Genomic DNA, 1,153,433 nt, shown 5'->3' with positions numbered 1-1,153,433 from the left:
CATCCTCCACCAAGAATAGTAAAAACATCCTTTGGGCTTTCCAGCCTTGTGATACTGGAAAGATTTTCACCCACGTAACTCACTACTCTCATTTCTTTTTTAAAAAGTTACTTTTCTGGTTTAAGTTGTCTGACTTGACACTATTCCACTATTAATCACACTGGCAAACAGTGGCAAGAGCAGCACGCCTCTAGTTTAAGCACAGCAATTTTTGAACAGTGAAAAGTCAGGAAGAACAATTATGGTCAAAACAACCATGATCTTTGTGAGCACCTAATAAATCTCATAAAGACCCATCCTAGCACATTTGTTTTAAAAGTCGCTTTCTCTCTCTGTGCAGTGCTACTCTGGTACCATGCTACTTTATGCTCTAAACAAAAAATGGCTCACCATGACCAAAGCAGGTCACACTGAACACCTGGGAACAGCCACAGAAATGTTATTTTCAAACTAGAAAAGCAGCTGTTCTTCAGATGGGACATTCAAATCACTATTTAGCACTTCCATAAGTATTTTTACTGTTCTTATTACCTGTTAATACACTGCGTCCTTTCTATAACATTTGAAAGGAGATACCTCATTCAGAAAGGTTGGAGTTACTCTACCTAAGTATCAGAGAAATAATACCATCATAGGTGGATTTTCCCATTTACTTCACAAAGCTATAAACAACTTCTACATGGAGATCTTCAGACATAAAAAAAAAGTCTTTAGACAGCTTACAGACCAAAAAGCAGCTGATTTTCTGAAAGAAAATTAAAAAAAATATATAAGATAAAAATCCATTTCCCCCCAGGAAGTCATAACTCAGAACTGACAATGCAAAAACTTGATGTATTAAAGGTTCGTTTGGTCTTCTCAGACCTGTTTCTACTGAATTCAAACATCTTTCATCATTAGTACAGTTGAGATCCTTTCTTTCCATCTAATGACCTGTATCAGCAACTGCCACCAGCATCATATGAGTACCAAAAAAAAAAAGACATGCTAATTTGCGTGCCATTAAACAGCATGTGTATATCCATAGAGGAAGTTTGCAAACTATCTTATGAGCAGAAACTGTTGAAGTTTCTGAAGGTTTGAATAAATTGGTGGGCATTTTGTGGCCACAGAGGGTTTTAATCAATGGCCTTTATAATAGCTTAAAAATGGAAACTGATTTATTAGTTTCAATAGAAAGAAAGTGGGCAAAACACAGTTAGGTGCTGTTTTTTCTGAAAATCCAACATGCACCCAGGGGGGTGCTTACTTTGGAAAATCATTTCTCAGCACAGAGCAGAACTTGGGCCAGGATTCTGGATGAAGTCATTCTCTCTCTGCCTTTTGCATCAGGAAGCTCTGCTCCCAGCACAGTGCTGCTCTGCTAGAGGAGCCATGCACTGCACACAGTATGAAATGCTGCATGGAATGCTGGCTTGGGTTTGCTTCTAAATTTCACAGCAAGACAGTGGAAAGAGCAGAGAATATTCTTGATATGATTATTGTAGCCTGAGCTGCTAAAGAGATTCAGTGAAGTACTCTAAATTAGCTGAAGCTTGTGAATCCTAAAGAAATGTAAGAGGGTCTCAGAGAAGGAAGGAAGTAGGCAGATGGTTTTCTCAATGGAAAACAACGAGTGGTTTTTGTTAGAGGCTTTTGGAAGTATGAAGGATCATTTCTACTGGCAGCCAAGATACCAAGAGATATGAAGGTTATAAACTAGTAATTCAACACTTACTTATTCAGTCATTCTGACTACGGTTTATACGTGATTTTAATTAATAAGTTTAATATTTTGAGCTGGATAGATTTCTGTTTTCTTCTGTGCTCTGTCTCTTCTTTGTTTTTCCAAGCAATAAAGTAAAATATAATGGCACTCACCAGACCATAATTGAATGGGCTAAAAAGCAAGAATCATAAAAATACGTGTTTACAATACAAAGCTTGGATTAATATTAGCAAATGTTTGAAAGCACTGGAATAACATTTGCAGTCTACTCCTTTCTAGTCAAGTAAATCCTTGCCTTATGCAGAAAATAGTATTCAATAAAGAATACAATCTAAATTTTGAATTATATAAAAATCACAACGCATCTTTTTTTGCTCCTCTAAGATTCAATAAATAGTTCAATAGATCTTCTTTATTCCTTTCACCCTTCTGGGGAAAAGAATGATTCCTAGGCAAAGAGCTTGCAGGCCAAATTTCAGTCTGAAAATAATCTTTATAGCTGAGTTATAAAACAATGAGAATAAGGGTTTACGATGTGAAAGTTGATGTAGACTTTACTGCTTTGGCATGATTGGTGAAGCAGTATTAAAAATAAATAAATGTAAAACAAACTGAAAATAATCAACACACAAAGAAGGCATTCTATATGTTTTGACTGAATAACAGAAGCTGTACGCTATCACGCTCAAATAAATCTAGCGTCTTAAACCACTCCACCCTTATTATCTCTACCAAAAGAAAAATGTTTATAATAATACATATATTGACTTTTGCTTTCTGTTCAATAACAAGATTTACTGCCCCACTCTTCAGTCAATTGTAACCTCTTTGGGTCAACAAATCTCGATACCGATCTCAATAGAAGTCAATACACGCTTATTACTTACCTCCACATTTAGACGCCTATCACAAATTCTTACGATATTCCCTTGACAAGAAGAAATGAATACTTTCTGTTTAGTTTGTATGCAAAACAGGCTTAAGCACTTTTCATGGAGAAAGTCAACGCAAAGCTATGAGATAATGCTGCATTTAAGAAAAAAAGCATTAAATATTAATTTTCTGTAACTTGTAATTGAAATTGCTTAGCTTCTGTGTGTTATTTCCTTAACAAGTCAGACTGACCTTCTTGTAACTCCTATTTTCTTCCCACATAAAATGCAATTGAGTTATCTAATATTTTGTTCTCACTAACAATGAAAGGCAAATAATAATAAAAATTAAAAAGCTACTTGTAAATAATTATTCAAAAACAAATATGCCAGTTCAAAAGAGAAATGTAACAATTGCCTTCTCAGCTACATTTGTACAAGGCTAGCATAAAAAATTAGCCTTTAAAGCCACTATCACACCTGAGTTTGTATATGAATTGATTTTATACTTTCATAGAAGGAATCTGCCTTGAGATTTGCTATTCAGCCTCTGAAGTGTCAAATGCTTGCTGTGCGAAGACATTCAAAACAGGATTTCATGTCTTATATATAAATAGATTAAATGGAAATTTATCTATCATACAATCCAAAGGCTCATATAGGAATCTTAACATTGAGCCAGCTAATAAGGAATGTCTTTTAAAGTACTATCTCATCAGATTAGGTTTTGAAAACTGGATTACTTTTTTTTTTTCCCGCCTGTGTTCAGAATGGAAACTAAGAAGAAGCTGGTACAGTCTGGAACATATGGCAAGGGAACATCAAAGGTAGCAGAAGTTACACAGAAAAGTGCCTCTACAAGTGTGTCAGGCTATAGGAAACATCACTGCACTGGTCTTCCGGTCCTTTCCAGTTCCACATGCAATATAATATTAGTTGTGTAAAACACAGAAAAACAAGACAACAGATGGAACAATGATCTTAACCTTGAATATTAATATTCTGTCACCTTGTCTTAAAATTCTATTTTTTGAACAACACACATTGCAGAATATTTGGGGGAAGGGAGAGGTTGCAGTGGAGACCGGAAGTGGATACTCAATATTTAAAAAGTTTTTTATGTTTACTTTTATCCTAATCGCATCAATTCATGTAACGTTTTTTTCTGACTTGCTTAACGTTAGACATTCCCATCACTACCCCATAACAATCTCTATTATCTTTGGTAAAATGCAAATATACAACTTGTTATAGATTGTTTTCTTGCATTTGTCAGTTAAATCCTACCCTGAAAAACTGGATAAAAATTTGGAGAAAAATTCAAATGCCACTTAAGCACGGTAGGTCCCCATTCTCCACTTATATCATTTCTGTGTATAAGCAGAGGAAAAAAGAGCTATGATGCAACAGAATCATGCTTGCACTTACCTGAGAATTGAATTTGACTAACAAAAAAGCCAACTCAGAATTAAATCGTTTTTCAGGGCAAGCAAAATCAACATTATTTATAGGATCTGACAATAGGCCTAGAAAAACATTTACAGCTTTTTTAAAATAGAGAAAGCTGTATTGATTAGCAAAATGTAAGGCATTAGACTGCATGGATAAACACAATTGTCACATAAAAGATCTGGGTCAAGAAACACCAATAAAACTCTTATTCATCTAATTAGTGAAAGAGCACATTGAAAGGGCAAGCAAGGTTAAAGTGCTCTGCCTAGTGCTTGATATTGCTACAGGATGACAAGATATTCCTCACATCCAGCTTTAATGATGACTCTGACCATCAAGTGAAGGCTACATGCTCCCTAGGCATAGTGCTGCAGTAAGCAGGCTCTGAGAGATTCCCACCACCCATCATGGTGCGGTTCCATAGAGCCCCAAAGGATAGCCCCATCAACAAAACAGCACCACCATTTACACCCTCACACTAAGAGATCTGGATCACAGAGGCATTTGATGCAAAGCACATGCAGATACATAACCAGAAGAAAAAGTAAGCCCAGCTCCTCTGCTGCAGACCTCCATGAGAAGGAGCACAAGCATGTCGCTGAAAATCAGACATGGTGGGATGTAACCAGGATTGTAAACAAAAATGTATATGGCCCAGAGGAGCTGTGTGGAAGCTCTCCGTGCATACCAGAAATACTGCAAAGAACCATCTAACAGATTTTTAAGAAAATGTTGATGTTGCACAACAGTAGCTCATGTAAAAAAACAAAACAAAACAAAACAAAACAAAAACACACCTAGGATTTGGTTCCTACTCTAGAAAGCAGTGAGGTTTACATTTATTGAACCTGATTTGTGATTTCCTTCACAAGAACTGGTATTTGGCAAAACATCTCCAAACTAAAATATGAATGCATTTTTATGTGATAGTGATTGAAGTGGGTGGATTTCAGAACACTGCGATATGAAGAATGACAGTAATCAATGTGGATGAAGCGCTGGTAAGAACACAACAGAAATTCAACACAGATCAAGTGTCAGTGGAAGAAGGTGAAGGAAAGAGGAAGAGACTAGAGGACATTTCTTGAGGGCAAAAATAAGGTTAAAGAATGATTATTAATATGCTACTGACACTCCACAGTTCTAATGAGAACTGTGCAAATGAATATATAATAAAGAATAACAATCCTAGTTGGGTAGCACAGCTAGATGGGAAGAGGCAGAGGGCAATGGGAAGATCAGTCTAATAACAGAGACATTCTGCCCTGACTGTGGCAAAGGCCTTGGAAGATGCTCAGGGGGAAGAAATCTCCATGGAGATTCATGAAAGCTGTTCCTTATTATTATTTTGCAGAGATCTCTGCCCCTAAACAAGCCCTAAGGCCCTTTCAGAATCTCTGAAAGGTCCTAGACTATGAAACCTGCCTTTGAAATGTGAAGAGCTCAAGCATGAGTGTATCTTACCACACTGAAGGAGGGGAGTTATCTTCACGTCTGCCTGCTGAGGGGCTACACAGCCCTGCTACCACACCCAACAATCTCATCTGCATTTTAAATACCACTTACCTTTAAACCCATCGCATTTCAGGTTTTGGTTTCAAAGTATCTTTATTTTATATCATTAGCCAAACAGAGGATTATGGATCAGTGTCCTTATAAAACAGAGAGGAATGCAGAAACAAGGGGAGGGGAAAATACTGAAATGGATGTTTGGATGTTGAAACTGAAACGTTGATACTGAGAAGTTTACTCCATTTCAATGCGCACACCTCTTATTTTCTGAAGCAGAGTTCAGTTAGGACACAAATTTTTGGTACTACTTGCAAAGCCTGCACTCCCTCATTTACTAATTTCTATAGTTGCAGAATTAATGAGATTGATCGCAGCTAGCATTTGACTTGATTACATTTTAATAGAAAATCTTCAGATGTATTAAAGATTTTCTACTATAAGCCTTTCAGAAGAGGTGATGAGGCTGATGGAGATACCTGTGAGGATTATTGCTACAGGAACCTCTCAACTTCCAGCAGAAAGCTAAACATACTGTTGTGTTATGTATTCTGTTCAAGTTTCTCACTTCGAAATAGTTGTGATTGTCATCCTTGACCAGGTTCAAACAGGCATTTTTATCACAACGTTCCTGGCATGGTACTGCAAGCTACTTGTTTGTGAGTAGTTATCAGCTGGCAAATATTTAAAAGGAAGTTGGCTGATTGAAATTATACACCCAGAGCTACACACACACACACACACACACACACACACACACACACACACAAAAAAAACAAAAAAAAAACAGCTAAAGGCAGAAAAGATTCTCTTAAAATATATATTTTCTAAAAAAGGAAACCTATACAAGCAGAAGAGCTATAAATCTCACATCTTTGTTTAATATTTGATCATTGTAGTAGGCAACTGCAACAGATCATCAAAAACTAATAATTAAAACCAGGAAGGTTAGGCTGGTCAAGTTTTACAGCTGAGTGCTCTCCCTGAGCATGCTCAAATCAACACTTACGAGATTAATTTATAAGCTCTTCAAATTCTGAATCTCCAAGGTTTGTGCTGTCTGTGCATTGTTTGCATAATGCAGTTTTACGCTGCTACTGCACTGCCTATAAAGGGATTATTTTCATATTCAGCACATTAAGGATATAGCACAATTCATAGATATCGTACTGTGTTTATGCCTGAGATAGCAGGTAAAGTGTCTCTCGTTATGATTATCCGTGAAGCAAACATAGGAACATGAATGTTTTGGGAGAGAGCGTACCCTTAGTGAAATTAATTCCCCAATGATTTTATTAAAGTCTGCAAATTGCATTATTTTCCCATCATATTTGAAATATTGCACTTCCTTAATGCTTGCTCGAACCCATGGCATGCCATCTTCCCCGGGGTGTCTAGACGTGGTGTCTTAGATTTATGTGTATGATCTCAGTGTGTTACAACATCACTCCTGACTAATGCATTATTACAATACTTACATATATTCCCAAGTGTCACTGTATTGATTAGAAAATCGCCAATCTGCATATGCACACCATCTGTGCTTCAGAGAAGCAAAACATGCAAGATAACATTTGTGTTACTCGAAGGGAAATTCACGTACTACTAAAAGAACAAATGGGTACACATTTTTTTCTGCTTTGTTTTGTAAAATAACAAAGAAAATGCATACTATTTTCACAAAATAACAGTCCATGCCTGACAGTCAAAAACAGAAGCATTTTTCTCACTACATAGCAAGATCTACCTTTTGGAATGACGCACAAACAATCTACCATTTTAGAGATAGCAAATAATGCAGAAGCAAAGCATACCGCTGCAATGAATTTTGAAAATCTCAGCTCAGATGCAACAAGGGGACTTTTCAGCAGAACTGGCTGTAGTCAGCAGCGAGTCTTTCTCTGCTGAAAGCTCCAAGAGTGGTTGTAAAAGATGAATGAGGCCCTTGCTTACTGGGGTGAAATGCTTTTAAAGGACAAGAATCTGCTTATCTTTGATTGATTGCTCAGTCTGATACTTTCCTTTATAAAGTTTATTGACTACAAGCCCATAAATCAAAGAAAAACAAATCACAGGTTCAATTTTGGGGGCATTGACATCCTGCCATCTTGCAGCAATAGCTTAGAAGTTGAGGGCAGGGAAGAGGAGGAACATAGGGTCCCTTTCAGATAAACCATTACTTGAACTGTTTGTAAATGATTATTCATTTTTGCCTAATAACTTTTTTAAATCCAGAAAAAGACGCAACCAAGGAACCCCAATCATTTTTTTGAAAGTCCTTAAAAACTGAATTTGCAATGGACAGACATACTTTTCAGTGTGTTGCTGTCACTCTCCAGTTCTGCTAGTTGACTATTGCGTTCCCATACATTCCTTACCTTCTCTAAGGTTTCTACGCTTACAATTTAAAATATCAAAGCAAGAATCAGGGTTCTTTCATGGAGAAATGAAGGTTTGATGAGCTCGAGATCTCTATACTGAAAGCCTCCCCACTCATGTAGCAAAATATTTGCACAGAAGGAAAGCACTACCCATAGATCTTACTCATATATGGCACACGGTACAGTACGACGTCACAGTAATATAGATTAATTTGTACTGTTGACCTTGATGCACTGTTCTATTGTGCCTTCTTTTAAAGTCAACACTCAGGTCATTAGAACATCTGGTGTTTAACAAAAAATCCCATTCTGAAGTGCTAAATGTGTTGAAACAAATGGTACTGTACTATCATTATGCAGTGCAACCTCTCTGTTAGGGGTCTAATTTCAAGGCTACCCTGACTGAACTACATTATTATTAGTGGTTTTATAATTCACATCTTGCTACAGTACATAAAATACCTCATTATCAAAAGCAGCCTTTTAAAAGCTGGATTGGGTTCCATGTAAGCAGGACTGACTGTCGCTTTCCTTTCGTTTTATCTTTAGAGACATCTGGAAGGGCTCAGCCTGCGCACTGCTGGGCATGCTGGCCCCAGCCCAGCAGAGCACTTTAGCACACATATGTATTTATACACACAAATAACTCCCATTGTTTTAGCAGAACTTGCTATTAGGTTACATGTGTGCTGAATTACCTTGCTGAATGTAAGAAGTGGGTCCACCACACCAGCTAGAAATCACACAGTGCTCAGCATTGCCTTCTTCTAATTTTACACTCTTATTTTCGGACAGTGCTCAAATCTACACTGCACAGGAAATGGCTGGTGCAGGCTTTTAATGGAAAACTGAAGATCAGGGAGACAGTCAGTGGCACAGAGTGAGCAGCTTTGCTTCATAGGAACACCTCCAAGATGTTAAATACGCAAAAAGGGAAAACAAAAGGTAGCTATTCTGCTCCACAGTGTCTGCCAGTCTGTTGCCACCCCTAATACTGCTGCTGTCTCTACACCTCTCCCCCATCACTCAGCCTGCTCTTTGCTCCCCAGCAGAGCTTCTCTGTGCAAAGAAACATTATCTGTACAGCATCCTAGGGAACATCACCACACTTCTTTAGAAAGGACTAATGCGTTTCAGTGGACTGCTTGTTTTCACCTTACCTGGAACAGATCACAAGCTCTATCATCAGCATCTCAGCTTACCCAGTTAGCAAGGAGGTACCTCAGCCCAGACCCAGTTTCTCCAGCTGCACTGCATTTACGTTATGAGTCAGGGTGAGCTGACTGTGCTCCACCTGACAAATCTTACCATCATTTGCATCCCAGCAACACAAGCATAAAGAGGTACTGCTCTACTTGTTCATCTGATTTATATTTAGTGTGCAAGTACAAGCAGAAAGGAACTGACCCTGAGAACTATACCAGTAGCTGAGTACCATGTATCTGACACAATCTATTTTTTATCAGGTAGAAAAGATCCTCATAATGAGGAGCATGTAAAAGTACTACTAGCTTCTATGAACTAAAACATATGAATCACGTTGCCTGAGGAGGAACCGGTATCCCCAGCTTTTGAGGGGGACATTGTGAAGGAGAACGTGTGTGTGTGTTTATGAAGAGCTGTGACTGCTGATCCAAGTAAAGAAGGGGTGGTGGGAAGCTGCTCGAGGTTGCTGAGCACAGAAAAGTAACAGCCCAGAAAATGCCTTTGACTCACAGCAGGGCTGGAGGAGAAGTGTTATACTGTGACCTGGGCCAAAGTGAAATCATTTCCAGTTGTTTTAAATGAGATTTGTGCTAAAAGATCTCAGATGATCTCCATGAGAAGTTTAAATATGGTTACAAATGTGAAGAAAAAAAGACTGACGTTACTGAATGAGAAGACAGTACTGAGCAATCAATCGCTGAAGAGCTAATCTCATTAAGTCTTTCTAAGATGTCAGCTGTCAGTCTCTAGTTGGCAGCTGCAGAAAACTGAGTACTATGAATTAGACATCTTTTAAATTTTTTTTTTTTTTTTCCAGGCCATCTACCTGATCTTTCATACTTGTTTGTTCTGCAGTTTCTTAGAAGTTATAACTGCTGAAGGAAGTGGAGAAAATCCAGAAAAAAAACCCCACTCCGCTCTCCCATGCAGCTTCACACCGCTGGGTCAGTGATTAACAAAGACAAGGTCCTACTGCAGGGAAGCTAAATGGAGTTCATTATGGACATGAAAGTTAGCAGGGCCAAAGAGGTGAGGCTTTAGGAAAGAGGATGAAATAAGAGCCTAACAAGTGTGGATTTTACTTCCTCAGTACAATAAGGACAGCTTTTAACTACCAACTATTCTTAAAAAAATCTAGGTAATAGCGATTTTAGAAAGATACCATACACTGTTCCTGCAGATGGTCAGGAAAATTAGTATTATAATGTATTACTAAATACATTATATAGTAGAGAAAATTCTATCGTGCTGTTATCATCTTTACACTAGGTGTCTTGCAGACTGAATGTTTGTTGTTGTAGTTTTATGGAAAAAGCAGGAAAATGGAAAGATAGTGGAAGATTATTTCCATAGAGTGGTATCATTTGAACCTGGACAGAGACAGCTACATCAAAATTACCTTAAAATTATGAGCTTTTCTCACCAGCTCTCACTGCTGGAGTATCCAGGGAATGTCAGTGTTTCCTGGGGGTGCATACCCTCAGCAGACTTCCAGAAGGACACCATAGACAGCTCAATCCTTTATCAACGGACAGAGCCTGGAGCTACAGCTAGCAGAAACTGAGATATTCTAGGATTTTCTAGGCTCTGAGATTTGTGAACCACAGCCTATGTCTCACTTGCAGATAATTTCTGGCCAGATGCTGCAGTTTTGGGTACCTGGGCAACATAATGGGAACCAACGTGTACTTCAACTTGTATTTATCCCAAATATTGACCATGAGTAATTGCTCACTACTGGTCTAAAATGGACTTCAGATCTTTTTGTAGACAACATTTAGGAGATAACCTGTTGTCTAAGTAATCCTTAGTATAGACAGGAAGAATCAGATGCTATAGCAAGTTGATGTGGCATCAACTTGTCTCCAACGGGTTGTCAATGGAAGGGAAGTCAAGAAGCAGCATGTCCTGGAAGAGGGAAACTGTCCCCATTTGCACTACTGTGCAAAAAGATCCATCAGCTGATGGATGTTACAGTGGGTGCACAGTGAACAACCCTGAAGAACTTCAAACTTGTTACAAAAGACATGGGATAAAACAATGCAAGTCTGAGTACAGTTGGTAAGAAAAATGAAAATGCAAGCTTTTTGTCATTACATGACATTACAGACATTTTGTTCTTCAGAAAGTGAAAAGTAGTTTGAAATACAGTTCCGTTATTTAAATTTCTTAAGTATTTAGATGAAAAATTTGCTTGTAATAGGAAAAAAAAAAAAAAAACCCACAAAAAAAACCTACCTGACTGCCACATGGTGATAATCATTATAAGAACAATTGCTAAGCCATGTGAGATCTTCAAAATATCATACTTTAACGTTGCTCCCACTGTTGCGTGTTCTCAGACTTGAAGAGAAAATGAAGAACTGAGTTTGTTATTTTGCTCAGATAATAACAGCTATAAAAATAGATTAACTGTCAGTATCATGAATTAATATCACAGTAGTACAGAGGCTCCAATAACAGACTTGGGCCATAAGTAAAGAAGCAAGAACACAAAGCTTGTCCTTTGACGTGGGAATGGATCACCAGGTCGCTACCGCAGATAAACGTTTACATAAAATGAAATTCATGTTTAATAATTCTGAGTGCTTTTAAAATCTGCATTTTGTTTGGTTTTGTTCTACATATAGAGATAGCTTTTGATGTTAAAGCATAGCACGCCAGCTACAAATGCTACTGCTCAAGTTAAAAATCTACAGCTTTTAGTTCATGGTACAGCTTTCCTTTTTTTCTTTTTTTCTTTTTTTTTTTTTAAAAGAATCTCTGAACATCTAAATGATAACATGTTTCAAGTAGCTGCTCCTTCCCTGGAGTTGAACAAAATTGAAAAGATCAAAGTTATTGCAATCTTGTTCAAAGGTGAAGAGGTGAAATCTTATGTGTGCTGGAGGATCAGAGCAAACAGAAATGTACAATGCTTAGTGTGCAACACCTGAAGCCCACTTTCAACAAGGTACCTCATTTTCATTTGAATTCAGAATGTTTCTCATTTTATGGTAAAATAAGGAACAGAAGGAGCCCTTCCCCAGCACTGAAAAATAAACAGCAGTAAAAGGTGAAAATGGTCAATTTTTTTTTTTTTAGAATGACTAAATTCACACATAAAATTCTATATTCCTTCTTTAAGTAGCATTTATATAATTGAGTAAGATGAAGCCATTACACCCATGATATTTCAAGTATCATAATGTTGTTGATAGTTGAAGAGTTTCTTGAAAAAGAACTGTGTTTTGAAGGGGGCTGCAGAGAGGGGTATCTAAGAAGGATATGTTTTTTTCCCCATAAAATCTTCATGTGACTGATGTGCCCTGACATAATGTATCGTGATGAAATACAGCTGCCAAAAAAAGAACTTCAAATGATGCCCCTTTTCTGGAGGGAAAAAAAAAAAAAAAGTGATAAGAAAATAGGCACCTTTTCAGCAAAAGCTTTTAAAGCTTTAAAAGCATGGCAACCAGTAAAAAGGTTCTTAGGTAAAGGCTTCTTTACTCAATTTTGTCTAAGTACCTAGGAGCTAAATGGGGGGAAAAGGGTATGAAAAAAATGCTCCTGCCTCTGTGAGAACTATGGGCACCCAAGACAGAGGAAGACATGAAGATTTTTATGTTCTTGTCCTACAACCACATTTTCAAATACACTGAAAGGTCAGTTTCCAAATCATTGGAAATTGTGCTTCTTTTCCCTAACAGTGCTGATCTGAGAATTTTTTAGCATAAACCTGAATGTGAATCAAAGAGGTCACACACATGCAAACATTCAGAACCCAAAAATTTGTGTTTCAATTTCTGAATATGCAGAATTTCATTCACATGCTTTTCTGTCCTAGTCCTGCTGTTCTACACTACTTTTAAATTCCAACCTGTACTCCACTGCCTTAAAGCTGTAAGTATGATTGTATATATTGTTTATATTGTCTATTATGGGTCAAACCTTGACCTGAAAAACAGGTCTGCTCAAAGGTACTATAAAAATCTTTTATATACAGCTCTCCTAGGAGCAATTCCACACAGCTATCCACCAAAGCACATTTCTCAAGGATTCACCAAGCTCGTCCACCCCCAAATTCCTGCTTTGTTTTCTTTCAAACCTCAACTCTGCTAGAAAAGCCTACTAGAAAAAAATGTTTGGTCTCTCAGTGATAGTTCTAGAAAAGGAACCCCTGAAAATGGATGATGTGGAAGCAGTAGGGTCTATCTGCAGGCTGGGCATGATCTATGACCAAGGGGCACAAAGATGGCAGCAACGCCCAAACATTAAGACTATATGTGCAGAGAGCTGCTACCCTCAGTATAATATGTGTGAATGATTATATTGGATAGAATTGGTTCTTTTGATAAATAATTCCTTAACACTAGATCAGAAAATATGTAGTTCAAACTCAGATAACTTTAGGAATGTCAACTGGCACACACATTTCTACCAGTTTTCTTCTTGGATACACACATAAAAATGTATCTCCAACTATCATGAAATATCATTTAAAATACATACAAGCCTCTCCCAAAGGGGCGACTTTGAGGACACACAGTTTGCCATTTTCTACGTTTGTATGAGTCTTAGATGGTTTGTACTTTACAGTACAAGACTCTTAGAGTGGAATTACCAAGCCCTCATCATTTCCTGTTTATATGAGTTTTAAATCATCATTTTTTTATTTTACCACTGAGGTAAAAAAAGAACTGATCTAACTCCTGTGTCTATAACCAGCCTCCCAAGATTAATCGGAACAGATAACTGTGAAAGCTATAGATAAACTAAATCTTATGACTACAGGGACCCTGTTTACATTTTAGAAAAAAAATGATAGATTGACATAAAATATGTAAAGATCAGACAAGTCATGCAGAACAGGGTGGCTGACTTGCAAACAAAGGTTGTGCCAATTGTGAATTTTTATGCTTGAGTTTGCTCCTGCATTTTGGTGGCAGGTAGTCAGTCACATTTACTGTTTTAAAGGGGATGATCTGCTGCAATTTCAGGTTTCTTCTGAAGTACTCCGCAGAACAATCTTCAGTTATTTCTTAAACCAAACATTTCTGCAACATTCAGATGCTTCCAGCAAAGTTCCCAAGCTTCCCTACAAGCCACTATTTTACATAAATCACAAACAATGTGCTGTAAGCATAAGGGTGGTTTTTAGTCACTGAAGACTATGCCAAGAGCACTGTGTTTGGAGGCACAGTTTCTATTTCCTACACAACTCTCCCATCTGTCTGTACAACAGAAAGCCCTTAGAAAGCATTCAGCCAGTCGCTATTTTGGTACTCACGACACAGACAGAGTCTGGTAAGGTGGGATAATAGGTCAGATGTATCAAACTGTTATTGTTCCTTTCTGTATTTGTATTTGTTATGGACTATAAACCCTGATGATCCAATAAAGGGCTGTGACCATGAATCCCAATTGGCTGCACAGAGCTATTTCATGGTGGGGCGAGTCCAGTGGTAACAAATTCAGTCAACATAATGATTTCAGTTTCACTGTGTTGCTCTGCTTCCTGGGAACCTGCAGAAGATAAGCGAGTGTGTCACAATCATAAATTCACACATACAACGTTAAAATATCTTATGGAGCCTTAAGTCTCCGTGAAATGTCAGACTAATAAATATGGTGATCATACTTGCTATTTGGCAAAAATATTAATTAACTAGGAAAAGTTAATAAAAATATATTCCCCAAAATTATGCAACAGACAAAATATTTTTTTTCTTATTCATGGTTATATGAATGCAAAATGCCATGGATTCCTCATCTTTAATACCTAGGGGATTTATAAGCATATTGCATCCATAAAACTTGGTTCATCAGTACAGTACACAGCCCAGATATGCATATTTAATTACTCTGAAAGTAATTTACTTGTACAGATGGTGGCATTAGAAGGTCTTACTTCAATTTAAATTACTTCTATTTGAAAAACAATGTTATTTTGCTATGAATCTTGAGTGAAGAATTCACTCTTATTACAGATGAATAATACCTGACAATTGTAATTAATCTGTGACTTATCTAATGCTTCCTCAATAAACATTTTGTTTCAGATTTCACACAGCGGAGCAGCTTCTTTGAAGGAGGCAGATCCACAGAGTTTCCGATTAAAACCTGCTCATGATTATGGGTCTGCTCTAAGGGTAACTGAAGGTTAGATTTTGTTCAGCACCTCTGGGACCTCTTAAGGGAAAGAGGCGCTGCGGAACATTTTGCTCTTCCTGCGGGTCAAGCGGGGATCAGAGCTCAGGGTAAACCCATGGGGTGGCTGCTCTGGGTGTCAGGGTGGTGCGCCGCAGTGCATACTATGATGCCTGGCAGTGTGCTGCATTGCCTCTCACACCATGCTGGGGGAACTCAGATGCTTGTCCAAGACAGACCATTGTCTTCTGCAGGCCTGCCTATGCTTGTGAGGCTTCCTGTAGGACTCTGCCTGTGTCAGGCACCGGTGGCCTCAGAGGTAGCCTATGTACCATGTGCCACCAGGGTTGCCATGGCAAGCATTCGTGTTTTATTGATAGCTAAATGGCCACAAGCTACATAAAGGGCTCCTAATTGACCCTTAAAATGTGATTTCCCACCTCTGACCACAGCAGGATAAGATGAATTTTCAAGATATGACATGATTTGAGGGACTCAGCCAGAAGAAGGAGCTTTGTTCTTTTTATTCACACAATTTCATCCTGATGAGCTGGATTTAACACTACAGAACACCCATTGTGGACTTAATGCTGGAAAACATCTGCATTTCCCAAAGAGCCCTGTGGAAGTCAGAAGCACCCACAGCAGCTTTGAACTTGGCAGGACTGCCAACCCTAGACACCTTCGTTAAATCAAAATCGGGGAATCCCACTGACCCCTTTCCCTCAGGGCCAGGCTGACACAGCAGACTCAAATACAATGCTCCCACTGCACTGTGTGGGACTTCAACCCTTCACAGACCCATGACAGCCACACAAAAGGCAGTAAGATTAAAAATGTTCTATGGCGTAGCTGGTTGCGTGCAATACATACGTTCACCAGAATAAAAGACTTAGGTAGAATGGACAAGATGTAGCACTGGTGGCATGTTGCTGCAAGCATCACCACTTATGGGCTCACTTTGAATGACAGCAGGTCCAAGGTTAGCCTCATGGCATAGTCTTGGGCAGCAGCAAGCTCTGCAGGGTGCTGAGCTACAGGTTGGGGACCACAGCATACATCCATGTTGGGAGGGGAAGGCTGCCATGAACTGCACTGCAGAAGGAAGCATGGAAATGAGAGAAGTGAGTCAGGAACCTGTAGGGGAGTAAATAGATGCGAGGTGTAGGATGTTTGTAGCTGAACTGCTCTTAACTACAACACTTGTCTTTGAAGCACGTTGGTTTAAAGCGCAGAACTTCAAGGCTAGAGTTTCTGTGTTATTATGCAGAGTCAAAATCCCAAAAAAGAGAAAGCATCTTAACAGTTGTGTTCCTTATTTTCATACAGATTTACAAGCAAGCTCATTCACATAAAAAGTCAGCCCCAAAACAAAAAAGCCATATTAAGTTTTTCAGCAAAAGGATCCTTTAGACGCTGATAAATCAAGCAGTGATGACACGGTGATATCATGGCATCACTAAGAATGTCACCATAGTTAACAAGCCTTGTTTCTCCAAAAAATATTGGTGAATAATCAACTGTCAGTTAGCACTTAGAAAAAAAACAACAACAAAACATGCCTAGTTTCTTGCCTAAAAATAATGGGAGTGGAAACATTGCTTTCTTGCCAGGTTATTTTCATTTCAGGAAGAGAAATAACCAAAGGGAACATGGAGAGAAGAATAAATAACCAGAAGCAGTGTGAGGGGAAAAATTCCTTCATTATTATGCTGTCACCTCTGCCTTTCTCACTATCAGATTCCTCTCCTGTCCCACACTGTGCCGAGCCACTCACAGGCAGGGCATCCTCCAGATGAATCAGCACAGTGGCACGTGCACTCTCTAATGTACATCAGAGGCACAGAAGAGGTGTTTGATATTATATTTATGAACAAATCAGAGAAAAGATCTTGGCAGGTTTTTTTTTTTTTTTTTGGAGGAGGAGGAGGAGAACTAAGGGAAGCAAGACTGCATGTCAGTTTTGGAGAAAAACACCTCATCATCTTTTTAAAATGCGTATTAACTTTAGACTCTTTTCAGCCTCATCCTCTCTGATAAATTAAAATAGCATATGCATAATCTGTAGAATTTTTTTTGATCTATCTCTCAGAAAACACAATATGAAAGACTGCCCATACTAATCAGGACTCTCATGCCCGTCACAGTGGGCAGAGCTAGCAGCAGGGCAGAGCTGCCTGGCAAACCCCACTGGATGCTGCATCCTCAGCCCAGTACATGGTTCTCTTAATGCAGGAGGGGGTCTGTGCTAGCAGCAGAACCATAATGATCAGGTCACTTTGCTAAAGCAGCACCAACAGGTGATGCCCACAGGCCAATATGCCACCACTTCCTCGCAGACAGAGCCTCATATTCGGTTTTCACCTGTCTGCAAAATCTTACCTGTAAACCTTTTTACTTTTTTCTTTTCCAAAATAGGAAAACTAGATATGGTGACCATTGATCAAACAAGTACTAAATCTTAAGTTCAGCTAGGAGAAAAGACAGAATCTGAAGGAGGACAAGACGCTCTCACGCAACTGGTGAACAAAAGATACTACACCTGCAACTGAACTGTAGATCATAAAAGATCATCAGAAAGTATGAAAGTTGTTATCTGTCAGGTATTTCATTGGTAGAACAATTCAGTGTGTATATTATTAGGAACATAAAATATATGCATATATGCATGTGCACATTGAATATCTTGGTCACAGGATTTTTTTGCTAAGTTTGGTGTGTGGAATGCAGGGTGCTCCAGATGAAGAATGAGAATCTCCAGCCTACCTCCAGAAGCTCTTTGTTCCCTAGCCTGCACCCTTGCACCAGCTGAGAGCTGAAAACAGAACTGGAACCTCCTGATACAGTAAAAAGTATCTGAAAGGCAAGCACTTTGCTGTTCCAGAATCTGAAGAACACAATATACAGTGCATCCTCACAGGGGAAAATCTACCACTCCCTCATATGGCAATTTTCCCAAGGAAAGGCTGGTCAAATACTTCAGAGTTTGGCTGTATAGTTTCTGAGGGACTAAGGCCTGGAGGGATGATTACAATTGGTCTGACCAGCAAAACATGGGCAATGAAACAGAGCCCACTAGTTTCCAACCTCAAGCCACTGGTTAACAGATTTAGAATTAGACCAGTTCGGTTGGAAGAGACCTGCAAAGATGATCAAATCCAACTACCTGATCACCTCAGGACTAACCAAATGTTGACGTTATCGAGGACATTATCCAAATGTCTCTTGAACACTGACAAGATTTAGGGCATCAACCACTTATCTAGAAAGCCTGTTCCAGAGTCTGACCACTTTTCCAAATATGCAGTCTGATTCCAGGGACAGTATTGAGCCATTCCTGTGCATCCTGGCCTTGGTGATCAGCGAGAAGACAAGAAGTTTTGATAGGTAATTCACCAGTCCCAGTACAAGTCCTCTCCACTGCCGAATTATCTCCACTCTCAAAGATGTGTGATTTCAGTTTTAATTTTCCTGGTGCAATCATTAGATCTTTCTATACATACTTCATACTTTTCACATCCTTGGCTACATTCCAAGTCTTCAGGTAGCAGGCATCTTCACAGTACATAGATACTTACATAGTTGAGTTAATAGACTGACCTGGCCCTCAGAGAAAAACATTTCCCAGACCTCACACCATTTATTCCATTCTTTTGAACCTACTTGAATTTGTGACCATCTTTTGCCTGGGCAGAATACTTCAGCAGACAGCTCAGCAAGAAAATACACGGAGGTCATTCCAATTCCTTGCTGGTGGTTTGTCACACTTTTTAGTAGTTGAACATCCAAGTATGATCTGTCTAGCCTCTTCAAAGAAACAAAATGTTCTGAGTTTTTCATTTGTTTGGTTTTTAATTAGGGTTCTGCACTCAAATTCCAACACTGTTGGTGATACCAAAATGCATCATTAAATAAAAGATTATTTTTTCCCTCATGTTGCTTGAGGGAGTAAAAATGCTAACAGCAAGAAAGGGATGCAAACTTCAGGGGAGAGAATGAATGCAGACTCAGAGAGTGAGCATGTGTGGGTATGCCTGCACATAGGGGTGCATCTGGACGTGTATTTTCCTGTCTGTGTGTACATGGACTTTTTGAATATCAGACTACTATAGTCATACTATGCAAGTCTTTGAGCAATTCCTCTAAACAAATTGAAAATGTATTTAAACTGTACTAATGTGTGTGTTTGCTGTTTTGTTTTTGTGGGTTTTTTTGTTGTTGTTGTTTTGTGTTTTTTTTTTTTTTTTTTTAAGGAAAAAAATGCAATCAGTAATGGTAATTGAGATTGATTTGGATTTGGCTCTGTACCCAAACTGATTTTTTATCAAAAACAATCAGCTGTTGCATTATTAGATTGCTTATCACATCTGTATTTGTATTACAGGTGCCAGGATGAGTAATTAGATATTACTTTCAGACATTATAAAAATATAATTTAAATAAGGTGTTCTACATAGCTCTGTACACAACATGTCATGCTTACTATTTTTCTCCAATAAAATGTCTGTAAAATGCCTAGCCCAACGCTGCATTACTGGGCTAGAAATTAATCCACTGCAGAAAACCAAAACTTCTACTAAGTGTATGAAATTAAAAACAGAACACTATGACCCTTAGTACTTTTATTATACAGATTTAAAAAAATAATAATAATTAACAGTGTAAAATTTAAAATATGCCAGATGCATGGTGTCATTACTGCTAGAAGTTACTGTAAGGGAAAGGCATTGCTTTCAGATTTGGAAATGCCTACTACTGACTAACCTCCACGTCAACATGTTTGCAGCTTTGCAACATCCATTTCTAAATGAATTACTTTATGGAGGAAACCAAAAGGCAGAAAACTAAAGAAATAGGGGTCAAATTCCTCCTGTGAGATCTCCCTTGTAAAATTATCCAGAATGTAATAATACCATGTTATTGACTTAAGCACAGTTCCCTGTGACATGCTGCAGCTGACCTGTAATTTTTATCCTACATGTTGCCAGCACTATTAAAATGACACTTGTGAATGTAAATTAAGCTCACAAAGGGGACAGATTGTATGATTCTGGTTTCTCTCAGATGCCTGTAGGCTATCACAGGTTCCATATGTGAAGTAATTATGTTCACTGAAGGAAAGAATAAATGCTGTCAAATTGTGTACTGAGAGAGAAAGCAGCTATTATATTGCAGTAGTCACTGGAGCATTGCCTCAGAAAGTGGAAAGATGTATAAGAAAATAATAATAAAATAGAAAAACTGGTGCAGCACTATATTAAATATAACCTTTAAATGAGTGTCTGGTTTTGAATATATATTACAGAAAGTTAGTATTTCACAAATAAAAGCATTTCAACTCTTTATTCTCATTTTCTTCCTCGCATCTAGAGGGCAGGGGGTAGATCACTTACCTGGAAGAAGCAGCAGTGAGGTCCTGCAGCTCCCAGTGTGCACCATGCCACCCATCCACTGCCTGCTCTCACCAGTGCCCAAGCCCACACCTGGCACAGAGCCTGCCATGCTCCCAGCCCATACGAACAGGCCAATGAGCAGGGCTGGGTGCTGGCCATGTCCATGGGTCCAGTTCTGAGGCAGTACTCTCTCTCCTGGTGAGATGCAAGCATTTTGCTCCACTCCTTAACAGTACCTATCCAAAGGCAACAAACAACAAACTCATTTTCTCCAAGTACAACACAACACAAAGAATGAAGTTTTTAGGCAGTGCTGTTATGCTGGAACTGCCTCCCCCTCCAAGAGCCCACCTCAAAGAGCACTGCCCACCAAACCTTGGCTTCTAGAAGTAGGAAGAGGTGACAAAAAGCACTGGTATGCCCCACCAAAGCCACAGCTCACAGAAAACTATTTTGCCTGCACTGCTTTATATTTCTGGTTTGATGTAAAGAGAAACTATAACTTCTTTTTAAGGTGATGTAGGAAAAAAATCTGCCAGCCAGCAGTCTGCCCTTGGAAGCTATCTCACCAAGCACACATTGCATTTCCCATCAGAGAATGCAGGGCACCAACTACTTGGCACCACTGCTTGGCTCAGGACCGGCTCATAACAAGAGGACTGAGTTTAGCACAGAGTAGCATCCAGGCACACACTTCAGCAACAGATCAAATCTTCTGTCCAAGCACTCAACTGTCCATCCTCCATATTCAACAGTTTCTGTAAAGAGGTGGCTAAGGAGAAGGGACCAGACTACCTGGACAGAGCACAACTTGAGCAAAAAGGGAAAGTAACAGAGCTAGGGGCAGAGGAGACCTACAGCAGTGTCCTACAGACCCCTCCTTAGGCAGTACCATGGCACTGGGACACCCTGCCAGCAGTACCTTGGCAGGCTAGTGCTGGGGTGCTTGTGTGTCCACAAATTGTTGCATTTTTCAGGCTATTAACACCAACTGGCCATGGATGGATGGGCAGACAGATGGGCAGACAACCTACCTGTTTTCAGTTAAATGCAGTAGCAGTTGTACAATACACTGCAATTTCTTCTTTAAATAAAAAATTGAAATCAACTACCATTTCCTAAGAAGCTTCAAACTATTAAACAGTTGTTTCCAATGTGGCTCATGCCATATGTGGGAGGCTGAAACGTAAGGTAGAAATGAGAGATTTTTTCTAGTTCAAAGCATTGACAGCAATGATAGTGTATGACTCCTTTGCATGCACCAAGGCAGAAGTGGGGTGAGGATCATCCTGCACTATTCACTAGCGAAAATGTTACATATAGAAAATAAAAAGTCAAACCAAAGATCTTGCAGTCATGGCAGGAAGGAGGGAGGGAGGAAAAGATGTGGTTTGCTCTCAACATTTTAATAAGGATTTGTGGGATAATGTTGTGTAAAGGTAATACAGCTGTATCTTTAATAACAATAACTAGAATCAACTCTCCACATTAACTGACCTTTAAATATTATTGTCCCTTTCAGTTTACCAAAAAGACATTTACTTCATGAAAGATGTTACTCAACTCTGTTTAAAGATCCAATGGGCTAAAATACGCTAAACTGACATTTAGAATTATCTCATATCACTCTTTATGATAACTCATATTAGTTCCATGGGATTTGAATGAGAGATTTGGAAAAATAAAAACATTTTGAAACCATTTCAAATAATAGCCAGATATTGCCTGGACATTCAGGTTATCTGTAATAATATTAGGACCTTTTCCAATAGCTGAGTAATTACTTCCTTATTACACACAAGGCAAGTTGGTATCACATACCCTGACTGAGATTTAAACCTGCATCAAACAGGCAAGGGAAGCATCCAGACTGACATTTTACATACCTAACTGCATTTTTTATAATGAGGAGAGCATCTGTGCTATATTGCCTTGATAATCTGTGAAATGAAGACAACTGGGAGCACCGGGAAAAAAAAAAACCAATCCATTCCATTAAGAAGAGGAGGGCAGAGGGATTTAAATACACATATACGTACTGTTTCTCTCATGTCTCTATTGCAGCCATCTACCAGGGCAGCAATGCTCAGCATGCCTCACCAGACCAGAACAGAAGAATGAGAAAGGAGGAAAGAAGTTCACAATCTGATGCCCTTCAGATGGGCAGGAAGCTGGAGGGGTCAGCCATGACAGAAGACGTACAAGCAATCCTCCATTGCACAAGAAAATCAGCTACCTCAGTTGAAACCAGGACAATGCTAATTTTCTTACCTGATGATGATCTGCCTGCCCTTTGGCAGTACACACCATAGCCCAGCCACCTCATGAGCAGGTGAGTCTCTTTCTTCAGGCATCCTACAGCCACAGAGGGAGGGAAATGGGAGTCCCAGAAAACAGATGTAGCCCCAGGGGAACAGGGATGCTCTGCACTAGCTGCAGCTCATCACACGTGTAAACCAGTGCAGATTGCTCACGTATCAAAAATATAGATAAATGAAGACATGGTAAGGACAAGCTCAATAGTAAACACCACCCAGGAACCCATTCACATGGCCTTATCTTATAACAAAATAGAATGACATGGTCATTTATGCAACAAAATACAGTTAAATGGTTAACAGTAGAACAGTTCTTTGCACTGACAGCAAAGAACTGAGGCAAAAGCCACCAAAACAGCTCCTCTTGTGGAACTGCTAGTGTGCTACAGTTACAGCTAGAGCTAAAGAAGCAAAGATAGAAAGGACAGATTAAGTAATAAGAAGAAAAGACTAATTTCATAAATAAAGTCCGTAACATTTTCTATAAATACATTCTAGTTACAACATGCTCATAGAACGTGTTTTAGGTTCAGGTCAATTCTACTTTCATCTGCAATATTTTTAACATTAGTAATCTAAGGAAGACAAACTCAATTTTTAATTGGATATTACAGTTCATTTCAATTCAGCTGGCGGCAAAGAATATGCAAAATCAGAACAGAAGACTTCAATAAAAAGCATGAGATAATCACAGCATATCTAACACTGGCTGTAGCACTACAGTAGAAACACATTATTTATCAGTGCTGCATCTTTCAATGGATTAAAAAAGTGTATTATCTTTTTTCTGATTCCAACATTTGTTTAGCAAGTTCTAGTAAACTCTAGGTCATATATTGTTCATCAGACAACATAAACAACTAATTACGTTAGAAATCCACAGCGATAAGAAAACCACACAATAAATACATTATATCCAGGCAACAGCAAAAGCTAAGTTTTTATTTCATTTGCTGCAGATTGCATAAGTTGGTAAATGCTTTCTGGCAAGTGTCCTTCAAATTCCAAAAACAATGCATCTGTTTTATAGCATTAACTCATTTTCTATCATATTTGTTTATATCTCTGCAGTGAAACCATATTGTTATTAAGGGTATCGTTATAATAGAAAATTGCATTAGCTTTTAAAACCCTGTTCTATTTTATGTGTATATAAATAGGAACATTAGGATCATGCAAGATTCCCATTTGTCCTTGCTATACTCTTGACACTGGTAAATATAAGCAGAGCACCAAGATTTACCAGCACTTAATATATTGCCCCTTTGATTAGCTGTGCAGAAATCTTTTTTTTTTTCAAGTTGTAAAATATCACCCTGCTGGTTATGTGCCTAAGAACATGCCAACATAAAGTTTCTCTTTACCTCTGGTCACCACGATGAGTCCATGTAAGTCTTTATTGGCACAGTACCATGATAGAAAGGTACACCAACGTCTGCCAGAGGACTGAGTTTTGAAGACATTTGGATGGCTGATGACAATGAGGTGGTTGCACCCAGACAACACAAGTTATGCTGTCAGTCCACGGCAGGTCCAAACCTGGTGCAGCACCCAGGTTTCAATTAGGATGGACTTTGGGCAATCATCCCTGAACTGCAATGCAGAAACCCACTCCCAACACCAAAGGGGCATTTTTTTTTTTTCCCTGGATAAGGTGGAATTAAATTTCAGTGCCTGGAACTGTTTTACAAAGTGCTGTTGTGTTCCTTTCTCGCTGTCATAACATTCAGTAGTTCAGGGAATGCAACTGTGTGTGATTACAGAGCAGCTCCCCGTCAGATACATCGTGTAATTAGGGCTGATATGTAGTACTATGCTCTGAGAAAACCCAGAAGAGTTGGGTCTAAAAAGTTCTGCGAATCAAGATAATTACAATATTAATCGCAATCCATTGAACTAAAGTGGAATTGAATACAAATTTTCTGATTATATAGCATGCACTGAATGACAGTAAGTTAGAAACAGCCATTTTGGTCTGGTTTCATTGCCTCACATCTGGAGAACATTATTACAGAGTCATCAGCCACTTGGCCTGCGCCCAACACGGAAGCAGTTCTCAACTCTTCTCCCTGAACATTGGTGAAACATGCACATTTCTCTTTTCTTGAAACACTCTCTTAAGGAGTTTCAATATTGCACAATTGGGATGGGATAAACCACTTGTTTCTGTTTAGAAAGCAAACGAAATTTGATCAAAATGAGTCCAATTTTAAACATTTGCTCTTAGAAAAAATAGTGCTATTTATGAGGGTCCATGGTAAAGGTGGTCATTCCAGCTATTTAAACAATATAATTAGATAGCATTTCACAGTATATGAGACAAATTGCACAGAAGTCTAAAACCAGAGTGCCCTTGTTCCTCTATAAATATGTACACATTGCTGGTTACTACCAATTTTATATGAAGTGTCTTTGGTCTTTATTACAGTTTCTGTGCTTGAAAAGAACCTCTTTACTTATGAAGAATCTTCTCTTTTTTTTTTTCTTATAGTAATGTAAAAACACAGTTGTCAGCATAATATCCTGACATTCTGGATACCAGCCTGTGTCTACTGGAGTCAGATGTGAAAATAAATAGATATTAAACTGTCAGTCAATGAAATTACAAAGTCAAGCACAGCTCTAGCTGAGATCCTGTGTGTTCTGTTTGATGGACACAGGTGTTTAAGTGTTATGAAATCCTGCAGAGTCTCAGAGTGAATAATGCACCTTCCAGTGGTCCTGCATTAGCCAAAATAACTGCAAGTAGCTTTCCTGTCACCCTGAGCTCCCAAATAATCGATGTGGGCTCAGAAAGGGGCCAGAGAGGCCTTCCAGACTTATCAGAGCTAAAATCTGAGAAGTCATACGGTTTGTGCCATGGCATATGTTCAGGAATCGAAGCAACACTTCTCTAAAACCGCTAACCGAAGGTTAGTTCCACTGGCTTTGCATACAAATCTGAGGCAGATGCCCCAAATCCACATAATTTATTTATTATTTGTAAGGCACTTAAAGTCAATCATCTGTCACTAATAAACATTAACACTATTAAAAATTAATGATCATCCTACGGCATCCTGAGACAGATTCTTCTTTCTGTTTGATGAGTATTGGAGCAAAGCACATTGCGTTCACTTACTGACTCTTAAAGTGTTTATGTATTGTATAATCTCGTGATTTGGGCTCCTCCTCCTTGCCCCAGTGGCCCCCTTCTCCTGGGATGCCAAGAAATGATCAATCTTGTGAGAGAGGTTTGAAAGGATAGGCTTAGATACAAATATGTATCTGCAGAAAAGAAAATAAATCACAGATTCAAAGTCATCACAGAGCATACAGCATAAGCCTTTGTGATTACTGGACTCTTTGTCTTGCTTTCCACTCAGCACTAAGTAATGGGGTGCCTGCGACAGGGGACATGCACACCTGTGTTTGCTGCTGTACAGAGGGTCCCAGCTCAGGTACCATGCCAGAGGTGGACAATGAAGCTGAAATAACAGTTCAGTGAGACTTCCCGAGAGCCTCACAAGCTGCAAAAAGAAAAGGCTTCCTGAAGAGCAACTGAAAGAGGCAACTTCACCAAAGGTCTGCGCAGTGTCGCAGGGCACTTTCTTCTCTTAGTGGGTGGGAGGCAAAGCCCACTGCTAGAGATGAAGAAACAGCTTGCACCTTAACCCTCAAAAAGGACATTCCCTCTAGAAGTAAAAATGATTCCAGGCCCTTCATCTTTTGTGTTCAAATTTCAAATATAAATCTCGGGGAATACATTTTCCTATTGCCTTTATCACTCTTCTGTCTTGCACTGACAGACCTCATAAGAGCACTGTTTCCTATCACACACGGCGTTTTGTCCTACTCTTAATTTTAGTGATTACTTTTCTGTGAGAGCGCAGTAACTATGTTATAAATGATCGCTCGATATATGGCTGATTTCGTCAAAATGCAGATAAATAAATGTAATAAACCCACATTAATTACCAGTCTATGAGCACACTCATGAAATCAACTAAACTCATATTTCTTTGAGTTACATGAAGTCTCTGAAAACAAGCTAAACGTAAGATCTCAACGCTAATGATATAATAAGAAAACTCACCAAGACAATAGACATATTAATCTTCCCATTGCAATATGCAATACAATATTTCACTGCCAGATCATTTTTCATAGCGAAACAGTGATTTAAGAAAGATGTGTAGGCAGGACTGTGATCTCTTTGCTTCCTTTCTTTGCCTATATTTCATAACTAATAAGGATTTGCAAAAAGCAGCTACCAGAACTAGAAAAGTATGGACAGGTCAGAAAAGCATGGTGTCGCAGAACCACAATCACCAAGCCAAGAACAGGAAGGGACTGCATTCCATACATGCTGCCTTCACGTCAGCTGCTGCTGTTACAACTGAAACTCGGTGCCGTTAGCAGAACACTGCTATACAAAACTAGTTCTGCCTTTCAGGGAACAGCAAGTCAAGAAGTAATGAGGCTTTCCTGCAATTTCCTCAGCAGCTCTGTTTTTTCAGCTCCTCCAGAGCAACAGAGACAGATCCAGTGCACCCTTTTTACATGTGCACATCTCCTGTATTTCCACAGAGCCACACAGCCCAGGGCAACTCCATGAGCTGTGGCTGTGAAGCCAGAGCTCATCTACACAATCAGTTGTGAGCCTTACACACACCAATAAAACCCAAGGAAGCTGTGATTTAATGCTTCTGAACAAAATTAAGCCACAAAACCTTCTAAATCTCAGCCTGAAGACCTTGCTGCTTTGAACAATACTTTTAAGTAATACCAATTTGTCCTGCTGCTGTTCTCCACTGCCAACAGACTTCTTCTTAATTTGTCTCTTTTTTAGTTCAGAATTCACCCACCGTGAAGCTAAGTTGTTCTTTTAAGGATAGTGGAAATTACAGTCAATAAAAGATATATTAAAGCATCATTATTCAAACACAAAAATGCAATGAAATTGTTAACCAGCTTTCCCTAAGGTGAAGGTGTTTATTGCTAAGTTTTTGCAGTACAATTACATTCAAACAGACAAACGCTAGGCTAAAATAAAGCAGGTATTTTCTGAATCTACCGAGGAGAAATGGAAAAACATCTTGCAAGTAAGCTGCCTCATAGCAAATGCTCGCCCTAAAAGATTTTCTATTAAAAACAGTAGATTTTTACGAATAATTTTGAGAAAATGAGGCAGCTAAAATACAGCACCTTATTTTCCCTTCTTAAGTATGAATAACTTGCACTGAATTTCTGCAGTGAGTAGGTTTGGAATTTATATGCACTTCTAAAACAAAATTTGATGCTTTTTAACATTATGCTGTGCAAGCTCCATTTCCATAGATTTGCTGCAGGTGAAATAACACAGACACACTGCAGTCACTACATGTCATGTGTACTTCAAGCTGTCCATACTCCCCACCACTGCTTCCAGGGTCTCACAGGCGTTTCACACAACGCTGAAATGTGTTTTGGCTGGGGGAATGGTAGGCATAACACTCAATACATCAACAGAGGTGCAGGACACAGTCAGGTGTCTGGCAAGCTGGGGACTCCACCAGCCCTTCCCTATAGCCCCCTGCATACTTGGGCCGAAGCAGCACCAACCCACACAAGCAAGGCAATGCTGCTACCAACACACTGGGGACATTCAGAGAAGACGCAGTCAGGGACTTCATATGGGCTTCTGGCACAAATGAGTCAGAGGAGAACAGAGGTGGTAGCAACAGGACATGATGCAGCCCACAAGAGCCATGAGAAACAGCAATGCTGCAGTGCCAGTATTTATAAACATAACCGAGGGCTGCTGTCTGTCTCTTTCATACAATTGCTGGACCACAGACTACGGGCCATCTGCCCACAAATGATTATCACAATCTGTGAACAATTATAGACAGGATATTTCTTCTTAGGAAATGGTAAAGTTTACAAAAATGGGGCCAAAAAAAAGCCAGAAAACAGTCCAAAAAAACCCAAAACACGCAGGAAATCTATGGTTAATCACTGCATGGAGTCCTTGACCCCAGTGCTGTTTTATTCCTTGACTGCCTCCATCCACAGCCACAGTGCACAGAAAATTTCTGCCGCTGCTGCTGAGGCCATGGTGGGTACAGCTTCAGTCCAGCTCCGGAAGACAGAAACACCTGGAATAACTCTCCAAGTCTAGAGATGTGAGCCTGTTGCCAGATGAAAATAGACTCTTCTGTCATGGGACAGCCACTACAGAGCAGGGACCTGTGCACCCTGTCTGGGAGGCAAGTCGTCCCTGGAAAGCTCCGACATTGTTATAGTGAGCTTTCTCCAGGTCTTCAGGTAGGAGCCTCCAAGAATGCACCAGCTGTCACTCCATGATAAGAGGGCAGGTGGGAATGGCACCGCTGGGCTAAGGCATCAGCCCACTCGATCCTGCATATAACGTATAAAGAGGAATAATGAAGGAAACCACGCACGTGCAAAAAACCCCTCATCAGCCGCCAGAGCAATTAGTGGTTTGTTACAACAGTGCAATAGCACTGAAAGTAAAAATCCAACAGGCTTAAAACAACAGATACTCTCAATTCATTTCTAATTTATGCATTCTTGTCATATGAAAGCCACTTGCTTAAGCTGCTTTTCTATCTATTTGCAGTCTGTTCAGACACACAATACTCAGTAGGGGTCTGTCTCCATGATTCATTGGCTCAGATTTCCTATGGAGTTTACATGATGTCTACTAAGCCCCATACAGCTTTGTATCCATTATAACCAGGGACAAGCAAGCAGGGCTTGGGAGCCTGAGCATCCATCTAAGAATAGCTTCCTGTCTTCCAGCTTTCTTCACAACAAATGAACAATGGTTACATTTTACAGGCTAGCACTGCATGGTGAGGGGAAATTATAGGAACTTGTCTGAGTTAAATAAGGGAAGAAGCATTTAGAGTGAAGCTCCTTAAATGAGCAGGTCAATAACTAGTTTACTGAGACCAAGGCACATAGCTAATGAGAGAATAAAGAATTATTCTTGTCAAGAGAGAAAAAGATGCTGCCCTGGTTTTGTGCTAAATAATTACATTCATTATGTTTAGGACAGCCCTGCAAGTGGTCTTTTGCACTAGTAAATTCATTAGCAAAGCTAATAGGCAAACTACTATTGGGGCAAATTTAAACGATTGCGATAGGATGGATGGTAAAGATGGGGAAAGGTAGTATGAGAGCTAAGAGACAAAGTCAGCTTTAAGTATAATTGAATTTATCTTCTCATCAACTTTAAGGCGTCCTTCTGGGCTTGAAACAAGGAGAGGAAAAGCCATTGAAACTGAAAGATATTCACTTGATTGGATTTGTTGCTGGCTTTTCCAGCTTAACCAAGCCATTTAAACCGACCCCTTGACACATGAGAACAATTATAAATCCAAGAAAAATTAAAATGTTAACCAAATTGGCTCAGTGTTTCCAATTGATACAGGAACTCTAATGTGTCATGAAGCCATCCCCCAACAGAAACTAGGCTTTGCAATTTACCCAAAAGTTGGTGAAACTCAGCTGGGCAAAAGGAAGGTAGGATGTGGCTTCTCTAGAGAAAAGCCTCAGTCACACAAGAGGTTCAGACGAATAGTGGAGAACCAGGAGAACAGCAGTGCATGTCTCCACCTTAGCATGCTCCTCCCTGGCAGTACTGACCCCATGCCAGCTGCTAGCAGAAGAACCCAGAGGACACATGGAGGTTGTGGTCCGCCCTCCAGGTGGCTGGGGGGCCATGCAGGTGTCCACTACCTCCTTATCCTGGTGGACACCCCTGCTCAAGCAGCTGAGGCTGTGTGAGCGGGGATGCTCATGCCCTAATTTGGAGAGGGGGACACATTTTTGAGGCACAGCAGGGAACAGTTGTCCCCACTGCAGTGCACACTGAAGAGCAGTCTTGGAGCACACAAATGGGATTTCAGGTGAAACTAACCTGGAAGATACAGCCCAAGAATGCCCTCATGGGCTCCAGCTGCTCATGTGTGTTCTGTCCAAGGAGCACGCTGAGGTGATCAGAAGGAAGTAAAAAACACACAGCAATATATAAGCTCTTCACTATACTTATGTGCTCCTCTCATGCTGCGTATCTTCCCGGGGCAGGCACAGCTTAGGTTCACTACAGACTGTAGGGGCTGCCAAGTTGGCTGCACACATATGCGGATACCACCATGACTCCTCCACAGATATATTTTCCGATAAAGAAGTTATAGTCTAATAAAATCATTAAAGGAATTGTGGGCCTAAGTACCTCTTTCTTTTATCATGCCCTGCCTAGACTGTAATCACAGAAGCTCCATAGACAGAAATTCATCTCAACGATGGGAAGTGTCAGAAATAAATTTAGAGGGGCCAAGAAGAAAAGCAGCAGCACATGTGGGACTGTGCAGGCCCTAATGGCACTCTCAGCAGTGCCTACACTAGCAACCATCACCAGATGGTTCTCTCCTCCCAGGCCCATGGCATGGTCACTGTCAGAACAGACCACTGCTGTTCTGGAGCTAAAAGAGCAGGAGGAATGTTAAAACCTTTTTAAGCACTTTATAAGTGAGATACAGAGGTTTTTTTTTCCAAAATACAACTTTTTAAAATGAAAATGCATCATGATGACAGAAGGATACTTACTAAAACAAGAGGGGAAAAAAAAATAAAAAAATACTTAATTCTTTTTCTTTGGAAGTAGAATAAAACGGTTTTTTTGTTTGTTTGTTTGTTTTGTTTTGTTTTTGCCTTACTTCTAAAAAAATCTATTTTAACTGTCTCATTCAGGTTGATCTGGGTCAGGTTCATCACTGAGCCAAAAAGCTGCTATATATCAAATCTTTGTACATCTGTTTGAAATGGACAGAGTATTAGCTAAAGGCATCCAGAAAGTAGCTTTTCAGTAATTGAATTTGGGAGAGACAGAAAAGAAGTAACTGCAATGAAGCCCATATCTGGGGGAAAAAAATCTTTGCCAAGTGGAAATGGGAATAAATGTTCTTGGCTACTGCTTCAGCCTGAAAAGCCAGAAGGAGCCTGAGGCTCCCCAGTAAACCTAGTTTAAAAACCTCCTCAGCTGATCTCTTATTTCTTCTGGCTAGTTGCCTTATCCAGACAAGTTAGAAATTCAGGATTTAACTCTCTGTGGGAAATTGGACAGATATTGTACCTCTGAAGAAAGAGAGTTTAATTCTCTAATTAAGTGTTGAAAGACTTGCCACCTTCATCATTTCTTTTGAAAATGTCTAAATTACCCTGGAAACGGTTCCCAGCTGCCTACTGAACAGCAGTAGGACTTTTCACAAACATGGGCATGCCACAGGTGCTGAATTTGACCTGCCTCTCTGAATGCACCCCAAATGGGTCTGACAGATACAAACCAACAGCTTCTCAGTGACGGGCCTTGGTGCCATGAGCTACTTCCCACCACCCCCTGAAATGCATGAGCTGGTTCCTTATGTCCAGCCACCATGGTCCACCTACTCTGCCAGCAGGTCTGACTGCATGGCGTGCTATGTGAAAAGCTGCTGGAAAATGTGGAGAATTGTAATAAGAAAACTGATGATCAGCAGTCTCCTTCCTCCACTGCCTTTCATGCATCTACAGCCATCAAAACCAGACTAGAAAGATGAAAAAATACCTGAGGTCTCCAGGTAGATTTTTGTTAGTAAATTTTTAACTAATCATTTCCACGGGAAAGATTAAGGCTGGAAGATAACTGTTAAGAATGAGGTAGAGTGTCAAGAAGCGTTTCTTTGAGGACAAGTCTGACAAGCACCAAGTGGGGAGAATCTCACAACTTGTTCTCCCAAAGGTCAAGAGCAGACCTAGCCTTACTTATGAGATTTTTTTGCCTGCTATTAAACAATACAAACACTTGCACTCTTTATATTTAGAGGGTCTAGAAGCTTAATTATATAGCTTCTCAAGGAATAGAATCGTAGAATCACCAAGGCTGCAAAAGAGCTCTAAGATCATCTAGTCCAATCATTCGCCTACCACCAATCTGTTCCAGAGTACCACATCTAAATATTTCTTGAATACCTCCAGGGATAGTGACTCAATCATCACCCTGGGCAGCTCATTCCAGTAACTGACCACTCATTTGGAGAGTAAGTTTTTCCTAATATCCAACCTGAACCTCCTGGAACTTGAGGCCATTCCTTCTCATCCTATCTCTAGTTACCTGGGAGAAGAGACCAACCCCCACCTCACCTCCTGAAAGTTGTTGAGGACAATGATGTCTCTGGAGCCTCCTGTTCTCCAAACTAAACAATCCCAGTTCTCTCAGCCACACCCCATAAACCTTGCTCCAGACCCCTCACCAGCTTCGTTGCCCTTCTCTGAACACACTCCAGTGCCTCCATGTCTTTCTTGTAGTGAGGGTTCCAAAACTGGACACAGTACTCAAGGAGTGGCCTCACAAGGAGCTGAGTACAGACAGACAATCACCTCCCCTGCTTTTGCTGACAACACTATTTCTGACACAAGCCAGGATGTCATCGGCCTTCTTGGCCACCTAGGCACACTGCTGGCTCATGTTCAGACAAAGTCAACCAACACCCCCAGGACCATTTCCTACACACAGTTTTCCAGTCACTCTGTCCCAACTCTGTAGCATTGCCTTGGGCTGCTGTGGTTGAAGTGCAGGACCCAGCACTTGGCCCTGTTGAACTTTAACCCAATGGTCTCAGCCCAGTGATCAAGCCTGTCTAGATCCTGCTATATGGCCTTCTTACCTTCAGGTAGATTACTTCCTCCCAACTTTGTGCCATTTGCAGAATTGCTAAGGGTGCACTCAACCCCTCATCCAGACCACCAATAAATAAAGGTATTAAACAGAATGAGCCCCAATACTGACCCCTGGGGATTACCACTCATGACAGTATGCCACAGCTGGATTATTCCATTTCACCACCACTCTCTGGGCACAGCCCTTCAGCAAGTTCTTTGTCCAGCAAAGAGTGTACCTGTCCCAGCCATGGGCTGCCAGCTTCCTCAGGGGAATACTGTGGCAGACAGCGTCAGTGTTATAATCAGAAAAATGACCCTTGTTCCTGTGGTTACATGCTTACTAAAGTGTCTACTAACTTGTCACTATATGTCCATATTGTTTAGTAACATTAATATGATTGAAGTATGTCAATTAGAGAATATTGGCTCCTTAAGCCATACCTACTACTTTGTCTGCTAGCAAGGCAAAGTTTGATCTCAAATAAGCAAGGGAAAGGCAGCACAGGTGTGCAACAGTAATATGCACTATATTTTGCCTCATGCTGTGTCACCTCCAGTGAACCTTTATTCTCATTTATTCTCATTCCAGAACTTGTACACTTGTTGAAGGTTAGTGATGAAGAGCAACACAGGTCATAAACAACTGAGCTTCATTTTCCACAACTAGACAGAGCATCAGGCACTTAGGAAAAAAAATATATATATATATAGTAGCTTGTAAATGGAACAATTTAATATGGAAGCAGTTGATGGCAAATAAACATTCCATGCCAAAGCAACTTCACTGTCATTAACTGTACTCTATTCCTTTCAAAGCTAGTGAAACAGAATTTATTCAATTTTATGAAAGAAATCAGTTTATGTGAAATATACATTAAGAAGGGAGAACACTGTTCTTTCCCCAAACAAAAACTTTTTTCTACGGGCAGCGCACTGGTAAGATCTCAATATACAATGCTCTGGGTAAGATTTTCTAGCTACATAGCTGGAAACAGTATTCCCTTTCTTTGACACAGTTGCTTTGTGTTGTAAAACCTCTTCAAAAGTTCTGGGCCTAAATTACATGAACTCTCTCCTTGCCCAGTTCTTCCAGCTATTTCCAAGTGTGTGGCTTGTTCCTCCAAATACATGACACTTTCACATATGTTTTTTAAACTGCGCTACCATACTTCTTACCTACTGCAAGAAGTGCTTGAGTCCAGTCTCTTCTAGCAGCTAAGACTTCTCTAACTTCCAGCAGCAAGAAAGATTCATTGCTTACGGACTCCCATTGACAGATAAACATAGTCTCCACACTGCATCAGCCGAAGGTTTCAATCCTTTATCAATATGTTTGTCCATCGAAATCTCTGTGTAGCTTTAAGAAGACTGGCTTCAAACGAAGTCACTCTAGAGCCAAAGAAACTGGTGAAAAGAAACATTTATACTTCAAAAATGTGATCTCTATGCAGAAGATCAGCAGGGGAGCAGGGTATCTGAGAGCTTGTGTTGTCTCCATCCTTGGAGGTTCACAGGACAAGATGAGAACAAACTGAGCAATCTGGCCTGGCCTCGCTGCCAGCCTGTTTTGAACAGGATGTCAACCTGAGCCCTCCTGCAGTCCCTTCCCACCAACTTACCATGTAATTGTGTAACATGAAATTGCACTCAAATATTACACCACCATCTCCAGTCAGAGAAGCAATTCTTACACCTGTCCTTACCTGAGCACATGGGATTTTGGAACACTCATAGATATGCTGTATCAGACTAAATCCCACACCTTTCCATTTTATTTTTGTTAAACCTAGGAGAGTGTAGGCATTTTCAGCCCCACAAATCTTTAGGCCTTAAAAAGCCACTTTTAAGTCCTTTCTTAATGGTTTCTCAGAACAGTAAGTTTTCTGAAGAGAAGAACAAGAAACATCTCTTATCTTTGTTTCCATCAATTCAGATTAGTATTCCATGTTCACTATTACTTATTCTCTCTGACTTCTTGATGTCTGCAGCTTGATATCTGCAGGGTAATCTTGTCCAAAATCCTCTCCATGGTTTACAAGTGTGGATTTAGTTCTTATGTTCACTGACTGCTAATGAGGCATCTTCCTGCCTCAATCCTGAATAAATTTAAGCACCTACTGTAAAATGCTCCTCCCTACCGCTTTCCATTGATTACAGGGAGTTAGGATCTGGCAGCCATTGATAACAGACATGATGAGATGCTCACTGCTCTCTTGATTTTATAAAGTGAACTTACAGCAAGTGGCCAAAACATGGCTCAGTATGAGGAAGAAATACCTCCCAGTCAAATAGTATCAGTAAGGATCCTTGAGTATCTGCATGGAGCTGGACTTCAGTTTCCGACAGCTCTGAGCAGAGTGCCCAGGCACACCACAACACTGACACTCTTTCATCACCCCTCACTCACTGTTTCCAGCTCCTGAAAGCACCTGAAAGGGCAGGAAACAATAGGAACTTGTGCTGGTTTATGACATACCTGTGACTAAGCCTCCAGCTTAAGCTGTGTCTTGCAGTCCATTCAAAATAAATTCAGAAACAATCCTGAATATGTCTCTGTTCACATTGTTCATCATCTTAGATAGGTAGAACTACAGCACTCACCCATTTCCTATGCGTAGAGCCAGGCTATAGGCTTAGAGGAGGTACCAAACGCAGAGAAGGAGCTCTTGCTCCATCTTACTCTGCCACGTAGATAAAAAGACCAAACTACATTGCAGTATTTTGTGTGTAAAAGGAAAAAAAAGACATCTAAATATATTTGCCAAAATAGATCTAACTTGATGATGTAAAAGCTGGTTAGCACATCCTAGGCTGAATTTTGTTATTTTGTTTAATGCAACAAATTATACTACAATTTTATATGAATTCTATCTTCTTGACCTTTAAAAGCAAAGATAATCTATAGCCTCTAAAATTTCAGTTTCTCTCTAAACAATTAATGGCTGTCCACAACAGACACAGCTTTATCAGAGGGGATAATATTGAAAATTTATTGAGAAGAACGTCTTCATCTAACTAACAAGCATACCTGTAACTGAGAAATTAATGTTCTTCCCAAGAGATAAAAAAAACAACTGAGGTTAATTAGGTGATCACTACATGTAATAGTGATAGAATAACACATGTAATGTTTCTACAGTGAAACATGATTTTATAAGGAAATGTATGCACATTGCACCCTACCACAGTCTGATAAAATAATGAAGGAGAGTATGGAACACACCGCCAAATGGAGGACGACTTCATATAACTTGTTCTGAAAGAAAGCAGCCTGTTGTTTACTGCATTTATCGACAATCTGTGAAAGTAGACCAGAAATCAGTCTAATTACCAGAGTGCCAGTTGTGCTTGTTAACACCAGCTTTGTGACCAAATGTTATTCCACAGTTGTCACATCACAAGAAGGTTTCATTACTAACATAATAGTGAACAAGATCACATGCCTGGCTATTGATTGATCTGCCACACAAAGGAAGGACGTTGTTGTCTCTATTATAACCAGTTACATCTTTGTCTGCCTGTGTAATATGCACAGGAATGTATCATGAGCAGTTGCTGCACTGTTTCCAAATTTCTGCCTGTTAGCCCATTAACAGCCCATTATCATTTGTAGGCTTTACCACCAGAGAAGAAATGACCTTGCCATAACTTCACTCTTCTACAATCTTCAAAAAGCTGTTTTCATCACACTTACTGTATTGGAAGGATTGGAAGGATAAGGACTGAAACTTTTTCAACGTTTGCTTCCTAAGTATATAATTCCTGCCAAATAGAAATTTTAATTCTTTTCAGGTGCAATTAGGTTATACTGGAGAAATAATAGAAATATGCATCATTACTGCTGTTGAATGGTCCTGCAAAAACTATATCTTAGACCAGAGCAATATTCTACTAACAAGCACCTACCTCAAGCAAAATGAACTAACACTGACCCTCAGACCATCAAGATACTGCTTTCCATTCACTGACCAGCCATAAACACAAAAAACAGCTTTCAGGCTTGTTGTTAATATTAAAAAACAGTCTTGTTTATTTTGCTACAAACTCAATAAATATTATAATTTCAAAGTAGATTTGTTTATCATTGTGAGCCTACAGAAAAACAAGCATGCCTCATCATCTTATCTGATAATGAATGATTTATCAGGCAGAACGTGAATCTGCTCCTAACTGAGTCTATTTTCCTGCTTACGCTTGTTGAACAGATACAATTTAATGAAGAATATAAAGTACTTAAAAATCTGTCTACCATTAATAGTTTAATTAAACTGACATGTACTTCAAAAACAGAGAGAAAGAAAACATTAATTTTGGCTATAAAGGGCATGGCATTATTAAAGAGCAATTAAAAACAACATTCACTTACAATTAATAGCTAAAACAATTTAATTATTCAACATTTGATTGTCAGTTCTGGCTAACTTAGCCACCCCAAGGTAGATACGTTCTTTGGTCCTCTTTAAAGTACATTAGACAGCTGCCATTACACTGCAGTGACCCAAGCACAGGCTACCAAATGACTCCTGAGCAGTACTGCAGCGTAAATCTTGATCGAAATTGGCCAATTAGCTCCACAGTTATTTGAGAGAAGGTGCTGGAAGAGTGGAGCAAAGAAAATCAGCTCATCCACACAGGTCTCTCTCTCTTTTTTTTTTTTTTTTTTTTTGGGGGGGGGGGGGGGGGGAGAGGGGGAGAGAGGGGTAAAAAAACACTACTACCAAACTCATGAAGAAGCAAAGTGAGAGTTTACCAAATAAAATTTCCACATAGAACAATTTTTTCTCAGCAAATAGCAATGAAAATTCTCTTGAAATTCAGCCTCTGTTTATTGTTGTTGTTTGCTGTTTTAAGAACACTGCAAAAGAGACATTTAGAAAGTTCATCAGATTTTAGGGTCAGACAAAAATCCAGACCCAAGACTTGAAATACAGGACTAGTCTGAAAACAGAGATGTTTCTCCATAAGAGAGACATTAGTACTTGTTTCAGAGTGGTATTCAGAAGAAAATTCATTCTTTTCCAATTTTAAATCAAAAGCAGGAGAGAGCAGCATTAATACTGCAAAGCCATCCATTTGCAATTGAAAGAACCATGCCTGACTTCATCACTCACCAATACACGGGCCACTGGGCAGCTGACCATTCTGGTACATGGGCTTGAGGAAGTCAAGCTTCAATTCTGTTCTCCAGAGAAACTATTTCATATAATAGGTTACGTAGGAGAAAGAAAAGACTTTCTGCTCACACTGCCAGCAGCTGAGCCAAGCTGATCCTCCAGGATTAGAGAGAAGGGTGCACTGAGCCTGGCACTGCCTTGCAAGGATGGTTCCACATGGGACATGAACTACAACCAGCTCCAGACTCCTCCACTGTGCTACAAGTCAGATGATGACGCAGCAGAAGACCTCACGTGGAGTTCTGTGGCAGAAGAATTTGTTGGAAAACTGCAAAAGGAGAAAATAGTCTTATCTTTGCTTTCTGTAGATAGCATTTCAGTGACAAAAAGATTTGTTATAATGCATCTGTAAAAAAATGTATGTAAAATGAGAGCAAAAGTAATCAGTACAAAGCAATGAATTCCCACACTTAAGTTTCTCCATGGAGAAAATTTGTATTTATCTTCAATTTATCTATGGAAAAAAAAACGAAGAGAGAAATGGTAAAATGGGAGTTAGTAGTGTTCACCAGAATCTATTTCTTCAGTGTCTTCCTCTATCATTTTTTTCCCCAGATGCCCTTTCCAAAAAGCTAAGAGCTTGTTCTACTCTGTGCCAAGCAGGGAGGGATTATTCTTCAGGGTCTGGGCTCTGCAAGGTCTAACCACATTAAAACCTTGCTTAAGTTCTTTCTAAAACATGTTACTCGTAAGTGACTGCAGTCTAGAACAGACCAGTGGAGCAGGGAGAATAGAGAGTAAAGCCTGCAAGCAGATTTGAAAAATGAAAAACCAACAAAAAACAAGAGACAGAGGGAGCCTATACACTGTATATACCTACAAGCTACAACTAAAACCCCTTGTGCCTGAACCAAGCTTCTTTGCTTGCATGTGACTTTGCATCAAATTGCTAGCCCCATCAGTAATCAGATGTTTTCATGTATGGAACAAAACACCAGGCAATTACTGAGTTTTATTTACTTCATGGTTTATTCACTGTTTTGTGACCAATGCAGCCTGGCAATTCAAATATTTTATGAACTACTGTATTAATTGACCTCAAATCTCAACATTCTCTTTAATGTCAGAATATTGCAAATTATTTAATATTTTGTGTTTGTGTGTATGTATATATGTTGTATATATATATATATATATATATATATAAAACCACAGGCATTGAAAATATTTTTGATTTTTTTCAAAAAAATACTTTCTCTTACAAGTTTACAGATATTTAGCTATATATTTAAAACTCTCATTTATGAAGATGTATTTCGATTTCTATTTCTTTCTTTAATAGCACAAAATTACATTAAAGTATTATGGACTTCTATTTAAAGATTTGCTGAAAAGAAGACTTACACAAAGCATATCTGAAGCACACCCTGACATAGGACAGTATACATTGGACTAAATTACTTTGCAATTGAAATCAAGGCATTAGATGTAGACTTTGCTATTATTGTGTTTAAATTAAGCTTGAAATGCCATACAACTGAAATAAAATCGGAAGCCGAGCAGGGTATTGTTTGGTTTCTGAATATTAAATGCAATCAAAATGTAATAGTACTTATAGATTTTTCATATACAAACAGATTTATGGAACTGATGAAAACCATTTGCCCATTGAGTTCCAACAATCTGGATGTTTTCTTCTATGAATAATCAAATAAGTTTACTCAGGCAGCTTCTGTAGTTCAATGCTAGAAACGCGCAGGATTCATACTTCAAGAGATACAATTTGGTTAAAAGATTTGCTTTTAAAAATCAAGTAGCTTTACCATAAATTTCATTTAAGAAAATGAAACAACATCTTGTGCAAAAAACAAACAAGGTTCACAGTGTTCATAGCTGATAAAAATAGCAAGTCAGCAAGTTTCATTGCTGTTGATAATGAATTTTACTTTCTGGTTTGCATACACGAGAAAAAGTTGCAACACTTGAAGGTAATCACATTTACTTCAACAGATCAGTTTCTTTATATACTTCATTTTCTGAAATTTTGTGAAAACGCTGCTGTTAATTTGAAGTTCCCAGAGAGCTTTTTCACTTCAGAAAATCTCTGAGCTGTTTTTCAGCCTCCCTGATTCCTCTAAGCCAGCTGCTCTCTCAGTGTGAGAAGGCAGATTATTGACCCAGAATTTTCTCACAACAGCTTTTCAAAAATTAGGATTTATGAGATGTGCATTAAGAAAATATGCAAAAATGTACTGCAAATTTTAGGGGCCTTCGTGCCTTCTGAAGACGCATGGTGTCTCTGCCTTTCTTTAGTATCATAAGAATGCTAAATAAGGATAAAGAAATCCCTTCTTCCAAGGGAGGAGAAAATAATCACTCACACCCTTAAAATGCCAGATCATTATAGAACTGTGGGAAGGTTTCATATACTGCTGGTTGTGGCTTTATATCCATGTTCCACTTGCCAACATTTCGGGTGTATTCTGAAGCTGATTTTTGATCCTTAAGGACCACCTATCCTCTGGGCTCAGGATTGTCTCAGCATTGGTAATGCCAGGACAGCAGCTGGTTTGAAAGCAATCTTGATGAAATTTCACAAGAGCAGCTTTTCCTGGAATATTTTAAACTAAATAAAATAAAAAAAAAACACACAGAAATCAGGCAGTGAAGCACAAACACTAGAGGAAGATTAAAAAAAAATTGTGGTGAAAGGAGGAAGGGAATGGACAAAGAGTAGAGTCAGAGGAAACATCAGTAGGGAAAGAGATTCAGTGAAGAAGGTAAATTAAAAACAGAGATCCAAAATCAAGGCAGAAATGTTTACAGAGCTAAAGCTCTCCCTATAGAGCTCCACCGAGTCCACAGGAAATTAGCTGTGGGGAAAGCCTGGGTATCACAAGGAGCAAGGCACATACACCCTTTACCTTCTGAACCTGCGCTCATGTTAGCAGAGCTGTGCTATTTAGCAACCCAAAAATAAGCATCCAGCCTATTGGAACAAGTAAGAAGGATATCGTGTAGCTACGGCCTTCTCTCAAGCAATGTAATCTCCTTCTTTTATGTCCTGCCTTTCAGAACAGGAGGAACAACAAGGCAAAATGTAATTTACAGTCTTGGTTTATCTGTAGCCACAGCCCATCTGCTTACTCGAACCGCAGCAGAATGCGTATGTGTGCATTCAGAGAGATGGCTGTCATTAGACCAATGAAGTTAACCAACAGATAAAAGCCAGGATTAGATCAGTAATAAAGTTTACACTTCATTATAGATGTCAAAATCCTTGCTGATTTTTTTTTTTCATGAGTATTTAGCTTATTGAATTTCACAGGCAAAATTGTCTCCAGTGAGCATTCAGCAATCAGTAACTTGGAAGCTCTAGCATTCAGCACTGAAACCTGAAAACAGATATTTCCTTAATAAATTTACAGAATTAGAAAAACTGGACATATTAAAATACACTCCTGCATTCGTGGCTCTACAATGATTGGATTCGTGTCTCATCAAATTTACATTGTGGAATCTGAATGTAGTATGATTAGGCATTATTTTAACACCTACATTACAATACAATTTAAAATAAAATGGCCCTTCATATTGCACTAATATCAGTGTTTTAAATAACAAAGGGGATTTTTTTTTAAATAAAGGAAAGGATTAGCATTTAGTTTCAATCAGTATAAGCAATGCTGTACCAGTTGGTGTCTCAAAGATTCAGAATTTTATTAATATTCCAGAGATGCATTTGTGTTGCCTCTGGGTACACTGAAAAGCCACTTAAACTGCACTTAAAGCAGCACTACAGGATCAAATTGATGTGCATCAACCATTTACAATAAAACTTGATTATTATAAAGGCATACATATTTGCATAATTACATGTTTGATTTTTTGATAATGCAGCATACACTACAAAATGTTACTTCATGTAGAAAGGCATCGTCAAAAAGCACCATCTGCTGTAGTGTTTAATGCACTGCAATGTTTGAAGGATTCTGAAGGTAGATTTGTGTGAATCAAAGGGGAAAGCAAAAGAGTTTTCGTGGAACAAGAGGCTGAGGGCTGGAGGATGGGACACCATGCAATCTGGACTTTCTGTTTGGCTGTCGTCTGTTCCTCTCAGCTTATTTGTAATATAATTGTCAGGGGGAGAAAGGGAAAAAGCAACAGAGCAGAACATCCTACAGTCTTCAGAACAGAACGTAGGAGTCAGAATTTGAGAGCATTCAGCATAAATATATCTGAGGTTTGTACTCAAAGCAAAAAATTACAGTATCTAATATATGTAATGAAGTAATCACATGACACCAGACAGCACAGACAGTGGATTCTGACACTTACCACCCTGACAGTAATTACTCTTTTTAAAAGAATCTCAAGTAACATCACAAGAGCTTAAAAGACACAGAACTTGAAAGCAAAAATATATCCATATTTGCTCAATTCAAAAGGAGAAACAATTCACTTTTCTGCAATATCTGACAACAAACCCTAACAAAAGCAAAATGCCTTCATGTCCAGGAAATCCAGTGCTGAGATTATAGAAGTAAAACATACAATGGAGTAACAGAAGCAGTAGGCATTTTGAAAGGCACATTTTGTCCAGGGTTCCTATACCTTAAAAATATGTATAATTTTGATTAGGACACACCTATCATTTCAATACCTGAGGCTGGATTTTGAGAAAGACATTAATCAATATTGTGCCCTCCCAGCGAGCTTGCATTTACGTGCATGTCCAGAAGACATGGAAAAAATGAGTCTGCTGTGGCTTTTTCCTAGGTTGTTGCCACCTGTGAGTTAGGCTGTGAACATTTTTGGACACTGTGCTGAGTGGTAAAGCACACTACAAAGCCAAGATAGGGAAGATTTGGCAGAGAAGTCAATAGGCATGTACTAGCCTGTTGCTTCCCAGTAGGAGCTCATTCCTTCACAAATTGGCCTTCGGTAAGCAGTGTGTTTCAGTGCTCAGGGACTGGATTACAAGCTGGAAACCAACAGCCAGAACTTTGGCAATTCATTTCATTTCTCCATGCTTTCCATTATCCTTCCTCCTGACTTTCTCACATCATATCAGTTGAAAATACATAACGCTTTGGGTCAAGGATTTTTTCATAATACAAGTTTCCAGCATGTTGGGCATTAACCAAGCTTTTACCTCCATTTGTACCACTAGGTATATCAGGATATAAAGAATTTTATTGTGTGTCATTATATGGAACAAATATGAATTAATTAAAAAGCATCTTCAACAACACAATCTGATTATAACATCCAGTAGTAAAGGATAGCATCTGTCTTTGTCCAGTGACTCAGAAGATCTTCAGAAATTAACAAAATTGGGCCCAGAAACCTGAAGGAACAGTCTAACAGAGTATGAGTGAATGTAAATATATTAAACCTGATGTGCCCAAACCTCATCTTGTATATATAGACTCACTGAAACCAAATGGCCATAGAGTTTCAAACTCTAAAGCTGTATTACTGGCCTCTTAGTTTATGCTGTATCTGAAGTAAATTTACATTCCTACCAAAAAAATACCTGCTGTATAGTTATGAGACAGATTTTGCTTCTCACAGTGAGGCAGAATCTGCTTGAGCCCTCTGCTGTACACAAGATTTTTAAATCATCCATGTCCCTTACAATGGCTTATCATGTACAATTATAGCTTGGCACTCAGAGATGCTGAACGTTCACATTCTCATTGACTTGGTGCTTTGAAATCTAGTCCTTCTGAAAAATCAAATCTTGTGTATTATGTAGAAGAGTATAAAAACATTTCTTTAAATTACTGTTGTGCGCACATAGTTCACAAAATCTGAGAAATATTTATCTTTTGGTATTTTCCCACACACATCATTTTCCAAGTTGAACTGCATTAAAACAGAAAGCTGTGCTGCTGCTTCTGCCTGCATTTGAAACAGAACCTGCACAGTTTTCTGCTCTTCAGGTACCCATACTGAAAAGATAATGGTGTATTTGTATCATAATATTGAAAATATCTCCAAACTATGACAAAACATCAAAAACTGCGTTTCTTTCCCACTCTGACTGCATTTGGTCACAGCGCTGAAAGAGAAAACAAAACCACACAGGCAAACACAAAATCTCTGGAAACAATGAGGTTCCCTTTTGTGCTTTAATATTCTTCTCTTGGTGAGCTTTCCTAACAAAGTCTGTACTAATCATTGCTGGAATCAGCACAGCAGTGACTGCCAAGCACAGGCTTTTTCTCCACCCCTCTGCACTAGGCAGACAGGGTTTTTCATTACATATATCATTTTCAACTTGCTGCAGTGATTCCACAAAGACAGGAGGATTTAGAAAGCTAATGAATGGGGGTGGGGAGAGAGCTAGGATTGGAGCTCCTGTGTTAATGTCTAAGGCTACATACCCTGAGTGGCTTCACACACAGGGCATTGCCACTGATTTTATTTTCATTGCTCGGCACTGACAGACTTTGACAGCCAAATCATTTATCTCAAGTTAATAAATCAAAATAAAGGGTGGGGGCTGGGGGCATTTTTTGCTTGAGCATTTAGTGCTACAGGATTTAAGGCAAGCCTCACTGGGCATTGCCTTGCCCAGATTGCTATTGTGTTGCAATGACAGCAAAATTGTTCATCTTTCTGTTGCTAATTAAGAACAGAACTGAAGAAGAACATGTTTGGTCTGAATATACTATAGCATCAAGGGACCTTTTGCCACACCATAATGAGATGCCATAGATGCTGCAACTCAGTACTGTCTACAAGTCTCTTGTTTTATTATTAGAAAAAATTTCATCTTCCAGTTAGTTGACATAAAGTTAATCATTTTTAAATAAGATTAACCTGAAGGAGGAACACACGCACAAAGACAACAAAAAGAACACATCCCTTCCCAAGGTCCCTACTACCACAGAATGCTCCATTTCACTGATATCAATACTGTTGCTACAATACAGCAGTTTTGTACCATCTAACCCCCCTTTTGCAGACATGTCATCAATATCGCCTGCCACTTGGGAGAACAGGCTATACTGATTACAAAATACTAGCTCTATAAATCTGTTAATTTTAATGATAAACCAGGATATTTTAGACATTCTTGTCCCTGAAGATCCAAGAACAATTGCAGATTGATTGTGAACCAATTAAGGACCAAAGAGCTTTAAGTTGTGAATATCATTTCTTTTCTTAGAAAAAAAGAATTGCCTTGTTCTTGCTTCTCTATATAATAACTTAGGATGTGGGTGAAACTGATAATTCAGCTCTGAGTGGCAAACCAGGATTTCAGCTTTCTCAAACCATAGCCATCAGTAGATCCTACTCAGCTGACTCTTTTGTGACTGCTGTCATTGGTACATCAGGTAGGCAGAGAAGTAAGCACCACATTGGTGAGCACCAGTGTACAGATAAGCACAAGTGGCTTTGATCTTGATGGGTAGTCGCTGCAATATCTCAGCACAAGTTAATGAATGGCAGTTATTGTTAGGGGCTTCACTTGAGTCCTAACTGCAATAATTCCCCCCTCTAACAAACTGGTACAGTGGAGGTTCCCCAAGATCTGACTTGAGACTTTGAGATAACATTTTCCAGACTAAGTCCAACAGTCTGCTCCCACTGTGTCAGGGGGACACTGCCTCAGGAGCTGAATGGAAACTTGGGTTAGTTGATGACTTTTACTTTATGTTTAAGAATAGGCTATTCCCTGCAACTGTATTCTGCTTCCAATGTGCAGTTTACAGGCTCCTGTAGTGAATAACATCATGTGCTCCGTCAATTAATAACTAGACAAGCGTTTTCACATCAGAACACTGCCTTGTAATGTGATGAGCCTGTATCATATTAGTGCATCAAAGCTCAGACTGGGAACATTAGTAGTTTACTAAGTGAACTTTGAACAGAATTTATTCCCCAAACAGTCTGCTGAGTACTGCAAATATACTGCAAAAATTTTTGAAAATAGAAAATGTTTCTTTATTGGCAATATTTTTACAGTATGTTTTGTGTTTTAGGTGGTTGATTTACTGCTACATTGCATTTATTCTAACACATCATTGATCCTCTGTCTCATGCATCAGATTTAGTTACTTCTTTATTGTATAATTTCTAGGTGACAGTGGCTATCCAGGACAGAAACAGCTGATGGATCTAATTTGATTTTGCCCTTATACAAGCAGAAGTTCACTTACTAGTTCACTTACTCAGAATTCATTGATCACTCGAAGGTCTTCTGGGATTGTGAAATCTCATTCTCGGTGTCTTTTCCAATTGTCAAAGCACAGACTCGATACCGCATCTGACATCCTTGCAGCCTGCCTCGTTCTGCATAACACAGCAGTCAACCATGGGGTTACAGTCAATGATGGGGCTCTCATAAAGGATGACAAGGCTAACTCCTACTGACTTCAGACATGGCAAAAAGGTAGATCTTTCTGAAAGGTGGGCTTACAGATGATAAGCAAGGGGCAGCTCACTGACAGGCATATATTTAAACAAGGGAAAGAAAGAAGAGGAAAAGGAAGACGGGAGACAAAAAAAGGCAGTAGCAAAGGAAAAAGAAATCACAGAAGTAGTTTTACATGAAGATCCATGGGTCTAAAAATCAAATAAATTGTACTATTTAGCATAGCAAGATGATTGAATTCCTTTATCTCCGTCTTACTGTTCCTAGCTAAAACACAAGATAATGTCTTGTGCTCAGCCCATTCAGTTCAACAGCAAGACAGCAAGCCTCGCAGAGATTACTGTCAGAACAATAATCACTTTTAAAGTGGTTGTAAAGATCTCCTAGTCACTAAGCGCACACAAAGAGGCAAGAGGAGGTTAATGAAACTTCAAGAACTGTTTGTGTTCAGTAAGGTTACTTCATCCTGAGTTTTTGAGAGCAGATAAGCCGGAAAAGAAAAATACTGGGAAGGCGGATGACATTTAAAAGTAGCAGTATTAAAATTCTCCATTACAAAAATAAAGACAACTGTTTTGTCAACAACAAATACATTCATCTTCATCTGGAGAAACAACCGATAGCTCCTGTGATACACGACAATTCTAAACCATGAGCTAATACAATTTTTCAAACATGCATTGGCATTTAGGTCACCAGTTTTGGAACAAATGCATTCATTACCAGATACAAGTGAGTTTCTCTCACAGAAATAAACATTAGAATCTGCACACACCTGCTTTAATCACAAATCATTTTCTGAAAACATTCAACAGTCTAATTTCAAACTGTTTGAGCACCTGAGCTTTCATTTCCACTCTGAAACAAGCCAAATACTGCCAACTCTGTTGGGCTTTTCTTTGATATGCACCGTCCATCTTTTTTTTAGCTCATCTTTTGGAAGACATGAGGATATTTTGCTCTCTACATGTTTGAAACCCATCCACAATCATCAGCTGCCACTTTGTCTATTCATAATCTTGTTTACGTACAAATAGGAGCTAATGCACCATCAAAAGACTTGGTCAATCGTTTGAAAATGGTAAAACCATCAGGAAAAAAACAATGAGAAATTGCACAACAAGTAGAATTGTATTTAAAACTTCCCTCTTGGCTTTCAGACTATGATACTTGTTTTCACAACTGCTGCTTTATTTCAAATGGAATTTTATTTAATCAAAAAGAAAGCAAAGCTTCTGAGAAAGAGCTGAAGCCATCAAACAAAAGATGAATGATCCAACACTTAACATCACTACTCAGAGCTATGATCATTCACTATTCTGCTACAACATCCTGAGCAGCCTTAGTCAAGTTGCTTAGGGTTTTTTTGTGGCTTAATCCCCCATCTTTGAGATAAGTATGACTTAGCTGCCCTATCTCACAGGCACACAGTGAGGATAAATACATTAAAGAAGAATAAATGTATCACAATATAGCGATAGGAGTTCAATACTCTCAGTACAGAGTCATTTATCTTTTTGTCTCCCAGATCAAGTAGAGTTTCTAGGTAAAAGCCTAATCTATTAATATATAAAGAAAGCAAACAATCTGTAGCCATACTTTCCTATATATGAAACAATGAACGAAAACAAACCTGTAAGCATAGAGTGGAAATAATGGAGTAAGAGATAGTAAAATTTGTTCCATCATTACAATGGGCTTAAAGCAAGAATAATAGCTGCAAACTAGACATAGATAAATAAATGTATTAATTCCAACAGAGTAAAATAGAAAATACAATAGAACAACTGTATATCAAATTCATATATAGATTATACAGATGTATGTGTTGAGAGACATATTTAAAAAAAAACTTCACATTATCTTGTGTAAGAAATTTACTAGCATATGAATTACACACTGATCACAGGATGAATCCCCCATATTTCTTGCTCAGCCCACCCTTTCTATAAAATACTAGCTTTATTAGAATATAACGATGTTAGAAAAAAAGCAGAAGTAATATCTATAGCTCCTATTAAAAAGTCAATCATATGTTTCAAAGTGATTATAGAGTAATATACTGTAAAAATGAGTTTTCACCAAATATTCAAAATTATAGATTTATTCAGACTCCTAGAGAAAAATCAAACTTGTAAATTGTGTAGATTATATATCCAATAAAATATTTATTGTTGCACAACATATATTGTTAACTGTGTTGACTACTTTTCACCAAGGTGCCAGAGAAATGAAAAATTAACCAACGTAGGATATATGACAGCTTTTTTTCAAGTCCTAGAGCTAGTTCATGAGCATACAAAGGAGATTGTATTCAGAGCTGTAATACAGAAATTCCTCTACTGGAGCTGAATACCTGACAGCAGAACAAAACAGAGAACAGCATTAAAGCGATGTAGCTGAGGTGCTGCATGCAAATTCAAAAATACCTGAATTAGTAATGTTGAAAGTCTAGCTAAACTAGACAGTGACTATGTAAATGAATGTTTTAATGATATCTTACTAGTTTATGGACTTATAAGTGCATACATGCAGCCTAATGGAATCCTGGAAGTTCAGCTAATACACAGATTAAAATATCTCTGGGTTTATGCAACAAATAAGTATTTGAATGTGCACCTCTGCAATTTCATAATCCGGCTTATAAAACCCGCATACAAGGTTTGAGGTGCACATTCTTGTTTCCACTGGTAACAGTAACCACAGACAAACAACTCCCCATTGCCTATAATTTATTCTTTTTCAAAATTTAGATTAATATTCATTTAAACTGTGGCTACGGGGCATCAAGCACTGGTTATGCTATAAAAACGATAAGTTGAATGGAAATAAAAATGATAATACACGGATTGCATCTCAGGCTATTAGTTATTCAGCATCTTAATACTGGGACTTCAAACACACCTCTGTTCACATACTTCTTGTTCTCCTCATGTTGAGAAGACCTTGGAAATTTCCCAGCATCGAACACCAAGCAGGTTGGTGACTGAGCGGTGGCGGAGCTGAGGCTGTCACATCTGACCTGTCTTTCCCATCTACAGATTCTGATAGCTAAAAGAAAAAAGTAAAATAAGTATAAAATAATCTGGACACAGGGATTTGTCCCTGCACTTACTCTGTTTTCATTTTTCAGGTTTGTACAATCACAGACACGAGGCGAGTGCATGTTGTCCTAACAAAACACTGAAAAAGCAGCATTTGAGCTCAGTATTCCTCTGTACCTGCAACCTAGCTGGAAACACACTCCTGGCTCTTCTCTTCCAGGGGAGTCCAGGTCACTCCAGCTGGTGTTCACTCCTTCACATAGACAGTGCACAGCCCTGGGCTGCTGAGGGACCATGGCCCAGGCTGCAGCACAGCAGTGCTGAAGACAGAAGGATGAGCAGCAACCTCGTGAGGTTTTGGGTTGCATTGGGTAAAAAATGGTCAAATGATTTTATTTCAGTTTTGTTCCGACAGCAAGCGCAAGGCTTACTGCAGTGCTGCTTTCTTACCACCAGCCCAGGAAAAGCTTCCACGGCTTCCATGGAACACCTAGATTTGATCTACATGAGAAAGACTCACTTCTGCACCACAGCAATGCCAAATTACATGGCTGTGTTGAACAACACATTCAGATTAGATGCTCTCTCGGAAACTTGCAGTTGTCACATTTTTAAATGCTTCTTCTGTCAGCATTTGAAACCTGTGCATTTTCAGCATCTTTTTTTTTATTTACACTGAAACAGCTGGACTATACCATCAGACAGCAGGAACCTGATACAAAACACTGGTATTGTCTGCTTGTTCCCAGTGTGTGCATGAGGAGACAGGGAGCACACATGCACCTGAATGAGAAAAAGCCCTATTCAATCATCTTTCTGCTCAGACAGACTGCAGCTCACTGTCCTGCTGTGTACCTGTAGGAGTGCAGGTCCAGATCCAAAAGTTGGTTGTCTGAAAGTAGGTCTTTACATCAGTGCTTGAGACGACAAATAAATAACCATTTTCTTAAGAAATTTAGGCTGTTGGACAGCTTTTTTGAGGCCAGTCAAAAATGCTGTGCATTCAGTATTCTGAATGCATCTAATTTTAGGATCTCATTTTTAGAAATCTTGGACTAGAAACAAACCCATCTTGATATTTAAATGCACTGCAGAACAAGAGCAGAAGTGAACAACCCTGGATTGCTGCACAAACAAGCAGGCTGCAACCCGACGGAGCAGTGATTCCACCCTTCCATCCTACTGGCGTGGATGGAGCTTCACTGCTGAGGGTAAAGACAGGCACAGCAAAGGAAATATGCAGCATTTTATATACTAAGTGAAAAGATTACAAATATTATACAAAAGATTTACAATGGATGAGGTCATGTATCTCCAAGGAACAAAAGTTTTATAAAAGAATAAATGAAATATATCTATATATATTGTTTTTTCCTGAAACTGCAAAGACCCCCAGAGACTTCAGAGGATTATTAGTCAGACCAAAGGCTGCCAGATGCTGCCGGAGCCCTGGCTGCTTGCCAGGAGCTCACTCCTTTGCAAGAGGGCAAGGAAGGGCAGGTGGAAACTGAAGGGTACAGAGCTCCCCAGAGAGACTCTTTGTTGCCATCGGTTTTGTGTGTATGCCTTCTTCATAAGACTTTGGTTTGAGACTCTCTCATGTTTTCCGCCTAGAGATTTCATTATGGGGAAATTAGAGAGATTTTTCTTTCTTTTGACTATTTCCCTGACTTGAAGAGTTTTGCAAATATGTGGTGCTCTGGCACTCATTTAACAATGGCTAGCCCTATGTTAACAGACACAGCACTCTACAATTGTCTTTAGCAAACTAACAAACTAATTCAGACCGGAAGAACTTTCACAATCCCTTCCTTCTTGAATCCTTTCATTTGCCCCACTAATTTCCAAAAGGAACAGCTCAATTATTCTTTTTTCACCTACCTCCGAACATTTTCTAGCTTGCATTTTACAATCCGATTCCCGGTCTCCATATGAAAGCACAGTGAGGTGGAGCTTTTATAGATGCCCATCTACAAGAAGTATTTTTACCATCAAGAAATGTATTTATGAAGACATTTCCATCCTCGCTCCCAGGATAGCTTCCATCCCAGTCCCACTCAGGACTTACACATACTTTGCATTCTCTTCTCATCCACGTGATACCGCCGCAGCCAAATGAGATGCAGCAAGAAGCAACATAGGCACATTAAACGATTTTACTTGCCTGTGTTTTTCAGTCTATCATCAAGTGGTAACACAGAAAAATTCCTCAAATAATGAATAAAAATAATAAAAACAAAATTTGCGGTTGCATTTTTGCACTCACATAAGACTGCTTGTTTGAAGCTATGGGAATGGTTGCATGGACGAGCATGGACTGGTCATGTTCAGGACAGTCAATTCTTCAGGGATGCTAGCAGCAGATGACACAAGTCTGTGGAAACAAGAATCACATTATTCTGAAGTAAAGGGAAGACAAAAAAAAAGAAAGAAAAAAGCTCATAAAGAAAGAAGGTGTAAGGAAATGCAAACCCAGAAGGCAAGTCTGACTTTCACTAAGTAAACATCCCTTCTCCCCATGAGCAAGCGCCCCTGAGGATTAAGTTTTGTGGATTTTTCCCCTACTCTGGAATTAACTACTGCCAAGACAGTCAGATCTAGCTGCAGTAGTAGAAAAAACAGTTGCTTAATCTGCAGTTTAATCAATTTGGCAAAATGTATTACTTTTCCAATGACACAGTTTGCTTTTTAAAATGATAGAAACCTGCACGGATTAACTCAAAAATTAGTTAAAATAAAGGTTTGTCTTTGAGAAAGCAATAGTTCAGCCTCCTGAAGGGTGAGTGAGGCTGAAAACACCCCCATCAGACTGGCACACAGCACTCCATAAGGACCTAAATAAATAACTACAAGAATGTACTTCATATCGCTATTAAGGCAGAGCTGCTTGTATTGTATATGAACCAGAGTAATTCTTACCCTTCTAATTTTAACTGATGAGAAAAAGACATGTAATATTGTTTTAAGAATGTAAACTGTTGGCTTTTCAAGCTCCAGCTCTCCAGTTAAATCCAGAGACGTGGTTCAGAATATTCATAGATTAACCTTCATTTAATCCCAGATTCCTATACCATTGCATTAGTATCATCATTCAAGCAGGTGATGCTAATCTACAGAATAAATTACCATAAGGAGATATTATCCTATGATTTAAGGAAGCTCTGTTGCTGCTAGCTAAATTTTCCATGAAATAGGCAGGCATATGCGTATGCTCTGTCTGAAAGGAGCAGCTTCCCCACCTCCACACCAGTGGCACAAGGCCCCGCTCACCGTGACACTCCTCGCATCCCCTCCCTGGGGCACCCACCACCATTCTGCCACCCGTGCAGGCAAACATTCAGTACATGGCCTGGGCTTGGCCTCCCAGCACCAGCACGTGGAACCCACCCTGCAGTTGCCTACAGCAAGGTCCAGACTGGGCAACTGCTATCTGCAGTGGCTTGTTAATATTCCAATAATAATTTGCAGCTTGTGAATAAATAACACCAGGTTATCAGTCCTCTGTGCAGACCCCAGTTATGCAGGTGGATACTTTATATTACAAATTATAAAGGAATGAGCATTTACCTGAAATTCTAACACTAAGTCCTGACTTACCAAGTACAGCTCAATACCACAGCGCTGAGACATGAGACAGATGGGATAGATAGATCTGAAGTGCTACAAATAAAATCTAAAACTGAACTTTTAAATATTCATTCTGAACTATAAAGAGAGCTGTGGCTTTTGTGTGCTACAGATGGCTTGGAAATTCAGTGCAAACAAAGGACCAATTTTTGAATACTCATAGCTGCTCTACTATAATAGCTGGAGGCCCAAAACTCCAGGGGTTTGAGATGATTCAACTCGATTCTCTTACCTGCCAAATTTCATCAAAGCAACATTGCTTTTACCATCTTATAGGGATGAAAGAAGTATGAATAGTGTGGGGTTTTTTTTAATGAAATGTGGACTGCTTAAGCTTGAACAAAAAATTACAATATGAATGGAAATTGCAAGGTAAAGGGAAAATTTTCTTTTTATCATAGATTCTGAAGCATAAGATGAAATCTGTACTTCGCATAGATTGAAAGATTAAACAGAAACATTTGGTAGATTTAGATAAATCTAAAGGAAATAAAACAAAAAAAAAATAAACATAATAAAAATCTCTGCCAGTCATAATCAATGAGAAACTGCTGATTGTCAAGTGCAGCCTTAGGTTTAAATCTAGGAGAAATACGTGTTTCTTTGTAAGGTAGCAGGGCACGACCTCATCAATCAGAGATTATCCTCTGCATAATAGTTTATAGAAAGAAACCACTAACGCCAGCTTTTCATCTGCCTTCTAGACAACAGCAAGCTGATACAGATACAGCTGGAAAGGCAATAAACTCATATAACTCTGTTGCTAATGCCGTACACTGCAGCACTTACACAGCAGTGCAAGAAGGGCAGCCTCTGTGGTGAAAACCATACAAATAGTTCTTTTTCAATCTATTTTCTGTTGTCATTAGCCACTTCCCAAAGCCTCTGGCTTTAGAGAGATGCTTTCTCTCCTTTTGCATACAATTGAGCTTTGGCAAGAACCAAACAGAAAAGTGAGACACAGAAGCGGAGAGGCAGCGCTCCTGCAGGGGAGCAGGGACTGCCACTGGGGCACAGAGTACCCCTGAACCGCAAATGCTCTTCCAAGTGTACAAGCCATGGAGACAAACGTGCAGTGCTGAATCACAGCTAGCAGTCAGGTTTATGGATATTTATGAGGCAACGCTGCCAACCACAATGAGGGAAAGGGAAAGAATCAGAGGGGAAGGCGTGAGGTCCTTGATGGGAAAATCTAAGAGTTGTGTAATGACAGCAGATGCCAAGAGACAGTTGTAGGCTGATACCGACTGGTTGGTGAAAAGTAGAATGGGCTAACATCAGGCTATGCTATCAGCAATATCAAGGGATGTAGCAATGAAAGGGAGCATCCACAGAGGCATCTGTGGCTGGCATGAGATGCTAGGGAGAGGGTGGCTGCTGCAGCAGTCTGGATGGATGGCACTGCTGTGATTATAAAGATTAGAGAACAGGATGTTGTGAAAAATCAAGATAAGATGGTAGGAGTTAGGACAAAAGTGGCAGCATCAGGCAGGGAACCAGTCTGTCGATCTCTGAGTCGGCACAAAGTCAGAGGGCTGTGACCTTGAAGAGAGAGGCAGGTTCCTACAAGTGCCTGCAGACAACAAGGAGGATGTGGCAAGGCCTGAGGAGGCAAGCAGGAAGAATAGGGTCTCCCTTTTGTCTAGGCTGGGTTCTCAGGTCCATCAGAGCAAGGACTTCAGCCTCTGCAGGTGGCAGCCTGAAACTGTAGCTTTATCTCCACAACAAAGGCAAAGAGTGGGAGAGGAGCAGAGGGGAAAGGGAAGATGCTACAAATCGGGCAGCTTTTCCAATGACCTCTCTGTCCTTTTGAGAGTAACGGCTTTCCAGGACAGAGTGTCCCAGCAGGACGCTTAAACGCCTTCAGCAAAGTACAATATTTGAAGATAAAAACCATACAACTTTTCATGAAATCTGCCTCCAATAAAAACATCTTTATTGCCCTGGGCTAATGTGTAAGTTAGTGAGATATTATGGTTCAACTTCTATAGCCATTTTATGTAATATGAAAAAAATCCATAGGGACTTTGTCAGTTAGTCTTCTAAAATATAAAATACAGTTTTAAGCTACACTACCCACCATGATATAAGCTATCAGCTATTTTTCTAAACACTCATGCTAACCACTGTCAGTCTAAGAAGAGTCAGACATCCTGACTTAATCACCTCCTTGTGACTCACTGCACCGTGCCCCTTCCTTTTGAACATATATAAATCCTAATTATTTTTTAATCCTTTGCTAGAACACTGGCAAAGTGACTGCTATGCTTGTGGCATACAAATGTGGATGTGCACAGGAAACACAGCTAGGATTTCAGAGGCCCTCCTGTCCAGTGAGCTGTGTGTCCCCAGCAGCACTCAGCACAAACCCCCACCTCGCAGCAGCAGTTCTCTTCTAACCTCTCCTGCTCGTCCTCTGGGGGGGGGGAGTAGCAAGCCTTACAGTGAGGCTACAGCCTCATCATGCAGGAGGACAGCGGTCAGCGTTACAAATGGCTTAAACCAAGCCCTTACCTAAGTTTGGTCGTCTGTACAATCAATTTGCCAATGTCCTGAGGGTAACCTTTAAAACCTGGGATTATTCCAGTGATCACAAATAACATCTTTTTTGTGTGTCTGGTTTAGGCTACAGCTTAGGTTCTGTTCTTCTCTGCTGAAAAGGCTTGAAACCTTGCTATTTATAATCAACAAAATGTTCAGTGAGAACCAGGGCAAAGACGCATTATGTTTGTCGGTATGTTGCCTCCTCTAAAATCACTAACATGATGATTCACGCATTCAAATCCCAAGAGGCAGCAAGACTCCTCCCAGTTTGCCATCTAATGCCCTTCAAACTGCCTCAGCTATACAAACAAAGCCAAAGACTGAGGGGACAGGGGTTCACTAAAATAACCAGCATGACCTACAACCACATTTGTTCTTTTTGCTCCCCCTTCCATCTTCTGAATTGCCAAAGAAGCCTCTTATCTTTCCATGATAAACCAGAAACCATCACATACTGTCAGAAGTGGTGTATACGTACATTTATTTTTTAATAAAAATATTTACATTTTATTATTTTAATTATTTTACAATTTTATAAAAATATTTACATTTTACACACACACATTCACATACACACGGAGGATGGATTCGTACCACATCTGTAGAGCACTCTGGAATCCCAAAGGAAATTACAGAACATCTGGAGTTGAAGGGGACCCAAAAGGATCATTAAGTCCAACTCATGCCTCCACACAGGGCAATCTAAAAGTTAAACCACATATCTAACAGCATCGCCCACAAGCTTCTAAAAAGGACAGGTCCAGTCCTTAGAGCTGTCCTTACAAGGATGACAAAGCTGAACCTGTACTTATCGTGAGCATTGAGGTCCTACTGAACACAAATCACTGTTCAAATGCTAGCTTCTGTGTTATTATCCATCCTCAATTCCAGCCAGCTGCTTGAACTACAAGCATCTCTCAGCTCTTCCTTCCCAGCTCTGCTCTACATGCAGTTTCCTTTCCTGTCATGAAAATAAACAAGCCAGAGGCAGCTTGTGCTGCCTACTTTAACGTTCCAATTCCCTGGTCTACGGAAGACTATCTGCATCGCAGCATATTTCTGTCCAAGCCTTTAGCAGTTAATTCTCCCCCAGGAACCGAACATTACTGCAAAAGCAGACTCCTCGCTGTGGTTGTTCATACACCAGATCACTGATTCTGGGAGACCAATGTGATAAACATGGCCTTAGCAGATTTCTATGTTATCATAGTATGCTTAAAAAAGCACTCTTACAAAACATTCTTTAATCAGAAGAACTTTTTAATTTGCAATTGTAAATGTGAGCATGTTATAACTCGTAACTGAACATTTCTATAAAGATAATTACATATGGCAAGACAGAAAAACTTTTTAAAACATTTTCTCTGGAATGTGTGCCTGAATTCATTTACAACTGTTGCTGCTTTAAACACTTCAGGCAGAATAAGTGGATGGCACTAAACAGCTTAGCTGCAATTATTATGGAATGTCTGAGGTATAATTTCCCCTGCGGTTTTGTTAGGCGTACAAAATTCATAATTCTGATTTGTGGCAGGTACTTATTACCCATCGCAGGTGGAGATATGCAAATATTATTCTAGTAGGGGTGAACAGCCTTTATTTCAGTATTCAGCTATTAACGAGATTTGTGAGTCTGGTACTCCGGGGCCATTTAATTAATTAGATGGTACAGATAAAATATAAATTGTTTTGTAGGCTACACAATTCCAGTTCTAGAAGATGTAAAATATGGCTGAACGAACTTGGTACGGACCGATTTGTTGTTTCATGTATGGCACAGGATACAAGAAAATCCTGCTTGTTATTTTTATCTATAATAATCCTGGGCAGAATCCTTCTATTGCCAAGTACTGCAGTATAGAGATGTCATTTATTTATCAATACCATTAAGAACATCTATCAGTTAAGCTTTTTATAAAAAACCTGCTTGCTTACATAAAGCAAAAAGGAAAACAGGCAGAGTCTTTTATGCAATGCCAATATATGCATGTTTCAGAGTGAGCGCACATTTTGAAGACATGCAGGTTTGGCAGGATATTATTGTCTCAAGGTCAGACATTTCTATTTTAAATAAATCACTCCCATGGAGCAGGGAAGCCAAACTTTCTAGGGGAAAACGGAGAGGGAATCTACTACTTTATTTTAGCATCTAGATTTTTAAATAATTCTATTAGCTGATTAATTCATGTAAATCCTTTTCCCAAGTATGATCTCTCAACAACTCCAGAAGATTTCTGGAAAATCTGGATCATGAGCAGTGGGGGAAGAGTGGGGAACAACACAAGACAACAAAATAAACACCTTCAATCCCTAAAGCGATGTCTATAATGGTCGCAGTAAAAGAGTCAACATTTACCAAGAGTTACGTATGGTAAACTACATGGTGAGAAATTTACCCTGCCATTATATAGAGGAAATAAAATGCGAGAGGCATAAGCCTGGAAACTGTTAGCAAACTGCCAGCATTTAAAGGCAAGCATTGACCGTTATATTAGATTTAAATTGCGGGTAAAATACTACACTGCACAATTACAGTACTCTAAACATTGAATGAAAACCAGTTACTTTTACTGAAGTAGAAGTATAATCAGCAGTCAGTCTTATTGGTTTATTGAACATATTTTGGGGTCCATTCCAGCTGTCTTTATTAGCTCTAATGCAAATGATTTTTACACTGCTATTTTGCCAAGCCCTGGTAGCTGTAGTACTACAAACACACCCCACTGTTTCTGTCTGCTGGAGATTTACTGACAAATATGATAAAGAGTACATAAAATGAATAACAAAATAAAACTTGCACCATACTGGAAAATGAAAACTAACAGGAAGAAATTATACTGCAATCATTAACAGCTATTGCATGTTTTTCTTCAATATAACTCAAAATCACATGAGTTCAAAATTAGATATCAGGAATTGCTCTGGTTGTTTCACTGTAGAGTGAAAACCATGCCTGCCAGGGAGCCACATCGCAAGCTGTTTCAGTGGGGCCAAAGCTCAGATCTGCTCCTTACTTGCATCCCTGGTGAGCAGAGCCTGTTTCTCTCCTCGCCTCTGTAAAGATGCCCCATGCATGGCAACAGTGGGAAGAGTCTGGTAGAGACAGAAACAGGCTGGTACAGACCTACTCAGCAGGTGCCTGAGTGAGGTCTAAAACGTGAAAGAAAAGGACAGAATTTCATTCAAAGAAAATGTTTCTGACTTTAGAAGCATCCTGCACTGGAGAGGTGCAAGCCTGAGAGCAAAATATGACCCGAGTCTGGATGCATACATTTTAGAACTTTAACTATAAGACAAAGTAGAACCAAGTCGAATGGAGGAGGAATTTACTGGGATCTGAGGAAAAGGGCCAGTCATACCTTGTGGGTGAAAAGAATCGATCAGGTAAGATATTTGCTGTTGCTCAGTTTACAATCAGAAAAGTTAATTGTGATTGCAATGAGATTCACTGAATCTGAGGAGACTGCAAACCCATGAAGATGTATGGAGAAATGAGCTGTAGGTAAACAAATCTGCCGAAGGAGCTTCCAAGGCAGGGGTCCTAAGCTGTGGGTTCTTTGGACACAGACAGGTAACTTCACAGCTTGATTGAATTGCCAGCTGTGACTTACACACTGAGAAATGTGGGAATCTTGATGCTGGTGCAATGACAGTGCAAGAGACGTGTTTTCACGCTGTACTTGTGTCAACACCTGAGAACACGGCAATATTAAATACAAAAGCAAACCCCACAAACACACAATAGAGGTTGAATGAACAGCTTGCAAAGAGAACTATTTTGAAAGAGGTGGAGAAAATTTCCAAGGAGAGAAATGTATTTTGTTAAACACAGAATAAGATAAATGACAGCTTTATGTTTGGAAGAACCACAGTAGAACCATAAGAAATACCTAAAATGTTCATACGTGGGGAGCCCCAAGTTACCTGCAGGCTTCTGACAAAGTGCCAAAGAGTTAAAATCGCTCCAATCCCATCTCTCATGGCTGTGCAGATTAGTGGGATATGGCCTGCATCTGCTTGGATGCAACAGCAAAATGCTTGGGGGAGGGAGGGGAAGAAAAAAACATACATTTCCAAAGAATAAATACAGCAGAATAACATTTTGTGTTTAAATGCCTTAAATTGGATAAACAGTACCCCATGGGTAGAACCTGTAAAGGGCCATTCCTAAAGAAGATGAAATCTAGAAGGTATTTTAATTAAATCTTTCCAAGGACTTCATAAAAACCAAAGCCCAGCAGCAGTGTTCCATGTAGTACCGCGATGACAGCCCTGAGCTACAGAGTCCAAAATGGAGGACGCATTCTAGCAGAGAACATTTTTTTTTCTCCAGGTATGCACACATAAACACATCATTAGTTCAAAATCAATGCACAAATGAGAGATGTGATCAGAGCATTACATTTATTCACAGTAGCACAGAGAGCACTGCAATGAACCTAAGGCAGTTCCTGAGAGGTGGAGAAGAGCAGCGCAGCGGCGGGCAATTGATTCCTCTGAACACAGAGGAAAAGGCTGCCTGCTGCTAGGTGATTATTACCAGCATTTTTTCAGAATAATGTAAGTAAGCAACATTTTAGGTAGCACTGTAATATCCACCAGGCATAGTGTTTGCAAAGAGATAACAGAGCAAAACACACATCTGAGGAACCTCTGTGGTGCCCGAGGAGCGCACAGGCGGGGAGCCGGGTGCAGGTGGTGTTCCCTCAGCCACGTGCCCACCAGAGAGCGTAGCACATGTAGATACAGGGTAGATAGCTGCCCTGTGTGAAAAGCAAGAGTTTTTGAACAAAAGCTATGATTTGAGACACCTCCACTGCAGCTTGTGCCTGCAACCAGGCTCAGCATGCCTGCAGGGCAATGGCTAGATATTAAATTGGTGAATAAATTCCTTTCTGTGTCTTGAGTGGGGGTAAAGGAGGGATAGAAGGGCAATTTTAACATGGTAAGAACATCAACATATTGCAACTGGACAGTAGAAATTCCTTTGTGACCGCAGTGCTTTGGTACATCAAACAAAGAAAAAAACATATAGGCCCAGTAAACTAACCCCAAAGAGACAGGCAACCAGCTGGGAGGAGTCGCAAGCACTTGAGACTATGCCCCTGAGGCAGACAGCAGGGCAAGAGGGGGCCAGGACCAGTGGAGGGGGGCAGGGCAGAGCCATGTAGTGCCACAGCCACTGCTGCCAGGATGAGCAGCTGCACCCACTCCATGTTCTGCTAAATATTTACCTCACCAGCACATGAGCACAGCATTTCTGCAGCCTTGCTGTTTACAGGGAGCGCTGGCCATTGTATGGGCCAACTGTCTTTCTGGAGAGCACTAGAAATCACTCTAAAACTTTGTGCTGCATGTATAGATGATGAGCTGAACCAAGAGCAAAGGGAGTATTGCGGAAGATGCAACATTGCCTTGGGTGATCAATCTAATCCAATGAGCAGCCTAAAGCAAACCAGCACCCAGCCCCATCAAACTATAAGTCTGTCAATGTTTCGCCCTCTTCCCTGCCTCCTGCTTACCCATATGCAGTGCTTTACAAGCTGCACATACTTCTAGCACAGCTCCCCTGCCACTGATGTCTGGCTAGGCTGCAAACAGGACCTCAGCAAGGTGAGATCAGTTTACACACACACTATGCAAGCATTCAAAAATTAATGCAACTAATCTTCTGCTTTCACCTGACAAGAAGTAAATAATTTATTTTTGCAATATGAAAGCACCCAAAAGAACAAACTCAGAACTGTACACTGTCACATGCCCCCTCAGCTCCTCTTGTCAAACTCAAAACAGTCTTACCCAAAGGCTGCAGGGAGATTTGAGAAACACATGTTCTCCCTGTACGATTTAATCATGATATGAGGAAAAGATGGATTCTCCAAGAAGCCGATGGCTGTGTTGAACATGAAACGGCATCACCAAACCCCTGGCACAAGCCAATGCTTGTGGGAATACACGCAGGGAGACTGGCAGCTCAGGCTGTCGAAGCCTTTCCTTAATCTTTAACACGCAACCAAGGATGTACAGCCCTACAGACAAATCTTGCATGCCTGAAAGCCTGGTGCAGCTACTGATGCTCCTCACCCAAGAGGCAAGCTTGCTTTATAAACCAAACATTATTTTCCTGATTTTCCCCCCTTCTCCTGAGCTCTCTACACTGCTATGTAAACATGAGCTCCTATAAAGCTGCTACAAGAGCCCCACAAGATAAAAGCTAGGTTGCTCGAGGACTTTTTCTCTGTATGGGCACTGTCCCACATGCCTGCCTGCCCCCTTCCATATGCAGCAACAACAGTGTGCCAGGACTTCCATCCTTAGTATTGAATAGGGGTTATAGGAGAGAGGAACAGAAAATAAACCTACCATTACAACAATTTTTTCCTAACTTCTTTGCAGTTGTCTTTATGGGGGTTGAGGGGGGAGGAAGAGCAATTTCTCCAGGACAGAACTTTGTTCAATGACCCTGAACACAGAGCATTACATCAGGTTACAGACAGTGACACGATACAAGTCAGAATCTGCTGATTATGGCTAAAAATCTGTTGTGCTTTTTTTTTTTAATTCTTAGAAATCTGTTCCACTTCGTACACCATGCACACCATCACTAATTTCTTGTATGGATGAAATAGCTTGAACAGTCTCAGCTCAGAAAAGCATTTCTGTGAAGAAGCTGAAATTAACGGGTTTGAAGATAATGTAGTATTACATTTCCCTTTCTACTCAATCTGCTCATCTGTTTTTTAAGTCTGTAAATTCCAGGTGATAGTTAACCTTATTGTTTCATGCAGTACTGTCTTTACAGTAGGGACAAGGTGCGCCATACCTTCACAAACTTCATCATCACAGGAGGGAAGTTCCCAAAACCCCGCATAAAACCACAGTGTTTCAAACCAGAACTATGTACATAACACATCATTCTCAACTACACCTCCCAGGAAAGGTTCTGCTCTTCACCGGAAAGGGTCAGCTTTCCCTTTTATCCTATAAGGGTCTTACCCTCGGACTCGGACTCCAAGCAGTATTTGAGCAAAGGATGACGGAGAACCTTTGTGCAGCTGTGACACTATATTTTAAATGCATTTAAGACTAAATTTTGCATTTTACCACACACACGACTGCACTTCACAGAGCACAAGCAATAGCTTCGGGAGAAACCACGCTTTTGAGAACTTTTCTTAATATTTATCCCCAACTTCTCCTTCATTTGCCTCGGGTCCTTGTTCCTGTCTCCAGCTCAGACAATGAATTATTCCTTTGTCTTTTTGCACTGTTCATACCTTGAAGGTACTACTGATTAGGAACAAGCCCTTCAGGTCTTTCCACATTCTATACATTTCTTGATATCATTTCCACTAAGTTACCATTTCTGTTGATTTCTGTAGAACCTGCTTTCTCCTCCTGCCCTTCCACCTTCTTTCCAAAAGCTGGGAACAGGGGAGATGGAACTGTTAATGCTCCTTTGCTTACACCAGTATTTCTCTTAGCCTCAGCCTTAATATTGGCAGCAGTTCACATCTATCTGCAACTTTGGGCTTGCTGAGTCTGTCTTCTCAGGCTCATGGTAACCTGCAACGATTGCTCTAAAAGAAAAATTATTCTCAAAACTTCCTTAGAAATGGCACACTAGTACAATCCCTCCTACAAACAAAACAAATTCCTCTTTGTTTTAAGAGAATTTATAGTAACACTCTTCATCACCATTCTGCCAGTTCATCCCTTAGCAACAGTCTTGCTGCAGCCCCGTTGGACAGATGAATACACTTTATTTATATTACTATTTTACATATACATTTCTGGAAGAAATACCGCAGACAAACAATCAGTTATTCTTCTCTTGTTTTGTGACATACAGAGTTCTCCCCATCTGAGCTTTATTTAAAGTATTCTTCCTTCTTTAATCTTGATTATTATCTTTCTTGGTCATACCCTGTATTCTCAGTATAATCACAATCTTTCCTATCTCAGTCCCCCCTTTACCCTCTGCCTTTTGCTCTCATTGAGCATTCACTCCTGTGAACGAAAGAGATTGAGTCAGATGAAAGATAGGGTTGTATTTTCTTCTGTTTTTCTTATTATTTTATCAAAAGCTTATCATTTTCTCCAAGAATTGAAGTGGCACTGAGAATTGTCAAAGGCTAAGAGTAGTTTATCACATTTTCACCTCAACATATTACAATTCACTTGCATGTCATCTACTTTTAGCACATTTTAAATAATATATTCTATGCCTGGAACAACATGCTGGAATGACATCAGCATCTCCAGCAGACATATCTACTTCAGTGCCTGTGCAGCTCTCTGTCTGTAATATCCTGTGCAACCCTTTGCAGCCTCAGCGTTTCTCCTGGAGCATCTCCTGCAGACTGCACTTGGATTGCAGCATGTCATAGAACAGATTCTTTCCTTTTGGACAACCTCACACCCATTTCCCTGCAGTCACAGGCTGCATCACCCCGAGCGTGAATATTCTTGGCCACAGGGCACTTTGTCACAGAACTCATGTTTTGCCTCTCCTGGGAATGAGAAAAAGTGTCATTTTGCCTTCAGTGCTATGTAGGATTTGCCAACAAGTTACCCAGAGGGAAACTAAAAGCAAACAAATCCCAAGGCTATTTGGAAGCCTCAGTTTCCTCCTCAGGTTCTGACTGGTATCTTCTTTGCACAGCTCCACAAACACACTTGAGATTTTGGCATGTCTGTACTCATATGTAAAACAAGGAATGCCTGTGCTCCTGCCATTTTAACAGCAAAGACAGCTAGAAAAATTTTGGTTTCTATAAAGGAGAGGTTCCACACAGCGAGTCGTAGTTTTGTGGGGGTTCTTTTTACTTATTTTTAGCATCCTAAATTGCTACAAAAATATTAACATGCACCATAAAGTGGCTTTCTTTAACAATAGTAATATAAAACACTACTGTCCCTTTGCATGAATGTTTTAATCGGCTTGTCCTGGCAAGAGCCAGTTATCACATTATACCTAGAATATGCTGCTGGAAGTGTTAATAACCACATTCCTGTTTGACCATTGGATCTCCAGAAATAAAATAGTGGAATAATATGGTCAAAAGCTTGTTTTAAAGGGGGAAAAAGCACATTTGTTGGAGAATTCAAGTATTTGTCTACAGAGATACAGAGATTTGTTTTAACTCAGTATTTGTTTAATACTGAGTGCTGAGAACATCAGTCTCCATGAATATTAAAGATGCATCTGAATTAAAACTCAGAAATTTGGAGACGCGGGGAATCAGATGTGCCATCCAGCATCCCCAGAGCACTCTCTGAGTTCAAATGTGCTATGTCTTGGATGACCACTATACCTGAGAGAAGTTTCTGTTTGTAATCTTGAGGAACAAGACGACCCTGGCTATCAGTTACACACATGCTGTCCCAGCAGAAGGCACTATTATATGCATTTTGCTTAGGTTTCTTGCCTACTTTATACCAAAACATTACATGAATGGTGAACAAAGTGGTTATTTGAAGAAAATATTTTTTCATGATCAGACTCTCAAATCAAACTGCAGTAGGAAGTTGTGTAAAAGTAAGGGAGAACTGAGAGCTGCTGAGAGCAGCCCCATGTCCCACAGTGTTATGGCCCCTGGGATTGCCCATCTTCACGCAGCACCACTCTGCCACTAACATGACCTCATTATTACCCTCAAATTAATTATTTACTCTTTTCTCATCTTAAATCTAAACTGACAATCTCATAGCAGTATCCTTCAGCCGACAAATTACTGGAGGTCACTAAGAGATGCTGGAAGAGCTGTACAGTCTGCATTACCCTGCTACAGCCTGCAAGCGTGTGCTTTGGTGCGTCCATCCCAGCTCACTGCCCGTGCACACAGCAAGGCTGGCAAGCAGGCAGCTCCCTTCTCCCTGTCCTCCAAACAGGAGGCTGCTGTGCTCCAGTTGCTGATGCAGTGCATGTGGCTTTGGTGCACCAGATATAGTGGAAGAACAAAGGGAAAATCCACCAGCACAGGCTGGTTCCGTTGATATTTTTAGCAGAAAGCAGCGATTATTCCATCACCCTGCCACAAAATAACACGGTTGCATCATAGACCAACTTACCCAGAGGCAAAGGGCTCTTGTTAAAGTCTTCTGAAAGGGAAATGGCTCAGCACATGGCGTAGTCCTGGTGCCTCCTGCACTGCCTCCAGACTACTCTCAGGTTAGCTGAAGTGTCATCTGCTGTTGGCGAGGTCTGCTAATGAGCCTGTGCAAAACTGAGCAATGAGATACTATGATCCTTGTCCACTGCCATAGGTTTTTTGAAGCTTTGATTCTTGCCATTGATATTAAAAACCACAGTAGCATTAAAATCACTTTGTTTGCACTGTAGCGTTTGCAGCACACATACATATGCAAGTTAGACATCTGTAAATAGTGCATCTATCTAATGTTTGGTAGCTTGACACGTTTCTAACTAGTCTTGAGCAAACTAGCTTTAAAAAGTTAGCCACTTACTTTCTAGGAGTTTGAAGAAAAATGAAACTCAAAAATCAAACACATATCTGTAAAATAATTCAGGACTGAATGGAGGACTTCACAGTTTACGCAAGAGATACCAACAGCTACAGCAAAGGATAAGCCTATCCCTGGAGAGGCTCTCCTTGTGTTTCCATTAGAGATTTCAAATTCATTCTGATGTCACTGGTGAAGTATTTGGCTTTAGAGATCTTATATCTGGAAAACTATGTTCTCCTAGTTGCACCACTTAAAAGAAGCAGAAAAATAATAAACTAAATGCATCTGTTTACACATGAGAGTTATACGTGAAAGACTGCATGTCCTGCCCATGGGCAGCACTTCAGGGTTCACACTGACAAAAACCTGAGCAAGGTGTTTAAAGCCTTCATACAGCAAGGCAAGTAGATGATAGGTATAGACATTCTACACAGCACTCAGGGGGTTGCACCACTGCATGTAAAGATCGCTTCAATCTGATGGTATGAGCATCCGTACAAAAGCAGGTCAAGCAGTAGTAAGAGCACAGCTTAATTAGTTACAGAAGAATTTGTCTTTTTAAAATTATTTTTTACTTCTAAAGCAGATTTTTTGGTGTGCCAACTGCAAGCCAAATATTATCTATAAGACAAAAGGAGTATTTTGGCTAACAATCTCTTACTCTTTTTTGAATGTCAGCACATGTCCCCCTGGCAGATTCCAGTAATCCAGGGGCTACCAGATGGCTGCGTAACAGCAATGCCCAAAACATGCTCTGAAAGTTAAAGAATCACAACAGAAGACAATGAGTGGGCATTTCCAACACATACTTGTAGTCACTGTTGGTTTTTTTTTTGGCTGGATATCCAAGAACATCATCTGGATCTGAGCATAGCCCAGCCTGGTGCAACATAGCTCTTCACAGAGCTTGCTGCAGATACTACTCAAGATGTATATAAAACAGTGCCATATTTTAGAAGAGCTGATTTTAAAATCAATGTAATAGAAATGAATAGAAAATGCCAAGAATAATTTTCTTGCAGCGTTTTCCTTTGGGAATATTTTATCTCCACACACAATACTCATTTGGGTTTTGAAACTTCAGCACAGGGGTTTTCTTTATTCTTAATTAGGCATTTTACATATCCCCTCTTCTAAACCTATACTCAACTTATTTTATAGCTAAAATTTTTTATATGTTGATTTTTTCTTTGCCTTATTCAGTATCTTTCCCACTCAAAAGCAGCATTACAAGAAGTATTCCCAGTTACAGGTGCACAGTTCAGCCATCAGGGATATGTAGATAAGAAATTATTCACGGTTTCAAATTTTTCCTCATCTAGACTGTAGGAGCTGTACCAAACCTTGCCTGACAATGGCATTTTTATAAAAGCTTAGCTCCTGCCTGCAGAACCTCACTGATTCAGGAGATGTGCTATAAGTGATTATTTATATTCGGACTCTGTAAGAAAAGAAAATGTTATCTAAGAAAATGGTATAAGATAACATGAAATATTTTCTGGGAGATGGCAACAGTACAAGGGTTATAGCCAGAAGACACAGTTTCTGTATAAAAATAAGGAGTTTCCTTTACGAGGCAGGGGGCTGCTGAGAGAGGCAGAATCTGTGTGCTGGGCACAGGACAGCGGCAGTACCACAGCCACTCTAGGACCTGCACAGGAGCACGCATGGGGGTGCAGGCACAATGACAGTGGGGCACTCCTCGTCACAGTACTCAGGGTCATGGCTTTGGGGCTGCCCAAACATGTAGATGTAGCTGTCCTTCCACCAGGGCTGCCAGTTTTCTCATGGCATTGCCTGTCAGCATAGGGGCCCGGCACAATTGTACAAGTCAGCACAGCACTTGAAACATAGAAATGTCAAATTGCAGTTTAATTTTTCTCTACTTTTTCATTACGAACATACTAACAGTGTCATTCCAACCATTCCAAGCAGGAGACCACGCCATGCCTGACATCATGCCCCACATGCTGAGCGTGCGTTTGCATGTCCTGCAGACAGCAGGACCCAGTGCAGCTGCACCTCCCCCTACTTGTCCATCAGTTCAATGCCGTATTGCTCCCTAACGTTCCTGGGTGACACCTTCTTACTAACTGGGACTGCACTAGACCGAGCAAGGCAAACAGAATTATCCAAGATAATTAACATTTCTATAGGGCACCAACAATTACACGCAGATTTGAGACCCAGCGTACAAAAGAGCAGCACCAATTACCATTCTAGGAGGATTCTCATTTATTACTATGTTTACTCATAAACATAAAATTAGTGATGTTGGGATTAAGATTAGAAACAACACGAGTTGCTGTCACAGATAAAATCCTTCCAAGTATATTTCAAGCACAATGCATTCAATATCTCTTAAAATACAAATAATAATAAAGTAGCATCACAGATAATCTAATGGAGAGCATGTTTTCTTAATACTGGAAATGCACCTACATAGAATAGAGAAAAGATGTGGTCTATTTAGATTGCTTGCTAGCAATATACTTAAAAAAAAAAAAGAGGAAAGACAATCTTTCCTCTAGAAAGAGGAGAACAAGGTGCAATATTTAGATGACAAATAAAACCTGTGTCGCTTCTCTTATTAGTTGCAAAGTTCAATTACATAATTCAATCTTTTTTAACTCCTCAAAAATGACCAACATAAGGTTAGCAAGCAGAGCCTGCTGTTTCACAAAACTGTATTTGAATAGTAAAATTTAGTTTAATTGTTATAAGTCGATTAAAAGATAATTTTGCTGTATGCCAGAAGCTACAGGAGGAACACAGCATATAAAGACATCAAAGTTGTATTTCAGCCCTGCAAAGACAGTACTTCCTCCCAGACTTTCAGACTTATGGTGGTAACCCAACCGTTAGCATTAAAAAAATAAAAAAACATAAAACCATTCATCATCAAAATCCTGAATGTGATTCTAAGAGAAAAAAAATCCTGTCAGCATGTGAAAGCAACAAAGAGGGGTCCAGCAAATTGGAGACTTGTTCAAGGTGCATGTGCTGTGCTTCCCTCCAACAAAATCCCCACAAGCAGAGGACATTAACTGCAGGCAGCCACAAGCCCACCGCACTCAGATTGGACGCATCGCAGGGACTAATTAATATGTGATTAGAAATATTTTTTAAAACAAGGTTTTAATTGAAATCTATTCACTTGTTGGGAAAACAAGATATATTCTTCTTCAAGCCCAGCTCCAAGACCAAAGCCATGCCAACTCATCACCAGATCCCAGGAAGGAGGACCCATTCAAGCAGTATGAGAACACCAGTAAGTTCCCAACTACAACAGGCTCCTGCCCTACCCAGCTCAGCCTGACCCATGCCCAGCCTGACAGCAGGTTCACTGATTTCAACCTTCCTCTAAGGCAATGTGAACTCATTCAGAGTCTTCGCACTGATAATGGTGATCAGTAGTATACCTTTGAGGACCAGGACTGTGGTGGCCATCAGTTTTCAGTATTGTAGATAAATAATAATAAAAAGCACTGTTTTCTTTTTCCTAGCATTTGCTAGGGCCTCAGATTTTCTTCTTGCTGCTATGTCGCTAGTAATTCCTGCCACGCTGTGTCACACTATGCTCAGCGCAGCATGACAGAGCCAGCAAAGGCAACAAGCACCAGAAAAGCAGAAAAGGGCCTGTGATCCGACAGCACTGGTCTGGGGGTCTGCTTCCTAGAACCCTATTTTAATCAGTTACTACCTGTGCTGTAGTGCAACTACGGAGGAGCCATAAGTCAAACTCCTTTCTGAAGGGGAAGTGTGTGTGTGCTGGGGAGCTGTGGAGGGGAACAATAATATTTTTATTCCAGACCTAAATTTAGACCGCAAGTTTTAAGTGAATTCTTAAAGTAGTGAGCTGAGTTCTTTCTCACCTCCTCTTGTTTACAGTCTCTTAGACTGGGATCCCACACTACCAGTGTCACCCAGGATGTCATTTTTTTCTCTTGGCAAGTAAGCACATGCGAAAGAAAAGGCATTACATTTATAATGACAGCAACAGAACTTGCTAACGTAGTTTTTTTACCAGTATTCAAAGGGACAACTTCAGCTTTCCAACATGAAACATGATGTCTCTGAGCTTCACATGTGTTCTTCCACCCTGCCGAGCTCATTTTAAAATGCAGAATCACCATAATTTAATATTAGACTATTTCACAGTACCATTCAAGCTCAGAACAGAAAAGAAACAGCATTAATAGCGGTGAAATAAATCAAATGAATCATCTGAAAATAAAATTAGGGCATAAATAAAACAAAAGCAAGGCCAGGAACAGACAGACCGTCTCCTCACTCCCTCTTGGGACAGATTTCCTTCAGCACAGTTTCAGTCTCTCACTGTGACATTTCCCGGGCTCCCAGGGCCTGGCACCACTGGGAGCCATGTGGGGAAGCTGGAGGTATGAGGACAGCCATGCTCCTAGGTGCCTGTATGTGGTAGGAAGGTTGTTTTAATCATTGCTTTAAAGTATGATTAAAATTTTCAAACATTTTTTTGTTTCTTTCTGAACCTCAGAATGCCCCTCCCTCAGTACTTCATACATTGGCTCTCACTCCTCACTCAGATTCCCACCTTCCAGCACCCATGGGTTGGGCAAGTTCCTACTAGCACAAAGGGAAGCTCTTTGGGCTCCTCTTCCTTGTTACGGCACACACTTGGGTTTGGGAGAGTATGTACACCTGTTCTGGTGTACATTAGCAAAATGCAATACTAAAATGATAATTTTTGGAGGAGGGGAAGAAAAAGAAAAAGAGCTGTGCCAAAGACAGTCCTGAAAGGAACAAACTTCTCTTCCTGGTAAAGGAAACCAAAGGTTGTTGCTCCCACATGACAAGAATAGCATTTCTAACATAGCATTTCTAACATCCCTTTCTTGATAATAGCACCTAAATTCTCTCAGGATTCAATGTTTACGCTCACAAAAATCAATTTTTCGCTTTTATTAAAAAATTATGTACAGTAAATTGCTGCTACAACACAATCTACGCTGTTTAACATACCCTGCTTTGATTTACTGTTCCATCCATAATCTGCTGATGATTAAGCTTCTCAAAAACAATCCGCTAGCCTTTCTAAGTGATATCAAGTTGTTTGTTTTTAATCTGCTGAAAATCATCCTGTAGACAGATGCATTATTGAAGAATTACATTTTAATTTATTTTCATGCAGTGCCTGTGATGGGCATTTGGATTAACAGAGTATGATAATGGTTCTTTGTGCCCGTATCTATTCAAATCAGAAATTACCTGCACACACTGTCTCTGATGGTGGTCAAAAATTGTACAAAGAACTGAGAATAGTGCTTCTTAATATCACACAGCTCCACCGCTCATCAATGAGTCTTTTTCTGTTCTAATGCTTTTGTCATGTATATGAAAGTCATTATGTAGTTTAGAAAACAGGAGATGAAGTGAAAGAGGAAGATCAGGGACCTGGGATGCATTAATATTCTACCAGCGTCAAAGATATTTCCCTCGAGGGGCTCCTACAGGCCACACTGTTATTACAGTGCCTATCCATTATCTTGTGCTGTACTTGGTATTAAGACAATAATGGAGAGAATAGGATTATGTGCAGATTATAGGAAATGCGAAGGCAATTCAGCAAGATAGGAAATGAATGGAGACATGATTCTTTCATCGAAGCTCGGGATGGTATAGCATACGGTAAGGAAAAAGATAAATGAAGCAAAATGAAATCTTTACAGGTTAGCTAGGGTAAAATGAGTGTTTACATAGAATCCCACGAGTTTAACCTTTCTGATACAGAATATTGCAGCTTCTTTCTTTAATGCACCGGTGTACATTCCTTCCGAGGTCTGCTTTGATCTGAAAACTTACTCTACACGCAAGGGGAAAGGACCTATGTTAATTCCGTAGTGGTGGCTTGATGCAGCAGATAATTCTTTCATTCATGGCAAGAAAGGGCTTCAATATTTCATCTCCTTTCTCCTGCTACACAAATAAACAGAATAAAGTCCAAACCACAGCAAGGAATGAGCGAGCAAACCTGAGCTGAGGATCCCCTTGCTAAATTCTCAGACTGTTTCACTACTGGACACCTTTTAATTCCTTCAGCCAAGCCTGTGCTGACATCAAGTAACACAGGCTCATCATTTTAGAATGCCAGCAATGCATTTTACAGTGGTGATAAACAAAGACGGGACCAGACCGTGCCATTTACAGACATTTCTCTGGCTTAAGTCTGTCATACTTTTTAAATTAGGACAAATCACACGCACGCACTTGTTATAACAGCACAATGCCAAAAGAGATCATTACCGTTCCCTAAAAATCACAATACCACGTCATTCCTTTCAGAGGGTGCTCAGAAGCCTCCCTGCAGCGCTCAGAGCCCACAGTGCCAGCGGCAGCAGGGCACGCTGCGCAGGGCTCGGCCGGCACAGCCGCGTGCGCCCTGCAGTCACACCCAGCGCTGCCGGCCGAGGAAGCCGCCCTCGCACCGAGCCCAGCACCGCGCACACAAGCCGTCACGCCGTCACCCGCTGCACGATTATCTTTCAGGCCCGGCCTCGCGGCGTGGGCGGCCGCCAGCGCGGCTCCATGCTGCTCCCTGCTGTCTCAGCTCGCCAGCTTTCCTGCTTCTCCCTTTGTTTTGGCCTGCGGTTCGGCCGTCGTGGCTTGGGTGTCGGCGTGCCTTGGCACTGCTGCTATCTGTGGTCCTGATTGCCGATTCTGCCCCGAAATACACCCATGAAAGTTGCCGAAACAGAGAAATACAGGAAGGTGATAAACAGCTGCAGTGGGGCTGCTGTGGAGTGCCTCTTTGCGCTCCTGTTGCTGCCCCCGAGGGCTCACACTGGGTGACACCACTAGCCCCAAAATACTGCTAAAAAACTGCAAAGAAAACTGCCCACTAAGAAGTCACAGAACAAACTTCATTGTAGAGCTGGCTGCTGACTTGAAGGAGAGTGTTTTGTTACGCTTATGTTTTAACATTGCTTAACATAGTGGATTCTTATTTACAGAAATGTCTCATTATCATAGAGTCATAGAATCTTCTGAGGTGGAAGGGACACTTTAAGGCCATTCAGCTCAACTTCCCTGCAACAAACAGAACAACCAAAGCTGAATCAGGTTGCTCAGAGCCCCATCCGGCCTGACTTCAACGTCTCCAGGGATGGGGCACCCGCCACCTCTCTGGGAAGCCTGTGCCAATGCCACACCACCCTCACTGCAAAAAACTTTTTCCTTATATCCAGTCTAAATCTCTCCTCTTCCATTAAATAAGACCATTGTCTTATTTAAGAAACACCTTAGTGATTTTTCAAGGAGAAAACCCTGGGAGGGTTTTCCAAGAGCCATGCAACTGAGACCACAGCCACCTTCCGGCTGGCATCCACTACCTGGCCCTGATACTCCTGTGAGCAAGAAGCTGCCCAAAGCCCTGCAGCTCCCACCTGCAATGCAGGCCCTATTCTGGGGACATGGCAAAGGAAACAGTTTGGTCTCACAGTGAATTTCCAGGCTTGAGACTATTTCCTTGCCCACTTCTCCCAAGGAACATGTATGTAGGGTAGAAAGCTGAGGTTTATGGGGAGAGGCAATATCTTTTATGAGACCAGCTATTAGAGTTGGGGGAAAAATAGACAAGCAAATAAGCCATTGTCAGGTCTGAAACAGAGGTTGCAAACTGCAGTAAAAGCATCTTGGTAAGATGTGCTCTGGGATGAAATTACTATGCTATCAATTAGATGATATGAGAGGAAAGGACAACTAGCACCTTGGAGCAGCAGGCAGCTCGAGCACAGGGAGCCACACGCAGGTCACTCACTCCAGTGGGACAGAAAAGTGAGAGACAGAGAAACCAGACAGCAGTTGAATGTAATTGAAAAGTTAGCAGGAAAGGAGTGGAAATGACAGTATGTCATCAGCTCCTCTATTGGGTCCTGCTATAAAGTATCTTCACTTGCAAGTTTTCTTTTTGGTTGTTTTGAGCACCAGAATGCCAGAGCAGGCAGATTATTTTCTGAAAATGTTTATCCTGTGGTAATGGAGTTTCTGTATCTTAGTGAAAAATAATTTACCTATGAGCTGCTGATCAACTGTTTGATCTTTTCTGCTTTGCCTAATATATTCAAAATAATTACAGACACTGTTATAAAGTCAATTCCAATACACCTATGGAAAAGATTGCAACTTCTAAAAAAATAATTTCTTCTGTAAAAATTAAGAGAGAAAGTTTCATATAAATTTAATACTGTTGGTCACAGAAATGAATGCCCTCTTTTACACTTTCCTCTGTTACAAAGAAGAAATGTATTATGTATGCTCCTTGCCATGAGAATGATTCCATTTCCAAACAAAGAGCTCAGAAGACGTTTGTGAATATGAAATAATTACTAAACACAAAATACCCACTAATTCATCTGTGCCTACCAACTTGCTGCATTTGAAGTCTGGAGGAAGGATAAAAATGCTTGGAAACACAAGAGAGGGCAGGAAAATAACCCTTTGGATTACAGAAACTTGACCAAGCCTAGTCTGTGACAGGGATCCAGCCCTGTTTTATTTGATCCAGCAGACATTAAATGTCACCTTTCTCCTGACCCCAGCAACGTCCAGCTCTGACCCATCACCTCATTAACACAATTCCAGCATTTCCAAGCATCCAGCCACTGTGGGCAGAGCTGTCCATAACAAACGGCCAATATCTGTAACCAATTCCCTTAGCTATAAAATACATTAAAAGCAAATTACAAACTGCATTTATTAAAACAGCTAACAAGGCCAACAAAAAAAGCAGAACTTCAAGATGCTTTGTCACGCATGTTTCACTCCTGTTCACATGCATCTGGTTCACAGAGAGCACACTATTAGCCTGGTACACATGATCTGACACTCTCACGTGTACTAATTTCTCCCCTAACCATGAGGAGTGCTGACTGCAGCACACACCATCTAGCAGCACCCTGAATGCCCCTGCCAGTATCTGCAGTCTGCTTTCAGAGCCAGCACTGACCTGGCAGCTCTCAGATTTACCCCAGATGAGGGCTGCTGATGGTTGGGGGCAGTGGTACCTCAGTTCTGAACCCTACTGCTTAAGGCCCACTCACTTCTGCCCATCAAAAGAATTTAAGGTTTTTTTTGTTTGTTTTTTTGTGTTTGTTTTTTTTTTCAGATCTCTTTTTGCAGACCTAAAATCAAGCTGTATTTTGGTAGACATCGTTTACTCCCTTCTGAAAGACAACATTTTCCTTGGCAGGTGACAAGCACCACCTCCACATTCTACTGTAGATGGTGCTAATTAAACCACAGTGAAATTCAGATAATTAGCAACCTTTTCTAACACGGCAGGTTACTTATTCTAAACCTTTTTTCCAGATGAAATGGCATTCAAGACATTTTAAAAATCTACTAATTTCCAGGCTCTTAAATGTATTTTCCATTCTAACAGGAAGAAAAAAAAAAAAAAAGAAAAATACAGAACAAATCATGTAGGATACTGAAAGCAGAGGAAGCATTTATCACCAGTGTTTGTTCGCATTTTGCTATGTCTGACCACATGAGAACAAGAATATGTTCGTTCTCTTACCAGAGATGGTCTCTTATCATAATTATACAGTCTTTTTATTACATTTTAAAAATAAAAGTAAATTTTAAAACCAGTTTAATGCCTGTATCTTCAGCAGAGATTCTTCTAAACTTTCAGCAATGTATTACATTACTGAAGTATGGCATGCTGAAGGTGCTTTAATACTTAAATGCACATCGCTGATGCCTCTAAGGAAGTAGAATTGTTTAGATTGAGGATTAATGTAAAGGTGGCATAATTACTTGAATGGATGCAGCCAGCCAAATGTAAGAATATTTTGGAGTTAAAAAAGAAGTTGTAAATGAGGAGCTTTGTTTCCAGGTCTTGCATAAAGGGACTGCCCACATCTGCCTTCTCACTCTAGAATATCAACGGCTGTTGGTCACAACAGTGACCATCACAGAGAATACAAGAACTCTTTCCTCCTTTTCTCCTGAATTGCAAAAACTGTCGTTCCCTTCCAGCTACTCCCTACAGCATTCAGCAAAGGATGCACATTAGGGCAGGGCTGCCTGGGCTGCTGGACCACAGCTGACCCTCATTCAGTGTGCTGCACTTCATCGGGGCACTGGGCAACACAGCTGCAACTTTTGCCTTCTGCTGCCTACAGCCTTTGAACACCCTTAACTACAGTGAGTCAGCTGTTCTGCTTCTACCTCCCATACACACCTCTAATCACACTACTTCTTCATCAAGCTGGGAGCTCTGCAGGGGTTAACCCTGAAAAACTTTACAGTAAAGGCAGCATTTATTGTGGTGGCAATTACAGAAAGAGAAAAAGCAATTCCATCTTTTATATGGCTCACAGTTTCATTAATGCCATATACTTTTAGCCAGCTTGAGTTGCTGTGCATTAACTCAAAAAGACATGGTACGCAAACAGTGCTGAAATAAGAAATAAAGAAATAATGCAGGGCAAACTTTAACTTCCCAAACACAGGCTCACTTCTTCAAATACCAGTAATGCTTTCATTTGACAGCTTTATTAGTGTCCTAAGCTTCAGGCCAAACTTGCTATAAAGTAAACTGTTCAAATGAAGCTGAGAAACAAGAAAAAACTAAACAGACCTGAGAAGAATTTGTTGCTCCTCCTGTTGTAGCAGGGAACTCTGCTCCTAGTGCTTCCTTAACCTCATGTGTGATGACAAAAGGAACTCAGAGGAAAGGCAGCACACCATGGCAGCAGTGGCTGTGCAGCGACGTAGATCTTACGACATTCAGAGATGCTTCTGGGATTCTCTGGTATTGTCACCATGCTAGGCAAAGTTTCTCTACAGTGATAGGTATCATTTCATATCTTTAGCCTTCAATAAAAAACACACTATATGTTACACAAAGACTAATCACAAAAATTATTTTTGTTGACTCCAACATCTCCAAAATCTCAGAGTTCAGAATTCTGGATAAAGAAAAGTACCTGATGTTGCCCAACATGTGAACAAATGCCAAACACTTGTTCTGAGGCTTTCCAAATATTTCTGGCCAACGTAGTCACAAATAATGAATTACCTTTGCTGCACCATGGGCTTAGGATGAAGGCGGGCAGCTTATGATCCACTTTTCATCTATCACTTTCACATGGTAACATGAAAATCCACATCTAGTTAAGGGCACGATTACAGTTTAAATAAAGCTAGTACCATACATCTATGTCTAGCGGTTTTTCTACAAGGAGTAATTCAGGAAAGTTTAGATAAATCAACTAAACCCACAATAATAATACGTGTAAGTTAAAATGCATTAAATTCCTATGTGGATATTCTCACTGAGAAGTGGTCTGACTTTACTGTAAAAGAGGATTAAGCTACCATGAACTGAGGCCATTCTCCTTCAAAATTAGATCATCCACACAGCAGCTTAAAGCCCTCTAGCTTTGGTGTACTTACCTCACACTTTTCATTCAACTGGATTTTCTTACAGTTGGAACAATCCTTGGTTAAATAAAAATCTCCCCTCTTGTATATTTCTGGTTGAAATTACAATGCATTACCTGATTACTTGGATCAAAAATGTCTTGTGAAAAATAAAAAAATAAACCAGCTAAAGCTGTTTTGCAACTAGCAGAAACAGAGACATCCTTTTGTGGAAGAAAATGACAGCAGCGTACCCCAAGCCTTGGGCACTTGACAGATCATCAACTGCAGTGCTGGACTAAGCTTTCTCTAAGATTAGGGAAGATTTTCAAGATTGAAAAGCAAACAAACAAAGAAACACAACCGTAAATCAATCTTACATCCCATCTGAGAGGATCTCTTTAGATAGAAAAAGACAGGCAAACAAGGCAGCCTTGGACAAGGTTGCAATGGGAAGCATCTGACAACTTTGTCCTCTAAAAGTAAGAGTGGGGCAGGCACAACACTGGGTGCCCCTTGTCACTGAGCAGAGGATACATTTTCAGAGGTTAAATAAGATGCACTCTGGAATTTACCCATCCCAGGCTCACAGATGAAATGCTAACTAATGAACGAGGAAAAGCAAACACTTTCATAGCCTGTTACCAATTCAGGTGTTAGTTCATCTGAATGATAAATTTTATATAACTGAAAGAAAATGGATGCAATTCATGTTCCTAACTAATGCCAAGTGACTGAGATATAGCAAATAAATACAAAGAAAATAAAGTAAAAAAATATTAACCAAATATTCCCTTTGATTCTACATAGCAGTTTGGCTTCAAACATCTCAGCGAACAGAGAGCACTAATAATGATTCAAAAAAAAAATATTGTTTTAAACACTGACTTTATATAGTTTGCTCCATAGCAAACATATATCTGCAATATATATTTTGAACCCACATATCCATTGTCGCTTCTTACAGATCTGAACTACAAACAGTGATAGTGGGAAAGTTTAGGAGAAATCTAACAAAGACAGAGCTCCTGTACTTCATTTTTTCTTATTTCTTTGCTTGCCTTCATTATTCCTTGGCTTTCTCAAAACCAAAGAGTAAGGATGTGACTACCCACAGAGGCCTGCAGGTGCCAGTCTCACTGCTGACCCCACACCTGCAACCCAGATACCAAGTACAGACACAGCTCTTAGGTCTGCTGCCAGCAGTCCCACGTGAGTATGTAGAATCTGCTGTTACTTCAGATCTAGTCAGGTTGCTATTATCTCCATGCATCTCCACACAAATCTAGGTTCCTGCAGACCAGAGCCTTACAACACTTCACCAAGGAAAACCTGTTGCAAGAAAACAGGCAGTTCTGATGCATTTTCTGTCAGGGCTCTCCTTCACTAATGCACAAGCTAAGCCAGAAAAAGCATCCCTCAAACCCTGAAAATGTAAGTCCTTTCATACTAGCTTTTGTAACATAGATTCCTCCTTGTTTGTGAATTTCGCAACAAATGGATCCAATATGCTGGGATTGCAGTTTGAACTGCATTGCCTTAATTCATTTCTTTAAAAAAAAAAAGGATAGTTTTGACCTGTAGAGCTGAAAAATTCTGCACGCAATGACTCTCTGGAGATCAGATTCCGTTAGTCTGAAATTCACAACTCTGTCGCCCTGTGCCTTTATCTGACACCTTCCATGTCTACAGAGCCCCTTGGCATCCCTCCCAACATCCTGCAATCAGGTATCCCAAGGAACAGTGAAAGAGCTCTCTGTGGAAGGGGACAACTCCTTCTCCCAGAAGGAGACCCTTTGAGCCACAAAGGTTCGAGATCCATCCCTCTCACCCTCTGCTGGGTTATGCTGTCAATGGGTCTTTAAACAGGACCAAGCTGAGATGTTCAGCCTAAACTGCTGAACGTATGCATGCCAAGTTCTTGTCTGGCACAGCCTGAATCTTCTGCATCACAAAGAAATATTACTTGAGGGCATGTATGTCTGCAGCCATTCAATCCATACTTCTCCTGCAAAATTTTCTTCAACATCTGCACCACTCTATGATTATCTGAACACCATTCAATCTACCTCTAACTTGAGTTGCATAAGTATATTTGCATGTAGATTGTAAGCATTATACTAAATGAGATGGGACTGCCTGCGTAATCATGCCATGACTTCCCCTTAGGGAAGCCTGGTAAAATTATGTTCCATTACATTTGTAAAATACTACCCATTAAAAGCAGGAATAAAACTTTTATGTTCATGTGAAACAAAGCAGAAAAATTCTCCACCCTTTAACTTATATCAATTTTGATATGAAAGAAGCATTTTCCAGGCAAGCAGGGATGCTGATTTTGAACTCACTGTGATGTGATTTCAGCTTTGATTGTTTGACTGTTAAGCCTGTTTCCAAAATTCTCTTTCTTTTTTAATATTATAAAACAACAGAGAACAAAAATAGTTATCTGCCTTGAAGAGTATAGGCAGTAGTTTTGGAAAAATCTTTCTTGGTGAACTTTCTTTATTTATAATGGTCCACGTCATGAAAGAGAAAAATGACACTATTAAATGTCCTTTACTCTTGCTGCCGGTGAATTCATTGTTTTAATTCCTTGATGCTCTGGCAAACTTTCAAGTATGTCATGGGAGAATTTTAAAAATGAAGCATTCATTTAGAAGTCGCACAGTGGTGATATATACACACAGCTTCAATTTAAACCATTATTGCATACCATCCTTTTCCTTTTATAATAATCCATTAAATGCTTTCAAGTATGGAGAAGAAATAGCAACCTGTAGATCTGAATGGAGCCCAGATGACCTATAAAATACATCCTGCCTCACTGCCTGACTTGTTCCAGCTCTCATCTCTAATGGTTGCTATTGTTATTCTACCATCCAGACAACTACACACATCAATTATACATTCTTCTGGGTCACAAATACATTTTCTTAGGCAACCTTTTTTTGTCTTAATGCATGACGCTCTCTCTTCAACCTGTGAACAAAGTTGAAGGTCTTAATATTAAAAAAATATTACTTTTTCTTAAACTGTGTTGATAATTGGAAAATCTCTACACTAAAATCAGCAGATAGAGTTTTTTGAACTATTTAAAAGTCCTTGTTTAGACCATATATTTTCTCCTATTACACCAAATGCATTAAACAGCTCTCTGTGTATAACAGAACATTTTTTCTTTTGTTATACTAGTGCCTGGCAGCATGGCTATAATTAAATGTCCTTTGCTTTCTTTATTTTATGACACTAACAATTCGATCATCTTAATTGGACTTTCCTTGGCGTATATGTAGCTGGCTCAAAAGCAAAACCTTTCTTCTGTGAATCAAACTCAAGATGTAGATTATGGACAATTTCTTTAGAATCTTTGACTTTTGTCTTTTTTTAATGATCCTAATTTCAAAAGTTCCAGTTTATCCACTATCATGCAAGTGTAAGACAGCTCTCAATTTTCTATTTTTATTTGCAGATAATAGCCTCGAAAAAAATCCTGGCTACATTTCCAAAGCAGTAGAGGCATTTAACTTTGCAAGTTGATCAAGTTTGGGAAACAAAACATGTCACTTCCAAAGAACTCTTACACATCACATATACGATGTTTCTGTAATTGAAAATATATAGTAGTTGTTTTAAAACACAATCAAATATAAAAAAATATATAAAAATCTTTCCAACAGTTCAGAAATCCCACCTTCTGTATTTTTTAGTGTCAGTAAGATAGCACAGAGAATAAGCAAAGAAGAGCCTCATGCTATCTGCAAAGCGTGAAGGAAATGGGCTATTTGGTAAATATTCACAGAGGTGCTCTTGAAGCCCATCTCAGCAGGACACAATGCCCAGGCACCAGTTTTGCCCATCTCCAGGAGATGGTGTCAGTTCAGCAGCCAGCGCTTCCAGCAGGGTTTCACCTCTGCTCCTGGGGTTGGTGGATCACACCTAACCCAGTGTCACTCACTAACTCATGCCATGGAGACCATGTTAATTTGCAGCCTCCCAAACTTTGTACCCTATCTTAAGTGCTTTCACTTACCACATTTTTGATAGCTCTGATTTTATCCGTGTGAGGACAGAGTCTTAGAGCAAAGCTGCAGTGAAGGCTGTAGCTCTGCAATCTTGCATTTCACCTGCTCAGTAGTTTCATGCCTTTAAAGCAGTTGATAGGACCCATTTAGCAGAATCCTATTCAGATCTACAGAAACCAAAGGATAAATATTATTTTAACAGGGGTTTCTGGTTGGCTGGTCAGTTTGTTTGTCTGTGCAGGCAAGGGGGTGTGTTAGGTTTAACTTTATTATAACTAAGCCTATATAAATGCAAATACTGTTTCTGTAGATATAATTTCATAAAGCAAAACTCCCCACAATCTTTAGCAGTGAAATTCAAGTGGCAACTGTGACAAGCAAAGAAAAATGAATGCAGTTAACTTCAGCCATCCCTGCTCATCTGAAAACTTGTGTCAGTTCCTAAATAAGCTTTTCATTTTTCTATTCAGTCTGCTGATCTTTGTTGATTTACAGCATGAATGAGCATGGCACATTGCAACTTGTATAGTATATTTTTCCTAAATAATAAAGCATTTATTGCAGAACCATCAAGCCTGCTACTAGCTTTGAATTATTATAGCAATGAAGTGCCATGTTAACAACTCATTTACATTGTTGCAGAAGACTGCATTAGCACTATATGTAATTTAATCTCGATCAGGAGAAGGAACACCCCAAAACACATCTAGAACTGATGATAAGTTACAACTCAATGACATTTTTCTAACCAACCTTCTCCCAAAATGGGGCTCCGTCAAGTCCATCTCACTCTTGACTATGCACAGCGTACAAATTGCTGCTGAACAAATCACTCCCACATGGCCCTCAAAGCTTCAGCAGACCCCAGGCTCTTCCTCTGCTGGAAGAAGGAGAAAGTACACTTAGAGGAGATTTGCAAAGATCTTATTGCTTTCGATAGCACCACTCAGCCCTGCAGCAGGTTCCCAGAAGATGACAATACCTTAGGAAGAAGCTCCTGCTGCTAGGCTAACGTTTTGTGTGACTACAATATTAAAAAAAAAAAAAAAAAATGCAGAAAAATATCTCCCATGGTATCTAATATTATCCAGCTGTTAACTCGAAAAGATCCTGTTCTTGCACGTTCCAAAAATAGACTGGGTATTACTACAAAGCCTGATTTAGGCAACCATAAATAAAAACAGACCAGACAAATTTTCCTTTCCTGTAAAATAAGATGGAATGCATGGATTTCAACATTATACATAATGTTTGAGGAGTTATCCAAAGTACCGGTGATTTAATGGTGAGGATAGACTTGATTTGTTGAATAGGGGAGCCTGATTGGAACAAGATGACTTTATTTTTATTGGATAAAACAGAATTACATGGAAGTTGAAAGCATAATCTATAGATGTACCATAAGACAATGGCCTTGTCCCTATTCACTTCTGCCTACAGAGTTTGGTGGCAGAGAAAGACCAATAAGATGAAGAAAATAATATTTCAACAGTATTGTTTCAAGACCTTGACATTTAGTTCAGTTATCTATGAGAAATACTATATTTTTTTAATACCATTTAATTTGTGCCCAAATTCTTCCATTGCCATCTAATAAGTTGTAAGAGGCAACATGTTGCTAACTTCTTTAGCTCTCTCATGACCAAGATTTGCCTAAGAAGTGCATTGTATCACATCATCAACCACCTGCTTTGGCTGTGATTATTCAAGAATAATTTGATTTCCTCAGTCTTTTTTTTTTCCTTTTTGTTTTTCTCATAAGACATTTCAAGGTGTGTGAACCTATTAGCATGCTGAAGTGTTACTGTCACTTTCTATTTCATTGAAATTGCTCATAATAGAGGGCAGAATGTTACTTCTTATCTATTAGCTTTATTATTGGTGGGGTTTTTTCCCTCTATAGTGTCCCAGGATCAGCTCTGATGTTACTCACTTGAAAAAGCCTCCTATTTGAGTTCCATTTCCACCTCCTTCCAGGTGCCAACTACAAATGATCAGTTTACCTTATCACCTTGAGCTAAACAAGCCAGCAGCACACCCCTATCACTACTTGCCTCTTTCAGCCTAGCAAAGGCAGGCAGCTCATCGTAGGCACACAAATTCCAACACTCACACAGGTGCTTTCCTAACCAGCAGCAGTGAGGGGTAACAGAGGCCATAAAAAGCAGTAGCCATACAGCAAGAACTGCTAAATCTGCCCTGCATGTGAGATTATCTGTTGCTACTGTGAAAATCTTACGACTGAAAGCCTTAAAAACTCTATCTTACCAATCAATGGCATTAAATGTTAATCTAACAACTTCAATGCCCTCTCCACCAGAATATACTTATTCTGCTTTATTTCACATAAGTCACCCAGCCAAAAAATTGCTTGAACTAGGAGGTAGAAATAAGCAAGCGTTATTGTTTACTGGTTGACCAGATAAGGAGTTAAACGTCTGGAGGTGAAGTGGAGGACAATTAATGTACTAGCCTGCTCAATTATCATACAATGCCCACTTCTCGGGGAATTAAAGCTATTATGATCTACTCCTATGAATAAATGAAAATTTCTGCTCTCAGAGGGCAATGTAATAGTTTTGGAAAAAATCTTTTCATGAGACTGTGGCTTTATCAGTTATATTTTACAGTCAGTATAAACACTTGTGTATCACAGGATAGGAGCTACAGACAAGCTTGTAATTTTAATTTTTGCTCTCATTATTTCTGTTCATTTCTCCTGTGCTCTTATTCTGGAAGTCAAAACAAAATTAACTTTGGTCTTTCAGGTCTTCTCCTTTTGTAAAATGTTACCAGAAATCTAATATCAAAATAAAGATATAAATAATGGTTTGAATAATACAAATTCTGCACAAGTTGTTTTCCAGTGCAAACAAACACCTACTCAAAAATGTCTTAATAACATCCAACTGTATTGTAACACTTGAAAGGTACTCAAACACACCTTCAAAAATAAAGGAAAAAAATATGAATTTCTATTCAATTTTCACATGATCCAGTAAAAGAATTGTTTGCATTAAATTTTATATTAAAAATATTCTTTCTTGGTCATTTTGACCCAAATATTTTGCACCTTTAGCAACAGAATAACTGATTTTCTCCACAGCTGACAAGGTACAGAGTTCCATGGTCTTTTTCCCAGCAGACAGAATAAACCTAAATATATGATAGTTTTAAGATAGCCTGACCACAAAAGAAAGCTTTAGGAGACCCAAATAGTGGACCATATGTGATATCAAATGGGCAAGCCATTAACATCAGCTGTGAACATATTGTACCAACTGGGAATGAAAATAAAACATTCAACTACCAACTGTTATAATCTGTAAATAGTCAAACCAAATCCTCTGGGTTCCAAAAATACATGAATTGGGTGACTCGTCGAGGTCCCATTGCCCTGTTCTTAGGTAAAGCAGTATATTTGCTCCCAGGGAAATATAATGCAGTCATTGAGAGCTGATATCAGAGACACTCCCTGCCAGTTAAGGACTCCTGGATTTTTGAAACTATAGCTGAAGGTTACACACTAAGGATTATGAAATAAAGAATTCTCTTGAAGCAACTTTTCTGTGTACAATGCACTGTAGCAATTAAAAAAATCCCATTGTAAATTATGTTGAAAAACTGGTAGTGTACTAGAAAATTTATAGAGGGCACTAAACTGGTGAGAATTCATTGTACAGCTGGCAAGTGCACTCCTACCTACTAGTTGCTTCATATTTAATAATGCATGTTATGAACAGATGGATAGAATGTCAATAAGGCTCTCTGTATCATCAGTGGTAATGAAATACCGGACTTTGAATGCTTAATAGCACAGAAAACAAAAAGCCTGGAGGAAATTTGTCAATGTCATGCATGCAATACTTTAGCAGTGCTTTAACACTGTTAGTGTGAGGCCATATGTTTCTTCTAACAGCATCTACTATAGCTGGGCGCCAAAAAAAAAGTTTGACACTTTTTTTTTTTTTTAAACTCTTGCAACATGTTAAGAGCAAATACCTTGTGAATCAGTCAAGTGGAGTAGTCAGCAGACATGCAACATCATTATTCTTTTTATTCCATTTCTCAATGGAAAGAAGCTAAGGGAACTTGCTAGTAAACACTGTCTTTTATACCAGTTTTATAAATACACTTGAAAGTAATCTCTTAAAAATTAAATATAGAAATAAAGGCACTGAATTCTCTGTATTAAGCAGTAAATCTCGTAGTCAAGAGTCAAGGAAGATGTAGAACTGGAAAATGTTGCAAGCCTGAGGAAAGAAGAAACATACACAGCAGGTTCCAGAAATTAGGCACTCAAGGAGGAATAAAATAAAAATTATCTTGGGTAAGCATCAGCTAAAACATCTAGGGAAAACACTCCAAAACAGTTGAAGAGGAGAGAAGGAAGATGCCAATCTGAATGAGAAAGAGATGCAGGTATGGCAATAAACACACTAGGCACAGGCTTTCACTGTGACATGAATGGAGAAGCAGGAGCCCAGCAGCACCTACCAACACTTCGGTGGCACCTGCAGTAGTGCTCCTATGCCATGCACTTCTCAGGGAACCCCATACTCAGAGCTATGTAAGGTGTGATTCACTGTTGCAACTAGTCCTCTGCAAGACACGGAGATAAACCTCAACTTCAGAAATATAACTGGAATAACAAGTATATGGTGTCAGCAGAAATCCACTGAGAGTTTAACTATTGATTTTGGGTAAAGAACTATTGGATCAGTGTCAGGTGTTCAAGGGGCTAAAAAATCTTGGGGAAAGATTCAAATTCCTTGAGTAGCAACAGTGCTTCCTGCCCTGTGACACCCACAAGTGTCTGTGTTCTCCTCCATGTCTACATTCCCCTTGCTGCCCTCAGCCAACGGCTCTGAGCTGTGTTGTGCTTTGATTCACTGCCACCAGCCCAGACCCCAAACAAATTCAGCTACTTCCCAGACTGCATGGGACTGCCACAAGTGCTGGTGTCTTTGGGACTTCTGCCACCACCAGGCTCAGCTGTGCAAATTACCATTGTGTTCAAAAATTATTAAAGAAGGCTGACAGCGTTTCCTTGGAAGTTAGAAATCATATCATCAACAACAGTTACACCTCCAAACATATGGAATGCATTTCAATTCAGCACAGAGCAGATGATTTTCCCTTCTGCAGCAGAGGGGGATGCAGAGAAGCCACCTGAGAATACATCAGAGTATTGCCCTCTTCCTCTCACTTCTGTTTTCCCTGGAAATATCCTGAGCCCTAACCATAGCAGTTACATTTACAAGAATGAAGCAAATTTTTGGAAGTTCCAGAAGCACAAATACTAATAGGGATGCAAGCTTTCTGGGCAGCAGGGCATCAAGACGTGAGAAGAACTGAATAGCAGCAGGGGATCCTCATCCACCACGGCCAGAAGAGATGCGCATCAAGAAGCAGAAGTAAAGCAAAGGAACAATTCTCAAAGAACTGATAAAAATATTCTACCTATTAGATTTCTCTTAGCTGGAATCTCATGCGTATGTTGGACCCTGAGAAAAAAAAGACCTGAAGAAAATGCTGTGGTACGCATTTACTGATAGTAAATGTCATTCCCAGCCTAGAAGGTCTTAGGTAGGTTTTTCAAAACCAAAAGGATATTGATAACTGAAGAAAGTTTCAAGAACAACTTCTTAAGGGAAAAATGTAATAATCTATAAATATTTGAAGTGTGTAAAGCCATCAAGGGAAAGGGATATAACTAGAAATAGTGGAAAGAAAAAGCTTAATCTCAATAGAGTATCAGGAAAATCTTCCTGACAGTGAGATGTATTACCTTGTGAAATAGTCTCCCAAGGAGAAATATGGAAGCTTTCACTCGGGATTTTGAAAACTAAAGTTGACAGAAGACTAAAAAATGTTCTCTATGAAATAATCCTACGTTGGCAGAAAAACTGACTGAATAAGCCATCCTGTCTTTTCTCTTTCTATACTGCTTCAGCCTTTGATGATTTGCTAACCTGTTGTAAACAGTCAAAGGTTATCAGAAAGGAGCTCATTCAATTAATATGATGGATAACAAGATTACAAAGGTGGTCATTGTGAAAGACTATTACAAAGTATTTCTTTAAATGCTGAAAAGCAGGTGCTTTTCAGACAACAGGGCTTTTCCCCAAGACTTGACAAATATGACCTCAATCCTGTTTTCAAGTACATGCTTAATTTTAAGTGTGCTTTCTTTCTCCCATTAATCCAAAGACAGTCCAAACCTATGGTCTGAAACATGCCTGTAAGAAAAGAACTTTCCAAGAGTCCTTGGAAGTTTCCCATCCTCAACACAGCATTGGCAGGTGCTGTGTGTAATCAAACTTAAACAAGCAAATAATGCCTTTTGCACCTTTAATAGCACCTTTCAAACCCACCACTGACAAGGACAGGCTAAGTTAGTTCAGAACTGGTCAAAATTGCACACCTTTCTGCAGTGATTCCTATTTAATCTAACCAACCTGACGCTGTGAACAGTGTTAATGAATATTACAGTCTGTTACATTGACTTGTACATCATAAACAAAGATGGTGAAAGTACTTTGGGAAAGAGTCTGTGAATGGTGTTCTACAGCTTCATTCCTGAAATCACCCTATCACACATTTCTGTCACTATTAGTATCAATATTTAGCACACAGCGTATTTCATTTACTGCATTTCATTCATTGAGTGCTGGTGGAGGGCACAGACCTTGTGCCCTGTAGATGCACTGCAGTGGTGCCTGGCTGTAACCACACTGGCACCTGAACAGATACGATTCCTGAGCAGGCATTACTAGCAGCTGCCACAAAACCAGAAGCAAGCAGAAAGCCAGGGTTTCGCTTCCCCTGTGAAAATACCTAGGGAACCAGACAAGAACAAATCAAAAGGGATGAACAGACTTTACTCTGAGCACCTGGAGTCTGTAATAGAAAATGCTAGCCCATCTAGAGTTTTAAGGAATTTTATTAGTTCTGCAGCACAAATACAACTTCTCATTAAAAACTTTTCTGCCAATAAGTTGTAAATGATTTCCTCTACCAGCGTTACTGAGAGCTGCTTTGGAAGGAGCTCTCCATTTATGTGCTTTAAATGCCAATGGGCTATTTGTGTATTTTTTAAGAAATTCAGCCTGCACGTGCATGAACCATACAGGATATATCTGTAAGAATGAAATTACAAAGTTCTTGCTGTCCAGCAGTGCCGTTTGCAAAGATTAAGTGACCCTACAGTGCAGGTACCTCTTGGTCCCTAAATCACACTTTTTAACCCAGAATAACTCCCCAGTATGGGAGAAACCCAAAACCCCCAAGGCCCCAGAGATGCCACTCTGCCCCAGCAATCCCAGGGCTGCCAGCACACAGGACAGTTGGAGGAGGAGAAATGTGCTCAGGGGCTGCTTCCTGCCCATTTCATCAGCAGCCAGCATCCCATTGCTTGCATGGACCACTCTCCCTTTCCTCCCTTTCCCTTCTCTTCTCCTCAGTCCCACAAGCTTTATCTTTCCCGCTCATTACATGACTTTTGATAGGGTTGTTTTATTGTTATTACTTTTGCCTGCGTTTTACAGATGGCATATCATCCCCTGCTGCACTAAATCAACACTTCTGAAAGCAGCAGCCTTCGAGTGACTGGCTGGAGCCACTGCTTGCAGAAGTGTCAATTTGGTACAGCAGGGGATGGGGGTCACAGCTGCAGAAGCAAAGGAGAGGCCCTATTTTATGCTTTAAAATGGTAAAAATGTCAGAGGGGAGGGAAATCTATATAAAGGGGGGGAAAAAAAAAGGGTGCAGAACAAAGGAAATGAAGAGGAAGAAGAGAAAAAGGGGTTAGCATAAAGAAGAGGAAAAAAATGACACTGCACAATAGAACAAAATCAATAGTGAATAAGATGTAGGATTCTTGTAAATGGGTATTTTCAAGGTAAAAACAGGTCATGCGCATATCACAGAAACACAGACCTGCTGATAGTCCCCCTCTGCTTTGTGGAGAAAATTTGGCTCTCTAAACTTAAATTATTCTATTAATCAACTATGCTCATTATAGGTTGTGATGTACTTCCTAGCACAATTACTGGGAATAAAAATACATATATTTCATAGAGAGATTGATTCTATGAATAAATTTCATAATGGAAGACCAAGAATCCTACATTTGCAAATGTGAATCACCAAAAGTGAACAGAAATTCCTTCTGAAGTCAACTGGGACACCCCTAGACTGAACAGTCTTTAGAGGCCCCATTGGAAAAGTAGGTATCTATTACCATGACAGCTAAAAGGAAAATAAACCAAAAACATAGATCCAAGAGGATAAATTACAGGAAAAAAAAAAAACAACCTTTCATTTTTCACATTATGTAAATATGTAAATTTATCTAATGCATATTTCAAATACTATTAGCATTAATGTTTGACTTTAAGTGATGCCCTTTATTTCTTCCAGTCTTTGTCTGGGAGCTGCTGCTTTCCTTGCTCTCTATTAACTTTCCAAAGCACACTTGAAATGAGGGACTACAAATGAACGAACTGTTATAGCTCTAAGAGATGTTCAAACAGACAGTGTACTGTTCAAAAATTCAAATAAATGCAGGAGTTATTTATTTCTACAAGTGAAATCACCTCTCCTGACCCACAGTTACACTTCAGTGGCAGCAGCGCATGGATCCCATGATGCCTCCAAAGTTTTGACTCCCAGGGTCACCTCTGTGTGCCAAAGCAATCTCACTTTTTGACTTCCCAGCTTTTCTTTACCAGTGTCACCAATTCAGACTATAGGCTAAAGAACAAAAAACAAAAACAAACAGTAATCAAATGGGTAGAACTAAAGATCAGAAAGAATGATATTCAGACTAGATGATCCCTAATAGGAAAATTCAGGACTGCATCACTTGAAGTGACAACACAAGCCAGCTTCACGTGTTTTACAGAAATGTTTCAACAATTTATCTTTAAAATGCTTATGGAGGACTCTGTATTTAGCCCCCTGTAAACCAAGTCCCAAGTCAGACTATCATTGTCCAAAGTACAGTTTCTACACACCCTGAGCACCTCCCGTCTTTGCACACTGTCTCAGCACAACACAGCTTTGTTGTCCTGCTGCTCGCTAACTGCTCCCTCTGAGTGTGTGCCCAACCACAACCACCTCTTTCCATCTGTCAAGTTACTGCTCTCCACACCACCAGAAAACAGCAGATTTTTGTCCAGCCCAAGTCCAGGAAGGCCCAGTCATGGGTGAAGGAGCATATTTTCAGAAGAGATGTTAAACGTGATTTCAAAACTAAGACATTTTACCATAAGAACGTATTACACTCTTTACATCCACTTCATTTTCCAAAGTAAATTATACTTACCCTTGAGTTCCAATCATTATTCTGTTGCCTATCAAGCAGATTTCACTTTCTTGATGCTCCTATTCAACTCCATGCTTCACATTCATACAGTACTGAGATAACAAAATATTCATCTCCTACATTGTAAAATTTATACACTAACATGAAAAAAATTACACAGTAAAAAAAAAACAAACCATCAACCTCCAACTGCATCAATATTTAAAGTCGATGCTCAACAGCATGTAGTAGCTTAGGTATGTGGCCTTGTCTCTCTGGTGGCTTAGACTGCAATACAAATAGCAGGGTATATTTTACATAAAGAACTTCTTGACAGAGCCATTGAGTGCTAAAGAAGCCATATGTAAGTTCTAGCAAGATTAAATACTGTGTTATCTCAGTATATTGTATCAACATATTGATGTACCAGTCTGATTGGATAGCTTTCCTTAGGCTTGTTCTAACCGTATACAAGACCCCCTAGATCAAATACAGATCTCAAATTTGTTACAGGGTCAGCCTATGTAAAACACGTGGTGTGCTTAAATAGGAGCAAAAGATGGCCCCCATTCATTAACAGAAATAAATCTTCTCTTATCCTAATTCATGCAGCAATCTTCAAAGTAATTAAAAATTTCTATGAAAAGTTTTAAAAGCATCAAGCTGACATAAAGTGAATTAGTAACTATTGAATTCATCTGTGTCCTTATCATTCTCCTTCCATAGATCACCAATGTTCACTTAATGCTGGGTACATCAGATTACAAGAATGTCTCAGACCATCTTCAAAAAGCTTCTGTGCAGTGTGGACGTCATGACTTTCGAATAAGAGGTCCTACTCCCACACAAATTCCTGTCTTTTGCAAGATCTACAATATCTCAATGAAAAGTCCTGCAGTAAGAACAGACACTCAAAGACATTAAAAGTGCTTACAACGTTTAGTAAAAAGTATTTTCCTTTCCTCTTTACATAAATCACCTATTCAGTGTAAGCATGTAGACTGAAGATCCACTTCTTTTAAATAAGTCTTATTTTCTACTATCACCAATTCTCGCTCCAATTTACAAGTTTTACATTTTTCTTCCTTTAAACCAGTTTTGATTTACTACTGTCTGTCTAGCAGCAAGAGTCAGCTCAGCTATTCCTGTCTCTCGGGGCTGAAGTCTTTTTCTAGAGCTGCGTTTACTCTGCATCTCTGTAGATGAGTGGTTGATAGATAAGAGACATTCCATAACACTGAGGAATGAGCCGCTGTTAAACAACGACTCAACCACTTCAGTAATGCCTGCTTTGAATGGGATGAATTAACTGCCATGGCACTCAGCTCTATCAAAAGGTCCCACGTTGGTGGCTGCATTTTATTTGGTCCCTTTCTTACATCAGTTTCACCTGTTGTGACAACAACATATGCAAGTTATGGTATTTCTGGCATATTATGGCACCATGCAGGTGGGCACAACATAAACATTCCAAACAGAGCAGAAAAACACTTTTGGCTTTGTGTAATTATAGCGCATCTTATTAGCAGAGAAGGTAATGGTTCAAGGTAAGGGAATACATATCAGTTAAGCACACTCTACATGACAGTGCTGCAACAACTGCTATTACTGAGCTTCTGGACTCCTTTTACAGGTCATTGTTCAGCCAGGCTTATGCTTCAGAGAGGAAGCTAGACTCCAAAAATTACCTCAACCAGAGAACTTTCCTCCTTTAAGAATCTAAATCACTGTCTCTGACAAGATTCGTAACCTGAATGATTGTACCACTGGTTAAACTCCAGAAATTTGAAGAACTTGATGTCTTAAAAAATAAGAATTCGCAGTTTTAAGCATTCAAATTAGAAAGTACAAAAAGTATTAGAAAAAAAGCCATCTTTTGTACATTAGTATGACTATCTATTCCACAGTACCCTAAAATTATAAAAATACAGCTCAGCATACAGTCACTGTGACAGGACAACCCCAGTACCTTCCCCAGTCTTGGGAGATAACTTAAGATGACTGACATGAGTAACCAAGTGATTTGGGGTGACAGAAAGAGCTTGAAAGATGTCCTCAGCCTGCACCCACAGCAGAGCACAGCTGGCCACAGTGTTCTCACCGCCACATAAACATTTCTGTGTTATTTCTATAATGCTTTCCAACACAAAGACAGAAGAAGGCATTAATATCAATTAATTGTCAGCAAAATGACAATTTTGAAAGTAGAGAAAATACTTATTTTCCAACAAGTGTGTTGTTATGGAAACAGCTGCGAGCTGCCATTTGTCACAAAGCGCTGTGCACGTGCAGCCCCAGCATGAGTTTGGGGCAGCTCTGCACTCAGCAAGCATTGTGCCCGGCAGCAGGTCTGGTTAGTGGGGAAAGGAGCAAGGAGGAATAGTGCCCCAAGAACTGGTGCAAGACACCTTGGTAAGCAGCCAGGTATCTGTTTATCAGCCCAAAAAAGCAGATCGCAGTGTATGAAAAAGATGGGAAACAAAATCCGTCATCTGTACTGCGGGGAGAAGCCTCCAAAACTAGACAATTTGGTGTTTCTCCTTGCAGCTATATTTTCTTTTTTAGGCAATAGACAGCTTACCAGCAGATATTTGGTTACATGGGCACATGATGCCACCTGAAGGCAGTGTCCATCTGCCAGTACTTGCCTGGAGGGCCTTGTCCCACACGCTTGTACTGCACGGCCCCACAGCCTCCACTCGCCGCCGGGCAGAACAGCAACAAACATGAAGCCTGAAAGCCTGAAAGTTTCAGCAGCACGATCTTATTAGTCCTCCTAAATTTTAAACAGACCTGGCAAAAACAAAGTAGTAAACCCATCAAGATCTAACCTTACAACTGTCTCATTTTGCTCATAACAAGTCATTCCTCTACATTCCTTTGCACAGTAAAAATTTATTTTATCTAGGTAATTACAATTTTTGTTTTCAGGTTTAAATCCCTACTGTATTCACATGTCACATTAAATACACAATCCATACATATGTGAGCATGTTCAGCTAATATTCAGATGGAGGAGACAGAGAATTCCTTTCCAAAAAAAAAAAAAGAAATCAATATTTCATTCCAATTATAAAAGAAACCAAATCTTCGAATGTTGGAGTACAATGCAGCTACCCTGGAGAATAGATATTTGGTTTTCCTACCAGCACTACCCCTCCATAATTGAACAGCTGCAGAAAAGAAAGAGGAAACAAACACACCTAGAAATTAGTTTTCAAACCTACGTTCATGGGAAATTTTCTACTCTATTGTGCTTTTGGTCACAACACATGAAAACCAAGTTCCTTACTTACTGCTACAAAACAGATTAGAAAGGGACAAGGCCATTTAATTTATTATACTGTATGAACCCTCACTCACTGGGGCAAATTAAGCACGAAATCCACATACCTGAGGCGCTGAAGCCTATGCTTAGCTCCTAGGAGCACTAGAGCCTATGGATTAATTTGTTTATTGAACAGATACTATTATTTCTCAGGGAAAAAAAAAGATTCTATTATGTTCTGGTTAAAAAACAGCACTGCTGTTTGTAAATTTTTAAGTGCCTGAGTCATTCCTGATGTTCTAAGCAAGAAATCAATCAAAAGGACAAAACAAAATTTTAAATATATCTATTTTAGAAGTCCTGTTTGTGTATTTTCAGGGAGAAGAGAGAAATACATGATAAAATATGAATTTAATTTTTTTACGAGTATGTGCATATATATATGTGTATGTGTGTGTATAGTCTTCTACATTGAAATCATAAATGTTTAAATGCATCGTCTGCTTTTGCTTATTTCACATTTTCAGGGAAGGAAGGAAAAGAAGGTTCTTTACCGCAGTACAAAGAAAGATGTTCTAATAGCAAAAGATCCAATTAAAATAATAGGACCATTTATTTCTGTAGGATTTCACACATACAAGAGAAATGCTAACCCTTGGGAGAATGTTCTCAGTTCATTTAACAATATATGTTTCCACCAATATGAAAACTTTAGCTTTTGCGTTACAACATCATTGCTAACAAGGCACACGTATCTATCTCGTAAGTAGATGGAAACGTGGATGTGGGAAGAATGATAATGGTTCTTTATTCATAATGCACTCATCTCAGGATATATGTGCATCTGTTTTGTACTCACACTGAGTAGATGTTTCCTCTCCCTACATTTAATAAACACACTCAAGAAAGGCTCTGCACTCTGAAAGACAATAAAAAGATTAGTAAAGAACTGAGAGAGATCAGCAAGGAAAAGAGCTGTGAAATGAAACAGAAAAAAAAAAGAGGAATTTATATTCTAAGTCCACAACTGCCAGAACATTTAAAGGGCAGCTGGCACAGAGCTGAGCTCCAGGGCACCCAGCTCACACAATGCCACCAGCACAAAGCATAGCAGGTGGGTGCCAAGCCTCCAGCACCCCTTGTGCTGCTCACACCCTGCTGAGGACAGGCAGTCCCGTCACTGTCGTTGTCACCAGCTCAGAGGACAGCATCACACCTGCACCCTGCAGCTCAGGAGATTCTGCCTTCATTCTGGTATCAGGGCCCAGGGCTGGGTGGGTGTACAAAATAGAATGGCTTGAAATTACAGGTGCTTCAAATTCTATTTCACATGCTTGGGGACCCAGAAGGAAACTTAATCAAAGATGGACGTTTTAGGCTATGGTTCTTTCTATTGTTAAGATAAGAATGTTCAGGACTGGAACCAGATGTACCAACTCTGGGGTTTTTAAACCCAGTTAACTCATACTGCAAATCTCACTGCTTATTCTTCTCTATTACACAAAGTTGCAGATTGACCAGATGAGCTATTAATGAGTAAAGATTCTTTCCTGTAGATCAGTTTCCACTGACTGTCAGCACACAAATATTTTTCTACCTAACCACAAGAACAAATGCAATGCTAAGATTTGAAAGACCAAATCCCTAACTGAATTAAGTCAATAATCTCAAATTACGGATACAGTCCTACAGTCAAAATGCCAAAATGATGTCCATCTAATTTGGGACGGAAACACGAATGATGAATAAGTGTCTCACAGAGTGCACACACAGGACAGATCTCTAGGAAAATGTAAGTCTTTGAGTTCTTTTCCCTGCATATGCTACGTGTAAGCCCAGAACAACACATTTGTGCATGTCTTGTATATTTGATTGGTTCTATAAGGTATTCATCTAAATTCAAAATATAACTGTGTTTAGATATATTTGAAAATTTTATTGCATTTAGTTATGAGATATGAATTTTTACCGAGATTCTGGGGCACATAACATTGCCTGATCATTTCAAACAAGTTAATTCTGAAATGGGCTTGAATCAATAACACAAAAGAGGCAGTAAAACCAATTCTTACGGTAGACACGGTTGCATAAAATAATATCAAGACAGGCAGATTGAAAGCTCTGTGAATCACAAATATAATTTGCAACCAACTCTAAGCACAAAGATGAAATAGATAGGTGGAAGATATAGATTAAAACAAATGATAGATACATTGGATCAAAAAAAAAAAACAAACCAACTGTTATGAAGAAAGAATGCAGAGTAATTGCTATCTAATAAGGTGTGGGGAAAAAAAAAAAAAAAAGATGCCATGCAAGTAATTCAAGATAAATAGAATGCTTTAAAACTTATGTAAAGGCTCTCTTTTCACTCTGTAAGGCATAGACAGACAGAGGGTGAATGTATAAATAAGTATGTCATAGCAATACTTTGCTTTTAATGAAAATGGATTTTTAATGATCCAAAAGGCTGCATTTGTTTCTGACTCACTCCATTTCCAAGCTATCAGCTGGAAATAGGTACAGCAAATCCACTTGTATTCCACACCCTTAACAAAATCCCAGTACTACCAGGCATCCATGTGCAGCAAAAAACAGGCATCGTTATGCAGAACAGATAAAGTTTCCTGCTTTACGCAGTTTCTCTTGAACTGTGTAGGTTATCTTGGGCTCTATCTGCATAAGCTGAGGCGGATGCACAGCAACACACCTTTCTACCTTTTCTACCTCAAGGACACTTGTTAGAAGCAGAACCTCCTGCTCCCACTACACACACTGTGCTGAAGTACTCTGCATGAAGTACTGAGCACACAAATACCTGAGGATTTGGTCTGCAGATGAAGAAGAGTCACCAGGGAAAGGAGTCTGATTCAATCCTTATCCATCTTGTCTGGAACGAGTTCTTCTTTCCAATGTCAAAGATCTATTATGGTCTGTCATAACCATCATGCTGAAAAACTTTACTAATGTACTAGGTATTATAACTACCTATTTTCTTGTTTGTTCAGACAGGCAACAGTATTTGTAGGTTTTCAGCATCATCAGAGATCAAAGTGACACTCTCCTAGCCACTCTTTCCATCTGTGAAATCCCACCTGCAAGTAGTTGCTCTAAGGTAGACCCACTCATTGGGAAACTTTGCAATACAGTTGTCAAAAAGCCATGGCAGCACTTAGACTCAACAATTCCCAGATATCGTTTGTACACCATGTGTTATCTGAGGGGAAAAAAATATCTGTTTATTTCCTGTGTTGATGCTTTTATTTCTTTCAAATATTAGAAAGCATGGGAAGCAATTAAGAATGAGAGCAATACTGATGGTGCAGAGCAAGTCTGTGAGGTGCTACACAGCTAGTTAAAAAATGTGGCAGCACACTTAATGAGCCGAAGGGTATGGCCTTCGTGAACGGCTCCACAGAAGCAGAATCAAATGTTAATTGCATCCTCTTTTCCTTTTCTTAAAATAAATAAATAATAAATGATCCCATTTGTCAGGTATGGAACCAAACTCACATGCTTTCCGTTTTGTCTGCTGTCCTTGCTCAGAATGCCTGCCAATTAATATTTACCAAATGTCTCTCCCTTCTTCATCTAAATCAGTTCAGAAACTGCACCTGTTCCATGAGACCTATGTGAGCTTCTGACAGCTGGTGTTTGAGAAAAAACAAGTTAAGCTACAATTTTTTTTAGGAACCTAACTGCGTTAGACTGGAGTCAAGAAAAGCAGAGCTAAGATTAGCTGTGCTAGTACGAGGCACCAGCAAAGCACGCAGGGGCACACAGCTCCTTCAAAGTTCTGCCCCATACCATCAAATGGGGTTGAAACACAGCAAGGCATTCAGCAGTTATTTAGGAGATACAGACTGGGTAAACGGCATGGCTGCATCTGCCTCATTTTCCTAGAAAGCCCATCAAAAATAAAAATAAATTTAAATCTGTACAAGAGACAGTTTTTTGAAAGATCAAGCTTCAGAAAGCTGCAGTATTCAAAGCCAGAGATCATTTTAAGCAGTAAAATGTAACAGGCCAGTGAAGAAAAGAGCTTCAAAATCTTGCAAAAGCTACTGTGGATGACAGCCAGAGGATGCGGCAGAAGCCAAGGCACAGACAGCAGAGCCACTTGCCAAAGTACAAACTCAGTCCAAACTTCACTTAAAGTTATTAACAGTGCTTCTGTGTGGCAGAGGAAAGCAATCAGATTTGCCCTACAAGTGTGGACCAGGCTTGAGCAGGGAGCCAGAGGGAACTGAGGTTGTAAAGAATGGAGAATCATACATTGAAAAGGGATGTCATGATTTGCAAGGCCCTAATATTTAGGAGGAAAAAAAGGTCAAAATGATCAAATATCAAAATCAAAAGATTTTGATCAAAATATCAACAATTTTCTGAAAAAGTGCACTTGAATTGCCAATTCTGCCAGGGGCAGATTATCATCAGGGTGAAAACAAAGAGGAAAATATAGAGAAACAGTGTCTGTTGTGCTATTGGATACTGTTCACACGCAGTTTCTGATAGCAGACATAGGGTGCTGTGACTATCTGTTCTTCTCTGCCTAAAACTACACTTTCTCTTCAGTATTTCTTCAGCACCCTCCCTGCAGCCTTGGCAAAGCGCACATCAGTGCGGAGTGTGTCGTTAAACAGACTCCAAGTAGTCTGCATAAGTCAGAATCATCAGCGTCAGGAACCCTGTGCTCTTCTGACATTCAGAACGTGGTGTTACTGGAGCAGACGATCCCCATCCCACTGGGTTTTCCCTGTGCAGCCAAGTCAGGTCCAAGCCCATAGGTGGGCTCAGCCGGCTGCTGGTCCCAGCCCCAAACACAGGCTGTGATGTGACCCTGCATAACAGAGGCTCACACTCATTTCTGCATTACATCAGAGAAACCCCCACACCAGACCAACCTTTTCACAGGGTCAGTTCACTCATGCACTATGGCTCACAAAAACTGGCTTCTAATATACCACTGGAGAGCTGGACAGATAATTGAGACAATTTATAATATTAAAGACATTTTAACGTGTTATTTTCAAGTACCACATTTAAATGGTATCATTTCTCTAAAGCAATACCTCCTACCCTCGAGTCATATTTGCTAATTCTGCATTTCAATGCATGCCTTTCTCACTAAGTGTTATAATAGTTATGCCCACACATTATTGAAAGCCCTGTTGAAATTATGGTTTTGATTAATATTTATCATCAGTGAAGGTGTGAGGTTAATCACAGATGCAGGCAGCTGACATGCAAGTCAAACCATGTTTATTCAATGTAGGTTTATTTGCACTGACAAGCTACTTTTGAATGCGAGGGACAAGTCAACCAAACTAAGAACCAATCCAGCACAGGCAGTCCTGTCTAACTATGCCTAACAGCCACAGGAAGTCAGAATTTTCACTATCTTTCTTACCTTCCATTCTCAGAAATTAATGCTTTCTTAATTTTTCAGTGAATATCTTAAACGAGCATGTCAGCTGACCATGATTATTTTTTGCTTTATTTTTCAGTATATGGATTGTCAGAAAATTATCTTCAAATACCTGCAAGTTCTCAGTCCCCAACCATTAGCTCAGTGGTGAATAGTTCAGACATTTTGAATTCTCTTCTCTGGTTATATTAAGCATATGAAGAAATGCTGCTGACACCCACATGCACAGGAGGAATGCCAACGATTTGTGTTGAAACTAGTTTTGGTTTTTGCTACTTAGATGTTATTACCAGTGTTAATGCAGCTCCTGATCCTGTTTTTAATTTTATTACTTTTACAGTCTGACTACTTTTTATCTTAAAATGCTTCTTATTCCCCCATTGCTGTGAACATCTGTGCATACAAACACTCCTATTAAATACTTCGCAAAATAAAGTAGGAAAAGTACTTAATCCCACCTTTCACTTGCACTTGTCTTAGAAATCTATGAATGTATTTGGTGCACATTTGAATAAGAGAATATTTAGACAACAATATAACTGAAAATTATCGAGGTCCTTTCAATCTCTACTCTCATAAATACATGTGACAAAACCCTGTGTAGTTCCTGAGAACACTCCTCAGTACAACCTACTTGTAAGACCTTCTGGAAAGTACAGATGACGTTCTGAATTCCCAGCTGCAGCTGCAAGAAGCCAAAAGACCATATAAGCATAACCCAAAGGATTCTTATTAAGATTTTTTTTCTTTTAGTTCTTAAGTGGTTGACAAAGTGGTAGTTCTATTCATAAATAAGGTATTTCTACTACAATCTAAGAAAATCAAGACTGTAACAGTGATTAATTTTTTTTAATAATCTCTGTGCTTAAAGACTTCCGGTCTTAATAGGGCAATCGTGCATCTCCGTTGTGTTCCAGCAGAACTATTAGTCTCTGTTCTGTGTTACTCTAATTGCAGTCTAATGGTTTACACTACCATAATAGCACTAAATATTTTACTAAATGGAGTACAGTATCTAAAAAGTGATTTAAATTGTTCCAGGACTGAATATTCAAAGATGGAAAAAAACTTCTCTTTTTCTCTGAACTGGGAGTAAAAAAGCTCTCAAAATTTCATTCTTGATTGTCTTACTAACGAAGTGGATAGAAAGTATTACTAGAAGTAGAGATTAAAAAATACACCATAGAAGAATTTAGTAAAATAAGAAAAACTTCTTGTGATGCTTTGACACTGATTCAGCAGGCTCATGTCAGGCTATCAAAGAACGTTGATTTATTATTAATTCATTGTTTTTAATTAATATTTTTTTTAAATTAAAAATAATGTACTATTTTTCAGAATTCCTGACTGTTTAATAAAACAAAATGTTGCATATCCTGAGAAATATCTAAAATAGCTCCAGAGCAGCAAGGCCAGTGGGGCAGCAAGCAGCCCATCTTTCCCAAGAAGCCACCGCCCAGCCCACACCACCTTTGTAATGGCCACAGCAGCAAGCTTATGTGCACTGACTAGTTGTGCACCAAGCACCTAAGATCCTTTACATATTCTGAATGCTCTCTCACAAAAATAACTCAATGAAATAAGTCAGACTACACAATTGAGGAAGGACTACTAATCCAAGTAAGAATTTGCTAAATCTTGATATTATCATGCAGTGGTAACCCTAACTGCACCCCATAACATACTGCCTTGTCACTTTGGACACAAAGCCAGACTCCTCTAACTCCAGAAACAGCCCTGAAGTTACCACTAGGATTGTTCAGATATCCTAATTATGCCACAGAGCTCCAGAAAGTTAATTTAAGAAATTATTCTATATATTCCTTTATTACTTACAGAATATTTGGAACAGCTCATAATTCCTTGATCTAGGGACTGCCAAGATCTATGGCCACTTCTTGCCTGGACAAAGAAACATATTCTATTAGAACAGGTTTGTCATTTAATTCTCACAAGAATAATTTGAACAAAAATAATTGAAGGCAAAATACCTTAAATAATGAATTAACAATTTGTGTACTAGATAGTTTTTGAGCATGTATAAAGGTGCCAGGAAGAAGAATGGTTCATTGCTCACACAGCAAGGGAGAAGCCTCAAAGATGGTGCTTCCTCCAGCTGACACTGAACAGGGCTAAACATGAGCCCTGCCCAGGCACAGGAGCATCTCTCCAGCAGCAAACATCCCAACAGAGGACAATATCCCTGCTAGGATAAAAATAATAATAAAAAAATAATATAGAAGGGTTTGATAAGGGAAAACTTTACTTAAACAAAATTGCATCCATGAAATATCATTTTTTGTTCAAGAATCATGAAGTTTTAATCTGGTCTTTTGTTCCCATTAGGAAATACTTTTAAAAACCTGGAGATCTCTGAAAGGATTTATTTTTGCAATATACAGACCTAACCTATTACTCTTAAATAATTACCTTGTGTAAAATTCTAATTTCATGGAGAAATTTAATTTTAATTTACAGCTTAATTGTCCTACTTTAGGAAAGCTCGTCACCTGTGTCACTTTGTGACTAATAATTGTAATCCTCATTTAATTATTTACTTCAAGGGAGCATTTAAATTATGGATATTACTGTATCTAAAGTAACTTACACTTGAGGTTAGTGAAAATTTACATAGTAGACTGCTCACCTATACTTCCAATAGCTATAGCTCTCCTTGAACATGTTCTGCTGCAGAAACTACTCTTGAGACTGAAGAGCAATGGTATTTTGTTCCTCTCTGACAGCTTTCTCACTGTACATGTTCTTCTGTCCCATTTTCAAAGCAGACTTTCAAATCCACATCCCAAGAAAGCAGGTCAGGTGAAGTTTTTCCACCATAGAACAGAAATTAAAATACACAGATGTTTTGTGTGCTCCCAGCAACTCATATACCTCCCACCCTCTCTCTCCACAACTTTGTTTGCAGGTAGACAAAAGAGAGGTCTTGCAGGGCTTCCCAGCCCTTCCCAAAGCTCTGACAGCATTCACATAGCCAAGGTGCTCCTCCTTGCACCCACAGCCCAGCCCATCACCTTGGCTGGAGAAGTCACAGCCAGGATGCCAGAGATCAACATTAGTGGTAAGTGCAATGTACCCAGCTGAAATATACATGACAAGATAATAAATTCTCAGCTCTAAGGTAGACCCTGCAAATAATCTTTGGATTTAGGGTCAGCCATACAGCAGTTGCTCCACAGGGAGGACAACAGAGCAACCGGTCTCTGTAGTGGTCAGTAACAGAGGCCAAGGAGCCAGGAGAGATGCATAGCAGACACTTTCTTCTGGTTTATTTCACCAAATTTGAACAACCAGTGATTTATAAGTCTTCTGAGCTGAGGGCTGTATGTCAGCTGTAATAGCCATCAGTTAACCAACCTTTCACAAATTTATCTCTTTGCAATCCCTTATAGTGATCTCCACCTTCTAATCTACTGCATTAAAAATATATATATAGTTTTTGCTTTGCGTTTGCTTTAAATCTGCCAAACTGGTGAGTTGGTCTGCTATCACAAGGTCATCTTTCCAGTAGTTTTAACTTCCAAAGCAGTCATTTCATCATCACATGTGCTGGACTTTGCAGCTTTCCTGCAGTGCACCATGCAATATTTCTTCTTTCCCCTACTTAAAAGAATGGCCACAGCTGCCTTTAACCTACAATTCTTGTCTACTGCTTCACAGAGCATCCCAGGCTTGGCCATGCTCCCCCTAACAAGTGAGAGTGCTCAACACCTTTCAGCACTGAGGATATCAAGTTTCCCATCTGAAATCGCTTACTTCATCACTCTCTAAGGGCACAGTTTGGAAGTCATTAAAAATAACGAGAATGCTGGCACTTCTCCCAGTAATAATGGCATTGAATTTGGTGTTACTTTTCTACTTTAAGACATTTGTATACATCCACAGATCATTTAACTCTTATCTTTGTACTAGCATTAGTGAAACTAATAGCTGCTGAAACAATGAGATCTCTATTCTAATTTTTATTTAAATAAGTGTCTGCCCACTCCATTACGTGACATAAAAACTTACACAGCATATTGCACCACAATATTGCCCCAAAGTGTTTACCAAGATCACCATATCCATCACTAAAATGCAAGCACTTCTCAGTCAATAAACACTTCAACTGACAATAAAGTCACAGGAGAGTTTACAGAAGGAAAACTGAAAAGCAACAAATCCAATTTGTCCAAAACAAATTTAGAACCAGTACTGCTGGTAGATTCTCAAAGGGTCTTGTATTTTCCTTTCTATTTGTATCTATTGTAGATTTTTTCCTCCTAGCCCCATGCAAGGGGACTGACTCCTTATCAACTTCCTGTGTGCCTCATCATCACTCCTGTAGGGTCCATATATTACAGGCTTTGACAAAATAATGAACCCTCAATAATGTGCTGCAGGCCATCACAGAAAGCAGCTGTAAAGCATTTCAATAATCCCCTCAAAAGAGAAAACACCAGTTGTTGCAAAACACACATTATAACTTTACAAGTCTCGCCCATATTTTCAGCATTTAGTTTAGGAACTAACATAAACTTTCTCACTGCTACATTTTTCCTTATAAGAACAAGTCTAAATTGCATACTTTGAAATAAGCAACAGTACTATCAACCTGAAAAAACACCATCTTCCTTCAGTACATACCTTTTATTACTCTAAGCATGTACTTAAACTGCACATGAAAAAGCGGTAGTCAGATTCAGAAGTCACAGATCCACTGCTGCTAAGCTGTGAAACTGAGAGATTTCAGCTCCCAAGAACTGATCCCAGCGTATGCAGTAACACAGGCATTTCAGCATCATCTGCTCACAGATAAGGTACCTCTGAGATGCACAGGGTGTGAGCACCAGGAATTCTGGAAGTCCATCACACCATCAGAAGTCCAGGAGCCATGGGCTGCTGCTGAAAGCCACATCCTCCTGTCAAAATCAGCAGGCTCGATATGGCTTAACTCACTAGTATATCTAGATGGGAGCAGAAAGCCAGCAGGCAGATATGGGTCAAATAATAATTCAACCAACAACAAAACAACAAGTATTAGATTTATCAGAAAGCTTGCTGAATGCTTTGTAAAGTTAACTTTTATAGTTTTGATGTTGAGATCAGCATATGTGAATATCTGAAGAGGAATATTACCATTACATACAACAGAATAATTAAAATCTTGCAAAAATTGATCTAAAAGCCTTCTTGATTAAGGAAATGAGCCCCTCAGTTATTTAAATAACCATTTTTAAGGCTGTTAAATGTTTAATACCTTTGCAAGGAATTTTCTTTGCATTTATTTTTAAGCAGTGGACAAAGTCTGTTTGGAAAGCACACTGGTAATATTCCCATTGGTCTGTGCAGCATCTTTTGTCAAAGAACATTTGGGAGTCTGTTACAAACGGCTTACAAAGCCAGAAAAAATAATAATAATAATAATTAAAAAAATCATTCCTAAAATGGCAAATGACAATGTACTAGAGTAATGATTAACTTTAAAAATACCTACTAATGATAAACATCCACAGTCCTGCTGGAGCCAGCCACGCCGTTAATGCAACATGTGGAAATTTTCAGTCATCCTGAGTGGTCAAATAATCATCTAACAGTTGATTTGAGGACAATTAAGGACAGCAAGAATGAATTAAATCATTACAATTTGAATTGATTAAAATAGGCATATACCATCCGAGTATTTGGGGAAGTTGTATTATATTTTCACTCACAGTAAACGATGAAAAAAGGAAAATAGTTGCGAGATGCCTAAAGCTTGTCTGTGGCTCATTATCCAATTAACTGGTATCAGTAAGTTGGTTAAATCGAGCTAAATGACAGCTAGTTGCTCCACAAACATTAGAAGTATAGCAGAGTAGGAGACTTTCAGATAATTAAATCTGCACAGAGATCATTCCTTTTGAACTTTAGAAGCACATTAAAAGAGATTTGTATTTGTGTCTTCCAAATAAAAGATGACAAAAAAAAAAAAAAAAGGATGATAAGTAATTCATAGTTAGAATCTCATTCACAAGCTTACGGGTGTCGTAGCAGCAGTGGAGTATTTCACAGTAAGAGCAAACTAGCATTGTGTAGAGACCCTCTTCTGTGAAGTGAATGAAACTGGAGCTTCCTATTATCTCATATTTGTCCCCACTCCTATCACGTTGTTTTGGTTTGGGATTGTTTGATTGCTTTTTTTGTTTTTGGCTTTTTGTTGTTGTATTTTTTGTGGGTTTTTTGTTTGGTTTTGTTTATTTTTGCTTTGTGAGTTGTTTGCTTTTTGATTTGGTTTTTATTAGAAATTCAACACTAAGTAACGTAGCAAAAAAATTCTCCCTTTTGTTTTGATATAAGCTTTGATGTTGACTGAACTGCAGTTTTAAAGTTTGCTCTTAGGAAAAAAGATAATGTAAATGCTCTAACTACATGCCTAAGCGTGAGCCCTGCTGTAACAGAGAAAACTTGTGCATAAGTTGTACAGAAACTTCCTTTACATGAATAGGGCACAGCTCTTCCTACAGCTGAGGTCACACCCTTTTTCTTCTTAGTGGTGGTTTATTTTCAGTCTGCCAACACAGCCAAAGCAGCCCAGGTAGACAGTACAAACAGATGAGACCTTGCTATCCATCCCTCCATCCCTCCTTTTGGTCTGCTTTTCATTGCTTTACAGCTGAATCAACATGAGAACCGTGCCCAAGACAGAGTTCTGTGTCAAACAATCTCTGGCACTTTGTAGACCTGCTGATGGCTTTCATCAAGCTGATCCCGAACTGTGGCAGCCCAGAAGACACAGCTAACAATGAGTATTGTCACAAGGACAAGGTGCATGGAGAATAACAGCATCTCTCCAAAATTCAATGATGCCAAGGCTGTCCTGGGAACAGAGAAAAGAGTGAAAATGGCCTTAAAAACGTAAGAAGTATAATTATGATCAAATTCATATTCCCACACACATTAGGAAAAGAACGTAAAGGAGTATTTAATCTCAAGACAGGTCCTTCCTCTCTTCTGTCAAATCCTTTCAAACACTTCATGTACAGTTCTTATAAATACAGATATTCAACTGTAGTAACAACTGTGTTCTTTCTGTTTCCAAAGCCACTCATTCACATGCCAAAATATTCTATACCTGTAGAAAAAAGCAAGCCTTTGACTTCATATCCAACTGTTTGCTAGGAAAGTACTCAGCCCTGAAGATATTTTCTGACAATTAGTTCAGAGGCTTTGCACAATTTAATCTGAAGTTCTAACTCTGATTTTGCAATTAAACACAGTATACTCCTGCAGTTGTAATTTATCACTCTGCTTCCACGTCAAGTAATCTGACCAACAAAACTGTCTGGTACCTAGGAATGGAGAAATGAAAAGGACAATGTTCTGCAGGAAAGCAGGTCTATCTAACATTTTATGATGCTAAAAATACCCCTGGGACTTGTTCTGATATCTTGTAATTACGCACACATATCCTGATTTATGGTGCATGTCTCCCAGCTCAAGGAAGTATGCACTCTGCCTCACATCTTGCCCTATTTACAAGTAAAATACTTGATTCTGTAATGTCGTAAAAGAGAGGACAGGCTCATTGCACATGTTACTATCGACTTCATATGAACATAGGGCATAATCTAATGATGCTTTTCATCTGAGGATAAATATGCACAATTTAGCCTTAAACAGAGTCAGCATCTGATCATTGCAACTGCTGCCTTTGTGAAACATGGCTGCAACGCTGAAGACCTCTTCCCTCGTAAAGCTAGTGGAGAGTGTGAGAGAGGAGATGGAGGCAGCCAGTAAAAAGACAGAAATGGTTATCACCTGTGTATCAAGAAAAACACTTCTTCAGGCAAAGTCTGAGAATTCGTCTCACTACTCCAACCCCCACCCTCCCCCCCAGCTCCACATCACCTGCTCTCCTGCTAGGCAGCAATGAACAAAGCAAACAGTCTATATTGTCTGAATGAAGACTGACAAAGTGGTTGATAGCAAAATATTTCAGTTGTATTACCAAAAAAATCTTAACCAACAGTTATACACTGTTTCAAAAGAGAGATGGGTGGCCTGGCTTAGGCTCAGAGGTCCAATCTGCATTCCCCAGCTTGATCTGCAGGCCTCTCATGGCTAAAATCTTCTCTATGCAAGGAGATAGAAAGCAGAATAGGTTCATAAAGAGTGCTTTTATAGTTGAGGCATTAATTTTTGTTTGGTTGGTTTTTTGTGGGGTAGGTTTGGGGGGATTTTATTGTTGGTTTTTTTTTGGGGGGGGGGGGACAGGGAACAATCTAATTTAATTTGTATACTTTTCACATTTTAAGCATTTTTAAGAGAATGAGAATTGGAGTCCTAGCATCCACATCTTTCTTCAAATACAATCCAACATCTTAATGACAATCAATACCTTCCTCCCTCTATAAGTGAGCTCCCTGATTATTCCTAATCTTGATGAATGGCAAACTGAACACCAGGTTGGGTGAAGGACATTGCCTCTGCTGCCAGTGTTTTGCTGAACTGGATGCAGAAAAGCAGGAGTGGGGATTCTTGTTTCTAATTATCTCACTTTTACTAGACCATAAAGTTTCCATCACCAGTTTGTTGACACAAATTTATAACTCAGGAAGAGAATAAATTAAAAATAATAATGAGAGGAAGGGGGGAGGGAAGGGGAAAGTGTCAATATTCATAAAAGCAGATAAAACAAATTCTTTGGTTTCACTGCAATTTTCTTACAAGATTACTATCAGGAGAAATTAAGAAAAAATCTTGAACTATGTGTTTGCATGAAGGCAAGGAGATGCTGCAGCTACCTACCAAGTTTTTTAATACTCAGTACTCACTATTCATAATGGTCATTATTTGGCATAAAGGATCACAGTTACTTGCTTTTCTCTCCTTCACACACTGCACACCTTTCAGCCCCTCACAGAAAGTAGTGCCAGGAGGGTACAACAAGGACCAGAATATTCAGGGATGCAGTTGATATACCCTCTCTGAGCAAATGCCATAAGCCTTGGGGATGGAGGACTGCTGCTTTTCTAGCTTTCATGCAATTTTTCTTTGGGGGCGTGCAGTAAGCATGTTTCTGGCCATTGTACAGGAGCTAGTGTTTAAAAACTTGTTTCATTGTAGGTTTTCTGGAAGCATTTTGTGTGATGAGAAGCACCATACATTGGTATATGCATGATATTAAACTAAAAAAAAAACAGTTTTCAACAGTAAGGCAAAGTCTTCTTGAGCTAACTCAGGCATCCCTACATGACATGGCACTGGGCCACACAGTCAAGCCAATCTTGGAATCCTTCTAAGAAACAAGCAAGAGTACCAGCAGGGCAGCTCACCTTTCCTAAGCAGCAGAAGCATGTGCTTAGTCTGACATCCTGTAGCTTCACAGTGCCCATGCTGTGCCATAACCATGCGTGCTCATGTGCCATCTGCCCCGAGGAAAGACAGTAGAGAGAAAAGTGCCTTTGAGTTCGGCTCTTAACAGTCTTAACCAATGCAGCTCTTACCTTAAAAGCAAAATCCCACCAGTGCAGCTTTTATCTTAAAAGCACTATCCCATCAGGAGACCATCCCAACAGTTCTCCCAAAACTAGAGCAAACCTTCCTCCTGTCCAAACCTGTTCTCCAGAACCTGCAGGCGAACAGCTGCTGCCAAGAGGAAATATAAGGCTGAAGTTCAACGATAGCTTCCACACCTTTATAAGTCCTGTGAATCAAGGGAACCTTTTTGATCTTTGCCTCTGGGAGAGTGCACCTATGCAACACCATAGGGATCCTCTGAATTTTCATTTGTAGACAAGAGCTCTATGTTTTTTAACATACCTTTTACACAGAATCACAGAATGGCCAGGGTTGGAAGGGACCTCAAGGATCATGAATCTCCAACCCCCCTGCCATATGCAGGGCCACCAACCTCCACATTTAATGCTAAACCAGGCTGCCCAGGGACCCATCCAACCTGGCCTTGAACACCTCCAAGGACGGGGCATCCACAACCTCTCTGTGCAGCCTGTTCCAGTACCTCACCACTCTCTGGATAAAGAATTTCCCACCTAAATCTCCCCTCCCTCAACTTGAAACCATTTCCCCTCGGCCTACACATATCAACCCTTTCAAAGACTTGATTCCCCTGCCCTCTGTAGGCTCCCTTTAGGTATGGAAAGGCTGCAATGAGGTCACCCTGCAGCCTTCTTTTCTCCAGGCTGAACAAGCCCAGCTCCCTCAGCCTTTCCTCATAGGGGAGGTGCTCCAGTCCCCTGATCATCCTAGTGGCCCTCCTCTGGAACCTCTCCAACAGCTCCCTATCTTTTTTGTACTGCGGGCTCCACACCTGGACACAGTACTCCAGATGGGGCCTCACAAGAGCAGAGTAGAGGGGTACAATCACCTCCCTGTCCCTGCTGGCCACTCCTCTTTTGATGGACCCCAGGATACCATTTGCCCTCTGAGAGTTTAGATTAGATGAGGTTTGATATTGCTTCTAGTAGAAGCATTTCTGTTTAATTATTTTTGTTTATTCTTTCTTTAAATTGAAAGCATTCAGTCTCACTGATGAATGCTGCCTGTCACAGAAACGATTGTTCATGTAGATGATTTAGGATCTGCTATTTGCATACCTGAAAACCTACCTACGGAAAAAGAAAAGTGGAAGTGATATTAAGCAACGTGAAGGTCTTGTAGAGTTAGTAAGTTAAGAATAAGTGAAGAAGGCTTCTATAGCAAATTGAAGAGAAAAAATTAGCCATCACTGTGTTAAAAGCTATCATTTCTCCAGGGATATTTTACAGGTAGTCAAAATAACAGAAGCCTGATTCAGAAAACCAGGAATGGTATGGCATTACTGCTTTCTGGCCTATTGGAGCTACAGGGATACTGAACATCACAAAGAACCGGGGCCTAATATGGAAACCATGGACAAAAGAGAGAAGGACAGACATAAGAGAGCCATTTATAGTCTCAACAACCCAAAACTGTCAGGAGTCTGCCATTTTTAGCTTGCAAGATATAGCACATATTTAGCATCTCAAAAGTCTGAATTTTGCAATAAGCACCAGACTCAAAACTTAATGTGCAGAGCATATAGTCTCTTTGTAACATGCTCAATGACATAGCACTTGATTGAATAAGAGGAGCCATTTAGACTTTACATATTGAGCAATGGCTCATCTACAAAATGTCAGAGTATAGAAAACCAAAAGAACACATTACAAAAGAATATCCAGTCCTTCAGATAAGGCTTAAAAGTACTACATAATATATCCAGGATTAATAACATATTAATAGCTGTGCAAACTCATACCATTCCCATTTCAATAGTTCGAGCCAAATAGGGAATGCATCTGACTTTATCTTTTTGTAATTCTACATTTTAACAGTTACATTGAATCAGGTCAAGCAGAACCCAAGACACTTTATTTCAACCTTATTTCAATGGTGAGAGCTGCAATTTGAATAGGAAGCGAGTAGTACTGTTCTCCATATTTTAAACTATTTTAATAGTTTAAGTAAATGAAAGTTATTGAAACCAGTTTCAAGAAATGAACTTGAATCATGCAGAAATGGGCTGTTTCAATAAGGAATAAGATCAGCAGCACAGCAGTGTATTACAATAAAGAGTAAGAATATGCCAAATCAGAGCAAGATTCAAAACTCCAGTACATTTCAGGTAGTTCTCCAGTAATGTATGTTTCCACTCAGAATATACCTGTTGCACACAAAAGAGAAAATGAAATGCTAATCTGCACAATAATTCAGCTTCAGGGGAGCAGAGAACTAACAAGAGTTTCAGTCCAGTACTTCACAGCAAGCACTGGGCCAAAACTAGACGAAGCAGGACACAAATGGACTAGGCAGGTGTCAGCACAGGTGAGGGCTCTTACCTCCCCTCTCTACCATAGGGTCAGTGCTCCATGAAGCATCACCACTGCAGGAAAAACATCTTTGAGAAATTCCAGCACCAGAGGTTACATGCTGGTGCTTCAAAGCATGTTTCTAAGAGCACCCTCTCATTATGTTTCTTTTTATAGACATAGACTCATGAAGGAAAGACCTTGCTGACTGCAGCAGTTTTCTCTGCTGATATGTGCTATTGGCATAGAGCTGACAAATTTATATTAAATAAAAGAATGCTTAAGCTATCTTCACTTAAACACAAAACCATACATATACTCTACTCTCAGTGAAGAGAATAAGAAAATAAAACCATATATAACATCATCTTTTTTTAGCTGCAACAAAAGCAATGTAGTCATAGTTGTTGCCTAGATCTCCCAGTCCAACAAGCTAGTTCATTCTTACAGGGGAGAAATGGAAACAGTTGAGTAAACCAAGTTCTGTTCAGCCAAGCTAATGTGCCCCCTGCTAAGAGCCAGTGCAAGGACATCCAGCATCCCAGACCAGTGCCCACAACCAGCATCACGCCCATAGAACGCAACAGCTACACATCCAACCGATTTAGGTTCTAGATACCCATATTTCATATTTTAAACTGTAACCTTAAACCTCAGAACACTCATCAACCACCTCTGGAGATGCTAAAATTTTCCTCATGAAAGTTGGGTAGACCCCAAAATTTTCACATGCAGCCCAATGCCAAGAAATATTTCATCTCCAGAGGTCTGAGAAACTCACATTTTTGCAAGGCCTAAGCGTCATTAGGATTTTCTCCCACCTACATCTTGCTTAAAAAGGTTGGCCTCACAGGTGTGCTCAAAATATATTTTTACCTAGACAGGTTTCACATAAAAAGGCAGCAATAAAAATTCTCTTCAGAATTGATTGTTATCATCACTGTGGCAAGGGCAGTAGATCTTGTACTACAAGCAGCTCTTCTCAGCCACTATGTGCAGAAACCAGGTGTCTTTTTCAGCAATATGGAATGAATCTATCAGGTGAGCCAAGAACACAAAGACCAGACTTGGCAATTGTTCACATTTTGGCTGCAAAGTCCCCTTACAAATCTGTGTGCAACTTGACTGGCAGCTCATTTAGTGTCTGGAGTAAAGAAAAAGGGAACAATTACGCTATCTCAAATCATCATTATTGTTTCAATGATTGCATTAGCATTCTCCAAGCATAAACGCTCCACAAAACATTTGAGGCAGACATCTAATGATGGATTTTCCCAACAGAGAAAGCAATTCCTCTAAGCAATAAAACAGTCTGTGAGAAATCCTGCAGTCATAAATCTAGTATTTCTCATTACAAAATTTACATCAGCCACAAAGTGATTACTTCTAAAATTACAAACCCTTGTGGGCAACAATATTAGTGGGTTACCAATTGCCATCTCATGACTCATGAGAAAAAGTCAAAGTCATAATAGTCTTGTAAAAAACAAAATATCAAAAGAATTAATTGTCTTACTATAGACAAAATTTAGGGCACCCTCAGAACAGACACCTAGCTCTTGAAGCACCAAGACCAGCAGTAATTCCCCACAGAAACTCATAGAAATTACAGAGGAAGGTCTGAGCAGCACAGCCATCACAGCTTCCCACACACACCCCACACGCATCCAGCATTTCCCACCCAGAAGCAAGGAGTCTGTAACATGGAAAGATGGAGACAAGAATAAGGGACATATTCTCCCACAGTCCCCTCTCCTACAGAAAGTGAGCCGTAGTTCATTGCCCAGAGAAGGGCAGCAGCTAACCCAGTTGGCCACCATTTACTAAATGTAATGAGAAATTAAACTGTTTAACTCATCTAGATTTACTCTTCACATGCCTTAGGAAGCTTCGTTAGCTTAACTGCAGAGAAAGCAGAGAAGAAGAGCAAGTGGATACCAGCATTTCTGTGATTAGAAAATGATCCGCCAGTTACCAAACCCATAAACACAACCCTGCCAGCACAGGAAACAGGAACAGACTTTGGCTCTCTTGTGGACTTAAAATTTAAGTAATAGAGAAGGTAACCTTGAAGAAGTAATGGCCGCTTTAAGGGCTTAAATAGGAAAGGAGAGAAAAGTTTCTTTGCTCCCCGGATGTGAACTTTCAGGAAATAGAAAGGAAGGAGGGACTGAATGCAGGCACTGCCCCACAGAGATGCATTATGACTGTTCTTTCTCTCACCTGAGGCACGCACAACATCTGGCTTTTCTGCTCAAGAAGAGCCCTTTTTGTTGCCGTTTTAAAAAGGTAATAATACATCTGTAGATCAAAAGCATTATCCTGGTTAGTTCTGGTTTCTCTACAAAAGCAGTTGCACCCTGAGGTGGCCAGGCCTACACACACGCACCTCACTTTCATTGCTGGGGGACTCTCCAAAAACCTGGTATCAGAACAAGGGACAAGCACATAGCCAGAAGATTAATTTTGTCTAAATACAGTGGTGGGCAAGACATCACTGCAGAGCTCTGGCACCTTTCTCACTACTGTATGCAGCCGTTTGGCAGCCAGAGGCAGCCCAGGAATGAGCAGAGGCTGCACTGATCCTGAGCAGTGGCACAGTTGTGGAGCAGCAAGGCTAAACTTGGGCCTGAGCAAGGAACGTGTTCAGCACAGGACATCAGATCAAGGGACCACTAGCTCCCAGCACAGCACAAACCACTTAGATCCAAACCAAGTAACAGTCAGTTCTTCAGCATCCCAAGAAACCAGACTATGGAACAGGCTCATCCCCATGCCTGCACTGCTTGGATCTTTTCTGGGCTCGATCAAAGGCCAAGCAGGGATGAGCAACCCTCTGTCCACCACAGTCTTATAAAGTTATGAGTACTTTCTTTTTACTGCAATTCTGATCACTGGCTGTTTTATTGCTTGATCTGCACAGCATGGTGCAAAATGTATTACAAGCAAGGTGATAGAAAAAAAGAAAAAACACTGTAAATACATGTTTGCAAAAGAAATAAAGTTTTATTGCATACAAAAATATACTAAAAACGCGTTCTCAATTTATTTACCATATATTTTGCCATACCTGCTGCACTTCATTTTAACTATTCTGGGAGTATCCTGGTCACATATTCCATGTTTATGAGAAAACTATTTTCCAACTATGTCTGTTCTTTACCATGGAATGAAAAATATTCAATCTGTTTATGCTTTCTGCCCTAATAATACATTTGAAATTTATAGGGCTGTAAAATGATATTCCAAGCATGGCATTAGCTATTTCGATCTTTGATCTATTGGTGCCATTTGAGTGGGTGATTATCGTTTACCAGCTCAGAATACCAGCCTAGTAAAAACCACCTCACTGCTCCCATAATAAATATTTACCCTCTATCTGGAAAATGTATTTTCTATGAGAACATTTTCTATTTTAATAGACATTCACATGCTATGTCGCTCTTGTATATCCAGATCTACATTTTCTACAATATACAATCTCATCATTTCACAATTTAGTACAAAAAAATGGCATTTAGAGGAAAAGAGCTCAAAGGACCTTTACTTAGAGACAGATAAAAATTGGTGTGCATACTGTAGTCAGACCTACATCTCAAGATTGAGAACCATCAGCAGGCATTCAGTCTAAGGGGGGGCTGAGCTCTGCTAATGAGCACAGAGTGAGGCACAAGTCCCCCCACCCCTCCTGCTGAGAGGGATGTGACCTTTGTGATCTGTAATTTCCAGGATGGCTTATTCTGATACTAACTCTGTATTATTTTTCCCTGTCAACCCCTTGCTATTGCCACTGTAGAAAAATACTTCATTACAAGCCAAAATCAGAAGCCATATTTCTTCACGTAGCACATGTATCCTTGCCAATAGCTGAGCTCCTTCCCCTGCACGAGTAATCCACCAGGACATCAGACCCAGGATTAAGATCAACCACCTCTGCACTAAAGACTGGTTTTTGTTGCTTAAAAAAAGCTGTTTCAAGTTGAAAAATGAGCTTCGACATGAAAGTTAGAACATTTCATCTTGAAACTGCCAAGATGAAAACTTTAATTTCCTGGATTTTTTTTTCTTTTTTATTAAAATCTCAAAACTTTTCAGTATTTTTCAAAGTCTCCCCAACATTACCTTCGTAAACAGGGAAAGGACAAATGAGAAAAAACCTGTTTCAGCTCTTGAACACTCCCAGTCTTCCCCCACTGTGACAAAACTACAGTTTTCTCCCCAGCATATTTGCTTGTTAGGAAAGAATGTCTTCCCTCTTTACTTGTCAGTCTTCCACTCATCACTCCAAACTTTTCAAAATTCCTCTTTGAACATTTTCACTACAATTTCTAGCAAAGAATTGGAATTGATATTAAACAATTTGAATTAATTAGGGTGATAAATTGCACTAATTAGAATTTTCCTATCCTATTTTTCCAGAGAACAAAGATCTAGCTTCAGACAGCGAATTCCTAGAAACAGAGGCTGAACTCCTGCCAACAGCATCTGCTCCAATGTGTGACTGGTCACTTTGCAGACTGTTGGTCTCATGAGATCAAGTTGTAAAATTAACCTCTAACATCTGATTAAACCACATCCTTTAGCTAGGAGACTTCCTGCCATATTGCCGGAGTACAAATCCTGTTACTACCACGTCTTCCAGCAGCAGGTACTTATCCTTTCTGCAGGGCTATGTCCTTACCTTGCAGAACATAATTTACACCTGACACACAGCACAATTCAAACACATACGTTTCCCACATTCTGCTAATTTTGCAAACAATTTTATGTAATGCAGGTATTGTACTACACATGAGGTAGAAGTGACAAAACAGATATTGCTGCAATTTTTTCCCAACGATGAAGCATGATAATTTACAGGGAGATCTCCAGTAGGGCTTTAGGAATGTGTGCTCAGAAGTGTGAAACACAACTTCCGTAGCCTGGAAAAAGTAAGTATGGAAGTGAATATGATCGTTTGTAGTGTTCCTTTTCTTACAACCCCAAGTAGCTTAGCAACAAAACACTCCAAAATAAACTTATGATACAAAGTGATTTGGTGCTAGATGGAACAGCAGTTTAAATTCAAAAGAAGACAAATGTGAAGTGATGCTCACAGGGCAATAGGGAGTGGGAGCACAGAAATAACTTCCCATAGAAAATGGTTATGTGTAAGCCAACCATCACCAATCAAGATGGAGACTTTGGGATTATGTACAACACTCTCAATATTTCAGGGCTGTTCCAAAATTTCAGAAGCATTCAAAAAGCAAGAATTGAAGTTATTAGCAAAGGACTTAGAGAACAGAATGCTGTATGATGTGCCATTATGAAAATATAATGCTGACACTCACATACTTCTGCACAAGTTTGCCCTGCACTTCAGCAAGAAGGGGTAAGAAGGCAGGAAAAAAAAAAAAAAAAAAAAAGCTGTGAAACAAATTCTTTCTGAAGATGATGAGATAGATCACAGTGCCTCAGCCTCAGGGAAAGTGATGGAAGTAGCAATGGACACATTCACAATGACAAGTGACAGAAACATTGATGGAGAAATCACTACTCACTATTCTCTTCCAACACAAACATTAGGGTCGAAAGGGAAACTGGTAATAGCAAAAGTGATGTTGCTTCATCCATTGAAAAATTAAACTGAGGACCAGACTGCTACAAAACTAAGTGATAAAGATTTATGTAGGCTGAGAAGAGTCAGAGTAAGAAAATTTATCAAAAACTATTACCTGTAAAAACGCTCTTTCAGGCTGAGGCAGCCCTAACCTACAAATCTTGAGGTGTAAGAGATAGCACACACCAGGGAAGTACTGCTATAACCCTAACCTGCTCCTTGCTGTTTCTTACATATCATCTGTTTCCAGAAAGTCAATACAAGACCAAATAGATTTTAGTATTACAGTATTTGGGGCATTATAATGTGTACAGTTTTAAGTCATTAGAAAAAAATGTTTGAAAAAACCTCCATCCTCAACACATCCTATTTACAAAAATAAAGTGCAGATCATTGGAAAACTCACTGCTGCTAAGCTAATGCTATGGCTTGAAGAAGTTGATCTTTCTTAGGAGAAAGGTAAGGCAAAAGGCATCACAGAGGGCAGAAAGGACTAAGTCAGGAACGGAGCTGGAATTTTGCAGAGTTGCTCTCACATTGCTCAGCACTCATAAGCTTGGATGAGGTTGTCTCAGATCATAACAGCATGGTGCAGCACCACACTTGGTGTCTGCACAGAAGTATGATGTTCAGAAGTTGTTCTTCACAGGTGCCTTTCAAGCAAGGCTTTGCACAGCTAATTTTGACAGTAACATCCACAAGTGGAGCTCTTTTTTTGTTTTGTTTTGTTTGTTTTTTTTTTCCTGAAAGGGAAAGAGAGAATACAAAAATGGCTAGTTTGTGAATTGTGTTTATAATACCTACAGCATCACTGGAAAGTGTTGGTTTTTATCTAGGATTGTTTATTTACTTAATTTGTGGTGCTCTATTTTTGGGTCTGGAGTTTTTATTGTTTGAGGACTTCACCTTAATTATTTTAATTCTCTTTGAGACTCTTGAATATTAAAAATGAGATAAAAAAATGGACTTATGTTGTCTGACAATGAAAGTTCCAGGATATATAGACTAAAGAGCGTGACAAAGAGCTACATTAGTTAGAAACAACTTTTATTCTTCAAAAATAAGACTTTTCTTATAAAGTTTTCATAGTTAGAAATTTTGAACTGCCATGGAGTAGTTGGTTGGATTTCACTGCTAGTAAGATACATGTTGTTGCGTCATGTCCTAAACAGGAAACTGCAGCATCCTTTTTAAATTCTCAGCACTGCTGGCAATTCCAAGAAGTACTTTAGTATTGGTTTTGGTCTTATCTGTTTCTAACAGGCAGTCTCATGCCATGAAAATTTGACCTGAAAGAAAAATTCAGCCCCTAGTATCTACCATCAATTGTGCAGAAAATAGAAGATGACAGCAAAGTCACTTCTGCATGCCGAATTAGATCTCTTTCCAACATCTTCTAATGTCATTATTAGCACTCAAATACACTGTGTCAAAACGTGTCTATATAAGAAGATGGACCAGGCAACATCAAATTTATCTCTTAGTGAATACGACAAACCAGTTTTGATTCAGACTTTTGAAAAAGGAGGGACTCTTAAGAAAAAAAATCTGTTCCAAATAGTGGTGCAATGTGAAGAGTTTCAACAGCAAGATCACCTGAAGGCAGTCTTCTCTTTGCTTTGGAGCTAGTGCAAATAATAAAAACTAATTTTAGATCCTCAGTTATGCGGTTGTATTAAGTGCATCATATCGGTTTAGAACGACATTCTAAAATGGCAAAAGAAGAGAACTGTATCTTAAAAGAATACACTTGAGTATTTGTTTATAGTTTAATTTCTGACAAAATGTATCCAAATAAGTGAATAACCAGATGTAAAGGTATTTCACTATTGTCAGAAAGTAGTTCTCAGAAAGTCAGCAGTATCTGCTCCTGTAATGCTAAGGAAGAGTATTTCATCTAAACACTGTTTGTGCCTAAATATATAGCAAAAACTACATTAGTCATTACAGCTCTACTACCTGTATCTGTGTGGCAAAGTTCAGAAGATTAATAGAAGAAATAAGCTACAATGGAAAAGATATGAATTCTCATACACATAGGTCTATTAACTAATCTAAAGAAAGAAAAAGGCTATTTAACTTTGCTAATAAATGGATATCAATAAACTCCTAAGCAGTTAGACTCTATCATTTTATGCCCTCTTTATATCTATTCAATTCAAGTAAAGGCACAGAAATTATTATCGGTTAAAAACAGTTTCATCCCATCTCATTAAAACTAGATGTGTACCAAAAAAACATTCATTTATGAATGATTAAGTATTTCAGATTTTGTTCTTACTGAGTGCACAAAGCCGTTTACATCAATCATCCACAATGGATGGGTCATGCTCTGCCTTCTGTCCTGGGCTCAGATGTTGGTAACTAATGCACTCTGTCCTGAAAATGATCAGGAAAAAAGAGTAACTCAACTCTTCCTCCTGTTCATAGGATTATCTTGTGAGAGAAAGGGACCCTCAATTTTAATTTCTTATAACACAGGAAGTTAACTATAATTAGACACACTTTCTCATATGGTAGAAGTAGTCCTTTGCAGAGAAGTACACTATTTCCTTTTTTTGTGCATTGACGCTATACGTACAACATACACCAAGTTCTGTCTGCCGCAGTTAACTGAACCCTTTTCTCCTCTGCTCATTTCCAAATTAACACCTAATGAAAGACTAAAGGGCCACTGATAAACAGGAGAAGAGATGTACAGAGATATCATCTCATATTCTTTCCCTCTATTTCTTTTCTTAATTGCCTGCTTATAAACAATATGCACTTGAATGTTTTCTTCCAATGTATAAAGTTCTGTCTGCTTACGCACTTCCATGAAAAAAGCTAATCCTTTGATTTACAGAAAGATATGTGGAAAGGGAAACAAAGTTCAGGTCATCTGCACCCTCATTCTTCTAGAATTGGCAGCACTTATAATCTCATCAGATGAGAACAGACACAGCCAAGGCTGCCAAACCTACCAAAAATTATCATCTTGAGCATAATTCAGACTAGGAAGAACATACACAAAGACACAAGCAGAAGGACAAACACAGGCTACATCTACTATTGCTCAGCAGAAGGCTTTTCAAGATAATCAACTAACCCTGTGTTGAGCTGAAAAGAATAGGTAAAAATAAAAAACATCAAGCTGGAAGTTGTTTTGATCTGCATCTACATAATAAAAAAACCTACACTAATAAAGAAGCATCCTAAATAATCTGCATTCACATACCTTTCTTTACCCTATGTATTCCTCAATGAAATACAACTAGGAAAAACTAAGTTTGAACTACAGGATTTAAAACTTATTATTTCCTAAAGTGACATATAGTTGTCAGAGGTATAAAATTAACCCATGAAATTAACAGTATATGCACTTTGATTCTCATAATGAATTCTTAAGTGATGGATTAGTTTAAACAGCCACTGTTGTTTACCTCCCAGTAAATTGCACTAACAGTAGGAACACTAAGGGAAGCCTGAAATCAAAAGATCATGAAACTAAGATTGATGAAAAAAAAAAAAGAAAAAAAAAGGAATTGTCAGTTCATATTTACAAGAGGATTATGTCAGAACCAAATGGGCCTAAAGTGAAGTGAAAGAAAAGAGCAGAAGGTGAATCAGTAAGGGCAGATTGGGCACAGTGATAGGCCCATTATTTCCCAAACATGGCTCCACGAAATTTAGGTTTGACTAACAAATAGTACTTGTAGCTTTAGTCATGGTTATTCCACAAGCATTGCTACAATTTTGTGCTCAACACAACAAACAAAATTAACAGTGATATGTGGAGGAGTTATGAACTGGGTACATTCAGCAGGGTTCGTGCTTTTGCCACTCTCTGAACCCACTGACACAACTAACAAGCATGAGAAAAGGCCACCTCACTGTCCCACTTATCTCCACCCAAACCCACTTTGTGATCAGATAATCTAACCACATGGGAAAAGGAAGAAAGAGAAATGGGTGAAAAGGAGTACAAAGTAGGTGAAGTACCTAATATCACTAAAGGAGAGGTAAAGCCAAGTAAAACTTTCTTCTAATGGTCTTCACACTACAGAAAAGCTGGATGTAGTCACCAAAGGAAATTAAAGACTGTAAACTCAGGAATACAGTCATTAACTAATTCGTTCTCTTTTTCAAAGTATCTAACAATAGGCATCTAATGGCATTGCAACCATTCTAGGCATCACTCAATTAGTCCTGTATTACACATACTTTTAGTTTCTCACCAACCATGACCAAAACACAATTTTAGTTACATTTCCCATAAATCATCTGGAATATTGGAGATAATAAATAAAGGTTCTATAAGCATTCAGAATGTACATAGTCTCGTTTACCAGTTCTTACACATGCCTTTAACAAAAGCACAATTAACACAATTTTGAGGAAAAGATAATCTCATAATAAACATTACAAAGAACGCTGCTTTTTTTTATTATTCAAACTTGAATTTCATTTTAGGAAAGCCAAGATGTTGACTTCTACCTCATGATAGGAAGACCTCATATAAGAGAAAATGTTGCATTATGACCACAACCATGAAAGAACTGGCTCAACGGATATCCTCAACATTTCAGAATCAGCTGAATGTGCCAGACCCAGGCTGAAAGAACTGAAGCCCATTTGAGCAGTCAAGAAAGATTACAGACTTACTATTGGTGATTTGCCTGAGGGTTTTAGAGATACTCGCATCAGTTAAAAAGAAAAAAATTCTCTGTATTAAACTTATAATTAGTGAATATAAATTTTCCTTTACCACCATATGGTTTTGGGACCCACACACGGTGTTAAAAACAAAACTGCATCACTGCCTAAGGGAGAAAGGGGTAGAAAATTACTTCAACAAAACAAATTAATGAAAAACACTCTTTTGGTAATAAACTTATATACTTGTGGTCAATATTTAATGCTATTTTCATAGCAATATTTCTGCAATTAAGTTTATGCACCCTGTGCCCTATAATCCCAATGAAGCAACACAAATAGCTACTTTCATTTGCAACAGTTTGATTTCTGAAACAAACAAAATTAACTACAGCTGTTTTTTTGTTATTTTTATATTTTAAGACATACTGGTTCTTGAGAGATCTTTCAAGTGAAAGCACACAGAGCACTTCTCTTAAGCAGGCACAGTAGTACAAATTTTAGTTAATTTTCCTGTTTTTTAGCTGATTAACATACATATTTGTTATGTTTTCTCTAGAGAGAACAGAAGCAGTTTCTGACCCCATCCTCAACTTCAAAAAACCTCAATAGAAGATGATAATGGCATGTGTTTGCAATTAAAATCCTCTGCAGACCTCCTTGGTAGAGACAGGTTCTGCCACTCAAGGCAAGGCAACACCCACCTTCAGCAGCAAAGTTCAACACAGAAAATTCAACGAGCTTCTCTACCCCAAAGTTTTCCACAAGCGCCCCAGTGTAACTGTTATGGATTTCCTGGGTTTGAAATATGATATACTTCAGAACATTTTCCTAACAGCTTGAGCATTCCTTGCAAGGCATCTTCCTAACTCCTTATGTGAATTTTTCAGTTACTCTTTTCAGTTACCTACTGCGTTTTCAAGACTTTCCTCTTCTACTTATAAGTTCAGGCCAGCTTCCCCTTTCTCTGGCTGCCAGCCATTTTGCTACAATATCTTCCCCATTCTGAGTAGTGGAGGCTTCCAGGAATTATTTCACTTTTCTTTGTTATATTTGGAAGATTCTAAAAACCCTAAAACAGCAATGATAATCTTGGGGCAATATTTTATGGGTTATTTTGACTAACTCCCACACTGTTCTGTAGACCACATACTTGAACCTGAAAGATCACATTCAGGACAGCGCTTTCCCATCTCTGAAGTTTGAGCATCAGGTGCACTGGAAAGCAGCCACTTTGCACATCTGGATGCAACATCTCTGCCTCCCATCCTAAGAAGGCGCTAGCCCAGCCTCTATTGAAGCCTCCCACTGCTGCTGCCTGTCCTGAATTTGTAGGTTTTCTCTACTTCCATTTCACATTTCCTGAGCACTATTATGGCTCTGAGCAGGAGGCTGATAACGCAGCCCAACAGGGTTTCTGCTTAAAGGATTTCACAGTCCTCTTTTTCCATAATACTTCTATGCTGTTATTCTTATAAAATACTTCCTGTATGGCACCACTCGCCTGAATGTATGCCTTCCTCAGCTCCCCTATAAAGCTGATTCAGCAACCCAGTACACTGATTATCCTCCTTCCATTAATTCTGTTCCTTTGAAGTTATAATTTCACACCAAAAAAACTCTCATCTGGTATTTCAGGCCTTAAGTTTTGCCTATCTCTTCATACTTTATATTTAAATGCAATGCAGTTGCTTCTGATAGGACACTCCTAATTCTTACATTGCCTTCTTCCACCTTGCAGCCATTTTCAGAAGTACATCAAACATTCCCACTGCATCTCCTGGCTTTGCTGTCCCTGAGGTTGCTCCTACTGTAAATGCACCTCACTGCAAGATGACACTATGACACAAAGACAGCTGCACCAGAGAGGCCAGTTTGTTCTTCTCCAACAGCTGCTTCCTTCCCCAAGACTTACATCTTCAGCTGCATATCATCTGCCAGAGAGGAATTGGGACCCCTCTGCAATATCTGTGCAGTCTTATCAGGCTCCACCTTGAAAAGATTCATGTTGCCTTCTTCACAGCAAATTGGAAGACACTCACACAGAAAAGCTCAACAGAGCTATCTCACTTACAGGGGAAGTTAAATGAAATTAAGTAGCCCAGAAGAGCAAAGAAAGCAAAACATGGAATTTTCAAGGTCAGGCTATCTGAAACCAGACTTGATCACAATATTCGGATTCATCACTTCTTAAATGCAACCTTATCTGTATTCTATCTCCTTACCAAACATCTACCAACCATTAAATTAGGCACTTCTTGCTGAGACCAGAATATTATGGCTGCAAGAGAGCATTTAGCCCATCATGGGTACATCTGCAAAGTAATGAATGATACTTAAGCAAAAAAAAAAAAAAAAGTGTGTGATTACTTTTTAATTTCATTTGACTGGGTTGATGGCCTACACCTCTTAATACTATGTTATTATTGCTGCCATAGGAAGACATTTAGCTTCTAATTGTGCTTGAGACATCTGTGAGTGACTCACTATTACTTTCATTTCTTACAAAAGATTGGCTTTTGGCTCAGATGCAGAACAAAAACACACCGAAACACCTAGGCACCAGAACCATGCTGGTTTGCCTGCTGATACAACTGTAGAACAAGCTGGCTGCCTTCTAGTTACAGGGAAGTTCAGAGAGAAAATCTTCATGCTTTCCTATAGATACACATCTTTCACCCAGAGACAGAGAATAATTTGTATGTTGTCTGAACATTCAGTCTGTTTTTAATCTATCATTAAAGGTATTATCATTCTGGGTATCAACTAGCTTATAAGAGATATCACAGGTGCAAGCCAGGTGCTGCAACATATCAGAAGAGTGGAAAAACAAAGGTTTTAGAAGGTAGCAATTTTGTTTCAGTGGTAGAGATTTGCTCATCAGTTTGGTTTATCTCATTACTAATTGAACTTTGCTTGTAAGAAAGACACCTGAACAACTTCAAAACATTTGTAAGTTTTCTGTATGGCAGTTGATAATCATCATTTTTCTAAGACAGACAAATTGCCTTTTTCTCAGCTGTCTTTACAATAATTACAATCTGAAAAATCAAATCCTTTCTAAATAACTTTCTCTTGTCAGAAAATAAAAATATAGAACAAAATCAGATATTATATGCAGCTTCTAATATTTCTATTTTTCCCCCTGTAAGTAAAGGTCTTGTCATGCCAATAGCTGTTTTGCTATTGCTGTTACTGAAATGACCAGGAATTATTCTAAAGTCTCTCTGCATGTGCATGCAAATGTTTCCACACTACATCATTACAGTTAAAAAAGAAACAAAATAAATAAAACTTCTACTGCAGTCAACAGTTCATTTCTTCTTTTCATAATGGAGCAAATATATTTCACATTGGCAATATCTCATCCCCTCCAACTGCCACCAACTAACATCAAAATATTTTTCAATAAGAAGAAATAATAGGAAGTATTTCCTCTGGTTTGAGAAAGATTCTTCAAACGGTTTAAAGCCCCCTGTTTTGGTGCATTAACAGCTTATCATGTTAAACATTAGAAAGAACTCATCATTTCTGGATTTTGAAGAAAAATACGTCATGACTTGGGAACATTCTCTCTGAGATACTGGCCTGAAGGACTAAACTCAGGAGTTCAGTTTACTGAGTTAATGGGGAAATTCCAATTCCACACATAACATGTGCAGAAAAATTGGAGAGAAAGGAAAAGACATCATTCATTGTTCATAGCCATAACTATTAGAAAATCAGCACAAGTCAACCATACACCTGATTCAAGTTAAATTCAGCACTCTGCAATGATGTGAAGAGATAACAGGAAGAGGGAAAGGATTGTTATTATGAGCCCCAACTGCTAATCTGCTGTCTAGGTCTTGCTGACCTCTCCCCTAACATTTAATCTAAAATGCTTTCAAACTCTTAAATTCACTTTCCAAAGCCAGTACAAGGTTAAAGAAGGACCCAATGGAAGGTTACATTTATTTAATATTCAACCCCTTCTCAGATGAAATATTGCAGTCTATCCTCACAGATATTTGTCAAACCATTAGAGTAATGGTTTATAGCTATTACATGAAATTGTAGTTCTATTTGTAACTAACATTGATAAGCAAAGTGCATTCATTTTCTTTGAAAAATACCCCAAACCTTTGCCACTGAAGGAATGTGTCCTGTTAACTAGTTTAGAGCTGTAAGCTTAGACAATGCTAGTAAATATTGTTTAGGAAACTCTAACTTGCATCTCTGTACTTGTCTCATACAGCACCACCGTTTGTATATGATAGCTCCATGGTTTAATACAGATCCACACTGAGAGCCCTCTGACATAAAAACGGTTTGGATACATTCATATACTAACAAAAAATGTTAAATATTATAACTAGATAAATCAGTTACTTTTATAACATTTAGCACATAGTGTTGCACCTGCATTTTTCTAGAATCCTTTAAAATAAAGATTGGAAAGAAGCAATGATATCACAGTGAAATGCACAGAACCATCAAATTAAACTTATCACTGAAATCTCACTATGCAGACTACTTAAACTGTACGTATGCAGGTTGCATTAACTTTGTGGATCTCAATTTCAAATTTTCTCTTAGACACAAAGTTTTATTTTTTACAGGTTTCGTTTTATTTTACTTCCAGTAGTTTCTAAAACCTATTAAGAGTTTTGAAAATGATGTATGAAACCTTCTATTATTCGCCTCCAAAGACCAAAAACAAATTAAACATTGTATTTGCACAGGTTCAATTCCACTAACTGAACAACCCAAAATAAGATAAGCTTGAATTTAGAGTGTTGTGTAAAGTGGCTGCACAAAGAAGTATGTGATCGCCATATTTACCGCTTTAACTAAACAGTAATCATCCAATGGAAATAAATATATTTTCTTCAGATTAAAACAGGGATCAAACTCTTGCAGAATCAAAGTGACAAAGCAGAAAACTTCTAAACAAAAGTCAATGTTACAGCAAAAGAGTTTAAAATTTGACATTCACAGCACCCCTTGGCTATCACCATGAGCATAACCAGGCTCCAACCACAGCCTTTGCCTTCCACTCAGCTTAAGACATCTTTATTGGAGACTGTCTCTCAAAACACCCAGAACTACCACATCACGTGTAAAGGACAGATAGAAAATTCTCAAGTTCTTAAGCAAAATGTACCTTCCTCTGTTCTAGACCACTGTCTGGGTGAAACTATGTTGCTGACAATTTTCCCTCTCAGATTGGTCCCTCTTGAACTGCCTCTCCGGTTATTCCGGACCTCTACAAAGGTCTGCACATCCGGCTCCTACTGTCATCACCCACAGCTAAGTTACACCACTGCACAGAAACCCAGATCGGCAAACAACTTCAGTCTCAACCACCACTTCCACGTAACTTTAACTCTTTTCTCAAGTCTCCTAAAACTGCACAGTCTAAGGTGCTAAAGTACTGCAGGCATATGCAGCATCTGTGCCAAATCCAGCCACATTCGCATTCCTGGGCTCCAATATGACCACGGGCAGCTCTGATGCTCTGTGAGCACAGCCAGAGCCGCCACATCAGGCAGGGGTCAGCCCTCACAGGGCAGTGGGAGGATCCCTGGCACAGGGAGGAAGTGGGACCAAAACCAGAGCTCTTGTGAGGCATGGGGCAAACCAGCAGCTGAAGAGTTATAAATGTGAGCATTCAATTGTTAGTTTGCTTCTTACCCTTTGATAACCAGAAACCAAATTGCTTTTCTGTTGCATAAAGTATCTTTCAAATTCAATTGCCTCTCTTCTTTTATTCAAGAAAGTGAGCTCAGATTTACAGCAATGAGAGCCCATGATACAAATATACCATATTAAACATACAACTGACATCTGAAAAATAACTAGAGTGCAGTCTATTGATTTTAAACTTCAATATTAAAATTTCACTCAAGGGCTCTCAACAGACCAAGGCTATAAGAATTTCCAACATTTGAATTTCTGTACGTGCGATAAGTCTCTAGTTATCAACATCTGATGTAAGACATACCGATCATTATGAAAGATGTCATAATGCTTCTGCTGCAAAGCACACAGCCAGCTGCCCAGGAGGCAATCCGCCTGGCAGGATTTGGGCTTCTCCTCAGGAAGGCAGCAGTGAGGAGGCTCCAGCCATCCCCCTGCCCACCAGCTGCACTCTGCTCTGAGCTCACTGTCTGCACACATTACTTGATTACAGTGCACAGGGATGTAGTTATAGTCCTCAGGAACATTGCAACTACCCAGTGAAAGTTTACTTCAATGCATGAGCATATTCTATTTTATATGACTACAAAAAATGTAGACAGGAGATCTGTTTCTTATCTTTCAACCTCCACAGTTCAGACTTTAAGAGATCACAATAAGCAACAGGGAACAGCAAGGTGGATGCACAGGGTCATGGGAGGCTTGGCCTAAGCACCTGCCTTTTCCACCTGCACAGGATAGGAGAACAGCAGGACATGGATGCAGAGCTTCTACTCCCGACAGACTCCCACCTGCCAAAAGGGACTGGAGAGAGCAGGACATTTGTCTGCACAAATGTTAGAGTCCACACAGAAATGAGTGTCAACATCTGTGTAAATCCTGACAGAGCTTCCAGGTCATTCAACCTAGGCTTAGGCTGGAGCTGTTGGTAAAATCTACTTAGGGCAGTCAACCTAGGCTCCATAAAACCAGAAAGAAAATTTAGCACAGCTTCATGGTTAAGGGCATTATCGTCAACTTCCATGGCTCAGTGGGGGCAGGAGCATCTCCCCATGAAAAAGGCTGAGGGAGCTGGGCTTGTTTAGCTGTAGGGAGTGACTGTTTTCACAGTGTAATAGTGATACAACAAGGGCTTTCTACTAAAAGAGGGGAAATTTAGGTTAAATAGTACGAAAAAAGTTCTTTACTCAGAGAGTGGCGAGACCCTGGCATAGTCTGCCCAGAAAAGCTGTGTATATCCCATCCCTGGAGGTGTTCAAGGCCAGGTTGGATGGTGCCCTGGGCAGCCTGATCTGGTGGGTGGAGCTCAGTAGTCTTCAGTGTCTGCTCCAACCTGAGCTATTCTATGATTTGTGCATCACGCTGTTGCAATCTTACAGCAGAGTGTGCAGCAATGGATGCATTCAGCAATTTAAAAATAGAAATTTTACCTTACTCTTTCCGTGTTTTCCAGCACTCCCACAAACATCAGTCCAGAGTTGTTTGGACATAATGTGGAAGGAAATAAACTGTTCATAGAAATGACACTATCAATTGTATTTTAAGAAGTTAATCTGGAAGTGTAAATCTCACTGAGAGTTTTAATGAAGCCACTGCTAAGGGGCTCTGTTCCTGATGAAAGTAGAATGATCACATCTGAAAGCAAAATGAAAGCCTCTAATTTGTATACAACTCTCAGTCTACTACTGACTAATAAAGTGAACTTTGAAGGTAACACGTTGATGCTCAAAATAAGCCCCTGACATTTCATAACCTTACTACAACGTTCCTAGTCTCACCAGCAATCAGAACTGCTTTTAGCTACATTCCTTCTTTCATGTGACGAACCCTCAAGACTCTCTCTTCAAACATTTCCGTGTAATATTTTTTTCATATGAACTCAAATTACTTTACTAATTACAACTGCTGTGGCCAAATAAACATCGCGAAGGTTTCTGGAAAGAACTATCCTACCTTTACAAGCTCAGAGGACAAAGTCTCCTTCCTTCTGCAAAGAAAATGATTTGTTCTGATTTCCTTTCAGGGAATCTTTCAGGGTAATTTTTGAAAACAAGGTCTCTTATTTCCCACATTGAAGTTAACAATGAAAGAAATCTTTATTATATAGTAATTTTTCAAATAATAGAAGGAGATTCACATGCTAACTTCCACCCAAAGAGGGTTTAGAAAACAATGATCTTAATGTACCGGTAAATACAGCAGTTTGAAGAATATACCTCTAACAATAGCAGAAAGAATCACAATTTATTGCATTCCCATGACACTGCCAAGCAGTGGCAGCAATAATCCTTCATCACACTGAATAAAGAAAAAACACAACTTTTAAAAAAAGACTATTTACTGTAGTTTTCCTTTATAGTGCTATAAAATGGGACCACATTCACATGACAGCATGTGTGTGTATACGTGTCCCTTAATAAAGCTTCTTGGAAGGGCAATACAGCATGTACCATGGAAACAGAGGTTGCCATGGAAAGAATGCTTTTTCGCAAACAGCAAAAGAAACAAGGGCTTGATTCTTCTCTCACAGTTATCTATTTAAAAAAAAAAAAAAAACTAACTATTGAAATTATTGACATCAGAGTTATTCCTGAGAAGCATCACTATGAACAGTCAGACCCAGCACATGCACAGCGGAGCATTTTGGCAATGGCACTGCAGCAATCTGCGTTGCTCTGTAATTCCAGGGCAGCTCACTATCCATTCCCACACCCAACTCTGCAGTCAGCCCCCTTCAAGAGTGCTTGTGATGTATGTCCATTGACACACGTCAGGGCTGGTGCCACATGAGAGCAGGTTCACAAAGTCATCACTCAATGCTCACGCAGAAAGTGACAGTCTTCTACCTGCCAGGTCTTGCCTTTGCTTAAGTATGAAACGTTCTCTGTTAAAATGCACATGGTGTTACAAACGAATGAAAAGCGTGAATCAAATTAACTTAAAGCATATTGGTTTCCAGGCATGCCTAAAATGAAGTCCAAATTGATGTGTTTCATCTACCTTATTCATTAAAATGGCATTCTTGATGTCTTCATGTTATCGTAATCTCCAAAGCACTGGACAAACAAGTACATTTGTTTATCTTTATCACTCTCTCTTTACTAAAGAACAGGGTTTTATTAAAGAGATCAATCACCTGTGTACAGTTTAATAGCTTGAGCTGTGCGTGTGAGACAAAACTTGCTTCAATAGCCCACAACTCCCCAAGTATAGAAAGGCATGTAAAACCATTTGTTGCTTTAATAAAACAAAATTTTTCTCAGAGCTAGCCAAGCACCCTATTAGAATTAGTAATTTGAGGCAGAAAAGCAATGCTTAAGAGAAACCAATTCTAATAAAAGGAGCAGAATCAATTCTGTTTTCTTACCTCCATGAGAGCCCTATGCTTCTAACCAGAGAAGAAAAAAACGCTTATATGCTTAATGCACTGCCTTTCTCTTATTGAATCACATTTATTGTGGAAACAATCTTTTGAGGCTTCTAGCTGTGTTGTAGTAATTGGAGGATTGCTGCTTCTAATGAATGGCCGCCTTGTAATGGAGGCCAAAGTGTTAAAAACTTAATGTCAGAGGCAAAATATACAAAAGACAGCCTTTTGGAAACACTGATGAACAATCTGAAATGTGCTGTTTCACTGCAAGATATTATTCCTTACTGGACTACTGCTATAGAAGTTGTATAAACAATGGAAATAAACTTACTCATTAATGCTGTTAGATGTTGCTACAAGCTGCAGCAGTATATCCCCTTTGTAATGATAGGCCAAAATAAACCAACATTAAGATCACAGCTTTGAAGGTTCTACTTTTACAGTCAAAAGCATTGATTAAGAGTTCAGCCTGAAAATTACCCTTCTATGTTACAATGAGAAGAGCAGAAGCTTCCTAATTAGATAAGAAACTATATTTCATTGGCAGTCAAGTTTGAGAGTTCTTATTAATTTAACTGTTTAGCTTTATAACAAAATATCTGCTTAATTCATAATAAATATGTTTAAATTAACTGCCTCCTTTGATTACCTAGTGGTGTTAGTAAGTGGACATAGTATGCAAAGCCACTGCTGGCAGTTGTAACTGAAAGACAGAAGTATAAAAATTCATTGAAACAATATTTGTAGAGATGATAAATCCGCTGCAACTGCAGCAACTAAAAAGCCACCAAGGTGATCAAAAGGTTCACAGATTTTGAACGTAAAGCAGAAAAAGGAGAAGAACTAATCCTTCACCTCCTATCAGCTGCTCCTGTTGCCAGTGATTATGGCAATATTTCACAGAGAACATATGGCAATGTTTATAGCCATCAGGCAGTATTTCACAGAAGCTGCGACACCATGTGTCCACCAACTAGCCTTTCTGATTGCAATTAATTAGAGAAGAAGCAGGAGGCACTTCTTAAATAACATTAAGTCTCAGAGATTCCTGAAGAACCGTGGCCCATGTACAAGATTAAGTGACAGGAAACTCCATTAAATTTGTAACAAGCCTCGTACTGTGACTCTGTGCTTAAGGAACAAGACCTAATAAAAAAAATATACACTCTTTAAAGAAAGTAAGAAAGAGCAGAAGTATAGTAAACAATTCAGGGTGGTGCCTTGGAAGCCTGTAACAATAAGGAAATATTTGAAGACCTTTAACACGCCAATTTATGGAACAGATTTTGAAGGAAAGCTGCTACAGTGAAAGCTATAGCTGTTGTTTTACAGTTGCCAAACACAAGAGGGTGTGTATCAAAATTACATGGGGATCCATTAAGGAGCCAAAACTTATGGGATGTACTGTGGAAGCCATTCCATTGTTTTGTTTTGTTTTTAAAAAAAGCAAGAGAGAAAAATTAAGAATAGCATAGCACACTACCTGACAGGTTTCCACACATCAGTGGAAAGCTGAACTTTCCTTACCAGCTTCTGTGACTGAATTCAGCTCCTTGGAGACACAGCACTGGAGGCAGTGGCAGAGACGGGCAGCGCAGCCCTAGAGCTTCCAGCACTGCTACACAGAGCACCATGACTTACAGTGCAAGGAATCCCACAGAAAAATTTCCCATCACAGGGAAATTTTCTCAGTGCTGCCCAATCTGACCCAATGGAGATAAGGAACAGAAACAAAGCATTGTTCCAAAATTGACGCATCACCGATATTTAAAGTCTAACATGGTGTTTCTGAATTTGGGATTGGCTTATAGCGTCCTCTCCCCTTACCAGACATCTTTTCCCCAAATGAAAGCATTTTCCATGCTACCTCATTTCTCTACTTCTCCTTCTATTGGGTTGGGATATTCCCTAGAGATGATGAATAACAGAGCAAGGTCAGGGAAAATTTCTCCAGCTCTGGTCTTGGCAGTTCTCTCTGCCAGCCCTCTGAGGTCTAATAATTATCCAAGCTCACCCTGCAGCTCTTCCCACAGCAGGGGTACAAATGCATCTCTCTCTTCCCTCCAGACTCTTATTCTTACAAAACTTGTAGAAACTCAGCACCTTTGAGATCTCTCTCCATCCATCAAATTTGGCTAAATTGGCTAGACACTTAAGAAGTTAAGACACTAACAGGACCATCATCTCAGCCTATTTCCTTAAGAATGAAAGCTTTTTAACTTCTCTACCATTATAACATTGTTATTTTAGTATTTCCTTCATTTCCCCAAACCTCTAACCTTCAATTTTTATTACAGAAATCTCATCTTGAGGCTTGAGACACAGAAAATGCAAATGCTGTCAGTAATAAGGGAAGCATTTTCTTTAAATAGTCTTAAGAGCAAAAATTCCACATCACTCTCATGGAAGATCTTAAAAAGGTAATTTAATGGATATAGTACACCTGCCTAATTGTGATACAATAAACTAGGATTTGTTCTCACAGATGTGACATGACAGAAAATACAAGCCTTGTTTAAAAGGATGTCAGGTTGTTGTGATGGGTAAAATCTTTCCGTCAGCACCAGGACTGCTTTAAAACTCCAGATGCAGCCCTGACACCAATCAGTAGCTAAAATGAGCCACCATTCCACCCACCACTACAGTTGCGTGATGACAACAGGGTAACTTAAAAAATAAATAAATAAATGCACACTAAGATAAAATGACAGCTGGCAACTTCATTGGCCTCGTCTACACTTTCCTAGGAGCAGAGTTAATATTTTGAGCTGTGCACACAGAATGCTTTCAAGGTTTGTTCACCATCAAAAAAGTTCCTGAACTGTGAGGCTGACAGCTGCCACTGACTCTAACAGCTATACTAAAGTTCCCAGCACAACTTATAGTGGCTTCTCTAGACTTTAAGAGGATCTTCAACGCTGAAAGCAAATTGCAATATATTCCTTAATAAAGCACATTTCAATGAAAAGATGAACAATGGTGCTCAGAGAGAAACTCCTGTCCAATATGCTACCCACCAGCTGATGTGCCACTGCTACTGCACCATCCTATTACTCGTTATTTTTAGGACAGGAACACAATGGACGCTGATAATCAAGAGCTGTAGCAGGGATCACCCTCCTCAATTAAATCCCTGCTCTCTCCCCTTTCAAAAGGCTCCAGTGCGCATGCTGCTTCCACAGCTGGGGTCAGAAGCTGGCTGCAGTGGGGCCTGACCCATATATAGAGAAAACAAGAAAGGTGTTTCCAACTGGTTCAGAATTTTTTTATTCCAGTCCATCACCTGCTATGCTGTCAGCACACTGAGTGATCAGATAGCTTGATGAGAATGAAATGAAAGAACTGACACATTTCTGGTAATCCTACTTCACCCCTCCTGACAGTCAACACCACCCCAAGGAGCTCAAGGAGCTACTGGAGCACTTTCATGCGCACATTGAACTGGCACCTCTGGCTTACATCATATCAATGAAAATAATTAAGAGTTGTGAAGGAGCATTTTAAAGAATAATTGAATTTTGCCATTAATAGAGAAGTATAGAATGCTGGCACACTGCAAAGTATTTGCTGTGCACTCCAAAATTTATTTGTGCTCATGGTACCAAGACAATCTTCATACAAGCTAACACAGTGACTGGAGTTAAAACTAGGTTGAAATAAAGTTTTTCCTGATTTCACAGTGAAGCCATGAAAACTCAGTTAGATGCACCCTCCCTGCTTGCTCCAGAAGAGTTGAGCTGAGAAAGGAAAAGTTTTAAAGTTCACATTTATTAGGAATAACTTGCCTAGTTAATGTCATTACTTTTATAAAGCTCTTCCACTAGTTACTTACCTAAGCAGGTTACTAAAACATACTTACGCTCAACATACTATAACCTGGATCACCTTTAACAAGAATGGATGGTTAATATGAAATATATCTTGACAGATATGCCCTTTTCATGCTTCTGGAATATGACAATATTCTAATTTTTTTTGCATGTACTATATTGAACGGAGTGCTATTATTGGATGTCACAGACATCTCTGCCACCTTTACACATACAGGATAGAAGAAGAACTAAAGTCAATAAAAACTTAATTGAAAACATCCTAAACACAGAAGTCCTGCTATTCCTTTTGGCCAAAATACCAATATTACAAAAACAAAAATAAAATTAAATAATAAAAATCCAAATTAGAACCAGACAGTATTTCCTATAAAAACAGATTGAAATATTCTGAATTCTTGTTTCATTATTTGGATGCTTTTTAATGGTGGATTAGTCCTACCAACCATGTAGCATGCTATTACTAAGGGCAATAGTATCTGCCAGGTCCAAACCCCAGCTGATTGTTTTACCCCGGGAAAGTTTATGGTTTACGTGACATCACTGGGTTAAAACAAATCCACTCTATACAATGGATATGAATATAATTGTCTCTAATAGTTGAATACATACGAGAGAAATGGTAGCGCCTTTCAGATGAGATCTGTGGCTCACTTTTAGAAAGGGATGATTAGGCTATTAAAAAAGTAAGCGAAGGTAGGAAGGCCCAAGTGTTTTCCCTTTCTACTACATCATAGGTTTATTTTTTCCTCAGTAATCTCTAAAAATGACAGTAACATTGATGCTTCCTTCAGCTTGGCATGTTTTCAAACTCCACCGACCTACCACTCACATTTTCAGAGTATGTTCTGAGATGGTTCTTCTTCTCATTTTTGCTTATTGATTTATTGCATTAAACAGCCTGTAACTATTATACTTTTTTAGTTGAAAAAGAAAGTGCAGTAAGTATTAAGTATTCCATCATTTTCCATACACTAGTAGCTATCTCCTCACTCCAGGAGCTGATCCCAGCTCACCAATGCCAGCTGGCTTTGGGAGAGGGCAGCTTCTCCAGAAATATCCAGAATTTCTTTATTTTCATGGCTCTATCCAAAACTAAACAGGCTTTATTTGAATGTGGATCAGAGCCTCAAAAAAATTCACTGACCCCAAGTCATGTGGAGTGACTTAGCCAGATGGAAAAAGCACACAAGTCCCCAGACAGCAGCTGGCAAAAGCTCTCCTCTGGCCAGACTCTGATTGGAGTCCCCTCTGACCTCTCCACCACTTCCTGCCTCAGCAGTAGGTCAGCACGTGAAGCTGGGCAGGTCAGAATAAGCCAACAGGTTCTAAAAGCAAATGAATAAGGGCAAACGTATAGAGGATAGCCACTTCTACACTGAATAACAAATACAACGGTGATGTGGAAAATCAACTCAAGTGCAGTTAAATTTGAGGACAAAACACAATATAAAAGCATGCATTCTAACAGTTATTTATTCCTTAGTCCTGTCATTGAAAACAGGCTCTTTTCCTTTTTGGCTTCACAGTGTAATAGCAGATTGTCTTTTCTTCTCACCCATTTTTCTCTTTGCATGTATTTGATAGTTTTGTTTTTAATAAAAGTGAAGGTGTTCTTGGCATTTCTACTGCAACAGCGGGGCTTGAACTTTAGGTCAAATGAAAGGAACAGTGTGTTCAGTCACCATGGCAACCCCAGCCGTCTCATATCAGGTACCAAGATACCGAGAATGAAGTGATAAAATCACTGCATTAGTTTAATAAACAAGTTCCATTGTCATCATTTTACTATATATATGGTTCTTTGAAAAATATCAAATCTCAGAACTTGCTCTGTTTGGCCTAGTATTCATTATAAAAAAAAAAAAATAGTCTGCTTTCTCAAGAGCTTCAGAAGCACGGGTATATTGAGAACTCATTAAGGCTGCTATACATTTTAAAGCTATATTCTATGTGCATCAAATTCTGCAGACCCTAAAGCCTAAAACCTTTGTTTGACATTTAATTTCAATTCCCATTTTACATTTTCTTCCTCTGCCTCAACCTTTTAATATACATAATTAAATTTTAAATATAAATTTTAATGTGTCAAACTACGAACCCAAGAGCACACCTTACAAACATTTCATACCACAAGGATGAGCTCAAGCTGAAGCCCTTCTCGATGTGCATCCAAAAGCCAGCACAGAGCCAGCTCCTTGGGCACACCTCCCATGCCACTGCCAGCCAGGTCCAGGGCCAGATCCCAAGCCAAGGCTGGGAGCAAGCAGCCCACTCTCAGCAGCAGCAAGATTAAATTCCTGCAGAGTTGGAGGTGGCGAAGGGGACGGAACCTGCCAGGCCTAGACACAAAGCAATGCATGCCATATGGCTCAAGATGGGCGCCCAAAGCCCCTGAAGCCCAGGCAGGTGCCTGCCAGTGAGAGAACGCTGTTGAGCCCAGTGTAGGGTGAGAACATCCCCACCTGCTCAGCCTGCAAACTGAGGTCGGAGCACAGCCCAATGAAGGTGCCAGAGGAACATCTCACTGGAACACACCATAGCAGCATTGATTATAAGGCACAGATTTAAGCTCCTGATTTGGCTAGAGGTGACAACAGTGGCTAGAGAAACAATTAACACTTATTTCCACACTACAGGTAATTCTGCAAATGAAAATGGATGGGGCCAAATGGTTCTGAGAATTCACAATAAATCCAGAAAACCAGAAATCCAACAGTCTGAGCATTTAGTAGTGAAATAATTTGAAATCACTTCACAAGTAGTAGAATTCTGGAGCTGTATTGTTAACCAGGCAGAACAGCCACACTGAGAGCTGCAGTGGAGGAAAATAAAACTTTCTGCCACAACTGAGCACTGAGATGTTTTTAGCCATCTTGAACCAGGTAAATAGTAAAACCTCACCCCACCTTGCCCACCACAAATCATCAGCACTTCACTCAAAAGACAGTGGTAATTCACCAGACACAACCAAAGGGGTTTCTGCTCATGCTCATTAGCCACCAGTTCACAGCAGTGGAACCAGCCAAAATGCCTGCAGAACATGCTTGATCTCCTTGTGTACATCTCATGCATGTTTGTAACTAGATATATCATCACATCAAAACTTGATCTTTCCAATATATAATGATATTTAGAAAAAATGATAATAATTATCTTCTGATGAGCATATATAATTAACGTTTACTTTCCAAATAAGAAAGACTAAAAATTAATTGCTGCATTACAGCAACATGCTTTTAAGCCAATATCAAAACACTCCTGAAAACATTCCAACTCATGCATTTATCTGCTTCTCAGAACACACCGCTCTGTATTGATTTTATGCAATTGTGTCAACCTGACATCGAGGAACTAAACAGTCTACAGGAGCAGCCTATGGTCTTCCAATCGCATATCTATACACAACTTCGAGTACTGTAAGGATTATAGCTGTAGCTGCCAGTTTCTGTTAAAAAAAAAAAAAATAAAAAAATCTCTGAGCAGAAGGACAAGCTGACCTAATCGGTGGGTTGTTTGAATAGGTTCTGCAGTGGGGGCACAGCTAATCCTTGGCTGACAGTCCAGCCGAGAGATTTTTTTTTTTAATCCATGATTAATGGACTTGACATCCATGTTCCCACAGCTTCCACTAAACATGCAGTTCAGACCTTATTGTTAAATACCACTGAGATCACAGAAAAATAAACTCTTATGACAGTGGAAGGACTGTGCCAGAGGGCAGACTTTTCTGAAACGAGTATTGGATTACACCAGAAATACAGCACAGAATAATAGGACACTACAAAAAGGTTGATCTCAGGTCCCTGAAAACCTCGCATCCTTATAATGAGACTGAGCTTTCTGACTGGAAAATAGGTCGTGTGAGCTCATATATATAAAAAGATAGCACATTATCCAAAATTATAATTGGAGACTGCACACCCATACAATGCATTTATCCTATTTAAGTCACAGGCATGTGCAATCAACTTGACCTTTTGTTTTGTATTTACTCGCTAATCCAAACCTTAAAGCAGTTCGACTGAAGCACTGATGGAGATCTTTCTCCTCCAGAACTCACAGGTTTGGATCTGAGCCGACAGACAGGATTTGGAAATAAATTTAAAATCCTTGAAGTCTTCAGATGTTTGGATCCAATTAACATCCATAGAACATCTTCACAGACAGAAAAGAACAAAACCTCCAGACAGATAACCTTTTTCCTTACTACTCTGAGATATAAAATTTAATTTCCTACCTTTTCCACTATCTAGACATAGAATGATCTGACTACTCCATGTGATTGTTTGCTAGCCTCTCAGCTTCAATTAAAAATAATAAGTTTCAGTAATTATTTTCTAATTTCCGTTCTTCCTTTACATTTTGCAAAAAAAACTTATAGGGAAAAAAGTGGTAAAGCATGTCAGTCTGAAGTGAAAGAGTTATGTCAGTTCATAAGGGATGTTTGAATGTCCCTTTGCTTCATCTCAGCTATCCTTGTTTTAGTCTGGGAAGTATTTCAAAGCTTAATTACTGCAGTCCGCAAGACAGTGACAGATCTATCTTTTTCTTATGGGCAGCTTGCCAAGATGAAGCATGAATTCCTCTTTTAGGATGACCGTGCTTAATTAATGCCTGAGCTAACTTTATGTTCCTTGCATGATTCAGTGTACTACTTCTGTTCCAGGACAGTACATCTGCCTGCCAGTCTGCTTCTAGAGTCAAAGCTATTTTGAATGCATTTGCCCAATTTCTCATTATTTTATATGTATCCCCAAGGATTTTGATTCCTAAATGTGAAGAAAAGGAAACTGAAGTTTCCAATTTTGCTTTAAGAAAAAGATCTACTTGGAGTTTTCCTTACTACATCAAGATTCATTACTCAATTGCTTCTTTGGTGTATTATTATAGCATTCTGACTAGCACTTAAAGCAACAGCTACATATGGGTTAAAAATAGAGGTGGAAGAGCTGAATTCCATAAGAACGAACACACCTACAGGTGACCCACTACACCAGCAATCAGCTGATATTTCACCTGGCCTGCCACATACTGTTTCTGCTGAGAGTAACCATAAATTCTGCATTTCATGGCTGCCATTCCACCATTAACACAGATATCATCCTGCTCTCCAAATACGGAGAGCCCATTTTTTCCTTTTACTTGTTCCAAGCCAGCTCTCTAGCAACAACCTCTCGTATCTTTTTGCTGAACACCAGATGTGAGCAGCTCTAGATGGCTCCAGGGCACCCATAAGGCTGTCCTATGGCCTTCCACTCTGGTACTGAGCACAGACAAATCCAAGATGCTCTGAGCTTTGTTTTGTCTGGACAGTTTCTCATCTTCCATCCAACCAAGTTTTTTCCTACCAAACACCAAATCCGTCTGCCTCTTTCCTCACTCACATCTCTGTGACATCAGTAGCTCTTGAGGAATGCCCCTTCTTTCAGTAAAAAGTGTGGGATGCTGCCATCTATTTTACTTCATTATAACAAGCAATTCAGAACTACTGCAAGATTCCCAGGTTCATAGGAAGAACCCAGTGAGATATCCAGCTCTTACAATGGACTGGGAGTCTTCAAGCTCTGCCTGGACATCTTCTTGCCCAGGAGACAGCTCCAAGTGCCAGAAAAGCACAGTCAGCCCAAGAACAATGCTCCACTAAGGCACAGGAGGAGGCAAGTGCCCCCTTGGAGAGTACAGTCCCACATTAACATTCTCATCATTTCCTAGAGCAAGATGGGCCAGGCAGGTACCTGGTGCCAGGGGCAGTAGGGCACCACAGCCAGACATCCCTCATGTCCCCACTGCATTCAGCCAGTGCCGGCAACAGGAGATGAGTGATGGAAGTGACAGGCAGGGTTTCAATAGGGACAGGAGCTCGTTCTAGCACAGACCTGTCTACTTCAGTAAATCTGTGGTTTTATCAGCTCCATGCAACTGGCTCATTTAGAGCCAGCCGGTGGCAGTCCATCTCCTCGCAGCCCCTTGTCAGCGACAGCCCGCAGGAGCCAAAGCGTGCCAGCTCTGATTCTAGTCAAATCCTGCTGCAAACAGAGATTAACCTGCAAAACCATGCGGGGCCCTTTTTAAGCACATCCTAGCCAGGCACATGGGAATGACAGACTCTATCAGACTTGGTAAACTTTCTGTAGCTTCCCTGTGTCCTGCATCTCATCTGCATTCAGCAGAGGCTGAATTAAAATACGCAGCGACCACTCAGGAGCCATGTGAGCAAAGAGACTTCAAAATAGCCTTTGTATAACAGAGCAGTTTGTCAGAAAACACTGGATCAGTTTTCAAAAGCCTGCATGGCCATGTAGAAAATGAAATATTAATAGTTTTAATATTAACATACTTGATTAAATTAATATTAATTCACCATTAAATTTTAAAGAGTTTCATATTTCATAAGGAAATGTAGTGAAACTACCAATAGGGATTTAATGTGGGAAACAAATTATAAAAGATCATTAAGCTATGCCTTGAAAAGAAATCTGAAAAGTTTTCAGTGATAAAGATGAATTAAGCAAATTTTGTTTACAAATAGCACTGCTTGTGCAAGTTCTCACTGGGAAGGAGATTTGCCCTCCTTCAAAACATTACATAGATTTTAATAAAACATCAGTATGTTAATCTACTTCAGTTCCTTAATATACACATAGTCCTATCTCTTTTGTCTCTTTATATATACTCTATATATATACTTCATGGTATCAAAACTTTTCATTAATCTTGGGTTAGTTTTCTCCTCCCAAAAAATAAAATAAAGTCATGTCAACACAGAAGAGTATAAACCCTGAATCCTATCTGTGATTATTGCTTGAAGCCCACCTAGAGAAGCTGACTCACCAACAGCTGAAGACAAAAATCATCGATTGCATTCAATTATCTTCTGACACAAAGCAATGGTAAGAATGGAACTTTTTTTCAAGTGGGTCTATTCAATTTTTGTTACTAGTTTCTTCTAAACCAGAACGTTTACTACTTCTGAAGGATCAAGTTTTGCTTACCATAAGCACGCTTGTATTTCTCCTGTCGGTGTTATTTTTAAGAGTTCATTTTGATGACATAAGATCCATTTAAAGCATAAGCAATGAATTTGTTCAGTTATTCCATCTCCCTCATATTTTCCTATAAAGACAATTCTCTTTTTGTCCTTTTCCAGGAATTCACAGTTCCTAGCAAACCTTGGTCAGAACATTACATTCAGTTCTCTTCAGATGCAAGTTACAAGTCTATTAAGTTGCAGGGCAGAACTGCCTGGTGTACCCAGACTTAAATTATTTTTTTAATAACATGAAAATCTTGTTTGTATATCCAGCAACAGAGGACTAAAATGATGCATGGGGCTTCATAATTAGATAAATCCATTGTTTAGAGTCAGACAATGCCTGTTTACAGTTCAATAAACAGCTTGTCACAGTTGCTTGGTCAGAGCAGACCTGGATGTCAATGGAAGCAGTTAGCACTGAGGTAGCAAAATAAATTGGTCTCTTGAGTAAATAAATTGAGCAGCAACGTGAATATGCCTCATCAGTAAAAACTGTAATTTATAAAGTCTTTGTAAATATTGTTTTATATCTAGTGCCATTGAAGGGAATGGCTCACCTTCTCTCTTGTTTATAAAAATATAAAGCTTAACAATGGTCTTTTGGTCCAGCAGTTTTACACTTATTAGTGTAGGCAATGCAAATAACAGGAGCACATGAAGACAGTTTTGAATATTTTTCTCAATAAATATAGACAAGTAATTATATCAGATTATGGCACGCTTACGTGTCCTGTGCTGGATTTACCATTTAGAAGTACTCAAGAGAATCAAGCAAAAGCAAACTGAATACTAACATGCTTTTACCTAAGATGCAGTATAATTTCTCAGCTTCACTAGAGCCATCAATATACACCCATCAAAAAAAATACTGTATGTCCACAGATCATTACAAAACAGGAGAATGAATTTTAACATTTTAATAATACTAGTTTATCATTGACTATTCAGGTATTTAAGTTTATTTAGAGTTTCAGTTGTGAATAATCTCAAGAAAGCCAGTAGTCTCATAAAGATCATATACACTTATACAGTCAGTACTTACTTGCTGAGTGGAACTAGTTATATGGTTAAATCTACAAATGACATTGAGAAGCTTGCAGACTGAAAGTTGCCCACAGATATGCTTAGGTTTGATGAACATCTACTGTCTTAAAAGGAAAACTGAAATGATAACAAAAAGTTCTAAATGCTAGGACATTTATATGTATGCATACATAGATATACACACATATAAACAGCAGCTGTTTACAGTCCTGAAAATCCTAGTACAAAGGTTCCTATTTACACAGCATTCCTTTGCAAATACCATCATTATTTCTGGTCTGTGTCTAAACTGATAGATTATGATTTTCTAGATAGAATTGTGATTTTTCTGATAGAAAAGCTGATTGTGTTTTCTAGAACATTCCTCAAACAAAAAGACATCAACGATATTTTTATTTCCATGGAAATAGCTTGCTTAGCCCTAAATTACATTTCCATTTTAGCACACTAATCCATGTACATCTACAAAAAGAGGGGGCGGGCGAGTGGAGAACAATAACATTAGTAAAACTGTACATAATTCTGGAAAGAATTAGAGGAACACAGTCTGTCTTGTTATTTCCTTTAATGTTCATAATACGGCCCCCTTCGACATTTCTAAAAAAGAAGGAGAAAATATCTATTAGGTTTCAAGTTCAAAGTAGTTAATCATGTGAAAACTATTGAACTATTTTACGTTCCGTCCTCAAAATGCATAACGTTTGCATCTAAAACACCATTATTTTGTTTCAAAGCTACTTATAAGCAACTTATTGAACCAAAATGACTTTTACTTTTAAACCATGCTATATTATAATGCTTCCAAGCTCAGTACACATCACTAACCCACCAACATACTTTTTCTATGCTAATAGAAACAAACTACAGTTTCATACAACTTGCAGTCTTTCTATTCATCAGCACAGAAAAACACCAAGTTATTTTCTCCTGTTTTTTTAAAGTTAAATGAAACATCCTATATTTTTTTCTAAAAAAAAGAAATCTCAGAATACTATTTTTATTCTAGTTCAGCCTCTCTGCAGTTGTATCAGATTCATTTTTCTTGATAACAGCTAGTTCTGTTATGCTTGCCAAAGAAAAATCTCAAAAACCAACTTGAGTTCAACTAATTACAAGCAGGTTTATTAGAAGAGAATAGATATAGGTAATTCCAATAGAAATCTCTGCAGGAAGGGAAGAACTGCACGTTACCGTGGAATACAAGCGACAAGATCATTACAAGCTCACTGTGCCTCCCTTAACACCTCAGTACTGCTCTCCCTCAATTTCTGTGTGCTTTTTAAATTCAAAGACAAGTGTCACAGTTTCAGTTCCTTTCTCACTTTCTGTCTCTACTACCTTAGAAAGTTAATTCATTACTGTATCTGAAGGATGCCTTTAATGACCCTGACACTTACTGCCCAGGATGGCTTTGACTGGCTCATCTGTATTTTTTTCCACAGCCTTCAGTTCAACACAATCACTTGAGGGCAACTTGACTTTACCAGTTTCAGAGGCATATTTCTTGGATTTGTTGCTTCCAATAAATAGCCAATTAATTACCTCTACAAAAAATTTGTTAGGTCATTCCTGCAGCTACCACCTCACCTTGCTCTACTGAAACACAAGTAGAAATTCCTTACACAGAAATCACACACAGCTTGAAAATTCAGAAGAAAATTGCAAGTTACTTTTGCAGAAACCACCATTTCTCTTTTTAAAAATAAGTATGCACAGAGATATACACAATTCTCAGCCTTCATGTTCTCTGTATTCAATACAAAAGAAATCATCTCCAGGAAAGGTAAACCCCACTACAGTTCAATTAATAGAGGCAGAAGAATCAGCACAAACTCCTTAGTTGTAGTTTGTGAGCGTTCACTTTCCTCTAAAAACATGGTCTTCTATTTAAGTGCATTATCAAGATTTTGATACCCAGCCATGGATACACTTTTAGAATGATTGTTTTCAGTGAGTTGATTGAAAAAGAAAAATAAACAAATTACTTTGTTTCCACAACTACAAAACTGTAATTCAACCCTACAGAACTCAGATATCCTCAGCCTAGGATCACCAGATACGGTTGTCAAATGAACACCTGAAGACATGCTGGAAGACCTCAGATAAAGGTCAGCCTTTTTGTTTCTTTCTTTTCCAGTTGAACAATAATACCAAAGAGCTGATGAAATTCTCCTCCAATTTTTAGTCACTTTACAATGCTTTTCAGCTGTTATGAAGTGATCTCATTCCCATTTTTGGTTCTTACATTTCAGAAATTAAATAAAGGAAAACTTTTTTCCAAATGAATACATCCTTGGTATCTTCCTTCAATCATTCCATCCTCTCCAACTTAGTAGATACAAAAATCAGGCTTCTGTCTTCAGTTTCCCCTGAGAGATCTAACTTTTCTTACACTTGAGCATTTCAAACTGAAATAGCATTACCAGCATTATTAGGTTGTGTACCTGAAGTAGTAAGTAAATTTTAACAAAAGGTAGTATCAGGAGCATGAAGCTCCTAAATCATTATTACATTAATCCTGGAATTTTCTCCTCCTCTAAAGAGTCCCTCAGGAACCTTCACATTTCCTTAACATAGCTATATTTTAACATAACAAATAAAGGAAAACTCTCTCTTCTTGATTCAAGCTGTTTTTCTTTCAGGTAAATGAACACCGAAGTGGGAAGAAATTGTCAATGTCAGACACTGCCTGAATGAAGTCACTATGCCTCTTATCACAGAACAGAACCAAGAAATACATCAATAAATAAAGATGTATTATTCCAGACTGTCATTTTGGTTATTAGGCTAATGTATTCCAGAAGTGAGGGAGGAAGAAGAGAGTGCTCTTACTGTAAGTATGTGGTTCTGCTGGTATTAACTGAACAGAAATACTGTAGCAGAGTTCCAATTTGCAGAAGCCTGCAGCAAGGTTGCATTCACAATAAGGTCAGTAAAAAATGGCAAGCACATTAGCAAGTAAGCTACTCCCATAAGTGTATAACACCTTTTCCATCAATATTTTGTGGAAATTTAAACCACAGTGATTTTATTATTTTATAAATCTCAGTTAGCATGTGTATAATGACATGTCAGTTCATGCGCAGTGTCAATATAAAATGCCAGTTTTGAATTCAACCAGGCATGTTATTAAAATGAGAAGTTCTGACTGACATTTCCAAGGAACATTATTTCTTCCAGAAGTAACTCAGACCTCAGAGAAATCCATACATAAAGTGAATTATATCCATGTCAGTGTCCAGAGGTCCTCCTACACAGAGCATGGAGCAGCAAGTCATTTCCCCATAGACCAAGGTTTTAGACTAATACCACGCCTGCCTTTTCAACACAAGCAAAAACACTAAAGAGGTACTGAACACCACCAGTGAAGAGGTCCATCAGCACTTACAGCTGTGAAGCTCAGGACGGCCAATCACAGCTCTAACGTAACAGCTTTACCAAGATGGCCTAAGTCACATAAAGTTTTAGCACCATGCTGGAGAGTAGCCTGTAACTGATCTAATCATTTTACAGCTGTTTATCTGATTTGTAAGCTATGGGTTGAACCTTGGTCTTACTGAATTCAAACATTTTCATCAGTGACTTCAATGGATTGATTATGTTCCACTGCAGAGACCTTTCTTAAAACAACATTCAATAGAAATATTTTCAGGTCCAGAAAAAGTGTATTATAACATCCACTAGCCACGGTATACGTTACAGCTTACTCAATCTCCTGTAATTAAGAATAGTTCATTGAATAGTTGAATTGTTTAATACAGTGGGGCAGTGGTCCCTTTCACACTGCATAGATACTGCCAGGCTAAAAGAATTGAAAACAAACCATTATCTGCTGCAACTGCACCAATAGCAAAGTTGAGAATGAGACACTGAGGCAAGAAGTAGTGATTAGAAGGCTTTTGAGGAATGGCTGGACTCCACTCAGTTTCTACAAATAAGTAAACTATCTCATTAAATAATTTTGGCTTCCTCTTGTCTGAAGCCATCACCATTCGGATGTCTGCAATTCCTTTCCTGGTCATTTATAAACACAGAAACATGAAGATCTTTTCATAATCAGGCGTATGCTTTTCTCCCATGCATGTGTCTTTCCCATATCAAGTAAACAAACTTGAAATCCAGCATCACCTGAGTATTTTCTGCAGAGCTGAAGAGACATTTACGCAACAAAGTATTGACATGAGCACTCGAACCAGTCCACCAAGAATTGTCAAAACAAGCCAGTGGTGAAGTAATGCTAACTTCTACTCAGGTCTACTAATATTATGAGCATTAGTGAGCTCCATCACTTTCAGCTTTCAGGTAGAACTTAGGGCAACACTAAGTAGAAGACAGTGCAAAAAATAAAAGTTTAAAGTTTACAAGAAATAGGACCATTATGAGCTAATGCCATGAAAAGTAGCATTTTTGGTGGGGGATCCCTGGTTTTACGCTCAAAACAAGTTGGCAACAGAACTGGGAGGTTGTACAGATCAAAGTGCAGATGTCCTTAATCAAGAAGGAAGGCAGTCAGCTGCTCACTCCTCAACATCCTTCGTTCCATTGACACTTCCAAATTTTCCAGAGAGAGATTTTTTTTTTCTGCCAGCTCATATTTCAGCCAATCACATCAGTTGTGTCTGCGTTTACCACTTTTCTTCCACTGACGGTGCAATTGCCCATTTGAGGGAACAGAGTTTTCTTCTCTGTAACTGATCTGGTACAGTTATTAACACAACTTCAGAAATCCTAATTATATTTTCAATTTCCTATGGCGATTATTTCCCCTGCTCAACCTCACTCTCAATTTATCCTGCCCTCAGCCCTGTGCCAATCTGGGTCTGCATCAGGAAGGATGTGACTGGAGCTATGTTAAGGATCACTTCTATCAAAGTTATTTGATACTTTCTCCATTCATTACACTTGTAAGAATTTCTGAAGCTTTACAATGAGCACAGGACAGCATAAATGCCTTCAACACCTTTGTAACGTGCAGCAATGACAGCAGAGCAGCAAGGCCCTGTACTGTGGCAAGTGAGGATTTGCAGAACCCAACAGTCGTGAGCACAGAAACAAAGCAAAAAAGCTGCTTACCTTTAGAAGGCCTCAAGTACCCCAGTACCATCAGGATCCCCTCACCTTCACAGCTAACCTTGAAATAAAATGAAGTCTGGGAAAGGGTGGATTAAGGCTCCACCCCTTCCAGTCACTCAGAGGCATTACATGCACTTGAGCTCCCCTGGGTTGGCCCTGCCTTCCCACCAGGTGCTCAATCACTGGTTCAAGCCATGACATAGCATTTCCACTGCAGCCTTCACAGCCTAACTTAAGAGACTGCAAAGGTAGACTAATTTTTCCAAGGTTGTAAACACATATTGTAAATAAATACACTAATATATTATTAAAGATATTATTTGTTTGGGGATTTATAGATTTTTTTTAAGGTTTTTTTGTGTGTGTGTGTGCGTGGAAACAAACTGTTATCTCTTTAAGAACTAAAATACAGATGTAAAAACTTTCAGTCACTCTCACTGCAGTTAGAAATTACTGATCAGTAACGTTGATTACCGCTGCAGTTTTTCACAAAGCTCTAAGATTAAGAGATGTTCACTTCTCTTCTTCTATCAGGTGCCTCAAAAGGAAACCATGAGAAGAGGCACACAATGAAAAACAGCAGGTAATACCGTATGAGACTCCTTATTAAAAACATAAAATGCCTTTCACTCTTAAGTCTACTTTTCAAGCCAAATGAAAGTTAGGTGAGACTATTATAATACAAGTCACGTCTAACTATTTCATTATCCACATCCTGCAGCATGATAGCCCACAGAATACCTTTTGAAAGCTCCAGAGTGACGGCAGCAGGTTGGATATAATGAACAGTGTTACAAATGGGGACACAAGACGACAGGTCTGGTGAAGAAGGAGTCTCCTGGAAACTGTACAGCTATAATTACTGAGTGCTGGTGCTGTCTCAGTTGGCTTCGAACAAAGGTAACCACCTTCAGTGAGCTACATTTTCTCAGCCAGCTAAAATGCAACCAGTCAGAGACAAATATTTATGATACACAATACATAACTATAGCCATTGTCTGCTTTTATTACCTTATTTTTGCTGTGGTTTTGAAGTCTCCCAGATCAACAGCACAAGAGAATTAAACAGAAAAGCACTGAATTATTTTTAAATTAGACTTCCAAAACTATAAATGTTGAAGTCATATTTATAGGAAGATAAAATGCTCTTATTTGGGGCACACCACAATTGTTTCTCAATAATTCATTTGATTTGCCGTTCAAAAATCCATCAGGCAGTGCCAGTGGGAGATGAGACCTGAGGAAATCACTGGGCTGCCCTTAACAGACAGCAGAAGTAGTTTTGGAGATGCAGAGAGTTTTGAGTAAAGAAGGAGAGCTGTAGGAGATAGCAAGACTGTCAACAAGGCTCAAGCTAATCCATATTTTCTTTGTCCCATCTCCTAAATCTCAGAAGTGGGTTCACTTAGAATTCATACAGGTCAAGGAATGAGTTATAAACACAAAGAAATTACACATACAGAAGCTAAGCATGGTCACAAGTTGTTCTTCACTTGTATGACCATCTGTGACATAAAACACCACATAGCCTAAGCATTAGACTTCATGGTCCCCAGCTACATGTGAGTAGAGAAATATTAGCTACTATGATATTAGTAAATTTCATAGATAAATTTGTCTATTTCATAGATAAATATCATGATATTAATAATATCACAGATGGGAAACAAAAGACAAGTGTGTCAGTACTACCTAAAAAAATAGCAAGGTGAGAAAGAATATTGCCTCTGTCAAAATTATTCCTCTGTTATTACCTTTTTCCTTTTCTCTGACCTGTTTCTGGTGGAGAAAACATGAATAGTGAAGATACTATCCTATCACCAGTGACAGCCATTAAGTTGTATAAGAGGAAAAATAAGACTAAAGCTCTCATTATTCCTCATCTTGATACCATATTCCTTCATGGTCAATTATTTCAGAGGAAAAAAAATACATTAAGCAGAAATACAATAGGTTCAGAGAGGTTCAACAAGAAGCACTACCAGTTTGGGGAAAAAAAATCTTTGCAATGAACAATTAAAAAATAGGGGGAAAGTTAGCTTAGTTAAGAGATGAACAAAAGATGATATTATGACAAACTAATAAACAGAATGAGATATGTCAGCCAGGTGCATCTATGCAGCTATCTTTTCAAAGATGTCGTATTACACAGTGTTCTCACTGATACGAGAAAGCAATGCATTTAAAAGCGAAAAGAGTGACATATGAGTTTGCAGAGGTTACTGCAATGGTATGTGTGTTGCATCTGTGGCCAATTCATAATTTACTTTTATGTACTGATTACCAGTACCGGTGGCTACTACTCACACTGGAAGAGCAGAGTCACCCACTGCACAGTTCTTGGTCAGCTCATGCAGTTATGGTTCTGCTGGCTGCCACTGCACAAACACAGCAGCATATGGTACATGAAGATTGCCCTACAGGGCAGCAAAGAGCAGAAAATGTACAAGTTTGTGAAGATGCGATCAAAAGTGTGGTGTTTTTATCACCTTGTGAGTTCCTCAAGTCTGAAAGTCAAGGGACTTTCTTATTTGAATTATGCCAATGAGACAATCATTTGAAGAAGAGTTTTTCTGTGCTTTATCAGTCTGTTCTTTCAGAAGAGGTGTAAACAAAGCTGTAAGGCAAGTATGCTTGTCAGATCTCACAGCAAACTAGAAATAAGTCTAGGACTATTTTGAGGATGAAATGATAGAATTGCTGGATCCTTTGTGAAAAGAGCAGCAGTTGCTGCTAAGTGTTTCCTGGAGACCCCATATGAAGTGACTACTGAAGCCCAAGTGTACAATACACAAGATATGGGAATGGGAGCCGATCTGAATAGCTAAATATTTCAAAAGGAGAGTAGGGCCAGAACTGGCAGGTGCTGATTTGGTCATGTCAGAAGCCAAACACTTAGGTGAGGGATAAGTTCGTAGGAAGAGGAATACCAAGAATGAACCACTGCTCTAACACAGACTACATAAGACACAGGTGGGTGGACTGCATTCTGTGTCCCCGCTGAATCATAAGCTGCCCTTGTATGCAACTCTGTGTACAAAAAGCCTCTTGTGCAACTAACACACCCTTTTCCACAAAGCACCTCCATCTACCACTCATCCAAAGCACTGCAGGATTTTTAAAAAAGCCTTAAAATAAAGCAAAGAAAACAGTGATTGTTAGTAAAACTTCAGACAAATACATAAAAGCTGAGAGAAGCAAATCTAACTGTCAGTACCTATTCTCTGCTTCTTCCCCAGAGTCTCACATCTTACCACTACTGTAACTACTGTGCCCTAAAGGCCTGTGCACTGCAACCACAATTCTGCCTTTTTTAACAGATTTTTGCCCTCCATCACGATAATTACCACATTACATCCTCCCACTGCTACTTTAAACACTCTCTATTCATAGCACTGAGAACGGGCCATTTCACAAGGAGGGCAAAAGCAAGGTGGTCATGTTCGGTCTGGAACACATAAATTAACTGCAAACAGCTGCTCATGCTGTTAGTACCAGCAGTGTGACACATTCCACCAAGGAATTCAGGACTGCCAGGGGCCCAAAATGCCATGTTGAGCCCGATGGAGATCTGAAATTCCAGTTTCCTTCCCTCCTGTACAAGCTGCCAGCATCCTGCAGATTCCAAAAGTAAAATTCACCTGAGATATCAAGGAGGAGCTGGGAAGGTAGATTAAAACAAAGTAAGGTATGGCCAACTATGAAATCGAAGCCATTGGATCTGCAGAATCTAAGAAACATTTTGGTTCTATGCTACTGCCAGAACATCAGAATTTGCTACTGGAAAGAAAAAAAAAAAGGAATGTGTCTGCAGAGGCTGTTTGGCTCAAGCACAGATAAGATGCAAGGTGCAGTACAGCTTCATTCTGAACACAAACACCAGCTGATTTCAATCACTGACTTCCAGATAAAATATTCAAATAAGTGAAGTGACAAAGAAGATTGAAAATCTTTTGCATTCTGATAACGGCATGCGTCACACTTGGTTACTGTGGGCATTATTAACACACAACTCATACACCCAGTGATGAAGATTTGAGGTATTGCTATATGTGATATGTAAGTTCATAGCTTTTCATATAGAAGACTCATTAAAGGCATTTGCTATGGATTTCTGCTGACTGTAATATTTTATATGACTCCTTATGCAGTGTAAAGGGTTTTTGCCAAATTGGTTCCTAATTGAACCTCATCAAACACGACAAATCCATCTCTCAGAGAAGTGATGTCTGTTACTATGTGATTTCCATTGCACAAACAATTTCATGTCAATCTTAGAGAAATTCTAAGTGAAAGCAGAAATTCAGGTTCCTGGTTTGGGGCTTCTGGATTTATCTGACATGCAAAGAGGCACAGATAGAACTATGAAAACAGGAAAATCTCAGCCTGCAAAGTTCTCAGAACACTGAAAGCCTTCTCATTTACGTTACTCAAAGAACATCAGCATTTAGATCCACTGCCTAGACAAGTTAAACAGATTCCTGCACTGGGCTGCCAGTGGTAAATATTCACTGGCTACCATTTAAGAGTCACAGGTGACAAAAAGATATTGTTCTTAAAATAACATCTCCGATAGAAGTTTATATCTCTGTATTTCTGATCAAGAACTTAAGATGCAATTGGGCATACACAGCACAGTAGATTTGTCCTACAAAAACTTATACCAGGAAAGCAATTGCAACCATATTTTGAGCAGAAATTATGAAGGAGGAAAAACAAAGAGTAAAATATAGACAATAATTGCTAATGTCAGTCCATTCAGACAGTATTATCTTTTATCTGCAGTCTGCCTGTAATGTTCACAGTAATGACTTGGTAGGCAAGGCAACAAGAAATATCCTTTCCTACTTGGTTCTTAAAGAGTAGTCTTTCCTACATACTGCATCACTTACATTGTTCATACTCCTGTTGATATCAGGCATGCTACACTGCCAAGCACACTAAAGAATTCAGCATCTGTTACGTATCTTTTCACTACGTAGGGTAAACAGTACGTATTTATCAAGAACCCCGTCTCTGCTGATTAATAACCCTGCTTCGTTCTCCCTTCTCTATTTGCAATTCTCCTCCATAAAATTCCTGTCTGGGCTGTCTCTTCCTGCACACACACCATATGGCACAACGATACAAATGAGATGAGACTAAGTTAATTGGTCATATTAGACCCTGTGAAACAGATTCAGTCTGATTACGAACATTTTTGCACCTATGCAGAACACAGAGGCACTGCCCAAACAGTAGAGGAACGGAACACGTAAGCTGTTTGCCCACAGAAGAGGGGATCTTTCTTTTCTTGATAAGCTCACTCATTCAGCCTGGCAGTTCCTTTTCAACCGGAGATGAAGAACTGCAGAATTCACTTCTGTGTTTGCTCTATGAAAATGTATTTGTACCACTGTTGTGTGCATAGCTGTGATCACACGCAGCAGTTTCTGGAGCTCAGAAAGTGAAAATTGTTCCCGAACAAAGAAATGTAAATCTTGAGTCCAGCAAGCACATTGCATTAATTTTACTTGCAGAGATATTAGAACCAGGCTGAGAGATGCTGTGAACAAGCGCTTCTCTCTGCTTCTCTCACTATTGTTTTCAAACCATTTGAGTACTTTGGGATATAGGGATACACACAGGCCCCCTGAGCAGCACTCATGTAACTTTGCTGTCTGTTAAATCTAGTCCCCTATCCAAATTGAGTTGAGCACTTCCAGTAATGAAATCTGAGGAAAGAGAAATCCATCACTTTGATATAGCTTCCAAGTCATTGCAGTGCTAACAAGATATTTTAGTTGAGAAGATTTTATACCTATTCAAAAAGCAAACATGAAGTCCTTTTCTAGACAAAGAAAAAAAACGTAAGAATCCTAGTGATACAATAATTAATAAGAGAAGTATAATGTTCTTCTTGAGTGTGGACATAAATCAGATGCTGGTGTGCTCCCTGCTGCTTATATGTGGTGTTGCTCATCATTACCATAATTTGTACTGAAAAAAAAACCTACTTCAATTTCAGCACAAACTCAAAGTTGAATAATACCATCACTAACAAAACATTTTCCATTAAGGTAACTGAGCAACCTGGAATTTTGAGAGAACAAAGCCAAATTCACATTACGAGAAACCAAACTTCATTATTTGCTATCTCAACTATTTCTAAATCTTCTTGTATTAAAACTCGTAAAGCAATTTCTCCTTTGTATGTTTACCTTTCTCCAACCACTACCCCACTGGAAAAAGGAACATGGGAGAGGGGGGCTGCAGCCCCTCAAAGCACAAGCCAGCCCACATTACTAGCTGACCCCAACCCCTTGATCTGACACCCCTACAGCATGGGACACAAGCACACACACACACAACTTTGTGCCACTGTGTTGGGCAAATACATATTAAAGATCTTGAGATGACAGAGAATACAGCCCATCACTTTGCAGAACAGTGAGACTTCGTGGAAGGTTTGCCCCTTCCAGCACCACCAGATGCACTTTCCACAGATACCCACAAAGAACACGCAGTCCTTAGCAGGTCTCTGTGCTGCAATCACCTGGGAACAGTCCTTCCCAGATCAGTGCCCCTCTCCAAAAAGCAACCAAGCCTTTTGCTATGGCTCTTCCTGCATGAAATGAATCATTATAAAGCAAAAGAATTCCATCTTAGGAGAAATGCAGTCTGCTGTCAGCTAAGCTGTTTTCTCAGCCACAAGGGTTAAGCCTTTCCAAGCCAGAATGCAACAACAAACAATATGAGGTGGATGGGCACTCCTGCTCTAAATGTAGAAATCAAAACAAAAGGAGAATAAAAAAAAATAGTGCACCATTTCAAGTCATTACCAAAAGAAGGAGCTGGGGGTAAAGTGCTGCCAAGCTCAGTAAGGCAAGACACTGCCTTCATTCTGGGTGCAGGAACAGAGACTGCATATCCACCTCATGCAAACAGAGCACCACATCAAAGGTGCACCTGACTCTGCCATCCATTTTTCCACCTAATGGGAATAACCTGGAGGACCCCAAACACTGCCTAACAGCTTGGATCAAAGGGGATGAAAATGTTCCCTGTACTCCAGCTGAATTGGAGTTTGCTCTACAGGAACATAAAAGAATATTTGTTTTTCCTCATTATGTGAAGCTTTTTCAACAAAATAATTAACTGTAACATAACAGAAACCTCCACTGGATAAGAATTTTTGAAGCATATATTGAAATGTAACTATTCCACTGATTGTGAACTTGAAAGGCTGTGTAGGAATATGAAAGAGATGAGGCTTCAGAACTTTATTTTTTTAATATTTTCAACCCTCTTAAAAGAATAACCATCAAAGCAAATAAAAGTTTAATAAGTTAAAAAAAAAAACATTTTAAATGAAAAACCGTGATTAACTTATTAGGACCCATTAAGTGTATAATTACAAGGATTTTATTACATTAAGATACCAATTTCTTTAAAGCCAGAAATAATACCTGCTGAAACTTTAATTATTTAAATGAGAAGAGAAAGAGCCATGTTATCTTCCCCGACAAAGATTAAAATCAATTTAATTGCTTCTCTGCTGCATTGACATGATTCTTGCTGTGAGTCAAGCAACCAAAAAGGGAAATTAATACTGCAGCTGTTAATCAAGTGATATTTGTGTGCTCCATCTTATTATAGCAGGAGAAAGAATAACTGCTACTTTGGAGAGTTTGTCCACACTATATTTCACAGAAATGTTTTGTGCTTCAAAGAGCACCTTTACTTAATTTGAGTTGGAGGCATCTCCAGGTGATGTGCAGCCTGAGAAAATTGTATGTTGCATTGTTTGATCCCCTCACAAAAAAAAAAAATATATCATTCTGCCAAGAGTAAGGTTTGTTTCAAATTAAATTCACCCTTGGGTATCTGCCTCGCTACTATGAAATTACTAAGTCACACCAAAAAGGGATAAAAATACAGCTGGAGGAGGGGAGTGCCTATGAATCATAATATATTTTCAAGGAAGAAAGCAGGTCAAAAAAATCAACAATTTCAGTAAAATTAAAACATGCCTTGGAAAACATGTAACAGCTGAGCACACAGCACAACCCGTGGCTTCTATCTTCTGATTTAAAAATGTTTATCCTTGCAGTGCCTTTGTTAAACCTCTGCACCAAGTGAATATTCAGCAACATCTACAGTCGACAAATTAATGTATCTGATTGTAAGAAAAATGGTATTGTGAAATATTTATGAGTTCTGAAATACAAACCCGTGTGGTGCCTCATCATCTCTTATCAGCCCTTGTTAACTTTACAGATGATGAGAAGCACCAGAATAACTGAGGTTGTCAAAACTAATAGATCTCAGAGGCTCAGCATCGGCACGGCTCAGTTCCATCTACAGTCCATTTCTGAGAAGTTTTAACTCCTTCACTTCTCTTCATTGAACACAAATCAATGCCATTACCTGGGCTGTTATTTATTGTCACTAGCAGCAGGTGCCCCAAGCACTGTCACAGACATTTTGTGAAGTGGCACTATGCAAAAAAAAGCTGTTAACAAAGTGACAGACAAATGCCAACTAGTTTGATTTAAATAGGATCCAGAAATCTGTCTGGATCTCATTGGATACAAGAAAAGCAAGATATGGGGAAAATTCTCAGAATAGAGGCTTTCTTTGCACAGTATGTATTTGTTAACAAGGCTAGAATTGCTTCTAGTTGTATTCATGCACTTTGTGCACTAGCAAGTGTTACATAACTAGTTACTGGGCTGAATGAGCTTTTTTAAACTGAAAAACTGATTTGAGTTAGGTTTATTTCAAAGAATCCACAAACATGAAGAGTGAAAATCCTCTTTCCATCTAAGTGATTGAGGATTTCAAATTCTGCCTGGTGCTTTAAACCAGGGCACCTGGTCACTTCCCAGCCCCGCTCTGCAGCTATCTGGGTGCTATCAAGAACACCAGAGCTTTTGCAGCTCCGTCAAAAGCAGCCATGGAGGCCAGAACAGGAGCAAAAGCCATAATGACCACACAGAAGGAAATTCTGCCATGGAGATGCCATAGCAGTAACAGCTAGGTTTTTATCCATATACACACACCTGCAGGCTGGGAATGAGGTACTGTGTCCACTCATAACATAGCACGAGCAGGTCTTGGAACAAACTGCAGCATTATCAGAGTAAAGCTGCTCACTCGACTGACATGGCAAACAAATACATCCAATAACAATCACATCCTCTGGGGTGTGCAGAAGAAAAACCAAAGAAGGTTAGAGAAGGAGATTGATAGAATGAGTCCAATTTTATTTCCTGCAAAGCGTGACACAGCAAGCTTCACTTGCTTTGATACCTGTCAGAGAGTCTTTGTCACAAAGAGACAGTCCGTCCATTTTCTAGGGGATAGAGGGGCTGACATTAGTGATTGCTTCTCATAAGAGCCCTAAATGCAATCCTACGTATCTCTAGGAATAAACAGAAGTGATCCATCTTGTTCAACAAGGATAACATTATGTTCTTTTCTTCACATCTTGTCTACTCTATCTCTAGCTGCCTTCAGTGTCAGCAGGGCTACAGAGAAGTAAGAGAGTTCTTGGTGCGTTCCATGACAGTCACATGTGTTTGGCAGCAACTTTTTTCCTATCTGCATGGTTACTTTTTGGTCAGCCTGGTCAGGCTATTACCATTTATAGGAATCAGCATGAAAGGAATTTGTGGCCAACCATTTTGCTAAACTAAAAAATACAAATTGACTAATGAACAAAAAAGAGACAACGTACATATACCAACCAGAAACATGGGAGCTCTGCTCTGAAGGAACAGAGGATGGGAGAAGAGCAGAAGATCATTATGGGGCAGGGAAATTTTGTTGGAAGGGGCAGGACAGGGTAAAAACTTCCCACCTCAAGGGTAACCGTTATAAATGTCACATAACAGTGTTCAAGCATATTGCCTCTTCACCAGCTTGCATAAAACAGACTTGAAACTGTGACAGGCTTGAAACTTTCACAGCACTGCCTTACCAAAAAGCTGCCCATGTGAATCCTAGAGAGCAATGCATTTAGAGTACCCAACTTCCTTCACAAGCTGTAGCACTCACAGCCAAGAGGCAACCAAAACAGAACTGAATGATGCTTCACATGCAAGTCATAGACTTTCTTGCAAAAGGTTAAGCCTCAATGCTTCACATTGCTTAGGTCCAATGCAGACCCAAATGTATTTAAAAAATCTGGAGGAGAGAGGAGAAAAGTGTTTTTGCAGTTTCAAAGGATAGCAAAGCTACAGAAAGAAGTATTCTTTCACAGGAGCCTTCCAAGTGAAAGAGGTTATCGATTTCAAATAACAAGAACAAAGTTGATGCAGACCAATCTATTGAACATAAAAATGTTTTCAACATGTACTTTGATACACTATTGTGGGAGCTTTTCCAATAGTTATCCTTTTTCCCTGAGTACTTCACTTGCTTTTTCAAATGGCAGACATACATAACTTGCTATTATCAACTATAAGACTTACAAACCCTTCCACTCCTCTAAGTAATACAAATTCCCATCGGATTTCTGCATTTTCATCCGTCTCTTTGTAAAGGTGGAGAGAAATGTTATCCAACTGCTCAGAACAGTGCTCAGCTGAACCTTTAATGCTCACAATACTCTATACCCAGGATTGTGCTTCAACCATGAGCTGTGATGTTTGTGGTAGGGAGCAGTGGGGGGAACATAAAGAGAAATAAAACTGATTTGATCTTTATTGTGAGCATAATTTTATGGAAGGAAAACAAGTCAGAAACCAAGGAGAACTATATCTATTTTACTTGAGCCAAGGCTGATTTGGGTAAGGCTTTTTTGTGTTCTTCCCTGCAATGTATTTCTTCTGATATACAAAGTGCTATTAAAGAATACAGTAATGTACTGGTAAGAGAGGGTCTACTCTGTGATGACATGTGCTACAGCTTGCCATTCTGGTGTGCTAGAATGGAGTTGGTATCTCTATAATTCTGCCCTAAAACACTGAGGAGCATGTCAGATAGTTACTTTTTCTCTTAACATTGCAGTCAGAATAAAAAGAGTGATGAGGCATATTTTATAACTAATATTTTGGCCTCAGCAGTCTTTTCTTTTCTGTTCAAAACAGGTTCCTGGTCCTGTACAGCCTGCTAGGAAGCAAAGAGACATAAGAAGTTCATCTGCTGTTCAGTATCCAAAGTTTTCTTCAGTCATTCATTCTCCCTTCTTTCCATACTGACAACTTGCATCTAGGCTGGCAGAAGAAAGAAGGAGAGAGGAAGGGAAAGTTGTTCCCATATCTTCCATCATCAGTAGTTTTTATATTCAGACAATTTGGAAACACAAATAGCAGCGTAACATGCATCACTCAATGAACAGTTATCATCGGGAACAGAAAAAGAAAACAGAAAAAATATGAAGATTAGTGGCACACCTTAGAGATCTGGGAAATCCCATACCTTAGATGTCCAACAGGATTCTTCACTAATGGTTCTACAAGGATGCTTGCAATGATTAATTCATGCTTATTTCTGTATCACTGACATTTACAGCAAATTAACCTCTCTGCCTCAATTTTAAATTCTGCATATAACAGATTGTAGCTACCTATAAACGATGGGCTAGGAAATAGTTAATATTCTTAAATGGACCTAAGGCTTGAAAATACAGTGATATCAGCTAAAAGGAAGGAAAAAAAATTAAGAGTGCCCATGCACGTATGAAAAGAATGCATCCTGGTTTGTATGTGATGCAGTTTGCACAAGAAAAAGAAAAAAGAGACCTTTAAGGATAGATAGCAATTGTGGAAAAAGTATACAGCATGTTCAGAAACCTACAAATGCTATGGATTTATGAAAAGAATGACTATAAATACTATTATTCTAAGTTCTGACAACACTTAGATATAGCTTTGCAAACAGGTTCCACCTGGAAGGTTAAAAGTGGATTTACAGCACATTTACTGCTTTGTAGTATCTACCCACATGCATGCTTTTATTGTGCAGTAAATACAAAGCAGCTTATATCACACTTACTGTCCAGATCATGTAAATTGAACTATATCTGAATCTTAGAATATTACCATTAAAAGCACACACATCTGAGGTAATAACAATAGCAAGTCCCATACTATAGCAGCAAACAGACCTAAAATGAAATTCAATACGACATAATGTAAGCCAATGAAAGATGATGTACAAAGGGTCTTACTACAGGTCTACACATTGAACAGTCATTTAAATCCTATTATTTCTGGTTACACTGCACTATTTGGGCACATTTCTAGATAGCTATAAAGAAACATTATGCCTAGTAATGCTTATTCTCCATGCATAGCAGATGGTTTCACCATAGTGAAAATGTGTGTTTCAAAGTCAGACCCAATGCAGGTAATGATGAAAACAGCATCATCCAGTTCCAAAGAAATACAGCCCAGAGAAGGGAAATGGAAAGAGGAAGGGAAAGAGATGCAGTACAAGTAGAAAATATAGTACTGCTTTTCTGGAACTTTTGCAACAAGCAGTGGAGCCAGAAAAGAGTTGTTGAGGCTTGCTTTACCTGTGTGACATAGGAGCAAGAAGATGCACAAAATATGGCCAAGATATGGGGGTCCAAACAGCTATCAGCTACTCTAAAAACCTGTGATATCACACAGGGGAACTGCCAGTCCTAAAAGAAAGCTCAACAAAAACATGGAAAGAAATTCCACACCATAATTCAGTGAAGAAAAAAACCCTCTCTGAACACCTAGGGTAGCCCAACAAGTTCGGGCTTCTCCAGGTGGCACCACAGAAACATTTTTTTCTCAGAGTACACGGGGTAAAATTGTTTCTAAAAGATTTCTCCACAGGAAAACAATCTGCCAGCTTTTCATGTTAGAAAATAGAAGGTAAATGCATATGCCTGAGAAAAATTAGCCCACCCTTGTTTTAGTCCACCTTCCTGCAAACAAGATGTTTACACACCCCTTTATCGTAAAAGTCTTTAGGTAGAGAAACGGCCTTGCCAAGCCTCCTGTGTGTTTAGGTTCTTTAAGACAAGCTCAGGTCAGGACAAACAGGCATGCCATTTTATTTTTTATAACCAGTGTTCAAAAGGAATTAAAAGTGTGTGAGAGTTTTTTTTAACAGGCCCAGATGATGGGTCAACCAGGGCATCCCTGCACAGCCACTGATTGCAAAGGTTCAGCACTGCTGGCTATATCACAGAGCTGACAAGAGATCAGTAGAGGTTTTGGCGCTAGCAAAAGTGCCAAATTTTCATAAAATTTGGTTGATTACACTCACACAAGTTCTGTTGGAGACATTTAAGGTTTCCACATTCCCTGTTGGGATGTATCTGAGCCAAATATTCAAGATTCCCCAGGATCAAGTCTGTGCTCTGCCAAATGGGACAGGTCCCACAGCTTGTTTCCATCACTACAGCTATAAGAGCTACTCCAAAAGTAATGCCTCCCATTTTATTAAGTTGGCCCACGACATCAGAGGTGGATGTTGGTGATACAGCAGTAGAGGTTGAAGCTTCCCACCAATATTCCATTACATTTTGCTGCTGTGTGACAGATGGCAGCTGAGGGGCAGTCTGACAAAATAGCATCTGGCATGGAAGTGTGAATGAAGCAAAGTGTCATTGAATTACTCCATGCAGGAAAAAAATGACACCCACTGACATTCATTGCTACTTGCTGAATGTTTACAGAGACAACACAGTGGATGTGAGTGCACAGAGGCAGCAAGTGATGCATTTCAGCACTGGTGATAGTGGGCCATTTCCACTGGTGCAGATTTTTACAAGTGCAGCATGCAGGCTCTTGTTAATTACTGAGGGATATGCATAGCCAGTTGTAGTGACTATGTTGAAAAATGGTCTTATGTAGCTGAGAATTTGCTCTATCAAGTACTGTTATCATTTCCAAGAAAACAAACTGGAAGCATTAATTTTGGAGCAATCCACGTACATAACAGCTCATGCAAACTGAAATGCAAGGGGACAATATTTTGAGATAGTACAATACTATCTACTTTTGTCCCTTTGGTGGCATCCTATGGACATCACCTGTACTAAAGACAAAACAGCACTGCTTTTCATAGGCCTTTGACATGTAAGATGCAAGTATCAACTCCACCTCCTTTATTTTGAGCCAAGGCAATGAGTCCTGGATTAAAAGCACTTCCTCTTAGAGTTACCACAGTGCAGCAGTAAATGAGCCCAAAAATTTTGGGTAGCAACTTATGGCAGGAAGGGCAAAAGGTGGTGAACCGTCTGATCTCTAATCTGCACTCTGTGCCCAAAAGCATCATGATCCACAGAACCAGTGGCTTTCCCTCAAGCATGGCTGTTGCTGAAGCCAGCCACCACAACGCAGCGCAAGTATGTACATGGGTACTTCACTGCAGGCTCACCTCAGCCAAGCAGAACATGGACATTTTTACTCTGGTAACTAAACACACTGTATCCACTCACAAGAATACAGCTGCCAGACTTCCCTTTACAGCCACACAAAAATGAAATGAAGAAGAAATAAAAAATAACAATAGAAACTCACAAACAACAAAGTATCTTTTCAAGTCTGATCTAGTTCCCAGTAAAATAGAAGTCACTACACTAAAAAAAAAAAAAAAAACAAAAAAAAAAAAAACACAAAAACCACACACAACTTTGGATGAATAATAGCAGAATAAAAACCTTGGAACTGCAGACATTCTGGTCACATTTGCACAAACCCAAAAATCTCACTGGTATCCTCCAAGGCAGAATTCGTTCTTTCTCCATCAAATGCTTAGTTAAAATTCAGAAGCTATCAATAAGGCTTCCAGAGAAGATATAATTTTCTGTATATGTCAGGAGTTTCCTCAATCATTTGTGTACTACACTGGAGTTTTCTCCACCCACTACCCAGAGACCAAGCTCTCGTTACACTGAAGAGAAGCAAAGCTGAAAGTGTCCAGAACATGGAGTAGGCTGTTTCTATTATATTAGTGACTTTCACTCATTTAGCATTTATAAAGCTGTCTATGAACAAACATGCATGCAATATATATAGCCAGAATAGATTCACACATAGGGTAGTCAAATAAAGTGAATTTGATATTCCTGATTAGTGGCTACTGAAATTCTTTGATAACACTACAGAAAGGTTTGGAAATGGCCATGGAAAATATTTGTTCCTATACAAAAAAAAAAAAAAAAAAAAAAAAAAGAAAAACACACAACCTTAATGTTGCACAAGAAAATCTCATTGAAGTCTTATCACACTTTGCCCTTGCTGAATAATCTTGGCTTCAGCAGCTGCTACATGAAATGCAACTGTCACTACAGTGAATAAATAAGTAAGTAGTGCTATAATACAGCTGCCCCCAATAACAGCATTAGTATAAAGCCTTTAGTGGCAACCACCAGCCAAACCAGAAATGCATTCTGACTTTATAAAGATGTGCTTTCATGTCATGAAACATCTCAGTTCACATATTGTATGTACCAGAGCTTATCACTGGTTTTTCTCCTTCTTCAGAGAACACAGAAAAGAGCAAGTACCTTGCCCGCTGCTGATTCTGCTTTCCACCCCACAAGACACTTCTAACACAAAACATGAACCATTCAGATGCACTGCACCCCAGCAGATTTCTCCAGCACAGTAGAAAGTGTTCCTCTCACATCACCCCCTAGCCAGCACCACCACAAATCTTCTTTCACCTTTACATGTGCTGTAGCACAAACATGGGCACTGGGACAACACAGGTGAGTAAAGAGACAAGGCATAAAAATAAACAGTATTGTAACACACTTTTGGGCAGCAGGAATGAAAACAGTTGCAGGCAAACCGTTTTTATTATGGTTTTAAGTTGACTAGTTTGTACTTATTCTAGTTTAAGTATTTCTTTATTTCTTCTGCGGAGTGTCATTTAAATACAATTATAATTTTTCAAGCCAAGTTGTCTCTTTGGTAGACAAGCTCTTTTCATAGAAATGAAAAATGAGTCTTTTTGTAAGGTGACCCTCAGTGAGCTTGCCCAGATAGAGATTAAAACATTAAAAAGGATCTGCACTGCATTCTAGAGAAAAATAACATACATATAAAACAACGATGATCAGACAAGCAAGAACCAGGTGGGAGGTCTTGCTATCTACCCATTCAGCACTTCTGAACACAAATCAATTTAGTCACCTGCAACCTTGGCCATAAGCTCCCTGCAGGAATTACAGCCCATGCATACACAAGCCCCAAAGAGTTTTGTTCACAAAGCTTAATCATATGACACAAAATATCATCAGTTTCATTATATATGCTAGCTCAAGTTATGAGATAATATCATATTTCTGGAAAGGTAAAGGAACTGGGTAGCATTTTGAATTCACTGGCAAGGTGACAAATAATTTTAAATGTTTAATTCAGCAGTTATTCTTGCTGTTATTCAAGATAGTCTCATAAAGAATGAAAACCTAAGGCAGTTACAATGGAAAGTTTACAGAAGTTGAGTATTAAAGAAACTAGTAGGACAATAGTATCAAATATGAAATTCAGATGAACCCAAAAGGGCTTCTTCCTGTCTCTACTGTAAGGATGTTGACAATAAATTCTTATTTATTTATTTTTGTCCTGACTTGCAGGTCAGCACATTCAGGTTTTGGAAGACCAGTGGGAATAACAAGCAGCAGAGAGAAGTGCCAGAATGGCAGAAAGCCCTGCTGCCAGCCTGAATGGCTCTTGAAGTAGTTGCCTACTAGTAGTTGTCAAGTTAAACATACCAAATGACTTTCTTTGTGAAGATATAACTCTTCAATATTCTTAGTAGTTCGAAGTCATCACTATATCTAGAATATGGAAATAACTGTGTTGTCTGAAAATAGCACTGTTCCTCTTTCTTTTTTCCACCCCTCTTTCCTTTGCAGCTCTTGTAGGTTTCTTAAAGAAAAAGAAATCTCATCTTAGAGTGGTATATGTCAACATACAACTTTCACAAGTGAACATCTACACCGTCTGTCACAAGCACAGAGAGTAACACTGGGCCCAAACTCACCATTCCCTTGAAGGTAATTATAGATATGAAAAAAGAAAATCAAAGAGCTCTGCAATTCCTCTGTGGCACACTGAGCTTGTAAAACTAAACCTATTTTATTTCATCCTATTCAAATCCCTATAGTTCCAGTGAAATTTAATTACACCTTCACTTTGCATAATTAAACAGCCATTGCATAGCATTCTAAAGCATATAAAATGACTGACGAGCATAGCTGAAAAACTTCTAGAAGTAGTAGGTGGATGAGGAGGCTACAGGTATGTCTAGACAAAGCTAACTTGCACAAAAGAAGAACCATTCCTGTTTGCCCAGCAAGATTAAGTAGATATCCACATACACCATGTTTTATGCAGTTCATCTATTACTGATATTTTACCTACCCAATTCATGGAAGCTTAACTAATTGCATCACGTAGAATAGATATGTCTGAAGTCCTGCCAGTTATCACGTGGGACTTGCTATCTCAGTCACAAAGAATCTCCTGAAAGGTTTGCCATTTAGTGAAGTGGTAGCAGTGGTACCATCAGCTAAATCCTTAGCGTCACCTCATTCCAGCACATGGACTGAGAACCAACATTTTTCCACACACACAATGAACATGGTCAGATTATACGAAGCTCTCTATTTCATTTTCTATGCCATGAAGGATAATACAAATCAAATACACCATGTTTTGGTAGGTTTCGTCTTCCTTGCTTTTTCTATGTCACGTCCATCGTAGTGGTATCCAAGTCAGCCTTCATTAATGCATTCCTCTGAGGAGAGGTGCTAATGAGCTGTGATATCTCTGAGAGTAATCCATGAAAAGCTTTGTCCGAATTTTTTCCTTACTAAAAATCTAATATATTGTAAGCAGCTAGAACACCATTCCAATAGATTGTTTGAAGGAGTATCTCTCTTTGTTTTCTCTCTCATTCCCTTTTCAGAGAGATTTCCTTTGCTGATATAACTATTTCTGAAACTAAAGAATACATCTTCCAAAATCCTTTCTTTAAGCAGCAAAGTAGGTGATAGGGACCTTTTCAGTCACTGCATTGAACACTGAATGTAATTAACAATGGCCTGCTTTGAGGATGTATTTTATGTTTCATGTACTTGGTGAAGAGTAACATGTTTTTTTACCTTTTTTCTCAATTATTCTACAGGAACTTTTGTGCACAAGGAACACTGCCATTTTATATGTAAAGTTACTCAGATAAAATGACCAAGGGTAACATAAGTCAATTTAATTATAGCAAACCATTATGTTTTTGGTTTTTTTTAATTCACTCTATTTTTTTTTAATCAAATCACAGCAGGTCATAACTGAAGAAAGTATTCCTATGCACAATATGTAACTGTGAATGTTCTAGCAAGAAATAAGGGAAAATATTAGCTATGACTTCCGAAAAATAACTCATGCTGAAACATGTGGTGAAACAGGTATTTTACATTATTTCACATTTGTGTACTAAACTGCACTTCACATACAGAAAGACTAAAAGGAAAAAAATACAGATAAGGTGATACATGCAAAATTCTGTACAAAAATATAAAGCATAAAGAACACAGATATATGGTATATATGAAACCTCTCAGGTAATCAAACAAAAATCAGAGCAGCTTTCTCCAGTCATAAGATTGACAGCTTTTCCATATCTTTTAGAAAGGTTGGAGTATTCCTTTTTCTTGACAGACTACTACCACACACCCTATGAAATATTTTTTCCTTAACTTCTTTGGTTGCTTTCCTAAAACACTCCTTAGCAAAGCTTAGTCACTGGAGGCTGCACAAAGCACACAGACCTGATCACAGCATTTTAGTGATTTAACATCTGTAGATACACACATGCTGCTGACAGATGCACATAAGGAAACTAAAGATTACAGTGTATATGTGAGTGGAATAGCTACGCAGGAACAAAATTGACTGAGGAGGTGCAACCTTAGAAGCCCATCAGATTGCAGGATCTAAAAAGTAAGGTAGCTTTTGTTCTTGAGCGACTTAAGGCAAATGGGAAAGGAAAAGGTTTTGGGCATGATAGGATGGAACCTAAAACCACATTAAAAAAAAAAAAAAAAAAAAACCCACAAAACCATAAATCAGACCATCAGATTTAAACCACACCATAGTATTGAGGGTCACTTGTACACTTACCCTAAGCCAGGCCTCATTTTGGAAGATACCACATGCCAGCATAGAACAAAGCAGAAATTCCTAGAAAGCCACCATCCAACAGACAACTGAAATACAGAAACATAAACCTGAATTAGAAAAAAAACATTGTGACTTCCTTCTTATCAGAAGACCCAGTGCAAACTCACAGCACTACAGACATCTCAAGCCTTCCCAGACCCACTCAGTAGAGCCATTCCTAAATAGTTCCCAGCACCTATACCAGCAGGTGGGCTGTGACCCATGCCCTGAGGACACAGCTGCACCAGTTTAGCAGGTCTTTACCTCAACCTGCCTCTTACCAGGCCTGGTGGGAGGCTGCAGATTCCAGCAGAGTTCATAAGTTAGTGCAAATCTATCTTTCACGTCTATTTCATCTCCACCAGTTCTCACTAGATGAGCTGAGGCACGAGCATATTCTTCTTCTATGTATACACAAGCAACCAGAGATGGTAATGTCTTAAGCTGCTGCTGGAAAACTTGCTGCCGCCATGGAGTCAAAAGTGCCATATACATGGAAACATAGCATATGTTGAAGCAGCTTGGCCCCAGGTTTTCCCACATTCATGTTTTACATTATGTCCTCTGCTAGTGTGATACACCACCAGGCACAGAGATGCGGAGGCCAGTCATGTTTGGCAAATGATGTACTGCTGGGCATTCTCTGCTTTGCCTGTACTATAGGCAATACTGTCATCTACAGAGGTACTGGTCATGTGCATTCCTTTTACTGGAGCACAAAGCCCACTTGTGCAGATGAAAAAAGAAAATGGGAGGAAAAGCAGTTACCTGACCTAACATTTTCAGACTAACTCTCGGAAACAAAGAATTCAACGTAAAATGTCATAACTAGAAGAGCAGCAATAAGCACAAAGGATTTTAAAAACAGTCCTCTCTTACAAAACCACATTGATTTTCAATATAGCCATTTGCACATTTGTTTCTGTGGACTCCAGGCTGACTTTCATCACTGATTTACAGACAAGATAACTCTATATAATACTATTAGTGTTATTATTTTGTAAATGTTAAAAAAAAAATTAGGCTTTTTTTTCCTGCTTCTAGCAGTGAAAAAATAATATGAAAGCAGAAAAAGAAGAGAAGAATGACATTTGATTTGCTTTTCTTTCTAAGTAGAATTGCTTGGGAAGCTGAAAGAAAACATAACCTTACCAGATAAGGAGGCATTTGTTTAGAAACAGCAACACAGATCATATTGGCTTTTCACCAGAAATGCTTCAAACAGACACAGCACAGGAAATTAAGAACGGTCAGTTCTGGGAAAGTTTTTTATTATCTGCATTCTAGGTGAGTGGGTACTTTTTCTTCTCTTTCTCAGCACCTTTGCCCTACAAAAACATCTACCTACTGGAAGGCTGCTATGCAAGAGCAAGAGGTCATGTGAAGAAATTAAATACAGCCAGCTGATGTAGGTCACCGTGATGACAAGATTTTCTGATTCTGTAGAGCCTTAATTTGGCTAACAAGCAGGATACCACAGAAGGAGCAATCAATAAAAACATACTAATAAATACAGGGCAGGACAATTAAGAACACCTACTTGGTCATGCTGGACACTTCAGACTCGCACCTGAAAATAAAAAAAGGAGAAAACCTTACAAAAAACACTATGGCTATTTTTCATCCACACAAAGTACCTATGGGATCTGATTTCACTTTCCAAATAGATGTAACTACAGCTGCTTCACTCATGAACTGTCTCCTAACACCACTGATGAATAGCCCTACATTTATCACGCAGGGACGCTGATCAGAAAGGAATCTGTCTTCTGCTCCAAATTTCAGTAGAAATGCCTGAAACCATGAAACACCAAAGACAACCGTGGATTCAGCTGGGAATCATGACACTGTCATTATGACTCCTAAGGAGTTTTCAGACCCTGTCGAAACAAAAAGCGGGAGCGTGTGCAGAATGATTAACAGCAAGCACCAAAGGAGCTGAGTCCTCTTACGTGGCCCTGACTCTGGCACAGGCCCATGCACGTACTTGGCTCGTTTCTGCGTGGTCAGCTCTAGGGCCAGGAACCTGGTACGTTCCTAAAGCTTACATTTCATCCAGTAGTATCACTATTTAATATAAAATATTTAGTGTCAATGTTTAACAGGGATAAATGAGATGACCCACATAATTACAGACTTCTCAGTCTGACATCAATCCAGGGAAAAATAATGAAGCTGCTAGTACAGGATGAGGCTTAAAAAAAGTGATGAAAAGTGGTTAATGTCAAGCAACACAGTTTCATGGAAAAGAAAAAAAGATCTTTTCAGGCAGTTGTTACCTTTCTTAAGGAAAAACAAGTTTCACTGAGAAAGGCAATATCCTTAGCCTTACACAGGGTACTTGATAGTTCTAGTAAAGGAGTTTGAATGATACAGAGTCAACATTGGCAGTTTTAAATAAAAACAGAAACAAACTTTCCACACAGTGCACAAGGCTCCAGCTAGCTAATTTAAGGAGAGGGACGGAAGAGAAATCCTACAGGAGATGCACAGAGAATGAAGGGGAGTGTCACAGGTTCTAGAAGTGCCCCACTGATGATCTTGCTGTTCCCAGTTCCCAGGCTGTTCCCACATTTTGTCTCACCATTTTCGACAAGTAACCTTAAGTGTCCCTTTTCAGGACAGTATTGCAGCATATGCTTATTAAGTATATTCTGCCCTTAATTTGTAACTAAATATATGGTATCTCACACTGATTTCTGGGTTTGGGGATGACAGAATCAAGCATGTGCTTAAATCAAAGTCAGAGTCCTTCAATTCTTGGCTGAGCAAAAACTGTCAAGAAAGGGAAGGGGAGCATATTTTTGTTATATGACCATATGCCCAAAGAGAGTAGGACTGAACCCAAAAATCATCAAATATGGTCCCGTATGCTGCCTGAGGGTAGCTTTCAAGTGGTGTCATCTTAGCCCAGATTCGAAGCAGTAGCTCTGAGCAGACAGGAACACGTAACCTTAACTTCTCCAAGAGCAGTCGCTCTGTGTCCTTCTGTCACAGAGGAAAGCGGGTTAGCTCCGGTTCAGACAGCCTGGCAATGTCCCATCCCTGACTGTGCAAAGTGAGCAATTCTTCAAGGCTTGTTTTGAAGACGTTTTTTTTAATGGTTAAATAACTACTTGTTTTTACATTGTTATCCACCATCATGGTGAACAGCCAGTGATAACTGAAAAAATTGGATGTGTTCAGTAGGGAGGTGAACCTGGAGAGTGATTTATAAACACTCCACAGAAAAAGCATCCTCCAGAAAGCCAGCTTTAATACCTTCCAAATACATAGTTTAGGTGCACTGGTACTTCCTGAAGAACTATTGTGACTGTCTTAATTAAGGAAAAACTTAAGCTACTGCATCCAAGTAAACAATGTTCAGTTCTGCTGAACAAAAATGGTAAAAGAATTATTCTCAGAAATTTGGAGATAGGGCAGTTTTACAAACTATTTACTTTCTCTCATGATTAATCGTGATTCTTGTGTGAGACCACAGTTTTGGTCTCTTCTGTACCAAAAATCACTGAGCTAGAAGATGTAAGGCTGGAATTATCCAGTCATCAATCCATGCTGGAGCTTCAGCTTAGGAGACACCTGATGAAAATTTTATTGTTTTTAGATGCTGAAGCCTGGTATCACCATGTTCTCCTCTCTCCCTTCCCCTTCAAGGCACACCAGTAGGTCTCCTCTGTTTCAGAAGAAACTTTTTATCACAACAGCTGAAACGTTAGCAAAAATATCTAATTATGGAGGAGGAAACTACAGATTGCTCTAGGTTTTAGTGTTTGTAAGCAGAGAGCAATGCCTTGTGTTCTAATAAAAACAATGAAAGAATAATACCCTGCATTTTGCATAAGGCAATTTTAAACAAATGAGCTGAAAATGTTTATAAACAGAAAAGGTAAAATCCACAAGAGCATGAGCGGAATTGTCCAGTAAGGCAAACACACCATTGAAAAAACACCTCTGATAGGCATGGACAATGTGTCTTGGAGTCCCCCACCATGATAACTGCTTCATTCAGTGGGGAACAGGCCTGGGGACCCTCATAATGAAATCCAGCTTCACAAAAAACAAAACCAACACAATCAGTATTAGCAATACAAAGACTACACGGGAACACCAGGCAAAAACAAAGCTAAGGGTTTGGATATTATATAAAAGTATAACCATTAATTTTTAGTATAATTGAAATAGTTTCTAGAAGGATTTATATATGCCTTCATGGAATCTTCCCAGTCCCAGCAGGTTGTTGAAAGACAAGGATTACACCAGCCTAATTTCACTAAGTCACTTTTATCTGTAGCAGAGGCAGTGCAGGCTAATTCCAAGACCAGGAGGAGATACACACGCACACCATCTGAGTAGATTTGAATATTGAAGAAGCTAGCGCAGAGCTCCACCAACCTGCAGCAGTGTGGCTATGTGAGCACAGATCACCTGCTCTCAGGAGCACTCTGACAAGTATACATGAACTGCAATTGCCCCTTTGAACTCTAGTGCAGTGTAAGAAGTTATCCGAGGTGGTTTGCCCAGCCAGCACACTCTGGTGCTGCTGGTGACCTTGCTGGGAACTGCGTCCTGCGCACACAGGGCCCTGGGGAGAGACCTTTGTCCCCTCACCTTCTGACCTGAACATCTCATGTCCCACCTCCTGGGGCACAGCAGAGAAACCTGGCCAGATGTTTCAATTTCCTCGTGTTCACAATTCTGATTGCATTAGACGAGACAGGATTTCTCCACTGGCACTACCCAGGGGTAATGTGAAATGAGTTATGAACATTATCCACTCTGCAGTGTACATATCTGATGCTGAGAAAGCCTTAATAAGGTCAAGTGGAATTTCATGCTTGAAGAATCTCATATGCTTGGACATGACCCAGCTTTGGAAAATGAGTTGGTTGTATTTCTGTACAAATGCTTTGGAGATGCTGTTTCTGGTAAAATACGGCTGCCTGCTGAGGCAGCCTGGCATCGCCTGTCCAGACAGGAACTCGGTCATTTCAGCTGGAGGCTGTTTGCTGCATTAAAGGGCTCCTATTCTTTTTAAAAGAGTGACTTTAGCAGTGTTTATTTCTGTTTATTGAAATAGATAACCTGAATTACATAGGAAAGAAAAAAGCCTAGCTTCTGTGTTACTGGTAACCATGACTCAGCTTTTCACACGATCTCAGCATTTCAGATACTCAACAGAGAACACAGGACATACATCCATTTCTAAAACAAACACTGAAGGTTTTGCTAAAATCCTGTAAATCGTCCAATGAGTAACAGAATCACAGATACCTTGCTCCCATGCACACCTGCTCCCACAGTGAGTGCCTGCCACAGCTCTGGCACCTGGTATGGTTTAGCACAGGGCTGCCCTCACTCACGTACAGAGACATACAAGGACTCGATGACTCTGAAACCTCCAACCTCAGCCAAAACAGACTGACACTGACTGAACCCAAGAGGTCCAGGACTTTCAAGGATGGGGCAGAGGGAGCACAGGTGGACAGAGAGTCCTCACACAATGTCTAATTTCATTGAGAAATCAGGCTAAAAATCATTAGGTAATTAAGATGATCATTTTTGCAGTCAAAACACAATATGTTTGTATTGACTACATGATCAATAATAATATTCAGCATAGCTGTGGTGCTTTTCACATGCAGCATGCACTGGTTTATTTAATCACTGACCAAGAAGTGCTGAGAGTAAAATTCTGATGCCTGCAGGGTTTTTGCATAACTACAAAGGAGACTTGCCTCACAAAAACAGTTGGGAGGAGTTGACAGTGCGCAATTATCACTAAATAATAGGTAATTGACTTAAGATAAATTATTTTCATTTCCTTTTAACCATAATAGCTCACCCAGTATACACTCCCTAGCTGTGTGCTAAAGATTTGATCCAAGCCAGCTCAACTAGCTAAACTTATTATTAACTTTGCTTTGTGTAAATTTGTGGGTTTAATAACAGAGGAGTTTGGGGGACAGACTGTCCAGCAAGCCCTGTACTGCTGACAGGCCAGCTGCCACAGGCTGCAAAGCAAGTACAAGAAACCCTTTGTAAGCTTATATGGAATAGTAGTTTCAGAGAGAAAGCCCTAATTAGTTAGAAGATGGCTTGTACCCTGAAGCACAGGAGACATTCTAAGACATTCTAAGGTAATTAAATATAAAGAAAATTAGCATGTAGTTCATGAACCACACAAGCAGGACGAAACAGTGCCTGGTAGCACTGAAGCAAACTGTTCTGGTCACACAAAAATTAATACTTCTCTTATTAGTGTGATCTTTTTCTCAACCACAGTTTAAGGCTGCAAGAATAGAAGTAAGGACGAGAATTCAAGAGCGCTCACCCTAGACACCAAGATTCACCAGCAACAAATGTGGCCTGGGGTGGGAGCAGACACAACTGCTACTCAGCCCTGAGCAGGTGTCTGCGGGTGGATATGGGGCTGGTCACTGCTCCTGCCTCTGCCAAAACCCCTGGCAAACACTCCTGTGTGCCAGATGGTCTCCACTTTGCAGAAGGTAAAAAGGACTCCAGACAGCAGCTAAAGTTACTCAGGAATAAAAAAAAGAACACATTATGAATAACAGCACCATCTAGGAAACATGCTGAGCAGTTTGGATGGGTGCAGGAAGGGGCAAGGAAAGCTGTAGTGAAACAGTTGAAATGTGAATTTCCAGTAGTGTCCTGCACATAAGTTCGGATAAAGAGACTTAGAATGAAATAAATACATGCAGAAGCTTGACAAGCAAGTTAAAAGGCAGTGCTGAAAGGATGAGAGAGAAGTAAAATGATCTCAACAGTACAACACAAGAGTTAACGTATGTGATACAGATCACGAGAAAAACAGTGGCATCACAATTGCAAATTCATATTACTCCCCCCAAACTATGCATGAGAGAAATCAGTGCACATTAAAAGGAAATACAGAATAAATTCAAAACTGTATTAAAGATCAGCAATGAACATCAGGATGTTGGGTTTTCCCGAACTATATTACATTATGCGAGAATGGGAGGTTTATTTGTAAGTTTTTCTAGATTTCCTTTATCCTCTCTGGGATGAAGCCATCTTTCCATATGGGCTAAAATGTCTCAGCAGAAAAGCTCCTGGACAAATCCTCCTTTCTTTTCCCTACCAGGAATTGCGAGTACTTGCACTTCATGCTATGACATCCATCCTAGTTTTATACTTCAGTGTGCACAGCAATCTATCTCTGCCCATAAAACATTCTAATCCTCATCTCTGTTGAGAATGCTTCCTAATTTCTATCATTGCATCTGTCCAATAACATTGATTATTTTCAGCCCTGCTATTACTTTCAAACTGTAAATCAGTTCACTGTTGAGACTCTACATGAGGTACAGTCTCCTACAGTCACCTCTCCTGTTTCTCACTGCAATTAATTTTTTATGTTAGAATTCCTTAGCATTGGTCACAGCCCTCGTATTTAGTTTCAGACTCTTCTTTCACATGAGCATCTCTCTCGCACTTCGACTCCATAAGGAATGGTCTCAGTGTCTCTGATGAGCCTCACAGCCTGGAGAGAATGAGCTTCGCTGGGTGACTATTCTATATCTCAGAGACTGAATTCCTATTTCCTACCCAGCTATAATTTATAAACAGAGTGACAAAACCAGGGGAGCACTGTGGAGGCAGATCTACGTGATTACCTCCCAAGGTCTGGCAGACAGGCTGTTCTCCTGCTCCTGTTATCTGATACAGAAAAAGAGCACACTCAGTTAATCCCTGCTGGCAGCTACCATTTCAGTTTCTGGGTCTGATGGCAACACAAGGCATCTAATGCCCCTCTAAATGCCGAGGAGGTTTGTGTGAAAAGAACTATGGGCATCTAACTGGAAAAAAAAAGTAATACAGAACTATAAATCCAAAGTTAAATTAGGAAAGACCTTCTCAGGCAAAAAAGAAGTGAATGTGTGTATAAATGGTGACAAGTTGCATGTTTACAGCCACTCATCTTTGAGTAGTCTACCTTTTCTTCAATAAATATGCACAGCATTTTATATACGTCAATGAAGTCAATACAAGGCGATCGATAACACTGTTTAAACAGTAGATAGCAAACCTGAATGAGTAATTTTTTCTGGAGTTTATCAAACCAGGAACACAAAAGCGACAGTGTTGTCTTAAAAGATATACATAGCTTTGTGTAAATTAGGAATGACGTTGCAAAGGCACATGTAAGCTAGAACCCACCTTGGGCAATTAAAGAAGACCTTTATTCAGATGACCTGTGCTGCTGGCAACAGGACCCCAGGTCTGGCACCCCAGGGTGCAGCTTCTCAGCCCCTCTCTGTGGGTCACAGCCCAGGCTGGGCACCATCACCAAGGTCTTTCTGGGCAGGGCAGAGCACCGCTTCTACTTCCCTCCTAACCCAAAAAACAGTTTATAGCAGTTTACATTTCCAAGGCTATCATAGCAAGGAAAAGTGCCAGAAAGTTAGTGTTTTTTAAATGAAAGCCTACTTTGCATGTTTAGCTTCTCCAAATAAACGCAGCCTATATTGTGTTTTGAGAGGCCTAAAGTCTAGCTCCGTGCAAGTGAGAAAAAAACTCCGGGCCTAAATCTTCTTGAAATACATGCTGAATGTCTGTGATTAGCGGTGGAAATGTGCCATAACATGCGTCAATCTAATTTTGGAACCAAAATGTCCAACTGAATGGCATATTGCTAATTTTTTCTCCTTCTCTGTGATTCTATGCAAATCCTGTCATTTCCCCCATCCTGGAGTTGTCTGCAGCCATCAGAAATGCTGACTTCTGTGTATTTAGTATTCGTGTGAGCTTGACAAGAGCCAGCACTTCTGATCAGTGCCACTGCTGCTGAGGGAGAACTTGGCAAAAACTATAGGCTACAGGAATTTGCACCTCTCTTTTCTTCCCCTTTTCCTTTTCACTGTCCCTGTAAAATGTCCCAGGCCAGTGTTTGCTCTTTCTGCCATATTCCATTAGCCACAGGAAACAAAGAAATCAAGACAGTTCTTAATACACCAGGTTTTCAGATAGGCTTGCTGCAGTTCTATCTGTGTGCAACAAGATGCTGTAAGAGAAAAAAAATCACTTTAGATAAATTAATCTCTGAGAGTCAGAAACAAGAAACAATGTTAAAGTGTGATTTTAAAAATCCTTATTAGTGTTTGCATCAACTTTTTTTTTTTTTTTTGAGGAAAAAAAAAAGCATTTTCAATGTTAAGCATTCAAGATTTAAAATTTTAGCATGCTGCTTGTACATACTGACATAACAGAGATACCAAAATATTAACACCTTGGATTCTGTTGTAGTTGTTTGGTTTTTGTTTGTTTCTAAGGTGCTGGCCATCGCTCTTTTAGCACGTGTTTGTCTGGTTCATCAAGTTTAACAATCGCGGTGTGTCTCCGGACTGTAGGGCTAATATAATTAAATCCTATTAACACATCAGGAATAAAATCCTTTAATAGGCACATGAGGCTTTGAGAGGCAGCTCATTCCTGAGCAGATTTAATATCCTTAAATTAAGCAAGTGTGAATGGGAGGATGAATCTTATTAAAAACTTAAATCTGATTATATTTGAAAATTATTGGTTTCTTAATGTAATAAATTATCCAATACAGACTAGAACAAATAATATATCCTAGCTTCACATAACTCCAGTCTATAACAAGTGACAAACGAAATTAAGAATGACTGTGGGGCAAAAAGGAAGGTCTTTTTATAAAAGTCATTTTGCATAATGAAATACTTAAATCATTTTAACAAACACTGGGGGAGGGGATAGAAGATATATGTGCAGATGAGGGAATTAGAACAGGACTCATTTTTCCTCTTCAAAAACTGAATACAAAGATAGTAGGATTGTTGGTTTTTTTCCTCTAAAAATGCCATTCTGACGAATTTGTTGTAAATTTTGAAAAGAAAAGCTGAAGCTTATGTTGGTGGAAGCTGATTCCTTTTCCAGAAGGCTAATGCAAATGTAAACCATCTGCCACACATTCTGCTGATAAAGCTGTACTTCCGAACAATGGACCAACAGCACTGGAATACTAAAACATTAGCTCGACATTAGGAAAAAGTTTTGAGAGAGATTATAACTTACAGAAAATGTAGGAAAATGTAGGTATTTTTACTGTTCTTTCACCCAAAGAGGAATTAGATAGTTGTGTGCATAGACATATATATCATATATATCTGAAAATAATGCCCCCTATTTATTTTCACGGAAACTACAACAGATAGAAAGACCACGATAACACTATTAGAGAAAGCAAATTCTCAGATATGAAACATTATTTCTCAACATAATTACCACCATTAGCTGTGCATTTTCTTCAGTAATAAACAAGAGGCTGCATGAAGCACTCATAAAAATCTACACCAGTGGACATGACTCACTGTCACTGTCACCACTGCTAAAATGCACTATCCACAGCCTCACTGTGCTCACATCCACTGATTGTTTTCCAGAAACATTCAGAAAGAGGTGATGAACGTCAGTGAGTGTCATTTTTTCTGCATGAATTCAATTCTGAATTGAATTCAGCAACATACCTTTGCTTCATACACACTTCCATGTCAGACACCATTTTGTCAGACTGCCCCTCTGCTGCCATCTGTCACATAGCAACAAAATGTAATGGAATACTGGTGGGAAGGTTCAGCCTCTACTGCCATAGCACCAACACCTGCCTCTGACATCATGGGCCAACATCATAAAATAGGAGGCATTACTTTCAGAACAGCCCTCATTTGTATATTCGCACGGACACTTTCTTATGTAGCATGTACAGAGCATAAATCATGAACACTGAGGAAGAGGTAAGGGTGACAACAGGATCCTCTGGAAATGTGTACAGTACAAGTAAACAAAGAGTTCAAAGCTCATAAATACCATGGCTACTTTGAATGAAGACTGGAGTCCTTGAAGGGTGAATCTCTTCCCTCTAACATTGGGTCATTGCAAAGTGTTGACAAGCATTAGCCGAACAAGCATTAGTGTGACTAGCAGTAGTTCAGAAGCAATACTATTTATTAGGACAGTGGATAACATCCAAACACTAAAGAATCTAAAGGAAAGTCCCAGCGGATTTCTAATCCAGACCTATGTGACATATTTGTGAGAGCAAGAACTGGGAACCAGAAAGCTTTACTTCTAAATCAGGCTAACAAAATTGTTTTCTATAAGTGTGTGCAAGCAAAAATAGTTAACCTGAGCAGAACACCACAAAGATGTCTTTATGAATACATTTAAATGTACGCAACTGATTAAATATCATGCAAAGAATGGTCTGTGTTTTGATGACGGTAAACATCAGGATACAAACCTCCAGTGAAAAAGCTTATGGTGTAGCTAACGTGTAGTGCAGCAGCTTAAAACTGCTCCACAATTTCACTGCTGAGCAATATTCTTGAGTGCAATCTAGGCATGTATACATTACTAAGTATGTATGCATCGTAACAACAGTTCTGGAGATAATGTAATGTGATCTTAAAATGCTAATGATCTAACCAGAAAACTTCCATAGCCACGAGTTCCCTAGCTGTATTAATTATTCGGACATAAAGGTGGGGATGAGAAGATAAATGATGTTATCACAAGTTAAAATTTCTCTAAAATCCCATTAATGCAAGAAAAAAATATACATTATTATTATTATTTTCCTTACCTGCCTACTAGAGTTGATGTTGTGTCAAGCTGTAAGCAGGGACCAGTAAAAGGAATCCTCAATATCCCCAGTCTCAGAGATATTTTCGTAATTCTACAAGTCCACCTCCACATACACTTCTATAATTTGAATGTCTCTGTAGGAAAAAAAAAAAAAAAAAAAAAAGTCATCTAATTGCAGAAAAACATGCATAATTATGACTTCTTTAACAGTAGTTGTCTTGCGTTTACTAAAATGTCAGCTTAAAAATCACTATTAGTCTTTCTGCAATTACTGCCTCAAGTTGTGTGTTTGTTTTACATTGCCAGTAATTTTCTCCCTCTTTCTTTTTTTTTTAAGTAAAATAACTTATACATGTGTGTTTAGTACACAAAATTCATTACTCTAGAATAAGCAAATTAATTCTTCCCCCACCTTTAGTTGCTAGTACTGATTTATCTTTAAATCTGGAGGGGGACTGGGGGAAGAAAAAAAAAGCAAGAGTTCTGGTTGTTTCTTAGATGGATGACAGATTTTGTTCTAATTAATCTAGAGCACTGTGTATAGAAAAGACTGCAAAAGCAAACACGTCTATTAACAAAAAGCAGTGATTACTGCTTGGCACTTAGCCAGTAACTCTACATAAGCAATGAATTGATGCCTGCAACTGTCTCAGTGCCATATGGGTTCTGCTGTAGCAATGAATTGGATCCAACGCAAGGTTAAGATGTGTCAAATTTAACTGGGGTTTAATTGATACTGGTAAAGAGGCTCTAAATAAAGAAACAGTGTGTGTGCTATTAGAAACAGGATGCATGTCAGCCTACATCCCCCAGCTTGCTGGCAACAAAACTGTGTTGAGATGTCCAAATGAGTTTCCAAACTCTTTTTTTCTCAAATGAAAGAAAAGAAAGAGACAGAGACAACAAAAACTCTAGGTTAACAAGCTTACTAGCGCTTAATTGGAAAGAAAGACAGCTGATCAGGTGTATAGTGCTATAGTCTTCACGCATTTCTCGTTTTCACATCCTAAGTCTCTTTCCTAACATCCTAAGTAGTGATGTTGGTCATTTTGCCCAACAGAAAATCCAAGCTAGTGTCTCCATTCACTTATGAAAATATCCCTAAATTACAGCAGGGACAGAAGTTTGCATGGCTCAGTATTCAAGAGCCATGAAAGGTAACTTGCCTTCAAGAAATATTATCTTTTCTTAAACAGCAACAACACAATCTATAATCCCTGAAAAGCCTCAGAAGTTTTTCATTCTGTGAGACTGTTATTTCTGTTCTACTGACAGCTCTGTTGCAATAAGCATTTTACGCAAAGTGACATGTGCTTGGAGTGTGAAGCCCTAAATTGTCCATTGGGGTTGGATAAGAGCCTGGCCTGAGAACCTGGGGCTACAGGGAATTATTCTGATCCTTTTTGGAGTATTTGGAGTAAAACAGTGATGAATAGCAGGTCAAAAGTATTCACCTCTGCACCCAGAGACTCTCCTCTCCTGCTCAAATGCAAACCATTTCAGGTTGGAACTTCTGGAAGTGCTACAATGTCTGATGCTGATGTTCAAAATGCCAGCCTCCATCTGGGGGTCTTAGGTGAGGAAATCGAGACAATAAAGGGTAAAGCAACTAAGAAAGAGGATTGTTTTGCAGCTTGCCATTGAACTACCTTCCTCTCATTTCCCTTCCTTGGCAAGGAAGAATATGGCAATTGGAATAGAACTCCCAAATTTTCCCACAGAGATATTCAGCACCCCACTGGTCCAGAGCAATGTGCTGCAGCTGGCCCAGTGTCGATAAGGGGCTGGGCTGGAGAGTCTCTGGCTGTCCCTTCCAGTTTCAGAGGGTCTGTGATTTGATGATTCTGTAAAGCAGCATCCTTTAAACACCGGGTCTGATCTTAACTTTCATGATACAAAAAAAAAAAAAAAAAAAAAAAAAAAAAAAAAAAAAAAACCTGATTAAAAAAAACTGGTAAGTTAAAATATGAAATTGAGGTATTTTTAAGACTCCCCATCTTCCACATGTTACATTTCTGAAGATATACTGCTTTCATTCTAACTGTTCCTCATGCTCAAGTGGCAGCAGCCCATAAATATCTCTAGCTACCTTTCCTTAAAACTGGTTTGATTTACTTCTTTCAAAAAGAAAAAAGAAAGAAACCACCCATGCTGAGCCCATGCTGAACCTCTGCTGGCTCAACTACATCCATCTTTAAAATATTTTTTGTGCTTTGTTTTTTTGTTGTTGTTGTTTGTTTTGGTTTTTGTTTGTTTGTTTGTTTGTTTTGAATGAGGCCACCTTTCACTTCATATTTGAGCAATCTCTGGCATAGTGAGGTCCAAGTTGAAAGCCAGAACTTCTAGGCGTTTCCCTACCCATACTACAATGCTATGATACTTCATTCTAACAACAGCCTTGAATTTCTTCAACACTACATTCCATCTGTCTCCTAGACCAGTATATTCTGAATTAGTGTTTAAGACCAGTTTCACATCTATACATCAAATGGTATCTAGCCTTTATTTGATGCCGTATAGACTTTTTTCCTCAACATTAAATTTGTGCAATATTCTATAGCTATTCAGACTGGTTTTTATTATAATGTTTTATTGCACGACTAACATTTTTTATAATCATTTTGCTGCAATTTTGGTACATTTCACCAGCAGTGGAAAATGTTTTCTAGTAATTGCAATGATTTCTTTTCACTTGGCTTTGCTGGCAGTGTTCTAATCCCATAGGTAGCTTTTTGCATTGTTTTTAACCCTGCAGGGAGTAATGACTGTGTGACATATTCTGCAAAGAAACCATTTACAGTAAAAGGACATTGCTGCATTACTTATGTTAAGGAACAAAGACAAAAAACAAGACAGGGAAATAGAGTAAAAACCAACTGTATCTATATAGCTAATGTTTGATATTTGTCAGAAAGACATAACAGAGTTGTTGTTCTCTCCATGCAGACGGTGGAATCAATACAGTTCTGCAAATAAACATACGACAAAGAAGAAAAAGTTGTTCGTGGCTTATTAATGTTCAGTAATACTATGTGCTCTAGATATTTCAAGCAAAATCTAAACCCTAGTCTTTCTTTGCAAGAAACACAACGAAAAAAATATTTACTAGTGTATCTTTAATGCCCCACTTACTATCTTGTCTGAAAAGTAGGAGCTTGATTTTCTTCCTCTGTCCTTTCAGACGATGTGTGTGTCTGAGAGACAAGATTGCCATGTTACTGCCAATTCTCTAATACACAGACTTGTACGTGGGAAATCAGTATGGAACACTGCACTCGCATCTCCAGTAACTTTTTACAGCCTTTAAATTGCCCGTCTTCTGACTACATTTCTTCAAACAATATTGCCATCTGACTGATATCAATCAAATGTATTGCCCTTTGATGTCAGAACTCACAGAGTCATCCCACTTGACTGAATTTTGATTACCTCTACATTCAGAAAAGTAATGTGTTGTTCTTCAAAAAAAAAAAAGCATAGCCACTGTGCGTATTTAATAAAAGGAATATTGACTCCTGTATTAAGAAAAAAATGCCAAAAACGTGAACTTTGAGAATATCAACTTTCAAATTGCATTTTGCTTCCTGAGTGGAAGAAAATTTTTTATAGCGTAGTAGGGAATGGATAATAAACGTTTAGAGATTTAACCTCTAATAACAGGTGGTCATCTGTTGTGGCCCAGATTTCGCACATCCTTCCAGCCCTGCTGTGCCATTATAGAAGGGGATATATGCACCCTTTTGTGGTGTTCCATTATACTTCATATGCATCATAGCAGGAGAGATGCTAGCATCCTTTTTTTTCTTTTAATCGGTTGTATGTTGAAGCAAGAATAAAGATAGAAGCCTCTGCTCAACAGGGAATAATTCAGAGATCAAATTTCCTATTGTTTAAGTCAGTTGCAAAATCCTACAGCATCAGAGTCATAAAGGAAGGGAGCCCAACTACAGGCATCAGAAACAATGATTATAACTGCTGCATTCAGTCAGCCCATGTGGAAATGAAAGGACTGGATAACATACAGTGACTCATTGTTAAGAAATGGTCTATGAAACTGCTGAAAACTAATCATAACCTGAAGCTTCTTAGATGCTAGGAGTTTGGGTTTTTTCCATTTATGCTTTTCTTATCCTCTACTTTAACCCCTGCAGTATTTTCTTCCTGTGTTCTCTTTGCTTCAATGAATGCATACTCTTCCCTCAAAAAAAAAAGAAAAAAAACAATTGCAAAAATCAAATTCTTTGCTACCACCTCCATTCTGCATCCCGCACTTTGTGCAGACCCTGCAGGTGCTCTGACTTCACTTCTCACCTTGGCAGCTTCAATAGGAATCCATTATTTGAGAAAAAAATGCTTCTCTCCCATTGACGTGCTTTGCCTGTCATTCAAGGAATAGATCTACCACCCTCACAAGAACCCCTCACCTCTTCAGATACCACATGCAAGTATCAGCAGCAATCTCCAAAAGAGCAATCTCCACAGATGAGATCTTGTCCATTCCTCAGATACGGACAACATGAGGCTAGAAAACTTCACTGCATCCTTAAATGATTGAAGTGCTGAGGAGATGGAAGAGATTTCAGCCATAAAGAGGAAGCAACCCAAGTCTCCATCATGTGGAAACAGTTCCCAAACCTGCAGATAACAGAACTTAAAAGTTCCATTTTGAAAGACCCTATCTAAATCATAAACCTGAAATTCAAATCTTTCTAGAGGACAATGATAGACTGATTATAGCAAGAACCTCTGTTTTTGAAAACCATTCCTGTTAAACATTTGTGAAGCCGGGAGGCAAGGTGAGATGCGTACAGAAGGCCTCTCCTCACGATTTGTGACGACAGGTTTCTGGGAGATCAGAAGCTGTGTGTGGTGTCAATACTCTCCTGCTGAACTGTGCAGTGCCTCCAGTCTCAACTGCTCAGGCTGGCTGCTTAAAAAAAATGCTACAGACAAGAAAGCTGATAGCCAGCAAGTGGCTCACACGTTAACACCACACAGAGTTGCACTGTCCCTCTGATTCCCATATTTTTTCCACAAGTACACCACTCATCACACAGCAGTTCATCCAGTGTTCCTGTATGCAGTATTTCTTTTTTTCTTTATTTCTTCCCACCTCTACTCTCTCAAATGTAGATAGGGTAGGATTCTCAATGAGAGACAACTAGAAATCAAATTGAAGTTAATAATTAATTGCAATAGGAACAAAGTGACACAATTCCTAAGGACTTTTGAAGATGTCACCGTTACAATATAATCAAAGTTTTTGAAAGCAAACAACTGGTTGGAAAAAGAAAAAGAAAACACAGAAGAAGCAGCTTCTCTAGCTTTCTCTTGGCCTCTTAAGTAATTGAGTGGGTACTAACTATCCTCAATTTGGCTATAGGTACACCTATGTTATTATACCTGCTATAACTCTTAGGCTCCTTAAATTTCCACTCTGTGTTGTATGTATTTCTGCTGAAAGTGTTGACTGTCTTTTGCACATGTCCCTCATGAAAATTCTAGTCTTTTGCAATGCTTAGCTTTTGCTGCACTCTCACTCCATCATTGTTGCCAATACATAAAGTTCCTTGGCACATCAGGGCAGACAAACTGTTTCTCTGGATGGCTCATTTTTCCAGAAATGACATGTGTCACAAAGCACCTCAAACTCCTTAAACCCCGCATCCATCCAAGCCATTCAATATATTCTGGTGCCCTTGTATACAACCTTCAGGCTTTGAGAAAAAGAATTAACTTTCATCGAATCAGTCCTCAGTATTCCTAGCATAACTGACTGTACTGTCACACCTAAAGACTCTACTTCTTCAAACAGCCTCCTCACTCTTTGTGCAGGGGTGGGAGGGAAGGATGCCACCTCCTTTCTTAATTCTCACCCTCAGAATAAGCATGAGCATTTATGGAGGTAGCAAAAACCCTATGCTGTCAGAATTATGTTCTCTTTCTGCTGGAAGCAGGCACTCCAAATGCTTGCAACATCATTTTCCATTTCTATGCCAAGCTTACTGCCCCAGCCAGCATTCTCTGAGCCTGAGCAAGGAGCGAGACTGGCTCCAGGCTACACATAATTCTCAGAGTTGTACTTTAAAGAATGATTTTAACAGAAAAGGGTGGTTTTTGTTTGTTTGTTTTTCAATTGAGTCTGAATAGCTTATGGTGACACATATTTCTATGGGCTAGCTACACAAAAAGATTAGCTCTCAGATGTTACAGTACCTGGTAATGCCAGACAGAAAAACTAGATTTACAGCTGAGTGGATATTTTCTATCTCTGTTTGTCTTCTGTGCCTGTTTGCCTTTTCTAAGGCCATTACAATTGTGAGCCATACTTATAACACAAAGTTTAATATGTTAAGGCAAGCTGCATCAGTATGAATTTTGTTTGCTTCCTCAAAAGTGTTGCACTCAGACATAGATTCCAATCCCCCAAACAAGGCATGCCATGCATTCCCAGACACTCCATTGGCACCCCCCCCAGCTGAGCAGAGAAGCCAGAAAGCAGCACAGTAGGGAGACAAGCATAGCAGAGCACTTCTCAGTGCCAGTGCCAGTGCCAACCATCATGGCCCACACCTGGGAACAGCTCTGGAGCATAGCAAGGACACACGCCTGCTCCACACCAGGAGCACCGCAGTGCTCAATGCTTGCATTAGGAAAAGGACTTCCACCTGGAAGCAAGAAAGGCTTCAGTGTAACAAGGCTGTTACACTTCCTATTTCCCCTGCTTGTCACTGGCCCAGCCTCTATTCTCATCTCTCTTTTTTAATCAAGGAACGTATTTGTTTCTAACGGTAAATAAAGAAAAATAGAGAAAGCCTAAGCATCAAAAGCCTGCAAGCAGTAACCACACGTGTGAAGTGTTTAACAGCTAGCATAAAGGAGCTCACAAATGGCAGTAAGAAAAGCACAAAAGCGACAGAAATGGTGTCTACAGAATCAAGACTCCGATTTTGGCACTTCTTAAAAACTTGGACACAAAGAAATTGTGCCAGCAGTAATGAGTACAGGCAGCATCCCTCCTCCAAGTCATAGGTTATAGAATAGTTACTGATGGATGACTGGTTGATTTTGCATCATTCATTAAATCAACAAACAAATAAATACAATTTTAGGGGCTGAGCATTGTATAAAATAACATTGAGTGGTTATTACATTCTGAACATCTGTTAGAAGGTTGTGAAGACAACGCCACCTTCTTAGAAGAAAGACCAACTTGAATGGGCCTGATATCTCCTAGGTGTAAGTGATTTTTTAAGGCATGCTCAGACACTTTTTCAGATATATTTCTACTTTGCCCTTCTGGCACCCTAACCAATAAATCTCTTGTTGCAAATCTGTTGGGTAGTTTTCCATCCTTTGTACATGCCACTTACAGATGAGAATGCATTTTTACCATAAGGTCAGAATCACATCTGGCTTTTCAACATTCCTAAAAATCGGTGTCCTACTTTCTGCTTCATCCCAGTGCCAACCACTTAATTTCCATAGTATGTGCAAATAAAGATGTTGTTACTTAAAAGAGGGCAGGGAAATTCAACACAGTACGTCATTTAAGGACAATGTCAGATGTTTATGACAATTAGGATATGCAGAGATAAATGGTTTATGGATTGGTTAAAGATAAAATCCATGAATTCTCCCAGAAGGTGTTCTAGCAGGTGCAGGAATAAGGTATAAACTCAAAAAATCAAAATCCTATCTAAAGGCTACCCATCCATACACACAGAAGCATTAGTGTGGGGGGTTGACTGTAACAAACAGTTATTTGGAAAACAAGTCTGCTGATAACAGAGAGGCAAGGATATAATAATGAAAGTTTCTTTTTGAATTCTTTAGGGTATTAATGGAAAAACTAGGGACTGATTAACATTATTTTGTTTGTATGGAATGGCCATTTCACCCATTCAGAGTACAGAATCTTAAGTTAAGAAGCTACTTGCAGGCGTTTCAAAAGTCAAGCACAAAAGAGGTTAGCACCGGAGGATACAGTACAATATTAGTTTAGCTTACGATCCAATGTGGTCCTATTTTCTTTAAAAGCTTACACAATGTTATATTTTGTGCTGCTGGCAAAAAGTTCTAATAATACGTTTTTAGATTGGCAGTTCTTGCTCTTGGTGTTCATTTACAACTTGCTCATGTTTCAGAATTGGCATTTTCAAGATGACAAAGAAACAATGAACACTTTTGTATCATGGCTCATCGTGTTTTGCTGTTCTGGACCATTTCTTTCTTTCTCAGTTTGATTTTTCTTGGCTACTCAATCTTCAAACAGCTTATCTTTTAATTGTTACATTACAGCTGCTCAAGAATACTACTTTGTGGATTGGCTTTGAGTATTATTTTCTTGAAATCCCCCTGTCAGAGGGATTGACCTCCCATACTTCTGCCTTCAGTCAATGGCATGTCACTGAGGTCTATGTTGAGCCTTTCCTCTTTATATGCTTTTCCATCCTGCATTTTATCTCCAAAGGCTGCCAAAAAGCAACAGTTCATCACCTCTTACTGACAGCGCTACAGGTCTGTATGTCCAGATACATGCAATATAATTGTACTCTTATGCAAAAATGAGGTGTTTTATCCCAGTGCGGGGTGTTACAAAACTATGCTGTTACTCATACTTCTTTTCAGTTCACAGTCAATGACAATAACTCACAAGAAAAATAAGTATGAAGGCTCAATTTTACCCTTCATTAGTTCAAAACCAATTGTTTTATGAACTCCATTAGGAAATATTGTTTTTTAAAGTCATGTTCCTTTGGACCAGAATTTTTGTATTTCTGTTATTAGTTAGGATTTCTCTCCCACTCCAGCTCACTGTGCCCACCTCTGTAAAAATAACAACACAGGCCAAGGACTGTTATATACTCACTGCAACAGCAGCACAGTATTTTGAGTTTATTATTCCCCTTCTACAAGGTCGTGTCAAAAATTAGCTTTTATAACAGTGATATATTCAGGCAGCCTTACTCCTGAAAAGATACCTGTTGATTGCTTTAACCATGAAACTTAGAAAAGTTTTAGCCACAAAGCATTTTAAATTAGAAAAATATGAAGAACAAGTTACAGCAAGATTTGTTCTCCTCTGCCTTTGACAATTCCAGTAAAGCATCTTTCTTTAGGAAAATAATTATGGACAAGATCTAAGTAAGCACTTGCTTAAATGCTGAACTTAAGCAATCATAAGGCAGTTTTCATAAATCAACAGCCTTATGAAGGTTGGGACAATCTCCATCCTTGCTCTTCTGATATTGAATGCAGAATACAAATCTGGTGAATCTGTCTATTTTATTCATTATTACACCAGTGTTATTCATTATTACACCAGTGTAAAGACTCTCTAGAATTTTTTACCAGGAAAACACATTTTCAAACTCAACCTACTTCATGCCATCCCTTTGCCACATGGACCACCACAGCAGCTCCTGGAAATCTTCATCCCTTGCAGCAGGCTCAGCCTACTCCAATATTCCTGAACAGGTACATAAAAGCTTGCAAGAAAAGGGTAATATATGGCTCTGAGTATTGACATGGAGATATTTGAACACTTGCATATATGTGCAGTCATGTGCTGAAAGAGCCAACAGTTCTATTTAAAATTTTACTCCCTTCTCATATCACCTCCAAGGAGGCAGGATAATAGAGATATCTGCAAAGGGGGAGCAGGAGATCTTTACAGATCCTCTTGCCCAACAGTAATTTACTGCCTTTACATCCCATCCCGATGGCTGGTTGCTTCCTTCATCACCACTGCGCTTTTTCCCTTATGACAGAAAATGATGTAGCAAGAGGAAAAGACCTGCAATCACAAAGCAGCCCAGCAATAGCCCAGCTAATAACATAAAATAAAACGCATTGTGCTTCCCTGCTCCTGTGAGAGAAAATGATGAAGCACAAACCCAGCTCTCATCATTTGGTAGTTTGGCTTAAGAGAGGGGAAAAAAAGATACCACATGACTGGTAAAAATTTGGACTATGTCATAGCTATTGTTCTATTTTCAGTATTACATAACTGACCATTTTTTGAGTCTGTCTTTGTAGTCTGTGAAGTCATTGGATCTGTGAAAAGGAAAGGGAAACTACAATATCTGACAATACTTGAAATTGTCAGTGAGCAGAAATACCATCATGTTTCAGAAAGCACGTAGTAGTTCCATTTTGCATGTGGATTATTCCCTCTCATAATTCATAACCAAACTTCTGCCTGTTGACTTTTCTACGTTCCAGGAAATACAAGGACTACTGCAATGTGGGAAGGATGGTGGCTTTCTTCTGTTTACCAGTTCACTACAAGGCTGCTTTAAGCAGCGGCAGGTTTAACGTGTTTAGACTTTTTCCAAATGCTAAACTGTTAGAAATATGTTTCATTTAAATAATATCTTTGTGGTCTACTTCCCGATCATTCAGTACGAATATTCCTTTGTCAAGTTGATGTTTATCTTTCCCCAGAAAGACAAAGAAATAAAAAGGAGGAGGACAAAAGGAAAGGCTTGAAAAGTTCTGACTTCTCTAACTTTCAACAATTTATTGCCCCTTGTCATCTTTACTGATAACGGCTGGGTTTTGTAATTCAAACATTTATTTATTCCTTAAGCAGTCTGACTGCTTGGGGAAATATATGAGAGCACCAAAACCAGCCTAAAAAGCCAGACAGTCTGCCACAGCTCCTCTAGACAGAGTGCTAGCCAACGTGAGGTGCAGCGCTGCCGAGTGATGGGCACCAGAGCAAGATGAGGGCACGCAGCACCGTCAGGGTCAGTGACCCACGAAGCTCCATGCATGCAGATGTGCAGAGCATTCTGCAACAGCAGGCAGCATGTGACAGGAGACTTTTAGTCACACATGATTTGTGTACTGATTTAAACAATAATTGCTCAGCTATTCTCCACCCAGCCAGCACCATGGGGTTTTCTGGGCTTCTGAAGTAACTGAGAAGTTTTCTCTCTCTGTTACTCCCTCTCCAAGTGCTCTATCTGTATGAAAAGTGAGTACCTTCAGAACTGCAGTCTAAGACATCTACAGCTATTATACTAAAGACAATATCAGACTTCCCTCCTTTTCATTCCTATCATTTTATAATTAAGTAAATAGCATGTGTTAAGAATGTTACAAAGTACAGAGTACAAGCAGAGCAGACAAATTATCCGAATACATTTTTTTCAAATTATTTTCTTCTCTCTTAAATATAGAATATTTCAGCAATTTTGCTTTTTGGGTTATCTCTACCTTCCTCTGCAAACAGAGACTACATGTTCTTTGCTATTTTATAGAAGAGCTTTTGGAAAATAAGCAAAGGAATAAGTCAGTTTGTGAGACACAGAAGCATGCAAGCCCCTGAAATTGTAGCTTCTCACATTACTGCAGGTCCACATTTCTTAGCAGCATTTTCATTTTTATCAGTATTTCATCAGCATACAATGACAAATGGATGTTGCATACCCCCAGGCTCGCAAGCAGTTGAGGAAAGATCTGCCATTACCAGAATATACAAACGCTAGGTCTTAATAAACACAGTGTCATGCAGCTATAGACCTAATATACAGACATGTATAGCAGATTAATATTGGAGACACATGCATATTATATAACTACATTCTAATAATACCTTTACACCGTGATTTATTCAAGCTCCATGTGATGAGCTTAATTATAAATCCAGACAAATTAATAAGTGCAAAATAATCTTCAGCTCAGAGCTGCATACTGTGAGTGCCCTGTACAAGAGGCCAACACCTACTTCAGTGTCTTTCTGCACAGGGATGAATTATCTTTATAAAATCACATAATTTGGAAGAAAATAACCATCCCTGTCATGTTTATGTCTATCCAGCAAACAGAAGTTGATGATTAATGTGTAATGTATTTTCCACAATGAAAGAATCCAGTTATTCCACACACTTTGATTTACTGTCCCTTATTATTGTGCTGTAGTTTGATAAAGGACATTGTATCTGCCTATCAGGCCTGGTCTTAATCTTTGTACCTAACCCAGCTCCTGAAATACTTGGGCTTCACACAAGCCATTAGTATTTGTATACAGCCACATTACAAGTTGCTGCAGAAACAGAGCCGCTTCCTGCAGCCAGGCTGCCCTTTTAAAAAATCTCACTATTTTCTCTTGTAGGGAGAAATATAATCAAGGTAAGGCACCAGAATCCATCTTGCAAAGTGATATTCGTCTCATAACTTTACGGCAGCAGCTTTATTTCCTGTCAGTTCCCAACAGAGCAGATCACAAGGTGCTTGCTCTCAAAATCAGTCCAGCTGATTTTCCTCATAAGGTTTTCCAGTGCAACCCAGAACGAGGACACTCCTCTGCTCAGAATTGCCTAGCTGGCCTTTGGCTGAAAACACAAATTCTAGTCACCGTCTCTGGGGTAACATGCAGTGAGCTCTCCCAGTCCCTCCTCTGTACCTACTCCATTGCTAATTGTAATTAACCAGGCACTGGACTGGTACAGCCCAAGGGTCAGTGGGGTAATGCACAGGGCGCCAGCAAGTCCCCAGTCAAGGACTCATTGGATAGAAGGACTCAGGGGGAAAACCAACTCCTATATCATGCCTGCAGATCAGGAAGGGATCTTCCCTGTACACCTCACATTGCTCCTGACACATTCATCTTTTTCTGAAAACAGCTGGGATGCAGAGCATTTCCTACCCACTCTTAGCAGGGCATGTCCGTGTTCTGGGCACTCACCATGAAAAGCAAAACCTTCATTATCCCCTCCATCTTCTTCCTATCCTCCATACCTTCTCAGTTATTTCTGTTTTGAGCTCTCTCATCAAACTGCCTTCCTTCTCTCCCTTCTCACCATCCACACTCAGCTGAAGGGGAAAAGCAGCACAAGCAGCAACTGCAGGAAGGCTCCTGCCTTTCAAGGCAGAGAGACATGTGCAGTCCAAGGCTCACAAGCCAAATTAAATGTGAATATTGCCATCAGCTTAGTTATGACGTGATTAAATAACAACAACAAAAAAAAACTATTTTAACACTAATGCAACTTTTAAAAATTTGTTGAATAGGGACAGCTTTTCAGTAGTCGCTACACAGTCCTTCTATCAGAACAGCAGCATTTATTCCCTGCAATTTATTACTTGAAATGGGATAAATGATATAAAATCTCTTGAGTCACAACATTTAAGAGCCTCACTACAAAGCAATGTTTGTTTTGAAAATAAGATTACAACATATACAGTGATTCATAAATATTTGCATTTTATAATTGATTCTACAAGTGAATTGGCAAGTTAAACCACACAGGAATGCAATTCTCCCCCTACAAGAGTGTGAGGTGCAGAATTTTAACTAGTTTCATTCTAATTATCTAGAAGCTATGGTCACTTTTTCTCTCTCAGAACTCCTTCCTGTGTGACATGCAAGGGAAAAAATTACTCATTTTTCACCTGCCTGTTTTCTTAGTTGGAGCTGTGTGCATTAGCTGGGAAAAGCAGACACTCCCAAAAATCAACGAATCTGGCAAAAATAAGGCAATGGTCCATTTTAAAATAGAGACAATGTTTCAGATTCCTGCAGTTTCTCCCTTGTACCTTGTAAATGTTTATACTTAAGGCTATGCTGCCACAAAGAGGCAATGTGCTCTGGCTCTCCCGGCACGCAGGAATTCAGCCACTGAATTCCAGGCAGGAGAACAAGCAGGCTTACAAATATAATTTACTGGGATTTTAAAGAACTCCCTAAAATACTGGGGTAAACAGAAGATACTTAATTAACCTGTGACACCAGGATAACACATACTGCCACGGATGGCTTTCCTGAACTCCTGAACCCAGGAGTGCCATCCCAGATGTTCTTCTCATCCTTCCTGACCTAAAGTCACTGAAGACTGGAAATCCCTTCCTGACTGCTTGAATGGCAAATCAAGAGTACATGGAGAGAAACTGCTGAGTCACTTCTCTCTCCTTCTTCATGGATCATGGAAAAACAGTGGGGGAGACTTCAAAATGCAAGAAAAAAGGAAAAAAGAAAAAAGCTCAGTCAAAAGACAACAGCTACACAGCAGCCCAAAAGGGAGCTGATCAAAATGGCAGTGCACAAAGCACTGGTATCATTGCATGGAAAACAAAAGCATCTAGGACTGGAGCTTGCATCCAGAATCTCACAAGATAGTCCCCTGCTGTGTCTTGTGGGTGCTTACCCAACAGCAAGAATGTTTGCACAGGCCTGCAGCAGAAGGGTGACCTCTCCTAGGAAATGAAGAAAATGGCACACACACAGAATTTTCTTTCAGAGAAATCAATGCCAAACCCTACTCTTCTCTACTCCTTATCACATACTGTTTCACCCAGGCAGACGCAAAGTCAGGCTTTGAGGTTTTGCTCTTCATTTGCACTGAGTTGCAGTCAGAAAGGGGAGTTCAGGCAAGGAAACAGACAGTGCTGCAAATTTGTCACCCTGCAGCTCCTTCCACACCAGCTCTGTGGTCAGGGAAGCTCTGTAGTCAGGACAGGTGTGTTCATCAAGCAAACTACAGTGAAGTGAGAGAAGAGAAGCTCATCTAAAATTGATGGGAAATAAGCACATTTACAAACATTACAAAACTAATGAAACTATCAACACTTGCCTGCCACAAAACCATTCTTCCATTACTGAAAGGAAGCTCAAATGTGCTTAACACACATACCTACAACAGAATTTCTAACAAAGTTGGATCAAGTACACTTATTTAAACTGACCACAGCAGAGTTTTACTTCTCCATCTTCTCCATTTTGGACATTTGCTTCTTTCTTAGCCTGTGTACCTGGCAAGCTCCCTGAGATGTCTCCCAAATTCCAGCAAGTATACCAATTTCAGATCATTTGAATGAGGCTGTTGCTAAGCAACACCTTTTCTCTCTCTCTCTCTCTTTTTTTTTTTTTCCCGTGGTTCAATTACATTTAAAAAAATCCAGGATGTGAGCAGAGAAAGGTGCTGCTTAAAGTTTTACTAACAGTATCACACAGTCTCTAATAAAAAATTAGAGTTCACCATTTTTTAGTTTTTATCAAAATGTTGACTAATAAAAGCTCAGATCTACAGGAGACTAATCTGCATAATTTATTTCCTATATTTTCCTTAGTCTTCAAATAACAAACAAGTTTGGTATTAATAGGATGCTACTAATTCATACCTACAGTCCATCCTATACCTTGGGTCTCCAGTGTGCATCAATTTTCCTGTGTCCATCCCTTCCTTCCCATGTGGACTTCTGCTCACGAGAGTGAAGGTTTAAGGGCCCTATTTCCTTACTGAGTTATTGTAAATATGTGAAATCAAAAACCCATGCAAGAGGTGACCCAAAGTATGTAATACAAACATATTTTTTCCTTTAATTTCAACAGATTTTGGATCAGACCCTAGGAAAAGAGTCAAGCAATTTATAGATGTCCTTGCAGACACTGTTCGTAAGATTATGAAGCGGTTTCTGTAAAGCGGCTCATTAATTTAAAAGGGTAGTTGATCCCCAAAGGGAAGACCCACTTCAACAGGAAAGGTCTGATGTCATGACGGGATTTCATTAGTGTACCAGCTAGAAAAGATGCTAAAATAAAATGTAAATAACTAACTAATTATGCATGTGCCACAAAATGGAGCTCCTCCAAAGTAATTAGAAATGTCCATAGATGGCAAGCAGAATTGTATGCTCAGCACAGAGAGCTGGTGCTCACCAGCTATGACAACCAAGCGATCACTGAGTCTGGGCTGCAACAGGGCAAAAAGAGACAGCATTTCATGAGAGTGTTGCCTGTGACTAAATTTAAATTAATAAAATTAAGAGAAATTGAACCAACACCAAGCCAAGATATTCTAACTCGTTCTTGGCTGTCACAGACCTACCTTAAGCAAGGCTGAAATCATATGTTAGAAATGATAAAACTGGATTGGTTTTAGCTAAACTAAACCCCAGTAAAGACAAATATAGTTCTGCACACTGTCAGCAAAAATGGCGGGAGCTACGAGAGAGGATGAATGTAGTGACAAGTCGAGAACCAACGTGTTTCATCTTCCCTCCACCAATTAAAATTTTCTCTTATTTTCATGCCATTATTCTACCTGTAAAACTAAAGAATTCAATGTAAACGCTTCATTATTTTTTAGAACTCCTTGTTAGACCTTTTTAATCCTTGGCATAAAGGGTGTCATTTGGAAATTATTTTCCTTCTAAGGAAAGTACCATCCTTGCTGAAAGATGTAGGAAACTTTCTTTGTAGGGAATACAATTATGCAGAATGGCACAAATTTTGCTGTCATTTGTAATCCTAAAACTCCTGTGGAGCTATTGAATTTACATGGGCATTTCAGAGAAAAATCTATTTTAACTCTTATACGCTCTCCACTTCCTTTACAGCAAGATCTGTCACTTCCCACTCAATTCTCTGCTAAGATATCACTTCTCTGCTGTAATTTAGAGAGCCCAGTTCTGTCACGGTGGTGCAATGCTCAGCACCTGTGCCAGAGGGTTTGTAGCTGAGGCCGGGTCACACCTGCAGAACTGTCAGCAGCTGGCACAAGCAGGACCAGGCTCCTCAGTTTGTCCCTTTCCCTTCCTAACCCCCCCTTCAATTCTGTTTAACAGTCAGTATGCTGGGCAGCAGACTCCCATCTCACTGTCTCTTGGTTGGTGCTGCAGCTGCTCCCACACACTTAACGTTTTTGTTGTTACATCCCAGTCAAACAAGAAACAACCCTCAGTGTTGAGGTTCTCTGTGGCTCCACAGGATTGGCACCTGAGCCATGCTGTTTCCTTCTATCAATCACTTCACCAAATTCCCTCCTCCTTTCTTATTTCCCAAGTTGTTTGAAGCTCCACATATCACAAGAGGCATTCCAGTTCAGCTAGTAACAATGTTAAGCAGCCCTATGTGTGTATAACTCCTTGCCAGTCAGAGGTTCCTTGCCTAAACCATACCGTTTCCCCACCTGTGGTGTGTAACACTTTCAGCAGCATGGCAGGCAGGCACAGATGCTGAGCACAGCATGTGGCACAGCACGGGGCACAGGGGCCTGCATGCAACGCCCAAGCCTCGCCCATAAAGTATGGACCATAGCATCTGCAGTTGCCATGGCAACAGCCTTTCCTTCCCAGGCACAGTACACTGACAAGTAGGCCCGCCAACTTGCTCGCTGCCAATTACTCATGAAGGCTCCTTCCCAGAAGTCACTGAAGGTGTTGCCAAGCAAGATTTTTCAGGGTGCTATGTCAGCCAAGGAGGGCCAGGAAAGCAGCATCAGCATAGGGAAAGGGCAGGAGGCAGGATGGGCCAGGGAAGGCATGGCACTGCTGCCTCCAGCCCTGCATCGTGCCCACAGACATGAAAACCAGCTCAGAAGGGATGCCCCTTAGAGAAAAACATATTGTGGGAATGCAATTGCAGCTTAAACAAACTGTGAACGTACAACTGATGGATCAGGTTGTACTGAAGCTGTTACTGTAGGCGCTTAAAATCCATGTTTTGTTAATAACATGTAATTTTTAGAAACACCTGCATGTTCAAAAATGTCCGTAGTTTGAAGCTGAGAATGGGGCATGAAGAAGGTGATAATGATAATTAAATAAGAACAAATGCTTCTGTCAAAGGTTTAGCAATGAAAAATAGTTTAATAATGCATGTTTAAGCTATGCACCCTTTCAGAATAATAATAATAATGAGCTACAAATCACGTGTATAGAATTCAGTTACTAAAAAAATGAATTGGTGTGTTTACAGTCAATTACTTATTTGTCTTACTAAACCCTCAAGAAATCAACATTGCATTATTACACTGGAAACCTGTTCTGTCGAACTCCAGGGATGCACACTGGATTCTGAAAGATCTGTAGGTTCAGAGGACAAAACAGAGTGAAATTTATCTGGAAAGTGTTTGCTGTGCTTTTTAATTACATTTCTGTGTATGAAATCAACAACATTTTCTCTTCTTATTTGTTTTTATTTGCTTTTTTTTTTTTTTTTTTTCTTTCCAGAAAATACAGTAAAGGGTGTGCTGACTTTGCCTTACAAGCTACAAGATGGGATTTGAAACATGCCATATTTTGTGTGGTCTAGCAAGATACTACTGGTTCAGGGAGCATCCTATTTGCAACTGTTTTCCTGGATAATAACAACATGCGAAAGTCTTTTATACCCAAGTCATATAGAAGGTTTGGAATCCAAATGTATAAATACTCAAATAACTGTGCTAAAGCAGGTAAGAAAGGCTAGAGGGAAAACAAATAACAAGAAATGATGTTTGGAGAAAGAAAAGAAAGAAAAAAGGAAAGGAAGGAAATGAAAGAAAGGAGGGAGGGAGGGAGAAAGGGAAGAAGGGAGGAAGGGGGGAAGGGAGGAAGGGAAGAGAGGAAGGAAGGGGAGGGGGAAGAAGGAAAAGGAAAAGGAAAAGGAAAAGGAAAAGGAAAAGGAAAAGGAAAAGGAAAAGGAAAAGGAAAAGGAAAAGGAAAAGGAAAAGGAAAAGGAAAAGGAAAAGGAAAAGGAAAAGGAAAAGGAAAAGGAAAAGGAAAAGGAAAAGGAAAAGGAAAGGAAAAGAAAAGAAAAAAAGAAAAGAAAAGAAAAGAAAAGAAAAGAAAAGAAAAGAAAAGAAAAGAAAAGAAAAGAAAAGAAAAGAAAAGAAAAGAAAAGAAAAGAAAAGAAAAGAAAAGAAAAGAAAAGAAAAGAAAAGAAAAGAAAAGAAAAGAAAAGAAAAGAAAAGAAAAGAAAAGAAAAGAAAAGAAAAGAAAAGAAAAGAAAAGAAAAGAAAAGAAAAGAAAAGAAAAGAAAAAAAGAAGAAAAAGGAAGAAAAGGGAAGAAAAAAGAAGAAAAAAGAGAAAAAGTGGGGGATGTACCTGCCACTGTTTTTCTAATGCAGTGATGTGGTTTGTGAGTTTTACAGTCCTGGAAGGTAATGTTAAATTATAACCATACCTTATTGATTCATATCACCAAAGAGATGATTTAAGTTATCTCCTACTGAGGGCTTGATATGGGAGAAGGAATACACAGGAAAGAAGGTGCTTCACTGCTCTCTATATTCTGAAAGTATTACTTAAATTACCTTCAAGTCATCTGATAATTATGAAGTTTCTTTTCCTTTATATTTATATGGAGTATTTATTGAATTGCACACTGTGCTTTTACAATAAAGTGCTTTTTACGTTGGTTTCTTTGTTCCTCCAAAATAAAACTGACAGTTATCCTTTTATAAGCTATTCTGAGAACATTTTTCTCTCCTTTGAAACTGATTGATGCACTACTTTAAATGTTCCTGCAAATATCGTTTCAATTCAAGTTTCTGCATAATGTAATAAGAAGATAAAAGAATTCTATACTTCAACAAGAGACATTACAAAGCAACTAGAGACATTATCAAGGGCATTAACAAGCTCCTAATAGCAATAAAACCTTTTAACTGTCTGATGTAGAACATGCTCCCACCAAACCACCACATATTATGGTAATTGGCTGCAATTTCTGAATCTTTCATTGTAAAGTTACAAAGAGTTAGGTAGAACTAAAATGTGAAGCTGGAATCCACAGTTCAGTTGCTTATCCTTTATTATTATTGTTGTTGTTGTTGTTGTTGTTTTCTTTATAATATACAGAATCAGCATGAGGCCTGGCAGCAGCAGCCTTTTATATTCTGTTCTAAGGCTGTTGATTCTCATTGTTCTTGTTTCTCAATATTTAAAATATAGCTTTTTAGCCCTTCTACCAGCTATCATCTAAACAGAGGAGTATGATGTGCAAATTAACCACATTCCAGTCACTTCATATGTTCATTCACTGTAACACTGGAAGTTCAGAAAATGGAAGGAAACTTGACTTCAGGACTTTAGTTTTCTTTATGAAGTAAAATAAGTACATTGCTTGTTTTCTCTTCTATCCCTTCTTAAGAATTTTCAACTCTAATCTCATCCAGCATCCCAAAAGAAATACAAAATTCAGTAAAAGCAGAAAAATGGAGAACTGACATGAGGCTCCCTAGTGATTAACCTGCAGTTTAAAGCCATATGTCCAGCTGACATGACTGTCGTACCACGCGATCCTTCACAGGCTGGCAACCTGTTTACTTGAGAAGGGCAATCCTATTGGTATCTAGCATCGTGCTCTGAAAAAGAAGCTGTCATTTCATGTCTCTGAAACAGCCCTGACTTAATGTACAAGGCACCAAGAAACAAAGCACAGGAGAAAAAAAAAAAATCTGAGGGAGGAAGGAAAGAAAAAAAGAAACTACTGCAAATCTACAATATTTCCAGACCAAAACTTGGTGTTCAGACAACACAAAACCTCTCAGGCTCTATCTGCAGTGGAATGGTTGGATTTGTGCATATCAGCAAGGTTTACAGAAGAAATATATGCTAGAAACACAAACTGGATAACTGGACCATCCCCATTTCTTCATAAGAGAGAGGAACTGCTCCATTTCTGAAGTTCTTGCTGTTTGTATGGAAGTTGATTGCTTGGACTTTGCTCAGATCATAAAATCTCAGCATGCAATTTCTATCTGCTTCCTGTAATAGTTAGTCGGACAATCCTTTCATTACAGTGTAAATTAGAGTAATCCTTTATTATTGCTATTGTCAAAGGCTGCTCTAATTAGACCCACATTAGGGTTTGCTAAGGCCTTTTGACAGCAGAGTGCACAATTATTACACAGTTACCAACATGTTTCCAGCCCTGTTACTAACACAGCTCCTTAAGTACTCAGAAGTGAAACAAAACCCAGGCAAGAAACTAACTGCTTTGTCCCCAGAAAACCTTAGATAGTGCTCTACCCATTGCAACCTTTGTAAAAATTTGTGAAAAAAGACCGCAGGAGCAATAGAAACAGAAGACACCTACAATGACACTAAATGCTTAAGTGCAGTGTTTTATCAAAACATTGTAACTACTGAGAGTTCACTTCCATGTAACATGAAATGGCATTTTGGTTTGACACCAGATCTCCTTTGTAGAATTCCACTGAACTCTGCATAGCCTTGCCTTTTTCGTACCTCTGCCTTTCCGGCGTTAACTCATTAACCATCAGCAGTGGGAGATTGGTGCAGTGAAAACAGAAATGGCATCACTCAGTACCATGTTATCTCACAAATGCCGGCAGTGAATCAAAGCTGCTGTCACAGTCGTGCATCAACATTCTGAACAGTCACATAGCTAGAGGTATTTTTAGGGCATTTCACAGGAATTTCATTGTTAAAGCAATAACTTTTTCAAATCGATGTTCTGCAGGAAATAAGCAGAAAGAAGCCAACGATCTTAGAACACGAGAAGGGAAATAATCAGGCATCACAACACTTCCCTTAGTGTACACTCAGGATGAAAACCTCCCCAGTGCTGCCTTAAGAAAGGCAGACACCTTATTTATCCCCTATAAATAAGCTGGCGGTAGATTATCGCTAAGGCTGAGTGACACTCGAGCCTTTCCAACGCACAATCGGGTTTGAACTGAACGTTTAAACCATCATGTTAAGGTTTTTGAGAAAAATACCACGCTGGGGGCAGGGGGCCGATTAAAATCCGCACGGCTCGTGATGGCGGGGATCGGGGCCCGCGGAGACGGCCCGGCCCAGGGCTCGGGGCTGCGCGGCGGGGAGCGGCGGCCGGGGCCCGGCACGGTCCTCGAGCGCCCCCTAGCGGAGCCCGGGGAGGGTTTGCCCGAGCCCGGCTGCTGGTACTGGCCGGCCTGAGCGGAAAGGCGTCCTGAAAGCGCGGTGGGGACTCGTTTTTTCCACTTGGGGCACTCGCAAAAGAAATAACAAGTCGGTCGCGCTCAAACATGTCAAATTGCCTACAACCTAGGCCTTGGCCAGGGCCTGGATGCACAGGAATGAAGGACGTGACATACTTTCTGGTTACAAAAGTCAGTTTGACATGATACGAGAGAGAATGAAATAGAAGGAGGATGTAAAGCTCCTCGGGAAGTTTCTCCTGTGTGTTGCTTTATTTGAACAGTAAAGGGAGGAATGAACATACAGAAAGCAAACAGTGCCAACAAAGTCAGCCCTAACTGATGACTAATAATTGCTGCTTTGCTCAAAGGTCCCACACGGCACAGGGACGGAGCCTTCACAAGCATGAGGGCTGCTGCTAAGCCCCTGAGCTCTGTCTCCACATGCTCTCTCCTACATCCACGTAGTTCCCAAAACATGGAGGTCTAGGCCCTGTCTTGCTCAGAAACTGGGGCCACCTCAGAGAACCAACACAGCACTCGTTATCTGCTCCACTGAATTACTTCCTCTCTACAGACAGGGCCAGACACAGCTGATAGTAAGGCACCTCCCTGGGCCAGGACATCTCAAGTAATGCGCCTCTGCTGCTGGGCCACTGTAACCAGCTGCAGGCTGCTTTACCAGCTGGAAATGCAAGGCAAAGCACATTTACCCCAGCACAATGCATGATTCATGCCCACATCTTGGGAAAGACCAGCTTTTGTTCATTCCAGGGGCTCAAATAGTACCTGTGGCTCAATTCTACAGCTGTTTTCCTAATTTTCCTTGTTTCCTTCCAAACAGAAAAATGTAGCCTAAGTCACTGCAGCCCGGTCACTGACCACAAGGGACATACTGTCATCCCTGGATAAAGAAGCAAGGAAACCACAAAAACATCCTACGTTTGATAGTGGAGATGAGCCTGTTTATGCAGTTTGCAGCACTACCTCATCCCATAAATGTCTCAGCAATTTAAGGCATTATTACACAATCTAGTTGATGTTTAAAAATGTTACAGATCTCAGTAGCAAGTGAAAGCCATACCAGGTTACTATCACTTGCTTTAGCACAGAGAGGGATAGATGATCCCATATCCACACACATGAATTTTTCTCTCACAGCATTAATTTCTTCTTTTCTTGGGGAGCAGCACAGCTTTGTTCAGAGCAGCCCCGTGCAAAATCCCTGTCAGCCCTTTGGTGCAGAACTGCCACTTGAAAGTGCAGCACAGAATTGAGAGTCCTGCTGTTGGCTGTACTTGCTCTCCCCAGCACAGGAACAGCCCTCCCCCACATTGCCCTTTTACTTCTCCGATATTTCTATCCCCATCTCTCCATATTTCCATTTCCCCTCTCCTCTCCCTTTCCAGTTCTAATAGACACCAGCAGCCAAACCCAGACCAGAACAGGTTTTTTTCCATGCTCATACAGATCCAGGTGAGTCAGGCCCGACTCTCGTCTGTTTCCTGCTGGGGCTGTGCTGCAGGTTGCCTCCAGCACTTCATGAGGAACATTTTCCATTACATTTTTCATTTCCAACTCTCAACCTTTCTATCATATGATTTCAGGTTAAAACAGCAGGAATTTTGTACAGCTTATCTACTTCAATATGATCTTTCTGTCAGCTGCTAGAAAAAGATTAGTAGACATTAAAGCCAAAAGCCAAAATCCAGCTGTGATTCATCTCCAGCTTCACCCTAGAAACTTAACCTCATTCAAAATACCTGAGTTTTTCTATCTGAAACCAAGGATTTGTACACACGAACCATCACTTGTAACCTTAACATTTACCACAACACTCTTTCAATGGATGTAACCAGATTTCCTCGGCTGTGCACGTTTTTTCATGATTAACACAGTCCAACAGCTTAAATAGAAAATGGCATGTAGTTTCAGCTACTGAATGTGCCTTCAGCGGCTGCTCACCACCCTGCATGACCACCAGCACTGCCCGTGCCACAGGCAGGTAAAAGAAGGGTCACACAGTTTTAGGCCACCAGCACTGCCAGACAAGGGCTGAAACCATGGCCAAAAGGGAAAAGAAGAAAAAAATATATACATTTACAGGATGTTCTCTCTGGCCATCTCTGGCCTTAACACCTTTATACATTATAAGAAAATATGCAGAATAGAAAAATAACACTGAAGCTTCCCATTGCATTCTTAACAGAAAAGGAAAAGCATCATTGTTAAAGATATGATATGGAGATATGTCTTTCTCCAAACCTACAGTGTTTGGTACTCCTGCCAGCACAGCTCTTCCACAGGATCCAGGGCAAACTTCTGCCATAAGCCTAACAAGTTACATCTCTATTATAATACATGGTTTATATGTATTATACAGGGTTAACAACGAGACAATTGTTATTTCCACCATTTTAAATCTATTTCCACATTTCAGAATGCTTATATATCATTTCATGGAATTATGTGTACTCTTTCATGAGCTATTAATTCTGTGTCCTGTATTCATTTCTTTTGTGTTTTGCACCTCCCTTGTTTTAGAGCAGTGGTTCCTAAGCTGTAGCCTACCCACAGAATTAAAGCAACAGATCTACAGGAAGGATCCACAGGTCTGCATTGCCTTCACAATATTCAACAGTTTCAAAAAGGAGGACACTATTCCTCCCTCTTCAAACTACGCCTTGCCAGATACCAGGACTCCACAGTTGCCTAAAGAAAGGCAAAGAAGCTGAGGAATCACTGTCCCTTTTCTATTCTAAAGAATAATGGCTTTATAATGGAATTTTCCAGCAAGTAAATCTGGTCATACAACCAATTAGGATAATTAAGAAATTCACAAAAGTATTTATCTGTCACAAAGAGTACCGATTCCAGAATTTTGCAAATCCCAGGCAGACTTGATCCTCTAATTTATACTGACATCACATTACAATGACCTGTCTACATCTGACATTAAGCATAATTTAATGCTTGTTAATCAACAATGAGACAAAGTGTAAGCCCTGCTTTCCTTATCTAATGCTTTTTTTCTCCTCTGCAGAGAGAGTTAGAGGATTTGTCTCGTTCTGTCTATCATCTTCTTTGGTAAACACCAATCACTGGAGTAAATCTGATAACTAGGCTGACTTCTGACCTCCTCGTTCATATTTGTGTCATATATAAATATGTTGCTGGCAATATTTTCTGGTAGTAAACTACTTGGTTTTTTATCCTGTTAAACAGAAACGTATTATAGAACAGAGCATAAGGGAATTTCAAAGCATTATAAATATAGGATTAGGAAACTTGCCAGCAATATCTATTGCTGACAGCTGACTTTATTAAAGTTCATCAGCATTAATTGCCTCATTGTTGAATGACTTTTGCATGTAATTATCACCAGACTAAACACAGATTGCCTCAGGTACAGTATCTAATGTGATCATGTGTTCTGAATCCTATTAAAATAGCTGAGATGAAGCAGAGATTATTCTCTCCCTATCAGCAGGGAAGTGTAAGAACCAAGAGAAACAGGGATAAATGATTTGGTTTAGTCTAAACAGTGTCAGTTTCTCTGTATCATTCCAAGATTTCCAGCAATGCTTTGGAGCCATAGATGCTGAAAGGAACACCTAGAGATGCCAAATCCTTACCAGTGTCATTTATCTCAAGGACAAGTGAAAATTCCTGTGCCCCACTAGAAAAGAAAATGCCTGAGGCATGATTGCTAAAATGGGCTTTAAATGTCATGCTATATTTTAATAGACAGAAAGATGGATACATCAATGTCTAAAATAATAATTGTTAAATTATATTTATCAGAACAAGGAAGAGCTGGAATTATAATTTCAAGTTGCCTAAGCTCCAGTATTGTGAGCTAATACCCACAGAGAGAGGACAAAAAAACCCTTCTTTGAACTTCTATGCTGTTTTAAGATGTTTTCAAGATCTAAAGGCTCAGCATCAAAGACAAAATTTCATACATTTTACACCAGCCTAAAACCGTCATACCATATTGCCATCCCATTCCCAAACTCTACTGTCTCAATAAAAGTAAATAAATCAATTACAGTTTCCTTTCCCATTTTGAGACTCAGCAAAATACACTCTACTTTTTTGAAACCTTACAATAGACACATTAAGGCTTTGAAACGTGTATACATACACATATATACATAATTCTGCTCATAGATTTATTTTAAGTCTTGAAAAAGATCATCTCAAAAGCCTCAGCATTGTCTTAGGAATGAGTTGCTTGCTAGTTCCAAATGCCCACCATTCTCATGTACATACATACCTCTGTGCATAACTACCTAGCATCTACCAGGCTTCTGCTGTGACTTTTCAGTAAAATTTATATTCACAGTAGTGTTTCAGCCATAGATTTAACAGCAAATGACTTCAAAACTGTTACACAGTATTTAAAAATCCAGCATGAAAAACTATTGAACTACTTTAAGTAGTCAATAAAGATTTGACTGCGGAGCGCAAACAGCTCCCGGAATTCTGTAATATTTTTGAGCAGTACTAAGCAGTTCTTGATTTGATTTTGTGTGTTGTAAAAGTCTTTTGCCGCCCTCTTGTAAGAAAAGTAGCTGCATACAAATGCTTGAATAAAGACAAGACTTGTCGCATATTGCCTTCCCTTACCCCTCCTCACATCGCTTTTTCTCTCAAATTTATTAGCATTAATAACTAGAAGCACTGATGTAGCCTTTTAGGGTATTAGACCGAACCTGTAAATTAATGCATTGGTTCATCACAATTCATTAATCAAGCCTGTGTTGGATTTAACAGACAGCAGATTATTAAAGACACCAAATTACACAGACGAAAAAACCCAGCTCCCAGAGGGTCAGATGTAATGTGAATGGTTTTGCATAAAACCATAAACCTGCTATTAAATTAAAAATGGGCAAAAATTATGTCCACTGCTTATCTAAAGTAATTTTTTTAAAGGGGTGTTACGTTAATTTACTTCTTAACTGGTCCTGGTTACACAGCAAAGGACTAAAGGTTAACTGCAATGGCTCCTCTGATGCTTGGTTAAGCAACTTACACTAACATATCCTGACTGAGGTGAAGAAATTAATGAAATTACTACTGTAATTCATTACTAATGGAGAATTGTCAATGCTTTCAGCCAGCAGTTCACACAAATTTTCTGCAGACGTGAAGACCTAGTACAGTGACTCATGCTCTTAGACTTGCTACTCTTATTTCAAGTCCCAGCACCACTCATCAGCCGAACTCGATGCCATACTATCTAGCAAAGTTTAGCAACCTTTGATCTCAATATCTGAGGTCTTTCTATGTCTGTGACACAGGTTTATGAACAAAGAAAAAATAACATGTAATTTTCAGCATCAATCTAAGGAACACTAAAATAAACAGTTCTCAGAGGCAGAATTGCTGCTACCAGCAACCACAGCATAACGTAGGAAAGACTGTAATTTGATAACTAAGGATGCCAAATGCAAAGAGTACAAATGAGTATAAATTTCGTAAATCAATTACCATTTTAAAGGACATTTATGATAAAGTACTGAGGTAGTAAAGAGCCCATTGTGCTACATAGTCTTCCTCTCCTCGATTTCCCTAAAGTACAGCTAGAAAATCAAAGATAATACAGCAAAGTCATTCACTTCAGAAAAGAGACTCATCTGTAACTGCTGTAATCATCATCTACATACAGCAAGAATGTTATGTTCAATCACATTGACATAAATAAAGTATCAAATATTACTTGGCTACATATAACATATGAAACTCCTAATAGAAGCATTCTTTTATGTTAATTTATAGGACACTTGTTTTATGATTGCGGGGTTATTCTGGGAGGAAGATAATAAAGATAATGTTTATGATCTTCCCATTGATTCACTTTTTGTTTGTAAGCAAAGAAGATAGTGTTTGTGATGGTCATAAATACCCCAGAACCGTGCACAGCATGGTTCCCAGTACAGCAGCAGGGTTAAATTACAAAAACAAAAAAGAAATTTTAAATATCAGTACAGATTTTCCCAAGAAGAGCAGAATTAAAAGTAGGGAAATCCTTGCCCACACAGGAGCTCAGCAAAGCACACCCACTGCTGCCTTGGGTCTCTTCTGTGCTTCCCCCAGTGTGAAATGGAAAGAAGAGCTAGCATAGCAAGAGCAACATAAGAACAGCAAACACTTTTAATGGAGGAAGACAGCAGATTTGCTGTGACACCCTTCCCTCCCAGCGGGGTACTGCTGATGGTAAATAGCAAGCCTGACTAAAGAGTCCCCATACATCACCCAAATGTCAAATGGCATCCTTGGGAGAAACCAGTGAAAGCAAACAGCACAAGGAGGTTAACCAGAGAAGAGCCCCCTGCAGATGATGCCCATTCCTTCTACTCAGTCCAGAACCATCTTGCTGGCTGCTCTCAGGGGGCAAGGGCTAAGGCAGGCTGGATTCCAGCGGTCTCTGGATGGCCATTTCTTTTGCCAGGTTAAGAAATGAGAATTTCACTTAACTCAGTGAAAGGTATTACAAGAACTCTTACTAAACTCCAGCGAGACCCAATGTCTCAGAGCAAAGGAGCCACAGCACACAGTGAGAGCACAGCAACGAGCAAAGTGTCTGTCATCTTCACAGTTGTCTCTCCTGGGGGCTCAAAAATTAGGTAATGCAACCTAGAAACCAAAGGAAAGATAAGATCGTTAGGGACAAAGCATGCTTGGAATTTATTTAATTCAAACACCTCTAGTTATGTTATTTAACACTTGCAAATGACTTACACTTCTAAGATAATTCTCACTAAAATCGTGTGGACACCACTCTCATGCACACATCTGCACCACCAGGCTGTTCCATACTTTTGCGCCGTCCTTTTGCCAGTATCACAGGCCCAGTCTCCACTTCAAACACAGGAGTTGTAATAGTGATGCAATTAACTTTTCCTTCAAACTTTTAGGACTCTAGAACTCAGTGGGAGTCTGCTCAGTCCCATTTCTCTGCAGACCCAAGCAACTTGCACAGCAACTCTCCCTGTCAGTCTGCTGCCAAAATATTCTGAACCACCTGAGGAGGTTGAGGAGAAACTTAATCCACAGATGTAAGACTGTTGTTATAGCTGAGCTTTTCTGTATTACAAGCAATTTTTTTTTTTGTATGATATTGTAAGATATTTATCATACATATCATACAGACACGCATATCATAGGATACTACAAGGACTAACTGAACAACAAATCACACCTTCCTAGCACTACAAAAATTTTTTAAAATATAGTTGAATATATTCCTTAATTGTACCAACTCTGCAAAAAATAACATGATTTAAATGCATTATGCAAACACTTTTAATTTATGACAGATTGCTACTTCAAATACAAGTATTAAATCTCTATCAGATTCATTGAGATAATGCACTAATATGCATCACTAAGGTCTTAAATTCCTAAGTAGCAGTACTGTTTGTTAGATGCAAGTAAGGATTACTTTAATTAAAATACTATCCTCAGCATCTCAGATGATTTAATCCAAATCTTTATATAGGCCACATTCATTATCCATCTTCAGTTAATAAAAATACGACCTACTTTGGTTACATTTTAGAATTCAATGTTGATTACCATTTTGTTAATAGAAATAAGATTCTAAAGACTTTAAAGACAAGCCGAAAGCAATTTTGCCAGCCTAATTAAAATACTATTTAATGGCCTCAGAAGGAGCTTTACATTTATTAGTAACTGTGGATGTAGAATTTTTAGAAATGCTTTTAAGATATTGAATTAGACATCAGAATCCTAAAAGCATACCTAAAGATAACAACTGTGATTTATAACCAATGAGCTTAAAACACAGCCTGAAGAGTGCTGGTGAAGAACTGTTAAGCCCCACAGGGACGCATTTGAACAAAGAGAGCTGTCCTGATAAACTCAACAAGACTACTCACTTCTTAGGAGGCGGCCCATACCATGTGTCTTGGCAGAAGCAAGGCTTAAATTAATCATAACACTCCAAACGGAGCGTCAAGTTTCTGCTAAGTAGTAGTTTCCAAGGAGACATGATGCTTATCAAAATACTCTGAGGCACTGCAGCCTGCCAGATCTAAGACAGTATCTGAATGGGATAGTCACTTCTTACCAAAATGTAGCTTATTCTGGATTAAATCAAGGTCACTGCAAGTTCGGTGAGAAGGCAATGTTTGAGGGGAGTAGTGGGAACAAACCTCTTACCACAAAGCTTTCTCGTGTGACTACTACTGCAGGATTGCAGGGGGTGAACAGGGTAAACAGCAGCCTGCCTCTTCCTATCCTCTACTCCAAGCAAAAAGTGGGAGAGCAACGTGCATCCCACTGCAATCCTACAGTGTCAGGATTTGTTCTTCAGACTGCCACATTTCTATATCCTAAAACAGTGTACTCACTTTTGAAGCTAAGAAGTAAGGTGATGACTGAATGAGAAGCTTTGCCCATTCATCACCCAGCAAAAACACGAGTGCAAAGTGCTTATCTTATTAGATTGAATTCAGATTGGTCACCTCTAGTTATTACTGGATTCAGTTTATTATAAGGTTTCAAGAGACAAAACGTCTTGCTGCTTTCAAGAGACACAATGTTTATGGCCTTCTATTTAAACTTATTATCAGATCCTACACTGTGAACTCAATAGAACTGTGGCTGGGTCCAATACTGCCAACAGGTACCCCTCCCTTCCCAGCCCCCAGACATATTTGCAGAAAAACACGTAATGGCACACGTCTCCCTTTATTTCTTTTGCCACTCTCAGTCCAAGAGCAGCAGTCACAGCCAGCAGCAATATCCCACCTTGCACACACTTGTGGACCTATCCTCCTCAACCCCGGACAACCGATCGCTGCATGCAAGGAGTTAATTTTATTAGACAAGGGATTTTTAAGCCTAAGAAAACTGATGACATTAGAAAGCTCCTTGTAAATTTTACATAAAGTGGTCTTGTCTCTTTATCGTGTACATAAATGTCACCCACTGAAAGACTGTTGTCACAAATGTCTCCCATGAGTGCTGGATCTGTCAGTAATGCAACACAGAAGATGCCTGTTCTTCTCTTAACCTGCACTTTTCAGTAATTATTAATTCCTTAAACATTTAAAATAGATCGTTCCACTGGTGCTTTCACCTCTCTGGGTCACTGCAGGAATGTGAGCCCACATGGCTCATAGTCCCCTTTCAGCACTCATTTTCAAAGACACACAAAGCACAAACCAAGAGCCAAAAGCAGGCTCCTGAGGCTAAGATCTGTTTTTCCTCCAAACTCTTCTTTATGCTAATATAATTCCCTTTTGCTGGGTTTCATGCATGAGACAACGGATTCTAAAATACTCTTTATCTCACAGAAAGCACAATGGTCCAAATTTTTCCCCTTTCAACTCCCAGCTACTCCTCTCCACATAAGCATAGGCTGAAAAGATGATAAGGGCAGTATTCTAGCAGATCTGTCCCTCTCCCTTCTTCCATTATTAAGAAAGCGGGAAAAAAAAGAGTGAAAAAAAAACATTACCTTGGAAATGGAGGCAGGCTTTGGTGAGATAAGCCACTCCTCCATGTCGTATATTCCACCAAAGGGATTCATATTGGGCTCGGTATCTTCTAATGGTTTCATCAGTTAACATTAAATTGCTTTCAGATAGAAATAGAAGAATTTTCCTTGCACCGCATTAAATAATTCACCTTTATATAGACTGCATAAACTGCTTTTCTGAAGAGGAGCAAACAATTATTGTCCCATTTATATAAGTGACAGTGTATGGCTTCTCACAGATTGGCAGCCTGTATCCCACACTGTGTTTGGCTGTGCAGTTCTCTCTCTGTGTCTGGTCATTTTCTTACACTTGGCAAAAGGAAAGTTACTTCACAGTAAGAATGCAGGATTGTGAGGCATAGCAAGATCTTTGGAGTGAGGTCTTCCTGCCCTCAGATGATCTTTAGTGTCAGTGCTGGAAATGCTCTCACACTGAAACAACCCCTGTAATAACCAGGACATTTAACAGGATAATGTCCATGTAGCATATGTAACATTTCTGGGGTTCAACAGAATGTGCAAGAACTCTATTTCTCCTGTTTCTGAGGAGCCATGGGTTTCTGTTTGGCAGTGAAAACTTACCTTTTTCACTTTGTATCCAAAGGTAAAGTTCCACATTTTGGAACAATTCACATCATGTTTGTCCTGGAGCAAAAACCTGAGCTGTGCTGCAGATTCTGTAGTTCACATACTAGTTATTGTTCAAAGGTTTTGCGTGTTCCAGCATCCCCTCCAGCCTTAGTAAGCAAAAAGTAATAAAAAAAAACCCTTGCCCTTACAGTAGCCTTTCAAGTACAGCCATGCATGACCTAAGAGTTGTAACTCCGATTGCCACAAGCTATGTTTTGCCATGGAAGTAATCCTTCCCAGGCCTCCGGTTCCTCTTCTGCTTGCCAGCAGCCAGCATAAAGCTAAGCCTGTTTCACAACAACAAAATCTTTCATTCAGGTCTTAAGAAGTCTTTAAAAAGACTTCTTAAAATGCTTTAAAAAGAAAAAAAAAAAATTACAAGTGTGATCTACAAATCTGTTAAAAATTTTGTTACGCCTTGAAGATGTGCTTCCAAAAGTACATCCCAAACTTTTTTTCCTTTGCACTATTGGAAAATGATGAGGTGGCAACTACATGGCATAAATATAATCTCTTGCTGCTGGCTCAGGAATAAAAATCCTCATTTCTACCCAGAAAAAACTTAGACCTCCTTGTTACAATTCCTAAAAAGGCCCTGAAATTTTGTAACATTCGCTTCAGCACTTTTAATGATGTGCTGTTAGCAAGAAATATTCTGAGAGCTGTAGCACATTCCTACTTCAGATTCACAAGAAACGTAACAGTTCCTTCCCTCTTAGGACTTTCAATCACACTTTCTGCCTAAGGCAGGAAAACTTTTTTGCCACTAAACAATTATCCGCAAGTCATTTGTTTCAACTCAGCAAAGAATTTACAGGAAAAATATATGAACTACGTAAGTAAGAGATTAACTTTCCCTTTGTAAAAAGCTATTACTTCCCCTCTCATCTTGTTCTTACTAGATATGTCATGCCTAAATCATACTGAGAGGGTGGATCTTACCCCTTACCCATACAAAATTTTTGACCTATAACAGGTTTGCAGCAGTTAAACCCTGTAACATCACCGACCACTCTGTTATCATTTGAGACTGCCTTTGCAATCTATGTGGAACCGAAGCACAAAAGCCTCCCGAAACACTGCATAATTGAGAAGAACAACACAACATCTCCAGTCCAGGTTTCTACAGTATCTATGCAGAAAGTCTCATAAAAATTAAACACTTACCTGTATTGTATCCCACACACAAGCAGGCATTTCTTTTGCCAACTCTCCTGGTCCTTACTTTGCAGAATGCCTGTGCTCTGCAGGCAACCAGCCCTGAAAGCTGCCTCTCACCTCTCCAATCTTTCCAGCCACCTGGAACGCCTGCTTCCCCCACATTGTAAGACTTTTTCAGGTTATTGCCTCAACAAAGCCTCTATCATCCCTTGATCATTTGAGGAAAATTTCTAAGAATTGCTTCAATTCCTTTGCACAACATACAGCTCTTGAGCTATGTTAGTCATCTCTATATCCATGAAACCTTCCATTATTTGTTCTCCGTTGTGCAGGCTGTTTCTGCTAAAAAAGAGAAAATTACAATAAAGCTACACATTTATTTCAAGCACTTCCATTTGAAGCTTAGATACAGTAGCAACATCTTTGCTTATATCCCCCAAACTCTTTCCTGGGAGTAATCCATAAAAAAAATAAAAAAAAATTTAAAAAAATCCTTCTCTTGGCTTCTCTGAGAACCACATCACCAGTTCTTGTTGCTGCTGTCTGTTCCTTTCTAACACCTCCACTTCTACCAAATAGAAACCATTCTCTGGCACAGCTCTATCCATACAGCTCCACTTCTCTTCAACTTCTCACAAGGGCAGCACTCTCACGATTATCTCCATTTGCTTTAAAAAGAACTGCTTTCTCTATCATTTTTGCTGAAAGGTATTCATAGCATACACTTCCACAAAAATGTTCCCCGCTTCTGTAAAATACTCCAAATTCAGTGCTCAAGCAGAGACCAACAAAAATATTTTGCATTTGCTTTTCTCTAAGTGCACCCCAAGAACATCACGTGTACACAAATTATTTTAGCACCTTCGGTCTTAAAATCATGGCCTCGATTTAGCACTGCAGTGTTCCTTGTGAGTAGCAGGAGTGTCACCTGTACCAGGAGTGGCCCCACCCGGGCCTAGAGAGCATCCTGCCTTCAGCCAGCAGCTATGCAGACCTACAGCAGTAACAGGGAATCACCTGCTAAGGTCTGTTCAAGAAAACAGTGATCATTTCACTATTTCCCATATAAATCGGTCATTTCTTATCCTCAGAAACATCAGAGCGGACAATAAGAAAACGTTGTTCTGATGCAGAAATCTTTTGTCTCAAGCTTAATCCTAAAGTGGCTCTTCCCATCCAAGCTATTATATCATGGGAAATACTGATAAAATGTTTACCACAATTCCAGTTAGCCATTTTCTAATGGAGGATACAAACCAATCACTTGCATTATGTTGTTTAAAGAATGCAAAGAAAATCAAAAGTGTAATGATTGCTACTTTATTAGCATAAAATTAAAGCATCTGAATACCTAATCGACTGAAAAAGCAAGGTATTCATTTTTAGAGTACAAAGAATTTCTTAAATGAATGTGAAAACATCTCTTTTAGGCAATTTCTTCAGTCTCACTGAAAAGTTGTCTTTGCTTCAGGTTTACGTTATGGGGTTAGAAAACATGAACTAATGTTGATGTAAAAGCCTATCTGTGACAATAGCTCAGAACACTAACTGCAAAATGCTATCAGTGTATTTACATTTCAAGCTCCATTTATGCTGATATTTAAGCACATAAACGTTCATGATATTATAGAACAAAAAATTAAGTATACCTACAAAATACAAAAAACCAGAACAGAGTGCAGCCAGCACTTCATGTGTTACGGACAAGAAACTAGGATAATAATGGTTAGTAATATTGTGAGATATATGAAAGCTGATTGCTGCAACTATGTTCATAATACAAGACATTTCTGTGTTAAACTCTGAGAGAAATACACTGTGTGCAACATTTCATCATCTTACTTCAAATGAACTCTAACACCATTATGTTTCTATTTTCACAGATAAGCTGAACAAACCAGGGACATTGGGTTTTAAATCATCCATACATGCATTTTATTAAACTGTTTCTAAAAGAAACCATGTAAACAAAACATTTTTCCACCATGACTTGGTTTCGTTTGTTGTTTTGTTTGTTTGTTTGTTTTTAATTTGAGGCTCATTACAGCTCTTCTGTGCATAATTCATTCTAATGTTGTGTGTCATTCATACAGAAATAAGATACAGCCTTGTTATGGGAAAACGACATAAAACTATAGAAATACAAAAATTAGCTTTATTCACACACACACAAAAAAAACAACAAATCCACTTTCAATTAATTTTTTAATCAATGATTTTCATCTTACAGTGTCTCATCTCCCTTGGAATAACAAAAACAAATAGGGAGCAGGGAGGGAGGAACCTATAATCTTGAATGAGACTGAATAGGTGGAGAGGGGAAAGAGACTTACAAACTCCCAAAAATCCCAGGATGACGCCCCTCAGAAAAAGTACTTCCCTCATCTGGAACCCTGCATTACTTCCACTGAAGCCATGAAACTATCCTGGTTGGCTGCTCATACAGATTCCTTTTCAAGATCTATCAATTACAACCCTTATCTACAGTCCATACATATTACAAATAATGTTTTCAAAGATGATAAAGAAAGAAGGGAGTTGTATTCCATTGCCTCCCTCTAAACATGCCTTATAGTAACAAAACTGCCTGAGACATCTAGATACATCTCTGGAAACAACAGGCGCCCACCCAAGGCTGGGGGAAGCACATCCTTCTGTGGAGCAGAGCACACCTCATTAAGATTAGAACAGATGCTCTGGATGCAATGCATTCACATAAGAACAACTGTGCAAGTAGGGCTGATGTTCAGTTTGAGTTTTTACCCCAGTGTCAGTGTACCTTTCATACTCCATCTTTTGTTTTCTTCACACTTAATAAAACAAGGGATTCATAGAGGCCAATTAAACCACAGTTTTATCCTAAAAAAACTTGTTTATCATCAGTCCTACTGCTACAGCTTTCAATACAGCCTGACTTCCACAGCAAGGTATGATTATATGGCTGTGCTGCCCATAACGAAGCATGCATATTTTTACTACTTTTTCTTTAAGTTTTAAATTCTACTCATTCCAAGTAAAATGAGGTTAACGATTGAAGGAAGTTCTAACAGGTTTGATGAACACAGGTAGCACACTGAGAAGAAAAATATTACTGATCCTTTAATGATTTATGCAGATCATAGCCAGTATCAGACACAGGGAAATCCCCCTGGGAAAGCAGTCATGAGTGCCTTGCCTACAGGAAAGGTTTCATGCATACAATTTAGACACAAGCCAGTCCATAGGAAATAAGACTTCACTAAACAAACTGTTCAAAGATTGTTTATATTGTAATATTCACAAGAAAGTTAGCTTTTTATTTGTTAAAACATTTTTCTGTGCAGTTTTTTCTTTTCTTTTTTTTTTTTTTTCCTTTTTTTGCAAGTAAAATGTGGTACTCCAGTAAGTATATATATTTCACTTACTTTTCAGACACTGAGACATGCCCTCTTAACAATTCTCGGGAGCTTTGGCTTCGTTTCCTCGCGTTTTGTATTTCTATGTCTCCTTCACTTCCTTTGGAGGGAGGAACATGCACCACAGCATGCATTTCGATGACTTCTGTGCCCCAGGGGCTCACAGGCTTACCCATCTCTTTTACCAATAAATGCAAACATACCATCTGTTAACAGACAGCTGCAACATTCTTCCAAAAGAACAACCTTTAAAAATATTGTTTACTTGTCTGAACACAAGATATCTCTCCTATCCTTCAAAATAAGTGACTGATTGACGGGTAGGCAAAAACGTTTGCTTTGACAGAATCAGACTGACATCAGTTTTCATGTTCTTCTTTGCTGTCTGAATAGTATCAAGCTGATCAGATTTGTAATTCTTCTGAAGCACATCAAATCAAGCATAAATACCACAGTACTTTCTGCACTAGACTTGTTTATTTGACCAGTGTAAGTTAGTAAGTAAAAAAGTCACCTGTGATAATGGCACCGTGATTGTTTTCTATATTTCTTTCTATGGCTCCTGGAATACAAAAATCACATAGCTTCTTTGAAAAGCCCTGTCCAAACAGTTGAACAAGAAGGCATCAGGTAAAAGTAACATTCCAGAAAATGTTGTAAACACGAGTTTACAACCAAGTGTGACTGGAGCCGCTTACCCCACAAATGGCTTTTGTAAAGCAGCTAAATGTCATAGCTTTTACAGTAGTGAGGAAGAAGTTTGAGAAGAGTCTGCACCTACATTTGCAAGAAAGATAGACATAACTGTATGCCTCAGTTACTTCTGCAGTCATACACAACTTGAGATCATGTGACAAGGAAAATCATGCCATTCAATTCCCAAAATTAACAGAAAGAATATTCAGCTGATTTATATGCAAGCTGGGTAAGGCCCCAGCTAGACTTAAATAGCCAAGATGTTGATATGGGTTGGAACAAAGTTCCTTACTGTTCTATTTCCAGAACACCAGAGGATTTTAAAGATCTGGCTGAGGACATACAACCACCAAAGAAAACTCTACAACTGGCTTTCATCTCAGCCGATACACAGTTTTTAAATCAATTTAAATTCTCCACTTCAGCGGTTTCATACATTTTACAATAAAAACTAAAATTAAGAGAAACATTTCTAGGATTTTTATATCCGAAGTCACATGAGCTCTTTCTTTAAATCAACATTCAAGTATTTATAGATTCAAGTAAATAGAGAAAGAAATGTTAGCAGACAAACACCTAAAGCTTGTTAAGTATATGCTGTCCTCTCATGCTAAGATCTGTTTGCTATGCTTTTTAGAAAAATACCTTTACATAGGCTTCCAAAATGAAATTAGTCACAATTTCTAGCAAGCCATTATGGAAGACCACCATCACAAGAGATGAAAAACAAAGCATTGAAAATCAGGACTGTAAAACAGCTCTACTGAAAGATTATTATTCTAACATTGTTTTCTCCTAATATTTCATATTTATCATGCAAATATCATAATTAATTCCACATTCTTCTGAAAAAGTTATAGTATGCACAGAAGTCAAAAAATCAATTCTTAACGTATATGTTGCTTTCTCATTATTGCAACTCCTGGTTGTTTTTTTCTTTTTCTTTTTTTGTAGATAAGTTTGCTTGTCAAAATAGTCTTTATTTCCCAGAAGAATCTGCAGTCAAATACTACTTTTCTCATGGAGTCCAGTGCTTTATTTTTATTTTAAGAGAGGAGGCACAAACTCAGAGAAGAGATTTGCAAGTCCTGCAGTTTCAAATTCCTTTTGTAGCTCATCCAGCGTTGAATATTCTTTGACTTCAAACATCTGAAATCTACATTGTACAAGAGAAACTCATGAATATGCCTCGGTTTGTCAGAATGTAATTATCGATTCAGTTACTTTTCTATCCACAACAGTATTAAATTATACCTTTTATGCTGTGACTGTACTTTTGTCTCACACAGTACACTAATCATTTTCTCTTTGCATTTCTTTCCGCTCGAGTCCACATCTACCTTAGAAGTTTTCTGAAGAATCAAGTACTCCTAAGTGTCAAAAAGAACAAAATATTAAATGTCAGCCAGCATCTTTGAAGTTTAGTGAAACTCAGAAATCCATATGAAACAAAGATCTTTTTAGAACACAGTAATCACATATTGAAAGTTCATCCCAAAAAATGCATGCCTGTTTCAACACATCACCTTGAAGCTGAGCACAGTCTTAAATAATCTAGAAAACATTGAGTTTGAAAGATTAAAACTTTCTCCTCCAGTATCACCTTATAAGGCCTGCCTAATGCAGCAGGACTACATAAACACAAGTTCAAAAGTACAGTAGGAGCACCACTGTACTTGGTGACAAGGAAGAAGACAGCTAGGAATTAACTACTAGTATCTGTTATTACTTTCTGATCACAAATTTCCTGGCTTCGGGTTATTTCGTGGGGTGTTTCAGAAACAAGGAGACTGAATCTAGCATATTACAGTCAGGAAACACAGGGGAATGCAAGAGCAGAATCCAACAGGATATGAGCCACAGGCTTCACTGGTTTCTTTCTTACAGAATAACTTATTTTTCTTAAACATGGAATCAAGTTGTTGGGCCTTCCTATTCTCCTATTGATCAATCTGCTTCCAAAATTGCTAATCTTGGAAAAACACACAGAAAATATTCAGACACAGGTTTCAGTAGTAAATCAATAGAACTAGTCAACATTCATTGTTCCTGCACCTTAATGTTGCTCTTGTCACCCTGAAGAAGAATCAATATTATCTTGCCCATGAACATCAGTCTTCCAGTCAGTTTTAGATCTGAAGCCCATTTTTCCACAGTTCTGACGTATTTTGCCTTCGCTCTCATGTGATCTAAATGCAAAAGGAGCATCCAGACAGCATCCTCTGTACTTGCCCCTTTTGACAAAGCGGTTTTTTCATTGCAAACTGTTGCTGGTTGCTTAATGATATACTTAAGATGCTGCTGTATCCAAAGAACCAGTTCATGCACCATGGGTTCAGAAAGATGCTTCTTTGCTTGTTCAAGTAATTTATCTTTTATGTCCATACACTGGGCCCTTGTAAGCTGGTCTGAGCTAACAGAAATTTCTGGTAGAGTTGATGGATAATTGACTGGTAAACGAAACAGCAGCTTTAAAAGTATATCTGCATCCAGTAGCTCTTTCACGCTGATTTGAATCCTAAATGTGACTCCATCTGTTTCTGGAAAGTACAAAAAATAAACATTAATAGTTTGCTTAAAGTTGAAAATTATTAAGTTTTGCTATCGTCTTTTATCAATTCAACTCAATGTCATTCTGTACTAAAAACGTAGTGTTTTTCTTGGAGGGATGAGGAGGTGCAACCAATAACTGTAGCTTCACTTGCAGGGAATCCTAAAATGAAACACTTCCATATCATACTGGAAGGAAAATTATTTAACACATTCCAAAAAGCATTCACACTTCTTGGCTCCTTTAAAGTCTACTCAAGCCAGTAACAAAGAATTGTCCTAAAAACTTAAGTCGGGTTCTACAGCTCAGTAGCAGCAACAAGGACAAGTGGAAAGAGGGAAAGAGCACTGCTGTAACTGTGCTCCTAGAAAAAACAGTAGGGCTTTTACCATCAATGCCAGCACAATCTTGTGTATTTTTGAAGATTTAACCATTCAAAGGAAGTTTAACACAGAAAAGAGACAAGGAAAGAAAAAAAGTTACAAATTCTTCATCCCTTGCAACTTTCTGAGAAATTACATTTAGTTATTTTGTCAACTTCTCCACATTCTCAACAGTGGGACTGAGACAATCAAAATATCTGTTGTACATTTGATCCAAAATACTACACACATCCATACATATATCCATATATATATCCATTGTTCATGTTTATACACCTGCATAGGTACTCAAAACATGTTCTCAGTGTACTCCAGAACAGAATGATATTCAACATGAAAAGTATACAGCGTAAGCATACAGGAGAAAAGACCACATTCTCCTGATATATCACATAATTTAAATCAGTGAATATGAAAGGACAGTAATTCCTGCAATAAACCCCTTCTTGTTTCACAGGAAAAAAAAAAAAAACACAAAACTTGATAATGTGAAAAGAGGGGACAAAGACCTAACCTCCTCTGCAATCAAAACAGAAGATATCAGATAAAAGGTGAACTTCCTCACATGTTCTCTGCTTCACCCCTTTGATGCATTCCAAACACTTCACCCCAATTCTCACAAAAATTGCTACCGTGTCAGGCTGATTCACTCTAGGAGGGCAGGAGAAGCCAGATTTGAAAGGGAGACGAGAGCTGAGATGAGTTTCTGAGGAGCTCTTTTGAAGTGACGTGCTGCCTTCCCCCCCTACCTTACCTTCCTTCACATGACAGTTTGCTGAATTATGTCTGATTAGCATTGCTGACACCGCTAACCAACCTCAGCGCTCTCTGTGACTTTATATTTAAACACTGTGAAGTGAAAGACACTAAAAGTGACTTGGACAGACAGATGTACTTGAGAGAGCTTAGCCAAAGGTCTGCTTCCAAACTTCCTTCCTGATTCACACAAAGAATACTCAAAGGCAGAGCAGTCACAAAATAAAACGAGCAAACCCTCCAAACTCAATAACTGAAGTACAGCATTACGATAGCATGGGCTGCCAGGCCCCCAGCCTCTGGCTGAACATCAGTATCACCTGATGCCTGCCCAACAGCCGCTTCATTTTACACCATGTTGCCTATATACTTTGAAACACAAAGCCTACAAGTGAACTGAAGAAGCAGCCGGGCCAACCTTGCTTCTTCAGCAAGGACCTGCCACTGCCATACATGCACCCATTTGCCTGCCACATCCTCACACCTTTCCCTGCACGATGGTCTCAGAGCAGCCGTGCAGCCTCATGTCCCAAAGCAGATTCCTCTGAGCCTGGCCACGTCCATTTACATCTGCTTCAGACTTACTTTTAAAAAGGAGAACTTGTTCAAAACATGTGGTGTGCAAAGTTTATTTAAGCACAGTGGTGCCCACATTCTGCACCAGCCTGCACTGCAGACTGCCGGCAGAACAAAGAGTGACACTTGTCATCCTTTGTAACAAGGCTCTGAAGAAATGTATCCTTTGTTTGCACACAGTGCAAGGTCTGAGCTGCCTTCCCAGCAAAATGGTGATTATTTCTGAAATAAAGGTTTGGGTATGACCCCTATTGGCATTTAATGTGCTAATACGACTAAACTCAATACATTTTAACCTATTTTCACCCACAGCAGCACGCTTATCAGTATATTTAGCTCTAGCATACTTCAGATTTTTTCTTATGTTCCATGACAGCCAGACAGATATCCCCCTCCTCTCCTGCCCAAAGGCATTTTGTGCAACAAACGCAGACTATTTTTATATTCAGAAAATGGCATCTATTAAAGTACGAGCTTGGAATATATAAATATATTTTATAGCAAACTGGATAAGTAAACCAGAAAATAACAGATTAAAAGTAAATTATGGATTTCTATCTCTAATGCTAATCTTTCTAAATAGACATGGAAGATAAGAACGATATGCCATAATTAATTTACTTAAATTCATCAACACGTTGGTTTGGTTAAAAACATATTTTATATTCTGAATATTTCATTGTCAAATGCTGGGCAGCTGAGGTAAAGCATTTTCTTCTATTCCTCAAAACCATAAACCCTCAATAGTCTCCTTTTTGATTCAACAGATCTACACCCAAATTACTCTTAACATATGAGAGAGCAGAATCAGCCTCACTGAAGTTACCCCCATGCACTGTTTTGTCAATGACAATTTCTATGGTTTGAAAAGATTAAGCAAATATAAGTTTGTAAATACAGCAAAACCCTACTTTAGACTAACTTACGGCTTTCGTAACTCCAAAACAAAAATTCACAACATAAAAAAACTTCCAACAATCCTATAAGGAAGCTTTTCAATTCCAGCTGAAAACAATGGAAATCAATCAGATATTCATGGTCCTAACATATCATGGGAACAACCTCACAAAGTCACACAACACTAATACAGATGTACCAGCCTGTCTGTATTAAGCATCCATGACACTTCACGATGTCCCTGGAAGGCTTCTAAGCCTTTTACATCCTGGTAGTTTACTAACTCGAAAACATTCTGCTGTATGTGAAGCACAGAGATGGAGAAACAGCCGTGCATACACAATGTTCAGATACGCTGACATTTGTTACAAGTATCTGTTAAGCCTAGATACTGTATTTTCAATTAGCGCCTGAAATAACGCATCTGAACTCAATGTCTTTTAGAAAACAAAACGCAGTTGAGGCATTTCATCAATTACATTTGAAAAATACACCTCTAAATGCCCACTGAAAAAAAAAAGAAAAAAAAAAAAGACAACCAGGGCAAGAGGTGTGCTGCAGATGTAGACACAAACCTGCCCCACTTGTAGGCTACCCCGGCTGATTGCTCTCCATGCACGCACTGATGTCTGCGTCCATCGGAGGCTGTCTACCCGCCTTCCTTTCAAATAACGGCCTACTGTTCTCCGGGGATCTATTTCGACGGCTATTTTCAAATAAAAAAATGGTGCTTATTCAATGAATTTCTTAGTAACCGTTAACAACGAGTCACCGCAGGGCAGCCCCATGCCACTGCACACCAAAGCAGCAAGGGCTGTTCACACAGCAGCGGGGACCGACGTCAGGTCGGTCGCCCGAAGCCCAGCTCAGGCTGCCCAGGGCCACGGCCCGGGATCCGGGGAGGGGGACCCCGAGACAACCCGTGCCACTGAGCTCCTGGCCTGCAGCATCCCGGAGCGCTACAGATCTGCTCACTTTCCACCCTATGGCAAACGCGCAGCACCAGCCAGCCGCACGCCGCCGTAAACCCAGCGAGCACAGCCGCCCGAGCAGCCCGCGCCGCAGCCCGGCCCCGCGCGAGGAGCGGCCCCGCAGCGCCTCCTGTCGTTGCGGGCGGCCAGCAGCGCACCAAGGCGGACGGCGGCGCTCGGAACCCCCGTGGAAGCGGCCGCTGGGCCTGGGGCAGCGGGACGGCGCCGGGTCGAGTGGGAAGCGCTCGGGAACCGGGCCGCGCGGAACAGTAGCCTCCTTCACCTGAGGTCGCCAGCACCTCGCAGGCGCCCGGCTCGCAATAGATGGCGGCGAGGGCCGAGAGTTCCTCCAGCGCCTGCTCCGACATGGCCGCGCCCGCCCGCAGCCGGCCCCGCCTGCAGCTGCGCCTAGGGGCGGTGGCACGGCGCGGCCTTCCGCCTCCCCTCGGCTTAGGCGGACGCGGAGGGCCGTGAGAAGGGCAGAGACGTGCGAGGGTGCGGGACCTGGGCCAGCCCCGAGCCAGCTGCCGGCCGCAGGCTGCACCGGGGCGGAAGCAGAGCCTCAGCTGCCGCGTGGCGCCGCCGCCATTTTGTCCGGCAGCCCCCGGGCTGTGCGGGCTGCGGCCGCGGCCCTGCACTGGGTGCAGTGGTCCCCCCGCTCCGGCACCGCCAGGCAGTTTTTAAAAAAAGGTTCCTAGGTATAAAAGTTAACATGACAATTTCTGGTATGCTCTATGCAGAGCCGTACCGCACAACAGCGCTCGCGATAAGTAGTGTCATGACCACCCATGTGCCAGAAGCCGGTCCTCCCCTCCCGCCGAGGCGCACGCAGGAACACGGAGCTGCCCTACGCAGCCACAGCTCGGCTTGGAAACGCAGCATGCAGTGGGCATACCAGAAACGCCATCAGAGCTGTGCTTCAGCTCCACATGGCTGAGCAAACCGCACAGAGAGATGTATGTGCACACCTGTGCACGTCAGCATAGACATTGGTACAGCAGCAGTGATGGCAAGGAGTTCCAGGTCAGCCCCAGCTGTTGGCATCAGTACACAACACAGAGAGCCTCTGTGGAACTGGACTTTGCTCTTTCAGTCAGTGATGGTGCGTGGATGGTTCTCCTGGATGGTTCTCATCTGGCTGAGGCCTGCTACAGGAATGACACCACATACAGCTATCTCAGGGGTATTATTCGGCGCTTTCCCCCAGCTGGAAACGCAACAGGAGGCTGAAAGGTTAGAGAGCAGCGGGCGTGCGTCACTGAAGTTTGTTACAAATCACTTAGAAGCAAGGGATGGGTGGCTTATTTATTCAGCAAAGCATATTATACTATTTTTAATACCTTAAGTTCTGTTGAAATACCAAGAAATGCTGAGCGGGGAACGAGTGAATAACATGCACAGACGTAAGCCTGGAGCCGTCAGAAGCACTGCAAAGCAGCAGTCCATGCAGCTGTTCAGAAGGCTTTGTGGAAATTAGCCTTAGAAGTGCTTCATTCTATTACTGAGAACTTTCTTGCCCCTGGTCTTTCCCCCTTCTCATCCACTTTGCATATTCCATTTTACATGTTTAAATAAAAAAAGTCGATGTAAATGTCTTCTAAATTGACACTATCACAAGACATTGAGGTCCCTATGAATAAGTTACTGCACTCTGACATTTGGAAGTCATCAAATGAGACAGTATAATGTCAGCTTGATATTTTTCACACTATGAAAATATCAGCTTCATGTCAAAGATCTAAATTCCATCTTAATGTAATAAATTTTCTTGTATTCACAGACTAGTGAAAACGCTAAATATTTAAATTTGAAATGAACTTCTACAGTTACGATCTGGCCTTCATATTCCATTATTATTAAACTGGAACTCAAGATCTATTTTCCCTTTTTTTTTTATTTTAATTTCTTCAAACATTGCAGTGTTTGATAGAAAAACATTAGCTATATTCATTTCTCTAAATGGCTGCTTTCCCATCAACACATGGCAAATAAAGTCCAAAAACCCCACTTTTTGGAGTTACTCTGTATTAAAACATCTCCAGCACCCTGTCATAAATTGATATACCACTGACTGTATCAGTATTTTCCACTTTGCCTGACAAGGCAAACAGAACACAACCTTTCATATACCAGAAAGATTAATCTCCCCAGTGTTATTTGCAGAAGTAGCATCCTTTCCTTTCCACTCACTGTAATTACGACTCCCAGTCAATCAGGGGTTACGTTGACAATCACTAGCGGTTACATATAAAAGCATGCATTTAGACCCGCTCTCCCCTTAAACCAAGTTGTGAATGACAGAGAAGACAGACATTCGAAAAAAACACATTGATCTGGACCATCCATCTACATATTTTTGCTATCATTTTCATGCCATTCAACCTCCTGTGCCAGCTGTCACAAATTATAAGCAGTCCTAAAGTATGTACTCTAGAACACATTAAAGAACCACTAAGAGCCTGAAAATCACTTGAGATGCCCATTCATGAATCAAACAATAATGAAAAACCCATAACCACAGCACAGGTGTGATGGCTCAGCTGCTGCTGGAAAAGAGAGAGCTGAAGGACAGTATCTCTACAGATCTCATTAAGAATTCATCTGATCAGGTCCAATTCACCTGTTTATGCCTAAGTCTTGTGCCAGTTCTTTACCTGGAATAGAGGCTGGTCCTAAGACACAGATACTTAAATAGAAAGTTATGCACCCCCAGGAATTGATGGTAGATCCAGGAACTTGCAAAGATTTTACCCAAATATGCTTACACAGGTAAGAAAATCATCCACACAAGCTCAGGAAGCTATATGCCTAGATACACATTTATAGGCATCTTCTAAACTAGAAACATGGCTAATTTGAAGGGCCACTTCCATTATATAACAGCATTCTAGAACCCTATCAAATACAACTTCATGAATTCAAGACTAATAAGAATACCCAAGTGATTCACATCATCTTTGAATTACTCCACAATGTTTTACCTCGGTTATCAGGACAGAGTAAAATATATACTAAACATATGCTATATTTATACCTTTGGATAAAAAACAAATTACCTTAACTCATCCAGCCTTCTGTGATATCATCTATAACGTACACCCAGAAATTATCAGCTTGGAAGATTCTGTTTCATTTCTTCAGAGTAAGCATCATAACAAGCACTGGAACAACGTTACCTCAACAAAAACGGTTATTAGGGAACATACTGAAAATACTGTTCGGACTCGAACACCGCTTGACTTAGTATCTCTCTCAGTGAAATTGGTTGATGTGAACATTTCAGTTAGAGCCCAAAGCGGGAGGCTGTGGCTCCTTTTAGTTGGAATAAAGTAATTTTAACTCTGTAAATAAAACTGATAAAAGACGTATTTTTTCCTAAGGTAAAATTCAGCCTTTTCATAGCATTTCACTCCTTACTTTCTGAAAGTTAACAAATTCTCATATATATAAGACCTATGTAATTTGAGAGAAAAAAACATTTTCTATTGCTTTTTCTTGTATTTTAGAAGCAAGTTTTTCAAGGATTTGTGGACTAGCAGTGCTTTTTAAAGGCCCTCATATTTACTCTCCGTGTATGAAACTGCTCCAAATCAATTCCCTAAGACACTTAATCTTTCGAGAGATGGAAACTCATTTTGAACATCTAGTGACCAATTAAAGCATTAGCTATCCCTACAGACAGGAGACCTATGGGGTTGTGGTCTTCAGAAAGAAGAGCGGCAGCATGTCAGAAAAACTGCTAAAATGTTATGAATTTACCACAAAATTGGCAAAATACTGGAAAGCAAAAATCATTACCAAGTCTGTGATGCTTTCTTGCTGTTTTTTTCCTTGATATTTTGAAAACAAATGTGATGGTTTCTAGTATGTAAGAGAAGTTATTACCCAAACTGGAATGTCAATACAGGAAACAGTATCTATTCCTTTAGATTTTTTACATGGGGCCTAAAAGTAATCCCAACACTTCCAATATATTTATATTACCCTTTGAAAATCTAATCCATTCGGAGTCCATTTATAAACATATGCACACATGCTGCAAACATGTCTTGTGAGCAGCTCCTGCTGAAACCAACACAACCTTTTGGAGCAGTAAATAACTCATCTCTGCGTGTGTGCTCAAGAGTTTGGAGTCAGGACTAGTATTCTGCATACAACTTTTTGTACAGTTTGATGTGCAAGGATTAAGACTAAATAGATGCAACTGTTACATTCATTAAATAAATTAAGATTATTTGGGATGACAGACTATGATCATTTTCAGAGCAGTGAAAGATCCTTGGCTGCTCTCAAGACTTTTGGAGATATAACAATATTCATAGACTAAAATTTGTCCTTCAGTAGTTGTTTACAGAGCACACTGATGTCCAGAGAGTGAATACATTATGTAATTGTCATTACTGTCTCCCTTTACACTAAACTAACGTGTCTCTTTCACATGACAACTTAAAAATGGTAATCCAGAACACTTAACTTTGGCAGTAATATATATACATATATATATATGTGTGTGTGTGTATATATATATATCAGTAATCAACAACAGACACAAATATCTTTTTATCAGTGATATAATCCCTTTCTTCTACAGCTAAATAGGGCAGAAATTCTAGGGCTTGGATGAAAAAAAGGAGTTATGACTGTCAGCGTAATACTGAAAAGGAGAAACAGTTATTTCTAGAGGAGGGGGGAGAAAAGAAAGGTGATAAGAGATACATCCCCTCTTCCAAACTGCCTAATACAACACAGTGGCAAAATATCACCATGACTCCATGCATCAAGGAACTACAGGTATCCCACCACAAGGCTGTGAATTAATGCTAGTTACCAGGTATTCATGTTGGCCACACGCTAAGAGTACACAATGTAGAAAAGCAGACAACTAGGCCATCTCTTAGCAGGGAAAGCATAGTCAGCCCAGCAGGCACATTTGGTGTTCCTCCGGATTGGCAGCACAGTGCTGGGCACTGTTAACTGCAGGGCAGCCACCTGAAGCAATGCAATGGCAAGAGACCAGAGGAGTTGAATGCAGAACAGTCTCATACTGCAGGAAGATCAGCATTACTCTTGGCTACATGCACATTACCCAAGACCTGATTACAGTCGGACTGCTATGCCAGAGTCCTTTTCCACTGATCTTGAAAGAGCCACAGAGATTGCAGTTTCTGAGCACAGTATCTTTGAAGAACACATTTTCAACTGCAGACCTGCTGTGTTAAATCCAAGAACCAAATACAAGAGGTGAAGGAGAGCTTGGACATGGTAAAGCAGAACACAGGTGAACTGCAGACAACCTAAAGCAGAAAATGGCAGATTTCCTTACGCCTCACTGCTTGTAAAATATAAACTTAATTTCAAATGATTACTTTAAAAAACTAAAACCTTCTATTCTGCAGAAGTTATCTGGACTGAGGATGAAAATATTTGTTGTCATATGTTCTTGTTCTGAAACCTGCAGGTTTGGCTGGCTAACGCTTAAGTTAGTCATTACTTTTCGATTCTCTCTTCACCTAAATATGAGTAGTGCCTATTCAAAGATCTGTTTCATTGGCCAAAAGAAGTTATCTCATTTGGCCCATGCAAGAGCTCATATTAACAGTTCTTAGAACTACAAATATGCTCACAAATACCGAAGTTAAGAAAAGTATATTTATTTGAGTCTCCTTTTTGTTTGAATGACAAAACAGCACAGAAAAGAACAATTCTGAATCTAGGAAAGATGAAACAGAAGACAGTAAACTCATGGAGCAGCATGAAACATCTTCTCCCAGATTTAGTAGCAATGACAGTTTTCATAACACACTTAATGTCAAGTTTCCAAAACCAACAGTGCAGACTGGTCATTTTGAAGCTTCCAAAGCACTCTCCATTGTGCGTAGATCAAGTTACCAAGCACGTACGTACAACTCAAAAAGCCCACCTCAAAAAGCAGCAATCTTCTGCCTTTTCTGTTAGAACTGAAAGAAGCAGCTCTTTGACTGTCAGACACAATACTTCATAGATCACACACTTCTTATATCTTGCATATATACTGCCTACTCAGACTGAGGCTTGTGTTTTCTTGCTCAAAACTGTTCTTATTAATATACAGACACACGTATGAATTGCTGAAAAAAAGGGAAAAGTAATAGGGAAATTGAAAACAGGTAAAAGTAGGAGTTATTTCTTAGGATTCTGGACTTCTGGGTAAGTTTTATTCTGACCCTTCAGATAGTTGCCTATGAAGTGGTAGTGATTAGTCTCCATTAGTACCATGAATTACGGAAGATTTCCTACCTATTTTCTTAATTGAGAAGAGTTACTTTAGTGAAGTACTAAGGTGTTCTCCCCTTGAAAGAAAACAAAAAGAAGCTTCTGTTATCAGTGAAAAATAACCACTTCCAGAGAATTAAGGTACAACTGGTTGCCAGTTAAAGTTACAAGAAGAAACTCTGACTTGAGAAACTACAATGTGGTATTTGGTTATTCTTTCTGTTCTCAAGTCTTTTGCACAGAGGAGTTATCCTCAACAGTACTGTATGCTGAAAGGGAGAAGTAATGTAATTTCAGGTATGCAGCAACTGAAATTTACCAAGCCATGCAAATTTAAAGCTATTACAGTACAAGACTTTAAAAAAAGGGAAAAAAAAAATTATTTTCCTTATTAAACACAAACATCCACAAAGAAATAACAAGCATCACTCAAAAAATGCTCAACTCAACCTTGCTTACTTGCAAAGTATTACTTGCACTTTGGATACCCTTTTAGTCAAGTTATACACGCATCTGTACCACACCTCACTATCACTGCTATGAAGGAACGTGCTATGACTCCGTAGTCATACACCTCTGTGCAACTGTTACATATTTTAAGAAGAATTAAGAAATACTACACTACAGGTGATGAAACTACGATGCAAAATCCAGATGCAGTGCCAGACACATTCTTTAAATAAAGTTTCTGTCCTGAATACATGAGAAGACACAATAAAGACAGAAAAACACACAAGTGCAGCAAAAAGAATACAATTTTCTTACATCAGAAAACAAACTTTTTAAATGATTAAATAAATACTCATTAGAGACCAACCTTATCTCTTTTGAGAAGTGTTGCTTTAAGAGAAGCCAACACACTCTTTTCCTGCCTGTAACAATCAGCTGTTCTTCTGTTCAAAGATAAACTGCAAATTAAGGCTTAAATATACTCTCCACATTTTCAACTGAACACACGTTTAGAAATACTCACACTGCAATGCTCTATTTCTTTAACAGAATAGATTTGACCAAAATTTTCTGAGGAAACACATTTAAACAGGTAAAGTGCCCACGTAGAAACAAGCATGTAGCTTCAATGCTTAGTAAAACATGCAGTTTGTAACAGCCCACAACTTTTCTGCTTTATCATCTCAGTATGCTGATACTGTAACTAAGGGCAACCATTCACGAAACTTCCAGTTTTCACAATTTTTTTAGTGCTCAAAACCACAGTCAGAACCAGAAGCCTAATGTATTTGGTACAGCACCAAAGGCATGAAATGAAAGAAGGAAATCTTATGCAAGATTTGTAACAATAAAAGATTTCCCAGGTCTTAAGAAAATTAAGATACATGTTTTTGCTTCTGTACTTTTATTATATAATTTACAGTATCATAAAGCATTGGTATACTTAACAATGCATTTCTTCACCCTGGTCATGCCCCCCCCAAAGAACAGTGGTGATGAAAATAATCACAGTTTTACTCAACTTCTATTTCATGTCCTACTGTCCACACACCCTCAAACCACAGAGGCAAGTGGTTTACTTTTTGAACACACATAACAGGAGTAGTTAGGAAGTCCAACGCCACCAGGCTACCTTCATCCTGTCCCACACAGCCGACAGAGAATCAAACGCAGGACGAACATCCAGGATAGTGAACTGGTAGTTCTTATCCACTGCACCACCGTCATAGTAATCGATAACATACCGCACTTCTTTCCCACATCGGTCAACAATCCAATCGTGTCTGTCAAAGGGAAGTTCATATCTGGAAAGATAGATAATAGTGCAGAAAAATGTAATGGATAGGTATTATGAACCTGGGAGAGGGAGTGGAAGCAAGACTTATTTATTCACATTCTGGCATAAGATTCCTTACCACTACATGCACCATCTGGTGATTATAACTTGCAATTCACTTTTGTATCATCTCTAAATTACTTCTACACTGCATCTCCAGACATGCCTCTCTCCAGACATGCCTCTCTACCTTTCGTCTTGACCAGAAGTCCTATTTTCATGCCAACGTACCCCATCCATGAACGTATTCTGGCTCTTGGTGAATACTCCTTCGCTTTGCCTCCAAACCGCATCAGGGACGGCCCACACGGACATTCCCTACAGACACAATTAGAACAGAGAAACAAAGTCTAATTTTAACTGTTTACACCATGGTCTGCTCACTATGAAGGAAAATCGCTTCTGATAGGTTCTTGGCAACACCACGCAAAGTATGTGCAGGTAGACCAGCAGTCACATAAAGAAAGAAGAGCTGACCTCACCCAACAGGTGAAGAAGCTCTCTGGCTATGCTGTGCTCCTTCTCAGGAAGCAACCTAAGGCCAAGAGATGCTCTCCCTTCAGCAGCTGGCCCCTTTGTGAGCCCAGAGCAAGTCCACCCTTTCTAGTCACACAGCTGCAAACAATTTGCCTGTGCTGTCTAGAACAGCCACAGCCCTTCACCAGATGTTCAATCATTAGTTCAAGCCCTGACCTAGCAGTTCCCCTACACACCACTAAAATAATTTGTTACGGGTTACAGAAGTGAAAACAATTAAATAACAGAAAATCATAAAAGAAACCACTCTGCAACAAAGGTCATGGAATTTCAGAGGACGATTTCTAGATACATCATGTTTACCTGGTCTGTGTCTTGTAGGAACAAGGACTATACCGAAAGTGACACAAGTTCCTCTTAAAGAAAATTTGTCCCTCTCCTTTTTCACAACAAAGATGGAAATAAGGTGATCTTCAAATAAATACACTAAGATGTTTTTTTCCTCCAAGTCCACATAATATACCACACCGCTAGATGGCTGATCCGTTTTGTCGGTGTAATTATTCAGTTCCAGTCATCCCTCCTGTGTAATCTTCCCCCCAATTGTATCAAAATGGGAGATCATAAAAGACCGTAACTTCTGAAACGTATCAATACCAGAATATTTTTATGAAAACTACAAAGTCTACTTTGAAACAACTACAAAAGCAAATGCTGAACCAAGTGATTTGCTTCCCATTTCACGTGTACATACATAGCATGAAGAGCTTCCCACTTCAAAATCTCCTTCCAAGCTTGTTCATTATTTTGATTGTGAATCTTAATGATGTTAGTCATATCTTCACTTGTTATGTCATCATCTTTCCACCTCCACCTAAAAAATAAGACAAGTATTATCCTCCATATTCCTTAATTTATTGGATGGACATTGAATCAACAGATTTAAGTGTTTATGCAAAGACACAAAGCAAGAATGGAAACTTCTGGCTCATCTGCTTAAGCATCCTGAGTACCACTTCATTTTCTGTGTAAACAGATAGTTATCAAAGTTATCATCACAGAGATCCACAACTTCAGGTTAGCTAAATTAACAGCTTAACTGGATCAGAAAGTTATCGGGATGTGCAAACAATGGCACATCCACAGCATTTGTAAAAATGCTCAGGAAAAATCCCACTTGCGTTCTTAATGCACAAAAGTCCTTTACTCAACACATTTTGCATACACTTTGAAACACCTTCCATCTCTCTGATCCTGCACTGTGACTGTTGCTTCCTTTCCAATAGGCATAAAATTGAATACATGAAAGCATTTACAGGATAAAAATTTGTGTTCAGTACAAACTGTTCACGATGTTGTCTCTAGAATCAAAAATAATATCGAAGAATTGCTACTGTTTTAATAGTAACTGCATTTAAAGTTGATGTTTCAGAACGACAAACAAATAAATACAAAGAACTGCAGAAACAGCAGCAGAGATTTTTTATTTAGGCCAATAAATCATCTATCATTTAGTTCGATCTTGCCTACACTGAAGTTTTGTTTAGACAGAAAACATCTACAAGTCAAACAACTTTAATTTTCAAATTTTTAACAGCATCACAGAGTCAAATGAATGCTCCTGGATTCACAGAATTTTTACTGTCAGTTTATAGGATTAGACTGAAGTCTCTTGCATTCGAAGGTAGGTAGTCAAAGTCTTTTTGCACCTATGCAGTGATTTCTAAGAAAATTTTCTGAGTTAGTAGCAGCTGCCTTGACATTCTCAGCCACCTTGCTGATGATGGGGAAGGAAAGTCTTTGAGATCGGCTCATATGCAATGTTAAAGCTTTTTTTTTTTTTAAAGCAGTACTTTTTAAAGTTAATTGCTTCCTGCTTGAAACTCTTAAATAGCATCTATGAATTAATAACTAATGATGCTATTTCAAAAATCCCAGGCTCATGGAGACTTCAGCTGAAAATCCAGTGTACTTACCCTTTTCTTAGCATAGCATTCCAAAACATCTGCTCTGAAGGATAGACCCATTTCTTGTCAGAGTGTGCCCTAGGAATGGAAGATTCTTCTCTAACAGTTGACAATGGAAATGGTTGATCTGGAGATGGCAACTGATTAGGAGGAGGCATCTAGAAAACACAGAGAATCACTTGAACAACAAAAGCAAAAATAAACTAGAAATTATTAAATATTTGAGAAAAAATAAAGCAATAATTAAGCATCCAAGACGAAGAAATTCAGCCTTCACATTAAATCCAACGAGGTCACATTTCTTTTTTGCAACAAAATGCTTTGTGTAAGTTTGTCATCTAAAACCAAAGGACACCTTTTGTGTAAACTTCAACTATCAAATCTGCAGTCTTCTTGTAATCAGAGGAAATGTCAAAAGACCTGAATGAGAACTTACCATACCACTATTGCACAGAACCTAGAAACCGCTGATGTAACTTAAGAACCATGCTTGTACGTAACTAACAGAAATACATGGCATCAAATATTTACAAACTACAAAACTACTTTTTATCAAAAATGATTCAACTTCGAAGAAGAGAGCTTTCAACCCTATATTGGTTTAAAATAAATTAAAAAATTAAATATCCACAAATATTTGGATAAACAATCAGAAAAAGCAGTTTTAAAATTGAAAAAAGAACGTTATTTGCCAGAGTTCCCATTTTACACAGCATCAGTATTTACATTTTTGGCATTTCAGAAGAAATGAGACTGAAGAAAACATCTGAAGCAAGTGAAAGTTACCATATTGCTAGGATCTATGTCATTGTTTGCTTGAGATGTCCCAGACTTCACAGGACACGCTACATATTCATATGCTCTTTCCTGATGTGCAGGAACATCATCTGTGTTCTCAGCCCTACGGTCAGAAGTCTTCATGTGCATTGGACAACCTAAAATATAGGGGAAAGCATTATATGTTTTGTTACAAAATGAAGTCTCTAAAACATGACAGGAGACGGAAAACACTTCATGGAATACTAATGTAAATACAAGAATGCTGTTTCACTTCTTATTTTGAGTTTTAGAACACTTTCCAACTTTCGTAAATATTTTTGTCTTGCCTGTTTTAGCACCCAACACTATGCTCAAACCTAAGCTTCTCACAGAGGCCCTGAATGCTTACACACTGCTCTATGACTGGCTGCTACACCAAGCTGTTTGTCACCAAAATTTCCAAAGCAACGTGAATCCAACTTGTGTTCGTTCTGCCGACAAAGAGCGGACATTGTCCTTCCCCAGACATGACCTCATTGTACCCTTCTGCTGCCCCTTCCCTGATGCACAACCATCTGCTCCCAGAGACCACCCCCAAAGGGACATGGGCACCAGTCTGGCCCCACATGGACGTGCCCTGCAGGGCCCCTCTGGGGAAAGCCAAGGAGGAGCAGCCCACAGGTTCTGCAGCAGGCAACTCCTCTGGGGCACAGCTGAGTTTGTGTCATCAGCTGCTACGGTAAATCACTCTGGGTGGGGGACAGGCTCAAGTTCTTAATGCAGTTGTTTTTCTTTCCTGACAAATACTTTTGAGCTTTCAGTGTAAGGAGCTAACTTCACTAGCTTTCAAGCACAGTTACCTCTCATTTTCTCCTGATGCATGGGGCATTCTGAAGGTGGAGAGGCTGCCTGGTGCTGTTTGGATGGCTCGGCTGCTGACTGAGCTGTGGCTGCTGGGGCAGATGCAGACAGACCCATGGCTGCTGAAATCAGGCTTTTCAGTTCAAGTTTCTAAAGAAAAGAAAAAAGCAAACACCTGTAAAGAAACTTATGTTCACTACTCACTATAGCGAATGCACATACAGATATACCACAGCATCACACATTGCTTAAAAACACATCCATAATAAATAACAAAAAACCACTGCGAGCCATAAACGCACTGCCTGAATAAAAACCCACGGCCGCGGCCTCCACAGCGCGTACAGCGGAGAACAGGAGGGACGCTCCGCTTAGGCCCCTTCCCCAGCTCTCAGCGCGGCGCTGCCCGCAGCCCCCGGGCGATGCCGCACGCACGCAGCGGGCTCCTGCCGCGCCAGCGCCTCCTGGGAACGGCGGCCTCGGGCCTCGCCTCGCTGCAGGAAGCGCTCCGTGACCCGTAACACACACCGTGACCGGATTCACCCGCAGGCAAGGTCAGGCCCACCCCTCTTCGCCAACAGGGGCCGGACCCGGCCCGGTGCCGCGACCCGCGCCCCACCGCTGTTCCCGCCGCTTCCCGCGTCGAGTCGTGTCGCTTCGCTTCCCCTCGCCCTCGCTCACCTCTGCCCGGCCCGCGCCCCCCCGCGACCCCGTAGAAGCGCGCCTCGCGAGAGCGCCGGCCCGCCCCGCGCCTGCGCAACAGCCGCTCCCGCCCACCGCGGGGGCGCCGTCGTGCCCGGGCCGCTATCGCAGGCGGTGCGGCGGGCCGGGCCCTGCGGCGGGCTGCTGCTGGTAGAAGGCGGCCTGCCCGGTACGGCGCCACGCTGCGGGCGGAGTGGGAAGGCGGGCTGAGCTCCCCTGAGCCGCCAGGAAGCCCGTAGCGCGCGAAAGGAGGCAGCCTGCGCAGGTCAGAGCTGCTGGCATTCAGCTGTAGCACGCAAGTCTGTAAGAGTACAGTCGTTTTAAGCACCCGAATTAAAAAATCTTTCAGTGCTTTTATGAACACCTCTCAAGACAGGGACATCTTCCCACGTCCGTCACGGAGTTTCTACAGCAAATACTTTTACCTCAGAGTAAAGCCTTGCAAAGAACAGGGTGACAGCCACAAGGAAGTACACACTGCCCTTAAGTATCCTCCTCTGTGGACTCCAGAAAAGCCGAGCAAAACCACAGTATGCTCACAATATGCATCCTTTAGAAAATGACAGATGCCCTGTTAGTGTGAAGACATAAAACAAGCAAAGCAAAGCTCCTAATTTGGAATTATTGCACCAATACAAGTAGCAAAAACAAAGGAAAATTTCAGAAAGAATGCAAAATTTAAAAAAAAAAAAAAAACACACACAAAAAAACCATACGTAAATGGGGGAGCTATGCACCAGAAAATGACATAGGAAGCATTTTGTATATCCACCTCTATATCTATCTATCTCTATCTATATCTCTATATCATGGGGGCTCTCATGCTTTCAACAAGATTTGTTGAATTTGTGCAGTTGAGAACAGCTCACAGAACAGCATCCCTTGTTCTCAGCCACCTTTGGATCTTTCTTTCCTCCATTCAGTGCTGAAAGCCATACGGTGCTGAACAACAGCGTCCCACCAAGCCTCACTGTCCTTCCGCAAGCAGATGGAAAATGACCTATATAGCATCTGACCCTAAGGAAGGCTTCCAGACATTCCCAGCCTGAGTCACTGCAGACAGATTGACCGGTTAAGGACAAGTTTTCTACAGAAAGTATAAAATGAGTAACCTAAGAATATCATTTACAAATAGCACAAAATTCCCCTTAAGACATGAGAGGAAATAAAAGTAGTAAAAATCACTGTATTTTCTTCTAGAAATTTAATCAGTGCATAACTCAAAAGCTTAGAGAAATACAAGAAATTGCCAAACATACACAACAGCAGCAACTTCCTCTGAGCATGCTCAGAGAAATCACCAGGCTTCTCCATGCAGTTTGTGGTTCCCAGGCGTACATTCTCTGCCCATAGAGAAACTGAGAATTAAGGAACTTAATTGCATATCTCAGTATTCAGGAAAGGACTGTGTAATGCATTGCATCTATAACACACAGATGACAGCAGCTCTTTATACCCACAGCCTGCAGAGAAGTGTTTGACTTATGTCCTGAAATGTATTATAACACATTATAGTTAATACTATCTGATATAAACATAAGCTTTTCCCCAGTACACAGTTTACAGTTGCAGTTACATTCCTGGCCACAGTGAGGTCCTACACAGCATTTCACCCTAAGTCCACCCACCCACCCTACACACCTGGCTTAGACCCCCTTCCTCCCCCTGCACATAAAGCAAGGTGCAGCAACTTCAAGGTACTGTACAAGCCAACTGTTTCTCAGCTTAACCCAAAGCAAGTCATTCTTTCATGACACATTTATTATTATAGATACATAAGCTATTACCACAATAAGAAAGAAAAATTCACAAAATAAGCAACTCTGTTCTTTTTATTATGAAGTAACAATACCTTGCATACATCATGCAATTTATTGCTCATTGACATTATTGCATATACCAAAGAAAAAAAATCACCCAATATAATGCAAGCTCCTAGACTGTTCAAACCAAATACAAAAATGCTCTACAGTATACTGAAATGCAAACACAATTCAGAATTTTATAGCAAAAGGAAAATCTAAATGCATTGTATTTAACCATTCACCTTACTTCACCTGTTCACTGTTGTATCCAATCTTCAGAATTGTTATATTGCATTCTTAAGTCCTTGTGCAGTGATAAGGATTGCTACTACAATCAGGCCGCATTACTATTTGAATTTAATAATATGATCCTAACACTCCGTGACAGTATCAATCTTTTCTCTGCAGACCAGATTGTCATGGTTTTCCAGAAATCAGCCTGGAAGAACATCCAGTTTTCACCCTTGCTCTGTATCAGAGCAGAGGTATACCATATTTGTTGAGTCTCTCTTGAAGATTACATGAACATTTTTAAATTACTGACTATTACTTATGCCTAAATCATAACTCACATGTTCCCAACAGATTGTAATTTGCTTTTGCAGCAGTCTAACTGTGCTTACATGTTAAATCATTCTCCCCATATAGGTATCTGTAGACATTAAACACTGGTTTATGCATGCTAGAAACAAATCCAGGATATTTGCATGTAAGTGTATTAAGTGTGCAAATTATACCAGAGCTCAGGATTAGCCCTTTTCCCCCCTCTCCCTATAATATAATGGATTTCTCTTGTCAAACTTGAATAGTGTTACAATGAACAAAACCAACATCTCCTGTACTGCATTCAAAGTGTTACGCTCTGTATTGGAGCTTACTGTTGATATTTAAATGTTGCATTTAAACAATCAGAATTTTTTCAATAACAAAATATTTAAACTTAGAAGACAATTTCCATGCAACATGTTCCACTCGGGTGCATTTTCTCATATACTTAAATATTTATAGGCTCATAAAGGCATGTGCCATCCACAAGACAAGTACAGTTTTTGACATCCCACACACAGATTAAAAATAAAGATACACTACAGAATATTTTGTTTTTATGTTTTCAATTTCAATGACTAAGAAGTTATAAATAGCACACTGCATCATTATATGGTTGATACCGAGGCATGCTGAACTCCTCATAAACCACTCTCTTAAAGACATTTCCTTTATATTACAAGTAGATTAAAAATTTATGTACATTGCTATCAGATGCCCTCTTAGGACACCCCACCGTGAAGCTGATCTCAGAAGGAATTTTGACAAAATATTTCTTATACCAAACAATACAAGTTATTCTTCATAGCTACCTTCCATTCTTTACTGAGCTATAAAGTGCTTGGTTATTATAAATAGAGCAAGAATGCCGAAGGAGGTAGCTAGTAGAGATTTTAAATGGATAAGAAATCATAAGTGTTATCACCTAAAAGTATTGATCTGATGCTTAATCCCAGAGTTCTAAACATCCCAAGCAGCACATCTTTCTTTCTTTCCTCCATAAAAAGACTTTTCAAGTTGCTTTCAGAAAATCATATGACCTTCACCTGTCCAGCAAAGAGATTTCACCCAGGGTTTGGATGAATGTTAAAGTTAGTAAATATTAATAATTTTTTTTCCATTTGACTGGTGCCAGGACCTCAGCAGCAAAGTACTGTTCTTTCTCCAGCTGTCAAATGCATTCCATGGGTAGAGACACTTTACCAGGAACAAGTCCTGCCTTGTGAAGTTCCTCGCAACTGGTTAATGAAGTTCTATGGAAGGCTATTATTAAATGGGAAAGAGGGCTACACATACTTCTCACAGCCTTCTACATTTGTATTGCTCATCTGAAAATTCTAGTTCCTCTCTACATGGCTTTCCCCATTGCTGAACACTGTAATAGACCTTCAGCTGGAGTAATTTTGAGTCAGCCCTTTATTTTCCCCTGAATGGCTCAGCAGAAGCTTTACAAAACAATTTCACAAACTTTTCTACTAAAAGACCTTTCACAGAAAGCTTGTATGTACATATACTTGAACACACACAAGTCGTCTTCATACAGAAATCAACAACTTAGAAGCCTTTTTACACAGCTTGAAAAGAAATTTTAGTTTCACTTTGTACCATTACAGAGATACAGGAATACATAACCTTTCTGCTGCTTGTCATTCTACCATTGTCCCAGCCACAGCAGCAGTTGTACTCAGCATCTCCTCCACCTCCCTCCTTTAAATATGCTTGAACGTATCTGCTCACTTGTGTAAGTAAGCTTTTACTCAGAGATTAACATTAATTTTTCAGTATGAATAATGCTTCAGCATAATTTTCAATGTAAAGATGAAAGCGATTACCTTCCAAACATTGTAATTAATTTATTTTTAATAAACTTTGACATAAAATTTGGAATTGATAAGAATTTATATACATCAATCAGCTCCTCTCATTTATCCTGCTCATAGAATAACTTTCATTATTCAGTAGATTCTATTTTTAAGCAATTAAGAAAGTGCTGAGCTCACTCAAAAGAGCATTTACTTATAGAGGTAGAGTAGGTTTCAGAGATAAAGTTTGTATCACTATGTGTACAGATACCCATTAAACATCTCTGTAGCAATAAGGCTCTTGACTTCACTGAAATCCGCTGGAACGCTCACCAAGAAAACGAGGATTTGAAGTACTTTTCCCCTCTGCAAGTACTGCTTCCACAAATCAATTATAAAAGCAAAACTTGACCTGCCATTCCCCTATAGTAGCTCTGAGAGCGGTATTTATTCATCCCTGATGACAAAGTAAAACCATAGAGAAACTGGCATACTTAAATACAGCACATACAGACACTCTCATGATCACCACACTAATTTTATGTAATGGAGTACTGAAGAATATAAAAAATAAAATGTGATTTTTGAGCATTTTTACTGAGCTAATTCCATCCATTCAATACGTCCACAGCAAAGTCACCTGGCGATATACCAACTGTCTGCTTTACAATGCAAGTGTCAAAATAGAAGTTTTAAGTCACTATTAAAGTAATATTACATTCTGGAGATGACATTTATGAAAATCCTACTAATCATGCACTTCTTGCATAAAAAAAAGCAAAGAGACAAGCTTGAAACGTAAAATGATGTCAATATTTCAACATCATTTTTAAATTAAGAAGGCGTAATTGAAAAAATAGGTGCCAAGGCCATCTAATTTGCTATGTTATAAACTTGTAGTGGTAGGCAAGAGTGCTCTATCCTAATGTATTCAATACAATATAATTTTGCAAACTGCTGACTACAGTTCTCGCTAAATAGACAAGTGTTAATAATGCTTTTTCCTTAGACAGTTGCCTTCTCACACATAGTAGATGCATCAGAACTGAACAGTAATACACTGAAATATCACAATACAAAAATGAAATTGAATACATTGTAAAATGCTGTTTTAATTACGTTAATTTCATGCAGCAATCCAAAACATTGCGTCTTCTAAAGAATTACCTCAATGCCCTTCTATTTTGAGTTGTTGCCCAGTATGTACTCTGCAGGCTTGTTTTTCCATTTCCAATCTACTTATAAAACAACCTTATTACAGCTTGACTTCCCCCCTATGATGCACAAATCTATCTAGAGGTAAAGCAAACCGACTGTTTTAGTGAATGCTCTACACTGAAAATAAAGCAAAACAAAATGATACAGAGATGTCAAAGATTAATGTGAAGTTGAGATGAACTTTGAGAAGCTTTCATCTTAAAAGCTGCTTCAACTCATCTTCCTTACCAGTTTTTCATCCTACTTCCTGAATAAAATACAAGGATACTTCTACTTTCAAGCATATTCTCCAAAACGTTTGAATTCACTTCATTTGAAGGTGATTGTAGAACTGAACAAGCAGTCTTAGACATCTCCCTCAAGAGGGCAGGATTGGAAACAGTACTGGAAAACGTCTGCCCAGTGAAACCAAGCGGATAAAAGCCAGTATTGTGCATATCAAACAATACTCTCTGACATCCCTGGAACTGGGAACTCAACACAGCTGCCTTGGCTATAAGTCCATGGGGTTCTCTCTGGGGCTCACTGACATCTGATTCCTGGGAAACAAACCCTGTTTCTCGCTCAAAAGCATCGTAGCGTTGGTGCACTGACACTGCGGACTGCAGAGGTGAGGGCTGATTCCACACAGCTTTGTTAAGGGGAACAGGAAAAAAGGAAAACAAAATAGCCCATAAATATTCCTCTCTTTGTTTAAAAATAAATTTCTTACACACAGTCTGCTACAATACTTGGTATGTGTACTGAAGTACCAAGTGAAAATGTGTACATTTAGCACACTTTGTTAGAAGGTATAACTAACAACACAATGTTCAAAAATAATAATTAAAAAAAAAAAAAAACAAGAAACAGAAGTTAATCAACCTCAATTCAGATACGATTAAAAGTAAGCAAAACAGAACCAAAACTATACACAAATACTGCTCTCAAAATCATAAAAAAAAATAAAATTCCTTAAATTATAATACAATTTGGATTGAGAGCATTCCTCCTAGACACTAAGATTTCTCTCCAATGTCCTCCAAGTTTTAAGTCTGCAGAAGGAGGAACAGAGTGCCTATTGACAAATATGTGGTTCTGAAAATAAAATGTTGTGCCTACAGATGTGAGCTGTCACTGTATGTCACAGGTTGAAAGAAGTTTGGCACTGTTAATTCAAGAGTGTTCTTTAGTCAACAGCTCAGATGTGATTAACAAGGAAAACATGACAATAAAAATCAGCAATCATATCTAATGGGTCACTTGTGTGATTAAAAAAAAAAAAAAAAAGGCTCATTGTAAGTTCCATGGCACATATACAGAATAATTTTATCTTTTTCTAAGTAAGCTTCATATCCCAAAAGTCAATGGTTAACTCTGAGCAGAGTTGCAATACTTCTCAAAGGCAGTAGCAGCAAAGGAAAAAAGCACTACAGTAAGAATTATGCTGTTCCCAAACATAATTTACCATACTAACTTATGAACTCATTTCCACGGCTGATTTAGTAGATGTGCTCTTGCATGCAATCTAAAAAAGCAGAAATGAATCCTCCCTATAAAAATCAGAGAATTTTAACCATTCTTAAGATATCTCGTATGGTCTTATAATACAGCATTTTAGATAAAATTATTTCATAAATTTCCCCAAATGCTTTGCATTCCTACAAGGCAGAACAAAAAGCAGTAAAAGACTTCACAGAATCAGAGCTAGACTTTTAGCATCTCTTGCAAAAATTAAAAAGTCCTCAAGAATGAAATCTTGATTGTTATTCCTAGAAGAAAATATAGAAACTTGCCAGGAAAATTGCACCATATCATGAGTTTGGGGAGCTTTGTTTATGTTTTTATAAAAGAGAGATATCAATATTCACTAGATTTATAAAACACATTAATCTGAGAAACCTGAGTGAAACACTTCAGACACACTGGTGGACAACAGCCAAGTAACCAGTCTGCTCCTTCCTCATGTCAGTAGTTTGTTAAGTGCTCAGAACATGTAGCATTCATTTCTGTGAACGTTTGCTTCTATTCCTCATTGGAGAAGATCCTTAAAGCGTGGCCCTGGGTGCGCAGGCAGTGTGGCTAGGGAAAGAGTAAGGTCAGTACAGAGGTAATACCTTGTTTCCTTAAGAGGAGCATTCCATGGCAGAAATGTGCACTGGTTCAGTGAACCCAAATAATTTTCATAGCAGAAATTTCTGTTTATGCGTATGATCTCTAGTCAGATTTTCCATTTTTATGAGTTTTGGCTTCCTCCTGTCCAACAAGACAAATAACTTTGTAGCAACCTTTTGTAATTTTGACCATCCACATCAAGTTCATAACATCCAAGACAACACTTGAGATAATCCAGGCACTCTGGGCTGCAAATCCTAATCTCTGGAAACCCTCAGTTCCAAACGAAGAAAGTACACGGCTGTAATACATAGGCATGACGGCAATCCTCACCACGAAGAACACAACTGTCATCAGCACACCATTGATCATGTTAGCCTTTGAAGATTTGGGATATCCCAGTACTTCAAAAAACCACCTGCAAAAGAAGTATTCACAGAAGGCAAGCACACTTGAGTCCACTTAATTGAAGAAGATTTTATTTCTCTTAATTAAGCATGTATTTTTTTAATTGTTTCTACCTTGTATTTCTAAATTATTGCTTCTATTTCTAAGTCATTGCATAGTTTCTTGGCTTACCTTGCAAATTCTTCTGCTTGGTTTCTTCCCCCCGCCCCCGTGCAGTAAGCACTGCATGATATCAAGAACATTATATGTAGAATAACACGTAGAAAATCCCAGTTCATATTGTAAGTCAGTTCAAGACTAGTATGTATGCCAACGACCATTACACTATAATTTAAAGTAACTTTTAAGGTGGCAAATTCAAATTTATTGCTTTTTATTATAATTTGCATTAATAGACAATTTAAAAATATTTCTGCCCTGAAAGCACTCCTAACATTGTGTTTGGATATGGTAATAAAATAGAGGCGTAATATTTCATAGATCTCAGGGGGGCAAATGGTGGGTGTCACCGTGCCACAGTACTTCTACTTATGAGTGTAAAGATAAGCAGAAGTGGGACAAGCAGTCTTTTTCAGGAGTGCAGCTTGAAGAAGATGGCCACTGCAAAAGGCAATAATGCTTGTGCACGGCAACAGAGGCACCACTTCGTGTTGGCTTATCTGTTGGGCCAAGTGTGTCATGCTAACAGAGAGAAAAAATACTAAAAAGAGAAACTGAAAAGCGGGGGATGAAAGGTTCCCACTAAACTAAGGACTCTGGAGAACTCCCAAAGAAAAGAAACCTTTGGAGGAGAGAAACTCCCAAAGAGAAGGAACCTTTGGCAGAGGAATTCCCTAAGAGGAAAAAAAACCTCTTCAGAAAGAATCCCCTCGTGGGCTGTGTTTGCTGCTACAGTGCAAAGCTTTCCGCCTTTCTCTCATGTCCTATGGTGACCAGATGAGTTTCTGGGATCAACAGATGCACTACAAACCATGCTGGACCTTTGGTGGCGATTATCTCTGTTGCTTTCTAAAAAAATTGCTTGCTTTTTCGCCCGTCTTCCTTTCCCCATCTCCGTAAACAACTAGGATTTGTAATAAGCTGGTCAGGCTAACATTTGACCCCTGGTGTCTTAATCTCACTGTTGAGTTCACACATATATTAAAGAACATTCTCTCTCTCCTATAATTGGAGTGAGACACGTCCACACATAATAAATAAATGCAAGGAAAAATTGAGCAACACCGCCAGGTTAAAGACAGGAAAATAGCATGAATCAACATATTCATGACAATGATTGGGAAGAAGGAAGTGGAATAATCAATTTGTTTTCAAAAAGCCATGGGGTTAAAGCTATTAAACAAAATAACAAGTTAAAAACTTGTAAAAAATAAAGTCAATTTTAATTATCTGCAGATTGCAACCTACATAATTACTGATATACTAAAAAGACTTGCCAGACATCCAGCTCTAACGGAAACACACCAGGAATCAGTTAAGAATGCAGCAGACAGAAACTCCAGGCTCTCCAGGTGATAGCCTGATCAGGAAGCTGGACATCTTCCCACCAAAACGCTGGGCTGATACAGACCTGGCATGTTTAGTGAGACAGAGCCTGTATTTTCCTCAATATATTTAATACAGATTCCAGAAGTAACATCAAAGAAAGCTTTTGAAGTCCACAGCAATGTGCCAGGATAAGTAACTGCTGGAGAAAAGGGTGACTGGACATCTGCTCAGAGACTTCCCTCTCCCAGCAAATTCAAAAAATATGAATAAGTAAATCTCAGTGATTGTTAACATTTTACCCAACACAGTTTATAATTAACTGCATAAATGTTGACATGAACATAAAAAGATCTAAATGCTTGGCATGGGAACAACCCTGAATTAAATACCTCTAACAGCACCAAAACAAAGAAAATACTTCAGTTCTGAGATTAGAATATAATTTTATATTTTAATACTGCTCTTTTTTGGTAATACTAAGAATGCAAAGCAGAAGTTTAATGTAAATCATTATCTACCACTTGCTGCCTTAAGCGTCTGGTTCTTTTCAAATGTAATGGGAAAAAAAACCATGCACTAATGAGATGACATTTCTCAGTGTGAAGGACCTTATCATCTCCACAGAGACTTCTGTTTTTCTCAGAAAGCAGTAGATGTGGGTTTTCAAGGACACAGTCTCACCATAGGCATTTAAAAGTATAATATATACTACTTTTAATAGATTTGAAAAGCAAGCATCCATTTCCAGTATGAAATCCTATCTTGATAAAACTCAGTTATGAGAACAATGACTGGAACATGAGCACTAAGAGAGAAATCTAGAATATAATACCACCTTCAGAATACACTACATCTTGCTTTCTTACTCTCCTATAAAACAAGCTTGAAGAAGTGTTTATTCATTCCTTGGTTTCTCTGTGCAAGCAGAGCACAGCTTGAATTAGACCACAACAGCCTTCTCTTGGACAAATGGAAATAGCCCAGCAGAGCTCCTTTACCTGCCCTCCTCTAAGTTGAATTTGCTAACATTCAGAAGAGTCCTCAGCACAATTCTTCCTTTTTGTTCTTTACATTCTTAGAAACGTGAGGAATGCTACAGTCTCAAAAACTCTTTTGGAGCTGACAATCACAATCTAGTAATAGATAATACTTAGACATCTTGTCTGAAGGCTTACAGACCCTTATTCTTTTCACCCTCACCCTTTCTGTATCTGACACCTGGAAAGGAAAACAGATACTACACAAGAAGGATCAGTAAAGTAGAAACACCCAAAAAAAGATGGGAATGGGTATGCGGTGCACTGTGAGATCTGATCCTACACTACAAGCAAAAGAAAAACATGGAGGAGGAGGGGGAGGAAGAGGAGGAGGAGATGACAGCAGCTCCATCCTATACCAAAGTCCTGCTCTCGAGGTGAAGTCCTGGGACAGGTTGGTGTCTCCAGTTGGGTCACAGCAGCTGCAGAGCAAGTGGGCACCCAGCCCAGAGCTCTGGGAAATTCCAGGGACTGCCCTCCTTGGCATCATCATGCCTTCCCTGATTCTCACAGCAGCAGTTTGAGTGTGATGCTACAACCAGAAACCACAGCAGTATTCCACTGTCACTGAAGTCTGCTAAAGAGACTCCTGCCACTTTCTTCTCTGATCACAAGTGTAAAGCTTAACTACCACAGCTGCATTTAGATGCTTTACTACTCTTCTAATTTAAGAGCTCAGAATCCAGAACTATTTTTATAACTGAAATATGAAAATCTGGCATTTTATATGAAGGTTGCTTTAAAAAAGAACTCAGGAGTGAGCACACCAGCTGTGCAGCAACAGCAGCTAAATGTTTTCATAGTAAAATAGATTTCCAGATAGTAAACTCTAAATAAATGAAAATTCACTTTTAGCAGCTATTCAATGACAAAATCCATCCTGTATAATATAGATAAAAGTGTAAAGAACTGTGTAAAAACTCCACAGCTACTTACCGCTGATTGACAAAAGGAGTGGAGAATTCTGCAAGCAGACGGAAGTTCCCAAAATAAGCCAGCAGACCTTTGCTCTAGTTGGACAAAGACAAAGCAGACACAGAGATCAACGGTCTAGCAGATGAACCTTGATTGAAGTCTTCAAGCATACACAGAATGATACAATGACCCAAATGCCTGATTAAGATGGTCAGTATGCCAGTTTCTTAGCTGTGGCAATCTTCCATAAAGTTTCAAAATGAAGTTTTCTACAGAAGATGCTGTTGTCCTTTAAATACCATGAATCAGTAGCTTTTTTTTTTTTTTTTTTTCTTTAAATAAATCTTTAAAAGACGTAGAAATAAGAGGAAATGGGAAGCCAGCTAGGAGACTGGCACAAGAATTGGTAGGATATAACTATGATGGTACTGCTACTGCCTAAGGGGATTATAAATATTCTGGATTTCTCACATTTAAACAAACTCAAACAAAATCAGTAAGGTGAAGAATGTCCCTGAATTGTTTTAAGAATGCAACTTAGCTACATCAGGATAAATTATCGGCTTTTATTTGGCAGCAGAAAGGACACACAAAGCCCTTGAAATTCTCTCCTGCCTTCTGAAAGGAAAATCCTGTCCACCAGTTGTGTTGCAGTCCCTGCCACATCCCCTAAGCTGGAAGACTTTGTCTTCCCTATGTTGGTATCCAGATAACAGCATGGAACTTTTCCACCAAAACACATTGTAACTGAACACCTCCCTCTAAGTGACAAAGTACACAGGCTTCTCTGTCTTATCTTTTGGTTGTGTTATGAGCTGGAAATAGTATCCCACTCCACCAGGACTGGGCAAGCAGCAGTTGGCAGGTGTAGAGATAAAGAAAATTCAGCCTTATTCCTGAACAACCCATGGCACAGACATAGACATCCAGTGGGTGAGTTGGATCCAAATAATAAATTGAGATTAAAGTTCACGCTATATTATTACTCCTAGTAGAAACAACTACTGATTTTTCTGCATGAGGGATTAGTCTCAGGAATGATATTTTCATTTCTCTAATATCCAGTTCTAATTCAGTTTCATCCATGACAATATGAGTAGATCTAATTACCTTCAACCTGAAACAGAGTATTTACTTGTCAGCGCACTTCATTACCTTTAGATGGTTTAAAATCTGGCAGTAATCTGACATCTCAACACATTTTTAAATATTTTAAGCCTGGGATTCATGAACTAGCTAGCGAAAGAGATGTGGTAAGTGAAGTAAATTGTGTTTTATAGGATTTCTTTATTTACTGAATGAGCTTTTCAGAAGAGCTTTAGCAGCATTACTCTGGAGGTCAGCAGGTTTTCTACCAAATCACAAAGGCATCTTAGCAATTCCAGCAGTAAATCAGCAGCAAAGAGTAATTGAGTTAGTCTTTGCCCTAGAAGAATAACCTTTTCTTCCTCTTTTATCATCAGTGCATGTACATATGTCACAGATATTGAAAGATATATACAGTGAATCATCAACTGCTTCCCCACCACAGCAATCTTAGAAAAAGTCTCAGAGGGTCAGCATCAACCTTCATAAAAACAAAACAAACAAACAAACAACATACACGTACTGAGAAATCTCAGTTATAACAAAGCTTAACGTTAGTCTAAGCTAAACAGCGGATATAGTTACTTTGTTTATCATCTGCAATTGGGAACTTCATGTGATTGTTCATTTTTCAGATTAGTATATTTATATTACATATTAACACGTGCTGTATGCCAGCTGCTTAATATCCAGAAGAGAAATACATTTCACAGTCCTACCTACCATAATAATAAAGTGTTCATGTCTGGGTGACATAAGTGTGTACAAAAACAAAGTTTTTCCTGTTTTTTTTTTAATTTGTTTTTGTTGCTGCAATTAAATAAAAAGAATAATCTCCAGAAGAACCACATCCAGCTGCTCAGAGTGAGACATCACTGACCAATGGTCTTAAAAATACAGTAACAAGCAAAACATTTGAAACCATCTTCTCCTGGTTTTCCATTTAAGTGTTCACACTTGTGATTTTGTGACCTCTTTAAGATATAAATATGCCTATCATGAAGTTAACACACCAACCAGCAAATAACTTTTTTAAACATGAAGGAAATGAGATTCATAAAAGCACTGTCTCCATTCTCATCTGCTTGTTACATTACTAAAGAATACAGCACTCACCAGTACAAAATAATAAGCATACAGAGCTGCCAAGTGATGTATTACAAAAAATTTGTCACCAATTGCCTTCCAGTAGCAAATAATAAGCAACAAATCTACAAGAGAAAATAAATAATGTTAAAAAGCAAGTTAGTATGCTACCATTTACTTGAGAATAGTGTTTCTCTTAGTTTTTAGAGGTATGAATGCCAGTGCACACTACCAGTAGAAACATACTTTATCCTAAAGATTTGTTTCCAGTAAAAGTTCTGACAAAATATTAAGCACACGTTATTCCAACAGCTGCCATAAATTATCTTCCATATCAACAGGAATATGGGGACAATACCTTTAGCTGAAGTATTCTGGTAGGAAATGGTGGATCCAGAATCTGATATGAAGACCTCACACTTACAGATCCACAAATTTGAAACAACTGACCAAAAAAAAAGAGGAGTGGGAAGGGAAGGGACATATATAACCAATGTACAAATGCCTACAATAAAATCAAGGATCTACTATGGAGAATTAGTGAGTTCAGAACTTTATACTTGCAAACAGGGAACCATTAATCCTGTGCAAGAAACACGTGGAATGAGAAGCATGCTCACTTTATTTAATCAGACCTTCCCAGTTACTGTAAAAGCAATACAGTGTACTTGAGTTACTGCTGTAAAGAAAGCTTTGACAGAGAATTTCTTCTTGCCCTGTGATGGTCTGAGATTTCAGAAAATTTTCTGTTCTATACTGGAATAAGCAATTTATGCCTCGTCTTTCTCCAAATAAATGAATACTCGGCACTTTGAATGGAATACTAGTGACCAAGGTTCAGAATTAAAGACCTTACCATTATGCTTTTCCTATCTGCAGTGAGTGCCTTGATCTCTTTACATGAGCTGTCCTCAGGCAGGACTCCATATTATCTGATACAGCTGCTCCACCACATATAAATAATTAAACATTAACTACATAAGGAAGAGAATGAGTGGCCGTTCAGGTCTCTGTTCAAAGGCATTCATTAATTCATAATGAAAGCCTAATGCGTAACTATTTAGAAATAGATACCAATGAATTTAAACATGGAAGATGAAGTTCCCCTTACAGACAAACCAGAGACTTGAACCGCGTGTGCTGATCACCAAACCCATCAGTGAGAAATCAACTGCAAGAGACAACTTAGTATACAGCGTAGTCTCTGGTGAAAGACTCCATTCAAACAAGGGAAGTTTTCCCAGAAAACAGTCAGAGTTTTCATTTTGGCAAGTCAGCAATTCCCCACACAAAATAAAAGTTCCAAATAGTGTTTTTGCAAAATTCCCGTGCCAATTTTAGTTAGTCAATAATTCAGAACATCAACATATTTAAATGTAAATGCTGCATTAAAAAAATAATTCTAAATTTTCAAGTTTTATATGTGACTTAATTTTGGTTTGAAGTGAGATTAGAAGGTGGGCAAGTGAGATCCAATGGCATCATTTGCCTCAACTTGCATTGAAGGTTGTATATTTAGTTTCTGGTGCTCTGAAGCAAGCCACTTCCACATCTTCTGAAGTGGCTGAAGTACAATCTGAACTGGAATTGGTGGTTGGGTACCAAACCATCACAAAGCCACGCCATGGCATTCCCTTACTGCCTGGGGAGACACGATTCCCATCTTTCACATCCTGCAATTTCACCACAACCCCACAACTCCATTACAATACAACTTCTGCTGCGGCTTTTAAAATTCTTACACCCATCACATCTCCAGAACAGAGTCTCAAGACAAATGTAAATAGATAGGACTCAATATAAATAAACATGTTGAGTATGTTATAAAGATGACGTTGTATAATTACCAGAAATGAGGTAGCCTGTGGTAATAGCAATATTCAGTTTCACAATTGAAGGGTCACCCCTGTAAACACACCAAAAATGCACGGTTAAGCCTTGGAAACAAGGTAATTTGCAGAGGATGCGCACGTATCAAACATCATCGTGTCCATGAGGTTACCTAATGTTTGTCCCAACAGTAAGACATCATGAGACTTGGCCACAGATCAAAGTTACATAAATGGACTCCTTTCCAGGCAGATGTAAGACATCTGCCAGCTGTCCCTGGCCTGCCCATGGCTACACACCAGAACTGAAACCCAGCAATCACCCTGGGCTGGCTTCTCTGACAACAGCAAATAGAAGCAAGCAGCCCAGGCAGCGTCACAGCACTCTGATTGACAGTCTTCATCTCCATTTTCTTCTTCTGCCAGTATTAAAACTTTGTGACAGATGACAAAAATATCTCTCTCAGCTAGTGCTTTTCATATTTGTGAGAGGACAAATGCTTATATGAATAAACAGAATAGAAGGAGACACTAAAAGAGTTATTTGCCTGTTCTTTGAAGCCAAAGAACCTTTCAGCAAAAATGTTTTTTAGAGCAGTTTCACATCTTCTGTGCCTTCCCTTTTGGTGCCAAAGATTCATTTAATAGCAAATTAAAAAATGAAGTCCCCCCAGTATGTTCAAAACCACAAGACCTGTGAACACTGCTCAAGAAGAAGCATTCATATTACAGCAAGTAACTACTATTTGTTCTTTCTTCCACTGTCCTCTGTGTATTGTTACCTTGAGGAGTTAAGTAAGCAATTCTCCTTTCCTATGCCCAAAGATCTTTTTTTTTTTTAATTAATTTTAAGATTTTTAAAATTAAAAAAAAAAAAAGCTTACGTTGTGCATCTAATCTAGATTTGTTTGTGTAAAAATACACTGAGCCTCAAGTGATGTGTCAACAGATTTTTAAGATGTGGGCTGCCCAAAATCTCCCATTAGCATTAATGAGAGAATTATAACCTTGCAACAAGTCCTCTCCAGACTTTCTGGACCAACATTTTGACAGCACGCACGGCTGTGCTACCATTTGTCATCTGTCAGTACCTTCAAGAAAAGTCCATTACAATCCCAAATTAATCTCAGTTAACAGAAAATATAGAATTCAGTCTAAAATGTTCTGGATTTCCCAATCTATCAGCTCAAAGGGGAAATGCTGTCAAGTTTATGAGCCCTGGTGTTTGCAGCACAGTTTTGATGCAGGCGAGTGCCAGGAATGACAAACAGGGAGTGACCTGAACAAGCAGAAGTTCCTTTACAACTGCTTGGGAGGTATGTGCAGCAAATGAACTCCAGGAACACACACACGGAGATAAAACACAAGGATGCCCAGCCAACTTTCTTCAAGCTTTTTTTGCAGATATTTTTCAGGTACAGTCTACTAGATAAAAACACTTTAACTTAAAGAAGGTTGATGACTGCAAAGTGGAGAGTGATACGAAGAAACCTGCTCTCTTGTGAATACACGAATTAAGTCGTAGCTTCACACCATCTCCCTCTCCTTATCTAATCTCTACCACCTACACATTTTCTACCATGTTATTCTCATCATCTCAAAAACAATTTCTACATTACTTACGCTAGTTAGCTATTCTCTTAACATATAGAAAATATGGCAAGTGTTAGGGGAAGTCCTAGACCATCAAAAAAGGTGTAAGAACACCAGGCTGATGAACCTCTGTGGCATACGCATGGTCCAGTCTTTATCATCTTTTGTTAGGATCTACTGCATCTAGTTTCAGGCACTACCTGGCAGCAACACCACATCCTCTCTCCATTGCACCCAATGCCTTAGTAGGAGTCCTGATACCCTTCAAGAGCTACATGTATTGTCATCACCATGCATTTAAGCCTCGCATGAGCCCAGAAGTCAGGCTGATATACGTTGAAGATTGGAACCTATGGCTTTCCATTACTGATATAAAAGACACAAAACCTGCGGAGAATAAATGGACATGATCATACAATCAATGGCTATACAAAGATTTTGGCAATAAACAGAGGGCAAGAGTGACAGTGGTCTAAAATTGGAGCACCAGTGTAATGCTTTCAGACTACATGAGTAAAAGTAGCATTAAGGCTTTCTGGACACACACAGACTGTTGAAACTAGACTCAAATGCTTCTTCACTGCTTATAAGACACTCCTAATGAAAGGCTCATGCATCTTTCATATCTGCAGAAGATATGAGCTCCACAGCTTATGACTGCATTTCAAAAGGGCATTTGATTTCCATGATGGAAGAACCTTACAGCAGTTCCTTAGAATTTGCATCTTCCTCTTCAGCCATATCCAGTTAAATTCAAAACTATGTGAATTCAACTATGAATCAATGGAAAAGTGACAGATTAAAATTTAAAGTACATCCAGGTCATAAAGCAGACTGAAAATTGATTAAAGCTCTGTATGGTCAGTGAGGGCTTCAGTCACCACAGAGAGGGAATCAGCACAACATATGGAGAAATGCAGAGACAAATGCTAGCTATCTCCTTTTCAAGAGTAACATGAAAGTCAGCCTTAGAAGAAAATATACACCTGCAATTTCTGAGGAAACTGACCTGTGATTCTGGCTTCACTGGTAGTTTCCGACAGAAGAAGCACAACACAGAGTTTTAATTCATTATAATCATCATCATAAGTGTATCCAAACAAAAAAAATACTTAGAGGGAAAAGTAGAAATACATAATAATTTCTTTCCCCCCAAAATTGATTTTGTCCTATGGTATCTTTTACATAATATAGGATGCTAAGGCTCCATAAAGGAGGTTAAGTTTTCAAAGCAGTACACAAAAGTATCTCACAGCCTTTCTTAAACTTATTAAGAATTAAAGATAATTTTTGAAAACTTAGTTTTCTATTTAATTCGATTTTTTATACACCAGGATAATTTAGTAAGCGTGCAGACAATTTATCACCAGCAAGTCATACTTCTATCACTCATTACTTATTTTGTACTGTTTAGAAGAAGGTCTACTCAAGCAAACCAGGATAAAAGCTTGTATAAGATAAAGCTTACCACAATCCATACAGAGATCAAGTTATAATAACCTACTGCTTTTAAACAAGGTTAACGATCTCATAAGATACTGGAGATTGTATACAGTCACTCCAGAGATACCAGAATACAATGAAAAAAAGTCAAAGAAACAAATTAATCATGTATCACTACAAAAGAAAGAGGCCAGCATTGTTCACATTTGCTTTCTGAATCAGTGTTAGGTTTAAGAAAGCCACATAAGAAATCAGTGGCAGAGATACCATCAGAATTCACAGCTTCAAGCACCCAATCTTGTCTAGTCCATACCGTACCGTCATTAGTTTACAGTACTAAAGAGCAAAGTAAGAATCACGTGTTAAATTTACCTGAGTTTAAACTGAATCATACTGTAGACCTACAACAAAAATAGCACCCTATGGCAGAAATATGAAATGAAACTTGTTACTCCTGAAGAGTGATTAACTACTATATGGCCTCTTCCAGAGGGAGAGTTCCAGAAGGTAATGAATGAAATGTCAAAATACCAATTACACAAAGCAAGAAACATATCCTGCCCCAAAAAAGTAAGCATGAAACAAAACAATATAACTCAATAGAACTAAACATTAAAAAAAAAAGGAAGCTTAAGATGGAATATTTGATGAATAGAGAAAACATTCGAAATCTATTGATTAAAAAATTCTATTCCCTATAAAGATAGAATCCCTTAGAACTCCTTCATACTTCTTGGTAGAAGCCTTTTGGGAGGCTATAGTATAACATCCTAACTTCTCACCTTTTACATATGTATTTTATATAGATAGTAGGCTCCACTTCCCCCACCCCTGCAATGGTTTGAAAGAGCATTTCAATTTAATTTAAAAATAATTGTACTAAGTAGCATAGTTTCAGTCTTGCCAACTGAGTTGGACTCTCAATCCCATAGATTAGTAATATGCAATTACAAATCAATTGACTGCATGGTATCTATCCCACTTCACAGAGACAATACACTAAGGGCATTAGCACTGACAAAATAATCTGGAATTGTAAAGTAGTATGGACAAAAGTAAATACATCAAACCGTGTATTTTACAGGGAAATAAAACATTTACTACACTAATTAATACATTGCAGGATACTTTTTCCATGCTCTATTATGTTACTTGACCGTGTAAACACAACATGTAAATAACAACATCTTACCAGAGATGGTCAGCATTAACAGCTTCATCGTACAACAAAATATACAGACAAAATCCACCAACCACCAAGGCATGGAATGTGGACACTGTCCTGAAAAACAGATCACAGTCACAAGGAGATACTGCCAGTCACTGTCTGTACTGTACTGCAGGTAAGATACACCCAAAGCCATGCCCCACTGCATCTCTGCTTTACCACTTACACAGTGACACGTGAGAAAGGAAGTCATAAAGAAGTATCTTCTGATGGGGGCGTGGGGGACGAGCACTGAAGAGAAAGAGTGGTTTTAAAGTAAAGTAACTGAGATCTACAGGTGCTTTTTTGTTTTTCAAATTAACATACTGTTAATGAATACTTAAAGACAAAGCCACATCCAGTTCTCAAATACTACATTGCTTCGTTTGATGGAAAACCCACAGGAAAGCGCCTTGATTTTATACTCAGACTGGCCTGTGAGTACCTCCTTTCAGGCACCAAGATGACCCAAAAATAATTCTCCTGAGCCTGGGTTTTTGCAAAGAGGGGCATTAAGTGAAAATCCTATTGGTGAAAATTTCAGAAAGAATTTCTGGAGCGCTTGAAGTAGATTCTGGCCCTCAAAGAGTAAACTTTTGTAACCAAGAGCTGTGGCTGCATATCCAAGGTGTAACAGCAGCAGCTTCCTACCAGCTTGCAGACTCACTTGCACTATTTCATACTCCTCCTGTCTTACACGTAGTCACAGGAATCAGCCAGGCCCACAAGTGCTGGCAGAGCAGCACACCCTGCGCTGGAGGCAGGCAAACCCCAAGCATGGCCAGGTCCTGTCTGTTTTCCTCTAGAAGGTTTGCTGAATGAAGAGGGATTTAGTCTGTTTCCAAGGGATGTGTTATCTTCTATTGGTATGAGAAAATTCTATCACTTCTCATCAAAGATGTCCCTATTTACCATTTGCTTAAGGAGTGTCATCATGCTACTTTCAACAGCTTTTTCAATCATACACCAGAAAACGGAGAGAGATAAGAACAGTCTGAATATCCAAATGCAACAGGCTAAGTATGAATATTTAATATCTATTATAGCATTTTAGGTTTTATATATATATTAAAAAAAAAAAAAAAAAAAAAACTTTAAACAAAGTAAAATTCTGTTATCAGAATTTTAATGATAATTAGTGGTTTGATTAAAACATTGACTCTCACAACACAGAACTATATAAGACCAGAAACTTTGCATCCTTTTAAAAACAAAGCATGGCATGCAAGGTTAGTGCTTGAGAAATACTTTGGGATTTTTTAACTTTAGGAGAGCACAGCGCTGAAAGAAGTAAAATTTGTCCTAGCTTATACTTCATTAGCTTGCAGTTGCAGTTTGTCTTAGGAGTGGCTGTTTATTCAAACCTTAGTTCAGGTAAGCTTACAAGCTATATACAAACACAGCACTTGAAGAAGAAAAAAGAAAAAAAAAAAGAAGGGAAAATAAAACAAAAAAAAAGGAAAAAAGAAAAAAGCAGATTTCTTCCTTATTTCTGGACTTTGAAGTTTCCCCACAGAATAAGAGAAATACTCCATTTTAATATGGAAACTAGGTCAAGCTATCAAGCTCAGTACATTTCTTTAAAAATAATGTCAAAGCCTGCATCCTTTAACTCCTCATTAAACTGCAAAGAAAAAAAATAACAGGTGCACTGGTAAACTGTATACTTATTCTTTTCCTACCAAATCTATGCATTTTCACAACTGTATAATAGTAGTACAAATATATGTTGTAGAAGAGGTGACAGGAACTTCTGCATGACAAATTAGTTACAGTACATCTGTGTTGAAGTGCAACTTTTAATTCAATTTGAGAATGTGCATATTGAAAGATCTCAGAATCATTTTCTTTACTGGTTCTTAACTCTTGGAAGGTCAGAATAAACAAACTGACAATATGGAAAACGTGATCCAGAGCTGCAGCTCAAATGCTCGACTCACAAAACCCTCAAAACTAACAACATATTTTCAATGCTACAGCTCATTTCAGGCAGATGCCGTCTTCCAGACCCAGCTGAGCTGATAAAAATGCATGACCATCCTCTGTGCCAGTTTCCTTCAGGACTGCCAACAGAACCATTTGTCTGAGCCCTCCCTAGAGCAGCTGAATGTAAGACAGAAGAGCAAACATCTACTTTTCAAACATTTAAGCTAATCAAACTCATTTTAACAGGAGATAGTAACTTCCTCCACACGCAGGGCCATATGCACGGTAGACACGTGTCTCTCTATTCTATGAACACATAAGATACTCCTTGGGGCGTTTCTTCACTTCAGTGAGACACTGAAGTGAGGAAGCAGCGTGGTGAAGTGCTGTGCTTGGCTAGCAAAGTTAACAGCCAACTTCTTGCAGAATCACCAGCACCATCAGCCCTTCTTTCACTCCGTGCCCTCCTCAGATACAAAACCAACAAACTGCTGATGAGCTGTGCCTCACGTTTCATGCCTCTTAATTCCAGAACTGAACCACAATTTATCTAAAATCTAGCACTAACATCAACATCCTGCTCTAAGAAAAATCGTGGAAAGAAGTTAAAAAGAAGGGAACAGCTTGAGGTGCTCTTTCAACTTGAGTAATTAAACACCTTACTGCAAAGTAGCCCGGAGATTACAGAGCAGCTTATTTCCAGCACACTTGTGATCTGTGAAACAACTTGTGTGTTGTTATGCAAAGCTTTGCAACTTACCATAATGCTACCAAGCATGAGGTATGTCCTCAAAAACCTTATTATGCAATTTAGGGGTCACTTGATGTGGCTTTGAGACAAAAGTTCAGCTCCAATATGATAAAAGTTTAGTTTCCCTGTTGGACTTTATTGTCGATTTCTAACACAGAGATAAAACTCAGTTTGCACTGATATCGTGAGCTGGCAATCTAGAAAGATGTTTTGGTAGGTACACAATTATTCAAAGATTGGACTGAAATTAAGATGGTGCCTTTAAAAGCACTGCAGGCAGACATTTGCCAAATGGAGGACGAAACTATTTGAGTTACTAATATTGCACAGACAAGGAAATAACTTTAAAAGCATCCACTTGATAATGCCTTTAAAGAGGACAGGGGAGGGAGAGCGATAATGATAATGCTTTTTGAGTGCAGTAACAGCCGTACAGTACATACTTCTCAACACAGAATTTCAGAAACACCTGAAAAATATTTTAAAAGTTTAATAGGCCACTTGAGCATGAAGTTATACTGTAACAATTCATTCTGGTTGGAGAAACTTCTGTACTAGATATAATCTTTCAAAGTTTATTTGAAATAAAACCTCAGTGATTATCCTGCTTGCAGTTACTACTCTATACTTCCTTTATAGCTTAAAATAGAGGACAGCACCCACCCAGGGAAAGGTTTACAGGGCTGCACAAGCTGCTGCCTATGCCCTGCCCAAGGGGCAGGAGTAGCACAGGTACACACATCCTAGTGGCAGGTCTGTAGAGACACAAAGGGAGCAAGGCTGGTTTTTAGACCAATTTTCCACAACTCCTTTCTGAACACTTACCCTACATCTCAACATCCTCCTGCCCTTCCTCATCAAAACACAGATGTAGCTGTAGTATAACTCTGCCTCACCACAGTTCCACAATGACAATTTATCAAATACTTGGAAAACCTATCTAAAGCAGGATGCAGTGTACTAGTAGTGAGAGACAAGAGTAACTTGCTTTGCACACAAAGGCACGACCCAGAGAAATACTATCAGTAAGATCACAGAATAAATTGAAATAGGTATGATTTTCATGCATGTCTGGGTGAAAGGAATTTCGTACCCATTCTCTAAATAGAAGAATCATAGAGAAGTCATCTAAAATTAATCCACATTAACTTAGTACCTCTCACCAATCACTATTTTCTTTTACTTCCTTTTTCACTTGAGCATCATGATCTAAAAAAGCATTTAATACACAGGTGTTTGTAACTCCATGTCCAAGAAGGAGATTCTTCTTCGACATGCAGACTTTGTTAAGCACACAGATCTGTCCTGCTAATCCTCGTGCATGTTTAACCAATACCCTTATCTGTAGTTTTCAATACATGCGCCCACAAGAGGTAGTTCATTAGCCACCATTTGTTTTGAACACTTTACCTTGAATTCCATTCAATCTTCCTTTTTTGGCTGAGATTGCTAAAACCAGGTGTTATCCGCGCGGATACCCAAGAGCTTAAAACATGGAACAGGAGCTGGAATATGGTAAAACTGGCAAGAGCGATACCAATAGTCAGGTTGCTGAAGGAAGCCATTGTTCTTCAGCCTGTGAAGAGAAGAAGTTGTTAATTTCAGTTCATCAACCATTCAACTTAAAGCAGCAGAGTGCCTTTGACAACTAACTTCTCAATGGAAGCACTATTCACTAAAAGTATAAAAGTGTTCCCAGACTTTTTTTTTAATGTGAAAGTTGTAACTTTTTTTTTTTTTTTTTTTTAATGTAGCGTTTTTGCTTGTTTTTAAAGTGCTACCGACAGCACTTCAAAAAGTGACAGTGAAGTCACATAAGCCAGCTGAGAAGGTTTCAGTAAGCAACAGCCTCGCTGCAGCTGTACATTTCTCCACTTCACAGAGACAGGGTTTCTCAATTTGCACTTCTGTGCCTAACTGAGGGCTCCTCCTTGCAATATCATGCAGGCAATGCATTCGGGCTTTCTTCTTCTTCTTCTTCACACAAAAGCCTAATCTTTGGACATAGCAAGGAGCTTCCTGTCATCAGAACCAATGACTTCAGGTGCTGGATGGCCTACCTACTTCATGAGGCCTAAATCAATAGCTAAACAATACCAAACCCAAATGCCAGTCACTAAATGCTTCAGTCATTTCTCACACATCTCCAGCACATCACAAGGCAGACTGGTATTTCCCAGACGTCACAAACATCTGTCACACATCTCCAGTTTGATGTGTGTGAAGTGCTTTATATTCCAAGACTCGCAAAGGCCACAAACTCTTACAAAAGTGAATTTGTATTAAGTTGAACACAAACTGGAAAACACTCACAATCCAAATGGCTTGTTTTAAACTATTTAGATGGCTATTTAGACCATTATTTAGCTGACTGCTGTCACATCTAAAAACAAAATGAAAGCTTACAGGTTAGCATAATTTGATATTACTACAACAACCCAGTGGTTAAAAAAAAAAAAAAAAATTAAGAAAAAAACTGATAGAATGATATAATACACTGCTGTCCACATTCACTTCACGTGCATTGTGGAATGAGGGAACATGCATTTGATTTTTGGACTTATATCTGCATTGCAGATGAAAAGAAATGAGCACCAGGGAGAACAAATGAAAGAAAGGAATAAAAGTCCTTTATTTAAAATAGCAACTTGTAAAAAAAGTAGGTACAGTCATTTAAGTATGTAGGGTAGATGGTGAGTGAATGTATGGAAACATGTTTTACATTAACACTGAGAAGTCAGCCTACATGATTCAGGTCTGCAGTGCAACCCAACCCAAACTGCAGTTAAGTGAGCACAATGAGAAGGTTCAGTTCACAAAGAGCACTTTTACTCCAAATTAAAATTTGAAAGCATACATGTTGCAATGCACCCTGGTTATCTGATGACCAGTTCTAGCTCAGCAGTGGATTACTCTAGAACATATTGTACTGGAACTTTGGTTTCAAACACTAGCCCATACATGCCATGTTCCCTCAAGCACTTCCATACCATTCTCCCTACATTTCTCCATTGTCAAAGAGTACACAAAAAAACAAATCAAATTTTATGCAATTTTTAATACTGGAGAGTCTGGGTGCTAAGTCTGATTTTCTAATACTCAGTTTGAAGGAATAGATCAATCACCTCAATTTTATAGCCTCTGATGTAAACCCACTGAGGAGCACTGAGCGGCGCCCATTCCAGGCTGCGTTCCTGGGGCTGGAACTTTGTTATCACATTGTTTAATTTGTAGGAAGTCCTCTCCTACATCCTTTTAACTAGAAGATAACAATTCTCATGCTACTAATTGTATTCACCTGCAATGGCTACGCCAATACCTCTGATTTTCAAAAGCACTGACATAAACATGGCTTTCTTTTGTCCAAGAGTTTTCTCCTGCAGCACCAGCACTCCTCGGCACCTGAAGAGTTCATTAGGTAAGTGATATTTCAGTGCATGGCGGGTGTTCATTTTAGTACAGGAGATGATGGAATTAAACAGAAGACTCCCAGCCATCCACTGCAAGAAATGACTTTCAAGGAGTTAACCTTTCTTCTAATCTTTCTTCTATGGACATCGTATGGGGAATTTAGGACAAAGCAGTCATTGGAAAGTGCGTGCTCGGACTTTAAAGTATGATGTACATACACCTCCCAGCACTTACGGCAGCAGTACAGAAATGGGATGCTGGCAAGGGAGGAAGGTACCATGGCAGCAGAGGAGAAACCAGTCACCTGGTGCCTGGTTGCTCCGACAGATACTCTGAAGAGTTTTGCAATACTGATTTCAGAAGGTGATTTCATACGTGCCTTATCAAAACACTGCTCAAGTGCCAAAGTCCAGGAATAATTCCATATTTTACTTCAGAAAATTAAAGAATGCTGTGTTTTAATTCACTTCAAGGACCACCTGCAAACACCGTGTTTATATGAGACAGAAGAACAGTTCAGCTATAGACTTTTTCTCATATGTCTAAGCTGTTTCCAACTGTGTCCTACTCACCATGAAAATTAAGTGTTGCTTACCATGTTCTGTTTTAAGTAAGAAAAGTCATTCACCTCGCTGAACTAAACTTTATAACTTAAAAAACAAAACAAAACAAAACAAAAACAACCATAATACACTTCTGATTACATATAGTTTCTTTGCCTCAAGGAGAAGAGCCAAAGTTAGGAAATCAAAAGCAGCTTTCAAATATGCTGTGGCTCTCTGCCCCAGTATTTTCTCATGGTGTTCCAGCAGAGTCCAACCTGGACACAGAATGGCATGGATTATATATGAGCGGACACTTTATCCCCCAAACTGCACAGTCATTGATTACCATTCAGCCAGCTGATAGTGGGGAGAGTTGGTGTAACTACTTCGCAACACAGGAAAAGAGTAATGTAACAGTGTTGGATCCTCACCATTAGTTATTGAACAGCAGTCTTCTCCTGGCTTACCCAGATTATTGTCTTAACCACTGAGCTAGACAGTAATTACAACTTCACTCCTGCATCTTTCAAAGTAGACTTTAGATAAATAAATATTATCAAACACTGGAAGCTGACAACAGTGAGAAAGGTGTTAGTCAGGCACCACTCTAGCAGCACAGTATCAAACTGTTCTACTGACCCCACTAATTTTGAAAGAGCTAATAACATCACTTTTCAGTCGTACTCAGAAAGAGCTGAAAATACAATCCTTTCATCTGGTATTAATACCACGTGCTATTCCTCACATTCTGTTTCTACTTGAAAATCAGGGGGGGAAAAAAAAAAAAAAACAGAAAAGAAAACCATTAAGTAGATATATATAAACTCAGAATTCATTCACCTCCAGTATGAAACAATTAGCAACTTCTGATAGCAAGAAGCCAGCACTTACTGAGAGCATAAAGGAGGAGTAGAGTTATCCAGCACCTGTACCATCAATGGCACCCAGCATTTATGTCCTGTTCAGATTGCTGTTCCTCTGCTCACATCAGCCTTTCCCATCAGAACAGTAAGACACGCTGCCCTGTATGTACACACAACCCAGTGTGTACGCACAGCATGAGACACAAGGCCCACAGCCCTCACCTCTGCCAGGCTGGACTGCAAGACACACAGGATCACTTTCCAAACAAGATAACGTGGTAAAACTGCGAGCAATACCAGGGCATCCCGCTCAGCGCCGTGCTCTCCTGGTCTGGTTAAAACTCACAGCTCAACCCAACCCTTGTAAACCTTACTATGGTAATTTGCAAAGAACTCTGTGCTACTGCTGACTGTTGGCACACATTATATTAAACCTAATAATAAACCAGCTGCAATGCTCGAGTGTTGTTGGGTCTGAACCGCAGTTTATACTGCCCTGATTAGCATGGAACTACATTTGTTAGCTCAGTAGGAAATGCAGGAAATATCCCTACCACATCGCAGCAGAAGAACGGAGACACGAAGAAAAGCAATAACAATCGGAGGTTAAGACATTCCCTGTTCTATGTAAGGACATTTACAGCCAAGCTCCACTTACGGCTATGCTCCGGAGCGCCGTGGCAGCGACCCGACGCGACGCAGTTTGGTACCGAAGCGAGCTACGTGTTGCTATGTCATTTATCCGAAACATCCATCTCCTCACACACTGCAAGAAGTTCTCAGCGGGGAAGAAATGGGGAAAAGAGAGAAGGAAGGAAAGAGAGAACTTCTCGGACATACGGCGAGCGCAGCCCGAGCGGTCCCGAGGCGCGGCACCGAAGCCCCGCAGGAACGCGCGAGCAGCGGCCCGGGGCCGCGTTACCTCGGAGTGCGCTCAGCCAGGAGCGGCGGGACTCCGCGGGCGGGGGTAAGGGCAGGGGCAGGGCCGGCCCGAGCGGAGGGCAACCTTGCTGTCGGCCGCGGGAGAAAGACGTCCGCTGCGCTCCGCGCTACCACGGCCCCCAGCGCCGCCGGCTGCGGCCCGCGGGCTGGGGGCGGCCCCGTGCGGGGCGGTCGCCGAGAGAGAGAGAGGGAAGGAGGGAGTAACGGAGGGAGGGAGCCGCCGCGCAGCCCGGCAGGGGTGGGGACGAAGGGGCTGAGCTGCGCCGCCCCTGCGCCTTTACCTCCGCTTCGTAGCCTCCGTCCACTCGTCCTCGTCGGCTAACGGAGCCGGGAGGGGAGACAGAAGAGGAGTGAGCGCCCACTTTTCCACCCCGCCGCACCTGAAAGCGGGGCTACCGGGGCCGAGCTGCAGCCGTGCCTCTGGGCGGCGGCGAGACCAGCCCTTCCCGCACGGGATGCTCGGGTTACGGCAGGCGCAGCCTTAAAGCGGCCGAGCCGCCACCTGCCTCAGGGGTCCGCCAGGGGAGGGCGGCTTCCCCGACCCCGGAGCCCCCGGCGGACCGCGCCCGCGGGAGGCGGCGCCGTCGGGCACCGCGGATCGGGGCGCGGCGGCGGCTGCGGGTAGCGGCAGGGTGCGGGCACACCGCAGCGCCCGGAGCGGGGCCAGCAAGCACCGCCCCGCCGCGGTAGCGTTGCCGCGCCGAGCCAAAACCCGACGCGAACCGGAACGGCCGCACCGCTCGCCGTCAGCAGCGGGGGACGGCCGCGCCGCTGCCTCCCTCCCTGGGGCTTCCCGACAGCACCGCGCCCGCCCCGCCGAGCGCACTCACCGCCTCTCCGCAGGCTGCGCCGCGCCGCGCTGGACTCTGGACCCCAAATTCTGCTAAATGCGCGGGGCTGAGAAAGGCTTACGTGTCGAGGGAGGAAAAAGGGCTGCTACGCAGAGCGTTTCGCCCTTCGATAGAATTCCAGCCACCGCGCCTTTCTCTAGCCCCGCCGCCGAATATATTTCATGGGAAAAATGCTCCTCGACCACGCCGTACGTATGAAGGTTGCAGTACCCGTGATCCTGGGTTGTGCAGAGTGCAAGTACTGCTGATACTTGCCGGTTTTGAAATCAAATGCTCCGATTTTGTTTAAATTATTATTCACTTTGCATCTTTGAGCCGTTACATTGTATTTATTAAAAAATAGAAAATCAAAGCAAAATTGCATTAACAAAATTAAACACTGAAGATTGATGGACTTGGTTAACTTCTCCCAGGAAATGGTAAATCTTACCAAGCAGGAAACAAAATGCTCAAAATTGTTTCCTTTTGAAACCTTCATCAAATGCATCCTAAACCACTCCAACTTCCATTTTCCAGCAAGGATGCCTGATCTTTAAGATAAAAAATGTATAAGTTCTCTCAACGAACATAACTTTAAAGGTATTCAGATGTAATTGCAACAGGATCAGCTGCCGTTGCCCAAGAAACCATCTATCCCAGCTGTGCTTGTTAATTTCTCTTGCAAGATGTCTCTCATAGCAGGAATGCAAAGGCTCAAAGACAGAACCGAAACTGACATTGCCTACTGGAAACCCGTAGGAGGTGGGCAGGGCACATCCCCAGCACCTGTACTTGTTTAAAGCTTAATCCATTGCTGAACAAATAAATCAACCGCCAGGTAAGAATTTGTGTAAAGATCCGGACTGCTGAGGCTTGACTTCAGCTGGACTTGTGTCCTACGGCTGACTGACTCTGGCAGCATTTTGGTAACAAAATTCCACTTGACATACTCAGCTGAACAAAGCAGGAGATCTTAATCCTGCTTCCAACCTTTTTCCAGCATCAAACAGATGGACAAACAAAGACAGCAATAGCACATTCACACAATTTCTTAATGAAATTAGTATTAAAAAAGCTCTCATATTTTACTCTGTTGCATCAATTTATTCTTCATATAGTGAAATATTTCAACCTGCCCTCTATTACGTATATCTGGGGTTTCTGATGAAACAGAATAAACAATAAAACCTAAGAACAGCATGGTGGGATCTTAAACCACTTTCATAATGGCAAACTAGAAAAGCCCGAGGAGAATTTTCTTCAGAAATTCACTTTCCAATGAGCAGGCCTCAATTTTTGCTTAGCCCTGTATCACCAAATTTAAAATTTATTTGTACATACCCTATATGTGCTTCTCTGTACGTATTTTGTACGTACTTTGTACATACCTTCCCCTTCCTAAGCAAAATGACTGCAATAACCATATTCCATTCAAATGAGCAGCAGGACTCTGGGGTGACCAAAAATCTGTGGCACCAGCAAAGGCAGCAGTGGCTGTTCTCAAGCCCACAGGGACACAGGGAGAGGCAGGTCTGGCAAAGACTCTCTGCTTACAGCTCACGTCCAGAAGCTCTGACCAACAAGATCTGGTATATTTTTCAGCCTTGTCTTAAGGTGTTCTTTCTCCCAGCTGCCTGAGGTCACGATTGCTTTAGCAGAGCACAACAATTAAAGGAGGTAATTGTTTAATATGCCAGCTTGTGACCTGGAGGCTCTTCCATCAAAGTGTGGTAGTACTAGCAGCAGGGTAAAGCAGGCAGATGAGCATGGTAGTGTCTTAATCTGAACAGATAACTCTGCCAGACCACCTATCAGAGTTTTAAACCTCAAAATAACTCATCACCTACAGAGTTAGGAAGCATCTACAAGACAAGCCAGACACTCCCCAGATCTCTACATCAGGCCTGTGTAGTACACATCTTACCAAATAATTCCTCTGGCCCAGCACAGTGTGTGGGTGAAACTTGTCTGACCTGCCTTGCTGCTTGCACCTTGGCCCACAATGAGCACTGTCAAACACCAGAACCAATGCTGTCTCTCAACAGCCACATGTGCTTTGTTGAACAAAGCTGACTGGAAAGCTGACAGATGATGATGCACTGAGAATTCCTGGCTGGCAACTGCTTTCCCTGTGGGATCTCTCTCATCCTTCTGACAAAAAGGATTTACAGATAAAAGAGAACTGCCTAAGGAGTACAAAAGCATTGCAGCAGAAGGAAAAGCTGTAGACATGTTTAAATATGGCTACTGTGTGCTCAGGCTAACTTAGTTTGGTTATTTGTTCTTTTTATCAGTTAGAAATATCCTGCAGGAATATTCTGAGCATTGCCTATACATTTGGAATTGGATGTTACTGCATACCTTCAGCAGCTTCAACTTGGATGTCCTACGTCCAAGCAAACCCCAAGAAATATTCTGTGCAAACATGCTATGCCAGTATTGCATGGGCAAGGAAACTCCAACAAAATCAAGAGAGTAACTTTACACTCTCATAAAGTGTTGCATGAATCACAGAATATCCTGAGTTGGAAGGATCAGAGTCCAATTCCTGCCTCCAGACAGGACCTAAACCCTATGTCTGAGAGTGCTGGCCAAAAGCTTCCTGAACTCATGCAGGTTTGGAGACATGCCCACTGTCCTCAGGTGCAGACCCTGTTCCTAACACCCACCTGCCCCTCCATAGCACAGCTCCATGTCATTCCCTTGGGCCCTGTCACAGACAGCAGAACTCAGCACTGCCCTTCTGCTCCCTGTGTGCAGCCACCACAAAGCCTCCCTCAGCCACTGCTCTGGGCTGAGCAAACGCAGGGATCTCAGCTGCTCCACATATGCCTTGACCTCCAGACCCTTCATCATCTTTGTAGTCCTTCTCTGGATGCTCTCTAATAGCATTCCATCCTTCTTACATTCTGGCATCAAAACCTGCACACAGTGCTTACAGAGGTGAGGTTGCACAGCACAGAGCAAAACAAGACAGTCCTCCTCCCCCCCCCCCCCCCACACCTTGCTCAGTGGCAGTGTTGGTCCTGATGTACACCAGGGCACAACTGTCCCTGTTGGCTGCCAGCACATATTGCTGACTGATATTCAATGTGCCATCAGCCAGAAACCCCAGACCTCTTTCTATGGAGCTGCTCTCCAGCCTGTCATCCCCCAGTCTGTACACATATCCAGGACTGCTCTATCCCAGGCACAGAATCTGGTACTTGCTCTTGTTAAACTTCATGCAGCTCCCTAATTTGCCAAGATCTGTCTGCAAGGCCTCTCTATCCTTGAGGGATTCAACAGCTCCTCCCAATCTAGTGTTATCCACAAATTTACTTCGTACACCTTCCTGTCCAGCATCCGAGTCACTACTGATGAACTCGCAGCACAACCACAACACGCAGCACTTGCGCCAGGAGGCCTGCAGCTGCATCTAGTGCACCTGTTATTTGCATTGGAAATACACTACCCAAAGGGTGGGATAAACAGTAACCATAGTAGTGCCATAGCCAACTGGTTGCTATACATCTTATGCACATTTTTATCACTCCCTTTCCGGTTGCCCCAATAATGGTAACTGTCAAGAGGTTTCCCAATAACAAATTTAACTTCTGGAGCCAAGCTTCAGCTAGGAAAGGAAGTAAGGGCAACAGAGCTGCTAAACAGAGGTGTAGCATAGAGATAAAGGAACAGGGGGCAAGAAAAAGAAATCATTTTCCATCTTCATGAAAGAGCAAATATGCTGAAAGAGCATTGGAAAAGCAGGGAAGACATGGAGGTACTACAGTAACATTTGTAGGTAACAGCATTCTGTTAGTTTCAGTTGAATCCTCTTATTTACGCTACCTAAGAGAAAAAAAAAATGGACTCTTCCTTTCATCCATGCAACAAAACCTCTTGGTTACACTGATGATCTTAAGCTTCATGCCAACTAGCTAAAAAATTCAACAAATGAGGAACAAATCTGGCTGAAGTGGAGTGGATCTGCTAAGACGGGGTGTCAAAGGAAAGTAGCAGCTCATCTTCAGCCAAGTTTTACACACCTGTTCCTTATCCTTCTCCTTCTGTAACTGACAAACAGAGTGACACTCCAGGTATGGCAGAAATGTGTTGTCAGATGATGGCTTGTACCTCCTACTAAAATCTGAGAGGTGACAATGAAAAGAAAACCCCATGGCACCTTTCTAAGTATGCCTGTTATTTCAAACTGTGTTGTCTCAGAGCTGAGCTTGCCTCTGCAGAGTATGAAATTTTTATCACAGCCAACATACTGAAAAGTGAGGCATATGTGAGAAAGCACAATACTTCCAGAGCAGCTGAAAACTATTTTGGTTCTGGCTTTGAACTTAGGACATAACTAACCTTTCCATCTGAATTAAGAGTAGAATCTTAATGTTTAAAGCACAACCTGATCAGTTTATGAAATAAATTATATAATGTGGTGCTGTAGCAGCAATGGGTTGAACTCAGTAATCTAAGAAGAGCTTAAATTTATTTTCATCTTAGGAAATCTACCTGTCAGCAGCAGGAGATATTCCCAGAGAATCAATTATACATGTAAGCAAAAACATTGTGGAGATGAAGGAATGTATGAAAGAGCAAGCACAGTTCTCCTTTCACAATGCTGTGAATCAAGAGCAACTGCACTGTAGCCAACAGTTAGACTGGTGTGAGTGAGAAAAGAGCCAGCTCCATTGTACGAAAATTGTTCAGGCCACCCCTGGAGCGTAATCACAGTAACTGTAGGCAGCTGATGTTACAGCATTTAATATAGACAACCCATGGCTGAAAAGACACTGAAAAGAAAGGACCTAAATTTGGTGTTAGCTAAAATAGCTGAAAAATGGCAGGGAAATGGTGATTGCAAATCAGAAAACAAGATGCCATTTAAAAAACAACACAACTCCTCCTACCCCACACCCCAAAAACAAAAAATGCATAGAGAAAACACACTGTTTCTGTATACTTCCCCCACATATGCTCTGCATGCTCCCAGTTAATAGTTACCGAGCTGCATTGCCTGAAAAAAAGTACAATATCTACTCTTTCCAAACAGCACATGTTTTGTACATCGGTGCATGCTGTGTTATACACGCTCAGATCTGAGTACCATGGAATGTAAATCTTACCTTTCCAGCACAGGTCACTATATCATTTCTCGACACATATTTGAGTAACAGTATATTAAACAATATCTTAGTTTTCCCCTGCACTAGTTTACTTCCTCTAAACACACTCTCCCTTTTCCATCTCAGATCAGTTAATTCAGCTCTCCTAGCTCCAGTCACCTCTCCATTTGAAACAGCATTTCTGACAGCAGTACTTACTCTCAGTGCTCAAACAAAGGCTTGTTCTGGAAAGCTGTCTGGTCGCTAACCTCTTCCTGCATCTCAGCCACCCTTCTTCAGTTTTTCTTCCAGTTTTTCTGTCTTCTCCATTTATCTCTCAACACACACTGCCTCCTTCATTTAGTTAACCTCACCTGCAGCATTACCCTCTCTACTGGCATTATTGTCCCAAGTATAACCATCCAGAAGCTACTGAGGACCTGTAAAATGGCGTATGGTGAGTTTATCATCCTGCAGTACAAACCGCTACGCTGACACATCATGTCAGCATTATGAAAAAACATCAAACTGCATTACACCAACTCTTTTTTTTTTCCTCTTTTCTTTCCTGCTTTATCCTCTGTTTTCTCTCCCCTTTTCCTTTTCTGTCACAGTATTTTCTTCTATCGCTATTGGCCTCACACTCCTCCATGCGTTTTCTTCCCCCGATGTGCCCAAAAGACACATCTGAGCAATGAAGTAATAAAGGCAGCACTGCAGCTTTGTCACTTATGCCCTTTAATAAACAATGCTGCACCTGGATGCATCCTTAGGATCAGCAAACTAAGGGTGCAGAAAGCATTCAATTCCCAAAGGCTTAACCTAGAGAGCTCTGAAATTAATGCTACTTCTTGGTTCCCTAATCCACGAGATGAAGCACACTGAAAGCAGCAGGAGGAAGCCTGAGATCATTCAAGGCTATTTTCTTTGCATGCATATATTTCCTTCTGCATTGTGATAGCTGAGGCTCTTAGCAACAAGAGCACTGTGGAATGGGGTAGTGACTGGAATTTGGTGATGTCAGAACAGCAGAAAATGGGAGATGTATTTTGTAATGGCATGCGATTGAAAAGCATGAAATTGGAGCCAAGCAGCACTACAACCAAGCAAATTATTTCCCAGCCATTCAACATGCAAAGGGTCAGAAAGCAATGCCTCTTTAATAGGCAGGCTGTTAATTAAAATTAGCATAATTTAAGTAGAGAATAAAACCACGTTTTCACCTTAGGTATTCTACTGTACATGACAGCATCAGATGTTCAGAAGCAGCACATCAGGTAATGAGGGAGAATGCACACTTGGGAGAGTATCACTCATCTGCATGCTAAAGGCAGCTTCTAAGCCTCTCGTAGATCAGCCTCAGCTTTGGCACATGCCATAGCAGCTGCCCTGCATCCAATGAGGCCTTTTTCAGAATGTACCATGGTACAAAAAGATTGGTTTATAATGTATCTGACATTAAAATATCTTTAATCTGAAAATGCTATGTAGCTTCTTCAGACAATACAGCTCCTCCCAAATATTTCAGTCAATTTTTAAGATTTTACAAAAGCATATCTACCATCTTCCCTGAGTTTTCCACCCTTTGCTAATCTGTGAGTCCTGAGGAAATGAAGGAAAATTTCTCAGCAGCACAAAGAAATAACAAAACCTCCTGCACACATATTACTTATGTCTAAATGCTATTGAAATCCATTTTTAAAATCCTGAATAAATTAAAACAAAAACAACAACAAAAAAAAATACCAAACAAAACAAAATTTTCTACATGGTTTGCTAATACAATACTGAAAAATATTTACAATTACTGTAAACTTTTCAGAAAACAACATGATATTTAAATTGATCTCTTACATATTAAAACTTTTAAATTTCTTTTTGGGTAGTAAATATTAACGGGGATAATACATTGTTTCTAAAGGAAGTATACTTTCTGACCTAACAGTACCTGTTTCAAAGCTCCAGAATGTACTATTCTTTATTTTTTGCTGATAATATTTTTTTGCAAAAATCCTGCTTGTGGAATTGTTAATGCTGTAATTTTATAGAATCATAGAATCACAGAATGGCCTGGGTTGAAAAGGACCACAATGATCATTTATTTAAAACAAATTTGTATTGGCACTCTTACCAATTATGAGCTTCTTACCTAGAGTTTAATTCTTAGTTTCCATTGCTACCAGCAGGTTTATAGATTTTCCTTCTGTCTACAGCCTGGATCTGCACATTATTTGAAACAAGTCCCTGTGCAGTTCTGGTCACGTGAAGGAGCTCGTGCTCTGTAACTCACAAATCTCTCATCTAAACAGCAGCCCTGGTAAGAAAGATATAAAAAGAGAAGAAGCATTGGATTTACATCATTTCATGCTGAAACACAGAACTAAAGCTTTCCTTTCAGACCCAGAGGGGAAAGTTTTTAGGCCTCCGTTTCCACTGACGCTATTCAAACACCATAAACATCTTTACAGATAAGCAGCACTCACTCTGGTCGACTTACTCAGATATCTACAAATATTAGGAAAGAAATTGAATATAAAATACACAGATAATAAATAATGAGTTAAGAAAACAGGAAAAATAATCTAATTGTCTATGTAATATGTGTAAGTAAAGCTAAGGTGGAAGTGTCGACATAAAACATACTATGTATACATTGTGAGTTCAAAAAGTCTCTGTGAATTGCAACAAATACACCATGTAATTGTATACAATGCCATTTTTGTGGAAATTTAATATTCACCAATTACAACAACACTCTTTCTGTCCAGCATTGTACATTTATTCTTGTTTTACTGCTCACGTACACACTTTGCTACAATGGTACCACTGGATTTCATAAACTTCGGCTAAATTTCGGCACTTGTTCACTTGATTTGTGGAGTTACAGGTGTTACACATCTGGAGTTCCTCTGGCAATGTCTTCTTTCTTCTTTCCACATAAAAACTATGCGGAAACTATGCCCAGCAGAAACAAGAGCATCCCACTGACAGAAAGAGCCTTCACATCCCAGCTATCCTGGGCAGCAGGACCTCGATGTTCCAGCCCCAAGGCCCACATGCACATTGTGCCACACACAGGTCAGGGACGTTGTGATGGCCCTGCACTCCGCGTGCACACAGCAAGTGCTCCACTCACTGCACACAGCACTACGTGTGCACCACGTTCAGAACTCAGAACATCTGATCATCACAAATGTAGGCCATCCGGGCACTAAACAAAACACTTATTTGTCAAATTATCCTGAAGAAAATACAAGCAGCCAGGCAATACACTGCTCTTCGCATAATTAATCTTTGTTTTAAAAAAAACACAAAAATTACATCTCCTTAAAACAGGGACATCTTACATTTGTACAGCACCTGCCCCAGAAATTCCTGCATACTGCTACAATAAAAAATAATCTGGAAGAGAACACATCCCCCATCCATGCTGTGGAAGTTGCAAGGATCACAGCTTCTGCTGATACTGATCTTGACTACCAAAACAAACACATGGGGAAGGGAATTCCAGAGCCAGGAATTTCTCCATGTCATTTTGAACAAATTGTTCTTCCCATGGACGGGACTTCTGAAAGGCAATTGCCATTTACCTGATGGTTTCTCAATTAGATGCAAAACAAACAAAAATATTTCAGTGCATGAACACACTCTTTGCATGGCTAACTCCTGTGTAAAAACTGCTGGCATCTCCAATCATACCAGTCCTCAGACACAAAGGTCCAGAAGAAAAGAAAACATAATTTGTCTTCAAAGTGTTTTTAAAATAATATGAAATCACATGCAAGATCTCTATTTTGAAATTCTACTTTTTTAACTTGTCTTTAATCCAGCCTTAATAACTCAGGAGCTACCATGACATCTCCTGAGTGCTTTCACAAGCATAAGTTTTACTTCTTTTCAGTCATACACTAATAGTCAGTCAGCAAAATACTTAACATAACTCCTTAGCTCTAAGCAATTGTCTCATTAACATTGTTTAATTCACAACAACAGGAATGGACCAACCCTCATGGCACATGCATTAAATTCACAATAGTTGATGCAAATTGTGTACAATTTCCCAATTCATTTATTCGTTGAGAGAACAACATTATGCATCTGAAGTTGATGGGAAAAAAAAAGCCTGTTTTTAAATTGTGTATTGATTACATAATTGAAGACTTAAAATGCAGTGCAGAAGGCAAGTTATCTTGCTTTATTTGGATTGTTAACTGTGAGAGCTTTTCATTAATAGTTTGTCTGGACTTCACATCTTACATGTTTGTAACAAAACAGAAAATAGCAAAAAAAGGAATGGCAGATTCCAAATTTTTAATATATTGTCTTACAACATCAATACACAGGCTTGTACAAACTAAAATACTGAGGTAACCTGACCAGTCTTTATAAACCTACAAAGAATTCAATTTCCATGGAGAGCTCATGAAGTCATTACACTAAATGGCCTTTAACAGGGTCTGGACCAATCCCCAGACCTCCAGCCAAACCTGGCAGCATCCCCAAACAACAGTCAATAAATGACATTTTAAAATATAACTGTAAAGACACAAGAAAAAGGGGAGGGAGAGAAATGAGAACCAAATACAGCGTAGAACAAAACCAGAGCACATTGTCTCTTCCCTCTTTATATGACCTTCCTTTTTTTTTTTTTTTTAAGCTCCAGTATTTTTACCAATTCAATGCCAGATCTTCAGAAATTTTAACAGCTCAGAAATGTTCCCTCTTTCATCTCAGGAACTCATCTTTACTGTGGAGAACATCACATTTCATATCTGCATAAGCAGGGGAAGAAGAGAGCATAAAAGGGTGAGAAACATTTTTCTAAAGCCTGAACATGCTGAGGGCAGAGTACTGGAACCTACAAACAGACCTGAGATGCCAGCAGTGTCACCCAAGTACCAATTTCCAAGTACCTCTGAGAGGAGGAAGAATATGCTGATGCAAGCTGATGGATGAGGTCATGGATAAGGCTGTCTCCCTCTACCAACAGCATTAGCAATGGCCAAATTTCTCCTGGCAGCAAGGATCCAAAGAAAGCAAAGCAAATGTGTGCCCCCACATTCTGCTCACAGATCCATCACTGGAACTCACCAGTTTTAGTGAAGCAGGAAACGTGCAGAGAATCCTACAACCTCACTACTGAGTATGCTGCAAATTCCTTTTTACATTATGAGCAGACTTGAAAATTTATTTTCAGGAAGGTAGTATCAGACTCCATACTTATTTTTAGGAATATAAATATACACAAAGAAGCAAGGAGGAGTGGGGGGGGACTTATTTGTCCAGGCTGAGCAGCCAGAGGCACCCAGTGAACTCCAGGCTGCTCAGTACTTCTGAGCTGTGAAACAATAGCCTCTTTCTCCCAACACTTTGAATAGATCAAAGAACACGAGTTTACATTATGTTGCAGGACCGCTCCCTAAGTGTACTACCCAGTAATCAGGGCAAGCTGCACTACGCACTTTTGGTTCTCTGTACCATTAATGCTCATGCTTCCTAAAACCACACTCAGAACACGTTCACGCTGCTACCAAATGTGGGGTCATTGGAGCAATGCTGGCTCGCTGGTGTGCTGTCAGACCGGGCTGATGGGACATCTGGTAGCAGTGCACCTCGTGCCTAGCACAGAAAAACATTTTCCCTACAAATTGCTACTTTGATTGCAAACTCATAGGTGGTACTTTGGCCCAAAGAGACTGCCATAAGCTGCCTCCTCCCTCCTCGCCCATTCCCATATCCCACATACAGAAACTTGTCACAGCCAGAAAGGGAAATCTGGGTATTTCTCAAGAAATGTAAAATCTGCAGGCAGCTGCAGGGAAGGATACTTTCCTTATTTAGCTGTAAGCTAACAACCACTTTGTTGTCTGACACCGATGGCAGCATCAGACACCAGAGCACGCTACTGGAAATCAAAATGGAAAGAATGGCAAATGTGAATGGGAGAAAGAAGCCAATTTAATTCAGAGAATTAATCTCATTATTTGAGAGATTTTGTTCCAGCTTTTCAGCCAGTGGTATCAAGCACTGTTCAACTGTTTGCAAATGTTTTTTCTTTGTGTTTAAATAAATGGGAACCATCTTAAATATACATGAGAAACATTGTCATGCCAGGAAGCACAGTACTAACTGTAAAGTGAACATACAGATGTTATTGATCCCAAATACTAATCAGGACTTCTAAGATTGCGTTACTATAATTGCAATGATAGCAGCTTTTTAAGTTTCTGACTCACAAAAAAGTAAAAGTAAACTCAGTCCAAACAAAGTAACTGAAAGTAACTGCAGCTAAAAGGGATGCATTTTGCCAGACTGACAGATACACCCTGATGCTGCCATTACATGAGCACATCTCTCACTTGGACACTGACCAGCTGCCTGCTCCACCTTACCCCCAGCTCCTGCACAGCACTCTAGTCTACAACCTTAACAATCCCTGCTCTTCCCAACAGCAGAATTTGTCACAACATCCATGATGCCAGTATTGATCTAAAGTCTTCCAGACACAGCTCTACAGTTCTAGCATGAGAAAAGATTGATTAGGAACCCACTCAGAAGTTCTTTCTCTAATCAGAGAACATAGTATCACTTCTCTTTAAGTTTCTAAGTAACATTGGAAGCACGTGTAAAAAAAAAAAAAAAAAAAAAAAAAAAAAAAAAAAAAAAAGAAAAAAAAAAGAAAGAAAGAAAAAAGAAAGTTTTCTGCAGAAATTGTACACTTATATAACATTTTGTTTTCCAAGTCCCTTCACATACACAATTATCCTGCAGAAACTGAGAATATTTAGATACATAACATGACTGAGGTTTAACATGATAAAGCGTTCCATACGGCGATCTTTCCAGTGGCAAAGCCTGGCTGACAGGTTCCTGCCCTTTTCCTCACCCAACCTCGAACTGTTTTGGTAGTTTACCTCCAGTTGTGCTGCTGGAGATGTTTGTAGAGCTGCATTCTCGCTCAAAACACAGCAAAATGACTGCACTTAAGAAAACAAGTGCAGGAAGTATGTGTGGGGCACGTTCCCTGGGGCTGGCAGGAATCTCCTGAGCAAGCCTTCTAGTCTGAACATTTTTGTTGTAATGTAATATCATTAAACTCCAGGAATGCTGTATGAAGATTCTGTCCAGAGTCACATCATCTACTTACCCTACCTGTAAGTTACTTTGGAGTAAAAAATCACAGACTGAACAACCTGAAAAATCCTCATCAAATGGACAAGGAATTTAGAAGATACTTATCTAGGAAGGCACGAAAAGCAAAATACCATCTGAACAACACAAGTACATCATTTTCCTATTTAATTAATTTTATATTCATAATACTTCTTATGCCTACCTCTAGAACTTATTATTAGAAGGAGAAATGAAGCAAAGTGCCAGTTAAGAAAGCATGAACACAAGGTGTACTTTAGTTGCTGGAAAAGAGTTTCTTGGAGACATGGACCAAATGTACCAGTAAGAATATTCCACAGAGAATATTCACACACAAAAAGGACAGCAGCATGTTTTTCTTTATACAGTAGTAAATAGATAAAAAAATGCAATACCATTTTTTTTAAATCTATTTTTTCCTACCTGTGAGTTTCAAAGTTTTCTTTTGGATAACAGCAATCAGTTACATAGAATGAAAGTGGATAATTTCTCCTTCAGTAACTAAGTTCAAAGGTACTTTCTGCATATGCGGCAGAAGTACTGGAAAGAGCCTTTGCAATTACTGCACTGACATCACTTTCTGACACATTATTTCAGGGCGACTGTACTGCTTCTCTCACACAAATAGGTTCTGCATTCAGTGGCAGCATTTTTCATTTTACAATCTTGAAAAAAACTGTTGTCTGTCACTAACTGTGGTCTTCCTTGTAAAAGTCCCATACCTCACCTGCTTCACATCATTTAGTCAATGTGACCACAATGTGCTAAACTTCAGGAGAGTTGCTGCTTTCTGTTATTAACTTTCACATGCATATTTGATGCTGAGACAAAGCATTCTCAAGGCACTTGGACAAGGAACTGATGACTGCGTGTGCAACACAGCCAAATGGAGAGCAACCTGCCCGCCCCATCTATTGAGCTACTTAACTCCTACAGGACTAAGCCTGCTATTTCCCTGCTCCAGGACACTGACTGTAAGCAGGGAGTTGCTGCCATATGAAAGAATGCAAACACACTGGGGGGGAAAAAAAAAAAAAAAAAAAAAAAAAGTCCTACTGAAAAACAAAAGACATAATTAGCAGTGTTACACTGCAGATGATACCTTTACAGGCTCACTCTACTCAGTTTTCCAAAAGAATAAAAGAAAACATCTGAAAGCTTTAGGTTTGCAGCTTGCAGATTGCCTATTCAGTCTTTAAACAGTTATTTTAACTGGCCTCACCAAACTCTGATTCTTCCCTCAAGCTTTGCAATCAGTTGCTTCTTGAAAGCTATATCTGGTATTCAAGCAGAATTCCCAACGACTAAAACTTCCAGCACTTGTCCTAGGAGTCTATTGTTGCCTTTCTAGACTCCCTGAAACCTCAGCATCTTTGCTTTGTATCCAAGCAATCATCAGATTCTCAGTTTCCTAGTCCAAGGAACAGGTATGTATCACTCTTACCTTTTCCTCTTGTTTCTAAACAACTTGCTCGACCAACCAACCAACCAAATAAATAAATCTTCCAATTTTACCAGGCTTAGAACAGTTTTTAATGAATTTCACCAAAACATCCTCACAGAGATATTCAGCATAGAAAGGAGAAGTATACATATATAGCGGAAATAACAGCTCCTTAAAACTTCTTACAGTATGAAGGAAAAAAAAAAAACAAACCCCAGAGCAAAGAGAAGCTGTAAGAAAAGCCCTGAAAAAAAGAAATTATTAAGTAAAAACAGTTGCTATCTACACTCCCTGTAGTAATCTGGGATACATTTTACATTAAGGACATTCTTTTCACTGAAAAAGCGTAAGAGGAGAAAGATACCAAAACAGACAAAAATAGGATTAAATTGCCTATACAACTTGTTAACTCGTTTTAACATCGTAGTTACTTTCCAAAAGAGGACCCCATTGCTTTCCTCCTTCTGTAATTTAAGGCCACACATCTCTATTGTTCCTAATTATTAGTTTTATGAAGCTAATTAAGTGGAAAGCAAAAATAATTTTTGAGATTTATACATCCTCAACAGAACTATTAATTAAAGCCTTGTTGTTCCCAAATGTCAGTGATGATTAAGTAGCAATTGCTTTTGTGAGGCTGTCTACAGGACAGTTACTCATCTGAGTGGAAGACCGTGCTATGGCAATACTTTTAATAGTCTGCTTCAGACAACTGCCTAATTACACGTTGCAGCGACGTAAGAAAGGACAGCACACAACGCGAAGAAATGCTGGCCATGAATCAGGAGGATTCACTCAGCTCCTAAGCCGGCGGATGGTAGCTGGGAAGCACGCACCTTATTCGTAAATGACGCAGCAGTTACTCGAGCCCATGGCTGGCACACGTTTTTGTGACAAGTGACAGAGAACCGTCCAGCTTCCAAGGCTAAAACTGCAGCGTTGGAGCTCCCGTGCCCGTGCACACGAGGCAGGCGCGCACAGCGCTTACCGGCACGTGGCTGACACGCCATCCACAAAACCGCGGCGTCGGACCGCTCCAAGAAGTTCTTTAGCGCGCCGATCCTACCTGCTAGGCTGAAGGTGGCTCTGACGGAGGTCCCTCTCCCCTAATCACCAAACGCAACCCTCGCTTTGTCAGCACCCCTCGCCCGAGGTCAGTCCTGCGCTCAGCCGTCCGCACGAAGCTGGACGCTGCAGCGATGGAAAGAACGCGGATCTGGTGCCGCAGGCTTCGTACAGAAATACGGGGCTGAAGCATTAGAACGAATCAAACCGAGAACCGTGAGCGGCAGTAAAGCCTTGCTATTCCTACTTCACACATCGTTAGGCGCTCTGCACACACATACCTGGGCGAAGCTCGCTCCTGCGTGCCGGCCTGCGTTCCGTGCAGCGCCAGAGGCCGGGCAGCGGTGCGCGCCTCCCGATGCACGCAGGCGAGAGCGCGGCGCACGCCGAGGACGGGCGCGGGGCCGCGCGCATCGCTGTCCGTCCCGCCGTCCGGCAGCGCCGGGTCAGCCCCCGCCGCCCGCACGCACCGCCCCCACCGGCACCCGGCCCGGCCCCGCTCCGCCTCGGCGCCCCGCCGCCCCCCGGCTCTCGTGCAGGCGCGGGGAGGTTTGGGCCGCGCCGGCCGCCGTCTGCCGGGAGGCGCTTCCGCGCGGGGCGGCGGGCGCTCGGGCCGCGCCATGCAGCCTTCGTTCCCGCCGCCGGGCGGCACCGCGGCCTCCCTCCTCCTGCTGCTGCCCTTGCTGCTCGTCCCCTGGGCGCTCCTGGTGAGGAGACGCCGCGGACGGCGGACGGCCCCGCTCAGGCTGCTAGTGGTGGCCGGCTCCGGTGAGTGAGGCGCTGCTCAAGGAGCTCGCGGCGGGCACGGGAACTACGGCTCCCGGCACGCAGCGCGGCGCGAGACCGAACGCGGGGCTGGCGTTATGCCGCGGTGCATGCCGGGAGCTGTAGTCGCGGTGCGCCGCCGTGAGGAGCGGCAGACAGACCCCAGCCCGGCCCGCCTCCTCGGCCCGTGAGCTCTGCGGGTGCACCTCGATGACCTTCCCCGGGCTGCTGAACGGTCCGTTCCCTCCAATAAGTTAGACTTCCTTGAAAACTGGCAGCGGACGTGGCCAGAGCAGCCCTGGGCTCATCACCTCTGCGTGAGTTTCACACGCTGACGGTGAGGAACTAACCCTGCCGTCGTGCTGCTGCCAGAATACTGACCAACATTATGTCATCTTCAATTGTTCGAGACTTTTTGAATTCAGAATCTCCTGCTCTTGGAAATACTTGGATGATTGCACTGAAATTACTGAAGGCTTCAATAAGCCGTTGCTCAAGAGAAAAGCCCTCCAGTGTTTGTAAAACACTGCATAGATCATGCAGGAAGGTGCCAAATTCCTGTGCCAGCCCAGCAGCGTGGCTCTGTGCTGGTCAGATGTTTGCCAGCTCAGAACACCTGTCTCTGACAGCAAAGGCCTCTTAGGAGGCTGATGAAACACAACCTGAGATAGCAGGAATACATTCAGTTCATGATTTTGGTCTGCAGCGTCCAGCAGAATTAGAGGTAATAGACCCAGTAAATGGCCATGCACATATTTCAGGGCTTGGTATTTTGATCCAGCCAAACTGATCCCCAGGTGACCCCCTCCCCACTTCATTGTTACAATTATTCACATGGCTTCAGTTCTGGAAACCAAACTGACAAAAAGATCAGCCCTACGCCATAGCGAGAGTACGGTCTCCCCTTCTCTTTGGTTTACTGCCAGCTCAGCTCCCTGAACAAAGTGACCTTGCAGTTAGAAGGTTGTCAACACCCATTCAAGGGCAGTAGGTGAAGCCTTTGGCTGGGGCCAGACTGTTTGTGTCCCGGCACTCAGCTTTTACCCTGGCTTAGCTTCAGAAATCATTGCCAGTATGTTTTCAACATTACGAGTTGGGATAGCACAGTCCCTGAATTCTGCCTGCACTCAATGTGCTCACTGAGAGTCTCTGCTCCACAGCGCAGCCACGAGTGGGCTCTCATGTAGTTTTATTTGGACAGTCGCACTAGGGTGTGGTTTTTAATATGGACTACAGTGCAACTGCCAAATTAATTTTGCATCATGTACAGGACATTAAACGTCTCATTTCTTTGTGATCTCATTTAACTGAAACACTTCCATCAGTTTAGCTGCACTGGGAGCTAAATTGCCTTTGTGTTACTCAATCATCCTTTAATTGAATCTTCTCACTTTAGAAGAGTGTTACCAATGTTATTAGTACTAATAAGCTTTAAAAGTAAAAGTGACTAATTCAACTGAAAAAATTGAAAATTACAAAATATTTCATATACTAACAGCAACATATTTCGGTTTTGCAGGAGGTCACACAACAGAAATCCTGAGGTTGCTCAGTTGTTTGTCAGAGTCATACTCTCCTAGATGCTATGTTCTTGCAGACTCTGATAAGATGAGTGAAGCTAAAATACGTTCTTTCGAACAAAAAAGGGCTGAAAGGTTCTCCAATTCCCAGGTAAATTGTTAAGTATATTCTTGTAAGATAATTTGATCTTAATGCGACATTCTAATTCAAGGCAATTTGGAAGCAGTTCTTTAAGAGGTTATTTTTAAGATCAGCATGTGCTTTTGATTTTCTAGTGATTGATAATCACTGCCACTGAAGCTCAGCTGAAGTGCCACTCTGTATATACTGTTTCTTGTGTTGCTAAAAGTGAGCCAAATAAACACAGTTGATTAATGCTGAACTAGATAGACCCTGAAAATGCAAAATACCTGAAAATAAATGTCATTTACTGCCATCTTACTTAGTTTTGAAATTATCTTTACCTCTGGTGAACGTTATAATTGATAAAAAACAATGGGAAAGTGTAATTGTAATGAAAGTAATTATAGAAAGAAAGGAATCTGTTGCTTAAGAAAAGCACACTAAGAATAAGTTTCTTTTGGTTTTGTAAATGACTTAGACGTGTTGCTTGTAGCTATAAAAGTATGGAGACAGAAATATGGTGGTTTGCTATTTTTTGTGTTTTTCAGTTTGGCCTTTTCCCTTGGTGAAATTATTTTTGAGATAAGTGTTTTAAATGTTTTATCTAAAAATGTTTTATCTAAAATGTTTTATCTAAAAAAAACTTACTTGGAATTGTATCCCTCTTGTGTGTTTCTGAACAGTGATTTGATATGTTTTTAAAACTGAGCATTAGTTAGAGAGGTGTTTAAAAAGGAGGTAATACATCTTACTGCCAGTAGCCTTCTGACTGATCACCTGAGTGAATGCTGAACTCCCAGTTCACTTACCTGAAAAATGTCCAAACCTAGGTCATTACATTTCTTAAAAATATTTTGAGTTTTAAAAGGTTAGGCATTTTTTCCATTTGTATACTTAGTTTTGCTAAGCAACTTCACGTTCTGACTCCCTCCAACTGCTAACACATCATGTAGTTATATTTTCCTTGAGCACTGAAAGCCAGAGGAACATAGTTGGCCGCATCTGAGTTTGCTGTCTGCACAGCAGATGCTCTTTATTTTGGCCATTCTTTTTCCACTGAGGAAAAACATTCAGAGCAAAAATAGAAGATGAATTTGTAAAGCAAAGGTCACGTGCCTATCACATATATTTGTTAACTTTCAGATTATGCTCTCAGCCAAGACATGTTTTGGCATTGAGTGCTGGAATATGTACGCATCATATGCATTTAAAGCTAATGTGTTAGTGGCTTCTTGTAGTTTTGAGTCAACAAAGGGGAAAACTGACAGCTTCAATCTATAGTCATTCTCTTCCTCTTCTCGTCAAGGAAGTATATTTTCCAGAACTAAGAACTGAGCAGAAGACAGGTTATAATGGTGATTGAAGAGAAAATCAGTGTATTCATTTAGCAAATTACAGTGTGAAAGACCCACAAATATGACAAATTTCTCTTTTTGATGTATGGCTCATCCCAATTCTAAAAGCTACAGAATTCAGGGAGAGGGAAAGGAAGCCAGAAGCAACATCTTCCTTACAAGAAAGAAAATGCTGCATCTCTACCCACTAAATCTTTTGGAAAAGAAAATCAGAAAAGCCTCTTTATGACATCTCTGGTCCCACTGTCACTTACCTTTCGCTTCTCTCTAGCCCATAATCACAGCTGTTGTGCTTGGTTGCCCCCTCAGCTGATACCCAGGTTACCTCCTGCACTCAGCATAGAGAACATACTTGAGCTCTCAATGACCTAGTCTAGCAGTAGAAAGACAACTTAGATATATTGACTGAAGAACGCACATTCTTCACAGGATCTTATATTCCCATTCATCATGTCTGAGAAGAGGAGCCTGATTCACTAGCCTTCGTGTAATTTGATCACATATGCTACTCTGTGTTCCCATGTTTCATGAAAGCAATCATGATAGGAAATCTTGTTCCTCAGCATGAAAAAGGACTGCATAAAGCCAGGTTATTTGGAAGGTCTGTGGAATGTTCAGTTGAGGATACTGCAATAATTTTAGCAGGGGTGATTTTTCATCAACTTTTGTCTGCATGCTTGCAAAACAGTACTATTAATTAGGTAAAGACTACATTACTGGTTTTAAAATTACAGTACTCCATCAACTATTATTGAATTGCCAGTCTGGAACGTTTGTCCTCAAACAGCAAGGTCTCTGACTCCATTACAGAAGTGCTGAAAAAGAAATGCAATAGTATGAGACCACAGAAGATAGGAGCACAGCTTGTCTATGTCTGATACTGCATACACACTGCAGTTTTCCAACAAAAGATGCAGGAGTGCTCTTTGTTCAGAATATTAACAGTGTTTCCATTAGATGAGAAACACCTGGCAGTACCTTTTAAACAAAATTCTAATTTTTTTCCCCAGCTTAATACTCAATAATTGACTGACACATGGGCTGAAGTTCCAACATGTAATATAGACGACAGAATGAAAAGTTTCAGAAGCGTGTTTTGAAGAATACAGATGAAATCAGTTTGATGTTTACTTGAATGCTACATGTAAATTGCTACTTTGATACTATTTGGGGTCCCTTCCAAGTTTTGCTGAAATCAGTTGCTTATCAAGAAGAAAATTATGTACAGGTCTTTGGCAAATATTATTTAACACCATTCTTACTGTGAAGGGGAGCATCTGAATAGTTCCACTCAGGCTTGATCTGTCTAAAACTACCTTGTCATACGTATTTATTGCAGGATGTAATACCACACAAAAGTCTAAACTCCACTTACAAACATTTCTTTTTATCATCTGATCTGTTCCAAACCTTTGAAAAAGAGAGAGAATCCCGTTGAATGGAGAACGAGGGCCTTGTTTGCTTTTCTGTTTTGTCATCAGACTAATGCAGTCAGTTTCAACACCTGCAAATAGAGCAAAACAACCAGTTTGTAACATCTGTTAATGCTTTCCATTATTACAATTAAAAAACTCTATTGCAATGAAACAAGATTTCAGTCAAGAAAGTTAATTTAATATTCTGCCTTTGTAAGGTTTTGTGTTTAATTCTTTCCACTGTGTGTGATAAAGCCCTCAGCTACTGCTATTCAAGACTGATATGTAGTTTGCATTTCATGCACAGCTATTGCTAACGCTCTTGGTCACAAATCACCAGGACTAAGCTCTGTTACTTAGAAATGTTGCATTTGCAGTAAATGGAGAGTTTTTAGTGCTTAAAATATTATTTTAATATTAAATATTAAAATATTAATAATATTTAGAGTCTCTCACTCTCTGTATGAGTTCTGCCAGAGCAGTAGTGATCTGGTGTCCCATGTGAAGGGAGTTAGTGGCCACGTCCAGACCTAAACAATATCAGTATCACTGGAGAGTGCACTGTACTTAATGTATTTATTTTTCATCTAAACAATGAAAAAATTAATTGGCATCAGGACTGACCTCTGCTGCAGCAATAATTTTTAAGTGGGATTTGTGTGTCACTTGAGAAGAGCACAGGAAGCCTGACTAGCCTGATTACAGTTAGCTTGTGCACAGCGTTCTCAGACGAACAGAAAACATCTGTATTTTGTTAATTTGATACCCGTTACACACAGTGAAAGATCTTTACCTTTTTCTAGGAAAAGAACAAAGAAAAAATATTTCTTAAACTTATTTTTTCTATGAGATGTTATTTTTGTTTCTTTAGGCAAATGTTTTGCATTTTGAGTATGCATCTTCATATTCTTCTGAATACTTACTGAGCACTCATTTAAAGGACACAGATATCTGCTGTTAGATTTTAACAGTATGCACCAGACAGTAATTGAGAAATGTTGTTATATTTTCTACGATGTAAATCCACATAGAATCAAAGCAAGTAATAGAAGAGAGCCACCTAGTTCGGGCCCTGGCTTCTGAAACCTGTGAGCGTGTCTCGGTGGCCACTAGGAGGGGCACAAAGTTAACGTACAGCAGACGAATTGCTCCAGAATTGTTTTTAAAGTTAGGAATGTTTTAAAGTAACATTAGAAACGATTCAAAAAATTGATATATAGTTCTAGTATTTCGTTTAACCTCATCACCAGGGGTGCTAAGCACAATACTGAATAAGGCATCTACCCAAGCATTTCCATACTCGACTTAAAAATGAAAAAAATGTTGGCACAGGTAGGTTTAATAACTCTATAGAAGGAGCAACAGTCTTAGAAAAATAACAATTCAGCTTTATCGTGCTCTCTTCCAGTTCACCCTTGATCGCATTCCCAGAAGCCGTGAGGTTAGACAATCTTGGACCTCCTCCGTGGTAACAACCGCATACTCCATTCTTTATTCCCTTCCTTTGACGTACAGACTGAAACCAGATTTGGTAGGTACATTTTAATTTACTAAGAACTTAATAATCTAATCACAGAAGCATTTGGAATACCAAGACATTGCAGATCTCATACATCTGCTTAGATGTGCATTTTACAGGACATAAGTTTTTTAATTTTACAAGCTGAAAGAATAGTTGCAATATACCAAGAAACAGAATGGGTTGCAGCGTTCGTGAATTAGATTAGCAAATACCAGTCTCCCTTCTCAGAGTTTTCAGGTAACACCAGGGAGCTTGTCACCCCCTTGTTAATGCTGGCAAAGCTAGCACAGACAAGGTTGCAGGTTCTTGATCATATCTCTTCAGGATTGCAACAGCACAAACTCTGCCTGAAAACCTGGTTATACTGTCAGCTGGTTTCACTCCTGAAATGGTATGATCAGTCTGGAACAGACAGGTTCAGAGCAGTAGGAATATGTACAGATTTAATTCTTCTGTTTGCATAGACTTTTCAACTACATGCATATTTACTTAGTCTTTGGCTGTCTGACAATTAATTATCTCATCTGATGACAAAAACATCATTGCCACAGTGGCAACCAGATTCCTCTCACTTTTGGTAATCTTTTCAAGCTGCTCACAAAGCTGCAGTCCCCCCAGAGCTGCTAATTACAAAATATATATTTAAATATTCCACACACTTAATCAAATCAGAATTCAGGTTTGTCAGATTACAGAAATAAAGTATTATGACATATCTGATCAATAAAGTTTCGTATTAATGCAGCTCTCAAAAGGTCGCACGTTGGACTCCCAGGTTTAAGTCTTACAATTCTTTAAGTAAAAATTCAGTGAAAGCTGACTTTCTGCTGAGTTTGTCATATTAAGGACTCAGATATCCAAACTCATTGTTAAAAAGGCATTTTAACAGAATTTCAAATGAATGTTTTAATGTGTTTTCAAATATAATAGTTCAGTGAAACCTGTATGAACTTGTGCAGTTACAAGTTATTTTGCATAATTTAGTAGCAACATACATACACACACACACACATACACAAAGGATGTTTGTACACCGAATTTTTTAGCTCCAACTGTGAACTATATGGTGATTTACAAAGAGGCTCAAATGTATTTGAGCTGTTTTGAAAATTTAGAGAAGCTGCTGTGAATAATTTGATCTCATTAGTTTTAGTAATATTGGTCAGCTCCTATGAGATCAAAAACTCCTTGCTTCCTGGATTTTAGAGCAGTTTAATGTGCAGAACAACAGAAGTGTCTTCTTTCCAGTTCTTGTTTTCCAAGGCTGTTTTGGAAATTGGAGATAAAGTTGGGAGGGAGGAGGGAATGGGTTACTTTTCCTTTTACAGTGATTTTCATTTTCAGGGGGAAATAGTAGGGGAATGTTTACATGAAGCAGTTTATAATTAAAAGGCATAAAATGTTTAGGAATTGCTTTGCTATGCCACTGGTTTCATTTAATATATATATGTTTCTAAAACTAAATAACGCAAAAGAAACTGACTGGAAAATCCCACTCTAGCTTTATTGTATTATTAAAAGTGTCAACAGGATACATTGTAGGAGAAGAGCAGGAAGTTACAAATGTAATTCTGTGGTTCTTTTGTTTATGGGAGGAATTTAAAGTGAAAGCCAAATGCTTCCATAGAACACTTCAATAAAACACTTGTCTTCATAGAATTAAGAATATATTTTATCAAGGCCTGTAAGACCTAAGACCTCTGCAGTCTTTAAGAAAACCACTAGTTCAAACTTCTGTCCTAAGATTCTGCTGTATCCACGATTAAAAGTGGGCTAAAGGGGAGGATTTTTTTTGCCAGGTACCATCATTGCCCATTGACAGCAGCTGGTACTGCCACAATCAGAAACATCTTTAGCTTTATGCCAAATCTTATTCCACTTCAGAGTAGCTTGTGTACTACGTGTATACTCTACTACAAGATGCTTGCGTATGTATCTCATAGTTCAGGAATTCTTTAAAACATATTAAGTCAGAAAGCTATAAAGATTTAAAACACTTATCAAAGTAAAGTGATACAGGAATTGAAATGCTTCACCATTGCCAGTGAAAAGATTCTGTATAATATGTACAACAATTGCCTTTAGAGGAAAATGTTCTCCCCCCACTCATGGCAGAATGTAAATGATTAGTAAAGACCTAGAAAGGGTGGAGTTTACAGGATCCATCAAAAACTTTAGGCCTGGAAATCAATGCTGAGTTAAGAAACAAGCACGTGATTACATCATGCTGAGAGCTTCATCATTTTAAACAGCAGAACTTACAGGTACTGTATATTTTCAGTCAAGGAGACTTTTTTCTTGAACTGCAGGAGGAAATGATGCATTTGAATTGCTTCTAATTCATTTGTATGTATATGTGGTCCCCAAATCCTTACACTTGTTTTTAGGCTTGTCAGGAACATTTGCAAGTTTGAAGAATACAGGCTCAATCCTTTGAATGAAGTCTTCTCCAGACACCCAAAATCTAGAGAAAAGAATAAGCGTTGCAGTTTCAGTGTAAGGAATGCACGATAAGAGAAGTACTGCAAAAGGAGCTGAAACCTTTTAAGTGCACAAAGGCAAGATTTGGAGCAGATAGGTTAATTATGCCAACCCAAGCTTATCTATCAAGCCAAAAGAGCTGTACAGGGGGAAACAGCAGACCTAGCTGCACAGGAGTTACTTCATATGTACTTATTCACTTGAGCATTACGTCCCCTTTGTATCTCTCAAAATCTTCTGGCAAAGCTTCTTAGTTAACTTTGCACGAGAAAGCAGTTTCACCTAACTCTCCTTCAAGACAGTGAGTTCAGAAAGAATTAAACAACTTCCAGGAGACCTTTACTGTCTTGCAGGACTTGACCCACACTTAAAATGGGCCTTCAGAGAGTTTAAGAAACGTAAAAGTTAGTTTAGTTGTGCAGTTTGAGATCATCTTCAAGAGGCCCATTTCTGAGTTACGAGCATCTGCACTCTGCAAAGTTAAATCCCTTAAGAGGTATTAAACCAAGTAACAAAATTAAGACGTCAGAAGTGATGATTGTCTTATATTCTTAAAGCCAAATACAGAACTCCAGAAATATAGGTGTCAAAATGTTTTGCAGGCATATCTCTGCTGGGCAGTTTTTACAACATGTCAACCTTACGTAGACTTCCTGTGCAGAGACCTGAAATTCCAGGAAAGCAAGGCTTGTGCCAGCACACTCTGTCTACACCTTCATTCCCCCACAAACAACTCGTAACACCGTCATCCACAGCCAGATTTAACGTGCAGTCATAGCCTCAAAGACTGCAAACTCCTACCATGAAAACAGGCAGCTGGTCAGAGAAGAGCAATTTTTATTGCCTTCACTGAGAGAAAGGATGAGAAGAAACTTAAAACCAAAGTAAAGGGTTGGAAGATCTGCTATCAAGGGAGAGATGCAAATCCTTCTCAAGCAGTTACAGGAAAGTAGACAAGCCACACTGAGATTTCCCTAAAGACAGAGAAAATTATTGGATCTTGTGTAGATTATTTGATTGTCCAAAAGGGGATAGTGCTACAGCCTTACTATGATATGCTTACAGTCAGTAGTTCAGAAGGTCCTAGTCTTCAGTTTTCTTGTTGCTCACAGAACCATTGTCCTTGTTGTGTCTGAGATTTGCCAGCCCTGAAAACAAACCTTCATGTGATCTAGCCCTTTGGCTGGCTCACAGTCATTCCAGTTATTCTGGCATACTTGAAATTTAAGCTGAAAACAAAGGCTACAAGTGCACCACATGATAGAACACTGTCCAGTGATTGCATCCAGTCCTCATTTTCAGCCACAGGTGGGGTGTCTACTTATTGGGTCAGACCTTGGCTCCTTCAGTGTAATGAAATTGTGTAGAAGTGCTATGTGAAGCTCCATAGGTCCATTCCTTACTGTACTGCAGATCCTACATTTGCTGCTTTAGTACTCTGCAGAGCCTGAGATAAGCAGATGTTTTCAGCCCACCGCTATTTGGAAAAGCTGGGGTTAATCCAGGCAAAGAAGGCGGTCCTTCCACTTTAGAGCCTCCTTCCCGTGGGAAGTCTCTAGTAAGAAGTTTACATTTGCACAGCAAGTACTGCAAGCTGTGCTGTCTCCCTCCCACCAGCTGTCAGCTGAATGGGACTCTCCCTTTTAAACTTTTATAGAAGCCTGAAATCTGCACAGCTGATTATGCTTCCAGCAGCCTACCAATTCTTGTATGACTCATGTGAGGCCTGCACATCCCATTACACACGCCTGGTCCCCAGACCAGTTAAATTCACTGCAGCGAGTTTCTCAAGTTGTTACAGAAGTGTTCACAGTATGCTATGTGAAAGGAGATCATTATTTCATTTAGCTAAGATTTTCCGTTCTTTGTGCTCTGCCCAGAATGTCTTAAGTTCATAGCACTTCAACAAATTACTATGGCGAATAATAAGTTATTGTCCCATGTATCACGGTTCTTATTAGAACTTGGTGGAAAACTACAAAATCTGGGTGGTGGCATTTTTTTCTCTATTCACTTCATAACAAGTGAACTTTGTATAATGCAGTATTAAGACTATCTGGTACATTCTTTTGTATACTGAATCCTTTTCTCTTCAGATTTTACACTGTCTGATCTACTATTGTTCTTCTAAGATCAAAACAATCAAAGCAGGCAAGAGCAAGAATATCAGATTAACACTGTCAGTGATATAAGCTGTATATTATAAAAAGAAAACAAAGTTGAGCAATCCAAATCTGTTTAACTTCTCGGTGTTAATGAATATGAATTTAGTTTTCCCCTCCACCTCGTACCGTGTACGCTGTGTACAGCTACCCTGCAGCCACAATATAAATTACCCTCTGCTGAACACCCAGAGACATCTAAAGCCGTTCAAGTTACCAACTTTAAGCCAGCTTGTAGCTCTGTCTCCTGTGACTGCCTATTGGACATGCTTATACACACTACATTTCAGAGGGGTGATGCAATAGCAGTAAAAATTGAGATTTCAGGCAGGTATTTCATGTGCATTTTTGCTATAACAAGTGCAGTTAGTATTGCAGTAGCTTCAAAGATACTAATGTGCATAGAAAATAGTTTTAGCTAACCTAAAACACATACTTCAAGTTCTAATTAAATGAATACTTGGCTAATGAAAGACACACTGATATTTACAATTAAAGGCTTATGTTAGGTCAGTTAGCAATACATATGGTTGAATCTAATCTCTGGACTGTTTCCAAGTAGAAGCAATCTACTATAATAAGCAGTATTTTTTTTATATGAGGAGATGAGCTGTGCCCTTATTTTAAATAGATTCTAAAGGTTAGAAATATCTCTCATGGCCCTCTGACCGAGCGCTTTGTCAAGCGCTGACACTCAGGCGATGCTTAGAGCACTAACGGTGGCTTGCTGAAAGACGGTACTCACTGCTTGTAGCTGAAGGTGTGTGTGGCTTGGTAACTGCTATTTCACTTACTTGGCAAAAACCCTTTGCTGAGTTGCATTATGAACAACGTCTACGCAAAGTCAAAATTTTACTTCCCATTAATTTAGCAGTAGTGGCAATAAACCACAGGCCCACTCCATGGTAATGTAGGTAGGGAGATCACTCTGTGGTCTGCATCTGCTGTTGTGATCTTGTTCTTTTTTAAGCAACCTTCTATCCTTCTCTCTGTTTCTTTTGGAAGTCACTCCTGCCACTGTTTCTTCACACAAACTGCTGACAGAGGTAGTGATGTTGTCTGGTCTCATTGACAGTCTTGCTGTTGAATTAAGGTTGTAATAACCAGCACAAACATCCCAACAGATGGGTATTAGTACAGTTTTCTTACCTGTCCTTCATTATTGTTTTCAATTGATTGTTTCTGTTATTCTTATTTTATACATGACAACTATGCTGAGTAATACGCTGAGCTCACATGTCCCGTTCTGCTTCCATGTATCTACAAAAGCATCATATATGGATGGAAATTACTTCTCCAGAAACCTTTTTTTTCCCCACTTGTGGACCTGCCACTTTTGGTCTGAAATACAGGATAGTTAAACTTAAGGTTAGCTTCATTTAAAAAAAAAGTCAAACTTGCACATCTCTACATGTACCTAAGTCTTGATTCTAACTCCTTCTTCCCCAAGGCTGTTGTGCCTAACTCCAGAGGCTTTTCTTGACCCAGGTTATCTTTCTTTCCAACAGTTAAGCCCTTAGGCACACCCAGAAACAGACTTGAGTTGTTTACATCTTGACAGTGTCAAGTAGCCACATTCCTGAGCTCTGCTAAGATCCAGAAACTGGGAGCTTCTTTTACTGTTTTATGCACCAACATCGACATGAAACGCATCATCTGGCTCCCTGCTTCTGAGTACAATGAATGAGAACTTGGAGCCAGGCAACTGAACGCCTAGAAGGCAGAAATGATGATACCAAGTGCTGTCATAATTAAATCCTGTTGTGGATTTGTCCATAGTATTTCATGAAACTACTGCTTTTCTCCCCTAGAGAAAATCCCAGCTAGGATTTCTGTCTCGCTTTCTCCAAACTTTTTTAGTCTTCGATGAAAATAATACTCCCATCAAAGCAGAGAAAAGGTACTGCACATTAGGAAACCAACTGCACATTCTAATTTAAGTAATTACTCTTCCACATCTCTCTCCCATTCTGGTATTCACTGGTATGATTTGCCCTAGTTGGGTAATCTGCTTGCAGAATGACACAAGTCTCTGCTTGTTCTGAAGAGCACCTCACCTACTGTGTATATTATGTGATAATAACAATGAAACTTAGCAATAAAATGCCCAGAAGTGGACAATAAATATTTTCCTAGCAGTTCTACAGGCTGTAACCACTGATTAGCTCAAACACAAGCTCTTGCTATAGAGAACTATAACTATCTTTTGTGCACATGATTAGTCACGTGATTGAGAGAGTAGAAGACAAAAGTGTATCCAGGTATAATTCATTCTACTTTAATTACCTGTTTTACACCAGACTACACATGTAGATTTTTTGTCCTAGTCTGTGTTCTGTAAGCACAGTTAAACAGGAAATAGTGTGAAATCTTAGCTGTTTTTTTACACTTTGCAGGGGAAGGTGAACAGGGTAGTATTTTCATTCTTCAGAAGGAATAAACTAGTAGGTTTTTCATTGACCTTGATATTATTCAAATGGAAAGTGACTTTCTTCCTCCCCCCATCAATAACAGTAATAGCAAGGAGTTATTGGAAAAGGATCCTGCTTTCTTTTTTTTTTTTAAAGATTTAAAATACTAAGGTAGTATTCCTTGAGGTTCAAATCTTCAATTTTCAGACACGTTAAACAGCTAAAATAGGAGAAGACTGAACAAGGATGCTCCTTCTCCCATACTTACATTAAGCTTAGTAGAAATCCCTTTCTCTCATAAATTCTAACATTTCTTTCTTTTTTTTCCCCTTTCTGATTACTGAACAGACATACATTTTCTAGAATATCTGATTGCTGTCATAACTGCAATACCTCCACATGCACCAACAATTTATTTTTGAAACCTTTTAGAGTTACTTGCTATGAAAAAGTCACAGTTTTTTCTGTGTTAGCTATCCATACAAATGCATGCTCAAAAAAGCAATTCTTACCATACCTGGAGAACTTTGGTGAAAGGGATATACAGGAATCTTGATGCATCCTCTCTAAGAAATAAATGATTGTTTTCCTGGTGTTAAGATAGAAAATACCAATGTAAGAGAAAGCATCATATACTAAATCTCATGCTGAATCCACAGCAGAGCCACGAGCACAACCCAAGTTTCTTGGCTTATCAGGCTTGCAGCTCAATCATAAGCTCATAAAGTAAATATATTTACTATTAAAAGCTGAAATGTTTGTTCACCAATACTTTTCATTAACTTTTTCATTAGAGGAGTCTCAAATATTGAGAGAGCTGCAGCACAGCTACTGCACTCAGCTGTGTTTCTCACAGGCTCCAGGTGAGTTGAATCAGATCCCTGGGGATCTTCAGGCAGGACAAGGTAACACAGCTGAAACCAAGCAGCTGCATTACACCTACCTATGTAGCTGCTTGGTACTTCTGTAGGTGAAGTAAGAAATTGTTCAGCTGAGTACTTTACAGTACATAAATGTGGATTTTTCAATACAGTAAGATGATACTAAAAACAAGCAAGTGGTGGTAAGCTTGTAAGATTCTATAATTTGCATGGCAGAGTACAAATGAGTTTGTTGTAGATTCTACTTCATGTGCCACAGAAAACATTAACTCGCTCCTCCCCTCTTGCCCCCCGTCCCTCCCCCAAGCAAAACACCCACAAAGACATTTATTACGCTCTGAATTCATAACAGGGAATAAACTCCTTAAATATCCAACACTGGCCCATCCATAAAAATAAGTTTGTTATTATGGTTTTTCTTGTAGTTTTCCCTTCAGAGACCAAGGATCTTTGCATAGCTTTCACTTAGTCTGACTGCTTGGTTCCTCTGTCATTGTAACCATTCTTTCTGCTCCATTTCCTTTGTTTCTGAGAGATCCTTCAAGTTATTCTATGGTCAGATTTGCAGTTTCCTGAAGGAGATTTCTTTGTATCGAGACAGTGCATTCTGCCCCTGTTAGAGTTCTGTATTTGCGTCTCATTGAATTGTGTTTATTGTTATTTCTACTGAGTTTGTGAAAGGCTTGCTTTTTTGTCTGTCCTTGTCTCAAGAGTTTTCTAAAGCTGATTTTCTCAAGGTTTTATACATTATAACTTGCTAACGCGCTTCATTATTTATTTTTGTTATGCAAGACAGACTATCAACAACACAACATTTCGGTGTCTGTCATCAGCTAAGAACATGCAGTTAAAATGAAAATGCACAGATGACTTGACTTGCCTTTCAGCAGCTTTCTCTAGTCGTTACATCTTGCTGATGTTTGAAATCCCATTCCAAAGCCAGAATTTGCGTTCCAAGGTGAAGTGGGAAACGTAAAAATCAGTGTCTGAATCAAGGGTCTGCTGGCAATACCCTTGGCCAAAGAGCTCTGTCACATCTGTAGATGGTTCAAGCTGTTTCTCAGAGCTGAGCAAGAATGATTTATGCTCTTTCCTCTTGAAAGAGAAATTTAATTATTTTTTTGTTTTTAAATAAAGTCTTATTTGCAAATAGGAAAGCTTATTTCACAAATCTGTTCTGTGAGTACATTGCAGTATGGTCATATTTGAAAACTCCTTTGTCTTCTGTGCCGACTGCTTTTCAATTGTTGTTCAAACCAGTTTCCCACTTCCTCTCTTTCTCCCCTGTTTTCCTTTTCTTTTTTTTTTTTTTTTAAATCCCTTTCCTTTTCCCTTTCCTTCCTTAAAATGTCAGGAACGGCTGTTTAGGTTTCCTTGACCTTTCTGACAAACCTCAGAGATACCTTCTGGCCTTTCACAGCCTGAACCATTACTTTCTGTTCCCAAATGCTAATAAGCTGTTTAAATGAAGTGTTTATAACAAAAGGTGAGTTTTAGCAGTCTAGCAAAAATATGAAGAAAACAGAATTTATAAGTAACCATTTTTAGTCCCACATTTCTTTCTAGGGAGCATAAAATGCCTGATTTTTCTTATGTTGTAATTTTTTTTTCTTACTTTGTTAAAAAAGTAGGTCTCTTCTATTGCATAGATAAACAAAGATCATACAATAACCCAGTTTGGGTCAATCCTGTATCATTCTCCTCTCCTTTGCCTCTTTGAGTAGCTCTCTGTCTTTACCAACCACATCCTTTTCTCAGGCTTCTTAGTACAGTTAGGAAAGGGCATTACCAGGGCAGCAGGGAGGTCTAATTGATTATTTTAATTTGGGAATACAAGCAGTACTCAAATGCTTGTCCATTAAGGATATACAGCAAATGTATGTTTACATCTTTACAGGAAAAACTGCAAGTTTTCTGCTTTTCTTGGTTTTGTTTTTAACCAGTGGCCTGACATTTCATCCCAGTGAAGCTGTGTTACAGTGTTTTAGCTGGTAAATGTCACTCTGCTACAGTGCTGCATTCACCAGCTCTAAAGAAGTTTTTATCTGCACTGGTGCCGTGTGCCAGAGTTCCCCACGTGCCAGCCTGCCGGCTTAGCTTCTTTTCTTTCAGCAGCTGTAGAAAATATCTGAAATACAAAGGCAAGAACGATTCCATTTTCATGTGAAAGTGATGAATATGAAGTCAGTTGTATCGAGTCAATAAGTATAAATGTTATATACTGACCCTTTACTGTCAAGCCGCCATTAATAAACAGATTGATTTGTTTACCATTCAGAAGACTGCTTATGTTGAACTGCATGAGGATTGTGGTATGTAGACATTAGCTTACGGGCTCTGCTGTGACACCAGGCAGCCTATTTAAGAGTTATCTGGAAAGTTCTTTATATTAAAGGTGAATGCAAAAGGTGTAAAGAGACCTGCCTTGCTGGTATCTGCAGTGATTCCATGCAGCTTGCTGGCTGCAAGGTGAGTGACCAAGGAGGTCCTTGGGCTCTTGCAGCTCAAGGTCACAAAAGCCACACAAAAATAGTCTGACCCTTTTCTCTTCTTTTTCTGCGCCTCTTAAAGGGAGGCTGAACCAAGTAAATGAGATGTCTTTAGAGACGTCTCATGCAATGCAAATATTCTACATGCAGCCTTGTAGCTAAAGTAAATAGATATTGGGAAACACTTGCCCTGACTAGCCAGATCGACCTTAGAGAGGCCCTTCTTTCTTGCCCAATAGATGCCTGCTTCTGCTCCAGAGAGCACTAATATTTCCTACCAGATTCCCCAGCAGATTCTACTGGGCAGGGAAAACAGAAGCCCTGATTTTTTCAAGATGGAAGGCATCAATCATTCTCCAAAATTTACTTCTGAACGGTGTTTCGAAATGCACTATCAGGACAGCTCATCTTCTGTTATGAGCTTTGGGAAGGCTGTATATGATCCAGTTCCTTTCACCTTTGCAAGTTTGTACATTGGAATGAGCTGAACAGCAGCATTTCTAGTTTACAGATCTGCAGTGGTTCTTCTTTATTAGAACATACATGCTATTTTCTCAGAAGTTCCCCCTGTATCTACTGATGAGCATCTGATGCTGAATTCCAAGCAGTGGGAACGCTGTTGGCTCTTCCTGGTGGCTGTGAGAGGGCGTAAGCAGAACTGGCCAGACAAGATTTTTGGAAGGGAATTGCCACTCCTATGTGTTTGCAACTCTGATTGTTCCAGTATGACACGTCTCTAGACGTGCACTTAGGGTTGACTGAAGGTTAATTTTTAATGATAAGAAAGGTTGATTCATAGTTCTGACTTAAAGATCACGACCCTTAAGTCAGATAGGGATCTATTTGTCCATAGACTTCAGCAGGTTTATACCAGTCCCTTTCAGGGGAGGATTCCTAAAACAGAATTTTAGAATGTGAACATCGTAGCCGGGGCACCTTATGGACATTGTGCATGCAGAGATCCTGTCACAAGAGCTCCGTCTTGTTTGAAGGGGTATGTGTGGAAGGGGAAGGAGCAGAGAACTAAAGAGCTGTGGTCAGATAATGTTTTATTACAGATTATTTTAGAAACTCCATAATTTTCCTGATCCTTTTCCTTGTGAAAATAGTTTTCTGTGAATCAAAGGGCATCTGAGAAGCAGATTATAACTTCTTAACAGCTAGTAGGAGATGTAAATTGTCATATCAAAAAACATATGCAGTAAAGAGGTTGCATTGTGATTTTCATTTTGATCTTTTCTTTTCTGGCTCTTACCTCAGCAAAGCAAAAACACCATCTCAGTGTGGTCTACAGATCTACATAGATCTTAGCAGACAGACCTATTTAAATATTACTTTGTTACACTGTTTTTTGTAAGCATGCTTAGTTTGAATTCATTCCAATATTTAGTTTTGTGTGTGTTTACCCTGAGACAAGAATACTAAATGTCAAAAAGCCTAGAGAAGAGTGAAGTGTACGGCACAGAATGTTGATAAAGACCATTACTATATTAATTTGGCTTTTATAAAACCTGCTTTACCCACCCTCAGCTTCTGAGACAAGGAGAATGTTAGAATTTCTACCAGACCTGAATCCTAATGTTACTTTTTGTGTCAGACAGTGGAAAGTAAGGGAGCAATGGGAAACTATTGTTGCTTTAGACAACCAGGCTGAGCCAGTGCAAGCCCAGGAGATAGTCTGCCTGAGAGCAGGGCTGCAGAGGGAGAAGAGCATGGAAAGCAAAAAGATGAGCGAAGAAAGAATGGGTGGAGGCATCTCCGTGGGCTGAGCAGAGTGCGGAGTTGCTGAAATGGCAGGCAGTGAGGGAAGGGCAAGGGAGGGGATGGGAGCGTAATGCAGCAGGGAAAGGTGTGGGGCAGCAGCAAGAACAAGCCAGTGATGGTACTGCACGTAGCTCTACTCAAGGAAAGGATAAGGGATTTTCTGTTTAGCAGTGGTATGCATTTTTATCTGTCTATTTAAAGTAGAATCTTGAATGTGAAAACAAAAGTCAGACAGAATATTTAACTTACAAGAAAAAGCAGTAAACACTTAAACACTTTTTTTTTTTTTTTTAACTGTTTCTGTGTTTCTCATATATTTGCCTGAAACAGCATGGCTCTGCAGCAAAAACCCTGATGTTTTTTCTTGCTCTGTGAACTCCCAAAAACACTCCAGGTTGATTCATGTGCCTATGTCTACAGTAATAAATACTATTACTAAAGAATGCAATTATTAACAAATGCTATTACCCAAACATGCTTAAATTTAGATATCAGTAGCTGTATACCAGTAACAGGATCAACATCAGAGCAAATTAATCAAACTTGTCAAGAAATAGGGCAAAATGCATGGTTTAGTTCACAGGTATGGAACAGTTTCTTTGAAATGCTAAAAGGCAGAGTGTGGTTGGTTCATGTCCTTATTTGCCATGCCAAATATATAAGACCCAGATTTTCATTCTCAGCAGATGGTAGAGTATGCTTTTAAACTCCAGCACGAATTTACTTGAAAGCACGTTCAGCAGGGGAGGTTTGAAACCAGTTTATTATTCTCATTTCAGAAATGTTGTATGCAAATTGGATGTGTTCAGCTTATTCACTTCTTAGCTATATAATTGTTGACATAAAAGTTACACTGTTGGAATTTTCTTATGCAAGTATTTGTGATTTTCTTATACAAGTATTTCAAGATTAAAATAGTAGACAGTGTGTTGTTTCAAAGGGACTGCTGGGCAACTCAGCAAGTCTTGGGTGAATAAGTAGTTCAATTAAGAGCAACAATAAAATCAGAATAACTTCACATACAATATTCAGTTTTGTTGATTCGGATAAGAAAACATTACATCATGGTCATCACATCCCCAGGCTAAATTTCTGGGGCCATCTCCCAGGCAAAGGACAGTATTTGCTGTCAGGTCTGGAACTCGGCAGTATCAGAAGTGCCTGCATTTCACTGAGGCAAGGTGCTGTCAGCCAGCCTGTCACTGGGATCTTGCCACAGAGCAGGAAAGGAAGCGTTCTGAAATATTCGCTACAGCCCTGATACAGAAATTCTGATGTTTTTCTTTTCCCTCCCTACTAATATAATATTTTTCACAAGCTGGTGAACTTGGAACAAAAATGTAAGTTCATAGGATATAGGGCCATGATTTTTAAAAGAGCTCTTTATTTCCACATAACCCCCAGCTGTGCAGAAAAGTGTTGATTACATGGTAGCTGTTAAATTTAGTAAGAAATTCCTTGCCTGAAATCAATTTTGGTTTTCAAGTAGTGCACGTAATGCATACCCTGGTTTAAAGCTTTTTGTTTTAAGCAAGATTTTTGTCAATTTACTAACGTCTAAGTTTGAAAAAACACTTTTTTTTGTTGTTAATATTTATAAGTGAATTTGAGATCCTCTGCTACAAATATGCAACATATACCTAGAAATAGGTATACATAAGAAAGGCCAATAGGTGAATACTAACATAAATAAAATAAAATAAAATAAAAAAATAAATAATCTGGTTGTGCCTATGAGCTAGCAGGTTTTGATGAAGATCCTAATTTATTAGCACATTTTTTTCTGAACACTTTTAAGTGTTTTGCTGACTTAAGCCAAAGTTCAAGACGTTCATAGCTGAATGCAAGGTTTAATAATATTACTCAAATTTGGTTGGCCTTATTACGCCTTAATCTGGAACAAATCTTGTGAGTGATACAGCACAAAGCTGTAAGTATATATCCAAGTCCAGCAGCTCTTTTTGCTTCCTTCCTAGAAATAGGCTGTACCATTTCAGAACTCTTCTCCTCTTCCTTGACATGTAGTGAAAGAAGATCTTTTTTGGCAGCTACTTAGAAATAATGCCTTTGGATTGCACTTCCCCCCAGATCCCCCCCCCCCCCCCCTTTTTTTTTTAATGTATTCAATTGCCTCTTCTGTTTATTTTAAATATCTTTGGGATTTATTCATTTATTTATTTATTTTACAGGGGATGGGGGTGTAAACGTAGTATTACAAGAATGCGTACAGTTTCAATTCTTAACTGTATGAACAAAATAATGTTTCACTTTTGTAAAATGTTTCATCTCTTTTAGATATTGTGCAACGGACCAGGAACATGTGTTCCTGTCTGTATATCTGCTCTTCTTCTTGGGCTTCTAGGAATGAAAAGAGCAATCATTGTGTACGTAGAAAGCATCTGCCGCGTGGAAACTTTATCCCTGTCTGGAAAAATTCTTTACTATTTTTCGGATTACTTCATTGTTCAATGGCCTGCTCTGAAGGAAAAATATCCTAAGTCAGTTTATCTTGGTCGAATAGTATAACAGGACAGGCTTTACCTAAAATAAACTCTTAAAGTTCCTCACTGAAAAAATTCATTAGTGTAACATAATTTGTTTTCAAGGATTCCTGTTAAAAATTAGGCCAGTACTGGAAAAACAGACGGTAATAAAGATATCTCTATGTTATAGTACACTTTTGTGTAGTTGTATTTATTGCCATCATGAAGGTCTGTGCACCAATACCCGTAATGGCAGTAAGTCTATGCTGTTTCTGCTTTCATCTAGTTTTCCTGCTATGTGAATAGCAATTTTTGTCTACAAATAAATATGGGAATTTGTATGAATTGTAACATTTCCTGTAAGGAAACTTTGTGTAGTTTTCTAAATTGTAAGAAACAAAGTCTTGTTCTAGCACAACAGACTTGATTTCCTGTATGCTAGCAGTGAAGTCCCTTGTGAATCCTTAGAGTATAAAGGAAACAGTTATATTAAGTTGGCTTCTTGACAGTTTGTGCTCTACAGTCTTCCAAGCTCTCCCCCCCCAAAGCATTCAACCAGTATCATTTTTCCTCTGGGCCTGTCAAAACTGTCCTTTATAATCTGTAGCACACCTTCTGAAAATTTTTTGCCCGGCCCTTAAATAAAAAGGTGACAAGTGTCATGCTACAGGCACAGCACTTATGGATGTAAGAAGCGCTTTCTTCAAAGCCTACACAACAAAGTCCCTATCAGGCTTATATCACAGAGAACAGACCGTCACTTGGGAGAATTGAACTGGTTTGGGCTCTAATATATAGAGGAAAAACGTATTACTGTCTGTTGCAGGGAGAGGAACAGAGATTCTCTTCCCTTTACCTCACACAGTGAATTTGTCTTTCAGAATATTCTGTTTTCATGTTTTAAGCACCTTACTTTCATCAGTATGAAATGCTCCTAACATTTTGTTACGGAAAATGGTACTATACATAGGAACTATTTTTAAAACACGTTTTGTTGGAGCTAAGTGTGTGAAAACCTACTTCAGTATTTCACATTAGTCCAACAAAATGTAGCTCTACACACTGTTCTACCTCTGAAGCAATATAAACACATCTGTCATCTGTGCACACACAGAGCTATGTGTCTGGCTACAGAAACATACACAAAGCAAAAATCTCAGGGAAAAACAAGGCTGCCTCACAGAGCCATTGTAGCAAGGCCCTCACACCACCACAGATGGAAGGAACCCCATCTCAGTTGCATGTCAGAAAAGCTGCAGCCATTACTTGGGCAGGGAATGGCATTTAGCTGAAGAGAAAATGTATGTCCGATGTCAGGAAACAGGAGTTATAGGAATGTTTTGCTTTTTGGAAGACATTATGCTGAAAATTGCTATTGCGAGGCCCTGCGGGGAAACCAGCCCTTACAACCTGTCCAACAAGCTCCTTAGCAGTGGGAGAGGCACGATGAGAGTCCATTGATGTGGGCACATGTGAGCTCAGAACAGACACTTTATGTGGGTTTTACCCCAGATTGTGTCTGACATTAAGGAGCAGTTAATAGCTTAAGAACATGTGTGAAGGAATCTATGTGCAGTACGTACTCGGGTCCTTGAAAATGACCCGACTAAAGTGATTTTGACCTGCTTAATGTCTTTTTTTCCTCTCCCAAACTGGAAGCCTTATCAGGACTTTCTGCCTAGTTGCAGATAGTTCAGTAAATTTGAGATATGCTGGAATTTATTATGACTAATGGTACTTTATTTTTGATTAGCGCTCTCTGGGCTGAACCTTGCTTTTAGTTTTGCAAGGGAACTGGAGTAGAGGGGAAGGAGGATAGAGGCAGCCCCCTCCTCTATCCCTGGTTGGGGCAGCGGTGCAGCATCACGCCCCAAGGCTTAGAGAAGCATGAGAAGAGAAAGGCAATGAATGCTCCCATTCATGTTCTACATCCGCCCCAAGCCGCCCGCTGGCCTGGCAGCAAGGCAGGCTCCCGGGCCAAGCACACAAACACAGGCCCAGCTCAGGCAGCTCCGCATTCACAGGCTGCTTCTGTTAGAGTAGGGCAGAACAGATCCCATCCTTCACTCTGCTGTGGATTTAGCTCTGGGTGGGAGCATCTCCAGCTGCTCTACTGCCCCTTACAGCAGCCCTGCTTGGTGCAGGATTTGGGGATTTGGTGTGCTTTCAAACCATGGGTTTATAAACTTCATGGCGTTGAACACCAGAGAGTTCCAAAGATTTTCTTTCACCTGTCACCTGTACAGCAACTACTTTGAGGATTACTTGCCTGCTTGGACTTGTTACCTCCCTTGTAAAAGCTCAGAAAGTAGGAGTTGATCTCTTCACAAGAGTGCCTTCTGAAAAACTGAACTGCTCCGTGCCTTGTGATGTGGAGCTGTCTCATCTTCAGCCTTGGGAAGACATTGTTCCCCTAACTTCACTGACAGCCTTTAGGAGAGCAAAGCCAGAAGGATCTCTGCCTGTGTTCGCCCAAAATCATGTTATTTGCTCAGTTCGGTCAATCTGGAAATTCTAGTCAAAATAGAGAATTTAAACCAGTTTTTAACCTGAATAATCAGCTCACATATGAGGGTATGAGAGAGGGGGATAGTACTTCCTTGTATTTGTCACTATTTTCCTTATAGAATCAGTTGCCAACTTGAGTTAAGGAAACTTCTGCAAGTTATAATCAGTCAGAGTAAGAACTTGTGTTAGGAATGGTGCAGCACTTTGTAAAGTTAAGGCAGCTAGAACTACTTACGACAGCTCAGAACTGAATGCATCACAGCCTAACTTTGATGAAAGCCTGCAACAAGAGACTGCATTTCTAACTATAGGGGACAGAATGTAGAAAAGAGTTCCTGGCTTTAATTCTAGTAAGGAAAAGTCTGTTATCAACCAGATTAACTTCTCCTTGAAAAGATCATCTCATGTAACCTCTAGTTCTCTGCAAAAGCACAGCAGAGAGCAAGCAAGCCATGGTTTTGTTATTGAATAGCTCTTATCTTTTGTTTGTAGTAGGTGGGTACAGTTAAACTGTCATTGTTCTGAAGGAAAACTGCATTCTTCCTGCTCCTAGCAGTGAAACACACACAAAAAAAAGCACATCTGATGGCCTGCTCCAAAAAGTTAGAAGTTCCTGACTGAATTCCTAATGCTTAACTTCTGAGGTTTTGCTGTGTATCATTTTTTCCCTTAAATACTAATTTCGAGGCAAATATGTTCATGTTACATATGTGACAGAGTTTGAAGTAAAATCTATTATCTCTTCTTTCCCTATTTCTGAAAGAGGAAAGCAGTATCTAGTGGATCTAAAGCAAAATAGGGAACAAATACATTCTTCAAAGAAAACAAATATGACTTTATGGAAATATCATCATCAAAACTGGCAAAAATTCAGAAGAGAACAGAAGGCATCCAAAAATTCCTTCTCTGAGTCCTAGCCTAGAAGCCAAATTTAAAATGAGTTTCAGTTATCAGATAGTTTTATCTAGATATGCATTAGTTGATAAGCATTAAATACTCAGAGTTGTTTCACTTTTTACCTGGTTGTCTTCTAAGGGAGAACATATATTGTATATGCATTAAAAACAGGTTAATTTTATTTTAGAAAGAAAGGGGGGAAAATAAAAGAGGAGAACCTGTTGGACTGCAATAAAATAATTATATGGGAGAAGAGTTGATTCTAGATTAGAAAAGAAGCTTAAAAGATTATGTCTTTGCTTTACAACTTATTTTGCAGATTTGAAATGTAAAATAGCCAATGTTAGATAAAAACCTAATGCGGTATATCAGGGATAAACAGTGCAATTCTTTTCATGTGCATTTCCTACAGTTGGTTGTAGAACTGCTCTCTGAGTTGTGAAGATCAGAGCAGAATGAGTTAATGCCATCCCTGTATTGTATTTGCTGTTATTCTGGACACAGGCAGTCTTCCCTTTCAGTCAAACAAGGGACATCACCAGCCACAAAGCAAGAGTTTTGATCACTGAGGTATGTATTAGAGACTTCTCAGCTCTAGAAATAACTGTACAACACTTAATCTACACCTGATTTCCTGAAATGAATCTGAAAGTAATTATGAACTGGCTGTTGAATGTAGAGTTTAAGATAGCCGTTCCCTAGGACATTCGTTTTTAGTTATCATTCCAGCTTTCATTCATTTAATAATGCTGTGTGAACAAAGGATGGCTTACATGTGATGAACACAAAGACAACTTGAATGAAGCTTATTTGTCAGCAGAGTGTGGCACTGGGGAGTGTCTATATTTTGGGACAGGAAAAAAAACCTGAAATTTTACAACAGAAAGCAAGGCCTTTCACATTTAAACAAAACTAAGCTATATCCTTACTCTAATCTGGCGGTCACAATTTAGAAGACTGCTAGTACTTGGCCACGGTCAGCCAGAGCACAAGAAAGCACCATGTAAAGTGTTTGAAGAAACACTGGCTCATTCTGCACTTTGCTACTCCTCTCTTGTTGCTGGCCCATGCTGAGGCTGGACACGACGCCAATAAATGATTGTTCCAGAAGACAGGTGGAGATCCAGGAAAGAAAGCAGCAAAACATTCTGGTTATCTGCAAGGCAATTTGAACCTAGGCCTTTCTGGAACTTGGATGCAACTTCCTTTTTATCACCAGACTTCCCTATAGCATAATGATAGTCTCACGACCAGTACTGAAGTCAATAGAAGGTAAGTCATCTTGCAGAAAACAGCTTAATAAGGGACAGGCACACCAGTAGCTTTCACTGGAATGGCTTTGGACAGCATTTTTCATCTGCATTTCCACCTTGCACTGCAGGGTAATGGAGAACAAAGAGAAGGTGTCATGTGATACAGAAAAATGGGCCTTTGCTGACATGGTTATTTAGATTCTATGTTTCACAGTGCAAAATTTCACAATTAATGTCTTGCCTTCTTTTCCCTACCTCTCCATACTCAATAAAAGAATGTTTAGCACATTCTGCAGTCCAGTTAGTGGACCAGACCAAAATACGCATGTAACAAAAATAAGCAATTCCACATTTAGTCAAGTAATAGGCTTTAACTTTGCACGTATCTAAGAAGATTTATTTGTTGACTGATAGCATTGGTTTTGTACATGCTTTTGCTATCTTTGCCCACACCCAAGGAGCAAAGCTAAAGGAGATGTTTGGCATTTATTATCCAAACAGAAAGAGACTTGAAGCAAGAATAATACTAAACAGACAAAAATGGGGAAAGTGAGGGGATCTCTGCAAGTTACATTTCCTGTTTCAAACAAGTTGCACCACTTCTTCATCAGTTCAAACAATATACATATTCAACAAGTCTATTGCAAGTGAGTGCTTTAATAACAGTAGCATGAACACTAATCACAGAATCATTAAGGCCCACTAAACTTCACATCTGCCCTTTTCTGTGACTGCATCACCTCCCTAGGCAGCCTGCTCCAATATCTCACCAGTCTTCCCAATAATAAGTTTCTCCTAATATCCAACGTGAACCTCCCCTGGCACAACTTAAGGCCATCATCTCTCATCTTGTCTCTGTTACTTGGGAGAAAAGGCCAGTCCCCACCTTGCTACAGCCTCCTTTCAGGAGCTGGAAAGAGTGATAAGGTCTCCCCTGAGCCTCCTCTTCTCAAGACTGAACCATTCCAGTTCTCTCCATCCAGAACGGCCATATTCTTGTCACTGTTCCACCCAGAGTATTTCATTTGAATTTCTCTCAAACCACAGAGATCAGATAATGATGACTGCAACACAGTGGTCCTCTGGAACAGGGTTCAAGTACTTAGTTTAGATTTAATTGTACTGTAGCAGATTTTGTATGGACTTAAAGAGAGAAAGAGGTGATAGTCATAGATGAATTTGTTCTTGCACTATCCATCAGATCATTGCATTACTCCTTTATTGTTACTGTTTTTTAATCAAGATAAAGATTTTGGAAGTATTTTAATCCAAGCCATGAAGTTGCAGGTATCAGAGTAGTCATAAATAATTTCAGAATTAGAGAGTAGATAGCTAGAACTGGTTGTACTGTTGTGCAGTATTCTGCCTCTTCCATGCTTTGGTGCACAGTATTCTTAAAAACAAAACCCCTCTCTTTCATTTCAGAAAGCATGGCTATTTGCAGTGTTACATCAGTGTGATCTGCTCAGTTAGCATTACTGTAAATTCTAGTTTGTGTTGCCAGTAGTTTGGCAATTACTGTTTCCTGCTTTATTGTTATACAGCCCAATTGAACTCCACTGCTTTTCATTTATGATCCAGCTTGGATGTTAGCTGACACAGAAATGAATGTCCTAACCTCAAATCCAGTGGCTTAAAAGATACCTCCCTAATATTCATTGCCAAGATGGAGTCCAGAGATTACTGTTCAGTGGAAGCAAACAGGGTCTGTTTTTGCAGGCAACCATAAAAAAAAAAAAAAAGACAAAGCTGGGAATCATTAATTTTTTTTTTTTATAATTACGTTGAAAAGCAAGATGCTAGAAATAATGCTGCAATATTATAATGCAGCTCTTTAAGTGGTATCTTAACAGCTCTACATTAACATTTGTAAGAATTCATTAAGCAATGTCTGTGAAAGGATACAAGTCAGATTTCTCAGTGTAGTTAGGTATATAACAGATTCTGTGATAAACTACTCTGCTTTTCTGTCACAGATTTAGAAGTTTTCCATTACTTTGCTAAGATAATTATCTAAGAACAAGATCACAATGCTGAGCATATTTTTAATTTATCTCCAGACTAGAAGAGAATTCCTGACAAACTCCATCTAGCTTTTACCTTGGTTTAATAAGAATAGGGGTGGAATATCAATCTGGAGGAAATACAGAGAGCAGTTTCTAGGTAAAGAACTACTTAAGGGGAGATTTAACAGATAATTCTGGAGAGAAATAAATTATTACTGCCACCTTGCCACCTTCCTCCCCCTCTTCTTTTAGTTTTGTTTTTCAAAAATTCAGGATGTGTAACACAAAGCAATTATGATTTTCATACCTTGCAGGCTGAATTTATGACCAGTCTGTAACACTGAGCTGTGCTGGCTATGATGTCATACTTCTAGAATACCATGCTTGTTTTCCAAGCTTTTTTATCTAAAGGAAGTATATTACCAGAATGAAGATACAAAATAAAGCTATTTACTTAACATTTTTAATCTTCGTAACTAGAAGCTTCCTTTGTATTTGCACATAAACACTACCCATATTTTCTGCTTGCATTCAGCTCTTCCCTCCCACCCCCTTTTGGAGGCAGGTCAACAGGCAAAACACACAGGAGAACTGCATGTACAGAACAGAAGTGGCTCCAGTTCTGCATTTCCTACTGAGCGAGCACACCTAGCACAAAGTACATGGTATTAATATCACCTATTGTTTAAAACTCAGTACCTCTTTCATTAAAAGTTCACTACTGTTGGTTGGATAACTACTTCATACTCATATACTAAGCTTCTCTTAACAGCCTGGGAAGGAAAAGAGTTCTCCTCACCACACATACACAGACACACACACACACACAAATCCCAAAACCACCCACAATCAACATCTCCTGGAAATTCTGAAGTTTTGTGGGATGCAATACAAGCATAAAATGGACAAGATTGATGATCTGGGATGAAGCAGCTAAAAACCTCATGATCCTGTATTCCGGTACAGTCTCAGTTATCTGAACATCAGCTATTGCAAATTCCCTTTTTTCCCCCCAAAGTCTGAATCACATCCTCTGACATCTACTGAAGTACATTAACAGTGACATCGATTATTTGAAAGCTCTCCTATCCAAACAGATTTGGGATCCTTACCATTGTGCTAACTGAGTCTCCTCTCTGTAGCAGTAAGCCCCTGGCTAAATGCCACTCTGTCTCAGCCATTCACTCATCATGTGCAGCACTCGTCAGCCTTTTCTCCTTTGCACCATGTCAGTCTGTGTAAGGACTCTGAATGTTATTTGTGTGCTGTTTATACTAACTTCTGCTAAGTAAAGCCTTCCCACGGAAGTTTGAAGAAGCATTATGAACTAAGGTTAAAAGAAAGCAGATTTCCTCAAGTTTTTAGGTGCACTGTGCCAGGGGTGGGAAGTTCTTCTCATTTGAAATTAGTCTCACCTAGAAAATACAGCCTAGATAAAATTGAAAGAAGTCACAGAACTAGACAACAAGGAAAAGGTTTTCCATTTCTGTTTTCTGCATTCAGATTTCGACAAGGAAAACAACAGCACTGCTGTGTAGTTTAACGTCTCCTTAAAATATCAACACTGCTCAGGTGTAGCCTTGTTTTCAGTGAGCGAATGTGAAGATTTCAACTATTAAAATACCACCCTATTCATAGGTCAGTATAGTTTAATTAAATTAAGAGCTGGTTGACCACTTCGTCCAGACCCTAATAAGAGCTGTACACAAACAAAAGTAAGGATAATATGCTCAAGAAGCAGGGAAACCAAGTATTGGGTTTGGAAGAGGGAGATCAAGTGTTCGGATCAAGCTCAGGTCATGTTGAGCAGGCAGGAGCCAAGTAGTAAATGTGAAACGTCTGTCCACATCCTGAAGAGCCAGCAATTGCCTCTTGTTACATGTATGGAAAGTTTAAGTGGTAGCTAAGTGCCAAAAACTATGGAGGCACAAAATATCCCCTAACTCCCTAGAAGGATGATCCCCGCGGAAACTGGACTGAAAACTCACTCATGAAAATCAATAGTCAGGAAATAGTCAGGAGTTTGTTAATAGAAAAAATAAGGAAAGTTCCAGGCTACAGCAAGTTAAGACACACACGTTCACTGTACACTTCACATGCATCACAGCCACAGGAGCACTTTTCAAAGGGATTCTGTACTAGCATTATATCAATTAATTTATCTCAAAGCTACCTGATGTTTCCCTCTGCTGGGTATGCACAAGTTCTCTGCTCCCTGTCGTAGGGAGGAAGGGTCCTTGTGTGTGCTGCTCAGCAGGCGCAGAGCTCAGCCTTCTGATGGCTGCCAGGAGCTGCCTGCTGAGTTTCGGGAGCAAGAGGGCAACTGAGAGTACATTCCACATGGAAAGTTGTCAGAAGAGCCATCAGAAACAAAATAATTAAGAGAAAATGGGCACTGTTTCTTAATGGGTCTAGTGTGCTCTATAACAAGAGCCTGAAGACAGCGCCAAGACTTTGCCTACCAAAGCCCGCTTTATGGAGACATGTCGAAGTGCACTCCTCTCCTTCACAAGCATAAAGGAAAAAGGAAGATACGTTTGTCATCTCTGTTACAAAGTCACAAAGGTAAATAATGGTAACATATTATCCACTCATGCATGCATTTCCTTTGCATGCTTTGCTACCGTGTTCTTGTAGGTAAATATCCCTGAAATAAAGCAGATGTTTGTTATCCTTCAGTTTGTTGACAAATGGAATAAAACAGTCGAGTACACATATGCTGATGTCACAGGTTGTCTGGGAGTGCTTTAGGTCTTGCTGATCAAGAAACGAAGGCTGCCAAATAGGTCAGATACTCACTTATCCCTCCCATCTGCTGTAAGCTAGCAAACCTACTTGCTGTTATGATCCATAGAGAAGGAAACTGAGATTTCAGTGATTTTGGTTAGCAAGCAGTCTGAAGTCCTCCTTTACCTTCTAATTGTGTATTAGTTTTATTGAATGAAAAAACAACACAAGAAGCAAACCTGTCATTCACATGTAGGAGTGGAGTGGAGGAAATCCGTAACACCAAATGGGTTGCAGATAAGCTTTGGTTTTGTTGTTGTTTTTATATATTTTTCTTAATATTAACTCTATCCAGGAATGTAATATGGCATTACACTAATGTCAAGCTATCCTCCCACTGATAAGAATGCAACTGTTACATTTTAAGAGAAGGTTGTGAATCTCAAAAATAAAAGCACAAACATCCACCTTAAGCTTATTGGTCAACAGCTCTCCACACTTGATGCAAAGCAAAATAAAACAGTATTTTCATAAGAGGACAGGAAAGGATTTCAGCATTAGTCTCATTAAAAAAGAAACAGCAAAGAATTAAGAACCAAACATTTAGATGTTAAAACTGAATACCTTAAAGAAAGCCGATTCTCTACAGGTACAAATGTGTGTAAGTCTTTCACTTCAGAAAGTTACTTTCTCATGAACATGGATAACATTTACGTTGTAAAAAGTTACATACAGAGGAGAATCTTTCCCAATGAGAAGATTTAGGGTTCCAGTCTTTCTTACAACTTCCAAAAGCCATGGTTAAAATCCCTTCCCAAAACAGGGATTTTCACCACCACTCCCTCTCAAGGGAGTCTTGGTTTCTTTTTTCTACTGTGGTATTTTAGGTTTGGTCCTTTACAATTCTCAGAACATTTTGGCATTGCATGCATCACTGAAGACATCTCCATATAAGGGAATTTACAAAAACAATATAGGCAAAACACAGAACATAGATGTCAGATGAGAACTCTGTCAAGGCTAGATCTGACCCCATGTTTCAGTTTGTAGTATGTGCAAGAAGGGAGCAAATTTAATTTTCTTGCTGTTGATTTTGGAACACTTGTAAATGCCAGCCTCTTAGGTAAAGACTACCAAGAAAATGTTGTCTTCCACAGTTGCTCTAGAGGAAAGAGGAGTGGGCTACAAACACCTCATAGCATCTGTAATTGTTGTACAAGGCAAATGAGTCCCAGGTGGGATGAGAACAGTGTGTTAAAACAGACAAACAGGCATACATACAGTGTGCCGTGCTTCATTACAGCACAGAGGTCAGGACTTCATGCCCCTTGAGAGCCTCCAGAATAGTTACAATTAGCTGTATGAATACAGCACTGTTTTAAATAGATCTTTGAGGTCAGCAGATGTTATATAACTTACCACTGATTGTTTTCAAAAGGAATCCTAGTAAATGAAAGGTGAAGGACAGTTCTGGTTATTGATAGAGTTCACCACTACTTGTTCTGTAGAGTTCTTATTAGGCAGTTTTTAACATTTGCTACTGCATGCTGTTGTGAACAGGAACCAACCAGCAGGGAGATGTGAGCCTTGCTGCAGCCACCAGCTGTATCTATCTGCAGCACTTTTTATAGCTTCAATCCCCCACCCCAGTTAATCAGGCTAAAATTTCAGCAAGCAGCTGCATCTCCAGCACCATGGGACAGGACAGGCCATTTGACAATACCAGCACTGAGAGGGGACAGGGCAGCACAGGAGAGTCACCACCAAGTTCGGGCGACTGCACTTGGTCTTAGCACCTTTCCTTTCAGTTAAGCACATCAGAGGGAAGCAGGAGCACAGCCTTGTCCTTTGCCTCACCAGCTCAAAATTCAGTATTTTTTTGCCTCCAATGCTCAAAGATGAACAGTTGTGACTCAGAAAACTTAAAGAGTTTATTCCCTTTCTTAAAGCAGTGAGTTACTGGAAAACACGTTCTTTCACCAGCTCGCAGTCTGTTACCTGCAGACCAGCAAGCTCCATCAGTCATACAGCAGCACAGCTCTCCATTGCCTTCACCAAGGGGCACAGATCCTGCTGCAGCACTCCCAAGCCATGCAGCTCCCAAGCAGGGTTGCTCCCACACAGGAAGAACCCAGTTTTCCAGGTAGAACTGCGCACGCTCCCCAAGGACCTTCTCTCCCAGCCCTGTGGCTAGCAGCACCCTCTCCCATCAAAGGGCTCTGCTCTCCCCAGGATGAAACCCACCAGAAGAGCCATACTGCCAGATGAACTTCTTACATGCTGTGTGGCTCTACCCAGCAACCTTCAGAGAAACCATCCAGCTCCTTCCCAGCTGAGCCTGATAATTAAACCCAGGCACTTCATCAGGATCAGATGGGTAGGAAAGAGAAGATCCCTCCCAGGCCAGGCCCGGTTGCAGAGTCGCCCCATTACACGGCCTCTGCCACTGATTCGAGTGCAAATAGAAATGTGTATTTGATAGTTTTCCATTGAGCCACATTAATTCCATAGATTGTGGTGGAATTACACAAGGGATAATTTAGGCTTGGGAAGTTTAATAGGACTACACATATGTTTACAATAATTCATGTGCAAGAATGTTTGCAAGATTATAGTCCATGTTTCCAAGAAAACAGATTGTGTCTCCTTGTGGCTCGTTTCTGCCGGTTTCCAGCTGAAGTCATCAGCACACATTTATGATATTACATGTGGTTGCTGAAGAAGTTATTACAATGTCACAAAGAGGATTACCATTTCAGGTGGGGAATAATTCTTGTACAAATCCTCTTTCCATACAAACAGCCCCGGTAATAAAGAATGTGGAAAAATAGGGCAAAGATAAGAGATTTCCACATAATGAGCCGGATTGCCCCGCACGCCCCAGCTGCTTTGTCCGAGCGCCGACGTTGGCTTTGTGCGGTCAGAGGGAAGCCACGCAGAATGCGCTTCTAATCGCGCTCAAAGGTTTCCCTTTTCGATCCTCCCGCGGGGTTTGAGCTCACTGCTGGTACGGCAGCGGCCGCCCAAAGGCTGGGAGCTCTTCTGGCGGCCCGTGGCTGTCAGAAGAACCGCACCAAACGGCAGTCGTGCCGCGATCAGATGAGGTAAAAGTAAAAACTGAACGTGATTCACATGCGCGTAATTTAAACCCGATCGTCCAACGAGAAAATACTACCCCGCGCTAATCGGGAACGTTTTATTTCGGAACGGATGAGACGTGTAATTTCTGGGGAGCGGCACGCCGTCGGCGAATGCCTGGGAGCTCGCGAGCCGCAGCCCGGCTCCAGCTGCAGCCCGCGGCGCGGTGCCCGCCGGCCGCAGGCTCGGGGCTCTCGCTCACGCGCCGCTCGGGGCCGCGAGGACGGCGCCGTCCCGGCAGCGCCGAAGGGCCGATCGGCTTTCACGGCGCGTCCGCGAGCCCCCCTTTTCCTCAGCCCGTCCTCTTCCTTTCCCCACGGGGAGCTCCGCTTCCCCTGACCGGGAGCGGCCCCGCTTCGGCAGCCCGGCCGCACCGCGGCCCCCGACCCACACGTGGTAGGCATTACCGGCCGCGCCGCTGCCCTCGGCGGCGGCGGCGGCGGCGGCGGATTCCTTCCCGTTGACGTCTCCCGACCCCTCCGCTCGCGGCCCACTCCCCCCGAACGGCGCCCGCCCGCGGCGTGTCGGTGGCGGGGCGGGCCCGGCGCCCCCTCCCCGGCCGTCCCGGGAGGGGCTCCTTCACCTCGCGCCGCGATTGGCGCGCGGGCGGCCCCAACGGCCGCGGGGCCGGGCCGCGAGGGAGGGACTAGAACTTTCCGCGGCCGCGGGCGGACTCTCGCCTCAGCCCGCCGCAGCGAGCGCCCGCCGCCAGCGCCCCCAGGCAGCGGGGAGACCGCGGACATGACCCACTTCAACAAGGGGCCCTCTTACGGGCTCTCCGCCGAGGTCAAGAACAAGGTACGGGCGGCGCCGGCGGCGCGGGGCGAGCCCGCCTTTGTCCGCGGCGGGACGGGGCGCGACGCGCGGCTGCGCGCGGGGAGATCGCGGGCAGCGGGACGGGCCCGGCATCCCGCGGCGCGGCACGAGGGCCGCTCCCGCCGCCACCGGATCGGCGCCGCCCTCGGCGCGTCGCTCGGAGCGCGGCGGGGCGTCGTCGGGGCCGGGCCGCCACAGAGAACGGGGCAACCGCCCCGGCTCCCAGAGCCCTGACGCGGAGCGCCGCGCCCCGGCCCTCGGAAGAAACCCGGGCCGAAGGCGGCGGACGGTGGGCGCAGCCGTGCCGTGCCGCCCCCCGCGCCGCGCATTCCACCCGCATGACATCATGGGCACGGGCGGCGCGGGCCAATCGGCGGGGCGCCGCACAGATCGCGCATTGTCTGCCCGCGCCGCCCCGCCCCGCCCGCGGGGCACAAAGGCGCGGGGGTGGCGGCGGCGGCGGCGATGGGTCCGTGCCGTGTGAGGGTCCGCCGGGCCGGGCGCCGGCGCGTCGTGGGCAGCGCTGTGGTTTAAAAAACGTAACAGAAAGCCCGCCTTGCCCTGCTCCCTTTGGCCGCGGTTCTGCGCGTAGATGTGCGCACCTTTGTGCGTTGCTGCACGGAGTCGCTTTGATTTGTTTCTGTCACGTCCTACGGATCAGAAGGTGCTGATGTCGGTACCCGGCTGTGCAGACCGCTGCCTTGCGCTGAACAGCCGCCCGTTGGGAAGCAGTAAGAAAAACACCGGTGGCCATCCCGGGATGAGCTGTGCTGTGTGTCTGCTCCAGGCAGCAGCCCTCAGCGTGATGCTCAGTAACCACTTATCTCCCACACGGCTGGCTCAGGCCTCAGCGGCTCCCTGACCCTGCTCTCCTGGTGGCTGAGTAGAAGCGGGAGGACAGCAGAAAATACCACCTGCAGCATCAAAATGTGTGCAGAGTGCCCAGGTGGCTGTGCTGAGGCCATTCCCAACGCACCGCAGGGCTGTGCCTGCACAGCGAGTTGCTGCTGTGTGGGGAATGTCTGCCAGAGGGCCCTGTGGTGCTGCCCCACCACACTTGTGTGGCACAAAGAGACAGCAAGGTGTGCACTTCTGCCCCTGAGTTGGGAAGAATGGAAATGTTGTTCTGCTTTGAAAACACACTGACAGAATCACATTGGCCTAACAGCGATGCCTGTAGGAAGACAGGGTGGGAAGTTCTTTGTCTTTCCTTACAATTTCTTATTGTCAGTAGCTTCCGTAGGGCCTCCCAAGAGGGGCTCCCAGAGCGTGATGCTGATGGAGGACTCAAAGCCGCCTTGCCACTGGTGGAAGAGCCTCCTGCTTCACCCTGCAGGGTGTCAGCTGCAGGCTTTCATCACTCCCCTCAGTGCAGGTGTAGGGAGGTAGGCTCCGTGGGCAGCTCCCGTTTCTGTGTAGGCTTCTTCAGTCCTGGAAATATCAGTGCAGAACAGCCTCAAAAGTTGTTCATGCACTCCAAAGACATGAATTCATCCCTTAGAAAACAATCTAGAAAAAAATAGATTGGAACTTTGAGAATGTTGTTCTTACCATAACAAATCACATTTCAAAGCATTATGATATGAACAGATACACTGCATCCCTCCTAGCTGGAGTTGCATAGCTGTGTGCCTGACTCTGTTGTTTCCCCCAATCCAGAGGACCAGACAAGAATAGCTCTGTGAAGACCAGAAGTTCCATTTTTCACCTCCTGCAGTGTCATAAATCAAACACTGGAAGAAGGACATCCATTTTCCAGCTCCTAGTGGACCCTTTTTGGCACTGGTCTTACTGGGATTTCTGAAACATTGACCTTGGTGGAGACCACCGTGCTGCTATCGGTGGTGTTGGTGCAGTGCACAGAGCTGCAGTGCTCCCTGCTGAACGCTGCCCGTATCAGATGCCCATGTCAGAAGCATTTGGTGCCAGCCCTGGCAGTTTCCCCTGCAGAAGGCAGACATGCTTGATAGCTGGGCTGAGCAGAAAGCTGTCTTGGTTTTAGTTTCTGTTTTTCATTTTCCCATTTGGCATTGTGTTGGTGTTGAGAGCGACCTTTGTTTGGTGTGGTATTTGAATAGATGAATATAACACGTCCTGATGCTGTGTAAGACATTTTTTAAATTTATACCCCAGATTCCATCTTCTAGCTTCAAACCCTCGCTCAGTTTGGCATTCAGGTCTTTTTTGCATTTTCTTTTTCCCTCTGGAGGCTCCACCCCTTTGTTGTTTTGCTCCTTACCTGGGCTCCTTACTTCCAGTTGCCTGCTCCGCTTTCCTTCCCCTCCACTCATGCAGATGGGATCTGCACTGGGAGCCCGCCAGGAGGAAGCTGTCTGCAGGAGCGGGCAGAGCAGGGCGAGCCCTTTGAAGTTGACTCCCTATTTACGTGAGATCAGAGGATACTTGATCCCAAACAAATAATCAGCAAGGAGCCTTTTAAGCTGATTTAAATGGATAGTAGTAGCAATAAATAGTTTTCTTACCAAGAAACAGGGCAGTGTCTGCAGTACTCCACGGTTAGCATAGCTTGAGATGATAACAGCATGAAGTAGAGCTGTAGGCTGGTGTTAGCTGCTTATGGCTAACAGAGGAAATGGGGAAGGGGTGGTGGAAGGTTTCATGGCACTGTCTTGCTGGGCAAGGCTGGGAGCAAACAGCAACGGGGGCAGGTGCGGAGTTGCTCAGCTGCTTCCTCCCGCTCTGCCCTTCCTGTGAGCACACAGCAGGGCACTGCTTATCTGCGCCCTCCTGTCACCTCTGGTACTCTGCCAGCTCCATCACTGTTCGTGTGTGAGGGAGGATGGGCACAGTAAGGTGTGTGCAGAGTTAAACTTGTCCTGGCAACTGGCTGTCTCTGGTCTCCATCATTCCTTCTGCACTGTTGCAGTCAGGAAACCAGCCCAGGTCAGGACCGCTTCCAGCGTGTTTGATGACCAGAGTAGCTGGAGGGAGTCACTGCAGCAGTGACCTGCTGGCAGTGCAGGAGAGGAAGGGAGCAGCCTTGTAACTGGAGGCCAGCAGGCAGGGGAACCCTGGGAACAAAATGCCATCCTGCTCTCCTTTTCAGGGCAAACAGGAGCTGCCTGGTATAGAGCAATGTCTGTGCTCCATGAGACCAGCCAGGCCTAGGTGCATGACTGTGTTCTTCCTGAAACTGCTGAGGAGAAAATTATTTTATGGTGTTTTGCTTGCTGTGGGACAAAATCACATTTAATTTCTTAGTCCAGGAGTTACATTTTAACAGACATTTGACTGGGAACCAGGTTCAGGTGACTATGCCTTTCAGGTTCTTTACCTCAGTGATTCATAGAATCACTGTCATAGAATGTCGTCAAATGGCCTGTGTTGAAAAGGACCTACAAGATCATATAGTTTTAACCCCCCTGCCATGGCCAGGGTCACCAACCTCTAGAGCAGGCTGCTCAGAGCCACATCCAGCGTGGCCTTGAATGCCTCCAGGGATGGGGCATCCACAACCTCCTTGGGATTCAGTGATAGCTAGGTGAAGTGCTGAGTGTAGTTGGTCTGCAAGGTCCTCTCCTTCCTCTTCACTGTCTTCCTTCCTTTCAACATAGAAATAATACCACTTTCCTTCTTAAAAAGTAACCATTAGAATAAACTGATTCAACTGCACACTTAGTTTTCCCCTTCCATGCTTTGTATTTGGTGTTTTCCTTTAGGAAACCTCTAGTTTTGCTCACTGAGTTTCTTTTAGAAACCTTCTGTAAGCATATTTGCTTCTGCTGAAGTGTTTTTCTACTCACATTATCTAGAATGACATAATAAAAATGAAGGATAAGGCAGTAATGAGTATCAGGGCAATGAGCACTTAGCTGTCAGAGCACAGGTGGTGATAACAGCATAAGGTTTCTGCATTCCCATCCTCTTGTATGGGACAGTCTGACTTTTATTCTATTCTTAAATCTTTTTTAAATAATAGCTTTAATGTGCAAGCTCTGAATTAAATATAGGTGTTTAGTTTAAAATAAAATCAGACTCTATCACCTTTATATATATTTTCACAATTTGTTGCCTGGAGAGTAAATGAAAAGTCCAGTATTTTGATGATCTCAGAAATACTTCAGTAGAAATAGATATGCTGAGAATGAGGAAGCAGCAAAAGGGCTTTAAGGGATCAAGCACCAATCTCCATTTTTTTCCAATTAATTCATGCTTTCTGATAGTTGCTTCTAGATCTTGAGGTGAATACTTACTGGCTAGCTATCAGGCTCACCATGCGTAGGACTGCAGAGTTTCTCTTTGTGCCCGATCTCTGCTTGCTTTTCCAAAGAACTGTGAAATTTTTCCAGCTGCCTTCAAGCTTTAGTAACAGATCTCCCATTCAAATTCTCTACTCATAACTTTCTTTTTTATTGGTTTTCTTCCAGAAATCTCAGAGTGCTAATCTCCAAACATCTCTGGTTTTGTTGTTTTTTTTTTAATATCTGTTCCCAAGCTTCCTTTACAATTATGATGTACAAAGATAAAAGGAACACTGAACATTTCCACGATAGATTTAGAGAAGAAATCTGTAAACCAGATACATTGAAAGTACTCAAAGTGAGAAGAAAATGGCACTTAATGGTATGGTTTTGATAACAAAGTCAACACAAAACTGCTTACAAGCCATAGCTGTTCTGTGGCTGTGGGTAGCCAAACTTGCCTTCAGTCCACGTTTGGCACAACAGCTCTATGTACCACAAAATACATGATGGCATTCTTCCCTTTGCTTCCAAGTCACACGTTTGCCCCTTTCTGGACAGAAACCCTCACGTATCTGAGCATCCTGACTGTGCACAGTTCTCACACCAGTTATGGCGGCATCAGTGCCCATCAATAGGTACGTGCTTGGTTTAGATGTTTCAAAGTAGGAAGGCCTTCTGGCAGTTGGGAGTCTTCACTGCGCTCTCAGTATTTATTTGCACCCTTTGCTGTCTGTCCGTGGCTCTGTCTCTGTGTGTCTGACCCACTGACTGTTCCCTTGCTCAGTGCTGCTCTCCTGAGCACGTATCAAGTGAAGGTTTCTCACAGCAGCTTTAATACTGACACAGCAATAAGCAAGCCTGCTAACAGGCACAAACTGATAGCAGTGACACCTGTGTAGCTGATGGTCAGTCCGTACTTACATCTCTTTCTGATAGCAGAAGCACATGCTTTGGCACTGAAGCATTTTCCTTGCCCACTGACCAGGATGTGAGCACCTGCCACCCAGCATCTGGTCTCTGCCCCCAAGCCGCCCTGCGTGTGGCATTGCTGCCGGCTGTGCAGACAGGCCAGCAGGCGGCTGCCTGGTGACGGCCAGTAGTGATTGCTGTAAATGATGACATGAGGGTCATTTTCTTCTTAGTGGTGTAAGTCCCCAGTGATCCTTGGCATGTCGTCGTCACGTTGACAGTTGGAGCCCTGGCACGTTTTACAGCTTGCCTGGAATGGTCTCAAGCAGGAGCTCTTGAGCCACAAGGCTGGTATTGCTGTCGGGTGTAAAGCCCCACGCCATGGCTGTGATTTTGCAAGTAAAGCCCAAGCCACGGCTGTGATTTCACAAGCACGTCTTGGCTTACCGCATCATTTCAGGGAGGAAGGCAATGACTGGCAGCACACAGCTGGGGTTCAACTCCTGAGCAGCAGGGCTGAGGTGGAGCCAGGCAGGCTGCAGGAAGCAGCAGCGGGGATTCTCACTGGGAGATCGCGTCCTGCTGAAGCTGAGGCAGCACTTTGGCTGTGCCTTCAGTGTCAAAGCTCTGTACATTAACAGAATGAATTACAGCAACCTTATTTCTGCTGGATTCATCAACTTCTTAGTATAACTTTCATTAGCGGTAGAAAAATACATCACTTGCTGTGGTTAATGTTTAAATTCTGCATCCTTCTACAGCCAGAAAACCTCTGAGGACAGCAAATCAAATCTGCCTGAAGTCATGATGATTAAATACGATTAGCAGTCTCAGAAAATAGAAAATTTAAGTTGCATTTCAATGACACATCCTTGTTTAAATCGTACAAATGATTTTGGTTTCTTTTTGTGTGGTTTCAGGGCTAGTTTGAAATTTGGAGAAAGTGACCCTGTTACATTCCCCATGCTCAGTCAGTACCGGTAGGAGGCAGATGGATGCGTGCGTGCGTTGTTTCAGGACAATGGCACATCAGTGGGTTTTTCACCTCGCCTCCTTCTGTAAGAATATTAATTCAGAGGGAATGTAGAGGGCTGTGATTTGCCTTGGAGAGTAAAGGATAGAAACTTCTCTGTATTCAGAGCTGCTGGCTTCTGTAGCTCCGTAACACCATATACACTGTGCATCTGACACATCCTTTTAAGGAAAACTTTTTAGAGATTCCCATCCCCTACGGAATGGTACAGGAAAAGCCTTCAGTAAAAGTGGGCCCGAGGCCAGGACACGTAGGGCAATTTGAAACAGATTTTTTCTAAGTGAGATCATGTGAAAATCCTTCTTTTCTCTGTAAGAGGGACTCTTTTGCTTAAAAATGCCTTTCGTAACTCTTTGATTCTAAACAACTGTTAACTTGTATGGCCATATCCAGCAGCAGCGTTCTCTTCTGGTAAATATTTTTGGTTTTGCAGCATTGCCTCAGTAATGTATGTTGTCTCCATTTAGCTTGAATCACTCAGTGTTCTTCCTCGGTGGTTGTGACTTCCTTCAGGTAGGCAGTTCTGGGTTCTTGTTTTCTTAAAATGAACAAACAGATAAATGCCAAACTCTGCCAACCTCTTGTTTTTTCTTAGAGCGGTGCTGAGTTGAGTAGCTATGAGCAGACCTAACGACAGCTCCCTGCTGCCTTTATAAAGCCTTCTCTCCCCCGAGGCAGACACTGTTCTGGCATCTCCTTGCCTTAGTTTTCTTGCTGTTCTGAAAGGCTTTTATGAGGGTGGGATCTGAGCTGCTGTGCTGAGGGCTGGAGGAGCACAGTGTGATTCCAGACAAACCTCCCCAGCTAACCCAGCTTGGACACCGCTCCTACGAACGCTTCACACAGCTTCCCTGATAAGAAAGATCTCTCTCTGTTTTCCTGTCAATATTTCCACTGCTAAAGCCTCCTATTTGCAGGCACATAGTTTGAATTTATTCCTGGTTATGCCTGAATGAGACTAACTTCCTTGAAAAGTACTTTCCTGTTGTCTCCAATCAGTTGACTGAACACGAGTCTTGCAAGCAAGAAACAAGGCGCAGAAGGCAAACAGATGCAGGCAGCATTTGCTTGCTCCCAGGTGCTCAGACAGAGGCAGCTCTGCCCTGGCAGTGAGCGGGGAGCCGCACAGAGCCCTCCCTGCAGCACACAGGGCAGGCGGCTGCACACTGCAGTTCCTGCTGCCTGGAGAGCCGGGAGCTGCCACAGCTCCTGTAATGCCACACTGCTGCTGCCTGAAGTTGGGTCATAACACACGTGTTGAACCAATGAAGTATGTGTATTTCAGACCTATGTCACCAAACGCTTGCTTGTTTTTGCAAGAATCTGTCTCTTCACCTTGCAGAATTACCATAGAGATCACTTCCAAACAAAAGTAAAGAGTACGCTTAACTTTCTCAGAAAATAGAAGACTGTTGTCCCTTTTCTATGGCCTGTCCTGAGAGCAGCCTTTTATTGTTAATAAACGATGGCATGGAAATGGTTTCAATAATGTTGAAAAAACACAGCAGGTTTCAGTAATAATAAAAAAACAGAAAGATTAAAAATCAGAGACAAAGAGCTGTTTTTCTGATGGATAGGAAAGAATTAGCACCAAACACGACCAACAAAGGGAGAGGTCAGTCATGGCACCTGAGTGTTTTGTTCTACAGAAGAAGGATGGAACTTCAGATATTTTAGGGTTGGGACCTCTCTTACACATCATTTTAATACGGCATTGCCCTGCACTTACTGCTTCTTGTGTTCCTGAATTCACTGCAGTGAAACCGCAGCTTATGTAGTGGTAACCCAGAGTTCTGGATGCTGTGCACACCCCCAGCAGCACTAACTGCTGATATCCAGTGGCAGTAACGAGATTGTATGATCTGTGCCAGTCACTCTGGGCAAAAGGACTTAGCAGGAAGCTGACAGTAACTGTAAAATGCAATCTGTTACGTGGCAGGGAAGGACCAGTAACTGGTTTTGGTGCAAAATCTCTCTGCTCACAGCAGATTTACATCAGTTGGCCAGGAAGAAACTGCAGAAATAAGTCAAGGGATGTGTTTTGCTTATACAAACAAATCTGTAGGTATTTTCGTAAGGACTTCAGCTGCTGTAAAAGTGCAGTCTTGAACTTTATAACGCTTCTTTGTACGGTAGTCATGCATTTTGTGTGATTAATTAAGCATGTGTCTAGCTTAATCTTCTTTTAGATTCTTAGCCGATTCCAACCTTTTTATGCTGTGTTCTGTATGTATGATGTGAGTAGAGATGGATTTAGATAGAGATGCAAATTCAGTTAGATGCCTAAGGTATAACAGGTGACAGGCTGTCACCTGCTGGGATCTTTGTCCCAGACTGTAGAGAAACACATATTTTCCTGATGAATATTTGTTGTGGGTGCCTCAGTGAGCCCACTCAGAAGCACGCTGGGACCGCCTGGACCTAAATTTCAGCAGCCTAACAGCAACCACACAGTTGTTGTTCCTGTTACTGATAGCATGCTGTGCTCTGATCTGTGTTGTATCAGTTCAGTAATACTGGGCATGGCTCAAAAGCAAGGAGAACCTTTTCTCAAGAAGTAACAGGCTTTATGCATCGTGTGGAATCAGTGCTGCCCTGGTGGAGAAGAAACTTTATATTCTTAGGCTTTTTGTGTAATGATTGTGCAGTGATTTCATAAAATCATAGCATCACCAAAGGTGGACAGACCTCCAAAATCATCCACTCCAACCCTCCACTTCCCACCACCATTTCCTCACTACACCATATCCCTTAGTAGAACATCTGAACATTTCTTCAACACTTGAAATTTTTCCTAACATCCATCCTGAATCTACCCATTATTTCAAATTGTTTCAAATAATGGGTAGTGAATATTACTCAGAGTTTCTTTGCAAAACACAGTTTAAGTATTCAGCGATATACAGAGCAAATAATGCAACGCAGAGGGCCTCAGTATCAAGAAGAATGTGTGATGACAGGAGCAGGCGTTGCTGCAGTTGGAAGCAGAGCTGATGGCTAAGGAGGCACAGAGGCCTGTGGCTGTGACAAGAAAAGATAATGTGAATGTGAGGAAAAACTGAAAACAAATGGGAATGCGAGAGAGCTGCAGTAATCCAACAGCACAGCACAACTGGCACCCAGTTCAGTCTGAGGGCAGGCACAAATCTGAGTTGTTAGAGCAATAGAGGGAAGACGTGGGAACACCTTGACTGGTTTGTGAGCAGTCCCAAAGTCCTCCTGCACAGCCATGGAGCAGAACACCGCGTTCTTCCCACCTGCTGCTCTGGCAACAGAAGCCCTGCGTGCCCTCAGGTGCCTTGGGCAGGAGAGGAATGGAAACTGTGTGGCATGGCTTGCTTCTACTTTGCAGAGCTTAAGCTGGTGCACGTGGAAGTAATGCCAGGGAATTTGGATTAATTCTCATCCATCTCTCTTTTAAAGATTGTTCTGATTTACAGAGGAAATGTTGCTGAGTTATCAACTATGCTACAAATAATAAGATTACCATGAAGCAAAATGGATCTAGTTGTAAAAAAAAATTGTACTAGGTAGGGTAGTGGTGGGATACAGTGGCATTAGTGTTAACAGGGTGGATGTCTTGCTTTTCTGTAAACAATCCATAATGACAGAGAAATGCTCAACTAGCCGGGCATACTTAACGGCAGCTTTCATTTTTTCAAGTTTCTCTTCAGTTTTTATCTGGATTCCTGCATTTCTTTTCACCTTTGGGTTTCTTATGCACAATCCTGCGATATCTATTTTCACATGTAGTTCTGATCAATGTACATGCAATTAATAGGGAATTTTAATTTGTGCTTATGGTGAATGTTCACTGAGTTGCTGGAAGCTCAGGTGGCAAAAAGCTGCACTCGATGGTGAGTTCCTTTCACTGCCTCTTCTGCCCCACTTTCCATAAAATCATAACTCTATTTTCCCAGTGCCGTTAGTTCTATGTCTCAGTTTAAAGATCATGCTCTTTTGTATTCTATGACTAAAGCTCTGTTGGCAAACTTACTGGCTCCAACAAGAAGTATTACACTCCTTTACCTTTGAATCTGAAGTCTAAGCATATAGGGTGACCTATTTACATTTCAGAATTTCAACTGCAACTCAGGTGTATAATTTAAAAAAAAAAAAAAAGTAAATTTAGACAATCTTTAAAAAAAGATTTGGCAACGCGTTATGGAACAATAAACAAAGAACAGAACAGGGAGCTCAGATGCAAAGAGCTGGAATGCTGGAGAATCATCTGGGATCAGCGCTGTAGCGTGCCTCACTCCCCCTTGGGCAGGCACCCATTTCTTTTGTTCCAACTTTAACAAAAATCAGTTTCTTCAGGTGCTGCCTGGTCCTGGAACGCAGTGTGCCTCATGCCATGTGTGCCATATGTGCCATATGTGCCACATGCTGGCCGTGTGAGCCCTGCAGCGCGGGCACGCAGCCTGCGGCATAAGGGAAAGCTTCAGGAGCACTACCAGTTGCCGGCTGTTGTAAGGCAATGGGTGACTTTATCCTTTATAAGTGCTTTCTAATTACTGAGTTGTGTGTTTGTTAGCCTCAGTGACTTGTAAAAGCTGCGGAGCGTGTTTAAACTTAATCTTGAAAAAGTGTTACAGTGTTTTTCCAGAGTAGCAGCAAGATAGCTGAACTCTTAAACTGGAGATTTGGCACAGGTGTAGCTTTTAATGTACAGCGTGTACTGTGTAATTTGGAAAAGATTAGTATGAAAGGACAACTGAAAGTCCATATGAGATCATTTATGGTGCGAAATACTGGCTAACATCTCTCCAACTCAGCACGCTACGGCACACTGAGCAATTCTAATGATCTGCCTGTGGCCCTTGAACTTTGAAACAAAGGCAAAGTTACCTTCACAAGGAATCCATACGCTTGACAAATAAGGTGATGATTACTAGTCTTGTATTAAACTTGGGGGGAGGGTTTGTATGCTTTAAGATCAGTCCTACCTGCACAGCACAAGACAGGAAGATCAGAGTTCCAAGAATCCCGAATTCTCCATTTGCCAAAATAAACATATTACAAGAAGGCATGGATAGTATCAAATGCTGCAAGAAGAGTCAGTGTAAACTATCACCGGGAAATATTTCATCCCACATCTAAGGGAATTGTGAAGGCTGTAGAGGAATCAGGTTCTACTCGAGGACTCAAGCCTAATGTGGATATTGGCATAAATGTATGTGTATCAGATTGCTTAGTGTTATCTGTGTGTGACATTCCAAGATGAAACTTGGCATTGGAAACAGGAATTGCCTAGTAAAAGGCAGGAAGGACCGACTTACTGGTGTCCTAAGTTCTAAAGCCAGTTCTGCCCCTCCCCTCCTTCCACTCCACAAAGGAAAAAACAAATCTAGGAAACAAAAGCCAAAAGACTTCCACCTGTAAGACTGAAGCACATCACTTTGTTAGTAAAGTGCTTTCTTTAATTGATCTGTAAGAAAAGATGGCAGGAGAGATTTTAGTTTAATTTCATACTGCATTAATAAACCTGGGTTTTGCTTGTTCCTCTGCATCATTGATGAGGCACTCTTCTATCCTGGCTCTACAGGACAGACACTACAGCAGCAGAAGCACATAAGCATCTGAAACAGCTTCTGGTGAATTAAAATTTATATTCTTAATACAACTTTAATGTATTATTAAACGTATGTGAAGCTCAGGAAAAAGTCAGAGGTAGTGTCTGTGATCTCATCTGGTGCAAAAGAGTCAAGCTCAGAATGTTCTTGTAAAGCACGCAGAAATTTTCCAAATTTCAACCTCCCTTCCCAACAATTCAGACACAGTGGGTGTGTTTTGCAGAGATGTAACTGAAGCATTTTGTACAGCTTGAGTTAAAAATGAGTGGGTAATTTTAATTTATTTTGTATATTAAGTGAACACAGTCCAAAAGGACAGCATTGAGCCTAATTTTTCTGCAGTCTCTTCTTGTGACTTCCAGTAGCAAGGTAATATATAATGTCAGTCTTCTGAAGGCTACCTATTATGAAGCTATCCCATTTCTATTTAAAATTAATGAGAAAAAACCCTTGTATTTTGTTAATTTCCAAATTTTACATAGCTTTTTCTGTACTGAAACAGAAGCCAACTCTTCACACTACAAACTGGCCTAGCAGTCAGGAGCTTGTTAACAGGCAAGTGACACCTGCTTGCTTCTTCCCACAACCACAGAGCATTTCTGGCTTTGACCACTTGCACAGACTTCCGTCTCAGAGAGATTTCTAACAACTACATCTGTACCTCAGAAGTGTCTACAAAAGCGGCAGCATTTATAGCTTTATGAATCCTTCAAGATTTATCAGAACAAACCAAAGAAATTTACAGTTGGCATCCTGTTATCTGGTTTTAAATCACATTTTAGTGTTTATATCCATTGCTTCAATTTCATCTTTTCTACAGGGTTCTGAAACAGCAGCTTTTTCTAATGGCACTGATGATGAATTCTTTGAAATGAGCTGCTTAGCTACCACTTTCATTTTACTAGAAGGTGTCTTCTTCTGTGGACATACAAGATTTAAGTATTGGCCATGAAAGTTCAGCATTAAAAAGGATCAAATGATGGCATGTAGAATTGTAGTAATGGAAAAAGCCATAATATTTCATTTATAACAAAGCTTCCAACTTTCCCCTCACAGATAGCAATCAAAGAAAGGCTGGAACAACTGATAGATACATGGAAAATATGAAGTATTCCCTTGTTTAGTGTTATGTAACTTCTAACTGTGACACCAGGAGTAAAACAGAGCTCAACCCAAAGCAAGCAGAACACCTCCCCTCCAGTAGCACTGACCCAGCGCCCGCCCAGCTTCACTTACCCCTCTTGCTTAGCCTGAATTCTGAATTTCCACATCTTTTATCTTTTCAGATAGATCAAGTATAATTCACAAAACCTGCCACCGCCACCTGACATTCACTAACCTAGTTGCCTGCCTGTTAAAGACATCAAACCCTTTGCCATGTTTAAGTCAAACAAGTTTCAGTACCTTACTGAAGACAATTCAGAAAATGAGCAGACTTAATAGTAATGCTTTGGCTGCCAAAAATGCAAGTTTCCTCATGTGATTTTTTTCCCCATCTGTAGATAAGCGCAGTAGCGATACCCCAACATACTTTAAAACCTCTTGAGAGACTGAGGACTTAAACGATGTAAAGTATTCCAACAAAGTAAATATCTTTCAAGAGACAGGATGAAATTCCATCCCATCCCTTTCAAGTACCTTAAGCAATGGGGGTAGTTATTTTGTGTTCATCTCATTTGTGATCTCAAATATGGAATGGATATTAAATGAGAAAATTTTTGCCATTGTTTCCCTTTATATACTTGCAAAGACAGCCACAGACACACAAGTGCTGGTGGGACTCACTCTAGTCTGACTGCCATTTTCATTGGCTGTAAACTGGGGGAAGGAGGAGACGAGTGATCTTTAAAACATGTCCCTTGGTGGAATCACCACTTTTCTGCAACATCAGTTTGTGCCCTGGTTATTTCCTTACTTATAAAGAGGAAGAGACAATAAGTTCGGCTGCAGGATGGCTAAACTATCACTTAGCATTGTCTTTAAACCAATGTGAAACAAATCACCTGAATGTTCAACTAGCATAACATTGTATTTCTATTACTGAAGAACAGAGGAAGAGACTTGCTCTGGCCCCTCTCTGAATGGTGTGCATGTTAGAACTGTGATCTTAATGTGGCACAAACTGTCTGCATCCACACAGCCAGTCCCAACTGCCTGCACTCTGCTCAGTGGAATATCAGAGCATACCATGCTCTGACCTTCATACAGGTTCTTTCTTTTTCTAAACTTGCCTGTGTTTGTGCCTGTAACTTCAGATTTTGTCTGGGCACTTTAATAAGGTCTCTGTGTATTCTTCAGTGTGGAATAATGATATGATGCTATGTTTTAGACTTTGGGGATCTTTTTCCATTGCCCAAAATACTTCAAAAAACAAAGAAACAAAATCTCAGTTACGTCCTCAGTTACGTCCATGACTGCAGCTCTTCTGTGAGTTTGGCAGAACTTGAGTAGCTTGTTCTGATGTTACCAGGAAGACAGATTCAGGGTGTGATCACACGCGCCGTGTTTCCATAGGAAACAAAAATAACCATGGAACTAGTTTGTGAGCTGACTGCCAGGTTAGGAAGGAGAAGGACAATAACCAGCTTCCTCATCACCATTTTCGAGGCAATGAATCTTTCTGGCTGGGGCCCCTTGTAAAAGGGGCTGCCTGCTCTGTACTGTTACTACAATCACTAAAAACACAGCAGTGCTGCTTCTGGCATTAAACTAAAGGGCAAGACGACTATCTTCTTTAAAATTAATTAAAAAAGAAAGACACAAAGGTGTGGAGGCTTTCCCTGTGGAGCTGTGAACTTAACAATTAAATTTTCTAGTCCATTTCTCACCTTCTAACTTCAGAAAGATATTAAAAAAAAAAAAAAACAAATCACTTTCCTTACCCTGGGCAGTATTTATTACTCGAGCTTTCTTCTCTGCTATGAGAAAAGAGAGCTCGAGGATGGCAGACCACCACTGGCCTGAGCACCGAGCTACTCAGAGCTTTTGCACAACGCTGCCCAGAGTTCTACACAGTGATCAATGAGGGAATTCTCCTGACCTGTAACTTAGGCACCACAGCAGCACTGCTACAAACAGTTAAGGAAAAGGAAAATAGATATTCCTCACATAAATTTCTGAAGTAAAGCCAGAGATATAGGAATTTTCCATTCCCTTAGAAGAAAGAAGAGAATGGCATACTGTGTGATTTCTAGTGTGGTTGGTTTGGAGTTGAGGAGAGCAATGCTAGCCAAGATGTAGTACTTGCCTCAATCCAAAGTAATTCACGTAGGTTGGAACTGCAATCTCCTGCAGTATAAAATGGTTGCTGATACCTAGCTTTTCTGAGCCCAAGTCTAAGACAGTCTGCATCAAGTGTGAAACTTGAGGTCTGCATGTGACTGGTTTGGCCAAGTTTCCCACAAGGAACTAAGCGGTGGCCAGCAGGGCTGTCAGCAAGCAGCAGTGCAGGTGCTGCTCAGCCTTGGTGGGGCAGCTCGCTCATCCCCAGCCTTGCTTGCTGTGCCAGGTGGGACAGCCTGTATTGCACACAGAGAAGCGTTGCCAACCTGTGCACCAGTGGAGGTTAGTTGTGACATAAAATCACGTGCTTGGATAACTTGTTCTGTTTGCACAAAAAGGAGCAAGTTATGTAGGACTAAGATTGCTTTCAGTGATGTGAACCCTTTTCTCCAAATTGCCCATGTTGGGAGCATTGCAAGAAGTAACAGATTTAGCCAAAGGAAGTTTGAGCTGCTTTTCAGCATCCTTTGAGTAGAGCAGGGAACAAAGGGCAGAGCTGAACTTGGCCCCTGCTGGCCTGATTCGAGCGTGCTGCTTCCCACTGACTTGCAGCACGTGCAGCACCAACTGACACTGAGTGGTGAAGACTGAGTGTCTGGGAAAGGAGTTTTTAAGAGTCACCTTGCTGACAACTCTTGGCCTCTGTTGGATGCCTTGAATTCCAAGGACTGTTGAACTGAACTGAAAATTCCAGGTTTTCTCTGTAACATAACAGTGCTTTGCAACAACCTTGCAATTAAGACACCAGATCTCTGCTTGTTCCATCTGAGTCTCCCAGCAAACCCAAACAAAAGAGATACATTAGGGATTCTGACTCTTCAATTGAAGAAAAGCAACAACAAACCAACAAAAGACCCTGTCACCACACACAACCACCCAAGTCCCCAAAAAGGTAACTGGTGGTGTTGTGGTGATGGAGAAAACCTAACAATCCATCTCCATTAGTCATAATCTAGCTAAAGCAGAAAATCCACTATAATCTTCTCATAAATAACATCAAACCTATTAAGTGTAAGTTCCCATCTGGAAATCTGTATTGGAGCAGTAGTACTGATGGTTTGGAAATCTGGAGTTTTTATTTTTATAAACTACTGTTTCAGTTTTTACTTGCTGCTGAAGTGCAACTTATGTGTAAAATACTTCTTCAACAATGTCATTATCCCTCTGCAGCTGTCTAAAGACTATGCTTAAGTTCTAACAAATCTTACAGTAGGGAGAACTGGTCAAGTGCTTCAAAGGAGTACTTACAAATAAACATTTAGTAAAGCCGTAACCATTACAGTAAAAGGAACAAAAACTGTACCCTGGTACTGAAATACAGTACTGGATAGATGCTAGAAGGTACTCTCTGAAACACTTAGGGAAGGACTTGCAGTTTTTTCTTGTGAAGTAACTTTGTGACTGCTTGTGTTACAGATTGCCCTGAAGTATGATCCCCAGATAGAAGAAGACCTGCGTAACTGGATAGAAGAGGTTACAGGCCTGAGCATTGGTGCAAACTTTCAGCTGGGACTGAAAGATGGCATCATTTTATGCGAGTAAGCATTTATCAAGTAACCTTATTTCAGCAGTTTTCTACATTTGCAGAATGCAGATGGATTTCCTTCAAACACATCAACAATGGGAGTCAAAGGTGGCTGGCAGTAGAGGGTGGGAGGACAGCTTTTTTAAAACCATGGAGAAGAATCAGAATTTAACTCAAACCTCCTTTATATTTCTGCAAAGATTTCTAAATATATCTGAATGTAATGATGAAGCTCTTTTTTATAATAATGAAATGGCACACAACAATTCTAACAATTCTTGTGACTTGTCTGTTAGGTGTATCAGACCGAGGTCTAAGCGAGGCACGCTGTATAAATAAAAAGCCTAAGCATTCTGATTAAACTAATGCAACTAACAGAGGGTCACTGAAAATATTATATAATGCCTGCAAAGATGGTATATGGATGAGATATATTGTTTAAGAATTTCCCTTTTTTTCACTCCCTAGGCTTATAAATAAGCTGCAGCCAGGATCAGTGAAGAAAATTAATCAATCAAAACTAAATTGGCACCAGGTAAAACAAAAAAACAACCCAAAACTATTTCTCTAACCCCTCCAACCCCCAAACGGTTCTTTTCCATTAACAAATTTTCTGTGAATGTCTATGCTTTCAATCCTGATAGCATCAAGTTTTGTATGTGTGTAACAAGATACATGCACCAACAGTTGAGTGAGGTTACTGCATATGTGAACATCATTTCATAGAAAGCAATTCTAACAGCTAAGATGGCTCGTAAATGGCAGCTGACTATACGTATTTCATAATAATGCTTTAGCTAACAAATGAAGTTTCAAGTGGAGGAAGAACACAGAGCCATATAGCAAGGTCTTTTCCAAGCTTAAAGAAAATACAACGAAATCAAAACAAACAACCAAACAAGAACCCCTAACTAACGCCACACAGCTAGCATATTCCATCTGGGCAGTTCTGCAGGTCAGCAGCTTGCCTGTACCTGGATATACGAGGTCACTGTGTGCAGCATCATCCTGAGAAACCCCTAGGGGTCATGGGGAACAGTTGTTGAGGACATGTTTTGCAACAGAACTCAGAAAAAACAAATAAATACATTAGCTATTGGACTTCAGTACATCCAGGCTTGGTCTTTGTGGCTAATCTATCTTGCACTTTTTTTTTAATCCCCTTTGTGACTATCAAAACCAACGTGCCTTTAGAACACGTACTTGAAGGGTTTTTGCCTTTACTATCATTGAATCTAACTTACTGCTGCTGTATCAGTCTCTTGTTTTTATTGTCTTGAATGCTAAGAAATGCAGTGGAGGATTTTAATCTCTCTCATGACTGCTGAAGGAAAGGCGAGATTGTCCTTACTCACATACTCCATGTTACTTCCCAGTTTCTACAGCATACACTGCTAGTAAAACCCAAAAGCTTGTCTGAATTTGTCCAAGTAGGTGAGCAGGACAGCACCTTCAGACTAGAGTAAATGTTCTTACTACTCACATAACTATGTTTTAATTATCTTACAATCAATTCTTGAAGTTCTGAATTAGGATTTCTTTTGAAATGGACACAGTTGAGTTTTGTCATCAAAATAACAGATACTGATGGAGAGATGCTGGATAGACAAACTCAGTCTGATTTCCGAAGTCCACATCAAAACTAACAAAAGTAAAACACTGAATTAAAAAAGGGCTTTTTTGTTTCTGTTTAGCTGGAGAACATTGGGAATTTTATCAAAGCGATCCAAGTGTATGGCATGAAGCCACATGATATTTTTGAAGCCAATGATCTTTTTGAAAATGGAAATATGACTCAAGTACAGACTACTCTCGTGGCACTAGCAGGTCTGGTAAGTATTTGTACCTCTGGCGCTGGCAGAAGGCCAACCTATCAAGAGGGGATAATAGTATTGGGAGTCTGAGAAACTGCAGAAGTTGCTCCTGAGTCATTCCTTGAGCAAAAGCTTGGAATTAAGAGTTAGGATTTTTGACCTGAACTAGGGAGGCTCACAAGAGAACATTAATCCCCACAGATTATCCTTCTCACTCTGACAAAGATCCTTAGGTATCTTAGCTTCAGAGTGCATGTTCAAATGGTGACAGAAATGATTCTCTCCTCCCACCCCTGACACAGTTTCTCATGAGATAATCCTGCTTATGACATCACTTGAAAGCCCAGGACAGGTACAAAGGCAGCTTATCTGTCAGCCTAGGTCTCCATACAGGCTATAAAGAAAGTGTTCCAGTCACAGAAACTCTGCTTAATACTGAAGACTCTATTTTCCTTCTCCCTAAATAGGCAAAAACCAAAGGCTTTCATACTACAATTGATATTGGTGTCAAATATGCTGAGAAACAAGCACGAAGTTTTGATGCAGGAAAACTAAAAGCTGGTCAAAGTGTAATCGGCCTACAGGTAAGTGTGAAATTCTTGTTTGCAGTTACATTTCACAACAACTTTGTTTTGATTAACATGGATATTTTTAATGCAAAAAAAACAAAAACAGCACTGTTACAGTATATTCTTGTCATGGAAGGAGGTGTGGTGTTTTAATTCCTGTACACAGCTGATTGAGTTTATATGCTCATGTGACCACCTAGGTTTTTGTGTTTGTTTTAAATCTGTAGTAAGAGCAATAAGGAGGAAAAGATTAGCTAATATTAGCTGTATCATCTTGGTCCCTGACAGTGACTTTAAAAGGAGGCTGAACAAAATTGTACAATTCCTGGGGTAGACAAGTTCTGGCAGTGACACTGAGTCTGTACTGTCCAGGGTAGAAGCTGATGATTGTATTTTGATACACACATCTATTTCTTACTGTATATGCAGTTGGACAAATGCCAGTCATGAAATGCCTTGGGATGACTGTTAATTTTACTTTCTCTTTCGAAGCTCATTATGGAGAAGTGGTAACTTATTACAAGTAGTGATCAAGCTAGATGAGAAAAACACATGTGGGAATTACTTCTTCTGTCAGCTATCACAGCTAGCAAATGTACTTGTTTCCTTGCACTGTCTTGTTGTACAGATAAATCACTTTTTCTGTCCACCTCTTCCTTCTCCCAATAAAGATGGGCACCAATAAGTGTGCCAGTCAGGCAGGCATGACTGCTTATGGAACTAGAAGACATCTCTACGATCCAAAAATGCAAACTGATAAGCCATTTGACCAGACAACAATCAGCCTACAGATGGGCACTAATAAAGGAGCCAGTCAGGTAAGGAGGACTATGTGTGACATTTCCAGAAAAGATTGAGCACTCAGCCTGGGCAAGTGAGGAGAGTGCAGCAGAAGTGTCTTGCTGACAACAGCAAGAAAGTACAATTCAAATGTACTTCTACGCAGTAATTGAACAACTTAAATTTCTCATCATTAACTGGTATGTTCTGTGCTGGAAATCTTCAGGCATAAAAATGATCTGTACTTTCAGAATTTTCACCTGACTGTGTTGAGTCAGAAGAAAACCACAGCTGTGTTTCCAGCACTAACTAAGCACTAGAATCACATCTTGGGCAGCACCTCAAAGCATTTTCTTTTTAAAGAGAGAGATTAAATTGATCTTTCAGCAGGGTCTTTTTTACTAATGAACGCTTGCTGCTGTTCAGCTGTGCTTGTAGTTTCTAGCGCTTCCAGTGAGTTGTACAACTTGTAATAACAGGCCTCGTAATCACAGCTCGTGACCTTACTGAACCTCTACAATCCTGTTTTACTAGGCTGGTATGCTGGCACCAGGTACCAGAAGAGACATCTATGATCAGAAGCACATATTGCAACCTGTGGATAACTCAACTATTTCATTACAAATGGGCACCAACAAAGTAGCTTCACAGAAGGGAATGAGTGTGTATGGGCTTGGACGGCAAGTGTACGACCCCAAGTACTGTGCTGCACCTACAGAACCCGTCATTCATAATGGCAGCCAAGGAACAGGAACTAACGGGTCAGAAATCAGCGATAGCGATTATCAGGCAGAATACCCAGATGACTATCACGGAGAGTACCAAGATGACTATCAAAGAGATTACCATGGTCAGTACAGTGACCAAGGCATTGATTACTAGATTTGCATCTGAAGCTCAGTATTAGTCCATTATTTTATTCAGTAAGAACGAAACTAGCCTTGTGGAATTGTTACCTGTCTTTCCTACAGACTATACTTAATGTACCTAAAGAAATACTGCCTTACATACATTCCTCTTTTCTTTCTCTGCCCTTTCCCTGTCTAGTTGCCTTTAGTGCTGTAACAGTTGTAGTCTACAGCATAACCAATAACTGCATATGAAGTAAAAAGGAATACTGTGAAAGGGGGAGTGCTCTTGTACAGCCAGGTCTTCTAATAAGGAGCTATGCATTTTTACAATCTACTTAAGTAGGTTTTTACATACCACATTAAGCCTTCATTTTACATATTTACAGCTTTTCTGTTTTCAAAGAAATCAAAGAATTTAATGCTCAAAGTTAAATGTGGTCTTGGCCAATTAAGCCTAAGGCATCACGTGAGTGATTTAAATCTCATTACTATGTTTTTAAAGTATTGTTTGCTAATGGTAAGTCCCGCATTAGATGTGTGCATTTGTGATTTCAAATTCATTCCATTACTCACACTGACCAAACTCTTAGAAATAGTTGTCTTACTAAAAAGGGAGCTTGTACAAAGTCTTGAGCCAATGGAAGTCCCATGTCTGATGGTGCATTTACCTTATATTGTGCCATAATATATCCATGTAGAAGTGCTTTTTCTTCCTTGAACTGTATTTATTGCCACACTTCTCAAACTGATCCCAGTGTATTTTTATAAATAAATATTTTTTCTTAAAGGTATGTTGAAGACCCCGTCTCATTTGTTATGCTACCATTACTAAAGAAGAGATAGCATAGAAATTACTCCCAAATCATCACATCATTGTCTGTGTTAAGGGTAATGTAGGACTGCCGTCTGTTGCAATCCAAGTTCTTTCTTTTCTGCAGGATTTAATCTAACAGCCTAGTAAAAATGTCCTGGGAGTGAGTGACAGTGACTTAACAAGAAAGGAATGTAGCTCCTTCATAGCAGAGTTCACTTCCCCTCTACGTGACTGTGAGATTATGACTAGAGATCCTTCAAAGTTCACAAAATCCCTGCCCCTTTCTCAAGGCAAATGAGGAACTACAGATATTTAACTCTGCCTCTCCTTTGGCCTATAACCTTCATACCATCACTTGCAGAATTCACAAGACAGAGTATGTAATGAGATACCCAGATCCGCATGTCTGCTCGTCTGTGGTCTGAGTTCATTAGATACTAATAGCAGAACTTTATTCCTAAGTGGGAAACTCTTTCTTGCCAGAGTGCAGCTAGGCTGTACTAATTCACCTGGGCTCTTGCAACAGGAGGAGAAAAAAAACAAAACCAACAAGGTTCTGCTGGAGGGTGGGGAGTACTGTCACTGAATAGAAGATATCTTAAAGTTACTTGCTGTGTATTTTAAAGTTATTTATATTGATATGTTTTGTACCTGCAAGTAGTGGACTTGAAAAGGATTCTTCCCTCCAGACTAGAAATCTTAGTCCATTTCTTTATATTATCTTAGGGTGTAGTGATTTGACTTTCACACGACTTACCTGTTGAATAAGACTTAAGCTTATTTACTTCATAGAATTTTAAGTTGGAAAGGAGCTCTGGTGATTGTCAGTCCAAGCCCTGCGCCTTAGGCTAAGGAGTGACCAAGATGTCTGTTTAGACCTGCTCTTCCTGAGCTATGCTGTTGTCCCCTTCAAGATACTGGTATTCAGCAACTTACACCTAGGTTATTAGATGCTGAAAAGCAGTACTGTGATTAACAACAAAACACTTCAGTAGTTTGGGTAAAGGCAGGATCTCTTCTGAAAGCCTTCCTGCTCTTCCTGAAGCCAGAACATACTTTGAACTACTTACCCGCATTTATTGTGTATGTACCTGAAAGGAGGCACAAGGCACACAAACAGTTCCATGTGCCCATTTCTGTACTCACCAGGGGTACCTAAAAGTTCGAAGAAGACACCAAGCAAATACAAACTGCCTTGCTTAAAACTTACTGCAATATGTAGTTTTCTCTTGATATTCAAATAGCCCCAGCTCCTGTTTCTTTAAGGGAAGTAATTACAATCATACCTTCAATTCCTCCGAATCCAGTCACCTGTAGCTGCAGGAAACTGCATCGATCACTCCAAGGCTCCACACACTATTGGGCTGCTCTCCAGGTAGGCAGTGCAAATGCCTAAAGCAGCCTGGACAATTATCTGATGGCATGCACAAGAGCTCTACTTTCAGCCTGCTTTAGTTGCCTGACCATGGTATCCTATAGGGAAGCAGAAGAGCAACCAGTTTCTGTAAGGGTAATTTATTCTTCTAGCTCAGGTGAGGATTTGTGGCAGGCAGGAATGCTTCATTTGGAGGCTGTTGACATAATGACTAGCAGCATGTGTATGATTAGGAAGTCTCATGTCACACCTGTAAGCTATTTCAGTTAAAAGGACTAACTTAGTTAAAAGGTATGCACTCTGAACTATACTCTGAAACCATGAGATTGTCACAGCTGTAACTCTTTGGCTACAACATTGCTTACATAAAATACACTCAAATATAATTTAACTAGGAAATTCATTAACTTCCTTCTTGAAAAAGCAAAACGAACTTAGTAATCATCTAGAAGTCCTTTCCCCACCCAGCAGCTGCACTGGAGGCAGTGATACTGAATCAATAATTGCAATGAACAGAACCAAAGAACCTCTGAGACTGGAAATCATTTAGAGATTGTCCAACATACAGATTATCTATAAATGGAGATACACTTCTAAAAATGTCCCCTCCTTCCACCATTCAGCAAGTTCCCAAGTCAGGGGCTAAGACATGCAGCATAAGCATGAATACAAACAGAAGAAAACTCCATTCTGTAGTAATTGAAACTTCAAAGCCCTGCTTTGTATATTGATAAAATTTTTACACTGTGCAGACACCGTTACCTGGAAACAATCTTAGTGTGGAAGAAGAAAGGTTTTGTCCCTCTGCAGTACCTTGTCTGTGGTGCTTTCTCAACAATGGAGAGTTATTGTTCATTCAGCATCCCAAGCACCAGAAATACCCAAGTGTTTAAAATCACAGAACTGTAGAATGGCCTGACCTCAAGGATCACCATGTTCCAACCCCCTTGCACCAGCCAGCAGGGCTGCCAGCCCCTAGATCAAGTACTAGTTCAGATTGTCCAGGGCCCCATCCAACTTCACCTACCAGCTAGAAATTAATTAATCTTCCTTTTCCCTTCTCATCATCTATTATCCTTTGACTTGTTGAAGCGGCTCATATTAGAGGAATCAGAAGCAAGTATTTCTGAGCATCTCCTGGCAGGCAACTCTTTTCAGCAGCAGATCAGACGAAGTATCCAGATGAAAACAGATCTGGCATTCAGAGCACCAATGAGCTTTGATTTTCTGTATGTCACTTCCAAGCTGTGACTAATCAAAGGTTTAGCAAGCTATTCTGTTACGAGACCATTATGGACCATTTGAGTCACTTACCTGCAGCAGTGTCTTACTTCCTACACTGAAATCCCTGGTTCAAGTAATTTTCCTACCTGAAACCTCACTTCAAACAAACAGTTAAAGGAGCTTTAAAAGGAAGAATACAATCATGCTCAACTGAATAAAATCTAGAACTACCCCCTGCCCAGAACAAGGTGGACTCCATAAAAAATTGTTTTACAGACACAGTCCAACTACAAACTTCAAAAACAAATCCACGTTAAATGACACACCACAAAGATAAAAAGGGCAGCTCGAGACCTGTCAATTCTGTATTTAAGTTAGATGGCATAGAAACTTACAAGAAATTTGTTTATTAACAACTTTGATACACCGTTGTAACAACACTATTAATAAAAATCAGGTGTGCTGACACAAAATACATTATTCATGCAAACAGATGTTACTTTAGCAGTGCAGAGGGTACAGCAGAGATTTACAGAACTGTTACTTTGTCCTGGGTTGTTGGTAACCTTTACTTTTTTTCTGCAACTGTTTCTGCTCTTGCTGATCTGCTTTAGTACTTCCCAATGCATTTCCCATTCAGGTCTACAAAGAGAAAAAAGTAGGCAAGTAATGTGTAGTCCTGTAACTGCATTTATATGTCTGTAAAAGTAAACTGGGAAAATAATTATGGTTCTTTTGTGTCTGACATCTTCAATCCTCTCTTAGGGATCAGAAGCTCCCCAGTTTCTGTGCTTGGCAAAGTATTACCGAAGAATGCAAAAACAGACCCAAACAATGAAAAGAACAAGTACAGCCATCCCTTTCTATAACAATGAGAGGCTGAAGTCACCCCAAATTCTGAACTAGCTGGGGCAGTTCCTCAGCTTGGGCAATTTGCAGCATCTCAGATGTCAGTGAACTTTACTCCCAGGACCTTCCCAAGCCTGGGGGAAGGGCAGTGCTCCCTTCTAGCATCTCGTTATTTTTACCCCAGCATAAAAGAGAAGAAACAAATATAGGCACTACTAGAAAAAGACGGCGGTGGGGGGTGGAGTGGCATGTCTTGTCCTGGAGAAGAAACCATTTAAGCTCTAACATTAGAGTTCTAGAACTTTAACATTTCTATCAAGTGGCCTGCTGCTGTTTTGGCTTGTCTTACAGCAGACACATGAAGGACTACCCACACAGCATTACTCTCCCACCCCCTTGCTGTTGTCTCATTTTTCTCATCCTTTGCTGGGCACACTGAGTGGGAATGGAAGACAGATGAGTACAAACATTTGATCCATCCATTATGCACCAGCAGAGGGTTTCCTGAGGGGGGAAAGCAATAGAAGGAAAAGTGGGAGAGGGATGCAGCATGATGGCTGCTGTGAGGCATCAGAAAACATATGTAACGGTCTACAGGTGTTCTCAGGACACAAAGACAAGCACATCAGCTGGCAGGCAAGTTCCCAGCCTGCACTCCTGCCTCACCATGGGTTGGAGCTCTGTCCCATCTTCACTGTCCCGTCTCATGCTTCTGTGTTTTTGCCTGTCTGTTAACTTGTTATTTTGATTCACAAACATCTACAGAGAGAAAGCAGGGTGAGATTATTTGGGAATTCAATCATCATTATTTAAAAAATAATAATTACTTAAGAAAAAACAATCACCTTGTAAAGGAAGATAATTAACGTGGGACTACGCAACTAGCTGGATGACACAGTAAAACTGGGAGGGACAGCAGGGGCAGCAAGGGTGGCGAAAGCAGCTGAGGAGAATGAATCAAGAATCCCCACTACTTCTCCTGCTGCAGCAACGGGGACTCCTTGTCCATCTGAATCACTCCCAGCTCTCCGCCCACCACCAGAGCCTCCCTTCCACCCCCAGATGTTTATCACCCAACTGAAACACAGATGTCACATGTCAGTGCCTTCATGTGTTGGGAAACTCCAAGTTCTGGGCTGTGTGAACAATGTGCTCTTAATTATGCAATGAGGAGGAGTTTGGACATGCTGCCCCCAGTTTTTCCATACAAAGCTGGGAAGGCTGCTCACCCCTGCGGGAAGTCTTCTCCTCACCCCAGGCTCCAGGGCACGGCTAACTATAGGGAATTAAGACCAGGATTAAAGAAAAGCTACCAAAAAGTCTAAAACTGGAGAAAGGAAAGCCTCTGTTTGTTTCATGTAGGAGAACTGGCTTAAGAAGAATTCTAGCATTTGGCAAAAGAAAGGGAAGAAGAACAAAGGTCAAGGCTTCAGAGTTTTCCATTAGGTAAGATATTCCTATTCAGAACATTTGCTTAAGTACTGTTCTGAATCAAGGCCAAAGATCTATCTGCTTTTCTCTGTAGAAAGGGTTAAGCCTATCTTGAGGCTGCCTTTTGGTTCCTTTTTGTTTGTTTTTACATGAAAATCTAGGAACGTTACGGGAATCTAAGAGCAGCATTAAAAACAAAAACAAAACAAAAAAAAAAGCACCCGGTTCTTTTAATGCTTTTCTGTAGAAATCATCCAGAAGATTCACATCATATGAGCTGTTCTGGCTGCGGAATTTATCATGAATCACCAAGATTTTGTCACATGGTTCATGAAGAAAAAGACAACTGCCAAAACAGTATGAAAGGGAAAAAAACCTTCTGTCTCTTCTAATATTTTCATCATATGAAAATAATGGCATTTGTATATTCAAATGCTTCAGATACAGTTGTTAACTAAAGCTCTTCATCACTATGAGCTACGTAATAATTCTCTGTGGAAAGCTTTTAATACAACACAGTAATTATCGCAGTAAGAGGCAGAACAACCAGGCTGCAACAGAAGGATGTAATCAAGAGACCCAGTATGGTATTTGGCATAAGAATCTGTGCATGGATGAAGCAGAGCAACTCAAATTTGAATTAAGTTTGTTCAAAACTACAGGATCCATCAGAAGGCAGCAGACCATAGCATGGAGGGACCACTGGGAGTTCATTTACTTATGTTTATACATTCATACATAATTTGCATCCCTGAGTCCACCCTGATCTAAGGAAATAGTATGGGATGAGGGTCAGATTACTTGGTGCCATGGAAAGACAAACTCCCCAAAAGGTTAGAAGCAAGTATCTTTGCTGTGATCACTCAAGTTTACCAGCAGTTCCTGGTCCACAAAGTATGGCTTCTCCGCAGATCCATCATTTGTTTCCACATCAATAGCAAAGCAGAGGAACATGGTATCCAGTGTCACTTCAAACACAGACAGAAAGCTGTGGGACATCAAGTAGGCAAAAAATCCAACCAGCAACAGAGGAACTACCCAAGCTTGCAGCTCCCGGTGGTAGTTAAATGCCATCAATCCTCCAAAAACAGTAAAACATACAACAAAAACCTGTAAGGGCATCGAGAAAGAAATTCAGCCTTGCTAATCACATAGTAATTACAGCTGATATTTTAACAGTACATCCCAACAGCCACGAGAGATGGCTATGCAGGTTCTGGCATCATGTAGTTACCACACTTTGCGTTCAATTCAGTGTGTCTTTTGTAGAGCAGAGGCAACTTTTTACTGTACATTTACCAAAGGCTCTCTGCAATAGAAAGTACAAGAGTGGTGCCAAGGACACTACTACAGCACACACAAATAGCAGTAAGGGCTATAAAAAGGATTAAGTTCCTCAAACATTACTTTCTCTCCCAAGCTCAGCTTTGAGCATTAACAATGAGTTCAACAAAAACAAACATTTACTTCCGATATACAAAAATGGAACTAGACCTTGATTTTTCACTTCATTCTTACAGAAGAGCACTTTCTTTACTCTTTTACTTCTTTTTTTATTTCTTTTAAACTTACCTTTCCTAGAAATATGATAAAATCTCCAAAACAGCTAACAGATGCAAGTTCAGCAGAACTCTTTGCCAGAATGAAGACAGCATCCTTTGCTGAAGTACAGAAATTTGTCCCATTTATGGCAGTAGTTGTGTACACATGCTAAAGTGAGAGAAGATAGAGGAAAGATTCTTTTAATCTAGGCTTTACTTCAACACAATTGAAAGTCTGAAACATGATTTGGAAATACTTTCTTTATGAATACAAAGAGTTGTTTTGAATAATATGACTGTTTTATTTCAAGTAAGTACAGTAATTAAGTTCTAACTTTAAACTTTTTTTCTACATCATTTCCACTGTTAGCAAATGCTAGAACGTGATTGGTTTCTAAACCTACCTTTAACCAATTTATTTTGAAACACCCAAGTTCTCTACCCTAACTTTTGTTAATAAAAATGACAGTTACAAAACACTTCTCAGAAGTGATGCTATCTCAACTTTTTCCCTGTGAATCTATTCCCAAGACTGCTGGCAGCCTATCTAAGTGGAACAGTCTAGCTAAGTAGTTACTGAGTCATTCAGAAGTTGATTAAAGCCACGACCCTTTTAGACTATCCACACGCTACTGAAATTCAAGCTTATGGCCACAGCCATAAAATACAGTAATTCCATGAACAAGAACTGTGACAGTGACTGTAGAAGAGCAGTTAAAGGACTCTGGACTAGCTGGGCGAGTCTTACATCACAAAAAATAACAAACACAGCAGACTGGGGAGCACTCATGGTTTTTTAGTATGGGCAATTTTGTAAGGAAAACTGCCAAGATGAGGGGTGACCATCTTGGATTATTTTAGCAACTGCTCTGTATAACGGGACGTATCTGTGCCATCTACAGAACTCCTCAATGAGGTCCTGAAATAGCATCCAAAATACAAGCTAGGAAAAACAGCACTTGAGACACCCGAAAGGTTAGCTGGACTTTGCCAGCATGTTTTAGGAATAGTTGTCCTTTTCTCTAAGTATTAGGAGGTGGATTATGTCTCAAAAGAATAGTTACAGTCAGTAAGAACCACAGTGTACAGTCATTAAGAACTGCAGTGTGCATGGGATTATGGCTCTGAAGGAATTTATATACCCTGACATGTACTGAAGTCTTAGGATTATTTTTTGCTTCAAATGGCAGCGGAAAAAAAATGGTTTGATGAAAGAGCATTGGCCTACTATAAAACTCTTTCTGTTAAAAAAAAATATATAAATCTTTCTTCTTACTTATAAATCAAAATATAAAATACCTTCAGATATTTCAAGGCAGAGAAAATTAATTCTGCAGGGTCCACTTTTACCCAGTTTCTGTAATACTCTGTAATGTAGCAACGCTATACTAACATTACTGTACCTTAAAATATTACAGAGAAACAAAGAAATTGAACACAAAGATGCTTTGTATACTATACTATAGTATCTTCATTGTGAACATTATTTATTTTATACTTAACAAAGGATTTTTCCTTCTGATTAGTGAGCCAAAGAGTATATTAAGCAGTGATATTCTGTAAACATTGTACTGGGATGGCAGCTAGTGCCCCAATAGATGGAAATAGTGTAAATAAGAACCATAGATTTTTTATCTACTCCTAGAAAAAATAAAAATAAAAATAAAAAAAAGAAACACAAAGATTCCTCTGAGCTCTACAGAAACAAATATTTGCATAAAAATCTGTTTAAACAAGCAAGTTCACTTCTTTCCTAAACACGAAAAACTGCTTTCTACACCAACATCTAACACTGATGCTGCTGCCCTCCACTGTCTGTCTGCAGCTGTCCCTGCATCTTTGAAGCATGGTCAGACCTATAACACCTTGTGAATTAAGTCTCTTGCAGCACCTCCATTAGCAGACAGGAAATCAAGACACAAAGTGGAAAAATGGGTTTGTAGGTTTGTTTCTGTCCCATAAGAGCTGAATTCACAAAGCAGATCCTGATCCAGTGAGTTCAGTGTGCATTTTGCCAATTAATTAATCAGAGATTCTGTATTCATTATAAATTAAATAAAGTATGTTTAAAAAATTAAAAAAGTATGCTAAAAATGCATGTGCACTTGTACAAACACTGCTTCCAAGCTTTAAATAAATAACTGCTTGTTTTCATTCTGGAATTAGCCACTTTGGTATCTGAGGAATGTGCAATGAAAAGAATTTCTGATATTTATTAACTAGAACAGTTATCTTGGAAAAACTGGAAAACAATTCTGGAGAGCAAATACTGCCTGCATTGGCATTTGTGATTTACAAACCAGGCAACAAGAAATGGCATTGAAGACAATTACCACCTCAACAAATCATACGCGCCTCAATCACTCCTAACACCCGAGCAGGTAGTAAGCCTGCATTACAGAAGACACACAGAAATGAAGGAAGTACCTGAAAGCTGCAAAACTAGACACTGGCATGGGTGAAATAAGAATGTTACTAGTAAAAGCTGAAGATTCAGTCTGCCTTTAAGGGAAAAATACATTTCCATTACAAACTGAAAGTTGCACAGCAAGCAGCAGAAATGATTTCTCATCATAACCCACCAAGAAATAACTAACGTGCATAAGCTAGTCCCAATATTTGCAAATCATTTTGGACTTTGGACTAAGTTTACAGACCCCATTTGTTTTCAATGTAGGCTGCTCCAAAAGTAATGCATCATACTTATTTCCAAGAAAATTACAATAGATACATAGAACACAGTAACACTACCTGACAGAGCAAATTCTCAGCTACAAAATACTATTTTTCCACATAGTCACCATCACTAGCTAGGTATTTTCACCACTGATAAACAAGAACCTGCATGCCATGCTCATAACAATCTGCACCGGTGGAGGTGACCCACTGTCACTGCCACCACAACTGAAACGCACCACCCACTGCCTCACTGTGCTCACACCCACTGTGTGATCTCCATAAATGTTCAGCAAGAGTCAATGAATGTCAAGGGGTGCCATTTTTTCCTCATGGAGGAATTCAATGACACACCTTTGCTTCATGCCCACTTCCATATCAGATCCCATTTTGCCAGACTGCTCCTCCACTCCCATTCATCACATGGCAACAAAATATAATGGAATATTGGTGGGAAGGTTCAGCCTACACTGCCATACCACCAATATTTGCCTCTGACATTGTAAGCCAATGTAACAACACAGCAGGCATTACTTTCAGAGCAGCATTTGTATCGTAAGCCATGTGCAGCAACCCATTCCTTTGCAAAAGTATGACAGCTGAGAAGGCTAAAGTGGCAGAGCACCATTAGCTAAGAGTCTGCTATCATTTAGAAATAGACCATTAAAATGTGCTGTTTTTTTCCCTGCTGTTGTATTCTCTTTCCCCAAGCACAAGAGCTTTAATGGAATTGGAAATGTTTGAGAGAAGGGCAGCAGGAATGATCCAAAAGGTATGGAATGTCTTCTGTCTGGGGAAGTACTGAGTACACCAGACTCTGTTGTCTGGAAAAGAGATGACTGAAGAAGGATGTGGTAAGAGGACTACAAAAGCATGAGAAACATGGAGAGGGTAGGTGGGATTAGATGCTCATTGTTTCTTCTAATATACAGACTAAGCAGAGTGCATATAAAGCAGCAGGAACCAAATCTGGAAAAAGATGATAGCTCTTCTCACTGCAGTCTGTAAGATGTGAGCTTCTGGCCAAAGGATGCTCTAACTGCTAGTAATTCCCATGAGTTCAAGGGAGAGGTGGAAAGTTCAGAGAAAAGGAATCTCCGAGAGGAGAAACTACACTCAGCTCAGAAAGTTTCTAGGCCAGAAACAAATCCAGAAACTGCACTGGGAACAACACTCTCATCTCTGCACTCCACTCGCTGTTGGAGACAGGACACCAAGCTAGGCAAAGGCTCAGTGCGGCCCAATGCAACTGTCATATAACTAAATCCTGCTTAATGGACTGATTTTTCACAGTGGCAGCCTTTCCTGCAGAGACAAGCAAGTGGTAATGGGACTGACAGCGTGGGAGACTATGGGTTAATAATAGCCCTCATCCTTGCACCAGGAAGTTGGTACTGTATCATCAACTTTGTGAAGAACAGAAGCCCCTTCTGGCCTGCAGCCTGGGAACTAGACACTGCTTTCTCAGTGTCGGGATGAATAAATAAGGAATGAGAATGTTTACATATTTCCAAATACCACACCATGTAAAAAAAAACTATTTAAAGAATATATCCTTCTGTGCTTCATAACACAGAATGTCAAGGGTCTTGGAAAAACCGACCCACCAATTTCATGAGAAAGGCCCTGTGGCTTAGACACAGGCCATAAGTTGCCTGATTGTTCCGAATAATTGCTACTTTGTGAAACAGCTGAATTCAGTCTTCCATTCCAGGGCTTTCTTCAATAAAATGAGCTTGGGGAAAGACAGGATTGCCATAGCAACAGAATCCTCTTAAAAAAGAGGCAGGAGACATGCTGGTCTCACATCCCATTTCAGCTTTTTCTGCTCTACTGATATTTTCAGGCTGATCCAATCTTCTTGTTGCTGCCAACTCTTGGGGGCCGCCCTGGCTACCTACAGCCAGTACAATGCCATGCAGCTCAAGGTGAGCTTTTACGTATCCTAGCCTGAAAATGTCACAGCTGCCATAGGAATCCCCTCAGAAAACAAAATCTATTGCTAGCAAGTGGCAATGACATTTCTGTGGCTGCTGTACAAGCCATTGGTGAGCCGGTGAGACAGCTGTATCACAGCTTTCAGATGGAGGAAGGAAGATAGAGCAATGTGGGCCTGTGAGACCCCACTGAAAGAATGAAGACATGAAAACCTGTAGCAGGCATTCAGCCACTCCAGTCCCTGGTTATTTCAGGTTATTATGCTACATGATTTCTTATATTAAGTGGAAAACTCCCTCTTCAAACTACGTAGGGCTGGTCCCTCTTCCAGCCCTTACATACGGAGCTATTCCAGACCTTTGTCCCTCTAGTCCTCTGGATCCTTCCAATTTCCAGGCAATATTTACTGATGAACAGTTTACAACTATTTATTCTTCTGCCAATCTCATCTTGGCTTTTACCCTAACTTGCAGTTTCTCTTCCTGATGCAATGAGAGACAGCAAATGTGCTTGCTATTACCCTTTATGTATTACTCTAGTCCCATCTTGTGAGATGAGCCTGGCTACATAACCAGCAACTTGCACAGTGGCATTCTCTTTCTGGTGCCAGTACTTAATCCCATACCTTCCCTAGGACTGAATCTAACACTTCTGCAGCCACGTTAACTAAAGGCTGCTGCCCTGTACTTGACCAGCACACTCTGAATATTCTATTCCATCACTTCCCCAGTTAACATGAAGCTAACATAGAAAAGGTTACTACTGATTCTTAGGCTAATCACCATCAATAAGAAACCACACAGTAGCCTCCCAGATTTCCCCCAACAGTCAAGAAAGCCCAACTTTCCATTATTTACATTCTACGTTACATTTGCTGGAAAACATCTCACCTTTCAATTTTCTTTGTTTTCTACTCTGTCATGTACTCCCCCCATAGCTGTCTTTCAGGGGGTACAACCAACACAACTTTCTCCTGGGAGGGTGTTCCCACTGCTGCACCTGGGTTCCACTTCAACACAAGACATCACAGCAAAAACAGGTAATTCTCATCCAGCTACTTCCCCCACATGGGCCACTCTACGGAGAAAGTAAAGACCTACGGTATTTATCTCCTGTCACCGCATACATGAAGTTTCTAGTGGGAGAACAGACAAATTTAAAACAAGATTTCATGAAGATGAATGTTTTAGCCAATTTTAGTCAATATTTTCAAGATGACTGAAAATTTAGCTTAATATCTACAAGAAATTTTGCCAGTAATATTAAAATAAGGTATTGTTTTTGGGAGGAAAAAAGTATTTGATGGGGCGAGGCACAATGTGTTTGGCAGTGCACAGAAGAATTGTACTTACATTAGCATGCTGAATTTTGGTTTTATCTAGGTCATTTCTCCAGAAGGCACTTAAACACAACCTCTTGATAGGCTTACATCCAATGTTTAAGAGAATTAGCTGCCACAGTTATATGGCCATTAGACAGATGTACTTCTGATTGTTATTTTGGAGTTGCTGGGTTTTTTTTTTTTGTTGTTTTTTGTTTTTTTAAACTAGTCTTTTGCTGGCTTTCAGTATCAGTGACAAGTCCCAGTTCCAGCAAATGCTGGCTGTCACTACTGTTCATCACTAACAGTTACCGCAGGGCCCGAAGGCTGCAGAGCAAGCAACTGTACTGAAGAAAACAGAGAAACCACATACAGCTCAGCAACTCCTTCAGAAATCCACGTGCTGTGCTTTGGAACTGCTGCCTGCCAACTGGCTGCAGATGGACCCAAAGCAGACAGAGAAGAGCAGAATTATCCTGAAATATATTGTTAAATATATATATATATATATTCATTGCAGCAAGGCTGTAAAGAAAAAAAGTGACCACTTTGATATATCGAAAGTTAAGACTTCACCACCATTTAAGGGAGCAGGAGACAGACAGACAGACCTTGTAGCTCCCAAACCACATAAAGAAAACAGAATATTCTTTTTGTGGAAGAGAAGTTTCAATCTCCCAGATTTTACTCGAGATGATTGGATATATTTATCTGGAACATACTGAAACCATCAGAGCCAGAAGATGAAAAATCTGTGGTAATTCTGACAAGTGTTGGCAAACAGAACTGTCAAGTAAGGATAATGACTTTATATTCACAAAGCACTTTTCATCCAGATAGAACCCAGAGTGCTTTACAATTGTTACTAATGGATTATACACACACATGAATCACTTTGCCCATGACTGAAATGGAACAGCTTAAGGAGTGAACTGTTTAACAGCACATAGCAACCTGACACCACAGTTTAGCACAGGATCCAGTTGCAAATCCAAAAGAAAATTAGGAAGGCAGAATGTAATTACCCACGCTGCAATCAGAATAGGACGCTGGCTTTACATTACCCTTCCTGCAACCACTGCCATTGGAAACATGGTAACAGTCAGCATCCAGCACAACGAATGTCACAACACAAAGATCACAAGGGGACCTCTTCAGCCCTGCTCAAGTTGAACTGCAATGGAGCTGAACGCAACCTATCTGAGCCTGGACAGGAGTTGCCTCAGACTCAGCATTTAAAGTCTGTGTTACATCTCACCTGAAAAATGGCACATTGCCCCTCTGACATCATCATAACACAGCACTCAGTTGATACCACACGGGAAGAAAGAAGCTCACACACAGTCACCAGTGCTACTTCCCCCAGCACCTGTTTCTCATCTGCAAGTTTCCCAGAGGGGAAACAAGGGGCTCTGTTTAATCTTGATTAAAGTCGTGAATGAAGGAGCAGAAAGAATTTAAATCATCTAAGCAATCTAACAACAGGTTGAAGAAAATACTGCAGAAGTGAAGAGGAAGGCTCCTCTTTTCCTTAAAACAAAACAACAACAATGAAAACAACCACCACCAAAAACCTTTCAAGGTAATTAGATGCTTATTACAATGGAGAATAAAAGGATAAAAGGCAAAAGCACAGTAAGGAATGCTAATACACACAGTGAGCTTTGGACCAGCTTTTGTAACAGCTGTTCTGAATTTCTGAATTTCAACTCAAAATCAAAATCCAAACTTAAAAGTATGTTCAAGATGTTAGAAATGTGTACAAGCAATTTTTAAAAGTCCCAAAAGTCCTGCCCTCAAGTCCCCATTCAACAGCTATGTGAAACTTCAAGCTGTCATTGATCTCAGTGAGAGCTCTGAAGTTCACCCTTTCTGTTAATCATGCTGTATGTTAAGCTTCTTAAAGCCATGGTTGTTGGGTTTTTTCCCCTTTGGAAACGAAAACCTTCACTCTTAGTCAATACATACATATATTTAAACAGGCTTGAATAAATTCTTTATAGAAAAAACAAAACCACCAGTTACTCTACGAAACACAATAACATGAGAATAATATTACTCCTTCATACTGATATAATTTCTCTTAAAATCTTAAAAAAAAAAAATTGCTCTCACTTTTAGTCTCTCAAATTACCCAATTTTCAGCACACAGCACATGATCATCTTCGCCAAAAAGATGTTGAAACAGTTATCTAACAGCAAACACAGTATTATGATTATTACACTAAAAATCATGACCTGTACAAAAACAGAAATTTGCCTACAATAGATTAGGAAACAGGAAATCTTTTAAGGGAACAAGAGCTACAATACAGCTTTCCGAAACAAAAGAAAGTACGTTACAGTAATTAATTCTCCTTGTAACAAACACACTGCACACAACAGCTGGAGAAAGTAAATGCTATGATGCTGGCTATCTCTTTGGAAGGCAGGAAGCCAAGGGGAAAGGGTGACTATAAATGGAAAGCCTGGAGTCAAAACGAACTCTGAGATTCCTCACCAACTTGGTGACCATAAGATCTACCTAAAAAATGTGAGTCTGGAAAATTCATCAGCTGGAAGCAGAGATTTTACTGCACAAATGCTTACTTAATCTAGGTTGAACTAAGTGAAAAATGTTCTTTTCATGGTTGTCCAAGAGTAGGCTTTATTTATGCGCCTACTTTAGAATGAGAAGTCAGACCCTTTATCGGCATCGTCTTGTTTACTGCACTACTGTTCTCAGCAATGAGAACAAAGAAAGCAGCAGATACGGAGTTACGAATCAGCATGAACATCTGATTCCTTGTCACATTAATAATACCACAGCCACCAGAGATAACAAAAGGGGACTGATAAAAACTGGCTCTTTACAATGATGTATACAGAGGTTGGAAAAGTATATACACACTTGCAGAAAAGGATCAGGAAGGAAACAGTAGGAATCAAGTGTCTGAAAAACTGCTGCACTTCAGAAATCATCTATTTCCAACAAAAACCCTACTGAAACAAAACTGCTAACAAAACAAAGACGTCTTTCAAATACACAGAATATTATATAATCTGTTTTTTTTTTCATCTTAGATTGTATTCCCAGGTATCTCAATAACAAATCAGCCAAGAATTCCATTTTTTTCAATAGGACTTTCAGGTGAAAAATTCTGTGTCTAGTTTAAGGACATTTAAACTAGAACATCTCCAGGTGGGTTTCTTACCTCACTGCTTCCTTCCACCTGGACATAGTCTCCCTGGCACAACTCAACAAGATGTTAATCTTCTTACCTTCAGAAATAGCAGGTGGCCCTGTGAGGGGTCATCTCAAGCTGTGTTAACAACTTTTCTGAACACCACACTCAGCAACACTGCATGCCACAAAGCATCACAGAGCTGACAAACAACCTTTGCCAACACTTGAGGACTTTGTTGGTTTGTTTAGGTGGCCAGCAGGTAGCTTTGGCTTGAATGCACCACATGTTGCTTTCATCATGCTGAATGAAGCCAGCAAGCACACAGTTCATAGAACAGGTGTGCAGATGGCTGAGTGACAGAGAGATGACAGAGTGTACCTGATTAACGTATCTTAAGCAACTTTCCTGGCACCACAACCAGCAGAAACAGCACTTCAACAGGCACTTTGCACATGTACTTTCCTGCAATAAAATGAAACGTCTGGTTACTGGCCACAGAATTAGACTGAAATAAAATTGCCATTTCAGAAAGGCGTGCTCTGCAGGTGACTGACTTCCAACAAAGCATTCACTTACACAGCAGATACTTCCTTTTGGATTACTGGAATTGTTTTTAATTCAGACCCTACACTATTAATGACTGATGAGCTGAGTCTAGGGGTTTCTGGGAGCTTTTTTTCTTTTTTTTTTTTCCTTCCTGTGCATGGAAGATTCCTCTCCAGGAAAGAAAATAAGTGCTGTAAGCAGCTTGGTGAGCTAACAGCTGCACAGAGGAAAAAAAAAAACAGACAGGCAAGTCAGTAACCCTTAGAGTACTTGGCAGTGATTAGTGAGACAGTTTGTTTTACTTTTGTTTGGTTGTTTCAAACTTTTTTTTGCCAGTTATCAAAAAAAACCCCTTCACAGTTCTGAAATGACTGGCACGCTGATGGACAAATGTAAAAAAACCAGGCAGGGTTCTAGTGTGTATGTTGAACTAAGCATGCATTATGGTTCAGGACAGGAGGAAAAGACTTGTATTTCCTAGAACAGGCCATTGATCTACATTAATATCATGCCAAGAGCAGAGGAGAAAAGCTCAGTGTCTGCTCTACCTCCCACATCTCCATCGAGAGCTCAGAAGTGAGACAACAGAGACATCTTGGTAGCCCTGGTAGTATTCCAGTTTTAAATGGCTGTTTTTCTCACCAAAAGAAAATTCAGTTCAGCGATATTTGAGTCTTTTTAACCTCATTTTTTCAGAGACCAGAATGTTCTTCTGTTTTGGAAAGCAGAGATCTTCCAGTTACCGTATGAAATCCTCATGTCCCACAGCTGCCGTGATAAAACCATAAACCACCCAACCTTTTTCCCCACAAACCTCTTGAAAATATTCATAGGATAATTCCTTTAAACTGCACATACTTTAATCTTGCTATGCTTTGCCAGAGAGATGATTTTACTACAGCTATATTTGTCTTGCTAAATACTGTTTATTAGAAATAGAGCAGAGGACTATTTTGCTATTTGGACTGAAGACTGCTGTGTAGGAAACACCAGTAAATTTACCTGCAGACCTTGCAGACCCCTGATTTCTCAGAAAACAGGAGCTGTTTTTGCAAAGGTGACAAAGTCTGGAACTCTAGAAGAATGCAGCATCTGTTCTCCACCCTTTACTACTAATTCTCCCATCCTCTGCACAGAGAGCTGCTAAGGAAAGTGGCCACAGACTATCCTTCCTGCCATGAGAAGGAGCAATGTTAGTTTGTGGTGGATTCCTCTGTGGAACAGGGACGTGAGCTGGCCTCTTCAGGAACAGTTATCGGTCATGTCATATCCTAGCCGGATTCACAGCAGTTGGTCTAAAGGACCTTAGAGCACACAGCTACTGATAAAAATAATCCTTGCAAAGTATTTCTTCAACACATATTCAGATTATAAAAACTCGTACCCAGTAAGTCTGCTTCTTCTGCCTCCTCTAGATGTAAACAATTCTGTTTTCTTTCTAGCACAACTCAACCCACCTACCATCTATACCCAAAATTCAATGTAAATATCCTGTCAAAGCTCTACATAATATACTTCAGGGCCAATATATGTATTCTAGAGGAAAACCAATGAATCCTAGCACCTGCATTTAAAATCTTTGCCTAAATCTTCCTTTGGTGTCAGAGCTGTGCAGTCCTAAGAGCCTGTTCTATTTGCCAGAGTGCCAAAACTAACTGTGCTGGTGTGTTTTCAGCAGAAGGTAAGAGATGCAGAGATGGATGAAAGACAGGAATTAAAGCAACAATCACAACAACCAAGATATATTTTTATATGCTGTAAAAGATGCAACCTATATAAATCCTCAGAACCTATATAAATCCTCAGAAAAGTTCTTGCTTCACGTGTTTTCGTCTACAAATACATCACAAGGCAGATGAAATCTTTTCTATAAGAAGTATTTTATACTAAACAGTGCAATTCTTACTTACCTTTACTTTTTTAAAAAATTATGATGCAAAAAATTTTAAATATTCTATCAAATCTGGATTTTTCACTTATCCGTGATAAAAACATCTACACATAAAAACTAAACCAGGTATTTTCTTCTCTTAAAAATATCTGAGTTGAGAGAAGAAAAAAGGAAGCATTTAAAAAGGCTCTCTTCATGAAGGAAATGGGTAAAATATAAAGTTTAAGTATATTCTTCACATTTCTTTTCCTGCACGTCACCTTTTAACTACTATTTCTATGTGTTACAGAAATATACTTACCTTTGGCTTTAGGATATTATAAAGGTACAAGAGAACAATCCTTGGTATTCTCAGTATGGTGATTAAAAATGAGCCTTTTACAACAGTTCCTAGATGATAGCAAAGAAGAACTGAAATGGAGGAGAGGACTGGATGACGTGGTGGGCTATTTTTGTTTCTGGAAAGAAAAATAAACAATTCAAAATTGTTTTGGAAACTGTTATTTAAGAAGATACGCATGGTATCATTCCAGTATTTGGAAAAGTAAAGACCTAAGCTGGTACACCCCTTCACGCTTAAAACAACTCCAGTTTTCCTTCTGACTTCATGTGAACTTTAACCCTAGTCCAAAGGAAAGCAGCCAAGTTTAAAACTTTTATTGGATTGCTTTAACTCTTCAGCAATTAATATCTTGACATACTCAGCAATGGAAAAATATCTAGGAAAACCTACTATGGAAAATATCAGAAGAGAATATCTGAGAACATGTCCTGCAACACCTCTCTGAAGTTTCTGTTACTTCTGTTATCCTCCAAAGTCTTATGTCAGACTTTTGTTTCTGCAAGATTTCAGTCTGAAGGAATGAATCCGCTATTTCTGCGTTAGTGGTAAAATTGAAAGCAGAAAAATAAATATGACACAATCTCACGTGCAAAACTGAGATCTGCTGTTTACTTCCACTGCTGCAATTTGACCAAATTCAGTTTTAAAGTTTGCTCAGATAACTAATGCTTTTTTCCCCCCCCCCCCCCTGTTGAACAGGTTTTGTTTTAAACTGGAACACGCAAAAAAGAAATTTCACGTTGTATGTTTAAAATTATGATTTGGCAGAAAAACCTTGTAATTCCACTGCAATCTAACCTCTATCATTTTTGGGAAATGATGTGTCTCTCATATTTGAAATGGAAAGACAAAATAATAACCTCATGCAATTAGCTTATGAATCCCAAATACAAGCTTTATTTTTCTGCTTCCTTTATAAGGTTCAGCTTTCTTCAATCATTTACAGAGAACAGTGTGGAAAAGCTCTCAAGAATTTAAAGGAAGAACAGGAAATGAACTTAAAACCATTCTCACTCTTCTTCAAATGCTGTTAAGAAAAAAGAAAATTCACAATTCAATTAACACTGGCTAAACAGCTAAAAATATACGTCAGAAGGTTCAAGAAAAGCACTGATTAATAGTGATAAACTACCTTACTGAAAGGCAAATGTATGCAGCAATCCCTACCCCGAAACATCTCCTCAGGCAGCAGAATCAGCAGTTACAATCAGACAGCACAAATCCTGTGTTCATAAGCAACTCCTTCGAAGCTTATTACCTTGAAAAATTAATACTTTGCAGGAGAAACTAATGATAAGAGGTGGTGACTGGCTGAAGCTAAAATCTACAAACTTTATTAAAAGTCTTTATTAAATCTTCATATACCCCTTGAAGACAGGTATCACAGTTCTGCAAGAACCCCGACGGTATCACTGCAGTTCATTCAGAACATGACAACTTCACAGCTGAGAAGTTCTATTTGAATATGTGAATGTACCACATTATTTTAAATAGGAAATTCCAGCAAAGCAGTTGCTGCTTTTTTTTTTTTTGTCTCACCACTAGGGGAACTGCTTGAGGGATACTGGAATTCTCTACTTCATATATATATTTTTCTTCATTAAAAAAAGTGATCAGGTTTCCATGTTGGAGTCACACACATACCAAAACACAGGCCTTATTCTATCCATATAGTAACAGTGTTTCCTTTTCCCTTTTACACTGCCTTACTATAACAGCCTCAGTCAGATCTCAAAATATAAAAGATTAAATTTCTGCAAGTTAAAAGCTAACCAAGATTGAGAAATACAAAAAGGACAAAGTTTACTCACACGTTAATAATTTACTTGCTACTAAGAAGAAGGAGAAAAAAGGCTTTGGTATTTTAGCAGGTCTGATTAATGAGCAGAATCTCAGAATTCGAAGTTTAGATAAATTTCTACACACTTGGAAGCTCTTTCACACCTTCTTTTCCTAGCAAAAAGAATTCTCACAAGAACAGCATCTGACAGAGCTTCTTGCTTTGCTTCCAAATAGAATAGAATAGAGAAAGAATATTTTCTCTGCTCAGGGAAGGAAGCATAAGGAAGTGGTAGCTAAATGCAACTACAGGTGTTGTCTGTGACTCTAATCAAGCTCAAGTCTGCCTCAGTCTTCCACCTACACCAAGAACCTCAAAGGATGAAGTTTCATCCAGCTTTTTACATTATATGGCTGCAATCTGAAATGACTTTAGCACAAACATGCAATCTAACATACATTAGTTTTTGTGCACAGTTTATACTGCTCAGTGAATTCTGCACAAGTAGACTTCATAGCACAGACATGGGGCCTTCAAATGCATGTGAAGTATTGGAAGAAAACAGGAATCTGCCTGATAGAACTGGTTGCAAGACTGATTACCTTAATTTTCCTCTTTGGTATTCCTATTTTATGTAAATCCCAAAGGATTTACACAGAACACTACTGTTCCAAAATCCTGTGAGTCTGTACTCCACACTACACCATCTTTTAATTATTTTATTTCCTCAGTGCTGCCAGTTGTCTTTGTTTTCTTACGAGCTCTGTGATATTTGGTATCTTTTAACACTAACTTCCTTCGATCCTTGGTTCACACATACATCTCAGATTTCATTTTAAATCCACTGTTTGTGTGTGTGAAGAAAAAAGGCAACCTAGATACATTCAGAAGACTTCGATATTTGAAAGAACCATGATTTTTTTTTTTTCTTTTTTAAAGCCCATCATTTTCAAAGCTGTGCTTATGGTTCTCTTCAATCCTGTCTCATCTTTTTCCAAAGGCTGCTTAAAAAGAGATTTAGTGTAAAATACTTCAAAAGCTTTTTAGGAATGACTCACATGTTCTTCAAGTAAACATGAACTTCAGCTTTAAACAAATACAATAATTTACAAGATGTGTAATAGAAGAGACACCATTAAGCTAACACTGAACTCACAGTCTGTACCTGCATTGCCCTTTTACCTGTACTTAAAAGCAGGAGTAGTTCCAACCACACGCATGCCAAGAGCCCTTCCACATGAGCTGGGTCAAGTATGTCAGCAGGGCAAAGGATACTCATAAACACTACAGATATATTTGAAAAGGAGAGAGGAATCTTCTAAAAATTCAATCCTAGCTCTCAGTATCTCAGTGACTTTGGTGTAACTCCATAAAGCTAGATTGTTGACTTACTGGGAGATGTATTTCACCTCTTTACTGAGTAATCTACTGGAAGTCTGTAGTACTGACCATCTAAGAGTCAGTTTTAAAACCCCAGTCCTGCAAAGACTTACTCACTCTCTTAGTGCCAACGCTGTGCAGTAACATCCATGCATTAGTTATCAAATAAGTTCAAACATGGACAGGACAGTGATCACAGTGATATGAGTCAAGTTACTGTACCACCTTACTATAATCCTGAGGAAAAACCTCATCAAAAAGGCAAACACATGCATAACCTCTAAGCACACCAAGGTGAAAATAAACCCTCATATAAGACAGCAATACTAACAGATTATTTTTTTTTAGATTGAGCCTTTTTCATAAGTCATAAAAAATAACCATTAAGTAAATAAATCTTTATTTTATCAAATCAATAAATTCTTTCACATATTCATGCTTCAACTAAAACAAAAGAAGGCAAAATCCATTTTTGGCAGCGGTACTGCGGATCAAACATACATGACTTGTAAAACTAAAGCAACAACCCTGCCCTCCCTGCTTGCAGCTCTGCTGCAACTGCAGGCTGCACGGCACATTGCTGCGTGTGCTGTAGAAGGAGATTTCCGCAGGGAAAGGCCACGCCATTTCCTCAGAGCACTTATAGCCCAAGAAGAAAGCCTCACTGTGAGGTATCATCAACAAACTCTTGTGACATGCCTTTATGATGCTTCCCCAGGGAATACATTAAAAACACATAGCGGACAAGCTCAGAATTGCTGGAACAGCTTGAGATAACCCCTGCCCTTGATGCTGCGATCGCTCTCGTTGCTCACCATCCTCTCACCATTCTCCCCCTGCTCTGTGCCTCTGCAGATCTGTGCCGACAGAGCCTACAGACTGGGAAGAGGAATCAGCACCACAGAAAAGCTGCATTTCCTGTTCCAAGCACAAGTCTCTCAACTCAGTACGTGTTACCTGGCAAACAAGAGGAGGGCTCCGAAGTAGCTGTACTAAAATGTTTTCAATACAATTGGGTGTACTCCACAGTCAGTTCCTGCAACAGTAGGAAACAGCTGGAAAGCAGAAGATCCTGGCAAAGCAGCAGAAGTCATCACAACAACTCCTACAGCTGCTTCCCTGCTCTGCATGAAGAAGATATGGACAGTGCCTTTACCCTGGGGATTTAGACAGTGTATCGTACAAATATGCACTGCAGCACACAATCACCAAGAAGAGGCAGCAATACTTTTCTCCCCTGATTTCTCAAGCAATTTAAGTGAATACTTACTGTCTCAGCATTCAGCTGCCAAAGCTGAATCAACTGCCTGAGAAACATAAATTTGCTTAGAAGAGCAGCCAGCTGCCCACAGAACCACAGACATACTGGTTACTGGTGTTCAGAGCTTCAACAGGAAAAAGGAGATGATAAATGAAATTGAGTTCCTCCCTTTTCTGATCCTTTCATAGCATGTAAAATAATAGTGTCACTCAGCAGACCCCAGCCTTTTAAAAAAGAGCATATTAGATTTTGGCCTGCACTCTTACTAGCCCCAGTTCAGTGGCTTTGCTGTTGGCTGTGCAGAGAATCCTTGCACAGAAGCACTCCTGATCCACGTATTAAACACTGCTTTCCCTTGTATCACTGAATGGGATGACAAAATATCACTTAAAACAGGGCCACTGGCTGTTACCACATCTTCCACCTTGGCTGGTGTGGCTGGAGCACTCCTGCAAGCAAGAACCTGCACTGCCGTCTCTGCTGGGCGGAGGATAAGAGATCACACGAGGTTTTTCTCAGAAACTGAAATGACCAGGAATACATTCTAAAGAGCACTGACAGAAACATGTCACCTGGGGTCTGGAAGAGCCAATAGCTTCCTTCCCAGCCTCCCTAACAGCCAGGTGGCAGCAGCAGGAACTCCAGGCTCCCTGCGTTCTCTCCTTCCATCCTCAGGTTGCCTTCCTTGAGGCAGTTTTCAACAAACCTAGATCACCATTTTCCTCTAACACAAAACAAAGAAACCCCTTGTAATGCCAGAGCTTTTCACAGACCAGAAAATCTCATTGCCGGGAGCAGAGGAACAGAGCAATGAGGATAAGAGAGCTCATAAATTAATTACAGAGAAAAATGTTTTCTGGATTGTGGAAAAGGTCCAGCAGAGCATTGTGAGATCTAAGACTCTTCCCAAAATGGCAGGGTAGCACTAGGTTGCACTGTGCCAGTGCATGAAAGTATGCTAATTTCATTTTAGAATATTGTATGTGTAAAAACAGGTATAAATTCCAGTAAGTGGGGATTTCCCCTTATTACCGCTACCTTTATGTTCCAGGGCAGTATAAAATTTAAGGAAGTTTGTTTACACATCTCTGAATTCCTAACTGTGCTGTAAAAGCATCTACAGTTATCTGGAAATATCTGCACTGAATGAAAAAAAGCACAGCGGACCAGGAATTTATGCAGTAAGAACAAATGAAAGCCCAGAACAGGGACAAACACTAAGGAAGAAGTCAAGCAGTCTAAGAACACATTAGATGGCTGCAGAGCTATATATTGCTTCTCCATTTGCAGATGATGCAGACTCCTAAAAAGATGTCAAATTCAGCCTTGTGCCCTATGAATGGCAGTTTCCTCAGACAGATGTTTTCTCATGGCTTGTATCAAGGCTCAGTTTGGCCCAATAACTTTAGAAGTAGAGATGAGTCATATTAATAGCATACCATATTACTAGCAAACCCTATAAAATCGTACTTAAAATCTTGCAACAATCAATACTATTTTATATTACAATATTAATACCCAAGATACCGATATAAACTGCAACCTATTTCAGACTAACTTGCCTGGAAAGAGGCTGAAAGCAAATCCTGGTAAAATCCCAAAACTCCAAGGGGGCAATGCAGCACTTACCTGTTGAAGTAACAAGTAACCACTGCTCCAGCAATTGTCATTTGCTGACAGGCAAGAATGAATTCACTAGTCCAAATAAGGCCAACAAAATGATACCATGCCATGTAGCAAATTCCAGAAAAAGCTCTATATTCCACTTGTCCTTCGGAAGTAGTCTGTGCAGTACCTGGGATTGAGATTATGCCATCATATTAATATAAATCACCAGATACAAACAAAAAATGAACTTCACCCTTTTTCTTAAGCTTTCTTTAACAAAATTATAAGTGCTTCTTATCTATTTTCTCGGACAAAACCAGAGAGCCAAAATTTTAATTGAAATAGAATTTTGAAAACTAAAATTTTACAATTTAACATTGTCCAATGTTACTACAGTATTGAGGAACACTGACAAATGCATTCATTCAAGCTAAATACAATTGTTTCTACCCCTATTAATAACATAGAATTCATTCCACGCTGAAAAGACGGCTTTTCACAAAAGGTAGGCATAACTCAGACAACTGAGCAATCAGACCTTTCCCCATGCAATCCAATTTATGCCACTTCACTTTGAAGTCCAGTCAGGGGATAATGGCATTGGAACATTCATTCCTAGTGAAAGGTCACTAGTCCTACCACTCCATTTTTGGGTTTGTTTGCTTGTTTGTTAAGTTTACCAGGCCTTTAATTCATTACCCTTCAAGATCACAGAATAAAATGAGCTCTGGAGGTGAGCAGTTTCCTATTCTAACTGTACAACATAAAGAAAGGGAGACACAGAATTGTCTTTTACTACTGGAACAGCATTCTAACATCAGTACTGAAGCGCGCCATCTTCAAGAATACCACAGACATCAAACTATCTAAAAAGTGGTTAATTCCACCTTTTATTTTTGTACAATAAAAGAGTGCATACTCAACAATATCTAGAAGTAGAAACAATAAGGGTTTGGTTTTCATCATCAGGTTTAGACAAGCTTTACAAGTCTTCAGAATCTAAGTCCATTTGCCTGTAAATTACAAAAATATGAATCCACCCCACAGTTGCTTTGCAAAATTATCTTCAAGTGCTTCGAAAGGACCAAAAAACACTACCTGGCTGTATAATTGTTATTATATGGTCTGCTTAAAAAAAAAAAAAACTTGAATTACTTAGCTTCAACAACATTAGCAAAATAAACCCATCTATCCTAGATTTTCTGAGAAGAAATATTTGCTATTGAAGGACAAAAATAATTAAAAAAAAAAAAAAAGAATAAATCTATGAATGGATTTATAGCCTAGAAGCTAAGCATTCTTCCCACAGCTAAGCCAATCTTATTCTCAGCACTCTGGAAATCAAGACTTGCATCCATCAACATGCTACAGTGGGCCTCCAGGAGGAGCTTGTAGGTACTGTACCAGACTTGGCCATCAAGGCAACCTTTGCTGAAGGGCAAACAGACATTTTTTATTTTCTGAAAAGTTATCAGTTTTAACTTGCTTAGTAAATCCTTCACAGTGATGTAAAGTTGGTCACTCATAGAAATAGCACTGCTTCTATTATACTCAAGTGTATTTTAAGACTCTGAAATGCAAGATACTTGCTGTGAAGAAGCTAATTCTCTTGGTAAGATCTCCTATCACACACTTCCAGCCATTCCTCCATATCCCTTGCCACCTCGTTTTTAAGTTTGGATCCAGAGTTGTTTTTCCTTTTTAGACACGAATTTTTGAGGACAGATTCATCTACTTCAGTACAATAAAATAGCTATGTGTTATATCATTTCTTGTCCTGAATTCAAGGGGGCCTTCATCTCCATTTCTTCCTCCGGGGATTCTAGACTGCTGTTTTCCTGCAGCCAGAGCCTGCCCTCAACATGCTCATTAACCACAGCCTATAGTCCTTCCTTAGGAACTTGGGCAAATGCTAGGTCGGCACTGCACAAGAAGATCTCCCACCTTTCTGTTTCTGTGCAGAGACATTATGCCATTTGGTAACAGAATTAACCATGCTTTCCACCATGCAATTCACCTGAGTATTTCTTTCACCAAGGAGGCACATTTCAGGTTTTACATCTCTAGCTTTGTCACGACGATTGACAATAATCTGTATTGTAAACTACTTCCTTTTGCTTTTTAACAGCTTTCTAAAATAAGCAACTGCAGTACGAGCAGCAATGGTTTTGCCCTTTATGACCAGCCTGAGACGAGAGCACGTACAGCACTGTACTGCACTGCACAGAAATCAGGCACATCCACCTGTGAATTCAACATTACCACTGCTGTTTAGCTAAGGTGAACTAGTTTTGTAACCTCACAAAATTTATCAGCGTAAACATCTGTCTGATACCCCTTCTGATGTACTGTTCTGATGTGGCCCAATACATAACAGTGCTGGCAAGAGAATTACAATGCTATTGTAACATATTGTAAAATACAATGTTATTTGTCATATGTCACTCCTGGTAGCATGGATAAACTTCAAAAGATAGAATAGACACCCTGCTGACAAAAGCATCTTTCTCATCACTTCACTGTGATCTGTTTGTGCAAGCTAAACCTTCCCAACAAAGCCATGAAAGACAGTTTTCATTTGTCAGCAGAGTATTTTTCCTCCAATAAGAGGAAAATAACCCTCCAATAAGAGGAAAATAATCATAGCAAAGTGTGCCAAAAAACAATCTTTCTGATGTACCACGCACTCTTAGTGGTGATGCTAAGTCAGTAAAGAATGTAAAGAACTGCGGACCTTCCAGATGAAACACCAAATCTGAAACCTCTGATCAGTACAAGTGCTGATCTGCTGCAAATACTTCAAAGCAGTGCTGTTAACAACGCAAACAGCTGTAAGCATTTGCAGCAGCATTCAGAACAGTTTCCCCCCCTGACTCAGCAGCCCAGTGCTGTGCCACCATGTCAGTCAGCACAGCAATGCCACAATAAAGCCAGCGCATGCACAGCACCACCAGCTGCACTCTGGTCCTTTAAGACTTATGTTAGATGCTCTTATTTGGCAACAGCTGCTGCAAGTTTTTGCTGATGCCTGGAGCAGCAGGCTGCTTCCAGGGATGAAAATTCCTGGGAAGTCCAGTTTAGCAGTTTCCTTATCAGAAATAAAGAACCACTGCCCAGAAAATACTGAGAGCTTGTTTATCAGTTCCTGTTAACATGAAAATACAACATGAACTTCCCACTGCTAAGCGAGGAAAGATTCTGGCAGCATATACCGCGTCTTCATATGTCCTCCAACAGAGTTTATTGTGTTCTTCTATTTAGTTTTTTCCCATGTAGTGTTATTTATAGCTAAGCTAGTCAACTGTAATTGGAAAGTCAAGGATCCTGCAGGAAATAAGTCCTCATTGTTGGTTTAGCTACTGAAAAACTTGATACAACAGTTCTATTGATCCACTGCCTATAGCATGCACCTTCACAACAGGAAAACCTTATGCTGCTTTCTCATCCTACATTATGTGCACAGTATTTATGCCTTGTGGACTCCACAGCTCCTGCACACCAGGAAGCTGAAAGACATGTATTGCTGTGCCAGACAGTCAGATCTGCAGTGAAATACACCACAAACTCACAAACAATAAGACTTAATAACCCTAAGATCTATCAGCTTTTCTAAAGCACAGATGAATTCCATTCCTACCCTGCTAATGGTTCTAACTGGTGCCACTGTTTGCACTGTCTCCAGTCTCATGGAGTCTGGCATTTCTCCTAGATTTCCAGGTCTGGAATTCACTTGCTCTCTGCTGCTCTTACAGATTCTGAATTACTGAGGTACTTAAACAAGTGCCTACTTTAAAATGCATAAGTAGTCCCACTGATTTTAATAGGCTTATCCATGTGTTTCAAGTAAGTCATGTGCACAAGTACCTTTCTAAGAAACGTCTATTATAGCTCCCAAGAAGGCTGTTTCTGCTCACAGTTACACTAACTGTTGGAGAAGATATAAATAAGGGCCTGTGTGGTGGTATAAAGATCAGGTGCATCACAGCTGAAGCAAAGAGCAGGTGCTCCAGAGCTGTAAGATGCAGAGATGCTTTACATATTACATAACTAGCAAAGGTTCAAGGAAAATGTTAAGAACAGGTGCAGCACAGCAGCAAGCCGAATTCATTTGCCCATTTCATTGTATTAGACTAAAGACTATTAGACTAAATGTCTTCATAAACATTTCAGTTTCTCAGCTTTCTTAATATATCTGCATTTCAAACAGAGCCTCAGAAAACACATTAATGAAAAGCTTAGGTGTCAGAAATGAGACAAAAACAGCTATATTTTACAAAGTAATGCTTGCTAAGCAGCTATCTGTCAACAGAAAACAATTGTTCCAAGAGAGCAGATCTTGGGAGAACTTCAGAGAAGTACTCTCAGCTGATGTAAGAAGCCCACAAAACTCAAAAAAAAAAAAACCACAAAAAACCAAACCCAAACAATAAAGGAAATATCTTCCACCTCCAGGGTGATTAGAGAAAACCAGTATAAAATACAAAGCTGCTCAGCCATCACCATGGTATTAATCAAACAGCACTATATATGTTCACTTATCCTCATCTTGAGCTACAAACAAAATCTAAGCTGTGGTTTATTGGATACAGCGTGGGACAGAACAACTGTCATATTTCTGTCACCTACTTTCTTCAAAACCCCTCAAATCTGTGGGACAGATAAAACAATCTTTCATCATCCCCCCCAGATCATTAAAAGGCTAAAATTGCCTTCGTTGTCTTCGAGCTCCCTTCAAGAGTTACTCTGCAATCAGAGCTGCTGTAAACAACCGAAGAGATTGAGAACAAACCTTTCTCACACAACTTTATCGGCACCTAGCGGGCACCAGGGCTGCTGCAGGGCATTGACACGCCATTTATACAGAGATCTCAGCACTCTGACTTCGCCAAGAACTCAGCTTACACCTGTTGGGTAACAACAGCCACCATTTCACACAGAAAGCAAAATAAAAAGCTCAATTACAAACAGGAATGATAAAACGAATGGCATCAAGCTTTAATCAGAAATATCAGTTGAACACGTGAAGTTGCATTTTTCTACCCACATTCATCCTTAGGCTGTAACTTTGAACTGATGTGGGTTATTTATCATACATAACATTTCCTTCTAAATATCAACACCCTATTTGTTAATAGAAAATTCTTAAAGAATCAACACCCCCACTAAGAACTTCCTGAGGGAAAACCTCGGTCAAAACACACGTTTTACAAGACTCCCCATGTGAGAAATACATACTGATAATTAAGATAATTAAGCCTGGAAACAACCTTCTCTTTCATGCTGAACCTGCTACAAATAGATTCTCCGAAAACTCAGAGCATGCTAGCAATTCACCACCACTCTACAGTGCAACAACATTATGATGCAGCCTTCTGTACTACCTTATGTGTATCACTCTCTGGAAACCTCAGCATCCCTGCTGTGATTGGGAAAGAAAAAAAAGTGAAACGCCTCTGAGCCTGGAGAGCTCTGCTGCACTCTGCATAATACAGCCAGTCTCAAACTTTGAATCCTACTCCCCAAGCCAGCAGAAAAAAAGAGTTGAGTAGAACTGTCTAGCACAAAGTATGCACTCAATAAGGGAAAATGGCACAACACGGAAAAATCATAAAAAGCCTCCAAAAGGTAATTTTCACTGGGATTTATTTCCCTGCAAAGACATGGAATCTGCAACTCACTGCTTTCCTGCAAATCTGTAAAAGCATCTAAGGAAGCATCTGACTTGTTCCCCATTCAGCACTTATCACCACGAGCTAAAACATTTCTATTCTTTTCATGATTGCCACATCTCAATATGACAGATTCAGTTGTACAGTCTAAATTTATGTTCAACAGAGGCAAGCTTCACATCTTTATATGCGCTTATTTAGAATAAGTGTGAATATTCTTACGGGAAAGGTGTCAGTTCAGCTTGAAGTCTAACATGTAGTATGTTCTCTAATATACTTGTTAATTATATATTTAGCAAATCCACTTGTTAGAATTCATTTTGTTTTTACCTGCATAGCTCACCAGAAAACTGAAGGAAAATGAATTCTGCTCTAGCCTAAGCAGCAGGTGACTGACACACAGTGCAGAGAGATGATGTCTCTGGCTGCAAGTGAAGTGGGTGTGAGGGAAAGCGCCATGGGACAGGAGTGAGGTCTCTGCCCCATAGTGACAGGAATACTACCAGTTTTGCAAAAGGTCTTCAAATACAGAAAAAGGTCTTCAACTACAGAAAAACTGGAGGCTTTTCTGGCCAGGACCACAGGCTCAAGGAATGGTAGAATCACAAGACAAAATAATCAGACTTCAGCATCAGAATGTTTGGCTGCATTTGTTTCTCCACGCAAGAATTGCCATGAAGATTCAGAAGAAAACAAACTCATGAATAAGTAAAGCTTCTAGACAAACAGCTGTCTCTACCTGCATCAGTTCTCCACAAATTCTAATCCAGAGGACAACTGACTCTTAGCAGTAGGTACAGAAATTCAAAATGAAAATAAAACTAACACCCAAATCACAATGCTTCCTATGGACAAAAGCTGACATCTGCATGAAGAATTATCCCCAGAGTTGCACACAACCAGCCTAGCTTTCTTCCTTCAGATGACGTTCAAAGGGACATCCTTCCCCTCCCTCACAGTGATGCTTGGCCAAGGGACAGCAACCAAGTTGCCCATTGTCCAATCAGTGACAGATCTGATAGCAGTTTGTCTGTTAGTTATATTATGCTCATAATCTGCTCTTCTTACAGATCCTTCATAAAGAATTGGCTTTCTCTATAGAGCACCTCCTCTACAATCTCAAAGAGTGTCTAGATCGATCCAGATACTATTGTACCAGTCTAAATAATTACAGCGGTTGTCAATAAAGTACTGCTCACAGAGCACTGCCTCCATGACAACTGAACATTGTTTATAGTCAGAGGAGATGAACAGGAAGGAGGACACAACATTCGGTGCAGTTACAAAATGAGAATATGGCTTTCTTCATTTAAATACGTCAAACATATACACATATCCATCATGATTTGATCAGAAGCTAAGTAACTGAGAAAGAAAACAACTAAAGCCCACATCTAAGAGCAAAAATCCTCTCTTCTGTAGTGCTGTGACTCACAGAACTTTAGCAATGACTTCAGCATGAGAAAGAGGGAAGGGAAGGGTAACAGCTGTATAACAAGGCTAGCCCACATAAGACCAGAGGGTCCCATACTTAGAAATTGAACTCAGGAAACAGCATTCATAAGAAAGAAGCAAAGCATACACTTACCTGCAGTTCCTAAGCTAAGCAGCACAGCAACCCAAAATACCCAGAAGATGATCAGAATCAGAAAGGTCCAAAGCGGCTGGAACAGAAGGAAAGGGATTCTGCCGATTATTTTACCAACAATCTGAAAGAGTTGTACGGTGCACTGAAGCCTTTTTCTTAGCACAAGTATAAGGCAAAGCAGAACAACCTGTTAGAGAAAAGAAAGAATTATTAGTTGCTTTTTTTTTTTCCCCTCAAAAAAATTATGAAAAGTTGTCAAGTGCAGGTCCAGGGGATATGGCTTCCACAAAGACATGACAGCAAAGCATTTTTCACAAACACTGTGTGCTGGAAATGCTTCCTAAGACACTGCCTATATTCTCAAGGAGCCTGTGAACTAAAATCTTTGATTTCACAAAATTAACTTTATAAAAGCATTACTACTTAAAATAAAATGGAACTCATAAATCTGTAACTCACGCAGTGGAAACAATCTATTTTTCTTTACAGCAACAAACACAGAGCTATGTTAGCCACAGCATACTGCTTTCATATATCCTGTACGTCATGAACATGTAAACTTCCTTCTACTCCAGTCAGCTTACTGCTGCTCACAGTGGTAGGAGTAGCCAAACCAAATTGGCTGGGTATACATGGAGGCAAAGCAGATGTAAAATGAAACCTCATTTAAAAAATCTTTCTTCCCAAAGCAAAAACCAACCAACCACCACCACCAAGATGCAAAAAATTCACAACCTCACGATTTTTTTTGTATTTGACAGCTATGAACAGCATTTAAAAAAAAAAAAAAAAAGGCTGGAATGTATAAAATAACAAATGCAACCAGTGGCAGCTGGTTGGTTTACCACCAGTTTTCTCGCCTGCTCTGCGAAGAGCAGCCTCAGCAGTAGATGTTCCACAAGTCCTACAACCCACATGAAACCCTTCCTACTCTTTTATTAACAACAGTTAGAAGGTCATTGTTGATAACTTACAGAGAATATGAAAAAATCTGATCTATAACATTTTTATTTTCACCCATCAAGCGTCAGACTGTTCACATCCAATGAATCCCAACCTACGGATCCTAATCTGCTTTAAGAAAATAGAGATGCCATCTTTTTGACAAACATTTCACAAACTACAGACTGTACACTCAGACTGAGCAATGACTCCTTTTACACTGCATCACAATGAGAAACTCTTCAAAAGTTGCAAGACAGATTCAGGTTTTCTGTTGAAAAACAAGGGAAATGAGAGAAAAGCAGAATTTCACCCTGTGGTGTGAGGCAAAGGCACTGCTGCCTGTGCTCTGCCTGCCCCTCCCATTGTGTAACAAAGCCACTCCTCTCTTCAACTGTCAGGGTGGGCTGAATGTACAGGTTGTGCTCACAAGGAGCCAGTGCCTCTCTGCTCACCCATGATTCTCCTAGCTAGCTGATGCACAGGGCAACAGGGATGGAACACAACCGCATTTCTACAAAACTGATGACAATACTGTTTTATATAGAGCTGAAGCATGGCAGAGCCCAGAGCAGATCAATGAGCTTCATAATGAAGATACAAAACTACATAAAATACTATAAGCAAATATTGATTCTGCTTTTCAAATCTGAAAGAAATACGGGATTATTCTTATTGTCGCAAAACCATGGCAGTTCAAATTTTCAAGCCACAGCCCAATCACTGCTTGCAGTAAAATACTACTTACTGTAACTGCTGTAGAGAAGATGGCATATCCAAACAGAAATTTTACATTCTCCTTTTCTGTTTCCAGTTCAGTGCTGGGATCATTCCTGTAGTCGTAGTAGAGCCACCAGAGGACACCCGAGACAACTGCAACAAACAAGCAGCATGAAGGCAGGCAGCACCTCCCCAGGCTGCCTCCCCACAGCCCCTCTGCCCACCCCCAGCTCTGATCAGGAGCTATCATGTAGGAAAGGCACAATGTCAGTGATCACAGAGAAAATTCACATCATGGTCTCTTAGACTGAAGTACAAGCCCAACAGATGATTCGGTTCACTTGCAGCTATTCTAAAACTCAGCCATGTAATTTTGTTGAGGAAATAAGAAGCTGCTACAGAATGGCAAGCTTTAACTGGACACACTCCCACAGTTCTTCCTTTCCATAGCAGACAATGTAAAACTTCACAACACTTTCTTGTGAAACAGCAGTATTTCCATAGCTGCATGCAACAGCCAAAAGAAATGTCATTTCCAGACATCTATAAATGATTAAAACTGATAACCATCCCAACACTCAGCAGCTAGAACAGTATGCCAGATGCTGGCACCCCAAAGCAGGCAGCACTCTGCTTGGAAATGGCTGTGGTTACGAAGGATGGCCTCCAAGAAAGGGACAGCTGTTTGTTCAGCTGCCTCTCTATCAGTTCAATGAGATGGCCCCATTTAGTGGATGCTAAAAGGTAAACTTATATAAGGTATAGCTTACATAAAAGGTATACTTACATAACAACCCAAACACAACCAGTGCAATCAAAGTATGGACCAGAAGCGTCCGAATGAATCTGAAGGTCAAAACCACTATAAAAGAGAAAGCTGAAAAATACACAAAGTAAGTTTATTATGAGTGTCACCACCCATTTAACTTAACTCTTTACTTACTTTACAGGTAAGCTTAACATTCTATTAGAATTTCAAGCTTTTACTTTTAAGAGGGATATGAAAGTTAAAAATCAAAACATTAATATTAATGGCATTATTCTTTTTATCAATGGCTTCTCAGTCCCTTGAAAAGACATACCACATGTGCATTTTAGTCTATTACATTAATCATAACAAAAAACCCAATTCTTTCTTGAGAATGAATCTGTCCAGAAAAATCTGAAGATCAATATATTAAATTAAATAATAAAAAACTAACAAAAGCATTTTGAACTTCACATTTTAATTGAATATTACTATTCACTTTCTATTTAGAACCTCATTTTTTATTTGCAACCTTACCTAGTGCAAGAACACTCAGTCCTATCACAGTATCTCTTCCTGCCAATATTCCACTCAGAATTCGGTGAAAAACATCCATTTCATTAACCATATTTATTAAGACAGATGCATATTTGGAATAGCATTCAACATGTTGTGGAACACACCGATTAAATAATGGAAAAGATTTACTGGAAGGTTAAAAACAAAGATAGAGAAAAAGGATTTCATTACTGGACAAACATTTTCAAACCCACAGAGATTTGAGACCTCTGCAGCACCCCAGCAGCACCCCCAGCACAGTGCTGCAGCAGCTGATAGCCACCATCTGCAGCCCACCAGTCCCCCTCCCTGCCTCCAACATACACACGGAGTCTGACCCAGCAGGACAGGGCTCTGGGCACAGGAGCAGTCTCTTACAAATGCTCAGGCAGTGGTGTCATTTTTCATCTGCAAAATAAACTCTTGGTGGCACCATGCCTGCAATGCTGGGTGAGAACATCAATTCAAGACCAACAAGGGGAAAAAAGTGGATTACTATCTCACTCACCATCAGCACATAGTTCCTATTCTATTCTAGCCTGGCTTCACTCATTCTGATCCCATATCATTACATAAAATCTTAACTCATGAGAGCATGGCTGTAAACTTCATTGTAATTCTAAACTGAACATTTCATATCATTTTGAGGATATTTAAATATTCTAAAGCCTGCTCCAAAACAGTGCTTGTAATGTACATGTAACACCACCAGATATCTACATATAAAACTGTTTGCTTCTTCCAGCTAGCTTATTGAATATATTCATTGTTCCACTCCGGCAAGACTGCACTGCATCAAAGACACATTCATAACCAAGTGGAGAGGTTTGTTCATCAACACATTAAAACTTCTCTGACTAGCTTTGCTTCTACGATGAAATACTACTGTGCAACATGAATATGCTGAGTTCCTTGCCTAATAAGAAAAGGCCTAAAAAGTCAAATATGCCACATTTTTCATCAGTTTGCATGTCTTCCTTTGACCCACAGTGATGGTAACAGCTTCATGTGTCCCCTGCTCCCTCCTGGTGTTTCACCTTCTATTTTCTCATTGGAGCAGTAGATGACTTAGCTCTGCAAACATGGAGATTCCAATTCTTTATTGTATTTTCATAAAGTGGAATTTTAAATAGTGGTTTTAAGGATTTTGACTCACTAACTCATAATAAATAAAAATATACAACTAAGTCAATATATCCACACTTAACATGCTGGAAAATATTAGACCTTGCTGTCCACAGACCTCTGTGCTTCAAGCCAGCTGGCCATGAAATAACTCTTACAAGTAATTTCTGGGTTCAGGATAATAACAGAGGTCTGAGAGCACAGCTCCTTTTCTTAGCACTAAGGGAGAGAGCAAAAATTTTGTGCAGAAAATAAGTCACTTCTGATGTGGAGTGCTCTGCCCCTGATTTGGAGAGAAAACATCTCTAAACAGTAGAGGAACAGAGAGAATGCAGCCCTTGCTCATTTCAGGACAGGACACAAGCGTGTTCTCAGGCACACACAGAAACCCATAAAGATACAGGTACAAAAATAAACAATGCACAACCATTCTGATTTTACATGGCGTCATCTACAGAATGTGAGGAACTAAGAATCCTTAATAATGCAGACATCAGGGCATTGTAAAGCATCCAGCACTTCTTACCTTGGTGGAACGGGCAGCGTGGGACATAGCTCAGCTGCCTTTGGATGTAACGTGTAACTGGAAATGCTCAGGTTGTAAACACAAAGACAAGAACCTAAGAAATAAAAGAAATGGAAAATTAATATTAGTTACAGTTCTGGAGAAAAACACTCTAAGTTTTATTTACACTTCTGCTTTGATCCCTTAGCAGGCCACATTCATCACTGATATTCCAGTAGGAACATAAAATAAATTAGCTACCAGGTAAATCTATAGCAACATCTATGGGATCTTCTGTCTTCTAGACTTAACTGTAACTACCATTCACTGACCTTCATGAAGGATGAGCACATTGTTCCATGGTACAACACTTCTCTGAACCTTTATTCCTTAAGACAACACAAAAACCTGAACTGACACACGGCACAATGGAATAGGGCCCTCATAATTTAGAGCAGAATATGTATCTATCCAGAAGCTTAACATTTCCTACTCTCTGGACTGAACAGTGCCAGGTACTGTGCTAACAATACTCTGCTCCATTACGTCACGCTGCTAGGAAAGAAATGCTGTCTGCATTCAAGCCATTCAAAATGCAATACTGCCCTCTCCCTTGACATAAACATGCAAGCAGTTTTAGCACACGGATGGAACTTCATGCAATTTTACTCAGTTGCACTGAAACTACTTATATATCACAGGGGTTTAGGGCTTTCTGTACATAACTAAATAATGACAAAGTATCCTAAAATGAAATTAAAACAAATGTTGCCAGTTTAAATAGAAACTCTTGTCAAAACATTCAACGAAATGAAAAATAATGGACATCCAGTAAAAAGAGCCACAGCTATCTGTATGGACTGCAGTTTACAGGTATACTATGGAATAAGGGCTAGGCCACAGGTTACTTCATTTATCTGTTGGAAATGAACAAACTGGAGCTGTCTCCTTCGCACAGCAGCTACTCCTAACATTGTACTCATCTTCAATGGCAGAATAAAAAAAAGTCCTACGCAGAATACTAAACTTTGGGCTCTGATGTCAAAATGGATAACACTGCCAGTACACCTCCGGAATTAGTAATTCTACTACAGCTTTAATCAAATTGAAAAGAACCAGTTAGACAAGTTTCTCAAATAGCACATGAGCTCTGCTCACCCACTGCCACCTTCAGCAGCCAGCTTTCTGCTGGATAACCTCAGACTTGTCCAGGAATGAATCAACAATTTTTCAATCTGCATAAGAGAGCTGTACCATATCTAGAAACTATTGTAAATTGTAATGGCTTTGAAATAAAGCAGAGATGGGGGTTTATTTTTGGTTGCTATGGACTGTTCAGGAAACTGACGGTCAGAAATGACTCCCTAGTGTAGCAAACATAAGAATAATAAAGTGAAAGTTTCTCAACTGTTCTACAGATACATTAGATACTCATATTCCCTGTTGCACACCATTGTTCCTTGCAAAACTCTGGAGGTCTTCCAAAGAGTTGAGCTGCTCTTGTGGACAACTAGACACGCACAAGGAAACTGAACTGATTTTGAGGCTTTGCATTTCCGGGCTGCATGAATTCAGAAAGAACACATACCTGGAAAGACAGAAAGATCCTCATTTCAAAAAACAAGCCTCCTGGTTTTCATAGGTTTAAATTCTGAGCCTTCTTTCCATCTTTTTAAAGTGCTATAAAGCAAATGAAACTTTTTCCACTTACAATGAAACAAATGGATTTTGAAGCCAAAAGTTAAGAAGCAATTTGAGAACATGCTCTATTTTTGAACTTCATTTCTTTAACGGGATCAGAAGCTACCAAGGTGGGTGCCCCTCTACAAGCATTAGTTCTCTTGCATGGAATTTTCCAGAATGACAGATAGCCCCAACATTTAACTTCCATAAATACAAAGATTTGTCCACACTGTCCAACAGTTGCTGGTTTGGCAGAAGTCCTAACATCCTACTTAAGAAGAAATCATCACAAAGCAGAACAATGTCATGCACGCATTTTCAAATTCCGCCTTAAATTTTCATTTTGCTCACTGTTTTGCACCATTCCCACACCATTTTATTTGCCTTTTAGTTGAAGTATGCACATACATATGCATGTGATTGACAGCTAGATGATGTATATTCCTGAAGGTAGGTGCAGTTAAAGAATGGTACCTTTAATTAGACATTATCTGAGGTACTTACTTTTTATTAGTCATGTCCTTTCCAGAAAGAGGCACCCCTTTTACAGGAACATTCTTCCTACCACATATGTTCCCAAAGCTGTCATATCCAAGCACAAGTCTTTCTGCAGCACCAGCCATCACAGCGTAGCCAGTTACAAACATCTATAAAAACAGGTTTTTCCATGTGAAATCATGCTATGACAGCTTTTCTCTCCCAATGAATAAATATTCCTTTCAACTTGACTATTTCTGTCTTGTGAACACAAATCATTAAATCTAAAATCCACCCCTCTGCACAAGGCCAGAGCAAGTCACAAGCACAAGTTCAGCCCTATTGTTTCCTTAGACTTCCTTCTTGTCTTCCACAAAGCACCCCAAATAATTTAGCAGAATATTACAGAAGAAAAAAGACAGGATCAGATTCAAATACTTCGAAAGCAGCAGTAAAGTTCTAAACCCCACTTGTGCCAAAGCTTCTGCGTGTTACTGGGCAAGGTCACCCAGGAAGCAACTTTTCCTATGCAGCCACTGCTTCTCAATTTTCAGAGTGCCCCTCAAACCACACCTGCACAACACATCTGCTGAAATACTGAATTTAACCAAAGGCATACTTAAAAAGCAAATATAGTTAAAATGCAGATTAGCTGAAATTTCAGGAATATGTATTCTTGACTGCATTTGAAAAACCTCAAGAGAGCCACATTGTGGACCTGGCTGTTACTGCACTGAGCTTTTAGATACTCTGTTCTACCAAAGCCCCAGCACCAAAAGTGAGCTCCAAGTAAACCTAAGAGGCAGCATCCCTGCTGGCTGAGCTGCAGCAACACTTACTTGGTCAGCACAAGACACTCTGCCTAGGAACGCAGCATAAACTGCCCAAGTAATCAGGGCCAAAACAGCCTTTTAAAGCCAAGAAGCAGTAATTCTTCTGTGAAGCCAGTAAAGTCTTGAGCACTTTTCCCCACAGCTTATTTATAGCACTCCACCCATTGGAGAACTTGGTGATTTAATCATCCCCTCTGTCCCACAGAGAGCAAACCACATTTCGCATATACCAAGGACAAAGCTCTTGGCTCGGTGGCTACATGCAAATTGCTGGCAGCTGCAAGTCTTCTCAGCCCACATTAACCACCACCACCCTGCACACAGCAGCTGAATATTAGCTGTTCTGGAGAGAGGTTTTACATATCAGATCCAGCACAACAGCTTTACTAATTAAGGTCTGTACCTTTGTTATTCTACTTTTAACTTGTGTCTAAAGATAGTATCTAGGCAAAAACTGAGTCTCATACATGAGTAAGTATGTACTTCCTCGGTCCTCAACGTATTCTCATCTGTGCCTGTGTTTACAGTGTAATTATTCAAATAATGCTATTTATAATTATGTTTGCACATTGACACTGTCTTAACATGATGATTTTTACAGAGATGCCATCGTTAAAGCTGACGTACTACTTGTGCTGGATAGCAACCATAAATATTCCAAGTAAGAGATGGCTGAGTGACTGCTGGGAGGCGTGTCCATCTCCACGCACCAGCAATACACACTTACACAGAACCACTCACGTGGTTTCACTTCTTTTCCACTGTGGGAAGAAATCAGTGTCACCTTTTTCATGTAATCTTTAAAAACTCCCAACAAACAAAAGAAAACAAAGCTATCTATGCACTAAATCTATTTCACGGAAACTGAGCAATAAGAACATTCAGAGAAAACACAAATCCAGAATCCTTGCCCCAGTTGCAAAATTCAGCTTACACAGAGCTCAGGATGCACATATATCCTTCTGCATTAGCTTCCATCAAGAGCTCTTAGTAATTCAATCCAAAACTGATCAATAGCATATTCATTCCTCAGTAGGCTCAGAGACGTCATGAAAATCTTTCATGCTTACAAACACAAAACCTGCTCCTAAAAACCTGCACGCTGTCCTAAGCACAGGACAGATAGCGAACTGATTCACCAGAAGAGAGACACGGCGCAAGAGAAAGACTGCACAGAGTTAGATAAGAAGTAATCAGAGTCCAAACAGAGCCCGAACTCGTTCTCGCAAGGAAGCTCCCACTCATCAGCCCTGCCCGCACCTGTGCGGCTCGTTACGGCGCAGCCTGGCCCCACACCGCGCCCCGCGCCGTCCGCGAACTGCGTCTCCCAGGGAAACGCACGCTTACCAAACCGGCCCAGAAAAGGAAGAAGAGGAGCAGCCAGAGAGGGTCTGTGCACTTTCTAGAAATGACCGGCCTCCATTCTCTTAGTTCAGAAACACGATCTCCAGATTCCTAAAATGAAAGAAAAACAAACGAAACACCTGTGAAAGCGAAGTTTCGAACGTCACAGATTTTCTGCAAGCGCAGCCCTGCAGTCACTGCCAGACGCTCCGCTAGCGGGGCCGCTCGGCAGCTCTTTGCCCCAGACCCCGAGGCCCAGTCCCCCTCACCAGCCGCTCCCCTCCGGCCGGCCGCGACTCACCTGCCGCCGCTTCGCTCGCAGCGCCATGTTCCCTGCCGCCCCCCTGCGTGGCGCCGGGTCCCGGTGGGCAGCCGGCGCGGCGGCGACGGGCGCTCGCTAGGGGACGGCTCGACGGGCCGCGGGGCCGGGCCCGCCGGGAGGAGCGCCCCGGCCGGGCAGCGGCACCTCGGGTAGCTCCTCCCGCCGCCGCGGATGGGCGCCGCCGCCCCGTCCCGCCGCAGCCGCGCGGGCGGCATCTTCTCTCGCCGCGGCACGAGTGCGGCTCGGTCCGAAGGGCGCGCGGCGGAAGCGCGGGCGGAGCTCGGAGCTGCGGGATGGGGCTGAGCTGCTGCGGGCGGCGGGAGCGGCCGTGCTGAGCGGGGCTCGGGGAGCCGTCCGCGGCGTGTGCGCGTGAGCTGCGTCCGCACCCTGAAAGAGATGAAAGTTTGCGATCGGTGTAAAATAGACAAAGCCGATATTGCACGTTGAGTAGACGGTGAAGTTGCGTCGTTGCTTCCCGACCGCGTTGGTCAGTTGAAAAATGTGTTCTCCCACGAACAGAAAATCAGCAGTTGCAAGAAAATGGAATTAAATTGGAGCAGTCCTGAAGAGCTGTCGAAGAAGTGATGTGTCTGGTACAGAAGGCAGAACGCAGGGCTGGCTTTGCCCAGAAAAAAGAAGACTGCACTGCTGGGGTGAAAATGTAGAATGAAATGGTGGTGGCAAAGTGGCGCTGATGGAAGTGCCGATACCAGGAACAGGTAGCGATTGATTGATTGGTTGTTTAAAGAATAGACCTGTGCCGCAGAGCGTTGCAGGCTCCTTCTAAGCTAACTGGAAATAAATACATTTCCATAAAATAAGTTAACCTGTGCAGTGTCTCTTAAATTCACTTTTACTGATTTAACAGAGCTCAGTACAATCCACATTTACATCTTAAAACATCATGTAAAGGTTTCTTAAAACCCTGTTCTGCAAAGGATTTCCAAACCTCTCAATTTCCAGCCAGCTCATGGCCCTTGTCTTTATCTGCATTGTACCTTTTAATGTTCATTGTTCATCGCTTTGTACAGTTTTCATAATTTGTGTGAGACTTTGAATAAAATATTAACATGTAATGATACTGCGTTGCAAAAGTAATTTTCTGGCTGTAGATTCTCAGTGGACAAATAACTTTTCCTTCGCTTTGCACTGCTGCGCTTTAAAAAGAAATGAAAAAAAGAAGGCATTTTCCCTCAAAATGCAAATGTGAAAGTTATGTGAAGCTCTTTTTTTTTCTGGAAGGGACAAATAGAAAAACAGCAGAAGTGTTACTAACTTGTAGCTCAGACACAAGGAATAACCCCCTCCTACGATTAAGAAAGATCCCTCTGAAAGAACGCCATGCTAAGGCTGATGCTGGAGTTGATGGCCCACTGTCACCAGCTGCTGCTACTGGCTGCCACTGTTGGCCTGTGCCTTTCTGAAGGATTCTCCTTGAGCTCTGCGTTACATTCGTAGTGTGCATAAAGGAAAACAGCAAGAGGAACAAAGATTTTAATGACACGCAGATGCCAAGCAGCTGAAGTTCATGGGAGAGCACCAGAATGGGGAGCAAGGCCTGCTTTTACCGAGCAGATCCAAGATTTGTGTTTTCTTTCAATCAGTCAAGGAAAACTTATACATGATAGAAAATACATCTGGATTGGAACAGGATTAAAAATAAATACACAAATAAAATATTTTAACTGTTTTTGTTTGTTTTTGTGTCTGAATTTCGATGGCGTTCAAAGGAACCATTCCTTGGCGGAGTGCAGGCGGGTAATGTCAGCGCGTGCCGCTAGGTGGCGCTGTGCCCCCGCTCCGCAGTTCGCGCGGCGCTGCCCAGGCCCTGACGCTGCCAGCAGCAAATCCTGGCAAAGGAAGGTTTTTACGTTACAGTCCAGGAGAATCCCGGGAAGCAGGGCTCAGATATGAAAGGAGGTTTAAAAGTCCACGTACAAAGTCTAAAACTGAAAACTGCTATTTATCCAATCCTGCAGAAGGCCAAATGGCCCAGGCTGGTTCTGCAGCTCAGTAGTTTGAGCACTCATTTGGGACTAAGGAGTTTTAGAACTGACATTGTGTGAGACATTCACAGTTTAACCTAAACAGAAAGAAGATAAAATAATAGAGTTTGGGGAAAACACTCCCTTCACGAGAGCAGAATTGTTCCCTTTATGAGAGCACTAACGACTTGGCTAGACTGGCTTGAACTCTGGTGAGAAGCGTAAGTTGGAGCCTTTGGTCTCCTTCTCCTGGTCTACACACACACAACGCTGACCTCTGTAACACACTACATTTAAGTCCTGTATCCTACCTCAGACACTTTGCTGGGAGATTTGCATGATGTGTGTTTGCCTTCACCGCTCTCTGGTGTATACAATGCTTCCTGTAAAGACATAAAATACTTAGGATCTTAATTGACACATGGTAATGTATCCAGGAACTCACAGTGATCTACTTGTGAATTACGACAATAAATACTCAAACTGCTTGGTATGCTGTGATGGGGCAACTAAGGGAAAGGAGATTAACATTTCCATTTTCAAAATTACTCAGTTTTTAAGAGCTTCATACAATTTCATCAACATCAGCAAGAGAAATACTGAAAACTCTGATTTTAATTCACGGGTTTGTCACAAAGTCACTTAGTATATATATAGAAGAAAAACAGACAAACTCCAGCTTCCTAACTCCAAGCCTCTGCTTTAATCACAAGGTTCTTGTTGTTATTCCTTATGAGGGCAATGTTTATTCACAGAGAATGAGTCCTGATGACATGACACCTGCATTTAAAGCTCCTCTTCCTTACCAAGAAACCTACCTGGTTAAAACTGAGGCAGGAATGTGGACTGGGAGAGGAAGGTTTTAAATGAGAGCATGACAGTGCCTGGCTAAACTGGTTGAGTGAGATGACTCCCCCTGTCAGTATCCCCTTCTGGGTCAGACAGGACACCGAGACCCATCTCTCTAATGCATCAGGACACAGCAACTGAGAAAGCAAACCCAAAAAGCAAACATCTGTCTAATTAGAGAAGGTGCTTATGTACAGCAGTTTAACAAGCAGACACTGTTCTTGCACAGCTATGGAATTCCAGAACTAAAACACCTAAAGACTGAATGTAATGCTACCTACTGTGTTTAAGCTGTTTGTGAGGTTTTCTGATAATTTCTACTCTAAAACATGTTATTTATGACCATTCTTCACTTCAATCATTCTGTCTGAAATTTCTCATGGTGAATGCTAAAGATTTTTGGCCAGTTTCATCCCAAACTATTCAGTCATCTCTAAGAATGAAAGCAGAAAGGCAGACATTTTATTTGTATCTGTATTAAATAAATGCAGTGTCCTTTCTGAGTAACAGTAAACAAATTCTTACACATTATTTGGACCAGAGATTTCAAATGGACAAGAAGTGCTTTCTGCTTCTTCTCACGTCTGAGAAACTTCATCCACATTTGCCCAAATGACTGAAATATCACACTGCAGCCTCAGTCAACTTGCTGAATTCCATAAAGAAGCTAAGCAGTCTGAAGACTGTCTGGACTGCATATTCCTTTCTCTGCTTGATACAATTGGACTACCCTGAAACCTGCTTCTGACCTGCCACATACTTTCACTGTTTTTTTGTCTCAGAGACTTGATGGCGTTCAGTCACAGCAGACAAGAAAGATTCTGAGATGAATGCAAAGAAAACAAAAGGAGGAGTTGGTGGTGGTAAACAGCCTCTTGCAGTAGATAAGGAATACCTTGGTGAGTAAGGAAATCAGGGCCTGGGGGTTCTCTGAGAAGGATCATAAGATTCATAAAGGCCAGCATCAGGAAAGCTCATTAAACCATCTAACTACACAGTGGATCATTATGCCTCTGTCGAGCCACAGCCAGTGGCTGTGACTGCCTGAAAGCCAGGACTGGCTCAGCAAAGACTCTAGAAGGCTTATAGCAAAATAGGAGACAGTGATGGCAGGGAAATGACAGCCAGAAAGAGGACAGCATGCAGGATAAAAGGTAGAAATGAGTGTGAAAGCCAGGAGGAGATAGCTGGAAAAGAGAGGTGAGGTTAGGACAAAAAGAGACCCTGAAAGCTAAGAGAGGTCAGCTGTAGGTTAGGGAAGTGTACAGCTGGCCAGGAAAGAGGAGAGTAGATCTGAGATGCATGAGAACTATGTGGGGATTAAGCAAGCAATAACAGAATTCCTGAATGTGCATAAAGATTAAGATTGTGAGAAAAGAGTAAAAGAATCTGGGTCTGCTAATACCACTGCCTTTCACAGCCAGAGTATCACCTTTCCACTGCTCTCAGCAAACTTCCACAGTGCTCACGTGAAAGTGTCCTGTTGCACTCCGGCCCAGCTAACAACCCCAATCATCCTATCAGGTCAACTTGCTAGTGCTGTTAGTTTCTCCACTGGATGGCAGAGCACTGTGTATGTATTTGAGAATCCAACCCTTTTGAGGATTTCCTGTAGTGTTGTTATGGTGCTCCATGTCAGCTTTTGTTTCCTCATCAATGAAATACCCCCTGGCAAATCTATAAAAGAATATGTTTACAGATGGAAAATAGGCTACTCTATGTTACCCAGATAATCATGAATGAAAATGCACAAAAGATAAAATAAATAATGTCAAACTTTTTTTTTTTTTTCTCCTGTCATTTAATGTCTGTCTCTGGAGATGTTTCATATCTCAGTCTTAATAATCACATGAATTTAACAAGCTAATAATTAATCAATAAGGCATATGCTCTATTATTTCCAGTTTCCAATGAACATCCATTGCAGCTTCTCATGGATATCTCAAGTGCTCTATTTCTAGTTCAGGATGTTGATTACTAAGTAGATTACTCAGGGATTCAGAGGAACAGATTGTGGCTCTCTTACAGCCCAGCTACATAGCTTTAGCTTGCTGCCATTAATGATCACCCCTCCTGTGATTGACCAACCACATGAATCATTCAAGAAAGGAACATAACACCACAAAGTTAAGTCGTTCCAGCTTCCGCATAAGCAAGCAGAGATCTGCACAAAGAGCCCTTTCAGTATTGTCAATACACAAGCTAGGGTACAGTCTGACCCTAGGAAAGTTTTGAGCGTGTTTGCTGAGCTGGAGCTGATAAACCTCAGAGCCAAGTCATTTCAAGGGCAAGAGAACTGTTCTGGGACTAGGTGGTACTTCATATACAAGCCCAGACAAGAAAAGGCACTAGAGCTCTAGTGGAATGTCAGAATTACAGTGCACTTAATAAATGTTCTAACTGGTGAACGGCCCAGGTGGCATAAGAGGAAAGTGCTTAGTTTGGAAATATGTCTGTTGTGCAGGACTGTTATTGTTCCTCTCCAACCCTGAGGGCAGACATGCCACCATACCTGAGTGCACGAATACAGAGAAAGAGAAGTTCACACATTGCTCTTCATAACAATTGGCAAAAGCCAGGGAAGGGAACTGGCTGAGTTTCAGAGAAATCAAAAAGTAAGGACTGGCTTGTTCTGTAAAATACATGAATGGAAGGTAGGACAGATGGCTTTCTAGAGAGCAGCAAGGGAAACAGAGAATAATAACCTGGGATAAACCTAAATAGGAAGGGAGTTACTAAAAGGCATCAGTCTGAACTGCGTAGAGTTTGAAGAAATTTTTGTGATCAATGTAATCAGGTCTAGATCTGAGTGAAAACGATGAGAGCATTCCACTAATTGAGTGGAGTCTAGGGCAACATGGTTTTTATATTGCTGCTGATGGCACCTTGGCAATGGTTGGTAAACAAGAGAGACTTGTATAATTAATAGAAGACAATGCAATTGCCACTAGCAACTCACATTTGATGAAATGTCACTGCATTGTATCTCAAGAAAAGTTGTGCACAGAAGCTTTAAAAATGTACGATGCCATGCAAATTGTCATCAAAGCTGTGAATTTTATAAAGTTCAAGGGACTGAACCATCACAAATTCCAGGAGCTCCTTAAAAGTATGGATGCTGATTTTAGGGACATCATTTACTTTTCTGAAGGAACATGGCTAAGTTGGGGTAAAAAGCTAAAAAGATTTTATGGTTTGCAAAATGAAATCAAGTCGTTTATAGAATCAGAAGGAAAATTTGTGCCAGAAACTGAAGATGAAAAATTTCTCACAGATTTAGCATGTTTTGTGGATTTGACCACTCATTTAAATGAATTAAACATGAATCTTCAAAATGAAAATCAGCTTATCTGTGCTATGTTTCAAACCATAGTAGTATTCAAAATGAATCTTAAATGATGGAAAGCTCAAGTTATGGCAAATAATTTCATATATTTAAACATATTGCCTAAATACAGTCCTGTGAACACTGAAAAATATGCAACCTTGCTTTCCATTTTGATAAAGGAATTTGGGAATGGGAATAAGGAATTCACTAAGATTTGCAGTCACTTCCACTGAACCAGACACCGACACATTAGTTTTGCAAAAACAAAGTGAAATATCCTACTAGTTTTATGTTTTTGTCACTCTTTGTTTTTTACATTTTGATTAAAAATATATCAGAAAGTTTTTCTACTTATCTACATTAAATATATTTATATGCAACCCAAGACAATTCTGCTCCACTCCACGCAGCCCAGCAAACCAAAAGGTAGGACACCCATGGGTTAAGTCCCACTAAGTCCAGCAGCTGCTGCTGCCACAGTTTTCCCCACAGGATGTCACTCTCAGTCAGCCCTGATCTTTGACTTCAGCACAGAAAAGACTGTGAACTCCAGATAGCAAACTTAGACACAGAGCACCCTTTTGTTTACAGGATCATCTGAATGGCCTGAGTGCCATTTTGTTGTTTATTTTAATTTTGGACTTTCAGGAACTGCTTTCCACTCATTTCATTTGTGACTAAGACTAATTTTATGGGCTTACTCTGTCTAGACATTTGTTGTACACAACTTTAAAAGCATATACAATTCTATCTATGTTTGATGGTTGTCTTTTTAAAAGTATTTCTTTTTACTGCATAGTAAGGCTGGGTCAGCAGCATATATTTCCGTATTTTTTTTCCCTCTTAAAAATAACAGGTTTTATACAGAGAAGTCATTAGTCTGTTCAAACTTACCCAAACTAACACTCCCAGACACAACACAGGCAGCCAGCGGTGAAATTTACACAAGTTATTAGTCCACTTTGTAGTCTTCACTATAATAAGTCAAGACTTCTCATAAATTACCTGCTCAATTAAAGTTTCACTTTAATTACTCATGAGAAGAAAATCAACAATGAGCAGGAGGCAGCCATGGAACCAGCAATCTGACAGTGCTACAGAATGTATGATGGCATCATTACACATACAGTTTATTCATACTCCCTAAAGTTATACTGAATCAGCACCAGTATCACAGGTGAGAAACTCTCACATATGACTGGCTCTAACTCATAGAAATTATGTAGTAACCCCTATAGGCACAGCTGTTTTCAGGATGAGTCAGGTAGCCCAAATACTTGCAAAGAACTATGGTCAACTTCTGCAAACCCTAATTTAATGTATAGGTAAAGAAATAATACAAACTCTATTAACAATCCAACATTATATGCTACCATTTCAGAGTGAAGAACCATGAATCATGAAGTCTTTTCCGTGGCATTTTAATTTCCCCTATCACAAGAAAGTAAAGTAAAATATATCATTACATGTTATATGTCAGACTCTGTCTTGAAACAACTTATTCTGCACATACTCATGAAATTCAGCTAGTTAGAGCAGTTGGACGCTAAAAACAGGAGCCTGGCAGCTCCATGTCATGGATCAGCCATACTCTTCAGGGCTCCAGCCATTTGCCTCTTGCTACTTAAGGTATTGGTTTTTAGTGTTATATGATTTTAAAGCACTTTGCAGCAATGTTTCCACTGATAGCAGTGTGTACTTACTACGTATCTTACAGTATTGAAGTTAATTATGTTCCGTATCTAAGATTAGGTTTAAATCTCGCTTCTAAGATTTCCTTTCAAGTAATAATGCTTCTGTAATAACAACTAATTCACTGCGGTGATAATGCTTATTACAGGATGCTGATGCAGCATTATTTGCAATAATAATAACATATTAATGTGCAGTATTATTGTGTATATCATTTCTGTGGTGTTACATAAAATGCGATACGGCATTACTTTTGTAGAAGATGTTCAGACTTATATAAAGAAAGATGTACATTAATGTCTAGGCATTGTTGCAGTATTATTTTTATAACATTTACATAAACCCAGGAACATTAAACAGATTAAACAACAGAACAACAGTATCCCTAATCCATCACATTATCAATAAAGTTATGAGATAGCCACTGTACTTCATTAATTTTCATGCAGTGAAACAGAGTTGCCATTTTACTACTGCTCCTACAAGAGCTACAGTATTCCTAACAACTGTGTGCCATTACAGCAAAGTAAACTATTAGGTAATATGTGATACTTAATGGAAGACAAAAATATCTTTTTGAGAAGCTATTTATGGAAACAACATTTTGCAGCAATCATCATATGTTTCATCATGGAAAGATATTTTTTGAAAATCGGATGCTGACCTCCTTTCTAGTGACTAAAATTTGAAATGCTCTGAGCAATGGCAATATAACACGGTTTCCTGTTCACGTAGCATGTTTGCACAACATGGAGTTACAGATAATGCTAGCTGTTTGATGGAGCTTATAAAACGCAAAGGATGTGCATGTGCCTGGGAATTCCCATGATCCTTCCTGTCTACCAGTAAGGGGAATTTGTGGACATCATAAAAACTAACATCTATGAGCTAATTATGCGAAGTCTTATTCACACGAAATGCCACTCTTTACCCCATTAACCTTTGACCTTTATGCTTCAAATTTCTGCATTTACATCATCAGTTATGCAGCTAATAGTAATGCTGTTATCTGTCAACACTTGGCTCAGAAAACAACATGCCACAGCAAACTGATTTAAAATGTGATCTTGTTCTACACGTATAACTATAAGCAGCTAGAGAGTTCATGGCAAGAGGTGATTCTATTCTGTTTCTGACTTTTCTTTGAAATCACCAAAATCTGTATGTCCGGCAGAGGTTTAGCTCCTATTACCAAGAGTGGAGTATTTTGAAGCACACTTGGTCGTGCTACCAACTTGAACTCACAGCGTGCTCCTATATGATTGTTTGACTTGAAGTCAGATGTATGGATCTAACATTTAGGTTTTTATTTCTTCCGTACCTCACTAACTGTTGTCAAAGAAATATCTTTGCCTCTCCTTGCCTCAGTCCCACTCCCTGGTAAACTGGAAGTTGCTGTGCTTTTCTGCTGTTATAAAGCACCCTCAGATCTCTGTATAAAAGGCAAGCTATCTTCGCCACACATGGTTTTGTTCATTATATTAACTTGACTGTGGCCTGTTATGAATGAACATAAATCCCACAGTACATGAGAAAAATATGTATAACACTGTTAGTACTCATGTAACAAGATGGTTGAAGTTCTAAAAATAGTGGCCGCTGTACATCAGTTCTCTTATTTCTAGCTGATAAACTAAAAAAAAAAAATCAAATGTTCAATTTTGTACCATGGAAAGAAGCATCAAACCACAATGTATTTGTTTTAGATAATGTAATCTGAATAAAAACATTCAACTGTGATATTTTTTGCTGAGGAATTAGCTATCTAAATGAGATTTCAACATTCACATCAGTGGGAGTCACAACGGGGCCTGATTTCCTTGAATGTACATTTTTTTAAGTCATGAAAAAACCTAGTTTTGCATGCCAGCTCTCCTCAGGACAGTGCAACTTCCACTCTCACTATGACACAGTCCAAGAGAAACATACTGTATGTGTCTGTGATGCTCTGAAAAGGGCAACAGCTGTAATCTAAAGAATTTTAGCATGTGTGGTCTGTGTTACTTATCGCACTTCTTCTGGGAGGGTTATGAACCATGAGGTGTGGTCCAAAATAAACAGTGCTACAGCCATGGACAACAAGGTGCAGCCTCTTAAATGACATCTGGTCAGGTCTGTGGGAAGTAACTGCAAGCTTTTAATGCATATTAACAAACTGTACTCCACGTTTCAAGTCTCATTACTGCAGAGTGCCTGAAGCCTTTGTTTAAAATTAAAAACATCGGGATACTTATTTTCCAAACATTCTAAGCTGCGAGTATGGACAAGGAGTCTTTCTTTCTTTGTACCATAGATTGAAAGCTCTCCTGTTAATATGTTTGTAAATCAAGCCAGTCGTCATGCCTTTCCTTATGCAGATTGCTTTTTTTTTGCAGCAGGCATTTCTGTGACACAATGCTGGTACTCAGTAATCTAGAACTCTAGATTTCTGGAAGTATCAGTAATTTTGATAACTGGCAGGAAGTGGTATTATTGCTCACACTCATGTTTGTTGCAAGTTTGCATTGTTTGGAAACCCTTATGTGTAAATCTCACTTCCTTCCTTCCAGAGATCACTGAAGGCACTTTTTAATACTAACTGAAAAATTTTCTTCATGCAGTTGTTCATTCCTCTTTTGACTCAGTTAATATGCATTGCATGACAAACACTAAATTTAGTGGAATACAGAAAACAAAACAACTGGTGTCTCAATACTCCAACGTGAGAAACAAAAGCTTTAAGGTCTACAGCAGCAAAATTAAGGGAGAGGACAGGCATTGTGAATATGGGCAGCAAATCCTCAGAAAACCTCTTGCTGTCCTTCTCTATATCTTAACCACAATACAGACAGAATGAATTCAGAAATCTCATAAGCTTCACTGCTTGTCATTATTTCAATGGCAAAATATAGCAGCAGATAAAATTGAATCGTTCTATACAGAAGGATTCTATAATTGTAAGGTATTAAACAAAAGAACAGTAAGGGTTGAGGACAAAACCAAAACCTGACATTCAGTATGATTCTTCTCCATCATTGCTCATGGTAGTAAAGGTGAAAGCAAGATAAGAAGATACACTGTCTGCTGACATTTGCTGTCTTTCCTGGTGTTTCCAAACATTAATTCTGTAGCTGTCAGATCTCATGCCTTAACCTCTACAGTGGTGGAGACACCTTTGTCAGAATGCCACAAATATTTTGGGAGCTCTGTATATAGATGCAGGGTTAGATACTTAGGTTATTATTCACCAATACCTCAGAGTACTGACAGTATAGTAATAACTTTTGAGGCACTACAACAGTAGTTATGATGTATAGATTTCCCTCCTAAAGTGAAGCTGGTTAAATAATGATTTCTTTATCTGATCCAGCCCTTCTTAACTTACAACATATTTTTTTTATATTGAAGTTATTCAACAACCTTTTTCTTTGCTTTTTTTTCAATTTGTTGGTGTTTGGTTCAGCTGTGTGAGCAAATGTAGGTATTTATTTCTGATTATGTGAGTCTGAAAATGTCTTGAACAAATACTGAGTAGATCATTTCATTAGACATATTCAGCTTTGTTAAACTGAAACATCCAAGAGATCCTGCATGCAGAATGGATGCAAACAAAAAAAGAAATCAAATTACTTCATTTATATATTCAGCTTGCTGACAATAATAATTAAAAAAGAAAAACTAATTAATTCCCTGTCTTGCTCTGAGACATGGTAGGAGATAGTGGAATATAGGAAGAATAGCCGTAAGATACAACCCCTTTTCAATCATACACTTGGGATGAGCACAATCATCATCTGCTCTGCCATTAGCAGGATGCTAATCTCTAAAGGTGAAGCTTAAGGATCCATACAAAAGTGATGCTGGCTTCTGAAAAGCTGTATTTAACCAGCAGTGGCAAAAATGACAGGAGACACAGAGCCTGGAGTACTGGGATGAGGTGTGGTGCCAGTGGGACTGCATGGGGGTTCAGGGCTGAGAGAGGTGGTAGGACAGGCAGGGCAGCAACAAGGAGCTGTTGCTACAGTGCTGCTTTGGAGTCTGAGCAGATACAGAGGAGTAAAGCTTAGGGGCTGGGAGGATGATGGGAACCAGGTGAGGTGAGAAGGTAGATATTAGGGCAGGATTCCAGGGGTAAGGTAGGCATGAAGGAGGGAGACCTGGGGCAAGGGAGGACCATGAGAATGAACCCAGAGCATAATGAAGAGGTGCAGCTCATGGCACTACTTCAGATGTGGGACTGGCACAGAGGTGTGGGCTCGGGGCTGAGGAGATCCACCAGAATGGGCCAGGAGTACAGCAAGTCCTTGGCACGGCTACAGAGAAGACAGCCCCTGGCAGCGTGTCTAAAGTATGGGCAAATGCTGAGGCTCGGGTCTCAGCGGATGGCTGCCAGGCCAGGCCCATGGATGCTAATGAGCTGGGCTAGGACAGGCACAGATGGGACCTGGGTGTGGTGAGAAAAAAGGAGCAGTACAGCTGAGAGGTTATGAAACATCGAATTGCCCAGACCTTGGCTGTATGCCCTGATAAAATAATAAAGAGGGGGAAAGGAACAAATCACAGAGCAAGTGACAACATGCTCTGCTCCTTGATCCTTGCTGGAAACACTTGGCACAAAAAGCGTTGCTGTCTAAAGTCATTTGTGTCAAGAGGCAACAGCATTTCTGAGGAAACAAAACTGCTTCATTATGGTAGAGTCCAAAGCAAGAGACTGTAGCCTGATGCTATGTTTTTATTTTGCAGCAAAGCTGATTGAACAATTTGCCATTCTCTTCTTCACCAGCTTAGCAGAAAAGAATCTTTACTATCAGGGAGTAGTAAGATTTCTGCCATGGGAGATTTTTTTTGTTTTCATTATTTTTTAAATTATTATAACTCCAGAAGTTAAATAGTTCAAAGCATCACCTAGTTGTTATTGTTAGTTTGCTTTTTTTTTCCCCCCTCAGAAAAAAACTTTTAATCAGTTTAAATAAAAAAATAACCAACAAAATGCATAAATGGTATACACCCTGGAGCCAGGTGAAACTGAGCATCTGAAATCCCCAAAGAACTGGAAAAGTGTTGACTCATATATATAAAACTTGCTGAGTAATACTACCCTTAAAAAAAGTTGCTCTAACTCCTGCAGACTATTTGCTATTCTTTCAGACCACATCCTCTACAAACAGAAGATCATACTACTCCACATTGCATAACGTCTGTGGCAGTCGTGCTTTATTTTTCCAGTTATTTCACTTGTTATGTCTCGATGTCTCTGTATGATCATGCTAAATGCTGTGTCAGAGACTGCTATGAATAGAACACTGCTACATTTCTTAGCACTGAGAAGTACTCTTCTTTTAGAAAAGAGCACTGAGCTTTTCTTTTTCCTCCTATATGGTCCTGCCTATGTTTGTACATACGTATTTATAGATAAGTATAATATATATATGACATGCATGTGTCTACCTATGTGTACAGCAATACATATACATAGTGCTAGATACGTAACAATGTATTGCATTTCTGAATATTACTGTTCAAAAATATCTCTCTTAAACATAACTTCTTAAACATAAAAGGCAGTTCAACCAACCTGCATTACAGACAAATTTTGGAGTTTAATGCCTACTGGTAACAAGACTTCCTGAAAGCTCACCACATCTTATTTCTTCATTCCTTGTGAACCCCAAACCCCCACCAAAGTTGGTAAAGCACAGTAAACTGAAAATTGGGATCTTTATTCACACAGGTTTGTGAACAAATATTGATGTGACTGTTGTTTTTAGGATATTAGAATTGAGAGATGAAAGTTTGTTTACCTCTGAAACTGATCTTAATGTAACAGTATGAATCTGTACATTGAGGTAATCTGTAAGTTAATTTGTTTTGCTGGTTAAACATTTTCATAATTAAAGCTGTCCAGAAACACTACCATAGCTTCTACATTTTGTTTTGTATGTTATTGAGTACATAACCTCTAAATACCCCCCAAAAAATGACAGATTGGTATATAAAAGCATGAAGTTAGCTCTGTAAAATTGATCAAAATTACAAGAAAATCTGTACTACTAGAATATCAAACAGCAACTAGGAGTTGAGGTATGTTCAGCTGTGACAAATGGGAATATACTTTATTGTTTTATTATATCACCTTTTGAAGTTATTTAGCCTTTAAGCCACCATCTCTTACACAAAGGGAATATATTTGTTTTGAAATTTAGTGTAATCTCTACATCAGCCTATATTTGTTAATTTCAATCCATTTGCCAAAAGACTTTTCTTCGCTGACCCAGAACTTTGCTGATAGCGCACATCACTGTATGCCGCTTCCTTTCATGTGTCTTTACAGTCAATCAAATACTATTATTACTTCACGGGACAGTAATTTTACAGCACTGTAAGATTATAGCTCTCACAAATATATTTGAGCAAAACAAAGATGGAAAAGGTATGCAGCTATCCTTATAGCAAATATAAACATTTACATGTTTATAGATATAAGCAAATATACCACAGCTGTCAGCAGGACTGAAGATCTAATAATGAGAGCTAAGGTTTGCAACTGGCTTTGCCAAGGCTCTTAAGTTTCTGTGAACCAGATTCCTCATGAGCACCATGAGCACCAACTAGAACAGTACTCTGAAGAATAAAATTTGCACGTTTGGGAGCTTGATTAAAATCTGATTTGGATCACATATACAAGAAGTTTAAAGTTTAACACAGGAAGAATATTTATGACTAGCAAATAATACAATGCATAACTATTCAATGACCAGAATGTACAGAGAAAAAGATTCTGAACACTAAATTAGAGAGCAACTACTGTGCGCACATTTGAGGTTCACGACACATTAGACGTTCTGGGACCTGACTTTTCATAAGACAACTGCTTTATGCAGTGCTGTGATATTTGGAATCATCTGACACATTTTTACCATCACAGATCTTACTAAATAGATAAAAAGAACTCTCAGCTCAAAGATTTTTCTAAGAAATCCTAGGTTTGTTGACTTTGAAGACATGAACTTTTTTTCCATGTGCAGAAAATGTTAATGAGAATTATACTGACTTCTCCTGGAAGCGTGGTATCTACTAAATATAATCTTTACCCACAAGTTTATTCTACACTACTTGGTAATTCTGCCTATATAATATTTTAAATATAAGTGTTTATATTTAAGAGTTTATATTTAAATATATAAATATAAATTAAATATTTATATATATATATAATATATAATATATATTATAATACTAATAATAATAATAATATATATATTATATATATATATAAATAATAATATATATATTTATTCAGACTCTCTGAACACGAGGCTGTGCTCATACATGGGCTCTAGCTGAAGTCGATAACATGAGGAAGAGACAACTTGAGCATCTTCTATCCAAGAATAATCTGTTACCAGCATGGACATAGATAGTACTACTCAGCACAAGTCCTCTCCATGACTTGGTTTTACACTGAAGTGCCTCATCAGAAATATAGATACCAAGATTATCTTCAGCAATACAGCTGTCTGGACTACAGGATACTATATATATAATGAGTCCTACTATATATATAATGAGTCCTAGACTCATTAGTCTCCTAGCTTACTTGGCCTTAGATTCATATCTCACTAAGCAGCATAAAGGTAGAGTACAGATGAAGAGAGTTGCTTCCCACACATTGCCAAGTAAATAAATAGAAAGAACTTATCTTTCTGTTTAAAAACTTTGCAACATTTTCAGTAGGTTTTATTTCCAAATTGACTCTTTCCAAATAATCTGGAAGAATCGGAAATTCATTATTTAATGCCTTTTTGTAGGCTTCAGGAACAGACTGCTGGAGTGGAAGGTCTCTGGCAGAGTTCTAGATACACAGCAATCAAATACTAAGGGCAAAGTTTGTCTGAGTTTCGACTTTAAGAAAACATCTGTTTTTGTTCATTCCAGCACATTTATTTATTTTGAGACAGATGACAACCATCAGCCTGCTGGTGGGGCTTGGCTTCCTGAGTCAGTGTCACCCTCTCCAGTGCTAGTTACTGCTTTTTTCATTTTCTGAATGAATAGCTTTAAGAGTTCTTCTACCAACACAAAAACGTTCATTTTTATTTCTGCAGATGATCATATGACTGCAATATTCCACAGCCATAAAAATAGTTTTGATTAATTTTCATGCTTTTATATGCATAAAAGTGGTAAGCTCCAAAAAGTGGGACACAAACATCAAAGTAACAAATCCGAAAACACCAAGTCAGTTGCTTAAAGACAGAAGGGGCTGTGCATTCTTCTCCATCAAGATCGACTTCACATATTCTTATTAGATTATGATGTCTTCAACATAGCTGAATAAACCAACCTTTGTTGTTTTTTGTTTTTTTTTCCTCATAAGTAACCAATGTGGCAGGCCAGAAGTAAAGAGGACAAAAATAGGAAGAAATTGTGCTAATGCAAACCTCACACTCCAAGAAAAAGCTTGTTGTACACCACATTGATAGAAAAATGGTAGAAATCAGTGACGGCTCCCCACATCAGGCACAAGCATGACAGGTCAGAACCCAGCCCATTTTGTTGTATTCAGATGGAATACTTTAGGAAGCTGAAAAATCACTGGAAGCCAAGAACTTCATTTTTCAACATTGTTTCTACTACTATGCTATCTCTTCGTTACTTATCTGGTTTCTGTCTACTGCAAGTGAACCTGACATCAGCACATTCCTGGGTCTACCTACTTGCAACTGTGGTTGAGCTAACAAAGATTGAGTCAATTCAGTAAAACAGGGCTCTTAAGAAAACAATAAGCTGAAGGGCTGGCCCCTATTGCTATTCAAAGAAGAAACAGATTGCTCTGTTGACTGAAAAGTTTCTTAAATTAAAAGTCATATTCTATGAAACGAAAATCCCTTGGTATCAAGAATATCTGATGTTTTCTTTTTGGTAATTGCACACTTTCATTTCACAGACTAATTCATTTTCAGAAATGAAAATATTGCTAATTTAAAATCTAGTGTCTTTGAGCATGTCTTTCAGTTCTCAAGTGTTTCATATTTCTTTGCTCTATAAATCTGGAAACAATTGATATCAAAGTGGGAGGCTGTAGAAAAGGAAGAACATCTGACTCATGCAAATAGAAACTGCAGCCAAACCACTCAGCAAGGAGACAGCAATGCCCTGGGAAAACTGAAAACTAGCAGTTGGGAACAAGATATACCAATTGTACTCAATAGGTCTATGTGAGTCTGTATAACTGCTGTATTTCTCTGAACGCATACTCTGCTACATACGTTTAAAAGTAATGTAAAAAAAAAAAATGATGCAAGTAACATTATTTAAATCAATTAAAATAACAGTAAAATTACTTGGGCCTCTTTGTATTTCAAAGAATAGTTTGGATATTTCTGTATTTGGGCACATATATTGGACATTTGTAAATATTAATATAAGAGTGATCATTATTTAACTAAACCAGTATTTATTGTCTTACTATAAGTTTGTATACAAAGCCAGAACTATTTTGGAAAAGAATCCCCTTTTCCATTTTTGGGACTGCTATAGCGTACTGCTGTTATTGAGTCATACAGATAACTATCATCTTTCTTGCCACCAGATGTTTGACTTTATGGCTTATTTGCCTTTATTATTTACATGGGAGCTCTGTTTTTATTAAGCAGATGTTTGTACAGGAATGTTCTCTCCTCAATTTATCAAGAATTGATATTTCAAAATCTTCTGATGTGAAAAAATAAATAATTGTGTTACTGTAACTGTGAGGACTGCAGCAGGGCACATGGAACGTCTCCAAATGCAGTAAGGCAGAGAGGCCTGATGAGCCTGGAGCTGCACAAACACTGCCAAGCACTGGCTAAGGCCCCAGGGCTGGCCACCTTCAGCCAGGTATGAGGAGGTGGATATAGAAGCAGAACTGGGAGCTATTCTCTTCTTATCAGACTTGAAATTGGCAAAGGTGCACAAACATCTGAAAAGATCTGTGTTATCATGCAGTGAGCTGAATCACTGTGTTCCTTTCAGTTTGACTAGCAATAGATTCAGAAAGCTTTTCTGTGGAAGCTGTGACAAACATTGCTTGGACTGAGTTACCTACATGTAACGGCAAACATGAGCAATAAGGTCATGGAAAAACAGATCCAGAAGATGTGGCAAAGGGAAAGGAGCAGCAAAAAAAACACGTAGATTTTGGTGAAACAAAATGTGCAACCATTAATAAGGAAGCCTACAAATAATTACTGAAACCCACTAATAACTAGTAACAAGCTCAAGAAGAAAGTACAGGAAAACCAGTCCTGTTAAGAATTTATAGCAACACCATGCATAACATTGCAGTTATGGTAACGGCTATTCCAGCAAGGGAACAAGCAGCAGTTTCTGCTCTGTGAACCCATGAGAGTGAACCCCTGCCACGGCACTGGGAAACAGGGCAATCTTCTTAAAAACAAGATACAGTGAACTCAGAAGCCACTGCAAAAATGTTTGAGATCAACTACTGACAAAGGGGTGAAAGCCACCCAGACACATCAGTGTTTTACTGGGATATGCCACACCGTGGGTATGAGGAGCAAGGCAGAAGAGCAGATCTGTTTATGCAAAGACCGCAGATAACACTGCTCTGAGTAAGAAAACTTGTTAGTTATTAACTCTACAGAAAGCACCCCAGAAATCCTGCTTCGAAGCAGAACCTTGATAGTTCAGAGATTTATATGTATGTGGAGGCTGAAAACTAAGGCATACTGCAAAGGTGGTATGGAGCAAGATGAATGAAAACGACTGTAATCTTCAGAAAGATCTCAGTTCCACCAACAGTTTGCATTTCAGCTACAAGAGGCAATATAACTGAAGAAAAATTACCTTAAACAAGAACTGGATTATCAGCATTTGAGAGCTAGGAGAAGGATGCATCCTGTAAGGAGAAAACTCAAATGCTGAGCTGTTAATAATATGCTGTTCGTCATGTTGGTGCAAATACACGGGCTATTTCTGTGATGATGTACACTTCTAGCCCATGCAGAGAAAGATAAAGATGTTAACTGTTAGTCAGCAATTGTGGTACCTAGTAAAATCAGCTTAAGAGAGAGATACACGAGCTTTGCTCCTGAAAACATTTTTGGAACAGTTAATGGAAAAATATTGTCCTTCTTCTGACCCATGCTTGCTGATCACTAGCCAGTATCCTGCTGAAAACAGCGCCAAGACAACAGGGAGGTGCCTGCAGCCCAGAGGGACTTGGGAAAGAAGTCCTGGACTGCAGTGCAGTACAGAAGCACTGGTGAAATACCTTGGGAAGCAGAATGCTCCCACAGACCCACTGCAGCTGGCTGACATTCTCTGGTAACAATGCAGATCTTGTCCATGGCCCAAGAACTGTTTTGTACATGCTGTTCAGCAGATGGTTGATCAGCTGCCTTATTTTGAAGTTTCCTGGGGACAACAATCCACCACACTGTGGCAGATCTGGGGATTAAAAGCACTTGAAAAGAGAAAACAAGTTCTTGGGGCTTTTCACCGTTTGAATGGCTTTATGGAAGGCAGTCCTACTTCTCCCAGAAATAAGAACAGATAGTCCATTTACTCTATTTGCTTTTCTCTGGTAGTAAAAGCAGCACCCAAATCTAATGTTTATTTAATGCCTTGGATTAACAAAATATTAGAAGATTCCCAGAAGGCATGATGTTGTAGAATCATATCCAGCACAACACTGGCAAACACCCTAAGCCCCAGAATTCAGAGTGCCTTACTCCATGTCCTTGACCTGTCAAGCTCAGAGTCTCCTGATTATGGTACATAGAGTGCCAATAAAATTTTACGAACTGCTCTGGTTTACAGACAGGTGATACACTTGTACAGATCTCTATCAACCATCTCACAAGGGTCTACATCTCAGCTATTGTCAAGCCAGGCATAAATAGAGAAAGCAGGAGATGTGAAGCCTGAAGAATTAGGCCTTTTTTCATTACAAATTAAAGAAAGATAAAGAGCAAGAGGAAACAGAAGATACTTTGGGGTGGGTTCCAATGATCATGGATCCATTAGCTGATTTGCAAGAACAGGAAAGCAGAGTAAAATAAAGTATAGTGGAAGCTTGTATAGTGGAAGCCAAATGGGATGCATCCTAGACTTTACTGCACAAATGGGTGCTCCCAAATTACTTCTGCATGATTTTGATCGCTATCCACTGGCTGGCATAACTTCGCTATATTTTTGTTATGTGGCCAGTATAAACTCACTCAAAAAATGAAATAAAATTGTACTTGCTCTTTCAAGAGATGAATGTGATTTATTTACTACAGGTAGAAGATAGTTAATTTTTCATATTTGTTTTATTAGTATATTGTTTATTAATCAATCAACTCAGTTGACTATTGAACTGTGGAGTTCAGTACTACACACACTGTGAACTTTTGTTTGTTATTCCAAAGAATACTCAGAATTAGGTTTTATTTTGCTTGGAATGGTGCACACAGGCCAGAAACAGGATCTGCATGAAACCATGGTATGCCTTCATGCTTTTGCTTAGCATTACGCTTTTTTCTTCAGTCTGTTGCTTGCCAATGGGTAAATGATAAGGATCATATGCATAAAAAAATTTCTATTCTATTTCATGTGCTAAGAAATAAAGAAATATAGCCTGATCTTTAAAAGTCTGTGTTATAATTACCCATGTTCACATAACTTTAACTTCATTTTAAGATTGTGCTCCACCTAAAAGAGCTGCTCAAAGATCCTGGACAGCTCATGGCAAAAGACTGTGACCCTCACTTTGCAGAATGGGTTACATAAAGTAAAGGCCTTCAGAGGAAGAATTCAAAATGAAACTCTTTCACTTCTACTTTGTTCTGAATTACCCTTCGAGATACAGAATTACATTCATGCCAAAATTCAAACTCAATCCTGATGGTTTTTTTTATCTGTGTAAGAATATTGGAATTTCACTATAAATACCTGCCTACATCTCACTATAAATTCCTGACCAGTAGCTCTTCTAATAATAAAGTTCAATTCTATGATATTAATGCTTTTTTTTTTTTTTGTGAGAGAGCGAGCGAGCTACAGGAATGTTGATAAAGAAGGGAGGTATTAACTTTTTAATAAGATCTTTGTCTAGCTGCTTAACCAGCCCTAAAGATTGATTTAATCCTGAACTGAAATTTTGCTTTTGCCTAGGTAATAAACTGAATAAGTTACTAAATTGTTATCTATGTAAAATCATACAGTCACAGAATATCCTGCTTTGGAAGGGACCCACAAGGATCACTGAGCCCAGCTGCTGGTTTCACACAGGACCATCCAAAATTCAAATCCTAATTCTGAAAGCATTACATGGTAGTGGGTTGTAGATAACTCCAGACTGCCCAACTATTGACCAAGCAACTGAAGCCTTTCTACATCTTCTTTCCTGTAGTTACACAAGGAATTTTGCACGTGCTTTGACCATGGCTCACGTACTAGAAATGTGTCAATTTCTGGAATTTCCATACCCACTCAGAGCCACTCAGCATGTAATGCATGATGGCATGGGAAAAAAAAAAAAATAAGTCAGAGTTTGGAAAAGATCTTTTGAAATCAGTGATAGTCATATCGTTTGTGGCTATGGACTCAGATCAACAGCAGCTCTGTCATGAGGCACAAAACTCCTTCATTACCTCCTCTGTTTGTAATTATTTTGTTTGGAATGAAGACAAAATTTCAAATTCACTACTTAAAGATTGTAGTCCAACAGTTACTAAGCTACTTTGCTGCAGAAGAACATCCAAAATATTTGCTATAAAGCGCTGCTAGCACAACTTCTTACTAAGCCTACTGTTCTTAGAATTGGTTTGGCTTTTTTTGCCAATATTCTGAATTTGCATCAGAAAGGAACTTTGCAAGAAAAAAAAAAAAACACCAGTTCTTGCAGTGCTTTCTTATGTGTATTTTATATATATAAATATATATATATGTATAAAATACACACACTAATATTTCTGTTACAGTAATGATGTGAAATCCACTCCGTTCACTTTCTTTTTTACTCTTTATGTTACAGTAATTTTCAATAGCCTTGCATATATAACAAGGAAAACAGTCATACAGAGAAGCAAGATCAGGAAGAAAAGCAAACAATCAGAATTGGATTAATATTAATTGCTGAATGAACATGAATTTTATGAAGTGAATAAAAGAGCACAAAACACAGCCAGCAATCAGGCATTAAGCATCAGTTAGTGCTGTCTTCCTGAAAAAGTTTTGTAGGTGTATAACACTTACAAAGGTAAATCTAGTAGCATAAATCTTGGAGACAGATGAAGCACTGCATTTCCACTGAATGTGAGAAAGCAAGATTCAAATAGTACTCTAGTAACAGAGATACAATGTCACAGTTGATATCCCTGGATATTGCTACAGTTCTGGTTTTCAGAATTATTCCAAACCCCATCACTGCTAACTGAACTTGACTAAAATTAGCATTTAACAACTCTTCTGTTTTGTCAGTTTTAAGCAAAAAAAAATATTATCTAAATATAAAGAAAATGTGAAGTTAACTCAATGATGAAGGCATAACTGAACACTGAAAGTGATATCATTAAACATCAGATACTTATAATTTATCTTGGTTACAACAATAATCATTGCCGGGGTTTAACATCTAGGATATATCTAATACTGACTGAGATAGGTATTCAGAGAAGAAATACCTTGTATTTTTGATGATAACACTAGAGTTTTTGTATGACACTGGTGTATCTGTGAATTCCTCTTATTATAGTTCTAGAAAACCAAACAGAGAAGCAAGCTCATGGAAAAGCATGGTCACACATGGCATGACATGTTAACCAGGGCGGTTAAAGAAAAGCACTGAAAACTAGGAAGCACAATCCTGGTAAACTGAATTGAGTAAACTGAATGGAGAAAGCATTTGTTTTTTGTAACCAGAAAAAAAAAGTGTAATTTCTACTTGATCTGACTTTCATCCACTTTTAACCATCACACATAATCCAGAAGAACTCAATATGTTTATTAAATGAAATGAAGGTGTAAAAGAATTTCAGTTCACTGAGTTTTCACACAGCAATGAAATACCAATCACTATTGTTTTTTTAATTTTCTTATACCAAAGGAAAAAGAAATGTGGAATATCATGTCTTTAGAAAGTAACATCCATATTTTGTCCTCCTTGAAGTTCTAAATTTTTCAGAATAACAGAATTCTCATCATCATCAGCTTACCTAAAGTCAAAACATGGGAAAGCTAAATCTATATCATCAAGACTAAGATTCTAACTTCTTAAATGGAACTATCTGCTTTTACCTACAAATATCAATTACATCATACATTTTTGTCTGACTAGTTTGGATTTGAATATCATTTACACCACTGAGAATTCAAAACTTAAAACAAGAAACAAAATGGGAAGACATCTGTCCTTCCCTCCAAACTTTGAGAGGGCTAAACATTATCGGTGGACATTGCAGTCACTTGAATTGAAAGAAACAAAACAATATTATGAAGAAATAGTAGAGAATACATGATGCTTCCAAGATGGAGCAAAGCAGACTGTAACATTAGCTGTAGTCCACAGACCCGGACTGCTCCCCATCCCAGAATTCCAGGTCAGCAGGTAGAATGCCTTGAGGACAACTGGTCTGACAGTTACAGACAAATGTAAAGAAGGTATTGAGAACCTCAGCCTTTTCCTTATCCTCAGTGGTCACGTTCCCCACCACATCCTTAAGAACTGGAGATTCTCCTTAGAATCCTTTTACTGTTGATATATTTGCAAAAAAATTGTTGTTCCCTCTCAAAAAGGAGTAGAAGGTGATTATTGTAAAAGGAGCTCTTTTTTTTTTTTTCCATTTTCTTTTTTCCTGGCAAAGATATGTATGGTCTGATTGCCTGCAGATGTGCACTGGGAATTGCTTTCAGTCTCCTTCCTGAAGGACCAGATGCAGTCGCATCATGAGGTTTTTCTCACTTGAGTTGTGCAGTCCATATGCTTAGTCACTAGAGCTATAAATAGTTCAACTCCTCCTATTTTTTTTCCCTTTTTTTCCCCCCCCCCTCCAACAAGAGATTTTCATTGGAAAATTCCTCTCAGTGATAAAGCAACAGCTTGGACTCATTGACAGTTGAAATTGTCTATGTTAAAATTTACAAAATATTTAAGTGGGCTTTTTCCACAGAAAAATACTTAAAATTGCTGCCCTCAGTTCCCACAAAGAAATTTAGTTGTTAGTGGTTGGTGTGGGAGGAAATGGTAGACAGGAGCTGGTAATAATTAGTAGTCAAAGTTTCAGTCTTCCACATGGTCTGCTTTCTGGGACTTGGCACATTATCACAAAAATCTGTTGCCAATGGTTATTCAGCTCTGCAGAGAAGTGTTCCCAATTCTGCTGAAAATTGAGTTCCTCCTACCCCTGTCTTTAGTTCACTATTCTCAGCATGTAACCAATGCTGTCACACTTGTGCTTTTACCAAGAAACCATAAAGAAACTCAAAGGACAGATCTGGTCTAGAACTCATTGAAGAAATCATTGGGAAAAGATTAAGAACAGCTTCAGAAAATTATTTCAATCCCTAGATTCTCTCTTCACTCAGTCATGAATGATTCCTTCCTTTCTTTTCCAAAGAATGGGAAATTTGAAAGGGGCCCAAACCTGAATTCCAGTCCCAAATTCTCCTCATATTTTGAGTAGTATTCATTAAAGTCTGAACTGTGCAATTAAAACTTACTTGACTCCCATGTATGTAATCATCTGTGCTGCCTTTCACCTCCAAGCAACAATTGCAGTAGGGATAAAGAGTTCACCTTCCTGTGACCTGTGAAGTTCACCAATGTCTTTTTCTGTTCACCACAAAAAAAAGAAATCATTAAATCTAAGAGTAATTCATCCTGAAACTTTGTTTGCTGCCTAAACCAAAAATTTTCATTAGAAAACTAAATATTTTTGGTACTCAATTTGTTTAAATAAAAACCTCTAATGTAAAGTCTTCCTCCCTCCAACTTATTGAAGAAAGAATATTTTTCTGAACAGATAACATAAAATATCTGCATAAATTATTCTAGTGTTTAAGCATTGGTTTAAATTTTCAGGGGTTTGATTTTTTTTTTTTTGGCAACAAATGAAATATGTGAGATACCAGATAAATGATCTTCAGAAAGACAGAAGTAATATTGCTTGTTCCTCTCAACCCCTTTTTAATTTCATAACTCCTCTCCCTAGGCATCACAGACTTGACTCACATACGACGATGATTAGTGGAAAGCACAGCTGTACACACAAATGCTTTCTGTGACACATGTTGGAACTAGTATGGCAATACCTTATATAGCATTGCACTGGTTTGGCCTTGAACAAATTATTATGAGATTTTTTGGCCTGAGCAGTAAGAAATAAAAAGTTACGTAATCCAAAACCCGCAGATGTTCAGTGAGGAAAAGCCTTATAGGGATGAAGTGAAGTGGGATTTTAAACAGATAGACTATGCAGTAATAGCCAACCAGTGACACTGATTAGTCTCTTTTGTTATGAGAGCTTTCTCAATCTTTATCTTTTCATTTAATTAAAGTAAAAAACATTCCAGAGAATAAGTAGAGCAAAAGTTCAGTTAGTTTCCTAAGAAGGAACCTGCAATCCACTTCTTTCTGGATATTCTAATCAGAGTGAGAAGATCACGATGTGAGTAAAGATGGCTCTCAAACTCTAGAACAGCCCCTAAACAAAGATGCACAGGTTGTAGGTGTTACCAGTTCACAGTAGAAAGTACAATAAATATACAAAGCAAAATAAATACTTTCACAGAACCTGTGCCTTCTAAGGCACCCTGCAGCCTTTGATTTCTCCCACAAGTTGCTTTTCCTGAAACCTGCTCTATTTCTCTCTTAATAGGAATATTTTGTTCACAGAGCAGCTTCTAGGATTACATGATAATCTGACTGATTAAATGATTACAGTGACTGCTAAAAAAAAAAAAATAATCTGGCACTTCCAAATTTAATACTGAAGTATATGCACTTATTTTCCTCAGTTACCCACAACAATACTGGTTAATAACACTTGTAGACAACTAACATGAAAATGTTAGGTCGTATATAATCCAGTTGGAAGATTTTATTCTATCTTATGCCACAGAATTAAAAGAAACTTCAATAATCATTTCACACCCCCAATCCCATTGTCAGCAGAACTTGCTGCAGTTCCAATGAAGCACAGTGACATTCTTTAGGGTAACTGGAAACTAGAAACAGGAAAAAGGATATGTCAGTGGACCACAGTTTTTCATGTTTAGTTTTGAGTATAATCACACAGGACTCTCATTTACAGAGAAAAAGCTGCCCTGTGACAGTAGATACATCCACTGGTAAATGGAACAATCTCTGAGTGGGAATTTGAAAAGCAGGAAATAACCCTTCAGGTGACAACAGTTCATCTGAATGTGAAAAAAAATACACAAAACCCACGCCTGCTTCAACAGTTCAGCACTTTGCCATTGTCAGCACAGCTTTTGCAGTACCATGTTACTTCCTGCTCTCTACAAAGGGCTATGAAGCATTTTAGCCCTGAAACTTTAAACTCCACAATATAACCGCATTATTCCATTTATTTGAGAAAGCAGGATAATGGAATTATTATTATTACAGCAAAAAAGGAACTGAAAGTCACCATTGGGTAAAATGAAATTAAGATGAGAATGCGAGTCTGAAGGACACAGTGGGGTCAATCTCAATACCCCATGACTTATTTTCTTTGCCAGTTCCAGTTTTACTCCATGACCTCACATCAGAATTAGAGCAGAACCTTACAAAAAGGTATATAATTGAAGAGGGATAAATACACTCTTCACGTTAGAGGATCCAATGTCCTGAAGTTGTTTAAGACATTATTTCATTCTCAGTTTCTTTGTCATTTCCTTAGGTGCAGTGAAATAAATAGGTTGTGCAATCGGTTCCCCGATATAAAGTTATATTACGGAAATATAAAGAAAGCAGCTGGTGGCTTCTCACCTTTCAGGCTGACTGATTTACAGTCTCTTTGTTTATAGGGAGAGGTGTTAGCCATAGTTTCCTGCTTTTCTGCTCAGAGGTGTGGCATAGCTAGTTTAACACCAAATTTAGGAAGCTACAGTCCAGAGTATAGCTCCCCAGAACATCTCCACCACATGATGTTTTTGCAAAGAAAGTTCCATTACTTCTGTTCCAGCCATATGCAGAAACAAGTACATGTAAAATCAGTTTCTCTACCCTGCTCAGGAATTACTACTGCCATAAAACTTACTATTGCTTTTGGGACAGTGACATCTGCACATTGTGAGCTCATCCCTCAATGTCAGGAAACAAAGCTTGTGGCCAGCAGTACTTACTATTATTAGGATTTACTTTCTCTAAGTTTCAAAACTTCTCAGAAACTACACAGTCCACAGGCATTTTTTTTTTTCCAGTTTGTCTAGTCCTCATCTTTAGTACCCACTGTCCCTGAAGAACATCAGCATACAATGAGTTTCTGTATTTTCTCTGAGGGAGGCGTATTACACATTTTGATAAATAAGTGCTGTGGTTAGATAAAGAAACACCACTTGTTCAACTAGGAAAGTCGAACACCTCATTGTGAGAACAACCAAACATGCTCAAACTAGGAAAGCTCCTAGAGTACAGCCTCAGACAGCCAGAAGGGAGACAGTAAGTGGGAAACCGTAGACCAGGAGATTCCTGTGAGGAGAAGGGAGTTTGCCTGCTGCACAGAGCACAGCTAGTGACAGTACAGCAAATGGTGGGTAGAAGGCAACTCCACAGCAGTAGCAAGGGAGGCAGGAGCAGGACTGCATGGCTGACCTTGCAGGCCAAATACCTGCAATGTGATTCAGTCATTCTACTTCAGAAAAGTTCTAGTCTGCTCCTGCAGCCTGAAAGCCCCCATAGCAGCTGGCAGACATGGAGTCTCCAGGGTAAATCTGGTCTAGTTTCACCTGAAAGGAGGCCACTTTGGGTATTCAGATTGCTAGACTGCATTCTCTGTAACCATCAGGATGCGTCAGGAAACCATTAAGTTTCATGGAAATATTAAAATCCATAACAAAGTAAGTGAACTCGTTTGTCACCTGGAGAACATATAGTTATTGTGCCCCTTCCTTGAAGAAACAGTACCCCAGTAATTCTGAGCTGTTGCATGCATGACCATATTCAAGATCACTGCATTACTGAATTTAGAAACACAAAGAAAGTATTTTCCATATTAATAACAAATTCCTGACCTTTTTGTGCAGTTAACCTCCTGATGTGATGATACAAGAAGGAAATGAGAAATAGGAATTCTGGTACTGAAAGACAAGCTCAAAGCAGAGTGAAAAGGAAATTCCTTTTCTTTCTGATCACCAGAGAAATTACAGAGAAACAGTTCCCTTAACAAGATGAGAATTAATTTATTTAGTTAACAGAATGCAACTACATTTTCTAAAAGTTTTGAAGTAAGTATGTGTTCATCTGATTCCATTTTTACAGTCAGGCAACCTTGGCTGCTTCGTTATGATATTCAATTACATGTTGAGTCACTTTTAAAGAAAGCAAGCTGCACTGCAGATCAAAAGTTCAATTTCTTATTAGTAATTGATAACCTAGAAACCCACATAAACACCATACATTTGAAGAATACCATTACTTTTAACTTCACTTAAGATACAAAAGGTGTTGATATGTCCCAGACTCCAAAGCCAATTTTGCCCTTTGAGACAGACAGATCAGTTTGCTTTCCAGTTCTAAAACAAATCTTAATGTCTTCTATATCCCCATACCAAAAATTTTAGTTAGCTTACAACTGCAAGTACTCAAGTTCTGTTGACACTGTATGAAATTCAGTAAGATCCTTAGATTAAGAAAAAAAAAAAGATATTTTTCATGGGACACAGCTTTTACAAATAAAAATAATTTAAAAAATAATTTTATTAAAATTTAAATATTTTAATTAGCATTGGATCACAGACTTTAAATGAATAATCAATTGTCTAGAAAAACAAAATTATTGAAAAAGTAATGAATGCAACCACTAAACCTATCACAACACTGCCCTGAAGAGGTACAGTTTCATGTCCTTTTCAGCTCGCTTGTTTAAGTCTTACTTCGTGCTATTTATTATTTCAGTAGATACTGAAGAAGTCTGCTGATAATACATTGACAGGTTGATTTTTACCCCCACTTTTTACTGGTTTATAAGACATTAATTAGATCTGTTTCTGCTTACTGTAACAAAGTTCACTTCATCATAGCAGATGCATACTGATATGAATAACAGTTAAAGTGAATATTTTCAGCAGAAATAATTAAAAGAGTTTGTGGTGAACGGAACATGTTATGACACACTCGTTCTAAAAACTTTCAACAGTGGATTTACGCAAAAAAAGTTATTTGACCTACTGTGTGAAACTTAACCTTGTTTAAAAAGAAATTCATAAGGGAAAACATCATTTAGTATGTCAGTACATACATCAGTCATCAGTGCATCAACCTGGTGCAGCAAATTGAACTTCAAATGCAACTCAACCATATAATCCTTTGAAAAATAAACCAATGTGAGTAATCTGTACACATAATGTAAATCTGTTAGAGCTCAAGGAGCGTTCAACACAAGCAGCTATGCAAAAGCAACCAACTGTACCCACCTATGAGTAGGCACAGAAGCATAGAGCATGTGGGGCTTCTTTCTTTGGGCTGAGGGAAGAAAATATTTCCAGCAACTTGCCTTTCCTCTTTGGATGGTGGGATGCAGGTTGTGCAAGACTGATCTAGTTACTGCCATTTGTCAATGTGCAGTGACAACAAACTAAAGGGAAAAAGCAGCATTAATAAAGCCCATATTAATACATTTTCCAGAACAGATATCTGGTATGCTGTAGGGCATTACAACTCTGTACTTCACTAACTTGTAGAGCCTTGTTAGCTCAGGACTAAACCTTTTGTGCTTAGTTGTTCTACATAAAACAGACTACTAATAAATTACATTTCCGGGATATTAGTATTTATCATGAAGCTTTCAACGCACAGGTGCTTTTTTGTTTGTTTTTTAAATTACCCTTGCTACAACATTTTGACTTTGTGAAGCCTTGTTATTTGATATAGCACATGAGACCAGTTCCATTATATGCACAGACAGGATACGAAGATACATGGCCAGGAGCATTCTTTCAACTAAATGATCTGTGCTAAGATTTCTAGCTTGTCTCTAGACCACAATCCCATAGCATGATTGCCTCTTTCCTCATCCCACCTCACCTCCCATCCTACATGGTGCAGCATATTTGGCTCAACTCAACTGCATGTTCCTACCTCTGCCTCCTACCACCAACAATATAAGTGAGATGCAAGGAGAAGCATGGATCTCCTCCAGCAATGCTGAAGTTAGCAATTTTATTTTAAATAGGTATTTAAAGCTAGCTCAGGCAGAACTGTGCAACACATAGTACTGGCACAACATTAGTGGAAAAGCAGCAGATAGAACACAAACCTCAAGTGTGCCATACTGCAAGAAATCGCCATGAGGCTTTCCTTCATTCTTTCAAAGGCACGTGCCATGTGTCAACAGCTGCTAAGACCCATGAAAGACCCAGGGACAGAAAAAGAATAGAGATGCTAGCCTCTTCATGAATCACAGACAGACGCAAAAACAATACCAGGCTGGGCTGGCATTCATGTTTTACTGGCATTGTCCGGGTTTCAATCCGCTACAGAAAATGCCACACAGTGCAGCATTTCTGCACAGCATTTGTACACAACATGGCAGTCTCAGCTTTGATCCAAACAATCCACTAAAAAAATACTGTAGTAACATTGCACAGCAATTTGCATCATATGTGCTTTATTCTCAAATATTTATGGAGCAGATCTCCTATATAGCAGGAGTTCTTAACTAGAAGCTGTTGTTCACACAACTGGTTTCCATCTGGTCCAATTAATATCCACCTGTTCATCCACAGGTGGATAGACCAGCTTTTATTTGTCTGGTTTCACTTTCTTTTATTGAAAAGATTAGTGTTTTTGGATCTCAATATTTTGTATTATCATTTCTCCTATTCATACCTTGTATTGGCATGAATAATTAGATATGGTTGCAATAATCAAGCCTGGACAGGGCCTAAAGAGAAAGAATGATAGAAAAGTGATGAATGCTTTAACAGCAAGAATTACAAAGGACTACATAACTACAGAGAATTTACTGTTGGCTTAGTATTAACATATGTGGTTGCACCATTTACACTAGGTGTAAGAACTCATTTTCTATTTTCAGAGACAAAAAAAAGAATGCCAGTTCAGCAATACTACTCCTTCCAACAGAAACAATGTTGAAGTTTCAAAATGTATGCACTTATATGTTCTTTAAAAATACAGAAATTATGATATTTCAGGGCTTTTTTTTTTCTTAAATAGAGGAAAATGTGATAGGTATTTGTAACACTATAAAGCAATGCACTTCAGCAATAATACCAGCGTTGCAAAGTCTTAGGCTGTAGCAATAGAGGATAAGATCAAATGCAGCAGCAGAAACAAAAGAAATGTTTACCTTTAGAAGGCCTCAGGTACATGTGGATCTTAGCAAAACACCCTCACCTCCCCTGCCAACCCTTAAATGAGGTCTGGGAAGGGGTGGACCCTGGCTCCACTCCTTCCAGTCACTCAGGGGCATTACATGCAGCTGAGCTCCCCTGGCTTGGCTCTGCATTCCACCAGGTGCTCCATCACTGCTTCAGGCTGTGACTTAGCACATCCACTACAGTATTACAGGCCCACTGATCTCTTTAGCTGATCTTGCCAATGCTCAAGTATCAGTAGAATGGTTTGAAAAAAATCTTGAACTTTGTAACTAAAAAACCTTAATAACTCTCTTCATTTGCCAAATTTGGTCACTAAAACAACATTGTCCAGTAAGTTGTAGGATCACAGAATCACTAACTGAGCTGAGTTTTGTGCAATTAAGTCCAGTACATTTTTCTCCTCTGCCCAATACCTGCTGTGCTCGTTAGACAGTGTCTACACGTGACCTGTCATATGCAATATTAGGAACACCACTTAACATGCACCAAGCACTTTCAACTCCCCATTTCTACTTAGCTTCAAACATTTTTATCACTTTTCCTCCTTTTTTTTACTATATTTCAAGACTGATTCATTGAAAATGTATGTCGTCTCTGCATATTCTCTCCTCTTCATAGGCAATGAAGAGTTTACAGTACAGCCTTCTCAGTGCCGTCATAGCAAACTGCATCTTGTAGCAATAGCCAACCTACACTGCTTCCTCAATAACTTCAATAAATCTTTCCACAGTGCTTTTCAAAATAATAAGCTAAAGATAATTATCATCATTATTAAAGAAATCACTTTCTGGCATGTATTTCTCACATCCTTAATTGAACAGACTCCCCAGTTTAAGAAGTTCCTGTACAAGAGAACCACGCTCATGACATCACATCATCACCAAGCAAGAGCTGCTTCCTCTGTATCCTGCAAGCTTCCTGAAATTCTTGCAGTTGTTCTCTCTCCCACAGTTCTGAAGCAATGATGTAATTTTCGTACTGATGGAAGATTGCAAGCTTCAGATTCTAAGATTAAAGAACAAATCCATTTTCATTTCAAATGTTTTTCAAGGTGTGTTTTTCTGTTCTCCATGTAAAATCTACAGAGGTTCTAGGAGAAGATAAGGAGAGCAGCTCCTCTTAAACACCTGCAACAATGTGAAAGTTTCAGGAATTTAGGAAAACATGGCTACGCAGTGATAATGCTTTCACTCTTACCTGAGGATGTTCTTTCCTGCATATAGATACAATTCAGCTATTTAATAAAGGACAAATGTATTTGAATTTTGACATCTAAAGTTTAAGACCAAACTTCAGAATTATCACGCTCCCTTTTCTCATGTCTCACAGGCCCTGCTGGCTTTGGAGAGCAGCATACAGAGAAAAGAAATCATACCTCATTCCCACTGGTCTGCCTTGCCTTAGATTACAAGTCAAGTCAGTACTGTGGTACAAGTAAATGGACTGAACCAGCATGTGCATATTCAGATTAGTTAGCATTTAACTTAAGCCTAAATTATAAGGCTGCACTCTATCATCTCTATAACCACTAATTTTGTTATATTACTTCAAGGGCCATTCAGAGCAAGACCTGTTCTATCTCCACTAGTTGAAAAGGGGTGAAGTGAAACTGAAAATATTAATCTCAGTATTCAAAGCTTGAAGTAGAAAAATAGTTCATCTGAACATCCTTCTATTCATCTTCTCTCTGTTCCACTTCATTTTCTACATACTCATTTTCCATTCAAACAAGCCAGTATATTTCAACAGCTATTAAAGAAACACAGATCAGATTGTGAGCTTTATGCTCTTTATGTTACAGTTACCTGATGAAAAACATTATTTTTTGACTCACAGAGCTTTTAAACTGAGAGTAACATATTATAAACAAGCTTAAAAATAGATATTAATAGAAAGTATTGCCACACCTCTCACTTTTTAAATAATCACACTTTTTAAATAATGTTCGCAAATTTACTGGGCCAATGTCATTCACCATATTCATGTAAAATGGTAAACTAACAAGTAAGAGCCATTAAATCCTTCTGCAATATTTTTTAAGGTTTTAGAGCAGATTGCTGGGAAATACATATCATTAACTCCACATCACTGAATCCCCAGAATGCTCTGTTCTAAAATAGGGCCCCGCAGGGGAAAAAAAAAAAAAAAAAGTAGGATGAATGAGTCCTGGAATATTAACTATTCACAGAATGGTTATCAGACACCAACTCTATCAAATGCCAGTCTGAATGAGTTATATGTGACCCTATGTTGTATCAGGCAAGTTATTTCCTGTGGAGAAGTGTCAGTGGCTTTGTGCAGATCTTCATCTGTATTACTGGAAAAATAGTGGTCACTGACGTTAATGAAAAGAGAACTCAAGGTTCCCAAGTGCAAAGAGTGACTAGTAGCTCAATAGGCGAACCCAGATCCTACCTGTCAGAAAAAGATCAGGATGCTTAGTTTGTTTAAAGTAATGAGATTGCAGAGATCTGTTTTCTGTGTATAGGGGCAGAGAGGAAAAATAAAAGGAGGAAAAATATCTATTTGGGTTAAAAACAAACCTGAGCACAAGAACGTAAGTAAATATACATGAATATAAGGTGACTATCAGTAGTTCTAACCTGAATCTCGCATAGGAACATTCCTATTAGAGTAACAGTACTTTAGAACAGTTTTATGCTGAAAGGAAAAATATTACATGTTTTGTGAAAAATTAGATGATGCAGCATCTGCAAATATCTGGAAATCCCCTCAGTTCTAGATTTGGACTTTTTGATACACATCCCAGTACAACAGCACATTAATTCTAGAGTAACAGCACATTCATCTCTGCCACTACAGTGAGTACACTTAATGTTGTCTTTTTGTCAAAGTTTTTAAAGAAAGTATACATAAGATTGAACTGGAATTCAAAATCACAGAAAAAAGCAGCAAAAGAACAACAACAAGTTCTTATTTGTTAGAATTCTTCCAATGTGTGCCTTTAAAGTATACAGTTGGTACATTTTAAGAGCTATGACCATACTTGGGTGTATTGAATAATCTTTCAACAGAAGGATTCTTGACCACAAAAGGTAATTCACTAGATACAGAGGACAAAGCTGACAGTGTAAATTAGGAATTAAATCAACAGCAGGGTTACACTAAGTCCTGTTTTGTGACAGCTGGCCTGGTAAAGTTTTGGATTGGTGCTGCAGGAGTTTGTTTCAGGACAAATTCTGACTACACGTTTTAACAGTCCTTTGTTGTAATTCTAATGATTCAGCAATCATCTGATTCACTATTTTTATGTGTATCTACCACAGCAATGGGAGCTCTCAAGTACCTTAAGGAAGGGTGATATAATTGGATACCAATTCTCTTTGTCCTGTATGGGTCATCTAAAAGTTGTATTACCAATAAATACATACATACATACATACATAATATCTTGCCACAAATATTCAACTTCCCATGACTGTATAAATTCAGTCCATGAAGTCCCAGAGAGTCATTATTTGACAAGTACAATCACTTATGTTTACGCACCTCTATGAAACTAATGTCTGCTGTGGTTAATGTGAATTACTAATACAGTAGACAATATGCACAATACTAAAGATATGCTTCTGAAGTCATAATAGGCTCTTTTCTTTTCCATTTTTTCCTGCTCCTATGGGAGACTGTTCTGAGGAAGAGTGTGCACATGACCAGCAATTGCAATACTTAAGATAAGAAATAAAACCACTAAATCTGGAGATCTGCCAAAACTAGCAACAAAATACCTTATTCTGAAGAAATAGGGAAAGAGATGGGGAGGACTGCACAACAAATAAATCGCTAGGGAATAAAAGTGAGCAAACCACAGCTAGAGATTTTGAGTTAGACAGTACAGTTTCCACCTGTGCTGAGGTTGTGACAGAGCTGCACAGTACCAAGCAATTGTTACTACATCATCTACTAGAGTTTTATAGACTATTTGCAGCATTGAAACCAGCCCTTATTTCTCACCTTGCCCCTCAAGATGGAGAGCTGGAGCAGGTGGGCTCTGAACAGTGCTAGTCTTTAGCACACATCATTACTAGCTCACTAGAGCAAAAAGGCGGGTTTGAATTCTCACATTACGCTTTGCAATATGGCCTTGTGTGAGTCATGAAACAAGGTTGGAGAGAAACTCTGTTTATGCACCCACCCAGATACATCCCTGTAAGCATCTGTTGCAATCTTCACTTGAAGCACAAGGTAATATCTATGAGCAGATGTAGCACACACAAACAAGTGTCATTAAGCAATAAGCAGAGTTTGCTATCTTGATCATTTTCTTTATTAATACCAAGAGCTTATAGTCTCCTGAATAGAAGGTGTGTATTTATTATTACAGTACACACCCAGAAGTGTCTCACTAAGTTTATGAATCCCAACTAGCATGGCTTTAAGTAAATAAAAATGTCTCTTATCTAAGGTGGAACATTTTCTATTGTTCTATTTGTCTTGTTACAGCAGTAAAGTACAAACTCACCCTTTTGTCATTCTTTCATATTTTATAACTTTATTCCAGGTGAGCAGAAATTCCTTGATCTTATTTTGATTCCACCTGTGTTACTGGCTGCAATTCACTAAGTACAAATACACATTTTTGACATAACAATGGATTTCTTTTTCAGTCTTACGAACATTCCAAGCCTAGAGTTTCAAATATCACCAAGGTACAAGTTAGCCAGCATAACGTTTAGTTTTATCTGAAGTCAGCAGAAGCCCTGTCATGCAGTATTGGTTGGGGGGGGTGTTTGAAGTTATTATTAAATTTAAACGTGTCTTTTAACATAAGCAACAAAATTCATACTGACATCATACAGCTCTAAACTTTTAGCTGTAAGTGGAAGGTGGGGAAAGTGATAGCAGACCTAAAAAGAAAGGTATCCTATAAAAAGGAAAAAAGAAGTTAAAATCAGAGCTGATTTCAATCTAAGAGCAATTTGCCACCAAAGCGCAGGCTGCCTTAGCTGTAGGAACAGTCAGCTGACAGCGTGCCCTACCCAGGAACAAGATGTTTAGATTACTTGGTCTACAGCTCAGCCACCAGCACCCCCACAGCTCTGTAGCTGTCAAGCAAATGGGCCTTCAGAAACTACAACAGATCTCAAGGTGAAGCATAATGGACACCACAGAATTAAAACTTAGTACTGACTGCCAACGTGATGACTGAAGGAAAACATAGTGAAGGATAATAAATTCCTAAAACGGTTGTAGGATTATTTGGAGATGTCTAAGGAAATACTAGCATAAATAAAGGAGAGAGATTACAGAAAAATATGACTAGGTAAGTACTGTAAGATCTTTTTATCTAAAGAAGCTACCTGATGAAGTCCTATATCCAGTAGCAGATATGTTTTTGTAGTGGCGTGGACTACATGACCTGATAAACACAAAAAGTAGAGAAAAATCTGTGATCTCATACAGTTTTGGTATGAGAAGAATAGGAAAAATATTCTGGTCTACTAACAAGCCATAAATAATTAAGTAGATAGCTGGAAACAAAATAAACAAGTAACAAAAAGGCCTCTTTTTCCTTCTGAATCAAATGGTTCTGATACAAAATTAAAAAAATAAATAGTGGTCATGACTGAAATGTTTATAGATTACCATTGCTCTATTACAGTGATTTTGAACTCAGATTTTGAAAAATCAATGCTTTACAAAAGCTTAATGTTAAACACAAGTGAAGAAATATTTTACAAGTTGAAGTGATGAATGAAAGCAAACGTCTCTCTTCAACATCACAGCTCTAGGACAGACTAACCTGGCTAGTAGACATCTAGCATATTCCCTATACCTCATACTTCGGTGTACTCTATGCTTCCATATGTTTGCCATCAGATATATCTCTGGTTATTTCTTCAACAATACATGTTTCAGAATCCACCCTCCCCTTTTCCAGTGTAAGTGCAGAGAGCAGTAGTACAACCAATCGGTGCCTGGTTCTGCTAAAGACTGAGAAGATGAACTGCAGACTCCCATTGAGTCTGTCTGACTGACCTGGTTTGCTATGAATTATGAAGTCTAACCTGCTGCAGTCCCTTTTAACTGCCTGCAGAGTTTTTAAAAGCCATGCCCTTACAAAATATGGAAAGATTTCTATCTTTGGTGACTGCTTGGGACAGGTAAGGAGAACAGTTTCTGTCTGCCTTTGTGACGCACACACTTTCTACTCATCCACTACCATGCTTTATCAGGCTCACAGGACACCTATTATCTCATCCTACCTGCTGATTTAATATGCTAACATTAAGGATATGATGTCTAATTAAAAAGTACTTATGCCCTCACTTATCTTTGGTTACAGTAACAGCATTTATTAAGCTTCTTCCCTTAGCAGGTCTTGCAGACTCTTCAGACACAGCTGCCCTAAACAGCTGACAGGGAAGGTCCTTTACCCACAATGCCATTATCTTCCTTCCAACTTGAAAGAACTTTTCTCCTCCTATGTTTGGCTAAGGTGTGGTTTGTTAATCTACACAAGTAACTGCAGGTTGATCGCCTCAAAACCTGGCAGGTCAGAGCAGCAAGATATTCCATCCAACCTGACCTCCACAGCCTGTCAGAGGCCCAGCTCTTATCAGCAAAACCCTTAGTGCATAAAAGACTATACAATACAATTTCAGAAGCTTGTCCATTTGGTGTCATTTGCAGTGTTGGTTAAGGGAAGATTGCTTTTTAAGTGACATTTTTTTCTGAAACAAATTACTATATCTAAAATACAACAAAATTTTATCATAAGAAATAATAGGGAGGACTGTAGCATTTTAAGTGTGGGGTGTGCTGATGCACCATTTCTGAACTATTTTAAAAAAAGAAATTCTGAAAATTCTATTGCACATCTGATAAGAATTTATGTTTTAGGTAAATAAAATAATTTGCCTTCCAGTGAGAGGATAGTAGAGTAGCACCGATAGTACTCACTGCAGCCATACAGCAAACACTTCTCATCCCACAGTATTACAAGATTTTTAACTTATAAACCCTTGCAGATTACTGAACTGCTGTGTCAGGCAAGGCAGAGACAGAGCACATTTTAATAGTTCAAATAACATGATTCAGCATCAGTGGTTATATTAGAATACAGTTAAGTTGTACAAATCTGTATGCAAGCCTTTCTTCTGGAACTGCAAACATACATCTTGTTTTCTTCTCTCCTTTTGGGGCAGTTATATTAGTAAATATAACTGAAATTTCATTGCAGAAGCAGATCCTTTGAAACAGCAACAGTGCGCCTCAGTTGTAAAAGCTGTTATTGTTCCTGGCTGCTGCTTTGCTGGGAAGAGGAGCCTTTGGCTGTAAACATCCCTTGTTCCAGTTTCCTGGTTAGTAAAATCCAAATGTTCTTCTTAAAATCTTTTGCTGTGCTGAATAGTTTTCTTGGCAAAGGATCGATTCATTCTGGTCTGATTACATTCTGCTTATCTGAACATATTTTCAGGATTGGAAGTTTTTGCCCCAAATATCTTGGTGGTTTTTAAGGATTCAGCCAAGAACACTATCCAGTCATTATGCACACACCAGGAAACCAAGTGGGAGCGATGGGCTATGCTTTTATCGTCGCATTGCAGGTAATCCTGGCGATGCAGATCTTTTGATATGGTATGCATAAACAAAGACTGAGGATTATTTAAGTGCAAATGAAAACACTTTTTTTGTATACTAAGACTGAATATGTGCTTCTACAATTAATTTCAAATCATTTAAGTAATAAAGAAAAATAGAAAATAGCATACTGCAAATACTAAATGTAAATATTTGGACAAAAAAATGTGATAAAAATGATATGCAGAGAGGTCTCAAGCAGCTACAAAATTCCAGTTATCAAGATCCCTCAAAATCTGAGCATATACATAGGAAATTGCTATAAACCCTCACTCTGATCATTTGAAGACAAAGAAGGAGGAGTTAAAAGGAATGTAAAATTCTGTCTCAGACTTAAGCATTTTAGCAAGGAGGACATTCTTTTTTTCCCTTCTCTCCCTTTATGCATTAATGCTGAACAACAGAAGAGTGTTCATTCAGTGGGAATTAATTGGCAAAGTAAATGAGACTCACTACCAATTCCAGGTGATACTGATCTCTGTGAAGTAAAATTTAGTTTGACTATTAGAGTGTTAGAGTGATATATGTTGAGTGTTTTCCCCTCGGTGAGTAATAATAATTGAGTTTTGTAAATGTACATAAGCTTTAGTAAACAAAAATTTAGAAGAGAAGCTGAAGACTTACTCATGGATATTTCAAATAAATATTTGGACTGAAAAACTTATCTGGAGGGAAATAAAAGCCATCTGTAGAGAAAGCAGACTGAAAGGTTGTTGAAAATAGAGACTGAGAAAGTTAATAGAAAAAAAAAGAGAATGGTACAGGCCTTATTAGACTTTGAATGTGAGTGGATTCAAGAAAAAAGTGGAAAAACTTGGTGTAATCCCTGACCACAGTTCAGGTAAGCTAGCTGCTAACTTGAGACTCAAGGCCAAAAGAATCTTTTTTACGGGGCTGCAAAAAACAGACTTCATTGTGGGCCAGAGAGCCCACGTCCCTAGCTTCCCATTGATGGTGGACAGCTGAGTTTGACAAGCTCAGATGTAACCTCTTGTCTTCCCTGCAAGTGGAATGTTCACCTCCAGTTTGCTTATTAAATAACTCTGTAGACAGAGACTTCGGGAAATTACACTGCTGAAAATAAACCAAATCTGCAACAGCTGGGTCAGATACACCATTCCATTTGCAGTGTGCTACTTCCTTAACCCTTTATTCAGTTTAAATCTATTTCTCAAAAAATCTGGAAAATCTGATTCAACAGTAAAGGAAAACATTACGTTCATTTTAATAATAGTCTACTTTCCTACAAAGGCTTGCTATAGTGGAAAAATGAGGGCCTGATCTAATCTTGTCTTATTGTTAAAAATAGTTACTATTGAAAAGCAGACAATAATAACTCATCATTTGAGCTGGTTCATACTCTTAAATTGCTTGCATGTTTACCAGTTTTATTTTTATAAAGGAGATGTGTGTGTGCAAATTTCCTAGTGGAAATTCCTGGTGATGGTTTCAGCTGTGCAATCCTAGGTATTGTTACTTTCTCAAAACCATGTGCTGTCACTGCTGCAGTGTTGCTGGAGAATAAGACTGGAGAAGAATTAAAAAACAAAAGCAGTGATATAAATGCACTGAGATAAACTGTATCTCTAAGAGTATTTTCTTAGTCTGAATTTATTAAAGTAAGCTACGGGGGAGGAAACTCTTAGTTTAACACAGAGATCTATGCTGAAGAAGGAGAATGAGAAATTCATTCTTGGCAGTCTCCAGCTAAATAGCAATAACTTCACATGTGGACTGTGTCACTGTTGGTTATGTTCCTGCAAACATATACCTTCAAATTTAATAGTCCATGTTTTTTGTCTGGAAATACCCATTTGAATCATGATGTAATTCCTGGGGTTTGTCTTTTTTTGTCTTTTAAAAACTTCCTTTTAAAGAAAAGATTTACTGGTAGTTGTAAAAAGAAGTAAAACTAAGGAAATAATAAAATCATGCAGCAAACAAGCAGCTTCACAAATACAAGAAATGTATTTCGTGCTTCCTCAGACAGGAGAAAAAAATATAATAATAAAAAGCAGTCCTAACTGAATTATCTGGATTCGCATTTTTACTAATTTACACAATCAGACTCTATGTCTCAAATGCTATATAGTCATCTACACGCTACAAAGGGAGTTCATGATGCTACAAAATCAAAGTATTACATTTTATTTTCAAAACTTACTAATAAGCAGTTTGCAAAAGCACTGTGCTTTCTGAAAGCATAGAGAATATGAGAGAGAATGGAAAGTGGCGTTTAACACAGAGCAGTTTGAATTATGACCCGGAATAGCACTAAGGCATGACAGAGCGTCCTAGTGCACTGCAAAGCCACATCCCCTAAACTTCCCTCTTTCTGATGTTGTGTCATCTGCCCCTTCAAAAATCCGCTGTCTGTCTCTCTCACAGACTTTTCACTCACTGCTGCAGATGAGAAAACATACCCTGCAATATTTCCACCCACAAAAAGAACAAATAGAAAGCAAAACTGAGTCTTGAAACAAAAACTTAGCACGCAATTATGGTGCTGATTACTAAATCAGAGTTACTGGGGTCTGAGAATGAAAAAGCAAGAGATCTGGTTCTTCATATACATTAAAATACGGGCTGTAGAATTTCAAATTATCAGTATCAAAGTATTTGAAATGGGCATGTTTCAGAAGGCTCATCTGTCCAGCTGGGAAAGGAGAAGAGATGGTTCTTGGGCTAGTTTTTACCACAGAGTAAATGCAGAATCTTAGTTAGGCACGTATGAAATGAAAATTCTTCCATTCTTACTAGCAGCAGAGTATACCTACTGATAGTAGCAAAAGTGAAAATGTGCACATATTTTTACATCACAGAGACATATTAGTCAACATGAGGCTTGCTAAGTCTGCAATACACAGTCAGTTCTGTATGGCTTACAATTATTTCATACCTGGAAATTATTATAATGTTCTAAGGATTGAACTCTGAATGTAAGTAGGAAAGTTTTCTTTGGAATTTTAAACCTGAATTGCTATTGGATACATTAAGCTGGCTGGCAAAAGATATCATTAGCTGATGATTGTTTCCTCTGTAGAAAGGTACAGTTCTTAAGGAGAAAAAATATTCAGGTAGGTACACTTAAAGCTTGCTAATGCAACAGCACTACTGCCGACAGATGTAGGTCTCACATGCAACTCTAAATTTCATATACCTTGAACTTGATTTTCTTCTCCTTTCCATGCTGAAATTAATTCCATATTCCTTGTCATAAAGCCAACATAAGCAAGAATATGTGTCCTTTTAACAGAGTTACAACTATGTAAAATTTCCAAATACACTAATGAATTAGAAGTAGATGATTTAAAACTCAGTTCCAAGTTAACCAAGTTCAAACTTGTTATGAACCACATACCTTCGAATTATAAATGTGGCTTGTAATTGAAAACCCTTCTGATAACCTCTCTCAAATCTGGAGAGAAATTCTGCTTCTTCAGGACTGATCTGCCTCAGTGGTACAATAAGAAACATCACAAAGTTTCTAGACAGATCAGTGTTTGGACTGTGAAGCCAGATTTATGTTGAAATCTTATTGCTAATATAGTTAGACTTGTGTAACTTTCCTGGCCAAAGACTTTGTGTATGGTTGTCTGCATATTCCTGTTATGCTCTTATTGGTCTTACTTAAGACAAGTAAGATATACAGGAAAAAAAAAAAAAGTTACAATCAAATGTAGTTAATAAGAAATTTGTCACGTATCCTTGAGTCTAAAAGCAAGTTATTGTAAAAATTTCTCCTTATGTAAAAATTTCTCTTGCTGTTCTGAAGGATATATGAAGCTAAGTGTACAAAAATAATTCTATCTTGTATAGCAACATTTTAAAAGTTATTTTATGTGTAAAGTTTTAATTTTATTTGACTAAAATTTCTCCACTGTACTGCACAGTATCAGCTGTTTTCCATTTCTATACTGACAGAGAGAGAACCTGGGAGAATTAGTGAAATACTACTGGAGACAAAGAACACTGCTGGGTAGAAGGCCAATAAAAATATAGTTACAAGGGAGATCAGTTCCTGAGCAAAAGAATGGAAATGTGTCAAACAGAAGGCAAAATGCAGAGCTACTATAGATTCTAAGTAGTGTGTCAATTTAACAGCACCATTCTGATCCACAGCACTTCTTTTCTGTCAGGATTAAATCAGGGCGATTTATGAATGTAAGCTGCAAGTGACAGAGAAAAAAGAGATGAATGAAATTACTAATAAAAACTGTTCTGTCTGCCTCTCTTGAATGGGACTTTGCAGCACTGATCACTGGCAAAACAACTGAAGAGGTAGAACAAAATTTGCCTATTTCTTTCTTGGCAGCAAGAAAATGCGCTTCTGTTTATTTCTCCTTGTTTCTTTCAGACTCTTCGTACTCTTCTTAAAACTATGCCATCGAGGCTGAGATCAAAAAAGTGCCTGTCTCCATCCTTTCTTTCAAGTAGCATATAAAAGCTTTTGTGAGTCTGGTTCATCACATTCCTGGTTAGACTGCATCATTAGTCAAACCACGAGCAAAGCAGCTCACATTTGTATTCAGAAAGTGTCAGTGTTCCCGTTCTTGGAGCTAGTTCCTTTCTCTCCTAGAAGATGTGAGTATCACAGTCTTTACAATATATAGGAACTACCACAAGCAATGAAAGATTCTAGGGACACAGTTTCAGATCGGACACAAAAAGGGAAGTCTGGGCACGAGCAGAACTGTGCAGTAAGGGTTTAAGGTCTGTGTCAAGAGTTTAGATGCCAAAAACTGGCCTCTCTGATTGGAATTTCTCCTCCCCTGTTTAATGACTGTCTGAGTGGCAGTACTATTTGTTTGAAAAGGTAACACCTCAGGTTCAAAGGACTGCTGAATTCTTCCCAAGATTTTAGAATTCCAAGGAGATATAACTCAGCTCAAGACTCTGCTGCGTGTCAAGAGTTGCCTCTGCCAAGTATGCCTCTCAGATTAAGAGGAGAGAGGGAGAAAAGGATCCTGTGAAATATTTTAAAAATGTAGTTCCAGATTTACTTTGCCTAGCTCTATTTTATGTTTTAATTACAAGACTTGGAGCCTTAAAATTCCAACCAGATTAAGAACAAAGGAAGGTAATACATAAGATTGGAAAAAGGTGCTATAGAATTCTGTGCTTCTTTTTAATGGAGCATTTCAAGGAAATTTATCAGGGCTGATCATGAGAAAAAAAATAATCACTGTCACAGAAAGCAACAGGAGTGCCTTAAGGAGATAGGAGCCCCGGAAGAGATGTCCAAGACATTCCTGCTGGTAGCAGCAAGAGTCAGTATGGCCTACTGTGATTTACATGATGAGGAATAGCAGTAGGAAACAAAACTTGGTATGATGGTATTTTGAAGGTAAGTGCCATGGAGAAAGATCAGAATTGGGCTCCACATCAAGTTTTCAAACTGAAAAATGCAGACTACCTCTAGCTGTTAATAGAATCGTTTGAAAGTACACATTTCTTGTGAGCAATATCTTTAGTAATTTCAGAACAAGCTGTTCATTTTCAGTTCTTTTTTTCTAAAGCAAACATTCAACCTAGGAACTTCTTTCCTCTATATATTTTACATTCCACTGAAACACACTGACAAAAGTCCAAACTGCAGCTAAACAAAGAACAATGTTTCAAAGTTATCATTTTCGAATGCCAGAATTCAGGCTCCACAAGAGACCCTAACTTGACTGCCAGTACATTAAAAACATGTAAAGATACAGTTGTTTTAAATTCCTGGAGACTTTTGGGTTTGGAGGTTCAGCACTTCACTATGAACCAGGGAGACTTTCTAGCTAAATGCAGGTTACCGGAAGTTTCACCTCACCCCTGCTTTACTAATTCCTCTGATATGATGAAGGAATGCATTTGGACGCTGGCCACTTACAGGATTGCTCCACACATAGGAATGTGATTGACGCCTCAGTTCTCATGTTTATGCTGTAATCGTGTTCTCAAACTGGCTGAATTAAAACTGTTTATGACTTTCAAATACAATGATTATGTCTGGAAAGACCAGTGTAAAGATTTTCAAGAAAACCACTTCAGAATTTGCCTCTAGAGCAGACCTATGATGTAGCGGACAGCTAAGAAGCTGACTGATAATAGCAATGCCCACGCTCTTTGTAGGTGAGATACACATAAGCAGACTTGGGAATGAAGAAACCATTTCAGAATCACACAGTAAGCACAGAATCTCAGGGTTTGGAAGGGACTTCTGAAGATCACTGAGTGGCCTTCTGTGATAAGCAACCAACCTAGGGGCCTTCTACGATGGTGTAAGTGCATCAGTGGACAGGGAAGAGACAGCGATGTCATCGATCTGGGCATCAGTCAGGCCTTTGACGTGGCCCCTCCTAACATTCTTCTCTCCAGATTGGAAGGATACGGATTTGGTAAGTGAACTGTTTGATGGATGAGGAACTGGTTGCAAGATTTGGATTTAAATTTTAAATTAGTTCTATCTCAGTGTACCTTTGTTATTTTCTGCTGCTACGTGTGATTTAATAAAATCTCAAACCAGTTTTAGAATCACAAAATAATTTATCATAGTTTAGGTAATAACAAAGCCAGAGATAAACAAGAAAGTTACTGGGAATTTCATTGGTGTGGAGAGTTCAGGAATAAACAGCTCTCTGTGTATAAACAACACTGCTCTTAAGAATACAAGTTGTTTCTCCATTCCATTCCACTAATCTAATGACTCTCATTACCACAGGCATCAGAAAAATTACGCTAATTCATTTTCTGTACATCAAAAATGAGTCTTGATACCAAAACCTACTGTGTTATATAAATCCTCCTGGTTGCAAGAGAGGTAATACAAATTTTGTCAGTATAGCCATTTTTATATAAACTCTAAATCTATGATGTGTTTGTAGTCTCCTTACTTTTTCTGGCGTGATGTTCAGCAGTATAATCACCCCACAGCTTGGTGCAGAACATTCTCACAGATCAGATACTCAACTTACAGACATATGTGAAGTATCTAAAGATTGAATTCAATTTTCTGTGTTTCCTTTATCTTCACTGGAGACTTCTAATAGAGATGAATTTTTCTTTGCTTAAAAAAAAAGGAAAACATAATCCTGTGATAATGTCACAAAACAGAAAATGGTATAAAGTCATGATATCGTACATTCCTGACTTCACCACAGACTTTCAGCATACCCAGAGAAAAGTTGGGTAAATACAGTGTCCTCCCTACGTACAAAATAGTTGTAAAGCAACCCACAATAATAAAATAATCTAAGTTATTGATAAGTTTGAGACACTGACATGCACAGGCAGAAAATGTTGATGTAAACTTACTGTCATTTCAAGATTTTGAATGGTCTTTGCTCTTTAGAATCTTGATTGGAATTGGAAAAGATTGAAAGAACAAAGAACTGTGCTGTGTATGCCCTTCTAGTACTGTATTTGATAGGACAGCTCTGCAGGACAAACATTAAGATACTTGCAGAAGAAATACCATATCAGAGATTTCTACCTAAGCTTCTGTTTTATCTAATTAAATATAATTAATTGCTTATGTAAATTCATTACCCAGTAATTTGAGTCACTGAGACACATTAAAGAAAGGCCTTAGAAGTCAACCAAAAGGAACAATTATTAGGAGCAATTCCAATTTGGAAAAAGCTCTGAGGGATTTTGAATCATACATAGGTGAATTTTTCACTGTTGGGCATGCCAACATTGCTGACTTTTATGTCAGCATGGAATGATGAATGTTCTGTAGCACTACAAAATTTCAAAACATTAGTAAGTATTACAAAACATTATTTAGAATGTTGGGAAACTATCAGCATAGGGAAACTGATCTGTTATGGATGTCATATAAAGCAAATGATTTATGATAGTACAGAAAATATATGATGCTGAATTTGCTTTGCTAAGCAATAAGGTATTAGCTATCTCTAAAGCTAACCAGTTTGGAGATCTGGTACATTATATTACAGATTTAAATACATGTCTTTCCCAAAACCAGGAGTTTCATAGACTTAGTTCCCCTTTTCTTCTCAACTTTCCTATAATCAATGTGTGGTTTGCTTACATGATATCAAAGAATGAAAATCTGCAAGGTCTGTTCCTAATCTGGCAAACTTTCCCAATAATGCATTCCATTAAGCTCACCAGAGGGACGCAGAGTGGAAACAGTCATCTCCCTACACTGAGGGAGCCAGTCTCTTGCTATTGCATGATTCCCGCACATTCAATGAAGTCACACTGAGATCCTGCCATTATCCAATAATTTTTTTCAATATTTAACAGATTCGTCTGACTTCCTTTAGATGTCTGCACTAGGAAAATATGGATTTCACTTTAGGGGAGATATTTTTCTCTGCTAATTGTAAGACGAGCAGAGGATGACTATATCAGTTATAGAGATATACACAGTAGATGATTACATTTTGACATTCCGATATGGGAGCCAAATCCTAAATGCTGAGGGAAATTTCCAGAGAACTCAGTCAGCATAATGCTTGCCTGCATGTAGCAACATATTGTCAAAGTAAGTGGGGAATTTTATGTCTTAAACACGCTGTTGAAATACTGTTCATGTGACCAGGAAATATGACCCAGAGTGCCACCAACCAGTGGCCAACCGCACAGCAGCCTGGGAGCCCAGCGACACCAGCCCTGTCAGGCAGCACCAGCTTCCTCTCGCTTCCCAGTTTGGCTCCTGGAGTTGGGCAGCACAGCCGTTCTTATCCTTCAGTCAGATCTGCTTCGTGGCTTGATGGGAGAAAGAAGAGCAGAGGCAGCAGCAGCAGCTTTTCTCCACCTCAGTGCTTCTCCCATGTCTGTCATCCCCTTCTCTCATGAACATCACCTAGCCACACTGCTCCCCCACACCAGCTATCAAATTTTCCCTTCAACTTCCTTCCCTCAGCACAGCTAGCTTGGCAAAGTTAGCCCATCACCCCTGCTGATCCACACACACTCTTCTGTTTGGGCCTGCTGCAAATGGCCACCTCCTTCCCTCATGTCACAGCACCCAACAGCGCAGCTAAAAGCCTTGCATTGCTGAGCAGCTGGAAATGCTGCTGGAATAAGGTAACACTGGTCAAGGTGGTTATTCCAGACAGCCTGGAAGGTTCCTCACCTCTCTCTGGTACAAGAGTCATGACAGAGGAAATGGGAGCAAAGATGGGATGTTGAGATTATCTCCATATCACAGCTGGCCCACTTCCCCTCTTTTGTAACTGAAATGCAAGGACATCTAACTGGAAACAGAGCTTAAAAGTGATTTAAGGTTTGATAGAAACACCTTTTTCATTTTTTAGATAAATAGGTCCTATAACTCTTTGTAATGTCCTTTGGAAATCAGCTATGATTTTACCAGGTGACATCCTTGAAATTCTAGACACACAAGATCAGGATTCTGCACAGAGCTGAAAGCATGCTTTTTCGCTGAGGTAATGTTGACATACAGCTGCAAAGAGACAGAGCTGAAACTTGATAAAAACAAGGCAGGAAAATCAGAAGGGATTCAGTGAAGGAATGCTGATAATTTAAAAAATCCAGGATTCGGGCACACCTTGAAACACTCGATATGATGGAGACTTTGGTTGAAATTGCCACTGTATCTGGATCCATATGTGTTTATTTTACATTATGAAACAGAACTGATTGCTTGTATCTAAGTGTACACCAAGCAGGAAAATTAAAGGCAATTAAATATGCAACTTCCCTATTAGTCTTCTCATACACATATTTTCCAAGTGTAAGACCTTGTAAAAACCATCATCAGTTCAAAAAGGAATGTCAGCATAACACTGCAAAATGCACCTATCCCCTTTATATCCGTACAAGGTTCTCTCACACCGCCTGTTTCCCAGCAGAAGTATCCCGAGCTGAATGCGAACACAGCTCCCTCTAGAGCTCGAGCATTAGATGAAAGCAGACCCCAGGCCCCAAAACTTGGGTTGATAGCCTGGCGAAGCAGCACTGCGGCGATCAATGAGTACGGGCCACGCTGGGGGCACAGAGCCTGCGGCACTGACGAAGCATTCAGCAAACCTGTCCAAGATACCTTCCTACCTGTGAAAATGACTTATCTTCCCAACAGCTTTGTAGGAAAAGCGTCCGTCTGGTGTCTGGTTTACAGGAAAGCTGAGGTACAAATCCCCAAACAGTATCAGGGGCTTTTTGGGGGGGGTTATTTTTTGTCTATCCTGACAGGAGCGAGCCCAACAGTCGTGTTCTGCGTGCTGAGCGGAGGTCGGCCAGACGTTTGGCGCTGCAGAAGGTGCAGACCTGAGCCAGCCGGCCCAGCTCGGCGGGAGCACCGCCCGGCCCCACCAGCATCCCACCGTGCGGCCAGCGGACGGGAGCCGGACTTGGCGCGCGGGCACGGGGACGCGCAGCAGCACGGCGCCAGGTGCCTCTGGGCACGAAGCCGCCCCTTATCTCGGGCCCCTTCCCGCGGCGGGCCGTCCCTTCGCAGACCCCCGTCCCGCCTTGCGCAACCTTGCGATGCCGGAACGCTGAAGGACAGCCCCTCTCCCGTCCTCCCTGACCCCGCGCGGGACCCGGCTCCGCCGCTCGCACCGCCCGCGGAGTCTCCGCCTCTTTCCCAGACATAAGGACCGTCCCGGCCGCAGCTCACCGCGCTTATCCCCGTCGCGACGTCGCCGAGCCGCTTCCCCAGGATGCCGCGTGCCCCCGCCGGAGCGCGAGCCGTGCTGCTGAGCGCGCTGCTGTGCCGCCTGGCCGCCGCCGCCGGTGGGTGATGGCGGGAGGGGAGCGCCGGGCTGAGGTGGGGGGGTGGGCGCGGGCTCAGCTCCCGTGACAGGGCGGCCCCGAGGGACCGCGGCCACGCGCGGCGGCCTTTGCCTTCCGCCAGAAACTTCGCGCGTGGCCGTTGGGGCGGGGGGCAGCGGCGGCCCCGTCGTTCAGCGCAGCTGGCGGAGCGCTCGTGCGCCTCGGGCGGTTTGTTTCCACGGGCGTCCTGATGTCCGCAGCCGGGGAGCTGCGGGGCTTCCCGGCGGCACCGGGAGAGAGAGGCGAGATTCGTTTCGCTTGTCGCCAGGTCTGAGCTAATCGGAGCGGCAAAGGAGGCCACATTTAGGAAGCAACGGGGTATGGATTAGCGCAGCGCTGGCTTCCCGGAGGTCGCGGGGGTCGCGACTCGCCCAGCCGTGCGGGGTTTTCCACCGCGCTTCCCTCCGGGGCAATTCCCCGAAGTGTCCCCTCGGCCCGGGCAGGCCCCCAGATGTACGTGCTCAAGGCAGCACAGCGTTCTGAATAGTTCTGAGTAGTTTATCTTCCCAAAATAAATCGAAGGGGAACCGAGATTGATGCCTTCTGCATTAGAGACAGCGAGGGACTGTGAACCGCACTGCTGTTGTTTGGGGTTCGGACATTCACATGAGGGTCTTCTGTTTGGGGTTTGGACATTCTCATAAGGGTCTTCAACATCTCTAAGTTCTTAAGGGGTGTTGAATCGAAAACTAAAGTGAGGATTCATCTGGAGTTACCTCAGCAAGCTCAGAGTTAGAACAACAGTGAAAGAAAATAATTTTCTTCTCATATTTCTCACTTCTGCCAGGGCACATTCCTTCGGTGAGACAGCGTGAGCCCAAAGGGCAGGACCGGGCCTCTCCGCCTGAAATAACTCCCCTAAGTAGTGATTAGCAGCAATGCTGCCTTTACCTAAACAGTGAGTGCAGGCAGCCAGCAGTTACGTGTAATGTGGCTAATGGCACTCTTTTCTCTTTTTAAAGGCAACCCAGGACTACCAACAGCAGTTAATATAACTTGGTCTTCAGTCAATTTTAAAACCATACTAAAATGGCAACCAAAACCATCGGGTTACTTCTACACCGTGGAAATACATGGGTAAGTGACATGGAGGTGTGTACATCAATGGCAGTTGAGGGAGATGTGTCTGGAGTGTTTGATTATTTCTGAGACAGAATTTATCATGAAAAGAGCTCACTTCTAAGGAAATTGACAACCCAACTGCTAGCACTTCTTTATGTCTGACCGTAGCAATACCTGCTTCAGGTTTCTGGCTTTGCCCACTTTGGAAATGGGAAACTGAGCTTTAGATTGGTATTTCAGTCCTGGGATGAGGTGTGGTTCCAGCTATACTAGAGACGTGTGCCAGCGTACTGGAAGAAGCTGACGTCTGATCTGACGTGCCATATATTAGACACATTCACCTTTTTATGTCTGAACTCAGTCTTTGTTCTTTAGTCTCAGGAGGTGTCTGATAAATGTGAATTTTCTAATCAGTGATTCACCATAACGTATGTTTAGTCTTGCTTGGTAATTCTGAAAATTACCTTTGTTCATCTAGCTCTGTCAAGACTTCCTCTGTCATCAAGTTTTATAGAAACTATGAAATACTACAGCCATAAAAACGATTAGCCTGTGTGAAGTGTCTGACACCTGTGCTGCACAGAAACTTCAGTGAAGTTCAGCCATAAATCTGTGCCATTCTTAGCTCTCGTATTAATTCATAGATCATTAATGAACATACCCTGAAGGGAGTCTTCATCATCAACTCTTCCACTTGTAATGAAGATGTGGTGCTGTAGTCTCTTCTGTGTATAAAAGTTGCCTAGAAATGAGAGCAGTCTCATGACTAATGGATGAAATACCAACGTGATGGTCTAATGTGCTCTTTTATTCTTTAGGCTAAGGGAGCAATTAAATGAATAGGCTTAAAAGCATGCTGTTAGCAGAGTAGCACAACCGAGCTTAAGAGTTCAGTCTTACAAAGAGACAAGTGCGGGACACAGAACCTTATCTAGCACCGTGCAAGTTGAAATGTTTTATGAATCTGGAGTTTATTTTGCTTACGAAATATTGAAGTCTGTTTGCCCAAGGTTTAGCATAGAATCAGGTATAGTCCTGATATGGAGGAACTTCTTCAGACAAGATGTTCCTATAAAATGTTTTCTTTCTCTTTCATGTACATTTGTTTGATCACCAAGATCAGATCTCTTTTGTCCTTTTTCAAAGCATTGTTAGGATGCAAAGCAGCCATTAAAACTTTTTTTCCTTATGGTTTATTCATTATTTCTCAAGTAAATCCTCTGTTCTTTAGAATCGAGAGAAATTCATAGAGGTAGTGTTTCTTACAATATTTTTTCTTGCTTCTGTAACGTAATACTGCAAATAAAATTGCTGCTAATGTTTTGTTCTTAGTGACATTTGTGCCTGCATAAATGCAAACACAAGGGACACAAATGAGCAGGCACTGTTACATTAAGCAATTACTGTACATGGCAGCAGAGCTTCCCAGGACAACTCGTTTTTTAGGCAATGATTTTTAGACACATCTGTGAACAGGGATAACATTTTCAATATGTTTTCTATACCTGTTTTTTTTTGTTTTGTTTTCATAAATCAACTGAAGGAAAACCTCAAAAGGCATCTTTCCATAATTACTGTGGCTCATGGTTTTTTTTCACTTGTTTCTACAATGTGTTGTGAAATATACCTATGCAGAACTGTGGTTTGTTTTTGTGGGTTTTTTTTTCCCTCCTGCTTCCCAGCCTACTGTACTGCAAGGCCATTCCACTGACTGAGGGAAGTCTGTACAATTTGAATGGAAAAAATGTTTTTAACATGTATAAATAGCTTGAGAGAGCCTTCTTGGGAAGTGTTGACGCTTCTTTCTTACTCTTTTCAGGGAGACATCTGATACCAAAAAAAAATGCATAATGACTACAGAAACAGAGTGTGATGTTACTGATGCACTGCGGAATGTAAAGGAGACCTATACAGCACATGTATTATCTGTAAAATCCTTGGTGGAGGATAACTTTGAAGAACCACTTTTTGCGAGCTCTGAAAAATTCACACCTTATAATCAGAGTAAGTAGAATTCCCAATTAAATCTTTTCATTAGCTTCCTTTCAAGATGATTTCCATTGAATTAAACAAGGTTTGGATTTGGCCTAAAGCATTCTCCTGTAGATTCTATGGATATCTTAGAAGGTTACCTTCAGGCATAAAGCTTTCTCTCCTTATTGCAGAGCAGTGTGTAAGATTTTAGTCACTACTTGTTTCTTACTGCATTGTACACCACTTTATTAACATTGTGTACTAGATACAGACACTTGTTAATAATCCTGTGCTGCCTTGGCTGAGTAAACTCTTCTGTTTGAGAAGGGAAGGGAGTAAAGTGAGGAAAAGAGCATATTACGTAGAAAATGGTAGAAGTACAGAATAGCCAAGAGTGGGGAAAAAAGGTGATGCCAGTGTTTTAATTCAAAAAATGCTTTTTTAGCCATTATTGGAAAACCAAAGATCCAAAACCACACACAAGAAGATTCCAAACTGAACGTTGTGTTTCAAGATCCACTTACACCATATATGTTTCCTAACGGAAGCTTTCAAAGTGTTCGAGATATTTTCAAACATGACCTGGAATACAAACTCTATTACTGGAAAGATCAAAGTTCTGGAAAGGTAAGGCCTTACTATGCTTTTCTGCATATCCTGTAGATATATAACAGCTATACAATTTTTCTGCTACCTTGAAAGCACGGCCATTTTTGCAGAGCACCTGAAATGAGAAATGTTTTTTTCTTTACAGAAAGATGCAACAACAAAAAGCCATACGTTTGATATAAGCGTTGACAACAAAAATAACTACTGCTTCTACATCCAGGGAATCATTCCCTCTCGCAGAGAAAATCGTAATGGTCAAGAAAGCATGGTGCTTTGTACCACTGTAGAAAGAACTGCTTTAGATGGTATGTATCTATTGAAGAGTGTTGTTCTGCCTTCTGCATTCCAACAGAAAGACACTTCAATTTTGAATATATTTTATAACTCTATGAAGTGTGACACCTAAGTTAAGAAATGAACTTACGTAGCTACTTCTTTAGCTGGCTGGAATTGGCTGTAGGGTTTTGCTAAACTGATTCAGTTTTAAATCGTCTGAGCTGTTGCCTGGTCACGAAGGTTTCAGGTCTCAGCATTACATTTCGGCTTTGTTTTTTTTGTTGTTTGGCTTTTTGTGTGGTTGGGTTTGTTTCCCCTCACTGTTTCCCTCAGATCCTCCCCATACAAATGATCCCATAGGAAGTGCAAGTGGTTGATTATCTCTAAAGCATAGGAGTGCTGGAAATCTGACTGACAAGCATTTCCACTGATTTGTAGTTTGAACTGAAATGTATTATCTCAAAAGCAGATGATGAAACTAAGACTTTCTTTAGTGTTACACTGCCATATTAGCTGACAGACTGACTTCTCTTAAATATGTGAGCACACTGTGAATCAGCCAGTTTTATTCCAGCCTGAATAACACTTTTTTCAGTACAAAGTCTTCAATATTTATTAAATAATATCACAGTACTGTCATGCTTGTTTCCTCTCTATTAGATGAAGCAACTAGGACATTAAGTAGAGAACCTCTTATGAAGTTTGCTTTCTAATTAACTTTATTATCTAGAGTATACACTTTCATATATCAAAATAGTTAAATTCTATGTTACAATTTAAATAAGGATCTTTTTTATTGGTACTTTCTAGCTTTTAACCTAGAAAAAAAATACCCACACGGACTTAGTTTCACAAAGATAATGCAGAGACTGGAGGAATGATTTGACCTACACTTGGTATTTTGTAGTTCTATCTAGATTAAAACCTACTGTGAACCACATGAAATAAAGCTTTACCTCAGTTCAAAAAATTCATTTTAAAACAAATTCAGTGCACACTGGGATAATCATTCTACTTCCATGGTACCATGAAATACAGAAAACATTTTTTAGTTCAGTGTAAGAATTGATAGCAGTGTGACGTCATCTCTGATAACTGAACCTTGGATTTTTTTCCCCAACTCTACAGAATACGGAGCAGAAGTCTTTATCATCATAGCAGTGGTGGCAATTGCAGTCATTGCTCTCGCCATTATCCTAGCAGTGATCCTGTGCAAACGCAAGAAAGCAAAAACTGCACGAGAAAAAGAACCACTTAACGGTGTCTAAGGAAAAACTATTGTGGATACTCATGGAAGATACAAAGGCAGAAAAAACGATGGAGCCTTTAGCCTCTCTCTGGTACAGGAAATTTGAAGCTAAAACTTTTGGTGGACTCAAAGATCCATTAGACAGTGACAGACTAAAAAAGAAAAAAGCCACAGATACCAGGAAGGCCCTGTCTCCAGTGTCTGAGGCTGGAAGAATATTGTGGTGACCGATGACAAGGTGATTACCCTACTCACGCATTTTTCTCAGCTAGAATCAAATGAATCTCTGATTTGGCCAAGCACTCCGAGAGTATAAGATTCACTGAGCCAGCAGTCTTACGGTACTTGTAAGGGGAAGAAACACTGCATTTGAAAAATATGTCCTTTGCTAATGAAAAGGACCATTTTTCTGTTTCTATGAAACAAAACCTCTACTTACCTGACTTTCTTATGATATTATTAACTGGTGAAATGATCTGTTAGTTCAGATGGTACGAAGAAGCTATTTCTGCACTTCTTGGATAAAACTATCTTGGTTTGTTTATCTTTGGGTGTACCCAATCAGTGCTAAGCAAACAAATTAAGTGTATTGGTGACCACTAATTAATGCTCTTGCACTAGATAGCTGCTAACCATATGGGAAGCATATCTGGATTACACTACACCTACAGTTCCACAGACATGGTAGCCTGTTGGTCCCAAGTAAGTGTTAGGGTAAACACTTCACAGTTTGAGGGACTAGTAACTCACTTCAGGCTAACACTGAGTAAGTAGCAGTAGTTACTGCATTTTGAACTTTATTCAAAATAAATGGTAAATCAATAGCTTATGTACTATAGATTCAAATAATCTTGGTGGTGGGATTCAGAGGTACCTTTTGCTATGACTGTTTTAATATTTATTTTATAGATGACAATCTAATTTTTATACTGGTGATACCTGTATTTATAGTAATTTATACTTTTCTAGTGAAATAAAGGTGACTGGGAAAACAAGACTTTGTCTTTTTTTTTTTTTAATGGAGTACAATATTCATTCTGGAACTCAAGTTAAAAATATGTTTAGGAAACTTATCTTGCAATTGAAGTTTAGACAAGTTTCAGAAATCTAACCAAGACCATGTGAAATAAACCAGCAGGGCACCTACTACCTGCAAGGAGAAAAGCATGAGAAGCCGTACTTCATGAACTAACGATAGGTTTTGAAGAGTCCTAAGTTGCTATTCAGCTTTCTGTTTGGTGAAGTGATTATTCAGGATCAGCTTTTAATCTAATGGAAAGTATATTGGACATCCATCTGGATGTTTGCTTAGGGATCCCCACAGTGATACCTGCACCACTTTTGATACTAGCGTACAGTCAAGGCAGTATGGGGCATGGTCCAACGCTGATAGCTGCTGCAACATTCTGTCTCTTGCTGCTGTAACAGTGGGGATAACCAAAGCAGAAAGGGGAAAAAAAAGCATCAAGCAGTTTACACGAATGGGCTGTGTACCTCAAAGGCTGTGTTTGTGTCTTTGAAGAGGATACCAACTGCTTTTATGAGAACCGATAACAAACGATTATCCCAGCCTATCAACTTCTACAGATGGCATTTGCTATTTGTTATTCTTACTACACAGAAATATAATCCTTCATATGGATTATGAGTCCTGTGGTAATGCCTGAGTAGTTAACAGATATTTGGTTTGTTCTTGAATTCACAAGGAGAGAAAAAAAACTTTTTACTCAATATTGAGCAATAAATGCTTAATTTATTTAACATTTTCTAATAACATTTTCTGCATAAACCTTCTTTGGAAGAAGAATCTTAAACCAGCAATCAGAAGCATGAGAGTGTGTGGGTGTAAACTTAAAAGCATTCCAAAGTTGTCATCATTACTCCCCTGTTCCACTTCATTAGTTTCATTCAGAGTAGAGCTCAGGAAAGGCAAAAGTTCATAGGAAAACAAAAGCCCACAGGAAACAGCATAGTGTTTTTTAAACCATACCATGCATTCAATTATCTACATAGAACAGTGTTATAAATTATGGTTCATTAGCTAGATTTTTCATTTGCTTTCAATATAAAGGTGGTTTTTATTAAAAGAAAGAAAGAACACCCACAGATTGCAAACAGTGCCTTAAATGGTGTAAGAACGGCCCACTGCTGCACAAGTTTTGGAAACCCATGGCATTTCTGCTCCCTAGCTGCAGTACTTTATAGCCTCAGCAATGCTCAGCAACCAGAGTCACGAGGCCTACAGATTCCATTTCTGAAGTTTTCTGGCCGTTTGTGAAGACATTTGAGAATGGAGCTTTTTCCCTCCCCCACCTCTCCCGCAAAGCTCAGTGGATCAGTGCACACAGCCCATGCAAACTGTTCCAACGCAGAGGTTTAACTTTCTCAGTATTGTCATTGGGAAGAAATACTAGATCATATCTAGGGCACACACATAGGGCCAGCTTCAGTGCTCTACAAATATTGGACAGGGCCAGCCAGGCAGGGAATTGATACGAGAAGGCTTTTCCTACATACTGTAGTTTCCTGGCCTATCTTACAAGCACATTTCTGCCTTCACGTGGATTATACTCATACTCCTAATTCCCCATCTTCTGCTTTGCCTCCAACTTTCAAGAGGAGAAAAACATTTGCACGCTTCCTTGACATAACACTTGTACAAATGAACATGTAGCATGGTATACTGTAAGAAGCCACTGTCATTTTATAATATTGCTTTAAATTCAAATTTTTCTTCACACAAGAAAATACAGGCTGATGTGATGTTAGCTTTCTGCCAGCCCTAAGATCACTGTGGGCGATAAAATGACTGCCATTAGTTCAAATGAACAGCTTTACATGACTTAGATATGGCTGCAGACAGCTTAGCCAATCTATTCCTAGCAGACTCAGCTTTTCAGTGTGAGAAGGGTGCTGCTGAGAGGCACAAAACAATAAGAACACGATTATAAGCTTAACTTGGATCACTGTTCATGTGGCAGGACAAAGTTTCTGCATTGAGTTAGGACAAAACAGCTATGAAATACTCCCCTCCTATTTTCCAAGTTAGTACTGATTGCTGCACAATTTTAGAACTTCATAATACACAGGAACAAGTGGGCTGTTAAGAGGACCAGACAAGAGTCAGTTGATCAGTTTGCAGTTCCTCAGTGGTTAGCTGCTACAATAAGAGAGCTTCCTATAGCCTAGGTTTGTCACTCTAGGAGAGAAAAGTCCTGTGCTGGAGCTTTGTTGATGGGTTTCTGCATGTTTTAACTCCTTTCTCAAACACAAAGAACAATCTGCTAGACAGGGCAGAAACAGGCACTAGTCATCTGAAGATCTTTCCCAAACCATTCAGTCTGGTGTTACCACACCATTCTGCTCTCCTGCGTAGCACATTCACATCCTTAACACAGAGAACCTTGACAGAAAGGCGTCCCTTCCTTAAATACTGCTGTAGGTGCTCTCCAGCGTTACACAGCAGGCCACTTAAAAAAGCTCAGGGTTTAATGAACAGGACAGATGCACTGCGAAACTGTTTTTCCTTCTACCCTATGATGGGAAATGTTCCTGCCAGTTAGATTCTCCTGCTTCTTCTGGCACGAGCTCTAAAATCAACCCAAATAGTTCATTTCAGTATCTTCCAAAAGGGCCCAGAGGAACACCTGCATCTCCTCCTGCCATTCCTCAGCAGGTAACTGTAAATGAATTAGGCGATTTCTTAGAAAAAATTGCCACAGGGTCAATTTCTTTCAGTAAAATCTGCCCATATTTGGGAGAAAGAAAAAAAAAAGAATCGTATTGACTGCCCCCAGGGTTCGTACAGCCAGGTGCTATCTTGGATATCCAGCTGCAGGTATTACATCTTTTCCTCTGTAGAAAATTGTGCTCCATATTATGGAACTTCATTTGTGTTCAATTTTCTGTTCCTATAAGCAGCTCAGAAACCTTCTGTTCCTTACTTCCCCAAATTCCTCTGCTAATGTTTCCATTCCACCTACCCATTCATCCTCTGTTCATTTCCATGACTACTTCTTCCCCAGAGATGCGCTCACCATTTCATTAGGATCTCATATGAAAATATAGCATCTGAATAAATATATATTCCTTAATCACCAATCAGGAATATATTAATACCATAGCAACATTTTTCACTCTCTACAACTTCCCTTGCTCACCATAATCAAATCAGAAACTTCCAGAGCATTTCCTAATGTTGTTTTGAGTGTCTCAGTGCACTTACTTACCATTAAAAAGTAACACTTCTAGTGACTTCTTAATTAACAATGAAGTCAATAATCTGAACTTAAAGAATATTCGCAGTTCCAGTAAGTCTCAACACCACCTTTTTCTTTCCCTTTTCACATTTCCTACCCTCTTACTTCAGGTCATATTTAAAAAGCAAAGTACCCTGACATTATAATAAATCACAAAACTCTTTCATCAAAAGAGCAGTTTAATTAAAAATCTCCATCCTCTAAATAGATGTTCTCTCAGTATGATCACATTTTTAGTTTGCCCTTCAGTGCTCCTAAGGCTAAATTAAAAATTGAATGTAATAAAAGATAAAATGACAAGGGAGATTTTAAAGCCTACTCCAATAAACAGTCATTACTTCTGCCAAAAAAGGTGGTATCTTTAAGCTTAATTAAAAGAGTATATTCTTGATTAACATATTTCCCTTCTGCTGCATTTGTACTTCACCATTCATGTCCAAAACATGTCTTCACAGAGATTATAGTCTCATATTCCATCTTTCCACTTTATTCATAAAATATCTATATTCTTCCATAAATCAAAGATGCAACCCTATCATCATATGTCTCTGCTTCAGCTATCTCTATTGGAGTAGAAGCATAAACACATCTTGTTTACTTTTCATAGTGTGAGATTACAATAGCAGCACTGTATAAGCAATTTATACTCCAGGAGCCATCTCTACAATGCTAATCCTGCAATGAACATTCAGTACTACATTCCAGGCTACTTAGAACTAAGAAAGGATGACCTCAAGTGGCAAAAAAGAGGCATAACCACTATGTTACTATCAATCTAATTTTTCTTAAACGATCAGCATGCCAATCCTCAGTTTAAATCCAGATTTCACCAAAACTTGAAGGAAAAGGTCATATTAAATTTATTAGATCTTCTCTTTCCTACTAATGAGGAGCAATGGATAACTTGTACAGCTCAATGAGACCCAGTGGGAAATGTAAGAGTTCTCTCCCTGGATACCTCCTGAATTCCTCCATGTAATCTGTATTTCACTCTGCAAGCTTCACCAAGGACTTCAGGTTATAACATATCTTGTCCAGCTTTCTAGCACTGTTGAAGACAAGGCCACCACCACCAAGTACTTATTTACCCTTTGCTTAACAGTATTAAAATCTGCACAAATCCAAATTCCTTTATTCTCAGAAAACTCAGTGGTTCAGTGAGTGTATCATAGTGTAAGGCAATGTAGCTGGTGAAGGTTCTGGAGCACAAGATTTATGAGGAGAGGCTGAGGGAACTGAGATCATTCAGTCTGGAAAAGAGGTGGCTCAGAAGAGACCTCAGAGCCCTCTAGAAACATCTGAAAGGAGGAGGTTGTGGCAAGGTGGGGGTCAGCCTATTCTCTAACATAATTAGCGATAGGACAAGAGGGAATAGCTCCAAGTTGCACCAGGGGAGGTTGGATATTAAGAAAAACTTCTTTTCCAAAAGAGTGGCGAGGCACTGAAACAGCCTGCACAAGGAGGTGGTGGAATCTATCTATCTATCCCTGGAGGTGTTTGAGGAAAGGTAGATGTAGTATTAAGGTCATGGTTTAGTGAGCAATATTGGCAGTAGGTGGATCTTAGAGATCTTTTCCAACCTTCATGATTCTATCAAAAGATATTCACACAGCATTAAATCTCTTACCAGGCTTTCAAGATACCTGAAACACAGAACAGATTCCTGTCGCTGTCCTTTAAACTATTACAGAATGGGTTGAGATCCCCTGAGAAGCAGTGATCTTTTAGGAGCACTGAAAACTGTGTTACTGCCTCACAGGGCACAAATGGTGCAGTAAAAGCCATGCAGGTTACGTTGCAGTGCAAGTATACACTGAACAACGTGTTCTCTGCCTGGTGACAAGTTTAAAAAAAAAAGGCACAAATAGGAAAAGACCAGCTGGAATGCAACTAGATTTGTAACAGTGGCTATTTCGGGCTTCACATGCCTTGAGTTCTACTAAGCTTGCTTCACAAACAACCTCCAAAAAAACTTTTTTGGGGAATTCCCCCCATTCCAAGGGCAGTGACAGGCACAGGAAGTTGCCAGAGGAACAGGTCTCAGGTGAGAGGCTGCTCTGCTCGTCTGTGCAGTTTCTCTCGTGAGGACCAATAACTTACCCACAAGCTCAGGAACACAAACACGTCGCTGTATGCAGGAGCTACCTGCCTCTGAAATGCACCCATGTAAGCACTTTGTATCCCGCTGGTATGATACATTCCAACACTTCAGAGAAGGGCAAGAAAGTTTGCAGATACACCCTAATCATGAAGATTTTTGTGAACATCAAAGGATTAAATCCAAGCAGCCTTTCCAAAATACTCTTAGGACTGTTATAAACACAACTATCCTAACAGAAAGTTATAATTAGATTTCATATAATCTACCTAGCATTCGTGAGTTTAGAAACGCTAGAATTTCAATGTGCAGAATTGACTTTGGTCCCCAATTCCTTGTTACATTAAAAAAAAACAAAAGCACCTGCCAGTGGTTCTTAGCTTTCCAGAGAAGTTCTGTTGCAATATGTAAGACTGCATTGAAGTTCTAAGAAGCCTTCAACACACACTTCTCCTTAACCACTGTTTCCCCAAACACTTCCGTTCATCGGTCCCTGTATGCAGGGCTATCCTGCAGTACGACATCTGGCATATTAGCAGCTTCTGACACAGCTGTTTTTAGCTCTGTGGCTTTTATGCCGAGACATTCCTACAGCAGCACACCATGCTGAAGTAAATAAAGGGCTGGTTTACTTTGAAAAGCATCTTCATACTACTTAGCTTATCACGATTCACAAAGATTAAAGCAGATTTTCAGTCTATTAAGCAGTTTTAGTATCTGATAGCAATAAATGCTTACATCTAAGAAAATAAAAGGCATACTTGATTATGTAGAGGAACATCTCTTCAATTGCATATACGGTGTGGCTTTTCCAGAACAGCATTCTCCGAACTTGTTATAATCAGGATTTCTTTTAGCCGTGATTTGTGCCAAACTCTAAAGATACTTTAGTGCGGAAAATTTGCTCTGTCATGTAGGTGGAGTTCCCAAGTAGTAGTCTCAGCAGTCTAGGTTTTGCATAGACAGGCTTTGACCTCATTTTTCCAGTTCTATTTTGGTACAGCATCATGTGTGGATGCCATGTCTCCCAGAATGAAGGACAGATGGGAAATCTTGGTCTATGGAAAAGCAAACAGGCACAGGGCTGGACACTATTGCACAACAGCTCCTCTTGCCAGTAAAAGCCACTGTCTTATACTACAGACTCAACAAAGGACACCAAAAGTGAAATTTCTAACCAGAGTTAAAGACGCTGTGAGTGCTGGGGCTGGTTTGGCAGTGACATATTTCACAGAAGTTCCCCTTGCCTCATATTTTATAAAGCCAACTGTATAATTACTATTACTCTGCTGCACTCCTCATAGAATTACTGGCAGTGTGTCTTCAGTTTCCAAAGCCAGCGCCCACAGAATTGCACCGGACATTTAGGCATATGATTTCAATTTAATCTTCAAATTTATCATGTTTTTTTAAGTATTCCCTTAAGATAGCTTCTGTCTGTGGGCTTCCAGACTATTTATATTCTGGCTCCGCTTTTGCATACAGAGAAAGAAAGTGATGCAGCAGCTCAAAGATGACTGTGCAACATTTAAGACAATGTTCTTCTAAGGTTTTAACAAAGATAAATTGCTTTTGTACTAGCTTGGCTGTAATTCTGCTTGAAGACAAAACCACCATGTCTTACATTTGAATGCATATGAAGGATTTTGAGTTTTCTCAGAATGCATATGTGTTGTAGAAGCCTTTACTGGGCAATGATTCTAATCTTTCAGGTGGAGTTTAATACAATAAAATCTGACTGCAGGTGGCTGGAATGGTGACAGTGGCAGTCTGTTCCCCAACAGGGAAAAAGATGCTCATTAATTCATCAATAATAAGCCAACACATAAGGAAAAACAGGCAGACTAATCTGTAGCAATTGTTAATAGATACCTTCAAAGGTAAAAAGCCAATTTGCATATGCACAAGATGAAGCCACTTCCCGCACCATTCTACTTTAAAGTTCTCTACTTTTTGTACTTACTGCCACTTCAGACAGGAAGCACTGATGAGAATCCAGGTGTGCAACTTCCATGTTGACAACTTCAGACTGGATGATGTATGTCGAAAAACACCACCTGCTTTGGAGTTCTACTTGGAACAATACAAATCTGTCTATTGCAAAGGAGAGATGCCTTAGACATCAACACCTGAAGTGTCACTTCAGAAATAAAATCTCAGATTTTCTTACCTGTTCAGTTTTCCCTCGCAAACTCCGAGCAATAACACGAGTGAGAATCTGGAACCACAACTTGTGAGGTGAAAAATCAACCAGCCTCCTACCCTTTTCCAAATAACTGCAGATCATAGTTTATACAAGTTTATACTCTTTTCGTGATCGTGAAAGGAATTGGCATAAATCAGGTGATGAAAGGTAATGAAGAAATACATTATACAATATACAGCAGCTTGGTAAACAGCAATTTGATCTTGTAGGAAGTTATCTTCTTGACAAAGATAAACTGGAAAAATTTTTACAGGAAAAAAAATGAAACAATCTCCAACTGTTTTTCACAGTTGAATTTCAGGAGATCATTACTGTGGAAGTTTCTACAAACATCTCACAGTATCTGTGATAATGCTATATAATCATTAATGATGGATTTTTATCTCCTAGCTTGATAGAAGGACATCTTAATACTTTTTCCACATTTCTGGGTCATTTTATGATACCAAAGATTAGGGATGCAGTGGCACCTATTGAGTCTGCAGAGGGCTGAGTCCTTTAGGGAGACAAAAAAACAACCAAGAACAACCACGACAATTAATTCAGTGACTTTTTTCTCTCTCTCACTCTAGTGCTGAATTTACACAGAAGAATCCTCTGGCTTAAGGAACATGTAGCTCAAACTGCCAGTTCTGCTAAGTTGTAGCGACTCATTTGTCAGTTCCAATTATGACTTGATTAAAATGCCTGTCAAGTAAGCATCACGGTGCTGTTCCACAAAGAGAACCACACTGCTGCTTTGATTCTCACCAGTTAATCGCTTCTATACAGCATGCAGATAATTAAATGGCAATACCTCCACAATTTTCTTTATAGTACAAGTCACCCTTGAACACTGCTCAATTTTACATTTGGGCTGATCAGCCAGGTGCCTACTAAACCATCTGTGCCTCTTAGGCAAGAAACATTCCAACACATCTACAGGCCAGGATGCAGTTTACACTGCCAACACTTCCCAGAGTAACTCTGTTGTTTCAGTTTCACTGCTCCATAAATCAGTATTTTCTCTTTACATAAGGAAGAATTGGTACTGATGCATATAAAATACTTTAAGGAACTGGGTAGCAGATAGGCCAAAATTCTACAAGCAGCAAACTTTACAGTGCTCAAAATATTAGAATATTAAATATCACATCCATAATGTAAAACGTCATTCAGCTCTTCAGTTAAGTTGAACACTTGATTTTTCAATTGAATTTGAGAGGCTTCCGGTAGCTCTATCCTTTACATATACAAGTTGGTTGGACATTCTTAGTCTCAGTTAAGAAAAAACTGCTAGTGTTAGAAGCACTGATGACAGGATAACATCCCTGCTATCAATTCATTTAGGTAAATCTATTACTCTTAGACTACACAGCTTCAAGCATCCTGATAGGGGGATGATAGATTTACTGATAGGGGGAGATATCTACCACAACAACAACAAAAAAGAAAACTGATACAATACACATAACTTCCTCAAAGTACAAGGAACAGGGAGCATTCAAAAGAATTACCACATGAGCACACATATGACGTGCTGCGTGATATGGTTTAGTACTAGTGGTGGCAATGGTGAGGAGGAGATGGTTGGACTGCATGATCTTATAGGTCGTTTCCAACCTTGTGATTCTATGATTCTATGTTAATCTTATGCAAGTCTACACCCTTCCAACATAGGCAAATTTTGAGGGATAAGAAGTGGACAAAGGATGTAGGAGAGAAAAAGGTCAAAATCAGAGCAGATTTAGAACAGATTAATGCACATATACACAAAGCAACTGAGTTATAAATCTTTGAGTAGTGCGTTCATGTTTTTGTTAAACCTACAAGTGGATGGCATCGTCTGGCTGATGCCTGGATGAATATCAGGCAGAACTACACCCTTTATAAGCTGGACACAAGTCAAGTAGCTCAGTAATTCAGTAGTTGTTGAATACATGTTCCGTATTGTTACAAAAATCCTGAACACATCAAGAAACACAAAAAGCTTGAACATATTTCATCTTTAGATTTATTATTTCAGAGGCACTTAATGTCTTACATTTATATAGCGCCATTTTCCCCTCAAAAACACTTTACAGTATTTACATACAGGAATGTTTCCCACCACTGTTGAAATGCAGCCACCTGACTAGTACCAATACCATCTTCAAAGCATCAACAGTTCAGTACTCTGCCTTACCAAGATAGATCAGAATTCCAATTTACAGAATTCCAACTTGTGCTATTAAAAAGACTTACGAGCTAAAATACAGCATCACAGTGCAATTCTGCAACATAATTGAGACTTGATCACTTTCATTAGGTTTTACATTCACTTATATCAAGCCTATCTCAAAATACCTCAATATAAGGCCTTTTAAGAATATCATTCTAAAACATTTCTTGTACTATTTTATAAGCCTTGTTTGCAATCAAGCTCAGGATGTTTTCTCTTCCCTCTCAGTATATTCAGAAACGCTAGGTCCTGACCCTAAGGAAATATAGCATCTTCCATGTCAATGAATGCCATGTCGTCTATAAAGTCAAATTATTTCTCCTTGGATGTAAAATAGGACTTTTTTTAGTTTATTAAATAAATCTGAGGTTACACAAAACTCTGTTAGCAACCCATTGAATTGTGAGGAACCACAGGACTGGTTGCTGGGGTTCCTTATCAGTGCTGTGTATGGTTTGGCTTGTCAACGTTAGAATTTTGTTGAAATATTCCAAGTCTGTCCTAATCACAAACGTAACAGCAACTTCCTCATTTTAATTGATTTTTTTTTTTTTTTTTGCTTCATGTTACACAAAGGGGCTGGTATAACAACCCTTCCAAGAGAAGCTGTTGCATTTGTGCTGACAATTTTCACAACAATAGCTATCTGGCATTCATATTTTCACAGTTTCAGTCAAAAAAAAAAATATTACAACCTCACTTAATGCATGCTGCTACCTGCTACAGTACAAATTAGGCTGATACACAAATCTGAGTGAATAGAAAATTAGTAACATGAGATTTGTCTATTTGTTTTCTATTTGTGGAATGAGCATAAAAATTTGTTCTGGCACCTTATGCTCCTGAATGTGACACACTTTGACTTTCCTCGATGCATCCTACCACAAATCTACTGTGATCAGTGGATTCTTAGACTAGGATAGCTGTTTGCATTTGAATACTATCAAAGAGTACTAGCAGGGAAAGTTAAGGGCAAGAACTATGATCAAAGGAAAATACTAACAGGTAGCCATCTCAACATGAAAGATGATGAAATAAGGAAATCAACATAAAGCAGAACATCCAAATTCATTCCCATTTGATGAAAAGACATTTTTTAAACCTAAATCTGTGATAAAAGATGCACAGAGCAGATTTATTGCATATTTTATGCATGCCTTCACATAATGCATTCCTATATTATTTCTTATGTGGAACAGTAAGGAATTACTAGACCTTCAGTGTAGAACAGGTATTGCAATTTTTTGTTTTAAAGCTTAAACAGGAATTCAGTTTGAGTTATACCTTCCTACTCTCTGATGACAAAATTCACCTTGCTGCATTTATGTTTGTCAAAATCTCATGGCCACCAGAGTCATCATTTGTATGGGGGAAAAATGGTTACAGTAAACAATTTAAGAGTTTGAATTCATCAAGGGATTTGGCAGCCAGAATAATAAAACCAGCAGGGACTAGCTGTACTCAGACAGCACTGAGAACTGCTGGTAAATTTTTTATTTTTACTTTTTAAATCAGGAATCAAGAAACTTCGCAACCGAAATTAGAGAAAAATTTGAAGGGTGAAAGCATTATTTTAGGCTTCACAGACTAGAAAAATCTATCAAGTACCATTATCACTTACTTTCAAATTTGTATCTGTAAAGCAGCCAAAACCACAAGGAGATATGATTTTTTTTTTTTTTTTTTTAAGAGAAAGAAAAGGAAAAGTAGCTGCTGCATCACAAAACTGAACACACACACAGGACACAGAACAGCCTGTTAAAGTTATCTTCCAGAGAATGATCTGAGTCTTTTCTAACTTCTACCAATTTCAAGAGAAGAATGATTGCTCCTACACTTTGTGAGAACTATTTGCTTTCTCAGATAGCTGGAACATCATTTTTCTTTTCCCCTTCTGATTGATTAACCCTTTCCACCCTCAATTTCCTCTCAACTCTTTGTTACCATAGGGTTTCATTGACAGAAAAGGTGGAGCTATAGAAGAGGTCTTAATAAATCAGAAGAGAATGAGATTAGTGAGCAGCAGATGACAGCATGGACAGACAAAGATCAAAAGAAAACCCAAAACCCAGCACAGCACTGGCTTAATTTTCTTAGCAGAAGGAATTAGTTTCATCTTTCAGGTTCAGTCCATTCTTCATCAGCAAAAGTGTATTGGCTACATCACAAGGCTTGGTGAAGGAAAAGGCTCTTTCTGAACCAAGCAGAGCATAGATCTGAAGATGGGATAATGTCCTGCATTGTTTGAGATAACTCAGAAAAATGCATAGAACAGAGCAAAATATCCAAGACTGCTTTGCAGGAACAAGAAAGAGGTAGCAACCCTAATTTTAACAGGGCTTTTCACTGAAGGGAAAGAAAGTCTACAAAAGTCAAATCAGCTGATTTCAAATGGTTTGCATCCCAGGATGAATCAGGTTACACTGATTTAAGCCCAATTTAATTTAGGCAGGTTTTTAAACCACAAGAATAAAGACATTCTTAGTACATATTAATAATTAAACCAACATATACACAATTAGCAATATCCTACATAATAGTAAACGCTTAAGAGCTTGTTTTAAGTTATCCTAGTTAATTTGTTTAAAAACAAGCTGAGTAAATTTACTGTACAAGGTTTGCCATTCTACACATTTCCAGTAATCAGTCTCTGTAGCAGTTCAGTTTATGAGCTTTAAGATCCAAATTCAACTGTGTCTTCAGTTATCTTCTTGAATTCATAGTTTCCTCTGCCATCCATGCGCAAGTAAAACTGAAACAAAAACACATACATTATCAATCCCTTAAAAATTACCACCCCGTAAGCGCACAAATAAGTTACAATTTTTAAGAAGCTTTAACATAAAATCTTGAATTCAGTTGGCCAGGGCTTCCCACCTTGTGCTTCACTAAATTTGATTACCTCTAGCAGAAAAAAGTATGTGTGTGCATAATGTACATAAACACACACAGATTTTGTTTTTATAAAGCATCAATCTACAGGTCACACCCAGACGGAATGTCGATCTTCTGTCCGCTGTGACAATGTACTGAAAGCAAACATTCATCCCTCTATATTAATTCAGCATCCACCCCTCCTCCCTTCCTGTTATACACACACACAGTTTGGGTCTATGTATTAGAGAGAAATTTATGTACAGGTTTAGGAGGTAGGTATCTTCTGAAAGCAAGTTCTCCATACTTTGTACTGAACTCTCATTAAAGTTGGTTTGCTGTTGGCTTAGGGTTATTTTTTCAGGCTAAAAACTTTTCATAATTAGATGTACAAGAATATTTCAAATACTGCAACAGTATTATGAAATAATCCTTTTATTAAATTAACCTTTTAATAAAACAGAACGTGACCTACTAGGAAATAAGATGTGAACATCTTGAATTTAATAGAAAAATCAAAATAAATCTCAACCAACTACAGATATACTTAGTAAAAGGATAGATTACGTACATCATGATGCTTCCAGAGTGACTTCCGGTGGGATACAGTGAAGAGAGTAATGCCAACCTACATGAATAAGGAAATAAGGCAGTTAATGTCATTTTTCTCATGGAGAGATAGTATTTATTTTTCAGCCTGATACAGCTGATGAAGTTAAATTCATAAAAACAAGCTTCCAGACCACTAGTCTGTGTAGTAGTAAGTAGTGTAAATACGCAGCCTTAATGCAAGAACTTACAATTAAAAAAAAAAAAAAAAAAAGAGTTCCAACTTTCCCAATTGATTTCACCATTCTCTTGCTCCTGATCTTTTGGTATTAATAAGGCAAGGAAGATAAAGCTTCAGGTGACTAAAATACGGCTGATAATTTAAAATAGTCTACTTAAACATGGAAAAAAAAAGTCACAAATCCCCAGGCCACAAAAGCTATTAATTATAACCTTTGTAAGGGACAACTTAAAGGCAATTTTCCTTTGCTTCCTTGCAACTCAGTTAACTATGCATCCCCAGCAGCTGTACCAAATACAAGACCAAATGGCTCCAATAATAAAACGGTAATTTTCTTTGTTTCTGCAAGGACAGATTAGATAGGAACTCTGTTTCTCAGCAATATGCGTTAGTCACCTGGCAACAGTAATTCTAAAAACAAGCAGACATTCCAGTCTTAATGAAATAAAACACCCTAAACTGTTCTTACAAAATGTTCACAGTATTCATAGTTATGTGGCAAAATTACTTCAAGAAACAATGCCTATTATTCTGCAGTCCTCATCTAATGAGAGTTCTGATGCAGAGTATCACATGTCCACCTCAATCACCAAGAGACTTTAAAACACTTATCGAACCCTAGCACGCACAAAGAGACCTTGCATGCCCTGAGCTTTTCTTTTTCCTCCCTCCATTAAATTCTATACTAGGCATAAGATAGAATCCACTTATACTATTTTCAAGTTTCCTCTTAACCACAGATACAATTCTAGAGATGTATTTGAGGAAAAACATTACATGTTTTTAGGAGTACATTTCAAATATCTCTTGTAGACTAAGTAAACTTTTTCGCTTTTCTTAGCCATGATGAACAATGGATGAATACTAAGGAAAAAACAAAGATTTTCTTAGTAATACAATCTCAGGGATGCAAGAGCAGAAGAAATGAGAAAGAGTGGCTAGGCAGTGCCAAAGTTCTTCTGCAGCACTGATTTGTGAAGGCCCTGAGCGTTCTCCTCCAGAAACATCTTCATGCACACCCTGAATACTTCATTGTATAACACATATTCGAGCTCCCACACTAGGTTTGAAACAATACTAGGCACTTAATATAAGTTTTTTTCTGAAGTAGTAAAGAATACTTATCTGGAGTTGGAAGATGCAGCCTGGCCCTCTCAAATAACAAAGAAAAAAGATTATCTTTCTGCAAGGCACCATAGAAGCATGCAGAATGTCTGGGAAGACGACCAGGTTATTTGCTATGTAAATCACAGAACTGAGTAGGTGAGAAGAAATGAAATAGCAGTGGGCCATTTCTACTACAGAGATTCATGAGGCATTACTGCAGGAAGAAATAATTACACTAAAGTGATGAAACATACGTGTATTCACTAAGGACTGACACAACTGCTATAGCTAGCAATTTTATCTCCAGTCTTTCTAAAATAGAAACTCACTAAAAGCAGTGAGAATACAGGAATGCTTTCTTGTACAATTCATTGAAAAATAAAAGGAAAGGACTTACCTTTCGGCAGTGGCTGTAAATGTAGCCTTCTACATCAACACTAACAGCACTGGTGCATTCATCCAGAATTGCAAACTGGGGCTTATGATAAAATAGTCTTGCCATCTGGAATGCAAACCAAAGAAACTATGTGGATACACGACTGCAGTCAGTACAGCCTTGTGACATTTTAAACTTAAAATCGATGTCCAAAAATTTACTGCAGCCAGAGAATTGAGAGCTGTACATTACATCATTGATTTTTTGTTTTTACTTGCAAAACCATTATTTTAAAATCATGTTTCACATAATCAAAGCGCAAGGAGTGCTACAAGCTCAACATTCTTACTACATTTCAAGCAAAAGTAATTGTTTCTTTAACTATCTGTTTTTGCTATATTCAGATACTTCACTTTTTGGGGTTTCCTTCTTTAAGTAAAATATCAATATTTAATACACAAAATTTGCTTAAAATCCAGATTGCATTTTCAACTTATTTCCTGTATTTTTTAAGTACTTATGCTTTTGAGACATACAGCCATTCTCTGCTTTTCTCCTCCACTGAGCACATCCATCCAGTCCTGAACACTGTCCCAGCCTCCTTCACGCTCCAAGATTTGACCCAGCTGGACATTATCCAAGTACTCCTTCAGCACCTTTTTTGAAAAGTAGTAATAAAGTTTCAGTGAGCTTTAAATATATATATATTTAGAAGAGTTATAAAGGGTTATCCTACTATGCAGGTGTAACATCAACCACGATAAACATTAGAAACAAACTAAATGTAGTGTTTTTAATAGTATCAGTATTTTTAATCTAAAGCACAACCATTTGTTTCACTTAATATGAGTAAATGAATCACTTATTACCTGGTCAGAAATCCCTTTCTTTCGCTGATCTTCTAAAGTATCTGGGTATATAACTTGATCTCTGAGTGTTCCAAGAGTCATATATGGTCTCTGAGACAGTTACAGACAATAAGTTATGTCAAATATTTATGAAGAATCATCAAAGGAAGAGAGAGAAGACTTGTCTGTTAAAGTGCTTTATCTCACCTGAGGAACATAGAACAACTTTCCTCTTACAGGTTTTGTTAAACGTCCACCAAACAATGGCCACAACTACAAGAAAAAGATTTAAACTTGAGGAAAAAAGTTCTACAATTGTGTTTCTGTTGCAGATTCTTCCAAATCTATTTGAAAGTTTCCTTACTTCACCAAGAACACGAAAAAGTGAGCTCTTCCCACATCCATTTGGCCCACAAACCAGAACATTTGTACCAGATCGAACCTAAAAATGGAAAGACAAAACATTAAAACAGTAGTGAGAAAGTACTGCTGAAAGCTACTGAAAGCTGCTATAAATGATAAGACAAACTCTTGTCCTTGTAGGCTTGTACATAGTAGCAGATTTTGACATCAGTGAAGAATTTCCAACAATACTTAAATTCTTTTCTCCAGCTACTTTGGCATCAATTGCAGCTGGAAAAAAAACATACTTGTAACAAACTTTATTTGCAACAACAGTTTACTGCCTTTATTTTTCAAAATTAAGGAAAAACATGAATTTTGTTCTTGCATATGCACATCATACAAGCATTTTTGTTTGCTTGTTTTTGTTCTTGTTTTGTTGGGTTTTTTTGTTTTGTTTTAAACTCTGACCACTTACCATTTTCACTTTGAAGTATAAAATGAAGCACAATACCATTGGAATGATATTTAAAATCTTACCTCAAAGTTCAGGTCTTGGATCAAAACATCACCATTAGGTGTCACCAATGGAACATGATCAAACCTATTTGCATTTTAAGAATAAAATAAATCAAAATGAGAGCAGATGCCTAAAGCTAGCTAGCACTGCATGCTTAGGCAAAGATTTCAGGAACAGAGATGACTTCAGCAGTATTTCATTCAGTACATTATCTCAGTTTCTAACAATCAGCAGCTAAGAAAATTAAGACTGTTTTTGTTTGTTGGGTGTTTACTGACCCTCTTGAAAACCCTCTTGACCCTCATGTATCTGTTCTCTGAATATTTCTAAATCTTTAGTCTCCAAAACATCCTATGGTTTTAGCTTGCTTTTTTAAAATAGCTCTATCACCAACTTCCTTCTCCTGCCCTCCACCTATACTCCCATATCTGAGTTCCACACTAACCAGATTGAAGCTATTTAATGTCTTAACCTGCCTTACTTGGTGTCTTTGTTTCCGTAGTACTACTACATCCACCTATGTTTTTTAGGCCACAAAAAAAATAAAACAACCTGCTACTTAAGTATATCAGTGACCAAAGCATACAAGTGCTTTGAAAATGAATACAGACTTCTTCCTGATTTTTGCAACTGAACTACATCAAAGAACAAAACATGCTATCAAAATATTTTCTAAAGGACTGATGACACATTAAAAAAAAAAAAAAAGTCAGGCAGCAGAAAATGTTGCCAAGAAGGCTAAGTGAATACAACAAGCATTACATTTCCTGCTAATATTGAAAAACAAAGACCGACTCTCAGAACAGAAGTGTTAAATGGTAATGAGAGGGAATTGTTTATAAGTGATCTATGCTACAGCAGGAATTTCTTATTGTAATTAAGTGTATTGCTCTATAAACAGTGGTAGAAGACTAAAAAAAACAGACTATGTTAAAAATACCAAAGGTGTAGGAACTTGAAAAACATACTTGATAAGGTTATCGGTGTTGATAATTTCGCCAGATCCCGGTATCAAAGGTACAGCTTGTTTCATATCTGCATCTTAATTTAAAGAAAAAATGTATTAGAAACTGGAGCATTAGGAAGAGATGCCTGGTATTGCACACCATGCAGCCCATTTACCTTTTTCCTGCGATACCATGGTACGTTGATATTTGCCACTATTCAAATCCTTCAGAACCTGCATTAATTCCGTAATCCGAGCTGTGAAACTAAAGAAAACAAAACTTATAAATAATCCTTAGAAGTTTCAGAAATCTATGTGAGGAGTAGTATTCTATTAAAAAGTCAAAATGAAATGTTCATCAAACCAGCACAGGAAGTGAAGAGTTTAGAATTGCACTGAGGTTGTAAGAACCTTTTCCTACTGCAGTCAGATATTCCATATTTTAGTGAAGGACGTATTCTAAGTGAAAAACAAACCCCCAAACATTTTGGTAAAATAACACATAACTGATTCACAGGTACCTGCCAACATCCTTTCAACTAACCATTCAAACTGTACGCTGCTTCTTTTTAGTGGAAGCAAATATCATGTCTTCAAATACAGCGTTTCCAGTGCAAAATATTTTTAATTTTTCAATACACTATTATGAACAAAGCACATAGCTCATTTTAATTCTACAATTACCTGTTTCCTAAAATGAGATGAGAATCAGCAGAAACATAACTTCAAGAAAGATCATCTTACGCAAGTAGTGTCACACTTACCCAGCCAATCTCGTCATTTCACGACCTGCTAGGACTATTCTACCCAAAGCTTGAGACATTCTCAGTAACATTCTTCCACTTTGGTAGTAATCCTAGAGTAGAATAAAGTTTCTTTATATGAACTAACAAAACATAAATTCAATATATTGTTTTAAATTCTGTTGTGCTTACCTCTAGAAGTTCTGCATGGGTACTATTCTGATGACGAGGATCAGCCAGGTTCAAAAATGGACGACTAACAACCAGGTAACCAACCACAGTGGCAAGATCTGTAGTTTTTAAGGGTAAATATTAACCCATATACTAATTTAGCAATTAAAAGAAAAACAATTTAGTGCTGGCTATTTAATACAGTCCATTAGTACTGAACACTTACATTTGGCAATGATAGTATCAATGAAACCCATAGAGAACCGGAACAGGATGAAGTTATGTAAGTGTTCCACCTGGCAAGTTACAGAAATAAAGAAATCAAACTTTATCAGTCCTTGTTTTACTATGTTTTTTTTTTTTTTTTTTTTTTAATTTTGAATCCAAGTATAGTTATTTTTCAGTATTTTTCACAAAAGCCCTTAACAAAGCCTGCAGCCTAACTGTGATAACTACTACCAATGTCCCTACTGGCAAACATCTGCATTCTAGATCAAGAAAATCTACACCTGAAATTAAGCATAGAAAGGGGTCAGTAACGGTGGTGAGTAAAAAGGAGTTGAGCAGCAAGAGAAAGACCATTCAGTCAAAACTACATCCTGATTTTATTCTAAAAACAGATCTATAATCTGATGATAGTAACAACTCAGTTTAATTTATACAGACGTACACATCAAGAACCAAGGGAAAGGCTTAGAAGAGCTCCAAATTAAAGAGCGCAAAATAAGCAAGGAAATAAAACTCTGCAGCAGGAAAAAGAGGTGGAGAAGTGGACAGAAGTGTTGAAAGTTGGCAAAACAAAGAACAGAAAGAATTAAGGAAAAAGATGGTATACAAAATAAAAAAATAAACTAAAAGGCCCTTAGTTTCTGAACAAGAAACATGAGGCACAAGAAGTCAAAGGCTGAGACATACACAAGTAGAAAGGAAGACAAGACTGAAGTGTTTCATTTGTAATGCGCTGAACAGACAAAAATCAGTGTTGAAGAGTTAAACCACATTTGAATTGCAAAGTAAGACTTAATCAGGAGAACTAGGAGTAGTTTCAAATGAATGTTTTTGCAGACACACATTTTAGGACATTTCTATTTCTCAGCTTTTTCTTTGCAGTCTCCACTTTCATTCCACTCTATTTTTGCATATACAACTGCATACAGTTATACTGAACCAAAATAAGAAACAAATCTTTCAATGTAGTTCATTTGTTTATTAATTATTCAGAATGTTCTTAGAGAAACCTGTGTATGACAACTTCTCAAGAGATCATATATTACAAAAATCCAAGATATTATCCATTTCTGTACTACACAATATCTTTCTTTTGACCAGAACCTCAAAGTCAGTTTATGCAATACAGTTACATTAGAATAATTATTTTAGCTGAAATTATAGTACTAACTACTATGCAAAAATTCTTTGACACAAAGCTGGTCATAATTGAACTGATTTTAAGATTGCTAGTACAAAAATCAGCTGTTTCAAGAAAATGAACTTAATGGAAACAGTGTTAGATAAGCCCTTTTCTGAAGAAATAAAACTGGAGAAAGGTTCAAAAGAATGTCAAGGAAAAAAAAGATAAACTTGAATCATGATGAGAAAATAATCAAAGTTTTGTTTAAAGTGTTTTTAGAAGTCTTACCAGTTTACGGAAGGTTCTGTGAATAGTCTGTTTTTCTCTCAAATTTCCATTATAGAAAGCAATTTCTTCACTTTAAAAAAAAGACAAAGAAGGAAACTTCATTTTTTTTTAAATGACAATCTGAAAGAGTCAACTATAAAACAGACTGTTCTTTCTGTCTGAAATAGGAGGTTTTGCCCTCGAACAACTACCACGTATACAGCTGTTCTTTTAAATTAGGAATACAATGCAAATAGAAACCATTACATGATCTGCATAAAGATGTGAAGACTCAGAACCGATAGTGTCTTTCAGAATATATTTTAACATCCAGCCTCTATTTACGCCACAGAATTATTTTGTCACTTCTATCTTGCTAACCAAGTAAATCTGTACCTGTTTGTAATAAGCCGTGAGTTGACGTATCTGTACTCCCCTTCATATTTTTGTTCTACGATAGTCATCTTGCCAATTGGTCTCCTTAAACGTGTAAGGAAAAACCCTGACACAATCAAGTATGCCATCATGCTAGCTGGACCCTGTAAATATCAAAAGGGAATAAAAATTTTCAATCCAATGGTTTGCAACCAAGATTTACAATCCAATGGAAACTGCAACACCTTTATCCAAAATGCACAGAAAGCATTAAATCCTTGACATCCTTGATTCTCTCTTTCCACACTGTATTAGCATCTCCTTACAATCCCTTTCGTGCTGCTCCTCTTTCATGCAGCCAGCATGATCTTCTTGCTCCTAATTCCATGTTTAGGGATGTAATTCTCCCTCCCAGCTCTCTACTCAAATTTTTATCATCATCCAGAGAAAATCTACATCTCCCATTTTGCTTACTTGTTTCACTCAGTTTCCTAAATCCTTCCTACCTTCTCTCCTTCGTTTCCACCCAAGGAAAGGCTCCTCTTTATACAGGTTACAAAGAAACAGGAAAACTAATTTTTCCCTTAAAAGCCAGACACGCAAGATAAGAGCAATCAGAAAGAGCACTGTTCCAAAGGGAATTCCCAAGCAACAGCCAAAAGAAAACAAAGAACTTACGCTTTGTGATAGCTGAGTGCCTGCAAATTCTGCTTTTTAGACCACAGAATCATAGAAATCTTAGAGCTGGAAGGGACCTTTAAAGGTCATCTAGTCCAACTCCTATGTTGGAAACAGCAACATCAGAGATCAATTAGGTTGCTCAGGGTTAACCTAAACCTCTAAACCTATCCTCTTCAAGCTTGAGAGCTTTTATCTTGCTTGCCTCAAGACAAAAAGAACTGAAGTTTATAAAACACTAAGTATTAAAGCAAATTTTAGTATATCCTCTGAAATAATGGATTAAACTATGATTAAGATCTAACATTCTTCTCAGACTCCAGATACAATGCTAGAACCAAAGGGATAAAACTTATTTATGTAGAAAACACTCAAGTTACCTGAGCTCCTATTGCACTTGTTAGCTTGAAGATATACAAAACTATATCCAAGAAGGGCTGTAACACAAGCATAGAGGAAACAAAACATTAGAATATCAGCATAATATGAATATATAATTGTGACTTTACCTCATTGCATCAAAAAACAAAGTTTAATACATGAAACAAAGGAAGATGCACTCAGCCACACCTCCCTAGCCATAGTAGTATTTCTATTTAACTATGAATAAGCAGTTATTCTTCTTCTGAAATCTAACTAGCTGAGAAAGTACACACACATCCCTGCTTACCTGTTTAAAAAGAGCATTATGTTCTTTAAAATAAAATTTAAGGAAAAATTTTACAACCTATCACAGGGTTTTAGCAGAGGTTATGGGAACTGCAGAGGAAAAAAGATATTACCATAATAGCTTAAACAAATTTTTTTTTTGACCACATCTATAACTCAAAGCTCTCTATAAAAAAGATTACCTTGCTAAGGTTTGAGTACAGGTCCACTACACTGTTACAGAATTTTTCCACATCCTGTGTAAGGAGTTGATCTGGGTTAGCTATTCTGTTGTCCAGATTTCCCATTTTGTAGTATGTATAAGCCCTGTAACGAAACAGTGGTTAAGAGGCAGAAAAAAAAGATATCATAACCTTATGATCTCAAATAATTGGAAATTCCTTACATCATGCAATAAGGGGGAAAACAATGCAGACATTAAATGACTGCATGGAGTCAACACTGTTTATGCTTCTGCAAGAACAGACCCACATCAACTCTCCTGTTTAGGCTCCAGAACATCACCCTTGCTGAATCTCAGTTCCACACTGCTCTACGCTCTGGAGCTGCATTTTGAGATAGAAGATCTTTGTGATCATCTCAACAGCACATCTGACAACCTAAATTTAGTGCAGAAGAATGTAAGAAGCTACTCAAATTCATACATCCAATCCAGCCAGTAGATTATTAGCACCAAACAAGAACAACTGAAGGACTTTGAGAGCTCACCTATTAATAAAAGCCTATTTTTTTTTTTTGTCCATTTGAGCCAACTCTGCCATCTTTGCACCTGTTGCCATATACAACCTGGATGAACCACTCATCCTTTTCCATGCTAAATACAATCAGAAGTCTTTTCTAAATAATATAACTACTAAGCATCTTGCTAATTTCTTACTATGGCCTTAAACTGATTTGTTTCGATTTGGATCAATTCAGTTTTTAAAAACACTGGACATTAACAAGGTGTTACTCACTTGAGATATTCCTCATAGAGGTATCTGGTGAGCCTTACTCGGAAGCAGAGTTTCAATTCATTTAGACCATATTTCAAGAAGTTATTTACTAAAGAGATCTAGAAAGAGACAGTATTTCAATATTTAGCTAACAAGATTCAATATACCTCAATTCATCTGCAGCACAGCTTGTGCAAACACTTTAAAGTAGGGGAATTGTCCTCTGGAAGTCAATAATACTGTTTAACTTACTTAAAACCAAATATATGGTGTCCACACAATTACTGATTAAGTTTTCATTTACATTTTTGACAACTCCAGTTCTCTGTGGTACTCATCACATCAGAAGATCTAACATTAACCAACATTCAGATAACAAATCTTTAGCTTTTCTGCTAAACTAAGAGAGCCACCCTTTAATGTGGCCAAAGTGCCCTAATGACTGATTCACTATTATGCCTACCATATAACAGCTAGATTATTTATTAGGTAGTAACAATTGTGTTGTCTTTTTTTTTTTTTTTAATCTAGCAGGAGTCAGATTTTCGAAAGCTGAAGGAAAAGTCAATGGGAAAAAACCCAAGTCTTAGAAAAGAGTTGTAAGAAATTTAAAGCTAGAAAACTGAAGAGTTCTTCGATTGTATCAAAAAATTCTAAAACTGCATTGCTAAACATCACCCAATTCACAGAACGAGACTAGGCAGTCCTACAGGTGCCATACTGTGCAGTTAGCCAAAACTACCACAAACAAAACCAACCTGAAAAACTACACGTAACAGCAAAGTCAGCAAGCACGCAGAAATGTGCCAATAGTCTCTCACATATGAAGCCAGGAAATTAAATCTGTTCAATACAGACCTTCACATAACGCAACTACTCCCCACAGACTCTGAGACACCCATTTGAAATCTTTTCCTCAAATTTTCATTTGTGCCATTCTTATAGCAGAAAATATCTCAAATCCAAGAAAAGCACTTACGGCAGGCATTGCGGCAATGAAGTTCAGCAAGTATTTCTTGAAATCTTTTCTGCTGCGACCAATGATAGCACTGCAAACAGCCATAAGCTAAGAGTTATTTACAAGAGAAACTATAATCTGGTAGTATTCAAATGGAGAAACTGTCAGTGGATCACACAGCAGAGGAAAAAAAAAACTCACAGTGAAGACCAGCGGTTTGTAGCTGTAGGATCAAGAATGACAAACTCAAGTAAAATATGCATCAGGAGAATTCTTATCATCTCCCACTAGTAACAAAACAAAATTATCCTCTGATATAAAGATATAACTACTGCCACTGAACTTCCTTACATGTTCTTGACATTACAAGATCAGAGGTGCTAATATAACAGATAAGCTGGACAGCCAAAATATTATTGCTACTAGCTGGCTGACAGTTTCAAAAGAATAGAATCTGAATTTTCTAGCTGAAAAGACAAAGCAATATGAAGATAGAAGCATATCAGTATTAGAATTTTATTACATCTTAAAGATGAGCCAATTTGATTTATAACCAATTAAAAAAAATATTGCTGATGATGATGAAAAAAATATTGCAAATGAACGACTAAAAAGACTAACAGTTCACCAGTTCTGAAGCGAAGAGGAAAAACACAGCAACAGCATAGCACAGTAGCTTCACTGTTGCAGCAACTATGGAAAATTAGCAGAGTATGTGACTGCCTATGTTACCAAGTGCAGCAGTTTTTAAACACCAGAACAGCAGCAGTAAGTTTTAAAGGATCATCTTGAATAGCCCCCCTATTATCTTTCTTTACAATTGTATTATGGGAACAAAATATCGGTAATTTAACAGAACTACATATTTCTGATTCTATTCAAAACTTACTTTACACCTCTAGTTCTAATGCCCCCAAGTTCTGCTATGCAGTCACCTGTACATTGACTTCATTTGTTGCAGGACCATCACATAACCATTCTAAAGCACCTCCCTGGACATTCAGATCACCACAAGACTTAGAGTTGTCAATGCACAAAATATGACTGCAAAATCATTTACCAAGAGGTACATTTGATTTAAAAATAAATAGTGTCCAAGAGCAGAACAATAATCTTTTTTTCTCCTTTTCAAAATAATAGGAGCTATGAAATTATGACTATGCCAGTTACTTGGGCACATTAATATGCAATAAGTGTCTGAATTAAACCACCCTCCCCTGATAAAAGAAAAATATTTTAAAATAAGCAGTTAATAGATACCTTTCAATGACTGTTCCATTTTGAATCATCCAAATATCACAATATGTGCGGAGTACCAGCATTACAGCAATAAGTAGCAAATAACCTGTCTACAACAGAAATGGATATATAATAGTTAAACAATGGATAAAAGTCATCACATTTTAGCACTCTAATAACTGAAAGCGGATGTAGCTTTTTATACTTACGTGTTTTTTTGCCATTTTAAAGTACGCACTACAATTTTGCCCTATTCTAGCAAGGTATATTACAAGAGAAAACAACTCCAAAAACACCCATTTGTCTTTGTTACTCAAGGCAATGCTTACCTCCTTACAAAGTGCTCTAGGGACCATTATTTTCAGGATTCGACATATCCTTGCAATAAACAACCTGTCCACCATCGCTCGCTCCTTCTTTCCCTCTTTCTGCTCCACATAGAACAAGCAGAACAACAAAAGAGAGATTTCTGTAAAGCATGTTTAGATGGTGTGATATTCTCCCTAGCTGCATTACATACAGCTATCTTCCTTCTGCAGTTTTTTGCAATTTTTCCTGCCAATTTTAAGACTTGCTCACACAAGTTAAAAGAAATGTACGAATTGGGATTGCATGCATTAACACCTAACAGAAATCTTAAGTAGGAACTAAGCTATCAGAACAAGGTGCAATAGGAAATAGTTGTCATGATACAAAATCATTAGTTCAAGCATTAAAACAAATGTAATATAAAACAAATATTAAAACAAGTTATAAAGCATTTTGCCATCTCGAAGTTGCTCGTCTCTGGAAGACATCATCTGCCAATATTCCTAAGGCCACATCCCATTGCTTCTCTAGACCATTGATTGCTTGAACTCTACTGGTAGCTCTTTATTGCTCAGAGTACGATCAAACTTAGAGAACTAGTCCTTAAATGTTCATGATGCACAAAGAGATGAAAAAGCATATGGCACACATCAAGCACTAACAAAAACTTCAGTTATATGCGATTACTCTGATTCTTCCATTTGTTTCACCATTACAAGTCTGAAGGTGTCATTCAAACTACACTTGCATCATACTCATCACTGTGTCCAAACCAAAGCTGCAATTACGGGACAGAAAGCAAAAAAAGGATCAATAGCACTTACAATTATTAAATATATATAACATGAAGAAATAATTACCTCATTGCTCTGCAAGGCTTGTTTTCCACTTCTTCTACTGTAAAAGAAAAATAAAAGTATTTCACTTTTTATTAACGTGCATTTTCTTGATCTCTACACACAGGAGACAAACAGAAAAGCTGTAGATTACATCTCTACCACCTACTACAAAGCAGCATAGCGGCCTCACAGCAGGAATACCTGTATCAAACTTACTTGCTAATTTTACACTGTCACATGAAAAGTTATCCATTCTACAATTTGGTTTCATATAGGGAGATTAAGCCTCCCTCTTATCTCGAGTTCTGCTTCACCTTGTGTTTTGCACCACTAACTCTCAGTGTTTCTACATCTCTAAAAAAAAAATAATAAAAATACTTAGTAGGTCTGGCTGCAAGGCTCCAGTGACCACAAGTGAAACTACTTGAATGCAGGTTCAGCAGACCAACTTCAATTTCACACTGTCTACATAAGCCAAACAGATTTGTTTCGCAAGATATTTGACTTTCAAATAACTCATTATGCTATTCATAAAGATTATTTGCTTAATAGCCTGTGCTGCATGGGAAGAAGATCCTGTGAAACTAAGGCTCTGCAAAGGTGTGCTCTGGTTTTTGTTTTTCATTCTGTCCTTTCTTTCCTCCCCTCATTTTCAAAGGGGTTAGAGGAAAAACACTTACCAACAATCACCCAAGAACACAAAAGTATTGTCTCTGCCCTTTAAAAAAAGCAAGCTGGCATTTAAGACAGTTACAGTTTGTCTTTCTTTCTGAACATCGAATAAGCGTGTGAAAACAGTGGGAGAGTTTACACATTTATGTAGTTTAAAAGTGTCAGCCATCCACACCAAATTGTAACATTTCTCCAACATCATAATAAAAGTATTTACAGCAGGCCCAACTACAATAACAGTTTCAAGCCAGTAGGTAGGAAATCCCAGGGAAGCACAGAGTAAGCAAGGCACTGCTCCTTCTGCCTCCAACTCCCCCAAAAGTGCAGACACTGTCCTGTAAACACTTATCCACAACTTTATCAGCATCATCTCACACCTGTGCTTTTAAGTGCTGCAAAGGAGGTACCTAGGACGTCTACTTTAATTTATGATGATTGGGAAGACCTCAATGTCATTGACCAATGAAGCAAAACAACTTAATTACAAAGAAGGAAGAGGCAGGGCAGCAGAAGAACATGAAAAAAGGAGACCAGAAAGTGAGAAGGAAGAGATGCCAGCTTAAGAAGAGCTTAATTAAAGGTAATGGTGAAGCACAAGCTCGAAAGGAGAAGGCAAAAATCTCCTATTACTACTTGTGCAAAATACAGAGTAAAGAACATGACACACAGTAGAGGGCAGACCAGTGAGAAATAACAAAAGTTCAGAAGAGATGTAACACAAAGGAAACATTTGGAAATGGTAACAGCACGCAGAGTCTAAGAAATAATTTAGGTAGAGACTACAGCCTGGTGATGCAGGAGTGACCTACTGCTGCCATAAGAAATTTCACTCCTTCTTGATACATCTAATTTTTCAAAGTACAAAAGACCTATTAAGGAAAAAAAAAAAAAAAAAAAAAAAAAAAAAAAAGCCCTAAAGTAAGGATCAGTTTAGGAGCATGGCCACATCTGGTTTGGGAGAAAGAGAAAAGCATTACTCTTATGAGTTAATAACTGATCAAACTAAGTGGCTATCTTCCTGCATGATTCATGAATTGCAGAAGTGCAAAATAAAAGCATGCTGCTCTTCAAGATACCCTACAATAACTCCTACCTTTGTAACTTCAAGGTCCGCCAAAGTTTGAAGTCACAGCACTCAATATACAGCCACTGCTGCTTTAAAATGATCAGATACTAATATATCAAAATAATACTATATTAAGAATATGAGGTCCAGCTGAATACCTGAAGTATTTAATACGTTTCTCCTACAGTAACTGTAGAAATTCAGTAGGTGAAGGAACTGAATTTGCATGAAACTGATTATCCACTAAAGAAAAACAACTGTTCAGAAACAGCCATATTTGTGAACTTGCATTTAATTTGTATTTGTATTCACAGAGTAATCACAGAAACAAAGATTAAGATAAAAATTACATATTTGTAAATGAAAATGGAGCTGTAATGATGTTTTTCTTCCAAAAAAAGAAATCACGCATGCTCCAACAAGTCTAATACCTTCACTAGAAATGAAGCAACCGCAGACTAACTACAGGTTACTGAGATGCAGAACAACTAGGGCTCAAGAGATCCAAGTTGCTCTCAACATTAACAAAATTAGTCCAGTGTCATTTCCAGAAGTAAAACTGTTTTGCTTGCAACAAAAGACTCCACTGTAACTCCTCTGCATTCTGTTCCAGGCACTTTCCTTCTCAGAAGTCCCACTTTCTCAGGCTGCTACCTGCTGGCACTACTCCCAACTCCATTATCCTATTGTAGAGGTTTGTGTGAGAATTGTGGTTGCATTCTCACTGAGTGTAAAGACTAAATAACATCCTCAGTTAGTCAGCAAGAATACAGCAAGACTATCTGGTTGCAGCAGAAAACTCCAACATATGAGCCAATTCAGCTCCCCGTTATTTCAGACTTTACCTAATGCTAGAGCAGCCTTATGCTGCTCAGTTATGCTGCCCAGTTCCTCTATTGCACTTTTCCTGGTATGGGGACATGCTTTAGTCTGAGCAGCATGAGTATGGGCTGCTGGGAACAGAAACAGGCTGGTTTTTACTGCGGTGTTCATTTGAGAGATTACTTAACCCACACACCCCACTCTCCAGTTTGCACTACAAAGCACTTTATTCAAGTTAGTGCACCTGTCATCAGTGGGCTTTGAACTATGAAGGTTGATTTGGTGATGTGGAAGAAAAAGATATGGATACAACTCAACTTAGTGCACTCTGTCTCACAGCCATTCAGTCAGTGTTACTATCATTCAGGCAGCCACTATCTAACTGCAGAAAAGCTCTACTTTCAGCCTTTAGCCCGGTTGCTCTCACTTCACCACAGAGTGACACTGAAACCTAGTTAGATAGTGTCCACACAGAGGCTGACGTGGCTAGGGTAACAAGAACTACAGAAGCAAGAGCCATTTTCAGACAGCTGAAAGGAAGCAGTGCTGGATTTGCCTCTGCATTCCCTTATCAGTAAAACTATTCTCTTTAAAGAAACATGCAACAATGGTGGTTGCTCAAAGGATCATTCTCAGTATTACTGCAGAAGAAAGTGATTTCAGAAGCACAGCAAAAAGCTTTCCAGAGACCATCAAGTCTGGTTACATAAAGGGAACTACTTGGCAAATGTAGTTCTGTGCTATTTGTTAGCAAACAGGAAAGTTAAAGAATTACAGTTTCTTGAAATATCAGCCTCCTTCTAGGCTAAAGTTCATTAGTTCCATGGAAGCAATCTACACTGAGCTGATTGTAACCACATGAAATTGCAGAGATAAAGACAGAGATAAGTAAGTCTTGCAGTTTAATGACAGTCAAAGTGGAAATCAGAGATTGAAAACAGTATATTGTGACTAACTATAAAGAAGCTACAAAGTTCAGGTCATGCTACCTGCTTTCTATAGGATATCTGGCTTCTGCTAAACCCAGCACAAAGGAAGAGGTTCTGCTATAGAGAGAAACTGAACTTTTCAAACAGTTGCTACCTCTGAGCAATCTTTGTGTGTGTTTTTTGCAGCCCTTGCATGAATACAGGTGCAATTTTCAGTCCATTTTCAGTCACGCTCTGACACAGCAAAGACAATGCAATTCAAACAACTAAAGATGGAGTACAATTGCAGAGACATATGGTGGGAGGGACTAACAGCTGTATTGAGAAACACAGCGTGTACCTCCCAGTGTAATCACTGACAGACAGCTCCACACTGCATACCCAGCGCAGAGCAAGAGAGCAACAGCACAGTTACTTTGGGTCAAGGGCAGCAGGCACAATCCAAAAGGATGCACATTTATACAGTGCACCCTCAGAGCACACAGAAATGAAGGGAACAATTTTCTTGGCTCAACATCGGCAACTAGTTGCAGCACAACCAAAAATAACGTGAGAGAAGGCATTCAGGTGACCCAGAAAGGGATTGAAAGGTCACAGGCAGCTAGGGACTGGAAGCTGAGCTCTGACTGCTGCGCCACTAACGCTCAGAAAGTTTCTAGAAGCACTTCAGAAGGCAACAAAGCAGCACTGTTTTAGAGGAAAATCTCAGTTCCAGTATAAGCCTGCATCTCAGTAACAGAGTAAGACAAAGGAAAAAGGCTAAAGCTGTTGTTTTTCCATAAGCTTGCGGTCTGGCCTAAGATGAGGCTGTCATTCTCCCTCAGCTACACCAGAGGAAAAAGATTTTGTCCTCCCTCCTGCAACATGAAAAAACCCTGCTGCACACTGTCACACACTCATGCACTAGATCCTGGCTTAGAGAACAGCCATTTTCAGCAACTTAATAAAAGAGAAGCCACAAGTTAACTACCCAGGCCCAAAACAAATGCAGTCTGAACTCGAGGAGAAGGCCTGAGTCACCCAGTTCCTCCTGTCTCCTTGCCCTCCAGCTGAAGACAGCTTTTCTGAGCCTCAGGGAGGCTTTTTTTTTTTCCCCCACAAGGTCAGATTTTAGATACATCTTCTAGTAATCCCATCTGTATGTTTTGGTGAATTGTTTTGTTTTTCATGTTAACACAGAAGTGGCAAGCAATGGACTGATCAGTCACATTTATGTTCTGGTTCAGAGCACCATGTTGTCGCTGCCTAATCTTTCTTGATAGTTTCTTTAGCCTCTCCATTGTGCAGCACAGGTTCTCTTTAAAGCTTCCACATACACGGAAGCAACCTAGCCATCTGCTGCAATGCAGTTTCAACCTTTTTAGTCAGTCTTGGCATCTCCACACTGGAACAAAGTACCAAGCATGCGCAAAGTACCAAGCATGGACCTCACACACACATCTTCAGAGCCTAAAGAAAGACGGAATAAGAAAGAGAATAATATCTTAAGTGCAAAAAACGCTGAATAACAAAAAGCAAGACTTGTTTTAAGTTACAGGTGTCACTCACTAGGTTTTAACTTCTGTATTAGATTTCGTAATGTTTGAACAAGTTTTTATCAGTTCCAGTTTACTTACATGAATCACTGTCAAGTTCAAGGGCAGTCCTGACACACACCAACTTCCACTCCCTGAGAGGAAGGCGGCTGAAAAGCCCAGTGACAGCAAAGTGCAGCAGTCACACATCACCTAAGCTGACCTGTGTAAAAGCCTGCTTGACATTCATTGCACCAACAACTCCTCACTTTGGACCAATCCAATCTCTGAAGCTCCAGGCAAATATTTTTCTTCCTTTAAGCATTTTTTTTTTCTTCAAAAAAGGGGGAGAAATCACTTGGATTTCAAAGGTTTAATGCATACAAAATTAAGTTTCTATACACCAGCATCCACTTGGATTTTAATGGATGTACTGGGTGATAGGGGAAGGCAAGTGCATCTAGGAGCAGATTCTAAACATCTTGTCACTTTCCATATACTAAAAGTTCCTACTATATTCAGCTTATTCTCATTCCCTAATCTCGCAGCTCCAAACTCCTTTCAGGTCCCTTCTCCAGCAGAAACCTGTATGTATTCAATACTTTTTGAAAATAATCCAAATACGCTCTCCATCTGTGCAAGTACTTCGCTTCCAACTACAAAGAGACTAAGGAACAATTTCCACTAGAGTGAGAGAGTCACAAACAACCAGCTCACTTACGTACCACCCACTAAGGTTTTATTTCTAAAGCAACCAAATCTTAAGTTTCTTGTTCTAGGCAGTGATGTCTAACATGTAAGACAAAGCTCATAAGACATGGGGTTAGACTTCTGCAAATGAAAAATAACTTCATCTTACTTTAAGCATTATACAGCATAGATTTTCCTTTTTCCTTCCTTTTTCAGTCAGTCCTATACTGTGTATAACCCTATTTCATTATTTACCATTTTTTTTGACTGTCAGTATCCAATATGAGCTTACAGTCTGTGTTTAAAGAAGAAAAAAGTTTACACGAACCAAACTGCTACAGCTGTTTCAGTCCCTGGTTGGGTTGGTTTCTTTAATGTCACAAAAAATATAAATTACAAACTACATTCATGCATTCTCAGTAAATCTGAAGCCATCTGCATTCAATTAAAATAGTAATTCCTAGCAACAAATTGCTATCCCATAGTAACAGCAGATATTAAAAGGAAATATTTGCTGTTTGTGTTTGCATACAGCCAAATAGTACTCATAATGCACCAGAACACAGCATCAGTTAGGAAAATGCTACAGATTATTTGAGTAGTCCTATTTCAGTACTGTTTATTACTGAAAAGAAAACACCAGCTCCAAAAACCAGCCTTTTCAGATCTTGCTCACTGACATTTGCCCAAGGTCTTGGGCATTAAACTTTTTGCTGTCGTTTCAGCAGAGAGAGGACAAAGTACAAAGACTACTTGATTGGACCTCCATTGGTCTTCCTTCTTTCTTCTGTTCTTCATATTTTTCTCCAACGCTCAACAGAGGGAGTGAAGGGAAAAGAAACACTGGTCTTTAATGCAGATTTTTGTGAGTAATTCCCTTAAACGGAAGTGAGTTTTTCAGTGGTCAAAAAACCCATCAACGCTGAAATCCTTTATACTTGTAACAATTGCTCCTGACAAATTAAAGTCATGATTGGTTTCTCCTGTACTATATACACAGAATTATGTAGTTTCCCAAACAGGACAATATTTTTTTCCACTATAAAAGCACTCCAAACACCACAGCTCAGGTCATTATTGCATTTACATGTAACAACTTCCTCCCTCCCGAGTAGTGAAATGTTTTCCAAGGAAAACAGACTTGATTTTGAGAAGAGCAACACAAATGGAAAAACAGGGCATTTTTACTGCCTTGACTAAAGCACAGAAAGCAATGTGGAATACCACTGAGCTTCTTACTACAAGTCAGCAGTTATGTACTGGGCTATTTTGGGGGATTTTAGAAATTAGTAGTTAAAATTTATTGTCAACTGCAAGAGATACAGCCTCTCAGCTCTGCAAAACAGATGAGCAATGTAATAGGTCCCACAGAAGAACAGCTGTGACTAAGCCAACTAACACTAATTACATGATCTTTGACCTACTAAGGTAGGCTAGTGTAACATCCAGCTTAATTATTCATACCTCACTACTTGATATGAGTTGTACTGGACTTCGAACCTATTGCCTGACAGCCGAAATGAGAGTTGTCTGTTCCTCCTACAGTAGTTTCTATAGCTGACTATTCCCTATCAAAAGTAACACACACAATCTCAGAAGTCTGTGTAAGGCAAGTCTGTTTTGTTGTGTTACACATTCAACAAACACACACTTGACTTGCTATGTTTGGCAGTCACTTGTGTTGCTTTTCTTAATTTGCATTTTATCTTGTTTTACTTCTCAATTTTGGCCAGCAGTAATAGAGAACCACCACAGCATTCCAGTAGACATTTAAAAAAAGACATTTATATCAGGGAAACATGATATAATAGCATATCAGCATGAGACAGAAATACGTGTAAGGAAATATACTGACAGTAAGTTCTGCCTATACATTTTGCGCTTCCACAGCAAAATGCTAGTCTCCATTCAAGTCCACAATATTGATATACATCATACAATTTCACCTTCCAGAATTCAAGAAGCTGAAATTCATGTGACACGCACAAGACAACATTTTCACACATTACATACTAAGGTAAACAAAGGCATTCACATACATAACACTACAGTTTGCCATTACTGACACACTTCAGTTAGCCTCAAGCTGCAAATATGCCACAATCTAGATTATCTAGATTGACAAAAAATTCTTCTCCTTACAGAAAAGTAGAATTCAGGACAGCCACTTTTCTCCATCTTTCCAAAGTAGACACAAAAATTAGATGGCATGCCAGGCCTTAGAAATTTTTAACTATTATTCCACGCAGATTTATTTGTATTGTCAGTATTGTATGTCTGTGTTGTATACCAGCACAAGTATGATGGAATATAAAAATTTGGCACAGTGACAGTCCTTTCCAAAAGTATGCTATAATTTACATTAGCAACAAAGCATTAGGAAATGAAAGACACTTAAACTAACAAGACTAAAAGAGGATGAGGCAACAGTAATATGTGGTTGCTTTTGTGGTGTAGGCAGTGTAACTTGCTTACTGCCTCTTCTTGATAGGCAGCATTTTATAATGCTCCTGGCAAGGTTTGCCTCACAAGGAAAATGTGGAGAAAAGAAGGAGGACCGATGAGCAAATACCACCCTCAAAAAAAGGACAGCATAGCTGGCTATGAAACAACTGAATGGTGGATGTAGAGTTTGGAATTCACAGCCCCAGCATAACAGCAGTATTAAGAGCTATGCAACAAAGCACCTCAAAAGCCTAAAGCAGTAGTTGCATAGGTACAAACTAGCTAGCAACATGGTACTTATTTTAGAAACTGCATTTCTAGATAGATTTGAGAAAGCAAAACAGCATAAGAGAGGCAGATTACAGCAGTAACAAAGAGGTAGGAGGATAACTGTAGTATAGATAGAGGAAAAAGGTATAGGTCATATTAGGTCAGACCACCTCAACTCCATTCAACTGCTAAATGTGTGAATCATCTCCACTTTACAGCAGACAATAACATAATAGTGCGTGGTCACCTAATATGTACAAATAACTCAGATTTTTAACACTGTATGTAGCAAAATCATGATTCCTACAGGAGGAATACAATCCAAATACAATTTTCAACATTTAAGCTAGAATTCAGTTTCATTACATTCACTCTCAACTCTCACTCTCAAGGCACTCTTCTTGTTGAGTCCAACAGATCAACATCAAGAAACCTGCAACACAGTTCAGGGACAACCCAGGACCCACATTATATGTATTTCAGGAGTATACTTCAAAACTACATTGGACCTCAATCTACAGCTGAAGGCATGCTCTAAACCAAACATAACCCAGAACTCCTCAACAAAGAGAAAGCAAGGAAAGTGTGGACAATTAAAAGGTTCACTTCAAAAGCACATTCAGTCTGAAGTACAAACTTAGATTCTCCTAGAATGTCTGCCTGGCCCAGTCTTTCTTATAGACAGCATTACAATACACTAAGTAGGAAAGTCTTGTAGTAACCCTCTCAACTTTCCACTTTCAAGCTCATCTATACAGCTTTTCACCTTTTTATAGAAGGTGTTTGACTAAATTCAGCAGAGATAACTGGAAAATATCACCCTTCCCAATGAATTGGACAGAAGAACAAACCATCATCAACAGTTCAGGATCTTGTTTCCACTCCCATGCAAACAACATAACATAACAAATTCCAAGAAGCCCTGTGTTGCTCACGTTTTATGTATGGTATATGACAAAGTTACCTAACTTCAGAAACTTGTGAAGATATCACCTGCATGAAAGGAATTAGGTAAAATAACACTAGGTCATTGCTTAACTACAGGTATGCAATTGCTTAAGTCTATTGAGCAAGTCCATTTCACCATCTGTGTTTAGCACCAGGACAGGGTTATAGCAATTACACGATATCTAACTGTACAGCCAGGTCTTCAGCACACGGCCGGCAACTGAGATCCACAGATCTGCCAGCACCACGCAAGGGCTGAGCGTGGAGCACCTTCTCCACCCATCTCACGTCCTGGTACCCGAGTGCTCCTCAGGGGTCAGTAGACTCCCGTCCCAACACACACACACACAGGTGGGCCGCCCTCACAGGTAACCCAAGCAGGCGCTATCTCTGCTACAGCTGTCGGCGGGCACCAGAATAACCCGCGCCCGTTACTACCCCTACAGACAGGACAAACCTAAACATTTAACTTTTCTCAGCGCGAGCTCGCAGATGGGAAAGCTAAGAAAGCGAATACAATTCGAGCAGCGGAGCCGGGGCAGCGGATGCCGCCCCCTCCCCAGGACGCGGTCCCGAGGGTCGGAGGCAGCGAGCCCCACGGCAGGGAGAGCCCCGGGCCCGGCCTCTGGGCCCCACTCCGTCCCGCCCGGCCCCGCGCACCACCGCCGCTCGCCCCCGGCCCTTCGCGCCGCGCCCCGTCCGGCTCACCCGTGCTGGGCCGCGGCCCGCCGCTTGTTGAGCAGGCAGAGCAGCGCGCAGGCGGCGGCCGTGCCGCCGACAATGGCGGAATGGCGCACGGTGAGATATTTGCTGTAGGCAGCCATGGCGCGAGTGCAGCCGCAGAGCCGCAGCCGAGCCGAGCCGTGGCGAGCGGGCGCAGGGAATGCCGGGATGAGGGGCGTGGCGCGCCCGGCCTCTCCTCCGCCGGCCGAGGGGAGGCCGTCCGTCTGGCGGCGCGCGCTGTGGGCGCCGCGCTGGGGCTCGCCTCGGGAGCGGAGGGGCGGCAGCTCGTGCAACGGGCAGCGCTGCAGGGCGGCGGGCGGTGCTCTCTCCCGTCTCCCCGCAGCGGTAGCCCCCGCACCGCCCCGCGAGCAGCGGACGAAAGGGGATGGGTGGGCTGACGGGAGAGCGCCTCTGAGGGGCCGCGAGGGTGCGGCGTGCCCGGCTCCCGTCTTCTCCCTCTGGCACCTTGGCCTGGCGGCTCCTGCGGCTCGTTGCGCAGCTGTACGCCCGTGTGAGTTCCCACTGTCGTACACGGGTAAAGGCAGCGCGAAATAACCCTTCCAGGAAGACTTTCATGTCAGTTTTGCCATACTGTCTTTCTTTTAGGGCCCTGAGAGGAGCTGCCAAGCTTAACTTTCAACAGAGAGGAACATGTTGCCAGTGTGAGTATAGAAAAGCCTCCCCTGCCGGGGCATAGCCGCACGGCCCGCCCCCGCGGAACCTGTTCAACTCGTAGGTGCTTTTCCTGTCCCAGCGCAAGCACCCGGGCCGGCATCACTGTCGTCGCACCTGGGGCAAGTTTGTCTCTTGGTGCCGACGCTGGGGTCTCAGAACAAGTTGTTCGCATGTTCTAGAGCGCTGGAGAAAGGGCTGTTCGATCTAGTTCTCTGGCACTGACTTGTGTGTCTTGGATGGTTTGGTAATCTCTGTGCTTTAAAGCATCGGTACATGGGTGTAAACTAACCCACGTGTATTCTGATCCTCTGGAAAATATACCTCAGAGTCGCAAAACATTATGAAATTTACTGTGTATCCAAATTTTGCTCTCTGCATTGCCCAGATTTGAGGGCCCTGTCTTGGTGGGTGTTTGTTGGGTTTTTTATTTACTTGTTTGTTTTTGAAGTTTCAGATATTTTGACAGTAGGTAAATCCAAAAAGCTAAAAATCAGTAATATTCTCATCAAATAAAATGTCATATATTCAAATCAGTATGAAAATGAAAGTCTAGAAATTTTCTTTGAGGTACAGTTTTCATCTCTGCCACTTTTCATCTCTGTCTGTGCTGGGATCAAGAGCACTGTAGTATTGAGACTTTTTACAGATCCTTTTCCCTCCATAAACTTAGGTTGGTTGTACCCTTCCACTGAACCATCTTTCAAATATAGCCCTACACTGTGTACACACAATGTCCATCTATTTAGGCCATGCTGACCTTTGTTGTTTGCATGACTTGTGCTCTGCTACATTTATCTTCTGTCCTTACCCCGCTTTTTGAGTTTACCCAGAACCACATCCTGTATTTCATTCATCTTCTACCTTGTTTTAAATAATTTCACAAATGCCTGCCATCTTCTAGGAAACTTGTCTCATGCATTGAGTTCTCTCACAGTTCAATTTACTGTCTTCATTTTTCAATGTTGTTTTTTATCAAAAAAACTTTGCAGTAGAACTTAGTCCGAAACACGAGGTTTTTATTGATCCGTTATTTAATCAGTTTCCAACAGCACTCATGGGGGAGCATATCCGTGGTAAAATCATCCACACTGATCAGATGCTTTTGTGACAGAAGTTCCTTCTTTGTTCTGCAATTTGAGATCTGCTGTATTTCAGTACTCTACATGTTGTGGTCACTTTGTGTTCTCAGCATTCTTGGTACAAGTCAATTGGAAAAGTTTTCCAAGGCAGCAGATAATGACAACATTAGTTCACAAGTATCTCAAATGTAAAAGGCAGAGCTTAGAAGAAAACAAAGCAAACTACCAAGAGTGTCATCTGTATTAATAATGGCATGCATAGCCTCCCTGAAGAAGCAATATCAAATTGAGACCTGTGCTTTTGATATGGTTAATGGTATGGTTCAAACTTCTCATTATCTATGTAAAAACATTCAGAGAGAAAGCCATTTAAACTTGAGACTGTGCTATGGAAGACTGAAATGTCTGGGAATAGAAAAAGCATATTTACTATTTAAATTTTTACCATTACATTACCATTACCATATTTACCATTTACTATGGTCTGTTGTCTGAAGAGTTAAGCAGAAGTACTCACCTAAGCACTTCTCAGCCCAGCTGCTGCTTTCCATACAGGGTGCCATATTTTCAGTTACACTGGTTTATGAAACCAGATTATGAAATAATTTAGAAAAGTAACATTGGAGGACAGGTAAAAATTGGAAGGTTTTAATTTTTAATCTGGATCCACTCCCTGACAATTTTTGCAGTGCAACTCCTGAAATACTTGCTTGGGCAAAATATGTTGTGCTTCAATTTCACATTAAATTAAATGTCTGTTTAATAAAAAGCAGTGATAAAATTGCTAAAAGGTTTAGATTCTCAAATCATATCCTGACTCAATATTGATTTTAACCTGTTGAGTTTTAGGGAATAGATTTAAGATGGGAGTGCTAGAAACTTGTATGGAGTATTTCATCCAACTGGTAACCATGTGAATACAGCTATTTTAAATGGAGTCTGGGTTAACAAATGAGAAGATGCTCTGATTTCTTTTTTCTTAGAACAGGAAGAACCTGTATTATTTGCTGTTGGCACTTGGCATACTTGGCAACCAGCTGGTTTCTGAGAACAACATATCTAATAATTAAATGAAAACCATGTTGTTTATTGTAGGCTCAGTAACATTAATAGCAGGGAGAGCAATTTACAAGTGTTGTGACAGGTAGCAGAGGAATGAAATTAATTTATGTAAGTTGATGTAAGCTGTAAGGTACAGGTTAAGTTTGAAAGTAGTTTCTGTGGTGCTGGTGTCCATTCTGTAGACTTGCACTTGCCTGACATGTAAGTTCATATAAATTCAGCAAGATTGTTCACTTGTTTGATGTTACTGTGATATTTGAAAACTCACTTGTACTAACTAGTAGAGCAAGGTCAGTTCCAGGGACCGATACGGTGTCTTCTGTCAAATCTGTGTTCTCTTGTGTTTATCCAGCCTCTTTCAGTTTATGGTTTCAGAATTTGAAATAGTTTGTGGGGGATCAATGAATACCCTACTAATGCAGGCATCAGTTAAATGATAAGATTTTGCCAGTTCTGTTGTGCCAGAGTATTAGTTTCTTGCATGATTTTTAACAGAAGGAAAGGATTCATCTGAAGCTGAGCTAGGTCTCATTTTTATCAGTGTATATATGTGTGATGAATAAAGATATGGATTATTCCAAAGCCAACTTGGTCAATGTAACTAATACCAACCAAATGGAACCATTTCACATTTCGTCACTTCACATGACTTGAAACACCAGTGGGGGTGAAGTAATGTGGATATGCTATCTGCCACTCAAAAAAAAAAAGCACACCTCCACCTCCCTGAAATATTACGCCAATTACACCATGAGTTTAGTCTGCAGAGTGGGGCCTCTGCATTGAAATGGATATAAACTTTATTTCATCTGCTGAACAGGGAGAGGAAGGGGTTCCATTTCTTCGTTCTTCACCGTTCTTGCCCTTTCCCTACCCACCTCCTGCAGGGCCCCAGGAACTTAAGATTGGGAAGGACAGAAAGTTAAATTTGTGAATAACATGGTGAGATTGTAATGGAAAAATGTCTTCACTGTGCTGTTCACAGTGATGTTTAGAATGCTGATATTTCTATCATGAATCACTATCCTTGGCAGCCTGTGTGAAATAAATGTAGAGTTAGGTTTTTCCTCCAAAATGCTGTTCTCTGCTTTTATTAAGTGCCAGTTCTTTGTGCTTAATTTGCCCATCTTCTTTGGAATGAGTGAGGTAGGTATAAAAATGGTTCCTGTTCAGCATGTTTATTTTCTTCCAGAAGTGAATCAGAACTTAGTTTGACCTGTACAGCTGGAGATGCAAAGGCTATGTTACATCACTGCTCAACATTTATTTCTAACTTATCTCAAATATTGTATTATTTTAGGTTTTGTTAGATACAGAAGATAGAAGGCCAGAAAGAATCCATTTCAGTTTTCTATTGTACTTAGAATAATGTTTGCAAGAAAAAAAAGTTTCTTTTTTCCATCAAAAAGTGGAAAAGAAGTTTTTAAATGAAACCTGAATTGTTATAGTTGGTTTCTAACATCGGTAATGTAGAAAGGATAGTAATGTAATACAAGAAAGATTTTAATACGTTGTGTGTAGTTCTACTTCCTTAATTACAAGAAATTAATAATGAGTCCAGTCTTTACACTCTGCCAAACTCTTATCCTTGTCATATTTCTGAAAACTGCTGTCACCTACACTGAACTTCCATTCTTGATCAATACTGCATTTGTTAATCATTGTTTTCTGGGTCAGATTTTTTTGGATAATTAGATTTTCTCCTCCATATGCAATCCTTTTTGGAGAATTTTTCTTAATTTTTTTTTATTGTTGAGCATTTGTTACTGCTCAATTACAGTTTTGCTACACACTCACCTTGCTGAAACAAGACAGATAATGGAGGAACAATGTGGTAACTGAAGTGGGTTTCTGGAGTTGAATTCCTGTCTCCACCCGTTGTTTCACAAGCTGGCAATTTTTATAGCAACACTTTTAATTAGCTATTTTAGAGACACTGGACAGCCTATGAGCCTAATGGCTTATACACTAACAATCCATACACAACATCCTCATAGTATGATTGAATAAACTTTTCACTTTTTTGCCAAATTGTTGACTTTTGAAAAACAGATTTCTGTGCCTTTTCTGACAGTTCTTGGCCAGGAGCTGCCTGCAGGGCTGGAGAGACCATCATGAAATAGGCTTGGATCTCTCTCAGCTCCTGCTAAGTATATCAACCTATAAAGTAATCATTCACAACAGATTTCCTTACCGATGACATTTTTCAGTCTCTGCACTCTTCCTCCCTGTGGACTGAGTAGTCAGTTATCTGTTAATCAGGTACTACACAAGCTCAAAGGCTTTTCCTGTAATGGTTGTGCCACACCAAAACACAGCTGGGCACAGGAACTGAGCATAGGTAACAGTTGTTGGCTTTAAGAATAATCCTATTGATCTGAATGACTGGAGAATAAAACTAGATAAGGGATGAAAGGAACATATTAAGATGAGACAATACTGAGACCAGAAGAGAAACAAATTGCTTGAGAAGAAATCAGTGAAAAAAGGCTATAGAAATTGAGGTGTCTTAGCACTAGAGTAAGTAGAGAGGAAGGCTGAGACACCCTGATTGGGAAGCCAGTGGAAGAAAGGTTTGGAGACTAGTTGAGCAAGGAGATTAGAGGGGCTGAACAATGATTCTGGTATTGGGAGGGAATCAAATGGTTGGGCAAGAAGATCAGACTAGGTGTGTGTTACGAAATAGTAGGATGACACTGAGCTAAAGTGGTAAACAGAAAGGAGGGATTTTGAGTTAATTGACTGGAAAGGAGAAAGGTTGAAAGAAGGTACTTACATTTAGTAAGATGTGAGATGGAACTGTCTGGACAAGGAATCTGTGGCACCTGAGCTAGCAGTTTCTGGTAGAGATGTAGTAGGACACTTGACAGGAAGTTCACGTGCAGCTCTTGCATGAAGCTGTACTAGTCAGTAGATCAGGACTGTCTAGGTAAGGAGGCTGTTGCCTACAGGACTGCTCTGTCATATATTACAAAATATTTTAGGAGACAACATATGAGTAGGTGACAATGGGAAGCAAAATGATAGTTCTGCAGCTAAGGCAGCTAAATGGAATCACTTCAGGATGCTGCATCAGGATACACACACAAAGTTGGCCATTAAATGCATTTTCCCTTTTTTAAGAGAAATATGTATTAGAGATGCATTTGCAGAAGTGTTTTGTGCTGCTAAGTAGTTGCAATTTAAGTGGAGCTTGCTTTAAAAACAGGGTTTTTTTTTTAATAATTAGCATTTTTTACATTTCTTAATGTAACATTACATTAAATAATACAATAATAATTAATACATTTTTAAATGTAACATAGTATTTGAATGGCATTCATTTAAGGCTAGAGCTAAATAGCAATTAGAAGTGAATTTTTCAAATGAACTCTAAATAACTGCCTATTCACTGAATGAGACAGCAATAGAGTGGTAAAATGTATGAAGTGATGTAATTAAATGCTGCATCCTGCTGTAGCATCAATTCAGGGCTCTTGTGCAGTTTTAGACCACCGCTGTGGCAGATTTATTCAGCATTACTGCACACATGCAGAATCCAACTATTTGAATTAGCAACATTTTGGGGGGAGTGGGAAACGAGAAAAATCAAGAAAAAAAAAGCAGGAAAAAAAACAGGGGAAAAAAAAAATTTTTAAAAAAGACCAGTGGAAAAGACAGGGGCTCTCTAGTGCTCTGCAGCTCACTCTGACTTTCAGTAGTTGTCATAACTGAGGTGCTGGTTTAGAACTGTAATCAGTGTATAGACAAGATCTAGTTGTTTTCTTTGTAAGTGTTTGAATTCATTCTCAGATTTAAAAAGGAATGCACTAGTAACAGCGTAAGAAGCAGCAAAGAAAGGTGTGAATCATGAATGACTGATGACTTGTCAAATGACAGGAAATAATTCAGCTGAACTGTATAGAAAGTAGGTGAGTAGTAAATCTTTGATTTTGATTGAGGAAAGCAAGAGAGACTTTATTGCTTATTAAAGATCATAAAATCTTGAAGAACAAGACTGGAAGTTACCTTCAGGACCAACCAAGATTGACTTCAGCAAAGATGGTATAGAAGGAGAGGAATGGAAAAGATCAGGGAAAAGGAAAATAACATTATTAACATGGTGAACCTCATAGCTGTATGGAAGAGTTAGGAAGAAACACATTCCTTAGAAACAGTAGAATAGGTATCAAAATCTGTAATCTTGTGTAAAAATAAGAAATGTGACACAAGTGTGCTTTTGTTAAGTATGAGATCAAGAAGCAGAGAAGAAGGCAGAAGGTGGGCCTGAGGAATGTGAAGAAAACAGCAAACTTTTAAAGAAATACAGAACTTGACACAAAGACACACAGAAAGAGTGCTGGTATAGCTTTTGTTTCTTTTGTAAAAGGACCTGACTGTTACACTACTCCTATTACTACTACTTACTAACATTTAGTAGATTGCTACTAAGATATGTTAATAATGTCTTTATTACAAATTTATTAATATTACATATTGGAACTACTAATAGTTCTGTGATGCTACTGATACTGTATTTAACAACAGATATTAAGTTATTTAGATTACTAGTGCCCAAGACAGCACTTGCAGTCAAACATGCATTAACTTGTTCAGCAGCTGGAGATACGATACTGCTTACATGGTTTCTAGTATAGCTCATGCCCACAGAAAATTATAATCTGAAACTGAATTAATCAGTGAAAGAAATGAAAAAGCTGTCTAAATGTAATTGCCCATCAGGACTGTTACCCTCCTACTTTATAGGCTGGTGCTTTATATGTTTAAAAAATCAAAAGTTTCTGTGGACAAAAATACACATATGCATGTGCACATAAATATTATATGCACAGATACATAGCCAAACTTTTTCTATTGGTACCAAAAATAAATTAATCCTCTTTATACAAAAAAAAATAAATAGTGAAGTTTTATCCTATTCCAACAGAAAGAAATCGTATTACTCTTCAGCCTTAAGGCACAAAGTTATGTGTCTAACCAACGTGAGAAAATTCTCTGTTCCTTCCTACGTAGAGCTACACCCTCAGCCACAGCTGAAAGCTCGTCCTCTCCTGCCTGCCAGCTAGGGCAGAGTTTATAGGGTAGGGCAAAATTCTTTGCTCCAGCTCAGCAAGACTGAACCCACAAACTTCATCTTAATGCAGAATGTATAAATAGAAAATACACAGTTTAACTAGTAAGTAAATCATCGTCCAAATTACATCACTACAAGCCAGATGTCATCTGCCAATTTGCCCTCTTATCTGGAGTGAGAGTTTTTACCACATGTAAGGGCAAGTTTGCATGTTATCATCACATATTAGTTAATGCACTGAGTGTTCACACCCTAGGTGATCTCTTGCTAACTTGGGAATAGCACAAACAGGCATCCAAAGTGAGCAAATACTAGATATGGACCAGGCCTCTAATGATGGTCTATGTTAACTAAGCCAAAAGAAACTAACTCTATCTTTCTAGTTCTTCTCCTAAATTTTTTGCACTATACGTTTGTCCTTCAAGTACACCTGTGTCAATCTTTAAGTGTATTAGATTTTCAACATCTGAAATCGTAATTCAGGATTGACTTATGTGTTGATCTGAATAAATCATCAGCTGTTATGTTGTCCCGGTTATACTGTTGAAATGCCTTTCAGTCCAAAAAGCTCTGCAGTTCTGAGAAGAGGAGGATGAATGAAGTTGCTTGAAGCAAGCACTAGATCAGGACATGTAAGTACTGAGCAGCCCCTGTAGGCAGTTTGCAAAGGTTACTTCAGACACCACTGAAATGTCTGTTTCTCAAGCGGGTGTTCAACAGCTTTGTCGTTGCTGTTGCACATTGAAGCAGTTGTTCCAGTTACTGGTGGACCTTCACTTTCAGAAACATGTCTCTTATTTTTTTCTTTCACATTAAGGAGAATCTGAAGCTTCTGTTAACAACAGAAGCAAGACTTTTGTAGCATAGCACATCCACTGCCTGTGCATTTGGTACTGGGAAGTCAACTTGTGAGGAAAAGATTGAATGCGTGAATAAAATAAGGTTTTATGAGCAGCAGTGCACTGTGACTTCTGCCTTCCATAAAGAAAGGAAACAAAGTATTAACCAAAACCTCAGAAGAGCAAGAAGAGTTAAAACAAGAAAGAAAGTCAAGGGAAGGAAGAAAGAGAAAAGGAAGTTCCTACATTTTTAATTTAAAATCATAGCCATTATTTCCTAGAAATTCCAGATGGATAATGGGACCTCCCAGTTACAACAGCAAGGCATGGAGACCAAGTTCATTCAATTGTGGTTATAAAATATATACTTCAGTGGTTCAATAAAATTTAACTTACCTTTCAAACTTCTTGATAATAATCTAACTGTAAGGTTCATCTCCAAGTGTTCTAGATTCATCATCTTCCTTTTAAATGCAAAGTGCAATCCTATGGGGAGCCTCACACTGATATTTTAAGGTTATTGCCACTTGTGCTCTTGGAATTTGCCGTTCTCAGAATTCCATCACCAAGCTGAAATATAACAGCAAAAAAATTGTGAGAGAAATAGTAGAAAAAAAGAAGTCAAACAAATGTGAAATAGGGGGTACAAATGCTCAGAAGTTTACTTTGAATCTAGAAAGTCTCCTCCTACAGAAATAAATACTTTAACACACAACCAAAACACAGTAGCTCGGGTTTTCCTCCCAGATACTAATTAATAAAAGAACTCTAAAGAACTGTATTGTATACATGGTAGTGAATTATTGGGCTGGGAACCTACTCTAGCTCTTCATGTTTGATTTGTTTGTAGGTTTTGTTTGTTGGCTTTCCCAAGGCAGTGTTAATGCAAACAAGAACTTTGAAATAGCACAAAACTCTCATTCAACCTGTGCCATCAAAACAGATTATTACTCTACACTTGTGACTCTTCACTGTATATTCATTCCAGCACAGATATCTTTCTTAACTGCGTTCTTAGCTTTGAAGGTATCACTCGGCATCTTCCTGGCAGCTCTCATAAATTAACATGTCCAACTAGTCTTTGGCAATACCTGACCCACCGCAGGTAAAGCTGGGCTGGCAGCTTACAGAACACTCGATATTTCTGTAAGGGAAACCACCAGAAAACTCCGTAGCACTCCAGAGAGACTGGTTCCATGCATGAAAGCATACAGTGTATGGTTCTGGGTCTCCCTGCAGATAGTTTTTGTTCCAAGTGGATATTTGTTCTAGAGATTTACTCATGTGGTTTAGGATCTAGATTCTGATGCTAATTTACAAATGGCCAGTTTTTACTTGTTTGTTTTTCACCATCATTGCCCTTTTGCTTTAGCAAATCTTCATCCTTGGTGTTTACCATTTATGTGTAATGGTGATGTCACATCTAATCTCAGCCTTTTTCTTCCTTTGGTCACCTCAGTAGTCATTTCTGCATATGGGCTTACTGTACATTCCATTTTGAATTCATACCAGCGTTAATCTCCTCTTTCTGCTGGAAAATACTTCAGGTGGTTGTAAAAACATCAAGATTTACTTACTCTATCACATTTTATACGCATCAACTACATCAGCCTGTTCTGCTACTTCCAAAAAGTGTCGTCTTATAGCACTTTCTTCGTTACTATTCTTCAAGACATGTTTCTGTAGTTTATATTGTTTTATTCTGAGTTTAGAGATTTATAATTATAATTATTATTATAATTAGAGTTTCATTCTGTTTTGATGTCTCCATTTCTTGAGATGAACCTTGTTTTTCCCTGTGCATAATTACCCCATCTCTCCTCCATATTAATGATACCTTCTAGTTTTTGGTCAACAAAACACTGATAACATTCATGTCAGGGTCACTAATAACTACGTTAAAGTTTGATAGCTTTCTTTTACCCTGGATTCACCTCCCAAAAATTGTTCAACGCCTTATCACTTTTAACCAGTTCATTGCCTGTTTTATAGCCCTTATAAAAATTATCAACTTTGCAAACTTGGTTAAAATATTTCTAAGCATCACACAGCGTGCATAATTAGCGATCACTTAGGTAATGTGTCACACTACCTTTGCCTAGAAAATGCTTGGGTTTTTTTTCCCCCAAACATAATTGCAAGTCCAATACGCTTTTGTCTACTTTTATACCTGATTATACATCATTCCCTCTTATTGCACACATCTGAGCTGCAACATTCCCTTCACTCATTGCACACAACATTCAAGGACCCATCAGACATGAAAAACTTCTGTTCTCTCCCTCCTTTTTGCAGTGAGATAGTGTATTACCTGTTCTCCTGTCGTGTGCCACCCTGACTTCACACTCATTTGAAGTTTTTCCTCATGGAATTGATGCAGCAATATTCATATTCTAGTTTTCTCCATTGCCACATCCTGCAGATTTGCAGCTCAATGTGAGTTTCTCCTTCAAACACATCCTATCCCCTATTCTTATTTCTATTAATTGTACTAACCATGGGTTGAGCAGTGTATTTAAATCTATTTTAGGACAGTCGAGAAAGTTCCCTCCCCTTCGAAAGATCTTCACGTGGATAAGGAACTTAGACAGGGTAGTCACTGTGGAAGCCAGAGAGACGTGAAACCTCTGCTGTCAAGTAGCCTCTAAACTTGGCTGTGGTCGCTCACGGTGGCAGTGACAGCCGGTTGATGGCAGCTAGGAGTCCTGCACTTATCAGTTGCGCCACACGATGGCGCCATAATGCTAAGTGTGTAAATCAACGGGACTAATGAGCTCTAGTGTTACACAATTAACGGAGGGCAACCTTTGAATTTGCTGTAATCGTAACAGACTATTTCAATCCTAAAGTCACGTTAGTTATTTTCTCAGTCTGCATTCATTTCATCTTCAGTCCCAAGTCTCGTGTATGCATTAGAGGTGGCTTATTTTTTCCTTTATCAGTCATCCATTTGAAGAACATATTCCTTCATTTTTCATCGTATTTAAAGCAATCTCTGTCTTTGTCGATTTGCTTTAAAGTTTCAGTAGTTAGGAGACCAACAAAGGCCACCTGAGGTTGCTACTGCATTTCTGTGGTATGTTGGAACTGTTTATATATACCCCCAAAGCATTCCTGAGAAAGCCCACGTAACTGAAATAGTTCATTTAATTATCCAGAGAATTAACAGTAACAAAATTAAAGTGACTGCTACTGACAGACGTTTTTGTTGGGCATCACACATGTTAACCTTATAAAGTTAAGATGAAAACGGTACCATTAATTTCACTCCAGCAAGAGTCCTACACATGTTTAAGATTCTTCTTGTCTTAGATTGAAACTAACTACAGGAACTGGTAATATCTCCAAACATTGCTCAAAATACAGACTTACTGATACACAAAATATACAAGAGTACACAATATGTGAAAACTAGATGCAGTTTTTGGGAATATGTTTATCAATGGGAACTCAAGGCTCTGATTTATGCAGGCTTTCAGTCTAATTGGGATTAACGCCTGGAGGCATATCAGGATAATACAGGTGCCCTTCTGTATTCAGAACTTATTTCCCCCTCCCTAACTTCCCTCTGTTCTTGTCTCCCAATAATGCAATTATTTCATTATGTTGACAAAAGTAATGTTAAACCATTATTCCACTCAATAAGATTTATCAGTAAGTAAACATATGTAAAAATATTGCTAATGTTCTCACTCCTTTAAGTATCATCCTAGTTACAATTTTGCACATTTTTACTTCTTTCAAAATTACCTTCACCACCATTTTCAAGCCTTAAAGACCTTCTGCTCTTACTTTGTGTTCATTTCTACAAATAAAGAACTGCCTCTTCTCTGTGCTGGAACTAACACTGATTACTGTGCTAGCACAGTATAGGGGAGCTTCCTGATGCCTCCTCAAAACTATCAGAATGTTTTATAGCATGGAATATCACTGAAAACAGCTGCTAAGTCTTTACCTGAAACATTTACATCTGTTTACCACGATGGTGTTTCAAAGCATTTGATAAAATGCTTCAGAAGTGACGGTAGAAATGGGATAAGTACATAAATTGCTTTGAGTTGGTACACTCAAGTGTTTTATTTTCCTTGTTTAATTCTTTAGCTCTTTGCTTGGAAAAAGGCATAAGCTTCCTGGTGTGCTCCTGATCTACGTTTCATTGAGATTTGCACTGTGGGACCCTTCTTGACATTCTGCAGAAAAGTGGCACTGTAATCCAGAGCACAAATTGAGGATATTCTGGGACAGCAATTATGGTCTTAATCTGCCTGAACAAATTTGCAAAATTTCACCTGCTTTATGGGAAAACATTGCACACCTGATGGGGAATCATTACAGAAATGTTCCTGTTTCACCACCAGCGAAAGCAAACCAGCAGCATTCCCTTCTCCATACAGATCTTTCACTGTAAAGGAAGCAATTAAAAATTTCACTCCTAACCACAACTTATTACAATAAACAATTCTCCTTTCGTATATCTGTTCTAAGTCTCCGGTGAGAAATTTCATCTGATGACAGCACTAGGCTCAAACTTTCATAGACACAGTTCCACCCAAGAAACTCCCAAGTCTTCAGATGCAAATGAACCTATGAAAATACTAACAGCCATGGGAGTGGGTGCATAACAAACTTTCATCAGAAAGAAATTGTGGTGCCTCACTCCATAGGTGTTATATTAACTGTCAGGAATTCAGGCACTGGCCTGCAGGTGAAGACAATTAAGTTATCCTACCAGATCTGGAATGTGTTGGGAGCAATTCAGTGACTAGTTGTAAAGGAAGGAAGGAATGTGTCCTGCTTTTCCTTGTTAGGGCTTGCTACCACCCTAGGGATAAGTGAACTGTTTATTTTCCTCTTTAAGGAAAAAAAAAGTTTTATGTTCCACCTAAAGCAGGCAATCTGAACAGCTTAACCCTTTCCAGCTTTGTCTGCTGTATTCAATCTTTCTATTTTTAAATTCTATGAGTGCAAACCAGGAAAGTTCTGATTTAACCTAACACCTGCCTATAAGCTTCTCTGTCTCTGCTACAAAAGCTACAGGGAATCAGTACTTCCCATGGGGCAAGGGAAGAATCAATTTCTGGTTTCCATCTCCAGTGCAGAAACAGTGACACATGTCCAGAGCGGCAGCAGATTATCCCATATTTGGTAACACTGCTACATTGAAAATTGAAAACAGAACTTCACAAAAGCAAAAAAAAAACAATGGAATTTTAACTAAAGCCCTGTGGCACCATACTAAGCCACACAGAGCACTCAAAATGTCCCATATCGCATCTTGAAAATATCCTCCATTGGTCATTTTGATGTGCAGGGTCATACACTGCTGTTAATTTCTTCTCCTTACTGATTGGTTTCACTCACTGTGCATTGGCAATGGTGGAGGCCCCATTCCTGCAGCTTGTTCTGGCAGAGCTTGCACTCACGGATCAGGTTTTGCAGCAGGAACCAGATTCAGAAACCCAGGGTGAATTTCAGTACAAAGCTGTGATCCTCAAGTGTCAAAACAAAAACAATACCCTTCCTCTCCCACCTATATGCCCCCAAAATAACTAAAAAACACAACACTTTCTTTTTTTTTAAGCTGTGAAGCTCCCTGCTAAGATTTTGGTGTTTCTGGAAGTTTACATGATCTCAGCAGATGGCTGCTAAAGTCCACAGGAAAAGAATTCCATGACAATTACTAAATATGCAGAAATAATGCTTGGCTCTAGACATTTCTTAGCTGCAAATGGCACGAAGCTCAAGGAAAATGGTAGATATTCCTGTCCAGTCCTTACTACCTTCCTTAAACATTAGTTTAACATTATTATTATTATGAGATGCAAAATATTGGTATTACTGAATTCTTGATCTTACCCAGCCTGATCATTCCTATGTTCCTGTTATCTTCCATTCCAAAGTTCCTTCTACATAATTTTATTTTCTCACGTTACACTTTCATTGCTGAAAATTCCTTACTTGAGAGATAAGGCTCCAGAAGTGATAGAGAGACTTACTAGTGAGATTAATCCACATCCCAGTAAGTTTCCTACACCAAGACTTGTAGGTTCCACACTTGGATTCTGGCAAGTTACATGAAGAATCTGATCTATGATGATGATGCCTTTTAATAACAGATATTTTTAACACTGCTATGTACCAGATTATTTAAAAACTTGTAGTGTGCTACATTTGTACATGAAGAAAAAGACACTGATCAATTATTGGTCTCCTTTTGAAGAATTAACTGCATTTATTTATATTCTGGATGTACTGATGCATTTATCCTGAAGACAAGATAGCTGTTGCTTACACAGAACACGTACACATGAGAAAATAAAGAAACAGTGCAAATTTGTCCTTTCTATTTCCTTTCCAAGTTCTATTCTAGTCAGATTTTTGTTTGTCTGACCTTGATCACTTATTGATTTTCCGTACATCTTCTACCTTTGCAGTCTATTCATATTATCTTTGAATATTTCCTCTTGGATCTTTGGCTTCCAATTCTTGCAGCAGTATTCCCTGACACACTTTGATGTTTTTGTAGGTCACCGACATACAGCTCTTACCTGCCAGCAGACTTCAAAGCCGGTAACGTTTGGCAGTCAAACCTGTCTCAGGCATTTTTACTGGTTTGAAGGAGTTACTGAAATTGAATGGCAAATGCTCAGCCAGCACTGGAGTCACATTCCTATGTGAGAGAGGACTGCCAGTGTTGCCTTTATGTGCTGCTACCTGGATAAATCTTGAATTGGTGGTTATTTGAGGAGTACAGTCCCCAAAACCACTCCACAAAAAACAGTATTGGGGTGGCAATGAAGGAAGCAGCCTAAGTTTGTGGGCTCCCTCAGTTCAGACCTCTGGTTCTAGAAGAACAGAATTTTCTTCCCCATAGACTTGTGCCTATGCCAGATTTTGTTCCCAGCGCAGCTACCAGCAGCATCTACCAAAGCACAAGAACCATTTACAGTCACAGAGGGAGCTGCTGACATACTGGATACCGGATTACAATTAGAGAACAGTACAAACTCCAACATCATCTCTGCCCCCAGAGTTCTCTTGTGACTTCCACGAGATATTCAATGTATCGTCCATGGAAATAGGTTTCTGATTTTAAAATGGCACCTCTAATCAAGCATTTCCTTTCAATTTCTAAAGAAATGTGTTCATTTTTGAGAGGCTAGTTTATGTTTCTCCAGTTTGTTACAGTCTCCTTGAGAAGGGACTGACAGAACCTCTCACTGAACCTTCCTGTTCAACAGCTGCCCTTGTCTCCTAGACCCTTACCCCATGATAAGCATGCTTACAGGCACCCCATTGTACCTGGGGACCACCTTTCTGAGACATGGGGAAAGTTGGGGTACTCATGGTGAATTCCCTCCATGTGTTCCCACCAAAACAGCTTAACTCAGTAGAAGGGGGTCTTCAGAGTACATTCTGCTATACCTAAGGGGACGTAAGCAGCCCCTCTGTTTACTAGAATTGCAAACTTGTCAAGGCAGACTTGCTATTCTTATTATTATCAAGCACAATTCCATCACACTAAGGTACAAACTAGCTGTTAGCTTGGACACAAGCTAGAAGTTTGGTTATTTTTTATTTTGTATTGCAGTTTTCTTTTTATAGTGATTTATGTATTATTCAGATCTCATTAAGGCTACAAATCTTCAAGACAGTATTTACTGAAACCGTAATACCTATGCAATAAGTGCAAACCAGTTGTGGCTTCTGTGAGAATAAAAGTGCTAAAATATTGTGGTTTTCACTGCAGTGAATTGTAATCTGTAATCTAATACCATATACTCAACCAAAAGTAATAGAGCTTTATGCATTTTATTGGTTGACCCGTAACCAATAAGCATCACTCTGAATTCTATCTAAACACAAGACAAAAGTATATCAGTTTTATTACCTTATCATTTAAGCTCTGTGAATAATACTGTATTTCAAAATATACTGCTGTATTAGATGGACATCTTGTCATATATATGCATAAAACAATGGTTCTGATTTTATGCATATTGTTCAGTAAGTGGTTTCTTAAAGAGTGGGAAACCAGGTTTCCACTGCATGAGAAAGTGTTTTAATGATAAATAACATATGTCATTTAAAGCAAGGGTAGAGCACATTCACATCTGTTATTCAAATCTGACATTACAATAGCATCTGCTGTCTTTCAGATAATCACATTCATTTTTACTATTAAGCACAACACCAGGAAGGAAAACACAACAGCCAAACCACTGTTGGTCTTGGATCAGCGACTTTTGGGCCAAATCCAGCTCAAAAAACCCCAGTGAGAGTGATGGGCTGCAACACAGCATCCCAGCCCATGGCTGCAGGGAATCCTGTACTAGTACTTACACTACCTGTATTGTGCTCAGCAAGATTTAGGAGCCTCATTAAACAGCAACTGAACAACCTGTGCCCTGAGAAATGACCCATTAAGGTCAGTAGAAAATACCCTTCAGGATTTTAAGTGCCGCACCTAGGTTGCTGGGAGGTTCCTGGCTGAGGTCTACTCAGGAACTGCCTGTTGGAACCAGGCACCCACAACTCTTTCATCAACAACTAAATGGCTTTCACTAGTTTTTATCATACCACGGATTAGAGTACTCAAAGATATTTAAGAGGCATTTAGTAACTTGCTCAAAGGGCCCATACCCACATCTTTTTCACTCACAGTTATGACAGATCTGTTCACTTGGAGATGATGTCTCAATATCTCTCGACTGCATGTCACATAGTTTCATTCCCTCTGTTCATAATTATATCACTGGAGCGAAGATTCAATATTTGGAAAGCACAGAAGGAACTACAAGAACAAGATTGCCTCTGAATGCTAATCTGAATTCACTAGCACCGAAAGAGTCAGGCAACAGCATTGTGCTTTCAAAACCTATGAACACATGATTACTTCAGCAACTACATTAAACAATGTCATACCCTCCAGCATGTGTACTCACCATTGTTCAGTGAAAGTGGGATGACATTTAAAGACAAACTAATGTGAATGATTAAAACTACTACATCACAAAGCAAGCCCTATTACTAGATTTGGTAAGAAGACATTAGAAAGAACTTGACTGGAATATTCACACTATGAAGCTCAGGTTGAAAACCACTGAATGAGTTCCTTATTAAAATACTAATGCTTTCTTCAGTGGCACGTGATCAGCATATGGAATTCAGTGAAAACTGTAGATCAGCTACACATTATAACTGGATTATTTTTTCTAGTATCATTAGTATTACAGTTAGATTCTGTTTTTAGTTATAAAACTGAATTAAGAAGTCTCTATGCTGGAATAGATCAGTTTGAAATCCAGAAGCTACAGAGAGGATAAGATATACCTTGCTCCATAATGATGAGAATAGCCTTTACTCTGCAGCCCTTTTCAGAAGTATGAGATGCTGGCCTTTAGTCACACGCAGCAGAGCACAGTCCATCACCTGCCCTGCTGCCCCTGTTTCAGAGCTGCATCCTTGCCTAATTCCAACAACATTACATTGGCACACCATCACTGTGCTACAAGTTCATCACCATTGGGGCAGTGCTCCTCACTAATAGCCACAACCTTTACTCTTTTACTCCACTTGTTAAACAAGATTCCTAATAAACATACTAAGAATAATGTATCTTGTGAGTGCACTAAATATAGCAATTTGTGCACATCTAATTGCAAGCTAGGAATAATTTTGGTTTAGCATCTCATTTTTTTTCCTCTCCTCCTGAGGGAGGCAGAAATAAAAACAAACCACAAAACATACATTGGCACAAATGCTAAATATGAAATTATTTTCCTGCAGAGACTGAGGAATCAACAGTGCTGATCTTTAGAGAGTCTCTCCTATGCTTGTCTACACTTCAAGATGAAGATATGATCCCTGATAGGAGAAACGAATATGGATGGCAAAAAACCTGTGAAACTAACCCAGGAAACACTAGACTAAAACAAGAAAAGATACTCCAGCTTCACCTCAAGCAGGTTAGGAGGCTATAGCTCCCTACCCTACCACAGTCACACTTAAATTTACCAGTGTTGATTAAAGCCATATTTCCTTTGTTGGTAAAAAAAAAAATATATATCCTACAGACTATAAGACTTATAACCATATAAGACTTTATAACCATAAAGTATTACTTGAAATTGGGTCTTTTGTCAGGACTAAGACAACTACACCAGAATATCAGAAGGGGGAAAAGGAAGGGTTAAAAACAAGAAGTGAAGAACAGCAACCACTTAATCACATGTAGTACATGTAATTGTTTTTAAGGACCTTACCTTCTCTCCCAAGGTGGAGTAAACCATTCTGTCTTGCAGAGATGTATTCTTAATTTACCTCTGAAAGTTTTCTTCGAGCCCTGTCCCAGAACATTGTTCTTAGCTCCCTTTTTTATCTAGCAGTATTTGTGATACCATAGAAAATGGGCTTTAAAAGAAGGTCTCTAGCTAAACATACATTTGTTTGTTTATTTTTCCATCTTATTTATTAAACACTTAAACTACTAAGAGCCTTCAGGTGTATGTAAAGAAGTTTTGTTTGCTGTTGAAGCAACAGTGCTCAGTGGTTTCGGTGACTGCAGCACGCTACAGCACAGCCCAAGGGCACTGGTGCATCTTAACATTTGCCATCTACTGCAGACTCCAAATATAACATTTAAGGCCAGCAGATACTTCACTATGATCCCAGCAGCTTGTTTTACTACCACAACAAACAGCAGTCCTTATTGCCCAGAGCACGTCAGGCCAGTACTGCCTGCAAACATGCCCTAGCCAGCCCTCCACTCCCTACAGAAACAGCTTGCCCTTCTCCCAGCCCTTGGCTGGAGAGCTTCCTCTGCCTTAAATCCAGCTGGTGCCCATGCAGCAGGTGGGGCTTGTGATGAGCTCCAGGCCTGCTGACCCTAAAAGCAGCAGGTGACTGGGCTCTAATTAGGGTTGGCTAATAGTGTGTTTGGCTGGGGAGATTCTGGAAGATTGTTTCCTTCATGCAGTCTTTCCTCTCATTCCTCACCACCTACTGCCCCTCTAGACAACTGGTAGTTAAGGTGGAAGTTTTTTAAGAAGCTGCTTGTTAAAGCTTGGGAAATGGGGTGCTGCCTGCACCAGCGGCAATTCTTTTCCTGGAGGATGAGTGCAATTGTGCTGCCCTGTGTCTGGCACTTCTCCCACATTGCACTTCCAGCCTTGCGTAAGCTGAGAGGAGTAGTTTATGGCAGCATATAGCTTAACCTGAAGACAGCAGGATGTTGTGTAAAGAGAGGGAAAACTGGGGAGGAGGTCTTTTGGTCAGGTCTTCTGATACAATTGAAAAGAAAACTAATGACTCTTGGGCTGTTGGGTTTAAGATGAAAGCAGTGGAAGGACAGAGCTGAATGCAATGGCTCTGTTAAACCCACTGTGTACGTCAACTACATCATCGGAGAGAAAAAGACAGCAACTGTGGAAAAGAGATCACTGGAGAAGAGGGCTTTTAGCAAGGGTGAGGTGATGGAATGGTAAGCTGTATAAGAGACTGACACCTCCCTCACTGTGTTAAGAAGTACAGAGGGATCATCTTGGAGATGAATTGTAACAAGCCATTAAACAAAAAATGTGAGTTTTATTTAAAACTTGTTAAAGCTGTGCCTTTTGCTTCCCTTGCTCTTCTGAAGCATTCTGGGGTCTGCACAGAAGCTCAGGCCCACGGGGAGGAAGATGAGGTCCCTGCAGGCTGCAGCGGCTCTGTGGGTTGCCCAGTGCTCAGTGGTGCCTCAGTTTCACCCACGTCAGTTGCTTGAGGGTGTTTGGTGCTCAGGCTGGAACAGGCCACGTTCTAGGAAGCACAGATGGACACAGGTATCTCATGGATTCACAGTGGGTGGTGTTTGCTGTAGTTAAATGGGGATCTCGTGAGGAAAAAAATAAAAGCCTGTAGTAGATGTAGTAGCAAGGGAACAGCTTTCTGAGCTTCCTCAGTGTCAGGTAGGATGGCTTTGTACTGACTTTGGCTGTTAAATTTTATGATGCAGCTATGGACAAGAGTTATTTACCAAAAAATGTCACATTATTTCCTTTAACAATAGCTGAGTCCTGACCTGATTTCTGTTACACAAATAATGTGGCCATTTGTAGGAGCCTACGTGTAAGAAATGGTTGTTGGAAAGAAATGGTTTATGGAAATTCTTCTTCAGAGCAGAATTCTGCTCACTGGAATGTAAACACAGTGTGGAATCCTCTACCAACCTCTCCCTGTAAGCAACCTTCTCAATCTTACTTTCAGCGATGTGGGTCCCTTTCAGCTGTTGCACCCTTGCTGGTGTGTCCAGTTAACAATAACAAGTGTCTGGCTCTGCAGGGAACTGTTATTGCTCATACTACTCTACACACTAATTGATGTCATCAAGCTAGTTTAGAACATGTGTCTCTTTGGCTTATAAGTAGAAGCACAGAGCCAGTATTTTGAAACTGATTTCTTAGCAAATATGACTTTCTATGAAGTCATACTTTATATGAAGTTCTAGCTATGTTACTGGTGCTACCTGGAAAGGTTTGTTCTCTTAACAGCGATTGGAGGCTTCAATATAGAGTAGCTTCCATCAGGCAGACCTTTCCCTTGGGTTTCAGAAGCACTTTTTATGAGTAAAGTGCTATTGAACACTGAAAAGGGAGAAGCAGACATTTGAAGTTTACTCCGTATATTGATTTCTCTTAAAAGAGGTACGCTTTATTATTTCACTGTGTACATGTGCTCCAGCAGGGGAAAAAATGTTAAAACAGCTGCATAGACTACTCCTAATAAACCAGATTTCAGCACCTCCACGAAGGAAAATTTAGCATTTTTGATGAAAATAAATTGAATTTTTGTGTCTCCTCTTGGGTAATTCTTTGCTGAGATGCTATATTATCTCTGTTGCCTTGCTCTTCACTATTTGCCTAATTACTGTTTGTTGTTTTTGTTCATTCCGAGCAAACTATGATAGTTGGATGAAGAGCAGAAAAAGCAGACTTTGAGCACTAGCAGTGCACATGCTCGACTTCTGTTGCTCTCCTGAAGCCTTCATTAGTAATGCTGTAGACTATGTTTAACTAAAGAGCCTTGCCTCTTTAAAGTGACAATGGATGATGAAAATGCAACAGTAGTCACAGCAGTCACGCTTTAATCCTCCTTTCATTGACCTACTGCAGCAAAAACTGCAAGCCATGGTGGATGCAGTCCTGACCTTTTTTGAAGTTGTATCTTGAAGGTGTGTCTTACTTCCATGTTTCCATTGTGCAGCACTTTCTAAGGCAACGTCAGATAATCAGCGCTGCAGAGTCTGGGATGTGACTGGAGCTGTTCTGTGTCTTGATTTGAGAAGAATGTGGGGAATTCTGCATTCAGTTTGGCAGCCGAACTGAACGGAGAAGAAAACAGCTCTGAACAACCAAAATGAAAGGGACATTTAGTTTGAAGAAAACCCAGAGATTCACTTAACGTTCATATAGTGTGCAGATGTGGGCTCAAATCATTTTTACAGAAGATGTTTGAGGCTTGGCTTCCCACAGGATGGAACGCTTGTACATTTCAGATCATGTGCTGGCAATAAGCATAAAAACATTTAATCCTAGGATTTTTAATTTTTGTCACTTTAAATTTCACCTCTGGGGACAATTTTTTTTTTTTCTTCAAGCAAATGATGCAGCAAAAGAATTGATGAATTTTAGAATAGTCACAGGTTGACCTTAGAGGGAGCCAGGATGAGGGAGAAAACACTGATGCAAAGAGTGGCAGAGATACAACAGACCCTGCCTGCTTCAGTAACTGCAGAAGAGCCAAGCTAGGTATGCACTGGGGTCAGTAGTGCTTTCTTCCTTGTGTTTTCTAAAACGTGCCTGGAAATGGTATAGACATGGCAAAGTAAAGGTACTTCTCTTTTAAAAAAGAGTTCCTGAAGCAGTCTGCTGTAGGTGTATGCTTTCTTTTCTAAAAAAGGGTTGGACACCAAATGGTATCCATTGCTTTGTAGTCTATGTATTGATAAGCATAGGTGGAATTTCTTGTTTACTTTTTTTATTGCTATTGTACACTTATCAGTATTTCAGTGACTTTTCCACAACAAGCCTTTAATTCTTTTCCTGATGATGTGACTGCCGATTACACTGTTTGCCTTGCACTCCCCCACTTGCACATTAAATTAGTTTACAACTGTTTGCCCTGGCCTGATTTTGACATCTGCTGAATCAATTACCTGAATCGCTAGCATCTTTTGAAGCTCAGGGCATTGCTTTCTTTGTTTTTCTCCAAACTCGGGGAAATTGAAGGATTTATAACCACTTACTTGGTTTTTAGAGTTATGTTTTATTTAGTGTGAGTTTTTTTGGGGGTCTGCAGTCCTTGCCTCTACAAACGGGGAACCGAAATGCCGCTACCAGTCTGCAGAGGCCCTCGAGTCCCGTTAGCCGCTGGGGAGCCGTTTCAGTTTCTGTGTAGTGTTGCTTGAGGATCTCTTCCAAATTTTCTTTTTTCTTCTTTAAGAACGTGTACGTATGCACTCGCACGGCCGTACCAAGGCTGAAGAGTGCCAGCTGCTGGCTCTCGGGGTGCTGACGGCGCTCCCGCCCGGGACTCCTCCTGGCACCGCGTTGGTGCGGCTCTGCATGGAGCAGAAGCGGCGGAACGCAGCAGAAAGCGGCGACTGCGCGCGTGGTGCAGCGCGGGACGAGGCGCGGTGCCACAGCGGGGCCGGGAGTGCAGGGCGGGGGAAGCAATAGAACCGCTCCTTCCCTCGGCCGCGGTCGGTTCGGTTTCTCGCCGGGTCGCTGCCGGCGCTCCAGCGCCGTCACACCCAACCCGGACGGGGGCTGCGCCGCGACCGCTGCTGGCAACCGCGCGCTCGCACCGAGGGGCCCCGGGCCGCGCCCCCGGGCGGGACGTGCTCGGTCTCCGCCCCGCCGCGCGCGGGCGGCCAACGGCGTCGCGCGGGCGTGAGGGGGCGGTGGCGGCGCGGCCGCGCTGTGGGGAGAGCGCTGCATGGGCGCGAGGCGGTGTGCGGGGCCTGCGCTCCGCCGCCGCTCTCCGGTAGCGACTCCGGTAAGGTCCGGGGGTTCCGGGAAGGGCTTTCGGTGGGGCGGGGCGGAACGGAGGGAGAGCGGGTGGCGGCGGCGGCGGCGGCGGTGGCGGCGCCGAGAGGAGCGACGATGGGCGGGCGGTGCTCCGCGCCCGTCCTCGGCGCTGGGCTCTGTCCTCCGAGGCCGCGCTGCCCGCGCTGTGGGGGGCGCATGGAGGGGCTGCCGCGGTGCGCTGGGTCTGACGGGGTCCCGGCGCGGCCCCTCGGCGGCGGCTTCCCTGCGCTGCCCGCCGCGTCGCGCTCTCCTCCAGGCCGGGCTGTGCCACGGAGTGGGCTGCTGACACGTCTGCTGCCGTTCGGTTTTTTTCTTTCCGTTGGGGCTGGCTCGCTCTAACTGGGGAGGTCTGGAAGCGTTTATAGCGAGGTCTGTGGGCGCTTTTGTGTTCCAAAGGCAGGCGAGGTGTTCGGAGTCGCTTAATGACCAGTGTTACTCGTGCAGCCCTGGGCACGCTGCACGAGTGCCGTCGTCTTCCCCACCCCCTTCTCGGCTCCTGGCGCAGCCCCTGTAGGGTTCATTGCAACAGCAGCACCGAGCGGCTCCACGTTGCAAAGAGAAAGAAAGCAAAAATAACGTAAAAAGAATGGAGCTGCATTAGAGTAACTCCTGCTGAAACACGGAGTGGGAGTGTTAAATTGATAAGGGTGCTGGTTCTGTTTTTGCCTGACCTACTACAGAAGTATGTACAATTTCCACTTCAAGCTGCATTCATTACTTGGATCACAGTAACGTTTCTTTATTAACAGTGGTTGGATGTATCTGCAGCCACAACTAAGTGGTTTAATTGGCATGTTCTATCTTTTTCTTCTTGTGTTTCCCATATAGGGTGAGTTCTGAGCACTTGGCCTGGTGCTGAGTGTAATGGCAGGGCTGTGGGTGCTGCTGGAGCCAGCCCTGGCTCTGCCACCTGCACGGCTGCCTTCAGACAAATGGCCTAACCTGGTGTTGGAGCTCTGAAAGTGCGTTCTGTTTTCCCTAAAGCTGCAGGTAGCTGTTTACTTTTACCCATCTGATAGCCCCCAAGTCTGCGTGTTTTTGTAGTGGAAATTTTAAGGTATGCTAAAACAGGGCACCAGCCTTCAGGCTGATTTGTTGAGATTTGTGGCTAAACTTTGGTGCTGAGATGTTTTAAATCACTTTTCTATATCTTTACTTTGGCTTTATTACAAGACAGCAGGCCTAAAAGCCCACATACCAACTTCTAGGATGTTTTCCCTTCTCAGGCTGTATAGGTCAGAGTTTCTTGCTCAGCACAATCTGTGTAACAAAAAATGATCCTATCAGATCAAGGTTGACTGTTATCTGAAAGGCAGGATGCTGAGAGCAGCTGGGTGGCTCTTGTGGTCTGTATCACGTGGGGTGTTTTAGCAATTGTTGTCAGCTGTAGTAACATTTCATGGTAGAGAATTGGTAGAGAATGGGTCTGGGGGTGTGTGTAACAAATGTGACTCTTAAGGTTTCCAAAATAAGTAGTGAGGGAACAAACTTTCTTTCCTTAAAAAAGGACGCATCATAATCAGCTCTAGAAATAATTTTGCATACCACTGGCTTTTGTGTAATGATGCATGTTTGCTGTGCAAATCCTTAAAAAAAAAAAAAGTATATATATATGTATATATGAAAAGAACATCAAGCAGTGAAGAACCTTGATAATGCTTCAGTTAAGCAATGTAATGCTTAACTGAATGCTTAATGCTTAACTTAATGATGTAAGCAGCATCATATTAAAACAATTTTTTGGGTCTTCTCAGAACAAAAATATTATTTACTGTGTATTTCTGCCCTAACCAGTGCCTTTCCTTCTCCACTTCCTTTTCCCTTCCTCTGTTTTAAAGGGCTTCATCTCTGGCTGGCCAATGGACGTTGGGCGATCCTGAATGCTGTCTGTGGGAGCTCTCTAGGCACAGCGGCTGCTGGGATGTTGCGACAGAACGGTGGAAGTAACAAACGTGGTTTGGGATTGGCCCGGCTGTCTACCTCCAACTTCTTCACCATCTCTAATTCGGGAAATTGGGGAATGGGGCGCAGCACCAAGAGCAGCTCTCTGAGCAGCATTAGCTCCAATTCTGACTGCTATGATAATCCTGTTGTGGACCCAGAATACATCATGCAGCTGGTGAATGATGTTAGAAAATTTGCAGATGTGCTACTCTACTTGAAGGAAGCCATTTGTTCAGAAGGTATGGCAGTTCTTAATCCTAAATTCTTAGGTTTCCTGAAACTCCCATGCCTCTGCTCATAGTTTATCTAGTTTTTGCTGTGGCTGTTATCGTCCCCTTTGCTTCTTCCTTTTATTCCCACCCCTGGCCCCCCCTCCCCCGCATGATGATTATGGGAAACGGTAGCTGTTACTTTGGGCTCCATGTTTCCTCATCAGAACGCTGTGCAACCTGCTTTCATAAGTGTAGTGCTCTGGAGCATGTGGTACTTAAAAGGACAAGGGAGAAGAGGCTGTTAGCAGGCTGTTAAGATTGCCACTATAAGTTAGCAGGGCCATCAACTGATGAGTTTTTAACTGCTGAATGCTCCTGTAATTCCAAATAATTCTGTTGGCAATGTGCTTGTTTTCTAGACTGGTATGATTCTGATTTTTCTTTTGGTGCTTTTTTGGGAGGCTCATATGTTAGTAGCTTGAATTAGAGTTTTAGGATAGAGTGAAACTTTTCTCTGCAGTATTTCTCTACACGATAAATAGTTACTCTCTTCTGCTGGTGGGTGGAATCTGCAAGTTTTGGGGGCTTTTCTTTGTTTGTTTTTTTTTTTTTTCTTCCAAGGAGTGTTTCCTTTGCACCTTCAGATTTCTATAGGGATAGTAGTCCATTTTTGATCATCAACAAAAAAGTTCTTATCTGGCTTTTACAGAAATATCGCCATGTTAATAGTCAAACTGACATCGAAAGCAGCTTTTAATAAACATCACAAATGCAAGGCATTAGCAGTTACTTCTGTGTTCCATGTTGCTTGCTTCTTTTTGCTGTTCCCCATGCCTTATCGTTGCCATGTCTGTTTTCTCTGAAATTGAAATTTGCTAATAAGAAAATTTATGTAGATCCTGAAGAGTAAGGTGATATTTTAAGGTCCTTACTCAGCTCAAAGGCAGAGAATTTACTAGTGCTCCCTTGTGCAAGTGCAATTTTTGTTACCTCCTGTGCTCAGGATTACCTTTTTATTTATAGATGATATTCCTGAAAAGGAATGAGAGGAATGATTACACTTAGTTCAGATCTTCCATTGATCCTTCTTGAGGAGAAGAAGGCTAGAAATGGTAGGATCCAGTGCTTTGTAAGCTTCAAAGGCTTGAGTCTGTATGCAGCTGAAACAGCGGTGCCAAAAAGTGTGAACAAATCTTACCAGGACAGTAACTTGATACTAACGATTGCCTCGTGTCAACAGTGTTTTTGCTGAGCAGGCAGGATGAGCAGAGTTATTTGTGAGGTCAGGTGTCTAGTGCCTGCTGACACTGAAATAGGCATCCAGTAGGAAGGGTCTATCAAAATGCTGATATATTCCATCTGCTACGCAGTGCTTGTTAGGCAACGGTCAGTATAAAATTTGGGGCTTAGAAGATCCAAGAAACTAACAAGGAAGATAGGAGTTATTGTATTATGTCAGATTGTGGATGTGAATTGTGAAACAACGTTATCCATTAAAAAGATTGTTAATTTATGAAGGAGAGGTGTTTCTTTTTCTCCATTGGACTTGCTGCTGGCTGGGAATGACCTCTTTGCAGCTGAACAGTTTGAATTTTATTAGTCCCTCGTACTTGAGAAATATTTATAGTTGTTTGTGCAAAATCTGACGAACGTGCTCTGAGGTGGCATTTATATTTTACATGCAAAATTATGACTATAAGACTTGCAGCTTACTGACATTTTGGAATTATGGTTTATTTTAAGACGAAGTCAGTTACAGGGATGGAAAATTAGTTTCTTCCTTTTGGGATATCCTTAATTTAATGTGTTGATATAGGTTTTGTTCAACAGTAGAGCTTTGCTCTGAAGCTTATGAAATAAGAATCAAAAGTAAATAATGCTACTAACTACAGCAGACTTCTTACTTTGATATGTGTTTACTGTGTGCATCTTCAGTTAGTTTAGAAGTGGCGAACATTAAGTGATGCTGCAGGGTTGCATTAGCAAGCCCTGGTGTTCGTCTGGCTAGCATTCCTAGAACCTGGTGCAAGTTTTTCAGCTTCCAGCTAGTGTTTCCCCCAGTTAACTTTCACAGCTACTGTTAGTCATAGTATTGCTGCTTGGCAGATTTGCCTAAAAATTCCTTTGTAGTATGCTGTAAGCTCCCTCTGGAGCACGTGGCTCAGCTTGCTGCAGGCTGCTTGGGCCAGCACCAGTAGTTGGGCTGGCTCCCGTGGGCGCAGGCCTTGAATTCCACACTGTGCTTGGATCTCCGTGGTCCCTGCTTGCTGTGCCTGAGCTGCACTGGAAGTGTCTGGCAGTTATTCACTAACAGCTCACTTAGCATTCTCCTGACGTAGTGATATTATCTGGGGTGAAAAATTTAAGCTATTCTGGACTGTAATATGTACTCATGTCTTGACTAGATCATAAGTGCCTTTAGATATAGACTTGCACTGTGTTTTGCGTGGTACTAATCAAGTTGATAAAAGACCTCAGCAACTTCTTCATATTATTTAAGGAGACAGTGTTAGCAGAAATTTCTCACCTATGTTCTTGAAAGTTTCAGTGCCATTTCTCTGTGTATTACTTGTTATAATGTAATTTAACTTACAGCAGTTTTATTTTAGTAATACTGAATGAAATACGGATATTAGCTTTAAATGTAGAAATGTAGTGATGATTGCAAGAAAATAAACCTGAGATATGAGAAACTACTTCTCAATGACACCTGAAAACTAAGCAAAACAACACCCTTCTACCTCTGGGGGGAAAAAATAAACCCTCCCTGTGAATAGAATTGCCAGATTGATGTTTTTCAGCCCTTTGGACACAGGGAAGCTGCAGTTGCCTCTTGTGTTGAATGAAATACCATGTGTTCCATGCACTTGAGTTCAATTTCCTTTCTGAATCTAGGCATTGTACTTGTTGGTTGTAATGCTCTATTGTTAGCAATCTGTTTTGAGGCACAAGACCAAGGTACTTACCAACATCTTTGTTAAAGAAGAGCTCTGTTTTTTGTAGGTCAATGAATTCAGCACTGTTTCACAAAAAAAAAAAAAAAAAAAAATTCTGTCTAATGACAATCTGAACCTGTAGTGGTTGGACTGCACAAAATGACAATGGATCAATCTTTTGGCCTGGTCTTAACTTTGATTTCTAGATGAGTTCCAGATGAAGTTGTGTCGTATGGCTGATATTAGAGAGGATGATTATACTGTCACCATGTCTTTGTGCTTGTACTGAAAGGCCTGCTCATTTTCTAGTATTAGTACTTTCTGAGGTCAAAGATAATTGAAATGTATTGAGGAGACTTAAAATAAATCAGTCATCTTTCCTTTCTGGCAAGAATAAATGGAGAACAGTTCCTCAGGAATCCTGCCTGGCAGGCCAAACCTGAGAGTATATGCTGGATGGATGCCTACAACACTCTATCTATTTTTGTCAGCTACAGTCTGTGCCACTCTTCAGATAGTTCATTTGAATTCTCAGTTTTACTGATGGCATTCTTGCTATCCCCCAAGCTTAGTTCTTGTTTCAGTGTATATCTAAAGTAGAAGCTGTTAAAATGTAATAGATTGAAAGCTAATGGGTTTCTGTTTGTGTTTTGAGTTCAGATAGTGGCTTTTCAGCTGCAGAGGGAGAGTGTGAGGAAAAGATCACTGCCTTCATCTGGCAGCCTGCTTTCAAACAGTAGGACATGCAATAAAGTACTGTCTAAAGGCTAGGCTATTTTCGATCTTTGGATGTAGTGACATGCAATGAGGAAAAAGAAGCCTGGTAGAGAAAGCTGTAGGAATGGAATGGTTGTATGCATCCTGCAGACCTGTTGAGGGCCTGGCAGCCTGACCACAGCACTGAAAATACTTCAGAATGTGATGTGTGTGGGAATGTCACAACCAAACCCTTTAAGATGGAGAAGGTTAAGTCTTGTACCAAAGCAGGGGTTTGTGACTGCAAGTAAGTACTGTTGAATTTCATAAGGTTGAGTGACTTCAGCATGCAGATTATGTTCCTTTGGCAGGGAGGAGATATGGAGTAATTAGTCCATACTGTCCAATCTCCTCTAAGTATGTCTATACCTCACAGAAGTAGCTTACATGCTTTCTATACAACTTCTTGGCTCAAACTATGCAGGACCTGCTTCTAAAAAATGTTTGTTAGAAGTTCTGTTGGTTCAAATATAGTGTTGTTAGATGTGCAGTGTTAGGAGTCTACTTAAGAATAAGTATCTGTGCCTGAGATTGGTACCATTACAGTCTGTTTCATTACTGCCTGTAATAAATTCCACTACTGCCTTAAGCAAATGATGTCATTGTGTGGCCTTTGCTCGAATGAGAGTCATTTACTCGGGTTTAAAGGGATCACATAAAAGAATATTTAGGGCAAAGTCTGAGTTCCTAATTAAAATATTTTACTCACTCTTTCACTTTTGGACAGTAAATAGTAGCTTTGATTTGTATCAAGTCAGAGATGGGGGAAACGTTCCGGTTTTCCTCCTCTGAAGATAGTTAAGTACTGGTTTGGTGACATCTGCTATTTATTTTTTTAAGGAATTCAGCGTATGCTATAAGGTCTGCCCTTGGGACTGTGGGAAATACTGCTGCATTTTGAATAGCTGTGAGGGTGATATTTGCATGTGGCCTGAAAGTGCTCGTATAATTATACTTTAATATATAATCTGTGACTATACTGCAGAATATATTTAGGTATTACTGTTTTCTTTATCACAAACTTTGAAGTAATCTTCAAAGTGTGATACTGTGTGCTTCATGTGGGTAATTCTGCATCCTTTTCATGAGCAAAAGCTTTGTTCCTCAAGTTCATCCTGTCTGTCTTCAACTAATGTAAATCAGAACTTATTATAAAATGGTAATGTACCCTTTTTTCCAGATACACTGGAAAACAGAATAGCAAGTCAAAGCCCTTGCTTTTCATCACAAGTCTGTCTTTGAGGATCAGATTTTGCTGTCTGGTGTCTTAGAGTTCAGTGAGCGTTTTTGAAATTGTAGCAGAAGTGAAAATACAGGTGAAGCTCGATGGCCTGGTCAGGAGCATTTGAATCCTCTTCACAGTAGCATTGATGCTTTCAAAAGGACCAGGAATGCTGCTAAACTTGAAACCTGTCAGGTGCTTGTTCTTGAAGGACAGATGTGCAGCCCAGTGAGACTCCTGTAAAGGTGTGTTGGGTTAAAGAGTTTCCTCATAGCAAGTCTCCAGTAATTTCAAAACCACTGTGGAGATTGGTATTGCTACCTTAAAAGCCAGAAGTTGTCTGCTGAATATAGGGCCTGGGGGTTAAAGGCGAGCAACTCTTCGCTTCTTCCGGGCTTGTGACAATGTGTGCTTTTACTAACTTTAGTTTTTTAGTCAAACGAAAAATATGAACACGTTTAGTTCTTGATTTTTATTTCTTTATTGTCTTCTAATATAGAACTTTGAAGTCCTCTGCAGCAAAGTTCTGAAGTGGTTTCTTGGAATGTCAACTTGTCCTGCTTTGCTAGGGAAATCTGAAGTTTGTTAGATTTGAAAATGAAGATAACAGATTGAAATTACGATAATTTACAATACTAGGTGTAATTTTGTTTGTTCTATATTCCAATTTTATTATTTCTCAGTGAAAGCTGCTGTCTTTGATACGCCTTAAACTGGACGTGCCTGATGACACTTCAGATTCTGAAAACTTAACTTGTAGTGCAAATGTGCGGTAGGTGGGCAAAGTGCTCTGAGCTAGGTTAGTAGCATTTACCTTTCTTTGCAGCACCCTGGAAGAGATGTTTGTATACTTTTATTTTGAGTGAGGTTGTACTGATATTTTCTGCTTTGGAGTGGAAAAGGGCTGTTTTTCTCCTTGGTAGTATTGTGTCCTAAATGAAAAAGCTTCATGGAGGGGGGGAAAGTTGTGTGCTGACAGAGCAGCTGACTTCCAGGGATCGTGAGAACAAAGTGATTATCAAATATGTAAACAGTCTGTTTGTGAATTGATGAAGTGACCTTCAAGAATCCTCTGGAAAGGCTGAGGAATTCATGTGAAGTGTGGTATTGTTTATCTTATTCCATATAGCATAAAAAAGTGAAGACAAACTGTCTGGAAAATAATGCTATTACAGGAATCGCAGCTTTTCAGACGTAGAGTCCAAAACTTTATGTAGATCACCTCCAGGATCTACTCAAGTGTTATATACCTATAATCCCTGTGGAATAGTCCTTTACATTCTGTAACTTGCTCCTAAAATATGCAGTTGTTTTCAGTGTCATAGCTCTGCTCACGCTTGGTTCACAAGGACTAACTGCCTGTTTTAAATATACCAGCTCACAGTATCTTGGCTCAGATCGCTGCTGAAAGAAATAAGATGTTAAGAGTTGAATTCTGACAACTTGTATTTGCTGTTTTGGAGGGTATTGTTCCCATAGCAGTTGGTGGAAGTGATCCTGTGAAGCACAGCAGCAGGGAAGCTGGGATCCAGACAGACTGGGGCTGGTGTGGGGCAGCTGGGCAAAGCTGAGACTTCACTTCTGAAAGTGGTCCTGCAGAGATCACAGATTTTTCTTCCTCACTAGTAGCTGAAATGATGGCACTATTCTTTGTGCTAAATATCTGCAAGATGTGTTTTAAACTGTTGTTCTCGTGTCTCATTATCAGACTTGTTATGGTTAGGGCTTTGCTTTAAACTGAACAAGTAATGTATTGCTTCTTAAATTTGCAAGTGTGAGCTCCCGTGGTCTTACTGCTGCTTCTTGGCCATGGCAATCATCCTCTGGTGCCTGTGTCACATTCCAAAGAGCAGATCTGACTAAATGCTAATCTTAGGGAGGAACAGAATCATTTTTGACTAGATCCTCTGTTAGGTTGTACAGTGAAATGAGCCCAGAAAAGAGGGAGAGGGCAGCTGGCAAAGGAGTAAGTGGCCTGAGGTTTCAATAAAAAAAGGGCTGTGACAGTCATAGCACTCCACCCTGGCTTTGCAGTGTGCACTGCTGAACTCTCTACCAGTGTTTTTTGGTCTCCTCTGTTGAATGTTACGTTTACAGAGATGCATAAAAAGGTGGTAAGGAAAGAACAGCAAGCAGAAAATGCCCTGTGTAGGCGGCAAATCAGTCAGTTGGTTTTCACTCTGAGCTTCAGGCGTGTTTGAATTGTACTGTCATCATTTAGGCTTGCCTTTGAAACTTGCTTTCTGTATGCGAAAACATAAATAGTTCCAGGCTTTCTGACCTGGAGATTTCTTATTACACCCTCTTATATGTTCCATAGTAATCACTGCTGGATAGTAATTCTGCCAGTCTGAAATTGACGCTGTTCTTTGACAAATGCGAATGACTTTTAAGGTAAGAGATGTAAAGGATATAAATAGAGATAAGAGCAAAGTAAATACTTCGCTAAACTTCTTGTTTAATAAGTTAGGAATTATTCTAAGAACTTAATGCCATTAGTAGTGACCTATTTTAACAGCTCTGATGCTTTTTTGTCGCATAACTTGGAGGAAAAAATAAGTAGCCAGGACTGCCGATGTCCTTCTTGAGCATAGCTTGGAGGACCACAACGCTCCAGGGACCAGTTGTTCTCCCAGGTTTCCATTCCCTTCCACTGCTGTGCTCCTCTGGCGCCTGGGGAGCAGAGCCTGGTACCCTGGCTGCGAGTTCTGCCCCTGTACGGTGCCGGCTTGCTCGACTCCATTCGTTTCTGTGAGGAGGATAGAATTCGGCACTCTAGAGACTTCGGTTCGCGCTGTGACATCGGTGTGAAGGCAGGCCCGCAGCGAGCCCGCGTGGCTTAGCAGAACAGAGGGGACAAGCGGCAGCTACGGACCGCGCTGTTCCCGAGGAGCGGCGCTCCCGGCGCAGCACAGCGAGCTGCCCCTGCCCCGGCTGCGCCCTCAGCGCTGTTCCGCCCCTTCTGCCGGCGACGCTTGGGCTTCGGTGGCTGAGCCGGGGGAGCTGTGCATTGTCTTCTGCTTCGTAGGCTCGTGCTGCTAGAACATTGCTGAATTAATATGCTGTTTCCAACGCTCAGAACAAGGGAAGGAGAAACAACTCGAAGTTCAAGCGAAGCCGCGCCCCGCAGAGTCCAAGCGAAGCTACGTGCTAAAGGCGGGTTGCTGACAGCGGATACTGAGGGCAGTTTCCCCCGTCCCAGGCCCTGCAGCCCGCGGTTACTGTTTGACTTGGCGGCAGGAGGTTCCGCCGCAGCGCGCCCTGCCCCCGCCGCATAGCCCGCATTCCTCGGAACAACGCGCGCTTGTTGCCGGCGGGGCCGGGGGCGGGCGGGGAGCTGTCAGGCCTCGCTGCTTAGCGGAGGAGAACGCCGCATCTTTGCAGGGAGAACGTCGGCATTTTCCATTCTTGTGTTGCTTCGGAAGTGCAAATGTAATCAAAATAAAAGTCCCGTTCTTTCTCCTTTTTGCATTTTGTCGTACAAAGAATTTCAAAATGCTTTATTTGAAGAACCTTAACTTTTCTATTGGTTTGCATTACTTCTCCTTTCTGCAGTGACAGTTAAACTAAGGAAACTGATATGACAAGATGAGTGCAATAAGAGGAGACCAGTGAGGGAGAGAATCAGAAGTCAAGTTTTCCTTTCTGAGTGTAAGTCTGAAGCTGGGCCTTCTAATAACTAAATGTCATCTAATACAGTTAGCAGCTTGCTGGAGGAGCGCGGGATGCTTGGACACAAACCTGCATCTCTCCTGCAACCTGAAGGATGAGATGTGATCCATTGCACTGAAGTCTTCTCTTAACAGCAGTCTGTGTATACCTGTAGGAGCAGCTGTGGGTTTAAGTGTTATAGTGTATCCACAAACGTATTCCATTTCTATAATTACTTTGTGTGAATTTATTCCAGTTGTGATATGAATCAAGAATATCAGTAGCAGCAATTACTGCGTACCTGGTGGCATGGAGTTGCAGGCTGTGACTGCTGCTTCAGTGACCAGAACTCTATGAAAATTTTATAGACCTAACCATCCTGACACTGTTTCTCTGGGACTGTTTCCTATTTGTGTAGTTATGTCCCAGAACTGAAGTGACTTGTTTCTTAACTTCAAGTAAATGTTCATATACTCTGCTAGTTGCAGTGATTTGATTATGTTAGTCTTTAATGTCTGATTAATGAATTGGCATCAGAACTGCATGGTGGGGTTACAGACCTGGTGCAGAGCTGGGACCTCCATCTTCATAGGTGGCTGATTCTCCTTTTTCAATAAAATGAAGGTTTTGTGGGACTCGATCCTTTTTCCTTGAATGTTTCTTTTTAATAGAAGATTGAGTTGACTGAGGTGAGGCTATAGCAAATAACTAGGTTTAGATTCTTGTAGCACATGAAGCAACATATGGCCTTGTGCTATTCTTTGTGCTGTACATTATTTTAGTGTTACATCATATTGCCATGATATTTATACTGCACCTGTAAAAGTTCTGTTAATACTACTTCTCTGTTAGATGTCAGGTGACTGTGATGCCATGTACGTGGCCATGTGTATACTGTGAGCCTTAAAGGGAAAAGAAGGTTCTTTAGAAGGAATAAAGTGTGTATTTTGGGAAGTTTAGAGGAAAGAATAACTTCAGTAATGAAGTCCTAATCCTCTTCTAGTTCTAGAAATCTGAAGTATGTGGAAGACCTACTGAGGAAGTTTGAGCTAAGATGTATTGAAAATCCTGTTGGCTTTGGTTGAATGAATTGCAGGATTGTAGATCAATAATTGGTAAGGAGTATATTTGTAGGAATGAGTGTGTTTTAAGCATGAGTGTGTTCTTTCTCACTCTATGCAAGGTCTTTGGCATCTTCAGCGTTTGGGGCTGAATCTGAGTGCTGTAATATAGGAACCGCTACCAGCAAATAAGCATGGGAAGGAGGCAGTGCTTAATGGATGGTTCCAGATATGTTGTACTTCATCAGATAAGATGAAAGTTGCTTACTTGGAAGTTTAGTAGTGTAAATGATTTGAAGTTGAGCAAAGATGATTTTTGGAAGTGTAAAAGACAGAAGGTGACCATGATAAATATGGCAGTGGTTACGAAGGAGAAATGAACAGTAGGGTTGAGATTGCAGAGGTGTCACAGTAAAGGATCTGTGATATTCATCTTTAAACCCATGTACAGGGGCAAGTTAACAACTTCAGCAAGGAATGGCAAACTCCTTCCATTAGTAGCTGGTTTTAGCTGATAACTAGGCATGAGAAGTGAGCTGAGAACTTAATTGGGAAGTTAGTAATAGAGCTGGGGTATGTAAATAAGTCAGTTTCTTAATAATGAGGGAAGCTTGTTATGCAATATCAAATGCTGTGTGCCCCTGGATGAAAAGTGAAATGCATGGGGCTACTGTGTATGTAGTTGACCAAGTTCTACCTGCTTTTATTATAATTTTCCACTACTGTACCTTTTTTACTGGCTTGTGCGTCCTTTGGTTTGTTTGTTTTTCAGTTAGCACTGGCTAGGTGGAATGACAGCTTCAGAGGTACTGGGGGGTAACAGCTCTGTCAATCCAGAACCATAAACATAAATGTTGTACTGCTTGTTATCTTTCACCTTTCTCTTTTAAGTTATTTATGAAGAAATACTGCTCAATTAAATATGCCTAACAATCTGTGCAGTGGGTCACTGTTGTCGTTTTGAGTCAGACCAGTGCTACTATGACATCAGTTATAACTACAGTGGCAATGTAAGTGTGAAATACTTGATATCAAAACACTGTACTGCACTAGAGATCGGCTGTTCCTAATTCTGGGAAACAGAAAGATTTTGAAAGTATTTTTTCAGGACTCACGTAGCTCATCATTTTGCCTTCACCTGTGCAAGACATAAAGCTAGACTGTACTCTATTGTTGGGTGGTTGTTGCAGCAGCATTTCAGTGCTTGAAGGTCAAACAGTTAATTCTTCATGTTCACCAGTTTTCTAGATAACTGGTGATGGCTGCAATGATGTTTTCTTTTAATCAACAAAATAGGCTGTGATAGTATTCCTCTTCTATATCAGTCCATAATTGTGTTTAAAAGATACTTTAAAAAAAAAAAAATGCACAAAGAAAATTCGCCCCTCGTTTAACACCGCATAATGTCAAAAATCCATAATGACTTTGTGTGGTCTTCTGAAAACTAAGTGGGTGGACAGCAATAAAATGGCTTCTTCAGTCAGTGACTTAAGCTAAAAGGAGAAGCCAAGTAGATAGTATTTTAGACTAAAAGCAAAATGAGCTTGAGGTTAAGGGTTTTTTTGATAATCTCTTGATATGGCTTACCAAAGGCTGGATTTATTTTCTTTTGAATTTGTATTTTAAAAGACTTTCATAGTATCCCTTCTGTAGCAGGTTGATATGGTGAGATCAATCTTCTGGGGATAGTTATTCCTTTTCTTGTTTGTTTTTTTCTCCAGAAATTTGTGTTGAGGAAATTAAGTATTGTTTTGTTGTATTCTTTTTCAGAACTTGAAGCAGTGTACAAGGAATGTAGTTTCTTACGGCACGTTTTCTTTTCCTCACTTTTATTTTATGGGCGAGTTTGACCATAAACTGCTAAGCTCAAGAACTATTCAACTGTAGAAGACAGTAACTGTGATGGATATAATTTTGGTGAAATGTGACTGGCCAGACTTGGGGCAAATGTGCTCATTATGAAGAGTGTAGTGTTACATCTGTTCAACAACTTACGGTTCTGACTTAAATGGGTTCTGGAAGTGTTATAGCATTATCCTCACCTGGTTTTATTCTTTATCTGCTTTCAGATTTTGGGAAGTGATAGAAAGTGTTGCTGGAATGGCCCTGCAATGTGTTCAATCTCATTTGTCAGAAATGGGTAAATAAGGAAACTCAGCAATTTTTATTCCAGTTTGTTTAGTCTTTAAATTGTGTTAATAAAACATTAGTGTATTCTAAGGATTAAACTGCATGGATGAACGTGTCTAGGTTAGTTAATTGGAATCTGAAGGCTGGTAGGATACAAAAGTTGGAGGAATGTGGCATACAGCATATTGAAATGGATTAATGAAAAGCTGCATTGTGGTAGGTTTCTTGAAGGACTTCCCCCACACACAAGTGGGAATTTTATCCATGAGTTTGAATGTGAAATGAATGTGGAGTGATAGCCATGCTGTTGATATCAGTTGGCACATCAACAAAATAAAGAGGTTGTTATCAGTGTAGGCAGTTAAAAGATTTGGATTATTAATATGTATTTTGCATGTGCACGCCATTTATTCTGACATGAAAAGATTTATTTTAAGTCATTTTAGATTTTACAACTTTAATTTCTGATCATTAGTCTTACTTTGACCTATTTGTGTAGTTGAGGACTTACGTAAGTATGAAAAAGTTTTGATTTCTCAGAGGTACGGTATTGGAGCGTAATTAAAATGAGGTAGTTTATTAAGAAAAAGAAAAAAGAGTGGAGATTCAGGGGCTTGGAATACAGTATGAGTATTTCCTTTCCCCAAAAGCTGTGGAGAAGAGTAAAAAGTTATTTCCCTGGGAAATACTTCCCTGGGAAGTGTGTTTCAGTAAAGAAGAGTCTGGATGGCTAGAGAGTAATATATTTTGGTCAGTCTTAAGTAGTGAATGTCAGATTTCAAGAGCTAGATCAATATTAGCATGGTACTCAACAGCTTTTTATGCTAGAACTCTTCCTTGAAACTCTGGACTGACAGGGCATAGTTCTGTGTTCTCATCCAAGAGCAAATTTCCTGCAAAAATGCTAAGCCTGTGCTGTTTCTTCCTCCCTTACCCCAACCTAAAGAAAACTTCTGCCCTTAAAATAATTCCCAATACTAAGTGCTTTTTCACTGTATCCTAAATTTGTAACCAGATATTAAGATGAAATGTAGCAGTTCAGTGATTTATAGGGAACTGATTTGCAAAATATGAAATAATTATGTGCTGATAATGTCTTTGTAGTATAGTAAAGTAATTGTTTTATTTAAAGATACTGTAGCCAATAAGCTGTTAGTGTAAGATATCCATGGATTCTCAATTAATTGGATCTGTGTATTATTTAAAAAAAAAAAAAGCCTCTCCTAGACTTTGCTTTTATGTAAAACATAGTTTTGGCTATTTTTCATGCCTTTCTCATCTCCGTTCCGTATCAAATATCCTTAGATTTTCTTCACTAAACTAATTTATGGAAAATGAACATATTATCAATATTATCAACTATTATTATCAATTATTGGCACTTGCCAGTTTTTGTAGTGGAATCTGGAGCACGTGTTGCCAAAGACTTTGAATTTGGCATAGTGTTTCTTAATGATGCCGAGACAAGAAAAGTTTCTGTGATTGTGATCAACAAAAGTGATAGCAGTTGTCAGTTTGATATTTTGAGAGGTTTGACTACAAGGCAAAAAAAAGAATATAAACCAAATTATAGTTTCAGAACTGCTTTGATTTGTTCTTCCAAATCTGTGAAGAAATGAAAGCATGCAGAACAACAAAAATAGTCAATCAAGCTGCAGAGTTAGAGCTCACTATGAATAGTCAGAAAGATGTTTACCAAGTTTTCAGTTGGCAGAGGTGTCCTTCCAAGGTTTTTACAGTGGTTTCTTAAAAACATCTCATTTTTGGGCATTTTATTAGCTATAGCTAATACTGCTAGTTTCTGCTGAGGTAATTAACATTCACCTTTCTTGGGACAATACTAAGAAGAGGCCTCTTTTTCATCTAAAATTCCAGAGCAGGTTATTTTCTGTGTTGGGTTTCCAGTAGTTTGTGTGTGTTTGTTTTAGAAATTGACCTGTAATAGATACAGTGTTCTAAAAAATCTGTTAGTAGTTATTTTATGATGAGAAGTGGGTGTTTATCTTTGACTCTTGCAAACCAGGTAAATAATGGAAGGTTCATAAGGATAGGTTTTTGGTATGTGTTTTTCTTTCTTTCTTTTTTTTTTTTTTTTTTTTTTTTTTTTTTTTTTTTTTTTTTTTTTTAATGCTTAGGTATGCAGAGCAAAAGAAAATGGCTGAGCAATACCAAGGATGCAATGGGCACTAATGCTGTTTTAATGTGGCCTCCTATCAAGAATGCTACCTACTGTTGTATGCAGATAATGAGTGGTGTGTGGTTCTTGGCTTCAGGCCTACAGGTTTCTATGAAAGCAGGAATCATTGTAGTATGGGATTTGGCTAAAACATTTCATACGCTGTGACTTGAACATGAAACTCAGTGCTATGAAATTTAGACCTTTCATTTTGCACCAAATTTGTGAAACTACAAATTAAAGATTTTTTCTTTTAAATTCACCCAGTCTTTAATCTTATATCCAGTGCAGTAATAATGGTTTCATTTTACAATTAAAACTTAATAAACTGGTTGTAGTCGAAGATCCTTTTTGAAAGCAGAAATATAGCAGGCTCAAAAGCAAGGAAGAATTAAACAGCCCCTTTATAATTGCCCTGACAAAAGAAAAAAGAAAATACAGTGTGGATGACTTAATTTTCTTTAACACTACAACTTGTTCTTGTAGATTTTGTTAACTTTTGAAGGATTTGGAGCTATACGCTTTGAGTCATGTGTTTCATTCTGTGTAAAATGGCTGCTTCTGTCCATCTTATCACGTCTGATGTTGGTTTGCACAACACAAAGGAGGCATCATTACTGCAGAAGATGTGGCTTCTTAAATAATAATAAAGAAGAATAAATAATACCTAATCTGGCTAGAAGAGTGAGGCAGTTTAAAAATGCCCAAGTGGGTCTGGGTGCATGACAGTATTTATTGTGCCTGCTAGAGCACAGAGTACAAAGTTTGTGCTCCTTTCATGGTTTTGTGCCAGCTCTACCAATGGTCTGCGTCAGTTGTGAGAAGACAGACAGATGATTTGGCATGAAGCAGGAGGTGCCTTCATGCGGTGTCTAATGATTAACACGTTGCCATTTTGAACAACCTCAGTCCAGTTGATAACTGACCAGCACTCTGTACCATGTGGCAATATGTTTTCTGCTGCAAAACCCAAAGGGTTGTCTGTTTGCAGTCCCTGCTGGCCTGTTTCTTGGTGTTGAAGTGTTAAGTAATTAGTTTATAATAAAGCATTATAAATGAGACTGAGGTGTAATGACTTTACTTTTTTTAAGTGCCATTGGCAGCTTCTAGCCTTGTTAGAGATTTTAATAATACAAAAAATATTCTGGAACTTCTTGAGCTTGCTTTTCAATTATTTGAAATATTTCATTCTTCCATATCTGCAGCACGTTTGTACAACCAAGTGAAGGAATAAATGATAACTAAGGTTACTGTCAATCTTCTCCCAAACTGTGACACCCAACAATAAAATATCTACCGAATAAATAAGATTTGTTTTGTACAATTAATGGCAGTCATATTTAGCCCCTATGTATACTGCTTTATAAAAGCTTCCCTGAGACTGGACCAAAAAGCACCGACGAAGGTTAGCCACGTGTAAGATCACACCGTGGTATGAAACACTCTCTAACTATGTGTTTTAATTTAGTTCTTATGGGACTCTGATAGTGATCTCTGTCAGATCAGACAAATAGGGATAGGGCAGACTGTCAGTTATGTTAGTGGGGTTAAGGTGGTGGATGAAGGTCGAAAATAAAACAACAGGTAGATCTGAGAGGGTCTCCCCAAGTGAATGGTTTGGTGGCTTCACAGAGTTAACTGCAGTGCGATTGTTTTGCTTACTTTGTGATGCTCATTGGAAAGTCACATCATCAGGTCAGAACTGAGTGCTGCCAGTTTCCTAGTGCACAGTATGGGTGTCAATGAAGCTGGAATTTAAAGTTGTTGTCTTTGGGTTAGCTTCATTTCAGTGCTGATTTTTTTTCAACCTTGGTGACATAATGACTGATACAAGTTAATCTTCCTCAGAAGCATAATGGAAACAATGTAATATACCTTGATCATTGATGCTAAAAATGAGATTGGTAAATAAGACGTAGCTTTTAGCCAAGGTTCTGTGCTCGCAGATTGAAATGTTGATTACTCAAGCTGATTCCATCTGAATCCTTCTAAGATCAAAAGAGATGAGGAGCTGACTGTTCACATCCCGTAAGATGAAACTTTAATAAGTTCTAGATCCAGATATTTGGATATCAGAGAAGTTGCTTCCTACTTTGCATAATTATTTTCACCATCCTGGAATGCTACTCTAGCTTTTTTACCTTCTCTTGAAGGAGAGAAGATGCAGAGTGTAACTGGCTGCCTACATGGATTGTAGACATTGGATGGTGGGGGATAACTTTGCTGGCATTATCAAGTGGTAATGTTCTAGGGGAAGAAGTTATAAGCAGAATGGTGCGTGCATCTTCTATGTGGGTCTAAATAGCTATGTAGGGTGTATGATGGCTGTGCAGGAGAAAAAGCATTGTTAGTCCATATTTCAACTTTTCTTGGCAAAAATTTGTTGAAATAAACAGCTTCAGAAACGTTTGGGCTAACAATGAGTCGGGACAGACAAAGGAATACCAGCCAACTGACACAGCAGTGCTTTTCCTGACTGCATGTGTTGTAATCAGCCCTGGCTTGGCAGAGAGGGTGGCTGGCATTGACAATCTTGATGAGCAAACTTTTATTTTGTTTTGGATGAACAAAATCCTTAGCTGTAAGGCCATTATTGCTTGCTAGTATGTTTGTTTGGTTTTGTATTTTTTGTTTTCTGTTTTTTAAAGGACTTCCCTTTGAGAAATACCTGAAATGAAAGAAAAAAGATAGTTTGCGATTTTATTTTTTTTACACCAGAAGTAGGTGTTTCAGTCACCACATCATATGACTGCTGCATTGAGCAGTGAGATGTGATGATAGGCCAATGTGCCACTGAGAAGGAAGCCTGCCAGCCTTAGTGAGCCAGCTGCTTTGCTGTATCGTTCTTGTGCATCTTTGTTTTTTTTTTCCTGCAGATGAAGAGTTAAGGTCTTGATGTAAATTTTCTCTTTTTTTTTTGTCCTCTTTATTTGCTTCTCTTACATGGCATGCTTTCCTTGTGGTTGCCTTTACATTTTTGAGTAAGCTTGTTTTCTGCTGAAGTAAATGATGGTTTAAACCCTGATGAAAGAAGGTTTGTAGACAAGCTTATTAAGCTCTTTCAAGCCCTTATTTATTTTCTTTTTTCCCCCTCTCCGCTTTCAGGAGCTCTTTTCTTCCAAGGGAAAAAGGGCTGGCTGGTTCTTTCTGGAGGTTCCAAGAGGCTCATATCTGAAGCAAGCATCTGGACCTGTGTGTCCTCTGTGCTGAGGAACCACTGGGGAAGTCACATTCCTGTGGTCCAGAGCACGATTAGCCTTCCACAGTGCTGCAATCTTTATCACTAAGCTTGAGAACCACAGATAGATATTTTAAACTTGATATAGCATCAATAGGTGGAGGAATTTCCTGCTTGACTGCATGTAGATAAATGAACTCATACAGTGCAACAGGAGGGAACAAAAGAAAAACTGAAAGTAAATACTGATTTATTTATTTATTGTGACTGCTTAAGTCAGAGTGCGCTGCTGCAGGAGCCTGTTGGAGACTCGTTTCCTCATGCATTCTTCCCACTGAACTGTTTTGCTCTAGGGTTGGTTTGGTCTCTGAGCCGTATTGAAACTGTTTCTGTTAAGTTGGTATATTTAGATTCTGCAAGTACCTGAAGCTCATAAATCTGCCACAAACAGGAAACCCCTCTGTTAGCATCTGTTTGGTCAGTATCAGCTCCTGAATGCGGGGTCACTGTAGTTCCTGATGGCTTCTGCCCTCCCTACTTGTGTTGCAGTCTGTTTGTCTTTGGGAGGTAGAGAAACAGTGTTTGAGATACTTTGTAAACAAATAGTGATGGAAAACAAAGCAATCTCAGCTGGGTGTAGCCAGAGTTCTGCTTTTGAGAGTAAATAACTAACCTCATACTTGAATGCGTTATTTTAGCAATAGTGTTCTCTGGGACATGTAATTCAACTCAGCAGCTGTTTTTCAACATGCATTTTCCTTTGAAACTGAGTGCTTCTGTTTCAGAGTGTGTCCTTTATGCTATTTTTTTCTCTCTGCCTTCTCTCTCTCCCGTTTTTTGGCTTTTGTTTTTCCCCAGCTCTACTTGTTTAAGAGGGTAATATCAAATGTTAACACTAAGAAACTGCATCCTGATATCAGATATATTTTAATTAGCCTGCCATATGACTTTTCTGTAAGGAGCCTTGAGAGTCTGTTCCTATCCTGTAATGACAAGCTTGTATTTGTGCATTGTACTGAACTCTGCAGAACTGCTTGTTCAGTTTCTGACATGCCCATGATGCACTCCTTCCCGAGGGTAGACTGGAACCAAACTGTAGGCTGGCTCAACTGCATTCTAACCTTGTTTCCCCGTCCCGTACTTGTTAGGGAACAAGAAATTTGCCCACCATGTCACCAAGAGGATCTGGTTATGGGATACATATGTGGGTATTCCAGATCCCATCATCAGGAACTGTTTTCTCTCCATCCACAAGTGGGCACACCCCCATCAGAAGACAAGGGGTGCCTCCATCTTGTCTGCAAAAGAGACTTGGTTCTGGTTGGGTGGTGTACTTGTGCAGACAGTCTCTGCAGCTGATCCTTATGCTCCTCAGGTGAGAACTGTGTGCCTTCTAGATAGATAGAGTCAGGTAATAGGGGAAGATTGTGGTATATAGCTTCAAATGCCTCCAAATCAGCTTTTCTTTCACAGTCCTGCCAATCTAAATTATTAATCACCGAGGAGGGATTCTGGAAGGTTTGTCTGTGTCCAAAGATTTGAAAGAAGAGATGAGATGCTACCTATACAGACAACGTTTCGTAACTTTAGTCACTGAACTTGTTTCTTAACTAACTAAATGGAATTGCCTATCTTTATCCAATATCCACTTACCTGAAAATAGCACATTACTAGAATTTTCAGGTATGTTTTTTGTGTTGTAGGTTCCTGTTGAGGTTTCTGGGCACCAGTACAGCACTGCTATCTTTCTCTTTTTCCATTACCTTTGGCTGGAGTTACTCAGTACTCCAGACAGCATTTATTGTTGCTTTGATGGGACTACAACTGAACCTTTGATGGATTAAAGACCAAAGGGACCATTATAATCATCTGTAATGATGAACTTCTCCAAGTATTTGAAGGTGACAGTGGCAGTGCTGGTTCAGACTAAAGCTTTGTTTAACTCAGTGTCCGAGCTCTGACCACTGCCAAAAGTGAATAGCTAGAGAAAAGTATAAAAAAAACCAAAACAAAAAACAGAAGCAACCACAAAGCAAAGTTGGACATGTATAATACTTTTGTCATCCTCTGAATGCTTTCTTCGTAGGGAAGTTCTTGAGCTGGTGCAGGTTACGTTGTTTCTGTACAATGCTTAGTAGCTCAGCAAACAGAGAAGAAGAGTAAAATGAGATTGCAGAGGTAGGTTCAGAAGGAACTTGACAAATCTGAAGACAGTAGGTCTGTAAGCAGTTACTGAAGCGCCCAGGAAACATGGTGCAATAGCTGTGGGTTCAGGGGATTCTGAGGCAGCTGTACTGCAGAAAACAGGCAGTCTTGGCTAGTCTCCTGAGCCGTATCACCCACTGCTTCATTGGGCACAGCCTAATTGGACCCCAGCATGATCCAATAAAGCATATCTCACTTGTAACCCGAGGGGACACTCAGAAGAGCTTATCTACTCTGTCCTAGTTTCCATGCAACCTTCTATCACTGTTGTGTTTTGATGAGAAGTTGCACAGGTCTCTTATGTGAGAATCACCTTTTTTTTTTTGTTTGTTTTTTGTTTTTTGTTCTGAATCTAGCATTTACTCCATTTAATTAACTGAAGTGTTTATTTTTAACTGACAGGTGGTAAGGAGTTGAATTTATCCACTATTTTCACACCTTTCTTGATTTTATTTATTTAATTTGGCAGACTTCTTGCAGGCTCCCTGTAAGTCATCTCTTCTCCAAAGTCCTAGCATCTGCTTCTGTGACTTAGGGTGGGAAGTTTGCAGCCTGGTTTTCTGCATTAAATTTCAAACCTTGAGCCTTTGCATCAGTGTGTTTGTTGTAAATTGCCTCTGTTATGTGTATGTACAGATTTCTAGCCACATTTAGTGCCAGCCTCTTGATGATTTTTGCTGTTGTTGTGTTTCTGTTGTCAGTCAAAAGTTATGGAATGTGTGCTTGTAAACAAAGATTAAAGCTACTGCTGCGTTTGATGAGTTACACAGAGCTTTCTTAAACTCCGGTTATATAAGATGGGTTTTTCTTGACTTCTGTATATCCTGTTAAGGATATGGAGCTTCCTACTCTTGTCCAGCAGGAAAAAGCACACAAAGTGCCAGTGAATGGTAGATAATATTTTTGCTTTAGTCCACTTCCTGAGTCAAGGTTCTTTCTTTGACAATGTGTAAGCTATCCCAAGTTGAAAAAAAATCTTCTTGTATTTGACATCTAGGGAGATAAAAACTGGAGCACAATAGTCTTTATGGGACTTACTTCTGGGAACTTTTGTACTGGATATAATGCTGTATTATTTGTTTGTAGCCTTCCCACCTACACACATGGCAGTAGTGATACACCATACTGACATGTCATGTTGTAGTTCATTGATTATTTTTTTTTTAGAAAGAAATAGGTACTTTTCATCCAAATGTAATGTCTTAGTCTGAATAAAATGACTCAAAATTGAAACTGAAATCTGAAAACGCTGGCTCTATTGGCACTATATGAAATTGTCTGTATTGACTTATTTGTTATAATGCCCACAGACAACACAGAAATGCCATTCCTTTTTCTCTATGGGGAAGTGAGTCAGCTTGTACTAGATCCTCTTTTTCTTTTTCATAAGCTAGAGTTTGAAAGCTTTTTACCACAACTTGCAACACAGCACTCTGATGCATGTGAAACTTAAATTATGTGCACCAACACCTCTTCTGCAGCAGAAAGGAAGAGTTTGTGGCTAAACCTGTGCAATGTATGCAGCAAGAATTTTTTTTTTTTTTTTTTGAAGAGGGATAAGAGCTTGGAGGCACAAAGCAAGAGAAATATGATGTAGAAAAGCACGGATGTAGCACTGTATGAGTGCTTACATGAAAATTTTTCTAGTTTAGGCCTAATTCTACAGAATTAGTTAGGTGTTAAGGTGGTTTTTGTTTGTTTTTAATCAGTATTAACATGCTTAAAGAAAGACCTTTAGAGAACTAGGAATGTATGGTAAAAATGCTTAAGATTTAATTGACATGAGTTAAATGCAAAAAACCCAACACTTACCAAAAATCTTGAATTCTATGAATATGCAGAGGTGGTACTGAATTTTGTATCAAGTTAGGAAAAATCTAATATGCAATCCAAATCTACTTTTGGATCTACTTGTCTGAATCTACGTATTTATTGGACTGGTGATCAACAAAAATGACATAGAATGGTTTAATTCAGAAACCTGACAATATTGGTGTATGATCCCTAAGGTTGTGGGGTTTCTTTTCTATTTTTAAGTTATTCTTGCTTGTCTTATTTGGAGAAATGACTTCTTGCCGTGATGCATGTCATTTACATGTAAACTGTTGGCAAATGCTAGTATCTTTTTTTAAATTTGCTTGTTCTAAGCAGGCCCAGCTTCTACATGCCCTATTTTGTTGTGCTGAATACTAGCAAAGTGGTTTTTAAACTCATCGATTTGCTGTTTTTAATGTAGTTTCTTCTTTATTTCTTCAGAAAACCAAGATGGACTGCATCATGTTGTACATGAACGCTTGGGAGAGTTGCTGCGTGTTTTAAAAGCAGTGATAAATAAACACCAGACTCTAAACTCAGTTGATATTCTTAGCGCTGCAGGAACAGTTATTGCAAAAGTAAAAGGTAAGGAAGTTTTTATTTTCAAACTTGGGAAAATTTTAGTGAGTCACTTGACTGGCTGTGTCTTGGAGTTGTAGGGAGGGGTTCCATTTATACAGAAGTTTTTTTTAATAGTGCAATAGTGCAACGTACCTTTTCAAAGTGAAATTTAATATTGAAAAGCTTATGTTGCTGTAACAAAATCCTGTTTATAAGAAGCTATCTGCAAAACCACACTGAGTTCTATAAACACAAGCTTTTGATCTAGATCTTTACCTCTCTATCTCAGGATAATGTTATAGAACTATAAACCTTGGGTTTATCTGCATAGAGATTGTCTTTTTTGTCTTTGTTTAGTTCTGTGAATTTGTAGGGATGGTGTTAGATTTATATAAAATGAAGAAATATTTGAGTGAACAGTCAAAATCTGAGTAGTCCTAATGCTTTTTTCATAGATTCCTTCAAATAGATCATAAGCATGGTTAAGGTATAAACAAAAAAGGGGCTTGGAGGCATGTATGTAAGTATTTTCTGTTGCTGGCCTTTACTGTTGCAGGTGTTTGCGTCTCAGACAAATACAAATTGTGGAGAACACAGTCCAGTCCAATAAATCATAGCTGTTTCTTTTTTGTGTAACCTTTGATTGTAGCTCTTGCTTTTCTGGAGTAAGGCCAGTATTCCTGTGGAATAAATGGTTTCTTCCATGTGGCCTGAGTAATGCTTTGAGAAGGGTTAAATGTACAGCACCTCTTGCCTGTCTTAAATCATGTGGAATATCTTTTGTAAGAGAAACCTAGCTTAAGTTTTCTCCTTGTTCTAGGTTCCTTCTCGTTTCCTAGTTGCTTTAGCGCGCTCAAATACACTGCCAATTCAGTGAACACAACTCTACAGCCACCTTAGATAAGCTGTTTTCAAGCTTAACTTCTGTGTCTTCCTCTTGTTTTGAATTCTAATCAATTTCTTCAGCATATTTGCAGCTTTCTGAACCTGGCATCAGGCATGTTTCTTATCCTTGCGCACTCTGTTCCATCACTGAGTTTCAATAGCATTAGTCCTTGCTTAGCTGTATTGGTGCTTCTGTGCATCTATTTCTTCCTGGTTTGACGAATGGCTGCCCTGAATAGTTATTTTATGATTCAATCTTTTCTCTGGATGATGAGTAGAAAAAATAACTTCTGCTAAGCTGCTTTTTGGTAACACAGATACTAAAAACACTTCTTCTCATGCTGAGCAGGTTCTATACTTCAAATAAAGAAATAGCTACAAACATTTATTATGTGTTAGTGTGTTCACTTACTGTTAATATGTTGAGTTTGTCAGGAGCTATAGTCATGGAGGACTGTGTGATTTCATAGATGGAAAGAAAAACTACTGTTAGAAAAACAAGGGGGCATGGTTTTAAACTGAGGCATGGAAGGTTTAGGTTAGATATTAGGAGGAAGTTTTTCACACAGAGGGTGGTGACGCACTGGAACAGGTTGCCCAAGGAGGCTGTGGATGCCCCAACCCTGGAGGCATTGAAGGCCTGGCTGTAGCTCACTTGGGCTTTCTTAAGTATGAATGTCTTGTATGATGACAAGCCTCAGGAAAAAAAAGCGTGGTAGGAAATGTTTTTGCTACAGTTGGTCTTTGTCCTTGAGCTGGAATTGAAAGCAAGTTTTGACTTGTTTTCCCCTTGTTTATATTATTTATTTGAATAATTTTTCATAGGCAGTGATTTGACAGTGAAAATCTAATTTTGAGATACCTCCTAAGTGATTGCATGGTGCACAGTGCTAATCTGACACAAATGTGTTCTTTCACTTAGGCTAAATAAATAGGTATATGGTGTTATCTGATGAACTAATACACTGTGGTATGAAATTACTATTAGTAGAATTCTAAGTAGTTTCTCATGGAGTTATTCATCTGTTTTATAAGCAGTGTACATTCAATTGGCCTGGAGTTTAGAGGCTGACTTCAATGGTCTGATTATTCTTTGGCTAAGCAGACATAAACTTACTCTGTGGTGAATTCTTCTGGTTCAGTGCTGTGTGACCTGGCACTGTGGAATTCCCGAGTTAATTGTCAAGGAAACAGCTTCAGGGGAAACTGAAGTCCATGGTTTCAGTCAGCGCTGCCTCAGTATTCGTAGCCTTTGATACAGATTGTACTTTTATATATTTATATATATATATATGTATTTATATATCCTCACATCTAGTGGTAGAAATGGAGAGTTACATGGCTTCAGCTCTATCAGTAACTTCAGTCTTCTCTGAGAACAGCAAAACTTGCTGTATGAAAAAGGACTACCTCCCTCATAGCATCATCTGTAGCAAGTAAATGTAAGTTTGTCTTCAGTACATGTTTGGTTTTTACAACTGGTTTTTGTGAATACTGTATTACTCCATTTTTGTATTCAAAATGAGGTAAGCTGGTACTGAGGAAGTAAAATACAGCATGTTGTGGTGAATAGTGATTGTATCAGACCTTGTGTTTGCGTACAGTGGCCTGTCAGTAACACACAAGCTTGCAGATTTTTCAACTATGGTTATTTCACTAGAAGTAATGTTCCTTTTGAATAAACAGGAAGTTACAAGAATGTGAGACTCAGTTGGTTAGAAATAGTATCCTTTTTCCTGTGTCTTCTTAGGCTGTGTTAATGTGACATTATGAAATAAATTCATCTGGATAATCTGCTTCTTGTTACTGGAGGACAGAACTATAAAAAGATATGGAAGCACCCTGGAGTCAGATTTATGACTAGGAAGTTTAACCTGCAATGGAAAAATCTCTGATGTTTATTTAGGGAACTATGAAATAGCAATGGCCTGGAATTTACGCAGATTTTTTTTCCCCTCTTCAGAAATAGGAACATGATTGTTTTAGATTCTAGAAACTTGTCTGAGAACCTCTGCAGAATGCCAGGTTTTCAAATCTAGTTTGTATTTGGAGCTTCATCTAGGGTCAACTGATGATTTTAGCAAATAACTGCCTTCACTCTGAATGAGTACCTTTAGAAACTGTGAGAAGACTAGAGGATCTGGCTCGTGATGCATTCTCTTAAGTCTGACAAGTTGCACTATGATTTAGATGTAGTGTCCTGTGCAGACATACCACCCCTTTAAACTATTGCAAGTGGGAATGTTTCAAGTATTAGTAAAAATTAGAGTACTTGTGCCTCCTCATTCGAAGCTGTCTCAGTCATGTTTCAGGTACTCCACTGGGAATGGCATGAATGTGCTGGAGTTGCAGGATTCTGCTTTGATTCGTTATGTTTGCAGTTCTGTTCTTTTGCTGTCTAATGCTTTTTCTTTTAAATTGAAGGAAAAACTAGCTATAGCTTGTTACCTTAATCTTGATACAGAGATTGAAGTTTGGCAGAACAAGTAATGTTAGATATGACTATTTTAAACTGAGCTTGTAGGAAAATATGGAGGGAGAAAAAGCCACTTGATTTCTCTGACTGTACCTTTAATTGAATACAATAGTAGAGTTGGATGAGCGTTGCAAAGATAAGTCCAACTGCCTGATCACTTCAAGGCAAGTAAAAACTTAATGCATGTTATTGAGGGCATTATACAAATGCTTCTTGAATACTGGCAGGCATGGGGCAGCCCATCAGCCACTCTCTAGGAAGCTTGTTCCAGTTAGTAGCATTTTCCAGCTCAGTATTGTCAGCAAACTTGCTAAGGAAACATGCAACTGCTGTGTCGAGGCTATTGATTAAAAACATTGAACAGAACAGACCTGTTGAACAAGAATTGAGCCATGGGGAACACAACTAGTGACCTACCAGAGCCATAGGTAGCCCTGTTCACTACAACCCTTTGAGCTCTGCCCCATCTCCCAGCATAGCTTGTGCCTGTTCATCTCTGGTTTGGACAATTTGTCTGAAAGGCTACTGTGAGGGATTATATCAAAGGCCTTACTAAAATCCAGAAAGATCACATCCTCTGCCTTCTCTTCCTTTGCTAAGTAACCTTGCTGTAGTAGAATATCAAATCACTAAGACAGGATTTGTCTTTCCTCAGTCTGTGTTTACTATGCCTGATTAATTATTTAAATGCCTTTCAATAGCACCCAGAGTAATCTCTCTAACTTCTCAAGGACAGAGGTTAGGCTAACAAGTCTGTGGTTTCCTGAGTCTTGTGCTCTTCTTGTAGAGATTGGTATAGCATTGGCTGACTTCCAGTCAGCAGGGTGCTCTCCGGGCTCCCAAGACCTGTGGTAAATTGTTGAGATGGGTCCAGCTTTGTAACATCTGCTAACTCTCTCAGTGCTCTGGGATGAATCCTGCCAGGTGCTGTAAACTTTTAGCTAATACAGGTTGGACATTATTTGATTCACTATGTCTCCCTGCTTGGACTGTGCTCCTCATCCATGCTTGCTTGTGTGTTTTCTGAATGTGTCTTTTTAAATCACATCTCAGTCTGGAAGAATGGAGACCCTCTGAAGCTTCTTACTTGGGACCTGTTCAGACTCCTGTTTCTGGAAGTTACTTTCCAGTCTGGCACACAGTCATAGTTATTTTCCCACTTGGTATCCTTAAACAGTTGAGGGCCACAAGCAACACAAAATGTGTGGTTCTCATGATCACACGCTGAATTCAAGGCTGCAGTGTTCTTTTGCTCTAAGTTCCACCTTTTGATTTAGTTGAATTACTAGAATAGAAAAAGATTTCTAGTAAGGCTGAAAATTGTGCTTACTAGAAATTCCTGCTGATGTTTTTCTTGTATCAGTTCTGCGTCTGCTATATACTTACAGTAAGGTGAAATAATTTCAATTTGGTTTATCTGTGGTGTAAATTCATGACAAAATTCATTATGGTGTGAGTAGGAAACAGTTCCTAAAACTTACATTGTAGTGAGCTAGTGGAGAGGTTGCCAGTACAGGTTGGTGGAATTGTATGGCACAGAGCCATAGGACTGGGGTGCTTGGTCAGCCTGCTGTTGCACCATTGTTGTGAGATCCCATGAATCCTATTTTCCTTTTTCCAGTTGGCATTTTATTGCTCTTTACTCCTGATTTTTTGTTCATGGTTTCTAAAGTTGTTTTTAAAGTACAGAATAATAACAAGCATTAAAGTACTTGCCATTTTGGAGGACATTGGGTGTTTTTGTTTTGGTTGTTTTCATTTGAGTGGTGTTTGTTTTTGAAACAGTTCTGAAGGGTTCTTGAAAGTGTTTGGGAGTTGAAGGAAAGAAAAACAGGTTGCATAGATGGTCAGATCCAACAAGTCAGCTTATCGGCTTTGTGCTTAAAAGGCAGCTAGTGAAGTATGGATTGAGGTTATATTCCTGTTGGGGGAAGTGGCACCCCATCAGCCTGTCAGATGTGAGAAAACCGACCAGCAGAGAGCAAGTTATTCACTCTGTACTTGAGGTATCCTGGCTGTGCTCGCCTCTGGCAGGGAAGTGGTGCTGCTTGCAGACCTGCACGAGTCTCTGGGGAAGGGGAGGAAGCGAGGGAGCTCTTGTTGGCTCTGTGTCCCCTGGGCCCTTGGGCTGTGTCATCCTTGTACTAGCAGGGGGACAGGAGGGCACTGTACACTGTGGTCACAGAAAGTTCTCTAAGAGTTGTCTTTTAAAGGCTCTGGCTGCGCTTTAGTCTTGATGCTCAACAGTGTCCTTGCTGAGTCTCCAAAGCGTTGTGCGGGTGTCCTTGGGCACTGTGCCATCTCCTGGGATTGCAGCTTCCTGAAGTCCCATGGTGACTGCTGGTTCTGCAGCACATTCTGTGATTGATTCAGAAAGTTTTGATGGCATGACCCACAAGTTAAAACTCAGCAGTATTGGACAGCATTCTGATGAGGATACCTCAGTCTGAACATGATTTTGCTAGTTCTGCAAATACAGATCCACTTCAATGCAAGTCAGGTTTGCGTTTCAGGTACTGGCTTCCTGTTCTTAATGTACTGCTACCCAATGATTTTTCTAAGTTCATCATGTGCCATCTGAAGTCTTACTTTAAAGCGTTGCTGTGTTGCATACCCGCTTTGAAATGCGTAGAACTATAGATAGATAGCTGTCATTTCCAGACATGGCAGTATTACTATAGTTCATTGTTGTCAGTAGCTATTGTGTGCAGTCAGGATGTCCTGGGGAAAGAGCGTGCTTGGTTTAAAGTTGATGTTAAGTACATCAGCATTCCAGCAGTTATAAGCGAGAAGAAAGCTGTTTGTATTCAATTGAATTGGAGATTGGACTAATTTTTGGAGGGGGAGGGGAGATGTGATGATTCTGAAAAAAAATTTCAGTTTTTTTAATTTGCTTTTTGATGGATCCTGAAAAGAAAGAGTTTCTCTAGTAGACAACATGTATAGCTTAACAAAACGCTTCCTGGAACAGGAAGGCAGAGTGAAACAGGCGGCATTTCTTTAGGGAGAGTTTATCTGTATTAATGTCTCCTTAGCAAAGTGAAAGAGTTGCTCTTGTCTGAAGATTCTGCAGCTAATGGATATAGGAATGTTGCAGAGGTAAGTGCTCTGAACATACAGTTGGTTTTTATCGGTTCTTTTAATTTTGAAGCAATTTGCGCGTCATGCTGGCACTCAAATGATTTTTCCAGTCATTAGTTGCTGTTAATCAATAGATCTCATAATAGCAGTTGCTGCTTACTGACTTGGAATGTGAAGTTGAGGTTTATTAGCAGTGTTATCTCTGAAAAGTCGAGGCTTTGAACTAACCTGATTTTTTTTTTTTTTTTTTTTTTAAACCACTGGTATTTACAAAGTTGTCCAGAAATTGTTCTCTGTGGAGCTTTATTTAGTCTCCTTTTGAACAAATTTCCAGGGACTTCTATGTAATCATGAAATGTAGCAGAGCAGTGAGGAGGTGGGAGAAGCATTTATGTAGCAGTGAACTGTGGCTATGAAGACAGTTAACATTTTTGTAGTGCGTTTTGTATTGCTGTAGGCTTGTTACAACACATTTTTCCAGGTCTGCAAGTAATTGTGGAAATAGCCCAAAAGACAAATACTGTTTTCTGTAATAGCTTTGTACTGAAATGGTTGTTATAAAGTTGTTCAGACCTGTCGGCATACTGTATAAAAAGAAATGGATTCAATTCTGTTAATTCACTGGTTAAAAACTTTTCCTTTCACAAAGGAAATCTAATGGGGAGCAGATTGCTGAGCATTCTTTGTTACCCATTAGTGTTTAGGCACCTGGCAGGAAGCTTGAATGCTCTTTAAGATTAAAGTCTATTAATTAAATTTGTTGAGAAAACGTCTGTAGAATGGCCAATGTTTAAAAGTGAATTAATTTCTCCTACTTTTAGCAGTCATTATGATCCATTATTTGCAAAGTAGTACTTGAAATGTAGGAAGGATAAATTAATAGTCACAGGTCTTTGAAGGAGGAATGAATAAAAATAAAAATGATGAAAAGCTTTATGTGCCAACATGGTATCTCTGAAAAATAAGATAATAATTACTGTACTTTAGCAATACAGATGATGAAGAATATTGTTATTTAAATAAAATTAAGCTTTTGAACATAACTCCTAATGTAGAATTTTGTCCCGAAGTAAAACAGAATTCCATCTAGAAGACTCTGCTTTTGCTCAAAGGGGCGTGCTTGACTTCTATTCAAAAATTCCTGTGGCCAATGATTTAGAAATTGAGTTTTTTGTCTTCTGCATTCTTCCTTCTTCCCCTTGTCTGGCAGTTCTGTTAATAGAAAGTCTGAATGAATCACTCTTCTCATCCCCATATTATTCCAGTTGGTTATGGAAGCCTGTTCCAGGGTCACTTCTAATTGTCTGAATACTGTTCTTGGTCACCAGTTCATTTAGTTTGTACACAAATTTTCCCTTTCCTATTTAGGAACAATGATAGCTCTGCTGCCTTTCTTCTCACTTTTAGCAGCCTGAAGGGGTTTTGCCAGATGATGAAGCAGCAGTTGAAGTTTTTGCGAAGGACATTACCTTTTGGTAGCTTTTTGTTTATCGATGCTCAAGTCAGAAGTCCTGTGTTCTGGGCATGCACAGGACTCATACAGCCTGGGAAGGGGACTTTCGAACTATTGCTGCTCTTCTGAAATTTCTACCCAGAAAAGGAGACAAGCAGTCGCTCAAACATTTTGCCTTTTTTTTGCGAGTTGCTCTATGGTGTTGCTGCTGCTGTGATTTGATGCTTGATAGTAAATGTTTTTAATGTTTTTATCTTCCCCTGATGTCGCCATCATGTTTTCACAAAAAGCTGCTGTTTAATGGGGAGATGCAGGATGTGAGAAAGTAATCAGTTTGCATTGTGGAAATCGTGTTTGTATCACAAATGCCATCTGGATGGTGTTTGTTTCTTTCCTATAGAGTTTAAGTTTTTTTTTCTGAACAATCTTTAAAAATACAGTAAAAATATAATATTGCCTGTTTACTTTGTGTATGAATTTGTTGTCAGGCGTGGTGAACTTGCTTGGCTCCACCTCTCACCCTTTGGTTTTGATTTTTTCCTTAGCGGTGAACTTCAAAGAAGTTAATGAAGAAAACAAAAGAGAACTCTTCAGTGAAGTATTTTCTTCCATTGAAACATTGGCATTCACATTTGGAAACGTGTAAGTTGGAATTCAGGAGTTTTAAGTGTTCAGTGGAGCTGAATCAAATTAAGACTAAACCACGAACCCTTTTATTTTCTTTTAGACAAATATTGTCTGATACATTAACTTATATTAACCTTATCTATAATATTTCTACTGCTTTGCCATGATGTTAGTGTTTCTTCTTTACAAGGAAAGCAATGGTATGAAATGATGGTATGAAATTGCAAGGAATTCAAAACTACTTCCAAAAATGTTTTTGCAAAGCTTCCAAAGAATATTTGAGACTATCTGAATTTTTGTTCTCACTGATCTGAAACTAGGGTAAGTAAAGAAGTAACAGCTCTTTGTCTTTCTGGTAGTATTTCAGACTTCCTTATGGGAGATGTAGACAATGGCTCGTCGCTGGGACTTCCTGTATCTCGGAGAAGCCGGGTAGGCTAACCACATTCTATTGGAGTGTGAAATCATATCTTTTAAAGGAAACCTTCATTTTCCCTGAAACTCTGTGTGCTGTATGGCTGGGACATTTTGAGTCCTCTGAATGTTAAAATTAAACCAGTGGGTGGGGGAGGGGGGCGAAGTCCTCAGAATTTCAGGTACACAAATGTATTCTAAGTTCTTAATGTTGATGATGATTCAACTGGACTAGCATTCAAATATTAGAATTAACAACCCGCTTGTAAGCATATTTGAGATTTTTAAGAAGTAAATAGTTTACACAGTATACTTAATTAAGTAAATGATTTGCATGCAGGAGTAGTTGAATTATATATATCTAATCTAGAAGTTAAACTGGGGTTTGATGACCTCTTTTTGGCTATTAAAGACAATTATTCTTTACAAAGTAACCTATTGTTCTTCCAGAGCCCAGTCCCTACCATAGTTGTTTCAACAATTCACTAAGAAAGCTAAAAATAGCAGTGTCAGCTTACAGGTAGTCAAATGAAAACATTAGGGTTTTGAACTGCCTTGTAAACAGACACTCAGAAGGCAAGATTTAAAAAAATAAAATTATATTCAGAATTTTTGCTAATCTAGAATCAGATTTTCAGGTAAATAATTCGAATCATTACTTTAGAATGAAAGTATATTAATAATTGGTGCATATGACAAATGAAGCTGTAGCAAGGTGAAAAATCACAGATTGTTGCCTTACAAAGATTTTACTTTGAGCAACTTGATCATAGCAACGCAGTGCAGTTTACAGCTGAGAAACAGACATTTACATTTTCACTGTGCTTGATAATGCATGAGAGAAAGATGGATGATCATAAAATGTCTTCTAAGGCTGTAGTTGCTACAAAATTCATCTTTCCTAAGGGCATAGAGAGGAAAGGAGACTGCTCAGAAAACTGGTTATGGCAGGCATACAAAGGGGATTAGGCTGCTGATACAAAACATGAGATAAAATAGTATACAAGCCTGCAACTCGAATAACTTTGTACTTGTTCAAATCGTTTCATTTATAATCAGTTCATCTGAAGAAGGAAGGTGATGAATTTGGTTTCTTTTTTAATCTTGTAAAGGCTTTGTAATGCAAAAATGCATACCCAAGGAATAAGGTGTTCATGATTCTAAATGTAAGAGAAAATCAAGTGGAAGTTAGCATACAGTGAAATCAGGAAGCAGTTCGAGTCTGGGTGCTTCAGAGCTCATCAGCTTATATTTAAAGGCCCCATTTTGTAGTGTTGTTTGCTTTTCCAAACATGGAAGGGAACAGTTTTAAGTTTTGGAGCAGGCAGGGTAACGTAGTTCAATTTCTGGGAAATCTGTCCTGTTACAACTACGTTGCATTCAGACCAATAAATACATATTTAACACGTGAAACATTTCATTTGGGTTTGCTACTCAGAGAGCAATTTGGAGGGCAACTAGTAGTTGAGTTAAGAGGAGTTAAATGCAAAATATATAAGTAGCTATATTAACTATGCGTTTTTGTAGAGGTATACGTTCAGTAGTTGAACGTAGGAGCTAGCTGTACCTTAAAAAAAAAAAAATAAATTAGAGCGTAGTATTCTGGTAGAATTTAACATGTAAATAGCTCGAGGGTTAATTAAGGAGAAACATTTTAGTTGCTTGCTCAATTAGGGACCTCCTAACAAGACTGTGTGCTTGAACTGCTGGAAATGAGTGAACAGTTCTCAAGATTAAAATGATTTTAGTCTTACAGAGTGCAAAGTAATTTTTTAGGACCAGAACTTCTAAGTACCTATTGAATCGATCTAATTTGTTGTTTTATTTTCTTGTTTATTCTTTCCTAACAAGTGTATCTCACTTTAAAAGCTACTTCAAGGTGGCACTGCTTGACACTAAAATAAAAACTGGTTCTGTGGAATGTTCACATTTTCTGTGTAATGGAATATTGGTGCATTCAAAGCTGTATATCAACAAAACAAAAAATCAGAATTTAGGGATGGACTTCCTACCTATTCTTAAAAATGTCATTCCATTTCACCAAAACCTTACAATTAGATAGCTACTATTGAAGTCTTCCACTTCTTTAGGAATTGGGCTGTTCTTGACCCTGTTGTTAGATTGAATTTAGTGTAACTAGTGTATACCTTGCATGTTTGGATATATGAAAAGGCTATTTTTGCTGTGAAGTAAACAGTGATTGTACAGGGACTTTTCTTATTTATGATAAGTTCCTATTTACATTTAAATAAAAAGACAAAAACAAAAAGCCCTACTTGCACCATTACTACCATTCTCTATTTTAACTTTGTCTGAAAATAAAAACAACACCAAAATCTAAAATGGAAGCACACTCTTCTTCTAAAGCTTAAGACTACTGTGCAGATATTTCTTTGCCTTTACATTCTGCCTCCTCTCTGCTTCTGAGTTTTCCAGAGTAATTCATTCATTTAAAATGATGCAGGCCTTTGAAATACATAAATATTTAAATGCCAGGGGGAGGTTTTCAGTAGGTAGACTTCTTCATTCACTTGCACTTACTCAATGGCCTGCTTTACAGCACAGCCCTACAAATAATTCTACTTGCATAAGTAAAGGGGTGGCAAAATGTTGCGTCTGGACAAAGGTAGGGATAAGATCTTACACTAAGGTAAATTCCATTTCCTTATTATTGGATTACATTCTTAAGTTGTACTGATTATTAGTGCTCCGTTAGAAAGTGTTACTAGTCAGCTGTCTGCCTACAGTGCACACCTGCAAGTAATTTAGGAAAAATCATAGCTTTATTCCCCTAAGGAAGAAATCCAGGATTCTAAAGGGCTGTAGAAAGGTCTGTTACATGTATATTACAATAGGTCTGTGTAAAATGCTTTCAGAAATATAGGTAGGGAATCACAGAACATCCCATGTTGGGAGAGACCCACAAGGATCATTGAGTCCAACTCCTGGATCTACTCAGACCAGACAAAAATCAAACCCTATGTCTGAGAGTGTTGTTCAAATGCTCCTTGAACTCTGACAGTTTTAGAGCCGTGCTCACCGCCCTGTGGTGCAGACCCTTTCCCTGACCCCCAGCTGCCCCTCCCCTGACACAGTTCAGTGCTGTTCCCTTGGGCCCTGTTGCTGTCACAGGGAGCAGAGCTCAGTGCTGCCCCTCTGCTCCCTGTGAGAAGCTGAAGCTCCGGGCCGAGCGCTCATTGGGACCTCAGCCATTCCTCTAGCCCCCCTGCCATCTTCATAGCACTCCTTTGGATGTTCTCTAATAGTTCCACGTCCTCCTTATTTTGTGGCACCCAAAGCTGCATGCAAAAGTCCAGTGAAAGCTACTGATGGCTTAAATATTAACCCAATGTGTTAAATCATTTTTTTCATTACAGCCTTTCAAGTCAGTTGGTTAAAAGATATGTCATGATATTCTGCTATCTGTAATGTCTCTATTAACAGCTGTGAGAGCTTAGACAGAAACCTATATTAGATGAGAAGAAATTACAGGAATTTCTTGCTTGATTTGCAACAAAAAAAAAAACCATGGGGGAGGGGCAAAGGGCAGGTGATGTCATTGAATTTGTTAACCCGTTAGTTCTAGCAAGACCTGTTCTGCTTTTCTTTTCTAATTTGATCTTTTTATTTCTTGTACACCAGTCTTTTGAGAATCTCTCTGTGGAGTCTGGGGGTTCACTGCATGAAAGGGATGATATTCAAGGTGGGTCATTCCTTTAATATTTAATGAAAACAGAGTATTGTGTTTATCTTGGTCACTTTGTTTGTAACACCTTTAATTCCAGAGAACATTACCATAAAAAAATTACTATCGCAGAGGTTTTATACTTCTGTGAATAACCACTTGGAGTTGCTTTTATGGGAGAAATAAAGAAAACAAGACCCAAAGCACTTCAGTGTGTCATTGTACAGCCAATGTTTTGTTTGGTCACTTCCTTAAAGAAAGTTATGCTGACCATGTGACTAGTAAAGATAGAATACTATGACCCTTTAATTTGTTCTAAAACCTCTGTCAGTCCTGTTTAGAGTCAACTGGCATTAAAGAACAACTTGGGATGAGAGCTGCTTAAGTATTCACAGTTGGCTAATACTGGCTTTGCACTCAGTGTGTGGTCATGTCTAAAATTCACTCCTTTGCGTTTGATGCTTTATTTTCAGGACATCTTCGAGCAGAGGAAGTGGACAGCATGCTCCTAAGAAATGACAGTGGAATTGAATCAGCTCTGTCGTATGCTAAAGCGTGGTCAAAATATACCAAGGATGTAGTCGCATGGGTAGAAAAAAAGCTTAGCTTGGGTGAGTGGCTCTTTTTGGTATTTAATCAGCTTTGTCATGATGGAATTAAATCTGTTGTCAGGCCCCTGTGCTGCAGACTGTCAATAATGTGATTTCTAAATTAGAAGCTATTCCACTGAAATGGACAGAACTATTATCCATTTCCTATAATTAAAGGCCTATAATAAAGTGAAGGTGGTTCTTGCCTATCTCTTGGAGGAAGAATGTAAAAAGCATTTAGCATGTCATACAGTTGTTACAGTGAACAGTTAATTGTGTGATTTTGTTTTTTAACAGAGTTGGAGTGTGCTAAAAACTTAGCAAAAATGGCTGAAACTGCTAAAGCTGTAGTTGGACCCCAGGTGAGTAGGAGGCTTTCCTCAAAAGACAAGATTTTGGGACGTTGAGGAATACATTGCTTTTTGTTTGATACAGAATTGATTTATAGTGCAAGTCACCGTAAAAGGTCTCTTGTATTTTCTCTTCTCATCCTCTATGAAAATTTGCATAGATGTTTTTTTTTCCTCTGTCTTCTATGCTTTGTAGTTTGGACTTGTAGATTTTGTGTTTTCCTAGTAAAATGAAATGTGAGAAATCAGTCGCTTTCACTATTTGTATCTAAATGACCTCCACCACACATTAATACTTCGCTAAGCGCAGTAGGAAGTCTAGTTCAGTTATACTGACATTTATGGTGCCAGCATAACTCTGCATTACCTAGAATACTAATGTTTTTTCTCTCTGTCGTTTTAGGATTATATGCCATTCCAATCAATATTCCTTAATGCTTTTCAAAATGATATTGAGAACAATCAACTTTGGCAACAAACAGCTGCTGCTCTCCAGTCTAACAAATTTGTGCAGGTAAGGCTACAGAAAATGACAAGTTATTTTTTAGATTAGATTTAGATTAGTTAGAAGTTTTCTAACAGCACAGATTATTTGAAAGAACATATTTTCTGCTTCTAAGTCTTTTACATACTCTTAATATTTCCTATGTAGCCTCTTTTGGGAAGAAAAAATGAGTTGGATAGACAAAGGAAAGAAATCAAGGAGCTTTGGCAGCGTGAACAGAAAAAAATGGTTGGTATTTTTCATATCTTACGGTGTTAAATCTCAAATTCTTCAGAAGGTCAATGCTTTCAAGCTAGGCTGTGTCATGTTATGTTCTTCAATTCACATGTAGAATCTGTAAGGTTTAGTTGATGTAGAACGTTACTACCAATTTCACAGCTCATTCCTATTTGTAAGAACTTATTTTTCTATGACTTTGTTTAAACTACAAAGTACAGATCTATGTGTAACATCTTTTTAAAACAGCACATTAAATAACCAAGAAATAATTAAATCATTATTTTGGGGTTTTTTTGTGGCAATCTGCAGCAAGAGCTGGAAGCTTCTCTAAGAAAAGCAAAGTTGCTGTATACACAGCGTCAAGATGAGTATGAAAAGGCCAAATCCTGCACTGCTCGTGCTGAAGAGGAACATCTTAGTTCAAGTGGAAGCTTTGCAAAAGATGTCAGTAAGCAGCTGGAAAAAAAACGAAGGCTAGAAGAGGAGGCTCTTCAAAAAGTACGAATTTTTGTTACCTATTGGTTTTGCTCATGCTTTCCCACTGAGATCATCTGAGCAAGTGTTCTGTTCGTAATTCTTCACTTTAATCATGCTATGTTCATTTGGGCTTTTATCCTAAATGGGAATCTCCCATTACAGGCTGTGCTTTGTGTGTGTGCTTATAGTTTTTCTCACTTCTAGTAGCCAGTAGTCCGTCAACCCTTTTTACTTGTGTTTTGTCTAGGCTGAAGAGGCCAATGAATACTATAAAGCAAGCATGGCAGAAGTTGAAGAAAAAAGAAGTGATTTGGAAAGCTTTAAAAGTGATGTTTTAACGCAGCTTCGGGAACTTATTTACCAGTGTGATCTAACGCTTAAAGCTGTGAGTATGCCTTTTAAAATACTATTGGCAGTAAGGCGACTTGGCCTAATTTTTAAGAAGAGGTATGTAAAGATTCTTAAGGGTGAAGGAAAACTGCCATACCACCACCGGCATCCACCTCTGATGTCATGGATAAACATAATGAGGTAGAGACATTACTTTCAGAGCAGCCCTTGTAACATTCCCTCCAGAGGGTGAAAATTGCCTTTTTGGTAGCAACAAACCATGCTGTTTATCCTGTTCAATCCAAAGTAGGAAACCACTGGAACTCTTTTCTAGTTGGTGTATTTGTTAAGCCAGAGAAGACAAGAGAAATACTGCCTCATAAAAAGCATCTGCAGTAGACATCCAGGAATCCTGCATGAAGTCCACTCCTACAACTTTTACTATTTCCTAGAATTTTCTAGTAGTTTTCTTTAAATTGTCTTGATACTAATTTGAGAAATACCTAGTGAGTGATATACAAACACCGGAATATTTATTCTCCTAACAGGTAACAGTCAACCTGTTCCAGCTGCAGCATGCACAGGTTGTATCTCTTCCAGTGAACTGCCAGTCGCTCTGTGAGAGTGCCAAACTTTATGACCCTGGTCAGCAGTATTCAGAGTTTGTGAAAAGTTTGCCCAAGGAAGGTGTTCGTATTGAACCAGGTTCTTTTGAAACCCAGAGCTCCCAGATTGATGGGTGAGTCTCAAACTAATGCTGATATTTGTTTGCTTTAGAATTACATGCAATGCATAGATGTTTAGCAGTGAAACAGAACTTTTGGAAGAATAAAATGAATCCTGGTGTGTTACCATATTTTAAGTTTTTTCTTTCTTTTACACATTTTTGGTAGTTGATTACTATGTATTATGTTGACATTGAAATCTGACTTAAATTCCAAAGCAGTGTCACTTTGCATATTAAGACTTGCAAAAACACTGACAATTGCTGTGTAAGGATTTACTTTAACATAGACACTAGTTAGCATTAAAAAAGAACTTCTGAACTCTGGTGTTTACTGGTGTGGCAGTATCTGTATGTTTCACAGTTCGACACAGGAAAGTGTTGTATTGCTTTTTAAAAGAGAACTAAATACAAAAATGCAATACTTGAGTCAGACTTGTACTAACAAAAGCCAGGAAATGCTAAGTAAAAACAGAGATTTTGTCCTTGTCTCTCAACTTCCTACCTTTTAAGACTGATTTAGACTGTATTCATAAACTTTAACCTGGGGGATTTAACTTTGCAGCTCCCCAGGAAAGCGTGAAGTATGAAATCTCAGACTTTTTTTACACTTCTAGCTCTTACTGCATAAGAATCGTACAAGATTTTTCTCTTCCCGTCACCCCTCCCTTTGTTTTCTTTGACATGGCCTTGTGATTCTTTGGGAACTTGAAGTGATCATTTTTATTTTTTAGGTCCACATTTATTTAAGTGACAGTAGCTTGGGCAAATGCATGTTTTAATGTTTTTCAGTCTATTTCCTTCTGCTGGATAGGGTAGAATTCATTAAGCAATAGTACTTGGCTAGTAGGCCTTTTTGTTCACATCTACATTGATTAGACTTAACTATTGCCTGTCCACATCTTGAGAGCAGATATTTACAGTGGATTTAGGTCTCTTTCAGGTTCAACATATTTGCTGTTTTTTTAATGTTTTGTTTCATGTTTATTTGTTGTTGTTGCTTGCTCTTTTTCATGCAGAAAAGTAGATCCTGCAGCAGTACCTGGCAAAATTTTAACCTCTATATGTTTATTTGTGAATAGTGGGTAACAGCTGGGCAGAGAATCTTTCAGAAGAAAGTGTGAGAACAGGATGGAATAGCTGCTATATTATTCTGGTCCTTCAGCAGATTTGCTGTATTTTCAAAATCTGAAAAATTAAACTTTGCAGAGATCTGAAAGAGCTGATTTACATGAAAGAAAAAAATATATATACTTAATTAAAAATAAATTGCCATACTGCTTTTTAATTTTGGCTTTACTAATGACAGGGCAAATACAAACATTCATGAGCAGCAATGAAATGAAAAATCTTTAGTGCGTTGGGATGGAAAAAAAACACATTTAATTCTGTATTATTCATGCTTCTAATTACTTTCTTCTTTTTGAAGGGTTTTTAATAAGCAATCAGCCAACAGTATCCATACATCACACGGTAACTTATCTCACTGTTCAGGAGACTTTCCAACCCAAATGTTAGATGATGTGGGAAGTCCAATCTATCATCGCTCCCAAAGGATTGGTGAGAAGAGATCTTCCAGCAGCACAGATATCCAAGGTAGTTCTATTTCAGTTAGAGTTTGGTCTTTAAATAAAAATACCAAGAAAAGCAGGTGCTTGATGACTCACCATCAGAAACAGCACCAAAGAGGATAGAATTTGAAGCCTGAAAGCAGTTATGTTCTCAAGCATCAGAAGAAATGGAAAACTGTCTGTATGCATAGCTTAGATTCTCTGACCAGAAAGGTGAAGTGTAACTCAAACAGCAGGTTCTGTTAAGCTCAATGTATTAAATTATCTCAATAAATATCAGCAATGTGGTCATATTTTTTTGTAAATATTATATTGATTTTAGCGTTCTGAAAAAGTATAAATATCAAGTTCTTTGAAATCCATTTTTTTCGTACTGAAGTTTTTACAGATACATGTATGCTGTTCATATAACTGTAGCAGTATTTTCCTATTTTGAATATAACTATTTTTTGTATAAGATATTGTCATTTTGTTCTTCACATTTGTAATTGGTGGATTTTATTTCTAAAAGTGATGCGAGGGCCACCGCCATTCAGATCTTGGTCAGTTGGAAACCAGAGTGGAGGAATGTGCAGTGATTCTGAAAGTGCAGGGGGAAGCAGTGAGTCACGATCTATGGATTCTCCATCTGCTAGCCCAGGTACAGCTACAGTTACTGCTATACTAATTTTGAAGTCTTCACTTTGGACTGTTTAAAATTAATGAAGATGCGTTGTTAATTTAGCGAATGTTGGATAGAGCCTATAATGACAATGGGCAGATGGGTGGAAGTGATATTTTGAGCTTCCTGAATTTTTCTGTCATCTTCTAGGGGATTTTAAAAGACGACTTCCACGAACGCCTTCTACTGGTACTATGTCATCTGCAGATGATCTTGATGAAAGAGAACCACCATCTCCTTCAGACTGTGGTAATGTTGTTTCCGTACCTGAATTCCCCGAAAGATGACTGTTGTCATGTAGTGTAATTCTTCTCTTTAACGAGCTCGAGAAAAATACACTAAATGTATTGTGATTACCAGCACATTTGTTTAATCAGCGCTTGAGCTCTTAAGAAGTTTAATTTTAAATTTTTATCTGTAAAACAAAGGATTTTTGTTTTCAGAGTTACTGATAGCTTGGATCAGTCATGAAAAGCACCAGTTGGTATTGTGTTTTAGAACACTTTAGGTACTGTTCTAATGTTATCATAGAGGATTGAGAATTAGTGTGTTGGTTTTTTGTGGTTCTGTATGGATTTTTCTGTGACTGTGTATTCTTACCTTCTGTAATGTGTATTTGTGAAGTGCTTCCAAAACATTACAAGCCAAACTCTAATCACCTTTCGTATTCTAATAAAGGATTTTGAAATAGATAGAATGAAACTTGCATGAATAGTTGCCTAATCTCCAATTACTCCAATTAAATATCCAAATATTTTCACATACTAATGACAGAGGAGAAAACTGGCATACTTAAAAATGAAAAACTGTTTAATTCCACTTCTATATAAGACAATATGATAGTTCATCTGTTACGCAGTCTGTTACAATGTTTTTGCTTCCTTGTGATTCTACAGCACAGTTCTTAAAAAAATAAAAAAAATAAAAAAAATTAAAAGAAAAAGAATAGGTAGGATATCTTGTTAATAGGTATTACAGTGACTGAAACAAAGTTCTTTCCAGGTTTAAATGATCTGACATCTGAAACTGCAAATTCCCCAGGACCTTTCAGAAACACAAATATGTCCAAAGCAGCGCAAACACACAAACTACGGAAGCTGAGGGCTCCATCTAAATGCAGAGAGTGTGACAGCTTAGTGGTATTTCATGGAGCTGAATGTGAGGAGGTAAGTTGAAGTATTTCAAATTGCTACTTTGAATTTATGTGAAGTTGAGAATTTTGTAAACCTTTTTTCTATGTAAAAAGTACAGACTTTGTGGGTCATAACATTCTCACGATCAAAGACCTCACTGACTAATAAATCTTCTTGTTTGCTTATGGGGATGACAAATCTTTGTTTTTCCTTATGTGGAGTTGCAAACACCAACGATATTTCTCATGGTGTTAGATTGTGTCATACATGTATTTTTTCTCTCCCCCGTAGTGTTCACTTGCATGCCATAAGAAATGTCTAGAGACATTAGCTATTCAGTGTGGACACAAAAAACTTCATGGAAGGCTTCACTTGTTTGGAGTGGAATTTGCTCAAGCTGCTAAAAGTGTCCCTGATGGCATTCCTTTCATCATCAAGAAGTGTACATCCGAAATAGAAAGCAGAGCACTGAATGTCAAGGTATGGTCAAGTTTGTTTATAAAAATTAACATATAAAAATACTTGGGGAGGGGACAAAAAGAAGTCACCTTTCAAGATGATAATTCTGTACTGTTAATCTCATCTATGTTATATGCTTGCTTATCAAATTAAAATTGATCTGTGCTGGTCTTTCAAAATTTCAGGGTATCTATCGTGTGAATGGAGCCAAATCAAGAGTTGAAAAGCTTTGTCAAGCTTTTGAAAATGGAAAGGATTTGGTTGAGCTCTCAGAACTTTATGCACATGATATTAGCAATGTTCTCAAGCTGTATCTTCGCCAGGTATGTGCTTAAGAGGTCAAATGGAAAATCAATGTAATAGAGCATATTTTTTCAGTTCAAGCAGGGAAAACTCCTCCTAGCAATCCTGCAACTGAAGGCTGTATGAATTGCACTAGAGTTTCTTAATTTTTTTATAGAGCATGTGATAGGGGCAGAGAAAGCTGTGAGATTACTGACAGCTGGTATTACAGTCTAGATTCCATATGGGCATGAGGTGTCTTAAATGCCAGTACCATTTACAGAATTAGCTTTTGTTTATCTGTTTGTGGTAAAGCCAAATCTTTTAAAACTTTGATTGCTGTATTTGTGTGTTTTATGTGTACATCAAAACATCCCCCTATTTTTGCTTCAAAATGCAAATGGATACTAAGATATTGCAGTTAATTTATGCTAGTGAAGATCCACTGAAACATATTGGCCTTGATGATGTCCTTATCATGGAGAGACCATACATCTTTTTGTTTCAAAATGGGAATGTAAAGCTTTAGGATTAAGTTTTCCATCACTGTGAATCTGATGACTAGGATGTTGCCCTGTGAGATTACTGAGTCACTCAAAAGACTTGTTGATCCTGAAAGGAACATTCCTTAGGTGCATGGTTTGGTCCCATCTCTGACACTAGTTGTTAAAAACGAGCCCTCTTGGGAGCATTCCAATCCCATGATCAGTGCTAAATTAAGTACTTTTGTAAAGCTACAAAGATTAACTGGCTATTTAATCAAATCAAAAGGTAGCGTATTATATACGACTTAGTGGAGTAGTTAGAGGTGTTGTGCTGTATTATAAATATGGCTTAACTCTAAAAATAGTTAACATGTTTTCTTGTCTTTTTACTTCCTTTGTAGGTAATCTGTCCTTTTTTTTTTTTTTTTTTTTTAAGGTAAACCTGCTCATTTTAAATGTAGGAACAATGCTAAAAACCTGCAAGACATTTTAGAATCCTGTTTTAAAACCTATTTGACATCATTATTAATGCTTTTAAGCTTTTTTTATTTAAGCTTTTCTGTTTTTCCTACTTTTTTGCTTTTTTCTAAGCTGGCACAAGGCAAATAACCAGTCTATATTTGAGTTTGTTTTCCTTTGTAATTCTTTTTAGTTTATTAATATTCACTTTGTAGTACATTGCTGTTTTACTGAGACAAAACTTCAATCATTTTTTTAAAATAACTGTTATATGACCAAAATCCAGTTTGAAAACCAAAATATGCACCAAACTGGATATCACGTGTAATATATTCTCAAAGAAAAGATGAATAAATACTGTGTTTTATCACGTATTGTTCTGTATCTGCAATGTAATGTCTTCCCTCAATCGTCTTGAAATCTGAACCTGTGTTAAGTGCTCAGTCTTGAAGCTCTTGTAGCAAAGTTCTAGCAAAAGATGTATGGAAGGAAGTACAAGGAGTTTCTTTACCCAGATTTTTTTTTATTTAATAAGCTATGGTTTGAGCCACTAAACGAAAGATCTTCTAAAAAAGAATACACTAGACCAGACAAGGTTGAAGAAGAACTGGAAAGAAATAAAAGTTGAAATTCAGGCTTGAGTAGTTTCTGACATGTTTGTGTTTCTTCAGCTTCCAGAACCCTTGATTTTATTTCGGCTTTACAATGAGTTCATTGGACTTGCAAAAGAAAGCCAGAGTGTCAGTGAGGAATTGGATGCTAAACAGGCTAGCCCCAACTCAAAGAAAAGACGATCAATCTGTATCGAGCTGAATAGAATCATCATTAAAATTAAAGATCTTCTGAAACAACTGCCTGTACCAAACTATAACACTCTTCAGTACCTTATTGGCCACCTTCACAGGTAAGAAAAGACTTCAACTGCCAGTTGATGCTGAAAGTTGATGTATGCAGCATAGTGTGCTTTAGGAAACTCTTGTACCTTTTGAATGACAGTAGAAGATGCCTTATTTGTACTTGCTACTGTTTTTTCCTAGAAACAGTTGTGTGGTTTTGAGTGTGCTGCAGTTGTGTTCTTTGGTCATATACTACATCCTTGTGCCAAAAGAGAATGTAATGGTGCTTCAAAAATAGCATAACTAATGTTATAGTTTGTCTAAGCATACTTTAAACCCAACAAACTTAAATGTAGGTCTTTGAGTCATCACATTTCTAGATTCTAGTCTTTGTTTCCCAATCTCCCTTCCCTTTCCTCCCACCCCTCCTCCCAATTCCTCAAAATTCCAGATAGTCATTAGTGATGCTAAATAAAGTTTTAAAACACCACACCCTGTGTGGAAGGGGCTTAGTCTGTGTTCCTGTTAAGAGCTTTCTTCAATGATGGTTCTGCTTGCTACCCATCCAAACCCACCTTAAGTTTTTTAATCATCTTTTAGCCTCTTCAGATATAAATGAAAATTAGTGTCTAAAATACTTCTGAAGTAGTAAAACCCTCTAATTCTTGGAGTTTTTTTCATCTCTTCTTATGCAGGGTTACAGAACAGTCTGATGAAAATAAAATGTCAGCTAGCAACCTTGGCATAATATTTGGCCCAACTCTGATCAGGCCACGCCAAACAGATGCTACAGTTTCTTTATCATCACTTGTGGATTATCCGTATCAGGCCCGGGTGGTGGAGCTGCTTATAACATACTATGAGAAGATATTTGATGTTTCATTGCAACCGTTTCTGAGCACATCACAGACTGAAGAAAATGCCATTACAGTCAGAGTTGCTTTATCAGCAGAAGAGAGGGAGCCACAGCAGCAGAGGAAGTCATTTGTTGCCGTAAAGGAAGTGAGTCACTTCTCTTGTACTTTTCTGAGGAGGAATGTCTTTTCCCTTGTGCTCATTTACTTTTGCTCTGACTTCTGTTAACAGGGTGTTCTAATAGCTCCAGGTGAAAACAGAGCTTCAGAAACAACTGGATTACTTTTGGAATCGAACAATAGCAAGAATGCAAAAGAACAAGTAGATACATCTGTAACTGGTTAGTGGGCTTTTATGTATTGAGTTGGTAAATAAGTAGCAGTCCTGGTTTATTCAGATCATAGTGCTTGCTGCTCTTCATAAGCAGATTCCATCTTTTTAAGGGCTTTTGGTTTAAAAAAAAAATAAAAGTGTTTAAAGAATCAGTTTAAAGTACTTGTTAAGAGAACACAACAGTGAGTTGTTGTGATTTCAAACAAAATAAATAAACATGTGGTGACTATGTGTTTCTGCAATCTACTATGATGCAATGAACCAATATTGAGTAATTAATGTGTTTTGACTATTGTGTCCTCCAGAACATGTGTCGCTGCAACTTGGTGGAGCTAAATCAGAGGGCTCTGGAAAGAGTAATTCTCTACTAGGATCATCAGCTTCCAACACTTTGGACGTTCATATTTCTGCTTCCAAAGAGCCAGGTAGGTGCAAAATCTGGAAGTGTTAAAATCTTAGAAATAAAAAATAATTAGGAATAGTAAAGCACTAGCAAAAGAAAAAATAATATAAAGTAGTGTGCTGTCTCTGATTTCTTCCTCCTTAGTCACATCTGTACATTACCTGTTTTAACATTATAGAAATAGTAATATTTGGCTATTGTGGGATACTCTTAGTAATGAGTACAGGGTATGCCTCAAAGCTGTTATCCCATTACTGTACCACCTGTGAAAGGGTCATTGGTGAAGTTTGCATTCTGTTTGTAAAAATCCTGAAGATTTGAATAACATCTATTTATGTGTTTCTAGGCGATGCTGTGAATCCAGCTTCAGAAAAAGACAGCCGTTCTTTTGTTTCTGCAGGTGAAGAGAGCTGTAAAGTTAACTTATTTCCTGCAAAACCTAATCGTCAAATTACCAAAGTTCCATTGCGGGTTCCAAGGACAAAACCAGCCATTCGTCCCGTGAGCTTACCTGTAGACCGAATACTTCCTCCTTGTGTTCTGAATGAGAGAAATTCACGAAATGCAGGAGCTGTAAGTCCAGAAAAGCTTGGCAGAAGCCCTACTATTGAAGAAGTTTCAGAGGTTAAGGCACTCCCTGCTGTCAATACATTCTGCAGACTTTCTTGTTGTGACACTCAGATGCTGCAAAAAACCTGGGACAAACAATATAAACAGTATGATATCACAGCAAGGACAGCAATGATTGTGACAAATGTGCCCCAGGAGAACCGAGCACTTGAGAGTGGAACTGCAGGTGCCTTATCTTCATCATGTAGTAACAATTCAGCTAATGCCATTCTTGCTAGTAAGCCATATTCTCTTTCTGTCAGGTCAGGAAGGACAGCAACAGATGGGAACAGTTCAGATGCCCATCCTCTTGCTGCCTTCAGGGCACCAAGAACACTGCAACCACCCCCAGGGACATTTTATAAACCACCTTCTAACAAATCCAAACAAAGTGAAAAGAGTTCAGTAGAACAAGCGAAAGCTTGTGCATCAACCAGTGTTAGCTCTGTGCTTCAGCAGGATACTGTGAAATTGGCTAGGAGCTCTGCGCTTCCATCGGGCAATCCTGGACAAAGCACAAGTGAACAACAAACTGGCTCAGAGGATACTCACTCCACAGATCTAAAGCCTGCTTACCAGAGACTAAGGCCAAAAAGGATCCAAGAGCTAGAACACAGGGAAGCTCACTTTGTATAGGGTGCAAATTCCTTTTGGACTGAATGCAATGTGTTGATCTTGCCAGGGAAAGCTTCGCTCTGACCCTTTATCCTTTGCTTTCCCTTGAGAATCCTACTTTTGTGCCATATGGGAGTTATTTTTTATATATGCTGCCTTTTAAAAGTGGGGGGGAGGGTGTGTGGAATTGTGATGGTAATGAGTCAAATTTTTTCTTGTAATTCAGTGGATTTTCATGAAGATTTATTGCATCCCATGTCTAGATACAGCAAATTTATTCATTGAGTAAGATATACAGCGCTTCGTTTCATTGTATGGAACGAAGTGCTTAACTATAGAGGAATGATTATCACATGTAGCAATGAAATGACCTATTTTTCATAATAGATGTTATTAATAAAATTTGAAGGGCTGGTATTCAGTGTCTAAGCATAAACCAAAGCTTGTGCTTTACTCTATAAAAGCATTTGTTCAGTTTTTTAATCTGTGCAATTAAGGCTTTGCTCCTGAACAGACTTACATGCTGGCCAGCATGGCCCATTATTATGTATCATATGTGTATATTTAGGCAAATGTGGTTATCTGTTGCCAGTTCTCTATGTTGTCACTTTAATTTTTTGTTGTTGTTGTACAGCAAGGATGCACTTACTGAGCTTCACCATTCAGAAGCAGCAATTGAGCCACATCTGGGATTTCTTGTGTAGCTTAGTGAGTGGGACAAATGTGCACAGTCCTTTTTATGGGTGCCCTTGTGGGGAGACTCAGTTGCAGCGGTGCTGTCTTTCGCAGCGGACTGGAACGGCGGTGGTTTGCTTGCTATAGATCAGTTTCGCCTTAACCTGGTGCAACTGAAATGAAGAGCGCGGCTTCCAAGTTTCAGCAAAAAACCTGAAAATAACCAAAAACCTACAGCAGTAGGTGCATTTAATGGTTTCCACTTTGTATGAAATGGTTTTTACGTGTACACTGTTGTATTTGCTTTGAAATATATTAACTTGTTAACAGTTCAGTGGCTCTGGTTTCTCTATCTGGGTGCCTTCTAACTCACTGAAACACGGACCGTTGTCCTTTGCGATGGTAAGTACCTCCTCAGGACGAGACTTCTGTCAGTTGCTGACCCCGCCGTAAGGCTGTGCTGCGAAGGCGCGGTGAAGCGCTTCCTGCCCGCGTGCAGCGCGCCTCAGGAGGCGCGCGGCGTGAGGGCCGGGAGGGCCGGAAGCCTCGCGAAAAGGACGTCGGCTTTCCTTTTGACCGACTGGAAGTGTTTCTGATGGCCCCCCGTTCGTGTTGGTTCTGATGCAAATTTCTCCACGTGTTGTTTCGAATCGCCTCTGCGCGACTAATTGCTGCGACTCAGTCAGCGAGTTGCGGTGTGAGCGACCCCCGCGGCTGCCTTCGCGAATCTTCCTGCGCCGCGTTTGCTCGGTAATGAGATTTTCTGAAGTTGTACCGCACTGCCTCATCCCTCTTAAAGCTTTGGCAGAGCACAATCTCCGTAATTCCCTGACCTAATTAGTGGTGACGGCTGTTTGTTTAGCGGGGCCCCTAAAGCGGCCGGAGCTGCCCTTCTGACGGCATCTTTCCAAAGGCAAGTGGTGTTTGCATCTGAGGAAAAATCTTAGGGAGTATCAGCTTGTGAGGAGAGGGCGTCGTGCTCATCCCAACAGAAAGGGAGGGTTTTTATTCAGGAACTGAAAGTTGTGGGTTGCGCAGTTGTGCATGGAGCGCAGGATTAAGGCAAGCTCCTTATGCTGAGCAGTGTCAGTCGGTACCTGCAGCACGGCTTTCTTTGCAGCGGAGCTGGACGTTCCTTCAGCAACCTTGCTTTTCAGCACTGCTCGCACATGAGGTAAGCTTTGGAGGTGAAGTTCCCAGTTCTTGTTGCTTGTATTTAAGTAGTCCTTGTTATGCTTGCAAATCCGTGAATTAATTGGCTTTTGTAGTAGAGGCCTGAATGGGTCATCTGAAAGCTTACAAGAAATGTCCTGTAAATGCTGCTAGTGTGCGTTTGCTGTATTTTAGTTTAGGTCATGTTTATATTTTTTTAAAGTGACTCCTCTACACACTACCGTGGTTCACAGCACAGGGATCCCAGAGCGTGCAAACCTGACTGGGTTGGGATGAGGCTGCACTGAGATGTGCTGTGGCAGTGCCCGATGTGCTGCAGCCGTTCATGTGCCTTCATTCTAATTTCAGGAGCTCACCTGAAGTTACGTGCAGGCACCACATCTGGGCACTGGGCTCTGAGCTCTCGCTGTTCTGCTCTACAGATGTGCTTCTGTCAGGCCATCATGCTTGTCAGTGGAGGCAGACTAATTGTGTTGGGAAAAAGGGACAAGTCACTTCTATTTTGCATTAGCGAAGTAGGGAAGTTCTGATACTTACAACTAATGCTGTTTTATTTAAACATGTCAACGTGGAAATACATCACACAGCAGGAGGCTTTAGAACTAAGGTTTATATCTGCACTTCCTCTTTGTAAAGGGATATGAGTTCAATTTCTAATAGAAATTGGATGGAATCCTTGAAATAATTCTCACAGATGGAAGAAAAATCCATCCTAAATCTTGCAAAACATGAAGTATTTGAGAAGGGTGAACGTGAGGGAAAAAAAACTCCCTCCTCAGTTCCTGCTTGGTAGCTGAGCGTCTATGTGAGTAAATCGGCTTATGGCAGATGTAGAAAGCATTCCTGCCAAGTTTGTGCCTGGTATGCTGTGTGTTTAACCATGGTACGCCTTGCGTAGATAGGGGTAATTAGTCCACTGCTAAGCCTGCGTGTCACAGGACTTATTTAAGGTGCCACATTTGCTTGTTTTGAAATCGAGAGGAATCTTTGTTAGATTCTTATCATCTTTGATTCTTAGAAATGCGTGTCTTTCAAAAGGAAGTTTAAGTGGCTTTTCTCTGATTTCTTGCCAGTGCTTCTGAAGTCATTCTGTCTGCAACCTTATGAGCAGTACATTTTCTTCCATTTTCTGTACACTGATTTCTGTGCATCTTGTTCTTTGCCATCTGTTCAAGTGTCACCACTCACTTCCCTTTCTCTCTCTTTTCTATAATTCTTTCACTAGCTACCATAACAAGAAATTGACCTACTTGACACAACTGCATGTTCTTGTCCTTCAAGTCACATCTTATCTGAAACACATCAGGAAAAAATCTGAGAAACTTTTCACTTGGGTTTCCTCACAGGAATTTAGGATAACTGAATGCAGAACTTAAGTCAGAAGACTCCATCCTGTCTGTGTAGATGCAGTTCTCTCTATGTGCACACAACTATTTATTCACTTCTCTGTATAAGTATTCCGTAGGATGGAATGTTATAGAATATAATGTGTAGTACACTGTAGCGCTCTACAATATTAACTGTTAGGAAAAAAAAATAAAGGAAGCCAGAGAGTAAATGGATTTTTTTTTTCTGTGCTTGGGAATTTGAAAGAATCTTCCTACAGTTCAGTGCTGATAGGAGCAAGTTGTTTTTGTAGATCCCCACACCGAGCCCCCAGGAAGGAGAGCCAGTTCCTGTAAAAGCAGAATTAGTAAAACAGATTTATATAGGTCATAGGCATAAATCACATCCCTTAAACCTGTTATCTTCGGGCAGCAAGCATGTGCCATTCTAAATACTAACAGTCTTGATTTGCATTACCTTCTGAAAAGCTGAGTAAGTTCACAAGTGTGGGGATTTTTCCAGTTTTTAGGAGAGGCATTAATATCTTTACTGTTAAACTTCATTTTTTTGTAACTGAATTTCTTCTAAACGCCTGTACTGTTCCTAATTGCAGTTGTTTCAAGCCATCACTGATCTTGTGGGCAGAATGCTGCTGCCTTTAAGAATGAAGATATATCTACACCATGACTAATCACTTCAGAAGCTGAGCCCATGTGGAGCTCTCAGTGCACTGTTTCTAGGTACTATCTTTATCATGGACCTCCTCCATTACTTCATTGTAGTGTTTTATTCTACATAAATTAGTGGAGTTAAACCCTGACAATATATTTCTATGTTAGTCCTCTTGAGTGATGCCCAGTTAGGAAGGAATGTTTCTGGCTTGGAAATGAGTCACTCGTTATTTACTGTTTTGCTACAGAATCTGAAGTTTATCAGAAAAATCTAGATTTTCTAGGGCAAGTGTTAACAGGCATTCTGTCTGGCAATTCTAATCCCATTTATGGCCTTACATTGCAGTTGTTCTTTTTGCTAACTGTAAGACTGGAAGTTAGAAGATAATACAGGTATGTTATACATTAAAAACAGCATAGGAACATGAGCTGGCAGACTGCGCTATGAGGAAATCTCTCCATGAGATTGAAAAAATGTATTGGATAGTTCGTTAATGAGCCAAGAAGAAGTGGAGATGCCAGGCCATTGGCAGAGATTGTATGGCCTTGACATGAAGGCTTGCTTTTTCTTTCACAGCAGTTAGTTGTACAAAGATTGCAGTGTCTGGGGTTTAGAAAAGGGTAAGAGAAGCTGGAAAAAAACTGTTTCATTTATTTAACTGTAGGATTCATTCTTGAGAACAGCAACAGGTTTAAGAGTCCTGAGTGTAATGTGAAAGCATCAGGGAGCTGTCTGACTGCCCATAGTCCGCAGCTCAGCAAAGAGAACCTCGGTGGGAACTCCTAAGGAGCTGCAGGTGCCACTTTAATGGCAATAGCATGGTGGTCTCTGGAGCTGCCTGCAATCAAATATAGGATCGTTTCCAAGTGAGAATGTTCTTAGAAGGCATCAGTCTGTTCAGGTGCAGGAGCTGCTGTAAACAACATCAGTGCCAGAGTCTTGTCTTGAAGCTCAGCCAGTCTTTTTTTCCTGGACTCTAAGCCCTTCCAACAGTTAATTTCTCAGAAATGTTCTGGACTGGGTGAGTGTCTAAAGAGTATGATGTGCTTTTCCTCAATTAATGAGTACGAGAGGGAAAAAAAGGTGAATGCTAGTGTCCAAATTTTAGTTTTTTCTGTCTTTAGTCCACATGCAAGAATCAAGTGATTGATCTGAACTGGTTTCCTAGTGTCAGCTCTGAGGAAGATGGCAGAGGGGTCTGGAGCACAAGTCTTAGGAGGAGCAGCTGAGGGGACTGGGATTGGTTGGTTTGGAGAAGAGGAGGCTCAGGAGAGAGCTTATTGCTCCCTGCAACTCCCTGCAAGGAAGCTGTGGTGAGGTGGGAGTCGGCCTCTTTCTCTGGGTAACCAGAAATAAGACTGGAGAGAATGGCCTCGAGTTGCACCAGAGCAAGAAGTGCACGCCTTCAAACCAGCAAGCGTTAATCTATTTACTTTCTGGAACAGCAGTTGTATTTTGTAACTAATCTCATTCCCTGTGGAACTTGAATCATTACAATTGGAGTGACCCTGAAAACTGCATGAAATGGTTGGCCTGCAAAACATAGAAAATGCTGCAACTTCTGTCACCGTCAGTTTTACATATGTTCAGTTTTTTTTCTGTAGACTTGATGTCTTATTATTTGATCCCCAGTAAGCAACACAGCCAACTGTAGCTAAGCAAGGTCTCAGATATCCTGATCCAGGCCTTTTACATGCTCAGTGTGCCAGAAGAGATCCTCATGCTTTTTGGAAACTTTTCCAGTAAAGTTAGTAAGGACTCATGCCAGTCCTCCCCAGTGCTGTCCTCCCCCTTCCTGGATGATTAAAATGTGCACCTGAGATGATTTTCTGTAATTATCAAAGAAATATTACCAATTTCTGTGTCAACTAACATTATGTTGAAAGATTAGGCCAGTGTATTCTGATGTGCTATCCAAGCCTTGCCTCTTAAAACCAAACAAAACCTCTCCCACTTAATAGGTATTTAAAAAAAATTCCAGAAGAGTGACAAGATTGTCTCAACAAACCATCACATCTAGAGCAGTCTTGTCTGTGCAGTTCTTGATAGAGAACCTGGGTAACCTCCAGCAATCAGGTTTTTGTCATAATTATTGTCATTACGAAGAGTCTTCTAATGTCTAACTTGCATCTCCTTTTCCACTTGCTCTCAATCACTCACCATTCAAGAAGAAACTACTCTCTAATCATTTAAATCCCAGAAGGCAGCTGTGAGTATGAAGTTGATATATAGAGCAAGTTTAAATGGTTTCTTTGTTTTAAAACAGGTCCCTATGTTTGAAAGGCACCTGTTTTGACTTATATGTCCAGTTCTCTTTTTCCTTTTGAAGGTAAAATATGTGGTGATGAAAATATGGCATGAGGCTAGAAAGCAGATCATGCAACGATTTATATTCAGTCAAATCACTGTTAAAGTGTTCCGGGAGTTTTTTATTTGAAAGTACATCAATCTGAGATCATGGGGTATATTTTTTGTTGGTTTTGTTGCGTTTCTTTGCAGCAAAATTAATTTGTCTATATAAAATCCATTCCAAGCCGTGCTAGTCAGTACACATTTACAGTGCCTAAATAGAAAGTCTGATTCTGCTCTGTTATCATAGCTAGTTTTTAATGTTACACTAATGTTCGGTTCATCTTTTCTTTGAAAAATTAGTTTGAAAGCACTGATTTAATCTGGTAACTGATGCAACAGTTAATTGCTTGCATTACTTGCAAGTTCCTGGAGAGTGCTAGTGGCACTTTTTTGTTTGAAAGAATGCTTTTCTTATGTCCTGCTTTTTGATGCTGATAAAATGTGCTGCAGGAAACAGTCTCCAAACAAAGGAAAGGCAGAGGTTTTTTATGTATAATAGCGTATCAAGTGCAAAATGAAGTGAAGCGGATAATGACAGGAACCAATTTCTATGATAACATAGTCTTAAAATAAGAACAGAAAACTGTTATTTTTCTCTGTTTGAAATGGTGGCTGAAAAAATGTTGATGCGTCCTTTGTTGTAGATTAACCAGGGACAGCTGATACAGAAGCATGAGCTTCCTAAGGCAAATCAGACTTCTACTCTGGAAGAACTGGATCCTCCGAAAAAGGCAAAAGGTAAAAATTTTGTGACTGGACCTTGGCTTTGGGCGTGCAGACCCTTGGATGAACTGACTAGTGGAACATCTGTCAGCATGGAAAAACAACCAATTCCTCAGTCAGATAAGTCTGGGATCTTGTTTGGTACAGTTTACAAGGCCGTTTTTAACCCACCAAGCATAGAGAAATGTTTGTTTGTTTAAATAGGACAACATACAAGGGGAATAGCTGTGGGCAGTAATAGTTTGTCAGGTTGGGAAAATGCTGTGGGTGCTGCTCAGCTCAGGGAGATTTGATTCCTAATTTCAGATTTGCTCCTCATGCCCAACTGCTCCCACGTGTGAATCTAATTAGAGTCTGACACTCACATGAAATTGTTTATTTTTAATATGCTTGAATAGCATGATAAATAAATTGAAAGTCAGAAGTATTTTGAATCCTTTCAAATCCTTCTAGATCTTGTGAAACTCAGAGCAGATTTTTCTATAACTTTCTACCATATTTCATTCTTTCTTCTTTTTCTTAGCCAAATTTTCTTAGAGTCAAAGCCTCCAGAAAGGGTCTTGGTCCTCTGATACACTCAAATATGCAGTGACTACTTCTCTTAAGGTAATTTTCAGGGAAAGCTTCCTATGAGCTCCTATACAGAAAGTCCACTCATTTCAAACTGAGAATAATAAAGGAGAGCACTTGGTCATGTGTGCAGCTGGAGCAGTCAAGGGGATTGTTCTGCTTTGATAACAAAGATCAGCAGTGCCAGAATGAGTCAGGGGAAGAGGTGAAATGATTAATTATGCTGACGTCACTTTTTTCTGTGCCATCATATTTTGGGAGCTGTAACAAAAAATTTATCCGGAGCTGTTTCAGCTCTTGGTCAAAATCAGGTGGAATCTCCCTCTAACAGTTATAGCTATTTTGCTGATGGAGCTGAGACAGTCCACTTTCCAAACCATTTTCTTGTTCACACTTAGGTGATTGCTTGCTTGATTTTTGATTGATATTAAATACTGAAAATGTTATTGTGTAAAACTGCAGTCGCTGTTTTGTTCACTTCCATAAGTTTTAAAGACATTCCCAGTGACTCAGGCTGAAAGTTACAAGGTCAAAGGGTTATCTCATTCTTTTTTTCCACTGACAAATTGAATGTGCATTCTTTCATATCTTCCCCGCAGACTTGGTCTCACAGTTTGCAGTATGAGCTAAAGCTGATGCATGCAACATTGACAACTTGTATTTTAATGCGGTATGAAATTCGCCAATCCATTCTTAACCTAAATTACACCAGGGATAAGGACACCTTTGCAAAACTAGACTACTGATGGCCAAGGAGTTGTCATAGCTTGACTCTCAAGTTCAGAAAAACGTGCACCCCAACAAAAGAAAATCCACGTGTTTCTGATCTTTGAGTGTTTATGCTGAGAGAACTGAAACATAGTTCTTTAATTTTTTTGCAAATGGATCTTTGCACTCAGTGTTTTCAATGTGTGAAATATTATTTGATTTTAGCAAACCTATACAGACATTTCATTTAGAATTATTAGCTGTGTTTTGGATTTTTTTTTCTTAATTATGTTTTTCCTATAGAAATTTCAAAACTGCTAGCCTTGTAATTTCTAGGTGTTACCAGAGGTCCCTTTCTGTGCTGATCATTCCTAGCTTTTAAGTATAAAGAAATAAGTTCTCTTCTCTGAAGGGCAAAACAATTTTAAAATTGAGTCAGTAAAAATTATTCTGTTTTTTGCTTATACAAACCTACTTGCTTATTTGTCCACTCAGACAAACAAGGTAGCCAAAACAAAAATCTGTAACATCAGAAGCAGCTATAAGAATGTGTTTTGGGAAAATGAGCCTTGCTTTAGGCAACCATCGTGCAGTACCATAAACTGGGAGGCAGGCCCAATCTTTTACCATAGTTCACCATTTACCCTAATTCACAAGAGGAAAGGGTTCCTCACAGTTAACAGATGATCTGCAGCCAATTTCGCCTCATCAGATATATAGAATCACATGACTGAGCTTGATCCATCGCAGGTCCATGTGGGTATTACATGTCTCTGTGTGTAAGATTTGCTAAGATTTCTGCTCTTTATCTCATGATTCTGTGGGGTTATGGACTGTTCTCTAAGCCTTCCTAGTGGGTACTGAGATAGCTGTACGACTTCAAGAAAAGAACTACAGGAAAGTATCAGAAGGCCAACAGCTCTTTATCTGTCCTCATCACACAACACACTGTTTACCAACTTGAATGGAGGCTTTCCTTTTGCTTTAGCCTTCAGTCCCACCCCAGCTAGTTAGCTCAGAGAGAAGGTAATACTGAATTCAAGTCTGAGGATTTTGTGTTTCCTGTGAATGGAGCAAGATCCTCCTTCTGAGCAATAACCCAGTTTTACCTGCAACAAAAACAACTGAGTAATCTTCTCCAGTTCTTATCCCTCTTGAGTTGATTTGCACAGTGCTTGTCCTAAATGTCACGTTTACTGGTTATGTTGGTGCTGTGGACACACTCGGTATCGAGAATGGCTTATAATACTGTACAGCTGTGCAGTGGCAGACTTCCTAGGCTAATAATTTGGTCATCTGCCCTTTACTGCTAGCAAGATTTTGTCTGACTTTAAAAATATGAGGCATCGTAACTTCTTAGGTGATGGGATTTTCTGTGTTTCTTTTCTGTTTGTTTAAAACAAGCAAACAAACAACAACCTTGAGACAAAGTGTGAAGTAGGAAACAGTTGCCTGGTGTAAATCTTTCTACTTTTTTTTGCCAAAATCATAGCAGGTCTTAATTGAAGCTATGAGAGTTACAGTGGAAAAAGTAGGACAGCTTCAAAACCCTGTTCTTAGTTGTTCTGTGGAGTACCTTTTGCCCTGCATGCCTCTGTCTGAAAAAGGGAGAAAAACAAACAACAAAACCCACGTTCGTGTGTGACGCATTATTTATCCTGCTGCTGTATGCATTACTGTTGCGTATTTTGTATCTGATGGTGGAAGAGAGAGTAAAGGAAAGGAAGCAGTGAGGGTCTTCCTGTCACCTGTGCTACAACCCAGCTTTGGAAAGAGTTTGTCTCGTCTCTTGTATGGTGAGGAAAAAAGTGCCATGTAAATGCACACAAGAAGCCCATAGCTGATTCCGAGAGCCCAAAGCCTGTGTCACGAGATCAAAGGATTGTAGTTTCAAACCTCTGCCAAAACACAGAGACAATAGAACTGAAAAACAGGAGTGGAGGAAACAGCCTGAGAAACCAGGCAGGATGTTGCTCTGTGGTGAAGTAGTGCTGTTGGCTTTTTCATCATGGCTATCAAGTGATGTCTACGCGTATTCAGAGACCTGGGCAGTAAAGTGGCCTTGGATGGGCAATTACACATTGTTGAATAAGACACTTGATTTCAATATATACATTTCCACCAGTATTGGAAAATGAATATAATGTTGAAGTGAGTGGTGTTGAAAAGAGGCAAAAGTAAAGATTAAGAAATGTAGACTTCTGCAAAAGTCTCTACACTGTGCCAAAAGCCTACTACTGAGGACAACAGTGCAAAAAGCATGGATAAAATCCCTATTTACCTATTGCATCACAGCTTGTTTTACTGTATTTTTAGGGTCATCCATGTTGTGAAAGAACTATTTAGATCTACATCTAGTCTGCCTGGCAGCTTATTACTATGTCTTTATCACAGTCAGTATCCTTAAACACTTTTTTAGTAGATGTGAGAAAGCCACTGAGTTGATGCTGATGCTTCACAGGGTTCTGATGAAATCCTAGCCTTTTCTGAGTGTCCTTTCAAAGTGGTGGAATAGGAAAGGATAACCATGGGCACATGCTGCACTGGGCATTGCCACTATGTTTAAAGGCCTCAGCTCTCTAATCTGTAGTGACTCTCTGCAGGATTTATCTGTAAAATTTGTTTTGAATAGATATTTTTTTTTTCCAGCTTCGTATTCTGGTGGAGCTTATATGGCCTCTGTCATTATTTCTTGCCCTGGTCTGGCTGAGGAAAGCTAATCCACTGTATCGCCAACATGAATGTAAGACATTTTAATACTCTGTCTTGTGCTAGATAATGCCTAGGACATCTCGGACAGGTGCACTGGGCCTGTTTGCTAAGTGTTCTTCTCTAATGGCAAAAAGACACGCTCTGCTGCAAGCATTTTAGTTATTTATAGCCATGTATCGAGAGAATTAATTATGAGTGAAATAAAAGCTTGAGTTCTCCTGAGATACTTTATGGTTGGATTTAACATAAGGTCTCAAGATTCTTTCAAGTTGTAGGTAGCTATAATTTTGTTGTTGAGAAATACGTTGAGCCCATAATAGTATTAAGGTTCACACAGACTGCATCAGAAAAGACACTTTTTTTTTTCCATATTCCAGGTCACTTCCCAAACAAGGCAATGCCATCCGCAGGAACACTGCCATGGTTACAAGGCATCTTCTGTAACATGAACAATCCTTGTTTCCGCAGCCCAACCCGTGGAGAGAGTCCAGGTGTTGTGTCCAACTACAACAATTCTATGTAAGCAGAGCTCTGTGTCTAAAATGGGGGTTGCCATAATGCAGGCCTGCTAAGCAATTGCTGATAGCTTGCCCTTGACACCTATTGAACCTGTTGGCACCTAGTGGGTGATATGAGGAGAAAGGATGAAGTATCTTCATCCTGCCTAGATTGATCCTTCAGTGTACTGAGGATAGTTTATAGAATTGTTCTGTGTTGCAAGCAAAAGAGGAAAGGGGAGCACTTAGGACAACAGGATGCAACTACTAAAAGACAAAAAACAAAAAAAAATCTGTTCTAGCAAGTCAGTTTCATTCCAACAGTGATCAACAATGTCAGAATGGAGCTCATGGTGGTTGGTTGATGCCTTTTTCAAAGGAATTTAGTTCCACTAGTCTCTACAGAATGTGTATTCATATGATAAAATCTTTTTTCTTTTTTATTGCCTGCTGTTCATTGACTGTTTCAAGATAAATATTTCTGAGTAGGAAGCTTCTAAGCTTTCTTTTCTCATGAGTTAAGCTGTTACCCCTGAATGAGGGCTTTCATGAAGTAGCAGCAAGAGATAGTCTGCTCTACCACTTCTCATATAGCACTTGTTCTGGCTATACGTTTGAGAGACTTTAACCAGCACAGTAACTTTCAGATACTAAGGTAAGAATAAGACAGGAGAATGGGAGATTTCTGGACTGTTGATGGAAAAGGGCTGTGGGAATGCTTCGTTGCCTTGTTGGTTGTAGCTGAGTTGTGAGAGGCAGCATATAGTGGACAAAGACTGAAAACTCGTTAGGAAAAAAGTAATTCCAAATCTCCCTTTTGAGCATCCAATGAGTTAGCAATGCCAGTGCTATCAAGGCTCCGGTAGCATTTAATTCCGTGGCTTGATGTTAAATTAGATTTTTGTGTTTTGTTCCTAGTGAACAGGATTTAAAATAATCAACTGAGCTTTTTGAGGGTACAGCCAGTCGCGCAGTGAAGTTAAAAGTTTGTTTTATATATATATATTCTGGCTTTTCTCAGTTGCTTATTGCAGAGTGAACTGTCCCTTTGTGAGTCAGAATAAATTCAGCGCATTACAAAGGAAGCAAATACATTGTGTTTTCTGAAAGAATTTTGTCCTTCCTGTTTGCTGTTTCCTGTAAGCTAAAAAAGTCTTGAGGACTGGGACTTACCATTCCATATATGGAAAGCATAACTGTTAAAGAAATGCAGTGCTTCTTAACAGGTATTAGTTCAAATTCTATCTCTGTTTTACAGCAGAAGGAAAAGAAGCCTGTGACATTTAGTTCCTAGATGTGCTTAACCACCTCTGCTCCTAATAAGATTTTTTTCATACTTGTTTATGAACACAGGACCTGACTGCATCTTTGCTTGAAATGTATGTCTTAACCCAGAACAGCTGCCTTTGGTAAAAACTGGGCATTGCTGTTCTCCCACTTCTAGAAGAAATGTACTTCATTGTACTTAAAGAAAGGACTTAAAAAGCTACTACCACATTAGAAGGGTCTGAACTGAGAGAGGGAGAAGGATTCTTTATCTGGTGATTTTATGTCGCTTATCCAGCTGAGCAGGGCTGTGTGGACCATTTAACTGCCAAAGCTGATCTTTAGTCATAACTGGAGCATATTTGCACAACAAATATGGAGTGCTGTATGGGAAGGTCCGGTCTCCCCAACAGTGTGTGGTAATGTAAGTGTAGGAGAGGCCAGCCTTCTGCCACACAAGTAGCCCTCTGAACCACGTGGATTCCCATATCTAACTGAATTCACTGAAAGTACTTTCTTGTCACCAGAAAATTGAGCTTTTCAAGGATGAAGATAAATTAACTTTTTCTCCTCATCCCTACCACAGAAAAAGTAAAATTTGAAAGTATATATATGAAGTTTTCATAATAGTCATCAGTCTTAAATTATCATTGGTTGCTTATTTCTTCTTTCAGTCTTGCAAGAGTATATAAAGATGCTCAGGAGCTCTTACTGGAAGCCCCTGAAATCCATGACCTTGGCAGAGTCTGGGAAGAACTGATCATTATGACTCAGTTTATGGAAACAATGAGAACAAATCCTGAAAGAATTGCAGGTAATTGTTTTCTATGTGTCCTTTAGACCACTGAATTTTGCCTTATGAAATCCATCTAGTAATTACTATGCAGGGACTAACAATAACTTAATGTGTTTCACATTTGACTGTGACTATTCTTACTGTTTGACAAGGTAACCGAAAATTCATTAACTAGTGGCTTTAAAAAAAAAAAAAAAAATTAGAGAGAATCATCTGGCTTCATGTCAGAAAAGCATGAAGTGCGATGGGTTTGCTAAAAGATCAGACCCCGTAGTTTGAGGGGGTTGCCTTTGCATCCTGTATATACTTAGCAACCAGAAAATAGCACATTGCTCCCAATTCCTATGAAATACAACGTTAAGGTTATTTTGGAAACTATTTTTAATGTGTGTAATTAAATTAAAAAAAAAAAAATTGGTTCCAGAGCAAAAGTAACAAAATGTGAATAGCCACTTCTATCTGTATAGGAAAATGTTCTGTGTAATTAACTATATGTGTTCTGTATGTGTATGCATTGCTTTCTTTTCTTGATTCCTTAAACCAGATTCACCTCTTGAATCCTCCTTTCTTGACCCACTCTCCCCCTTCTTGTTCCCCTATACCTAGGTACCAGGAAGGGCATCAGAGAAAACACAAGAGACAGGCACCTGATAATGTTTTCAGTGTTTACTGCTTGAATGGATACATGGAGGAGCAATTGCTTCTCAAAGGGAAATAAGAAGTTTTGCTTGTGAAAGATTTTTAAGGGGCTGTTTTTGCAAAAACTGTAAAATCGGGTTAAATAGATAAAATTATCAACAGTAAATGATAAACTAATGTAAGTGTAAAGGGCTGACTGAAATTATTTACACAAGGCCCAGCAGAAGGTACTGTAACACTAACAACAATAGCATGCTTCAATCTGAACATGTGAAATAAGCAGAAAAAAGGCAGAGACTTTCAAATGCAATTAGGGATGCTATCAGTACTTGTATTTCTGAAGTCCTACTCTGAAGCATCTTTGAGAAATCAGATGTGGAGAGTTCTAGCAGTGACTATTTTCTGATAAGTGTTCTCTAGCAAAATATTAAAATTATTGTGAATTTCAAAAGTAGTTTTGGACCCCATTAGTCACTGGTGAGCCAAAATACATAATTTTTGCAGATTTAAACTAGGATTTGAGATGCTCTTTAACTTCCTTTATCTGGCATTTCACTTATCCCTGTACTCTTTTCTTTATCCAGGAAGAGGAATAAGAATTCTAGACATTTTGAAAGATGGGGAGACTCTCACTTCCTTCTTATTGGAAAACCTTGGCCTTCCTGATGCAGTTGTTTTCCAGCTTGTTAATGCTCAAGTGCGCCCTGAACAGGTGGGTGGAATACAAAAGCTACCAGTTACCTGCCTGAAATACAGCCTCTTGAGTTGTATATGCAAAGTAGCTTCAGTGGGGACTTCACACTATATACCTGCTTTAGTGGCTGCGTATTTTTTATGGACCTAGAAGAATGCTTTTTGTCTTGACAGTTTTAAACTGAAGGAGGGATGGTTTAGATTAGATATCAGGGAAAGTTTTTCACATAGGTAACCTTGCCTGTGGCAGGGAGGCTGGAGCTTGATGATGTTTGGGGGTCCCTTCCAACCCAAATCATTCTGTGATTCTATGGGTATTTTGCATATGTATTAAACAGAGGTATTTTGTTTGATGCCATCATTGCTCCTGAACAGCAAGATATTAAGAAATGGTACTGACAAGCAATGCGTATGTCCTTGTGATCAAAGACTTCTCAAAAGCAGAAGGTAGTTGTTCAGATTTTTTTGGGACAACTGCTCTGATGATTAACAGCAGAAAGCAATTTTCAGGCTCCTAATTTTATGTTTAAATTCTCTGCCCCAATGCCAGCAAAGTAGTATGCTGACCTTAGCGGTGGAGTGTGAAAGCAGACCTAATTTTTTTGGATTCCAGCTGAATAACAAACCCACTCAGAAAATTCACAGTGAAAACTGCAGGTCAGATCACTCCTGTAGCAGCTAAATGGTGGATTGTGTTTGACCAAGTCCAGGCTGTCTCTGCAACTGTGCGTACTGGTATGTGGGAGTCGAGGGGAATGTTGTATTAGTGAATGAATGTTGCTGAATCAGAACTCTGGAACTATTTCTACACTGTGTTAGTGTGTGGATTGAAACAAGTGAATAACTGAGGCTCAAAATTCAATTCTTTTTCACCATCACATAAAACACAAATGCTAGAACTGTGTGCAGCCAAAAAGGGAGGAGATTAATGATCTTGCATTCAGTGTCTTTTGTGCCCCACAGATTCCAGATAGTTTGACAGGCTGCAGATCTTATCTGCTGTGTTCTTGATTAGTATCAAGAGAAGATCTCCCCACTCCTCACTTGGTCATGAAGCAATACCACAAGACCATAGCATAGCCAGCAGTATCACTTGATACATCCAACTTTTACGTCTCTGTATCTGCGGAGACAGCAGAAAATTGTTTCCTTGCAGCTTCTGACAAGACAAATAAATATAGATACGCTGTTGGGCTTCTTTTTTCCTCCCTGCTGCCACTCCTCTTCTACATTAGAATTCTGCTGTCCCAGGAGAACTGTGTGCTGTTTTGTTAGACTATGTTAGCTGCCCAACGGCTTTCATTCATCTGCTGTTGAAAATCCTTCAGCTGCTAATGTATGCAGGACTGATGGTGCTTTCATCTCCGGAAGTATTCTGGAGGCCTGCTGGAACATATTGTCCTGCTGTATTCTCTGTGCTGCTGTAGAAAAAGATGCTGTTCTTTTTATACTAGGAATTTTTAAAAAATGAGCATCAGTTAAAGATGAAGCTGGCAGAAATCTGGTATTAAACACCACTTTCATTGTTCTGCATGATGTTTTCTTGTTGACGGTTATCACGGGTGTATAATGTCGTCTCACAGAAGCTGATTTACAGCTATGGGGAAAGAAAGTGCTATGAATACTTTCTCCAAGAGCAATGGAATGAGGAAAATCTGATCTCATGGTTCTCAAAAGACTCTAAGAGAATTATTTTTAATGGCAATTGAATACTTACTCTGCTATGGGAAATAAATCACAATTCATAAAATCATAGAATGGCCTGGGTTGGAAGGCAATTCAAGGATCACCTAGTTCCAACTTCCCTGCCATGGGCAGGGTTTCCATCCACTAGATCAGACTGCCCAGAAACCCATCAAGGCTGGCCTTGAACACTGGCAGGAAAGGGACACCCACAACCTCTCTGGGCAGCCTGTGCCACTGCCTCACCACCCTCTGAGTGATGTAGGTATTGGAAAATGGCAATAAGCTCTCCCCAGAGCCTTCTCTTCCCCAGGGTAAACAATTGCAACTCCCTCAACCTTCTATCATAGAAGAAAAGCTCTGGTCCTCTAATTGAATTTGTGGCCCTCCCCTGGACTCACTCTGACAGCTTTGCATCCTTCTTGTGCTGATTCCTGGGCCTGGATACAGTATACTCCAGATGGGGCCTCACAATCACCTCCCTCTCCCTGCTTGCCACCCCTCTTTTGACACAGCCCAGGACACCATTGGCGTTCCAGGCTGCAAGAATACACTGCTGGTTCATGTCCAGATTTTCTTCTAGATCTTATTGATAAGACCAGCCCGTTTAACTTGCTCATGGTTGGTTCTGGTCAAAGTCTCAGATCTTTGACTGGAATACAGATCTGTGGTTGGCTTTAGCCTTTACCATAATAGCTCATCTCCAGTTCTTCATGCCACTCCACTCTGCCTGCATATCGCTAGACGCCGTTTCTCCTTGGCTGAAATGGAATAGAGCTGACTGAGCTAAAAGTAAGCTGAGAGCTTGTTTACAAGAGCCTGATTGCTGCCAACAGCTGGCTGCAGATCTAGGTCCCAGCTGCCTGGGAATGCAGGAAATGACACACAGAGCTGAAAACTAAACCTGATCAAACAGGCAACTAGCTGAAATAATAATTTGGACTTCATTTCTTTAGACAAAAGTGACACATTGATTAAAAAAAAAAGTACTGAATTTTTCCTCTGAGGACCTGTTTTTTTGAGTCATTCTAAGATAAGGATAAGAGGCTGATGTTAAACACAATAAGTTCAGGAAAGATTGGCAACAACCCACCCTACCGGAAAAATTGGAAGGGCGGAGGTTTTATGTTTTTCTAAACCCATCTGTTTGTGAACATTCTTGAAATGCAGCTACTGTTTGTAAATAACCTTTCTTTTTTCTGTGTTTAATCTCCTTCAATTATGTTAACGTCACAGTTTCCTCATTTCACAAATCAAAGTAAGATTCCCAGGTTGCCTCCCCGTGCAGCTCAGCTGTATTGCAGTTCATTGAATGGTAAGGACTATGCCAAGTCAGATGTGCACAGTTAAAAGAACGTTTTCTTTTCACATGCACCTTTCCAGAACAGTGATGTCAGTGAAAGACTTTATTTCTTCAGTCATTAGGTCAGTTAAATTCAAGTGTTGAAGTTTGTGGCCAAATTGAGATGTTTTGGAGGATCTTTGTGGAAGCCAGACTCTACCTATCAGTTGCTTTTTTGCATTCTGCCTCTCTCTAACTTGTGTTAACAATGCAGCATGAATGCCCTGTTTTGTCTCACAGGTCTTGGCTATGCTGTAAAGCGAGTCTTGCTTTCTTAGCAGTACTTGCACTTGCAGATTCTCCTGTAGGTGAAATTGTGTGGTGAAAAGACACTGAGGACACACATTTGTAATTTAATTTTTAAAAATTGATAATCTAGTATGTAGACTATTGCTTACTGAATAGCATAAAGTACTTGCCATGCCATGTCTACTTATGGAAGAACATTCACTTGCAAAGAGCCTGGGCTGAGTGGACTGATTGTTTAGACTGTACATATTTGCAAAGACCAAGCAATGGTGTAAAGGATGAGGAAATTGATGGAGGTTAATTTAATTACTGCTGTGCACTTGATTTCAGGTGTCCTGTTTTTTAAAATTGTATTATGTTAGAACTCTTCAAGGATTTGTTGCTGTACTTGTGCTCAGACTCCCTAGTGTAAGTAGAATAGATAATGTTAATATACATTTATGTGCAGGGATGATAGGGACAGTACCTGCCAGATTTCTAGAAATATGCATCTCTTCTTTTGCACTGTCATTATACACAATCTGTATAATACAAGTATATATTTTTTGTAGTCTGAAAGTCATGTGTGTGTCTTCAAAATGGTAGGACTTAGAGCCATCATGTTGTGATGTTGTGAACTTTTTGTGAACTTTTTTCCTTACAATTTGTGCTATGGAAGAGATGGACAGAGGATGGGAACTTTAGTTTATGGGCAATTTCCAGTGCTATATTTCATTATATTACTATGTATTCTGTTCATTATAAAGCAAGCAGAGCTAAATTTCAGACTTCCAAGCGTATTCTGATACAACAATAAAAATTGCAGGTACACTGATTTCTGTGCAGTTACTCTTTATTTACATTGGTTTAACTATAAACTACTCCCACTCGTTAAACACTGGAGAAATTTTTTATTTTCTGTTCCATGTTTATATTAGTAGTTGAAATAAGTAGGTTGGGTGTAGTTTAATGTAAAATGACTTTGTAGAGTCTGGCTGTATGCCTGTACACAGTGGTAATGAATAATGCTGTGTTGGAAGCATTAGGGAATAATTATAACTAAAGTAAAAAAGAGAAGGAAATCAAGCTTAGGAACTATTGGAATTACCTTTCACTTTTAGGTCAGATGATAACAGAACCATAAGGCTAAACAAAAAGTAGGGTTGTGTGGCACATTTGGTTAGTCCTGGGGGAATACTTTCAAGCAAGCAAAAGCTTAACCATAAGAATAAGTAGTGTGGCATGGCCTCAGGCATGCTTGTATGCCAGAAAGTCAAGAAAATTCATTACAAGGATGCAATGAAAGGAGGAATCTCTAGTGAGAAGAAAAGTCTGTCTGAAGGCGAGGTGATCTATCATACCACAAAATGAAGGTTGTTGAAGAATTAGTGTTTACGCTGACCTCATCTTCCCGCCATTCATGAAAATACTAGCAGGTGCTGCTATCAAATGTCTATTTTTTATAAATCTCTAATTGTTCCTGCACAGGTCTGAAGATTCACAAAATGAAATAATAAATTGTTTTTGATTGCAGTTTGTGTATGGTGTACCGAACTTGACGCTAAAGGACATTGCTTGTAGTCAGATGCTCTTGAACCGCTTTATTATCTTCAGCAGCCGAAGGGGCCTCCCTTCTGTTCATAAGGCCATGTGTGCTCTCTCCCAGGAAAGCCTACAGAGAGTAGAAGATGCCTTGTATGCAAATGTTGATTTCTTTAAGCTATTTCAGCTGGTAAGTGCTAACGCAATGATCCTCACCTATGTGATACTTCCTTGAACTTCAACAATTTTCTTCATAGTGCATCACCAGTGTTTAAGCAGTCTTTGTTCACTTGCTACTGCAAATGTGTGACTATTGATGTAGGATTATTAGCCTACCATCAGCAGGAGCAGTAGACAGTTTGGAACATACTTTAGGAGATAACAGAAATTCACCATACAACAGAACTAAACGAATCAAATAAAATTTAAAAATCAGTGTTTTCTTCTCAGATTGTGTAACAGGGCAGATGCAGCACAACCTACTGGGGATCTGAAATAACCCCAGCTATTCCATCCTGTCTGCTTCATCCAACATGCCAGAATTTTACTCTAAAGTCAAAGCCATGGTGCAACTTGAATTACAATTCCTATACAAATCTTTTTTTTGTTTTGTTTTGTTTTTAAACAAGTTCTACTGGCTTTAATCACACTTTCTACAGAAGCTTTTCCTCCTATTGATTTTTGTTGCCCTTCTTTGTGTTCATATTTCTACCGTGTCCTTGCCATAAATAAACCACAGCTGCAGCCGCAGTTCAGTATCCATGTATCATGGAGATAAGTATATGATGATATAATTATATATATTTGCAACTGCTCTCTGTTCTTTTCTTGTATTATCTAATGTTCCCTGGTGCTTTCAGAGAACTAATTGTGATGATTCCAAGGTCTCTTTCCATGATAGTCCATCGCTGTGTATGTATTCAGTGTTGGTTTTCCCCAGGTTTATGACTTTGTATTTTGCAACACTGCATTTATCTTGCTGTTTTTTACTATGTAACTTATTATGAGATCTTCGCTTTGGCAGCTTGCTGTATACAGCAGGCAGCTTTGTACTATGCAGATCCTAAATCTAAAGAATTGATTTGACTTTGCTGTCACAGCAGAGTAATATCATGGTTTCAAGTGCAAATTAAGATAAGGAAAGAATAAATTTACTACAAATGGTAAAAGAATGTAAGGTAATCCTAAGAGAGAGACGATTAATACCTCAATATTAACACAATATGGGAGAAAGACTATGACTGTGCTGCTTGCTCTGCTGCCAAAACCCAGAAATCTCTCATCCCCATCACCTGGAATTGGATGCAACAATGTAAGTGAAGTAGTATACGACAGTATGCTATGGTGTCACCTGTTTCTTGAAAATCAGGAGCTCTTGCAGGTGCTACCAGCTAATTCCCCTCAATGGTAAGCAGTGGCCTCCTGAATGAATACTTGATAAATTAAAAAGCTAACAAGACTCTTTACATCACACTGAATGAATAGTGTCCAAGAAGAAGCTTCTCATAAATGGCTGTTGATTCATTCCTTATTTCTGCACCTCTTGGTGTGATGAGATTAGAAAAGCAAAGCATACCAAGCTATACTTCCAATGGATTGTGACTTTTTCAGCCTCATGACAGTAAGACCACTCAATCAACCTGGTATGTGAGTCTATGTGCAGGTGATGGTTTTGTGGACCAACAAAACTGTCTAGACAGTGTTCCAAATAACTCACTGAACTAGAGATGCCATTTGGATTTTGTTCTCTTACCATATTAGCTGTTGTTATTTATAAGCTATTCAAAACACATCTGTATTTCTCATGTATTCGCAGCTTCCCACTGTGTTGGACAGAAATTCGGCAGGTGCTGACCTCAGGTCCTGGGGGAGGGTGCTATCTAATGTTTCCCAAGCAGTGCAAAAGGTAAGTGGTCTAATAACAGAAGGCATCACTTTTCTGAGTGATGTGTAGTCTTTTATCCTCTATTCTATTTATTCCCATTACCAGCTTTATCAGAAAGAAAACAGAATTATTTGGAAAGAAATGCTTTCTTAGAAATTCATTCTTCCCTCATCACAAAATAAATGTGGACATAAGCATTAGCAATTCTGAAGCTGATTTATTACTGATTTATTCAGAATAGACATGAAAGAACAAGATCTGAACATGGTGCCTGTAACCAGCACAGAGATGAAATGGTCGGATTCTGACTGCTTCTGGACTTTGCACAAAGTCTTTCACAATGGAGATCTCTCCAATTACTTTCTTCCTTTGAGGGTTGCAATTAACAAAGAAATCTTTTTTTACTGCAGCTAGCCAGGAAGCAAAGCGTTCAGGACCTTTTAGTGGTTTTGCAACCATTTGTACAAGATGGAATACCAGAATCCTTAGGCCACTTGGTGAGCTCCCTTTCTGATCTTTTCTGTGGCTACCCAGAAGGAGGTGGATCCAGAGTGCTTTCTTTCAACTGGTATGAAGATAACAACTACAAAGCTTTCCTGGGGATTGATTCCACAAAGAAATCCATTTATCTTTATGATAATACAACCAGTAAGTTTTTCCACCAAACCATGATAGGTACTGTGGACATATGCAGTGTATGTTAGAATACCACTATGGCTTTTATAAAATAATGCTTTAAAGCAGTTGATTTGAGAAATTAGAGACAGATAAAATAATTTTACTTGCAATTGCAATAGGAAAGAAATCAAGGAGAAACCAACTTTATTTTTTCTGCTATTCATTATTTTGTCTCTTTATTGTCCTCTTTAATTTTCCATTCATCTTTTTTTTTATATAGAGATTGCTCACTATTTTTGTTATATATATAAGTTTTTGTTGTATTTGTCTGTTCCTTCTGGTATGACTGATATGTTTGTGTGGTTGCAAAGTAGAGGTGAGCATTTTACCACCAGAGAGAATTCTAAATGCCACTATCTGTGTTGATACTTGACTCTACTTATGTCTGAATTTTCACAAGACCAGTAGGAGATCCAGTATTTCCATTTCCTTAGCCAGGGATCAGAGAAGTTCTATTCTGACTGCAAAAATAATTTATAATTCAGAAGTAAGATTGAAATGCTTATGTAAAAATGCTTAGTTCTAAGTTCATTGTAAGATCAAATTCTGAACTGCTGAATCTCCAGTCCTTAAGTTTATTCTGTGAAAGAATTAATGACTGATAGGAGAAAGAAAATATTTCCATATCAGAATCAACTACCATAGTAAGGAGTGAAACAATATGAAATTTGTTTGCTATTCCGTACTCTTTGATGTCTACTTTACAACTATAAAATCTACAATCTTCAATTTTTTAGACATTGTTGTTCTATATTACAAAATGTGCTTATCCTATTCAGTTTCATAATACATTTAGGTGTCCATGTTGCCAGCAAAAAGCCCTGCAGGATGTTACTTGTAGTAAAATTGAAGTTACATAAAGTCTATTTGTCTTTCTGTCTTTAGCACCCTTTTGCAATGAATTGATTCAGAACTTGGAATCAAACCCTTTAACCAAAATAGCCTGGAGTGCTGTGAAGCCACTGCTGATGGGAAAAATCCTCTTTGCTCCCAGTTCACCTCCTGTACAACAAATCATTAAAAATGTAAGGAATTAAAAAATATACAAATGTGTATTTCTAAAAAATTGCATTCTGAGAAATGTACTTTGAAAAACAGTCAACCTAATCAGATTTTCTTCAGGAACTCCTCTTGTTCTGAGGATTGTTGGAAGAGGACTGGTTACATTTCATTTAAAACAAACAAACAAACAAACCCAGGAGGCATGTCTTCTCTAATTCATCTTGCCTTGGCCCAAACTACTTTTTCCGGCTCAAGTAGCCTTTTTGATGGCATGTTCCTATATTTGCATTGAGAGAAATTGTAATATTCATATGTATGTAGATTGCTCTGAAAGCAATACCTCCTGTTTATTTCCATGGAAAGTGCAACAGACTCAGAGACACGATAACACTGTTTGATGGAGTAAATTCTCAGCTACAAAATGCTGTTTTTCAACAGTCATTGCCAGTAGCTGATTTGTGCAGTTGAGCTGATGGAGACGTTTTTCATTTCTTGGTGTTACATCTGTGAATGGTCTTCCACAACATGGCTTGTCTTTCATGTCACTGTCACCACCTCTGAAATGAGCCATCCAACACCATACTGAGTTGACATCCACTGTTTAGTTTCCATGGATGTTCAGCAAGTGGCAGTGAATGTCAATGGGTGCCATTTTTTCAACATGGCAACACACTTTTCTTCATACAGGCTTCCATGTCAGACACCATTCTGTCAGACTACCTCTCTGCTATGGCCTTGATATAAATGATTGAATTAATTTTACCTGGCTTTAGGGTCTCAGCTGAAGAGCTCTGTTGCAGAGCCTAGGCTCCAGCTACAGAATAGAGGGAAATAGTCAAGGGAAAAAAACAAAGAGGAAATCATTCAACCTAAAACCTGAGTAGTTAAAGGAATTGAAGGTAAGTAGGGTTAATGTGGGCTCTTTTTTTTTTTTTTTTTCTTTTTCCATTACAAGAACCACAGAAACATACCGTAAGTGACTTAGATTCCAAATAGATTTTGTAAATTCCCTTTTTTGAGGAGTTTTTATAGTTCTGCCATTTAAAAATTTTATTAAGTACACATTTGTATGTTAAGTTACAGGTTTCACTGTCACTGAATGCCTGGATTGTAAATTCATTGATTGTCAGTGTTTGTTTCTGTTGCATTCTAAGCATTCTTTCCTGTTTTTTTTAGGCGAACTCCACTTTTGAGGAACTTGAACGCCTCAGACTGTTGATCAAAGCTTGGGAAGAAGTAGGACCTCAGCTGTGGTACTTCTTCCAAAACAGCCTGCAAATGAATATGATCCGTGTATGTTATAACTTAGCAGGAAGCTTCAGTAAGAGCAGCCTTTCACCATCCTATATTTTTATTAAGCAAGAAGATAAATGTTTTAGAAGGTTTGTCTGGAAGCACAGCCTTTGCAGCAAGGAATCAGTTGCCTATAAGGTTGCTGGTTTGCTGGCTGAGCTTGGCTTAAAGCCTAGTCCTAAATGTGTTACAGAGACTCTGGCAACCTCAGATTTAGACTCTCTTTTCGGTATGATAATGAGTTCTTAATAAAGACAGTAATTACTGCTTTCTAGCCTCTGCAAAGCGTCCTTCAAAACACCCGAGTTGATTTTCTAGAGTGCTACTTAGGGAAAGAAACCAGTAGAACCATGTTTTAGCTAGACCCAGCAATTTTTACTGCCTGAGGAAATGGCTTATTTCTTCTTCCCTTAGATCTGATTTTGATCACCTGCAAGTAGTACCTGTGATTGAAGTCCATAAAGCAGTTTATTCTAAATAAAATATATGTTTTTCCAAGCTTCTTGTCCTATTATATTAGACATTTATTACATTTATCCTCTTGCTTATAGGGGGAAGAAGCGCAATTAGTATTCAAGGATACATTCCTACTTATCCTTTCTTCATTTCTTACCTCTAGTTTGGCTACACATATTTACCCATTTATAAAATTCCTTTCTTAATATACCCTTTTGTACTACTTCGCAGTTCAGAAAGAGCTGTGGAAGTTGAAACCTTTCTTTCTAAATATGACACATGAAGAGGATTACTGTAGTAAAGCTGTTCCAATATGTTTTCTCAGGACTCTCTGAAGCACTCTACAGTGAGGGACTTCCTGAACAGTCAGCTGGGTGCTGAAGGCTTAACTGCTGAATACATTATCAACTTTCTCCACAATGGGCCTCCAGGGAGTAGGGAAGAGGGAATGGTGGATTTTGACTGGAGGAACATATTCAGTGCTGCAGACCAAGCTCTGCGTTTGATCAGTCAGTATCTGGAGGTAAGGGCATTTCTCTCTCTGGTGGGAATCTTTCTGGAGAATATCTTGAAGCAGGATAGACAGTACCTCAAATCTGTGGCAGCAGAACAAAATAAAATAAAATAAAATTTCACAATCCCATAATGCTGCATTCCAAAGGTAAATTGAATGTCTGAATGTGCTTTGGGGCTGAGAAGCAGAAAGTGCTTTTTTCCTGAAGGAAAACTGCATTGTTGTTGTTTGTTGTTTTGGGGTTTTGTTTTGGGGCTTTGTTTTTTTTTTTGTTTGTTTGTTTGTTTTTAACAACTACCAGACTGCTATTTTCAGCAAGGACAGGACTAGAGAACTAATAGTTCTTCGGAAATTCCCAGTACAGGATTTTGAGAACCTGATCAAAAAAACAGGGAGTTTCTGCCTGTTTTGTAGCTACTTCTGACAAGACGTCTGTCTCTTTCCTGGAATCTCTTCACCCATTTTCTAGGAGTGCTGTGTTTTTTATAGGCTTTCTGAGAGTCACAGTACAGAAAGTGGCACGAAATTTCATCATATAAATAAAGAAATGCTAAAAACATAGATGAAAATATGAAGCTATTCAGAAAATGCTTTGGAATATACTTTTTATCAGGCTACTCTAGCATGGACAGTGTAACTTACAGATGAGTTTGTCAGACTCAGATTTATTAATCTATAAAAATAAAAATGTAAGTGATTAAAAAAAAAAGATTAGATTTCTAGAGGACTGAGCAAACTACTACATCCATTCCTATCCAGAGCCAGGTAAGTGACACAAGTGATACTTTTCCTGTATCTTTCTGGTATTAGGTAAAAGCATGTTTGTAACCTGACCTGAGATGGCATGGATTCCTGCTGAGTTAGATAGAAGAAATGCTGACTCTTCTTTGTAAACCTAAGAAATTAGACAAAATTAGTAGAGCCTGCAATGCTGTAGGATTAACACTGAGAGTTTAAAACACTGTTGCACTTGGCCATAATACACAACATTTAGCATCTCTCATCTGAGGTTTGGAGTCTTTAAAGAGCTTAATTACTTCATACGGTATCTGAAAGGATAGTTAATAATGGTTGAATGGACCTTATGGTTTGTCTGCTTTCTTAAAGCTGTTGTAATAGAGGGCAATAAAGCTTTTGCACAGACTTCTGCTAATTCTGATGATGATGTTTAGCATCGTATTAGCAGAATTATTTCTTATTTAAACTGAGATATATTGCTTCAGTACAGATCAGTAGTGGAATATTCACAGTACTGGGGCAATTACTGTACTTGGTAGTAGATCTTAGTGTCCTAAGCTCATTGTAACAAGCTAGTACTTTCAAGTCTGCTGTTTACACTAAGTTGTTAGCATTTGGAAGTGTTTTCACACTGTACCAAGCACAATGGGAACAAATAGCTCCTTTTCAGGTTCACCCTATCTCTCACCTGGGTATACAGTGAGGGTAATGTACTGCCAGAAGTTATCCTTAGAGGTTTCAGGTTTGTGTGGTACAGCTGAGAATCTTAGAAGTTATGCAGTGGCTGCTTATTTGCACCACCCCAAGAATTTCCTGTCGCTCCTTTTGATTACCTTAGGCTGCGGAACAGACAAACTCTTTGTGAGGGCTAAGCACCTCTTAATACACACTAATTTCTGTTTTAATTTTCTAATCCTCTTGTTGATATTTAACTTTGGTTTTCCCATCTTTGTTGAGCCATTTAAAATTGTTAAATATTTACTGGTTTAAGATAAGAAATAAATCTTAGCAAGTGGAAGATGAATCAATTTTGAAATCACAATGTTTCTAAAGGCACAAGCTCTGTTGCAATTTACTGGGGAAAAAAAGCCTAGTTAGAGAATGCAGCACTTGTTTTGAATGCAATTCATGTTAAGGGAAAGAATTCCAGATTTTGTCTTGTAGACTACAATATAAAATCTCCTGTCACTTCAAGGGAGCTGTTATTGCAACACTAATATGTCAGCTTGTATTCTTGCACAAGTTTTTCTTTCATTCTGCTCACAAAGAGAACCCATAAGCACTTGTGTTTTCTCTTTTGAATCTTTGCTGTTTCTTTGAACACCTGGGTAATAGTCTGTACTGCTTCTCAGTCTAGTCCAGACACTGTACATTCTGCAGTGAAAGGTCATGTATGACCCTGTAGTTACATTCCATGGTAAGAGAGAAGTGGAGATCATCCATGCCTAGTGTCTTTTCAGGCTATTAGCTAAGTAAAACTCATAAACAATACTAAGAAGCCAGTTTGAGATGAAGAAGAGATTTCTTTTTTGCTAAATAAAATGCTAAATTTAATGATTTTTTTTTCTAATTTACAGCTTAATTAAGCAAGGCAATGTTTTGTCTCTGTATCTGTAGTAGAGTCAGTAATATACCTAGTAATATACCTAATAAGATATTTGTTAGCCTAGGAAACCAAATAGTGTGTTGCTCATGACTCCCTCAAGCCCTGCAAAGACTAGAACAGGATGGGGGAAGCATCCTTTTTATCCAGAGGGCTGGGTTTTCTTCCTCAACTGTATGTTGAGGACATTTGGTTAATCAGATAGATATTATCAGACCAGACAAGAGATGCTGGGAGGATTTATTAATGCATTTGCTTTTAATTCTACTGCTTCCTTGGTTTCAAAAGGCTCCCCCATTTAATTCCTGAAACTCTCTCTCTGGGTACTCTGTAAAGCAGAAAAGGAAATGTCAGAGATGAGATGTCAGGTTTAGAAACTTACTGCCATAATGTGTGAGTAAACTCAGTCCCTACCCTTCTATAAATAGAGAGGTGTCTTGATTGTAAATGGGATTGAAAGGTGGGATTCTAGCATTCTCTGCTCTTTATAGGAAGATCTTTACTCTTTGTCACGGTTACAAGTTTGCAAATAATCGTGCAGTTTTTTAGGTTGAAAAGGATTCCTGAGATCACTTAATACAACTCTATTTGTCAGTACAGTGTCAAATAGAATAGGCTGCGCACTACCATGTCCAGATGGGTTTTGAGTATCTCCAAAGATGGAAACTTTGCATCCTGTATGAGCATCCTTTTCCAATATTTGCCAACTTTCACAGTAAAATGGCAACTACTTTGTATGAAACTACGTTTTCTATTGTCAGCCACTCATATTTGCTTTAATATCTCTTGCTAGCTTATTCCAAAGCATTTGTTATCTTTGTGGTTATTTGTAGTGCTTGACTCTGGATAAATTTGAAGGCTATCATGACGAAACCCAGCTAACTCATCAAGCCCTTCATTTACTAGAGGAAAACAAATTCTGGGCTGGTGTGGTTTTTCCAGATATAGACCCTACAAGAAAAACTCTTCCACTGCATGTGAAATACAAGATTCGGATGGACATAGATGCTGTGGAGAAAACAAATAAAATCAAAGATAGGTAGGTGGTGATTCCTTCTTGGTTATTCCTGGTTATCACCTGAGTATATGCAATGCAAGGACATTAGAACGTGCCTTGGATACATGCATGAAAATCAATTGTATTCACCAGTATTTAGTATGTAATGCAGAGCAGAATCCATCTCTACTTACCAGGTTCTAACACAAGTGGTATATCACTCGTGCAACCATCAGGCCAGGTAGTGGGTAGGTGCATGGGTGTATGGCAAAGGGAATGACTGTGCTCAGAATCTGTTCATTAATCTGCTGCAAGATTTTAACTGGCACTATTACAGAGAAAAGTGAACAAGGCAGAACCACATGGATTGTGATCCATCTCTCCTCCACCAGAACAGCAGAACTTCTCTGCTATATCTCCTCAAATGCCCCCACATAGGGGTCTGATGACTGAAATCTAACTCAATGTCTAAGGATAGTATGTTACAAATAGTTACTTCTATTCTAAAACAATTTCTCTGCAACATGATTTATTTATGTACATTTTTGTGAAAAATTACTATTCTGTTTAAGTATAGAGAAAATTAAAGGAATCAAGAGAATATTCTAGGTTATAATCTTTGTCAATCATTGTGGTCTGACAGACCAAACTGGAAAAGGCAACTATGAGCAATGCCCCAGCAACTTCAGTAGCTAAGATTTTTTTCTTTTTTTATTTTTTTCCTTAAAGCTACTGTTTACCCAAATGATTTCCATGTGAAATTTTGTTAAGGTATTGGGATCCTGGTCCAAGAGCTGATCCTGTGGATGATTTACGTTATATCTGGGGAGGCTTTGCATATCTCCAAGATATGATTGAGCATGGGATTATAAAGACCCAGACCAACACTGAAGTGCCACAAGGAATTTATCTTCAGCAAATGCCATATCCATGTTTTGTGGATGATGTGTGAGTAAGAGCAGTTTATTGTTTCAATTCTGATGACTAGTTGATGTGATGGACGCTGTAAGACTCCCAAGCACCAGTTCTAACTCTAGTCCTAAGGCATATATACGAGAGCAGTAACTGAGGCATAACTGAATTTGTTCTTTTCCATATCCCTCCGTAACCCAGACTCCAAAAGCCACCCTTGCCAAGTTTCTACCCCTAACCCCAGTCTGGCCTTTGCAACCAGGCAACCAGTGTCCAGACCAAAAATGAGCAAAAAACACTGCCCCCTTAACAGCAGAATAAATAACTAATCAACTTTGGGGTTTTGTCTGTTTGTTTGTTTTCAGGTAATAACGTAAGATTTCACACTAATTACAGCTGAGAAGTCACTGTCAGCATGACACCCAAATAAAATCCTTTGGTACCTAAAAAAGTCAGTCCTGGATCTATCCCTTGTGTATTAAACAGGATCCAACAAAAACATTATCTTTCTGAAAGCTTTCAACTAACTCTAAAACTGAACAGCACCTGCAGCAAAACTAAATGCAAAGCACTGACCTGTATTAGAACCCACACTGCCTCCTTCAGTTACTTATTTAGGATTCTCTCTACTGTAGCAAGCCTATTTCCCTAATTATATCTGTAAAATCTACCTTTATACAAAAAGAGCCATTTTCTAAAGAAAAACTGAACAAACAATACAAGTCCCAGTAGAACTTATATCTGTCTTTCTATCTCTGTAAGTTCTGAAGAATACAGCAACCCAGTCTCATCAGGTGTATTATCAAACCCTAGCCCTATGTTTAGATATAGTAGTTCTCACAGCTTTACGTATTTCTGGTGCTCAAAGACATCCAGCTCTCTACAGATCTTGCAGAATCTCAAGACAATTTAGGCTCTTGGAACTTTTTCTTTCAGAATCCTAATCCCTATTTTTTTTTTTCCATTTATAACTACATAAAGAGTGTTTGCAATAAAGCTGGATGTGTGCTGTCAGTTTCTGCTAACATCGGTCCTTTTCCTTCCTTTGTGATGATGATACAGTTTTCAGCAATTACCTGATCTTATCTAGCCTTCTTTTCCTTAATTCCAGTCCATTGATTTTTTTGTAGAATGACTGCTTTTGTCTTAAATATCACACAAATCTAGCAACGAATTCCAGGAATTTCTTTTCCTGAAGGAGAAAGGTTTTTGTTTTGTTTTTTGTTTTGCTCAGAGGGTGAGAAAGTGAGCCTTTTGGGTGCAGAGGGTCCTCAGATGTTTTGTGGTTGCTATGACTTTCCCATTAGCACTGCCTGAACATGTGCTCTAGATGGTGTGGTGCATGCTTTTCTAATTGGAGCATGCCTGTTCCAGTGCTGCTTTTTACTACTGCTGTCTTATTATAAATCTCATTCAAAAAATTTAAAAAAAAAAAATTGTTTCAGAAATCATTTTGATTTATTCAGTGTGTTTCTTTGCAGGCAATTCTAGTAGTTCAGATACCTGCAGATTGCAGACAGGTTATTTGATCTACCATTACCTGCCAGCCTGACAGATAGTTGCCCTGGCAAGCCTGCTGTTTACTTCCTCCCCTCTGAGAATACTGCGGTACAGAATCTTCATCTGTGCAAAAGCTCTCTGAAGCCTACAGCAGCCACAGGCATATCAGAGCGGATATGCAAACCCTGTGGTGCTCTGTTGCACTATGCATAGCCTAGTTTTAGACTGAGAATTTCCAGTCCCTTGTTTAATAAATGCATTCTTTCCCAGTCTTTTCCTTTCTGTTCTTGCCTTTCATTTTAATATTTGTCTGTTTTACTTAAATTTTTTCATCGCTTGCTTTTGTAGCTTTATGATAACCTTAAACCGCTCCTTTCCCATCTTCATGGTGCTAGCTTGGATATATTCCGTTTCTATGACTGTGAAGAGTATAGTGCTGGAGAAGGAAAAGCGTCTGAAGGAGGCTATGAAGAACAGAGGCATCACTAATGGAGTGATTTGGTGCACTTGGTTCCTAGACAGCTTCTTCATGATGGCTGTGAGCACATTCCTCCTCACAACACTGATTATGGTAAGAGTTATCAAATGAACAACCATAAAAACTCTCCCTAGCACTGTTGATGCTTTGCTGTTGGGAAGGTATAGTAGTCATTCATAGGGAGATGGGAGCAGCTGTTGACTTGTTCTGATCATAACATGCAGGAAGCGTGTTCTTGTAAGCAGTCCTCTGTACAGCATGAGCACTTAGCAGAGATGGAAAGTAAAATTCACTGGAAAGATTTTTTGTGAGAACCCTCACAAAACAATACATATAATTAATTACTCTGTATGTTGTTTCATTTACAAAAAGTTCTAAGGAAGAATAGTCAAAAGATATGCTGTGGGTTACTTAGTACACAGGGACCTCCGAGAAACTGCCGTTGTTTTCCTCAGCAGTGATAGCCTTCTGGAATTAGAATGTAATTTGTGTTCAGAAATAGTGCTTTATAATTTTCCTGTTATATTTTCTGAAGATGTATTTTTTTCAGATTTTCTTAAATAATGTTTCCTACACATTGAACAAATGAACTGAGGAGAAGATATGAGATCAGTGAAAAAAAATTTATGACAGTTCAGATGGTTTCATTTAAAATAGGAGAACTTCCACACTGGCACTTCTTGCTTGGAATCATTTACATATTAAGACAAGGACAGAATGTGTTTTCAATCAGCTGCAGTCTTAATTCAGTCATCGAATATAAATATGTACTTTACAGTCTGTAGCATTGAACTGAAGTCACAATCCAAAAGCAAGAATAAATTTAGATGAAGGATTTTTGTTATTTTAACGACCACAAGAGTTGAAACATTACTGGCAGGAAGAATTAAAAAAAAAAAAGTGGGTGAGAAAGAATGGCTTTTATTGCTCATTACAGGTTATGTCTCATTAGCAATTCTGACATTTTCTAGTAGTTCAGAACATGAGTAGCACTCTTAAATTAATCTTTTCCTTTTGCTTACAGCACGGCCAAGTCCTGAATTATAGCAATCCGCTTCTCTTCTTCCTATTTCTACTGACATTCAATACAGCCACCATAATGCAATGTTTCTTGTTGAGCACATTTTTCTCCAAAGCAAATCTGGCAGCTGCCTGCAGTGGTGTCCTGTATTTCACCTTGTACCTGCCTCACATTGTCTGCTTTGTCTGGCAAGATCGCATGACTGTTAATCTGAAGATCCTAGCAGTAAGTCTTTCACTCATATAATATCTTTGGGTTCAAATTTTAACTGCCCTGCTCAGTATCTGTGTGTGAGTAACAAAGCACCGCACACCTCATCCTCTCAGCTTTTTCCAATCATGGGAACAGACACTTCTAGACCTCTCTCAAATAACTAAAGACTGGAAGAGAATAGGCTTTTTTAGCAGGCCTAGTGACCAAGAAATAGTTTTATGGCTTTTAGAAAATTCAATAAATATCATTTTACTGTCTGGATGTTAGGAAATCATCACAGTTAAAAAAGTTTTGAATAATTCCTGTAATTCAAAACAGTTTTCACTTCTGGTATATTTAATAAATAAAAAGGCACTTAATAGAAGGGGTTGTCTTTTTCATACCCTCTAATCTAGCCAAAGAGTAATATAAGGTTGAGAAGATTTCATGTTCACTTTCCTTCTTTACATGAACTTAGAAGTAGGATTTGAAAACAGAAATCAAAGCTTTGGCAAATATCTTGCTGTGAAGCTGGAAACTTTTTACTTTTCTGTGAAACAGAACTATGAGCATGCAGAATTATTTAGATTGATTTTCTTCACCACAATGAGTCAGACAGGAAGGGAACTAAATGCAGTCTTCCCATCTCTGTGGAGCATTTTAACAGCTTAGGTAAGAAATGTACTGTCCTCTACTCTTGCACTAAGAAATCTATAGATGGAATGTATACCAGTTTAAGTTCTACAAATAAAAGTAATACAACACAAAACATTTCTGTGAGTAAGTCAGGAACTGAGTTAGGTTTGCCCATGACAAGTTCTGATTTGAGAAGAAATTTTGAAATTCACACACAATCTGAGCATAAAGATAAATCTCTTCTCACCAAAAAGAGAAGGATGTCAGAACCAAGAACTGTTCCAGTTGAACTAATTTGCAACTGGAAGCAGTGAATGCTTTTTTCTGTTCCTGGTGTGTTTGGTTGTCTTATATTTGTTCTTAAAAGGCTGGCCGCTGAAGAACAGCTAATTATAAGGAATACAGCAGGGTTGTGTTTGTGAATGAATGTCTGAAAAATATTTTTTTTAGGACAAGTAAAATAATTGAGCAGTGAGTGGTAATTGAAAGCCAAACATTATTCTGAGCATCTGGTGTGCTTTGTCTTGTTCCTGACACTGGACTTATCTCGTACCCAGGGGGTTTATTTCTTCAGTACAAAATGCATATCTTAGATTTTCCGAGTGGAGACATTCACATAAAAATCTTTCAAAGATCCCATATCACTAAAGAAAGCTTGAATTTGATCTAGTAGGGCTAGTTACGGCTTAGAATTGCACCACTCATCATAATCAGGGGATTAGATACTCCAGTCTGATAATAAAGTGAAAACATTTTTTTTTCTTTCTATTTTTATGCAGTATTAAATTTTGAAGTCCAGTCCCTAAAAGTCTTCTCTTTTTATTTTTGTGTTTAATAAATGTCCCTCTGTCTGAATTAATAACGTTTTTTTCTTTATTGCAGAGTTTGCTTTCTCAAGTAGCTTTTGGTTTTGGTACAGAATACTTGTCACGCTACGAAGAGCAAGGTCTTGGCCTACAGTGGGGTAACATCAGAACCAGTCCCTTGGAAGGAGATGAATATAGTTTTTTATTTTCCATTAAAATGATGCTTTTTGATGCTTTTCTCTATGGAATACTTTCTTGGTACCTTGATCACGTTTTTCCAGGTATGCCAGTTTCTTACTAATATAAAATAGTGGCAGTTGTAAATTACACTAATCAGTTTCTGAGTATTTCTCTTTCAGAAACAGGATGGTTGATGCTCTAGACCATGAGTGTTACCCATTATGGCCCCACTCATTTATTAAGAGCTTTTTCTTTTTCTCTTTTTTTCTTTCTCCCATTTTGCTCCTGAAATGAATGTAAATGGAGGAAAGAAGAAAGATGGTGCAAGTCCTGGTTCTGTGTCAAAATTTAAATAGAAATTAAATTAACAAAAATACCTTCAAAGTCAATTTATGTGCATATTTCCCTTTTGAGACGTTTTAACCATTTCTAATGAGAATTTATCATCCTCACCCATACATTTTAAAAATACCAAAATAATGACACTAGTTCATAAATATACCATGGCCACATTAGGCCAGTCCTTTCTTAGAGGAGGGTACTATTTCCTGACAGGTACTGGTTCCTAGACAGCTGTGAAAGTTTCTTTGTGGATTTTTTTCTTAATGGGCATCCTGGTTCTAGTTGCAAAATCATAAAAGGATTTTCTTGGTTATCAACTACAAAGTTTAAGGAGTTTCTCTATGAGAAAATTGTTTATCCTTGTAGCTCAAGTGGTTGTCCTCCCTCTTATTGAATACTATTACACAGCAATAAATGCAGACTCTTATGCTATGCAAGAGAGCAAGCTTTGTTTTCATTAATTTTTGCTCTGCATGTGAACTGCTATTCCAGAATGTGTTTCTTGGCACATGACTATCTCCAGGATGCTCTTTTCTTTGATTGTGTGGCTACTCAGGCTTTGAGGCCTTGCAGATTTTCTAGCTATGAAGAAAAATAATTGATTGCTACAGTAAGACAGTGCTTGTCTGAGCACATCACTTAGAATAATTAATCCCAATCAGAAAACATATGGATTTTTTAAAACTGTGTCTGGGAATATTTTGCTTCAGATTAAAATATGGCCTGAATCTTGCTATTTTTGTGTCTCTTCCTAAGTGAGCTATGCTATATCAAATTAATACCTTTTTGAATTTTAACGAACATATCCTCCCAGAGAAGTTTAATGCAATTTATTATTGATCTTTTGATTTTCAAGGCTGATATGGAGTAACTTTCCTAAAAGTCCTTTTTTTGGACAAGCCTGTGTTGCAAATCTGGTGGTTTTTTCAAGTATGCATAATGCACTATTTCCATGAACACAGCAAAACTTAAACAGGAGAAAGTTTCTTCACTTGCTTTTCCAAGTATATCTTTTTCTGTTATCACATTACACAAAGTAGTATTCCTCTGCATTTCTATCTGGTAGCTTCAGTTCCTCCCAGTATTTGTTTTGCGATCTCCTCATCTTTCTTCTCCTGTGTCTGATGTTTTGCTTAGCATTTCTCTCTTATACAAACGTAGCCCTTCCAAATCCATGCTGTAGTGTACTATATGAATTCCCTGGATAATCCTATGAATCATATGGATCAGCTCCTGCTCAAGTTTTTTTTTTTCTGCAGATGACCACCTGTTGACAAGCTACTCCTTTGGCTACTTAAGCATTCTGCTCCATAATGGAGCTTACTTGGCTTTTTGCATTCATCCTGAATGAGAAGCAGTTGTTTTTGCCACCAGCTTCAAAAGGATATAATTACAGTCTGTAACAAGTGCAAGGCAAACTATTTATGAATGCAGATGGGGTATTTGTGCGTATTAATGGCAGTACAGTTGGTTGCCTGACAAGAAGGCTGTTTTTGCCAGAAAAAAAAAATACAGACGCTTTCACAAAGAGTTTTTCTGTGCAGACCAACTATCAGTGAGCATCAAAAATTCTGATTGCCTATTTTAAATAAATAAACACAAGATCGATAATGTGTAGGTTCACAAGCATGCCTGTTTTAAACGCAGCAGCTCAGATCCCTATATTCTATGAATTAGTGAGACCCAAGAACACCAGAGTTAACCCCACTGACTCTAGTCTGGTCCAACAAGTACTGATAATGTTACTGTACTTTGTTTTTTCAAGCTTTTGACCAAAAAAGTCTGTTTCTGTTTAAGAAAAGGTTTACTTAGTTGTCATTTTTTCCCAGAAGGCTATGTGCAAAAACAGTCTCTTTTCTCACTGCCAGTGTTGAATTCAGGCCCAATGTAATAAACATAAGTGTGGTGAGATTTTTTGCTCTTGTCAGCTCTCGAGTGTTGAGGGGAAATTAAAAGAAAATGATTGAGTGAGGCTGGGATCACATCTAAAGTAGTCAGGATGTGCCTTGGCAACTACTGCCTGGTTGGCGAGATTTCAAATTGTCCTCAGGTAGAGAATAGCTTCTGTAACTAAACCACATTTTATTTAATAAAACATAGGGCTAATCAGATCACACATTTTCTGAATTCTTTACTCATGTTTGGGAAAAAAAAAAAAAAAAAAAGCAAATAAAATCTGTTCTACCAGGTAGTTAGTGTGCAGTTTGGCCTTCTGATATCTTAACACTATGACTGCTGATGCAACTGCAGGTGTTTGTAATTATAATTCAGATTTTGTCTAGATTTATTTGTGCTCACCAAAGAATGTGTTTACAAAGCACACATCACCTTCTTATTTTTCTTGCAGGGGACTATGGCCTACCACAGCCTTGGTATTTCCCTTTGCAGGAGTCTTACTGGCTTGGTTCTAGAAACCCAAAAGCTGAAAAAACAGCAACAGCTGATGGTGAGTTCTTTTAAAACTCTGGTATTTAGAAATAACTTGGAAACCACTAATCTAGAGGTGCTTATGCAACCACATTTCCAATACACAAATTGCTGCAAAGATTAGGGACAGCCATGTAATGGGAATCTCAGCAGGTGCCTTTGAACTTCTGGTGGTCTGCTATTATTAGAGTTGAGAGAGGTGAGTCAGTGTTCCATCTGAGAGCCAGTAAAGCATGGTTTAACAAGCATCATCAACCTTCCACTCTAACTAAAACCTTTTGAGACATTTGAGGAGTTCTTGTTGCACAACATGGCATTTATTAAATTAGTCAGAATGAAACAGTGATGATCTTATTTACACTGAGACTCTCACATCTATCTAAACATGATTATTTCCTAATTTAAACTAATATAACTTGGTTTCCTTTTGATTTGTAAGCAAGGTCAAAATTTGTCACCCTTTGACCAATTTGAGTAAGTCCTGAAGTCCTGCTTTTGCACTTGTTTTCTGTGCATTGATACTGATAGTACCAATAGGTAATAGGTATAGGTAATAGGTAAATAGGTAATAAATAGGTAATACTGTGTGGATGATTGTATTTAAATAGGAACTAATGTGTAAAGATGATTAATGTCTGGAAAAGAGGATTGCTGAAGGTGATATTTTGAAACCTGTCTTAAACTGACAAGTAACAATAAAATTAATGAAAATGTCAGATGAAGAAATAATTCCTTCAGTCTTTTTATTGCTATCTTTATCCTTCATCAATTCAAACTACTGGCAAGACAGTCTCATTTCAGGTGAACGTTTTTAGACCAGAAGGGAATTAATCCTATCTGTAAATATGCTGATAATACATCCAGAGCTCACATGTTCTGTCAGAAAATGGAAGGCTATAACATTGTTATCTTTGAAGAGGCTTTGTCTTACTGCATATTTTGAGACGATGAGCAAGTTTTCCCTTAGACTTGCTGTGAGTCTATTCAGGATGATAGAGGCTTGTCTAGATCATTATAGAGTCTGTTGACTGTTTGTGCTTTGCAGCTGCTGCCCGCCAGTTTAGAATATGTGTAGGAAGGAGGAGGAAAGAACTGAAGGAAGACTTGGAACATGTCATGTTCATAGATGAGTGACAAAATTTTCAAGGTACAGACGTCAGGCACTACATCTCATTGTCTTTTTGACAATGAGAATTTGGGCATATCCTGCACAAGAGCTCCTTCGAGTTTCTAAAATTTGGACCATAGCTTCTTGCAGGGTTTTACCATTTTTGTAGTTACTTGGCTTAACCTAAATTTAGTAAAAAACAATTTTTCTGTGTAACTTAATGACTCATATGTTCTGTATGTTGTTAATGTATTTCCAGTACAAGAGAGACGCATGATTTTTTAGGTTTAAAAATACCAAAAGATTCAGTTGCTCAGGTAAGCTAGTGGCCTCCACTTTATTGCCAGTTTTTAATATTATTTTTCATATTGCTTCAAAAAACATTTTGCCGAAGTAAAGCCTAGAGTTTATTTTATGAAGTTACAAAAAATAGCTGAGCTGACCTGACAGTTCACTGTTGAAAAAAAAAAGGCACAGTTTAATAATCTCTTCTGCAGATCTCATCCTTGTTCTGTTGATGCTGTCCTCAGTACCTAGTAATGTTATAAGGTAGATCCTTCTTGAAAGGCAAGTACATGAAAGACAAAGTGATAGTAAATAAAGAACACGGATTAACCAAGAGCAAATCATGCCTAACCAATCTGATTTTCTTCTGTGTTGAAAGCACTGAATTACTGATGAAAACAAAACATCAGATGTCATCAAACCTTTAGCAATGCCTTTAGTGTGAATTCTTGTAGCATTCTGACAGACGGATTAGTTAGATATAGGCTGCTTGAGTGAATAATAAAGTGAATAGAAAATATATTGGACTTGTTGGGCCCAAAGGAGTGTGAACAGCAGTACAAAGCCTAGCTGAGAACCAGTTAGTGGCATCCTCATGGACTAATATTGAGGTCAGTACTGTTCAGTGGCTTCAAATTTGAGTGATGGGAGAAAGTTTGTGGAAGATACCAAGTTCCAAGTTGGAGGAACCAGTGGAGCACAGGGCAGCTATTACAGAGGGACCAAAAGAGAGGCTGTAGAAATGTCTTCACAGAAGCCTTGCAGAGTTCAACAAAGTAAATGCATAAATGGGGATAGAATAACCCCATACAACAGTACAGATTGTTCACAACCAGGCTGGCAGATAGCTTTGTACGCAAGTTCTAATGGACAACATGTTGAACATGAGCCATCAAGTTTTGTGTCTCTGTAGTGAAGAAGACCAACTTCATTAGCAATAGTGTAGTCAGTAGTTCAGTGGAAATAATCATTGCAATCTAGTCAAAGTTCGTGAGACTGTACTTCGAATACTGAGTTGTCTATTTGGGCATCCCTAGTGAAAGGGAGACATTTAGTTAATGCAGAGCATTAGCAAGGAAAGAGCCACCAAGTTAATTAGAACCTGCAGCATATTACCAAATGAGGAGGTGCTGAGAGATCTGGATCTGCTCAGCCTTAAGAGAGAAGGCTAAGAGAGAGACAGACTTCTCAGAAGTGCCCAGCAGAAGGTTGAAAGGCAATGGATGTAAGGTGGAAAACAGGAATTCTGATTCAATATAAGAAAAAAAGTCTTTACTGTGAAGGTACTGTCAAACAGTGGAACAGGTTGCCCAAAGAGGCTGTAAAATCTCCATTCTTCAAGATAGCTAGCCTGCTCTAAATTGGCCAGTTTCTTATGCCCTTGGAAGCCCTTTCTGATATAAATTATTCCATGAATATCTGATCTAGCATTAGGGCGTGCAGATACTTATAACTGAAAACTGTTCTGTCCTCCAAATAACATTGCCTTGAGTTTTCTCAAGCATGGAACATTGGAAAGGCCAACTCCTGTATAGGAAGTTAATGATTCTTACTTACTTCTCTGAAGAATTAAGATTCTTCTGTTCTTCAGCTTACATGAACAGATGTTAAACTTCTTTCAACACTTACATTTTCTTTCAAGGATAATACTGGGCATTTTCTTTGTTTTTCATAACTGGTAAATACATTGGAAAGAAAATAGGATAAGAAAATTTCAGATAATGAAGATGCAAGGCTGAAAATTAAACTGGTATATCATTTGGGTAATTTTAAAGTCTTCTACAGAAGTTTTGTTTCACTGATTTTTCCATTTTTGGTGACCAGGTAAATTTGTTTATGTATCCATTTAATAATTTAGTGTGGCTTTGTATACTATAATTCCTCAAAGCAGAAAGTTATGGTGAAGTTCCGTAATAAAATTTAGTCTCAGACCATCTGACAGTGCTAGTTGCATTCCAAGGTACCAGCTTGAATCTGTTTTGTAACAGTTGCTTCTGGAGGTCCTTCTTATATCACATTTTTTCATGATTCAGGCCTGTCCCTGTCAGTGATTTTGTGTGACTGTCCACTTTGTGGATGCATGATGTTAGACCAAGTTGGGAAGCCAGAAATTCTTGTACAAAAAACAACACCAACTCACTCACTCTGGCCTGCAGCTAGTCTCTTAATCTAGGTAGTAGTTTGTTTTTTGTTTAACCTTTTAATTTGTTTGTTTGTTTTTCTCTGAGTCTCTATAAACCTGGTAAATATTTGTATAGTTTTTCTCTTATTCTCTGGTGAATAATTTAGTCTGGAGCTGCATGGACAAAGTATAAACATATAAAATGTTCTACTCTTGAATCCATAATTGCAGAATTGTCAGTTTTCTTCCTTAAATGTCTTTTCCGAACACTGAAGCAGACTTTAAGCTAGATGGTTGCAAGTACTGTGTTGATAGTTTCAGTAATGCATTGTGATGCTTTATGCTCCTGCAGAGCTCAAGTTTGAGGACTGCCTTCTTTTCCTCAAAGTACCTCTGAAGAGGAAAATAAGTTTTAGTTGATTAAATGTTGAATATTTTTATTTATGTAGAAAAAGCTTCAGAGTCAGAAGGTTGTGTGGATCAAAAGGCCGTGGATGGGGAAAGAAATGAAAGCAGAACAAACAAATGTGAAGAACCTGAAAAGCCAGAAGAAAAGAATGGCAACCAGGGGAAGAAGGATGGTAAAAACAAACAATGTAAACACAAACGAGAAAAAGAACTCGGCGAGCAGGGGAAGCCTAAGACAGATGTCCAGGACAAAGATGAAATGAATAGTAAGGAGAGAGAGCAATCTGAGTACTTCTCAGACACCGTACTCATTGTACTTAATGACAAAGTAGACATGGGAATGATTGGAGTCATTGCAGAGTATGCAGCTACCAGAGCTAAGCTTAAAAGAGGCACTAACTCTCCCAGCTGCTTTCTCACTGACTCCTCTACATTTGAGGTCCCTCAGAATACTTTAGTTGCCACACATAGAAGAGTTTTCTTTCAAGAAATCTCTGTAATTTGTTTTTTTACAATGGAAATACAGGCTGTCTCTATAACAAGTTAGCGTTCTTGCTAAGGGAAGCCTTCAAGAGGCATAAACTTACCTCCTAGAATTAAAAAGAACTATACCTTCAGTATAAATACTTGTGCTGAGAGGAAGACAGGAAGGAACAATATTCTTTCCCCCCCACCTTTTTTTTGCCTATCTTTGGTGTGTCTTGCATCTGAGGGTAAAGGCTGGTTTCAAAGGGATTTATCTGAAGTGCTGTGTATCTGTCTTTAGCCTTTTCTGATGCTGACATAAGCCATCACCTAAGAATTACTGAATGACCTGTCTTGTTTTCAAGTGCCAGTGTTTTCTTTTGTGGAGAGCCAGAGTTTTCTGCATGTGATGCTCAGAGGAATGCATATGGATTCTGTAGCAAAAGTAACCACTACAGACAGCTCTCTCTTGAGAAGATGGAGATAAAAGTAGGGTCGTCACAGCTCCTCACGTAGGCACTGAGAACATGCATTCAGGGTGAATAGAAACAGGACAGGACTTCAAAAGAAAAAAGACAGGCAGAGGGCAAAGGTTACCCAGTCGATCTTCTCCTAGTACTGCCTTATCTTTGTGGTGTGTATTCATCAGCTCTCTGGTTCCAGCTGCTACATGGCCACAAAGGAAGGGCTTTGCCTATCGCTGTAGGCACAAAGAAGCCTTCCTTCCCTTTCAGCCAGTTATACAGGAACTGAAAGAGATGGATGGAGATGCCAAGAGTGGACCTACTACAGTAGTCCAAGGATACTTTTCAAAATGGCTTCAGGATAGCACTGGTGCTTCATATAATAGTAATGGAGTGGGAAATACTTACTTGACTCAGGTGCAAATCAGTACAAGTAGAAGTAGCAGAAGAAGAGCACAGCAGACAGTATAAATGTGTTCTAACTGCTTGATGTACTTCGAGCATATCGCAAAGCCTCCATCTGCATCCCCTACAAACTCTGCTGCCTAGTAGCAGACCTAGATTGTCAAAAAAATTTTGAGGACATAGAATCAGAGCAATGTTCCCTTTTGCTCACTACCTTTTGAGTGATGCAAAACAATTACTGGTCATCTGTGTTTGCCTCAGAACTTGTCAATTACTCTTCCAGGCCCACTGGGTTAAAAGTCTAGATTCCTTCAAAAAGCAGAAGAAAAAGTATTTTATAAGCATAATTTTATTTCAAATAAAGCTACCCCATCTAGATGAATTATTTCATTTACTCCTTAGTACATACAGCTCTCTAGTGTATGATATGTCTGGGACTTTTCCCAAGCATTGTGTGTAATAACAGAGTCTTAAAAGCCACTAATGGATGTGGGGCTGGTTTCACCCAGATGGTATTGGCTGCTTTCCACACAGGCCTGCTGGATACTGAATGATTTAAGTAAGCTGCAATTGCAAAACAAACCTTCCTGCAAAGCCTTAAGTATTCTGTGTAAACAAAAGTGGACGGGAGGGTAGGGGGAGGGATGTCTTTATTTAAATTTCTCAGCTCCCATAATTCATATTGCCCAGGGGCTAATTCACTTCAAAAGAAATTTGTTTTGTCTAGAAGTCGATCCAATAAAAAATCTGATGATTCTATTTATAAGAATACATTTTTAATCCTGAGAGATAGCCATTCCATGTTCCAGCTCATGTTAGGTACTGCCTAAGTTTAGCTGACCTCGGCAAGGGGGTAAATTTCACCTACCAGGATTAAAGGCAAATCTTGTTTTTTAAAAGCATCATGGTAAAAGAATGCACAGCTGGGCAGATGATTTGAATGGCAGATTTCAGCCCGGCTGGAGAGGCAACATGCTGCTTGTTTAGTGTAATCTCTTGGCCTATCTAAGTATCTGTAGACAACTGTATTAAATAATCTGCTACACAGTATAAACAGAAAACTTGTTCAGCTCCACCTGATCCAGTGAGTTTACCTCTCCACAGACCATTGTACTTCTGGGCTCCTTTTCTTCTGCCGCTCATACCTGGGTGAATCTAAGTAAATTGAGCTGCAGTTAAGAATTTTTTTCAGTTAGATGCAGGTCTGACTGGAGAATCTGGCCCTGGCACGTGATGCCATATTTTACTGGGTATGTACTGTTGCCTCTGCACTTACTGGTGTGTCATCATCAAAGCAAGGATCAACACATTATTGTATTCTTTTCTCATTCTTGATTTTTTTTCTTTTCAAGTAAATACCTTCTGTGAACCTGAACCAACAGGATTGATTCCAGGAGTATGCATTCAGAACCTGGTGAAGATTTTTGCAAACAAGCCTAAGCCAGCAGTAGATAGGATGAATATTACTTTTTATGAAGGCCAGATCACAGCCTTTCTTGGTCACAATGGAGCAGGAAAGACAACCACCATGTAAGTCTACATTTCAAAGCAGCAAATCCCTTGCAGTACTTTGAATCCTGAGGCGCAGCCTTCCCTTTTCACTCTTCCCTTGTCTCACCACCCCTGCAGTAGACTGACACACAGCATCAAGTTTTTCCCAGAAAGGAAAATGCTGCTCCTAGACAAAGAGGAGGTATTTCGGACTAGCCAAAGCACTGAGGGGAAGGCGAGTGAGTGAGCGACAAAAGCTAGTGAAATTATAGAAAGTAAGAAGCAGTTATTTCCCCCAACATTCATTTTGCATGTCCAAACTCCCAGTAGGTGAAAATGGAGGAAGATCTTCTGACTGATAAAGCTGAGGAATTTGAAAGCTGCTACAGTTTGCACATTTCTGGTTTTTCTGTCTGACTTTGTCAGTCATGTTTTTTTAAATGGTTTATAAATTCAGATCCTCTTTAGACAAAAATGTACATGCAAAATTACATCCAGATTAAAATATTCCTTTAGTTCTAGAACCCTGGAGTCCCAAGAAGCCAGTCTTCAGGACTCCTGCTTTTGGTAAAATAGGGTTCATTGGTGAACAAAACATTTAATCAGTCTGTGATGAGTTCACCAAACGTTGAAAGAATTGGAAGTGCTTCAGTACCATGCTCTCTAGTTTTTTAATTTAAAAAGACTTATTTCAAATGCACTGTAAATTGCCTTCAAAATGTTATAAATGTTTTGTAAAATTTTGTTATTCTCTTGATTAAAACAAAAATGTTTTTTGCATTGAAATTTTGGGAACCAAAAAAAATCCATTATACCATCCATTTGCAACCTAATCTTCTGCCCAGTCCGTCTCACAAAAAATAAGGGTGTAGGGTGTGTGCCAATCAGCATGGCTAGAGACCTTAAAATATAACTGCTGCTACTGGGCTTCATTTTAGACCCATTTGTGCACAGGAGTAGTGTAACATGCTTAGTAAATTACTCTGAAACAGAACCATACAGTCTGGTTTATCAGAAGTTTAACACATTAGTAGATCCGGAACATTCTCATCACAGTAGGGCGAGGATATGTATATGTATGCTTTTCCATTGGAGTTTTCTTCTAAGCCCATAATAAGAAGTCATCACGCTCCATCTAGTGGAATCATGCAAGATGTCTTCCTTATCTGGACAGAAGGATGCGTGAGTGGGCATTTCTTTTTTTTTCTTTTCTCCCAGGTCGATAGTGACAGGCCTCTTCCCACCTACTTCTGGAACTGTGCTGATTGGTGGCCTGGATATTCAAACTCACATGGATTCCATTCGACACAGACTAGGCATGTGCCCTCAGTACAACATCCTGTTTAATCAGTACGTATCATTTCATTCTAGTTTTCAGAGTTAAGGTGTATGAGTGGCTTATCACCACAGCCTGTATGGTTTCTCTTGCTGTGCTGATAGTAGATGTATCTCAGAGGTACTAACTCTTAACACACCTGTGAGATAGCTATTGTTGGTCCGCAGTAGAATTCTATTGCGTCATTTAGCTGGGAACAAAGAAGGCTGCAAAGATGACTGTTCTTCGTATTGTTTTATGCTGTAGTGTGGATTGGCAGGAGTTCAGCTTGGTGATTCATGCACTATACTTCAGGACACTTTTTTTTTTCCCTGAAGGACAAAGGTCTGGACCAAGAGGGTAGCAGCAGGATATTTTTATGCCCATTTTGCACTACCACTCAACAGTTGGCTATCTGATGATTTGCAGCCTCACTGCCATCAGTTTCTGGTCATCCCAGCAGCAGCCTTTCTTCCTCAATACTGCTGTCCATGTTAGCTTACATTTTACTATGGGATATGGGTAGCTTGATGCCTGCTATGCCTGTTCCTCTGGTAGCAGTTTCTATTTTGAAAAGACAGAGGAAGGTCCTATCACACTTAAGTGTTGATACTAAACAATATCTGTGATTCAGATATGGGGCAAAGCAGCCTCTCCTTCTTCAGCAAAATCTATCTATAGCTATTTTTTTGTTGTTTGGAAAAAAATCTGCTGATTTGTTTAAAGTGCCTTGGTGCTTTTCTGTCTGATTTCACAGCCTTACTGTAGCAGAGCACATCTTGTTTTACTCCCAACTGAAAGGAAGATCCAGGGATGAAGCTGAGCAAGAATTGGTAACGATGCTAGAAGACATGGGCCTCACTCATAAAAGGAATGAAGAGGCTCAGAATTTGTCAGGTGCCCACCAGATTTTTTTGAAGTTTCTTTTTCTGCTGTTTTTTTCTTGCTATTAAGTGATGAACTCAAGTATTGAATTCCATATTTAAGGCTGCATTTTGCAACATCACTGTGCACTATGGTGGTCTTCACTTTCAAAGAAATTGCTTAATGGAAATACACAAATAGTAAAGCTGACACTACCTTTCCTTAAAGTTTCTGCTTCTAAATATATGATATTCAGATATATTTTAAATTATTCTATTTAAACAAATATATCAAAAATATATCTATCAGTGTAAGAAAAAAAAATACAAATACAAAATATAAACAGCAAAATCAATGTCTATTATTTCAAGGCAAATTAAATATTATGCCACCATAGAATCACCAAGGTTGGAAAAGACCTCCAAGATCATCTAGTCCAACCATCCACCTACCACCACTATTTTCCCACTAAACCATGTCCCTTAATGTCCCATCTAAACGTTTCTTGAACGCAGGTAATTGGTCCCCTGATCCCCTGCTTGGGTCAGTACAAATAACGCAGAATACTCCTTTAATTCTAGAAATAAAAGTGCAAGTAGTGTATCTGAATATACTTAATTCCAGATTCAAAAGCTGAATTGAATAAACAGCCAGGAACTCTTATACTACTTTGTCCAGTTTGCCACTTTAAAAGTTGGCCAGTTTCACATGAAAAATCTCAGATCTTCATCCTTTTGCTTTAGATCTGAATTAGAAAGTGTCATGCTGAAGTGATAAATTCTATTTAAAAAGCTGCTTTGTACTTCACAATAAAAATGTAACTGTTGATTCAGCTTTGTAGAAGCATTTCTTTTTCAAGATGGATTTTATTTGTACCAATTTGTCCCAACTCTGAGAAGCTCTGGAAGTTACATCCCTACCTCCTGCATAGTTCATTTCAGATTCCTGAATGTCTCTGTCCTCTTGTAGGTGGAATGCAAAGGAAACTGTCTGTTGCCATTGCTTTTGTTGGTGAAGCAAAAGTGGTGGTCTTGGATGAGCCCACTTCTGGAGTTGATCCATATTCTAGGCGATCTATCTGGGATCTTCTGCTGAAGTACCGTTCAGGTAAGAGGTTTGAGTGAGTGAACTGAGTTTTTAAGAACCTGTTACAGACACTGTACAGATATAGTGCCTGCTTTTTAAAACATCTGTTAGTGCAGGGCATACATGCTAATAGGGTTTTTTGAGCAGACAACTATGGTTGTTGTGAATTGTGAGTACAAGCTGGGTACAGAAAAAAAACCCTGCATTAATTGCCAAAAATTATGCGCCATTTTGAGTTCCTGAGAGAGTCCTTGTTCCTTTAAGGCAGAACCATCATCCTCTCAACCCATCACATGGATGAGGCAGACATCCTTGGAGACAGGGTGGCCATCATATCCCAAGGGAAACTGTTCTGCTCAGGCTCTCCTGTATTCCTCAAGAACTGCTTTGGATCTGGCTTCTACCTCACCCTTGTTCGCAAGGTGAAGAACACCAGAACTGGAAGGAATGTAGTAAGTATGCTCTTTCCTCCTTGCACCTGTAATCTGAAACGTTCGTGTTCATGCCCTGCACCAAAATAGAAAGAAATCAAGTGCTACTTCAGACTGTAAAACTGAGTTCAGAATAAAGGAGGCAATGACAAAGTTTGGTAACACCTCATGAAATTATATGTCTGCATGAAAATATCTTTAATAATATTATCTGATTTTATGAATGTAAATTCAGCAGGGCAAGCTCAGTGGACATGAAGCCTTCAGTGGTCTATAGTTTACTTTCTTCAGTTATGCATACTAGAGCATTAGCCTGTCAAGTTGCCTCTGTGCATATGCTGGTCTTTCTGCCTGAAGTATACTGATTGTAAACATAGTGTTCTGTTGAAAGTAGCTCAAATACCAGGCAAGTAGAAATTAAATTCTACTTATAGAATGTACTCATAGTTAATCAGACTGAGAATTGAGAAGTATGAATCTGGATTATTTCTGCTGCTGGTAGCACTTTTAGTCTTAATACCAATATGATCTTTATACTTACGGCCACTGTTCTTTGCATTTCCTCAGACATTTGCATGTTATTTAAAACTGATGGACACAACTTGTGCAGTAGGATTTATGTTTTCTGTGTTGCTGAATTCAGTTCTCAAATGACTTTCAGTGCGGTGTTCCAGATGACATACTTTTCACTGATTCAAACTGGTGAACCCTTACATCTTATTTGCACGTATCTGAAGCACTTCCATTTTTCCTTCTGTTGCTTGTCCGTGCTAGTCACTTTGTAGCTGTGGATCTCAGTGCTCCTGCTCCTGTTCCGGCTGCGCACACAACAATGAAGAAAGAACTCAAGAACAGGAGCTAGGTGGTAAGATGTGGGATGGTTTAGCATTCTGGCTCCTGGTAATGTCTCCTGTTGTGCTGCAGTCTCACCCCCGCAGATCGTTGCTGCTGAGGTGCACTTGTCTAACATTTGTATTTAATTGTAAAAGTCAGTAAGGTTTTTTTATGCTTTTGCATACCATTGCCCCTTTTTGGGAGAGATTATATAGTGTCAGACACAGCTGCTGAACTGAAAGTTTGTGTGCTTTGAAAGTATAGACTGAATTTAAAACAACTCTGCACCAAATATGTTTTATTTGACAATGAAAACTGAAGCATGTCTAGAGCAAAGAAAAGTGGTTTTCTCAGACAAAGTCAGTTTCACCTTTTTATGTCAAAGAAATTAAGTAGATATTCCTGAAGGTCTTGTGTTTTACTACAGACCTGAAGTAGTTCCCAGTACATCATTCTCAAACCATAATTAGGAACATGGTCCAGTCAATCTACAGAATTAACTGAGGTACCTTAAAGCTACATCATAGAACGATTTGGGGTTTTTTGTATAGCGCAAGCAACGGTTTCTGAAATCGTGCTATGCATGATTATATATACATTCTTGGAACACTGTTTTGACTTTTCACAGGAGATTTGAATGAACTAGCAGAAGTAATTCATCATCATATCCCAGAAGCAAAATTAATTGAAAATATTGGTCAGGAACTTGTTTACCTTTTGCCCAATAAACACTTTAAGCAGCGATCTTATGCCAGTCTCTTCAGAGAACTGGAGGAAACACTGGATGACCTGGGACTTAGCAGTTTTGGAGTTTCAGATACACCACTTGAAGAGGTAACAGATTAAAACATTTGCTGATCTTACTGTGAGTTCCCCAAACGTTTTCTGACACTGTTCCTGTTCTTTAACAAGTAACCTTACTAATTCCTAAATATCCTTCAAAACCTGTCACGTGTGCTGTGGCACACTCAGAAAGTCATTAGAATAGGCATAAGGAAAGGATCCGGGCCTGACTGTACGTTAGCCTTGTGGAGCATAGCTCATTAGCCTGAAATCTCTTTCTTTGTATCTAAGTTGTTCAATTCTTTATTTTCTGATATATTTCATGAGAGATCTCTGATTGTGTAATAAGCAATACTGAAAAGGTACCAAGTTTTTTTTTATGGCACATACGGTATATTGTGTTTCAGAGATCAGGTTAATGTTCTGTTCCTAACCAGACATATCTGTCTGTGGCAGGTTTTCCTAAAGGTCACAGCAGAAGCTGACCCTGAAGTGCAAAAAGCAGGTATAAATCTATGTATCAGTATTTAATAAATTTTCTTGTGGTTGGTCTGTATTCTAAATACCAAGTATTAAGAAATTCTCACCAAAAAGCATTTGGTCAGAGAACACCTGTTTTTAGGTCTTGACATGATGTATGAGAAAGCAGATGAAGTTAGCAGAAATACTTTTATTTTTATTGGATGAAGTCCTTAGCTATGCAGGTAAAGATCCAGCCCCCAGATATCAATTGTTTTTGTAAGAAATGTTTTGGTGACCATTAGTCCATTAAAAACATACAGGATTAACTAGTTAATCCGGCTGAGTAAGAGTGTTAACCTGTATGATGATGCTGGGTACAGCTGCACTGCAACAACTGTAATTAAAGCAGTCTGCTGATGTGATATATACATTTGTTAAAATCTGGAGCTCAATGAAGTGTTTGTGTTTGCATATATGGAAGTAATCATCTTCTCTGTAACTTTTCATCTGGATAACTCCTATTATTAAGTGCATTTCTTAATGTAGGAGACATTCCAGAAAATGATTCAACTCCTGGCAAAATTTCTACTGAGAACAAAACAGCTGAACAGACTCCAGTGGAAACCAATGACACTTCTCAAATGCCAGGCATAGCAGGAGATCAAAATGAAGGCAAAGGGTCCCTGCAGTATAAAGGTTTTCAACTTGTGCATCAGCAGTTCAAAGCACTGTTCATCAAACGTTTCCACCATGCCTCCCGCAGCTACAAGGACTTCCTAACACAGGTATTGTCTCACTGTTGGTGTCCTTGACTATTTTCTCACAGTGTTCTTAACACTGCCTTTCCCAGCACAGAGGTGCTGTAAGTAGTCCATAGCTGTTCTGAATTATGGTTCCAGCTGTTCTGCCTCTCACCGTTTTTCTTTATGCCTGTAATCTGTAATCCTCACCAAGTACATGATTTAATCACTATCAACCCAGCATACAGTTCTTTGACAACCAGAGTCTTAACTGAAATTGTTGGAAATGAAATAGTTGGTGGAGGGTAGCTAAACCAAATCCTGCTGTCCTGTCTTCATTTATGTATGATTTGTATACTGTGTCACTCTACAGCATATGTCTGAGTGTGATGTTTTCATGTCCCCTGCAGATTGTCCTGCCTGCTAGTTTTGTGTTGCTGTCTTTAGTGCTTACGGTCATTGTTCCTCCATTTGGAGAATATCCTGCCTTAACCTTAGACCCTTGGATCTATGGACAACAGTTTACTTTCTTCAGGTATGAAGAATCAATGAATAAATACACTGTAAATCTGTCATGTGCACTCACTAGCATTTAGGATCACGAGGCTCTATCTTATTAAGCTATCCTCATTCTGTGTAGTACAAGAAAGGAGGAATTCCGCAGCAAATCTCAAATAGCGTGAAACTGGCGCAAGTGCGGAACAGCTGCTAGTATATCTAACCAGCAGGACTCAGTTATATGTGTTTTGTATTCTCCTTTTCCTACCTGAGTTCATGACTTCAGCACATAAGAAGTTAGGTATCCTAACAGGACATCCAGTACAGTAAGAATTTTGACTGTTCCTCATATGCTATTGAACTATTCCTTTATTCATTATCTTATATTACAAAGAACAAGATTCAAACTTATCTTTTGTCCTGTGGTAGGATTACTTATAATCAGTACGTGTTTGAGTACAGCTTTGAAAACAAGATGAAAGCAGAGAATCTTAGGTTTTATAATGCTGGTGCTTAGCTGTTTCAGCCTATGCTCCATGATGCTAGATGATTCTGAAATATTGCTGTCTTTCACCAATTGCTTATGTATATTCTAGTTCAACTATTTTAGCTATTTCCAATGGAGAAAGTCTCATCTTCTTCCCTTAGCAATGAGCGTCCTGGCAGTGAGCAGATGGTCTCCCTCACTAATGCTTTCTTAAATAAACCTGGATTTGGAAATCGCTGCTTGAAGAATCAGTCTTTTTTGTAAGTTACCAGCTAATATCTATTGAAATAGACGAGTAGGATATCACCAGTAGTGCTGGAGTAGTGGAAAAATAATTAGTTGGCTTGACATTTTGCTAGAGCCAACGCTTCAGATTTGTTCTAGGCAAGAATATCTGGTATTGGGTCAAAAATAACAAACAGCAAGAAAATATTTCCTCTGGGTTAAAAGTCAGTCACAGTGCTACATGTGAATAACTGGAAGCTCTTGTGGCCTTGTATTAGGAGCAACTTTGAAATGTGTGAGTAAGAGACTGGAATCAAGCCCAAATCTTCACAGCTTCCCTGGCATTTTCCACATGTAAGTGCCTTCAGATTCCTCTTGTTTCCAGTGATGTTTGGAAACAACACCTTCAGCAGTTGCTTGGATAGTGAAGTACTAATAGGGCAGTCTTCATGATTCAAAGTTTTTTTTCGCTCTGAATTGAGAATTGCATCAGTAGATCTCTTTATTTAACGTAATAACGTAAATTATTTAAATTTACATTAAGTTAAGGCCTATGTGCCCTGATTTGAAGTATCACTGTGACACTCTTCTTTGCCATTCATTTTCTCCTACCTTTCTCTCAGCCCTGATATCAGCAGCTTGATTTTTCTGGCTATTCTCTCTTCTTTTTGTACAGAACAAGCCAGGAGGAGACATTAAAAAAAAAAAAAAAAAAAAAAAAAAAAAGTGGAAGGGAGAGAGAAAAGATACTGCACGAGTAAGGAGAAAAGAGAAAGATATCTCCTTGCAAAGGTGTCTCCACACTGATTTTTCTGTGTACTGATTCGTCAGACAGTTTCTTTGTTTCTTCAGTTTTCCATCTGTAACCTGAAGGCATTAAATTTGGCAGAAGTTTGGAGGGAGATTGTACTTACATTTATCAAGGACTAGAAAGTGATGCTATTATTCATAAGTCACTAGACAAGATCTGAAGGCGTCTAGTGAAAACATTGTGATTTTTGTAGATTTTTCAGCTCTTAAAATTCATCTTTTAAAGTAAAAGACTCTTCCTCTATGCAGGAACTACCCATGCAACAATATGCCTACTGCCTGGAATATACCTGCTGTTCATCCTAACCTCAGCAGCCTCCTGCTGAGTCAGAAGTGGAGCTCTGATAATCCTTCACCTTCCTGCAAGTGCAGCACTCACAAGAAACTCACTATGCTGCCAGAATGCCCTCCAGGAGCTGGAGGCCTCCCACCACCTCAGGTAGTGTCCCTGTGCTATCAGTCCTTTTAGAAAAGTTTTGCAGTAAGTGGTAGAAAAGGGATTAGTGTTAAGTATCTTGCCATGGAAATATACATGGAAAGAACTGAGTATGGTTTTTAAGGGAGCAGGAACAGTTGGAGGTATGAGCTTGCACATAAAAATCATAGAAGATGTGATGACTATTTTCATTCAACTTGCAAGCATTTCATTCAGAAGAACATCACAAAAAAAATTAACAATCAATCAAATATTAAAAAAAAATAATCTTAATTCTTGCCCCAAAAGAACAATTCTATTTAAGTGATTCTGTTTCCTCAAGAGATGAAAAGAGGGAAGGGAGGGAGGGAGGAAGGAAAAATGTCATGATTTGGAAAACTGTGGAGTGGAGTCATCTCATTTAGCAGAAAAGGAAGAAAATGTATGCTAAGTCAATCCCATTTTTTTACATGTATTTTAATTGTTTTTCTAGAACGAAACTAGTAAGTAAGTGAAATGAATATTGTGTGCATGTACATGTAGTACTTTAGTAACCATTGATCCTATAGAGACGATAGCTGCATTCCTACCTGTTCCTATCAATGAATAAACTTAGTAACATCCTTTATAAAATGTACTTGAAGAGCATGTAAAATTGTTTGATGAACAAAGGAGAATTATAGTCAGTTGTTTGCATTTTCTACGTATTTTTCCAATAACTTAAAGAAAACAAAACTGCAACCACTCTCATAGCTCACTGTGCAAATTGTTCAGCTTTAATGTTCATGTTTGCCAGGCTTGCACACATTAGCAAAATGACTTACTAAAATAGAGCTTTTTGTACTAATGGCACCAGGATAATCAGTTTCTGAATCCAAGTCTTTGGTGTGTTGTATTAAAAGAATCAAAGTTTGTTTTTGTTTCACTATCGCTATTCACAAAATAATAAAGCAAAGTTTCAAATTCCTGTAGAATTCTTCTGTGTGGAGAGAGAGAGAGAGGAAAAAAAAAAAGAATAAAGTAGTTACATGATGATCTTATTAATAGCATCCAAAGGTATTTCATATTTCCAAGTAATCTTAAAGTTGAATTTTGCTAATTGCATATTGAATTCTCATATGTGAGAAGATAATTTAACATTTCTAATGCAAATAGGATACAAAATAGGTGGTGGTGGGGATCCTAGTCCTCGACAGGGCGTGTATTATTTTAATAACATATTATCCCAATCATTTTGCAAGATACGATCATTTTGTATAACGTGTCATTGAAGATACATTTCATATTTAGGTCTCTTCTAGGAAGCAATTGTATGTAAATAATTGTGAAGTAGGTCTAAACATGACTACCTCATTTGATGAAGGCACTATGAGTATGCTACCAATCTTCCTGTTAGCTATCTAGAGTCAGACAGATTTGTAATGCAAATTTCTGTGTAATCCAATACTGTCACTTTCTGGACAAAGATGTCAATAGAGAAGTTCCCACAGAAAGTGGGAATATCATTTTCAGATTGCATTGTTTGTGCTCTAAAATTGTTATAAGCATTTTCTGCTCTGGGAAGAAATCAATGTGCTTTGAAGTTAATGGATGATGTAATTGCAAAAAAAAAAAAATTCATTCAAAGTATGTAATGTGCTGGTGAAGCTGAGTAGATCTCTGACTTTCATATTCTTATTTCAACTTGCTACATTGTAGGAAACAATGAAGTACCTTATTTTCACTAGGCCCTCAATGTTTTTGATAAAGCTCCTTCTTTCACAGTGAAGAGAAAGCTTTGAGCAACCTTGGCCTTTGTTGCAAATAACTCAGGCCAAGTTTCAGAATGAATTGCGTCAGTTTTGTGTCAGGCATTGAAAATTTCTGTGATATTTTGATCTCTGTATGGACTTTTGGGCTAGAAAGTGTGTTGACCCACTCTGGTTTCAGTGATACTGTGAAACTGAACAATTCCCCTGTTATAAAGGCTTTTATGGTTTTACTGACAAACAACGGGTTTAGAGACTTCAAAGCTTCATGTGGCTGAATGGGTTTTCTCTTTTTTCTAGAGAGTGCAACACAGCACAGAAATACTTCAAGATCTGACTCACAGAAACATCTCGGATTTTCTGGTGAAAACATATCCCATTTTGATAAAAGGGAGGTAGGCATGAACTGCTCTGTTTCTCACGTGACATTTTATACCTGCCTGTGAACATAGCATCTGATTTGTTGCAGCATTGTGTAGACTTGAGCATCATGTCCGTATTCCTGACTTAAGAATAGGAGATATCTATTTTAGGGGAGTTAAACTGTTTTTATTTTAACAGTTTGTATAACCAATTGCTCCTTTATAGACAGAGCTAAGTTTCGATGTCAGTGGCATGCCATATTAGCAGCAACTGTGTCAATGATGAACAAAATGGTGAATTGCAGAGTTTCTGATTTGTGTTCCTGAAGAACTGTAGCCACACCAGTTTGACCATCTGCCTTAATTAATTATAATTTGCTTCTCTGAAGTTCTAAAGGGCAGTAAGGTAATATAACCTAGGTGCATCTACCTACTGTTAGCTCCTGTGCTTGTCTGAGTGTCTTGCATGGTAGCTGGCTGTGCAGTTGTCCATGGCTTAATACTGCTGATTCAGGTCTTGCTCTCTTTTCAATTTCTAGAACAGTTCTTGATATTTCCATCATATTAGTTACGTGCTAGCTACATTTAACTGATTCTTCTTTGGGCATGTCAGAATTGCTTTAGATGCATCTTTTAAAATCAGTTTACTATAGATTTAGGATAGAGACAGTATGCATGTATTTAGAACTCCTACTTGTCTCTGTATGAGCTGGAGATGAACCATGTCAGAAAATACAAAAACTAAAAGTAATAAGCCCACCTTAATGAACACCTAAAGTCCTGACAACCAATGATTCAATGTAATCTGCAGATTTAAAAAAAAACATACAAACAACAAACAAACAAAAAACTCCCACTGCATTGGAAAACTAAAAATCTGCAAAGCATAGGAGTTCATCTTTAATTTCCATTTAAGCCTGACAGTATATCAGTGACTTTGGTTCAGTGCATTAAGAGACAGAATTCTCTTTGTCTGTTTCAGCTTGAAGAGCAAATACTGGGTCAATGAGCAAAGGTAAGAAACTAATTCACAGATGGTGATGGTAAATAAAGAAACAAAGAATTTCTGTTTAACAGTGGGGCCTCACAATGTTTCTCTGAATGGACAAGGGGAAGCGTGACAGATAGCATAGAACAAAGAGAAGACTGCGGTGTGAAATAGGTTGGTGGGTTGTATTTGTTTGGACTGCCCCACAAGTGTGAAGGCCAGAGACACACAATGGAGTTGTCACAATTTTATTATCTACAAGGTTTGACTAGTGGAATTTGAGTGATGAAAGTTACAATACAGTACAGCACTTCATTGTGTGAGTGCCCTGATGAGCCTCTTTCAAAGTGCAGCAGAAAAGAAAAAAAAAGATCTGGAGGTGACAAATTCAGGCAGCAATCTGCCAAGTACGGAGGATTAGAAATGCAACTCCTTATTGCTCTCAGAACATGTGCAGTAGTTATAAAACAAATTCGACTAGTGCTCCATGCTTCCATTAGAGCATTGAACCCCAATGTGATGACTACACTTGGAGATACTAAGCTTAGAAAAATGACTGATAAGTTTGAAGAACATAGGTTTTTCATCAGCAGTAGGAATTCACTTCAAGGGTAGAAGCAGCTTCCTTCAGCAATTATCTCCTTGCTCATCTGCAAACATTACTTTCTATGGGATTCAATTTTGATCAATATCATTCAATAGTATTTATTATTACAGAGTATTGGTTAACACCAGTATTGGTTAATACCTCTTCCTCTCAAGAGAGATGAAATTTTAACTGGAGGCCCATTCTGTCCTCAGTACTTCATGTTATCCAAGCAGTTATATTGTATGTTAATGATCTTGATCCAGAGAATTGTGAACTATAGACAGGATTTTTTTCCAAAGTATTCTATCTGAATGATAATTTTCTCAGGATCTCAACGTGAACCCCTCGTAAATGGATATAATAACTATTTGCAAGCAAGATCTAATACCGTATACAAGTCACTAGAAAAAGATTGGAGATTATTATATGTAAATTGTATCATGTATGTAAATAATATTATAGTACTTTTTAATATCCACATCAATCTACGGAGTTTTGGGTCAGTGACACAAATGGCTGATGTTGCTGTTTCTCTTTATTAGGTATGGAGGAATTTCTATAGGAGGAAAGCTTCCCATCCTTCATGTTTCTGGAGATGAAGTTGTCAATTTTTTAAGTAATCTGGGCCGAATGATGAATGTCACAGGAGTAAGATTTGTTTGGTCTCTTTACCCGAGAATTGTTACAAAGTTGGAAACCTTCAGCACTGGAATTCCCCTGGACAACTGGTCTTTAACCTTTTCATTTTTATTTTAGGGTCAAACTTCACTGGCTGCTGCTAAAGAGTTCTCTAATTTCCTTAAATACATGGAAACTGAAGATAATATTAAGGTATTTGCTGGAAAAAATCTGCAAACTTACTTTCTTGAGATAGACTTCAAATAATGAGATGGAATATTCCACCATAATACTGATGGTGGAATTCTCAGATTTAAGAAGAGCTGAATTACTGTATTTATTATAAGTAATAATAGTGTTAATGCATTTGCAGTTATTTCTAATATGTTTGGGTTTTTTTTAACCCATATTCTTAGTACTTCTTACTACCCTAAGTACTTCTGAGTAGGACTGCTGAAGTTCTGTTGAACTTCAAAATTTCATCAAAATAACTTGGCAATCGCGTGGCAGTCACTCTCCTGAAAGCACGGTATAGGAGCTCCTCCTGCTGGACTGTGCCCAGGAGCTACCTGGTGCTAGAGTCTTCCCTGTTGACAGTTGCCACCAAAGTAAATAAAAGGCAGCCAGCTGCTCTCCTGCAGCTCAGGGTTAGTAGTGAAAGCTTCTTAAATGAATCTGTGCTTTTTGACTCTTTTAGGTGTGGTTTAACAATAAAGGCTGGCATGCTATGGTTAGTTTCCTTAACATAGCCAATAATGCAATCCTTAGAGCTAATCTGCGGACTGGCCAAGCCCCTGAGGAATATGGGATCACTGTTGTAAACCATCCTCTGAACCTCACTAAGGAGCAGCTCTCTGAAGTCACCGTGTAAGTCTGACTGTATTTTGCTACTGTCTGTTACCCCTCTCCCTCCTGTCAGCTTACCACCACCAGTGTGCTCGCACTCTGAGGAGGAGTAGTTCAGATGATAGAACATGGAGTAATTTACTCAAAATTTTTCTCTAACCAAAAATTAGATATGCAATCCATTCATTTTTTCTCTAAATATTTATTTTCACCCAACATAGGAGCTATGGCCATTGGTTATATGTGATTGCATGTTTCTACTGATCTCAAAGATTAAAGGTCAGATTCAGAAGTCTTTGTTCATGCTTTGAAGCTGATAGATCTCTTAGAGAAAAAATATAGAGATCATAAGAAAAAGGTGTCAAATTGTTTCTAAGTAACTACAGATAGGCAATAGTCAATAACCACTGTTGGTGCCACTGTCAGCATACAGCCGTAGTTGATGGAAAAAGGCATTCTTAAGATATGACTTCCTTCTCAACATCTACTGTTAGGTTCAGAAGTCAATGAAAATGGAAATTTTTGCATTAGCACAGAAGCAAGATCTGTGCTTCATCTCACTTTGCAGTTTACCTCTTCGAGTACCTTTTCTCCTAGACCCCAAGCACTTCAGTTGTTATGCCTTATTGTGTACTTTGAGATGCACCATTCAGGAAAGGCTGTCAAACTGATATATGTAGGAGCTGAAATTTTCCAGTGAATGAAGACAATTAGAAAAAAACAAGACATTGTGTTGTCATCATCCACATTTGTTAGCTACTGTCCTCAGTGCAGTATGGGAAGACACTAGCACATTTTGAAATTGAAAAAATCTTCTAGTTATCCAATAACTTTGTTACTTTCAGATCTTAAAATTTCTGCCAGTTTTCCCAAATCCTAATATAGCGTTATGTTGCATTCCTTTGCTCACAGTCCCTTCTTGTGCTTTGTTGTAGGCTGACCACCTCAGTGGATGCTGTTGTTGCCATCTGTGTCATTTTTGCCATGTCCTTTATTCCAGCTAGTTTTGTTTTATACCTGATTCAAGAACGTGTGACAAAAGCCAAGCATCTCCAGTTTGTTAGTGGTGTTAGCCCTGCTATCTACTGGCTAACGAACTTCATGTGGGACATAGTGAGTAACTGCTAATCACATTTTGTAATTGCAGCATTAACTAGGAAATAATCAGTAAATTAATTCGAATTAAGTAAGTGCAACTTTACATACTGGGGAGAGTGCGTTTGCCGGAATATAGTCACAGACCCTACCCTCTGTTAGTGTTTGAAGATATACAAGATATCTAAGGATCAGCTGTTGGAACGATAGCTGGAAGACAGACAAAATGCTCTAGGGTGTCTAAAATAATGTGGATGTATTTGTTCAGGCCACTGAATCACATTCATTGTGTTGTTTCAAAAGGATTTAGAGCACAGGCCCAGACATGTTTAAACAAGGCTCAGATATCCTCTTATTGTTCCCCAGGCCTCTTGAAGGAGTAAGTTCTTTGCCTGCTAGAGGCATAGCAAAAGAGCTTGTGTTATGGTTATGGTTTTTCAGCAAAGATGGAGCCCAAGGGCTTATCCAGTAAGAAAAGCATGAACATAGGAGAGGAGAGAAGAGGAGAAGAGAGAAATTTTTGAAATGCCCCAAACTTTCTGGGTTTTAGAAAGTGTTTTTTGATGAGAAGATAAAGCAAAACATGAATGTATTAAATGAGGGGAAAGAAGCAGATCTCTGAGTTTCTTAATCCTGCTGGTCACAGCAACATCCCTTCAGTCAGAAATTCTGTTTGGTCATGGCCCTTGACAGCATAGTGCAAAGTTATTGGAGTTAGCAGTTCTGTGCAGTGCCGCCTTTCAGTATTCATGGGGAGCTCTGTGTATTGCAGTAGTCCTACACTACTAATGCTGAACAGAGAAATTGAGGAGAGCATTGGCCAAGCACCGTTCAGTTTAGCTTCATTCCAGGAATGTGGCTCAAGTTACTAGCTTTTTCTTTCCTATACAGCTTTTACATCACCAGAAATCACATCTCCTTGCATACTCACTGCCTTTTTCTGTGGGCAGCCTGCCAGCAGGACCTTGAAACAATCAAACGAACATGTTTTATTTTTGATGTACAATCTGATAAAAGATGTAAAATGTAGAAAGATGTAGAAAGATTACAGAAAAATGTAAAGTGCTGCCAGAGGCCTGTTGAGCCACAAGCCTGAGCATCTAATCCGTCTTGCTAATTCCCAATACAAAATCCTTTGAGAATAATTTATAGGATCTGGATACTTTTGTAAATCTCCTCAGGTCTTACACACTGATCTTCATTCACTCTGTGATGTGGCAGGTGAATTATGCAGTGAGTGCTGGATTGGTTGTGGTTATATTCATTGGATTCAAGAAGAAAGCATACACTTCTCGGACTAACCTCCCTGTGTTTGTTGCCTTGCTGCTTCTGTATGGGTGAGTCTTCATGGTGTTTTTTTGCACATGGAGCCCTATCTTTCACATGGAAATGATTTTGTGTTGTTGAACTTGGTACTTAGTGAAATCCAGCTTTGAGAAATAAAATTGAGTTTGTACAATGTAGGAGAGACCTGGATTCTGTTCCCGATTCAGGTTATTTATGCTCTTTGTCTGGTCACGTGCCTTAAAAAGAGTTTCATCATGGCTTCACAGAACTTTTCATGATTTCATGTTATCCTTTTAGGAAACTAAATTTGTTCATTTGTGGTGCTTTAACCTAGCTGCAGTAGGTAGCTAAACACCATGGCACTCTTTCACTCCCGTCCTCAAAAGGACGGGAGGAGAAAATATGCTGAATAAAGCTTGGTGGGCTGAAATAATGACAGGGTATCACTCACCAAGTAGTGTCACAGGCAAAATAGAACAGTGAAAACTTAAAGCAAACAAAAAGCATCTTCCCCTCATCCCCCCTCTCCTTTCTCCTGACCCCCAAATGACACAGGGGGAAATGGGGAATAGGGGCTGCAGTCAGCCCCGAACACTTTGTCCTGGTCAGTCTCTGCCCCTGCTTCATGTGATGTCCCTCCTGCAGGATGCTATTCTTCCCAAACTGATCCTGTGTGGGCTTCCCACAGCCTGCAGCTGTCCAAGCACTGCTTTAAGATGACTCTGTACCATGGGCCCATCCTTCAGGAGCGTGCTGCTCTAGCACATGTCCCTGCAGTCAGCAGCTCCCCCAGCTCTCCTGCCCCTACCTCTGGCTGCTCCCAACGGGCTGTAGTTCCAGCCCTGGGCTGCTCCTGCAGGGGCTCTCCATGGGCTGTACCTACTTCAGGGCACAACCACTGCTGCACTGGGGTCTTCTCCTTGGCTGCACATGGAGATCAGTTCTGTGCAGTGCCCATGACTGCAGGCAACAACCTGCTTCTCCATGGGCTTTTCCTGGGCTCCAGGGAGCTTCTGCTCCACAGCAGGAGCATCTCCTGCCCTCCTCTTACACTGACCTTAGTGACTGCATGGCAGTTTTATTCTCTCACTCCTTTGTTCCAGTTGCTGTTGCCCAGTAGTTTTCCCTTTCTTAAATCTGCTCTTCCAGAGGCACACCCAGTGTTGCTTGTCGCTCAGTTCTGGCCAGCAGTGGGTCTAGTTTGGAGTTGCCTGGAGTTGGCTCTGGTCTGACATGGAGGTGAACCCAAATCTGCAGCTCCAGCTACTAAAACTTGGTCTTGTAAACCTGATACGTCATCTTGCTCCTTTCTGTTATGTATATTATGCTTATTTCCTTCAACAACAGGCAGTACTGAAATATTTACCAGTATTTTATCCAAAGGCAAACGGTACTAAAACATCAACTTCTTTTTCTTCGAAGGAACATTTCTGTTGTCAAAATAGTGTTTTATAAGACTGACTGGAATTTACTTCCTCTATAATTTAATTAGTGATTGTATGTCTTTATTAGATCATTTTCCTTCTAGCTTTGTAGTAGGGTAATTGGAAAAAAATCCATAAGATCTGTCTCTGGAGCTGAAAAGGAATTTAAACTTTTCACATCTTCCTGTATGTCACAAATCAAACTGTAGAGGCCACAGGTCTTTTCTGGACATAGTACCTTCATTTTCTGAAGTTTTTATATTCTTTGAATAATAGTCCTGAGAAAATGCAAAGCTTTATTCAATCTCTGTAAAACAGTCAATGTTAAATGCTATTAGAATATTCATTTGCTTCATTATGTCTTTTTAAAGTTCAGTGATAGTATCTTTAGTAAGTTTTATGTGGTTATGTGTTTTGTATGTGTGTTTGTTTTCTAAATACTGTAATTTGTGGACACTTGAATTAGCCTCTCATATTATAAAGCGTCTATCAAGATGGAAAACATATAATCACGTAGCAGTGACTTCAGTAATAATTTCACAATTCACTATTCAAAATAAAATTCTAAAAAGGGCAAGTAAATTCAGAGTCCTGCATCAGCCTTTGTCTCCAGCCATTGTCACAATGGGAAATTTAGGATCATTCTTTCTAATGATGTGTATGTTGTCCCAGTAGCCAAATCGGTCAGGTTGATTGCTGCTGAGAATTGTGATTTTATTCCAGTAGCATACTATTACGTGTTTGCTATGTCTCAGAAATAATCGTACAGGAAGCTCCTGCTTTTCCATTTTATCCCTTGTTTCTTCCACTAAGTGTACAGTCCATTGAGGTATGCAAAGATATTTGGGGTGATAATGACTTGCTAGCATTGTTTCTCAATTTTAACAATCTGTTGCCTTACACTTTAACAGCAAACCAGACAAAGCAGAAAAAGCTTTGTCTAGTAGCAAGGGAAAACATATTGTAGTGGGACCTCTGATTGATTATAACATTTCATTACACTTGAGATGAGAACTAAGCTCATCATTTTGTTTTTATTAGACCGGCTGACATAATACTGAGAAGCAGATATCATAGTATTTCTATCTTTTGCATGCAGGTGGGCAGTAATTCCCATGATGTACCCTGCTTCTTCTTTCTTCAGTGTCCCTAGCACTGCATATGTTGCATTGTCTTGCATTAATCTCTTTGTGGGGATCAACAGCAGTGCTATTACATTTATTCTGGAGCTATTTGAAAATAACCCGGTAAGAAATATTTTTGCTGTGACATGGTTTTAAAAAGCTGTTCAAAGGGTGTCCAAACATAACCATCTCTAGTTGTCTTTTTCAACCTTGTCATTCTTCTGGTATTAAATGAATGAATGAGGAACTTGCTGAGTTATGTCAGGAACGGGTGAGCAGAATAATCCAGGGAAGTGAACCTCAAGGCAATCAGTACTTTGGGCAAGCAACCATCCACATGCATGAGGAATGACACTGAGGCAGCACTTAGCTCTGCTAGCCAAGTACAAGAATAGATTGAACGCGGTAGTTCTTAGAAAGGAGAAGAAACCAGTTTATAAAACACTGTTAGCTTGTGTGCACTACTACTGCCTCTATAGCTGCTGATACTTTTACTCTGAGGTTGACATCTTTCCTACAGATGACTGCAGTCCTATTACCTGTCATTATCGATGATGCATTTTCAGATGTGTGCTGATCAAGCATTGTTTTTATCAGGAAGAAAAAAACCACATCTTTATTCAATTAGAGTCATGGTATCAAGGACCAATTTTACAATACTTTCTATCCTTGCTGTTCTTGCATTTTCTGTCCTGGGCAACATGGGGTTCAGTCTAATGCCAATCTGTCTGGAGGACAGTAGGCAAGTATTATCTCAGGGAACACATCTCCAGTGAAACAGTGACAGGGATAACTGCCCTTCTCTGGAATCAATGATGGTGCAGTTAGATTGATGCAAGTACTTTTACTGTTTTGAGTATTTCCACATTCCAACAAAGTCTACTGTTATGTCCAGACACTGGTGCTTCTCAAGATTATGAGAGTCCTGGTTATGACAATAAATACAGATGTTATGATATGGAAGTACCACACTTGTTGCTCATTGCTTTGATTGCTGACACTAGACTTACATGTTGCCTCAGCAACATGTAATAGAAGGATATTTCATTACAAAGAGTAACTTTTCTCCCCACTGTAAATTTTTCAGAAGCACCTTGCCTGGTGCAGTGTGTTCTGTTCTGCCACTGATAGATGCGGAGCAAACCATTTCTCTGACATGAAAAAAGAACTTTTCACTTCTTTTTACACGTTTCCTCAAAGAAATCTTCTTTGAATTGCTAACTATATTGCTTCTGTTTCCTATAGGCTTTGCTGAAATTTAACAAAACTTTGAAAAATGTGCTAATTGTCTTCCCACACTTTTGCCTGGGCCGTGGCCTCATCGACTTGGCCATAAACCAGGCTGTGAGTGAAGTATATGCCAGGTTTGGTAAGTAAGATATAATAACCAACAAAGTATCAGTGGTATCTGGCCTGACCTTGAGTGAAATGGCTGGAACTGTTTTGGAACATTAGTGGTTATTTCTAAAATCCTTCTCTTTCACATGATCAGGTGTTTGAGTATGAAAGTTCAGCCTCCCTAAAGGAATCACAGCTGATAATGTTGCCAGAACTTTAGGGCCTGACTAGTGGTCTGTATTGAAAGTTAAACTATTTGTTCAGTGCCAGACTGGTGTATTTTCATAACTTCTCCTGAAGTCCCTAGGTTATCACATCTAGGATATATAATTTCATTTCATTTGAAGACTTAAGTGGACCTCATTAATATTTAAAGTAAATGTTCTTCAAATGCATTCTTTAGGGATGTGGCTGTTTCCTTATACCAATTTCTTTACTAAGAGCATAATGATACAGCAATTTTTTTCCCCACCCAAAAAATATTTTTCATGTAATCCATGCAGATTTCGCATTATGTAATACATGTGTATTCATATATATTCAGAGAGCGTATGTTCATTTTTACTCCCATGTAGCAGTGGTTTCTTAAGAATCTGTATTTATTGATGCAATGAAAAAATGGTAGATTTCGACTGATAGTGATTAAAAATTAGATTTTCTTCCTAAATTAATGTGTTCACACCTTCTGTTCTGATGAGCAATGCTTTTTCAGCAGTATTTAATTGCTTTCTGGTACTTCACCTCTCCAAAGGTGAGGAGCATGTTTCCAATCCTTTTCAGTGGGACTTTGTTGGGAAGAACCTGGTTGCCATGGCGGTTCAAGGAATTGCATTCTTCTTTCTGAATCTCCTTATGCAGCACCAATTATTCCCCTCAAGATGGTATGTCTGAAAATTTGTGTTAATGTTTCTTCATTAGCAGGATGAGCACCTTCGTTGTTCTCTATGCTTCTTTTGTCTTTTGCTTTCTTTTCCTCTAATTTTTTTTTTACAGCTTCTATAGCTTTATTCTGTTGATTCATCTGATTTCATCTTATTTGTTGATATTTGCTATTTGTCTTGCTTTATCTATGTTTCTTTTTCTGCATTGTTTTAACAGAAATAAGAGTATATTTATACAGCCTACTAAATAAATATGTTTTCTTGAACTAAGACTTCAGTGTGAATTTCATGATTCTAATGGTGAGATTACACAATTACTTGGAAAGCTTGTAGTTTCCTAATCACTGGCATAGTACTGGCCTGACATACCAAGACTGGAATTCTAGCCTATTGCAAGAACAGTCACAGCCAGGGTACTATTCAAGCTTCCCCTATCTGCTTTACAAAGCTGCTTCTGTTTCAATGAAAATAGCTGCCTGCCAAGTGTGTGTTGATTATTCACTGCTGTTGGGGATTCCCAATAGGAGTACTAGTTATAATTCTGAAAATACTGTCTTACAAGGAAGTCTACTCAAAAGATACATGTAAAATCTATTAGTTAGTACTGAAGAGCTGTCAAATAGAAAAAGCGATGGCTTAGAGGCAGGTTATGTCATATCAGTGACTGGCAATGCTGTTCTCATTTGAACAAGCGATTCCATCCCTTTTTAGTATTAAGGGCTTAACTTTCAAAGGCCAGGCATTGCCCCAGCAGCAGGAATTCTCCAGTGAATGTTACAGTATGACATTTCAATCTCACTGCTCTCACCAGACAGAATTTTGCCAACTGACTAGCTCTTGTTTCACACTGCTATTGTAGCTATACTCAGATCAACTCATTGTTTCTTCATAATCGATTCTTACTTTTCCAGGTTTGTTGAGATTGACAAGTCGCCTATTGTTGGTGAAGATGAGGATGTTGCAGAAGAAAGAAAAAGAATTCTGAATGGGGGGAACAAAACAAATATCTTAGAATTACAGGAATTGACCAAGGTACTATTTTGAGAAGAATGAAATAAGTGAATCCAGTGTAAGTTGACTTGTTCAGAATGTGTTTCAGCTGTGGATTTGGATGGTATTGTTTCTGAAATTAACCTTGTGTCCTGGAAAATAAGAAACGTTTTAGAAGTCAGGGCTTGATATGTTATTTGACTATTTCCTTTCAACAGAGATCAAACCTCAGGAAGGTCCAGCAAGGACAGTGAACTCTCTTGCTTAAGTTATTTTACCTCATATCATCCATTCTGACATATTTACGGAATGTGCATTTCTACTGTTAGTCATCTTTTCCGCAGTGCTTTTTCTCCTTCGGTGATTTTCAATCTCAGGTTAACCATTTAGTTGCTTTCAGACTGGGGACTAGTGTAATCAGTAATTTATCTTCTTTCCAGACATTGAAGGTAGGTAATCGATGCTATCAGAATACATGTAAGCCTGAGCTACAGAAGTACAAAGATTGCCCACATTGTTGGGATCTCATGAATAAAGAACTGAAGTGTCATTCTTCAAACTATTGTGTTGTATTGTATGAAGTTGGAGATACTTTGTACCAGCAAAGCATCAGGTCTGTCTCCTAGTGCTAAAGTTATGAAGTAAAAAGGCTCAAGAAAGGAAAAGTTGTATTATTAGGGATTATTATAAATTTATTTAAATGAATGCCTGACCTTGTTCATGCTTGCTCTTCTTAAAATTTTATTAGTTGCTCTTTTACTTTTGTACTGGTTCCATAGTTGCCTCAACCCAATAACATTGAACTAAAAAATTCAGAAAATTGTCTTTGCTGCAAAAATCTTGATTGTTTTTGTCAATTTAGATTTATGCAGGTAAGCATAAGCCAGCAGTGGACAGACTCTGTGTTGGCATCCGTCCTGGAGAGGTAAGTTGGTCATTATCACTACATGAATCATTCAGGGATCAGTTCTAATTGCATGCTCCTGTTGATTTATAAATTGGAAACACTAAATAATGGGAATTAATTTTTTTTAAAAATTCAGTGCTTTGGTCTTTTGGGAGTGAATGGTGCTGGCAAAACAACAACATTCAAAATGCTGACAGGAGACACTGAAGTGACATCTGGAGATGCTGTTGTTGCCGGCAATAGGTGAGTACCTTAAACAAAACGAACAAAGCAAAACACTAATAAACAAAACAAAAAGCCCTGTGACAATCTACTTACCAGGGTTAACTCATAGTCTGAATGACTCAGCATCTACTCAACATACATTGAGCATACTCAATCTACATAATCACTACTTCGAGATTTGATATTTATTTATGTCAGTTTATTTCTAGGCTGTATGTCTTGGTTTCTTAGGTGTCACTAGAGTTTGACTATCCATTGTGATTTGAACGCATAGCTATTTTGTTGCCAGGACATGGTTCTGGGCAACTTGCTGCATTTTACCCTGCTTGAGCAGGCTGAGAGGACAAGGTGATCTCCAGAAGTTCCCACCAATCTCATCTATTCTGTGATTCTGTTCTTCTCTTATCTTGTCCTACGACTGCTACCAGCAAACATTGCTAGCTGTGTGTCTTACATGACTTCTCATGGTGACTACACTTCATGATGAAAATTCCTGATTTTCAAATCTCAAAAAAACCCTTTACATTTCCAAAAAAAAAAAAAAAAAAAAGAAATATCTATTGAGAACTTCTCTTTACATTGGTTTATACTTAAACAGTGAGTTTGTACTCTTAACCAAGACTTATTAGACTCAGAAGAGAATATATTCCTTGCTATACTGTACAGACATCTTTTAGTGGGATCTTCTGGGGAGAATTAATTTCCCTTAGAAGTGTTTTGTCCCAGAAAACAGATTTTATTTAAACTGTCTTAAAGCTAGTATTATAGATACAATATTATTTTATTTATTTCTCCAGTGTATTGACTCATATCTCTAATGTTCATCAAAACATGGGATACTGCCCTCAGTTTGATGCCCTTGATGACCTGCTCACAGGACGAGAACATCTCTATTTATATGCTCGCTTGCGGGGTGTTCCAGCAGAGGAAATCAAGAGGGTAAAACCTTCTTGCTTCTGATCTGTACATGGTTACAGTGAATGTCTGTGATGATTCTGGTGAGTTCACCTCATGTCAAAGGCCAAATTTTCCAAATTGGGCTTGCCTTTCTTTATGTTGAAGTCTTGAGAGTGGTTCTTGTCATTTGGAATTTAGTACAAGAATGCACTACCAAATCCAGGATCTTAGATGGTTAATAATACTTGAAATACTCCCCTTCTGGAGTACTGTGTCCAGGCCAGAAAGATGCAGAGCTCTTGAAAGGGGTCCAGAGGAGGGCCACTATGATGATCAGGGGGCTGGACCATCTCTCCTGTGAAAAAAGGCTGAGGGAACTAGGCTTGTTTAGCTTGGAAAAGCCTCCAGGGAGACCTCACTGTATCCTTCCAGTACTTAAAGGGAGCATATAAACAGAAGAAGGAACAACTGTTTACATGGGTTGATAGTAATAGCACAAGGGGGAATGGTTTTAAACTAAGACGGGAGATTTAGGTTAGATATTAGGAGGAGGTTTTTCACACAGAGGGTGGTGATGCAGTGGAACAGGTTGCTCAGAGAAGTTGTGGATGCCCCATCACTGGAGGCATTCAAGGCCAGGCTGGACGTGGCTCTGGGCAGCCTGGTCTGGTGGTTGGCGACCCTGCACATAGTAAGGGGGTTGAAACTACATGATCATACATACGTGAAGTATGGGTATTTTTCAACCCAGGCCATTCTACGATTCTATGGAAAACTGCAGAGCCAATTCTGGAAGGCTAAGGATGCAACTGCTATGACTCAAAACTGATACAGTTACTGTTTTGTTCTCATCTTTGAAGTTATTCATGTATGAGAAAGAAAACGTAGAGAAGGTTCCAGATGAAAAATAATGTACGTTCTTGCAAAGATGAGTATTCTACAGCTGATGCTGGAATATGGCTTTACTTCAAGAGATTAGAATTCCCCTCATCATCATAGTTTTTTGGACCACAGCTCCAGTTCTTAAAAAAAAAAAAAAAATCCAAAGGTTTGCCCATTTTCTGCCAGAAGAGGGATGTATCAATAGTCCAGGCTGCTGTGGGTTAGCTCTGTGTGAAAAAGATGGTTTTTCTCATAGGTCGCTGAATGGGGAATCCAGAAGCTGGGACTTCCTATGTATGCTGACCAGCTGGCTGGTACCTACAGTGGTGGCAACAAGCGCAAGCTCTCCACTGCCATTGCACTGATAGGCTGCCCTCCACTCATCTTGCTTGTAAGTGTCACAGTAACAGAACTCTGTGATATTTCAGTATGAAATCTCATAAAACTACATGCTGGAGAGCTACAGGGATGTTTATGATAGTCCTTGCAAGCTCCTTTCTGCCTCTATGTATGTCTACTTCAGTGTAGTCTTCAGTTCTTAAATATTAGGAGTAGACTAGAATGAGTAAGTGTGTTTCGGATGGAACCTAATTTTTATAAGAGAGATTTTCAATAAGGAAAGGTTTGGTATTAAAATATGTAATTCAGAAAAATCTGAGTTTAAATCCATGATTGGTTTCAGCCTGTCTTTTCTTGTCAAAGTGTACCCAGTCATGTAAATGATGACTGGCTCAGCCTGGAGAAGAGAAGGCTTTGGGGAGACCTCATTGTGACCTTTCACTGCTTAAATGAGCTTAAGGGAGGGAGAACAACTTTTTGCAAGGTTGGATAGTGACAGGACTAGGGGAATGGTTTTAAAGTAAAAGAGGGGAGAATTAGGGTAGTTGTTAGGAAGAAATCTTTTACTCAGGGGGTGTTGAGGCACTGGTACCTGTTACTCAGAGAAGTTCTGGATGCCCCATCCCTGGAGGTGTTAGATAGAATGGGGCTCTGGGCAGCTTTGTCTGGTGTAGCCGAAGTGTTGGAACCAGATGGTCTTTAAGAGTCCTTCCAACACAAGGCATTCTATGCTTCTGTGATCTTACTACATACACCTTGCTGCTTTTTCCAGCAGAACAGAGGAAGATAGCTACCTTTTCACAACCTTTGTTATCTTTGAAATGAACTACACAAATTTAGAATAAACTATACAAAAGGTAAAATGTAGTTCTCATCAAGTAATATGAATTATGATAATTGCATTTCTCAAAGGTAATTGTAAATGCAATTGCTACAAAAATTCATCAGAATTCCATTTATTTTTATTTTAGGTTTTGAATCTTTTGGTAACAGGGTTACATTTGATAAAGGCTTACATTTTTGATAGCTAAGACCTTGGACTTTGGTCTGCCTTTGTTATAATGGTCAGTGCAATTCTTTCCCTGTTGGGAAAGGAATAGGCCTCTGTTGGGCCCTATACAGATAGCACTGTGTTCTTACCTGACAGATTGCTTGTGTTTGGTTCCTTACTGCTTTGTGCCAAGAAGTGCATTACTACCAATTCACTTATACACTTGTCAGGGTGTGCTTATGCGTTCCCAAGGCACAGATTTCAGTAGGGAAGCAGTGATAAGCTAGAACCCAAATGTGCAAGATTAATTCTAATGATTTCCTTTCTAAATGTTTTCTTTTTTTTTTCTGCTACTCTGAATCTGGCTGTCTTAACATTCACATTGCAGGATGAACCAACTACTGGAATGGACCCTCAGTCCCGGCGCCTCCTGTGGGATTCTATTGTCAGCGTGCTCAGAGATGGACGAGCTGTAGTTCTAACTTCACACAGGTATAGACTTGGAACTCAAATCCCAGAGCAGCTGACATTTGTCTGCTGGTTCTATCTCAAATATCCATTCTCTGTTTTGAAAGTATGGAAGAATGTGAAGCTCTCTGTACTCGTCTGGCCATCATGGTAAAAGGTACCTTCAAGTGTCTGGGCACAATTCAGCAGCTAAAATACAAGTAAGTTGAATATATTATAGTGTTTTTAATGGGTAAACCTAATATGTGTGGCATGAACCATTCTTAATAGAGCAAACCAATCTGAAGAGCTGTTGTGAAATTATCTCTTCGTCCAATTTCCAAATCTGTACATGTTTCACAGGTTTGGAGATGGCTACATTGTCACATTGAAAATCAAGGCTCCTAAGACTGGGCTGCCTCCAGATCCAAGTCGTGCTGAACAGTTCATACGCATAAACTTTCCAGGGAGTTTACAGAGAGAGAAACACTACAACATGCTGCAGTATCAAATTTGCTCCTCTTCTCTGGCTAAGATTTTTCGGTTAATAATCTCCAATAAGGAAAACTTGTATATTGAAGAATATTCTGTCTCTCAAACAACATTAGATCAGGTGAGTAAAAAATAAATCATCCATGAGAAACTCTATTGGGCAATGCAATGACAGTGTAAACAACTGAAGGATCAAACTGCTTACAGTAGAGAATTGTCTTGAACCTCTTTCTCAGACAAAATTCCCAGGCCCCTCATCAAGGAGGGTGGATCAGTTAAGAAATCTGTAAATAATTCCCTTCATGAATTAGGTCCAACTGAAAGCTGCCGTGCCAGCATTTCGCAGGTGCCAGAGTTCACACAAATCTACTCTGTCAGAAGCAGAGGCTAAAGCTTCCTGAGCTGGAAATGATCTAATATTTCTTTCAATTTTATTTTGTATAAGAGATTTGGGTTGTGTTGTCTGAGATGCTGATAGAGATATGGTGGTATCTAGGTAAATGCTTTTTTCTCTCTGTTGCAATTATTATGCAAAAGCAATTAGATACATAGAGCCTGAAAAAAAACTGGGACTCTTGGCAATACCCAGTCAATCTCTGAAGGATATTCACCGCATTGCCTGCTTTCCTGAGTAGCTAATGATTCACATAGATGAAGCTAGCATTGGTGAGGGTGCTAGAGAGACATTTTGGCTGCCTTACAGCTTCCTACTGAACTACTATCCCCTCTTCCTCATCACCACCAAGCTCAATTATATTGCACAAGGGCATGTAAACCATCTCCCACTGAAGACAAAATAGGATCTTAGTTGCAAGTCACTGCATCCAAAGAAAGGAAGTTGCAAGGAAATTTATCAAAATAAAGGAGGAATGAATAGTCCCTGCTGATGCCCTGTGTTTCAGTTCTGAGTACATATTTTTGGATTCTCCTTTCCTTCTCTTCCCTGCAGAGGCCAAGAAGATACAAATGTATAGAGACATTCTACTAGCTAATCTCAGTTGATGTCGTTGTCTTCTTTCTTCACGTAGGTTTTTGTGAACTTTGCTAAGCAGCAGGTGGAGGATGAGGAAATTCCTTTGCATCCTCGTGCGGCTGGATCGAACCGAGAAACAAAGGTGTCTCCTGCTTCACGGCAGCAGGCAGTTGCATAGACTATTCCAGCAGTCACTAGCATTTAGTGTGCCATACCAGAGGGGTGAAAAGGTAAAAGAAAGGCTTCCATGCCCAGTATTATTCTGACTTTCTGTAACTTTCTGAGAAGTGTGCTTATAAGTCCCTAGCAATGGCAAACTTCTGCTGCTCTACCAGGAATATTACATACAACACATGCTGAAAGCATCTAAAGAGAATCTGAAAGCATCTAAAGAAAACCAGGTACTTGTTCCAGGAAAAAAAATCTTTCTCTAATGTAAAGTATAAAAGAATAGAAGCTTCATTCCTCCTTGTTGACATGTAAAGAGAATTAAAAAGAGTCTCTCTAGCCAGTCCTTTCCAGCCAGTAGGATTTTCTCGGTTAACTCTTATTTTTCATTCTTGCCGTTGGAAACAAACTTGTCTCAACAAGAATGGGAAGAATTCATTCCCATCTCAGATCAAGGCAAGAAGTTTGCTTAATGAAAATGACCTAATACTCACTGATCTTCAAGTTCAGAAAAGGAAGCAGAGTATCAAATTGGGATTTAAACAAAATAGTACATCTAAACCAGCCAAACAAGACCAAACTTTTCTTCTTTCCTTTGACCTGGACCTCAAGTGGGTGTAAAGTGTGAATAGATTATGATTTCTCTGTGCTCAGAAAGTTTCAGCCTGCTTGTACTCCATGATGGGAAATCATTTGCCATTTAGCTCTTTTCTCTGGTTCACCATTGAACTAATATAAAATAACAGTATTGCAAGCACATTCACAATTACGTATTGTTTCACTTATCTAAGAAATTATTCCATTTTTTAAAAAAAAGAACTCCAACACGTGCTATACAGAAATAAAAGGTGGGTCACGTATTTTGCTTTTTTAGTTTTTTGTTCAATTTATATAGGTCTTACTTGATGCAAGGACATTCTTCCTTTGTACTTTACAAATAATTATGAAATTGTGGCAACCAGCTGTAATCTTCCTCTTTTGCCATAGTTATTTCAATTGAATTCAAAACATAGTCTAGAATTTATTGTAGATTTCACCCTTACAAACAGTTGCAAAATCTTTCTATACATCCATTATAATAAATAAATTAATCATGAAACAAAACAGTATCTACACATTTTCTTCATATTCTGAAACAGTTTCTTCAAAATATCATTCAGATATATTGCAGTCATAATTTTATATTTTTTTTTACTAGATTTGCACAAAACCCGACTAAATCCCACTGAACATCTTGTGAAAAAGAAAACACAGGAAGTTCAGAATGTCTGGATTTTTCTCCCTGGCTCTGAAAATAGGAAGGGAACTACCATTCTGAATGTTAGCAGTACTTTATGTATTCACAGAGTACACTGAAATTATTCAGAGAATTCTGACAAAAAATACAAGGTTAAATGTCCTCTAGGATCTTTTAGAATATGTTAAGGACTTATTATATGAAACAGGCCAAATATCATGGATACGGCATAGATCAGATACTGTGAACCTTATTTGTCAGTATGCAATTTACTAATTAAAAATATTAAAAACAAAACAGGATAAACACCCCTATATATTCACAGGATGGATGTTAAATCCACAAATTCTTCTTTCTTTAGATCCAATTGGCAAATTATAGCTTAGACCCAAAGCAGGTGTTTGAGAGACTGCCCAATTCATTATTCCAGGAGCCATTCATTTTCTTTGGTAATGTTGTTTGTCACAAAGTCCCTGCCTCCAGGCAGAACACTCTCTTTTTCAAGTCAAAGAAGGCAAAACATGCAACTGTCTTCAGGCCAGCTGGCCATACTGTATGAGTTGAGCTTTCTTGTAGTTGGCTGCTGTGTCCTCATTCCAATGTATTTATGTCACAGTCTTGCAGAATGCCACTGCTAAATTTGGAGCTGCTTTTCAGAACAAGCTTATCAGTATCTCTGATGTATCAATCTAAATAGACTAGTGCACGGAAATCTCAGTCAGTCAGGTTGCAGTGGAGCTATACGGGCTTTTGGCTACCAGCTCTGCAATGAAGCCTTATTTTTTGAAGGTGCTTCTGAATTGAAGAATTCTTGAATATAAGGAAGTATAGTTTTCAGGTGTATTGTTTCCCTCAGCAGCGGAGAGTTAGCATACACCAGAATCGCTTCAATTAATTCAATTATTTGGCAGGAGATTTATGAATAAGAAAAATCCATGAGCTTTTTCTTCTTGAAGTTCCATGCAGTATTGAAACCAAACTTTTCTTACAATAAAAAAGGAATAATTGGCATTCGAACACTTGGATAATCCTTGAATTCTCGTAGGTAGGTATAGTGTTTATCCTTTGCCCAGATTGTCATCTGAATGAAGCAAAGCAAGGTGAACAGCCCCACTAGGAGGAAGAGGAAAAGAAAAGAAAGAAAAACAAAACAAAACAACAAAACACTTAATTGTCAGAGAAGGTACAAACTCTCACTGCTGACAACACTTCAGGAAGAAGTACCAAAACATTGCTCACCTGGAACACATTGAGTCATGATAGTGAAACTGATCCATGTCCCCACCTGTTTTGGCCAAGGAAATTTAAAATATTTCTGATGACAGCATTTGCATTTATGTCTCTATTGATCAAATACAACCTTGTCCTAGTATAGGTAAATAAAAAAGCCAAGGTCAGCCATATCAATTTCTATTGTTAGTAGCTTTTAACCAAAATGTGAACAATGCTTTGTTATCACAAACAAATGCTTTATGTTTGCATTCATAGTTAATATGACAATTGTGTAAGCATTACAACATAGCTTCCTTTCATTTTCCCTACCTAATTCGCATTTGTCATTCATCCATCAATGCTAGAAACAGTAATTTTGTGTAGTCAACTGTATAACCAAAGAAAATGAAGAGTAAGACCTGGCAGGTATTGTCTCATACTGTGGTAGAGCAAAAAGGAGAAGCAGGGGTATCTTCTATTTAACTGTGCACTATTTTCTTGTACACTGCAATATTCCTGGGGCCGCATATATTTTAAATCCACAAGATGCCCCAATCTCTTTCCTGCAACTTATCCTCAGTGTCAATTCCCCTATTCCTCTCTGCAACATTTTCACTGCTTCAAAGTACATCTGCATCTTGTCTAGTGGCTCAGGCTGAACTGTTTCAGAGTTTAACATTCCAAAAGAAATGAAGACATATCCAGGAAAGTTAAAATACTAGCATTTTGTTTCAAAATACGTACCTCATAGGTATAGTTAGGGCAAGATACAAAGAAAAACAGCCATGTGAAAGGATTCTTTGTTGGATACGGGATCTTACGAGTTTTGGACCCTATAGATTAGAAAACAAATCACAAAATGTTTACACTCCTGGGCATATCATCTCCAACAAAGATAAGCCAAACCTGCCTACTCTTCTGTCTTATCACTGTCAGAGGGACAAGCAGGATGGCGAAAACAAGATGTTCTCTGGACCCCCATGAAGGAACAGGGTTAACTGTGAGGAAATGCTCTGGGCATTAGAAAGACGTTTACATAATCCTTTGGGTTGCAGTCACACCCATAAAATTGCCTCAAGTATGTTTTATGTTAGAAGTTAAAGGTGTTCTCCAGTTGTCAGAGGATTGGATTTTAGTAGTCACAGTTGTTATCCATTGTTCAGTTAGTGAGCAAGGAGCTTTAGACTGCATAAAGATCTTTTGCTCCTCTGTAGAAGTCAGTTAAGTAACTTTCCCCTTGCACACCAAAGCATAACTTATACCACCATTACTATTTCCCTCTGCACTATCAGTGTAAATAATACAGTTGGTCACCTCAGCATAATCTGACTATAACCAAGAAAAATTACAGTGAGATAAGTGTTTTTTGGCAGTCTCTTTTTGGATTTCTTGCACTGTCTGATCTCCCTTAGTATCCAATCTTTATAGTGCAGAACATCCTGATTTTCCAGCACAGTCAGAAGAGTAGGTATCAGCACCCTACGGGATCAGTCAGTTCTTTCGTAAGGCAGAATAATTGTGCAAGTACTGAACAGCTGCACAGAAGGAAAAAAGTATGCAATTTTTACCATCTCTCCGGAGGTCACTAAGTGCAACATGAATGGAAAAATTTCCAGCTTCACATAGCTGCAAGAAAAGGTATGACAGTTAAAAACGTTCTTCTCTTCTACACACTCTTCTTTCTTTTGTTATTTCCAGGGGAACTTAAAAACAGCATAAAATAAGTTAGAGTCTGTTGTAAACACGATGAAAAATGGGAGTTAATGTGTTGCAAATAGCCAGGATACTATGCTATGTTACACATGAGATTTACCAACAAATCAGACTCACTATCCAAAAGATAATTTACTTCTCATGCAGTCTCTATGAGATCTAAAGGCAATAAACCAAATAAAAGCAAATCCAGGAACTACTTGCTTTGTCTTTTGGCCAGTCTCTTTAAAAACACCAGAAAACTTCATTTGGATAGTTTTGGTTTCTCAGAAGTCATCAAAATCCCAAGGATTGGACTCAAAGGAAGTTTTCTTCTCTGGAGTATAATCAATCTGAATCATGAAATGTAATTGACCCAGCTTTCTCCACTGGTTTTAAATAATGCTTCCCCAATCAACTATGTGGAAAGGGTATTGGAATAACCCATTTACGTAAATTACGGATCGTATCTTCAGTATCGGCACTGCATATCTATTAAAACTAACAGCTGGTGGTCAGACCTGAGTGCTATTGCAAACTGCATATATTCGTGTAGTCTCTTTATAAAATGGGACTAGTTTACTACCTCACAGAAATTTCATACTGGGAAGATGCTTTGAGAGCCTCTGGTAACTGAGCATTGGTTTCTCAAAGCAGGTGAACAGCTGATGTTTTAAATGAATTAGGCATAAGTGGGAAAAATGGGTACATCTTTGTTGGCTACACTATGCAACTGTGGAAATGTTCCTAGGAACTGTGAGGATGATCAGACAGTGTCTTAAGAAGTTTGTTTCATAAAAAAATCCTTACAAGGCTTAAAATGCCCCTGCAACACCTACTTCCCCTTGCTCCATCTGCTGCAAGTGGTTGCATCTAAAGGAACATCTTCCCCTAGAAGTAAGCAATGTACTGTTTTAGTTGGCCAGTTTTCTAAATTTTATGACCTGTTCTGGTTCTTAACACTCAATAAATATTTCACAAGACAAACTCAGTGGCTTTAAACACTGTCACAGACTGATCATGCCAGGATTCTTTTAGTGACTGGAGATCATCCCAACAGATCAATAACCCATTCTAGTCTTAGAATAGGTACTTAATCAGAATCTTCCTTTGTGTACAAATCACATTAAAAATGTGACAGATGTGTCTACTCTACATGCAGGTGGGCAGCTATAGTTTGTCCCAAGTATTCTAGCTTAAAGTATCTGCTTATCCTACCCATTCTTCCACTTATACAACATAAAAAATAAACCAGCAAGTTTTAGAATTTTATAAAAAGAGCAATAGACCTACCAGAAACATGATCACAGCAAAATTAATCTGTTTTTTCCCATAAGCTATAAAACAAAATGTTTACATGTGATTAGCTATAAAATACAACCAGTGAAGGACTTAAATCATACTGAGAGCTGTAATGCTACTTACAAGGAGGAGTGTAAAGAGGATGATTGATGTAATAAGCAAGCCAAGCTGCAAATCCCCAGTAATATAAACAGTTCTGAAAAACAGGTAATTTTTCTTTGTTTTAGTATCATCTTGGAAAGAATTCACTGTGAGGACCACAGATAATATTATCAATTGGGCTAATCCTCCAAGTTGCTGATAATACAACAAGAAGTGATGATACTGGGTGTGGTAAGGCAGGAGCAAACAGGAAATGAGCTCATAGGGTAAGATTTCCTCAAATATTCTTGGAGCTGTTAAGTTTATAAATGATTTTAGAAAGTATTAATCTACTTTTGGAAACAGATTTCTTTGTCTCACAAGCCATCCAAAGATGATATGCCATGTAGGCTTTATGTTAAAGGGAGACTTGTTTTATTAACCCTTGAGACTCATAAAACCTTATTTTGGCAATGTGCTCTCTTCCCTGCTTATTTCTTTGTACTGTCCAATTCCTTGACATTTTTCTTCTTCTTTGTCCCATCGAGGCTTTTCTCCTTCAGTGTTTTAACTTTTCTTTCCTTAAATCATCACGCATAACTTTTCCTTCTGCCCCTTTTACTGTGGTATCTTTACTTTGTTCCTTTTGGTGCTGTTCTTGGCTTTCTGTGATCCAGCTTCCATAGAGCTCTCACTCCATTGATTCGTTCCTGACCAATTCCAGAGCTTATTCAGCAGCTTTATCCATTAAAAAACAGAACCAAAAACCCTTATTGAAAACTGCCTTCTCTACCTGTTGTTTAGTTTTCCTAGTCTTCCTCCTGTGGCTCTTCTTATGATACTCACTCTTTCTCTAGTATCTTCATGACAGATTATCTTTTTCTTCTTCCTATATTTGTTGGTAGGAGGAAAGGCCTTTCTTGTCCTATTCCTCCTTTTTCTCTATGCTTTCAACTAAAAGTGCCATTCTTGACAACTCATAAATTTGCCTCCTGTTGGTTGAGATTTGTTTTCCTTTATCAAACCCATTTCTCCGTTTTTCATGCTTTAGGTGTGTTTGATTATTACCTAGACATCTATGAAAGCAAAATTGAGCCCTTTATTTTTCTTCCCCAGTTTATATTCTTCTCTCATGAGTAGAACTATGATCCCCTCGCTCTCCTGATGCTTTTTCCTTAGCCTTTCTATAGGTTCACATACCTTAGACATTTCTAGATCTTCTTTTTCCTTCACAGCTTTCCATTCCTGCTCACATAGACAAATTCTTACCAAGGCTGCAGTCTTTCATGTCCTGACCATTTAAACTCTTTTTTCTTTGGCTTTGAATTTTGCAGTCTATCGATCTTGTAAACAGTAGAACTGCATTTCTAGGAATAATACCCCCAAAAGTGATCACCTCAGCGTCTGCAACCCACACTGAGTGCAAAGTGACAGTGTGTTTTTCTGAAAATGCTAGTGATGGGCAACCCCGCTCCCTATCCCCATCAGACATTCTGTTACAAACCAGTTTCTTTCCAAAATTAAGTGAACCACTGAAGTGACCAGTGACCTCAGACAAAATGGAGACCCCTTAGGATTTGTAGTTAGAAATTACAAACTAATTACTTCTTGATCTGGGATTATGTATTAATAAATAACTAATGAGAAAGAGCAAACTATTAACTAATGATTACAGATCAGGTGGGACAAGAAGGGAGAGACTAAGTAGCTTCCCTGCCATTACCTCCTCTTTTTTTTTTATCCAGGAAAAGGAGTGGAGCTGGAGAACAGACTCCAGTGAGGATCAGTCTAGTCAGTGTCCTGTCCATAAATTACTGCTTCCGTCCTAATGCTAATTTCATGTGACATCATCCTCAGTGTATTAGCTGCTGTACAAAGTCAGGTGAAAGCACTTTCCTGTAATCTTGGAATGGCAATTTATGAAAAATCTCCCTATAACTTTGGGCTTGGCACAAGATGGGTCATATGGCAATGGATTTTTTGTAAAGTATAATTAAGTGAGTGATCATGGCTCAGCTCCCAGAAATACATGCTGTAATTAAACTGAACAAATACTAGTCATCCAAAGAACACGATTTACCACAAGAATTAAAAGTTATATCTCAATTATAACAAAAAGAGCTTTAAAGATGAGTGGAATCTGCCACCCTTAGCACTAACACTGCATGTGATGTCACTAGAAGCCTTACTGCTCATACAAAAGTCTCCAGTGAGATTCAGATAGGAACAGCATGGTACGTGCAGACTTAATCAATTCATTAGAAAGAAGGGAATTTTTTCTGTGCATCTTTTTTATTCCAGGTAAATAAAAAACCATCAGGTCCAGATATTGCTAAGATCCCATAAATAAACTATTCTTCAGTTTTAAAACTTCCAGTTAGGAATTTTGTTTTTTCTCCTCCAATTTATCATTATTCCTATAGTGATCAAAACTATTTCTTATTATCTTGCCTATGTTTACTCATAGCCAGTGTGTACCCTTTTGTTTGTCTCATTATATTGTCTCCTGGTTTCAATGGAATTTCTTTAGCTCTAGCATATTCTTTCCTCCAGATATGATCATAGGAAGCAACAATATTCTGTCTTCTTACCCTTTTTTAACCTTTGAGGAATTCCACTGCTCAACTACTATTGAAGGTCTGACTGAACTTCTTCTGGCACAACCGCTATCATCTTCCCTTTAGTTAGTTCCTTTATCACCACACATTTTTTGTATTATTCCCTATTTTACTGAGACATTTGCTAAATCCAAGTAAGGCAGGTATTCTATCTTGATATTGCCTAGAAAGTCATCTTAGAATTATACTGTGGAAGTGTAGCATGAACCGCTTGTGTGGTGAGCCCTTGCTGCATTTTACTGCATCATTTATTTCATTTGACAAACAAAGGACGAAAATCACAAATCATATCAATTCTTGTCTCAGGTCTCTGCTTATTGAAACTGAAGTGTCTCCTTTTAAACATAGCATTCTGTTTTGCTTTGGAAATAAGCATTTGCTTTGTGGGTGATTATACACTTAAAGTAAGAAGCTTTGGCTACCATCTGTGTGCGAGAGAAAGAAGGGAAGAGGATGTGATTTTTTTATTTTTTTTTTTGACTGATGGAATTCTGAAGTAATACCATCAAAGTCAAGGAAATTATAGAAGTAAATCAAATCCAGGCAATGTTAAGCAGGGAGAAGAACTGTGAGCAACTTTACAGATGAAAGAAAGTACCACCAACCTGAAAAGGAGGAAAAGTAAATGTGATCAGAATGACTGGATACAAATGACATTTTGTTTGGTCTGAAGAGGATTCTTTCTGGGATCCACTGGCTCAACTTTCTCATTCCATGTAGAAAGCATGAAGCTATTGCCAGAACTACCAGAGCCACTGCAAAGCTTTAAGTTAGCCATGATGTAAAGTTTAAACAGCCTGGAGTATCACTGCCATAATTCAGAGTCCAAGGGATTGTCTAAATACAAAATATGAACTACTCAAATGGTGATGCTATAGTATGCGTTTTTGTTCTCCTGAGTATAAAGAGTACGTTTGAATAGCAGTTCATACTCTGTTGCTAACATTTTTGAAAAACCACAGCCTATGCATAAGCGTGCAGCTCTGTAGAATACTAAGAAATAGGGGATCTGTGTCTTGATGGCTGCCTTATGCCACAGCAGCACTGACAACATCAGGGGGTGCTCCTGAGTGAGAAGAAAACGCAGGACAACCAGGCTACTTTGCAGTGGAACAACAAAAGGTAAATTAATAGTTGCTTATCGACAAAGGTAGTATTAGGTGGGAAGAAGTATTATGACTTTTAAAAATGGTTTTAAAGCAACAAACTTCTCAGTGTTGTACCTATCTGTACCACCTTAATTGTCAACTTTGTTACTAAAGTCTTCACACCCAGAGCTGAGTACAACAAATTGTGGGATTGCTGAAAGTTTCAAATTAGAAAAGAGCAATGAGAAAACTATGATGTGAATAACTGTACAGCAACGTGTGGGTTATACAAAGTGGCATTAAGAAATCTTCTGAAGGAACTACAGGTTCATGGGTAGGATTTGCTGCACATTACTAAAAAAGCCACATCCAAAAAAATCTGTGCTGCAGAGGCAGAGAATAGGTTGGCTAGGTTGGATTTGTAAGGGGCTACGGATAGATTCTGTCACAATTTACCTTCACAATATTCCTCAGTGGCATAGTCCCATGGGAGAACCGATGAACAAATATTGTTTCAATCAACCTTTTGATGTAGTGGAAAGAATGGCAGATACATGCCAAGCTAGAAACAGCAAGACAAAAGCATTTAAGAGTGCTTAAAAAAACGTGTGGCAAGACATTTGGAATAAGACTACAATGCTAACAAGAAATACAGCTCAAGCCTGCAACAGACTTACTTAACTACTGGATGTGGGCTTGATGTAAACCTCTCATCCAGTCCATACACAAAAGGCATGCGGAAATAAAACAGAAAATAGATGAACAATGGACCTGTATATTCTATCAAAAATACCTGCAAAAAGAGAGAAAATAATTAGACAGCTGAATTAGATGGTGGTTCTGCTTTGGTTTCTTTGTAATAAGTGATGCAGTGGGATAAATACTTCCACTGACCCAAAATGGCATTTAGAGATGCATGGGGAGAATAGCAGCTGTGAAATCAGTAGACATGCACATAAATGTTTTGCAATGCATTTGCCTCAACTGCATACAAACAGCCATTGCCAATGCAGCTGACACAGCATGGATATGAAAAGGTAATCATGGTAGCCCAGAGATGGTGATAAATGGGCATGCAGGTTACATTTATGCAGCTCTCACCCTCCTCTTGCCCTCAAAACCTACTTTTTTTTTTTTTTTTTTAAACTTATTTTGGGTTAAAATGAAATTAGGTGAAGAATTTATTTTGAAAGATATGTGCTTTATTTCTAATTCATGAATTTCATTTAAACTAGAAACACAATTTGCAAGTGTTCAGGTGACCCCATGTGTATGAACAGTTAGCACAGCAGATATTCCAGAAAACAATTCATTCTATGCTCAAAAAATCTTTCATTTGGAAAAATAAAACAAACACCACCAAGAATAAAGTAACAACTAGAGGAAATTAAATAAGCTATTATCTAACTTAATTTCATTCCAGATAGGAGTGTATTTCTCATGAGCATCACTTTATATTGTCACTAAGTATTTGGACTAAGTATTAACAGTTGAATTTTCAACTTTTCTGAGTGAGGAAGGTAGTTCAACACCTCATTTTTAGAGAGAAAAAGGAAAACTGAAGGAAAGCACAAAATGCATCACTTTTCTCATGTGTTTAGTTATTTTTACTGGAAGAAAAGTTGTTTTTGTATCAATTTCTGTAACAGAATCAGCATTTTCTGTGGCAAAGGTATTAAAAAGGCAAAAAATGTGTTGTTAATTTTATTTTTATCAAAGCATTTCTTGGCTTACATCTGACTGAAGTAGGTTGAAGGAGAGAGAGAGAAAAGGGTAAAAGAAGAATAATGGATTGGAAGAAGTCTGGTGTGTGATATTTTGGTATATATTCAAGTACATGTGTCTTGGAGTCTACACTGTCATTAGTTTTCTCTTCTTACTGACTCATGGTTTGTGCATCAGCTGCCTTACTTATCAGCATAGCATCCAAAGAATTGATCTAAAGATTCAGACTTGTAGGGTTTTTTTTGTTTTTTTGGTTTTTTGCCTCCTGTGAATCTACCTATTTGTCACTGACACAGTATTTTGTTAATTTTTCATAGATAAGAAATAGTAAATGTGTCTTTAAATTACTGGGTACCTTTTCCCTTCGTGCTGTGCTGTTTTGTTAGAAGTAGCGCTAATACGTGCACTATGGACTTTCTGAAGAACCTTCAAAAGTCATTGATCACCTCATTGCATAAACATGAATGCAGTGTCACCTGCTGAGTGAGTTGTGATGGGACCTGTCTTTGAGCTGAGAGAGTAAACATGAGATCTTCGTGGATTACAGAAATGATCAGCTGTCATTAGCCTGGCATTAGCATCCTGGGACACAGCCATATACAACTAACTAATTTTACTTTCATGCATTTTCCTGCTGAAGTCAGCTCCATTACTGACAGGTAAGTTTCTCAGATGCCTCTTTGCAGGACAACCTTGGAGTATAATCTTTATCTCTGTCAGGAGGGTTGCACAGGAATTTAGATACTTAGTTCCTAGTGATTAGACATCTAAATCCATTTGAGAACCTGCACCTTATTTCAGCACAGCCAAACTAACCCAGTAGCAAGTTTTCCTCTGCTGCCCTTCTAGGGAACTAGACATTCAAAATGTTTTCTTGCTGCTTTCCCTGGATAAAATGAACTGAAGCAATGAGGGTTCATAGCCTGCATCCACTGTCAGAGCAGGCATCATGCAGAAATACTGGAGTGAGACAAAAAGTGATGTAAAGATTAATTATGGAAGAACAGCCATTAAATTGGCTCAGATTTGAAGCATAGCTCACCGTAGTCCATCCTATCTGTGGCCCTAAATCTTTAAAGTATAAAGTAGCAGTTGTGCCAACAGGGAGGTGCTGCAGGATTTCCTCATTCCTCAGGGACTTTCCTTCTGAGAAGGAAAGAGGTAATTACATCTCAGTGAAATTCAAATCAACTACACTAGCAAACTAGCTTCATATTGTGCTTTTAAAAGACTAAGATTCTTTGACCTGGAATAGGTGTATTGGAATCGAAGTTTAAAAAAATATTAAGAAAGTTTACACTTAGCTTTGAATTATCCCTGGGATCACATGTAAATCTAGGTCCTCTATTCACACCAAGACAGAAGAATTCCCAGTCCTATCTGTCTGCCTAGTCTGGTAGACTTGCTTCATCACTGCTACAGCAGAAATTGCTGATGGGACACTGCCCTTTAGTATAGTTCACTGACTTGGTCAGCTTCATCTCCGTCTCTCTCTTGCCTGCTTCTCATTGCTCATCAACAGACACCCAGATGGGATAAGCTGTAAAGGGAAGGCCCTCCTACAGAGGTTTTATTGCCAGTTTTTTGTTTGTTTGTTTGTTTTCCAAACAATCAGCCAAGAGATGATTCCACAGGAACTAAGCTGGTGCGCAAGTTTTTTAATACCTGGATTTGGAGGAATCTGAAAACATAGATCTTTTAAGAAGGAAATAAGGCACTTATATACCTGTTTTCCATGGATAGATTCTACATGATCAACTAATCATCACCAGCATAACTTTAAAGGGAATATATAAAATTAAGCTCAATAGAAGCAGAAGAACAAAGTGATAGATTTTATACTAAATGCTAAGATGATTTAATGTAATTTGTCAATTAAACTATCTTTTGTGCACCCAGGCCATGTACTGTGAGGCTTCCAGCAGTGATACCTGCAACTCCATTAAACCAGTCAACCACTTGTCATCAAGATTTGTCAGAACATTCGTGGCAATATGTTTTGTATTTACTTACTTCAAAGGAATTTCAATTCCTGGCTAAGAGCAGAGAGGATAATATGAATTAATATCTGCAACTCCTTAGTGCTCCCAGTTTAGCGTCACTATGGGGATCGTTTCACTGAAGCTAAGGGAAATTACTGTCTAGAATCTGTGCTACGTGTCTTTAAAACAAATGTTCTCAGTAGTTATAAAATGCATTGGAGCAATATGCAGGTTCCTGAGTTAATTACCAAGTGGATGGATGGAACTCTTTTCAATACTTTGAAAGAACTGAATTTGTTTTGGAGCCTCTTCAGCCTTCACAGTACTAAGTAACATAGCTTGAAACTCATTTTTAAGAGCTAATGCCCATTCAAAGTACACCTTTCACGTGAGGCCACTGCTCAGAGCTTTATTACTCTAGTCTTCACAGGTACTTACTTGGATCAAGTTTTATTGACTGTCTTGCTGGATACCACTGGGGATCTGTAAAACCATGAAGAATTTTGTGATATACAGTGTTTCTTTTAAATTATCCACTGTTACAATGAATGAAACACAACACAGATTTATTTGAAGATATTTAGGAAGGTGTATCAGGTTAACATAAAAATTGTATTGAAATCTCACTATGATCACATTCATGTGCAGATTACCTCACATTATCATAAAATCACAGAATGGCCTGTGTTGGAAGAGGCTGTAAAGATCATCTAGTTCCAGCCTCTAATGTGTGTCTGCATCACATTTCACCTTATATAATTTTTTCTTATTTATATACTGGATATTCTGATGCAATACAAACTGTTGCAAAAGTTATACTCACATAATTTATGGAACATTGATCTTATCTCCCTAATTGTAGCATTTGGTTCCACCTAGGCAAAAAAGAACATATTTATATATATGTATGTATATACGTATATAAGATACATATTTTTAAAGACAGCTGTTAGGATTGGTATGAATGATTCAAAACACTTCTTACAGGAAAAGTGGAGGACCTGATCTGTGACATCTGTTTCAGAGGCAGCTACTGTGGCAGTACTCAGTGTTACTACAGCAGCAGTGACAGTTTGATGGCCTCTAAATGAGTAAGGGACAGCTGGCACCATCTTAGAGAAGCAAGTGAAATTGTGCTCTTTGCACAAGAGGTATGAGTATGAAGCATAAGAAGCATGAACAGTTATTGTCTCCTTAATGCCAAAGAAGGGCTATCAAAATACTTTTCACAAACATTAACTTTGCTTTAAAAAGAGCTAGCAATTTGTAAATAGTCACCTAATGTTTTGAGCAGGTTTTTATTTTACCTTATCTAAGAAGCATAATTGTTCCTTTGTCTTCCAGTCAAGGATTTCCACCTGATAGGACACAAAACAATAATAATTAATTACTGACTGCATAATATCTAAACTCCTAGTTGACTCTCAAATTCACAATCACTATTCAGAATGAGATACCATTTTTCTATGATCTACATGTGAGAAGCAATTCTAATGTGCTCAAGAGACAGCTTTAATCAGAGACAGGATCTCAACTCAATTTGTGACAAAAGTAACACTTGACAAATAAGTTGTCTTCATGGATAAATTCAGAAGCAGTAGTAGCTAATTTACTGACCAAAAGATGCATATTCAGGGATGTTCTCTTAAACTAAAACAAAAAGAGCAAATAAAGAGAAGTTTCACACAAATCATTAAGGAACAAATTTGTCTTCAGAATTGTTCTGATTTGTAAAATTAGACAATTCAAGAAGAAATGTAAATGTGCACTACATGCATGTAAGCAAATATTTTGAATATGTATAGAATGAAGATTACCGTGCATTGTTCCTGGAATTTGTTAATTGTGAAGAGAGTAAAAAACCTCAACAGACATAATGAAGAAATGCAGCTAAAAATGGAGACTTCACACATCGTCGTGATACATGCAGCATTGTATGTGATATTATGTTATTCTTGCCTCTCAGATCACCTGTATTACAAACTGCATATCAGCATTTTATATTCCAAGCAGCTGAGACAAGGATAGAGTAGACTGTTTTGATGATCAAATGACATTTTGGCAAAAGATTTTAGGAGTCCAGTTACAGCAGGCTCTTACAATACACTGGTTGTGTTTTAATTCCATTTGTTTCCATCAAACACTTAGCTCTACCACAGGGTCCATTACTAAGATTGAAGGATCAAAGCTTATCTGTCACACTAAATGACTGTGGCTATCATTACTCAGTTTGGGTTTTGCTCTTTGGTTTTGTTTATTTTTATAATGTCTACCATTAATTACGTTTGGTATTAACTGACCAAGAGGACAGATTAACAGTAGACTTTAAGTATGACTCCTGGCTAAAAATAGGAGTCACAGTCCAGTATCTTTCTGACAGTTTCTTTGAAGAGATCACTCAGTTAGAGTGTCTTGTTTCCCCCTTTTAGTTGTCCCAAATTGTTCTTTCTCTGTTAGTGCAGCAATGAAGCACTTCAGCTCCAGCCAGCAGTATCAGATCTCATCCCACAAGGGATACTAATGCAGTAGTATTTTCTGCCTGCACCCTGTATGCTCCAAAGGAAGTGCCAAGGGAGGTGAGCACTTCTCCTCCTTTGCAGTTCATGAAGAATGTAAGCCACATGGGGGTATTATGTATTTCTCTCTTTGTTGCTGGTTGTTGTTGTCATTTAAACATATATTTGAAACAATGTAGATTACAAGAGTTAGTGCCTCTGTGGGAGATCCCTGTGGGAAAGCAAACAAAGTGAATTGTGTTATTCTGCAATACTGACCTACAGTATTCCGACTCTCACAAGCCACAGAACAGGTACTATGGGGGCTGTAAACTCATTTTTGTCCCTTGAAATGCTGAGTTACTACAAGGTTTATTGAAACCTCTGGTGTATCTCAAAGTTTTTGTATCAAAGAACACCGCTGGGCAGCCCTACTGACTACAGCAGTGAGTAACTTAGAAGCCTCCTCCTCATTCCATACCCAGGGACAGCATATGCATATTGGATTGGAATCTCTCCCCAGGCAGTTCTACTCTATGACTTTCAGTGTCCATATTAGAGAAGTCCTCTCCAGGCCAATTACAGAGCAGGCTGGCCATCTTTCTGCCACTTATGCTCTTCTAATTAGTTTACTCTCATTTTGCACAAGGCCAGACAGAAAATTACAAAACATTTTCTTTTGCTCTGTGTTCTTCCTGGGGGCAGCTGTGCAGAAATTCTGGTATTTCTGTGAACCATTGGAATCAGTATGGGAAAGAAGCAAATAAAAACAAACAAATAAAAACAAAATAATCCAGGATCTTCTGTATTCCTATTTGGTTTCATTGCAAGATGTCTTTTTGAAGTGCCAAACTGGCATACCTTCCTGTATCGGCCCATTTCTTAAAAAACGTAATAGAAGCCTATATGATGGATCCAAACTTTTTTGAAGATGTGGTGTCAGTGATGAGATGCAATGGCCAACAGCTGCAATATGGGAAATTCCAATCAGATACAAAGAAAATGACCCAATATTTGACCAGGTAGCCTAGGGGCAATGTACTATTTCTGCCTTTGGAGGTATTTAAAACTGGGCTAGACAAGACCCAGTGCAGTCTGATCTAGCTGCATCTGCTTTGAGCAACAGTTGGACTACATGACTTCCAGAAGTCCCTTGCAACCTCTGTTATTCAATGTTGAGGTATTTTTGGGCAGTCCTTCCTGAACTTGAAATATTTTGGTTACTATCAGTTAGTTTCAGGATCTAAGCAAATATCATACATGCTTTCCCCTTTCAGAAAGAGGAACACAAGAACACAGCTGTAGATTCCGTTCCAGCCTGCAGAAATCTGTATGACAACAGAGTGAAAGCAAGGTAAACCGTTTCCTTTAACTATCATGCCTCTTATCTGTGACAAAATGCCCCCACAGTAGTTAGCTGTTCTCTGCAAAACAGACAGAAAAGACTGATCCAAACTAAGAAATGTTATTTTTCTGAACATAATGGCCAGCCACATGAACCTAGATAGCACTGAACACAGTGTTTCCAGTCTTGAGGCACAGCACCAAGTCAGTTAATGTACTGGTTGGCAGCAGTCTTTAGATACCCAGCAATCTGTTCTTGGAACGCTTACTGATGGATACCAGCTCTCTTAAACATAAATTTATGGCTCAGAGAATTTTAATTTTGGAGTATTCTTAAAGAGTTTAGCAGAATAGGACACTGACAATTGATTTGCACTAGCGTGGTGTGACTTGCAGATCACTTATTTGGTGAATTTTTGAAGGCATTTTGAATTACCACTTCTCTACAACTATTTTGAATAGAATTTAATCAGTAGGCAGATTTGTGCAAAATACCTGTTAGTTAAAGCACTTCTAGAAGTGACTACAGGTACATACCTTCAGTGTTGAGGAGCCAAATTTGTTCTCATGAATAAGGAGCAAAGATTGATAGTGTCTTGAAAGGCAGAGAAAAATTTGGAATTATTGTTTAGTACAGGTCAAAATCAAAGTAATCAATTTATGATAAAAGCCAAGAAAACTACTTTCAAGTGTTAGATATTTATTCAGAAGATTAGAAAGTTTATCCACAGGGGAAAAATGGTTGAGTGAACTTTTTTTTTTTTTTTAAGATGCTGTCTCTAATAGGATTACAAAAATACAATAAATCAATTTCTCTCAGTTTAAAGTTAATCAACAGATATTCAAAAGTGATGTGAGTAACTTTTAAGGAAGTACTGACACATCATGTTTCTGCATGTTGGAAGCATAATTTGCAGTCATTTGTACTCAGCAGATTCAGTAAACTCCAAACTTCAGCTTAGAGAGATTTTTTGAACACCAACATAAGCATGTATTGTATTGGTTTATTTTTAAGTTAGGAAAAAAAAAACCCAACCCCAAACCTGCTTATTTTACAGCCCAGGAACCAAGCAGCCCAAGAGAGAGCTATGCAAAACGAAAGAATTATCCCTGAACTATTGGACTGCTTATATCAGTGAGGGTCCTTTAATTCAACCACCCCCCCCCCCAAAAAAAAATCCCTGGTTGCCACAGTCCCAACTATATCTTTCTAAACATTTTATTCTTCCTATAGTATTAGTCATTTTCTCTATTCTCTTAGAATTTTCTGGAATACTGTGTTTTTTATGAAGGAAGCAGACATGGCTCAGTGTGATTTCTCACTAGGGCATATTGGAAATAACTTCCTTTAAGTCATTAGAGTTAAGCCAAGGGGAAACTGCTGTAGTTTTCAGTCATTACCACAAAGCCAAATTTCATCCTAATCTGTTAAGAACAATTATTCTGTCAGTAGTTCAACTAGATAAAGCCTTACCTCTCTGAAGAGCTCATATTTCATGAAATTTCATCTTACTACTATTTCACCTAGTTTAAAAAAGGAGATGCAGTGATACTTGGACAATTAAATTTCTCTTTCATAAAGCAGATGTCTAATGTGCACAAGTTCACAAAATACACACCAGGTGTTTTACTGCTCAGCCTCCTAGATTCTGCTCCTATGTATGCTCACGAGAACGATCATCTGGAATGTACTGAAACTCAGTATCTTTCTATTTCTTCCACCTGTTTCAGACTTGTTAGCTAGGCATGCTTGCATGTAAACCCTTAAGGACCTTGATCCAGTAGCAGCATCATTCCAAGGTCAGCACGAAGCAGAGCATTTAAATTAATTCTGAATGAAACTAAGCTATTGCAAAGAAGGTGATGTGGTCCTTCATGCTTTATATATAATGGTTAGACACACAGCCAAGAAACGGAAACCTGCTATAGACTGTCTTTTATACCATTACCAACTCCTCTCATAGAATCTGGGCCACCAAGGAATAAAGGATTCAGGAGACCAAAAAGTACAGACAGGAAAGGGCAGGAATGTTTTCCAGTAAAAAGCCGGAATCTTCTACCAAAGAGAAATCCTAAATCCCCATCTTTCTGGATTGCTTTAAGCATCGCTTCCTTCCACTGTCATTCTGTGCATCCTTTCCCTGCATCTGATGCCTTCTGATATCCCACCCAGTGAAGGGCTGGAGTTGAAGTAAACTTGGATGGATAGCTTAAGCAAATTGTCGTAACCACTCTTGGAGCTGGGTGCCTAACGTGACTGCATGGCAAGCTTAGCTTGCTTTCTTGATTTGGGCCTGTGAAGGGCAGCAATTGTAGGGCTACAGTCATCCTTCAGAATGAGAAATCCATTTATATAACTGATTGAAACAGTCTGTAAGAATAAGTCAGGAAGGAAAGTAACACTTTATTCCCTTAGAGTGGGAGGCTGAATTTTTGTCCCCTCTCCAAAAAACAAACAAACAAACAAACAAACAAGCTGTTAGAGTTTTGTGTGTTAGAGGTTATTACAGTGAATTCTGACTCCTGAAAGCCTATGAAAGCTTTCCAGTTTTTGTTACCATGATATCTTCCAAGAGGATACACAAGATGGGAAAGTGGCCTGCACCAGTTAATTCTGACTCAGTGGGTATTTTCTTGCCCTGGCTAACACAGGGCTGCACATTGCCAATTTCCCAGTCATGCTGAAGACTCACATCATTCACTGAGTATCACTGTCACTACTAAGCAGGCTGGAATGCTTCCATCTGAGAATCTAAGTCAGCTTTGATGCAATACTAAGTAGATATCCAGGCTTTTCAACAGCACTTCCTAGCCTTTTACGTGTGGAAAAAGAGACTATCTATAGCTCAGGGCTCTAGTTCATAGTAATTATTTTCCACAGTGGCAATATTCAGGTAGAAAAGGCTTATAAATTCTCTGTGAAAACACAATCATTTCTTTGAATCAGCACTGTGATTTGCAATATTGAACTTCAGTATCTATAGTTCCATTACTACTTTTCATGAATCATTTGGTGGATGAATGTGAAAATGTAAATCCAGGGTACACGTCAAACATGGAATTGAAGAGACTGAAGGGAGGAGGGGGCTGTGCTTTTTTTAATCACATCTAGTTTATAAAATATACTTCAAATAAGTCCATTATTGTCTCTAAAATAAGACTTTAGCTTTCAAAAGCAGCCTTCAAACCCTGAATGGCTCCAGGTACTCCCTGCCAAGTAACATTTTACTGTCACATTTCCCTCTACAAAATTTAGAGTTTCTCTCTTAAGTTCCATGAAGAAAAAGAACAAATTGCCCATCTCTTAAATGAAGCAACACAGCTGTCTGTACAAAGTGTTTTGGATATGGAGAACGGATGAGAGAAGAGAAAGGGAGAATGTTTTTCCCCATATTCTCATCTTTCTGTGATGATAATTGCATGTGTTACTTGCGAAAGCAGATGACATTTTCAAATGGCAGGGCAATTTTCTGCAGTCTCCCTTTAAATGACTGTTGAAACATGTTGAAACACATGGCCTTGTCTTGCTTGGGCAGCTCTTAGAGAATACAGAATCTTAAAATCTTCTGCAGTCCTGCTTTTGGCACTTGCTCTCAGTGTCTCTACTTGATGAGGCTCTAGACAGCATAGCTCTGAGTGGAAGAAGCCTTTGTAACAGGAGCTGCGACATCTCAGCAATGTTGGCCAGGCAGCAGCCATCCCCCTGCATTCAGAAGGTTTTCATCACAGTCAGAAGGGGGAGAAAACTTAAATGCCAGCAAGGACGGGGGGGAGGAGGGAGGCAGTACATCGTTGCTTTTAGCAGTACTGCATATGTCAGCTCAGTCTATCCTCGGGGAATGAAGACTCCAAAACATTTCTGGTTAGAACTGCTTACAAAAGGCACTTCCCGTCCAAACTAGTTAAGGAAGCAAAATTACAACTGAATTTCTTACGACACTGATTCTCTACAGTATTTGCTTAAGCATATTTCCTCTAGGAAGACAGAAGACCATTCTATTTTTCCTACATGCAATGCTTTTGAAGACCTAAACCTGTTAAACAGAAAAAAAAGAAAAAAAAAAAGAGAATTCATCAGCCTAACTTCAGAGCTCTGTGCTACAGATATTTATGTCTGAGCATCTCATATAAACCCTTTGTAGGGAAAGGAGAAAAGCTGGCACTTTCAGGATCAGTCATATCATAAGCTTAGAAACACATCTAAAATAGGCAGAAGAGTTATTTTCTAATCAATTTAGATAAATGAGCACTCCTAGAGAACATCAGTTCTAGATACCAATCTCTATCATAAATCTCTACATTCTGGGCAATGAATCTTTCTCCAGTACTGTCAGGCATGCACACAGCTCTGAACAGTAACTGTTCTTGCTACTTTTCTTCTGAGCTATTAGTGATAAAACAGCTGTGAGATGAAATGATAAACATACCAGCACCCAAACAAGACCCACTGTAGCATTACTGCAGAACAAGAAGCATGCAGGCAGTCATCTAGACGTGGGTCTAGGAGTGCAGGGGACCTGACCATCTATCAGTTCTGATGCAGACGTCTTGTAAAGTAGAGGCAAATCACTCTGCCCATCTGGACTTTTTGTGCTGATCCATTAGATCCAGCATACTTGGGCTTAATTTAGTTGTTGCTCATAGTTCTTGGCACTGAACTTTGAACATAGCCAATTCAAAGAAAAAGGTTGAAGGTGATTCCAAAGCTCCATCTACCTTCTACCACTGGTTTCTTCAAAGTCATATTAATACGTTCCCTATTTTGGAAGTCTTTAGCAGCAGTAAGAAATACTCTTGTAAAAGAATTAACAGCCAGTGTCTGATCACAAGTAGTCTCATGCTCTTGCCCATCTTCTTGTAGGTTCATTTATGGGTAAGGGAGAGGACTTTCCCACATACTCAATATGAAATTGATTACATACTGGCCTTGATAAAATGCCCCCAAACAGGAATATTCCAATTCTGATAAATCTCTGCTAAACTAAACTGTCATATTAGAAAAAGGTCAGAGAGCAAGAGTTTGGTGTTTGCAAAGTGCTCTGTAATTCTTACAAGGAGGCACCACAGAGAAGCAATAAAGGGCAAAAGGTTTTGAGATATACAGAGATATGTATAGAATTGCACACTAATCCAAAATAGGGAATATTACCACTTGTGGTATCAGTAGAGATTTTTTTTCTCTTATGAAGTCTTGGGAGTGGTGGAACATTCATCTTCTGGTTTTGATAACTCAGTTTCAGATGTTTGCTGAGGAAGTGCAGTTCAGCATACCGAGCAGCCTTGAACTTGTAAGCGAAAGCAAATAAGTGAGAACAGCGCAGGAAGCGATAGGCAACAGCACCCCATGCTGCCCTGTCCAGCGCCACACCTTGGGTCTGCTCTGACACACACTGCATGACTTCAGGCACATCTGCTTTTGACCATTATCTGCTATGCAGAGAAAAGGACTAAGAAACAAAGCTGGCATGTAAATTCATGAGACGTCCGAATTTACATTAGCGTTGCTTAGACAGAGGATATTGATTAGACACCAAGAGCAGGCTCTGCTGCTCCATTCTGCCCAGGGGAGTGGAACAAATCATTCTACTTTCTCACGTTTGTCCCCGCTTTAGAGTAATGGGTGTTATAAAGAAGCTTGGTACAATGGGAGCAGGAGACCAAACTGCAGGTCAGACAGTGAGGACATTGAGAGGCATCCGCTGAGTGCCTGCTCCTGCATCTGGATTTCTCAAGACCGTGGGACAGCAGTAGAAATGCAGGAGGCGGTGACAAGGTTGGGCATTTTTCCTAAAAACTTGGGAGGTCAGCATTACAGGGAAGAGGCAGAGTGGGCACCCACCTCGCTCCCAATGCAGCTACAGACAGCTCAGTGCGTCGCGTGTGACATCCAAAAAACTTTTATCCCTTTGAAAAGCAACATCTCAACTTCTAGGCTGCGCAGAAGCAGGCTCTTTTCTCTTGTTTTGGAGCCCGTTAATGTTACAGTAACAACTGTTTTGTTATTTTGTGTATTTTGCACTGGGTGAAATGCGTTTTTAGTTGAGTCTTGCGCCGGAGCACACCAAGCGCGAGCCCGCAGATCCACAGGGCAGCTGGCATTTAGCCAGCACCGCCTGGCTGTGTAATACGGGCACCGCTAGGGATCTTTGCATTAGCCAGTCTCGTCCTCGCGGAGAGTGGGTCCGTCTCCCTTCCGGCCCTCCAGGTCCATCTCACCCCGCACGCACAAGCAGACGAACGGACGCAGCGCCCGCCGGCGGCCCCGCTCGTCCCTCTCGGAGCGCGAACGCGGCCCCACACAAAAGGAGAGGACGCCGGGTACCGAGAGCGTTCCTCGCCGCCTCCGGCCCGCCCGGCGCGGCTGGGTATCGCCGCTCGAGGCGGCCCGGAGATCCGCCCCGCGGCTCCCCGCAAGGAGCCCGGAACCTCCGCGCGGCACCGCTAAGCGGCGGCTCCGGCTCCCGGCGCCTCACTGCGGATGAGACGGCTCCCGGCCCGCCGGGTTCCCGGCCGCCCCTTCGCCGGCGGCCGTCTCTGCGGGCTCACCCCCCGGCACGGCCGCCACCCGCACCCACCTCGAAGAAGCCGGCCCTGCCGCCCATCCTGCGCGCCGCCGCGGCGCCGTCCCCGGCCTCGCGCCGCTGCCGATCGGGCGGCGCCGGCCCCGCGGAGGGGACCCGCGGCGAGCGGGAGCGCCCGGCCCCGCCCCGTCGGGCTCCGCCCCTTCTGGCCCCGCCCCGCCCCGCCCCGGGAAGCGCGAGGCAGCAGCTTCGCCGCCGGACCCGGAGCGTGAGGCTTCCGTCGCTCGGCCGTGCGGATATCGCGACGTTCGGTTCCGCTCGGGGGCGGTGCTGCGGGGTGCGCTCCTCGCCGGGGCAGTCGTGAGTGCGGGACGCAGCGCCGGGTGGCGCGGCGCTCCAGGTTTTTGTGGTTTATGAAATAAAATCCGTGCTTTCGCAAATCGGCGGCGCGCTCGCTGTCACGGCTGCTGCGGAACCGCCGTGACGTCGCTGCACTGCGTTTTAAGTTTCATCCGAAAGAAAGCACGACAGAACCAAACGGGCACCCGGTTCCTCTGAGGGCTCCTTGCTCGTCTTCTCTGGATCCCCACGCATTACTCACAGCGCCGCGACCGAACCTCGCATGGCTGCGGCGATTTCCGCGAGCTAAACGAGCGCCATTGGTTCAGCGGCCGCAGCCGGCCACCGTCCGCACGGAGCGGAGCGGCCGCCCGCCTCGACCTCTCGCTCCGCCCCGCCGGCGCGCGTGAGGCTGCGACGGCGGAGCGAGCGGCGCTCGGTGCGCGCTGCCTTCCAGGCCAGGCCCTCCCCGCTCCGCCCCGCCGCCCATTGTCCTCGCGCCATGTGACCGCGGGCGGTTACAAAGCGCGGGCCGCCCGCCCCTCCGTCTGCTGAGTCACGGCGCCACTCGGTGCCGCTGCAGCGCGAGGCTTCGCCATGGAGACGGAAGGCGCTCGCGCTCTGCTGGAGCGAGCGGATACCCTCAACCTGCAGACCGGCAACCTGCTGAGCTGGGGCTGCGGCCGCAAGAAGTGCCCCGCCACCCCCAGCGAGGAGGTGAGCGGGCGGCCCCGGGCCGTCAGGGGCCCTGCGGCGGGAGACTGTGGGCTGGCGCCTGAGGGAGCGCTGGGGGCCCTCCGCCGGCGCGTCTGTAGAGATACAGCCGACCTTCGGGGCTTCGTCCGCTCGCTTTCCGGGCGCCCGTTACCAAGGGCGACGCGATCCGGCAGGCCGTGCCTCCCCGCAGCCGCCGTGAGAAATGCCGACGGCGCGGCGGTGTTGCGGCGGCCGCTGCGCGGTGCGGGCCGGGCCGGCGGCGTTCGGGCTGGGGGTGGGGCTGATCCCGTGGGCCCGGAGCGGCTGCGTCGAAACGCGTCGGGCCGAGCGGCCGGTGAAGTGCTGTCCGCCTTGAGGGCAGCGCCGGGGCTGGTAAGCTGTGGTGGTTGAGGCTGTGCCTGATGTAACCGCGTCGTGCGTCTGGTCTCGGGGAATCAGGCTGTAAGGCGAGGGGTTCCTCGTGCTTCGTTCAGGAGAATGACGTGACGCAAACCCTCATTTCAAGCAGTGAGGTTCTCCTTTCCAACTTAGAATCATTTTAATGCTTCAGTGACGGTGACAAGTTTAGGCGAAGTGCAGTCGCTGATGTCTTCTTTGAAGACTAAAGTGATCTGCTGTTTTTAAATGTACTTTTGATTAATATTTCAAAGCCATTACCTCTAGCACTGGATGCCATCGCCTGCAATCATTCTAGCCAACTGGGGCATCCTGTGGCTGTGGACTACAGAGCTCCTGCTTTGCTGTCTGACCAGGTGCCTGAAACTTGACCTCATGCACTCAGCAGAGCTGCTTAGAGCTGCACTGACATGATGCTGTGTTATAAGTTGGCTGAGTGTGCGACTGCACGCAGACCATGGGAGTGGTGACCATGCAGAAAGGCAATGCGATACCAAGGAAGAGTTCCTTGTACTTTTATGTGGATGTTGTGAAGTAATGGCTCTTATTTTGGCCCCATTACTGATTGCTGTGGCCCGTGTGAAATAGATCTTGCAGCTAAGAGGATGCTGCAGCATCACCAGCAAATGGTGTCAGTACCATCTGGAAGGTTATTGAAGAATGGCGGTGTGCATAGCTGGTCCATTGGGGTATTTCTGGACATTTGATTACAGAGACGTTTTCATTTAAACATAAGGCTGCCAACTTGCTGGCATTGCTGGGATTCCAAAACCAGCATAATTTATCAGAAATAAGTGAGTTTTAATCTATTCTGCTTAGTGTGGCAGTGTGTGGTGTTCCTAGTGTGAGAACAGAAGCAGAACGTTGAGAAGAATGAACTGTAGGGCTGGTAGCAGTGAGCTATAACCGCTGCGCTGCTCAGAGGCACGGGCGCACTGTGTGCCTGACTGTGCTGGGAGGAGGCGGTGTGCCCTGGGGACAGAGCTTTGTTCAATCCAGCACTGCAGCAACAGGGAGTGGCAAAGTAGTAGAAATGGGATATACATCTTGAGCAGTCCTGCACTTTTCTTCAGACAGGAGAAGATTGCCCATGTTGATGGGAACATAATGTTAAAGAATTCTAGCGTCACAGATAGCTGCTTAGTGAAATCAGTTCTTGACTTTTGAGTCAATTACTTTATTCCTCACGTTTTAAGTGTCACACATAGTGTTCTTACAGGATTATGTCTTGTCTTTGTGGTGTTGGATTCCTGTATGGTGGTATCACAGAATGGCCAGGGTTGGAAGGGACCTCAAGGATCATGAATCTCCAACCCCCTGCCACATGCAGGGCCACCAACCTCCCTGTTTAATACTAGACCAGGCTGCCCAGGGCCCCATCCGACCTGGCCTTGAACACCTCCATCCAAACCCTCTCTGTGCAGCCTGTTCCAGCACGTTACCATTCTCATAGTAAAGAATTTCCCCCAGCATCCAACCTAAATCTCCCCTCCCTCAACTTAAAACCATTTCCCCTTGCTCTGCAGTTGTCAACTCTTTCAAAGAGTTGATTCCCCTCCTCTTTGTAGGCTCCCTTTAGAGCATTGGCCTTGGTGTGGAGTGTAATGGGTTCTGAGTTCGTGTTAGTTGTCCCAGGAAACTGCCATTCAGAGATATAAGAAGGTATTTGCACAGATATAAAATGCTTTACTGCCCTTTCAGCAACATGGGCTTTTGGAGTGCTTCTCTCACAGCAGATAGTCTGACAGTGCATAGCATTAGTCTGCAGGGTGGCATGTTAGAGGGAAGGGTACAGGTACAGCTGAAGCACTGGTGCAATGTTCAGTTTGTTAATTGGCTTACTGAGGCTTAATGAGTGTAGAAAGGCAAACCTATTCATATTCATAGTCAGAATTGTTACCAGATCTATTTCACATCTGGAAGAAGGAAAAGTGCAACTGAAGGTAGGATCTAAAGGATCCTCCTAGAAATTTGATAGAATGGAATAAGAAGGTGGAAAAGGGTTGCACCTTGGAAAGAGAGGTTATGAATGTAATAAGTGACTGATGTTGTTACAGCACATATGCTATTATCTGTTTACTTTGCAACTTAACAATCTTTGTATTTAAAAAAAAAAAAGAAACCCACAATGTAGGCATCTATTTCTTGCATACAATTCCTTTTAGGATGGTGTTGGTCAGAAATAAATGAAGTACGGTACTTGTGTTACTGCTAAAACCCTTTGAAAGAGGAGAAGAATTCTTCTAGAGTTAGCTTGCTTGAACAAGTTTCGTATGGAAACTATGGAAGAAGAATCATTTGTGGTTGAAGAAATTGGATCACGAGTTTACCTGCTGTCTGCCATATGTCTGTGAATCATTGTATTTCTATGCAACTGAAACATAAATGCACCTGAATGTCAAAATATTTTTTAGGTGCGGGACTGCATTCAGAAAACACTGACTGAATGGAGCTCAAAGGTTGGAAGAGATCAGAATCAGGTAGGAGAGACTGTGCACCTTACATTTGAACACAAATATGTACTTTTAAAATATGAATGAATCTACTGAAATTTTATGAATGTCTGCAGCTCCAGATACCTTAAAATAGTATTTCTCAACCCTCCTTTTTGGTTGCTTTTTCTCTGTTTGTTTTCATGTGTGATATTTCTTAGCCTCTTGAGATTCACTGAAGTAAAGAATCCTGTTGATGGGGAAATAAGAATTCTCAGCTGAGGAAGCTGTTGGGTTTCTTTGCTTGCTTTGTTTAGGAAGGTAGTTTGCCATAGTGGTCTCTTTACATCCGAAAAGCAAGTTACTCCTAAATGTTGTTCCAGTAATTTGTATCAATATATATGTAATTCCTATCAATATATATGTTGTGTGTGGTTGTTTGTGTTGGGTTGTATTTCTTTTTTTGTCATACAGTATTTTCCTCTGACTTCACATAGGTCAAGAGGTGCTGTGTTACTTTGTTTTTGTGTAACTGTGCTTTGATGCTACGTCTGTTTCTGTAAGGTTTTTGTTGTGGAATTGTGTTTGAATTAACAATAGTGTTCAGAAACTTACTGACACCTATTGACAAGTTGTCTCATGTGATTTCTAAAGGAAATGGCAGAGGTTCTGGAATGTACCGTAGCTCAAGCTGTGGAAAAAATGAATCCTGAAGAAAGGGATGAACTGAAAGTATCAGGTAAGAATGCAGATTTTTTAAAAAAAATCTGGTTGGATGAAAGGGTTTCATATGCTGTTTGTAGTAGGAAGTTCACATGCATATATTTTTTCTTCTTGCTTTGTAATGGCAAAGTCAAATGTCATCAGTGCTCACTGTCATGCTTACATCAGTTAGCTGAGAAAGACCCAAACATGTTTCAGGTTTTAAAGCCGCTCATCATTTTTCTACTTTAATTTCCATCCCATTGGGACATTAAAAAAATATTTTGTGAATCTTTGACTTTGCTGTAGCAAATTATCACAGATAATGCTACAGTGAAGAAAAAACATTGGAAGCACATTTATTTGCATAATTGTGCCAGGTCAAATGTGGTGAACTTGGAGGAAGTCCAAACTAACGCTAGGACATCCCAACTTCAGTAAGTTCTGAAGAAATCTTTGTACTGCTGTCCCAGCTTTACAGCTTACTGGGCCTCTAATTGGATGAGTTCTTATTCTCAGACTGTGCAACTCTCAAATTTAAGAGACCAGTGTTGTTTTTGGGCAGTTACACTCCAGAATTTTTTCAGATTTTTGAACTGATGAATACTCTTACAAGCCCTTACCAAGAGCTCTTAAATAGCTATTTGCTACTGCTATATATGCTGCATATTTAGTAATTGCTGGCTTGTTCAGTTATGGATTTGTTTCTTTGAAAACAGCAAAACTTTTCATTGTTGGATCAAGCTCTTCATCAATCAGAGATGCAGTGGACATGGGTAAGTGTGAAACTTGAACTTCAAGGCTTTTTTATTTCTTTTACTTCAGCATTTAGATCTAAAATTAGGACATTTTTTCCACTTGAGATGTATTTAATGACCGTTGCAAGTATATGCTCTTTTCCTTTAAAGAGAAGCATAAGTAGTCAAGTATAATTTATGCATTATTTCAGTCAGTAAACTTACTAAATGTGCATCTCTGTAAAAACTCAAGTTTGATTCTTTGCTCCAGGAAGTTCTTATTCCTTCACACAGATCTTATTAAATAGTGAGAAGCGTGTGGTGTTTTTGTAACAATGATACAGGAAGTTTTTACCAGTTAAAAAACAACTAACAACACTATGAATTTCACTGCAAACTGTGATATTTTAGATCTGTAAGTTTGATTCTTGGCTAAGGAAATTGTTTTACTGGTATTTGGCTTCTAATGGGAATTCTCAAATGGTGAACTGGAAGCAGTGAAGCAGCAGCTGTGTTGTTTCTGCTGAATTTGAGATGTGATGCTGCTTATGTTCTTACCTCATGAAAAAAAAATTGCTGTCGTTATTTTTCAGCGTGTTCTTCCCTTGGAGTTGCTCAGTTAGATTCGGTCATTATTGCTCCACCTCCTATTGAAGATGGAGCTAATCTCTCTTTGGAGTATCTGCAACCTTATTGGCAAGAACTTGAAACTCTAGTTGAAAGCAAAAAGATTGTTGCCATAGGCACCTCTGACCTTGATAAAACACTTCTAGAGCAGCTGTACATATGGGCACAGGTGAGAACGAACTTCATAATTGCATTTCTATGGCAGAATTTTGTTGGTTGCCATGTTGTAATAATTTGGTGTGTATTACTTGTTATAATAGTTTTTAAAAAAAAAAAAAAACTGGCTCCAGTTATTTTCAGCATCTTACTGACTGTCATAATGTTGTTCAATGGGGGGAACGCTCCAGATGTGATTGTCACTTGTTCAGTGTTTTTTTCTAAACAGGTCCCCGAGGACTGTAGGCCATGGGTGGGTTCAGTAGTAGTAATTTGAAGAAGTAGGGGGCTTAGTTTTGAACATCCTTATGAACAGGACCATAAAAACTACTCTTAAACCTTAAGGTTTATTCCAGTGATGTTTTGATTATAGCTGTTTGGACTTCAGAGAATGGAGGGGTTTCCCTTTGGAAAATGCTTCTTGAATGCTAAACATAAACTGAAAGAGGAAGAGACTGAATCAAGCAGCATGTTTGCTTGTCCAATGTGACTACTTGCCTTGTCATACTTGAGTGCCAGAGGTCACTGCTAGCATCTGATCATGCTTGTGTAAGCTTAGGGATTTACTGTTTTGGTATCAGTTCTTTGAATACTGCTCTTGCATTTCTTTTGTGATGTGTGAACACGACAAAACTGTTTTATACTCCTCACTCTGTTGTATATTGAGATAGTTCAGGGAATTGATAACTATCTGCACAGTGATCATGGATGTAGATTGTGGTGAGCAGTCAGTGGGAAAGTCCCTTTTAACTTGATATGTTTTATTTGAATATATGAAAGGCTGCAAATTATATATCCTTAATAAACCTGAATTTTGAGATCTTTTTTGAAGTAACACCCCTATAACATTCTTACTGCAGAGAGGGGGTAGAAATACTCTGGTATTTAGGGAGCACAATAGACAGGAAGCCACGATGGGTTAGAATGTGCCTCAATGTGATGGTACCTGAAGTGAGATCCTATGTTGTTTTGTGCCCCGGGCTGTGGGAAGTTGCAGGTGTTGGAGTTGGTTGTTGAGCAATGTGTGGAACTTCTGTCCTTGCTCAGGTCTCACAGCAGTGGTCAAGGCAGATTGGTCCAAGCGCTGTAATACAGGCATAGGTGCAAAGAATGACAGTGTATTTTCTTATAAAAGCATTCTATTACTTTCAGGTGAAACCGAGTAGCAATCAGGTGAACCTGGCTTCCTGCTGCGTGATGCCTCCTGATCTCACAGCATTTGCAAAACAGTTTGACATACAGTTGCTAACTCACAATGACCCGAAAGGTAAGACTTTGCAACATGTCTGAACACCGCAGAAGTGTTAGGCCATGTAATGGTAACCAAAGGCTTCTAAATGCACGTATTCAGTCCAAAATCAGGAATGATCCTTCTCTGCACTTCAAACTTCATTACATTTGATTCCTGAAAAAAGGATTTTAGAAAGTTCATCTCTACAAAGTATTATATAACACAAAGTATTACGTTCTTGCTTTCCCTTCCAGAAGAGGGAGGGAGAGAGGGTGCAAAGGCAACAAGTCTAACATGGGTTAGTCCTTTGAAATAGTTTTAATTGGCAAAAACAATATAAATATAAGAACAAAGTACTGAGATTTTTTTTACTATGCTTCATTCAAAAATAACTTATTTATATAAATCACGTAAACTCATTTTGTTCTTGGTGAAGGGCAGTAAATGACAAATGGAAGTCCACTTGCCCAGAACTTTTCTGCGGAGATCTTGCATGAGAGCGTTGATGGTCAGTCAGTTGATCTTTGCATAATGTTGGAAACAGGAAATTATTACACTTCATGATGGATTCTTTCATTTGTGATGACTTTCACAAATTCTTTTTGTAACTGTTTGAATTCTTCAGTTGTTTAGAGCAGTTTATAAAATGGTTGAAGGACTTTTAAGACTTTCTGTAGTCTCTAGAACTCTGAGCTATTAGCTCACTGGAATATACTGGAGTATTGCATTCATTTCTCAAAACTCATCAGAAGATCTTTGCTGTAATGATACCTTAAATATCTTGCTGGAACTGTAAGCCTGAAGTCTTAACCAATACTTTGCTCATTCCTTTCCCACACATTTCTTCCTGATCAACAGTTGTCTTTTTTTTTTTTTTCTTTCTTCTCCTTTCCTCCCTTCCCCCCCTTAAGTTAAAAACAAAACCAAAAAAAAACAAAAGCCAGCTCTGTATGAAATGCTATCTAAGTACCTGCTTTATAGTATCACCGTCAAAACCAATGGCTTACGTCAGTGCTTGAGAATGTGTCAGTTCCACCCTAGCAGGCTACAAGATGAATTGCCATTCAATGTGGCAAATTCCACATCCAAAACACAGCCTGTGATTTAATAGCTAATCTCAATCAAGAGTCATGAAATGAAGAAGAGAATTTTGTTTGAAAATAAGGCAGAGTCATTTTCTCATGCATTGTTTGCAAAGCCTAGTTTTTCTGTCTTGGTCAGCTGAAAAGTCTTGAGACTATCTTTGGGAATGCTCCTCATCAGACTGTTGCTTTGACTTGACTTTCCAGAGGAAACTAGGAGAGTTTGTATTTTCCTGGTCATCCTGCTTTTTAGCAATTATCCTTGTTTTCCTTGATGCTTTCTGAGCTTATACCCATGAGTCCCATTACAGGAGATGCTATAAAGGCTGAGCTTCTTGTGGCTGCAAAAAGAACTCTGCTGCTGCTCACTACTTTGCTGATTTCAGCCTCATGCTTTACTGCTCTCTGATTTGTCTAGCTAGTGTCTTTTCAATTTTTGCTTTTTCTTGCTAGTAGCTCTGCTGATCAGCTCCATTAGATGTGGTGGAATTCTGTTTATTGGTTCTATGGAAAATAATGTTTGTTAAAAGGCAAAAGCTGTCCTGAAGATTCATTCTGAAATGTTGAATGGAATTTCCCTTGTATGTATTCAGAAGGAGTGGATACCTGATGCTGCTGAAGGTTTTCACTGTAGGCAAAAGACTCTCTTACTAAGTGTTGCTTTTTGCAGCTGTTTGTCTGGCATTATTTAAAGCATGAATATTCCTTTTTAACTTTAGAATTACTTTGTGAAGCAAGTTTTCAAGAAGTTCTTCAGGAAAGCATCCAGAACATCAAAGCACACGAATGGATTCCTTTATGGATTCTGCGGTATTCGGTCATTGTTAAAAGCAGAGGAATTATCAAGTCCAAAGGCTATATCATGCAAGCTAAAAGAAACGCCTCTTAAAACCCTTCACCTTTTTTTTTATTCTTTGAAATGTCCTACTGTTTTAATTTCTGGGGGATGGGAGGAACATGCCTTTTTCATAGAGAGACTTTACATCATTTATAACAAAGACCAAAAGTTGTAGTTATTGAGCATGATGTCAGAAGGAGCATCTGCAGTGTTCTAATGATATATTTTTTAATGTACTGACCAGTTCATTAAAAATGTTTTGGCTTTACTGTTGAAATGATCTATAAAGGAACAGCTTAAAGTATTTCTTTTTATGACCAGTTCACTGTAGGAGTTCTGATTATATTTTAGCTACCGCTAGGCAGCATAGAGAAACATATATTTTTAAGTTCAATTTCTCTTTAATATTTACTAATGTGGTAGGAACATGGATTTCAAACATTCAAGGACTGATTTATTTTTTTTTATATAGAAAATTGCCAACTTTCATGGAACAATTATTCTAAATAAACTATCTTTACTTCTTATGTATATAGGCAAATTAGTTGTTTAATTTGTGTGGATGGGAAAAATTGGTTTATTTTTAATATATCATGTTTATATTAAAAAAAAAAAAAAGCAATCCTCTGATTTAGAAAGAAGCACCTTCCAAATTGCTTTACTTTTTATGACTTGAATTCCTTCTGTCTTTTGTGCCTGTGTGCTTTTAGTACTTCTCAAATGATGGCATCTTTGCCATTTCAAGTAGAAAATGTTCCATTGTGTGTTTAAAAATTAAGAACTGGAAACAAATGATGAGAAATGTGTTAATCAGGAATCCAACAGTACTTGGTTTGTCCTCAGCTGTGTGTGTTTGTTCTTCTAATGTTCAAGAGCTATGCAATCTGAATCAGCCATGGCAGAAACAGTGGGAAATGTTAAGGCTGCTGGCTGTGTGATCATGTAAAAGGGATGATGATTCTGAGGATTGCCTTGGAAACGGCCTTGCTTGGGTGCCATTCAGAAATGAAGCAGACAAAGATTGTCTTAGACTTAGATATCTTTCTGTTTGGCAGTTGCTTAATGGTCTGGCTTTGGAGTCTTAGGGATAAATGGCTGCAGCTAAGGCCGGTTTAATGTGCTCTATTGGAAAGGCCTTTAAATTTCCTTGGCATTAAAATCAGAATAGATGGCCAAAAAAAAAAAAAAAAAAAAAAGCTCTGTCTGTTCACCAGGGGTTCTAAGTGTCTAGAATCCAATGCTCATTTTCCTCTGGATTTCAGGTAGGAGTTACTAGTACTTCTTATTAGTACTAGTTAAATTACTTGTATGTATTTATTTTGAGCTTAGGGCTGTGAGGAAACAAATTTCCACCATTTTTTAAATTCTATTGTGCAGGCAGTGAGTTGAATCTGAGTGCTTGTAGGCACTGTGTGGAAATACCAGCTCGCTCTGAACCATTCCACTAAGTTACAAGATGATTCTTTGAGATGCCTTTGAGTTCTTCACTATCTTATGTGTATATGGCCAACCCTAGGAATGCGTGGATTTCTACTATTGCTTCAGTTGTTTTGATAAACAAGAGGCAGAGAACTTGAACTAGTAATGTATCAATAAAATGTTCTGGTTTTTTCCTCCTGAACAAAATGTAGGGTTTATGTTGGGTCATTGTGCATCAGATCTGGAAAAGGTGTTTCCTTTGTACCTTGTGTATGGCACTGAGTTGTGTGCTGCTGCTGATTAACCACTCTGAACTGTTTGCTGCCATTATTTGATTGCATGTGTGTTCTGTCAGTGGGAATTCCCTAAAATAAGAGCTGTGCTAAAACAATGCACATTGCCCTTATGGTGTCATTATTTACTTTCCAGCTGTCAACTGAGTTCTCTTGCTTTAGGAAAATGCCCTTTAAGACAGTCTTGTTTTTGCGATGTCATTGATAGCATAAAGACTTATCAGCTTTTCAATATTACTCTCTGTGCAGAAGTCTGAGAGGTGGCATTTCTTTCAGAGACGAATTAAAAACCGAAGTTCTTTTAGGCCGTTGTATGAATTCTCATTGTCCTCCTCCTACTTTTTCACCTTATCGGAGCCTTTGTCATAAAACGTGTATTTTAAGCTGAGCTCCCGAACGCGGTGCCTCCTCCCCGCTGCGTGGTGCGGTACGGGGAGGGGAAAAACAACAAAAAAAAGAGCACTGTCGCTACTGAAGAAGCGTCGTAGCTCACATTCCTCCCACCTCTCTGCTTTCACCTTTACGCCAGACTCGGTTCTCAGGGATGAGAATGTGGGGATTAAAATTAAAATGAATGGGATGGGAATGTGGGGAAGCTCGGGACGCCCGAAGCGCCGAGTCGTGCGTTGCGACGGGAGGCAGAGAGCAGCAGCGGCCATAACCACTCCTTCCTCCGCCGCCTCCGTCTCCCGGCCGTCTTTCCGCTCCGGGGCCGGAACTCCGCCGCGGCCCGCCGGGCGCCGGGGGCACCGCCCCGCGGAGCGCCGCCGGAAGGGCGGGCGGAAGAGGCGGGCGGCGGCGCGGTGCGCACCATGGTGGCCACCAGGCGGGCGACGCGGCGGCGGGAGGCGGGGACGGCGGCAGCCGGGGGTGACGGACCCGGCGGCGCGACGGAGGTGAGGGGGGCTGGGAGCTGGCGGGCCGCGGGCGGCTGCCCCCGGCGTGGGGTGCGGGCGCGGGGCCGCAGCGGCCATCTTCCCCCTCGCGTGTCGGCGCGGGCGGCTCGGGAGCTGCGCGGCGCGGCCGCGAGGTCCTGCTGCGCTCCAGCCGTGCCGCCGCCCGCGGAGCCTGAGGTCCTCGTGCGCCGAGCGGCCGCATGACGGTTCGGGTTGGAGGTGAGAGCTCGCCTTGGGTCGGCTGGTTTTGTTCTTTCTGTTGTACGGCGGTTACGTTAGCGCCGTGCTGGGGCCTTTTCACAAGGTGTGTCGCTAGTCGTGCAGGCGCGGAGCGCTCAGGCAGCAGGTTTTACGTCGATCCGGCTTTGTTCTGTTAGGAAATACTTTGCAATCTGAGAATGCTTTTTCTGCAACAGGGGAAGCGTTTCCACCATCTTGATCCGCTTTGCAGGGTCACTTCCAAGCACTAGAGAAACAGGCATTGCAATTGCAGTGCAGGCCATCCGTCCCTATAACTGCTGGCGCAGTTTTTTATACATATATATATTTATGTATATACATAGTTGAGCAATGCGGCACATTTCAGAATGGCACCTCTGGACCTGCTTCCCATGACAGCTTGCCAGAACTTATGGATTGAGGCAAAGTACTGATTTTATGTTTCTTGATTTTATGGTTTTCTTCTGTGATTTTGATCGAGAGACAATAAATTGTTAAGTAAGGGATGATATAGCAATGCTCCTTCCACGTAGATGGGGCTCCTTGGAGATCTATAGCACGGTATCGGCATGATAAGGTTTGTGTAAGAAGGATTGTCAGTGATTTGCACAGTATGTCTTTTATGGGATTATCTTATCCTTTAATACCACATTTTGTTCTCCTCTTCTAGACTGTATCTGCTGAAATTGGTACTTCAGTATCTACGAGGATGTCCAGAAGGAGTAAAGCAGTTTGTAAACCTGCTGTAATTCGGGAATCTCAGCTGGAAGAGGTGGACCATGCAGGAACAAAACCAGATGTCAGTGATAGCACAGAGATGCAGATTAGTAGAAATGAGAATACAGCTGTTCATTCAGCACAATCATCTGCCGATCCACAGGCTGATGGAGATGTGTCAGAGGCAGAATCAAACTGTTCTGCTGTGTCTGGTCTTCAGACACCTCTGTTTATAAGAGTAACGAGAAGGCGACAGATTGTAGTTCCTTATCAACCAGCTTCCCCTTCGAAAAAAAGACATAACAGGACTGCTTTTCTAAATGAGTTAAGCAGAACTGTGGATGAAGATGATGTCTCTGAAGCTGAGTCTTGCTCCTCTGCTGTTTCTGATGTCCGGATGCCTAATTCTACCAAAACTACGAGAAATAGGCAAAGCAGGAAGAAGTTGCAGTCAGATCTTGTTTGTGAAGCCCAGAGTGAAGATATCTCTGATGCAGAGTCATGTTGTTTTCATCAGGAGCCATCCATTACTGCCAAACGAACTACTAGGAGCATGCAAATGAAACTGCAAGCAGAAAATACTCAGCATGCTGAGAAAGTAAACAAGATTGTTTCAGAACCTCAGAATGTAATTGAGGACACAATTAAATCTGAGTCAGACCTAATTTCTGACTCTAGCCCTGCTGCAGGATTTAACATAGAAGTTGCTTCCTTTGTCACTGAGTGTAATAAAGAATCTGGTTCACCTAAGAGCGAATGTTCTCCCAAGTCTGCTAATGTAATCCCTAATGAAGGTGTGAAACAGAACTTTTTGAATGATATGGCACCTAGTAGTCCTGAAAAAATGGGAAAAAAAAGTACTGAATCACCAGTAAAAAAAGCTTTAACAGATACTCTGGTTGTTGAGGTAGATGATTCAGAGGAAGAAAGTGGCCAGATGCAGGAAGAGCACAGTAAAGTACCAGGGAAGGTGACGTTGAAGATTATGGATGTTTGTTTGACGGACTGCATGAGTCCCAAAGTGTTTTTAGAATCCCCAGGGGAAATAATACCAAATGAAAATGAAGCAGTGCCAGGAAACAGAAGAGTAGATGCTGAGGCAGCTGTTGAGAGAACTTCCACCCACACCTGTGAATTAAGAAAGGATGAACAGTCTAGAGGAGCAAGCAGCCCAGGGAAGGATGTGTCTGTTGCACAAATGACTGATAGCATAATTAGTAGCTGTAGAATGGTTGGAATCGGTGTAGACAGCAGTGAAGACCAAACAAGAGAATGTGCTGAATTTGTATCCCGCAGCAGTGAAAGATCCAGTGATGAAAATGATTCCTTTGCATTGTTACTGAGCAAAGATGGAAGCGGTGAATCTGAGAACTGTGACGCGACAGAAGAGAATCTGAGTGACACAGAGGCAGAAGGGAGGACTCCTTCCGTAAACAAATCTTCAGAAAAGAATTCACTGCATGTTGAAGGCCTTTTTGTAATTGATACTGAGCCTGGCATGGGTTCCAGCCGAAAGTATTACCTGGATCAGGTAGAGCAAGGTAGTGATGTTGAAAGTAAGAATGAAGGGAGTGAAAAAGAAGAATCCTCAGATCTAGAGGAGGCTGAAGAGGAACTAATAGATGAAGATGAGAAAGATGAAGATGATGACTTGTTGAAAAACAAAATTGATGTGTAAGTGTCTTTCCGGGAGTAGCTAAAAAAACATGCATTACGTTAGGTGTATGCATCAGATATGCATATTACACACTAAACGGCACAGAGCGAAAGGGAGTAATGTTGTCACAGATGTGGATAATTTAGTTGTTCTGATTATCACGTAGAATTGTAATTCACTTATTTTTTTCAGTTTTACATGTAGCAGAACAGAAATATCTGAAACATTTAGGCATCTTGAGGCCTTGTATGCATTCAGCTTAAAAATGCAATGTGAAACTGGTTTAAACTGGTCTGACTTAATTGCTTACTCAGGTCACAGTTTTCTTGCTAATCTTTTATTTTTGTATTATTTTTAGTTCAAATGTAAATAATAGAAATCCAATAAATGACTTACACATTGCTTAGTTAGATCATCCTTTTTATTTCTGAAAAGTTGCTCTTATGTTTTCAATTCTTGTTTTTAAAACATGGCTTAAGGAAGATAAGATTAAGATAGATTGTGATATGTAACACTTCAAGTGAAACCAGCATACAATTATAGAATAATATAGGTTAGATGGAGCCTATTGAGCTTACCTAGTCCAGCTCCCTGCTAAAACCCCTTTGTATGCTTCAGATGTTTAAATACTCTGCTTAGGTCTGATAAGTAAGTCTTGCTATTTGAAGTTCCCTTTAGGTAGGCTAGAAATCCTACAAATAATTAGCCAGGTGTTCTGTATAAAGGTATCAAAGATGACTGGTTCATAGTTTAAAAGAAAGTTTACCCATCTACGCATTCTAGCTATAAGTATCTGATACAGCTGTTTAAATACCATTGTGTTTTTCCGTAGTACTTGATAGGTGTCGTGCATTCTTGTTATTTGAAGGCTCTTTCTGAGTCAGCCATCATATATTGTTTAATAGCTTAGTTCCTAGCACTGTTGTACAATTACTTGTCATTCCAGACAATGTTTCTCTGATGAATTCTGGTACCTTCATATTTTTCACTAAGAGCTGAAAATAATTTGGGGCTTTTTTTTCCCCCCTCCTCTTAGCTAGCAAGCTTTTACATGTGTAGAAGAAGGATGCTGGTTATAAGTTATTTTGGCATGGTTAAGCAAACTAAGAACTAAATTTTATAGAAGATAAGAATATCTAAGATAGAATAGAGCATTGGAGTAAATGCGAAGGATCTGTGGAAGTGAACCCACAGGAGTTGCTCTTTATTCAGCCCTCGTTCCATATAATGGCATGAGTGAACTTGTCACAGCTTAATGATGTATTTCTTCTAAATATTGAGAGTAAAAGTCTCTGCGGTGCTGAATGTAATTTGGAAGAAGATGAAAAATATATTTTTTCTGTTTATTCCTCTCACAGGGCATTACAAGATTTGATGCAATATTCTAATCATTTACTGTTTCCCTTTTTAGTTTGCATCTTTCCAGCAGCATAGACCCCGGTTTGAATATCAGGAAGCTTGGAGGTTTATATATTAGCTTTGATGGAAAAAAACAAAAACCTAGTACAAGTGTAATTAAGCAACTGAAGGAGAAAAAGAAGGACCAGGTAATGTGTTTACAATTTTGCATTACCTACAACTACAGTAATACTTGTTGTATTTGTTGGAGTTGTTATTTTAAAGAAGTGTCTTGTTTTCTGCTTTGCTGAGAACTTCTACTTTTTTTGTATTTACAAGTCATTTCAGTGGTTAGAGTTCAAATACATATGACACTTCAGAAACTGCAAACCAGCTTGTACATGAGTGTTGTCTTGTAAAATAAAAAGAAGTTGATTGTGCATACATTTTGCCTGATGGTACAAACTGAAGGTCTGCTAATGAAATCTGTAGTCCATAGCAAGAATGAATTTCAGCAAATACAGAGTTATACCGTACCTAGTATGAGATAGTAGTTTTATTTCAGAATACTCTTTGAGATAAAGAAAGTCCATTGTTTTCATGGGAGTGTTTTCTTAGACTTATTGACAATAACCTTCTTTATTTTGGAGCGTTTGCTGTCTTGCTTCTTCCAGAATTAGCCAGGGTTCTGCTCTGCCTGTACATTTTGAGGGTCTGTGCTTCTTTTGGTGGAGACTAAGGGAGGAGTTTGAACTGAAGTGTTTGATTACAATGATTATGTAGATTCTGCATCATTCGTTTGGTAGGCTCTGTAAATGCAGGTGCATGGTAAAACTGATAACTCTGACTGATGTTTAAAAAATAACTCTTGCAGCTCTTGCAGAAGAGTATAATAACTCCAGATTTTGAAAGAAAGGAATGTGTCCCACCCCTCAGGGAGTCGCTTCAGCAGCTAAAGAAACAACGCAGAGTAAGTAAAGAGCTATAATGCCTCAGGTGACAAGAGAAGGTGTTCGGTAGAAAGCCCCACACTGGCATTGTGCGTACAGGGCTTGCAGGAAATGGAGTGGTGAACTACACCACTTGATTCGTGCTGTTTATGGCCATCCTTTCAGCCTTTTAGTAGTCAGGGCAGTGAAGGGCAATATAGTATGTGCTCATATTATACAAATATGTGGTTAATACAGTGCTGATGACCTTGTTAAAAGAGTCATAAAATATTTTTGAAGGTACACAGTTAAGTTTTAAGTGCTTTATCAATCCTTTGGAGGTAGAAGTGGGGGAGATCCCAACTGTATTCTGTCCTGGTAACTGAATGCAGCTTTGTTTTTCATGGTAGGCAGAGCGAGAGAAGACAACAGGTGACGGCTGGTTTGGTATGAAAGCCCCAGAAATCACAAGTGAACTGAAAAATGATCTTAAGGTGTTGAAGATGAGAGCTGCTTTGGACCCCAAACATTTTTATAAGAAGAATGATAGAGATGGTCTGCCCAAATACTTCCAGGTAAGGAAAAAGCAAAAGAAGACATTGTACTACTTTCTGCCATTTTGAACTGTTACTCTCAACCTACTTTCTAGATAGTCTCTGTGTTTGTTGATTTAATTTCCTTAGCTAAATTATTAAGTATTTTGAGTACTTCACTGCAGTTTACAACTGCTTAACTCTACTGTTCAGGTGTATATGCTGTTTTTTATTTTGGCTGGTCTCACAGGCCTGAACAAATGTGTGGCTTAATTCCTGTTTTGAGCCTTCAATGACTGGAGGTTCACTGTTTACTAAAGTATTAGCTTTTTTAACAAGTGCATAGATAATTAGCATTTATTTTCTTCTTAGCTAATGTAGTTTGAATGGAGACGACTAGCTTTGTGATCAGCTAGAATTTCTGCTACTGTAGCGTTCATCTTTGAGACACTGTGCATAAAGAAAATGTGCAAGAAGAAAGAAAATAAAATTACTACAGAAACTGTAGAAATAGATTTGGTTGTATGTACTTATGTCTGTTTGAATAGTTAGTATGCTTGACATAATTGATTGCATCTCTCTTTCTTGCTAAAGGATGAATTTTATTGCAGGTATAAGTTTATGGACATTAAAATTACATCAGAGCTTGCTAACATGCAAGTTGGGAGAAATGGGAGGCTCTATAGCCAGAAGTCCTTATTAGACCTGGGTTATTGAGAGTCTAGCAGTGTCACTACTAGAAAACCATCGCTCGTGGGGTTTCCTCCTTGGGACAATGTTTGAAAGTTAAGAATTGAATTTTTTTAGTGAATATAAGAATCGATGCAGCAGTCCAGTGTTGAAAACTGTGCAGTTCTAAAGCTCAGACTCTCCTGTGTGCAGTAAATGTGAGACAAAGAGTGATTTTGCATGCAAAACATTGCTTTTGTTTTCTGATATTTTGTGCTTTTTTTTTTTTAATAAGTGTCTTCTGAACTGTAACTAAAGATTGAAAAAAATCCACATGTTGCTGTTGCAGTAAGAATGCTTATAATTTTTATTTCCTAGGTTGGAACTGTGCTTGATTCTCCCATAGACTTTTACCACAGTCGGATTCCTAAGAAACAGAGGAAGAAAACAATTGTTGAAGAGCTGCTTGCAGATTCTGAGTTTAGAAGGTATTTAAAAATAGTTTTGTAATTCTAATGCCATATATAAGGGAGGTGTATTTTTAACTAGATAACTCTCCTATCATTTCTAATCAGCTTAAATGTTTCTCAAGTTCAGTAAAAAATTTTGTCCGTTTTAGCACTGCGATTGAGAAGTTGTAAGGGACAGGAGATAACTAGGCCGTGACAGCATATTTTTTTATCATCAAAGGGTTTGATCCAACTCAGATGTCATCATTATTGACAGTCACTCTTAAAATAGAGTCAGTATTGGAAAGAAAACACTCAGATTTGTTTTGGTTTACTTATTAACTGAGTGACCATGCAGGCATGTGCCAGAAACCTGAACCAGTGCTTTATGCATATGCATCAGCATTTTTGTTGTTTGTTTGTTTAAAGACTGATTAATTTTTCTTGGTGTAAATTGTAGAAAAGTTCTGGCTATAATTCTGTATGAGTTGTTGGTGGGATTTCATTTCATGAGCGTGTCAGTCTGCCAGCTGTCACAGGAATTAAAATTGCACAATATGATTGGATGAATTCATGTCTGCCCAACCTCCAGGTTTTTTTAAGCGGTCCCTTGGTTGGTCCATTTGCATATTGGTTATTGCATGATGCTAACGTGCATTTCTCATTTTCACCATAATGACATGTTTTCTTGGAAATAATACATGATTTGGACTAATAAGGTTGCCATTAACGGGCTTGTAGTTTCATTTTTAATGCAAGTTAGAATAGCTACTTCTTAACTCTAGTTTTGTGGCTTGACCTGATTCATAATGTATTTATTAGGAGCAGTGTTAAAAAAAAGAATGCATCTGAAATTTCAATTAATTTCTGTTATGACTAGTTAAGGCTTTAACTAGCTATTTTAGTGTTACTGCAAATATTTTTGAGTTTATTTTTGCAATCAAGTGTTAGCACTGCTAAGTGTGCAATGATCCATTATGATGGGTACATAAAACCTCTTGTCTTAGAGGAGCTAGCTGCTCATATACAATACATACATCCTGTTCTATGTTAGTCTCACCTCAGTCTCTAGTCTTGAATAGAGTAATATTGATAATAAGTTCACTGAGAGAAATGGGTTTGTTCTCCATTGTGTTGTCAAAATTGATGAATCTTCCCACTGTGAACTGTAGCAGCTTTTTAGCATACTGTCCAAAATGTGATTTATATATGCCATGAAAAACACAGTGATTATACCAGAGTTACTGAGTTTTCAATCAAATTATTTCCAAAACAAATTCACCTGCATTTATCTATAATCCAAGTGTCAGTATCCTTTGATCTATGCATAAGTGTCCGTATTATGTTTTCCTGAACTTTGATTTCCCATGCTTAAAAGTAAATTGTCTATTTTGTTCAGATATAATAAAAGGAAGTATCAGGAGATCATGAGTGAAAAAGCAGCTTATGCAGCAGGGAAGAAGAATCGGAAGAAGAAGAAATTTCACAATTAAGACTTGAAGAAAAATAACAAGCTGGAACCACTTATTTGTCATAAATCTTTTCTCAGATTGCTTTGATTCGTGGTGTGTTTTTTTATTTTTATTTATTTTTTTATTTTAAGACTAAAGGTGATGTAAATTGAAAGTTAAGGAATTCATTGCAGTAAGAATTTGGTAGAAGCTTTATCAAATTAATCAGGTATCTAAAATTGTGTTTATATGAAAGACTGATGAAAAGTACTGTTTATTTTAGAAGTTAATGACTTGAAAGCATGTTGTTTAATCTGAGCACAACATCCAACTTAATGGGTTACAGCCTGATCAGTTTTCAGTCTTAACGTGAATGAAGTAGCAAATATAGATCTAAGATAGGTGTATAATTCGCATTTGGCACCTGTTTGTATTGCAGAAAATTTTACCGCATCTTGTCAGAATGCTGCTGGCCAAATATGTGACAGGGTGTTGAGCATTAGCTTGGTTGTAGAGAGCTTATTTCACTGTAGAGAGTTTATTTCAACAGTGAACATGGCAGAGTTGAGAATGTCCCAGAATTCAGCATAAATGCATATACTTACGTGCATACACATATATAAATAGTATATATAAATTTAAAATATATAACATTTATTAATAAATAAATAAATATATGCAATAAATAATGTGTATTCGTACACAAAAATTTAATATCCAGTCTTAGATCACTTACGCCTTACCATATGATTGTTTAATGATTTTAGTGACAATAATTTGGTAGTTGGGGCCATTACTAGGATACACTATCCAGACTGTGATCTGACAGCTGTTAGAATAGTTCTTCGGGAAAATGGACATGGTGTGTTTGGTAGAACTAAAGACAGTATCAGTTCCGTTTCTTTTCTGTGTCAGTTCATAACTTCTTGTGGCCGTTAAGTGTTGGGCTGTTTGTTTGCTTTTTAATGACCTTGTTCTTGTATTGCTGTTTCAGTTAGTACAATCAGTTACTGTCCTTAGATAGCAGAAACTAGAAGAGGGAGAACTATCGCTGCATTATCTTGGATGAACTGAGTGAGGCAAACTTAGACAAGGTTATCAAGAGTCCAGCGATGTTCATGCTTTATTATAAGAAGAATGAATTTCAGAGGTTGCAGATTGTACGCAAGAAGGATGTTCTTGACCAGTGTTTAACCATATAATTTTTCACTCTGCTGGGTAAATAGCTGGGGGGCAGGGTGTTTGTTCAACAATCAGCAGTTCGTGCTGGAGAGAGATGAAATTGGCATGTACTGATCACCAGCTGAAGTTTGACAGAAAATTTCCCGTGATTGTGTAGATTTTCTTGTATTTCTCTGAAGTTAATCGTAAATCGTTAATCGTGCTGCCAAACACAGATGGAAATCTGGATTTTTATAAGTTCTCAGTTGCCTGGAGATAAGTGGTGCACAAAGTGAAGTGAATTTGTTTGAAGTGTTGAACACCATAAAAAGTAGAACCACCTGGCCCCAGGTCTCAGCTAACGCATAGATATTCCAATACAATCCTACGTGCTACAGTCTTGAACCTGTAAATGATAATGCCAATAAAAACAACTATGGTGTCTTGTTCTCTGGATGGGAAATGCAAGAAGAAAAAAAGGAATGCTGAACACTGAGGAAAGAAAACAAGCCACCACAGTAGTTGTCATTTTGTTGCATCCCAAACTTCAGGAAAGCAATGTGCTGCTCTGAAAGACCTTCAAAAAGAAAAGTGAGCTTTGGTTGTACACTGCAAGCAACAGCTTCATGTCTGTTGCTCAGTCTGCTCAATAGCTTACTGCAGATCTTAAAACAGTTTATGTTTAACATTGCTAGTGAAGGATTTTTATGTTCTGTATCCTTCCCTTTCCTTCAGATGTTCTAACATCTGTTGTGCCACGTGCTGTGCCCAGCATGTGCCTGTGTTCTCTGTGAGCAAGAGGTGAGTTGAGCTGGCCAGCATGTGCGGTGGTTGCCTGCTTGCTGTCATTGCCCCAGCTTGCGCTTCATCCTGTCAGGGAGAGTGTTGGTGGTGTGTTGTCTCCCAGCTACTGATTTTCCTAGAAGTATAGAACATAATGCTTCAGACTATTGAATTTGTTTACAAATGATAAATTTTAAGTTGCTGGGGAAAAAAAAAAGATTGCATAAACTTATCAGATGTCTCTGACAGTACTAAAAAAAAAATATTGTGAAACATTGGTGTAGTTTGAGAAACAATTCGCTTACAAATTACAAGTATTTTCTTGTAACTGCTGTCAAATATTTGTATTTTATTGATACAAAATGTTACAATTCTTTCCGGGATTAAAGAGCAATTGGAATGTTTATAAGTCTATGTATGCAACTACAGCTGTTTTGGATGTCACTGGGATGTTCTGTGTGGGTAGAATTCCTTTCTCCTTCACGCTCCCCTGGCTGAGCCTGTGTTTCCCATGCCGTTGGACAGGGAGCAGCTGAAGTTGCTGCTGCAGCTAGCTCAGTTTGTCTCCTGGGTGCTGCAGCTGGGGCTGTCTGGCTTCCAAACGGCTTAAGCTGCGAGGACAGAGCTGTTGTTATTGGTGCGGTACCGCTAGCAGACATGCTTAGTCTGCATGCAGAAGTAAAATTTACCATTTTTCTTTGCTGTGTGCTTATTGCTCATGTCTTCCATTCTTTGGGATAACCTCCCTGTATCCACTTAGTCTCCTTAGGACTGAAGCTTTCTAATGGTCTGTCCCATTTATATCGCTTGCTGCAATTCTTGGTCATATTCCAGCTGATTCTCTTACTGCATTCAGGCAGTGAGTACATTGCCTTAGCATTCCTCAGAGCACGCTTTGCACAGTCGTCTTGCAGAACGTGTCCCTGTGCTGCCTGCTCTGCCCTGTGTGCTAATATGCAGGAGCTCCTTGCTTCTTCAGCATGCAATTCTTTCTATTAGGCTTTTGTCATGTAGTAGTCACTTAAATATCACTTCCAGTATGCAAAGGTCTGTATGTAAAAGCCTCTGCCTTCCATCTTTTTGCTGGGAACTAGGCAAGTTGGATGAGACTGTCCTTAAATAAAAAAAGTGGACAGGAATAGCGTTCAGGTAACTGGATTGCTGGCGATGACTGAACAGGGAGGAGGGCTTTGCTGTCTCACTGGTGTTGCTGCTTGGTATGGGATTCATGTTGGAGATCGGTGATAGCTGTTTGTTGTAGGTTCTGGCAAAATTGAATGTTTCAGCAAAGGGCTGCGTGCATTTTGTAGCTAGGGAGCATTCCAGAATGGGTCTCTACACTGTAAATCAGCAATGGCTAACGTTATAGATGGCATGCTTTTCAGTTGGAAAAAGAGGCTAAAGGCACATATGCAGGATAGAAATGCATTTTTAATATTTTTCAATTAAATATACAACTTATGAATCAAATCACGAATGTTTTTATCAGCCACGAATCCATCACAGATGTATTTCAGTCCAATACAGTCATGATTTGTTTGCTGCTGCTGTTTGCATTTTCCTGTCCACGCTTTCCATTCATTTTTTATGCTGTTACTAAAATGGCTCTTTATTTAGAGGGTAGGTGTAGGTTTTATTAATTCAAGCGTTCAGTGCTGTGGGCGAGCAGTGCTCGGATTGCTGTGCAAAACTCTTTTCTGAAAGCTGTTCTGGAAACGTAGTAGCTTACGGCGGTTTGCCGACGCAGTTAGTTTGCCAAAGATGGTGCTGTTGTAGAGGTTTGCTTGGTGGCTCGCTTTTTACTTTTTTTTTTTTTATATATACCCACTCTTTGCACGAGCAACCCTAGGGGGGCTGCGCGCTGCCGCTCCTCAGCATCTGCACGGCCGGCTGCCGCTTGTGCCCGCGCGCTTCGCGGCTCCGTTGTCGCGCGCCGCCGACCGTTGGTGCCCGCGCGCCGGGGAACGGATGAGAGAGGAGGTGATCGGCGGTCGCCGCGGCGTCGGTGTGCGGCAACGCTCCACTTGCTGCCGGTGAAGCACTTCGGTGCGCCGTTCCTTCTCGGCGGAGGCTCGAGTCCAGACGGCCGCTCGGCCGCCGCCGCCGTCTCCGCCCGCTCCCAGCCTTCCCCGCTCCGTCGGGCGCGCCGGGAGGCGGCTCCGGAAAGGTCCTCTGGAAAGCGGCAGGTAGGCACCCCCGGTTACTGCGGCGGTGGGGGGGGGAGGGAGGAACGAGGTGAAAAGTGTGGATGGGAAAGTGAAGGAAAGAAAAAGCAGTATGAAAAGAGAAGCTACGACTCCGCCGGGACTCGAACCCGGAACCTTTGAATCCCTTCAACCCTCTAGAAGTCCAATGCGCTATCCATTGCGCCACGGAGCCACCTGTTGGATTCCTCGCGCACCGCCTATGGAGCCTGCGCGCGGCGGCACGGGCGGCAGCGCGGGAACAGCGGCGGGGCTGGGTGCGTTCCGCCCCGGGCGCGTTGTGTTCCGCGCGGTAACGATGGTACTTGTGCAGGGAGCCTCAGCCTGGCTGCTCCTGCCCGGGCTGCCAGCCCCAGGTGGCACCGAGTTCTGGTCGCGGCTGGAGGCAGAACTGCTCTATTGTACCTCAGCCGGTGTTGTGCTTTTGTTAGACACCACTTTTGTTAGAATCTCGCATTTTGTGTAACAGTAATTTAAAAAGTTTCAGTACCTACAATACGAGGAACCAGGAAGCAAATGGTGTAGAATAAGCTCATTATGATACGTGCTTCTTCTGCTATAGCATCAAGGGCTGAGGTACCCTGTGAAACGCACAACCATGGGGACCCAGGCAGTGAAGGCACTGTGTGATGTGCCCCATATGCTGCCCTATAGTCAGCCGGTGTACCTGTGGGCAGCTGTGAGCCAGTGCTTGTTATGGACTGGCTGGTTTTCACACTGCTGCTCGGGATGAGGGGATAACAGAAAGGTCTTGGTTTTAAGCATGATGTTGGAGTTACAGCCCTCAGGGTAACAAAGTCTGATAATCGTAGAATCTTTAGAGTTGGAAGGGACCTCTAAAGGTCATCTGGACCAAAGGAGCCAACAGGCCACCTACGAATCAAAGCTGTACAAGAGTCAGAGGAGGTCTGACTGGATTAACAGGCTCTAGGTCTGTGCAGTCTTGCCATAACTGTTCCATTCTGGACTGAACTTGTTGTGCTTACTCCTGGTAAAGAAATGTTCTGCATTTGCAGATGAAAGAATGCACCAGTTCATTTCTTCACTAAATTTCTTTTGAGTTCTCAGACTGTAATGGCTCAGGCCCTGTGCTTCAAAAAGGAAACAGAACTTTTGCTTTTAAGAATTGAGATGATCCTTGAAATAATAAACTTAAATTCATATCTGTTCTACTCAAACCACTTGTATGTAACTATGAACTGCCATGAATGTTCTCTAGTTTGGAAACTCCTGGCATTTATTGTGGGGCAAACTGAGTGTCCACACACCACCAACGTGCTTTGATACGATGGTAACTTTGTACAACATATCATTAAATGATTGCAGATAGTGTAGAACAGGAGGTTGGATGTAGCCTCCCCCCGTACAGTGAGGAAGCTACATCCAACCTCCTGTTAACGTAGTCGCAAAGTCAACGTTTTGTTTTGGACAGCAGATGGAGCTGCTGAATGAGAAACCTGAAAGAGCTGAGGAAATGGGTTACGTTGAGCAAACGCGACAATTAATCTTTGCTGACTTGGATGGGTCCTTTAGACTTTAGGTCTCCTGTGGCCAGCTGAAGCTCAGTTCTCTTGTAAGCTGTCTTTCATCTTAGCTTCTCTTCAAATTTATGCTCTGTTTCAGGCAGTAGGTGTTTATAGGAGTCTGGCAGTACTGCTTTTAGTTACTGGCAGTTTTCACTGAACAAAGCTGGGTGCTGTTTTGCTAGTTTTAGATGTGAGAAGAAAACTGCAGTAGTAATACTTTGACACAAGAAAGCAAGCGGATCAAAGGCAGGCCGAAAATAGCAGCGCCCCATGGTGCTTTTATGTTGATAATAAAAAAATCCAAATGTTATGAAATTCTTCAAGAGACTTTCTAAAACTTTGGTTTCAGCACTGTTCTCCAGTGGGTATTTGCTTCATAGAATTACTTCATGCTTGATTTATAGATCATTTCTGCTTTGATTTTTTTTTTTTTTCTTGTTCACGTAGCTTAACACTGACAAAGAGCTACGAGTGTGTTGCCGTATAGTCCTGCAGCATTTCACTCATCTTGTATTGGTGCTGTATTTCAGGAGCATTGCTTTGCGTGTGTTTCTGTTGCAAAAAGATAGAGAGCTGCCCAGGTTATTCTAGAAAGGCAGAGTTCTTTCCCTCTGCATTAACGTTTCAGTGTTTATAATAAGCAAAAGTTTGTCACTTCTCCAACTTTCTCATGCAGCTCTTCTCAGTGTTCTTTTGTGCACTTTCCTCGAGTTGCATACTGAGCAAAGTACTGGTGAGGCATTAGCAATGAATGTTCCTAACTACACCAACTCCTGTTGATCTTTGGCCTCTGTATTGGGATTTCTGTTTGCGTGGCAGCTCTCCATTTCTAGTTCAACTTTTTGTTGTATTTGTTGGCTTTTTTGTTGTTGTTGTTTGGTTCTTTGTTGTTGTTGCTGCTGTTTTGTTTGTTTATTTGCTTTGAATAATGAAATCCTAAATTTCATTTACCTTATTGTTCAGTGTGCATTTGTTCTTCTTTGCTTGAGTTTATTTCTTTGGTATCATGAGATTTCATCTAGCTTCTCTTTTGCTATTCATTATTTTCAGAGTGAACAAAGAGATGAGGAACAGGTATTTTTGTCTCAATTGAATCCTCAGATTGGACCCAAAGGGCCAAAACAGTCCCAAAGAGTACAAGCCTAAGTTAATAATCACCAAAGAAAAGGCTGGGTGTGCAAAGTTTTGTTCTTGCCTTTCGTTTTGCAACCTAGATGTAACTATCTGGGTTTTATTTTTAAATTCTTATTTGTAAATTAACATCAAGCTAATGAATACCTACAGAATTCAGTTGTTCCTCTAAAGCTTCTCATAGACGTCACTGTAGCTCAGCTTCTCTTGTGCACAGTTGGTCATCTGTGAGGTAACTTCGACATTTTGAGATGAAACTTTGTCTGGAAAAGCCTTTCTGTATATCCCTTATTTTATTGGTCAGCTTCCATTTATCAAACCTGAGTGGCAAAAGATGTATGATGGAATCTATCCAGAGGGCTCAGCTGCTTTTCAGCAAGCTTCCCTTCTCTTTCATGTGATTTCATTGAATGCTATTGGATGATGAGCTTTTCCTGTTCCCTGTTTATTCTGTTGCTTCCTCAACTCAGTTGCTTGGTTGTTCACTTTGTAAGAACAATGCAGTTGTATTGTCCTAAATAGACCTGACACACTGACACCAACTGTGCTGTCTCTGACATAGTTTACTTACTAAACAAACAGAAAACCCCCAGCAAATGTACAGATTCAGTCTCAAGACTTCAGGAATATTCACGAAGTAGAACGTGTTTCTCTAGCTTCTGTGCTTATTATAGTATTACAAAATATTTAATACATAAATTTTGTTCATAAAGGATTAAAAACAAGAGTTTGAAAATAGAGCTAAAAGATACTGATTCTGAAACAATCAGAACCAATCCTTGCCTTCTGCCACACTGTTTAAATGCACTATTTATTCTCCTTCCTCACTCACACGCTCTTTGAACGATGTGCATGTGTGCAACAAGCACAGGGTTTAAGCAGTGCTGCAGTGCAGGTACTCAGAATGTTTTTTAAACAAACATGCTGGGTTAACTTCTGCTTTCATCTGAGCAACTTTGAATATGACCATACTGAATCAGCTTCGTGAAGTTATTTCAGGGCTATGCTGATGATAGTAGAATTTGGCCTGTAGTGCTTCTTTTCTTGTTGTTACCAACAGAGTGGCACAGTGTTCACTTCAGGTGATTTTTGCTAATCTTTTCTTTGGATAAGTCTGTCATTAATAAACCCAAGCTTTAAGTCCTGTTGTTACCATTCTTTCTGGGAAAAAATGCTTTTAATCTTCAGTGGTTTGGACCCCACATGAATAGAGATAGGAAGATAAAGTGCAGCGGACTCTTGTTTCTTTGATAGAGAATACTCTAAAATTAATGGGATTTGTTTTGTTTCCTACGTTTCTCACTCGAGGGCTGTGTGGGCTATTTATCCTGACAGCTAAAAGCTAGAGTTGGGTTGCTGTGTCCTGCCAGCTGGGTGCCAAGTGTGCCCCTAACAATGGCTGTGTGTGCTCAGCACTACTGCTGGAAAAAACTTGCCAGGCATGTTCCAAAACGATGAAAAGCTTTTAGTCTTAATTAAGTTTTGCTTTTCACTCAGTTGTGAATATAAGTGACTGACTCAGCATAATATGTGAATACTGAATCTGGTCTAATTGCAGAAACAATAGCATATAAAAATCATATCCGTTTGTCAGTTCTTTAATTAAAAATATTACCCAGAACTGTGTTCAGATACTCTTCTCTCTCTCTCTCAACAAGTTTTTACTTGATCTGTTTCAAATGTACGTTGATTTCACTGTACGGGAAACTTTCAGAAAGTTATCTTGCTGTTGCTTTTTGGAGCCAGTAAATGTATTGTGAAGGTTTATTTGTAAATAGGTTTTTCTCTTTGAAATTTCCCTTAATTGAACTGTATCACCACTTGTGAATTTGATTTTGGTAGCTAAATTCACAATGTGTAATATGAGGTAATGGAGTGGCGTAGGACCTGGAGCCAGGACCTGGAGCCAGGAATGCTACCCAAGTGCTTGTCCTTTGCTTACAGCACGGCTCAGCAAGCTGTTTGCATTCACTTGCACTTAGAGAGAGGAGCGTGTCCAGCTCAGCGTTCTGCAGGAGCAGGAGCTGTAGCTCATGGTTTGCCTGAGGAATTGGCCAATTCCCCAGTCAACGCCTGCAGCCTTCTAAATCTACATTCATCTTCTTCTCACTCTTTCACCCCACCTGGCAGGCAGTGATGGAGTGTGCTGCACTTAGGGCTGAGCACCTGGCTCCGTGCAGGCAGAGAGAAGATGCTTGGCGGCTCCTGGCACATCCCCAAAGAAAACAACAGGAAGATGACAAAGCTGGAGTATTACAAAGGAGTTACGTGTGGATGCTGCGGCTCCTTCAGATGAAAAGGAATTGCTAGAGGGACATCATTAGGCCTTAGGTCTGCAGCATTGCTGCATGTGATCTGCCAAATGGCAAACAAAGCTTGCCCCATTTTGTAGCATTTACAGAAACTTTTCTTGTGAAAATGAGCATTCTCTTTTATGCAGGTGGAAATTGGAAATTATTTCTTAGCAAACAGCCAGCGAAGTCTTCTGGTTTATTTATTTATTTTAATAGCTTATGTCCAAGTTTCAGTTCAAGAAAAAAGCAGGAATAGACTGAGTCCTATGTCACTTGGGCAAAAAACATCCCTGAAGGGTGTGTATAAATTGGATGTGAAGGTGATAAATGGTGTGAAGCAGAAGCGTGGGCAGCGTACTGATGGGATGATAGTGAGATGAGAAGGTACTTTTTGGTACTTTGGAAGAAGAGTAAGTAGGAGTGAAGGAGTTTCTGGCTGACAGGTGAGTGACGCACACCGTATTGGTTAATGTGGTTAATATTAACCATATTGGTTAATATTTCTTCTGGAATATAACTCCACTTTTCTCCAGGATCATCTACCACACAGTCATATTCTGTTGTACTTTCTAATTGTGTTACAGCTAGCTATGTTCTGTGTAGATTGAGGAAAAAAATCACGTATGGCAAAGTGTGTTTTTTTCTTATGAAGCTTTTGAACATGGCATGCTTTTTTTGTTGGTTTTCTTTTTTTTAAAATTCTGCTCTTCAGTCTATCAGGGATTATTTTTCTCTGCTTTAACAGCCATAGAGGAAGAATGTTAAACTAGCAAGTGATATTTATAGCTAAACCTTGCTTAATGGTTGTTTCATGTCTTTTCTTCCTTCCAATTTTTGTCTCATAAAATCAGTCACTGAAGTTAATACAACTTATTGCCCTGCAGAATGTAAATGTTCCTCATTTACAATATGAGGAAACAAAATGCTGCTCATCAAAGGCTCTTCTGTGCAGATAGCGCCGACACAAAGACTTCTTTGTGATGATCGTGCAGACTTAGCTCTGCCACTCTAAATCACTACTGAATTTTCCTCAATTCTAGTGTTGCAATAAAATAATGTCCATTTGTTCTTTTGTGGAGCTTTAATTTTATTTCCAAAAATACTGTCAGACAACAATCACTGACTTAACAACTTATAAAAAAAAAAGTCTGCGTTAAGAGTTGATTGGAATTTGCCCATCTAGTCTCTCAGAGAGCTCCTTTTTTTGTGTGGAAGTGGTATCTACTTACATATACAATCATCTTTATTTGTTTGAATTAGTAATGTGTACCAATCATCACTGCAGCAAATCAAAACAAGAAGCTTCCAGTTTCTTTGGTATTTGGAAATCATAGCAATCTGTTCTATTTTGCCTTCTTTTTTCCTCCGTGGAAATAAAATAAATATTATTTTTATTGCAGTGTGTGTTTATGAGTAATATTGTACATATTCCAATTTGCAACCACTAAGATATGAAATCCAGAGGAATAAACTGGAAAAGCCTGAAAGTTCAAAGTGCCGTCGCTGCTCATCTGAAGTCGCAGAGAGACGTGGGTAGAGTTTTACACTGAGACAGTTGCTCAGAGGTGGTTCAATCAGTTTTTCATATATGTGGAATTTTTTTAATGATGAATGTGAATGCTTGTACAATCAGTGAATGTACAGATGCTGTAGTTATGAGGTATACCAGAGAGCTCAGCTACATTGTTATTGCACCAAAGCAGAAAAGACAGGACACTTACCCCTACCCTGGGCTCACTTACGAAACTCCAGCGGAGTGGATCTCCAGAAGAGATCCTTCCCCACTGGTAGCCGGCTCTGAAATGGGTCTAGGAGAGCTGCAGCCAGGCTCCACCCCTACTGGCAGCACAGGTGAATTGCCTTCACCTGTGCTCCTGTGGCTGACTCAGGGCTCACCTCAGGTGATCAATCAGAGGTTCAGGCCGTGACTCAGTAGTTCCCCAACAATGCTATAAATGCTTTAAGTGTTTTGATGACAAAGCTAGTTTGGAAGGGTCACTTTTTGTATTTAGTATTGATTGCAACATAACTGGTGTTATATGGAGAAACAAAATGTAAATAATTACTTTTAAGCAAAGAGACAAATGCTAAGAAGTAACTTTGACCAGCCTGTCAAAAACACAAAGAGTTTCTTAGATAACAGATGGATTGGCTTCTAGTGTTTCTGTATTTCTTTGATTTGCAGCAACAATTCGATGCTTTGGAATAATAGAATCATACTCTTTATTAACATTATGAGCATCTCAGCAGCCAGTGGTGTTACTCAGTGGATTTTTTTTCCTCTGAATTTTAATTCCCTGCACCAGTCAGTGCCAGAGGGTGCCAAAGGGCAACACAATCTTCAGAAATTCCTAGTAGTGTTATGTACGTAATGGACCTTTTCTAAACATGACTGTGTTGATCCTCTCAGCCTTTGCTTGTTTGTGTGTTCACCACTGTTACAGTGTAGTACCAGAACGCTCCTGACTCTGGATTTTTGTGTAATGATAGCAAAGCATTCTTCTCATCAGCAGCTGGCACCATCCAAGACAAATTTTCAAGTATGCAGATAAACTTTCCTACAGCCACAATTCATGTCATGTCCTTGCCTTGCTTGTTCTGTCCTTAGTTAGGGCAGATATGGGGTCAGAGGCTGGGATTTCTGTTTCTACATGCCATGCTTACCAGCAAAAGAAGTTATTATTACTAACTTTGAAATGCATTCATTGTTCTTAGTAAGACTTCATAGTGCAGTTAGTTTTGTAATTTACTTGTTTTTGTGATGACTTTGTTGGATCCACCCATATTCCTCTGTTCACATTTCTTCAAAGTCTTGCAGCTAGTGTGCTTTGAGCAAGGGGAACTAAAGTACAAGTACTATTGACAGAGGCACTTGCATTTTGGGGGCCTGGAAATTTGACTTCAGGAAATGGATGTTGTGCCTTTGTTCCTTGAATGGCAAAAGATTTAAGATGCTTTGAATTACATACACATTGTTTCTTACTATTTTTTAATTTCAGAGATAAAAAACATACCGTACATTATTGTCTTTACTGCTGAAGAACAGCAGTGTATTTCTGAAGCTGGTTTTAGTTCTTGAATCAGCCATAGAAAAATGCAATTTTTGGCTGAAGAATACTCTGACACAGTATTTGTCAGACTTGAGTGATGTAAAATTGTTCAGCAGCTTACAATCGCTGCATTGCCAGGCTGGATTGGTGAAAGTCCCCTGTGTGCAAACGCATTTGATCAAGTTCTTGCCAAGAAGCAAATGCTTCTTTGTGTCTTCTTCTGTGGCCACACTCACTGTTAAACTGAGTTCAAATAATAAACTGTGACAACTAAAATTCTTAAAAGCAACCATTAATTTCAGGCCAATATTTTTTCTTTCTGCCCCAGCAGCAGATCGCAATTAAGAGTCTCAATGCTTGAACACTTGCCTACCTGACTTGTGTTGAAGGTAGGTATCTAAGGGCACTGTTAGTTCCTGCAGGAAGTTACAGCTCCAAATCGTGTGGAGATTATATCATCCTTTGCAGTGGGTTATTTGATTGGAATGATAATTAGATGTATTGCTATGAGCTCTCTGTGTCATACAAAACGGTTTCTGGAAGGGAAGAAGGCAATCTAGTCATTGCTGGAGACTTTTCTCTATATTTTTAATAATTGTTTAATAACTGTTGCTTCATTTATTGAAATAGTATCCTCATATTAGCACTGCTTTCTCAACTGCATCTATCATTTGACTCAAGCATGAAATGAAAAAAAATCAGCGTAGATTTGTTTTGAATCAATTTTCATTTGTTTATTTTAGCAAATCAATGTGTGCGAGTTCATCATCATCCTGATTGTTAACAGTAATTTTTAGAAGAGGTTCAACAGGGTCAGAACTGTCAAATTGGATGTAAGCTTATTAATTTATAGGGAACAGTTGGTGTGGAAACTGGAGACTTTGAGTCTGACTGTTTTCCTTCATACAGGCATGTTTTTAATTTAGTAGTGTTCAGTTAAGAGGAATTAGAACAAAGTTTGATGACATTTTCTCTAGCTTCTTCAATAATGTGAAGCGTTTCTTTTAGACATCTTTCATCTGGCTGTGAAATCAAAAAGATTAATATTTACTTCTACTTGGATCATCTGCAGGAAATAAAAGTTCATAAACAACTCAGAAAATCAATTAGATATCAATATATCAAATGCAAATCAAGTGAACTTTCCAGCATTTAGAGCAGTGACCTTCAACCTGACTTTGAGTCAAGAATTTCTGTTTCCAAGGCTGCTCATTCTTTATGCCAGTATTTTCCTGGCAAAATGTATGGATCTTTTGTGGTGTGTTGTTTGATGGAGAATGAATGAAGCCCCTCTGGCATATTTATCCTGCTATCTCACTTGGGTTTGAACTATTTTGCCAGAAGAGAAAGTTCAGTGCTCTCACTTGCTAGTCCCTTCATTGTTGCTACAGGAGCTCCTTGTTGCATGAATATTTTTTTCAACTATAGAAACTAGCAGTGTTTTTGGAGAGTCAGTAAAAGTTGAACGGTTTTGAACAATAGCCAACATTTACAGAGTATTGTATAGCTGTGATTTTGAAGCTGTCATCAGCAGTATTTTGTATCTTAGAATGAGAGGAAACATCACGTTTCATTTCATCAGTACAGTCTTTTTTAGTTTGCTTGGTCTCTTTGTGTTCTCCTTGTCTCACACAGTTGAAATCGGGGGTGTCTGAAACATTATTTTAACACTGATATAACTGGTAAAGTATACTGAGAAATGGTCTTCCTTCTTTTTATCTGTTTATTTTATTATTTATTATTGTTTACAAACGCAGATACTTTTTAAAAAGATAAATACTGCTATCCCATATGAAGCTTCTTAATTTGCAAATCTGTGATGGTGTCTTTTGTTTGCTACACATAAAGCATTGACAAAAGTTTATACGTAATTATTAAAAGGCTTTCCATTAAAACAATTAATTTGAGTTTGTAATTAGACCCAAGAGAGGGTGATTTTACTAAGACAATTGAAATTGCATGTAGATTCTGGTTCTAAGTGTATATTTACAATGTATGTATTTTGGTTTGCATGTGAAACTAATTTGCAGATCCAGAAATATGTGTAAAAACCTAATTGATGCACATCTTGTTAACAGAGTAAAAAGCAATCTCCATTTCAGATATTCTCTAGTGGGAATACGTGCCACTTCTTTTATAGGGAAGAGCCATTTTTTGTGCAATTATCTGTGACTGGATTATCTCATAGAAGTGCCTTGTATTTATTAACCTCTTGTTAGGTTTGATAGCTTGCTAAGAAAATAAAAGAACCCTGTTTTAGTGAATGCACTTACAGAATGCACTGCGCAGACGTAGTTTTTGGGAGGACAGAACAGACGGTTTTACAGATTATCTTTCTTGAATTAATTATCCAAGAAATAGCAAGGCAATAACCTGTATCACCTTATTACAACGTAATCGATTTTATTTGAGTAAATTATTACTATAAAGAAAATGCATTATTATTTACCATGAAGACTTTTATCATTGAAGTTCCACTGAACTGTCCACTGTCCACTGAAGATCCTGCTAAATGTGAGCTGGCTTGTGCGCGTCTACACTTCACATTGTTGACTGATAGCTGGAGTGATTGTCTCCATTGATGCTCCTTCTCTGTGCTCAGATGAAGTTAGCACTGCAAAACGTGTGGAAGCCTTGACATACATCTGTAGGGAGAGCTGTTGTCATTAATGAACTGCAACAGTGATTATGGGATAGCTGCACCAGTCCTCTAAACTGGTAACTGAATATTCCATTCCAGCAGAGACCTTTTGTGCTGGTCTCTATAACAGCGCCTCTTTTCTCTAGAATGAGACATCCAGAATTCTTAACTTCTGTACAGTAGAAGTTTAAATAGAAATACCAAAATGGCTTTTAATATCTGTCTTTAATCCAGAATCACTTCATTTCCATTCCCATCTCCATTTGATGCTTTTCCTTCAGCAGTGTTATATATATAATATATATATATATTGGTTTGAGGACCAATGTCTTTTTGATTGCTTCTTCAGAAATTCTTTTTGAGATTGTTGGTAAAAATCCACTGGAAGTTTTGTGTTATCATGGATGTAAAGTGGCAGAAACTTTGATGTTTTATTAAGCAGTTAAAAGGTTAAAAAGGGGGAGATTTTCAATCTAAAATGTCACTGTCAATAATGGATTGAGATGCTGTTATTTTGAAATCAATGATCCATTTGCTTGTATGAACCCAGAAGGTTGTATTTCAGTAATTTACTTTCCTGTCTTTTTCTCACCCAGCATCATGATTGTTCAGAATATTAATGATTTAAAAAACAAAATAATTTTAAAAAGAAAACAAAAAAAACCCCCACAACTCTATTCTTAAGTGTCTACTAAGAACTAACAACATTACATTTTAAAACTATCTTGAGGAAGGCATCACTTCAGAGATTCAGTCAACTTGGTCTAATCCGACCATGGAGTGAGTTTGTTTTTGTTTTGTTTTTAAGAACAGAGACAAAATATGTTTATTAAGGAAAAAAAAAAGGGAAAATTATTATTTAGCCACAAATTTACAGACTTTTCCCCTTGTAAAACTGCACTACTGCTGTTGTGATGGGGGAAAATAAAAAGAAAAAAAAAAAAAAGAAAATTTTAATCATTCTGCTGTGTCATTTTTTCCTGTAATCATGCTTTACTTCTGGCTTAGAGATCTTTTCGTTTTCCACTCTCTTTACCAACTTCAGCTTAAAAGCTTTTTGATTCCTTTTTCATCTTTTGTCAGCTTCTCTTTCTATTTCTGCATTTCTCTACACCTTTCTTTTTACAGTGGTGTTTTTTCCTGCACTTCAAAAACACTGCTAGAAAGGTATCTAGTTAGATTTTAGAAAGAATTCATTAGAAGTGGAGGAGTCCACGAACCTGTAACATGGAAAATGAAAGAGGGTGAGAGCAAAAAGCCCTTTAGTTTTCACTTGATATAACATAAAATTTCTGATGAGGAGTTTATCCAGTAACTGCAAGATTACAGGTGTTGTGTAATCAAGAGCAAAGTAGTGCAGGTGCTAGAAGCCCAGTGCTACACCTGAAATGCATCAAGTTTAGTGCAATCAGAATACACTTGTGTACACTCAACAGGTATTTATATGTTGGAGCAAATGCAGAGCTTGGCTGAAGCAGTAAACTTTGTTTGCTCCTGATTTTCTTACGTTACACTTCACTGAAGTTCTACTGGATGATGTCCTATAGCACAGCGGTGGAGAATGTTCTATCTCTGCTGCTACTGCAGCCGATGCTGCACAATGTGGTGAGGCAAGGCTGGAAAGACTTCTGTTGAAGAGGCTGAACGCACGGCGCTGTGTGAATGGAAGCTTGGTATGCAGTGTGCCACAGTACAGAACTCAGCAGGTAAGGGAAGCCTAACAGTGGTGACTGCAAAATTAATGGAATCACACCTGAAGCTTCTGTTTTAAAGTTGTGATTTGAATGCAGTAACAATGAAATATAAGAGGAGAACAGAAAGGGACTGGGAAAAAAAATCCTTTGGGCAATCTGCAGAAAGACTGACAGAAGTGTGTTGTGTAGTCAGCCCCTTTATGAGGCAAAAGTTTGCTACTGTAAGAGTAATTAAAAATTATTTGAACAAATTTGAATTGGCGTACTAAGTTTAGGCTGGCTTAGTACTTTTCATTACCTATCTGTAAGGCTTTGAGAATCCTGGTGCTGCATTTGCATCTTCAAAAGGAAAATGAACAGTTTTTTGTTTCTTTTTTTATCAGACTTGCCTCATGTTCACAGAAATATGACTGGTAGCATTTTTGCAAGTAAATTCTGTTGATTCAAAGAAATTCCTGATTCTCAGTGTTTACTCCATAGAGAACCCAAATATAATAACATCTTAGCTAGCTATTTGCATCATGAGAGATAATAAAAAAATAACTTGTTACATTTTGCATGCACAATGCTGGAAGTTAGTAGAGGCTCTTATAAGCTTATAGACGTGTTAAGATCGCTGATGAGATTATGAGATTCCCATAAAGCACCTTTTAAACTGTTGCAGATGTTAGCTCAAGCTTTAATGTTACTCAGGATTATTTCTTACTGTTAGCTCTCTCAATGCAAGTTAACATTCTGTTATGTTCTGTTGAGCTCTAGCCCTAAATGTCCTGTCTCCATTTAGAGGAGTGAGAGAACTTCCATCTAAAATTAAAACAGAACTTAGTGCAAGACTACATTTATTGCAACTTGTGACCAGTGTTCTACTGATCATTCTCACTGAACACTGTAATTTATTTTTATAAGCCTATCAGCTTCATCATCATCATCTTCATTCATCATCATTCACCTTCATCATGCTAATCTTCAGCTCCTTTTCTTATGTAATTAGAAGTTGATTTAAAAAAAAAAAAAGTGAACAATGATTTTACTTTCTAAGGGCATTGAATTTTGCAACTACTTTTCCTGGACAGTTCTCATTTTGTTATCTTTGCTACATGCCTGGATATCTTGAGCAGCAGAGGTATTCTGCCTTTCACCATTATAAGAAATAACGTTGGGATTTTTATTTAAGAAAAGAGCATTTTAGCTTGTGTTCTCTAAGGAAGAAATCTTTTTATTTCAAAATATGGTGGCTTCCTCCCATTTGATTATGTTGGCCAGTGATGCCAATATGGAAGCTCCCACCAACATTCCATTACATACTGTTACTGTGTGACAGATGGCAGCAGAAGGGACGGCCTGACAGAATGGTGTCTGACATAGAAGGGTGTATGGAGCAAAGGTGTGTCATTGAATTCCTCTATGTGGGAAAAAATGGAACCCGTTGAAATTAATTGCCTCTTGCTGAATGTTGATGGAGACCACACAGTGGATGTGAGCACAGTGAGGCAGTGGGTGGTGCATTTCAGCAATGACGACAACGAGTCTTCTCCACTGGTGCAGGTTTTTATGAGCATGGCATGCAGGTTCTTGTTCATTGCTGGCAAAAATGCATTGCTCGTGGTGTTGACTGTGTTGGAAAATAGTGTTTTGTAGCTGAGAATTTTCTTTACAGTTATTGTGCTCTTCATATCTGTTGTAGTTTCCTTGGAAATTAATAGGAGGCATTACTTTCAGAGGAATCTACATAATACAGTGCACTATAAAAAGTTACAAAATAAGCCTTTTACATTAAAATGAAAGCACCATGGCTCAGTAGAAATTTGTATATTATGTTTTTTTAAGTCTTATCATGAAATGTGTTTTGTCGCTAGGACTCTATTGGTTGTATGAGTTTTGGTACGTAACTGGACCGGTTATCTACATGAGTTGTCACTGCCCAGTCTTCTGGTTAGCGCCTCTTTTGCTTAATCTATTATTTAAGTGAATAGAAGAAGTATACATTGGGTCTGTCCTTAAAATTGTATAACAAAAATCAACAAAACTGGGTGTACAAATGGCTTAGGGAAGTGGACTGGGCATGGCTTTGCAGTTTGGGGTACTAGGCTAATGGGGATGAGTGAGAGGGAAGGAAGGAAGGGAGTGTTGCTAACCACAACTTGGGGCAGCTAAGCAGTAAGTGTACACGAGAGCAGTGGGAGTTTGCAGAATAGAGAGGCCAAAAACTATTTGGCTATTGCAGGAAAAGAGAAACCAAACTAAGTTCAAATTTTGTTCTAATCCACTTCAGTGCAAAATCACCTGGGTTTGTTCAAACCACATTTAACAGCAGCTCAAGTTAAAATGGTTGATTTAGCACAGGTGCATGAAGAGCGCCAACACAATCCAGCTTTCTGCTGTTATGCTGCGTTAGACAGCTGCATAGGAACATAATGATTGGCATCTTGTAAAATGTGCATATATTTGGCCAGTAGCCATAATTTAGCAAACATGCACCTGAGCTCTATTTCATTAATTATAGTGCTGTCAGTTTGATTTTTATCGTAAGTCTAATTTGTTAGATAAGATAGCACTCAATTCCTAGCATTAATTCATCACGTGATAATTTCTGACTTAGAAAAAGTTATGTTTCTTGTAGGGTAACTTGAAGGATCTAAGTTTACCATAAAAAGTTGAAGCTCCAGAAGGCAAATAAAAAGAATATATTTATTGTTATTGAATAGTATATGTTTTTTTTTGACTATTTGAGTGAAACATTTGAAAACAAATGAACACTCTGGACGGGGGAGCTGATTTTTGTCTTCTAAAAGAGGACCATTTCACACACAAGCTGTTTTACAGTTAGATGGATCAAACACTGACTCTGCACAACAGAGATTAATAACTTCAGAGTTGGTATAGCTGAGGAATTGGAAAGAGAAGGGCTGGAACATTGCAAATTGGATTAATATACAGTGAAATTGTAGCTTGGAATCAGAATGGTTCTTTCATTTTTCTCTTGAGCCCCTCACTCCACAGAGAGCTCAGCTTGCCAGCTGTAACCAGATTTCTCATTAAGGGATACATGCATTTACGGCTGGTTACTGTTAGGTGCGTTACAGACTGTTCAAGCTGAGAAACAGCTGTGCAGTCTTTTTGTCAGCGTGCGCTGGCTCAGGTTCAGCATGGCACTACCAGCAGTCAGGCTGCTTCAAGTTGGCTTCAGGTGCAGGTGGAAAGAATGTTCATCTACTACGAAAGACTACACAGAGAGATATAAAGAGGAAAGACAAACTAGGCTGTAGTTATTAACTCTTTCTGTTCAAGAGTTTGATGGTTTTAGTTGTAATAATTCATGTAACTGGAATCTGCGTTACATAAATACATAAATATTACAATTAGCCCTAGACTTCAAACTATGTGCTAAGATGGATGTGCTGAATGAATTTGGAAGTTTGGACTAATCTTTTCTGGTGAGATGTTAGGTTCATTAATACTTGGTTGTATAGTTGCTGTCAGATCACCTGCCAGGCCAAGTCTGATCTGCACGAATGCCTACCTTTTCTGTCAATGAACAAGCATATGCACTACAGCATTCATGTTAACTTTAGGCTAGTTGTGGGAAGATGGACAGGAACAACTCAAGTCACAGATATAGCTGATATTTTGCTGATATGCTGGTTCAGACAGATGATTAAACTCTGGAAGAGCAAAATAGTTCTTTGAACTAATTTGCACTAGCAGAGTAGGCCCACAATTGAACTTAAGTGCTAGAGCATCTGTGTGGAATTAGGCCAAAAGCAAATCAGTGTCTTCACAGTACAACCTTGTGCTTATAAAAACGATGTAAGAACATACGTATGCAGAAATTACTACCCCAGCTTTTGGTAATTCATGGCTTAAGGATTTTCAGAGATTGTTGTTGCCTCTGTATATCCAATAGTCCACTATCATTTATTTGTTTTCCCCATGCATGTTGTCTTTTCAGCTTGTTTATACTTTTGCTACCCAAAGCATCTGTGGCAGTATATTCCCTCATTGAACATGAGTTGTGTGCGGTACTGCAGCTGCTGTTTTAGGACTTCTGCTTAGAAAAACCACAGTTGTTACGGAGAAAGCTGCACTTCTCTTTTGTGAGGAATATAAATGAGGAACGTTAGTCTGTGTATTCCGTGAGTGTCACGTTAAAAATGATGAAGCACTATCTTGGTCAAAAGTTGTCTCTTGTGTGCTGTTGGTAAGAGGTATTGGCTACAACAGAAAATACCTGTTTTGAAATCTGATGTAGCTAAGTCCTTGTAGCGTTATTTGTGAAATAATGGAAGACAGAACTGTATCACCAGAAGATAACTGAATAGATATATTCCATATAATTGAGTTATTCTGACAAAATGGTCTGAGTAAGATGTTAAGGACATGCAGTTGAATTAGTTATGGATGAAATCTTAATTTGCTGTGTGGTTGCTGAGTCAGTATGCTTTTAAATCCCTACTGTTATTTTGTAGACTCTATCTTTACACAAACATTGGCCAGAATAACACAAACAAATCGAGTAATGTTTTATCTTTCTTTCTGTACAGTCTGTAATAGATTTGTTAACTTCAGACTGAACTAAAAACTCAGGTTGTAAGTGTCACTTTGGAGCCTAGGCTGCCTACAATATTTACACTAACGATTTCAGAGAATTCATATCCTTAATTTCCTCACAACATTTGGTCAGAATTTTACCAAAAATGTTTTGATTCCGAAAGAGAAAACAATAATTTGAACGAGGAAACATGAAGCAAGTGCGGGTTTAAAATAAGTGAATGACAGTACTGCATCTCCTAGTGTCTGCTCTGAACTATTTCTTTTTTTTAAATTTAAAATAAAAAGAAAAGCCCTCTCCTCTAGGTTCAGGCTGAACTTGGATGTCCGTGAGGGTTTGAGCTCTTTGACATGGAATTGGCTGAACAGAGCAGTCTATTCAGATAAATGCAGGGGATTCATTCACATGGAAATCATTCTTGGCACGGTTGATACAAAGCATGAGTAAGAGGAAACTGAGAGGAGGCACAGAGGGCTGCGCTGCCAGCAAGAGTAAGTCGGCAGAGCTTCATTATTTGCAGTACGTGTAAGTTACTTTATATTAGATCAGTCTGGCCCAGAATGTTAGGAGGTAGTGGTGAATCGTAGTTTTATAATGAGATTACTTCAAGTTCATTTGAAGCCTGATTCTTATTTATATGTGTAAATAAACAGCGTTTAATAATGTTGAAACCTAACAGCATACTTGAAAGTGATTTTCATTTTAAACTTTCTTAAAGGCCCTTAGTGCTGAGAAGTTGCCATGAGTCTAGTTTAAAGCAGTAACAAAGGTAAGACAAAAATGAAGAGCTAACCAGTACCAGCAGAAACCTGGTATTCCACATAGGAAAACTACATTTTCTGAATTTTGCTATATCAGATGTGCCTTCACAAGGAGGAGTTGTCATCATGTGCTGGCACTGTAAGAATATCAGGCTTGTGCTATAGTTATTTCAAATATTTATGGAAAATGTAATTACAGTTATGATGTGAAAGATCTGTAACGTTTGGGTGTATGTGACTGGATTGTTTTACTTACTGCTAAATGGTATCAATATAGATGTGAAATGCAGTTTGCAGAGTGGAAAAGCAAACTTACATTTGTCATTTAGGTCAAAAATTGAATGCACTTCCTAGAAATTACAATTTATTTTGAATTTCATGTTTTTCAAGAATATTGTGTTCTGGAAGTACCTGTTCAAAGCAAACCAGCAAATGAAAGAGTTTGTTCCCCTTCCTCACGTAAGAATGTTTTCCCTGCCTGGAAGATTCCTCAAAGAAATTTTTTTGTGGTGTGCACATTACATGCTGAGATTTTCTGATCGCTGTTATGACACAAGATGCACTTTGATGCTTCCATGCTTGTCATCCATAGCGTGCAGTATTTTCACAATGAAAAAATCCAGCCTACAATAAAGCAAGCAGTATATTTGTGTATTCTAGTGGAGGTTGAGGGACTTCACAACAGGATCTGAGTTAGCCAGTTTGTTTTGTAACAGACTGTGAAGTGGGTAAATTCCAACGATTTTTGCAGTGAAATGATGCATGTGTATTTAACTTTTTCCAGAGTCTTGACATGTTTCAGAGTTGACCATTGAGTTGAAATTCATAGTGGCTCCCAAATAATGTGTGGGACGTAGTGAAACTTATTCCAATTTAAACACTTTTAAAATATTTCTAGGTACATATTGCACTTTAACACAGGTAATATCTCTGTTATGTATTACCTTTCTGCAGGACAAGTATTTTGGACTTTATAGTTTGTTTGTTCAAAAATATAAACAACATAAACTTATTTCCAGTGTTCCAGGACTTAGAAAAAGACTAAACAGCTTCACTGCCTGACACAAAGCAACACAGACTCTTTTCTGACTGTAATGCATCAGCCATCAGGCAGATTTTCCTCATATGTTCAGGGCAGACAAATGTGTTACAACAAGTGGTTTGTTGCTGGAAAGTCATCCTTCCAGTTAGTTTATAAAGATCTAACAAGCAAATTCTTTTCCTGAATGCTGGATGAGAGGAAATTCTTCAAATACAAAGTGGTATCAAAAATGTAAGACTGAAGTTACTGCGTGTCTGAACACGACCAGTTTCTGCTTGTGGCATCACTGCTCTGAATAGAAATGTTTAGCTTGTAAGTTATAGATTTAGAAATGGACATTCTTGAATTCATTTAGCATATGCTCAAACTTGCAAATAGAAATCTCTTCATAAACTCAACAGTTTTTGGAAGTTTAAGTGTTTGTTTATATAGATCTTGCGTAACTGCTTAAACAGAGCACTGAAGTTTGGATAATGTTTAGTGTATCTGTTTTTTTGTCTTCCTATGTCTGTCATGCTTGTCTTTTATTGACCATCTTTTTATTTCATTTCAAAAGTTGAAGAAAAAGTGACAAATATTTTTACTTTTTTCAAATTTTACTTTTTTAAAATACGAACAACATCTCCAAATTCTAGCAGTCTCTCTTATGCTTTTCTCATAGACATGCTCAGTTACTCTGTTAGTTGTTCACTTTTACTGTGTTCTCATCTTGGACAAACACCCTCCACAGAATCATAAAAATAATGTATATACAACTTCCAACTACCCTCTGACTAAGAAATTATTAATCTCTTTGGCCTTAACGATAGGACTTGCATGCTACCAAGTGCTTTCTGTGTTATTCAGTCATTTCAGTATTCAAGAGCAATAGTATTGTAGTGGAGGTTTTGTTTTTCGGAGTCAAAAGCATTGTGAAAGAATAGCTAATGAAGCAATTAGTCACTTCTGACTGGCTGGCACAGCTTGGTTCTGCAGAATATTGCATGCTCTTTAAACAATACAGTTGTGTAGAGGTAAGAGCTGGCTTTTTCAATAAAATCCTTGACAAAATTTCAGCTGTGGCGATCTATGTTCCATCATATGATGTTGAAGGAAACAAGTGCAGGATAATGCTTTCTTAAGAAAGCGGAAAATAAAGGCAGTATCTTCTGTGTAGCGTTCACAGTGAAATAGAGTCACTTACAAACGAGCTAGATAAAATGAACATTTTATTGTTTTTAATGCTGCTTGTCCAATGTTGGGCATGGGTGCCTCAGGCTGTACGTTTACCAGGGAAAGAACACACAACTTTTGTTCTATAAAACTTTTGGTTTTACTGTTGAGCCAAAAAGTGTCTTTATATTTTATCTAGTTAGGAATTTTGGGAAATGTGTTAATTGCTATATTAAGCTGTTTATAAGTAAATAGATTTTATACAGCTTAAAAGTAGTCTTCACTACTGATCAAGTGCCACATTTTTGTAAGACCTTAAAGAAGTCATCTTGAAGATCCTTGGAAGCTTATTGAGAAATTCTTTAGAAGCCCTTTTCCCACAGATCTTACTTGATCAAAACTTTCTCTCTATTGTCCATTCTGTGATTTCAGTTCTTATCATCAATGTACACATTTATTCACACTATAACATCTATTAAATGCTACCTTGACATATTTTAAATCTTTCTCTGTATTCCTAATTAAGAAAGTAACTGTAAAAATCTAACTGAATATTCTCATAAACTCAAAATATCCTTACATTAATTTCTAAGCAAGTTTTCAACCAAATTTTTTGGCATCACTAATCAAATTTTCATTTAATTAAAATTGGCATTGGTGTCACGTCGGTGCTCCTTATATACCAGAGTTCTTCAAGTTCAAATACAGTTGTAGCAACAAAGAAAAGAACTACATTTTCTACTTTCCCAAATGGATTCTGCCAGCAAGACTTAGAAACACATTAGGAAATGCTTTTATGTGACTCACTACCATTGTAACTCAGAAGAAGTTAATATGGAACCTTGGGAAAGCTGTTCTGAGAACCAACAAGCTGAAGAAGAAACTTCAAAACAAAAACTAGCAAAAATAGTTCACATCTAGCCAAGCCTTCAAAGCTGGCTTTTAAAAGTTTTTGCTGTTACGTTAGACATAGGCCTGCTGTTTTGTTTTGGATACAATGGACTTGTTTTAAGTTCAAGACCATGAATCAGAATTTCATTTCTGCAATATCTATAAACTTCATTCCATGGATATTCATATCATTTCTTAATTCCTCAGCCAAAGTGAATGTTTTCCTGAATTGAAAATTTAATTACACCAAATGCCTGACTTCAGATACTTACTAACCTGCCTTACGTTAGGCATATGTTTAGCAATTATGTTGATCTAAGTTTCTAAGTTCTTGTAAGTCTAAGCCTTTGATATTTTCTAACTTGTAAGATAATTACTCACAACTATTTACATGGTGTGTTGTTGTTGTTTTTTTTTTTTTTTAAATCTCTGCAGTGAAAGATTATCATATCCATTTTGCTGAGGAGAGTGATTATCCTATACCTTCAATTAAATTATTCTTAGCAAGTAGTACGTTCATGGCAGTAGATGCAAGAGTTCTTCCTCTAACCAGTTCTTAATGCAGATGAATGAAGCAAGGGGCTTCAGAGGGAAAAAGGGGTAAAACTAGGCTTGCCATCAATAAGCTATGGGACAGCTAGCCAAAATCTAACGTGCTATTTACTTATGAGATCCTTCAGTATCCTCCACAAGTTGCACGGCACAATGAAGCACTTCTGAGATGTTTCTACACTGGTGCACTCAGCATGAGAAGCTATGCCTTCTTTGGCATAAGTGAAACCTGATGGGAAAAGAGCTGTGACTGATATTTTATGATGGATGATTGTATTCTCTTCAGAAGGGATAGGCAGGGAAGGTAAGGCACAGAGGCTACACTGTATATGAAGAAGGGCTGAACTGTCCAGAGCTTGCAGTTGGCAATGATGTGATTGAGAGCTTCTGGGTAAGAATTAAGGGACCAGCAAATAAAGATGTTGTGGGAATCTATTGTAAGTGTCCCTGCCAGGATGATGACACTGATGTATTATTCTTTAAGGATAATTAAAGAGATACCTATAGATCAGCTGACCTTTTCCTGCTAGGTGACTTCAATTTGCCAGACATTAGTTTGGAATACCTTACACATGTTGGACTCAGTGATCCTTGTGGGTGCCTCCCAATCCATATTGAGAGTTTCCTGCCTTCATAGAATCACATAGGAACTATTATTAGAATCATAGGATATCCTGAGTTGGAAGGCACCCACAAGGATCATCAAGTCCAACTCCTGGCTGCACACAGGACAGCCCTGAATTCAAAGTGCAAGTCTGAGAGAGTTGTCCAATTAGTCCTTGGACTCCAGCAGCTTGATGCTGTATTTGCTACACCAGACAGTGTCCACCACTCACTGGTGAAGAACCTTTTCCTAATCCCCAATCTGACCCACCCCGATACAGCTCCTTGCCATTCTTTCAGGTCCTGTCGCTGTCAACAGAGAGCAGAGTTCAGGGCTGCCCCTCCACACCCTGAGAGGTGTTGTAGGCTGACATGAGACCTCCTCTCAGTTTCCTCTTCTCTGGGCCAAACAAACCAAGAGACCTAAGCTGCTCCTCCTACATCTTCTCCTCTAGATCCTCCAGCATCGTATGTAACATTCCTTTGGATGCTTTCAAATAATTTTATATCCTTATATTGTGGCACCCAAACCTGCACATGGTATTCGAGGTGAGGCCACAGCTCAGAGCAGGGTGTAATAACTCTTCCCCTTGCCTGGTGGAAGTGTTGGTCCTGATGCACACCAGGATACAGTTGTCCCTGTTGGCTGCCAGCACACACTGCAGTCTTATGTTCAACTTGCCATCAGCCAGAAACCCCAGATCCCTTTTGGTGGAGCTGCTCTCCAGCCTTTCGTCCCCCAGTCTGTACACATATCTAGGGTTGCCCTGAACTGAGGTACAGAATCTGGCACTTGTTCTTGTTAAACTTCATGAGTGGGTGATTACCCAGCCCCCTAATTTGTCAGGATCTGTCTGCAAGGCCTCTTTACCCTTGAGGGGTCCAACAGCAATTCCCAACTTAATGTCATATGTAAATTTACTTGGTGTACTTTTAAGTCCTGTATCCAAATCATTGATTAAAACACTGATGAGAACTGATTCTGAAATGAAGCCCTGCGGAACCCTAGTAGTGTCTGGCCACCAGCCTTGTTACCCCCTTACTATAAGCCTTGGAGCCCAACCTGTCAGCCAGTTGTTTACCCATCACATTATGGTTTTGTCTAGCTCTGTTCTGGACATTTTGTCCAGAAGGATGCTGTAAGAAAATGTATGAAAAGCTTTGCTAAAGTCCAGAAGGTTTGCATCAACATTCTTCCCTTGATTAACTATATAAATAACCTTATCTTACAAGAAGTTAAATAGAACTTTCTTCTTGTGAACCTGTGTTGGTTGTGACAAATGACTGTGTTGTTTTTAAGCCATTTTTCAATAATTCCCAGAATGATCTTCTATATAATTTTAGCAGGTACTGAAGTGAGGTTGTCAACTCTGCAACTTGTCATTTAGAAAGGGCTCAATTTTCTCTTCATTTTCTATTGCTCTCTCTGTTTCCAATTTAATAAGATATACTCATGTTAACAGACTGAAAGTGACAGAAGTCTGTGTCACGAATCTGCCTTCCTTGCTTGGAAAGATCATAGCCAAAGTTCAAGACCAAGTAATTTTGGGTACGTGCCATCTTATGCCCTTTGAACAGAGTGCAGAAGCCCTTGTGCAGGCAGTCCTTGCCCTCTTTTTCCATTCTGGACTTTGCCATGAATTAAGACTTGATCACTACAACTCTTTTGCATTTATGATGCTTTTATCAGTTCAATATGAAAATTCAGCTTGCACTGGTAAGAATTGGAACAAGCCCTGTAAGGTGTTACATTCTGAATGAAAGAACGTAGTAAGATTTTATTCAACTATGACTTGCTGTACAGGGTATTTGGAGAATAGTTAGCAAGATAACAAGATGCAGTTATTGTGCAGACTGCCTAATAATTCTTAAGATCAGTGACTGAAGCTTTTACAAATTTAATGTAATATTCTGATTTACTTAGATAAATTACTTAGATAAATTTCTGATTTACTTAGATAACATTTCTGCTTTTCCCATCTCTCTGTTGAGGTAACGACTTTTGAAGCCTATGTAGAAATCAAATATTCATAAAATGATTTTAGCTACTGCAAATCTTCAGAAGAATTTTGAACTATTGGTGTTCAAGTAGATGAGTGTATTCTCTCTTTTCTGAAAAGTTAAAAAAAAAAAAAGGTTTAATTATCTTCTACAATTCATTGGTTTAACTTCATTAAAATATGAATATAAATATGACTTTTGTAACTTCTGTCAGCAGATTAGGAAAGGATTCAAGTTGATCACTGCAATGGAACTGGATGTATTTCAATTTGAATATTTTCACCTGGTTTTAGGACTGCATTTTGTAGTTTTTTCAGGAACTGGAATGAGGACTTCACAACAATGGAACATTTTTCATATGAATGACATTTGAACAGTCCTTTCACCTGACAAATTGATTTGTAGATAGCTATATAACAGCTTGATCAGCTGACTAGAATGTTCCCAATTGTACAAGTATAACTACAACTTCTAATGGTGGAGCGTCAGGTAGATGCGTTGAGATAGATCTGGCATTACTGTACTGCTGGTAATTTTGATGAATTTGTATTTGAATCAAATCAGTCCCCAAAATACAGGGAATATCTTGTGATTCTTGTAATTGTGTCTTGCAAGATGGTAGCTTGATGCTGTTTATTGCAGTTAAGCACTTGAGTTATTTAAGCGAAGCTTTCATTGAAGTAATGCAGTTTCATATTTTTCTAGGCACTTACATGTGTCTTGGGGAGCAATGTTTTCATTCAGCCTCTCATTTGGCTAATGAAACAAGTGAATAATTGAGTTACGCACTTGAAAAATTGTGCCAGATTAATCTCTGACTTCTGTTTACACCAGGATATTTACATCCTAGATGGATTTGCCTGTTGTGTTAAAGAATTCTGGGAAGGCCACAGAACAGTTCAGTCAGTCAAACATAAATGCAGACTGTTTTGTTTTCACAATAGGGACTAATACTTGTTATCTAGTCTCCAGCCTATTGTGGCATGTTTTTGTTTTGTGTCTGTCTTTTGACAGAGTATTGTGTCTAAGTGCACAGTGCCTAATCAGTTACACTGCAATGCTTGTTTTTAAGCACTGAAGCCAGGCATTAGAAAATACATTTTTAAAGAAATCTTCTGTTAAATAAATATTAATTAAACCAGTACAGAGGAAAAGATATGCTATTCTATTTGCTGTTAATCTGAACTTCAAACAATGGCATATGTTTGTTGCTGGCTCAACAGTTTCCAGATAGTGCTTGATGTGATAAGTCACTTCAATATGCAAGCACTTTCACAAGATTAGTTTTATAGAACTAAGCATTTCTTTGTGTATTAATTTTTATTCCAAAATTTGTTCCAAAATTAACTTTTGGAAAATCTTGTTAAAATACTTTCTGCTTTCTAAAATTATATCTAGTCCTGAAACTGTTTTTAACAGAACTTTTTTCAGTACACTGAGATTTGGATTCATCTCGTCTAACTTCAGGTACTCAAGCTCATGTTCCGTGGTAATTAGTATCAGTAATTAATCTGTACAGTGGCATAATTCCCAGCAGCACATTTGACCTGGATCAAATATGTGCACATGATCATGTATTTGTTGAATTAAGCAGAGTACACAATACAAAGTTCGCTACCTTTAGGCTTTAATGCTATCTTTATACCAGCCAATGGGAGGGAAGTGATTAGAATAACTGATCTGATGTGAGTGGCAATAGCTAATTAGTACAAAAATAACCATTCAGACTCGTTAAACCACTTCAGTCCAGTATGAGTTTTATAGTGAATCAGTGCTTTGCATACTTGGGCCGTGGTACTCTTTATCTGTATTAGAAGCTGAAAGGCTGTTCTGCTGTTGATTCCTGACCTTGAATGAAGCTGAGATTCTGAAATGCCAAACAGAGCAGTTGGTGCCCTCTTCAGCTTTTCTTTAGCTGCTTTTTCCCATTTCTGTTATCCCTTTAGTTGTCAGTAAAACTATGCTGCAGCTGTGTGGTGAACCCAATTAAGAAATTTGTCTGACAGAAAAAAACAACTTTTTCACCTCATTCATCCAAATAAAGTCAAATCCCAATTCGAAATTCAGCTGTGAGATCACTCATACAAATGTGGGTGGCCAAAGAAGAAAAAAGAGAGCTGGGCACTGGTTGTTGAAATAGCCCTGCTTCGTACAGTGAGACCACAGCCAAGGGCACTGCACTGGGAGACAAGTCACCCTATGCTTCTTCTAGATATTGAGGGACAGACAAATTCAGGCAGTAATTCAGTCCACTCTGAATTTTGAATTACTTTAGGTAGATGTCTGTATCTTTTCTTGTTGATTGTAGAGCTACATCTGCTATTGTCCTGGAACATTAAATCTCTTAAGTATAGCCTTCCAAATGTCAAAGAAGTGTTTCCTCTTTTCTAATGCCTTCATGATCTCAAATCTTTGCTTGAGGCTTATCACTGTATTTTATTTGCTCAAAAACTGAAGTACACAAGTGGCAAGATTATTCCAGTTTCTGCAGTCTTTCTTCCTAAGTGCAAAAATGTTACTGGTGATGTACCTACTTCCTAATGCTGTTTCATAAATGGAACACTGCAAAGATGACTTGTGTACCAAATAGATACAGATACAGTTTCCTGTATCTGTTGGTGGCAAAGTAGAAAGCGAAACCCAAGGGAGCACATGGGCCCATAATGATGCTTTCCTAGAATACTTTCTGAGAACCTTATAAAAATAGAGTAACAAAATATGAGTACTGAGAGCCACAAATGTTCTTTCCACAGAGTTTTTATCTTTGCCTTGACTTCTGTTTTGATGTGCTCTACAGCATGTTCTGGACCGTGGTGTCCTGCCGTCTAAGCTGGCATGCATTTTTGTGTTCATAGCAGGTTGTTACTCTTTTAGATGTACCTTCATTTTCCCATTCCAGAAATTGTAGTCAGAGGGTGGGGCCTGTTGCTTGCTGTGGCTTGTCCCATTGTGGAGTCAAGACATACCCAAAATTTGGGTAGCACTCCAGGTATTGCAAACTATAGACTGTGCTTCTGTCTGTGCTGTGAATGTTCTCAGTTGTCACCTAGCATGTTTCTGTAGTTTGTTTAGCATTGTAAATAAGCCAGGAAATAACAAAACCTTTTCTGGAAATAGCTTCATCAAAAAACACCTTGGATTATGCAGATGTGAAAGGTATTTCTCGGTTCCTTCATCTCTGTGAATTTAAATATAGAATTACTTTGGATTTTTTTTCTTTTTTGCTTTTTAAATGTCACTTGAAGTATTCATGGTGTATAATTCTGTACACTGGTTGCATTACCAGTGGAAATATACGTTAAAGCGAAGTGACAAGAAGATTTTTATGAAGCATTCTAAGAGCTAGATACTTTTCCCAGTATCTCTCCTTACTGAGCTGGTTTCTGATTAATGGCATCTTATGGCTCGGTATGATTTCATTCTCATCTCAGAGAGCTTTCCTTTGGGAGGCTAATGGTATAAATATTCTTTCCTTGTCTTATATTGATTTTCCGTTACAAACAGATGGCACTATTAATAGATATGTATTTGGAACTTTGATAATTTTGTCATATAAAGGCCAGCCTTAGTGCATTTAAATAAAATATAGACACTGACATAATTTACTGTGGGTGAGTATAAAATAATACACAAAATGTGAATTAGAGTAAAGGTAATTTACATACAATAATTTCCAATTTTTGGTGGGGAAAAGATATTTTTTATTTACATTTTTAAATAACTGTTCCTGCATATATTGTGTTTCTTGCCCAGCTGCAATTGTGTGAAATTAAATGTGAGTAATTTCTTGCCACGTGGATCTTGGGTCTCATGAACGAAAGGGAGACGTAGGATGTTGAGAAGGAAGATGGGTAGCAGTGCAGATTCTTACTTGTGCCAGGGACAGTATAAATAGAGAACACTACGTATTCAAAAGCATCATAAAATAACTGAGAGTCTCTCATGTACTTTTATTAGAAGGCCAAAATGATTAGATGAAAGCCACAACTAGTTTATCGATATCTTGCCTTTTGTCACTCTGATAAAACTCCTTTGCTCATTCTTTTTTACCTCTATTTGAAACAGTGCAAACACAACCAGAGTGCTTTGGAGCAGTGGTATGTGGTGTTAACCTGGCAGATTCCAAACCAGTGCTGAAGTATTTTGGAAGCTCTGCCAAGAGATGGAGAGGAGGATGCTTTGAAAACTTTCATTTGTGTAATAAAGGTGGTGTTGCCACCTGTGTGGTCTGTTTTCCCCTCACTGAAAGATTTGCAAGCTTTTGTCATTTCTGTTTTAGGAGTTCAGAAATGTGGGAGCTATTACAAAGTTATAAACCTCTGACCATATTATTTAATTCTCTGAAGTTCTAGCCTTCTACGTATCCTTGTTTTCTACATCAGTTATGTTCTAAATGGGAAAAACAAAAAACAAGCCAACAAAAAACCCAACAAAAACTCAACAGTTGTCACATGCAGAAGTGTTGTTAGCTCTCTTGTATTTGAGACTTTTTACAGAAGCATGAAAAAAACATAAGCACACAAGGAAGTCTTAGCTCTTCAGTAATAGCTTTTTCACTGCTGGGAGGAAAAAGGAAAATAGACCCTCTGGTAAAAAGGAGCTCAGAAAACCTAATGTATCTATGAGAACTGCTCTGTGAGCAATCTATGCATCCCCTGTAGTCATCTTATGTAGCTTTTTTTCTAATACTTTCTTCCAGTTTAATTAGTCATTTGCCAAAAACAGTCAACCACAAGTGGTTTAAATGCAGCTTTAAATGTATACTTCAGACTTCTGAAACTGGTCTGTGTAATCTATACCAACACAAATTGTTTGATGTAATTTTCAAGACCAAATTGAAGGTTGGAGGTGGTGCTGGTGAACGTGTTACTGTCATAAAATATGTGCAATAATTTAGTTTTGTAGTGTAGAATGGATTTACTAATTGGTAGCTGTTAAAGTTAATAATCTTTCGATTTTTCTTTTCTCTGACAAGGGCTGTGTTTTACTTTTTTTTTCTTCTAGGAGTGGCTGATTTTAGCTGACTCATGGCACATAGAATTCACCAGCGGGCAGCTACAAAAACTTCTGATAGCCACAGTGAAAATCTTTCCCAAAATTTCAACTTCTTTCAGACTTAAGACTCACTTTCTCGAGCTGTAGATTAGAGGTGTCTAACAGTAAACCAGTTCCTACTGGAAAATACTGATGTGTCAGAGCTGAAGTTTTTATCCAGTAGTGAATGAGGATCAGACATCAGGCATTACATGAACCCAGTTGGCATTCTTCTAGGTTAGCAAAAATTAAATGTGCTGTAGCCTGAAACTGCAACAAACCAGAGCATGCTCGTGCTTGAGTTTGTCACTGAATGAACTTAGATTTTTGTAACTCCTCAAACTCTTCTGTTTTTACTGCAGCATTATTTCTAGGATGATCAGTTATGGGGCTGATAGTTTGCAAAGTGTTTTGAGGCTAAGGATTGCAACGCTTCTTGACTCTAACTCATAACCGATAGCTCTCTGAAGATTTGGGAAGACCTCTTGTCTTCAGGCCTAAGACAGACCATACAGCAAAATTGGATGTTGGTAACTTTCTCAAGGAGGTCTGCGGAGATGATGTCTAAAATTGGCCATTTCAGTTGGCAACCAGGGCAACCCTTAGAAAGCACTGCTGCAGTAGTTCAGTTTTCAAAATTTAAAATTCACCATCGAATTAACTTGATTTCTTAGCCAACAGTTATGCTGAACATTGTTTTTTTCCATGTGGCATCTGTGGGAGTTGAGGGCATATAATATTTTGCTTGTTTGGATTGTTTCTCTTCTAAGAGAAGCCTAGAGGAGAAACTTGCTTTAGCTTTTATTCATTAAAAAATCTATGAGAACTGCTATATGAGCAATCTATGCATCCGCTGTAGTCATCTTGTATAGTTAATCTGGGTTCTGTCTTTACAGCTGAACAGCAGCACTCTTAAAGTAGATAGATTTCTTCCCAGTTATTTTAGGACTGTAATTCTGATGTTTAAGATTAAACTGAAAAGTTCCAGTGAATCCCCTTGTTTCATTGCACCATCTCTTTTTCTAATTGTGAGCCAAGCACATTCTGTAAATGAACCAGCAAGCACTCAACTCCTAGCACAGTTAAGGTAAGCAACCTAGAGCAGCACAGTTCTTGGGACTGTCTTAGGTGTCAGTTATTGTCCTCTGCTTGTTTATGTTTGTATCAATGTCTTTGCATTAGGTGAAAATACACAGCTGTATGTATTCCTTCCGAAAGCAGAAGTCGATGGTGGCCGTACATGGCCACAGCTGTGTGTGTGATGTGTGGCCAGCAATGCTCTGCACAGCACTGTTTTCTTAGCCTCCCCCATCTGATATCATGAAGTACAGTGATTCACCACTAGAAGTTTTGCAGCAAGGTGATGAGCAGACAACATGATGCTGTGTAGATAAGCAGATGAGTAAGGGCTATGGCAGGTCAGAATACTGATAGAAAGGCTTGGCAGACAACTGCTGTAGTTGTTTGAGGGCACTAGTGCTTTCAGAGGGCTGACAACATCTCAATAAACGCGTTTCTGAAGTAAATTTAATACAGTGTGAAAGCATCAAAAATGGCAACAAGGACTCTAATCTGATGTGATTCAGATTAACTCTCAGTAGCTTACTGTAACCCACAGTAAAGTAATGCAGCTAGTATAGGTGGTCCTGTGAATTCTTCATTCTTATAGGTTGCAGATAAATCTTTTTTAAAATATGTACAAGGACGTGTTGTGTAAAGTGTTGTATGTAAAGGAGAAGACCAATTTTCAGTTTGATTTGAAGGCAAAGTCAACTCTTAGGAAAAGGATGTAATGACTCATGCAAGAGTAATCACAGTTTATGCAGGGCTGCCCAGCTACCAGTCCCATTACTGAGCACTCAGTCATGTTACTAAGGAAATTGCTACTTCTTTTCTAAGTCTTATTCATAAAACATGACAACGAACCATGACATTACTTCCTATGTAATGGCAGTGCCTGAAAATTTCCTGGAGTTTTTAGTGTTGTAAATGGAGACCATCTTACATGGTAACTCATCTGAATTGTTCATGTGATTTTAGATATTTTTCACTGAACTGTGGAACATGTGGAGAAGCAAGGTCCTTCCTGTGAAAATATTTACCACTGTGACGTGTTACAAAAATGAAAGCATAGGTCATACAGAAAGTACATGGCTCACAATACTAAAAGTGTCATCCCGATCCTCATCTTTTCTGTTTTCTGCCCAAATTTTGGTTTTCTTGAACAGGCCATAGCAAGACATTTTGGTGTCCAGGATGGGGTTGTGGTCTTATTGTTTTGATTAATTTACTTTGCCCTGCTCTTCCTCTCCCTTCTCCAGTTTTATTTTGAAGAAAGATCATGCTGAATTGTCCTATGGAAAATCTCCAAGGATTATTCTTTGTGTCATGACGTTCTGGAAACTGACAGTTTCTGAAACATTTATGATACATCTCTTCATCTATTCTCAGGCCCTCACTCACCTGAGTTTTGCACAGCTGGCAATGTCAGAAGTTACCACTGCAGAGTGCTGTCAGATCGTAACTTCAAGGTTTTCTTCAGTGTCTGTATAATGTTAGAACATCCTGTAATCTGGGGAGAGATGGGTATGTGTGGAAGTTTGCATTCATCAGCATGCTGCCAGTGATGGGTCATCTCCTGCAAGAGAGAATTAACCCTTTGGGAAACAGCTGTCTTTTACTTTTTACCTGAACTTAATTGATATGGAAATTGCTACTGGAAAAGGTGTATGGCAATACATCAGTTGTATTCTCCTCCTGCTCATGCCTTCCTTAGAGGAACCAAAGTGAGTTTGCCATGAGCAGGGGAGCACCAGTCAGAAGTGCCGCTGAGCTTCCTTTACATCAGTGTGTTGGATAAGTTGAATAATTTTCTGATCTTTTATTTTATCTTCTTCTTTCCCTGCAGTATATTGGAGCTCTCGCTACATTTGCTTTCTTTTTTTTCCCCTTTTTTTCCCTCTTTTATATTAAACTAACCATCTAATTCGAGATTTATTCTGTTCATATCTGTGAAAATCCTCCAGATTTTTTTCCGAGAAATTTCCTCTCCCAATATGTACAACACACGAGGGCTAAATAATCTTGTCATGATGAGCTATACATTCATTAAGAGCCAGCTATACTTCAAAGGAAGGTACTGCTCTCCTTCTGTCTTGAATTGTTCCTTCTGTTTAAATCTCACTTTTCTGTAAGATAATTTTGAGTAGTTCAGATTGCAAGATGCAGTATTCTGGTCACTGCATGACAACAAATAACAGATATCCCAGTTCTACCAAATACCCAGAGATGTCACCTATGGGGAGTCACCACTGTGTTCAGCAGTTTAATCCTGCTGTTGTCACTACTGGATACAGATTAACTTGTTTGGACTGAGAATATCAAAACTTCCTTTTATTTTTGATGACTGCTTTGATAATACACAGGTCGTAGGAGATTAATCACCTGTCTCTTAATGATCTTAGTTATTTAGACAGTTTAGGGACCACAACTTCAGTAATATTGTGTGGTCAGCCCTTGAAGCAGATACTTTGGAAGCTTGTTAAAGCTAGTCCTTGTAAGGATGGGGGAAGAGAGTGAAAGGATTAGACTTCAGAGTGAAAAGAAGATGCATGCAAGGGATTTCCCAAAAGAGAGGAATTGTACAGCTGATGGGAGCCAGGTGTTTAATGTCAAAATAAGATGCTTAGTTAGGCAGGTAAGTATTTGCTTTTGAAATGTGAATGCCAATATGTTGGCTGTGAAGATGTTTCCAAAATGTTGGCTTAAGAGGGAAAGTGTTATCAAAATTATTGAACATGTGTCTTCTATTTATGGAGCAGTTTTTCCTTATGAGCCCTGTGTTTCCAGAAGCTATTCTGAATCACTGTAATCAGCCACTGAATGCCAAGAAAGAATTCCCAACCAGTCTATATTAAGGCCTCTGGCTTTAAAGTAAAGAGCTCAACCAATTGCATAAATGAAAGGTATTGACAGCTACGGGTATTTCCTGCTGGCTGGCTCACAGTGACAGGTGGCAAGGCAAAGCAGTCCGTGTGATAGCCTCGCTTCCGTGTCAGGCACGTTATTAGGGCTCCAGGAAGCAATACTGTTTGTCGCAGGGAAGACTGTGGTGAACAGTAGCGTGCCAGATGTGCACAGGCCGTGGTTGGATTGAAACGGGCAATAAATGGGATTATCTGGGGAAAGGAGATGTAAGGCTTGAGCGTGTATCTCAGAGGTGATGTTAAAAATGTAGGGGGGAGTGGGATGGATGTCTGGATGCAGAGTCAGACCATGCTGTTCTTGGTAGCAGAGAGGGAACTAGCTCAGCATTTCTGGTTTTGAGGAAAGAGAGGGCGGTGAGTTTGCTGCCTTCAGCTGCTCTGCCCGATCCCTTACAGACGTTTGAGTCTTCATTCTGTTCGGCCAAACCTGCTGCCCAGATAACTGCTTGTAACACGGTGGGACGAGGGGGAAGTCTGTCGATGTAAGGAATTGGTGAATGGCACGTAAGCAATGTATTCTGAACGGTCCGTCAGCAGGGTGGATTTGGGAAACTTAATTCTAGTTTTGCAGTGCTAATTTGGGAGATGAAAGCCAAGTTCTTAAAGCCGAGGGAAAAGGAGCAGCGCGAGGTCACCGAACGTACGCGGCTGTGTCCCGGCGGCTCTCCGAGGGGCGGGGCTTCGTAAATCAGCGCCCCCGCTGCCCGCGCAGCTCACAGCGCCCGCGGTCGCCGCGCTGCCGGACTCCCGCACGGCCGGGCTCGGGCGGCGCCGCGCAGCCCCGCAGGTGAGCGGCGCCCAGAGTCGGGCCGTGCGCTGGGGTGAGGGCGGCGGTCGCGGAGCCCGGGAACCGAGGTCCGCGGCCGGGGTGTGAGGCGCCGTCTGCGCTTGCCGACGGGCGAGCGATAAGGCGCTCAGAAGGCTGAGGTTGAGTCACCTTTAGTTATCGCGATCCGCTCTTCTTCGGGGCGGGCTGGCGCAAGTCTTCGCTCCGGCTTCCACCGTGGCAGGGCGAAACCCTGGGCCCTTCGAGAACGCCCCGGGCGGTTACTGCGGGCGCCCCGGCGGCCCCCTCACCCCGACCGCCCTGCGGGCCCGAAGGGAAACCGCCCGGCCGGGAGCGGAACCGCAGCCGGCCTCCGGGAAGCCGAGCCAGAACGGGAGCGATCGGACCGGCGGCCGCTGGGACGGCGTTTTCCTTCGGGGCGGAGAACGACGAGCGGGGTTTGTGCGAGAGTTGATGCGCGCCCGTGCCCCCGAGATCCCGAAGGAGCGCGGCGCTCCCCGGCCCGGCCGCGTGGGCGAGTGGAGCGCAGCGGGTGCCGCGGGCCGGTGCTGTGCGTGAGCCGGCGGCCTTGCGGGATCGGCGGCCGCGGAAATGCGGCGGTTGCTCGCAGGTGTACAAATCGAGGAGCTGGGGGTACCGAGGTGTTTCGCTAGGGAGAAGGGAAATATTGCCGCCGTCTTCTTTGATCCGTTAGAGAGGACTTTGTACAAAAGCGTGGCTTTCTGTCCAAATTTGCGGTTTAGATAAGGTGGTTGTGCAAAATCATGAAGCACATACTTGCTGCTGAAAATTTTTTTTTGAAGTATTTAATTTGTGGTTAGTGTAGGGTTTTCTTTTACTAAAATCGTGGGAGTACAACAGCAGGAAAATAATAAATTACTTTCTAGAGGAGGAATAAAAGTTTTGTTTTGAAGCATTAGCTGAGAAATGCTTAGATTGGACTGTAGCCGTCGTGAACTCTGCTTCCTGCAGCAAAATGGAGCTAGAATATTCACTGCAAGTTAAGGCTTCAGCAGCACAGACTGTTGGTATTGGTTGGGCATTGAAGTTTGTGAGATTATAGTAAGTGATGAGATCTACTTGTTTGTTGAACCCTTTTCGCTGATTGCTTTTTAGGTCTTTTTTTTGTTTTTTTTTGTTTTTTTGATAGACGTAAGGGCATTTTAAGTGTGAAAACTCAGGGAGAAAAGCATGGGTTTTATCTGTTTATTTCATCTCAAAACAGAGCAAATTCAAAGATAACTTGTCCTGGCCTACGTGCTTTCAGTTGCTTTAGAATGCTGCTTATAAAGTGTATCTTAGATTGTCAGATTACAGTGCAGGGATCTATGGGGGGAGTCGTGTGTGTATACAGGGAGAGAGCAAGAACAGTTTGGTAATTCCCAAGGACCCTTTGGAAGCACTGGCCTGTCTTTAATCCTGTGGGGAGTTTCTGATGTTTGACAGACTTGCATGTTTTCTGATAGCAGCTTAAAGCCTTTGTACTACTGTGTATGCTTTCTCAATCTATTTCTGCTTATCAGAAGTTCTTGAGCCTTCATATTCTTCTCAAAGTCCTGTGACCCCTTGCAGCTACTGCCTGTTTATCTTGTTCAACAAACAAACAAAAACACATAAAATAGAGGTTGTAGCCATCTGGGGAGAAGAAAAAGTCTTTTCTTGTTTCTTTCTATACTAGTGAAGACGACTTTGTATTGCTTCTCAGCAAATAATTAGCACAATATCTGTGTAGCATATGCAAACATACCAGGTAACTCTACAGTAAGATTGAAGTTCTGTATCCTTCTGTATTTACTGTTACTTCTTTGTAGGGTTGGAGGGGAGGTGGAAGACAGTTGTAAGGAAATTTGCTGTGTCAAAAGTAAGTGGGGTTCTTGTAAAAGTTGACTTCATCCCTTAAAGACATGAGAACATACGGAAGTTATCCTTTGATTGGGTATACTAAACCATTTTCTGGCCCTCTTAGCTTCGTAGTGTACATAGTGATATAGAAGTGGTAAGGGTGAGTGAAGTGACTGATGGTGGTATGATAATGCTAAGTCTAGACTTCAGAGAGTCTGAAATCTTGGTAGTTCTCCCTATTAGAAAATTTGCACTTCTCTCCGAATATTATTGATCTGATATCTAAAACTGGTTTAGTTATGATTCAGAGTTTTGAGATACCTTTGAGAGTCTGATTCAGAGCTTAGAAATTGCTTTTCAGTTTCCTTTTATGATATTTCATGTCCATGTCGTGTGCCTCGGACTGTTGGTTCTGCCATTCACAAATCTCTGACGCCAAACTGGAGATTTCCTTCACTTACCCTCCTTTAACGTATGAAAACAAGATGTGGCCATTGGCACTGGTTTTGTTTCCTTGTGGGATGGAAAGACTGCCTGCTTTTCCACCTGTGTCAAACCTGAGTGAAACTTCAGTCTATGAACTGCATCCAAAATTTTTTTGTAAAGTCTGAACCAGAAAGTTTGTGTGAGGGCTGTTACTGTGCAGTGCCTGTTATTTTGTTGTGTTCACCCACAGTGTCAGAGGCGGATGTTGGTGCTGTGGCAGTAGAGGTTGAAGCTTCCCACCAATGTTCCATTACATGTTATTGCCGTGGGACAGATGGCAGCAAAGGGATGGTCTGGCAGAATAGGATCTGACATGGAAGAGCACATGAAGTAAAGGTGTGTCACCATTTCCACTCCACGTGGGGAAAAAAAAAAAAAATGGCACGCACTGACATTCATTGCCTCTTGCTGAACATTGATGGAGACCACGCAGTGGATGTGAGCACAGTGAGGCAGTGGGTGGTGCATTTCAGCAGTGACAACAGCAACAGCGGGCTGTCTCCACTGGTGCAGATTTTTATGAGTGTAGTGTGCAGGTTCTTGTTCATCAGTGGCAAAAACGCATTGCTCGTGGTGGCGGCTGTGTTGGAAAATAGTATTTTGTAGCTGAGAATTTTCTTTATAGGATAGTGTGATTGTGCTCTTCATATCTGTTGTAGTTTCCTTGAAAATAAATAGAAGGAATTACTTTCAGAGCAGCATATGTATCTGCGTTCCAAAGCCAAGAGGGCATGAATAGAAAGGTTTTTGTGTATAATTCTGGCGGAAGCAAAGTTTGCTTCATTGTTCGTGTCTTTTCTTTGGTTTTGAGCAGTGATATGAAGAGATACCCATTCCACTGGGTTAGAGCTTTGTTCATGTTTGATCTTGCCCACCAGATACGTATGTCATTCTGTGCACGATCTCATAAGGTTCTGTAAAGGCCGTGTTGATTTTAAAAATAACTTAATTTGTATACATTCCCTTTTCTCCCTATTCATAACCAAAAGACAAGTTAGAAGTTAGCTGGAAACACTTTATGCCCTCCAATTTTCTGAACTCAGAATCTGACTTCTGCCAGTTCCATTCCCTTATATTTTTCTCAAGTATGGACTGAAGAAAGAGAAATCCACATTCTCCGTTTAAAAACAAAACAAAACAAAACAAAAAAAAAAAACACCAAAATCTAGCTGCTGTTTTCTTTTTAAAAGTATATTTTCAAGAAATAAACTCTTTGTATGCAGTTAGAGGGAACTTGCACGACTTGTGAAGTGCTCTGTTTTGTTAAATGCTGCATTTTGACAAACAGGAATTTGTTCATCTAAGTGGCTTTTGGCCTATCCATCTGCTGTTATTTCTACCATTTCCATTGTTGAATGCATGATTGCAGATGTTTTAAGTGCTGTGTCTTTTAGGAAATAAAACTGAAAGGGGTTCCATCTCTAGTCAAACACAGACAGACATTCTTTGAATCATATGCTAAAGTATTTGAGACATTCCAGACTCTTCAGCTGAAGAGGCTCCCTCCTTGTGTTGTTTACATTCAATACAAGAAAAAATGTATAGGTAGTTTGGCAAGACTTTTGTTACCAAGTTAGTTGCTGTAATTTCAGTTGCCATTTGTCAAGAATACATAGTATAAGAGCAAATAGGCAGGCAGATAATTTTTTGGGTAGAAGTTAGCAGATCTGGGCTGGTTGTTTTTTTTTTTTTGTTTTTGTTTTTTTTGGGGGAGAGTATTGCTTGACATATCAAAGTTTGTGTGCACAGAATTGCGGCGAAGTGTCCTATAAGTTCTTAAATGTTAGGTATCTCTTAGGTGGGGAACTTCAACTCAATTACTCAAAAAATTAAAAAATGTGAATTTGAGAATTAGGTGTTGAATATGAGAAATGTAGGATGTTACTGAGGGAGTGAGTTTTATAAAAGGTACAATGATTTGGGCATAACTGGTGGAAGTATCGTTGGTTTTTCTATTTTAAGAAGGGTTTACTGGGAAATTAAAAGGAAATTGGTGGACTTTGGAAAGTCATCATTTATTTGGTGAATATTGAACTGGAAATCTATTGGATTGCTATAATAATCCTGGGATTGGATCAGGAGAGGGAATAATTATCTTCATGAATCCTTGAACAGGGTCCATAAAAGTTGTTGAGAGTGTATTGCCATTGTAAGTCCTATCGTGGACTCACCTGGCACTATTAACCTGAAGCTTCCTTTGGTTATACTTTTACCTACTCAATTTTACTACCAATTTATATGAAATATCGTGTTTTGTTTCAGCACAGTGGGAACTTGCAGGAAGGCCTAAGCAAATTCCTTCTGACTAGATGATCTACACTTATGTAGTCAAAACTCAGAGTTTTAAAGGTGTGAGTTTTTAAATAAATCAATAAGAAAATATGATTATTAAGTACAGAATCTCAGCCCCAGAAGGAAAATAGGAATGCATTTGGAAATATGAGCGAGTTGGCCTCTGTTTTTTTTTTTTTTAGTTCCTTTATAAGTGATATTTGCTTCCTTACATTAAGCACACAAAGGCTGAGGTTTTCAAGTGACTGTGTGACTTCCAAGAAGCTTAATTTTGTTTTGTTTTTTTTTTTTACCCCCTTGTTGCTTGAGATCAGTGTTGTCATTCATCTGTGATAATAAAGCTGATTTTACTGGAAAGAAGCTCTGTTAGTTTATTCTAGCTAGGAAACTGTAGTTTTGTGGTAAACGTTTGCATTACAGAGCTTCTTATCTCTGGGCCAGTTGTTTTGCTTAGAATATTTGTAATACAAATATTTGTATTTACAAAGGCCTTGCAGCACTTTGTTTTATTTTGAAAATGATCATGTGATATTATTCATACTAACAATCAGAAACTGTGCTCTCAAGGCACTTGATAAATGAAGAGGTAACAGTATTTCACACAAAGGTCCTGTATTACAATTTATTAAGGACTTTTGTGAGTGTGTGGCTTTCTTTCTTTCAAATGTTGAGTATTGTTTGGATCTGTGTGACAAAATCATTTCATTTTGACTTCTCAGCTCTTTTTCTATTCTTTGCAACAAGAAACCTGAGCAAAGTCAAACAGATACTCAGAACTGCTATGCCCAGAGGCTTTTCTGCTACATTATATAGCAGATGTGCTGGAAGCCTTGGCAAATTAAAGATTTAAAAAAAAAAAACAAAAAAAACCATAGTCTAAATATTATTTATCATAGCTGAGTATTTATTGTAGGACCTTCAATATGGGAGAAGTGCGATAGAGTTTGAGATGGAATTCTGGAAACCTGTGAATCTGCAACACAGCTGGAAGAAAATAGAATAAATCAGAGATCAGGTTTAGCGTTACTGTAAAACTAAGCCTGTTGCAACAACCTCTGTAACAGTAGTATCAATGCAGCCTCACTTTCCTGGTACCTGTGGTGCTCAGGCTGGAGAAGCGAGGAGGACTATTGGATCCAGCTCTGATTCTGTTGCAACCTGTGCATTTCCCAAAACCAGAGGAATTCTTGTGTAGCTGGAAGCTGTCTTCCAGACTGCTAGGCCTTTGAGGTACTACTCTTTGCTTTGTTTTGTTTTCCTGAAACTAGACCAAGTCAGAACAGATTCTCTCAGTCAGCTCCTTGAGAAAATCTTTCCTGCCTTCTGATTATCAGTCTGTGCTGCTTGTGTGGTTTTTCCAGTTTGCATAAGAGACACCTGGTTGGCTACCATCTGTATCAAATAGCGTGGGGTTGATTGACCTTGTGCTGTTTGTTCCATAGACTGGCTTTTGTAGGCTAATATATCTGGATAGGACAAGGCATCTTGACTTCTCTAATATAACGCTGTGAAGTGAGCATGAGATAGGTGGAGTGGTTTTTTTTGTTTTGTTTTGTTTTTTTCCTTTTGATGAAGAGGGATCCGTTAGTGTGTCTGAAGTGTTTGTCACAAGGTTTTTTGCTCATGATAACAGAAAAACCTGTACTGTACAGCAGGCTATAATTGATTGAAAAAGAGACTGACAGCTATGTAAATCCCTACTGTCAGCAACGATTTGAGCCAACAGGCTGCGCATGCTGCAGAAGAGAATTCCAGTAATCTGCTCCTGCCTTTATCTCTAGGATAGAGCCCTTTAGTTTTCAGCCAGTAAGAAATGTGTGACGGGTTCTTTGCTAGATTTATTACTTGAGCAAAACTGTCCAGGAAGATTTTTCCTAACAGTGTGCCATCCGCTGGATTTACAAATGTTCTCTTCCAAACCAACCTCTCATGTCCCTTATTTTTTGTCAAAATGCTCAACTTTTGCTTTTTGTTAATTATTTTGAGTTGGTGTCTGACTCCTCAGAGGATGTAAAGAATTAAAAAGAAGAAGTAGTTGGTACAGAAAAGTGGAATGTGTAAAAGTTAATAAACACATGTACTTGACACATGCAATTGGGCAGAATGTGACTTGATTATAATACAAGCGATGCCTTGAAGGAGCTGAATGCATTAATGCAAAGTGAAGTTCAGTTCTAGGTGCTTTTGTTAATCATGATATTTAATTTCCATTAAAATGGGACTTTGATTCATACTGATTTTTTTTTTTTCCCCTCCTCCAGAATCAAGAATGATAGCCGCAGGGAAATTTGCAAGTCTTCCCAGAAATGTCTCAGTGAACCATCAGTTCTCGTTAGCATCGTCCATGGACCTTTTGACCACCAAACCTTCACTAACTGAGCATCGCTCAGACTCCTTTCAAGACATATCTATCCATGGCACTCTCCCCAGGAAGAAGAAAGGAACAGTTAAAGTTAGGGCTTGTGATATGTTTAACCATGTGGGAATGTTACCAAACACCAGAACACAAAGGCAACAGCCACCTTTTGTACAGGATGTCATAGAAGAGTACCCTCTACAAAATGGGAAGAGCAACAAACTCCATACCAGGTACTTATGAAATCTTAATTTACATTTGCCTGTTGCATAGGGATTGTTAGATGTTTTCCTAGGCCTCTAAATGTCTAGTTACAGGTGCATCTGTTATAACTTTGTATGCTAATGAAAGCTGATTTCCTCTCTAGTGCTTGGTTTGCTTCTTGATGAGAGAAGCCAAACAAGAAAGTGTAAAATTTGCAATACTTGAGGTAGGATGGAATCTGATGGATAGATTTCAGGAATTTTGAGAATTTCTTTTTTTTTTTTTTTTTTTTTTTTTACTTACTGAATATTACAGATTTCCACATAATTTTCCTTTTGCAGTAATGTCAATTAGTAGAATTTATATCTTTTGAGACATAACAGCAAGTGCTATTTCTGTTTGATCTTCCAGAGGCTTTTCTAAAATACACACAATGCTATGTCAGCAATTTCTGAGTCATTGTCATATTTGCTGTCAAGTTTACACTTCTGAGTCTTCTTGTGATGTCTCTGCACCTTTCGCTTGTTTTTTAAAAAGAATATTGAGAGAGTGGGTCTTATTTTCCTGTGGTACACATTCTGCCATTTAGGCTCATGTTCAGGTTGTTTGGTTGGTTAATTGCATCAGTTATACTATAATATAGGAAATTCCACACTACCTTATCTATGTTTTATTAGAATAGCCTTGTAGTATTTTGATTCTATTATAGAGATGTATATCATGTTTATTATAATTAAGAGTAAAGCAGTCTTTCATTGCTATAATGCTGTTCACAAAAGTTAGAAATGTGAATGTTTTAGTCAAACTTTATGATGTGCTGTTCAACCCTAATGCTCTATTTGACATCAGTAGACCAAAACTAACCATTTTTAGGATTACAGTGTTTCATGTGTATATGGATGTGCTTATACGGAAGTGAGACTCAGGCATGTCATTGTTTTAAGCTTGATAGCTTGTTTAAAAAACATAATATTGACAACATTTTTAATCACTCAAAATGAATAATGTAATATTTATTATATAAATGCTATTTGTTGAACAGTTTCAGTTTGAGTATGTTTTTTTTGTAGATCTGTTCTGTCTGCAGTTAAAGCACATGGTTGGGTACACTTTGAAAATTAAGATAAAAATAAAATTGTATCAATTAAGTGTTTTACAGGTTTTTTTGTTTGGTTGGTTGTTGTGTTGCTTTTTTTTTTTTTTTTTTTTCCCTCTGTATGGAGGAAAAACTAGTAAATAATTGAGCTGGCAGATGTTTAGGGAAGCTTTCTTTGGGGCACAATAGCTCTCCATCCCTGGGTGTAGGAAGTCAGGAAAGGAAAACTGGAGACTGACATGGCTGAACTGGGACCTACTGGTCAAACTGAAGCACAGTAAGAAAATACACAGGCAGTGGAAACAGGACATGTACTGTAGGAAGACTACAAGGAAGCTGCTAGGCTGCGTAAGGATGGTGTCAAGAAAGCCAAGGCTCAACTTGAAGTAAACTTGACAAGGGGTGCCAAGAAGAACAAGAAAGATTTCTACAGGTACCTCAGCCAGAAAAGGAAAGACAAGAGGGTGTACCCTCAGTGAGTGACACCAGCAAACAGGTAACGAGAGACAAGGTGAAGGGTGAGATACTCAACGTTTTTGTCTTTGTCTCCTCTGATAACTGCTCATCACACAGCCCTTGAACAACTGGTTTAGAAAGAAGGGACAACATCCCTCAACTGTGAATGAAGATCAGGTTTGCGACCACATGAGGAACCTAAACATCCACAAGTCTATGGATCCTGGTGAGATGTATTCCAGAGTCCTGATGGAATTGGCTGATGTAGTCACCAAGCCACTTTCAATGATACTTGAAAAGTGGCAGCAGTCAGGTGAAATGCCTGGTGCCACTGATGTCGTCAATCTGGACTTCAGTTAGATCTTTGATGTAGTACCCCACAACGTCCTTCTCTCTGAATTGGAGAGAGATGGATTTGGTAAGTACACTGTTTGATGGACGAAGAACTGGCTGCAGAATCAAACCCAGAAAGTAGTGGTCAGTGGCTTGGTGTCTGGATGGAGGTCAGTGATAAGTGGTGTCCCCAAGGGGTCAGTATCATCAGAGCCAGTACTCTTTAATATCTTCATCAATGACAATGACAGTGGGTGAAGTGCATCCTCAGCAAGTTTGCAGATGACACGAAGCTGTGCTATACAGTTGGCACAACTGAAGGACAAGATGTCATCCAGGTGAATCTATGCAGGCTTGAACAGTGGGCCCAGGCGAACCTCATGAGATTCAACAAAGCCAAGTGCAAGGTCTTACACCCGGATCGAGGCAACCCCCACCAGCAATATAAACTGGGAGCTGAAAGGATTGAGTGCAGCGCTGCCAAAAAAAGAGCTTGGGAATGCTGATGGATTGGAAGCTGGTCATAAGCTAGCAACGTGCCCTCACAGCTGAGAAAGCCATCCATATCCTGGGCTACATCAAAAGATTTGTGACCAGCAGGTCGGGGGAGATGATCCAGCCCCTCTGCTCTGCACTGGTGAGGACTCACTTGGAGTACTGCTTCTAGATGTGGAGTCCTCTGCACAAGAGAGATGTAGACCTGTTGGAGCACATCCGGGGGAGGGCGGGGTCACAAAAAGGATCCAAGGGATGGAACACCTCTCCTATGAGGACAGAGAGGGCTGAGGCTGTTCAGCCTGGAGAAGGCTCGGAGTTGACCGTTCAGTATCTAAAGAGAAGCTACAAGAAAGAAGGAGACAGCCTCTTTAGCAGCGTTTGTGGTGATAGGATAGGGGGTAGATTTGGATTGGATTGGATATAAGGAAAAAGTATTTTACAGTGAGGGTGGTGAGGCACTGGCACAGGTTGCCTAGGGAGGTGGTGGAAGCCCTGTTACTGTAGTCATTCAAGGCCAGGCTGGACCAGGCTCTGAGCAGCCTGATCTAGCTGAGAATGTCCCTATTCATTGCAGGGGAGTTGGGCTAGGTGACCCTTAAAGGTCCCTTCCATCTCTAAGGATTCTATGATAATAGTGTGTGTTGAATTTAAATGTGGCAATACAGTTCTTCAGATACGAAACTTTTTTGCAAGATCATTAGAAAAATTGTTACCTCTGGTTACCTTTGACCATTTCTGTATCATAAGTTTTATTAATTTTATGTCTGTTGCCATGAACCTGTCAGTCTGTCACACTCTGGATGAAACTGTGATGTGTGTCTGTACTTCTACTTTCTAGCAAAAATTGTTGGTTAGTAAAAGATACTTTGCATTGTGATTTTTCTTGTGTTGCAGTCTGATATGTATTTTCATGATAGATTGTGAGATACCTACTGGCTTCTGAAAGTACTTGTAGCAGCCACAGTTTATTACGTGATGATGAGATTGCATATTCTTGGAGCTCTGTGCTGAGCAACTCACTAGTACCAACTTGTCAAAGTACAACTTAGCTGGATGATGTGAAGACGGGAGATGAGCAACCAAGCAATTATGTAGGGTTATAAATTTCTGATCTGTTAGTAAGGAGGAAATCAATGAAATTGAGTGAAATGTACGCAGCAGAGTTAAATGTTACATAGGGCAACGTATTGAACATTCGTCTTGTTTGCTCTCCTGTATGGAGTGGTGCCTGATGCAATGAGGTTAAACTGAATTAAAGAGGCAGTCAGGTAGGACAGCTTTTCCTCCCACCATCTTCTTAGTGCTAAAACAAAGGGTTAGCTTTGCTTTGTTTCAGGTCAAACACATTGAAAGCACATCAGCTAGGTGACAGTCATCCTTTGTGAGTAATTTTTGTACCTCAATTTACATGAGATTCAGATAAATCGATAGAATCTGTGATACCATTGAGTGTGCCTCTTTTTTATTTAAATAAATTAAAGTGATTTTAAATTTCTGAATAACTCAATTCTGAGGAACTACAGCAAACAAGGCACTGACTGTAAAGAGTTGCCAGATGAAGATATAAATGAACAGATGACAGCACGTATGCAGAAAAATTTATAAAAGGCATGACTGTTTTTGATAAGCCATAGTTCTGCTGCACAACCACTGCTTTCACAGCTTTGTGACTGTCCTGGAAAAAGGGCACTTAAGAACAGCTATAGAGAGCAAGCTTTGGCTCTTGGACTTCTAAATGTTATGGAAAATAGAATAATGAAAGCTCCTACTTTGGGCTTTTGGTTGAATTGTAGAGAGAACAGTACTGTCTGTGGCTCAGAATTAGAAGTTGACTTGGAAAAGGTAATAAAAGTAGGATAGATTTTTCTGCTCTAATTGGTAGAATGGAGCAAGTGAAGGGATTGCAGAAGATGGAAGTGGTGAAAGGAAATGGCTATAATATTAGCTCTGCAGAGGCATTCTGAACAAGTATGAATGAGTGAAGATTTTATTTAATTTCAGAGAAGAGGATGTTTTATCTTTTCTGGAGTTTAATTACTGAATAGTCTTTGCTGTTCTTGTGTGAACTGCAGGTCATTATGCAGTTAGACATAGAAGTTTGCACTTGTTTCCACTGGTGTTTGAGTGAGTCACGTTCATAGCGTTCTGCAGCTGTAGACAGAAGAGAGGAATGAAGTTAGGAATGTAGTAGGAGTTTGTGTTATGCAGAAGCTGCTCAAGGATAAAATCACCACATCTTTTACTCTAGTTTACAGTGCAAATAGCATTAATCTGCAGTACATATACTTAAATACAATATGTCTAGCGTGTTCAGACATGTACCTTCAAAATTAAGTAGTTGGGTATTTCTTAAATCTATGTAGATGAAAGGAATTTGGAGACAAATTGAAGAAGGCTTCTAGTGCTATCTGGTCTCTATAGCAGTTCTGTCTGTCTAAGCAGCCACACAACAGGTTGGTACATTTTTCAGTGTATCAGACTCCCCTGAGCCTGTACTGTTTTCACTTTGATTTGTCAGGCAGCAGCCTTGGCACTGTTGAGAAATTTGTTCTTCTCAGCATTGCTTTTTCAATGTAGAAGAAAGGAGCTGCTTTAAAAAATGTCACTAGCAATGGTCACTGTAAAACAAAGAAACATGCTTTCTTGTAGCAATGTGTCCTACTGTTTTTCCCCACAAGAACATTTAAAAAAACGCTTAATAGCGCAAATAATGTACTTATGGACCGTCAGCAGTTTTCACAACATGTAGGAATTACTATCTAGTTTAATGATGATGAGGATTTGGGCATCTCTGATAATACTGTTATGTCCATACTTAAATTGTATTGAAGTTATCACAGTTACTTGGTAAGCGTGGCTATGAGGGTGACAAGGGCCAGAGAAAGCAGGTGCTTAATATGGCTTAGTCTGTGCAGGTCTGTATGTTGTAGGGCTCTTCACAGCAGCAAAAAGGTTGGAAAGTAACATACAATCGTAGGAAGATGGAGGTTTTCTTAAAATGGATAGAAAAAAATAGTTAAAGGTTCTACTTAAAGATTCTTCATTGATATAGTGCTAGAGAATTATTGAGCAAACCTCAGAATCTGCAGAAAAGGAAAAGCTGCTCGCAAATTCTGTCTGTTCTGCATCCACTGAGCTGAATGATCAGAGTTGGGTTTGTGCTCCAGCGGTGAGAAAGATGTTTTCAGATGTATCAAGGGAAGCTCAAGAAAGAATGTATGATTCTGGCCGGGACAGCCTAAGAATAGTGGAGGTTAAGAGTGTGATGATGAACTGCTTGCTTCTACTGGTAAATCGTTACTGGAGGAGTATTTTATTCTACTGCAGTTACAACACAGACATGTGGAGGACTTGCACTTGCGTGCATGCATGCCAATGGTACATGTGGAGAAGGGTTAACAGAAACATGCTGGAGAGAACTCTTGAAATGAGGTGGCATGGTTGTGAATACCCAAAATAGATATGGGAGTATGTATTCACATCCCTTTCTTAAATCATATTTTGTGACAATCTGAGTATGAAAAGAGTGTGAAGCCAATTCTGTGTGACCCAGCGCCTTACTTTGAGGTGCTCTGAAAATATTCCAGAAGACTTCTTTCTGCATTTAATGGGCTTTTTGGCTGAATGAGAATTGAGCTTATCTGATTATCAGGAAGCTGCAATATGTAATAGCACCCAACCTGTGAACCCACAGTTCACACAGTAATGGTTGTCTTACAGACTCTAATTTGTACATATTGTAGGTAAGCATGCAAATGAACAAAGCTGTAAAGTCAAGCTCATTATGAAGAGAAACATTAGCATTTACTTGAAATGTAGTAAAATCTGATGAAAGAGGAAAAGTTTGGTGTTATTGAAATAAGCCTTCGATTGAATTGATTTTGAGACGTAGCAGAGCCTGCAAGTACTTATCCTAAAATGTTGTGTTGTTTTTTTCCTGAAGGCTATCCGATACAAATAGTGTGTTGTGAATTTGCCCTTTTTATTAAGATGACTTACAAAAAAAAAAAAAAAAAAAAGCTTTTCTTAAGGGTCTTGACAGGATAGGTTTCCTTTACTGGGAGCATGAGACATAAATGGTGCTTCATCACTACTAACTGAGAGCTGATACTCAGGAGTTAGTTTTGTGCTTAGTTCCTAGTTGTTTTGGCCAACTGCTTAGCGTGGCAGCTTTATGCTGGAATTGCATGATACGAAAGTGAAATAATTAATCTTTACTATCAGTTATTGCACATCAGTGAAAGTTACCTTCCTCCTCGAAAATGATCTCAAAAAATTGCACGAAGATGAAGACTTAGACAAGATAAGGTAGGGAGAGAAGAGGGAAGATCTGTTAGGAGAAACGTGGCTGAGATGAGGAGGGCTTACAGCATAAGCATTCCTTTCCACAAACTGTAGTAGTGGAGCACTGTAGGATTTGCTATGTTTTATTGTGTATCAGTTTATTAGATTAAATATTACGGTGCTCTTGTAGAGATTTGCTACAGTGTCTTTTTCCCAAGGCCAAAATTTTCAAAGCACTTTTGTCATGTGGATGGTGAATAAGTACAGTGAAAGAAAAGTAGGTCGCTTTCTTTCAGTCCTGGGTTCTTTGCTTTATATGGCAGGAAACAGACTGCTTTGTCTGGAAGCGTTTCTACCTCTTTCATTTATTTTCCTTTGGCTTGATCTGTCCTAAAGATTTGTTGCTTTGCATTTGACAGTGGGAACAGTAGAGTCCATAGCAAAGCCAGTGTACAGGAGTAGAGTTTGTGAATACCAGAAGAAAGCATTCTCACTGCTAAAGTAGCAGTTAACTAGCTAGTTTTATCACTTAGGTTCATTGTTTAGGAGTACAGTACAAATTAGCACTGTTAGGTTCTTTTTCTGAAAAATAAATTGCTAATTTTTTTTCATAGCATTCAGTATTTTCAGGACTTCCCACAGATCATTTGGGTATGAGAAAAATTTAGCCATGCTTATGAACTTTGCTGAACTGATTAAGAATAGGATTTTTTTTCCCCAGTTAAATTGCTAAATGTTGTGAAAGAAAACTTTTTTTTTTTTTTTTTCTGCACTAGCTTCCTTTTTCCTCTGTGCTTCACCTGTTTTCTCTGATATGTTTGTATGTATTTTGTGTGTATACGGTTGCCCAAATGTCTCTTTTTTGGATATTGGCTAGGAAAATACTGCAAATGGACCAAATCCTACTTTCACTGGATTTGGCATCATTGGTGTTTGTTTTTTTTTTTAGTTTTTAAACTTAACTGGGAATGGAATTTGACTGTTGGTAAGTACTGAGGTAGTGAGAAACAGCAACATACAATCCAACCTGGACAGCTGAAGGCTTTGCAATATTCTTTGGAGGCAGGGCTGTGAAGCAGAAGGGCTCTGTTTTGCTTCTAGATTAAGAGCTGTGAGAGAATCAAACCTAAAACTGAGTATTAAACAATAACTTAGTTTCTGATGATAAGCAATTACATTCCAAATAAAGGTGAAGTTTGAAACTATCTTTTGAGTTGGTTGATTTCAGTGTAACCCATTTTCTTCCTGTCTGAACCTGCTGATATTTCCAGTGTTACATCATAGCAACTTCCAGTTGAACAGAATTCCCTTTCTAAACTTTTGGGCATGTGTTGGCAGTGTGGCAAATTGTATTGCCATAACAGGCTCCTGATGGCTTTATGAGTCTGCAAGATTTTCATAATGTCTGTTGCATGTTTGTGTGTTTGTGTTTAAATTAGCACTGTGTGTCATCTCAGAGTCTGTAGAAATCGTCCAAGCCTATGTTGCAAACTCTAGTAACCTTCTCATTCCAAAACACAAACAAATATACAGAAGCCTTTGAAAACAAATATTAGTTTTTATTCCTATTTATTGTGAGAGTTATAATTGATAACAGGGCTTATTACATAGAGTTGTATGCCCTTGGGAATGTTTGTCATGTGTATGTATTGACAACATGCAAAAACAGATTTTATTTTTAAGACAGAGCAATGGCTTGATTACTTGACTTTTGAAGAATTGTAATGTTGAAGTTATGATAATTTTGTGAAGTTTGCAAAAGAGTACAAGAACCATTATTTTTTTCAAAACGTAAAATATTGTACTTTTGCAAACCCATTAATTCTTTGCTTTGATGATGTAAAAAGTGAATGTCGTGTTTTATTTTCTAGTAGGTTAGCAGTGAATGCCCTCTCAATCCTGTCACTGCCAGTAACCTAAATGGGAAAATGTGCAAGAAATAAACTGAAAAGCTTGAAAGTTCTCTCTCTTTAATTTACTTGAAATGTTTTAGGTAACTTAACTATTTTCAGCTCTCTGTTGAAATTTTTGTCATAAGATTGGTTTTAGTTCACTTAAAACTGTATAATGATGTTTATTTCCAAAATTCAATAATAGCTCCTCTACTGATTTTCCAGAAGGAATTGATGTTTAATATATTTCTTAAATGATTGGGTAGGCCATCTGCCTTTACAAAGGCAATTTTGAACAAGAATTTTAACATGATCTTGTAATATTCAGTAATACTAGAAATATTTGGACTCACCATTCTTTGTTTGTTTGTTTGTTTCTCTTCTCCCTCTTGCCCCATTCTGTTCTAGAGATCAGAATATTCCAGATCCTACTTTGGAGTATGTCAAGGTAAGGTACCAGTTCTTATCCTTCAAATATTTCATTCAGTATGTAACTAGAAGTTCACAAGTATTTCCAGTCTTTTGTAGGCAAATGGTGCTCCTGTCTATCTTTTGCTATAGAGAAGCTAATTGTAAATATATCAGACCATTTTCTGTGTGCTTCAGTGAAACACTTCTGGGTGTTGTGTTTCATTTGGATACTGGGGCCTCTCTTCGTTTAAGTGGCGACTACCCATGAACTTGTCTTTCTTAGCAGCTTAAAAGAACCCACATTCTTCTTAATTGATTTTTGGGGAAGTGAAGGAACATTTGCAAAACAAAAACGAAAACAAACAAACAAAAAAAACAACAAAAAGTCAGGTCTATACTTACTTGATGCTACAATTAAAAATTCACTTCTGATCTGAAAAGCAACTGAAATCTTGGCAAAATTGTATATTCTGTTTTACTTTTGTACATATCAGAGTGCTGAAAAATACATAAGTATGTATTATGTTAGTGTAAATCACAAACACTCTGAAGCATTCATTAATCTTATTTAAAAGTGAAGCCGGAATTGGAAGATCGTTCAACGTCTATCATTGGAAGAAATGTTAGGGATGGATTCCGTAGCAAGAGCCTCTTGCTGTGCTCAATGTCTGTAGTTTCCACTGAATTAATACCTTTCTTCATGGTTGAATTCAGTGAATATTCTTTTATAGAACCTTGAAAGAACTGATGTATAAGTCACCTCTCTCAGATACTACATTCTTTAATTACTGCACTCCTTTCCTCTGTCTTTTAGGAGATTATAATGTTCTGGAAAGTATTTGAGAAGCACAGGTTATCCTTGACTGTAGGACGTTTCTATAGCTATTCTTGTGGACAGTTAAATTTCTCAGATGCTTGAATTTCTGTTTTAGGTTAGAATTCTAGTGGCAAAGAGACTGAGGAGGGCCAATAGTAACAGGCTGAAGAGGAAATTATGAAGTCAGTTGAATTCTGATGTTAAAATTGCCTTCGTTGTGTGTTCATGGTTGAGGAAAGTTGAGAGGTTCCCAGGATAGGGTCCAGGTTGATAGAAGTAGTAAACTAGGAGAAATGCTGATGTGGAGAGGCGTCCTCTGCTAGAGTCTCAGCTGAGGGTTGGAGTCAAAGCTGGAATTATGGTTTGGAGTAAGAAAAGGGATCAGGAGAATGGGAAGGGAAGAAGGGGGAAGGAGCTGCCAAAGGACACGTAGCGCTGCTGTTAGAATTCTGCTCTAAACATCAGTTAGTTCAGTGTTGCAAGGTCTCTGGCCTTATCTCAGCACTAATCTGTGACTATGATAACGTAGTGTTCTTTGACAGAGGCCAAGAGTGATGCCAAAGGCAACAGTGGTGGACATGTTGATTGCATTATTTAATTTGCTGTACATCTTGCACTATTCTGGACAGTGTACATTGTTACAGTTTTAATAATATAGCCAAGTGAAAGGCAGATGCATGATGTGCCAATTCATCAATGTGTCTTGTCTTGTTGCAACAAGTTTTATATATTATAAATGTGGTTTCTCATCTTTTCAGTGTTCTAGTGGAAGCTTGTCTTGGACTCTTGTCAATAGCCATGGTGCTAAATTTACTTATTAAAACTTTGATGTCAGGATGAAAAGCCTGGGGAAAAGAGGCTTACAAGGAAGAAGACAAGGACTATCCTTTCCTTCAACTCCCTTTCAACAAAGTTTTTCCTGTCTATATATCTTAGTTTAAACTTGGTCCACAGTTCAGTGGTTTTAAAATAGCAATCCTGGAGAAGAAGTCTTAAGACACAAATTCAAGAGGTATAAGAAAAAGCTTCCTGGATTTATAGAATTTTCAGCACATTGAATAAATGGTGAAGGCCATATGAAGTCAGGTATGAACTGCTGAAAATTAAGGTACTCAAGTTATAAAGCTTTAAAACAGGTTTGTTTGTTTTTTTTTGTAGCATCTCGCTCTGCTTGTGGCAACTTTGCATTTGCACATATCTATTTGTATTCAGGCAGTCGGGCTCCTGGTGTCTCTACCAAATTACAGTCCTTAATGAAGTTTACTATTTCAGGACCCCGAGGGCACTAAGGTGCGGCTGCTCCTAAGCCCCATTTCTGAGTTGCTGTGCAAGAAGCTCAAGGGACCTCTGTCTTGGTCTGTTATCTTGTCTTGCCTGAGGCTCGCTGGTCTGTGACAGTACATGTCACTGTCATCACCCTCCTCAGCTTGCTTGTACCTTGGTGCTGTGGGGCTGCACCTTTGTTGGTGAGCTCATTTCCCACGCTGGAGCTCTCAGTTCGCCTTCCCTTGGGGAGCTGCTCCATCACGTGCCAGTAGTAGTGACTGTGTTGAACAATCTATCAAAACGATCAAATGTGTGCCATCCTCATGTCTGATGCACTGTGTAGGGCTGTTTGGGCATACTTAATCCACGGAACTAATTTTAGGCGGGCTAGATGGCTAGACTTAGTTGTTTTTTTTTTTAAAGGGAAGCTGAGCACAGAGCTGATCTTACACCTTCGCAGTTGCAGATCGTCAGTTTCTTTAAGTAATGCTACTTAACTTTGTGGGTCCTATAAGGTAGATAATCAGTACTTATTCAGAATGTGCTCTTGCTGGAAGATTATCAGCATCTCCCTTAGAATGGGAATAATTCATTCAGGAATGAGAAAAAATGTCTTTTGATTCATTGTACTCAGCTTCACAGTGCAGAGAATCTTGTGCTGTGTATCATGCAGTAGTGACTACCTGCAGGCACTGCTACAAAGAACTGATGGTAAACTCAGAAGCCACTTCTATCAATTTTCTGTTTATACAATTCTTTCCTTGCTGGTGATAAGAAGTAATATTAATAATTGCTTGTATTTAAAAATACTCTGGCTATGGGAAATACAAAATACATTATTTTTTCTTTTAATTCTTTTTAAGATACAAGAGAGAAAGTACATATAAAATTAGTTTTCTGAAGATGTTCTTTGATAGCCTGCTCTCTATAGGTGCTGCACTGTGGTTTCTAATGCTTAAATCTAAACTAAAGCTCACAAGTGGCAGTTTTATGCATCTTGAATATTGATGTATTTGTTCATTCAGTATACAAAGAGAGCTAATTATGCATAAGCTCCTTCTGAGGGAAAGACACTGATTTGATGGAGTCTGAGTACTGAAGTGTCTGAATGACTTCAGCCCTTCCTTTGTCTTCTCAGCGTTGCTGAAACCATGGTCACAGTTAAATGGCTCTTTCAAAAAATCCTTTTATGGTAGCAGCAGAAACAGGCCAGACTGCTTTGAGACAGGCTGCTAACTAAGTCATGAAAGAGATTTACGAACACAATAGCACGTTGTAGTTCTGTGAGATTTTTTACAAGTTTTACGAGTCAAATAATAGAACCATTGGTAGTCTCAGCAGGTTGTTCCCACACCCAGAGGCTGCACTTCTAGGGGACAGACTCCTGCAAGGGAGAAAAGGATCAAGTGCTGGCAACTTCAGAGTGTGTTGGAGAACTTGAGAGTCGTTTTCATCAAATTCCTGTGAACTAAAACCAGCTTTCTGTCTCACTCCTGTGCATTGTAAATACTTCGGGATCTTTCAATAGAAGTCTACGTTGTGATCATTAAAGCTCTATCAGGGTGGAAAGGAAAAGAAACAGATTTCTCTGTTTTCTGGAAATCTTTCAAGCATTTCCTGTGGAAAAATGCTAATAATGGCAAAAATACTCATCAGAGGAGTTCTATAGCCAGAGATTTTAGAGATATGTTTTAATTTATTAGTGGAAGAATTACAGAATTTATGACTGATTGCCTGCTGAGTGTGATCATGAGGGAAAAAGCTTATATTTAGATTCAGACTTGGAAAAAAGAAGTTACAGAGTTGGAAAAAAGGAAGTTAAGAGCTGCAGAAAAATATTACTCCATTGACATTTTCCTGACGCGTACTAGATTTTGTCAACCCCACCGTGTTTATTTCCTCCCTGGTTTTATTCTTCCTTGATTTTGTTAGAGAACAGGCTGCCATATTATTGTTATTTATGACAGCTCTTGTGAATGCAACTGGAAAATAAAATTTTGATGTCATGCTGAAGTGTTGATCCTGTCGAAATTTTTGGCATACAGGAACTTTGATTCAGCAGTGATGATCATTTATGGACAGCTTGTGTGATTCACTGAAAAAGTTCATCTTCTTGACACCAGTCACACGTGTGGGTGTTCAGCACTCTAATGGCTGTTCCAGGAAGATAATTTGGGCAGAGTACTGTCAAATTGGAAGTTAGTTTGTGTGTGTGTGTGTGGCTTAGGAAAAAAAAAAGCTTGTCAGCATAACATGTAGTAGCAGTTCAGGAATGAGTTTTTCCTCACGACACTGAGATTTCATTGTAAGGAAACTATTTTAGTCATAGAAATATATTAGAGAAATCCCCATCCCACTGGAAAAGTTGCCAGTACAATGTATACCTGTTTATGGTCCACCGTGTGTCATTCTCCTGTACAGACTTGTCTCTTGAGATGCAAGTTGTGACTTGTGAAGAGAAGGTTTGTTGGGTTTTTGTGTTACACATTAAGTTTTTGCTTGGAGGATTGTCTAACACTAAGGCACCAAATGATCATGAGTTTCCTTTTGATCATTTCTTCCTTCATTTTTTTCCTTTCTGCATCATGAAGGCAGAAGTGTCAGACATTGTATTTTAATGAAGAGTACACCCATATATCTGAGTTCCAATTTACCTATCTTTTTGTCATTATGGAATTGATATCCAACTTGAAGATTGTTGGCTTGACCTTGGCATTGAACTAAATGATGTTTTAGTGAGATATTTGTAGTTTTCTATGTTCCTCTACTTAGTAGGATCTTTAGTGTCATAAACATCACAGCACAGCAGATGCCTCTTCTACATAAATTGTGTTAATTTATAAAGATAAGACCCAGCTAGATCTAATCTAATGTAAAATGCATACATTTATCCACCTCATAATTAAATAAGATCCTCCTTCTGAGTCTTGATGAGTAGTTGATAGTTATACATCGCCCTCTGCTGGAGAAAAACATTGTTACTGTGGATTTTTTTGAATCGTCTTTGCTATTAAAAATAAAATTTTCATAATAATTTCATTATAACCTTCATAACCTTTTTTTTTTTTTTCTCTCCCTCTTCAGAGACATAGAATAGAGATGAAAGATTTTCCCCATCAACTCTTTCTCTTAAATGATACAACTTTTTCTGAATATCACTGATATTGTTAGTGTAGATGTTCTAATTTAGCAGTCAAGAAAAAATTCAAGACTTAAGGAGTTCATAGAATCATCAAGGTTGGAAAAAACCTCCAAGATCATCTAGTCCAGCTGTCCTCCTACTAACAGTATTTCCTCAGTAAGCCATGTTCCTCAGTACAACATCTAAATGTTCTTGAACTTCTCCAGCGATGGTGACTCAACACCTTCCTGTGCAGCCTGTTTCAGTGCCTGGCCACCCTTTTGGAGAAGTTTTTCCTAATATCCACACTTAACCTCCCCTGGCACAACTTGAGGCCGTTGCCTCTAGCCTTATCACTAATTATGCAGCAGAAGAGGCCGACCCCCACCTTGCCACAACCTCCTTTCAGGTACTTATAGACTATAAAAGACATTAAGGTCTTTCCTGACCTTCCTGTTCTCAAGACTAAACAATCCCATTCCCTCAGCTGTTCCTGATAAGACTTGGGCTCCAAACTGTTCACCAGCCTTGATGTCTTCCTCTGGATGTGCTCCAGGGTCCTCAGTGTCTTTCTTACAGTGGGGGGCATAGAGCTGAATTGAGGTGTGGCCTCACCCGAGCTGAGTACAGGGGGACAATCATCTCCCTGCTCCTGCTGGCAACGCTACTTCTGATACAAGCCAGGATGTCATTGTCTTTTATGGCATCCTGGCTTGTGTGTAGTTGAAATTCAGCAGCTCTTAAATAGTTAATTCCTTTAAAATCATTATGATAATCTTGTCCCCATTTACTTGGACTTAATGAAAACTTGTTTCATTTGATAGAACTGTTATCTGTAATTAGTGATGGATTTTACATCCAAGCTTCAATAATTAGTGGTGTTGAGATTTGTTTGGCTAACAGGCTACTCTGAGGGAAGGTGATTAAGTCAGCAATTCTATAGTCTTTTGGGTGCAAAGCGATGAATACAATTTAAGCAGATATTTCCAGTAAATATGTAGGAGCTGTGATTTTGCTGCTGCACAAGACGATGCATTTTTCAGTCTGCTGTCCTAGTGCATGTTTCCTAGAAGAGAGAGCCCCAGATTAGCCTGTAGCTGTTCAGAGCTTTTCTCCCAGCTCCCCATTCTTGCATGACCTGTTAAGCTTTTAAGATCTGGTGATCTCATCTTTTCTTATTTTTCTTTTTTTAAGTATATTGAGAGTAGAGGGCTTTTTTTTTTTCTTTGTGAATGATAATCCTCATATGAATTCAGTGAAGTGGACAGTGGCTTTCTAATTAATCTGGCCTTTATTGGAGAATCTCACAGCAGTAGCTCATGCATTTCCCTTCCCTAATGCTGAAATAGAGTTTACAGTATTTTGTGTGTGAAATAGCTTTCATAATGTTTCTAGGCTTTGGTAAATCTAAAATGTTGATGCTATCAGAACCATGTATTCTCTCTAATTATATACTAAGGATCGATCTTATACCTACCCTCTTGTTACAAATTTGACTCTGTTAATGTCTGTATTCTAGTTCCTGAATATTGTTGCTCATTAACTCTCAAATAATGTCTGTTATGGAGTCACCAACAGCTACTACATGCACTGAGATTGCAACAAAGCTTTGGGTTGAAAACTGTCTATAAAAGTACATTGCTCTAATTTCCCTGGTATCACTGGTGACACTAGTGCTGGTGGAATACTTAGTAGATTTTTCAGTATCTTTGTTAGATCAATTACAACTGCTAAGCCACATTCATTTGTAAGAAACATCAATTGGAAAGACCTGAAATCTGAAATGCAGGACAGAAATTTTGAGGTACAAAGGAATGCCTAGATTTCATATTGAAAGCATTATTTTCATTTTGACTCTAAAGATCTTGTGAAACTTAGATTTAAGAGGAAAACTCTCTCCAAGATATTAATATCTGTGGCCTTCAAATGCTGGCAGTTACAGATTTCTATTGATAATATCCTTAACTCAAAATGATGGCATCATTAAAGGAAATAATAGTGAATGATAATTTTTATTTATTTTTCAAATCAAGGAGAATAAAAAGGTGGTCACTGCCTAGTGCTCCTTGATTTGTGATTCATTTTTAGTGCAAATGCATAATTTTATTAGAAGTTGTGACTGTTGAAGCAAGAGAGCATTTCTGGAAAAGCTGTGCTTTTGAGTGTAATACTGCACCTAATCCCTCATGCTGCCTTATTTGGGGGGGGGGGGGAAGGTATCCCATTTCCCAAAAAGTACTACCTATGTCTAAGAAAGAAAGTTGCTGAATGACAGTACTGCTCATGTAGTTTGTATCACCTCACTTGCAGTGTACAATTAATATATTCTTAAGAACAACCCCATGCATAATGAAAAGGATTTGAAGATTTGAGTGGTAAGTGCATAAAAGTTAATCTAGTTGTAAACTGAGTTTGATTTTTCTTTCCAATTTCTGTAGAAACAATGCATTGGTTAAGGGGAGGAAAAAGGTGTCTTGCTGTCTGAGTGAGGGCATCAGCTGGAATTCTTACAGCCTACAGCAGACTTTTATATACCTATGTAAATAGATGTGTGTGTGTGTATACATATAAAAGCTATGAGTGCCACACAATTTTATTCCTTTTTATGTGAGATACTTAAACTGTTAATGGAATAGAGACCTCACTGCAGTTTATCATCCTTTGTGTTGATCTTTTCCTAACAGTTGCTGAGCTGTGGTTTTGTGTGGAATACTTCTTTTCATTTCAAATGTTCATTAGTATTCTGTGGAATTAAGCTTTAAAAACAACAGGTATTGATATGTTTGGGTCCTTTTTCTAATCTGTAGGTAGACTAAGAGCAAAGGCTTATTGGTCTGTGGAATTGTTTGTATTAAACTTGTATATAGCGGCACCTTAAGTTGATTTTCAAACTTATACAAATACATAAACTGCAAGAGGGAGTGTATATATAGCCTGTGGAAGTCAAATTATTAATAAATATTTTGGGAATTCTTAGTGACAAAGCATATAGAGGTGAAGCTTGTAATTAGGGTAAGGCTAGTGTACTGTGTGTGTCTGTGCATCTTGCCTCTTCTTGGAAACATGTTGTTCGGGTATAAATCTGCCTGCAGAGAGGGAAGAAGTATTGGAAGTACATTTCAGCTGTGATTTCATCTACAAATTTATACTCTTAAAGGAACAGAATTTGCTGATTGAGGGTTTTATCTGTCAAGTGCTATTAGAAACTAAGCACAGGGAATATAGTTTTAGTGGCTGTGTAGAATACTCTGAGATCATTTGCCTCCTTGTCCTCAAGTCTTTCAGTTAGTAACGGGAGGTATGTGAATTGATATGAGCTTGCCATATTTGCTTCCTCAATTTCATGAAAGCGTGTCATGCAGAAACGTGGGGGGAAACAGGCCTTCTCAAACTCATACATGCTGCTAAAGGCTATGAAAAACTCCAGCACAGCCTTGTGACTTTTGGGTTTAATTTTTGAGTGTTATACATCCAAAATCTCTTTCTATAAATGGCAAGTATTTTAGAGTATTCAGGAGTTCTGATTAATGGTTCATTTTGAGGTTCTTCCAGTTACGTTGGTGAGGTAAAAGAATTTTTTCATCTTTGAGAAATAGCTGAAATTGGAATAGATCTCAGATAAAGACTTTACTTTGATAGGAGTGGGGAGACTTTCAAAAGCAGAAATCTGCAGTTAGTAATTGTATAAGTGGGTCCTTTTTATGTGCAAGAGATCTCCTGTACAGTGTTCAGCAAAATTGAAGTTAGACTAATGACAGCTAAATCAACACAAAAGGGAAGAAAACATGAGCCAGAAGTTGTGAACAAACTCTTAGCGAAAAATAAAAATAAAAATGGAAATATGTGCTTTTTCACTTCCTTATTTTATCCAGTGTAAAGAATAAATTGAAAGAAAGACAGATGAGACCTTACAAAATAGGTTAGTGCTTATACACAAAGTGGCAGACAGTAGATGGAGCTCAAGCATATGAAGTCTTGTTTTTGGTAGGATCAATAGTAGTGTGTGGTAGCTTCTTAATAAATGGCTGTAAGAAAAACTACGCCTATTGCCAGCTGTCTGTGAGGTTTGAGTATTTTAGTTATAAAAGTGCAGGTTTTTTTTTAAGGTATTTAGGTGTCCTAAAATTTGCATTAGGACCCAGCAGGAAGCTCTTAAGAAGGCTGGACACCTATTTTTGCAGTTTCCAATCTATATTTTTAGATGACTCCAATTACCAAAGGTTTATTTGAACACAAAATAAATGGAATCTTTGTTTTCTTGCTGTTCCCATACAATGATTACAGAGTATTTCCTGACTTTTCCTCACGGAACTGCTGCAGAGAGAAGAAAGGAGTTTGGCTGACCTCTCCCATACCGCACCCCTGCAGTGCAAACAAATGTAATAACAGCTACAGCTGTGTCTTCTGATTTATGATCAGGAACTGCACCAACAAGAGCTTGCAGGAAGTGAGGTTAGTATTTGAAGGAGTCAGTTCTAGTAAGAAGTGACACAGGAATGGTATGACATGAGCTAGGTAGTGGGACATTATGTGTCCACTGACAGTTGAGTCAAGGACAGATAAAAGTAAGCAGCGTTTTCAATGTTGTCATCCCCTTTGCTCTATGTATTTTACACTTTAAAAACTATTCAGCTGTGAACAGTAGGTAATACCAGTGTTTGGAGGCATTCCTCACAGAACTTCAGTTAGAGGTGCTAGGCCTTGTCCTCGGGACTGAGTACTGGCACTTAAGTGGCAGTGGGTGTTGCAACAATGCTGTTACTGTGAGCAAATAATTTATCAGTTGTCATCCACTGTTTTCTGGCTTTTTCTCACATCAGAACCACAAATACTTAGCTATAGAGAAAAGACATACATATAAAAAGAATAATGTTCCAAACTTAAAATTTAAATACTTTGGGTTTTTTTCTTTCAAATTTTATTCCTATTGTACTTTATTACAACCTTACAGGTGCCATTTCATGGCAGTAGATGGTCACAAGCCAGGTTAGACTGTACGTATGCGCTGTGCAATCAAGAGGCTCTGTACCTTGTGTGGTGTTATTAGTCCAGTAACAGTGAGCAGCATGCTTTGGATTGGCTGGGTGCTATATCAGATTTAGGCTGCTGACCCTTGTACAGTACACCATGTCTTCTGTGGTTTATGGTTGGCTTTCTGGGTGTATTGTTTACTTTCATTTAGTGGAAAGAAATCTACTGTAGCATCGCATGTGATCCTTTGAATATTGTTAAGCTGATTTAAATGCTTACATGATTTGTTGATGTAGTACCAAATAATAGTTACAAGTCATCAATCCCCTCAATGAGCCTTGGTCTGAAATTATTACTTTGTAATGTGAAATTGATAATCATAGATCCTTGTGTGAATTACAAGCACTCCCATGAACACAGGTTTGATTCAAAATAGCTTCTTTTAGCTCTGCAGACTTTGATAACTTCAGATCTTTACAGAGTTCAGTAGCCTGACTTGAGCCATTTGCATCCTTGAAGCTGAAGAAATCTTTGCTGTTGTTTTGTTTTTGTAATGAGAGAAAAGAAACCCACAACCCCAAGAGAAATGATTCCAACATTCTGTCTCCAAAGAAAGGGAGAAGGATTAAAAGAAATCAGAAAGATTAAGGCAGCCAAGAAGGATTTCCCCAAGCAGATACACACTATTCAGTGTGAACACTTCAAGCTCTTGCATTATGCTCTGTGCTGTGATTGGAGCTGGAAGAAGTTCAGGTGTGTTAGGACAGTCCTGATCTGTGGTGCTGAATAAGTGTAATTTAAACCAGATCATGAAATGCTTAAAGTAATTGTAGAGGCTTTGTAATAATACAGATGAGACTGACAGACACCTCAGTTTATCTTTCTGAGATTAAGAAGTTGATTTGGAACACTTCTATGATCAAGTGTCCTTAACCTCGTAAGTTTAAGATCTATGAGCTTAGAAATCTTTTCTAACTAAACTTAGCTACCAAAAATACTCTAGCCAGCCATCCTTTGAAAGAAATATCACATATGCTAAAATGTTTGCCAAGAATCCTTGAAGACAAAGAAAGGAATATGGTTGATCTCTTGAGAACATTCTATGGATTCTAAAGTTGGAGAACATTAGAATCACATTGATAACATGGCTTCTCAGAAATATCAAAAACTATTTTTCTGCTGTGTATGAAACAGTTTATTTCTTCTACAGAGTGTGAGAACTCAAAGTACCAGTGAAAGTTGCAGAACAGAAGAGTGAATATGTCTAAACCATGCTTTGCTCCTCTTAGTATTTCTTAGCTATGAATTTAGTGTAATTTGGAGTGGCATGAGGGGTGTCTTTAGTCATGCTGGCTGAAAGCAGCTCCATGATAGCCATCAGAGCAAGAATTATTATAGCATCACCCAGAAATTTGTTGTGTCTTCTGTGATTTCTTCCACTAGTCCTGGTTTTCATAGTACTGTATCACAGGGTCATACAGAGGTTCAGTTCTGACTCTGCTCCTAAAAATGCATCATTTATTCTTTGAACTGTAGGCGCAGAGCACGTGTTGTCCTTACATTAAAAATAAATACATAAATCTTGTTATATTAAAAAAAGAATAGATGCACTATCTAAATATCCAAATAAAGCACTCTTTCCTGTCAGCAATGCAATGCTGATTAAAAAAAAAAAAAAAAGTGTCAACAGCTACTCTATGAAATTGTACAGCATTATTTTAAAGAGTAAATGTCATTGTTTCTCTCATTCCGACAACATACATAGTTTTGATTCTTATTCCTATTTGATTCTTATTCCATTACAGATAGGAAGCGGAAAACTAACAGTTATGATCTGTAATTTATGCAGTACTGCTCATGTTGAGCTGCAGCTGTAAATTTTTTTTTTTACTCATGCTTAATAATAAGTATTTTCAAATGAAAAATAGATACGTGAACATTAAGCCAAATATACTTTTCCAGTTGAGCTGTGCACTGAAGAAAAGAGATTGTGCCTACAATGAAGGGTGTTTGATGAAGATGCTGTCATTCAGTCTGTATGCTGTCAGTATGGAAAAGACTAGAGGAGGAATCCAGCTCCTGTTGAAAATGTTTGGGAAGATGTTCTATACCTCCCTTGTATTTTCACATGTTGTTTCAGGTTAAGCAACCACGTCAAGAATTGTATCCTTCAGACTAGACCATTAAAACTATACCAGGAAGTTTCCCTGCATAAATGAGTCACACACAAAGCTGCAAAATGTCAGGTCTCTGTAAGACATGAATGTACGTACAAAATTACTGAGGCCTGGGGAAATAAGTGTGCATTAGCTAATGAACCACAGCAACGGCTGATTGAATTTGTAGTCTGGAGCTTGGTAAGGGAGGAAGGTACAAGTACATAAAGGGTGCTGCATCCTCCTTATTGCCACAAGTACCATACTGTGCTCTTATGGGGATTTGGATGGTTTGTTTTTTTTTTCTTTCAGTGAAGTGCTTAATACTGAATTTTGTTAGATCTGCTGCTTCCAGCCCTCGATTCTTGGGAAAGTCTTATGACTGAGAGCCTTTGTCTAAATTCCAGCGTATATTTATTCATTGCTTGGTCATAAAATATTTTGTCCCTTTCCCCTTCTGCCTTAAAGAGCTTTTCTCCTTTTCTAAACTTTTTTCTGATGCTTTTTGGAATAAGTGTCCCACTTGATTTTTGCATTGCTAAACATTGTTTCTGTTGCCAAAATAGCTTAATCATCCTCATAGCCCTTCTTGTCAGCTGGTATAGTTTTGAGTTCTCGTTATGGTAGTTTCTGTTCATTATAAACCAAATGAAACCTTAGTATGCTGTGCTGTTTTCTTTGCTCAGTGCTGCTTTTTAGCAGACGTGCCAAATCTCATTGTTTGATTCGAACACTGAGGCCATTTCACCTCATTCAGTTGTTCAGTGTGGGAAGGAGGTACTCTGTTATTAGATAGGAAGTATTGCCTCTCAAGTATTGTCTCAGGGCATCTGTAAACATTGAATATATACATCCTCCTAATTATGGAATGTATTGCTGACATAGAAGGACAAGTAACTCTTCCTTTTAAACAGTCCTTGGAGCTAACTCATAATTTGAGATCTGAATTATCTGTAACTTCTGGACTAGGCAGGTCTATGCAACCTGCCTAGTAGTAAGAAATCTGAGACACAGCTGAAGAATTTAGTTTTCATCTGGTTGAGGAGTCTGCTGCATACGCAGATAATGCAGAAGTGTGCCAATCCCATTCTTTAGAGTATTTGTGATGTAGTTGTATCCTTAGAGTATGGTACTGTGGTAATTAAACTGGAATGCAGAATGTAGGCAGGAAGATTGAAAGCATGGCATAGAAGAATCTGTAGGGCAGTTTTTAGTTCTCTTTTTTCAATCTCTCTGTGCTGTGATAAAATATTATCACAATATAAAATAATGATAAATCTGAGCAGCAGATAAAATATTCTAGTTATCACAGTCTTGATGGTGATGCCTATGTGCGACTGTGGCTTCCAAGAAAATAGAATCAGAGGCATAAACATGTAACTTGTTTGGTGTTCGTCAAACCAGGCGTTTTTAAATTGCATCTTTTCTTTCTCTTGCAACTTGCACAATTCTATGGGACTGTCATCTAACTGGAGCTATCTACTGATAGTTTAAATGCTGATAGTGCCCTTGTTACACCTCTAACACTGACCATGCTGGCAATGTTGGTTTTGTAGCATTTTTTTCTTCAAGGACTGATCACCAGAAGCTTCCTAATTAAAAAACAAGAGATTCATAATTTCCCTTTTATACATAAGCTCTAAAGATGTAAATCTTATTCACATGTGATAAGCAACAATCATCAAGCACTGATCAACTGCTTTTCATCTTTGATTTTATCCTCTGTATGTTGAAAGATATTGATGATGCAGATAGAAAATGCTGCATGACTGAGCTGAAGGAACTGTTTAAACTCTTATCAGTGCAGGGAGACAATTGGGTACTGTATCTCATCAGGAGAAGTTTGTCTTGAGCTGCTGACTTATGTGCAGCTCTGACTCGGGATACGATACCAAGATAGAGGAGCTAGAATTTCACTGGTGAGTGGAACAGATCACATGAGGATTCTGGCATACTGGAAGCAAGGATGCCAGCGGTTGCTGCATTGATAGTATCAGCTTCAGCTGTGGAAAGTGTCCTTGTCTGATATGTGAGTAGGGGGGTGTGTCAGCTCTGGCAGGCACAGTTCTGAAGAGCTCGTTGAATCTCTGAAACTAGTAGTAGTGACCGTTCATCTTCAGGCTTGAGGACGTACAAACAGAAGAACTGAACATGCCGAAGGACTATAATGTTTTTCAAATGCTGATTGCAGCGCTTTGCTGCTTTTATCACCGTAAGTCTATTATTAGAGTCAAGGTAGGTGTCCTTTTTCAATAACAACAAATAAGCAAAATGTTAATCAGTAATGCTCTTGGTTTCTGCTCAGAAGGGTTTGTTTTTATATGATGGATGGATACAGTGTGTATCTGTTCTAAAGAAAATACCATACCAGCGTCTCATGGAGAAAGCAACTTTCAGTTTTATGAGTATTAAGCTGCCTGTCTTCATGTTTAAGCAGCAAGTTTAAAAGAAATGCCACTGGTTTTGGTCTCGCTGAGAATAATTTTAGCAAAGTTTCAAGGCTTCAGAATGTAAATCAAACCACTTGGTTCTCTAACTTTTTCACTTGCTTAATGAAAGTATGGACAGTTTTGCTCAGAAGCTCAGTTTTTGAAAATGCATTAGACAATTTAGTATTTAACCTTGTATTTAGAACTTTTGAAATTACAAAGCTCAGAAAATGTGTCCTATTTGCAAAGAACAAGCCTTCATAAACATTTAGAGCCATACTTTTAGAAGGGGTGATTGAACTGTAATTACTTTTGGGGATCTGTGAATTGCATCTAAACTTTAAAATCTTTTTATTTAAGATTTATGGTTAGATTGTTCTTTGAATATCTAGTGTCAGCTATATAAGTCACTGTCTAATGTGTATTGTTTTTCTGACACACTTGCAACAAGGATGTGAAGGTTGCTCTCTCATGGCCTGTAGACTTTTGTATTTTGATACAAGAGCTTAAATTTGGGAGCAATCATTGCTCACCTCAGTGGTCCCCTAATGGTTCAGCCTGTGAAATTCTGAAAATGGGTTGTGGGGCTCCGTCTTCTGGGCACACTGGAACTGTGGACTCTAATCAGACTGTCCTCTTTCTGACTGACAATTGTCAGAAGTTACCATCAGGATGGAGAGCTAACGATACTGTCCTGTTACTGAAATCTTGATCTTCATTAGAATTTTAAATATAAGGCTTAACATTCTATTATTCTGAAACTTGAAAAATGGACTTTGTTGGATGTCAGAGCTGTTGTTCTTGACCATGTGTGCCCTTTGTTTAACTTGGCATGAATTCCTAATACCTAAAATAACGGTGATGTTGTCATAGCAACTTTCCATTTGGTCTAATCCATACAGTCTCTGGAGAAACTGAAACATTAATAGTGTTTGCTCTATGGAGGGTAAAAAATAAAACCTTTTATGTAGAAAAAAATTACAGCTGGGCTCTTTCAAAAATACGGTTCTATTTAAAGGGATTTGCAGCATTTAAAATAGATTTGAATACATTTGTTCCATCATGCAGATTTAGCATTGGTTGAATCTGACGAACTGCTATTTCAAGAAGTTCTGACAGTCAGAACTGGGGTGCATTCGTTTCAGAGAAAATGGCATTAGGTATTGGAACAGCTCAGGTCTGTACCTGGAGACCAATTGATGCACATTGCATTAGGTGACAAAGTGCCTAGGGCTGTATGAACAACTTGGTGTAAGTCATCTTCTTAATTTGTGGAAACATAGCACTTCAAGCAAAATCAGTCTGTTTAATTAGATGGGATTAATTCTTAGTTTTAATAAGAAATAATCGTGCATTTAAATACAAAATTGATCATAAATAAAGATGTTGAAGTCAACAGCTACCTCTGAATTCAATTCCTCTCACCTCCCCCCTCCCCATGTCAAGATCAATTCAGTGTATTGTATAACTTAATTGAAAGCAATGTGTCTGATTTCAAGGGACCCTCATGCCCTCTCAAAGCACAGGAAGGTTCAACACTTGAAGACTTGCTTTTTGCTGTACTTATAGCATATTAAATTAGGATCTCAAGAGCAGAAGTTTGCTTTGTTTTCTATGTGGTAATAGAAAATACAAAGAGAAGATCTGAATTTGGATCAACCTATTCTTCAACCATGATCTGTCAGTACCTTGTAAAATCCCATTTGGTTCTAATGGCTGTTCAGAGTAAAGGTCAGGTTCTACATTTGAGGAAAACAAAGGGAAACTTTAAGGCACAGGGTTTTTGTTGGTGAGGGAGAACTGTGAAGAGAGAATGATGAATTGTGACTTTATTGTTCTTTAATTTTTGCCTTTTTTTGGAGTTAAGAATAAATCAGTGGTAAAATAGCGTTTTTAAAAGTGAAGGGCAGTTGTTTTTGTTTTTTGAGTTTTAGCTGGTATAGTCATAATGACTGGAAAGACAGACCTTGACATTCGAGTATTTTCATTCTTAATTCTCGACTATGATTCACTCTCAGCTGAAGCTGTGCTAAAGGGGAAAGCTGCTCAATTTATCAGGGCTGCCAAGTTTTAAAACTGCCAACATGCTGATTTATCCCACTACTGGGTTATGTACTAATGCTATGAATGTGGTATGGATCAGAAGCCTTTTATAAGCAGCTACTTATTTCAAGTGCCATCTCCTATGTTGGGTGAACTATAAACACTTTTTATACATAGTAGATCTTAATTAATATTTCTTCAGTATGTGATTATCTAAATCTGTTTTACTGGCATCCTTGGGCTTCACGTATCTGCTTTCTGCAGATGTGGAGGCAGTTGGACTTGATAACATGAGTTTACAAGTCATCTGTATGAATCTGCCTGTTGACATTAAATCTGTTGATGTTGAAGGGGGGCAAATGGGAAAGGTCAACCTACCAAAATTGTGTGAAACTTTGTGTAGCTCCCTGGACTTTGATACCTTGCTGTCTTGATGCAGAGTTTGACTTTGTAAGTCTTACCTTATGATCTTGTTCAAATCCCCATGTTAATTTTGCACAATTGATTATTTTTTTTAAACTGCAGTATGCTTTCTTTCATATATGTGTGGATAGTATAAAGTCCATTGCTCTATAAGGGATTCCTCTTCACTGCTAGGGGGACGTTCTCCAGTGGATTGTGTCTGACTTTTTAATATGCTTGTTTAGTTTTTCTCAGTTAAAAACAGAAAAGGTAACTAACTTCTAAAATTCTTAGATTTGGTAGTCAAAATCCCTGGGGTTGCTGAGTGAGATTAGGATTTGATTAACTCCAAACTCAGGATTTCTCAGGAGCCATATTCCAGAAATGAAGCTCTCTTCCTAGCTCTGAATGTGGACACCTAGAAAATTGAGGAATTCTTGTCTATGTTGATTTTTTTTCATTGCCTTCTGCTAACATTAGACTGAACTTGGTATGAAAAGTCTTTTTTCTTTCCTCTCTTTCAAACACATATCTCACTTATTAATTAAAAGTGGCTACTGTGTTTAGATGTCAGGCTAGTTAGATTTTTTGTAATGGCAATCTGAAGGCTTACACTAAATGAAATTAATTTGGTTTTGAAGAGCCATTGCAGTCACGATGGAACTTACCATGGTTATTGCTACTGTGCAGGCAGTTCTCTAATTCAGTTATGCTTGTGTATGCCAGTTTGGGATAGAAATTGAGGTAAGCCAAGAAATCTAGGATATATGAGATAGAGCTTCAGGGATATGTGTAGACCTGTATGATTCTTCTCTCAACTATTTTGATAGTCCATGGGTATGTGTTCTTCACTGGAGCTGATACAGATATGAACTGCAGAAAGAATTCAATGCGAGTGGCAAACAGAAATAACTATGGGACTCTTATTTTAATCGCCAAACTCAGTAGACTATTCAGCACAATTAAAATTTATTCTAATCTAGTGTGATTAATTCAGCTAGAATGATTGAAATGAGCTTGATATAGCAAGTTTCCTTTGGAGAGTGCTGTAGACTCAAATGAAAATAACATCTCAGATGCATGAACAGCAGATCATTGTGAGAAACGTCCATTAAGATGTGTTCACAAGCTCCTTAGGAAGAGTGTGTAATGGCAAAACCTTCTTAAATTTACTTGCAACAAGTTTATATTTTGGGAATTGGCTTGATGTCCTTAAACTTTGTTATGTCCTGGTCTTCAGTACATTAGGCTGATGTTTGCCTGAAAAATGTGAAATCTTATGTAGTACAAGAGTAACTTGCAAAACTAAAAGCAGGCTGTGCTTACAGATGTAATGGCCTTGAAGCAGAAATCTTTTGTGAAATGTAATCAACTGGTGTGACATTTATGAAAAGTACTAAAATAACTGTACTAACTAGATTTATTTTCTTTCTTTTCCTCTTTCTGAGCTTTTGGCATCTGGGTTTTCCTTCAGGTACGTAGGTAGGATTTTGAGAGCTTTTGCTTGAGGTTGACAATACACTGAGAGGTAGATCTGTATTTTTTCTTATAGAGACCTGCTTAAAAAAAAAAAAATAAAAAAAAATCAGCCTTGAAATAGCACCTAGAGTGAAAACAATGCAACTAAAATGTGAACAAAAGGTTTTGGACAGCACATCACTCTTTGTAGGTCAATGAAAGCATCAGCAGAAAGCATCTGTATTTGGAAAGAAGACCTGCTGACTTAATTTGTTTACATACTCCAAAGATTTTTCAAGAGTTTTTACTACTTGGAAATTGTATCTGAACTGGAGGCTTTTCCATTTTGCTTCAGATGTGTTTTGCACTATATACAGTGAAGCATTTCATTTAGCCCCGGGTTTTTTTGTTTATTTCTTTTTACCATCTACTTCATTCTCCAGCTGTACATAGAAATTCAGTTTTCTTGTAATTGGGCAGGAGCCAATAAGGCAAATACACGAACTGAGGGCGTACTGCTAAGTGCAAGCTTATCACCTTGAAGTTGGTGCAATTTTGCAGCATACTGCTGCTGTCCATTGATACTTACATGCATATTGAGAAATGAGGCTGAAGTATCTGTGTCATGCTGCACAGAATAAGTCGTCTTTTTAACTGCAAGTCCTTTGAAATAGCTAATTGTGCTGTTCCTAGCTGACTCTCTCTCTTGATTATGGATTAACATGGTTGTGTATGTTGTGCCTGGGCTCATTTTTGAGTCCATTCTTGCACTTTCCCTTCAGTGCACTCAGGTTATATAAGAAATGTCTTAGCCAACAAAAAAATGCCCAGGAAGACATGTTAGTACTGAACTTGCTTACCTAGGCAGTTTGTCCCCTGCAGACTGTGGGATATGTGCTAGCCACAGAAGATCTTCCACTGAGTTCAGAGTTGCATAAGGGTTATTTCAGCATGTTTGCTTCATCTAGGGTGATGGCTGACCTCTGGCAGGCAGGTATGTTCAGTGTGGTAAACCACGGTGGAGTGGATTTTTAAGAGATTGGTCACTGTGAATGTTAACATTTTAGTTGGTTTGGATTCCTTAAATGTTTTTCTGTTGTGTTAGATGTAATTCAAGTGCAGAATATCTCATTACGTTTGAGTAGTGAAATGTCCTTTAACCACTGGGGGAAGTTCAAGGGTTTTCTTGTGTTTTTGAAATTCATGCGCGAGTGTAACTTGGATTAACCCACGTTGGTTTTGTTTGTTTTTTAAGATAATGCATGTCAGCAGTGCGGATGAAATTAGTTGATATGTGAAGAGCTGCAGCTCTTTCTCTTGCTAAGAATCTAGTTCTCCTAAGCAAATTTGCATTTTGTTATTTGCAAATTTGTTATTGCATTTATGTGCTCTAGTCTGTTCCATTTACAATAGCTTTGCCTACCACCGAGACAAAGTGAGATGCTTTTAGAATTAATAAGAATTTGCTATAGCAGTCTGGTGGTTTTTTAAATGTCTCTAGTCTAGTTACTCAGTAACAAATATCTTTCAGAAATGTTTTTGTGATATGTACAGTTCACCTAAAAGTATTAATCTTTTTCAGAAAGTCAACAAAATACACAGCTGTGAATATAAAAGATGTGTGTACCATTGCAACTGAATCCTGTTCAGATCAGAGAGGGGACTTTGAAAGCTCTCTAGCCACTTCCTGGTGCAGTCATGAAAAATGTGGTGGCTTGGTGCTCTTGAAAATTGTACTCTCTATTTGTGTGCCCTGCCTTTTCCTCCTCAGCTTTTGTGAATGTTATAATACTTCTTACAATTTTGTCAAATGTGGCAGTGAAATAGCTAGCTGTTAATTTTGGAATCAGTGCTGGTCAGCTTTAAATGCACAGCCAGCTATCTGAGTTGGGAAATCAAAGGTGGCAAACATGTCCCACAGGTCATTTCAGCTATTTTAGCCTGACAGCTCAGTGAGCCTTGGAGTGGAGGGGGAATTGCTGACCTTACTTGACTACATGTTGATACTTGGATTCACTTTTAGATTTGAGACCTCGCCACAGCCTCTCATGTGACTTTCTGTGCTTCATATCTTCATCTATTCATATTGGGCATGTTTTTATGTAAAAGTCCATGCAGGGAAGATGGCCTTTGTAGTGAGGATTGTTCCTGTGCAGAGTTTTTCTTCTGAAAAGACTTGTGAAGAATTGGTGAAAGGCCTTGACTGTATAAGAGCGTGAAGGGTTGAAAATGGTTGTCAAATTTAAACCACATTTGTATAGACAAATATAACTCGGTTGCAGCTCACAGAAGCAAAACTGATGAGAAGTGATCCTTTACCAGGATGTTCTTGTGTGTTTTCTTTGTCTTTAGCAACCACTCTCACTTGTGCTCATCTTAATAAATAAATAAATAAAGCCATAATTTCCTCTGAGGACAGCAGGGAGAAGTAGGGAATTTATCTCAGAATTTCTCAGGCCTCTCAGCATGTTTAAATAAGTCTTGGCAGCAGGTTGCCTCTTCTGGCATTATTCCCCCCTGAAATCTGCTGTCTAGTAATCTGCTGATTACTTTAATTCTACTTTAAATTGTAGGGAGGATTGCTGAGGGAAGTGCTAAATGTGTGCCACCTGCTCCCACGGTCAGGTGCCATGGATATTTAAAGATGAAAATACTATAGAAAGCAGCATTCATGAAAACAACAGGACTGGTGTGTGACCAACAGCATTCTCAGTTATTTTTAAAATAATGCATACATTGCATATTTACATCAGCGTGTCAGAGAAGGGAACCTTTAAGCTTTGGCTTATGTCCAGAACCAAAGAAGAAAAGAAAGTAATGCCATGAGGAATATGTTTCATTTTAATCTACTTCACTGCTGGAGACCTATGTTGGTCTCTCTTTAAAGTTATTATTATTATTACTTTCCTTCAAGGGGGAGTGTAAGAAATGTAAGAAAGTCCAAAGAAATTCCCTCCTCTAAGTGCTTACAAAAGTAGAGTACTTGAAATGTTGCTAGAGAAAATGCTGCACCTTGTGTTACTATTATAACACTACTAATAGTTTACAGGAGGACTTAACAAACCCTGATGGGATTGTTCCAGCACAGAAACTGTCCTCCAAGAAGAAATGATGGATGGTTTCCACAAACATCTTACAGTAGTTTCTTGGTGTTAGAAGGATCTTATGCTTTCTGGGCTAAGGGGCGACAAAAGCGCTTTCCCTCAAGAAGGAAGGAAACTCAATGTACAGATTTAGTGCCCCTTAGAAGTAAGCCCTTTAAGGATAGAAATTTAATTTGGTAGAGTCAGCTTATGTTTAGTGCAACAGAAATATAGAGTATGGAATGTTTTTAATTGGATGGGCCAAAGGGATTAGATAAAACACCAACTACAACAATAACACCACAAGAACACCCAAAGAATCTGAATTTAAGATGGGATGTTAAAGAGGAGGGAGAATACTGGAGCAAGGTATGTGGGTCCAGTTCTACTTTATGAGGTAATTAGAATTTTTACTGCGAAGAAGTAAGAGAAGTGTTTTTGCAGGTGTAGTATTATTGATTTGGTGGAGAGAAAGGACACCTCTGTATTCTGTGCAGTGTATAACAAGAATATGTTCTAAACACTAAACACTGGATTTTTCAAAATGCAGCAAGAGATAGAAGCCAGGCCAGCCTGCTCAAAGCAGCACCTGCATTCCAGTGGTTAGTGCAGATCATGTGATGGAAGTTACTACCCAGGTAAAATGTTAATGACTAAACTTGGCACAGTTGAAGCTTTTAATCTTTTATTGCAGTTTTCTAAGGAGCGGCAAGTTATGGACAACAGCCCAGAAAAACTGAAGAAAGAGCTAGAGGAAGAACTGCAGCTCAGCAGTGAAGATTTGCGTAGCCATGCCTGGTACCACGGACGGATTCCTCGGCAGGTATGTTATTCTTTATCTTTTTGTTGCCAACAGTGTATTGAGCTTTCATAGGCAAAATTGCACTAAAGAATTACACATGCCTCTAATATCTGCACTAATTTAGCAGGAACATAATACTTTTTAACTGTGAAAGTTGTGTTTATCACAGCTTGGTGCAAAATGAAGTTGAGAAAGGATTCGGGGAAGACTCTGGTGGAAATTGTAACTATTTCAGGATTTTTTTTCACTGAGTAAAGGCAAAAAATTGAGTTTAAACTTTGTATCAGAACAGTATCTGCACATATTGTTCAGACAATACTTTGATTCAGTATACTGAGCTAAAGTTTAAATGTTCTTTGTTTGCTTTCTTGTGCATTGATTTTGGGGAAGAAAAAAGCGCAAAGTCTCTTCAGTGACTTTGCTCTGGTCATTATGACTGCGGTTAGAAATGTGTTACAACAGCCGTTGTATTGGAGCTCAGCTTCCAGGAGTGCCTGGAGCTCCCCCTGCGGGCTTCCCCCTCTGCGCACCCGGCTCTCAGGGGAGCCACGGGCTGCCTGCTGCCCCATCAATAAGGAGAGCAGACGTAGCGGCCATGTTTGTGACTTCACGTTCAAAGTTTGACACAGAAAGGACTGATTCAGTGCAGCGAAACAGGATTTGTCTGACTCCTTCCTAGTTTTGTGCAGTATTCATGAAGAATAACAAATGAAAGCTTCTGTCACTTCAGGTAATAATGAAAGCACAATTTCTGGGGTCCTGTGGTAATTATTTCTAAATGTTTGTGTGGTTGTATACTCAGATGCTTTAAACTGTAAAATAAAGTCATTTATTTTCTTTTATATTTTGCTTTCTAGTAGCAAACTAGAAGGCATTTATACATGCAAAAGTGTACGCATTCTTCTGATTGCTGGGTGTTTTCCAAGAAATCCCTCCAGATCTTTGCTGTGGGATGACATCATAATTTTCAGAATTGGAGATAGAATTTTTTCTACCATGCTTTGTGCTTTGCTTTCTATTTCCTGATTTTGTCTGTCCTGCTAGGGTAGCCAAATTAAGTCCTGTGTTTAAGAATATTTTGTTGTTTGGTGGTACTTGGTATTTGAATATTTGCTCCCTGATTCTAAAAGTATTTTTTGTATAATCTTTTTCCTTACAGGTGGCAGAAGACCTAGTTCAGAGGGATGGAGATTTTCTGATTAGAGATTCTCTTTCCTGTCCTGGCAGCTTTGTTCTTACCTGTCAGTGGAAGAATACCTCTCAGCATTTTAAAATCAACAGGAAAGTTATAAGATTAAGTGAAGCCTACTGCCGTGTTCAATATCAGTTTGAACTTGAAAGTTTTGACAGTATCCCTGGCTTAGTTAGATACTATGTTGGGAATCGCACACCAATATCAAAACAGAGTGGAGCAATTATTTTTCAGCCTATCAACAGGACTGTGCCTCTCAGGTGTCTAGAAGAAAAGTATGGCTTAACTCCAGACCGACAAAAAGAGCAAAGTATCCCTGAAGGAAAAACAGAAACTGCAAAAAGACTGAGTCTTGGTATAGCCAGCATGCAGTCCCAGGAGCAGAGCATACCCAGAGGAAATCTTTTGAGGTACTTTAATTTTTCTGTCCTTAAAGGGTGAAGTGAGGTAGCTCCATCAGCTCCCACTGTGGGTGTGGGATAACAGATGCTAATTACAGTGTCCAGATCAATGTCATATTAAGAACTCTCAACATTCAAATGAGCTCCTAAATGCTGGAAGTTCACACGTATTATAACTTATTTAATTGCTCCCATGGTGGCATGAAGTATCTTTTAATCATACAAGCTGCCTGAGTAGAAAGCTAATGATCTTTGCCCTAATCGCAATATATTCTCTCAGTTAGATATGTGTGTTAAGATTGCAGAGTATATTTATGTTTTTGCTTGGATTTTTGTTTACCCTTTTAGAAACAAAGAAAAAAGTGGTAGCCAGCCAGCTAGTTTGGATCACGTTCTGGACAAGAGATTCCCTCTTAAAACTCACCAGTCGGAGAGCTATCTGCTGAGAGGTACGTTTTGTGATTAAACGTTGCGCACATAAAAGCAGTGAGTGCCTAAGTTTTCTGTTATGCTTCAGACAAAAGTAAGACTGCCCTGAGTACTGCATACAGTTACCACTATATAAGCTAAATTAATATACTGCTTGCACTGTAAGTACAGTCATTGGAATAGGTTCTTTAGTTACCAGTGATACATCTGTTGTGATCTGGGCAAATTCTAGTGCTTGCCTTCCGAGGCTGCCAGTCATTTTGAATATGTTAACTTAAAATTATACTGCTCATTGTGGGAAGACTACTTGAGACAAAAAAGATACTAAGTACTTGTACGGTGAGACTGTATTTTGATAGCAAGGATGTGCTTCTATGTTTAACATTTTACATGTGTAACAGAGACATTTAGAAAACAAATTTCTGTCCATCTGTAATTAAATTGATTATCTTATTCCAATCTATGGCTGCAAAATCCTCACTTTGGTACTGTGAATCTTTAATTCTGTATTAATCTAAAAAGTAGTGCTGTGCATTTTGTCATGGGGTCCTCTGAGCAGGTTCTGACATCATAGCACTTATAGGCGATGGGTGTATTTTGTTGACTCGTACATGAATTGAGAGTCAACTGAAACAAGCAGTAAAAAACACTTTGCAGTACGTAGCAGCAAATGCACTGAGAACTGCAGATGAGGAATGTCTGACAAACGTGTAAGTCCCACATTGGATATTGAGTTTTGCATACACAATGAACATAGGATTCAACACATAAATGCTTGGATACATTTTTCCAGCTCTTCAAACTAGCTACTATTCAGCCAAAAAAGTTAGCATCCCTGAAATTCATTCCTTCCATACCTTAGTATGTGCTCAGGCTTGACTTTGGGAAGCTTTTCTTTCATCTCAAACTTATCATTCTCAGAAATGACTCATCTGTTATGCCGTGTGGCTGGAAGTTTCTGTTTTTGTAGCACAGATCAGGTTACAAAGAAACCTCCTATTCCAAGCCATGGAGACTATCCAGCTCTGACATTACAGCCTATGTATGCAGCTGGGACTGGAGTTATTGTCAGCATTCCCACAGAATAACACAGTGCAGCTGTTCCGTGTACTTGGGATTTTGGGAGGATCAGCAATTGAATGGAATTTGTTGGCTAGCTCATTCCTCAAAATTTAACTTCATATACATATAATCAGTGAATAATTTGCATGTTCAGACAATAATTTCCTCAGGAAATAGTGTTAAGAAAAGACCCTGGGATATAGGCACCAGGAATTGTGTGTTTTGGCCTTCTAACTTAACGTATCAACAAAATAGAAATTTTTTTCTTTTTGTTTTCTTCTGCAGGTTCAAGACATTCCTCTCGATTACCTGAAGCAGATGCTGCCTCCTGCCCAAGCTCTCCTGCATTTAGAACGGGCAGTGAACCTTCTTTAAGCCCCACAGTTGTTCAGAAAGTAACCTATGATTCACAAGCAGGAGAAGCTCTTAGAGGATCAGACAGCCAGCTCTATCCAAAGCCTCCACCTAAACCCAGCAAAGCAGCCCTGCTGAAGACCCCAGATTCTCCTACGGTTTCCCATAGCTCAGAAGGACACTATTGTGAGCTAAGCCTTGCCAGAGATTCTGCAGCAACAAAACAACATTTATGCCAGAAAAACAGTTATGTGGAGCATCTGACACAAAAGGAGAGGGGAACACAATCGTTCAGGAACTCTGAAACAAGTTATTTGATCCTGGATGATGACCCTACAACGAATTCTGCAAGTCCTTTAGATGTTTCAACTGAGACGGATGAAAAAAATAATGTGTTTTCTGCACCTCTTTTTGAGACGTTGTCTAGTTTTAAACCAAATGATTTTGAATCCAGACTACTTCCGTCTGAAAACAAGCCTTTGGAAACATCAATGCTAAGAAAAATTAAGGAGCTTTTCACCAAGAATAATCCAAAGGTTATTGCACAGCATATTCTTAGAATGGACTGCAAGGTAAAAAAAATATATATACATATTATATATTATATACATATGTATATATTCCACTATACTTTATATTGTGCAAGTATAGGGTTTTTTCAGAGAATAAGATTTTAAGATTGATAGATTTGCAGCTAACATATTAAATGTACTGACTCATAGGAATTTTTGGGTGACTTTTTTTTTTCCCTATTTGAAGAACAAAAATATCCCAAATCCCTTTGGACTAAATGTGTCTCCTGTCAGCCTTGGCTTCAGACTCAAATTCTCAGTGTTCCATACATCTCTTTAATCTCCTATCAGTTGCTGTGTGTTCTCTGATTCTCACTTAGTGGCGGCTGCTGCTAAGTGAGGCTTCATGGAGATATGGCTGCTTAGAAAAACGTGGTCTAGGGGCAAGTGTGTAAACTCAGAGCAAGACAGCAGCTCTCTAGGATGCTTTCCTGGGGAGGTCTTGTGTTTTGATGCCTTCTTCCAGTGATAGCCTCTTTATTTTAAATCCTGTAAGCTTTGGACACTAAGGACTAAGGACACTAAATAGCTGGTAGTATGGGAACCTGTACAATTAAGGAGAGGCTGGAGTGTCTTAAATATTCAGATTTGTGTATATTGGAGCAGGAACAATAACTAGCTAGCGCAGGCAAGTCTGCATTGTTGTCTTCATCTTGTGGAACTGAGAGCCAGTGACAGTCATTCATTGGTAACTTGTTGGATACCATTACACTGGTAAAAACTGCTAAGTTACAATTAGACTGGCATGGCACCTGGGCCAGAATACATGCTTTGTACTGAGATCTGTGTCAAGGCTGAAGATCACAGGCCTTCTTGTGGTATCAGAAATTTTGCTTTTAAATAACATCTGCAGTTTTATAGAAACTTTAATTTGTGGAAGAAGCACCTCTGTATTAAGTGGTGGAGTGAGTCTACCACTTGTATGTTGGAGAGGAATCTTTGTGAAGTAACTGTGATCTCCATGCATCCAGGGCATCACTCCTGCTTCTCCAGAAGTGAAAAAAGTTTCTCTATGGTGCTTGATATTGCACCAGCGAGGCTTGCTGCATGGCAGATTGTTTTTGTCTTTTCATAACCGAAAAAGCCTGCTGATAGATGTATTTAGAAATAAGAGGCAGATTGGTTTGTAAACATGTCAGTGTTTAGGCCTTAATCTAGCAGATAACCTCACATTATGTTAATTTGGCTTTGCTTGTAATTGTTGCTAATTACAACCATTAGCTAATACACCACGGTTAAAAACCAGGGGCAAATTGGTGAGGATGTCAGTTTTCACATACTGATTTCATTAGGCGCTCAACACTGTGTCCTCCCCAAAGTTCTTTTTCTGGTTAATCCTTACAAGAACCCTGTGGTGTAATCTAAAACATTCTGAGCAATGTTGTCCTTTTAGAAATAAGGAAAGCCAAGCAAATGCAATCTCAAGGCCCCAAGAGCAGCGCCATGCTGATAAGCACCAGGTCAGGGGAGCACATTTCCTGGAGCTTGCATATGGATCTACTGGAAGCAGAGGACATAGTTTGACAAAGTATTTTGGTCACACCTTTTATGCTTTCTTATTATGGAATCACTGGGCAGAAAGATTTTTTACTGCTCTTGTGTGAGACAGTGGCCGTGTGAGAGTTGAGTTGTTCTTGGATTGCTGCATTCCTGCTTATGTCCTAGAACCAACCTAGAGTGGAAAGTTTGGAAAGTCTGTGGGCTTTTTAAGTAGTTTCAAAATTCATCTTCAAATTTTTCAGGTGGCAAGGATACTAGACGTTTCTGAAGAGATGAGGAGGATTATGGGAGTGAACTCCGGTCTTGAACTGATTACTTTGCCTTATGGACATCAATTGCGCCTGGACCTAATTGAAAGGTAAATGTTCCTATGAGTCCTTATTTCCAAGGCAGATGGCCCTGAAAAGGACAGAGCACTGTTACTCTGTACTCAACATCTTCTCAAAGAATGCTTTCCTGTACATTTGCTGAATTTGTGTGTGCAGAAGATAGTTTATCGCTGCTTTTTGCAAAAGTAAATTCCTTGAGGTCATAGGGCAACTCTGTGCTTGTAGTACTGGGAGGTGGGTGCTATGGAAAGCAGGATCCTAGAGCTGCTGAAAATCTTCAGCTCTCTTTTAATCGTTCCTATTAAGGAAAGTTCAGAGGACCTACGTTCCAGCTGACTGCACAAGCGGTTTTTTTGGTAGAGAATCCTGATAATTACCTTTTGCAGATGGGGAAAAGAGCAAAAGAACTAGCAAAGGTGGGGTGTGTGTGTGATTTTGTAGTTGGTTTTCTTTCTTCTTCTTTTTTAATTATTAGTGTTTTTTATCAGCAAAGTTTTCTGCGAAAACTGTCCAAGTTAAGAGGGAGTAATCAGGATCTTCTATCCTGATTTAGTTTCTCTGATTCAGATGTCAGTAGTTTAGTTGCTGAAATTTAGGAGGAAGTCCTCAAGATTTGAGTGCAGAAGCAGCACAATGGGAACTGGAGCTATTATCCACTATTATCCAACAAGTTTGGTCACTCATTGCACAAGCAAAATTTTGCATTCAAAACTTTAGGGATATTCAGCCAGCCAGCCAGCACGCCATAAGGCATTACTGATCTCTCTCTGATTTCTAGCTATTGACAGCTCATGTCCTGTTCACAAGTGGAGTAAAACAGAAAAGCAACTCACTTGGCTGGTTCAGGCAGTCATGTTCCATATGCCTGATGTTGAGTGCAGCTAATATTGACAACACTGACAGGGTGCTACCCAGGTTTTTTTGAACAGAGTACCACAGATCTGGCTGACCAGTAATTAGCACTGAATGAACAGCACTGAATGAACAGCACTGAAGAAAACGTACTAGAACATAAACTCAAAAAAACATTCTATATTAATGGCATTGCAGCTCTTGATAAGAAGATGCTGTAAAGAGCAAGTGATACTGAAATATACCTGAGTTGATCTTCTCTGAACTTATGTACGTCATAATGTATTAATAATTAGTAACCACTAATATAAATTGTTTCACTTGCAGGCACAATACCATGGCAATAGGAATAGCTGTGGATATCTTAGGTTGCACAGGAAATCTGGAAGACAGAGCTGCAACATTAAACAAGATCATCCAAGTTGCAGTGGAGCTGAAGGACTCACTGGGGGATTTGTATGCATTTTCTGCCATTATGAAAGCACTGGAAATGCCACAGGTAAAAAAAATAAAAAAATAAAAAATGATCAATTTTCTCTTTACATTTCGAAAAGTAGTTATTAGTTGGTTTGATTAAACTAACTTATGTGGTAGCAGCATGTTTTTCCTGTGACTTGCTAGAGTAAAAAAAAATCTACATTCCTCTTATTTCATCTGAACAGGTCACCAGGTTAGAACAAACATGGACCTCTTTAAGACATCATTACACCCAGACTGCCATCATGTATGAAAAACAGCTGAAGCCATTCAGCAAAGCTTTGCATGAAGGACAAGGTGAGTGGAATACTGAGCATGAATTTGATGCTGTTTGGTTTAGCTTTTTAACTCTGCCCTTGCCACTTGCCTGTGGAAGGAGGTGAGCTGCTGTTTTGACAGCTGTGTATCATATATTTAAAAAGGCTACATAAAGCAGTAAAACAGTGAAATAGAAGGAAACAGTGCACAAGCAAAACAGGAGTATGTATGTGATTGATCGCATGCGTCCATGCAAAACATAAAATGCAGTGGAGCAGAAACCAAGAATAACTGCAAAATCTTGCCTCAAAGACAGGATAAAAAAATCTCCTTCTCTCTCTCCAAGGAAAGTTATTTTGGGCAGATTTGTTTTTTGTGTGCTTTGCCTACTGGATCAGATGATGAATTCTGGAATACAAAGAATGGGTCAATCATGTAATTCCTTTGATCACTTCATCAGGTGCTCTTAGCAGCTCTGATCTCCATAGGGGCCTAAGGGGGAGGGATGTTTCTCTGAACACTTCTGTGGCTAAGAGAACAGGTAGAGATAGAAAACTTTTTAGTCCCACAGTTCTTGCTGTGGTTTATCTTATCTTGGCCCACTCCCCCAAGCCAAGCAACTTAGTAGAAACTGGCAGGACAGAATATATCAGAAGCGAGGTGCTAATTTTGTGATTCAAGACAAGTGCCAGTTTCTGACTTAGAAAAGAATACTGCATTTACAATACTTGATTCAGTTAGCATTTCCATGTCTGATATGGTTTGTTGTTCTCTATTCCAGAGATGGTCAGTGTTCCACAGAACCTAACATTGCCACTGCTGATGCCTATTGTTACCTTGATGGAGCGACAAGCTGTCACTTTTGAAGGGATGGATCTGTGGGAAAGCAGTGACCAAAGCTGTGAAATAATGTTCAGGCACTTGACCACGGCTCGTCAGATAGCACAGAATGCAGAAACGTACAGCTTGACTGCACAACGGATGCTGGAAGGTAGGGAGCACCGACAGGAGAAATGCGTATTAACAGAACATGTGGGCTATGTCTGAAGAATAAGATCTCTGCTTAAGTGAAAGGAATAGTCGCTGCAATAAATTCTTCTCAGCTTTCATGGGAGCTGATATAGAAGCAAAGGTCATGCAGGAAAGTCGGTAACTGAATCTAAGTACAGGAAGAATCAAGGAAAACTCGCTGCTTCCTGTGCAATTGAAGTCTGCACTCTGATCTTTGGAAATAAGTTACCATTTACCATAGCAAGATTCTTTACCAGGAGGCCAAGATGCAACACAAAGATCTTGACATCTTGCAGCCAGAAAGGAGCAGTAGGTTAGTAATGTGACTTTTATAACTTAAGATTGCAGTGAAAAAGTTGAGACAGGGAAGAAAAGTAGTTCTACAGCAAGTATGCATCAGTAATTAGTTTCTAATGACTGTACTGACAATTATGTGCATAACAACTCTAGGCCATTAGAATTCAGCAAAGGATAGCTTATCCCACTATACCTGCAGCCATTCTAGTGCTACTAGAATACAACATGTTGAAGTTTTTCACTTTTTCTAGCTTGTTAAAACAGTGCAAAAGAAACCAAGCAGACTAAAGCTCTTCTTATTTGCAGGGAATGCAGTTTAAAAGGCAATTCTTCCAAGTAAAAAAAACTTGCTTGATGGTGACACTATTCTTTTTACTTACTAGGTTTCCAGCCAGATGAAGAGATGAGCGAAATCTTCAAGACAGAATTTCAAATGAGATTGCTCTGGGGCAGCAAAGGAGCACAAGTTAATCAGAATGAAAGATATGAGAAGTTCAGCCAGATTTTAACTGCACTTTCCCGAAAACTGGAACCTCCTCCAGTGAAGCAGGTGGAACAATTAAGTATCTGAGACTATAAACACTATTAAGTGAAGATATACTTGAAATAACTGTAGCTTGCTTTCAGTAATTTGATACTGCACGTACTTCTTGCATTTCACAAGATGTTTAGAACTTCTAATTGCACAATGCACACTTGTTTTAAAACTACTGACTTCTCCAACAAATTATTTATTTACTGTGCCACTACATCGTTAAATGATCCCTTTATGCAGGTAGGTCATCCCTGTAAAGTACTCTAGCTTTCTGCATTTCCTTAAGGTTGCAATCTTTTGATAATGTCTAAGAATAGGGGCATCTGCATTATAATTATATTTAAATGAAGCAAATAGTGTAAATAAAGTGATAGATTAACTATGTGACAGTTGTATAATACTCCTTAACTGGGTATAAAACACTGTGTATAGAATTGTGAATTAAAGTATATCTTTATGCAAAATAATCTATAGTTGAAGAAATTATCTGTGACTGCAACAGAAGGCTCAAATTTCACTTTACCTATGGAAGTGGAAAATTAATTGTGTGTGTGTTGGGACAATTGAAAGTTTTTTTTTCCAGACAGCATGTGAAGCACTTTAATTTTTGCTGGAGGCTGGGCAGCTACGCTGCCAGGAAATGAATGATGAAATGGCAAGAACAAACAACCTAGGTAATTAAAATGCTTTCATATATGAGTAAAGGTGGGTGTACGTATATATTAAAACTTACTTCACATTCTGAGGTGAATCACGATAAGCAGTACTTACTTTCTTTTTTTCTTGGATGAAGAGTTACTTCAGATTTCATAGATAATCAGAGTGCATAATGTTAACGTAAAGAATGCTTCAGCAGCAAATGTTATATTGTCATTACATGTACAGACTTGATGTATAAGCATTCTCAGAAATTGTATAAATAATTAGGCAAGAACTGTGGTTACAGAGTTGCATTTGTTCACTGTAAGTAAGCCTGTCTCTGGAGTAAGATGTTATGGCATTTTAAAGTACTAGAATAGGGCAAGTAGGCAAATGAGCAAACCAACCACTACCACAATGGTGGCAATCAGTTCCCCTTTAGCTACAGTCACTGCAGAAGGACTACAACCATACCAAGAGGTAACAGAGCTCCTGTTCACGTTGTCACACTGCAAAGTCTCCCTATCAATGTTAAGAAAAAGGTTGAAGCTAATTTTTTAAACCATGAAAAGATCTTTTTATTCCATGAAAATACTCTCAACAGAGAACACTATCTTTAAACAAAGCATTTAACATTTAGGAAATCAACATGTGCACAAACAGAAGATTAAAAATTACTGGAAAAGGCAAGTCTTTTAGACACCTCACATTCAGAATTTTAGAATAAGTGATTTATAACTAGCTATGCAAGGACAGATGTATTTTTTCCTATGCTTAATAACCCTCCCACAAGTTGCACTATCCCTAGTGAAAGCAACCTGCCTTCAATGGAAGCAAATCCTGGTTTTAGAAAAACAAACAGTAGTGTAAATAGAACATTTTGTCCTTTCCCAGGAAGTGTTATTACTGACCTGTACGGCTGTTAGCCAGGCAAACCACAGGCCCTTTAGCAGAAAATACACAGATCACATTTCTTCCTTTCCTCTAGTTTTAAAATGAAAAAAGTACTATTTAAAAAAAAAAACAAACTACGTAAATAGTTTTGTCAGTATTGAGTATTGTCACATTATAATATAAATAACCCTGTATACAAGCTCCAAAAATCTAAACTTTAGCATTTAATAGCCCCCATAATACACTAGGTCAAGCTGTGTAATAATGGTAAAAAATGAATAAACCTCTACACAAGTCACTCAAATTCAGTTTTACTGGTAGTACAGTTCCTAATAACACTGAAATTAAAAAGAATCCAGCACTTCTCCATCCAAATATTGCTTGAGACCCCACAAAAACAGGATGTTTTGATTATTATTTCCCAAACAGCAGTTGGCTGGGTAGACGAGCTTTGTTTGATGCAAATATCCCCCCCCGCCCAAAATCTCTAATCTAATTATTATCACCCTAGTAGATCAGATATGATGTATTTATTAATAGAACCACAAATGGGAGGCAAGACAACATAAAGCAACAGGGGCACTGCAGACAACTATATTTACACGTATAAACATATCCAAATTTCAATTGTTTACAAGTAAAAGTGCACATAGATCATTACGAAGTATCACTCAAATTTCAACTGGTCCATACAATGAAGCATCACCTAGAAACGGACTAGCACTGCAGTAATTTAATTAAAATTGGAACTTCATAGTCAAAAAACTAAAAGAGTTTCCATAAAAATAGTTTTAAAAATATTAAAATCAAATTAAGAGATACACATCCCAATGTATAAAATTCATGATGCACCATGTATCCTGTAAAGTAGAGCTCTACAAAACACCTACCATGTCTACCTCAGCAGCTGCAGCACTGTGGAAAGAGCTGAGACACAAAGCCCTTCGTGAGATACTGTAAGTGGTAGTGTTGGCAACAACAGATTTAGGCACTATAGTTTAAGGCAGCAGTAGAATGGCAAGTGGTTGACTTCTAAAAACAGTCATTAGCTCGCAGTGGTGAATCTCTCTGGCGGTGTTCCAGGTTTTCAGTGCTGACAGTAGGTTACTGAAGTGCTGAAGATGGACCACAGGTCTAGAAGTTTCTCCTGACTGCATTGTAGGTTAGAGCTGGGATGTATCATTTCCCCAATCAACATAACATAAATACATTACGGTCTCTTACCGGTTATGCTAAAAACTGGAATGTAACGATGGTTGTAGTGGAAAAGTTATAGCAGCATACATGGATACTGGATGAAACTCTAGTACTGAAAGTATTTAAAGAGAATGATTTGTTACAAAGTAAGAGAAGCAATGATGTCAAACAAGCGTTATGCAGATATGCCTGACTGTCCTAGGCATGCAAGAGGAGGTTAAGGGCGAGCATGGAGGTGGTGCAGGCAGACTGGTAGCTGACACGGTTCTAAATGACTGCCATTTAAAATGAGTAGGAAAGAGTATAACCAAACCAACCAGAATGTAGCATGAGCTAAAATATAGTACGGGCCTCTTTGACCACCTATGACAACGAAAATAATGCGGTTTTAGGAAGAGATGCCTTTTTACTCTGGTAATGGAATCCTATTTTCCTGCACAAATTTAAGAATTTGTAATACATCCTTAGTTACGTATGGAAATGCTAAGAATGTTAGTGACTAAATGTATGTCTGCATGCATTCATGCAACTAGCTTTTCCCCTTGTTCAATGGGCATCCCAGTCTAACACCTCCCTCCCACCCCCCGCCCCAAGCAGCTGCATGTAACCTCCTTCAAGATCTCGCCCATTTTCTCAGAAACCCGCTTCAGGAACCTGCAGTCCAAGAGGAAAAAGAAAAGAACAAAGTTACTGAAGGCCTTTAGAAGACAGGGAAGCGTGCTCAGTTCTAACAGGCCATTCTCAGTGGCTATACACTAGCCTTGTATTACTCTCATAAATTCACATTAGAAATACCAGCAATAGTTTCTAGATGAAATCAAGTAGTGCAATGCAGTTTCCAAGCCTCAATGATTTAACAGTGAGTGGAACAGAATTAGTTTAAAAAAGAAAAACCTTGATTTCAAACTAAACATGATATAATTCAAAGACAACTTACAGGCACAGATTAAGAATCTAAAATCGTTCCCTTTTCAGGAGCAAATGGAGGTTAAAATTGAGTAAAACACCAAGAATTAATTAAATGTGGCTTTTGTTGTTGTTGGATTTTTTTCTGGTTCAAGGTGTGTATAGTTAAAACAATGCAGTTGTGTCCCATACACAACGTTCTACATGAGAACTACAGCAAGGGAAGGAGAGGCAGGTCAGTGGACCTTCTGTCCTTTTTAATCATACTGTTTTCTTCCTGAGTAATTTTGTTGAGCTTTTTGATTCAGAAAAGATCTTCCTGTTTAAGAAGTGAAAGATGCCAAGTATTTGCTAAGAAAGGAAATAATAATTTTCAGTAACTGAATTCAGTTAGTAGAGGGATAAAACACTCGTTTAAGCATATAGTTTTAAGTCAGGGAAGTGAACAGTGTATCTGAGAGGTCTTCAAAACTAAAGTAATTTTTCAGTTCTCTGTAAAGACAAAGTATTGTACAGAACAAGCAGGAATCCTGGTCTTTCTCCATTTTATAGCTGAATTGGATTTAGTGCTTTATAGAGCAGGAACATTTTATCAGTGAACAAAGCAGAAAGCATTAGCCAGAATTATGGACCAATTTAATGCTGTTATCTCTAGAAAAGCTACAGCAAACTCACATTGCAAACAATAGGCCATTCCTGACTTCTGTTATTCTCATGCTTTCCATGAACCTGCCTGACTTACTATTTTTCCACTATTTTCCCTGGAAAACGTACACTTGAAAGTTGCCAATTTACTGTTAGATATAGGTTACTGCACCTTTGCTGTTTTTCTCTAGCGTTACATCTATATAAGATGTTGGTACATAGCCTTCCTCTCCATTTTGTCTTCGAGCTCTTGTCCACCCATCTCCTTTGTCCTCCTCAATAATGTACAAAATTTCCCCTTCTTTCATTGCCAGAGTGCCTTCATTATGACCTGGGAAAACAGAAGGCAAAGAAGACAGAATTTCTATTTTTTTTCTCAGAACGTAGCTTCCAGATTACATATAAACAGGAAGTATCAAAAATCTGTGAAGCAAACATATGGTCAAACAGGCTGAGACAGACAAAAACCTAGTCCAATCTCTGTAGCTGAATATTTGCCAAAGTTGTGCTAACTTTTCTGAAGAAACAGCAGAGAAGCAGTACTTATGAATTAAACTTATTTCCACTGCTCTTATAAGCAACCAATTGCTCATAAAAATTTACATTATTTTACCTCAATTCTCTGCAGCAAAACATCCATACCCTACAGGCAAATTATTTTTGAGTCAAGCAACCATAGTGTATGTTGTTAACCTTACCATCAAAAGGATATATTGCCTTGCAATGTCCTATAGCTGGTAATGGATCATCATCTTCAAACTCATCGTCAAACTCATTTGGATGCGCGTGCTGCTGTGGTGGGCCTCGGACTTCCTGATTCGCATCATCTGTGTAACTCCCTTCAGGGCTATAATGCAATGATCACAGCATGAGGATTCTTCAGAGTTCTGAGCTCTGAACATATATACATCATAGGAAAGTGCAAGACCCTGGATATTTCTTTGGGAAGGCATGTTAACAGTTCCGGAAGTGATCTTCTGAAAGTGTTTTGATCTAACAACAAGGGCTTGGACCAAATTCTCTTACAAAACCAAAGAAATCAGGTCAGTGTAACGTAATGGAAGAAAACAGCATTAAAAGGTACTATGAGCAGGTGTTACAGTTCAACTCTCCATTTTTCTACATTACCGTGATGATCTTAGTGACCTCTAGAATTTAGAACTAGTAAGATTATCCTTTGGAAGGACATAAACTTTCAGAGGTTAAGGAGCAACCTTCTATTAACTATCGGAGAGAGATAATGATTCTAGCATAGATTTAAAAGCAGTAGAGATAGAATAGAATAGTGACCTCTCTCTGCCCTGTGTTACAAGGTGGTTGATATCACTGCTGTGTCGCCTGTCAGTTCTGGCTGCTACTTTTCCTTCAACTTCAGAGAGCCAGGCCTTGAAGAAAAGAAGACAAATACTGGTATCAAGATGAAAGCTGATCCTAAACCAGCAACTACAATTTAAAAAATGCACTTAACTACATACTGTTTAGTTGTTGGTGTACAGCCACAGAGGGACTGTATTCATCTATGAAGTCTTGAAGTTATTTTATATGAAGCATAAATATTTCTGCTTAGCCTATACTCTGTTCTGGTGTTAAGTAACAGAGAAAAAAAATCTGTAACCACCTATGACTTGCAGAATAATTCATTCATAAATTCTTCTCAACATCCTGCATCTACTATAAAGTACACTGTCATTCCAGCTAGACTAACATTTCTGAAAATAGAGCACCCCACAGAAAACTGTATTGGGAGATCTTGGTTTAATCAAGTAGTTTCACAGCTGATATGTAACCCATAAGGCAGTGTACCATAATATCATTCATGTACATTTTCTAAGAAATTGCTTTAGATTCTAACCTCATTCTTGTGTATTTCCATCCGCAGGCGGTCCATGTTGCTCATTGTCTCAGCTAACTTTGGCTGTAAACTGCTTGGATCACCCATCTGGGGATTTTTTTCATAAACATCTCTCATCTTGATGAGGGCATCTCTAACATAGAAAACCCCACAATAATTATACAAATTATATATACCTGTACTAGTTCCTTAAAGCAAAGATAATGTTTACATTTGAAATCTTAGCCCATGATTACAGTTCACAGATAGTAAACAAAGATACTATACTGGAGCAGGAGGATGCAGTGTTAGCAGAATCTACGTATGGCAGATCTTCAATTAAAAATATTTTCAATAGCTTATTCTCTCCTATTTTTAAAGTTTTTGGCTAAAGCATAGGACTTTAACTATGATGCACTCACTTTTGGTCAGTTTCCTTCTGTAGTTCTCTGTTGAGTTCATCAATTCTCTGCTGAAGTTTCTTGCGTCTCTGTTCTGGAGGAAGGTGGCTGAAGTCTTCCAGTGCAGGGCCCTGAAAAAATAAATACTATTACACAAGTAGCACACGCATCTAGGCAGCTGAACTGACATACCCACACATGAACGGTGTTCACTGGAAGCAAGATGGACCTTCTCAGAACTCTACTTGACACACAGCTCTTTAAAAGACCACAACAGAATTGATGCGTGTTCTTGGTGCTATCCTGTAGTCACTCATTCAAGGTTCTTTCTACCTTCTGTAACAGCTGGCTTGGTGTTGCGATTAATAATTTGTAGATTAAGCACTAATTAGTCTAAGAAGTTGAGCCACGAAACTTCCTAGTTTAGCCACTGCCCCAGTGCAGATGTAGCAAAACCAACATTACTTACTGAACATTTATTTCAGTCAGAAGAAAAATCTAACGTGTATATAGCATATAGGTAATTGAATCTTTCCACAGACTGTTTTCAATGGCTACTTGGATGCTGTCAAAAAAAGAACACTGTCATTTGGACCTTTGTTCCAAAATATTAATAATATAGTTCTCTTTCAGAAGCTCATCAATCTTGCTAGAAAACATATTAAAAGAATCTCAATTGGACTTACAAAGTTCTGATACATTTTCCCTAGAGTAAAACCAGTTCACAGAGCATAGAATTTATACAATCAAACAAAACTTGCTCATATATTCCAAGTAACCTTCTTAATTATAAAAAAGAACATTTCAAGGGAGGAAAAAAAACCCTGCTAATTCTCAATTTTTATTATTATCTTTTTAAACTTAAGGCCAAATATTGGTATGAGCCCACATTTGCAAAGGTTTGACTGCAAGCTTGTGCTAAGATTATAAATAGTATGGTAGAATTGGCATGTAATAAAGCATGGGAGGAGATTTTTACCAATCGTGTGAATTTGATGTGCCAACTTTCCTCCGTAAGCAATAGACACCTAAACTGCTTATTAAGAAGGAAATATAGTACACATACTGGTAACAAAGTTACATTACTTTCTTACAAATATTTGTAGGTCAAAAAAACCTGCTTGCCATTACAGAGACCCTCCACAGATGTAAAATGAGCTGGACAGCATTTCTTTTGACAGGAAGCCTAATAAACATTGCTGTCAAGATTTTGACACAAACGGCCTTAGGTCCAGGTGCAGTTCTGGGTTTCTAGATTCCCCCATCTTCTTGCCCCTCAACTTCTTGGCTCTCCTCCACTTCTAAAATCCTAATCTGACTTTTTAAGATGGAAATACACGAGCCCATTAGAAAGAAAAAAAAAGGAAACCAAAGATCAAAGTATGGTGTTTCAAAAACAAAGCAAGAGTGTTTCTTAGAAAACAAAAAGGCTTTCAGGTGCTTCCACACGCTACAGAAAAACAGATAATCATGTCCTTTGTATCATTGTTCCTTACAGGTCAATTAATTAAAACCAGTGAGTAATATTCAGAGGAACACAGTTATTCATGTGAATTTTTTTACTTTTTTACTCTGCAAAGTTACAATATCGATTAAGGGGCATTTTTTCATTTAATATAAAAGCTTTCTAGTACTCCTAAACATAAAGGATCATCTCCTCTGTAAATGTCAGGTTGAATTCAAGTGCATGAATTTTGCAATATTCACTATTCCTCTTTTAAACAAGTCTTGTAATCTTTTTGTATACTCTTATTTTATGCTGCTTTAAAAATTATTTCTGAAACAGACAAAGCATAAGTATTTCCATCGTCACCAACTGATGAATGCTGGTCAACCTTAAAATCCCAAAACCACAGAATAAATTGCAGACAGATCACAAGTCTCATTATCTCACATTAAGCATGTGGATGGTTAAGAACATGACTGTGTATGAGAATGGAAAGTCTGAAGATGTATTCCAGTGCCTGACTTAGAGCAGTTATGATATGGAAACACTTTCAGAAGATTACTTTCATGCTATCTTAGCAGAAGTACAGCAGACAGATCAGCACACGGGCTTACCGTCTTCACCGACCACTGCACAGTTCATTTGAAAACAGAAAGAAACGGGAAATTACTCACATGTAACGACCAGTTACAAAAATGATTAATGCCTAAAAATGTATCTTTAAAGTATTAAACATTAATATTTTAAACTATGAAAATACGTTTTACTACGAGCACAAGAACAGCAAAAGACAATCAGGAATGCACTTCTGCGCTAAGCATTATAGATTTAAAAAAATCAGTAGATGAGAATAGGTAGTTTAACTTACAAAACTATAAAACACAACTTCTTTAAACTAGGGTTTAGATTTGAGTGTTCAAATGATACACTTAACAAGCTTTTACTGTGGGAGAAGAAACGCACACAGCCAACACTGCACAAAATAGCAGAATTTGATGATGATGAAGGACTGATCAGCCATATACAAATAGCTTTTTACAGCAATCCACTACCATCACCTTTACAAAGGTAATTTACACCTTATTATCACAGAAGGCTACAATAAACAAAGACCTTTTTCAAGTTAATGATTTTACTTTTTGTAAACAAACATTTGGGTCAGCATTGCTACCCTAGAATGTTTTAGTTATTCAACCTGGAAGAAGTAAATAAACAAAAGCACAGCTTTGCTTTAACATTCACTATGCTTTCCATGACCTTTTATAAGCCTTTCCAGAGAATGGCTAAGGAACTTAGGAGATAGACAGATATCTGCATTGATACGACCTTTAGCGATTGCTATGACTATTGATGATTAGAATTTCTAGCAATAAAGAAAATGAACATCCTTCACAAATGATACCATGGTAGAAAGCTCAACCAAGTCCAAAGCCGTACAATGGATACAGAATAAACTACTTTTTCTCTCTACAAAGAGCCTTCTAAGAAAATGCAAAATAAGATTTATGTATCACTGTTCACAACACAACCATGTATGTATCAAGCAGCAGTGAGGAAAGACCTCGTAAGTAAATGGAAATGATGATTTTGAAAATAATACTAGCTTATTAATGAAAGGGAGGCGTGGCTATTCCTAAGGCTTTTTTCCATAGCCTGTTAATTTTGTATAGAGAGAGAACTTCAGCTACTGTACACTATGTTCTCTGTACAGCAGATGGCAGGAAAAATCCTAATGCATGAAGCACAGAATGAGAGCAGCTCAGTTTTGTGATCTCTATTGCTTCAAATGACACCTGGGGCATAAAAAGCAGCATGTCTGGTATGCTTATTACCTGATCTTTGCTCATGGATAAATCTCAAAGCAAATTAAAACACCATTTGAAAGTTGTGCATGTCAATTCTATTTGGACATAGTTTTCCAGGGATAAAACCATGGAAGACATAGCACTTTGTATTAGGAACTATTAAGGATAGAACAAACACTATTTCAAAGATAAAACTGGTCAATGACATAAAATCTATTAAAATTACAGCACACATTTAAAGACATTTGATATGTGAGGTCTTTAAATGTTTGCAAGGTATTTTAAACCACATAAAATATTCATCTGGAAGACTTAGAGATTTCAAAACATTTGATACTGCCGGATAACGGAGATCATCCACATTTGGATGTTACTATCAATCTTCTGTATTAAGTTGATTCTATTTTACAGCACGGTCAATAAATTGGTAAGAATACAAAATTAAAATACTGTTTTTGTTTTCCATGGGTATTTTCTAGTTGTTAGTAACAAATTCTAGATCTATTAAGATTATAAGGTGTCAATTTGTGAGGATTTGATATATCCAATGATAAAACAAAAAGGTGGGGGTTAATCAAGATCTCTGCTACTTCAGCAACTTTAATCTAGTTCTTGAGTAGGTAAGGAAGGAATATTATCTTCACAACCAAAATAGATTACAATACCATTCAGAAAATAAAAGGAAAAGCTTCCCTTCATCAATACATACAGAATATCTGGGGGTCTGATATAAGATGCCATGACATGATTTAAAGAAAGTACATGAAAGCATAGCTCATTTCTGAATGATAGCAAGGGAGCCTCTAAATCATTAACTTTACTGCACTGCTATGCTGTACTTTGATCTCCACGTTACAGTAACCAGCCATTCTTGGTGCATAGGAGATAGCACGCTGATTTTTGTTTTCGAATACAAGAAAATCATGAATTAAATATGATCAGGTACATCCAATTATCTCATTATAAAGATCACTAAGCATCTTAAAACACACAAACTGGGCAGCCTGTATTTCACTGAAATAACAGGGAAGTGGCAATACATTTATCACTTGTACTGTAAATGTTCTTCTGTTGTCTTCCAAACAAATTCTATTTGCAGAACATGCCACTAATAATTGATAAATGAATTGACAAATCTCAAAGTAATTTTTCAATACCTTTACCCAGAAGTACCTTGGACAAAAACAATTTGTTAAGCATAAAATTAAGAGGGTAATTTTTCAGAAAATCAGGATTGCAAAATCTGCAAGCACTGTGTGCTGAAACATTTGATGTATAAAAAAATAAATGAAACTTCTCCATTCTTCGTTCTGTCTCAACATCAACTACTGTTATTTCAATTACAAGTCACCAAATAAAGCGATCATCTGTAAGCTTTTTTTATGGTTACTATTTATTCCCTGCGGTGTAGTACTGCTAAAATATGGCATATGATGGTAGGAAAACATTTGTGAACGTGAACAACAATGAATAAAAGTTATCAAACACATGCTGAGCACCCTCTTTATAAAACTTTTATTTTAGACACAAGCATTTGGAATGTTACAACAAGTATTTACACTATTGCAATTTTAATCTGGTGGTAAGGTCTGTATAATATGAAAAAAAAAACCCACAAACCAACAACCACCAGAGCATCCTAAAAGTGACTGTATAGCTGAGTACTGCTTAAAAAAGAGTAAGCCTTATAATGAGGGTGAAGAGCATTAGAAAAGCCACATCACAAACACACTGTTCATAGCCCATCATGCATTTCAACTTTTTATCCAACTTACCCCTCTTTTGAGGCTTCTGAAAGAAGGAATTCTGGGCTTCCCTGTTTTTATGTCACTCATGCAATAATGCACTGGTTCAATGGAGAATATGGGATACTGGGACCCATTAGGAGTACTGGATATGTATAAACTAGTAGGGGTTAGGGGTGGGGACTGTGGCTAATGTGGAAATAAAGAAAGCAACAAATAAGCCAAATGTTCAAAGTGATTTTAAAATGAAAACTCTGTCTTATAAAAGCAAAATTTCCATCTATCACAAACACCTTTAACTTTCACAGACACGTTTATGCTATCGCTGTATGGGTTTTAAGAGGTTGCTGTCACAAATCAATCTTCAGAGACAGAGGAATATTTAAGAAAACTGCAGGCTCAACTTTCATAAGATCTCAAAAAAGATTCCAAACTTATTTCTCTGTTCTTTTAGAACAGGAAATTTTGCTTTTTCCAACTTTATTTATGGTCATTCCGGAAACTTGCGCAACTGTGCTCACATTTTCTTCCTACATTTCGATGCACCTTCCCCGCTAAGTTAGAAATAATATGTATGTACATGGAGAATGACCAAGAAAGAGGTCTACTGAGACCTCTTGTAATCAAACTGGACTTGCAAAATGGCTGTGCACCATTCCTAATCAACAGCATCACTACAACTTCCCCTGCTTTCGTCCTCCACTTCTAAAAATTGCTTCTCTGATGGTTTCTCTCTCCTGCTCTTTGCTGCTTTTGCCTATTTCAGTTTTCCCATTTTCTCTGCTACACAATTCATTCCCTTTCCAAAAGGCTTTTCTGTCTGACAACATCAAAAAATAGGTAAACATACGTAAGGAAGTCAAGACCATCCACAGTTCAAGCTAAATGAAGGCCCAAATGCCACCACAAATACATCAAATACACTAAGTTAGTATTTTTGCTTTGGTTTTCTATTAGCTAATGTTTTGAAATACTTTAAGAATGTTATGTGCTTATATTCTTATAGGAAATATAATAAATAACATACTGTTTATATAAAATATATACAATTCCAAACATATATATATATATTCTGATGTATATTTTACTTCCAGCTGTTTTTTTTTGTTTGTTTGTTTTTTAAGGGTGTGTTCATAAATCCCTCCCACCCCTCCCCCTCCAAAAACAAAAACTGAACATAATCTTCCATTTATTCCAGGTACTTAAGGAAGAGTATGTAGAATTTATACATATTTGTGTGTCTGTAATTCCACGTAGGAAATAGCATGTAGCGTTCATAGTCACCTCTATGGAGTGAACAAACTATGGAGAAGAAAGAGTAGGGAAACAGTCCTGACAGCTTTCTTCAGCTGTCATCATGCTATGGAATATCTTGTATCTACAGTAAACATCCAGACCAGAAGCACATTTAGATCGTCACTGCTTTGCTGTCTGTGGCAGAGGATGTGTATGTGTGTGAGCACACATGCAAAGCTTTTGGACACAGGGCTTATTACCAAACTGGTAGTCATGACTGCAGCCAAATGGTAATATGTTGAAATGATAAACTACTATCAGTCATTAATTATACTGCATGAAAGGTAAATAATCAGTTTTCATTTTAACACAGCTGCAGTTACACATAACATATTGAGGAGGAGAAAAGGAATCAGCTGAATCTTTTCTGCAAAGATCTGCTTGCTTGGAATACTATCAACTGGAAAATAAATCCCAGCCCTCATGAGCTGTAAGGACAGCTTTCTACAAAGTGGCAGAAACCAATTTGGAAGATTAAAACAATCTCACCAAACTCTGAGGGAATCATTTAAAAGACTCACTTATATGTTCTAATACTAGCTAAAATCCTACCATAAAATTTAAATTTGTGCCTACTTCCATTTTTTTCCTGAGCATAGGCATATTTTTACCTTTTTCACAGCTACATTTCCTCTGGGATATTTTCCTGTATGGATCTTCAACAGTATGTTTTATCAGTGAATTACTGTAAGTTTTAATATTTTTGAAAATAGCACATTTAATTTAAAAAATAAAAATAAAATCTATGTACTATTCCTATTGATAAACATACATAAAATGTGACATTTTAAAGGAGGTTGCTTTTTGTAGTATTAAAGAGAGATCTGAAGCCTGCCTGATTCCAAAGCATAAAACACACCCTCTCAGTTTGTTTTGCTTATTTTTACGTCCAAATCAACACTTTTTCTATGCAATTACAGAAAGTCTTTACAGCAACTCAAAATAATTAGGGAAGTTGGAAACTACTTTTATTTACTATATTTCAACCTATGCAGAACATCGAATAACAGATAAAAAACCTTACAGGACACAGACCACTGGAAGAATCGCAAAACTTCCTTCCACAAAAACCTGAGAACATCCAACCTTACTCAAACTGTATGTCATCAAAAAACAATGGAGTACAAGGAGAACGTACTTTTAAAATAAACAATTGCTATTTCTATGTGCTCTGAATCTTCACGTTTTAATTTTACGAGTAGTAATTTCAGAATTGTTACCTTTGGCTTTTTTCCAAATAGCCACAGCTTTCCTTTTGCCTTGCCCACTGTAGTTTTTGAATCAATTCTCATTCCTTCCTGCTTTGGTGTACTGATGGTTCCATCAGAGATAGTTCTGTAAATATTCTGACTGTAGTCTTCAAATGGAAAATCTCCAGGAGGTTCAAAACCAGATTTGAAGCAGTCTATCACTAGCTGGGAGTCCTAAACAGAACGTGAGTGAGTTTAAAAAGAAAATCAAGCAGTTATCAAGAGAGAAGAGAGAAACCTGGAGACATAAATTTTCCCTTTAAGACTTTAACAGAGAGGACACAAAATGCCTTCTGTTGGACTGAAGATAAAGTATGTTCTTTTTTTTCTCAGCAGCATTACCAATGGCACAAATCAAAGCATACATACACTGTTATTCAGAAGCCAGCAAAGAGTCCCCACAGGTTCTCAGGAATTTAAGGCAGGGCAATGGTTTATGCCCAAATTAGACTCCATCTTTTTATACTTTATCCAATTTAATGCTACATGCCAGAGAAGACACCAACCATGTTGGTATTCTGGGATGTTTCAGGATATGCAAAACAACGCATCCAAATCATATATGATATTAAACATCTTCAGATCAAAGTAAAACAATAAAACATGAAGAGAACAAATACCAGCAATACTGGAAACAATCATTAAGACTAATACTTTTATGGCAAATAATTGAAAACATAAAAAATGTACAGGATTAAGTAATTTTCCTCTTCTCTCCCACTCGCCACGCATCAGTTCACTTTCTAATATGCATTTCTTAAGTAACTCAATTCTACTTACTCTATGTTCATCAACTGATTTTGCTGCAAGGATCATCCCCTCTAAGCATTTGGAGATGATTGGAATAACCTTGCGCTCAGAGTCAGCAAAGCCTTTGTAACATTCACTAAGTTTGATAGTCCTTCTTTCATCCATTTCTTGAAGTTGCTGCAAGCACAAAGGAAGATAAGTATTTATGGACATTTTTTCCTGATCCCGATGTATGCAGTTGCTGTGGTCGCCACAGTGTAGTATGGAATTTCAGTACCTTCCCAGTATTACTATTTACCCAACAAAACAGAACCTACTTAAATTTCAAAAAAAGGAAGTCCTGTCAGACATAGATTTGAGATGCCCTAACAGAAATTAGAGTTTATATTTTTTAATTTATAAAATGGTGTCTGGAGGACTGAACTTTCTATTCCTTAATTTAAAGCCTGTGTAAAGCGCCTACAGCCTCCTACTTAGTTTGAAAAATTTCAGGCAAAAATGAGAAATACTAGTAAGATAATAGCCCAGAACACTTCACCTAAATTAACGTGACAAAGAGAAGGAAACAATAGGCAATAAGCCCATAAACAGGTTATCAAAATGGGTTAAAAAAGATGGATTTCCTGTGTCTATTCTAACAAAGGCAGATATCTCAAAGAGCGTCTAATTTCATAAGTGAAACAAGGCAACAACCTTAGACCTGCTGAACACCTCTCCCCAGGCACTCTCACATGAAGTTATTAAACACTTGCAAGGAAATAATTTAGAAAACATAGTCCCAGGAGAAAGTAGGACCAGGCCTTTTTGCTTTTACTGGAGACTTTTAGAAAACACAAGCCATTTCAACACTAGAAAAATTGGACCGAGCTACAAAACCAAAACTGTTTCTCCTGGGACTTCACTGCAATATTCCATCAGTGCTAATGCCAGATCTACTTAAGTACTGCGTACCAGCTAAAATATTGTAAGATTCTATAATCAGCCATTTTTAAATTGATACACCTTCAAATGAAGTCAACATTTTTACTTCCATTTCCACACTCCACGTACTCCATGCATTTGTGATATTTTAGGGAGTCCTGTGCATTGCTTGTAATATTGCTGAAGCAATGACCACCTGAGTGTGCAGGAAGCACTTCTGCCTCCAGATCTACCCAGTATAAACCTGCTACATAAGACACATTAAATCACACTGTCACCATTAGCTATGTGCTTTCCTATGTCCCTACGAGTCAATGCATGAAAAAAAATAGAGAACTAGTGATCAAACTTTGCTAGAATGATTGTTTTAACATTTGCTCTCATACGGATGTCCAACATTTTTATTTTACTGCTCTGTTTCATTAATACTTCAAGTCTTATGTAAAACCTTCATGAAGTATTTCCAGTGCAAGTGTAAGCATAATCACTGAAAACAAACTCTTTAAATAAAGTCGTCTGTATGAGATTGTTAATTTCTTCATAAAATTACCTACTATTGTACAATAAAAGAGAAATTTGACATTTTAAATTCTACTTTCTCCTTTAAAAAACACCAGTCATGCTTTCTTCATTAATTATTTTACCTTGTAAATCTGAGGAATGACAATGTAGTAGTGTTTGTGCTGTTCACCATTAAAATTCTGTAGTTGTGCAGCATATTCATTTTTGTTTTCATCAGCCATGTGTGTACGCAGGTTTAACTGTTGCTTAGCCTAGTAAGAAAGTGTTATTGGTTCAAATATGTCTTCAGCTTTTCAGTGGTACACAGCAGTATTGTAATTTATTTTGCCAGTATGTAAAAACACTAATCAAAATCATCATCACAACTTACGTCTTTACAGTACAAGGAATGTGAGCCTTAATTTATACAGACCTAATTTGTTACACAGAGAGAGAGTAGTGGTTATTCCAGCTCCCTTAGCCACACTGCTTAAATATATATGCAAAAAACATAAAAGAGGCTGAACGAGACTACATACAATGATAAAATGCCAGATACCAGTGAGTTTGCCGACTGAAGGGCGAAAACCGACTCAGCATCGTCTCAAGGACGAAGAAGCAGACTCCGTGTACATTTTATTCTTTCATTTTGCACGCAATAACCAAGCATATCTTATACATAATTTTGAAGGGCGTTGTTCCAGTATGATAAATAAACAAATATAATTTGTTTATAATAAAGGGAGAGTAGAAGACAAACGTGGCACTGCTCTTACCTTTTCAACATCAGCCTTTGTCGCATTAGTGTCGTTGTCCAGTCTTTCGTAGCTTTGCTGTGCCTTCTCTGCCTCTCTGCATTCTCTCTCAAATTTCTTTTTACTCTACAAAAGCCACAAACTTACTGCTTCAGCTACTATCCCATTTTAATTTTTAAAGCAACTCTGAATTTTAAATATCAAAGCTTCCCTTTAAGACCTTAAATTCCCTAAATACCTTTATTTAAGTAAACACACTGTTAACATTATTTAGTATACCCAACATTCAATAATTCTGTCTGCTTTCAAGATAACTTGTAGGAAAAATCATTGCAGCTTGGGAAGTTAGTAACTCTAGAGAGGAGCAGGTAACAGATGTGAGTACTACTCTTCTGCTTTAGAGAACAGTCAGGCAATGGAGGTTAACGTGTCCCTTTCAAAGGACTCATCTGCGCTCAAAAATACAGCAGACAGAAGCCAACTGATTGTTACTGGTGAACTCTGGGGACTATCTGCCTGAAAGGTAACAGCATCTTGAACTACCACACCTGCTTCTACTCTGGTCACCTGACCATGAATTAAAACTCTTTGACTTAACACTGAACCAAGACATCAATCATCTGAGTTCACAACAACAAAATAGAAATTCACTTTTCCAGTTTTGCTTCACAACAATCTGGATCACAGATAATAAATTTCAAAGACACAGAAAGAGCAAAGCATTGGAATGCATTGTGAACACACTGTTTTGCATTTTTTAATCCTTAAAAGCATTGTCTGTAATTTATTCCAGAGAAATACACTTTCTGCATTTCTCTGTAAAATAATCCTGTCTCCTGAAAGGGTAACAGCCTACAAACTATATAAAGGGCAGCAGACTACAAATTCAAGTCAAATACTTAAGATTTCACCTTCACAGAAATAAATCATCCCTACTAATTACTCTCTAACCCAATGAGAAGCCACTCAAGCCTGTGCCCACGGTTTAACCAGATTCCTTTACTCTGGATGAACACCAAGGCTTTATGTATGCACACTGGCTGTTCACAAGAGATTTTTAATTTTCTTTTCAGCAGTGAACTATAAACACATTGGAATGTATTTTGAGCGTTGCTAAATCTGATTTGGCCATTCAATAATATAGCTAAACATTAAATTCTGAGCAAGGAAGATGTTAACAGTTCCATTTGCAGATAGGCTTTTTTTCTAGTTAATAATAAACAAAACACAAACTCACATTATCCATCTGTTTCCAGCACATGTCCAGATATTGCTGAGCCTTTCGTCCTTCCTGAAGATGCTAAAATCGCCACAAATAATTTGATTTACATATATTCAGTACTGTCACCATTACCTAGTTTGTGCTCTGTTGACACACCACAATACACGCTTCTAGCACATCACCAGTACCCTTTGGAAGACATTATTTTATGCAAGAACAGTACCACATTAAAAAAATCAGATTGGCAAAAAAGCTACCAGTAAGCAGTCTCTGAAGATCTTCATCCTCAGGTTTTAGTAACTGTTAACAGTACATAAAAATACACAACAGCTTTAAACATGTATTCTATAAATGCATTATAAAACCTACCTATTGCCAAGCTCATGAAATGAGGTAAAGAAATACATCAGTTCATTCAGCGGCACATCTCATTTCATATCCCATTATAAAATCAAGATATAGAAATTACCATTTTTCTCTCAGTTTTTAGATCATGTGAGTATCTCATTAATTCTCCATAGACTCTGTGTCCCATTTCTTCTGCAACGACTTCACGTTGTCCTGCATAGTCATTCAGCTCGTTAAGGATGTTAAAAAAAGCAATACATGAAGTAAACCTGGCAGAGAGAACATACACACAAACAGACAAATACAAGAAGTGAGACAGTTTTGTGTTTGCTTCTTTTTTTAAATAATTTCCTTTAACATAGTTTATGCTCCTAATTAAAAAGAATATCAGGTATATTTTACAATAAACCTTGTTTTAATGCTGATTGAATTACAGCAAGTGAAAGTAGGGAAAGCCTACATTGAGCCTAGCATGTACTACTTGTTGCAACGTCTCTTCAAATACATTTTATAATATAGATTTTTGTGGATGGAAAAGAAAGAAGAAGAATACTACCTGGAAAGCCCTGTAGTATAGTGGTATCTCCTAAGCTGCCAACTGAGAGGCCTGAGCTTGGGAACGGATACGTACGTCCCTAGGCTTGGAGGCTGAACTTGTTGCAGAGATGATGTACTTGGTAGTCTTGAGGGTGGAACATGCCAATCATACCACTCATATGCATCCCGATGGATGATCTACAGAACAAGCTTGCTATCAGCTCTGAAGACAGCTGCCTGTATGCCTGCCCACCTCTTGGCTGGAAGTAAGGTGCCACTATGGCTGGCACTAAAAAGGGGGGAAGAGGAGGGGCAAAGGGTAGAAAGTGTGTGTGGAAGGGAAGAAAGAAAAAAAACAGGCACCACATTAAAATATAGATCTTTCTCTCTTTAACTGTGGAACACCGCCATCTCCATAGGCTTGGCTTCGTATAATTTAAATGCCATCCTAGAACTAGAATTCCTGTTCCCTGTAGCCCAGGTCTTTAAACAGAGTCCAAAGAGATAGAGGAAATCCTAGCGTGGATTTCCAGGAATTCTGTGCACAGCATGTGCTCTGGTCACAATCTGAACCTTAGCCCACATTCTTTCATTCATGTTTATCTCTGAAGGAAACAATGTATTACACTTCTCCAAATAAAAAACGTAATGGATAGGGACCACAGAACAAGCCCCTCTTCTGTACAGCTGTAGAGGAGCAGTTGATGCTGAACAACTTTATGAGTATTTATCGTTCAGACTTATTTTGTCTCTGGAGTCAGAGAAAGACAGCAAGCTTCAGAGGCATAAGCGCTTCTTGCCAAGGTCAAGGCTTGGTTTACACCCAAGTCTCAGATCTGAACACTGCAGATCCTGAATGCTGCAGGAAAGTCTGCTAGGCTAAGAAAAATCACAGCCCAGTGGTAAATTGCTGCTCTTCTATTAAAAAAACCAACCAACCAACCAACAACAACAAAAACCCAACAGAACAAACTTCTGCTTTCAAACTTTCAGTGAGATGAAGATTATTTTGGAACACAGCAAGTACAACCTGCCATGTTTACTATTTTAAAATACCACAGAAACAAACGTAATGTGCCATGGTTAAGTATTACATCAGAACTGAGAAGCCAAGCAGCTTTTGTTGTCTTTAAGTATTTTATCTTAGAAGAAACAGAAATTAAAAACTGGACAAAGTGCACCGCAGCCCTTATTTCTTATACGCACAACTTTAAGTGCACATTTTTACCTGGGTTCCTCATCTTTGGATGAACGTTTAGGACAGTACTTCTTAACCAGATTTCTATTAAGGAAGAAGAAAAAAGGATGTTATTTTAGAGTGTGTTTTGACAAACAAACACAGAGCAAGGTACATGAACAAATAATTTTTTTTCCAACTACCTTATTTTTGAATCTAAGGGTCCCTTAACCTAACACAAGGCAGAAATCTACAGTGTTTCCAATGTCTTAAGTCACTCTGACCTCGAACAATGCATTTATAAGCATTTTAAAACCTAATCCACAGAGACTAGACATAAAGTGTTCTTTATTTAACAGGTTTTTCATATGTATGTGTAAAACAACAAATTCTAACAAATTAGAAAAAAGCAAATACATGGTCACTGTTTAAACACACACGTACTGGACACTGTACACAATACCCATGAACCCATGGATGCTTTCTCCATGCCTGAATTAAGTTTTGAGTGTACATTCAGATCAGTGGTTTCAACCACAATTTTTCTCAATCTTCCATACTACTCTAATTAAACAGACCAGTGCATAAAGACCAATGTCCACCCTCACAAATTTTCCCATATCTTCCAAACATAAGAACTGGATTGTTAAAATCTAGCTAATCATCTAGTTAATAAACTGCCCATTATGAATATCTCTCCTTTAAATTAACCACATTATATTTTTAAAGTGAGAATTAACTTCCCATAAAATAAGGCATGCCAATTACTTGCTTTACAACCCATAAATGGAAGCAACAGAATGCTGACAACTTTTACCAGACATCTCTAATAAAATCATACCTTCCATTAAAAAAAAAAAAGTTCACGAAGCAGAAAGTCCACCTTGAGTCAGTCAAGGAAGCACTTTCAAAGTGTGTTCCTGAGCAATGAATCTGGATTATGCAGATAATGGTTCTGTTTTTTTAATTGGTATGAAATACACTTTGTTCAAACTTCTGTTTTGTGCAGAAGGACATATTGTGTAATTAAACTATTTTACACATCTATCCAAGAAAGAAATCAGGTACGAAATATCAGCTCTTACAGCTGCTATACCAGCTGTATTTTAAATGGCCGCTAAATATAACTTTCCCAGCTGTCTGTCCAGTAATAATTGAGTCAATTGGCCTTTCACATCTTAAGACTAATTCCTAATTAGTAGCCTAAATCCGTTACTAATCTAATCTAAACCAAAATACCTTCTCCCAGAAGCAGCCACACAGAAGGGTTGGATTAGATGATCTCCAGAGGTTTCTTCCAACCTCTGCAATTCTCTGATAAAAAGCAAACAGCATCTCCAATGCTACAAAATATTGTATGAAACAAAATCTTCCATGTATGTTTTGCATCCCACTCCCACTGGCTGCCTATGACTTCATCACTATGAACCACGAACCATTTCATCATTAAAACATGAGTGCTAGTCCTGCCTTCATCTAAAATAACCTTCTGTGTTTTCCCTTCAGGTTATGTGGAAGTCCCGCATCTCTAAGGTACAAGCAGTGAGAGACCACGTTCAGCCATGAAGCACATAACAAAATATGAGCTGGGAGTCAGTGGAAATAGCAGGCTCGTATCCTTTGTCTCTTCTCATACAGTCAGTCTACAGCCAGAAAGAACTACTGTAAGATCATCACATCATTTACACATCCATTCATACATTAACAATAAACACTGACTTTTAAAAATGCATCTACAAATCGTGTAACACCTTTCTCACTAAAGTCAAAACAGGAATTGTTCTTCACCATCATCAGAATCTACTGCCTGCTGTTAAATTCAACTTGGTAAGGAATAAAAGGAGACTTTCTGACTGTAAAATTCAAAAGATTAAAAAAAACCCAGCCATCTACTAATCTTCTTAGCTAAGTAACTTTCCCATGTTTCACTTTCCCTTACACTTCTGCATTGCTACTCAGGGCTTATTAATGACTGGCAAACTCCTGAAATTCACCTTATTAATATTCAGAAGGTGAACTGCATCTCAAGCACACAATGCTGTGTGTAGCTAAGCAACCATGCAAGTCTTTTCAAGGGAAGATTTTCAGGAGCGTTACAAAAGAGAAAGTAAGCCACCTTAAAAAGCAAAAAATAAAAAAATCCACCACCATAGAATTTAAAGCTGCAAAAGAGAAGGGCTTCAAGGTCCAATAAACAGTACAAAGTACAACAACCGAAGTCAGTAAATAAAAAGTGGCTAACAAATGCAAAATTTCTAGCTAAAGGAAAAAGGAGCATTCACATGAACAATGAAGCATAAATGGGTTTTGTTTGTTTTTGTTTCACTTACAAGTGAGTATCAACATTTAGAAAGATCTTATCTCTGCCTAAACACAGGTCTGTTTCTCAGGATCCTAGTATGGCTCTGGACCAGTTTCTCCAAACCATGGGAACCTTACATACTTCTACAGCAGCAATTAGAGTAGTTTACATCTTTAAGGAGCCCAAAACAACAGCAGTAAGGGCTCAGCACTCACACTACCAGTTTCTGGAGGTTTTAGTCCAGTCCAGTTCTAGCCAATTTCCCTCAGTTAAACACCCACCAGTATTTACAGAACAGGTTCGCTTCCCACAATTCAGATTCACTGGGAAGAAATCTAGTTTGCCTGTTTTCAGATTCTTCCACAAGAGAACCAGACTACAGCTGCATATAACTCACCTGATTTCTTCTTAAAAACCATTCCTGCCCCAAACTAGCAGACTCACATAAAAACGTTCTTACTAGAACAGCTGGACTGACAATGTTTCAGCTTAAACTAAGGGGAGTCCCTGCAAAGCCTATTTGGAGCAGGAGAAACCACAAACAACGTATCCCCACTCAGATTTGTACTGATCCCCCAACCACACAGATTAATTTTGAAGTGTCCATATGTGTGTATGTACCTGCACATATAAAATATATTGAGTAGTACATATGCATATGTGTGCACTGGTTGATAAATTAGAGAAGAGTTTAAAAAGAAAGCAAGTGCTTACTTCAGCAATTCTTGCCACTCTGCTAAGTTGTCCTGTTTAATTCTACTATAACTGTACAAAAAACCCAAATGTCTACCATTACAATATGAATAACTTCATTCCCTGATCACAGGCGTAAATCCCACTTTTAGCAGTGATCAAAAATGACCAGCAGGCAGACTCTGATAAGCTGTCCTGAGGAGATCAACACCCAGACTCCACAACTGAGGTGTAATTTTTAACCTCACCTAGCAAGTTTGGTTGACATGTTGGAGATGATGAAGGTCTCTGAAGAAATACTGTGAGCTGGTTCTCTCAGAGCACAATTTATATAACAGTCTTAGAATGCCTCTTTTTATATCTAATCCAAAGGCCAATGAACAAACTCACGAATATACTGGGGCAAGTCAACATTAGAGATCTTATAATTTAATTCAAAATAAATGCAGAACCTTCATTTTCCTTCAAATTTTCCTTTCATTTTAAGCAAAGAAAAGAAAAAAAGAAAATGCAAGTAACACATTTGAGCAACAGTACTGTCAGGTTCAAAAGAAAAAACAAAGTTAGAATTGCTGATCGTGAGAACAGAACCAAATCTACTGGATAAACTGCTCTGCGTTTCTTCAGAGAGGGATGACACTTTAATACCTTGGAAATAAAATCTAGAATTCTATCACATCCTGAATTACACGCATCTGGAAGTAGATTTCATACAGCACAACATTCAGTTTGCATGCCCTGTGATTTTATCAAATCTCTCTTTTCAGTATAAGTTGGTCTTAGGTTAACACCACTGAGAAAGCAGCCTGGACTATATTACTCACTTTAAGTTGTGCATTCTGAAATTTCAAAAAGCACCTAATTAATACATTTACATTATTTATAGGCATGTACATAAGATGTCTACAGCTGTACATTTACAGAGAAACATGCTAATGAACTCAAAACTCAGATTTATTCACTCAAATAACACAATGTAAAGAATTTGTGCCAAGGTAACAGCTGTGACATCTGTTCGTATTAAACTTCTGCAGTGCCTACATCATCCTACAAGTGACTAGGAGCAAACTTATGATTCTTTCTTCAGAAATGAATTTTAAACTGTAGTAAGATCTTAAAGGCATTTCACATCTACATGTAAGGCAGTAATTTCAAATAGGTTTCTGTGAGTGCATATCAACATACAGGCTGGGTTAAATTAACGACAGTGAATTCGACTTAGTAACATCATCTCACCAGAAAAAGCTTTAGCTAAATTAGAATTAGAGTTTCCAAAGCTGAATATCCTTGGAATGATTAAGAAAAAACCTACCACACCCATGTTTAGATCATCATCAACCTAATTTCTCAGCTTCAATCAAAGAAAGATATCTGAGAAACAAACACATACAGTGATAATTCGTGTCACCAAAGTCACATTTGAGCTTATGCACATTTTAGATCACCCCTCAAGATTCCACATACAGAAGTGCAGGAACTCATCTTCAACTTGAATGGACGTGTGCATACACCGATATCTTATTTAGAAAAACAGCCACTTTCTGGTGTGCAGAAGGAAGTAACAAAGCCCATGAAAAATACATCTGCTCAAATCAATTAGGAAGATTACAATTTTAAAGAGAAACACTTCAGTAGTTTAAGAACAACCAACACTATTTACTTAAACTAGCAATAAAGAAAAGTTGACCAAACTCAGAAACCTTATTCTGCATGGAAGTTTCACCTATAACTCTATGACCACTGTTACCAAATGTTAAAAAATATGGAACTCCTACATCTTATCAAGTGATGGAATGCTTCAGGTAGAACCAAAAGGGATATAAGCTCTCAGAAGTCTTTTCCACGTGATAATCTGGTAATAAACAGAATAGAATTTTGCCTCACCCCCTTTCAGCAATAATGCTGATCAAAAGCAGCATCTGTGAATTCAATTACAGAAGTCAGCCCAGTGCCCAGTAATTAGACATACTACATCTTTTTCCCCTGTAATAAAGTAGCAACAAATACAGCAGCTGTATAATCAAACTTAAATCTATGAATCTACATCTTGTATGTTTGCCCTAATTCTCATCTCTGTAAATCAGTAACAGCCTACAATAAACTCCACATTCCTTGTGTCAACACAATGTTAATTGAGAATAAAGCTACACAAAACTCAAGATACTTCCTTTAAGTTGAGATTAAAAAAAAAAAAAAAAAAAGAATGTATGGTTGCTTTTTTCAGAACAAAGAATATTTCAAAGATAAAACAAACTTCACAGTTTTTATTTTCTGTCCACGCTGAACATTTCTTGAAAGGTGACAGTTTTTCTTTTTTTTTTTTCTTGACATCAACAGTTGTGTTTGAGAGCAACAATAAATTACTTGTGAGAACTCTGTCCCAAATACTGTTCCTAGTTCACAAATTATCATTTCTGCAATTACCCAGCAACCATAAACCATCAGTTTCAACATCAATATAGCAAATTCATTCAAACACCTCTTCATATGCTCTATGTGCATCACTTGCTTGCCATCTCCTTAAAGATTTGGAACAGCTGTTGCCACCTGGAAACATCACTAAACTGTGATGGAATCCAAAAAAATACCTTAGGCAAGGGCATAGACTATGTGAGTGTGAGTTTCTGCCAGGACATAGACTCTGATTTGTGAAAACTCTTATGAAGAAGTATCCTTGGTTCAAGTCTATGAGAGTAAGACCCAACCAACAATAAATATGGCCCACCAGAAAAAAAAACACACACACAAAGAAAATCTATACATTTCTAGCACTGAAGCTCTGTATCTCCTGCTGAACTTTTAATTTCCTTTCAATGTCCCATCCAAGTAAAAGTACAGTCAAAGAACCACCAAGAGCTGAACACTTTCTATACTGTTTATGTACCTGCTATGTAAGGGCACAGTAAGTATGAGAGTTCGTTATAAAGAGATTCTCAGCAGTGTGCTTGTCAGGTTGTAATCCATTAGAAGAGAAAAAAATGAAGATAAAACTAAGAAACTGCTATCAGAGATATTAATATCCAGCTTACAGGCCCCATGCTGCTAGCATTAAAATTCACCAGAACTACAGTCTAACCCTATGATCTCTCTCTCAGAACTTCTAAGGAACAATCTGCACAATGAATAACTTTTCTGAAGATGAAAACTTCATGGATCTCAATCTCCCACGGGGCCTTATGACTGCTGCCTTTTACAGTTAACATCAATGAGTGTCCTCCAGAGAAATGACGGTTGAAAACAAGGCGCAATCACATGACAACTCACAGCTAACCATCAGTTCTCCCCTACGGGAAAGCAAGGCAAGAATACCTAATGGTGGATTAGTGAACCAGTCTCCTGGCAGAAAATCAGTCACCTTCTTGTGTGTGTGCTGTCCAGACCCTCGTGGGCAGCAGGCAGGAAGTGCGTGCATGCACTGTACGAGTGCGCAGCAAGACCAGTGTTTTGCAAAGCTGTCATACTTACTGCACATACACAAGCAGCCCAGCCATCTGACAGAACGAGTACTTGACATAACTTGCTTTTCAAAAGTGCTTTGAGAAAAATCAGAAGTTTCATCCAAAATAACAAAACACTACACAGAATACATTTATCATTTTTAATCATATCCTGGAGTACTGGTATCATCTCACTGCCTGTGGAAAATGAACTTTTAAATAGAACCAAGCAAAGCAACATCTCCATAATACTGAAGGAAACTGAATAGACTCATGCAAATAAAACATTTCCATTTTTAAACAGACAACTCAAAACAGATCAAAACTAGACTGTGAATTAGTGCTGTGCATGCTTCAAACTTTCCTTTACCTCCTGAGGTTCTTCTATGTCAGCTTTGGAAAACTGGTATTTATTTCCTTCAGGAAAAAAATTCCTTCAGTAAAGTAAGAGGATATTATATTTGGTGAATATACACTACTGGATCAAAAGAAACTAATACAGAAATCAAACAGAAGACAACACCACCCTCTCAGCTATAAACCTCTTAAATGTGATTATGAGGAAGGATTCCTCAGCTCTGTATCTGGTGACAATCTAGTTTGCCAATGGTGAGACAATAGAAGACACCACCAAAGAGAAGCTGCTGTGTAGCTTTCATTTGTTAAGGGCCTGGCAACAGCTTCACCTGAGTCCCCAGAGGAACACAAGGGTAACAGTTAAAGCCAATTTCATAGTAGTATCTTAATTTAAATCTTGCTCCTCAAGTATCACGTGTCTTTTGGTTTAAAAAAAAAAAAATAATCCTACTTTATTCTGGCACCTCTGGGCCACTTAATTGCTACTACACTTCTTGTATGATCTCCTTCTCTAGGAGGGGAAACTCCAGTTATACCTACATTACATTTCATTTGGCAACAACAGAAAGTGAACAAGAGAGATAAGAAAGAATCAGAATCAAAAGGGATGACTCGCTATGGAAAGGTCATCTTTTAAGGACATGAAGATCTGCTGCTTTCTGAAGTTTTCTCAATGATTTCAATCAGATTTCTAAACAAAATGTAGTGAAGCTCTTGACAATTCGACAAAAGAAATTAATTAGTAGTAGAGGCTTGAAACTGGTTGAACAAAGAAAACGTAGATGGAAAAGGTAGGTGGGAGGGGTAGGAGAACAGAGGGGAAAACGAACAAGGAAACAAGCATACACCAAAACAAAATAATACACTGAAAATAATTAAATATAATAACTAAATAACTAAAATAATTTTGTTTTAGGTTGCTAAAGAAAATCCTGTCTGTCATAAAAAGAATTAATGATTTAATACACTCTTTAAAAGAAAAAAAATATTCTTTAATCATGAAACTACACAGTTGCCCATAATTTGATTTTAAGTAACTGGTAAGACCCTTTTAAAAAGAATTTTAAAAACATAATAAAAAACTTACCTCAGTTGCTTTGCATAGTTTTGCTCAATTTCTATCCTTTCTTTTACAAATTTTGCATATTTCTCCAAGAAGTCAATGCCCCACTGAGTATGCTTGTCTAAGTTGTCGAACTGATCCTTAAAAACAAAAGGAGACAAGAATACTGAGAGTGAGCGAAGAATTGCACCAACACCAGAAACAACAACATGTAATTCACGAGTTGTGCTTTGAGGGAATGCTTGCTATTTGAGCTGAAGTCATTAAAATTACAAATCAGCCCAATGTATGTATGTACACTGGTCACATAGAGGAACTGAGAGCTGTATGCCCAGGTACTGATCAAGCTCTTTCTCTGAAAACAGCTCTAGGTGTCTTCATTTAAGTTGTATACAGCTTTTCATCACTTCCACAATGCAAATGCACCTTTTTTCCCCTAAAAACCCTCCCATTCACAAGTGGAAGTTTTCCACCAATTAAAACATAAGCAGAGATAAATATTAGGTAACTAACAGACTGCTGTTCAACTAAAATGATGTACTTTTTTTTTTTTTTTTTAAAGAAAAACACAAGCAGTAGTAGTTTTGATATGAGGAAGTAATTCTACTCATAAGATTGTTCACTGAAACAAAAATAACGTAAATGATAGCTGCATGAATAAGTTGAGCACAGGCAGCATATGAAAACATTTAATAAAGTAAATCCATACACAAAGTGTATCATCAGTCTAGCAAGAGATCCTAAAGAAAGCAAACCTGTCCTTGTAATGGTTATTACAAATGTTAAAGGAAAGCAAATGCACAAAGGAAGCAGGAAGACCAAAAATAAGCCTAACTTCAAAAAATAAGTGGTGATTATTAATAAATTATCTCCAAAACTCATCTATCACTGTGTTCTGTAGTAATTAACATTACTGATAACTGATTTCACAAATGAGTTTCACAATACACAATCAGGGACAATGGCTTTCCAAATACTTTGCTCAAGTGAAAAAAAGACTCCACTGGTGAAAATTTCTCCTCAGGTACCAATATGAAACTGGACTGGAAGAACTGAGTACATTTGACACGTCACACTTTACAGAAGTATTTCATCACTGTCAGAGTGCCACAAACTTTGCCACAACTCTGTTCCTTCATCTGATTCTATAAGCAGTAGGCTCTGAGCAAAGACAATTTTGTAGGATTGCACATAGGCCCTGAAGGGAAGAAAGAATTAGTTCACTCTCAATATGAGGAACACCTAGAACATGCATTAGACAATGAGAATGAAGTGAAAAAGAAAGTTGCTCTCATCCAGGGCTCAAAACTTAAAACCCACTGCTCATCTTCACCACTCTTTACGTATCTTTACATTAGGACAGCTCCTCTACCATTACTGGTGCCTACAGAATTACTCACGAAGGCATTAATGATCTGGTAGATAAGCAATGGAAACTCTGATTCAGTGGGCCATTAGTCCACATTTTGCTGGAAGGGGCAAAGGTAGCACCACTATGCTCTCTTCTGAAACAGCTTTACAAAGCCTGTTTGCTTGCTGTCATTTGTTGGCCACCAATTATATTATGCATTATCATGGAACAAAGCATACAATATGATGCCTAAAATTAATACTTTCAGGAAGTACATAGGCCAATCCAAAAGTAATGCCTCCTATTTATTTCCACAGAAACTACAACAGATACAAAGAGCCCAACAACACTATTTGGTAAAGCATATTCTCAACTACAAAATACTAGCTCCCAACATAGCCACCACCACTAGCTATGCATTTTTGCCAGTGATGAACAAGAACCTGCATGCCACGCTCCTAAAAATCTGCACCAGCAGAAATGACCCACTGTTTCACAGCTGCTATGACAGCATCACTGCTAGGAAAATGTTGCCCACACAATCCATCTTTAATCAATCTAAACAGATGAAGTCAGAAGGTGTCAAATCTGGACTATACAGCACACACAGTGTGCTGTACGATACACTGGACAATAGTATGCTATACTGGGTGTAGTAGTAGAGTCCAGCTTAGAATGGCAACGTGCTCCAAGGCCTTCAAACTGATGTAGGGGCTGGTGTTATCATGTCATAAGAGAAAGGTTGTCTTCTTTTCTGGACTGACTCTGGAAGTTCAAGCCTTCAGCTTGGTCAGCAAGGAAGTGGCCAGAGCTGACGTCTATGTTTGAAGAAATCCAGAAGGATCACCCCTTCCCTATCTTAAAAAAAAACAGTGTACATTACTTTACCTGCAGAAGGCAGCATTTTGAGCTTCCTCTTCAATGAGAAGTTAACGTGTTGTCACTCCATGGATTGCCATTTTGACTTCCACTCATAATCACAGAATCATAGAACGGATTGGGTTGGAAGGGACCTTTAAGATCATCTAATTCCAACCTCCTGCTACAGACAGGGACATCTAGACCAGATTGCTCAAAGCCCTATCCAGCCCGGCCTTGAAGGCTTCCGGAGGGGGGGGTGGAGGCTTTCAGTGTCTCACCACCCTCTCAGTAAAGTGTTTCTTCTCAATATCTAGTCTAAAATATGTTGAGAGAACACATCTGGCTTCACAATTTTTCCAATTTTCAAACAAGAAACCAGGGAATCAAAGTCTGCAGTCCTACAATCCTTACATTGCTCAGCAACGACAATGAGATAAATGAGCAAAAAAAGAAAGGTAAGATCAATGAATTAGCAGAGAGAAAAAAATAAGTCTTTTCAGACAGGCTTCTAGATGTGAGTCACGAATTTATTCACTGTCCTTTCAGCTTCTCAAACAGCATCTAGGTTTAAGCTCTGGGCCTCAATTCAGCCAAAGGCTTCGTTCTCATCCAGGAGCACAAGCAGAAGATATTCCATACTGCTAAAGAAGAAGTCAAATTATGCACTGACACACAAATCAAGCCAAGAAGTATCCTGAATGGAAGGGGAAAAAAAAAAAAAGCCAACATTGTACAGAGGAGAAAGTGAACCAAATGGATGCAAGAGAATATACGCCTGGATCTTTCATAAATAAACAGTTTTATACATACATAAATGCATATGTCACTACATTAATACATCCTGCTCCTTTGAGGAAATGCAAAAACAGCATTGACTAAAGATCAGCAAAGGAAAATTACGGAATAAAAGAATACATCCTGTGAGATCTGGCTAGCTATTACTTTGATAGCAAAGTACTTTTTTAACAACATCACAAAGCAAACAAATTGCTGCTTGTCCAGTAACACCCCACCACTCTTAACAGCTGAGCAATAAATTTTTTTGTAAAAAAAACCACCAAAATTAAAACTGCAGCTGACTATTATGAAACTAATTAACTTCAGCTAATGGACGGCGGCCAGAAGCACTGCCCACTCAAAAGTCAGACTGCAGTTCAAGTTGCTGCAAACAATTCCAAGACTTTAAGAAAATCTGCAGTAGGTCAATAAAGATTATTTCAAAACAAGTGTTACCTCCCTAATTTTTACTTCCAGATTATTTAGTGGAACAACAGATGAACGCTGCTATTACTTTTAGTTACACGGTTCTTATCACATTGTTGCAGATACCAGGGAATGTGATAACAGCAGTGAATGAGCAAGGCAAAAAGCTAAGCCAAATCGTATTTGCACCAAAAACAAAGCCATGATTTCTCAGGATGAATGTGGGAATTGCTCTCCAACTATAATGGATATCTTTTTTTTCCCCCAAGCAAACCCCACAAGTCATAAAAAAAATAAACTGCTCCATTTCTCTTTGGAGCAATGAACACTGAGGGAATACAACTGCATAAAAGCCTTACCTTTCCTCACCCAAAAGCAATCTCTAGCCAGTCCGGCCACTGTTCTTACATAAAAAGAATTTCAAACACAATATGTTAGCCCAGTCTGCAATTTTTAAACAGCTAATGCTCCCAACATCCACTGGTGCTGGAAAGAGCTGTACTTAAGAGCTAAAACTGTGATAGCAAATTCTGTAAAATAAGTAAGTGAATAGCTAAATAAGAGTTTTACTAAATTATTCCTTTCCAAAAAACTCATTTATTTTGTTCATTTCGATTGACATCTAAATGTGCCTTATCTTCTATTTCCCAGATTCCCATTTAAATGATCTCCAGACAACTCAGTTCTAAGCCTTGGGAATCATTTCAGACACAAAACTGCATCAGCTTAAAACTTTAGAGAACCTATCTCAATTAACAATAATTAAATCCACAGTCCCTCTAAAATTCATTTAGTAAGACATCTTATTCAAAATCATGACATTTCACATGTATGCTACCATCATTTCGTTCTTTTGACTCGACTGTACACCAGTTTTTCCACACCTTAATATCTAACACCACAATTTTAGTCTGCAGTGACAAATAAGCGACCTTATTTGTAGTTTAGGAACACTGGCACAGGATTGGCTTTTTTCCAGTTCTTTGTTCTCCAGGCTGCCTAGCATGGCTAGCCTAAACTTCCAAGTCAGTCAGCAGGAGCTTAAAAGCTCAATTCTGCACTTAGATACCTCGATTCTTAGCACTGCTACAAGTCTAACAAGGAAATACAGACTATGGGCCAATGAGATTCCATAAGGAGAGTTTCAGAGCATGGAATGAGATTCAGGTCAAAAAACAAACAGCCCAAAAACCATTTGGTATCCAAAAAATCCCCAGTGCAGCTCTAGATTGAAATGCCTTATTTTATACTGCTTTAGGAAAAGTGACAAATTAATAATCCACAAAACTGCAAGCCTAAAGTAATCCAACTGAGAAACTGGGGCTGATTATATAACTCAATCTAATGTTGTTTACTGAATTTATACCCGTGAGAGTTTCTCAAATGAACTTTCCTTCCTGCGTCCACAGTACTGCAGAAGACAGTTCTCAAACAGAACATTTAACTACTTGAGTACAAGTTAATTTACAAAGCAACTACTTTGCATATTATCACACCTCTCCCTTGAAATAGATGTTATTTGTATGAAACACTGCAGCTTGCTTTTCTTATTATTTTTAATGAAGATGAAAGCCTTGAGTTAAGTTCAAGCTGTCAACATTTTACATTAATGAGATTACTCAAGGTCAGTTTATTGTTGATTTATTCTTTCTTAACTCGCATTGTTTGTGCAAAGAACTACCTGACTTGCTGTATTAGAAGTTATGGAAACCATGACCTACTAATGACAAGTTACCAATATAGCTTTGTGTCCCTTTCCCCACTTGTCTTCAGCACAAATTAGATTATAAAATTATATTTTAGTTAGAGAGAATGCGACAGTAATCTAATTTGGACAACACGTTTCAGATTTTCTGATCTTTGAAACCTCTTCTGTGCCTTTTTTTTTCCTTTCCCTTTTGTCTCTATCTTTATACATTCCTGCTTCCTTTTCTCTCAGTATAACAACTCTTCTATTTTACTGGCTGAACTCATTATCATTTCTCTTCCTGCCCGCTTCCCTTTATAATTATCTATTTGGTCTTCTCATCTTCTTTTCTTCTTGCAACTGCAATCTGCTTCCTTTTATCAGGCATACTAGACCTACTTTCAGCTAAACAGTAGTTTATTTTTTTAAACTTCCTGTTAGTTTTAAACCTAAAAACTAACAAAGAGCTGTTCTATGTAGAGAACAAAATATAAAGTGCCTTTCTTTTCTGCTCTTTACAAGTTCTGCAGAGTAGCTTCCAAACAGACTAACCTGCAAATTATACTTCATTCCTCTCTAAAAATATTTATGCATTGAAGTTAAGAGAGTTGAAGAAGTGTGGCTGTTAGCAAATTTAAAGACTAAACATTGTTACAGTTTTTTTCCCAGTCACTGGGGACTTCACTTGACAGCCGTGCCTTTTCAAACACGATGGAGTTCACAACCACATCAGCCAGTTCCTTCAGGACCCTGCGATGCAAGTCATCTGGCCCCACACACCTACATAGCTGTCTAAGTCTGTGCTTTTCCCTGCAAAGATCTCAGACCAGCAACAAAATAACTGCATTGGGAACTCTTTCCTGTCAGGTCTGCCAGGCGTGGACGCCTTGTTTGGCTGCTAGCAGCTTCACAGGCATGATGGACTCCTGGCAGCCACTTTCTAGGACAGGACAGGCATTGCATCTATCAGACAGAAAAGGAGAAGAAATACATGTGGCTACTTTTGAAATGAGCAGTCAGAACTGGAAGAAAACTATGTTCTGCAATTGGAGATCAACTGAAAGACAAGTAGGTAAATACAGACAGGATTACGGCACTCCGAGAGACTGTTCACATTTGGAAGTACAAATACTGACACCAATTTCAAGGTGCAGTACGCTAGAATCCAAGGAATTACTCAAGTACTTCTGCAGAGGGTCAAACCACCTCCTCCAGAAGCAAAGAGCTGTTGAATTAGCTCAGCCAACTCATAGCACTCCACCTTGAAGACACTTTTTGGCATTACAGATTACAGCTATGCACTCCAGGTCACCTGTGCCACTGACTTTATCCGCTGGACTAATGATTAGATATTAACAGCATTAGTTTTCTGCCAGCACAGCCAACTGACTGTCCCAGCCCACAGCAGAGACACTGAACAGCAAAATTAATAAAAGAGAACAAAGGAACAAGCTGCCAGAGTTCCTCAACAAACACTGCTATTTGTCCAGCTTGTGAATCACATCTCAACTTCTTCATTTAATGCACAGGCATCTTCGTATCAAGTAAATGATGTGCTTATTGTATCAGCATCTAAACATAAGAGAAGAAACCCTTAATTCTTCCTGAGCTCACCAGTAGTCCACTTGAAAGCAAGCACCTTCAGAGTGGTTGAATGATACTAGTAGATAGAAGCATAAGTAGATTTTAGTCCTGGTTACGTCACTTGTGACAGGAACCAGAAAAGACTTCTAAGTTTAACTAGAAATTGACTAAATGTGAAATGATTCATTACAGTAAAAACATATTACTGTTTATACAACGCTTAGAGATGCTGTTGCTCATTGTAAGAAGGACCAGGAGAAAATCCCACCTTTACAGCAAGACTGGAATAAAACAGAGTATAAAACATTGTGGCTTTGCATCTAAACTTCCTACACGACCAACAGCCACACAAGGTCTCAGGTGAAGCAGTGCTGTATGAAACCCGTGTGCTACCACATGATTTATGTTAGCCTGTAAACAACCTGAAAAATAAGGCAAATATCCAACTTGGGAAACTACGCTGCAAGATTCTGACTTTTCAAAAATTGTGTAAAAAATCATTTTGTTCCTCAATTAGAAAAGGTTGCTATGTGGTTCTAACCTCAGTGTATAACATGAGCATTCTAGCATATTCCTAAGCACCACTGATGAAACTATCGAAAACTTAAAATTTAAAACCAACAAATACCTCTCTAAAAATTATACATACTTAACAATGTTATTAAAAACATGTCGCTAGAAGGCCAAATGAGCAGGCAGTCCCTCATGCTTCCCGTTCTTCTATATGTGACCTACAGGACTAATCTTGCATTCAAAAGCATTAGTTTTCTAAGGTCTTGTGGAAGCAGCAAAGAGATCTTAGCAGCTGTCAGCTTCGTCAGAGACATTCCTAAATTCCTGCTCTGGCCAGCCTGGCCCAGCATCTAACAACAAGCAGAAGACCTCCTGCTTTTTTCCCAGTGCAGTTAGGAGTGAATTTAGGACAGCGTGCTCAAGAAAAGAAAGAAGTGGTAGATGTTACAAACAGAAAGTGTTTCCTGAAAGGAGGAGGTAATTAGCCTGGAATTAAATAGGCAAGGGGAGAAGTACAGAGGAGACAACAGGGTCAAGCTATATGTTTTGTAATGAGATTATTATTACAAAATACCCAGGTGCCCACATCATAAACTCAGAAGAAAAGCTTCACCAGCTTTGCTGCTCAGTGTTGCAAGTGTCAACTACCTAACACTGCTTTGCAAGACACGTTCATTACTTATCTAGGAAGCTCCATCCCTTACACATACACACACACACCCCTGCACAAGCTATATTTATGCTCATTCAACTGTACTACCATGAAAGCCAGTTCACACTACTTAGTGAAAGTTTTACTGAACTCAAATTTTGACATGGGTAAAGTAACTACCTTGCATAAAACTTGGAGTCATAGTTCCAAAGTCACTAAAAGCCAACAATATAGTGATAACAAGTGATACAAATTTAAAACAAGGAAGTACTTTCTGCCAGCTGGGGGAGGGGGAAAAAAAGGGAAAGAGGATCAACTTCCCTGTAATCCAAGTATCACTTCCTTACATTTACTTGCTGTTCAGCTACTTAGAAAGTTCTGAAAATACAATTTTTAACTGACATAAAAACCAGATAGTGTTTATCAAGTAGGGTGCACAAATCCCATGCAGAGGAGTCAATCTGATTTGCTTTGCATTTGAAGTTGAACATTTAAGTCTTACCTCAGTGGAATAAATAGAAATAAATTGTTTGGCTTATGTTTTATCACACTGGATACCTCGGATTTTTAACAAAGGTACAGCTTCTTTGGAATGTTAATCTCGACTCACCTCTTCCTTTAAGTACCTTTCAGGGCACTACCTAAACAGTAGTTTGTAGAAAAGCTGTGAATACCAAACAAAATTTGTAACACAGAAACAAAGTGAACACATCCTGATATTAATTTTCAGGTCACTTTTCACAAGAGATGTGATTAAAATACTCAGCCAACATACTGAATACTGTGCCTTCAGGCAAACATCCATCTTTCAAATACAGGCGCAAGTGATCCAGACAGCAACTCCTAATTTAGCACAGCGTAAACTGTTTCAACTAATGTCACAATTCCCATCATAGGTACATTGTAACACAGTGAACAACGCTGGAATGCAAGGTGTTGGAAGTCCAATATGAGTATGCATCAGTGTTAAGAGGAAAGCATACACCTTTCCTTTGCTGCTCCTCATATTCAGAAATTCCAAGCGTACCAAGTAGACTGTCAGTAAATCTTTGCTCTTCCAAATCAGAGTAAGATTCCCCTTTAACAGTTCTGACCACTTCTCCAATTTTCTTCTTAGGAGTCATTAGCCTTTTGTTGTTTATGAAAGGCTGCAAACGTTAGGAGAATTAATCTCTACAGACCCAGGTCAGAGCAGACCCCTTCCCTTAAACGGGAGCAGGCACAGCAGCACTTCAGAAGATCAGACATCACAGAGGACAGGTGAGGCAAACAGCTGGCAGAACCAGGAGGCCAGCCTGCTAACTTGCCAGCATGACAGAGAAGGGGAATTTTATCTTCAACACCCTGTCGGAAGGTGAATTTCCCCTTTAGAATCACCTGTGGATGTTCCAGCGTTCAAAAGGAAGAACAGAGAAGCCACACCTTTTTCCCTTCATGAATATCTTTGAAAAAAACAGGAAGTGTTTCTCAAACTTGACTTTAAAACCAGATGCACATTCTTACAGGAGATACACAGGGCAGTAAATTACAGCCTTCCTACCTTCTTTTAAATATTATTTCAGACAAAGAGGAACCCTGCAAAACAATCAACCACCACCTATGTATATCCTATTTCACACGGGAAGCTACTGCACTTATTGCTTCTAAAGCAAAATTTGCATAAGATTAACATAACTGAATAAAGAATCTAAATTAAAAACAGATGGCACTACTGGCATCTTTAGAAGCATGGAATTCTTCAGCTTCCCAATTCAGATAACTAACATTACAACATAAGATGAATCTGTTGCGTATCAATTTAACTCCAAGTTTTTAGGATATAAGCCCAGAAAACATACTGCAACACTCTTTCATGCTTCACTGTAAGAGACTTCAGGAAACTATATTACACAAAATACATTATTAAGATTATCCACAGAAAACTGAAATGTCAATGTATTTTATGAGATCAAATAATACAAACGCTATGCCCCTTCCAGGTTAACGAGCTATTGTTTTTCCTTGTCAAATACCTTTCATTTCATGGAATGTGATCAGTGACAATAATTTAACTGCAAGCACATGCATTCTGTTAGAAGACCCACATTTTTAAAACAGGGGAAAACTCCACTACAGCATACTTAGACACTGAAGCTGCATACACAAAAGTAGAGCACAAACTTCAGGGTACTCAAAAAAAAAAACAAAAAAAAAAAAACACCACGTGTTTATAAACGGTCACAGCTACATTTCTCAGTCTTATATAAATACAAAACTCAGACTGGAAACATCTTGATTTCATACCATTTCTGTCACCCAGTATAACAATTACATCAGTAAAGCATATTCCACAAAGCTACAGGAGCTCAATACCGAAAGTAAGCAGATCTGCAGCATGATCAGCGCAAGAGACAAATGCTTCCTGAAGCAACAGCTTTCAGCACAGAAGCGAGACTTCCAGAGGAATGGTTTTACACAGACACAGAGGAGACCTGGAGTAGGTGTTAGGAGGAAATCCTTTACTCAGAGGGCAGTGAGGCTCTGGCACATCCTAGAGGAGCTGTGGGTGCCTCAGCCCTGCAGGCACCCACCCAAGGCAGGCCTCGGAACCAGATGATCTTGAAGGTCCCTCCCAACCCAAACTATTCTGCAATTCTATGAAGTAAACATGGAAAGATGGGGTCACATCTGGCAACAGCGACACCAGATGGCGTTCATTCCTTTTTGAAGAGTCAATTTATTTTTGAAAGGCCAAAAAACCAGCCAAAGTAGAAATTAAAAAGTACTTCAGCAGGAGCCTGTCTTCTGCTGTTATTCCCTTCCTACATAAACTGAGAGAAATACAAGGATACTGACACTGAAATACAGTAGATAACTAAAAAGTATAAATAAGCACCAAACCCAGGTACTTGTACCTGTGGCTGAAGCAAGCACCTTGGTCATTTTTTCCCCTCTCATCACTTCTCAGGTTCAGTTTTACATATAAGATTAGAAGGTGATTAAATCCCTCACCTACTATGTGTTAAAGCACACACTTTGAAAAAGCCATCTAATTGCATGCATTTTAAGCACTGAAGCAACACAATCACTATGAATTACAGCACTTCTAAACAAACACTCCTATAAAATGGTAACTCCTTACTGAAGGACCTTGGTTTCAAACGAACAACAACAAAAACACTGAAAATTGATGTTTCGTTATCTGAGGAGCCATAACATTCTACATCCTAGCAGAAACATTTTCAACCCACTGATTAAAGCCTGACAGTTTGTAATGAAAAAATACATCAAGATTTGTAGTGGAAAAAGAATGCCAATCACTTCTCCCTAACATGGTTTATTTTGTAGTTCACCACAAATCATTGCATAGAAACCATGCTTATCTTTTCAGCAGCTAACAAATAAAAACTGAATAAGATGGAATTAGACATTTTCTTATCTGTGTCAGTACCTGAGTTCAGGGCATCTTTAACATATAATGGGAAGTTAAAGACAGTCTCCAGGCACCCATTTTTTTCCCAAAGGGAATGTCTTGAAAAGGAAGTAAGGAAATCCCAAGAAAAGAGCTCAAGGACAGCTGCACAGCATTCTGGCAAAGGAGCACAACACTGTTACGTACTTTATTTGGAGCTATCATCCCCATGAACCTCATCAAAATACTATATATTTAAAATAGCTGAAAGATTATTTATCAAAATACACTCAACAAGGTTTAAAATAATTTTAAAATAATTTAACTAAGGAGTTATGATTCTCAGCTGTCAGCACAGCTAGTTCCATTCAATCTTTTAACACCACGCTGAGATACAAACATTGAATATCTTAATCCTCCTTTTAACTAAGCTTATATGAATCATTTAGATTCAAAGTTTGTTGCTCGTGCCAACTGCAAACATCTCTAGTCAAGGTTTCCAAACTCAACAATACACTGAACTGTTAACTTTTCTCAGGATATAATGAAGAATTCCAAGTATTGAGGTAAGGTAACAGCACACCAAATACAATTCAAATAAACTACCTGCAGCTGAAACACTAAACCGTTTCCAGGCACATGAATGTAATCTGATGAGACCTACTACCTCCTGTGTCAGTATTAATTAAGGCATTACTGGGAATGTCTTTCATATACTGTACTCCAGGATCAAAGTCAAAAAAGTAAATTCATAAACCGCACAATTAAGCGCCTTATGAATATTCTACCATTCTTTCCACTTAAAAAAAAAAAAAAAAAGCAATGGATACTCAAACGTTCCTCATCTGGAACTGCTAATTTTGAAAGACTCTGAAATACTAACACTGAAAGCCTCCGCTAACAACACTTTAAGATGCAACAGGTGATTTATGGTTACAGAATACAGAAAATACAGCACAGCTCACACAAACACCAAAAGAAAACTGCACACATTGGAGAGCATGCTGTGCACCAAATTTAGACGTTGTTGCACCTAACTTCACAGAACTACTTCATCATTAACTTGTCAGGCTCTTTGCTGCATTCTACCTTCCTCATAAAGCAAAAGTTAATGCTAATCAGGAGACAAAATTGGTAACTCTGAAGATAGAAAAGACTATAAATGGAAATAGCATAAGAGAATAGCGTGGAAAACAGGCTACAAACAAAGGAAAAAACACAGCAAATGAAGTGTTAAAATGAAGACAAAAAGAAATTGTTTTCAGGGAAAAGAACAGAATTCCACAGTAAAAAAAAAGCGCTGAATACATTAGGTGCCATTTCTTTGTATAAACCTACAGCACTAGCTTATCCTATGGCACAGGACAGTGATATACCAAAGATGCAACCTTAAGAAATTCCTGAAATTCTTTATTGTGTGACATGAGAACTTAAAACTTCGACTTTCCACGTGCCCTCATCAGGTCTCAATAAAATACAGCTCAAAAACAACCACACAAGAAAAGCTGTATTTAACTGCATGCTCTACTATTCTGAGATAACTGAAATCAATTGTAACTAACTGAAAGAAACGGGTTAAGTACTTCAAAAAAATGCATCCTGTCTGAAATTACGGATTTGGAGAGCAAGGAGCCTTTTTTGCTATCAATTTTTAGAGCACGTACCTGACTGGGCAACTCGTGCGTTTAAGGAAGAAGAAAACCTGATACCATATGAAAGCTGTTTTGCATTGACTGCTTCAGGACAAACAAAGCCCACAAGTGCTCTGTCTTTCCTTTGTATTTCATCATCCCAACAGTCACCAAGCCATAACTTTACAGAAGGCTTAAAATATGCATGAATCACTCCTTCATGTTTAAAACTGAAAAGGAAGTATTCCACAATAGACATAAGGCAAAATTAATTTTTGATAAGGCACCTAGCTATGTATTTACTGACATTACTATCAAGTTTGAGAATGCACTGCATTGTGCAAGAGAAGGAAGTGGCATACTGAAAAGCTACACTGTTTTCTTATCAGAATGACTGCTCCTAATTCCTAACTATTACACATGGCATCCAAACAACTGTTAGATTAACCTGGAGATACAAGAGCATGATCTTCTTTCCATAGATGAAAGAAGTCAGCAAAAAAAAAAAATGAAGCCTCTTCTCCAAAGACCTAACAAAGTAAAGCAGTCAAGAAAGCCCCAGGCTTCAGGTCTGCATGACAGAAGTCGACAATGCTAACTACAAAGTACTAGGAAGAGTTTACCAAGATGATAAGAAATAATTACATACAGGGTCTCTGTTAGAAATTGATTGTTTTCAGTTCCCCAGCATCCAGCATAGATAAAAGTAAAAGCATCGCTCCCACCTTAAGTCTGTTCAGAGAATTAATAACAGTTCTTCTTTCAGAATTAAAATTGAAGAACAAAACTTGTGTTTGAAGCATTGGTAATCCACTTCATCTCATTACTGAAAAGAAAACACGAATATTGTCCATTCAGTATTATAGCCTCTCGTTGATTACACAGTTTCTTAAAAATGGTAAAGCATTTCATTAAAAGTCAGCATGTATTCCTCATGCAGCCCACAATTACAGACCCGCAGTATAATTCAGACAGATACAGAAAACTATTTTATCTACCAATCACTAAGCATAAATACCACCAGCATCTGATTGCCAATACATGATTTTAAACCTCTAAGAAAATAACTTCCATTACTGCAATTTCAGTGACATTCAGTGATAATGCCTGAGAGTCAAAGCAACCGAAAGCACTACCAGCCACAGAAACAGAGAGCAGAAAGCATCAGGAAGATGTCCTCAGAAGACTGAGGACACGATAAAATTCCTTGGCTAGACTCACATGGTGACACTTCTATTTGAAGTTTCATGTTATCATATACTTTACAGCTCTCTCGCATGATTTATGAATCTCTCAGTGGCCTGCCATTGCTTTTGGTTGTACCTGTGAGTCTTTTAACACACAGAGCCAATTCACTGATTTACTGGACTCCAACCACAGTCCACCATTAGGACACATCTCCCTAAAGCCTCTTACAAAGCACAGCTACTCAGATCTCACTTCTTCCATTTCAGGAATGCAAAAGATAGAAGTGAAACTTGGGGAATGAAGCCTCTCAAGTGCTTGGCTGCTGCCCTGAAGAACTGCACCACTGTTCTGGGAAGCAGATCGTCAAACTACGCAGTACCAGCAGCAAAGGAAAAACTTTTTTAAGAAGTCATTTTAGAAAGAAGTTACCTTTGTTACTACAGATTACCATCAGGAACAAACTACTTAATAGTGTCTCAAACCCAGGGAGATAAAGTAATTCAGGTTCTATGAATGCAGTACTTCAGGGGAAGGAGAAGCCTCACCACCTTTACAAACCAAAGAAGCAATCAAACAAAAGAAAACAAGTAACACCCAGCCCTTAATTCCTTAGTCTCAACCTAAGGACTAAATCAGACCACCACACCTCTGGCTACAGCAATAATATCTGAATATCACACTGAAGACTGAGGACACGATAAAATTCCTTGGCTAGACTCACATGGTGACACTTCTATTTGAAGTTTCATGTTATCATATACTATACAGTTCTCTCGCATGATGTATGAAGCAATTGGATTTTCTTAAGTTATTATTTTTCTTCAAGAAACTACTTCTTCTCATTTTCCCTTTCAGCAGGAAGTTCACTCTTTTCTTTCTCTCCTCCAAATAGGTAAGCACCTTCTTGATCATACTGCATGGATCTCAAATGTCACTGCCTACTGTCTAATGACTTCCCCAGACAGTAACAAAAAAAAAAAAGACAAAAAAAAACCAAAAAACCACAACTATTAAGATAAACTTTTCATTAAATGAAGTTAATTCTGAATACTTAGAAAGCACAATTTTCATCACACAGAAATACCAAGTACCAACTTATATCTTCGTTCTACTAAATCGCAGCTTCCAGCAATCAAAGCTCATAAGACTGAAATGAGATCTCACAATAATTAACAGAAATAATAAAACATCAGCAATTTCTGTCAACTTAAATAGTGCAGTGCAACAACCACAACCTACAGGTAGAGCCAAGAAACTCAGATGCAAAGCGATAGCTCAGAATATATTGCCTATTTTACCACAGAAGCACATTTTGGGAGCTGGGCAAGAGGAAAAATGGAAGACTCTTCTGTAAGATCACTTTAAAGACTCCATCAACCATTAAGACTGCAAAATCACTACAGTATATCTTCAGGTTTCATTATTCATTCCAATCATCCCCTCTCCTAAAAAAGTAAGTTTAAAAAAGTTTTTAAAAAGTTCCCCTGCTCCGAAAAGTTCCTTACATATGTTACTTACTTTCAAAAATAGTCAGGTGTTCCACTGATCCTGCAAACTTTTGTTTATAAAAAGAACAAACAATGATGCAAGCAAGTATCAGCACTATCAGTACCTAAATAAAAGCAGATCTAATGGAGGGGAGAAAGCTCTTGATTTTTCAGGACTATTTTTTCTTTTTAATCAGTCCTTAATGGACCTTCATTGAGCATTTCATTTACTAATCATGGATTTGAGCTCATTTTCAGGGAAAAACTAAGATAAAACATATTTTATTAAAATCCAGATAATGGGATACATACAATCTCTTAACAACAATTACACTTTATTGCATTGTACCTTTTATAAAGTAGGGGCTTAACCTTTAACTCTTTAACTTGTGCACCTGCCTTCTATCCTGAGATCAGTGTCCACTGTGCTGCACAGCATCTAGTCCTGCTCTGTCACTTGGCATGACCAGTAACTGAACCATCTTCTGCTGGAACTCAACAGTAACCCTACTGGGGATGGGGAAGCTCTGTGCTTCTGTGGAACACAGCACAACTCAAATCCACTGTGTCTCTGATGGCTCTAGGCATCAAGTAAGATGCCTTCTCTCCATCAGAAGAGGGATGGCCTCCATCAGAACAGCAGTGGCCAGCAGGGACAAGTAGGTGATTGTCTCCCTCTACTCTGCTCTTGTGAGGCCCCATCTGGAGTGCTGCGTCCTGGCCTGGAGCCCCCAGCACAAGAAAGACAGAGAGCTGTTGGAGAGGGTCCAGAGGAGAGCCACAAAGATGATCAGGGGATTGGAGCACCTCCTCTATGAAGACAGGCTGAGGGAGCTGGGCTTGTTCAGCCTGGAGAAAAGAAGGCTGCAGGGTGACCTCATTGCAGCCTTTCAGTACCTAAAGGGAACCTACAAAGAGGAAGGGAATCAACTCTTTGAAAGGGTTGATAACTGCAGGACAAGGGGAAATGGTTTTAAGTTGAGGGAGGGGAGATTTAGGTTGGATGTCAGGGGGAAGCTCTTCATTATGAGAGTGGTGAGGTACTGGAACAGGCTGCCCAGAGAGGCTGTGGATGTCCCTTCCATCCCTGGAGGTGTTCAAGGCCAGATTGGATGGGGCCCTGGGCAGCCTGGTCTAGTATTAAATGGAGAGGTTGGTGGCCCTGCATGTGGCAGGGGGTTGGAGATTCATGATCCTTGAGGTCCCTTCCAGCCCCGGCCATTCTGTGATTCTGTGAAGTAAGCAAACAAGATTAAACACACTTCAAGTATTGCTTAAAAATGTCAGACATCCTAAATATTTCTCTAAGGGTGAGTGACTTCAGGTAAGTAGCAAAAAAAAAAAAAAATTGATTCACACATACCAATTATTTTCCTACTCCTAGCTACAAAAACACCATGGAACGATAAGAAAAGCATGCTGCACTACGTCTTGTGTACCAGCCAATGACAAAGCACAGTACCTGCCTCCTGAGCAAACACTTGGCAAGAGTAAGCATTACGTGAATAAGCACCATGATCTATGGTGAACTTTCTTGTTAGTATATAGCAGGTGTTACCCATCCAAGTGATGTCTGATCAAATATTGCAAATGTATTGCAAATACATTTCTTTCAAAATAGACACAGCTTTTTTGGACAAAAGCTAGCCAGGTAGCCAAGAGGGAATTATGCTTTACAATGAAGAGTTTTAAATGGTTACTTCACGTAGGCAGTCTGGCAAATAAGAACAAGGAGGAAGTTACTAGAATTTGCTGCTTTTTGGTTTTGCTTACGACATTTAAAAACATTGTATTATTTTGTACTTACACATTAAATAAGTTTGAAGTATTACATAAATGAAGATATTGTTGCAATAATAATTTAATGCAAACAAACTTCATTCCAGCTTTACAACCTAATTAACAGATAGAAAATAAGTTTACCTGCCCAAGACTACCACAAGAGCTCCACATTAAAGCCCAAGAAAAATTCAAGTTTCAAAGGCTTTTCAAGCCTGCAAGATGACATTTCTCTTCTGAAAGACATAACACAACACTGCATAAATGTGCAAAGCACAATTCCAGCAAGCAGTCAAAGCAGCTTAATGCCCTTTTTAGTTACAGGGCAGAAGATGGGCTCTGACCAAAGAAAACATCAAGGAGCAAGTATTTCAAATTTCAGTGCTAAGAGTATTAATAACATAAAAATAGAAAGATAATTACACTGGAAATTAAAGCCGTTCTCACCACGTAGCAAGAAATAGTATACAGCTACTGCTCTTCTTACAACAGAGCCTGTAGTGGGAAAACAAAAAGCAACACAAGCTAACAACTCTATTGTAGATAATTCTATGCATAAAGTCTGTGTAAAGGGTCAGCATTTTAATGAAATCCTCCTGGTTTATTATACTTTTTTTTTCCCTTCTCCTTCCATCCAGCTGAAACACTGACACGCTTCTGAGGATGAACCTATAAAGCATTCTGCCAAGAGAGCTCTGAGACTGGGGTATGTAAAGTCACTAGAGGCAAAATGAAACAAGCTGATTGGAATTTCAGCTTTCACTGAACAATTTGTTCACCAACACAAGGAAAAAGCTGATCACATTTGGACTTTGGGGATTCTTTTTCTACCAAAAAGAATTCAAGCTGCTGGAAAAGTATGCATGTGCGCTACAAACAACGAACACTCAAAGTGAGATGTGCTGAAGACTTTCCCTCCGTAAAACCATTACTGCATTACTCAATTACTGGCTTCACCAAGCATACTAAAAAACTGCTCAGCAAGTTTAAGGACTGAAGCACTCAACCGCAGTATTAATAAGACAGTCTCACCTAGATTGATCCAGTAGATGAATTAATTTAAATACACAAACTTGCAACATTTTCCCATGGCACTACACTTCATTTCGGTGTGCCCATAGCACCACTGGCAACTCTACAGAAACATTAACACAAACCTCCTCCTTCCGACTATCTGCAAACTGTTCAAAGCCCAACTCAGACCTACCCGGTCACTCCTCAGAAAGAAGAGCAACCTGAACACACTGATAACAGCCCTGTCTCTATTCATGCTTTTGCCACCTCAAAACGGTGACGGACTCGTGGTTCCAAGCAATCTTGTTGCAGGCACTGTTCTGCCAGGCACAGTCTTTAAAGAAATCTTCTGCTTGCCTGAGATTAAAAAAAACTTTTAATTTCAAACAACCCCCTGCCATTCTCACTGAGGAAATCAAACTGCCGGCATTTGGATTTACGATACAGGCAACTTTCATAATTTGTGCTATGAATAAGGATACTGCATAGGTTCTAAAAAAGAAGTCCCAAGTATGCCTGTAAAAACTTCCTTGAGGAGCATTTATATCTCCCAGTACATGTAGAAATGAGGCCATAAATAAAAAATACGTGCCACTTAAATAGGTATCAGATGATCAACAGTTTTCAAAAGTGAAAAAAAACACCTATCTAAACAGATACTCGAGGGCGCAAACACATATGCTTCCTTAAATTAAAGCATGTTCAACATGAAAGCCAAACTGATAAAGTCTCAAGACAGTGACTCACCCCTTCCTGGAAAAACCAGTAAAAAGGTCAGATGTTTAGGAACCAGACAATTGCTGGAAAAATAAAGACAAATATTATTTCTAACTAAAACTCGATACAATTGTTTTCATTCCAGAGCCTGAGGTAACCACACATTCAATAACCAGCCACTCAACCCTTACGTAAGTTCCCACTTGGAAATCACAGAGGTCTTCACAAGGAGATAAGCTGCACAACCTCCTTGTGAAACACTGCCCCCTCCCAGAGGTTACCTGTGGCAGTACCTCATGGCAGAGGAGACGCACGTCCCTCTCATGCATCTGGAAAATGGCGCCATTTGGGACTTCAGCCACAAGACTCTTCCCTTGCACACACTCACAGACCACGTGAGCAAGAGCACTGAATTCAACGGGAGAACTGCTTGCACTCTTTGGATTAAAGAAGAAATCTGAGAAAAGCAACAAGTTTCATCTCATAAGCATCTACATATTAAACAGAGTATCATCTTAAACACAGAACATGTTACCGCGTTGGAAAACCAGTTTGTGAAACATTAAGATTCAAAACCACAAAAGAATTTCCTCATAGAATATGGCCTGCAATGTAGAATTATTTTCAATGGCCTGGGTTCTTTTTAGCTGTTAAAACAAATTAGCAGTTCTAACAATTCAGTGACTACATAACCACACAGAAAGGTTTCTCAGTATCAAATTGTTCTTAAAACACAAACTAAAACCTTCAGTCACATTAAAAACCAGTTTTCCAACGAGAAACTATCAGAACAGAAATACACAACATAACACTTATTTTTGAAGTCAATTTTTTCTTACATTCTGTTGATGTTTTCCATTTAATTTGTGATGCTGTAATTTGGTGACATTAAAGATTAGACAACATAATCATACAACTTAACCTCCTCTACACAAGTAGATTATTGAAAAACAAGAGCATTGAAAGCATAAGAAAAAATAAAAAGAACAGCTTTGAAAATCTACTGCTGCAGCAGACATAATTTACTATTTTAATAAATAGAACCCTGTGGTAGGCACGCAGTAGATGAAGTTTAAGGGGTGATTAGAAAGAGCACATCATCAATTACACTTTGATCTGTCTTTGGTCAAACGTAACTAATTTCTAAAACAGTACTCTATGATGCCAGTCATTTCTTAATTATAAAAGATGATGTGCTTCTGGCCCCAAGGAGCTCACAACAGCAGCATCATTAAATCTTCAGTAGCTATTCTCTTAAACTTATAAAATCTAAGGGCACAAAAGCCCTCAGCAAAACTCCTGGTTTCAATATTTATCAAGAGGTGAGAAACAGATGGCTAGACTGGTTTTACAGACTAGAAATGCTCTGACATGGTATTCAACCTCTTCTCCTGCCAACTGCTATTAAGAGGTTCACAGAGGCTCCAAACACAGAATGCACATCAGAAGTTGAAAACACCCCTTCTGATTTATTTTTACTTTATTTTTCTGGAAGCAGCACTAACCTCTTTAATTAATTTCCAGGGAAGTTACTTCAATAACAAATGTGCCAATCACACACTGAGTTTTGCTTGCTTCCACTCATTAAGCCAAGAATTTCATTACCAACCACCCTCCAGACTCAGAGCACAGTGAGCCTTCAGTGCCAAAACAAATGCACTGGACGTTCAATAGAACTGAACCAAAACCCAAGATGACAATAACCACATATGTTTTGTTAAATCTAAGTGAATATTATTTGCACACTTCATGCCCAGTCCAAGAACAACTCCAGACGTACAGAAACACATATATTGAACAGAGGTTTGTGCTGCAGGGATTCTCTAACAAATCAGAACTCACCATTTTTATTTTGAAAGCTTCAATCTGCTAAAAACAATTTTAGTTCCATCTATCTATTCCTGCCTTTGACATGCAGTGCTCACACCATCCTGCCCAGCAACACGTGCACCCTCTGCACGCCTATGAGGCAATCACAAGCATAATGCACTGAGGGAGAAAAAAAAACTTATTTAAAAAGCTAAAATGCTGGAAAGTGTATCTAAAAGATCAGCAGCAAATTTTACTTCCAACAAAACACAGATGTGATGCTCTGCTATTAACAACTCACTTTCATCAGATGATTATTGCTTTACAATTATCACCTATGAAAAAATTAAACATTACACACAGGAAATCTTAAGAGCACAGCAGTCCAGTCTCAGAAAAATACAATTTCAGCTCAATTACAGCCACCAAGAGCCAAGACCTTCTTGTTCTCAATACCATCTCCTACCACCAACAAAAGGCTGTCACACAAAGCAGCCCACTGGAGTATCTTGGATTTAATGTGAACATACCATAAAGCATACAATGCAGAGTGACTGCAAAGATAAAGGAACCAAAAAGAATAAAACTCTCTGTGAAACAATACTTTCAAAACTCATCAAAATTCGTTGTGACAAAAAAGGTGCAAAAGGGGAACATCTTTCACACAGCGTAGAAAAAAAACATAAAACAAAGTGACAGAATTCTAACAACAGAATGGCTTAAGCATATCAGCATTCATTTTATCATTATTGGCTCACATGATTTTACCTGGCATTACCAAACGAAGTACATTCATACCTGAAAGCAGTAACACAAGAGGCAGGATGCTGTTCAGCTAAGACATGCTGCAAACACAACACGCCTCCAATGCTTCAGCCTACACAGAACACAACAGTGTCAGCCACTGCACACCTGTGTCAGACAGCAGTGGTGTTCCTATAAAAACAGCTGCTTTGAAGGCAAAAAGCCCAATAACCTAGCATACGAAACAGCAACTATGGAATTTAAGAGCTAGGAAATATTGGCAAGCCAAAGGACATCTTTCTATTGCCATGTTTCTGACATAACCACAGAAGTTAGTTCAAACAGAAGCAGCACACACAGCATTTTAACATCAAAGAGTACCACGTAAGTACTGGACATAAGTTGCTCTTCCTAATCCCCTAAATCTTCTCATGGATACCAATTTCTTCCTGAATATCCACATACACTTCTTACTTTATAAAAAGCTGCATAGAGACTCCACTAAAAACTAATTGAAAACAAATCAGAACATCAAATCAGCACCAAATACCAACAGTCTGCATGAAGAGATACAGAAGAGCCCGATGTAAAATCATCAACATAGAAGCGAAGCCCACAGTGCTTACTTGCCTATATGCCTGTTTGCAAATGTTTGTGCAACACTTAGAAAAACTGCCATCTAGACGCCAGCACTACATGGCATAAGCACAGGTGTGAGCACTACGAAGGGAAGCTCCAGGCTCCACGGTGACCTGCAGCGCCCAGAGGTGTGAGCAGCCCGCTGCCAAGTGGGGCAGCAGTGAGACAGGGAAAGGGAAGGCTGGAGTAATACAAGCACGTCTAACACTGAGCCACTCTTCCTTTGCAGCTCTGTCTTCAAAACTCAAGCACACTGACTTTCCTTCTGTTTTTAGACTAAACAGAATCTAATTTTTAATAAACTGGCAAAAAAAAAAAGTATTTGCCTAATTACCAAAAGAATTATTTCCTATTCTTTTCAATTGGTACAAGAAACAGTGACCAGTTTTCTAGCTAAGAAATAATTTTATAGTTCGAAGATATAATTTTTCAAACAGAGTGATCAAATTCAAATAAAAGAAACCCATTTAAAAGGTGCACATAAATGTAAAAACCTGCGCTGTCAGCAGTGACACACTTACAAACAGACAGCTTGGAATACAGATAGTTCTTAAGGTGCAGATGTGGATATCTCCTCATATCAAGAAAAAGGGGTGTTAAATTTTACTGAAACAAAAGAAATTGCACATATATATATATATGTATAAATATGCACATAATATATAAATACTTTTAGGTAAAATGCTAGCTTTATTTCTTCAAACCAACACGTTCAAATTAGTGACTTTGGGAAAAAAAAATAGATAAAATTATAGTAGTTTCCTGACATTAAAATAAATGTCTGCTATTAAAACAAAGCCTGAAGTCGAAACCTTTTTGCATGTGTTTCTTAAATGTTACTGGCAAAACTGGCTACAAGATTGCTACCGTTTTCATTTTTGTCACTCACAGCTGAACAAAGAAATTTGAGGCAACCAAAAGAAGACCAGCAACACACAGCAAAACATTCCGTGTTCTGCACAGCACCAACCTGTGACCCCCTGCCCAAGGCACGCACAGGCACCAAGGACAGATACACCTGTGCTGCCCACGAGAAGCTTTTTTTACTCCCTAGAGTTAGTGACACGAGCTTCACATTTCAGTTCTGTTACAGCACCGCCGTCCGCATTTCACGAGGGCGTTTTACCTGAGTTCCCAGCTCACCCACAAAGCCCAGCTAGGTGCGAAGCACGCACAGAAGCCCCGCACGGCACGGCCGGCGGAACGCCCGCTACCGGGCACATCTCTGCTCCTCCGCGACGCTGCAGACGGGGGCAGCTCCACAGCCAGCAATTGCTGGTAGCTCCGAAAGTGGAGATACTGAACGGAACTCAAGTCGCAATACTTCGAGCGCCGTAAAACCGCCCCGGGTGCGCGTTTATGCACTTCACGGTCTTCGAGAGCAAACGCACGGAGCGCGAGAGCCCTGAACCTAGGGCTGCACGGCCCCCGGCACCCTTTTTATCCCATCCTTCTAGCTCTCGCCGCCAGCCCCAGCCGGAATCCGAAGGCGACACCGGCCCCGCGGCGCCGCCCCGCAGCTGCCCGGCCAGGCCGCCCGGAGAGCTGGGAGCCAATGCAGGCAGGCACAGCGAGCGCAGCGTCCCCGTGCAGCGAGCAAATCGCAATTCAAGGGAAAGAAAAGAAAAAAAAAAAAAAAAGCAACACAATACGGCATTAACCGACGTTCTGGGCCGCGCTCAGAGACAAAGCTCCACACGAGCTGCTTCCAATTAAGGGGGCCGCCCGCAGCGATTTACTCCCGGAGCCGCTCGGTGCTTTCCGGGCACGGCGCGGCCGCCTCCCTCGGCGCGGGCGGAGGCGCGGCCCCACCTGAGGGACCGTTTCGGTCCCCGGGTGGCCGCCAAGCGGCGCGTGCCCCCGGCCCGCTCCCCGGGCGCCATGACCGCGCCGGCGGCGCGCGCAGCAGAGCCGGACGAAGCGCTGCCCCGCGCCCCGCGCCCCTCCTCGGCGCCCCCTCCCCGCCGCCCGCCCCACCTCCCGCGGCCGCCCCCCCTTCGCCGCCCCCTCCCTGCGCCCCCCGGCCGCCCTGCCCGCCTCGGCCCTGCCCCGCCCGCGCCCGGCGCCGAACAAAGCGCCTCGCGGCCGCTCCGCGCCCCCGGGGAAACCGCCGCGGCAGACGAGGGGAGGCGGCGGATCCCAGACACAATGAGACGAGCCGGGACTCACCCACAGCTCCGTGCCCCAGCTCATGGTGGCTCCGCGGGCGGCGGCCGGGATCGGGGTCGGTCGGAGGCGGCCGGAGAGAGTCCCGCCGGGCGGCGGCAGTGCCCCGGGTCAGCGGGGAGAAGCGAGAAGCGGCGGAGCGCGGACGGCGTCGCGGCGAGCTGCGGCCCCGCCCGGCTCAGGGAGGAGAGCCGCGGAGGAGACTGGGAGAGGGGCGGGCCCGGCCGAGGCGGCGGGGGACGGCGCGGGACGGGGCGAGGCGCCTCTCCCCAGGGCGCCCCGGCGGCCGGCGTGTCGCCCTGCTCCTCCCGGCCTCCGCCCGCCCGCGACGCCCCGCGGTCCCCAGAGCGCCCCTCGGCGGCGGGGAGGGGAGAGGGGGTGGGGGCCCGAGGCGCCTCCCGCCGCCGAAAAGGGGCGCGAGGGCGGCGGCCGTCCGTCGGCGCGGGGAGAGCGGCGGGAGGAGTGGGGAGCGCCTCGGGGGCAGCGGGAGCCCCGGCCTTTGTGCGCGCGGCGCTGAGTCACGGCGCGGGGCGGCGCCGCGCACCTGCGGCCCGTTGCGTCCTCGTCGATCGCGCGGTGAATGATACAGCCGCGCAGTGCGCTGCTTTACCCCTGAAGTCAGCCCCGCGTTTCTCATCCTCCACGGAGCGGGTCGATGATTCACGCGGTTGCACGACGGCACCTGGAAAAGAAGGGGCGATAAATCCTAGAATGAATTTTTTCCACCAAGATGGCTGTTAGAAAGAAGGTAAAGACTGACAGCCACCTCAACTGCTCTCACAAAAAATCGTTTCTCATCATTCAGGGTGCTCTGAGGCAGTGCCCTCATCACCACACAGCTGGGCACACTCAGCTGCACACACACATTAACCCAAAACACGTTGCGCCCATCTAAAAGCATCTCGCTGGCTGCACTGAAGGCTCAAGCAATGCAGCACTGCTGAACAGAGCTGATCGGTATGTGCATGTTGTCGCACAGCACTCAGGAAGAGCAAATCACTTTTAAGCACTGCATGCCTAGGCCAGTGCTGTGCTCCCTGTTCACACGCACCTGTATGAGAGTGTTAAAGAAAATGGGACAGGCATTACTACAGCAGCCTCTGTACCACATGGAATGTAGGGCCACAGAATGGGGAGAGAATGAGGAGAGCTGGGCATGTGCAGCCCTGCAGGGAAATGGAGAGCAAGTGGTGCCTCCGTCGCTCCTAGGGAGGAAACACGTTTCTCCATCTAATTGGGACCCTATGTTAATACACTGAAAAAGTCTGTTTGCCCTGTGCTGCACAAGATAAAGGCTTTCATTATGACCTAATGCAGGTTTGTTTTTTTTTTTTCCTCCTTTCTCCATACTACAAGATTCCAGAAATTCAAATGCAAAAAGCATATGCTTTGTTAAAAGCGTATTTGAGAGGCTGTATGAGTATTTGCATTGAAAAACAACACTTCACAGCTGGTCCCTGATTTTTGCTTGCTTTCAAGTTGCAGTTCCTCCTGACCAAGACATACATGTGTACACCTGAGGTGTGCACACAGGTGTGCTTTCACATTCACTTCAGCTAGGAGCCAGTGTCCCAGGTGCAGCCCTGCCCAGAGAGATGCTTGCCTATACTGCACCCCTCTCTGGCTGTAAGGGAAGAGCAGAGCACCCGCTGCATCTCTGCAAGGTGCTGTCAGAAACGCTGTCATCAGTCATCAAGGATTTGGATGTTGTTCCCATTATCACAAAGTAAAATTAGCAGTAGCCCTAGATATAACCAAATATTATCCTGCAGATCTTTTTTCCTCCTGGTTGCATTTCTGAAAACGTGAGTATTCCGAAAAAAAGCCTGTAAAAGTCTCAAAAAGGACTCAAGAAAGGAAATACATGCAGGACATATTGAAGAAATAGCATGCAGCACAGGCTCCACGACAAACTGCACTGTTCTGATATCCTTGTACATCATTATAACTTTCTGGAACATGATAACAATGAAGCAAATTCCCTGCTGCATTTAGCTGGTTTTCCCCATCACTGAGTAATTACACAGGCTTTAACAGAAAACTGCCCAATTTTGGTTTAGGCCAAACCTACATCATTCTATTTATTACAACTGGTATATATTTCATTAATCCTGTTCACCTCTCAGCAGAAGCTAGTTGGGTTTACAAGTGTACCACAGGATATTATGTTGGCAGACTCACAACCAGCATGATTAACTTGGAGTGGCAGAGCTCTGTCTGGCACTCCCCACAGGCATGCATCCTAACAGAGTAGCAGTTCAACTTCCCATGGTCACAGAAAGCAGTGTGGCCAACAAATTATTTCCAAATACCTCCCTTCTCAGTGTGAGGTGCCACTAATCTTTTTCTCTGCCAACCAGAAGCATACCAAAATTGGATTTTCACTCCACAAAGAAATGTTGCAGAAGCTCATCATCTCTTTTTGCTTTGAAGCCAGAAGAATTTAGCTGCATCCCTTTATTTATACATGCATTTCCCTCCACCATCAGCACTCCTAGTGCTCTAATTTCTAAAAATATTAACAACACCTCTATGTGATGAGCACACAATCATTATTTCACAGCTAAGAAAGTATCAGAGACAAAGGAACCCTGACACCTTTCCTTGCACTGCTGTCTCCACATGGTCCCCAACATGGTCAACAGCACCCAGCGGCTTCCAGCGCATCCATAGTTATACACTTGGCTAGGCTCAGCTTTTTTTTTTTTTATTTTTTAAATTTTGAAGCAGAAAAACAGCTGAATTTAGACCACACCACCTTTGCTTTAAGGCAGAAGTACGACTGCACATAGTAGCACAGCCTTGGCCAGAGCTTAGTGATCTTATTCTAAATATCCCCTTATCTCTGAATTTCTGTGGAAAGAACTGCATCCCCTCCTCTTACATCATTTCCAGACCATACTGAAATGGTCTTGTTTTTCAGTAGCAGAAGTGTATCTTTTCTCCCCAGCCAACAAACTAAAGGCAGTGCCAGTGATCAGATAACAGGATAAAAGGGTACAACTTGCACCAGCTTTAAGCAGGAGAAAAATAAGAATTTCCATCTGCTTTTATTAAATCCTGCGTTCACTCTATTTGCCTGCCCTAAGCTAAGAGCACATCTTTCCAAGACATATGTAGCAAAGGGAAAACGGTGGCAATCAGCATAAACTGGCAATGCACCAACCACAAACATCCTCCGATTTTTTTCAGTGAAGAGAGACTCATGATAATTTGGCAGTTTCTTTTGATAACATACAACTGTAGCCCAAGGAAAAGGCTGGACAATTATTATAGGAACATCAGGGAATGTCTGTAAGTCATGATCTGAAAGTATTATTTAGAACTTGTTAATGTTTTCATTATTTCCCTGAATACTGTCACCACCATGGCTGTGCTCCCTTCAGATCTCCATCTAACACAAGTCTTCTCCATTCTCCCACCAACTCCATGTACATTTCCTTATTCTAAAAGAATATTAAGCTAACAAAGTGGAAGAGGAATTAGGTGAATAGGAATGGTCAGTTGTAATCAACAAGCTATTTCAGAAACACTACATTATCTGCAGGCATAAAGATTATTAGTGCCAAGATAATAACCCAAGACATGCATAGCAACTTCCACCTGCATTGGTCAGCCAGCTGCTTTCAAGCAGAGCCTAACAGATTAATGTCTGTAGTCAATACTGAAACACAGAGTCTGTCACGGTATAAATTCAAACTGCAGGAAAACGAGTGAAGGAATGAGCAGCTACAGATCAGCACCACGTATCTTTAGGCTTGTTAAAATATTTCACATCTGACTGAATCGTGTTCAGAAAAAAATGTATTTACAGTTGTGCAAAACCTGGCATAAAAGGTGATCAGAGTCAGTAGTTAGTCTCCTTACAGGAACTTTAAGGCACAGCTGCGCCGGTACCACGCCTCGCACCCGCAGCAGTACCAGACTCCCAGCTGAAACCATTCCCTGAGCCTGACAGCCACCTGCCGGCAACCAACGGAACGAGCAGGGGAACAACACCGATCCGTTTCTGCTGTAGCCCATCCGATCCCGTTTCGTTGAATCGGTATCAGCTGCATTAATTGGAAACTCAGAGGGGGCAGTGAGCCCTCGGCTGCCCTACCTTGCGCACTGCTGCAGGCCTCAGCTTCTCTCCTCCGCAGGACCTCCTCTCAGCAGTCAGCAGCTCGCTGTCAAAGGATCCTTTCTTTGTTATATGTTATTATAAGCCCGTGGTGGTACCTCCTTTTCTCATGAGAAAGTGGATGCCCAAGTTGCCTAACAAATTTGCATGAAAAAACTGGCAAAGTATCAGAATATGGAAGGAAACTCAGGGTAATCTGCATATCCAAGAGCATCCTCTTTTTTCCACTATTAATCATTTGTGAGAACAGAAATGTAAATAAACCAACGCTGCCACTCATTTCCTTAATTACTTTTCTATTCTATGCAGCAATTGCCTCCCCAGATCTTTCTCTCACAATAATTAAAGAAAAAAAAAAAAAAAAAAGAAAAAAAAGAAAAACCCATTACAACTCCATTCATCATCCTTTCTTCCAAAGTGGGATTCTGACCAGAGCCTGTCTACCTAAATTTAAGTGACCCAAATAGACAAAACAAAAAATCAGTCATTTGTCACACACACAAAAATATTTTTCTTCCTACACATCACATTTTTTGAGCTACATTTAGCTAAATTTCAAGACCTCTGCTCTTTGGACTTGAGATGCAGATCAGATAGAAAAGTAGCAAACTGAGCCCTAGGTAAGAGTTGCTTTTCCTTCATCTTAAACACTACTCGTTTTCTCCCATACAAAAACTGGGAAAATAATTATAGACTCAATCTTAAAAAAAAAAAAATCAAGTTATTAGTTAAGAACTAAGAACAGAACTTAATTACAGGTTCTGTCAGGCTTCAACACATTATCCACATAAATTTGGCTTTATAGTTTGCTAATTAGACCATATACACGGCCCCGAAACCCACACAACTCAACCTCTGGAGCAGAGCCTGAGGCCAGTACAGCTCTTGCCAATTAGCCTGGCAAATGAGCTGCCTGTTGAAGAAGCTCACAAATGAGTTCCCCACCTGGTGAGCTGGCAAGGAAGAGGCCACACAGAATCCTCCCAGTCATACCACAGCAACCTATAAGCCACATTCTCAACAAACCCAAGGGGCTCCTGTGTTTTCCTTTTAAATTCAAAACCAACAAAATTGCAAGAGGTTTGCTACCTTAGCCATTGACTTACAGTATCATTATTCCACAGTCAGCTTTGAAAACTCAAAAGTACTGGAAACAGTGACTCTTAGCTCTAATAATAGCTATATATTTTAAAATATTAATATTTTAAAATATTATATAAAATATTTTATTATATAAAAATATATAAAAATATATAAAATATATAAAAATATATGAAAGGCTTTAAGTCTCATTTTCAAAATTTGTCTTTTTGATTTTCTAGCAATTAAAAATCATGCAAGCACCAAATCAAATGCAGAATTTCCTACTCATTTTACCTTGCTGCGTGTTGACCTACTTATACATAAAGCTCAGCAGCTACTCAAAGACTTCAACAGCCAAGTCCTCAAAAAAGTTACCAAGTCAAAAATTTGAGAACTAACCTGACTCTCTTGGTTGGACTTTGTAAGTTACAAAATTGGAATTGGAAGCTACAAAAGTATATCTGAACACAGATGCATAAGAAAATATTTCAGCATTCAGAAGCTTTATTCTTAAAGAAAACTAACTAACTTAAAGAGATCTAAAATGTGCTCTCATAACACCAGTCAATACTGGAGATCTCATTTTAGGACAACGTCCAGTTCTCAATCCCCTTCTCATCTGATTAAAGAAAAACTCCTTAAAACAATGAAAAGTCTTTGTCCAAAGAGACCTGCTACCATAACTCTTCCCTCATGACTGTTTGATTCATGTCCTGGAACCTCTTCATCTATAAAGGGAGGAAACAGTAAACGTTTCTACCTGTGTACGTTCTTGATATATTCTGCCACATGCTGAGATGGACCATTTCTATTTGCACTCATGCTGTTCTGCACCTATTTGGGTACAGAAGTTCATCACTTCATCACTGAAATTCAGGTGATAAATTTTCATCATCTTCCTGAGAGAAAAGCTCAAGTGGTGATTTTGGTCTCCGAACATCAACACTCAAAGCAGATAACATACAATTTTTCAACATTCTGAGAAAGATGAACTCGCCAACAGCAGATACAATTTAGCTCTATGTTATCACATCCTGCAGACAGATATGATTATGCACTTTTTTCCACATTTAATCCAAAATATATCCCTTGATTTTAACGATATTAGGTAACACTTCACAGTAATCAAAAAAGTGAGAAAGGCCACTGGGGATGAGCCACTGCTATGGAACTTCCAGCAATGGAAAGTAACTCTTCACAACAACAGCCTTAGAAAACTCAGGCAGCTGCAGATTTTGGCTCCCATGCAAGAAGGCCTGCACGATGCAGGAGATGCTTGGGAAGAGGTCGGTCCCTGGCTGCCACAGCACTCAGCAGGAGAAAAATCTTCATGAAAAGGGCTAGACGAGCTACTTTGGGGCATCTACCTTAGATTTCAGATCCTCAGAGCAATGGTGAGTGGGAAAGGCAGTACTAATTTCAGGGAAGAAAAATCAGGACTACCTAAACTAATTTCCTGTTTGTAAAGTCTTAGTGTCATAAAATCAAACTTTATTCTATCTGAAAAACAATGTAATAACCATTCAAAAACTGCAAAAAAAAAATCCGTAAAACTAAAAATGTTTCCCACAATTTCAAGTTTTACAACATTCCAACAAAGTGTAAGTAAAAAATAGTTATTCATAATCTAAGGGTAATGAGTTCAGCTGTGTACAACTCAGTCAGCAGCCCCAGACAGTTAAATTACTGTAAGTATAGAATACAGAACAGAATCAGAGAACACAGAAAACATGTGTAAGTATGTTCTTAAACATGTAAATATATTCTAAAGTAAGAATCAACTACTCCTGTGTCTTTATTTAAAAGATCTGAATTTTACTTGCATGAAAAATAATCTCTCATGCATGAAATCTTGCACCAGTTTGCTGTTTGCATGATAGTACAAAAAACACCTTTTTCCCCTGCTCATATTCCTCCATCACACAAATTTTGGGACAATTTTGAAAATGATCTCCTTTACAGCAGGACAGGATGGTGAATATCACCAGATTGCTTATGTTACTGTCAGTATCCCCATAAATTTAGTTCTCTTTCACAGACTGCACTGCTTTCTCAGAAAACCTAAATTTGTACACAAAACAAAAGAATATGGAATTTTATTTCTAATTGAGCTGTGGGTTTTCACTCTGTAGGTGACAGAGTGAAACCTGAACACAACATCAATCAAACTGAATCCTGCCCCATAACCAACAATCTGAAGTACTGTTCTATTGCAAATACTTTCATCTCCAACAATGACTTTCAGAACAAGCCTGTTTGTCTTTCCAATTACTTACTCTCTCTAAATGAGTCACCATTCCTTGAGTTTGACATGATGATAACATCCTGTACCTCTGCACGGTGCAGCACCTTTTAGTTTTGTACCATGTGAAAGTATTACCTTCAAAGCACAGCACGGACTATTCAGATACTGACATTTACTGGGCAGCAGGACATTGCCCAAACCTAATTAATACCCATATAATGCTTCGGAAATGTATAAAGTTTACAATAACTGACCAGTAACAGTACTGAACTAAAACCAAAACTGGATAGTGAAATCATTTCTACTGAAATGGGTATGGAAATCATTGTAAGGTATACCACACATCAATATAGCTCCAAATGCATTAAGTACTCTAGCTGCTGGCCAAGGAGGGGAGGGGATAAATCAAATGCAGATCTTGCATGGTGAGAGTTCTGCCTCTGAACCAAATGAAAACAGAGTTCATTGCCTTTGCTTTAAGTTCTTTCTTCTTTTCTCACAAAGAAACACATCTAACTTATTATAAAGATTAATCACATGTACATTCAACCTTAAAACTAAATGTATTCTTTATCCGATTTAATATGCTTCTTACAAATTGCAATCCCACACATATAAGGCATAGTAACTCTTACATTTCTTCTCTTTACTTTAAACGGGAAAAGTGTCAATTCTTACCTGAACATTTGCTTCAGGCTGTGGTACAGAAGTCTCCATTCTGTATTCCTGTAGTTGACATTACAATAAAGCACTGCCATGAGTCAAAAACAAACTTCCCCTTCCCCAACAAACAAAACATCATGTGAAATGCATTTCTTCTTCATATTATTCAAATTTATACCAGGACTATCCATACAGCAAAATCCACTTATTGGATATATGACTGATAAATGCAGAGGATTTGGCCTATAAATACAGGAGAATCCTTGCTCTGTTGGATGCACAAATGATTGATGCACGGGAATTGCTGCACCTGGTTAGATTCATTGTCTCATCATTTTGCTGCAAAATCTTAGTTGCATTCTAGCACAGCTGCACAGAACAGAATCACCTCCAAGTCAAGCATTCAAAGGATCTATTCCTTTCCATAAGTGTATCACCCTAGCATACTTGTTACCTCATTTACACATCCACAATGTAATGCAGACATACAGCTTCATTAAAAGAACAAAATAAAGCCTTTGCAAGAAGGTCAGTTAGTGAAAGCACGCTGAAACAGACTGTCAGAATAATTATGGAAAACCCACTGATGATCTAACAAACTCAACATTTAAGGAAGACACACCACTACATGATTCTTCTGAGACACAGCAACCACACAGTTTACTAATCCAATTTACACTATAAATATTTGCAGTATCAAAACTCAGCAGTAACATAAATTCACAAATCTCATCTTCACTGAAAAGCAAGCACATGGAAGCACAAGAGCAAAGTAATACAAAATTCCTAAATTTACTGAATGACCAGTGAAGATTCTCCCACCTGCCACCACTAATCGACTTTTTATCCCTGAGCTGAAATGCCTGAATAAATGAAGCGGTCTCAAAATTTAAGCAAGACTATCTATGTAAAATCAGTTCAACAGAAAACTAGCATACATTCTTATTCCCCCACACCTGTGGTCTTCCCTTTGAAATACTTTCAGTTTTAACGGGACGTTACCTGATCTACAGGACTTGGGGCCAACTTCCCAAGTCATGAAGGTTGGCTTATAAAAATGCATATATACAAAATGCAATTCCCAAGAGAGCAAAACAAGCCCAGAAATATTCTCTGCAAGCACATAACCCCAGTGAACAGCAATGCCATCCAGCAGCACTCAGGTTGAAAAGTCTCTGGTCACAAAAAGTTTTCAGTGGGTCAAATAACAGGAGAGCTTAATTAGTCTTAAATTTCTTCTTTATAAATGCAATGAAGAAGGCAGACTATTCATTAAATATAAAAGCAATTTTATAAAAACACATCAGAATTTTATTGCTTGAAGAATACAGCATATGAAAAAAGCACAAGAATGTCCAAAAGAAAGGTCACAAGGATCCAAACATATTACACCACACATACCAGATGCAGTAAAATGTTAACCTGAATTCTGCATCAGAAAATAAAGGGGTGAAAATATTCCTAATATTATTTAAAAGAAAAAGACTCATTTAAAATAGAAAGGTGTGAAGGTGTTACAGTACAAATTAGAAAAGCCAACACTGCACATTAACATTGTATCACTAGACTAGATTTTCTACCTTTGGTACTTAAACCTTCACAGAAAACCACTTCCTTAATCAAACCTTGCCTAATACATATCATATAGTAGCTGTGAAAGGTTTTTCGTTCATTTTAACTTAAATATTGAGATACGTTTCTGAGTTTTCACTGCATGAATGCATTTAAGGAAGTGTTCACATTTACTCTATATGAAACTTAATGCATCTCACACTTAAAAGTCACTAAGGGACTCAGACCTGAATATATGCCAATTCTACCTTGTTCAGACCATTATGTAAAAATGGACTTGATGTTTTCCATTTATATCCTTATACAAACAGACTTGCTGCTCTCCTCAGGATCCGTGACTAGAGCAACCTGCTGAGGTCTTAGGTTAAAATAAACAAACTGCATTATTACAGAGCTATGAGATCATCTACAGCAGTATGCAAGTGGCTTTTCTAGTCTGCTCAGATTAGAGTACCAGAAGATATGCCAGTATTACTTCAAGTAACACATTAAAACCCAGTAATGGACACTACTGTGCTTTATTTCAACACAAAGAACAGCCGCTTATCCATTAATCAACAGAATTTTCAAATCAACTATCAAAAGGACTGCTACAGTTCTGTTCCATGTCTTACCCATCACTTTTGGGGAATACTTTGTCAAAAACCTGGACTTACCTACAAACCAATTTGAGTGATGAAAATGTTATCTTTCAAAGTATTTTAGTAATCCAGCAGCAACCTAGTGTGGAAAACATTAGCATTACGCTGACAACGATGACTTATCAAGGTTAAATAAAATCCCTCTTTTATTGTAAGCATGCTCTTAGCTTCAGCTTTTGCCTTCATAGGCTCGAATCATTCCCAGTTACATCAGTGGAACCAGAACAATTCTGTTTCATCAAGTTCCAGTTTTATATTTCAACAATATGAACATATCTGGACTACGCAATAACATCAACAGTTAACATTAAATTGGAGCAAAACAATAAGAAGAGTTAGTTTCCCAAAACGGGCAGCCTGCGAAGTAAAATATTCAGTCAGGACTGACTGTCAAAGGATGCAGTAATAAAACCATGGGTTTATTTTTTTCCATCCCATACCAAAAAGGATTCAATTTGTACAACTCCTATTAAACATACATTTTCACCAAGCTAGGAAAGATACTGTTTTCAAATTGTAACAAGTGTGGTATTTGAGCATTTATAATATTTATTGCCATATATATCCGCATTTTAAAAAGAACAAAGAATTCAAGACTGTACTATGCTGAACTTGACTTTTTCCCCATTAATGGTTTACCTCTACTGTACCACTCCCCCCCAAAACAATTAAAAATTCTAAGTAAGATTTCATAGTTTAGTTAAAAGGGAAGAAATGCAAATGTGGATTTAGAGCTTTTTGTATAAATCTCACTATATTTTATAAACTTGTTGTTTATTGTAACACTGTTTATTGATCAAATAAGTGACGCACTGCTATCTAAAATTTCCATATACACCATTAAAAATCCAAAGTCGATATGATACTGAACCTTAAATCTTCAAGAGTTCAAAAAAAGACAGTTTATACATGTACAGCACACAACAGCAGACACCCCTAGAATACCAACTGCCAGTCCATGATGCATACAAACTTACAGGTAAGCATTCATTTCACTGTTTTCATTGTGCAGGAAAAATATTTCTTAGTGAAGACAGAAACCCAGCTGGTGAATTTCAGATATCATCTTCATCATCTTCATCCTGAGAAGATCCTGCCTGATTGGATGCACTGGCTGAGGCAGCAGCAAGCTGCGCCTGTTGAGCTGCTTGTTGCATCTGCAGCCACTCTTGCTGTGCCAGTTCTGCTTGCTGTTGTCTAGCCTAAAGACATGAATTTAATTGTTAAGGTCATACTATATAACTTGTGAAGAATCTCTAGCACACTTAGGCTAAAAAAGCAGTTTTATCTGCACCTGCAGATTCCTTTTATATAACTTTGTATTAAATGTGCACACAAAAACATATCTAGAAATACCTTCATTATTCCTACTAGCTATATTTGCTCTTCCTCTGAACATTTAGAGGATTTATGCTTTCCAGAACAAGTACATTAGTCCATGCCTCTTTAGTTTCATTGTAAGGATTGTGCTGAACCTCTTACTAATGGAAAAATTAAGACAAGATAGAGCGAGAAAAAAATACAGGGTTCAGTTTCAAGGCCTGTTAGCATTCAACCACCGTTCAGAGATGAGAACAGTCCCACTCTGCTGATTACAAACAGAAAGTTTGCAATCACAAAGTAATCCAGTTGCATCCCTGCCCCACAGCACATAGTATTACAAAAACAAAAAACAAAACAAAAATAATCATGGAAATGAAGAACGCCATTATCTTACTTTGCTAAGCCATCTTTGGAAAACAGAGCAATCTAAGCTCTTCTTAAATAAGGATGGGCAGGTTGAAACGTCTTTGTTACAGAAGAGTACATTATCTGTACTTCAAGGTACAAGATGTTCTAACCAAGTCCTTCAAGTAGTTCACACGGTACCTTCCCATTTTCCCATTTAGAGCATTTTCTCTTGTTTTTCAGCAACTATTTTTGATTTCAACGCTGTGTTAAAGTTTCAATTTCTGTTTTGAATGAACATTAGAAGAAAGTTTTTTAAATTAAAAGCCTTCAGTATTCTTTACTCGCTCACCAAATTTTCCTTTCTTTTTCCAAAGCATCAACAAATCAGCTTTTCAGACTTCATGACACCAAAAGATGGTGCTTCAGAAAATGGTGATCAAAACCAGTTTACCTATTTAGTATACATGAAAACAAAAAACCTTCCTATGCTGTAAGAAGTGTCGCACTTTCTCAGCCTGTTCAGCACCTCCCAGTGAGGGCTTTTCAGTATTTTTAAGTGGTAGCCAAGTTAAAAAGGTTGGAAAACAAGACATTGTAAATTTGCAGCATCTGCACACATAGCAAAGGCATAAATATTGATCACATACAAACTAACAATAGCCCTCCCCACTAACCTTGCTACAATTAAGCTGACTGTACACTTACTGAAGTAATACACAGGAGCACACCAGCAATCAGAGGCCTGGCACTTCTCACTGGATGGATCATTTTGTCACTGTCTATCATTTACATAGAAAAATTCAAATTTCTTCTCTGAAAGAGTGGTCAGACACAGGAACAGACAACATTGTCGAATGCGCTCATGAAACATTTAGATGTGGAACTAAGGAACATGGTTTACTGGGGGAAATTGGCAGAAGGTGGATGGTTGGACTGGATGGTCTTGGAGGGCTTTTCAAACCTTGGTGATTCTATGATTCCATGATCATTTTAAGTCTTTTCAAAAGCTGCGGCGATAAAAAATTCCACTGAGTTGTATTGACTAAGAAGCCGTATCAGCTCGTGGGGTAAAGTGAACTCATTTATTGAGCAACCCATTTACACAGGAACTTTAGAAGCAATCTTTAGTAAGGAAGCCTTAAAAAAACTCCTTCTGTTGATGACCTCATCTTACAGATACTTTTAGACACGTGTGAATATCAGGAGGAACAATTAGACTGACTTCAAATATTCACTATCATCCTAGTACAGACTTAAGTATAAATCAATTATGCTAAATTTAAGTAAATTAAGTATAATTTAATATAATATTAAGTAATATTTGCCGCATTATAACACATTACTTTTAAAAATCATATTAAAAAAAATCAAGACAATTTTGTTAAACCAGCATGTATTGTCTTTAATTTAGGCACAGTACTATAGAATTTAAAATAACACAAACGTATTTCACATGGTCAATTCTGTATATAAAGTGTGGCCTCCATAAGGTAGCAATGGCTTTAGCATTCTTGTTTTATGTTACTTAGCAGGTTGTACCCCTTCAACTATCTTTGTTGTTCTATATATCTATCATTTTTTTGTAGACTATATGAAGTTTTTGAACAATAGTTAAAAAAAAAACAAACACAAAAGCCATGAATCAAGCTAGCTATTATATATAAATTAAACCTTGAATCAGAAGCAGCCATATTGGTCTTTCCAATAATAGTACAATCAAAAAAAGTCCTCCCTAGTTCAATGCACGCTGACAAGAGCCTTATGCATGCTGAAGCTTTAGTTGGCAAAAAAATTAATCATGCAAATACGATTAACATAGTTGGCACCTTATAACACAAAACCAACAGTTATGAGGTGTTTCAGCAAGATAAAAGTACAGTTAAGTGGTGGGAAAGGAGGTCATAGTAATCAGGCATAGTAACAACTGAATAAGCACATTTTCAGAGGAAATAAAATTATGTAAATAGAGAAAACAAGACTCATAGACTGGGTAAGAGAAAACAGAAAGCAAAGATTATTTTCACATCATTTAGTTTAGAGAAAGACTGTCTTATCATACTGAGAACAAGACAGAAAGACAGCGTAGAAGGATAAATAAAATTAGCTTTTAGTTATTTAAACTTGGAAATGTTTACTATCAGGTAAAACTGGGATGAAGGAGTATTTGCAGGCAAATTCTCTCCCTGTGCTTCAACTGCCTCCTTAAAAATTTATGCATGAATTAACTCAAATAGAATCTTGCCATGAGTAAATAAAGATGAGAAAGGACAAATTAGAATTTTTTAACAATTAATTGTTTCTTTCAAAGCCTCAGTGATTTGTGCACTGATGGTCACAAACAGAAGAGATATTCATGTTTTAAATGCAATTTTTAAAAATGGTAATTCCTAGAACAGCACCTTCATTTTTTATTTCCTCAGCTAAGTAGTTCTTAATGTATTACTGCAATACAATGGAAGTACCTGTCTCAGTAGCAGGGGAGGAAAAAAATCCTTTCTAAATCTAGAACATAAAATTTGTATGTGTCAAATTGGAGGAATAACCACAAACAGTATCTTCCTTATTGACCTGACTTTCTGTAATACAAACAGGACAAGAAGATCAATAGCACCTTGGATGCTATAGCAGTCAACAAGGAAAGGAATACTTCTAGGTGTGCGTACACGTTTTCGCAGCAGTAGATCCACCGCATTAATTATTACAACCTCATCTGTTAAGTGCTGCGTTGCTTCACTTACTTTTGCAAATAATTCCTGTTGCTGCCTTAGAAGCTCTTCTTCCGGAATGCCGAGGTTTTCCAAGCGTGAACTGGCCTTTCTTCTCTTTAGTGCTACGGTTTTGCATTCTTGTAAGACTTCTTTTACTTCACTGATATAGGAGCCAAAGCCCAAACTTTCTAGTGCTAGAAAAAAAAAAAAAAAATTATCTTTTAGAAAGCTTCTGATATCAGATACCTACATACAATTACCCTAAACATACATTTCTGAAAAAATAGAAGGCATTTGATCATTTTTCTGTCACTTGTGATGAAAAGCTGTGTTCATGAGAACATCTGACAGCTACTCTCCCTGCCTCTTTTTCTACACCCTCTAAAGAGGGCACGCTAGAAATATAAACTTTACTGAAGTGCAAAAAGTCCTGGCTTGCAAAGCACTCAGGACTCCCAGATTCATTTTACTAGAGAGGCATTACACTTAGAAGGCCTCCATCTTCATGTCCTGCATATCAGACTAATACATAAACTACAGAACCAAGATGCCCTATCTGAACAGTGATCCATTAATCTCTTAGTGATTCTGTCTTTCATTTTTGTTGCAAGTCTTCAGAAAAAGTTAAATCATCTACCTATAACAGAGAAAACTTTCATTAAGATAGAAATAAGGACAACAATAACCACAGAAATATGCTTTAGCTTTGTATCTGAATACCTGAATTCATTTTCCAGATGCTAACAAGCTAGAGATGTGTATTCTACATAAACAGTTACATACAACTCCTTGTTGTTTTGGAATGGAAATCCTCGTATTTATTGCTACATGAAAATGCATTCAGAAGCTAAAACACAGCATTTCAACCTGCCTGAGGAGATGCAAAGAATAGCTGTATTCTGCAACAGCTTTTAAAGGTTAAGAAAGGTTAAAAGCAAAACAGGCAGAACATATGATAAAAGGCATATTTTGACATGCCACTTGCTATGTATGCCTCCACACACACATACACACACACCCCAAAGCAGAACCTAAAACAGAACAGGCTAGTAATATTACACAGACACCAACTACTTAGAAACAAGCCCCAGTTTCACTCAACAACTGGTTCATTTCCAATAGTTACACAAGTCTGAGTTTTCCTTATAGAATTATACTTGTTTTAATATTTATCTTACTTTATTGCAACCTTACATAATAAACTTTCCAAGAAATCACACTCAAATAAACTACATAACAGTAAATATGAACAACATTATAAACAAACTCCAATTTACAGTAGGTCAGACTACTTTTTAACATGTTTCTAAGTGCTCTTTTCCTACCCGTAACTGAGGGCACGCCATCACAGTAACACAGAGCCACTCTGTGAACTTGTGGCTTCCAACACATACAAGGAGACAATCAACACGCTGCCTTCAACCTAGCAGCACACTGCAGCAGGACTGCCATGCTTTTAAGAGATTTGGCAAACATTTTGCAAATGACTTAACATAATACCTATTTCTTAAGAAAAATGAAGTTCAGAGACGAACCAATTTAGAGATAATTAAATTACTCCAGACAGCATGCCAGTTCAACCTCAGCCCACGCAGACACTGGAACCATTTCAAATTAGTCCACAGTTTCTATGAGAATCACCAAAAGCCTTCTCTAACCTGTTTAATACAATCTCAGCAGAGAGCAGGCAAACGCATCTGATGGTGCAGAACTGGTTCTCTAAGCAGCCTATTAATATTAAGGAACTCATTTAATTTTAAAATGTAAACAGTAAATTCATTCAACTATTTCAAACTCAAAGCTTTTCCTTTTTAGCATTAAGAGCTCTACAAGTCGAACTTCACTAAGATGAACTATCACAGTGAATACACAGATGTTCACCAAAAGAATACTGATAGATCAGGCTTGGCAATCTGCTGCACTGGAGTATGAGCAGCAACCCAGATCAATGGCAAGTTGTACTTGCAACTTAAGAGAACGGAAATTAATGGAAAGAACTTATAGTTACATACTGAATATAACACAAAGAAAAGTTGCAAAAGAAAAGTGTGATGTAACTATGACAGATTCACAAAACAGCTCAATACAAATACACCAATAACATTATGCCTGCTGCAAAGAAATACTACTGGCAGTGAACTTCAGAATTTCACTCTCTTGAAACACACTGTGGCTTCACAGAGCACATGCATGGAAGGAATAAGCCTCTACCTCTTTCCAAAGATATATATATATTTATTTCTGAGTACCACTCAGAATGGTACTCAAATGCTGAATAAAAGTCTACTTGAGCAGAACTACCCGTTCACCAAAATCCAGAATCTTTCTATTTCTAGAGTGTTAAGTCTACACATTTATTCAGGCTGCTGAAGATTTGATATATTACAGATGTTAGAAGAATCCTACATAATTTCAAAAGCTGGATCCCAAAACACAGTGCTTTTAAAAGGTAAGGAGAAGGAAACTTTTACAGATGTCAAATCACACCTGTCCTTTTTCTTCAGCTTTCTTCCATTCTTAAAGACTGCATGAAGGCAAAGATGTCTGATTAATCCATTAGCATAACCACTTGTAGTTCTAAATCTGTTTTTAATACAATCAGGTCACTCATATCTGAGATGTTTACCTTCATAGCCCTTCCAAAATAAAGTAACTTCCAAAGTGAAAACTCAAGTTTTTCACATTAAAGCATTAACTAAACAGTGTCAACATCCTAACAGCCCATGAAGAGAGGCTACATGTCATCGATTCTCACATCTCAGCTTCACATAGACAAAGTAATCCAAGCAATCAGCGTGAAAAAATGGTGATTTCCAATGTCAGCACATTCAGAATCCAATAGAAGGCCAGCTCCTCAAAAAGCCCACCTCACCACAACTTACAGATCCACCAAGTGAGCCTATTTTCTGTTTCCACAGCTGGTCCCAGCGTCTCTAACTGCTGCAAAAGCTCTCCATCTCCACTCAGACCATGACAGCCCTGACATCTTTTGGCACTCTCCAGGAAGCAGATGCACATTTTATCATTAGTGGTGAGCGCTTGGCTCAGCCCAAGTAAGTCTATCACACCAGATCTCCCTCAGGATGCAGGAAGCCTCTGCTTTTCTTTCCTTGTGCTGTCCGTAGGCACTGTGCCAGTCAAGTGTTTGTGTTACCACACAAAAGAACACTGCAAGGACTTCACTCATCTGAAACAACCCAGCAGCGAGGGAAAGCATTCCAGCCCAGTATGTGGCCACGCAGCCATTTTTCCCTAGTGCAATGGTGTGTCCTCTGTACTGCTGCTCCAGACAGGGAACTATAACAACGAAGCTGCAGTTTCAGATTAGTTCTGACACAGCCCAGTGGCAGGATGTCACCAGCTGGAAGGGCGCCTCTCTCCCCTCTTTTCCCCCAGCCCCTGCTTCTAACCTAGCAACCTCTTGTTCGCAGGAACATTCATATCAGCAACCTCATGTGACAGTGAACTATCTTCCCTGATGGCCAAGTTTTCACAAAGTCAGTGTCAGAGAAGAGACAGCTACATCCAGCTCTAGAGAGGGTGCAAAAGGATTCCTGTGGGCAGCAGCCTGTTTAGCTGTGATGCGATTTCCACATAATTTCTAAGGGAGTTGACTGAAGCCATTAAAAGGACTGGGTTAACCTCTTGATCACAACAAACATATATTTCAACTACTGAATTTGTTAGCATTGAGGTCATGAAGCTATATCAAGGTAAGTTAAAGCAGCAAACATCTACATTGTCAGAAGACCAATGGAAATGTCAATATGCTATGCCTCTGTACATGTCTCTGCTGCCTGCAAAATGAACAGCCTAGACCATCACCCTTGAAATGAGTACCATCTGCTAACTGACCACATCTGGGGGAAGCACAAGCACATTCCTGCAGGCAAGGAGAGCAGTAAATCCAGGAACAATCCCTTCCGCCTCCAAAAGCATCAGAAAAAGCATCTCTCTCCAGAGTGTTCATCAGCAATATTTGACTAAAATGGCCAGACCTAATACAAAAGCAGTTTTCAAACACAATGACACAGAGCTCAGCAAAATACTTGTGTGTATAACATTAGCAGATGGTCTCCAACCACGTACACGCACATTGCTTTCAATTTGTTACCAAACTGCTGTTTGTAATCCTGTCAAGTAATTGAAACTCTTCTGGTGAGCAAGCTGGGACCAGCAAAAGAAAAAACATTTTGACTGTTTATCAACAGAAAGTCTTATGATTTTGTTTCTTAAAACAATTTGACACCACTACAATGTTGGAAATACCTCTATGGCAAATACTACTGCCAAGAGCTCTACCAAACAACAGAATGAAACACTCTAGGGATCAATGTTATCAATTTGTTTGCAGCAGTCACTAGTACCAACAACCATTACTTCAGCAGCAAAGTGAATGGTTCCTGACAAAAGATGCTTGCTGCAGACTTACACACGAGGCAAGGAACCTCCCTACTCATGGCAGAACATAAAGAAAAGCAAATGAGATGTATTGAGAAAACTTTCAGTCAACAAGGCAAAATAGAAGGCAACAGCTGAGCACAACACAAAGGAATGTCATTATTACGTGTTTCCCACAACAGATAGAAATAGCTGATTTAAAACGATCACAATTCCAGGCAAAGTATCTCACTTTTTATGGAGTCCGTGCAAGGAGATTAAGACCCACGTGCCCAATCACGGGCCTTTTGTCTGTCTCCTGAGCACTCAATAAGCTCAGGACCTTGAAACACACTGTAATAGAAAGCTGCACTGCCATTGCAAAGAGCAGCCCTCGTATCACAAGCCTGAAAAAGACTGCTGGACTCAGAGACCTCTCTCCAGGCATCACACCTCTCTGAACGAAGAGACAAGAGCCGGTGCCCAGCACACAGCCATCTTTCAAACCAAAGACAGTGTTCCCTCGCAAGGCACCGACTGGCCGGACCACACGTTGCATCTCTAAGGCCCTTAACGCTCCCCTGTTGACTCTCACACCTGAGCAGAACAGGCGCGGCCCACAGCACGGTGCTGCCGGAAGCTCACCTTGTATGACATGCTCCGGGGATATGGTCTTCTTCTCCGACTTGTTGCAGATCTCATTGGCCTCAGAGGAGATGAGGTGGATAAACTCCGTGCAGCAGTTGACCACCAGTTCCCGGGCATCGTTTGCCACGCGGACGTTGGGGAGCGTCTCCTTGATCATCTTGTTGATGGCAGCCCTGGGGATGGTGAGGTCGTCGTCGTTACCCGACGACGAGGCCATCCTCGCCGCCACCGGCCCCCGAGGGCCGCCCCGCCCCGCTCCCGCGCTCTCGAGCGTGTGGGAACCGGCAAGGTTAAGCGGGAGGCGACGCGGCCGGGGTCGGCGCCAGGCGAGGGGCACGAAGAGCAACGGGCAAGCAGCTGCCGGCGAGGCGCCGGGACGCGGGGCCGGGAAGCGCCGCTCGGGCTCAGGGCTCCCTTGGCCGCGGCGCCTGCCACTGCCGCCACCGCCACATCCTCCGGGGAGCCGGCGCCGCCGCCTTATGAGCGGTCTGAGAGAAGGCGAGCCCTGGAGCACCGGTGCGGCACGACTCCTTCCTCCCGGGCGGCGGCACCAGTAAAGGCTGCCGCGAGACGGAAACGGACCCTCTACGGGCTCGACCTGCGCGGAGCGCCGCTTCCGCCGGAAGTCGGAACGCGCTTCCGCCGCCCGGCTCCTCCCCCTCATCCAGCGAGCACCGGAAGTGCTGGGGGCGCGAGGCCGTGCCACGTGCGCGCGGCGAGGTGCCCGGCGCTGCTTGAAGCGGGGCGTGGTGCAGCCGCCGGCATTGGCCGCGAGCAGGAAACATGCAGATGTGGCACTGAGGGACGTGGCGAGCGGGCATGGTCGGACTTCGGCTTCTTTGTGGTCTTCTCCACCCTTAATGATTCTAGGATTCTGCTCTGAGCCCCACTGGGCCCCGTGATGACAGACTGAGGCGTGAGCGAGATGCCCGTGGGGCTCCTAGCGCAGCACTCCAAACCACGCTCAGACGGCACGGGGCAGTTCGGGCACTTTGGGGAGTTCGCGGCTGGGTGTGAAACACGCTGCATTACCACAGCCACCGCCTGCGCCGGGGCTGCCGCTGGGCTCAGTCCACACCTGTGGGGAGAGGTGGGGCCGGGCTGCTGCCAGTCCGGGCACGAAAGGAGAATTACAGCGGAGTGTGCTGACGGAGAGAGAGAGCCGACGCCCGAGGCACGGCCCAGCCTCAGTGTGAACGTGCTGGGTGCCTCCTGCCGAGGGCACGAGCCTCCAGCACGAGCCTCTAGCCCTAGGCAGGGCTGACGTCAGAGAGTGATGTGAAACTGGGGAGCAGCCCTGGGGAAGCACGGGTCCTTGGCGAATGAAGAGGAAAGGCTCTCTTTATGTTAGAACTGCAGCTGAGTAAATGCAGAGTAGGAAAGTTGGGCGAAGAAAAGCCCGTGCTACACCTTCAGCTGCTTCTGCTGTATTGACTTGCATTTTTATTTATTTTAAAGGTGAATTCTAAGGAATTTGCAATTTTTTTCCACGTAAAAATTATCAGCAATAAAAAGCCCTTGTCTCCTTTCAGTAAAATAGTTACTTCTGTTAAAAACAAACAAAAAACCAAAACTACCAAACTACTGGGAAGACAGCAAGGTGTTAAGAGGTGATTTGTTAAAAACAAAACGGAACAAAACAAAAAAACACTCCTCTAATACATTTGTCAGAGCATCTAAAGGAAGCATTCAGAATACCTTAGCTTCAATAGAAATAATGAATACTCTAGTTGTTGCTCTTCAAGATCAATGACACTTTTCATATATCAAATATAAATTCTTAATAGCCTTCTAATACAGTACACATCTCAGTGCGTGTTAGGTTATAGTTGAAGGGAAGCAGACTGATAGTAAATACTTAAGAATTTAAGTTAATGTTTATCTTTCCACAAAAAGAGAACTCTAAATAGCAGTTGCTAAGATGGACTAAACCTGTAGATAGAGGGTTTTAATTGCAACGTCCTGCAGACTAAAGATAAACATAAACTGAGGTGATTATCTTATGTAAGCTCAAAGATCTTGAATGCCTTTATACAGTTACAGAACAAACAACAACATGGTGTTAGCAGCAGCTGTAACTAATATTCCAGCTTGTATAATCTCATTGTGATGAGGATTTTCCCAGGTCAAAGCTTTTTCTGCTTCTCCACCTCAGCAATTTGATGAAGTTAAGACTTGCACTGAAGATTTTGTCATGATGAAAAACCATTTTGTAGAATATATCGATGGGTAGATCTCCATTTGGATCTGCATATTTCAGTGTTGTCATAGGCGTATACAAGGCATTTGTCTGATGGCGAAAAGGTGGATTTTCTGCAAGTATTATCTTTACTGTATGCTGCCAGGAATTACAAGAGGAGTCATTAAAGGACCTTTACTAAAACAGTAAATTAAAAATTTGGTTTTCATTTAAGTAGAGGAAAAGTAGATGAATGAAATGCTAGAATTATGTGAATGCTGTATGCAGCTTTATTAGAATTTCATTAGAATTTTTTCTTCAAATATTTAAGGCTAGAATTATTTCTTATTTATTCATAATCCTATTTCTATTCCTCTACTCCACAGTGATGGCACTTTATACAAAGAATCCTGCACAGCCCTCCAAAATTATCCCTATTTGCTCACAATAGGTAGATAGTTAAATTGAGTTTACTAGAAAAGGATCAGAACAATGCACTTCACAGCAAGGGAAGCTTCAGTGTCAGCATGCGTTATGTGTTAGCAGTCAGCATCTGAAATTGTTGTCCCTTTCAATAACTTGCCTCCATCTGTCTTCCCAAAGAAAGCCCTGAACACCAAAAGCGACATCCAAGTATTTCTTATAGTGCCTTTTGTGGTCTAGGGTAGTCAAGTCAACTTCACACTCGCCTCACATTTGTGGAGAGCTACTTGTGAGACAGAGAGGAGAGGATTTAAACAGCCAGAAACCCTGTGCAAATGTAACAATGAGGAATGGCCAGATTTGACAAGCTGATGTGTAAAAGAATGTGTCCACAAGGGTATTTAAATTAGCACCTGCCTTTAAGTGGAAAAAAAATAATATTCCTTTAATATTCTGGTGGGTCTTGTTCATAACTCTTGAGATTCTCTTAAGTTTTTAAAATTCTTTTAAGTCACACAGATACAGTGTAATTTCATCTAACATTTTAACAAAACAACAATAAATACAAAACAAAATTACAAAACCGACCAATGAACCAGTGCATTCTTAAATTAAGAAGAAAAACAAGAATTGTTGATGAGTTACCTCTGCAACTTCCTCAGCACTTTGTCCAAGGCTCTGAAAAATTTGTTTGTAATTTTTAAGGTAAATATTAGTAAACATGTCAGCTGTTTCCTCATCTGCAGCTGAAAGATCCATTTTCATTCCATCTTCAAACACTTTTCTTTCAAATTCTGTAACCACTGGACCCGGTTCAATCAGACTTAACCTATCCAAAAGCAAAGGTAGACAGATTGTTACTGGTCTCCATGTGAAATGTACCTTTCTATGCTTCTTAAAAATGTATACCAAAGAGTTGCAATCTGAGTTTGAGCTAGCAAACAATAAGAAGTATGCCTTATCAAGGTGGCCCACGTCATATTATTGGTCTGAAGCTGCTATCCATCCACATAGAGTAGAAAAATCTGCACAGCATATCTTTCAGGGAGGCACTGTAAGTTAACTCATGACAGAAAGAAGTGCAGTTGCTACTTGCTATCTTGGAAGTGTAGAATCTGATGATTATTTATCCAGAAGAACTTCAGAAACACAAAGAAAAATAATTTAAAGATGATAAAAAATTCATTACTTTCTACTTTCTGGACAAAATCCCACATGATTTGTTTTTGTTAATGGTTTTCCCATGATAATAGTGGCTGAAAGAGAGTGGAGTTACCCAAACATGAACTTTTTGTCAAGTTGTCAGCATTACATAGATCCCCCTACATTATTACATAAAATACTGAGAATTTTGCTGTTGACAGACAGATTTGGTTGCTAACAAATAAAAAAAAATCTGATTTTGATCAATAGGTACTGCAGCAAGTCACAGAAATACAGTTACTGGTTGGCTCTTATCTAGTTCAGGTAGTAACTAACCAATCTCAATGTTTATCAAAACACTCTTTGGGATAGGGCTTCTTTCCAGGGTTCAGTTTTGGTCAGGCTTTTCTTCAGACCTAGTGCAGCATTATAGTCTTATAATCTCATCATGGTACTTATTTTAAATCCCTCCAGACTGTTCAGAGCCTTATGCAAAATCAAAGTTTGGAGGCAGCTTTGTCTCTGGAATCCCATGTCAGCAGCTGTCTCTTCCCACAGCACAAGGGCTAAACACTCAAGCACACACAGATGCAAGCGATGTTTAACAATTCTTGAATTTCACACGTAAAATAGTTCCAGTGTGAATACGTGTGACAAATCCAACACTGAAGTACCACAATGAACAGCACCATTCTCTCAAATACTGTCTTAAACATTAAGAAATACATCACATTCTTATTGCTTTCCTTTCAACCTCCTGTCCCAGTAGAAATCTCACCCCGTGTTCTATTCTGATGAATTTGTGTGATCTTCATCTTCCCCTTCCCTCCTTGTACTCCCCCTTCTCTGTCTCCCCAAGTCCTTCACCTTTTTTATCTCTAGATTCCTTTGAAAAGGAAAATACAGGTTTGTAATATTATTTCTACTGTACTATTATTTTTAGTATATGCAAGAATCTGTTCTCAGAAGTATTATTCATAAAAGCATGTAATTGCCCATGATAGTATGTTTATTTTCATATCAAAACTTTATTTGATAGAGCATGTGAAGAATGTGGACATTCTCTATGCCTTTCATGATGTACAATTTCCATGGGTTTCTCCTAGATAGCAACAAGCTTTAAGGATCTGTTTGGTAGTTCTGACCATATCTAAAACCGTCTCAAGAACAGTTTACATCTGTGGATCAATACTTACTGCAGCTTGAACTTGAGTGCTTGTATAGCTAAACTTTCGCAGAATCCTTCCACTGCAAACTTAGATGCAGCATAAACATCATTAAATAAAATACCTGATGGTACAAATAGAACATCCTGAGAATTGTATTCAACAAATAATTATTTTACTTTTACAAACATTTGTATTTTCCCAGAATTTCTGTGGTCTGCTGGGAAAACATTTAAAAAAACACCTGTGTATATTGGTCTAGTGAAACAACACTATCCACACTAATTACTATTGATTTATTTGCATATGTTCTCAAAATTGCTTATACTAGAAAAGTGTGGCTGACTAACACTCTTCTTCCTCTTAGCTGATGCTGTGAGCTCTTTGGATAAGTATTTTGTAGTCTAATGTATAAAAGTGCATATATAATATGCATTTATTTACACAATACCATTCACATTTACCAGCAAAACTTTTAATAGGCAGTAAATAGACACAGATGCTGAGCAATGTGGGAGGTTTGATTATGCAAGAGATCCAGTTTGCACTTGAGGGACTTGTAAAAAGAAGTGTAACAATGTATTTAGGAGAATGAGAAGTACTGTATTAAGGCAAACTGTAAGGGTTGTTATTGTTTAGGATTCGTCTCACCAGAACAATCCAGGCAGGAATAATGCCACTGTCTTAGTAATTGCAACATATATATAGTTAAGACTAGATGGAACACAAGAGTAGAAACATGATTATTCTTTGCTAAAACTAGCTCTGCAGAGTTTATGAGAGGAAGCTTTATTAAAAGGTGGAACAGTAGTGCAGGATGTTATTGGATTTTATTCCTTTACCACACTGCAGGGTGTAGTGTGTTTGCCCGTCCCCACAACCGTTTCCAATAGTAAAAACTCATACTACTAAATCTTGTTTCTTTCGGATAATCTCTAGTAATAGGAAATAAAAAATGACAAAATAAGAAATGGAGTTAAAACTGATAGCCTTACTCCCATGGAAAAAAATATACTGCAGATTCTCTTGTTTAAAGGTCTTGAGTAGTTGTGCAGAGTCACAGGTTATTGGAATGCATAAAAACATCATCCAAATGCTATCAAATAGCTGGAACTTCAGTGTTATAGAGCACAGTAGTTAGAGATGCTAGCTCCTGCATTTTTTCCAGCTAAGAGTTATGCCCTAGATATTGAATACTGAACTCTAAGAATAAAGAAAAAAGAACGACCACTTTGCCTTGTATTCCCATAACACTGCTTATTATAACTATATGGCCGCTCTTTCTCTTCTTCATGTCAGGCAAAATCTCCTTTAGGAGTCGAACCAGTCCGAAGAAGTTGGTATCCATCACAGTTTTCATTTCATCAATAGTCTGACATTCAATTGGTCCGATGAGCCCCATTCCAGCATTGCTGACTGCACAAAATGGAAGACAACAGTGACCAATAACTTTCCTACACATTAACTTGTCATCTTCACTGAACAGCATTTAAAAGTGAAAGGATTAGGCACTAAACAATCCTTAAATAATCTTTAAAGAAAAGGTTAAAACAAAAAGATGTTAATGCATAACTCAAGCTGTGCAAATATACTTTTATTTTTGTTTAATTACACTTCTAATCCAATTTTATTTTGCACTTCAACCAATTAATTTCAGCCCTTTTTCTTTAAATCAGAAAGGGATTACAGGAAAATGAGTCAAGAACCATCAATGTTTGTTCATCATTCAGCAGCAAGAATTAGAGCCTACTGTTCCATGCTATGGGCATTGGCTAAGTCTTCAATCTATTCCAAAAGACAGATTAGGTGGTATTTTAGCCTGTCTTTTAGGTTTCATTTGTTTGTTTGAAATACATACATCTTTAAAACACACACACACACACACACAATACCCTCATAGTAGCAGGTGTTCTACAATAAAACTATCATATTTTAGAAATTAGATCATAATATAGTTTGCAAATGTATTTTGTTAAACAGTTTTTTCAGCATTATCAAAAGAAAGGCAGGTCTGTAATTTTGTCTCAGATTTCATTCTTGAGAGTCTTCCATCTTAAGATATCAGTGTTTCCTAAGATGTCAGTGTTTAGTTTTAGCAAAAGAGTATGAGAAGACTAATTGCTGAATTATTTGCACAGCACAACTATAATTCTCCACACCAAATTAAAGAACTCTTACGTTGCATTTGTTATTTTACTTCTGATTTCTGAATGCTATTACTTTCTTATTAGGCAGGACTAACAGGGCAATGGTTGATCTATAGGGTGGTAAGTCTTCTACATGAGGATGCAGATTTGGGCAAAAGTTCTCTTCTCACACTTTATAATAAAGAACTGCATCATCTTATCCAACACTTTCTGCAATCAAGCCTCTCCTCTGTAAATAAAGAAAACGAGCTTCCCAGCTTCACAGAAACACAGTGAGATTTAATTCATGCCTGCACAAAGCCCAAAGAACCATGAACAGAGTAAATTATGCAATGACTGTTACTTTAATGACATGAAAAAATGCACCAATGAAGCTTCTCCAGTGTATTTGAGGAGAAAAACAGTACTTATCTGTTCACATCCTGTACTTGCCTAGGACATCAATCCTTCTGTCAGGGATACTGTTCACACAGGTTTTAATGGACTGTTCATCACAGACATCCAGTTGCTTAATTTCCAAGGTTTTGCCCAGATTATGACCTGCAGCTTCCTCAAGTGCATCTTTCTTGGCCAGATTCCGCATTGTGGCATACACTGCAGCAAACCAGAAGCCACAGTCGATCAGAACTAAAACCCTTCCTGTGGCAGTGTAAAGAATATTTTTTCATCTGTATCTTAAATGTCAGTAATAGAATCTAGATAAAAACTTGAAGTAGGAAGATCCGATTTTCAACATAAAATAGCGCTAATTCCCAGAACCAGAATCTGGTTCTGAAACCTTCAAAAAACTAAAAACGAGAATTAAACCACTATGCACAAACTAAAACACACAAGCATAATACCAAGCCAGGCTGCTGAGTCATTTTTAATACTCCAAACATGATATTATAGTCCACATATGCTTTTTGTCTGTGTTAATCACATGCTAGCTAACAAAAAGAGCTATTAAAAACGATAGCTGCTTCCTCCAGCTGTAAAAATGCTCATTTATGCAGGCAACTTCCCCACATAAATCATAGAATGGCCTGGGTTGAAAAGTACCATAATAATCATCTAGTTTTGTTACTGTACCATAATTATCCATAAAACTATGTATCTGCAACCAGCCCCCTTGCAGTAAAATGCTGTAAGAATGAGAAACTGATTTCCTGCAGGCTGATATATTTACCTTGCCAATCATTTTCAGTCACAGCAAATATCCCATTTCTTCTGTTCACCCTCTTATAGGTGCATGGGGTTAGAATAATCAAATACATCAGGGAAAATAACTACAAGATTATTATTCATTTCTTCTAAAAGAATTTCTTTGGCCTTCAAATTGACATAAACATTTCATTCAACAAATTTTTTAGTAGCCAGAGATGAAGCTAACTACAAGCATTAGAGAGAGAGAGAGAGAGAGAGAGAGAGAGAGAGAGAGATCTGTTCAGTTGATGCAGGTGTTCAAGCTTTTTTCAAGTTGTTTGCTTACAAGAAGTGGCATATTTTAACTGCACTGTATTTCCTTGATGATAGAAAGGGGAAACTGAGAAGAAAAGAGTCAGATTGAATACCTGTAATGTGTTAAGTAACAGGGAACAAAAACCAAAACTATTGCATTGAAAGATATATGTATTTTTTAATAAACATAAATAACAGAAATGTTGTTACCTTTAAATCTTTCCTGTTCATCTTTTGCCATTTTTACAGCTAAGGCCAATCCAATTCCTGAGGAACAACCTGTAATAAGGACATTTCTTCTTGCCATTTTTTCAACTATGGGTCAAGCAAGAGTTCTTGCTCAGAGGAGCAGCAACCTAAGTGCAGCTGCAGAATGTGTCATTGGCCTTTAATGCTATCTCGAGCTTTCCTGAGTCGGCAAATCCAAAAATGCACACCTAGACCCTGCGTGATTAAGGGATAATCTCCAACCAGACAAAAACAGAAACACATGCTCCTTCATGAGCTTATAATCTGCACTGTCAATATGGACTATATTTAATACAAAACAAGATGAGTCTTGTAAGACATGTAAACTACAAAAGTTTTGTTTTGTTTTGTTTTTTTTTTAAAGTAGTAGAATAACCATTTTGTACACCACTGGAAGGAAAAGCCTTGCCACAGTCACAACCAGCTTCTGGCATTGAGTCTGCCACACATATCAAACACTCAAAACATGATCCTTCTGCTAACGGTGTTCAGATTTTCTATGCTTTAAAGCACGTACAGTTCTTTTGAAATAGAGCAACACATCATTTTATTCCCACAACGCCTTCTTCCAATGGGAATGTTTGTAACTTAGAGTCCTAACAAGCTTTTTAAGAAAAAAAAAGTAAATTGAAAAATGTGATGCGGAGTTAGGAGACAAGTTGTTTAGACACATTCCTCACATTGCTTTCTGGCACTGCTCCCATACAAGACAAGACAAAGTGAGCAAGTACACCAGCAGGGACAATTAGCCAGGAAGGCTCTGAGCACGTCAGCTTTACTACATCCTTGCAATCACTGACATCTTTGAACTATTTAGATTCACAGATACAAGAATAAAGTTTTCCAAGAAACAGTAACTCCATGTCAGTGCAACACAGTTCACAAGAAGGAGCTTTCCAGGCTTGGAGCAGATGTAAACTAGTTAGTAGCTCAAGAAGAGTAGGACTCCACAGAAACATTCACCTAAAATTACATTAGTTTCCAAATGAGGAAATCAATGTAGACAGTACAACAAGTTAAATTATTAATTTTTCAGACCAACAACAAGAGAACACAGCACCAAAACTTCGTAATAAAATATAATTATGATTCTTTGTATTCATCAGGCTTCTCACACTGTATGACCACAGCTTTTAGCATTCATATACATAATTATGTACAAACACTGTTTGGCTGATCCAGCTATTTGGAAAATTGCTTTTGCTGCTCATGCACATTTATATTTAGTGCATGTGGGAGGGGCAAGTGAGGCTTTATGCAACACCACATTAGTGGAATTCCACTAGCGTGGTGACAACTGTAATTACAGAAAGGTTATTTTCTCCTTTTAAGCCCCTCAAACCAGGATTCCATGTTTCTCTGTTTTATAACATCAGTCGGAATTTTGATGCACAAATTTCTAGACAAACTGATCTGCTGAACAAGAGGAAAAAATATTTTTCAATTATTACAATGGTCTAATTAATTCTACTGGTTTTCATTTACTATTATTTAGAGGAGTAAAGAGCTTGATTTAAAACACACAATACAGTCATTTCCACAACAAAACTACACAACATCCTGATTTTTATACTGAAAAAATAATCTGAAACCACAGAATAGATGTTTCATATGAGTGCAACTTATCAACAGCTGTGAAATGTGCACCTGATTTTGTATAATAACTGGAAACTGAGTAGTTGTACTTGTGGAGCATGTTGGCACATCTAGTTAAAGTGACCTACCTGCTACCAAGGAGTTTAGCATGATTCTACCTGCAGAGCTCCTGAAATAACAGAGCTAGCCTTTTTTTTTTTTCCTGGCTGAGATGCACTCTTAGTACAATCAACATATAACTTAAGCCTAAGACCTAAACTGCAATACATTAATTTTTGTACCTCACTAGTTCAAAATAGCTTTACTAGCTGGATTTTCCAAATTATAAACCTATCTTAATGTGCATAAATCACATTTGTACCAATCTGACTTGAATTTAGGCCTCATAACCATGTTTACACTTTCTGATGCTTATGCCATTACCAGTGTTAGAGAGTCACTAGCCATTTATACTAGCTATACAGTACAGCACTTTTCGAAAACCTGCAAATAAAGTTTTGGAATGTATAGTTGAATCAATATTTTTACTATGATTTTTAGTTTGGAAAAAAAAGCATTAAAATTCTGTTTCTCACGCATCTTTACATCTGAAAGACACTGCTGGAATAAAGCAAGCATAATTTCCTACAGTCTATTTGTGATCAAATCAGTGCTCTAAAGCATCTTACAAAGAGGTCCATTTTAGTAACTGTTCTAAGCGTACAAAGTTGCAGAGACTAACAAACACAAATTTATTCCTTAAGAAAATCTGTTAAAAAGGTAATACCACTGTGCTCTTAATTAATTAATCTTAATTAAATGTACAACATAATAATGCCATTTAAAACCATTGGGAAAAGAAACAGAGCTGAAATTAGGTCTTGCAACTCAACATATTTAAAAAAATAAATTTTATTTCTGAAAAATAAAATAAGTGAATATATTAAGACAGTAATCACAAAAACGGTTGGAAAATTAAGTCTGGCTTTTGCACCAGCACAAATACATTCATTGCTTATAAATGTTAGATTAAAATTTCTTCTTATAATGTTGCCAGCAACAGCATTCCAGAGTTAGCGTTGTCAACAGTTTCTTCCTTCATAATTCTCTAACCTAGAACAAAAGAACTGTGATCAGAGCCTCTTTAAAATAATTGAGTTTAGTTTACCATATCTAAATCTTTTTGCATTAAGATATTACTTTTCATTTTGAAGATTACTTTTAACAAATTAAGCCAACTACCTGCAGGTCTCAAGTCCATGGCTTCTTTCTGAAATTCTGCCTCCTGGACTGAAATTATTAATGCACTTGTTTACTGCTCTGTCAACAGAAGCGATTTCCTTTCAAAATAAACTCTGCTTACAAATCTTTCAAAATGTATTAAGTTCCGGGAGATAAGTAGGAAATTATTACACAGCATACTTTGAAAAGAAATATTAACAAAAAATAATTGTACAAAATTTGTACAAGGACTACTGTCTCTTGAAATAAATCCTCTACATAAGGCTCAAGGTTTCACTGTGAACCAGACTGTTAAGATATTAACAATTCAAGTTTCTGGAAACAGAGGAAGTGTTTGCAAAGCTGTATCAACAGCATTGAAGTATTTCTGTCATGTGAAAGGAAAAAAGCCTACAGTTTGTAACGATACGTTAATAAAATTTTACCCAGTTCATGAGTATTTATGAAGTAAACAGAAATAAATACAATAAATAAATTAGGAGTTGTATTTGATGAACCTTTGGGTCCCCTTCCAACTAGGGATATTCTATGATTCCAGGAAATATGGACTATTACAGGGTAGGGTTTTTTTGTTGTTAACTTGTAAGGGTTTGGCTTTTTTCCACCTTTAAAATAGCTTTGCATTCCAAACAATTATTTGGCAGTTGTTTTATTAAAAAAAAGTAAAATAAAAGGAGGGTGATCAACAAAACAATTCTTCTAGTATATAACGCATAGCAGCAGCATTTACAGTAGTCAATACCATGTACTGTAATGATCACCCCAATATTTGGTATCATCACATTAGAATATGGCTCCTGCTTATCATGCATACAAAAGCCATTAACTTGTATCTATTAAATATTAGCTAGATGCTTATTCTTTAAAGGGAATACTGTAAACAGCGTACACTTCTTCAAGTAGCACATAATATACTTATAGCTAATGAATAAAGGACTATTATACTAACTTCTAGTCGTTTTTGTACTATGTATGAGATGTATCTCATCTTTCCCACTGCTTCCTGCATTTTAGAAACACAAATATGCAGACTTTTTTTTCTTGCAAAAAAATAGTTTTTTTTTTAAACAGTAAGCTATAAAACACATCAATGCACATACACTGCTTGGGACTGAAATGACACACCCAAGTCTTAGATGACAACAGAATCATCCTGTAGTCCTTCAATGTCTTTCACATAAGAACAGAAACCCTCTATCATATCTATGAGGTTGGCTAAGATGAACACTTTAGACCTTAAGGACTTAAGTTTACATGCATTGCAGTTATTCCACTTTCCTCCATCATTACTTAAACTAAAAGATAAATATAAAAACGGAACTGGATGATTACAATCACTTTGTTCAATTCTCTTAGTAAAAGAGAATTTGCCTGAGATGTTTTATGTATAACAGGTGGGTAAGTCAGCTTACCTTAACAAGCAATGTTTCACTTGCAGCACGAACCATTTCATCTCTCACCTGAAGCTGTAACTGCAGATTAGTGACATTATCTTGAGCCTCTTCTAACTCTACCTTCACCTGCTGCAACTGTTCACTCAGATGGTAAGAATCAAAGTTCTGGTGTTCTGTTGATATCTGTCTTTTTGCTTGGTCTTTCTCGTGAGCAAGCTTCTCAAGTGTAAGAAATATGAGAAAATCATTGTAAAAATTAAATATTGATTTAGGAAAACATACACTTAACTTTTTTTACTTCTCTTGGTATTACTAATAAAATTTTTATTACTCATTTCAGTAAGAAACTTGGCCACAGAAGATTAATTTGCCGTAACGGTGTTCTGCCATTGTAAATTGCCTCTTTTTTTTTAAATCTTTTAAACGAGGAAAGTAAAATAAAGCACTCTGGGAAGTTGAAGTTAACAACATCTTCACCACAGATTAAAGCAAAAAAATAAAACTTTAACTGAAGAAATCTGTAATTTTGCTATTTTATGAATCTCAAAAGGAGAAGAATGAACAAAGAGAGAAATCAAGGTAACAGACTATCTAACCTGCACTGATATATCCCCCGTATCAGAAAAGTAGTGCATTCAGGGGAAAAAAAACAAATGACAACCCACCCATACCACCTGGCCCCAGCAAAACACACCCACCCACATTGCTTTCCCCAGATCCATCAGGTAACTGAAGTCTTAGAAGTAGCACAAAGTTTTTGTGGAAGATCAGTCAGTCAGTCTGCAATAAAAACGTTTTACTAATGGAGAACATTTTCTTACGTTATGTTTATTCATAGAACATTTTCAAACACGGAAGCAACCCTGTAACATTGAGGATGGAGCTGGAACCTTTGTCATATTTTTTACGCACAATGGTTCTAAAATTTAGTTTTCTATCCACTTAACTAAAATGAAAACAAACTTTAAATTTAATTTCCTTCATCGTAAATCTAAAGGAATACAGCTAGTGTAGGTATATTCACAAAGCTTCACATCTTTCTTGGGCCTCATTTTTCCTTTGCAAAAACAACAGAAGGAATTTTCTGAATGCTAAAGTTATTCTGAATCTAAGAATGAAACAACTCCCTACTTTAATGCAGAATATGGAAAAGGATCCTTGTAACATAGACATCTCCAAGGTTCCTTTTAATTAGAAATAAGCATGTTAATATTTTCAAAAGTCTGAGGGTTTTTGCACTCCAGTGGACAGAATTTTAGAAACTAATGCCCTATGCAAAACTGCTTTTACAAAGCTTGATGTCAAAAGGTGATCAATAAGCCTTATACTGATATAGTAAACCCCTTAATCAGGTGAACTATTGAGATCTACAAGAACTACAACTTCTACCTTGTCCAAAGAACCCAAGTAAAATGGTTTGTTCCCATACCCCCAAAATTTCCTATCACAAAGAATCTCATTAGCATTTTGTGCATCCAGCTTATTCCTTTGGATTTTATTTTTTCCTTCTGACATTTTATTTATGCAACCTTCATCCAGCTCAGAGTTTTACCCAGGAGTACATCTCCAATGAGAAAGACAGAATATATCACAGGAAAATAAGCCTAAGTGCATCATCCTCACTGTGAGAGAAGGAAGAATCTGGTGATATACTGGATTCATTATCTTAGAGCTTAGTCCTTTAATGACAAAAAATACTTTTTTGTCTGGAAAGGATGTGTCTAACCAGTAGCTCTTATAGGCACCTTAAGAATCAGCCTCAGAGTGTTAGAAGGTGGAAATGTTAGTGACGTGTCTGAAGGACAGCAGCAGGCACTGTCTGTTTCGTATCCAGACCTTGACTATCCTGTATCATCTCCGTAACAGAAGTTAATGTGGAAAAGCTGACACTGCTGTTATCTGCAGTTAAAGAACCTTCCTATTCAGCCAGAACACAGTAAGCCTCCCCCCGCTCCACATACATTAAATGCCTTCAGTGATTTCACATATGACTTCTCAGATGTCTCACTCTAGGAAAAGAAATAGACAAATAAAATAATCGAAATGGCAGGAGCTGTTTCAGTTCTGATGTATACATTTACCTGACAAGTGTCTTGTAATGAAGTTATCTCTGCAAAAAGCCTGTTTATCTCAGATTGCATTTGCAGTTGTAGTTGAGCTTCACGAGCTTTGGCAGCACCCAGTTCTTCTGCCAGACGGTTCGCACGAGATTCCTTAAGGACAGAAAGACATAGTATGAATCATGCCTGTATCTGAAAAACACTGTAAAATGCAACACATTATTTATTCTTGAAAAATTATAGGTGATAAGTGAATCAGATTCTCTCTGTTTGATGCAAAGAAGCACAACAAGGTTAACCATTTCTTCTATTTGTTCATATGGAATCAGCAGTGGAACAGGGCCTTAAGTCAAATACAAGGTTATTGAGTAACAGTGATAGAGTCCTTTAAATAGGAGGGATTTTGCTGGTCATTAATTTAGTTACATATTCGAGCAGGAAACTACATAATCTAAAGTATTTCCCAGAAGTAACCCAAACAGGAAATAGATGGCTATTACATTATTTTCTTGTATATTTTAGACAAACAAAAACAACCACCCACAACTGCCTTTTATGAGAACACTTCTAAAGCTTACACAGGACTGCATAGCTGCAGCACTGCATTTCTAGATAATCAAAACTGGTAAAGATAAAACTACATTTGTGCAAATGAATGCTCCTTCCTAACCTAGAGTGCTGTCTGACTGCACTTTTTTTTAATTTTAAATAATTGGTAATAAAAGAGAAGTAGCCATCTTCAGTGAAGACGAACAGCAACTGGGTATGACCTGTGTACTCAAAACAAGACAGACAAGATACCTGTTTTGTGAGTTCTGATTAAGTGTAGGTTCTCTGCAGATACTTAGTTATGGAAATACACCAGCTATTTCCCATTTCTGCTCCATACATAAAAGGAAATATCATCTTCTGGTTAACAGTTTGGTTAACTCTACTAAAAAATAAAAACTGCAACAGCTGCATTTTTAAATCTGGGTTTTTTCTTTGCCTGCCATTACCCAATTACACAGAAGAGATTTTGAAATTTTCTTCTTACAGAAGAGGTGCTACTTAGTGTGAAATCGCAAGGGAAAACAAAACTCAGACATTTTCATGTCAACCATGTCAAACAGAGCTGCAATACGTGTTATAAACTTCAAGCACTAAAGTAAATGCATCCTTTCAAAAAAAAAAATTAAAATGTATATATATATTTTTCCAACAATTAGTTATATTAATAATGAACATATGGAACAAATTCCAATTCTGAATTGAAATGTTAAGTCACCTTCTCTTGGGACAGATAATTTACTTCTTCTAATTCACACGCAAGTCTGTCTGCTTCTCTTTGGGACTGCACAAGCATTTGACGAGCCTCCAGTAGCTCTGAGTGAGTGTGCTGCAGTTGTTCTCGTTCTAGCTTCAATTGCTGACCCAAATCTAATGCTTCCCTGTACTGGTCTCCAATGCAGTTCTCCTGGTTTTTCACTGTCTGTAACAGGTAAATAACTTCAGACCTCAAAGAGCAGAAATACCAAACCATTTACATTCATTCTTCTCTTCCTGAGGGGAAAAAGAAAGCAATAGCAACAACAAAAAACACGAGCCAAACACAAAGCTCCAACATTACTTTCTATGTTTATTGCCTTTAGAATGTTGCAGAGATGTCACACATTATATCTGTGGTCCATCTAAGTTCTGTGTCATCTCTCTCAACAGCCAGTGTAGACATTTAAAATAAAGCTTTAACAAAATTTATTGACAGATACATATATATAGAGAGAGAGAGAGAGAGAGAGAGAAAGAGAAACACATCCATAGAAAGTGTATTTGTAACACATTCACTAATGACTGATTTAATGTCTGAAAGCATGTGTCAGTATAATTCAAATAAAATTTGCTGTCCCCTTTATTTATATGCTTCCATTTAAAATGTAAATACAAACAGAACAACCCTTCCAGTTCCTATGAGCATGCCAGCTCTCAATGTTCTTTGAGGCAATTATTTCCACAAGATAAATACCTAAGATACAAAAAAATCTCATCATACAGCAATTTTTTAATATCATTTCAAAGGAGAGCAGCTCCATACCCAGAACGCCACACCACCAAAGACTGTCAATATTTTGATTTCTTCACAAAGCCAATCATTAACAGTATGCATTAGATTTGTCCTTTTAAAATCCTTAAACTGGCCAGGGAATTAAGATCCTGTAAACACCGGGATATACAATGCAATTACATGGGGAGTGGTAATGACACCTGATTAAACGACACTGTACAGTTCTTGGCAGGCAATGACAGCAATGGCATTAAAAATTTGATAACGGTTTTTAAATGAATTCTACCCAGAAATTTAAAAGGAGAGTTTCACAGGGTTTACAGCCATTCTGTTTATGGAGAAGGGTGATTAACCTTCACTGTTTCTTAAACAGTCACACAGGCAACAGTACTAAGAATTGTGCAATGCACTGTGAGTAACAGCAAGGGGAAAGACAGGTTGAAATCCAAGAAACATTTTACCTTCTCAAGAGCTTCTAGGCTCTGTTGTTGTCTTTCCATTTTCTTCTTCAGCTGATTTATTTCTTGATTTCTCTGGAGCAGTTCAAAGTCTTTTTCACGAAGCTCCTCCTTACAATGCTGGAGTTTGCTCTCTAAGGTCTCAATCTGAACAGAAAATTCAACTGCATTAGAGTAGGTATTTTACTAAACCCAGAACAATTTAGGAAACGTTACAAATCCTGCAGTAACACTGACTTTGTGTTCTTTTTTGATTTCTGATTCATTTTGCCAGTTTTTCTGTATTAGATGAGCAGTTTGGAAATTATCATATTAACTAGAAATAGATTTTCATTTTAATACTAGGAACTCTCTAATACAATTGACAAATATAAATCTAATTATATTGACAAATATAAAATATTTTTGCTGGTACAATATCACAGCATCCTTCCTTCTCCTAAAATATAGCATCAGTTATTCTCTTCTGAGTTTAACCTGACCAGCTTCTGTGTCCCAGGAGCAGATATTCTTATATAATTGACTGCCATTTATTATGTAAACTGTTTTAAAGCAAGAATTACCTGTTTATTACATTCCTTAACTTCTAACTCTGATTTCTCTAAATTGCACTCTAACTGAATTATTTGTTGTTCCATTTCTCCCTTATGTTCACGAACTGTCATATCCAACTGTGCAATCTAGACATAAAAAAGGAAAAAAGGAAATATTTTCAGCTATTATGCAAAATTTAAGCAGCAATACTACAAAATATAGCAAAATTAATTAAACCTATCTTCTGTAGTGTAGAAAAAATATTCTTCTAAACAGTCAATATAAAAATGAATCTCATTTTAAAGCACACACAAAAAAACAGTGAGGTAGCAAAGAGATGACTGAAAAAATGAGGGAAAAAAGTCTATAACAGAATGTTTAGATACACAAAATATAATCAAGTTCTCAGTTTAATCTGAATTTAATTAGTAGCTCATTATATGTACCTGTCATTGTAGGAAGCACAAATTTTGCCAGGGCAGAAAATAAAAAAAGATCCTGTTGCTTCAATGAAGTCTTGGAGCACTTCACAGAGTACTGTGGCAAGAATATATTGGAAAGTCTGACCTCCTTACAGTCTCAGCTCCTCACCCCTCCTACCCCTTCAAATGTTCTTGGATACACAAGCTGTTAGCCCCTGCAAGAACTAGTTATTGGCCTTTAGTTTTCTCATTTATAGTTGACAGAAGAACAGTTTCTCCATAAGGGATACCAAATCCTGAAGTCAAGCCAGAAGACTGAAAACGCTTCATGTCAGCTACAAAAATTTCTTCACAGTAAAGATGCCGTTTCATAGTCAGAGATTTCTTTAGATCTAGAGAAAAGTGCTCCAGTACAAATAAGGAAATGAATCTAAAATCTCGAAGCGCGCTTCAGTGCAGACTTTTGTTCTCTTTTATCAAACATCAAGATGACAACCCATGTCCTGCACCTTTACTACTATCAGAATTATGGGATGGATTTATAATACCAACAGCCTGTGTATCCTTAGGGAAGGCACAATTTGATCTTCCAGTTGCCATAAGGCTTCAGGAATACAGAGCCAGTTTTCAGGTTGATACTGTGGCTAAATTAACAACATAGTCTGGAATGATGGGATAAAGCAATTAAATCTAGCAGTTTTTTTTAATACAAAATAAGAACAATTGTGAGTTACATACTTAAAAGTTATCTGACCTGTGCTGCTCTTTGTTTCAGTTCCCAATTCCTTTCTTTCAATACTTGGTCCATATCAAGCAGCTCTTGTTTTTTGTCTTCAATTTCTCCCTTGCAATACCTGAAATCCATGCATGTTTAACTGCCTAATGCACATTCAGTTATTTAGCTTAAAGTATCCAACTTGAAAACAATCACATCTATTACTTAAAGCTAAGTATCCCTACAAAGTGACTCAACTAACTTAGTAAAAGAGCAAACCCAAATGGAATAACTGGGTTACTTCCCTTTCGCAGATACCTGCCGAATTTCAAGTTTTTAACTGATTACCCAGACAAGGAAACTGGACAATTTCATAGAATCATAGAATAGAATCATAGAATGGCCTGGGTTGAAAAGGACCACAATGATCACGTAGTTTCAGCCCCCTGCTATGCGCAGGGTCACCAACCACCAGACCAGGCTGCCCAGAGCCACATCCAGCCTGGCCTTGAATGCCTCCAGGGACGGGGCATCCACAACCTCCTTGGGCAACCTGTTCCAGTGCGTCACCACCCTCTGTGTGAAAAACTTCCTCCTAATATCCAACCTAAACCTCGTTGTTTTGTCTTAGTTTGAAAACATTTCCCCTTGTCCTGCCACAATCAGCCCACATAAACAGTCATATCCCCTTCTATTTATACGCTCCCCTCAGATACTGGAAAGCCACAATGAGGTCTCCCTGGAGCCTTCTCTTCTCCAAGCTAAACAAGCCCAATTCCCTCAACCTTTTCTTATAAGAGAGGTGTTCCAGCCTTCTGATCAACTGCAGTATATAAGAAAGTCGTTTCCCATAATTAATATAATTTCGTGGCTTTGGAATTAAAAAAAAAAACAACAACAACAAAAAAAACCAAGCACACCACAAATCACCTAGAGATTAGAGAGCTGTTAAGATTTAAGACAACAACCCAAGCTACACACTATTCCTAAACAAATGTTAACATAACTGAATTTTTGTGATTGAAATGATACTAACTTACCTGAGCTCAGCTGTTAGATTGATGATAGCAACCTGTTTCTCCTCCAGAGACAACTGTGCATTCTGTAATGAGTCTTGCAACCCCTGAAGCTGCAGTGAAACGACTTTTAATTCCCCATGTGCATTTTGCAATGCAGATTCTAGTTCCTCTATTTTCTGCAATGCCTCCCTGTGGCAAGTCTCACTTTGAAGCAGTTTATCTTCTAAAGCAGTCACTATTTAACACGCACAAAACAAATCACAAAGTGTTTAATCATGAGTCAAGGCTTTACACAACATCACTGCCTACTAGCACTGGCGGCCTCAATCAGTTTTCAGTATCACTGTTTTAATAGTAAAATCCAGAAAAACAGTGACTTCTGAAGTTAGCTGCCATGAATGTGTGGCCATGTAAGTCCTGACTGTTTGTTCTCTTTTTTTTTTAAAATCAAGATCACGACCTATGATTGATCTGAAATTTGAGTATGTATCTAAAACACCCTAAATCATGAAACACACAACATAGCAACTTAATACACAGTGCTACAAAAAAAAACACAATTGTTGAAAAGAATGGTAAAATTAAGTAGGGGGGAGGATGGTTAGAAAGTTTGTTATTTCCACAAGCTTTCCCATGATTTTTATTTTTTAAACAAGAGATGAATTTTCACAAACAGCATATACCTCTGTCATAATTGTGCTTCTTGTTTGATTACCACATTAAGAATCTGCGTTACCACCATCTGTGGGCAATTTGCTTAGTCATTTCACACAGGATAAAGGTATATCCCACAATAATGAGGCTTTGCAGATGTCCCTTGAAAATAAGCCAATGGGGTTTTGTTTGTCTTTTAATGGAATTCCCAACATAAAAAACACAAGTATGAAAAATCTGCAGAATTATCGTAGTCTGAATCTCCTGTGCTTGATAATACGTACAATGGGGAAACATCAAAGCTAATACACTGCAAAACAGCATGATTAAAGGAAGCCTGAAGAACAGAACAGCTGAATTACCCTCACTTGTCTTTTCACTGAGCTCTGATCGTGCTTCCTTCAAAGTGATGTCCAAATGACTTATTTGCATTGTTTTGTCATCAATGTCTTGTTTTAATTGCACTACTTCTTTTTCCATACCAGTAAGTTCATTCTTATACTCATCCATCTCCAGTGTTTTTTGTCTAAATAAAAGATGCAGCCAGAACAAAATTAACCTTGCGACAACAAAAGCGACATATCTTTATCCTTGAGCTCTGAAAAGACAAATACTTTCACAAACAGTGAATACTGTGGAACCCAGGGGAATTCTGTTAGCAGATATGTCACAGGTATACTACGGATCCAGTCAATTTCATTTGAAGCAGTAAAGTTAAACAAAGTTAAACAAAGTTGGTTATGGAAAGATACTATTGAAATATTATTCTCATCAATTATGCAAATAACAGACCTGTCAGCATCAACATTAAAAAAAAAAGTCAAGAAGGCTTTTTCTGCAATAAAACCAATGCATTATTTTAAACTTACCAAGCCCTCCATGAGTTACAAGCAATTTGGTATATTTACGAATTAATTTGTATTTTGACACCATTTTTAGAGTAAATAGGTTGCCTGGACACAAATTAATTCCATCTGAAGACTGTTACAGAACCTCACACTGCTGCTAGTTAGAACCTTTCTGTTTAACTTCCAGTCTATTGCTCAAACAATGAATGATCTAACTACACAGCTGAATAACACTTCAGAGTACAATCTTTCTTTTTGATATTTAATACTCAGAATATTCTTCTCAGTTACTCAGAACTTACCGGATTATGTTATTAAGTTCATCCACCTTTTGTCTGCTTAAATCTGCTTCCAGGCAAGTTAGGTAAAGTTTCTCCTCTACCTTTCTCAACTCATCTTCTGCATATACTTTCTGTTTCTGAAGTTCTTGTTCTAAAGTAGATAGCTATTTAAGATTGTATTAAAAACAAACAGTGTTTTTAAAGTTACACAACATAGAAAAATGCATCTTTGTCTTGTAACAAACACACACACTGAAACTTGTAATAAAACGGCTATCTCTGCAGTCTCAAATTGCATACAGTTTAAGGCTAGGACTTTACAGTCACATTGAAAGACAAGAGGCTTTGAGCAAATGTAACTAGGCTTGTCTTTTGAGTTTCAATACACTTGCCCTTAGTTGAAGTCTAAGGCCTAATTTACCAAGCACGTAGCCACAGACGGGCTGAAGTTTTTAACAACACAGAACTTGCTTTAACACAAATCAAACTGGTAATCCTTTATTTTAGATATATCTGAAATAATGAAAATCAAATCAGTTATGAACATTCTGATTTTAAAGGTATGCAAAATGCAAAAATTAAAGAATTAAAACAGTTGTCCCTATGCAGACTTCCAACAGTACTATACCTGTTCTTCAAGCTTAGTTTGATTATCTTCCAGTTCCCCAGTTCTAATAGTTTCTTGCTGCAACATTTGCTGCTGATGATGCAGAGTTTGTTGCAGGAGAACGTTCTGTTCATTTGTGTCCTGAAGATTACGACCTTTTAGTTTTATTTCTTTTTGCAAATAACAAACCTGAAAATACATTTACTTTCCATCACTATAAAGCATTTTTATTCACACTCATCTATCCTTTGTTCTTAATCACAGATTTATAAAAAATTCTGTAAGATTTTGGCTGTGAATTTTATGCATTAGTTTCAACAGTACGTAACACATCATTCAGTTGTGCTTTACAAAATGAGCAAAGTAGTCATTTATCAACATCAATCTTTTAATTCCTGCTTTTTAACTACATTTGAACTGCTAATATTTTAAGAACAAATTCAACAAATTTAACAAAGATTTCTCATTTATAAACTACTGAACTACTTTTCTTTTTGCCACTCTTCTTACTTAATTTCTCAGGAAGTTCCTGTCCTCCCCATTAAATTTAGTTCAGTCTCTCCCTTTATTTCTTCCTGCTTCTGTGACAACAGTCATTCCAATAACAGCCATGTACTTTGAGTGTCTAGCTTCACCATGTGTTGAAGAGTCTGATTTCTCAGTGAAGAAAGCCAGGAATTATCTAAAAAGTCACATTCTTCAAACAGCGTATATGAGAAGTGAAACACTAGCTGCTCACCCCAAAGTGGAGGGAGTGACTCTGCCAGTTATGTGCGGAAGTATTTATCACAGAAGTCTCACCTGCCACCCTTGCATATCACAAGCAGTCAGTCTCTCCATGCACAGTATATGAGCAACAAGTTTTAGGACGTAGAAAGAAACAGCACGTATCACAGGCTTGTGATAATACAGAGAACAGATTTCCACTCAGTTATTCTTGTAAACTCCATTTGACTAACACCTGTCTCTTTTTAAGTAGGGCAGTATTGTCTTGGGGGGGAAGGGGTAGAAGGGAGAAGGAACTACAGACAAAAACCTCAGATGAATGTTTTAACTGATTATGCTCAGACATCTTTCCCATTAAGATACTTGCAACACAAATCAATTCTGTAAATTTACGTTCATATTGCAACAGCATGCCCCCCATTTTTTAAGACAAAGATTCCTTCCATTTAGTCTTGATTTTGCTACCTCTTTCAACAATTCATTCTCTTGCTATTTCCTTAAGTTTATCCAATGTTTCTTCGTTATGCTTTTCCCCTCGATCATCACAAAATATACAGCATTTCTTCCCAGAAATTCACAGTCACAACTCACACTACACAGGTTTTGTTTCACATTTCACAAGATTTCAGGGTAAAGCAATCAGAACAATAAGTACTGTAATACAGAAAAGTTGCCAAAACAAGCTTTTACCTCTTTAGACTTCTTTTTGAGCTGATTTTGAAACATCTCCTTATTTTCTTCTGTCTGACTCAAATACAGTGCAAGTTCTTCCTTACATACATCCAGTGCTGACTCAAGTTGTTTCTCCTAGTTGAATGTCACAGATTACTTTAAATTCACATTTCTTGTTAACTAGCTAATAGCCTAAAAATGTTTAATTATCTTTGTCTAAAAATCCACATTTTAATACAAAGAGTGCAATAACAGGCACAAAAGAAAAAAGCAGAGAACTCAGATCATAAGCAGAAATGAACATGTGAAATTATGTTTTAATATTTTAGATTGTTTAAATCAGATAAGACTACCAGTTATAAAAACATACTCCAGTATTTGTCAGTAGCTGCAGTTCAGTTTGCAAATGACCCTACTTAAAGCATCAAATCATAAGACTCCCATACTTTGCTACAAATTAAAATTTACATACAGAATTCTATAAATAAATTTGGAAATATCACTTGAGTTGTCAGAAGTCAAAAACAGAATTCACATCTGAATATATCTCAGAAAGCTACTAAAGCTTTTGTTTGCTTTCTGAGCTGAGAGACAATGCCCAAGTTCTACCAAAATGGCAAGGAAGAGTTCTATTGTAAAACAGACAGTATCAACACTGCTAATTTATTTTGCTGTTTACTGTTAATACTACTAATATGGATTTTAATTATGCCCTTCAACTATTTTGTGACTGTTATCTGCCCAAGGTTATAAAGAACAAACCTCTAGATATCATTAAGAACAGTAACTGAGCTACTTGATTTCAATGCTAAGAAACTTTTCATCAACATGAATTATGCTTATGTACAATGTTTTCAATGCTACTGATTTCTTAAGTGATACTGGATTGTATGCTTCCCTCCTCACCAAAACAAACTGCTTTTTGAAAAGAAGCAATTACAGATCCTAATTTTAAGTATTTTAAAAACAACCCAGGTACTAGAAAGATACAGTATGTATTTTCTGAATTTGTGCCAGTTTTCTATCTGTTAAGTCCATAGCAGCTAACCTTGGCAACACCTTGAGAATTTAATATCATATAAAATCTGATGGTGTTAAGTAACTATGTCATAAAGTATAACACCACTACTGTTGCAAGTATTGCAAGGAAGACACCAAGCCAACACTAATAAGAGGTACAGATGGCTACACAAAGGTAACTAATATCATTATTGCATGCCTAGAACGTAGTAACTGGAGTAAAAACTTACATAGCATTCTTTGTTAGACAATTTTTTTTTCTAGAAGTACAGGTACAAATCTCCCTTATTTATAAGTGCAATCACTTCATAAGGCAATTATGCACTGCATGATCTCTAAGGGCAGGTTTCACCAAAATTTTTAATAAAAAACAAGGAAAAGATGCCAAGAAGACTTCTGGTTTCTGAAGTATCTGTGAGAGAGATTTCTGTAAAGTAGCCTGAACGTAGCCTGTCCACAGAGGCTAAGAATTAAAAAAAAAAAACACCTCATAATCGTAAAACTTTGAGACTATGAACTGAAAGTTACAAAGAGTTGACTAACTTTGATTGTTTGTTCCTTCAGCTGACTCTCCAGTATCTTCAGTCTCTCATCGTTCTTGAGATCTTGCTTCTTCATTTCCTGTTTGTACATTTCCCACCCCACCCCCCAAGAGAAAAAAGTAAATACAGAGCAATAATAAAATATTAGAAACAAGAATCATACAGGTGAAAAAGTATAACACTCTACTTAGGTATACAGCTTGCATATTCTTTTTGTGTGGATGTGGTTCCTAAGAGGCATCCCTTCATATTCAGCAGCAAAATTAGTTATTTAAAGGAACATGGATTGCCTAGCATAATGTTCTCATTGTTTGCCTCATGTAGAGTAGATACAATAGATCTTTATCCAGACCTCTCTCCTTTGATTATGGTGCAAACCAGAAGTATAAATGGAATGGTGAAACAGTAAATAATGAAGAGTTCTGAACAATTTAGAGCAGTATGGGGAGTACAACAGATTGGGTCAATGAGTTAAGCAAGAGCTCTGAAACACACAAGTGTCACCTTTTCATTTTCTCAGTTTTTCCCTGCGTCCGTCGATATGCTTTTCACCATTGGTCACTTCACAGATTTGAACTTAAGTCAAAAGCCAGCCTTACCTCTCTGCACTCCATCAGTAGTCCATCCAATGATTCGATGTGATGCTGTTTACGTATAATATCTTGTTGCAAAACAGATATTGTTGTCTCTTGTTCTACACATTGTTGATGTTTCTTATCTAGCTGTGTCTGAAGCTGCCCATAAATAATTCATAGTTTACTATTTTAAATAAAAAATTCAGAGTACTTATACATCTAAAGTCTGTTTAATTCTATTCACCCACCACTAAAAATGACAAGTAGATTTCTGACATTAGCAATACTGCATAGCATCAAAAATACAAGATATCCCAAATTTTAATAATTAAAAGCAGAAAGAGAAGCAAGACCGTGAGGGAAGGTAAAGTGTAATTGCCTGTCATCAGCTAAGGCACTAAGACATACATACATCTTCATTAAAAATAACAAGTTTACTTACCAGCTAGAATCTAACAGTTAGAAATAGCCAAAGCTGTATTTCTAATGGCATAAAACAAGTGAGTTCTTCTATAAAGAATGAAAAAAAAATCCTGACGGCTCTCCCTGAACACACATGTTCACAACATAAATAGCAGTTTGATTAGAAGTTAAAACGTTACTTTTTTTTTGTGCTAGGTGTTTGGAGCAAAGAGCCACAGCATTCTTTTTAAGCCTGCGTTTTTCTTCAGTTGAGCAGAAAAGAGGATATCCATACCCAATGGAAGTCATGACGTTGTGTAGTATTAGATGGAAAACAAAACAACATCCAGAAATGCAGGGAGAAGATGATAAACATTTCTCATTATGTACCTGCATCAGAACTACTAAATAAAGAAATTCTCATGTGAAAAAGTTGCCACCTATATCACACACACATATTAGCATACAAATAAGGCCTTACTAGTTCCATCTGTTTCTCCATCTCTGTATGCTGCTCGAGATGAACCAATTTTGCTTTTTCAAAAGCAGAAGTTAGTTCTTTGTGCTCCTCACTGACCGCTGTTTGCAATTCATGAATGCGTTTGTTTTTTCCCTTGGAAATGACAACAGCAAGGACTTAATAAAAATGTTTACTTCTGATATTCAGTAGTTATTATTAGATAATCAAGTTCATAGATTTCATTAATAAACAACCTAGAAAATGCTAAGTTATACACAGCATGTTTCCTCTCAAAGAACGTCAGGCCTACAATAAAGACACAGAAAGCCACCCAATGCTGCCTCTACGCAGACAGGATGCCTGCCAAGGCAGACTATCAGAACATAACAGGAAGAAACAAAAATAAGTGGTATTTTTATATGGATATATGGAATCTTTTAAAATACAGCTTTCCATCTGAAAGTTGTTTACTTCACTAACAACCTTGGACCTCTTCCCAAAAATCAACGAAGTTTATATGACAAAACCAGCACTGGAAGATTCAGTGCTCTGAGTTTCAGACTACCTTCTTCACAAGTTCCCATTTACAAGACAATTTTATTCACAGGTCTACACATATTAAGAACTCACAATTTAAGAACAACAGCAGAAAATGAAAATGATTTGTCCAACACTTCAGATAACACATTGATTCCATCCTTGTTACTCCTTACAATAATAATTTCATAAAGACTCCTTAAGAACTTTAGGAAAAAATAGAGAATGCTACCAAATACAGTATACTCTACTTTAGGAGGAGCCTTATTCTACTGAGGAGAAGAAAATACTAATTTTATTAAATGAAGAATTAAAAAAATTAGCTTAAAGGATGTAAAATCTTAAGGTTTTTCTTAGTAGCACAAATGAAATTCTGATCTCCCCAGAATAAAGAGTGGTGTTACAGTTCATTTCACAAGAACTAGATGTTTGTTGTATGTGTCATCAAAAGGGAACAGCAAAATGTCAATTCAGAACTTACCATGCTCAAGAGCAAGGAAGAAGTATATCTTATTTGAAACAATACGTACATATATAATTTTAAATGGTGCTCTCTAAAATATCAGACAGATACCCTAACACATCTCAAAGTCTGTTTTAAATACATGCAACAGTACCACTTCAGTTTCAACTCTGATTTTCATTTATGCCATTTCACACAAATGTGGTTTTTCACTGAATATGTCATACCATGAGTTCCTGTTCCAACTCAGTACTTCGTGCTGCAGCAGCAGAATAAGCAACAGCTTTTTCTTCCAATTGTTTCTTAAGTGCAGAAAGCTGAGAAGCTTTCTTTGCGATCTGGAATTAAATAAGGCAAAAAAAAAAAAAAAGAACCCAAAGAAACCAACATTAAGATATCATTGGCTAATTCAGGTGTTTTCCTATGCTTTCCTATTGAGAGATTCTGTTTTAGATACTTTTATTCCTTACTAAATTTAAGGCATCATTCATTTATTTTCATATGCTCTAAAAATCTTCATTAATCATTGTAGAATTCGGGACAATTTACCTCAAATTTCTCCAATACATGATTATTTTATCAGTAACATACACTGTAATTATTAACTGCATTTTATAATATATATGGTCATCATTAGGAAATGTGGCAAATAAAATTATGCTGTAACTAACACTGTCATGTAAATACTAAAAGTTTAACTTATTAAAATCAGAGAAGAGCCAGCTGAAGATTAATTTCTTTCCTCACATTAATGATGTTAATCTCTGGAAAATGTATTGATACAGTGAGGAAAAAGACTCATAACTGTTCTTAAACATCTGTTTAAGACTCCACGTTAATTCGGTCCTAACAAAGGAACAAGACCATGCACATTTTCCATTTAACAAAGCAAAACAGAAGTAAAGCCCACTAAGAACATCAAATTAAAAACTAGAGATTTCTGACAACAGATAAACTGAGGCTGCTATCCTTAAGTTCCCCTGCTTTCTCTTGAAGTCACCCCCACCTTGAAGTTGTTCTAAAAGAGGCAAATTTTTAAATTAGAATGACAACTGCATTTTCTCCACAGCAATTATCTTAACCGTCTCTAATGACCGACCTAAGCAAAGCCTGGAACTTTTTCCTTTCTATTAGAAACTTACTTCTTGCTTTAAGGTATTAGTTTTTAAAGTCTTTGCTGATAGCTCTTCCTGCATGCTTTGAAACTGACTGGTTCTCTGAGCCATGCTGGTCTTCAAAGACAAATTCTCATTATCTAATTTTGCCAGTTTAACACGTAATTTTTCCATCTCTTTCTTGAATCTTTGTCTCTCCTTTTCAAATTGTTTGCTGACAAGTTCCAACTGTTGACATTTTGTCCTCTCTCAAAGTAAAAAAAATAAATTCAAGCTTAAAAAAAAAAAAACAAAACATGCAAACAAGCACTGAAGTAATGATACATTCCAAAAAGGAGAAATATAATTTAATGACAGAATATTGAACTAACACATCGCATTCAGAAACAAGCACTTTTTTTTTTAACCCATAATGTAACTACAAGCTGTGTCTCACGGGAAAGCAATCAAAAAAGACAAAGAAGAGTTATTACATATTTGCCCTAAGGTCATTTTATTCCACTCTAACAAACTGCAGAGGCAACTGGAGAAGTTCTCAAGCAGCAAGACACAGACAGATCAAAGATAACATGGAGACATTAATATAACCCGTGAAAAGAAAACATACGTGGCTCCATTTCAACACAACTTGTACCTTGTATATTGCTGCAGAACATAAAGAGCTAAAAGAACACTGTGCCTAGAGAGTCTGACAATTTACAGAACTTTTAGGTGACAAAGTGCTCCCTATTCAACTAAAATACATCTACTGAAAGACAAAAAAATACACACACAATAAGAAACAAATTTGAACTCTACCAAAAGCAAAATTCCTTTTCTACAGATTAATCAGACAGAACTGCCAGAACTTTGTTGAGCTTACCTTCTTGAGTTTTGATCAATTTGACAGGCTCTGTTTCCAGACCACATAGCCCTCTTTTTTCTTGTCTTTCATTTTCATTCAATAAATGCTCAACTGTATTACAGGTAGGTAAGTTTGCGTGAGGCTTTCCAGCTTCCTTTGATGCTAATCCAGTGCTGTTATACAGAAGGAGATAACTATTTAGTAACTCTTTGTACAGGCTAGTTCTGGTACCAAATATCTGCCCGCTCTTGCCATAGCTCAGTAAACAGAAAGTTATACCTTAGGCTTGCAGTCAAAGGTTTATTTGATTCACAGGATTCAGAGACAGCTTCTTTGGTGGATGAACTGGATAGCTGATGTCTCAGGTTATGCCAATTAAACTAAAAGTTAAAGGAAAACCAAAATCAACTTTATACTGCCTAACAGTATGACTAGCTCACTTCCTATACTACCATTTTATGAGTCACATACCAGGATGTTAAAAACTTGGGTAACTTTAAAGTAATTATCTTAAGTGCTTGCAGAGCACTGCAGACTCCTCTCACATTAGGAGAAATTAGAGGCATTAAGGTCCTCAGCCCTTCATCTCTGTACAAGTACAGAAACATGAGTGTTTTTGCCATGAGAATTTAAATACAGTGCGATAATGTCAGAAATTCTACTTGATGAACATCTAACATTATGCTTCCTTTCTGATTCCAGTGATTGTATTAAATTATCAGAATAGCTTCTAATTTTTCTCTAGAATGAAATTTTTCCAAATAAGGCAACTAAATGACTTCTGAGGATCTTCCGAATATGTCCACAGTCACAGCAGCCCAAAACATCACGTTTTATTTGAAATTACTACATCCTTTGGCCAACTTCATTTTGGCAATTCCACAGTCGTAAAGAAAGAATATTTTTAGTTTTGTTTTCAATACAGCTACTCACATTCATGTTTCAAAAGGAAGGAGAACTGATGCAGTCCACTCTCCTAACCTTGCATGTTTCTCTGCAGCCCTGAGCGTTTTTTGTGACATCCACAACCACAGGCTACTGATAAAACTTCACTAGTGCAAAATTAATAAGCTAAGGTTCATCTTGACAAAATAAAAATTACTTGTGGTCAAGAAAGATGTGTCTTCACTCGTCAAGCAAAGTAAACTACTAAAATACCTCTCTTCTGCTCTAGTTTCTCCATTACTGAGGTTGACTCAAACTCTGGCTACATAACATAGTGTATCTGCCATCAGAGAAATGTCACAATGTTCAACTGAGAACTACAGTCTCAAATAACTGGACATCCTGTTTTGAAGTAATACTTCTGTCCAAAGAATCAGGGCGTAGAATAGAGGAACAGAAAATGTAATTTAAAATGCTTGCTAGTTAATGAACTCCAAAGCACCTGTTCCTGGTTCTTAAATCAAAGATGAAAACTAAATATTTCAACTAAAATAACATTTAGTCCATGCATCTTGCAAAAAAAAAAAAAAAAAAAAAAAAGATACTATACTCAGATGATTTCTCAACAATGTCACAAGACTTCCATGCAATATCGGTTAAAATTATTTAAGTTACAAAACACAACTTAGAATAATGCATCTGTTACTGTACCTCTTCAGATGTACTTGAAGACAACTGGGAAATTATGGTTTCTAGTAAGTTGAGCTCTCGCCTTGAATTCTCCATTTCTTGATGGCATAACTTCAGGTTGTTATGCTGTTGTGCATTAAGCGCTCTCAGCTCTGCATTTTCACTGACAAGAGCATTTTTCTCCTTGAGTACTCTTTTCTTCTCATTAAGTTCCTTTTCAAGCCCAAGGATCTTCTGAGCAGACTGATTCAACGTTGACATCATTTCACTGTTCTTTGCCTCTAGAGTTACAATTTCTTTTTTTGCATTGTGATTCTCTTCCCTTAGTTTCCTAAAAAAAGGCATCTATTCAACAGGTATAGCTCAACACAGATAATTAGATGAGGATTTCCAGCATTAGAAGTACCAGGGGAAAACAAGGTAACAACACTGCTAAGAGGTTTCTTCCCTCTCAAAGTCTAGGATCAACTCCAAAGGACAGAAAGTTCTCACTGCTTTACTCAGCCTTCACTTCTCATAAGGACAATATAAACTGCCACCAGAAAACAAATTTAGAGAATAAAGTACCCCTTATTCTTAAACAACTTAAAGTTTTAAGCATCATCATAAGGGTAAGGAATAGATGAAGGCTTTAAATGTGCTAAAGCCAAGGAAATTTAAAAACGGGATAAAAAAACTATACCTAAAATGACAAAGAATTGGGGTCATATACTGACACTAAGGTTATCTAGTATTCCTTATACACTCTATTACTAGTGATGAGAGGGAATAGGACTCTGACCATTTGCAAGTTATTCACTTTCTTAGCTATCTGTTGGCTTAGCAAACTGAATTATCTTAAGGGTCCTGATGAGTGCCAACTCCAGCACAAATCAGCAAGGAAAAAAATGCCTTGAAAATAAATGGTCACTGAGCATGAAAGCGTGCAACAGCGGGAAACTAGCAAGATAAACACTGCTTCAAATCGCAGCCAGCATCAAAGCCTGCCCTCACATCTGAGTGCAGCCTCCCCACTAAAGGCTGACAAAAGTCTTCATTCCAACTAGGGACTGACTGTATAGTGCACAAATAGGTGCTCACACCTGGAGGTTAGTGCAGATGACCTCTTACGATGCTTTCTCACCAGCATGTGCATTAGCAGACTGAATGCAGAAGAACAGGCATAAGAAGGGGCAGAGTACCCACATTTCCTACAGAAACTGTGTGTGAACAGGGTAAATCATGCTCCCAGGCCATAGAAGTGTGCTTTTAACTGAGAGTGTAGCAGCATGGGGGATTAAAACTTTGACGAATTAGTTACAGAAGAGCACTTAAAAATGTGTGGGTTTATGCCTTTAATTTATTTACTTTTTAACTGCCCAGTATTGGGATCACTACAAACAGAACAGAGAAATCCTGAAGTGTTCACTGATGCTGGTCCTCCTGATTTGGTTCAAACTACGTGAATTGAGCAGCAGCTTCCCAGTTACGGTTTAATATGAAATTTCTTCACAAATAACTGTACAGATTTTTTCAAAAAGATTTTGTTACCTTAATTGCTCATCTTGGATGTCTAGATGCTTTCTGTAGCTGACACATTTTTCATTCAACTTCTCTCTTTCCTTTTCACAATTAATTATATAGTTTTCTAAACGTGCTCCTTCAGCTTGAACCTTAAAAAGTATTTTTTTCCATTATAAAAATAGTCTAAACTTTGAAAGTCAACAGGCTTTTTAGAAAATTACTATAAATCAATGCTGTTTTGGTTTTTTTTCTTTCCTTACTTTCTCCTGCTAAGCACAAACATATTGCTCGCCATTGTGAGAAAAAGAAAACTGGCAGGAAAGTTTCCTTTTCCTCCCCTATCATTTGAGAGAATGTTATGTCACTTTGGTTTAAAATTGGTAACCTCATGCCACAAGAAGAGAAGTCAAATCAAATAAAAATTTTCCATCAGAGGCAATGGTCTCAAGACTTATTCTCATGTGAACCAGCAAACATTTTTGACCATCAGAAGTTTGGGTATTAATTTCAGCCATTCTCTAGCTACGTTTCTTTGGACAAATTAGAAAGATAATTATAAAGATGCACCTGTAAAACACATGATTCCCAGTTAGAAAGAGACAAGAAACATAATTTTCTTGGATGCATAACCATACTGTGCAAAGAGTTTAACAACAGGTAAGTGAAGTTATTGATACACAAGTTGCCTGCTCCATCCCAACTCTCAAGATTTTGCCACCAGGAAAAAAAAGTGATCCATAAATAACATAGCTGTTTGCTGCCCAACATAGCAAAAGCAAAATCATCAGAGTGGCAAAACAAACACACAAACAAACAAACAAACAAACAAACAAACAAAATCTCACCTTTTCAAACCTTCCAGTTATTTTCTCCTTATACTTTTGGAAAACTCTTGTTAGCTCCTCAGCATTCAATAAAGCTTCATTTCTTTGTTGTTCTGCTCTGCAATGCAACATAGCAGCTTTAAAAAAATCAGAATTTAGTAATCAGGTAACTATTTTCTCCAGAAACAGGAAAAAACAACGGAATTAACAGCTTCAGGTCACTTCCTTTTGCCTCCTAACTAACTAAGCTCCTAGACGAAAGTGTGCCACCTGGTGTGAATTCATTTTATGGGTCATTTTAGTGTATTAAAATAAAATTATAATACTACTAAAAAAATAAATACTTCTGATGCTCTTCAAAAATATTAATTTTTCAAGTCATTCTCCTACCCCCCCCCTTCCCTCCAGGTAAAAGTCCCTGCGAGAGATTGAGACAGTATCCATGATAAGAAAGCAAAATTCAAAGAGCAGAACGGAGCTCCTGTAACTGGAATTATGCTAGGTCAGATAGGAACAGATCAAAGGATAAATTATTTGGGGGATACTGGAGAGACGACATCAATATGTAAAAGAAATAGACTGGGATGGTATTACACAAACAAGCATTCAAATGAAGCAAGCAAAGACTATTTCAGATCACGTATGTCTCTCGCTCCTCCTCACCCTTCTTAATTTCTTCCACCATTACTCATTTCAGAGGTTGGAAAGGGAGGGAGATGGGGGAAGGGGCAGTTATGAAATGCAAGAATTACACACTGAAAACATACAGATAAGTAAGATTAAAGATAACAAAGACAATCTGATCTAGTGGAAGGTCTGCCTACCCACGGCAGGAGGGTTGGACCAAGATGATCTTTAAGGTTACTTCCAACCAAAACCATTCTATGATTCTACAAATCTCTTGTGGAAGTTGTGTTTTTATTACTTCCCCCCAAAAATAAAGCACTTCGTACTCTTGACTAGTTCTGTTCATGACAACATTATATATCTGAGACACAAAAAGTATATACTGTAGATCCTTGCAAAGCAAAGTCAAAAATAATTCAGGAAAAATACATTATGACCAACATCTGCTCTCCACTGCAGTGCCTCTATTCTGGAGAGAAAACAGAGGCACTAAACTGGATAAGTAGCTAAGTTACATTTTAGTGTAAATTATTAACCTGCAATTACTAGCAGTTTTCTAGATTAAAAAAAAAAGCTAATACTGTCATAACAGAAAGACTTCTTCCCCCCTCCATGTGTTTTTTTAAAGTAATATTTATAAAGTAGAGAAGATTTAATTCCATAAAGTACATGTAAGAAACACTTGAGCATTACTATTTTATATTCAGTTTCTTAGTAATACTAAGAACACACCTTTTTTCTTGCTCGTTTCGTTCAATTAACTCAATTTTCAGATTTTCACAGTCCTTTTTGTATCTTTGCAACACACTTTCTCTTTCTACTACTGTTTTCTGGCTTTGTTCTAGTTTATCTTCTGCATCTCTGCAAGGAAGCAAAGTATGATTTAAAAACAGAAGGATTTTGGTTAAGAATTATTTATCTACACTTTGTGGAGAAAATGTATGTATTTCTTTTCTGCACATGCTTGAGACATGATGCAGCTCTCAAAACCAGGTTTGGAACACCAATAGTTTCAAGACTTCCAAGCAATACACCTGGAGCAGTGTCCAAATCTCAGCAGCAGCCATCAGCTGCTGTGGATGCCAAGAAGCAGACAACTGGGTTTGTGGTCTAACATCTAAACACTAAAATCACTGTTTTTCTAAAAACAGGTTTGACAGGACAACACATACATTAGTGCTGTTTGGGATGTTTAAGGTATTCTATTTGTGTTGTGAGAACTGACTTTTGAGGCATTACTTACTATTATTAGCATGAAGTTTTTAGATAAACTGACAGCCAGCTGTGCCCCCTGGCACATTCTGGATACTGTTTACATTAGCTTTATTTGATCATTTGTCTTAATATATTCATAAAGAAAAAAATCTTTTAGACTGCATGGTACACAGACATCTGTAAATATGTTTGTTCATTACAAAGTCATACAGTCACACAGCACAGAATCCGTTTTGAGTGGATCTCATTATAAGGAAGTTCACATTTAAATGTAAACTGGTTTATTTTACCTTTACCATGTTCTTCTGTTTCTTGATGTGCATTCTCCATATAAAAGACACTGGTACAAAATAAAACATTTCACCCTTCCTACATATGGCTCCAAAGTGAAAGTTTCAAGCCCCAGATTACATGACCCACATAGAACCAGATATTACACAACCTTAGAAAAGAGACTGAACTCTCAAGCAGACTTCATGACTGCTAAAAAGTGTGTTTATTACCTTAGAATTTTATCTTGTGCTGAAACTTCTGCTTCCAAAGTTACAATTCGCTCTTCTAACTTGGGAATGCTGACTAAATGCGTACCTAAAGTTGACTCAAGGTAAGAAATCTGAAAAAGAAACATTTATGGTTTCATTAACATTTGCATATACACATTTAGATGAGATGCATGAGCCATCTACTTACTGGGTGACACGATGCTCTTCAATTTGCTGCAGAAGATGCTTATACCCATACACACAAAATGAACTCCAACTTTCTGCTAATTTAACATCTTATCAGTTCCCTAGCACCGCTCCCATCTGATATGCTATACTGTAGAGTGATTGCTTTACAGTTTGAACTTGTTCATTTTTTTCCCCAAATGTTTACCTTCTACATGTTCTGTCCACGTCAGACAGGCAAATACTTCTCAAATCTACTTAACTGCACTATATATATTTGTGAAAATTATACTTAGTCACATGAGTGTACAGTACTAACTACATCTCTGAATTAACTAGTTTATTCTTTCACCTCTTTATTAGTAAACTAAGATTTATGACGTGAGGAGCAGGAAGGGCTTTCTTCTCCCCTCGACACATCACTTAGTATACCAAGTGGTCGTTCCAACTTGTCTCACTGGCTTTATAATTTAAATTCGGAACATTAATAGACAGAATTTATACTTCATATGTATATGATTTGTTCATGAAGAATTTGATTACAAACTCCCCTGTTCCAAAATATCACTGAACAGATGATACATTTAGAACTACTAAAAAACTGTAAAGAATATTTTAAGTTTAAATATGAAAGATGAATAGAACAAAATACATTAAAGATACATACTCTTGTTTTTGACTCCATTAGTTCCAAGTTTGTTGTTTCAACTCTATTCTTTAGGTAACGGTTCTGAGAAGCCAAAGATGCATTTTGCTCATGAAGATCATTCAGTTTCTCCTTAAGACGTTCATTTTCTTCCACAGCTTTATCAAAAGCTGTAGGCATCAAGTCCGGCTAGACAAAAAATAAATATGTATTTCCACATACATACACACATGGAACAACATGTACATCACAGGAATCTTTGCAGAATAAACGTACTTAAACCTCATTAGGCTTAAGGACTATTCAGTCAACAATCAAGCATATCATAGACCTGAGAGCAAGAAAATTCCATAAATACAGAATACAGAACGGACAGGAACAGCAAAAACTGTCTATGAAGTGCATATTTACCTTGGATTTTCTTTGAAAATCCCAGCAATACATTTCACCAACAGTCTTCTTGCAGTTGGAAGAGCACTGACTGTTGCAGTTAAGCTGAACAAGGTCCTCCAGGGTGAGGTCTACAGCCTCATCAAAGCAGCAGTCAGAATGTTCCCTTGTACCAGTGCTAGGAGGAAGAGCAAGAAGCTGTTACCTCACGTTTCTTCATTATTTCAGTTGCTCATAAGAGCACCCCAGAGCAAAGCACAAGAGGAATCGCAGCAATCCGTCACACTCGATACAACTACACTACAAGGGACAGCCACTCTCACACCCGAACACACACACCTGGAAAGCTCTGCCCCTACGCTCTGTAGGCTTTTCTCAGTTCTCCTCAGCTGACTGCGTAACGACTCCACGGCTACGAGCAGTTCTTCATCATCACTTCTAGAACGAGCCCACATGCTGTACTCCATCGGCACGGCTACAATACCATCAGAACATCAGTAAGCGTACACAAACTTAATTTACAGAGATATTTTAGAGTTTTATAAAGGATGAAATAAACAAGAGTAGAAGAAAATACTTTATTCCCAAACGTAAGGGTACGTCCCATACGCTTCTGGTACTCAGAAGATAAACGCAACGTTTCACTCACGGCGCTACCGAAAGAAAAACGCTCTGTGTTTGTTCACGAAGCACGCGCAGCTCCAGAACTGCTGCTTCTGAAAAACAGCCAGGAGCTCCGGCCTACAGCGAGGGGAAAAGAGGCGGGAAGGGGCGGGCGGTCGGCCGGCTCCCGGTATCCCGAGCAACAGTACCTCAGCAGACGCCGCCGAGCTCTCCACGCGCGGCTCAATGCACACGGCCCCGAGCGGCGCGGACCGTTACCGCAGTACCCGCCTCTTCCGTCCCGCCCGAGGCGCAAGCGCAGCTCCGCCCCACGCCACACCTGCCGGGAGCAGCGACGGCGCGCGCGCGACCGCCCCCAACCCAGAGCCGCGTTTCGACCGCGTTGTGGCGGGGGCGGCGCGTCCCGTCGCGGTGCACGCTGGGCGTCGAGGGCCAGCCGCTCGCGAGGCGTGGGCGGGAAGCGGGAGGCGCCGCGCTGCCGGCATGGGGCCGCCGCGGCTGCCGCCGCTGCTGCTGCTGAGCTGCCTGGCGTCGCTCCTGTCGCCCCCCGGCGCCACCGAGTTCAGCCCGTCCTTGGACAGCGACTTCACCTTCACGCTGCCGGCCGGCCGCAAAGAGTGCTTCTACCAGCCGATGCGCAAGGAGGCCTCGCTGGAGCTCGAGTACCAGGTCGGGCGGGCGGGGCCTCGCGGGGCCCTCCGAATCCGGCCGCGATTCCGCCGCACCTTTCCGGGACGGCTCCGCCCAACACGAGTCCCTCTCACGTACCTCCGGCGGCCGCCGGCTGTGAGGGCTGTGGGCTGTCGCTGGGCTCCGAGGCTGCGTGGGTAGCGGCCCATTCGGTCGCCTCTGCGCGCCGGGATGCCGGCCTGACCCCGCTGCGGCACCGGGAAAGGGAGAGGCTTACAGCGATCCTTCTTTCTTGCCTTACATTAATAGGCTCCTTTGTGTGCGCTATCAGGTCTTAAGTTGCCGTTCTTTAAAGCAGGATGTTAGCGGCTGTGACCTTGCATAGCAGCAGCCCTACGCCTTGCCTGCCTGTCTGCGCTCCTATGAAGCCTCTTTATCTCTGCAACGAAACTTTTCCAGATGTAGCTTTTCGTAAGGCCTCTTGCCCCTCGTGCTGCAATACCCGCTGATCACAGAAGCGTGCAGGCTCTCACCCTCCCTCCCCCCCTTTCTTTTTTCCCTCTTGCTTTAAAAACATAAAGCTGAAAGTCCCGAAGTTTTCTAATTATTTCTGCTCTGTGCAGCACTGAGCAGGAATCAAAGATTGATGAGTGAACAAAGCTTCAACGCAGCTCTAAGCAAAGCTAAAGTTTAAAATAAAATCCTGCTTTAAAATGTCAGTACAAAGTAATCACAGCAGTCTTTAAGTTTTATTGCACAAAGGAAAAAGAAGTCTTAAACAGTAAACGTACTTTCACCCAGGCGTAAATTTCTCTGCAGTACTGTTAATGGTGGTTTTGTTTTTCTATCTGAACGTGTAGAAAATAAGCTCCATATATTACTGGAAATACATGTTTTTTGTTTTGTTTTTTTTTTTTAAACTATCCTGAATTTTTAGTGGCTAAAGCTTAATGCTACCAGCCAGTAAAATGCCATAAACACAGTGCTGGTAAGAAGCGTTGTCCCAGTATGTTTGGGTTGTACCGTGGCCCTTAAGGTGTATCACTGTCTGTGTTTTAACTCTGATCAGATGTTAGCTATGTATCTTTGCTGCCCTTTCTCTTTTTGGTAAGCCTCCAGATCATTTTCAGCCAGTTTGAACTTTGTTCTCCGCTTCAGTTGGAGTAGAATGCTGTGTTCCAACAGCTCCCTGGAAGGTAAAAGGGTGAAGTTGAGACATAAGAACTGTATTTCTACAGTGATATGGATTGTAGCCACATCAGTGGTTAAAGCAGCACAGCCTTGTAATACTGTATATGCTTATTATGAGCCTGGAAACTAAATGCCTTCAATTCTTTCTACTTCTGGGAAATAAGAATGCCCTCGGAGAGTTTAGACCTTGTTATCTTCATGAGGTCAGTGATGTATCTGTAACGGGCATAGCAAGTCCAGTCCTGACCGTTAATTCATCCAACAGATCTTGGAGATGGTGCTGCATAGATTGTGTTCTTTTACAAATATATATGAGTTTACACATAACCTTTGTTATAAAATCTTTTTCCACCATTGAACTAACTCTGATATTTACTCATGATGACACAGAAGCTCTGGCTTTTAGCATCTGCTGGTGTTCCAAGGTTGTCCCTTAATGAAATTGCACACATTCTTAGAAACTTAAAATGCTTTTGGATTGAAACTGTTTTTAATCTGTATCTAACTAATTTAAAATTCTTTCTATGTCAGTTCCTTCCCTAAAGGTGTTGCATTCAGCAGTGTGAACAGTTTGTTTGTTTCACAGGTTCTAGATGGAGCAGGATTAGATGTTGATTTTCATCTACTTTCTCCAAAAGGTGAAACTTTAGTTTTTGATGAAAGAAAATCAGATGGAGTTCATACGTAAGTTTAACTGCAGAGAAGTGTTACATCAAAGCACTGCTCTGGTTTCTTTAGCAAATATGGCTGAAATCAAGGCTGAATACTACTGTTCATTTCTTAGTATTATAAAAGGCTTTTTACTAGAACAGTTTGAGAATATCAGTTACCTGTTTATGAACACTTAATGCTTTTCATATGGACTTTACCATGGAATGAAGTATATTTGTGTTCTAATGATAAGTGGTAATGGTCATTAAACAAAAATAATGGTGCGGTCATCACATCAAAAGACCTTGTTATAGTCATGTCAGCAGTAAGCTGCAAAGCACCCCCTTTTCCCAGTCCTTTTATCAAGGCACGTATTACTGGTATTTTGGTACCAGTACAAGAATTCTGCTCATATTACAGATACTTCTTAATCATAAACAATTCAAAATTCAAATAAAGGAAGAGGAAAATAAGCTGTTACCTTGATGATTTTAAGCTGATTTTAAGTCAGTGGGGTGGTTTTGCTGTAACTAATAGAGTTAATAGAGTTGTTAAGTTCATGTAAAAAATGCATAAGCTTTTTAACTGCACAATTTTAGTTTTGAAGAGGAAAGCTTGCTTAGAAATCTTGCTCTTTTAGAACCAGCACAGAAAGCATACCTAATTCAATTATATGCTTATATACACAGGGTGGAGACAGAAGAGGGGGATTACATGTTCTGCTTTGACAATACATTCAGTACCATTTCTGAAAAGGTGATTTTCTTTGAACTGATCCTGGACAATATGGGGGAAGAAGGACAAGATCAAGAGGACTGGAAGAAGTATGTTACAGGCACAGATCTTCTAGATATGAAACTAGAAGACATTCTGGTTAGTACTGGATCCTTAGTTCTTCTTGACATAGGAATAATTGGAAAAAAATATACATGCCATTCTGCCTTGTTCTGGCATATCACCCTAGAAACTGTTCTGCTACAGATGAAGCCCAGCACCATGAGTCTCTTATTTCCAAACAGAAACTTGAGAATACTCTAGAAACTGATCCTTAATCAGCAAAAAAAGACTGTGTATCTATCAAAATAATTCCCTTTTCCATTCAGCTTCCTTTCTTAATGTTACTAAAATTTGACATTTTCCCCTAGTAGCAAAAAAACTAGATATGTATTCCATTTAAGTATTACTTAATCCCAACAACACAGTTGGAACGTGCATAGATTTCTTCATTGTGCGTTTAAAAACAAAGTACTGGCTAAGCTTCTTGTTCCTGTCTTTCCAGAAATATGCCAGCCAGCACAAGGGTTAATTTTTCTCTTTTAGTTTGGTTTTCCAGATTTTATTTGCATCTTTTCTGATTCATAAACTCATCAGGAGGTAATCTGTGCGATTCTGCTGACCTTGAGAAGAGCAGTAGTGAACCACTAAGGGCTGTGGAGCATAGTGGTACACGGAGAGAAGTAGGTGCTATGCCTTCCTGATGTAGCAGACATTACACATAACGTCCCGAGGCATCAAGCAACTTCAGGGAAGGGCTTATACTTCTCAGATGACCCCAAGAGAACATAAGACCTACTGTCCTAGCTGCTTTGCTTATGATTTTTTTTTCATATTGAAAGCATGCTCAAGTCAAGTCAGTTCCAGTCTGCAATCACAGCAGCCACAGTTAGGATTTTCAGTTATTACAAATGGTAATGTTTGCTTAAACTGTACACTGGTCCTGTTTGATCTAGGATAAAGACTACTGCCCAAAGCTTTTATTTCCTTCCAGCATCACTGAATGATTGCTTTTAGGTTATTCTAGAAGCAGAGAATTGCTTGGTTTCCCTGTAGAACTGTTTGCTGGTGGCAAACTTACAACAGAGATGATCTGCTTACTTATTTTTAAGACAACAAAACAGCATCCACAAAGACTGAAGACACTTGTATAAAAAGTGACACTGTATTCTGTTCCTCGTAATAAACCACACATTTTTAAACAATAGAACAGAATGTTAAAGATCTGAGATTCTTTACATGTATAGTATGATATTTAAGTAGTTAGAATCAAACGCTGAATCTGAGAAGCCAGATGTTCTTTAAGCTCCTAATCAAGACAACTGGAGAATAAGAAATTTGTATAGGCAAATGTGAAGAAAATCCCTCCTACAGTAATCACAAAGAGTACTTCAATGGATTGGCTGTTCATGTACATACAGGTATCTCTTCCAGAAGAGTAAATACAGGAATTGTCTTTGAGGGCTTTGCAGATCTTACAATTTTTGTAAAGTTAATGTTAGGGTTTGATGCTATTGTTTACTTAGACTATGACATAGTTTCCTTGTTCTTTGAGGAGTTAAATGAATGCTTAGTAGCTTCTGAAACAATGTATTTGCTGTGGGAAATGGGAAAAGGTTTTTTTTATAGCACTCTTCTGGCACTGATATTCACTATTGTGTAACTTACAAATTTCAGTATCACTGTAAAATAGCTTGGCGTCCAAAAGCAACACTTGTGAAATATTTGTTAAGCTTGCAACAAAACAAAAAAATCCATGCAGAAAGTGTTACTGACTTAAAGTATCCTGTTGTAGCATATGTACCCCTTACTCATTACTGGAGGACTCTCAACCTTCAGTATCAGGAATATAAGGCCCAGTAAATCAGAGCTTCATGAAATCATCATTTAGGCTCCAGATTAAACTTCTAACGTTATTGGAATAGGTGCTTACTGAGTAAACTTGGGACAGTGAGTTCCTGTTATAGCTAAAGTGTTAGTGTACTTTCTCTGATTCCCTAAGCCAAACTGTGTTACTAATTCCTCTGCAGAACCTCCAGTTGTCATATTTAATGAATTTTGGGGGTCCAAACTATGCTTCTGTTTCAAAGCTGAAGTAGCAGCCTATGGCTACTACTCTTAAGAGAGGAGATGGGGATATAACATTATACTACTACTTTTCTTTTACAGCTCTAGTCTTGATGGTAGTTTGCACTAAAAGCCAACTTGATTATCCAGCAGAAAAAAAAAACCAAACACTTGTTTTGAGATTACTTTGTTAGAAGTAAATGCTTTTTACTTTTCTAAGTACCTGCATTTGCACTTCCCTAAGATACGATGGATTATTAAAAATAAAAAATGAAAAATCAGGTCTGATTTCCCTTCTACCTCCCCTTCCACCTTTAAGAGTGGAAGACATTGCTATATAACCTTAGTGCTGTGTTAATTAAGTCTTTCTAGGTGACACAGTGGGAGACCCACTTCAGAGACATTGAAGGCCAGGCTGGATAGGGATCTGAGCGCCTCTCAAGCTCTGGATGTCCCTGTTCCTTGCAGGGGAGTTAGACTAGGTGGCCCTTGAAAATTCCTTTCAATTCAATTCTATGATAAACAGTCTAAAATGAATTAATCGAAACTCTGAAGAGGTACAGATCTTAAATTAACTGACTTCTTGGCAAGAAATTTAAAGTTTTAATCCAGTATTTTTTGTATGAATTGCAAGCTATCGATTTAAGGTGCTTTTTAATTTTCTAAAAATATTCTTTTGTTACTTACTAGGAATCCATCAACAGCGTCAAAGCCAGATTGAGCAAAAGCGTCCAGATTCAGACCCTGCTCAGAGCATTTGAAGCTCGTGACCGAAATATACAAGAAAGCAACTTTGACAGAGTGAATTTCTGGTCCATGGTCAACTTGGGAGTAATGGTGGTGGTATCAGCTGTTCAGGTTTACATGTTGAAAAGTCTCTTTGAAGATAAGAGGAAAAGTAGAACTTAACATTCAGTATGATTGTAACAGTATAACATGGTAAGGGAGGGAGGGCAAGAAACTGCTTTATGTAAGAAAGAGAAACCTCTTTGAGAGTCCTTCGAATAGGCAGTAGCCACATCAGGTTTTCAAATCTTATGGTTTTTTTTTTTTTTTTTTTTTTAAAGATGAACAGAATGCCTTGTCCCAAGTTCTTCCATTATTTTTTTTGCAGCTGCTATTAACAATTCTTATGCTTACAGCATTTGTTAATGATTGTTACTGACTGAACAGTGCACAGGATGCTTGGTACATATGCAAAATATTGTTAATATTGGTGGGTTTTTTTTTCCATGTTCACATAAAATTTTAAATGGTAACTTCAGATAGGAGTTGGTTTGCTGGTTAACATCGAACAAATTTACACATGCCTAAAAATTGTAGCCCGTGAGAGCAGCCTGGTGACAGTCACTTATTTTCAAAGTTACATGTTTTAAAAAAATCTTCAGCTTGTGGGTAAAGCATCACATGGAAACACGGGGCTACCATTGGGAGAACAAAATGAGATTTTTTTATTATTTTAATATATAGATGATTAACATCAGCACTTTAAGAGAAGCACTGTCAATGTGAAAGTGATGTTGAAGGGAACTGGAGAAAATAAGTGATTTCTGTTGAAGAACTCTTCTATAGTTGTACAGCCCTATTTCTTTTTTGTCTGTTACGTGAGATTTGAGAGACAACTATATTGTATACAGATAAAAGCACACACCTGGAAGTGTGGGTTATGAACTTCTACATATTGTAACCTCTTATAATAGTATTTTTTCAAGTAGTTATTTCAGATGTTATTTCTTTTCCCTTTAATAAAGGGAAAGGGGTCATGGTATGTGATAACGTGCTTTTTTTTTTCTCCGAAGTCTCAAAATCCCTTTTATTTGCCAATTTATTTTTTATTTGTCTACTACATGTCTATGACTAATTCAGCAGTTAATCAAGTGATTTACATAGGCTTCAAAAACCAAAGCTGTTCAATTATGCATTCTCCTTTTGCTTACCATAACTCTTCTACATGTGTGAGTACACTCAACCAAGTAAGCAGTGTTTGCATATCCAGCTGTTTATAAGACATTAAGTGAGCAATAAATTCAGAATTCAAATTTCTAATGACTGTATGGTTTCCAGATAAAAAAAAGCATAGTAAGATTATGGAGCATTTCTGCAAAAAACCCCTGATGTGTAATAGTTAACTAGTTTTAAATAGAGTTCAAACTTACTCATTTTTACAGTGTGCCAAGTCACTGAATTCCTGTATAGATGTGTTAAAGACAGTATGTGTATTAGCACTGTGCCTGTTCTTGGACCTAGGCATGAACAGCAGAATTGCAATTTTAAACGCTTCCTGTGAATAGAAGTGATTTAATGGAGAAAAGACAGGGTCACTAGACAAAGAAACAATTGCTTCAGATAAAGCAGTAAGGGCTACAGTACATAGTAATGCCACTTCAACTTTAGACAGTGGGACCCAGCAACAATATCTTTAAGTAATTTTTATCACTAGAAGTATTATTCCATTCAGAACTTGTTCTAGAGAGCTCCAAAGGCTATTGAGCTACCTTTTCCTTTGGTAAAGCTGTGTCCAAAATAAGTGTGTTTCTCTTTTCATGCTGCATATCTTCTCTTTCCCCATAATGCTGTGAATTAGAAAGTTTACTCCTGCAATCAAAATAAAGTCTAAGAAGTGTTAATTCTTCCTGATGAAGTAGCAAATAGTATCGTACTGCCATTTCCCCATGCATCTCCCACCACCAGTACATGCGTGTAGCTGCATTAGGACATAAGCCAAAGCTCATTGTCAACTCAGAGTCAACTTCCGAGCTATTGATCAGGTCCCATCAGGGTGAGAGAATAAAGATTCTTAGGGGCCTGTCCCTTTTGCTAAAAGAATCTTCACTTGCATCACAACATGATGCTACATGTTGTACCTACAAACCACCTACAAAATGCTGAACCAGCTCAGTGAAGCTCTAACCAAGACATCTACCTCTTACATCAAGGCTACTGGATTCCAGCTTTCAGCTTAGACCTCCAACAGATAAGCTCTGCCACATTTTGGAGACACTTCAATGGATTACGTTCCCCAGGAACTCTGCTGTGCCTCTCTGATAGAGGTTATAAATCCATTAGCAAAACAGGCCATTTGTTGGCACATCATTTATCTTTGTTCAGTCTGGTTTATTGCCTTAAGCTGCTCATGAATGAAGATCTCTCTGATAAGGCAAAATTCAGCAGTTTCTTTTAATATAGACAGCAGTCCCTGGTAGAAGGAAAATACAACTGTCAGCAGAGTTGAGGTGAAATTATTTTATAACTAAGAAAGCTTACTGTATTTTCTCCCTCTTCAGGGCTTGCTGTAGAAAACCATACAGCAAAAAGCTACAAATGCTTTGATAGTGGCAGCTGGAATGTGTATTATAGGTGAAGGATGTGGCATTTAAACTTGTCATGGAATAACATTTCATTTGGATTTTGAGAAGTAGATTGCTTTTGACTGTATAAAATTTAGAAAGGACATGTATCTATAATTTTTTTCTGAATGGTATTTGTATTCAAAATTAAACATTTTAAGATTTGTGGATGTTGAATAAAATTATGCAAACCCGAGATTTTCAATAAATGACATTTAAACCTGTTTGTGTTCTTCATCTTACAAGAAAGTAAGCTGCAAAAGATCAAATGTCCTAAGCCAAAAAACTTAGCTTTTCTAAAAAGAACCTAGCTTTTCATAACACAGCTTCTGCATTTCTTAGTCACAGAATGCCTTGGATGGAGAGGGACTTTGAAGACCATCTAGTTCCAAACCCCTGCCATGAGCAGGGCTGCCACCCAGCAGATCAGACTGTCCCTGTTCTACCTTGAATGGGATGAGGTATCCACAGCCTCTCCTTGTAACCTGTTCCAGTAGCCAAAAAGACATTCAGAGAGGGGACCATAAGGGCTCTGAAGAACCCCACTTGTTCAGAGGAAATGTTTTATCTAGCTCAGTCTCCTGTTTCAAAAACAGAAGGTGCTGTTGTACAGCATATGCAAGCCTAGCACTGTCTGTCATCTGATACATCTAGATCCCATTTTAAATAGTCTACTAGCTTCACTCTATGTGCTGTAAGACTGGATCAGTAACAGTTGTGTATTCATTTTATCCACAACCTTCATGATTTTTTTTTTAACTGTCAGTAACATTATTTTTCTCCAGGCCAGTTAGGTATTTTTCTTTTCGTTTCCCTTAAACTAAGCCCTTGCTCTAACCCACAAATAATTTTACTTCTCTTTGCACTTGTTCTAGGCTGCTGTCCTTCCAAGATGAGGTAGCCACAAGTTGAAAAGATACTCCAGATCACAGTCTTGCATAGCTGAAAACAAATATTCTTGACTAGCATTTAGAACTAGCAGTGCCCTTTCTTTTCCTCATTTACTTCTTGGTTAAGTACAGGCAGCAGGCAGTTGATTTCATCAGCTGTTGGAATCAATCATCATACTGTTTTACAGGTTATTTTAACCTTCGTACGGATGAATAAGGCACTGTTCAAATTCTTTTTTTCATCAGCATAACCCAAAATCAACTTCATCAATGCAAATACCAGATCAAAATTTGACACAAACCTCTAAGCAACAGAAACACTTAGTTTTGAAGGTACTAAAGGCATGTTGTATGTCTTAATTTTTTAAGTTTGTTCCTTGATAAATAGTTGTATCCCATATTGCTCCTGCAGTTCATTAGATACACCCAGAACTGAATGGCTTCCACTTACACAGGCAGTGAGACCTTCAGCTTCTATTAATATTTATTAGCAGCTGCCATAGTTAAGAAAAACCTAAATGCAACTAAATGCTTGAGATAGATGAAGAATTTACTGTTCACTTAATTACTATGAAACAAGTAATTTTGACAGTGTTTTTAAAAAATAGTCCTAGTTAAGACAGAAAGATTACAGTTGCAGATGGTCTTCTGAAAAAGATGACAAAAATGGTCTTGGTTAAAAACCAGATTTCCAGTTAAAAGTAAAATTACATTTACATTACTCTTTTACTCATTCGCTCTTACATTTACATTTGAGAAAAGTCACAGTGGCTTAAATTAAGTAATCAATGAGCCAGATTTTAGATAGGCAGTCAAACTGCAGCAATCTTCTGGCAGAAAGCATTTAAAAGTAGGGTAGCCAAGTGTAAGTAGTGTTACCAATGCAAAATGACCATGGTATGTTAAGGAAGTTAAAAAGCTTTGAAACCTTACTGTCGTGATTTTGCAGCTCTTGAGATTGCAGAACACAGCTGTTTCTTCTACTTTGAAATACTAGAGTTAATAAACACACACAGAAATGATGCTGCAACCATTATTCACTGTGCTGTCTCTCCTGAAAGCATTCATCCCAGCGACTTCCCTTCCGCACGATGACACAAGACTGGGAAGATGAAGCACACCGAGGTGCCAATGGGCACTTCTCTGCAACTCTGGGGCATGTGAGCATATATACCAGCCAGGCTCATTACCACAAACAGAAAACAAAAAGCAGGGAAAGGTAAAAACTGAATTGATATTTATTTTTTTTTTAAACAATCCTTCAACGGCTTTTTAATAAGCATTTCATAGCCCATTTAAAGACTTCATTAATAATAAATTTTCATTTTAATTAAATACAATCTAAGTTCTTGTGTTTCTAGGACTTGGGAATTTGAACACACGTACGTACGTATGTGCATACAATGCACACAGATGCAAAGCGAAGTATGTTGGTATGAACAAGAATCAGAACAACTTGATCTCACGTATATGGAATCACTGCAGAAATCTGGGGAAAGAAAAAACCCACCGACCAACTAAAAACAATACAGATGAGCTAGCTTTCAGTTCTGCACTTCTAAAGGTCATGGCCAAACCACTATTATGCCCCAAATGAAAGACCAAAGTTTCAACGTATGTCAAGAACAGCCCCAAAACAATAGCAGAAACAGAAATATATAACAGGAACTTAAAAAAAAAAACAAAACAAAACAAAACAAAACAACAACAAAACCTACACTCAATGCATTCTTGACAGGATAAAAACCATAGAAGTTCAAGTGAAATGACAGTACAAAATTCTACTTCATAACTGCTGAAAGATGGAGATATCAATAACAATGAATTCCAACTTCATTCTCACACTTATGCACAGCTTCCGCTTCTATTCATCTTTTTGTCTTTCTAATTGCCCTGTACAGTCTTTTTCAAAAGATGGTCATTCCCCTTTCAACTTTCTTCATCAACTTCAAAGGATTCTTTCCCCTTTTCTTCTTATAGTTACCTACAGGTAATTGATCCAATTTCCAAAACAATTCTCCCATGAACTTTGGGTTGAACATTTTTCCTCACTCATTCCCACTTTTTTCTGTCCTAACTAGGATCTGAACAGACCTGACGCCTCCACAGAGGTATTTAGGCATAAGGTTCCACACTGACTAAATGCAAAATTCTACACTAAACCCTTTTCTCCATTTCTAGAAAACATTTTCTGCCATCATATCTTTAACTGCAAAGTTGCTTCTCATTCAGGTAGACATCTGGGAACTAGAGAAGTGACACAGTTTAAAGCCTGAAAATGTTACCTGCATAACATTTGCAAGATCCATCCTTGTCCCTCAGTGCACAGAACGGATGCTCTTGTCCAGTTCATCCTTATCATTGTGTTCTGACTACTGCTCCATCTCCAGCCTTGGTATGTTCCATCTGAAGACCAATTTCCTTTTAAAATACAACACTAAAGATCACTTCAGTAAGACGTTTCAAAAGCTTGGCACTTTTCTATTGATCTATTCATCTTTCCTCCTTGCAAGACAATAAACTGCTTTTCTTCACCTTTGAGATCTCATTTGCGTTTCTTGTACCAAAACAAAATATTAACATTGACTTATCTCACTGAACGACCTTACAAAATTTCCTAGTAAGCTCATACAAAACGCTTGCTATAAATGGAAAAGCACAGAAAATTCCTCTTCATGGCAAAGACAAAAATGCCTTTTCAATTTTTTTTTCTGAACAAGGATTTGACAAATAGTTTGCTATGATGTTTATTTCAGTTTGGACCAGCAATGTGTCATTATTTCTTTGTTTTCTTGTTTATCTGATGCCTACATTTTTTAGGATGGCCTCAAAACAGAGTTCTCCTATCTAAATATTACAGTAATACAAATAATATAAAGTGGAAAAAATATCATATTTGGTACACAAGGGAAAGGTTCTAAATCAGTGACTGCAACAAAGCTGAGTTACATATATTTACACACATGCATACATAAAATGATCAAGTTAAACTAAAAGAAAATTATTACATACAGCAACATTTGTATTTTTCCACTCCACTATTACATACAATAAGATTCACACGAAATGAGAGAAAGCCATTTGTACTACTCTAGTAATAGCTTCAGCAGCACCACTGCAGCATTTTCCAGTTCATAACACCTTGCAACAAAGCATCTCTCAGGTGCAGCTGGAAGACCAGTTAGTATCTATGCGCAGGGCAAGAATTTCTAGGAGAGCAACAGGCAAGCCAGAGCAGAGGAACCATGGACAGGAGGAAATCACATGTATGTATTGCACGAGAATACAGACTCAAAACTCATTCTTCTCTCAAAAAACAAACAAAAAAAAACCCCACACATTTAAAGTTGGACTTTAATTCTAAGAAAAAAGCAATTCCAAAATTACAAACTGAACATCAGAGTCAATTCAACCATAATAATAAAATGAAACAATGACATTCACAATATTAAGTCTATGGACAGTTTGACAAATATTCCCCTCCCCACACCCCCAGCTAAAGTCCCCAAGTACATTCCAATATTTATCTTCAAATGCTGAAGCTTTACTGAAAATACTGCTGGTGTTCAGTTAGAATTAAAGGACTTGAATAAAGTGAAATAGAAAAATACAGATGGTGTGAGTAAGGTTACGAAGGCTTTACATTTTGCATTATCCCAATGTATATATAAACATTCAAAAAATTAACATGAAAGATGTTGTGTTATCAAAATATTGCAGCTACAGGCAAGGCAACATTAAATTAATAGCTGAGGGTATGAGGGAAAAAAACCAACATTTCAGTGAAGATAAACAGAGGTGGCAGCTTTTAGTTAGCAATTTTATAAAGCTAGTATTACCCAGCCAGTCATAAACCAAGCACAGGATTAAGAGCTTCCCTTGGCTATAAGGCGACCAAAAAATAAAATAAAAAAATCACCATGTCAAGGAGAGCAGAAAAAAAAAAAAAAAAAAAAGAGGAGTCAAATAAGTAACGTGATAAGAAAATACTAACTCAGGTAGTAACCTTTAAACCACTCTGTCATTTACGTTACTTAATTTTATTTTGGTGGTCAACTGTAATCTTAAGAGAAGAAAGTTTATGCTGTACACTGAATAACCATAGCGTAAAAATATTCTTCCTCCGTCCACTCTTTGGCTATCCTCCCTCAAAAGTTATCAGAAAGAACATGTAATACTGGCAGGAGACATTTTTGATTAAAAACCAAAATGAACATATCAACTTAGAAGTTGGTACATTTTATAAAAACAAAAGAGGTAATATTGTATTAAAACGAGTAACGTTAACTTCAAATGGCAACATATTTTTTGCTGACCCTGTGCAATAATAGTTTGCTCATACTACCTTTATCGAAATATGACTTTCTACACATATGTATGAATCTTGTGCAACTCCCATCAACTCAGTTTATAACTGGGACACAATTTACAATCAATGTGCCAAAATAGCTTTAAAATTGTTACTTCTAGTCGTTAATGTTCCAATCCTGCGCTTTTTTTTTTTAAACTGTTAAGTCACATGGAAAATTAAGGAATATATTACCCCAAGGCATATGAACATCAATGACTGCACCCATTGCCAGAACACAATGCACTGGTTTGACATTTTCCTTAGTACACAGAAAGCAAAACAGCACCCAATAAGCCTGAGAAGAAATGCTGCTGTGTAAATACTGGCAACTATTCCTGAAAAAAGAATTATGGGATGCATACTCAGAAGCTGTCCAATCCCATAATTTGTATTGCATAGGTCACAATCACACATATATATACACACACACGTATGTGTGTGCATATATACATATGTATATATACAGACACATGCGCACACACACAGAATATATTAAGAAGACAATGAAGTCTGGTCACAGAGCAATTTACAGGCTCAATATATTTTTTTTTCCTTTTTTTTTTTTTTTTTTTACACTTTGTTTGAAAGAAAACTTTAGTATTTTACAGTCTTCAGTAGGCATTATATACACTGCACTTATGAAATCTAGAAAGTATTGAAATAGAAATACATTTCTGCAAACATTTGGGTAAGAAAACAAACCAAAAAATTTCAAAGATTTGTGCTATCTACATAATATTTCTCTAAATCACAATAACTGTATCCATGGAATGTTCTCTAGAAAACATCTTTTTTTAAAACACCATGCACATTTTTAAGCAATTGTAACCCAAAATATCCCAACCTAAAACAATCTAACGGTGTTCAGATTAAAAAATTTAAGTTTCAGATCAGATTTTAAAAAGATAAGTCTTTTATCACAAGAGCTGTAATGATAACAATTACACGTTAAGGCTAAATTGGTTTTGTTTTGTTTTTAGAAACATTTAAAGACACACTTCTCTCATGGCTCTGCATTATGAACTGTACTTACAGATGACAGTGCAGTGAACATAATATTCAGTCCTACAGTCAGGATGCAGTTGCTCCTTCCCACTCCACAAGATACTGCACCTTTCCATCAAGTGTCACCCGACGAGCCAAAACACGGTATTTTTCACCACAAGCTATTCTACCTGCTGCACCAAAATAACTAGTAATGGAGTTCTTTAGATGATTGAGCTGTAACTCCTGATCTGCTAAATTGTTAAGTATCTCCGTATTGAGTTCATCATACTGGTAATCTTCCTTGCTCTCGTCATCTTTTACAATTTCTGAATTTTGAGTCTGGAGTGCTTTTCGTGGAAAGCGACCTCTTCTTCTCAAATGTGGTATTGCAGCAGGCCAAGTTCTTCCTGTACGAGTCCTTTTTCTTGAATCAGATAAACTACTAAAAAAATAAACACAAGCATTAACTCCAGGAAACACTCAAGATGAACGGAAATGGTAAAACAAAACTCAATTCACAACTGTTGTTCTAGTTTTCAGTTTCAGTACTTGTTACCTGTATATAAATGATTAATATGGCACTTGCAAAAGAGACTTACATAACAAAAACTGTGCAAGTTAACCCATATCAGAAAATTTGGTTAAATGACATTAGATTATGCCTAAGTATCTTTAGAGTACTGTTTTGATTCAGATGAATTCTAATCTTCTGCAAACTTCAAAAAAAATTTTTTAACAGATTCTGCCCCAAAAGTGCCTTGAATAGTAAATTAAAAATACAGCTTTATCATATCAGTAGGCCCCTATTACAAAAAAAGCTGAACTGTAAAAGTTTGGAATCTTATGTTGGTGAAGACTATAATTAAGGACTATCTGCAGAAGTTGCTTTTTGGGTTGGTTTTTTTTTTTTTTTTTTTTTTAATGCAAAGGGTCACCACCCCTTTGCATAAAGGTGGATTATAATTATTTATGAAGACTGAGTCAAACTTTTAGACTAAAATCCACAGCATAGTCACTATTCCTTAAGATTAGTATACAAACAAAAACAAACAAAACAAAAACAAAAGTTGCCGAAATTAATACAGGGTACATGTCTGCTCTTCTGTGACCTTCGTTAGAAAGGTGAACTCAGTAAGCGTTTAAGGAGTTTACTTGTCTCCTGTAAGAGTAACTTAAGTGTGCATTTTACATTAACAATGAACAGTAGTTGGCACCCATGCTGTTAAGAAATTATTTTCTTCTGTTCTATTCCATTAGATTCCCACTCAATTCACAGCTCTACTTCACACCTCAGTAGCTGGCTATAACAATTACTTACTCCCATATTCTCAGATATTCCATATCCTCTGCAACATCTTATGTGCTTGTCTACTCTCCTTCAAATTCTGGAATATCCTATCTCTGTTTCATATCTACTACAGTTGCCTCACAACTTGCATCAGTCTCCTTATCTTCTATCTTTGCTTTGCCAAACCTTCAATGAAGAACAAATAAAAAAAACCAAAACATCGCACATCACTGGCAGTGACTCGACTGCAGATGATTGCAAAATTGCCTTTTTGTTTCGTCTTTCTTTTCTTCTTTTAAAGAGTTGCTGTTTTAAGTCTCTCTCATGATCTTCTTAAAGCTTGTTGAAATACAATCTCTCTGGAAGTACCTGGCTCAAATTTAGCTGGTTTGCCAAAAGGCACCAAACTCACTTTTTTTAGCTTAACACAACCTCAGGTTTTTGGAAAGTAGGCATAGAACATCAGAAGTCATTCTTTGGCAAGATAATTCCTGTATAATTTCTGTAACTTCTGTTTATTGCAGGTAAAGTACTGCTGAACTACTTGCTTTGTGTCTCCCCTTCAATAACCTTGTGAAAATTAACATATTAAACCCTTAATCAATACAGTAGATAGAGTAATTCAAATGTTACCTATAATGTCTGGATATGCTAGATGAGGTAGTTTCTTTTATACTGGCAGCACCTGTGGATTCCACATCTGAGGTATTGGATGAATGTGCAGTTCCATCGGATTTCCTGATATGTAAGATAACAGGGTTGCCATGTAATGAAAGTAATCTTATAGTAAAAATTGAGTTGACATTTCAGAAGCAAACAAATAAATGACATGCTATATTAAAATAGCTTAAGCTTTTTTGTTTGTTTGTTTTTAATTTACCCAACAGAGCAGGGTAATTCCAATGCTGGGGTCTCTATCACTGGAACTGGTTCAGTATCCTAAGAAAAAAGGAAGAGTACTTCAGTTTAAGTTTTAATTGCTTATTCAGCTTAGTTTGAGGGCAAATGGGGAGAGGAATATCACAATTTAGATTAACTGATTATATTTTTTCTTCAAAAATGATAATCCGGTAAGAGAAAATAAAAGAAACATATCCAAAACCTTACCAGAGGAGACGACTCTGGAGTTTTGTGAATCATTTTTCTTGTATAGGGACCAGGTGGACGACCTACTGATTTTTTTTTCCCCTTTCTTTCTATACCATTACTTAATTCCCTAGAAGAAAATTTATATTTTTTTCTTATTGAAGAAAATTATTGAAGATAGTTTTCAAAGAATAAATGCTTTCCTTTGGCAATGAATACACATTGTGCTAAACGAGATCCTGGCAAATCGAAGCTGTCATGTAAAAGCTAAATAATTTGCCTGTATAATATCACAGATAAAGTTGTTTCTACTGACATTACCGACTCCTTAACGTTGAAGAGGAATGAACAAGTGTCGGTTAAAGAAACAGCACATCTACTACCGCAAGCCAGAACTGTGTATCATATTCCCTATTTAGAAACCTAGTTAACAGCATTGCATAAAAGCTCCAGAAAGGAAATATTCCCCCCCACCCCCCCTAATGGCAGCGAGGTTCGGACAGCCTGTATTGTTCTTACTGCCAAATGTCATGATGCTTGTTTTGGTTTGTCTTTTGTTTTTCAAAGGCTCACAATAGGAAATTAATAAGCTTGAAGACTCTGCTCTCACAATCACCTTTAAAGAGAACATGCAACTACATCAGTTTACAACTTTAAAATATCTTTAAAACATACAAACAAACCACCTTTACAGTTATTTAGAAATGGACATTATACAATGAGCAGGAGTTCTTTTGCAGGCACTGAAGTACTTGAAGTAGTTCCTATTTACCACAACATTTCTAAAAAAGCATGGGATTATTTTACCTCACATCAGGGATTGGTTTAGATGATTTTCTGCCTTTAATTTTGAACTCATGAGAAGTTCCTTCTGGTTCTTTCTCAGCCTTTAAAGCAGCATTTGGTGGCACAGGAGGAACGCGAATTCTCAAGCCAAACAAATGCTTCTTTTTCTTTATTTCTTTTCCAGACATAAACCTAGATGATTTTAAATTCATTGTTAACATTCTGAATCCAGGGAATGCAGCTTTTAAAATAAAGTGTTCATGCAAAACAAATCTATGCAAATTAAAATACTCATCCTAATGCTATTTTATTCACCTTTTCCCGCTAACACAATCCTCAATCTGAAATACAGAATGAGAACTGGGAAGGGGATGGAAATTAAAACAATTTTTCTCATGATCTGGGATCCACTCAAATAGGTATGGGGTGTTATACTCTGAAACAGAAACAGTATTCAAAACGTCAACATTAACACAGCCGCAGTGATTATCAGATAAACTGAGCAAAGGAGACTGACAACCACGAATGGCAAAGCTGGAAGTATTTAGAGTAAAAATACCAAAAACTTACATGGTCTTGTAATCATTTAATGCCTCCAGTACGTGCTCATATCTTTCAGATTTTGGTGTATCTGCCAGCTGTGGAGAATTAAGAAATTATTTAGCCAGTCTAACTCTTCAGTAATAGAAAGCTTCCAATTATTATTATTATTAACGACTCTGAGTCATTAAAACTATCAATTTGGATGTGAAGTACATTAAAAAAAAAAATTACCTGTAGAAACTACCTAACCCTTAAAAGGTGTTAGTCATTTAGTCTTTTTTTTTTTTTTTTTTTTTTTTTTTTTTTTTTTTTTTTAAATCCTCATGTTCTGTGATTCACATTCACAGAATTTACATTAGGGACAAGCCCTGGTCAAAGAATCCAGGTTTTCTAGGTTTTCTGTTTAAGTAGTACAAGAAAATCATTTCAAATTGTTTCAGTATACAAGAAGGATACTAGTCTCCCTTCCCAGGATCACTAACATGAGTACCTCAGTAGCATTAAGCACACCCAAAGTAAGAGACCGCAAGAAGAGTACAAGAACCTCAGTTATTTTATTGGCGATTGCTTTAATTAAATCTTGCTCAAAGGCTTAATTCCCATTTCTGTCTGCATTGATGATTTTCAAGAGGTGGATGCAACATTTACACATTAGAATTTAGAGTATTTTTAAATATGGTAGCATTGCTGCCATATTTCCAGTTGCTATGCAAAAATGCTCCAGAATTTATACCCGGTTGGATCTGCAGTCAACTGATCTTTAATTCTAAAGCTGGCCAACAGCTCACAAAGCACGAATATTAGTAAGGATACCACAGAGCAAACTGTACAACTGCAGCTCAAGAGAAAGCCCTCAGACACCTGTAAATAATACAACTCTCATTAAACAAGAAAGCTAACACATTCAACAATTTCTGAAATCTCAATACATACTCAAAAAAAGAGCTCTGCTTTTAACATTACAAGATTCAGTAAAACCATTTGACTGCCAAAGTTAAGAGAAATCTGACCAACTTTTGCGAAGTGACAGCTGTTTCAAGGTATCTTTTCATATATTTCCACACAATCCATTACTATCCTCAAGTTTTGCAATTCTTCAGCACATAGCTACAGAAAACTACAATATTTTTTATTGCATCACAAATGGCAACATGATAAAAATATATGGGCTTAAGAACTCTAATAGTTCCACCATTTACTCTTACTAATTCAATTCTACCAATACTTAGTCAGTTCTAACCATCTAGAGAAAGATGTACCATGCCTCATAGCAGCAAGTGAAGAGTACTACCAGAAAACTCAAACTATTAGTATTGTATGTTATTCTCTGACTAGTTTCTGTTCAAAGACAGGTTATCAGAAAACCTAAAATATACTTGCCTTTATTTTTTTAAGGCACAGCTTTCCCCCGTGTCATGAGAGACATTTAGAAACTTATCAGAATAAACAACCTTGAATATTATTTCCTCAACACAGCATTTATTTGCTTACTCAAAATAGAGCCTTAAAAAAAAAAAAAAAAAAAAAAAAAAAAAACAACAAAAAAAAAAAAACCAAGTAGCCTGATTGGAAAAAAAAAGCAGTTTCCTTGAGGTACAGAAATACCTTAAGGAATTTCTGTTACCACTTAGGCAGGCATGCTTTTTCTCATTTTGGGCTTTTCCTCTCCTCCCACCTTAAATACCCACAAATAAATATTTGTGGGTTTTTCCATGTACACCAGTCACGATCTGAACATATGTATCGTAAAAAATTTTCATTATTTATCAAAATAGTGCGTGTCAATCATCTAAACCAAGACCACATTTCATTCTCATGTTGTATCTGCCAGAATGAGTGGATTAATTTACTGAAAATAAATACAGAAGTAGGAAATACGTTAGGAGAAGTTCCAACGATTCAAATGCACCTATGTATAGAAGTTTCAAAACCTTGAACACTTACGCAAGAAAGAAGCACACACTCCACTTGCAGTACATCAATGTCACTTCAACAGAAATTTTTGCATTCAGCCTTAAACACAGAACCAAAAGACTACCTACACCATTCCTCTACATTAAACATGAACTCAATTTGCTTGGGGAAATGGATTTTCTACATACTTTCCTGATAAAGCCCACATGGTTGGAAAAAAGTCAAAATCCTTAAGACCAATATACAAACTGCTCACACTCACGCTTGGAACAGGGAAGAAAGAGGAAATGTTTGTGTACAGTGATTTGTTAGGTATTACACCTTAGAGACCTTGATATTTTCATCCTAAATACACTCTGCATTCAGTTATAGGCATAAGTTTACTTGTCTGTACCCATGAAAATATTCAAGCAAGCATGAGACAATTAAAAAATAAAAACAAAATACGCTACAGAATCAACAGTTGAGTGAAAAAATAAAGTTGCCATGCGAACAATAAAATGAAGTTTTACAGCTCAGAAAAATATACACAACTTAAATATTTTAATTCTACAAGGAAATTGAAGATTATCTCTATCATTTGGAGTTACCAGATGTTAAGATAATCAATTTAATATCTTACATAGAAGAGTTTATAGGTCCCTGACACGTGCACAGTGAAAGGTGAGGAAGAACGAACATTCCAACTACTTACCTCACCAGGATGTAATCTATCCCAGTTTTCATTTATGTATGCCATGAGTTCAAGCTCCGAATCAAAGTATTTCTTCTTATGAATAACACTTAGGTTGTAAAGGCATAGATGTGCTATATCTACCCTAGAATTCAGAAATATATAGAATCACCAAAAAAAATCCCCAACTGCTTTTCTTTGACATAATTTCTTCAAAAGGATTAGCATAATGTAGTTAGACAAATAAAGCACAACACAGAACACTCAATCCAGGAAACATTATGTTATCTCCTATCATTTCTCTACCTAATGTGGCTGCTGCTGCTTTGTATCATACATGCATGTCTGCCTCACTTCACATTCTCATTACGCTTCTTTAAAATCCAAAACAATTCTGAATTCATCTAAGTATTCCAGTGAACTACAATTTAGCAAGGTAATTTTTACCTTACACTTGTCAGCACATACATCCATTAAGTTGGTATTATTCTTAATACAAGCTACAATTGAAGTACTTCAAACTGCAACACGGAATTTCATCAAGTAAACCACTACAATGCATGTCAAGCTGTTTACTTTTATACTTAACACATTTCACTTAATTTAACAGTGAGACAAAGCCTAAATAAAGGAATTCTGCTTAGGTATCTTCAAATAGACAACAAGCAAGTACTTAGGTGCAACTTTACTGAACAATTCTAGGAATAAATCCGAAGAGAACTCAAGAGCAAAGAAATGTGCATTTATGAATAAACTTTGAAAGAAAAACTGCCCGTTTATACAAGAACTCAGGAAATGATGAAAGACAGCATGTGAATTTCCTTTTTAACAAGGCAAATCAAAATACCAAAAAGAAAAGCAGCACATATGTTCAATTATTTACTTTAATTGCACTTACCATCTCAAGGGTAAACGTTTGAGGTATTCTGGTCCAGAACTGCAAACTGAGCAAATGAATGTATAAAACCTAAAAAAATATATACACGTATGTATGTCTGCGTGACTAGGTTGTGGGTGTCCGTACACACATATACATACATACAAGATGTTTTAACATGCTACTTATTACAAACTGCCACCTTATAATTCCAAAAAGGACTCTTCATGGGATTTTTTTTTTCCAAGGATGTACTGGGGAAAAATGAAAAATCAAGTACGCCAGAAACCCAGCCACATGACATTTGAGTCCCTTCACCTGCTATCAATTTCCTGTGTACTGTCTTATATCTGACCCAGTAGTGGTCTCTACTTCATAAATTTTACATTCCACATCTTCCTTCTTTTCTTCCCTGACTAGTGACTGTGCTCCCCAGTGTCCCTATTCCTTTCATTCAAATTTAGAAGCCTAAGCAAGTATGCCTCTAAAAGAGCACTTTCTAGATATCAATTTCTTCATACAAACATTCAGCACAATAAAGGATGAAACGAAACCACAACAGATCACAAATTATACACTCCTTGATTCTTTAATCCAGTGTTCTCTCTCGTTCGCTTCAACTACTCCAAGCTCTTCCTAAAACAAAAGCACAGACCAATGCCCTTTCTCATTTCCTTTTTGCTTCACTCGTCACACATGAACACAGAATATATGGAGTTGTCATCTGACTATCCCTCCTGATTCTCCAGTTCCCTCTACTAGTAATTCCAAGTGAGCAGGAAAACAGTTAGTGGGACCTAGATGAGTCAGATGGAAACAGAAGCACTGATGAGCTACAAGGAATGGAACAAGCAGGAAAACATTTAATCTACCACGTTCCGCTAAGGGCACATTTTCACACAGTTGCTAGATCTTCTCTTCGGCACACACATACCAACTGCCTACTTCAAAGCACAAAGTGCTCGCTCAAAAAGTGCTGTTACTAATGTACTACACGGTGAGATCTAGAAAACCCTTATCTTTATTATAAGCCCACTATGGTGTTCTGCTTTAACACTTCTGATCTCCTAGTAGCCTATGGCATAAAGAACCTCCACAAACAGTTAAGTCAATAACAATAAGTTTGAAATCAGCTATCCATTGATTACCTCACCCTAATTTTCTTTTTCTCTTTTGTTTGAAGGCTGTTCAACATCTCTGTTTAAAGAGATGACAAAAAGCACCCCCCCGGTACTTGAACACCTTTTGTTTTCTGTAATTTGCTATGCTAAACTCACCACAATGTTTTTGAAAAACACTTGAGTACTACACACGCTTTATTAAAAGTTCATCTATGAGATACTTCTTCCTAACTAAAATGAAAACAACAATGAAGTACAGCACAAGTGTTCTTACCTGTCACCAAAAAGCATTGGCTTTTGGAGGCACTGCACACAAGCCTCGTGGAACCACTGCTTACATTTGCAGCACTGCAACATCTTTAGATACCAGCTTCAACAGAAAGAAAAACAAGATGCATTACAAGTTACTCAAAATGGCTCTTCATTATATTTAGATTAAATAGCAATGAATCTTCTGACACAAAGTAACTTTCACTGCTATTTGAAAGAACATTTCAGCATCAGTTAGTTCTACAGTGAACAGTTACTAGTGAAGAATGACTAGGAATAAATTAAGTAGAAGTTTTAATACTTTGCTTTCTTGTATGACTCTGAGTTTCCCTGACTTCAAACTCTCAGTGCTACTTTACTCCTCCACTCACTCATACAGATATCAGAGTATTCAAGCTCCACCTATTTGGATGTCCTTGTTCCTCATAAGACTCGCAAGAAAGAAAACCTTTTTTCCCCCTACCCTCATAATAATTACAGTATAAGGCAGAATTCTGTCTGTTCTGTAACGTTATATCTCACATTATCCTTAATATTAAACCTGACTCAAACACAAGGGAACAACTCAACATAATTTTATTCACATGAACAAACAGTGAAGTATCTGTGCAAATCCAAATGATAACACAGCAACAAAATATTCCCATTTCTTTTTCAGAGTGTCACTGTTTATATCTATAGAAACTTAAATTAACAGGCAATGTTTCATAAGCACGCCTTTCTAAAAACATTCAAAGAACTTCAAAAGTGTTTGTCTTCAGGACCAGAATCAAGGTTTGCAGGTGTCAGGTGTCTTATGGAGAAAAGTTGACACAGATCATCACTTTACTTACTCTCCAGGTCCTCCACAATAGCAGTAACACTGCTGGACGTTGGTTTTATGACCCGCATCCCACTCAAGGTCTGTTGCATTATATGGTAAAGTCTGTTTCATGACTTGCAGTGCTTTGGCATTTGGTCCTTTCTTAAGCGCACCACCTCTCTGAAATAAATACACTGGTTTACAAAAGTAACAGCACATTCCTTAAACTTTCAAATACTTCAATTTTACACTTACCAAAATTTGTCTATAATCCAACCAAATGCTCTCATACATACTTATGCTTTAGTATCCTAGCATATTTACTTAAAAGCTAATTCAAAGACAAATGTCACCTATTTCTAAAATTAATATTTATCTCCAAAATACACAACTTTCCCATTCACATCAAATTAAGAAGAGGAATTTCTGATTTTAATTTGAAACAATTATGTAAGTAATATGTATCAGGTGCTACTTCAAGTAACACACCTTCGTTGTTGTCGCAAAAACACACTGTCGACAGAGCCATTTATCATCTGAATCTATCACGCTGGAATCAATATTTGGTGTGTGACACAGCTGATGATAACCTGTATTAGAAATAATTAACCAAGGTGTTATAAAAATGGCAAAAGAAAACCTTAAGGAAAAGTAACTCTAGATAATTTTAAGGCAACTACAACGCATTATCCTTGACCGAGTACCAAACACCTGATCAAAAAGATTACTAACAAAATGATCTTTTAAATCATCTTTGTAAAACAACTCACTGTCCATAGGGAATACACGATAGTCACACGGACTGCCATTATTCACTGACCTATTAATAGCCGCTAAGAGCTATGACATTTAAGATCAGCCTCGCAGTCAGCAGTAACCGTGTCAACAACTTCCTTCAGAAAAGAAATTAAAGATCTTTTAAAATGCAGGAAATAGGAAAAAAATCTATTTACCTTGCCCACATTTATCACATATAACCATTTCATTCGGTGCTTCTGAATACTCCTCCTGACATATTGTACAGACCATTTCCCCACTTTCAGTGGCTCCTAGAAAAAGACAGAAGTGTGTCGTTTTGGTTTTTTTTTTTTGGTCATCATTTCCAGACTACAGTGCAGTCAGATCCATTACCATGCAGACGATTTGTTTTTATAAATGAGTTACAGATCCACGCATTGTAGATAGAGATTTTTACAGAGCCTAACACTCAAACAAAAAATAAACTCAGACACTTTGAATGGACTTATTATAAGCATTTGTATCATTTGACAGGTCACCAGATTCATATAGGCTACATGTTGTCTATTTACTATACATTCCATGGATCCTTAATAACAATAAAAATTAAATAACTGTGAATAAGGAACACAAATGTAGACTGAAAAAATTCAGACTGAAAAAAAAAAAAAAAAAAAAAAAAAATCAACAAATCCTATCTGGACAATTGATAGAAAAAAAATTGATAGAGTTTGGCATTGCAGCAGCTTGTTCTCCTTTCTCAATGCATAATATACACAACTTCGTGCATGCCTTTTTTATAGGTTTGCCCAGTAAAAAAAAAAAAAAGATTACTGGTAAGGAAAGCTAATTTTGCTTCAGTGACACCACATATCAGTATAACAATCTAGATTAAAACAAGTTATTCAGTCTATGTGCTATCATACTTGTGCACTAATGTTCAGCTTACCGTAAACATATTAGTGACCATTAGTGCACAGCAAGAGAACAAACAGCAGTATTTTAGATTATCAGAAATGAAGCATTTGGTTTTTTCTCATTATGAACACAAAGCTTTTCTCATTAAAAATCAGAATGTCTGTTTAAACATCAAGAATCAGAAGAAGCTTCCATTACTTCCATTACTTTTATCTGACAAGCAAGTTCCCACTGATTTTCAGACAAAACCTGAAATTGTCACTGAAATTGTCATAACACTTTGTTAGCATTAGGTTATTGTAATAATTGCTACTCCTCCAAACATCCGAAAAATTGAAGTTAATAGAAAACAGACATCTCACTTGATGAGCATTTCTTTAGAGTACATGAATACCTCCAAACCTGTAATGGTTTCTGTTACACAGTTATGGTGCTACTTTTAAATATGATAATTCCATTTAAATTTAGCATTTTCAAATCTTTGCTTTCTTTCTGTGCTATGCTGTTTCAACTGAAAACAGAATAAATTCAATGCAAATGAGGTTCTGTGAGATTTCTGTTGAGACCACATTACACTCCACCACCAAAATAAACAAATGCAATTACTTTTTGGAAGCGTTTTCTCTGCTACACAGTTACACAAAGAAGTAACTGTAATGATCTAGAGTTTTCAAAAAGAAATTGTGTATTAACTTGCCTGATGCATTATCCTGCATCACTTTAAACTACACTGTTCTTTTAGAAAAATGAATACAATGCAACAATTTATTTTAACAGATATAGTAATCTAAACAGATAAAATACCAAACAACGACTACTTCACTGAAGTTCTTGCCTGTTTGTATGTCCTTCCAGAGAACCCAAGACTTGGAACTGTCCTCAAATATAATGAAGCAGTTCTGTTTCAGTTTGTTTATCTGGAAAACATGAATACAATGGAATCCATGAGAAAGGACTAAGTAAAAGAACGTATTTAATCTTAACTAAGTGGAGCAATAATGTGGTCTGACTCAACCAACATACCATACTACAGAACTGCAGTGAAGTTGAACAAATATTTACCTTTTTGATAGTTCCAAGATAAAACAAGCCATCTGACCATCTAGCTAGGACATCCTGACCTTCTTCAAATTTACACAGTGGCTTTTTGGCTTTCTGTCCATCACGTAATGACAGTTTGGGTGAGGATGCTGATGCCTTATGACTTCGACGTAAAGGAGACCGCTTATGGACCAGTGAATTACCCACCGCTGTAGAGTCTCTAAAACAAGAGAACCAAGAGAAAAGGTAAACTAAATAACAATCAGATAAAGCAGCTCTTTCCAATATGAATGATTCACAACTATAACTCATTTAGCAATCTCCAGAACTTCAGGTAACTAAAAACTTGGTCATGTCTTCAGACTTAAACAGCTTTAGTAATAAGTAGTACCTCTTCAAATACATGCAGAGAGAGAAAAAGAGACAAGTTTACATCTAAGAGAAATACTATGTGAAACTAAATAATGTGAACAGAGATGGGGAGACAAGCCTTCCAGCTACCAGTCTCTTCATGAAGTCACCAGACCTCACCAAATACATTTGATGAAGGATTGCATATGCAAAACATTCATCACTCACGACACTGACAGATCTCTAGAATTCCAAGGAAGTTGAAAGGGTCCCAAGCCAACCCTATTACTTTGATAATGAAAGCTGCAGTCTACTGTAAACATGGTGCTCAGCAGCTAGCTACTTGGAATAATATAACAAACATAAACATACATAAGAGGGAAAAAAACCAACACTGCGCTGCCCAAAGTTCTATGCTAATTCAAGTACATCCAACACAGCACTGTGCTTTACTGCTAAACATAGCTGTCAAGGTTTCCAGCACAAGAATAATGCCTGTATGTTAGATGACTAATGGAAACTACAGGTTTATCCTCTATTAGAATCATTCAGGGAAAAAAAAAAAAAAACACCAAGGAAAAGCATGAGTTCTTTTAATCTTTCTTCAGACACGAAAATCAAACCAAGCAGTACATCCCATGCAAAATATATATAAAAAAAAACAACAGTGAATTATAAAATAGGTCCAGAAAAGGCAGGTGGAAGAAACTTCATGCTTACTAAGCACAATCTGAGTTACCAATCCCATATCCAATCGTATTTTCTCTTTGGAAACAAAGTGCACCTATAACTATGATAAGGATATAAAAGAAAATGAAGGAGCTAGATGGCATAAAGTCTATTGAAAGACTGAAGTTTCACCTCACTGAGGCTAGCACAGGTACGTTATTATAAGCAGCAGTAACAACTGAACACAGACCAGCAAAAAAACTAGGTGAGCCAGTGTCCCATGTAGTTCAATGAAAACTTATAGCCAGACATTAGAGACACTGAAGTTTCAAGGAGACAGGAAGCCTTCCTCCTTAAGTTCATTATTTACTTACAATACTCAAATAAAACAGGAATAATCATTCATTTTTCTTCCACAATGTTAATGGAATTTGATTATGCAAGTTTCCTTGTTTTGTTTAATACATTAAGCAAAATTTCAGGCTTGTGTCACAACCAGCACCACTTAATTTCATTTGATGCCCTTCATCATTCTCCAGCTTCTCCCTTTATGCCCCAGTAGTGATTTTTAGACCCACCCTGACTTATTTGCCAAATAAAATCCCATGAATTCTGCCACTTGTCACATGAAAGCTACTTAACAGTGGCATCGCTTCTCTCAAGTCCTGTTGCAACTTCTGACGACAGCTGAAGATTCCAAGTTCAAATTTACAACAAAGGAGCTGCAGCTAAGCCTTCAGCCCAGGTCATTTTTTATTCTCTCGTCTCTCCCAGGAATAACACTTGCAGCCTTTTCCCCCAGTGCTGCAATGAGGCACTGAATTAAACATGTCAGATACTGATTAGAAACTCCAGATATTCATTCTAACTGCAAAAAGGCAGCCCATAGCAACTTCTTCTCTTCCCTCTGTGTACTGTATTCACATCAGATTTCATTTGCCATTTCATAGAAACATTAAGGTTGGAAAAGACCTCTAAGATGATGTCATCCAACCACTAACACTTCACCACCAAGCCTAAAACAAGTCCCTCTATGTCAAGTCTCCACATTCTGTGAACACCTCCAAGAACAGTGACCTCCCCATGCAGTCTGCTCCAACACACTGCCACCACCTCTTGCTCCAACACACTGCCACCACCTCTTGCTCCAACACACTACCACCACCTCTTGCTCCAACACACTACCACCACCTCTTGCTCCAACACACTACCACCACCTCTTGCTCCAACACACTACCACCACCTCTTGCCGAGAAAATTTTTGCCTAGTGTCCAACCTGGATCTCCTTCATTATCAGGTCCCTTAGAAGCTTGAAGTTCTTGATGTTTGAACAGCTACTTTCTGCACTATTCTGAATCTTATCCTTAGAACATTTTTACATTTTAAATTTACCATATTCTGTATACCACTTCAAGATTTTGCCCTGTCTTGTATAATGCTTTTAAGTTCTAGAAGAGCCTTTGAAACAGGCCCCAGCCCTCAACACATGAGCAAGCACCTTCTTTCTCTCCATTTTTTTTTTTTTCTGTTCAACTGCTTTCATAAAAAAGCACCAAACGGGCACATAAATAAATACATCTGAAGTCAGCCAGTGAACACAGGAAGGAAAGGTTTTAAATTCCATCAGCTCCTCAAACCTGAGTACACAGACAGTCCAGCCAGCATAACACAAGAGATTTTCACAATGTTCAAAGGCAGGCAAGTTTTGCTCAAAACTGCCTAGAAACAGCCATGAAACTATACCCTGCTCTCTGCTGGCAATTATTTTCTTGGAAAGGAATTGTCATAAGGAAGTATTAAAGTATCCAAACACTTCAGTCTGGACAGGCTGGAGAAGTGGACTCATGAGAACCTAATGAGGTTCACCAAGGCCAAGTGCAAGGTGCTGCATGTGGGTCGGGGCAATCCCAGGTATTTATACAAACTGGGGGAAGATCCCCTTGAGAGCAGCTCTGCAGAGAAGGACTTGGGGTCCTGGTAGACAAGAAGCTGGACATGAGCCAGCAGTGTGCGCTTGCGGCCTGGAAGGCCAACTGTGACCTGGCTGCATTAAAAAAGGGGTGGCCAGCAGGGAGAGGGAGGTGATTGTTCTCTTCTACTCGGCTCTTGTGAGGCCCCATCTGCAGTGCTGCGTCCAAGCCTGGGGCCCCCAGTACAGGAAAGATGTGGAATCTTGGAGCGAGTCCAGAGGAGGGCACTACAGATGATCAGAGGGCTGGAGCACCTCTCCTATGAGGAAAGGTTGAGGGAACTGGGATTGTTTAGCTTGGAGAAGAGAAAGCTGCAGTGAGACCTCACTGTGGCCTTCCAGTACTTGAAGTGAGTGTATAAACAGAAGGGGGGAATGGCTGTTTATGAGGGTAGATAGTGATAGAACAAGGGGGAATGGTTTTAAACTAAGACAGGAGGGGATTAGTTTAGATATTAGGAGGAAGTTTTTCACTCAGAAGGTGGTGAAGCACTGGAACAGATTGCCCAAGGAGGTTGTGGATGCCCATGCCTATGATTCTATGATTCAAGTTACACCTATGAACATGATTTAGCTTATTAAACTGGTCAACAAACTGCAGTGTGCATTTCAAATCATCTAAAGTAAATTGACTAGGCTTGAAACACTTCAGTGAGCGTTTTGACAGACTATTCTCTTCATTCAAAGATGTTCTTTCCAGATTTTTTTCAGCTTTATAAATAAAACTTGAGAAAGCAGCTGAAAAGCCATATTGGTGACTTTTTTTCCCCCGGTACACAAAAAAAGTCTGAAAGATCTTGGGCGAAGTAAAGAGATGCAATCATTCATTTACTAATATACTACCCACTACAGATTTTCTTATTTTTTTAAATTAAAAATCAACAAGCAATATATTTTGACTTTCACTTAAGAACATCATAAGCTTTCAAAGACTTTTTAACACAGAAGTTTGAACCTTAACACCAATTAAAGAGTAACAAAAACGCCTTGTGTATTTTTTTCTGGAACGAAGCGCTCTACAAGGACTTAGAAACTTACTGAAGCATTTTGACTCACACCCCATGCAGGTGGGAGGCATTAAAGCAGGCACTTCTCCACCCCCACACTGAGCGCTTTGGCAGAGGCAGCACTGCTGCACTGGTGACAACGGCTCACAAAGCACTTTCTGCTCCAGCAGCTTCCAGTTTAACATAACGCGTAGACTGAAAACAGGGTTAATTATTGCAGTATGCTGACAGTTGCAGCTAGCTCAGCAGCTCCTTTCCATGAGGATCAGGAACCCCTTCTAAGCAAAACACCTCTTCCAAGCTTTGATAAGAGATGAAGCAGCAAGAGATCCTGTTTTAGCGGATTGATTTTAATTAACAAACCATTACCAGAAAAATCACACCAACCATTAGAAACAATTTTGGTAGGAAGTTAAATGAAAATGCAAATTGATGTTAATTTCTTGCTTAACAATTTTGAAATTAATCCAAGTGGTCTGCATTTTTTAAGGAACTTGTTTCCCAAGTCTTGCCTAGTGCCACCTCCATAGTACCTTCCTACCATTCCTACCAATAAATTTAGTAACATTTAACCCACCACCTTAAAATTGCTCTCCCAGCCCTGCTCAAGGCAAAGTGCTAAACAAGTGTCTTTCTGGGAAAAAGAAGAAAGATCTGAGAGAAAAACCTACCTTGTCTCATTTAACTTGTACAGTTAAGCTACACTGCATGGCATACAAGACGTCCAACTTAACCACATATAAAGCTTTATGTGCTTTATGCAACACTGTCTATGTCGTGGCTGTACTCTCATTCAAGCACTTAAAATACAAAGAAAGTACTTAAATATCCATGCAATTTTTCAGAAGTTAGTGGAGGGATTCAGTAAAATTTGTCTGCTTGTTGAAATACGCTTCAAAATGGAAATACACTTTCACCATTCCTTAATAAGGTAGTCTCATCAAATACTGATAACGCTCACTGATTTTTCTTTCACCTCAGGGCCTAGATCACAAATACATCCTCAAGCAAGACAACCAGAGGACCTTTTACTCATTCATCTACTCCATGAATCAAGTTACAGTCACACGCTGCAGTAGGAGGAGACAGCTGTCACTCAGTCAACAGGAATGGCAAATTCCCTCCAGAAGCAAGCTGCTAAATGCTGTTTCAGTCTCATTACTGAACGATGACACTCTGTGCATAACATCGTATATAATAAAATCAAAACTAGGTTTTTGTGTGAGAATGTCTCATAACTTTACTGGAGATTAGCAAGTCTGACTGTTCACAAAATACCTCACAGAAGCACTGTAAAAGAAGCAGAGAAGTTGGGGAAAAACAAAACAAAACAAAAAAAAAAAAAACACGTGAAGAGGATAGCAGCTTTCAGCCCCTCCTATCCAAGCGGATTAACATCTTGTTCCAAATACAGCAATGCCAGGATAGGTTATTCATATTCCCAAACTCCTTCAGTCATAACAACGGCTCTGAGACACTCCTGTTAAGAACTACTCCCCTGATAGTTATTTCTTCAGCCAGCTCAGTTCTCTGCCTTGTTTCGCAGGACGGCTTGTCAGCACACCAGCGCAGTGCAAACAAGCAGCCAGGGACAGGAACTCCCTCAGCTGGCACTGCAGAGCATACACTGAACTACAGAGCTCTTCATTGGCAGACTGTGCCATTCTAAGTGCTCTTCCACGAGGACTGTGCAACTCACAAATATTCTACCAGCTGCAGATGATAGCCACCCTACAAGCACAGACAGACATTGAAAGTCAATTTAAAAACATTAAGTATTAACAACTAAGTGCCCAAAACATATTAGGAGATAATTTTCATCTGCTGAGAAGTCATGACAAGGACCTTATTACTAGTTTATTCCCAGTAAATACAAACCACACTGAAGCACAACCAAGCCTGGAGAGCCCAGCAGGCTCAGAAGAAAGGAATTCAGTTCAGAAATGAGACATTTTAACATTTATGTTTATGCAAGCGCACACTGTATCCTACTGAGGCAACTCACATAGGTCCTAAAGCTATCTCAAAGCTGGCAAACATGGTGTTACACAGAAGATCTAGAAAATGAACTTGGAGTAACCAGAGGTAATCATTTTATTCTGATGAGAAGTAGCTTCACCCTTTCAGTTTCAGTTATTCTGTCTAACGTTACAGGAAAAGTTTACTTCCATTACTCTCAACAAGAAAAAAAACCACCCCGAACCACAAATAAGGGCTGTAAAATGCCAGCAGCCTGTTCTGCTCTTCATAGCACAGTACTGTTAGCATGCCATAGGGAACAGAAGTAGAGGAAGGAGGGGAGAGCCTAACAAAGACACAGAATGCACAGAGCTCAGGACACTTCACACTCCCTCCCACCAGCTCTGGAATGATAGGCTGACTTCTCCATAAGCTTTCTATCCCTTTCTTTCCCTTAATAAGGATTCGTTCTCTGGTATTTTAAGCAGGTCAAGGCACTTTACGGAGAGGCTGGGTGACAAGACAATACCAGAAAGAAGCAGGAGCCTACAGCCAAAGGGCAGCAGAAAAGGGGAACCAAGCTGTTCTGCAAACTGCAGGCTTGTTTACCTAGCACCATTGCTGCATACCCAAGTCCAAAGCCATGCTCCCTCTGCAGCTGCTAGCCTGATACTGGGATCCAACACCTTCTTCACAGCTAGAGATACTGGATCCCAGCCATGTTTCTTCTCCCCTTCCTTGTATCATCTCTCCCATTTATCAGATTTCATGTTGAACAATATCCCTTCACCGTGCCAGCAATACACCTTCCCCATACAGATTGATCGGGCTGGGCCAACAGAGACAAAAGATTGAGCAGGAAACTTCCCTCTGACTGCCCCAAACCCAAACTTAGGACCAGTTCGATTCAAAAGCCCAACAAGTTCATTTGTTATTACTTCTTTGTCCCAACAGCAAATTTATTGACAGTCATTCTTCCAATTATACGGGAACAGTCTATTATATTAGTGCAACAGCCAGAAAGATCAGTGTGGCAGAACGGCAATACACGAGGCGTAGTAACAAAGAGACAAGTGTGAATGGAAAGGTGTTACAAAGGAAGAAGAAAAGTGCTCACCCGTCTCTGAAGGGTGCGGGGAAAACTCCACAAGAAAAACACCTCCAACCAGAGATCCTACCTCAGTGGCAATCAGCCCTTAAATGAGGTCCGAGAAGGGTGCAGCCAGGATCCACCCCTTCTGGTCACACACCTGAACTACCTTCACCTGTGCTGCCAGGGCTGACCAGGTCCTTTCCCCAGGTGCTCAATCAGTGGTTCAGACCACGACTCATTACCATACAATCAAAAAGCTGCCATTATGTTTTTTTAAGCAGAAGATCCAATATAAATCGAGATATAGCCTATCCTTTCATGCTACTTCAAACCTGCAGTGACACAGAACATCTATATGATACATTTGAGCTCCCTACCTTCATACTACTTCATATTCTGGCACAATAAAAAGCCTAAGCCATATCATCTACTAACCTAGCCATCACTCAGCCTAGACAAACACTAGAGTAGATACATATTCTATTTTTTTTTCCTTTCAGTTTTTGCAGATGTTGAAGATAATGGAATAATTCAGGTTATAAAGGATGTCAGAGGTCCCTCGTTCTGCTCAGTTCATCCACCAGGCCAGATTGCTGCAGGTTTACCCAGCCAGCCCTGAAGGCCTGCAGTGATGGCAGCCCCACACTCTCCTCCCAGGGCCCTGTTCCACTGGCCAACAGGAGCCTAACCAGCCGTGTTTCCCTAGCTTGACCTTTTGGACAGTTCTGAAAACACACTGAACATCTGCCATTCTCAGGTCATCGCTGATTACCCCTGTTCCCCACAACCGAAGATAAAGAGCAGTCTCACAAGAACATCACACAGTTATCACAGTGCTCCTGAAAGCAGCCTGTCTGTTCCCATGGATGGTAGGAGTCAAGTTCACACGTTTATTTAAACTTGTGCAACAAAAGCCAGTTCGAATGCCACTCAAGTAAGTAACACTTAACAAATCCAATCATAGATAGAAGGTTAAGTACTGTTTAGGGCAGCAAGACTTATCCAGCACCATCAGAGACTTCAGGGCAGCCACTTTCTATTCAAGGTGCTCCTTGAAAACAAGTTAAAATTTCTCACGACAGTAAGTTACTTTCATTCAGTACATTACTATCCGAATAGGATTGTTTGTTTCCTTTTTAAATCGCTGGAAGGAGACTTGCATTTTGGCTAAGATTTTGGTCTGAGTTTTTCTGTCTGGTTAGACACTTTAAAGAACTGCACACTCATCACGGAACATTTTTTCATTGCTTTGTCAGGGGAGATTTTTTGTTATTTCTGTTTTTTTAGTAGTTCTATGCTTTCAAAAGTATATCACATTACCTGATAGACATGGTACTTTTTTTTTTTTTTTTTTTTTTTTTTTAAAGCAGTAATAAGAACTAAGAACCAGCAACTCATCCAGCTGATAAGTAGTCAGGTTCATGAATCGTGCACTAGAAAGAAGTCAAGCAGGAAGACTGAAGGGAAACGATTATTGTTTTCTACTCTGAACTCACCAGACAGTGCGTAGTGTATTGCGTGGTGGGTCTGTTTGTGAGAGGAAGCTGAGGGAACTGGGCTTGTTGAGACCAGAGATGAAATAGCTTTAGGGAGGTCTAGCAGCAACCTATGAGAGGATTATCAGGATGGGACAAGCCAGTTCACAATACTGCATAGCAGGAAGCTAAACAAATAGCTTCTGACAGATGCAGGGGTAGGTGTTTTTTCTCCTACAAGGACAGTTTGGCAGTTGAACAGGCTATGAGGTGCTGGGTGCCTCCATCACTGCAGTCTTTCAAGGGCTGATTGGATCACACCCTGGTGCAGTGGCTGAAGATGGACTGCTTAGAACCAAAGACCTCTTGAGATCCCTTATGACCGCTACTTCCTAATCTCATGACCTTCTGAAACAGGATTGATTCATACCACAAAAAGGAAGAACACTTATCCTGGTGGCTAGCTAGCTATACAATCATTTGTGATTCAGGTTCTATTTGCTCAAGCCCACCCTCAAGAAATAACTGGAAGTTTTCAAATTCTATTTGATATGCAAGGCCAAAGGATTAGTCTCCAAAAGACCATAACAGAACATATTTCCCTACACAGTGAAGTATGCAGGGAAACAGGGCAGTAGCACTTTGTTTGGGATGGATCATGTGTTTACACACAAAAAGAGGAAGAAGGCAATATTAAGGAGAGAACGATCATATTGAGATCTTCCCTTAAACATTCAGGCAGCATCCCCTTGATCACAACTGCCTTTTGGTTCTCTTCAGTATCCAAACACAGCACGCCCAGCAACGCAGCTAAAAGAGCATGGGATGAGCACCTGTGTGGGCAGCTAAGATTACAGACAACGCACTGACTTGTGTTGGAAAGGAAAAGAAATCAGAAGTGATCAAAACTCACAAAGATGAATTTCTTTCTTTAAAGGTTTTATTTATTTCTTTATTGACAAAAACTGTGACTTTTATGAGCACTGCATGAAATTAAAAATTAATGAAATTAAAACAAAGAATGAAGTATTATGAGGGCCGTTCCAAAAGTAGTGCCTCCTATTTTATTACGTTGGCCTGCAGTGTGAGAGGTGCATGTTGGAGGTACAGCAGTAGAGGTTGAACCTTCCCACCAATATCCCATTACATGTTGTTGCTGTGCAACAGATGGCAGCAAAGGGACAGCCTGACAAAATGGTGTCTGACATGGAACTACATATGAAGCAAAGGTGAGTCACTGAAATCCTTCATGAAAAAAATGGAACCCACTAATAGTCGTCACAACTTGCTGACCATTTATGGGGATCAAACAGTGGATGTGAGCACAGTGAGGCAGTGGGTGCTGTTTCAGCAGTGGTGACAGTGGCCACCTCTGCCGGTGCAGATTTGTGTGAATGCATCATGCAGGCTCTTGCTGACCGCTGGTGAAAATGCACAGCTTCTGGTGATGGCTACATTGAAAAACAGCCTTTCGTAGCTGAAAATTTGCTCTATCAAGGACTGTTATTGTGCTCTTTGTATCTCAGAGCAAATGACACCTCTTCATCTCATTTCATAAGAGATTCTACCTTCTAGGAAGAGACTATCAACTTGATGTGCAAACTGTTTAAAACATAAATTACACAAGTTTCAGTACTTCCAGTAACACATATCACTCTGCAAAGGACCCTCCAGCATTATCCATGGTTTCAAAGTTCTCCTGATGTGCTTTACTCAAAGACACACTTCCCCTCTGTTTCCTGCAAAGAAGGTCTGTAAAGATGGCAAAACCAATTCTGCAATAAGCTCAGAGATCAGCTGCACAGACAGTAAATGCCAATTTCCAAACTAAGTAAAGATTTCCACTGGGTTTCAGTTACTCTTATTTCTTCCAATTGAGCTTTCTCCTTTACCACTCATTTTGTTGTGTAAAATGTGCTTTAAAGCAACTTCAGGCGCCTGTTGCACTATCTTCGTTCACATCTCTCTCCACGGAATTCATACACCCACTCTTCACAGTAAAGGAACTGCATCATACTTATCATGGCTGTCTTCTTGTACGTTTCACCTCATCTCCTACTGCACTGAAGGACAAACATATCTAACCCAAGTCTTGACATCATCTTCAACTGCTGCGTATTTATGTACATATACACATTTATATAAATACATGCACATATACACACACCCCTCAACAACCCGTAACCAGCCACATAAAGATAACCTTTCAGAAGCAACAAACGCTTCTCTTAGAGTTTCTCAGGGCACAACTCTGTAGCTTCAACAAGTTCCTTCCCATATCCTATTAAGCAAGAATTAACTTCAGAAAACACTGCTGTGTAATGGCCTCAGTTCAGACCCACATCACGCTACCATGTAGCTCTTCGCAGACACTCCTCCTTTCAGTACTTTACTACACGCTTTATCTTTTCTATTTGTGTGTCCCCTTATTCTTTTTCTCTCTTTAAATTAACAACGCATACATATTTTAACCTGCATTCTAATGCTCCTGAACTACATCTTTTTCCTCCCTTCTTTTAACCTCAAACATTCCCAAGTTTTTGTAACGAGCTCTCAGAACAAACACCGGAACGTTTGCTTTCAGCAACCTGATTACAAACAACAAAAAGGAGACAAGCTACTTTCCTTTTATTTCATGCTTCTGACAGCTCGGGCACCACGCACAGATCACCTTCCTTTCCGCCGTAAGCCAGAAGAGAGCTGTGCAGATGGCCTTACAGAGCTGTGCGGGCCCCGCACCAGCGCTCCCGGGCACAGCACCGCCGCGGTACCACACCGTGCCTTCGGGTACCAGAGGTACCAACCCGTTCTTCCTACGCAATCCCAGAAGGAAAGGAGAGCTAACGCGTCACGGCGCGTCTTTCAGGCCGCCGCAGTCACCGTACCGAAACGAACTTAAAATGCGAGCTTCAAAACACGATCAAATGGCTCCGCTCTGACAGACCGCGAGGCAAAGCGCCGAAACGAACCCAGCGAGGAGAGAGAACCCAGCGGCGCTTTGTGCGCTCCCGCGCACCCGAGCGGCCGTCGCCTTTTCGGACAACACCCGCAGCCGAGGACGAACCGCAGCCGGCTCGGGCCGGTACCCCCGCCGCAGCCCCCCGAGCCGTCGCAGCGCCGCTTCCTTTGTGTCGGTGACGGAACGGCCCCGCCGCCTGCGGGGAACCCCCAGCCGAGGCCCGGAGCGGACCGAGGAGAGGCGGAGCGGGGCCGAGGAGAGGCGATGCGGTACCGGCGGCCCGAGCCGCGGGACGCGCCCCCGCCCCCCGCCCCCCACCCCACGCAGCCGCCGCCGCCGCCGCCCCTCCCTCCCTTCCGTCCGTCCTTCCCCGCCCCCCCCACCCCTCACCTCATTCGGTCTCTCCAGTGGTGCCAACCGCCTCATGCAGGGAAATGGCGAGCTCGGGAGCTTCCCCCCGGCGCCGCGCTGCGGCCGGGCCCTCGGTGCGCAGCGAGCCCCCCCCGGGCGCGGTGCCCGCGGCGCGGCGGAGGAAGGGAGGCGGGGGAGGGGTCAGACCCGCCTCACGGCCAGCCCGGCTCCGGCGCAGCCCCTCGCCATTTTTGTTTCCCGCGGAGGAGAAGCTGGTGCATTGTGGGAGCACAAAGAGCCGCGGCCCCGCCCCGGCGGGCCCCGCCTGCGCCGACAGGCGGCTCCGCGGCCGGGGGCGGGGGGGAGCGGCGCCGCGGCGGAAGGACACAGGTGGAACGGAACCTTCGCCGTCGTGAACAAAGAGGGACTACTTTGGGCTCGCGTTCCGAGCGGTATCGCTGCCCACGGCCGGGCCTCGTTGCAGCAGCGCCGGTGCTAGCTCTGCGCCGCCGGCGGCTACCTATTGTTCCCTGCCACCCGAGGGCCGTGCGGCCGCGGGTTCCTTCGCCGCGGCGTTCGGGCGCGGGGGGAACGGTCCCGGCGGGGCGGGAGCCGAGCGCAGCCCGGCAGCAGGCCTGGGCGGCAGGGCGGGGCGCGTGCGGCCCCAGTCGGGCACCGCGGCGCGCTGCCATTTTGGAAGCGGAGCCCGACTGCAACTCCCTTTCCTACAGCCGGGACGGTCGGGCGCAGCGGGCCGCGAGCAGCTCGCGTTTCGCGGGCTGGGTCGCTAGGGCAGCCTTAGTTGAGGCGTTCGGCCAGCCCCAGGTGAGCTGCTGTGAGCCAGTGCTCGTGCTCCGCATGCCTTCTGGCCCACGAGCGTTCTGAATCCAAGTTCCAAGCGAGCAGCTCTCTCAGAGCTGCACGAGTCAGAGGGCCCGTTTCTCCAAGCGGCACTTGGGCACCACTGGTGCCAGAGATGGAGATCGGTAGAAAATAAATGGCACTCGATGAGATAAGTGCATCTTTGCGCCTGCATGCAAAGATGTAGTTTGTAATCACAACAGACGTGTCAGACACAGTGCTCAGCAGCTTCCCAGGCAGCAACAGCTGTGATTGCGCATGGCCAACCCGCAGAATACCAGGGGGCTGAGCAGCCTCTCATCCTGCTGCAGCTCTGAAATGACTCCAATAAAAACTTATCAAAATCCCTCTTTTCTGATTTACACTGTTTCGGCATCAGCATCACCGCCACACACACAAGTTCCTGACCACATGTGCACATGCCAGCTCTATCCTTTCTCTGTACAATAGTTCCCAAAACCAACACGCTCAACTCCAGCATGACTGCACAGCTGCATGGCCTCGTTCCACCATAAAGCAGCTCTTGCCGCAAAGCCAGAAGTTACTGCTGATGTATCATTATCAGAAAGCGGCACTGAAAGAAATGAAGAATCCCTGTATTACAGAATAATTGGGGTCTAATTAGTGTGCTATTACAGCATTTATGCTAGCAAAACTAGTGTTGCTCCCAAAACCTGTCACCATTCACACTCTCACTGGGCACAGCAGAATACATCAATATTTTCCCACAACCTAGATTCCACATAATAATTTTCTTCTATTATATTCAAGGAGTAACAAGTGATCTTATAGCCAAACCCTAAGTAAAACCATTTAAAACTCTCCATCTTTGCTTTCAGAATTAGAATTCCAAGCCATACACCTCACACATACTCATCACCACCTCCTCCTGCTGCTCAGAACATCCTTTTCTAATCAGCTCGGTGGGTCACAGAACCTGCATCGGAGAAGTGCCTTTCTAGAGCAAGGACTGTGCAGCTGCCACCAGCCTGCTCTGTCTGAGGACAGGGGTGCACATCAACACAGGTGGCATAGTTCAGCTGCCAGTAAACCAGGAGAGATTTGTGGTGAAGGGTCACTGTCATTGTTCCCTTGCCCAGATGGTTACAGGACTGGAAATCCCACCAGAAATGGGCAAATGACCCTTTACAAATGGATTTCAAGTGAAAATGCTCAAGTCAGCAAGCCTAAATCTGCAGCAGCAGAAGGATCACTTCTTATCACTGGTATACATGGGGCAAAGAAGCGAGCAGCAATAGTAAGCAAACAGTTACACAGTCCCCATCACTATACTATGAGACACATACAGTTACCCCAACTTGGAGGAAGTGTCTTCATCTGCTTTCTATCCAGCACTAGCAATGAAGCAAGCAGCTACTTCTTCCCTTAACATATGGCAAGACTGTATGTCATGACTTCAGAAAGAACTCTCCTGCCCTCCTTTCTTTTTCATCTTCTCATAATATTTCCAAAGTACTTGAACATACAATCTCCACTGTTGCGTTTTCAATTTGAGACATAATATGCGTGTAGTTTTTACCACGGAGCAGGCAAAGCCGAATTAAATTACTTTCCCTCTCATATCAGTAAAGGCTTCCTTGTGTAGAAATTTCGGGGGGGGGGGAACAACAGATTTTGAGAACCTATTAGATGCTGTTTAATAGGCATGTTCAGCTTTATACCATCTCATTTTGCAAACAGCTCCCTTGCAGGAGGGAGCTCAAAAATAATGACTTGTCACTGACTTTACCTTTGTTTATTTTTATCCACATATTCTAAGGCAAGCTTTTGCCATAAAGTCAAGCAAAAGCAAGGGCTTTCTATGCCTTATGCACAGCAGAAAAAAAAATACATTGTATTCGATACATAATGTGTAAAGCTGGACACATTTGAAGAATCAAAAACAGTGGCATTTTTCTAAGCAAATGGCTCTTTTGGATGTTAGCTTGTTTTTTCAAAACTGGTGTTGTTTATATACTTTCCTTGTCACAGTGGCCACGTAAATATCAAGCAAACAAAAGAAAATGCACAGAAAGGCATAAGCAGCTGTACAGTATTATTTTCCATTACCTCACTGTATCACACAGCATAACACCGACATGATACCCTTGAACAAGACAGTACTGTAAAGTTTACCCTTCTACAGACGGTTGTCATGACCACAATTCAATAAGGAGGGAAAATTAGATCCCGGGCCACTTACTGTGCATTGTTAAAGCATGGGGACAGTGAGAAAGCTCACCTGGGTTCTTCCAACCTTAAATCAAGATAAATATGGCACGTCTGTTCTTACATAAGCTTTATAATTAGTCAGACAGTTCAGCTATGTGAGTTGGTTATGGCTTCACTCAGAAAAGAATCTTCATTTTACAAACCTAAAGAACAGGCAAATGATTTTTTTTTTTTTTTTTTAAGATAAAAGTACTTTATATTGTCTTACAATCAAGTAGCAATTGTTACCATAAAACTACAGCAATTATTCAATCTTTACACGAAAGATACAAAAATAGCACTGAAAATATTTAAAAATAGACACCTGTAAATATTTTTCTAGATGGACAACAATGTGAATAATTGTTTTCATCTTCATAATAACAGCAATACCAAGGAAAATAAATTGACGTTACTGGATCTGGTATATAGGCTGTTCTGAAAGTAATGCCTCCTATTTGTTTCTATGGAAACCATAACAGATGCAGAGTGCACAGTAACACTATTTGAGCAAATTCTCAGCTACAAAATGCTATTTCTCAGCATAGTCACCACCACTAGATATGCATCTTTGCCAGCAAACAAGAGCCTGCATGCCATGCTTGTACAAATCTGCACCAGAGGTAGCCCACTGTCACCATTGCTGAAATGCACCACCCACCGCCTCAATGTGCTCATATCCACTGTTAGGTTTCCATAAACATTCAGCAAATTCAGTGAATGTCAATGGGTGCCATGTTTTCTGCAGGGAGGAATTCAGTGACAAACCTTTGCTTCATCCACATCCCATGTCACATGCCATTCTGTCAGGCTGCCCCTCTGCTGCCATCTGTCACACAGCAACAAACTGTAATGGAATATTGATGAGAAGCTGTGTATAATCAATGAATATTAAGATGTTACAATTATGAAATAAACAAGAAAGTTTGACAGAGCAGACTATGATAACAAAAAGAGAATAAATAGAAGGCTTACCCTTATCCTGGGCTCACTCACAAAACTCCAGCAGAGCCAATCTCCAGGACAGATCCTTCCCCACTGGTAGTCAGCTCTTAAACAGGTCTAGGAGGGGTGCAGCCAGGCTCCACCCCTTGCGACAGCACAGGTGAATTGCCTTCAGCTGTGCTCCTCTGGCTGACTCATGGCTCGCCTCCGGTGATCAATCAGAGGTTCAGGCTGTAACTCAGCAGTTTCCATACAAGCTTCAAGCTCTACTGCTGTACCACCAACATCCATATCTGATATCGTGTGCCAACACAGTAAAATAGGAAGCATTACTTTCAGAGCAGCTGTTGCAGATGAATTGGTCTTCACACACAAATGGTTTTTTCTAGTTCAAGCACTTTACCATTTCCATCTTTGCAGGAAGGAACAGGAATTCCTGAAAAAAATCCATTTACTCCCTCACCTTCTCATTCTTGCTTGACAAATCTTAAACTGAATATATTTATTTAAATATATATTCACTATCACAGTCATCGTTTAGCTAACTTAGACCACTGAGTCTCATAAAAGCAACCTATTTGCTTCCTAAGTAATTCTTTATTTATTACTTTTTTATTTTTTTGTTTTTCTTTTTTTTTTTTAGCAATCTACTGCCTGCATCTTTTGAAGATAGAATACTCATAGAGTCCGGTCCTATTTTAGATTGTAAGTCTGTAAAGCACTTATACATCATACACAGGGAACAGCAATTGCTCTGTGGGATAGTATATATTTGTATAGCTTGTATCACAATCTTTATTAGCCTTTGAACTAAGCCCATTTAATCTTGAACTGGAACTCATTTACCTTCTGCAAACAAACATTTAGCAACATAAATCTGTTCTGAAAGTCTCTCTAAGACAATCAGATACAGTACTGAGGACTCAAAAAACACAAACTGGGACACACCTATAGACGTTAGCTCTTCATGTAATAAAGAACACCTCAGATGCCTTATAAAAATAAAATAAAACAAGTGACATCTTAAAAGACCTGAATTCTTAATTTGCTTAAAGTTTTATTTCAGATGCATAATCTTTCTGAAATTACTTGTAAACATTATGTCAAGACTCTGTATGCTTGCTTGGTCTTTGGTAAGTTGCTACGTAGTTCACGATTCAAAGCACCTAGACATTGTTAAATGTTCCCATAATTGTAATATAAGAACCTAACTGCTCCTAATTTGCAGTTCATAGCCTACCACTACTGAAAACTCCCTGTTGGAAGTGGCTGAACAAGAAGTCCCTCAGTATATATACACACACAGTAGAAGACACAAAGCTTTTAGTAGGTAGAGATATTTCGGAGCTGAAGTAGGGGGGTTGACATATAACATTCCTGTGTTATTTACAGCATATTTGAGCGTGCCAGCTGAAGAGAGGCTTTCATTGTGAGGTGCATGTGAGTATGCCTCTGACATCAACCTTGGATAAACTATAACTCTTTATCCTGAAGACAGTGAGTGAAAGGAAAAAAAAGTACCTGTATGTGTGCATCTGCACTGAGGATGCTTAAGGGCAAGTCACTGTGTTCTTATTGGTAATAGTGCCTTTTCTGTATTGAAGACTTATGAGCATATGTAGCATTGTCTTAACTCCTGAAAAAAGCTGTGAGAACTGTGTCTTCCTACTGTACTAGCTAGTGGGAATTCTGTGGAGAGATGCAAGAGTAGTCCCAAGTAATCTTTCTTCCTGAGGCCAGTGCATAAAAATGAGCTTATTACTCAGAGCTGGAATTTAAGAGAGGTTTAATTCTCTCTGCAGTGTCGCTTTGTTGCTGTAGTCATATAATCAGCTTCTTTCAGAAAACCAACAGCTGCCAAGACTAGAAATTCTGGTAAATTGCCTGGATCTGAAAGAGGTTCCGGTTCCCAAAGTCTCTGAGAATTCAGTCATACAACGGTGTGATGCATTCCATTCCTCTGCTTGCTCTCTAAGCACAGCTCTGGAAGCAGCTACTGAAGCTTTAGTGACTTGAGAAAAAAAAAATCCATAGTCAGCATTTCAGAGTGTAAGCCTAAGCAAAACCCTTAATATTCTCTTCAGCTCTGTTCTGCATAGTTGCAAAACTAATTAGTCTCAAATATTTTATTTCACAGTGATTATAATATAACTTCTCGAGAACTGTGGCATCAGACAGTTTAATGGCAGGGTTTTGTCTGCTTCTGCATACACTGTAAGAACGTCTGCGAGAGCAGAATTCCCAGTTGTTGTGTGGTTAAATTTCGTAGCAGTACAGCCAGACCTACCTCTCAACTCTAAACTGAATTAGAAAAAAAAAGTTTAACATCCCCTCAGGACAAAGTTACATGGCAGAATATTGCTGCTACGCATGCAATGAAAAATCTGTTCTGGACATCAGTCTGGCCAGAGGGAGAATTAGTACAGCATTCCTTCTGCGCTCCCACCACCTGGAATGCAGTATGGGCCTTCTCACAATCTTTCAGCAGACCTGCCAAGCCCCACTCAGATGGAAAGTCCCTCACTTTTTTTTTTAATAGCAGCTCTGTATCTGATGAAGACAAAATGCTTTTGAACGTCACAGCATGACAGAATCCTTGTAACACTCAGAGCTGCTCGCACTCCTGTAAACTCAGCTGCAGGAGCTGAAGATAGAGCAGTAACCCTTTCTGTTGCTGCTGCCGGTGCAAGAGGGCTGAGTGGGACAGAAGCTGGTGTTCCCAGACTGACATATTGGTCCAATCATGAATTCCATACATCATTTCTCCACTGCTTATAGAATAGTGGCACTGTTATATTTGTTAACTTTGATATGTTTAAGTAAAATGTGCACCCTAAGTATCACTGTCTTGGCTAGTGTAAACGTAATGCATTTTCTTGCTTACACTTCAGTCTTTCCTCGTTCATGCCATGCTATCTCAGCCTGAAAGCCCTGATTATGTTCTAAATCAGTACTGCTTATTTCTATTCAGCTAGAAAGACCAGAATCAAATATAAGGTCAAAATTAATTCTCATTACATCTGACACGCCTTTTTTATTTTTCAACAACCTTCACACAGGCATTGGTATCCCTATTTATATAGTCCTGGCTCCGTCTGGGGCTGCCAAGACAGGACATTTTTTGTTTGTTTGTTTTTCCCCCCTCCCCCTTAATATTGCTGTAATTTTAGTGCTAGGTGATCTTGAGATGAGTTAAAAAAATTAGCTGAAGATTAGTATAAGATCAAAGCAACAGCATGTTTGTGTACAAGGGGCTACAAAAACATACCATAAACCAGAGAGCGCCTGGCAGGGCTCCTCTGGTGCTACAGAAAATCTTCATAGGCAGTATAAATCAGCCCCCCAACCCTGGTGATTTTCCTGCGTGTTACACACTAAGCTTACTCCCTGGGGAAGTGCTGGGCCAAAGGAGGAGTCTGGCTTTTCTTTGCAGTGGGAGCTGAGGGTACAGTTTCATGTCCCAGCCAAACGCATCCCACAGCTGCTGCCATCTAAGGTTGCACTCTCTCCTGCTGAGGAGGAGCTGCCTTGTCAGCTCAGCTGCCAGTGCCACGCACTTGTAGCCACACCACTGGCTGGATCAGATAAGCGCTCCAGATAAGAAATACCACTTTTATGCACTTACGTATCTAGAACACATACGTATGCATAAAAATGTACTTGTTTTCAGCCATATCATCTTGCAGTAACTTTGTCATTTTAAAATGGATTGAGGGGTGCTACCTTTATTATGGAGCTGTCAATATGTATAAATAGAGGTGAGAGGACATAACCAAGGCAACACAAAAGGTTACGAAAATATTAATTTTAGAAAATGGAAATGAAAAGAGGAAAGGCTTATTTCTTCTTCCATTCCAGTTACAGAGTGGAGCATTCAACAAGAACAAGCCAAGAAAGAAATACAAATTGACTTCCAGCTTTCTTCTGTGGATTGCCATCTCTCCTTCAGGTAACTAAATGTATGTTCCATGGTCACAGGCAGCTTTTGAGGTGAGAACTGCAATATTTCTCACTATGGGACAGGCAGCCTGCTTCCTGAGTCAGGAAAGCAGAAGTTTGCCAAGCAGGACTGCCAAGTAAATAAGACGACCCTGGGAATTCATTAACACCAAGAACCCTCAGCGTTGAATTGAAGACCACAGACCTTCCCAATGCAGGCAGGACTGGTGCCTGCAGCAGGGTGCTGATGGCTCTCTGTTGCAACAAATCCACGTCCAACCTCCTGCCCATGAGGATAGCAAAGGGATTATCCAGGCCCAGCATAAAAAGATGCGAGGACAACTTTAGGATGAGAAGAGTCATATTCAAAAGGCCTGCCTGCAAACAAATACTCCTTAAAAGCTGATGCAAATTAATTGTATGAAGACAGTGCACAAAGGTAAAGCACAGTAAGTATGGGTGAGGATTATCTAATTCAGAATTCATTTTGTGAGAGTTTAATTTTTGTTCATGTTACAACAGACTGCTGAAAGTTTGCCTCTCCCAGAACCTTTACCAAATTATCTCAAATTTCTCAGTTAAGAACAACTCTAGAGTCATACTTGCCAAGAACAGTAGGAAATTCAGGCAAGAATTGGTAAGAAATTGTATTCACATGTTAGGTGACTACTGATAGCAGAACTGATTCTTTCTTCTGTTGAGTTCAGCAAACAAGCTGACAGTCAGGTAGCAATGGCCTGAAAGGACTTCTTAATTTACTGCAGATTCTGTGATTTAAGATGCCTGTGACAATGCTATGATACTAGTCCTGATTTAATGCTGTATCAGATTACCAATATGATTTAAGTACCAGCTGATAGCCTGTGGTAAAAAGGGCATCCTTACTTGCTAGACCTGTAAACTTAGGTCAGAATCTGCAAATTTAGTATAAATTAAACAAGCAATGATCATGTAATTTTCTCCTGTTTAGAATCTGCCTTGAATCATACATAGTGGCTGGAAGATACGAAGGAAAAAAAGGAGACTTTTTTTTTTTTAAATTAAAAATTAAAATGATTAGTTACTATTAATTACTGACATTTAGGAAACAAGAAGTGTGGTTGGAAATCAACTTTGTCCATAAGAATTACTAAAAGCCTATAACTTAAGTTATCTAAATGAGTTCAGTTTTGAACAAAATTGTGCAGAAAGGCTTTTACAAAGACAACTGTAGGATAGGAACAGGAAGATGAAATAAAACACGGGTGAAATGTAGTCAGCAAAATATCAACACACAGTAAGTCTGCATATATAGGGACACTCACAAAATAAGTTAGAAATTGCCAACCTCACATAAGGTTAACCCAAGCTATACAAAAAAGTTACTGACAAAATAGAAAGTAAGCAATTCTAGTCCTCTGAAATGCTTTCAGAGCAACTATGCTGTCATGGAGAATAACTGCATTGACCCAACCACCAACCAACCTTATCAGAAATGTAAAGGCATCACAAAGACCCTTTATCTCATAAAAAGTAATTCATCTTACCTTGCTCACTACAGCCTTTCTTTTGATGAATTTTTTTTTCTTTTTTTTTTCTATTTTGCAGGTATACTCCTAAGCCCAATCTGTTTTTATAGGTTGGTGCAACGGAAGTGCTAAGTCACAGCCTGAAGCAGTGATTGAGCACCTGGTGGGAGGACAGGGCCAAGGCAGGGAAGCTCAGCTGCATGCAATGCCCCTAAGTGATAGGAAGGGGTGGAGTCAGGATCCACTCCTTCCCAGACCTCATTTAAGGGCTGGCAGTGGAGGTAAGTGTATTTTGTTGGAGATCCACATGTACCTGAGGTGTTCTGTAGGTAAGCAGCTTTTTTCTTTTGTTTTAGAGGATATGATTGTTGTACTTGAGTAAGCCCTCATTTGCTATAGCTTAGCACTTTGCTTTGTTGTTATTGCTTTTTATTACATTGCAGATGTAGATTTGTGAATCAAATTTTATTTTGCGTAGCTACTCTGATACAGAAGATCCAGGAAAAAGCTTGATTGCTAGTGAAGTCAAGAGGAAATGCTTTATCTGCTGTGACTACTACTTGGGTGTGAGGGTATTAGCATTTTAATGCTCTGTTTGGAGAGAACGTTCTGAGTGTGAGTATTAAGTGAGCTCAAGACAAGCACAACAGCAGCACTGTTCACTATGATAGCAATCAGTATGTTCAGTATGGTTATAAAGGTTATATTTCAATAGTTTTTTTTTTGAGTTACTAAAAGCATTCAATAACTAAAGTAATTTATTCTTTCTATAGACAAAAAAAGTAACTTTATTTCCCCCAGATTTAAATCTATGTGAGAAGCAAAAAGTCACATGAAATGGAACTTGCATAGCGGTTAAGCATTGGGGAAAATAACTTCTGATGTGAACTTAAAAGCTTTTGGAAACCTGTGCTCCAGAACTGGTCAGTGTGAGCTGCTATGTTGTATGGAGCTAGGTTTATGCCTTGCAAAAATAGGGCATAAGCCTCTTCTGACAAGATACTTTTACAGCTTGCTAATCAATGTGCTGTAGTTAATCTATGACCACTTCTTATTACTCCATCTTAATGAAAAAATAATTCTATATATCATATTAGCATAAGCTTGGTCATATGTTTATAACTTTAAAATATTACTCCTCCAAATTGCTTTCTACCACATAACTGGGGAAAAAGTACTTTTAGAAATGCCTGGTAGTTGGTGTTGTCGTTCATTTAGATTTCTATATAGCTGGAGCAAAAATATCTGTTGTTCAGAATGAGAAATATCACACTCAATATCACTTAAACTACTGAATTTATTTTGCTTTCATGTGATTAATAATGTAGGAAAACACGTGACTGCAATTCCTTATTTTGCTTAACACAGTGTTTCTGCTTTAAACAAATTTAAGAATAAATAGTTTTTGCTTTATAAGTGATGGTGTTTATAGTTGAAATTGCTCCTAACTGCAATAGGAATTTAAATATTTCAGTAGATACTTTATGCCTACTGAGACTTTCTATCAAAAATTTAGCAGTACTTCATAGAAAGTATGCTATGGAAATTAATTAATATACAATCAATAGACCGCCTACTCCAGGGCTCACGAAAGGCATATGCTTTGTGCCTGCCTGGCTGTTCTGGTAACTTAAAGGGGAATTAAAACTTTTATCTACTTAAAAAAAAAAAAATCCAACAATAGAAATTCAATGTAAATATTTAGTACTTAGTTAACTGCTCAGAACTTAAAGAAGGCAATACTACTTATAATTATAAGCTTTTAAAGAAAGTACTAATGAAAATGACATTATTTACCAACTCTGAGTAAATATAGGGTTAAAAAAAATCTAGACCTAACAAATTTATAATCTTTACAGTTAGAGGATTCTTAAAAAGGAAACATCAGTTTCCTAAGTATTTCTGCTATTCATTAGTGCTTTTACAGAGTGCTTTCAAAATTGTCTAACAATCAGTACTGAGCTGCTTCATTTCGCATATGAAGATTCTGAATGGAGCAAAACTAGTAAGAGAGGTGCTATATTTTAAGTAACTCTGCCTGTAACATGAAGGCTGTTAAGTAAGTAATTCTAGTACATTGTATTAATTCCCACATATGGTCTAAGTTCTCAGTTTTTTTAAAGACTAAAAACTGAAGTAGAGTGACTTATATATTAGTTAAGGCTTGAAGGAATCATTTGTTCAGTTCAAATTCCAACATAACACAATGATTCATTCATTCTGCCTGACAAATCACTGAGCTGGGATATATATTTTAGGGAGACATTCTTCTAAGGGAAGACTTTGAAGGGCTTTTCTTGTCACATGTTAAGCAGTTCCTGGTTCTGCTCCTGTATGGGAACAGTTGAGTCATGGCCTGAACCACTGATTCATTACCTGAGGCAAGCACTGAGTCAGCTGTGGGAGCACAGGTGTGAAGGCAATTTACCTGTGTGACTGGAAGTGGTGGAGCCTGGCTGCACCTCTCCTAGACCCCCATTTAAGGGCTGACTGCCACTGGGGAAGGAGCTCTTTCTGGAGATTGCTCCCTTTGGAGTTTTTCTGCGAGTCTAGGATGTCTGAGTATTTTCATTTAGTTTTTTTTCACTTAGTTTTGATTATCTCTTTCCTTCTAGTTACATGACCTGTAAAATAGCAACCTAACTATGCCACTCTACTAATTATGTATTTGTTGACTGTACAGCTCCTTAATCCAAATGCTAAACTACTTTTATGAATATCACAGTCCTTTGAGCTGCATGCAGAATCAAACTGGAGGGGAAGATGACTTTTTTTTTCCCCTTTTTCTGGGTTATTTTTAGTCTGGGCTCATCAAACAGTTCACCATTCAGCTACACAACCAGTTATGTGACAGAACAGAGAGAAGCACATGGAAGGAGGTATAAGCTGTAGAGGACAAGGAAAGGGTTTCACAAAGCAGCTCAGTTATCTGTAGTTGCTTTTCTGCCTATTTTTTCTTCTCCATACTGTAATTGGCAGAAGGGAAGGCAGAGCTGTGGATCTGAGGATCGCAGTCTAGTATGTTGGTGTGAACTAACTTTCACAGGCAATTAAAAGCAAATATGCTAGACTGTGAACTAAGCAGTTCTGTTGTGGAAATGTCCTCGGGCAGAGGGGATGGCAGGACAGCTGGGTATAGCAATGTATTAAAAACTGCAGCTGTTTTTCTCTTGCATTTAAGAGCTCTTAAGTATACTGTGTTAAACTTACCACTACATAATTTGTTCCAATACTAAACTTCCTATGGAGTTATGAATAGATATTATCTTTCTGAACTTAATTTTTGCTGTTATCTCCTTCCTGTTATTTATGTTCTTAAGTGTCTAATTTCAGTACTAGAACTTAGCATTTAGACCACAAGTAGGATTTTTGTAAGAGTGTGTGTGGACTAAATTTCAGATGTTGTCTAGCTTGCTGAGCCATACTATAGAGAGGAAAATGGAAGCACTGGTTCAGGATAAGAAGTTCTGGAAAATGGCAGCATGGAATTAAAACAGTCTGACTGTTTTCTTATTGTTATGGGAAATTCAAAAAATAACAATTTGTGGAATTGAAGACTAACATTCAGATTTTTAAATCAGAAGGTAAGCAGAACAAATGAAGTATTTTACTTTTAGTTAGAAGTTCCCAGTAGATTATAGCTCTATTTCACTGTTAATTCAAATAAATGGCCAACTAATCAATATTTTCCAACATCAAACAGATTATTTTTGCCAAAAAATTATAAAATGATTTCTCAAGTAGAATAAGATTAATGCTAGCAAGTGTACTGACCACACACTTTCAAGTGACCTATGCTTAATCCCCATTAATCTTAAGAAAAAATGTTGGATATCATAATGACAGCAATTAATAGAGGAAGCAGACTTGAGATTATGTATGAAAGAAAATTCATTTTATTGCTTGATTGAATCTGAACTGTGTTGTTTTTGTGGACTTTCAAACAATGAGAAAAATGCTAACTGTTGTTTCAGTATTTGCTTATGAATGAGCACTAACAAGGTAGTGCTTTCTTTCAAATCTTCTGAATGGAGGGAGTTCCCTCAGTCCTCTAATCCATAAAGGAATCAAATTTATAAAGATTTTTATTTTCAGTCTGTAACCTATTTACTGTAAACATGTTATTAAAACTTATTTACTGTAAGCATTTTAAGTTTTCTAGTACATTTTGAACTTTAAACGGTGTAACAGAAAAGCTAGTAGACACTGTCTCCCAAAGCAAGGACTGGGGGGTTTTTATTCAAACTTAATCAGCATCTCTGAATGTTTAATAATAGTAGGATCTATTGAAGAGCGAAGAGCTAGTAATGAGTCACATGTGCTTATCACTTATCTGTAATAAAACAGTATTTCTGATACAGATGTTTAAGATAAAAGCTTCAGTGGTTAGAAACAACCACTTCAATTTTGGCATAAATTCAAGGTACTGATGAAAGGAGTTGGACTGCCACTAACCTAACCCAGAGAGAAAATGAAGGACAATTAGTTCATAGTTCAAATTATTGTTCTAGTTCTTCACACAATAACAGAAATGGCTGTGCCAATCCAAGAATGAAAGTAGGCAGCAAGAGAAGTGCATGCTGCTGCTGCAGCAGGCTAGATTTGTAAGTATGGCCTTAGAAATGAAACTCACTGGCTAAAAGATGCTGCTTCCTCAAATAGTTTAATGATTTGTTTATAACAAGTTAAGCCACAAGGGAATCCTTAACAGGCTTTGTTTGCTTTCTGAGTGAGAGATGGCTCCACCTATTTATTCACTAGAAACACTAACATTAGTAAGAATTTGAGTGCAATAGGAAATAATATTGAAGGATAAAATAAAAGTTATCCCCAGATCTTCATTTTGTTCCGCAAATACAAACCTGATGATGGAGTCAGAATAAAAACAAATTTCTGGCCAGATCTCTGAGCATGCATCTTGATAGCTAAGCAGTGCAAAGAGTGAAACTTTGACATTTTTATAGACCTCATTTTAGGGAAAGTAGTTTTATTTAAAATCATTATCACATTGTCTGCCATGTAAATACATTTATTAAACTAAAAAAAAAAAGGTAACTGGCAAATACCAACACATTCCATTCCTACTGGTGCTTAAGCTGTGATGAAGTGCAAGCTTGTAAAGCTGCTGTGAGGAAGAGAAGTGCTTATTAACATCAGAAGTCTTGCGATTATGTACATTAGCCAGAGGCTTCCTGCATTAATATGATGGTGAGAAGAATGTGTGAACCCTGAGGATTTCCCATGGAGTCTCCCGTGCTAGAATCAAGTCTGGTTACATTGCAATAAATTAATGTTTAGCTTTTAAATATGTTAAAACTGGTATTACTCGCTCAAGTAGCAGATACTGCTTCCTTCAAAAGAACTTGGACAAAATTCTGTATTATAATCAAAGATGCACATTATAATCAGTACCTTGAAGAATGTAGATTTTTCTCTAGTTTTCTATTATCCTTATCAGTCCAAAATTCCTGGATGCTTCAATACACATAACAGCTCTTAGTTTTTTCCTGAGTCATACTTAGTATGCAGTGAGTGTTAAGTTGTCACGGAATTGAAAGTGATGGTATGCAGTTACTATAAGGCCACATTTACCTTTAACGCTGAGCAATAAAGAGTGCATATGTATAGTCATCAGTGGATTTGTCTCTCCAATCTTTACATGGCTGGATAGGATGCAAATATTAACAGGTAGCAATAAATCAGCATAACTTCAACTGCTTTTGCATTTCAGATGTGGTATTGTCATACAAAAATGATGTGTAAACTACAGAATGGAAAGGCATGAGTGAATGGAAAAATGGTTCAGTAAATACATCAGTATGACTTATGCTCTACCTCTGTTGCATTGCTGCATCTACTCTCTGGTCTTTAGAATATCTATTTGCACATGCAGAATGTCACAGGCTTTGCATTTACCAAGGCTTAACTGGGTATTTGGTGTTTAAGGGATAAGCTGAAAAAGAGGCTGAAATTGCCTTACTTTTTATCATCTAGCAAAGCCTGGACACAAAGAGTACTTAAAGAATAACTAAACACTTCAGTGCTGGAATAAAGCAGCTGCTCTCACACATGACTAAGATCACATGCACTAAGTGAAAAATATATCCCCTAATGAACATATGCCAGGAACTGTTTTGATCCAGTCTTAACAGAAATGAAACATTTATGTCCATGCCTGCCATATGGGAGAACCACATTTCATGATTACTCCCAGCCTCTCCTTCCAAGGACTGACACAGAGCACTAGATGAAGTAAAATCACTTCAGATTATTCAGCAAAACATTTAAATGTCTGCTCTGTAGCTTCCTGGTGTCACCTTTCCGTTGCATGCCCATAATCTTGCTAAGCTTGTGCAAACTACTGAACTGTAGAGGGAAGTGATGCAGAAAGCACAGCCATCTGGGCCTGCTGAATAGGAAGAGAAGAAAACACTCACTGCGAGAATGTTATTAAAGCCAGGATTGCTTTTGCAGGAGTGCCAAATCTTACTAATTAATTTTCTGATTTATTCTTCAGTGAGAGCCTGGCAGTGATTGTATTATTCAAAAAGCAGTCGTGGTCTATTTCTGAATCTTAAAGTGAGAGTCTCTTTACATCTTGCAGATTTTCAGTACTTTGTGACCTCCTAGCATTTGGTTTCCAGATACGCATCTTTCCTTAAGACTCATCCCTGCCAGAATCCCTGCTGCGGATTGCTGCCACAGGCATGCGGTGAGGCTGGAGGCTGGGCCAGCGTGCTATACTCTTCCCCAGCAGCTTGGCCCGGCCTGCCCTCCGTTACAGTCGGAGGCTGTTGCTATGACAAACCTAATCATGGCTTTTTTTTTTTTTCTTCCAGCAGCAAACCCGCTATTGTTGTTGCGAGTTCAAGGACAGGAAGGTACGCACCTGCCTCCAGAGCGGGCTCGGCGGGAGGGCGGAGCCGGGCTGAGAGGGAGCGCTGCCCCGCCGCCGGTACGGCCGCGGGCCGGGGGTCCCTCCTTAACTTGTGGGCACCAGTAGGCTCTCGGCTGGTTCTAGCGGCCGGCCGAGTAGCAGACAGGAGCCCGCTCGCGGTCAGTGGGACGTGTTATTCATTCGCGGGCTTCTGCGTAATTCTCCGCGGTCCGGCCCCAGGAGCTGCCCGCGTTCCAGCGGACACGCGCGGGGAGCCGCGGGGCAGTGCGCGACACTCCTCCCGCCCACCTCTTGGCGCCCACCCGCCGCCCCACAGGCAGAGGGCGGGGATAGAAGCAGGCCCGCCCCTCCCGCTCTCGCCCCTCTGCCCCCGGACGGCCGCTTTCCTCCCCTCCCTGTGGTGCGGCCGGCGCTCGGCGCGTCCCCGACGCTGACAGCTGCCGGCTTGGCGTTGCGCGTCTTACGCGCTCCTCGTCCTCCCTTCGCCGCCAGCGTGCCCAGCCGAGCCGGCGACGCGGCTCCGTAGGCAGGCCGGGCGGGGAAGCGCTCCGCCTCCGCCCGCCGCCCGCCGCGGGGATGTGTGATTGCCATGGCGAGGCGGCTGTTCGCGGGGGCCTGGCTCAGGAAGCCCCACCACGCGCAGGTAGGCCGGCGGCGGGCGGCCCGGAGAAGCCGTTGGCGGCGGTTTCCCTCGCGGCGTCCCCTCACGGGCGGGCGCCTTCAGCGCGTCCCTCGGCCGCCGGTTCTCCCTTTCCCCCCCCCTCCTCTACCGCCGGGGCCCGGCCGCGCCGTGCCGTCGATCTGGGGTGGCGACGGCGCGGCCGGGGGGGCGTGGAACAGGTGTCGGGCGGGAGCGAGGCGCCGCGCGCGGGCCTCCCGTGCAGCCGCCGAACGCTGCCCGTAGGTGAGAGCCGTCAGCCGGCCCTCGGGCGCGGGGCCGCACGGCTCCGGAGGGTCGGGGAGCGCCCCCCTGTCCGCGCCCGCAGCGCGCTGAGTCCGCACCGCTCTTCTGCTGCCCGGCGGTGCCCGCTGGCGGCGTTCGCCTGCGCGTTATCGGCCTCGCTCCTGCCTCGATGTGCGCAGGTAGGCGCGGAACGGTGCTCTGGCCGAAAGCGCCGTGGTTGTGGTGCAGCAGGAAGTTCTGCTGCGAGACGTCGGCGAGGGCCTGGTGGTACGCTGAGGGGTGTTCTCTGGGTTTCCTTCTGTCTGTTGCACTGTGCTTTAACTCATTTGCGGTTCAGCTGAGTTGAGGGGGTAAATGCCATATTTACATGTATGTGCTACTTACGTTTGTCACCTATTGCTATATTACTAAATGCTTTCTAGTAATTGGCTTATTGAAAAAGTGTGGGCTTCATCCTTATGCATCGTAAAAACCCAAGTGCTTTAATTCCTTCTCATCTGGAGCTTTTCTGATGCCGTTCTCTTTTTGAAAGTGCCTGGAATGAGATGTCAAAGCTGAGGAGCAGTGTTTAGGTGCAGGTGTAAGCTCAGCCCCTGCAGCATTTCTGTCCACAAATGTAGATCATGTATCACCTGATTTTTGACCAGGAAATGTTGTCCTTGATCTCCTTAACAAAGCAGACACTTTTTAGTTCCCATAGGAGGAAGTCTGTGGCACATGTAAAGTGAAAATCAGCTCACCGTGCCTGTACCCGCTTTCAAACTAGGACTCTGCAAATTGTTGACCCTGCTATAAGTTCTACTTTGTTCATAATATGGTGATATTGGATAACTGTTTTTATTTATTCTTCTCAATATTTAAAGGCATTGTTAGCAAAATGTATGATTTCTGCCAAGATCATTTCTTAGTCAAGTCAGAAAGTTAAATATTTGTGTCAGTTGGAGATGTAGCAAAAGTATCTTTGTTGATGCTTTCTCACACTAAAAGCTGTATCGGAATATTTTACAGATTGTTTGGAAGAGAGCTAATGTGAGCTTTATGAAAATGACCTTTCTTTTCTCTTACATTGTTGAATGTGTGCTGGTAGTTGATGTGTCCGCAGAATGGCAGCATGCTGTCAATGTATTGACTTTGTGACTGCGTGTTGCTGTTGGTACGTGACAAATGCATTCATGGTTGAGCTGTACTGATTACTCACGGACTGAGTTTTTGCCTGCAAAGAGGCCACTGCTCTCTAAGTAAATGCTAGACTTAACTCGCTGAGATGTAGCTGTGAGTGAGATGATTAAGACTTGTATGGTGTTGCTATGCAATATTTAATGTGGCAGACCAGGGAAGAGGGTTGTACAATGGAAAGCATTGCTGACTGACTTCCAAATTTTGTTGGCTGGTGTTCCGTACTTTTTGAAAATTGTGCTGTGGAATGAGTTGAGAACATTAAGTTCTGTGCTGAAGAACTTTATACCTCCTCTAGATTTTCTGCTCTGGTAGTGGGAGCAAGATGCTGTTGGTTGGTTTGTAACCAATGTTCCGTGCCAAGTGTTCTATTATTATTTATTGTTATTATTTGACATGCACTTTAGCTTGCTTGCAGTATGCACTATCCGTCAGTAATCGCTCAGCCTTTCTAGCTAAGGGCAATCAAACAGCCTCACCTCATAAGGTAAAGCAGGACAAACTCTGAGGACATCTTGGCTCAGCTCAAAATTTAGTGATTGGGATCCACAAAAACAGTGCTGAAACTTCATTGCAAAACGGGCAGTGACTGTGAAACACAGAATTTTCCCACTGTTTAGTCTGCAAGACTTGTAATAGTAGAAAACCAAATAAAACTAGAGCAAAAAGCTCCAAACCTTGACAAACTTCTAAACACCTAAATAATGCCCCAAAATATCAGTATTATTTATTGGCTGTTACGGTTGGGAGACTAACGCTGTTCTGCAGTGCTGATTAACATTTCTTGAGAAGACATGAATGTCCCAAATTCAGGAAACGTGGTTCTGAATTTCTTTCTGGTAACTGTAGTTAATAACTGTACTGTGAGGCTGAGGTCAAACCAGTAGGACACACACATCAATAACGTTGTAGAGAACACTGCTATGTTTGGGAGCTTTCTGGCTGCTAGAGATTCTGGACCTCCTTTACAGACTCTCTCGGGATGTTGTGTAGCTGCCTGTAATGCAGAAGACTTTGAAGGCCCAGGTTCCAAAGGCCCCCTTAACGTATCATCATCATTTCCTCCAAGCTTTTAATTCTCTTCTTGTTGTTTAACCTTTTAAGTGGAAACACCCTGTTTTCTTTCTTGGTTGCTATCCTTTATTTCAAAAGATACATTCTATGATGTTTGCTCAGCTTGACTGCTTAGGATACAAGTGGAGATGACATCGTAATCCGAAGTGTGCACTGTAAGCTCTTAGAAACCTGAAATGCTTGCTATAAACCATAAATCAACCTGAACTTAAAGAGATTTGTAACATGCATACAATTTTTTGGTTCTCTCCTATTGCTGATATGTCGAACAAACTGTGTGAGTAGTTTGGAGTTTTGGAGATGTTTACTTGACTATGGTTATATGAAATACTTGATTGCATGAAGTTTTCTGTAGTGCAAAATAAATGAACACTTCCATACTTACTAACTATAAAAATGTTTCAAGTAAGAAGTACTCTTATCAAAAAATTGGCAAATAGTTGCACTGCGTCTGGATCTGCTACTTTCCATATGCTTTGGAGTGCATCCAGGCTTGAATTCTGCCAGAAGAGGCTTTCCAGTTCTGTTCCAGGGAATGAATGTCTAATTCTTATTCAATGCACATGACTCAGTGCAATGCACAAGTGATGGATGAAGTTGATGCTGTAATAACCTTTTAAGTGTTACAAGTGCTTTCCTTTATCCTTGTGTTCCCTGACTCGTGTTTCGTGTCTTGATGGAAGAGTGGAGCATAAAAGAGAAATTATATTTCCTGGTTTTGGACTTTCTGCCTTTTTTGATCATTTCAGAACTCTCAGTCCTTCTGACATCCTGAATATTAACAGTTTTCTGGAAGTTTGTTGTGATTCCAAATGAAGCTTGTCTATAAGCATTGCTCCCTAATTTCTATCTGGGACTTTGTGCTCAGAAATATGCTCAAAAAGCCGCACGACGTGTGCAGTAAGTGTGGTGCATTGAGGGTGTACTGGCACATACATGGCCTCACCAGGCTTACCGAGTCTGTGTGCTGCATTAATGCTGCACGTCAGTTCTGGCACTTCCCAGATGAGCCTATGTTCTTAGATTTTAAGGAGAAAATGCAAAATTTTTAGAGAGAATTTGTGGGAAGAGACATAAGTAATTCCCTCTAAACTGAACAGAGTAGAACCTCGTGGTCCTCTGAGCAGCTGCGTGCTCTGAACGGGGAGTAGTGCTGGAGACCCATCAGTCAGAACCGGTGTGCCTGCATTGGCACAGTGCTGAGCCTGAAATAAACACAGCTCCTCCAGAACCTCTCGCCAAGTCTATGATGTAGTCAGATGGCGTTTGGGGAGGGTTTTCTGTCCCAAATGCATTCTCTCTGTCTTTCTGAGACGGAGGACAAATTTGGATAAACCCTTATACAGAGGATTATTTCCTGTGCTATGAATACAGTTGTTACTCAGCAGTGATCCTGAGGCTTGTGGACGGCTGCTAGCCTCAGATTATACAAAATGCTATGCTTGTAGTGCAGAACTGCTTTAAATAGTGCTTGGGAGTAACATTTAGTATTGTAAATGTGCATAGGAGGAATTGGCAAGAAGCTTTGAGAAGGGGGGGGGCAGTTTGTTGTCCCAGTAAGATTTGGGAGTAGTTTTTTAGAAATGAAAAACAGCTTTGCTGAAAAAAATCAAATTTATTTCAAATAAATCTGTATTAGATTTTATCTGCAATACTGTGTGTTGGTGTCTGTATTTCTGCCATAAGGTATTAGAGCTATTAGAAGTAACTTCTGGGCTGTGTCTCTAAATGAAATCAGTATCTTTTCTTTCAGATAGACGGAGGATAATCATTAGCATTTACTTGTTGTGATTCTTGGTTCATAGGAACTTGGTGTTATTTGAGGAGAGAAGGAATAAAGAAAATTATCTTACTAGAATTTTTCTGTAATTCTATTAATAGAAGAAAAAATTGTAGAGAAGGGTCTTGTGACCCTTTAGGCTGTAGGAACAACGCTGTTGAAATTGGTAGAAATGAGGAAGTGATGAAATCAGTTTTCCCTGTAGGTGTTCTGCAGAGTTTTATTAAGGACTGTGTAACTAAATAGTTCTGAAATGCTTACTTCTAAAAACAAAAATCAATTTTGGAAAAGCGAATGCTGTTTTTCTTCCTCACACTTTGCCCCAAGCATCCCATTCACAGCTGTGGAGCAGTAATCCCTCATACATTTTTATTTAGAATCTGTAAATCACATCTGTGTCCTTGTGGTTGTTTGTTCATAATCATCTGCAACTCGTGTTTTTTCAGAAGTTTTACAAGCTGCTGTCTCACACAGATGTTGCTTGATTCACTGAAAACTGTGTCATGTAATGGTTGGTATCCTTTCTTGTTTGTGGGTACGATTTCATGTGACACAAGAAGTTCTTGTGTTACTTTGAATCTTTGGAAGTGTGCATAATGGAGTTTAAGATCCAAACTGGGGCTGCTTTGAGCTTGGAGGCCCAGGAAGACATGCTGGTGATTTGCAGTAAACACATCCAGAAATCCTGTGCTGATGCAACTTTAATCATGGGCTGTTCTTGTTCGTGATATTGAAGATTTAAATGTGGAATACTTTTCAAATTATAACCATTTCTGGCAAGTCGTACTTCTTAGGCAGACAAAACTAAAATTTGCTTTTAAGGGAAAGCATGTGGAAGTGCCATAATGTCTGGCATTCAGCAGAAGAAAAGAGATGCCTTGCTATAGCTTCTGCCTGCATTCAGTTACTTTGCTTTGGGATAGTATCCATTTTATAGCAAAAGATTAGGTTTTTTTTTTTCTTAAGAAAAGCATTTAACATGATGGGAACAGGAAAATAAGCCCTGGGTAAGTTAAACTTTCCCATTTGAAGGAATAAGATTTCAATCTGCTCCCCATCCTGTATGTGAAGTGGCAGTTGGTGAAGCTGTTTCATCTGGGCACTGCCACCAAACAGAGGTTCTGAGATCAGCCATTTCGGTGAGGACGCTGATGTCGCAGCAGAGGAGGTTCTTTAGGCACTGAGATGAGCAGGGAGGCTCGCACTTCTTAGAGAAAGGACAGAAGCAGCTCTACACCAAGTGATGATCTCTGTCTTCTGGGAAAATTGCACTAAGACACAAATCTTCATCCTCAAAGTTTGTGTTACAATAATGAGATAAAGATGGATTGCAAAACTAGACCAAACTGAGTTCTCTACAAAAGGATAAGCCACCCTTAGGGAGGATATTGGAGTTTGTGAAGATGTTTTGTTTTTAAATAATTTGCTGTGCCCATGGATTTCAGAAAGAAATGGTGGAAGTGGTGATTTTCCCGCCTATGTTCCTTGTGAAACTTGAATAACAACTTAAAAGAAATGGTTGGAATCCATTATAGAATACATTATGGGGTAGTCATGGACTTAGACTGCATGAAATAGGTCTGTGGCTGCCCCAAGAAAGCTAAGAAAATATAACATTGAACATTTAACAGCATGTTTATAAGCATTGGCATTCATTACATGTGTTCCTATCAAATGTAATTTTAGCATTGCTGAGTTGTAAGTTGAATCAGTTGAATAGTCAATCCTAGCAAAAAATAAGTACAAAAAACTAATGAACATGGCTTCACTGAATAGTTACCAGTCATTGAACATGACCTGACTTTATCAAAACATCATGCTTTAATTATAAAAAGCTTTTGTACCTCTCTTCAGGTACTGCTGTATCTCACTGTCCTTGCAAAGGGGAAAATTCTTCTTTGTTTGGTGCTGTATTGGGTTACAGAACCGTTAGGCCAAAGAAAATTAAGCAGGAGACTTACCTAGGCAATCTCAGGAGCTGCTCTGCATGCACTCATTAGTTTCATTACTATGCTTAAACCAGTATAAATGAAGTTTAGATTATGAATGCATAGGTTTTAGTGGGATATAAGGACAAATAAAAGAAAAAAAGTAAATTATTGCTTAAGTCTTTAAACTTGCACGAATATACTGTGGTAGTTTTTATTTGTAAGTGCTACAGCTACTATGTAGTGTCTGCCCTTCAACCAGGGAAAAGTATGAAGGTGGCAGAAAAAGCCCAACACAGTGTTCTCTAGACAGTGTGAGAAAAATGTGATTGTGTATTCACAGCAGAGCCAGAAGAGGCAGCCATCCATGCTGTGCCTTGAATGCTTTGGCTCTGCTGGTTCCATTCACCTCTTGCTTCAAACCTGTGTTTCAAGAGACCTCTGCTGGAGGATTGCCTCAGAGCTGGAGAGCTGGGCTTCCTGTGCAGATTTGCTGGGGAAAGATTTATCTTTGTTGTTGTTTAGGTTTATTTTGTGCATCAAAATAACATGCCTGACAGTAAAAAGTAAACTATGCGGAGAATCCATCTGCCCTGCTTACACCTTAATTTGTTCTGAGGTGAGAACAGGGAGCGAGACGCCCCTGAAGACTTTGCTATGCTGTCTCAGCACTGTGAAAGAGGGATTCTGAGGGCAATGAGCAAATTCTGTAGATGGGCAGTAGCTCAGGACAAGGATTCTTCAGTAGGCAAGTTGTGCTGGGAAGACTGAAGAAGCAGACTAGGTGCTGAGTAGTATTAGGACCTGAGGCTAATATTGTAGAGTTGGATGGTGTAGAAATAGACAGCAAATGGCTGGAAGAAAGAACAGCAGATGATGTGTGGCTTGAGAGGATTGTCAGGGCAAGCAGCTTGAGATTGGTGAAAAGAAAAAAATTATTAGGTGAAAATTACAGGTGAATAATATGGAAAATGGACTGGAGTACAAGAGAGATTGAGCTTCAGCTGAGCATGAATGCAGATATCATCGTTCTCTTATGTATGGAGAAAATTCCTGAACCCATTGGTAAAGTATCCATTCTTGTTATTGCTGGTTCACATCTCAGGTGACTCTTACTGCTCCTCATCAGTCTGTTCAAGTAGTGTGGTTTGCAAAGTTTGTGATTCCTAATGTTGAAAACTTGTAGATGTGGTATTGCAAGGCTAGCAAATTAGGTTAAAATCTTCCAGTTCTGTCCCTTCAGTAGTGTTCGTTCAGAGGGAGCGTGGGATTTCTTTTTGACTCTCCCCAACCCCTTGCCTCCAGTATTTTTTTTTTTTCTTGGCTGTTCTGTCCTCACCAGCCTGTTTTGTCATAGGTTTTCTAAATTGTTTCTAAATGTGCTGTAAACCACGCAGCATTATTGTTGGTCTCCTTTTGTACTTCATCCAGTTCAGGTCTTCATATCCATGTTGTGGATAACATACTTCAGAGGAAATTATGTGTTACTCCAAGGGTCTTCATGGCTCTGGTAAAAACAGCTTAAATTGTTCCTCTCTTACAACACTCCCAATAATGTACCTTCAAAGAAAAACTGGTTGAAGGAACTTTCTGGCCAAGATGAATCCCCAGGAAAAAACGTGGTTAGGTGAATCTTTTTTTAACTAGGCAGTTCTAGGTTACAGTTAAGTGGATGTGTGTGGAGGAACAGCAGTGCACAGCCACTGTGCAGGAAAGGGGCGGGCAGGACTGCAGCTGCATGGGCTGGCATCACCTCTGGGTGTTGTGGAACTGCCTTTTAGCTGTTTACCTCTTCCAAGTGGAAATGGTGCTGGTCTTGTCTTCCACCTAAGTCAAACCGACCTCCCCTGGCATTCTACTTATTTTAATCACTGTGAAAGTCAAACTCATTTGCTTTTACTGTTCTTACCACTGCTGAATGAACAAAATATTTTTTCTTTGTGTCCTCTAGGTACGTTTCTCATATATGCGGATGAAGTATCTCTTCATCTCTTGGTTAGTGGTGTTTATTGGCAGCTGGGTCATGTATGTCCAGTACTCTACCTACACAGAACTATGCAGAGGACATGACTGTAGGAAAATAATAGTAAGTATGTTTAGCACAGTTTGCTTCTTAAGTATTTGCCTTGACTAGTTCCACAGCTCTTTTGGTCAGTGCCATGCATACATTCATCAGATGCTGCTATTCTGTAATGCTGAAATAAGATCATACATTCAATTACAGATAACACCAGTTAACACAGTTTTAATACAGTTATTGAAATTTTCTTTGACCTCCCTCCATTTCTTTTTATTTCAAGAGTGAGATGTTGGGAGAGAGGTGGTTATTGCTTACTTGAGTGATTTGTTGAATATTTTTGTTTGTTTCAGTGTGATAAATATAAGACGGGAGTTATTGATGGATCAGCATGTAGTAGTCTTTGTGGAAAAGAGACATTGTATTTTGGAAAATGTTTGTCAACAAAGCCCAGTAACCAGGTAAGGCTTTAATCATCCATCCTAGCTTTATCAGTTCCTACTGAAATGTCCTGTATGCACGTGTTACACCAGCTTTTCTCTCTTGGCTTCGATGAGAAACAGACTTCTTGGCTGAGAGGCTAGAGGTTGTAATGTAGCATTTCCCTTCTGCAGGTTGTCTGTCGTCATAGACACATAAATAGAGAAGCCCTATCACAGTGGAAAGCAATGCTGTTCTGCTCGTGGTACGCTCTTTGGACTTCAGCATGTGCTTTATGGATGGTAACTGCTGTGCTGCAGTCTGAGAGTGTTTGAGGCTGGTGATAGCTACACTGGCCCACCTCCCTAGGATTTGGATGAGCTGGCTACGGCAGCAGATGTGATTAGAAGAGTTGCAGGCTTTCTTTTGCTTGTAGGGCATTAAGCAGTAGTAACTTTTCTCATGAGGTGAATAATGCAGTTGTAGAAAGAGATGTGAGGATATCAAGACAGACTCAGGAACAAGAACCAGCAGCCATGGCAGTAGCCTCTGTGTAAGTTGCTGCAGCTACCTAACTGCAGTTTCACATCAAAGCCCAAGTATAGCACAGGTATGTTATTGTTAGTCGCTCTTCTTCTCTGAATATGTTCCATGAATGTATTCAGATAGGTAAATATTTGACGATTGGTGTTACATGGATCGTTTTTGTCTAGCTGTAAACAAAGAAATATTCCACTGACTGGATCCTCGTGGACCTATATACTAAACTAGCAGTAAATCTATAATTGCCATCAAGACTTTTTAATTTCATAGTTACAGAATCCAGTTTCCAAGGAGATGATCAGATCCTTGCACATTTGGACAGAATACCTATACTTCTGTACAGCATACCATCTCTGCACTACCCTGCTTCTCAAACAAAGTCAGCAGCCTCTTAGCCCAAGCAAAGAGTATAGTAATGCCAGTATACTGTTTCTCAAGCTGTCTTCATATTTTGATAGGGCAGCATTCCTAAGTCCCTGCATAATGTATGTGAAGCTGCCATTGTTGAATTTGCTGTCTGTAAGCAGGACTTGGTTTTCTGATCTGTGCTGCTGCTCGACCACAGGGAGTGGTAGAAGTTTGGATGATACTTAGGTGAAGGACTTGTGCAATGATTTTATCTTTTCCCCTATTTTCTTGCATAGATGTATTTAGGAATTTGGGGAAATCTGCAAGGGGTTATAAAATGCCAGATGGAAGAAGCTGCTCAGCTTGATTTTGGTACTGATCCAGAACCAAGGAAAGAAATAATCCTATTTGATAAACCAACAAGAGGAACCACTGTAGAGAAATTCAAGGAAATGGTTTACGGTTTTTTTAAAGTAAGTATATGCCTAGCTATTCTATTCTGACTGAAAGGCTTTTAACAATTGTTTAAGCATTACAGTGGCTTTGTCTCTAAGATTGGGTGTGCAACAGATTTTTAGATTGGAGAAATGAGGAAATGTTTGTGTGACTTTTCTGCATGCATTGGTAATAGTTGAAATTACAATGCTTCTGATTCCAACAATGGCTTTTTTCTTTATATTGTTACAATGGAAATGGCTGTACCAAATAGCAGAATAAAGTATTTCAGTACATTTAGTCTGAATTCGTGCCAAATAGCATGGTACTCTGTATGAAGTGTAGTGGATAGTGTTATTTCTCTACAACTGAGAGGCTTAATCAGCTGAAAACCAAATTTGGTCTATATTCTACATACTTACTGTAAGAAAATATTTAATGAGCTGCTCTGTTTTTCATTAGACCAGCCTTTAGAAAAAGACTGCCTTTTGAATTCTAGTCCTTGCATGCTGAAATGCAAAGAGTGCTGTTACTTTCAGATCATACACCAGATGCCTTGGAAAACTGAACAGAAAGGAAGTTCATCAGGCATCTCTAAGCAATAAGAACTAGAACATGATATACTCTCTAATACTAAAACAACAAAAAGATGGAGAACTACAGGTGGATTGGCAGTAGTTAATGAAATCATATATAACCTTTTTTTGTTTGTTGTTTCTAGGCAAAGTTGGGTGAACAAGGAAATCTTTCAGAACTGGTTAACATCATTCTATCTTTTGCTGATGGAAACAAAGATGGTAGAGTTTCTTTGCCTGAGGCAAAGTCTGCATGGGCACTTCTGCAGCTTGATGAGTTTATGTTAATGGTGATGTTGCAGGATAAAGAGCATACTCCCAAGCTGATGGGTTTTTGTGGGGATCTCTATGTGATCGAAAGAGTTGAATATACCTCTCTCTATGGAATCAGCCTTCCATGGATCATAGAACTTCTAATTCCTTCTGGATTCAGGAGAAGCATGGACCAGTGGTTTACTCCATCATGGCCAAGGAAGGCAAAAATAGCTATTGGACTTTTAGAATTTGTGGAAGATATTTTTCATGGACCTTATGGTAACTTTCTTATGTGTGATACAAGTGCCAAAAACTTGGGATATAATGATAAATATGATTTGAAAATGATGGACATGAGAAAAATTGTGCCAGAAATGAATTTAAAGGAAATGATTAAAGATCGCCCGTGTGAATCAGATATGGACTGTGTTTATGGTACAGACTGTAGGACTGTATGTGACCAAAGTACAATGCGGTGTACCACAGAGGTTATTCAGCCAAACTTGGCAAAAGTGTGTCAGCTACTTAAAGACTATCTGCTTCGTGGTGCACCTTCAGATATCCACGAAGAACTAGAAAAACAACTGTATTTGTGTATTGCCCTTAAAGTCTCAGCAAACCAGATGGAAATGGAACATTCTTTAATACTGAATAACTTAAAAACATTACTATGGAAGAAAATTTCCCACACAACTGATTCTTAGTTTCTCCACCAGCAGAAGATACTGTCTGCCACTCGAGGTGGCCTATCATGTTTGATAAAAATGATCTGCAGCATTTTGTAAAAACGTGTTCTCAGATTTCATGAATGGCTCTTCAGCTCTTCCCTTCAGTCAGTTCCTTGTTACAGGGCTTCTGAAAGGATGAACTTACCACCAAGCGATCTGGCAGAAGCCAATAGCACTCATGGTGTTCCAGTGCACTGCTGGGAAACAAAAACAATCCTGCATGCTTGACTGTTCTGTGCACTTTGTTGGAGCTTGAACAGGATGCCATCACATCAAGTAATACAACATCTTAAAATTCTGTGAAAATTGTTGCTCACTTGTGAAATACCTGCAAAAGATTTTTATGAGGAACCACCACTATTGCAAATATGGTGGCTGAGTCCAAGTTGCTGTTATGAATAAAATGAACTGAGATTGAAGTTTACTAATACCTTGGCATGGCAGAATTTGCACATCAATAATTTTTAAACTGTGGAAAAAATTAAAATTTTATTCTGGAAATGATAGGTTGTAATATGAGATTTAAATTGAATTCTGTTTACACCTTGTTACCTCATACTTTCATCTTGAATGTTTTAGTTCAACACTTGAATAGTCCTGATACAGTACACCATGTTAGGAGCCAGGATTTTTAGAATGTTACTACTTAGAACATATTTGTATTTTACGTTTTCAGAAACACATTGCTGCTAAATTATTTTTAAGTACTGACAGCAGAATCATCCTAAGTTTTAAAAGCAACACCAAAAAACCCTCCACAGTAGGACGCTGGTTTATGACAAGTGAAAGAAGTAACAGTTGTGGATGAAGTCTTATTACTGCCCACAGAAATGTAGCTATATGCTTGTACTGAAATCATCCTGAATTATTGCAGAAATTATGCAAGTCAGAACTAGATCATAACTGCTAGACAAGGTGGATTGCTCAGGACCCCAGAATATTGCTTAAATGGGAACCCTGTGACTAGTAACAGCTAGGGACGAGGTGGAATGACGGTACTTTGTAGTATGTTTGTGTTCTGCTGTTTTTTTCTGGTAATATCTGAGTTGAAACTCTCAAGTCTTAAACACTGATCCAGGCACTGTACAGGGCATGACCACTGCACCACCTTCAATCATCAACCCTACTGTTCTACAGATTTTCAGCTTGTAGAGAGAGATGCATAAGACACCTTAATGCTGTGCTCGCTGCATATGTTTAATTTAATGTTTTAGGTATGAAGCAGTTAAAAACCTTAGTGATTTTACTGGCAGTTGTCCTTATCCCTTCACATAGCTGACCCCTTTAATCAGTTACAGCATAGTAAAAATGAGCTTTATTTCACTATTTTAAAAGTGGTTTAGTTGCTTGAAGGTTCTACACTAAATGCATTCCTTGACTAACATCAGGGAATTTCTCCACACCATATGTAATAATGTGTGGCTTGGGCTGAGTGTGTGCTGTTTGTAATCAGCTTTTTAGTTGAAAAATTACTTACTGTTTACTATTATCTAATTTAGTTTTTATAACTAGCAATGCACTGAAATCTAAAGCAGGATATTCTTGCTGGAAACACGACTAATTGCTGCAAGGTTTGGGGCAAAAAAATATTACTGAACCCAAAGTACCAGTGGGCATTTTGAACAGCTTCTTGGAAAAACTAGAAAAACGTAATAGTGCAGTTTACTATACAGAACCTCTATTTTTATTGCTGTTGCACCAAGCTGGAGCTTTAATTGAAAAAAAAATATATATATATACTTTTGTTTCCAATTAATAACAGGCTTCCTATTTTTTTTTCCAATAGCTAGACTTCCTGTCATCAGTATTGTAAAGCAAAGAGTAGGATACACTGATGAACTTGAGGAAAGCATGCAAGCAATTTCAGTATCTCAGTTTCACAGACAGCTGTAGAATAAGGCAAGCTACAACCTCTATAATTAAGCAAACATATTCAACTTCAGAGTAAGTTCTCTTGTCTAATCCCTAAATAATAGAAAATATTTAATCTTAAGATAGTACCTGCTTCAATAGCAGCCAGAACCTTTAAGTACTTATTTCACTTTGTGGAGGAATGTTCAATGTGTCAATGTGTACTGCTATCAGCTATGCTCATTTTCAGTCTGGGAAGCACTACTATTCATGTTCCTAAAAGCTTAAGGCTATCTACAATGGAGGTTTGTTTTCCTTAAGATACATATACATCTCTCATAGCATTACGTACACTGAAATTGTACAGAATTGTCAAGTGCCTGTAAAGGTTATTTATTTTTAATTTAAGTCATCCTCTAGTTAGAAGGAACAAATTCCATCTAGTCACAATATAAATTAAACAAAATTATTTCCCCTTGCCATGGAAATAATTCTAGTGTGGTAGCTCTGTCTTTACCACTTACCTTCATTGAATGAGTTTGTATTGAAAAAAAAACTTTAAGGCTCCATAGTATGTGGATTATAAAAAATATTCTGATCTTTAAGTTGTATTAATAAGCCAGTCTTACACAGTTGCTTAGTCAATAAATTTATTGCCACTTTTTCCAAAGCTTCATAGAAAATTGTGGAAGTTGTCTTAACTGTCAGCTGCACGCTCCTGGGCCCTGAGGAAGCTAGCCTTCTTCTGAGCAACACGGTCTTTCTTCTGGGCGAGGGACATCTTGGTACTGTTCACTCTGCAGTGTAAACACACAATATAATATATTAACCAAGAAAGAGGCAAAAGTGGTGATGAAGGAAGCTGATAAATATCAAAACTGTGACTGAGTTCTGTGCTAGAACCACTTCTGTGTCATGCTCTATTTCTCAAGTTCTTTAGTTAAGGCACCACAAAGAAGTTTCTCAGGAGGTAAGCTCTTAGGGGATGAGGCACCATCAAATCCATCCCAATATCTGTGCCTCTTCTGAAAAAAACTGAAGTAGTTTAGTGCTGACACGTAAGTCAGCCTGCCCTCTCCTAAAGGGAAGTAGCCTTGCCCCTGAAAACATCCAAGTGTTAAAATACACACTTAAGGAATTCCAGCTATTCAGGCTAAAGACATGCTTTACTGCTCAAGTTTGTTGTTGTTGGTTTTTGTTTTGGTTTTTTTTTTGCACAGTTAAAAGCTTTTTCTTTTCTGACGAAGTTATATATAAATCATTGTACCTTAATCTCATCTAAAAATGAGTTTTGACACAAGTGCCATAGAAATCAGTCCACTTGGTGCCATCATTAATTAAAATCTCTTCAACAGAGAAGTTAAACTTCATGTTTACCTCTTTTTCTTGACTTCTCTCTTGGGTTTCTTTTCATGGACTGGATTATCCCGTATAGCAGCATGGGCTTTCTTATACATTTCTTCCATCTTGAAAAAGGAAAAGTTGTTACAGTTCTCTAGTGGTGCATTGCAAGATTGTATCAAGTACTAAGACATTCTCAGCAAGGAGGGCACTAGAACCAGTTACCATCACAAAACAGCTCACAATTATTCTCTTTTAATAGGTTTCCTTCATGCGAATCACTGTTAAAACCTACTAGAATTCCTGGCCGTCACAAGAAGTATACAAATATTTAAATATTAAAAATAAGTTGGATACAAAACTGAGGAATTACTTTTATCCTTAACTACAGACTACAGGTCTCCAAAGCACAGGCTAGCATCTTGGAGAGGAAAAGCTTACTTCCTATGGTCTAGTTTCCTTACGCTTAAATTGAAAGGCAATACAGAATCTTATTCCACTTCTGCCTTGAGTAAAAGCAAATAATCTACTTTCCTTATATAGCTTAGTGCTCTGAAAACTTAGTTCTTAAACCAGAATTATTTTACATAAACCTTTTCATCAGATGCAATCTTACCACTTGTCAGACTCTACCCCAGTATACATTACAAAGCTGCTTGGTAAGAAAAGTTGTGTGAAAGCAGCTTCTATTAACCAATCACATGAGATCCTGCATCATCCCCAGTAGCAGCAGTCTGCTGGCACCCACAGAAATAAATTAGCACAGGTTACATCATTTCTGACAGCTGATACAGTACTATAACATACAGACCTTCGGGAAGCAGGTCAGTATGCAGAAATAATTCTTTAACATGTAAACAGGAAAACCGATCTGTCCAGTCACACAGATCAACAGCTGAAGCTACCAGAGGACCTATTCTGCCTCCTTTCTCCCCAATTGCAGTATCTTTGCTGATGACTAATTAAGACAATAAGACATTTAATAGGAAAATCTTCTCTGAATGAATACTTGTTTAGCAATGTATACAAAGTTGCATTTACAGTAAAATGTTACTTGTTTTTTTACAACCCATAAAATCAACATAAAAATGTTCCAAACTTCAGAGCCACTGATAACAGAAACCAAACAGCAGACAAGTTATCTGAAAGAAGTTAAAAAAGGACCATGGTAATTTTACCAATCCTCTAGTGTTTTCTGTGGTATATTTAAGATTTTCCAGTCATGCTGACATAAGACATACAACACCAGGTGTATTTCTCGAGATGGTGAGTTCCGTAACAGAACTAGGTTGGCATTTTCTGTATTTGCCTGGAGCCTACAGCTACCACAAGGTCACACTTTGTAAAACAGATTTGACAGAAGGCAGATCCTCAGAAATCACAACTGCAGTGCAGGATTAGGAACAAGTGTGTAGCCATGCACAGAAACTTAAGTGTTAATTTCTGTATCAGAAAAAATATATGGTCTGTTTTAGGATGCAGTCTAAATAAGCAGGATGTTAAACTTCAAAGCAGGAAAGAAGTCCTCATGTTCAAAAAACCCACAATATGCTATAGAGCCCTCAACAGAAAAAAAAAAACCAGACACATTTTTGTTTGTCTGGGGAACATACAAAATAATCACATTACTATTTTACATAGTGAGCTTAATTGCATTATTAGAGAAAACCCTGTACATGAAGATCTACATTGCTACTAAAGGACAAGAACCAGACAGATAAATCTTACCCCATCAGGTGTAATATTGTTCTTTATGTACTGGGAGAACTGTTTTTTGTAAGCATCTTCATCCTCCTCCATCAGGTAACGCATATAATCTGCCACATTTTGGCCCATAATATGCTTGCGGTGAACCTCCGCATTGAATTCTTTGCTTTCTGAGTCATAACCAGGGAAACGTTTGGTACTGTGAAAGAGCAGTTAAATGCTGAGTAACACATATTGCTCAAACACTCTGATTCAAAGGCAGGTTCCACAAAGAAACGACTGAGCTCATATTCTGCTCTAGGTTAACTGAGAAATAGGACACTAATTAAAAATGGAAAGATGAAGAAAATGAATATAAAGAAAAAAAAGTGAAACGGAAGATTTAAAGTTCATCTCAGCTGCCATCAGTCCCGTCTTGAAACTATGCAGTCCATCATTTACACACCATGGACCTATTACAGAGTGGTCAGTCATTGGGGTATCATCACACAGCAGCCAGGTTAGAAACAAATGAAGAATTAGTAAAAACATACAAAAAGACAAAACAAAAACATGAACAAGATGACACAACTCCAGGACAGCAAGAGAGAATACAAAAATCCACAACAGAGATCAGATGTTTTTTCCCTTCTTTGCTGTCTGAAAGAAGCAGGCAAGTGCAGTGATACTGCTAGTGCCAAAAATCTTGATTCCGTCACGTGTTACCTCTGACAAAAATGACCAAACCTCAAATGGAATTTTTTTTGTTTTTGGATCTCATATGTACACACAGCAAAATTAACACCTACTTGCAATTTGCTGAAGTCTTGGAACAACAGGAAAACTAAGGAATATTTACTGAAGTGCATTCAAACACCGGATGGTTTTAAGTGAAAGCAGTGAAGTGGTTCCTTAGCTTCTAAAAATTTAACAACATCTCTTAGTAGTCACAAGAGTCATTACAGCACTACTAGAATTGCAACTTGGAGTAAAAAAAGCCCAACTAAACAAAAAAATATTCCAGAACCTACGCTAAATTAATCATTACCAGGTTATAAAAATAGCTATCTCAGCATAAAAATGACACTATAAGTAGGCTGTCACACACAGAATTATCTCAGGTAACTCCAAAGTAGTTTTTCCAGAGAGATGATTACCTGTGAGGGATGGACAGACCACCATCCACTGCACCCTTCAGAGCACCAAAAACTTTGTTTCCAGTAGTAGTTCTGGCAAGACCTGCATCAAGGTAACATGTGAAAGCACCAGGCTTTCCATCCACACTTTCCACATTGTATTCATCTCCAGTCACTTCCACTTGGCCTTCATAGATCTTATCAAGACCAAATTTATTCAGAAGCTGCGGGGAAAAATAAAAGCCAAAACAATAGCAACACTTCTCATCTTCTGCCCATTTAAAGCCAAAATGGAGAGTCACAAAATTAAAATACAAAAGTTGCAATGGAATCTTCATACTTTCAATGATTTTTTTTTTTACAAAAATTACACATTCCATACTAGTATTAATGCTTATAATAACCACTGAAATATAACAGGCATGTCTATTGCAATCTCGTGGTCCAACAGGTACACTAATAAACTTCAGACCTATCCACAAGCTCATAGGAAAATGGATGAATACAGCTTACATGTATTTAAATTCTTATTGAAGGTACATTTCTTACATTTTTGTCCTGACTCCCTCCCTCCACCAAACTTAAGTGCAGAGACTTAAAAGTGGGCTGCCGGAGTTGAAACTGCATGTTGTCATACTTCTCTTTGTGATTTGACAGTCACAAGAGGCCATCAAATCTATATGGTAAAGAGTACAAGTTAGCATTCAGACAAGCCCACAGAATCTGGATCTATACTTCCAATACCACTTAAGACAGTGAGCTAGCTTTCCTGTTTTTAAGAAAAACAGAGCAACTCCTTCTAGACAATTTGACAGATACCTACCCTGCGTGCCAACAGCAGACCTGTACAGTACGCTGCTGCGTAATTGGTCAGGCCAACCTTCACACCATATTTTGGCAGCTCATGGGCATACGCAGCACAGACAATCATGTCGCCTTCAATCCTGGCATAGGCAATCTGACAACAGTAAAAAAAAACAAAACAACACAAAACAACACAAAACAACCATTAGTTTTCTCACTGTAACCGTGGGCTCAGTTTACCACTTCTTTGACATCTACTTAAGCCAATAGGAACTTTGTATAGAAATGTCCAGCAAACTGCTTTTCTTGAGAGCTCAAGGAGCTCTGTTCCATTTTTCTTTTCAGAAATTTCTTATGGCGTAATTAACTCCTCAAGTACTGAAGTATTCAAATCCATATTTGGCTTTGAGAAAGTAAATGATGGCAACTACTTTTATTTATGTCTTCATATAAAACAAGAGACCAGGAAACTGCCAACAAAAGCAACACTTCAAAGAATTTTTACGTATGTAGATGGATTCTGTCCTACTTTGTGCACGTAGTTCTCAAATAACACAGAACACTACTCATCTCCGAAAAATGCAAAAATATGAGTGTTTGTGAGGACACTTCATTACGAAGTGACTGCATTAAGATATAAGATCCTTGTAATCTCAGGGGTCTCCTGTGAGACAGCAACAGTATCAGAACCGTCTCCCTTTGACTTCCACACCTCCTCTGCCTCTAAAAGTTGCTCCCCTCTCTCTGGAGTTTCCACCTCTGGAAAGGCACAACTGGTCAGATGATACCTGCCACCACTTTTTGTTTTGAATTTCAGAGATAAAGCAAGCTCATCAAGGTCATACAGTTTAGTCTGAGCTGATTAAAAACAGCACTCTTTACTATTCTCCATAGATAAAACTATTTAATGAAGAAAGAAACAACAAGAAAACTTTCTACCTTCAACCTTACCAATGTGTATTATGATAGAACGTTCTGGAAATGAACCAGGAAAATGAATCACAGTAAGAAACTGCATTATGTGATGCAACATACAACTGCATACCACAAAAAGGTGCTTACTACTCTTATTTATCAGTCTCCTTTAATCTCTGTGAAACAATCTTAAGGCCTATCAGCTTCACATGATCCAATATCACAGTAAGAAGTCCTGAAGGCCAGGGCACCTTCAGATACTACATAACAGAAGTGAGCTGACAGGTCACACAGCAGTTTTCAAGCAAACAAAAAAACCCCCTCTCTTTTCAAAGCACTTCAAAGACAGCAGAAAAGATAAAAAAAAGTTTTTCCCCTAAAACCTTTAACATACTTCAGCATCATTAGAAGAGTACAATCTCATATCACAACCTTGTTTTACAATGTTGACATTAGTAAAATTATTCTGTATTGTGACTATGGTGTATTACTGACATTGTGTCAACCTTAAAGATCGTCCTCCAAGAAGCCAGAGAGCAATATAAGAACTGCTTAGGCTTCAAAACAACCAGCAAGTGCCCCATCAATCCCCCTTTTCTGTTCATTTCCAGGAGGCTGACAAATAAGTGGCAAGCACCACAGAACTTACCTGGCAAATGATGTCTCTGTTAGTAACACGCACAATCATCCTATACTTTGGGGTGTTGTACTTGTTTTTATCCTGAATTACCAAACGCTTGCGAGCATAGTAATCCGTTTTTCCCTCTGAAAAACAACAGTTACAGTGTGGAAAACATTTTAAAAAGAAGTAACAATATTTGTCAATATAATGTAATTCAGCAATACAGGGAGTTGAGCCATACCTCTCCTTCTCCTGAATTTTACTTGGTATCTCTTGAAGTAGGCCTTATTCTTGACAACTTTCACAAACCCCTTGAATAAGAAAAATAAGATGTTACTGGCCTGGAACCACATAAGCCAAAGCCATCCAAACTAAACGAATCATTATTAATAAAACTGTAGTGGACCAGGAATAAAATGACAGGTTTTCTTACACGAGATTAAAACCATCTTAAGGAAGAGAAAGCAGGATTTTTACCCTTTACACAAACTTTTCTGCCCATGACTTCACGTTTTCAAGAAAGAAAGAGAAATTGTATCTACTAATGACACGTTTTCTGCATAGGCTGCCACGACTACTCACTGCCAGTCACTCCCACAGAGCAGTCGCTCGGCCATTTCACCCCGACTCCCCCAACCAAAAACACGAGCCGTCCTAGCACCGCCCCGACTCAGACGCCCCCCACGTCCGCAGCTCTCAGGGCAGCTCCCCGCGGCAGGACGAGGCCGGCCTGTCAGCCGCCCGCCCCCAGCTGCCGCCCGCCCGCCCGCGGCTCCCGCTCGCCGCCACCCGCCCGAGGCCCGGTCTCGACCCGGCACCGTGCCGGCCGCCGCCCAAGGATGAGCCGCGAGGGGCTGCGGGGGAAGGAGGCGGAGGGGACGAGCCGAACCGTGCCGGACCACCGCAGGGCTCCGCCGGAGTCGCCCCGATCGGACTCGCGGCGCAGCCCCGGTGCCGCGGGCGGCCATTGCCACGCCGGAGCCACAGCGGCCGGCGGCGGGCCCGGGTTAATCGGGCTCCATCCGGACGAGCGGAGTCGCGCGGCGGGCGCGGAGCGGAGGGCAGAGCACTCCTATGCGCGGGGGTCCCGTACGGGCCGGTACTGACCATCGTGCCAGGTACTGTCCGGTCTAGGCCTAGGCCGGGGCCCGCTCCGCACGACAACTGCAACGACTGCAGGGGGGAAAAGGCCGCTCCCACTGCGCAGCCGCGGGTCCTAGCCTGCCCAGCGAGGCGGGGCGCCGCCGCACGGCCTTCCTGTGAGCCCGGCGCGCGCCCTCTGCCGGCCCGGAGGGGCGCTCGCACCGCACCGCCGCCTGGGACGGGGCCCGAGGGCGGGAGCGCTCCTCTGAGCTCCGGAGGTGTGACGCGCGCGGGAAAAGCCGCCGCCTGCCGCCCCTCGGCGGCACCCGGCGGAGCGCCGCCCCGCGGTTCCCTACCGCCTGCCTCGGCAGGTGCCGGCACGGGGCGCGCGGCAGCACGGGATGAAAAACAATGGTTTTGGTATTAAAGATCTTTATCATATTAAGTACTTTATTCACTTTTTTCCTAGGGAACGTTGTCGCGGTCGACCAATCAGTAAATAAATAAAATGGTAAGCTGACCAAAACCCAACTCAACGCTATTGCTAAAATAGAGCTGCTGGTATTTGGGCGAAGAAACCAAGAGCGCGTTACAGCTGTCGGATGGATGAAAGAAGGAGGGATGGAAAGGAGGGAGGGAAGGAGGAAGCAAGCAAGCAAGCAAGCTAGCTAGCAAGCTCCCCCCGGTAGGACAGAAAGCGGCGCGCTTCCCTCCAGCTGCGGAAGCTCGGCGCTTTCCTTGCTAAGGGCTGCCGAGCTCGCACGCCCCGCCCCGCCCTCACAAATTCGAGGCCTCGAGCTGCCACCCGCGATGCCGGCTGGAGCTGTGGCTGCGGTTCGGAAGGGCTCCGAACTCTCTGAGGTAAAAGCTCCGATTTTTGATATTGCGATGAAGTAATTTTTGTAGGTAACTTTCAATAGCAGCAGGAGGAGCGTATGCGTGTGTTTTCTCAGTCCGCGCTGTTCGCGGTGCTTTGGTGAGATCAGGGCGCACAACCGCGCCTTCCGAAGCCCGCTACCCGCCCGGTCCCGAATATTGTCGTTCCGCGGAGCAGCACGCGCGTCTGCTGGCAGAGTTCTTTGTTTCTGTGTTTTAAGCTTTCAGGAGAGTTCTAACTATCGAGGACCCCGGCGGGCTTCAGCCTGGAACTGCTCGCGCCTCTCTGCGCGAACACGGCGGCAGGCGGACTCGCGCCGGAGCTGCCCCTGGCCCGCAGCGCCGCTAGGGTCGGGCCGAGGCCTGTGGCCGCACAGCGTCGCCGGGAGCGGTACGGTGCAGGCGGTACGGTGGCGGCTGCCGGGCGGGCGCTATATCGACACCGGGAGGCGCTGAGACGGAGCGGGCACCGGCCATCACCGCCTCGCGCGAGGGATGGGCAGCAGCGTCGCGCGGCCGGCGGCACGCGGGAGCCGGCGGCCGAAAGAGCCGGGACGAGGTGAGGGCCAACCCGCGTCGCGTTTCGCCGCCGCGGTGCCGGGGTGGCGCGGAGCTGCGGGGAGGGCTCGGCGGACCCGGCCACCACCCGGCTTCGCGGCGAGCGAATGGAGGCGGCGAGGCCAGAGCCACGCGGCCACCCCGGCCGTCGGGCCCGGCTCCCGGCCGCAGAAAGTAGCGCGGTCCGTTATCGGCGGCCACGCGCGGGGAGGGCGGCGCGAGAAAGAGGTCCCGGCGTCCCGGGCCCGGCGCTGTAGGGCTGCCCCTCGCGGCGGCTGCGCGCCGACTGCGCCTGCGCGGTGCTCTGCAGGGACGTGGCCCGGCTGCCGGGTCGGCGGGGAGGCGGGCCGGCGGGGGGGCGGGAGGTGGATCGGCGGGCGGCTCGGCGGAGGTCGGCGGCGGGCTACGGGGCGCGCCGATGCTCGCGCCTCTCCGTCGCGGGCGACGCTTCCAAGGTGAGGCCCGGGCGGGGCGCCCTTGCCGCTGAGGGGCCGGGGCCGGGGGCGGGGCGCGACGGGGCCTAGGCGGGGTGCGGCGGCCCGGCCGCGGCGTCCGTCCTGGAGCGTCGGGTCGGGCGGCGCGGCCCGAGTCGCTCGGAGCCGGGTTCTCCCCGCTGCGGCGTGCGCGCCGCGGAGGGCGGCCGGACCGGGGGCCGCGGGATCCGTGTGCCTCGGCCCGGCTGGGCGGGAAGGTGGGCGCTGCGGTGCGAGTGGGGAGAGCGGGGCTGGCGGCGCTGGGTGGCGAGAAGGAGGAGTGCTCGCCTTTGGTCTGCGGTGCGCTCCTGGGGGTTTATCTATGAAGGGAGATTTTTCTTAGTCGGGGTTTTTACGGAGGTATTTTTAAGCTGAAGCGTTTGGGTGTGTGGTTGTTGAGAAGGAGTTTTCAAAGGGTGCTTCAGAGGTCTGTCTTAGTGACACCTCGTGCTGCATCTGCACTGACTTGGTTGTGTAATAAGGACAAGAAGTCGACGATGGTGTTGTGGCTACTTAGGGTTCATTTCGTCTTTGGTATCCAAAGGTGTTCTGTAGTCACACGGAATTCCTGCTTATTTCCTGTGTTGGTGGTCAGAGAGCAATTTGCATGAGGTTGGCGTGGTGTTTGGAATTGTCAGTATGAGCTGAAATGAACAGCAAATTTTAAAACATTCTCATATTGTCCTGGGACAGTTTTTTGTAACAGGTGGCCTACAGGAGGTGAAGGAAGGAGTCACATATGTGCAGAGGGGATCTGGCAGCATTTAGTGTGTTTTACTTATCTCTGAAAATGTTTGTCAGAAAACTTCTCTTTTCTCCCAACATTTTTTTTATTCACTTGGTGGCTAAAAGATAAGGTAATTGGATTCTGTTTCTTTTTCTGGTGGATATTTTGCTTAAATGTATCTATTTATTTTCCTTTCTAGCCCCCAGTTTCTGCTTCTGGTCATGGTTATACAGCTCTGCATTTACATACACACATCAGTATTTACGGATATTTTGAGATAGCTAAGTGCAATTCCAAGTAAGGGTTAGGAAAGGAAATAGAGGATGATGAAAGGGGGACAGGATCAAGAGGAAAACACTAGCTATTATGAATCAGCATTGCCTGAATTTGATTAAGCTGGGATGAGGACAGCTGTGGTGAGTATCCTTGAGGTCCAGCCAGCCCAGTAGTGCCTCTGAGAGTAGCAGATGTTTGCAGAAAAACAACTAAAAACAAGAATCTGCCTCCTCCTCAGATCTCCTCTGAGAGGCTGAGATTCAGGCACTTCCTGAGCTAGAGGTCAGTGGATTGGATTCTTTGTGTGTCTTTTTTCGTTGCCTTCTGTATGTTTTTCTTCTGTAGGCTTGTCTGATGGGTTTTGAGAAAGTAAGCAGGAGATGGCTGGTGAATGGAATAGGTGAACTGAAGTTTGTGAAGAGGAGGATGTGGGAGAAGCTTTTCAGAGTTGTCAGGAGAAGGGGTGGAGGAAAGTGAAGTGCTTAAATAGTTAGTGTCAGCTGCTTCTTTGGATAAGACTGAGGGAGAAGTATTTGAAAAATGGAAAAAAGAGGGAAGTGAAGTCCCTTCAAGTAGATTTTGAAAAAGCAGGGCTGTTTATCTTGCTAATTCAGTGTTCTCATAAACAGTCATGTAAAAGAAAAAAATCCTGGTGGTTCTTTGCTCGAACAACTTCTTTCCTTACCTTCATTTTATACTCTGAATTCAGTATTTTTTCCAATTTTTTAATAATAAAAATGCGTACTTAAATATAAAAGCAAATAGTCAATACATTAAGTTTATAATTTTGATCTTTTAAATAAATCCTCTGAGGTTTTAACTATGTGATGGTGTTCTTAGATGGCATGCTGAATTAAAGCCCAGTGTCTTATTTACCTTGTGAAAACCAACATCACCTGTTGGTAAATTTTTGGTTAATTTAAATGGGGCATACTGTCTTCATTGTAGTCATCTGCTTAAATGCCTTTGGTTAAAGAGCGTCTTGTCCTTCTGCCGCAAGTGGCAGTTGGAATAACTGGGGGTTGGCATCTGACGGTGGCTTAGTCATAATGGAGGGGGACTTAGCTTTGCTCAGCTCACGTTCCGCAGGGAGGTATTCCTGTTGTTTACATGTATGCTTAGCAAAAGCTGCGTGCCCACAAGGTAGAGGCGGAAGTGATTGAGTGAAGTCTGGCTTATCCTTGATTGCTGTTCACTTGTTTAACAGCCTCAGAGCTCTGGAAACTATTGAGTTACCTGGGAAGAAGTGTTTTGGGGAGAGCCTAGGAAATACCTGTTCTGATTTGAGCAGTGAAGAGCAAGAATGCCTTTTGGTCACGTTGAGAGAGACACTGCAGTGGCTGTTACTACAGGCTGTATTAACTGTCAACTTTGCTTGCTAGTTTTCTGTAAAACTAACCCTTCCAAGTTGGGTTGAGGCAGTTACTGTGTATTTGGGGTTGAAGTACAGTACCAGGGTTGGGCTTTTGGACTAAAATGAAGATGTTGGCTTAGCGACTGTGGACACTTGATCTGCTTGTATTGGTTCCTGACTTGAGAAACAGCCAAAAGCTGCTATCCAGTGTTATTTTTTTGTCCTAACAAATTTTGTCTGTCTGTGTAGTATAGTATCAAATGCTTGCTTGATGACATCATAAAACATTCTTGATTTTTTTTTTTTTTTTAATTTTGGAAAATATTAATATTGCAATGACACAGATCTCTGATTCACCAGTATCATATGCTGTATTAATGCTGGTGTGGGTTGGTTTTGTTTTTTAAATACGGTTTCTTCAGTCTGTCAGATGGAGCTTGTCTTTTACTAGTGGGTTGCTGCTGTCAGAATTTGGCAGTGCACTTGTAACTAGCAGGATGTTATGGGAAGAACTTACTGTTACCTTTAAGAGAGGAAAAACTATTGTATGTCATTTAAAAATGGGCATCGAAAACTAGTAGCTAGTCACAACCAAACGTTTGGAAAGTGTTGTTTTCCACCTCACTGTGTAAAGTGATGTATGTAAGAACTTAGCTTTACATCTCTGAGCTGCTTGGCTTAGATGTAGTTTGAATGGCAGACTAGTTAAAGACTACTTTCAGACATGGTGAAAGAATTTCCGACTTAATTGTTCTCTGAAACAGCAGAGCTAAATTTCATTAAGCAGAGCAGTTGTGTTTCTCGATGTTGTTGTAGTTTTTATTTTGCCTTGGAACATATTAGTGATTGAACTTCCAGGGTTTGGCTCCAGCTTCAGCAAGTATTTCTTAGACACTTGGACAAAGAATTGCTAGATATTTTTAAAGACAAAATGATGGATGCAAGTTAAAATTCTGTGATAAAGTACATACCAATCATCATAAGACTTGGGGGGTTTTATGTCATTTTTTTGGTGTCTCACTGGCACTAAGGATGATCTTTGCTTTGTTGACCGTTCTTGCATTTTTTTCCACTTATTAGTGGACTTGTCCCACTGAAAAGACTTGGGAAGTTGGTGATTGAGGTGCAAGCTGTGATATTACTGACTATTGGTAGGTGATAATATGAGAAAAATCAAGAATATGTGAGCAAACCAGCACTCTTCTCAGTCTTGATCTGAATTGAATGAAAGAACTGGGAGTGTAGAAGATGCTGATGAAGCCTGTAGTGAAACCATGTTTGAGTCCTAAACTAGGATTTTAACTTGTCAGGAGGCATGAAAACGGGCTGATTCACCAGCTACTGCTTCTGTGTCCTTCACTGAGTCGGTTCAGTTTGTTATTTAGGTACTAGAATGTTATTAACTTCTTGAAGCAAGCAGGGATCTGGGTTTGTGGAATGCTATACAGCTTGCTTGAAAACTATGTATGTAACTTTGACCATAATTGCATTAGACTTTCTCTTTATATACAGAGTAGTATGAGAACTACTTCTGTTTCCTTAGGAAGAGAAGAAAGGGTAGAGAGCACATGAAATATACAAAGTGGACATTAAAACGTTAGTATTTCTTGAGGCTTGCAGTTGCTTTTACTTTGTCATACAACAAGAATAGTTGAAACAGCATTTCTGATAATTGAGACACCCATAGCTTTAATACATGTTTCTTTCAGGGAACGCAGAGGTCAAACTCAGTGTCTGCAGAAACGTGTATGTAGGTTGCTCTGAAAGTAATGCCTCCTGTTTGTTTCCATGGAAACGACAGCGGCACAGTGGCGCTATTTTTCAGTGCAGTTCCACCATTAGCTGTGCATTTTAGCCAGCAGTGAACAAGAGCCTGTGTGCTGTGCTCAAAAATCTGTACCAGCTGAGTGGTTTGGTGGGGTTCCTGGGTGTGGGCTGGGAGCTGAGTTTGTGTTTGAAGTGCGATTAATCGGCGGGCTCTGAAGGGAGACCTTCTGGGGGAAGCAAACGTGTTCTCAGAGTTGATTGAGGCTGTGGTTTTGCTCATGCAGAAATAATGATGATCAGTAATGGTTTGGTCAGCTGAGCGGTTCTCTGGATTTGGTGTGCATCCAGGTGTAGTGGGTTATCTTTTCTGCTTTTCACATTTAACTTGATATTCAGCATCTGAGAAATGCTGATTTAACTGCTGTCTTGTACAGTTTTGACTGTACCTTCTCTTAGTATTCTTCACCTAATCCGTTCCTACAGACTTTTACGTGGCTTTTTAATGCGCTGTGATCTGCTGCTAAGTAAATTCTAGGGTTTTTTCCTACCTCCTCATCCACTTCAGATCTCTGAACTGAGTGTGAGTCTTGCGTAAGCTGTACTCAGCTTGGATTTACTTTCGCACCTTAAGTTGTCTTAATTACATTGCTTTGTAGTATTTAATCCATTTGTATCCTTACTTCTCCCTGTTTGTGTCACAGGGTGCAACTCTAAATCAGTGCTTTTCTAATGTTTATATGTGGATATCTGCTCAAAACAGAAGTGTGACTTTTGGCAGTTGTTTGCTGTATTCTTAAGATTGTTCCTGTTTCTGCCAATGTTTACTTTTGGAGTAGTTGTGTTGCTTGTCATGTTTGAAGCAGTAAGAAACCTTTGAGAAAATACTCAGTCCTCTTAGCAAGTGACGTACGTGTGTTGTCTGTATTATAAATCTGTTACTTAAAATGAAACATGAATAATTTGCGCTTCAATAGCAATAGGCTGAAATATTAATGAATATATTAGAGTCTGAAATCTCTACCGTATATGTTATAAAAAGTGGTATTGAAACCTTAGTTTTGAAAGTGCATCTCCAAGGTGAGATTTAAAAATTTATGTTTTTTTTTTTTTTTAGTATTGTAATACTGGCAAGGACAGTATTGCATTTCCTATGCATGTTTCCTATGCATTTGCATAGGAAAACCTAAGTGGTGCAGGAACCAACTGGAACATTTCAGGTGCTTTTTGGGGGAGGCTGTAGCAGAAATGTTAAGTCACAGCTTGAAACAGTGGCTGAGCACCTGGTGGAAGGCAGGGCAACCCAGAGGAGCTCAGCTGCATGCGACGCACCTGAGTGACTGGAAGGGGTGGAGCCAGGATCCAGTCCTTCCCAGACCTCATTTAAGGGCTGGCAGTGGAGGTGGGGGCATCTTGCTGGAGATCCCTGCCTACTGGAGGCCTTCTGAAAGTGAGCAACTTTTCTTTGTTTCCGCATGTGTGGCTGCTGCGTTTATGCTTTCCAGAGACAATATTAAGCATACAGAATTTAACTTTTTTCTACATGCTGGCAGATGCTAAGGACTCCTGTACTTTGGTGTAAATCAGGATTGTGGTGCGTCTGTTCCTCTTCCTCACACTGTAGAGGATTTCTGTTATATTCAAACAGCAATCAGCGAAGCTTAGGATTTACGCTGATGCATTCCTGCTGCTTCTCTATCAGTTATGAAGTAGTTGACTGCTTCCTTATCTGTCCTTCTGTGTGTCCTGTGCTGTTATTATCTTCTCAATTCTCAATACATTCTAAATAGTGGATTTTTTTTTTTCTGTAGTGGGAAGTCTGAACTGAGCTGTGGTATTTGTGTACTGCAGAAACCAGTTCTGTTGAACAAATTCCTCTGTATTTTTCTAGTGTATTAGCAATATAGTTGCATGTTATTTCTTCTGTAATACTGAATTTCTATCATTGCAGCTTTTATTGCTTCTGACAGCTTTGGGTCTTCTGCAGAAATATACAATCCCAATGTCAGTTTATGCATATTGTATCTTTTCCCTGTTCAGTGGAAGTAGTTGATTGAAAAGATGAAAAAACAAAACCCCACAGCTGTTTTAGCCTCTTCTTGTCATCACAGGTGGCGACAGACAAGGTTGCAGGCAAGCTGAGCTCTACTCTCTCATGGGTGAAGAACACTGTATCACACACTGTCAGTCAGATGGCCAGTCAGGTGGCAAGTCCATCTGCCTCTTTACACACTACATCCTCCTCTACCACTCTGTCTACACCTGCATTATCACCATCCTCGCCAGCACAGCTGAGTCCAGACGACCTAGAATTACTGGCTAAACTTGAGGAGCAGAACAGGTAAATGCAAAACTTCTTGGTCTTGACTATAGTGATAAGATTGAATTGGGTTATTGTAGCTTCAACACTGAGACTGTTAAAGGAGGTTGCTGTTCGTGGCGCAACACCTTAATTTCAAGGTTAAGAATTAATGTTGTAGAGGTGTGCATTCTTGATGAATTTGTTTTTGTAGAATGTTCAAAAGAGTTGGCTTTCTGGTTTAAAGAAGTGCTTATAACTGCTGCTTATTCTAGAAATTTGCATTGGAGTTGCATGATATTCAGTATCCCAACTGAAATGGAATATCATAGCAATGAGACTTCTGTGTAACTTCCTCCCATTCTTAGATAAAGATGGTATTTTTATAGGCTTTTTGAAATGTGAAATACCTCACAGTTCCCTTCTTTTCCTTCTCGATTTCCACAGTATAACCTGCTCACATGTAGCCTTTTAGTGTATTATCCGTTTATCTGTGATGATGTACATGGAGCAGGATTTTCTGTTGGAAATTCTAGAAAAGTAGAAGTTGCTGTTCTGCTATTCAGTTTAAGGGTTTGAGCAGAATTCTTCAGTTTGTATTCTGTAATTTAGCCTGCAGCTCAGGCTATTTTGTACAGGTACAGCTAATAAAAGAGGCTTTGCAGCCTATTCAGTGTTATGGCTGGAGGCGTATTTTTGCAGATAGAGCAGTGTTCAAGCATCTTTTATTTGCAAGGAATAATAGATGCTTGCTGCAGTTATGCTAACAGTGACAGGTATGCAATGACTTAATCTCATGAAAGAGAAATCCCTAATCAGTCATTCTTGTTTGTCCTGAATTTCTTTGTACGCTCCTGTAACTGAGAAGAGGCAGTGATGCCAACTGTCTCCAGGCATGTCTTCTCTTAATGTTCTGATTCTGCTGCCTGATAGTAAAGTAACTTACAAGGAAGTTGTAGCTGTCTAGTTCATGACTGAGAATGGAGGTCAGCTTTTAAACCACGCCGTCCTCTTTTCCTTATGGTTTATGGGGTTATCTTTCATTTGAAGGTGTACTGTGATTTGTGCTGTGCTAGTAGCCTTTTAAAATGTATCAAAAGAAGAAAAAAAGGAGGTATAACATAAATAGAGTGCTTCTAAGAAAGCTAATTTGCATTTAATCTGAAGCTTTCTGTTCTGTTTATGACCAAGGGTCTCATTTATATTAGGAAAACTGCAGTATCTGTTCTTTGGACTGCTTATCTTTGTTAGGGCGTAAGATTTGTTCGTCCAGAGTAGTTATATTAAGCCCTGGAGTGAAGTTAGTTTGCTTTTTCAAAGCATGTTAGCTTGGGCTTGTTAGGTTTTCTTCTTCATTTGCATTCTTGCATTCTTGATTTTAGTACAATTTAGGTTAACTTATCTGTTTTCATTTGATCAATATATATTTTTTTTAAGACAGGTTTGTTGTTCATTCCCACATTTACTTTTGTGTATGAATTGTGATTAGAGGTTGTCCTGTCAGATATCTCACACCAAATGTTCTTTCCTTGTGAGACCCAATACTTGAAGTAAATTAAAATGTGGTGCTCTTATCATGGAGGGTGCACGGTAGCTTTGAAAGTTTGAATCTGCATTTTAACACAGTGAGAAGGAATTGTACACTGAATGCAGGGAACAATAGGTGGTGCTGGGTATTTGTAAAGGTTTAATTTATGTTCTTCAACATGAACAAGAACAATGTGAATTATTTAAGCAGGCTGGGAACTGAAAAAACTCGAACTGTATCAGGCTATGAATGTATGAAGCGTTCTGTAATCCAGTCCTACTGGAAGTCTCCTCAAAATAATGAGTTAGCTCAGTCCAGAGTCCTGTTGTAACTGTTTGGCATTAGTAAATCATTTATAAAGTTTTAGGTGAAGGAAATCAGTTGTTGAACAACACGGAACTTGCATACTACTTACTTTGTAAAGAACTTCTCATTTTCAAATCCAAGGACAATGAATTTATCCAGGTAAGGTCAACCTACTGAAATCTAGTGAAACTTACATAAAAAAGCTGTGGTAATTAACCAGTCAGAGCCTTTTATAATCATCGTGTTTTTATAACTGTGATATTTTTTCAGTGCTCATTTTTCATCAGTAATTACTTTGCTCTTTTGACGCTGACACACTAATAGAAGGAATTTTGAGCTGTTTTCATTGTGCATTGGTATTAGGGTTTCTAAACATCAAAAAACAATAGGTGAAAGCTGAGCACTGGGAAAGCTAATGTAAGTATCTCTTAGCTGGGAGCTTAAACTGCAGGTGCTCTGAGACTTGTGTAAAACGGTGATGATCTAATAAGTACTTAAAACTTAGTGCAACGTTGCTAAAATGTTGCCAGGCTTTTAGATTTTGTGCAAGTGCGTGAAAAATTACTGAACATAAATCTCACTACCTGATAATCCCAGTTCTCATATCCAAGTGCTGGGCTTTATCCATCCATTAGCTTTTGTTACCCAATTCCCATTTGCTAGAACTGAGGTTTTTTTTCTCATCCATTTACAAAAACACCATATTGAACAGTTGTCAGCATAATTCAGGCATTACAGAACTGTAACTTACATTATTATGTGTCTGTATTTACATTATCAATGTGTATTGTGTTAATGGGGAGATTTTTGACAACTTTCCTTTAAAATTACTGTCTTTTCCAGTACCTCTGACATTCATTGATTGTTGAGAACGTTTAACTTGTTTGCTTGTGTTGTTTTTGTCAACTCAATGCATGAAAGCCCTTGATTTTTTTTTTTTTTTTTTTTTTTTTTTTTTGTGTTCCTGGTAAGGTCAAACCCTCTTGCCTCAAAACCTGCTGATCTTCTGTGTTCAGCTGTTAATCTCCAATTGGTAAATGTGTGGAAGAAGTTTGATTTGTGGTGCTTCTGTACTTTCCCTGACTTTATTAAGATCTAGTTCAGGAGGTTGTAAGACACTGATTAAAATCTCAATTCTGATGTTTATGCATAATGTGATGCTTGTGTTTGTTCCTTAAAAGGCTGCAATGTAATCTGCTATTCTGGCTGCAGAAATACTTGAGTGATTATAAATAGTAACAAGGAGCAGTTCTACTTAAATTTATTACAGATGGATGTTGGAAAAACTGTACCGATGGCACTCTGTGCTCGTTCTTTGCAATGATGTTGGAAGCACAGATTTGTAAAAAAGAAAACAAAAACAACAGTGTGGCAATAGCATGATAAGAACATGTAGTTTCTTGTTGTTTTTGTGTGTCTGTGTGTGGTTTCTTTGCAGGCTCCTAGAAACAGATAGCAAATCCTTGCGATCGGTAAATGGGTCAAGAAGAAACAGTGGATCTTCTCTTGTATCTAGTTCATCAGCTTCTAGCAATCTCAGCCATCTTGAAGAAGACTCGTGGATCCTGTGGGGGAGAATTGTGAATGAATGGGAAGATGTACGGAAAAAGAAAGAAAAGCAAGTCAAGGTAGTTGGACACGTTTGTAGGATGGATTTGTATCTTGATAGCTTTTTGGCTCAATTTTTAAGATAAGCAAGTAAGAGAAGCTTCTAATTGTATCTATTTCAATCCTGAAGCCCTAGTGCTTCTCATGTAACTGTTGTTATACTTCAGTTTTGTCTGGCAAAGGTCTCATTGAAAACCAGGTGCATATCATGAATACCAAAGCTTTCTGTCTGATTATGAGAGATTCCCTTTAATCACATACTTGGTATTTTCAAAGTGGAGTTACTGAAAACCTACTTAAGATCATATTGTAGCTGGATGCTGTGATATCTTTTTTCCCCCTACCGAACACCTGTCTGTTTAAAAGCATTCTTATTAGAGGAGCAAATCATTCTATTTTATAAGGATCTGATACAAATTTAGTTCAATTGTTCACGCCAAATTTGCTGACCCCAGGAATAACATCAAGTGGAAGAGAACAGTTTCTAAACTGTTTCAGAAGGTTAGAGAAATTTTGGGCTGTATATGTCCAGTCTAAATTGTGGACATGTGCAGGAACAGAATTCAACAATAATTTATATTTAAATTAAAAAATGTTTAGGGCATTTAACATTCACGTTTCAGAGGTAGAAAGTACTGGAAGTGTAGGATTTTTATTTGTGGGCAGCCTATTCTGTTTTGGTTCTTTATTAGCTTTAGTCTGTAGTTTTATGTGCAGAATACAAATTTCAGGGTCTTTTGAATAGTTTGAAGTTCATGTCTGTGAATAGATTGTGGGAAGGCAGAACGATGGGCTAAAGCAAAGTGTTTTTTATGTGAAGCAGTTGTGGAGAGAGAACATGACCTGAGAGTGGAAACAAGGGATGAAAATGAATTCAAGGCTCTATGCCTGCATAGGGAAAACTGTTTCTGGAAGAGTGTTCCCAAAAAGCTGTGAAAAGAAGACCGGTGAACCTGACAAAGAGAAGCAGATTGGTAATAAATAGATCAGATTGGATAGAATTCACTTTCTGAACTGCTTGCATGTAGGCTTTGCAAATAAAGTGTCATGCTGGTCAAGAGTTGTTTGGAGAATAAATATTTATTGAAAGTTAGTTGGTTAAGTCTACTTTTAGTGAGGTTTTTCGATGGTGAAATAATTCTCAGGTATGTGGGAGTTTTTTTCGCTCGTTTGTCAAAAATCAAGCTAAACTTTGGAATACTTGAACATCCATACTTTGTTGTTGGTTGTGCCAGTAGTTATGATTTTAGCAGCCCAAATTTAATTTCATATTGACTATGAAAGCTAGTCTTAAGTTACTGGATACTTGGCAAGTTTCTGAAGCGTTAGTCGTGTGTGTCTATGCTTTCCTTGTATGTGATATGATCTATCCATGTGCCTTGATCCTCTCTGAACTCTTCCTGTTTCTGAAGAGAAACTGAAAGATGATGCAAGTTCCTCTTTTCTGTGTTCCTCTAAGAGCGTTGGTGGAATTAACCTTGTTATTTTGGTTGAGCAAGTGCATGATAATGCAAGGAACTACTAACTAATCATTTGTTTATGCTTTTAGAGTTTTTGAGGCTTTAGGTGACTGAACTGCAGTCTGGTAGTGCATTGTTGACATAATAGCTAGAGATAAATGTGGAAAGCTGTCTTAGGCTTGTTGGTTTGGAGTTGGACATCTTTTGGGAAATAACTCAATGTCACAGTCATATCTGAACAAATAGTTGCAGTGACATTACTAGGAAGGTTCTGGAAAAAGCTGATGATCTTTAGGATGTTGGAAAACTGCAGATAGTGCTGCAGAACTCCTGCAGTAGAGTTCAGGCTTAACAAATGATTTGAAGTAGGAGTGTCTGTGGAAGTTCAAAAGATTAGTTAGTATTAGTGCTATCTTAATATTTGGAGTAGTAGGGTAAGTACTTGGACAAATAGGAGTAGAATAGAAGATGATTCTGACCTCAGAATAAATACCAGCAAAATAAAATAAACTGACCTGCAGGAGACAGTATTTGATAATAGTTCATAAAGCTTAAAAAAAAAAAAGTAACCACAAACAAACAAACCTGTCAATGACAAAGGAACCTTCTTGTCTTGAATTGGCAGTCTTGTAGTTGGATCCTAGTTGCAGAAAGTACTACTAAACCTATTAACTTTGACTCATACTTTCTCCTCAGTTTTTCAGATTAAGCAACAAGACTTCTTTTTACTTGTCTGTTCTGAAAAGACAAGTAACATACTTGGAATGTGATAGATAGATCTGAGAAGGTTTGAGTTGTATAATGACTAGCTGATTTTTATTTTTTTCTCCTCAGGGAATTTCAGGTAAATGAAGGAAGCTCAGTTGATGTAAACTATGTATTCTTGGTCTACCATCAGAAATCACATTTAAATACTTCCTTTAAATGAAAGAAAACTTTGAAATACTGGCACAAGAGAGAAAGTAGACTTTTTGTGAAGTGTGTGTCAAATGACTTCTGATAGAAATCTTGTGCACTTCTTTCTGGTTGTCTGTGCTCCATTTAGTTTCAATTTTTTTTGCCATTTACTTGTCTTGCAAGTTATTCTTAAGCAATAATTTCTTATGTCTTAAAAACTAGAAATATAATTAAGATTACTTTCTTCAATAATGTTTGTGAAATATTAAAAATTACTATTACTATTACTTTGGCCCAGAGGAGTTCTTGTTGAAAATGTTTTTTTTTAATATTCAGCTTTTTTCATGTTTATTTACTTAAGGAAAAAAAAAAAAAAACCCAAAAAACCCCCTACTACTTTAATTGTCTAAATTAGCTAATTAAAAATCATTAATTCTTATTACCTATCAGGCTGCAATTGAGGCTTACGCCTTATGAACTTCATAACTGGTTTGTGACATAATGTATTATTTTCAGGAAATGTTAATGGTTTTGTATCTTTGTGCTTTAGGAGCTTGTTCGAAAAGGGATACCTCATCATTTCAGAGCAATTGTTTGGCAGCTTCTGTGTAGTGCTCAAAGCATGCCAATAAAGGATCAGTATTCAGAGCTTTTGAAAATGACATCTCCTTGTGAGAAACTAATAAGAAGGGACATTGCTAGAACGTATCCAGAGCATGATTTCTTTAAGGAGAAAGACAGCCTTGGGCAGGAGGTTTTATTTAATGTAATGAAGGTAAGTCAGCATTTCTGTTCTTAAAAACATATTAACAAGAGTAAGCAAGCACAAAGGTTTAGAAAATAATTTACCTTCTGAATGTGTTGTGTCAGTTTCACGTGTCCTGTTTTTTAAACTGACTCTACTTTTCAAATTACATTTCAAAGATAGCTTTCAAATATTGTATTCCTATTTAATATGATTTTGTAAGAGATTTAAATCATCTGCTTACTTAACTTGCATTAAAGCAGTTTCACATAGTAACTGCTGATAATGTAATGGAGCAAAGTGTGCCGTGAATTATCGATACTGACAGATGAGAACATAGTAAATCAAAGTGAGCGTTCCATTTTCAAGTGTTGGTGAGCCTGTGTGTGAGAGAAGAAAACGGTAGGTGCAAGCTAATGTGCAGTTATTAGTGCACGAGCACAAAATAACATTGCCATAAAATGTCACTGTATTGCCCCCATTCTACTAGAGCTTAAATTTTGGTCATGTAGCTTCAACAGAGAAGTCAGCACTTTTCTAAATCGTAGTAATTTCCAGTTCTAAAATATGCATGGAAACATGCAATGTGTGTGGAAACCAGCTGTGAATAAAACTACGGCTCTGAATTGTTCTGAAACAGACTGTTTCTTTTGTCAAATCTTCTGTAGATGTAGTAAGCCTGTGTGTTTGGTATGGAAGCCTCCTTATCTTTTGAGACCTGGCAAATTCCTGTGAACTGCAGGCTTTTTTAGGTGTCCATTAATGCATTGAAGGCCAACAGAGAGCGAAGTTCACGTCTCTGTGTAGCTGCAGGTAGCAACTAAATGTCTGATCCAATTTTTTGTATGGAGTGTCTGTTTGCTGTGGATTTGGAAGAGCAAGACAAAAGTTGTTATCAAAATAACAGCATGAGCTAACATATATTCTTATTAGTAATGAGGATTTAATTGTTTGGAGTCTTAAAGATGTTATTTTGTAGGCTTATTCTTTGGTGGATCGTGAAGTTGGATACTGTCAAGGAAGTGCTTTTATTGTTGGATTACTACTTATGCAGGTAAACATTGTATTAAGAAATATGTGAACCTTGAAAATCCCTGCTAGATTGCATGGTGTGGTAATGATTTGGAAGGAATTTTTGTGGTGATTCTTTATTGCTGTTTGTTACAAAGTAATAGTGGAGGGCTGTCTTTTATTCTGCATATGAAATGAAAGTATTCTCTGTTTCTGAGTTTTGTCAAGAAGCTACAAACTTTCTGAGTGACAGAATGCATTTGTTTCTTAAAGCTAAGGTGGGATCCCAGTCTTGCAAGTTACTCTAGGGCATGTTATGTCAGCTATTGATTAGTCATTCCAAATCTATTACACTAAACCTCCTCTCAGTTTAACTGGGATTTCACAAGTGTCATATTTTAAAAGTTGTCTTTGTATTAATATTCAGTTTTTTAGACCAGGTTATATTGTAAGAAGTTTGCAGACCTCCATTTCGGTTTAGAAGCCACTTGATAGCACCCAGCTTATACAAGGAAAACTACAATAGTAATCATCGGATATAAATTCCTTGTTTAGAGAAACAGCAAAACACTGTCTTCCCAAACATTCATTCTGTCCTTATGCTTCTCCTGAGTCTTTCTTTCTTTTGTTTTTATTTTTGATACAGATGCCAGAAGAAGAAGCGTTTTGTGTGTTTGTTAAATTAATGCAAGATTACAGACTACGAGAACTCTTCAAACCAAGCATGGCTGAACTGGGCCTTTGTATGTACCAGTTTGAGTGCATGATACAGGTATATACAAAATCTATCAAGCTTTTCAGTAACTGAGAATAATGAAATTGGGAATTGCAGTTCAAGAGCAGGCTTGTCTTTGATAATAGACTGTTCTTTGACAATAGCTGATTTCAAGACTGCAGGAGAAAGTCTGTGTCTGTACGATGTATTTTTTAACCTTTGACAATGTCATGAGGACTTGTGATGCTGTACTTCATGCTTATGAATTGTAAAGCTTGCATTGAGAATTTTAAGACTGAAATGTCGTTTTATGAATTTGTACTCGATTTACAGCTGATTTTTTTTTTTTTTTAAGTAAAAGAAAAGTTGGGCTGACAGGAACAAGTAGGCTTAATTGTGTGGTATGGAAATGTTTACATTTCTGCCATGCAGTGTAGAAATACTACAGGTAATACTGCCATGTCTGCTGCTTGGTTTTTCATACTGATAAACTTTCATATCCATATCAAGTGATATTTCTTCTGGTTATGTGTTATGTAACTGCTGGCTGAGGCAAATGCCAATTATTTTTTCCCCATATGTCAGAGCCATTTGCACAATAAAAACTACTTGCAAAACCATAACAAATACATTTTTTTCTCATCTTTTTCTCCAGGAGCATCTTCCAGAACTTTATGTGCACTTTCAGTCTCAGAGTTTCCACACTTCTATGTATGCATCATCATGGTTTTTAACTATATTTCTTACAACTTTTCCACTACCAATTGCAACAAGAATATTTGATATCTTTATGTCTGAGGTAACTACTCAATACTTATGTTCTGCTTCAAGAGTAATGGTTAAGAGCAGCTATTTCAGTAGTACTGTGAAGACTGTTCTGATGGGCAAATTTCAAATACCCTGCCTTTGTAGGTTTATCAGTTGTTTGGTACGGGAAGATGTCTGTGCATGTAGTTTAAGGAAAAGCAAGTACATATTTGAGTGTAGATGCTGTAAGCAACTTTATAGTCTAAGCCTATTGAAGAGTCATCGTATCTGCCAGAAGTTCTGGATGCCATGTGATAGCATCGTGCAACAGGGCATCTGTTTTTCAGTCGTTTGGGGTGAAAAATAAATCTTTTGGGCCCACGTTAAAACTTCATGGGGACAAGCAGATGAGGAGGAGGGAGTATAGAAGAGCTGCTCCTGTTGAGAAGATGGCTAGTAGCCAAAAGAACTTATGGAATTATTCAGTGGAATTGTCACTGATGCCTAAGGTGTATCTAGGGTTAGAGCTTTGGGTGAATGTAAGTAACAAACCAAAGCTTTTAGTCCATTTATGCTTTTCCTTTGCCATAATGTTCTAGAAAACACTAACTCAGAGGTGGATTTCTTCAGATCATGTATAGTATCTAGGATATTCTTGAGGCAAGCATTCCCTTGAATCTGTTTAAATTGTTCAGTTATGTTATACCTTGTTTGAAACAAAAATACCTTTCTTGAGAAGTACCTTGTTTCTTTTTTAATTCATTATATTTTAGTACCAAATGTATTTAAAATTATTGATAAAGCTCCTGTGAAGTGCGATAGCACTCTGAAGAGGACCTGATGTTAGGGCAAGTAGCCTATTTGTCTTCAGTACAAAACAAGGAACCCAGGATCAATCTGTTGTTTAAAGATTTTTGATTTCCCTTTCTTTTGTTTGGGAAACTGGGTGAGCTTTCCAATGTTCTTAAATAATAGAATCATCTTTCAGCATTGACAATACTGTGAATAATTGTTGAATATTATTTTAACTTCTATTTACAGGGTTTGGAGATAGTATTTCGAGTAGGTTTAGCACTACTTCAGACAAACCAAGCAGAATTACTGCAACTTGACATGGAAGGGATGTTACAGGTAAGTTAAGATTGTAATATTTTAAGAGATGTGTGTGGTGTGTGTTTATTTGCAGTTATTAATTACATGTAATCTTGTGCTCTGATTGCTTTTAGCACTTTCAAAAGGTCATTCCACATCAGTTTGACAGTGGTCCAGACAAATTAATCCAAGCATCTTACCAAGTCAAATACAATGCAAAAAAGATGAAAAAGTAGGTATAACATTTTGAGAAAAGATCATACTACTGCTTGGAGTTATTGTTTGTTTGTTCAAAACTAGTTACTCATTACTTCACTCTGAATTTTCCATGTCTAACTTTCTGGGGGTTTTATACTGTGAAGAGTTAAAAACTGAAGTACTGTTTGCAAGAGAATTCTACTGAAGTGGTATTTGCTATTGTTTCTGAATATAATCAAATCTCACTTAAAAACTAAAGCTTCTGAGGAAAGCTGCATGTTACAGAAAATTACAGAGCTTCTGTAAAGAGGATTTGAATAGAAAATCTGTTGTGGGATGGGGAGGTGTTAGGTGTGTAGTGTGTAGCTTTTTGATGTTTTTTCTGTTTGTTTTTTTGAGGGTGAAGTAGGGAGGGGAGGATAATTGTAAGGGTAATCCTGATTCTGAGTTTGAAATCCTGAGTATAATACTGCTACTTAAGGTTAGTTGCATGTCTTCACTTTTCTGCCGTCTGTGAATCATACTGATAAATCAATTTACCTTTCTTGTGCTTTTCCAGGGTTAAGTTGGGCAATTCTTAAGGCAGGCAGCTTGTATATTGTGATGTGCAAGGAGAGCAGATGTGCTAGGGTCTTTCAAAATAAGTTTACTAATCCTGTCCACCATAGTGCCCAAACTTGCAGGGCAAACCCTTTCTCTGAAAACTAATATAAAAGCTTGCAGTTTAAAACACTACAATTCAGGCTAAACTTACTTGATTGCCTTTTGTAGAGGCATTGAATATCACAGCTTGCGTTTCTTGTTGCCGTTTTTTTCATTGGGGCAATTCTGGAGCTTGCTTGAGAGGGACTAAAATAATTTTAAGACTTGCCTCAAATCTCTTTGCATCTTTCTGTCCTCCAAGCCTTCCCAGCAATGTGTTCCCTTGACTGTACTGAATTGATTGTTGTGTAACTGCATTGAGTGGTTATTGTTGTTCCAAATCGTTGCCATTTCAAATCTGTATCTGATAAAGATTGTACAAGCAAGCATCCACATTTCACCATGTAGTCCAGCCTGTTTATGTCTGCAGAAGTATTTCTGTGCTTAAACTAATTTTAATGTTCAGTCCAAGTATTTACAGGAGGACTGTATTGGCAACTTTCAAGTGGTTGTATAAACAGAGGAAATACAACCTGTATCTATTTTCTTGTTGCTTGTTAGGTATTAGACCACTTAAGTTGTCAGTAACATTTCTGATTATCCTTTCTATTTCTATTTTTTTAGGTTAGAGAAGGAATACACTACAATAAAAACAAAAGAAATGGAAGAACAAGTCGAAATTAAAGTAAGAGAGCCTCTATAAATTTACTTACAGATAAGTTTAGTTCTTAGATGTGGATTGTGTGTCTCTGATCTGTGTAACATAGAATTGTTTTGGAAGGGAGCTCTTGAAGATCACCTAGCTTCAACTCCACTGACACAGGCAGAGATACCTTCCAGTAGATCTGGTTGCCCAGCGCCCCATCCAGTCTAGCCTTGAAAACCTGTGGATGGAGAATCCACAGTGACTCAGAGCAGCCTGTTCCATTGCCCTACCACCCTCTGAATAAAGGATTTACTCCAAATATCTAATCTAAATCTGTCTTTTAAAGTCATTGCCCTTATATCCTCTTTCTATTGCCTCTGAAAGAAATTCCCTTTCCAGCTTTCTTGTGGATCCTCTGTAAGTTCTAGAAGGAAGGACGTGTGGCTGGACATGTAATTGAGGTTCCCACATTGTTGTTTTTCAGCATTTGCATTGGACTGTTTGCTCATGAAGGGCACTTGACTGTGAAATTTCTGGTGAACAAATTTGTAGAGAATTAATCAGTGGAGATGTGCTGTACATAGTTCTTGTTAGTTTCTGCTACTAAACTTTGATTTACAGACAACCTCATTCATCAGAGCTCCTCATTCACAATGCTCTGTTGTAAGATGTGGATATCCCACGTGGAGGATTTGGAAAACATTTTAAGGAAGATTTTATTACAGTTCTCTCAAGTACTTCAAGATTGGTTTGGGGATTTATTTATTTTTCCTCTAATGCCTTGCACACAAGGTTATGTGTCCAGTCTGTGTTCACCTCTTCCTTATGGAGATTCTGCAATTGATACATAATGTGGGGTTCGGGAGATCTTGGTCAAAAAACCTGCAAGTTAAGATCTGCTCCTACGGGCTTAGGTTCTTTTACTGACTTGCTTTTGTTACATAAATAAGCTTTTGTTGTATTTTCCTTTCACATTTAAGCTTTTTAGAGGGAGTGAGTTGTATCCTTCCTTCTTGCCATACATTTCTGGTCATTTGTCTTTCACTGTCAATTTTAAAGACGACAGTTCTTCAGAAAAATTCAGTGAACGTGCACCTGGGAGCACAGAAATTTTCCATGCTTTTGCACATTTTTTATCCTTGTAAACAAATAGTAGACAGGTAGCATTCTTTACTTGCAATTAGGGCTTGCTGGGGTGGCTTATCATGTTAAGATTTGTATGAAATACATCAGATAAAAAAAGTACAACTATTTCTTACTTTGGAGGTAAATAATTGTTCATATAGTTTCTAACAAGAAAAAAATTAACTATCCTTTTTATTGAGAAGAAAAGGAGAATCTCTGTAGCATTCATTAACTTGTCCTAGTGGAGGGATTACTTTTTCACGTCCCTTCACCATGAGGACTGTGTCCTGCTTTGATTATGAAGAGGAGGCTAATAGTGTTGTGTGGTTAAGCCCTGTGGTTCACTGTCCTTCTTATAGCACCAATACAGTTGCTTTCATATTGCACGATACCTTTCTTATCTTTGCTCTGTCAAGCTGTAAAAACTCACCTCTAGAGTTAGTACATCAAATGAAAAGGCTGTTTAAAACAAGTATCACTGCTCATGTTGGTATTCATATTGATTTTTTTGCAGCTGTGGTAAGATGTTTTGGTTTTCATTTTCTTAAGTTAACCTGCTTGGCTTTATCAGACTTCCATAACCTGAGAACTAAAGTTCTGAATTGTTTCCATTTCAGAGGTTGCGAACTGAAAATAGGCTCCTAAAACAGCGCATTGAAACATTAGAGAAAGTAAGTAAGCTAGTGACCAAATTGAATCTGTTATTTATATTAATTGTATGATTAGTCATCTTATTATATGAAATGGGTCTCATAACTTACTATTTGTTTCCAGTTGATTTACAATGTTCACTAACAGTGCTTAGCCAAAAGCATGGCAATAACAAAGCTGTTAAGGTCAGTGCTTATAAATGTTTGTCTGGCACTTATTTGAAATGTTCAATTTCAATATCTGGTTTCTGTAGCATTTTATTCCTCAACTAGAAGTATTAAAATACAGAAGACTACATAAAATGGTGTAATGCCCGGGTGGAAAAGAGATTATTGTGAGAGAATCTCACTTCTGATAATCTGAAGTTGCTAGGTGTTTTTATGTACGAGCAAAATGACAGGCTTCTGAATGGTCAGAGAAGTGAAGGTGAAAGATTGTTGTCACTGAATACAGCAGTAGAGGGATGTTGTTGCAGCATTCACGTTTAGTACAGAAGTCTGCTGCTGTCAGCTATTAATTCATCTTACATGATTTGGAATTTTTGTAGAAATTACAGGTACAAGGGGCTGGGGAAAATAATTTCTCATGAATATAGTCTAAAATAGGGTTTTGTTAGGCTTCTTTGTAGCTGGACAGAATGTCCAAGTGTGCACGATAACTGTTGTCTTATGTACTGATAGCATGCAAGCATTGTACTTTAGCTTTCCTGTGTTGATATTATGCTTTGTGTGACAGACTGAATCTAGGAAGGTGTGCTCTAGCATGAGAATGTTCTAACCCTTTTTAATTGCAAATAATAGCTGTCTTTCAGCAAATGAAGTTGAATGCTCATGACTTACAAAGAATTGCTTCACAGTGAGGGAAAGGATAGACTAAATTTTATCTGAAATAATTGAACAGTGTTGTATTTCAGATGTTTCTCCAAGAAGCCATAATAGATTTAACAGCCTGTGTCAAATTGTGATTAATTGTGATTTCTAAACTGTGGTTTGGGAAAAAAATGCACATTGTGAGGTGTGAGGGACATCTTGTGAAAAGAAGTTGTGACCAAAAATTTTATGAATCTAGTTGTTTCAGATCTTGAATTTGTAGGTAAAGCTAACTGAAGGGAATGGACTCTGATATGTTTAATTCTGTAGCAAATGATGTTAGTGTTTTTTCTTGTGGTCTTATAATAGTAAATGTCCCTGGTTTATGCTTGATTTGCAGAGGTTCGAAGTTTGATTTTATTTTTTTTTTTTGCTAGGAACTCAATGATGAGCCACCTGACAGCTCATGTGCCTGTAAATTCTGTGTTTAAAATTTCAAGATTCATTTTCAGAATATCCCAGTCTGATTGGAATTGAAATGCTTCAAAATGAAAAATCATCTATATTAATTATTCTCACCCAAAATTCTTGTCATCGAAGCATCTAAGAACAGATCATGAAGGAAAAAAGAAAAAAAAACCTCATATAATTCTTCTGTTGGGAACTTATAAAAATTTATTTCCTCATCCTCGCAAATGATTTACTTGCGATTTTCTTAGCATACTGTAATGACAGACACCTTAAGATGCAACCTTACTACATTTAACTGATAGCTCCTATAACCAGTTCAAACTTTGTCCTTGGAATTTTTGTAAGATTCTGGATGGTTTAACTATCTTTGAATAGAGTACCATCGAATCTGTGAAAATTGGGTGCTTACAAGGGTGGTAGAGTGCAGACGTCTGTAATGAAATTGTACATTTAGCAGGGTGGAGGAAATACAGTGCTTGTCAGCTTGCACACATTTGTTGTAGTACTTCAGTAAGGGAAAAGACTCTATGAACTGTTTGAGTTGCTGCTAAAGCTCATTGGAACAAAATATTAGCTGTCATAGTTGAAATTTTCTACTTAGGTCTTTCAGTGTGCACTGTTTAATTTCCCTGCTTCATCTCTGTGGAAGCATAAGTTCTGCATGGATGTCTGTGCGCTTGGTGGAGTTGCCTTTGTGCTGAAATGCCTTCCTTTCGTAGTGTTCAGATAAAAATAACCAATCTCCTGTAAAAAAAGAAGTCTGGCTTTGGTGCCTGCTTGTATCAAAGATTGACTCGTTACATCTGTTGCAGTAAAAGGCAGTTCCTGCAATTTCCAGCCTGAGTTGCTTTAACTTACATAAGAGCTCAACTTGTAAAAACAAGTTGCCTGTATAGAAAAATGGGTAGAATTTGGACACTTTCTTTCTCTGCTCTAGTCTTTTTATTTGTCACTATTATCACTCTTTTGTTTTTTCTTTTCCTTATTCCTATCTGAATTTTTCCTTTGTAGGAAAGTGCTTCCTTGGCAGATAGATTGATACAGGTATAGTCTTCTAGTCTTTTACTGTATGACTCTTTCTACTTTCAGAAAAACCAAACTGCTTTAATGCATGCATACTTGCATGCTGCTCTCTATCCTTGCCTTGTTGATTTGGAATAAATATATAGCTAATCTCTTACTAGAAAGTCGTTTAATAAATTAAAAAATATAAAGCCAGTAGTTGCACGTTATAATAATTTTCTAACCTAATGTAATTCTGGTGGAAATTTTTGTTTCAAATGGATTGAGACATTATTAACACTTCAATTGAATATTGCAAACTTAAATCTTTGCATGTACAGCTGAGTAATATTGCATGAATTGACTTCTATTGAATGCAGGTACACAATTGTGCTTGCTGAAAGGATATCAAGCTTAGTAACAAGGTACTAAAGCAGCTGCTTAGTACTACATTATCCAAAAATTCCTACTAATTGTATTCCACGCTGTTTGCAAAATCAATCTGAAATATGCACCTGAGTACTGCAAAGGCAGTCTTTCTTGGATTTGTCCTCAATTGCTTTTGAGGGGAAAAAACCCACATAATTGTGTCCTAAGGGACAAGTGACAAGGGCCCAGGAGGCTGAGGAAAACTACCTCATAAAACGGGAGCTGGCCACCATCAAACAGCAGAGTGATGAGGCCAATACTAAACTGGAGCAAGCTGAGAGTACCATCAGGGAGCTCCAACAGCAGCAGCAATGGGTAAGGAGCCTGGCAGCACATCATCTCATGTTTTTCATTCACTCGTGTTTGTTTTTCCTCATTGTGACATGGTGTCTGTGCTGTCCTTACAAATGCTTGTGTATTGTGATTTCCCTTCTTAAGAAGTATACAAATTGGACTAAATGCTATTTTGATCTCTTCTTACTGATAGATGGTGGAATTCATACCCTGGATAAATGTAAGTTTAAAAAAAAAAAAAAAAAAAAAAAAAAAAAAACAAAAAAAAAAAAAACAAAAAACCACCCTAAACCAAAACCAGCACACAAACTTTTCATGTCTAAGAACTCTAGCCACTGCGAACTACGTCTGTCTGAATACTCAAACTTGAGAGTTGATAATGCCATTTCCTAGCTTCTCATTTAAGTTGCGTGCTTCAATATTGATGTTTTTTTTCTGGTTACATGCATACTTTCCTACTTCTTTTGCAAAACATTAGCAAAGTAACTGTCCCTTGCTGTGGAGACAGCACAAGAATTCATTAAAAGGTGTGGATTTATGTGCAGGTGGAACAGGAAAATATGTTATCTGCTATATTTGGCAAACACTGTGTTTGTATGTACTATGAATTTTAGGTTGTGTGATGTGCAAGACTTTAGACCATTACTGTGAGGCTGAGGTTACTTTCCCTAAGCCACTTGCAAGGAGTTTGGTATCTTTCTCCAATAGAGGGAGGCTGCTTATGCCATCTTCACTTGGTGGATAAGCTGTGTGTTTGCAGTGTTGGTGTGACCATACCTGTACTGCCTTGTACAAAACTTGTTCAGAGCCCTAGACGCCTCAGGTATATGAAATGTGATGTTTTAGAACTAAAGCATTCTGCAGCTACTTAATAAATGCCTTATTGGGCAGCGCAATGGTTTATTTTACTCAGCACCAAAACTCTGGAGGTACTTACATTTGTTTTTGGGAAGTGGAGAACAGATTTACTGTTAACTTAGATACAAGAGTAGTTTATTATGTCTGTTTAATGTGTTCAGCTGTGCAAATGATGCATCTTTTGGAATAGTTGCAGGGCATTGTAATTGAGCTGTGACACTGTAATGTGTAATGCTGATAACTTAATTTTAGTTGTATTTTCTTCAGGAAAAAGCATGGCAAAATGATGGCTGTGGAAGTTCTATTTCACTTCAAAGATGATATATATGATATATATGATACTCTTGGAGTGTGTATTAGTGGAGGAATCCTAGTGACTGTTACTTCCTAATGGTTCTGAGCAAAGATATGGGAAACTGAATTGCAAAATTGTTTCTATATTGATTCTGTAGGTACAAGATATTGAATTGGTACTGCAGGAATAGAGAGAAAGCAATGCAAGAGTGAGCAACTAATTTTAAGCCATACTTCCTAACCTGTGTGCTTGCAGCTTTGTTTTTCTCCACTTATGTGAGAGAGTGACAGTAGGAAATAGTCTGGCTGTTTGGAGCTGAGGTTGCAAATTCATGGGATTACAGATGGGTTTTTACTTACTAGAACTTACAAAAACTAGTACGTTTTTGAAGTGCAAGAAATTGTACTGTAGTGATAAAGACAGCAACTGAATTAAGGTGGTGGAACTTCTGCCCTAAGCAACGGGAACTGCTTGGGGGGGGTGGCAGGTGGCTGCACCTCCGGCACCACCTAGTGGGAAGCTACGCATTCTGTCTGAGTTCTGGTATTCACTTCGAGCAGAATCCCCTAGTAAATCTTCTTACCACTGTCTAGTGGCAGTGGCTCCTGGCAGTGCTCATTTTCAGTATCGTCTTCATAGCTGCTTTGGTGGTTGTTGTTTTTTTTTTTTTCCAGTTACTTCAATTTTGTTGATGGTTAGGAAAAAAAAAAAAAAAGGATTGCAGACTGTACTGATAGATGGCTGCATAGTTGGTCTCCTCATTCGAAGGTACAGCATCTATCATGCATCCTTGGTAGCCTGAATCTCTTCCAGTTATGAGTTCTGTTTCAACATGGTATTTGGTAGCATGAACATTATAACAAGCCACAGTATTTGTAAGAAAGGTAACCTATCCTTAGGAAAAAAAAAAGAAAAAAAAAGTTATGATTTGTGTTTAAATGCTATCTGGGGCTTATTTATAGCTGTGCTGTGAGAGCACAAAATGGGTGGATTAAAAAAAAACAGAAATGTTGAAGATCCTACAGAGTATGTGTGTGCCTTTGAAGAATTGCTCCCTTCTGACATTTTTCCTTAGGGGTGGGGATTGAGATGGGTAGAAGAACATCCTTCTGACTGTATTCCAACAACTGAAGTCCAAATTACATGCAGCTTTAATTTTTTCTGTATTGCAATATTTGTAGGGAGTTTTCAGTTGAAACAGAGTGACTTAAATCTATTTAGAGGTATTTGTTACCATTTTTTCCCAGTATAAGTAATGGAATTTCTGCTATAGTTCTTATCTCAAGATGACCTGAAAGTTGTGCTGATGTTCGTATAATGAATTGCATATTAAGAGTCATCAAATACGTTCTACATATTTCTGAAAAAATTTTAGGTCATTTGGAAACAGAAGTGGGAAAGAAGCATAAAATAGTAAGGCTTGAGATGGAGACTTTGCATATCATTTTACTTTGGATGCTAGCTTTTACATCTTTCTGTGGAGCGACTAACAGTGTAATGGTTTTAGAGATAGTGCACAGTGCGTGTACTTTTCTTGTATTGCTACCTAGGAAAAACAATTGTAAAGTAAAACACCATTCTGAAGTACTACTGGAGCTCAGTGCTTCAGCTCATTTGTCTAAATGCCTCTGAAGAAAACGATACCAATCTACTGCTGTGGCAAGTGCAGTCTTATACAGAAATCTGCCACAGACTTGTCCATGTGGTGGGCAACTGGGAGATTAAGAGGAACGCTATTTGTTTCTTCTGTGTAGTGCTGGTCAACTGTGATCTGTATGGATGAAGTTGTGCCAGACAAACCTTGTTCTCAGGTATGCTGAGGGCAGTGGTGTTTGAGGGATTAGGTGTGAGGGCAGTGAGACTGTTCTAAGATGCTCTTGGGGGGGTATTTTTTTTGCTGTTTTTTTTTTCTTTCTGATTTTTTTAAAAAAGAGGTTTTTGTTGGATATATAAGAACAAATAATCTAAGGATTTCAGCCCATTAAACATACCTCCAGAAAACAATATCAGTCTTTCCTAGAAATACTTGAATTCTTAGTGATGAGCCAGATCATCGGTATGAATGCTTGAGAATTGAATTTACTGAATAAGAGGCAGTTCAGGAAGCTAAAAGTGCTTTATTTCTTAATATTGAGAAAGCCCTCCAGGTGTGTTACAAGTTGGAAGTTTAATTGACTAGATATTCTGATGAAAGCTTATGCGTTTTACTGGGTAACTTGTAGCCATGTGTTTGGTTATAGTCACAGCAACTGCATTCTCAGTAGTTTCATTTCAGGAACTCATACCAGAATTACTAATAATGAAGAGTGTGGTAACTGACATAGGAAGAATACGCTTATAATGAACGTCACAACCTTACTGAAGGTTTTCCTTTATTTTATTCACTTTATTTTACAATATACTTTACGTCTGAATTTTCAAAAATACTGAATTCATTGAAGTGCTATGGTTAGTGTGCAAATGTATAAGCAAAGTTAACAGGGCAGTATAGGAAACTGGAAAGGTGTTTTGCAAACAGATACATTTATATACATTACAAAAGTAATATTAGGAATGTTTGGCAATCTTACTATGTGACACATGAAGGAATAATTTGGAAGAAAATAAATCCAGTTATGTGAGGCTAAGCACAAGGATTTAATTCGGGGGTAAATGATTGTAAAACTGGGTTTTTAGTATTTCAGGTTATAGAGGCATCTTCTGAAGATATATCAAGAAGAAGTGTTTCTATAGTGAAAAGGTTGGAATGGTGCTCAGAAATGTAGACTTGTGGTTTTCTTTGACACAAATACGAGGGCTTAAGGCAAGCACATAAAGGCAATTAAGATGGATATTTAGCAAACAAAGTAGCATTTTCTAACATCAACATCAACATCTAACATCAATTTGACATATATTTGTCAGTGATTTAACCTAAAGTTTTTAAAAATTAAAAATCACTGCTTCGAGCTTCTGAATATTTTTAAAAATTTATTTTGATCTTGGTTATACTTTATTGCCAATCCGCCAAGACTGGGTTTAAAGGAGTGGCATGACTGTTTTTGATGCTTGCTTTGTGGCTAGGTATTTAGAAGCATTTAACTGTGTCCTAAGTAGGCCAAGTCTGAAGGCGGATATAAAAAACAAGTCGTGAGTCCAAAACTGTTTACATTACTCATGTGTGTTGTTTCCAAATCAGGATGTGTTTAGCTCCTCAGATCCACTATTTCCACTCCATTTCCTGAAAAGTCTAGAGGACTCCAAAGCAAGCATGCTGTGTTCATTTTTGTTTCCTATTCTCTTGTTTGTGGAATCTGAAGCAAGAAACTGAGAGTCCACCACTCCATCAGAGTTGCTGTTTATGTCATTTGATAAACTTGTTCAAACAGCTAAGGAAGAAGAAAGCTGTTGCCTGTTCTCTGTCTCTGCATATTGTTTCATGTGCTATGGATGCCCTCCTGTCGTGTGTGGTGATTCTGGAAACACATTGGCATTATCTGTCTGTACTTTCCTGACATTTCAGTTCAGGGCTACCTCTGCTACTTGCTGTGTGAAGACAATATGCAGATTGAAAATAGTACGTATTAAATCAGTGTTGTGTAAGGAAAAGTTATTATCTTTGTGCACTGTTCTTGGTGCGTTCAGCTGTGCAGCTAAGTAGTCAAGCACTTTTAATTGGACAGTCTCTGTGATGCTGAAGACTGTTTGCACAGGTTACGTTTGCCTTGTAGTGTTTTGTGTATGCTCCTCTGTAATTCTGTGGATTCATATCCTGTGTATTTTAAGAAATGTAATAAAAATGTATCTGTAAACAGGTGAGTTTGATCAAATACGGTTTAGATGTAGTTGGCATATACAAGTACAAAAATGAGAAAGTACTTCTGTGGCCATGTAATCATGTGTGATAAATTCCTGTTTGGTCTGTTAGTGAAGTCTGTGCAGTGAAAGTTAGGGAATGTTATATCCTAATAGCAGCACACACAACTGAAAACTTCTCTGCTAACTCAGCTTTTTTTATATGAAGAACTAAGTTGTTTGATGCAAAAGCAAAGCAAGATATGGCTTTATAGAAATTCATGGAATATTCCTTAAATTGCCTTGCAGATTGGGTAGAACTTTCTTTATGAATCCAGGTATAGTATTAATTTGCCACAGTGTAGTTAACAGCATCAAAGATGTATTCAGTTAATTCCTTTTGATTATAACTGTTTGGAGTAACTGCGTAATCAGTAACTGGACAACTATGTTTTTAGCATTGTAACAGTACTGGATAACAGTAATTTAAATGCTGATATAGGATGCCATGGCAAGTCATGCAGGTCTAACAGTGTGTGGTGAATCTCAAGTTATGTTAAAGTCACTCAGGAAAAAAATGTGTTTTCTAACTATTGACTGGACTGAAAAGTAGTGAATGTGATTGCAGTTGAATTTCTCTGTTGAAATACACGTTTTTACAAAATTGTACTTAAGCAGGTGTAATGATAGCTCTTACTTTTAAGCTCTGACTATTCAATCAAATAAGTTAATGATAAATTAACTTGACTCCAATTGTGAGATTTTTCTCTTTCTCCTGAGGTTCAGAAAGAGTAGCTTTAAATTCTGAACTGATATTTTAATACTGAAGTATTGTGTTAAAGTGTGTAATTCTGTGCAGTAATAGACTTGGACTAAGTTCTGTGTGTGAAGTACCAAATCTGATGTAGCCTGGACCTATGCTATTGGTATGCCATCTGTCTAGAGGGGGCTATACTACTACTTAGTCCTGTATTTTTTTTCCTCTTAAATCCATAGGGTTTATCCTAAAAATATATTACAAGGAAGAATATATATTCTGTGAGTAAATAGGAGCCTAAAGGTTGGAGTGAAATAAAGAGGCAAGCCCAAGTAACAGTGCTTTGAAGCATACGTGACTTATTTTAAATTCAAGGTTATGGAAGGCTTCTGCTGAGTCAAAGTTTGAGTAGGGATCAAGAGAAATCCTCATATTAACCTTGTAAATAGCTAACCTTATGCATTTTTTCTACACACCGCAAAATAGCTACAGATCCTTCATTTTTATTTTTTTTTCTTTCTCTAGTTTGGATAACATTGAGAAGAAGGCATGAATCATTGCTCATGAGTACTCAGAGGGGTCTCAGTCTGATCCTATACCTTTGGTCTTGTATGGCTGAAGGTGTTTGAGAAAAGTAGTAATAGGGTTTGTACATACACCAGTGGGGATAGACATGTTAGTAGACCTGTATCTTAAAGTAGTATTTCTAGTCTTAAGCATTTGAATGTATGGTTTTTCACTTCAAATCTGACACGACACCCATTTTGAGCTATCTGTGCTTCATACTAAATATATTTCTGCAAACTTTGTAGCATAAATGCAGTTCACGATACAGTGAAGACTTTGTGCTACAGCTGGAAAAAGAGCTGGTCCAAGCCAGGCTGAGTGAAGCAGAATCCCATTGTGCCCTGAAGGAGATGCAAGATAAAGTTCTAGAGATGGAAAAGGTAAACCAAGCCCAGGATCTTTGGTATAAAATAGCTCTGTAGATGGAATGCGGGTCCCTGTAGTTATTTGTGTAACTGTGCTCTATAGTCTTGACATATGTTTTCATGATTGTAAGATGCTTTTCAAATTTGAAGTTGATTATAGCAAAAACAAACAACAAAAAATAAGCCACACCAAACAAATATCAAAAAACAGTAACAAAAACTAAAGATGTTTACACTGAGAAGGGCCTATGATTGCTTTCTCCTGTGCCTGTGTTGGAAAACGCAAATTCTGGTAGGGTCTTAACAGCAAACATCAGCTGTTTCAAAACTATATTCTGCAATGAGTAGCAAGCCTATGGTGAGCCTTGAAGTGATGTGGAGCTGTGAGTAGTTGGAGCAGACACGAAAGAGGAGTTCAAGATTGCCCTTCCCCAGTCTTGTTCTTGAGTATCTCCCACTTATGGGCAGGAAAGTGTATCTGCTGTCCTTAGCATGAAACTCTGCTGCCTTTCAGGTGCCAGTCATTTTGTAGTTTTCTGACGCCAGAACTCTAGCTGGATTCAAACAATCTGTCAGGCACTTTATTCTTAATTTATTGTCAGGTTTTTCTTCACAGAAAATAGAAAAATCCAATTGACCTTATTTAAAGCACACTCTTTTGTTGTTTTGGGAGATTATTTCCCTATGGAAACTTGAAAAAGCTGTATATTCAAGAATGTGGACAAAACTTACTAGTTAACTTCACAGGACTCATCTAGTTAAGATTTTACTTAAAGAGCTTGACTGGGAATCTGACAGAGTAGCAGTGTTGTAGTTACACTGGTAAGAGGTCAGAATCTAGCATCCATGTCCAAACTGCTAGTTTCGTTTTTGTTGTCCTCTTTGTTTTAATATTTCATTTTTTAAATGTGTTATTACTTGTATATTTAAACTATGTCATGTATTTTATATGCTGCCCAAGACAGTCCCTCTTCACTCATTGTGGCCTGGGACAGCCAGAAGGTTGCATACCCATGATTCTCTAAAAATTTAGAAAGAATACCACTTTTCTTGAGCTATGGGAGTTAGCATATACTGAAAACTTTAAATATGAAGATGTTGGAGTTGTGGGGAAAAAATTGATGTACCAGGCAAACTTTGGATGTCAAGAAACATTTTAGTCTTTAATGAACTTAGGCATGTGAGAAAGTGACTCAGGTTAACTCCCCTCAGTTTCTATAAATACAATTCTTTATGTGGCATGTCACTAACAGTAATCTGGAAAGACTCTGCTTGGTAACCTGAGACTTGAATGGCTGTACTGCCCATAATGTAAGCATTAAGAAACAGTCAGTTTCTTGGTTTGCTGATGCTTACAGCCCATGATTTGGAACATGCTAGTAAATGGTGGCTTTGCTGTGTTAATGTTGAAGTACTACACTCAACTCTCAGGAAAAACTGGAAGCTTCCCCAGCACTGTCTCTAAATACTTGATTTTGCTAGAAATTACAACTGAGAAGTACAGTAGAAAATGATGAAGCACAATTGAACTTTGAGTGTTTGGTGAGCAGTGATTCAATAAAAGGAAACTAGTTGGGCAGCTGTCCTCCTTCCCTTCTAGTGTTTTTGTTTTACCCCCAGACTTTCATTCTTTCATCACTTTTCCTAAGTAACTTCTGTGGTGTGCATTGCTGTTTTGTTTATCTCTTTCCAGTCTTTCTACTTTTTTCATGTCTTTGTATACATCCATGTACTTTCACTTAAGAGCTTTCTTGACTATTATTAGTAAATATTAATGCATAGTTTCTTTATCAACATACCTTTTCTTTTTCAAAAGCAAATTATCTCCTTCCCAAAACCTAAATTTCCATTTATTTTTTTTCTGTAAAACGGAGTAAGAACTGTAACTCTAAAGGTGTAACTTTTGTTCTTCATTTGCTTTATTTTTGTCAATTATTTCATAATCTTTTCTCTTTTTTTTTAATGTGCCAAAAGTAGTGTAAATAATCTTTGGGAGGGATAATATCCAGTGAAATGGACAATTTAAATATACTTGTAGTCATTAGATATATTTTTAGGTACTTTATAAGAGATGTAGTAAGAAATTTTGGTTAGCAATAGGAGTTTTCATGTTTGTGTTTTGGAGTGGATCTTGCTAAGCAATATTTTGTTCAGATGCATGTTTAAGAGGATGTTCCTTGTTCCAGAGGAACAGCGCTCTCCCTGATGAGGAAAATGTTGCTAGACTACAAGAAGAACTGATTGCAGTGAAACTAAGAGAAGCAGAAGCTTTGATGGGTCTCAAAGAACTAAGGCAGCAAGTCAAAGACTTGGAGGAACACTGGCAGGTATGGGCACCAAGAGACTGTTCTCTTTTTCTTCTTTTCTAATGGATGATGACAAGGCAAGAAAATCTTGAGATGTTAAGTAGGAACTAGTGACTGTGGATTGTGAAAATGTCACTAACTTCAGAAGTATGTTGGAAGTTGTTCTCTAGCTGTTGCAGATGACAGAGGCCTGTACTAACAACCAGCCATCCTGGTAGAAAGGAAGTATCCCATCAATACTTCCACTTCAGTAAATCTTAAAAGCTCTTTTTCGGGATGTATTTGAAATCCTGTGACTTAATCTAGTTGGGAATCACTGCCTTCGGTTTTTTAATGCTCTATTCTTAAAACTTGTATAGATTTCTAGATTTTTAGACCTAAAAGTAGCATTTTGAGCAACTTGGCATTGTACAGCTGAGACATCAAGGAGTTCTTTAAAGGAGATTACTTAAGTGAAATTAGAGAACACCAGGAAAGATGAGATATCAGCAATGATGTGGGTTTTTTTAGCGTCACCTAGCTCGCACCACTGGGAGGTGGAAAGATCCTCCGAGAAAAAATACAGTGAATGAACTGCAGGATGAGCTGATGACAGTCCGACTGAGAGAAGCAGAAACTCAGGCTGAATTGAAAGAAACCAAACAAAGAATGATGGAGATGGAAACACAGGTATGATATTTAGCATATGAATTGACCAGAATGCTGCCAGACTAGCATTAGATGGCCAATACCATTTAATGGTCTGTAACATTTATGGGGATGACTTTAGCTCTAAGATGTCATAGTCTCTTTTAACTGCTTTTTTCTTCATATCTTAGATTGGGAGGGAGAATCAAGCGCATACAATCAATCTAGCATACTTTAATGTCCCCTTACAGGACTAAGCTTTCACAATTTCTTACTTGGATTAACTGGTAAACTCTGAATGTGTGTGAATCCTTATCTGTTCAGTTGTTACTGGGATGCTAACAAAAGTGTGCTTAAGGTATTTCCACCTTCACAAACCTTTACCTAATTGATGATTCACATATTGTAATTTCAAGTCTTAAAGTAACAGTGCTTTTCTTGTGAAATTGCCAGTACTAGATCATCTCCTGAAAGCATGAATATGGTTACTAAGCAGGAATCTTGGTGTAACAATAGCCTATTGTCATTTTTCAGCAGAAGCTTTACCTTTCACCTGCTAAGAAGAAGTGTATTTTAGCATTACTGAAATGTGCGGAATAGGCAAGAAACAACTTATCTGCTAAGATCCTTTTTTTGTAACTGTAGTACAAGTTAAGTGGTCAAATCTGAAAGTGCAATGTACAATTGGTACATTCATATTAATTTGTGAGCTCTCCACTGAATTGATATTGAACGTGCTGTTGATTGATAAGTGTTTGTAACAGGTCTCTGAGAAATCTTCCCATGTATCAAGATGTGGTATTGAAGAGGGAGAGAATGGCTATACAATAGGTGGTAGCTTACTACTGATAGAGGCACCAGTTTATTCTACACTAACTGAATAAAGGTGTTTTTGTGCCTTCTAAAACTTGTATTTAAACGTACATACTGTTAATGTATGTTTTGTTGTTTTTCCTTTCTATTTGTTTTAGTCAGTAGGGGGCATAGGTATCCTGCACTCTGGGTTACATGCAATAACCTCAAGACCTCTAGGTTGCTCTCGTTTCAGTGTTAAGCATTGAGTCTGTGTTTATGTTGCTGAGCTGTCATTTGAAACAAATGCAGTGGTTCTCAGATTGTGTTGATCTATGCACAGCCTCCTGTAAAAAATGTCTTGTATTAAAGCACTGATCTTAGTTGTACTGTATTACTTCCAGGATTTCACTGGTTAAAGAAGTGTGCAAAGTAAAGAAGAATGTAGTATTTCTGATATACTTGATGTTCCGTGGTTGCACCAGCTAGTAATTGTAATTCGGGTGCAAGTTCACAAAGTCTTTGACTTACATAAGTGCAAGATGAGTAGAAATGTGTACAGCAACTTTATGTTCTTGTTCTTAAAGTGAATTCTCTATTTAAGAACCCTTGAAATATCATGGTTGTGAAAAACAAACGTCATGCAAACTTTTGACTTCATTTAAAAAATTCTCAATGTTTTCCATCAAGTTTTTTTTATAGCAAATTATCTGTCAAGTCTGTCTTGTCAGACTTTAGGGAGGTAGACTAATATGAAACATCTCTTATTGATGTTCTTTCTTTTTTTTTTTCCTTATCATAAATGTCAGAGTCAGATCAATAATAACCATTTGCGAAGGGCAGAGCTGGAGGTCACCAGCCTGCAGGAGAAGGTACAGTATCTTACTGCACAGAACAAAGGACTTCTTGCTCAGCTGAATGAAGCAAAACGTAGACAAGCGGAGATTGAATGTAAGGTAAACAACATGAATAGACCATTTGCATGCTTCTATGTTTGTAATTTGTAGTGTTTTCCACTACTATTTTATTTTCCAGTTTGACAATGTCATCTTAAATTTACCATCTCAAAATCATTTGAGGTTTTGACAAAGCTGTTTCTTTGTGGTCTCACAAAGATAAACTTTGACTTCAAAGTGTGATTCTGCTTTACTCTCTACTGCTGTCTGTGTGAAATGAGTAAAAAGACACTCTTCTGCTCAACAGATTCTGATTGCTATGTGCTCTGATTGTCTTAGTGACAGAAGACATCTTCAATGCTATTACTGCAGAACTAGCTTGGGTTCAGAAATGGCAGTAAAAACCATCTTTGAATGGAAAAATGCACAGAGAAGAGTGTTAGGGTATTCACTACCTAAACAGTAAACAGCTTATAAGAGATCAGCCTAAAAATACTGGGCAAGAAAGTGTTCATTACCATCAGTGCACCAGAGCTCTACCTGATGTTTTCATCCCAGACTTAGTTTCATAACTAAGTACATAACCGATCCCTAATAATTTCTCTTTCAGTCATGTGCATGCAATATGGAAAGGCAGTAAAGGATAAGCCCTACAAGGTTTTCTTTTAACTTGGATGAAACTTTTCCTGAAATGACTGTTGATACTTCTCTCAAAGTGCAGTCTTAGTTGGAAATTGCTATAATTAAGACCTAATGTACTGGAGACTTTAAAGCAACTTTCAACTTCACTCTGTCTCCAAAAGATGTTTGCAGAGTTTTTTATAAAATCAGCTGGCGCTGAGTGGCCAGTAATTTCTAAATAGATGAGTTGTGTGTTAACGTTCATCCCGTAACAAAATGAATGCTGCCTGTTGTACTGCAGTTGCACATGTAGCAACTTGAGAGCAGATGCTGTTACATAATGTAAGTTGGTCATATCTTAGTTATGTCCATGGTGTATCCAGACATTTGTTTCTCTTTTTTGCTCATATAGAACACAGTTACCAGCTGAGTGTTTATTCCACGTTTTTTCCAATGTACATGTGTTTTGTTTTAACAATATATAACTTGAGGACTGGCTGAATTCTCCTCGGAAGATTGTACTGATAACGTAAATAAGAGTGTCAAGAGTGTAGTGAGTGGCTTGTCGCAAAGCTGCTAAGTCTGAAGATGAATTGGCACTCTATGCATAATTTTCCTATAATATATTGTTTTTACAGACTTGATTTCTTCTTGTAATCCTTTTTCTTCAAGGTAGTGCATCAATGTAATCAATTCAGTTGTGTAGTAAAATTTCATCTTGTCTTTGCTAATCAAAGCCATATTGTGTAATTTGTAATTGGCAACTTTTTGCTGGTTTCCCTTAGTTCTTTCCATAAGGAAAATGAAGCTACAGCAGTAGCAGCACTTGTCCTACCTATAGGTACCAAAAGTAGTTTCAGTGGCACTGTGCTAAATAGTGTTGCTACTGACTTTGGCTTGAAATATAGAGAATACAGAGTAGGTTGAATTGAAAAAATAATTTTGCTCTGTAAATACTTAAAATAGTTAAAATAAGATGTTGCTGATGCAACAACTTCATAATCAAAACTGCAGTCTCAGTGGTCTTTCATATAGTATAATGGAGCAATACAAATGTTAAGGTTATGTAGCACTAAGTATTTTAAGCTACACTTGTATTTCCACTTTGCATTTGCGAAGTTCTTTTGTCCCGATTCCCCTGAAAACTGATGTTTGAGTATTTTTTTTCTTCCTGTCATTTCAAGATATCTGAAGCTTTGCTCTAGTGTTGTTTGTCACTGAGGTTTTGCCATGTAACAGTATTCGTACTTAAAAATCCAAGTGAGTCTTTCTAATGCATCTTCAACTCCCCAGTTCTCTTGTGTACAACAAACAAAAAAAACCCAAGTAGTATATTCTGCAGCTTGTCTCTCTTGAAACAGTATCTTATACTTCAGTAGAAATTAAAGCTTGTGTAGCAAGCTGTATCTCATACCTGTGCAGTTTTCTGTCACTGGTGTGTACTTCATGGCTTTTTATGTTTGCTACCTCTACAGCAAGGACTTCATCTCAAACAGTTTATTTGAAACACAGCAATAATCTCTCTAATCAGCTGTGTTAAAGGACCTACAACAAAAGAACTATGTCCTCACCCCAGTTGTCTTTCCTGTCAAATCCTGTGGTACTAACTGAGCATATGCCTTGTTTCAGTGATAAAGTGTCAGTGCCATCTAGAGCAACACTATTGATTCATCTCAGATATTCAAGTCAAATCAAGCCAAAGAGAGTCAGCTTGCAGTTGACTACATATGATCCTGTAGGCTTGTGGACTTGGCTTCATGCAGGCAGTCACACAGTAGAATTTAGCAATAATGGCTGAGCTTTGACTTTGGGTTCCTCTAAAATGGAATTAGGTGACTACAAATTCTGCTAATTAGGTACTGCAGAAAGTGTGATTTAATTACAGGGCTTTTTTTAAAACATACAGCATCTTTTCATGTAGCTACTGTGGACAAGTTTTGGCAGTTAAATTCAGTTTCAATCAAATTGTCTAAAAAAGTAAGAGTAGCAAGTATTGTGAATTAGAAGCACACATTAAATGAAGTACACATTAAAATGACTGTGATACTTGAACTAACCTACAGTAACTCTAGTTTGTGGAGTTCCACCATTTTGCCATGGATGCTATACCTGGGACTCACCTGTCTTTTCCAGACGTTGCACTCTACCTGGAAGTATTATTGACTCATTATGTATGCCTTTTTTCCCTGTGGTTGTACCAAGCTGGTGACAACACTGGTAGATTTGTGTTCTCAAGTCTTCAGGGCTTACCTCAATAAAACAGAAAGTAGAGAAACTTCCTTCTCTTATCAAAACTCAAATGGCAAATCACTGTTAAACTTACAGCAGGAATCTGTTCATTAGTTGCAGGCATTAGTTTCATCCTACGTGGTCTTTGTTGTATACTGTCACTAAGACAGCGGAACATAAATGAGGTTGAGTATATCTCTTCTTATTTGTTTTTAGAGAAAGGTGAAATAAGTAACTTCAGTGTATCTTTGCTGTCTGTTCACAAAGGAGAAGCTGAAGAATGTGGTCCTCTGAAGAATTGTCCATACCTCTTTCTTAATTTACATTATAGTGTTTCTAGAACAAAGTGTATCTGTTTCTTGGACCTGGACCTTTGTGGACAATATTTTTCACAGGTATTAGGTGGTTGTAGTTTGGAATTAGTACTAGATGTTTACAGAATTCTATGGACTACAGAATTAAAAACAAAAAAAAAAAAGGGGGGGAGGGGGTCTTTAGAATATACTTTATCAGTAGGCATGGTACTCTTCAGCAGCATAAGTTCTCTTTATGTAGTTCTGAGTAAAAAATGCACAGTTATTGATTGAAACTGGTATTATGGGTTGTCGTTAATTTATTCTTCCAGAGTAAAGAAGAAGTGATGGCAGTGCGGCTCCGTGAGGCAGACCGCATAGCAGCTGTGGCTGAACTCCAGCAGCACATTGCTGAATTAGAAATCCAGGTAACACATGCTCGTATGAAACGTGTGGCTTCGTACTCCTTCTTCTTGTACCTTTTCTCCTGTCCTTCACTTTCTTTCTTTTTTTAACCTGTTGTGAGCAAGACACTACATGGCAAAGTGGGATAATGCTGTCTTTGTATAGTGTGCCTCCTTTATAAGCAAAGGCCTTACGTTTACCTTCTGTGCATACTGGTGAGCTTTTAATAATTGTTTCTGTTCAAGCACCATGTGACTTCTTTGTTTTTACTTGTAATGAGTAATTTTCAAAGCTATATCAGGTTGGAAGCATACCATTAAAAAACCCCACATTTTGATTTTGGCAGACATTCCTGTCTGCATGTAATTTTCTGCTATGATTAGAGTTAGATTCGTCCTAAAACGTACCTCCATTATTTATTTAAACCAATACTTCTATTTAATGCTGTGTATCACTGTAGGATTTGAAGATGCATTCTGTAGCCCTTGTGCTGTTCCTTGTACTGTTCTATTTTTTTTGCCTTGAGCCCACTGCTCCCGTAATGAGAGAATCATAAATGATTTCTATTTTTTTGGCTAGGAGAAATCTTGATGGGTTACTGCAGACTGTCATTCATGTACTTGCACACTGTTTCCCTACCTGAATTTTGTTGTGTGTCTGTGAAGGTTTTCTTGGTTATTAATCCTGGATTCAAAGCTGCTTGTTACCTAGTTTCCTTTCTTTTTCTCTTAAACTGGCAGTGCTAGTGTCTGATTTCCCTCTGAAATTTCTCCTTCAAGATGATTTCATTTTACGGTGTGAAAGTTCAACTACTTGCATTTTTTCAAAATCTTCATGTATGGTATGAATTTGCTTCATAAAACAGTTTTTTGTTTCTTAACTCTTGGTTACCATTTTGCTAACAGCATGAGGAACATGTCAAGTAACGTGTTTGCATATTGTTTCTATAAGATCAACTTGATTTATGTAGATGACTGTACAAATAAATTTGATGGAGTTTCCATAAAGAATTTCAGTTTGAATACTTTTTCCTGTAGTGAAGCAGGCACTAAATCTATTAAAAGATAAAGCAATCAGTTGATCACATAATGCTTAGATAATGCGGTGATGAGTACATTAGAACTACTTAGATAAGTTAGGATTGCGTATGACTCAGTTATCTTCTAGAAAGATAGTAAGAGAATAGCTGAATTCAGGTCAGGCTTTGTCTTCTATGTTAGCAATCTGTCTGTAAAATAATTGTTTTATTCATTCCAAACTATCTGGTTTTGCAGGTGAGGAACCACCTGCACTTTTTTGCTTTTATCTACTGTAACACTGGCTTTAAATGCCATCCTGATAACTTTGGCTAAAATGGATCTTCCAGAAAGCACAGTAGATCTGGTGTTATGAAATAGAGAATACAACAATCTGTTGTTTTTTTTCTTTCACTGAAATAGATTTTTTTATGTAAACAAGTCTCTTATAGCTCTCTCCTATTCCCTTTCCATACTTCTGCCTAAGCTGTGTCAAATTATACAGTTTTTATCATATCATGGGCATTTAAAGAATGTAGGTGCTAGAAGGGTAAACTCTTTTGTAAGTCTGCTTTATACATGCAAGGACTTCACTGCCCCTGTTTTGTCATGATATTTCACTGTCTCATTCACTTGTTTCTCTCTCCTTCCTTTTCACAGTCACTTCTTTGCATGATGCCATCTTTAGTTTTTTCTACTTTTCACAACTAGGTTGCTTTCTTTTGTCTCCTCCTGAAGTGCATTTCAAGTTCCAGTCTTTTTTTGTCACCTTAGATGACCACCTGTTAATGATTTCTTCATCTGTAGCCTCAAGATCCTTTGTTTTCTGTACAAATGAGAATGACTGTACTTTGTGTGTAGTCAGAGCATGAAGTCATTCTGTGGCTGCAGTATGTACCTAGGAGTTTCCGTGTCATTGTTTGATGAACTACTGATCTCAAGCTTGTAGTAGTTCTGAAATATAGCTTGTGTAATTGTGCAATGCATGTTTTGAGTGTTAACTTCATACATACATTTAAAACAGCAGTGGTTTAATAGAAATAAATTCCTTTTATGTCTTCCTTCACACTGCAGACTTGTCTTGAAAATTTTCTATTGCGCTGTGGAAGATTCTCTCTGCTTATAGAACCTTGCACAGATATTTGACTGGTGTTTTGACAGCAAATATGAAACTTAAGATCAAAAGTTCCTTTCAGGTGCTCAGGCTCAAAGACGTCTGAAGCATCTGCAACAACAACAACAAAAGTACTAATGGAGTTGTGAAGTATTTAGTTCCAAAGCCAGCAAGCTAAAACAAACTATTGATCCTATTGCTTCAACAAAACCTGTTTTTTAAGGAAACATCAAGTCTCAATATGGGGATGAGGTACTAAATAACTTTTTTCTCGTTGGAGAAAGAGCTGCCTCATTCTTTTCTATTCAGCTTGCTGCTGGAATGCTGTGACCCGATGTCAGTGGTGGAGGGCCTTTTAATTGAGGCTTGCCTTAATGACTTGAAACACATTTAATATAAAGTGCATGTAACTAATCTTGGAGCGTGGGTGTCTCAAAGTGATTATGCTGAGTAAGAGGCATCATAAATAAGTCTGCTTGTGATTATTCCGAAGCTGATGGAACTTACCACACAACCTTCGTCTTTTGTGTATGTGTGTGTGGAAAATGGTGATTCTGTAGGAAGCAGGGGAAAATGTAGGGATTCAGTGCAAGGTCCACATGGTCCATAGCAATGCCTGACTTAAATCAGATTTTTCTTTTTAAATGTTTGTGTAGGTGTAGGTGTGAGACATTGGCATTAACTTTTGCAGAGTATCACTACTCCCACATATAAACTGTTCTGACATACACAAATGCTAGATTTAAATCACAGTTTGAGGTCTCTCTTAGTTTTGGTTAGTAATAATGACAAGGAGAAAGAGGTAGTTTTACCATTTAATAGTAGATGTAACTTTGTAGCAAGTTTGCTGCGATTCAGTTATAAATATTTAGTTATATTTATGTATTTTGAATGTCATTTTATCTTAGGCATTGAGTTCTTGATGCTGACCTGTTAGACTTCTGTGTAAATGTGTTGAAATGCAAAAATAATCCATGGGCATTCTTACTCAGAAGTCTGAGACATTCCTTAATGATAACGTAATTGGAATGCCTAATTCACAGAAGTGACGGAGAAAAACCTTGAAGCTGTGTATAAGCAAAGGTGTCCTTTGTCAGCCATTTTTTCCTCCAAGACCAAGGAATGGATATTTGCTCTTTATGCCTGTAGTCCATCAGTAAATTCCTGGGTTTGCTTCCTCGAAGAATAAATCTTTCTTGTTATTACTTGATCTGATGTAATAGCTACAAACTGCAACAAGCAAATGTTCTAACTCCTTAATATCAGCCTTTCAAATACTATTACTTGTGGTTTGTCTCTACACTCCCTTATAGCTCTTGGGAAAATCTCTACCAAGCCTCACTAAATCTCTACCAAGCCCCACTTTCTGGTCTGTAAGAGCAGGTGTTCCTTCTGGTCATGTATAGTTGGTCCTGTTGGTTATTCAACACTGGTAGAGTTTTTGTTGCTGTTAGTTTTTTTTTAAGCTTTCCTTAAAACAGTTGAAGGCAGAACAGGCTAAAAGTGAGAGGGGGAGGAAAAAAAAATTTTTTTTGGAAAAATTCAGGCAAGGTTAAATTAAGCTGCAGTTATCAGTTAATGTCAGTCAGCTGGCCAAGATAAGCATGGTGCCCGTGAAGCATGGACACTGGGGAAGCAGAGCTGGGAAAACTGTGGAACTCTCTTCTGCATTTTAATCTGTTTCTCTCCGTTTCCATTCAAATTACTGACTTGTTGCTACCTTCCTAAAATAGTCCATGGCTAGTTTGGTATATGGAGATACAGAGCACATTTCTGTTATAGAAAATTAGTTTTACATGTGAGTAATCTCAGTAGGAAAACTCATCTGTTGGTTAGGTTGATCTGGTCAGGGGGGTAACATCACTTCCTTCTTGGTGTGTTTCCTGGCAGATTCGGAGAATTGTCACACTTACCCATACTTAACCGTGTCAGAGCTGCTTTGAGAGCAACTGTAAAGGAAGTCCATGATTGTGCTAGTTCTCTCTCCTACAGTTAAAACTTTTAGCACTATTTCACTAGAATGAAGCCTTTCTATGGCCTCTGTTTAATAAGTTTTCCAAGTACTGACTGTTGAGTAAAGAAATTGTTTCCATCTTTTCAAATTACAGGAAATGTTTTTTCTCTTATCAGTAGTGGTATGTGATGTTAGTGATGTGTTTTTTGAAAGTCTAGAATGAGTCACTGTAAAGTCACTGAAAGGACACTAGTTACCACATTTACCCTTCTGAATAAACTTCATTTACATCTTAGTGCTCTGTCTTGCCACAGAGGTAAGAGTTTAAAAGCCTACCCTGAAAAGAGTCTGAGGCAGATTGGTAATAAGTAAATATTTTAAGTCAGGGCAGGGGAAAAAAATCAAGGGTATTGAGGAAATACTCCTTAGACATTTTTAGTAAAGCTGATAGATTATTATCTGAGGAACAACTGTCTCGTGTCTCTTCATTTTTGACTACCAGTAAAACTATTGATTTGGTTTTTGTGTTTTTCATAGTTATTTATTAAAGTAAAAAAGATCCCTACATATTCTCTTAAATGATGTAATTTCTGACATTTATTTTCATACTGTAATCATCAAGAGTATACTGGAAAACTGCTACTGTTGGAATGCAACTGGAATTCTATTATTTTGACCTTCTTAATCTTAAACATTCCTTAGTTTAAAGAGCAAAAGCAGGCATAAGGTCTCCAGGGTGTTTCAGATGTTTTTGGTGAATTTCTAGTTTGAACTCCATTTTATCATAACTACTAACTATACTTAATTTTTATGTGGGGTTACTGTACAGTAACAGCTTCAGGTATTTAAGATAAGCATTCTCTGAAGCAGTTTGTCTCTATGCTATTGACTTGCCAGCTGTGTATCTTGGTCCAGTGGTTGGATTCCATATACTCAATAGTTCTTATATACATCAGGTAAACGTGCTGCTAAAGACTAACTGCTGTTTCTTGGGAAGATATAGAAATGGTTTTCTCTTAAAAAGTCAGCCGAAGGAGGACTTCAGTCTGATACTGCAGCCATGTATCTCAATTTATGCTTGTCTGTGGGCAGAATTCTTACTCAGTCTAAGAAGCCAAACTTTGAGGAAAAGATACGTTCTCAGGTGCTCTTGTCTGCACACCAAGATCTACTTACTACAAGTGCAGTAACTCTAGTACTTCAAAGCAGGGTGAGTGAGGGAGGTGAGAACTCCCACAACTGAAGGTGCTTAAATATTTTAGCAGTTACTTTTTTAGTCTTCAGGGCTCATTTCCTGCCCTTCCACTGCCTGTGCTACTCCCTCCTTACGTAGCCTCTCGAGTCAGTTTGGACTGCATGTGGCTGCTTCATCTGTTACAGCTACTTTTTTTTTTTTTAGCAGAGCTGATAGCTGCCCACTAGGTTTTGGGTTTTTTTCCCCCTGGTACAGAGACTTGTGACTGTGCCAGTGCTGGGGGAGCTGGTCCATTTGAAGATACAGTAAGACGAGGAGAGGCCAAAATTGAAATAATGGCTTTTGAATGACACAGCACCAACTGGTATTACATTTCTAAAATCCTTCCTGAGAAGGGGAGATGGGCACCGCAGTGTTGCCAATATGAAGAAGCAGTATACTGTAGAAATCCATGTAGAGATTGATTTACTTGTGATGGGGGTTTTTAAACAAAAAGTCCTTGATTCTACATTTGCCTAACTTTAATTCCTGCACTATTTCAATTTCTTAACCCTTTTTGCTTATTGATGTTATCTAGTTTCTTTAAGTACATTATTTCGAACTTAAAATGTCTATTAGTTGTCAGGAGGCCAGGCATCTTTGTATTGTGACCTCTCCAAATACCACAGATTTTCTGCAATTGTTCTAGCTCTATTAAAAAAAAAAAAAAGACAACAAAGGAACATTAACCACATCCTATGCATACAATATTAGATCTTTAAACTCCTTTAACACTTTAAAAGGTGTGATATGCATATCTTAAGCACACGTTAAGATACCACTTAAAATTTAACATTCATTTTTGAACCAGTCCAGTTTTCTGATAGTTTTATTCAGAAATACAAAACTGCTGAAGCACAACATAAAACCAGCTGAGTTAAACGCTTGGTTACTACTGAGCTAAATGGTACAACAGGAAGCATTCAATAACTCATAAAAGCAGCTTATTTTTTCTGTCAGTGGGACCATCTAGCAAATGAGGAAGTCAAAGCATATGGAAATGTGATTTAATGAAAACAGATAACTTTGTTATTGGTACACCTTTTCTTAACTAAAAAAAGTCAAAACAGGATTTAGAATAAAGGAACACCATGAGTAGAGCAGTTAGCTCCCCTTTTTTTTTTTCTTTCTAGGAGGTTTTACACAAGATAAATTTTATTTCCTTTGTGCTTGAGCACTCTTACTATTTAAGATTGATGAGATTAGGATTTTCTTCATCTTTTTTCTGTGGAAGACTTGCCAGATCAATCCATACTAAAACCACACATCTTCCAGGACATCTACATGGCTCAACACTTGAAACATGAAACTAGCAATGGTAATAGGATTGACTAAGAAGAAATGCATCAAGATTGTTCTGATTGTAGGCTCAGATCTTCTGCGCTTGGACCACAGTCTTTTGGGCAGGTGATCCTCTGTTCCCCATCTTAAGTTATTCTTAAAATAGCTGCTTTCTAGTGAACTAATTGCAACAGCCATATCCTGGCAGATAATGTGATGAGGATGTAATCATTAAGAGTGCACCAGTATTGCTGCCTGAAGTATTGAATTGTTTCACATTCTCTTCAGTGCTTGTTATTGTTTTCACTTCTCACTTTCTTTCCCACTTCCATGTCACTTGCAGCCTAACTAATTCCCTGTCCCTCTTTTCAAGGCAAATTTAATTCACATGTAGAACTGAGAACAAGGAGCTCTATCAGATTGCCCTATGCCACATGGCTAGATCAGTTTGAAGAGTTAAAATTTTATCTATGTAATATAGTGTCCTATTTGAGACTGAAAAAGCCAAGCTGAAGTTGCTAAACCTTTCTTAATAAGCCACTGAGTTAAGCATGAACTTAAAATCCCATGTGTGGTTTTCTTGTGTGAGAGAAATGTGTCAAGCATCAGTATGTTTATTGTATGCACTTGTAAGTAGTCACGGTGGCATAAAAATTAGTGCCCAAGTGTATCTAATGTAATCTAGAATTATAATGCACAGGAGGGAATCTAACCTGCAGGAGGACAGAATTTGGGGTTCATACTACTGTAGTGGAGATTTTTGCTATTTAAAGATATGTGCACAATGACAGTGGTCATTGAAAAGAGACTGTCAGGTCATTACCAAGATCCCTTGATTAGTAAAACTTCGTTGTTCTTTTATTTTTATTTTAATGGTAGTCAGGAAGTACAAGATACTGTTGTATGTATTACCTGGTGTAGGTTGAGAATGAGATCTAGAACTACAGAATTCTTAGGAGAAAGTATTCTGGGTTTGTGACATATCAGAAAAATAGTAGTAGGGGAAGACGTTCCTATTGCTTTCTGGAATATTAAAAGGGACTGCACATACTGAAAGCTCCCTGTCATCAGATTTTGATCTCCTGTCAACTGTCACAATGAAAAACTAGTGTTAAGGATGTTACAATGAAAATTGAAATTTGCCTTTGATTAACAAATACTTATTAGAAGCTGAAAATTGCTAGCAAGTAATAAGAACTCAATATAAATATAAAATGTCTGGAAAGAGAAACAGTTTTGTATTGAGGAGAAACATCAGTCTCTTAGAGTTTTAAATAATGAAGGGTAACAAGGCTTGTACACTGTCAGATGAACAGAAATATTCACAAATATTTTTAATTGCTTTTATCTGACAGGTGTAGGATTTCAGCTGTCTGCTTATCTGATTTATAGAACAAATGATATTGTTATAAAAACTGAAAAATATTTTAATTCTAGAACATGTGATAACTGCATGTTTTCCAGTGGTTTGCTTGTGCACCTGCATGAGTACCTTTTAAAAAAGCAATGACATAAACAACTTGGAAGGAAAAATAACATAGGTAAAAAAAATACATCCTTGCTGCTCTGAGAAATGAATAGCAGCTATGAAGAAGATTCTGATACGTTGCCTAAAATTTGTGTGGCACCCTTCCAATTTCCCCACTGAAAATAGGCTCTGTAGCTTATAGAACATGGACGCAAACAGTTTGTTAGAAATACTTGTGGTTTTCTAAATTTTTTGCAGCTAGATAAAAGGATCATCTTCTGACCTCTAGTGTTTTCAATGTTGCAAGAGGAGGTTGCAGCAGAAGTTTTCTTTTAAAAATGTGTTGTAGAAAATCACATTGCAAGGTTCCTGTGCTAAACACATTTTGATGAACTGTCACCTCTACAAAATCTGTAAGTTCTGAAAGGAAAACTGAAACTGTCTTTGACCTCTGTTAGTGACGAGGACCTTGCAAGCCAGGCTCGTACTGACATTCAGTTTAAGCTGACTGGAGGTAGACTGTTCTTCCATCAGCAAACTTAATGTTAAATTGTTCTGTGATACATGTTAACTTTACGGTGTTATTTAGAATAAAAAACATTTAAGGTTAATGATATATTATTCCCAGTAATGTATACTGTATATGGTATGTAGTAGCAGCTTTCAGCTATTTGTGCAGTGCTGAATTTAAGTGAGTAAATCTTATTGACTTTATTGTTAGCATATCATAACAACTTGGAAAAGCCTGCATCATGTCCTCTTATGCACTCAATTCTAATATAAACTCAGATGTTTACTCTAAAAAAGCTGTGACACCTGTCTTATATTTGGTGTAAGAAGCTGGCTTTCCATTTCTTTCTGACACCTTGCTTTGTGGTTACATAGTAATTTGGAATCAAAGGAACAACATGCTAAAATGGAAAATTCTGTTTCAAGTGAAGGACTTACATGAACGTTTCTTCCAAGTGCTCCTGCTGTGACAAGAGGTGAAATCATCCTTGTCTAAATTCTTAGCATTGGTGAAGCTTTTTCTTCAGATGAATGTAAACTGTATTACTTTTGCTCTGTAAGTTATGTTCCTTCTGTTTGTAACTTTGAATACTAACTAATAGTCATCCTTGTAAAGGGAGATGAGTTTTATATATATCATTTTTTCAATCTCTTTAGTACAAGAAAAATAATGATGTTTCTCACTTGGTGTGTGTGAATTTGAGCCATAGATTGGCTTGGAACTGAATTCAATGTGGTGTAATGCACTACTATTCCATTGTAATTTATGTGAGTTAATAGTAAATATCACAAAGTAAATTTGTGCTGTGTACTCTGCAATAAAAAAAAAACAGCTTTAAAAGAGAAATATCTTTGAAATAGTTGACACTACTCAGGGCTCTTCTCGTTATGTAGTAAAATGGTTTGGAAGGCAGTGCACTGCTACTAACTTCCTGGCACATGTTGTGTCCTGGTGGCATTTCAGGGAAAGCTCTCAGTTAAAGCTTTTTGTCTTTTGAAGAGTAGTTGACATTTCTCATTCTCTGAAATTCTGTTTGCAAATTACTTTCAGCTTACTTGTTGAAATGCATTGTTTACTTTCTTCAAGTGTAAGTAGGAATTCAGCTACTGTTAGAAAGCCACCTGTTCCGCGTACAGTTGGGTTTCTGTATTGTATTGGCTGTGTGTGATTTGCAATTGGTGCAAAGACTTATAACATTTCAGCCAAAGTTGGTGCCTGCTTCAGAAATTATTTATCTGGGGGGAAAAAAGATTTTTTTTTTTTCTTTTTTCTTTTTTTCTTTTTTGAGATCTACCAAGAATTTGGTTTGGTCATATTAGAGGTAAGCTGAAAGTTAGCGTTGGAGGCTTAATGTTTCAAGATAAAGTCACCTGCAGTTAATAACTGCATTTACTTGATAAATAAATGTCCTCTTCATCTGTTTATCTTTGTACAATTTATTGTTGTACCTCTTACAGCAGTGACATTAGGGAACATTCCTCTCTTCCCTTCTGCTCTGTAGTATTTCTGCACAATAAATATCACTATATTTTAAAACTCCTGAAGAGAAAACTAGAATTGTCATACGTAGTGTTCCCTAGTGGATCAACTTGTTCTGAGCTGCTACTGCCTCTGGATACCTGCAGAAAACTTCACCTAAGTGAAAAATGCTGAGAAGTGTGTGTGAATATCTGTGCATGATTAAAAAAAAAAAAAAGCAGACAACTAAAATAGCATTTTAAGATTGTATATTTGTGAACAATTTGAATAAGATTCTTTTTTTAACCAAAACAGAAAGAAGAAGGAAAGATTCAAGGGCAGCTTAATAAATCTGATTCTAACCAGTATATCAGAGAACTGAAAGATCAGATAGCTGAGCTGCATCATGAGGTAAGTGGTAAAATACTGCCTGATATCTTGTACCTGTTGTCATATCTCTTAAGTGTAGCAGGCTTTTCTTGTCTAGTAGCTGTTAGAGCTTCATTACCTGATTTTGCCAATTTAAGTTATTTGAAATAAATGCAATAAAATGAATACTTGTATATGCATATTGTACTTGTAACCTCATGAGTAAGAAAACTAAAATTTGCTTAGTTACATGATTTGATATTACTGAGGATGGTATTTCTTCCATCTTGTTAATTTCATGAGTTGATCATACATTGCTGTGTTCAGAGATGGAAGCATGAAAACAAGCTGCTTTGCTTTCACTTGGTACAGGTCTTAAGGTTAATTCAATTAGAAAATAAACTGTTTGCATATGCAGAAGAGTCTGTAGAGATCTCTTTTGGTGTTTGCTATTATAAGGACTAATTTTTTGGTAGTGTTCTGGGATTGCTTAAAAAGAAAAAGGACGCTTGCTTTATACAGTTTAACAGATACAGTTTTTAACTACCAAAACCTTTGACCTATGAAATTTCTATCTTCAAACTTCCTTGCTTTAATAGTTGTATTAACTATTAGTAAAAAAGATCAGAGGGTCCTGAAACTGAGATGGCTTATGTAACCTCTGTGCTCACTGGCTTATTTCAGTTCATTCGGTGCTATGAAGAAATGTCTTATGACTGCACTATGTGCAAAATGCCTGGTCACCTTTGCATTATAGTCTGCTTCCACGTGTCTTGTAATTCTCAGCTCTGGTAGTAGTTAAAATTTGTAGTATGTAAGTCACTCTGAAAGTAATGCCTCCTATTTATTTCCATGGAGATACAGAAAATGCTGTTAGAGCGAGTTCTCAGCTACAAAACACAACTGTTTACCATACGCACTGCCAATAGCCAGGCATTTTCACCAGTGATGAACAAGAGCTTGCATGCCATGCTTCTACATATGTGTATGATCATCTGGAACATGGTTTGTCTTCCATGTCATCACCACTGCTGAAACACCACATCCACTGTTTAGTGTCTGTAAATGTTCAGCAAGCATTGGTGAATTTCACTGGGTGCTGTTTTTTTCCCACATGGAGGAATTGAGTGACTCACCTTTGTTTCACATGCAGACACTATTGTCAGAGTGCCCTCCTGCTGCCATCTGTTGCACAACAACAGAATGTAGTGGAGTATTGGAGGGGAGGTTCAACCTCTACTGCCCTATTTCCAACATGTGCCTGTGACGTTGCCCAACATAACAAAATGGGAGGCATTACTTCTGGAGCAGACTGTGTATTAAATAGATAAATACAAGTACTTAATTTTGTTTGCTTTATTGATATGTGTGTGTGTATGTATGTATGTGTTTTTAACTGTGACATCTATATGTGTTTACATCTATATGTGTTTTAATAGTGACATCTATATCGAAATGTTCCGGACCTGTAATGTACCAGGATTTTTAAATGCTGTTGCATACTGCACAGCTCTGACAGGCTGCAATTGCTGTCAAGCAGCTTTGTTACTTGTCAGTAAATTCTGTAAGCTTGTCTCGTCTGCCTTTGGTACAGAAGTAAGATCTGATGATGCTATTTATACTCTGTCCCTTGACCTCACAGTTTAACCTGCTCTGATATGATGTAAATGACACGAGTATGTAGGCATTGCAAACTTTCTAACCAGGTTTGCATACTGGTTGTACACTGGGTGCTAGGAGTTCAGAGAAGTTCCCATTGATTAGACAGTAAACTGTTAGGTGGAAGCAACTTCTATGGAAAAAACATCTTGTTTCAGTAAGTAGTACTGAAGTAAGCAGCTAACTTGGAGGGAGGGGTAAAAGCCGTGGAAAGTCGGGCTGCTCTCATTTTGCATTAAGTAAAGTTTGAGGACTTAAGGAAAAGAGGTCATAAACTAGTTTGTCACTTATGTTGAAATGAACTACTGGAGGGAGGAAAGGGGAAGAAGTACTTTGTAGTTGCCACTTTTTTTCTTTTAATTCAAACTGAATGAAATTAAATGATTTACAAACTGCTTAAGTTCTTCGTTTCATATACTCCCCCTTTGTGCATACAGTCACTGTATATATATTACACAGCAGCTGTCTCTACTTCCTGTTGGATGTTGCAAGGCTCATATGTATTACCTAGATTACAGGAGTGGTATGAAAGATTAGAATTAACTTGTGTACCCACAAACTACACTGGCAGACCACAAGACACCTTTGGAGACAGAAGCAAGTGGTTTCCTGTCTGTAAGACTTTGTGATTTAGGACTGAAATGCTGAATGTTAGGTTGGTATTTGAAGCAAATCTTTGTAAAATTTGTCCTTGTCGTATTACTGGATAGACTTTGTCTCTTGATTTCTGGAGAGTTTGATTTCCTGCTAGGTTTCAGTTTTTTATTTATTACTGATTTATTTCAATGTAGTCTTCAGTTTTAAAGTCAGCACAATTGTCATAATAAGCTAAAGGCTCAGTATGTGTTGAAGTACCCTAAAGCAAGCAGTCTCTACAGTGACAAATCATAGAGTGTTCTCTGCAACGTGCAGCAGGACGGTACTTTCACAGCTGCATTAGGAAACTAGGAAGTTTCATGAAGCAGAAGCAGCAACATGCAGGAACTTGGTGCTTCCTTCCCTGAATGTGAAGTTTTCACTTTATATTTGATAATCACTGACAAGAGTATAAAATTTGAAGTATACAAGAATAAGAGAATGGCACTGTTTGTCTAACTGAAGAAGTCATTACATTTTTTTAGGTGCAAGTGGAAATTATATTGTCCACATGGGATCAAGTTCCCGTTTTCAAACAACTAGCGTTTGGTGTGAGATACTATGATGTATCTAAAATCTAAATTTTAAGGTGCTGATTTTGCTCGTTTCCTATCATTTTAATGCAGTTTCAACGCATTGTAGATGGTTGTGGAAAGGTTTTGTTTGTCTTAAGCTCCGTTTTTTACAATGTTTTCTTACACTTGAAGGATCTGGTAGTTGTTTTTAGCTCAGATCTGGCCAAAGAATACTGAGAAAAGAATGATGCATTTTTTCTTTGCTCTTATGTAAGACAAGTCATTGGCACTTTTGGCCTATAAAATATTCTTTAAAACTCTCAATTTCTACTCCTTGTGTTCTTAAGGGGAAAAAAAGACATTAGTTTCAGATTAAAAAAAGAGTTTGAGATATCTGTGGGGTCAATGAAACCTGTGAGTTTGTCATTTTGGACTATAGCTTTCAAAAGGTACTATGGTCTCTGTCATCACTTCTCATTCCCCAGGAACGTGTACCCCTATAAAAGACTAAATTAGGACTTGGCTGTGAACTCATTCTAAAAGCATAATAAATACAGAAAAGAGTTAAAATAAAAGTGTTGAATATGTAAGCTGTTCAGTGCCCTTCACTTTGTTTCTTACACTGTTTAGTCACCTCCAGCAGCCAGCATTACTTGTGCCTTTAAGGAGGGAGATCAGCTAGTTGCTGCTTATCTGTCTTTGCTGTGCATTTATTCACTTCTCTCCCAGGGCATGAATTAAGATCCTCAAGTGAAATGGGAGGAGGAATAAATTCCTGCAGATGTACAAATGTCATTTTTATCACTGATAAGAGTACTTACTGAAAGCTAGGAGGAATTACTAAAGTGTTTCCATCTTGTTATAGTCTTTATGAGGTGCCAGCTATTGACCAGTGTCAGGGACAGTATGTGGAGCTAATTTTGTGGTAGCTGCTCTATAGGAGGTGCTTTTTATAAAATAATTGCTCAACATATTATGAGGGGAATAATGAGAAAATCTTGTGTGTTTTCTGTATTGGAACGAAAACCAGAATCCTGATGTTACTGTGCTACGAAGGTTAGTGTTCAAAAATTAGAAAGCCTCTGCCAACTGTCCTCATTAGCAACATTTCAGCAGGGCTGGTGGAAAAGATGACAGATGACTGAAGCATTATTTTCCAAAACAAATTTTTGAGGTTTTTTAGAAGACTATAATGATTTCAAAAAAAAATTATGGTGATTTAAGTTCTTGTGTCTTTACAGTGAAGAAAGGGGGATTTTTTGGAAGTATCTTCCCTTTTTTTAGTATTTAAAAACTCAGTGAGCTCTCAAAGTAGAGACTAGTAGTTTACTGACTTTTCCCACTTCTATAATTTTATCTAGGGATGGAACTGATGTTACATTGTAAGAAACTAATGCAGTCAGTAAGATTCTGATATAGATATTATCTCATGGTCTGATCTCATTTCTGGCGAGCTTACATTTTAAGATTGCCTTAATGAAAAGAGATATAAAAGTTGGAGATTACATACAATGCTTTTAAAAGATTTTGCTTGTGTGATAAAATTCAAGACACTTTAGGTAATTACTTTGAAGATAATGCATAAGATATGACCAAAGGAGTAATTGGTAATATAGCTAAAGCTAAGAATTAAGGCTATATTTTGCAACTTAGTGTAGCTTTCTAGACTTTTACTGCTGAAACTAGATTGGAGAAGGGAAAGTAAGCAATAGCCATCAGCAAGAAGGATGAAAAACCTCATGCACGTCACATATACAACAGTCAAATAAAATTTGACATGTTATAATATGCAGGAGGGACGTTCAAACCATGTTAACAATTCCTTTTGGCCTTAAAATACTGTGAAGTTGTACGGTAAGTAAGCTGTGTTTAAAAACTGCCAAATTATTTCCTCTGTATTTCTGGCATACTACCAAGGAGCATTCTGTCTTTCCTCTTTATTTTCTTACTAGTTCTCCTTTGAGTCAGATTTAGTGCTTAGCAAATCAGATGCTCCACAATCTGAAATGCCTCTAGGCAAGAAGCAGGGAAAGCAATTCTGAACTTCGCTCTCATGTGCTTGAACTGCTGTTGTTCAGCTACTGTTTGGATGTGCCTGTGCTGCATTTGTCACTGCAGTGTGGGCACATCTTTAAATGGCATTTATAGCTGTGAATGGGTTGTATGTAGATTTGGGTAATGAATGTAGAAGGATTAACTGGAGGAAGCGAATTCTAGTTTGAACTACTAGAAACAAAGTTCTTCACTGAAGACATTTATAGGGTAGTAACAAATCATATGGGTTAGTGAGTGGAGATCAAATGGATCAGCATGTAGATCTTGGGAATAGACTTAATTAATTTCATCAGAACTAGATATAGGGAAGTCCCAGAAAGTCTTAGTACTTTATATGTAATATTTACATTGAACATAATACTTTATTCAGTCTTTTGTCAACTTCCTCTCTTTTGTATTGGAGATAATGAGGTTCAGGAAAGGTTGGAAGAAGCATACTGTTTACTTTTCATGTAGTACTGGCAGATATGCATTGGGCTCTTTGTGACTGTCATTTTTTTTGTTCTTGCTTTTGTAAAAGCAGTTAATTTCTATGATTTCTGTTAATTTTTACTGTTCTTAATTCATAGTTTTCACTATGCTCGCTAGAAATACTGTATTAAATTATGCAAAGTAGTTTTCAATACTGCCTAGAACCACATTATCACCTTCTAGTAGTTTGCTTTACTGGATGAATGCTTTCAAAATATGTGGTTCTGTAAATGTTTTCTTACTTGATAAGAAATGCCGTCTTTGAAAGGAAATATGTTAGCCCTCAGATTTACAAAGCATTTCAACTTGTGGTAGAAGTCTATAGCACAATAAATCAAGAGCTTTTCTTCCTCCATATCTTGCAAGCACAGTTGGACAAGAGACCATCAGATTTTCCCTCCCCACAAGTGAAGTTCTTGCAAAGCTTCTGGACAGCTAAAAATGTAGTTGGTCTACTGGTACGTGTCAAAGATACAGAGCCTCCGTGCTGGTGGAGTCTGATTTAAGTGGTTGTGGTCAGTCTGAGGAACCTGTGATGTGATAAGATAGCGTTTGTGAGGTCATGTGGTTTGTGAACTCCAAGTCTAATGTAGCAGCTTTGTCTACACAGGATAGTTAAATATATACTGTGTGCTTTAGAAAAGTGAATTGCTTTATTCCTTTAATTCAGCCTCTCCTTGAGAATCAAAAGATGTTAGACTGGCTGGATAATACCAATACTGATACAGAAGTATGATGCTGAACAGATATGGAGTCCCGTTACTTTCCCATTACTTTATCCAGTTCAGTTAATTGTTCTTCATAAAAGAGTTGGCTTTAAAAACTGTCTGGCTTAAACTAAGCAGTGAACAAGTAAAAGCACTATTGCTGTGTCTATTTTGTGAAAATTGGTGGACTATTTTGATTAGTCTTGAGTAGGTGTTTGTAGTGTTTGTAGCCTAAACCAGACGTGCTACACTTGTCCAAAAATGTAGGATTGATTTCGTAGTGATTTTAAATTACACGCTCCTCAGTAACACCTTCAACAAAATGATGGATGAACAGTGTAACCAGGCACAGTGATGCAGGCTCCTCTCAGAGCAGGTATGACTTTGTTCACTATGGTGGGACTAGAAGATGAGGGCAACAGTTTTAGATACAAATCTTAGCTTTCACTGCCACTATGGCAGATTAGATTTGATGATAAAATAAATGAAGTTTGGTGATTGTAGGAACATTTCCCTTTTATGTGTTCTCTTTTCTGATTGTATCCTGCTGCATCTAAGCTCCAGATCTGTCTTGTGGAGAAATACACTAGTTACTGATTGCAGTAATAGTGAGTGCACCTACCTACACTGAACTATAGAGTCCCTGTTTGGTGTTTACCTGGGTTGTCAAAGGAAGTAAACTGATCATAAGTAACGTTATTTTACTATTGAGGCAGTAATGCTCTTGAGTCATTTTGTTGTTGCTTTTAAGCTGTGTGACCTGTCTACTGTATTACGTAGAGCTTTGTCAGGATCTGTTGTGTTTTTCTGCTTATAAAAGTTCTGTTAGGAATTCAGAAGTGGAAGAAGTACTGGTTTGAACTTAGAGTAATTGCTCCTTGGAAAAAATTGTCAGCCACCATACACAGGTGCCATCTATTTCCTACTTGAGAAATAGCTCAGGAGGAGAATGCTGTGTGTTAGCATGTTTCTACCCCTTCTGAAATGTTTATTGTTCTCTGAAAGGCAGGCAGCACAGATAGAAGTAATTTCAGGTATCAGGCAAAAATAAATGTTACTTTGTCTGCTTGAAAATGCTGAGGTTAACTCCCTGTTTTAAAAGAATAGAGTAAAAGTGCGAAATGATCATTTCCTGTAACTGTGTGCATTATGGGTACGTTTTCAGTCTCTGCAGCAGCCAGTGTGCTCCAGCTAGCGCCTGAGGTTTCGGTCATTTTTCTATTTATAGACACATGCTCTAGGGAAAAGGAGCAGTGAGATTTAGGTAGCTCTTTGGGTCTACGATAATCACAGTACATTCAATGTGATCATGCTGCTGTTTTAAAATGTTTTTGTTGCCATGTCCTCCAAATAAACACTTTCATTAGAACTTCTTGTGGGAAGAGTTTCTGGGAACTTTCCTTCCACCTACCAACTAGCTACTTATAGAAACTTCCCAAGGCTAACGTAGCTTAGAGCTTTTTGGAATTGCATATGATCTCATTACAACAAATTTGTCAAGATCTCCCTCAACAGTCAGAACACGACTTAGTTACCAGAGACTGATTATTTTTTATTATTATTTTAAATATACATAGTTTAAAAGTTGAGTACTTTCTTAGCACTGTTTTTTATTTCATACTTGATACAGAATTTCAAAGGTTAATTTGATTACATGGCTGTAGATCAAAAACAGTCTTTAACCATATAGAGCAGTGATCAAAAAGTCATGACCTCCCATTGATCGGTTTATTGGTTTCCTGTTCTGATTCACTGGAAACCTTCTGGTCTGTATGCTTGTTGCTAGTTCTAATCTTTGTCACGTTTGCAACACAGCAATACTGTCTTTACTAAAACTGATATACAACATACATTTACCATATTTCCTTTTGAATCTAGAGCTCCTTAATTAAAGTACTAAAAATGTCTTTTATTTTAAACAAGGCAGAAAACGTACACTCATAGTCAGAGCAATGTGGAATGCATATTGAAACAACTAGCGATGAGCTTTAATGCATTAAAGCTACCTCATAGTTTATTCAACTTGTTGGCATCTGTAGGGTTTTTATCAAGCCTTCTACACTACAGTGAAACTGAACATGATTCACAGAAGCTAGCAATTTAAAACAGTCCACATATTGAGCACTATAAGAGAATATATCTTTAAAAGCATGGAATGGCTAAGTCTTGGAAATTTCTTGCTGCTGTTTCGCTTTGCAGTTGTGACACATTAAGCAGTGGCTTCTGTCAAGTAATATGGTCAGCAAAATTAATTTGTGGTAAATACAAACATATTGGCACACAAATTTGTTTTTAACCCTTTTGTTTTTGTTCAAGGGTGACCTGAAGATAACCGTTTTAACAGGATAATTTTGTTAGTTAATCACATAATGAACTTAGAATTCAAATTGTCTAGATTAATCTAGGAAAAAAAAATCTTTGGGCTTTTGTCTTTCAAGAACAGCAGCCATATTTGTACAACCAAAAAAGCAGCCCATGTCCTTTCTGGTAAATTATGCTATTGCCCCTGTTTGGGCCCACAATAAAATACCAAACTATCACTAACTTTTAATGTCCGTTGTGAATTTTGTAGACTTCCTATTTTAATCACATCAAACTCTGTCTCAATTAGGCAAATGTGCTGAGTCCCAGACAGTCCTGAGTATGCTTGGGCATGGTTTAAGATTCTCCTGCAGTGGTTGGCTAACACCATGATTTCAGAGAGACTGGCTAAACTCCTATGCTGTTCATTTATTGAATACTCCTGTTTTGTACTGCCTTGCAAACACAGCTTTTGAGAGTATGGAGAAGAGGAAAATATAAATGCTAAAGCTATGTTATGGTTATTTCAATCTGCTAGAACCCAAATTTATATGGAAGCCCTCACCTCTGCACTTCAGACTGATTTTGTAATGGGGTTTTTGTCCATGTATTAAAATTTTCTTGAAATAGTTTTGCAGTCTCTTAATGCACTTTCAAATGCATTCACTCATATTTCTATTTGTGTCTCTTCAACAATGCTGAACATTTTGAAGGACTTGCATTTCAACAAAATCTCAACAATTTCCTAATTTTCATTAGTTTTTTTTTTTTTAATGTGAAATTAAATCTCAGAGGAAGTAACTGAGGCATCTTAGTAATACTACTTACAAACATATTTGTCTGTCGTGTCCATCTCAAAATTGGTACGTTGTAGCTCAAGCTGAAGTGGAACTTCAGTAAATCGTTAAAACTCCAAATTGTTCTGGAATAGTCTCAATAGCTTAAGTCATAATACTTCAAATAAAAGCTGTCTGAAAACATGAAGATGTAACCTATTTCCTGAATTCCTCTGCTAAGAATATTTGTGCAGATCTCCATATCTGCCTCAAAGTGAAAGAAAAAACAATTTCACTTCTTTCTTTTCATTTTTTTGTCTTGGTTTTGTGTATTTCTCACAAATCTTTTGTGGTCTGCAGAATGTACTTTTTCTGCTTCATTTTCTAAGTCTAGTGGTAGATGGAGCAATGGAGAATCCAAAATGGCTTTTGTAAGAGATGCAAGGATGGCCATTTCCATAACTTTTCATATGGATCTCACTGAACAGAATCCCATGCAGGTCCTTCTCGACTGTTGCTCTTCTAAACAATGAGTCCATGTTATTAAGGCCTCTCCCTCAGGAAAAACAGCAATGATCAGGTGAACTTGAGTAAGCAGAGTAAATGGGAGTTCCTGGATTTGGCATCTATCCTGGTTGGTTTGGGCTTCTTGAATCATCAGTAATTTCCAGGAATGACCCTTATGTCTGACATTGCTGGTAGCTGTGTTTATAGCAATGGCTTTGGGGTGGGCGGGGGTGGGGAGGGGTGATGGACAAAAACAAACAACAACAGCAAACAAGTTTAATGTTCAGTAATGTGAAACAGGAAATTCACTGGTGCTGAAATAAAAGCCACAACCTTGAGTCTGGTCTTGGTTATACTGACAGTGCAATTCTAGTTTAGTGAATATTTTACGTTTATTTTAAAAATTGTTAGCAACTGTTGTCTTGTTTGTAACACAAAGAAAGCCTGCTGTGATATACATTGCTGAATATTTTATGTGTTTGTTTGCTTGAAGGTTGTGCAAGTTATCAGGAAGGTCTCAAAAAACCAAAACTCCTGATTTTCACATATGATCCTCATATAAACTGCATCATAACTGAGGAAAATGAAGGATGCCTTTCAGATATACATTTTTTACATTAACCTGTTCGTTGCATGATGTTGTTCTGCTTTTCTTAAATCTGAGTTTTCAGAGAGCAATAATTACAAGTTTTCATTAAAATGCTCTGATGCAGTTCTGTTGCAGTGCATAGCAAGCAGTCCTTGTATAAGGAAGTTGATTTTATTGGGGAACTTTACAACCAGCATTTGCATTGTAGCTCTACAGCCATTTGACTTGCTCAGAATCCTTTTAAATGAAGGATTGCTAATATTAGTTTCTGCATCTGTTTAGTTTAGCTCATGATTTCTCCATTTGTGCAGAGTTCATGTAGTGATGGTTTCGCTATGAATGTGGCTCACTGTGGATGTACAAACTCATTTAAAAATGGGTTTCAGAAGGCATGAGACGTCTAAAGGAGATGCTTGTGTTCGTGGAAGTGAAAATGTAGCGTGAAAATGCTTGTTAACATTGTTTGTTCTTTTTGTGTGTACATGTAGAAATGCTTCAACATTATGTCAATTAGACATAATACTGATATTTGTCTTTCAAGTTACACTTCCCATTTGTTCATTCTGAAAAGCTGTGACTGCTTCTTTTTTTTTATATGAGCATTTTTCCAAAGGAAGTTGCTGGGAGTCTTTTAAACAGAAACAGCAATATGCTAGTGTGTACATTGGACTGGAGTGCAACAAACTTATGTCTCTTGCCAGTAACAGCTTTATAACACCCACATGAGTGGTTGTGTTTTTATAGATATATATTCTGATCTAATTTGTGTATCGCTTACATACCTTGTTGTGAGTAGATTCAATTTGTACTGACAGGCATTCTTAGAATCCTCGATTTTTTCAGAATTGGATAAATCTCAAGAATGATGACTGAAGCCTCTTGAAGGAAATAGCGTCTTCAACTTCTTTCCATCCACGAATTCCAAGCTTTAAAAAAAAAAAACAAACAACAACACAGAAAATCTCAGGGGTTAAGCGAAAACATTTCCTAGGGTTTAAGTAGAACTTCTAATTGTAAAAGCCTCAACTTACCACTTATATTTAAAAAAAACAAAGGGACTTAGCTGCAAGCGAGTTAAGTTTTTGATAATCACCTTTCATTTAACATTGAAGAAATTATGTCTTGTACTAAAACATCTGAATTTCTCTTTACTATCTCTCCCTTATGCCTGGCTCGATGAGGCAGTCAGCATCAGGTAAGAAAGTTTATTGGGGTTCAAGCATCTGATTGCTAATACTGACAGATTTTTTTTCTTTTTTGTACTTGTGGAAGTACCCCATTATTTATGAGTCTTTCGATATGTTGACCAACAGGACGTGCAGATTCTCTTTAGAATGCTGAATCTTTTAAGCCCAAAAAGATGTGTACATGTGAATATTAAGTCATTTACTTGTGACAGTTGTGTTTTGGGATCAAATGGCTTTTGAAGGAATAACAGTTCAGTATATTTTAGTTGCATATTTTTATTAACTCTTTGAAATATTCCGAAGATCGTATTCATGTGTTATAGTGAAAACTGGCCAAAAGCTGCAGTCATGTAGACGATATGACCTGAATTTGAGAATTAAAGCAAGACCTGCGGGTTTACCAGACCTAGTTTTACAGACTGTATGGGATTTGAGGTTGTTGCAAAACTGAAGCAGTAGAAACGACCAAAATTCATCTGAATTGGGGTGAGACATGTCTAGTTCCCTTCATGAGAAGTAGAGTCAGACCTAGGACTGAAAGGATAAAGTGGTACTGGCTGTCTTTACAAAAGAGAACATAAGTGACAGATCCGAGTGTGTATCCAGGCTGTGAGTCCATATTATGTTCAACATGGCTGCAAGAAAAAAAGCTGTTGTTTTTCTTCAGATGAAATGATAAGAATAGCAGTAAAACTAGGTGTTTTTTTTCCCCTTGAGTCCTTAATTAGACTTCCAAATACATTGATACAATGTTTTGCTATGTTAATAACATCTTGACCTGACCTTTACTATGTTAAACTTTTTCTATGTTCAAATAATACACTGATGGTAGAGATCTCAAGAAGTCACTCAAAACTCAGTGAACAAAAAAATGTGATTTATCAACTGGAAAATCTTAAGCTATGCCTGCATAGTAGCAAACATGGAGTGGCTATTTACAATTCAGGAAAAGTATTTTATAGTTATTACTGAGACTCCTATAGTATCACTGGTTCAGTGTACGACAGCAACAAGAACCAACAAAACGATGTTGGGAATCAAGAGGCAGAATATTAAAAACAAAAGAAATACCACTTTATTGCCACTACAAAACTTTAGTGCAAGGATACTCCCTGTGCCACAAGCTGGATGTAGAGAAGTTAAGGAAAGGCTGGAAGGAAGTTAAGGAGCAACTAAAATCAGTGGTTTAGAATGTAACCTGCTATAGGGAACCGGGGGGATTGGATTAGAGCATCCCCAGTAGTCTCTTCGAGCCCTTACACGTCTGTGATTGTGTGAGTGCTGCTGCTTCATGAGGAAAGGCTAAAATAGATGGGACTCATTGATTTTGCAGGTAAGGCAAAGGAAAGAATTGTGATCAGGACTTCAGGATCCTGACTGAGTTGTTTAGTAAAAGGTGAAAAAACATCTCATAACAACTTCTAACTGATACTAGTTAGCATCTATTACATTGGAATGCATACTGTCTACAAGTTGCTCCAAACGCTTTGAGAAGCCTTCTCAAGCCCTCCTGCTGCAGCAAATGCTACAGATAATGGGTTTATTTCAGAAACGTGCCTAAATAAATGTTAGATTGAGGTGCCCTTGAAACATATTCCATTCTGAAAGTACTTAAAACTGAAAGTAGTGTGAAGGTCTTCACCCTCATCTTTTGGATGCTTTTAATTTCTTGAAGATCAGTTGATTCCAGTGTCTCATTTTATTAACATTCATATTTGAAAGAATTTAAGATGCAAGTCTTAAATCTGTATTTCAGTTAAATTTTCATTGTTTTCAAACTGTGGTGCACTATCACAAAACCCTATGTATCAACAGTGTGTTACTTCTGTTTTACAATTAGAAATCTCAATGAATGACAGCATGCACGCTTCAAGTGTGGTGATTTTTTTTACAAGTATCACGGTGTTTTGTTTTGTTTTTACACATGGCTGAACTGGATCTTTCCAAGCTGGAAGGGACCCTGGAGTCTGCTTAACCAGCTGCTCAGAACAGTGTTGGCCAATGATTTCAGAACAGGTTGCTCAGGACTTTGTCATGCGGTTGCTGAAAACCACAGAGGATGGAGATGCTCAGTCTCTCAGCAACCTACTCTAAGTCTTAATTAGCCTTGCAGTAATTATTGTCCCTTCGTATTCAAACAACCTTCTGTGTTATGATCGTTGTCTTCTCCCATCATACATTTCAGTGAAGAGCACAATTTTTAGTCATCTTATGGCATGAGCTTCTGCCTTTTAACTTTTTGGTGATGTCCAGTGAGTCTTTTCATCAGCTTCTTGTACTGATGAATAGTTGAGGTAACGAATGCAAAGTCATGTGTAGTCTGGGTACCAGATGAAGTAAGAACCCGTGATGTACTGGCTATGCTTTTGTCCATACAGTGTACTGTGCTGTTAACCTTGCTCGCTGCTTGGAGATACTGCTGTCTCCAAGCCTATCGTGTATCAAGGCTCCCACAAAATCTTATTCAGAGTTAGTGTTGTCCCTATGATACAAATTCTGTGCTACAGAGTTTCTGTATTTCACTGTGCAAGTCATTTTTCAAGCAGACGGATGTTGCAGGACTATATGACTGCACAGTCTTCTCGCACATTCTCTGCAGTATGTTCATGTTTCTTCCTAGCAATGTAATTCCTTTTGAATGTGAGTAGTTGAACAAGAAGGCAGGCAAGGGTAAAGCTGCAGACCAAAAGAAGTGTTTATTGAGGGCAACAGATTGTCTTTTTGTTGCCTTAATGAGAGAATACGTGTTACAGTTTTCCCACACTCTTCAGGATTTTGCATAGCCAGTAATACCATTTTTTCCTTAGAGAGCCTTTTTCTTAGACTTACACTTGGTGTTTGGGTGTTTGAAACTGCTAAGCTGTGATTTTTGTCATGTTCCCTGAAGGTGTTCATCTAAAGGTTTATCTAAAGGTATCGCACGCTGAAGGTTTCAGGAGAGCATTCAAGGTCACTGGCTTGGCTCTCAGAGTTCAACTGACGTTGAATATCACCTTTACAGTTCAGATGAACTAATGGCTTAAGTGTGCAGACATGGAAGCATTCATTTCTTACTGAAATGTGACATTTGTAGTCACTTGTATGTGTGCTTTTTTGAGCCTTTGGTCATGTTGGACAGGAGCTGTAGGGCTGTTCTGTCTTTCTGGGGTAAATTTTTTACTGAATAAAACTGCTGTTCTGGAAACACCATGTTGCAGCTAGTCGTGTTGCAAGATATTGTTAGGGACAATACTTGTAAGTAATGCAAGAATCTCAGTATCCACATATATGAAGTAGTAAGAGTTGCTTGTTCCTGACAAACGTTGCTGTCTAATATCTTGCACGTGGCATAAGGAGATGTTGCATCATGCAGTGCGAGTGTGAAACTTGTTTTGCTCGTCTTTAAACAAGTGAGTTCCTTGTGAAACAACTGCAACTTAAGTGTACAAGAACATTCCAATACTAGTTAGTATGCATAGTTGCCTCCAAGTTTTAGGTCTGCAGTATGAGCCTATGTTCCTAACAGGAGCATTCTGATAAACATCAAAGTGATCAGATATATGGAGCTTTTACATACCATTTACGTTTGATTTGAGGCTTGTAGAATGATTGAGATTCTTGCAACCTTTTTTCCAAACGGTTTTACTTGCATTTCTTACGTAAGCCCAGTGTGAATATCGAAATTCCTTCTTCCCCAAAAGAACAGGTAAAATCTGTTACTGATACAAACAGCAAGGACCTGCGTGCTGCTCTTATTTATCAAGCTGAATATCACTTCAAATTTCTGGAACATGGAATAGGTTTGTGATGCAAGTAGCTTCTCAGGCTTTTTCTCTCTACTTTCCAGATCTGACACTGTTAGGAGTTGCTTACAGAATAGCACCTGATGCATCCTCCTTTTTAAGCAGGCAAGAATGACATTAGGAAGTTTCTGTAATGCATTTCAACGTCTTTCTAATTCCTTAGGATTCTTATCATAATACTTAACAGTTGCTAAGTATTGACTCTGAGACAATTGGCACTAAAAGTTAGGACAAGTGAATTTCTAAAGAAAAACTATCTTGGGGAAGTCTTCTGGGGGCCATGGTTATTTTGACTTAATGAACAGGGGATTTGCCAGAGCTTCAGGTTTTACATTCAGAAACGTGGTTGAATACGTGGTTAAGTAGCTTATAACTCCACATTGCATTTTGAACTAGTTATTATATCTGGCCACAGCCTAAGAATCCTTTTTCTCATTCGGTTTCTTAAAATTGAAATTATGATCTATTTATATTGTATGGGGAAGCTTCTCTTATTGTCTCGAAATATCACCAGCTCTGAACTAGATAATGAAAGGCTGCTTAATCTTGCAGTGTAGACAGAACTGAGTGTGTTTGCTGTGTGCTTTTTTCTGTGGCTGTATGAAACTAACAATACTACATCTGGATCCTTCTGCTTAGGAGTAAGGGAGGGCTTTTCTCAAGTTGAGAAATCAGTGATGGGGAAAGAATGAAACTTCCAAGGTATAAGATGTGAAGGCCAAAAGTGCTGTCAAAATGAGTTGTGCACTCTAGAAAACTAACAATCAACCATTCTCGTGGGGATGCTAAAGATGCAGTGAGTAGCTTGGAGAAATCTGTCACTTGTGATTCTGGGTACCTTGATTATTAAGCTTTAAAACTGAAATAGTCTGGGTGTGCGAGAAGAATTTTGGAGCATTTAAAGTACTCTTTGAGGCATTCTTTCAAGTTCTCGGGACAGCCAGAAATGAGAAGTCATTTTGTTCAGCTTCCAGAAGTCATTAGGAAATATTCTACATCTAAGTTAAATTAGTTGAGGAGAGATTATTGGAAGTGAGTGGTTTTGTTTTGATTTTGCTGCTGGACTCTTTAGCTCTGATTACCTTAAATCCCACTTGTTTGGTGGTTTGTTGTTTTTTGTTTTTGTTTTTTTTAACAGATCAAATGCTTAAAAGGACAGAGAGACTTCTCAGACCAACCCACTTTTGATGGGATCCACATTGTCAACCATTTCACAGGAGATGATGAGTCATTTCATTCTTCTGATGAAGATTTTATAACTAACTCCATACAGGAGAGTGGGGTAGACTTTCACTTACGCAGGAGGACTGGTCGGATGGCTTTGGATCACGCAGTTGTAGGCAGCAGTGACAGTGAGACTGAAGAAAGCACACTCCAGACTGGAAACTTGGACAAGATGGTTTCCAAACAGAGGAGAATGGAATCTTACTCTACTACTGTGTGATGATCACTGTGACTAGCATTTGAAGACTTCTGTGTTTCTTTAAGGCTTAAATTGTCAGATAATTGAAGGCATCCAGCAGTTGGTTCAAGTAACTACTGGATCTGTTCTGGCCTGTGATAAATACACACATGTACTGTCCACCTGCCTTCTCTTTGCCAAATCTTGCTAGTGACGTACCATTGCTGTGACACAGGCTGGGAAGAAGTTAATGGATGACAGTTCTGACAGTATTACTGAATGTTCCTTGTTTTAGAAACTGCAAATATATAATTTCTTTAAATGTGTGAGAAACCCTTTTGCTGTTCACAAGGATGGGAATCATTTTCCTCAAAAGAAATCGCTCTTGTGCAATATTTTATGCTCTGAACAAATGTGTATGTTTTACATTGTTATCCATTTGTGATCAAGATGGACTCTAACCATCTGATCGTATGGCATATATATAATTATGCTTCTCAATTACTTCTGTTTTATTAAAGTTACCAAATGCCCACAGAAGGCTTGAAAGAGAAGCCATAATCTATACTACTTCCTATATACAAGTACTGGTCACTAATGTCATAAAGGTGTTTTTCACCCTTTTCACTTAAATTTATGTGCATCTGCTTTTGATGTTGCTAAATAATACCTGGTCTGAATATATTAACTACAATAATGTTTATTTTGTACATATTTATATAACTGCACCAAGCTGAAAATGTATATTATACCATTTTATACGAGGAATGTAAATGTTGCAATATGACTGTCTCATATTCTACCTGGAAAATGAATTCTGTATATACACACTAGAAATGAATTGCTAAATAAAAGCAAAACACTAACTTTACATTTAGTTTCAGTCTAGCTAGCTAACGAATTCCTGTCTAACTGAAATGCTTGTTCAAAACACTATTGACGGAAATCTTTTACCTTCATATATATGTAATGAAAATAAATTTTTCACAATTTAACAAGGTTGCAGCATTTACTGTGTAGTCACTTCTAAGCTACAGCCCCTGGTTACCCTCCGGCTCTGAATTAGAGCGGTACTTTGAATTAAAAGAAAGATCTGTGTATTCCAGTTAACAGTTCTAATGAGAGTATCAGTGCAGTGAAAATGTCTGTGTTTAGTTTTCTTGCAGTTTTTTATTGCCATTATCTGAGAAATAGTATAGTATATCCTGTCACCAGGATAGCTTTTTGTTAGCCAAAGTGGTGAGTGCTGAGCAATTCTGCTTTCCCCCTCTTCTGTAAACTAAGATCCAATAACACAGCCCCCTGCCTTGGTTCTTGAACAGAACAACTTCATCTAACATTGCCCTATGAACACCCTTGGAGACAAGCTAGTTAGCAGTTTTCACCACTATTAATATTCTTATCATACATACATAAACAGTTCTTGGAATTTGTTTTCAAGTAGTATTTGCAACTGTATTTTATTTAAGAATAAAGAAGGGCTGTGTTGGCAGTAATAGCACACGTTAAGTCTTACTGTGAGAAGCAGCCTCGCTATTAAAAATCATGGAACTGTGGAAGCACAGTGCTGAAGATGTTTGAAGAACATCTGAGCTCCTGGGAAAACAGCAGAAGGGAGGAGGAAGAATATTTCAAGGAACAAATAGGGAAGGCTGAATGGAGGAAGCATCTTCTGGGTGACTCAGCTGCTTTATTTGTTTAGGCAATGCAATTTAAATCTCAAAGCAAACGGGTGAAAAGTTTTAAGTTACCCACTTCTGCAAGTTCTGCCTTGCCTCATTTCTTCAAACTATTCCCACATCTTGCTGCTGCCTACATCGTATGCTGTATAGCTCATGGAAATTGTCATCTCTGAGGAGGATTAGCTTGACTTTGGTTCTAATCGCTATTAGAAATCTCATGTGCAAGAACAAGCCGTGCCTGCTTTCTTTGCTAACAAGTAACATTTTTTTTTCTTTCCAGTGAGGATCCAGTGACATATTTTGCAGCTGGGTAATTGTTACCTAAGATGATGGGTGATAAGGTCTTGTTGCCTGTCATCAATACCAGCTGCAAGCCTCTCTTAAAGGTAATGTTCCATAATAAGTGGCAGGAGCAAAATGCAGTTGGAGGTCTGTATAAATGCTTGAGTGCTATAATTTTGCCTTAACCGCCTTACCGTTCAAGTGCTAGTAAAAAAGATCAGTTAACAGGAGTTGTTTCCTGAACTTTTGTATTTTTAAGTATTGCTAATAGTGTAATTGCAAACGCTGAGTAACAGCACAAATAAAAATGTCAAGGGAAAAGCAAAGGCCTTTATCCAACTACTGCACCTGTTTTAGAGATGAAGGAGAGTGGTTGAACATGCTGCAGTTTCAGAAGTTTTATGTGGAACATCCTCAGAGGGCAACACAAAGAATGCTGTTGAGAATAATCATACTTCTTCAGATGTTCTGCTACAAATGAAGCTAATTTCTTTGCCTATGTGTGTTACGATCTGAATACGTACCAGAATAATGGCAATATATTAGCAGTGTAGGTGGTACATTTACTAGTAAGTCAATAAATAAAGCATATTAATTATGCTACACATCATGACCTTGCTTATGTGACCTTCTAAAAAACTTCATAGCTCTCTTAGGTTTGTTGCTTTGCTACATTCAGGCTGCAGAAACTCAATGTGAGTGTTAAAAAGTTAAAATCACATGAACACAGAAGTTAGCCTCAATATGTGCATATTCAAGAATTCTGAATTTCGGTAGCGTCATACACAGTTTCCATTTAAATTCTATGTTTGGTAGTAAAAAATGGTTCTGTTTGCCCGGTCTCACAATCAAATACTTTCATTAGCTACAAAAGCTTGAATGTTTACTTTTTTGTTTTTGTTGTTCCTTCCTGTACCTTGCAAAGGTACAACTATTTTAGGATCTGATAGCGTGGGCTGTTGTGCTCAAAGGAGGGCTGCGAAGATGGAGAAGGCTCTAGAAGGCAAGGCATGTGAGGACTGGCTGCAGTCACTGGGATTGCGCAAAGCAGAGCCGACGGAGGGGAGGCTTCACGGTGTGCAGCTCCTCACGGGGAGCAGAGGGGCAGCGCTGAGCTCTGCTGACCCGAGGGAAGGGCACGGAGCTGCGTCAGGGGAGGGGCAGCTGGGGGGGACAGACTCTGCACCAGAGGGCAGTGGGCACAGCACCAGGCTGCCCGAGTTCAAGGAGTGTCTGGGCAGTGCTCTCAGATGTACGGTCTGCTTTTTGGGTGGTCTTGTGCAGAGCCAGGAGCTGGACTCGGTGATTCTTGTGAGTGCCTTCCAACTCATGATATCCCACAAGTCTATGTTTTATCTTCCACTAAATTAAAATTTCAACTGTGAGTATAAATTCCTCTATCATTTTCACTAAAATAAATTCTTGTAAGACAACAGAAGAAAAGTGACTAGCACAAATTTTACAATACCACTTTGTAAATAATGTAATACTGTACTTAGTCACTGTTCAGCTCTTTTGTGGAAAAGCAACACTGAAGAAAATGCATGTTTTTGTTTTGATTTTATGTAATCAGTGTTCTAAATAAAAGATGATGTTAGCAATTCTGAGAGAAATTTGATGCTCGTTCCAAATTCATACTTTAAAATCCAAAGTGGAGGAAAGATTTGTTAGCGTAAAATGTCCACAGTTTAGCATGGATGTGCTGCTACTGGATATGCTGCTAACTCCTGCTAATACCTGCAGAGACATCAAAGAAGTGTTGCACATTTTGAGAGAAGGCAAAGAATAGAGGATAGTGCAGATTTCCTAGGACGGTCAGTAGGCTAGTCCTGGAGGCTAAAAAGAACAACCACCAACCAGCAAGCCATGATATCGAGGTTAGTACAATCTGCCTGAAAATCGCAGTGTTTGGTTTAACTGTGCACCTGCTAAAGAATTTATGTGTGCTGAGATGGAATGCAAGAGTTCTGTAGAACCTGATGGATCTCTGGATTTCACAGTTCCATTTTGTTCTACAAAATACTCTTAACAGTATAATCATGTTGATACATTTTTTAAATTCTCTTTTTTAAGGGGGGGGATTTTTAAAATTATTTATTTTTTTTTCACAAACAAGTTCAAGACAAGATAAATCAATGAAATAAACATATGCAGTAGCCATTAGAACCAGAGATTCTGAATGGTGGAATGAAAAGTGCACCATAAGTTGAGTTCCAACATAAATTCTAAATAGCATGATGTTTTATTTTGTTAGAGTGGAGAAAACATGCTAACATACATCTACTTAAACATACATAGTCAACCGATTGACTCAGATACAATCATACACGTACTTGATCCAAAATACAACACCTTAACACTTTCCCTTCCCAAGACTCAATACCTCATTTCAGAATGATGAAATACAAAAGCAATGCAGCACATTCTTGGAGTTGTACATACACTGCTGCAGAAGCGACTGAAATTTCTGTTGTCCCACTCTAGGAACTAAAATTCCTAAGACAATTTTGCATAGTCTATGTTCCATAACGCACAGATTCAACTTCCAATCCAATCATGGGTTAGGTTGGGACTCCTAAAGACCATCCAGTCCAACTCCCTTGCCATGAGCAGGGACATCTTTCACCTCTGGATCAGGTTGGTCAAAGTCCAAACTGAACAATTCCAGTGGTGGGGCAAGCACTGCTTCTCTGGGCGATCCGGTCCAGTGTCCCACTACACGCAGCATTAGAAACATTCTCTTCATATCTAATAGCACAGGTAAGTTCTGGGCCCACTCCCTCGCAAAGCTGGAATGCTGTTTTTTTACCTCAACCTTCAACAACCCGGCTGGCCTACTGCCACTTTCTGTCTCTAGTTTGTGTTGGCAGAAATCATTACTCTGAGAGCAGCAGATGAAATTGCTTTTATTTCTCTAGTGAGTTGAAAAGTTACTATTGAAATTGTGAAGTCTGATGTATTCACAGCACATTCGTATGCCACAAGGAGAAAGACACAAAGGTCCCGAGCAGCTGCTAGGAGAACAAAATAAAACAAAAATAGCACAATCAGCGGGAAATATAAAAAATGATGACACCTTTCCCAAGAGAATGCAAAGCACTACAAGTTAGCATGTGCTAGCAGCTTCTCCCAGTGAAAACGTTCTGGATAACAGAGATCTCAGCTTTCAATACACGGAAGTGTGCACCTTACTCATGAGTTCCCCATAGAATCACTGCTGCTGCTCCCAGTCCTGACTTCGACACGTATAAAAACGCCTCTCCTCCCCTACCTGCGTTCAGCTGCGTCCTCCTGCCACAGTCTCATCACTCCTGACCACGCAGATCCCATCTGCATCCCGTCACCCTTCCTTCCTTATCTGCTTTCCTTGCTTTAACGGACATCTCAGGCGGCTGCCGAGAGCAGCGCAACGCATTACGCCCAGGAGCTCTTCGCTCTTAGGCCTGCGCCTGTAATGGAATCTCGCACCGAACGCGCTCTCCTCCCGCGCTCTGCGGGTAACGGCCCGCCCGGCACGGCCCCGTCTCGGCCCCTCAAGGGAACGCGGCCGCTTCCCGCCTCGACCGCCTCGCGCGGCCGCCGACGCACGTGGCGCGCGGCAGACTCGTGCCTCGGGCCGGGGCCCCGCACACCTCCGCGTGGCGGCACCACGGCGGCCACCGCCGGCCCGGAGCACTGCCGGCCGCTCCCGCTCCCGGCGACGGAGCTGCGTGCTGCCGGCCCGCGGGAGCCGCCGGGAGCGGCGGGAAGCGGATCCGGATATGGGCCGGTTCTGCGCTTCGCGGGACGAAGCCGCTTGCGTGCGCTCTCCTCGCACGTGTGAGAGAGCCGGCGCCGCAGGGCCGGCTGCCGTTCCGACGTGGCCATCCTTCCCGACGTGTCGCGCTGAGCAGCCGCTGCCCGGCCCGCTGCTCTCGTAGCGCTGTCACGCGGCGCCGCGCCTGAGGTGTGCGTGAGCCGGTGCGTGCCGCCCCGCAGCCCGGCCAGAACCGTGAGCGCTAACACTAATTACCGTTACGTTTTCCGTTGCCCTCATCGCACACAGCGAGGGCGCTGCCCCGCCAGACACCGAGCGCCCGGTCTCCCTGCGGACCCCTCGGGGGAGCGCCCGCTCCGCCGCGGCCCGCTCCCGGCAGCGCGGTGTGCCGCCGCGCTCGGCCCGGCCGGTTTCGGAGCGCGGGACGGTGTGAAACCCCGATTCCCTCCCGCGGGGCAGGGTACGGAGCCCAGAACCGCCTCGGGCCGACGGCGGCCGCAGCCGAGAGCCCCGACGCCCGCGGCCGTTCAGGAGCCGCCGCCCGCCGCCCGCCTGGCTCCGTCCGCGTTTGCCGTCGCCTTCCGACCGCTGTCAGGAGACGGCAGGCTCCGGGCGGGGCGGCTGGGGGATCTCGCCTACCCCTTCCATATTTAACCATTACCTAAAGCCGAGGGGAAATGAGCAAACCTCCAGGCTTGGGGCTTTAGGTATTTTCAGCGCCGTTGGGCGTATTTATCCCGAAAGAGTTTTCCACAACAAGTTATTTCTGCTCTAGGGGAGGTCTCGGCGGCCCGGGCCCATCACGCGGCGCGGGGCGCCTTCCCGCCGCCGGGCTGAGGGGAGGGAGCGGCCGGCCCGGCCCCGCCGGCGAGCCGTGTGGTGAACGTGTGAGCGGTGCGGAAGTCGGAGGGGATCCAATAATAGCGCAGATAGACGCGTGCGAGCTCCGCGCAGCCCGGAGCGACGAGGCGCCCGATGCCAGGGCGACACCTCGGTGGCACCGCAGCGAGCCCCGCGCAGCGGGACACTGCAGGGAAAAGCGGGCAGAGGAGGGCAGCGGGGCTTATCTGCGGGGCTTCGCCTTTTTCTTTTCTATCTTTTGTCTTCGATGCAGAAGCTCCTAACGCTCAGGAAGTGGAATTTGTGGTTTTGGGGCCGAGCTCTGAAGGAGCACAGACAGAAAAAAAAAAAAAAAAAAAAAAAAAAAAAAAAAAAAAAAAACAAGCGAAGCAGCACCGCTTTTCAAAGGGAGGCTAAATTCACCGTCACCCAACGAGCGGGCTGCAGCCTCGTCTGCCACCCGGCTCCCCTCGTCCTCCGCATGGGTAAGCGAGTGAGCGTGCCTCCCCGCCCGCCTCGGGGGCAGCGCCTCTCCTCTGGCCGCGGCCTCGCGCTCCCTCAGGCCGCGCGATGCCCTCAGGCCGAGGCGGGGGCGGGGACGGGGGCAGGGGCAGGGGCAGGGGCAGGTGCGGCGGCGGAGCGGCGGCCCGCGCCGGGGCCGGGTGGACCGGGGGTGCCCCCTTCTCTCGGGGCCCGGCTCCCGCCCGGCAGGCTCCGGCCTTGGGCAGCGGGGCGGGGGCGCCCGGCGGCGCCCGAGGGCTTTCGGAGGGAAAAGCGCCGCGTCCAGACGGAGCCCCCAGCGGCCTCCGCCGTCGGGGCAGCGCGGTACGCCGCTGCCCGTCGCCCCCAGCTCGAGGCTGAGGCGCGGCGCGGGCCGGCCCGGGCGGCGACGCTCCGAGCGGTGCCCGGGGGGCGGTGCCTAGCGGCGGCGCGGGGCGGCCCCGCGGAGGTGGTCGCTGCGTTCGGGCCGCTCCGCTCTGCTGCTCTTGGGCGAACCCGGGGCGGCTCGAGGGAGAGGTCACGGCAGCCCCCGGAGTTCCCGAAAAGAACCGAACGGCCGCGATCTAACGGGCTTCTGGCGGTGACAGGTGCAGCGAGGGCGGCCGAAGCTGGGCTCGGCCCTCCGCTGTCGCCCGGGAGCGGCCGCGCCCCGCTCGCTCCTCGCGGCGCCGGCGGGAGATTTTCCCACCTCGCCCTCTCCCCTCCCCGGCTTTCGGTGCCCGCAGCTGCACGCTGCCGCGCCAACAGCTGCGGCTCGCTGAGAAGTTCCGTTGTGTTCGTTTTCGCCTTATCGTAGCGGCACAGTGAATCGCTCCCTCCGACGGTACGGCTCCTGCCCGCCGTCAGGCTAACGCCGTCGCCCCGCAGCGATTCCCCTCGTGCCCACCGTGCCGCCCCCCGCGGTCTCCGCGCGGTGCGCGGCTGCAGCCGTTGCCCGCTCCGCCGTCGGGGCCGTCTTCCCCGACCGGCCTCCCCGACCGGGCGGCCCCAGGGGCGGCGGGAGCCAAGAAACCGCGCTCCGGGCATCCCGGGGTTGGGCGGGGGGGGGGGGGGACGCGGCCACCTGCGCGCCGCCCCCAAGCGAGCGGCCCCTCCCGGCCCGCGGCCCCGGCCCTCAGCGGCGGTTCGGCGCCTCCCCGCAGGTCGCCTCCCCGCCGCCGCCCCGCGGGAGACTCGGAGGTGAGGCTCGCCGCGCCCGGCGCTCGGAGACGGAGGGTGGCCGAGGCAGTACCCCACCATGCCGAGGTCCTTCCTGGTGAAGAGCAAGAAGGCGCACAGCTACCACCAGCCCCGCTCTGCCGACGAGGACTACAGCCTGCGGCTGGAGACGGTGCTGGCCCAGATCTGCGCAGGTAGGAGCTCGCCCTTAGAAGGGCGGCCCCGGAGCCCAGCAGCGGGCGCGGGGCAGGCGGGGAGGGGGTGGCCGGCCGGGCTCCGCTGAGCTCCTCTCGCCTCCCGCTCCCCGCAGACAGCAAGATCCCCGAGGGCGCGGGGCTATGCCGCACCGTCCTCCCCGACCCGGAGCCGTCGCAGGGCCGCTTCTCCCCGGAGTCCCACCTCACCGAGGCTGCCGATGGCACCTCCGAGTCGGCGCCCAGCTGCGAAGGCAGCATCTGCGACAGGGTGTCCGAGTTCGGAGATTTCTGGAGACCGCCCTCGCCCTCCGTTTCTCCAGGTAGGAGCGGTGCAGCAGTGCCCGGCGGGCTCCGGCAGCGCTCCCGTGTCCGCGTTCTCCGGCCACCGTCTGAAACGAGTGGAAGGACAGATTTGCCTTTTCCCACTAGTTTTCGTGTTGTCTCTCTCGGGTTGCTCTTCCAGACGCGCTCCCCCGGCTAAGGGAGACGCATGTTACGGTCAGGCGATATGGGAGTTGTATTTTTATTGTCATTTCTTTTTGATTAATTGCTGAAGGCAGCCGATTATGTTTTAAAGGTCTCGGCGTTTTCTTACAGGGTCCTGGTACCTGGCCTTAGTGGATAAATGTATTTTAAGGCAGTAAACGTAACTACTTGGCTATCTTTTTACCTGTAGTGAACAGCAGAGTCTCTGTGTTTTGGACTGCCTGCTTGATGTTTTCCCGAACTCCCTTTGAGGTTATTTCTTGTCTATAAAAAGAAGAGGATCTCTCCCTCTTTTTTTTTCCCTTTTTTCTTTTCCTTTCTTTTCCTTTCTTTTCCTTTCTTTTCCTTTCTTTTCCTTTCTTTTCCTTTCTTTTCCTTTCTTTTCCTTTCTTTTCCTTTCTTTTCCTTTCTTTTCCTTTCTTTTCCAAAAGTACATTCATAAAACAACCAGATGAAACTAATGACGGTCAGATTTAAACACCCTGGGTCCAGGAAACTCACACTTAGGGCTGCAGCGTCTGTCTCTAGCTCCCTTGTCCTGCCTTTGATGTGGTTGGAGCAGTGGGAGATGCTGTCCCCAGCCTGGCATGAATACTTATCTCATTTAAAAATACCACTTTGTCATTTTATAACAAAAATATGTATCTACAAAACCTACTTTTTATTGCCTGGGTTAAAAAGTGACAGCTGAAAAAAGAACAATTTCTATCTTAGCAAAGGAAAAATTGTCTCAGCTTTTCAAAATGACAGCAGACGCCTGCAAACGAATACTTGGTCCTATTGACCCACTGATTTTCCGACTTCATTTTATTAGCATCGTTGCATATCAACAGCTGATTGTAATGATGAGGACTTGCATTTCTAAAGCTCACCAGTCCCTTAAGAAAGCTTCATTTGAACATTCCCTGAAAGAATGCTGATGAGTGTTGTTACAGCTACAGAACAGTTCAGGTCCTGCAAATGACCTAAGGCAGGAATACGGCAGTCTCTCTTTTGCTAGTATTTCTTCTCAAAGCACAGTGATGTATAATTTTTATTCTTACCAATTGTTCTCCTCATTCCCCAAATAATACCGTTTTCACAAGATATCTAAAAGGCAGATACAAAATGAGCAGCTATTTACCAGGGCTGCTCTGCCTTTGCCTTCTCCCCGCTCATTTCTTCCTTTGAATTATAGCTCCCTGCTGACCGTTCGGGTTACCTGGGAAAGGTATCTGCAAAATGACAGTAGCATCCCCAGATCAAGGTTTTTCAGAAGAGGGGCACAGTCCTGGAACTGTTTGATTCACATGGGATAATTGAAGGTTCGGGACTCCCTGTGCTGGCAAGAAAAAGCATCATTAATCTAACCTCGGTGCATTGAGAGAGGTGCTGTCAAGGATCAAGGCACCAGCAGGAGGGTTAAATAGGTGGGCTTCCTTTCTCAACTTTCCCAAATCCCTGCTGTCCAGCTGCCTTGTCAGATTCAGCGTAAAACTGGAATTTGTGCCTATGTCACTTCTGCGAGATGTGCTGGTGAGATGCTGGATTTTTGAGATTGTGTTTGTGTGTTTCTGTGCTTCTAAGGCAGTTCAGCTGAGAAATGATGCTTGTAAATCATGCGTAGGGCAGGTGCAGTGAGTAGTACTGTCACCTCCTCATCCCCAGGAGTGAACGTGGATGCTTTGTTGTGCAACGGAAGACAGTCTTGAGATCTGTCTTTGAATGCAGTGCTGCCAGTGCAGGAGGGCTGGCACAGATACAATGCAGTACCTTTATAGGGTTAGCATTCTACATGCATTGACTGCATTAATGCAGATCACTGTGTTATTTAACCTCACTTTCTACGTAGGCCTATAATCACGTGTGTTTTCATATACAGAATGTGCCTGATAACTCTGTACAACAGTACAAAGGCATTGCTTGATGAATCTCTTGGTGCTATAGTCTTGAAGGGACTTTTATTGGATGTAACAGAGTTGTCACTCAGGGATTATGGTGATTTTTGTTCTGTGGAAGAGGACACTTGAATCAATTCCCAGTCATTTCAGGTAGAGTTTGTCTTGTCATCCAATAAAGAGTGCTGACGTTTCTCCTCCCAGGGGCTGCACGGAACTGCTAGGAATGGAGAGGAGGAAGAGTGTCTATCTCTACCATTCACCCTCTGGAGGGCTGTGGAGCAGAGGAGAGGCAGAGATAGCAGTGTCTTTTGCTTGTAGTGTGACACAGACGGTTTGATGCTGGATGTGGGGCTTGGATGCCTTGAGCTTGCCCTTGGGAAGTATAGCATGAGTGGCTCCCCTGCACTTGTGCCTGCAAGGTCTTTAAACCATGTGAGGTGATGGAAGGAACACTGCACGCAAACTGACATGTGGTGCAGTGTTTACTGTGTCCAGTGTTGCCAATTCCAAGGGCTCAAAAATTAGGTGATTCTTTTGTCCCCCATCCCTCAATGGACTGGCTTGAAAATCAAAATTGTAAGAAATACCTTATGGATATTCAATTCTAGTGTTGAAATATTTACGGTTTATTTTTTCAAATTTTTTCTTTACGGTCTGGGCTAGTAGTTGATTTTAAGGGGAAAAAAGTAGTTACAAGAGCTAGAAAACAAAAGGAAAGCTGTGCGATGAAATCATGCAGTTTCAAGAGCTGGGGCTTTAAGATAGTTCTGAATCTTGCGATAAAATCGTGAGACATGACAACACTGAAACTGGTTGCAAGACACAAGATAGATGATGTGATGCTGACCACAACTTTGCAGTCAGTGCAGAACAGGAAAAATCATGCTTAGCACCATGTCAGCTAATTTGATTTCATCTCTCTGTTCAGATGTCCCAGTTGATGTGTGCTTCTATTCCCAACTGAAATACTAGTACTTTATTGGAAAAACCTGAGTCTATTAACATATGAAGCTACATAAAAGAAATAAGAATTGAAAATTCAATTTCTGATGTATTTTCAATCTTTTCTATAATCCTCAATGGTCATTTGTCTACCTGAATGGGTAGCCTAATGCTTCCTGCCTCTCTTCCTTATCCCACTCCCAGTTGTCTTTTTTTTTGCTGAAGACTGATAAAGAAGTGGAATCTGTGAAGCTGGCAAGAATGAGAAAATCAAACAATTGTGAGCATGCAGGTTTTTGGGTAAGGGAAGCAATTCTGCTAAACAAAGTGGTAGGGAGTGCCAATATTTCTGTGAAGGCATCAGCGTTTCACCAGTTAATTTATTAATGCTTTTTTTAGTTCACTACTGTATTTGTCCAGTGGGGACATTTGACTCTCCCAGCTCTGCCGCCTTTTGTGAGGTAGAGTGAAAGCAGCACACCTTGGACACAAATCACCACCTCTGGCAGCCACAGTTGGGATCTGATACCTCATATTCCCTGCATAACTGTGTTTTCTCCATACCCTGAGCGTTCGTGCCTTCGTACACTGATCTCTGAGACTGTTTTCCTGCCATTACATCAGTCTCTGCTAAAGCAAGTGGGATAGATCTTATGCCTACCCCCTTGGTCAGATGCTGTTGCCAAAGGTGAGGCTGTTACAGACAGCTGAAGTCACCTGAGCTTGTCTTGGTGGAAGATAGCTTTGATTATGGCTGATAGGAAAATCTCTTTGTCCTTCAATTTTTAATGCAGTGTATCCCAATGATTTTTATAATGCATTTATGAGCTCGGTATTTTCAGTGCACTCAGTGTCTTTATACAGAGAGATGTGAAAGAACTATGATTTTATTTCAGATAATTTTTTTTTTTTTTCCCCCTGAAAAAGTGAGGCATGAAATTCAGGCACTTCAGAAGCTGTTTTCTGTTTCGCTTATTTTTTTTGCCAGTAACAGGCAGTTATGGCACAAAGTTGAGAGACTGGATTTGGGCATTGCATTGTGCAACAAACAATTTTTAGTTCTGTTGTGCAGGTATACTCTCAGCACGTTTGCTTCTTCTGGCAGCTCCATAAAGTCATTTCTGGGTGAGTGTGACCTGCACTAAACTTAAATATTTGGACTGTCGGCTTTGATGCTCAGCTTGGGATATAGTAAGTATATTTTTCTGAGGAGCAACAGATAAAACCAAAGGAAGTTGCAGGCAGAGTTGTTTAGTATCTCAACAGTCAGATCAGTATGTATGCACCTGGGCACCCAAAGATGGAGGTGGTTGCTTTGAATTATTTGATTGGGGTAGCAGGTGAGGAGTTAGTGGATGCACCGACCCTACTGAATAATGTAAAATGTATAAAAAGCAGTTTAGGCTCTGGTACAAACCTGGGTACTGGGCCAATTCTGCTTCATGATGGTAGCTGGACTGTAAAAGTACACTAATTCCCACGGCCTTGTGTTTCCACAGCCTCAGAGCGATCTGTGTGTCCATCCCTGGATGAAGCACCTCCCTTCTCGGTGCCCTTCAAACCATACACATGGAGCAGCCTGGGAGGCTCTGAGCTGAGGCACCTCGTGCAAAGCTACCGGCCCTGCCCAGCGCTGGAGCGAACTTCAGCCTTGAGGCTCTTCTGCGAGCGGGGCTCAGAGCCCACCCTCTATGGTGCAGAGTGTAGCTCTTCCCTTGGACTTTATGGTGATTTTGGCTCCCCAGGCCCAGGGCTGTTTGAGCGGCCTCCAGCAGCAGCACCCGGACTCTATAGTGAGGCACAGACTGGGCTGCAGCAGGAGAAGGGACCTGGTGGCCTCAAAGTGGAGTCCGACCTCTTGTGCCGCCCTTTGCTCATTAGTGCTGGCTCTTACAAGTGTGTCAAGTGCAGCAAGGTAGAGACCCCTTTCTCCCACGCTGGTTATGACTGTTCCCCGGCCCCTTTTCCCTGGCTAACCTGACCCTGCCTGCTCTCTCCCTTTCAGGTCTTCTCCACACCACATGGCCTCGAGGTACACGTGCGCCGTTCACACAGTGGCACAAGGCCTTTTGCCTGTGACATGTGTGGCAAGACCTTTGGCCACGCAGTCAGCCTGGAGCAGCACAAGGCCGTGCACTCACAGGTGAGAGCAGGGCAGACTGCCAGGATGAAAGTGGGAAGGCCAGGGCCAGCTGCTTGCTTCAGCAGGCACTGGGAGGGCCATGAAGGCAGTGACAGAGCAGTAGGGTGTTTAAACTGAGAGGAAGAAAGCATAGTGGGGATGCAGGGTGCACTTGTGGGTGAAGAGTATGATGGTAAGCAGAGTAAAGGGTGGGCAGCTAGCAAGCAAAGGAAGAATAGGAACAAGTTGACAAATCACAGAATACTGACTTTGTTTCCATTCCCTTGACCTTGTGTGTGTCTGTATTAAGCAATGGGCTCTTTTGGCACTCCAGAAGTAACAGATAATAAATAATAAATTTTCGTTCTCTGAGCTGGAAACTGTGAGCAGGGTGGGGACTTTGTTAACGGCTAAAGCAAGTCACTGTGCTTTCTTCAGACACAGCTCTCTATATTTTTTTTCTCCTCCCTCTCCACCAAAGAAGTGAATCTTCCCTTGTTGGTAGTCATTGTGTCCACGCAGGGAACATCTGAAAGACCAGTCAGGTATAGAGCACGGACTTCATCCGTCTCGACACCCTCTGAGTCACACACCAAAAGAATATGGTAGTTAATTTTGGTAGGAGTATTTGTAACATTTTCCATCTGCTGATATTGTTCCATATTTCCCCTTCACCCACCCACTTAACCTGGCAAATCTTCCTTCCTCAGATTGGGTTTGGGAGGATAGAATTACAGCAGTGTTTGTTTGCTGTCTTATTTACAGTTGCATGAGCGTGCATCAGCAGAGTGCACAATGAAGAGAAATATCTCATCACCCATTAAATAATGTTGAAAAGAGCAGTACTGCAAAGTAAATCCAAGGAGGGGAGAAAATTTCTGGGAGTGTGCATAAAAAGCCAAATAAGGTGCCTATATTAAGCATAGCAGGAGGAGGAAGTTGTAATGGGAGTTAAAGAAAAAGATGACCTGTGGTGGAAGCAAGTGATGGGGAGATTTGTGTTAGGGAAAGGAGACACAGCACTCCTAATGCATTTAGTTAGATTTGTCAAAGCAGTAAGCCAAAAAGCTCTTTTCCCCAGGTGCCCTAGGTACCTTTCACTTAATTATAATGAAAGTAGAAATATGCAGTTAGTCATTAAGCTTCCAGCACAAATCCAGCCACAGAGATTTCCCCAGAGAGCCACTCAGACCTCAGCACCCACTTTCCTGTGTAGAGTGCACTTTGAACAGTGCTGCAGCTGCTGCTCTTCCCAGTGGAATGATCATGGGTCCATGTTGAAATGTGCAGGCAGTGGGAAAGGGTTCATTATCTTTTTCTTTATGCAACACTGTCATGCTGGTTTTAGCATCTCCTCAGGCCGGCTTTCTGGAGATGCAGAAGTGCTTTCTAAGGCAGAAGGGCAACACTGATGTGCTGCTGGCCAGATAGCTGTGGGTTCTCTGGCACAGCGTAATGTGGGTGTGTTTGGGCTCCTCTTTCTGCAGGAACGCAGCTTCGATTGTAAGATCTGTGGGAAGAGTTTTAAGAGATCTTCCACTCTGTCCACCCACCTGCTTATCCACTCGGACACCCGGCCCTATCCCTGCCAGTACTGTGGGAAGCGGTTCCACCAGAAATCTGATATGAAGAAACACACCTTCATTCATACAGGTATGCCTTGCAGCTGCTGCTGTTCAGCCTCAACTACAGGGGCAGGTCTCTGAAGTGGTCCCTCTGCAGCAGCCTGTTCCTCTTCAGCTGGAACAGCGTATGTACCTTCCTGTGCTTCTCATGGCCCTGCTGTGGTTCACGCTATCTGAGCTCTTCTTGTGCAAATGAGGGTGATTTGAATGTGGTTTCATGAACAGCAGCTGCAAAATAACCCAAATCCTCGCAATCCAATCAGTGTTCCCTTAATAGGATCTACCGATGTTTATTTAAACGGCTTTTGCGTAAGATGATTTGTAGAGTATTATATTCGTGTGGCCTTGATTTACAGCTGAGGTCCCTGGAAAATGATAGGTGAATTTGACTGCAGCATCTCTTTATACAGGATCTACCAATTTACAGTAGGAACAAGAGGAGACTCCTCCTCCAGGTCAAACAGTAAACTGGCGGTCCCAGGGTCCAAATCTTAGTCTAAATATTTGTTCAGAGATTGATTGTCTGCACTTCCACCCGGACTTTCTGAGAAAGGACTGCAGCCTGATACAGAATGGAAAGAGAGGTGCAGAGTTCTCAAGTTTCACTGTTAGTAATAAACATGGAAACTAATAAAGAGCAGGTGAATCACAAAAGGAAATTGTTCTAAAAATATTGCTCAGTGAGAAGGCAGGTTTATCAGAGATCTGTAAAAGTAGATTTTACTTTACATACCTTCACCACATTCATTTAAGGCAGAGGGAGATGAATGATGTGCGGGACACAGAAATATTTCTAGGCACAAAATAATAGTTGTAGTGGCTTAGCCCAAGATTTGGATGACCAAAATCCTGGTTCCTGAGAGTGGAATATCAGCAGATATCAGGAGCGAAATATTGAAATGGTAAATATGCAGAAAGATGACATCATATGTAGCGCTGCTTGGTTGTGATTTTTCTAGATCACCAGCAGTAAACAATAATACCTAGAAAGATTCTCCACAAGATTACTGCTGAATGAAAATAAAGTATTTAGGAAGTGAAGAGTATTTCCATAGTAACTTTTTCAAATGAGATTTCAACCAAATTCCGAATGGGCCAAAATGTTTTTTAGATGATTATTCTGAGGTCACAAACTGTCTCTGGGCTGTTAATTGATAATATAGAACCAGAACCTTAATTGAGTTAGGGGAAATTTCTTATGCAGCATCCAGTTGCAAAATGTGCTGGAGGCTGAGTTCACACAGATTTTACTTTTCTAAGAATCTGATTTTTAAAAGTACAAACAGTGCTTGTTGCTCCAGCTGAAGTCAGCAGGCTTCACAGGTGCAAAGCCATTCTGAAAATCAGGCTTGGTTTTGTGGTCGGGCTTCCCTTTTTTTCGTTATTTGATAGTAAACAGTATGGAAATGCACTGATATCCTGCTCCTGTGGAGACCTGTGTAGCTGTGCCACTGACCTCTCTGTGAGAGAAGTTCAGAGGCTGGATTTATTCCCATTTCCATTATTCGCCAGGAGGAGAACTTCAGGACTCGCTTGGAGAAACTGCTAGCATTTCAGGGTGAGGACTAGAGGGAAGAGCTGATCACTGTGTGAACCCTGCCCCTCAGGCTCACTCAAGGGCCTCATCCTCCTTTGCAGGCAGGCCACGGCTCACTGATTTTGGCTTAGCAACATCCATCAATCTATTCCACTTGCACCTAGGTTAATGCCATCATTGATGTCAGTCATCACAAGCTGGGGTCTTTCCAGGAATTCCTGATGTTTCTAGGCAAAAAAAAAAAAAAAAAAAAAAAAAAGCAATTGAAGTCACACAGAGGCTGTGCAGCCAAATATCAGTGTGTTCACAAGCTGTTATGTCCTTAGAGCACTATTTGCTTCAAGCTGCTCCCAGGACTGTACTGGGGCAATGCAAGTACAGCCAGATCCTTGCCTGCTAAGCCACGGTGCAGGCACAGCTGATTACTCAAGGTGACCAACTGCATGATTTTAGTAAGAATGGCTTTCTTTTTGTAATCATGTAGGAATCACTTCAGTTAGCTCCGAGGCCCAGAATGCATTTCCTTATCTGCTCTGACCCTGAGTGTGCAGCATGTTACCCCTTTCACACCTTCTTTAACACCTTTTGCTTGCAGGTGAGAAACCCCACAAGTGTCAGGTGTGTGGAAAAGCCTTTAGTCAGAGCTCTAACCTCATTACTCACAGTCGCAAACACACAGGATTCAAGCCTTTTGGCTGTGATCTGTGTGGCAAAGGCTTCCAAAGAAAGGTGGATTTACGGAGACACCGGGAGACACAGCATGGCCTCAAATGAGCCCTGCAATGCTGAAAGCACCTACAACACTAGGAGAACAGACTCCCTTGGCTTCCCCGCTGGACCTGAGCCCTGTCTGTATAACAGACCCTGGCATTAGCTTTCTGACCGGGAGCTTGGAGAGGAAAGAAGAGGACAGGGCCATGCATTGGCAGCTCAACCTACATGACTACAAGAATGGAAGTTAAAAGTCGGGGTTTCTATCTGTTGTCCTCTGTTTCTGAAATAACACTGGAAAATAAGTCTTTTAGATACAAAGCCTGTTACTCTGAAGATGGATAAGCTACCAAGTACCTGTAAGCTGGAAGGTATTTATCCCATGGCCAAGATAAAAATCCTAATGTTTTCAATACTATGAATTACTATGCACGGATACGTGGGTATGAACTGTGTTTATATAGTACTCACAGAGAGTGGTCAGTAAATGGCACAGGCAGTGCTTGCCTTGGTTGAGGATGCTGAAAGGATTCAGTCTTGGTTTCCTGTCAGGAAAGCCTAGAAGGTCTGGATTGAAGTGTGCAGTTTGACATCTGGCTGTTTTTTAAGCTGAGGCACCAGCTTGGGCCTGCTTCTGCTCTCACTTATTCCGGTGTAAATTAAGAGTTGTATTGACAGTTAGGAGGAGACTCCTTTTACCTCCCAAAGCTATCTCTGTGAATAAGCAAGGCCTGGCTGTGTGTGTTTGAGGCTTGTGGAATTATGTCTTGCTACATCCACTGACGAAAAGGAAGCTTATGAAAGACAACTGGAAAAGCCAAAGCACAGAGTTATGCCTTATAACTAGAAACCCACCTAAGGACTGGTCCTGACTGAGAGCAGGGGCGTAGGGAAAGCAAAGACTTTCGATCCAGAAAAATTGTTGGCTTCTGCACTCAGTCTTGTTATAAATAACTGGAAAATAGCTACCCAACTGTGTCCTTTGTATATTTGTTTTTGTTGTCTTTTTTAAGTTTTTAAAGGGAGACTCACCTGAGGTGGGCAGGAATCAGTGTAAAAGAGTAATTCACTGAATTTGCCTTAAATGACCCTGCATGTACCTCAGTTTAAAAAAAAAAAAAAGCTGTTTTTACTTTGTTAACAAGTTTGTAAATGTCTTATTTAGATTTTATGGAGTGTCTTAATGTTTATTAGTATGTATTTATTGGAACAATGTTTTAAATTAATAAACTATTGAAGATCATCCAGAGTGATCTTTGTTTAATGTGTGACTTCAACATATTATTGAATGTCAGCTGTTACGGATACACCACATCTAGTGATGGTCAGAGATACGGCATTCAAACAGGAAATGCAGGAACAACATAATTTGCGCAATATATTTTGCAGAAGAGCTCTGGCGATTAAAGAACACCGGTGTCCTGCTTATGAATCCAGGTCCATTGATTTCAGTTAATCACTTAGCAATTTTGAAGGCCGGAGTATCCTATGGAATGTCACCATGAAGCAGTTTAGTGGGAGAAGAGCCATTTTAAGTGTTTACGTTTGAAATGTAGATTGCTAGAAGACCCTGTTTAGTGCAGGAGGAACTTGGATATCCTCTGAGATAAAATGTCTGTGCCAGGAGTTTTCAGGGACATCTGAGGACCAGGTGCATCGCTTACACGGTGTTGTGGTTTTATGATTCTTGTTATCAGTGGCCTGAATGAAGTCTCACCCCCACCGAGAGCTGCTGTGTGGGACATGTCAGAACTCCAGCATGAACTGGAGTCAGAAGTAGGATGGACATGGAATTGCCTTTTGTCTGCCTTCCCTATTAGCAGGGCTTGCTGCACCTGGTGCTGCAGCTCTTGCAGAAGAGAAGGAGGAGGAAGATGGAGGGTCCCAGTGCCCTTTTACCAGCAGAGTTCTTTTGGTGCGCACATCACCTTGTACTCTATTTCTGATTTTGCTTGTGCCTTTATATTGAATAAAGCCTCATTAGATGCGGACAGGACCGCAGGCTAATAAGTGGTTGCAAGGTTAGTGTTGCTTTCTCCCTCTTTATCTCTTTAACGGGAGGAACATTTCCCTCAGTCACACGAGGACGCGGAGCAGCTCGAAAGGCGGCACGTGGCAATGCCGTGCACCTGCTCGGCGGCAGCCAGATGTGGCAGAGCACTACCTATCGCCGGGGTCCGGCCGGGAGCCCCGCAGGCGCGCTGTGGAGGCGGCAGCGCGGAGGAAAGCCGCTCCAGCCGGGCCGCGCGCCGCTTCCCTGAGGGCCGAGGCGCGGCGCTACCTGCCGCAACCGCAGCGGCCGTCGCGGGGGCCGTGGTGCGGACGCCGGGGGAGCCGCCGGCTGTTCTCAGCCCGCGCTAAGCCCGCTTCGTGGCGTTCGCGAACGCAGGAGTTCGGCGTAGGAAACGAAGTGGGCGCCTGGAGAGGCCCGGTGGTGCCCCGGGCCTTGCCCTGCCGTGCCCTGCCCGCGGCAGGCTTCGCGGAGCTGCTCGCTGCCCGGCGCAGGTAGGCCGGGGCTGATCCCGGAGCGCTCCGCGTTTCTCTCACGGGAATGCCGTTGCCGTGCACGAGTGCCGGCCGGAGGTACGGGGCGCTGCCTCGGTCCTCAGGAGTTCCTGTCCGGCCTCTGCCAGTGGGCAGCGTCGCTCCGCAGGCCTGAGCAGCCTCCGTTACCAGCGCTCGACTTTAAAAATACGACAGTGCGGTGACCGCCCCAGCAAAGCATCTCATTTTCAGATGGGGTAACTCGCACTGTGTGAGCCTTGCGCTGGCGAGCGCTGGGCCGTCGGGTGGCAGCGCCGTGTGCTGAGGATGTGGTTGGGTGCCCAGGTTGTCCTTCCAGAAAGGTTCGTTTCTGGGAAGAAAGGAACCCGGAGGTATTTTACTGGCCTAACTCTGTCGTCCTTTGGCGCGTCCGGGCCTGCCGAGCCGCAGGCCCAAGCCCCTGCCGACCAGCGGTGTGTGGGAGCAGGGTCGTGCTGCTCCCAGTCCTGTGCGAGGCCGCTGCACTGCTGGCTGCTGAGAGCTGCCTGGGAAGTGGCCGGCTTGAAGTTGACTGCTTGAAATGAGTGGGGTGGAAAAACCTCTATCTGTGGGGAATCAGAACAGGCTACTGAGAGGCCGTAGTGCAAGTCTAAAGATTGGAAATATCTCTCTCGGTGTTATTACTGCGTGCCATTAAAAATACATTATGCATATTACGTGACTCATTATTCATGAAGCAGGTTCCATACCTTTTGTCTGCCAGAGTAACTGTAGAAAGGGTAAGGGGAGACACTGGAGCACACCTTTGTTTCTTTCTGTAAATTTTTAATAACACCTCTAGCTAACCAGTTGGTGAAGCTCAGTTCCTGCATAAAAGTGGAAAGGCAGAGCTATCTGCAGGATGACTAAGCCTTTCAGAAGCTAATTTGAGCTTGTGTTCATCCACACCAACAATGATTGAATTACCTATCAAATGTGCCGAGCTATCAGGATTCAGGGCATTGAAAAATGAGGTGAATTTATCTGATTGATTTCAAAGACGCAAGTGGAACAAGTGAATTTTTTTTTTTAAGTAAGCATCTATTCCTTATAGATTTTATACATGTACTTTTGGCAAGCTAATGAATCTGTTGCTAATCCTCCAAAAGTTGTTTTGCCTGCCCAGAAAACAAGTGTATCAGATGGAATCAGAATGCTTTATCCAAACCAGTTAGCAGTATGAATTAATGCATGAGGCAGAAAGAAATCAGCTTATTAGGTTCCATCCTTATAGCGAGCAGAGATGTTTAAAATTAAAATATGCAAACATCATCTGTGCTTTCTATATAGTCAGTTTCCAAGAGCAGGTAACACTCAGATTGGATATTGCAACAGAAGGGAAAGCCCAGCTCTTCTGGGTCTTGCTCCTTCCTCAAGCAAAACTTGGTTGCAGTTGATGGGGGAGGAGGAAGAGGTTTCTAGAATAAGCCTTGGCTGAAAGATTGCGAGACTCGTGCAACTGTATTTGCAAGCTGTGCTTCTGTTACGTGTTGATAAAGAACTCCTCTATTTTCTGCGTTTTCTTTCCTTGAGAGGAGAAAAAACAGGTCTGTTGTGTCAAATTCTTTCCCAGCGTAACCCTGGTTCACATCAGGAATGGATTTTCCTTTATTTGGTCTTACTCTAAGCTTTACAGTGAAATATAGCTCGCCATATAGCTCTTTGAGAGAATTCTGATTTAGAAAAGCACTGAAATATGCATGCAAGTCAATTGAGTGCTTCTCTAGTAGGGACCTTGCTTATGAGATGCCCGCTTGGAGTTAAAATTCTGGAGATTTTCCCTGCTGAAATCTACACCTCAATCGAGTGCAGAGCCACGTCCTGCCTGCCGGGCAAATTTTCACCTGCAGCTGAAGTGACTTCTGAGGATGGCAAAGGCAGTATTTTTTTTTTTAATTGTCATTAGGACCGTGGTTACTTCCCAATGCTTTCTGCTCTGATTAATTAAGAAGTTGAAATGGATTTAAGGCCTGTACATGTCTGTAATGCATTGCAAAGCATTGTACATGGTGGGGAAAGGGAAGGTGAGGGGAGGAAAAATAAAAAAGAAACAAATCCCAGAGAATATCCTAAATATCATGCCAATCTGTTATATACCCAGTGTATGGACTGCAAATAGAGGGAGGACATAAGAAGCTGGAAGAAGAAGTTTCATGTGTTATAAAAAATGCTGGCTGCACCTTGTTAGCGTGATGTTGCCTAATGTTAACCTGGAGAATATGATTAATCTTTTTTTTAAAAAAAAAAAAAAAAAAAGTAAACCACTTTTGTTTGTGCGCTTCTACTTCTCATCTGCAACTTTTTTTTTAGTAGGGGAGACTTAAGAAAACAGTGCAGACTAAGACAAACCTAGAATGAAAACCTGATGTCTGGCTAAAGGTTGACTTTCCTCCCTTTGCCTGTCACCCAGCCTCCAGGTACAGGACGCTGCCACACATGGGGTGCTCCCACGCCCACTGTGGCCCGGCTTGCTGCTGCAGCAGTGCCAGGCTCCGCTCCTTGCCCCTGGGTTGCCCTGCCTGTGAGCAGCCTGGAGACCTGACATGCTGGCAGCTTGCACCGCCTGTACCCTTGGGATGGCCAGTGTGTTCTGTAGAGTTAGTTACTGTAACAGCCAGCATTAAAAGGAAATTAAGCTCCTCTGAGGCAATAGGCATTTCATTGTGATCTATCTATTTCTGTTTTACCCTTTCTGTTTTTCTTCTGTTGCCTTCTCCTCTCTGCAGCACGGCGATGTGCATGGAGCTCAGGAGAGCCACCGGCTTCGTGAAAGGAAGCAGGGAAGCCTCTTTTGCTGCCTGCTTCTCAGGCTTGGTCTGGCTTTGGGGGCTCCTGGTGCTGTTTCTGATGGGGTTTGACAATGGACTGATTCCTGTGGCCGTTCGGGGTGTGAGGCTGTTTGCCTCCTCTCCCAGATCCCAGGCGAGGGGGGAGATGTTCCTGCCTTCGCTTCCTTCCCGCTTTCCCCAGCCAAGGTTGCATCACAATCATTTGCAGGGGATGGAAAAGACGGTTGCAGTTATGGGAGGAAGGGGTTTTATGCAAGTGGCTTGAGCTCTGTTCTTCTCTGAATACTGAATACCTTGATCTGAAACCTTTTGCTTGGTGTAGAATGGGACTCCAGCCAGACACTGGGCACAGAGGAGCACGTGCCTGATGAGTGTGAAGTGCCTCGAAGTGCCAGGCATCACAGAGCATTGGGGAGATGTCTGGCTACTACTTCTCCCTTTTCAGAATGCTGTGGTTTGGTTTAACTGTGACTCTTTCCACTTGCCATTGGGATGTCCGTTTTGTTCCTTTACATGTTCAGTTGCTGAAATCTTGTGTTTGAGCAATGTTTTTGTGGCTCTTGGCAGGATGGTGAAGGCTGCTGCAGTCTTCGTGCTGGTGCTTGGGAAAGCTTAAGGGCTATGCTCTTTTGTTCAATGCTTTACATCTTAGTAGGGGCCGGAGAGCCAAGGAGCTGTCTGTGAAGTGCAGGCATGAGATATGGTTCTCTGCTGAGAAAGCTTGTTGGGCCATCAGGGTGCTGTGCAGGGAAGAGTAATTCAGAAGGACATCCCAGTGTGGCTGGGCTGGGTGCTGGCCCTGTTCCTGTGGATCAGGGAAAATGCTGCGATCAATCAGCATCATTCAACATGGCAGGCTTTAGTGAGGATGTGCGCTATCACAGGCAGCGAGGCCACCAGGCCAAAGTTCTTGCTGTGCCCCGTTCCCTCTCAGGTAGCTGAGGGTTGGAATTCAATGAGGCTCCTGGAGGCACAGCAGGTGAGCCCAGCGTGCGGGGTACTGCTGCCTCCTGGCCATTGGGGCCTGGCGGTGCTGCAGCTCTTCTGGCTCTGGTTTGAACAGGGGATAAGAGGTTAAAACAAAACCTGGCTTCCTTGTGTCTTGATTTTCCTGAAATCTGTAGAATCCAGCAACCACTGAGTGTCGCTTCATGCCCAAAGAGCTGTCTCAGCCTCCTTCTACCTGTGCTACTTGGGGCTACTTGATGCTGTTGCTGCCCCTTTATGCTCCGTGCTATGTGAGAGCACCTGCAGGTGCTCTTGCTAGGAGGGGCTCCCACAGGTGGGCCCTGCCAGGCCAGGAGCTGCAGGAAAATGTGCTGGGTGCTCTGGTTCCTGCCATTTCAGTCGCACTGCTCAAAGGGTGTTCCTGTTCTTGCTGTGGTAAGGATGCTGTGCTTGCTGTGGTTGAAGGATGGTGATGGCAATCAAGTGCTAAAGCTAAAGGAGCTAAGGCATCACTTTGGCATGGCCACTGGGGACGTGGCTTCGTCTCTGATCACACGTACACTACAGCTGCCCCAGCCATGCTACTGGGAGGTCTCTTGCTCTTAGCAGCACAGCCAAAAATTTTGTCAACTTACATGATTGTGAAATGGGCTGAAGTCTTTGCCCAGCAGTGTAAAAGGACTTTTCAAAGACCATTTTTATTGTTAGCTGCGTATAAAGCAGCCTTTGCATGTCTGAGAATCTGTCCTAACAGCTTTATTTGGTGCCCTGAGGACTGAAATCCACTTGCGTGGAGTAGAAACAAACAAAAATGTCACTCTCTAAAGGCAGCTTGGGCTCAGGAGGAGATGGGAAGGTGCCCAAAGGCTGCAGCTCATGGGAGATGATGTCCAGTTCCCCACATCCATGGAGACCTGAGAGGGCTCTGGGCTGGGTGCCCATATATGTCTGCAGCCCTAGAACCCTGTAAGAGAAATTTCAGATAGGGCAATTGCTCATCTCGCTAACTGTAGCTCTCAAATGTATGTTGTAACTGTGATTGACAAAGAGGTGGAGGAAACTCCACAATAATACTTGAGTGAAAACGTGTGTCCACAGCGGGAAGTGCCTGTGCCAGGCTCTGGGCAGCATGGCCTGCAGTGTTGGTGTGTGTGTGTGTGTGTGTGTGTGGGGAGGGGTGCTGGGGAGGTCTGATTCTGCCTCAGGAGGGCATCCAGTGCCCTGAAAGGGAAATATGGCCTGGATGTGACCTGGGAGATGGATACTCAGATACATGCTGCAGTCTGGAGCAGGGCTTTGCTGGGATGTACAGAGCTGAGAGCATGTTGGAATGGAGTGCAAAAAGTGTTGCTAAGACAGGTCATGACACAGAGCCGTCCAGGCATGCAGCATACTGACTGCATGTGTTGAAGGGTTCCCTTGGTGGGAAACTGGTGTGGCCCTTCTGGATTTGTGACTACTTGAGAAGGCTCTGTATGCTGCTGAGACACTGGCCTGGGCTAAGCCACTCTGTCATGGGAATGAGAAAGTGTCTTTGCAGGGTGTCCTCTGAAATAAATTTGGTTTCCAAACCTTTGCAGGGCTTTTACTTTAGTTCCCACATTGTTTTCTCTCCCACCCCCCATGTTCCACAGCACAAGCTCTACAACTGCCAAAACCACACCTGAATGATGATTTTTAGCAGGTGAGAGCAGACATATAGGGAATTGAAGCTTGGTGTGGTGGTGGTGAACGTAAGAACTGAAAGCTGAAAGAACTTAAACCACTCAAACCACCTCTGTTGCCTTCAGCCTTCTGGCACAAACTGTTTTTCTGTCTGTGTATGTGCTTTTTGCATGGTGAGACAATTGGGGGAGGAGAGGACTGTCACACTGCCTTCCTGCAGGAGCTGTGCCAGCACTGCCAAAGGCTGGACCAGGGAAATGGTGGTCAAGCTCTTGCAGAAAGCCTGGCAAGAGATGTTCCTTGGAGGAGCTGTCCCTGCAGTGGTGAACTCTTTGTGGCATGGATCCTAGGATCTCCTCAGGGCAGGCTTGTATGGTTTTGTTGCTGTACTTGCCAACGATCCTCAGCTCTTTGGCTCTTGCTGGCAGGTTGCACGTGTGGGGCTGCACGTGTGCTGTGGGACTGGATTGGCTTTCTTCCTGTGGTTAAAGGCTTCGTGCACACTTCTCAGGATCAGAGCACGACATGAATAACCTTGCAAAGTAAACACATCCACCTACAATTTTTATTTTCCCAAATCACTCCTTTAGCTAATGTTTCAAAGGTGTATATATACGCAACACATCTGGTACAAACCAAATACTTTCAGTCTGTTGGATCCCAGAGTCAATATTTGCCCAAGGTATTACGAAGACGATCATGAAGTTCTGACTAAAGGGGAGAGTGCTGTGCTTGAAGGCTCATCTTGAACCAGTCTGTGGGCGAAGGGACCCAGAGCTCAGTGATGGGGTGCTGCTGTCCTATGGTGCTGCTAGTGGCAGTCTGGGGTCACCCCCTCAGTGTCTTGTGGGCAGAGGTGACTCGATGTTGCTGCTGCTGGTAGGTGGGTGCTGCTCCTGTACCTTCTCCTGATCTATTAGGTGTCCCCTGAAAATGGGATGTGGCGGGGATGTGTGGTGGTGGTAGGTAAATCACTGTGTGACATCTTACTTGTGCTCCTGTTCCAGATTTTTGCACCAAACCGTTTATTCTGTGTGACCTGTGGTTCCTGGTGCTGTTGCAGCTTTTGCGTAGGCTTCCTGCTGACACACTTGCTGTGCTTGCAGTTGGGTTATGGAGGCTGGCCTAATTCATGGCTGAATCAGTCCCAGTCCCAGAAATTGTATAGGAGTCTGACTTGTCTTCTGGTTAATAGATTGCTTGGGTCAAGAAAGGTCAAACTTCGAGTTTCCTTTTTGTTATTCACGCAGGTAGATGAACTCCCATTTCCTCAAGTGTGTTTGGGAGCTGACTCGCTCACAACAGTTTTTTCTTACTCTAACTGAAATCAAACAGTGGGAGCCTGACTGTAGGATGCCGTACATCCAGTGTCTGTGCTGTCAACTGAACTGAACCTATCTGTAGCTCCATATCCCACTCAGTGATATGTGGACCGCATTCAGCTGCTGGAGCAAGCACCTCACTCATGCTGGTACAGTGCAGAACTCAGCGAGATGAGACTGCTGGAGGAAAAACAGTTGTTTCCTGGTCACTGCTGACTATCAGGTCAGTGAGCGTTGCTCTTATCTACACTATTTCCGCTGCAATGCTGCATGGCTCAGCACGTTTTGGGCTTTTGCTGAGGCCAGCATCTGCTTTTTCACTCCGCTCTGCTTCCAGGCTGAAGTAGTGCTTGGAGCTACTTGTAAGCCTGGCTGGAGGAAGAACTGGCACCTCACAGCTGACCACTGGGTTGTGGTCAGTCTCAAATTTGTCTTGAGGCGTGTGAGCTGGAATACCCCATGCTGTCACAAAGCACTCAGTCGTCAGGGTTAACACCTTCACAGAAACAGGCCCATGTGGAGCAGGGAGACTGCTGTGACAGAAGCCCCCAAGCAGTGGGATCACACCGTGCCTCAGATCTGTGCTGTGGGTTGGTCCAGTTAGCACATGCATGTGGCAAGGTTTGACTCGGCGTCTCCTCCTTTGTAGCAGGTGTTTCTTTTAAGCAACCTAGTTGGATCTCTTTGTTGCATTTGAAAAAGCAGAGTTATTCTGTTCAAGCTTTTCTTGTTGTTTTTTTTTTCCTTTTTTTTTTCTTTTTTTTTTCTTGTGGGCGGCTTAGCAGTCATTGCACTCTCAGAGAACTTATTCCTTGTGGTTGCTGTTTGTTATGACTGTAGGAAACACCACGTTTAGAAGTTGCCTAGCAATCTGTGTTATGGTCCCTGTCTCGTTTGCCTGTAACTGTCAGTCCCTGAATTGGTACATGGCTGTTTGTCTGGGCTGCAGTCGCTGCAGTTCAGCAGTCTGTGAGCGAGGTTCTGGGGAAGCACTGCTGTAGCTCTGTGCCCTGCTCTCTGTGAGGCTGTAGTTCCCTCTCGTGGCACTCCAGGTGGGATGGCTTCCTGTCTTCCTCTGCGGGCTCCCTCTTGCAGGGTCTCTGCAGAATTGCTTTGCCTCGAAGGGAACAAGTGCTCGATGGACTTAATCCCTTCTAAGCCCTATGTTCTGTGCTCAGTGCTCTGTTACTTCACCTCACAGTGTGCCACAGGGAAAGTGGAATCAGTAGGTGGGGGGCAATAGGCCCATGGGGCTGGGATGGAGGCATGGGATTTTCTTTTAGTAATCCTGCTGGATGAAGAGCCTGCACAGTCTGAGGGTCTCCTGCTATGTTGCTCTGGGAAATGGAGATCAAGGTTATAGCAAAGAACTTGGGTTTAGTATCAGGATACCCTGCACTTCAGAAATCAGACGTGTAGCAGCATAAATCAGCAAAGCAGCTAATCAGGCATCTGTAGAACTGAGTGTTTCTAGAAGTAAGCATCTCTGAAGTGATTCCTACATCTAGATAGAGAAGTGATTTCTGAGTGCAGCCATGACTTATGCTGTTGTAGACAAGGTGCTTTGCCCTGGCTCAATCTGTTTCATTCTTAGAGGCATGCTTTGCATGAAGTAACACAGAAGTCGTACCAGCTAAAAAGTAAAATAAATCCTAACACTCAAAATGACTACTCTTTATGCAGAGCATCATCACAGTCTTACAGTGATAGAAAAATCATTGTTTGTCCATTAGATGTGTGAGGACGTTTCCTTATGCCCGCGCACACAGTTGCACTGCATGTGGTTTCAGGAGGACTAATGTAACAGTCAGATTAAGTGCTTTCTTGCCTATGGCTATTTTACTGGAAATCCTGGTAATGAAGACCTCAGAATAAGCATTTGTGTCAAAAAAGCATGTTTTCAGTGCTCCTACCCTGGAAAGCACTGAAGTAAGGTTCTATATTTCTCTTGTATTATTGATTATTTGTTGTAGCTCTTGCCAGAGGATAGAGGACTAAGCTATTCTGTCTCAAAATGTCAAACCCTAACCTTTGTGCAAACTTTCAGAAGTGCAGCAAGCTATGTGAAAATGGGCCACTGTGATTGAACAACGTTAATGTGGAAATAGCTGACTCCCACGCAACACTGGATTTCATCATCTGCAACATTGCTTGGGGCTGTAACGGTTTCACAGAACTGTGATGCTCGCGCTGATTTCCTGATGATTTTTCTATCACAATTGTGGCTGGGCTTTAACATCTGTACAAAGACAAGTAGTGTGTAGCACTGAGACATAGATGCATGTGCTAAAAAGATATTAATATTTTGATACTGGACATTAAGTGGAACTATTTATCCTGGCTGACTTCATGCCACTGCATTGCTGCTTTAGGAGGCAGACTTTCATCCTACTGCATGTGCTTGCTCTCTTTTCTCCTACACGTATTCCTTTGCATCTGGCTGTATCAACAAGCATTTTGTGACTCTGTGATCCAGCATACAAACCCATCCTTCATGTCAGCTCACTGCTCCGCAGGCTCTGATGTGATGCTCTGTGCCAGCTCCACTGTCAGAGATTCCTACCACCTCCTCCTTCCTCTCCTGACCCCCTCCTGAGCAAGTATTGGTCGGGGCTCTGAGCTGGCACTGCTGTACTGTGCCCATGCTGTATGTATTGCACTTTACCTGTGCTGTGATGCAGTTCATTGAGTGGAAAATGCTTCTTTCTGACTGATGGTCAGAATTTCAGTTTAAATTAAAAATCAAAATAAAAACAACCCGAAACAACCCACCTACTGAGAAGTATTTTTCACCAAGAACTAATGTTTGGAGTCTTTCTCAGTTTCATTTGCTAAAGGATTCCACTTTTCTCTATACACTTGGTTTGTGCCTTTCTTATTTTTTCCCTCTAATAGAAGAGTTTATTGTCTAGTAGAAGTAACTCCAGATTTGCAGTCTTACTGGGCGAGGGATAATCAGGATTATTTTATCAGAAAAAAACTTCTTAGAACACCTCCTTGCCCAGTCCTCGTGCATCTTTCTTCACTGGAGTCCCAAACCGTGCCACAACCAGGGCTGGACCACCTGGCCTAGGCTTCCTTGGGCTGTCTCTCATCCTCTGTCGTATTTTCCTGTGGGAAACATACTGAATTCACCAATGCTTTCAGACTTGCTCATGTTTTGCAAGACTCTGAAAAACTAACATAAGTTGGTCTAGTCCATTCATAGTGACAGGAAGAGAAATAATCATCCTGATTCCTCACTTGTATAGAGTAACTCACTGGACCACAGTGGTAGTTAGCTTTTCTTCAAGGTCAGTTTAAAGCCTCTGGGCTGACCTGTTGGGCTGACTGAGCATCACTGAGCGGAGGACCTCTGTCCCTACTTCATACCCATCCCGTGCTCTGCAGAGCCCAGCCGTCGGCTCCTGCTGCGTCTGTAGGCTCATCTTTCTTCTTCGATGGACAGGAGGCTTATAAATCGACAGAAAGGCCCAGATTTGTCGAAGAACTCAGCTTTCACAAATGAGGCAAGCAAATACTCCATTTTTCATCTCTCTTTATTTTAATGTACCTGGCCTCAGCATACTTAACCATATTGAAAAGCAAGTTCGAAGTGAGTATATCTACAAATGTGACCCATATCTGGTGCTGAATACTTGTGAAAACCTGACACAACACAGCTGTGAGATTTTTATTTGGTGTGGAGTGAAGCTTATAGCATCAGCAATGAGACAAAGTCACAGAGAAGTGTTCAATGAAGTTTCTTTTTCTTTCTGCTCTGGGTTTGCTAAAGTGTAAGGGACGTATGAGAGCATGTATCACCAAGAAAAGCAACTCGAGATGTGTGTTCGGGTGTGTGGAAAGGGATTTTCCTTTGCAAATGGCAGGATGCCTACTATCGATTTTGTGAAAGCCCACCTCTGTCCCCCTATGCATGTGGGCACCAGGAGCTCGGAGTCTATTTTGGGCACTGTGTCTGATAGTCCACGTGGCTGGGTGAGTCATGGCAGCAGCCTTTCACTTTCCTTTTCTGTGAAAAAGTTACCTGTCTCTGGAAAATGCCTTGACATCAGTGATGAAACTGCCAGTTGGTGATCCATTTTGAATGAGTCCTCACATGGTAAAGAGCTCGCCTTAGTATGCAGAAACATGCCGTTAGAGGACAATTTACTCAGCCCCAAAAAATTAGCAACAGAAAATATGCATGATCCTGCAGTTTCACTCATCTTCAATGATAAATTTGTAATCTTGCTCAAAGTTGATTCTAAAACTAGGCGATTTTTTACAGCAATTGGTTAAAAGTAGGAACGCTTCTTTGAGCGGTAACTTCTTCCTCGAGGTTGCTTTGTGAAAGATAATGGCTTTTGATAGGTAGTGGCTGCAGAGATAAGAGGGTGTTCTTTGGGGAGCCCCATGTAGGAATGAAATTCTGAACAGAGGTGTTGCTGCTTCTCAACATGTTAGTTTTAAAAATAAGTATTGTGTTTCTGCTAAATGAAAAGACATAGCCTGGCCTGCAACAAACACTTGTTCTCCAGTTTGGTTAGAGAAGTGAAAATGTACATTTTTTTGAAAAAAAAAAAAACCACGGTGAAATGTGTCAACATGAATGGAAACCAGTTGATCATAGTGAAATTTAACTCAAAATGAAAAGTCACTTTAAACTTGATTTTCTTTTTTTCCCTTTTTTTCATGTGTTTAGAAATGTTGAACTGAAACATTCTGTCAACCTGAACTCTTTTTTGAGTTGAGAAATTAATCAAAACCAACCTTTTCCTGCTGAGGTTTCATTTTCAACCAAGTAGGCCTCTTCTGATTAAAGAAGTCACATACAAATTATTAATCACCTTCGCACTGCTTTAGCTTTTGGGTGATTCAGATCTGTTTTAGAAACAAGCCTCGTGCCCGTCTATAGGTGCTGCTGTAAGAATCGTTCTGAGTGCCCTGTGTGTCTGGTGGCAGTCGGATGTCCCTGGGGAAGTGTCCTGACGTGTGGCAGCCACCTTCTTGTGTCGGAACCGCAGGTGTGATGGGCACACAGCTCCAGCCCATGTACGAGGAGTGTGGGCAAAGCCAGGCGCTTCTCCCCGTGCACTTGAATGTGAGCCCTGTCACAGGTTCTTTGCAGACTCTCCGTGTGTGGACAGAGGTTTGGAGGCAGCGGGGCTGAGCCTGCTGCCAGGGTTGGAGGGCTGAGAGCGTGAGCTGCAGGAGCAGCGGGTGGGCCTGAGAACAGGCAGGAGGCTGGGCATGGGCTGCTGGCACAGGAGAGCAGTTAGGGGAGGGAGTGGGACGGCGTGGGAATGGGGAGACAGAGAAGGGTTGGGAGATGTGGGAAGAGATGAAGTGAGGTGGGTGGTTGTGACTCTGGAAGCTGTGACACTTAGTTGTGATTTTTTAGTAAGAAGGTTTTCAGTAGCACCAGGGATAAAAAAGGCCTTCAGAACTTCTGAAGACCTGTGGCTCTTGGAAATTGCATTTTGCTAGTTTTCAGGCTGTAAGACAGGATGCTCCTGGGCCGACCTGCAGGGAACTTCCTTCCTCCCCTTTGCAGAGGAAGCAGGGATGTGGAGATCTGTATCTGTGCTGTGCCCTGACACTGCCACTCCTTGGTGCTGATGGCTTTATCAGCCCAGCTTCAGACATCGTCTCCTGTGCGTTCAAGGTTATCAGATAGAGATGAACTAGGAAAAAAAAATCCAACTTTTGACTCAGACCCTTAAAATATAAATGATGTAACCCAGAATCCAGCATTACTCTTACTTTACAGATCTTTACCGAAGATCAGCGTTCATGTACTGAAATTGGAGAGCAGGGTTTTACCTTTGAATCACCAGATTAAGAAAAGGATGTTTCTTCAGTGAAACCTGCACAACAGATCATCTTACAGTTGTATGCTGTCAGAGGGCCATTCAAGGCAGCTTAGACATATCTGTGTGGCTTTACATTTTGACCTTTTTTTTTAATGCTGTGACAACTTGTGAACTGTAGAGGTGAGGTTAACAACATGTAGCAGTTTGTTTGAAGTCAGTTAAGAAACCAGCTAGCTGATCTTATGTACTTTTTCAGCATGAGGATGACTCCTGCTGCCTGCACCTGTCCTTCTGCAGCGCTGTGAGTCCCTTTGGGTATCTCACAGCACTGCTGCCCAGCTGGGCTGTGACGCTCAGCCCCTTAACTGGAAAGCTGGGCTGTGCTGGGCAGAACAGGAGGCCCCTCAGTCCCACAGCAAGGCCCCAGCTTGGCTCATAGAGAGAGAAAAACTACTCTTAACAAGAAAAGGTGATGTGCTGCACAAATTCATCTCTTCTTTCAGAAAGCAGCATCTGCTTATACAGTGAGTGTAAAAACATGAAGTACTTGCATTCTTAAGAAACAGGCCCGCATCAAGTCGAAAATGTTTCAGATTCATCTTTGGAAACGATTTGTGTGATTTCTTCTGTTTTTCTTCAAGCGTGATTCTGTTTTTCTCCAGCACTGCTTGCTGCTTGGGCTGTGTGGTTTGACACTGCGCGTCAGTTTAGCTTTTTGAGATTGTGCGCTTTTTGAAGGGGGCACATCTGTGGTTATAGAAGAAAAACAAGAACATCAGATGTTCAGGGCACAAAAAGCAGAGCTTGGGAGGATCTTAGAAATGAACAGTGACAAGGGATGACTTGTGTTTGACCCAGAGCTAGTGAGGGCTGATATGGTATGTGTAAAATTACTTATTTTTCCAGTTTTCAAATGCCTTCTGGAAAATTACTGTAATATGAAAGAAACAGTTTAACTACAGTTGCGGTTGTGACATTTTATAATAAACCAAGTATCTCAAGGAGCAAAAATACGCGCCTTGCTCTTTTCTTTCTTTTTAATTTAGTGACAGGACGCCGTTCACGAAAAAGAGCGTGCTCAAAAAAGCTAAGTGAAGGTCTCCTCAAAAAAGTGAGAGATCATGATCCCTAACAAGGAATGCAATTGCCAGACCACTCTTGGGTCAGTGGGAGCTTTGTTGTCAATGAGCAGCACAGTCGCTGCCCTTTGGAGAACAAAAGGGAGAGCTGTGACTGCAGCTGCATCCCCTGTAGTCCTCCTTTAGACTGTGGATCCTACAGGGGAGCCTGGAGTAACTGGGACAGACGGACACTAGAGCATGTGGCTGTCCAGCCAGAGGGAACCATGTTTGGAGCACAGAGGTGTATAGGCTGGGGCAGGAGCCTGTGTAGAAGTGAACCATGTGGAAAGCTTGCTAAAAATCAACAGCCAATGGGTTCTACAGTGTTGTTTATCTTTGTTAAAATGCTATGATTATTCTAGCTTACCCAACTGTGTATTTATCTAAAGACCTTAATTTAATATTTTCAGACACAGTTTTTAATGTTTCTTTAATGTGAATTCACTCTCTTTTGTGGCTATGCAAGTATATGCACTAAGCAGATATGACAACTACTGCTGTATCAGGTAGTGTTCATTAATCACAGGATAGTTCCTGCTTCTAGACCACGTCAGCAACTTGAAAGTGTCCTGTGCAAGAAGGGCAAGTATTCTGAAGTTACCTTTTAACATAGAATTCCTAAACAATCTTTAAAATGACCTTGCTGCATCAGTAAGTCACAGATCTGTCGCCATTAGTTCTATTTGTTAACAGATCGGAAGCGTCTGCAGCAGGGTTGCTCCAGCCTGTGGCTCACACAGTACTGAAAAGTTATGGAAAATCCTGCTCAGTGGCAAAGTCTGATTAGGAAACATTATCTTTTTTTTTTTTTTTTTTTTTTGCATAATATATGAGATACACATGCCTAACATATGGTTGCTATAAAATACCTTAGATGAGTCAGATCTTAGCTGGCAGCTGTAAGCAGGGCTGTTCTGGCTTCTTAGATAATACTACCACTTGCAATCTTATTTTTTTGTTGTTACTTAACTACTTTGCTGTTAAATTATATTAACCTGATTCGTGGACACTCTCATCTGAGTACAACAAAAAGGTAAAGATTTATGATATAAAACCTGTTGTGTTTGTAACTGATTAAAGCTTCATCCACGTTGTTCAGGCTTGCTATAGTGATGGTTAATTCTTACCAAACTGTAGCACTGCTCAGGGAGCTGCTGCCGTCCCGCTCTGTGCTCAGTTCAGTTACATATTCCAGAAGTTTAAGAGGCTAAAAAGTGCCAGAAATTGCATTGATTTGATGTGGTTTGCAGCAATGCAGGATGTTCCAGGCTGTGATCCGCAGGCTCTGTTCTTTGATCTTTGTATGCAGCTCTCGCAGATAATCACAGCTTGCAAGCTGTAGTGAGAAGCAGTGGTGGACAGCCAAAGTGTTGCAGGGCCACAGCTCCTGTGATACTGACTGGTGAGCCTTCTTCAGTACAGGACTAAAGGGTGTGCATTCTGTGCTGGCCAAGTCAGGGAGAAGCCTGGCTCACGCATCCAGAAACCACAGGTGTCAAAGCAGGACGTCTTGCTCCTGGCACTGCTGGGAATGCTGCCCCAAGCCTGTCACTGTACCTAGGAGGTTATTTGGAAGTATCTCTCAGTACTGCCCTTTTTCTAGGGTATGAGCAGTTTTAAAAGGCTGGTGCTTGTTACACACCTTTCTTCTTGCTTATTGTTCTTTTTGGTTAGTCTAGTCAGGTTTTTGAGAACTCTAGTTAGCATTGTTTCTAATTTCATAGGTGCTGGCAACCCAAGGGGAATGACTAACATTAGTTGTGCACATACTGAGGCAATGTGTGCTCTCACTTGCTTTTTCAAACCAGAGTGCTTAAATGACACCTACCTAAAGACAGAGGTTTCCAGCTCTCCCCAGTCCCTCCCTAAGTCCTGTTCAGCACAACTGCACCGTTCCTCAGCAGCACCTTCCAGGCCACTCATCTCCTAAAGCCACCTGAAGTATGTGCAGAGAAGTGGTTGTAAGAGAAAAGTCACAGAAAGAGAGATCAGAGGAGGAAAAGTCACTAGCAATATTACTCTTTGCTAATGGAAGGCACACCTACTTCCTCTGACTCTAAACAGAGGAGGACCGTCAGGTGGTAGAGATGCAGCTGAGAAACAGAGAGCTTTACAATACTTAGCCCTACCTCATATACCATCTGCCACTTATGGAAACTTAAGACTTGCCAAACAGAGGCTGGTTCTATGTTTTCAATATTTAATGCTTGTTGGAAATGACATTTCAGTGTAACCTGTTGCCCCGGTGAGATCAAGCTGAATGCCACCCACAGCATTGGCTGTTTGTACCCCAGTACTGAAATAAGCAGGCAGCATGGAAAGCTTCAAGGCAAGCTGTAGAACTGGGCTGTTACCTCCTGGGTATACTTTCAACACAGTAGCACTGTTTCACTGTTTTTATTTTTTCAAAAGACTTCAGTTCTTTTGGTTTTAACTCTTACAGAGTAAGAAAAAAAAAAAAAAGTGAAACGGTAGCCATCAAAATAACAGAAAATAACAGAACAGGATCAGGAATCCTTGCTTTGTAGTGGCAGGCCTTTCGTTATTACATAAGCAACTCCAGGGGGAATCTGCTGTGGTCAAAGCTCTCTCCTGACTTAAATTTGCTTTCTTTCTGTCACGAGGAAAAAGGGGGAGAGGCATTAACCACCTTCTTTTTACTGTGCTTGAAGATATGATTTAGAGAACCTAAACTAAGAGCATCAGTTCTCTCTGAAGCAGGGACAGGCAGGTAGCTATGGCTGGATGCCTAAATTTAGCAGGTGTGAATACCACTTTCCACTTCTTTCTTCCTTTAGCTTCACCCTGATATGTGTCTGTTCTTTCCTCTCCAGCAGCTAAGGGTCAGCTAAGACTTGTTGTCTAGTCGAGCTGCTCATCCCCTCTAATATTTTGTGGAGTCTGGATTCCTTCAGCCCAAGGAGAAATGGGTAGGACGTGCAGATTCAAAACTAAGATACATACGACCATTGCTTTCTCCCCCATTAAACCACAACAGATGCATCACTGTACTCACTGAGACTGAAGTGTGAAAATACAGGTGATATCTGGTGTTGTGTGGATGCAGCCTTTGAGGCCCCAGATGTCTCATGCATCTACTGTGCTCTTTGTTGCTCCCTGCACCACTCTTTAAAGACTGGGTAGATAGAACTTTCCAGTCCAGAGTTTAGATAGCAGCACAGCTGTCAGCTGTGTTGCTTTAGATCTACTAAAGTGCTTTATTGTTCGGATAGTCTCCAGTGAAAGAAATCAAGATGTCTTCTGCTTAATTCAGAATTTTGGATTATCTTATCTGAGCACTCACTTGCAAACTCCAGGATGTAACATAATCTCTTTGAATACCTGGTAACTGCCTGCTTCTCTGAAACAGTAACCAGCAGAGTAACTACATTGATTCCACTTCTCTGCACAAGCAATGGAAAAATCAGCAAGCTTGGTCAGTGGGCACAAAGAACTGAACAGTTGCAGTGAAGGGATCTGTGCTAGGAGATAAAGCAGTACAGAGTGCAGCATTTACACTGACAGTATTTACAAGACTATGACAGGAGATATGCTGTTACAATAGGCACAACAGCTTTTCCTCCATCCTCTCTGGCCATGGAGACCACTGTTGAGTAACTCTGAGCAACCACTGACTTTCTCTGTATTAACTCCTTTCTCTGAAATTACTTCATTACATCTACAAAAAACAAACAAACAAACAAAAAAAACAACCAAAAAAACAACCAACAAATTGGTAAGAATCCATCCTTGCACCACAAAGAAATATTTCACACTTGCTGCAACAGCACTGAAGGAGGCTTTGCTTTAAAGTTTAAGACAGTGTGCTTCTGTTCTTAACTATAACCACTCTATAAGTATAAAACATAAAAAAAAAAAAAAAAAAAAAAAAAAAAAAAAAGTAGAAATTGACCTCTCCCTAGTATCAAGATTAGAAAAACCCACATCATGATTGTGTTTGCTCTACTGAAGGTACCTTGCCGGATAGGCTTGGAGGATTTACACAGTCACTGTAATGAACTACTAGGATTTCATGAGCCTTATGATCTAAGTGATGGCATTACCAAGCTTATGCCTACTTTGTAGTTCAACTTGGAAATAGAGGTTTGTGTCCCAGCTACGCTAAGCCCAGGATTTGTAAGGTACCTATGCTCCTGTAGTTTACAGGCAAGCACTGAAATTGTGTGCATCTGAGATGAGGCTGAAACCCACTGCTCTCTGCTGGGGGTCCCCTGTTCTTATCTGCTCAACAAATGGGAAAGAAAAGCAGTAAGCACAGCAGCAGGGTCACAAAGAAACTAAAAACATAATCAAAATGAGAAGGGGAAAAGAAAAGTGAGCTGAAAAAATTAGATCTGTGAAATGACAGACAACTGTAGCAGAAACTAGCTTTAAGCTAAAAAATAATGTCTAGATTTGAATGTTTCTGAGTAGTTAAGCTATTACAAAACATGATCATAAGACAACAAAAATGAGCTTAGCATTTGGTGCTTGAGTTCTGCTCTTTGTAGAACTTGGTAAGGCTGGTAGTACAGAAGATCCTTTTGAGTTGTCTGCAGCCTTCCCACTGCTGCAAAGCAATGGCTACATGTACACTTTTTGTATTTATTTACATGTGTTTTACTCAAGTCTGAAGGCAATGAGGTCATTAAATGTAGGTGAAGAATATAACTTCGGGTATTTTCAACTTAGAGAAGTCTTCTGAGCTGGGCAAGAAGGTCATGGAAGGAGAAAGGTTATTCTGTTCTCTCAGCACAAGAAAAGAAAGAGTAAGCTTGCTACTAAGGAGGAGGTGCAAAAATTCCAGCAGACCGTAAAAGCACCTACAGCAAACGTTAATGAAGAGGTCTTTGGACTTATGACCTATTCAGTCTTATTACAATGTAATGTTTTCAACACTGTAAGTGCTGAAGACCAAGCCTAAAAATAGCAAAGAAAATTACACCACTAAACTGACAGGAAATGTAAAAACTTTTCAAATAAGAGACAGAGAACCCATTGAAACGGTTATATTCCCAGTTTAATACCAGATAGCAACATCGTCTTGAGGTAATTGTAATCTCTATGTTAAGCATCCATGGAACAGAACAATGGCTTGTTCAGAATCTACAGGGAAGCAATACCTAGAAAAATGGAACTATAAAACAGAAATATGTTTAACTTTCTAAATCAGAACAAGATAGATATGTAATCAAATTTTCCTCAGTGTATCTTGTCTACTAATCTTCTGTAAACTTATCTTTTGGTAAGGTCTTTTTCTTTCTTTGCTTAAATACCCACTAAAAAGTTTTCCATCATGGTATGAAAAAAAAAAAAGTATCTTCTATCTAAATTACATCATGCATTCTTCTGAATTTGAGACCAGGCACTCTCTGATGGAGTACTTTTTTCCTATTGCAGATGTAGAAAAATGTATAGCTTTAAGTGCATTAAAGTTTTCCTTATTCTAAATCACTGCTTTTATGAGCTAGATTTGATGTAACTGTCCGTTATGAGGTAAGTTAGGAAAACTAAACATCACCTAAATGAACTCTGCTGCAAATGGAGCTTTCCAAGGCACGAGCTTCTATGTGTCAGGGGAAATCAACATAAATATGCTGATTGTCATGAAGGAACTACCAGGCAATAATCTAAATAGAGAGTTTTTTTAGGTAACTAATTACAGAAACAAGATAGAGGAATAAATTCTGTTTTTTAAATGGAATTGCTGTGCAGCAGTTCTGGTATGTCCTGCTTCGGTGCTGGCATTTGCTGCAGCCTAAGCACTGTCAGATACAACTTTATTTCCAAGTTTCTCAAAAGAGATGTCCTGTGAACTGGGAATACGCAATGGACCAACAACTTATGGCATTATTAAGAATTACTGCTGCATTAGTTTTAAATTGCATTTTGCAATTATTTAGTGATAGAAGCAAGTTTAAAAGTACTCATTCTAAACAACACAGCTAGTAAAAATGAAATTACTACAGAATCTTAAAATCTATTTTGAAATTGGTAACAATTAGAAAATGTTTAAAAAGAAGTTGTACATAATGTTCAGAGACACCCTCCCCCCCCCCCCCCCCCCCGCCCGCCTTTTCCTTAGAAGTAGCAAGACAAACAGGCTGCAGATCAGGTATCTTTGTGCACCATCTTCATCATTCTTAAAGAATACGGCTCCATGCACTGAGTCAAATGGAAAAATGTCAGCAGCAGTGTTTCTAACTCCCCAGACTAATTTCCCCCCCCCCCGATTCCTGCAGGTAAATTTTGGCTGAAAATGTCCAAAACAAACTAAAACCAAGCCAATAATCTGGATTCCTTTCTATTGCCTTTAAATAGAAACTCTTCAGACCATCCCCATTTTAACTAGTTTTCATGCATACCTTCAGCAGCTGCCGTTACAGAGTCAGCTTCTGCAAAGACTTCACAATCCTTATTCTAAGAAATAAACGAGAGAGCAAAAGTGCAAGAAGTACATTGAATATTTCATTTTATTTTTCACTAAAAAAGAGACATTCCAACAACTGAAGGTGTTTGTTTTTCTCCACGCAGCCATTTAAGGTAGTGGGTGACGTTACGATGATCGCCTTGTTCTGTGGGGAACAAAGTCTGAGATGAGTAATTGTTAATACACAAATTTCTTAAATATTATAATGCTAGACTGGTTAAATCATTTGAATTTTATCAGTAGATGTAAGATATTTACTCTTCTTTATTTCTGCCTAACTATAATGCAAAATGCAGTCTCAGCTTTAATGCTTTTAGTTTAATTTCATATTACCTAGACTAGATATAACATACACAAAAACCCACTGCTAAGACAGTCACTATAATCACTCAGATTATTATTTTTTTAATAAATCCCAAAAGAACTTGAAAAAAATTCCTCCCAAAATTGCAGTAAACCAACCGTATGTTCTCAAAAGATTAAAGTGATAAGCAGTCAGCGTTTACTGTCAATGACAAAATCATGACACTCATTTCCACACAACATACATCTTTTTTACTTTAAAATGTACTTTACACGCTTTCTGCTCTGGCCGATATCATCTGTAGTTATTATGCATACCTACAAAATGTTGGAAATAAAAATTGTTAACTGGATTAGTTTTATGAAATGCAGAATAGCTTAAAATTAACTGACCATTCAGGTGGGCTGTTTACTCTAAATATTCTTGTTAAACTTTCCAGATCTTCATTTTTGAAATGGAGCTCTTCAAGTAACGTGGTCAGGAACTGTGTGTATGCTGGGCTTCTCTGAGTATTTTTAAAAACTGGAATATTTTGTGACAACCTGGCAAGAAAAAAACAAACAAACAATAACAAACACTGCATACGTGTGATACAGAAAAGGACTTTTCAACATCAGCTATAAAGATGCAGGTCGTGTGAGTTCAGACAACTGTAGTGAAGAAAAGCTTGTACTATCCCACTTGATTCATTACAGTACAGCGTATGACTGTATACGTTACACACTGTTTGACCTGTACTGAAATACAAAAATTTATTAAGATGTAGTGAAACGGAAACAAAAAATTAAAAGAAAATGGGCCAGTAGTTTGTATGCCTTTAATAAATTGCATGCATTACTTAATTCAGGAAAAAAAATTGGAATAAATGCCAGATTACTTGTAAGAGAGAAAAAATATCAATGTAAAATTTCTTAACTGAAAGCTCTTACACATTCATCTCGTAAAATTTGTATAGTTCCTTCTATGAATATAATGTGAAGAAGCAGTGAAATTCATCTTAAAGAAGAACATTCTTCTGCAAATTCTTAGTAGGGCTCCTGGACAGAAGCTGTGGGTAACTGCCATCACACACACAAAGACATTCAGTTGGATGCATTTAATTGGAGGACTGCCCCCTGCAGTATGTCACAAAACGCGTAGCACGCCACACAGCGAGCTCATTTTGCTTTAAGGAAGATTTCTCCTATTACACAGAACCCTCCTACAGAGGCATTCTGGATTATTATTAATTTTACTTGATGCAAACAGACACACAAAACATCAGTTAAATTCCCAAAGTGAGGGCCAGTCTGACTGTAATCAGAATATGATTCCTCAGCTTTGACAGTCTGGACCTTAAAGCAGTGTAAGTTAATCTTTACACACTGAAGTGCTATGAACTTAGGCTTTAGGAAAGACAGTCAAAATCAGATGCTATTAGAAAGAACTGATCCTTTGGCAAAGAGAACACAGCTGATTTAAGCTTGAGAAGTTTTTATACGAGATACTAAACTTCAGTTTTACAACTGATGCTATATCAAAATACAGCATCGTAGTCAAGCTATTTTTTTGTTTTGGTCATGCAATGAAGTGCTTAAAACTCAAAGTGCCGAGAGTTGTCAAGTGAATGCTTCAAAAAATAAATAGAATCAAAGGGGGTAAAATTATATTTCTGAATTTAGCTAGTAGAGCTCAGCTTTAAATTTCAAATGGTACTTGGACTTTCTATGTTGGCTGGGTAGCAGCATTTTACAGAAATTTGACCATTTGGGCCTGATTTGCTAAACTGTTAAGTAGGATGGAGTCCATCCAGTTTCCACTGATATTAATATTTACAATGAATGGAAGCTGAAAGTAGTTGCCAACTGAGACAATAAAGTATGTTCATTTGAATAAGTGACAGACTTATCCCAACCTTACTTGGCAGGAGCTCACATCCCAGCAACAGTTGCTTGGTCTCAGTTACTGTATTTAGATAAATAGTGCTACAGAGAAATAGACACTGTGGGGAATATTTCAAAATTTTTGAGAATTGATGTGCTGTGAAGAAGCTGCTCAAGGTATTCTACAGCTTATTGAAAACTTCACAGCCCAGAGAGCCTGTAAATATGTAACAACTGAGATCAGTCTCCTGTAGTCATTTGTATGAAGACCACCTTCCCTGTAGAAAAGCTGCATATAAACTCTCAATCTATATAAACTCTAATTTTGCATATAGACTCTTAATCTAAGCTAAAACAGTGCTGGAACACAAGCAGAAGATCTTACAAGGCACAGTAAATACAGTTCCCTGACATAGAAATAAGTTTCCAAAATTTCTTCATCAGTAAATAGATTTTTTACAGGTTAAATTATCTTCCATTTACTTGGGAACTCTATTTCAGTATGTCCACCTAATTAAATACTTTCACTACTCAGCACTGACATTTATTAAGATTTTAGGGGATGCTCAAAGTAACGGTGTGATGTGAAATTAAACTGATGCATAAACCCCGCTTTGTAAACCTTTGAACAAAAGTGAAGTATTCAGAGTTAGACTTGTGATTTTTGGACTGCAGCCACTAGGCTTTGTTCTGTATTTAATGACAGGCAGGATGGAGCTGTCTCTCCTGGTGGGAAGTACAGTAGTTAGTATTTAATCTGGTAAAACAGTGTCTCCAACCAGGGCTGACAAGCTGGAGGCTTTTGCATCGTGATGCTTTATCAGTAGGGAAACAGAGGAAGCGCTGATAGAAGATCAGTGACAATTTCTGACTGTTGGTCTGGAGACGAGGATAGTGGGAGAAAGATTAGGAGATGCATTATTACTACTCTTCAAGCTATTTTTCACAGGATTTAGTAGATTATATATGAAAAGAGATGGGTGGCATAAATAGTCATGACTTCCTAAATACTGGTGCCAGGAGGCTGCAAAATATTCTCTGCAGTGTTGTAAATCTACGAGCGTTTTAACTGAATTTTCTTTTTTCTACCTTGTGCTTAAGAGAATGAGAAAAATACTATTAAGAAAAAAGCAAACAGATTGTGCAATGCTACCCAGCTCACATGCTGAACAGTATTTCTCTCTATGTATATTTTTAAAACTGGGGTTTGTGAAATTACATAGTTTCATAAATTACAAATATTTCTCACTATTATGCCGTGTTTAAGACATTCTGTTTACAGAGTAGCTGTTGTAGCCTATGGTAAGAAAGAAAAAACCATTCTTATTTTCAAGTAGTGGCCAGGCCTTAAATACTATAGAACAAACTTACAAGTGAAAATAGCTTTGGATTTATTTTTTTACCAGATCTTTGTTTGAAAAGTCATTAAGCTACTAATTATCTCCTAAGTGGGAGACAAAAATCAAGAAATAATTTCAGAGACACATGTGTAAGCTTCTAGCAATTATTTACAAATTGTGCCTAGATGGAACACTTATGTATACATAGGTACAAACACTTTAACCTTGGAAACCTGTCCGTAGGCATTTAAATGATGTTTTAACTTGTCATTTGAAAAATGGTTGTTCTCAGGTGCCTTTCCACTTCTGTAATGGTTTTTGTAGTGGCTGTCTGACCAGATGGCGCAGGCACAAGTAGCTGGTTTGCACTAATAGATGTGATAGTCTTAGTAACACTGGTCGCACCTAAATTAAATGTACTGCACAAAGGAGCATCATGGCTTGTGCTCTCATCCTTGCATGAAATGCTAACTGAACCAAACCATAGTTTCATGCAAATAAACCTTTGCAGTCTTTGGGATCGATATCTTGACAGCTACGCTGACTCTATCTCTGAAGAAACTATCATGCCCAATTTAATGATATGCAAGACTTCAATTTAAAGATCATGGAATTGACTTGAAACTCTGAAGCATCTTTAGAAAAATCAGAGCGTAAACAGGAAATAAGATTTGAATCACAGTAATAGTATTTGGTTACTACAACAACAAAACAAGAAATACAAAGCCTGCTATTTGGTTAGCTCTTTTGCATATTGCAACATTAATGCTGAAAAAACTTTCGTGAAAAACTTAAGTGAGAAAAGCTAACGAGTTAAGTGATTGAAAAAACCCTATCACCTACAGAAACGTACGTAATGTTGTCCAACATTACCCACCCGTGCATCAAAAGACTGCCCTCAGCACACTGTTAAAAGGAAACTTTCACGCTCGCTTCATGGAAAAGTTGTAAAGTGTATATCAGAGTTCGTGAAACAGTGTCGTTTCCTGCACACCCACTTACACCATATGGTAAACAGGGCTTTGTACAGTTTAAAAAGTGTTAAGAATGTCAAACTGTATCTGACTGATAAAATTTGTGTTCACTGACTATTCCACATATGCTACCTGCTAGAAAAAAAAAAAAAAGAAAAATTAATGTGAAGCCCAAGGTATTACTATCAAGCTATTAAATGACATCTGGCTGCTGAAAAACGTTTACCTAATTGAGTGCTTCAACTCAAGATTCAAGCTTTCTATGAATTAGTCTCTTTAAAAAAACATTTGACAAGTACTTTTATAAATGAAAACGTATTTAGAAGTTAGTTACATTGTGTAAATTAAATGTAATAGACTGATATTGTTTGCAGTTTCTTCACTTATCAATGCCTACACTAACCCCTAAGACTGAAGTCAGTCAGAAAAGTTGATGGTGGAGTAATGTATTCTGTGTAGTTAAGTAACTAATTGGCAAAAAAAAGTGATCTACTTGTATAATACCATTCTCCCTCACATGCTTCAAGAAAACCTTTCTGGCCTTTTGTTTTAAAATGAACTCTGTGGTCCCCTTTGAAAGTCCCCACTTTCAATGCCACCAGTGTGATATCATCCAGATAGTGGCCTCTGAAACAGGCACCTGAAGACAACGGTAAGAACACAACCACCTAAGAAAAGTCAAGTTCCTTTCCAGTATCCAAAGTTGGTCACTTAAAATTACACAAACAATGAAAGAATATGGGTGCACAGAAGTGTACCCAGTATCATGCAAAGCTTTTGTATATTCATAAAGAAAAGCCATATTATTCTTCTCGAAACAGTTAATATTTAATTCCTCTTAGAAAAATGTAAGTATTGCCAGTGTTTCTAACTTCTTCTAAAAGCTTAAAAGCTAAAAGCCAGTCACTGTAGCAGAAGCCATGGATCCAAACTCACTTATTTCAGCTCTTTACTCTGTTTTGGCATGCTTGGAAGTGACACAAAGATGGAATTATACAGTAGAATGAAGGAACAGGCACATCCTGCCTTTCTATAGAATGCTTTGCAAAATCAATTATAAACATGTTTACCAATTAATGACATTGTTTAAACACTGTGAATGATTCTTAAAACAGTCATCACAACATAGAAGTTCTTCTCTCAGTTTCCTTCTAGTTTCATACATTTAAGCCACCAATTGGACTGTGGCTATGAGCAATCTAGTCCTCTCATCCCACATGAATTTTAGCTCAAAGCCTGGAAAAACATGTTATTTATACATAACAAAGAATTAAAATGTTTACAAACCTCTTGCATCACTTTAGGTGTTATTAACATAGCTGTTAATGGTCCAGAAATATCAAGCAGCCATTCCAGCAGTGTGCTATTAGCATGTAATAGGCCAAAGCATATCTGCTCCGTTACTATGGCAATAAAGCATTAAACAAATCCCCGTGTGAACAGAAAACTCCTGATTACTAAGATCTTCACAGTTATTGCCAATGTTCAGATGCACATGAACAATATTTTAATGGCAGCTCTACACTGAACTGTGTTGCTGAGGTTTGGCATGACTGGTGAATGATCCATGGCTTTTTGTGTGTGAGCAAATGGCTCTGAAAGCAGAGCTGATCTCAGTTCTTAGCTAAGGACTTCCTCACTGAGCAGGGTGCTAAAAGCTAAACACACCATTTTGTCTTTTCTACACTTTGATTTTTCCTGACCATAATCATCTCTACTTTTCCACACTGGGTTGAATTACTCTCACTATGCAAAAATATAAATTAATTTCTATTACAAAAAAGAAGACTCTTTCTCATCAATTAGATACTGATTGGTTTTCTTTATCAGATATCATTTAACACCTTAATAGTTGGATGCCCATGAGTCACTTTTGCTGTCTTGTGGATGTAAGTCTTTAAATCAAAGGCAGGAAATGCCCCTGTCACATGGATCACAAATAATGGAAATTAACTTGGAAGTCTGTCTAATTTCCATTCAAAACTCACACTTGCAGGTCTATTACATGTCACTTCTGTATTTGGAAAAATGAAGTCATGAATGTAGGACAGCAGTTACCACCTTTATAAATAATGAATCAACAGTTAAAGGAACTAAACTACAAGGGCATAAAAACAGCATTTCCTTCTTTTCTCCTTCTGAATGTTTTATCCTCAAAAATACTGTTTGGGACAGTATTACCTAAATATTTTCTGATTGGAGATTTACAAGGAGTATTCATAAGAAGAGTGCCTTTTGCCAACTCTGCTGGCAACAGAGGTTGCCAACAACCTTCCATTTTGAGGTGAAATAATCTCTGATTGCTTCTGTGAGATATAAAGGACTGCAACACTACTGAGTGGACCAAAATATATACGCAGCAGTGCCAGCTGGCAAGTGGCAGGAGCGGGAATTGTCTGCAGTCTGACCCTGTGGAAGGCCAGTCAAAAGGCAAGTCACTGAGGGCCAGAACAAAGCCTGCACTAGGCAGGCTGCTGCCCACATCAATCACATTGACTCACTTCATGGACCAACAGTAGATCACAGGACAGTACCAAGGAGGCTGCCATCACTTTGACAGGAGCCCCTACGTTGTTTCAGTATTACAAGGTACTTTAATTTCAGCAACAGCTCAAGACTCCTTCAGCAGCTCTTTACAATGAATTTCCCATTCCTTGCACTGCAACCGGAAAGGAAAGCATAAAACCTCATCCATACCTTCAAATAAGCTTTTGAACAGATTTACAAATACTAAATAGCAGTATCATTTTGCAAATCATAGTAACAGTTCATCTCATGTAGTGTTAAAAATCCTCTAAAAATACACAGAGCCTTGTTCAGTAGGTATAGTCCTTCCATTGTAATTTGTTCTACTCCATCATCACACAAGGATTTTTTTTTAAATTGTAAATATTTCAGAGAGAGATATATATATATTCAGATATATATATTGCACTACTCATGTTAAAGATTTGATGGGCTTAGCAATGCAATAAAAATGTTATTACTCAGAAATGACATTTAATATAGCACAACTTTACAGATTACAATCTTGTTTTCCATTTTAGTTATGTTCCTATGGCAGAAGTCTGCGGTGCAACTGATTAAACAAAAAGTAATTGTTTTGTTTAAGACAAATGACCGAGTCAGTACAACCAGTGTTCCAGATCAGCAGTAAAACATTGAAGTAGTTGTGCATTGCAGCCTGTAGACCATCTGCCTGTACGTGCAACTGGAGTGTAGCCAGGTATCAATCACTTAAAATTACTGCTTCAGTCGATGGGCTGAATTGAAAAACTGGCAGCATTTACTCATTGCATAAATCCCTACTGACGGGTGTTCAGGCATTCTGACAGAACAACTCAGAGCTTTAACTTGAGGTAGAGTCCCTAATTAACTGGTGTACCACTGGATACAGTACACTTGTTTAGAGACAGCAGCCTTGTTAGTGAAGTATCTGAAATCACAGCAGGGATTTCCACAACCTTAAAGCTATGCTTTCCATCAGGCAAAAGTTAATATTGTTCAGAAAGCTGATCAATGTGTCAAAGCAGCACAATGTGTCTGTAATTGTAAGCTAAAGCTGCAATGCCGGGGAACTTAGAAAATATTTTTGGCTATATATTTAAATGCTTACACAGGCATCCTGTGTTAAAAGACACTCAGAAAATAAAAACATTACACCCTCAACTTACGTAGTTTAGCTGTTATGCTCAGTATCATTAAAAAAATAAATAAATAAAAAAGACACTTTTCTGATTACTTTCTTTTGAACATGATTTAAAAAGCTCAACTTTTTTTTTTTTTTTTAAACCTTGTTAAAAGCAGAAGGCTGTCTCCGGAGTGAGCACGTTCCATTAGAACACATTAATATTTGACAGACAATCTTGAACTGGAAGCATTTAACTTACAAACAATATGCAGAGGTATTTAAAGACATCTCTAGAGTTAAGTCTTCTGTTTAATTAAATGATGATACTACTGAGGAAAAATGTGATTATGATTAGTGTCATTTACCAGTCCAGAAGTAAAGTAGCCCTTAATTTGGAGCCCTCTGTAAGCATATCCTGACGGTCAAAGACAGAAGTCAGTTTTCAGACACATTTTTTGTCAGTATCCATACATTTATTCACATTTTTCTTTTTTCTTCAGTGAAAGATAAATGCTCTAAAAACAGCACTGCTGAATGATAATAACTGACAAATAAGCAAGTAATTTTCCTACTGAGGGTAGAAAGGGTAAAAAGCTACTTCTGGTCTAGTTTTAAACCAGCCTAAATATCCTAAAGACAAGAATTTTGTAGCTAAAGTGCAATTTATGTTTTATTCATTATTTAACTTTCCTTTCATTATTGTGTAGTGACTTGTCCACAGCATCCAGCCCAGACACTTTAATCCTCTGATGGCAACAGAAACTAAATTATTCATATTTAATTTTTTTTTGTCCACTACATTTAAATCAATGCTACAGACACAGATTCAAAATTGACTGGCATTCCTACATAACACCGATACATGCAAAATTTAAGGTTTGTTCAAAAGTAAACTTTGGTCACTGTTTCCACTGCCTTTGGTTTTTCATATGCAGCTTCTACAAAACTATTTTATATATATATATATATATATATATATATATATATAAAAATACATATTTATGAATACACTCTGAATAATTATATACATTTCGTCTTCAAAAGTTCACACCTTAGCATTTAGCTGGTTTCCAGATACAAGTTAACTTCATTGCCTTTGAACAAGACCAAATTTCACTCTCAGTGGAGCCAAGTGAATACAACTAACAGTCAAGAGAAAGCATACCTGCAGTAACCAGGATTTCATACAGGAGGCAATTAGCACAAACGGGGACGCAGGAAGCTCTGCTTTACTATGTGGGTGACAGCAAAGGCTGCCCACGGGGGCTGTGGGGTCTCCTCTTCAGAGGCTTTCAAGAGGTGCCAGACACGGCCTGGCACCTTGCTGTGAGTATCCCTGCTCGAGCAGGGGTTGGATCAGATGGATCCAGAGGTGTCTGCCAGCCTTAGCCCTGTTGGGATTCTCTGATCCAACCACCTGGTAAAACTGCTTACAAAGAACTGAAAAAGAATCAGTGGATTTCCCATCTCTCCCCTGCTATTTTCCCCCTTCCTTTTTTATTTTTTTTCCAAATCCAAACAGGCAATTGGCAATTCAGAAAATCTGAATCTATTTTCAAATATTTATTTGAAAACGACTATAAACACAAAATACCACACAGGTCCAGCAAAAACACCTAGTTATTTGGGCAGTGCTATACAGCATAGAGCTTCCCAAAGATTTAATAGTGGATTAGAAAAGCCTCTAGCCAAACGAGACCACTAGGGAAGCACTGACCATCTCAGAGATGGCTGTGGTTTCTTATCCTAAGTTCTTCTTAGTTTAGCCACATCAAAGACTGTTTCATCATTTTTGGTAACAGGTATGACTGCAGGTTGATTTTCAAATACCAACTCAAGTATATTACCACCTTTACACCACCACATTCCAAGTTATGATAATGCCTGTTCACAGACATACGGTATCAGAACTTTCATATTAAAATGTGGCAATTAAAGCACTTACATTCATACTGGGAGTTGTTCCAAACAGTTTCAAATTAGCTCACTTATCTACATAAATCCAAGGCAATAAAAAGTTCACAATGTAAGCCCAGAAGAAATCACTATCAGCTGTTTCCCTCTAACAAATCTAGGTTTCTTAGGTACACATTTCAAGGACAGGCCTTGTTTAAAGAGCTCAATTTATTTGAAGTCTCTTTCCTGCTATCCAGCTGACAGATCAAAGGTACTTCTCACTCTTAGCATTTGCTCCCACTTTACCCTCTTTTTCAACTTAGTAAAAATTTAAGTTTAGATAGATTTAAAATTTATTTTAAAATTCGTTCTTTCATCTTTTTCAGTCTTTTATTCCTTAGCTTTTCTTGTTCCTCAAAGTTTTCCCGTGACACTTCCCAAATATTGGAATCCTTGGGTTACTTAGTCACAAGAAATTATGCACAGATAGAAGACACTGGGAGATTCAGAAATGCTAAGATAAACATTTCAGTCTCTGTAATGCTTACTGATGCTTTGTAAAATATACACTGTTGTATAAATTATTGTAAACACTCAGTGAGACCATTTAATATCTAAAAGATGCAAAGATTCACCTATATTTCAACCACATCCATTTTTTGCAGTTTTTTGTTGTCAGCGTTGTTGTCTTTCTTTTTTTTCCTGTCATATACTGGCGATCTATTGCTGAGAAGTCATTATCTCAATGGCATGCAAAAAAGCCCTGACAAAACAAAACAACCACCCCTTCAATAAATATTAAATCAGAACTATACTGTCATACAGGTGGAACAGCTACAATATAATAAGCTTAGGTAAATAATTTGTCAATACTTGACTTCGTAAAATGTACTCACCTGCACTCAAATACTATGGAAACAATGATCATAAAATTGATTATAGTTTAGTTGCACAACTTTCTAACATTGTAATTTGATTACCTGCCTTTCACTCTGATATACAGATCAAACACCTGGAATAATGCAGCTGAGTAAAGAGACATGCTAGGAATAGATTTGCTTCAACTGTGTCCAATTTTTTTTTTCCCCAGAAGATAAACATAAGGACTCCCAAAAGAGGCTGCATTTTCTGATTGTTTTCATGAGTATGAAAGGAACACATTTCAGAAAATACTGAAATTAATTTTTTCCCTTCAGTGTTAACGTCCCATATTAGGATTAATAAAACTTAATTAATTGCCAGAGTGGATCTGGACTCTCAGAGTCAAAATGCTTTTATGTTTCAAGAAGTACCATACAAAGGAGAAGTACAGACTTCCTTTGCACTTGATTCCTGCCTTATCAGGAAGTGAAGACAAGTCTCCTGTTCATCAGTTTACTACTCACTATCATTTATCACATCAAAAATTGCTTGTCAGCTTTCTGAATTAATTTTTCATGCTTCTAATTAATTTTCAGTTTATCTCCATTCACTGTAGGGTATTGGAGAAACGGCAACATTCTCCAGCATAACATTACCTGTATGAAATCTCTGTTTATTTCCCCCTCACACAGATCTTTGTTGCATGGATCTCTGAGAAATCCTGTGGACTGCTGCTCTAAGTCAAGCAAATTGTAACTTAGCTGAGTTTCATAAAGCCAGGTTTTGAAGATCTTCATGGTTTTTAGTATCTTTCAGGATTCTTCCTGACTGCTTAAAAGAAGTTATTTATTTCATAGCAAAAATACTGTCTGTCTTGTCAGGCCTGACACTTTCAACAGGAGTAAGACAAAAGAAAACAGAATCTCCAGAATGAAGTACTGTCTTTTCTAAACAGCCCATCTTACTGCCTGGCATTATCAAGTTTTAAATTTCATAATCTGTGACAAGCACTGTAAGGAAAGGACTGATCAGATCTTTCAAAAAAATACTGCACTTACAGGGATTTCCACAATTGAGAGTTCTTATATTACAGTGGTTCCAGAAGAGCTCAGTAATACCACTTCTACTTTGGGCAAAATTTATTTCAGAGCTGAAAGAACAGAACTCATCTTAGGCTACTAGTGGTATCATTCAATCTCTGCACAGAACAACAAAATTAATCCAGAACCCAAGCTGGAAACTCGTACAGAATAACAGCAGATCACATTCTAGGAAGCTGTAGCAACTTTTCCAATGACGTATGCATTTAATTCTTTCTTTTTCTTTTTTTTTTTTCCTTCAGAAAACAAGCCAAATCAACTCTGATTCGCATCTTAAAATCAAATTTCCTCTAAGTCAGGAATTCCTTCTATGGGTCGTGTCCCCAGCAAATGTAGGCTGTTCTTCAGAAAGTTTACCAAGATAAAGTTAAAACTTTGAAAATAAAGGACACATTTGTGTGTCAGTCATGTTTTTCTTATAACAGATGGGTTGTGTTTCATGATAAAAAATGTTTGCATTGAATGTATTAAGATTAATTATTAATAAGGAAACAAGTATATTTTCGTAAGGTTAGAGCTTTGAGACTCAGTTGCAAAATTAACAGTTCAGTTTGCTCAGTGGTTGAAGTTAAAATATATTTAAAACTAAGTTTAGGGCAGCTGTTAACAGCATTAACCATGTCTTTTGAAGCTTTACTTCAGAACTGTCTATATTACAGTTTGACTGTACAACCTACTCTGTTATGGCATGAGTCTGAACAAGCAAGGATGTATGAAGCAATTATAGAAGGAGGGGAAAATATGACTCCAAAAAAAGTCTGCTTAATATATACATTTTCAATGAGCATAAATTTAAAAGAGTTTGCTCTCTAATAGTGCTGGACATTTTTTCCATCTGCTTGATCATCACAGATTTGTGGCACGAAGTTCAATAGGACACAAACTGCAATAGCTTCCCAAAGAGTCAACATGATAAAAATGTCTTCCAGAACTGAGTTGAAACAGAATTTGCAACAAAAAACATGTTTACTTATACAGAACACAAAAGAAACGAACTGGCAGAGGAAAGTACTTTTTCTACTACCATACTTTCAATCCATAAACTACAAGTACATTTGGAATATAAAGTTGACAAGAGCATCTAAAGAAGAAGCTCCAAAATTATACTCTGCATAAAATTATTTCTAGATTTATGTTCCTCCTGTAACAAAGGGATTAGTCAGGAAAACACCGCCATGAATGTCCATTTGCAACTGGTGAGGCGCTCCTGTACAGCATCTTTGCACAGCTGGGGATGACTTCAATCTTCTGCATGCCCCCACACACATCTGCTAGGAGCACACAGATTTCTGTCGCTTCGAGGGATTGCCAGTACACCTGGCAGAAGGACATGACCCTGCTCCTCCCTTGTGATGGGCAGAAAAACTGACAGGCACGGAGATCGTATTGCACCCAACACCCTGGTTCCAAGCAAAAGAAGTCTAGGAGACAGTGTGTGCTAAGATATCACTGCTGCTGCTGAGACCAAGGACCAGAACTGTAAAGGGAAACTAATCATCCTATCTGAGAGTTTGTGCTGGGCAGAGCACGCCCAAGTATCCCATTCAAAAGGCTGTCCACAAGAAGTACCAGAATGGAAAAGGACTGCAGCTGTCTGTGCTGCACTGAAGTACAAACTGCCACTTTCTTGTACCAGCAACTAGCAACACAGTGTTTTCTCCTTTCTCTTTTCTTTTGTTTTAATTATGAGATTCTTCCAAACTCCTAAGATTTCTTCTTCTTTCTCCTTTACAAATGAACAAGATGCTTAATTAATTTTAAAGTTGGCACTGATTAATATCCCAATGAACAACACTGCAATCCTTCAAAATACTGTTCTATGTATTCATATTTCCTAAGTAATACTGGAACATGCTGGGAGGAAGTGAAGTAATACTGATCTCCTGCACATTATGCCAAATAAGCAGATTGCGTTTGCTTAGGAAATGCTGATAAGTAAGAACTGCTTAACAGAAAACACATTTGAGTTCACACTTACCAAATGACAATCAAAAACTATTAAGAATGAAAAAAGGAAGAACATATACATTCATTTTTTAACTATGTTGAAAAACCTTGCTTTTTCTTTATTTCACAAAAAACTACAAGTTGAGAGCAAGAGGACAGACAAAGACTCGGCCTTAATTTCGAGTGCTTTTACAAAAAGAAAGGTTTTGGGGCTTTTGTCCCTGCAAACTGTTTCAGAAGGGGAAAAAAAATTGCATTTCTAGCTCAATTATGAACAACTCTTCTTAGCTGAAACCTACTTTCTGTCATCAGATGTGGAATAAAAGATCATCCCCCTGATTTTTAAATGGTTTCTTTGGGAAAAAAACTGCTATCTTGAGTTCAGGTGCCGTTTTTATAGTCACTCTGCAAATCTGATTCATATCTAATATGTATTTGTGCATTTCACACATGTAGACATTTCCAGGCAAGAACAAAGCAGGAATATCACAAACATCTAAATTTGTCTGAAAATATTTTAGGAATTTCAGTGTTGAATAATACAAATGCTCTGTTGTGCAAAGAAGTAAAACTGAATACTTGAACATAAGATTCTCCAGTTCCTGAACTGTTATCTCCAAGAGAGTAAACCTCTAGAGTACATCTCCACATGACACATTTATCTAAAGTGGCTGCACACACGTAACGATGGCTTTTGTTTTGTGATCGTGGTCATTTTGAGTTTGTTTAAATACTGCAGCCCAATGCCTATACGCTAATCCCAGAACATTCTGAAACGTTTCAAAGCTTTTAGCGGGAGGAACCTCTTGCATAGGCTTTGTAGATGAAGCTGACCACAGTTCACTGGAACCAGCCAGCTCAGATAAATAAGATGAAAGCAGACATTTCCTGAAAATATCTTGAAAGCTTTCCATTAGACTGTACCAGGGGTATACAGTAAAAACAGCAAGTGCCCATGCTTATATAGCAACCAATCTTCCCACTGCTTTCTCCATTCTGTCTTGATTACTGTCTGTGTATCTATTTATCTGCTTCACTTTAACATCTTGTGAAAGTACTTTGGGAGAAAAAGATGCAACTTCTGTTTGCTGGTTTGCATTACAAAGTAGTTACTGGTGTAACACAAAATTCTACTTAACATTGGTATTAAATATGACAGGGAGATACAAAAATTTACAACACCTAATGGGCAAAAAAATCAGAAATTTGATCTACGGAACATTTCAGAGTCAGCCACTCCACAATAGGCATGAATGCAAGCATTCACACAAAATTCTCTGGCTGTCCAAGTGTATTCTAAGAAAGTCAATATAGTCACAAAGACAGGAGTGCCTCAGGCTAGATTTTCAATTTGATTGAATAAATCCAGCTGTTCACTAGAAAGAGGAAATGCTTCACCACTGGGATCTCCAACATTTTATAATTCTAGAAAGATCGTCAGACCACTTACTGTCAGGTACTTTACTTCAGAACAATGAATTAGAAGTCCAAGTTTCTTTAACAGTCAAAAAATTTGAGGGCATTTAAGTGCTTAGAATGATTTTTGGAAGGAAGGCCAGCAGAATACAAAGGGAGCCCAGATCTTATCTAAGCACTAAAATTAGGTGTAAGAGTGGGCCTTGACACTATCCTACATGTAGATTCTACAAAGATTTAATTCACAAACTTTTAATGAAGAAAGGATAACATTATCATAGTACAAACTATTAAGCAGTGATAAGTCTTTAGGTCAGTATAGCTGTAATGATAATATTGAGTCTCCCAATAGCACAGAAAGTGTCACTGTACTCTGAAAGTGCACTGTGAACTTAAGCACACCGTATGTCCCTAGGAGAAGGAAGTGGTGAACCACAATATCGATGCACAAAGTCGAGTGCAAGTCCAACAGTTGCTACTTTAAACAAAGTTTGCCTCCTTCCAAACAAAACAAAAATACTTGAGGTCTTAGAAGTTTCTTTTCATATATACCCTGAAATCCCATGCTCACCCTGCCTTCTTTAGTTTGTGTTCTTACGCCTCATGCAGCACAGGGTATATGTAATGTGGTTGGTCTTCCTGCTGGAAAGAGGAAGTTTCAGGGTCTTGCTTATGCTACTGCACTCCTGAGCATTATGACAAAAAAGTCATCCTGTGTTGGGCTGGGTCAAGACATTGGAATACATTACTGGAATAACTCATTTATTTAGGCATGGACCCCTAGAAAGCAAAGGTAAAAAAAAAAAACACCTTGGTTCTCTGCTTCTACTGATTGCTTCCAAGACTGCCTGCTACTTGTAGAACATTTAAAAGCAATTGTAAAACAACCATTAGCTATGACAACATTTAGACCTCATCATAATGCAGCACAGACCAGCTATATATTTTAGCTTCCGTTCAGAAGAGTCACAATTTCCTTAAATGTACAGAAGCTACTTGAAAAATTCATAAGATCTGTTTCACAAATTACCAATTCAACCATAAGAATATATAGTAAAAATGACAAAAGATTTGTTCTTATAGTTGATAAAAAATGTATGCCAAGGCATTCAAGTAAAGTTACTTTCTGTGTTCTGATTTAATGAATCATTTGAGCGGTATCTGGCTGGGTGACAGAGATGCAAGGCTCGCTGAAGCCTACTCTAATGCCTACTGGTATAGCCTTCCTTGGGACAGTAAAGCCAGAACAATGTGTCAGACTGAAGTAATATCAAAGAAAGTAAATGCAGTACTGGGGATGCTATGAGGTTGGCCCACAACATCTCTTGACCTGTGAATATCTGTAAGTACTTCTCTGTCCTACTGGCTCCAGTGACCCAGGAAACGCAAAAGAAGAAGCAGCAGTGCGGTAATAAACGGCCTCTGAAATAAGATTTCTGCAATCTTGTAATTCAAGCTGAAAGACATACAAAGATTGCTTGATGGTTTAACCCTATTGAAAAGCAGGGCCTGACACTATGTGAAACCACCAGTGATTTCTTAAAAGATGAACTAATGTTAAATAATGTTTAATGTGAATTTCATAGAGAACTGTCTGTTTTATGCATTGCAAAGTTTATATTCTTAATTTTAAAAATGTATGTTAATTTGGAAAATATAAATTAATGATGCATATGACTACAACTTTTATAATTCATGCCTATGCATAGAATCTGACTGAAAAAGACTTACCTTTAGGGAAATAAATTGACTTTAATGGTGAAAGTGACATTAAAACAAGAAAACAAAATTCAAATAATACATGTCATTTTGTCCCACTATTAGAGAAGGGCAGACTAGTGAATAGAAGAGACTGAAACAACCCCTTTCTTCCATCCTTCTTTAAAAATATCTAAAACTTAGTTAGCTCTTAAAAATAACACTGTTTGTCCATTGCTAACATTTTGTTTCAAATATTTTATTTCATTTGCATTAAAAATATTTCTGTTGATTCCTCCAGTCAATTTCAAGAAGTCTTTCCTCTGTTTTATCTGAAAATTAAACATTCTCTTGACAGGCTAGTTAGGACAATTGTGTATGAGAATAAAAGGGTACTTACACAGATAATAGAACAATAGCAATTAGAGTCCATTCAGGCATTTTGTGAATAATATTTCTGTTTGTTAACCTGAAAAATAGCAATTAGAAAAATCAATTCATCAATCAAAAAAATTCATTTCATAGTGAAAGTAAACAGATTTTAACTGCTGAATTCAAGTCAGCCCTTTAAAGGCTTAGTATGCCACAGTACAGTGTGGCATTCACAGTCCCATGTGAGCAGTCAGCCAACTTTCTGTCTCTCTCCTCTTAGCTGGCCTCAGAGCAATTACAAAATTGCCAGTATGTGTTTTTGTTCTGGAGAGAAGTGGGATGAGGAAGATAGAACAGTAGCCAATTCTTTGAATTCATAGCTTTGGCTGCTATGAAGGCTCAACTCTCCCTGACACCCAATAGGAAATTCCAAGATCCACATATATGCTTTCTGTAAAGATGGGCCTTCTTCCTTACTGGTTTCAGATCTAGATTTGCTGTAAAAGCTAATTTTGCATTGTAGTAAAAATAGTAAACCACAGCTTGAAACAGTGATTGAGCACCTGATGGAAAGGCAGGGCCAACCCAGGGGAGCTCAGCTGCATGTGATGCACCTGAGTAACCAGAAGGGGTGGATCCAGTCCTTCCCAGACCTCATTTAAGGGCTGGCAGTGGAGGTGAGGGTATCTTGCTGGAGTTCCTTGCCTATGGGAGGCCTTCCAAAGGTAAGCAGGTTTTATTCCTTTATTTCTCAATCTACAGATGCTGCACTTGGGTTTATTTGCTGCAGCCTGGGATTGTGCTACTCTGCTGCTATTGCTATATTTCCCATCACGTTACAGCAATACATACATGAACATATGGGACTTTAAGATACTGGAGAAAGTCCTCTGATGACTTGTGTTAGTAAAATGGAAACCTACAATTCTAACTTAAGCAATGGGCATCCGTGCAGACATAAGAGCAGGAAAATGAAGTGTGAAGCACCACAAAGATGCTCAACAACAGGATTGCTACATCTTATATCCTCTGGTCCCTGTGATTTAATTCAGTAGTAATACAGTTTGACTTAAACTCAAATGTTAATGTGACTTAACAATTTGTATATTGTTTTATGGATGAATTTAAGCATGACTGGTGCTGTTTGTGATGAGCAATTTTATGGAAAAGCCACAGCTCAAAAAGAATGTGTAGCTTTATGGGAACCCCAAAAAAACCCTAGCAGAACTAATTTTATTTAGACAGATGCTGCCATATAACAGAAATGCTGAAGGGGGAGCGCCTTAGTATGTTTGCTTCCTTCTTCCACTCTGCTTGCTGTCTCTGTAGTCTTACATAAATCAGACAGAGAATGAAGCTATTCTGTCACTCACCACTGGCACTGGAGAAGATGAAAGGTTGTTAATAGGTCTGAAAATAAACCCTTTTGTCTAGAAGGAGACATTTACTAAAAGCATGAATTTCACCTGCTCCATCAGGGGCTTTAGATTCTTCCTCATTAGAAGAGGAGATAGCGGACATCAACCACTGCAGAGGTAAAGCAAAAGACTTCTATACCGTGTTCAAGGCTCATTCTCGGAGAAAAGACTTAAATCTGTTTTGAGCATCTCAAAAGAAGATTTAATACCTGGGAGTTTTCTATAACTGCTAGCCTAGTCATAGAAGCTTTATCACTGAATCCCTTCACCTTATCAGCTCTGATTTTATCAAAATAGTACCAACTGAGCATGATCAGGGTAGCATGACAGATGCTTGTAACACAATTAATGGAAGCTCCAAAAAAATCAAAAGCTAATCTACCTCTAATTCAGTACTAAAACACAGCTGTGTGTAGGCACACTGTTTTTCCTGATTGAGTACAATAAATCCAGCTTCAGATCAGAACGGAACCATGCTCAAAGGATCCCGAAGTGTAATGATCTATGATGATCAGTTAAACATTGAAGTTTCCAATATATTCTTCTTACTTTTCATCCTTCAAAGGTTAATTTTAAAATGAAATGGCTCTTAACAAATTGAATTCCATGGTTTTCTTCACTCAGTAAGGCTTTTAATTTCTTTAGGAAATTAGATAACAAAAATACCCAAGAACACTGGAAAAGTGTTTGTACTTGCCCTTGTTAAAACTCAACTTCTCTTTTCTCACTTCGGGAAAACTACACAATTCTCAAAATTACTATAAAAAATACAGTTGTAAATAAGACATTTTATAGGATTGCTTCCCTTATTTTAGAAATGCACTCAATTTTTTTTAAAAGGATACTAATGATTATAGCAATATTATTCCATTTTCTTTCTCAAGTCTGCTATCAAAGTAAGATTTTTTTTTTAAGCTGTAATTACTAAAGTAGTATCTCAACAGCCCTACTTTTGTTAAACAATGAAAGAAAAATCAACATATAATACTGTGTGTATAGGAATTATGTCAAACTAGAATGATAGTATTGATAAATACAAATTATTTTTTTAAAAAGATGCACATTTACCAACCACTATTAAAATAGCCAATGGCAGTAGCTGGCAGCAAAGCTAGTAACTGATAAACTGTTTCATTTTTCTGGTTGTAGAAAAAGAAACAAAACAAAGGCTGAAGGTCTTGACTCAATACTGATGACAGTGATAAACACTAAGAAATGTCTGATGGAATCATCTTGACAGACAATTCATATGTAACATTCCAGTTAATCTGCTATGATAAAACACAATGGAAGAGACAGATCCAAAACACCTGGGAAAACTCTGTCAAATAGTGAAAGCATCTTTATTTCATTGCTCTACAAGGAGTTATTATTGATTAGAGCACAGGAAGGTGTCATTCTTGTACACAAACTGAGAGATACAGTTATTTGTGTCAATTAACTCTTATTCAATGTTAGTATTGATTGGCAAGCTCTCAACACTAGTCACTGCCATCAATATGCTATTTATGAAGGAGGCAGTCATGAGATGCAGATAACCAGCAGGATATGCCAGTATGGATTTGCTGATGTACTACTGTCACTGGACTGGATGAAGTGAGGCTCCCACAACCTTTCAGTACAACACCTGTCCTAAAGTGCTTGTGCAACTGGAAAAGAAAACATTTTAGGCTGATCAGACTAAAGCTAGCAACCTACAGGTGTGAAGCCTTAAGTAATATGGAACAGTGGAAGGGCAGTCACTTTCAACAACAAGCAGTGTGTCAACACGAAGGCCTCTAAAGAGTAAAGCTTTCAGGAAACAGGGAAGTGCAAATCCTCTGCAAAAATGGTTCATTAATTCTTTGTCTTGCCTTTGGCCATAACTAGTACTTCAGAACAACTTGTGAAAGACAGGATAAAAAGGTCACCACATTTGTCTCGCACACATTATGGAAATGTTTAAATACAGCAAAAGTTTTAGGATGTGATTTTGGGCAGAGAAATATTTTCTGTTAAAGAGTTTAGTTAAACTTTCTCACACCTACCTAAAGAAAGAAAAGAATGTGCAACTTTTCAAAAGTGAGCGTCTCTATTTACTTATTCCCTAAGAATGGACAGGTAAGCCATGAATGCTGCATGGGTTTCTTAGTTGCTCGTGAGTATTGCGGTTCGTGCCAGCACAGCTTGCAGGAAGGATGTGCTATGACTGGACTAACTTCTTCCCTCAGCCATTAGACAAAAGGACCAAAAAAGCTCCCACAAAGAAGATGAGAATGAGTAGATGCATCACAGTGACAGAAATTGACAGGAAAAGGAATAAAGAGTAAGATGCAGACAAATTCCATTGCAAACCACCTTCCAGTAACTGACTGGAGCTCAGCCTGCAAAAAAACATGAACTCTAATATGGAAATTCTGGGAATACAGAGAAGTCCTAGGTTGAGGTAACCAGTAAATGGAAAACTAAACCCAATAATGACACAAAGAGCACACACAGTTGGTCCTTTTCCTTCAGTCATCTTCCCATTTGGTTACTTAGACACTGATTTTGCTAGTGGTTTACTACCATTAGCAAATGCTGGCCTGAATTGTAACCAATGCCTGCCGTGGAAGCAAAGTTAAGTACTTCCCTATGAGCCCTGTGCTAGAACTTGAACAGAACATCAATACTCCTGAACTAAAGGAAAGAAACTCTCAGTGCTGCAGGTGCTCACCACCTCAGCATCTTCTGATTTCTAGGAAGCAATTTGATACAGGAAAACAGTCCAACATAATAGCAGGTAGATAAGACAAAGTTGTAATAACAGAATTTTGAACACATTTAAGAAACAGCAATACCACATTCATTTTGAGAATCTGTAAATGCCAAGTGCCATAAAATCAACTGAAATATATGTAACCTTAAGGTACAGCAGAAATCCTCTTTTCAACGTGCGATACTAAACTTTAAAAAATAGAATCATACATTCACAAATGTAATAATTTAGCCTCAGTTTCTATATAAATAGCTAATTTTGTCTTCATCTTATAACAAAATGCCCTTATGCACTCTGGAGAATATTTGACATCTCAGTTTTCGTAACAAAAGCTTACAGGCGCTGTGGGACTTTGTTTGGGAAGAGCTTTAACCATTCTAAAATGTCTCTTGAGATGCCTCTGTGCGTTTCCCAGCAGTGGTGATTGAATAATATGTTGCCCAAAGGAGGCTGAACTGCAAGTGTTCCTTTAAAAACCAATGGAGCTGAAAATTGTTGTTGCTTAGTTCACAACATGCTCTTTTACCCTTCTTCAGCTAAGCTTTACTACTGTGATGTATTTTACTTCCTTCTTCAGCAAGTTCTGCAGCCTGAAATATTTCTAGTAAGAAAAGTAAGGAAGTTCAGTAGCAGTGCTGCCTCTGTAGTCATCAAGCATTTTAACCATATTAACAAAGGAAGTAACAAATTTCTAAACCCTACAAACATAAACACAGGTTATAATTTATCCTAGGGCATCTGCAATAGCAATCAACTTATGAGTCAGAGAACTCATATTGATTAAATTTAAGTATGGCACTAGAGATTCAAACCTGTGCCTTATGCCAGAGAGCTAGATTTTTTACTGTATCAGACAGTTTTATACCAGAAATACAAGGAGAAAGGGTTCAAATGTTTTTATTACTTCTCTATTTCCAGTATGTTCATCTTTACTTTCAGCAACACTAACAAGTCTAGCTGTTGTGAGATGCATATAAAACAGTAATAAATTCTTGTGTAGCATTCACAATTGCTATCAACCACTCTTTTCCCAAAATGCTGTATTTCTAAGCAATTTATCTTTGCTTTTATGTTTTTAAAAGGCTACTATGCCCTCCTACAGTAAAGCTCCTTTGCAGCAAACTGCTTTTGAAACCTGATATTCAAGCCATGTTATCTTTGAATAGCAAAAATAATTTAAAATATAAGTTCTGCTTTTGAGGTTTTTCAGCTAAAGTGACCACTAAGCATTTATACCGCAGAGCAACGGAAATGCATTTTTAAGACACAAAGATTTAATTAGAAGAGCAGACGTATACACATCATACAGATGCTATTTCAGTACAACAAAAAATATCTTCCATGGTTGCAATGTTGTTAAAATCTTAATAACAGTTAAACGACTACAGTTGCAGAATGAGGTCCAAACACAAAAATTCTTATATTCAAAAAACATCATGCCCAGAATCAAGCAGAAATAAAATGTATCTTCCATAGTTTAAAAAAAAAAAAAAATCTGGCATATATTGAGATCCATGTTTCAGTGGTGTTTCAGTGGCATTTCTCTGGCTATCAGACAAATCATAAGGAAACAGGAAGAGTTGGGTTTCTATTCACCAAAGACTAGATTTCTTGTGTCAAATGCCACAAGAATGAGCTTTGGTAAATCTACATGTAAACATTATGCATGATGGAAGGTGGTGGTGGTGAGGAAATTGTTTGAAGAGTAACAGCCTACACAGTTGGCAGCTCTTGTTGCTCCTTTCCTAACAACATGTCAAAATGCACAGCGTAATCGAGGTCCAAGACATGAGTGGTGGCTCCCCCAAAAAGAACAAACATCTTGAGAAGTTGCTACCATTCTAATATCCCTCTTCCTTTAGTCCCAGTGTCTTTAAGTATCCTCCTCAGTGCTTCTGTGACTATCTGTGGTAAAGAAACATACCCTAGACCTACTTCCCCTTGAAATTAGAAGAAAAGAAAGGTCAAGCTGGACCTTCTTTCCATTTTGAATATTAGTGGTAATAATTATTAATTATATTAAATCCTGTTAGCCCAGCTACAGGGAGCCAGAGCAAAAGAAAGTGACAGATGTCAGAAACTCACGCTTAATAGGAGGTGATGAGGTAGCAGATCCTTTAAAAGACTCACCATCATCCTCCAGAGACCACTGGCCTAGTTTTTAAAAATCTACTCCTGGTGACCTAGCCACTGTCAAGAGCAAGGAAGGGGTTGACTTGTTAGTCCACAGGGAATATGACATTTCCTACGTGAACACACAGCCTCTCTGTGCCCAAATCACAAATACAAATCATAGGATGTTTAATCAATCAAGAATTGCTAAATAAAGGCTAATACTTACCGGAAAGTTTTGACAAGATTTTTTAGCTCTGTGTAAACATCCCCCAGCATAATCTGAAGAGGGCCCAAAACTGCAGGTAATCTAGAAGGCAAGAGACACTGGTTAATGTTTCTGTGTCTTAATTTCTCCTGAAATAAGGCTTCCATCAGAGCTCGTTAAAGGTAATGAAAAGGGAAGAAAGTGTTTGTGCAATAGATTTGGCATATAGTTTACATTTCTGATTCCTCTCGGTGCTTTTTGAGCAATATTTTTACTTTTACAACATTTTGATTATAAAAATAAGAAGCTCTAATTTATTGTAAATGTGAAGTAGAAATTGGATATCGTTTTACACACATTTTCTATTAAACTCCATGTCAGTTCAGACATAACATTCTTACGGTAAAAACAAATGTTTTTCATTATAAGTATTGGAATTTCAGTCTTCATAAATGCTTTAAAAGTTTATATTGGTTAAAAAATAACAATTGCAAAAAGAAAATTGCATGCCTAACTGTCATTCACACAAAGAATATATCTGCTAATCTTAGACTTACATATGATAAAAAAGGATGAAACAGAAATAACACTCCATTGGAAGTCTGATTATTGGAACAAAGATGTTAGCAGGGCAATCAGAAAATTTCAATAACAGATTGCTTTCCTGCTTGAATGTGTAAAACTTGATAGAGAATGCTGCAAACTGTACAAACTGCTTAACAAGTTCTTGTTATTGCTAGCATTTGGGGATACCATCTATTACTTTTCACATATTAGATGTAGGTTTCAGCTAAAATTTCTGCCTCTGTTTGCTTGTTAACAACTTCTTGCATTTGAATATCCAATTATTTAAACTTATATGTATGGGCACTGTGCTGATACTGTTGGAATAGTCAATATTTCCAGTTGTATTTATATCACTGTACCTTTTACTAGAACTGTGTATTCCCACCAATCTCACCTGAACCAAAAATCAATTAAAACTACAATTGAAATTACAAGTAGCATGTACATGAAGTGCACACAACTATATATTGTTAATATTAACATATATGTATTTATTGCTGATTTTCAGTTGCTATTTTACATCCCTCTGAACCTGCTTTTAAAGAACTTAATTTAGACGCTTCAGATGTTTCCAGGAATCTGAGGGAAAGGAGGACGATAAATGAAGTGCTTTCTGCAGATTTTTGGAAGCACATTTTCATCTTAAGCTCCATGTGTTATAGCAACATTTAGAGCAAGAAAACATAGATATTTTCAGTGTAGGGGCACAGCTGAGTTCTAACAACTACTGACCAGCAGGAACATGCTGTCCTGCCAGCCTTGAATGCTACAACTTATCATCTACAAGCCCTGGTGCATGCAAGAATGGACAAGTTTATCTTAGAGACTATCTTAGTAGCAAGATTCTGACACTTATCTCAGGAGGTTGTGCAAACTGTTATCTGCTGCTCCATCATAGCATGATGGTGTCAAAAATAATTTATTTAGGGCAATACCTACCGGTTATGAATAATGCCACTCAGAAAAAGGTGAAGAATGTCCTTGCACAGTGTGTTTATTACTTAAAATGATGATGAAAGATCACTGATGTCAGCTTGATGATTACTGAAGTAAGGAATACTTACGCTCTTCTCAGTTTCTCGAGGACAATTCGCTTCCTAATTTGCATTTGTGCATTTGAATCAACAAGTGGGAACGTGGGGTCTTCCTGTTGATCATTCTGTATTATAATATTAAAACCTTTAATTACAGTCTAATATTTAATTGCAGTCAATGCACCAGAATAGTCACAGCTTATCAACTCATGTTTAAACATAGGAAGCTCTCATCTCTGAACAGGAAAAAACAGCCAGTAGTGTCTGAATGGACAGAACTCTGGTTAATTTCACCCAACATAGAGTTTGCAGCTAACCTGCTTTTCCCCTTTCCTTGCAAAGCCATATGCTAGATACTTTAATTCAACTAAATGGCAAATTTATTCAGAAACTGTCTAAACTTTTTTACAAAAAGCAATGTAACTTCTTTATTTTAAAAGAAGCAATGTTACGAAAGTTACACCCTCTTATGCTCATAATATACCTGACCTTGAAAAGCAAAAGCAATTTCACATGCTTGTAGAAACTGTACAGCCTACCTAGGATAGTTAATGTACTGTTTTACTATAATGACAAGAAGACCTGGTTGCTGTCAGATGGTCTGCCTACCCTGATAAAAATTCAGACCACTCTGTATTTTTTCAGTTCTCCAAATCCTCCAGACTTTTTTCCCCCAAATTGTCTGCGTTGCAGCAACATATCCAAATAAATCAGCAGACACCAGCTTGGAGAATTTTAACTATAAGTAATGCCAGAGATCTAATCTTACTCAAAAGAAATAAATCCAATCTCAAGTGCTCTGAATTAAAGGCAAAAAAAGAAGTTAATATAGATTTTATATAATGAATAAAAGGTGGAAGAAAAGAAATCCAGTTCCTCTTTCACCCGAGATCTACTCTGTCTAATGGGCTTGTTTCTAAGTAAACCTTATTTACCCTGCAAGGCAGCAGTTTTACAGAAAGCCTTTGTTACAGAAGTCCTATCTCTCCAGCTCACAGAAATCACCAGTTTTTCTTGCCAGTAAGCTATTCTCACACAAGGCTCTTTAACAGCTGCTTCTCATTGCAATTATGCAATGCTACAGTTGCAGAGTTGTAGAGATGATGAAAAGGATGGGCCTGGGAAGTGGTGACAGTGTTGTACTTCATTTTTCTACTAAGATTACAGTAGAAATAGTTCTACCTATTCTCATTTGCTACAAAAACTACATAGGGCCTATATAGATCTTAACTTCTTTCCTGTTCCCGTTGCCAGTACTTCCCTCTTGTTTCAGCCCATGTTCAGATTGTGCTCAAGCAACCCAGTTATCTTTCATGTTTCAAAAACTGCAAGGAATCTACCAGAACTGAATGCTTCCCAAACAGTCAAATTCATTCTTATCAACTCAAAATATTTTTCTTCAATCTTAAGGGATTGTTTTGAATCTATCCAACCTTCCTATTAGTATTTTACATTAATAGCTTGATGATACCATGGCCATATCCGCTTACAAAGGCAGCAACGAAGAGCTTATAATGTCTGCGTAGAAGCAGGATTTCAACAGCCCAGACACTGTTCCATCAGGCACTTACTTTGTCTGTACTTGAATGTTCATCTGCTTGTGTATGTGCTAACTCCTCTTCAGCCAAGGTGTACTTTCCTTTATAGAACTCTCTTACTCGGAGTTGTAGGAACTCTGTTTCTTCTTTTAACTCTTCGTAACTAGGCACAGGCTTAACTGTTTCACCTGAGCCCATAAAAGGTAAGGAATAGTTCAGACTGTTTTCAAACTTCCCTACAGCAGCACTGTCAAGATCTTCGGGTGTATCTAAGTCATCCTCATCGAGTTCTTCATCTTCTTGGTTGGCAGACGATAGGCATTCTGATGACCATAAAGTGTAGTTTGGACCATACAAAAATCTTAAGGTTTCCTCAGTTCTCCATTCTGTAAGTGTTTGCTTAAGCAGTTCTAATAAACTGCATTTGGCAGCTGAGGAAGAAACTGAATCCCTCAGTTCAATTTTTTCATGTTGTTTTGAGTTAGCTAGTGTTTTAAGGTATTCTGCTCCTTTTTTACTCACACCTAGGAAGACTATCTGTGAATTGCTACAGGTATCTTCACAGTTCTCAGAAGCATTTGATTTTCCTGGAGTAGTATTTTTTGAGGGCATTGCAGTTATTTTCTCTTGAACAGTGCAAGCATGCATTTCTTCCTGAGCATTTAATTTACAGTTAGAGAGTCGTTCAGTGATTTCTACCACATTTGAGCCTTCAGATTTAGAGCTGGAATAAGCTTTCTGAAGGTGCTTCTTTTTGAGGATGCTGTTTCTGTGCAGTTGCTGTGCAAGATTGACTGAACTTGACTGACTTCCTGGTAGAACAGAAGAAACAAATTCCTGTTCGGTATCACTACTGCTATCACTGGCTGTGCCATAAGAAGCAGATTCACATGGATTTGAAGATACCCTAGGATTTTCAATGTCAGAAGCTTTGATTACTTCATCACATAGTTTCACCTCTTCTCCAGATTGACCACTGTAACAGAAAACACAAGTCATCAAAATAAGAAATGGATGTTACGTGAGTTTGGAAAATTATTATATATAATTAAGAAAAATGGAACCTTGTTTGCTTGCAGTAGATGTGTAACTTTTGCCCTAGAAATTATATTTAAACTTGTTCTAATGTTTTGCAATTAAGATAGTTTAAATGCTGTTTAGAGAAATTAGTTCCCAAATGCTTATTGGCAGTTAGAACAGCAAACAAGTTGCTATTAAAGACAACAAACTTAAGTTCCAATTTAATATGAAGAATTTTAAAGTACTTCCATTTTTAAAATGAAGATCAGTATCTCAGTATACATATGAATGTAGTACCTGAAAACCAGTAGGCCACTAGAGCTTGTTTTTGGCATATATGTTTGCCATCTAATGGCTGGATGTTCCAAAAGAAAACAAAGTCACAATACACAGCAAGTACAGAGAGATGACAGAGTAACATGACTTCAATTGAGCTGATACTGATGTTTCAGAATAGGAAGTACAGAAGTTTTCATCACCTATAATTGGTACCACTTTCTTTATAAAGAATAGATGGTATAAAATATTTAAACTACAAACAGTGTTATTTGTTTCAGATTTCAGCAGGCTCAATTATGACACGAAGGCCAAGAGCAGCTGTACACTAAATCATACAGGTCAAACATGCTAGTTTAGAATCACAAAGGAAAAGAAATAAGACAAATAATCCTTCATCTAACAAGGTCTCTTCAAAGATTTGCCTTTTACCTAATATAATGTTTGTATTTCTAACTATAAATGCATATAACAAAATACTGTTCAGTGTACCTCTGTCCCCTCTTCAGCAGCTCTATGTCTGATGGTCTGCAAAAAGAATACAAGGAATGAAGACTAATTATTCTGCTAAATCAGTGCTCTTGAAATACACAAACGCAGAAAACACATAGTTGAGGATGGAAAGAACCTCTAATGATCTTAGTCCAACATCCTCTGTTCACAGCAGGATTAGCTGGAATAGGCTCATACATACGCATTCACTAGCCAAATTTGTGTGAGCCAGTAGCATGATACATTTAACAACAGCTGATCAAATCATAAAAACGTTAAGTCAGAAAGGACCTCTGGAGGTCTAATCTGACCTCCTGAGACAGTGAGCTTGTCACCAGCAGCAGATTAGGTCAGTCACACCTTATGTAAATTTAAATCTTGAAAATCTTGAGGATTGAGATTTTGGAACCTTTCTGTGTAGGCTGATTCGTTCCACCACTCTCTTAGAGCATCTTTTTCCCCAATGTTAATGTAAACAACTGATATTTATGGCCAACACTCCTTATTAAGTTTTCTGATAATAACCAAGACCAAGTTTAGGTCTGTAATCTATGTGATTTTTATTTTTTTTTTTTTCAAAAAGTTGTAGACTGTTTTCAGATCATCCTTTGGTTTTCTCTTCATCAAACTAAACATGATCAGATCCTTATAAGTCACAAGGCCCTATAGGAAAAACAATCCTGAGTAGTTTGCAGGAAAAATGCTCCAAATTGATACAGGAATTATTCACAATATCTTCCTTTGAAATTGCTTAAAAAAATAGGCTATGAAGTTATAGTGATCTAAGATAATGGAGTCCAAAGGTTTCTGGAAACACTAAGAACTGTTACTGAACAGATTCTGAAGGATTTCTTTCCAGGTTTCTGGCTGCTGTTCTGCTTCATTTCAGTTATAAGGTAGCACCACAATGCTAACTACTTTATTCAGCACTGAATATTGAAATCCACACTTGCCTTATGAATGACAAGGAACCTTTTAAGCATGCCTTGAATATAAGTCAATGAAATAACACCTTAAACTCAGACAGTATATATAAAAAAAAAAAAACAAAACAAAACACATCCATACAACAGATTTAAAAGGATGACAGCTGCACTTTCCATATAAATGAACTGAGTCTGAAAAGTAAAGGTGATAAGATAGTGATTTAAGAGTAATTATGTGGTGCAAGTTTAAGTTTTAAATGGAAGTTTTTAGTCGTCTTATGCAAATAGATATTACTAGCCATGCACTGCTTGTTGTTTGTGTTTGCTTGGTTTGTTTTGGAAAACATACCCATCTCAGCATAAATAATTAATTGTGTCAAACATCAGAACTCTGCTCTTTATGTTAACAAAGAGATGTTAAAAACAGTTTCTTTAGAGAGAGCAAAGCCATGAAAACACTGGTAAGCTCACTTAACTATTTCACAGTTTTACCTAATTCTTCAGGTCAGGCTGTTCTCAGCCTCTTCTCTCACTGACCCATATTTCATACAACTCCTCCCACTGTGAAACTGAACTCACACATAATTTCAGATTGTTTTCTCTGTTGAAAGCCAGGGTACTTGCTTAGACAATGAAAATTGAATAAATGAGCTGAATCTTCTCTGGGTGAGTATTTACTGCTGAGCAGTGACACCCAGTGGCTTGATTCATTGTTTGCACACCTATGTTTCTTAGCTTTTAATATATTAAAGCACAGACTATGTAACACTTCCAAAATGTGTGTTGCAGTAATAACAGAAAATAAGCAATCTGAAATGACAGTTTTATGAAGGGATAAGGAAGTTCTTCATTCCACAGACTTTCAGTCTAACCTAAAGCCCAATGCAAGTGCTCTGTTAAAATGAGAAAATCTCTTGTAACAGAGTAAAACAAATTATTCCTTTACCTTACATGGCTTGTAAAAATCCAAATACATTTTAAAATTAATAGGAGTTTATTATTTATGACTAGTCTGCCCTCTAAACTAACACAATCAAGTCTGAGTGGTCATTACTAGAACTGGGCCATGTCAATTACAGTAATCCATATGGCAACAGCACTTAACATGAGCACCATGCTAAGTTGACACGTTAACATCACTTGTGTCTGCTCCAGTCTAACCACTTGGATGTATTGCAACTAATTAATTAGCATTGCAGCTTGGACAGAGAAAACAGTATCCTTGAGATGAGCTACAACTATATAAGGTCACACTTACATTTCTTCTTCTCGCATCCATACTGGACTCTTCGAAATTTGAGCTTCAAAATATTTAGATGCTTTATAGCAAAAGTTGCTGCAAAAGCACTGGAAATACAGTATGGAAAATGTGACTGAAAGCATCATTAGTAATAATGACAACTTTAAAAAACAAAACACCAAAACTCTCAAGAGCGATCCTGAACCCTGTAAAATGTCCATACAGTTTAAAAGATGTGCAATAATATTTAGGTGTTTAACAATGTAAATTCTGGTCTGCAACAGAACTTTTTTTTTGTCACATTTTTCAATATGACTCCTAAAATTTTGCAGCATCCTAAAAAAAAAAAAAAATTATTTTGCACAGTTGTGTCAGATAAGACGACAGAACATCCCAGCACTTCTCAGACTCAAGCTTGGTAGCTTGGAGATGGAAATACACTACTTAGGAACTTCATAATCAAATAGTTTATGAAAATGATTTTCATGAGATCCAAATGCATTGGTTCTGATTCAATCCACTCTATGAGTGCTGTTACAAAATGCATTTGTAGTGTGGAGACAGTATTAAATACACTTAAAAAACAGCTTGTTACCATACCTTTCTTTCAGTAATATCGTAAACTCTGTTAGTTTTTGTTGAAATCCTGTACTTCTGTTTTGGCACCTAAAATGATACGTTGCTTTCATCAGCAAGATTGTCATATTGTTACATAAAACTTTCCTCCTAATTCACATTTTCAGTACATGGAATGCTCTCAGTTAGTTGAACTACGTACTACAGCAACCTTTTCACTCAACTCTCTTGGTATTTTATCTCCTTAGACATAAGAACTGCAATTTCTCATTATTTACATCTTAGTAGGCAACTTCAGGTCTACAAAAAAGCCTCTGCTGGGAGTGAATCAATTGCAAAACTGTACATATTTTTTCTTTCATGATTTTTTTTCCCAGATAACTTCTTGTGTCACAACTGGTATTACACCATAGGTTATGTAACTGAACTCACAGCTCTGATATATTGTATTTAAGTGTGACTGATTTTGACACAAGTAACATCTGCTTTTGGAGGGGATTTGCAGTCACAAAGTAATGCCCATGCGTTTTACCTTTTTTCATTTCAGCCCATCTTACAGAGGTACAGAAGGACAAGATTAGAGCGCTTCTGCGTGCATGAAGGATGGCTATGAAACCATACCTTATTCACCTTTATTACTATCAAAATAGATTATAATTGATTCTCTTATACAGCAATGGTTGTCAACCAGTCAGATTTAGCTTTTTACTTCAGAAGCATTGTATTGAAATGATACCTGACCAAATCTATGATTAACATTCCAAGTTTAAAATGAAAAAAATAAGCAAGAGAATAAAAAATGCTAATAGATTCTTATGATGACACTACTCATAAAAAAGCATCTTACATTTTCCAGTTTATTTCGACATACAGGGTAACCACATAGTTTGATGATAGACCGTTCATCAACAATGTCCTTATAGTGAGATGGAGTAATACATTTTCCCTGCAATAACAAGAAAATAGTTCAAAAACAGATACTGGAAGATCTGTCATTTTTCATACTCAAATGAAAATAAGCAAATACAAACTTTCCATTTTATAACAGCGGGTTATAAAATAATAAATAGGTTAATAAACAGCACTGAGAACCCACCCAGTAAAAAATAGTAAAAAGTTTTAAAAAAATACACACACTTATTTTTGCATATACAAGCACTTCATCATATACCTCTAGTGCAGCTATTCTCTCAGTTTTCCTGTCTTTACATGTTACATACACCTGCCTGCCATCATATTTACAACCTTAACAGGAATAATCCTCATATCTTCCCAGTAAAACTGCTGCCAGATGAATTGTGTGGAAAAGAGTACCATTATCTAAATTCAGAGGGCATGACACAGACCTAACTTTTTGTACTTCCCAGAGGCATAAACAAAGTATGCTTACAGACAGAGATTCATAGTTTTATCTCATCCTACAAAACTGGAGCATATTTTTTTACTGCAGAACCCTTGAAAATAAGGTAACCATCAACAGAGCTGACAAGAGAGAATGAACTTGTCCACTCTGAACTGCAGAAAACTGTTCTAAGAACTTTAAAAAACAGTTGGACATTAAGATACAAAATAATACCCAAACTTACAACACCTACAGAATTCAGAAGGAACTCTTCAGTAATGTTCTCTTCTAGGAGTTGCTCAACAATATGCAGTGCCTTTTTCTCAAGTTCAATCTTTTTTCTAGTAGAAGCCTCCAGCGCTGCTTTCCTGTAACATAAGAGATGTTAAATGAAACAGCAGCTCCCATAAGCAATTCCCAAAGTGAATATTTATCTTCTTTTCTAAAATGCAGTAGTTTGCATTTTCTGTATCTCATCAAGTTGGCCAAACAAAGCAACAAGTGGACTATAAATTTTGTAATAACCACTGAAAAGAAGAAAAATAAATAAATAAAAAATCTAACTTTGCTTTGCTTTATTTTCTCCCCAGTCAGGAAAAGTTGCCAAACCACAACAGAATTATTTCAGTTTTGCACGCACCCGTTGGTCATGTATTTTCTTGTATCTTCCATGTATCTGCAGTGAGGCATATTTTAACATATTCTCTTAATATACACAGATTTTAGCCTTTGCTAAATGTTATTCTCATTCTGCAATACAGGCTGATTAAACTGCAGCAGCTAGGTGATAGAACGGAGGCAATCCTTGTAGCTCTGCCTCCTCCAGGAAAGAAGTTCTCCTGCCACCTGTGTCACCACTGTGAGTCTGAATTCCTTTGGGCAGCTTTCCCCAATGGGTGGCTGTCTGACATCTCTGTGGGGAGCAGGTGGCGGAGGCAGCTGTACTATGGCATTCTGTGCTGGTTAAAGGGGACGCAGCTTTCAGCCCTGTTAAGATGTTATGTGCAGCTCTGGCCAAACAGGATGGCTGTGCCTATTATAAGCAATGCTAAACTGATGTTCAGTTAAAAGACGCGCAGCATCACGCCAAAAACCTGCAGGAGGTGGATGGTCTCTGGAAGTCAGTTATCTCTAAGAAAGTCAAAAACACGGGAGGAAAGAGTTACAAAGACCACCATACATTGCTTGCTAGAAATGGTACCTCTGAGCAGCATCTTCATTTTTTGGAGCAGCTGACCGTTTATTTCCTAGAAATCAAAAACATGAATGCATATAAGTGACTTTTCTTCCTTTAGCAATGGAAAACATTGGTACTTTGAAAAATATCAAGACTTCTGCAAGCACAGTGGAATGCACAGAACCTCGCTTTTGGTGGCTGTGCCTTCAGCAAGGCAATAACCACTCAGCAACGTCAGGCACAGCTTTTGTACCGCTCCTGGGGTAAGCACGGCCTGCCCTGACCTGGACGCGGAGCCGATACGCCTAGAATATGTATTTTTAGGTGACAGCTCTCTGCAACCGGAGACGCGGAGACACCGGCCGCCGGCAGCCTGACGCGCTGCCGCAGTCCCCGCAGAGCCCGATGGGGCTCGGGCCCGCCTCATCCGACCGCTTGCCGTGAGCCCGGCCCCAGGCAGCCGCTCTCTGACCCCAGCCGTGCAGCCTGCCTGGACGAGTCGAGCCGCCCCGAACTCGCGGCATCGTCGCGTACCGCCTGCCGAGGCCGTCCTGCCGCCCGGCGCAACGAGGAGCGCGAGCCCGCTATGCCGGCCTGCGGACGCTGCGCGGCGCGGAATTCACCTGCGCGCCGCCGGCCGGGCCTCCCCTTCGCGCTGCCCTGCAGCTTCCCGTCCGCCATCACGGTGCTGCCGGCTCCCTCCCTCTGACCTCTCACCGGAGGCGGAGCCGTGTCGGCCCGGGCCGGGAGCGAGGAGGGGCTGGAGAGCGGCGCGGCTGCGGTGGGAGCTGCGAGCGGTGAGCGCTTCTCACGGGCTTTGTTTGTTTTTAATTCAGCCCTGGGTTAAAGGCTTACGTTAGCGGCGCCTCGTGCGGGCGTGTGCTGCACCTCGCTCCGGGAAGCTGCCGAGGAATGTGTTTAATAGAGGAGCGAGAGCGCTGGGTGTCAGCGGCAGAAAGCTCCTAATTGTTTCGATGCCGTGTGTTTGCCGCTGGAACCACTGGAAAGATGTGATTAGAAACCGGGTTAAGTCTTGAGGCCCGAGAGCGTGTGGGAGCTGAGCGGCAGGTCCTGCTGCGCCGTGCGTGCCGTCACGTGTCCGCGGCGGGGAAGGAGGAACGGCGGCGTGTTGGTGTTGGTCTGAGGGCGCGTGACGTCCTCGCAAACGGGCGGCTGGGAGCGCGGTGTGCGCGAATGGAGCGCGTGGTGTTGTGGAATTGAAAGATCAGGCTGGGGACGCTGCCGGATTGCAGGGAGGTACAGATGTTAGAATAGGCGGCTGTATTCTCTGAGCATTAGAGTTTGCATACGTGTGTTTTTATGCTGTTGTGAGTTGGCTGGGTTTTGTGTTGGGTAGCCGGGGTCAAGTTCAAAAGGAAGGATGGAGGATGGCATGTTATAAGAATGTAAAGTCTGGGTGCTTTGATGAACGGTTTGCTAATTATCCGAGGGCAGAGGTGATGGATAGGCACAGTGGTTGTATAACCAGACTTAGGCAGAAGAAAGTACTCAAAACTGTAAAAGTAAGCAAACAGAAATCCCCAAGCTTGAAGTTTTTAGAGATAAAGGATCTGGAGATAAAAGGCCGCTTAATCAGCCAACCCAGACGTTGCAAGGAAGTAAATGATGTTGCATATGTAGTCTTGACTGGACTGAAACACTGTTGGTGCAAGGCAGCAGGCACCTGCATGCGCTGTGCCTCTCCCAGGCAGCAGGCAGAGTACTCACCAGTGAGGGCACCCCCAGAAAGCACAGCATGGGGATCTGTGGTTGGTGTGCAGCAAGCCTGGATGTGCTCCGTGTTGGCTGCAGTTGTCAATGAACGTGACTGTGCAGTAGCTAAGAGATTGTTCTCATTTCTCTATTTGATGTCTTTTTATTAACATGGTTTTCAAAAATTTCTGTGTTTACTTCGTGTGTTTTAATACTGTACCTTTTAATTCATAATAGTTTTCAATGCCTGAAGAACAAACTGAAACTATAATGGCAGTTGATGAACTTCAAGCCATAATAGAAAGATGCGTAAGTACTTCCCTTAAAAGTCACAAATGCAAGCAGTGTAAGTTTCACTTTATGGCTTCAAAACACAAGACGCTTGTTAGCAGATCTCCTCCCTGTTATCTGGATTCAGACTCCATGTTTCATTGACTTCTCTGTGACACTTATCCCAGGTTCTCCCTCTTGGAGAAAGAAGTGTTCTTGTTTCTCTCACAGAATCACAGAACTGCAGGGGTTGGAAGGGACCTCCAGAGATCATTGAGTCCAGCCCCCCTGCAAAGCAGGCCTCTTATGGTAGGCTGCATAGGTAGGTGTCCAGGAGTAGTCTTGAATGTCTCCAGAGAAGGAGAACCTCCCTGGGTACCCTGTTCCAGTGCTCTGTCACCATTACCATAAAGAAGTTCCTTTGCATATTGGTGCAGAGCTTCCTGTGCTCCAGTTTATATCTGTTTCCCTTTGTCCTGTCCCCACAGACTCTGAAAAGAGGTTGATCACGTCCCTTTGACTCCCACACTTAAGATATTTATAGGCATTAATAAGATCACCTCTGAGTCTTCTTTTCTAAAGGCTGAACAGACTCAGTTCGCTTTCCTCACAGGGGAGATGTGGCCCTTTATCATTTTTGTGTCCCTCCATCGGACTCGCTGTCTTTTTTGCAACAGGAAGCCCAGAAGTGGATCCAGTACTCAGAACTGGATCCAGTACTCAAAGTGGATGCAGTACTCCATATCACAGGCATCTTCTAGATAGCCAACCGCAGTTTAGACTTAGAAATAGCTACTGAAATACTGCTTTATCTTCTGTGGTAGCTCTTGGTAACCTCTTACGTATTATCCTTTGTGTATTAAAAGAAAAGTTATGGTGACACTACATCTACTTTTGAAAAGGAAGCTTATGTTTACCTATTTTTGTATTTACCTTTTTTAAAATAAGGAGTTAAGCATGCTTATTTTCTTTATAGCAAATTCTGGAAGAAGCTGATTTTAGAGGAGAAGATTATGATCTGTTTCAGGTAGCAGGTCAGAAATGTTTAGAAGATGGGTATGCTGCTCAGTTATTAGAAGTGATTCAAAATGTGAAAAATAAGGTGAGTTGAAGTTTGACTTCCATAAATACGATCCTTCTGGGTTTAGAAAACGTGCAGGTTTTGTTGATTCTCTGAAAATCTGATTCATAGGTTATCATCAAGAATATGGGTTGGAATCTCATCTCTCCTCTTGTTAGATGTATTTTAGCATATAAAAAGGAAGATGAGAAGCGAGAACTCTGCCTGAAGATACTAGATCAGTTGGTGCAGGTATGTTTTTGAAATACATGATTGCAACAACATGCTTTTAAGGAAGGTGCAAAAATTCCTTCTGACTTCAAGAGAAAATAGGACATGAATGCTTCTGAGTTCTTCTGTCCATTCCACATCACTGTTAAACTCATGGTCCAGTTTTATCTGAAGTAGACAGCAACAGCATTCTCAGAGGTAGTGAACGTTTTAATAAATTTAAACAATTTTAGACAAAACCAAGCTAGGCATCATCCAATACAAAGTCCTTTGCAACCAGTTTTTGCAGTTAGTGTAGCCACAGCAAGGCTACCTCTTGTCTGTGGCAGGTCATCGAATGATTTGAAAGCACCCACAAGTTTTATTGAGTCCAACTACTGCCTACACACACAGGGCCACCCAAAATTCAAGCCCTATGTCTGAGGGTGTGCTCCAGACACTTAGTGGACTCTGGCAGGATTTGGGCTGTGACAGTGGATAGCTGACAGTTCTGGTGAAGTCATAGGGAAATAAGATTTAATCTGCAGGAAATTCCCTTTCAGTTCCTTTTCAATTATCTACTGGGAAAACAATTTGCAAATTAAGCCAAATTCACACTGAAGTTTTTCTTTTCTCTCTACTGCTAAGGAATAACTTCTTGCTGAAGTACTATGAAGTGCCCATACAGCATAGCAAATCTAATGGCACTAAACTTGATTTCTGTGTTTTCAGCTTATGTGAAAGTGTACATGCATTTACACTCAGTACATTTACTATAGGGATATATTTATTGTTTTATATTTGATTCTTTAATGATAATTTTGGATGTTCTAATCTGTTTTCTTAATGTTCAGGAGTTTCCGTTGTGGTTTGTTTGTGATGTGTTTTTTTTCTCCTGTTTGTTTGGTTTATATTTTATAACTGGTGATAAAACATGCATATTGTTCATCTCTTGTAGCTGTGCAATCCAAAGGAACTTTTTTTGGGTTTACTTGAGCAGATTGAACAGACATCAGGAGAGCAGGTGTGCCAGACTATCATGTTACTGCTTCAACCTTTGCAGACAGGTAACATTGACTGTCTCGTGTGATTTCTGACAACAAAATTAATTAATTTATTTATATTTTTATTTATTTATTTATTTATTTATTTATCAGATTAGTTTAGCCTTTGGTGAAGTAATTTAAGAAGATTTTAAATAAGATTGATAACCTCAGTTGAAAAAGCAACATTTTTCTTCATTCATGAAATTTGGTTATTATTTGTAGTTGTAAACTGCTCGTATCCTTGTTGCAGAAATAGGGTTACATGGACTCATAGATGTGGAGAATTCATTATTAAACATTTAAAACTTTAAAATTATAAAACTTGTAATTGAAACGGGTTGAAAAATATGAATTGAAAAACTGCATTCTTCTGTTTTATGTGCAAAAGTTAAAAATGCAGATTGAGATACTGGTTGAGTAGGTAACAAGTAGTAGTTTCTCTCTTGGTATGTGAAAATGAATCACACTTCTTATCAAGTTTAAGTCCAATTATAGCGGTCTCTGAGCTCTGTTACTGAATTAAGTTAGAATTTAACAAGAGAAGCACTTTGTTAATGAGAAATATGTATTTTGTTGCATACCAATCTGCAGCTAGTGTGCACTGAGGTCAGTTTAAATGGAAAGTGACTTGTGCTGCTTCCTCAGGCTGGGGGACCCCATGTTGTTTTTGCTACAGACTACAGAACAGCTCTGAGCTGCTTAATGAAGAGTCAGACCTCAGCAGAAAGTTTCGTCAAACGAGAAAGAGTAAAGCAAGAAGGCCATACTGAAGAAGTTTTCCAGGCCAGAAAAATGGACATTATTTTATTTAGGCTAGTTCTAGAAAGACAAATTTTTCAGCCTTTGTGACTTTGCAACAAAGAGGAATGTGTGGAAATTCAAGACTGCTTTAATACATCATTCTCAACTCTATGGTCATATTAAGTACAGTGAAGTAGATTAACTAATAATGGTGATAAGCTGATAAGTCTTGCTGGACTTGTCCATCTGAATTGAGATATTACTTCTTTTGCTCCCCTGAAAGTGAAGACTTTCTAATACAGTGACATCATAGTTCTTCACGCATTCCTCCAGCAAATATTAACTTAATGTCTCAAAATGTTCTTTTTGTTTCAGTGCTTTTGAAGCTTCAGAACAAGAAGGCCTACTCGGTGGGCTTATCTTTGGCCATGATTATGAATCAGCTTACTGCCTTGCCTGTACCTTATACGAAGCAACAAATACAAGAAGATGAACTTGGTCTCTGCCAGTGTTGTAATGCAGTGGTGGACTTTGCTAAACCTTTTGTGAATGAAGTTGTTAAAAACGAGGAAAAGTCATCAGAATACAATGACACGGAGCTGAAAGAAGAATTACTGAAGTTGTGAGCATTTAGTATTAGCTTAATATATTCCTGTAAAGAAACAAAATGAACAGTAAACATTTATTACGCGTGCAGTAGATAAATAATCTTACTAAAGGTTTTATAGTGCTGCCAACATGTAAACTAATGCTTTATTTCAAAAAGAAAAAAAAAATCCTTTGCTTTTTTATGAAGTGAAAGAAGAACAGTAAAATTTTTTAGTACAAGGAAATTAAGAAGTATAAGTCTCTGTGATATGGAACTGATTTGGTAGTCCTGGTGCTTCAACTCAAACGTGCAAAAGCGAGGATAATCCTATTCTGGAGGTAAATTCTAAGAAATGCTCCGATGGGAGACATTTTTTTCTTCTATTCTTGGAATATCAGGAGCAGCAGCAGTCAAAATGAGTATAGACCTTGTTGTTGGCCATTGATGACGTTGCTGTGGTCTCTATTTGTGAGATTTTATAAGTTTCACTTGTTTTTCTTCAGCTGTATGAAAAGCCTGAAATACCCATTATTGACAGCTCAGCTTGAACAACTGGAAGGCATTGAAGAACATCCATTTCGCCATCTTGCAGCTGAAATTATAGTAAGTGCAGTCACTGTGAAGTGAAGTGTTTGCCAAAGCAGTTGTGTGGTCCAGAACTACCAATAGGAAGGTCATTTAATTTCTGTTACTGCTTAGTGTGGTGGCTGATCAGGCCCCATAAGATAATGCGGGTATATAAAGGTCTGCAGTAGGTTCAGGTTCCATCCTTGGAAATGATAAACCTTACAGATACAGATGCTCCTTGATGAGCCAGTTTGGACTGTTGTCTGAATCAGTAGCTGCTACTTTGTTTTAGCTCCTTCTTTTTCCCTGGTTAAGTATGATTTTTTAAAAAGATCTGTCTTTGCTGCTTAGTGAAGGTAAAATCTGAGTATTAATCCAAATGTGGCATTCAGAAATCTCTTACTTGCCTGAAGTGCAGTGCCAGCTGGCAGGTAAGGAATAAAAATTATTGCTTGACTGCTGTTGCTGCGATAGCTGGATATGGCTCCCAGTGTTAAAGATTGTTAAGTCAAGCACACTATGAAGTTAGCAAAACTTCTGGTTGTTTTCAACCACAATTAGTTTTTCTATCATGTTCACTTCGTTTTTTTTTCCCCACAGCATATCTCAGTCAGTGTAGGATGGAACTGCTGCATGGATTAATTAGAGCTGTGCAATGAAAGAGAAGCTTGCCTGTGAGATCTTTGCTTCTCTTATTGCAGAACTTTTAAGATGTGCAGTGATGGTGGCAGAGATTACCAGAAGATGATATAAAGGTTAAAATAGCTGAGGCTGCTCTAAAAATGGGCTTTTATCCCTGCCTTTCCTGTTGGGCACAGTCTGAAACCTTTTATAATGCTAATTATGAATCACATTTTCTTCATTTTCTCAAGAAATCCACTTCTGCTGTTTGTGGAATTGGGTAACGAGTACTGCAGCTAAGGTCAGTAAAGATGCATTTAAGTATGCGAGGTCTGATGTAATCCTAATTCTCCAGAATGTCAGGTCTTGGATATTTGGTTTGGACAACACTGGCAGGGTGGATTAACCTCTGACTCTTTGTAATTCGTACAGTAGAAATTACACTAACTCTTAATGCACATAGATGTGTTGGGGTAAAGAACACACATATAATAGTTGTGAAGTTCTCAGGTGTCTTCTTGCTGTGAATGGAAAGGCCATACAGAACAATTCTAACTTTAAAACAGGGCTTGCCTTTGGTGGGTAAGCATTGCACTGCATAGTGTTTAGTGATCAGAGAGCAAAATACTGAGTACTCTGTGAAAAACACAAGTCTTGTGGCATAACTTGGTCAGGAAGCCATTCTTATTCACAGCATCTGTAGATAATGGACACTAATTAGGTTTTGAAGGGTGACTTATATGAAGTCTTTTGCTAACTTTTGAGTGCTTGACTTTGCTATCTTAGTAGCGTTTTTCTGACAGTATTTGTTTTTCCCAGAAGTATGTATCATAAATATTCACTAAATATTTATAGTAATTTCTACATACCCTACCTAGGATATTTTACTGTAAATACTGCTTAAGCTGTGTAATTTATTAAGCATACAGATTTTTAAAGGCAGCGAAATGAAAGCTAACTTTCTTTTTTAGGACATTTTGCTGGATATAGGAGAACTAATGCCACTAGTGTTCTTACATCATAAAAGCAGAAGATCATACTGGGAGAATCAGGAGCTTGAGGATATAGAGCGAAAGAATTCTGCAGATTCTTTGGCATGTCTGTCATACCTGGTGTTTGTTCAGCATTTTGGTATCAATTGCTTTCCAATGGTATTTAGGTAAGAGCTCTTCTTCCTCACTTACATTAAGTTTGTACTTAGAAAGTTCCGAGCAAAATAAAACTATTTTGTTTTTAACAGCTATTAAAGAAAACTATTTCATCAGTTTTGTGGCAACTTTATGTAGCTTAACAGTCCTGCAAATTACTCTAGTGCAGTTTGATTGTAGATGAGCTGACCTTTTAAAGAAACTGATAGAATTAGTCTTATGCTGAAAGCTAATGTGTACTAAAATTATATAGACAGATGTCACATATGAATTATAAATGGCATTGGATGTAGTCCTTTGCATGTATTTCAGAATTACTAATTTTGTAAATATCCTTCTTCAGATTTTTCCAAAAGGACTAATGCTTTCAAATGTATTAGTTGTGAAAATGTATGTGGCTTATGCAGTTTAATATAAACCTAATTTTCTTTTTTAGTTCATCATACCTTCTCCAATGCAATATGACACATATTGAAGTGCTACTGAAAAGGTAGGATTATATGATATTTGGAACTCCAGATGATGACAGAGGGAACTTTTTGTCTTATGTTTTATTTCTGGTCTTTTATAATAATTCACAGAATCAAATTCTGATTATGCCAAATAAGTTCCAAGGAGATCCTTAAAGCTGTCAGTTAAAATTTCAAGCTGTATGACAAGATGATACTCTCTTTTTTTAAGAACTTTAGCAAATTGTCTAAAACACTCATCTATTGTTTTTAGAAAATTTATTCAAGAACTCAGAATTAAGGCAGAATAATTAGTGTACATATATTTGTAATTCTGTATCAGTTTACTTTTAAGAAGGACTATAAGATAGTGCTTAACTGAATGTATTCTGGTATGCTGCACAATCTGATTAGAGGTCTGTTGTTCTAGAGGAAACCAGGCTTCTCTGTACGTTTATTTTGCCTTCCATTAGCAGCAGTGTTGACCAAATAGTTTCTAGCATTGTTGTAGAAGGGAGTCGTGATTATGACTCCTTGTTATTTCCTAGTAAAACAAAACCTCTTGGCCTCTTCTTTGTAGTATTTGCTGCATTTTTCTTTGGCTTGCAGAGTTATGTATGTTCATAGAATCGAATAATAGAATAATTTGTTTTCTTTGTTAATTAGTATCTTGACACCTGGGATATGAGCTGCTACCTTACAGATATTAAGAGGGAAAAAAAAAAACTAAGCAGTTCTGACCCTAAAGAGAGGACTCCAGTTTGCAGCTTTTATTTATTATATAGTGTCAATATATTCTAAAAAAATTTTTGAGAGACATTATGAAGGTATGCTTAGAAATCAGAATGAAAATTGTTAATGGCCCAGTTCCCTTTTGACATCTACTATTTCATCTGAAACATCATCATTAAGTGTCTCCTTAATTTACAGCTTGATGTCTTTTTCTTTACAGAACAGAAGAATCTGTGTTATCTAAAGGACTTGTAAGTTTACTTTTCCTTTGATCAAATGTTCATTGTTAGAATGCTGATTCTTTTCAATTTTAGCAGTTGTAAGACCTTAGTTTCTCTTTCTTATAAAGGTATGAATGGTTTGGGTAACTGTTTCAGAAATGTTTTGAGGCTTAGTTAGATGTTCTTCAGTCTTACAAACATTAAAATAAATTTACTGAATATTACACACATTCATATACATTTAAACTACCATTACTACTTAAATTTGCAGCTCCTAGAAGCTCCAATATGTGAATTGTACAAAAGATTGCTTTATCCATGAAATGTTAAGCATATAGATCAACGTCTTGTACATATGCAAAGTGTTGGCGGTTGTTTATTTTTCCTTCCCACCTGCAGGATCTGTTTCAGAGCTGTTTATTGAGAATGGAAGATAATGGCCTTCTCCATCAGTATTTGGAATTCAGGGAATTTATTAATGTGCCTCAGGTAACAAGGAACAGTGTACAGAACTGCCTCTGTAGTTGGTTATAAAGCACACCCAGCTGTTTTCTCAGTGTTGGAGGGAGGTCATACTACTGAACCTTCATGCAATTGTGTTGTCAGACTGAAACCTATGGTGTCATGCTGTACTGAATTCCATGCTGTACTGAATTGTTTGTCCTCTGATAGGTGCTGCAGCATGAAGTTGTAATGACAAGTAAAATATACTTTAGATGGCTCTTATTACTTTGGCTACGTTTTTATTTGGACACAACTGTTCATGGCCTGGCTTGTTTGTTAATACCTTGAACAGATTTTGTTCAATGTGATGTAATAATGTGCATGTAATTAGAATTTGTTTTCTTTGCCCAACTGCAGGATTTGGTGAAAATTATGACCCTTTGTCCCATAGAACATCTGGTATGTAATGTGAACTACAGAATGATTATCTACTGAGTTTAATTAGAATAAATCAGAGAATGTATTTTTGTTATTATTAGCATTTAATACATATATGATTGTTTTTTAGAGAAAGAAGAGTTTGAGTATTTTGCAATTGTTCATAGATAAATTTGAAGCAGAGGGAAAATATACATTATTCAGGTATGCATTCAAATTACTGTAGATAGTATAATACAAGCCTCACTGTAACTTCATTGCTTGCAAACTGTCAGAAATCATTTTTGTCTATCTGGTAAATCACATTAACTTTATTATGTTAATTGGTGAGTAAATAATGAATGTCAGTTGTCTCTTATACAATGAGCTGTCAGATGTAACCCAGTGTTAAAACGGCCACTCAGTGAATGAGGCATAGTGTTATCCAACTCTTCAGCTAACCATGTAGGCAGTGTTGAAGGTATAACATCTATTTTTGTTTGAAGGTGTTTACTGAAGACAAGCAACCATGCTGGGGTAGAAGGATACATTATTAAAAACATAAAAGATCAGATTCACTTGTCGGTAACGGTAAGCCTATTGCCATTAGAAACAATTTTTCTTCTCAAAATTGTATCTGAGTTAAGTTGAGAAAACATGTATAACTTAGGATTTGAGCAGTGCATTTAAAAAACAAAAGAACCACATGTTGAATAGAAGCATAAGATTGGGAAATGTTACAGGATTGATTTGGCTCCTTTGTGCCTGTGTATTTTTACATTACGATTCTTCATATGCACTTTCAAATTACATGATCCCACTGCATTTTTAATAGGTTATTATTATGTTTTCTGTACTTGAAAAACATAGATCCTTAAAGATCTATGGGGTATTTTATTTCATCCTCACAGTTCCTCATTTTCTGAATATAATTTAAATGCTACAGTCCAGAAAGATCTATTATGTTTTATCTTGTGTTTTATGATGACGTTCAGCATTACACTGTGTTTCACAAATGCTAAATTCATCAGAAAGAGTTGAACTAGATCAAAGCCATTGAAATCTCATATTTTATAATCATTTATGGAAGGAAATTGGAAAACTTAATAAAAAGTAAATTATTAACTTTGTTTTTTCATCTCTTCTCCTTTTTACTGCTTAGGGCATTTTTCAAAGCAAATTTGATCTCTAAGGTCTTCCTTTTTGTCAAATGAGATAATGCAGTAAACTCATGCATATTTCATCTTAACATTTATATCTTATAACACATTTATTCATAATTCATATCATAATGTATAACAGAGAATTACTTTTTTTCAATTGTAGCTTGCCCTGTGCAATGAATCAGCAGGGAATAAACAAAATAATACTGTGAAAACCCTTCCAAAAAGGGCTTGCACTAAAGATGAATAGTTAAAACATGTTCTGGAATCTTTTAGTGATGAATTTGTTAACTATGCAGCTTCAGAACTCTATTAATACATTTCTTCTCTGTGGAGTGCCCTGTCAAAAAGGCAAATAATTTACAAATTTCGTTGTATAGACTTGAATATTCTAGATTTGTTGCAAATAATTTGCTGCAGAGAAGATATAAAGAAATGGATAAGAACAGAAAATCATTACCACTTATTTCCCTGCCCAGCTATTGTTCATCTTTCCATATTCCTCATTTGACCTGACTTAACACAGACGACCCTTCTTGTTTTGCTTGCAATCCATTTCTGGCTTTGTCTTTTTTCCCTCTTCTTTTGTCCTGTATGTGATATTTCTTTGTCCGACCTCTGTCTGAGGTACAGACTTCACCAAGGTGGGATCTTTGCAAAATAACTCTGCTCTCAGCTCTGTTGTACTGACGTGGAATACCCTTTTAAAGAGGCCATGAAAATTTCAGAGATGAACTTGCTTGCTCAGTCAGCACTGTGCAGGAAGGCTCAACAGTTTGCACTGAGGAGGGTCTTAGCATAGCTGCAAATCCTTCACAAGCTTCTGCTAAGCAAGTGCAAGAAGTTGTTTGGATTGTTTGCCTTTCTTCCTTTACTCACTTCATAGTTTGATGTAGTTTAGCAGAATTTTTGTGAAAATAAGAAATGTCTGTGATGCAGACAGCATCAGGATTATTATGTCTTGTCACTTCAAAACCTGGTGCTTTCCATCTTATGCTTGAATTATTCTCCTTCTTATTCTCTGTCCTTTATCCTCTTTCAAAACAAAATAACATTATGCATCTTCCATCAAAGAACCAAAGAGGTGAAGTTGTCCTTCAGCAGACATTGCTAGAAATTGGTGTTTTAAAAATACATACCAAAAAAACCCCCTTTAAATATCTTGATAAAAATCTTTTCTACTGAAATTGAGAAGAACAATCTGGGAGGCACAGGAGAGAATTGTGAAAGGACAAATTTGTGTACTTCGGTCACATATAATAATTATAATAATGATAAAGTATTTCTTTCAGCATTTTTCTTTTTTTTTGATTTCTGTTTTCCCCAAATTGTTGATGTGATTCATAGAGTACCTTGATCTGGAAGATCCACTAGGGTCGTGAAGTCCAACCTCTGGCATTGCACAGAACCACCCAGAAAGTCGTATTTCTGAGAGCGTTGTCCAAACGCTACTTGAACTCTGGCAGCCTGGGGCTGTGACCTCTGCTCTGGGCAGCCCGTTCCATGCCCAGCCGCCCTCTGGTGAAAAGTCTGTTCTAACACCCAACCTGCCCCTCTCCTGAAGCTCTGTGCCATTCCCTCAGACTCTGTCACTGTCAGCAGGGCTCAGCACCACTCCTCTGCTTGCTGTGAGGAGCTGCATCTGTCATAAGGGCTCCCCTCAGCTCCTCTGCTCTGGACCACACAAACCCAGGGACCTCATCTGTTCCTTCATGTCTTATCATCTAGACCCTTCACCATTAAATTATCTCTGTTAAATTACTTAAGATTTAATTATCTCAATTTAAGGTTTAAATTACTTACTCAGCTAAACTTTTTGTATCGTTTTCAGAAGGCACACGACAACATTTGGTTTACAGGACATCACCTGATCTCCCTTCTAGATTTAGTGCTTTTGCTTCCTGAAGGTGCTGAGACAGATCTTCTCCAAAACTCAGATAGGTGAGTTGTAATCAGAGGCTAGAGGCTTCTGTTTTTTAATCGCTTAGAAGTCTTCAGACCACTTTACTACAGTGAGGTATACCATCATGTAACTAATTAAGTGAAAACATCAATGTATTTTGGATTTTTTGAAATAGAGATGTAAATGATCTTCTATTTAAACTATCACCTATTTCAACCAACTCTGTGTAGAAAAATGTTACAGTGCTATTATATTGATGTTGACAATAAGAGAGGAATTCCTTCTGTGTTCCCTGAGAATATAAGGTCTGATGTCAGGTTACAGAACTAATTGGTAAAGCATTGTGTCAGGAATGTATGGTTTGTCAGCTTTCTGCACAAGCAGAAGAATAACTTTAGCAACATAAGGAACAAAAGAAATGTGGTCTGTCTCTTCAGGGGTATAAAAATTATTCGATGTAACTTACAGCAAATGATATTTAGGTGGAAGAAACAGTAAGGTTTTTGCTAAAAAGCACGGTAAGAGAAAAAGCATATATAAAAAGCATGCAGAAGTGAAAATTCATAAAATAACTTTTAAAAAGCCTATTGTCATACTAGTGCAAATCAACTGTGGATTACCAGTGATGAATACTACAGCTTTTTTGTAGTGTAATTTTGTAGTCTCTTGAGAAAACTCCTTCCCTCACAATTATTGACCTTCCAGTCTGCTGCTAGTTTGAATCATACTTGCAGAGTGTCAGCTTCTCTTTTAACAGGGAAGTTGCTGTGCTCTTGATTAAGCCATACTGCTCAACAGATGAGTGGCTTTATTTTAAACAAATGGATATTTTAGGGTGTCTGGCTAAGGGACAATTTAAGTTATTATCCCTGCAATAAATATCTGCACTTTAAGTGATCAGTAGTATATTTTTTTTTCACAGGATTATGGCATCACTAAATCTACTGAGATATTTAGTCATTATGGATTGTGAAAGTGATAATCAAGTAAGTACTGATTGATGTGAAAATTATTGATTTTTCTTCAGCTATGGACTGAGCAGAATTAATGTGATGACTGTTATTCTCTGTTCACAGATACGATTTTTGCATTATTCTCCCAAATAGTCAGTAATCCAGAAGTGGTATTTTAGCTGTATATGGAAATGTGTCATATTTTTGTTTTATTCTGATGAAATTTGATTGCATTCGTACTCAACTGTTACAGTAAAGAAGTGAATCCTTTTATTAAAGTGTGATAAAGCATTTCCTGAACTCAGTAAGCAATGGCATGGTCAGACAAATATTCTAACCAGCATTTAGTTGTCCCAAGGTAATTTGTTGTATTTCCCCAGTTTGTTGACTTCATGGTTCGGGCTCATTGACTTTGGCATCTCATTTTCTCCTAACATACTGGAAAAATTCTGATCCACTTTTAGAGCACATTTGGCTCTGTGAATACATGTTCTGTAAGTGCTTGGGGGTGTTTGAATGGAAAGATAGTAATATGGTTGGTACTGATTACTAAAAGCATCAGGAAAATGAACTGTAAAAATAGCTTTCAATTTTGCATTTCTTATGTTGTTTAATTAAGTAGATATAAAGTATCAGTTTCTCAGATGTATGGATTTTATTTTACATCCCCATTATAGTGTGCTGTACTTCATATACACACATAGCTTTGTAAGCAAAGAAAGAATCCCTCTTTTATTATTAAAACTATATACATAGTAGCATACACAGTTGCTGCAACTGCTATCTAGTATTTGACGTACAGAACATAATTATGGTTTGAGGAGAAAATAACATCAACTTCTCTGAAGATTTTCCTTAAATTTAAACCATGCCAGTTCTTACAGACTTTCCATTTGGCTCCCTTCAGACAGTGCAAGTGGAACACAAAGATAATAATTCCTTTCATCTTAGTTCACATGTTTTAACTGCTGCATATCAAGTGCTTTCATGAATCAAGTAGAAAATCAGATGTTTCTGGATAGTTATTTCTTCATTTTAGCACCATTAATGTGGAAGTCATTACTGGTCTTATTTGATTAGAATTTCTTGAATTGTGCCTTGTGATCACCAGTACCATTTAACGTTGAGAATTCTCATTTTCATCATCTTTTACCCTGCCCTTTGATGATCCTCCTTGAGGAAAGGAGTCACTTAAATGGCTTCCCTATCTAAAGACACAATGACTGCTTTATGTTTCCTTCTACAGCAGTTTTGTAACTGCAAGCTTATGAGGCATCAGAGCAGAGTTTTCCTCTCGCGCTGTGTCACCTTGAACAGCCTTGCTTTTGAGCAACTTTCCCTCATCTCACTTGCTTCCTGAGCACCATTGTTATCAATTCTTTTCAGCCATCCCAAACTAGAGAGTTGGTTCGTGTGTCACTTTGGCTGCTGCACATAAGGGCATAAATGAGTACAGAGCATAGCAGTGTAACAGCTTCTTTTTTTTAAAATGATTAATTAGGGGTTTCATTAAAATTTTAACTTGTAAAACGCTCAATGCTTGTTTTCGATTAAATGTATGTATTTATTTCAACTATATTTCTATATGAAATTTATATAAATGTGTGTAGTGAAGACAGTGATTGGGAAGACAATATCTCTGCATCATAAAGCCTTTATGGGGTCATCACTTGCTTGCAAATTCCATATTTCTGGTGCAGCAGAACCGTGACAAGTCTGAACTCTTGTTAGTGGGTAGTAGCAACGTAGGCACAACTTAAAAACAATTGGATTCTGCAGTAAGCAAATATTTAATACTTCAGTGTGTGTTTTAAGGGAGATTGTAATATGGTCCAAATTTGGTACATGTTCTAAAAACAATAGGTAAAAAGACCTTAAAAGAATTATGTATGGTTCCTACATACTAGTAGGATCTAATTCACTGTGGCAGTTGAGAATGCAGAGGTGGGCTTGGCGGCATATCTGGTGACATTCCATCAGTGCTTAAACTAACTGCAGTATATAGACAAGAGTTTTATATTTGAGATGCGTGACATTTACCACAGCTTTCAGTTGTCATTGCAATGCAGTGTTAATTCAAGAATGTTAATTCAAACATTTTTAAACTATCACATGCTGTGTGTGCTTACATGCATAAGTCTAATTTTTATTTCCTTCCCACTACAGAATTCTACGAATGAAGACTAGTAAAAAAAATTATACTTGAAAACTTAGCATTATGGTACTTCATTAAAAATAATTTGCAACGTTCTCTTTGCCTTTCTCTTTGAATAGACTGGTGTGTGGACTGCACTTGCCAAGATTGAGAAAAATTTTTTAAAACCACTGCATGTTGGACTGAATATGTCAAAGGCACACTATGAGGCAGAAATAAAGAATAAGAAAGAAAACAGAAAAGGTTGGGTTTTTTCTTCTTAGCATTGTTCATGTTCAGAAACTTTGGAAATAAGGAATTGGTGAATGCTCTATAGATACATATTTTTATTTAAGTATTGATTTTATTCCAGGTTTCACATAATATTTCAGCAGTTGCTACATTTGATATTAATACTTTTCATAACTAGGAAAATCTGAGCTTGTTTATCTCTCATCGCATTGTAAACCTTACAGAGAGCCGACAGGAATGTCACATGAAGACGTTCAAACCTTGTTCTACATTTATACTTTTGATTTTAAGGATAGACAGGAATATCTAAGTCTCTCTGTGAATATATAGTCCTTAGGTTTCATACTACGTGTGGGCAGGCTATCAAGAAAAGAAATAATTCACACAGCAAATAGGTAGTGTCTTAAAGCCCAAAGGATTAGGTTCTGGATTTTTTTAATCTGATACTTTAGAATCAAACTCTGCTCAGGGTTAAGCAGATATATTCCAAAGGGAGTGAAAGCTATAGCTGCTGTAGGCCAACTCTATATGTCAGATCTTCTGTCCCTTTGTGGTCTCTAGTATAATTAAGATAGCCCAAGGAAATTACTTCTGCTGCCAGAAATGTCAGTACAGCTTTTGCTCCTACTCCCATCCTCCAGTGTTGTTATAAACTACGTCAGTACAAGGCAGGGGGAAGGGATTTTTTCTGAAGATAACCTGTGGATATCTTTCCAAAGGGAGTCCATTTAAAGAAAAAGCTTCCTGGTTCATTTTAGTTTCGTACATGTCTCGGCCTTTGACAAAGCACAGAGATCTGAGTTCAAGAGAAAACACCTACCTCATTAAAATGAATGGTTTAGTCTTTCTCCCCAATGTATAATCTTTGTAAGCATTACATTACTTTTCAAGTACATAGTCTGAATGTTGAAATTTTCCCCTCAGTTTCAAGGTTTGTCCTTGTAGTTTTGTCTGCTGTAAGTAGTCTGTCAGGAACAGAGAAACCTGCAGCCATTTTCTGGATGAAGTTAAGTCTGTCATCGTAGATATCTCTGGATGTGAAAGTATTAAAATTGTGTCTAAAAAAACCAACCAGATTATGTATTTCCTTTTAAGGAGAATTTTAGCAATATAAAATTGTTTTAAGTTTACAGATATTGCCTGTTTGCTAATGTAGTCATAAATCATATAGAAACAGCAGAGATAGATCCTCAAAGTTCAATACCTTTGCTTTTTGGTATTTGTTCAGCTTTTATGCTTCTGATTTAGCAATTACTGTCCTTAAATACTAACTTACTAAAAGTTGCTTTGATTCTAAAAATAGGGTGGAATGGCAGCCTGATGTCTGGTTCTGTTTTTCTACAGAGGCACACAGTTCTAACACAATTTGTTCTTTGACTGTCGGTGGGGAAAAGATGCCTGCCATGACTACTGAAATGCAACTTCAGGTGAGTTTGCAATTCCAGAATTAATTAAATTTTCTTTTTAATCTGGAGCCAAACGTATACATATAGTCAATAAAGAAATCCATTTTTCTAATAAAAATAACAGTATTTCTTTTGTCATTTCAGGTTTTACAGTCAGCTCTCTTCACATTTGATTTAATAGAAAGTGTTCTAGCTCGAGTAGAAGAGCTCATTGAAGTGAAAGTAAAAGCTGTAATGGATGAAAATATATAGGTCATCTGAAATACCTGAGTTAACATACTTTTTGCAAGATCATTTTGATCATTTGACTTGAGTTAAAAAGAGGGTTATGCCAACCTTTAGAGAATAGCTTAGAGTGGCCTCTAGAAAAATTGCAAGTCCTGCTCTTCATTTGCCTGTTGCTGGTTTTGTTTTGTTTTTGTTTTTGTTTTTTAAGCAAAAACAAACTTATTTTGCCATTTCTGTCTGTGATCACAGAGATGGCCTGAAAAGTGTTCACCTTCAGAACTTGATGTTTTTTCTGAAGTATAGAATGTAAATCTACAAGACGTTTTTATGTTGTGCTGTGGTAAGAATGTATGATTGTGCATTTCTTGTTCTATTCATTTTCGAAGTATTTTAGGTAACTTGCTGTCTGATGATCTGAATTATAAAGATTTTATAAAGTAACCTGGAGAGCTGTGAATTAAAAAGCACTGCAAAAGGAATAGTTATTTTTATTAGTACTTTTTAATATTGACAAACAAGCTTCTATATTTACAAGCAGGTCTATAAGCTATAGATAACAGATAAAGGCAAACCAAAGCAGGTTTAAAGAAAAACACAGCAGCCTTGAACCGAGTAAGATATTTAAACTCAGTAAAAGAACAGATAAAACTTGTGTTTAAAAATGCACTGTGTGAGGCTTGATGCACAGCTGTTTTAACATGGCAAACCTGTATTTTGAAATTGTTTTGGTCATCATTATCTCTAACGATAAAGTTTTCCTTAAGATTTATTACATAATTTGAGAAATTATTATAAACAGATGAATGCACACATTCAGAATCAAACCAAATAACAGGATAACATCTCTTTAGTGCAGTTAAACTACATTTTTATTTCGTTAGAAGGCATATATATATGTATAATGTATAGTATTTTTCACTGTAGAGTTATTTAATATAAATTTGTTTCAAATGTGTAAATTGTGTATATAGTTTTTTAAAATGTAACAGGATATTTAAGAACTTTCTATATATTGTTTAAAGTATAGCTGCTATAATTACTTTATGAATAAAACTTCTCAGTCAATTAATTACTATGCAACTTCTGGTACTCCTGAAGCACCTTCCAGACTGGACTGTTTTCTATTATGTGGGTTTTTGTCATTGCCATTTTCTGAGAAACATCATCTGCGCGTGGCTTGGAATTCATCTTAGAGGAAAGAAAAATATTATGAGTGAATATTACGAGAAATATTCACTTCCTGAAAAGTGAATACTCAATCTATCTGAATCTGTAAGACCAGTCCTAACATAGCTACTCCTATTAGCTTTCCATCTGCTTATTATCTAGGTAGTATTTCTACAGGAGTTGGTGTGGTAGCTTTGGACTAGATGGATGGTATTGGTCCCTTGCCCGTGTTCCTTATCCTAGGTCAAAATAAGTTTATTTTCTAGGAGATATAATTAGGGACTCTCTTACAAGAGCTCATTGGATTGACTCTGTACTGTATCAGTAATAACATAAAGGCAACTGAGATATCTGTGGTCTGTAATGTCATGACTTCTTATGGGGCTGATTGTTAAAATCCAGTGTATTCATTCTGAACAGATTCAATTTTATAGGATCAACAGTAATCTCAAAAGGTTTTAGGTTAATGCTGCATTAAGAAACTGGGCCAGACAGCAGCAGAATACAAAGTTAGAAAAATACAGTGTTCAATGTTGTAATAAGCATTCATCAACTCTTACCATACAATAGATGAGATGTAGTTTCTAACATGCTTTCTAACCTGCTGCTTTTATTTTTGGTGGGATGGTCCTAGCATTGTTGTAGATAGTATCTCAGTTAGAACTCTCATGGAAAATGTTATTTAAAGCAGTTCAGGCTTCAATGAGGATGTTTATACATACAAGGTATGTTGCTGTTACAGAGATTAAATCATACTCGTTACGCTGTAGAAATAATGTATTACTATGTGCATCACTTAAAAATCTGCAGATAGCAAGTGTTTTCAGATCACCACTTTACTTTAGAAGCAGTTAGATATTTAGATCTTTTTCATCTCGTGTTGCTTCAGTGCTAGTAAGTGAAATGAAGATATTCGTATTTCATAGAACAGCTTTGTTTGGAAGGGTCCTTAAAGATCATCTAGATCCATCTACTGGGCACGGTTGCCACCCATTAGATCAAGTTGCTGTGGTCCCCATCCACACTGTCCATGAACACCTCCAGAGAGGGAACATCCACAGCTTCTTTGGGTTAAGCATGGTGACATCCTAAATTAACAGAGATAAGTAAGAGCTGAATTAACTTTTAAGTGTTTCATTTGTCTTCATGCATTCTGTTGATTTAAAGTTACCTTTAACAATAGTTTAAACATTTGAGCAGCAGTCCCACCTCAAGGTGAAACACGGATTGTGTAATATGACTTCATACATGGGCAGATAGTGATAGGATAAGGGGGAATGGTTTTCAATTGAAAGAGGGGAAATTTAGGTTAGATATTCAAAGGAAACTCTCCATACGACTCTTACCATGCAATAGATGAGATGTAGTTTCTAACATGCTTTCTAACCTAACTACATCTCTGGAGGTGTTCAAGGCCAGGTTGGATGGAGCCCTGGGCAGCCTGATGCAGTGGGTAACAACCCTCCCCAGAGCAGGGTGTTGGAACTAGGTCATCTTGAAGTCTCTCTTCCAACCCAAATGATTCTATGACTGTAGTCAATATGATGCAGAAAGATCCATTAAGGAAAAACAAATGTTTTCCAAGTTAAAATACCTCTGAAGTTCTGAGGAGTAAATCATTTTAATCATATTTAACTAGGCTTACCTTAGCTATAGTTAGCATCAACTTAACAGTTTCAGCAGTATTATGAACTGGTATTATACGTAAATTGCTTCCCAGGAATCTACACATCAAAATAAATTAAGGTTACTTTCAGAGTGCACAGTTAATTATGCCATGAAACTCAAAAAACATTCTCACATAATGTAAACAACTTCTTCGTCTGCACCGCAAGTTGCTTTCATCTTCAGCTGAGCAAGACTGCTTTTATCTTTGAAGGCAGCAGGCGAATTCTGGCTGTTTTTATACCTATCTATCCCATCTCTACAGCATTTGTTCAGGTGGGATTTTTGAAGGGCTTTTTTTGTTTCTAGGACTTCTTGACAGTCAGTCATAATTTCTTAAGTGTGCTTATGTTCAGGGAGAACAAAACACTCTTTTGTTGTGTTGTTGAAGACTGTTCTCAAAATGGCAGTAAAAAGTGTTTATTTTTTCCATGAGAAACAAAACACAGGAAAGGATCTAAAAATATTATGCTAAAAATACCTCCGAATTTGAAATACATCTTAGCATGCTGTCTAAATATAACCATCTGTAGGGTTAGATAATGGGATAATTCTAACAATTTCATTAGGATGTCCAAGTCTACATAATTTAATCAGAGAATTAAAAAAAAAAAAAACAAGCAAATCCAACATATGACTTATGGTTTGAGAATGTAGCACATGTTCCAATCCCATCAGAGCAAAAGCTCAGTCACTGATTTACCTACAATGCCAGAACTCCTAGCTGCCAGCTAGTAATAAAGCACTTGTGTCTAAGGTATAATTGTGCCCTGCCATAATCAAGTTGGTGTGGCCTGCAGTGATAAAACTGATATTTTTATTTAAATAAAATTACTGAGTTGCTGAAAGGAGCATGTTTTCAAAACATCACATTTATTAGTGATCAATGCACATGCAAGATCAGTTGAAATATAGATTGAACATTAGCATTACCATCAGCTGAGAAATGTGTTCTTGCTGAATGATGGCAGAGCTTTTAAGAACTCTCATGAAAATTTATGGAATTTTTGCAAATGGATAATAGATTTCCTACATTTCATCCCGTACACTCAGCTATTCATCAGCATTTGGCAACGTGCCCTGGGTGTAACAAAACTGGTGTTGGAATCAAGGAGGTAAAGATCAAAGACTCCATTAGAAGAGTCACTTTGATGTCGGGAGTGAAAATCAGCTGCAGCAAAGATTACTGTACCTAGCAGAAAATGGCTTTGAATGGAAGTATAGAAAAGAGTCTGATATCCACTATAAGCAGATATATACTGAAAAGTGGAATGTTTCAGGCTTTGTTTCCATTGTTTTCGCTCAGTATGACAGACTATTCCAAGTGAAGAGATTTTAAAACCTGGTGAAGAATCTATCGTTTACACCAAAGCCTTTTCATATGAATAAGACGTACTTGTTCTGTTTTGAATTTACCATGAAAACATGCTGCCAGAACTAGGACAAAAAAGTGAAAGAAAACAGCCTTATTTTCCAGTGTGAGAGAAAAACCTGAAAAAGATTATAAAGGCCTAAAGTGATGGGAGGGAAGGTTTTTCATTTTGGGGCTTTTTTGGGGGGGGTGTATGGGGGGAAGGAGGGGAACATGTCCTTTTGTTAACTATCACAGATCAATTCACTTAACATTCTTTTCATTTTCCACTAATTAAACGTATTCTTTGGCTAATTTTGCAGTGCATGAGCAAAATAAAATTCAACTGAATCCAAGACTGCTGAGTAGACAGTTAAACTTTGTTTTTTCCTAGCAATAGAAGGTTTGATGTTGAAATAATACCTTCTCTGAATCCTAAACATTACATTCCATTCTTGTGGTCCATGGAGAGCAGCTGACAAAACCAGAAAACTATTCCGATGTATGTTTATAAACTTCTGAATTCTTTCTAAAAACTGTTCTTCCCCTCTCACAAACAAGTCTTGAATGTCTACCAGTATAAATGCAACACCTGTTGAAGAAATTGATACGGATTTGTGTCAGCAATGTGATTAATCCTTCTCACTACAAATACCCTAATCAGGAAGCAATTCTTACTCAAGCATTAATTTAAAAGAGTAGAACAAAAAAAAAATTGTGAATGAATTAGATCATCTTGATGGTTTAATGCAATCATGACATTTGGCCAGTAATTACTAGTAATTTTAGGATAAAACTACAAATAACTCAGATGTTATTTTCTACCATAACATTAAAAAAAAAGTGTTCAATTCACTGAAATTATAGACATCTGAATGCCTTTGCAAGCACACGTTTCAGGAACAAGAATCTGCTGTATGGAATGAACTTAAAACAAATGCAGACTGATTGAAGACTTCAGCAGTTCTGATTTAGAAATAAGATAAGCAAATACACCTGCAGCATCTTCAAATTGAACTAAAATGTCTACCACGAGAAATTAAATTATGGTTCCATCAACAAAGTTAAGTTCAAAGTTAAGGCATAAGTGTAGGAGGTTTTAACAGCAGAGGACACAGAAGACTGGGCCAATCGGTGCCTTGTTAGTCCTTACAGTTCAGGGAAGCTTCAGATTAAGAATCTCATCTGATTGTCTGTCTAAAGCACCCTCTGCTCTGGAAAGAATGGGTAGATGTTTCATGTTTGAAGTTTCAGTAATTTCCTAATCAAAACAGCTCCAGGAATCCTTTTCTCATCTTCCTTTTTGCCACCAGGTCTGCAAATTCAGCTTGGACAATTAAAGCCAAGGCTCTCTTATATTTACAGCCACAACTACTAAATATCTTGATGGCCATTTTATGTTTAAGTGGCATTCAACATGCTCATTTATAAGAAGAATTTACTGATTATCACCAAATACAATGGAGAGACCAATGGCAGCATTTAATTCATGAAATTCTCTGTTGCAGCCCCTGACTTACATGCAATCACTTCTCCTTCCACTACTGTATGACACTCCAACACGGCAGCTTTTATTCAGTTCAGCACAGCTCATGACAGAGCCTGATCTTGTGCCTCATTAGAGTTTAGGAATTTAAAAACAAATACTATACCAGAAAGAGAAAAAATCACGGAGCCGATTTCCACTGATTCTGAATATCGAACTCGGTGTTGCCTCTGTAGAACTGTGGAGATTTCGTGATTCTAAATAAATTACAACAGGTTATTGTCAGCCAACAAATCCGCTGAAATATCCTCTAAACATTGAATAGTTATTGGAGAACTTTAGCATCATTGCTTAAGAATTTTTTTAAATATCTTACTTGTAAAAAAAGAAATAAAATGTTAATTCAAAGTTAAATGTTAATTCAAAAACTTAATTACATTTCAGAATGTCTGTATTGAAAGATATCAAATCATTGAACTGTAATTTGTATGCACACGTTCAGTATGCCACAGGAAACCATTCCACAAAACATAAAAAAAGCTCAAACATTTTACAGTCTATTTTTGTAATAAATGCTAAAATACAATTTGCAGTAGTGAGGAATGTACAATAGTGCACTTCTAAGGCTCCAGCTAATTAGATGACATTATTCTCAATGATGTCAGCATTTCATTTGGAAGATATTTCAGGAGATTTGTATGGGAAGTGATTTTCATTAAAGGTTTTTGACAACACAATCCAGTCAGGAAAACTGGAACACTGCACTATGCAATGTAATCATTTGAGGAATTGAAGGAATTTGCATGTATTTTTCAGCCTGCAAAAAGCACTTCTGCAGTATGCTCTGCAAAAGCTGCTCAAACACCCACATTTTAAAGATTGAACCACCAACTCGTTTTTAGCTAATAAAATGTTTTTCAGATGACCAGTTTAAAATGTAGGCAACCTGCCATAAAGAGAGTTTTGTGGAAGATACAAAAATAAAGTCTGGATGGTGAGTGAATCCTGAATTGATGCTTTGCATTTGTATGGAATGGGAATGCTCAGTGACAGTGCTTATGAGATGTAACTACGATTTTGGAAAATTTCTCTGTTTCAGAGCCACTGCTGAAAGGAAATTATTTAGTACACAAATATGAAATAGCTTTAAGAACAGAAAAGCTACATGGCTAGAAAAGGAAGCTGATGATGCAGAACTAACTAAAACGGATACAAAACAGCATCTCCATTAAAAGATCTTCAACTTGTACTTAAGCTATTTCTGTATCTTTGCTCCATACTAATACTTGAGTAAGAGCCAGTTTCACTGGTGTAGCTGATGCGATCGCTACCCTTGAATATCTCTCACCATTACAGGTAACATTGCTCTTGAAACAGTTCCCAAACTGGAACAGCTTACAGACTGTCATCCCACAATAAACAGGCTTTAAACTGAGATGATTCAAGAATTATTTCAATGCCATTCACCTCTTTGTACAGCAAAGATGGAGCAGTAACCCTATTAACCAATCTCACGCGAGCTATCCTTGATAGCGAGCCAAATCCCTCAACCTCTAAATTCTCTCAAGCTGGCATGAAATTAGCCTCAGCTGCAGGAACTAATTATCAGGTCCTTGACAGCCCCTTTCACTTTACTGGGGAATTGAAATTAACAGATATAAATATAAATCACTATCTGTAAGGCTATTTTAAGCTGAACTGCACATTTACTGAGTAATAATTTATCCCAACATTGACACAGTAACGAAGAAAATAAAGCATTTAGGAAGAAGTTCAGAAAATAAAAAACATCCCTGATAGAATTATTTATAGTAGTCACTGAAAGCAGCATCAGTGCAGCGAAAAAAAAGTGAGTCAGGAGGACAAGCCTAGAGCAGTGCAACTGGGAATAGCAAATGGCAAGAGTGTTACATATGTACAGAAGTAGCTACACAAAACCCACAAAACAAACAAACAAACAAAAACCAAACAATGAATGCAATGGTAGAAAAAGCTTCAGATAATGTCATTGCTCTATCCTTAAAGTATATTGGTTACATTGCATACAGTGTTTGCATGTACAGAACGTAACACTGTTTCCAGTGCTTCTTCAGTAGCCACTGCTCTTGGCAAATGCCATCATACCTGTAGACCTGTACTCATAATAACTGTTGTTATCCATTTTGACTGCTCCTGCCTGCTGTTATCTGTCATCTTCAAGGTTCTAATGGCTCTCTAAGGAAATGTCAGGTGCAATCCTGTAGCAGAAATGATAAATCACAGCCTCAAACAGTGATTGAGCACCTGGTGGAAGGCAGGGCCAACCCAGGAGAGCTCAGCTGCATGCAATGCCCCTGAGTGACCTGAAGGAGTGGAGCCAGGATCCAGTCCTTCCCAGACCTCATTTAAAGGCTGGCAGTGGAGGTGAAAGTATCTCTTGCAGGAGGTCCTTGCCTAGCTGAGGCCTTGCAAAGGTAAGTAGACTCCTCTGCCACCTTCTCCCCTCCTTTTGTTTCTTTGTCTACGGCTGCTGTATTTGGGCATATCCTCTCTTGCTGTAGTTTGCTTGCTGGGACTTTACTACCCTGCTATTGTTGCTGTGTTTTCCTTTATGCTATAGCATTACAAATTCTCTGAACAGCTTAGGAGAAAAAAAGCGAAGCAAACAAGGATACCCCATGACAATAACAAAAAACTAACAACAACAACAACAAAAAAGTGGTAAATGTAATCTGTAGGTTGAGGAGATGAAACAAAAAAGCACTGATACCTATGGGTCTGATTGGAGCCCGAGGCAGAACCCAGCTCTCTGTAGGTACCTACTGCTTATGTAATATGGCTGTTAAGTAACTATGCGAGGCCATAATGGGGACAGAGGTTCAGAACAAATGAACAACTTCAAGAAAGCAATGCTGGGGAGATTCAGTGCCTGAGGACTCCTAGCCGCGTGCTGGCAGGGCACAGCTGCACACCCAAGGCATGCAGCCTGCTGAGCAGCAAGCTGCTTTGTGCGAAGCCTCGTTCCCGGTTTCCGTTCTGAGAGTCTCCGTTCGTTTGACAAACCTGGTCTTGAGCACAGGTGCAAATCCGGAGGCCCCGTAGGGCCGTGAGTAGTTGAGGCAGAGGGAGCACTGGCGCTTCCCGCCCTCGGGGGGGGGGGGGGGGGGGGCGGAATCTCGCGCTTCCCGCTCTCGGGGGGGCGCTCTCCGGCCTGAGGGCGCTGCTGAGCCCGGAGCTGCTGGCCGGGGCTCCGCTTCCTCGCGGCCCTCACGAGGCGCTGCAGCCCGTGGCGCGTGGCTGCCGAACCAGCCTTCCTTCGCGGGCTCTAAGTGAAAAGAAAGTAAGGTCTCCCAGCCGCACCTGCTAAGAGCTCAGACGTGTCGGTAGCGGCCCGGTGGCTGCAGGGCTGGCCGAGAGCCTGCTGCCGTGCGTGGTACCTTTAGATTGTATAAAGGACAGGGAAGTGTGAGGAAATCGCGGCGAAACGAGGGGCGCCGTGAGCGGTGACGGCGGTGCTTTGTGTTCGTCGTTGGGCCGCTCTGAGGGCAGCGTCTGCAGTGAGCAGTTGGTGCTGCGCCTGTTTCTGGGATGAATGTTCCGCGTCGTTTTCTGTGGTACTCTAAATATGGAATAATACAAAAGTGTGAAAGCAAGAGCAGCGCTGCTTTTCCAGGAAGGGGTTTGAATATTGGTGCTGCTGTTTCCATTATATAAATGGGAACAGTGCTGCTTTCTTACGCTAAAGGAGAAGTGCAGTTGTTAGAAGTACTTTTAAGAAAAAAAAAAAAAGCCTTGGTTTTCAGCTGTGTTCTTCAGCCAGTGGCTGTGTATTGAAACCAGTACTTCTAATGGACATCAGAGATAATAGTGAAAACCTTTCTTTCTAAAGCTCTATAGAATGCTTAAAACATGTCCATGTTAAATAGCAAGCTGGGTGGCATGCTGAGGAGCTGAGTAAGGTGTCGCAGTGATTGAGAAATGACTCCTCTCTCTTGTTTCAGGCGAATAAGAAGTGGATTCACGCTGCTGCTCACCTGCGCCCAGCGTTAGTTACCCCTACTGCAGGGCTGTGGGGATGTCGTGCTGCTTTGGATAGTAAGTCATGTTTCTAATTCTTACATTTCTATCGAGCGTAAATGTGCAAGTCAGCACATTAAAGAAAAATAACAAGTATGCGGGGTGTCTGGACTGTGGTGTCTCTGTATGGCTGTGACATGGCCAGTGAACTGTGAAATCATTTCCTGTGACACTGTGGATCCTTTTTAGACTGCCCAACTGTGTGCAAAAATCAGGGTGTTGAGAACATCAGGAATTCTCTACAGATGCAGTTATAATAAGGCAGTTTTGTGATGTCAGCTGGATCAAACCTCATCTGCTGATCTGTAGTTTAAATTCATGCACACAGTGAATGAGTTTGTATTTCATTGTACTGAAGAAATCCCTGGAGTACTGAGCAGGAGCTGTTGTTGAAGTGGTTGTATTTAATTCACAAGCACTGCTGTGTTATAAATCAATATCTTTGAATTTGTTTAATGTGTACATTCATTAAGTGAACTACATCAATGCTGACAGAAAAGACTAAGATGGAATAAAATGACAATTCATATAAAAATATATTTAACAGGTGAGTAGATTTGTTTCATTCTTTGTATTATTGCTCAGATGGTTCATCCTGATCTAAGTAGCAGGCTGTTTGAATGGAGCTGGGTCTGAAAGATTTTTCAGAGTATTCTTTCCCCCCCCACTTTCACAGTGTTATTTCTTCCACAAAGTGATTTTGAGGGATCCTCTGCTGCCTGATATTAAGAGCTAAAATCTGCTTTGCTATCATACCTATGCCAATTCAGTGCTCATTGTAAGTATCTGATGTTACGAAAGGCCTTCTGTTTCTCTACAGCTTTGGACTTATTCTTGAGGGTTTGAACAGTGCGTTGAGGGATGTGGTTTGAATTCTAATAATGAATCAAGTAGCAACCAAAATAGTTCTAAATGAAAGGATTTGCCTGCTTTTGTGGGGTGGGCTTGGACTACGTGATAGCTGGAGGTCCTTTCCAATCCCTACAATTCTGCGATTTTTATGCTGCTTTTCTATGGTAGAGGAGTTGATCTCACTTAATGACTTGCAGTTATTGCTGCTATGGTCATCTGTGATGTTCTGCTAGCTCTTCTTTTAATTCATAAGAGCACTCCTTTTGCACGTGTCTTCATGGTGTGTTTCACATACAGGTGAAGCAGCAGCAGGGAGGAAGAATAGGGCCCTGTCTGGCAGCATATCAAATAACCCTTAGGTGCATGGTAGAGAACCTCCAAATCCTTCTATTACTGCCTAAGAGGGATTAGACCTCCCATATGATGAAGATAATGGCTTAAGTGTTTGGATTAATAACTAATTTATGACAGGGCAACATTTCTCACAAAGTTCATGTTTCTCTGCACATATCCTGCATATTATGAATCAGTACCTTCTGGTATCAGATTTTGCTGGGCAGTCACAAAGCTACTTACCATCTTTTTTTGAATATTAAAGAGAACACTTTTTTGCACCTTCACACCCATCACCTGTTTTGTTCTCTTCTGATATGATCCAGGAAAAAGTAATTTTTTTCCCTGTTGAAGGGGAGGAAGGTGGATCCAAAGGTCCACTGAATGGGTATAAAAAGTAAGTAACATTTTTTACAGAGCTAAAAACTAACCTTGGCAGCAGCCCACACGCTCAATGAAGTACAATGACTCAGCATTTAAGTTACACATAGGATTTATTATTTCCATCTGTCATACACAAATCAATTAAGAATTTCCAATATGTAGCATGGGGAAGAAAGCTTGTGGAAGTACACAGCCCTACAGTGATTCTGGAAACAGAAGAGTGGGCTCATGAGGAATCACTTGGAAATGTGGTTATTTGGGCCTCAGCTACAGTCCTAATTGATGTTTGGAAAGCAAGCAAATTGAAAACGTGCAAGCATTCAGTTTGAGAACTTAACATGCCCCTTACTTTCCCAAAGATGAAATGGTTAAAATATAAAAAGGATTTTAATGCCATGGACTACAGGTAGCAACTCAAAACTCTTCTCTAACTGCATCCTATTACTCTTATATAAATAGACTCATCTAAATTACTGGAGTGTGATAGTCCAAAATACAGGGATTTGAATTTCTTGCTCTACCACAGCGACACAGGCAGGAATTTTGTTACAGATAGGAAACTTCACTAAGAGGTGGGACTTATGTTCATAGGTGTGAAAGCTGCCTCATTCTATTAAGGTAACGAAGTTTTGATGCTACCTACACTGAATTTGGTTTGTCTGTTAATCTTCAGCACATTGTTAGGATTCTATGGAGATGCAGGATGCCATGCCATGTTCAGAGGGGATTATAAAAAAGTGAAGAACTGAAGCGATCTCAGTAAGCACGAGTTTGAGATAATCACACGTGTTTGATTGGGGTAAACCCAGGGTGGTACCAGGGCACTACGTAAAGATTGCAGCTATGAGGATGTGAACTTCAGTCATTTGTTACACTCTTACTCAGCTTGGTTTTAAGGTGATATATAAGCCAGAACTTTATTCTGATTATCAATCTTTCTGTTCAAATACTTTAAAATATCTGTATTTACAAGAATCAGGATATGATACTGTTCATGCTAACCTCAGTGGGAGCTGAAAAAACATCAATGTCCCATTTAGTTGTGTGCATAAGATTGGATGAATTGCCCCTGGGTTTGTGCATGTGAGTCTATTCAGATTGACCAGAGTATTCACTTGCTCCTCCTGCCCCAAGTACTGAGACTTTGGATCTTGAAGATATTACATTGCAGTAGGTCTTTTGTTGCGTGTAATGCAAAATGCTGTATTGCAGAACTTAGATTTCTCTATCTGAAGGGTCTTCTGAGCTGGGAACTCCAGCAATATATCAAGGAAGCAACTTGATGGCTTTGCATTGTTAATTATCTCATACTTTAACTGCTTCCAGATGGCTGATCAAGATTAGAGCCTCATTAAGTTGAGTAACACATAACATGAATATGCATATTGCCTGCCCCCGGTGCCAGTTCCATTACCCTTTCTGAGAAGTGAACCTGAAAAGGTTTTAACCTGAAAGCCAGTCTGCAAATGTTGAAGTGCATTCACTTACATTTGCAGAACTATAGCCTAATTGACTATACAGGGCAGATGATTACACAGCAAGTATGAAGGGAAGGTCAAATGCAAGAATAAACAGGTGTGCATGTGCATACATGCCCTGTATAGCTTATTCACTTAACAGTTATCAACAGTTAAGAAAAATAGGAACCAGGTTTTTTTTTTTTGAAATTGAGAGCCACTTTTAATGTAAATTATCTTCCTCTGTAACAAGCGTTGTTTTCTTAAACATATGCAGTAGCTGCTGATAGGAAGCTTCATTTTAAGTGAATGGATTGGAGCTGTGATTTTTTTTCCAAAACTGAGCACAGTAGAGCTTATTTTTGAAAAACAGTCTCTGTAGCTTGTGTTCAAAAGATACAGGTGGAAACCACTATGAATTTGCTGCAAGAGATCAAAGCTTCTATCTATGTTGCATTTTCAAATCTAAAAGCCCATTTTCATGGAGTCATCTGTTCTAACAGGGCTGCTGCTTCTGTCTTTTGTCCTCAGTTCCTGCACAGTCCTGGCAAGAATGTCATTTATCAATGTACAAATGTTAAATCACTCTAGTCATGAAATATTAACAGAACACATACAATTATGACTCCTAAATTGAAGTCTTTATAGCTGCCATTTGTCACGTTTACAATAGTAAGATATTATAAGTTAGAATAAAAACCAGAGGAGTGTGAAATACATATATTGGAAAAGTAGCATTTCTAGTACATGCATTTAATAAAGCTAAGTCCTGAACCTGCTTCAGCTGAGGTCAACAGGAGTTTTTCCTTTGATGTTAGTGGTGCAAGACTATGTCTATTCAAATGTTCTGAGCAACTGATGAGCGACATAATAGCTGTTCTTACTTCCTTCATGCAAAGGTTTAGATTACTGAAAGTAGGATGAGCATGCTAGCAATTACTTTGCAGATGACATAACTCAATTTTAAAATACTTTCCTTTAATCTGTACTTGGAACAAGTGATTTAATTTTTTGTTATATGTTTCCTGAAAGACAGACAGCGTTAGGGGAACTCATGAACAGTGTATGTGTGAGAAAAAGGGGAAGTTCCTTGCCCACTGGCTCCTCCCAGTAATAAAATTGAGAATTCAGTACTGTTTTGAAATAGATCTAATACCTTGCAAAGAAAAATGTGGAATAAGTTCATTAAACATGTATGTTCAAGTCACACATTACCCAGAAATTAAAATATTGCCAGCAAGCCATATTTCTTGAACTTTATTACTAATCTTTTCCAACAATACTCAGATCTTTATTATAATGTGCATATTTTTATCTGAAGTAACTGTTTCCTGTGAGCAGTTTGTTTACTGAATTCTTTTGCTGTACTTCATGAATATAATATCTCATGCCTTTGAAACCCAAAGTAAATACATTAACTGAAGTGTTTTGCTAACTATTACGTATCTCTTCATGTTAAGAGTTTCCTTACTGATATTCTCTCATATTCTTCCCAATGGGATCTGCTGACCATTCTTTTGAAAGAAGCCAGAATCTCCTTTTGATTGCATCTTGGAACGTTTTCTTACCTAACCTCAACACTGCTATTCCTTCCTCATTTGACTCCTGTCCCCATCTTTGATACTTTCCTTAGCTTCCCTAATTCTGTTTTGAGCAAATCCTTTAGAAGAACCTCCGCTTTCCTCGATGCTTTCAGTATTCAGCGTCAGCTTTTGCTTTTATCCTCTACAATATGTGATTTGCTGCACAAATACAATTTTGCTAGCAGTAAAGTGTAAAAATGGTCATAACAACTCCTCCAGTGCCATCTAGACTCTTATTTTTCCAAGCAAGAATGGTAATTACACCTACTGACATAATGTTTTGAAAGTCTAGCCTATTTTAAACTTAATGTATCCATATCCATTAAACATCTAAAAACAGTTAAACAGGTTTTTTTTCATTTGGTAAAATGTCATTCAGGTTAGGCAAGAGCAGGGTCATCACTGTAAAGTCTAAGTCCTGTTCTGATTTTTCTCAGCTTCCTGTACCTGTAGGGTACAGACATCTTTATCCACACATAACTGAATTTCATGTAACTTGTTACCTTTTGTCTGTACCTTTCTCACCTTAGGTTTTGACAAAAGCAACTGTATTGCCCTGTTTCATTTAAAATACTACTGCCAAGAGAAGTCCTTAGCAATAGCTTTGACTATGTTGTCTCTTCAGTATCATCACTGACTTCCCCTCTGCTCTTTCCTCAGCTGTACATACCCAGTCTTCACTTTGCAGCTCAGTGGGAGCTCTTATAATTTACTTGAGGCCCATGATGCTAGCTTTGATTGCCTGTGTATTAAGGTTTCAAACAAGGATTTGTCCCTCATTATCTGGTCTTCAAATCTTACCCTCCCACTTTCCCTTCCCATAATGAATACAGAGGACAAGAAAAAGTATTCAAGCTGATGATGCACTGAAACCATTGCTAATCAGGTGGGCAAATATTGACTCTGATTCTTTTCCATCTATTTTTTTTTTTTTTTTTTTTTTTTTTTAAATCTTTTGTCTTAACTGGGATTACAACCACTCTGTGGAAGTCCTTGCTTTCATTCTGTGTTTGTACAGTGTCTAGCCAGTGGGATACTGGTCTGATTAAGGCTCACAGGCAGTCGGGTAGTATGAATTAAAAACAATACGACTTTCTCTTCCTGCTACTTCTACAGAAACTGCATGGCTGAATTCTGTTCTTACATCAGTATACATCAACTGAATAATACACCAAGTTCTCCGCACTGGTCTACTACAAAACTATTGCAGAAATAGCACCAGCATCAGTGGGGACTTGAGAAGAGAATCTGTCTTGCTTTCTCAGCTGTAGTATGAAAATTAACTACAAACAAAACCCACCCACAACCCTGTAATATGATTGTATTCCAGTACAACACATGTGAAGCTTTGTGGGCTAGTTGTCAGTTATTTTTCAATTCAGTAGTACGGGAAAGGTTTTTAATTATCATGTTGAATATCTTTCTTCCATGGGTTTTTAAGATCATTGTCAAACAGAAAGGAAAACTAACTTTTTTTTCTCCCTGCTTTCTTGATGTTAAAGAATGACCTAATTTTTCTCTTCCAATTATTTTGTGGAAAACATCACTTTTGCTTCTGTATCAGAAATGCAACAAAGTAGCATTCTTGAGTAGATGTTTTGCCTCAGAGCTCTTTATTATGTCAAATCCAAAGATAAGACAAGGTATGTCTTCAGTCATATTTTGACACAGCTGAGAGTTTCTGATCATGAACAAAATAAATGAAGTTCCTAAACAAAATTAAGGTGCACTGTCAGAGTTACACAAAAGCTTGCAAAACTGACCTTATTACCAATGGTTATAGTCAGCACACGTTGTATGTTTATCTTAAACAGTTCTAACAAAAAAACCCCAAACCATTAGTAGCCTCTTACTGCCATATGGCTCTTATGAAGGCACTTTTCCTCTTGGTGACTAAGAGGAGGTAGAATACTTCAGGTTTTCAACTGTGTGAAAGACAAGAGTCACCAGACTAGATAACTTCTACCAGGTCTTGAAATGTATACTTTCACAAATATCAGACATGCTGTTTTTCAAACACGAGCAGCATTCTCCCAACTCCTCTCAATTACTGTACTATGCCATTACAAAAATATTTACTTAAGTACATTTTCAAGAAAGAAATGATGCCCTTCCTCTAGCACAGACCCTTTATATAGAAGTATTTGAAGGGAATAACATTAAAAAATTATTAGAAACTTGTAAACAAAGCAAACAATAAGTAGTAAAATATGAAGTCTGGCAGCAACAGATGAAAATCTGTTCTTATTCATAAGCCCAAACAGGATTCCTATTGAAACCTCTTCTGTGAACAAAAATATGTTTCTAGTATTAAAAGCAGTGTTGGCACTCATGACCTTTTGACATAACCAGTCTGAATCTTTATTGTTGTAAAATGAAGTCACCATATAGGGAGGGAGAAGAAAAAAAGGAGGGAGTAGCCCTACTAAAGGTGCAGTTATCTTTGATCTCTTGCTCAATGAGCATATGAAGTGGCCAAAAGGAAGATAAAAGTAGAGAGGAGACCAAGATCTTTCTTTCATGTCATCTAATTTTTCTAACAAGTCTAGAAAATACATGCTCAAAGTTCATTTTAGAAAAGACATACGGTTAAGACCTGAAAAATTTCTGTACTTGCAATTAAATCTAGATTATAAATTAACATATTTACCTCATATCAGAAAGATTGCCTCAGTACCAAGAATTGCTTGTTCTTGACTGATGCAGTATTTCACTGTATGGAAACAACACATCAAAAATAGATTTGGGGAACGGGTTGGAGTTAGGTTGCAAACATTTGATCACCTTAATGATGAGTTTCCAGTTCAAGAATTGTCCATTCCCCTTGAGGGGAAGAACAGTCTTCAGATGAAAAGCTTGCCACTGTAATGCTTGCTGAAGAATCATCAAGTGGAGACATAAGCTCAGTCCACCTACTGAATGTGTCAACTTGTGATGTACCCTGAGGATTTGAACCATCTCGTGCCAGAAACAGCGTCTGATTGATTAGACATTGTGCTAAGTTAAGGTCTTCAGGAACAGAGTTTTTGAAACCTATGTTTGAGTCCTGTTCAGATAACAGTTGCCTGAGAAGAGTCCAGTCCTGTTCTACAAACTGCTGATCTTCAAAATCCACGTCAAGAACTGCTGTTTCTGAATCCATCCTCTGTTCAATTGCTTCTCCAACATCCATCTCATATATTGGAGAAAGGGTTTTTGAAGGCCGATGCTCATACATGCAGGTTTGTGCCATTGTGTCATAATCATCTATGTCTCCTGAAATAATTCACAATACTGTACAATGTAAAAATTGCAGATGATCCTCCCCTCAAGGGTTGTGTAGAGCAAAACTTAACTCATTGAGGAAAGATAATCCAACCAGGTTATAAAGGGAATGATGGAGGGTTATACAAAATTGACAAAACTTTAGGCATTTATTTCCTATATAGAAAACAAAGTATGGTTTATAAATTAAGTTAAAGCAGCAATCACCACTGATAATTAACAATAACCTCCATAATTAAGTTTCTGATACAGAAAATGACAATGTAAATACACACTTAATGCACATGAAACTTCTCATTTACTACATAAATTAAATTTAGACCAGGAGGTGCATGGAGATAATTAATAGAGAATGATTACTGTATGGTGACTTAAGCCATGTCAGCTTAGGAAAGAATTAAAAACAAAATAGTTTATCCACAGGCTTATTTCCACATTGCACATGCAAGGGCAGCTGCAGGCAAGGGCAAGCAAACTTCAAAAAAAAAAAAAAGTACAGCTTTTAATGTCTTCTTTTTATGTAGTCTGGCTGAACATAGATCATCATCAGTTTTTCATTACTCTTGAATACACAATAGTTGATAACACTATTGTATATTTTTGATGAGATAAACAGACTGAGTTACTGGTATAAAGAAGACAAAACACAAAACAACTAGACAAGTATTCCATCTAGCCACATGAAACAAATTAGAACTTTTCTATGTGTAAGCGTCAGTTCTAAGTATAATCTCTATTTTAGGAAATAAGCTTTTACTGGTAAAATTTAGAATCGTAGACATCTCAAAAGCTCTAAGTCAGAATTCAAACCTGTTCCCACTGATGAATATGGCAAATAGTTATATTCAGTGGGAGAAGGATCCAAATTTATGTGAAATATATAAATAAATAAATTACAACAGTAATGCATATAGCTGTGCAGGTAAACAGTTCAGTGCGCTTTAGTTAAGGTTATTACTGTAGTTATTGCACATCCCATTCAGACATACTATATGTTGTCAAGCAGACAAAACAAATACTAAGTTTCCATCAGATGCTGTCAATGTTAGATTGGATCAAAAATAACTTAAGTACAGAAATCTGCATCCAATCTTTCTTTTAGCATTACATTAAAATTTCTTTCAACGTTTCTCATTGAACAGCACAGTATTTACGGATATTTCAGACAATCATTCTGTACCAAAGTGAAATACTTAAAAATATTTAAATTTAATGTAATTTTAGCCAAAATTACTTCAGTTCAGGATTCAATCCCATACAAATTGCCAAAGATTTCCCTAGTAACTTGCTTTTGAACGACTGAATGTTTCTATTTCTGTACATTACCTGGAAGTAAATCAGTATTAGCGTATTCTGTAGGTGCTGGTTGACTGTCTCTCACTTGGCCTTCCTGAGTCAGTATCTGATTCTTACTGGCTTCTGCAGGTTTTGCAGAGTTGCTCTTTTGCACATCAGCATTAGTTTCTCTTTGATGAAGATTCAGATGACACGGTCTTTCTTGAGATTTTGCATCATTGTCTAAGTATTTATTGCACTGCTGAAATTCAGTAGCCGCTTCATTCTTTGTGTTTAGTTTTTCCCCTGGACAAGGACTAGCTACTGAGTGTACTTCCTCTGCACAGTTTTGTTCAGTCATTGAAGCAGCTTTATCCTCCTTCCCTGGGATTTCAGTACCATGAAGATGTTGGAGAGAACTTTCACTTTCATCCATTCTGTTGTCTTGATCCTTAGGCTGTTTGCAATCCAAGAATCCATCTTCAATTTCCAATGAGTATCTTGAATAAAAAGTCTTTCCATGGTGCTCCTGGGAAACACTGTCAAATACGTCTGAAGGAGTAAGAGAATCTATTGAATGCTGACGTGAAGTGTGAGTTTCCACTCTGTCATCAGATCCCAATTCTTCGCATTCATCCACTGAAAGTAAAACAGATCGTTTGAAACTTTTAGTTTTAGAAAACTCTTGACTTGCAGTAGCACTTTCTGTTGCATCTTCGAAAGCTAAATTATCAATTCCTTGGAACTGCTGAGCAGGAACGTTTGATGAAAGAATGTTTCCTGCAACATTTTCTGGTTCAGATCTGTCATCTTCTGTTTCATCAGCAGAAGAAGAAACTTGGTCTGCTTCCTGAGTAAACGGTGCATTGCCAAAAGTAGAATTTTCAGTTTCTCTGGTTCTGTTCCTTGCACTTTCTTGATGAGACCAAATTTCAGGTTTTTTTCTTGGTATTTCATCATCACTTGTAGAATTAACACGGAAGAGATCAGAGCCTTCTTTTTTCATTTTGACTTCTATTCTAAGGCTGCTGTCATAAATTTTCAATTCTTCAGGTGTACTGGTGTCACTGCTGCTTCTTCCAAGAAAATCATGGCATAACATGGTGCTGCATTTAGAAATGCCTCTCTCATTGGATCCTTCATCATCTTGAGAGCCTCCAGCATCATAATCTTCTGATCTTGGTTTTATATCATCAGAGGATGTGGTTGCACTGCCAGTATCTGATTCAGGACTCTCTTTTGGATCTAGCGCACCAGTATTCCAGTGGTCCACAAAGGGAATTTCTGCATTTTCCTGGTTTTCTGGCATTTCTGTGGGATCAATAGACTCTGTGTAATTATGTGAACATTTGTCTCTTGTTTGTTCTATGGAATGTTTTGAAACATCATCTAAATCTACTGTACCTGATTTGTATTCAGGCAAGGCTGATGCGCCACATGACTCATCAGCTGGACGAAATCCCTCCATGTGAATGTGAGGAGGTGATGTTACATCCTCTTTATTAGTTATCCCTTTGGAAAAGTTTGGTAAAATGTTTTCACTATGGTTAAGACCCGTATCAGTGCTTAATTGATCACTTTGTTCCGTGCAGACTTTTTTTGCTTTTGGCTGTTCTACCAATTCTTCTGAAGTAGCAGCATTTTGATTTGTTTCCTTGGAAAAGTCTGAGTATCCATCACTGGTAGACTGTGCATGACAGCAAAATTCAGCAGTATTATCAGCTAAATTTCTGTCTTCATTCTGATTAATTTCAGCCTGATCCCCACAGATTTCTCTTGCTTCCATTCCATTTTGCAGTGAAACATGCAATTTAGAAACCGTTTCTCCTATAACTAAAGAAGATTTTGATTGTATTTTGTATTCTCCGTCTTCAGTATCCAATAACTTTTGTTTATCGGGCTGACAAGATGCCAGGAGCTCATCTTCTCTGCTACCTCCCATCACACATTTCAGACATTCACTTTGCTTTGCAGAACTGCATTCATTGTTGTCATGAGACTGAACAGTTGCCACATCAGCTGCATTTTTTCCAAGTTTCTGTCCTGGACTTCTGTGCTCAGAGGTCTGCATATTCTTCTGGACAACAGGAGATTCACACCTTGAATGTTTTGGGGTAGAGGACTGAGATTTTAATACAGATTGCCCAGCTGTTTTTGGTTTTGGGTCTTTATTGTTTGTTATCTCACCATGCTTTGACAGAGCTTGAGCTTTGGGCGTTACGATTTTTGCAGTGGCTTTTGCTACAGGTGTTTGTGATGGCTTAATACTCTTCTTCTTGGCCGAAGGATGTTTTTCTGGGGGTGCTGTCTGAACCAGATGTTGTGCTACATTTCTTTCTTCATTGTGTTTTGGAGACACTCCTGATTTCAGTGAGTTTGGTGACTCCCCCATAGTTCCTAGCAGACAGTAAAATAAGTTTATAAATAAAGATTGTACATTGTAGTCAACATTTATGCACTGAATTTGTATTTGTGTGTGTTTGTGTTGAGAAGCAGGTTATTCAGGCTTTTGTGCAACTAGAGAATGGAAAGCTTGTTAAAGCACAAAGAGCAGAGATCTTAAATATAAACACAAGATGAAAACAGCATCTTGTATTTAACATACCATCTTTGGAACTAAAGCACTTTGTAGACATAAAGGAATGTGACCTGTTGCTGAAGAAGCCATCACTGGAGCAAAAAGCAGCAGCTATCTGATAGGGATAAAAACACTGCACACGCACAGCATTTTAGCACAGGAAGTGATGAGTACTGTATGTAATTTATATTGTAGAGGAAATGAGAGAAGGCAGAAAATAATTACATTAGTTATAATGTGATTAGAATACCAGAATTAATATCCCTGCTCTGCCTGACAATGCTGCAAGATCTCTAATGACCATAAACTGACAGGATCTATGTTTTCTGTATCATAATGCATATAGGATAATGCAACTTGAACATGCTTTCCTACCACTGCTGGTGAGTGCCAGCTTCAAATGAGATTAAGAACAGCTCCATCCATCCTGAATGCTTTGTATCTCTGTAATGCTGAGTTTCTTCTCTGTGCTCTATAAAGTCATCTCCCACACTTGTGGTGGAAATTAGTTTGAGACAGGTCAGCATCAGTAGAGTGATTTCTGGGGGGCATCAGTAAAAAGGGTGGCATAAACTGATGCTTCAAGAAGCTGTCTGCAGTCCTGATCTTCTGTGCTAATTATAAATGCTTGACCTACAGATTTTGGTTGAACATAATGCTAGTTGTAGTTGCAGTGGCACAAGGTAACTGCAAGTAAAAGGCTCTGCAAAGCATATCAAAGCAGAAGAAAACAACAAGTGAAACTGTAGGCCGTCTCTTCAAATATTTTAAAATTGACACTTGGATACATTTCACTGGTTAGGGCTGTCACCAAAAGTGAAATACGGAAAACAGAATTGCTCACAAGATTTTGCCAATGCTTGCAGTAAAAAGAAAAAAAAAAAAATAACAGAGGGCTGTTTCATTGCAGTGTGAAACTATACCTTGGCTCTTAGGAGAATGGGTAGGTGTGTCCTGAGCCTTCTGCTGTGCTGCAGCATTGCTGCTCCCATTCCCTTTCTTCTTTAGAACAGCCTGTGCATTCTGTTCACTGGACAATTTTCCAGCTGTTTTTTTTGTTAGACTGCAAATAAATCATTTGCATTATTTTCAAGATTAGCAATGTTTGATTGCATTTAAACAAGCAGTATATGTGTTTAAATCTATACACGTACATAAAAACATTGAAAATCCAACCTAAAAGGTATACTTCTTTTGGAAAGAAAATATACATTCACCTATATATGTGCATATATGCATACAGGCACACGTACACACTCATATATCAAAATACAAATGACCAGTGTAATATTTCACAGGGTTTGAACTTCTTCCTGTCCAGTGTTTTTGCAGCTCAGTCTAAGCTATCCCCAAAACGATAATTTTACAACACCTTGGGTAGTCATTAAATGTTCCAGTATGCAGAATTCTGAATGACCTATAACAACATTCAAACAATTAGCATTAAAAAAAAGCAATAGAAAAAACAAGCCAATCTTTCATTTGCAAAATAGCTCCAACCACTAACTCAATATTTTGTTAATAACACGTGATAGACAGTCATTCTGAAATATTCTCAGGTTAAAAAGAACATGTTGACTTTTAATAGCAAGTGTAACAGTTCAACTGAAAAAAATACCATTTCACAAGCATGCATGCACACACACCAACAAAACCCACCGTGCTGATTTGTAACAAACCTGCTTGTTGTGATATTAACTTCAGGATCAGCTTTTTTTTTTTTGTTGGCAACTCCATTTGACGTCTTCAAAGAAGACTTCGTTATCACTGTTGTGAAGTAAATTCTAACTTAATTATCAGATAAATGCAGTGCATATCACTAAAAAAAAAAGTCTAACATATGAAGGTCAGCAGTTGAAAATCAGATCGATGCTAAACCTGTAAAACTTACAGCATTTCATATGGATATCAGTTGAGGACAGATTTTTAAAAAACAAAGTCTATGAATTTAATACTCTACTAGCATACTAATAATATACTAATTAGGAAAGTATATAATAGTATACTGTTTTCTAGAGTTAATATTCGCTTACAGGGAAAGAAAGGGGACTTGTATCAATCTATAGTTTTCTTCTAAGGTTTCCCCAGGGAGTTTGTCAGTGTCTGGCTGGCCTGGGACAGCTCAGAAGACTTTTTTGGGAAATAAATATATAATTTATATAATATATAATTTTATACATATATATATATAAATATATAAATATATATATATATAAAAATTACCAGTATGTTTTTTTCCTTCTTCTGCCAATTTTTCCTCTTTGGATTCTTCTGTCTGTTCACTGGCAGCCTGGATATCTGTGCTGGAGTTTGTTAACTTGCTGGATGTTCCTGCTGCAGTTGCGGTGGATGGAGATTCCTTCCCAGTGTTTTTTTTTAATGGCTTTGTTTTGCTGGGCACACTTGAGGTTACCGTCAGCACTTTAGGTCTGGCACCTGCTGTTTTTCCTTCATGGTTCTTTAATCCTTTGACACTTCCTGAATTTTTTTGTCCACTTGAAGTGGATGTCTTTTCAGCATCTTGCTTGGCAAGCATGCTTTCAGCCTTTGCATTTCCATTATTTTCTATTTTTGTTTTTATAACAGCTCTAGCCTTTGGTGAAGTAGTTTTTTCCCCAGGTTTTGAATCTTTATTAAGCTTGGAAACTGTTTTTTTGCCATCTTTTCCCTTTACATCCTCATGCTTTGAAGTCTTGCTAGTGGCGTTTCTATTGGTGCTCGATGCATGTCCAGATGCTCCTAATCCATCAGATTTCATTTTATCCCGATTAGTGGGAGAATCTCCCCAGCAATCTTTCTTGCCGTGTTCTGTCCAAGAAGTATTCCTTTTACCAGCAAATTCAGTGGTGGATTTATTTAGCTAGAGAAAAAGCATCCGAAGGAAAACAGAAGAAATTTATCACACTAAGCAATGGTAATCTTTAATTTCTGAGTCAGCTATTTCATAAATAGTACAGGAATCTAAAACAAGCTTCAAAAGTGAAATAATTAAGATCTATATTTTCAGATCAGGTTGCTGCCTTTCAGAGGTTAAAAAAAAAGTCTTCATACAAATTTGTCTGTTTTATGTGTATGACCAGTGCCTGATGATGGAAGAAAACTTTTGGTTTTTTTTAGCTACTTATGCATATTTTCCAAAGAGGAATAAAGGCTATACATTACTACAGACATAAGAATTAACTTAAAATTCATGTGTTTCTTTCTTAACCATTACCAAACAGTGTCTCCACTAGAGAAGTGACAGTAATTATCCTCGCTCTCAGGCAAAGCCATTCTGAAAGATGGGAGAATTAAGTACATGAAATGGAATCTTCATGTAATCACACTGTATCCATGACCATCAGATCATATGAAAACCATGCTAGTTTTCTATAAACAGTAATGTAACTTTGAGTGTAAATCTCAACAGAAGCGTTGTTGAGACCAGAGGAACATTTTTTCAGGGCAGGGAGTGAACAGACACGGTGCTGCCATGGCTGTGACAGCAGCAGAGATTCATTAGCTCAGGAGCAAACCATTTGGCCTGGGAAACAGATCAGTTTCATTACGTAGCAACAGGGGAATGTGAGATTCTGAACACAAATTCCTATCTTTTATTTGAGCTTATCTGCATAAAGCCAAGTCCTGAGAGGTTTCAAAATAATGGACGTTACTAATTGTGCAGAAACTGAATTTCACCAATGGAATACAAATTCTCCAAAAGGAAAATCTGCTAATTAAATTAGACAAATCATATTGAATATAAAACAATGAAAAGAGTTATGTTTTCAAGCTTCTGAGTACTTCTGATATTTGGAGATGAAGTTTACCTGAGAACTAGTGAATACAGGTTTTTTGGCAAGTCTTCTGTCATCACCCTTGTCAAATGCGGCTGGAAGAAGGAAAAGCCCTTTATTGACCATTTAGCAGAAAAGAAAACTGAACAATTCAGACTGCACTCATTTGAAATCAGAGAACAATTCATCCTTATTTTATGAAGGCTAATTTTGGTGACATGGAAAACGTTAAATGGAAAAATATGGTTTTCCGTTTGGAAAGAGAAATGTGATCTCTGTAACATCACATGGCCACAAGCAAGTTGTTTAACCCTTACTGTGGAGATAGGGAAACAGAAAACACACTTTTGTTGATCCAGTCTGACCTCATGTAACGCTTGAAGTGTACTGAGGCCTTACAAAGTGTGTACAGAAATTTACAAAAAAGAGAGACTGTCAGAATTAGAGTGACTTTTAAGTGATTTACTGACAACTATAAATTATACTATTTAAATAGGAAATTGATTACAGTAAGCTAAATTATATTAATTTTCAACAGTGGCAAAGCCAAATCTGAATGTACACAGTAAGGTCACGGTGCCTCTCTAACTAGCATATAGCTGCATGTCATGAGAGCAATCCCTGTGATTGTCATGTGAAATTTGCAGGCATTGAATGCTTTTTTTTTTTTTTTTGCCTGTTCTACTCTGGGAGAGAAGCGCTTTTCAATAAAGCTTTTAAATCAATTGAGGTTACAGAATAGAAAAGGATATTTATAGTCAGTGTAGGCACCCAGAATCGATACGGTTTTCTTTTTTTTCCCAAATGTTTCAGCTGAAAAAGAGCTTTTAAGTAATGTTACTAAAAATTAATCATTCAGTCCCTCGTGCTCTGATGTATATTTGTACATACACAAAAATGTATCCATGTGTAACAATGAAACAAAAATTCTGTTGAATTCTTATGTAAGGTAACAAAAATATTTTTAACTGTAGTGCTGTAAAAATCATAGAAGAAAAGATATGCTGAAAATGGCACCCCGGGGACCTAATTCTTTTCCAGCAATGACTCTGCACTTTAATACATACTAACACATTAAGATAAAATCCATGCAAACCTGTGCCTAAGAAAGCACAAGACACGTTGTGAATGATAAAACCCACAATATCATCTGTCTTCTTGTGGCATTTTTCCTCCTGTTACAGTGTTCCCACCCATTCTATATAAATGGTTAGGTTAAAATCCTAAAAGACACACCTCCATTGCCAGAAATCTTTAAGACAGAAGTTAATTTAAATCATCTGAGCCCAATTTCACTTGAAGATTAAAATTTGTCTACCAGTATTATGTGACTTTTTTTGCCTGTAATTAAAACCAGATAATTCATGCAGCCCTGCTGTTTACAAATAACATGTATGCTAACTCCGGATTACAATTTAATCTAGAAGAAAGCAAAACAGTATCTGGCAAGATGGAGTTTGGACAACTAAGGCACACCTCAATCTTAAGTGTTTTGTTTCATATTGAAAGCTCTAGCATAAAACAGTTTGAACATTATTTACAATAAGGGAACAATCATATGAACAAAGCAAACAGACCCTTCTGTTTTCTGAAGCCAGCTCCTTAGCTTCAGACGAACTTCATAATCCAGAAAAAAACAATCACAAATCTGTTTTCTCCAGTAACAGCGAGCTCTTATTTGACTACACCCCAAAATCACGCTCCAAGACTGACGCTGCATCTTTCTCTCAGCATGTTGTAATTCTGGAATAAAATTTTCATCAGCCTGTCGGCACAAACAGCTCTGCAGCTCCCACAGCCTATCTCCTGAAGTCTTTAACAAAAAGAACACTGAAATGTTTACCTTCTTTGAATCAAAAGTGCTTTGATTTTAAAGAGGTCTTAAACATTCTTTCCTGTTACAGCATTGTACCGTCAAAGCTAATACTCAGCCGCAGCCCAAACTCCATGGTTGGTTCCGCACCCTCAGGATACTTGTGGGCTTCAAAACAAAGAAACGCACAGAACAAAAACTCCTTTTTGTTGGGAGTGCTGCCTGCTACAATTTTTAGTGAACACTGTGCAGCTCCTTAGGGGCTCTCTGCAGTAGCACACACAATGTCACAATACCAATCAACTGTGAAGGCAAGCTGGCTGCGTTTACTCCCAGAGCCCGAGAGAAGCATTATGCAAGAGACAAGCAAAATTTATGCATTATGTAGAATAAGATAAAGGACAGAAACAGAATTCATGGAACGGATCCTCTGTTTTGTGTACATTTAATATTTCCATGGTGCTTATCTCCTTAAAAATGAGACAGATAAGGCTTTTAATCCCACTGCAGTGTTTTAAATGATTTAGAGTAGCTGCAAACAAGAGTAGAATCAATCTAGGTATTTCTGCTTCCCAGTATATGCTCTCCTGAAAATAAAAGCAGGGAAGATTTACTGATTTCTACATTTAAAACTACCTACGCATGCTATTATGCATCTATTCTAACATAACATTTCAGAAACCCATAGGATGACAAACCAGCTTTAATTTGTATCTGGCTCCACAATATCACCTACATTTTATCTGCTAAACAGATTACTAAAAAAATTCTAATGCCAGTTGATGCCAGACATACCTGCTTGTATTTTCTGTTGATGGTCTGGCCGCATCAGCTTCCAGCCTTCTGTGTGACGAACAGCATAAAAAGACTGAACCAGGAAGACCCAGAGCTTATCACGCAGAGCCTGGATCTTGCACGTAAAACCCTGTGTTCAAGTAACAAATCAGCAGCTGGCGAGAGGCATATTGTCATAGCAACCAGTCATTATTCCTTTCAGAATCTACTTACTCCCTAAGCTAGATCAATGATGTCATCACTTTTATTTTATAATGGCCTGGTAGATAGAGATGCTGTTTTTGAAGGATTGTTGCCCACCGTGGTAATTTTTACAGTACTTTGACATCAAATCTCTTCAAGGCAGACTAAAGCACTAGAAAACACTACATCCTATTTTTTTCTTCTTTCTTTTCCTATTTTTTTTTAATGAACCCCTTAATAGTTCTTTACTGTCAGCTGTGTCACAACAAGGTCAAATACTCCAGGGAAAAATAATGTATCTGATTAAATTTTCATTGCTTTTACCAAGATCTATAATAGCACCAGATTGCAGTAATTCATTTTGCATTTATTCTTTGCTTGTAGCATCATTCTGGATTTTAATCAGTATGTCATATTATTCATGAATTATCCCCAGCCAACCACAGTTTAAATATCTTTGTTCGTTATTTAGATTGTGGGAATATATACATGACATGTTAAACAGAGACTGACAGCTCAGTCCAAAAAACACACACTTGGTTGACAGGCACCCCTTGCTTCAGAAGTCTGAAACAAAAAAAATCATAGCTGGGACTTTTACAAAAAGAAGGGTAAAAGATGCACAGTCAAATGATGCTCCCTTACTCTGTAAGTTTCACGTAATGCAACATTTTCATAACATTTCCCTCACGACAAATCTGAGGCGACAGTAATGATCAGCAGAGCAGTAGTGCCCGTGGGACTTACATTCTCAGTAATACACCTTGTTATTGCCATATATAGTATTTCTCCTTAAAAGAAAAAGGTATTGATGTCCGCTAAATAAATGCCAATATCTTAGGCAGATGACCAGCAGGTCCTTGCATTTATGCAGATGCTTTTCTGCCCAACTGCAGGACTGTGCCACCTGAACTCAAACTACATCATGCAACTGGAATTCTGAAGTGTAAATACCTGAGTACTTTGTCCTACAAACACTGCACGTTGCAAAACCTACCAACTCCTTCACGTCTGCAGAGTCCAACAACGTATCCACAGCTACAAGAAGAAAGCAGCTATTTTCATTATTTGTATTTTTCTCAATTGCATTAAAAATTAGTTCTAGGAGATCAGGTTTGCTGCTCATTGCCTGTGCCTGAGAAAACAACAGAACGCAAATGTTTAAAACAAAAGAATGTACTTTGCATCCACAAAAGCATTACTTAGCAGAGAGAATCTGCTGCTGTGTCAGTGCAGGAAGCATTCCAAAAGTTGAGCATTTTCCCGTGCATCCATTACATACATGCTCCACTCTGGGCATCTAATGAATAGTGTTGAGACCTCCTGCTAATCCAGAGTTTAGGAACAAACATGCTGTGATGAATTTGTCTCCACAGAAAACTCTAAATTCAAAGACAAAATGTTTTAACATCTCCATATTTATTTTTTTAACCCTTTACACATTTTTTTTTTTTCCATTGGAGGAATTTACCTGCTATGAACAGGTATTTTCTAACTAGGATCTGTGGCATTGCCAAATTCTTGCAACAAAAAAATCAGTGGAAGTTTGAGTATGCTGCCAATAGTTATTCCTATAAGTACAAGCTGTCAGTCCAGGAGCTCGAAGTTCGGGAAGCTTGTGTATATACTTGTCTCCATGCAACACAGAGATTGTCTCACTGAGTTCTTCTGTGAACGCTTACTCTAACTGAGGCACACACTCAAAAGAGGTATTAACCCTTAATATGGGTTAACGATACTTAAACTTAGCATTGCCTATTTTTTTCCCCATATAATTGTGTGTTGAAGCAAAAGTTGAACCTATTCTGATTATTTAACAGCCTGGCCTAGTGTGATGTCATACAATTTATTTGGAAACAGAGCAACTTGAGGGCACTTTTACCTGCAGCAGAATATAGAAGCCTTCACTTTGTACTACATGTAGAAAGTTTGCCACAATAAAAGTTAAGCATTCTTCTTGTAGCCTAGATGCCACGGCCACAGCTCTCTCGGTCCACTTCACCTGGGGAAGACTATTGATCAGCCGGTCACTTTCCATCAAAAGTGAAGCAACGTTCTTGTGGTTCTTAAAATAAAAGCAAAAATTAGCCTGTTGTCCAAAGAATTGCTGCTTGTAAGAGAACTTCTGTTCAGTTACTGAATGCTGCACAAGGATCCAGTGATGTGTTCATTTCCTTTTTGAAAACAAACTTGATTTTGATAGCTCTGAAAATGATACATTTAAAATACGGAAACTAATTTCCTAATATCTATTGCTGGTCACTGCTTTTGTTTCGTTCATACTTGTATTAAGTATTTATTCACATTTATTTATTAACTGAAGGCAGCTTCCACTGGCTAACACGTGGCTTAATCATCTAATCAAATCAGGGCTTCTCAGGAGGGGCTCCAGCAGAATTTGACTTCTCTCATCATGGCTTTTCTAACCATTCTAAAATCAAATTCACTTTACTTACCTAAAAAATATTGGTAATTTTCTTACATCTAGTTGGAATCCTATTTTAACATTTCTGTGCTTATTGCAGTGCCTTCCCAGAGATTTTCTACTCACTCACCTTTTCTTTGCCTCTCTAAGGGCTGCCCCATATTTATAAGGTTTTATGTTTGCAATATTGATAAATGAAAGAATAAAAAAAGTGATAGTGTTTAACTGGGTATAACTGTTAAGAAGTTCTACAGCAGAGCACTGTGAGGATTGCAACACTCAGGATAGTTCTTGCAAAATTCATGTTAGACTTCTTTCTCCCTTAAGCAACTTGAAGCATTTTTGTAGATTTTGAGTTCTTAAAAACTTCAGAGTGAGGTATACAAGTTTTTGGATGGGGTCTTAACTGCTCAGAATTAAATGATCACTCAGCAGAACTGTTCTGTGGGCAGATGAGGCTTATTTTTTGTTTGTCCAATTTGTGATTACAGAAGTTTTATAGGCTTCAGTTTATAAAACATTGGTGAGTCTTACAGAGACTGACCAAAATTTAACTGTCTAGAACAGGAACCCAAATACACTTTAGTCCAGACTCCAAAATCTTCTGGAGGGGCTGGGTACACTGCTAGAGTGGTACCCAGTACCACAGTCTGTAATTGTTGTGCAAAAGCTGATAGATAAAGACAAATCATGAATTTCAGCACAAACTGCATCCACAGCATCTTGTCTTATTGCAGTAGGCACAGAAGGGAAGAAAGACCTGTAGTGGTGTGGGTTTACTTTCATGCTGTCCTGTTACTGTCTCACTGTCTGGAAGGGAGCCTAGAGCTGTGTCCAGAGTACACTCTAGTCTATGCAATACAATTAAGCTAGTTTAGAGAAGGGTGCAGATCACAATGCACTGATCTACGATCCAGAAAGCTATACTCAAAGCTTCTCAGATACTTACACATTGTATGACATACCACAAAGCCACCTAAATATTGCAGGAAGAACTGAGTGTACTGATCTAATACAGTGCCAAAACACGATACTATCTTGAAAGCTATAGCTACTATCTTCATTCTGTTTAAAACCAAAGCATGCTGGTAGAACGACTGCTTTTTATAGCTGTGGATACTCACAGTCTTCTTCAAGTACAGCCATATAGTTTTGAAATCTCTTGTTTTTTCAGGCTTTCACCTGAATGTGCAGCAGCAGTCACCACTTACAGTTGACGTACTGGCCTCAGCACTTGAAGAGGTAAGTTTTCTCTTGCTAAGTCATCCAAAAAGGTCCTGGGAAGCCTTTCATTGAGGGGCAGTTCTTGGCCAGAATTATTTGACTTACATCTCTTGAATTAGGGAGTGTGTTTGGCAGTGTGGGTAGCCATACCTAAGCTAGTTACCTTGGACAACAACAGTCCAGTGACATGAGAATAAAGTCTTAAGCGTGAGATATAAAAGCATTCTGAAGACCTCACATACTCAGCTGTCTACTACAAACACGAAACAAAATCATGCTGTGACTGTTATCTGAGCTACCTACATTCAACTTTGTGTATGCTAGATCACATTAGTTCACAGCTAGTTCACAATCATATCTGGCAACAGCAGTACAAATTTACCCGTAGCTCCTCTACTTACTCTTCACATCTCTATTACAATTCAGTGTATTTATAGGCTAATTACTGGGCCAAATTCTTGTTAAAATAACAGCTCCCAGCTCTGAGGGTAGTTTTATGCATAAACAATAATAAACTTTGATCAGATGAAGCAGATCAAAATTGGAACAACGTAAATATATGACAAACAATGAATGCTGAGCTGAGGAGACCAATTCTGTACTGTCACCTGTGAAGGTCGGTATACTGTACTGTTACTGTACTTTTGAAAAATCAGTGATTGACTGAAGTATGTGGGAAAAAAAAAAAGGTTCAGTTTTCCAAACTAGAATATAGGCAAAGAGGAGAAGGCAATCACAGACAGTGCATGCTGCCACCTAACATAATCTTTGATTCAACAATTTGCTGTTGCTCACCCTCTGAATATACCGTGTTGTGCTGAAGTCACAGCAGTGTTTCAGACTTCTTTCTTATTATTATACTGGGTGTGATTTTCTCTAGATTGAGTTCCATCAAACATAGATTTTAATCTGCAGATGTAGCTGCTGTTTCCTACACTGCTGTCTTACTGGTAACTTCTACTCCGTATAACTGTACTATAGGTCAAAAATACTACTGAAATTCTCTCTTGAATTACATTGTAAAGCTAAATACACTGTAAAAAGTAGTACTATGTTTTATATAAAACACACTGTACCCTACTTACCAAAGACTTAATCAACATAACAAGACAGTTGTTCTGCAGTTCAGTAGGTAGAGTGGCAAAACTTCTTTCTGACAAACATTTTGCAAAATGTTTTCCTACCCATCTGTTGAAAAAAAAAAAAAAGTGTCTTTTTTAGGTGAGCTTGACAATAAGTGTTCTTGTGCAAGTGATTCCACTAAAGTCCTATGAGGAAAAGTGTTTAAAATGTGAACTTCTATAAGTCAAAATAAACCCAATCCCTCCAAGTACAATAGAAAGCAGACAAGCAAACAAACCAACAACATAAATCATAATGTATTATATTTTAACTTACTTCATGCAGGCAGCATATAGGTGTTCCACTCCCAGTGAATGAGCAATAGCCATGCATTCTAGTACGGGTTGCTGTTTTCCAGGAACAGGCTGAAGTTAGAAAGTTATCACAGTTATTGTAGAGAAACTGTATAGAGCTACAAATTCAAATGGAACTAGTGTTAGTTGCTGCAGGTTAATAAAGTAGCACTCAGCTTAATGAGCCTAACGCATGAAAATGCTCGACTCTAAGCAGTTGTTTGTTTTTAAACTGCTTTTACTGAACAGGAATAAATTTTAACTATACATCCACGAAATCTGATACGCAAGTATGTGGTATTTACATATTCCTACTACTGTTAAGAATAATTACATATACAATGGAATGTTTTACATTTTATTCTGTGTAATTTAATGTAGTTTGTGGAGTAGAATACTGCTTTTTGTTGTCAGTTTCTATAAATAGGTGGGTGATAACACAGGCCTTACTGCCATCAATCCTTCTGAGTTTAACAGATTCACACATAGGAACACGTTCTCCTGACTTCAGCCAAAACACAAACCACATGGCTGCTAAGTATCTCATCAATATGATCTGTAAGTAATGGAATCAAAATTCTTCCTTTAGGCTTTATAGTTGACAAAGTAGCATGAGAACTGACGTACCTTTTGGAAAAAATTGCAGTAATCTCTCTTCAAAATGTAGATAGCTACTTCTTTCAACCCATCTAGCCCATACATATCTGCAATGCCCAACATGCGACTAAAGAGAAAGTAAGAACAATAGGAATCAAGCAGTCGTTGGGATATATGCATTCTGCTTACAAGACAGTTTACATACTAATTTCACCTCTTTGCTTAGTCAGAATTTCTCAGTTCCTGGCTGAGAACGGTTTACAAGAACTCACATTTTCTCTACCTGAAGTGTAACAAGTGAAGAAGGTACTTGTGCCAGTGGAGTTCTGGCATTTGGTAATTTTCCCAAGCACTACGTAAAATGTTAGTGATTACACAGTATCTGAAAACTGTGTCCCTTCCAAATAGTAAAAAGCATAGTGCCTACAAAATTAATAGTTTCATATCATAATCAATACCTTCACTTTATTTTCAATAATCAATTAATTATCTAAATTTTGACATTACAGGGCATATTATTTTAGGGTTTTTTTTTTTTAATATTTAGTGGCAGACTTCCAAAGCTAACAAACAAATCATTTCAGAAACTAATTCATACATTTCAGAATTTATTTCACTAAAACAGGATTATCATATAATAGCAACATGAAACTGGGTTTAAAAATTACACCAGAAAAAAATGCCAACAGTTATATTGGCATATTTAAGACTACTTAGCTGTTACATCAAGTTATGGTTTCAGAATACATTCCAAATATTTGCTATTATTACTATGTTGTAGGTATTGTTCTGAAAGCTAAAAGAAATGTACAAGCAAACACATATTATTCAGCTATAGATCCTCCTGTTTTTCACTGTCTTTGCATACTATTACAAAAGCCTGGTAATAACCTGGTCCACCTTTTCCAGTAGCTGCTGAATAAATAGTATTTGTTCAACAGCTATTTTATAGGAATTTCCTCAAATATGTTTAGGTGTAATAATCATTACCCTTGGCATCTTTGTCTTGTATTTACAAGATATTTACATCTCTGTATTTATTCTACAAGAGGAAATTTCCTTTAGACTCTTAAATGAGAAATTATGGAACAAGCACATAACACAGTTGGAAGTAATAAAGGTTGACATATACCCAACATCAACTTCATCTGGGAAGTCCAGAATAGCTCCATATATAAAATGCAAGATGACACTCATTTCTATATGGCTTAAGCTGCAAAGAAAAAACATAAAGAAGAAACCCAAACACAAATAGAGATGAAAAACAAGTATAGGTAAAACTACATTTCTTCACATAAAAATTTTTTTTATCAAAAGGGTGATACATCATGCAGCCATTCTGTGAATGGAAGGTAATGGAATTATCAGGAATCACCTGTCAATATTACATACATTTTCCAGATCACTGCAGTGTATCTATATGGACGATATTTTGGTTGAACTCATATTCAGTAGTTTTTTTTATTAGTCTTAAGCAGACTATCTACAAGTAAGATTTGACAGTTATCTAAATATTATTATTTTTGCTGATAATATGCAGAAAGGATTTTTTTTTTTAAATCTTTTCTAAGTCCTTTACTAGTGGCAATAAGTCAGTTCTTAAGTAGGCATATATTTCACAATTGTTTTATAATGTTTTAAATTCATTAATTTTACAAATATATTTTAGCTTTTCCTGCAGTAAAAATAGAGTCAGTAGTTTTATTACAACACGAAGTAGGAATGTTGTATTTCAAAATATTTAGACAAAGTCTTTACAGCTGGATTCAGATTAAGAAATCTGGAAGTCCTTCACAGAGGTGTGTGTGCAATTTTCAAAACCTGTAAGCTGTGTACATTACTGTAAGTGGAACTTTGACATGCAGACTGAGTTAAGATCCCTTACAATGTTAGACATGTTTAAGCAGCAGATATTGATGACTAAAAAGAAAAGATATAAATGGTGGTAACATACTAGGAAGCACAAACTGACACACATGGCAGCACACATGGTAGCCACAAAATCATGGAACGGATTGGGTTGGAGAGGACCTTAAGGATCATCTAGTTCCAGTCCCCTGCCACAAGCAGTGTTGCTACGCACTAGATCGCCCCATCAAGGCCCCATCCAGCCTGGCCCTGAATAATTTCAGAGGTGGGGCACCCATAGCTTTTCTCAGTAACCTGTGCCTCACCACCCTCTGAGAAAAAAATGTCTTCCTAACTTCTAACCTACATCTTCCCTGTTTTAGTTTAAAACTGTTCCCCCCTTGTCCTGTTATTATCTGCCCGTGTAAAAAGTTGGTCTCCCTCCTGGAAATAAGCTTTAAGTACTGGAAGGCCACAATGAGGTCTCCCTGGAGTCTTCTCCAAGCTAAACAAGTGCAGATCATCTCTCAATCTTTCTTTATAGGAACATAACTAACGTGGCAGCCCTCAGTTTGCAGATACAAAGTCTGAAGTATTTGTCCTGCACTGACAGCTCAGTTATTTTCAGCTCTTACACATAATGAACAAGCACACTATCAAAACTGTACATGATATCATTAATAAACAAATAAACACTAATTAAGAAATAGATTTTTTTGTTTTTAGATCGTAAATATGCTTGTACAAACAGCTATGAAGATACACTGTTCATCCAGCTGTGATGCTTTTCATGTACTACAAATAGACTGAATACTAAAATACACTACAAAAAAAAAGTATTGGTACTCTTTTGTTGACAAAAAAGACTTCCCCTGAGCCATCTGACATGTTAAATATACATACACCATTTTCATACCTAAGTCAAAACAGTAGTCAGGAAATGTATCAGGTTGAACAAAAATGTCAGGGCAGATTAACTTTCAGTGCACACCACACTTGCTATATATTTGCAGTGATTTTAAATTGCATACCTTTGCTCTCACATGGCTTGCAAAGACAACACTTACCCTTGAAGAGTGATGCGCTCTTGGGAGCTTTCAGCCCAACTTCCACTCAGCATAGCAGCAAAGTAACTAGATCTGGCACATAAAATGGCTCTAGAGAGAACAAAAAAGCATTATTTCACTAGATACAAATACTTATTATGAGACTCTTTGATAACACTGATTTTGATCTTTGCCCTTTATGTATTAAGGTGTCATCTGTATACTGCATGCCTTATCCCTCAGTATATTTAGAATTTTAAAATATACTGAAGAATAAAACAAAAGCACTCTAAATTTCTCTGCTACAACTTCCGTCTAGTCTGATTGACATCCACTAAGAAGACATCTATTGTGACAAATATTTTCCTTTTATGTAATACAAAGCTGCACATTTATTTCTTCTGTTTTATTGACCAAATAAATTATCTTGTTCATACAGCATCATTTTAGCAAAATGATTATATCCTGAACCTCTGCATAAAATTCTCTTTACACTACAACATGTCTCTCCATTTAAATGAAAAGTATAAGGTTTTTACTCAAAATTGTCTGGCCACTTACAAGCACATCCTGGAAGTAAAAAAAACCAACTTAATAACAACATAATCCAACAATATGCTGTGTGCTTCCAGCACTATTTGTGAAGAGCTATCTGTTCTGTTTAGACTTACTACCTCATATTGCATATTCAAAAGGCATAACTGGCTATAAAAGGGCTCATCCAATTTACTACTACTTCAGAGGCAATAAAGAAACCCCAGGCCAGCAGTATTTCTCCCTGTATCAGTGTTCAGAGAACAGATGAGGAAACATTTGCAACATGAGCCTCTTACGGTGGAAGCGAAAGGGCAGAAAGCAAGAGAAGATAATAGATGAGAACTGTTTTATGATTTCAGCCTTCCAGATTTATACCAGTTATAGCACTGGCCTTTATGCATCTATCTGGATTATGGTATCAGTAGAGGATATTCTTGTGCGTATGGGTTTTCTTTCCCCAACACTTACTAAGATTCCTGTTATTTATAAAACTCCTATTTGTCATGTACTTCCTGTGGCAGAAAAACCAAGTGTTACGTCTGGCATGAGAATACTTTTACTTTTTTTTTTTTAAAAAAAAAAAAAAAAACAAAAAAACAACAAATATTTGTTGGCTCTTAAAAGGTTTCGTAGCACTTTCATTTTTGCATAGGAAGAAGTAGTAAGAAGAATGCTATTTATGCTTTCTCTTCTAGTCAGATATTCTGCAGTCGCTCATAACTCTCTCTTCTTCCTCCTTTGGGAGCCTCAATATTTAAAATTAGGAACTTCTTGGGCACTCCTCCAATGGTATACTGAGCAATAACAAAAATTAAGCTTTTACAGAATGTATTACATTGCAGTTTAATATGCCCACCTGTAAATGGGTATTATATCACAGCTCTGAGCATGCTATCTTGCTATTGCAAGACACTTCACAGCATCATAGAGATGAAATGCACTACGTCTAATTTTGTCGTTCTACTTCAGATGAATGTTAGTCATTAGCAGACTACTGACAAGTGCCTACTACCTAAACATACAGCATCAATAAAAGCGTACCTTATGAGCTATATCAATGTACCATATGAATTTGACATAAAAGTATCTGTTTTTCTGTTGTGGTTTGTGCCACAAGTCAATTACTGGTCACATTGTGTTGCTGCACAGAACTCTAATACAACAGCATCAGTAAGGTATAGCTTCTCAACTCTCTCAGAGTGCTGCTCTGGTTTAAAGTCTAACAACAGTTCATCAGACTTTGTGAGAAATTAAGGAGTACTGAGATGATTCAACTATCTTCAGTCTTAGAATTTAAAAACAAACAAATCCATTTAAATCATACTGGTACTTTCATTATGATTGTACTCAAAGTTAGCTTTCTTTTATTTATTCCTGCTGTTCATATGATGTGGTGTTAAAACAACTAACTATTGTGCCTGTTTCCTTGCTTTCTCTATGATTTACTGCCACATTTTTTAAATGCTGGTTAGACTAGATCCATTGCTTTGGGCAGTGAATGGCCTAAATTAAAGAATTTCAGATGATGGAATACTTTTGTACAATAAAATACTTTTTTGGAATAAAGTACTCATTTCTCAAAAGTTGCCACTCTGAGAACATGCCTTATAGCGTAGACCAGAGTTAAAAAACATGCCTACCACAGTCCATTCTGGAAATCTAGTATACATCCTAATTCTCTTATAACAAACAAACCAAATGGAAAACCTCAAACAATCAAACAACCCACCACCACTATGATGCATCTCCTGTAAAAATATTTCCAGCGTCAGTAATATAACACCAGTTATATTACCAGTACACCAGTTTTGTGTTGAGAAAATACTGAACGTAGTGGAGGTTTTTGAGCATCTCCCCATTATTTACTTGTACATAAAGCAAGCAAAACACAGGCTCTTCAATGTTCTACTCCAGATGCAAACACTGCATGCAAACAGACTGATCAAATGTACAAGATAAGAATAGTACTGCCCCTTTAATTTACTTTCCCAACCTACAGAAGGCAATTGGGCCAAAGTTCTTAAATGGTCTTGGACTTTTGATCTAGTAAAGGCCACTGACTTCCTGAATGTAGATTAGCAGTCTGTACATAGGCATGACTGACGGAATCAACATGAAATCAAATTTTGTATACACAGATTCTGAAGAGTAGAAAAAAGAACTCAGTTGTTTTGTTTTGTTTTTTTAATCTGTATGGTAATTTTATTCAGTAGCAATAGCTGACTAGTTTATTAATAGATTTTTCTTTTCCTATAGAGAACACAGGTTAGTTTTGAAAAGTCAGCAAAGAAAAATTACACAGTATTTATACATGAGGTTATAGTCATTATATGGGTTTACAATGGTAAACTTAGAAGAAACTCATCATTTATATACCTGTGAGCTTGAAAATCTTTGCCTTCTATGCAAATATTTATATCTGGACAGCAGCGTTTCTTGTAGAGCCTCAACAAGTCATCTCCTAATGCAGATGCTGTTTCTAGCTTGTAATTACCTGCAGGTGGAGAAAAGTAGCCATTTTCACTTTGTCTGGTGTACACTGGAGTATTTTCAGGATACAATTTGAAATATTTGAAAGAAAAAAAAATTCAGATGTCAGATTCTAACACTGCATACTCAAAGTAGAATTCTCCTTGAAAGGTTTTTCAGAGCCAGCAGTAGGACGTGCATTTTATTTGGCATCATGAGCAGAGGTACTGAAAAATGACCAGTGCTTCTCGTTATGTATCTATGCAAGAAGAGTGCTACAGTGACTCTTTTGTAAGATCACGTAACCAACGCTCTGGTACCTCAGTACTCAAGAGAAGCAGACTTTGAAGAAGTTCATGGTTACGTAGAGCTACTTGCTTCTGTCTGAACAGATGGGATGCTTGACCCTACCCCACTGACACAGCTGTAGCAGCAACCACCTCCAGCATGGATGCAGTTACAACTGCAGTAGGGAAAGCTCTGAGAGATTCCAAAGCCCTCATAAAATAAGACACGTGGAACTAGTAGGATTACAAAAAAAAAAAGGCAGGAGGTTTGGGGGAGAGATGTTGTGTGCTCAGGACTGAAGTCTGCTGCACTACAGAGAAAAAGCAGGATACACTGATGATGTACATGAGTAGTGCTTAGTACATTCTAACAGATTTCCACTACAGACTGGTAGGGAACTGTTCCTGCCAAATTTCTCCAGCAGTTCATTTTTTTCAGGGTATGTGAAAATGAGGTAGACCACAGCAAAGAATATCCAAGTAGGTTGTGTTACAACAAAAACTTTAATCTTTTCCCTCAGTTTTACATATGTATATATAAACCTTTGGATAATTAATTAAAAGGAAAAAAAAAAAAAACAAACAACAAAACACAAACACAACAAAACCAAGGAGAATATAGTAGCAAACCTACCTGCCATGGCTTTGTTACTTTTTGCATCAATGCCTTCAGGAATTTCCCCTTCACTGCTACGTGAAGAAGCAGTTTCTTTCTGAACAGCTCTGCTTAGAGCATTCTGATCAGCTGCTGCACTTCTGTCATCTCCAAGACAACTTACATCTGTTGCAGTGTTCTGAAGAGCAGCACTGTTGTTTTCTTGTATTAATTTGGACTCCAGAACGTTTTTCATCATAGCCAGTTCCTCAGATTCTTGAAGATTTTTATCAGATGAATATACAAGCCTAAAAGATGATACTGAATTTCATTCCTGCAATTTTTTAATTTACCAACCAAAAAAAAAAATCTAGAATGTCATTTTTTGCTTAACAAAGTTCATGAACAGAAAGGAAAAAAAAGGCTGGGCTGTAGAGCAATTAACAAGAAAACTTTTTAAAACTCTGAAAACAAATGCATGTCTTTAACACTCCCCTCCCAAAAAAAGAACCAAAGTAACGTTACTAATAAAATTGTACCGGTAAATTACAAGGAACAAAGGCATTTTTTCCTACTCTTTGTAACTCGTATGCCATCATCATGTGCTGTCAAAAGTAGAAGCAAAGTGCATTAGTAATGATAGATCAGAGGTTTATAAATCTTAGTATGACCAAGAAAAGACATTATCTTTTAAATCAAATTAAAAAAAAAGACCTACTAACATCAAGAACCCAAGAAGCATGTGAAACTTTACAGAGAAAAAAAAAATAATTTCAAAAGGAATTCTTGAAAGCATGAAAGTTTTCAGTTAAAATTAGTCTAAAGTTTTCATTTTTCTCATATAGTAATTCCAGCTTCCCGCTTTCCCATCTGCTTCACCAACTTATTTTTGGCTTAAGATCTGGGAAGGCTAACAAAGCCTGCAGTCTGTGAATGCAGAGCTCTCATGTTTAAAGAAAGATGCTGCTCTTCAGCAACTTAATAGAGCCTTAAATAGTCAATGTGAACAGATAAGATGTTTCATCTGCAGTTTCATACCAGATTGATGAAGTTAACAAAGTTTAACAGAAGAGCTACAGTTGCCTAGGATTCCAGGGATAGATACTTGCAGATCTGCAGTTAATCACTCATTCCATGGTGAAGAGGATTTATTGTTAACGCTGTGAAAGCAGTAATTGGAATATGCTACTCCAACACTGTGCTGTTAAAGGGGCAGAGAAAAGATATAAAGAAATCACCTTCCTGTATTCAAAAGACTTGAGTCCTCATTCTTAACTCTCAACATGTTGAGTTAATGTTTCAGCACAAACTTATGTACTCACCATTCTGTTGCCGCTGCATATTCAGCATGTAAAGACAGTACAACTTGATTGAGGGAGAACTGGTTCTAACAGATGTACTGCTTTGTCATAAAAATAATTGTTTTAATATTCTTGCTCTCTTTCTGCCAGTAACTGAAAAACATACCCATAGACAATCTGCTAAACTAGGCAAAAGGGAATCCTTAGAGTATTTTCAGATAATTTACATAGGAAACCTCGGGAATATGGTTCTATTACCAGTAAGTTTAAGTCAGTAAAAATGGCACCAGTTGCTACAACTAAGAAACCTACAAATAAAACAAGTAAACAGACATGCTGTTAAGCCAGAACCAAACAACTGGTTTCTGGATCTGAGAAGTTACTCTACGCTCTACTTATTTTGTCCTTTGAGTTAGGAAGCATGTCTCCTTACTGCAAACCACAGCCACTGTCCACAAGACGGACAAAAATCCCAAAGTGACATGGTCCAAACCACTAAGAACCATGGGAAGAACACAATTAAGCAAAAATGTGGAAGAAGACTTGATTTAAAACAAACAATCCGTATTTAAAATTATGCAGAACTCATTTTTGTTATTTCCAAGAATACCTAAAGTCACTGTTAGCACCAAGCTTTACTGAAACCTATTAGGACAGCCACCCTTACTGTCCCAAAGCAGCTACAAACCTGCATGAAAGAACACTGGATTTAAATATTAACCAAATCTAAAACCATATTCTCAGCTAGTTAGGAAGCAGCCTTTTAAATCCTGCCTACAACAGATTCTGCTTTCCCTGAGAGAGTTCTTCACTGAAAGCCCTTCTGAGAAAACAGCTACCAGCCTCGCTCTCCTTAAACCAAGTTATTTTTATATACACACATACACCTGTGTATATGTTTATACGTATGTAAATATATATATACAGATACATAAATAGTTCTACAAACATGTATACACACACGCGTACTTATATGTACACATACATAAGTGTCACTAGGTAAGCACTTTTGAGTTTTTAAATGCTTAGTGTTTAAGCAGAAAAGATCTGGTACATGTCATTGTAGATATGTTATACATATGTCCAGACTCTTAGAACATCAGTAAAGATTACAGAACAATGGTAGGAGAGAGGGTTGTTTTTCTATTTTGATTTTTTTTTTTCCCCTCCTAAGTTCAGTTAGCAATGCAGAACAGATATTAATGCTAAAATCCATCAGAAAACTCTCCATCATAAATACCACAGTAAGCATGAAGCACCGGAGCCTGACCTGTATGAAATGGGTTAAGTCTACTTTTTGGCAGCACATTATCAGTTAAATGTAATGTTAACTTTATAAAAGAAGGACAAGTGTAGATGCCAAACCGGGGTACTTGGTATTGTGAGGGATAATACAATCAGCAGACACAGACACAAATTATGTTTCTCTTTTTATTTACAACCTGTACACAACTGTGCGTTGTTTTCAATAGGAACTTTGTATAACGTGCTAGAACTTCAAGCAGTAACTAGATTCACCTCAGATATCCTCTGCAGATATCTAAAATACTGTATCAAACAGTTTTACTCAAACAGTGGACCTATGTATTATCACAATAAAATCCCAAAATAATCAAGATCTATTAACTTTGCTGTGATCAAATAACAGTGAATGTAGAAAACACATCAACAGTTTCCCACCCATAGCTTTTACAAAGACTTCAGTGAACATAACTGCAGCAAATAGTTTTGTGCACTGCACTTAACAGTGGGAGACTTGCTAAGATATTTCAGGAGTACATCTATAGCAGCGAATCCTTGTTAACGCAGGTTAGGCATGTCACATGTGCAACCTCAGTTTACCTCTTAAGATTCTTCCATTTCCCTTTAGATTTCCTAGAAGAATTATCTGCTTGATAGTGCTTAGCTTTTTGTAGCTGAGATGGTAATTTTAAATTAATTGATTTATCGTGACCAGTATTTCTGTAAATTTCTTCTCATTAGATGCGACATCAGCTGCCTCACTGCTGCCAGATTCAATTTTACAATTCCATGTGAAAGCTAATTATGTCAGCAGAACAATCTGTCCTTTTAAGCAATCATCCAAGTGAAAGGTTTTTGCCTATTTCTTATGAATTACATTTTACTTCTGTGTAAAATACACAGGATACACAAATTCATGGCATAAAATCTACAAAACACATGTAGCATCTGACCTATTTCCCTCCATTCCACATTCCCTGCTTAGCAAACTCTGAATATTCTCACTGACTAGCCAAGCTCATGTGCTGTAGTAACAAACTCAGATCACAGACATGGTTACATAGACAAATGTCTTTAGAAGACGAGTCAGAGGAGCAAAATCCTTAATCCCTTAATTTAGGTGAAAAACACTTCGGTTTACAAGCATTTGTTCCCAATTTTCTCAGCATTTACTGATCACCGAGACTTCATGGAACATTTTAACTTCCACAATTCAAAATTTAGCTGCTTGATCAAGTTAAAGGTAGTTGCATAAGCTTTCTCACATTCCCCATATTTAGAGGACAGTATTTGTTAATTTGATTTGTTTTGGGAAAGGTGATATTTTTTCCAGCTGTTTCTCAAAGCATGATATAAATACAATCAATTAATTGGTATGTACCAGCACAGTTATCAGGATTTTCAGGATTTCATGTTATTTACTAAGTATCATTTTCTCATTTAGAAACTCTGATAGTTCAGTTTGTGTAAAAAAAACCACAGAATCACAGGATGGCTTGGGTTGGAATGGACCTTAAAGGCTAAGCAGACTCAATTTATTTTGCTTTTGCCAAAGATCACCTGGTTCCAACCTCCTGCCGTGGGCAGGGACACTTCCCACTAGATCAGTTTGCCCAGCCTCCATTCCTGGAGGAGTTTGAGACCAGGCTGGATGGGGCCATCCAAGAAAGAATTTTCCTCACACCTTAATGATACACAGCAACAAAATTCACTTAACATCTTTTATTACAAACAGTCCATCCTTAATGGAGGAACCAGTCAAATTCAGTATGGATTCTATGGAACTTCATATACTTTCTGACCCCTCATGGGAAAAAGGGTAAAAAGCAGCTTACCTCTCAGAGGGTAAGACATTAATGATCTAATTATCTGCAACAAATTGTTGTCCTTCCGGAATGCTGAGTTTCTCACTTGTCGAGGCAGACTGCAGAACCCTGTGTGAGCAGTAATCTGACACTGACATGCTTGCAACTGTTGACCATTTCTGGTTGTGTTTTTAAGTGTTAATGTATAGGGTGATCAGCATCTGCAATATGGATGCTGCACTTCTTTGTGACCAGTAGTTTCTTCCTGGTGTCCTGAGACATTGAAGTATAAAGGGGAAAACAAAGCAGCGCTCACCTATTTCACACTGAGGCTGTGCTGGTATAAGCAAAAGTATGGTCACACTGACCAGCATAAAGCTCACCATGTCCTCCAACCTGCTCAAAAACAGAAGTTTGGCTGTGGGAGCTGCATAGGCTCCAGTCCGCAAGTAACATGTGGCCTATGTCCCTCTTGCACAAGAAGGGCAGAGGCCCAAAGGAAGTCTCACCGAGATGAAAGCCAAATATAGCTTATGAGAAAAAGAAATCCTAAATCCCCAAGGAAAGCTAAAAGACAAGCTAAATGCAAACAGGAAAAGGGAACAAAATTTTTTGTAGATTTGATGAAGGCTTCAGTATTATATTAGCATTCTGCTTCTCTTCTACTGAGGTACAGTATTTATAACCAGAAAATCTAGAACTTTTATTGAAAATAATTTTCTTTCAGGAGCTCAATTGCAGCACCAGGTCTTTGGTAAGGTCTAGGATGCAACTCCTCACAGTGATTCATGTGCTCCAAGAACTAGGATACATTCCTCTCAATAAACTGTAACTTACAGCACAACTTTGGGTATGCTAAGATCCAAGTCATTTTGTCTTAGCTGTACGAATCACAGATACTAGCAGAAGTCACCAGTCCAACAGTGAAGCTAAGCTCTTCTCAACCAGAGCTACTTCCTTTCCTTGGTCCAAAGCCTTTCACTGTCACTAAACTTCAGTGCATTCTGTGGCACGTGCTTGTGCAGAACTTACTAGGTGACTCAATTCAAATGCTGAACTATCAAACAGCATTGAAGATTGTTGTTTTTTTCTCAAATTAATCCTGCAAAAATGCAACTTCGTACACTGTTCAGAGCACGTGTGGAATTCACCTAAGAATTGAAAAGAGCTTGACGACTCTTTTCAAAAATAAGAGTTCTTAAGAATGGAAAAAGGTTTTATTTAGATGAGCTGATTTGATCTTTTTCATGATTAAGACCGTACTTCTTGGAGAGCCTGCAGGACTCCAGAGGTCATTATTTGCCCTGCTATAAACAGACCAAAGCAAAAGAAAATATTTATGAGCTCTAGGCATGTTAAATGCATCCCATTAGGACAGCAAAGTTATACTATAGCAGTTTATAAATAATTAAGATAATTATTCCCAATAACTTCCCAATTAGCACCTTAAAATAATTTGGAGTTTTTCTCATCTACAGTATCATGTTTCTGCATGAAAGTCTTTTGCACTGTCACTTATATGAAAGGTAAAGTAATGAAATTGCACTAATGTATGTAAGACAAAAATGAGACAAAAACTGCATTCTGTTTCTCACTGTTTCACTGATGCTTGGTTGAGACCTATAGAAAACTGACCAACACCAGTCATCAGCCTGCTCAGCTACACTGATTACATGGCTTTAGATATCAATCTCAATAGAAAAAACATCTTTTCATACTTAAAAGTTTTGTACCCTGAATAAATATTTCAGCCATATGCTGCCTTATTTACAAGTTTATGAAAAGAATGGGTGAAACGAACAACAAAAGGCCAGCCTATATTACTTTTAGGCATTTAACTCCAGAATAGCAACATCTTCTCGTTTCTCTCAACCCCTCAAGAGCCTAAAAGTGCATTTTTTCTTCTAGGCACATTTGGAATTCTTTGGGAAGTGTGACAGTGCCTGCTGCTCTGCTCCCATGCACACCCATGTTGCCAGTCAGCACTACTGCTAAGGAGGTAGGTGCATCACTGTGACTTCGTCAGGGTAAAGCAAGTACTGCTCGGCTCTTGGGAAGGAGGAGAGGTACTATGGGTCAGGGAGGACTGTGAGGCCTGGTAGTGACACCAGTCAGCAACCCTCGTGTACTAGCCTAAAGCTTGGAGTGGATAAGAGCGATGACACGGAGCTGCTGGCAGCTGGTGATGGGAAGGCAGCTGGGCCCTTGCAGTAGTCCCCGAGAAGCTGCCAGACCACCCACACCTCACCCAGCACTCCAGGGAACTGCTCAGCTGCTCAGCCCCAGCCATAACTGCTTTGGGGATGGCCATGCAGTTCCTGACCTGGTGCATCACTCACGAAGTCCTCCTGGCTCCCCTAGTCAGCACTGACCATTTTTCAGCATACCACTGGCACATTCTTCCTTCGTTGCTTTTGACAGTTAGCCTTACTATTAGCATAGTGATAGCCAAAAACAATTTTAAAGGATACATTCAGCACTTTCGCTGCTTCCTTTCTGTTTCGACTGCACAAACATCTACATTCCATACCAATACACCGAGCAGCACGTAGCTGTGTGCCGTCAGAGGAGGGACAGTGCAGTGGGAAATAAGCAAGGTGCAGCAAACTCTTCTGCAAGGCGGGAAGGCTGTGGAAGAACCGCTTAGAAAGGGAAAGCTCCGCAACAGGTGTTAGTGCCGGGCGAGGGCCCGGGAGCTCCTCCAGCCCACTGCCCGCCCGCCGCAGCCGCGCACTCACCGCAGGAAGCGCCGGAGCTCGGCGGGCCCCGGTCCGTGCAGTCGCAGTGCCTCGCGGGGCGGCCGCCCCCCGCTCAGGCCGCCGAACAGCCGCGGCGCCCGCGCCAGGAGCACCGCTCGGTGAGCCCGCAGCGCCGCGTCGCCCACGCGGATCGTCACGTCGGTGTGCGTTCCCTCCGCCAGCAACCTGCGCGAGCGCAGCGACACCGTTACCCGTTACCCGTACCGCCGCCACCGCCGGCCCGCCCCGGCCCGCCCCGGCCCGCCCGCACCTACCTGCTCAGGTCCTGCCGCAGCTGCTCGGCCAGCGCCTCTTTCAGCCGCTGCCGCTCCGCCGTCCCCGGGCCGGGGCCCTTTGGCGCAGCTCCGCTACCGCAGCGCGCCATGTGCCGGCAGTCACAGCGCCCCGCGCTACGACGCCGAAGCGCGGCCCGCCGGCCCTAAGGCAGAAAGAACAGCGCCCTTCCCGCCACTGGGACCAAGGCACGGTCGCACCATAGGATGCGGCTGCCCCTCGGCGCGGCTCGGGCCGCGGCCGGTACCCGCCTCCGCCAATGAGGGCTCGCGGCGCGGCGCCCGGCCCCGCCCTTCCCCGTGGCGCCTCGAGCGTCCTCCCGCGGGCGGGGCGGGGAAGGGGGCGGGGCCTTCCGGCCTGACCCCACCCTCCGCGGAGGGGCGTGGCGGGAGCGCAGTCCCGGCGCTGTGCCCCGGCCGCTCCCCGCCGCCTGGCGGAGCCTCCCGCAAAGCGCTGCGCGCAGGGGCGCAGCCGGCCGGGGGAACGTCCTCAATTTCCGGCAAAGGTTTTCGTACCGAGATAAGACTGCTGTGTAAACAGTAAAAGCAGCTCTGCAGCGTCCTTCTGAGACAGCAATCTTCCCAATTTATAGTTCAGTTTAAAAGGCGTGTAACTACTGATGTATATAAATGTTGGTGGGAAAATTATACTTGAGTATCAGGTGCCATTCATAGGTGGGAAAGGTGGGATCAGTGTCTGAAACACTAGGAAAAAAACTTGGCAGCAGTTCTTAGAGATGAGAACAGTAGATGCTAACATAGGAAGGACGATGCCAGCAACGAGGCATTGTTTCCAATAAATCATCATGTGAGGAAGTGCACAGACACTTCAGCTGTTCAAACCTCGTTCTGAGCATCCGTAAGAAACCTCTCCGTGGGAAGCCAGGTAAAGGGAGTAATGTAAGTTGCATTTTATTAGACAGAGGTGGTTTTGATACATGTTAGATCTTAATTTCCCACTCTTCTTGTTCAGACATTGAGTGTACAGGTTCCCGTTTTTTAGTCAAGAAAAACACATTGCACAAAGCAGCTGCATTCAACAATACAACAAGATACGTATCATTATTCACTTGAAGACTAGAAATGTGCCCAAAATTTTTTCAGTCATCCAGTATGCTAAAATATACATAATAAAAAGAGTTAATAACTTTAATGGTAAAATACATTAAAAAAATTCAGGCAAATTGAGAATGAAAACTTGTGACTTCCTTCTGTATGGCACCACTCCATTATTTCATTATAAATTTATAAAGGCACCACACACAGAGACTATAAAGCAAGGGAGAAAACAAAACCAAGCAATTTTCCATGATTTTCTTTCTATACAAATACATGTATCTTAAGGCAGGTGTTTTATGTGCAAAATACAAGTGTACAGGTAAAATCAATGTTGGTAGTCTCATACTCACTTCATCTTTTAGCAGAAACATTGGTGTCCAAATGTACAGTACATCAAAAACACTTTTCTCTAACAGAGCTCAAAATAGAAGGCAGGCTGGAAGTATGGCCCTGATAACAATTACTTTTTAGATCTGTAGAGCTTTTTCGTAGACTCCTTAGAACATGTACAGTCATTCTCTCTTTCTTGTTGTGTCTTCCTTTAGAAAGGTCCATATCAACTTGTTCACTATGTCAGGTTGATCCTGCTGGAGCCAATGGCTGGCTTCAGACAAAATAGTTAATCTGAAATGATTTTTAACATAAATCCTTGTAATTTCTGCCATCTCAACTTCCATAAATGCATCTCTTTCTCCCCATAAGAGCAGGGTTGGCATGATGACTTCATGGTGCTGCAGAGGTAGGCAGCTTTAAAAAAAAAAAAGGCTTACTTTAGTCTTGTTTCATAATAATCACCAACTTACTTCATCATTCAATTTACTTAGTTTTTTAAATCAACACAGGTAATCTTACTGCAAGCTTTTCAGGTTCCAGGGTATCTTTACAATATGAAGACAACCCTCATGTGACTCAAAGTGCTCAAAGTGTTAAGGATAGAGAAGTTACGTGTCTGTAATCAGCAGCTGGTTGCAACAGAAGTCTTATTTTTGGAGCATGAATGATACTTCTTCAGGATGCGTAGCCCAGGAGCTCCATAATCTCCATAAAAGTGAATGTGGAACAACATGCCCAGAATTCTGGTTGTCCATGGATTTCCCTGGGTTGATGAATGCTATGGCAGATTTCTGAACCTGTTTTATCGACTGTGTGTAGATTTCAATGAAATACAATGCTTTGAATCATGTTTGGAATATGGTGTTCAAGGCATCCAGCTACCTGACTACCCATACTGTGTTACCAAAAATGGTTGTCCAGCAAATGGCAGGCATGTCCCATACCATGTAGCATTGTGCTCAGCAATAAAAACTGGGGGAAGTTGGCCAGTGGTGTTTGCAGCTGATCTGGGTCTGCCTGGAATCACTCATCAGGCGGTTGCACTCTGCGTGACTTGTTTTATGTATTCTTTTATCATTATTATCATTATTTTCCCTTCCTTTTCTGTCCTACTAAATTGTCTTTATATCAGCCCACAAGTTCTACCTTTCTCCAGTTTTCTCCCCCATTGCACTGCAGGGCAGTGAGAAAACAGCTGAGTGGTGCTGAGCTGCCGCTGCATTGAACCACAACACAGACTCAGAAGCATTTACACATTGTAAGACATTGATTTTTTTGAAGAAAAGCCCTTAGAAAGTAAAACGTTAATAAAATTATACCACCACACTGACACATTTAAACTTTCTATAAAAACTTTCCATTATTTTTTCTTAATACAGCTATTTTGAATATAATTATTTTATAAATGTTTCCTTACATTGAGGGTAGATGTTAGAACACAGAAGACAAGCAGGCAGAAATGAAAGACTATTTCAACATGAGTCACGTTAACACATCAGAATTCATTATTTATCTACTTCAGAGATGTTGAAAATTGTATCTGTATTTACTCCTGAACTGCTTTATCTTAGAACAGACTCTATCTTGGAAAAGACTAACTGCAACAATTCAGAACAGATTCCATACGCACAGATACAAATCATTATTATGCTAATGCTCAAATATGATAATGCTGAACCAATCATGTATAAAAAAAGTTTGTTCTCAACAAGCTTTTATGAAAAATTTATTGCTAGGTTCAAACTTAGGTGTTAATTGAGAAACTGTACTCTAAAAATGGAAAGGGAAGATGCTATGCATTAGTTTAATGTTAGACAAAAGTGGAGACTTTGCAGACATTCCTTCTTTCTACTTACACATAATTCCAAGAATTAGTAACAAAAGATCAGGTTAAATAATAATTTCATTTTAATTGATGAACTAGTAAAATTCTTAAAATGACTTTTGTAGCAGTGGATTTAGATTTCATTTTTCCAACAAAGTGGCCCAACCCCCAGAACCATAGATTTTTCGTAGTAGCATCTTTAACAACTGATAATCTGGTGATCCAATTCAGTGCATTTAGATTCATCTCTAAGAGCCTTTCAAGATTCTTTGCCTTGCTTATCTGTTTATGCAAGTAAGTGTTCGCAGTGGGTGGGAAGTAGCTCATCTTAATCATCTCTTTGGAAATAACCTTCCAGAAAAATTAAGAATCAGAGCTCCAGGGTGACAGCAATGAGGTGGAAGCCTCTCACATGTAGGAGACCAGTGCCAGCCCACTGGGAATCATGGTGAATTCAAGACAGTAGAACCTAAGTGCTGCTTATATGAGAGGAAGTGAAAATTTCAATCCAGTTATAATAGCTAGTGATTCACCTGTTTGTGTGATGGTGTGACCATCAGAATTGGTAGCAAGAATAGAAAGAGCTGAAGACCCATATTTTTTTTCCCAGTGGAAATCCTGCTGTGTTGTGGCTGATACCACCTAGAATGTTATTCTGTGAATTCATCGCAGGAGTATTTTCATTAGACAGGTAAATCAAACAGCGTACAAGAACATTCACGCTGAGGAATTAATAGCTCTGTGAAGAGACTTCCTGATTAATACCCCTCTTTTCCTTGAGCCTGAAAAAGGCCTGAACTGGTAGTTTAAACATACAAGTCTTCTACTCATGCAAATCCCACAGCAATGCAGCTGCTACAGTCTCTTCACTGCTGCTGCCGCAGCTGGTTAATGTGCACTCACTGATGCGAGGTGCTGTGGCAAACCTAATGAGCAAGACTCAGGGCCCTCCTGCCTCTCCAGCTGCTCATTAGCCATACCCTGCAGGCTGCGGCTGTGCCATTCTAGCACCAGGGAATCCTGTGACACTCCACAGCTCCAGTTGCCCTTGGATGTCCCAGCTGTTGCTATCAGCCGCACTGTGTGGCTGCAAACAGGGACACTCCTACAAGCACAGCCGCTTCTCATATTCACCGTTGGTGTCTGTGCTTGGTGTTAGCTTATTTAGAAGATAACATGCTGTCTCTCTATGCTGTTTTGTCTTAGGCTGTGCAGACAGCACCTAGCTTGAACACCTGTTTTCCTCCCAGCATTGCACTGCTGACTGCTTTCCTGACAGTGACAATGAGGAAGGCACAAGAGGAGCAGGAAGGGTGGCAATATGTTTAGAACAGGGAAAGCTGAGAGTTAATCTGCTTCAAAACTCTGCTGAGTTCAGGGAAGGAGGTTTAACACTGCTGGAAACAGGAATTAAGGGAATAAAGAGTTCAGACCTCCTGATATATCCGTGCAGCATGGGGCTACCAGTCCTGAGTAGAGAATGACCAGGTTTAAATGCATTCTGGCCGTTAGGTTTTTGGTAGATAAGCAGAGGGTGTCAGCCTCTAAGGCCAAGTCTGGCTGCTTGAGAAAACTCTGGTTGTTACTTTGTTTTGCGTGGATACCTATTCCTATGTATTTTGCTGCCTGACACCAAATGTTTTTGTTAACTGTTGAGACTTTAGGAGTACATATATATATTTTTCCCTACTACCTTAGCGGCAGAAGATACAATAACACTTTTGGACTCTAGAGGGCTCTAGAATATTTTACCTTGTTTCGGAATGTTAGACTGACCTGAAAATATTTCTGTAATGGTTGATAGGTCCAGTTAATGCTCCAGGTTGTGAAAAGACATAGAGGTAAGCTTCAATGTCTTCTGCTGTTAATCTGCATCCTTTCCTACTGATTCCAGTAGTCTGGCTGGTAAACAAACTTTTCAGAACCTACCAAAAGAAGAGTAAAAAGCCATCACGTATCTACAGAGCGCTATTTCTTTCCTTCAAGAAGACACATCTTTCTAAAACCTATTTATACATAGCTCACTCCAGAGTAATTAGAGTACACGCAAATAGCACTATTGCCAAGGTACTCAGTTACGTTATCCTGCCTGTGACAGGCAGTGGCAGGCTGTAGGCACATACTTTTTTCCTCAGGATGGAGCCAGCAGCTGAGAGGTGGGAGGCAGAAGGAGGCAGAAGGAGGCAGCATCCCCCAGCTTGCTGTTCTGTATGCCTGCAGCACTGACAGTGCTGTGCTGGGCTGCATATATGTGGGTCTGGGTCAATGCATACTGCTTTTTCTCTTTCTATACATTCATTTTGATTGTTTAACATTACATAAAATGTTGGCCTTATTGGTTTCTCAGGCAGAATTAACCACCTGAAAGAATGCAATATCCAAACTGCCAGGCTGCCCATCCTGCAGCAGTCAGTGCACGATGAGGGGATGTCCCACCACTCTCAGGAGCTGCAGCTAAGTCAGGAGTTCCCCTGACACCAAATGTGTCTATGGTAGAGCACAGCATGTGACTTCTGAGGTGGAGTAACACACTGTAGTGCTGGAGGTTAACAGTGTGTCCCAAATGCCTGCCAGAGATCCCAAACCAAGCACAGATTCTTTATGCTTTTATTCAACTTTGTATAAATGTATAAAACTGAAGAAAAATCAGAAAGCTCTGTATTTTTTCCAATAATTATCACTACATGAGAAGGGATCAATGTACGTGGTAATTCTTCCATCACTCACAGATAAATATACAAACAAGAGCACTCATTTTGCTCACCTTGAAATCATTTACTGTAAACATGAATTCAGGAAACCATGGCATTTGGAAAAAGAAGTAGTAACCAGATTTAATCAATTGTGATGGATGTCGTAGAATGTATTCTGAAACAAAAATGCCCATGAATTAAAAATGAAAACTGATGACTTAAACAAAATTACTGTTAATATCACTATTTGTTAAAGGAATGTTTTAAAATACTGCATTATGTGACAAGAGGTGATTAATTTTTCAGCAGTAAGTGTATGACGTGGTCATTAAAGTTTATTTCTTCTTTTATGTGTGTTAGTAGAAACAGGCAGCAAAATGAAGTCTGCCAAAGATTAGGTGAGAGCAGTGACATTCAAGAGCTTAATCACATGACAGGTTTTCACTTAAGAGCTCTATCAGTGCAGCTAGTCCGAAGCGTTTTTTCAGGTGTAGAATAAGAGGCATAAATACAAATGTTACTTTTGCCTGTAATTCTCTCATCAAAGATGAGGTGTAGAGAAATCTGTAGATGATAATCCACTTACACTAAGTAAGTCAAGAAACCTGAGATGGAACTCTTAAAAATCTGATGTCATAATTGCCATCAGTTAGCAACAAGGAATGGCATGCATTGAGTAACTAAGTGATTAGAGTGTGCCTAAAGCAGTCACATGGAAGGTGCAAAGTCAAAGATCAAGCAATTTCAAATTCATAAATACATAAATCCCTTAGGAGTGCCTGGGAGTGTTTTAACTGCTGTTATGGCATTAATTGTGCAAATAACAAAAATATTTAAAAAAATAAGACTTTGATGATTGTGAAGATTGTAGTAGTAAAGGCAAGCAGAATGCTCAGTTTATAAGCTCTCTGTTTTCATTTTATTCACAGTAGGAGAAATTTGATCCAGGGAGACTTTATCAAGCTGCATAACATATTTTGTTCTTTAAAAACATGCAAACAAATATTAAGGAAGGCTATAGTAATATGCATTTTGCTTCTATACAGCCTGGCTCCTGCTCTCAATGTAAGAACTGCAGCAGCTCCTGCTTGCTCCAATGGAGAACAGACATTTCCTTGGGTAAGTGAAGCTTAACTACATTGCAAAATGTTCTTTAATACCTTGGAAGGGTGGTCAAGTACATTGTGAGAACAATATGTGTGAAGAGTTCTGATTCCATGGTGTCATAAGGTCAGATTTACATTCAACAGAGATGAAAAATAAAGCTTTGCTGAATTTTCTCAACTATTTCTAGGGGTGACTTTAAAAATGAAAATAGCATAAGGTCAGCTATTTGAGAAACTAAAATGAGGGAGGTATTACTGTCATCGTAATTACTGAATGTAGATCCAATCCCTATGAAATTTTGTAATTGTGGGTAGCAGGCAAGCTTGAAGCCTATCACACAATAAATTCTGTTAGTGCACCAGATATCTTTTTGTGGTAACTGCTAGCACATTCCTGAGCTTTTGGTAAATAGACTAGAAAGGTTGTCTTGTTCCAATGAATATTGTGTAAGATGAAGTTTCACTTGTCACCTAAATCAGGATTACATTCTAGAAGCCTGATTCTCAGGTTGTCTTATACATTTTTAATAATACAGTGAGAGCTTAACCTTGGTATTATACAGCCATGTTCAGGGAATTCTATCCTGCCAGATTCATGTTTATGAAAATAATATTTGTTGGACTTCAAGGATTAAGAAGAAAACCCAGTAAATTTGCTTACAAACAGTCCCACTCCCTACTATAAATTATTTCCCAAAGTATAATGCTGGATACCTTACTGCTTCATAAAACACATTCCAAACTGTAAAAGGTAACAGAATATCTAAAAGAGCAAATACCTTTAATCGCTTAGCGCAAATACAATCTTAATGCAAATACTCTGGATTAACATACAGAACATTGTAAGTATGATAAAACTCACCTGTAAACACTGAAGGATGAGGGAAATTAACCACAATTAGTTTAGTCACCATTTCAGGGTAACATATAGCCACTAACCAAGCGATCATTCCTCCCCAGTCATGGCCAATCAACACACACTTGTTGTATCCTACCACACAAACACAAATTTGTGGTTATTTTTCAGAGAAATTCCATAGAGATCATCACATACAGTAAGTGCTGGATAAAATAGGTAATGTAACTACTTAATACTGCACTGCTTCCATTACTAATGGCCAGGAAAAATGTCTTTTTATAGCTAAAAATATAATACATATTAAAATCAGTTAGTTTGACTTCAATTACGCTTTAACACTGATATCAAATTGAAGTAATGTGGTTTCCAAATGCCACTCTGTTCACATATCAGCCAGTGCACAGTCAAATAAATGATTCGAATTGCAGTCATTATAATGTATGTACGTATGTTGTGTGTAGGGAGTTTGGAGTTTAAAACTGCAGACTGAAATGCTGGGAAATGTCCTGAGTCCCCTCTGAGCAAAATTAATCATTCTGGATTGCTTTGAATATGGGAGGTTAGCTAAGCACTATATATCATCACTGTGCTAGATTATATTTAATATCCGTATAGGTAACACACACATATATATAGATGAATATGCACATTTAAATATTTAGAAGTATAGAAGTAATACTTCTCCATATGCTGTTTTGATGTCAATTTTTCAAAGTTCTTAGCATTCACCTAATTACTATTTCATTGATGGAAATGGGAATTTTGCAGCAATAAAAGGTGGGGGGCAGGGGGAAAGTCATGCCTGTTTTTGAAAGCTTAACTATTCCTTCTTTAACCATTCCTCGAATACATACTACAGTGCCAGATACTATCATAGTCCTCACTAAGGATTGTAATACTGAGCATGTATGCTACAAATAAAATTTATAAAAGCCCAACTGTTCTGAATTCTGAAAAATGTGGACGCAGTTGTCAAAGCATCTTAAAATCTCTCTTGAATAAAAATCTCATCAAGCACATTTGGTATAATCAGCATCTCCAAAAGAATTTAACTTAGGGTTAGAATAAAGGTAGGAAGTCTCAGAAATACTTTTTTTCAGAAATTTTCAAATCTGTATGAAATTACATGATGGTGAGAGCTCTTCATAAACATAACCATGGCATTACCATGGAGATTAACACAACCAGCAAAGGTTGGAAAATGTAAGCACAGTGTGGAGGCTGCCTGCCCAACCTTTCAACAATATTCAGGCTTTGCAAGCAAAGCAAATCCCAAATTCAAGCCTTAGAACTGGCACCACTGCTGCACTATTTTTTAATGTGAAATGCAGTTAGTTGTTTCACTATGCCTAGAGTATCTAATGAATTAAAATGAATCTAATCTTTTGTCTTACTATTTGTACAGAGAGGAAATACCCCTCACTAGGTGATGTTTTTCATTGTCAGAACAGCTGCGCTTCCTTCTGAAGTGAAGGGGTAAAATTTACCAGAATGTTTCAGTTCAGGATCTACTACACCATTTTTTTTTACCACAGAGAGCAATGCATCGTTTTCTCTCCCTTCCACTCCTCTCACTGTTGTGTAAGACAGAGTGATTCAGCTCTTGAGAAATGACTAATGTGCAGGAGTAGTATTTTGGGATTTTTTCTTAAGGCATCAGATATACTGTCATCATCACTATAAAGCCCACAATATTTATTCTGTCTTGTTTGTGCTAGAGGAATTTCACGTGATAGAAATTCTCTTGTCTGCGAGTGCTATTAGACTAATCCATAACAGTATTTATTGAGTGCAACTGTTAGGAGTAAGTGAAGGGTCTTTTTAGTTAGAGGAAATATCATAGGTTTGTTCTGCTGCATTTCACAGCGCATGGAGAAGAATTTTTGAAAGTCATGATGGAAAATCATCTTTATACATTGTTTCTACTGGTGTATACATCATGAGTGGAAAGCAAACCTTTTCCATTAGTACTGTTATAGTCCATATATTAGGAATATCCTTAGCTTTATATCTCTACATATCTAGAATATGTATATCTAAAAGAGAAGCAGTTGTTTTGAAATCAATATTTATACACTTATGGTTTTTTTTCCGTGAGCTGAGTAGTTTGTCTTCTACTAACTCACCTAGAGATTCCAAAATATCCTTTATATCTGTTATCAGGAAATCCAATTTGTAATTTTCTTTGTGCGAAGGAGCATCTGTTTCTCCATAACCTCTCAAATCCAGGGCCACCACTCGATATTCACTTTTAAATTCCCGCAGTTGATGGCGCCAAGAGTACCTAACAAAGGGAAAAAAAGTTGGAGTTATAAGGTCAAGCAGTATGATACTAAAATGCAGTCAATGGTTTTGCTCCCAAATAGTTGAGGATACATTAACATGGCTTTGTTTGCAATTAGGTTCTTTTTGCCTTCTATGGTATGTTGCTTATCCCTTGTAGCTATGGCAATTCTGTGCTCCCTTTTTGAATTCTACAGTAAGGAAATGCAGCTGCCGAAGAGGCAGCACGGCCAGAGCCTGGATATTTTAACAGTTCTTGGAGCCTGGCATGATCCCTTTGCTGTAAAGGAAGCAGGCATAAAACAGAGCACACACTGGAGTATTCTGTCTTATCCTTGTAACCATTCCATCATCAAAAAAGTAAGGTCTGAAAAGCTTTCTCTTCTCCCTTGTTCATATGCAAATTTTGATGGACTAGGGAAATATGCCTCTAGGGAAAGATTTTTTTTTTCCTTTTCAGAAAAAGAATGTCAGGCAATTCATATGCTAAATTAACCAAAGAAAGAAATACAATGAATAACAAATGAATGTGGTGAATTCCATATGATTTATATTGTGCACACTTTCGTCTGTGTCACTCTACTGCTAGAATTGTTCCAGAACAATCTGTCAGCGTGTTGGTACTCCACAAAGCATTGCATTGCTTGCATTTCTGTGGAAAAGAGTGAGAGCATCACATACTTTAAAAGACATACAAAATGAAGAAGGCAAAGGCTTGAACTATTCCTCATTCTGCAATAGTATGTAGTGACTGGATGAGTATGTTTGTAATGCAAAAATAGCAAGAAAATGGCAAAGGTGATCCTGAAAGAACTACCTGCCTTCGAGTGTTACTCACACCAATTACATTTCAGAATAGCCAGCACCAAGAAGACTTGGCCTTAGATTATAATAAAAAGATACATGAAAAACATCATCCTTCTGGACATGGATAACATTGACTGCATGTTGCTAGGATCTAGCTTTTTCTTCTGCTCTTTTTTCAACTGTGTCCATCAGGTAGATGATACAAAGCATAAGAATCATCAGGTATCATGAGAGATGCACAGAATTCTACCTGAATTCAAACTATATCAGTTCATTGGGTATTCCACTTTTAGCTTTGCCTCCAACCTACTAGGCATTCTGAATATCGTAAATAATATCACAGTAATATTTATTAGTTATAGAAATTTATATTCATGTAAACAGAAGTCAGAACCTTTCCATTTTAGTGCTATATGATGCAAATGCAATATTTATCAGATCTCTCAGAATTAAATTTTTAAATGCATTGTACAGTGATTTGGAAGCTGAATTTGCCATGGTAACTGTGGTAGCTATCATGTATATTTCAGTAAGAAGAAAAAAGGGCCAGAAATAAATAAATAATCTGTGTTTGTTTCAGAGCATGTCTAACTGCTATCTGCAGCAGCCCATCCGCCACCAAATGTCTGACTGAACGTGTTTCATATCCAAAGAAATCTTTTTACTGTGTATGAAATATAACCAGAAGACAGTTGCTTTGCAGGCAGGAATTGGAATGCTGGTGAATGCCTTCGTTATCATAAGGCTAAATAACTGAAATTATTTTGTGACTTTTTATTCATGTTATTTCTGAAAGGCAGCTTGTACAAAATTCAGCAGCTTACACATCCCAGCTGTCTCAACACATCATGCTCACTTTCAAATATTTTGTCTTTCCACAAAATTGATATTGATTATCAAGTTCTTATGCATCTAAAGCTCTTAATGGCTCGGATGCATTATATTCCTAAGTGATCTTTCATCTTCAGACATTCTGAGTCACTTGGTAAGGTCAGTGTTCTCTGGTTATAGTTGTCCTACTTATAACCTTGAGACATTGGAAAGCAAAGGATTTGCTGCAATTAAAAATTGTAACTGTGAGTTGTATCCTTTTTTTTTCCTAGTTGAACAGTACAAATTTAACGCAGATTTAACTGTCTCTTAAATTGTGATTATTGTACTGCATGCTCTGAGAACATTTTCTATCCTTGCATTAAAATTTTGCACTGATTGAATTAACAAGCCAGCATCATATTTGTAGTGTGACTGCTTTATAAACAGTTAGCATGTATTTTTCTTTCCAAAAATAGTAAACTGTGCTATTGGTGGTCCCAGTAACCTACATTGCAGTTTTTTAATCATTATTCCATTCCATTTGAATGGTCAGATAATATATAAACTGTCACTTAAAGCATGGCTCGCCATTCTAAATTGTAAAAGCAGCTGTCTGAATTTTGATATATACTGAATTTCAGTAGAATATATACATGAAATGCTAATTTTTGCATATTATTTCCACTGTAGTGGAAATTAGCTGTATTCTCAGCTGTCTTTCTGTGTTGGAATACACATTAAATACCCATTCTGCAAGATATGCATAATGTTTGCATTAGGTATGCATTCCCCCCAATGTAACTGACTTTTTATTTGGTGTGTACGGCTTTTAGACTTGTAATTAGCAATTTAGTATTAGGACAATATATTTATTTGAAAATTTATCTTAAAATAATAAATGTGACTCTTTACCATCATCCTCAATGCCTTTTGTATCTGCAGGATATTGCTGAGGGAAGAGAGCTGCCCTCTCATTGACCTGGGTCAATTTATCATGGTATGACTTGACTGTGGCTTGAAAGATTACAGTTCCATATCTGAGTTTAGAAAGGAAAAGGATCATTGAACTTGCTGAATTACTGGCATCACCACTTCCTCTATTCACTTATTGTTTTTTATGTGGAAGTTCTGCAAGCCACACCTCCTAGTTAAACCAGGCTGCGACAGCTCAAGCGATTTGGTTTAAAAATCAGGCACATGACTGCTTTTCATTGTTATTAACTAATGTGCAGGCTTGGTTTTGATTCGTCATTCATCTTATGATGAACTAATAATAGAGCCTTTTCCCTCCAAGTGGCACTCTGAAATTAGGCTGCAAAGCAGCCTATAGAACTTGTAGTTCTCTCCCTTCCCCAGTTAAAACTCACGTTTTTAACAATTTTTAACAATAGTTTTTAACAATGTGATCCATACTGCTCTTAACATACATTGGACCCTCATTTCAGCACCCCCTGCTGTAGTTCTGAAGTTCAGCTTTGTTAGTACAAATGCTATGTGTTTTCCAAAAGCGAAGTTCATTAAAAACAAGCTGTTCCTCCCCAAAGTTTGAAGAAAGGAATACGTACTTGGAGAAAGAATAGAATGACACTGCAAAAAAGACAGTTGTGTTGTAGGAATGTTTTATGGTTGCTGCAGTTAGAAATGTCAATAGTTTGTTCCTGACTAGGTCTTAATACTGTTAATATGCATAGAGTTACAGAACAGTTCACTCTGAGATTACTTAAGCTTTGATTATCTCTCTTGGTTATCTTAAGCAGCCTCATTTATACAAGAAAAGTATGTAGGGAGTTTTTACCAGAATTCTGGAAAGCCATGAAGCAGCAGCATGAGTGGTTTACCCCTTTCTCCAGCAGCCACATAGTGGAATCTTAATCCTGAATCCTAGAAGGAGAGAAAAAGAAGTTTGGTGTCCTTACTGCTGCATTATAACTGCTGTACTGGTATTCAAGAATAAGTAGTTTTAGACAACATTCTAAGGTACTGCCCCTGAAAACCCATCAAGGTGTCAGTTCTCAAAGCTGAAGTCTTCTGTAATGCTGAGGTCAGGTACTGCTACACCCTGACAATGCTGAGCATCCCACAGCCCAGCAGCCACAGCCCCTTCCTGTACAGCCAGCTTTGACACATGCCCAGCTATGCGAATGCATGGCAGTTCAGCCATGAGCATGCTCAGGGTTCTGAGAGATCACCCCATGGCATGGGGATGAGGAGGTGGATGAAGACCATTATAAAAGCAAGGATCTTGCTTTCTTATAGACATAGCATGTGCTTGATGGAAAGACTTTCAGACATAATGTACTTTTAATGCACTTCTCATCTTTCACTTAGTTTCTAAGATTGAGCAACTATTTAAAACTATGAAGTTACAATCTTGCACAATAAAGCACTGCATGGATTCTTAGGAAAAAACAACAACAACAAACAAACAACAAAGCAATCAAAAGTAACTAACTACAAAGGAAGTTCTTCCTGCTTGCTTTTTTACTGTCCAAGGCTTCAGACTTACTTCAGGAGAGAAAGCCTTCATATAATCCTCTTCTTTCTACCCTGTCTATAGTCACTATTTCTGATGCATCTGTTAAACAAATGAGTCTTATCACCAACAGATAAGTTAGTGATAGCTGTCCAGAGGCTTAATACTGAAATGCCATTGAAATGAATGGATGTGTGCAAGCTTATGCTAACTCAGGGTCAAATCTGGCAGAATTTAAAACTGAAATGATGTCCTCCAGGTTTACTGAATTCTTACACAGATGTGAATACAGAAGTTGGGAAGGACTTAGCTCATAAAATATAACATGCTATTTAGGAGTCATTTGAAGGAAACTGCAGGAAGGAAGGCCATACTGCTCCTGAGCAAATGTCAGAGCCTGAACTGTCTCTGCTATTTTAAAAAGGGAAGACAAAACTCCTGCCTTTGCTGTCGATTGAGCCCTCAAGGGTCAGAACTGTGCAGAAAGCTTTTCTTGCCCACAGTGCTTCATACTGTCTGAAATGCTTCTGCACAGTGAAGTCACTAACCAGCTACAAAGCCATTAACGTATATCTTGGAGTTTAAGAAGGCTCTGAAAAGGGCACATCTGTTTTCTTGTTTTTGTACTCATTGTAGATACAGGAGGGATTTTTGCTCAATTCTATCAAAAATTACACTGATACTTTTCTTTGGGGATGCCAGTGAAGTTGAAATATCTCTGTGTTTCTAGGTACTTACTGATCTCTTCCCAGTAAATTTTAGGGCCATTACATCACCTCCACCGTTCTCCATACCATCCCTGCCTTTGATCCCTTTAACACAACAGAAGTTTCTCAGTTTTATTCCAGAGATTCTCCTCTCATTTCAGTCATCTAGCCCTCCTCCATCCTGCTTCTCTTTGTGTCCTTTAGGGATTCACCCTCAGTGTTTTTATTTAATCAATGTATTGCTTTTAAGGATATTGCTTTTACTCATGCAAATTCAATCATCTCTTGTACTGCAGCAAGTTGAATGTCACATACCCCAAACTAAGCCCATCCTCCACCAGTTCAGCTGCTCCTTTCAGTCTCCTCTTTTTTATTACTGCAACAACATGGCATCAGATATTGCCATCTTCTCTGCAACACACTTCTGTCTTTCTTTTGCTGGAACCTGCACAGATCTCTAGGATGCATGTGTCTGGGAGGTAACACATGAGCCTGCTGTTACCCAGTGGCAAGAGAGTTTCATGCTGCCTGAACCGAGCAGCAGACTGTCACCCTGGCAAGCAGTCTGCTTTCCCCCAAAGGCTCCCTTATTCCCACCATCCCCTCGCTTCCCAGCAACCCCGGCATTACTGCTTGGCGCTATGGGAGAGGCAAATACAGCGTGTGAGTGCAGCAGTGTGTGCGTGTCTCCTGGTGATGTTAGAAGAAAGCAAGAAGGCAAATTGTGAGGGACTGGGAGGCTGAACGATTTATGTTAGCTCTGTGTGGCAAAAAAGGCTGCACAGAACCCTCAGAACAATGCTCTCAGTACTCATTCAATTAAAAATAGCTCTATGAAAATTGCAGCGCTCACCTACAGCTGCAGAAGAAACCGAGCTAAAACAACTTCTTTCCGGGCAGTTCCCGGAGGAGCAGATCGCAGGCAGAGACCCAGAGCAGTCTCTTAACAACCCTGCGGGCCGTAACCGCGCAGCCTCAGGGATGGGGCTGAGCGCTTCACTCCGCGCTCCCCCTGGAGCTCCGCCGCGAGGCCGCGGGGCCGCACCCCACGGGCAGCGCTGCCCGGCCCGGGCTCCTCCCGCGGCGCCCCCGGGGCAGCGGCTCCTTGTGCGTGCGTGCGGCGGGGCGAGCCCGCAGGGGAACCGCCGGAGGGGAGCACGCACGGGTGCCCGTGTACAGGCATGCACCGGCGGGCGGGCGCGCACGCAGCCGAGACGCGTGCACGGGAGCACGGGTGCGCACGGCGAGGCCCGCTCCCCCCGACCCCAGCCTTCACCTTGATCCGGACGTAGCAGTGGGTGCCCAGGGAGGGGTCGTTGAGGCAGGCGGGGGGGTTCTCCCGCATCACCCAGCGGAAGGTCTCGCCCGGTCGCCGGCCGATGCTCCATAGCAGCCGCAGCCCGGCGATGCAGGCGCACACTCCGCAGTAGCTGTACACCAGCGCCCAGAAAAGCAGCGCCCTCGCGGCCACCATCACACGGCGGGCGGGCGGCTGGCACGCAGCACCCGGTCTCGCCATCGGGCCCCGCCGCCGCCGTCCCCGCCGGCCGAGAGGGGCTCGCAGCGCCGCCGCCGCCAGGAGCCGCCCGAGCGGAGGCACCGCTCACGGCGGCGGCGGCGCGCCCGCCCCGCGGTCCCCGAGGCCCTCGCCCCGCTGCCCGGCACCGCGCGGCGCCGCGCCTCCCGCCCGGCCCCGCCGGGCCCCGAGCGGCGCGTCCCTGCCCGGCCGATGGATCTGCGCCCGATGGCCCGTAGGGAACGAAGGAAAAAGCTGGCCCGGAGCGAAGGGGCTGCTCCCAGCCGCTTCCTCGGCCAGGGCTGCCGCACGCACCGAAACTCGCCGAAAGGTCTTTGCGAGAAGTGCGTGTGGGAGACGCGGGACAGCCTCACCTCTGCTGCCTTCGCAAGGTCCTTGCATGCGTTAGCTTTGCTCACCCTGATCTCGTATTTGGACGCACATACCTTATTGGTGTGAGATGAAAAAGAGGTGTACGGCTGTGTGGTTAGATTTCAATTATTTTTAAAAACTGGGTGCGTTCTGTCTCTGCTGTTTAACTATTGTCCATTGAAAGATGATTCTGTAAATATATTACAGCCTCAACTGCTTGTTAGTATGAGTATTTCTGAAGAACATAACAATTCTGAGCTTCAGCACAAATGTTTATAATTTAGAAAATGGAACTTTCATCAAGGTATTGGCTAGTAGAGGCAATTAGACCATCATTAGCAGCCGTTTTCCATTACTGAGTTTGGTACTGAGTACTCAGCACCTGCAGCTGACACAGGGAGTTGAACAAGCTCAGTTCTCCACGAGGCACACCACCTTCCCTCTCTATTCTGCACTTGTTCCTCAGTGGGATGCAGTAAGTCCAAGGCTTGGAGAGGCCCTGGAGCAGGATCCCAGCCTGTAACACAGACCTGGCCTGCCTGGCTTCTGGTGTCTTGCCCAGATGTCGTGTGACCAGAATTTGTGTTTGGTTCAGTTTAGTTTGGAGGATTAGAACTTCCAAGGGGTGCTTTTGCTCCCTCAGACAGTGCAAGTAGAAGCTGTCAGGAAGAGACTACATTTCTGTTAATTAGCACATGTAATTTAATGAGTTACTGAAAAAAACCCAACAAAATTGGACTTGCATACTTGCATGCATACAGGCAGTATATATTATACTGTGCATGGAACACAGCTTACAGACAGTTTCTGTCTATTGCATGCCAAATGTGTTCTCCTACTTGTTTTGAACTTACACTTAAAAATATATACCCCAGTGCTGAAATGTAATCCCTCTGGAAGGCAGTGGCAGGATTAATGCTGGTTTCAACAGATTCAAGTTTTCTTTTATTAAATCGAATAATAGAGTCATAGAATGGCTCAGGTTAGAAGGGACTCAAGGATCACCAGGTTCTAACCTCCCTATCACAGGCAGGGCTGCCAGCTGCTAGATCCAGTCCTAGATCAGATGCCTAGCATTCCATCCAGCCTGGCCTCAATCACTTTCAGAGCTGGGGCACCCACAATCTCTGTGGACAACCTGTTACGGCAGCTGACCACTCTCTCCGCTGTC

At 39.3% G+C, this 1,153,433-nt stretch overlaps 29 protein-coding genes, 4 long non-coding RNA genes and 2 other non-coding genes across 94 annotated transcripts; 14 read left to right on the top strand and 21 right to left on the bottom strand.

Annotated features, from left to right (window-relative positions):
* Positions 1-104,248: 104,248 nt before the first annotated feature.
* On the bottom strand, positions 104,249-167,720 carry LOC125694114 (uncharacterized). Its single transcript, XR_007377396.1, has 4 exons — positions 167,656-167,720; positions 167,489-167,574; positions 109,600-109,692; positions 104,249-107,141 (listed from the first exon to the last, which is right to left on the bottom strand). It is a non-coding gene; the product is annotated as an uncharacterized LOC125694114 (long non-coding RNA).
* A 47,385-nt stretch (positions 167,721-215,105) lies between these two features.
* Positions 215,106-223,213, bottom strand: RWDD3 (RWD domain containing 3). Its single transcript, XM_048946206.1, has 4 exons — positions 222,631-223,213; positions 218,269-218,753; positions 217,468-217,583; positions 215,106-217,369 (listed from the first exon to the last, which is right to left on the bottom strand). Exons 1-4 carry the CDS (start codon positions 222,713-222,715, stop codon positions 217,255-217,257), a joined length of 801 nt encoding a protein of 266 aa, XP_048802163.1. The 5' UTR covers positions 222,716-223,213; the 3' UTR covers positions 215,106-217,254.
* Positions 223,214-227,982: 4,769 nt separating this feature from the next.
* LOC125693877 (holocytochrome c-type synthase) lies at positions 227,983-235,201 on the bottom strand. Of its 4 annotated transcripts, none has more exons than XM_048946291.1 (7): positions 235,131-235,201; positions 234,449-234,599; positions 233,616-233,764; positions 232,839-232,987; positions 231,617-231,736; positions 230,617-230,703; positions 227,983-230,353 (listed from the first exon to the last, which is right to left on the bottom strand). In XM_048946291.1, exons 2-7 carry the CDS (start codon positions 234,564-234,566, stop codon positions 230,155-230,157), a joined length of 822 nt encoding a protein of 273 aa, XP_048802248.1. In that variant the 5' UTR covers positions 234,567-234,599; positions 235,131-235,201; the 3' UTR covers positions 227,983-230,154. The 4 variants fall into 4 exon arrangements, with proteins under 4 accessions (XP_048802248.1, XP_048802249.1, XP_048802247.1 ...); XM_048946292.1 differs by lacking the exon at positions 235,131-235,201 and adding an exon at positions 235,069-235,125; XM_048946290.1 differs by lacking the exon at positions 235,131-235,201 and adding an exon at positions 234,978-235,122.
* Positions 235,202-236,798: 1,597 nt separating this feature from the next.
* TLCD4 (TLC domain containing 4) lies at positions 236,799-279,182 on the bottom strand. 8 transcript variants are annotated; one of them, XM_048945492.1, is made up of 8 exons: positions 279,012-279,182; positions 271,219-271,383; positions 258,796-258,961; positions 254,694-254,783; positions 250,484-250,542; positions 248,667-248,761; positions 246,486-246,559; positions 236,799-243,034 (listed from the first exon to the last, which is right to left on the bottom strand). In XM_048945492.1, the coding sequence occupies exons 3-8, from the start codon at positions 258,948-258,950 to the stop codon at positions 242,719-242,721; spliced, it is 789 nt and encodes a 262-aa protein (XP_048801449.1). In that variant the 5' UTR covers positions 258,951-258,961; positions 271,219-271,383; positions 279,012-279,182; the 3' UTR covers positions 236,799-242,718. The 8 variants fall into 8 exon arrangements, with proteins under 8 accessions (XP_048801449.1, XP_048801452.1, XP_048801450.1 ...); XM_048945495.1 differs by lacking the exons at positions 271,219-271,383; positions 279,012-279,182 and adding exons at positions 262,863-262,970; positions 263,428-263,623; XM_048945493.1 differs by lacking the exons at positions 271,219-271,383; positions 279,012-279,182 and adding exons at positions 262,863-262,970; positions 263,127-263,330.
* A 114-nt stretch (positions 279,183-279,296) lies between these two features.
* Positions 279,297-306,508, top strand: ALG14 (ALG14 UDP-N-acetylglucosaminyltransferase subunit). The gene is made up of 4 exons (XM_048945748.1): positions 279,297-279,498; positions 281,015-281,166; positions 285,318-285,440; positions 299,915-306,508. Exons 1-4 carry the CDS (start codon positions 279,351-279,353, stop codon positions 300,143-300,145), a joined length of 654 nt encoding a protein of 217 aa, XP_048801705.1. The 5' UTR covers positions 279,297-279,350; the 3' UTR covers positions 300,146-306,508.
* On the bottom strand, positions 285,451-299,907 carry LOC125693603 (uncharacterized). Its single transcript, XR_007377174.1, has 3 exons — positions 291,224-299,907; positions 288,976-289,060; positions 285,451-287,895 (listed from the first exon to the last, which is right to left on the bottom strand). It is a non-coding gene; the product is annotated as an uncharacterized LOC125693603 (long non-coding RNA).
* Positions 306,509-313,258: 6,750 nt separating the features above from the next.
* On the top strand, positions 313,259-334,782 carry CNN3 (calponin 3). Of its 2 annotated transcripts, none has more exons than XM_048944398.1 (7): positions 313,259-313,429; positions 329,869-329,990; positions 330,446-330,512; positions 331,672-331,809; positions 332,259-332,375; positions 333,152-333,178; positions 333,675-334,782. In XM_048944398.1, the coding sequence occupies exons 1-7, from the start codon at positions 313,373-313,375 to the stop codon at positions 334,020-334,022; spliced, it is 876 nt and encodes a 291-aa protein (XP_048800355.1). In that variant the 5' UTR covers positions 313,259-313,372; the 3' UTR covers positions 334,023-334,782. The 2 variants fall into 2 exon arrangements, with proteins under 2 accessions (XP_048800355.1, XP_048800353.1); XM_048944396.1 differs by having other exon boundaries at positions 313,263-313,429; positions 333,032-333,178.
* A 3,003-nt stretch (positions 334,783-337,785) lies between these two features.
* SLC44A3 (solute carrier family 44 member 3) lies at positions 337,786-375,774 on the bottom strand. Of its 2 annotated transcripts, XM_048944394.1 has the most exons (16): positions 375,630-375,774; positions 375,332-375,439; positions 373,179-373,321; positions 372,443-372,579; positions 371,013-371,106; positions 369,341-369,510; positions 368,843-368,932; positions 368,084-368,208; positions 366,394-366,580; positions 359,158-359,323; positions 353,066-353,222; positions 350,706-350,789; positions 341,257-341,394; positions 340,558-340,794; positions 338,920-339,012; positions 337,786-338,046 (listed from the first exon to the last, which is right to left on the bottom strand). In XM_048944394.1, the coding sequence occupies exons 1-16, from the start codon at positions 375,654-375,656 to the stop codon at positions 338,041-338,043; spliced, it is 1,962 nt and encodes a 653-aa protein (XP_048800351.1). In that variant the 5' UTR covers positions 375,657-375,774; the 3' UTR covers positions 337,786-338,040. The 2 variants fall into 2 exon arrangements, with proteins under 2 accessions (XP_048800351.1, XP_048800352.1); XM_048944395.1 differs by lacking the exons at positions 375,332-375,439; positions 375,630-375,774 and adding an exon at positions 373,991-374,187.
* Positions 375,775-424,982: 49,208 nt separating this feature from the next.
* On the top strand, positions 424,983-431,552 carry F3 (coagulation factor III, tissue factor). The gene is made up of 6 exons (XM_048944399.1): positions 424,983-425,348; positions 426,350-426,464; positions 428,269-428,453; positions 428,869-429,050; positions 429,178-429,337; positions 430,437-431,552. Exons 1-6 carry the CDS (start codon positions 425,276-425,278, stop codon positions 430,574-430,576), a joined length of 855 nt encoding a protein of 284 aa, XP_048800356.1. The 5' UTR covers positions 424,983-425,275; the 3' UTR covers positions 430,577-431,552.
* Positions 431,553-441,851: 10,299 nt separating this feature from the next.
* Positions 441,852-467,913, bottom strand: ABCD3 (ATP binding cassette subfamily D member 3). 2 transcript variants are annotated; one of them, XM_048945053.1, is made up of 23 exons: positions 467,722-467,913; positions 457,679-457,715; positions 456,839-456,937; positions 456,531-456,619; positions 455,292-455,361; positions 454,334-454,431; positions 453,560-453,683; positions 453,089-453,145; positions 452,052-452,194; positions 451,677-451,746; positions 450,264-450,333; positions 450,059-450,156; positions 449,888-449,979; positions 449,300-449,388; positions 449,146-449,218; positions 448,198-448,261; positions 447,680-447,757; positions 447,523-447,588; positions 447,337-447,426; positions 447,004-447,123; positions 446,489-446,593; positions 444,766-444,822; positions 441,852-444,072 (listed from the first exon to the last, which is right to left on the bottom strand). In XM_048945053.1, exons 1-23 carry the CDS (start codon positions 467,835-467,837, stop codon positions 443,995-443,997), a joined length of 1,983 nt encoding a protein of 660 aa, XP_048801010.1. In that variant the 5' UTR covers positions 467,838-467,913; the 3' UTR covers positions 441,852-443,994. The 2 variants fall into 2 exon arrangements, with proteins under 2 accessions (XP_048801010.1, XP_048801011.1); XM_048945054.1 differs by lacking the exon at positions 467,722-467,913 and adding an exon at positions 462,763-462,845.
* A 99-nt stretch (positions 467,914-468,012) lies between these two features.
* Positions 468,013-483,439, top strand: LOC125693310 (uncharacterized). Its single transcript, XR_007377043.1, has 3 exons — positions 468,013-468,247; positions 468,343-468,398; positions 480,567-483,439. It is a non-coding gene; the product is annotated as an uncharacterized LOC125693310 (long non-coding RNA).
* Positions 483,440-491,392: 7,953 nt separating this feature from the next.
* On the top strand, positions 491,393-540,904 carry ARHGAP29 (Rho GTPase activating protein 29). 6 transcript variants are annotated; one of them, XM_048945234.1, is made up of 25 exons: positions 491,393-491,501; positions 492,362-492,495; positions 493,372-493,716; positions 515,261-515,404; positions 523,821-523,917; positions 524,262-524,334; positions 527,959-528,019; positions 528,475-528,612; positions 528,889-528,953; positions 529,345-529,455; positions 529,594-529,674; positions 529,975-530,163; positions 530,390-530,527; positions 531,021-531,211; positions 532,626-532,792; positions 533,279-533,407; positions 533,579-533,677; positions 534,431-534,594; positions 534,853-535,041; positions 535,206-535,343; positions 536,918-537,150; positions 537,778-538,084; positions 538,169-538,277; positions 538,576-538,695; positions 539,020-540,904. In XM_048945234.1, exons 3-25 carry the CDS (start codon positions 493,455-493,457, stop codon positions 539,916-539,918), a joined length of 4,104 nt encoding a protein of 1,367 aa, XP_048801191.1. In that variant the 5' UTR covers positions 491,393-491,501; positions 492,362-492,495; positions 493,372-493,454; the 3' UTR covers positions 539,919-540,904. The 6 variants fall into 6 exon arrangements, with proteins under 6 accessions (XP_048801191.1, XP_048801190.1, XP_048801192.1 ...); XM_048945233.1 differs by having other exon boundaries at positions 492,362-492,523; XM_048945235.1 differs by lacking the exon at positions 492,362-492,495 and having other exon boundaries at positions 533,579-533,674.
* Positions 540,905-544,674: 3,770 nt separating this feature from the next.
* On the top strand, positions 544,675-612,481 carry ABCA4 (ATP binding cassette subfamily A member 4). The gene is made up of 50 exons (XM_048944940.1): positions 544,675-544,764; positions 546,740-546,833; positions 550,746-550,839; positions 551,186-551,327; positions 553,246-553,385; positions 554,591-554,718; positions 559,487-559,684; positions 561,311-561,400; positions 561,790-562,027; positions 562,943-563,082; positions 564,236-564,352; positions 565,134-565,331; positions 568,497-568,702; positions 569,432-569,608; positions 571,421-571,643; positions 572,575-572,796; positions 574,282-574,486; positions 577,075-577,173; positions 581,119-581,343; positions 583,764-583,941; positions 585,121-585,252; positions 585,975-586,114; positions 587,051-587,188; positions 587,432-587,619; positions 588,373-588,463; positions 589,061-589,266; positions 589,672-589,720; positions 590,224-590,462; positions 590,828-590,952; positions 591,564-591,662; positions 592,687-592,876; positions 594,901-594,995; positions 595,945-595,977; positions 597,082-597,187; positions 597,296-597,370; positions 597,855-598,024; positions 598,939-599,116; positions 600,320-600,435; positions 602,909-603,056; positions 604,179-604,302; positions 605,023-605,152; positions 606,064-606,184; positions 607,005-607,067; positions 607,186-607,292; positions 608,072-608,213; positions 609,310-609,444; positions 610,772-610,875; positions 610,959-611,051; positions 611,194-611,443; positions 612,351-612,481. The coding sequence occupies exons 2-50, from the start codon at positions 546,768-546,770 to the stop codon at positions 612,471-612,473; spliced, it is 6,996 nt and encodes a 2,331-aa protein (XP_048800897.1). The 5' UTR covers positions 544,675-544,764; positions 546,740-546,767; the 3' UTR covers positions 612,474-612,481.
* Positions 612,482-612,515: 34 nt separating this feature from the next.
* Positions 612,516-635,905, bottom strand: TECR (trans-2,3-enoyl-CoA reductase). Of its 6 annotated transcripts, none has more exons than XM_048944942.1 (14): positions 630,714-630,923; positions 629,777-629,834; positions 626,708-626,758; positions 626,224-626,275; positions 625,839-625,883; positions 624,461-624,561; positions 622,371-622,486; positions 622,150-622,255; positions 618,030-618,102; positions 617,898-617,941; positions 616,481-616,538; positions 615,657-615,745; positions 614,940-614,985; positions 612,516-614,813 (listed from the first exon to the last, which is right to left on the bottom strand). In XM_048944942.1, exons 1-14 carry the CDS (start codon positions 630,728-630,730, stop codon positions 614,686-614,688), a joined length of 984 nt encoding a protein of 327 aa, XP_048800899.1. In that variant the 5' UTR covers positions 630,731-630,923; the 3' UTR covers positions 612,516-614,685. The 6 variants fall into 6 exon arrangements, 5 of the variants coding, with proteins under 5 accessions (XP_048800899.1, XP_048800898.1, XP_048800900.1 ...); XM_048944941.1 differs by having other exon boundaries at positions 612,517-614,813; positions 624,461-624,564; XR_007377022.1 differs by having other exon boundaries at positions 614,736-614,813; positions 614,940-615,066; positions 624,461-624,564.
* An 81-nt stretch (positions 635,906-635,986) lies between these two features.
* On the top strand, positions 635,987-647,033 carry GCLM (glutamate-cysteine ligase modifier subunit). The gene is made up of 7 exons (XM_048946929.1): positions 635,987-636,816; positions 639,627-639,692; positions 640,299-640,383; positions 641,066-641,122; positions 641,677-641,879; positions 643,019-643,133; positions 644,899-647,033. Exons 1-7 carry the CDS (start codon positions 636,697-636,699, stop codon positions 645,066-645,068), a joined length of 816 nt encoding a protein of 271 aa, XP_048802886.1. The 5' UTR covers positions 635,987-636,696; the 3' UTR covers positions 645,069-647,033.
* A 270-nt stretch (positions 647,034-647,303) lies between these two features.
* On the top strand, positions 647,304-659,481 carry DNTTIP2 (deoxynucleotidyltransferase terminal interacting protein 2). Its single transcript, XM_048946920.1, is given in 8 exon segments — positions 647,304-647,390; positions 647,392-647,625; positions 648,515-650,235; positions 651,630-651,765; positions 652,431-652,526; positions 652,896-653,060; positions 654,066-654,175; positions 655,536-659,481. Coding segments are annotated over 8 exon segments (2,643 nt in total). The 3' UTR covers positions 655,630-659,481.
* A 343-nt stretch (positions 659,482-659,824) lies between these two features.
* Positions 659,825-659,910, bottom strand: TRNAR-UCU (transfer RNA arginine (anticodon UCU)). The gene is given in 2 exon segments: positions 659,825-659,860; positions 659,874-659,910. It is a non-coding gene; the product is annotated as a tRNA-Arg (tRNA).
* An 11,922-nt stretch (positions 659,911-671,832) lies between these two features.
* BCAR3 (BCAR3 adaptor protein, NSP family member) lies at positions 671,833-742,925 on the top strand. 4 transcript variants are annotated; one of them, XM_048946922.1, is made up of 12 exons: positions 671,833-672,083; positions 700,311-700,638; positions 709,577-709,616; positions 732,020-732,148; positions 733,287-733,729; positions 734,069-734,169; positions 735,497-736,137; positions 737,880-737,995; positions 739,146-739,317; positions 739,481-739,592; positions 740,335-740,544; positions 741,245-742,925. In XM_048946922.1, the coding sequence occupies exons 1-12, from the start codon at positions 672,053-672,055 to the stop codon at positions 741,430-741,432; spliced, it is 2,511 nt and encodes an 836-aa protein (XP_048802879.1). In that variant the 5' UTR covers positions 671,833-672,052; the 3' UTR covers positions 741,433-742,925. The 4 variants fall into 4 exon arrangements, with proteins under 4 accessions (XP_048802879.1, XP_048802878.1, XP_048802880.1 ...); XM_048946921.1 differs by lacking the exon at positions 671,833-672,083 and adding an exon at positions 677,045-677,111; XM_048946923.1 differs by lacking the exon at positions 671,833-672,083 and adding an exon at positions 693,331-693,429.
* Positions 742,926-743,501: 576 nt separating this feature from the next.
* FNBP1L (formin binding protein 1 like) lies at positions 743,502-794,134 on the bottom strand. Of its 4 annotated transcripts, XM_048946928.1 has the most exons (16): positions 783,114-785,024; positions 769,540-769,655; positions 761,715-761,768; positions 760,071-760,218; positions 759,617-759,679; positions 758,401-758,505; positions 757,768-757,896; positions 756,233-756,379; positions 755,423-755,626; positions 752,937-753,095; positions 749,971-749,985; positions 747,931-748,040; positions 747,530-747,662; positions 746,968-747,062; positions 746,376-746,524; positions 743,502-746,008 (listed from the first exon to the last, which is right to left on the bottom strand). In XM_048946928.1, exons 1-16 carry the CDS (start codon positions 783,189-783,191, stop codon positions 745,830-745,832), a joined length of 1,884 nt encoding a protein of 627 aa, XP_048802885.1. In that variant the 5' UTR covers positions 783,192-785,024; the 3' UTR covers positions 743,502-745,829. The 4 variants fall into 4 exon arrangements, with proteins under 4 accessions (XP_048802885.1, XP_048802883.1, XP_048802884.1 ...); XM_048946926.1 differs by lacking the exons at positions 749,971-749,985; positions 752,937-753,095 and having other exon boundaries at positions 743,502-744,780; positions 745,850-746,008; positions 783,114-785,014; XM_048946927.1 differs by lacking the exons at positions 749,971-749,985; positions 752,937-753,095; positions 783,114-785,024 and adding an exon at positions 793,935-794,134.
* Positions 794,135-803,187: 9,053 nt separating this feature from the next.
* DR1 (down-regulator of transcription 1) lies at positions 803,188-814,282 on the bottom strand. Its single transcript, XM_048946450.1, has 3 exons — positions 813,663-814,282; positions 808,668-808,831; positions 803,188-805,460 (listed from the first exon to the last, which is right to left on the bottom strand). The coding sequence occupies exons 1-3, from the start codon at positions 813,880-813,882 to the stop codon at positions 805,314-805,316; spliced, it is 531 nt and encodes a 176-aa protein (XP_048802407.1). The 5' UTR covers positions 813,883-814,282; the 3' UTR covers positions 803,188-805,313.
* A 164-nt stretch (positions 814,283-814,446) lies between these two features.
* LOC125693135 (retinol dehydrogenase 8-like) lies at positions 814,447-822,627 on the bottom strand. The gene is made up of 5 exons (XM_048944654.1): positions 821,152-822,627; positions 819,813-819,988; positions 818,607-818,700; positions 816,913-817,096; positions 814,447-816,003 (listed from the first exon to the last, which is right to left on the bottom strand). The coding sequence occupies exons 1-5, from the start codon at positions 821,304-821,306 to the stop codon at positions 815,767-815,769; spliced, it is 846 nt and encodes a 281-aa protein (XP_048800611.1). The 5' UTR covers positions 821,307-822,627; the 3' UTR covers positions 814,447-815,766.
* A 176-nt stretch (positions 822,628-822,803) lies between these two features.
* Positions 822,804-851,988, bottom strand: CCDC18 (coiled-coil domain containing 18). 4 transcript variants are annotated; one of them, XM_048944650.1, is made up of 28 exons: positions 851,879-851,988; positions 851,406-851,541; positions 851,088-851,244; positions 850,698-850,865; positions 849,866-849,975; positions 848,880-849,008; positions 847,542-847,638; positions 846,724-846,845; positions 845,215-845,524; positions 843,898-843,998; positions 843,637-843,791; positions 842,802-843,022; positions 841,887-841,997; positions 840,681-840,812; positions 839,822-839,956; positions 839,224-839,301; positions 837,679-837,795; positions 836,284-836,451; positions 835,677-835,819; positions 834,889-835,052; positions 833,894-834,107; positions 832,893-832,992; positions 831,746-831,862; positions 831,186-831,329; positions 829,951-830,154; positions 828,705-828,836; positions 826,642-826,839; positions 822,804-825,100 (listed from the first exon to the last, which is right to left on the bottom strand). In XM_048944650.1, the coding sequence occupies exons 2-28, from the start codon at positions 851,531-851,533 to the stop codon at positions 825,086-825,088; spliced, it is 3,870 nt and encodes a 1,289-aa protein (XP_048800607.1). In that variant the 5' UTR covers positions 851,534-851,541; positions 851,879-851,988; the 3' UTR covers positions 822,804-825,085. The 4 variants fall into 4 exon arrangements, with proteins under 4 accessions (XP_048800607.1, XP_048800608.1, XP_048800606.1 ...); XM_048944651.1 differs by lacking the exon at positions 851,879-851,988 and adding an exon at positions 851,716-851,786 and having other exon boundaries at positions 826,690-826,839; XM_048944649.1 differs by lacking the exon at positions 851,879-851,988 and adding an exon at positions 851,716-851,785.
* TMED5 (transmembrane p24 trafficking protein 5) lies at positions 851,885-860,574 on the top strand. Its single transcript, XM_048944653.1, has 4 exons — positions 851,885-852,359; positions 854,098-854,195; positions 854,852-855,035; positions 857,694-860,574. The coding sequence occupies exons 1-4, from the start codon at positions 851,916-851,918 to the stop codon at positions 857,910-857,912; spliced, it is 945 nt and encodes a 314-aa protein (XP_048800610.1). The 5' UTR covers positions 851,885-851,915; the 3' UTR covers positions 857,913-860,574.
* A 1,886-nt stretch (positions 860,575-862,460) lies between these two features.
* Positions 862,461-890,717, bottom strand: MTF2 (metal response element binding transcription factor 2). 4 transcript variants are annotated; one of them, XR_007376967.1, is made up of 16 exons: positions 890,509-890,714; positions 878,657-878,855; positions 878,430-878,511; positions 876,892-876,987; positions 876,428-876,528; positions 875,970-876,118; positions 875,141-875,236; positions 873,767-873,835; positions 872,890-873,013; positions 870,309-870,376; positions 869,760-869,930; positions 868,974-869,082; positions 868,747-868,805; positions 868,500-868,604; positions 863,526-867,020; positions 862,461-862,729 (listed from the first exon to the last, which is right to left on the bottom strand). XR_007376967.1 is itself a non-coding variant. In XM_048944401.1 (15 exons), exons 1-15 carry the CDS (start codon positions 890,511-890,513, stop codon positions 866,663-866,665), a joined length of 1,788 nt encoding a protein of 595 aa, XP_048800358.1. In that variant the 5' UTR covers positions 890,514-890,717; the 3' UTR covers positions 862,461-866,662. The 4 variants fall into 4 exon arrangements, 3 of the variants coding, with proteins under 3 accessions (XP_048800358.1, XP_048800357.1, XP_048800359.1); XM_048944401.1 differs by having other exon boundaries at positions 862,461-867,017; positions 890,509-890,717; XM_048944400.1 differs by having other exon boundaries at positions 862,461-867,020.
* Positions 890,718-892,690: 1,973 nt separating this feature from the next.
* LOC125693036 (uncharacterized) lies at positions 892,691-907,095 on the bottom strand. The gene is made up of 3 exons (XR_007376968.1): positions 906,823-907,095; positions 894,517-894,922; positions 892,691-894,388 (listed from the first exon to the last, which is right to left on the bottom strand). It is a non-coding gene; the product is annotated as an uncharacterized LOC125693036 (long non-coding RNA).
* DIPK1A (divergent protein kinase domain 1A) lies at positions 900,194-919,518 on the top strand. Of its 10 annotated transcripts, none has more exons than XM_048944406.1 (7): positions 900,194-900,262; positions 906,538-906,645; positions 906,776-906,814; positions 915,645-915,779; positions 916,064-916,171; positions 917,318-917,494; positions 918,178-919,518. In XM_048944406.1, the coding sequence occupies exons 4-7, from the start codon at positions 915,660-915,662 to the stop codon at positions 918,988-918,990; spliced, it is 1,218 nt and encodes a 405-aa protein (XP_048800363.1). In that variant the 5' UTR covers positions 900,194-900,262; positions 906,538-906,645; positions 906,776-906,814; positions 915,645-915,659; the 3' UTR covers positions 918,991-919,518. The 10 variants fall into 10 exon arrangements, with proteins under 10 accessions (XP_048800363.1, XP_048800362.1, XP_048800364.1 ...); XM_048944405.1 differs by having other exon boundaries at positions 906,773-906,814; XM_048944407.1 differs by having other exon boundaries at positions 906,773-906,888.
* Positions 919,519-921,498: 1,980 nt separating this feature from the next.
* RPL5 (ribosomal protein L5) lies at positions 921,499-928,624 on the bottom strand. Its single transcript, XM_048944414.1, has 8 exons — positions 928,477-928,624; positions 927,611-927,680; positions 927,397-927,512; positions 925,852-925,986; positions 925,050-925,252; positions 923,935-924,112; positions 922,243-922,331; positions 921,499-921,662 (listed from the first exon to the last, which is right to left on the bottom strand). The coding sequence occupies exons 1-8, from the start codon at positions 928,477-928,479 to the stop codon at positions 921,563-921,565; spliced, it is 894 nt and encodes a 297-aa protein (XP_048800371.1). The 5' UTR covers positions 928,480-928,624; the 3' UTR covers positions 921,499-921,562.
* LOC125694263 (small nucleolar RNA SNORD21) lies at positions 924,311-924,406 on the bottom strand. The gene has a single exon (XR_007377471.1). It is a non-coding gene; the product is annotated as a small nucleolar RNA SNORD21 (small nucleolar RNA).
* Positions 928,625-929,163: 539 nt separating the features above from the next.
* EVI5 (ecotropic viral integration site 5) lies at positions 929,164-997,526 on the top strand. Of its 7 annotated transcripts, none has more exons than XM_048943922.1 (20): positions 929,167-929,313; positions 936,592-936,821; positions 940,052-940,241; positions 943,129-943,353; positions 944,303-944,377; positions 944,981-945,106; positions 945,705-945,848; positions 946,838-946,927; positions 947,023-947,120; positions 948,353-948,413; positions 950,117-950,170; positions 952,442-952,474; positions 953,030-953,176; positions 959,652-959,786; positions 961,958-962,098; positions 962,588-962,746; positions 964,306-964,452; positions 967,868-967,963; positions 978,292-978,387; positions 994,669-997,526. In XM_048943922.1, exons 1-20 carry the CDS (start codon positions 929,263-929,265, stop codon positions 994,972-994,974), a joined length of 2,604 nt encoding a protein of 867 aa, XP_048799879.1. In that variant the 5' UTR covers positions 929,167-929,262; the 3' UTR covers positions 994,975-997,526. The 7 variants fall into 7 exon arrangements, with proteins under 7 accessions (XP_048799885.1, XP_048799879.1, XP_048799883.1 ...); XM_048943923.1 differs by lacking the exon at positions 929,167-929,313 and adding an exon at positions 930,234-930,341; XM_048943925.1 differs by lacking the exon at positions 929,167-929,313 and adding an exon at positions 930,458-930,577.
* Positions 997,527-1,001,860: 4,334 nt separating this feature from the next.
* Positions 1,001,861-1,013,895, top strand: GFI1 (growth factor independent 1 transcriptional repressor). 3 transcript variants are annotated; one of them, XM_048946596.1, is made up of 8 exons: positions 1,001,861-1,001,978; positions 1,003,137-1,003,346; positions 1,003,463-1,003,669; positions 1,008,157-1,008,572; positions 1,008,663-1,008,800; positions 1,010,267-1,010,432; positions 1,011,917-1,011,962; positions 1,012,537-1,012,627. In XM_048946596.1, exons 2-8 carry the CDS (start codon positions 1,003,232-1,003,234, stop codon positions 1,012,538-1,012,540), a joined length of 1,092 nt encoding a protein of 363 aa, XP_048802553.1. In that variant the 5' UTR covers positions 1,001,861-1,001,978; positions 1,003,137-1,003,231; the 3' UTR covers positions 1,012,541-1,012,627. The 3 variants fall into 3 exon arrangements, with proteins under 3 accessions (XP_048802553.1, XP_048802551.1, XP_048802552.1); XM_048946594.1 differs by lacking the exon at positions 1,011,917-1,011,962 and having other exon boundaries at positions 1,012,537-1,013,895; XM_048946595.1 differs by lacking the exons at positions 1,001,861-1,001,978; positions 1,011,917-1,011,962 and adding an exon at positions 1,002,756-1,002,817 and having other exon boundaries at positions 1,012,537-1,013,895.
* Positions 1,013,896-1,035,276: 21,381 nt separating this feature from the next.
* RPAP2 (RNA polymerase II associated protein 2) lies at positions 1,035,277-1,070,100 on the bottom strand. Of its 5 annotated transcripts, XM_048944743.1 has the most exons (13): positions 1,069,933-1,070,100; positions 1,069,334-1,069,379; positions 1,068,386-1,068,500; positions 1,067,638-1,067,736; positions 1,066,815-1,066,880; positions 1,066,233-1,066,321; positions 1,064,049-1,064,084; positions 1,062,294-1,063,236; positions 1,060,753-1,060,847; positions 1,059,143-1,059,223; positions 1,052,675-1,052,743; positions 1,035,942-1,036,091; positions 1,035,277-1,035,390 (listed from the first exon to the last, which is right to left on the bottom strand). In XM_048944743.1, coding segments are annotated over exons 1-13 (1,848 nt in total). In that variant the 5' UTR covers positions 1,069,991-1,070,100; the 3' UTR covers positions 1,035,277-1,035,389. The 5 variants fall into 5 exon arrangements, with proteins under 5 accessions (XP_048800700.1, XP_048800701.1, XP_048800704.1 ...); XM_048944747.1 differs by lacking the exon at positions 1,035,277-1,035,390 and having other exon boundaries at positions 1,035,411-1,036,091; positions 1,069,313-1,069,379; positions 1,069,933-1,069,976; XM_048944745.1 differs by lacking the exon at positions 1,035,277-1,035,390 and having other exon boundaries at positions 1,035,411-1,036,091; positions 1,069,313-1,069,379; positions 1,069,844-1,069,958.
* Positions 1,069,991-1,088,040, top strand: GLMN (glomulin, FKBP associated protein). 3 transcript variants are annotated; one of them, XM_048944750.1, is made up of 19 exons: positions 1,069,991-1,070,106; positions 1,071,260-1,071,331; positions 1,072,269-1,072,394; positions 1,072,485-1,072,604; positions 1,073,521-1,073,629; positions 1,074,725-1,074,971; positions 1,075,442-1,075,541; positions 1,077,098-1,077,285; positions 1,077,711-1,077,764; positions 1,078,676-1,078,706; positions 1,079,076-1,079,165; positions 1,079,538-1,079,579; positions 1,079,689-1,079,762; positions 1,080,044-1,080,128; positions 1,082,532-1,082,641; positions 1,083,526-1,083,589; positions 1,085,831-1,085,954; positions 1,087,287-1,087,369; positions 1,087,473-1,088,040. In XM_048944750.1, the coding sequence occupies exons 2-19, from the start codon at positions 1,071,266-1,071,268 to the stop codon at positions 1,087,524-1,087,526; spliced, it is 1,767 nt and encodes a 588-aa protein (XP_048800707.1). In that variant the 5' UTR covers positions 1,069,991-1,070,106; positions 1,071,260-1,071,265; the 3' UTR covers positions 1,087,527-1,088,040. The 3 variants fall into 3 exon arrangements, with proteins under 3 accessions (XP_048800707.1, XP_048800705.1, XP_048800706.1); XM_048944748.1 differs by having other exon boundaries at positions 1,069,992-1,070,106; positions 1,087,493-1,088,040; XM_048944749.1 differs by lacking the exon at positions 1,069,991-1,070,106 and adding an exon at positions 1,070,135-1,070,566 and having other exon boundaries at positions 1,087,493-1,088,040.
* Positions 1,088,041-1,088,151: 111 nt separating this feature from the next.
* C5H1orf146 (chromosome 5 C1orf146 homolog) lies at positions 1,088,152-1,095,929 on the bottom strand. Its single transcript, XM_048944751.1, has 5 exons — positions 1,095,370-1,095,929; positions 1,093,412-1,093,502; positions 1,092,183-1,092,351; positions 1,090,389-1,090,467; positions 1,088,152-1,088,764 (listed from the first exon to the last, which is right to left on the bottom strand). The coding sequence occupies exons 1-5, from the start codon at positions 1,095,436-1,095,438 to the stop codon at positions 1,088,642-1,088,644; spliced, it is 531 nt and encodes a 176-aa protein (XP_048800708.1). The 5' UTR covers positions 1,095,439-1,095,929; the 3' UTR covers positions 1,088,152-1,088,641.
* A 3,032-nt stretch (positions 1,095,930-1,098,961) lies between these two features.
* On the bottom strand, positions 1,098,962-1,135,651 carry BTBD8 (BTB domain containing 8). 2 transcript variants are annotated; one of them, XM_048944725.1, is made up of 18 exons: positions 1,135,399-1,135,651; positions 1,135,124-1,135,309; positions 1,128,077-1,128,345; positions 1,127,063-1,127,180; positions 1,124,171-1,124,260; positions 1,122,388-1,122,468; positions 1,121,286-1,121,382; positions 1,120,642-1,120,730; positions 1,120,329-1,120,431; positions 1,117,477-1,117,659; positions 1,116,592-1,116,729; positions 1,115,412-1,115,541; positions 1,112,837-1,112,898; positions 1,111,251-1,111,887; positions 1,110,707-1,110,794; positions 1,109,951-1,110,090; positions 1,106,501-1,108,846; positions 1,098,962-1,105,165 (listed from the first exon to the last, which is right to left on the bottom strand). In XM_048944725.1, the coding sequence occupies exons 1-18, from the start codon at positions 1,135,506-1,135,508 to the stop codon at positions 1,104,696-1,104,698; spliced, it is 5,337 nt and encodes a 1,778-aa protein (XP_048800682.1). In that variant the 5' UTR covers positions 1,135,509-1,135,651; the 3' UTR covers positions 1,098,962-1,104,695. The 2 variants fall into 2 exon arrangements, with proteins under 2 accessions (XP_048800682.1, XP_048800683.1); XM_048944726.1 differs by lacking the exon at positions 1,122,388-1,122,468.
* Positions 1,135,652-1,136,303: 652 nt separating this feature from the next.
* On the bottom strand, positions 1,136,304-1,151,937 carry EPHX4 (epoxide hydrolase 4). The gene is made up of 7 exons (XM_048944729.1): positions 1,151,651-1,151,937; positions 1,148,990-1,149,075; positions 1,145,418-1,145,575; positions 1,143,295-1,143,423; positions 1,141,398-1,141,501; positions 1,140,410-1,140,558; positions 1,136,304-1,137,222 (listed from the first exon to the last, which is right to left on the bottom strand). The coding sequence occupies exons 1-7, from the start codon at positions 1,151,891-1,151,893 to the stop codon at positions 1,136,988-1,136,990; spliced, it is 1,104 nt and encodes a 367-aa protein (XP_048800686.1). The 5' UTR covers positions 1,151,894-1,151,937; the 3' UTR covers positions 1,136,304-1,136,987.
* Positions 1,151,938-1,153,433: the final 1,496 nt, after the last annotated feature.

Source organism: Lagopus muta, chromosome 5 (assembly GCF_023343835.1).
Source record: "Lagopus muta isolate bLagMut1 chromosome 5, bLagMut1 primary, whole genome shotgun sequence".
NCBI classification, from domain to species: Eukaryota; Metazoa; Chordata; class Aves; order Galliformes; family Phasianidae; genus Lagopus; species Lagopus muta.
This window is presented reverse-complemented; position numbering and strand designations above follow the sequence as displayed.

Excerpts from the sequence above, each read along its gene's own strand:
- RWDD3 (XM_048946206.1), bottom strand. The coding sequence starts at position 222,715 with ATGTCGGAGCAGGCGCTGGAGGAACTCTCGGCCCTCGCCGCCATCTAT. Across the intron at positions 218,754-222,630 it reads CGAGGTGCTGGCGACCTCAG|AAACAGATGGAGTCACATTT; the intron begins GTGAAGGAGGCT and ends TGTACTTTCCAG. Across the intron at positions 217,370-217,467 it reads GTACAGTCACAGCATAAAAG|ATTTCAGATGTTTGAAGTCA; the intron begins GTATAATTTAAT and ends TGTACAATGTAG.
- LOC125693877 (XM_048946291.1), bottom strand. The coding sequence starts at position 234,566 with ATGGGTCTGTCTGCATCTGCCCCAGCAGCCACAGCTCAGTCAGCAGCC. Across the intron at positions 232,988-233,615 it reads ACATAGATCCTAGCAATATG|ATGCCTCCTCCTAATCAGTT; the intron begins GTAACTTTCACT and ends TGTGTTTTCTAG. Across the intron at positions 230,354-230,616 it reads AGAATACGTTCATGGATGGG|ATATGAACTTCCCTTTGACA; the intron begins GTACGTTGGCAT and ends CTATCTTTCCAG.
- TLCD4 (XM_048945492.1), bottom strand. The coding sequence starts at position 258,950 with ATGGCTTCCTTCAGCAACCTGACTATTGGTATCGCTCTTGCCAGTTTT. Across the intron at positions 254,784-258,795 it reads AAGATTGAATGGAATTCAAG|GACAGTGTCCACATTCCATG; the intron begins GTAAAGTGTTCA and ends TCTGTTTTTCAG. Across the intron at positions 250,543-254,693 it reads GTTAATGCTGACCATCTCTG|GGGTGACCCTTCAATTGTGA; the intron begins GTAAGATGTTGT and ends GTGTGTTTACAG.
- ALG14 (XM_048945748.1), top strand. The coding sequence starts at position 279,351 with ATGCAGCCTTCGTTCCCGCCGCCGGGCGGCACCGCGGCCTCCCTCCTC. Across the intron at positions 279,499-281,014 it reads GCTAGTGGTGGCCGGCTCCG|GAGGTCACACAACAGAAATC; the intron begins GTGAGTGAGGCG and ends TCGGTTTTGCAG. Across the intron at positions 285,441-299,914 it reads ACAGACTGAAACCAGATTTG|ATATTGTGCAACGGACCAGG; the intron begins GTAGGTACATTT and ends CATCTCTTTTAG.
- CNN3 (XM_048944396.1), top strand. The coding sequence starts at position 313,373 with ATGACCCACTTCAACAAGGGGCCCTCTTACGGGCTCTCCGCCGAGGTC. Across the intron at positions 329,991-330,445 it reads GATGGCATCATTTTATGCGA|GCTTATAAATAAGCTGCAGC; the intron begins GTAAGCATTTAT and ends TTCACTCCCTAG. Across the intron at positions 330,513-331,671 it reads CAAAACTAAATTGGCACCAG|CTGGAGAACATTGGGAATTT; the intron begins GTAAAACAAAAA and ends GTTTCTGTTTAG.
- SLC44A3 (XM_048944394.1), bottom strand. The coding sequence starts at position 375,656 with ATGGCGCTGCGAGCGAAGCGGCGGCAG. Across the intron at positions 372,580-373,178 it reads AAGGACATGACTAATAAAAA|GTATGTGTTCTTTCTGAATT; the intron begins GTAAGTACCTCA and ends CTGTCTTTCCAG. Across the intron at positions 368,209-368,842 it reads GGTTGTGTTTGGGTTGTTAT|TTGTCTCGGGTGTCCTCTGG; the intron begins GTAAGTATACCT and ends TGTTTGTTGCAG.
- F3 (XM_048944399.1), top strand. The coding sequence starts at position 425,276 with ATGCCGCGTGCCCCCGCCGGAGCGCGAGCCGTGCTGCTGAGCGCGCTG. Across the intron at positions 428,454-428,868 it reads ATTCACACCTTATAATCAGA|CCATTATTGGAAAACCAAAG; the intron begins GTAAGTAGAATT and ends ATGCTTTTTTAG. Across the intron at positions 429,338-430,436 it reads AGAAAGAACTGCTTTAGATG|AATACGGAGCAGAAGTCTTT; the intron begins GTATGTATCTAT and ends CCAACTCTACAG.
- ABCD3 (XM_048945053.1), bottom strand. The coding sequence starts at position 467,837 with ATGGCTGCCTACAGCAAATATCTCACCGTGCGCCATTCCGCCATTGTC. Across the intron at positions 456,620-456,838 it reads CTAGAGCACTTTGTAAGGAG|ACAGGTTATTTGCTACTTAT; the intron begins GTAAGCATTGCC and ends TTTCTGTTGTAG. Across the intron at positions 448,262-449,145 it reads AACACCGATAACCTTATCAA|GTTTGATCATGTTCCATTGG; the intron begins GTATGTTTTTCA and ends AAATGCAAATAG.
- ARHGAP29 (XM_048945232.1), top strand. The coding sequence starts at position 493,455 with ATGTTGCGACAGAACGGTGGAAGTAACAAACGTGGTTTGGGATTGGCC. Across the intron at positions 528,020-528,474 it reads TGAAAGGGATGATATTCAAG|GACATCTTCGAGCAGAGGAA; the intron begins GTGGGTCATTCC and ends CTTTATTTTCAG. Across the intron at positions 530,528-531,020 it reads GTGATCTAACGCTTAAAGCT|GTAACAGTCAACCTGTTCCA; the intron begins GTGAGTATGCCT and ends TTCTCCTAACAG.
- ABCA4 (XM_048944940.1), top strand. The coding sequence starts at position 546,768 with ATGAGCTTCCTAAGGCAAATCAGACTTCTACTCTGGAAGAACTGGATC. Across the intron at positions 589,721-590,223 it reads CCCTGAAGTGCAAAAAGCAG|GAGACATTCCAGAAAATGAT; the intron begins GTATAAATCTAT and ends TTCTTAATGTAG. Across the intron at positions 595,978-597,081 it reads TACTGGGTCAATGAGCAAAG|GTATGGAGGAATTTCTATAG; the intron begins GTAAGAAACTAA and ends TCTCTTTATTAG.
- TECR (XM_048944941.1), bottom strand. Across the intron at positions 616,539-617,897 it reads TTGCTGTGATCATGTTTCTG|CTATGTGAAGCTGGAAATTT; the intron begins GTAGGTCTATTG and ends CTTTTCTTGCAG. Across the intron at positions 614,986-615,656 it reads GCCCTAACTATACCTATGAG|GTGGGGACATGGATCAGTTT; the intron begins GTACGTATTTTG and ends TGGCCAAAACAG.
- GCLM (XM_048946929.1), top strand. The coding sequence starts at position 636,697 with ATGGAGACGGAAGGCGCTCGCGCTCTGCTGGAGCGAGCGGATACCCTC. Across the intron at positions 639,693-640,298 it reads TTGGAAGAGATCAGAATCAG|GAAATGGCAGAGGTTCTGGA; the intron begins GTAGGAGAGACT and ends TGATTTCTAAAG. Across the intron at positions 643,134-644,898 it reads AACTCACAATGACCCGAAAG|AATTACTTTGTGAAGCAAGT; the intron begins GTAAGACTTTGC and ends TTTTAACTTTAG.
- BCAR3 (XM_048946921.1), top strand. The coding sequence starts at position 677,060 with ATGAGTAAGAGGAAACTGAGAGGAGGCACAGAGGGCTGCGCTGCCAGC. Across the intron at positions 700,639-709,576 it reads AGCAACAAACTCCATACCAG|AGATCAGAATATTCCAGATC; the intron begins GTACTTATGAAA and ends ATTCTGTTCTAG. Across the intron at positions 739,318-739,480 it reads AAGCACTGGAAATGCCACAG|GTCACCAGGTTAGAACAAAC; the intron begins GTAAAAAAAATA and ends TCATCTGAACAG.
- FNBP1L (XM_048946928.1), bottom strand. The coding sequence starts at position 783,191 with ATGCTTCAAACACAAGTTTTGTTCTTCAATTTTAATTCTGAAAGAAGA. Across the intron at positions 756,380-757,767 it reads TCATTCCTCAGATTTACAAG|CAACTTCAAGAAATGGATGA; the intron begins GTAAAATAATTA and ends TTGTGCTTGCAG. Across the intron at positions 747,063-747,529 it reads TGGAAATACACAAGAATGAG|GCCTGGCTCTCTGAAGTTGA; the intron begins GTTAGAATCTAA and ends CTTTTCTTCAAG.
- DR1 (XM_048946450.1), bottom strand. The coding sequence starts at position 813,882 with ATGGCCTCGTCGTCGGGTAACGACGACGACCTCACCATCCCCAGGGCT. Across the intron at positions 808,832-813,662 it reads CCCGGAGCATGTCATACAAG|CACTAGAAAGTTTGGGCTTT; the intron begins GTGAGCTTCCGG and ends TTTTTTTTCTAG. Across the intron at positions 805,461-808,667 it reads AACAGGAATTATTTGCAAAA|GCTAGACAACAGCAAGCAGA; the intron begins GTAAGTGAAGCA and ends TCATGTCTTTAG.
- LOC125693135 (XM_048944654.1), bottom strand. The coding sequence starts at position 821,306 with ATGCGGAATCTGGCCAAGAAAGATGCACTTGAGGAAGCTGCAGGTCAT. Across the intron at positions 817,097-818,606 it reads GCACTCAAGTTCAAGCTGCA|GTTAAGTCTGATTGAACCGG; the intron begins GTAAGTATTGAT and ends GCTTTTGGATAG. Across the intron at positions 816,004-816,912 it reads GTGCTGAGGAAGTTGCAGAG|CATACAGTAAAGATAATACT; the intron begins GTAACTCATCAA and ends AATTCCTGGCAG.
- CCDC18 (XM_048944650.1), bottom strand. The coding sequence starts at position 851,533 with ATGGAGTACAGCATGTGGGCTCGTTCTAGAAGTGATGATGAAGAACTG. Across the intron at positions 846,846-847,541 it reads TAACTGGAAGGTTTGAAAAG|GTTCAAGCTGAAGGAGCACG; the intron begins GTGAGATTTTGT and ends ATACTTTTTAAG. Across the intron at positions 834,108-834,888 it reads CAGTGAAAAGACAAGTGAGG|TGACTGCTTTAGAAGATAAA; the intron begins GTAATTCAGCTG and ends CGTGTTAAATAG.
- TMED5 (XM_048944653.1), top strand. The coding sequence starts at position 851,916 with ATGCACACGGCCCCGAGCGGCGCGGACCGTTACCGCAGTACCCGCCTC. Across the intron at positions 852,360-854,097 it reads CGCTGGAGCTCGAGTACCAG|GTTCTAGATGGAGCAGGATT; the intron begins GTCGGGCGGGCG and ends TTTGTTTCACAG. Across the intron at positions 854,196-854,851 it reads AAATCAGATGGAGTTCATAC|GGTGGAGACAGAAGAGGGGG; the intron begins GTAAGTTTAACT and ends TTATATACACAG.
- MTF2 (XM_048944400.1), bottom strand. Across the intron at positions 876,988-878,429 it reads CTGGAAGGACATACAAACAG|GAGCCACTGAAAGTGGGGAA; the intron begins GCAAGAACTTCA and ends GTCTTTTTCTAG. Across the intron at positions 876,529-876,891 it reads ATGTGATAAATGTGGGCAAG|GTTATCATCAGCTGTGTCAC; the intron begins GTAAATAGATTT and ends TTTCTAATACAG.
- DIPK1A (XM_048944403.1), top strand. The coding sequence starts at position 900,241 with ATGTACCTGAGGTGTTCTGTAG. Across the intron at positions 906,646-906,772 it reads ATTGCTGCCACAGGCATGCG|CAGCAAACCCGCTATTGTTG; the intron begins GTGAGGCTGGAG and ends TTTTTCTTCCAG. Across the intron at positions 916,172-917,317 it reads CAACAAAGCCCAGTAACCAG|ATGTATTTAGGAATTTGGGG; the intron begins GTAAGGCTTTAA and ends TTTCTTGCATAG.
- RPL5 (XM_048944414.1), bottom strand. Across the intron at positions 927,513-927,610 it reads AAAATTCAGGAGAAGGAGAG|AGGGAAAAACGGATTACTAT; the intron begins GTATGGCTCAAC and ends GTTGTTTTTCAG. Across the intron at positions 925,987-927,396 it reads ACAGAGACATCATTTGCCAG|ATTGCCTATGCCAGGATTGA; the intron begins GTAAGTTCTGTG and ends TACTGTTGTCAG.
- EVI5 (XM_048943922.1), top strand. The coding sequence starts at position 929,263 with ATGCCGGCTGGAGCTGTGGCTGCGGTTCGGAAGGGCTCCGAACTCTCT. Across the intron at positions 953,177-959,651 it reads TCCAACAGCAGCAGCAATGG|CATAAATGCAGTTCACGATA; the intron begins GTAAGGAGCCTG and ends CAAACTTTGTAG. Across the intron at positions 959,787-961,957 it reads AAGTTCTAGAGATGGAAAAG|AGGAACAGCGCTCTCCCTGA; the intron begins GTAAACCAAGCC and ends TCCTTGTTCCAG.
- GFI1 (XM_048946594.1), top strand. The coding sequence starts at position 1,003,232 with ATGCCGAGGTCCTTCCTGGTGAAGAGCAAGAAGGCGCACAGCTACCAC. Across the intron at positions 1,003,670-1,008,156 it reads CTCGCCCTCCGTTTCTCCAG|CCTCAGAGCGATCTGTGTGT; the intron begins GTAGGAGCGGTG and ends GTGTTTCCACAG. Across the intron at positions 1,008,573-1,008,662 it reads AGTGTGTCAAGTGCAGCAAG|GTCTTCTCCACACCACATGG; the intron begins GTAGAGACCCCT and ends TCTCCCTTTCAG.
- RPAP2 (XM_048944742.1), bottom strand. The coding sequence starts at position 1,069,990 with ATGGCGGACGGGAAGCTGCAGGGCAGCGCGAAGGGGAGGCCCGGCCGG. Across the intron at positions 1,067,737-1,068,385 it reads AAGAGTTCCTTCTGAATTCT|GGAAAATGTATTACTCCATC; the intron begins GTAGGTGTTGTA and ends TTGTTATTGCAG. Across the intron at positions 1,052,744-1,059,142 it reads AATCTTGTCAAAACTTTCCG|GTTAACAAACAGAAATATTA; the intron begins GTAAGTATTAGC and ends GCTATTTTTCAG.
- GLMN (XM_048944748.1), top strand. The coding sequence starts at position 1,071,266 with ATGCCTGAAGAACAAACTGAAACTATAATGGCAGTTGATGAACTTCAA. Across the intron at positions 1,073,630-1,074,724 it reads GCTTCAACCTTTGCAGACAG|TGCTTTTGAAGCTTCAGAAC; the intron begins GTAACATTGACT and ends TTTTTGTTTCAG. Across the intron at positions 1,077,286-1,077,710 it reads TGCTTTCCAATGGTATTTAG|TTCATCATACCTTCTCCAAT; the intron begins GTAAGAGCTCTT and ends TTTCTTTTTTAG.
- C5H1orf146 (XM_048944751.1), bottom strand. The coding sequence starts at position 1,095,438 with ATGACAGATAACAGCAGGCAGGAGCAGTCAAAATGGATAACAACAGTT. Across the intron at positions 1,093,503-1,095,369 it reads TTATGAGTACAGGTCTACAG|AATCACGAAATCTCCACAGT; the intron begins GTATGATGGCAT and ends TAATTTATTTAG. Across the intron at positions 1,092,352-1,093,411 it reads CGTGATTTTTTCTCTTTCTG|GTGTTGCATTTATACTGGTA; the intron begins GTATAGTATTTG and ends TTTCTTCAACAG.
- BTBD8 (XM_048944725.1), bottom strand. The coding sequence starts at position 1,135,508 with ATGGCGCGCTGCGGTAGCGGAGCTGCGCCAAAGGGCCCCGGCCCGGGG. Across the intron at positions 1,135,310-1,135,398 it reads CTGCGGCAGGACCTGAGCAG|GTTGCTGGCGGAGGGAACGC; the intron begins GTAGGTGCGGGC and ends GCGCTCGCGCAG. Across the intron at positions 1,121,383-1,122,387 it reads CCAGATGAAGTTGATGTTGG|TCGCATGTTGGGCATTGCAG; the intron begins GTATATGTCAAC and ends CTTTCTCTTTAG.
- EPHX4 (XM_048944729.1), bottom strand. The coding sequence starts at position 1,151,893 with ATGGCGAGACCGGGTGCTGCGTGCCAGCCGCCCGCCCGCCGTGTGATG. Across the intron at positions 1,145,576-1,148,989 it reads CATGGCTTTCCAGAATTCTG|GTACTCTTGGCGCCATCAAC; the intron begins GTAAAAACTCCC and ends TCCCTTTGTTAG. Across the intron at positions 1,141,502-1,143,294 it reads TCATCCTTCAGTGTTTACAG|AATACATTCTACGACATCCA; the intron begins GTGAGTTTTATC and ends TTTTTGTTTCAG.